The sequence below is a fragment of the Capra hircus genome, chromosome 16 (genome assembly GCF_001704415.2).
Source record: "Capra hircus breed San Clemente chromosome 16, ASM170441v1, whole genome shotgun sequence".
NCBI classification, from domain to species: domain Eukaryota; kingdom Metazoa; phylum Chordata; class Mammalia; order Artiodactyla; family Bovidae; genus Capra; species Capra hircus.
In genome coordinates, this window is record NC_030823.1 from 65,110,351 (window position 1) to 66,263,783 (window position 1,153,433).

Here is a 1,153,433-nt window from a genome sequence, read left to right on the forward strand (position 1 = left end):
CTCTAATGAATGAAAGCGAAAAGTGAAAGTGAAGTCACTCAGTCATGTTTGACTCTTAGCGACCCCATGGACTGCAGCCCACCAGGCTCCTCTGTCCATGGGATTTGCCAGGCAAGAGTACTGGAGTGGGGTGCCATTGCCTTCTCTGTCTATGTAACATATGTGTTCCTAAACAGCTGTTTTAAACTATGTATTTTTCAACTTAATAATTTCAGTGCACTAAGAAGAACTCCCAAGCAAGTATCCAAAGCAAAAATCATCTTGTACTCTAATCACAGTCTGATTAGCGATTTTATAATTTTTTAAAAAGCAGGACACACCTGGTTTATATTTCACATAAAAGAAGGTTTTGAAAATATTAGACTTGTATTTATTAATGTGTAAAGTACACAGATATTAACAGTACATTTTGATGGATTTTGACAGATGCATGCCTACGTGACCAACATCTCAGCAAAGATGTAGAAGATTTCCACAACTTGTAAATTTTCCTAAAGTGCCTTTGCACTCAATTCCTTTCCTCCCTCCCAGCCATTGTTCTAATCTTTATTACCATAGCCTCTTCTTGAACTTTTTATAAAGGGAATCCTCTCTTGCATCTGGATTCTTCTGTTCAAAATGTTTTTGAGATTCATGTTGTTATGGGTGTCAGTAGTTCATTCTTTTTTATTGCTATGAAACATTCCACTTAATGATTATGCTACAATTTGTTTAACCATACTTCCATTGATAAATATTTTAGTGTCCGAGTTTTGGCTATGATAAGTAAAACTGCTGTGAATATTCTTCAAACGTCTTTGTGCAGAAATGTTTTCATTTGTCCTAGGTAAATTATTAGGAGTGAAATTAGGTTCATGGAATAGGGATGTGTATAATTTACAAAAAAAAAACAATAAATAATTTCCTGAGGTAGTTTCTACATTTTTGTCTCCCACCAGTAATGTGGGAGTTCCAGTTGTTTCATATCCCTGCAAATATTTACATTGTCTGTTTTTAGCCATCTGAGCGACAATTCTCATTGTGGTGCTAATTTGAATTTCCGTGATGACTAATGATGAGCACTTTTTATGTGATTCTTGGCCATTTATGTCTTGTGTTTCTTCTTTTCTTAAAAAGTATATTTTCCAGTTTTGCATATTTTAAAAACTGGGTCATTATTATTAATTTGTGGTAGTTCTTTATGTATTTTGGATATAAGTTCTTTATCAGGTACATGTGTCACAAATATTTCCTTCAGTTTCTGGATTTTTTTATTCATCAAAAGATGAGCAAAAGATTTTAATTTTGATGAAATCCAATTGATTATCTTTATTCGTGATTAGAACCTTAAAAAACATTATCTGCAAAATCTCTGTCCATCCAAGATCATAAAGATAGCCTCTTAAATTTTCTTCCAGAAGCTTTATAGTTTTAAGTTTTATGATCAATCTCTAATTTTTTATATGACACGAAATAGAAGTTCAGAAGTTGCAAATGGATATATATATTTTCCTAGCACTATTGGTTGAAAAGACATTCCTTCTGCATTCAGTTGTATTGACTCCTTTGTCAACAGTTTTTTATTTAACATGGATCTCTCTATCTTTGAACTCTCTATTATACTCCACTGATCTATTTGAATATCTGTACATTTTTATTACACCATCTTTGATACTGTCAGTCAGTCAGTCAGTTCAGTCACTCAGTCGTGTCCAACTCTTTGCGACCCCATGAATTGCAGCACTTCAGGCCTCCCTGTCCATCACCACCTCCTGGAGTTCACGCAAACTCATGTCCATCAAGTCAGTGATGCCATCCAGCCATCTCATCCTCTGTCGTCCCTTTCTCCTCCTGCCCCCAATCCCTCCCAGCATCAGGGTCTTTTCTAATGAATCAACTCTTTGCATGAGGTGGCCAAAGTATTGGAGTTTCAGCTTCAACATCAGTCCTTCCAATGAACACCCAGGACTGATCTCCTTTAGGATGGACTGGTTGGACCTCCTTGCAGTCCAAGGGACTCTCAAGAGTCTTCTCCAACACCACAGTTCAAAAGCATCAATTCTTCGGCGCTCAGCTTTCTTCACAGTCCAACTCTCACATCCATACATGACCACTGGAAAAACCATAGCCTTGACTAGATGGACCTTTGTTGGCAAAGTAATACCTCTGCTTTTGAATATGCTATCTAGGTTGGTCATAACTTTTCTTCCAAGGAGTAAGCATCTTTTAATTTCATGGCTGCAATCACCATCTGCAGTGATTTTGGAGCCCCAAAAAATAAAGTCTGACACTGTTTCCAGTCGCTCAACTGAGTGACTGAACTGAACTGAACTGAATGATGTCCTTATTCCATTCCTAATATGGCATTTTGTGGATTTTATTTCTTCCTTTTTATTTCCTGGTCCAATCTTGACAGGATTTATCACTTTAAAAAGTCTTTTCAAAAATCTAGCTTTTGACTTTTAAATTTTATCTGTTCCTTGTTTATCCTTTCATTGTTTTACATTCATTAGTATTTTCATTTTTGCTACTTTGAGGTTAATTATCTTATTTTTTCTAGCTTCTGTAAGTAGAAGCTTAGATCATTATTTCTTAAGTGTTTCTTCTTTTCTGATATAAGCATTCAAATCTAGAAATTTCCCTCTAAACTCAGTATAGCTACATCCCACAAATTTTGACTTTAGCGTTTTGCTTGAGATACTTTCTAATTTGCATTTAAATTGCATCTTTGAATTATGGATTATTTAGAAGTAGGTTTGGTAATTTCCAGATTCTGTGGTTTTCCTATTGATAACTGACTTCTAATTTAAATCTGTTGCACTTGGAGGAATTCTCTCAGTTCTTTGAGATTTGACTTATGCCCCCATCATATAGGCCTTCTAGATATTTGTTTGATGTGTATTTGGAAAAAGCATTTCGTGCAGTTGTTGTACTTTATAAAAGTCAAGTAGATCTAGTTGGTTGATTGTGTTGGTGAAATTTCAGTATCCTTATTGATCTTCTCTGTTTGATATATTAACATAATGACTGAAAGAAGAATGTATGCTTCACCTCTATTAGATTTCTTTTTCTCCCTTCAGTTCTGTTTTTGTTTCATGTATTTTGCGGTCATGCTGTTCATGAATGGACACTGTTATCATTATGGAGTATCCTTCTTTACCTCTGGTAATATCTCTCATCTTGAAGTCTACTTCATCTCGTATTAATATGACCAGTGAGAAAATGGTAGACTTTACGATGCTTTCTATTCATCTCTCTCATCTGCCAACCTGTCCCTCCTGTTGTCCTTTTCCCATCAATGTTAGTTCATTGGTGGGGAGTCAGAGACAGTTTTGGGTTCTGACATTGCAGTTTTCTTAAAATTGGGCAGCACTGAGACAAGTGTAGGGCAAGAGTGCTGGTGCTTTGTTGGTCTCAGCCTATATGAATAGGATGACAGGCTTAATCTACCGTTGGAAACATTTTTGATTTTTGCTTCCACCAAGCTAGTTAGAGGTATTATTTTGCTGAGTGAGATTAAAACTGAAAAAGTATTTTCAGGTGGTAAGAATTGTAAGAATTGCTAAGAATTGCTAAGAATTGTAGAGGTTATTTTTCTTCAATTGTCTTTATTTTCAATATTTTACACAGTAGAGGAAACCTATGGCATTTTGATTGAAAAGCTTAAGATTCACTGGTCTGGGATTCCAGCCTGAGAGTCAGAAGAATGGTATTTTTTTTGTGTGTTTGAAATTCCAAATGTCTGACTTAAGGCAAGTTTTTAAAAAGCTATCTGCTGCTGCCATCCACCGCCCCCCACCCCCAACAAATACTGAAACAAAGGCTGTGATGCTTATCGTAACCTATAACTCATGGACTTTTGTTCTTGAATGTGAGCTTTGAGATTATCCACTCCTACTAGGTAATTTTATATGTAAGAAGACTGGGGCTTCGAGAGGCTGAGTTATATGCCTAAACAACATTCAGCATGCTCACAGCAGAGTGGAATTTGAACCCTAGACTATGATTTTTACTAAAATGTGATGAATTTAGAGAGCACTTAGAAAGACTCCAAGATTCCAAAATAATGAGTCTATACAAAATTTGACTAATAAGATGTCAAATAATTTAAAACATTTTAAAAATGCTGTTACCTGAGTTTGAAAAAGCAGAGCAGTGTTTGTTTTCCGTAGCTGAATTTAAATTTAAGCAGTCATGTCAGAAGAGCCCCATAAATCCTTGTCAAGTACCAAATAATCTGATTTAAAGAAGACTTCATTTTCTTCTTTATTTTTGACATAACAGTATCAATTTGTGTAGCTTTTAATGATTACAAATGTTTCATTTGATCCTCACAAATAGCATATAAAAATAATAGCTGAAAATACTGAGTGCTTGCTCTGTGCCAGGAACTCTTCTAAGAGCTTTATATCTATCAACTTTTTCCTGAAAACAACCCTAGTTACTCTTGTTGCCCTCATTTTATTGATGAGGAAACCAAAACACAGAGTTAAAGTAACTTTCTCAAGGTCACAGAGCCTTGAAGGAGAGCTGGGACTGGCCCTAGAATGGATACCTTTAGTCATGTTCCTAGAGAGCTGCTTAGGTAAGCAGGGTCAAGGTATAGATTGTTCTTTATCTTTTTCCCATGAAGTTTTCCCCTCCCAGGGCTGCTGTATTTACCTGGAACACCTTATCCAGGTACCTTTTTCCAAGGCCATGTGCTGCATTATATAACTTGGCACTGGCCATGTCTAAGTCATTAGGGAGAGGTTTTCTCAAGACATTAAGAAAAATCATGATAAATTTTCTTGTAATTAAAATGAAATCTTTAGTTTTTGGCTTTGCTAAATTGGGGGCTTCAAATCACAGAGATTTTCCTCTGTTATACCATTCAATTTGCCAGAATTTATTTTGGGAAAAAAAATTGTAATTCTGTGTAATTCTCTTTCTATATGCTAAAGAAATTTTAAGAAATGTAGAGACTGAGAAGACAAGCCACAGACTAGGAGAAAATATTTGCAAAAGCACTTCTGTTAAAAAGCTGCTATCTAAAACATACAAAGAACTCTTAAAGCTCAACAATAAGAAACAACTCTATAAAAATGAGTCAAAGACCGCATATGAAGAGATGTTCCATATCATGTGTAATCAGGGAAATGCAAAATTAAGTCAATAATAAGATGCCACCTCCCACCTATCAGAATGGCCAAAATCTGGAACTCTAATAGCACCCAATCCTGAGAAGTATTGGAGCAATAGGAACTCTTATTCATTACTGGTGAGACTGCAAAATGGTACAGGCACTTTGAAAGAAAATTTGACACTTTCTTACAGAACTAAACATTCTCTTACCATAGAGTACACAAGTTGCATTTCTTGGTGTTTACCCAAAGGAGTTGAAAACATGTCCACACAAAAACCTGCACATGGCCATTTATAGCACCTTTATTCATAACTGCTACAACTTGGAAGTAACCAGATGTTCTTCAGTGGGTAAATGGAGAGATAAACTGAGGCACATCTAGACCATAGAATATTATTCAGTGCTAAAAAGAACAGTTATTAAGCCATGAAAAGGCAAGGAGGAAACTTAAATGCATGTTACTAAATGAAAGAAGTTGATTTGTAAAGGCTATACACTGTTCGACTTCAACCATATGACATTCTGGAAAAGACAGAATTATGGACACAGTAAAAATATCTGTGGTTCCTAGGAAAAGGGATGAATAGGTGAAGCACAGAGGATTTTTAGGGCAGTGAAAATGCTTTGTATGATACTATAATTATAGATACATGTCATACGTTTTTCCAGTCACTTAGAATGCATAGCAATGAAGAGAGATATAAAGTAAACTATGTACTTTGGGTGATTATGATGTGTCAATATCAACTCAATTGAATAAATGTACCTCTCTGGTGGTGGATATTGATGATGGGGGAGAGGCTGCATGTGTTGGGAGAGGGACACAGTATATGGGAAATCTCTGTACCTTCCTCTCAGTTTTGCTGAAAATCTAAAATGGCTCTGCAGAGTCTTTTAAAAAAAAACAGATATGAACAGAACGACATGACACATTGGATATAATATAGATGCAAAAAAAATGTGTATAGGAGGATGGGACTAGGTGAAAGATACAGACTTGCAGGTAGAGATAGTTCAGTTTTGTGTCGTACAATATTTATTTATTGAGTACTTACCCTGAGCCAGTTCCCATCCTATAGATGTAAGACTGAAGCTTGGAGAAGAATCAGCAACTGAAGTCTTAAACAGAGCAACTGAAGCCAGAAACAGAGCTGGGACTTAAGTCCAGATCAGTCTGGCTCTAAGGAGTGTATTCCTTATCATCTGCCATGCTGCCTGTGAGATGCCTGTGGGACCATCTTGGAGAGATGTCCAATAGGCAGCAGAAAATAAGTCTGGAATCCAGGATTAGGTATGAATGTGGCCACTGAGTTGAATTGAAGACAAAGGGAATGACTTGTCACTTTGGATGAATTTAAGTGGCAGATACCTCACGACAGAAAAGACAAGGAAGTATGCTACCATAATTGATGTCGAGGTCCAGGAACATATTAGTCATCTGTTATGGCTGAGCTGTTACCATCTCCAATCAGGTGACCCACTCTGAGACAAGTGTGACAGATAAGAATGTTTTATTTACAGTTTTCCATACATTGTGGCTGCCTTCTACATGTTGAACCCTTTAATCATCCTCCAAACCACTTTCTCTCTTTTGGGGATAATACTGTGTGAAAATACTTGAATCTGGACTAACACTCACTGTGTACCAGTGCTATATAGAAAAAAAAAAAAAAAATCAACATCAGAGTCCTGGTTTGCTGAAAGCTCAGACCCTATCCCCAACTGGGATCAGGGCTCTGTACCCTTGATCTTAAGATGAATAAAGTAAAGTGTCAAAATAAAGAATGTATCTTTTATCTGGTTATGTTCTGTTACTTTAAAATAGTTAAGTCTTGAATGTCAGTGAAGTCCTGTGACTTTTGCAGCCTCCCACCTCCCTTTAAACTAACCCAAAGATAGTTTTCTTTATTTCTCTGGGCTGCTGTCATCTTATACAGAGTTTCAAGACAGCCAAAAGCAGCACCCAGATCATATTTTTCCATCTATCCTATTTTTAAAGAAAATTTTTATACTCAAAAGCCTGTGAATTTTTTTCCCCAGAAACAACCTGAAATGATAACTGGAGCCTTTTTCCTTTCTGCTTTTCTTCTTGAGAAGAGCTGTCTTGGATCAGAGAGTCCTAGGTTTCATTGTAATTCTGTCAAGTATTAGCAGTGTAACAATGGGCAAGATCCTCAAAGACACTGATCTTTAATTTCCTTGCCTGTGAAGTGGAGAGAATACCAATGCTTTAGATAGTGAAGATGCAGTGAGAAGTATTTTCCATTTAGGTACATTCCATGGTTCCTGGTATACAGTAGTCATCTAATACATGCTTATCTCTCGTGTCTTCTCTCCTTCTCTTTATAACTTATACCTCTCTTTCTTTTCCTCCTGCTGGAAGGGAGAGAACTGAAGACAGTCATTTTGGCCTTCTGTAAGGGCACAGGGAAATTTTCCTTTGATTCTTCCTCTTATGTGTTTTCTTTGTTCTCCTTTGCAACCTGCCCTGGCCTCAGGCCTCCTTGTTTAAGGTGCGCCATTTGCTTATTTCTCCTAAATCCTCCTTTCTATTGCTTCCTCTATTTCTTTATTTTTAAAGCAAACTCAAGGATTGGTACATCTAACAAAACAAAGACAATAAATAAGGACAATTAAAGGGATGGGATAAAATTGTCCTTTGAATCCCTCTGCTGCAATTCTGTATATGTCTAGGAGGAACAGGGGTGTATCACACAGTCTTTGCCTGGCAAAATAGTTCTATAGGATGGAGGTCTTCAACCTTTTCTGTGCTGAGTTAAACTCTGAATGACATTCTTGTTCTTGACATACTTTCTTGGAGACAGAGGTGAGATGGGTTGTAGGTTATGGACAACTCTAAGAGCCTCTTGCTCTATCTTCTCTGTATTCACCCCAGTTTCTCTCCTAGAGAAGAAGTGCAAGTGAATTTAAGATGATTATGGGCACAGACTTGAATTGATTCATGTGTATAAAAAAGGTGAATCATCCTAACTCCTGAGCACTTTGTGTTTATTAAAGTTTGCTGCCTTTTTATTCACAACAGATTGTATCCTACGTCTCAAAACTGCATTTGGTTGGTTGCAAATTGTTGCTTTTGAGAGATCTGTTAATCATCCGTAAAACCAGAAGGTCTGGTTTGGGCTTCCCTGGTGGCTCAGATGGTAAAGAATCTGCCTGCAATGCAAAAGACTGGGATTTAATCCCTGGGTTGGGAAGATCTCCTGAAGAAGGGAATAGCTACTTGTTCCAGTATTCTTCCCTGGAGAATCCCATGGACAGAGGAGCCTAGGGTTGCAAAGAGTTGGGCATGACTTGATGACTAGAACTGGTTTGGTGATTTCTAAGGTAGCTTTGAGTTTTAACATTCTATGTTTTCCTCACATTGTGCCTCAAAGTCCCAGATCATACTGGTCATGAAAGACCTGGTGTTGTGGGTGGAGTTGGGTACCCAAATACGTGTTCAAGTCCCCCAGTTCCTGTGAATGTATTCTTACTTAGAAATAGCATTTATTCAGATGTAGTCAAGTTAAGATGATGTCATCCCGGGTTGGGGTGGAAGCTAATTCAACGACTGGTGTCCTTGTAAGAAAAGGGAGGCTTGGGCTCGGACACAGACAAGGGAGAAAACACCATGAGGCGGTTGAGGCAGGGATCAGAGTGAAACACCCACAGTCCAAGCCACACCGAGGATCACTGGTGACATCCAGAGGCCAGGATAGAGGCCTTGGACAGATTCCCTCAGGCCCTCCAGAAGGAGCCGACCCTTCCGCTACCTTAGTTCCAGACTCCTGGGCCCCAGAACTATGAGGCAATATGTTTCTGCTGGTTTCAGCCATCCAGTTTGTAGTCATTTGTTAAGGCAGCTCGAGGAAACGGATACACCTGACAAACGTGAGCTTTAGTTGGTCCTGACCGATGTTTAGAGTTTGGTGTTCTGCCATCCCTTTCATGTGCTCTAAGACAGGATGGGTCTCCAGCGGGCATGTGTACTTGGCCTGTGGGGCTGCTTCTCCTGATCTCTTCCCATGGGAAGCTTGTAGTCTGTTTGGCCTTTCTAAAGGACATTAAGTCCCCTACGTATGAACCTTCAAGTTATGAACTTTCAAAGATGCGAACCTGCATTCACACGTCCAGTCATGTAGGTTAGTTCACATGTCTTGCACACATTGTGATGTGTGTGGTGCCTCTGTGATGGCTGTGGTTTCGTGTACTTCCCTGTACAGTACTATGTAGAGTACAGTAGTATGATACCTTTTATTCCAAGCCCAGGATGGCTGGAAGCAAGTGTAAAAGCAGCAGTGATGTAGTTGGTACTGTACTGTAAGATTAAAAATGTTTTATTTTTGTGTTTGTTATGTATTTGTATGAAAAGAATTATAAACTTGTTTCAATATAGTACCATATAGCCCACTTTGTTAGTTAGGTACCTAGGCTAACTTTGTTGGACTTGTGAACAAATTGGATTTACAAACGTGATCTCAGAATGGAGCTTGTTTGTATGCAGAAGACTTGCTGTACTTGTTTTTTGGTTTTCTTGGCAGTTGGTTCCCATGGATTCTCTTGACCAGCTCTTGCTGAGGTTTTTCTGCATAGTGACTTCAAACCTAGACTAGAACTGAGAAGAGATTTTAGAAATCACTTCTTGGCTTCCTTTAGCTAATATAATTTTAATTTATAATTTTCATGTCAGGGTGATCACCAGGAAATTTTTTTAAAAGACATTATCCAACAATTTCATGACAGTGTCATTTTATGCTGATGGGGTAATTTGTCCCTTTAGAGAGAGCTATTTCTTGAGTAATTATTTTGGGCACTAAGTGACAGGCTCAGACTATTTTCGGCCTCTGTGGCCTTGTCTCATGACATGCGTTTACCCTAAGGATAACGCGGGTGGCAGGTCTTGCCCGTGACTCATTGCTCTTCCAGCAGCTTACTGCACCGTTCGTGTCTTTAGCAGACAGAAGCATGTGACAGGGCAGGCTTGGAAGATTTGCTACCAATGTGATTTTTATGTAAGACTGGCATAAACGATTATCCTTGTTCCTTACTAAGCATCTTTTCCCTCAGACCAGACTTCTTGGTGACAGCCCAGGAAATTCACTAGATGTGAAGAAATACGTAATAGCCAAGTATTTCATTTGATAGTTTTATAAAAGTTTTCCAGTTTGAGACTGCCTCACAAACTAATATAGGTTTATATAAGGTCATTTTCATTTATGTTTCCTAAAATGTAGACTTAACCAACTATATATTAATTTGTACCAAAAAGAGTACTTTGAATATGGACTATTTAAACTTATTTAAAAATATTTAGAGAAACCCTTCAAGTGCTTATAACACATTTTCAGGGTAATGGCATATGCATTGAAATACTGTTCGAATCTTCCAGCTCCTACCTTGTCCCTACCTTCACCTCAAGTGACAAACATTAATGACTCTGTTGTGTATCCCATTTCACCTTTCCATGGTCTGGGTTGTAATTGCAGATTTCCCACAGATTCTCTATTTCAAATCCGCAGCTAAAGTACCTAGGTTTTCCAGTGCTTAAGAGATGGAAATGCTATTTTAGCAATACTGCTTTTTGAATATACAAAGCTCTATGAAGATGAAGGTAAACTGTCCACTGCCTGTTGTGCCCAAGAAGAGTGTGAATGTTCAGATTTATGAGATGATTCCTACTATCTATGTTTTTTATATGAATAAATTGAAATTCAGCTAAGTTCACTTACTTGCTCCCAAGTATTTAAACCAGCAGCAAAATAGGATGATTGCCCTGTTCTGAAATCACTGATTTCAGATCAAGAATTTGAGAATCTGCTCTTACAAAAATGTGGGGGCAAAATCATAGAGGGTGATGCAGTCCTTCTAATTAATGGACTTAAATGGTTTTGGCCTATCTACAGTATAATTACTGGCTCCTCAGTGGTTTTTAAAATGTGAAGAAAACCTCAAGCCAAAAAGCTCAAAGCAAAACACACTGTTTTTTCCTGATAATGACATTTTCCAGACATGATTTTTCCTGCTGTCAAAATGTGATAAAAGACTTGGGTTTATAACTTGACCTAAGCCTTACCTTGGTCTTGCCCAGCAGAAATATGTTTCACTAAGTGAGCAACAGATCCTAATGCAGAAAGGGAAAGTCAAGTGAATCCCCAAAGTCAGTATTTTGTTCTCATAATCTGCAGGTGTTTAAGAACCACAAAAATCAGTTTAACACAATTTCCCCATTTTCCTCTGTTCAGCTTCTGAGATGGCAACTGCTGGTTTCAAACTGTTCAGAGAGTTCGTCTTTCAGGGCTGTCAAGAATTTCAGGGCTACAAAGAGAGAAGCCTGAAGATAGAGCTTATTGATTCATTACTGCATTCATATACAACACTAATGGAATTTTGAGTAGTAGGAAATATAAGAATAATGTTTCTCACCCTCAAAAACTGAGAATTTTTGTATGATGAAAGGAATATCTAATATTAATATGGTACTTTTCAGTTCAAACAGTGCTTTATTTCCTTCCTACAATAATCCTATAAGATAGTTGAGCTGTTCAGCTACAATGCCACCCAACACACACACACATACATAAACGTACATGTTCAGTTTTCTCTCATATATAAATACCCCAACACTACCATCTCCTCAAACTGTTACCTCTTATCTCACACCTTATTAATTTCTGCTTTTAAGTAATTTTTAAAAAATGTATTTTTGGCTGTGCTAGGTCTTTGTTGATGCATGCTGGCTTTCTCTGCTTGTGGTGAGCAGGGGCTACTCTAGTTGTGGGGTGTGGGCTTCTCATTGGGGTGGCTTCTCTTGTAAAGCACAGGGTCTAGAGCATGGACTCAGTAGCTGTGGCTCACAGGCTTCGTTGCCCCGAGGCGTGTGGGGCCTCCTGGACCAGGGATCGAACCAGTGTCCCTGCATTGCAAGATGGATTCCTAACCAGTAGACCACCAGGTGGAGAAGGCAATGGCACCCCACTCCAGTACTCTTGCCTGGAAAATTCCATGGACGGAGGAGCCTGGTAGGCTTCAGTCCATGGGGTCGTTAAGAGTCGGACACAACTGAGCGACTTCCCTTTCACTTTTCACTTTCATGCTTTGGAGAAGGAAATGGTAACCCACTCCAGTGTTCTTGCCTGGAGAATCCCAGGGACGGGGGAGCCTGGTGGGCTTCCGTCTATGGGGTCACACAGAGTTGGACACGACTGAAGCAACTTAGCAGCAGCAGCAGCAGACCACTAGGAGAGCCCTTTATTAATTTCCAAAATTCTTAAAAAGGTAACAGAAATGTTCCATGACAGCCTCAACTCCTTATTACCACTCCATGAAATCTGTTTAATCTTTATCATTGGAGAAAAGCTCTTAGTTACGAATGACTTTCTTAGTGCCAAATCCAGTATATTTTTCTTGTAACTAGCGTCCAAAGCTCTTTGTAGTTTTAGATTCTGTGGATCAACTCCACCTTTTCTCTGTCTTGTCTTTTAAATGTTCCTCACCATGGCTTCTGTGGCAATATTATTTTCTTCCCACTTCTGTGGCAAAGCCTTCTCTATGTCTTTGCTGATTGCTCCTTCCTCTCTCCTGGAAAATGTGTGCATTCCCTAAGGCTGTGCCTGCGAACCACTTTTTCAGCTTCTTCCCTCACAGCCTCAGGCCATGCTGAGCAATGATTTTACCCGTTTCCTTTCATCATCCTCCAACATTTTCTACAACAGCCATCATGTTGCACCCTGACCCCTCCCTTCTCAGCAGATGATTGTGACCCTCCTATAAGGAGAAAGCAGGGCTGGGAAAGCAGGGTGTGAAGCCTTTGGCTTTCTGTCCACATTTTGCTGACCTCCACATGCACTTACTCTCACCTCTTCTCCTTTGGTTCATGAGGAAGAGAATGCCTCTTCCTGCCCAAAACCAATCCTCAATCATGATCCTACCCACGCTGTCCTTTTTAGGAATAGAACCTAGTTGTATTGATTATTTCCTCTCTCTCTGACATTTTCAACCGCTTCCTCTTTATGGTTTGGAGCCCATGCACATGTTCATGTGTGTGTGCTGAGTCACTTCAGTCATGTCCAACTCTTTGCAACCCCATGGACTATAGCCTGCCAGGCTCCTCTGTCTATAGGATTTTTTTAGGCAAGAATACTGGAGTGGATTGCCATGCCCTCCTCCAGGGGATCTTCCTGACCCAGTTTGATGCCAGGGATCAAACTGGCATCTCCTGCACTGCTGGCAGATTCTTTACTGCTGAGCCATAAGGGAAGTCCACACATGAGTGAAGGTCTCTCCAATCCTTAGAAGTGTTGGGCTCTACCCAGGGCCCTACCAACCCATCTTTCTCTTTCCCAGCAGGGCCAAACATCAACAAGTAGCATCTAAATGTTCTTCTGTTTCCTCTCTTTTTCTTCCGTTCTGGCTTTAATGTCAGTTCTCTGCTCTTACTGAGGTTTTCAGGGACATTTCATTGCCTCACCATCACCAGTAATTTAATTTATCAGCAATTGACACTGCCCACCACACCCCCTTTTTTGAGACTTTGCCCTCTTTGTTTCCATGAGGCCGTTCTCCTGTTCTCTGATTATTCTTTGTTTCTTTTGAACTCTCCTCCTTCTTTCTTATTCCTCAAATTATTTCTCTTCTCCTTTCCCACTTCCTTTGGTCGTCCTCCTCCTTCTCCCTCTTTTCTTTTTCCCCTTTGATTCTCTCTTTTCGACTACAAGTTTAAGTCACATTTTTACACCATGGTACAAATGACTGACACTGTTCATAAGCCAGACACCTCTGATGGGAATGCCCATGTCACTGGCCTCAATGTCTTCTTTCTTGCTCATATAGTAACATGTATTAGAAGGCAGGTGAGTGAGAGTGGTTGTTACTGAGATCACCTTGCATCAGTTTTAATTTCTGAAAAAGTGAATAATTTGCAAACTTCAGTACTTTAACGTTTCAGTGATAGACTGCTGGAAACACACCTCACAGTTCATTGGAACATGTTAGTGTATCATGACAACTTGATTGGAAAAGGCTACTATGTTAGGGATTCAAATGATTTTAAATTAGTTTAGATTTAATACTAGTGATCTTAAGAGCTACTTCCTAGAAAATTTTGAACCAAAAAAATTATTTCATCCCCAAAGACTTCTGAATTTACCTACCTATTTATCTTGCCAGTAAGTAAAATTCTTGTTCTATAAGCATACTGGATTAGAGGAGCCCTATTCTCAAATTCTTAGAATTGAGCTGTGAGAAAAATCATTTGGGGGGCTTTTAATGGTTTTAGGTATTAAAGAGTCCTATATGACCAAGAACAGCTTCTAAGGGAACTAAGATATCGTTCAAGTATTAAAGAGATCCCTTCAAGGATAAGGTCCCTGAGAAAGTTTCTGGAACCTGGAAAGAATGAACTGAAAGGAATGGCACACATTACCTTGGGGTGCTCTGATAAGTTACAGTATCTTGAAACTTTGATAGGAAAAGATTAGAGATTTATGTGAATCAGGGCAGCTTACATTCTGAAACATCATATATCTTCTCACACTGGCTTTTAAGATAACTTTGAATTTCATGACTTTAGTGAACTTATTTGCAGGGCAGAAATAGAGAGACTGACATGGAGAATAAACTTAAGGACACAGTGGGGGAAGAAGAGGGTGGGATGAACTGACAAGAGTAGCACTGATATATACACACTATCAACTGTAAAATAGATAGCTAGTGGGAAGCTGCTGTATAGCACAGTGAGTTCAGCTTCATGCTCTGTGATGACCTAGAGGGTTGGGATTGGGGGTGGGCATGGGAGGGAGGCTTTGGAGGGAGGGGATGTGTGTATACCTATAGCTGATCCATACTGTTGTACAGCAGAAACCAACACAACACTGTAAAGTAATTTAGTTCAGTTCAGTCACTTAGTTGTGTCCGACTCTTTGCAACTGCATGGACTGCAGCATGCCAGGCCTCCCTGTCCATCACCAACTCCCGGAGCCTACTCAAACTGATGTCTATCGAGTTAGTGATACCATCCAACCATCTCATTCTCTGTCATCCCCCTCTCCTCCTGCCTTCAATCTTCCCCAGCGTCAGGGTCTTTTCCCATGAGTGAGTCCTTCGCATCAAGGTGGCCAAAGTATTGGAGCCTCAGCTTCAGCATCAGTCCTTCCAATGAATATTCAGAACTGATTCACTTTAGGGTGGACTGATTGGATCTCCTTGTAGTCCAAGGCACTCTCAAGAGTCTTCTCCAAAACCACAGTTCAAAAGCATCAATTCTTTGGCACTCAGCTTTCTTTCTGGAAAATTCCGTGGCTGGACGAGCCTGGTAGGCTGCAGTCCATGGGGTCGCGAAGTCAGACATGACTGAGCGACTTCACTTTCACTTTTCACTTTCATGCATTGGAGAAGGAAATGGCAACCCACTCCAGTGTTCTTGCCTGGAGAATCCCAGGGACGGGGGAGCCTGGTGGGCTGCCGTCTATGGGGTCACACAGAGTTGGACACAACTGAAGCGACTTAATAGCAGTAGCAGTAGCAGCTTTCTTTATGGTCCAACATGGTCTCTCACATCCATACATGACTACTGAAAAAACCATAGCTTTGGCTATATGGACCTATGTTGGCAAAGTAGTGTCTCTGCTTTTTAATAGCTGTCTAGGTTAGCCATAACATTTCTTCCAAGGAACAAGCATCTTTTAATTTCACGCAGTCACCATTTGCAGTGATTCTGGAGCCCGGGAAAATAAAGTCTCTCATTGTTTCCATTGTTTCCCCATCTATTTCCCATGAACTGATGGGACCAGATACCATGATCTTTGTTTTTTGAATATTGAGTTTTAAGCCAACTTTTTCACTCTCCTCTTTCACTTTCATCAAGAGGCTCTTTGGTTCCTCCGCTTTCAGCCATAAGGGTGGTGTCATCTGCATATCTGAGGTTATTGACATTTCTCCCGGCAATCTTGATTCCAGCTTGTGCTTCATCCAGCCTAGCGTTTCTCATGATATACTCTGCATTTAAGTTAAATGAGCAGGGTGACAATATACAGCCTTGACATACTCCTTTTCCTATTTGGAACCAGTCCCTTGTTCCATGTTTGTTTCTGAGTTGCTCCTTGACCTGTATGCAGATTTCTCAGGAGGCAGGTAAGGTGGTCTGGTATTCCCATCTCTTTCAGAATTTTCCACAGTTTATTGCGATCCATAGTGAAAACTTTAGAATGAATGAAGCAGAAGTAGATGTTTTTCTGGAATTCTCTTCCTTTTTCTATGATCCAACATATGTTGGCAATTTGAGCTGTGGTTCCACTACCTTTTCTAAATCCAGCTTGAACATCTTCAAGTTCTCGGTTCACGTGCTGTTGAGGCCTAGCTTAGAGAATTATGAGTATTATTTTGCTAGCGTGTGAGATGAGTGCAGTTGTGCAGTAGTTTGAGCATTCTTTGTCATTGCCTTTCTTTAGGATTGGAATGAAAACTGACTTTTTCCAGTCCTGTGACCACTGCTGAGTTTTCCAAATTTGCTGGCATATTGAGTGCAGCACTTTCACAGCATCATCTTTTAGGATTTGAAATAGCTCACCTGGAATTCCATCACCTCCACTAGCTTTATTTGCAGTGATGCTTCCTAAGGCCCACTTGACTTCGCATTTCAGGATGTCTGGCTCTAGGTGACTGATCACATCATTGTGGATACCTGGGTCATGAAGATCTTTTTTGTAAAGTTCTTTTGTGTATTGTTGCCACCTCTTCTTAAAATCTTCTGCTTCTGTTAGGTCCATACCATCTCTGTGCTTTATTGTGCCCATCTTTGCATGAAATGTTCCCGGTATCTTATCTTCCAATTTAGAATACAATTGGTGGAGGGATGATGTTCTCTAGAGATTTATAGCAAGCATGTACTTTTATTTTTATAATGATTTGAAGTAAATACCCCGGTCACAGTGAACTATTAAATCTGCTTTGCCTTTAATAATTAAGGCTCTGAAGGTCAAAATCTAACTTAAAAATTTACATTGACCCAATTCATATTTATTAATATTACCTTTTCCCCCTATAGCTATCCCTATCTACTTCTATTTTTAGCTTATTTCAGTTGAAAACCCATCAGTTTATCTCAGCAACATTAGATTAACAGCTTTTTAAAAATTGAAGTGTAGTTGATTTACAGTGTTGTGCTAATCTGCTGTACAGCAAAGGGACTGTTTTACCGACATATGCATTCTTTTTAAAAATATTCTCTTCCGTTATAGTTTATCCCAGGAGGTTGGTTATAGTTCCCTGTGTAATAGGTAGGACCTTGTTGTTTCTCCAGTATATTAGAAGCTTTTTCAAAGGTGAGAACCACGCCTTCTACTTTTATTTGAGTACTTTGTACACAATTGATAGGTAGTAAATTTTTTAAAGTTTTATTCCATCAGTAAGTAAAACATTTATAGGAAATATAGATTTCTTTGAAAGAAAACTCTAATTATCCTGTTAAGCAGAGATAATTACTATCAGCAGTTTAGTGTGACCCAAAGGGCAGCAAACATTTTCTGTAAACAGACAAATAGTAAATATTTAAGGAGTCTTGGGCCTTATGATCTCTGTTTCAGGTGCTCAACTCTGCTGTTGTGGGTGTGAAAGCAGATATAGGCAATAGAAGATAAGACTATCATAGTAAATGTGTGTGGCTGTGTTCCAGTCAAACTTTATTTATAGAAACAGGCTGGCTGGATTTGGCCTGCAGGCTATAGTTTGCTGACTTCTGTATACACCATCCTTTAAGTCCATATGTAATATGTAAGGTAATATATGTGTAATATATAACATATATATGTGCTTAATCATTCAGTCGTGTCTGACTCTCTACTCCCATGAACTGTAGCCCACTAGGCTCCTCTGTCCATGAAATTTTCCAGGCAAGAATACTAGAGTGGGTTGCCATTCCCTTCTCTGGGAACCTTTCTTACCCAGGGATGGACCCTGCCTCTCCTGTATCTCCTACATTGGCAGGTGGATTCTTTACCACTAGGGCCAACTGGGAAGCCCATAACATATATACACTGGTTTTTAAAAATGACATCCTAAGGTGGGAGGGGAATTTGGGGGAGAATGGATACATATATATGTTTCGCTGAATCTTTGCTGTTCCCCTGAAACTATCTTAACACTGTTAATCAGATATAGCCCAATACAAAAGAAAAAGTGAAAAAGAAATGACATCCTAAGGATATTACTCGGAGAAGGCAATGGCAACCCACTCCAGTACTTTTGCCTGGAAAATCCCATGGGCGGAGGAGCCTGGTAGGCCTCAGTCCATGGGGTCACTAACAGTTAGACACGACTGAGTGGCTTCACTTTCACTTTTCATTTTCATGCATTGGAGAAGGAAATGGCAACCCACTCCAGTGTTCTTGCCTGGAGAATCCCAGGGACAAGGGAGCCTGGTGGGCTGCCATCTATGCGGTCGCACAGAGTTGGACACGACTGAAGCGACTTAGCAGCAGCAGCAGCAGCAAGGATATTACTAAATATCCTTTCAAATCTTGAAGCCTCTGGGGATTGTCTGTCCCAGAGCATGATATTTAATTGCCCCAAAGGGGGCAAATACTGATTCTTTAGGGCGGTAAAAGCAAAAACAGAGCCTCTCAGCTTTTACAATGGTTTGTGACCCTCAAAATATCAGCTCTACCAACAAAATCTTATTCTTTAGCATTAAATTTGGGGGAGATGAGGGTTAGGTATAAAATGTCTTAAGTGTCTTCTTAGGAAAATAATAATGAAAAATATTGAGAAACACTGCTATATGAACCTTTGTCTTTGATTAGGATATTTTTAACCCTATAGTTGGCAAATAACTGACAAATTGTTGCAGACACAGCTAATTTTTCTCTGTAGACTCAAAAATGACTTCTGTACAATGGAGAAGACCACTCTCACCCCCACTACCCATCATTTTGGAAAAAGCCAATTTTGTGTCTATTTATAAATTTATTTCCATGTTCATTCACCACGTGTAAATGTGTGGTTCTCTAATTTCTCCACTGCATTGGTTGAAACACTTGGCTAGTGTCCTTATTCAATAATAATAAGTTAAATAAAGTGAAAGTGAAGTCGCTCAGTCATGTCTGACTCTGCGACCCCATGGACTGTAGCCTATCAGGCTGCTCCGTCCATGGCATTTTCCAGGCAAGAGTGCTGGAGTGGATTGCCATTTCCTTCTCCAGGGGATCTTCCCGACCCAGGAATCGAACTCAGGTCTCCTGCATTGCAGGCAGACGCTTTACCATCTGAGCCACCAGGGAAGCCCCCAAACCTTTGACAAATGTATATTTTATCTTATGAGAGTCATAGTGTCTCCTTTTCAAAAAAATACAGTTAACAATTTCCATTGGTTTGTCACAATTCTTTCTCACTTAACAATATATCAAATATCTTTCCATGTCATTACATGTATTAAAGGTTATAAATATTCCATTAAACGAACATATTGTTTAAATGATCTTATATTGTTGGAAAACAATGAATAGTCATTTTGTGAACAAGGATAGATTTCTCTTTTGAAAACCCTCGGAATATGGAAAGTCATGAAGTGTGTCAAAAGTCTGTTACTTAATTTTTTTGGCATACAGCTTGTTTGCTTTCAGTTCCACGTTGACTTTTTCGAGGACGTGGGCCAGTGGACATAAAGGCCAAGCTATTTTCACAGCTCTGTTTGTTGACAGAAGGTTGCATGGGTCACTCCTATGAGTCTAAGATCATCTGGGGGAAAGTGCTGTGCCCTGGCCTTGTTAGAGGTCCACACGGGTTGCAGGACTCCAAGTACACTGCCATGCTTTACTTGGCTTAAAGTACCTGGTCAAGAATCCGGTTTGGCTTGCAGTTTATTTCAGGAACATGGAAAGGCCACTGTTTTTCTGGGCTTTACCTTATACTGCCAACTCCTAAACTCTTTACCCTCTTACTGCACAGACCCTAAATTCTAGCTCCTACAAAAATGTTCTGTATTCTTTTAAAACTTCAGTATTTAAGTCAAAATTGTAGAAATGGACCTCTTCCAATTATTTATCCTGTTTAACTCTTATTTAAGCTTGCCTCCCTCCAACCCTCCCTCTCACTCTCTCCTTCAGCCTTTCTCCCTCTTTACAAGTGAATGGGCAGCAATTCTCAGAATAACAGTTTTAGCTTCCTTTCAGGAAACCAAATAAAATGTTCCATACACAGAGGGGAAGGCAAAAGATAAAGTCATTTTTATGAAGTAGGTACTAGTTATAGGACCCGCGTCATGAGATAGAAGTCACCTTACCCAATATCCTATAAAACAAGCCACTCTTACACATCTGCATTGGTGGAATAATTAATCTATTAATATTGTTTTCTCATTGTTAGGGAAAAAACCCATAAAATGTAGCACTTTCAAGATCAACTAGCACTTTATAAAATGATGCCAAATTACAACCAGAGGCAAGAAAGATAATCTCTGATTTTTAAACTGAAGATGTATGATTTTAAAACTCCTAAATTTTGACTTTTGGTAAAATCTACTTCACATTTTGGGATGCAATCCTTTGGTAAATGTCTGCAATTTTTTTCAGTAATCTCTCCGCCTACAATAGTATCTAAATTAAGCACTTACTTTTAAAATATGATAATGACTTTCTCTTTATTATATAATTGCTTCTCAAAAATTAATAACAAAATGGCAATTCCAATTTAAAAATAAGCAAAAATCTAACCACCCTAAAGTCAAAATGCATATTACAAGCATACTCAACCTCACTAACAAAACAATTGCCAGTAAAAATGTGTGTGTGTTTTAACATCTTAATCATTTTAAGGTGTACAGTTCAGTGGCATAAAACGCCTTCACATTGTTGTGCAGCCACTGACGTGTCCATCTCCAGAAATTTTCATCCTCTCTTCAGCCCCTGGTAATCACCACTCTACCTCCTGTCTCTATCAATTTGACTGTTCTAAGTAATTCATATGAATTGAATCATATAATATTTGTCCTTTTGTGATTGGCATGTTTTAATTAGCATCATGTTCTTAAGATTCATCTATGTGGTACCATGTGTCAGAATTTCTTTCCTTTTAAAGACTGAATACTATTCCATTGTATGTATATATGTTCCACATTTTGGTTATTTATTCATCTGTTGATGAACACAAGTTACTTCCACATTTTGGCTATTCTGAATAATACTGCTATGAACATGAGTATACAAAAACCTAGTCAAGTTGCTGGTTTCAATTATTTTGAATATATACCTCAAACTAGAATTGCTGGATCATATCACTTCTACTTCTGTTTATTTTTGATGAATGGCTCTGCTATTATCTATACTGGCTGCACCATTTTACTTAATTCTCACTAAGAGCACAGTGGGTTCCAATTTCTATACTCCTTTGCCAACACTTGTTATTTTCTTTATTTTTGGACAGTAGCCTCTTAGTGGAGGTAAGATGGTATCTCAATGTGATTTTAACTTGCTTTTCCTTAATAACTAATGATGTTGAGCATCTTTCCGTGAACTTATTGGGCATTTGTATGCCTTCTTTCTGGTCAAGTCATTGGCCATACTTAAAGCAGATTGTTTGTCTTTTTGTTGTTGAGTTTAAACACTTGTATTTGTATGTACATGTGAAAGACTAAGTTCAAAGAACTGAATTTTTTCCACCCAATATCCAAATAAATCCTTGGGATAGTTTAGAGAACTACCCAGCTGATGATTGGGAAAATTCCCTTGAAAATACAAAAATAATACATGTTGTTTGCTTGAAGATAAGATTCATTTATTTCCAGTGAGATCACCCCTCTATAAAATTCATCTGTCATCAACCAAAAGATCATCCACTTAAAAATATGTAGGCTAATTTATAACTAACTTTTATGAATATGACTAGGTAATAGTTGACTGTAATAATTCTGTAACACATCAGGGAAGCATTACCAGGTTTCAAAATGAAAGGTTATTCCTTGAATGGTAAAGAGATGAGATCAGATCTCTGTTTCAGTTTAAATGTCAGCAGAGTCTTTCTGAGGATGGTTTGTTGGTGTCCCAGCAAAGAATGCTGAAAGTGCCAGCTTCTTCAGTTCAGTTCAGTTGCTCAGTCATGTCCGACTCTTTGTGACCCCACGAATTGCAGCACGCCAGGCCTCTCTGTCCATCACCAACTCCCGGAGTTCACTTAGACTCGCGTCCATCGAGTCAGTGATGCCATCCAGCCATCTCATCCTCTGTTGTCCCCTTCTCCTCCTGCCCTCAATCCCTCCCAGCATCAGAGTCTTTTCCAATGAGTCAACTCTTCGCATGAGGTGGCCAAAGTACTGGAGTTCCAGCTTTAGCATCATTCCTTCCAAAGAAATCCCAGGGCTGCTCTCCTTCAGAATGGACTGGTTGGATTTCCTTGCAGTCCAAGGGACTCTCAAGAGTCTTCTCCAACACCACAGTTCAAAGGCATCAATTCTTCAGCACTCAGCTTTCTTCACAGTCCAACTCTCACATCCATACATGACCACTGGAAAAACCATAGCCTTGACTAGATGGACCCTAGTCGGCAAAGTAATGTCTCTGCTTTTGAATATGCTGCCTAGGTTTGTCATAACTTTTCTTCCAAGGAGTAAGCTTCTTTTAATTTCATGGCTGCAGTCACCATCTGCAGTGATTCTGGAGCCCCCCAAAATAAAGTCTGACACTGTTTCCACTGTTTCCCCATCTATTTCCCATGAAGTGATGGGACCAGATGCCATCCATGATCTTCGTTTTCTGAATGTTGAGCTTTAAGCCAACTTTTTCATTCTCCACTTTCACTTTCATCAAGAGGCTTTTTAGTTCCTCTTCACTTTCTGCCATAAGGGTGGTGTCATCTGCATATCTGAGGCTATTGATATTTCTCCCGGCAAACTTGATTCCAGCTTGTGCTTCATCTAGCCCAGCATTTCTCATGATGTACTCTGCATATAAGTTAAATAAGCAGGGTGACAATATACAGCCTTGACGTACTCCTTTTCTTATTTGGAACCAGTCTGTTGTTCCATGTCCAGTTCTAACTGTTGCTTCCTGACCTGCATACAGATTTCTCAAGAGGCAGGTCAGGTGGTCTGATATTCCCATCTCTTTCAGAATTTTCTACAGTGTATTTGATCCACAGAGTCAAAGGCTTTGGCATAGACAATAAATCAGAAATAGATGTTTTTCTGGAACTAAGTTGTAGGAAAGAAGGCTGAGGATGGGGCCCTAGAAGTCTGAGCAGGCTTCAAGGTGACCCTAGAGGCCAAAGAGTTTGGCTTCAAGCACAGGAGCTAAAGATTTTAAAATTAAAAAAAAAAAAAAATAAAAAAATAAAAGTCTGGTAAAAAAAAAATAAAAAAAAAATAAATCAAAGCTCCTTTCCATCATTCAAAGTCCACTGCATTCTGGTCTCACCTTGCTCACCCAACCTAATTTCTCATTTTCTTTCCAACACATTCTCCCCATGTAGGCTAGCCTGCTCTTCATTCCAAGCACACATTGTATTCCTTTGGCAGGTATTTATCTTGGGACATGAGGTATGCAAATAATATGACTTTTCTAACAACTTAACTTCCATTTCAAGCCTTTTATTCTGGTGAGTTATCAAACTCTTTTTCCGTAAAATCAAAGTTTTCTTATATAAAAAGGGATTTAAGGTGAACCAAGGTATCAAATAGATCGTCCATATTTCCTTGAAGACCTTTGTCCAGTATTTCCTCACCTCTCTCCTTCCTCAGCCTGGAGAATAATAATCTAGCATTCTAATTCTTTCCTCCATGGCTTGAGTCCTTTGTCCTCTCGTTTTTTTTTATTTTATTTTATTTTTTTTATTTATTTATTTTTTTATTTTATTTTATTTTTTTTAATTTTTAATTTTTTTTAAATTTTAAAATCTTTAATTCTTACATGCGTTCCCCCTCCCACCTCCCTCCCCACAACATCTCTCTGGGTCATCCCCATGCACCAGCCCCAAGCGAGCTGCACCCTACGTCAGACATGGACTGGCGATTCAATTCTTACATGACAGTATACATGTTAGAATTCCCATTCTCCCAAATCATCCCACCCTCTCCCTCTCCCTCTGAGTCCAAAAGTCCGTTATACACATCTGTGTCTTTTTTCCTGTCTTGCATACAGGGTCGTCATTGCCATCTTCCTAAATTCCATATATATGTGTTAGTATACTGTATTGGTGTTTTTCTTTCTGGCTTACTTCACTCTGTATAATTGGCTCCAGTTTCATCCATCTCATCAGAACTGATTCAAATGAATTCTTTTTAACAGCTGAGTAATACTCCATTGTGTATATGTACCACAGCTTTCTTATAAGAGCCCGAACTTTTTAAAAAATTTATTTATCTGACTGTGCCAGGTCTTAGTTGCAGCATGCAATATCTTTAATCTTCATTGCAGCATGCAGGGCTCTCGGCTGAGGCATGTAGGATCTACATCCCTGACCAGGGATTGATCCTGGGCCTTTGGCACTGGGAGCGCAGTCTTAGCTACTGGACCCAGGGAAGAATCTGAATTTTTAAAAGTCAAAAAACCACAAGGAAGCTCCTTTCTCTTTGTCACTGCCTACTTTTCCCAAGGCAAGACGCACAGAGCAGCCCTGCTCTCTGAATGAGGGAAAAGGGGAAGTGAGTAGAGGAGAATGAAACACTGGGGGAAAAATAATCAGTTCATATGCAACAATTTATCTCACCAACTTCAACACTTTTACTTTGTTCAGGTTGTTCTGGGCTTAGAACATTCTTCCTCCTCTTTCCTTTATGACTCCTCTTGTAATTTGTCCCGTAAGTTAACCATGAATGTCTTATACTTGCTGTAGAATTGAAAGAAAATTCACTTAATTCAAGCCGTCATATCAGGTTAGAGTTATAAGGTATCCAAGTGTTTATTTAACTCAGTAGTTCTCAGTGTGAGTCTCCCAATCAGCAGTATCAAATAGGAAGTTGTTAAAAATGCTAATTCTCAGGTCTCTTTCTAGATCTCCTGAATCAAACTCTGAGGTCAGGTCCTGAATCTCCATTTTAAGTCACCCAGGGGATTTGGTTACTCTGGTTTGAGAAGCACTGGTTTAACCAGTGTTAGTCAGTGGAAGGATATACTAGCTAATAGAAGTGATTTCAATATTTGAATGCCTATTGAATGTATTTGAATACCTCTAAGTAATGAGGCACTCATAACTTGCAGAGCATGTTTGGAAAACTGATTTATATTGGTCTGAAATCTAAATCTGACAACTTCTACTCATCACTCATATTTACCTTCCTGGATTATGGGAAGAAATCAGATTTCCCTTCCAGGTGACAATCTTTAAAATATCTCAGTATTACTACCATTTGCCTCTCTCTGCTCCTTATCCAGCCTAAAGTGGCTTAACTTTTGAGTCCCTTTACTGTCTTGTTTGGGTTTCCCCGGTGGCTCACATTTTTAAAGAATCTGCCTGCGATGCAGGGGACCCGAGTTCAATCCCCCTATTCTTGCCTGGAGAATTCCAGGACAGAAGAGCCTGGCAGGCTACAGTCCATGGGGTCACAAAGAGTCAGGCACAACTAAGTGACTAACACTACTACTGCTACTGTCTTGCTTGCACACGGCTGAATGCAAATCTGTTCATTTGTAGTTCTCTTTAATGAACTCTGCTGTGGTTCAAGGTCAATCAAACTAAAGTACAATTTCTTGCTTCTAGGTACTATATATACTCCCATTAATGTTGGCTAATCTGGCCTTAGCTGCTGTTTCGGTGGCTACATTGCTAATTCATACAAAGCATATTATTAACTGAAATTCTTTGTTGTTTTTCATCCCTATCTTGGCTTTTTCTTTTTAACAGATGCTAGTGGAGAAGGCGATGGCACCCCACTCCAGTACTCTCGCCTGGAAAATCCCATGGAAAGAGGAGCCTGGTGGGCTGCAGTCCATGGGGTCGCTAAGAGTCAGACACGACTGAGCGACTTCACTTTCACTTTTCACTTTCATGCATTGGAGAAGGCAGTGGCAATCCACTCCAGTTTTCTTGCCTGGAGAATCCCAGGGATGGGGGAGCCTGGTGGGCTGCCATCTATGGGGTTGCACAGAGTCGGACACGACTGAAGTGACTTAGCAGCAGCAGCAGCAGCAGCAGTAGTATATCTCTTTTTTATACCTTTAGGCTCAGTTCCTTGGATGCATGTGTGTAACTGTGTCTATTATTGTTTCCTGATTAGTTCTTCGACTATCTGATTAATGACATAATTCACTGTCTTGGCAATGCATACCTCTTGTCCCTTGAAGTAGGTCCCAGATGACATAATGAGTACTCAATAAATAATTTAGAAATATTTTATTGACGTATTGACAGATGTTTTCAGTGTAAAAATTTTCAATGCAGGATCTTCAAGTTGTTACTTAATATAAAGTAAAAACACCGCTGTCTTTAGTTGCAAACATCCAGAATTATATATGCTGCTTTTCAAAGTTTTCCCATTGGTTGGTTATATCCTCCAGTGTATACTTTGAAAGTCCATATTCTTTAAAATTATATCCAAGGATCAATTATAACCTCACTCTATATTCTTTCAAAATAATTTTGTGGTTTCTTCTCTTAGAATTGCTTCCAGAAACTACTTTATGAATCACAGAAAAGTAACTCTTTCATCTTATAATGGTGGCAACTATTTATATTTAAAATCAAAGTTGGAATTCTTCATGTTGATACCCCTCTGAACCCCTAGGAATATATATATTTTTAATGGCTTTTGGTTGCGTATACCAATGCTCTCACGGAAGGACCAAAGGTAGTTCTTGGCAGAAATTTTAATAAAGACTTTTTGAAAAGGTTTCCAACAATGGCAATGTCCTTGGGAGCTGCAGATAACACATAATTGGACATATATGTTTGTGTGCTTGCTTCTTATGGTGACTTTGCCTCACATATTTGTTGTGTCAAATATCCCCACCCTAATAGAAGGAACCACAAAAAGAGATTTGGCCTCATAAAACACAGCCCAAACATTTGTAGATCAAAGTAGTGACACTCCTTAAAATATTGGTAGGAAGAATTGATGCTTTTGAACTGTGGTGTTGGAGAAGACTCTTGAGAGTCCCTTGGACTGCAAGGAGATCCAACCAGTCCATTCTGAAGGAGATCACCCCTGGGATTTCTTTGGAAGGAATGATGCTAAAGCTGGAACTCCAGTACTTTGGCCACCTCATGCGAAGAGTTGACTCATTGGAAAAGATTCTGATACTGGGAGGGATTGGGGGCAGGAGGAGAAGGGGATGACAGAGGATGAGATGGCTGGATGGCATCACTGACTTGATGGACGTGAGTCTGAGTGAACTCCGGGAGTTGGTGATGGACAGGGAGGCCTGGCGTGCTGCAATTCATGGGGTCGCAAAGAGTCGGATACGACTGAGCGACTGAACTGAACTGAAACTACATGCAGTAAATAGTATAAAATATACTCAAATAGACAAGATTAACAATTGAACCATTAAATGAGAAAAGCATGAGTTTATTTATTCATCAAAATGTATAGAACTCCTTATATATGTGTGTGGGAAGAACGAATATATATTAGACTCTTGGAATACGCCAGTCATTTTATGTGGACTCCCCATGAAGTAGAAAACTGATTATCCCATTTTACAGTCGAAAACACTGACCTGAGAGGAGAAGTTGTCCTAGGTCACAGTGACAGTCAAGTAAGTAAAAAAATAGATACTTGAACCCAGGCCTTTCAGGCTCCAAACCTTGTTCTCTTTCTATCTACTATATTATACAAGGAATATTACAAACCAAAAGATACAGTTTCTGTACCCAAGGAGCTCAGGGTACTTCACAGAAAAATAAGTAAATATGGATTTTAAAAATTCTCTGTACAAATCAAAGAAAGCTGAGTTAAAATAAAAATTGAGTTAACTGAATAAAAAATGATTTTAAAATGGCAATGTTTCATTTTGACAAGAATTGAATAAAATCAAGCCTTTTCCTGCCAGTTGGTTAAGTTTTATTTTGAAATTAGCAATACAGATCAAGAACCATAAAAATATTTATATCCTCTTTTATTACCCTTTATCATAAATCCACTTCTGGAACTTTAGTCTAAGACAGTATTATAAATATTGAAAAGTGGCATAAAGGTATTACTAGCTGAGTTGGAAAAAAACACCCCTGTATACATGTCAGCTCTGCTGCTTGGCATGGAATATATAACTGGTGAGAGCCCACTGTGTGGCACAGGGAGCTCAGCTCAGTGCCTGTGGTGGCCTAGATGGAAGGGAAATCCAGAGGGAGGGGATACGCGTGTACACGTGGCTGATTCGCTTCACTGTACAGCAGCAACTAACACAACATTGTGAAGCAACTATATTCCAATAAATTAAAAAAAATCCTACTTCCCCTTTACTCTCACACCACTGCCGTACTGCCATACTTCTGACAGCTGGTGTGTGGGTTTTCCACACAGCACTTCCCCATGACACCAACCGGGTGGCCCGCAATTCCATTTAATTCTGATACCGTCTACTCAGAGTTAACATCAGATCCCACAAGTTAAAGGCTCAGTCCCGCAAGACTGCCCCAACTTCAGATGCCCATCGCAAGTTCCAGGTTGTCACTTGGACTCTTCACCAATCATCTATAAATCAGGGTTCCCATGACCCTCTTCTCTTGGGTTTGATCAGTTGCTAGTATGGCTCACAGAACTCAGGGAAACACATTTATTGATTTATTTATTGAATTATTTTATAATTCAGGCTCTGAGTGAAAGGCCAGATGAAGAGCTCGATAGGAAAGAACATGGAATGCTGCTGAGGTCAGGAGCCTCTGTCCCCATAGAGCTGAGATGTGCTACCCTTCCAGCACGCAGATATATTCACTAGTCCAGAAGCTCTCTGAACGCCACACTTTGGAGCTTTTCATGGAGGCTTCATCACCTCAGTGTGAACAATCATGAAGTCTATCTCGAGCCCCTCTCCATTGTCTGGAGAAGAGGGAGCTGGTGCTGAAAGTTCCAACCTTCTAATCATGACTTGATCTTCTTAGCGATCAGCCTCCATTCTATAGCTACCCAGGAACCCACCAAATGTTGTCTCATTAGAACAAAAGACACTCCTGTCACCCAGGAAATTCCAGGCAATTTATGAGCTTTGTGTCAGGAATCAGGGACAAAGGCCAAATATTAGAGTACCAAGATTCTTTTAGTGCTCATATCACTTAGGACATTACAAGGGTCTGCAGAGTTCTGTGCCAAAAATTGGGGTCAGCGACCATTATAAGTAATTTTTTCTGTTTTACATTACCAGCAGTAATTTAAAAAACAGGAAAAAACTGCAACTACTTTATATACCTAATTTATTGCCTAAATGGTTGTTAAAATAAACAATTTGGTCTGTTTGTGGACTATTTTGGAACCATTAAAATAATGGTTATAAAGACTATGTAGCATTATAAAAACAGGTTGTATTAATAAATAACCATATGTGGGTCTACAATATATCAAATACTTATGATTCATGTTATACAAAAGATATAGGATAAAAATGAAGAAAATATATGAAATACTATGTATTGCAGTAGAACAGTTTAGTTTTTTTTATATATATCTTTTATTAATTTTGTGATGAAGGCAAAAGAAATCTCCACATTCTCCTGGTATTGTTTGCTGTTACTAGACATATCACATTCCATTTTTTTTTTAACTTATGCTATTGTTCCAATAGAACTAAGTTTTTGGAAATCTGCTTTGTTTATTAAATTGCAATCAAATAATTCTAGCTCAGTCTCCTATAGTTCTAGTAAGGCGAATATAACACATGTGACACATTAGTGTAACTTAAGTGTCACAACTTCTCCATTCATTGTGAATCTGTACAGTTAAAATTTTGAAGACATTATGGCTCCTAGGATTAGTGGTTGAGACTGGGGATGCAAGGTCAGCCTCTTGGCTTCCAAGGAAAGTACTTCCTTTCATTGTGCCCTGAATGTGTCTACACTGTGAGATGGAGAACAGGATTAGAGAGTTGCTATTGAGATGTGAGTTCTCCTTGGCTCTGGCAAGGCTGTTGAGACTTATATATTTTTGAGAGAAATATTTTGAAAGACAAATGGTTCCTTAGCTCTGCTGGGGCCTCAGCTTGGAACTTGGTGACTCTGGCTATCACAGCAAGAGGGAATCTGAGCCAGGACAGATAGCTGGACAAGAGTTGGAGCCCACATCAGTTGTGGGCCGGTGAGAGTCCAAGCCCTAGGGAAGGAATAAATGGGTTGAGGGGTTAGTGGGGGATTGGGTACTTGGGATAGTATAGGGAGGAACTGGGAACAAAGGCAAGCCAGAGTGGAGTTTCACGCAGAGATGGAGCTGGCTCAAAGCAAGAGTCAATGCTAATGGGAACAAAGGGCAGACACAGGCTTGACCATTAAGCCTTATCAGAGAAAGCAAAGGCATGAGACAGGAGCCAGGGATGAAGCTGGGCTGAAGCCCAAAGGAAGTCTGGTGTTGTAAATGGGAGCAAGGAAAGGCTGGAATTCTGGGGAAGACTTGGGGCTTCCCTTGTGGCTAAAGAACCCGCCTGCAATGTGGGAGACCTGTGTTCGATCCCTGGGTTGGGAAGATCCCCTGGAGAAGGGAACAGCTACCCAGCATTCTGGCCTGGAGAATTTCACGGACCATATAGTCCATGGGGTTGCAGAGTCAGACATGAGTGAGCGACTTTCACCTTTACCTCTTTCTGACTCCAGCTGCCTGTTATAATGGCTCACATGTTCCAAGTACAGAGAATTCAGTGCTCAGAGTGCCCCAAAGGAAACTCAACAGCTTATGACCAAATGCCATACAGATTTCTGGATGAGGTTTCTCAACCAGCATCTTCCTTAAGACACCACCACTGCTCCGGTGTCTATAGTCTAGATTGAAAAGAACATTTGACTGCAGAGAAGCCCTTTCTCTTGAGAACTGTGGCTTACTAAGGAAACCAGATCTCCATCGTAATTGCCCAGATAAGCAATACAGAGTTCAAGTATTTCTAATGCTATTGGTAAGCATTTGTCATTTCAAACTATCAGGGATAGATTCTCTAATTTTTACAGATGATTTTTAACCTTGGAGGATGTGTGTGCACAGACGCACATCTCATTCCTCATTTAGATATTTACAACATGTATACTGTTGACCTTTGAACAATGTGTTGGTTAGGAATGCCAACCCTCCACACAACTGAAAATTCACATACAACTTTAATGTCAGCCAGCTGTATCTGCGGTCAGAAGCTGCATATTCAACCAACCAGCAATCATGTAGTTCTGTAGTACGTATTATTGAAAAACCTCTGCATGTAAGTGGACCATGTCATTCAAACCTATGTTGCTCGAGGGTAAATTGTGTATACATTTGTATAGATACATATATAATTACATATCTGTATCTACATATACGTATATACACACTTACATGTATATTACCTTTTTTCAATTTGAAAGCATATTTTCATTGAAATATATTTGACAGATAATGTTGTACAAATTTAAGGTATACTGCATGTTGATATGATATTTGGTATATTCTCATATGATTGCCATTGTAGAGATAGTTAGCTTCTCTATCATGTCACATAATTATCATTTCTTGTTTGTTGTAGGAATAATTAAAATTTAGTTTCTTAGTGAGTTTGATTATAATCCAATAATGTCTATATTCACTATGCTCTGCATTAGATCTCTGTGACTTGTTTATCTACTAGTTGCAAGTTTATACCCTTGAACAACATCTCTCCTTTTCCCTCCACCCCCCAGCCCCTGGCAACAACCATTCTATTCTCTTTTTCTGTAAGTTTGGCTTTTCTACATTCCACATATAAGTGATACCGCACAATTTTCGTCTTTCTCTTAACATTTCTTGCTTAGCATAAAGTTCTCAAGTTCTGTCTGTGTTGTTGTAAAAGGTAGGATTTCCTTCTTCCTCATGACAATAGTCTACCTATCTATCTCAAATCTTCTTTAACCATTTTTCTATCTATTTTTCTTAAAATTTTCTTATAAAATATGGTGGCTTTGAACTGAAGTCACCTTAATAATTTTTTGTATTCCATACATGTCTTTCAACTTTTCACTAGATTCGGTTTAGACTAGATCATGCCGTATCTGGTGGAAAGTTCTCATGGACTCTGCCCTTCCGTGGTCTCACCGATACTGGACTGAATTGTTTGTGGGAGCACAAAGCAAAGTGTCTTAATAATGCAGGCAGCAAACAGCCCAGTTTCCCCTGTAGCCCATAGACGCTGGCAAGTGTGGCCCATTACATGTGACTTTCTTGACCTTCTGTTCTAAGTCCTCTCTGCCACTAAGCAGTCAGACTGAGTCTTGATAAAGACTTTCTTTAACCAAACCCTGGTTAGGCTCTTAAGTCCTTGAGACCTTGACCTTGTGGTTTCTGTCTGTTTGGGGCCAGCATCACCCAGCTATAGCAAGAATCTTTCTAAATTGATTTAAAGAGAACCTTCCACCCTTGATATCTGAGAAAATTCCACATCTCCCAGCATTTCTCAAGTAATATCTGATCACCCTGGTCTGCCATCAGCAAGAATTCTGTCAAGTCACTTTACTCAGAAATCCTCCCTTGGGACTTTCCTATTGGTCCAGTGGCTAAGGCTCTGTGCTCCCAAGGCAGGGGGCCTGGGTTCAATCCCTGGTCAGAAAACTATATCCCACATGCCACAACCTGATATAGCCAAATAAGTAAATAAAAATAAATATTAAAAAGAAATCCCCCCCTTTCCCCTGTAAATAATATAAGTAATTCCCTTGTAATTTTCCATCCACTGACCTCCACCCTTGACTATAAATCCCCACTTGTGCATGCTGCTTTTGAAACTGAGCCCAGTTCCATACTGAGATCTCTTTTCCTCCGTTGTAACTTTCTGATTAAAACATATTTTTACCACTTCAGCTACCATCTAGCTCTGACTTCAACAGTCTTAGCTTTAAAACTTTCTGCCACAGTTCCCTTTTGAGCCATTTGCCTTACATTTCACTGGTGCAGAGTTCTGTAAATTAAGATGATTTAGGCATGAGTTGCAGAATCATAGACCTGTTTTGAATCCAAGCCCTTTCATCTGCTAGCTGAGTGGCATTTTTGAGAATACTTTATCCATTGTACCTCAATTTTCTTATTTTAAAAATGGGTGTAAATGGAGAAACAGACATAGAGAATAGACTTATGGGGAGAGGGGAGGAGAGGGTGAGATGTATGGAGAGTAACATGGAAACTTACATTACCATATGTAAAATAGATAGCCAATGGGAATTTGGGAGGGAAGTTCAAATGGAGGGAATCTATATATACCTATGGCTGACTCATGTTAAGGTTTGACAGAAAACAACAGAATTTTGTAAAGCAATTAACCTTCAATTAAAAAATGAATTTAAAAAAATGGGCATAACCATACAGATATACTAAGATTATGAGGAATAAATGAAGTAACACTTGCATGAGTGCTTAGAGCAGAATAGTAACATAATAAATGATATTATTATCATTTTGGTGGGAAGAAATGTGGGACTATTTTATAGTAAGAAAACTGGTATTTAAAAGTGTATTTCTTTTTTATATATTCTTTTTCATTATGGTTTGTTATAGGATACTGAATATAGTTCCCTGAGCTAAACAATGGGGCCTTATTTTTTTTTTATCTAATCTATATATAATAGTTTGTATCTTATAGTCCCCCCAAAATTATGTTTTTAGTGTTGGAGATATCAAATCAGCTTGGACCAGACCTCTTTCTAGAAAGAACTAGTTTGTGGTTTTTCTCAGAATCATGGATGTGTAGTAACAAGCTTACTTGTTTATGGAGCAATATGAAAAATACTTAAATCATAATCAAGAAAAATATTATGGCATAAAGTATACAATATGATCAAATACTTATAATTCATATTATAAGAAAGGTATAGTATAAAGTTGAAGCAAATACATGAAATGCAGATGTGTGATGGTGGTAGAATAGTATTTTATTTGGCTAGGCCATTGTCTGGCCAACCCCTCTCTATGCTCTTGGTAGATAGGGGTTGCTGGTTGGTGTATGTAGGGTAGGAAGAGGGAAGATATATTTACATGAGGTGCCAAGGAACTTTTAAAAATCAAAGGGATTGAGATCCTTAACTCTTCTCTTTTGAGGTTCAATATTGTTAGAACGTCTCTGACCTCATAGACTAAGGTGTTTCTAGTTGAAGGCCCTGACCAGGAAAGGAGACCAGGTTTCTCCCACCCAGGAAGGAAGTCACTAAGAAGAAGGGAGGGTTTAGGCTTGTGACCCATGTCCCAAATAAGGTCCTAGATGGTAATGGGGAAGACTGGGTTGGGGTTGCTCATTCAACCCTGAAAGAAACTCTACAAAGCAGGACCTGGTTTTATCCCTGTTTTTCACTACATTGCCTAGGCATAGAGAAGTGAAGAAATTTGTCCAAGGTAAGAGTGCCAGGAGGTCATTCAAGCCGAGACTTGAACTTGTTTGTCTTCAGGATCCTTGCATCTCACCACTACACTCATTGTCTTATCTAGATCCTTATGTGGCTCTTCTCCTCAGTTCAGTTCAGTTCAGTCGCTCAGTCATGTCTGACTCTTTGCGACCCCATCAATCACAGCATGCCAGGCCTCCCTGTCCATCACCAACTCCCAGAGTTCACTCAGACTCATGTCCATCGAGTCAGTGATGCCATCCAGCCATCTCATCCTGGGTCGTCCCCTTCTCCTCCTGCCCCCAATCCCTCCCAGCATCAGAGTCTTTTCCAATGAGTCAACACTTCGCATGAGGTGGCCAAAGTACTGGAGTTTCAGCTTTAGCATCATTCCTTCCAAAGAAATTCAGGGGCTGATCGCCTTCAGAATGGACTGGTTGGATCTCCTTGCAGTCCAAGGGACTCTCAAGAGTCTTCTCCAACACCACAGTTCAAAAGCATCAATTCTTCGGTGCTCAGCCTTCTTCACAGTCCAACTCTTACATCCATACATGACCACAGGAAAAACCATAGCCTTGACTAGATGGACCTTAGTCGGCAAAGTAATGTCTCTGCTTTTGAATATGCTGTCTAGGTTTGTCATAACTTTTCTTCCAAGGAGTAAGCGTCTTTTAATTTCATGGCTGCAGTCACCATCTGCAGTGATCTTGGAGCCCCCCAAAATAAAGTCCAACACTGTTTCCACTATTTCCCCATCTATTTCCCATGAAGTGATGGGACTGGATGCTGTGATATTTGTTTTCTGAATGTTGAGCTTTAAGCCAACTTTTTCACTCTCCTCTTTCACTTTCATCAAGAGGCTTTTTAGTTCCTCTTCACTTTCTGCCATAAGGGTGGTATCATCTGCATATCTGAGGTTATTGATATTTCTCCCGGCAACCTTGATTCCAGCTTGTGTTTCTTCCAGTCCAGCGTTTTCATGATGTACTCTGCATAGAAGTTAAAGAAGCAGGGTGACAATATACAGCCTTGATGTACTCCTTTTCCTATTTGGAACCAGTCTGTTGTTCCATGTCCAGTTCTAACTGTTGCTTCCTGGCCTGCATACAGATTTCTCAAGAGGCAGGTCAGGTGGTCTGGTATTCCCATCTCTTTCAGAATTTTCCACAGTTTATTGTGATCCACACAGTCAAAGGCTTTGGTGTAGCCAATAAAGCAGAAATAGATGTTTTTCTGGTACTCTCTTGCTTTTTCCACGATCCAGCGGATGTTGGCAATTTGATCTCTGGTTCTTCTGCCTTTTCTAAAACCAGCTTGAACATCAGGAAGTTCATGGTTCGAGTGTTGCTGAAGCCTGGCTTGGAGAATTTTGAGCATTACTTTACTAGCATGTGAGATGAGTGCAATTGTTTGGTAGTTTGAGCATTCTTTGGCATTACCTTTCTTTGGGACTGGAATGAAAACTGACCGTTTCCAGTCCTGTGGCCACTGCTGAGTTTTCCAAATGTGCTGGCATATTGAGTGCAGCACTTTCACAGCATCATCTTTCAGGATTTGAAATAGCTCAATAGGAATTCCATCACCTCCACTAGCTTTGTTCATAGTGATGCTTTCTAAGTCCCACTTGACTTCACATTCCAGGATGTCTGGCTCTAGATGAGTGATCATACCATCGTGATTATCTGGGTCATGATGAGGAGGAATGAAGCAGGGCAAAGACTAATAGAGTTTTGCCAAGAAAATGCACTGGTCATAGCAAACACCCTCTTCCAACAACACAAGAGAAGACTCTACACATGGACATCACCAGATGGTCAACACTGAAATCAGATTGATTATATTCTTTGCAGCCAAAGATGGAGAAGCTCTATACAGTCAACAAAAAGAAGACCAGGAGCTGACTGTGGCTCAGATCATGAACTCCTTCTTACCAAATTCAGACTTAAATTGAAGAAAGTAGGGAAAGCCGCTAGACCATTTGGGTATGACCTAAATCAAATCCCTTATGATTATATAGTGGAAGTGAGAAATAGATTTAAGGGCCTAGATCTGATAGAGTGCCTGATGAAATATGGACTGAGGTTCGTGACATTGTACAGGAGACAGGGATCAAGACCCTCTCCATGGAAAAGAAATGCAAAAAAGCAAAATGGCTGTCTGGGGAGGCCTTACAAATAGGTGTGAAAAGAAGAGAGGTGAAAAACAAAGGAGAAAAGGAAAGATATAAGCATCCGAATGCAGAGTTCCAAAGAATAGCAAGAAGAGATAAGAAAGCCTTCTTCAGCGATCAATGCAAAGAAATAGAGGAAAAGAACAGAATGGGAAAGTCTAGAGATCTCTTCAAGAAAATTGGAGATACCAAGGGAACATTTCATGCAAAGATGGGCTCGATAAAGGACAGAAATGGTATGGACCTAACAGAAGCAGAAGATATTAAGAAGAGGTGGCAAGAATACACAGAAGAACTGTACCGAAAAGATCTTCACGACCCAGATAATCACGATGGTGTGAACACTCATCTAGAACCAGACATCCTGGAATGTGAAGTCAAGTGGGCCTCAGAAAGCATCACTATGAACAAAGCTAGTGGAGGTGATGGAATTCCTCCTCAGTTGACAGAATAAAGAAATGCAAGTTGGAGTTGAGGATTAAGACATATACTTCTGTGAGAAAGGTACTGGCAATTAAAAAGAACCCCAAAAGGCTTTGAGGTTTCCTGGCCTCCTGCAGGAGGGTAATAATTATGTGATGTAATCCACATTCCTGCCTGACTTTTGGAAATGAAAGAAAACAATTTTCAAGATGATTACCTAAGATTAAAGATCATTCTATGGCCTTGTTTAGTTGGTTGTTTTTCCTGTGAAAACTTGATCTTTCCGGACCTCAGTGATCTCATCTGTAAAATAAAATTGTTGTACTAAGTCATTGTTTAAGGTTCTTTTCATGGCTTAAAGTTTGTGAGTGCAGGAATTTACAAGCTTTTTTTTCTGGTATTTAACCTTTGGCCTTGGCCTCTTTAGCACTTATGACTGAAACTGATGGACTGAACTGAAAGTTGATGTGACAGGTAAGGAAGCCAGGACAAAGGACTTGAGGGAAGTTATGAAGCAGGGACAGGTTTCACAGCTAGCTATTAAATGGAGTTGAAAGGAAAGAATTCAAGATTTCAGAAACCAGTGGATAAAGCAGAAAAGGTTGAAGCTCAGAAAAGGCTTTTAGAGGGATTACAAAGAGAATGGTTGTGCCTTAGACTTTAGCAGGCTGCGAATTGATTGGCCAGTGTGAATCAGAAGAAAGGGTTAGCCATCATAGGGCTCTGGGTGATGGATGGCTGTCTGGTGTCTTGGCCTTACCATCCCAGCCCCAGTCTCTCAGAATCTGGTATAGCATTGACACTATTACTGATAATTCTGCTCCCAACTACACAAAGCTTTCTTAGTCTTAGTTCAGGTAAAAGAATAGGTAGTAATTAAGTAAAGGAAAAGTAAAAAAATATCACAAAAACATAGATGGGAGCAGATTTTACCCTGAATTGTTTGAAAGAGTAACTACTTTTTGTTTCCTCTTCCTTCCTTCTTTCTTCTCATCTTCCTCCTTTTTGCTCATTACCCACTTCTTTCTCCCTCCTTTCTCTCTGGTTCCCTTTCCTCACCCCTTCATTCTTTCATCCTCCACTCCCAGCACTTACAGCACTGTGTTTAAAAGCTCTTGCTAGGGACTTACCTGGTGGTTCAGTGGTTAAGGCTCCATGCTTCCAATGCAGAGGTGCAGGTTTGATCCCTGGTTGGGGAACTTATATCCCATATGCTACAATCGAGAAAAAAAACACCACCACCAAATAGTTAAAAAAAATCCAACTAAACAAAAAAAAAAAGTCTATTCTGAGCACTCTGGCCAACACAAAATAAAGGAGACATGTTTCTGATTTCTCACATTGTTCTCAAGCAACAAGTTCAGTTCAGTTCAATTCAGTCGCTCAGTTGTTTCCGACTCTTTGTGACCCCATGAACCGCAGCACACCAGGCCTCCCTGTCCATCACCAACTGCTGGAGTCTACCCAAACCTATGTCCATTGAGTTGGTCATCCCATCCAACCATCTCATCCTGTATCATCCCCTTCTCCTCCTGCCCCCAATCTTTCCCAGATTCAGGGTCTGTTCAAAAGAGTCAGCTCTTCACATCAAGTGGCCAAAGTATTGGAGTTCCAGCTTCAACATCAGTCCTTCCAATGAACACCCAGGACTGATTTCCTTTAGGATGAACTGGTTGGATCTCCTTGCAGTCCAAGGGACTATCAAGAGTCTTCTCCAACACCACAGTTCAAAAGCATCAATTCTTCGGCGCTCAGCTTTCTTTATAGTCCAACTCTCACATCCATACATGACCACAGGAAAAACCATAGCCTTGAGACAGACAAAGAATGTGGTAAAACATTGTAAGGGCTTCCCTGGTGGCTCAGTGGTGAAGAAACCACCTGCCAATGCAAGGGACCAGGGTTCAAACCCTGGATTGGGAAGAACCCCTGAGAAGGAAATGGTGACCCACTCCAGTGTTCTTGCCTGGGAAATCCCATGGGCAGAGAAGCCAAACAGTAAAAATCCTCCCTCATATTTCTTTTCCTCACTTCCATCCTGTCTGTGCAGCCCTATCCCAAATCTGCTAACGTTCTTTTCTCTTCCTCCTCTATTCCCCTTCTCCCTTCTAAAGCTTGCTCTGAGGCTTGGATGATGTAATGGCTAAAGATTTTCCCTATGTTGGGAGAAAAAAGTCTCCTAAGGTTCACTGTGTCATATGAAGCAAGTTTCAGACATAAGATCACTCCCTAGTTGGGGTTTCCTTCTCTCTCTCTCTCTCTCTTTTTTTTTTTTTTAAATATTGAAACAGATATACTGAGGATTAAAAAAAAAAGTTCATCTTTTTTTGTTGAGTAAGGATGGTATTTCTAGGACGTTATTGAGTGCTTACCATGTGCTAAGTGCTTAATATATGATTTCTAAGCCTTGTTTTATCACTCCACTGCCACTCTCAATTCATAGATGAGAAAACTCAGAGCAGTTAAGTGTTAGTTGCTCAGTGGTGTCTGACTCTGTGACCTCATGGACTGTAGCCTGCCAGGCTCCTCTGTCCTTGGGATTCTCCAGGCAAGAATTCTGGAGTAGGTAGACATCCCCTTCTCCAGGGGATCTTCTCGACCCAGGGGTTGAATCAAGGTCTCCTGCATTACAGGCAGATTCTTTCCTGTCTGAGCCACCAGGGAAGGCCCAGTCTGAGGTAAAACAGCCAGAAGTGGAATTAGAACATAAATCTGTCTAACTCAAAAACTCAAACTTTTTTCACTACCTCTATGCCTTAATGACAAAGAGAATTCCGTGCAATCTTTTTATTCCTCCTCAGAATAATTCTACTTTCAAGTTCTCTGTTTTTGGTTTTTGTTTTATTATTTAAACTTATGAGGTAAGGCACATGTTTAAGCTAGGCTACTAGCTTTGAGAAACAGCTGGATTCCTTCTAGGTTGTATAATGAGTATCTGCTCTGTTTTTGTTATCAATTGTAAACTCTACTATGATAGTCGATAAAATTTTTCAATAATTAGAAAAAAGTCTCAGTGGTATAATTTTTTAAAGTTAAGACTTTTCCTCTTAAAACTGATTAATGCTTATTTATAAAAACACATGTAGTTTCATACATTAATATTCATGGTGCAAAACACAGATGGACTTATAGGCATTAACAGAAGCAAAAGGAAATTGTAAGTGTTCTTACTGCTTGGTATTACATATAGATTTAATTGAAGTTCCCAGAAAAAAAAATCTCACTTCTCACTTTGATGTTGTACACCTTTAAAATAACATTGTGAATTTTTTAATCAATTTAATTCAAAAGACTGTAACAGAAACCTAATGGATTGTTAGTTTTTTTATTTTGACATTGATTATATCATTCATGGTGCATTAATATTAATTTGCAATGAGACTATTATGCCAGTATGCTTCTGTTACAATATAATAATCAATAAGGGAATATTTAGCATTGAATTGAGATGAGTGTGACATTAATTTGTGCTCTTCCTATCATGAATTTGTATCAAATTGTTGAACTGATGCAGGTCATATCCATATTACAACAGAATTTCATGCTATATTTATGTGGTGCCTGTATTTTAGAGGCAGAATTTAAACAGTTCCTTTAACCCATCTGGGTGTCAACACTTTCATCTGTAGGTACAGATTATATTGCATCAAAAGAGTGCCTGACACATTGCTAGCATTTGGTGTGAGTTTACTATTAGAATTTATGACCCCTATTTTAAGAGCAGGAAAACTGTTAGGGTGCCTGTAACAACTGTGCTTGAAGCTAAAACTGCCAGTGGTCAGAGATATTAAATCTGTTTAAATGAGGACCTAATACAGTTTACAGTCCATGAGAGAGGTTTGGAGAGAAGGACTTGGACCACATATGAGGGGTGGGATCTTTAATAGGCAAGAGCAGGGAACAACATTCTGATGTCAGCTATCAGTTAAACTCTTAATTTTCTGAGTTTCCCAAAATGTGAGTCCAGGGCATGCTCAGGAACAAATTTCAGTGCTCCATCCAAATAAGCTTTAAAAACATTGTGTAACCTACTCTCTTCTTGGAGACTCACAGTATTTATTTACATAGCAAAGGCTTAGAGATATATGAAAAAGAATGCTGCTTTAACTTAATTCCTCCTCACTTTTCTCAAACTTATTTGATAATGGAATTCTTTAAAATTATGCCACCTTTAAATAGCCTGTATAATTAGTCCTCCTTGGAACACATTTAGAGAAATGCTGATTCATAGAAAACTCAAAATTCAGCTACTTTTCCCTTTTTAAAATTCATGAGTTCAAGGCAAATTGTACGGACAAATAGCCTCTCCAGTTTACCTTTCCATCCATATTTAGGTGTAAATAACTTATCACCCACGTGGTAGGTAGTGAATTCATAAAACCCAGGTAAGGAGATCAGATCCCCTGTACACGCCAGATATGTCTCCGTTTGATTTTTTTTTTTCTTTTTTTTTTTTTTGGTGACTTCCTCCCTCCCTGCCTCCCCCTCTCCCTTCCTTTCTTCCTCCTTTCTTTCTTTCTTTCTCTCCCTGTCTGTCTTTCTTTCTCTCCTTCCCTCTTTCTTTCTTTTCTTTCAGTTTCATTGAGCTATTAATTGACATACAGCACTGTATAAGTTTAGAGTGGCTGCAGAGATGTGGGGGCGCTAAGGATAGTGCTGGCCCACTGGTGGGTAGAGCCAGGTTTCATGGTGGGTAGTTTCAGGCCTGGGATTCCTGGAAATCATGTCAGCTTACATGGCGGTGGAGCCAGCTCCTGACATGACTGGCTGTTATGTGGTCCAAGGTGTCCACCCACTGGTGATTGCAGCCAGATCCCGAGGCAGCTGACTGGGAAGTCAAGGTGTTTCAGAGCTGGTGCCAGCCTGCTGGTGGGTGGGCTGGGGTCCTAACATGGCAGGCAACAAGGCCCAGGGATTCTGGGGCTGGTGCTTGCCCCTGGTGGCTGAGGCTGCTCTTGGAGCTCATGGCTACCCCACTGGGAGCTGAGCTGGATCTTTGGTTTTCTGGATGCGGGGCTTTGGGGTTCCCATGGCTAATGCCAGTGCCCTGTTGTATAGGGGCTGATATTGGGCCCTCTGGTGAACAGAGCCGTATTCTGGAGTGGCTGTGGGCTCAGGGGGTCTAAGTCAGCTAGCCTGCTGGTATGCGTGGCCATGTTCCTGACTGGCTAGTTGCTTGGCCTGAGGCACACAAGTCTTGGTGTCAACAAATTGGTAGATGGAACTGGATTCAGTGCTAATAAACTAGAGAGGGAATTCCAGAATTGTGCTTGTCAGCACCAAGGTCCTCTTGGTAAAAACAAGTTCCCAAAAATGGCTACCACCAGTGTCCATGTCCCCAGAGTGAGTTCCAGGTGCCTCCTGCCTCTCTGGGAGGCTCTCTAAGATTAGAAGATTGTTCTGACCCTGGCTTCTTTTATTTTATTTTTTTTCTTCCCAGTGCTATTGTTTATTTTATTTTTTTATTTTTTATTTTTTTCTTTTTTTTATTTTTTTTTTTTTACTTTTTTTTTGTTGAGTTTTTTTTTAATTTTTTATTTTTTTTAAATTTTAAAATCTTTAATTCTTACATGCGTTCCCAAACATGAACCCCCCTCCCACCTCCCTCCCCACAACATCTCTCTGGGTCATCCCCATGCACCAGCCCCAAGCAAGCTGCACCCTACGTCAGACATGGACTGGCGATTCAATTCTTACATGACAGTATACATGTTAGAATTCCCATTCTCCCAAATCATCCCACCCTCTCCCTCTCCCTCTGAGTCCAAAAGTCTGGTATACACATCTGTGTCTTTTTTCCTGTCTTGCATACAGGGTCGTCATTGCCATCTTCCTAAATTCCATATATATGTGTTAGTATACTGTATTGGTGTTTTTCTTTCTGGCTTACTTCACTCTGTATAATTGGCTCCAGTTTCACCCATCTCATCAGAACTGATTCAAATGAATTCTTTTTAACGGCTGAGTAATACTGGCTTCTTTTAAATTACTGCTTCTGCACTGGGTCCTGGAGTATGTGAGATTTTATGTGGACCCCTTAAGAGTGTAGGCTCTATGTCCCACATCTCTCTGGTTATCCCAAAAGTAAGCCCTCCTGGCCAAGCAAAGCCAAGCATTCTAGGCACTCATCTTCCTCCTGCAGGGTCTCTGGGCTGGGGAACCCAATGTGGAGATCAGATTCCTCACTTCTTGTGAGGAATCATCATCCCGTTTGTTGGTTGCCCACCCAGTGACATGGGTCTTGGCTACATCTCCTCTCTGCCCTTATACCTATCTCATTGGGGTTTCTTCTTTATACCTTTAGTTGGAGGAGATCTTTTCTGCTACTCTTCTTGTCTTTCTCATCAATAGTTGCTCTATAAAGAGTTGTAATTTTGGTGTATCTGTTGGAAGAGGTGCCCTCAGGGTCTTTCTACCCTGCCATCTTGGCCACTCCTCACTATTTGATTTTTCAGAAAAGCACATTAAGACCCTACAACCATGTTTATAGTCTCATTTCAGTTCATGTTTGGGAACGCATGTAAGAATTAAAGATTTTAAAATTAAAAAAAAATAAAAAATTAAAAAAAAACTCAACAAAAAAAAAGTAAAAAAATAAAATAAAATAAAATAAAAAATAAAAAAATAAAATAAACAATAGCACTGGGAAAAAATAAAATAAAATAAAATGAATCTGGAAAACTACCAAAGGGAAAAAACACATGGTATACCTGGGTAAATTTGCATCCAACAATCTAGGCTTTGGCATTACTAAGTCTTGTTCAATAATTATTTAGCACTTTGTGCCAACAGTGCTAGGTATACTCTAGAAACACTTAACTGTCATGTACTTTATGATTTATATCTTAAAGCTCTTCTTTCCCCATATTTTATTAGTTATCTATTGCTGCAGAACAAATTACTCCCAAATTCAACAGCTTAAATAACAACCATTTATTATCCTTACATCTTGGGGGGCCAGACTGCAGCCAAGAGGCTGAAGTTGTCTTGAGGTATGACAAGGGGAGAACGTGCTTTCAGGCTCACCCATGTGGTTATTAGAAGGATTTAGCTCTTTGTGAGCTGTTAGACTGAGTGCTGTGTAGCAATCAGCTCTGTTACTTTCGGTTGTTATCTCAAGGTCTCCTTCTACCCCTTGGCACATACACCTTGGCACAGGGCAGTTCACAGTATGGCAGCTGGCCTTCATCAGATGAGCAAGTGAGAGAACAGGAGAGGATAAGCAAGATAGAAGCCAGAGTCTTTCTGCAACTTCACCTCAGAAGTGACATCCTATCACTTTCGTGACATTTTATGGAGAGGGAATTATACCAGGGCATGAATACCAGGAAGTGGGGATCATTAACAGCCATTTTAGAAGCTGTCTATCACACACATTGAAAATTTGTGGCATGGGAGTGTTATTCCACTAAATGAGTCTGGTACTTTAGGATATGTTGATATTAGTCTGGTTCAGAGTTTATAAGTTCATGCATTAAACTTTAATAAAATATTGAATGATAAATTAGAGAAATTTGTACTTACCTCAATTCCTTTCCAAATAAATATAGGACACTGTATTTATTTGGAAAGAATGTCTTAGTAATCTCTGGTTAGATGGAAGAAGAGGTCTAGAAAGCAAGGGTTAGTACTGTGTCCAGAATGATGCCACAGAGTGGAGTTCAGAGTCCACAGCTATGGAACTCACAGGGTTCTGAGCAGAGTCAATTAGATCTAGATATCTGAACAGCAGATGCCAATACTGACTTCTGAGTTACACTTGTTTGTGATGTGGAGAGTTAAAAATAGCCTTGGACTTTAGGTTTTTATTTAGACCTGATGATCAGAGTACAAACTTGCATGACTTATCTACTGATGAGAAATAAACTGCCTCCAAACATAGCAGTTTAAAACAACAAACATTTTTAGTCCACAGTATCTATGGGTCTGAATTTGAAAGTAGCTTAGCTAGATGGTTCTGGCTCAGTGTCTCATGAGGTTTGACTCAAGATGTCAGCAGGAGCTGCAGTCTTCTGAAGGTGTGACTGGGACTGGAGGACCTTTTTCTAAGATGACTTGCTCACACAACTGCTGGCAGGAGTATTCCTCACCAGGTAGATCTCTCCATAGGTGTGCTCAAGTATCCTCATCACATGTCATCTGGCTTCCCCCAGAATGATTGACTCGAGACAAATAAACAATAAGGAAGCCACAACGTCCTTTATGATCTAGTTGAGGAAGATATACACTTTTGCCATATGCTGTGCACTAGATGTGAGTCATTAAGTCCAGTCCACACTCAAGGGGATGGGAATTAAGCTTCACTTCTTGAAGAGAGGAGCATCAAAGAATTTGTGGAAAGCATTTTGAAACCACTGCAGTACTCTACATGTTTTACTTAGCAAAACAAACCTTCAAAAGCAAAGCAAAACCAAATGAACTTCCTAAATATAAATGGCCCTTGTTATTCATTAGAAGAATGCATTTAAGAACAAATTTACCTATATGTCTCCTTTCATTAACAAATAAATTAATTCACAAATGTTCAAAATGAATATATGCCTGAGAATCTGAATTTCAGAATATTGTATTTGAAGGTCACTTATCAAAAGAGCAAACATTAGCTTATTAACTCTAAAACTTTGAGGAATGGACACATAAAACTTCTAATTCAGCAGTGTTTATAATAAATAGCTTTTAAGAATTAAATGCATCAAAGTGGTTTACAATATGCTGTTTTAGAGATCTAGTTGCTAAAACTTTTTCTTCTATTCCAAAGCATCATTCTTTTGCTTCAAAGCATGTTAGAATTGCTACAAATAAACAGATTGTACCCGAAAAAGCAAATACAAATCCCAAACAGAATTTATACTTATCTATTATTTTTCAGGAGTTCCTAGACTGGAGGTTGGTCTTTTTGCCCTTCCTTTCAATTCCTGAGATGGAGCACAAGGGCAGAATGAATAAGAAATGCTAGGAAATTAAATAACTTTGGCAGTAAAACATTTCCTTTCTTTTAGGATCAACCTCTATTAGGATTGCTTCTGAGTTCCTAGGTTGTCTTGAACTTAAAGCTTCTTTTCTTCATCCAAGCACTTTTGAAGTCATCTCTTCCCCCTAGAAAGATTTGGAAATGTGGAGCGATGTTTTTAGTTATCACCATTGACTAGAAGCTGTTCTTGGCTTTTAGTAGTGTGTGTGCGCATGCTCGCTTAGTCCTATCCCACTCTGCAGCCCCATCGATGACTAAGTCTGCCAAGCTCCGCTATCCATGGGCTTTTTCAGGCAGCTTTTAGTGATAATGTGCTCCTTGCCACTAAAGGATAACCTTACAGCACAAATAATAGTCTGGCCTCAAACGCCAGTAGTGCCTCCAGTTCAAAAACATTTCCTTGTCCTCTCTTCAGCCTTACTTCTTGTTTAGATTGTAAACTCTGGGACAGAAGGGATGTGGTGGACACTGTTGATTGCCCTAACCTCAGTGCCTAAAAGAGCACCTTATATGTAGTAAGTGTGCAGTAAATATTTGTTAAGTGAAGTGTCACCCATGAATGATTGGTGAACAATAAGATAGGTATAACAAAAACCTACTAACCAAACTTCAATTTCCTTAGGCCTTGAATGATCTGGTGTTGGGATCCTAGATTAACCTGCTTTTAGAATAAAGTTTCTATTAGAGCTTTGAGTCTGTCATTTTAGGAGATGGTTATCCTATGTGCCATTGTTTACTGTGATTCTGGGATGGGAATATACTCCTAGAAGGTTGTAAGAAATCATAGATTTAATTTTATTTTGTGAATCTGTATTTAGGGAAAGTCAAAATATGACGTATACTTTTCAGTAACATTTTAACACCAAATTTATAAAGATATTAACTTGAAAATATCATCCCCTGGGTTTTCAGGAAAGAGTTAGAAATCTTATAACTAAGCTGTTTTGTGACAGAGTCTGTTTTCAGTCAGTAAAGTGTGATATTCAGGGTTAAAAGGGGTAACAGGTTGTAAGGCTTTGGGTGGGTATAACACTTCCTCCCAATAAGACTTTCCAGAAGGCAAATGGACTATGAATGTTGGGCCGTGTTTCCTAAAAGTAAATAAAAATATATTAATTATCATAAATATTTTTACATGTAATTTGTATTGTGTAGAAATTACAGGAAAGGATTTTCATCTCAATATTTCAAAGAAAAAATTTCCTACTTACTACATTTGTCCTTTCTCTTTTTTCTCAGTGTTAACTTTCATATTATATAAAAACTGCTTGCTTGTTCAGCATTTAAAAATCTCTTCTCTGGGAATGTCTTTGTTTTGCATATCTAGTTATTTATACCACCAAAGAACAACTTTTTTTAAAAAAAAGAAGCATTAACTTTATCGCAAAGAAATATTTGCAAATTACTTTTCTGGTGGCACTTAGTGTTTGTTTCACCTTCTTGCCTCCTTCTGCATTTATAGTCTATTCACACATTGAGCTTTTAACATTCCTTCAAGATTCTACAACAGAACTTCTTTCTCCCCAGACAGCTAATTAGTGCTTTTTTTTTTTATCATAATAGCATATATATATATAGTGGCTAAAAATTGCATCCTTTTTTTCTACTGAGAGGGATGTTTTAACTGGAGGGGCGGGGGAGTTGACTAACTCTGTGGACCTGTCTCCAAGGCTGGATTCAGAGTAGCTATTACCATAATGGTCCCTGTTCAATTCTAGCTTCTGGTTTCTTTTTAAACGTAATAACAAGACCTTTGGAAAATAATGATAGCCAAATAAAGAAAACCAGTCCACTACAGAAAGTGGTGACACTTGCTTGGGAATAACTGCCATTATTTATAGGCTGGTGTTTGTGTGGTTAGGTTGCTTTTGCCAGTGCACACAGCAGTGAATCTCATCACAATCTGTTCTCCGACATTTCTTCTCCCTCTTGATATTGTTTCCTTTCAGTATATATTGGGATGTTCTGGAATGAGCTCAATCAACAGTGCTTTATTTCTGAGCTGAGGATAGTTGAGGAGTGTTAATGCTTGTGTGTGTTTGGTTGGGTTGTTCTGTCCTTTCCTTCCCTCTGAAACCATTATTTTAAAAAAAATAAACCTTACATAGGGAGAGGATTTGGAGGAGAAAGATGTATTCATACTATCTTTTCTGTTTGAACCAGAAAAAAATTTTCAAGGCAGAAATTCTGATGGGATAACAAAGGATTATCCCAAGAAATGCCCAAGGGAGAGCCCTGAGTTGGAAGGTGTTCTAGCTGAGATGGCCATTGGCATATGTGTACAAGTATGTACAGATTGAAGTATAGTTGATTTGGGGCATCCTTGGTGGCTTAGACGGTAAGGAATCTGTCTGCAATGCAGGAGACCTGAGTTCGATTCCTTGGTCAAGAAGATCCTCTAGAGAAGGGAATGGCTACCCACTCCAACGTTCTTGCCTAGAGAATTCCATGGACAGAGGAGCCTGGTAGGCTATAGTCCATGAGGTTGCAAAGAGTCAGACAAGATTGAGCGACTAACACACACACATACACACACACATAGTTGATTTACAATATTGTGTTAGTTTCTGGTATACAGGAAAATCATTCTATTATATATATATTTTATATTCTTTTCCATCATGGTTTATTATAAGATATTAAATATAGTTTTCTGTGCTATACAGTAGAACCTTGTTGATTATCTATTTTATATATAGTAGATTGTATCTACTAATCCCAAATTCCTAATTTATTCCCCCCCACCCCTTTTTCATAATAATAAGTTTGTTTTCTATGTCTGTCTGTTTCTACTTTGTAAATAAGTTCATTTGTATCATATTTTAGTTTCCACATGTAAGTGATATCTTATGGTATTAGTCTTTCTCTTTCTGGTTTATTTCACTTAGCATGACAATCTCTAGATCTATCCATGTTGCTGAAAATGGCATTATTTCATTCTTTATGGTTAAATACTATTCCATTGTGTAAATATATCATATCTTCTTTATACATTCATCTTTGATGGACATTTAGGTTGCTTTCATGTCCTGGCTATTGTAAACAGTGCTGCTATGAATACTGGGGTGTATATATCTTCGAATTACAGTTTTCTCTGGATATATGCCCAGAGGTGGGGTTGCTGGAACATATGACAACTCTATTTTTAATTTGAGGAGCCTCCATCCTATTCTCCATAGTGCCTGTACCAAATTAATTTCCCACCAAGAGTGTAAGAGGGTTCCCTTTTCTCCACACCCTTTCCAGCATTTATTTGTAGACATTTTAATGATGGTCATCCTGACAGGTGTGAGGTAGTACCTTATTACAGCTTTATTTACATTAATAATTAGCAATGTCAAACATCATTTCATGTACCTACTGGCCATGCTGTGTATCTTCTTTGGATAAATGTCTGTTTAGGTCTTTCCCGCATTTTTTAATTGGGTTGTTTGTTTTTCATTATTGAATTTTAACAGCTGTTTTTATATTTTGGAAATTAAGCCCTTGTTGGTCACATTGTTTGCAAATATTTTCTCCCAGTCTGTAGGTTGTCTTTTCATTTTATTCATAGTTTCCTTTGCTATGCCAAAGCTTATAAGTTTGATTAGGTCCCAATTATTTATTTTTGCTTTTACTTCTATTACCTTGGGAGACTGAACTAAGAAAACATTGCTATGATTTATGACAGAGAATCTTTTGCCTGTGTTCTCTTCTAGAAGTTTTATGGTGTCATGTCTTATATTTAAGTTGTTAAGCCATTTTGAGTTTATTTTTGTGTCAGGTATGAGGGTGCATTCTAACATCATTGATTTGCATGAGGCTGTTCAGCTTTTCCAACACCACTTGCTGATGAGATGGTCTTTTCTCCACTGTATATTTTTGCCTCCTTTTCTGAAGATTAATTCTCTGTAGATGTGTGGGTTTGTTTCTGGGCTCTCTATTCTGTTCCATTGACCCACATGTTTGTTTTTGTGCCCAAACCATGCTGTTCTGATTATTGTTGCTTTGTAGTATTGTCTGAAATCTGGGAGGATTATGCCTCCAGCATTGTTCTTTTTCCCCAGGATTGCTTTTGCAATTCTGGGTCTTTTATAGTTCCATATAAATGGTATGAAATTTGCTGTACTGTGAAGAGTGTCATGGGTAATTTGATAGAGATCGCGTTAAATCTGTAGATTGCTTTGGATAGTATGGCCATTTTAAACATATTAATTCTTTCAATCCAAGAGCATGGGATATCACTCCATTTATTTAAACTATTTTCTATTTCCTTTATCAATGTCTTATAGTTCTCAGTGTTTAAATCTTTCAGCTCCTTGGTCAGGTTTATTTCGAAGTATTTTATTAATGAGATTTTAAAGGGAATTGTTTCTTTACTTTCCCTTTCTGATATTTCATTGTTAGTATAAAGACATATAATAGATTTCTTGTATCCTGCTACCTTTGTACAATTCTTGGTAAAGGCTTTTTCTGATTTTATAGGGAAAAAATAGCACTAAGCAAAGTTAAACATCTAGATTCCTGTCCTTTCATATCACTGAGGATTGGAAAATGGGGAGTATGGGAGTTGTTCTAATTTTTCTCTCAGCTAGAGTTATTTCAGAAACAAAAATTAGAGTGAACTCTTCTCTTCCTCACTCTCTAACTAAGGTGCTTTGGGTACAAAGTTCAAGTTATGCAAGATGAATAAGTCCTGGAGATCTATTGTATGGCACAGTGTCTATAGTTAACAATACTGTATTGTACATGTAAATATTTGCTAATAGTGAAGATTTTTATATTAATTGTTCTTATCCATATATATTGGAGAAGGAAATGGCAACCCACTCCAGTATTCTTGCCTGGAGAATCCCATGGACAGAGGAACCTGGCAGGCTATGGTCCATGGGGTTGCAAAAGAGTCAGACACGTCTGAACAACTAAACAAAACAACAGTCCATACATATGAAACATAATGAATAAGATGTTGGGAGGAAACTTTTAGAGGTCATGGATAGGTTTCTGGCATAGACTGTAGTTATTCTTTTCATGGTTTTATATTTATTTCTAAACTCAACAACATGTGTACATTAAATATATACCGCTTTTTGTGTACCAGGAAGATCTCCTGGTGGAATGCACAGCAACCCACTACAGTATTCTTGCCAGGAAAATCCCATGGACAAAGGGGCCTGGCAGGCTACAGGCCATAGGGTCACCAGGAGTCGGACACAACTGAAGTGGCTTACCAGGCAGGCAGGTCATGCCTCAATAAGATGATTTAAAGAAGTGGGTGTGGAATTTGAAGTTTAATCTTCTCTGAGTTTGCTGGTCTTTTGCTATCTCCAGCTTCCCGTCTTATTGTGGCTAATTCACTGAGAGTAGTATGGCAGAGAAGGTGTCCCTCTGGTATAGGAATCTTTCAGAAGAAAGAAGTCCTGCTCTACCTTACGCCCCCAAGTATGGCAGGTATAGAAGGTGAGTCCTCTGAGATTTATGAAGGTGTGCCAGGATGATAATGGTTTAGGCTGAGAGGAAACGGAGCCTTGAGTCTCCCACAGTACTGCACAAAAAGGGAAGCTATCTCGATCGTATTAGTGTCCTCACCAGTTACTAAAAGCCCTCATGATGTTTTGGCAGCTTTGAATAAGCATTGTTTTTGTCCTGTACCACAGGAAACATACCTTTCTACAGAAATTTGGATCAAAGTTCTAGTTCTCAAACCATGGCTTCTATATAGGTCCTTCAGCAGTCCTGTGAACATTTGATTCAAATATTATTTTCATATTTACATTAACCATTATAGTTTAAGAGTAAATAATGCTGGCTGTCATAACAGATTCTAAACCTTACTTGCCTAACACAGTTAAAGTTTAGAAACTGTTCCTGGTCTGCAAGTGGCCTTCTACATGGTCCTTGGAGAGCCCAGGCTTCCTCTGTCTTGTGGCCTCATCCTCCTCACTGGATCCTTGGAGTCCTTTCCAGCCAGCAGGCTGTTGAGGAAAGGGTTGGAGGGTTGCTCGAGACAAGTCTGCAGGTGCAGTGTCTGGGAGTGGTGTGTATCAGCTCCGCTCACATTTCGCTAGGTAAATCTCAGACAAATAACTACAAAGAAGGCTGGAAAACATGGCTGAACTGTGTACCCAGGAAGGAAAGGAAATAGAGATGATTTTTGTTAAAAGTCCAGCTAGCTATCTTTATCACAGTCATTTTAAAAAGATATTTTAACTCTTTGGAGACTACAGCTTCTTAAAACATTGCCAGTGTTAACTTGCTTCAGTGAAGACTTCGGAATGAAATTTCACTTGCTTTATTCAATAAAATGCCCTGTGGTTGCAGAAAAAAAATGTTGTTACAAAAACATCCTTACCACCAGCAGCAATTTATCTGTGAGAATCGCTGCCATCACCTTCAAAAGCAGTTGCCAAGAAAATACCAAAAAAAAAAAAAAAACCCAAACCCTTTAAATTCTAAGATTGATACAAGTCTTCAAGTCATCTCTCAAAATCCTGATCACATTCATCCAAATAACCTCTTTATTCATAGTGACTGAACTTGCAGCATTGGACAGAAATGTGAACTTATACATTTATGTCAATAAAACGTTTCTCATCTGTTCTAGGTATGTTCAGCTTGTATGCAACATTTATCTCTTTAAAAAGGGGTTGCTTTGCTTAACAAAGTAAAAATAGTGCTATCTAGAGTCTCTTCCAGCTCTGACATTTATGCTTTCTATTTTTATATGCCATTGAAGAGAAGACTAACTCTTGATTGCATATAAATGGTTCAATGCAAATTACTAAAGTTGTTTTCCTTAATAGGAAAGTTAAGTTGCACTAGGGAAACTCTTATACAATGTGCTTCCCCAGCTTCTCTTAAATCAACTATTTCTAGAAAATCCTAGTGGCTTGAAATCTCTAGACCTATCTATCAGCTAACACTCCATTCTGATAATTTCCACAGTTTATTTGAAGTTTTGCAATTCAGACATGCTTTTGCTTGTTCAGAACCACCCTCACTTCTCTAGCATTGATTGTAGTGTCAGGTCAGGGGTCTGTTTAGTTAAAGAGCCACAGGCCTGCCAAAACTAGCATTGATTGTGTCTGCCCTTAGATTTCTACTTGATTAGGTTTGGACATCTGCTTTAGACGTCCTGGCTCTCCCACCACCCTTTTAATGGACTAGCCCCTACCTAACTCACTGAAGGGCTGCCTTGGGTCTGAAACCTACAGCCAGGCAACTCAGACATAAATTAGACGTTGCCAAGGCTGGAGGGGCTGTGGCTTTTGTTTTCAGGCTTGCAGTTTGAGGCAAAGGTCATAACTCCTGTTCCCATGACTGCTGGCAGCAGCCGCAGGGTTGCTAAGGGAGCAGCCACAGACCAGACTGTGATGGGAGAAACGAACTCAGGTGACCCCGCCTGCCTCACACAGATGAAGCCCTGTGGAGCTGCACCTCCACTGGGGAATCCTTGAAGGGGACCAGGCTCCTAGATTGTTCATTGCCCTTTACTGAATCGGCACAGGCGTCTGGATGCACAGTGGAGAGTTTTGAAAAACAGTGTTAGCTTACAGAACTGAGCTCTGAGGAAGCGGAGACCCCACAACTTATTCCTGACTTCATCTGCTTGCCATTAGCCAGTGATGATGATTTGCTGATATATCTGCTTTGACATCTGCCGATACTGAAACTGGCCCCATCCGTAAGATATGCTAGGTTTGGATTGCACTTGATCTGCTCCACTTGCAAAATGACGGTTTGGGGTTTGAAAGCAGATGTGTTTAGATCAAAGATAGGAGAAGACAAAATGGTTTCAGAATGCTGAAAAAGGACCATGGCAGCTGTGAAACAGTGTTTTCATTCAGGGCTGACTGTGTTTGTCAAAGCAGATGCCGGAAGGTCTCTTAAATGTTCTCTTAAAAATTGCTATTATTCTAATAAAATTTTGAAAAATAAATGCAAAAAATTTACTATTACTTCTATGACTATTAGTCCTTAAAGAGCATAAGATGCGTGGAACTGGCGCAGGAACACTCAGACATCCATTTTCTTTAACCACCAAGTGTGTCTTTTTATTTCCCTGTATCACTCCTCATGTTAGCTTTCTGTAATTTTTTATTTTCCCTCTTATTTATTTTCAATCTTTCTTGACCCACACCCTTGTTTTATTTTTTTATCCAAACCATTGCAAAGAATGACAAACTTGTAATGCTACAGGTGCAAAAAAAAAAAAAAAGTAAAGCTATGCAATACACATTTTACACACTTATTGGAGAAAACATAGAAAATTAAAATTTTAGAAAAAAGAAATTATTCTGTTTCTCTAGACCCATCCTTCTCCATGCTACTGAGTGCTTAGAAGCCTGACCGCATTGCCTTCTGACTCCCTCTTGGGTTTTGCCAGTGTGAATGAAGCTGGGTTATTTATTTCCTCCCTGCAGGGTTGCGCCAGCTGGCTGTGCACCTTTATTGAAGGGCACAGCTCCTACCAAGCAGCCTTCTTTATAGAAGTCTCTCTATATGTTCAGGAAACCACTTCCTTCTCCAGCCCCTACCATGTAGGCTGGGAATGGGGTCTGCTCTGGAAGCCTGTACCATTCTGCCCCATATCTTGCTAATAGTCCCTTAATACATGCTCCACTCTCCTTAAATTATTTAATTTAAGAGTTTCATCTCTTTTCTGCTGAAACCCTGGGTAGTACAATTATAATTATTAACCAAAGATAAGCACTGATAAACATTTTGGTATATTTCTTTAGCTGCCTTTATTTATGACCCCATGTATATTGTCACCCTGCTTATTTAACTTATATGCAGAGTACATCATGAGAAACGCTGGGCTGGAAGAAGCACAAGCTGGAATCAAGATTTCCGGGAGAAATATCAATAACCTCAGATATGCAGATGACACCACTCTTATGGCAGAAAGTGAAGAGGAACTGAAAAACCTATTGATGAAAGTGAAAGAGGAGAGTGAAAAAATTGACTTAAAGCTCAACATTCAGAAAACGAAGATCATGGCATCTGATCCCATCACTTCATGGGAAATAGATAGGGAAACAGTGGAAACAGTGTCAGACTTTATTTTTGGGGGCTCCAGAATCACTGCAGATGGTGCTTGCAGCCATGAAATTAAAAGATGCTTACTCCTTGGAAGGAAAGTTATGACCAACCTAGATAGCATATTTAAAAACAGAGACATTGCTTTGCCAACAAAGGTCCATCTAGTCAAGGCTATGGTTTTTCCAGTAGCCATGTATGGATGTGAGAGTTGGACTATAAAGAAAGCTGAGCAGTGAAGAATTGATGCTTTTGAACTGTGGTGTTGGAGAAGACTCTTGAGAGTCCCTTGGACTGCAAGGAGATCCAACCAGTCCATTCTGAAGGAGATCAGCCCTGGGATTTCTTTGGAAGGAATGATGCTAAAGCTGAAACTCTAGTACTTTGGCCACCTCATGCGAAGAGTTGACTCATTGGAAAAGACTCTGATGCTGGGAGGGATTGAGGGCAGGAGGAGAAGGGGTCGACAGAGGATGAGATGGCTGGATGGCAACACCGACTTGATGGACGTGATTTTGGGTGAACTTTGGGAGTTGGTGATGGACAGGGAGGCCTGGCGTGCTACAATTCATGGGGTCGCAAAGAGTCGGACACAACTGAGCGACTGAACTGATGGGCAACAGATTTAGTATAATTCTGGTATGCATTTTTATATCTCTGTTCCCCCTGGAATTATTTTTGAGAGTTATCCCCCATTAGTAAAATGTCCCATACCCTAAATCATGATTTTCATTGGCTATGGTTTGTTCCACTGTATGGGGGTAACTGGAATTTGTTTTAGAATTCAACAGCAGTTTTATGATCTTTATTTATGATTTTGATTTCCTCAAACTTAGTAACTCCCTGTTTCTTATGTGTGTTCATTTTACAGCTGGGTCAGTGGGTCATCACTCATTCAGGGACACCCCTTTCAGGCACAACCTTAAGCCAAGTTTCCTCATAGACAATTAAACCTATTTATGTCCAGTCTTCACTCTCCTCAGAGGTTAAGGGACTTCTCCAAGTTCTCATTCTAGTAAATTGCAGAGCTAAACAAATTGAACCCATGACTACTATCTCTAAGGCCAGGGCTTACCTACTCCAATATGTTATGTTTACCAATTTGTAAAATGGAAACTCTTCCTCCAACTATGGAAACCACAGTTCTAAGTTATGGAAGAAAGTCAAATAAAAATACGTGTGGTTCCAAAGAAATGGACTATCAAGCCATGAAACGACGTGGAGGAAACTTTAGTGCCTATTACCAAGTGAAAGAAACCAATCTGAAAAGGCTACATATGGAGGGTGATATTTTGGGGAAAAGCAACACTGTAGAATCAGTAAAAGGATCAGTGGTTGCCAGTGATTGAGAGAGATGAATGGTTGAAACACAGAGGAATTTAGGACAGTGACACTATTCGATATGATACTACAATAGTGCATACATGCTATACATTTGTCCAAACCTGTATGTAGTATGTATTAGGTAGTCTATTTATATAGTATGTATGTATGTAGTCTACGGACCTGTATGTAGTCTATGGACCTGGGTGATGAGGATGTGTTAGTTCAGGTACATCAGTGGCAACATACATTATCATTCTATTGTGCAGTACTTGTAGGGAAATTGCATATGTGTAGGGGGAAGGGACCTATGGGAACTCTCTCCCTCCCCTCTAAAAACCTAAAAATACTCTAAAAAGTAACATCTGTTTTAAAAATGTGTAGTTCTTTTAAAATAGGCAAAGTTTTCGGTTTTAATGCCAATAGATTTGCCATGTCTGACTCTAGTTTTCCTTTAAGACAAATAACTTTCCTCTTTCATCAAAATGTCTGTAGTAAATTGGTGCCTCATCTCTGGGGCTTTCCCACTGGCCACCAGTTTTCCTATTGTTATTTTCAAGCAGCTTCAGCATTGGTCTCCTATATTCAGGTAATGCGGACACATAATTGATTATAAAATATACCTGGCTCTAAGGATGTTTTCCTACTGGAGAGTTTCATACTCAAGTCTTGGAGTGAAGATATGAGAGATCATTTTTTACAAAGCCTTGGAGATTTAGTGGAATAAACTAGAAGCTTAACTTGAGACTTTCAAAATCCGAAAATCTGTTCAAGCATCCATCAGACATGACAGAATGGTTTTATTACCTCCAGAACTGGATGCAGAACTGTATGTATGCTTCATCAAGTTAATCTGGCTCTCTATTCTGATGTCCACTAAGTATGTCTTTTCTCCAGTATATCAACAAGCATGGAAACTTAAAAGTCAGAGCTTTGAAATGATTGTGCATTAATTTCTTTTTGTTGAAACAGTTAAGGAAATATTCTTCATGGGCTTCCCTGATAGCTCAGTCAGTAAAGAATCTGCTTGCAACGCAAGAGACCCGGGTTCAACTTCTGGGTCAGGAAGATCCTCTGGAGTAGGAAATGGCAACCCAATCCAGTATTCGTGCGTGGAGAATCCCACAGACAGAGGAGCCTGGTGTGGGCTACAGTCCATGGAGTTGCAAGAGTCAGACCCGACTTAGCTACTAAACCAGAAGAACATATGTGGATAGGTTGCCCTGTGGGTTGCTGCAAAATGAACAACTGAGACCATAACATAAACAAGTCTTTATGTGTGCATTTTCTGAGACTGAATGAATTAAGAAATGCATAAAGGATCAGTGACTAATTTGTAATGGGCGAGACCTATTGTGTATATTGACTATTTGTACTTCTAGTGTCCCCTTCCTGTTGGTGCGTGGTTATGACAATGATGTTTTGGAAATTTGGTCACCTCCTGGTTTGTAAAATCAGGTCTTCCTGGGCACAGAGTTTTGTTTTTCCCTTTGTCTTCTGACATAGATTCATAGGTTGTTCTTGTTACTTCCACAAAAGGGGGAGGAGAGAGATGTAGATGTGATAAAACCGGATTATCTGAAAATCATTTCTGTTTGGATTTAGAATTCATTGTTTATTTTTAGATAGAAGATATGCTGTCCTACGTCATTTTCCTTGGGCCAATTTACAAGTTATATTACTTGAGCAAAGAGTGGTAAGAGGCAGCTGCGGCATTTCTGAAGGACGCAGGGTGACAGGCGAGGAGAATGAGATTTAAATTTATGGATATCGCTTCTCTTGCTCACATATACCCAGATAACTTAGTTCTGTGATATTTGCTCACAGTGCTGTCATTTTACAAGCTGTATAATAGATAAGAAATAAAATAAACAAGTTTCCGTTTCTGCTGTCAGTTTGCTGTGTGCTCACCGCAGACTGGGAATAACCAACTATCCTGTTTCCCTAGGACCAAGAGGTTTCCAGGATGTGAGGTTTTATGTTGTAACACCAGGAAGAGTTGTTCACCTTAGCTCAAGGGAGTGGCTGCGGAGAAGGCATGGATTCTCCTGGTGGCCTAGGCGAGTTGTAGAACCTTGGAGACAATGAGCGAAACTAGTGGGGTTAACCAAAGAATCAGAGCAGAGTTAAGGAGAGAGGCTGAAGTTAACGACCAAGCCAGCACTTGAGAGAGTGAGGAGTGTCCTGGTGTAGAGTCAAATGAAATTAGAACAAGCTACCCCCATTCTAGGTGGATAGTGAGGATTATTCCCCACTGCCCCAACCAACCCCTGCCCCACGAATTCCAGAGGAGCTGGCTTCTGTCATGGTCTTCTCATTTGATTCCTCTACTGCAGGGATGGGCCGGCAGAGGAAGCCAGCACTGCCCTTCAGAGCAGTAGGCTGTCTCCATCCTACCCCAGGAATGAAGGAAACACTTCATCCTAATAATGAACTCTAGTTTCTTGTTTTCACTTTTTAAAAGTGCTGAGTATTTTATGATTATACAAGGGGATGGAGTGGTATTACAAGACACTCCAAAATGCATTCCCAGAAAGGTACCCTCCCTGGATGAGGTGGCTTGGCAGGTGATGGCGGCTTGTGATTTTCTTGTACTCTTCCTCGGAAGAAGAGAGGCTCAAACTCCTTCCTGGTTCTTCGTGGGTAGGATTCCTGTCCAATCCCCATGTGGCATGTTTGCCTCTCTCCATATGTGGGCAGGAGTTGTGCTACCCTAGCCCGTGGTATGTTTACTCAGCGTCCTATATTGACTAATGAAAAAATGTAAAAGAGTGGAAATATTTGAATGCAGACAAAATATGTAAAGACTGATGACTCTAGCAGTGAATCCACAAAATGTATGCTGTGAGGTTCTGTATGATGGACAAAGGCCACAAGTCACCTCTGTGCCGAGCGAGAAACATCATGTATTCTGAGTTAGTGTCCATGAGAAAAGAAGTACAACATGTCTTTGTATCAAAGCAAGAGGTCATTTTTCCCCAGTGGGTCTTCTTTTTCTTAACTTTAGTCTTTATTTATTTGTGTCTTAGGACAGGCTGTGCACAACATGCAGCCCTAGTTCCCTGACCAGGGATTGAACCTGTGCCTCCTGCATTGGGAGGGAAGAGTCTTAACCACTGGACCACCAGGGAAGTTCTCCCAGTGGGTCTTCTTAAGGAGGACACTTTGAAATATAATGACTATCATTCTCAACAGTGCCTTGATAGGCATTTCATAGTTTCATATGGGCGTTTCCCATAATGTTCCTCAGATAAAAAATGGTATTGGTCTACAGTTCAACAAAATTCATATCTTAAAATTTTTATAGAACCCAGTGAACTATAGATATATACATTTTTAAACCAAAATAAATAAAATTCATCAAAAGGTAGAAATGAATGAGACTGTCTAGATATGAAGATCTCTGGCTTGGATCACTTCAAAGATAGATTCTAGAGTATGCAGAGGAATGGCTGAATTTTCTATCTGTCAGGCAATTCTCCATAATGATGTTTCTCAAGCAAGCTTTGAGGTATTGAAAGCGATGATTTTGATGAGATTCTGCCTGACAGATACCTCCTGGAATGCACATTGCTCTGTGGTCAATTGTGTCTAGAATTCCTCAGGTGAATGTAAAGAATTCAAATATGAGTAGAGGTCTTTTATTGGGGTTGGGCCAAGGAGTGGTTGTGGTACTACCAAAGCTCTCCTCACAGTTCTGGTTCTGTTCCAACACATGGCTGAATGGAAGCGCTGTAACATTCTGTGTCTGTAGAGCAGTGTGGTAAGAGTGTAAATATAATATGTAAAAAAGACGAAGCTCTCAGTCATGGAGAACTGAGGTCCTTTTATGACTAGGCCTTAGATAAATCTCTTTGGCTTCATTTTGACACTGTTCTCAAAATTGCCTCAGAATGGAATCTCTGCTTAACTTGCTCGCTGACTTTTCCTTTGATTTTCAGAGCACTGCGGAATGTTCAAAACACTGAGTAGTTTGACCTATTTTTCTCCCCCCAGAACTCTTTCTTTTCTTTTCTTTCCTCCTTCCATCCCTCCCTTTTCCTCTTCATCCATTCTTCCTTCCTCCTCCCTCTGCCTTCCTATGTCCCTGCCTGCCTCCCCAACCCTGCTCCTTAATTCATATCTAAATTCACAGACACTCTAGAGCTTGAAAGTAAATTTCTATTTGTCTTCTCCACCTGCTGTTTAACCTATCTGGGGACCATAGCTCCAATTTCTTAATGGGTTTCCACTGCTTTTCTTAATTAAATTTTGACCCATATTTCACACAATTGTTTCTTAATAATCACATATGAACACAAACATAACTGTTTATATAATTTATTTCAGGCCAATTACTCTGATTCTAGACAGTCTGAAGACATCCCCAAATTAATAATGGTGTGGGGCTGAAGGAAACTGTGTTATTATATTCTATCTTTGACAGGCTTCAGAAGGAGCATTAAGACAGTATGGGAGTTATAAACTTTTGTTAGTAATTTTATCCTGAGATGCTAATCACATTGATTTATGTAATGTTTTTATAATCCTTACAAGCTGTAAGTTTCCATTTTATGTGAAAAACTGATATATAGGAAGATATTTTTAGTTTGAGAGTTTCCCAGAGATAGAGATTTTTTTTTAATCTTATGAACAATGAGACATGTTCTTTACATTTGCAATATTTCACTAAGTGTTTTACTGATACTCCCTGTTTTGTGTCTAATTTTTTCAAGAGATATACTCTTAGAAGCACTTTTGACCAAATTTCTGGTGTTCCATTGATAACTTTGAAGTGGACCTCTTTCCTATTACAGAATTAGCATTTGGCACCTGTTTATGAATTAATAAAGCTGAAAGGCCATTTTCCATGTTAAATGATACCTCATTTTTTGGCATTTCTAGCTACTATTTTTTTTTAATTGTGTCCTTGGGATATTCATATATTTTGAATCTTAAATATCAAGCTTTCCACATTTGGCCTTTTTAGAGACTGTGTCACAAGGTTGAACTCTAATACCTGTAAACGGTTTGAGTTAAATACTTTGCAACTGTTTGGATTATTTATCACCTGTTCTACTTCCAGCTTGTTCTATAAATTTAGACATTTAGTACCTGACTCTGAATCAAAATATTTTGAAATATTTCAGTAACTAAACAAACCATGCAATGATCAAGAGTTTCAAACAACATGCTTGTGGTTATGGTTATCAAGGAAACCATTGCCTTATATAATGTTTGACAACAGCCCTGTTTTTTTGTTTTTTGTTTCTTTATACTATAAAAACAAAACTTATCTAGTAGTGTGTAGAAGTAAGTATACAATGAAATGAGCCACAGGCTAACTGGAAGTAATGAGAATGTGCTAGGTGCAAAATGCTTGATATTAATTGATATGTTTGTTTGATAATATAAACATGAAACTCAAGAGGGATAATAGGTTGAAAAGTGTGATAGAATAGGAATAGGAGTAAAATTTCCTTGTTGAAACAAATATGAAGTCCCCCTATGTTCTTAAAATATACTGTGTGCATGTTTAGGGGAATTGTTTCATTTAGCAAACTGACAATCCCATCTTTGCCAAAGGCAAATTCAAAAAATGGGATTTTAAACAGATTTGGTAACAGAATTGGTTGGAGGTTTAGATGCATTGCCCAGTGATAGACTAGACTTCTAGAAGCTACAGGGCTGCAGGACATGATGAGCTTATTTTGAAAGTTTCTCCAGTTTATGCTGGGTTTTGCTTTAAAGGGAAGTAGCAAGTTGTGAGGACTTCCCTGGTGGCTCAGACGATAAAGCGTCTGTCTACAATGCAGGAGACCCGGGTTCTATCCCTGGGTCAGGAAGATCCCCTGGAGAAGGAAATGGCAATCCACTCCAGTACTATTGCCTGGAAAACCTCATGGACAGAGGAGCTTGGTAGGCTACAGTCCATGGGGTTACCAAGAGTCGCACACAGCTGAGTGACTTCACTAGCAAGTTGTGGAGCACAGATATGCTAAAACTCCTTATAGGGAAAAAGATCCTAGAGTGTTGATAATGGATGAAATATATTTCTTAAGCCCTTTCTCAAGATCTATACATGTAGAACAAGACCCTAAAGAGAAAAAGATGATGTTGGTTTGGACACTGATTCTGAAAGTTTGTGTTCCCATATATAAATCAGGAACATAAAGTGTGACAAGATGATAAGAAAGGTGAGTTGTAAAGTGAATGACTTTACAGGAAAAAAAAAAAAAGAGGGTAAACTGAGCCTCATTTGAGGCCATTCAACCTGTGAAAAGAAGTATTTTTATTTAAGAGATACTTGATTTGAAGTGTTAGAAGCCAGGTGTCAGTCCAATTGGAAGACAATTTTCGAATAGATTCTGATGTCTGGAAGAAATTATAGTATCTCTTTCTTGGTTGAGCAATGTCTTTCCTTATTTTAAAAGCTATTACACTATGTATATAAACAAAGCTGAGTTTACACCTCCCTCTGCTTTCACCTTTGATGTGTAAAGGCAGGTGCAGCACAGAAATAGTAAAATGCTCAATTTCTTCCCCCTTAAACTTGCTACAAAGGATGTTTGGATGACTTAAGATGCCCAAAGATAGAGCTAGCTCATCATTGCTTGTGGCCTCGCATTTAAATATATTTTATTTCTAAAAGACTATGAAATATCGATACTTATCCTACTGCCCAACACATTATTTTCATAAGGAGTTTAGTACAGCAGAATGGGAAGAGAAAAACAGAATTAATGCAGTTGAAGGGCATGAGAAACCTGTATGCAGGTCAGGAAGCAACAGTTAGAATCAGACATGGAACAACAGACTGGTTCCAAATTGGGAAAGGAGTACGTCAAGGCTGTATATTGCCACCCTGCTTATTTAACTTATATGCAGAGTACATCATGCAAAATTGTAAGGTTGTGGTTGCCAGCCATGTGCTACACTGGGATTCACGACCTGCAGAGGACAGGATTTCGAGCTGGGGCCAGAGACGAGGCTTGCCTACGCGGAGCTTTTGGTGTAGCGAAGTTTTATTAAAGTATAATAGGGATAGGGAAAGCTTCTGACATAGATATCAGAAGGGGACAGAAAGAGTGCCTGCTTGCTAGTTTTTAGCAAGGTGTTTTATGTCTGATAGCCAGCTGCTAATCAGATAAGAGAGACACCTCAAGGCTGAGGGAATTTCACCAAGCCCCTCTCCCGTAATATGCATTTTTGAGATAGAATGGCACAAGATGTGTCATCTCTGGCCATAAAACAATGCACATGAATACTGGTTTCTTGAGCCATTATCAGCCCAAGGTTGAAGAGAAGAGAAAAAAATTTAGTCTTCAGTGGAACCGATTTGAAGAAAGGCAGAATCCAAAGCAAATACATAGTTTCCTTAACATAGCTTAAGAAAAAGATTTCCATAAGAAAAGCACATATGTTAGCTTAAAGTCTGAGAAAAGTTAAGTTCAGGTGAACCAGGTGTCCTCAACAGAGAAGGGAAAAACTTCTGCCACTTGCAGTTTGCTTTCTCCTGACGCTTGAGGACTTCTGGCCTCCATCTAGTCAGAGCTATGGTTTTTCCAGTAGTCATGTATGGATGTGAGAGCTGGACTATAAAGAAAGCTGAGCACCAAAGAATTAATGCTTTTGAATTGTGGTGTTGGAGAAGACTCTTGAGGGACTGCAAGGAGAGCAAACCCGTCCATCCTAAAGGAAATCAGTCCTGAATATTCATTGGAAGGACTGATTCTAAAGCTGAAACTCCAATACTTTGGCCACCTGATGTGAAGAATGGACTCATTTGAAAAGACCCTGATGCTGGGAAAGATTGAAAGCAGGAGAAGGGGATGACAGAGGATGAGATGGTTGGATGGCATCACCGACTCAATGGACATGAGTTTGAGCAAGCTCCGGGAGATGGTGAAGGACAGGGAAGCCTGGCATGCTGCATTCCATGGGGTCTCAAAGAATTGGATACGATTGAGTGACTGAACAAGAACAAGGGCATGATAAGTGACCTAGTAAAAGAAAGCAAATGGGAATGAACTGAAGGAGGAGAATAAGGCATCATGGAATTAGCTTCAGATCCTTACAACATTTCAGTTTGTATAAAAAGGTCCTAACCTAGTGTTTACCAGTAGGTAATTTTTTTCCTCTTCTATTACCACACCTCCTGGCACTGTCAGTCATAACATTTCTCATCTTTCATATTCTCTGAGTGTTTCTATCTTCCAATTAGTCAATCTGGAAGCATGGGTATGAGGGAAAATGATGAAATGATGAAAACCATAATTAAACTTCAGACAAAAGAAAAGGGGGGCATGCATTTAAAGGGTTATCACATAGAAGAATTTAACCTATTCTAGGTAGAACTAGGATCAGTGAGCAGAAGACATATCAAAGTAGACATTAAGTTCTCAGAGTTGCTAAAAATGGACTAGGAGCTTTATCATGGAAAGAACTCCCCATTACTGGAGGGATACTTAGCTTATGACCTGCCCTGTCTTTAGGTGTCATTTGGATGAGGGAGGAGGCTTTAGGGTTTTCACTACATCAACTATCTCCTTTCACTGAAATGGTTTGTCCCCTTAGACTAGAGTCTCTCATGTCTCTGCCTGTAATCCAAACTCTTTAAATTTCCTTACCATCTATTCATTCCATCCAAGTGAGAAACTGGTATCCAGTGCTGTTGGTTTGGTGTCCCCACTGTCTCTTGAGTCTGCCCTCTTCTTTCTTTTCCACTGCCCCTCCATAGTAGGTCTTGCCTCCTGCTTGAGATGTAAGCTCCTTGAGGGCATGTATATTGCCTTTTATTTCTTTTTTATCCCTAGTTAGCATAAGATCTGGGTGCGCAGTAAAAATCTACTGAATGAATGTGTAACTTTCAACATTTTACTCTGAAGCCTCTTTTACTTTGAGTGGCATGTTAGTCCATTCATTCAGTAAATATTTTTGAGCATCAGCTATGTGCACTGGGGATATGGGAATGAATATGACAATAATTTTTCCTGTAAAGATCAAGGTCTAGTTGAGAGAAAAGTATGTACACAAAACTTGGATTTGCTCAGGCAATGTTATAACAACAAGTATCTACCTGATCAACTTAACTGGATCTCCAGAATATCAAATTCCCATCACTTTGCAGGAACCCCACAACTAGCTTAGGCAGATGTACTTAGAGAAGTCAAGGTCAGGGTCTGGATTTCATGGGGCTGAAAGTAGCTCCTCCCAGAGGTAACAGAAGACATCAATATTTGAGTAGCTGAACTAAGCAAGTTTAGGCGGACAAGCCATAGTTCCATAGTTTTGATTCTGACTACCAGTCTCTCCTTGCTAGGGACTATCTTCTCCTAGGCTAATGAGGCTCATGTTTTTAGTTTTCTTCTTGGGCCTCATCTGTTTCCATATCAAACTCTGTACCACATTGGTTCACCACCAAACTGGTCACTTCTTAGAATTAGAGTGAAAATATAGTTACAGAGCTTTTGATTTTTCAGTTCTGCAGTTATTTAAAGTTCAGACTTTCTTCTTGGCTTCATACATGTGGCTAGTTGTTTTATGATCCCCTAGTTATTTATTTTCCCCATCTTCAGTACAAATCCAAGCAAATATACAAAATGTTAGGCATGGGAGGCTCCTCCAATGTTATGTACTCTGTTAACCAGTTCACTGGAGCTGCTTGTAAATGCCTATTCCGTCCCTCTACCGAAAATGCTTGTCAAAGTTTTTCTGAAGCTTTAATGAGAGTGGTTTTATAGACCACCCCGAATTTAGGAAGAAAAAGAAAACATGTTCTTGGCTGGGTAAAGGCTGGAAGACTTTCCCTCTTTACTATGATCCCCTTCTGTCTCCATTTATTTCTGGTCTCCAACTTCTAAATGTCCTGAGGCTATGGCTCTTGCAATAAAATGTGATTTGGTTATTTTATCTGTTTCATGCTTCTCCCACATAAACAAGATGGGTATTATTATTTTACTAGCAGAAGAGGAGAAACATAAGAACTACATATATGTGTGTTTATATGTAGATAATTATGAAATAAAACTTGGTCATTTGTGACCTCAAGTTTTCCCTTCCTTTTTTTTGGTCCATGTAATTTCCTCCTGTTTAATCTCTAATCGTCCTGACATTTGGAATGGCAGATATCTGAAATGAGCTTTGTCTCATTCCACTTGTTTCCCAGCTCTGCAGTCTGTGACCGACACTGTGTGTGCTGCTGGTGACCTGTGACACACCTAAGCCACGTGAGGCCATCACACCACAGTCAACTGACAAACAGGTGAAGTTTGAAGCCTGTGAGTAGAACCATGAAAGATACCCTCAGGTTACTTTCCAACAACATTTGACATTTAAAGAAATGTCTATGTTCTGATTTTATGACCTAGCCAGTTACTCATTCACCAAAAATGTGATATGTCAGTGATGCAAAACTTATTTTATCAAGTTATTCCACTGCTGCCTTGTAATGACTGAGGGTAGAGTGGGGTGGTATGAGAAACCACAGAACAGCATGTGTTCAATGTTCTCCAGCTCATTTAAAAGTTTCAATTAGTCTAACAGGCGTTTGTTTTGGTACTTTTCAGCCTTAAAATCTTCTCTCCAAGTGCCTCTACTAATTTGATGTTTCTTTCCTATCTTTCCCTTTCAATCAGAATTAAACAATTAAATTCTGCTATTATTTGTTCATCTTCTACGTATTAACCTCAGCATCTCTAGTGTTTTCTGGATTCACGGGGATGGATGTGCCCTTAAGGAAATACCACCTTCAAACCCAGTGTTCATGGAAGGCTTAAATCCAAGACTGACTTAGACCTCTTGGGCTTAAGATCACATAGATTTTTTTCCTTAATAGGTAATCCCAGAACTGGATAGTAAAGAATTACATGTTTTATACAATACAATATGGCCAACTTCAGACTATTAAGAAAAAAGATTTTGTCATAGATAGTCTCAAACTTAAAATATATCAGCTTGTATGGAAGTTAGGCATTTCATTCTGCCTAATGAAAATTAGGCAGAACATTTAAGTCAGGCACAAACTAATCTTTCTAAGCATATCCAGTGTTCTCTGCCAACTCTTGATTATGTGGGAGTTGCCGATCTGTTTCTCAGATTCTCTGGGGGTCTCCTAAGGTCATGTTCTGTTTTAAGATTCAGATTTCTATGCTTCAACACAAGGCCCAATTCCAGTCTGCTGCTTCTACAGAGAGTAAGGAAAGAATTCCCCCAGTCCCCTGAATCGTGAGAACCTGGTGCTGGCTAGTTCTACCTTGGGTCAGATTAAGTGGCAGCTAAAATACCTGTCTTTGGCAAACCTCCCGGAAAGCACCACCTTCCCTCAGTTTGAAAATCTCCAGTGTTTTCTATGCAAAGTCTATTGTCTCCTGAAGACCTTGGTTAAGACAGGGGAGGAAAGGCCAGGACTCCACACTGATGGCTAATATAGACTGAGTTCCTGGCTCAGGGCTTCTATGTGTTTGTCCAGTGGATCTATATTCCTTGTGAGAGGAAAAAAACGTCATGATGAAGTTTATCTGATTAGCTAATTAATGTGAATAGATGGTGTTTGTGACCAGAGAGAGAAAGACTGGAGGCAGACATTCGTGATACAGAAGCATGTGGTAATGTCACGGAGGGACTGTGTCACACGTCTGGACACAGATGTTGAGAACCCCATCGAAACACTGCATCGGGCTCCTTGGAGGGTAGGGCCCAGGAATATGCAGTCCCCATCCCCTGCCCCCAAACTCCGCAGGATATTTAGCCACAACTATGGTTGGGAATTATTCCAACCAAAGTAAGTTTCCTAGAACAGGCTTGAGTTTAGTGCTTTCTGGCTATGTGGAGAGACAATGAATGCTGACTGACTGATGGACGGAATGAATGAATTCATCAGAGACTAGGTAGAACTTGAGTATTTAATTATAATTATAGCCTTGTGGCCCCACCCACCCCATTGCATTCAAGCCTAAACTTCTTTACTTCTTTAGATCCTTAGCTGCAATCCGGAGCAGAAGGAGAGGAAAGGAAGAGCGAGGAGGAGACAAGCAGAAGATGACAATTGAAGCATCTAGAGATGGTTGAGGGTCAATCTAGCTGCCTCCTTTTCCCCAAAGAGGCAGATCAACATCCCATCTCCTCCAACCGACTGATGGCATGTGCGTGATCGAAAGTAATTTATGGCTCCTTCCCAGGATCTGCCTCAGTGCAGGAAAGCGGAGAATAAAATGGTGCATGTGACAGAAATGTGGCCCTGCCGGACCCCCAGAGGAGCTCCAAGTCCGATCAGCTGTCCTTCATTAATCGAAAGTTGGCTGTAGCTCACTCCTCTACTTGGAATGAGTCTAGCTTTCCATCATTACAGCAGAACAGCAGGTTCATGAATAAGGTTTTAGCACGAATATGGGTACACGCTTGCTATTGTAATCTCAGCTTGCGAAATGAAACGTCTCAAAGGCCGAATCAAGCTCATGGTTGGCAGTCCCACGCTGAGTGTGTGTTGGCTCTTTCTCCTTTATTCTCCAAGTGGTCTCCTCTTTCTTCCAACGTAAATTGTGGCTGGTGTTAAGTACGTGTGTCCTTATGCATTCAGCTGGAATCTCCAGTGATAAGTCAGGACTGGGAGTTGTCTTCAAGGAAGAAGCAGTGGCGGAGGGGAGAACTTGAGATCTGTGCCATTTTGATTGAGCACTGGGCATGCACTCTGCAGCACAGAAATTCATTGAGACATATCATTAATCCCATTTTACTGATGAAGAAACTAAGACTCCAAGATGCTGAGAAATTCCCCTAAACTGACATAGGCAATGATGTGGCAGGGTAGTCAGTGGAGGGTGAGGAGTAGAGAAGTGGAGGGGAAGGCACAAAGAGGATGTGAGAAGATCAGTCACAAAGCAAGAGAAACAGACATGTTGAAAAAGAATGAGGAGAAGAAGGGTTAAATGAGTGCAGGTGTTTTGTTTTTTTTTTAATACCCTGTTCACCTGGATTTCAGTTATAAATCATTTGACATTTTGATCAGTTATCTCTGTACTCATTGCCAGTTTAGAGTCTTGTCTCTAAATAGCACAGCACGGAAGGCCAGTAGGGGAAATACTTTGGGCAGAGCTGGCTAAAGTCTGGTGCCAGATCAAACACATGGGGAATTAGATCCGACCAGGGGACCAGACCTTCTCTACAGCTGGTATCAAGTCAACGTGGCCCAGTTTGGCTAGAGCTTTTCCCTGACCCAGCACTTCCTTCTCCTATGGTCACCAAGCAAGGGACATGCACGTTCCAGGGACCATGTGTCTGTGACCTCCTCAACCTGTCACTGTTCTCTGTCCCTTGTTTCTCACTCCAGCAAGTTGGACCCTGAATCAAATCACATCACATGATGCAGTCAGAAAAAAAAGAAAAAAGTTCTGTTCAACAAACGTTCCTGCCACACTTTGCATGCTCAGCTATAGATAAAATAAAGGTGGCAAGAAAGTACTTAAAATAGTAACGATCTATTTCTTCTTGCATTTTCTTGTACATGTTGAACTGTAAAAGTAACTTAAAATTAGCCACATTTCTTATACGAGTGGTCTGAAATTCACTATTTATTTAATAATCTTCAGCCTTGAGAACTTGGTGCTATACCTGTGAAATTTTAAAACTGAAAAGGACTGATAATTGCAGAAGGTTGATAGTTATGCAAACATTAGAGGGGATTAGAGTTTGTTTATGGTATCTTTACAGTTTCCCGGAAAGTAAATATTAAAACTGTGTTTTCAGTTAGGGACCTTGTTTTCATTAACCAGGTCCTTGAAGAGAGTGTCAGGAGGTTGACTGAACATTTAGTGAAAGTCTGAGAACTGCCATAGCTTGTACTTGCACAGAAATTTTGTCACTGGGATGCTGGTCGTGACAAGAGACTAATATATGTCATAAGGTCCCAACTCTCAAATTTATAATGACTCCATTATGATTATATTTTTTCTTTGGCAGTAGGGAAGGAAAACTTAGAAATAGCTCTTCCAAGGAGGAGAGTTTGTACTGTGCTTTTTTTTTTTTTTAAAGATGCTTGTATTGTTGATCATAACATGCTCTCTGCCTGTCTTCTCAAGGCTGCCATCAGTCCTGGAAACTACCTGCTTTGATGAGCAGCAGTTAGGAGGCAAACTAGGTCAGAATTCTGAGTGGGGATTGTGAAAAGTACAGCAAAAGTTGTGTAACTCAAGACACCCTACATACAATTAGTCCCCTATAAATAATGGCAGGCAAATATACCTGATTCTGAATTACTAGGGGCTTCCCAGGTGGTGCAAAGTATCCACCTGCCAATGCAGGAGATGCAAGAGACGTGAGTTCGATCCTGGGTCAGGAAGATGTCCTGGAGGAGGAAATGCCAACCTGCTCCAGTATTCTTGCCTGGAGAATCCCAAGGACAGAGGAACCTGGCAGGCTGCAGTCCATGAGTTTGCAAAGAGTCAGACATGACTGAGTGACTGAGCGTGTGCACACACACGCACACACACACACACACACACACACACTGAATTTCTACTGTTGCTATGTGAGAGTCTTTGAAATTGATTTTTTAAAAATGTTCCTGGTCGCTTGCCCTTTATCCTTCTGAATTATTAGTTGAAACTTGAAACCTTAGTAGAATGTCTGTCTATTCTTTATAGGAATTGGTTCTCCAAAATAACCATGTAAACTCTCTCAATTAGAAGAAACTGGCTAGCTATTATATGGATTGGACATTGCAACCAAAATGGGGCAGCTCCCCTCTGTCCACCAATGTCTGCCACCAGTCGGCCTCTGCCTTCTGACTATGATTTCCTATCCATAAGTGGAGCAATCCAGCTGGAGTTTGTATGATTATTTTGGAGACATTTCCAAGTACTGTGACCTGTCTTTCTGTCCATCCAGCCAGCCAGCTAGCCAATAAATATTCACTAACCATTTAGTATGTACAAGTCATTGGGCATATAATAGGAAGACAGGATAGGATAGATAGGATTTCTGGCTTCAGGAAGCTTATTATAGAACAGTAAAGGAAGACAATTTAAAAAGAAAATATAAATAATATAAGTGTTATGGTAGAGGAAGAAAACAAGAGCGTGGGAACCTGCAGTGTAAACACATGAGCTGTGGTGGAGAGGTGGGGGAGGGTGTGAGAGAAGCCCTCACAGAGGAAGCGATGCCTGAGCTGAAACCTGAGGCTGAGCGGGAGGAAGTCAATCAAAAAGCAGGTAGCGCCATGCTCTGGACAAGAGAATTAGTCAACAGGGAGAGAGAGCATGGGCGTTCAAAGAACTGAAATGTTAAAGTTCAGGGAGAGAAGTAACAAGAAACGGACTTGCAGAGGTTGAGAGGTGTCTACTTACCTCTTCTGAGGAGTCTTGAAAGAGAGGCTACTGAGACTGGATTTCATCCAAGACAGCTGTAGGTTTGGAGTAGGGAAAGAGCACAATTAGATTTCTGTTTCACAAGGATACCTTGGCTGCAGTGCAGATAACAAGGGAGGCTACTTGATTTTCCTAGTCTTTTTTTTTAAATTCGGCATGCAGGATCTAGTTCCTTGACCAGGGCTTGAATCTAGGCCCCCTGCACTGGGAGCAGAGAGTCTTAGCCACAGGGCCACCAAGGAAGTCCCTGATTGTCATAGTCTTGACAAAGGACATAGGTGGGTAGAATGGTGTAGCAATAGTAGGGAATAGAGAGATATAGGGAGCGAAATAGCGTAAATCATTCCATGTCAAGGACATGATAAATCCTTATGATGCTGAGCCTGGATTCTCAAAGGAAAATATGGAAAAATTCTCAAAGGAGAAGCATGAAGTGTGGGGAGTTTTCTGAAGCTTGGAACCAATTGTCACTTGGATTCTGTGTTTGATCTTTTCTAGACTTAGCAGCAGCAGCAGCAGCAGCAGCAGACTTAACACTCTAGATAAATTCCAAGAGTTAGGAGGATAGAAATCATGCAGTGTAGTATCTCCCTATCCAATTGGTATCATGAAAGAAACCACATGACAACTGGGTTTGAGTCATAGCTTTGCAGTTCAGTAAATTTGAGCTATCAGGCAAAATATGTAATGTCTAGTCAGAGCCTACATCAGGCCCCAGGAAGACAACAAGGAACACGAATGAAGTCTTTTACTTTTTATGAGCTCTAGCTGAGAATATAGATGATACACAAATAAATAGAAAACTAGGTAATGACAAATTGTGACAAGTGCTATGAAGGAAATAAAAATGATCATGAGATGGAGCTAAAGAGTGAAAATTGGTCAGTCACTAAAGGGCTAGGGGAAAGTCATTACAGGCAGAAGGGACAGCACGCACAAAGCCTGCCAATGGGAAAGAGCCTGGTGGTCAAATAACAGACACTCCATGGAGGCAGGCCTTGTAGGCTAACAGGAGGTTACATTTTATTCTAAGAGCAAGAGAAACCATTAACGTATTTTAAACAACAGAATCTACATGTCCAGATTTACATATTTATAGTGTCATTCTGGCTGCTAAATGAAGAATGAATTGAGAGGGAGAAAGTGAAGAGATCGGCTAGGAGACTATTACAATGGTCCAGAAAAGGTAAAAGTAGCTCAAATAATAAATAATGCGTCTACAGCGCTTACGTTCTTTAAACAGATGTTTATTTGGCCGTGTCAGGTCTTAGCTGTGGCAGGCAGGATCTTCACGGCATCATGGCAGGGTCTTTCCTTACAGTGCACAGACTCTCTAGTTGGGGCACATGGGCTCTGTAGTTGTGGCTCACGGGCTTAGTTGCTCTGAGGCATGTGGGATCTTAGTTGCTGACCAGGGATCCAACCTGTCTCCCCTGCATTACAAGGCCGATTCTTAACCACAGGACTATGAAGAAACTCCCTAGAAATTTTTTTATAATTATTCTCAGTAAGATTTGGATAAAAAGACACTGAAAATGTTTTGCTTAATGTTTGCATTTCCATCACTTTATTATAAAAATGCAGAAAACTTAGAAAAAATTATAGTGTTGCACTATATACCTACCTCAAAGATTCTAAAATTAACCTTGTACTATTCTTGCTTTGTCACATATGTGTTCCCCTAATCTTTGCTCTATCAGGCCATCTTATTTTTTTGATGCATTTCAAAGGAAGTGCATACACAACTCATAAGCACAGAAGCATGAATAAACTTAACTCAGAAGCCGTATTTTTTTTATGATTCCTTTTTTCCTTGTGATAAAACATACATATTTGTATTGCATAAATTTAAATATACTCTTTGATTCATTTGTCAAATAAGTATAACTGTGTATGCCCTTTTCTTTGGGGATCCCAGTCATACTTTATGAGACTTTTAATATTATTTCATAGGTCGCCAAGGCTTCGTAAACATTTTTCAATCTTTTCTCCCCTCTGTTTTACTCAGAATGGATAATCTACTGAACTATCTTCAAGTTCACTTAGGTTTGTCATCTTCAATCTGCTATTAATTTCATTCAGTGATTTTAAAACTTCATAGTTGTTTATTTTTCAGTTTGAAAACTTCTTTCGGGATTCTGTTAGTTTATGTTTCTCTGCCAGATTTTCCTGTGTTGTTCTTTTTTTATTCATTTGTTGTTAAGTCACTCAGTCATGTCCAACTCTTTGCAACCCCATGGACTGCAGCATGCCAGGCTTCCCTGTCCTTCACTCTCTCCCAGAACTTGCTCAAACTCATGTCCATTGCGTCAGTGATACCATCCAATCATCTCATCCTCTGTCGTCCCCTTCTCCTCCTGCCCTCAATCTTTCCCAGCATCAGGGTCTTTTCCAATGAGTCAGCTCTTCACATTAGGTGGCCAAAGTGTTGGAACTTCAGCATCAGTCCTTCCAGTGAATATTCAGGAGTGATTTCCTTTAGGACTGACTGGTTTGATCTCCTTGCTGTCCAAGCAACTCTCAAGAGTCTTCTCCAAGACCACTGTTCAAAAGCATCAATTCTTCAGTGCTCAGCCTTCTTTATGGTCCAACTCTCACATCCATACATGACTCCTGGAAAAACCATAGCTCTGACTATGTCGACAAAGTAATGTCTCTGCTTTGTAATACACTCTCTAGGTTTGTCATAGCTTTTCTTCCAAGGAGTAAGCATCTTTTAATCTCATGGCTGCAGTCATCATCCACAGTGATTTTGGAGCCCAATAAAATAGTCTCTCACTGTTTCCATTGTTTCCCCATCTATTTGCCATGAAATGATGGGACTGGATGCCATGACCTTCGTTTTTAGAATGTTGAGTTTTAAGCCAACTTTTTCACTCTCCTCTTTCACTTTCATCAAGAGGCTCTTTAGTTCCTCTTTGCTATCTGCATATCTGAGGTTATTGATATTTCTCCCAGCAACCTTGATTCCAGCTTGTACTTCATCCAGCCTCGCATTTCTCATGATGTACTCTGCTGCTGCTAAGTCACTTCAGTCGTGTCCAACTCTGTGCGACCCCATAGATGTCAGCCCACCAGGCTCCCCTGTCCCTGGGATTCTCCAGCGAAGAACACTGGAGTGGGTTGCCATTTCCTTCTCCAATGCATGAAAGTGAAAAGTGAAAGTGAAGTCACTCAGTCGTGTCTGACTCTTAGCGACCCCATGGACCGCAGCCTACCAGGCTCCTCCATCCATGGGATTTTCTAGGCAAGAGTACTAGAGTGGGGTGCCATTGCCTTCTCCATGATGTACTCTGAATATAAGTTAAATGAACAGAATGACAATATGCAGCCTTGATGCCATCCTTTGCCAATTTTGAACCAATATATTGTTCCATGTTTGGTTTTAACTATTGCTTCTTGACCTGCATACAGATTTCTCAGGAGGCAGATAAGGTGGTCTGGTATTCCTATCTCTTTAAGAATTTTCCACAGTTTGTTGTGATCCACACATAATGTTCATTATGTAGATATTTTTCATTGTAATATTATGTGAATTGTAATAGCTACTTTAAAATCATTGTCTATTAATTTGAGTATCTGGTTCATTTTAGGATCGGTCTCCATTGATTGCCTTCCCTTTTGAATTTTGTTTGTGTTTTTCTGTTTCTTTGTGTATAAAGTAATTTTGGATTGTATCCTGGCCATATGGATAATATTTTGTGTAGACTCTGGATTCTGTTAAGATCTTCAGAATAATGTTAATTTTTTCAGTTTAAGCAAAATAAATACAAGAGCGACCTGGTCCTAATCTAAATCTTACATTTTTTTGTAAGTAGTCTATGTATATTGACTGATTAATTTTCACAACCCTATAAATTCTATAAGATAGACCATTTTATAGATGAGGAAACTAGGCACAGAGAAGTTAAATGACTTGCCCATACAGCTAGTAAGGGGAGGAGCTCCAGAATCTGACCTTCAAATATTTCTTAAAGTGGGGTGCCAGGAGTGGATATAGAAATAGGTGCACAGATCTGAAAATATTAAGAAGTTAGAGTTTTTATAAGACTTGGAGAGATTAGGTATGAGAAAGTGATGAAAAGAGAAGAATCTAAGAGTGCTCTGAACTTTTGTCGTGAGCAATGGATAATTGGTAATAAAACCTATTGATGTAGTGAAAACTGGAAGACTACCTAGATTCTGTTGTTGTTGTTGTTGGGAGGGAAGTAGTATTTTAGATTTTTTGAGTTTGAAATTTTATTAAACATTCAGAGTTGTCTAGTAGGCAGTTGGGAATATGAGTCTGGAGTTTGGGGGTAGGGTGGTTAGGGCTGTAGATACAAGTTTGGGTATCTACACATGGGTATCCTTTAAACTCATTGGACTGAATGAGATAACTAAGGTAAAAGTATCGCTAGAGAAAAGCAAATGGCTGGGAAAAAATTCCCAAGATTCTTACACTCCCAGGAACTGGGAAGTATTTGGCAAAAGAAACTAAAAGCAGAGAGTAATTCTGAATAAATTCTAGGAATTCATAGTGTCATGGAAGCCAGGAGAAGAGACGGTTTTCAGAAGAAAGAGGTGGTAATATGCATGAAATGCCACTGGAATATTTAGAAAGATGAAGACAAAAAAGTATTGGAATTAGTAAAATGGAGGTCAGTAGAGTAATAAGGCTGGACATATTGAAGTAGGTTGAAGAATCAATATTTGAGTGAGAAAGTGGAGACAGGAGTTTCTGAATCATAAGTTAATAGGGTTGTAGTGAGTCGGGATCAAAGGAAAGAGCAGAAATTTTTATCTGAGTGGGAGTCATACAATATAAAGTGATACATTTATCAACATTAATCATTAACCAAATAGCTGATTTAGCCAATTCATTGGATTGTTTTGAAAATCAAATGATTTCTGCAGAACATGAACTATTTTAGGAATATGGTTTCTTTTTCCCCCTAGGCTTTGTAATTTCTGTGGATTATCCTTTTACATAGTAAGTACCTGTTGGTCACAGTCCACATTGACTTATCTTTTTTGTTGTTACATTAAAAATTGATGCTTATGAATACTTTTTCAAAATCATTTCTTTTGAAACATTGACTAATTGTTTTATTCCTCTGGATTTCAGTTTTCCCATTTTGGAAAATAGATGATAAATGATAAAGAAGTATATTTCTTGTCAGAGATGTCTGAACATGGAATAGAGGTTTTAAAAAATAACGTATAGTATGTGATTCCATTATTGAAAAGCAATATATATACGTCAATGTATTTACCTATTCAATTAATTTATTTTATGTATCAATGTCTGAAAATATTTTTAATAGAATACCAAATAGAATTGTGTTTATCAAAATATAACAATACAAAATAGTAAAATGAGAATAAAGAAGCAGAACTGTGTAAAATTAGGTAACACTAATTTTTTTCATAAGGTAGAACAGATTTTGTCATTTGCAAAAAGATAAGTGTCAAAATCAAGATGTCTTATATGGAGTGAAATCCAGTTCAGTTTATTTGAGCCTGCGTGCATCAAGGACAATGTTAATTCTGAACTTTCTACTGTCCCTCTAGGAAGGGAAAAGGCTAGCCTGAATCCCAGGTGTCTTCTGATCCTTCCTTAAACTTTCCCATTTTCTGTATGCCCGTTCTTCAGAAGGACCTGCCTCCATCTATCTTTTGCTAATAGTACCAGCTCCACTTCCTGACCCATTTCTTTAAGTCACTTCTTCTGGTTCTGGCTTTGAGCATTTTGTCAGCTGACTCCTACAGGCTTCCTTTTATTCTGTGCTTTATCCAGAGAATGCTGAGTCCCGGCTCAGTGTCAGTTTTGGAACACAGATTTCCTGCCTGGCTCTGTAGGACCAAAGCTACTCTGCTAAGTGTGTGTGTGTGTGTGTGTGTGTGTGTGTGCGTGTGTGTGTCTTTCTTCTACTGTGTCTGCAGTGGGCAGTGGTGGCCATCATGTTCTGATGCTCTCAGTGGAGTCTGCCACTTGCTCAGCTGCATCTTGGCTTGCATCCCTTTGTTCCAATGTTCTTTCCCATTGTCCTTTTTGGATTAGAAGTGCCTTATAGGAAACTGGTAACACTGCTTATTTTTGGCTACTGAGAAAAGAGTCAAAAAATTCTCGATCAACAAAAAAGGACACCTTCTAATTTTCTAGTGGTTTTCTTTGTTTTTAAAGGTTATCTGAAGGTGAAGGAGTTGAAGAACATTTTGGGGGGCTGTTTACTCTGCCTTAGGGGCCCTTTTTTCACCCTTCTCCTTATCTAGTGCACTTCTACCTTCAAAATTCAGTGGAAATCTCAGCTACTCTGTGAAGACTCACCACTCCTGCCTTAGGAATCTACCTTTTCTCTGTGCTCTGGTGACACACAATGTCTACACTGGTTTTCCAACTTAACATGTACCGCCTCTCTATTAAGTATAAGTTTTGTCTTCCTGGTTAGACTATTGACTTAAAAATATTCACAACCTAAAAGTTGAGAGTTATGTTTTATTTGGTGGGCAAGTTTAGGATTTCAAGCTCAGAAGACAGCATCTCAAGTAATCAACCCTGAGAGAACTGCTCCGAAGAAGCAAAGGGAGGAGCCAGGTTATATAGAAATTTTGCAACAACGGGCAGGTAGTCTGAACATCAAAAGATTACTGCTAATTTAAGAAAACCAGATATGCCGAGTTAAGGAATTTAGTGCTTTTCTTAGCATAGAAAGATGCAAGAGTCAGGGCTTACTGACATCATTCCTTTCATTAGTCATCTCAGCTATCTGGGGCCAGTATCCTGTGTTTTTCACAGACTGAGCTCTCTTGGGACTCATCGTAGGGAGTGGCTATAGTCTAATGGCTGCTAGATGGGAGCTATTCTTCTCCTTCCTGAGTGCCCTTAGGACTCACCAGCTCATACTGAAGGCCTGGAATTGCTGCTTACAGTGACATCCTTGTTTACTGGTTTGCAGGGAATATTTCATTTCTTAAGCCTATCAGCTTTGCCCGTCTCTCACTGATTCTAAGTACAGGCTCTGGAGTGAGTATCTGGAATCCTGGCTGTATCATTGGTTACTTGTATGACCTTGTTCAAGCCTCTAACCATCCCTATGCCTTAGACTCCTTCATTGTTCAATGTGACAATAGTATCTATCTTTTAAGGTTGTTGGGTGAGTTAACTGAACTTGTGTATGTTACATGTTTATATATGTTGGTACATAGCTTGGCACGTAGCTTGTTGTTCAGTCACTAAGTCGTGTCTGACTCTTTGCGACCCCATGGACTGCAGCATGCCAGGCTTCCCTGTCCTTCACTATCTCCTGGAGTTTGCTCAAACTCATGTCCACTGAGTCCATGATGCCATCCAAACATCTCATCCTCTGTTGCCCCCTTCTCTTTGATATATAGCTAGATTTCAATAATTATGTTTGTATGGTTATCGTTATTTAACTTTTGAGATTAAAAGAACTGGAGAAAGTTATGAAATATTCTACAAAAATGGGTTCTGCCATAGTGGAATTTAAATTCTAAATGTTAATAACTACTCAATTATTTGTTTAAATACTACTCTTTTAATAAGTACAGGGTAATCTGAGCACCCTGGAAGGTTTGGAAAAGTTCCCCTGAGGAAGTGATAAATGAATTTAGATCTTGAAAAGGAATAGGCATGAACCAGTTGAACGTCAGGAAGAATATTCCAGACAAAAGGAATGGCATATGTGGCAACTCTGATCTGGAGGAAAGCATAGGGTATCTGAGGAACTAAAAGGCCAGCGTGACTAGAACACAGTGATGGAGTGAGGAACTGGGTTTTATATGTTGTCATTTTGCTGATATCTTATGTTTATATATTGAAGAGCTCAATTATTAATAATACTTGCTGGTACTGGAGTCTTCTTGGGTAAGGCTGGCTCACCTGATTCTTTTAGATACCAAAAAAAAGCAACTTTCTGGCTAAGTGGTGCATCAGTAAGGGTCCAATCAGGAAAACAGAAACCACATTGAACATATCAGCAGTGAGAAATTGAAGGATGAGTTAGTTCCACAGGGCACTGGAGAAATGAACAACTGGGGAGGGAACCCTAGAGGGAGTGACTATGAGGAGCCACTACATCTCCAGACCAGAATCTTATTGCCTCTCTCTCACACACACACATCTATTCTCTCACAAAGTCCTGTCTTTATATAGCCCAGAGGAGCTAGAACTCAGAACCACGTGTGTGAGGGCCTGGGGTTGGTGGAAGAGGGGCTCTCTGGGTGCTGCCAGTAGGTGCTAGTACCTCAGGAGCTTGGAAAAGCTAGGAAGACTTCTCAGTTGGTGCTGGTACCTATACCATTAAGAATGAACCATTCACGTTAATTTGAAGAATACTGAAATAAAGTAGGAGACTGAGGCCAACTGCCTGTCCCAGGGTGGGACGTCATTGCTAAGACAACAGCGATAGGAACCGGAAGAAAGCAGAAAGGAACTTGCCTTCTGGGCTCCCTCTAGCGGCCACCATTGGTGGAAAATGATAGGGGGTCAGAAGGCAAAGCAGAAACGTGATTTACAGAATCCTAGTGTGGGAACTTCAAAGGACTGATGTTGAAGCTGAAGCTCCAATACTTTGGCCACCTGATGTGAAGAGCTGACTATTTTGAAAAGACCCAGATTCTGGGAAAGATTGAGGGCAGGAGAAGGGGACGATAGAGGATGAGATGGTTGGATGGTATCACCCACTCGATGACATGAGTTTGAGTAAACTCAGGGCATTGGTGATGGACAGGGAGGCCTGGCGTGCTGAAGTCCATGGGGTCACAAAGAGTCAGACACGACTGAGCGACTGAACTGAACTGAGTGTGGGAACTGGCGTGCTGCCCGTTCAAGGGGTCACAAAGAGTCGGACACGACTGAGTGACTGTACAACAACAAGGCTGGTGAAGCTGAGCAGGTGCCACCAGAGGCCATTTTATTACCTACCACTCCCCGCCCCCACCCTCGAGCCCATGGTGTGGAAGATTTTGTCACCTAAACCACAAACTATAGGTTATAAGTAATTTATCAGTATTTGTGAATAGCAATATTCTTAAAAGTTAACCACTGTTTGATACTAAGTTGACTGAACTCCAACCACAAGCAAATGGATTTTTAGTCATCTCAAAAAATTCTAGCAAAGACTAAATGTAAGGCTGGACCCCTTATAAGCCACCTCCAACACAGTCAGGTCAGGGCGCTGACTTCCTCGATGTGCCTCCTTCCAGTCTGGGAACCCCGCCCGGGAGCGCTTCCCCATTAAAAGCCTGTTAGACGCTCTTCGGTGTCCTGGTTGTCTTTACCTAACACTAAAATGTGGTGTTCATTAGATACTTTGGAATATTAAAAATAATGGCTGGGCTACCCAACACTACTTTTAAGTACCTTAAAATAAACAAGTTCAGGTATAGCAATTTTTTTTGTCACGTGTCCTATATTGAAAGATGTGTTTGTGTGGAAGATCTATTTAGTGAAAAGTGACTTTCAATTAATTTCTTTTTGTCAGTGACAATACTTGATTACTTTAGTTCCATTATTTCAACTCATATTCCTCCAGAGAATTAGTGAATTAAGGACTTTGGTTTGAAAGGAATGAACGTTTTACTTATAAAGAGCATTGAGGTATTATTTATCATTCAGATTGATTCATCTGTCTCAAACACTCATTTCCTGAAAATAATCCATTGGTATTATTTGTATGATAATTGAAACCTTATTGTTTTATTTCACATACTTTTCCTGTTCTGATGTTCAGCATTAGAAAGCAATAATAACCTTGGTGAAAGAAAATTCCTGTGTGTCATTATTCCATGGCCAGTCCTAGCTGGCCATTAATCCCTCAGTAATGCCACATACTTTGATTCTGTTGCTTAAATCAACAGGAGCTAGAATAACCGGCAGTCACAAACAGAGGTCTGATAATTCAATGTTCAACTGTAAAACAAAATTCAACTTTTATCAGAAATACAATATACAATAAATGGATGAATATATTTATTTCTCAAAAATATAGGCATGTTATAGATTACTGAAAAATTACCCAGATGCCAATTTTTTAAAATAAGTTATGCATTATTTATGTGTTTGTTTCTCAACTGGTAATAATATTCATGTGAGAAACAGGAAAAAAAACCATGGTGCAAACATAACATAAATCTTTAATGGATTTGGACTTCTTTCTACCTTTAATATGCATGCCATTGCTGCTTCTTTATGGGATCAACTATGGGTTTGACAGATGGGTCTTCAAACGTTACTTCATTTACTCTGGATGCTTCACTTTCTGTTAGAATATATTGCCATATAGTGCTAGCTAGTATCTTGATTATGTTGTATAGTTGCATACTTTAATATTAATGCATAAAGTGTAACTTATTAGCATAGTAAAGCATAAATGTTAACCTGAACTATGAAACATCATTATTATTTTTTAAGTAAATACCACACTGAAAACAAGATTAAACTATGTTTTAAAAAAAATAAGTAGGTATAATTCTGTACCTTTGTTGATGATCTTAGCTCTTGTCAATCAAACCTCAGCTCAGTCTAGTTTTAGTCTGGGAAGAAGTTGCTAATACTTAACTTGGCCAAAGACCTTTTTGGCACTTTCCCAGTTTACTCAGAGTTTTAGTAGCTTCTCTAGCCTCACTTGTATCCGTGCTACAAGATTTACCTTCTTACAGCTGCAATCTTCTATTTGTCTTTAGCTTCCTCACTTAATACTACTTAGTTTTTTCGTTCTCTAAGATCCATGTACCCAGTCTTTTACTTTCTCTTTAATGGGGTAGCAGATTGTCCTCCTGATTCACAAGGCCAATGTTGATGGAGAGAAATTACAGACATGATATGCCTCTCCCAGGCAGCAGCACACCTAAGTTGACAATCACATTTTTCCCCCTCAACTACATGAAGACTTGCTAGTTTCATTTGCCCTTTCTTAAAGAAAACTACTCTGAGCTTCTTTTCTTTTTTTCTCGACAAATTGCTTAGTTGAATGTCTGTAGAATGAAATGTACATTAAATCAATTCTATAGGACCCTCATACCCAAGGTCTAATGTGTTTTCTTTCCAGTCTTGCTGAGACCATATATTCTAAGTTAACTATCTAAGCAATATCAGAGTGTAACTTTTAAAAAACATTTTCTTTCTTTGTTTATTTTTGGCTACACTGGGTCTTCGTTGCTGCGTGTGAGCTTTCTCTAGTTTCAGTGAGAAGAGGCTACTCTCTAGTTGCTGTGCGCAGGCTTCTCGTTGCAGTGGCTTCTGTTATTTTGGAGCACAGGCTGACGTGTGCACGAGCTTAAGTAGTTGGGGCAGGCAGGCTCAGTAGTTGTGGCACACGGGGCTAGTTGCTCTGAGGCATGTAGAATCGGACCTGTGTCCTCTGCATTGGCAGGTGAATTCTTAACCACTGGCCCACCAGAGAAGCCCCAAAGTGTAGCTTTTAAAACCACACAGAAACTCTTCCAGAGAGCAACCAACAGGTACAAAGTGGTTTTAAGACAAGCTCCAGAGTTGGACTATAAAGAAAGCTGAGCACAGAAGAATTGATACTTTTGAACTGTGGTGTTGGAGAAGACTCTTGAGAGTCCCTTGGACTTGTGAGGAGATCCAACCAGTCCATCCTAAAGGAGATCAGTCCTAGGTGTTCATTGGAAGGACTGATGTTGAAGCTGAAACTCCAATACTTTGGCCACCCAATGCAAAGAACTGACTTATTGGAAAAGACCCTGATGCTGGGAAAGATTGAGGGCATGAGGAGAAGTGGATGACAGAGGATGAGATGGCTGGATGGCATCACCAATTCAATGGACATGGGTTTGGGTGGACTCTGGGAGCTGGTGATGGACAGGGAGGCCTGGCGTGCTGCGGTTCATGGGGTTGCAAAGAGTTGGACATGACTGAGCGACTGAACTGAACTGAACTGAACAAACACATTAGGGAAAATAATAACTATGTGTAATGCTAGTTTTGGTGGCTAGATTAAGGCAACTGCTTACAATAGTCCTTCCATAGGCAGAGTTCATCTTTGGGGAGGAGATAGGAAAATTTGCATAGGAGCCAAGGAATTTTCTGGGACTAAAGACTCAAGAACCTGGCCCCATCTCTTTTGAGTTTCAATGTTATTAGAACATCTTCAGTCAGTTGATGCTAACTGAAGTCTGCCATCAGGAAGGACTCCAAGCGTTCTAAGAAATGTGCAAAATATTATGGTGTCCTAATTTTAACACCAAGGTTGCGTGTTGGTGGCAGATATCCACAGAATTTACAAAATGTGAATATGGTAGAAGCTATTCTTGGCCAAGCCAGGAACATTCTGGGAGCCATATTTTAGACGCAATGACTGCATATTTGATTATGATCTAAAAGAGCTATAACAAGGGTCAGTGAAGAAATCATTGCAAGTGGACAAGCATTCTATGGGCATTCATAACTCAGTAGTTATGTGATGAGGTTGCTAGTGAATAATCATGCGGGTAGTTTTGTTAAACTTCTTGGCTCTCATCATGTGATATTTGAAAACAGGACCAGCAACTTTGGGGTGAATAGGTAAACTGAGTAAGTAAACTTGGGTGGTTCAGAGCAAGTAGTGGTTCCTAGACTTCCCTGGTGGTAAAGATTCCTAGGCTTCCCTGGTGTAGGCTCAGGTGGTAAAGAATCCCCCTGCCAGTGCAGGAGACACAGGTTCAATCCCTGGATTGAGAAGGTCTTCTGAGAAGGAAATCGCAACCTATTCCAGTATTCTTGCCTGGGAAATCTCATGGACAAAGGAACCTGGAGGGCTACAGTCCAGGTTCCTCTCTTCACGTGTTAGAGTCAGACATGACTTAGTGACTAAACCACCACCATCACCCACCAGTGTTCCCTAAAGGAAAATACTAGACTTCTTGCTAATGAAATAATTAATTGGTATTATAAAGGAAATATAATTATCTTTGTATTCCAAGCTTGGTAAAGTGAAAGTGAAGTCACTCAGTCGTGTCCTACTCTTTGCGACCCCATAGACTGTAGCCTACCAGGCTCCCCTGTCCATGGGATTTTCCAGGCAACAGTACTGGAATGGATTGCCATTTCCTTCTCCAGGGGATCTTCCCAACCCAGGGCTTGAACCCAGGTCTCCCGCATTGTAGACAGACGCTTTACCGTCTGAGCCACCAAGGAAGTCCTAAGCTTGGTAAAGAAGGTCATAATTAGTAATGTATATTTGAAAATGTTAAGATAGTCATAATTTATTTTGACTGTGTATGTTAGTCACTCAGTTTTGTCTGACTTTTGTGACCCCATGGGGTGTAGCCCACCAGGCTCCTCTGTCCATGGGATTTTTGCAGGCAAGAATACTGGAGTGGGTTGCCATTTCCTTCTCCAGAGGATCTTCCTGACCCAGGGATTGAACCCAGGTCTCCTGCTTTGCAGGCTGACCCTTTACTGTCTGAGCCACCAGGGAAACCTAATTTATTCTGAACTTCAAAAGAATCTGTCCTACATTATGACATTTATCTGGGTTTCCCAGGTGGCATTAGTGGTAAAGAATCCACCTACAATGCAGGAGCCACAGGAGATGTGAGTTCAGTCCCTGGGTGGGGAAGATCCCCTAGAGGAGGGCATGGCAACATCCACTCTGGTATTCATGCCTGGAGACTCCCATGGACAGAAGAGCCTGGTGGGCTACAGTCCATGGGGTCACAGAGAGCCAGACACAACTAAAGCAATTTTGCATACATGCAGCACACATGACATTTATCATATTTGTAATATTAAACCTATTTGTTGCAAAGATATGGCTCTGCCTTCAAAATTCGTTTATTAAGGGCCATGATTTATCTTTATCTCAACTCTTGCTTCACCTCCCATGGAGTACAGCAAAGCACCTTATGCAAAATAAGTAGTAAATTAGCCAACTCAATATTAAATTATAGAATGAAAGAAAACATTTGGAACACCCAGAATATTTTAAAATGCTCACACATCTTTATGAGCAATATTTGTTTCATTTAAGAAAATTAATTTGTTACAATTAAAGTTTAAAATAATGATTTTAATGTTCCAATATACAGAAAAATGATGTGATTTGAGGAGTTAAGTCTAAGTGAAAAGAAGACTTAGCTCTCAGCTATGCGCCAGAAATTCTGATTGATGTTTGGAATTTGCTGTTGTATGTTTTGGGGAAGTTTTTTGATCTCAGTTCTTTACTTTCCTTGTCAGTTTTATCTGTCTTTATATTTTTATATGTGTAGTAAGTGTTTCAAGTGGGTTTATTCTCAATATTTGATTTTTTAAAGTTTACATGCCACTCTTAAATAAAAGTCCATATCCTGTTTGTAATGACTAATTTGATGTGGCAACTTGGCTAGGCCACAGCACCCAGCTATGTAGTCAAATATTATTTTGGATGGTTCTGTGAGGCTGTTTTTGGATGAGATTTCTATCTAAATTGCTGGGATTTGACTGAAGTAGATGGTCTTCCATAATGGCCATCCAGACATTGGAACTTTACAGATCTTCTCTGTATTTCGCTTGTTCATGAAGCAGGAATAGCCATTCTGGGAAGCAGGGAGGGAGTTGGAAATATGGGGAAGGATGGTTATTTCGTCACAAGCCTACATTTTCCTTTAAGGGAAGAGTCGTAGCTTTCATTAAATGAGGGAACAATGAAAGATTTTTAGGTTCGGGAGTGAGCTGATCAGGTCATAAAAACATAACTTTGGTGGCCGTATGGAGGTTGAAATCAAGGAGACAGTATTTCAGGATATTAATGCTTAGGTGGTGATTACAACAGACTGGATGAGAGACAATAATGGTCTAAATTTATACACTAAGCAACGATGATGGAGAGAAAAGAAATTTAAAGAACTATTAAAGGCATATGGATCAAAAGCCATAGAGATCATATATATTGTGAAGGGAAGACAAAAAAAATCTAGAATGACCCCCCCACTTTGTGGTTTGAGAAACCACTGTGTGATGGTCCAATCCCTGAAATGGCAGAAAAGATGAACAAGAGTATAGTTTAGAGGAAGACAATAAATTTATCTTGGGATATGCTAGTTTGAGAGCCTCTGAGCCATCTAGATGGAAATGTCTGGCAGGCATTTGAAAATACAAATGAGGAGGTCAAGACCAAAATACCGATGGTAGAAATGGAATGGAAACCCCCAGGCACTGAAGCCAAGAAAATGGATAAGATCATCAAAGGAGAACACAGGCCCAGAAGAGATGAATTCTTGATCAAAGAATCACAGAAAACACCAAGTCGTGAGGAAACAGAGGAGAATCCTGAAAGAAAATGTGGGTAAGAGTGGTGAGAAAGGATGGAATCATCAGGAAGGAAAAAACAGCATTCTGTTTTAATTTACTGTCATTTTAGGAAAATAGGTTAAGCAGCTGTGGCAGACACACTGCTCTGTGTTCAAAAATCTGTTTCCCACTCACTGCTCTGGGTTCCAGGAACACTATATTTTCCAGGCCCCCACTGCATCCATGTGGGACCAAAAGATTGAAAATTATCCAATCAGAAGAAGGTAGAAGTGGAAGTAGGGTAGTCTACTTCCGAGCCAGGTCCCTAAGACATTGCAGGTGGTTTTTGGGCATCTCTTTCCCATCCACGTGACCAGATACGACAGAGCTCCCTCTTCAGAAATGTTTATATCAGACTTTGCCTAAGTGGGAAATAGGCGTTTATTGCGTTAACCTAAGATATTGAGGTTATTTATTATAGCAGTCAATATCCTTTTGTCTATACAACAATTTGAAAAGTTTTTTTAAAAGTTATCCTTTTGGTATTGCTGACACACTTTAAAAACATAGCCATCCTAACAATATTTATCTTTCAAGACTAATTTACTGTCATTTCAGGATGTAAGTTTCAGGGTCATTGGAATGGCATCAAATCTTAAATTTATGTTTAAAAAGACTAATAATAGATGGAGGAACAAGAGGTTAGTACGTGCATACACTTCATGATCTTGTCCTGATTACGTTGTAGCCTGTCAAGAACACAGGCCTTCTCTCAACCACCCTCTTGGGGCCATCCAAATCCTTAAAAGGTAGGACCTAAGATCTCTAGTGTCAAGGGTTCATGATATTGCATGTGATTTCTCTTGAATGGAATGTCTAAACAGTGATTTACTACATAACAGAAGCCTCCTGGTCCTAGGATTATGAGCAAAATATAATATAAATGGAGAGTGTTACAAGAGCACACAAGGAACCTCTTCCAAGTTAGTCTTCTGGACTAATAGCAAAGACCTCAAAGGCAGCCTGACCAATTATGAGCTCCTCAGGGGGTGTGGTCAAGAAAAGTAATTCAACCACAAAAGGAAATGTAAAAAACAAAATTAATAACTTTTGGATTAATTATCCAAAGTATGAAATACATCCATACTCAAATAAATAATAAATAATAGAATAATAAAAATAAATAATTAAAAAATAAGTGAGGAGGAAGAGACAAATCGCCCATAACAAAAATTCCAAATAACTCATGTCGATACTGACCTTCAGGGAGGTGGAATAGAACTCTCTACCCCTTAAGGGTGGACTACGCTTAATGGCTTGCTCCCAAAGAGTACAGGACAGGAAAGGGGGAAATAACTCAACAGTGGAGAAACCTGGCAACCAAATGCCTCCTCCAGGTAATCAACACCATCGGCAGTGAGTCATGTCGACAGCATGTACCCTTGATATGATGTCGTAAGAATTGCATTTCACCTCTGTGGTCTTCCTTCCAAATCGGTAACCCCAGTGAGATCAAGAGAAACACATAGACAAAACCAAAGTGAGAGATATTCTACAAAATAGCTGAGCAATGCTCAAAACTGTCAAGGTCATCAAAAACAAGGAGAGTCTGGGAAACTGTCTCAGCCAAGAGGAGCCACGACAACTGAACGCGGTGTATCTCGCGTGGGATCCTGGAAGAGGTGAAGGTCATTGGAGAAAAACTAGTGATATTTTGATAAAGCATGTTTTGGTTAATAATAGCATATACATATTGGCTCGTCAGGCTTCCCAGGTGTGGTGCTAGCGGTAAAGAACCTGCCTGCCAATGCAGGAGATGTAAGAGACGTGGGTTCAATCCTTGGGTCGGGAAGATCCCCTGGAGGCAGGCATGGCAATCCACTCCAATGTTCTTGCCTGGAGAATCCCCATGAACACAGGAGCCCGGTGGGCTACAGGTCACAGGGTTGCATAGAGTCAGACATGACTGAAGTGACTGAGCACGCACACATTGGCTCACGAGTGGTGAGGAATGGATCTCAGTGATCTAAAATCTTAATGGGAAACCGGTGTGGGATACATGCACACTTTCTGTACTATTTTTGTGGTTATTCTAAGAAATCTAGAATTATTCTAATGGAAAACTTTGTGTGTTTTATTTTTAAAAAGCAATTTAGAAAAAAATAATTTATTTCTTGAAGAAATATAAGCATGTAATTCACAGCAAAACTGACCATAATCTTCTCTAATTCTCAGCTTTCTGGAGAATTTGGGGACCATCTCCCCAAATCTATATTCATTCTTCATCTCCATCTGTCTCCCTGGTTACTTTCCTGCCTATATTCCTTCTTTAAGCTCCATCTTCCTTAGCCTAAAATGTTCCCCATCAGACATAGCCCAGTGGGAATTTAGTTTTCCCTCTGTTACTACTATTTTTCTTGGAGAAATTAGATGAGCCAGTTCTTGACCTCTGCACCCCTTCTCATCTTTGCTTCCGTTCCGGTAGAGGGCTGGGGTGAGCTGTGGGTGTGTTGATCATTCTCAGGCCCATTATATGGACAGATGACTTTAATAAATTATCAAATTAAGGGGGGAAAGGCAAATTTCTTTGTTTTAGAAAAGCTACTGCAAAGTTAGTGAAGGAGGAAGTAAAGGTAGACCCTTAACTACCAGGCTTTTTATATTTACTGCCCAATATCATGTATTTAATAAGAATCAGCAACTATTAAATATGAAGTGAAAGTCGCTGTCGTGTCCAACTCTTTGTGACCCCAAGGAATCCTCCAGGCCAGAATACTGGAGTGGGTAGCCTTTCCTTTCTCCAGGGGATCTTCCCAACCCAGGGATCAAACCCAGGTCTCCCACATTGCAGTAGATTCTTTACCAGCTGAGCCACAAGGGAAGCCCAAGAATACTGGAGTACGTAGCCTATCCCTTCTCCAGTGGATCTTCCCAACCCAGGAATCAGACTGGGGTCTCTTGCATTATGGGCAGATTCTTTGCCAACTGAGCTATCAGGGAAGCCAATTAAATTAAATATGAAGGAAATTTGATAAGTATCTAATTCTCAAGTTGCACGTTAGAAAAATAAGGGCCAGATGGCCTCAGTGGCCAGCTCACCACAACACAGTTAATGACCAGAGGATCCATGACTATTCATCTTTTCCTTCTTGCTTCTTTTATGTTCTTCAAACAGCAAGGTCAAATTTTTGTCATGATGCAGGAGAGATACAGGCTTTGATATGGTAATTCTTTCTTGTCAAGTAAGAAACATGGAAAGAGATAAAACAGCAAATGAATACACTAAATGGGTCAGACTAACCAAATACTGTTATATTCTCTTTGATTTAAAGACATATCTAGAGATATGTACCCAATAAGAGTCTGAATGAGCAGCATGTCAACCTTCCTGAGCAGCCAGCAGCCACTACCTTCTAGCTCTTGGTGTTCAGATTAGTGGGGTTTCTCAGCCCCATCTCTGAGGTTTCATCCTTCATTAAATACACAGCAACCACTGGTCTCCTTCAACCTTGGAGAGCTCCAGAAAGCTAGCATCTTGTTTGATAACCCCCGTCTTTATCATTTCCTTCAGTAGTCACTCACTCATTTGCTCAGGCATATGTTTGTTCAATTTGCCAAACACTAGGGCAAGGTGCTGAAAATACCAACAGAAAATGCATCATCCCTAGAGTCCAGATTCATACTGTCTACTAATTAAAGTGTTATGAGAAGAGTCTGTATCATTCTTCCAGTTATAAAAATCAAAAGTGTCTCACAGTTCAGTTCAGTTGAGTCGCTCAGTCATGTCCGAATGTTTGTGACCCCATGAATCACAGCACGCCAGGCCTCCCTGTCCATCACCAACTCCCAGAGTTCACTCAGACTCACGTCCATAGAGTCCGTGATGCCATCCAGCTGTCTCATCCTCTGTTGTCCCCTTCTCCTCCTGCCCCCAATCCCTCCCAGCATTAGAGTCTTTTCCAATGAGTCAACTCTTCGCATGAGGTGGCCAAAGTACTGGAGTTTCAGCTTTAGCATCAGTCCTTCCAAAGAAATCCCAGGGTTGATCTCCTTCAGAATGGATTGGTTGGATCTCCTTGCAGTCCAAGGGACTCTCAAGAGTCTTCTCCAACACCACAGTTCAAAAGCATCAATTCTTTGGTGCTCAGCTTTCTTCACAGTCCAACTCTCACATCCATACATGACCACAGGAAAAACCATAGCCTTGACTAGATGGACCTTAGTCGGCAAAGTAACGTCTCTGTTTTTCAATATGCTGGTCATAACTTTTCTTCCAAGGAGTAAACGTCTTTTAAGTTCATGGCTGCAGTCACCATCTGCAGTGATTTTGGAGCCCCAAAAATAAAATCTGACACTGTTTCCATTGTTTCCCCATCTATTTCCGATGAAGTGATGGGACCAGATGCCATGATCTGCATTTTCTGAACATTGAGCTTTAAGTCAACTTTGTCACTCCCCACTTTCACTTTCATCAAGAGGCTTTTTAGCTCCTCTTCACTTTCTGCCATAAGGGTGGTGTCATCTGCATATCTGAGGTTATTGATATTTCTCCCAGCAATCTTGATTCCAGCTTGTGTTTCTTCCAGTCCAGCGTTTCTCATGATGTACTCTGCATAGAAGTTAAATAAGCAGGGTGACAATATACAGCCTTGACATACTCCTTTTCCTATTTGAAACCCGTCTGTTGTTCCATGTCCAGTTCTAACTGTTGCTGCCTGACCTGCATACAGGTTTCTCAGGAGGCAGGTCAGGTGGTCTGGTATTCCCATCTCTTTCAGAATTTTCCACAGTTTGTCGTGATCCACACAGTCAAAGACTTTGGCATAGTCAAGAAAGCAGAAATAGATGTTTTTCTGGAATTCTCTTGCTTTTTCCATGATCCACCGGATGTTGGCAGTTTGATCTCTGATTCCTCTGCCTTTTCTAAAATCAGCCTGAACATCAGGAAGTTCATGGTTCACGTATTGCTGAAGCCTGGCTTGGAGAATTTTGAGCATTACTTTACTAGCATGTGAGATGAGTGCAACTGTGTCTCTAGACATTGACAAATTTCCTGTGGGAGGAAGAATTGCCCTCTGTTGAGAACCACTGCTATAGTGTATTCATGAATCATTCCTTAGTCAAATATTCTCTGCAATTAACCAGAGTTCTTGTTCTATGTAACTCCTCCTTTCTCATAATCTGTCCTACAATTTTTAGCTACTTTATCTCCCCAGATTCAGATCTCTAACTCCTCAACTCCTAAAACTCTGGGTCTAATGGACTTCTCTCTCTCTGGAAAGCCCCTGAAAGGCAAAATGAAGTTTTTTTGCAGTCTTGTGGAACAAAAATTAGAGTTTGTAAACAAAAGGAGTATACCAGGTACCCAGGTAAAAAAACTAGAGGCTGTGGATAATAGTAGAATCAGCATAAATACAGCTTTAATTTGGCATAATTTCTCATAATTTCCATAATTTCTCTTGGATTAAGGTCAGTACCATCCTGTTAGCCTAGTAGAAATAAAGTGAAATATTTCTGGAGGAAGGCAGTAGCATCTATAACAGTCATAATGTTTACATTAAAAAGTTCAGTATTCAATCTAAAAATACTAGACACATTGAAAGACAAAACCACATGACTAAAATTTAAGAGAAAAAATAATCTAAACAGATCTATATGTGATTCAGATGTTAAATTAACTGACTTATACTTTAAAAGACTATAATAATATGTAAAAATAGAGATTTAATATTAGAGACTTCCCCAAAGTGATTGAAATCTATAAAAAGTAGAAATTATGAAATTGAAAAGTATAGTTTCTAAAATTATTAACTAATTTTATGAGTTTTAAAGGAAGCTAGATCAGCAGATGAATGGATAGTAAATATTCAAATTAATGACCACAGACAGAATGAAAAACACAGCTCTCCAGCTGCAGTGGGCCTCAATGAAAATGTTTGAAAAGTTATAATCTATGTGTAATTAGAGTCCCAGGGGAAGAGGAAAAAGAGCAAAAACAGTATTTAAGGAGATCATGAATGAGAATGATCTCATATTGTTAAAAGAAATTATGGCATAGATTAAAATAAGTCAAAATAGGCTTTAAAGAAAGAAACCATTAAGGATAAAAGGGATACTTACATAAAGACAAAAGGCTTAAGTTAGCACTTGTGAAAATTGTATACACCTAATAAAATGGCCTCAAAATACATAAAGTGAAAACTGTCAGAACTTAGAAATCAACAAAATAAATCATTGAGTGAAAGATTTTAACATATCTCTTAGCAAGATCTTCAAGAGAAGATTTTAAGTTCTTTTAGGAATTCATGAACTGAGAAGACCAAATGATCAGAAATACATGCATGTGTAAAATTTGAACAACACAAATAAGTGCAATCAAATAACAGAAAAGTGTACCCCAAATTTAGAGAATGCATACTTTTCTCAAGCATACAAAAATATTTAGGAAAATTAACCACATACTAGGTTATAAAGCAATTCTTTATTTCCTCTTTGCTTCTTTATTGAAGTATAACTGATGTACAACACCGTTAGTTCCTGGTGTACAACACAGGGATTCAATATTTCTGTATATTACAAATGATCACAATGGTAAGTCTAGCTATCATCTGTCACTATACAAAGTTATTACAATATTGTTGACTGTATTCCCCATGCTGTGCATTTTATTCCCATGATTTATTTATTTTGTAACTGGAAGTTTGTACCAACTAGTTCCTGCCACCTATTTCACTCATCCTTTTAATCCCTTCTAATCCAGAAACCATCTGTTCTCTGTGTCTATGACACTATTTCTGTTTTGTTATGTTTGTTCATTGGTTTTGTTTTTTATTTTTCCCATACAAGTGAAGTCATACATGATATTTATATTTCTCTAACTTATTTTGCTTAGTGTAATACTCTGTAGGTCCACTCATGTAACAAATAGCTCAATCTTATTCTTTTTTATGACTGAATAATATGTCACTGTGTATATAAGACGAAGAATGGACAAGATCTTTATGGAGAATATTTTAAAACTCTATTAAAAGATATAACAAAATGTTACTAAACAGAATAGATATGTTCATTTATGGAGAGATACAAGATTTTGAAGATGCCAGCTGCCATCAAATTAGGTTTGTACTTAAGGCACTTTTCATAAATTTTCTGATAGGATTATTTTTGGAGCTTTTGACAAATTGATTTAAAATTATATGGAAAAATAAACTTACATGAAAAGATAAATTTGTAGAGAAAAGAGGGAAATACTTTATCAGATATGAACAATCAATAATAAAAGGAGAGGTCTGTCACAGAAACATTATGCCAATGAGAAAGGGAGCTTAGAACATCTTATTTATGACTGAGAAATTGACATATGCTAGTGGTGGTCTCTCTGAAACATGGAGAAGGAGATGAATTATTAGATGGTATTGGGGAAAATCATCTCACTGGGTAGAGAAAAATAAATGTGGATCCCTAATTCATACTATATATAAAAATAAAATTAGAATGGGCTGAGTGAGAGCTGATTCTATGAAGTTTGTAAAAAAACATAAAGACGGTGTCTTTGTGACTTAAGCTTTAAATATCTTAACAAGATAAAAAGGGAAAAACATGAATTTGCCTATAGCGCAATTAGGATTTCTGTTCCACAAAATTGAGAACAAGACTGGGGACAATTATGATGTCTAAAAATGAAAAAGGGTTATTATCTAGTATTTATACGGAGTAACTGTGAACCAAAGAGGGAGAGAGAACTCATAGTAGAAAAGGGGAAAAGAATATGAATTAGCAACTTTGAGAAGAGTAAACCCCAGTGATTAACAAGCTTAAGAGATGTCCATGTCAGTAATAATTAGAGAATAAATAAATGAGAATTACAATGAAAAATTCCTAATTTATATACAACAAATTGGCAAAAAGTATTTATGAACATCAAACTGAGGGTTGGATGATGCCAAATGTTGGTGAGAATACAAACTCTTAACTCCCCCAAGGAAATGCAGGCTGGTGTGGCCATTGGAAAAGCAATCTGGCAGCATGGAGGGAAATTTGATCCATATATACGATTGGAGCCAAAATTTGTGTACTTCTATGTATTTACTCCATAGAAACCTATAAGGAGTTATATATTTGAATATTCACCTCATCCCTGATTGTGGTAGCATGCTACCAGGGGTCTGTTCCTAGAACATAGATAAAGGATCCTTTGGAAACATACACTGGAGCACTCCGCTACACTCAGTATTAGTTGGCTCCAATAAACATACAGCCACATGGGTACATCTAGAAACTCAATGTGAAGTGGCAAAAAGGAAGAAACAATTTATGCTCTATCATATTACCATTTATATAAATTAAAATGCATAGGGACAAAAAATTAAATTATGATGATATTAGCCAACTCTGACTGTCATAAAATACCACCGAATGGGTAGCTTAAACAGTAGAGAAATGGTTTCTCACAGTTTTAGAGGCTGCATATCTAAGATCAGTGTAGCAGCATGGTTGGGTTCTGGTGAGAGCTCTCTTCTTGGCTTGGAGATAGCTGCTGTCTCATGTAGGGAGGAGGGAGGGTGGGTGAGAGGGAAGGAAGGAGAGAGAGAGAATATCTTCCTTTTATAAGGCTACAGTCCTATTGGGTTAGGGCTTCACCTCCCTTGTAGCTCAGTTGGTAAAGAATCTACCTGCAGTGCAGGAGACCTGTGTTCGATCCCTGGGTTGGGAAGGTCCTTTGGAGAAGGAAATTGGTAACCCACTCCAGTATCCTTGCCTGGAAAATCTCATGGACAAAGGAGCCTGGTGGGCTACAGTTCATGGGGTCACAAAGAGTTGGGCATGACTGAGCAACTAACACTTACACTTACTTTATAACTTCATGTATCCTTAATTACTTCCTAAAGACCCTAGCTCCAGATACAGTCACATTGGGGATTAGGCCTTCGACACATAGATTGGAGAGGGACATAATTCAGTCCACAGCATTCCACCCTAAGCCCCCACCCCACATTTATGTCCTTATCCCACACAAAATACAGTTATTTCATTCCAGTAGCTCCCAAAGTTTTAACTCATTCCAGCATCAACTCTAAACTCGAAAGTTTTATCTAAATATCATTGAAATCAGGTATGTTTGAGACTTAAAGTATGATTCATCCTGAGGCAAAATTCTTCTCTAGATGTGAACTGTAGAACTGGACGTGTTAACATGTTTCCAAAATGCAGTGGTAGGCAGGTATGTGTGATTAGTCACTCAGTTATGTCCAAATCTTTGCAACCCCAGGAAGTGTAACCCACCAGGCTCTTCTTTCCATGGGACTCTCTAGGCAAGAATACTGGAGTGGGTAGCCATTCCTTTCTCCAGGGGAATCTTCCCAACCCAGGGATCGAACCAGGGTCTCCTGCATTGCAGGTGGATTCTTTACCCTCTGAGCCAGCAGAGAAGCCCAGGCAGGTATAGTATGGATATTCCTATTCCCAAAAGAAGACATCAGAAGGAAGGGATGAAGGATCTCAAGCAAGTCCAAAACCTAGTAAGGCAAATAATATTTGATCTTAATTCTCAAATATAATCCTCTTTCCTTAGTACTTTGCAAGGTCCCCACCTCTGAGGCATGGGTGGGGGTCATGTTGACCCCCTGAAACTTGGGAGATTGTCCCATTTTTTGAGATGGAGGAAAAAGTCTTGCCCATGAACTTGTGGTAAGATGACAGTGACACGATTTGATACATAGCAAACATTTTTAAATTTGCTCCTTGGAAGAAAAGCTATGACAAACCTAGGTAGCGTATTAAAAAACAGAGACATTATTTTGCTGACAAAGGTCCATCTAGTCAAAGCTATGGTTTTTCTAGTAGTCATGTATGGATGTGAGAGTTGGACCATAAAGAAAGCTGAAGGCTGAAGAAGTGATGCTTTTGAACTATGATGCTGGAGAAGACTCTTGAGAGTCCTCTTGAACCACAAGGAGATCAAACTAGTCCACCCTAAAGAAAATCAGTCCTGAATATTCATTGGAAGGAGTAATGCTGAAGCTGAAGCTCCAATACTTTGGCAACCTGATGTGAAGAACTGACTCATTGGAAGAGACCCTGATGCTGGAAAGATTGAAGGCGGGAGAAGAAGGGGAAGACAGAGGATGAGATGGTTGGATGGCATAAGTTTGAACAAGCACTGGGAGTTGGTGATCGACAGGGAAGCCTGGCGTGCTGCAGTCCATGGGGTCTCAAAGAGTCGGACATGACTGGGTGACTGAACTGAACTGAATCATTTTTTAGAGATACATACATAACTGACACATCAAACAAAGTAGAGTGGGTCTCTGTAGAGGAGGGAGGAAAATGGAAATATGAAAAGGGGATGAAGAGAAAAAAATATATTAAACAAGGATGAGAGTTTGCATGAAGCTGGGATCATAGCATACAATGAACAGAGAGGTAGGATTACCCCATCTTTGTGCACTTGAGATCCAAATAGGAAAAATGAATCTAGCCTCCTCCCTTTTCACCTTGTGCCTGCATAATTAGTTACAGTTCATAAGAAGTCTCCTTGCGTGACCTTCTGCCATGGAAAATGAGAAAACAACTCCTGTGAAATGTTGATGACTTGGCTGGATTTTGACTTTTCCAGATGAGCTTCAGAAACAAGTAAATTTATTTATGGTAAGAGAGAACATCTAAATGTTAATTATTCCAAAAGGAAAAAGAGGCAAAGGGGAGAGTGTATCAACAACTCATTTCATTATTTGGCAGGAAGTGGGAAAAGCAGTGGGGAAGGGAGAGTAGGGTTTCCATTTGTTGACATTAGGGTTCTTCTTGCTCTGCATTAAGTTTTGTCAGTGGCGTGTTTAGGTTCTAGTCTTCCTCCTGGCCAGGCATGTCTTACCCTGCCTTACAGCCCCGAGCCTCGGACTGTCTCAGTATTGCATTAGGTGCTCAGCAAATGGCTTGCCTGGTGGCGCAGACAGTAAAGAACCTACTTGCAATGGAGGAGACCCGGGTTCAGTCCCTGGGTCTTGAAGATCCCCTGGAGAAGGGAATGGCAACCCAGTCCAGTATTCTTGCCTGATGAATTCCATGGACAGAGAAGCCTGGCGGGCCGCAGTCTATGGGGTCACAAAGAGTCAGACACAACTGAGTGACTCAACAATAGCAACAACTGACTAGATAGCCCTGCCTGGAAACACTGCAGCAGCAGCATCTGAGCCAGTGTGGTTGGCCTCTAGGGTGCCAGAAGACAAGTTAGAATACTTTATTTTCAAAATAAAGGACATCTTGGTTGAATTCTAGCCTGGCATCCAGAGCATATAAGTTCTTCTAAAAGTAATGAAAAATATCTCTGCCTCCGTTGGCTGGATGAAGTTATATGTGAAAGGGTCTCAGTACAAATAAAAATTTTTCATGTTCTTTCCTTCAAATCTTTGTTCGGTCTGAGGAGTAAGTTTTATCTTTGTTTCTCATTCTGAGATCTTGATTTATTTCTGTGGCTCACAGGGGATTTAGTGTTTATTTCTTTTTTTAATTGCCACTGAGAGACTAAGCATAAACTATTCGTTAACTTCTAGCAAGAACCGTAATGAAGAAGCATTAAACAAGAAGTTTAATAGCATGATATTACTTAGCAGCCATGCTTGCTTGTGTTTGGGGGTATAAAAATGAATGTAAACAGTACTTGCTAAGAAATAAACAATGATACAGAAAAAGATAATGAACTTTCTGGAGCAGGTTCAGGGCAAGGCATTTTTTTCCCTGAACACTCAGTTGTAAATTTTCCATGCAATTTTCTTTGCAGACTGAGAATTATGCACCAGGGTTTTGGATTTGTGATCTAACTATTTAATCTCCTTGTTTCAGAAGTTAGAAAACTATGTGCCAGCTGAACCAAGATTGGGGATACAACTAGCACTTCTGATTTTTGCTTGGATTTAAGAATTATAGCAAATTTAGAAAATGGAAACAATAGAACCTGTTTTCAGAAAGAATATGATATGTTTGATTTGGGGCATGTGAAGCCTAAGATGCCCATAGAATCTTTAACACTAACCCTAGCCCTAAAACTCTAACCCTAACCTTAATTTCATTATTACTGAGCCAGAGCAATTGGCTGAACAAGACAGAAGTGTGGGATAGAATTTCTATTTTGGGAGTCACTGATATTGAGCTATTATTATATGTCAATATTGAGCTATTAATATATGTCAAACAGTATTAATTCATTTTACAGGTGAGGAAACCAACGTCAGAAGGGTTGAATAAACATCCTGAGGTCCCAGAGCTAAGTAAAAGGCAAGCTGGGATTCAAACCCAACATTTATTGAGATGTTGCATGATTATTAATGATCTTGCTAGAAAAAAGAAATCCTAGAAGAACATGACATGTGGAAAGGAATGAATGTCTTTTAGAGTCTACTAACTTACACTTTCTATGGGTATTTTGATTAGTGTTTATAAAGGAAGCAGTTAATAAGTTTGGAGTCATGGTATGACACTGTTTTAGTAAGAGCAGTACTTTATTGAGCTACTAAAAGAACAAATCTGATTTAGTTAATAAGTATAAGACCTCCAAGATAAATCCCATACAATGAGTAATCTTGAAATGCAATATTGTAGAAATTTCCTAAATCAGATTGTTGCTATGAAGAAGGTAATTCTGCAACATGTATAATGATGCTTTCTCTGTGCTGTTGACAAGGTTTGTGAGAAACCTGACAAGGTTTGTGCACTTTCAGGGCTTTCCTGGTGGTCCACTAGTTAAGAATCCTGCCAATGCAGAGGACACAGGTCAATCCCTGGTCCAGGAAGACACCCCATGCCAAGGAGCCATTCAGCCCGAGCACCGCAGCTACTGAGCCTGTGCTCTAGAGCCCATGCTCGGTAACAAGAGAAGCCACTGCAAGGAGAGATCCATGCGCTACAATGAGTAGCCCCGGCTTGCCACAACTAGAGAAAGCCCACATGTAGCAATGAAGACCCAGCACAGTCATAAAGAAAGAAATGCACCTTCAGCAATCTTACAAATTCATCAGATTTCTGGATTTAGGTGAATCAGTGTTGGAGCCATATCAGCCCGTTAAGTCCACCTTGGATAAATGGATCCTTCTGTGACAGGTCAACACATGTCACTTTTCCCATTGCCACACTTTAGTAGAAATATTTTAAATGCCTTGGAGTTTAATATCTCACTTTTACCTCTAAGTCTTGAAAGCCTCCTTCTGTCCACACTGGGGACAAGATACAAACCTCTATGTTCCTCAGACTTTCATTGTTATTTTAGTTTCCCCTTCCTTGGCATCCATGCCAGTGCATTTTATGAGAACTGGCTGTACAGTGTCAGTGAAAAATTGACGACGACCTCTATTTGAGCCAAAAAATTTTCAAGAGTACTGAAGTTCAGGACTCTCCATTTTGCTTGTTTTCAGATGGAATACAGACCGATCACAATCTGAATCCTAGGCAGCTGCCTGGGCAATACTAGGCATTTATTTCAGCACCAGGCTAAATAGACAAAAGATCTACTTAGATAGTAAATCTGTTCCAGTTTTGGGAGGAGTTGTTACCAATTGCTTACAATGGTTCTTTCCATTTCTATTGCTGTTATTATTATAGAAATCTTAATCCATTCTGCCAAAGATTTGGGGATGAATAGATCGCCTTAATAATATTTCTTAATTAAATGACACTTACAAGTAAAAGCCCAGCTTAAATCACTAACACATACAGTAATAGAAACTAAAACTATCAAGATAATAACAGAAATCAAAAGACACAAAAGCCTCTGACCTATGAACTGAAAAACTCCAGTTTAGTAGTTTCTAATGGATTCACATTCTTCAGCTTTATGATTTTTTTTACCTCATGTCTAATATTTCTACTTCAGCTTTTAATTAAAGCAAAAAAATGCATGCAAAATAAGAAACATATTTTAAAAGTGAAATAAGGAGGGGTGATTTCTGAAATTAAATCAATATTTAGCAATTAATAGCTTTGTGGGAAATTCAAGAGTTGGGAATTTAATAGAGGAATGCATTGTATTCTTGTCAAAATTATGACATAGTGATATTGTCTCACTTGCATTCCCTCTAGTCCCTTAAGACAGATACTCATCCACCCATCATTTCCTAAGACACAGTTATTGTGAGCCTAGTATATCCCAGGTACTGTTTGAGTGCTGAAAACACAAAGACACAGCTTCTTCCTTGGAGAGGAAAGGCAACTGCGTCAAAAATTACAGAACAATATTCCTTAGCTACTCAGAGTCCCTTGTTTCAAGGTGAGATCCAGGTTTGACGCCTCAGGATAGTAAACCAGGGACCTGGAGCTTTCCCTTTTGTTCCTATTAACTCCAGCAATAAAAGATAAATGATTTTTTTCTCTTATATGGAACATAGAACTCATTATCTCAAGCGGTATCACAAAAACAAAAGGATCAAGATAAATTCATGTCTGATGCTCACAGTTCAGTTCAGTCACTCAGTCGTGTCCGACTCTGCGGACACGACTAACTTTTGAAAGTGATGAAAAGAGCAACTATGTTCTTCCATGTCCCTTCAGAACCACTGTCACCAGGAGAATATGGGGTAGTACAGAGAGGGACAAGAGAAAGAAAGAAATGAAAAGTTCTGAATACTGTTCAACCTGTTGGGCTTCCATACTGGGAAACTTAACTGATTTTTTTTCCCCCAGTTGTGATGTGGGGAAACTTAGAAATTACCATGGCCTTTTTTTTTTGGAAAGAAAATTATACCAGAAAGAAAATAATGCTTTTGAGAAAAACTGGAAAATGACCTAGTTGTTATCTGAATGACACACAGACATGAGTAATCTCTTTATTAGCGTCTCTATTGCTTCAGAGAAGGGAAACAAAATCTGAACCAAAGGATGAAAAAATACATGTATTTTCACTGATAAATCTAAATGCAAGATGATGACAACATCATGACCTTTAAAAGATTGCTTCCTTTTAAGGCCTTGAGCTTTAAGTGTCCTCTGTTGGTATATTGCTTTGCTCGTCTTTCCCAGACACGCAGACCTCCCAGCACCAGCGTGTACATTCCATCTGACTAGATGTAAAGTGCTAATGGATAGAGCTTCTGGATTGGGAACCTGGCAGGCTGGTTTTCATGTTTCCTGATAAAACATGGAAAAACACCTCCAAGGTCTTCCAAAATATGACATGTGGTAGATGCATTCAGTTTTCCACTACGTTGCAACCACACTATAATATGACTAACTATGGCATCGGAGATCAGTTTAACACCAGCCCATCCTCTAACCAATGATATTTTTAAAAATACGTTTTGCGTCCAAACAATTGTAAAACTCACAATATGGGACTTAGGGATATGATAGTGAGGTCCCAGTGAACCAGGAGTCACTTTGTAATTCTTAAGATTTAAAAAGTAAACTTCCTCTGTGGAGTATAAGAGCACACTCTTTGTGGATATGGGCAAACTAATGATTTTGGCAGTCCTCTTTTTTTCCTCCTTGTTCAAAAATCACTCAAGTTTTGAGTGCATATAAGAGGCCTCGGCAGTCTCGAGTCCTTGGAATGCTGCACGTGGCCACTTTATAACCAGCACAATATCATAGGCATAGCACAGTAGCATAATGAGCGATCCTTGTTTTCAAACTGTAGGAGTGATGCTTAGAATTTGACCCCAAATGTTGTTCTTTCTGGACCAGATAATGTCAAGGTGAACAGGAGAATCAGAATGAAACAAAGTTGCATTTCTGCCAAATACTGAATCACTAATCTTCTGGGAAGAAAGCTTTGAAGCCTATTGATTTTAAGAGCCAACAGGGGAACACTGATGTACCACTCATTATGCAAATACAGTATTTTACCAGACTCTTAAGAGGGGCTTCTCAACCCAGATTTTCCTCCTTTCAGGCAAGGCCACCATTTGGGCTTCATTGCACAGCCTTTAATCTCTGTCCTTGAAGTTCACAGATTAACTTGCTCTGTGATTTCCTCCCTGTGACAGCCTCTGGCTGTGTTTTTACTGCCTTAACAGCTACTGGCAGGCAGCTCGTCTCCCACATTCACTACAGAGTAAACAGGAATTTGGTCCCAGGGTAACTGGCTGCTCTCCAGCCGAAGAATGCAAGTTATTCGTGAGCCCAGTGGGCTTGCTTCTGCTTCATGTAGACCGTTTTCACTCCGGAGCACAAGGACAAAAAGCTGTGAAGGTTTGGGATCTTGAGGATTATTCTTTGCAAACATGTAATAACCCGTGTTTCTTCTCCCCAGCTATTTGCTAACCTTCCCCCACCTCTCCTACCATCTTACATTTCATGGTGATTACCAGAAATTTACCAAAGAAACATCCATGAAATGGCATATTTCTTTCAAAAATATAACCGACTCAATAAACGCATCTGGGTGCATTATTATCTTGGAGAAAGAACTGGTTTACAAAACTTTTAAAGTTAAATCTTCATGAGAATGTGGGGGTAAGTGCCAAATGAGTTTGTGATCATGTAGATTAATGATAATTGAAAAAAATTAAGAAAACAATGGAGGGGGAAAAACAGCTTCAAGGGTAGGTGTATATATACTTTGAAATTTGAGTTGGTGAATACTAGATTTAAAGTCTACCCAAAATTAAGAGATTTAAACAAAATTTAAAAAGACAAAAAGAGTTATTAATTTATGACCACTAGGAGAAGGTTAAGATTTCCTGCCCCTCTAAGATAAGGCACTTAAAAGACTGTTCTCTGAAAGGTGCATGCTTTTACCCTGGATACCATACTTTCTGAATTCCGTCATGAACCACACTACAAACAAGACTCTAGTATTTGATACTATAGCCCTAAAAGCTGCTGAGCAGAGACATTAACAATTGTTTGAGATTTAGGAAAAGAGAAAATGTTTCATTCCTTCAGTTTACTCAGAGTCATGCAATGACTGTTCAACACACAGCGTACTGAATACATTACACACCCTGATTTACTTAGATATTTATTAGTATTTGCTGAAAACCCGAATGGAGGTATTTTGTGTTTTTGGAATGTAATTTACGGTATCAATTCCTTCATATTTCAGTTCCCAATCAGGGTGTGGGCTTCCCCTCTGGCTCAGCTGGTAAAGAATCCACCTGCAATGAGGGAGACCTGGGTTCAATCCCTGGGGTGGGAAGATCCCCTGGAGAAGGGAAAGGCTACCCACTCCAGTATTCTGGCCTGGAGAATTCTGTGGACTGTATAGTCCATGGGGTTGCAAAGAGTCGGACACGACTGAGCGACTTTCACACTTTCACTTTCAATCAGCGTGTGGCCGTTTGTCTCTCTTTCTTGATGATGAGTCTACCTTTTGATCAGCACTTGCCAATTGTGTGGAATCTTCCAAAACAGACCCTTGGAGATTGGCAGAGATCTATTTTTATTAGTGGGTAAAATAGAACATTAGTTAACTTTAACATGTCACCTGTAGCTTTTAAGACCAGTATATTTCATAGTCCAAACATTTGTGTTCCAGGCACTGGAAGCTATAAAACTGAATGATGTATGATTTTTGTCCTTAAGGAGATTTCAGTCCACTGGAGAATATAGAAGCACAAACAAACATTAGTGATAAAGCGTAAGTGCAGCAAAGAGGAATGTAATAAACTGCCATGGAAGTACTGATGAAACAGACATTCAGCCTGAAAGGGAGATTGGTAAAGGCGACTCTAGCAGATGCGGTGCTATCTGAGCGTGTATTGCAGAAGGGGGAGGGAGGGGATGGGGAAGGCGCTCCAGGCAGAGGGGCAGTGTGGACAGAGGTGTGAGGTGGGAGCTTCTGGGCAGTGGTGAGAGGAGAGGTGCTGGAGCAAGAGCTCTCCTGTGCTAAGGGCGTCTGTGTACACACGATGTGGTTTCAAGGTCCTATAGATGGTCAGGAGTCTTCAGAGCAAGTAGCATAATCAGGTCCAGGTGCCATTTGGGCTTTCACACGAGAAGAATCTAAGCATTTGTTAAATGTTCACAAAGCATATATCCATCTGATTCATACATTTGGATGTGGATTATTATCCCATTATTACCCATCTTGTTCCTTAAAGATTTAGAAAATTCTTTGTAACTAAAACCCTCTGCCTGGGGATATGTGAAGAGAAAACAGGCTTATAATGTTCTGCACTAATACCAGCTTGAGCAAGACTACACTCTTCATACTTTCTTACAGGCTCAGACTTTCTCTCTTCAGACCAGCTGCAGGGGCATCAGAAGAGCCAGATATGAGTTCCAGGGTTTTATTGCAGCTGCTAAGCCAGCTGTGCTCTCTTTGCCAAACTGCTTGACTTCTTTAAGTCTCAGTTGCTTTGTCTGTAAAATGGTGGGTTGAAAGAATGGAGGAAGATAATTATACCTACTTTTTCCAGAGCCTTATGAAATTAATCAAGTGAGCTAATAGAAACACAATTTTTTGAAACCGTGAAGTATCACAAAAGATACAGGGTCATGGTTATATTTGTCAAAGACCTGTAATGACAACAATTATTTATTAAGGATTTGTTTTGTGCTAACACTGTTCTGTGTTCTTTACCTATGTGATCTCATTTAATCCTCATAACAATCCTATAATGGAGGTTTTTTGAAAAAGGAAGCTGGGCTTGATAAGGTTAAAAATTCATGAGCAACAGAGCCAGAAGTTAGACCCATGCTTTCCTGACTACAAGCCTAGGCTCTTAACCACAACTTCCCCATCAATCTTGGCAAAATTTTTACTTCTTCCTTTAAAGTCCAAACAACTGACAAGAGATCAGCCACAAAAGATAATTTCAAAGTTACTAAGCTTAAGTTGATCAGTGTTTCTTTTTATTAATACTATCTGAATTAGGAATCTAGAGATGGAAATTAAAAATGTAATTCCTTGCCCTTTATTCCAGATTGGAACACTAGCTATGGATTGACTGAAACATACATTCAGGTTTTTCTGTACCATCTTATGGAAAAATCTGAGTGAAATTTTTGGCCAGCCCATTATTGTTGACTACAAATAGAATATGCTATGAATTTTTGTTGTGAAAATACAACTCAAGGAAAAATATAAAATAGGAGTCAGTTTTACAGGGAGGCAAAACTACACAAATTTAAAAGTTCTTCTTCTTCTTCTGTTTTTTTTTTTTTTTAAATCTGTAAAGACTACATTGCTAATAGTGGAACACAGAGAAAACCTGGAATGCTTGTACCTAGTCCCCTACTGCAATATCTAAAGATCTATCTTCCCTTAAACAGTGAGTAAAGATTGTGTTACTTTCAGGTCTGTGAGAAAACTGAAAAAAGGTACAGCTGTCTTTCCACAATGTAGCTGAGTGGTGAAGCTTCAAAAAGCAATGGAATGCATTGTTATATATTTGATATAGATACATTAGAAACCCTGGCTTGGTTTAATTATCCACAGTGTTGAATTGATCCTAGTATCTGTTATTTGTTGATGCAAGCCTTGTTGCGTATCCTGGGCAGTATCTCAATGGCTTCTCTCCATCCTTGTCTAAGTGGGTGTTGCTGTTCCAGCAAAGATCCTGGAGACTCAGGTCCCAACCTTCCATGGTCTCTGTTCCAGGCAGTAGATGGCACAATTGAGCTTGGCTTTTGTGATTCTTTGTTCTCACATGTCTTCATTGGTCAAGTTTAAATAGTCTCAAGCTACTCCTTAAAATAACTTTAGTTTTTAATCAAAAGAACTTCAGTAAGTCTCTCTTATTCTATTGAATCTCATATATTGCGTATTGTATAATGCCTTTTAAAAAGCCTATAATAACTCAGGTGCATCTCTACCTCATTCGGAGGTTATCTACTCTAAAAAGGATACCACCCTCATTTCTATACTTTTTCTTCTGTCCAAGCTCATCAAAATTTTCTATATACTTCCCATTCATTTAGTAAATCTTAAAAATCAATGCTAGATTATTTTCTTCATGTCCTTCAAGTCACTCAAAGAGATCTACCAGTCTTAAGACTATGATGAGAACTCTTGCTTCAGTAGTATGTGAGAACTAAAGTATACTCTGTCAATGGAGGCAGAATCCTCTTTTGGTATAAATGTGTGTTTTGAGAAAGCCAAAGTGTTATCGGTTCAGTTTAGTTCAGTCATTCAGTCATGTCCAACTTTTTGAGACCCTTGCAGCACCCCAGGCTTCCCTGTCCATCACCAACTCCCAGAGCTTACTCAAACTCATGTCCATAGTGTCAGACATGAGTGTCCAACCACCTCATCTACTGTTGTCCCCTTCTCCTCCTACCTTCAGTCTCTCCCAACATCAGAGTCTTTTCCAATGAGTTCTTTGTATCAGGTGGCCAAAAGTATTGGAGCTTCAGCTTCAGCGTCAGTCCTTCCAATGAATATTCAGGACTGATTTCCTTTAAGATTGACTGGTTGGATCTCCTTGCAGTCCAAGGGACTCTCAAGAGTCTTCTCCAACACCATAGTTCAAAAGCATCAATTCTTTGACATTCAGCTTTCTTTGTAGTCCAACTCTCACATCCATACATGACCACTGGATAAACCATAGCTTTGACTAGACGGACCTTTGTTGGTAAAGTAATGTCTCTGCTTTTTAATATGCTGTCTAGGTTGGTCATAGCTTTTCTTCCAAGGAGCAAACATCTTTTAATTTCATGGCTGCAGTCACCATCTGCAGTGATTTTGGAGCTCCCCCAAATTAAGCCTGTCACTATTTCCATTGTTCCCCATCTATTTGTCATGAAGTGATAGGACTGGATGCCATGATCTTAGTTTTCTGAATGTTGAGTTTTAAGCCAACTTTTTCACTCTCCTCTTTCACTTTCATCAAGAGGCTCTTTAGTTCTTCTTTGCTTTCTGCCATAAAGGTGGTGTAATCTGCGTATTTGAGGTCATTGATATTTCTCCCGGCAATCTTGATTCCAGCTTTTGTTTCATCCAGTCCGGCATTTCACATGATGTACTCTGCATGTAAGTTAAGTAAACAGGGTGACAATACACAGCCTTGATGTACTCCTTTCCCGATTTGGAACCAGTCCATTGTTCCATGTTCAGTTTTAACTGCTGCTTCCAGACCTGCATTCAGATTTCTCAGGAGGCAGGTAAAGTGGTCTGGTATTCCCATCTCTTCAAGAATTTTCCAGTTTGTTGTGATCCACAGAGTCAAAGGATTTAGTGTAGTCAATGAAGCAGAAGTAGATGTGTTTCTGGAATTCTCTTGAAATTCTCTATGATCCAGCGGATGTTGGCAATTTGATCTGTGGTTCCTCTGCCTTTTCTAAATCCAGCTTGAACATCTGCAAGTTTTTGGTTCAAGTATTGCTGAAGCCTGGCTTGGAGAATTTTGAGCATTACTTTGCTAGCATGTGAGATGAATGCAATTGTGTGGTTGTTTGAACATTCTTTGGCATTGCCTTTCTTTGGGATTGGAATGAAGACTGACCTTTTCCAGTCCTACAGCCACTGATGAGTTTTCCAAATTTGCTGCCATATTGAGGGCAGTACTTTAACAGCCACCCATCTAGGTCATCACAGAGCACCAAACTGAGCTCCTTGTGCTATTCTACAGGTTCCCACATGAACACTATTTTAAATGCCATTTCTTAGTATCAGTTTCCCATGTTAGTTGGCTAGCCAGACTTTGGCAAGAGAATGATAGTCATTTTTCTCAACCTAAATTTAAACAATACCTGATAACTCTGTACTTGCTGACCAGAACCAAAGTAAACAAGAGATGCCATAGCTCTGTTGTTATTTCTACCCTACTGAATTCATTACAATATGGAGAAAGAATGTGATGTGATTGGAAAAGAATTTTTTCCTGAATGAGAGATTAATCTATGTTCTGTGATTTTTAAATCCTCTAGATAAAGCCTTTAAAAATAATTTGGAACTAATAAATGTTACAGAAGTAATAACTTAACCCAAGTTAAGCTGTACCCCACCATTTCTTTTAGAGAGAGAGCACTCAGTACAAACAATTTCTAGGAGCCTCCAAATGGAGATTTCAAAAACAATTAAATCAGGTTCTCAATCTTTGCCACACATTGTAATTATCTGGAAAGCTTTCAAAAGATAATGATGCAGATTTAATCAGTCCAGGGGAAGGCCCAGGCAGTACATTTTTTAAGAGGTTCAGAGGTGATTCCAAGTTGGGAATCGTTCATGGCTGGAGTGAAGGATACTTGGTAAAAATGGCATAAAATGAGATATGAGAGAAATTTGTACATCTGGTTAAGAAATCTGTATTTATCCTACAGATAATGTACAGTGATTGAGGGTACTCTAGGCAGAGAAGAGCCATAATTTTGATAGGTTTGAAGATTATCACCTTTTTGTTGGTGTGGATAATGAATGAATTGGCATTGGGAGCCCTTGGGAGCCCTTGGGAGCAGGCTTCAAGGGTTGCCTTCATATTTCATGATCTTGAGATTACATGTTTGCCCTCATTCAGTTGAAATTAATAAAAATTTAAAAATTGAATTAAAAATTAGAATATAGTTGGTTCACAATGTTAGTTTCTGCTGTACAGCAAAGTATATCAGTTATACATATACAAATATCCACTTTTTTAAGATTCTTTTCCCATATAGGTCATTACAGAGTATTGAGAAGAGTTCCCTGTGCCATACAGTAGGTCCTTATTATTTATTTTATATATAATATTGTATATAGTGTATATGTCAATCCTATCAGGAGGAAAGGATTTTCCTCCTTCCACCCTCCCCACTTTCCTCCCAGTAACTATAAGTTTGTTTTCTACATCTGTGACTCTATTTCTGTTTTGTAAATGAGTTCATTTGTACCATTATTTTTTAGAATCTACATCTAAGTGATATCATATTTGTCTTCACATGTCTGACCTACTTCACTCAGTCTGGTCATCTCTAGGTCCATCCATGTTACTGCAAATGGTATTATTTCGTTCTTTTTTATGGCTGAGTAATACTCCATGATATATATACACATACACACACACCCCACGTGTTTTTTAAAATTTGTTTTCTTTTTTTTTAATTCAAACAGTCTTATTAACATGTCCTCATGTCCTCATGTGGTAGCTCCTTTGATGATGATTTTGTTCTAGTCAAGACTTTCTCCAGATTAAGCCTTTAAAGTAGTTTCCTACAAATCAACAGTTGTTAGATAATAAACTTACATGTTTAAGTCCCTTTAATCTCTTAGCTTTTTTAGTTTGAAACATATAGACTTAGTTTACTTCTTTGGAAACGTGTTTCCCTTTCAAACAACCTGGAATTGCAATTCCTTTTAGAGGAAAAAAAAAGACAGTGAACAAATTATGGAAGTTTATGGTTCATAAATTGGAGAATCAAATGACACTGATTTGAAAAATACAGTTAAAATAAGAATCACCTTTAAAAAATAATTATTTTCTATTTTCTTCTTTTAAGCCTCTAGAGATACTTCATTGTCTGGACCAGGAACTTCCTTAAGGATTACTGTCTTGGAAGTGGTATAATGAATATGCCAAAAAATTATAAAAGGCTTTGAAATGGGCAAAAATATTATGAAGTTTTTTTTTTCAATTGAATGGTGTGCTTTTTTAAGTGTATGCTCTAGAGTTATCTGATTCTATAAGAGTCTGTGCCTTTCAATGTCTTTGACTTGTTTTACGACTCTGTAAACTAAAGAAAACTGATGGTAATGCAAATTACGATGCAAGCCGTTTCCATCTGCCCTGTGAAAGAGTCCTGTTTGAAATCCATAGTGTATTTCAGCAGTCCTAATCATCTGTCGTGTCTGAAAACCTCCAACCACTCTCAGGCGTGACGATTCACTTGAAGGACTCACAGGACTCAGGGAAAAAAACCCTTATATTAGTGGATATAGTTTGTTAAAGTGAATGGCTACAGATTAGAATCAGCAAAAGGAAAAGGTGGGTAGGACAGAGTCCAGAACACACGAGGCACAAGCTTCGAGTGCTGCCAAGCTGGGAGGCTCATCCAAGCCTTGGAGTCCAGGATTTTTACTGGGGATCAGTTGTGTAGGCCTGTAGTATGTGAGTGACTGACATTAGCTACTCAGTTACTACGTCCCAGAGATCAGACTGATACAGTGTGACCCAAAGCCTCAGACATGAAATAAATGACTCTTGGCAAGCAGGATATTCCAAGAACTCAGAGATCTTCTCCCAGGTATCAGCAGAGGACCAGTCCTTTCTTGGAATGTGCAGGGTTGAATAACCAAGCCTGCTGAGTCAATCCTTTCCTGGACACACTCATCCATATATACTAAAGAAACTGGTGTGTGTGTGTGTGTGTGTGTGTGTGTGTGTGTGTGTGTGTGTTCTTTAGAGTTCGCAATGAACTGGCTGTTGTTGATTGTACCTTACTTGTTCCCTCACTGGTGGGCTAAATAAAATCTGTGACACATTCGTGTTTACATTCATTGTCATAGCTTAGTTTTACCCTTTAAACATTAATCCTTTAACAAATACATGAGCATAAAAATCAGGAGTTTTGTTTTGTTTCTGTTTGTAGGTTTGTCTTCCTCCTTCCCTTCCTTCCTTCCTTCCTTCTTCCATTCCTCCCATTCCCCTTCCGTCCTTTCTTCCTGTTTCTTTATTGTTCCCCCTTCCTCTTTCTCCATCTACGCCAACAGGGACATATGGAAACACAGAAACTTACTCTCTGCCCTATTTCACCTTTTCCTTACCAGCGCAAGGAGTTACGTGTCACTAACTGAGCACGCTGCACATCTGCGCTGAATTATGGTTTAGAGGGGCCCTTCGCAGACGCTGCTTCATCTGTCTTCTCTCCATCCTCTTGCGGCAGACAGGTATTGGGTCTCATTTTTCAAATAATGAGACTGAGGCTCAGGGTTTACAAGGTGACTTGTCCAAAGTTTCGTGACTGATAGATGGCTTGACGTGCTTACAGATCTAGACACACGTACCTAACAGCCCGCTGGTGTTTCTGCTTGAACGTGTTGCAGACAGCGCGGACTTCACATGCAGAACTGAAACTCTCGTCTTACTCTGTCCCCTTCTCCAGTTTCTTCTGCTCCAGTTCTTTGCCATTCAGCAAATCCACACTGGTGGCATTCCTGACTCCCCCTTTCTTTTCTTTCACCTCTCATATCTAACCTATCACTAAATCCTCTGGATTATAACTGTAAAACGTATCTCCAACCTATCCTTTTCTTTCCACTTGTACTGTGTGCGTGATGGTTTAACACCAGGTCCTCTTGCCTTTGAAACTATTTCCTACTTACCTTTAACCCTATTTCCATATGCCCTCCAGAGTGATCTTTCATTAAAAATAAATTTCATTATTTTACTTAAAATCCATTCAATGCCACAGTAACTTACTTTCTAATGTTCCCGCAGAGTCTCTGTACAAGTTGGGCCTGTTTGCTTTTCTGGCCACCATGCTGCTTCTTGCCAACATGTTCTAGCCCTGTGAACCTCTCTGTGGCTCACACATGCCAAACTTGCTCTGCTTTAGCGCCTCTCTATGCTGTTTTCTCTGATAACACCCTCCCCAACCCGCTCCCCCAAGCTTTTCATTAATCAGTTCCGTGTCTAATTCATACACATACTTTAAATGTCACATCCTCAAGAAAAACTTTCCCCAAACCCTCCAACTCAGTGTAAGTCCTCCTGCATTTTCTAATGACACCCTTTCTTTTTCTTCTGGTTTTTATTATAACTTTAATAAATATGTTTTTTTCATGTTCCCCTAGCTCACAAAGACAATGATTATGTCTGTTTTGCAATATTCCAGCAACTATAGAGTCAGAAAAGGGTTGCGCATACAGTAGGCACTTAATACATGTCTTGTGACAGAAGGAAAACGTAGCAAACCTCAGAACCAAAGCTTCTAATTCTGGTGATGATTTACCTGCTAGGTCGTGTCCAACTCTTGAGACCCCATGGACCATAGCCCGCCAGGCTCCTCTGTGATTCTCCAGGCAAGAGTACTGGAGTGAGTTGCCATTTCATTCTCCAAGGGATCTTTCTGACCCAGGAATCAAACCTGGGTCTCCTGCATTGCAGGCAGATTCTTTACCAACTAAGCTATGAATCAAGGACTTTTTCTTGATGCTACATTGACTCTCTAGGGAGCCCTCTTCCCATTTTTACAATTTCAGTTTCAGTTTCACTCTTACAGATTTAATTTTCTATTACCCAAGTAAAACATGATTAAATCTTTTATCATTAATTTTTTTTTCAAGTGTTGCATTAAAGGTTTGAAAATGAATGTGCCCTGAGGGGGTGGTTAAGTCAATGAAAGGAATTTAAGGCTCTTATTCTTAAGGCATTAAATCCTAGACCATACTGGACATTTCTATTCTCCATATCATCCCCTTAGCTCATTTCATTTTCTGCTTTTATTGCCTCGATCAAGTCTATAGTTTTAGTTTTTTAATTTAATGTTTTTTCCTTGTGGTAAAAGTCACGTGATATAAAACATGCTATTTTAACCATATTTAACTGTACAGTTCAGTGGCACTAAGCACACTCACATTGATGTACAACTCACTGTTGCCCATCTCCCAAATTTTTCACCTTCCCAAACGGAAACTCTGTCCCCATTAAACACTAACTCCTGATTCCCCCTCCCTGCTAAGTCTATATTTTTCAAAGACCTGCAAGTCGGCCTTTCCACTGGCACCTACACAGCTCAACTCTCTTCTTTTCAAATTACTTTTGAGGTTGAAGAGAACTACTTTTGCCTCTAATCCATGTTGTGTTACATATTCTAGATATGAATGAGGCAGAAGGTAGCTCACCATGTAGGGGAGCCGCTAACTAGCAGTCAGAGCTACCCTTCCTGAGGAGAGGCTGTGTACCAAACGAGGTACAGCCATTCCTAACCCTCACAACAGCCTTGGAATGGAGGTATTATTATTCCCATTTGTATTAACTGTGTAACAACTGCCCCTCCAAAAAAAAAAAAAAAAAAAGGCTTAGAAGCTTAAAATGATGCATGTTTATCTAACCCATAGTTTCTGTGGGTCAGAAAAGCAGGCTTGATCCTAAATGGCTTAGCTTGGCCCTCTGCTTTAGGGACGCTCAGAAAGCTGCACTCAAAGAGGTGGCTGAGGCTATAATCATTCAAGGATCAATTAGAAGACGGTGTACTCCCACACTTCCAGGTAATTGAACTTCCACCTCACATGATTGCTGTTAGGCCTTAGATCTTCACTGCCTCTTGGTCCTAGCAGAGGGAGAGAGGAGAGAGAGAAAGAGAATATGAACACGGGAGGACCTAATCTGGCGAGCGCTATCACATCGCTTTTGCTGTTTGCTGTTTTCTAGTCATTAGAAGCAATGGACTGGGTTCAACCAAGCCACAAAGGAAAGGGAATTCACAAGGGTGTGAATACCAGGAAGCCATCATTGGGAGCTGTCTTAGAGACTGCCTACCATGCCAGTGGACAGAAAAAAAAAGAAAAGAGAGACAAATTAATTATGAGACTAGGATTCAGACCCAAGTCTGTCTGATTAAGCACTCATATTCTTTCCATCTCATTTTGTAGCCTTATGATGTTCAACAAATGATGGTTGCTGAAATGACTCTGACATCACAAATTGGTACACTAAAATAACCAGGTATTCTCCACATCCATAGACTAAACTGCTAATCTTGGCCAGCCGTTTAACAATGGCCTACGGTTGTGCTGAAGAAACGTCTGGTTAGATCAGCAGTGTAGTAGGAAATCAAGCACAAGAATGCAGAGAGAGCAACCTAAAAGCAGTCGGCTGTGACATGTCTGAAAGACATACCTACTTATTCCTGTAGAATCATAGGAATGCTGGTGTAGCTTCTGTCTAGATAAATGGGAATTTAGTCAAAGAGTTATTGACCCAAGTATTCAAGTAGCAAATGATTCCACAAGTTCCTGCTTGGTGGAAAATAAGTCTACTGGAGACTAAGTCTCCTAGAATATAATTTCTTTTGTTTTTATTTTCTTCTGTTCAATTAAAAAAATAAAAATCTTGGCCACACCACAGTGCATATGGGATCTTGGTTCCTGACCAGGGGTTGGACCCAAGCCCCTGCACTGACAGCACAGAGCCCTAACCACTGGACCACCAGGGAAGTGCCTCTTCTATTCAGTTTTTTAGCACTATCCATTGTACCTTTTCTGTACCCCAAATTTTGAGATCACTAATAAAGAAAAGTCACTCGCATAATTCCTGCTTACTTAAAAATAGTTAGAGTCACTCAGGTAGACCTGAGTGAACTGACCTTTTGAAAGGTTTCAGGTGCCAATCACCAGAGGAAACAGGGAAGAGCTGGATCTAATCATCACCCCTCCTCTGTCTCTAAGCTTTGTTTCTCTTACCTTCTGTTTCTACCCGCCCAGAAGCTCTGGAGGGGGTGAGCTGCAAGAGTTGCCAGCTTCTTCTTTCCAAAATTACATTAGAAGGCTTTAAATCCTAACTGTAAAGGTTATTCTTCATGTCATAAAGCTAGTTCATAGCTGCAGATTTATGTCTGGCTGTAAGAAGGACTTGCAGAAATGGACACAGCATTGTTTGATGTCAACTACATGGTCACTGGTCTTCCAGATGGCACTAGTGGTAAAGAATCCCCATGCCAATGCAGGAGACATAGGCAACGTGAGTTTGATCCCTGAGTCGGGAAGATCCCCTGGAGGAGGGCACAGCAACCTACTCCAGTATTTTTGCCTGGAGAATCCCATGGACAGAGGAGCCTGGCAGGCTGCAGTCCACAGGGTCACACAGAGTCGGACATGACTGAAGTGACTTAGCACGCACATGCACACAGCCACTACTTGTAAATTTGGGCATTTGTAATTTTTTAGGATATAGGCATGAGAATTTTAATGGATGGATGTTTTGTATTTCACATACTTTCTCCTAACTCTTTTAGAACAAAAATGCAGCTGGGTCCTCCTAATAACCCTTCAAAGTTATCCTCTCAGTGTCAAACTACAAAGCAGCAGCTCTTATAAGTTCCACTGAATGATTTTTAGATTATAGGAATGGAGGAAAGGGCAAGGATTCCATGCTAAGCTCCTAGTCAAATCTCTTCTGGAATAGATACCTTATGTGTAAGTGAAAGATTAGTGCCTTGTTCTGATAAGTGTCAAAGTACATGAGCTCTTTGTTAGCAATGAAGATCAGGGAAACAAGATAACCATCACCCATGTGATGGCAGGTGACCCCCCCCCCCGGTGTAATATGGCTTTCTTTGAATTTTCTTTTCACATTTCTTTTCTTTTAAAAAGCACTCCGGCAGTTGTGCAACAGAATTGCCAGGGCCTTTCCTTCTCGGATAAGAATGACTTCGTCTGATTCATGTGATGGTCAGGAATAATTAAAAAACACACTCAGCATACTTAACTCCCATGAGGGCACTTTACCAAATAGCTCTACAGATCATAATTGAGACCAGAGAACATTTTTTCTTTCTCTGCTCAGTGATACTGTCAGCGGTATATGAGATATAGTTGTGGGTTGGGCAATGGGGCATGTAGAATTCTCAGGATTGGCCCTAATATAATTTAATCACCCAAGGTCCAGAACTCCCCTACTGACTATAGTTTTTAAAAGACCCAAGCAATTCTGGAAAAACTGGTGTCTGGTCTATCCATCTAGAAGACACACACGCATGTTGATGAATGAATGAGAAGCACGGGTCTGGGGTTAACATAATGTTTACATCCTTCACTGAAACTGCCCTAATTGGCATCAGAGAATTTTAGAACAGGAAGGGTGGTTAGACATATAGTCAGAAATGGTCATGTTTACAAGTAGATCATCTTATTAATCCCAGAGTTTTTAGGTGAGCCTGTCAGTTTGCTGATCAGTGGTAGAGTCCAGTTGAATTCAGTAGGAGTCTTCATTATGGGTACTGAAGTGAACTTTGAATGGTTCAGGCAGAAAAGAGATTTATCTAGAAGATATCGGGTGGTTCACAGCATCCCCAGAAAGGCTTGAGAACCAGGATCAGAAGGGGTTGGGAGCAGGGGACGCTGCACTCTGTGTGGTATATGATGCTGCTGGCACTGCCTGTCTTGGGAACTGGATTTCAGTTGGCTCTTCATCTGCCATCAACATGGTAGAACCTCCAGCATCTCTACGTCTTCCCTGGTGGCTCAGAGGGTAAAGGATCTGCCTGCAATGCGGGAGACCTGGGTTTGATCCCTGGGTTGGGAAGATCCCCTGGAGAAAAAAATGGCAACCCACTCCAGTACTCTTGCCTGGAAAATTCCATGAACAGAGGAGCTTGGTAGGCTACAGTCCATAGGATCACAAAAAGTCGGACACGACTGAGCGACTTCTCTAGCATCTCTGCTTGTCAGTGTTATGAAGTTCCAGTTTGAAATGTGAATGGGGGATTGGAGTAACCAGGAACTTGGGGAAGTGAGTATCTACCTTTATACAAAGGGAGTTGTATAAAGCTTTAAATATTGGTTTGGCCAAAAAGTTGGTCTGGGTTTTCTATACCATCTTACAGTAAAACTTGAATGAGCTTTTTGACGAACCTAATATATGAGGGAGGTTTAGATGGTCGGAGATCAAAAAAATGGACAGTGTTCACTGTCTCAGCTATCTCCTGGTGCAGTTCATCAGAGAATATTAAGGTCCACTCCATAGTTTTATATTCACTCAATGTAATTTTTTGAGCAATTAGAGTGTCCTGAGCATATTACCATGAATTCAGCAATTTCTGTCCTTCAAAGTTTCACAGAAAGTCAGGCCTGTACAAAGGTAAATTATAGTGAAATTGGAAGAATGTTTTAATGTCTGTTCCAGCTGCTATAATAAAATACATTAATCTGGGTGACTTTATGCAACAAATATTTATTCTTCACAATTCTTGAGGCTGGAAAACCCAAGATCAATATGTGGAGTCTGCTTCCAAATTCATAGACAGCAAAATCTGTGTCCTCACAAGGTGGAAGTGGACTAGGGAACTCTGGAGTCTCTTTTATAAGGGCACTAATGTCATTCATGGATCTCCACTCAGTATCGCCCCAAAGCTCTATCTCCTAAAATTGTCATATTGGGAGATAGAATTTAACATATGAATTTGGGAGGGGACACAAATATACAGATATTAGCAAATGTCTCAAGAAAAGAATTTCTCTCTAATCTACTAAATAGACAATATTCTTCCTTTAATTCTAATAATTCTTCAGGTTAAAGTAAATTATATAGTTATTTGGCTGCTTGGTGATAGTTCAGAAGTTCTTCTGACCAAAAAAGCTTGTAGAGAGACAGGTTATATTGTATCCTTATTGAAAATAAATTTTTTTATTTTAGTCTCTACACAGAATAAACTTCACTACTTTTTTCTTGTCCAATGAACATTTGAAAAATCAAAATACTGGCTTGTACTGAATTTTAATTGGTTTCAGAATGTTATAAATTGACTTAGTTTTTTCTCATTTTGAAGTTTAATAATAAAGGTCAAAAGTAAATTTTCTTTTTCTTCTGTACAAAAATGTACACATAATAAAGTTTTCATCAGTTTTGGTTTTTGCTCAGACATTCTTATTAGAAACAGTTTAGAAATAAGACCAGGCATGTTTCTAATACACAGAAAGGGAAAACAGTTTATTTACTCAAAATAGACACAGGGGAAAACTGCGAGGGCACGTTTGTTTCAGGGTCACTGCTTCTTTCCCCGCCGCCCCCTTTAAGGGCCTTTTCTTCCTGGGCACCTGTGTCCTTGACTTGACCACAGAGGCCAGCCCATAGTTCAGGTGTTTCTCTCCTACATAGAGTTTACTGCCTTGCTACTGTTGGATTTTAACCAATTCCATATTTTCTGTTCTCAGTTGGGCTTGAGGTATTTTGCTGAGCTGATTAAACATATTAATTTTGTAACAGATGAAAAGGGTTAGAGGAGAACTTCCTAAGTGACGCTCTGTGCTCTTTCTTCAGTCTTCTGATAATAATATCTGCCACTTATGAATGGTTTGACAGACTGCTGAACCCTTAACAATTCTCACACCAACTTCTATGGGTGAATAGCGCCATTGGCGTTCCCATTATATGTATTCATGAATGTTATATGACGTCTTTAAAATCCGCTGATGTGGCTAGGTTTTCAGTCTAGATCAGTATGACCACAAAGCAATGTATTTCCACTAAAGGATTATTTCATTTTTGAGAACTGTTTTTCTTTTCCTCCAATTTAAGATTAGTTATAGTGAACTTTATAAGTGTATGTTCTTTTTTCTTTCCTTCAGTTTTATATATCCCCCTTTTCTTTCATTTTTTCCCTTTCAGTAGAACTCTATTCACTTGCTTCTTGTTTATAATTCCTTCCCTCGTTATATGTAATAGTAAGTAATGAGCCAAATTGAAGTTGCCATAGGCAAATCAATCTAGTTTTTGTAAATAGGCAAGATGGGGAAAAAAAAAAAAAGGCAGAACAACAAAAAATCCTGGCCTTTGCAATAAGTACTTGGAAGACAGGCTGTGCACCAGTTGCTTAGGGCTGCCATAACAAATTACTACAAGCTGGTGGCTTAGAACAAAAGATGTTAATTCTCTGAATTCTCAAGGGAAGAGGTTTAAAATCAAGATGTGGCCAGGGCTGTGCTTCCTCTGAGGGTTCTAGGGAAGAATGCTTGCTTGCCTTTTCCTAGCCTCCGGTAGGTGTGGGCAGTCCTGGATGTTTCGTGGCTTGCAGATACATCTCAGCAATCCCTGTCTCCATTGTCACATGACCCAGTGTGGATCTGTCACTGTGTCTCTTCTCTTCTTAGAAGAACACAAGTCGTATTGGATTGGGCTTCCCGGGTGATGTAGTGGTAAAGAGGCAGCGCAGAGGTACTGCCAATGCAGGAGACGCAGGAGATGCGGGTTCCAGGGAAGATCCTGGGAGGAGGAAATGGCAGTCTTGCCTGGAAAATCCCATGGACAGAGGAGCCTGGCAGGCTATAGTTCATGGCTGCAAAGAGTTGGACATGACTGAACAGCAAAGTGCACACGTGCACACACACACACACACACACATTGGATTAAGGGCCCATAGTGGGCCCTTAAGGATTCTACTCTAGTAGGATCTCATTTTAACTTAACTAATTAAACTTGCGATGACATTTGTTTCCAAATCAGTTCTGAGGTTGTGGAGATAAGGATTTCCCTGTGTCATTTTGGGGAGAAACATGTCAACCCATAGCAGGCCATAATATTTAAGCTAATATTAATTTCCTCTTATTTCTTAGGGGTTTCAGTTTGTGCTGCCATTGCTTTAAAAATACATGTGAAAAATAGCCATAAAATGCAATTATCCTTTTGCTGGGAAAAAAAAAATGAGTCCTTGAAAAATTATTTCTTTAGCATCTGCTTGTGCCTGGAGCTGGGTATTATGGAGGAAGATACAAGAGGGGAAAAAATTGTTGCAATATCACCCAGCAACTTGTTAAAAATGCAGATTGTCAGGATCCACCCCAGACCTCAAGAATCAGAATCTGCATTTTAGCAGGTGTCCACAAGCTGCAACCGACTAAAACCACCAGAGCAGTGACTCAGGGCAGTGAGTCGGAAACTAGGCGGCACATTAGAATCACCTGAGAATCTTCAGAAACATTCCCATGCCCAGGATGTACCCCATGCCAATGAAATAGTAATTTCTAGAAAGAGATCAGGCAAGAGTAGTGTGAAAGTGTTAGTCACTCAGTCACGTCTGACTCTGTGACCCCATGGACTGTAGCCTGCCAGGTTCCTCTGTCCATGGGATTCTCCAGGCATGAATACATGCCCTCCTCCAGGGGATCTTCCCATCCCAGGGATTGAATCTGGGTCTCCTGCATTGTAGGAGTATTCTTTACAGTCTCAGCCACCAAGAACAGTAAAAAAAAACAAAAGCAAGTCCACATGATTCCAACTCACAGCCATAATTTTGCTTCTCAAATTCTCAAGCATATACAAATCACTTGGGGCTCTTGCTAAAATGCAGATCCTGATTGATTAAGATTGAGGTGGAGCCTGAGAACCTGTATTTCCAACCAGTTCCCAAGTGATGTTGATGCAGTTTTATGTCTCTTGTATCTTCTGCAATGTGTTGAGCTCCAGGCACAAGCAGATGCTAAAACTAAATTTTTAAAAGGCAAAATGGTCCAATTATAGAATTAGTTATTTCAGATATGAAGGAAGAAATACTCTTCGCGATGTTTAATTTGTAAGTACTTCAAACGGATTTTTTCTCCCCCTCAAACTTGAAGAAGGCAGAAACACTTCAAACGAGATGGCTTTTGTTTTCTCAGGATTCTCTACAAAAAAATAGACTCAATAAGAGATAACAGCTAGGGTTGTTTTCCTGTTCCTTTTACACAGTTGCTTCAAGTTTCATTTTAGGTTCCCTGGGTACAACACACAGAGATCTTTCCCAGAGTGTATTGAGTTCTTGTGGACTGATTATTTCATCACAGCCCGTGTACACAGACCAGTGATTTGATAAACAATAGATCACCCAGAACTCTTTATTAACCTTCATGCCACTAACGCATTGTTTTCTGTTTCAAAGGAAATACATCCTAGTTTTGTCAGAGAGATGCTTTGGGGGATAAAAGTTATATGATTTCTTAGTTCCTGATCAAAGTTTAAAGCATTTGACGTGATTAAAAACAATGGGCTTCCCTTGTGACTTAGCTGCTAAAGAATCCGTCTGCACTGTGAGAGACCTGGGTTCAATCCCTGGGTTGGGAAGACCCCCTGGAGAAGGGAAAGCCTACCCACTCCAGTGTTCTGGCCTGGAGAATTCCATGGACTGTAGAGTCCATGAGGTTGCAAAAAGTTGGACATGACTGAGTGACTTTTTGGAGAAGGAAATGGCAACCCACTCCAGTACCCTTGCCTGGAAAATCCCATGGATGGAGGAGCGTAGTAGGCTACAGTTCATGGGGTCACAAAGAGTCAGACACGACTGAGAGACTTTCACTATACTTCTTTTACACAGAATCCATTGCAAGATAATCTGACTTTGGTATGATAAAACTGTTTTTAGGCATTCTAGAATTCAGAATATTAAAAAAAAAAACCCATAAAGCTCTGTATATTTCATTCATTTCTTGCTTCCCTCACTCTCACTGTTTCAAACCTCTAGTCTCTTCTTGTGTTTTTTTTTTTTTTCTAACCTCTTTTTAAAGGTTCTTGTTTACCTCTGCCTTGAGTCAAGGATTGTGTGATTCATATAATTTCACAGGAGAGTCAAGCTACATGCAGTAATAATCTACTCAGCCCTGTGTGTTCAGATTCAGTTCCTGCTTAGCACTCGGTTCAATGCTTCCTCCCGCCCCCGTCCCTCTATGCCCCTCTTCATCCCTCAGCGTTCCTCCAAATTATTCTGTTTGTCTAGGTACTGACATCTGGTATTCTATCTGTTCTAGGTGCTGAGCGCAGGGCTAAGTATACTGTGATGAATGAAATACAGCAGCCCCCGAAACCTTTCTGAGTTTTTCCTTTCGCTGAATTCTCATGTACTTCTATTGAATACAATGTCATTTCGGATTAAATGGCTCTGTAATTTTTTTTGTCCTGTGAATTATTTTTCAGTTATTAAGAAGATCAAGGACTCTTTGAAGATGTTGAGTTGGTAGTATTCGAAGTTATTAGTACACAAAGAAAATGCATACCTGGAGGGCTGAAGAGGCTTTGGAAGATGGTACGGGAGACACCTGCTCTAACTTTTAGGGTCATGGAAAGCTCATTGGAGAAGATGACATTTAAAGCTGAGTAGGATAAGCAGGAGGTAGCTCAACCTGTGTCCTTGACGTGCAGGGGACAATGCACAGTTAGTATGATGAAGCGTCAGATTCTGCTCTAGATGCAAAACTCTATAAAGTAAGATTTTGCTCATCTTCCCAGGAACTTTACAGGGCTAACAGAACGCGATGAGAAAGATGAGAGATGGATGAGAGTTGGAACAGTATCCATAGCAGAGACGGCCTCAAACTGTGGGCTGACTTGGAGAGACAGAGAGGAGGGCAATAACACTTCAGGCTGGAAATACAGTCTGGACAAAGGCCCAGTGGTTGGTAGTCATGTTTTACGGGCCTGCTGAGAACAGAGATTTCTGCTCAAATTTGCCCAGTGATGCATTTGGTGGGCTGGAGCAGGACCATAAAACCAACTATATGTTTCCTACATTACAGAATTATTTATTATGCCCCAATGTCAATTTTCTCAAATCCCTGAATATGCTTTCTTCACCTTTTCATTATTTCTCACTGACAATCATACAGCACTGACATCCTCTATGTCCAAGTTTGCAGCTCAATAGCCCAGGTAAGTTATACACAGAACAATGAGTTCTATACTGAAATAACAGTGACCTTTATCTTCATCATCTCAGAAATATTATTGTTACTTTCTTGTTCACTATCATTCTCCTCTCTTTTAGCTACATTTCTTTAAGATCTTTATGCTTTAAGCACGATGGGAAGTTATTTACAAATTGTAAGATATAACGGATTTCTTAATTTTTAGCATCCCGTCTCTCTTCTTCCAGAAATAATTTTTTTTCCTGTTTGGAGACCAACCCTTCCTCATTCTAGGTCACTGCATCCATACCACTGCCCATAAGCTTTGCCGTTGTGGTGATCATGGCCTGGCTGAGTCCACAGGTGGGCACATATCCTGAGATATATTCCAGGCTTTTGCTGGAGTTTTTAGAGATGAACTGCTCACCTTCTGGTGGAGTCATTAAGTATAAGAGCCATTTAAACCTGAGACTGCCCAGAAGCACTTGCTCTGATAAGGAGAGTCCCTACCTGACTGAGGTCAACATACAGGAAAGCAGTTCAAGAGGTGGATAGGGAGCAGCAGCATCCTCAAGACATGAAATTCTGAAGCCAGCCATTCCTGAAGGGAGCATGCTGCTGGGCCTTTCTGTTAGGTGACCCAAGGAATTCCTCTCTGCCTTCACTAAGCTAGTTTGAGTTGGGCTTTTGTTCTCGGTCAGTGGAATAGGCACAGACCTTGCTTTTTTTTTTTCTTTTTACTAAAAAGCTCCTGTTTTTAAACACCAGTATCTTGAAGGATGTATACTGGTGAAATAATGTGAGTAGTCATGTATGGGTGTGAGCCTTGGATCATAAAGAAAGCTGAGTGCCAAAGAATTGATGCTTTCAAACTGTGGTGTCAGAGAAGACTCTTGAGAGTCCCTTGAATGGCAAGGAGATCAACGCAGTCAATCCCAAAGGAACTCAGTCCTGAATAATCATTGGAAGGACTGATGCTAAAGCTGAAGCTCCGAGAGTTTGGCCACCTGATGTGAAAAACTGATTCACTGGAAAAGACTCTGATGGTGGGAAAGATTGAAGGCAGGAGGAGAAGGGGACAACAGAGGACAAGATGGTTGGATGGCATCACTGACTCAATGGACATGAGTTTGAGTATGCTCTGGGAGTTGGTGATGGACAGGGAGGCCTGGCGTGCTGCAGTCCATGGGGTCAGAAAGAATCAGACACGACTGAGCAACTGGACTAAACTGAGTGTGACTAAACTCAGAATCGCAGTCCACCTGCCCCCAAATTTTGAGAGTTTCCCTTTAAAGAGCAACATATTTAGTATGGCAGCTTAGCAAAGTGTTAGATTGTCCATAGAAAAGCAAGCCCATGAGAGTGCTTATTTTCTCTTGGATGAGACCTGTAATGGGACGGGAATAGCTGTGTGAGTTTTGGGGAGCTGTTCAGGGTGCCTGCATTGCACCCAGTATTCTCCCAGTCCTCACAGAGGGGATCACAGGCTTGAGGCACTCTCCCAACCCAGCCTGCAACTGACAAAGGGTCCTGGCTCTTCTCTTTTGCAACTGGTAAACAAACTCCTCACCATCTGTTGAAAAGCCTGCTGTCACAAGAAAAGCTTTGCTTCAGTATAGTCAGGCTTGAAACTGATGAAATGGCCCCCTCCGGTGGTTAGAGCAGCTGCTGTATTCTCCATTTTCAAGAAGCTGCCTGCAGATAGAAGACCTAAAACGAACCTTAGAGACTCTCTTGGAGATTCTGCTGTCCCCTAATACTGTGTTGGAAAAACTGTACAAACCAGCCTGCAGTGACCACAGTACTACTCAGATGGCATCGTTCAAGAAGTCCCAGTTTGAATGACTTCTAAATACTAGAATCGAGTTCCTCATATTCCAGAAGCGTTAATTCACTTTTATATGAGGAGGCTCATGAAATAAGCTTTTCAGGAATGTATACTAAATAAAACAAAGCAACCCTAACATAGTAGATTAATTTATCTATGTTTTGTCTGTAGAAGGGCAAGATTAAAATGGAAGTACTGTATCAGAAAATTTTTTAAAAAAGTTACAGGCTTCTTGATGTCCCTGAACATTTGGCCTAAATACTTCCTGGCTTGTTTTTAAATCAGCTGATGTGAATGACAAGTTATAAATAATCAGAGAACCAGAGTGCCCTGCACTAGAGAGAGATGACCTTTGTGTTCCCTGAACATCTGTTCTAGTATTCTCTAGTGAGTCCACCTGAAATTAGAATAAGTAGAGCTTATGATGATGTTAAGAATAATTCTTCTTTTCTTCTTTAAATTGCATGAGACTTAAAGTGATTCTACAGTTATTAAGATGGACCTTTTAAGTATTTTCAGAAATATTTTAATTTTTCATTTTGCAGTTAGATTGGTAGGCCCAACTCCTGTAAAACTACTCATTTAATTGGAAAAATAACTTTGTAGATGTCACTGCAATGTTGAAGTCTTAATCTTTAAACATCTTTCTGATTCTAACATTTTGATAGACATATTCTTAATGAGAGAGACAACTTACACCAGTTGGATATTGTGACTCCTTCTCCCTTTGAAATGTTCCTCTGGCTTTGAGATGTCTGATTTCCTTGTATTTCTGTCCTCCCTCTTTCTTCTGGCCCTTCATCTTTAACAAGTGCCTTAAACATTGTTCACCCCAGTGCCCTGCCTGTCCTTGGTTCTCTTCTTAATATACACCTTATCCTTGGGCAATTTCATCCAACCTCATGGCTCTACTTAGCTACCCATATATTATGGCTTCCTAAATTAGTGTTGTTATCAAAACTCCAGAACTCAGTCCCAACCTCCAGACCTAGACATAACACTGACTGCCAAACATCTACCTAAATGTCCCTTAGGACTCAAATTTAATATACCTAGTAATTTAATATGGTAAAAATAAACTTACTCTATTTCCTCCCAGAACTCAGTATGAGTTCATTTCATGGCACCAAAACCCAGGAAACACACCAGAATTTCCTTTCCCTCTCTGTCTTCAACCAGTCACTTACCTTCTGCTAAATTATCTACTTCTTCGATGTCTCTGGTATTTGTCCTCTCCTTACTATTCCCACTGATGTTACATCATTGAGGCATTTGCCGAGTGGAGATTCCACTCTCAACTCAGCCTGCACATTGTAGCTAGAGTTACTTTTCCAAAATGCAAACTAAGTCATGTTTCTCTCCTTTGAATACCCTGCAGGTTTTCCATTTCATAAGCTCAAATTCCTCAGAGTAACAGACAAGATCCTCCATACCTGACTAACAACTATCTTTCTGTATCAGTTGTGTATTGCCAGGACAATGCTGTGTAACAAACAACCGCAAAGTCTCAGAAACATACTTAGGAAACATTAATGCTCTCTTGTCTGGGCTGGTATGCTGTGTTGGCTCTCTTGATCTTGGCTGAAATAGCTTTTGTTTCTGGTGGTTGGCTGGCCTTGACTGGTCTAGGACAGGCTTAGCTGAAAAACTGGGACAGCTTGACTCAGCCTCTATGTCCCTCATCTTCTAGCAGGGTAGCCTGGGCATGGTTTATGGGAATGATAGAGGTACAAAAGAAACCATAATTAGAAACATATAAGGTTTTTTGAGGCCTAGGCTCAGAAGCAACACACTGTCATATCTGCTAAATTTTTTGGACCAATGGAGGTCGTAAGACTGCTCCAAATCAGGGTTCAGGAAACAGATTCCTGTCTGCTTAACGAAAGGAATTGCAAACTCACGTGGCAGTGGGCTTGAAACAGGTTTGGGGGAGGGTGAAGAGGGGGAGAATTGGAGGCTTTATTGTACTCTCCATGTTTATCTTCGCTAGCCTATACTCTGGCTTTTCTGAACAGAATGGATGACAGTCTCCTAAATATGTTCAGCTCTTCATCACTTCTGTTTTGTTTAGCTCTTACATACATTAAAAAAAGAACAGGGCACGATGGAAAAAGAAAAATCAAAAGCAATACAATTTTTAAAAGGATGGCAAAATGAATCAGTGAAAAGGCTGGAAGATAAAACTGAGGTATATCCTAGAAAGGAAAGTAAAAAGGCAGCAAAGTGGAAAGAGGCAATAGGAAAGACATTATAAGGAGATCAGACTCAATCCGGCTTCCCCAGTGGCAGAGAATCTTCTCGCAGTGCAGGGAACGCAGGAGACGTGGGTTCAGTTCCTGGGTTAGGAAGATCACCTGGAGGAGGATATGGCAACCCACTCGAGTATTCTTGCCTGGAATATTCCATAGATAGAGGAGCCTGGTGTGTTACAGTCCATAGGGTCACAAAGCGTCAGACACAACTGAGTGACTACACGTACACACACACAGAATCAGCCTAGAATATTCAATACCTAATGAACAAGGGATCCAAATAAGAGAAGGAAATTATCGAAAGTATAGGGAAAAAACGCAGATGCCTAGGGTTTATGGCTGGAGGCCTCTCGATTCAGAAGGTCAGTAGGTTGGATTAATGAATTAATTTTATACCTTTCCTCCAGCTTCGTTGAAGCATTCAGTATGAAACATGGAGCAGAATTCTAGAATTGATGATGCATTATTAAAAGTTGTTTGATTTGAAAATGCGGAGGCTGAATGTGGGAAAACGTCATAAGGATGGGGTGACTATGATCAAAACTTATTTTGAAAGTAGAAAATAGCTACACAATGTTCAGTGATTACAGGAAGTACAGACAATGCAGTTGCTAAATGAGTCCCTTAAATATTGACATGATTGATTCTGGTGTGACTTGTTTAGTAGGAAGTGGGAGAGGAAGCAAAAATAGACCAAAGCAAACATTTGCTCAGACAAATGAAGAGAAACACATCCTCTCTGTGTTCCTCCACCCCTGTGAAAACATAGCCATACGCTTATGACAGGTTTTTTTCCCTTATGTTTCTATTGGTGTACTTATAACAATATAGTAATTTTAATACACTAATTATATTATTTATAAGTCATGATTGTGATGTAGCACATTCTAATGACTTATTTGTGCTTATTTGTCTGATCACATGCTAGACAAATATTTTGTGTTTACATTGTCACAACTCTTCAGGGATGAAGGTTACTGCTTTCCTTCATCAGAGACTGGAAAGAACTATTCAGCATTAGCATCTTTTCTAAGATTATTTGAAAATGAAGTTTCAGGGGAATCTCATTTTTTTAATCTCATCTGCTTAAAAAAATTATTGAAGTATTAGTTGATTTATGTGTTTAATTTGTGGTGTACAGCAAAGTGTCTCAGTTATAAATATATATGTATATTCTTTTCCATTATGGTTTCCATTATTTCCATTATTGTTTTCATTATTCCAATATTATCACAGAATATTGAATATAGTTCCCTATGCTGTATAGTAGGATCTTGTTGTTTATCCATCCTATGTATAATAGTTTGCACCTGCTATTACCAAGCTCCCAGTCCTTCCCTCCCTAGTCCATCTCTCCCTTGGCAATCACGTCTGTTCTCTATATTTGTGAGTCTGTTTTTGTTTTGTAGACATGTTCATTTTTGTCATATTTTAGGTTCCACATAAATGATATCATATGGTATCTGTCTTTCTCGTTTTGACTTACTTCACTTAGTATGGTAATCCCTAGATGCATCCATGATGTTGCAAATGGCAGTGAGAGACTTTATTTTCTTGGGCTCTAAAATCACTGCAGATGGTGACTGCAGTCATGAAATTAAAAGATGCTTGCTCCTTGAAAGAAAAGCTATGACAAATCCAGATAGCATACTAAAAAGCAAAGACATTGATGGAAAACCATCAAAGCTATGGTTTTTCCAGTAGTCATGTATGGATGTGCGAGTTAGACTACAAAGAAAGCTGAGCACCAAAGAATTGATGCTTTTGAACTGTGGTGTTGGAGAAAACTCTTGAGAGTCTCCTGGACTGCAAGAAGATCCACTCAGTCAATCCTAAATGAAATTAGTCCTGAATATTCATTGGAAGGACTGATGCCGAAGCTGAAACTCCAATACTTTGGCTATCTGATGAGAAGAACTGACTCATTGGAAAAGACCCTGATGCTGGGAAAGATTGAAGGCAGGAGGAGAACGGGACGACAGAGGATGAGATAGTTGGATGGCATCACCGACTTGATGGACATGAGTTTGAGTAGGCCCTGGGAGTCAGTGATGGACAGGGAAGCCTGGCATGCTGCAGTCCATGGGGTCACTAAGAGTCAGACACGACTGAGCAACTGAACTGAACTGATGAACATAGGGTTGCATGTGTCTTTTCGAATTATACTTTTGTCTGGGTGTATGCCCAGGAGTGGGATTGCTGGATCGAATGACAACTCTATTTTTAGTTTTTTAAACAACCTCCATACTGTTTTCCATAGTGGCTGCACTAATTTACATTCCCACTGACAGTGCAAGACAATTCAAGTGATCCCATTTTAAAGGTTATGGAACTATGTATAGACAAAGTTAGTGGAAGAAATTGAGGCAACAGTTAAGTAATTCTGAACAGATACTATTTTACTGAAGTTTCAGTTATAATTGAGGCAAATTCAGTAAAATATGAACACAGTTGGATAATTGCTTAGTTCTCCACTGTGCCTTTTATGTGTAATGTGAGCACTAGAGAGTTTATATCCCCTGCAGAGAAATCTCAAAACAAAGGAATGGAGAGCACACAAGTCTCTTTTGCCTTTTCTTTTAATGGATGAGGAATATGTACTACAACAATTAACTCACTCAGGCTATATCGAGTGTTAAGCAAAAGATTTTTTTATGTAAAGTAAATTAATTCATTATTCCTATCTCTACTGTTTGAGAAAGTATTACTAGAGACATGTTAGGTGGAATTAGCCTAAGCACCTTGAGAAATGTCTGTTCTTATTGTATTTGTCTATCCTTTCTGTGCTGAATAGATGCATTTACAGTTAGACTGAATTTTTTTAAAAATTAAAGTCATAAAAATCATAGGCATTTATTGAATAAAATGATAAAAATTCTTATTCTCTGACTTTCTCTTCTATTCTTTATTTATGACTGAGCTTTTCATTTTAAACTATGTACCTAAAAGTGAACTGTGTATTGGTGGTGGTGGTGTTAATACTTCTAATACTTCAGAGTTTACAGTGGTAAGCAATTATATTCTATAATAAATGTGTCGTTGTTGTTCAGTCGCTCAATCATGTCTGATGGTTTGCCAGGTTGCCCTGTCCTTCACTATTTCCCGGAGTTTACCCAAACTCATGTCCATTGAGTTGGTGATGCCATCCAACCATCTCGACCATAACATTGACTAGATGGAAATTTGTAGGCAAAGTAATGTCTCTGCTTTTTAATAAAATGTAAATCCAATTGTCTGGGTTTGTCATAGCTTTTCTTCCGAGAAGCAAGCGTATTTTAATTCCATGGCTGAAAATGACCTGCAATGATTTTGCAGCCCAAGAAAATAAAGTCTTTCACTGTTTCCATTGTTTCCTCATCTATCTGCTACGAAGTAATGGGACTGGATGCCATGATCTTTTTTTTTTGAATGTTGAGTTTTAAGCCAACTTTTTCACTCTCCTCTTTCACCTTCATCAAGAGGCTCTTTAGTTCCTCCTTGCTTTTTTTCTGCAATAGTAAATTTTGAGAATATATTGCAAGTGCTGTCCTAATATGAAATCCTGAAACTTAAGCACAATTTCTAGCAAAGAATTGCTGTAGTAAAGCAAAATATTAATTGCCTATGTCATAAAGTCATACTCTAGGTCATCTGAGAACTTCCGGTAGATTTAGCAACATCCTACCATAGCTATTTAAATGTGAATGATTACTATGCTTTTCCAAAGATTCTCCTCATGTTTATCAACAATAACAGTTGTATGAACTAAGCCTGGATCAATAATAAGCCAATTATAAAAAGAGGCCACCAGTAGAATCCAGCAAGAACCCTACTACCCAAACGTACTTGAACACTTATTTTTTAAGGTCTATTTAAATACTGTTTTTAAAGTATTATGAATTCTGATTAACTTTGACAAGTCATAACCCCCATATCTTTCTAAATAGATTTAATACAATACTACTGGGGAATGAACTGAAGCAGAGAAATAAGAAATAATAATTCTTTGAGATGATAGAGATCAATGTGTGTATATATATATATATATATATATATATTCACAGGATAATTTCAGAAATCATCAAAGTCAGGTTGATGCTTCTTCCTAATCCTTAACTTCTTTCCCTAGAAGATGTCAAGAAAGTAAGATGAATGATTTTTTATTCTGCATAAATTTTAATAATTATGCATTTTAAGGATCTATTTTTTCTACCATTGCCACACTTTCTTACCTTTTCCTTCTACTTTACTGTAGTCCAAAACTACAGTGAAAAACCTATCTCAATGAAAAATACTGATTCCAAAAATACCAGAATTCCAGTACATGGTATTGGAAGCCCTGTGGTAGAAACAGAAAGGGAGTGAAGTTTACTATCATATTAACAAATATATTATCCACATATGGTTAGGAACTTTAAAAACATTGTCTGATTTCCTCTTTGCAACCAACCTGGGAAGAAATAATGAATTCCTCCATTTTATAGACAAGAAAATGGAGATTCAAAGAGTTTATATGAATTTCCCAACATTACACTGCAAGTAAGCAACAGAATTGTCATTGGTAATCCAGATTGCATGATTCCAAAGTCCATACTCCTTTTACTCTACCACCTAGACCTTAGGATCAAAAGAAAATGATGCCAAACTAAGTCAGTTAGCGCAACGTTTCTCATAGCCTGCCTGTATCCATCCGAGGTGAGGTAGGAGTTTGTGTGCTTCCCTGGTAGCTCAGCTGGTAAAGAATACACCTGCAATGCAGGAGACCCCAGTTTGATTCCTGGGTCGGGAAGATCCCCTGGAGAAGGGATAGGCTCAGTTCAGTTCAGTTAGTCGTGTCCGACTTTTTGTGACGCCATGGACTGCAGCATGCCAGGCTTCCCTGTCCATCACCAACCCCCGGGGCCTACTCAAACTCATGTCCATTGAGTTGGTGATGCCATCCAACCATCTCATCCTCTGTTGTCCCCTTCTCCTCCCACCTTCAATCTTTCCCAGCATCAGGGTCTTTTCCAATGAGTCGGTTCTTTGCATCAGGTGGTCAGTGTTTTGGAGTTTCAGCTTCAGCATCAGTCCTTTCAGTGACCATTCAGGACTGATTTCCTTTAGGATGGATTGGTTGGCTCTCCTTGTTGTCCAAGGGACTCTCAAGAGTCTTCTCCAAAACAGGGATAGGCTACCCACTCCAGTATTCATGGATTTCCCTGGTGGCTCAGATGATAAAGAATCTGCCTACAACTTAGGAGACCTGGATTTGATCCCTGGATTGGGAAGATCCCTTGGAGGAGGGCATGGCGACCCATTCCAGTTTGCTTACCTGGAGAATCCCATGGGCAGAGGAGCCTAGAGGGCTACAGTCCATGGTGTCGCAAAGACTCAGATACCACTGAGCAACTAAGCTCAGCACAGCACAGCACAGGAGTTTGTACCAGAGCACAAAACTACACACTGCTTCCCTCCCTTTGCCTTGAAAGCAAATGTCAGTTGAACTAAATAGTGTGCTTAATGAGGTAGCTGATTTGTTTTCTGGCATAAGCCCTTTATCATAGATCCATAACAAAGAGTTTGGAAGTGGCAGGACTACCCTTTGAGTAGCACTCAACTCAAAAAGAAACCACAACTACTGTAAACTAACCAGGGTCACCACCAAGCCCCCTTTGAAAACAGGATCAATACAATTGCATGCCTTGCTGCTGCTGCTGCTAAGTCGCTTCAGTCACGTCCGACTCTGTGCGACCCCATAGACGGCAGCCCACCAGGCTCCCCCATCCCTGGGATTCTCCAGGCAAGAACACTGGAGCGGGTTGCCATTTCCTTCTCCAATGCATGAAAGTGAAAAGTGAAAGTGAAGTCGCTCAGTCGTGTCCAACTCTTAGCGACCCCATGGACTGCAGCCCACCAGGCTCCTCTGTCCATGGGATTTTCCAGGCAAGAGTACTGGAGTGGGGTGCCCCTGCAGCTGTCTAATTTATTACATTGTTATCCATGTGTGTGTACATGTTCATTTGTGTCTGACTCTTTGCGACCCCGTGGACTGTAGCCCGCCAGACTCCTCTGTTCATGTAATTTTCCAGGTGAGAACACTGGAGTGGGTTGTCATTTCCTTCTTCAGGTCGTCTTCCCGATCCACAGATTGAAACCGAGTCTCCTGCATTGGCCAGCGAATTCTTAACCACTGAGCCACCAGGGAAGTCCATTGTTATTCACAGAGGAAATCAGAGTGTTTACTGTAAAGAAGTTCAACATTTCCTATACAAGGAGAGGGAAATGATTCTGAAATATGGACAGAATCCTGGCTTAAATCCTGACACTTTCTGGAGCTGTGGTATGAAGGAAAAGGCAGAGTTCATGTTTGAATTACTGGAACTTTGGTAATCGGATGGACTGGTGAAAGTGTGTCATAGTGAGGTTAATAGCATAGGACTGGGAACTAGACCAGTTTGAATTATAAAACGGTCTCCTTTAAAGGGCTGTTGTGAATAATGCTAAATGCTTAGCACAGCCTGGCATGCAGTGCTCAATAAGAGCACCTCTATCAGATTAGGATCAGCTTTACAGGGAAGATACAATAAGTGAAGTAATTTGAGCATCTTATTCACAGTATATGAAATATCATCTTAAATTGTAATTTCTTCACATCTTAAAGCCTTTTAATCTTCCAAAAGCCAATTTTAAAATGCAAATACTCTAGACTCTTCTTATCTTTGGCTAGTATGAATAAGGGGTCAGTTTAATTTTCTACTATGTGTTTGACAGATTCCAAAATGATCATGCAGAATTGTAAAAAAGTATCTTTCTGGAAAATAGCCATCTTAGATAAACTCATTAGGAATTAGCTCATGTAACAGTGTTTCCCAAATTGTGTTTTAATTTATTATAGTGCCTGTGACGTATACTTTGTTTTAAAACAACAAAAAATGTACTAAATAAAGTTGGAATATGAATATCTGAAGATATTAAAGACCAAGAAAAAGTATACAGAAAAGAAAAGAAACCTTTGTTTAACCTAGCATTTCCAAACCTCATTTTATCAGAGACCCCTTTTGTTAGGCAGCATCTAATCATATGCCATGGAGCACATTTTGGTTTAAGACCGTATAATGGCTTAAAAGATTATTTTCCAAACAATGCTGCTGCTGCTGCTAAGTACTAGAAAACCAGAGTTTTTAGGAACAGGACATAGCCTAAGCACTTGGAACAAAGGAACATCGTGGGGTTGAGGGGAGTCCTAAAAGGGGATATAGGAGAATGAGAGTTACCTCTGTCCTACATACAAAGAGCAGAGAAGAGAGATTCATGTGACCTTCTGTCTGTTTCTTGTTTATTCACTAATGGCCACTGACCTGTACTTACCTCTAAGTCAGTAAACTTATCTGATTTTTAGATTTTTCTCCTCTGTCAAGTGAGGGGTTCAAGGCAAGATACTTTGTATTCAGTCAGTTCAGTTCAGTTCAGTCGCTCAGTCGTGTCCGACTCTTTGCGACCCCATGAATCACAGCACACCAGGCCTCCCTGTCCATCACCAACTCCCGGAGTTCACTCAGACTCACGTCCATCAAGTCCGTGATGCCATCCAGCCACCTCATCCTCTGTTGTCCCCTTCTCCTCCTGCCCCCAATCCCTCCCAGCATCAGAGCTTTTCCAATGAGTCAACTCTTTACATCAGCTGGCCAAAGTTTCAGCTTTAGCATCAGTCCTTCCAAAGAACATCCAGGGTTGATCTCCTTCAGAATGGACTGGTTGGATCTCCTTGCAGTCCAAGGGATTCTCAAGAGTCGTCTCCAACACTACAGTTCAAAAGCATCAATTCTTCGGTGCTCAGCTTTCTTCACAGTCCAACTCTCATATCCATACATGACCACTGGAAAAACCATAGCCCTGACTAGATGGACCTTTGTTGGCAAAGTAATGTCCGTGCTTTTGAATATGCTATCTAGGTCGGTCATAACTTTCCTTCCAAGGAGTAAGCGTCTTTTAATTTCATGGCTGCAGTCACCATCTGCAGTGATTTTGGAGCCCCAAAAATAAAGTCTGCCACCGTTTCCACTGTTTCCCCATCTATCGCACATGAAATAATGGGACCAGATGCCATGATCTTCGTTTTCTGAATGTTGAGCTTTAAGCCAACTTTTTCACTCTCCTCTTTTACTTTCATCAAGAGGCTTTTTAGTTCCTCTTCACTTTCTGCCATAGGGTGATGTCATCTGCATAGCTGAGGTTATTGATATTTCTCCCAGCAGTCTTGATTCCAGCCTGTGCTTCTTCCAGTCCAGCATTTCTCATGATGTACTCTGCATATAAGTTAAATAAGCAGGGTGACAATATACAGCCTTGACATACTCCTTTTCCTATTTGGAACCAGTCTTTGTAGAGTTTCATCTATTAATAGGTCAGCTGTCCTAATCTTTACTTATTTTGTTTTCAAAAAAAAAAAACATATTTTTTACTTTTCTGTAAGTGGTATAAATTTGTTTTACACTTTTAGAAGTGTTTCATTTTCTTTCAAGAACTCTATAGACTATCCCAAAGGTCAATACAAATATTGTGTTGGCCAAAAAATTTTGTTCTGGTTTTCCATAAGATGTTATGGAAGACCTTGAAAGAACCTTTTGGCCAACTCAATATTTGACATAAAGCATTTTAGTAACTTTCTTTAGTTCAAATATTGTTACTTGTTATAGTTCAAAGTCTCTGTCTAGATATGGATTATTAATTCAAAAACTGAATTAATATTAAATGTTTTTTTAAAATAATGGTAGACATTTTAGATGGACAGATCAGCTCATGATTTCATTGCCTCCTCTATTATGTCCACTCAGCTTACTGACAAATTGAATGAATCTCTAGACAATGGGAGAAGTAGAAGATGCCTCATGCTCAGTGGCTAACTGGAATTACTCTGTTAAACCAGCAATTGTATTTCACTAATGTGCTCACTGTTGACTCAGGTTATCATGGTCTTAGGGAGGGATTAACATATTTTCACAAAATACGGATGGATTGTCAGGTAGGGACTGGATGTCAGGTGGTCAACTTTTGTTATGAGATGACCTGTAGAGGATTCAGAAGCTTTATGGACTTAATAGCCATAAAGTGAGTTGGCTGACAAAGGAGGAGGATAAAAAGAGAGCTCTAGAGGGCATTACTAACCTCTGAATAATAGGTATGCATATCACTGGATTTTCAGAAGTAGCAGGTGGTCATGAGTCACTGTGTTTAAATTTGCCCACTTTTCTGTTACCTAAGGGAAGTGTTTTGGTAAAATACATAGTTTTATTGTAAAATAGTAATTTATCCATTATAGCAATTCTAATGATACCTCTTTGGATATAAAGTATATCAATTTTGTTTGTAGCCACATTTAACATTCTTACTACAGTGATTATATTTTCACTTAACAACTTGGTTTTTTTCCACTGCTTTTAATTCCTGGGAAAGAAAAGCACTTTCTGTTAAAGTCTTTTCTCTTCTTCAGACAGCATGATTATACAGAACATGAGGTCTCTTTTATACTGAGTAGGAAGTGCTTTGAACTTGTTGGATGATGAGATGTCAGCAATTATTTTTGATGAACTTCTCAAGAATATTAAATAGATCTGAATTAAAATTCCTAATAATTCTCATCTAATATTTATTCTTTGAAACCGCAGTCAGCCTGGAGAAAGGAAATCTTCACTATAATAATCTTTATTTTTTCTAATTTAATTAATACATAATTGCTATCTTCAGATCTCCAAAAGAATGACCATACCTTTCCTTGGTAAAATGCCATTACAATTAGATATCTAAATAGTAGAGTTTAGAGAAGGTGGTAGTTATTATTCAGTTCTAACAAGTATGTAGGGGCTTCCCTGGTGTTTCAGTGGTAAAGAATCTGCCTGTGATACAGGGCAGGTTTGATCCCTGGGTTGGGAAGATCCCCTGGAAAAGGAAATGGCAACCCACTCCAGTATTCTTGCCTGGGAAATCCCATGGAGAGAAGAGCCTGGTGGGTTTACAGTGCATGGGGTCACAAAAAGAGTTGGACGTGACTTAGCGACTAAACACCACCAACACATGTTTAGTTCATAATCAGAAAATTCATATTCCTGATGATTTTCTAAGAAGTGCTGCTCAATTTGGGCTTCTCCCGTGGCAGAGTGGTAAAGAGTCCCTCTGTAATGCAGGAAACACAGGTTCGATCCCTGGGTCAAGAAGATCCCCTGGAGGAGGGCACGGCAACCCACTCCAATATTCTTGCCTGGAGCATATGGACAGAGGAGCCTGGTGGGCTACAGTCCATGGGGTTGCAAAGAGTTAAACATGACTGAAGCGACTGAGAATGCTCCCACTGCTCAATTTAGCAAAACTGTCATAGTTTTTCAATTATACTTATTTTCTTGTTAGGTGTTAAATTGTATTTAGACTTTTATGGCTGAACAAGACTAGAATTTCAAGTGCAAAGAGATAAGTGATAAACACATTTAGTTAAATGAAAATAGAGATATTTAAAAATGAAAAATCCGACTAGCTAAGACAAAATAAGATCTAAGGAAGCACAAAGGTCTCAGAAGCAAAGGAAATCTCCATCTTTTAAAATATTCCAAAGGCTTGCTTTTAATGCTAAACTTTTAAGTTGAGAATAAAGACCAAATGCAAGGTTGAAACAAAAGCATGTTTGGAAATGTTTAAGAAAATATGTGAATAAAGTAAAAATAAACATTAATAAAAAAAGAAAATATGTGGCAAAATATCCTTTAATCTGCATACTGACTTGGAATTTTAATATGAAGCATATATTTCTAAATGTGCAACTTGGGAATGGAGGATGTGCAATGGACATTTTCTGGAGCATAGCCTTAGATTTTGAGGAATGGAAGACCTATATTCTTATCCTGGTTTTCTACCTATGAATTTTTTCACTATGAATACATCATGTCATCTGCATGGCCTTGGCTCCCTCATCTGTAAAGTGACAGGGATGTGTTGACTATTTCATTCATTTCTAACAGCATTTCATCCTATAATTTTAAAATTCTATGGAAAATTTTTTTGACTAGTTTTTCTCTAGATACTATTTTTTTGATCTTAGCTCCTTGGAGATCTAATATTTTGGCACGTAATATAAGGTATCCTTTCAATTGTCTGAAGAAACAGATAAAGGTTTCTTGCAACTTTAGGATGCCTCATTTTATATAATCCTGGAAACTGGAGGAACTGAATATCAAGACACAGGCTAGGCTGGAACTTTCTAATATTTTGCTCTTTGGAAAGGTCGATCACAAAAGCATTTGTTTGATGACGTTTCAGGCAACATGGTTAAAATCCTTAGAGAATAGCAGAATTGAAAAGGAATAAAGTAACTTCAAATCCCCACCATCTATCCTAATAAACACCTTATACTTCCAGAGGTTCTCACAAATTCTTTCCTAGATACAGGCCTTGATCTCATCATCATTCCAGGAAAAAACAAACGAAATGTACGTGAAATAACTTTGCGACTTACTCATGACTCCTGAGTTAGTGTCTGCGTTAGGGAAACTCAAGTGTGAAAAGACAATGAGGATTTCCTTCTGTTTACAGAACAGATCAGTTTATAGAGTCAATCCATTGACGAGGAAGAGAAAACAAGCCTCCTTGACCCTGATTGAACTTCCTCAGACGACTCCCCCTGAGGGGTGAGGAGCATCTAGCAGAGAAATTCCCAGCCACACAGCCAAGGACGGGGGCGGCAGCTCCAGGAGCCCAGTGGAACAGCTCCGGGAAGGACTGTGTGCACACACCCACGTTGGCAAGGCGCTGAGTGGGAAGATTATACGTGCTGCTGAGCATCCAGTGGCCTTGCCATCCCTCTAGGCTTCTTCCTCTGTTACATAACATTCTAACAAGCCTTCGACAAGAACCAAACAGCATTTATTTAGCTGTGCACTGGAAAACCACTGGAGTGCTTTCTCCTCTGGCAGAAGGACATGATGGTTAGTCAATTTTTACTATGCCTGTGAAACAGAGAGAATTATTACACAGCTAGATGAAAATCACAATTGATTGTTTCTGAATCGAGCCTTTAAAAAAGTTTTTTTTTTTTTCTGGAGTACAGTTGATTTACAATGCTGTGTTAGTTTCTGGTGTACAGCAAAATGAATCAGTTATACATATATCCACTCTTCTCTTTTCCATTTTTTTAGATTCTTTTCCTGCATAGGCCATTACAGAGCATTGAGTAGAGTTCTCTGTGCTATATGGTAGGTTCTTATTAGTTATCTTATATATATGTATATGTGTCAATCCCAATCTTCCAATTTATTTCCTCCCCCCTTATCTGTTTCTGGGTACTGTTTCTGGGTCCCAAGCTATAGATTAAATTAGCCTCTGCTCATAACAAACAGTTTACTTTCTCCACATCCTCTTAGCTCTGAAATTCTAGCTTAACCAAGGCCTTAGTTTCCTCTTAAAAGAGGTGGTCAGACCTCTGCCCTCCCAATAGTATAAACAGAACTTTTCTGACTCATTGCTTTCACTTAGCTCTGTTAAATAGCTTAATATTCCCCACGCATCAGAATTCTATCCAGTAAAATGTGAGCCTCTGACCACCAGTGTTTGTGGCAATCATTCTGGATCCTCTTTCTTTTGCTAACCTACACCCATTTCTGTCCTTTCCTCCATTTTACACAGATCAGCTTCATCTTCAGGTACCATTTTAATCTGACCCCTTGATTCTAGAGCATGTTTCTGATCTCTGAGTCCTGATTTAAGGTTCCCTCTTGTGAATGTTGGCTTGGGTTTAACCTCATCAGTTTTATCTTGCCAGAACTGGTTCTGATTTATCCCATTCCTGAGAAGAGGAATTCAAATAATGGTAATATTATAACACACAAATATGCTGTAATAGAAATATGACTAAAATATATTAGATATTAGGAAGGCCTAAGTCAGTCTGGGAGAGTCAAGTTAGACTACACAGAATTGTGAAGGAAAAGTAGGAGCTCTCCAAGCAGACAAGAAGAAAATATGGTTAGATCATAGGCACAGTACACTTTGATAACCAGGTAGATGGGCTTAGGAAAAGAGGAGTGTCCAAGATATAGTACAAGCCAGGTTTCTGGCATCAGCATCCGGTTGGTCCTCCATATTGGAGAATCGGCAGGTGTTTCTCTTGGTTTAATAAACTATGTCTTCATATTAATAGATAATGGAAACTGATACTGAAATTACCATACTGAAATATCATGCTAGAATATTTAAAGGTATCATATGTATTTGGATATGCTATGCACAGGCCAGTACTATAATTAACAGAGTAGGACTGGCATTACATCAGAGTGTACAGACGGTGCACTTTGTGCAAGAATGGGATTAAGATTCTGATGTTCTTTGGTCCACCCAAAGACAAATGGATGGAAAATTAACTGCACAAATGGTTGATTTGCAACAGGTTGTTATACTACTAGGTGATTAAGTAAACAGTCTGCAAAAACAGATTCGTCTTCAGTGTGATTGTAACATTACTTCTTTTTGGGTCACTCCTCACAAATATAGTGAATCTTCATTTCCTTGGGACAAAGTTAAACAACACGTCTTAAATCAAGGTAATCTATCTCTGGATATTAATAACTTACAACAAGAGATTATGGACACTTTCTCTCAGAAAATACACCTTTTCCCCAGCAGATCTAATCTGCTAGAAGCAGCAGCAGATGGTATTTCTCAATTAAATCCCATTCCTCACTTGAAAACTATTGGAGAATCAATGGCTGGTTTTATGTTAATCTTTATATATCTTTTTTTTCTGATTCTACATAGTCTGGTGGCAAATCACCAAGAAAGTCTACAGACAACAAGAGCAATTAGTGACTATCGCTTTGACTTCTATGATCAACAATAATCACTGAAAATAAGGTTCAAAAAATTTAAAAAAGGGGATATGTAGGGAATATGCTACACACAGGCCTGTACTATAATTAATAGGGTTTCTTTGAAAAATAAGAATGACCTTCTCATCACCCCCAGGCGAAGGACTGGGAGCAGTAAAAAGTACATCGTGGAAAAACTTCTTGAAAACAAGATGTTGAAGTTCTGATGTGACTGATGGAAAGCCATTAATGACTGTTCTCGTAACCAGAGCCTTAAGGGAGTTGCTGTGAAAGATCGTTACTAGCTGAAAGGCTAAACAGAGTCATGAAAGGCCTGAAGGTTTGACATTGAGGACTGTGCATTGTATATCTTTATCCTCAATCTAAGATTGTAAAAAACATATATTTCTAGAGCAGGTACGAGGAAGTAGATGTTAGCAATAAAAAGCATGAAGGATTAAGATCTGGGCTTTTGCCTGCAAGCGTCATCAGCCCCCTGATCCCTACCTTATTTCTGAGTCTAATTTTTCCTTATTCTTCTGCGGCACCACTCCCTCAGGTCGGTTCGTTGTTGGGCTGGTCCCAACAACTTTGGCTCTGGTTATCAAAGGAGGTTCTCTAAGGTCTTTCGTCAAGATACAATTTTGGTACATTCTTAGAATAATAACCCTATGTATGTATATTCTTCTATAACACAGGCTTTTAATAATTGACTCTGCATCATTAGTCCAAACTGATGGTATTAATTCACTTACTCATTCGATAAGAATGCATTCAGCTTCTCCTGGGTGCACGGTTTATGTGATCCTATGATAGTGAAAATCATAATAAGTTGGCTCTACTTAGTACAGGTTATTGGAAAATTTACAACAGTAATCCTGGCTTCTGTTTTGTTATATTCCATGGCTCATTAATAGCTTTTGCAAATATATTTTATTTTAGAATTGACAGAATCAAATGTGTGGAAAAATATCTCTAGCTCTCAGACAGAGAAACCATCACTGAAGATTTTCATAAGTTCAGCGATATTGACACACTTCACGCACTTAAAGTAAAATCATAAATGAAGTTAAGTATGTATTTCTTGAGAAATATGCTTTATATGATGTGAAATTTTCTTGGCAGATGATATGATTTTACTCAAATAGAAGCAAATAATCTCCCAAGAAGAGAGGAATATCTCAAAATTAGAGTGAATTATCCATCTTACCTTATAAAGTGGATTTTATTATTTTATTTGTTTTTAATATAGGATTGGAAGAGATTGAATAGAGACTCATATCACCTGTTGTTTAGTCACTAAGTTGTGACCTACTCTTTTGTGACCACATGGACTGCAACCCACCAGTCTCTTCTGTCCATGGGATTTTCCAGGCAAGAATACTGGCATGGGTTGCCATTTCCTCCTCCAGGGGATCTTCCTGACCCAGCGATTCAACCCAAGACTCCTGCTTGGCAAGTGGACTTTTAATTACTGAGCCGCCAGGGAGGCCACTCATATCATCTACCACTTGTTGAAAACTGTTAGGAACTAGCAAGTGTCATGTTATTAGTAGAATAAATAACATAGAAATGCAGTCACGACTGAGTGACTAACTATATATATATATATATGCTGCTGCTAAGTCGCTTCAGTCATGTCTGACTCTGTCCAACCCCATAAACAGCAGCCCAGCAGGCTCCCCTGTCCCTGGGATTCTCCAGACAAGAATGCTGGAGTGGGTTGCCATTTCCTTCTCCAATGCATGAAAGTGAAAACACTCAGTCGTGTCCGACTCTTAGTGACCCCATGGACTGCAGCCTACCAGGATCCTCCATCCATGGGATTTTCCAGGCAAGAGTACTGGAGTGGGGTGCCATTGCCTTCTCATATATATATATATACATATATATATATAGTCTTTTAATATATATATATAGTCTTTTAATTATTTTAGAAAGGAAATGAACTCTGGGGGGCAACCTAAGTTGTTTTTATCCTTAGCAAACTTAATCTTTATTAAAGAGGACTAGGAACTCTTCTCTATAACAAACAATCCTATATTATTTATCAACGTGATACCTAAAATGAGCAAACAGAAATATTAGATATTGCTATAGGAATACTAACCTTTTTTGTTTGTTTGTTTCAACTAAAGCCTGAAAGGACCAACAATGAGCAAATAACTACATCTGTATGTGGGAGTGTGTGTGTGTACACCTGTGTGCAAATACATGGGCACCTCTGCATCTTTCCCCAGTCTCTCTTGGAGACCCCAAAGGAAAATAATCAATAATAGAGAGTATATCGTCTCCAGAACCATGTCTCTCATACAATGTGAGGTTCAATAAACATATGTTGAGTCAATGGAATCATATCTGCCAATTAGGACAAAAGACAGCTATCAAGTTGCTGTTTCCTTGAAACCAATGCCATGTGCATTGAAATCTGATTTATGTAGACTTTGGGTTTTCATTTGCATAGGTGTCTAGTATCTGTTTTTCTGTCAGGTACTGTACTTGAAGCTGATGAAAGAATGATTAGAAAGACATAGACAATCCTTGCCCTCAAGTGGCTGACTGTCTCATGGGGTGGTACAGACAGTCAGACAGTCATAAAATGGTGTAATGATGAGGTGAGCTAAGGGGCTAGGAGAGCAAAAGGGGTCCTTGGGTTTCAGAAGTGTAGCTGGAATTGGAAGTCCAGGAAAGGCTTGTTGGAAGGCAGGGAGCCCAGTATACTCTTACTTTTTTGTCTTTCTTTTAAAAACTATTTGTATTATGAAAAATTTCAAATATACACAAATGTAGGGAGATAATTTAACCATTATCTACAAATGCTCCAGGAGATGGTGAAGGACAGGGAAGCCTGGCATGCTAGAGTCCACGGGGTCGCAAAGAGCTGGACATGACTGAGTGAACAACAACACAAATGGTCAATTTTGTTCCATCCATATTCTCATCACACCCTCCAATCCATTACTGGACTAGTTTGAATCCAATTTCGGACCTCATATTATTTTATTTGTAATTGTTTTATGATATATCTTTAAAAGATAAGGATACTTGTTTTATTAAAAAAAATACTATTCAATTGAGTTCAGTTCAGTCACTCAGTCATGTCTGATTCTTTGCGACCCCATGGACTGCAGCACACCAGGCCTCCCTGTCCATCACCAATTCCCGGAGCTTACTCAAACTCATGTCCATTGAGTCGGTGATGCCATCCCACCATCTCATCCTCTGTCGTCCCCTTCTCTGCCTGCCTTCAATCTTTCCCAGCATCAGGGTCTTTTCCAATGAGTCAGTTCTTCGCAGCAGGTGGCTAAAGTATTGGAGTTTCAGCTTCGGCATCAGTCCTTCCAATGAATACTCAGGACTGATCTCATTTGGAATGGACTGGTTGGATCTCCTTGCAGTCCAAGGGACTCTCAAGAGTCTTCTCCAACACCACAGTTCAAAAGCATCAGTTCTTCGGTGCTCAGCCTTCTTTATAGTCCAACTCTCACATCCATACTTGATTATTGGAAAAACCATAGCTTTGACTAGACGCACCTTTTTTGGCAAAGTAATGTCTCTGCTTTTCAATATGCTGTATAGGTTGGTCATAACTTTTCTTCCAAGGGGCAAGCATCTTTTAATTTCATGGCTGCAGTCATCATCTGCAGTGATTTTGGAGCCTCCAAAAATAAAGTCTATCACTGTTTCCATTGTTTCCCCATCTACTTGTCATGAAGTAATGGGATCAGACGCCATGATTTTAGTTTTCTGAAGGTTGAGAAACAATACTATTATCTCACCTAAAGTTAATAATAATTATATTTTCAAATACCCAATCAGTTTCAGATTTCCTCAGTTGTCTCATGATTTTTTTTAAGATGACATACTTGATGAAACTAAGAACTGGTTCTTTGAAAAGATAAACAAAATTTATAAACACATTTAGCTAGAATCACCAAAAAAAAAAAAAAAGAGAGAGAGAGAGAGAAAGAGAGGATTCAAATAAAATAAAAACAAAAAAGGTGTTATGACAATACCACAGATATACAAAGGAACATAAGAGATTAGTATTGACAGTTAAATGTCAATAAATTTTGCAGTGTATAAGAAATGGATAAATTTTTGGAAGCATGCAAACTACCAAGACTGAATCATAATGAAATAGAAAATCTTGAGGTTGATTACTAGCAAGGCAATTGAATAAGTAATTTTAAAAAAACTTTCAACAAATAAAAGTGCAGGACCAGATGACTTCAATGGTGACTTATACTGGACTTTTGAATAAGAATAAATGCCAATCATTTTCTAACTCAAAATATGGAAGGTGGAGGGGAGGATTCTTCCAAACACATTTTAGGAGGTCAGCATTACCCTGATATAAATCCAGAGAAGGATACCACAAAAAAAAAAAAATTACAGATCAATATCTTTGATGGACGTAGATGCAGAAATTCTCAGGAAAACATTAACAAGCTGAATTCAACAACACATTACATGGATCATACATTGTGATCAAGTGATATTTTTTCCAGGGATGCAGGGATGGTTCAGCATCCATAAATCAGTCTATGTGATATATCACAATAACAAAATGAGGAATAAAAATCAAAACCATCTCAATAGATAGAGAAAAACCTTTCAATGAAATTCCACATCCACTTAATGTAAAAATTCCAAACAAAACACATAGACAGGCAATGTACTACAGCATAATAAAGATGATAATGACAAGCCCACAGCTAACATCATGCTCAGTGATGGGTCTGACCTCAAAAGCATAGGCAACTAAAGCAAAATTAAATGGGTGGGACTATGAAGCTTCTGCACAGTAAAGGAATCAACAAAATTGAAAGGAAACTTACTGAATGGGAGAAAATATTTGTAAACCATATATCTGATAAGGGGCAAATATTCAAAATACAGAAAGAATTCATATAGCGCAATAGCTGAAAAACAAGCAATCTGATTACAAATGATCTGAATAGACATTTTTTCCAAAGAAGACATACAAATAGCAGGCTCTAAGTACAGAAGAACATGCTCAACTTCATTAATAACTAGGGAAATGAAAGTCAAACCCATCGTGGGATATCACTTCAGTCATGTCAGAAAGACTATTATCAACAAGACAAACAATACCAAGAGCTGATGAAAATGTGGAAAGAAGGAAACCCTTGTGCATGCTCAGTGAGAATGTAAATTGGTGCATCCATCCACTGTGAAAAACAGAGGTTCCTCAAAAAATTAAAAATAGAATTACCATATGATCCAGCAATTCCTCTACTCTGCACTTACCTGAAGAAAACTTGTATGCGAGACAGCAAAAGAGACACAGATGTATAGAACAGACTTTTGGACTCTGTGGGAGAGGGAGAGGGTGGGATGATTTGGGAGAATGGCATTGAAACATGTATAATGTCAGGTAAGAAATGAATCGCCAGTCTAGGTTCGATGCAGGATACAGGATGTTTGGGGCTGGTGCACTGGAATGACCCAGAGAGATGGTATGGGGAGGGAGCTGGGAGGGGGGGTTCAGGATTGGGAACTCATGTACACCCGTGGTGGATTCATGTTGATGTATGGCCAAACCAATACAGTGTTGTAAAGTGAAATAAAGTAAAATAAAAAATAAATTAATTAATTTAAAAAGAAAACAAAAACACTCACTTGAAAAAAATATATGTACCCCATGTTCACTGCAACATTGTTTACAATAGCCAAAATATGGAATCAGTCTAAGTGTCCATCAACAAATGAATCAATATAGAAAACATGATACACACACACATATACACACAATGGAATATTATTCAGCCGTAAAAAATGAAATCTTGCCATTTCTGACAATATGAATGGAACTTAAGGGCATTAAGCTAAATGAAATAAGTCAGAAACAGAAGAAGACAAATACCATATAATCTGTCTTCCATGTGGCACCTAAAAATAATAACGACAACAGGAATAACAAATTAATACCAAATTCATACACAAAGAGAACAGATTAGTGGCTACAAGGGAGGAGGGGGTAGAAGAAGGGGATGAACTATTTTTTTAATACATTATAAGCAAAACAAAGCAAAGATGGCATTCTTGAGACCAGATTCAAATGAGATCCGCACATAGTGTTGTGCTGAGTTTAGAGTGTGTTTAAATGGCATAAAGAATTAGCCAAGATAATATGTGACATATGTAGGGCTTTTTGTATGTGTTTTGTTCACTATTTGGTAATTGTTCTTGTAATTATTATTCACCATTTTGATCACCCCAGTGCTTACACATAATAGGTGCTCAGGAAATATTTATTATATAAGTGAACGAAGGCAAGAATGGGGTAGGGAAGCATTTCAAGCCAAGGGAGCAGCTGCAAGTGTGAGATCACAGTGCATGTGGGGAACTATTCATTTTATTTATGGCTGGAGTATAGCATTGTGGTAAGGATAGGAAATGTGGCTGAACCAAAGTCAGGGCCAGACCATGCTAAGCAAGCAGAGTGGGAAGAAACTTTTGGAGGACTTTCAGGAGTGGAGGGACATGATCCAATCTGCATTGTAGAAAGGTTGTGATTTCCATTTACCCCCAAGGGACCACACAAGATCTCTTGCAGATCACGTCATATTCAAGACCACACCAATCAAGCTATGAAACTTAATTAAAGAGAAGTGAGTGAGTGTTGAACATTAATCACTCAGTCGTGTCCAACTCTTTGTGACCCTACGGACTGTAGCCCACCAGGTTCCTCAGTCCATGGAATTCTTCAGGCAAGAATACTGGAGTGGGCTATCGTTCCCTTCTCCAGGGGATCTTCCTGACCCAGGGATCAAACCTGGGTCTCCTGCATTGCAGGCAGATTCTTTACTGTCTGAGCCACCAGGGAAGTCCCAGTTAAAGGGAAACTAAATGTTTATTGCAATGCCCCAAGGAAAATTTTCTGGGAAGGTTCATCATAGAGAATCTCTTCAAATGTTCTCTCCCAAGTCTGTCTCCTGGTAAAATCTCTCTCATGTCCTCAGTTCACACAGGCTGTCTTGGATCTTTCATCTCTGATCCTTTACTCATCTATTTTGCTTTCCTGTCCTCTAATATAAATCCAGGTGGACTTCAGGCCTCTCCTGTTGTCCCCATGCCCAGTAGGTCAGATGAACATATCCTCAGCCCAATGGGAGCAGAGAGGTCATTTTTAAAAATTAAATTTATTTATTTTTAACTGAAGGATAATTGTTTTACAATACTGTATTGGTTTCTGTCAAACATCAACATGAATCAACCATAGATATACTTATGTCCCCTCCCTCTTGAAAGAAGTGGTTTAACCATGTGGTCTGTTCTCTGTTACTTTTACGTGATGCAAACTTCTCTCAGGTTCTGCAGCACCTGTTTGGATGATGATGAGACTCTGACTGATGCTCTTTTCCCAAAAGGCTACAAATCCAATTAGTACACTTGAAATTGGCCTCTCTCCTTTCACCAGAACACAGAGCTGCTACATAACAGAAAATTGCCTCATCAGTGCCTTAATGGTGTGCACAGTTAACTGGAATGTCACTGTTCTGGTCTTTGAATTTTGGATGCCTCCTGGATGCCCCCACAAGGGATGAGTAGCACCCTGAGGCTCTTGTGAGAATGGCAGTGTTGGAGGTTGATGGACAGGAAAGGAGGCAGGTTGAGGAGGCTTCAGGCAGGAGGCCACGAGCCGACTCCCAAGAAGCTGTTTTCTGGAAGGATTCAGATGCTGTAGCTGAAGCTCCAATACTTTGGCCACCTGATGTGAAGAGCTGACTCAGAAAAGACCCTGATGTTGGGAAGGATTAAAGGCAGGAGGAGAAGGGGACGACAAAGGATGAGATGGTTGGATAGCATCACCAACTCTAGAGACATGAGTTTGAGCTAGCTCCAGGAGATGGTGAAGGACAGGAGAGCCTGGCGTGCTGCAGTCTATGGGATTGCAAAGAGTTGGACACAACTAAGCACCTGAACAACAACAACAACAACAACAAAAGCACATCCTTTTTGGGTCCAACTTATTTCTGGGGACTGGCCTGTTTTGAGTAAAATTTAGAGTCCATATGTGCCTGCCAAGTCGCTTCAGTCCTGTCTGACTCTGCGACCTTATGGACTGTAGCCCACCAGGCTCCTCTGTCCATGGGATTCTGCAGGCAAGAATACTGGAGTGGGTTGCCATTCCCTCCTCCAGGGGATCTTCCCAACCCAGGGATTGAACCCACATCACTTATGTCTCCTGCATTTTCAGGCAGGTTCTTTACCACTAGCACCGCCTGGGAAGCCCCTTGAGTAATTAGTGACAAAATAGTGATTATTCTGGGCCGTTCACTTTATATTTGTGTAAGTATTTTATAGTCTACTAATGTATATAGTAGGAAAGAAACCTGATATTTTAGAATTTTATTTACGTGGCATGGGCTTCCTAAAATAGATCAATCACGAGGGGTTTTTTTTCCCCTTTTTGGAGTAGCTGCTGCCATCTTTGCTTTTATTGAATTTTTTTTAACAGCCTGTTTGGAAACATGCTTATTTTGAAAAAGCCTTTAGGAGCACTCATGTATTAAAAAAAATCTTAATATCACTGTGAAAGATACCAAAAATATCCTCTGATGAACTGCTATAAGAAAGGTTTCCTTACATTTTGAATCAGCACAAACCTCAATTGCTTCAGTGGGATGTATTATCAAAACAACCTCTTTGTAACCCAATTGAAAGGATTTTTCTCAAATGAATGTTCAAAGAAACAGAAGGGTAAAGTACCAAACTTAGAGTTTTAAAAACTTTTGAAAAGTGAAAGTGTTAGTCACTCAGTCATTTCCTTGCGACCCCTTGGACTGTAGCCCACCAGTCTCCTCTGTCTATGGAATTCTTCAGACAAGAATACTTGAATGGACAGCCATTCCCTTATCCAGGAGATTTTCCCAACCCAAAGATCAAACCCAGGTCTCCTGTACTGCAGGCAGATTCTTTACCATCTGAGCCACCAGGGTAGAGTTTTAAAAGCTTTTACGTTCCAATAAAATAAAAGAGATTGTTCATTTTAATGCTTGCTTTCCACTACCAAAAAGTCCTTTTTCCCCTTTAAAAAGATAGCAATGTTCAAACTATTCTTAGAGACTGCTTCTTAAATTTTTGTTAATCCAGGACACCATTCATAAGGAAAGAATAAGATATGAAACAGACAAATCATAAGCCCTGTTGACATGCTTAGCAGTTCTGACAATGAAGTAGAAATTCAAGTGCATTAATAAACTGTTAACCTCATTATAGATTTCAGCTAATGTGTAGTTTTTCTCACAATTTCACAGATAACAAAAAGTAACCTGTACAAAATCAGTGGCAAAATCGACTCTTCCTTCTCGCAGAGCAGTGCTTTCTCTTTTTTATTTTCCATATACCCTTCTTTGCTTTTGAAATGAGTATTTAAAATATATATTGGTTTGTTAGTTTTGGAAAGTTCAGATCATGAAGAGACTTGCAAGACGTGTTAAAGGAATTTGTGTCCTGATGGTAATCACATTTGAGTTTTAGAAAGTTTTATATTCCAAACCTCACTATTCTTTGCATGTGTTATTTATGCCATCTCTCAGTCTCTACATATCCTTATTTTTATATTATCTGGTAACAAATTATAGGCTTGCTAATTCATGTGGAAGTTGGTTCAGAGGTTCCTACACTTGAATTTTAGACATGCTTGTAGCATATGTGTATACTTAAGGCTTTGAAGTCCTTCCTTCCACCAAAAACTAAATAAATTGCAGAATGGCATATAGCTTCTGGCAAGAATGCCATTTCAACTGCATTCTTTTTTTATATGTGTGCAAGAATCTTTTTTCCTAATCTGGTAAAAATTATGATTCTTAGTACTGGGTTTATTTTTATAGAAAACTCAATTTATCTTGGAAACTACCATTAACAGCAATAAAAGCTAAAGCCAAATATTTCTTCCCTGATAGCTCAGTTGGTAAAGAATCTGCCTGCAATGCAGGAGACCCTGGTTTGATTCCTGGGTCAGGAAGATCCACTGGAGAATGAAAAGGCTCCCCACTCCAGTATTCTGGCCTGGAGAATTCCATAGACTGTATAGACCATGGGGTCGCAAAGAGTCAGACATGACTGATTGACTTTCACTTCATTTCACTTCAAATATTGATGCACAGTGTTTAAATGGCAAGCACTCTCTCTTCCCAACCTTTGGCAAAATTCTACATAATCCATTGAATACTTCAATGTTATTACTAAAGATGATGGGAAGATGATAGAGAATTGTGGTCAAACAGATGCTGGACTTGCCTGAGTAATTTCAGAGGTTTTACACAGACCTTATTAGTTAACAATAGGTTATATCAACCTTTTTCCATCTCTTCCACTCTGGATTGTGTTACAATTGGAAAGCCCTAGGGAAGAATCTTATTAAGTAATCCTCAATCACTCATTTGCATTTATCAAAGTAAATCTGAAACTCCTAGAGCTACCTAGAATAAAACACAAGCACTGTGCTGAGGACTTTATGTACACTCTCTTCAGCAACATAGAAACCCTATATTATATTCAATGCATAGGACAAAGAGAAGATTCTATAATAAATTTAAACATTGTATCCATGTGCATTATAGAGGCATCAAAACTGAAGGATTCTTCACCTGTAATATTATTGGTGTTTGAGCAGCACAATTCTTGGTTATGTGGGAGGCCCCCAAAGTCGAGAGATTTTGCATCTCTGACCTCAGACCACAAAATACCCATAGCATCCATAGGTCAACAGTGTGACCTTGCCGCCTATATTCCCAAATGTCCATTAGAGGGATGGTTCCATCCCATATGGGCTTCCCTAGTAGCTTAGCTGGTAAAGAATCTACCTGCAATGCAGGACACCCCAGTTCAACCCCTGGGTTGGGAAGATCCCCTGGAGAAGGGAATGGCTACCCACTCCAGTTTTCTGTCCTGGAGAATTCCATGGACTGTGTAGTCCATAGGGTCACAAAGAGTGGGACACGACTGAGTGACTTTCACTTTCCATCCCATATGGAGACGAGATGATATCATCTTGCCTGTACTCAAACCTCACTCTAAAAAGAGTTTCAGAGGAAAGATCGCAACCTTTTTGTCAGAGGTGAAATTCCTGATCAACCTACTTGATTGACCTCATGAATGGAGCTCTTTAGGATGCTGCATGGGTGAGGAAGGCTGAAAGTTATGTACAATCTACTCCTTCCCCTCCTATTAACTGGAGACTCAGTGAGCATCCATATAGGGTGGTAGCACAGTTGCCATATAGCAGTGGTTCCTAAACCTCAGTGTGCTTAGAAATCACTTGGAGTGTCTATTACAGTGTAGATCTTGACCTAGTGTGTTTGAACCAGGGTTCAGGATGTGCATTTTACAAAATCACTCTAGATAAATGTGATTCAAGTTGCCACCTCTCCACGCTTTCTTTTATTTTGTTTCTTTTTTCTATTGAAATATATTTTATGTGCAATCAATGTTGTGTTAGTTTCTATTGTACAACAAAGTGATTCATATATATATATATATATATATATATATATATATATAATTGTTGTTTTTCAGTTGCCAAGTCATGTTCAACTCTTTGTGACACCATGGACTGCAGCACTCCAGGCTTCCCTGTCCCTCACCATCTCCCAGAGTTTGCTCAAGTTCATGTCCATTGAAGCTGTGATACCATCCAACAAATCGTCCTGTCACCCTCTTCTCCTTTTGCCTTCAATCTTTTCTAGGATCAGAAGCTTTTCCACAGTGTCAACTCTTTGCATCAGGTGGCTAAAGTATTAGAGCTTCAGCTTCAGCATCACTCCTTCCAATGAATATTCAGGATTGATTCCCTTTAGGATAAACTAGCTTGATCTTGTTTGTATCTGCTAATCCTAAACTCATAGTTTATCACTCCCCAACCGTGTTTCCCCTTTGTTCATCATAAATACGTTTTCTAAGTCTGTGAGTCTGTTTCTGCTTTGTAAATAAGTTCATTTGTATCATATTTTAGACTCCACATATAAATGATACCATATATTTGTCTTTCTCTTTCTGGCTAACTTCACTTAATATGATAAATCTCTATGCTCATCCATATTGCTGCAAATGGCATTATTTCATTATTTTTTACAGTTGAGTAGTAGGTGATGGACAGGGAGGCCTGGCGTTCTGCGATTCATGGGGTTGCAAAGAGTCGGACACTACTGAGTGACTGAACTGAACTGAGTAGTCTATTTTATATATATATACACACACCACATATGTGTATACCACGTCTTCTTTATCCATTCTCTCTACCCTTTCTATAGATACTTCCTTAGAAGAATTCAACTCCGGGAAGAATCTTACAGAGCAACTGGCAATTAAACCCCCTATGTACACATGTATAGGGGATGGGAAAGTTTCTTAGGATAGGTAGATGGCTATATTAGAGGGAGAGAAAGCAGTAGTCTTCTGTATGTAAGTCTAGTGAGTCAGGATTCAGACTTATTTGAAGGGAGAGGAAATAAACATCTGGTCCATGGGAGTAGTCAGTTAATGAACCCTCTGTGGCGCTCTCACCAGAGAGGAAGGATGTAGAAATTGATGGGAATGTCTTCAGCATACAAATGGGTGGAAATGGAGAACAGAAGTTGTGGCTTCCTGAGCTGTGGAGGACAGGGAGACTATGTTCATGGACATACCCCTCCACCTTTGCTGGGATCATTTCCATTAATGAAGGCTCTGATTAGAAATGTATTACTGGGGTTCATCTTCACTGTTGGCTGATACTCTACAAAGGGAGCATATTATGGGAAACCAGTTTAAGATGGCGGCCTACTACCTGTGGCAACCTCCTGCAGCTCCTCATTTACAAGGCTGGTCCCAGACAAACCTGAGGAAAGAGGCAAAGTTTGTCCTGAGAGCCCCGTCCCCTCTTTCTCAACCTTCTTCAGCACCCTTCTTCTTCCACCACCTCAAGGCTACTAAAGCAGACCCTCAGTCCTATTTTTCCTGAGGCTTGTACTCAGCTAATTGCTACCTACTCCTCACTGGTGGCTTAACCAGAAAACGAATTAAAATTGTCCTCCAGGAGCTGTGTATTCAAGTAGTTCCTGAAAAGTGATAAGCCTTTACCACACAAGTGATAAAAGGCAAATGCTGAGATCAGGCACCAAGGTGATGGGCCTTATGGGCAATCTATTCATTAGTCTTGAAATAAAATGAACTATCATTCATAAGTCTGGTTATGTAACTATGAATTAGAAGTTCATCTAAATCATGTTAGAGTATTAGAAGGGATATTGAATGGTCATGTGGCTTTTAGGCACATCAATACTTGGACCCCCTGACATTTTTTCTTCTTTGCACAAATTTCCACTAAAGAAGATTATAGTGAGTACTTTACTACCATAAAGTCCAATCTACCACTGGACTCTAATAGTAGTGCCCTAATCATCACTGACTCTTGCCACGACTACCCCTTTGCCCTCTGTTCTCCCGTCTAAGCCCCATCCCCTCATACCTGGTAATCTGTTTGGCACACTGAAGCCCAAGTGATCTTTTAAATATGCTAATTCGAGCATGCTAATTCCCTGCTTAAAATCATTTTGTGGCTTCCTGCTGTTCCCAGGATAAAGACCTTCTTGTCTACAACAACCTCCATGATCCTTACTTAGCCTGCCTCTCTCCCTCTCACCTCCAGCATCTCTGGTCTTTCATGCCCTCACCTCCTGTAAGAAAAAATTCATTTGACCTTACAAGCATTGTAATAGCTCCTGCAGGCTTTCCTCTGTGCTGCCCCAACCCCACTGTCACTGTGGTGTTTTAACCCATTTTTTGGTCCATTGCAGCTGTCAGTTTCTCTTTGTTAATGTATTGTGTACTTATTTGATAAATGCTTGTTTTCTCATCTAGACCATGAGCTCCATGGGATGAGGACTTGGGTCTCTTTTACTCATAGCCAGTGTATTCCCACAGAGAGAGACTATAGTAAATTCACAATTAATATTTTGCCCAATAGATGAGTGAGATATTCCTTTTATCTAACAACCATCTCTCATGCTTTGGATTGAGCCCATTTTTAATCGTTGGAAGAGGTGGAGAACTGGTCATTTTCCTCAAGTTCTCCTTTGTTTGGGGATGTAATATACTAATATTTTGGTGGAAATACACAGATGCATCATAAACATGGAAACTAGGTGGTATAAATTAATTTTAATGTCACTAGAGTGAGTTTATTCCCACGTGTTAGTTTTCTTCATTTTCTTCAATTTGTTAAAACTCTGACTTTGTAACTGGAGAGGGTTAACTCCACTATTCAAGAGTTTAAGGCTCCTAGACTTTTTCCATATTTTAAAAAAAGTCTTTTTGGGTGGTGCAAAGAGGTATAAACAGAAGGGGAGAGAAATACAGCAGCAATAGACTAATAAAAAAAGTAAATGTTAGAATGAGCTTTAAAATGGCAATAAAGAAATAGGAATTAAGGATGGGTTTCAAGAAAGAACCAGGGATCCTATCAGAGATTTTATTTTAAAGGAGAAAGATGGCTCTTTAGATTATATACAGTCACTTTTTATTTAATCTGAATCCAAAACAAATATGGGATCCTAACCAAAGTTTCTCCTGTGTTTAGATCTCAGAGATTATTGCCTACAAGTGAACTGTTTGGTTGGTTTGTTCTTGCTAATAGTGTCTGTAATTTTTAAAATAAAAACAACCATTTACAGAATTTTATGTGCCAGACACCTTACATATAGTACCTTGTTTAGTTCTCAGAAACAGATGCAATTATTAACCCTCATTTTACAGATAAGGAAAGTGTGGGTCGGGAAGATTAAGCAATTTGCATAGACTTACAGTTTTGGACCGATTCCTAATTCAAATCCCAACTGTAACTGGTTCTAAACTCAGTGCTCCTGTTTTGCCTTAGTTCCTCTTTCAAATGAGATCTCAACATTTGCTAAGGTTTAAGTTTTCTCCATTTTCACAAGTAAACTCACTCAGGACTGTGGTTCTCCAAGTGGGATTCTCAGGTCAGATGAATCAGGTTCACATGATGACTTGTTAGAAGTGCAAATTGTCTGACCCCTTCCAAGAACTGGAGTGAAAACGGGATGAACACAATAGTTTGCATTTTAACTAGCCCTCCATGCGATTCTGTTGCACACAAAGCTTGAGAACCACTGCCTGGAGGAATTAAGAACTGAGCAGCCCATATAGCTCACTATGCTTGTAACTGATCATGTTATAGCCCCACACATCGCACTCCCTCTCCAGACGCCACTCCTGAAGAATATGTCTCACTCGTTTAGGTTCTCCAGGGATGAAGCCAAAGCCAAAAGTCTTCTACAGATTTTGTTTGGGTGAAATGATGTCATATAAGTTTACACTGGGTTAAGTAAAGAGACAACATTTGAACAACATTTTCCTTGGATGTTGTGGTGGATCGCAAAAGGTCAAGTGTTTTTTTGGTTAATGTTTTCACGTTTCTCCACTTCTGCTTTCCTCCAGAACAGGAAGCGGAAGTTCTAAATACTACTATGAAGCCTGCTCTTGGTATTTCCGGACTGGCTGAGACCAGAAAGTAGCGGAAGAGACAAATATTTCTTGTTAGAGTTCCAATTTGATTTCCAAATCAAGGTGAACAGGATCAAACGTCTTTTAAGTACAGATCAGCATCCCAAACTTTGATGCTTATCTAAATAAACAACTCTGGACTCTGTGCTACTAGTAGTAACATAGGCAGGTGACTGAGATAAAGAGATAAATCAGCCTTAAGGAATGAGGGGGAAATTCTCACCAGATAGCTGAAAACAACAATCCTTGAGATTGTGGTTGCCTTTCTTATTAATTTTCTAAGTATTGATGATGAAAACCTATAATAAATTGAAGAATGAACATCTTAAAACCTGAGTAAACTAGGAAGAAAAACAATTTCCACAAATGGATTCTTTCATTATGATAAAAAGTTGCAGAAGACCTTGAAGAAATTACCATTTCGAGAATTTTAGCTACTTTTGAGACTCATTCATTTACTTCTGTTGCATTCTCTCGCTAAGTTTTCCTCGGTTGTGTCCAACTTTTTGCAACCTCATAGACAGTAGACCACCAGGCTCCTTTGTCCATGGAATTTTCCAGGCAAGAATACTGGAATGAGTTGCCATTTCCTCCTCCAGGGAATCTTCCCAACCCAGGGATCAAACCCACATTTCTTGCGTCTCCTGCATTGGCAGGTGGATTCTTTACCACTGCGCCACCTAGGAAATCTGTTCTGTAGATAATCACTAAGTTAAGGCATATAAAAGTAGAAGAAACAGAGAGGGATAAAAGATTGTACCACATTTTCTATTTATTATCTAGCTTAGATTTTTGCTTTCAGTTTGTTTTCGTTTGTTTTTATAGGGAAGAATAAAAGTTCACACTACAAAAAAAAAACAAAGGAAATTCAGATTATTTTTAAAATAATGAAACTTCTAGATGAGTAAACTGGGAAGATAATTTGTGAATCAAGCAAATACATTTCAGTTCAGTTCAGTTCAGTCGCTCAGTTGTGTCCGACTCTTTGTGATCCCATGAATCGCAGCACACCAGGCCTCCCTGTCCATCACCATCTCCCGGAGTTCACTCAGACTCAAGTTCATCGAGTCCGTGATGCCATCCAGCCATCTCATCCTCGGTTGTCCCCTTCTGCTGCCCCCAATCCCTCCCAGCATTAGGGTCTTTTCCAATGAGTCAACTCTTCGCATGAGGTGGCCAAAGTACTGGAGCTTCAGCTTTAGCATCATTCCTTCCAAAGAAATCCCAGGACTAATCTCCTTCAGAATGGACTGGTTGGATATCCTTGCAGTCCAAGGGACTCTCAAGAGTCTTCTCCAACACCACAGTTTAAAAGCATCAATTCTTCGGCGCTCAGCCTTCTTCACAGTCCAACTCTCACATCCATACATGACCATGGGAAAAACCATAACCTTGACTAGTCGGCAAAGTAATGTCTCTGCTTTTGAATATGCTATCTAGGTTGGTCATAACTTTTCTTCCAAGGAGTAAGTGTCTTTTAATTTCGTGGCTGTAATCACCATCTGCAGTGATTTTGGAGCCCAAAAAAATAAAGTCTGACATTGTTTCCACTGTTTCCCCATCTATTTCCCATGAAGTGATGGGACCGGATGCCATGATCTTTGTTTTCTGAATGTTGAGCTTTAAGCCAACTTTTTCACTCTCCTCTTTCACTTTCATCAGGAGGCTTTTTAGTTCCTCTTCACTTTCTGCCATAAGGGTGGTGTCATCTGCATATCTGAGGTTATTGATATTTCTCCCAGCAATCCTGATTCCAGCTTGTGATTCTTCCAGTCCAGCGTTTCTCATGATGTACTCTGCATATAAGTTAAATAAGCAAGGTGACAATATACAGCCTTGACGTACTCCTTTTCCTATTTGGAACCAGTCTGTTGTTCCATGTTCAGGTCTAACTGTTGCTTCCTGACCTGCATACAGATTTCTCAAGAGGCAGGTTGTATGTAATTTTGGAAACTGACAAAACCCACTTAAATAGGAGGTGAGGGTTTTCTGCTTTTACTAGTGCTTTGCTTGGTGAGCTGGTCCCACTAACATATGCAAATGAACAAAACTAGAGGGATCTTTCATTCATACTCTTGGTTTAGAATCTTCAGAATTACTAGTCTAGGACTGCTATCTGTCAAGGTAAAGGGATTTAATTATTCATTATCAGCCATAACATATCTATACTGATATAGTCACATTAGCCCTTTATTAAATGTGCTCATGATCAATTGATAAAACAATGGTGTTCTCTCTGCTTTAGACCTAAACTTGACATTTCTAAACAGTATCTCCACGTTGCCACCTAATATTGTATCGCTTAGAACTTCCTGAAATACTTTGCATGTCAGGTGTATTTCCAATCTATACAAAAGAATCCTAATACATAAGCGCTGTTTTCCTCTAGCTTAAAATAATAAATCAGTTTCTGGCAGAATCTGAGAACATGCACCACTCGAATCTTAAAAGAGAAATTCTGGATTCTAAACTGGAGCTGTGAAAACTGTGAAAACTAATCATTGCTTTAGATCTCCACCTTGTGGCTGTGCTTAGCTGCTCAGTCATGTCAGACTGCGACCCTATGGACTGCTGCCCGCCAGCCTCTGTCCAAGGGGATTCTCCAGGCAAGAATACTGGAGTGGGTTGCCATGCCCTCTTCCAGGGGATCTTCCCAACCCAGGGTTAGAGGTTTAAAATGTAAATTCCTTTTGATTTTGTGATCCTCATTTATAGATTCTTTTTAGAAGGAAGTCAGGACGAACATTGTCTGAAAATAACTTAGAATAGATGGCATGTCTGAAAATAACCGAGACTGATGATGGCGTGTTTAGAAATTTATAACTTGGATTTAGCTTACTCTGGAGTGAATTTTTCCTCTGAAGCACATTTTCATCATTTTTTGTTCAACTATCTTGAGAAATTAATTTTAGATTTCTCAAGAGACATTCAGAGATCACCGTTTGTGATTTCTCATATAGAAGGATCCCATGAGAGAAATCTCGTTATTAGCATCTTCCTTTGCCTTCAGTAAACTCCTGTGGGTGTATTATAAGGGGTCCAGGGCTTACAACCTCAGAACGCTGGGGAAAGATGTGCAAACTACTCAAACATGTGGTTTAACTTGGTCCAAGAAAGCAGATGACAACTAGGTGACTACTAGGAATTCTGTGATTTCACTTTCTAAATTTCTTAGTTAGCAATATGGAAAAGCTGTATGGCATTCCCTGCTCAGCTCTGTGCAGCTTTACACAGGTAGGTCAAACATGAAGACCTGCTAAGGGTGGGCCTGATGTGCTGAGATCAAGATTAGAGCTCTTTGGACTTACATGAGAGTTGATTTACAGGATGTGATTAACAAAACACAGTATTTTATTATTTGTGTTTGTTATATCCTTGACTTCTATCTCTTTTGTCTGAATCTAATGGCAAATAGTAACTTTACCCAAAAATCATATCCAGAATCTGATAACCTTTCATCACTTCCATTGTTCATTGCAGCCTGACATCCTATTAGAACAGAAGTCGAATTCCCATCACGCTGCTGCTCAGAATGCTTCTATGACTCCCTCTCACTCAGAGGAGAAGCCTGAGTCCTCACGGCGGCCCTCAGGACCCATGCTACCCAGCTGGTGTTACCTCTGCAAACTCACGTCCTCTGACTGTCACCAGCTGTCCTGCTGCAGCCCTGTCAAGGTGGCCTCCCCCGGGGGTCTCAGCACAGAAAAAGCTTTTCATTATTGCCCTGTCCACCTGGAGTGCTCTCCCTCCAGACACCCGCGAGGTGGGCTCCCTCACTCTTCAGGATTGCTCACAATTCATGTTTCTTTCCTGGATGCATGCTGTGTGCATGCTAAGTTGCTTCAGCGTGTCCGACTCTGTGTGACCCCATGGACTATCCCACCAGGGCCCTCTGTCCATGGGATTCTCCAGGCAAGCATACTGGAGTGGGTTGCCATGCCTTTCTCCAGGGGATCTTCCCGACTCAGGGATAGAACCCACATCCCTTATATCTCCTACATTGGCAGTTGGGTCCTTTGCCACTAGTGCCACCTGGGAAGCCTTCTTTCCTGGCCACCCTGTTTAAAATTGCAGCGCTCTCCCTACACCCCCATTCCCACTTCCCTGCTCTATTTCATTAGTTCCACTATGGTGCATGCATGCTCAGTCAGGTCCAACTCTTTGTGGCTCCATGGATTGTAGCCTGCCAGACTCCTCTGTGCATGTAATTTCCCAGGCAAGAATACTGGAATGGGATGCTCTGCCCTCCTCCAGTGGATCTTCCCAACCCAGGGATCGAACCTCTGTCTCTTGCATCTCCTGCGTTGGCAGGTGGATTCTTTGCCATTCTGCCACCTGGGAAGTCCTTAGTCCTGCTTTACATTTTACTTATTAATCTCATGTATTATCCATCTCCTCCACTAGAATGTAAGCGCCATGAGTAGGGATTCTGTTTGTTTTGTCTGCTTTTGCATGCTTGGTGCTCACGACAGTGCCTGGATCCAGGGGATAACAGTAACTGTTTTCTGAAAGAGTGACTTTGTCACATAATAGTCTTTAAGTTCCTTGGGTCCACATCTTATTTGCTTGCGCCCAGCAATTTGATTTTTAACCCATGTTTGGTGGATAAATGAATGACTGTTGATGTACCTTTCTGAGGGCTCTCAACTTACTGAACATAGAAACATGCAATAATTGTAATTTTTTCTTATTACTGATTTTAAATGATCTCTGCTGCACTGCCCTTAAAAACATCTTGGCAGATTTCATTTTGATCTTGTCAGTGTGATCATTGGGTCTGTCTTATTTGAGCACCTACAATGATTCATTTGTAAACTTCATTCTTAAACTTTATCCAAAGCTTTTCTCCTCCCCTTTCTCTGACACTGTCTATCTGCTGATCTGATAACTGAGCATATGTGGGCTGTCTTACATATTCTTTCTTCTTTTCTCTTTCCTTTGGAACTTTCTTCTTGAGTCTCATCAGGCCCTGGACTCCCGCAGGTTTGCAGTGCCTGTTGCAGAAACTCAGCAGGAAGGGCGCGAAGGGCAATCACGTGGGGCAGCTGGGGCAATCACATGCGGCAGCCTGGGCAATCACGTGCGGCAGCTGGGGCAATCACCCGAAGGGTGACAGATTTGTGACTGACAGCGCTGTCACTCAGGCTTTCATGTGTAGGTTCATCTCCTTCTGGCCTTGATAAAAAAAAAAAAAAAGCAGATTCTGATTCAGGAAGTTGAGGGTGGGGCCTGAGACTCTGCATTGCTAGGAACTCCCTGGTGATGCTCATACTGCCCATCAGAAGGTCACGTGTAATAGAAAGGCATAGCACAGTCTTAGGCTTCTCCTGACCTAGCCTATTTCTGTCTAATGTTGGAAGCCGCTGTTGGTGTGGTGGTCTTTGCATAGGGGCAATTGGTGGCTTTTAGGGGTGACAGCTTAGCTTCTTTTTGGCCCCTTTATTGCTGCCAGGAGGAACAGTGCTGAACTCTCCTCCAGGTTGGGCTGCCCGGGCAGCTCCCAGGGCTCCTGCCCCACTGCTAATCTATGGGCACTTTCTTTTGGGGGCAAGGAATGAAAGGGGGTGATTGTGCATATCCTCTAAGGGCCCTCGGGAGGTGGGATTGGGTAGGGCTCCCCCCGTCCTCCTCTTCAGCATGTTAGAACTGTCCCAGCAGACCTTGCCGATGTAGCCTTCTGGGATCTCTTAACATGAGAACTGATGTTAAGTGACCCTTCCTTCATCCCCGGACTGGGGAGGAGACTGTGGAAGCTAACGTGCTACAGGCCTCTCCTCTGAATGCACCATCTCCACCCTGAGGATGGTCTCACCAAGCCTGGCTCCTGTGCTGAGATGAATGTGGACCCATGGGCTCTGCAGCCCAGTGTGGATCCAGCTAGGACATGATGTTCCTTTCTGCAGCCACCCTGATGTCCTTCAGGACTTTTCTCAGGGCTTCCCTCCCTTGCTTTCAGGAAGGAAAACTTCCCCACTGGAAAGTGGAGGCATAGCCCCCCTTCTGGCAGACACATGACCTAAAAACCAAGGGTGATGACCTCGTCTTTCTTTCTTCTTACAGGACTTGGCAAGACCCCATTCTGGGAACTTTGCCTCCTTTTGGGGCCCTTCCTTCTCTCCTTGTTTTTCTGTGATTTCAGCCTAGACTCAAACTTCAGGAGGCCAGGAGCCAGGGATGAGTAGGAATGATGGTCCATCCTCCTTGGTCCCTGCTCCAGGGATGAAGCAAAAACTGAGCACCACTCCCCACTCCGCCCCTTCACATGTTGATCTTTTCCTCTTGTCTCTCCACACCAGAGATGTGAGTCCTACCCTTCTTTCTCCAACTCAGTCTCAACTGACAAGGACCACTCCTTGTTCTGGCCTATATTCAGATCTAAACCACCACCCCCACCATCCCATATTAATCATCTCTGTATCACCTCCAGTCAGGCTCCCCATCTGCAGTCTCACTCCCAAGATCTTGCACAGGTCAAGGCCAGTTATATCCTGTTCTCCAACCTTAGTGAAAGTGAAAGTCACTCAGTCGTGTCCAACTCTGCAACGCCATGGACTCTAGCCCGCCAGGCTCCTCTGTTCATGGAATTCTCCAGGTAAGAATACTGGAGTGGGTTGCCATTTCCTTCTCCAGGGGATCTTCCCAACTCAGGGATCAAACTCAGGTCTCCCACGTTGTAGGCAGATCCTTTACCATTTGAGCCACTTACACTTTACCCCAATCTAAGATCAAACCTAGACCTGCTTGTAGGGCTATGCACGTCCTAATCCACCTTCTCTCCCTTTGAGACCTCCATGATACTTCATTGACAGAAGGCTCTACACACAAAAAAATGGAATAAATAGATGAATTTTAAAAATTATGATGGGTTTTGGTGGTGGTAGGGCTGACCCTAAATGCTTGAAGTTCTACGAACTTGAAATAAGGAAATATGAAGTGTCATTTACCCTCATCTGGATTTAAGACTTAAATGCACGTTTGGGATGATGGGAAAAACCGCATTTTATATCCTGGTACAGTTGAATGAATGAACTGCAGCAACCCAAGTCTCACTCTTGTTTCTCTTCCTTTCCTGGGAGCGAGTCAGTAGATAGAGGTTTTATAGGGAGGAACGTAGGGTAAAAATGAAGATGAGAGGCTTGAGAGTTTAGGGTAATCTGTTAATAAGATATGTAATGTGGTAGAGAAAGCACAGATTTTAGGTCAGAAATACTTGCAGTCCTGTCACTTGAAAGCTCTGTAACTGTGGGCAGTTAATAAACTTCCTTGACCTTGGTTCCTTAGCTGATAAATGGGGAAAATAATGCTTATTTCTGTGGTGGTTAAATTGTATAAATATTAAATTAAGTGCTCATGTACTTAATAATCTCAGACCTATACTGAATGTTTAGTAAAAGGTAGATATTTGGCTTCCCTGGTGGTCCATTGGTTAAGATTCCATGGGGGAATCTTATTTCTGTTGCAGGAGGCGTGGGTTCAACCCCTGGTCAGGAAAGTTCTACATGCAGTGGGGCCAAAAAAGAAAAGAGGCAGATATTCAATGAACTGTGGTATTACTATCTTCACCTTTCTTTTTATGACTTTAAAGATTTATTTTATCCTCAAAATCTAAGTGTCCTTTGGACACAATGCATTGAAGAGGGTTTTTTCCCCTGAAAACAGTAATAAGTTCTATAATAGATGGCAAGTGATAAATTGGAGAGTGGAATGTTATTAAATGAAAATCACTATGTAGTTAAGTAAAACTGAAATGTTACCAGTGTTAAGCTTAGCATTATTTATTACTTTAGATGATGCTAACAACAAACTCTTATAAATGAACCTGTAAAATTTGTTAAATTAGGTGAATTTCATATATTTTGAGATCTTAGGCATTATGCTTAAATTTTGAAAATTGAAACCAAACTGACTTCTAAAAGTTCATACTATCCATATTTTTTAGGGCCAATGAACAGTATCATACCATTTGAATTAATAGTAACATTATAAAAACATTCTAGAGGCTATTTCAGATGAAGAGACTTGGCAGTTTGCTAAGGAAACTTCCTTCAACAGCCATAGCTTAATCATAATCCTAATTGTTACCCTGTTTTATTATTGATGCAATATTTTGACTTTTTTTTTAATACAGTAAAAAGTCTTGGACAGATATGTAGTATTTTCCATTTGCAGGGTAATAAAAGATTACAAATATTACATTGTTAATCTTTATACACTCATGAGAGAATTATTGTCAAATCCAAAATTTAATTTCAATTCTTGACAAGATATCTTGATGTTACAAGTGAGTTGCACTTGTAACTTGTAATCCAAATAAGCATACACAGCTGTGAAGATAAATTTTTAAAAATAATTATGCAAAAATTTTCCTTCAGCTGTGAACTCTTACCATATCATGGCTTCAATAGTAAAAATAATTGTTATTCATTGAGTAAAACTATATAGTAGTTACTGTATCAGGCATTTTAAATATACTTAGCCATTTAACCAACAAAGGTCCAACTAGTCAAAGCTATGGTTTCTCCGGTAGTCATGTATGGATGTGAGAGTTGGACTATAAAGAAAGCTGAGCATCAAAGAATTGGTGCTTTTGAACTGTGGTGTTGGAGAAGACTCTTGAGAGTCCTTTGGACTGCAAGGAGATTCACCTAGTCCATCCTAAAGGAGATCAGTCCTGAATATTCATTGGAAGGACTGATGTTGAAGCTGAAACTCTAATACTTTGGCCAACTGATATGAAGAAGTGACTCAGTGGAAAAGACCCTGGTGCTTGGAAAGATTGAAGGCAGGAGGAGAAGGGGACGACAGAGGATGAGATGGTTGGATGACATCACTGACTCAATGGACATGAGTTTGAGTAAACTCTGGGAGTTGGCGATGGACAGGGAGGCCTGGCGTGCTGCAGTTCATGGGGTTGCAAAGAGTCAGACATGACTGAGCGACTGAACTGAATTGAGCCATTTAACCTTCAAAATATATACAGTAAGTAGCATCTCTTTTCACATTTTACAGATAAGGAAATTGAGGCTTTACAAGTTTAAGTGACTTGACCAAAGTCACACAGCTTGTAAGCATCAAAACCAGGATTCATGCCCCTAAAGGCTATTTCCAGTAACAAATGAAAAATGTAGGTTCTATCTCCTACCCTAGCAACTAAACATTTGTTGCTAAACATCTGTTGCTAAACCCTTGTAACTAAACATCTGTAAATTGGGTAGAGAATGAAAAGCAGTGCTAGAAGAAAGATCCGATCTGCATCCTCAGTTTACAGTGGCAGAGTGGCTTCACCCAACCCAGATAAGTGCTTGTTGGTAAAGCTCTGATTGAAACCCCTAAACCCTGCTTTGCTTGGTGCTCTTTTCCACTCTGTTTCCTTAGACAAAACAAGGTAGCAGCGTGAGCAGATCCATTACAGGACATAGTCCTCTCTCTTTAAGTGAGCTGAGGCTATGAGAGTTCTCTGGCGATTACTTCCCTCATATTACTTTAGGAATGTCTTATGTAATGCGTCCTCTTGAAAGTTGTCTGTAAGTCACGAAATGAAGTTGGATGGAGTCTTAAAATTCCATTAGACCCACTAATTCATTCTTGGATAAGGAAATCCTATCCCAGTGAGATGAATAGGTTCCTCTAAGGTCACACACCACCAGTAGTACCAAAATCTCCCTCACTCTACCACATTGCTTTAGGCATTTGTATTGAGATACAGAGAAAAAATAAAAGAAGAAAAGAGAATTTTAGAGTCCTGGGGAATTTTGCTCCTAAAAGCTTTTATTATGAATGGTTTTGTACAGTGGAAAATCCTTCTATGAAGAGAATAATTCTCTCCATTTATATCGACTGTATCTTTTCTATTTTTCTTGGTTTAAGTTTATTGAATTCTTTGTATCCTTCTACTTTTGTCCACAGAAATGTGGACCATTAGACTCAATTATTCATACAAATTTAAATTTAAATCTAGATTGTCCGTATCTTTCTTTCTACTAAATCTTGGGTATGTGAACCTATGATAATTCCCATGGCTTACAGGAGTCATGAATTGAGTGGAAATTTGGCTCCAAGTTTTGCCAGATGGTTTCTATGTTGATGAGCATTACATATTACCAATGGGAAAAGAGCTTAAACCAACGAGCCCACCTTCAGAGTCTAACTCTGTTTGTTCTCCTCTGTTGGCAGGAAACTAGAAAGAAACTCTATTTTGTATGTGCAAAGCTAGCCAGACATTGTGAGCATGCGTTGACATGAGCCTTATCTCTTAGACCATTACCAAAGATTGGAATAAGCAAGAAAGGGACGCCGATCACAATCATTACAGTGATTTTGAATTCATTGCAAATACAGTTGTATGAGAACTTAGAACTTCTGCCAACTTAGCTGTTGCAGCAAGTGGCAGCTCTTCTTGATCATGTCGGAACACAGCAATGCCCAGCTACAGGAAAATATGGAGAAAAACTCTGAATTGATTTAATAGAAGAACTAGAAAGTGATCATTCACATTGCCAAATCATCTTTCATTTTGTTAAAATTATGGTAATTACTTTCCTAATAAGCTCTTCAGGGCTGCTGATGTATAATTTTTAGAAAATGAAAACCATGACTCACATGCAAATATAAAGTGAATGCATGTCAAAGATTTAATTCACTCATTTATTAATGAAGGAATTGGGAAGATGTCAAGACTCTTTCAAAGAGCATTTGAGGACTTAAATTCTTACAGGCAATTTCATAAAAGAATATTAGGATAAGATTGCTGGAATAGATACTCCCCAAATATCCTATAGGGCAATAATCATAATCTTTGGGATGATCTATTCCACAAGAAAAAAAAAAAAAAACATTGTTTGTATCTCTACTGGACAAAAATCTCTATGTTTCCTGGTAACATCACTAAGCCTATGATCTTTAATTATTTTAGTAAATAGTAAATGAAACATGACATCCTCTAGATATCCCTGGGTGGACCTTCAACCAAAATGATCCTGACAAGATTTACCATCTACTCTTCCCCCTTTTTCCAGTGTTTGCTACTTTTCCTTACAAAGATATCTAATTTTTAAAATTAATTACATATTTTTAGTAATATTGACATAGGGAAGACTAGAGATCTCTTCAAGAAAATTATAGATATCAAGGGAACATTTCATGTAAGGATGGGCACAGTAAAGGATAAATGGTAAGGACCTAACTGAAGCAGAAGACATTAAGAGGTGGCAAGAATATATAGAAAAATGACACAAGAAATGATCTAGAACTATTCCTTAATGACCAAGATAACCACAGTGGTATGTTCACTGACTTAAAGCCAGAAATCTTAGAGTGTGAAGTCAAGTGGGCCTTAGGAAGCATTACTATGAACAAAGCTAATGAATGTGATGGAATTCCAGCTGAGCTATTTAATATCCTAAAAGATGATGCTGTGAAAGTGCTGCAACTCAATATGCCAACAAATTTGGAAAACTCAGCAGTGGCCTCAGGACTGGAAAAGGTCAGTTTTCATTCCAATTCCAAAGAAAGGCAATGCCAAAGAATGTTCAAACTACTGTACAATTGCACTCATTTTACATGCTAGCAAGGTTATTCTCAAAATCCTTCAAGCTAGGCTTCAGCACTGCATGAACCAAGAACTTCCAGATGTACAGGCTGGTTTCAAAGAGGTAGAGGAACCAGAGATCAAATTGCCAACATTTGTTGGATCATGGAGAAAGCAAGGGAGTTCCAGAAAAACATCTACTTCTGTTTCATTGATTACACCAAAGCCTTTGACTGTGTGGATCACAATAAACTGTGGAAAATTCTTAAGGAGATGGGAGTACCAGACCACCTTACCTGGCTCCTGAGAAACCTGTATGTGGGTAAAGAATCAACAGTTATAATTGGACATGGAACAATGGACTGGTTCCAAATTGGAAAAGGAGTACGACAAGCCTGTATTTTTCCCCCTGCTTATTTAACTTATATGCAGAGTACATCATGAGAATGATGAATCACAAACTGGAATCAAGATTGTTGGGAGAAATATCAGCAACCTCAGATATTCAGATAAGGTGCCATTCTAAAAAGAGCCTCTTGATTCGAGTGAAAGAGGAGAATGAAAAGGCTCTGAAACTCAACATTCAAAAAACTAAGATCATGGTATCTGGTCCCATCATTTCATGGCAAATAGATGGGGAAAAATTGGAAACCATGACAGACTTTATTTTCTTGGGCTCCCAAATCACTGTGGGCAGTGACTGCAGCCATGAAATTTAAAAGATGCTTGATCCTTGGAAGAAAAGGAATGACAAAACTAGAGAGGATATTAAAAAGCCGAGACATCACTTTGCCAACAAAGGTCTGTATAGTCAAAGCTATACAGTAGTCATGTATGGATGTAAGAGTTGGATCATAAGCAAGGCTAAGCATTGAAGAATTGATGCTTTTGAATTGTGGTGCTGGAAGAGACTCTTGAGAGTCCCCTGGACAACAAGGAGATCAAGCCACTCAGTCCTAAAGGAAATCAACTGAATATTCATTGGAAGGAAAAGGAATTCAAATTATTACAAAAAATAAAAGTTGTGTGTAGAAGAATGAAAGTACTGAGAGGAAGCTTCGAGATGGGGCACCATAGACTGCAAGCCCCCTTTGATCAACTGCTGGGCTGTGCTATAGTCGTGCTTAGTTGCTCAGTTGTGCCTGACTCTTTGCAACCCCATGGACTGTAGCCCGCTAGGCTCCTCTGTCCATGAGATTCTCCAGGCAAGAATACTGGAGTGGGTTACCGTGCCCTCCTCCAGGGAACCTACTACTGCTGCTGCTGCTGCTGCTGCTGCTGCTGCTGCTAAGTCACTTCAGTCGTGTCCAACTCTGTGTGACCCCATAGACGGCAGCCCACCAGGCTCCACTGCCCCTAGGATTCTCCAGGCAAGAACATTGGAGTGGGTTGCCGTGCCCTCCTCCAGGGAACCTACCACTGCTATTTGTCGAATACCTGCTGTGCACCAGGTGTGTCCCATTAGGTATTTTATTAGCACGGTGTCTAATTCTCAGGTAATGATCCTAAAAATAACTCTGTTATGATACTAGATGACTTACTTGGGATCACACAGCTACTGAGTATGAATCAGGGTCTAACTTCTCAAGTAGTGGGCTCCAAAGCTTGTGCTCTATGGAGGTTACTCTATACTCTCCCACTTCTCACCATGTTACTATGAAAGTAAGGATCTTAAAATTTTACACATTTAATTTTAACCACAAATATGGACACTCAATCCTTGCCTCTGTATGAAACCTACCACTGATATTTAATGGAGATTGACTGATTGCTAGTCAGCGTTCAAGTGCTTTGCCCTGGTTGTCTTATTCAATTACCCCAACAGCCCCATGAGGGTGATTATAAAGCACCCTTACTTTACAGTTTAAGACTAAACACAACGATATTTAATTAAACCCTCATTTGCTCTAATTTTAAAACCTCCAAGTGTCTTGTGGCGTGGTGTAGCTGTAAAATAGACTTTCTTTCCCTCTCTGAGTGTATAATCTGGAGATTCTGTGTAAATGTAAGACAGTATTGACATTTATAAAATGAGGCAAATACTGAGCAGAAACATAGATTAAACAGAGAGGTAAACCATGTCCATTAGTAGCTTTCCTAAAGCATTGTGAACATTTAGAGAAAAATATATCAGTGGTGACTTTTAACTTTTGGAAAATCATGAGCTTGCTTTATTATGATGGGACAAATACTAATTCGGTAATTTGGACTTTCTTACTCCTGGCCCTTGATTTAGGAAGTGGAGTTATATACCCTGATATTCTTTCTTTATTTTTCTTTATTTCAAAAAAATCTCTAGGTAGGAGATTTCTTGGTAGGACACAAGACTTGAGAAGAACAAATTTGTCATTATCTGTGCTTTGTTTTATTTTTAAATTTTTATTGTAGCTAATAGTCCCAAATGACTTTCATAGGATTAATTTATTAGAATTTCCTTTTTACATCTTGTCAGAAGAAAATGTTGGAACTGATGGGTAGAGATATATGGACACGTGGTATTTTCGGAAGCTGAGTACATCTAAATTTAAACGTATAGGGCTTGAATGAATGCACATGTTAGTTTGTCTGACCTTTCTAACTCATTAACTGCAATTTGCATATTTATTGGCATGAGAATTTTACTGGATGGGTATGTGTAGAATCCCAGAGTCACGAAGGATCTTTTGAGATTGTCATGTCCAAATTCTCATTCAGTGAAGATATCTGTTTCACAACATCCTTGCTGTATCATTGTCTCATCATAGGAAATTGATTATACCTCTTTGGGCTTTTAATGATTCATTGTCTATTAGTTTCCTAGGCTGCCATAACAAATTACCACAAACTTGGTGGCTTAAAACAACAGAAATTTATTGTCTCACAATTCTGGAGGTTACAAGTCTGGAATCAAGGTATTGGCAAAGCTATACTCCCTCCAAAACCTTTAGGGGAGGATCCTTCTTTGTTTCTCCCAACTTCCCATAGCCCCAAATGTTTCTTAGTTTGTGGTAGCATAACTCCAATCTCTGCCTGTTTGTATCTCTCTCTTCACACAACTGTCTTCCCCTCTTATTATTATTCCCCCTCCAGCCATATTGGATCCAGGTCCCACCCTAATGATCTCATCTTAATTTTGTTACATGTGCAAAGACCTTACTTCCAAATAGGTTTAGGATTTCAATGTATTTTTGGTGGGGTACTTGGGGGAGAAGTCATAATTCCATTCACAACACACAGTATACCCAAAAGAGCTGAGTACTCTGGCCATGTCTCATTATTGTGCTTCTGTTCTTGGCTTTTTGGCCACGAATCCTTCATAGCTTTTCAATCCTAAAGTCTCACCTGTCATTGTTTCCTTGTGACCCCTTACCTGCTGACCGAGTACCACAGGGAGATTCCAGACTCAGATCAGACTTACCCCGAACCAGTCTTAAATCAGTCATTCCAGGAAGCTTATTCTACCTTTGGATAGATAAAGTTGTTTAGAGTTCTTTTTTATATTTGGTATAAAACTCCCACTTTTGGTCCTAATTCTTTTTTTTTTTTCTGTAGTAATGAAAGGTTGATGCTGAGCCATGAAAGACACCAGGATTCTTGGCCTCCAGAGGACAGGAATTCAATCTGGGGCCAGTGACAAGGGCTTGATCACTCAGAACTTTTGTGTAATAAGCTTTTATTAAAGTATAAAAGAGATAGAGAAAGCTTCAGACATAGACATCAGAAGGAGGCAGAAAGAATTCCCCTCTGCTAGTCTTTAACAGAAAGTTATATACCAACTAGCAGGCTGCCTATTAGAGAAAGGAAATGTCAACCTCTGATGGATCATTGAAAAAGCAAGAGAGTTCCAGAAAAATATCTACTTCTACTTTACTGACTATGCCAAAGCCTTTGACTGTGTGGATCACAACACACTACGGAAAATTCTTAAAGAGATGGGAATACCAGACCACCTGACCTGCCTCCTGAGAAATCTGAAAGCAGGTCAAGAAGTAGCAGTAGAACTGGACATGGAACAACAGACTGGTTCCAAATTGGGAAAGGAGTATGTCAAGGCTGTATATTGTCACTCTGCTTATTTAAATTATATGCAGAGTACATCATGCAAAATGCTGGACTGGATGAAGCACAAGCTGGAATCAAGATTGCCGGGAGAAATATCAATAACTTCATATATGCAAATGACACCATTATGGCAGAAAGTGGAGAAGAACTAAAGAGCCTCTTGATGAAAGTGAAAGAGGAGAGTGAAAAAGTTGGCTTAAAGCTCAACATTCAGAAAAGTAAGATCATGGCATCCGGTCCCATCACTTCGTGGCAAATAGATGGGAAACAGTAGAAACAGTGGCTGACTTTACTTTTCTGGGCTCCAAAATCACTGCAGATGGTGATTGCAGCCATGAAATTAAAAGACGCTGGCTCCTTGGAAGAAAAGCTATGACCAACCTAGACAGCATATTAAAAAGCAGAGACATTACTTTGCCAACAAGGTCTGTCTAGTCAAAGCTATGGTTTCTTCAGTGGTCATGTATGGATGCTAGAGCTGAACTATAAAGAAAGCTGAGCACCAAAGAATAGATGCTTTTGAACTGTGGTGTTAGAGAAGACTCTTGAGAGTTCCTTGGACTGCAAGGAGATGCAGCCAGTCAATCCTGAAGGAAATCAGTCCTGAATATTCATTGGAAGGACTGATGCTGATGTTGAAATGCCAATACTTTGGCCACCTGATGCGAGGAGCTGACTCATTGGAAATGACCCTGATGCTGGGAAAGATTGAAGGCAGGAGGAGAAGGGGACAACAGAGGATGAGATGGTTGGATGGCATCACTGACTCAATAGATATAAGGTTGAGTAAGCTCTGAGAGTTGGTGATGGACAGGGAAGCCTGGTGTGCTGCAGTCCATGGGGTCTCAAACAGTCAGACATGACTGAGCAACTGCACTGAATGTCTCAAAACTCAGAGAATGGCACCAGGCATCTCACCCACAACGTGCATTTTGAGATAACATTGGCATAAGGTGAGTCATCCCAGGCCATAAAACGATTGACATGAATCTTGAAGAAAGGCAGGTTTCCAAGCAAATACATAGTCTCATTAACATAGCTTAAGAGGACATTTGCATAAGTAAAACATACTGGTTTGTCGGTTCTGAGTCTTAAGCAAACCAACTTGAAGAAAGAGTCTAAGGTAAGTACATAGTTCATTAAAATAGCATAAGAAATACATTTCTGTAAGAAAAATACATTGGTTAGCTCAAGGTTTGAGAAAAGTTAAGTTCAGGTGGAACCAGGTGTCGTCATGGCAACACAGAATTTTAAAAGAAACCTCCTTTTAATTTTGTATAGAGAAGGGAAAAAAATCTGACACTTGTAGTTTCCCCCTGCCACTTAAGAGAATGGTAAAAAAACATCTTGACACTTGCAGCCTATTTCCTCCTTTGGAGACCCCTAGGCTTCCTGCCTGTTACCCTCTCAGTAACACACAAAATAATACATCTATTTGTAAAAAACAGTGCCATATTTTACGATGAGAAGTCTGCTTCCTGGAAGAGGGCCCTCACATGATGATGCTGGCACCCTGATCTCAGACTTTGAGCCTCTGAAACTGTGAATGGTAGATTCCTGTTGTCTATTTTTAAAAATCATATTTCTATATCACTATAATTTACAGAGAGATTTTATATTTTCACATTAAATCTCAACAAGAATTTCTTAGAAATTAACAAATTGAATTGTCCATGGTCACACAACCTTTGAACGGCAAAACTTGGATTCCCTTGAAGGTCATCTGACTCCAGGGCTGAGTTCAGTTGCTTGGTCATGTCCAACGCTTTGTGACCCCATGGACTGCAGCACACCAGGCTTCCTTGTCCATCACCAACTCATGGAGCTTGCTCAAACTCATGTCCATCGACTCGGGGATGCCATCCAACCATCTCATCCTCTGTTGTCCCCTTCTCCTCCTGCCTTCAATCTTTCCCAGCATTAGGGTCTTTTCCAATGAGTCAGTTCTTCACATCAGTTGGCCAAAGTATTGGAACTTTGGCTTCAGCATAAGCATCAATCTTTCCAATAAATATTCAGGACTGATTTCCTTTAGGATGGACTGGTTGGATCTCCTTGCAGTCCAAGAGACTCTCAAGAGTCTTCTCCAACACCACAGTTCAAAAGCATCAATTCTTTGATGCTCAGCTTTCTTTATGGTCCAACACTCACATCCGTACATGACTACTGGAAAACCCATAGCTTAGACTATACGGACCTTTGTTGGCAAAGTAATGTCTTTGTTTTTTAATATGCTGTCTAGATTGGTCATAGCTTTTCTTCAAAGGAGCAAACATCTTTTAACTTCATGGCTGCAGTCACCATCTGCAGTGATTTTGGAGCCCAAGAAAATAAACTCTCTCATTGTTTCCATAGTTTTCCCATCTATTTGCCATGGAGTGATGGGACCAGATGCCATGTTCTTAGTTTTTTTTAATGCTGAGTGTTAAGCCAGCTTTGGCACTCTCCTCTTTCACCTTCATCAAGAGGCTCTTCACTTTCTGCCATAAGAAAGGTGTCATCTGCATATCTGAGGTTATTGATATTTCTCTTGGCAATCTTTATTCCAGCTTGTGTTTCATCCAGCCTGGCTTTCCTTATATTTTGCTTTAATTATTGTAGTCCTCTTCCTTATGATGTTCCTTTAAATATTTGACCAAACATTTACATATCCTACTTTCTAGTAATCCCATTCTTATATTCCTAAAATCAACCTTTGTAAAAATATTCCAGGAGATGTATAAGAATGTTCTTGGCAAAACTAATCACAACAGCAAAAACCTGAAATAACCTTACAGCCCCATTGACAGTAGAATGGATCATCAGCTTCGTATATTCATTCAATGTAATATTATTTATCCACAGGACTGGAAAAGGTCAGTTTTCATTCCAATCCCAAAGAAAAGCAATGCCAAAGAATGCTCAAACTACCGCACAGTTGCACTCATCTCACACGCTAGTAAAGTAATGCTCAAAATTCTCCAAGCCAGGCTTCAGCAATACGTGAACCGTGAACTTCCAGATGTTCAAGCTGGTTTTAGAAAAGGCAGAGGAACCAGAGATCGAATTGACAACATCCACTGGATCATCAAAAAAACGAGAGAGTTCCAGAAAAACATCTATTTCTGCTTTATTGACTATGCCAAAGACTTTGACTGTGTGGCTCACAATAAACTGTGGAAAATTCTGAAAGAGATGGGAATACCAGACCACCTGACTTGCCTCTTGAGAAACCTATATGCAGGTCAGGAAGCAACAGTTAGAACTGGACATGGAACAACAGATTGGTTCCAAATAGGAAAAGGAGTAGGTCACGGCTGTATATTGTCACCCTGCTTATTTAACTTCTATGCAGAGTACATCATGAGAAATGCTGGGATGGAAGAAGCACAAGCTGGAATCAAGATTGCCGGGAGAAATATCAATAACCTCAGATATGCAGATGACACCACCCTTACGGCAAAAAGTGAAGAGGAACTAAAAAGCCTCCTGATGAAAGTGAAAGAGGAGAGTGAAAAAGTTGGCCTAAAGCTCAACATTCAGAAAACGAAGATCATGGCATCTGGTCCCATCACTTCATGGGAAATAGATGGGGAAACAGTGGAAACAGTGTCAGACTTTATTTTGGGGGGCTCCAAGATCACTGCAGATGGTGATTGCAGCCATGAAATTAAAAGACGCTTACTCCTTGGAAGGAAAGTTCTGACCAACCTAGATAGCATATTCAAAAGCAGAGATATTACTTTGCCAACAAAGGTCCATCTAGTCTAGTTTTTCCCATGGTCATGTATGGATGTGAGAGTTGGACTGTGAAGAAGGCTGAGCACCGAAGAATTGATGCCTTTGAACTGTAGTGTTGGAGAAGACTCTTGAGTCCCTTGGACTGCAAGAAGGTCCAACCAGTCCATTCTGAAGGAGATCAGTCCTGGGATTTCTTTGGAAGGAATGATGCTAAAGCTGAAACTCCAATACTTTGGCCACCTCATGTGAATAATTGACTCATTGGAAAAGACCCTAATGCTGGGAGGGACTAGGGGCAGGAGGAGAAGGGGACAACAGAAGATGAGATGGCTGGATGGCATCACTGACTGGATGGACATGAGTTTGAGTGAACTCTGGGAGTTGGTGATTGACAGGGAGGCCTGGCGTGCTGTGATTCATGGGTCGGACAAAGAGTCAGACACGACTGAGCGACTGAACTGAACTGAACTGAATATTATTTAGCAGTATAAACTATTTAACAAAAACAAAGAAGATGGATAGTACAAATGTGAATCATTAAGTGAAACAACAAGTTCTAAAAGAGTGCATTAAACATAATATTTTATGGAGTAAAAATCAATTAAAATTAAAACTATACTTTTAAGATGAGATGAGATCTGATTATGAAAGGAAGGGAAGCATAAACACAAGGTACAAGATAGTGGTTACTTTAAGTTAAGGAGAAGGGGATGACAGAGGATGAGATGGCTGGATGGCATCACCAACTCAATGGACATGAGTTTGTGTAAACTCTGGGAGTTGGTGATGGACAGGGAGCCCTGGTATGCTGCAGTCCAAGGGGTTGCAAAGAGTCGGACACAACTGAGCAACTGAACTCAACTGAAACAAGTGAAAACAGACCTGAAAGCCACTGTTTATATGCCTCAACTTGAATGCCCCACATTTCTTAGTTTCTCATCTGCTGTGGCTTTAGAGCGTCTCACCATCTTGGTCATGCCCTTGTCAATGGTCTTCACTTAGTCAGCCTTTTCTCTTCAAGTGTCACACCAGAGGGCAAACGTGTTTGTCTAATGCAGGGCCAGTGGACCACTTACTCACATGATCTGTAAGAGTCCTGTTAATACTAAACTTTACACTAACTTTTTAGTAGTCATTTGACATCATTGGCTCATCCTGATCTGTGGTCATTTGAGAAGTTTGTATTATTTTTTCATGCCATAACTCCCATGCCACATTTTTCATCCCACTGAATCCAGATTCTCTCACCTTACATTCCATTTTAAAATTGTTTTCGTGAATCTAAAAAGTCATGTAGGGCTTCCCTGATGGTCCAGTGGTTAAGAATCTGCCTGCTAACATAGGGAACACGGGTTCCATCCCTGGTCCAGGAAGATTCCACATGCCAGGGTTGCAGGGGCAGCTAGGCCCTTGCGCCACAACTAATGAAGGCTGTACACACTCTAGCGCCTTCAAGCTAAACAGATGAAGCCCAGGCACTCTAGAGCCCATGTTCTGCAACAAGAAAAGCCGCTGCAATGAGACGCAGCTAGAGAGTCGCCTCTGCTCGCTGCAGCTAGAGAAAGCCTACATGCAGCAATGAAGACCCAGCACAGTCAGTAGTAAAAAAAACTAATAAGTAAAATTAAAAACTCATCATACACATAGTTACAAGTTTTAAAAAATCATTTACATTTATCTTTGTTAAAATTCCAAATAGCCATTTTTTAGATCTTTCAGATAAAGTAGAATCTCCATTCTGTTATTGAGTGTATTAACTTTCCTCACCAATTTTGTAACGTTCACGGATTTAATTAGTGTGCTCATTATGTTTTGATCCAAATTGATCAGGACATGGCAAAGAATAAAATCCTCTTGGATTTAGCCTGGCATGATTTGTTTTTAATGAGTCTGGGCTCTTTCTGAAGGGTCACAATTCATCTACATATTTCTCACTTCAAGAGAAGATAGATGTTATATTTGCCAGTTTATCTGAGTTTCGGAATCTGAGTTTCTGTCATTCATTCATGTATGTTACAGATGCTTACTAAGTGCTGCCAGTAAAAAAGTATATAAAATATAGCCTTAATTTCAAAGAGCATGTACTTTGTTTCTCCTGATTCCCATTCCTTTGAAAATCAGGGTTTTGCCTATCTTTGGTCTTCTGGGACATCTAGTAAATATCCCAGAAAATGACATCCATCATTTCTTTAAAAGTGCTGCCCATGGGATCAGAGTTATGAACGTTTTATTAAGACAAGGATAGGATAAGAGAGCATGAAATTGCTACTGAGGCAAGTCTTTGTGGAGGAGGTAGAATTTCAGGAAGTCTTAAAATAGCTGATGCATTTTGTTTGAATATTGACATAATTTTATTAGATTGACATAGTACAGAAATACGATCAAACTGAGGACTAATTATTAACTTGTCCTGAACCAGATAGTAAATATGAACATTTTTACTGCTGTTGGAATAAATCTTAGAGTGTGAGGACTAGCTTGCATCTCACAGGAAAAATGGTGTTCAAAAAAAAAAAAAATCAACCTTATTAAGTTCTCCACTTAAAGTTTTATTTTGATATTCTGTATGTGCACATAATACTAGGCTATAAACCTCTGGAAACAGTGCCTCAGGCACTGCAGAAACAAAGTTTACAAATTTAATGTAGAATCAACTGGTTTTTCCTTCAAAATAGTAACTTTTTACTGCCTGGTCGTGTTCCATTACTGTGCTAACAATTCTACGGGGATAAGAAATTGAGATTTTACTAGAAGTAAGCCAAGTAACTTTCCCCTAAAACTACGTGGTAGAATTGTCACTTCATTACTAACATGGACTTCATTTGACCATTCAGTTATTCTTTTCAACCAAAACTTTGCCCATTTTCCTGTGTGTGTGTGTGCATTTTGCTTCCTGTACTCGTCCATTTCTTACATCCGTTTCCTCACTCGTCCATTTCTTACACCCGTTTCCTCACTCGTCCATTTCTTACATCCGTTTCCTCACTCGTCCATTTCTTACATCCGTTTCCTTACTTGTCCATTTCTTTTCTTGTACCTAAGTCCCTTTCTTCTTTCAGAGAGAAAGAGGGGGGAAAAGCAATGTATTGTCTCAGTTCCCTTTCTTTAGTGTTATTGTTTCTCTTCTCAAAGTGTCTACTTTTGGCCAAAGTGAAGGTGGTGAGAATCAAATTGGCCAAATTGAAGGCGGATTAGGCATGGTTTTGTGACAGAGTGGTATTTCCTTAGGGCTTTTAAAAAGCACTCAACCACTGAGAGATTCTTCAGAGAAAGGCTACAGAAGTGATTGAAAGAAGGTAGGAATGGTGAGGCAGTAGAAATTGTCACATATGCAAGGCTATTTCTTCAGTTATTTTGTAAGTCAGTCCTGAGCTGACTCCTCTGACACCAGAGAAAGTCTACTCTTAATGTCTTTTTTCCCTTCTGTTTTGTGGGGGAAGAGGGTGAAGTGCGCAGCAGAAGCAGGGCCAGAGAAGAATGACAGAGAGAGAGGGAAAGGATGGCAGTGTGGGTGGGATGCCTTATGTATCGGTAGGAGCTTGAGACTTCTTACTGAATTCTGAGCTTAAACGCAATTTGGGGGAATACAAATTGTGATTTTGCGGGAATACAAAAAAGTGATGGGTCTGGCCAATACCATAGTATATTTTGGTGTTGGGTATAAAGAGGCAAAATCAGAATTTCTGTGAACTTTGATACATGATGAAAAAGAAGCAAGATGGACGATGGCTTTGAACCAGCTGTTTCACTTGATTAATGGGAAGGTGAGCAAAGAAAAACAGTGACTATCAGCAAATCTTAATCTGTCAATTTATAAATTATTATTTATTAAAGTTGATTATGTGCTTTCTTATCAGATGCATCATGAGCTTATAAACTTGAAATATGACCTTTGCCTCCAAGAAATCCTCTTCCAGAAGTTTTTACAAATACTTATTGTTAATATGTTGACTAAAAAAGGTAAAATTATGGTAGAAAAGTTTCTAGTTTATAACCTACTCTTTACAAGTGATTCATCATCTATTGCCTGTTAACAGATATACTATTTGAACTTAAATTTCCTTTCCCATGTTTCATTCCTATATTACTTAGTCTTTAACCCACCTCCCGAAGTCTCCTATTGTTGACTGAAGTTTTAAGATGAGAAATCAGTATTATTTTATTTGCTCTGAAAATGAATATAATGGGGTACCTGTCTACAGCCATTTTTTCTTTATCCCTGCTCTGAATAAATAGATCCACCTGAAAATCTATTAAAAACATGAGCCTTCTGTTCATCAAACTGTACAAATCTAAATTTGAGTTGGGAAATCAAGTTCCCTTAAAGGTACAGGGATCCTGGCTGAATAAACTTTATCTGGGCTGTAGGACTGCAAGGGTAAGGATAGATTATATTGTTAAAGCCTAAGCACGGTGATAGATCTGATACAGGAACAGTGGCAGGAAGGTGTTACACATCTTTTACACAGAATATTTCTTGATAGTGTGGAAACTTTAATTAAAATATGATGAGAACAGCTGGCTACCAAGTAGCACTGGCAACACAACAAGAATGTCAATAAACGCGTCGCAGGAGAAAACTGAAGGCGCAGCTATTTCAAACGGAGACTCTGAGTCTCTAGCCCTACAGACAAGAGCTTCAACTTTTCCATTCGATTCACATTTGCTTTAGCATCTTTAATGTTGAAAATAAACTGAGAACCTCCCTAGAATTTAAAAAACAAAAAACAAAAAACGCCAGCAAGGGCGTTTAACTTTTGTAAAATGATGAACGAGTGGTTAATTCTAAACAACTCATCACAAGCCTGATTGTGAGTTACCTAGGACTCAAACAAAAGAGGAAAAAGAGCTCCAGGGCTTATGACTTGGGCGTCCTTTTTAACTGTGCCTGCTTACTCAGTCGCATGTGCCTGTTATCGACTTCATGGACTGTAGCCTGTCAGGCTCCTCTGTCCATGGGATTTTTCCACGCAAGAACACTGGAGTGGGTTGCCATTGCCTCCTCTAGGGGATCTTCCCGACTCAAGGATCAAACCCGAGCCTCCTGTGGCTCCTACATTGGCAGGGAGATTAGCCCCACGATGCCATCGGCAGCAGGAAACACCGGGTTTGGGGTGCAGTGCCCAAATCAGGCGGCAGGGAGCGCTAGCGAGCAGATAATGGTGGCTCCTTGGGAGAACGCATGAAGCAAAGCATCTCAGGTGGGTTAGGAATGATCCCTGGACAAGACACATGGTTTCTGATTCTACTCCCCATATTTGGCAGCTCCCCCACCCCTTATTTCCCCTGCTCTCAGTTTCCTTAGCTTTAAAATGGCGGCTAATATGAAACTGAAGTGAGAGAGTACAAAGTGTTTTGAAATCTGCAAATCATTAATGTAATGGAAGGTGTTATAATTTTCTCCACTTTTAGTTAATTGGAAAATGACGGTAAGTAAAATAAATTTCCTTAGTGCCTTTCCCAGTGTATTTAATCTCTTTTGAAGTTGGTAGAAACCCTCAAGCAAGCAAAATATGGGAGCTTATATATACATCTTATTCCTGGTGGGGGAAAGAAAGGTTTGTAAATTAAATAAATAATGGAACTACAACACGTTTTCTTTTTTCTTTTGTCAAAATGTATCTGAGCTAAATTTGTTCTGTAATACTGATTAGAAAGAATCAAGTTGGCAATTTAACTAAAAAGAAAGGGAACTAATTTTTGAATGCTTGTTACGTGCCAGATACTTTGCATAGTTTATCTTATCTAATCTCTACAGCAGCATAAGAAGAGAGTATTGATATTATATTTCTCATTTACAGATGAGAAACCTATCGCTCACCGAGGGTAGGTGAATTTCCTACCACACAGCTGGCTATCAAAGCTAGGATTTAAATCCAAGCCTGTTCAACTCCAAAGCACATGTTCTTCCTACACACCATACCCCATTCTACCAGAAGCATTTTATTGAGAAATAAGGCTTAATCTATTCAAGAAGACTTCCTTAAATACGTATTAATTATAGGACACTGCTAAGTCCTAGAAATACAGAGAGGAAATAAGAGAGCACTTGCTCACAACCAAAGCTTCTTGTATCCATATGAAAAAAAGGTAAATTCACTGAAGAATGTTGGAATCAACTTTCAAGTGTGATTCAAATCTTTTCAACAAACAAGGAGCTCTTATGTTATAATGCCTCTCAATCTATTAACACAGGATCACCTAAGACTGAGAGTTCCTACAAATATCTTGAGACATTCATGTCCCCAGATCTTGTGCTGCGACTGAAGTTTTAACTGGAGTGAATTCATACATCTCAGTGATACAAAGAGAAGCATCATTGTTTACCACATGGACTGAAAAGCCTACTCAAATGTCAGAGCTATCTAGTTCACAGGAGCCTAGAGAGTCTTGGATGATTAAATTCAGGTTCCGTGAGATGAAATTAAGATATCCCTGAACTGCTGTGCTAGGAGACAATACCTTCACATGATGTGGATAGAACTGTATTTTTAAAAGTATTTATTTTAGTTGGTGCTGACTATGCTTGCCATCATTGCCTAGACATTTTGGACTTTGTTTCCAAAGGAATTGCAAGCCTTACTTATAAGAAGCAAACTCTAATCTCTTAACCTCAAAAATGTATCCCCAAAGACGAGGAATAAGGTAAATGGCAAACAGACACAATGCTTTTTACTTGAGGGATCTGCCAGTAGAGGGCGATATTAGTTTTCACACTTTCCTAATACCTCTAGTGGTCCTTAACCATTTAGTTTAAAATAGCTATTTATCACAGAGTGTCAGGCTGGGCTCCCTGTGTTAGATAGCAACTTCTCACCAGCTATCTATTTTACACATGATTTTGTATATAAGTCAATGCTCTTTTCTCTGATCGTCCCACTGTCTCCTCCCCCCACCCCCACCCCCCCACCCCCGTGCCTGCAAGTCCGTTCTCTATGTCTGTGATGACTTGGGTGGAACAGGGTTGGGGCAAGGGAGGCTGTACAGCAGAAACCAACACAACGTTGTAAAGCAATTTTCCTCCAATTAAAAAATAAGAAAGGAAGTTTAATTGGGGGGGGGGGGATAGCTATTTAACAGAAATCTTGGGTGAATAAGACCAGTAACATGTCAGAAGCAAAGATAAAGCGTTAGTTGCTCAGTCATATCTGACTCTGTTTGACTCCATGCTGTAGCCTGCCAGGCTCCTCTGTCCATAGAATTCTCAAGGCAAGAATATTGGAGTGGGTTGCCATTACCTTCTCGAGTGGATCTTACCAATCCAGGGATCAAACCCAAGGCTCCTACACTGGCAGGCGTCTGAGCTACCAGGGAAGCCCCGGTAATATCAGGAGTGGGAAGAAGCAAAGAAAAGGCAAATGTTAATTATCAAAGACAATTCTACAGTTCTGTACACATTATGTGAAGGTATTCTCACAAGACCTTCTAGAATTAACACCCAAAAAAGATGCCCTTTTCATTATAGGGGACTGAAATACAAAAGTAGGAAGTCATGAGATACCTGGAATAATAGGCAAACTTGGCCTTGGAGTACAAAATGAAGCAGGGCAAAGGCTAACAGAGTTTTGCCAAGAGAACGCACTGGTCATAGCAAACACCTTCTTCCAACAACATAACAGACAACTCTACACGTGGACATCACCAGATGGTCAAAATTGAAATCACATTGATCATATTCTTTGCAGCCAAAAATGAGAAACTCTATACAGTCAGCAAAACCAACACCGGGAGCTGACTGTGCCTCAGATCATGAACTTTTTGTTGCAAAATTCAGACTTATATTGATTAAAGTAGGGAAAACCACTAGACCATTCAGGTATGACAAATCGATTCACTTACAATTATACAACAGAAGTGACAAATAGATTCAAGGGATTACATCTGATGGATAGAGTGCCTGAAGAACTGTGGATGGAGGTTCATGACATTGTGCAGGAGGCAGTGATCAAGACCATCCCCAAGAAAAAGAAATGCATAAAGGCAAAATGGTTGTCTGAGGAGGCCTTACAAATAGCTGAGAAAAGAAGAGAAGCTAAAGGCAAAGGAGGAAAGGAAAGATACACCCATTTGAATGCAGAGCTCCAAACAGTAGCAAGGAGAGATAAGAAAGCCTTCCTCAATGATCAGTGCAAAGAAATAGAGGAAAAAAATAGAATCGGAAAGACTGGAGATCACTTCAAGAAAATTAGAGATACCAAAGGAACATTTCATGCAAAGATGGGCACAATAAAGGACAGAAATGGTATGGACCTAACAGAAGCAGAAGATATTAAGAAGAGGTGGCAAGAATACACAGAAGAATTATACAAAAAAGATCTTCATGACCCAGATAACCACAATGGTGTGATCACTCACACTCACCTAGAGCCAGACATCCTGGAATGCAAAGTCAAGTGGGCCTTAGGAAGCATCACTAAGAACAAAGCTAGTGGAGGTGATGGAATTCCAGTTGAGCTATTTCAACTCCTAAAAGATGATGCTGTGAATGTGCTGCACTCAATATGCCAGCAAATTTGGATAACTCAGCAGTGGTCCCAGGACTGGAAAAGGTCAGTTTTCATTCCAATCCCAAAGAAAGGCAATGCCAAACAATGCTCAAACTATCGCAAGATTGCATTCATCTCATACACTAGTAAAGTAATGCTCAAAATTCTCCAAGCCAGGCTTCAGCAGTACATGAACCATGAACTTCCTGATGTTCAAGCTGGACTTAGAAAAGCCAGAGGAACCACAGATCAAATTGCCGACATCCGCTGGATCATGGAGAAAGCAGGGAGTTCCAGAAAAACATCTGCTTTATTGACTACATCAAAGCCTTTGACTGTGTGGATCACAGTAAACTGTGGAAAATTCTGAGAGAGAAGGGAATACCAGACCACCTGACCTGCCTCTTGAGAAACCTATATGCAGGTCAAGAAGCAGCAGTTAGAACCAGACATGAAACAACAGACTGGTTCCAAATTGGGAAAGGAGTACATCAAGGCTGTATATTGTCACCCTCCTTATTTAACTTACGTGCAGAGTACATCATGAGAAATGCCGGGCTGGAAGAAACACAAGCTGGAATCAAGATTGCTGGGAGAAATATTAATAAACTCAGATATGCAGATGATACCACCCTTATGGCAGAAAGTGAAGAGGAACTCAAAAGCCTCTTGATGAAAGTGAAAGAGGAGAGTGAAAAAGTAGACTTAAAATTCAATGTTCTGAAAACTAAGATCATGGCATCTGGTCCCATCACTTCATGATGGGGAAATAGATGGGAAAACAATGGAAACAGTGAGACTTTATTTTGGGGGGGCTCCAAAATCACTGCAGATGGTGACTGCAGCCATGAAATTAAAAGACAGTTACTCCTTGGAAGAAAAGGTATGACCAACCTAGACAGCATATTAAAAAGCAGAGACATTACTCTGCCAATAAAATCTATTTAGTCAAAGCTATGGTTTTTCCAGTAGTAATGTATGGATGTGAGAGTTGGACTATAAAGAAAGCTGAGCACCAAAGAATTGATGCTTTTAAACTGTGGTGTTGGAGAAGACTCTTGAGAGTCCCTTGGACTGCAAGGAGATCAAACCAGTCAATCCTAAAGGAAATCAGTCCTGAATATTCATTGGAAGGACTGATGTTGAAGCTGAAACTCCAATACTTTGGCCATGTGATGCGAAGAACTGATTCATTGGAAAAGACCCTGATGCTGGGAAAGATTGAAGGTGGGAGGAGCAGGGGACGACAGAGGATGAGATGATTGGATGGCATCATCGACTCGATGGACATGAGTTTGAGTCAGCTCCAAAGCTGGTGATGGACCTGGAAGCCTGGGGTGATACAGTCCATGGGGTTGCAAAGAGTTGGAGATGACTGATGGACTGAACTGAACTATCAAAACGTTAATGTCTTGAATAAGAGTTGTTTATTTATCTTATCATTATAACTCTAGATATTGGTTGATTATAATGTGGCCGCAGGGTTGCTATCTCTTTGTGGTATTTCCCCAGTGTCTAGCATATAAAAGGTTCTCAATGACTGTGCACTGCATGACCTATGAATAAATAAGTGCTGATCAGATATATCCATGTGTAGAGACTGAGGGTAGGACAAAGACTCCCCACACTTCCTTCTCATTTAGAATGTAGTCATTTTGTGCATAATTTCTCTAAATGCTTCCAATAGCACCTTCGAAAGTAGTCTCTGGCTATTCTGAAAATTTTAGTGTAACCTTAAATCAGTGAGCTAATCGTCATAGCTTTTTGTTGGTAGAAGACAAAAAAAAAACCTGCTGAATTTTCCTTAGAAGAGTTCCAAGTTTTACTTAGTATTGGTAAAGATATTTGGCTAGACTGATTTTATGAAGAGAAAGCTTTGGGATATTAACATACTGTGGATCAATTGCTGGTTGAATTAATGGAGCCACTTGTTAACTAGAGTCAGAGAGAGTGAAACTGTAACCTTTTTAAAGGATGAATATAGTTGAAAGATATAATACAAATGCATTTGCTGAATATGTCTATACCTCATTTTGTCAATTTTGGTGTTCAGTTATTATTATTTTGTCCTTTATATAATTTGATAGTAGTAATATTGGTGGTTTGAGTTAGTTGGCATAACCCCAATTTTTTTTCCAACATCTGTTAAATATGGTTCTAATTTTATACAAAATTTCAGCATATAGCTAAATATTTAGCATTAAAGATTGCTCTTTGGGGATGATTGAATGAGCTTTCATGCTTCTAATAATTCATTGTACATTTGTATTTAGAAAATTCAACCCTACGCCATGAACTACAAGTCCAGTGGGAGGAAACCCTTTTCTCTGCAATCTTGATGTTCAGTTCCTTGGCCAGTCTATAAGCCACAGCAAAAGAAATTTGTGGAGATGTTTGAAATGTGGTACAGAAAATCCTCTATCAAGAGATTTGGGATTAGCTGCAGTGCGAGTGGAAGGATTTTGCTGAAATTTGCCCATCAAATTCAGCAAAGTTCTCCCACTAGAGTCATTTACAGTAGAATTTGCTTTGGTTCTGCTCAGGTTCTTTCCCAGGTCGATGCAGGTCCAGTTCCTTAAGAAAGTAAAGCACGTGATCTATCATCAATATGACATTTTGCTTAAGCATTTTTAAGGGTTTGGGCTTATGCTAATCTAGGCATACTGTTGTCTTACACCGACTAATGACTGTGCGGCAAAAAGCTGGTATGAGGCTATAGTTTGTCACCAACTGTATTAACAGTCCGTCTAAATAATTTACATGCTAATGACTTTGGTTTCATTAGCAAGCTGTTCTGATTGGAATAGTAGTTGCAGTTTATTATAGATAGGTTTTGTTTTTGAGAAAATAATCATGAATTTCTTCTACCCTCGATGTTTCAGTAACTAACACGAGCTTGAGCAGCAGTGATCTGCCATATGGCAATCAGTATTTTTGCTTTAGGGTACATTTTCTTAATGCTTATTTATGCTATAGAATGCATTTAGTCTGATTTCAATAGGCCCAATAGAATTTCTTTCAGATGTTCTGTATTTTAAGCTTAAGACATTATTCTGCTGATAAAATGCACTCATGAATTACCATGAATTATTTAATTTACTTCATTGTGTGGATGACAAATGACTAATACAAATCATTGGTATTTTTTTACTCTATCATATTCCTGCCTCGTAAAAAATGACTTCAGGGCTCCTTTTGCTATTTATTTTATAAATAACATTTTTAAATTTTACAACAGTTTTAGATTTGTAGAAAATTTGTAAAGATAGAACAGAAAGTTTCCATATACCCCATATCCAGTTTCCCACATTGTTAATATCCTTCACTGATACAGTACATTTGTTGCAGCTAGTGAACTAACATTGCTGTTGTTTTTGTTCATTGTTCAGTTGCCAAGCTGTGTCCGAATCTTTGCGACCCCATGGACTGCAGCACACCATATTTCCCTGCCCTTCACTATCTCCGAGGGCTTGCTCAAACTCATGCCCATTCAGTCGGTAATGCCATCCAACCATCTCATCCTCTGTCGTTCCCTTCTCCTCCTGCCCTGAGTATTTCCCAGCATCAAGATCTTTTCCAATGAGTTGGCTCTTCACATCAGGTGGCCAAAGTATTGGAGTTTAAGCTTCAACATCAGTCCCTCCAATGAATATTCAGGGTTGATTTATCTTTAGGATTGGCTGGTTTGATCTCCTTGTACTCCAAAGGACTCTCAAGAGTCTTTCTTAAGCACCACAATTCAAAAGCATCAATTCTTTGGTGCTCAGCCTTCTTTATGGTCCAACTCTCACATCTGTACATGACTACTGGAAAAACCACAGCTTTGACTACATGGACCTCAGTCAGCCAAGTGATGTCTCTGCTTTTTAATGTGCTATCTATGTTTGCTATAGCTTTTTTCCCTAGGAGTAAGCATCTTTTAATTTTGTGGCTGCGGTCACCATCTGCAGTGACCAGCATTAACTAAATATTAATTAAACTCTACCATACTTCATTCATATTTGCTAGATTTTTACTGAATGCTTCTTGTTTACTTCAGGATCTCATCCAGATACCAAATTGCACATTAGACTTCTCTAGTCTATGACAAGAATTCTTGGGGGATTCTTGGAACGAAGACGACAAATGCTAATCTCATCTCATTAAGAATACATGCTACCAACATGACTTATCATTGTTGATGTTAATTAACCTTGACCACCTGGTGGACTTAATGTTGACCAGGTTTCTACTCTGTATTTTCCCCCTTTCTTTACTGTATTTTTGAGGAGCAAGTTACTTTGTTTAAGGGGTGAGTATTTATCTTCCATCTCCTTGAGGGTGGTGTTTCTACATATATTATGTGGAATTCTTCTGCATAGTAGAAGAACCCCTTGTTTGTTTTTTTATCCAGTTATTTATTTGTATCCTTATGGACTCAAGAATAATTTTATATTTTGGGTTGTAATTTGGTATTATGTTTTGCTGTTCAAATTGTTTCAGTTTAGACACTAGGAGTTCTTTCAGTTGGCTTCTGTATCCCTTTGACATAAACTGTTATTGTGTGTGTGTACCTTTTTTGTTTTGTTTTGCATTTCCTTCATGTATGACCCAACAAGATACTCTAAGCTCATCTTGTATATTTTCTGTTCCAGCCTTATAATTAGCCATTTCTCTGAGGAGCCCTGGTTCCTTTTATTGGAAATTTCCGTTAGAAACCAAGATTTGGGGGACTTCCTTGGTGGTGCAGTGGTTAAAAAACTCCCTGCTTCCAAAGCAGGGGACGCGGGTTCAATCCCTGACTGGGGAACTAAGATCCCACATGCATGCTCTGTGGCCAAAAAGAAAGAAAGGAACCAAGATTTGGGCACTAAGTTTGCCCATTGCCTTTGGAGTATCATTGCCTGTAGGCCCTCTCAGCTGACTGAGCAAGGAAATAAATATGTGTATATTAGCCTGCCTATAAAAATGTGTGCAGAATTGCTTCAGTAGTATCTGACTGTTAGTAACCCCATGGACCTGCCAGATTCCTCTGTCCATGGGATTCTCCAGGCAAGAATACTGGAGTGGGTTGCCATGCCCTCCTCCAGGGGATCTTCCCAACCCAGGGATCAAATCCACATCCCTTATGTCTCCTGCATTGACAGGTGGGTCCTTTATCACTAGTGCTACCTGGAAAGCCTGCCTGCATATATACACATCTCTATAAATATTTTCATAGTTATTTATTTGTATCTGTATCAAGTTAAACTGATTCATTTTCTAGTCTCTCACCACAGTATCCCCATAACCTTCTTTTTAATTAAAAAGAAAAACATTTAATTTTAAACTGATTGTAGGGTGAAAATTAAAAGGAAAGAAAGAAGATTGATTTTTATCATATATTCCCTTATTTCTTCAAAGGAACCTGGAATTATTTATCATATTTTGATTAATGTGATTTGAATAGTGCTAAAGTGTAATTGATGCTTTTGAACTGTGGTGTTGGAGAAGACTGTTGAGAGTCCCTTGGACTGCAAGGAGATCCAACCAGTCCATTCTGAAGGAGATCAGCCCTAGGATTTCTTTGGAAGGAATGATGCTAAAGCTGAAACTCCAATACTTTGGCCACCTCATGCGAAGAGTTGACTCATTGGAAAAGACTCTGATGCTGGGGGGGGGGGGTTGGGGGCAGGAGGAGAGGGGACGACAGAGGATGAAGATGGCTGGATGGCATCACTGACTCGATGGACGTGAGTCTGAGTGAACTCAAGGAGTTGGTGATGGACAGGGAGGCCTGGCGTGCTGCGATTCATGGGGTCGCAAAGAGTCGGACACGACTGAGCAACTGAACTGAACTGAAAGTGTTGTTTTTTTTTTTTAAACAAAGGCAGAAAGCCTAGATCCAAGTGCTTATTACTGTAGCCAATACCTTTCCCTTTTCATGAATTGATAGAGGAAAAAAATATCTGGAGGGATGTGACCAGCTGTAGTTCTGAAAACAGAACAAGAAGAAAAAGGCTTAACTTATGCTAGAAGAAATGTAAGGAAAACATTCTGATCAAGAGAGTTACTGAATGTTGGAATGTAAGATAGGAAGTTAGAATGTCTTCCTCTGAAGTTAGGACAGATTCCCAGCTGTCTAAAATAGTAGGTGTTTTCTGATTTTCAAAGCTCTCTTCCCTCCCTGAATTCTGGGACTCTTTATATATATAATCAAAACCTTAGCCTAGGGAAAATCCCTATTTGAAAACATGGAAGGGAGGTCTGCAAAAAGAGAAAAAAAGTTTCATCCCTAAAAATAAATTGTAGTTAGACTAGAAGTGAAAACAGAAAATGAGTTATGTCTACCATCTGAGCTATACTCTAATACCTTTTCTTATTGTTCAGAATCAAATAAATTGATGTTAGAATCTTGGTCTTTCTCTTGTTGTTAATAGAAACTGGTCACAGGCATTGATAGATGTTTCTAATAAACAGATGAGTAGCTTAATAAAATATTCACAGCTTCACACTATTCCCTTTTCTTAGAGTTGCTTTCTTTCCCCCCCCAAAAAAACTACATCCTTCTAAATTGTCCTCACTTTAACAACTCTTTGATTATCTATCTGGAGTTGAATAAAGATAGCTTCATGTAAGCAAGGTGATTTAAATACATCATTTGGCCTTAGATACATAATTTTTTTTTGCAGAACATTTATTTTTCCTAGAAATGTCAGGTTCAGGTTAATAATGAAATTATTTTGCATGATGGTGATGATGTATACTGGAAAGAGTCCTAAAAGACTTGGGTTTAACTCCTAGATGTACCATGTTCTCCCAGTGTGATCTTGGGCAAATTGCTTTCCATTCTTAGTTTAGTTTGTTCATCTTTGAAATGATTATAGAAATATTTATCTTATAAAATCATTGTGAATATTGAATGTTTTTATTTCACTTATGTGACAAAAACATGGTTAAAATATCCCATAGATGGCAATTGTTATTATTATTGTCATTATTATTAACCATTATGAATTCAGCAGTTCATTAAAGAAACATTATTGAATTTCTACTGCATGTCGAGCACAATGTGTTTATGAAGATGACCCCAATATAGCCCTTCAGTTCAGTTCAGTCGCTCAGTCATGTCTGACTCTTTGCGACCCCATGGACTGCAGCATGCCAGGCCTCCCTATCACCAACTCCAAGTTTACTCAAACTCATGTCCATTGAGTTGGTGATGCCATCCAACCATCTCATCCTCTGTTGTCCCCTTCTCCTCCCGCCTTCAAGCCCTTATTCTCAAGGAATTCATGGAATCATGGGAAAAATATAAAATTAGTTTGAATCAATACATAATGAGGGAGAAAGCTCAGAACTAGGCTTAGGGGCAGGAAAAGCTCATTATATACATATAATAATAAGCATTCAATGACTGCTTCATGGATAATGGACAAAGCAAAAGAAATTAAGATTGTAGTATCTTTTATTTTCTCTGAAAAGGCCAATAAAGTATTTTTTTATTATATTACTAATGAAACTTTGAAAACTTATACTATAAGGTAATTACTTCAAAGTGTGATTATTAAAATTTTCCATTTTACTGTAAAATAATAGGAAAAATGTGGACTGAAGGCAAAAGGAGGAGAATAAAAGTGAAGAGAAGAATGAGAACTAGATAGAGAACCAGGCCAGATGATCTCACCCCTTTGTGTGAATTTCATCTTTAGTTTCCTTTTCCGTGAAATGGGGGTCATTATGTTAAACATCTCATAGTTTTGGAATGAGAACTGAAGGCGGTTAACTGTATTCATACATAAAAAGTACTTAAATACTCAATAAATATTAGCTAATACAGCTAGTGAGGTAGAAAAGTGATAATTATGGGTCCAAAATATACTTCCAAGCCCTACTTCAAAATTTTATGAAACCTTGGACAAGTCACGCTCTGGGACTCAGTTTTCTCTCTGTAAAATGAAGACTCTGGAGTAGAAAGATACTCTCTAAAATCTTTTCTAGCATTTGAATTGAGATAAAGAAGCAGAGAAGACTGAGTGTGTGACTATTGCCCTGGCCCTATGGGGACAGCAGCTTTCAGTGAGAGGGGATGGAGGTTTGAAAGGACATCTGGGGAGAGGTCACTGAGAATAAATTTTAATTTCTTCCATTTTTTTTTTCCCCCAGAAAGGGAAGCTGAGACATTCTTGGTTCAAGCCTCTCTCCTCCATTAAGCATTCAGTTAAGCTTTCAAAAGTTTTCCACAAGTAGTCTGATGACAGCTTGTAGGTCTCTTGATGTATTTTAGGGGCGGGGGGTGGATAGCTGAGGTCCTTATGAAGAGCTCACCATTGAAATGCAAACCAGAATCCTGAGTCCTAGAGAACTAGGACAGAGGCTGGGCCAAAAGGGAGGCTCCCTTTGGACAAACCACCAGACACATGTTCCCTCTTCCTTCGGCAGCGTACTTCCCATTCCTTAACAGACAACAGGGGTTTTGGCTTACAAACGGCAGAAGACTCAGTCCCAGGGCTTTTCCCTCTTCTGGCTGTCCCCCTGGCTGGCCACAAGCTTTGTGGCTTCATTAAAAATGTAAAAGTAGAATGTTCTATTCCACAAAGCACGCCATGAAAGAGTTATGCTGTTCTTTCTTCTCGACATTTGTACCAAAGGAGAATAAGTGTAAACATCTGTTTTATATAAGCCAATTCCAGGCTTATAACTTGATTAGTATGAGAATATTTGATGTGATTAATTTTCCAGTTACAGCACGATGGCTTTCCATCCTTTTATTGCCTTCTTAAGGGAGATGAGAAAAAAATAATCTAACTCTATTATTATTTTTTTTAAGTTTCATGGCGGTGCCAAGTACAACCACTGTGGTCAAAGTACAAATGTACTTATGGTGCAAAAGTACTCTACTTTTAATTCATTGTATTGCAAAGAATAGCCCATTACTTACGCTGTAGAAATGTGCTAAAGTAAACATCAAATAATCCTGGGGCTCGTTACATGGAGAACTAGACGTTTGGGGGAAGATCATTGAGGATAATGTCAAACCATCTAGTGAGTTGCAGGAGGCAGTTTACAATAAGTGGTGTATAGACACATTACTTTATAGCAGTTGTCTTGAGAACTCAGTCATTTAAGGCAATGTTTTCCTGAGCTAGGCTTTATTAGGCCTAGTGTGATAAATGCTTCCAATTAGGTGATCTCTTAAAATTCTTAGCCAGTGAGCAGAGTCTGATCTTCTCCAGAATAGGTAAAAGAATTCCAAGGGCGAAAACTGAATTGGAGAGAAGATTTTAGTGTTGACTTTGCTATAAATATGCTAGACGACTTTTAAAAACACATTACCTGTTCATATTTCCATCCTAAAATATAGCAAAGATAAGAATCTTCCTAAAGAGGACTTCTGAGAGCGAATTTGGTGATTGTTAGCATGAAACAGGAGAAGGCAATGGCAACCCACTACAGTACTCTTGCCTGGAAAATCCCATGGGCAGAGGAGCCTGGTGGGCTGCAATCCATGGGGTCGCGAAGAGTCTGACACGACTGAGCGACTTCACTTTCACGCACTGGAGAAGGAAATGGCAACCCACTCCAGTGTTCTTTCCTGGAGAATCCCAGGGGTGGGGGAGCCTGGTGGGCTGCGCAGAGTTGGACATGAGTGAAGCGACTTAGCAGCAGCAGCAGCAGCATGAAACAGGAGATGTTCTGCAATCTACTCCACCTCACTGCAAAATCTGCATTGTGTCTTCTTTCCAGGAGGAGCTACTCCCTTCTGAACTCCCATCCTTTACCTCCAAGGATCTTCTAGGACATCTTGGAGGTAATCTAGGATAGTATTTAGGGTTGACCAAGAAAAGATAGGTATCAGCTACCATGGTACTTGCTTTTTCCTCTCCTCCTGGTCTCTGTCTGTGGAAACTTAAGAATGTTTTTGGCTTGTGCTTGTTTGGAATTACCTATGCAGATCTTTCATAAAAGGCAATGGGAAATTGCCCAATATTTTTGTTACTTTTAAAAAAAGTAAAACTGTCTTTATTTGCAAATAATGTAATCACATATGTAGAAAGTCCTAAGAATCTGTATGAAAAACCACATCTTATTAAATAGATAACAAATTAACAAATTCAGCAAGGTTGTGGTATACAAAGTCAATATATTAAAAAGCAGTGGCATTTTTTAAACTTTTATTTTATGTTAGAGTCTAGTTGATTTACAATATTATGTTAGTTTTAAGTATACAGCAAAGTGATTCAATTATACATACATATATATATATCTGTATATAAATATTCTTGGGGACTTTTTGCAGAATTATTTCCCCATTTTGGTCATTATAGAATATTGAGTAGAGTTCTCTGTGCTATTCAGTAGGTCCTTGTTGATTATCTATTTTATATATTGTTATTGTTGTTCAGTCACTAAGTCGTGTCTGACTCTTTGTGACCCATAGACTGTAGCATACCATGCTCCTGTCTTCGACTAATTCCCAGAGTTTGCTCAGATTCATGTTCATTGAGTAGGTGATGCTGTCTAACCATCTCATCATCTGCCACCCCCTTCTTCTTTTGCTTTCAATCTTTCCCAGCATCACAGTCTTTTCCAGTGAGTCAGCTCTTTGCATCAGGTGGCCAAAGTATTCGAACTTCATATCAGTCTTTCCAATGAATAAATAGGGTTGATTTCCTTTAGAATTGACTGGTTTGAAGCTCTTGCAGTCCAAGAGACTCTCAAGAGTCTTCTCCAACACCACAGTTCAAAAACATCAATTCTTTGACACTCAGCCTTCTTTATGGTCCAGCTCTCACATCTGTACATGACTACTGGAAAAACCATAGTTTTGACAATACTGACCTTTGTCAGCAAAGTGATGTCTCTGCTTTTTAATATGCTGTCCAGTTTTGTCATAGCTTTCCTCCCAAGGAGCAAATGTCATTTAATTTCATGGCTACAATCATTGTCCATAGTGATTTTGGAGCTCAAGGATATGAAATCTGTCACTTCTTCCACTTTTTCCCTTTCCATTTGCCAGGAAGTGGTGGGACTGGGTGCCATGACCTTCGTTTTTTGAATGTTGAGTTTCAAGCCAGCTTTTTCTCTCTCTTTCATCCTCATCAAGAGGCTCTTTAGTTCCTCTTCACTTTCTGCCATTAGAGTGGTATTATCTGCATATCTGAGGTTGCAGATATTTCTTCCAGCAATCTTGATTCCAGCTTGTGGTTCATCCAGCCTGGCATTTACATGGTGTACTCTGCATAGAATTTAAATAAGCAGGGTGACAATATGTAGTCTTGTAGTTCCCAATTTGGAACCAGTTTGTTGTCCTGGTTCTTTTGCTTCTTGACTCGCATACAGGTTTCTCAGGAGATGGGTAAGGTGGTCTTGTACTCTTTTTAAGAATTTTCCACAGTTTGTTATGATCTATACAGTCAAAATCTTTAGTGTAAATCAAAATTTACAGTGTAATCTTTAGTGAATTTGGAATTCCCTTGCCTTCTCCATGATCCAATGAATGTTGTCAGTTTGACATCTGGTTCCTCTACCTCTTTGGAACCCAGTTTGTACATCTGGGAATTTCTAGGTTCATGTACTGCTGAATCCTAGCTTGAAGGATTTTGAGGATAATCTTGCTAGCATGTGAAATGATTGCAATTATTTGGTAGTTTGAAAATTCTTTGGCATTGTCTATCTTTGAGATTTGGATGAACACTGACCTTTTCCAGTCCTGTGGCCACTGCTATGTTTTCCAAATTTGCTGACATGTTGAGTGCAGCACTTTAACAGCATCATTTTAAGAATTTGAAATAGCTCAGCTGGAATTCCGTTACTTCCACTAGCTATTTTTGTAGTAATTCTTCCTGAAACCCACTTGACTTCACATTCCAGGATATCCAGCTCTAGGTGCGTGACTACACTGTTGTGATTATCTGGGTCATTTAGACTTTCTTGTATAAGTCTTCTGTGTATTCTTGCCACCTCTTCTTAATCTCTTCTGCTTCAATTAGGTCCTTACCATTTCCGTCCTTTATTGTGTCCATCCTTACATGAAATGCTTCCTTCATATCTCCAGTTTTCTTGAAGAAACCTCTAGTATTTCCCATTCTGTTGCTTTCTTTTATTTCTTTGCATTGTTCATTTAAGAAGGCCTTCTTAACTCTCCTTGCTGTTCTCTGGGACTCTATATTCAGTTGGGTGTATCTTTCCTTTTGTCCTTTGTCCTTTGCTTCTCTTCTTTCTTCTGCTATTTGTAAAGCCTCCTCAGGCAACCACTTTGCCTTCTTGGATTTCTTCTTCTTTAGGGTGATTTTGGTTGCTGCCGCCTGTACAATGTTATGAACCTCTGTCCATAGTTTTTCAGGCACTGTGTCTACCAGATCTAATCCCTTGAGTTTATTCATCATCTCTACTGTATAATCATAAGGGATTTGATTTAGGTCATACCTTAATGGTCTAGTGGTTTTTCCTACTTTATTCAATTTAAGCCTGAATTTTGCAATAAGGAGTTCATGAACTGAGCCACAGTCAGCTCTCAGTCTTGTTTTTGCTGACTGTATAGAGCTTCTCCCTCTTTGTCTGCACAGAAAATGTTCAATCTGATTTCAGTATTGACCATTTGGTGATGTCTATGTGTAGAGTTGTCCTTTGAGTTGTTGGAAGAAGGGGTTTGCTACGACCAGCATGTTCTCTTAACAAAACCCCTGTAGCTTTTGCCCTGCTTCATTTTGTACTCCAAGGCCAAACTTATCTGTTACTACAGGTATCTCTTGACTTCCTAGTTTTGCATTTCAATCCCCTATGAAGAAAAGGATATCTTTTTTTTTTCTTTTTTGATGTCAGTTCTAGGTGTTGTAGGTCTTCATAAAACCAGTCAGCTTCATCTTTTATGGCATCAGTGATTGGGGCATAGACTTGGATTACTGTGATGTTGAGTGGCTTGCCTTGGAAATGAACTGAGATCATTCTCTCATTTTTGAGGCTGCACCTAAGTACTGCATTTCAGATTCTTTAGTTGACTATGAGGACTACTTTATTTCTTCTAAGGGAATCTTTCCCACAATACTAGGTATATTTTATACATAGCAGTGTGTGTATGTTAATCTCAGACTCCTAATGTATTAAGTTTCCCCTCGTCTTATCCATTGCTGTTATACCAGTTCATAATTTGGAGCCTGAGGGCAGCAGTGCAAAGCAGTGAAGGGCAGGAGCTTGGGAATCAGCTTGCCTGTGTCCAAATCCTGGTTCCGCTCCTCACCAACCATGACCTTAAGGCAAATTGCAGAAACTGGCCAAGTCTCAGTTTTGTTGGATGAAGGATGTTGTTAATATTATTACTGCAGCCTAAGCTTACTTCCCTTATTCCATTTCTCACTCATTGTCCGATTTTGCTGAAGTATAACTAATATTTTACTTTTTTGCTCTTTAGTTTGAATTCTTTCAGTGTCTTTTCATGCCTTCGGGATAGAACACAAAGCTCCAGCCAACTTTGCAGGTGTGACCTGACAGCATCTTGCCTCTGGCGTCTCCTGTGCCTCTCTTGTCTCTGTCCTGGGCTTTCCTACTGATGCCTTGGAGCAGGATGTCAAGGAAATCAGATCAGCACGCATATTTGTAGGACCCCAAATTGTGGGGTTTTTGGCCGGATGGGATCAGTCTTTGGCCAGTGAGGATGGTTGCTGATGGCTAGCTAATTTCCTCTGTTACTTCCTTCACTTCCTTGCTCCTTCACAACGTTGAGGGGCTAACATAAGGGTTTTCAGTCTGTCCTATAGGACCCAGTAGCCAGTAGCTGAAAGCAGAGGGCAACTTGAGAGTGTACTTCTCTGATGCATCATTCCCTCTACCCCTCATGCCTGCACCTGGCATCACACCCCAGACCTTCATTTCAGGCTCTGCTTTCCGGGAACTTCAGCTAAGACCAACAGAGAATGTTACAGCTCAAACAAATTTTAGAAATTGTTTAGTATGACCTGCTTGTGAGTGACAGAACTGAAAACAATTAGTGGTTGAAGTCACTTGATTCATAGACTAGTGTTCCTTCAGCCTCCCAGAGTGTTTTTAATAACACGTGTGAAAAAAGGCTATATATTACCATTTATTATTATTATTTCTGAGAAATACTCTGTTATTTCCCAGAAATATATATTGTTATTTCTGGGCGATACTCTGACTTAAGCATCGCCATCTTTTTTGCCCCACCCTTCCTTCTTCTGTCCTGGGCCAGGTCCTCTTCCTAACCTAATCACTTTCTCCCATTATATATTCTTGGTATTCTTAGCTGACTGCCTGCCAACATCTACTTTCAGGGAGTCATTTATTTTAAAGTGTAAATAACATTTCTGTACAGGGCTACTTGGTCCCTAGAGATCTGCTTTTGAAAAAAGAGTTCAAATTTTATTGAAAAGCAGTGGGAGAACCATGCATGTCTCCCCCATGTTGCAAATCATAGTCATCAGTTATATGAGACTGGAGTGGAGAGATGCACTGGGATTATGGAAGTTAATGTGTATTTACACTAAGTATCCCTTTTCTTTATCACCTGTTTTCCCCATCATGGTAAACCTTCAATGTGTTCTTAAGTGTTACCACCCACTTTGATTTCAGGATGCTAGTGAAACTACAAAAGATCGTCTATAAACAAATAAAAATGCCTCCTTAGTTATCCGTCTCTTCCAAAGCATTGTGTCCCCAATGCATATACACATAGCTTCAAACTTACAATGCTGTAACTTCAAATAAATATAATGGTAATAATACTACTAAACTTGATTGAGTACTTGCTGCATTGCCAGGCATTGGGCTAAGTGCATCATACGCATACTTTTCATTTTGCTCTCAGGCAAAGGAGGACAATGATCCCAGAGAGATGGGAAACAAATCCTATAACTGTCCCAGATCACCATCTTCAGAGAATTTCCAGGCCATTGTGTGCGGAGGTGGAATCAAGACGGAGCGGGGAGGAGAGTCCTCCTTGTATATCCAGCTGAGTGCTGACCAGCAACGTGCACGTGAGGAAAAAAGCACTTAAAAGAGTAAAGTTGACAGTGCTCATGCTCACACAGGGAGGCGGATAGCTCTGTCTCTACCTGCCAGACTAGAAAACTTCATGCTGCAGAGTGCACTGGGTGGAGCATTCAGGAGAGTCAATGGGGAATAATTCATTCTCCACTGAATAGTGCTTTGGTCTGACATGACAAATTTTTAAAATGAGTCGCAAAAGGATCAAACCCTTTCCAAATAACTTTAGTCTGTCCCAGAATAGAGTTCAAGAATATTTATAAAAATACACAGATATCTAGTATAAATTCATAGTATAAAGGCAAAATTCATATGTCTGACATTCAATCAGAAAATGTGAGATCTGAAAGGAAGCAAGAAAATACAACCTATACTAAAGAGAAACACTGATTAATTGAAACTGATGTAGAACTGATAAAGATATTAGAATTACCAGTCAAGGACATAAAAATTTATTAAAACTGTATTCCAAATATTCACACACTTAAAATGAGACATGGAAGACATATATATATAATTCTGACTGAGCAGCTGAACTGAACTGATATATAGGATTCAAAGGGAACTTCCAGAAATAAAAACTGCAGCGTCTGAGACGTAAGGTACACTGGATGAGACAACTGGCAGAATAAACAGTCAAGAGAAATAGATTAGAGAACTTTAAGAAACAGCCTGAAAACTAGCAAAAATTGAAACATAACAAGAGAAGAGAATAGTAATTAAAAAAACTGAAGAGACCATCAGTGAACCAGATAACAATTTCATGGCCTCATATATGTTAATTGTTTCCTATAAAAGGACAAAATATATATGATAGAAATTTCTCACTGGAAATAGTGCAAGAAAGAGGACAGTGGAGTAACACCTTTAAGGAACCAAAAGGAAGACGAAAACCTGCCAACCTAGAATCCTCTATCCAGCTAAATAAATAAAAACAACCCACAGACATAAATGAAACAAAACCCCCAAACTGTCAAAAACAAAGGTGAAACAAAGAATTTTTTGAACACACAAAAGTGAAATAATTCATCACCAGCAGAACGGCACTACGGGAACCAGTAAAGCAAACGCTTCATGGGGAAGGAAAATGATACCAGATGAAAACCTGGATTTACACAACGATGAACAGCGCCAGAAATGAGTAAATATGTTCATTTGTAAATTATTTAAATATTTTAAAAAAATAATCGACTACGTTAAAAGTTACATTAATATAGTGTTGGGTTTAAAATATTGTAAAATAAAATGGATGAAAATAGCAAAAAAGATTGGGAGGAAATTAATGGGAGTATATTATTCAGAGGTTCTTTTACTGTATGTGACGTGGTATGTAACTGTATAGAACTTCCCTGATGGCGCAGATGGTAAAATGTCTGCCTACAATGCGGGAGACCCGGGTTCGATCCCTGGGTCAGGAAGATCCCCTGCAGAAGGAAATGGCAACCCACTCTATTCTCTTGCCTGGAAAATCCCATGGATGGAGGAGTCTCGTAGGCTACAGTCCATGGGGTCGCAGAGAGTCAGACACGACTGAGCGACTTCACTTTCACCTTCTTTACTGCATGTGACGTGGTACAGCATTACTTGAAGGAAGATGGTGACGTATATTTAAACACTGTTGTTATTTAGTTTCTCAGTCCTGCCCGACTCTTTTGCGATTCCTCGGACTGTAGCCCTTCCACTCCTCTGTCCGTGGGATTTCCCACCGCCAGGCTCCTTTGTCCGTGGGAATTTCCAGGCAAGAATACTGGAGTGGGTTGCCAACCCAGGAATTGAACCCATGTCTCCTGTTTGCAGGCAGATTCTTTACTACTGAGTCACCGGGGAAGCCCAGTTATAAACACTATGTGCTTAGTTACTCAGTCCTGTCTGACTTTTTGCGGCCCCATGGACTGTAGCCCTCCAGGCTCCTCTGTCCATGGGGTTCTCCAGGCAAGAATACTGGAATGGATTGCCAAATCCTCCTCCAGGATAAATACTATAGCAACCACTAAAATAAAATAGTTATAGCTAATAAGCTAGCAATAGAGATAAAATGGAATCATAAAAAACATTCAATCAACCCAAAAGAAGGCAGAAAAACGGAAAAAAGAAACAAAGAACAGAAAAAAACCAAATAGCAAGATGACAGATTTCAACCCAACCATATCCATAATCATCCTGAATGGAAAGAGTATGAGCTCTAAAGAGCTCAATAAAAGGCTGAGATTGTTTGCATAAAAAAAGCAAGACCCAATGTTAAGGTGACTACTGGAAACACATTTTAATATACACAAATAAGTTAAACGTGATAGGATGGGAAGTTATACATCATGCTAAAACACTAATCAAAACCGGAGTGCTATATTAATATTAGACAAAGCATATTCCACAGTAAATAATATTACCAGGGATAATGAATGTAACTTCACAATTATAAACATATCAATAAATCAAGCTGACATAATAATCCTAAGTATTTATGCATATAATTACAGGCTTCAAAATGCATGAAGCAAACAAAACCTCATAAAAGGACCAGAAGAAATTGACAAATCCACAATAAGTCAGATTTTGATTCCGCTTGTTCTGTTAGGAAGGCAGAAATCAGTAAGAATACAGAAGATTCAAACAACACTATCAAACTAATTGACATTTATGGAGAATTCCCACCAAACAACATTTTTTTCAAGTGTACATGAAACAATTTCCAAGATAGATCACTGAATCCTTATTAGGTCTCTTCTATCATTATTTCCATTTACAGCTGAATCAACAAAGGCATGAAGAGGTAGGTAACTTCTGAAGATACACCGTAATTAAGGGTCACAGCTGGGCATTGCACCCAGATTATCTGACCCAGAAGTCTTAATCAGCAAGCTCTACCACCTCCCCTGAACACCTGGAACAGCTCAGGTCTCAGTGAAGTCTCTAAGACTTAGAATGCAATCCCTTTAAGATAAACAAAGGAGTAGGTTACTCAAATAGCATTTTCTAAATACTACTTAGAGAGGAAATACTTTCCTCCTTTCTTCTCATATTCTCACTCAGCCCAAATGGCTAGGCTGCTTCCTTTAAATGACATGACTTATAGGTATCATAAACTCAGGTTCCAGAGTCGCTGGGTCTGAAAGGGAAGACAGTTGCAGATTAAAGTCTAAGAGGCTCAGGGGAGCAGGCTCTTCCTGAGGCTGCCTCCATGTTGGATGGGTGGTCTAACACACATTCCAACTGGATCAAGATGCCTGCTGGCCCCTCTTTAAATGCCAAGATCCGGTTAGCAGCTCTTTTGGCAGGATGTGAATACATTTTTATTAAAAAGAGGCAAGGAACCTTCAGCTTATGGTTGACTTTCTTTGTCCACCTTCTTATCTGTTACTGGTACCAAAATGTATGTAATAATGACAAGATGGAAAAACGCTGTACTGTTTTTCAGGGCGAGGTTTCCTCACTTATCAGCAAGAAAATGCCACAGAGGGGAACACCTTTGTAATGGGTCTTTGGCTGAGGCTGGGCACACGGGTGTTCTATGGGAGGAAATATGAAATGATATTATTCTGCCTCACTATGCTGAGGGGAGGATTTGTGTTGCTCGGCAAGCATGAATCTTAATAGTGAAATTTAACAAAAAATCAACTTTCTCCTTCAGACGGTGTCTCTCCCCCTCCCTCTTCCTTTGCCTCTCGCCCTCCCATCCGGTGCGCTGAGCCTCCATCCGGTACTCATCACACCCAACTGCTTTGACTCCCATCACCTTTTCCATCTACACTCAGTGACTACCCAGGCCCCGCTGTCTCTGTCTTGTTTCCCTCCACAACCCTTTTCCCTGTCGTCCTGTTTCTGACCGGTCCAGCTCTCTCCTCCCTCCCTCCCCACCAAAGCCCCACAGTACCCGAGGAGATCAGAGTGATAAAGTGGCTGCAGCCCAGCCGGGAGGACCGTTCCAGCTCCCCCTCCCGGCTGGGTTGAGGGCTGAGGACGGGAAGCTGGGCTGCGCAAGGGGGGTGGTCTTGTCTTCTTGGGGGCGGGCGGGGGATATCATGAAAAAGGTGTCTGAAGTAGCGTTTTGCATCGTAGGAAAAAAAAAAGGCAATTCCCTTTGTGCACCGGTTTAGCGCAGTGTCCCTCGGTTCGGGACCTCGCCACACATTCTTGCAAGCCATTGTTTACCCCGGGGTTTTGGAGGGGAGGCGCCGCGCGGGTGGGCGCGGGGGGGACCCCGGGAGCGCTTCCCTGGTACGCAGTTGACCCGGGACTCGGTGGGGAGAAGTTGCCCTCCAGGAGGCGGGGCCCCAGAGCCAGGCGGAGGTGGGGGGCGTCCCCTCGACCAATCAGGAGGCGAGGCCGAGCCCGTCTTCCCCTCCCCGGCCCGCTCGCGGGCGGGCGGCGCGCAGTGGAAAGTTGGGAGCCGCGGCGGCTGGTCCGGGCGGAGAGCGGCGGCGGCGGCGGCGGCGGCGAGGGCAGCGGACACTGCGCGGCGCCGCTGGCTCGGAGCAGTCCCCGGGGCATGGGCCGGGCGCGCCGCCCGCACTCAGCCACACGCCGCCCGGGCCGCGGGCACTCGGCCGTCCCGAAGGAGTCTGCGTCCGGACGAAGGCTGCCGCATCTTTGCCTGCCCGGCTCCGTGCAGGGATTTCGGGTTCGGTGCTAGTCGCCATCTGATTCTCAGCCCCCAACTTTTGGCAAGTTCAAAGAGGTTTCTGGAGTCGAATAAATTGTCCCGAGAGGAAACCCGCTGCCTGTTGAGGAGGGCTCAGCAAAGTGCTTGGGCGCTCCAGGAAAAAAAAAAAAAAAAAGACAATGATTTCCTGGGACATGATCCACACCATATTCCTGCTCGCTCTTCTTTATCCTTCCCGAGCGCAGGATGCAGTCCCTCAGTCGGAGGTCGAGGCAGAAGAAATTCCCGAGGGGGCCTCCACCTTGGCTTTTGTGTTTGATGTGACTGGTTCCATGTATGATGATCTAGTTCAGGTGATCGAGGGGGCTTCCAAAATTTTGGAGACGTCTTTGAAAAGACCTAAGAGACCTCTTTTCAACTTTGCTTTGGTGCCTTTCCACGACCCAGGTAAGGGAAATACTTGTTCTTTGTTATTCCTTATGATTACGTTGTTTCTTATGCCTCGAAATTGTGTGTCAGTAAGTTTCAGAACCATTTTAAATGTGTAGCTGAATACAGTTGTAACAAAGAATTGCTCGCCTACATTTGGATTTGCTCCCTGATACCTGCTCATGTCTCAGCCATGGAGATGGCTTGTTTGGGGTGCTTGCACAGTGGTACCCAAGCCTGGAAAGCATGGAATTATGAAAACCAGAGCAATGATATCAAAATTAGAGTTAATTAACTTAAAAAATTTGAAACTAAACAATGTTTAAGGCCAAGTGGTACATTGGGTATTCAGCAGCAGTACTTTAACAGCTAACACCCAACTTGGGAGCATTCTCAAGATAACCCTCAAGTTAGGGGGAGAAAAACCTGTTGTGTGAGACACAGGGAAGCTTGTAAGCAATAATTACTAATGAACTGAAGAGATGAAAAAAAGCCATTCATTTGTTAATTGAATCTACTGATGGTCGCACCATATCATCATTAGTTCGGCTCACAGATGGTAATAAACGTGTCCTCCTCTCTTCCAGTAGAAATGCATGTAATTTGGTTTGGCGGTGCTCTTTAAAGGTAGTTGAAGTACAGTCACTTTATTTTTTTGCCCTAAAGCCATGGGTTTCAGCTGCTGCGCGGTAATTTGATCCTCTTTACTTTTTTCAGTTTCTCTTTAAAGTGGCACCTTTCTGTGAGGCTCATAGGAGCCCTCATTGTCAATGTGAGGATAGCATTGCCTGGGGATCCCTGGGGCTGGCTGTCTAGCACCACCTGAGTTTTATTAGCACAACTCACTGCCCAGTCGAAGAAATAAAGCAGTGGTTTCTTGAAGTCCTCCCCCACTGTTCTCTCACATTTTTATTGAAATATTTTTTTCACTTTGAAGACTTTGACACAGCCACTTCACAATGAAAACTTGATATTGAGAATCTCAAATTCTTTCCTTGTGCTTTTGACAAGCATGTGAGAGTTCAAATTATTACTTGGTTTTAAATGTGGCAGGTTTCAGCTATTAAAGAATTGGCAGGGGGAGGAGTTTAGAGGGAAAAAAACCTCTGGGATTTTTGTTCTTCAAATGATGAAAACAATAACCTGTCCTCCTCTGTGCTATACATATAACCTTAGTAAATTCAATGTTGATTTAAAATAAAAATTTTAATATTTGAATAAAGAATGATCATGTACTGTGTTAGCTGTCTCAGTGAAACATCTCGTGTTACAATGTTTTAATTTGTTGAATGTTAAGAGTTGACTCATTGGAAAAGATCCTGATGTTGGGAGGGACTGGGGGCAGGAGGAGAAGGGGATGACAGAGGATGAGATGGCTAGATGGCATCACTGACTCGATGGACATGAGTTTGAGTGAATTCCGGGAGTTGGTGATGGACAGGGAGGCCTGGCGTGCTGTGATTCATGGGGTCGCAAAGAGTCGGACACGATTGAGCGACTGAACTGAACTGAAGATGCCAGTTGTGATGCAGACCAAGACTTTGTAAGCTTGGAATAGGCTAAATATGTTTCTTCTATAGCAATGAATCTGACGTTGGCAAAACGTAAAGTAAAAACTCTTTTCTGTGACACCACAGTTTGCTTTCCTCCAAAAAGCTTTTATGAAATGATGTTGCTGTAAAGAGAACTCAAAAAACTGCCTCAAGGCATAAATGGAAACTAGATCATCATGATATTTATTTTGATACGATATGAAAAAAATTATTGGAATAAATTTTATTGTGATGTGCTCCCTTCCAGTTGTTACCAAATAGGAAAATTTGTTGTAGTTGACTTTCCTTTATTTTGGCAATCACGATTCAAACTAGGGGAAACAGTATGCTAATAAAAAATGACTAATAAATTAGTTATTTTGAATTAAATAATAAGAGAAAATGATTAAATTGGCTCCATAAAATTGTATGTATAATTCAGCAAAAGCTATTCTAGTTTCATTGTGATTCAAAGTGTTTTTGAACTTAAAGATGAGAATAGAAATTAAAACATACTAATAGCCTTTAGTTTACTAACTCACAATAATGGATTGTAATATTATCTTTGTATGTCATTTTCTGTTTGTGTGTGTGTACAATAATTAAGAGTTTTTGATTCCCTTGTACTTCTGTTTGATTATCAACTTGGAATCACCAGTGGACAGAAAGGCCTTGAATGGAGATTTACTGGCTTACTGAGTGACATTGGAAAAGTCTGTTTACATTTTTGTATCCATTATCTCAATTATAAAATGGCAGAATTAGATTTGAACATCTCTAAGGTCACTTCCAACGGTAACGTTTTATGACTCTTTCACACATGGTAGTTTTTCACAGTCCCTGATACAACTGACAAGCAAATAAATGATGTGTGTAATTTAATATAATTATATTAATAACTTTGCTTATAGCTATTCAAAGTGCTTTGGCATCTGCGGTTGAATTTAGCTAGATGAAGTAATGAATAAGATTTGGGATATAGTCTCAGGCATTTGACAGAGGCCTTAAGGCTTTCACATGATTGCTTTGGGCCTCTGCATACTAGTGGGGGGCAAGCTGTATGTTTTAAGGTGGGGGTAAAAATGAAAATACATGGAAGTGGAGGTGGCTCAGACATTAGAGAATCTGCCTGCAATGCAGGAGACCCAGGTTCGGTTCCTGGGTTGGGACAATCCTCTGGAGAAGGGAATGACAGCCCACTGTAGTATTCTTGCCTGGGAAATCCCATGAACTGAGAGGAGCCTGGCAGGCTACAGTCCATGCAGTTGCCAAGAGTCGGAATGACTGAGCAACTAACACTTTCACATAGACATACAAGAGGAATAAGTCAACCAGTTGACAAGGTGGTAATAAAATCACTCAGAAAAATGTAGGAAGCTAGTGTTAGAGGAGTAACAGCGTAACCCATGGTGGGAGGAAGTTCCACAGAGCACCGGGGTCGTCGCAAGTCAAGACAACTTTTTGATGCTACCTCTGCTTAAGATGGGTTTTCCATTCTCATGATCGCATTTAATGTATTAATTTTTAATAGCTTTATTGACCTTACTATATAATCACTCATTTAAAATATACCATTCTGTGATTTATAGTGTATTCAGAGATTGTTATTGTTGTTCAGTCACTAGGTTATGTCCAACTCTTTGCGACCTCATGAACTTAAGCACGCCAGGCTTTCCTGTCCTACACTATCTCCCAGAGTTTGCTCAAACTCATGTCCATTGATTTAGTGATGCTATCTAACCATCTCATCCTCTGGAGCCCCTTTCTCCTTTGCCGTCAATCTTTCCCAGCATCAGGGTGTTTTCCAGTGAGTTGGCTCTCACATCAAGTGGCTAACACGAAGCTTGAGCTTTCCTTTAGGATTGACTGGTTTGAAATTCTTGTAGTACAAGCGAATCTCAAGAGTCTTCTCCAGCACCACAGTTCTAAAGCATCATTTCGTTTGTTTTCAGCCTTCTTTCTGGTCCCAACTCTTAATCCATGACTACTGGAAAAACTGTAGTTTTGACTGTATGGACCTTTGTCAGCAAAGTGATGTCTCTGCTTTTTAATATGCTGTCTAGGTTTGTCATAGCTTTCCTTCCAAGGATCAAGCGTCTTTTAAGTTCATGACTGCAGTCATTGTCAGCAGTGATATAGATATATGCAACCATACCTCAGTCAAGTTTGGAACATCTTTCTCACTTTAAAGAGACACCCTGTGCCTTTTTTTTAATTTTAATTTTTTAATTTTTTTAATTTTAAAATCTTTAATTCTTACATGCGTTCCCAAACATGAACCCCCCTCCCACCTGTGCCTTTTTATTTATCTGTCCTCTCACCCCCACCCCCTCCCCATATTATCCTCCTCCCAGGCCTAAGCAGCTCCTAATTTACTTTTTGTCTCTGTGGATTTTCCTGTTCTAGAATTTCATATGAATGGAATCATATATTATCTTTTTTTGACTGACTTCTTTCACTTTAGCATAATGTTTTTAAGATTTATACACATCATAGCATATATCAGTAATTCATTTTTATGCCCAAATAATAATCCATTTTATAGATATGGTTTATTTTTAGTTTATTTATCTTTTAATCGATAATGGATATTTGAGTTGTTTCCACTTTTTGGCTAGTATGAGTAATACTTCTATAACTATTTGTGGGCAATTTCCTGTGTGGACATATGTGATACTGTGATTTGTAATATGAAATAAATATTTGATCTTTGTCACCTTTTCTGGTATGCAACTCTTAAAACTCTTGAAATTTCCTAATTGATAAGAGCCATAAAGATATCTTCTGTTGTGTTAATGAGGTGACTTTTGGACTCCACTGAAGAATGAGGGCTCACTGCCAGGAGACTCATCCCTGCGATTAGAGGGTTGGAACTTTCAGTCCCACCCCTAACCTCTGGAGAATGTTCCGTGTGTACTTGAAAAGAATGTGTATTTTGCTGTTTGGGGATGGAATGTTCTATAATAGTCTATTATGTCCATCTGGTCTGCTGTGTCATTTAAGGCCGACTTTTTCTTATTGATTTTCTTTTTGGATGAGCTAGTCATTGATGCAAATAGTATGTTCCAGTCCTCTATTATTATTGTATTACTCTCAATTTGTCCCTTTATGTCTGTTAATGTTTTATATTTAGGTTTGTCTCTGTTGGGTGCATATTACAAGTATTATCCTTTTATTGGATTGTTCCCTTTATAATTATATAACATTCTTCTTTGTTTTAAAGCCTGTTTTGTCTGATATTCTTATTGCTACTCCAACAATTCATTTTGTTTGTTTGTGTGGAATATCTTTGTTTCATTCCTTCACTTTTAATCTATGTTTTTACAACTGAAGTGAGTCTTTTGCAGGCAGTGTAGATACAGGCTATTAAAAAAGTCCATTCAGCCACGTTATGTCTTTTGACTGGAGCACTTAGTCAGTTTGCATTTAGAGTAATTAGTCATAGGTTGTACTTACTGCCATTTTGTTAGTTGTTTTCTGGTTATTTTTCTTAGTTGTCCTCTGTTCCTTTTTTCCTTCTCTTGTTCTCTTCCCTTGTGATTTGATGACCTTTTGTTTTTTTTGGTCTGTGTGTGTGTTTGTATTTCTTTCTCTTTATTTTTTGTGTTTCGAGTATCAATTTTGTGTTTGTGGTTACCATGAGGTTTGTATGTAACAACCTATGTAAATATATCCCTCTGATATAAGGAGAAGAGCAGGTATTTTTCACTTAAAATTGTCTAATAAAATGTTCTCAAAAGCTTGATGTTAGAAAAAAACAAGCAATTAGTCACTTAAGTTCAAGTACATTCTGAAAGCACTAAATTTTTATTTCTCCATTCTCAACATTTTATACTTTTGAGGTCATATTCATATCTTTTTATTCTGTATATTGCTTGACTGATTATTTTAAATATCAATGATTTTTATTTTGTCTTTTGACCTTCATGCTAGTTTTGTAGATGGTTGCTGCTGCTGCTGCTAAGTCGCTTCAGTCGTGTCTGACTCTGTGTGACCCCATAGACGGCAGCCCACCAGGCTCCCCCGTCCCTGGGATTCTCCAGGCAAGAACACTGGAGTGGGTTGCCATTTCCTTCTCCAGTGCATGAAAGTGAAAAGTGAAAGTGAAGTCACTCAGTCGTGTCTGACTCTTAGCCACCCCATGGACTGCAGCCTTCCAGGCTCCTCCATCCATGGGATTTTCCAGGCAAGAGTACTGGAGTGGGTGCCATTGCCTTCTCCATAGATGGTTGAACCTTTGCTATATGTTTGCTTTTATCAGTGATTTTTTTCCTTTAATAATTTGTTTTATTTTGCTTGGTTTGGTTTTTGTCTTTTCTAGTTAAAGTGAAAGTGAAAGTGAAGTTGCTCAGTCGTGTCTGACTCTTAGCGACCCCATGGACACCAGTCTCCTCCATCCATGGGATTTTCTAGGCAAGAGTACTGGAGTTGGTTGCCAAAGAAGTCCCTTTAACACTTTTTTGTAAGGCCAGTTTAGTGGGAATGCACTCCTTTTAGCTTGTGCTTTTCTGGGAAACTCTCTATCTTTTCTTCAATTATGAATGATAACCTTGCCAGGTACAGTATTCTTGATTGTAAGCTGTTTTTCTTCTGTGTGTGTGTGTGTATGTTTCTTCTGGCTTGTACAGTTTCTGCTGAAAATTAACTGATGGTCTTACAGGGTCCCCTTGTATGTAGCTAGGTGTTTATCTCTTGCTGCTTTTAAGATTCTTTTTTTTTTTTTTTTTAACATTTGGCATTTTAAGTGTAATATATCTTTATATGGGTCTCTCTGGGTTCATCTTGTTGGGACTCTTGGTGCTTCCTGGACTTAGGTGTCTGTTTCCTTTGCCAAGTTAGATAAGTTTTCAGTTGTTATTTCTTCAAATTGGTTTCATATCCTTTCTTTCTCTTCCTCGTCCTGGAGCTTCTGTAGTGTGAATGTTAACTATGCTTGATGTTATCTTAGAGGTATCCTAAACTGTATCTTTTTCTTATTCTCTTTCTTTCTGCTGTTGGAATTGGGAGATTTCCACTACTCTGTCTTCCAGATCACTGATCTGTTCTCTGTATCCTCAATTCTACTGTTGATTTCTTTTAGTGTATTTTTCATTTCATTGTTTCTTCAGTTTTGACTGATTCTTTTTAATATTTTCTCTTTGTTGAAGCTCACTGAGTTCATCCATTCTTCTTCCAAGATCATTAACCTTATTTATGACTTTTAGCTATTTACCTGGTAAATTGCTGTTAGTGTTTTGGTGAGTTCTTTTCTGGGGTTTTTATCTTATGTTTGGAAGGTATTCATTTGTCTCCTGCTTTTGCCTAACTCTTTGTGTTTGTTTCTATATGTAAAGTATATCAGTTATGTCTCCTGGTCTTGAAAGAGTGGCCTTAATATAGAAGGTATCTTGTGGGACGCAGTGACACAGCCCCCCCAGTCATCAGAGCCAGGTGCAGAAGAGGGTGATATATCTTGGGTGAAGTTGGTAGCTGTGAAAAGTTTGAGAAATAGTTGGGTTCTACCAAAAGGATTTAGTGATGAATTAGATGTGAGAGAAAAATGATAGTAGGCAAGACAGATTCTGAGGATTTGGCCTGAGTGAGTGGAAGCATAGTGTAGTGATTTACTGAGATGGAGAAGAGGAACCATGAGCAGGTTTGAGGAACAGCGGAAGACTGAGGTTTTTATTTTTGGCTATACTGTTAAGTTTGAGATGACTTTGTTATCCAAGTGGAGACGGTACAAGGCAGTTGGATATTAAGATTAGAGTTCAGGGGAGAGGTCTGGGTCAGAAACATAAATTTGAGATCAGAAGGTGTGTATACGATGATAATCAGGGTGAGGCTAGGTGGGACCACTGAAGGACCTATTAGATGAAGAATCAGTGAAGGTCTGAGGACCCAGTTCTGGCATCCTCCAACGTTGAGCAGTTAGAGACAAGAATAAAAGAACAAAGCAGTCTAAGAAACTGAAGAGAGAGAGAGAAGAGTGTAACTGGAAATCAAGAGAGGAAAACTTTCAAGGAAGAATCACTAATTGGTTAGTTAATAAGAGGCCTAAGGATTGGCTAATCTATTTAGCAATGTGGATATTATTGATGTTTCACCAAGAAATGGTGAGACATTGGAAATGTCTCATTTCATTGGGAATGAAAGCCTGTTTGGAGAGAATTTAAAAGAGAATGGCAGTAGAGGAATTGGAAATGTTTAGGATTATATTGCTTTTTCCAACTACTGGAAAGATTGTTTTGTTCTTGAAGCTAAAATTGAAACTAGTTTTGATAAATAATTCACCCAACATCTTACAAAATGGAAACACAATGTAGTAGAGTCTCCAATTTGGAAGTGAAGACTTGTGTTCTCTTCCTTATTCTTGTCATTTAAGCAAATCATTTAACCTTGCCAGACTTCTGTTTCTTTACCTATAAAAACCAGTGCATTGCTAGATTATTACCTAAGTTGATGGTTTTAGTGATCATAATTTACTGAATGATAATGGACTGCAAAGAGACTCCAAGTGGCAAGGACTTGATTCATTGGGAGAATTAGCAGCATTACATATCTCTTCACTTGTGTTTCATAGTAATAAAATTTTTGAACTGTCAGTGACTTTGTATGGTTCTGCAGGACCTACACAGTGTGAAAAAAAGAACACTCTAAGACTTTTGTAATGAAAATATTCTTTTAGAATTTTTTTCTGAACAGAAGAATAGAAAGATTTTTACAAGGAAAATATTGCACGTTGAGACCTTGAAAACCTATACAAATTTACATGAACTAAACTTCAAAGTGAATGTTTTCAGTTTCAACATATTAAAAAAAAAAAAAAAGGACCCAAGAAACTATGAGTGTCCCTTTGCCTTTGGCAGATCCTGCAGGAAGAAGGGTTTTCATGAGGAAAAGGATTTAAGCCCAACAGAAATCTAAAGGAAATGAGCTAAAATTTAAGAGTGAGAGATTTTGGTTAGACAATGATAACTTTGTTTCCTAGGATGATAGACTATTTTAACCTGAGTGTCTAGATCCCATATTACTGGTTATTGTCTGAGGATACAGAGGTAGTTTGCACAGTGAAAACTTTGTCTTGAAGTATAGGGACTGAATCTTGATGTGTTAAATGTGTTGGAGATGTTTCTATTTTAAAACATCATCTTTGACTCCTGAAGGATGAAAGGTGTTTTTTTTTTTTTTTCATATTAAGTTGAGAAACAGCCCTTTAATTGATTGATAGTAAATCAGAATTTGGTTTTATGTATAGTTTGTTTTTGGTCAAACAATAACCATTCTTAGTGAGCTTTATGACTCTGCTTGCCTATAATTAGAGGTAATAAAGTTACCATTTGTCAAGGACCATGCTAGGTGCCTTTGATTCAAAGATGAGGCATAACTTACAAGATGTTAATAGTCTTTAGGGAGAAGGGCTAGAGAAATAACAATATTATAAACTGTGAAACATTTTATAGTGGAAAAATAAGCATAGGGGATTGTGTGAGCTGAGAGCAGTGTCCCTGATACTGCATTAAAGAGGGTGATGGTTAGCAAAGGTTTTCTAGAAGTGTTACCTGGAGAAAGTGCATGAGTAAAAGCAGTTTGACAAAAATATTAAGGAGTTTGTGTTTCCTCCTGAAAGCTTTCAGGAACCTGGAAGTGACATGTTTGGGTTTTCATTTTAAATCCTTATTTTTTGGACAGATTGGAACAAGGCGATCCTGAGAGCTCAGAGAGAAAACCTGAGGCCATCATAGCAATTCAGGGAGGAAAATTGAGGTGACTTCGGCATAGGAAAAAGGCTATGGATTTCAGAGTTATTAATAAAGTCCAAAAGAGTGGACTCGTCCTTTAAAACATGGAGAAAAGGGAAATATTGCCTTTTGTAGATTAAAATATGAAATTGGCATATGATTAAAGAGAAAAGATATGTAAAGTTAGCTTTAAGAGACACTGTTACTCTCAGGATGGGAGTCTTGTTTATCAGTTCCTTATACATTAACTTGTCCAAAATAAAGTCTCAACCAAAAGTGTCGAGGTCAACAATGAAAAAGTCACAGAAACAGACTTAGACATTGTACAACCAAGTTATTTTTGTTAAAAATTGTGTAATTGACATGATATTGGTTTCAATTGCACAGTATGATGGTTTGATATCTGTCTGTCTTGATATGATCACCGTGATAAGTCAGTATCTGTGACCATACATGTTACAAAGTGCTTTTTCCTGTGATGAGAGCTTTTAAGAGTTACTCTCTTAGAAACTTTCACATATACAATACAGTCTTGACTGTGGTCACCATGTTGTACATTACAGCCCCATGACTGACTTATTTTATAACTGCGTTTGTACCTTTGACCCCCTTCTCTCATTTTGCCTGCTCTCTGCCCCTGACAACCACCAATCTGTCCTCTGTATCAGTGTTTAAAAATTTTCTTTTAGCATCCACATATCAGTGAGAACATACAGTATTTGTCTTTGTCTGATTTCACTTAGCATAAACCTGTCAAGGTCCATCCATTTGGTTGCAAATGGCAAGGTTTCCTTTTTTATGACTGAATAATAGTCCTTTCTTTCTCTCTCTCTCTCTCTCTCTTTGTGTATGCACATCACATTTTCTTTTTCCATTCATCCATAAATGGACACTTCGGTTGCTTCCATATCTTGGCTGCTGTAAATAATGCTGCCTTGAACTTGGCAGTTCATGTATCTTTCCGTGTTAGTGTTTTTGTTTTCTTTCAATAAATACCCAGCCATGGCACTGCTGGATCTTATGGTAGAACTGGTTTTAATTTTTTGAGGGACCTCCACATTGTTTTCCATAGTGATTGCACCAATTTATATTCTCACCAATAGTGCAGAAAGGTTCCCTTTTCTCCATAGCCTCACCGACACTTTATTTCTTTGTCTTTTTGATCATAGCTGTTCTGACAGGTGTGAAGTGATAACCCACTGTGGGTGTGATTTGCATTTCCCTGATGATTAATGATGTTGCGTAGTTTTCATTTACCTGTTGACCATCTGTATCCATCTGTATGTCTTTGGAAAAATGTCTCTTCAGATCCACTGCCCATTTTTAAACCAGACTTTTTTTTTTTTTCCCAAATTTTATCTAAGGTTCAGAGTGTTCATTCTATGCTTAAATAGCTAGTCCATCGTGAGCAGTGTTCCAGCTGTGGTGGTAGACTGTTTATCTTTATAAAAACGTAATGATGTCATTACATATTTGGATCATACTATTAGCGCTCCTTGTTTTGGTCCCTCACTAAACAGCCTCCCAGTAATTTTTAACCTCATGAATTTTACTTATGGGAAGAGAATGTTCTGATCACACTGGCATATACATCAGATTCACCAGACAGTTATAGTCCTCATTGGTAACTCACAATTTGGCACACCAGCTTTATACATCTGTCTCTATTGTTTAAAATAGTCTGACAGTGTCAAGTTAAAAGTTTCTAAGTTTGCAAGTCTGTGAGCCAGACATTGGTTGATGGTGAATTTATGAAAGTAAATGTCTCCCTGTGTGGATCTGTTTGGGTGGCCTGTCAATCTCCAGGTATTACCCCTCAGCATTTCCAGCTGTCAGTGTTAGTGTGAATAGTGCCAAGTAATGGTTCTGTCCACTTGAAACTTATGCAGATGACAGCTAAAGCCATTGGAATGAATGAGATCATCTAAAGAGAGCATGTAGATTGAGTAAAGAAGGGAGACAGGCAAGAACTATGGCAAACACAGCATTTAAAAGACAAAAGGGAGGAACTTCCCTGGTGGTCCAGCAGCTAATACTCCTGTGTTTCCAATGCAGGGGGCTTAGATTTGATCCCTGGTCAGGGAGCTAGATCCCATATGCTACTCTCCCTCCCCCTGCCCCCTACTCCCCGCCCGGCCAAATAAATATTTAAAAGACAGAAGGGAAATTTATAAAAGATTCTGGAAAGGAGAGTCCAGGTAAATAGGAAGAGAAATAAGAATGAGCAATGTTTGGAAATATGAAAAGTTGTTAGTTTTAAGCAGAAGGTGTTGTCAGCTCTATCTTTTTATAAGGTTACTGAAAGTAAAGGCTAAACCAAAAGGCTACATTAAAATAGACTGTTTTTTAGGAGTTGTGGAGCCAGGAGGCTGAAATGATGGGTAAGAAAATGGAGCTAACGAATGCAGTATGTTTCTGTCAAGAAACATAACATCGTGGTTTATAGCATAGGTCCTGGCGTCTGATGCCTGGCTTGGAAAATGGGCTCCACCGAGTACTTTTTGTGTGCTCTTAACTTCTCTGTGCTTCACTATCAGTAACTGGGGATAGTATTATCTGCTTTGTAAGGCTGATGTGAGGACTGAAATACTAGATGTCCAAAACTTAGCACAATCCCTTTCACACAATACATTCTCAATAATCATTAGTTATTGGACTTGAGAAAGAACATGTTCTTTTAAGGTGGGAGACAGGAAAGAATATTTGAATGCTGCTAGAAGAGAGTCAGTAGAATAGAAGAGATAAAATATTTCAGAGAGAACAGATAATTTATAAAACCAGTACTTTGAGAAAGCAAGAGGAGATAGGATGCAAAGTAGAAGGATTGGTTGTTCTCCTCCAAAGGAGGAGAAGACCTTGGGCTCAGTGTGATAGGAGCCAAGTGGACCACTGATAGGTACGGTCATGGTCAAGGTGGTAGGTGAAGATGCAGGATGTTGGATGACTTCTTGTCTGATGGACTCTTTCTTTTCTCAAAGGAAAAGGAGGGTCATTTGATGAGAGGAGGGAACTGGCAGAAGGCTAAGTAAGATTTTAGAAAACTGGTGGAGTTTGAGAGGTACAGGGTATCTATGGACACAGAGACAGTTTCAAACCAGGATGAGCTGTGGTTCAAAATATGAATTTGTAGTGCTTGTATGCTGCCTACCTGGGTGATTTTCTTCAGCAACCTGGGTATAATTGCTGAGTTTTATCTTTTGTTTCATCTAGGACTTGGATTTCATTGAGCAGGTATGGCTAAAGAAATAGGGTATGTTTGAAAAGAATCAGTTCAGTTCAGTCACTCATTCATGTCGGACTCTTTGCAACCCAATAGATAGCAGCACACCATGCTTCCCTGTCCATCACCAACTCCCGGAACTTGCTCAAACTCACGTCTATCAAATTGGTGATGCCATCCAACCACCTCATTCTCTGTCGACCTCTTCTCTTCCTGCCTTCAATCTTTTCTAGCATGAGGGTCTTTTCTAATGAGTAAGTTCTTTGCATCAGGTAGCCAAATTATTGGAGCTTTAGCATCAATCTTTCCAATGAATATTTAGGACTGATTTCCTTTAGGATGGACTGGTTGGATCTCCTTGCAGTCCAAGGGACTCTCAAGAGTCTTCTCCAACACCACAGTTCAAAAGCATCGATTCTCCAGCACTCAGCTTTCTTTATGGTCCAACTTACATCCATACATGACTACTGGGAAAACCATAGCTTTGACTAGACAGATCTTTGTCAGCCAAGAAATGTCTCTACTTTTTAATATGCTGTTTAGGTTCATCATAGCTTTTATTCCAAGGAGCAAGCATCTTTTAATTTCATGGCTGCAGTGATTTTGGAGCCCAAGAAAATAAAGTCTGTCACTGTTTCCATTGTTTTCCCATCTTTTTGCTATGAAGTGATGGGACCAGATGCCATGATCTTAGTTTTTGAATGTTGAGCTTTAAGCCAACTTTTTCACTCTCCTCTTTCACTTTCATCAAGAGGCCCTTTAGTTTCTCTTTGCTTTCTGCCATGAGGGTGGTGTCATCTGCATATCTGAGGTTATTGACATTTCTCTCTGCAATCTTGATTCCAGCTTGTGCTTCTTCCAGTCCAGCATTTCGCATAATGTACTCGCATATAAGTTAAACAAGAGGGAGGGGACATATGTATTCCTCTGGCTGGTTCATGTTGATATGTGGCAGAAACCAATCCAATATTGTACAATAATTATCCTCCAATTAAAAATGAATAATTAAGAGAGACTGAAGAGATGAATCATAGAGTCAAATCTGGATGTATTGACTGACGAGAGTTGAGATTTTGCTTGTGAAGCACAATATATAACAAGGAATTTGGGATTAATTGGTGAGAATAGCCAGAGTGATTGATCATACAATTCAGCTTGAGTAGAAATAAAGATTATGGAATTGATATCAAGGAACTTGAGTCTATGGAATATATTATGGATGTTACCATAATCTGGATAATAACAGAGCTTAAAGTAAGGAAGACAGTGAGTCAGGCATCAAGTTTGTATTTAATAACAATTATTCAGAAGTCTTCATGTGGCTGTCAACAATGATGAAGAAGGTTAGAGGGTGTCAGGTGGCATACACCTCAAAATGGAAGATGTTTTTTCTGAAGGTAGAGGAATGACATATTGGGTGTGGATTAAATGATGACCCTCCTCTTCTGACCTCGGGTGCTGGAGAATGAGTGGACTCTACTCAGGAAGTCTGTGAGGGAGGGGGCATCAATGATGAAAAACCTTATTTCAGCTAAAGTGGGAATTAGATGGGGAGTTACTGTGGGGAGGGCTTCCCTGGTGGTTCAGACCACAAAGAATCCACCTGCAAAGTGGGAGACCTGGGTTGGGAAGATCCCCTGGAGAAGGGAACGGCTACCCACTCCAGTATTCTGGCCTGGAGAATCCTATGGACAGAGGAGCCTGGCAGGTTACAGTCCATGGGGTCGCAAGGAATTGGACATCACTGAGTGAGTTTCACTATGTGAAGATGGTTTGGAAGCCATAGGATATGTGAGGAAATAGGATGTGAATGAATGGGTCAGGAGAGAGGAAACGGAATGAGAGGAAGAGGGAAGGAAAATGGTTTGCTTTGGGGGCAGTGACCACAGTTGACGGTGATATAAAGCAACATGGGATACTTTGATTGCAACGTCTGACTTGTTTAATCCCTAAATCATGTCCGACTCTTTGCAATCCTATGGATCGTAGCCTGCCAGGCTCCTCTGTCCATGGGATTTCCCAGGCAAGAATACTGGAGTGGGTTGCCAATTCCTTCTCTAGGGGATCTTTCCAACCCAGGGATTACACCTGTGTCTCCTGCGTTGGCAGGCGGATTCTTTACTTCTGAGCCACCAGAGAAGCCTGCATTGTCTGAGACTTGGATATAAATTTAAGGTACCTACTCAGGCTGGTGAGAGTTGGAGCCTGGTGAAGTCATCTGTTGCAGACAACCTGGTTGGCAGGGACTTCTGAGGAAACACTTCAGCTCACATGTCTTAGTGGCACCATTTTTACTTCTAATAGTCACAGCTACCATCTTAGTTTTGAGTCATTACCGTGGACCAGGAACTAGATACATTGTTCTCAAAATTGATGTTAACTTTATTTCACGTATGAGGCAACTGAGGCTTGTATGGACTTTGCGTTATGTTTCTACAAGTTATTTTTTGCCACTTTCATCTGTTTTGAGAAATGTGTAAAATTAAGGAGATGTGCCCAGGGGGGTATGGCAAAGGGGGCCCCGTGTTGATTTGTGAGGGCTGCCATAATAAAGTGCCACACTGGGTGGTTTGAGCAACAGAAATCTGCTGTCTCACAGTTGTGGAGCCTAGAGACCTGCAGTTAAGATGTTGGCAGGGCTGTTTCCTGCTGAGGGTTGTGGGGAAGAATCTGCCTCATGTGTCTCTCGTGGCTCCAGGTGCTTCGCTGGTGATCATTGGGGTTCTCTGGCTTGTAGATGGACAGATCTCTGTCTTCACGTTCACAGGGTGGCCTCTCTGTGTGCTGCGTTAATTTTCCCTTTTTGATAAGGACATCTGCCAATTTGGATTATTGGCCCACTCTTTCAAATCCTAAGAGATGATGCTGTGAAAGTGCTGTACTCAATATGCCAGCAAATTTGGAAAACTCAGCAGTGGCCACAGGACTGGAAAAGGTCAGTTTTCATTCCAGTCCCAAAGAAAGGCAATGCCAACGAATTCTCACACTATCACACAGTTGCATTCATCTCACACACTAGCAAAGTAATGCTCAAAATTCTCCAAGCCAGGCTTCAACTGTACGTGAACTGTGCACTTCCAGATGTTCAAGCTGGATTTAGAAAAGGCAGAGGAATCAGAGATCAAATTGCCAACGTCCGTTGGATCACTGAGAAAGCACGAGAGTTCCAGAAAAACATCTACTTCTGCTTTATTGACTATGCCAAAGCCTTTGACTGTGTGGATCACAATAAACTGTGGAAAATTCTGAAAGAGATGGGAATACCAGTCCACCTGACCTGCCTCTTGAGAAACCTGTATGCAGGTCAAGAAGCAACAGTTAGAACTAGACATGGAACAACAGACTGGTTTCAAATAGGAAAAGGAGTGTGTCAAGGCTGTATATTGTCACCCTGCTTATTTAACTTATACGCAGAGTAGATCATGAGAAACGCTGGGCTGGATGAAGCACAGGCTGGAATCAAGATTGCCAGGAGAAATACCAGTAACCTCAGATATGCAGATGATACTTCCCTTATGAAAGAAAGCAAAGAACTAAAGAGCCTCTTGATGAAAGTGAAAAGAGGAGCGTGAAAAAGTTGGCTTAAAACTCAGCATTCAGAAAACTAAGATCGTGACATCTGGTCCCATCACTTCATGGCAAGTAGATTGGGAAACAGTGGAAACAGTGACAAACTTTATTTTTCTGGGCTCCAAAATCACTGCAGATGATGACTGCAGCCATGAAATTAAAAGATGCTTGCTCTTTGGAAGAAAAATTATGACCAATATTAAAAAGCAGAGACATTACTTTACCAACAAGGGCTGTCTAGTTAAAGTTATGGTTTTTCCAGTGATCATGTATGGATGTGACAGTTGAACTATAAAGAAAGCTGAGCACCAAAGAATTGATGCTTTTGAACTGTGGTGTTGGAGAAGACTTTTGAGAGTCCCTTAGACTGCAAGGAGGTCCAACCAGTTCATCTTAAAGGAAACCAGTCCTGAATATTCATTGGAAGGACTGATGCTGAAGCTGAAACTGCAATACTTTGGCCACCTGATGCAAAGAACTGACTGATTAGAAAAGACCCTGATGCTGGGAAAGATTGAAGGTGGGAGGACAAGGCGATGACAGAGGATGAGATGGTTGAATGGCATCACCAACTCAATGGATATGAGTTTGAGTAAACTCCAGGAATTGGTGATGGACGGGGAGGCCTGGTGTGCTGCAGCCCATGGTGTTTCAAAGAGTCAGACACAACTGAGTGACCGCACTGAACTCCAGTATGAACCTCATCTTAACTAACTGTATCTGAAGCATCCTTATTATTTTTTAATAAGTCACATTGTGGAGTGCTAGGGGATGGAACGTTACTATATGAATGTTGGTGGGAACACAATTTAACCCGTACTGAGACTATTCGATAATTATCAACACTGAATAAAACAAAACACTTTCACTCTTTTACTAAAGACAGTTCAGTCTTTAGTAAAATTTATAAAATTTATAAATTTCTAATAAAAGATGTTTGTATCAGGGAGTATCATGAACTCTAAATTCTGAGCTCTTTCTGGATCGAAACTGGGTTCTCAGTGGGAGTTATGGAGAGAGATATTAGTATGTTTGGAATGCTATGTAAGTCCTTTAAATAACTTGAATTAAAAAAAAAATCTGTGACTTTTACTCTTAAAGCATTTAATGCTTTAGAGCATTTACTCTTAAAATATTTTATAAAGCTTTATTTGATTTTTTTTCTTTTGGAGACACTGATACATTTAATTTTGAAGTAGGGGAAATTATATAGAAGCTAGGAATGCTGGGAATTATGTGTGTGTTCCAAAGTATTTGGGGTTTGTATGCCTGTAGATTTCTTTTCTTGGAAACTTCAAGCACTAATTGGAGCAATTTTTCCATTAACACTAAATCTCTGAGAGCTTACCTTTAAGCATTGTTTTATTCTCAGGTAGGAGGAATTCCTTGAAGTTCCCAGGCTGGAAGTCACTCTGATTGCCATCGAAAATGCTTCAGGGCAACTCAGCTGTTTTCGCCAAGATCTGACTGGGAGAGGCTGGTTAATTAAGAGTGATGGGGAAGAGAAAAATCCATGAGATAGATCTTGTTCTTTCTTTTTTTTTTTCTTTTTTTAAAATTTTACTTTATTTTACTTTACAATACTGTATTGGTTTTGCCATACATCAACATGAATCCTCCACGGGTGTACACGTGTTCCCAATCCTGAATCCCCCCTCCCACTTCCCTCCTCATACCATCTCTCTGGGTCAACCCAGTGCACCAGCCCCAAACATCCTGTATCCTGCATCGAACCTAGACTGGCGATTCATTTCCTATATGATATTATACATGTTTCAGTGCCATTCTCCCAACTCATCCCACCCTCTCCCTCTCCCTCTGAGTCCAAAAGACTGTTCTATACATCTGTGTCTCTTTTGCTGTCTCACATACAGGGTTATCATTACCATCTTTCTAAATTCCATGTATATGTGTTAGTATACTGTATTGGTGTTTTTCTTTCTGGCTTACTTCACTCTGTATAATCGGCTCTAATTTCATCCACCTCATTAGAACTGATTCAAATGTATTCTTTTTAATGGCTGAGTAATACTCCATTGTGTATATGTACCACAGCTTTCTTATCCATTCATCTGCTGATGGACATCTAGGTTGCTTCCATGTCCTGGCTATTATAAACAGTGCTGCGATGAACATTGGGGTACACGTGTCTGTTTCAGTTCTGGTTTCCTCGGTGTGTATGCCCAGTAGTGGGATTGCTGGGTCATAAAGCAGTTCTATTTCCAGTATTTTAAGGAATCTCCACACTGTTCTCCATAGTGGCTGTACTAGTTTGCATTCCCACCAACAGTGTAAGAGGGTTCCCTTTTCTCCACACCCTCTCCAGCATTTATTGCTTGTAGACTTTTGGATCGCAGCCATTCTGACTGGTGTGAAATGGTACCTCATTGTGGTTTTGATATGCATTTCTCTGATAATGAGTGATGTTGAGCATCTTTTCATGTGTTTGTTAGCCGTCTGTATGTCTTCTTTGGAGAAATGTCTATTTAGTTCTTTGGCCCATTTTTTGATTGGGTCGTTTATTTTTCTGGAATTGAGCTGCTGGAGTTGCTTGTATATTTTTGAGATTAGTTGTTTGTCAGTTGCTTCATTTGCTATTATTTTCTCCCATTCCGAAGGCTGTCTTTTCACCATGCTGATAGTTTCCTTTGTCGTACAGAAGCTTTTAATTTTAATTAGATCCCATTTGTTTATTTTTGCTTTTATTTCCAGTATTCTGGGAGGTGGGTCATAGAGGATCCTGCTGTGATTTATGTTGGAGAGTGTTTTGCCTATATTCTCCTCTAGGAGTTTTATAGTTTCTGGTCTTACGTTTAGATCTTTAATCCATTTTGAGTTTATTTTTGTGTGCGGTGTTAGAAAGTGTTCTAGTTTCATTCTTTTACAAGTGGTTGACCAGTTTTCCCAGCACCACTTGTTAAAGAGATTGTCTTTAATCCATTGTATATTCTTGCCTCCTTTGTCGATGATAAAGTGTCCATAGGTGTGTGGATTTATCTCTGGGCTTTCTATTTTGTTCCATTGATCTATATTTCTGTCCTGGTGCCAGTACCATACTGTCTTGATGACTGTGGCTTTGTAGTAGAGCCTGAAGTCAGGCAGGTTGATTCCTCTAGTTCCATTGTTCTTTCTCAAGATTGCTTTGGCTATTCGAGGTTTTTTGTATTTCCATACAAATTGTGAAATTATTTGTTCTAGCTCTGTGAAGAATACCGCTGGTAGCTTGATAGGGATTGCATTGAATCTGTAGATTGCTTTGGGTAGTATACTCATTTTCACTATACTGATTCTTCCAATCCATGAACATGGTATATTTCTCCATCTATTAGTGTCCTCTTTGATTTCTTTCACCAGTGTTTTATAGTTTCCCATATATAGGTCTTTAGTTTCTTTAGGTAGATATATTCCTAAGTATTTTATTCCTTTCGTTGCAGTGGTGAATGGAATTGTTTCCTTAATTTCTTTTTCTACTTTCTCATTATTAGTGTATAGGAATGCAAGGGATTTCTGTGTGTTGATTTTATATCCTGCAACTTTACTATATTCATTGATTAGCTCTAGTAGTTTTCTGGTGTAGGCTTTTGGGTTTTCCATGCAGAGGATCATGTCATCTGCAAACAGTGAGAGTTTTACTTCTTCTTTTCCAATTTGGATTCCTTTTATTTCTTTTTCTGCTCTGATTGCTGCGGCCAAAACTTCCAAAACTGTGTTGAATAATAGTGGTGAAAGTGGACACCCTTGTCTTGTTCCTGACTTTAGGGGAAATGCTTTCAATTTTTCACCATTGAGAATAATGTTTGCTGTGGGTTTGTCATATATAGCTTTTATTATGTTGAGGTATGTTCCTTCTATTCCTGCTTTCTGGAGAGTTTTTATCATAAATGAATGTTGAATTTTGTCAAAGGCTTTCTCTGCATCTGTTGAGATAATCATATGGTTTTCATTTTTCAATTTGTTAATGTGGTGACTTACATTGATTTGCGGATATTGAGGAATCCTTGCATCCCTGGGATAAAGCCCACTTGGTCATGGTGTATGATCTTTTTAATGTGTTGTTGGATTCTGATTGCTAGAATTTTGTTAAGGATTTTTGCATCTATGTTCATCAGTGATATTGGCCTGTAGTTTTCTTTTTTGTGGCTTCTTTGTCAGGTTTTGGTATTAGGGTGATGGTGGCCTCATAGAATGAGTTTGGAAGTTTACCTTCCTCTGCAATTTTCTGGAAGAGTTTGAGTAGGATAGGTGTTAGCTCTTCTCGAAATTTTTGGTAGAATTCAGCTGTGAAGCCGTCTGGACCTGGGCTTTTGTTTGCTGGAAGATTTCTGATTACAGTTTCAATTTCCATGCTTGTGATGGGTCTGTTAAGATTTTCTATTTCTTCCTGGTTCAGTTTTCGAAAGTTGTACTTTTCTAAGAATTTTTCCATTTTTTCCATGTTGTCCATTTTATTGGCATATAACTGCTGATAGTAGTCTCTTATCCTTTGTATTTCTGTGTTGTCTGTTGTGATCTCTCCATTTTCATTTCTAATTTTATTGATTTGATTTTTCTCCCTTTGTTTCTTGATGAGTCTGGCTAATGGTCTGTCAATTTTATTTATCCTTTCAAAGAACCAGCTTTCGGCTTTGTTGATTTTTGCTATGGTCTCTTTTGTTTCTTTTGCATTTATTTCTGCCCTAATTTTTAAGACTTCTTTCCTTCTACTAAGATCTTGTTCTTTCATATTACCTTTTTCTTTTGAAATCAAGTGGAAGGTCCAGAGAATACATTATTTCATTAAGCAGTAGAGAGCAGAATTTGAAGAAGATATTGTACTACCTAGAATATTAATTTTTGAGATTCACAATGATAACTGTTTTGCTTTTTAGTTCATTATTTGTACTTCAGAGTCCTTTGTGGAAGTCACAGTGAAGCTCAGTTCTGTTGTTTCATATTCCCCAGAGGGTCTTTGCTCTTTTTAGGTGAACATGTTCTCTAGCGCCTGGATCAGGTGGTCATACTTGTGCCTTGAAATTTTCTCTGAAGTCACACTCTATGTTGGAATATCTCTCTGTGTGCCAGACATTTTCTCTCCTGTCATGAAAAGATTTTTCCTCTTCCAAGGAATTTTTCTGCAGTATTGGAAAAGTGTCATTCAATATTCCATCTGTCTTAAATGGACTTAATTTGTGCCTTAGATAACTTCACTCCTTTTTTCCCCCTTCTACCTTGTAACAGATATTAAGGTATTCTTTAATCATTCTTCTTTAAATTATTCACACCCTTTAGTAGTACCCACCCCCCGACCTTGGGAATTGTGTATAAAAGTAGGTGTTGATTCACAACCACAGGTGAAATTTGTGGTTTCACAAATTTCCCAGGTGAAATTTGAATCCCTTCTCTCAGAGGGTAAGGAGAGACCAAAGAAAGAGGCAGACTATTCTGGATTCTTAAGTGGCAGTTTTAATAAGAAAAGAAACTTACACACTAGTCTTGTCTTGGGTAGCTGCAAGGTGAATTGATCTTTGCATCCACCAACCAGAATCTTAAAAGAGTTTATGTGGAGGCCTTAATGGGATTCAGTACAGATGGTCTTAAAAATACATTCCTCTCTCAAGGCTTTGTCCCTGAAATAGCTCCCAGTGTGGAAACAATGGTCTGAACAAACTTACATTGTAAGGAGAGAGGAGGAGGTGAGGAGCCTCCAGCTCAAGGTCCTCTTCTCTTGATGGCCTCCTCCAATGATAGGAAATCCTTTTGGTCTTTTTTTAAAGAGTGTATGTATAGAACCTTAATTTTTGTTAGTAGTTTAGTTAGGTATAAAATTCTGTACTTATCTTAGTTCATTGAAGATACTATTTTATTTTCAGTTTTGTCATTCCTTTTTAGGCAAGCTGTCTTTCTTTTTTGGTTATTTTAAGATTTATCTGTTTTGTCTTCCTGTTTCTGCAGGTCTTTATTTTCTAAGCTTGGATTTGATTTTGGTTTTCCTGCTTGGAACCTGGTTTGCCTCCCCAACCTGAGAACTTCAGTTTCTATTAAATGCTGGACAATTCTTATCTTTCAGATATTTCTCCCTTATTCTGTAGTATCCTCTTCATAAAATCTTAAGTGTATTTTGGGTCTTTTCATTCTATTCTCCAAACCTCTTTATCTTGCTTTCATAGTTTTCTTTCTGTCTTTCTCCTTGCTACATTCTGGATGATTTTCTCAAATCTTTTATACAGTTCTCTTCAACTCTTATCGACTCTTTTAAGTCATCCATTAAGTTTTCAATTTCAATAACCATAGTTTGAAAAAAATTCTAGAGGTTTCACTTGATTCTTTTTCAGATCTGCCTATTTTATGTTGTATGCTCTTCAATATTACAGTCTCTTTAATATTGTTGTATTATTTCTACCTCTTACAGTGGTGCAAATTCTTTCAACTATTTGGTCTGCTGACATTCTCTCATTGTGAGCTGTTTCCTTGTGTGGTTGTTGTTGACTGTGAATTCATATAATAGCAGGGAGCCTATTATACCCTGGACTCTGCATGTTTCTACAGAGAGATTTTGCATTTGATTTTGTTGAGTTTAGGATCTGTCTTTAGGATCTTGCACCCTGCAGTTAGTATAGCTCCTTATCTGTTACTTGCTTAGGGTTTCAGTTTTCCTCAGGAGATTTATTCCCCCCAATTAGAGACCTGGATATATGGTAAACTTTCTTGCCAATTTTCTAGATTAGCGTGAGGAATTTTTCCTGACCCTCATTTCACTGATCGGACTTGACTTTTAATAGGGTACTCTATTTTAGTTCTTTGATCCAAAAAGACTGATACCATGAAAACTATACTCATATGGGCATTAAAATTTTAGCAGCCAAGCCACGTATCAGTATCTGACACCCTCTTTTGCTGCCACTGTGACAACTGAAGGTTACTTCTGGTTTGAGTTCTTTTTATTTTAAATACTTCGGAGACTTCCCCTTTTTATTATTTAAGTTTGGCTCTTTATTAAAAAGAATTGCATTTTTTATCTAGCATTTCTGTCTTGTAGGGGGAGGGTCTTCCTGTCAGCTTAGCCTCCCATGTTGTTGAAAGGTCTCTTCTCATATCTTTGTACTTTTCCTTCTATATGATTTCCCTGAGTCCAAATTTCTCCCATTAAGAAAGTTTTACTCATAGTAAAATGTTTGCATTGCTCAGTTGCTAAGTTGTGTCTGACTCTTTGCGACCCCATGGGCTGTAGCCCACTAGGCCTCTCTCTCCTTGGGATTTTCCAGGCAAGAATACTGGAATGGGTTGCCATTTCTTCCTCCAAGGGATCTTCCTGACCCAGGGATCGAACCCATGTCTCCTGCATTGGCAGGCGGATTCTTTACCACTGAGCCAGCAATGAAGCCCCAGTAAAATTTCTGCAAGTAAAACTCTAGGTCCAGATGCTTACTCAGGAAGGCTTTACCAAGTATTCAAGGAAAAATGATCGCAATTCTGCAAGACTACTTCTTGCCAAAAAAAAAGGCAACATTTTCCATGAGGCTCACATAACTCTTATGCCTATATCTGATAAGGCTAATATAAGAAAGAAAAATTATAGGTCAACTTCCTTCAGAAATCTAGTTGTGAAAATTCCAAATGAATTTTAGTAAATCCATTGAGAAATTTATTGACTATAAAGATGTAATGATGAGGTTCTTTTTATCCCATAGCTAAGAAGATCAGTTTAACACTAGCAAATAGTAATTTATCATATTAGTAGTAAAAAGAGAAAATAATGTCATCTCTATAGATGTATTGAGATGTATCAGTAGATACATTTGATATAATTATATAATTATATTCATTATCAAATAAGGAAACAGTCAGTGCTCAGAAAACTAGGAATATACAATAACTCCTTTAATCAAAAAGAAAAAAGAACCTATTAAAAACCTCTTCAAAAATCACTAAAGTGATCATCATGTTTGATGGTTAAATGAAAACTTTTTCCATTGTAATTGCAATCAAGATTGCATAAAGGTTTAACTCTAGTGTATCCATACCAATAACTCAGTTTTTATTTCCAGCATTATTTCACTGTGCCTTCTCTTTCTTTATGATCAGTTTACATCAGTTTGTCTATTTCAAGGAAATGGCCTCTTTTTTTGGTCATCTCAGTTTTTTTGTTTTCTACTTTATTAATTTGTGGCCCTATTTTTGTTGTTTCTTAGTTTCCACTTTCCTTAGTTCTGTTCTCTTGTTCCTTTTTATCTTGTAAATTTATATATTTATTTTTACCATTCTTAGTCATAATGCAGAGATTTAAGGCTTTTAACTCTAATTCATACTTTTTCTTCTATTAAAAAATTAATACTACTTTTATGAAGAAACCAGTTTTGTCAATTATTATTTTTTAAATATTCTGAGTGTGTTTGAAAAATATCAATATTTTCTGCTTATTGAATGTGATTCTTCACATATAGTTAGATAATCTTACTGATTATATTAATTAGAGAAGCCGTGTAACAGTGGTTTAGAACATAGGTTCTGGGGTAGACTGTCTAGGTTTCAAGCTTGGCTCTCTGCTTACGATCTCTGTGAATTTGGGCATAATCTCTATATCTTCAATTTCTTCATTTGTAAACTATAATAATAGTACCCTTCCACAGAGTTATTTTCAGGGTTAAATTAAAGTATTTTTTAATAGTGCCTGGTGCATATTAATGCTGTTGTTCAAATCTGTACTTGTGATTATTTTTGCTTGCCCTGTACATTTATAATAGAGATGTGTGGAAATCTCCTGTTGTCATCTGTGTTTTTACTCTTTTACTTTGGTTGGTCTCTTTACTCTCTTTGTTGTAAACCTGTACTATTATATGCATATAAATTATCATTTTTCTCTGGGGTTGGTGAGTTTCCAGGGAGATGGGAATGGGAATGAAGGGGCTCCCCATGAGTGGAACAGAGGAGAATCAAATTTCTTATCTCCTGTGAGGCTTCCTCAGAAAGCATGAATTCTTCTAGAAAATCAAATCCATAAGCTGGACAGACAACGTTCACAAATGAAGGTTTGGCAGTGGAGGTCAGTAAGACAGTGTGAATGGCTGGGGAGGTGGAGCTGGAGAGATAATCTAAGCCTAGAGTTTTACTGGACATCGATGATGAAATTCTGGAGGAAGAGAGAGTTGTTAAAGGCTGTAGCCAGTTCAGTTGCTTATTCTTCTCCTTTGAATGTTTTCCAGAAAATGGAAGTTTCCTGTGCATACTTTTTCTTGCTTTATGTCTTTACTCCCACCTTTTCATAACCCCAGAGAGACACTACGCCAAAAAGGACACAGGTTTGAGTCAGAGGGACCTGGATTTGAAACTTTTCTCCTAGTCATGAGGCCTTGGACAACTTACCTAACATATTTCTCTCTTAATTTTATCTTAGAAGAAAAAACAGGGGGTGACAGTGATAGCCTCTGCAGTTGTTGTGAGAATTAAGTGAAATAATTGATGTAAAGCACTTAGACATAGCAGGTAATAGACATGACATCCTTCCCACTTTTCTTTCTCTGCCTTTTTCTCTACCGATATTCTAAATCATGAAGTCAGTCAGTTTTAAACACACATGCACATTTGTTCCACTTGTTTTGCTCTAACTTCAAAATACAGCCTGGACCTGCCCATTTGTCTCAGTCGCCACTACTATCACCCATCACCATCATCTCTCCTAACTGTATAACAGCTTTCAACTTGGTCTCCATGCTGTTGGTCTTGCTTTCATCCATACAAGAGCCATGGTAATCTTTAAGAAATGGAAATACATCGTATTAGAAACCTTTCAACAGCTTCCTTCAGATTTTAAACTTTGGGGTGGTAGAAAAGTTCTTGGGAGGTTTCCATAAGATGACACAAAAAAACCCAAACTAACTTTTTGGCCAACCCAGTAGTAAATTCCTTCTGGTTACTTATGTTTGCAACCTCATGGACTGTAGCCTGCCAGGCTCCTCTCTCCATGGAATTCTCCAGGCAAGAATACTAGAGTGGGTTGCCATTCCTTCTCCAGGGGATCTGCTGGACCCAAGGATTGATCCCGAGTCTCCTGCATTGCAGGCAGATTCTTTACCGTCTGAGCCACCAGGGAAGCCCAATTACCTATAAAGCTATGTGTGATCCGAGTACCTCTCTGCGTACTTCCCCTCCACCTTTTAAAAAATATTTATTTATATCACTGCAACCAGTCTTATCCAAGGCAGGCATGACTTGGTAGTTGCCAGGAGCATGTGGGATCTTAGTTCCCCAGCCAGGGATTGAACCTGCATAGCCCCCATTGCAAGGCAGGTTCTTAACCACTGGACCATCAGGGAAGTACTCCCTCCCTTTTCAGTTTCTTTCTTAGAAATGCTCTTCCATGCTCAGCCTGTTCTCATTTCAAGACCTTTACACTTCCTATTCTTTCTGCCAAGAATATTTTCAGTTCTCAAATGCTAAAACTTCAGAGAGGTTGTTACTGATGACATAATCTGAAGTTTGGGGTGTCCCTGGTGGCTCAGTTGGTAAGGAACCTGCCTACAGTGCAGAAGACCTGCGTTCAGTCCCTGGTTTGGGAATGTTCCCTGAAGACTGAAATGGCAACCTACTCCAGTATTCTTGCTGCCTGAGAAATCCTATGGACAGAGGACAGAGTAGCCTGGCGGGCTACAGTCCACGGGGTCACATGAATTGGACACAACTTAGCAACTAAACCACTACCATCTGCAGGTGCTTCCTCTCATCTGAAATTGCTCTCCATCAGATTACCCTATTTCAGTTTATTAAAAACTAATAGTCATTGTCTAAACTTGTTTATGGTTTACTGGGTGGCGTAGTGGTAAAGAATCTGCCTGTCAAGCAGGAGATGTGAGTTTGATCCCTGGGTTGGGAAGATCCCCTGGAGGAGGGTGTGGCAACCCACTCCAGTATTCTTGCCTGAAAAATCCCATGGACAGAGAAGCCTGACAGGTTATAGTCCATAGGGTTGCAAAAGAATCAGACATGACTTAGTGACCAAATAACAGCAACAACAAACTTACTTTATATATATATATATATATATATATATATATATATATTTATTTATTTATTTATTTATTTATCATTTTCTTCTTTGAAAGTTTGAATTTCATCTGTCTTGATTATGGTTGTGTTTCTTGACTCTTTAAATATTTTTAGGTATGTGGTAAAATGCCAGAATAAATTCAGTTAATGAATAAATGAATGAATAATATTGTTTTCTTCAGGAAGCCTTTTCAGAGTATTCCCACTGAAGGTAATTTTTTTTGTTGGAGTCTTTATTATATTTCATTTGCATTTCTCACTATCTTTATCACAAAACTTGTATTTTGGCTATTTGTGGATATTATCCTATATATTCTGCTAGACCATAGGATGCTAGAGGGCAAACTTGGAGGGCAATATTGGTTGAATTGATGAATCAATTACAACAAGAAAATCATCCTTATTTTAAATGCTGATAGAAGAGTCAGTGCTGAAAATGGCTGTAGCCTAGCTCACTATCCAGAGAAGGCAATGACAACCCACTCCAGTACTCTTGCCTGGAAAATCCCATGGATGGAGGAGCCTGGTGGGCTGCAGTCCATGGGGTCGCTAAGAGTCGGGCATGACTGAGCGACTTCACTTTCACTTTTCACTTTCATGCATTGGAGAATGAAATGGCAACCCACTCCAGTGTTCTTTCCTGGAGAATCCAAGGGACGGGGGAACCTGGTGGGCTGCCATCTATGGGGTCGCACAGAGTCGGACACGACTGAAGCAACTTAGCAGCAGCAGCAGCTAGCTCACTATCACTTCTCAATATTCCTTGACAGTTGTGACATTGGGACTGTAACTAGGATTGTTGGAACATAGTTCACCCTTGAACAAGTGTGTGGGTTATTATATGGGTTAATCCATATATAATTTACAGTTAACCTTGCCCCCCCACATTTGAATTTCCTCTTCATCCCTGGATTCAGCCAACCATGGGCAGTGTAGTACTGCAGTATTTACTATTGAAAAATATCAATGTACAAGTTTAGCTCAGTTCAGTCTCAGTCGTGTCCGACTCTTTGCGACCCTATGAATCACAGCATGCCAGGCCTCCCTGTCCATCACCAACTCCCGGAGTTTATTCAAACTCATGTCCATCGAGTCGGTGATGCCTTCCAATCATCTCATCCTCTGTGGTCCCCTTCTCCTCCTGGCCCCAATCCCTCCCAGCATCAGAGTCTTTTCCAATGAGTCAACTCTTCGCATGAGGTGGCCAAAGTATTGGAGTTTCAGCTTTAGCATCAGTCCTTCCAATAAACACCCAGGACTGATCTCTTTTAGGATGGACTGGTTGGATCTCCTTGCAGTCCAAGGGACTCTCAAGAGTCTTCTCCAACACCACAGTTCAAAAGCATCAATTCTTCGGTGCTCAGCTTTCTTCACAGTCCAACTCTAACATCCATATATGACCACAGGAAAAACCATAGCCTTGACTAGATGGACCTTTGTTGGCAAAGTAATGTCTCCGCTTTTGAATATGCCCTCTAGGTTGGTCATAACTTTTTTTCCAAGGAGTAAGCATCTTTTAATTTCATGGCTGCAGTCATCATCTGCAGTGATTTTTGGAGCCCCCCAAAATAAAGTCTGACACTGTTTCTACTGTTTCCCCATCTATTTCCCATGAAGTGATGGGACTAGATGCCATGATCTTTGTTTTCTGAATGTTGAGCTTGAAGCCAACTTTTTCGCTCTCCTCTTTCACTTTCATCAAGAGGCTTTTTAGTTCCTCTTCACTTTCTGCCATAAGGGTGGTGTCATCTGCATATCTGAGGTTATTGATATTTCTCCCAGCAATCTTGATTCCAGCTTGTGTTTCTTCCAGTCCAGCGTTTCTCATGATGTACTCTGCATATAAGTTAAATAAGCAGGGTGACAATATACAGCCTTGACGTAGTCCTTTTCCTATTTGGAACCAGTCTGTTGTTCCATGTCCAGTTCTAACTGTTGCTTCCTGACCTGCATACAGGTTTCTCAAGAGGCAGGTCAGGTGGTCTGGTATTCTCATCTCTTTCAGAATTATCCACAGTTTATTGTGATCCACACAGTCAAAGGCTTTGGCATAGTCTGTAAAGCGGAAATATATGTTTTTCTGGCACTCTCTTGCTTTTTTGATGATCCAGTAGATGTTGACAATTTGATCTCTGATTCCTCTGCCTTTTCTAAAACCAGCTTGAACATCAGGAAGTTCACGGTTCATATATTGCTGTAGCCTGGCTTGGAGAATTTTGAGCATTACTTTACTAGCGTGTGAGATGAGTGCAATTGTGCGGTAGTTTGAGCATTCTTTGACGTTGCTTTTCTTTGGGATTGGAATGAAAACTGACCTTTTCCAGTCCTGTGGCCCCTGCTGAGTTTTAATGTACAAGTGGACCTGTGCAATTCAAACCAGCATTGTTCAAGGATCAACTATATACATTGTCTGAAGGGTGAAGTGTTAAGTTGCTCAATTGTGTCTGACTCTTTGTGACCCCATGGATTGTAGGCCGCCAAGCTCCTCTGGTCATGGGATTCTCCAGGCAAGAATACTGGAGTGAGTTGCCATTGACTTCTCCAGGGGATCTTCCCGACCCAGGGATCAAATCTGGGTCTCCCACGTAGCAGGCAGATTCTTTACTGTCTGAGCCACCAGGGAAGCTCTGATTGTGCCCCTGTCTTTTCTCAGCCCCATTAGATTTGTACAGTTCATTCATTCTTTATTCATTTATACACAGCATTTCAAGCAAACAGTCAGTTGATGGCTTTATTTCCTTTTATGCTTGTAATTTTATAGCTGTTTTGCTTTTGAAGTCAATGGGTTTCCATACTTGATGACATAATTTAAAAAAACAAAACTTTTCCATTGTCTTCCTTCTCTTCCCCCATTTTCTTTTTCTCCTCTTCCTGTTACTTCCCCCTCACTTATTCTTTTTCTTCCTCCTGCCTTTGTCCTCTTACTCCTCCTTTCTTAAAAATTAATTTTTGATGCAATAGTTAGAGAAAAAACAATTGTTAGGCATCCTCATATTTTTAAAAGATTTTAAAAATGTGGACCATTTTAAAAGTCTTTAATTTATTGCAATATTTTTATGTTTTTTGGCCATGGGGCTTGTGGGATCTTGGCTCCCCAGCCAAGGATTGAACCCATACCCTTGTACTGGAAGGCAGAGTCAACCCCTGGACCCCCAGGGAAGTCCCTTCTCATGTCCTGTATTTTAAAAAGTAGTTGTTATATCGACCATCGTGTAGATGAAGATCAGTGAGGTTAATGAGCTTGATCAAGACCTCCTCAGGTGGTGGAGGGGGAGTTCAAATCCAGATGGGCCTACTTCCAAAATCATAACTGTAGACTAACCCAGCAATGCTCCTTGAATCTGTGTTAGTAGAAGAGGACAGAAACATGCCTGAACCTAAATTACATTAGAAGAAAAATGTGTACATTTAAGCAAAACTTGACTGGGGTCTGTTTTTTGTACTGTCTGTGATTATAAACACTTGAGAGTATTGTCCTTTACCCTTATTTCCTTCTTGCCATATGAACACATTTTCACTGTTTTAACATGGCAGTAATGTGAGTTCACGGTACAGATGAGAATTGTGGAGGGAGAGGGTCTTTGGCTGTTGAACTTTGATTCCCTTTTTACCTTTCTGGGGATGTTCCTTGAATATTAACACTAGAACATTATAATGAGTTGGTTATTCTTTTAGACTCTATCCTGACCTAAACATTAGGGCTATACAGAGAGAAAGTCCTTTGGGATCTGTATTTAGAAAGATTTAATAGAAATGAAATACTGCAAAAAAGGTGATTTTAGCAGCTATTCTTCAAGATCGTGATGGCTCCCTGTCCTTTGGTGAAGAGCAAAGTTGGAAGCTGCTTTAATTTCAAACACTTAAGTATTATTTTAACCTAAATTGAAATCCACTAATTTATGAACTTCGTAAGGCATAGAACATGATTGATCTTTACAGCTCTATTCTTTAATACATCGCAGTGTAATAGGAATTCAATACATATTTTTGAGTGAACAGATGAAATAACATTGTTTTAGTACCCTTGATGTGGACTTGTATATAACCTTGTATTATCATCCCATGATTTTGTTAGTATGAAATGTTTTCTGTTACATGTCTTGGACAATGGGATGATGTTATGGATATAGAATATTCTTAAACATTACAACTAATGAAATACAGAAGAGTAAACTGATACTGAAATGTATTGAGTCATTATTAATACCAATTGTCATTGTTCTGTAATAATAAGAAAATAACAAATATAATTCTAATTGACATTTAGAACAGATAATTCCTTTCTTTACAGCCACCTAATTAATGAACAAAGTTATAGTTTGAGGTGTTATAGTGTCAATTTCCTCAGTTACCAGTTGGGGATAAGATATAAGTTAAATGGGAGGAAATGCTTATCCAGGTGGTGACCAACAGCTGACTCAAGTTCAAAAGCCTCAAAGTAACACACAGTGGCACTGGTGTGAGAGCAGCTGAACGCCTGTTGTTGTGAGTCGGGGACGTGGACTTGTAGGGGCATAGTGACAGCTTCCTAAAAGCAAGTTTGAACTCACGTCTTGGAGGCAGAGTCATTGATCGTAATTTACTTCTTCATTGATTCATTAAATGCTTACTGAGTGCAATTCTATGCCTTATATCACCAAGGCATAATGCGATGGTTAATGAGTCAGGTAAGGTCTTTTATCTTAGCAGAGCTTATAATGTTTGGAAGATCATGTTATAAGAATAAAAATTGTGATAATAATACACATCATGTAATAGGATATGGGAAATCCAGATTTTGTGGCAATAAGTAAGTAAGTAGGTAAAGTCGTGTCCAACTCTTTGCGACCCCATGGACTGTAGCCTACCAGACTCCTCCCTCCATGTTATTCTCCAGGCAAGAGTCCTGGAGTGGGTTGCCATTTCCTTCTCCAGGGGATCTTCCCGACCCAGGGATCGAACCCGGGTCTCCTGCATTCCAGGCAGACACTTTAACCTCTGAGCCACCAGGGAAGCCTCTTTGTGACCCCATTGTGGCAATGATAGTATCTAATTCTTATTGAATAGCTACTGCATATCTGATACTGTTATTGCCAGATTTAATCCTCATGAAAATGACAAAATAACACTATTGTTTATATTTTGTGTTTGTCAAAGTAGAGGCCCAGCAAGGTGACATTTTCCTACCCTGGGCCTCATAACTAGTAAATGGTAGATCTGAGATTTGAAATCCAAGATTCATCTCCAGAATCCAAGTACCTAGTCAATATAGTCTCCCACCTCCCCGTGACCTATTGGTTTCTCCAGTTCTCACCAGAAGGTGATGGGACTGGGACAAAGAACCAGGAAACATTCCCCCAAGCAGGGGAATGGCAGTTATCTGGGTGAAGAGTTGGAGGTGGAGCTGGGGCAAAAAGCGGATGGCACAGGGCAGAGGGGAGGAAGGAGAGAGAAAGCATGTTTAAGACTCAAAGGCAAAAAGGAAATGGTGACATTGGAGAGCAGTCAGTCAAGTTGGCAATAGACCTGTTTTTGTTGGCTGATGTGTAAGCTTCAATGTGAAGTTACTAGGGTCACAGGGAGAGTCTTTTGACTGTAGACATGTAAAGACTAAACAAGAGCATGGCCAGGAGAATAAGATGGGCAAGTGGAGTCCTGGGAGAGAGATACTTGACCATTAACAAGATCATAAGTCTTAACATAATTAATCTCAAAAATGTTGTATTTAAGTCTTAGCATGAGAGAATTGTGATAGATGTGAAGACATGTCTTAAAACAATATTCACCTTTAAAATTGACTGTATACAGAATAATTTCCTGGCCTGCTAACCTATTTTAATAGGCTCACAGCAGCCACTTCAGTTTTACCAGTTGTAAGGAACCAGAGGGACTAGTGGTAAAGAACTGGCCTGCCAATGAAGGAGGCATAACAGATGTGGGTTTGATCCCTGGGTTGGGAAGATCCCCTGGAGGAGGAAATGGCAACCTACTCCAGTGTTCTTGCCTGGAGAATCTCATGGACAGAGGAGCCTGGCCTGCTACAGTCCATGGGGTCACAAAGAGTCGGACACAACTGAAGCAACAACTGGGAACCAGAAGGACTTCCATATAGAACATTCTGTGTGGCTTGTACGCTAGGGAAAAAAGAGGGGAAGAGTATTTTAGAAAAATGATTTCTTTTGGCCAGGGAAAGACTTAACTCTCTACCCTGCAATTCAGTTCTGTCTGGGAAGGAATAACTGGCTTATTTTTTTTGAAGGAGTTTTCCTTGAAAAGTTTTATGTGTCTCTGCCCTTTAAAAATGCAATAATTTGTTTTAATAAAATTCTGGTTTCATCAGGAAAAGATCTGCAGATGTTACATAGGTCTTTGATTTATAGATGCTTGAGATACATGATGTTTTTGAGTGTACATATTCTGGATACTTATATTAAGTGGCTCGTATTTTGCTTGGACACGGAGGTTATTAAAATGATTGATGCCTGTGCTTGTATTTTTTTTTTTTAGTTCCTATAGTCATGGTTCCTAGTAAATATTAAATAAGAAAACTGGAGAAACTAGAAATTGTATCAGTCTGTAAATAGCTAATCAGAGGAGAAGCAAATTTTACTATTCCTGGTGATGAAGTCAGGCAGAGAGGCTAACAGGACAGGACCGATCGAGTTAAGCAGAATCAACCGGAGCATTTAACACTAGTCCATTTTAACACTAGTTCTGATAACAAGTATCAAAGTAACTTAAAGGAAAAAACTCCGAGAACCTGAATTGAAAGCTTATAGGGTAGAAGAGATTTAGGTGTTGGTTCAGACCACAAGATCCCCCTTGTTTTAACTAGGAATGTTTATGCAAAACTTTTTAAAAGACTTTTATAGAGGTTTTTGTTTTTCCTCTAATGTTATTGGCCTCCTCCTTCTTATCTTCCTCGAATGATGGGAGTTTCTTCCTTGGTTAACTTATGTATCCCTTTATTTATGCTTAAACCATTATGGCCCAAGGAGTAAGGAACAGGGCTGGGGACATAAGAAGACGTGAAGGTGCTCTCGGGAAGTTATGTAGAAGAGGATAGCATTGAGTCCAGAGGCACCGAGGCGCATAAACCCACCAGTGCTGGTAAATTGATCATGTCTGGAACAATTCCATTTTCTGCAACAAAATGTGAGGGAGAGCCCATACCAGAAGTGGTATCAGAAACCTGAGAACTAGTCCCAAGCCCCTTAGAAACAGGCCGACTACCACAGAAAAGAATTTAGGCCTCAGGGAAAATTCCAGGGGTGTAGTGTGGGGTCAAGAGTTGGCTGGAATTACAGAGATACAAAGGCACATTCCCGAAATGAGGCTTAGTTGCTGAAAGGGTTTACCTGATGGAAGATGAGAAAGATCTAGCTGAAGGTAGAGATGCTGAAAAGATTTTGTCCAAAGTGATATCCTTTGCTGGTGCTCTCTCCTCCCCTGGCTGAAATCTGCCTCTGTGTTAACTAACTTTTGGAACAAGCTGATGGTGGCTCTTTGAGAAACTTTGTAGTTTGTTTTCCTAAATGCATAGTGATAATAAAGAGCAATATCTCATTTTAAGGCAGACTCTGTCTTACGTTATATTTTGTAGAAGAAAAGGAAAGGAACTTATATTTCATAAAAGTACTCTGCCAAATGCTCACATGCATTATCTCATGTGATTCTCATAATTTTGGCTTGATGTAAGTTCTTTGTATCCCCATTCTGCAGATGAGAGAGGTAAGGCCCTGAGAGATTACGTAATTCACCTTGTCACCCACACCATGCATGTTCTTTGCTGTCCAGTTACTCATGCTCTAAGTTTTATGTGTTATAATATTTGTAACCTTCCTATTTTATACTTAAATGTTCAAATGATATGACAGTTTCACACAGCAGAGGCATACCCAAACAAAAATGTTTATGCAGCTTGTTTATTCATGTCAGGAAGAGAAAATGTATTCTAGAACCCAGGAACTAGATGTTACCCCTATGGGGAGGGGCATCCATGAGGAAAGGTCCAGCGAGTTTCCTGAATGGAGAGCAAATGTATGTCAAGAATAGCTTGCAGCTCTCAACTTCTTAAATCAGCTGGTGAAATTCAATAAAATGAATTCAAGAAAGAGAAGTATATGCCAGCATATATACTGTACTTATGTACAAATAATGTATTAGTGGACATTATGAGATGGGAAACCTACATTTTCTGCTTTGCACGGTAAATTGGAGAATGAGGGAGAAAAAAGTATACATGTTTATCTTCAGTTCAGTTCAGTTGCTCAGTCATGTCTGACTCTTTGTGACCTCATGGACTGTAGCACGCCAGGCCTCCCTGTCCATCACCAACTCCCGGAGTTTACCCAAACTCATGTCCATTGAGTTGGTGATGCCATCCAACCATCTCATCCTCTGTTGTCCCCTTCTTCTGCCCTCAATCTTTCCCATTATCGGGGTCTTTTCCAGTGAGTCAGCTCTTTGCATCAGGTGGCCAAAGTATTGGAGTTTCAGCTTCAGCATCAGTCCTTCCAATGAACACCTAGGACTGATCTCCTTTAGGATGGACTGGTTGGATCTCCTTGCAGTCCAAGGGACTCTTAAGCGTCTTCACCAACACCACAGTTCAAAAGCATCAATTCTTCTGCACTTAGCTTTCTTTACAGTCCAACTCTCACATCCATACATGACTACTGGAAAAACCATAGCCATGACTAGACAGACCTTTGTTGACAAAGTAATGTCTCTGATTTTGAATATGCTGTCTAGGTTGGTCATAACTTTCCTTCCAAGGTGTAAGTGTCTTAATTTCATGGATGGATGTGAGTCTGAGTGAACTCTGGGAGTTGGTGATGGACAGGGAGGCCTGGCGTGTTGTGAGTCATGGGGTCGCAAAGAGTTGGACACGACTAAGTGACTGGACTGAACTCAACTGAACTGAGTCACCATCTGCAGTGATTTCGGAGCCCAAATATGTAATAAACTCAAAGATGGCGGATCCATAACTGGCATTTCTGTAAGAAGTTAGGGGTCTGTGGTTGATATTTCAAGATGGTGTGTTTAAAGCAACTATCACACTTCGCATAGAATTTTTGTCTGATGCCATTTTCAGAAAGAGTTGGGAACATTGTTTTCATCTTTATTTATTGTGCTCTTCATGTTAGTATTATGGATTTTCTTTTGAATATCACTTTCTTAGGCAGTCTCTATAAATTACCCCTTTTCCTGTGCTTCCTGACTGATGGATTCAATAGTAATATCAAAGCAAATGATGTACATATATACACTGTAGAACCTTTCCCCTGGGACAGGATCAGTTTCTTCCTGTTCCCACTCAGGAAGGTCCTGCTATACTTACTGCTGACAACCTCCAGTGATCTTAACATGTGTGAAACACATGACATGAGCACTCAGATATATTTGAATAGGTTCTGTATAAAAAGAGAAGTCCTGGGATATAAGGGAATTTAATTGCAGCATTTCGTTTTAATGAGAACACATTGAGCAACAACACTAAATGTCTTTAAGCCTGTAATTACATTTAGACGTGTCAGTCATGGTGTCTGCCTCATTTCCAGCCCTTTCTTTGGCATCTTCCCCATTGGGAGTCACTGTTAAGAGCCACCCGGTGCAGCCTCATTTTGTTCTCCCCACCCTCTCACCCTACTGCGCCATGGCTAACAGGACAGGGTGACCTGGTCCCAGGGCACTGAATTCACGGATTGTGACGTGACATGGCAGCAAATGAGAATTTGACTAGTCAGGTTCCCTCTTGGGAATTTAAACTGGGAAAAATGGACAGCATTAAGTATATAATTAAGTACATAGAGTGTGTTAGTCTCTCAGTTGTGTTCAACTCTTTGTGACCCCAGGGACTGAAACCAGCCAGGCTTCTCTGTCCATGGGATTCTCCAGGGAAGAATACTGGAGTGGGTTGCCACTCCCTTTTCCAGGGGATCTTCTCTACCCAGGGATTGAACCAGGGTCATGAGCATTGCATTGAAAAAGTTGGCTTAAAACTCAACATTCAGAAAATTAAGATCATGGCGTCTGGTCCTATCACTTCATGGCAAATAGTAGGGGAAATAATGGAAACAATGATAGACTTTATTTTGGGGGGCTCCAAAATCACTGCCGATGGTGACTACAGTCATGAAATGAAAACACGCTTGTTCCTTGGAAGAAAAGCAATGACCAACCTAGACAGCATATTAAAAAGTGGGGACATGACTTTGCCAACAAAGTTCTGTTTAGTCAAAGCTTTGGTTTTTCCAGTAGTCATGTATGGATGTGAGAGTTGGACTACAAAGAAAGCTGAGCACTGAAGGGTTGATGCTTTTGAAGAAGGTGTTGAAGACTCTTAAGAGTCCCTTGGACTGCAAGGAGATCCAACCAGTCCATCCTAAAGGAAATCAGTCCTGAATGTTGATTGGAAGGACTGATGTTGAAGCTGAAACTCCAATACTTTGGCCACCTGATACGAAGAACTGACTCATTGGACAAGACCTTGATTCTGGGAAAGATTGAAGGTGGGAGGAGAAGGGGATGACAGAGGATGAGATGGTTAGATGGCATCACTGACTCGATGAACATGAGTTTGAGTAAGCTCCGGGAGTTGGTGATGGACAGGAGAGCCTGGCATCCTGCAGTTCATGGGGTCACAAAGAGTTGGACACAACTGAGTGACTCAAGTGAACTGAACTCCAGCATTGCAGGCAGACAACTTTACTGTCTAAGCCACAAGAGAAGCCCTGAATATACCATAGTCATTAATAAACTCAAAAGATTGGAAATAGAGAAGCTGCTGCTGCTAAGTCGCTTCAGTCGTGTCCGACTCTGTGCGACCCCATAGACAGCAGCCCACCAGGCTCCCCCGTCCCTGGGATTCTCCAGGCAAGAACACTGGAGTGGGTTGCCATTTCCTTTTCCAATGCATGAAAGTGAAAAGTGAAAGTGAAGTCGCTCAGTTGTACCTGACTCTTAGCGACCCCATGGACTGCAGCCTACCAGGCTCCTCCATCCATGGATTTTTCAGGCAAGGGTACTGGAGTGGGGTGCCATTGCCTTCTCCCAATAGAGAAGCTATAGACAGTCATATATGACATCACGTCCCTCCTGATACAATGTGTTAAGAAAGATGCAATATCGTTTCAGTGGTATTCTTGCCAGAAGTGTGTAACTGCAGTCTAATCATGAGAAAATACTAGATAAATCCAAATGGAGGGACATTGTATAAAACAGCTGACCAAGACTCTTCAAAAATGTGAAAGTCATGAAAGATTAGGAAACATTGAGGAGTGGTTATTGTCATTATATAAGATGTTATGAAGGCAAGCAGTGTAGGGGGTGTGCAGGAACTCTGTGCCATTCTTGTGACATTGATGCAAGCCTAAAATAATTGCACAATAAAAAGCTTTAAAATTGTTTTGTAATTAAAAAGTCATGAAGGGGGATAGTGACTTGTCTGCAACTGTCATGGTGAGCCAAAATCACGAGGAAGCTATGCTTGAATACTTTTAACGGGATTTGTGAGAGGGAGGGAGTTGGGGGCAGAAAAAGCCAGTTAACACAGTAGAAAGTAAAATTGCACACGGGCAAAAGGAGAATAAATTCTGATACATGATTTAATTAAGATAGATGAGTGATAATGTTATTACCAGTAACTGATGTTACCGAGTGCTTGTCATTATAAGATACTGGCACTGTTCTATGCATTTTACATCTTTTGTTTCATTTGATCTTCTCAACACATGCTGTGAGGTAAGTGCTTCCAGTTTCTCTGTTTTATAGACAAGGAATCTGAGTCACCCAGACAGGAAGCAGGCACAGAGAAGTGGGAAAATCCAGTGTGTCTCAGATCACACGTGCAGTAGAGGGGCAACTAGGATTGGGATCTCAGCAGCGAAACTCTAGTCTTCATGTTGGAACGTGGATGCAGTAGGCCGGTGGTTCTCAAAGGCTGATCTCTGAGATCATGGGCAGCATGAGTATCACCTGCGAATCTAGTTGTTGTTCAGTCACTTAGTCGTGTCCAACTCTTTGTGACCCCATGGACTGTAGCACACCAGGCCTCCCTGTCCTTCACCATTTCCGAGTTTGCTCAAACTTATGTCCATTGAGTTGGTGATGTCATCCAACCAGCTCATCCTCTTCCCCTTCTCCTCCCGCCTTCAATCTTTGCCAGCATCAGGATCTTTTCTAATGAGTTGGCCCTTCACATCAGGTGGCCAAATATTGGAACTTCAGCTTCAGCATCAGTCCTTCCAATGAATATTCAGGGTTGATTTCCTTTAGAATTGACTGATCTCCTTGCAGTCCAGACAGGCAAATTCTGAGGCCCTGTTTCAGAAACCCTGCAGGTGGGGCCCAGCGATCTGTGTTTTCACAGCCCTCCAGGCTATTCTGAGTCTTGCTAAAAAAGGTTTAAGGAACTCTGAGATGGAGTGAAGGCCCACAATCTACTCTTTCCAGTTCTTCTCATCTTTCTTGGCACACTGTGAAAAGCTCCTTCTCTTCCCGGTTACTCCTGGGATCCTGTGCACCTGCATTCTTATAACTTGTTGCTTAGTCACTAAGTCGTGTCCAGCTCTTTTGCAACCCCACAGACTGTAACCCACCAGGCTCCTCTGTCCATGGGATTTCCCAGGCATGAGTACTGGAGTGGGTTGCCATATGCTTCTCCAGATCTGCCTGACCTAGGAGTCAAAACTGCGTCCCCTGCATTGGCAGGAGAATTCTTTACTACTGAGCCACCTGGGAAGCCAATCCTTGTAACTACCCTCAGTTATTTGAAGTACCTTGGATTCATGGGGTCGCAAAGAGTCGGACACGACTGAGCAACTGAACTGAACTGAGCCATGTTTGTTACTTGCAATTAAGAGAGATAGTTAAAACAAACACTTCAGACACGTGGGATATGTTTGTTTGAATGGGGCTTATTAACCCTGGGGAAACATCTGTTTCTGGAAGTATAGTGGACTAAAAGACACTCAGGACCAATCCTGCCACTGAAAACAGCTAACAAGTCTGGGATGGATACATATAATTTTAGAAGTATCAGAATGCTAAAAAATAGTAAAGGAATTACCTGGCTAAAAGTTTAGAGGAAAATGAGACCCAGAATAGTCAGTGGAACACTGAAGCCACTTCTGCATGAGGACATATGTTAGTTGCAATGCAGGAGACCCAAGTTTGATCCCTGGGTTGGGAAGACCTCCTGGAGAAAGGAATGGCAACCCACTCCAGTATTGATGCCTGATGAATTCCATGGACAGAGGAGCCTGGTGGGCTATAATTTATGGGTCACAGAGTTGGACACAACTGAGTTATTAACACTTATAAAGAAATAAGCAGATAATTAACTGAGATGATAAATTCATCAAGTTCTAAGCTTGAGATTTTCTACATAAAATGGGGGTGTATCAGTTTGTTTACAAATTGAGTAAGTCATTCTTATCTTCTTTCTCTTAATGGGATTGTAAATACTTATGTGTGTGCTAAGTTGCTTTAGTTGTGTCTGACTCTTTGCAACCCCATGGACTGTAGCTCCCAGGCTCCCCTATCCATAGAATTCTTCAGGCAAGAGTACTGGAGTGGGTTGCCATTTCCTTCTCTAGGGGATCTTCCCGACCCAGGGATTGAACCCAGGTCTCTTGCATTGCAGGTGGATTCTTTTACCACTGAGCCACCAGGGAAGCTTGAGGACATGGGCAGGGATTATTCTTGGTTGCAAAACCTAGTCATATTGAACCCAGGACCTACCCATGGTAGGGAGTCAAAGAGGAAATCTCTGTAAAACTGAGATCCCCAGGCTACCCTCTGAGCATAAAGATAAGGGTGAACCAGAAGTCAACACTCCTTGCCCTCCCACCTTTAGTGCTGAGTAGCAGAGGGCACAAAACCCAAATCCTAATGAAATAAATCATTGAGACCTTACAGTCAAACCCTGATGTTCTCAAGGTGTGGTACTTAAACACTTCACCTAGGCAGTTCAGAGAATGCTGGGTGTGGATTTGGTTTAAGGTGGTCCTGAACTGGTCGTGCCCTTGTATGTACCTAGTAAAAGCAAATGAAGATCCTAGGCTTCCAGGAATTCCCAGAAATAGTTCTATGAGTGTAATGGGAAAATCATAGTAAAATTTAACCAAGCATTTGTGGAAGCCAGGCACCAAGGATAAGTACAAGCAGAAACAACCAGCTGCTAGAACAGATGCACAAAAATGTAAGGTTTCAGAATTGTCCGAGTATAAGATGCAGTTCTATCTTCAAAGAAATAAGATAAGCTTGAAAATATTTTTAAGGAAACAAACGAAAATCCTAGGAAATCTGATGGAAAAAAAAAAAATTTCAAGAAGGGAAAAAGTAAAAATATATTAAACCAGGACTGATAATGATTAAAGTACACTGTTTTATACTGTGAATAACTCTCTATATTTTTGATGAGTGTATTTTGTGAGATCTTATATTTTATGTGGTTAACTTTTGATTTAAATTTATTTGAAATTAATAAATGACGTTTAAATTGTAACTTGATACATAAAGACAATTGAAAGTGGTTTAAGCTACATTAAATCTGTATTTCAGTTTTGGCATCTGACTGTAATATAGATAATGATATGGATGTATGAGTGACTTCTCCAATAAATTAAACAGTAGCCTAAGTTGGTCTTAATTATCTGAATGTATCATGAACACTTGTGGATTTTGAAGCTAAATATTTCAGTTAAATATCCTGTCCCATCACTTCATGGCAAATAGATGGGGAAACAATGAAAAAAGTGACACCCTTTCCTTGGGCTCCAAAATCACTGCAGATGGTGACTGCAGCCGTGAAATTAAAAGATGCTTGCTCCTTGGAATAAAAGCTATGACAAACCTAGACCGCATATTAAAAAGCAGAGACATTAGTTTGCTGATAAAGGTCCATGTAGTCAAAGCAATGGTTTTTCCAGGGGTCATATATGGATGTGAGAGTTGGACCAAAAAGAAAGCTGAGCACCAAAGAATTGATGCTTTTGAACTATGGTGTTGGAGAAGACTCCCTTGGACTGCAAGGAGATCAAACCAGTCCATCCTAAAGGAAATCAGCCCTGAATATTCATTGGAAGGACTGATTCTGAAGCTGAAACTCCAATACTTTGGCCATCTGATGTAAAGAACTGACTCATTGTAAAAGTCCCTGATGCAGGAGGATAAGGGGACGACAGAGGATGAGATGGTTGGATGGCATCATTGACTCTATGGGCATGAGTTTGAGCAAGCTCTGGGAGTTGGTTATGGACAGGGAAGCCTGGTGTGCTGTAGTCCATGGGGTTGCAAAGAGTCGGACACGACTGAGCAACTGACCTAAACTGAGTGCAATTAAATGGAGTCAGTCCCCATTTTATTTATCAAATTTAATTAAAGAGTTTAAAGAGTATAAATAACTTCGGAGGAAATGCAAAAATATGACAATAGGTTCAGTATATAAGCATGTGAGTGGAAAGTTTCTAGACTCAACTGGCATGCCAGTGATTGAACAGTAAAACAATCTATGTTCCCCAGAGGGAAATGTCAACTTTCAGGACTGGTAAAACTTATGACTGAGGCTTAGTGTATGGAAAGGTTAGAACCACCATTTTCTAACTGTGAGTAAATGTATCTGCAAATGTTGAATCTGTAATATTTGATTCATCCCCAGAGATGCTAATTATTCTTTAAGAATGTGGTAATGAGGTGTAACATACTGTGTGCCAGCGGGCATAATAGATCATGTTTCATATCATTCGTTTAAATCGGGGCATTAATTTTCACTACAAGATAGAGTCAGTGATAGAGGCGTACTATAGAGGCATAGATAGAGGCAAACTATGGGAAAAATTTTTAGCAAGTATAGACAATCAGCCACACAATTATTGGCTCTTAAAATGCTGATCTCATTTGCTTGCAGCCAGACTTGTTGAAAGATGGCTATCAGAAGCAAAACAAAAGTCCCCTCTGTGGTGCCCTATTAATGTTAATAGCCCTTAGTAAGGAAAAAAACATAAAGTTCAAGTTAAATGCCATAAAAGATAATTCTTTTGAATGCAACATGAAACCACTGGGGCCATAGTTTCCACTTTCGTAAATATTATTATTCCTCAACATTGATTTACTGAACATATGCCATGTCAAGATACAGAGGAAGAAGTAGACTTTGCCCAGAAAGTTTACAGTATGTATAACCAAGAGCCTGGGATGCATTTCATAGGTGAGAGTAAGTTGGCATCTTATTATATGTTTAATGAATGTTTTCATGTTTTGATTTGTATTCCATCTTTCTCCCCCACTGTCTACCTCAGTCATAGATTAGAAGACAGGCTGGAAAAAGTCAGACCTTTTGGAGTAGACGGCTGATTGATTTTTAGAGACAGGAAAACACAGGTAGAAATAAGTTAGGTGAAAGTGGCTTAGTCTATTGTCATGACCTCTGAGAAGAGAAGAAGCAGGGAAATAGGTAGGTCAGTGCTGAGGATTGTAGGTTTAAGAGTGCACAGATTTAGGCAACATCTGTCACTTGGATGGATGAGTAAGCAAAGTGAAGGACTTTGGTTTGAGTTCTATAAGTTGATGCAAAATTTAGTATATCTAAGTCTTGTAAGAAATTAGAGCATTAGTCACATACTCTCAAAGTGAAAATAACCAGTATGGTTTAATGAGAAAAGCATAGACTTTGGAATCAGAAGGACTTGAAGACATGGATTAGCCTGTTTTCTCATAGAGAAGATGAAAGGGGATGCAATTTGTGAAATAGGTGGCACATGGCAGGTTATATATAATCCTAAAAGGATTTGTTTCTGTATTATATGACAATTGTAGGAATTTGTATAATCTTAAATATTTGATTGAGGGAAATTTTACATACTACTTCCTGTGATGTCATTGTGGCTAAGAACACCCTGTCCCCATACTTTGGGATGAGAATTTTTGCATTGAATTATAAGAACTTATGTGCTGGGTGAAAGGGTAGTCAAATTGATGAGAAAATTTTAGCCTATGATATGAAAAGAAAAGTAGGAAAGAAGAGGCTTGGTTGTTAAGGAATATGTACTGGTGGCTGGATTAGTTAGCTTTTGCTGTGTGACAAGTTATCCCCAAACTTAATGGTTTTAAACAATAATCATTTACTAAAGTTCAGAGAATGAACTTACAGTTGTCAAGGGGAAGGATAGGGGGAAGGGATAGATAGGGAGTTTGGGACACTGCTATATTTAAAATGGATAACCAACAAGGTCCTCCTGTATAGTACAGAGAATTCTGCTCAAAGTTGTATGGCAGCCTGGATGGGAGTGGAGTTTGGCAGGTTGGGGAATGGGTATGGATGGCTGAGTTCCTTTTCTGTCCACCTGAAAATGGGACAGAAAATTTCCCTCAGTCAAATATTTAAGATTATATGAATTCCTACAGTTGTCATATACTACAGAAACAAATCCTTTTAGGATTTTATATAACCCGCTAAGTGCCACATATTTTATAAATTACATCTTTTATCTTTTCTATGAGAAAATAGGCTAATTCATGTCTTCAAGTCCTTCTGATTCCAGAGTATCTGCATTTTTAATTAAAACATATTGACTGCTTTCAGTTTGAGAGTATGTGACTAAAGCCCTCATTTCTTAAAACACTTCGGTGTACTAAATTTTGCACCTGAAACTATCACAACATTGTTAATCAGCTATACTCCAATGTACAATGTTTAAAAAATAAAGTTCACCGTCTTAGGGGCCAATAGTTTTGGCTGAACTCAGTTCTCCGGGTAGTTCTTCTGGTCTTGGCTGGCTTCACTGATGTGTCTTTGATAAACTGCTTCGTCAGCCAGGGCCTGGCCACTCTCAGATGATTTCAGCTGGGATGCCTCGCTCTGCTTCTCGTGGTCTTCCATCATCCAGGATGCTAGCTTAGGGTTCATCCAAGAGATGTGAGGGATCCCAGGAGACTGAGGGGAAGTGTACAAATGCTCTCAAAGTCTCCTCTTGGAACTGGCACACCCTTTCTTTTACCATATTCTGTTGGCCAAGGCAAGAATCAAGGCCAGTCTAGACTGGGGGTGGGGGAAATAGATGCTGCCTCCTGTCAGGAGGCCACGTCACATTGCAGAGGGCAGGCATGTATGTATATAGTTGAGGCCATTTTTGCAAACTACTATAGCTGGGAAGTGAGTTCTGGTAGATTTTATGAGGAGAACAAAAGATCTTAAGAGACTGATTTCAGCAAATGCAGCGGTGTCTCAGCAGAGGTGGTTAGAAAGGCCTGGATGACTGAGGTAGAACTTGATGGGAACTCTTTTTGGGAAAAATACTGAAGAGAGGTACAAAGGTGATTTAAATTTTTTCAGAGAAAATATATATTTAATAGATAAAAGGAATTAACTTTGGAGAGAAAATTACTAGTGAGTGTTAAACTTTAAGTTGGATAAATGTTGAAGCCAGCAGTTGGGTAATGGACTGTAGCCTTCAGGCTCCTCTGTCCATGGGCTTCTCCTGGCAAGAATACTGGAGTGGGTTGCCATGTTGTCTATCAGGGAATCTTCCCGACCCGGGGATTGAACCCAAGTCTCTTATGTCTCCTGCATCGGTAGATGGATTCTTTACCACTAGCGTCACCTGGGAAGCCCAGAGAAAATCAAGTGGAGTGTATACATGTTAGAAAAGAAGAGAAAGGGAAATCCCTATGAATTCAGATCCTATCCAAAAATATAAATATGACATACAGCTATCTGTGATTTTTTTTTTCCTGTAGAAATGTGGTGCTTTTGTTTTATGAGGCAGTAAGTTCCATTTTAGGGTACCCAGATGCAAACAGGAATTTCTGAGAAATCTGATCTTTCCCTTGTAAATAGAATGAGGGCAGAGGGGAAGAGAAGTAATGTCCCTTCAGCCTGCAAACTGCCTTTAGTTCTGGCAGTGGGGGAATGTGCCTTACCTTTTTTCAGAATTCATACTCTATGTGCCTGTCACTAATATTCAGTTGCTTCTACCACGGAGCAATCATTTAGCAGTGATTCTCACTCTATCCCAGCCAGTTAAGCAGGAAGTGAAAACACAAGGGACATTTAAGGGCAGTGCCTTATTAAAGAAGTGTTTGTGATCACCAGACTGTTAGTTAAAAGCAATAGGATCACACCATAGCCCAGGCCATCTTATTAGCTCTTGTTTCTATCTTGGTGTCTATAGCAGTTTTATGTTATTACGGATGAGAGCACGATCTTTGGCTATTCCTGACAAACAGGGTTAAATAGAAATTGAAGGCACAGGAAAGAATAGGTCTACAATATAGCATTTTTATACAAATCTCACTTTGGATATAAGATTTAGCAGTGTGTTACTGGGGCACTATTTATATCTCTTTAAATAGATTTAAGAACAAAAATAGATTTTTATGTATGCACAAAAAGAAGCCCTTAGAACTACAGTAGTTGAGAATTCTGGTCTTCTGGCACTGTGACCCACAGGCCAATGTGGTTAAGGTTCTCTGTAAAGAGAAGTCAGCAGGGTTTGGCAAATAATCCCAGGTACATCTTCACCCTGTCCAGGCAAGGTGAGTGTCCAGGCTTGGACGTCCATCACGCCGCCAGAACAGCTAAGTTTAGATTTTTTTGAGTGAAACCTCATAAACGTTTGTCAGCTAATTCATATTCTTTGGGACACTGCTGATGAATCTTATGACTGCGGTTCGGAGTTGAATTCCAAGCTCCTGGGACTCTCCAAGAAGTGAGGTCAAACTGGGCCTGGGACTCCAACAGGATGTGTTCATCTTTCTCAATGGCATTCCACCCAAACGCTGGCCTTTCTGAAGACAGGTGCTTTCTGCTGCCTGTGCTTAAAGGCGTACGTAAATGGATGCGATTTATTTGTGGTTCTGTTGCCGACTTGAAATTAAACTTTTGAAAGTACCATAACCACAGTATGGAAAGTTTAGAAGATAATGAAAATCCCAAATGTAGAAATTATTAACACTTTGGTATAGCCATCATCTTTTTTGGATATATTTAGGTAGAACTTTTCCACATATGATTTTTTTGGCTAATGTAATCGAGACTGAAATGTAAGTATCAGGTATCATAAGTGCCTCATGTTTTCACATAGATGCTGCATAGTTTCCAGAGCCAATCTCAGTGAATGAATGTAAAAAGATGTAATTAATCTTTTATGGTGGATTTGTAGATCAATTCTATTTTTTCTTGTTTATTAAGAGGGCTATAGAGACACAAAGGCGGTTACAGACTTCCTTCTGGGTTTTTGATTATTTGCCCAGCAAAGATTCCCAAAGCAGAACCTCTGACAAAGAGAACTCACATCTTTATGACTCAACACATATTGCCATATTGCTTTTCCCATGTATAGGCCTTTATAAATTCTACTGTTATTTATCTTCTAATGAGGCATCTCGTGTACTAAGAAATATAACACACCAATAGCATGATGCCTCTGTTAGTCTCCCCAGATGGTCTCTGTTTACCATGACTCCTTTCCTTTGTACTCAGTTTCTAATTTGGTTTGAATTGAAACCAACAACAGCAACCAAAACAATCCCTTTCTTCTTATCCCTTTGGAGATGTGACTCTTGCTTGATTTCTCTAGTTCAGCATCTCTTGGGGTCCAAGGACACTTGTACTCAAGCTCCTGTTCTCAGAGAGCCCACCCAAACCTTGTTCATCATTGAGGGTGAAGTGTGAGAAGGGATTTGGATAGTCTGTGGGAATACACATGTGCAAATAAATGGAAATTATCATTCCTCTTAATACAAAATGATTTCATAGATGATATTGATGAATTTTTATTTGGCACATACTGATTTTCACTTTTTGAATTGTTATTTAATTATTAAACAGGCATTTTGTATGTGTTCAGATAATTTGACTTATTCCCTGGTGGCTCAGAGGTTAAATTGTCTGCCTGCAATGCGGGAGACCTGGGTTTGATCCCCGGGTCGGGAAGGTCCCCTGGAGAAGGAAATGGCAACCCACTCCAGTATTCTTGCCTGGAGAATCCCATGGATGGAGGATCCTGATGGGCTACAGTCTACGGGGTCACAAAGAGTAGGACACGACTGAGCGACTTCACTTTCACTTTCATTAGAGATGAAATACTTTAAAAAATAATAGCCAGGACATGGAAACAACCTAGATGTCCATCAGCAGATGAATGGATAAGAAAGCTGTGGTACAAATACACAATGGAGTATTACTCAGCCGTTAAAAAGAATTCATTTGAATCAGTTCTGATGAGATGGATGAAACTGGAGCCGATTATACAGAGTGAAGTAAGCCAGAAAGAAAAACACCAATACAGTATACTAACACATATATATGGAATTTAGGAAGATGGCAATGACGACCCTGTATGTAAGACAGGAAAAAAGACACAGATGTGTATAATGGACTTTTGGACTCAGAGGGAGAGGGAGAGGGTGGGATGATTTGGGAGAATGGGAATTCTAACATGTATACTGTCATGTAAGAATTGAATCGCCAGTCTATGTCTGACGTAGGGTGCAGCTTGCTTGGGGCTGGTGCATGGGGATGACCCAGAGAGATGTTGTGGGGAGGGAGGTGGGAGGGGGGTTCATGTTTGGGAACGCATGTAAGAATTAAAAGATTTTAAAATTTAAAAAATAAAAAAAATAAAATTAAAAAAAAATCTATTATTGTTTTGGCTACGCTGAGTCTCCATTGCTGTGTGTGGGCTCTTTCTAGTTGCTCCTCGTTGCGGCGGCTTCTCTAGTTGCGGAGCAGACGCTCTAGGGCCCGTGGGCTTCAGTAGTTGTGGTGCGTGGGCTCAGCTGTCCTGAAGCATGTGGAATTCTCCAGAGCAGGGATCAAACCCGTATCCTCTGCATTGGCAGGCATATTCTTAACCACTGGATCACCAGGGAAGTCCAGAGATTAAATACTTCTAACTGACTGGTTAGACTTCGTCCCTGAGACTTATAATAGTTTTGGGCATTGAAATATATTGAAATCAGTTCAATTCTGTTCTTTTGTTTCAGAAGCTCTGCATTTAGGGCTGTTTTGTTATGTTCTAAGCACTGGACCAAAAATTGTTGTTATAAATGGAGATAATACCTTATCTTTAGTAGCCCTGATCTAACTGCCAGATGAATAAAGCTGTAACATGTTGCATTAAGTGCTCAATCACAATTATATGTTTAATAAATACTGTGTGGATACAGCTGCTAGAGTAATTAATTTCCCATGGGGAGAATGTAAGTCACCAAAAAAAGAAATAGTGCATAAGAAGTATGCAGGACTTGAAGCAGGATTAGGAAGTGAGAGTGAAGAGGTCATTCCAGGCAGAAAAAGTGATGCAGACACATCACTGATATATCAGATGTCTGGTTGGAAAAATAGTAATCTTGAGTGGTAAAGAATAAGGTAAGTGGAGGCGCTGGAGTTCAGCCAGCAGTAATAAGCAAAGGGTATATCATTGCAGCCTTTGTATATAATAGGCTAAAAATGTTTAATTTGCTTTTTGGGGTAACGAGGAGGTATCATCAAATATTTTTAAGTTGTGAGGTGATTTGGCCAGACTTATCCTTAGATGATAACTGTTAAAACTGTAGGAAAGCCTAGGAGGCAGGAAGCATAGTAAGGAGGCAACCGCTGAGATACTTAGGTGACAGTGGAAGTGGAGAGAAGAGACGGATCCGCAAGGAGCTTCGGCATCAGTGTTGGCAGGAACTGTGGACCACTGGACATGGGAAATAAGGAAGGTATAAAGATGACACCGGGGTTCTTAAGTTTGGGTCACTGAGTATCTAGACAGCGATACTAATCAATATCAGAAATTCAGGAGGAGAAATATATTTTGAACATGGGAAGTAGAAAACAAGTTTGGTTTTGGACATTGCAGCGGCCACTGTTGGTTGTCTAGTTAACTTTAATTTCTTACCTCCTTTCTGAAGATGACCTTTACTTGTGTTCTAAGGCTATATTATAGCTAGTCTAAGCCACTGGTGATTGTGCCTCCCCGGGGACATTTGGCAATGTCTGGAGACATTTTTGGTTGTCATAGGTGGCAAATACTATTGGCATGTAGTGGGTAGAGGCCACGATGCTGCTGGACATTAATAATGCATAGAGTAGCTCCCTATAAGAAAAGATGATCTGGCCCTAAATGTCAGTAGTTCCAAGGCTGAGAAACCTTGGTCTAAACAAAGTCTGATAGTCTCATTCCATTTGCCAATGATTGGTTTAGAAATAAGCATGGATCTCTTTCAGTGGGACTTCTATAATGTTTTTTTCTCTTAGCCCTAAGATAAACGCTTCATTTATGGATGATATTGTGTTTGAATATTACATTGTTGCATCCGTCTTACCATCATCATTACCACGGAGGATAAAGCCAGTGTGCAGAGGAGGGCAGAGCCAAGAAAAATGCAGAGAAGAGATTCAGAACCTTGATGTACATCTGAACAGTGTCTGTAGACTCTTTTACCTCTCGTTACATGGGGCTGTAAATTTATTTATGGTCTAAGATTGAATGAGTAGAAATTTCCTATTACTTGTAAGCAGAAGCATCTTGATAATGCCATGTTGACTTGCTAGTGGATAATTCAGAATGGTAGTGTTAAATGGAGCGTTGAAATGTGCTATTAGAGCTTAGGGAGAAGTTTACGCCTGGAGTTAGAGCTGTGGAAGATTTCAGATAGAGATGACAGGCATAGTCATAGAGCTGATGGTCTAATTCAAGCTGGATTTGGAGAGTGAGAAGAAAAGGCAATAAAGACAGAATCTTACATTGTGAGTCTGAGAAGAGAAAGATTTAATAAAACACTTGCTGAATGGAGTCAGGAAAACTCAGTGTCAAACCTAATGAGAGACACAGTACGTAGGAGACAACTTGCCATCTTCTGATAAGTTGTGTTCTTGGTTCCGTGCTGTGGAAAAATCACTGGGATGCAGTGGAAAAATCTCTGGGATGTTCAGCCAGAAATTATCTTTCCCAGACCCCTCTAACTTCAAGATAGTCCAATAGGAGAAAATTTGTTTATTTAAAGTTTGGGAGAGTTTTGAGCATATATCCCAAGCAGGTGGGGAAAAAAGGCTCTGAAGTGAAAGAGAATCATTGATTAAAGAAATGAAAATTGTGATTGATAGACAGCTTTGGAAAAGTGAAGAGCTGCATGTGAATTCACTTGAAGTGTGAAAGTCACTCAGTCACATCCAACTCTTTTGCGACCCCATGGAATTCTCCAGGCCAGAATACTGGGTAGCTGTTCCCTTCTCCAGGGGATCTTCCCAACCCAGGGATCAAACTGAGGTCTCCCGTATTGCAGGCAGATTCTTTATCAGCTGAGCCACTGGGAAAGCCCAATTCACTTTAAGGGGGGGGGGGTGTACCTTTGGCAAATAAGCACTCATAGTAGTTTGTTTATTCCAGGAAGGAAAGTAGGAAGAATGGATATAATATAAATCAAGAGGGCAGTTTTGGGGGTTCTTGGCTAAACTCATTTATTCTTTTCTGACAGTTGTTTACTGAGAGTGAGGAGGGCAGCAGCAAGGAGTCTAGTGCTAGAAGTGAGTGATAAACACTTGGCATAACTACTTGTAGACAGTGGAAAAGGGAGCAGAGGAAAAAGAAATTAATGGATTGCTGAACAGCTGAGGTTGAATCTAATAAATTTGTGATGGATCCCATTAACATTTTTATGTGATTTCCCTGGCAATGCTCAGTAACTCTTATACAGCTGTATTAATCCAAACTTGGAGATTGGAAGGAGGGGTAGAATGGGGGTAGAAAGGACAGTAAACTGGTGAAGTAATAATTCTAAAAACTGGTAAGAAAGTTGCTGGTATATTTGAGCATCAATCACATTGTCAGAGGAAACACATTTAGATAAATTCTGAAGGGTATTGAAGACCGCAGTAGGAATTACGAATGGCTAGAATGGATCATTAGTCATCAGTTAATCTTTCAGGGGTAAGGCTTATGGGGTGGTGATAGGGCTTGAACACTTCCTTAAAATGAGAGCAGGATAGAATGTAATCGAAGGTAAGAGATCACAGATGGATGTCCTGTTTCACAAATTAACTTTTTTTGTTTTGTTTTTAAAGCTATTTAAAATTTTTTTATGTACTTATTTGGCTGTGTTGGGTCTTAGTTGCCACACATGGCAAAGATCTTTGATCTTTTTTAGTTGGGGCATGTGGACTCCTAGTTGAGCACGTGGGATCTAGTTCCCTGACCAGGGATCGAACCCATACCCTGTGCAGTGGGAGCGTGGAGTCTTAGCCACTGGAACATCAGGGAAATCCCAAATTATTAACATTTTGAAAGAGAAATGGAGTTAACCAAAATTCACCCAGTTTGTAGATAAGGAATCTGAGCTTCAGAGATGCCAAGGTCAGGTAGCTTTTAGTGAGTAAACTGAGATTATAACCTGGACAGCTTTGTTTCCAGCTGAATATTCTTATCCCAGAGCAGTTCTGGTGTAGATGAAAGAAAGATCCTTAACAGAGATGTCAAGCAAAGAACAAGGAAGCTTCTTCAGTTGAACAAACACGTGCCTCAGTTTCCCCTGAGCAACTGTCTCTAACACATCTCTCTACCACACTGTTAGAAGTTCTAGAAGGCTAGTCACGTCTGTAGAGGCTGACTCCCATGGTCTGGGAAGGGCATGCTTTGCAGGGATTCTGGATGCGAGCCAGGTGAGGCATTTGCTTAGGAGTCAAGTAACAGGGTGGCAAAAAGTCACTGGAGGGAAACAAAAGGGGATTTGATGTAACTAATTGATTGTGAATGTAGCCTGAAGCCTACCAATGGGGGGGACCTTCACAGTCCGCTGGCTAAGTATGTGCTTTCTAATCAAGAGGTTAGTGTTCCTGTGAGTCCTGTTTCTCTTCTGAAAGGGGCTTATTCATTGGGGAAGTTATTGGGAACATGTGTTTATTAGGCTGGGCTGGTGAAAGCCTTAACATTGTTGAAAGAGGTCAGCTCTGTTCCTCAACCTCTGCTGTGCCCTACAGTAATTAACGAAGCCGCTCATAGGAGTAGGATGGAGAGAGAAGGTGTGGTTTTCTCTGCAGGTTTTATTGACTGTTCCATACGTTGAAATATAATACTGCCAAGGCTGGGTTTGTTTTTTTAAAGTGATCCAAATTGTGGCTCAGAGCGTATGGTTTACTAAGTGATAAGTCGTTGGTATTTCCTGTTTATATTTATTATTAGATCTAGTTTATTGTTTTCATATTTAAATTCTTTGTAAACTCGCTCTGGATTTCTTTTTAGAGTTGTTTATGGACCTTTAGGTGGCCTCTTTTGTGTGTTTAGTAATTGGAGAGCTGAGCTGTCTTTCTGCATTTTAATTAGTTTGTTTTAAGGGGGTCACAGCTTTCTTCACTCTTTATGATGGAATTCTCCCATACTTGGGTGAGTGAGGAGCATGCCCTGGAGGAGGTGGTTAACTTTCAGTATCAACAATAATTTTATAGGTCTCTCAATTTCCTCCCTTCCTAGCTCCCTCCCTCATTACCTCAGCTTCTTCCTTCCTCACTCACTCAAAGAACATAGCCATACTATAATGTGGAATAAATACAACTAAATGCAAATCTTTTTGAACAATTTCATTCGCATGACTTCCTTTTTCTATGATTAAAAAAAAAAATCTCACTAAGGATGAAACTCACTTCATTAGGTCTCTGCTGGAGGTAAATTGTGAAAAACTTAGTAAAATAAATAGGATTATTTTAAGACTGGGAAAAACACATCAGCTTTTAGCATCCACAGATGCTTCACTTGTTCCAGGAGAACAGAAATCATGATTACTTCAAAATGTTAACATGAATGGCGTGTCTTCTGGTTGACTATGTAGGATGCTTTTCTTTTAGCTTGTTCCTGGTGGAATACTCACTCTTTGTAAGACTTTGCAGATTTTATTTCAGTAATTGCTGTTTTCAGTTGGTGAATTCCACTTTGCTGTGTTATTAATGATTGTTAAGAATAGAGTCTGCACTACCTTTGAGTGTGGATTGATCATATGAGAGAATGCACTTGTGCTTTACTCTTTCAACTTAGCATTCAAGTATAAAGCTAAAATCAGTAGGTCAATATAGGAGAGTACTTATTACTATAGTCTTATTTTGCATAATTTTCAGTACTCAGGAGTTTAGGTTCTGGTGCCTTTTCCTATTCTTCATTTCTGCCTTTCCCCCTTGGCCAGCTGTCTGATAAATAAGGACATGAAGAGGTGGGGATGAAGAGAAGAGTATACATAGAGGTTTCTTGCAGTCTCCTCTCCTTCTGCCTCCGTTCTGTGACATCCACTCAGAGCATGTCATGTTCCGCCATCTCTTGGGTAGGCATTTATTGGTTGTGTTCACTTACTCTCTGTCATCTTATAGTTGTATTATAACAGGTTCTGCAAATTCAGATGTGTGACACAGTGTGAGGCTGGGATTCCCGTGTACACAGTTCTGGTGCATCGTGCCGTTGCTTTACGAATTATTCGTGTCAGATGCGGGCAGCTCCATAAGCCTCTAATTGATGGTGATATGGCCTCGATGAGTTCTCTTTTGTTCTCTTCACCCTACTTGAGGCTTACTCGTCATGCCCTTAACTGCTCTTCTGGGACTGGATGTACTGAGTCTTCAAAATGCTGTTCTTTGACAGCGTGAGGAGGGAAGATAGTGCGACTTGGAAAGAACTGTGATTGACTGTGGTGATGGGTGGACCTGCTCTGTTTGCCTAAAGGCTGATGAAAATACACAGACTGGGGTTCCCTCTACCTGTTTGGGGAGGGGTTTCAGACCTTTCTCTAGTTTGTGAAGGGGCAACTCTGGGTTTTGGCCGCAGCCTCTCAGTTCAAAGAAGTGCTGGGACTTCTATAGGGATCTCTGTGTGTTTCTTCCTGAAGGACCTCCCATCCCCTCAGAAAAGCATCTTATTTTCCCTCTTCTTTTTCTTCCTACCATGTCCCTCTTTATTGCTAGAAAGTTAGTGGGTTGGTTTTGATAGTTCTATTTTCTCATCCTAGCTTGCTTTCTAGGTAGGAAAAAAGAGTTGGACCATTCATTGGATGTTTCTAAACCTGTAAGATGCTGTGGTGATAAGAAGTCTTTCCTCATGTGAGGAGTTTCCGTTATCTTTTGCCTGGGCTGTCCACCTATCCCCTTAACAGCTGCTTTTATTCTTTTTGTGTGTGTGTTTGTTTAAAAAATGACCTACAGTAAAATGTATAGATTTTGAGATTGTGGTTTGAGAGTTTGACACATGTCTACACTGTGTAACCTATAGGCCAGTCAAGGCAGTGAACCTTTCCGTTTCCACAAAATGTTCCCTTATGCCCCTCTCTCCTACCATACAGATGACCATTTTTCTAATAACTGTCATCACGGCTCAGTTTTGCACATGAGTGTTCTCAAAAGACTACATATTCACTTGTGACTGACTTCTTTCCCTCAGTGCATTGGTTCTGCATGTGTTAATTCCTTTTTCATGACTAAGTAATATTCAGTTACATGCTTATACCACAGTTTGTTTATTCAGTCTTGCATTGATAGAGATTGGGTTGCTTCTAAGGTTTTGACTATTATGAATATTTTTGTATAAGTCCTTTTGTGGACATTATACAAAATGTTTTCATTTCTCTTGAATGAGTATCTGTAAATACATTGTTTGGTCTTGGATTGCTTAGGCTGCTTCTTTAAAGGAATAATTAGAGATACAGTGGAAAACTTGGTAATTTGTCACTGCTTACTGCTCCAGTAGAACGTGGTTTGAGACGACTGAGCTACTTTTTAGAATCTCTTTCTTCTCTAGCACCATTTCCTTAAAAAATTATTGAAGTACAGATGAGTTACAATTTTGTGTTAATTTCTGCTGCGCAGCAAAGTGTAGTCATATATTCTTTTTCATATTCTTTTCCATTATGGTTTAATCACAGGATATTGAATATAGTTCCCTGGGCTACAGAGCACGACCTTGTTGTTTATCCATCCTAGATATAGTAGTTTGTATCTGCTGCTCCCAAACTCTCGATCCTTTCCCTCCCCATCTTCTGCCCGCTTGGCAACTGTAAAGGGGCAGTTCTCTATGCCTGCAAGTCTGTTTCTGTTTCACAGATATATTCATTTGTGTTGTCTTTCAGATTCCACATGTAAGGTATTTGTCTTTCTCTTTCTTACTTTGCTTAGTATGATAATTTCTAGGTCCATCCATGTAGCTGCAAATGGCTTCGTTTCATTGTTTTCCATGGCTTAGTATTATTCCATTTGTGTATGTGTGTGTGTGTGTGCGTCCGCACGTGTGCATAAGTGCACACGTGCAAACCACATCTTCTTTATCCATTCATCTGTCAGTGGACATTACATAGGGATGCTTGTATCTTTCTGAATTATAGTTTTTTCCCAAATAGATGCCCAAGAGTAGGATTGCAGGGTCGTATGGCAACTCTATGTTTAGTTTTTTGAGGAACCTCCAGACCGTTTTCCATAGTGGCTGCGCAGGTTTACATTCCCACCAGCACACCAACGTTGTAGAAGGATTCCCTTTTCTTCATCTCCTCTCTAACATTTGTTATTTGTAGGCTTTTTAATGATGGCCACTGGTACCTCATTGTAGTTTTGGTTTGCATTTCTTAGTAATTAGTGGTGATGAGCATCTTTTCATGTGCTTTTTGATCATCTGTATGTCTTCTTTAGAAAAGTGTCTATTCAGTCTTCTGCCCATTTTTGTATTGGGTTTTTATTTTTCAGTTGTATGAGCTGTTTTTATTTTATTTTTTTTTTTTTGTGTTTTCTTTTTTTTAAAAATTTTATTTATTTATTTATTTTTTAAATTTTAAAATCTTTAATTCTTACATGCGTTCCCAAACATGAACCCCCCTCCCACCTCCCTCCCCATAACATCTCTCTGGGTCATCCCCATGCACCAGGGAAGTTAAGCCCTTGCCAGTAACATCCTTTGCAAATATTTTCTCACTGTCCATAGGTTGTCATTTCATTTTGAGAACAGGTGTCATCTGTTTATTTTTGCTTTTATTTCTATTGCCTTGGGAGACTGACATAAGGAAATATTGGTTGGCAGTGTTTCTTAAAAAAAAAAGTTGCATTAAGGTTTTGCCTCTTGCTTTATTTGATTGCTATGATACATTTTTAATTAGTTTTAGCATATATATATTTTTTTCATTTGTTAGTTTGTACTAAGGATGGTTCTGTGATCTGGCTTCAAACAGCTAATATTCATTAGAAGTCCAATGCACAGCAGACAAAATATTGAATATTGCTCAACTGATTCAGAGTTCTCCTTGCCATGTATTGTATATATTTCTCAGAGCAGATAGATATTTTAAAACCAAATTTGACTTTATTCTGCCATCTTCCCTCAGAAGTCCAACAAATCTGCTTTTATGGTCAAATAGGGACAATATTTTTGCAGTGTGACAAATGTTACATGATTCTGTTTGTAGCTGACAGGAGATTGTCTTGTCCTTAAAAATCAAACACTTCATTAAATGAGCAAATCCAAGGACAATTCTGAGATAGAGTCATCTTCCTCTGTGGGATGTTTTAAAACACATGGATCATTCTCTTCACTTGCTGGACTTTTAAGTCATTCTATTGTGAGGACACTTGACTAAAACAGCATTGCCTGCTGAATAGAAGTCTGATCCATACACTGGATGATCCTGTGTTTAATCCTGTCTCCACCTATTGTTGGCAAGTGCCATTTATTTCTGTGACTGAAATCCTCAATCAGTAGTGTTTTGTGTGTATCTTAGGAGTCCCATGCCGATAAACACAGAGATATCTGTAAGACATTTTGAGATATTTTAGAAGAAAAAATGCATTTGTGATGATGTTGTTATTTATCTGGCTCCAAGGAGGCCCCTTTGAGTTTCCAGATTGAAGGCCCAGAAATGGTTTTCCCTAACATGAAGTTTTCCATGGGAATTCAGAAAATGATATTTGGAAATTGCATTTATGGAATTTGTATTCTTCCATGTTCTCTCTGCATGCCCGCTGCTTTATATTTAGTCTTCTTTTTTTTCTCTATTAACAGTGATGATCCTTTTCTTCCCTGTCATTTATTTCTTTGTAGGGGGCTCACTATTTGGCCAATAAGAAATAATCCTAAATTTGTTTTAAGATGAAAACACACATAGGCAAAGGGAGGCTGGGCTTTGTATTAAAGATGGCGTCTTGGCTCTTTTTACCTCATCTGGGATTCTCTTGCATCTTGGCTTTCTTTGACTTCCTTGGAAATCTGTTCTATGGCTCAGTCAGATTCCAGCAGTTGCGATGTAGCATTGTGCAAATCTTTGCTAGCTGCAGATACCCCCTGAAAGATGTATGTAACTGCAGATTTCAATCTGCAAATTATTAATGCTAAAACTATTTGAAGACGGACACATTTCCAGATACCAAGCCAACATGAAGCTTTTACATAAATTAAATATGGCAGAACTAAATTAAAACGATAGAATTTTTCCCAGTCTCTAGGTTTGGCCATTGTGACGGCCTAATTTCCCGTTTGTGGTTAGCATCATTCTATCCTGTACCGTGTGTCACGCCAACGCTGCATCTGCCGGCATGGCGCAGGGAGCGCTTTTTCTCTCCAGGCTATTGCAAGTTAAATGTGAGATGAAGGTTCATGCTTTTTGGACTTGCCTCTAGCAACGTGAGATGACTTTGCTGTTTTTCAGTGTTTTCTCTTTCTCTTTGAAAATGTAATTTCACAAGTTAAAATACGCTTTTTAAAATTTGAACTAAGGAGGTGAATGTGTGCATGTGTGTGTGTGTAGATGTTGTACATAAGTTTTCTTGATGAAAATTTTGCCTAAAAGGCAGATGGAAATGAGAGACCTGCTGGGGTACTTCCTCTACCAATCAGCTATTCGAGGATTTAGTTAAGACCAGGCTCAAAGGTGGCGAGAGGATGCCTTCTCAGAAGCTGTTTTAAACTCCAGCTTGGCTTGGTTTCTCACTCTGGGGTGGGAAGGTGGGAATTGACAGGCAGGTTCATGGCTCACTGAATTAAAGTCCGAGAGACCGACAGAAACACATTCAGGGCTCAGGGATGCCGCTTGACCAAATACATGGTATGCTAATATTGTAAAATATTTTCTGAGTGCTCACAGGAAAGTGTGTTGGAGAGGGAATGAGCAACGTAAGAACATGGAAGACAGAAAGCCTTAAAAGTCCTGAACACTTCTATTGCCATTTTTCAGCTCTCCTTGGCAAGTCCTTTTTCTCTCTGTGGCTGAAATCCTCAGCAAAATGGAATGTATTTTATCTGCATATTTCAGGGTGCTGTTCTTACTTGCTCAGTTGTGTCTGACTTTTTGCAACCCCACGGACTGTAGCCCACCAGGCTCCTCCATCCATGAGGATTCTCCAGGCAAGAATACTGGAGTGAGTTGCCATGTCCTCCTCCAGGGGATTTTCCCAACTCAGGGATTGAACCCAGGTCTCCCACATTGCAGGTAGATTCTTTACCGTCTGAGCCATCAGAGAAGCCTAAGAATACGGGAATGGGTAGCCTATCCCTTCTTCAGGGGAACTTCCCAACCCAGGAATCAAATTGGGATCTCCTGCATTGCAGGCAGATTCTTTGCCAGCTGAGCTATCTATTTCAGGGTAGAAGAACAAATGCTGGAGAAGAGATAAGGAAACTAACATCCATTATGCTTATGTGGATTTTCTCTTTTAATCCTGTGAGATTGTTTATACCAAATTACAGGTAATAAGGCAAAGCTCTGAGGGGTCAGGTGACTTAGCGAAGGCCAAACAGCAAGTAAATTGTAGCTGGAATTCAGACCCTGTTATTTGGATTCTGAATTTATGTTTGGACTAATAGATACTAAACCTTTCTCCCACTTGCTTACCCACAAGTACTGATACGCAAAGTAGCAAGTCTGTCCATAATTAAAAATCAGCTTAGCTTGCTCTCTTCTAAAGGCTATAACCCAGTGAATTAGATTAATTTTAAGCTGAGAGTTTGATGTGTTTGAAATGTATGATATTTCATTTTATCTTAAATTTTGTTCTTGAGAGTTTTTATGGACTGTTGCAGAGTTTTGGCATTTCTCTAATGCCAACAAATAGAAATAGGACATAGCTTTACCTCTGCATTTATTAAAATGCCATTACAAAATACCCAATTCAATACATCTGTACACACGTGTAAGGCACTGTGCCCAGACTTCCCCTCCCCTTACCTTACAGCTTCTCCAAAAAAAAGAGAGAGGGAGAGAGACAGAGGCAGAGTAAATTAATATTGCATTAGAATACATGACAGTTTTTTATTTTCACGGAACATGTAAAATGTGAAAGATTTAGTACTGACAGATAAATGCACCAATCAACTTTTAAGTAATAGATGTTTTTAACCTATGCTAGCCGTCTATGGGGTCGCACAGAGTCGGACACGACTGAAGTGACTTAGCTGTAGCTGTAGTGGTTTGGTTGGAATTTTGCCATATTGTTTAAATTAGTCCCATAGCCTGGAGGGGGCTTCTGCAGGAAGCCATTGTAATTTTCATCCCTTAGACGTTGGTATTTTCATGAGCTGAAGTTAAGTGTCTCAAGGGGTAATGGAATATCACTAAAACATTTCCTGAGCTCTCCTGAATTGGACATTGGTATGCCCAAGTCTCTTCTCGGAAGAATGGAGCTTTTGTTTCATTTTGTGGAAAAAAAAAAAAAAGTTGCTGCCCCCAAATGCAAGTTTTTAATGGATTTTAAAAAATACATTCAGAAAAAACTAGTTCAAGTAATGTGAAACAGTGAAAATGTTCCATACTTAGTTTGAAGAAATCATTTTTTTTCTTTGCATTTTCATACCTATGTAATAAAGTGTTTGGTTGAAAACAAATTCAAAGTGTTTGGTTAATCTAAGGTTTTCTGAAAAATTATGAGATAAAGCTTCTTAGGCCATTTTGAGATAGAGAAAGAAAACACTTTAACGACACTTGTTTTTATTATAAATTCCTAAAGACTTGTAAGTTATTTTAATAAAAATTAAAATTTACATATAGTATTTGACAAAACTTATCCATCACTGATAAGGTATAAAGCAGTAAATAGCCATCATAAATAATGGTACCTCACTGGATATTGATGTGATTTAACTGACATTTGTGTTCTCCGCTTTAGCAGCTAGGTAGATATGTTTTCTCTTAAGATAATAGAAAAAGGATATATGAGAAAAGAGTTGGCTGTTTGGGTAGTTTGAGGTAGTTTATGGGACCCTCACAAGTAATCACAGAGCCACTGGCACATAGTACCAGGGTTAGCATGATGTGGTATTCAGACTTCATTATGGCTCAGGTTGCATGAAATCACCAGATTCTCACTCTGACACGATAGAGAATGCTTGATTACATCAATTAGAAAGCAGGTCATGTACCTTGATTCTTTGTGATTTTGTGCAACAGGAATGTTGTAAATGTTACAGAGCAGAACTGTTGTAGATTTTAGCTAAATCGTACCATCGCTTGTGGTAGCAATCCGGAGAATGGCATGTGACACGGCTGTTTCCCCACCACTTTTCTGTCTTGATTATGGTCTTGTGATTATACGCGATGTACCTTGTGATGACCTTTCAGTAATTTAAGGGACTCAATCAGCCCTGGCTACTGGCAGAGGCAATTTTATTTCTATATGCTGTTAGCGCCTGTGGAATCAGGCAGCGTCTGTTCCAGGGTCAAAGATCTACTGTTTACTGGTGTAGTCATTAATTCTATGTTTCTCTTTTTTTTTTTTTTTTTTTCGGTCCTATCTCTGGGCTATACCTGCCCAGAACTATAGCATCTGCCCGCGTTTTATGTTTGAAAAATCTTGCATACTTGAGTGTCTGTCATATCCATATTTTCTACAAAAATATCTGTTCTAGTTCTCTTCCTCTGGGACTCTGTTCTTCGGTCGGTTTCAATGGGCTCTTGCAAACAGCTTCTCATATCCTTTGTGAAACACACATACCCTACACTGTATTTTTTTGATATTTATAAGTGATATATTTGATAAAGGGTTGATATTAAAATATACGAATTACCTAACTCAATAACACCACCACCAACAGCAATAAATTAACAGCAAGATTTTAAAATTGGCAGAGGACCTGAATAGATTTGTTTTTTCCTTCAAAAGACATAGACACTGGAAAAGATGCAGAAAAGCAAATGCAGGAAAAGAAAGTCAAGAAATAAGTGTTACTGAGAATGTGGAGAAAGGGGAACCTTTTTTATTGAAGAGACTCTCCTTTCTCCACTGTACATTCTTCGTATCTTTGTTGTAAATTAATTGTCTCTATATGTGCATACTGTTGGAAATATAAATTGGTACAGTCGCTATGGAAGACAGAATAGAGATCTGTCAAATATTAAGAATTGTTACTCTATGCTTTATATCCTAATGTCCTGATCAAAACAGCAACAGAACAAAAATGTCCTCTACAGCCCAACAACTCTTTCAAATTGAGGCTTCAGTACTGTGCATTCCTTCATTGTCACATTTATTGAAAGCACATTTTAAACCTACTTGAAATTTCCACTTCCTAGTCACCCCTTCCTGTAGTCCTTGTAAAAAAAAAAAAGAGAAAAGTGACTGCTCTTCAGTGGTCACCAGCAACAAACTTGTTGCCAAAGCAGTGTTTGGTCAGTCTCCTCCTTCTTCCCTTTTCTGTAGACTGGGATGCCTCAGTCCTTTCTAACTCACTGTCTGTGTGCTTGACTTTCATATCACAGCTGTATCCTGACTGGTGGAAGGAGCAGGGCTTTGCAATTGATAGACTTGGTGGGAACCTCTGACTTGGTGTCATCCCCCTTGTGCTAGCCAAAAAGATGCCCCGCACATTCCCAGGTATCCTCTGCAGAGATGATTCTCCCCTGGGTTGAGGGGAAATGGGAGGTTTTGATTATGTTTTTTCCTCGGAGAGTCCTTGACCTTGCATATAAACCCTTACTCTTTGATTTTGTTTGAGAGGCTAGTGTGGTATGTAAGTCCAGCATCATTTATCTCTACTACCTCTGTCACATAGGATACCTTTTATCCTATTCATACTAATCCAGACTTGTTTCTTCTTCACTTCTAAGCCTCTGTCTTAACTGATGCAAAACTGTTATGCTTGAGAAACTCCTATGCACACTTGAAATCCATCAAGACCTAACCTCCTTGACACTGAGATATAGGGCCTGCCTCCTGTGAGCACCCTTACCAGCTGCAGGGCACTTGGGTTCTGAAATCTGGCGTCTGTTTCCATGTCCATCTCTGTCAGTATACTCAAAGACAGAGATTTGATCTTGTTCATGTCTAGGGTCTGGATACAGTAGGCCCTCAGTAAACATTTACTGTTACGTGAATAAAGCAGAAAGTATAAGATTCAGAAACATTTTAGGTGGAAAGAGCTTATATTAATGGGTTATGAACATTGTAGAGTGCGATGGGCTAGTTTAGAAACTTGGAATGTGGAGGGAAATTTTACTGCTCTTATCCTGACAATGAGAATGAGTTAACAAAGAATAAATAGACTTTGAAGTAGCACCTGCTCCCATCTGAGCTTAGAAAGAATGTCTTTGTAGTTAACTTAATTTTTATTCAAGTAATTTTCAAAAACCCCAGGGCAAGACTGAAAAAACTATAAAACTGTAAAGTTGAAATCAGAAACATGAAGGATTGTGATTATTCAGAAAGATTTCCAAAGGTCAGAATTGGGAAAGAAAGAGGAGCTGGAGTCCCACATAACAAGAGTAAGTTAAAAAAGCAACAGGCTTTTCAATGAACTGTATCTGTTTAGTATAGAGATTTAAATACATTTTGAGAATTTTATTTTTCATAGTTTCTGAACCCCTGTATCATTGAGGATATTAAAAAAAAATTTTCAACTTAACTTTTTCTCAGCACTGTTTACAGTTGTCAAGACATGGAAGCAGCTTAAATGTCCATCAATAGATGAATGTATAAAGGGGCCATCACTATGGTATATACATACAATGGAATATTATTCAACCATAAAAAAGAATGGAATAATTCCATTTGCAGCTACATGGATGGACCTAGAGATTATCATACTAAGCGAAGTAAGACGAAGACAAATATGATATATGTGGAATCTAACATATGATACAAATAAATTTGTTTACAAAACAGAAACAGACTCATAGACATAGAAAGCAAATTTATGGTTAACAAAGGGAAAGGGCAGGGAGGAATAAATAAGGAGTTTGGGATTAACAGATACAAACTGTTATATGTAAAATAAACAACAAGGTCCTACTGTATAGAACAGGGAAATATAGTCAATATCATGTGCCTGGTAGGCTGTAGTCCATGGGGTCGCGAAGAGTAGGACACAACTGAGTGACTTCACTTTGACTTCGCTTTCATGCATTAGAGAAGGCAATGGTTCCCCACTCCAGTGTTCTTGCCTGGAGAATCCCAGGGACGGGGGAGCCTGGTGGGCTGCTGTCTATGGGGTCGCACAGTGTCGGACACCACTGAAGCGACTTAGCAGCAGCAACTATAATGAAGAATATGTGGCTTAATCTTCATTTTTTTGGTGCTATTTAAGATTTTATGTGGTTCAAGAGATAGGATACTGATTTGGTTTCCTAGTAGTGTTCTAACTGTGTTAATAAAACTGTGCTGTAGCTAATAAACCAAATCATTGGCCAAGGACCCTATGGAATTTGTAGTTTTCTTATTCTGGTAGTCAGGAAAGCTAGAAAAAGATCTTTGCCTTAGGGCATTACAGTTGACTGTTAATATAACCACTTATTTGGAAGCAAAAACTTAGTTAATGCTTAAAACCAGATGAATGAATTTTTTCTAAATACTTTTTTGCTGATTTTATTCAGTGATTTTTGATCCATTAGCTGCCTGGTAGTATATTTGCCTTTGTACAAGAAAAAAGGAGAACTCAGAAGGATTAAATTAGCCAGTTGGTTTATATATTCCAATTGAATGATGTCATTTTTAACATGTCATGAATGTTCAGAGCAATCCTAAACAACTTAAGTGAACCCATGTAAATCCTGAGCTTGTACAGGTGATTTTGCTGTCTTTTGCTGTGGGAGATGCTTCACCCAGGTACGCTGCTGCTACTAAGTCGCTTCAGTCATGTCTGACTCTGTGCGACCCCATAGACGGCCTCCTACCAGGCTCCTCTGTCCCTGGGATTCTCCAGGCAAGAACACTGGAGTGGGTTGCCATTGCCTTCTCCAATGCATGAAAGGGAAAAGTGAAAGTGAAGTCGCTCAGTTGTGTCCAACTCTTAGCAACCTCATGACCTGCAGCCCACCAGGCTCCTCCGTCTATGGGATCTTCCAGGCAAGAGTACTGGAGTGGGGTGCCATTGCCTTCTCTGTCACCCAGGTATAGGCCAAAATGAGATTGAGGGTACTGATGGGTAGGTGGAATGGTTAATTGAATAAACATTGATAAAATGCCTACCATGATACAAGCAGTGAGAGTATAGAGATGAGTAATAGATATGAAAAAATAGCTATAATAAAAACCCCAAAGCCATGCAGTGAAAGTATAGAAGTCATTTTAGAAGGACAACTCAAGGTGCTATGGTGATTAAAAAAAAATTGCTTGGCTCTTTTGCTAAGGCGCCATCACTGTGCTAATAAGAGCGATTGTTTTTACTTGCCTGGGCTATTTAGCATTCATCTGTCCTATAACCACAAACCGTATTCCCAATCGCAGTCTTGTGGTAAGTGAGATGTAGAGAGAAAACTTTAAGAGACTGACATAAATCCTTCATCACGGTAAGAAAACCATTCAGAAGTGTCCAGTTAGCTGTTGTTACAGGTGCTAAATGCTGTCATCTTTTTGAGTAGAAGATAATTTCTCCAGTGTGTGCATGTTTAGGAGCTATTTGAATTGATGATGTATTTAGTCTTTAAACGTCTTGATGTCAGGATAAAAATTGGACCTATTCATTTCCAGCATTTTCTTTGTGCATTTTCTTGGTTTTTATTTTTACTATTATGGTTTAAGTAATGATACTGTATCATTAAATCTCTTAAAGTGGCTTTTACCTGCTAAAACATAGACATGACGGAGAATGGCTTCCACTGGGAATTTTCAGAGTCCTCCCTTATTAATAGTTCATGGTGGGGGGTGCAGTGACATCTCCTTTCAAGCACTGGTCATCACGATCACCCCCTCACACTACAGCAGACTGTTTATAATTATTAACATGAAGGGATTTAAAAATTGGGTGATCACTAGTATATTACTTTAAAATAATATTATAATTAGTACATTTTTGTAACAATATTTTCAGTGTCTGGACTTAGGAACAGACAGTCTGGTATCTAAAAGGAGCCAGCATTTCTTTGAAAAAATAACGTACTGATGGCTGTGATTTAAATAAATACCTTTAAAAATGATTTTGTCTAGACATGTTCAGGTTATCACAGATTAGCAATTTATAATTTTTAGCCAGTCAATTCTAGCATGGTTCTGGTAGATTTTGCAATTCTTGACATAGTGGTACTGAATTAGTTTCCTATTTTCACTGTAACAAATTACCACAAACTTAGTGGCATTAAAAAAACACTATCTTACAGTCCTGGACTTCAGAAGTCAAAGTGACAGCAGGGCTGTATTCCTTCTAGAGGTTCTATGGGAGAATCCATTTCCTTGCCTTTTCTATCTTCTAAAGCCACTTGGATTCCTTGTCTTACAGCTGCTTGCATTGCTCCAATTTTTCTTTCGTAGTCATGGTTCCTTCTTGGACTCAGATCTGCTTGCCTCCAGCTTATAAGCGCTTTTGGGATTACATGGGACCTACCTGAATAATCTAGGAAAATCTCTTTTATCTCTAGATCCTTAATCACAGCTGCAAAGTCTCTTTGCCATGTAAGGTAACTTATTCTCAGGTACTAAGGGATTGGGATATGGACATCTTGACGGAACCATTATTCTATCACAGATGCTTTAAAAGTATCTACATCATTAAGAATTATTCTAACTCATTTAAAATGCTGATTAATATAAAAATTGAGTAATATCAAATATTAAAATTATAAATTTTAAAAATGGGGGATGGGGAAGTGTTTTAAGAATCATTTAGGTTTTTAGGAGGACATTTTTCAAATAATATATGACTCCAAGAAGATTCTGACATACTCCACATGGGAGTTAAATGTTGCATTCCCCTACCCTCCCTTCTGTTGAGAATAACTGTATATAATGAGAGATAATAATTGGAGTGTCTTTGTGCAGATGAGCTGTATGCTGACTTAAAAAATAGTTCAGAATTAGTGAATTCAATTTTTAGAAAATATCAAAAGATTGAGCCATTAACTGTATTTAGATAAATAATCATTCATTCTAAATCATAATAATTTCTGACTTTAATGGCATTAATTTACAACCAATGTTGTTACTTGATTTCTATAAAACTTCTTGATAAGGAGACAGGCCTGGGAAATGTTATGATTGCCTTCATTATGCAAAATTTTGTCTTTATTTGAAGGTCCTTTCTTAGCAGCAGCAGCAGCAGCAGCTTGAAAATTTTGTTTTCTCCTCAAAGAAGAAAACTTAAAAAAATCTTGTTGAAAATAGTAGGGATGTTTTAACAAGTCTGTAATGTAGCTGCACCCTTAAGCCCAAATTATGTATTTAGCTATGTCTTATTAATGTATGCAGGGCATTCATTTAAAAACGTGTTATAATGACATTGCCAAAATATGACTTTTGTAAGTAACATGAAAGTAATGTAACTATATTTAGAGTAGGAATTCTTAGATTAGAACCTTAGCTTTTGGAATATTAATGTTCAGACATTGTTTCCATTCTCCATTAAGATCCACTGTGTATTTTAGGAAGCAACTACAAATCTTTGCCTACTATTGAAGAAACAATGTGTATGCATGTTGTATTAGAAAGAAGTGAGTGTACTTTTCTCCACACCTGCCTTTACAGGAAGTCCGATAACTGAGCATCCAGTAGTCTAGTTTAGTGTTAGTTGCTCGATTGTGTCCTACTCTTTGTGACCCCAGGGACCGTAGCCCATCAGGCTTCTCTGTCCGTGGGATTCTCCAAGCTTGAATACTGGAGTATGTTGCCATTTCCTTCTCCAGGGGAATCTTCCCAACTCAGGGATTGAACCCAGGTCTCCTGCATTGCAGGTAGATTCTTTACTGTCTGAGACACCAGCGAAGCCCCTGAGTGTTGAATAGTAGTGTTTTAAAGATAGGAGCAGTCATAGTCAAACTTGTGAAATTTCTTTCCCATAGTAATTTGGCCACTAGCTGACAGAAGCTATAGTGCCTTTGACTCACTTAGAACATTCAATTGCCAACCCAAATATTTTAGTTTCTTAGCTGTCCAAGAAGTGTACATTTTAATCTTGTTACTTCACAAAATCACTGAATTTGAAAACAATAAGTTAAAGAATCATTTCAAAATATTATCCCAGGAGAAACGCCTTCCCCCCACCCCAAGGAGTTCCATGTTGAATTGGTTGTGTTACAAATCATCAGTTTCTGGCTGTTGAAATAACCTCATAGTAACATACTAAATTGGGTGCCCTCATGCCAAAGATGCAGCTCAAGAAAATCATGATGAGAGTTTGGGTGCCAGATTCTACTTTATACTTCTTCACAGGAATGTGTTGAATGTGAGGCTCTTGCCTCGTTGCTTAAAGTTCTCAGAAATGAATGTGATCTCGGTTTACATTGGTAAGGTCATGAAGAGGAGTGTGTCCGGCATATGAGAAGAAATTTCTTACCTCTTTAGTCCTAGAAAACAGCTCCTTGAAGACCAAGGTCTTGGAGTATCCTTTTTAAATTGCAACACTCATTTCTTCTTCTTCAGGTTTTAGAAGTTACACTTATTAGCTTCAGTGAGGGTAAGGACACTGGCCGTCTTGTTCCCTGTTGTATCCTGAAGTCTTGACCTGATAGGTACTCACTGAATATCTGTTGATTGACCAAGAGAATAACGTTAGTGATGGATGCTTCCATAGTTATGTCTCCTTTTTAACTCCATGTTAGGAATCATCTCATCATCTGTTTGATCTTTAACATCTTCAAACTTTAATTTCCTTCTCTGTAAGTGTGACATTGTTATATTAATTTTACACACTGTTTTGAAGATTAGTGATGAGCACTTGATACATAATAGATACTAATTTGATAGTAAGAAATAGTATTATAAATAATTATAAATGGAATAAATGCAGCTTTATTTCATGATTATATTGTGTTGCAAATGAATAAGATTGTCAGTAAAAATTTCCATGCATCAAAATAATTGGATTAACCACATATAATTTATGAATTGTTTTTACTATTATAATTGTTTGTTAAAGAGAAAATTCCTGCTATTGAAAATGTTAGGCTGTGTATGAGATGTGAATATCTGATACTATCTCTTCTATTTTTGTGGAGAATAAAACATTTTTTTAAAAAATATAGATTTATATGATAAGAAAATAAATTGCGTTACACAAAGTGAAAGATGAACTGGTTTCAGCATGTGTAAAAACGAAACACAACAACTGCATCATAACAAGCATAGTAGCATAGCGCATGTGTGAGACCAGTTACGCAGGAAACACTTATTGTTTTCAGTTGCACTGAGTGAAACAGCTCCTTCCTGAGCAAAAATCGTATACTGCGACAGTGAACATCTTGCCTGGTTAGAGTTTGGTCAGTAATTTAGAATGATTCATGTTAGTGATGAGTGCTGAAATAGAAAAAAATCAGTTGGCGAAGATATATCCACTTGTGTGCTAAGAAAAAGAAATACTCTGGAAAAATAACAGCTAAAATGACTGGATATGTTCTTTTCCATTTCTTGCAGAGCTCCAACAACTGCAGGTTATTCTGGTGTTTCAGAAGTCCGAGGCTTTAGTTTGGTCATTAGTTCCTTTTGTTTTTAATTAATTAATTTTTAGCTGCGCTGGGGCTTCCTTGCTGCTTGCAGGCTTTCTCCAGTTGCCGCAGGCAGGGGCTGCGCTCTAGTTGGAATACACGGGCTTATCGCTGCGGTGGCCCCTCTTGCTGTAGGGCTCAGGTTCTCCACCGTGGGCTCAGTGCTTGCGACTGCTGGTGGGCTTAGTTAAGCTCAGTGTCATGTGGGATCTTCTCAGACCAGGGAAGATGGGCAGGCAGATTCTTAACCACTGGACCACCAGGAAGGTCCTGGTCATTTGTTCTGTTATTCAGCAAATATTGTTTCCATAATGTCTTAGGGACTCAAGTGGCACTGGGATGATTGAGAAACCAAAAAACCAGATGCAACCCCTTCCTCCTTTGGCTGACAGTCTTGGGGAATGATAGAAATTGATGAAACAGTCAAAGAGCCGAAAAGGCAATTTAGTGAGTATGAGGCAGTTGGGGGCTTTAGGCAAGGCTTCCTCATGGTAATGAAGACAGAAATAAATGCTAAGGAGGGGCAGGAGATAATCAGAGGAAAGGATAGAGGGAAGAATACTTTAGGGTAGGGACACAAAGGGAAGGTCCTATGGATTAAGAGTGAGCAGGTAAGTAAGCAGAAAAAGGGGTGGAGGGGATTAGGGATTGCTGGAGGAATGGGTAGAAGCTGGATCGTACAGGAAAAGAGAGCATGTTTAGGGGTTTCAACTTTCTTCCAAGAGCCTTAGAAGTCATTGTTGTTGTTCAGTTGCTCAGTCATGTGTGACTCTTTAGAAGTCGCTGGGAAGGTTTAATTGGTAGATGATGTAATTAGATTTATGTCTCAGAAAAATCACTGTGGCTTCCTGTGGGGAGTGGATTAGAGAGAAGTAGTGAATGATGGGAGGACCTTCAGGCCTCCTTCTGTAGTTTAGGTCCTCTAAGAGATAAGAGATGGTAGAGCTAGGACTAAGGTTGTGGTTGATGACATTGGGAGAAGGAGAAAGATTCAAGAGCTATTTAGTAGGTGGTTAGGGTTTGGTTTGGTGATGGTTTAGGTAATGGAGGAATGAGCCTGGGAAGATGAGTGATGATAAATCCAAAGGTTTTGTATTGTGTAACTGTTTGAATGGAAGTACTTTTCAGAGATGGGAGACAGTGTAAGAGGACCAGATGGGAGGGTGGAGATAAAATAAGTTTTTCTTCTATATAATGAATTATATGTAACTTAAAGACATTTTAATTCAATATACATTCTTGGGTCACTGTTGCCTAGGTTTTAACTGACGTCACTGGCATGTATGATATCAGTTAGGGAAAAGTATTAATGAGATGGCGTAAAGAAAACAACAAAATTCTGTAAAGGAATTATCCTTCAATTAAAAAATAAATATATGTGGAAAAAAAAAGAATGAGCCTTTAGGAACTGCAAAGTCATTATTGGCCAGGTGAGGCAGAATGAGCATGCAGCTGAGAAAGCTAGAATCCATGATAAAAGAGCAGGGAGAGTGACTTTCCTGGTGGTCCAGTGGCTAAGACTCTGGACTCCCAATGCGAGGAGTCTGAGTTCGGTCCCTGGTCAGGGATTGAGATCCTACATACCCTGACTGAAAGATCCCGCATGCTGCAATGAAAATCGAAGGTCTCACATGCCGAAACTAAGCCCTGGCACTGCCACTTAAATAAATAATTAATACAATAAATATTTAAAGAAAGAGGAGGGAGAAAATCAGGACCGTGTGATATCAGGGACACCAAGGAAAGAGGATTTCAAGGGAGTGTTGCCAGACGCCCTTGAGAGATCTTACGAGATGTACGCTGTGTGCTTATTTGATTGAGTGGAAGCAAAGCCACTGGTAACTTCATGCAGAGCTGTTTTGGTGAAGTGTTGGAGGAGGAAGCAGGATTTGGTAAAGTTGAGGCTTCAGAAAGAGATGAGGAAATGGTGAGCATAGACAAATACTTTGAAAAATTTGCCTCCAGAAGGGAAGAGAAAAAGAGGATGGCAGTGGAGGAGAACAAGAGGAGCAGGAGCTGCCTTTTTTTTTTTTTTTCAGTTTTAATTAGAAAATCTGTAAAGTTCAAAAGCTAATGGGAAATCAGTGTGGTGTAGATGTGTATAGTAGAAAAATCAAATAATCTAAAAACTGAGGTTCCTACTGCATATTTAGAATTAGGTTTTTTTTTCTCTTTGCTTATTAATCACAGAATCTGATTAATTTGCACCAACCTATAAGAGGAGGAAGGTCAGAATTTTCTGTGAACTACTCAGCTCCCCACGAAGTAACCGTTACACAAGAAATGGTTTGATTTTTATTAAACACCTCCACTAAAGTTAGCAGGATCAAGAAAACAAGACTTTGAGAAGTAAAAATGATGAAACAAGAAAGCAAATGAAACATAAATTCCTCTAAACGAGGTGTGTAAACTTATGTAAGTCCACTCTTCAATTTTATCATCTCTAAAACCGAAGGGTTGGAAGAGATGACCTCTGAGTTTCCTTCCTGATCTAAGATTTCAGAATTGAGTAAACTTTAGTCATCGCTCTTGCCTGTCCTTTTTTCTCCTCGAAATAAGTCTTTCTGGATCCTTTAGCTATCTGTCAACAAAAATAAATTTTTTATTTCTGAAATATCCCTCCTAGAGCCCCAGATGTGAGAATTGGTACAGAAAAGGGAAGAGATTTTTATCCATCTCTCACCACACTCCCTAGATGAGCTGGTTTGCAGAGCACTTACAGGTCACTGATTTTTATGTTCATTTGAGAATTGAGAGAAATGGCTAAAGAGGGCATACTGTGTACTGTCCGCTTTCAAGGTAAATTTTTGGTAATCAAAGAATGATTGTGATAATTGCAAAACTGAGTAACAATAATTATACATTGAGCATCACAAAAATAGCACTAACAAACCCTGATTTGGTATAATGTCTGCTTACTGAGATACTGACTTCTTTGTATATTTTAGCAGTAGTCTTCATGATTTTGGTGTCTATTGAGTTGTTTTCAATTTGTTTGTTTGAGACTCTTCTGGAGTGCTTATTACCTAACCTTCAAATGTCTAAATCATTCTCCTCTAAATATTTCAAGAATGCTTCACTGAGTAATTAAAGAAAAAGAAAACCTGATTTTCCTCAAACTCATAGCTTCACCTCCTGCAAGATCTCAGGAGTGACTATGGAACTCCAAACACCCAGAGCCCTGTGGAATTTTGTTGTACTTTGCATTTAAAAATCCACTTTTACAGTTTCCAACGCAAAACTTTTATGTGCTTAAAGATACCTGCGTTTATCGCCAAAAAGGTCTCCTACACCCACTTCCACTCATTATATCATTATTTATATTAGTTTCACCTTTAAGACATGTCTTAAATGTGTCCTTGCTTTAACCTGATTCTGAGGAAATTCTTATTTATGTCTTAATTGCTTCCTGTCCTGACTATAGCAGTTCCTCTTTTATAGTCTTCCTAAATCCTGTGCTGTAAACTTCAGAGGGGTTTTAGGATGATGTTAGACGAGATTGCAAATTCCTGCTTTTGGAAAGAATGTGCATTGTGTTAAAGTGATGTCTGTTGCCCTCGTGTTTTTTTCTTTTTTAACCTGTACTATTTTCCTATTGACCTTTTATGATTGTTCGGTTAACATTTGAAAGGGAGAGTACATTTGACAGTTTCTATTGGCAACTGTATCCTGAATTATTTCAGTGAGTTTTTTTGTGGAGAAAAATGATTATAATGGTAGATTATTCCTTAAATTTATGGTAGACTTTTATTCACATTTTACTTATCTAGCCTTAGCTGGGAAGATGAGAAAACTACGTGAAACATACATTTCTCTTATTCTAAAGACGTTAAATTTATAGACACAAAAGTTATAGTAAAGTTTATAGTATTTTGTCTTATATTTTCAAAGTAGTTTTAAAATTAGTAATCCAATTTCCCACATATGCTTATAAAGTGGCCAACTAAGACTTTTGTATTCCTCCATTCCACAGTGATCAAGTGGAGGGGATAAACTTCAAATATTTTACCTCTGGAAATAGTAAATTGTCATTGTTATCTAATAACATTTAGGTAGAAATGCAAATTTTTGTGTAGGTGAAATGAAAGTGACTATCAAGTTTGACTAACATTTGCTAACTTCAGCAGGAATTATTGTTAAGTTTTTGACACTCCTCATTATTAATAAAGAGCAAAAAAGGAATATGTATTTTATCTCTCTCAAAAAAAATCTTTGGTGAACTTCTTATTTTTGTAAAAAATGCGCTGTTACATCTTTTTGTGAATTTATTCTGGGAAAGCAGGATTTTCTTTTGTGGCGTATGTGTTATTTCTTTCTCTGTCTCTTTGTTTCAATCTCTGTCTGTTTATCTCTCATGTCTAACTCTCATCCATGGATGAGAGATGCTTGGTAAATATTGCTGAATGAAATCTGGAGTGCAAAAGTACTTCTGAAGATTCTGTGGGCAGCACAGACATTTGCCTTCTTGCTAAAACGCTCCAGTGTTGGTCCAGCCAGGATTTATAGTTGATCCTGGTGCAGGCAAAATATACATTTTACTCACTACCACTTGATACCACATTCATGATTGTGTCATGGCTCATTTTCCATTACAAAATTATGGCTGAAGAAATGGAGAGCCTCTTGTGAGTGAATCTAAGCATAAGCAAACTTAACATAATGATAATAATAATAATAGGTAAATTTGTTGGGGCTTCCCTGATGTCTCAACAGTAAAGAACCTGCCTACCAATGCAGGAGACATGAGTTCGATCCCTGGGTCAAGAAGATCTCGTGGAGAAGAAAATGGCAACCTACTCCAGTATTCTTGCTTGGGAAATCTCATAGACGGAGGAGCTTGGCAAGCTATAGTCCATGGGCTCACAAAAGAGTCATACATGGCTGCGTAACTAAACAACAACTTTTATTGAGAGTTTGGCTGTCAATAATGATACCTTACTAAAAATAACTGTCCTAAGTGGTTTTATTTATTAAGTCATTTACATGTACAGTGACTCAACAAAGTAGTTTTATTATTTGATAGATGAGGAAACTGATACTAAGAGGTTCAATGCTCAGATAGTTAAAAAGACACAGAAATGGGATTTGAACACAGTCTAACTTTAGAGTCCACATTCTTAACTGTCTAGCTTTTCCACCTCCACCTCTGGTAACTTGGGAGTACTTTTCTCAGATTATAATTCTGTTTTTGAGGTCTAACAGAAGTTTCATTCAGCAATGTTTATAACAAGCATCTCTCATGTATATTGGCATTGCTTTTTTCATTAACTTGTACAAACTGTCTTACTTCTTAGAGCCTTTTTTTTTTTTTTTTTTGTCCCCAGAGTTTGAAAATTAAATGCAATCACAGGGAGGTTTGTATTGATGTAATATTATGTGTAGGTATATAAATTGATCACTGTGTTTTGGTTGTGTTTACTTTGACATGGCTTAATGAAGGCAACATGTAAAGAGGGTTGGGTTAATTAGTCTTGTTATGAGAGGACTTCCCTTCTCATTTCCTGTCTTGTAAATTTTTTTCATAACATTTCATTTATGAAACAGTTGGGGTTTTTCCTCACTAATTGAGAATATTTAAGATCATGCATCAGAGAAGGCAATGGCACCCCACTCCAGTACTCTTGCCTGGGAAATCCCATGGACGGGGGAGCCTGGTGGGCTGCAGTCCATGGAGTCGTGAAGAGTCGGACACAACTTCACTTTCACTTTTCAGTTTCATGCATTAGAGAATGGAAATGGCAACCCACTCCAGTGTTCCTGTTTGGAGAATCTCAGGGATGGGGGAGCCTGGTGGGCTGCCGTCTATGGGGTTGCACAGAGTCGGACACTACTGAAGCGACTTAGCAGCAGCAGCAAGATCATGCTTTGAAATAGCTTTGACTTTGAAATAGTTTAATTTCACTAGACTTTATAATTATAGTAGTAATTATAAGAGGATGTTTAAGGTTTGAGTTTTTTGTATGTTGAAGTTTGTAAAATCAGTAAAACAGCTTTTCTGTTAAAAAAAAAAAAAAAGCCCTTATCCCAGCTACCTAAGAGTGTTCAAAAACCTTGAATAATATGAAAAATTTCGGCACTTTAGTGTGATTGTTTCCTGTGGAAGATTACATAATCCTTGTGAAATAAACAGTGATGTTTTGGTTCCAGAGAGTTAATGTTCAGACTGTTTTCCACCTTGCCAATATTCTGTTCCATAGTTGCGTGTAATACTAGGGTGCTTACACCTTCTGCATGGTTCACAAACAAAACAGATTGCTTCTTAAAATATGAAGAATAAATATGGTTGAGAAAAGCAAATTAACGTATTGGTGGTGGTTTAGTCCCTAAGTTGTGTCTGAGTCTTGCGACTCCATGGACTGTAGCCCACCAGGCTCCTCTGTCCATGGGATTCTCCAGGCAAGAAGAGTGGAGTGGCTTGCCAGTTCCTTCTCCAGGGGATCTTCGTGGCCCGGGGATTGAACCCAGGTCTCCTGCATTGCAGGCAGATTCTTTACCCACTGAGCTACGAGGGATCTAAAAGATACACAAACACGTTCGTACGTATGCACACATGCTCATGTACCCTCACATATTCAAACATAGATTCAAACACGTGCACACGCACATATATGCATATACACACTAACCGACAAATACATATGTATGCATACACACATGCCTGTGCGTGCTCAAGTATATACTCAAATATACCCATGTGCACATAGATACTCACATACACACATATGTACTCGTGCTCATACAAAAACATATCTGAAAAACTAGTTTTGGCCAAAAGGCTATTCTTGGATGACTGTGTTTGATGTAAATATTTAAAAACTCCTTTAAAATAAGCTTTCCAATATTATTTAGAATTTGTGAAACTGAACCTTGCATTCCTATCTTTTGTATCACTTCCTTCATGTTTATGAATTTTATATCTTTACACTGGATTCTTTCTGCAGAAATTCTTTTATGACAAGAGTACTTTTTTTTTTTCTTTTAGCTGAAAGATGAGATAACAAACTAGGTGGTATAACTTCACTAGTTTTCTAAAAAGTAAACATCTTAAAACATTATGTTCGGAAGCACAAGTGACGGAAAATTTCTCCTGTAAAAATATTTAAGGCTTGGAATTTTCTGATCTAATTTTTGGACGTAGAGAGACAGTTCTGGTTTGTACTGAAATTTCCAAATAATTATAAAAAAATGATGAATTGAAACTGAGCAAACTATCTTTGATATGCCTCTGTTATTGTTTATGGAATGGACTACATATTACACTTTTGAATGGGTTGTGGTGCTTCCTGCAAGGTTTTCTTTTTTGTGGGAATAAGCCTAACAGCTGTGTTTTGTGTTATATTTCAATCTTTGCAACTTGATAAACTTTGTGGAATAAGGGAATCCTTCAAATTACATTCTACTTTCTCTGCTCCACAGGCATCTGAATGACACAAGAGGTTAACTGTTCCATTTTTCTTGGCAGATCAATATTTCCTTATTTGACTACTAATGATGTGATGGCATCCAGCAGGGATCTTTGGGCAACTCTTATAACAGTCCAAAGTATTCAGAAGGGAAATAGCAACAGGCAGTACGTAATGGATTAGCTCTTTGGAATGGATAGCTATTAATTTATTCCAGACCACTTGTTCAAGGTTACTTTACCCACCCTCTTCTTCTGTGATCCAGAGCCAAAGGATCCAAATGGGTAATTACCTTTTGTCAAATTACATTTTGACTTACCTTATGAGAGCACTTGGTATAGAATTTTTCTCCCAAAGGACATATAAGCACTTTATTAACATCTCTTTCATTCCTAACATATGTCTAAGAAAAAGATTGAGGCCAAGTTTTTCTTCCTTCACAGTAGTAAAAACCCCATTTTACAGACAGGGCTGGACCATAAGGCCATTTTCTGGAACACAAACTTTGGCAGTTTTCTCCAAGAATTTTAATTTTGAAATACTTTCTTTTAATAAGCTTTATTGATAGGAATCTTTGAGATGCTCCTGATTAATAAAATATGTTCTCTGCTTCATTAACCATTGAGATATTCATGATTAATAAAATGTGTTCTCTTCTTTACTTCATTGACAATTGTATATACAAACAATCATATGTATGCACACACATGTGATTAGATATAGCACTAGAAATTCCTGGTGTGTACACACACACACACACACACACACACACAGAGCTTCTTGAAAATAGTAGGCATTCCTGAAATACCTACTATGCATCTTATACTCAGTTGATGAAGACAGGAAGATAATATTGATGAAAAGGGAATCCTTGCCCTTGTACAGTTAGCATTTCTGAAACTATTAACTAGTAACTTGACATACTTCCTGATATGTGGATGTTGGGATCAGCCAGGTATGAAGTACTCCAATTGTATTTAGATATTGTCTATACTTATCAGATTTAGTAAATTACTTTCAGCCATTAATCAGTCATCACTTTGAGAGGCTTAAGATGCTTCCCAAAGCAATTCAAACTCCTACTGCTATCTACCAGAAACTTCAAAATGTCCATTGCTTAATGTAGGCCATCGTTATAGTATTATTTTTTGCTTTGGGATCAGTTTTTATTCTGTATTCTGGATTTCCTTTGGTGCTCCTTACTGTCAGTGAGTCAGTTCAGTCGTTCAGTCGGGTCCACCTCTTTGTGACCCCATGAACCACAGCATGCCAGGCCTCCCTGTCCATCACCAACTCCCGGGTTTACCCAAACTCATGTCCATTGAGTGGGTGATGCCATCCAACCATCTCATCCTCTCTCGTCCCCTTCTCCTCCTGCCCTCAACCTTTCCCAGCATCAGGGTCTTCTCAAATGAGTCAGCTCTTCGCATCAGGTGGCCCAAGTATTGGAGTTTCAGCTTCAACATCAGTCCTTCAATGAACACCCAGGACTGATCTACTTCAGGATAGACTGGTTGGATCTCCTTGCAGTCCAAGGGACTCCAAAGAGTCTTCTCCAACACCACAGTTCAAAAGCATCAATTCTTTGGTGCTCAGCTTTCTTTATAGTCCAACTCACATCCATACATGACTACTGGAAAGACCATAGCCTTGACTAGATGGACCTTTGTTGACAAAGTAATATCTCTGCTTTTTAATATGCTGTCTAGGTTGGTTACAACTTTCCTTCCAAGGATTAAAGTCTTACCTAGTGAGGAGATTAAAGGTGAGGAAATAAATTCTTGGAGAGGCAATGCAAACTCATCTTTGATACACTGTTCAGGGATTCTTGGTAATTGCAAAGTAATCTTTTCATGCTATGATTGTAGCACTGCAAAGCATAAGAAACTCAGACTCATTTGAGTTTTCATCACACCGTTAAGTGGAATGAGGGGGAAGACATTTTTCAGTTGATTAATTCAACCTCATTTACTTTCAGCTGTCATTTTTTCCCATTGATGAAAAAGTCTTTAATGTCTCAATAGGGCAACTGCATTATAACTGAATTTAGAAAGTTTTCCGTAATAATTGGGATACTTTTACATATTGGACAGAGTTTGGAAACAGATAGAAGTGAAACTTATCCAATATGTTGTTCAGTTGATAAGTCATGTCCAACTCTTTGTGACCCCATGGACTGCAGCTTGCCAAGCTTTTCTGTCCTTCACTATCTCCCCAAGTTTGCTCAAACTCATGTCCAATGAGTTGGTGCCTTATCTAACCATCTCATCCTCTGCTGTCTCCTCCTCCTTTTGCCTTCAGTCTTTTCCAGCATCAGGATCTTTTCCAATTGATGGTATCCAATTTAATCAGAAGAAGATCAGCCCTGGAATTTCTTTGGAAGGAATGATGCTAAAGCTGAAACTCCAGTACTTTGGCCACCCCATGCGAAGAGTTGACTCATTGGAAAAGACTGTGATGCTGGGAGGGATTGGGGGCAGGAGGAGAAGGGGACGACAGAGGATGAGATGGCTGGATGGCATCACGGACTCGATGGACGTGAGTCTGAGTGACCTCCGGGAGTTGGTGATGGACAGGGAGGCCTGGCGTGCTGCGATTCATGGGGTCACAAAGAGTCGGACACGACTGAGCAACTGAACTGAATTTAATCAGTGACAGTTTTAAGTTTAAAAGGAAAAAAACTATTTGACCAAATAAAAAGATTCAGGGGCATCACAGTAATGACTGAAAGTAAAACTCAGGTGTAAGAAAACCTGCATCACTGTTTTACTTGTTGGGTATTGTTTTGATTTGACAGTGAACACTTAAATAAAGGTAATTTTGCATGTTATATAAAAGTGAACCCAAACCTCTGTGTGTAGTAAAATGAAATATTTCATCCCATGATCTGTTAATGGACAACTTTAAATATGTTCCTGGAGAGTGACACTTGTATAAATACTGACTCAATGTGTGTATGTGTATGTATGTGTGTGTCTACAACATAAGACCATGAATTCTTCTCACAATTAATTAAAATTTATAAAGGACATGGAAAATAAAGTGGAGCAAAGAAATATTCAGAAATGATCAAATGTATAATCTCAATGGTAACTTGATAAATTCCATTTTTCAACGTTTAGCTGGATGGTGGTTTAAGAAAAAAATATTCAGACATTTCAACATTGTTTGCTTATGGAAAACATTTGAAATTTTCTTAGCAAAGAACAGTATAAAAAATCTAAGCATTTTTCCCTCAACATCTGCATTTGCTTATTAAAAAACACCCCACACCCCCAGTCTCTCAAACAAGTTAAGTTTGTCACAAAATGTTTTCAAATGTCATGAAATTTAGTCTTAATTTGTTTGTGCTTCTCCAAGTTTTAGTTTATTTGCTTATTTCATTTGAGTTCTTGTTGATTTATTTATTTCATTTCCACATATCCTTATATTTAAGACTTAAGATGGAAGTAGTCTCACAGAAATTTTGGGGGAAAATGCTTAAAATCGTTTGGGGTCTCAATTTGAGACATAGTAGATTCTGTTATCCTGGCTCCACAAAGAAAGAAATATGTATGTCCCCCTCCAAGGTGCTATCAGGCCATTTCAAACAGGGAAATAAAATTTTGATAGACATGTGTGAGTGTCTGTTGGTGTAACCCATCTTTCTTATGGTTCTGATTTTTAAGTTAGGAGACTAAAAGGAGAGAAAGCAATGTGGTCTCTTGCTTTACTTGCTCCGAGAAAAAATAAATGTATATTTGAAGACATAGGCAGATACCGTCATTGAGTCATGTTAATGAAAAGATTAAAAGAAAATGCTGAATTTACTGAAGTTAACCGAGCTAGGAGACTTTTCTTCTTGATGTTTTTTCATATTTTTCTTTTTAATACTTGCTCAGTAATTTAAGATTGCCTCAGTTAATGAGATGACGTAGTTTCTAGGGCATTTCCCTAAGAACTGTGATCTTATAGAAAACTAGAGATGCATTTAATAACATTTGTGAAGGTCATTTATTTTCAGTTTAAAGCAGATCCTGTCAGAGCTCTAGAAAAATCAGTTTTTGATCACCTATCAACTAATCTCTTGGTAGTATATAGTTATTTCAGATGGCCAGCTTTAAACACTTGGCATCTGCTTAATAGTATGTTGGTATTTTTAGAGCAAGATATAAGTGATGATAATAAGGAAACACAGCATATGAGTGACTGGCGAATAAGCTGATTGCTGCTGTGTCCTCTCTGAATTATTTGGCTGATTTCTTCTCAAGCAGTATCTTTTTGCTGAAACATTAATTTTAGTATTATATTTGACTGAAAAACAATACAAAAAACAGTATTATATTTGAAAAACAGAACAAAAACTCTGCTGAAATATTAATTTTAGTATTCTATTCGACTGGAAAACAAAATGCACATGATAACATCAAACCAATGAAAAACAGAAGCAACTGGATCTTTGTAAGAGTTAATTGACATGGACAAGTGAACCTAATTTTTGACTTACTGCAAATATTCCTTAAAAAAAACCAAAACAAAACAAATTGTGTGTTGCCATATTCAGCTCCAAGAAAAATTAAAGTGCTTGCTTATTTGAAATGACTGGTTTTTTCACATTCTCTGGTTATCTGTTGGTGTTAACAATATGTAATATTTGAGATCTAAGAAATAAAAGTTATGCTTGTGATCTGCTTCCCAGTACAGAGCCCACTTTGTAAATTTTTAAAGATAAATATTTAATGCAGATACTAGGCGTTTGAAACAGTTTCTGTATTGGTACATAATGTAAGAATAATTGAGTAATTGAAAGAAAATATTGAAAATATTTTTCGCAGTTTTGTTATTCATCAAAATTGCTTCCTAGCCCTTAATTATCCCAGTATAATACTTTGATGCACATGCACACACACACACATGCCCTCATTGTATATCATGCTCAGTGAGATGGGAATGAGTTCTAACTTTTGAATCTAAGAGGAAAAATATACAGCATGAAATTTATAAAATTTTCAAATTGTCAGTGCTGCACTTCCAGAGATGACTATTACGAGTTTTCCCTGCAAAGTGCCTGGGCACACTTTTGATACGCTCTCCTTGATATGGGAGCATTTCCTGATGGTTTCCTCGTTGCTTCTCACTGAAACGATAGCAACAGCCTGAATAAGGATTTGTTTAGTTTTTGATCGTCAATTCCCCTGTAAAGTTCATGTCTGCCTTGCTCAACTCTGCTTCCCACAGCCTAGCATGGAGCCTAGCCCATTATACATAGATGTTCAATTAATATTTGTGAATGAGTGAATGAACAGATGCTTAATTATGTAACTTTCGTTCATTTATTAAGATTGAAACATGGGTATTTGGAAGCAAGGTGAACTGACTTTAATGACTGAGGTTTTGACTACCAAGTTAAAATGTGAAGCTACAAGAAGCTTTGTCTAATAGCAGAGTAATTTCCATTTAAGTGTACTTTTGGACACGTTTCAAGCAAATAAAATTCTAATTGTTCTTTTGAGAAATACTGCTATAGGAGGATTTAGGTCAGTTTTGAATAAACAAATTTAGGTAGACAAGTTTTTAACTTGGATCTAGAGATACCAGTAGGTGGCTCTGTATTCCAGTGCTGAATAACAAGTAATCCTAGAGGGTTGACTCATGGGGTAGGACCAAAATCTTGGTCAATACTTCCATAAGGAATTTTGTATATCATAGTATGAAGTGCATATCTTAAGTTCTATATACCCTATAACCATAATTTGGAGTTTATATATATATGTATATTTATTTATTTTTTTCCTCCTTGGCATTATTTTCGGGTTTGAACCACAAGTTTACTATCATGAAGCAGTCATAATTTCACTGTATTACATTTGATCTACCTTGACCAGGAACTGAAGCAGGTGTAACTGCAAAGCCAAGTATAGAATCATCATGAAGAAAGAGTGACAGGGAAGCTCTAGTGAAGTTTTAGATGTTATTAGTTCATGTAAGCATGTTTGCAGCCATGAAATTAAAAGACGCTTACTCCTTGGAAGAAAAGTTATGACCAACCTAGATAGCATATTCAAAAGCAGGGACGTTACTTTGCCGACTAAGGTCCGTCTAGTCAAGGCTATGGTTTTTCCTGTGGTCATGTATGGATGTGAGAGTTGGACTGTGAAGAAGGCTGAGCACTGAAGAATTGATGCTTTTGAACTGTGGTGTTGGAGAAGACTCTTGAGGGTCCCTTGGACTGCAAGGAGATCCAACCAGTCCATTCTGAAGGAGATCAACCCTGGGGTTTCTTTGGAGGGAATGATGCTGAAGCTGAAACTCCAGTACTTTGGCCACCTCACGCGAAGAGTTGACTCATTGGAAAAGACTCTGATGCTGGGAGGGATTGGGGGCAGTAGGAGAAAGGGACGACCGAGGATGAGATGGCTGGATGGCATCACAGACTCGATGGACATGAGTCTGGGTGAACTCCGGGAGATGGTGATGGAGAGGGAGGCCTGGCGTGCTGCGATTCATGGGGTCGCAAAGAGTCGGACACGACTGAGCGACTGAATTGAACTGAAGCATGTTTGGCTTACATATCACTTTTACATTTATGGCATTTTATTATTCACTGCTGAAGACACTGCATGTTTTTTTCTGAGTGATACACTGGAATTCTAAAAAGTTAAAACAGGAACAGTGAAGTGTAATGTTTAATTGGGAGAGAAATAGATGGAAGCTGACAACTTGAGAATGGAAATAGCCTTCCTTCAAATTTGAATGTTGTTTTCTTCTCTTAAACCAATAGTTGTATAAGCTGTTCTTTTGAAGCAGTTCTTAACTCTTTGACTTATGTGTTTATCCTTCTGCCTTTTAAATAGATGATGCTTTTCTGGAATATTTATATACAATAAAATTGAAAATTAGTGCTGCAAACAAGGATGAGGAAATACTTCCCAGTATGTACTCGTTTTCACCATACAATAAATTTTGAACTCCTCCCAGTTCTTCCTGGGTGTAGTTGAAGATAAACATCTGCTTTCCTGTTTCTTTTTTTATTTAAACAATAATTTAACCTACCCAATAGAAGGCAAATTTGGTGCTTGGTGATATTTAATCTGTTAGCCACTGGGGACTCAGCAATGAAAGAATCTATTTTCTCTTTTCTACTGATTGTTTCTCAAGAGGTTGTCTTTTAATTATATTATTAGCATTTTTTGAATATTATTGTATAGTTATAATTTAGATGTTGTGAAGAGTACAAAAGAATCTTTTGGAAAAGATCTTTGTTAAAAAGAGAAAAGGGAACAATCTTGTTGGTTTGACAGGAAAAACAGCATTGAAAACCATAGCAAATATAAAGAGCTTTATAGCTGAGAAATTTTACATTTATAACGGTAGATGTATCACTCAGAAATGCTGACTAGATGATGTTGAAGCACAATATCCGAAGGATGATCTAATTAACCTTCAAAACATATTGTTTGACATGGACAATAAGGAAATAGGGGGCTCCCCTGGTGGCTCAGAGGGTAAAGAATCTGCCTGCAATGCAAGAGCCTGGAGTTTGATGCTTGGTTGGAAAGATCTCCTGGAGAAGTGAATGGCAACCCACTCCAATATTGATGCCTGGAGAATTCCAAGGACAGAGGAGCCCGATGGGCTACAGTTCTTGGGTCTCAGAGTTGGACACAACTGAGCAACTAACACTTATAAGGAAATGAGCAGATAATTAAGTGGGATGATAAATTTGTCAAGTCCTAAGCTTGAGGTTTTCTACATAAAATATGTGTGTATCAGTTGTTTACAACTTGAGTAAGTTATTATTTTCTTTTTCTTAATGGGATTATACATATCTATGTGCGTGCTAAGTTGCTTCAGTTGTGTCCAGCTCTTTGCAACCCCTGGGACTATAGCCTGCCAGGCTCCTTTGTCCATGGAATTCCCCAGACAAGAATACTGAAATGAGTTGCCATGCCCTCCTCCAGGGGCTCTTCCTGACCCAGGGATTGAACCTGGGTCTTCTGCATTGCAGTTGGATTCTTTACCACTGAGCCACTGGTGAAGCCCATAAGACCCGCAGTCATCCAGTATTCTTTTGAAGGGATTTCATGTTTTATTGGAGAAGGCAATGGCAACCCACTCTAGTACTCTTGCTTGGGAAAGCCCATGGATGGAGGAGCCTGATAGGCTGCAGTCCATGGGGTCGCCAAGAGTCAGACACAACTGACGTGACTTAGCAGCAGCAGCAGCAGCGTGTTTTATCATCTGTCCTGCTAAGAACTGTGCTTACACATGGAGGGTACTCCAGGAAGACAAATAAATGAAAGAATGTGTTTATTCTGAAAAGGAACTTTCAGATCTTTACTTTCGTTATTTAGCTTATTTGCTGCAGAGGTAATTTTGATGTAGTGTTAAAAGCATCAAGCCAAATAGTTGGGTATGCACCCTGGGAAGAAAACGACCTATAGTTAGTGTGCTCAGTAACAAGTTTGTGACAGTGTTATGCAATTATTTGTTTCTTCTGACTTTGAAAATGTGTGTACACTAACCCCTGAATGCAAGTGTAACTGACGGTAGTCTCATTAGACTTTACCAACCTGGTTGTCTATGAGAACAACTCTTCAGTTTTGAGATTATTGCTATTTTTCACAGGTTGTCATTTCTTACAGCTTAGCCACATAAGACTTGTGGATGAATGGAACTCCTTGCTAAAATTTTTGTACTGCTGAACACCATTTTGATGCATTTATCTATTATAATGCCAGATGGTGCTGTATATTCCATATCTTGGTGATAATGCTATTTTTTTTTTTTAGCAGTATTGTACCCATGAGACTGTACAATGAATGTCCTCAGGAGTCAGAGTTCAGGCAAGAATTCATGGACTAAGTTTGGCATAAGGAAAAATTGGGAGCTGTAGAGTGGAAAGTCTTTTGCCTTAACCAGAAAAATTCCATTTTGTTTCCCCTTTAAGGAAGGGCATTCAGCATGGTTACCATGGGACATGTCACCATCTGGTCAGACTGGAAGATTAAGGGACCCCAAAGAAGAACAAATTACAGGCAATTACTAATGCAGATTCATCAGTTCATATGCTAAGGTGACTTTGTAACGTGGTCAGTGATAATCTTCTTTTACCGCTTTAATGTTTAAAAAGCAGACTTGTATATTGATGGATGCTTATTGTATGGTAAAAGGAGAGGAGGTTCCCAGAATTTTACCACCATAGCTTGATCACAGTTTTTAAATATCTTAAAACAGTGCTCATCCGCTTTTGACTTCCCAATATACATTCACTTTATTGGTTACAGGGAAAGAGATGAAAACAGTTTATCTCCATTATGCCTGTGACAGAGTAAGCTTTAGATAATGAGAGATGATGTTTGTATGATAATGTCAGCTGTATCTGATTAGCAATAAAGGCAAATTGGAACATAACATGGAAAACTCTGTGGTCAGTATTGGGTAACATCCTAGCAGCGAGAGTGACTCAGTACTAATGCCCCAACGTGGGGGCCGAGGCATTTCAGTACATCTTGTCTTAAGACTTCAGGAATGTCAAATGTTGTTAGGGTTAGTGGGTACATCCGTGGGTCACCAGGAGACAGAAGTAGAAAGTGGCAAGGGCTTCACCTTTGATTATCATATGGTTTGATGGCTGACTGCAAGATGCTCCTGATGCTATGGCCTGAACCTCTTTCCAGTCTTCTGCTTAGACCTCCCTCTCCTCACCAGTGGATGCCCCATGAGGGCAGCGGTTGCTGGGGGGGTTTATCCTCCTCCCACCCCTGCCCAAACAACGTATCTTTGGTGTCTCGAAGACTACTCTGTGCACAGTGATTTCATAGGTGTGACAGGAGAAATAAAGATGAATGACAACCTCTCCTTTTCTCAGCCAGCCCAGAGCCCAGCAGGGAAGACATGTCATGTATGTAAGGCAACACAGAATATTCCTGAGGGTCTGTAGTGGTGAATGAAGTCTCTAAAACTGCAGGAGCAGCACCACAGCGCACCCCCCACCACACCCCCAGCCGGAGTAGGGGACGTTCAGCTTGGTCCTCAAAGATGGGTTGGAAGCCAGAAGCAGCAGGGGAAGGGGTATACCCGGGCGATGGCACAGAGACAGGAGCAAAAGACAATGGTGGAAGCATCAGAGCACGATTGCAGAGAGGGTGGGCCCAGGGTGGGATATGTAAGAGGGCAAGGTAGGAGAGGAAGTCAAGGGGAAGGCTGGGGCCCGATGCTGGAGGGCTAGCAAAGCGCTGATAAAGCTGCTCACACTTCAGGCAGGGGAGACTTTTGCTTAGAATGAGAGATTGGTACATGCTTAAGGGTCAGTTCTCAAATCTTGAAGGTCACTAGCCACAGTTTATACCTCTTAGCATATTACACAGTTTCGAAAAGTGGTTCATTAAATTGTTTCAGATTTAAATTCACCGAAGCCTATGCACTGTATCTAAGATATCTATTGTCAAGTGGCTCAAGAAGTAAGTCTACATTCAGATTTTGACACATAGAAGAGGAAGATTGAGAAAAGCCTTCCTTTTGAGAAAAATCATAAGCTGCTGCTTTGGCTCCTAGAAGCTCAGGAGTTAGAAGGCAATGGAACCAAGCTTAGATGCTTGGTCCCTTGCAGCTACTATTTTTTCTCTAATATTAGTGGTTTTTACCTGTGTTGTCTTCTTTGGTTTTCCCTCCATTAACTGTCTATCTCTTGATTTTGGCTAAACCCAACTCTTTCATCCAAACTTAGATCATTTGTTTTTTTTTTTCTGTTCTTCTCTCAAAACCTTCCTTCAACTTACCCACATTTATGAGGCAAATAGACCCCCATGTGCACCTAAATATATCCTCTCTTCATATTTCTTCCACTGTACAATCAGTGTCTTTGATGTCAAGAATGGATCCATTAATCATTCATTCATTCCAAGCCTTAAAGTTGGTTATCTAACTGTCCTTAAACATTTCAGGTGACTGAGTATATGTCATCTTATACCAGTTTTAGTTGTAAGCATATCTAGATGATTTTGTGGGTTCAGGTCCAGACCACCACAATAAAGCAAGTAATTGCACTAAAATGTGTCCTGTAAATTTTTGGATTTCCCAGTGTATTTGAAAGTTCTGTTTACACTCTCTTGTCGTCTATTAAGTGTGCAATAGCATTATGTCTAACAATGTATGTATCTTAACTTAAAAATATTTTATTGCTAAAAAGTGCTGTTCATCATTTGAGCCTTCAATGAGTAAATCTTTTTGCTGATGGAGGGTGTTAATTAGGGTGATAGTTGCTAAATGTTGGTGTGGTTGTGGCACGTTTTAAAAATGACAGCAGTAACATTAGCATCAGTTGACTCCTCCTCTTACTTGAACTCTTGAAGGCTGTTGTAGAGTCATTCAGTTCAGTTCAGTTGTTCAGTTATATCCGACTCTTTGCGACCCCATGAATTGCAGCACACCAGGCCTCCCTGTCCATCACCAACTCCCGGAATTCACTCAGACTCACGTCCATCGAGTCAATTAACTGGCTTAATTTCATTATTTTTGTGGGAATAGGGAAGCCTAGAAAGAGGGAATGGAGAAGGCAATGGCACCCCACTCCAGTACTCTTGCCTAGAAAATCCCATGGACGGAGGAGCCTGGTAGGCTGCAGTCCATGGGGTCACTAAGAGTCGGACACAACTGAGCGCCTCCACTTTCACTTTTCACTTTCATGCATTGGAGAAGGAAATGGCAACCCACTCCAGTATTCTTGCCTGGAGAATCCCAGGGACAGGGGAGCCTGGTGGGCTGCTGTCTGTGGGATCGCACAGAGTTGGACACAACCGAAGTGACTTAGCAGCAGCAGCAGCAGAAAGAGGGAAAGAGACTGGGGAATGGCCAGTCAGTGGAGCAGTCAGAACACACGCAACATTTTATGGAGTAAGCTCACTGGGTGTGGTTCGTGGCACCCCCAAAACAATTACAGTAGTAATGTCAGAGGTCACTGACCACAGATCACCATGACAAATATAATAATAATGAAAAAGTTTGAAATATTGTGAGAATTACCAAAATGTGACACAGAGACACAAAATGAGCAAATGCTGTTAGATAAATGTCATCAATAGACTTGCTTGACACAAGGTTGCTACAGACCTTCAATTTGTAAAAAAGAAAATGGTATGCATCTGTGAAGTACAATAAAGTGAAGGACAATAAGCCAAGGTATGCTTGTACTAGAAATTTCCTTACTATATTGAGCTAAATCTATTTATCTATTATTTTTATTGCTGTTTATTTAAGTTCTTTTCCTTATAAATGACATGGCTACCAGTGTTTGAAGATGATTATCCTGTTATTAAATGTTCATATGAAATGATTTCCAGATGAATATGCCTTGTAACCTTATAGCCCTTCTCTGGATATACTTTAATGGGTCACTTTCCTCTCTTAAAACATGTACTTGCATACTCTTCTCCAGATATGAGTTGAGTAGAACTGAATTTACTGAATTCTTACCTTCCTTCATGTTAAACAACATCTTTATTAGCCCTAAGAGTTTTAGCTTTTTTGTTAGTGATTTTGCATTATTGGATGACATAAAGCTTGCAATTTACTGAGTTCTGAATATATTTTTCATAAGAATTGAAATGCTCTGTGCCCAATAGCCAAGTTATTTTCTCAGATTGAAAATTTAGCTTACCAGTCCATATATGCTTTCTAAAATTTGTCACTCTTTCTTCTTTTTTGAGAAAAGAATTTCCTATTTGTCATTTTCTGTTACATTTTCTTATTGTCCGTGAATTCTAAGATACTACAGACATCTATTTCCTTGTGTATAGTCTTTCAGAAAATAAAATATAGTTTAGTCAGAAATTAGAGAAAAATGTCTTCTTTGAAATGATTATTCTCTCCTTGCCTTTTCAATGATTTTACATGTGTTTCTCTGATTACTATGACTTTAAAAAAATACCTCTATGTAATCACTTTTCTTAAATGTTTTATTTAAAAAATATCATTTTGTTTGGAAAGAACTGAAGGAAGAAGTCTTACAAGAAATTGTCCCAAATATTTGAAAACAAGAGAAATCCAAAATAGAATAAGGCAGTATATTGAACCAGTGATGTTTTCTTAATGAAAATAGTCAGTAAAACAGTCAATATTATGAACTCTGACCAAGATTCTGAAATGTAGTTTTATTTTCCTTTATTAACAATGCATCACGCTGTCTACCTGTGAGACATAATCTCTTGAAGGTGTAGTAAGGCAGGAGAGAAGAAAATAAAAACTCAGAGAAGGAGCAGGGGGTAGAGAAAAGAAATAGCAGGAAGGAAAAATCCCCAGTGAAGTGTGGTGAGGGTACAGAAAGTGTGAGAACCACCGCCAGTGGGCTGACAAACATGTGCCTGCTGATGCCTTTGATTGGAAACTGTCGGCAAGGGGAGATGTTGATGTAATCTGTGAGGATGCTTTGTTCTTATCCTCCAAGAGACAAAGTTCATTTGGGACATGGATCCTAAATGAGATTAGCCTCCTGTTTCATTTCACCTGAACCACCTCATCCAGACAGTGGTTCCTTTCCTGTCACACAGGGATGAATGAAATTATGAAGTCATAAAAGTAAGTATTGGGGGTTGAATTTTGCTGTAGTCATTTTATAAACCAAGGCTTTCTTTATTCATATCCTTTAAATTGAAATTAAAAATTATGATACTGAGACAGCCCCAAATAATATTAGTTGGTGGAATGTGTGCGTACTAAGCCGCTTGAGTCGTGTCTGACTCTTTGTGACCCCATGGACTGTAGCCCACCAGGCTCCTCCGTGGGGATTCTCCAGGTAAGAATACTGGCACTGGTTGCAATGCCTTCCAGGGGATCTTCCCGACCCAGGGATTGAACCCGTATCTGTTAAGTTTCCTGCACTGATGGTCGGGTTCTTTACTACTAGTGCCACCGGGGAAGCCCACTTGGTAGAATAGATCATTAATAAATCTAGATCAGATTTGTCAGAAGAGAAAGACTTGGTTCCACATGACTTTTTGTAATGTCTTTCTCTCTGTGAAATTAAAAGTTGTTTTCTTTGATTCAAAGACTACAAATAATAAAATTTAAAATATAATCTGAAAAATATATTTAAGCTTGTGGTACATGTTCTTAGTCAGGGAAGCCTTTCTTCTTGGGCTTCTTTGGTGGCTAAGATAGTAAAGAATCTGCCTGCAGTGCAAGAGGCCTGGGTTTGATCACTGGGTCAGGAAGATCCCCTGGAGAAGGGAATGGCTACCCACTTCAGTATTCTTGCCTGGAGAATTCCATGGACAGAGGAGCCTGGTGGGTTACAGTTCACGAGGTTGCTGAGTTGGACATGACTGAGTGACTAACACATGTTCTTTGCATCTTTGAGATTTAGTGAATTTATATGATTAAGATCAAGTTAAGGACCATTAACCAAATGTATTTGAGTTATCAAATAATACTTTGTGGGAAATATTGATAGAATATATAATATTTCAATGCCTTATAGCATTATTTTCTGGCTGTGCAGTGCTTGTGATAAACTGTTAGTGAAATGGATTGTCTATTGCCTTGAGCTGGGTCAAGATTCTTGCTCAGGTAGAGATTAGCACACTGATTTTTATATAGAGAGAGTTTTATATAGAAATTTTCCTTTGCTAGTTCTGATGATCAAACTTCAAACTTCTAAAATCAGTCATGCTTACTGATAAAAATCTCGAGTATATAACTGTAGTCATATACATATTAATTGAAAATCACATGCATGTATTGTTGTTCTTATAAAGTTATGTTAACTGAAAAGCACACCAGAAATACATTGGTTGAGATAATTAAATATAACCAGAAATTCCTTGCATACTGATATCCTTATGTACCCTTTTGAGATATGTATACCTCACTGTAGAGACCACCAGTATAAAGGATTGCATTCTCTGGCATAACTTAACTAAAGGTACATACATTGAGAGGAATTTTGAAGCTCGTGTCAAGTTTTGTTTTCTATCTCTTTAAATTTATACTGACTGGATGCCATTAGGTATTTGACATACATTTGATCTAAGAGAAATGAATTTTTTGTGGGTAGAAAGGTGTAGCAAACTCATATTCTGTCATGTATTGGTAAAAAGCTAATGTAATAACCAAGTTTAAGAGTAGCATATTGTAATCCCTACTGAGTTGCAGACAGCTGTGGACAACTGGTTTCCTCAGAATTGATATATGTAATTTATGCAACCAAGGGAACATTTTAGAATGTATTAACAGTTCATTTATCAGTTTTGTGAGAGTCTGGTGACAGTTACATCATGTGTTGTGTGTGTGTGTGAGCGACAAGTATGTTTCAGTCCTGGTGTGGCTCAGTATTTTCAGCTTTTCTGAGAGCTACAGAGCTAGTCTGATTGTGCTAGTCTGATTGTATCTTATTTTTGAACTGAGGAAGATGGTTAGCAGCAGGGCCTGTCCGTGGTCCCCATCTACTTGGCCAAATTGGGAAGGGCTCAGGCAGGTCACGGAGAATGCTAGGCAGCTGGAGAGTAGTTGAGCAAGCAGGCAGAGTTGATTTTCTGGGGGTGGGAGAGAGTGTGTCTTGACCTGGGATATGAAACCTGTTGATTGCTTTACTGTATATTAAGTTTTAAATATTTTTTTCCCTCCATGTACCAGAACAGTAGAGCTTTAGCTATATCAAAACTAGTGTTCTACTTTCTGCTTGCCTGGTCAGTGTTTCCTTATTAAACTGAAGAACTTGATTGTGTTTGGTATAAATTACATCAACCCTTCCCTATACAACTTTCATGTGCTTAAGTTCATTAGAATATCTAGGAGTGTGTTTTTGCAGCTGATAAAGCTTTTAAACGAAAGAGTGAGGTTGAAAAAATCTTAAATTAGCACTAGAAATTAGTCTCTTGTTGAGTCTGTTAGTCTGTTGAGTCTGTGGCAAAAATTCAGTGGCATACTGGTTGCTTGCTGTTGTTCAGTCGCTAAGTCCTGCCCAACTCTTTGCCATCCCATGGACTGCAGTACACCAGGCTACTCTTCTCTGCTGTTTCCCAGACTTTGCTCCAGTTCATGTCCATTGAGTTGGTGATGCTATCTAACCATTGCATCCTCTTCCATCCCCTTCTCCTTTTGCCTTCAATCTTTGCTAGAGCATCAGGGGCTTTTCCAGTGAGTCAGTTCTTCACATCAGGTGGTCAACATAATTGGAGCTTCAGCTTTAGCATCAGACCTTCCAATGAATATTCAAGGTTGAATTCCTTTAGGATTGACTGGTTTGACCTTGCAGTTCAAGGGACACTCAAGAGTCTTCTCCAGTGCCAAAATTTGAAAGTATCAATTCTTTGGCGCTCAGCTTTATTTATGATCTAGTTCTCACATCCATACTTGACTACTGGGAAAACCACAGCTTTGACAATATGAACCTTTGTCGGAAAAGTGGTATTTCTGCTTTTTTATTGTAGTGACTAAGATTGTAATGGCTTTCCTTCCAGGGAGCAGGCATCTTTTAATTTCATGGCTGCAGTCACCATCACAGTGATTTTGGAGCCTAGGAAAATAGCATTTGTCACTGCTTCTACTTTTTCCCCTTCTATTTTCCTGAAGATAGGACCAGATGCCATGATCTTATCAGTTTTTTGTGTTGACTGTTAAGCCAACTTTTTCAGTCTGCTCTTTCAAGAGGCTCTTTAGTTTCTCTTCACTTTCTGCTGTAATCCATGAAGGGAATATTGGTTATGTGGTAGGAATTAATACACCAAAATAAATAATATTTTAGCAAAAATATGGGCTTCCTTACTTATCATTTCTTAATTTTAAAAATTGGTAGTGTTTTTCCTGATGTAAACATCCATATTATCCCATTTGACAGAAAATACTTCAGATACAAGATTTTTCATTTATTTGCTTGTGAAACCAACTTTGCTCCATGTAGAAAACGTGGAGATAGTGTGAAAGTATAGAGAAAAACAAAGCCAGCAAAGTTCTAACAATCTCACTGTTAAAATTTGGCGTATTTCATTTGTCTCTTGACTCTCTCTCCCCTCCTTTCACTCTCCTCTTTTTTTTTTTTTTAATGGATAGTGCATGAGATAGTTGTTTTATATTGTACTGTTTTTCCCTCTGCATACATTATGAGTAATTCCAGAATTAACATTATATCAAAACATTATTTAAAATATTACATGTGGATCATCACTTCATTTCATTATTTTCTAATTGAGCATTAAAATATTTTTCTACCCTTAAAAAAAGAATGTCTGATTATAGTGATTTTTTGGAAACAATATAGTCTCATGTTGAGACATTTTATGGGAAAAGGTAGTTCATTTTCTTTTATTACATAGTCAACAGCAGAATTAAAAATCTTTGTATTGACATTTTCACAACCTCCTTGTCATATCTAAGGCAAACATGCAGAGTGTCAAAGAGTGGGTAGCATATAAAAATGCTCTTAGAAATCTAAGTTCAAGTGTTAATGATGTTTAATGCTAATTGTGTAGCTCTAAATATTGATAGGTATTTTTATTGTTGTTCTCATTGCCTCAGTTCACTACAGCTTTGATGTTGCCTCATTTTACTACAGATTCCTGGCATAGATGGTTATTTTTAAGTTTAAAATTAGTCATGAGCTTCCTAGGCGCCATCACTCGACTTTGTGGTTTTGGCGAAATTCAACCCAGGTCTGTCTAGCAGTTCACAGGACTGAATGCCAGAAGATAGAAGCGAAGTAAAATATCCTGCCCTAGAAAAATAAACTATCCAAAAGACCTGCATATGTTTCCTTACGTCTTTTTATTTCTAAATTAAGAACTAAAATTTAAACAGGAAGCAACATTTTCAATTTAGAATGAAAATAATCCTGACTCCTAGAAGCAAGTAATTAGATTACCTAGTTCATAGTGCAGTCAAGTGTGTTATTATATTTTTATTGCTTTACTAATATCTTACTACTTCTGTTTTTTCTTCCAAACATATCTGAGCTAGAGTTACAGGCAAGTGAGACCTGCGTTTGATCCCAGGGTAGGGAAGATCCCCTTGTAGGAGGGCATGGCAACCCACTTCTGTATTCTTTGCCTGGAGAATCCCCGTGGACAGAGGGGTCTGGTGGGCTACAGTCCATGGGGTTGCAAAGAGTTGGACAGGACTGAGTGACTAAACACTAAGAACAAAAACACGTAATTAGATTACCTAGTTTATAGTGCAGTCAAGTGTGTTATTATATTTTTATTGCTTTACTAATACCTTACTACTTCTTTTCTTCCAAACATATCTGAGCTAGGGCTAAACTCAAGTAAGTTTTTGTTTGCTTGTTTAAATCACCATAAACAACATTTAAGGGGGAACTGACAGCATGTCTTTCCTAGAAATGAGAGTCCATGTAAAAGTATTCTGTCCTTAATTGTGTGACTTAGATCCTGATAGTAATATTATTCTTAACTCCTGGTCCTGAGTGCTGAGCCTTATGGTGTGTTAAATCCTCTCTACAACCCTGGGAAGGTCTGTTCTACCAATGAGTAATCTGAGGATAAAGGAGTTTAAGTAAATTGCCCAAGGTCATTCAACAAGTGGTTGAGCAGTATTAGAACACAGGCTGTCTCTCCTTCAAAATCATCAAAAGCCTAACTGCTAGGCTTTTGTCCCAGTTGAATGAGGAACTCTTTCTAAACTCCAGGGGCTTTGTTTGCAATGAACTTACCTCACATAATCTTATTTGCACTTTTTTCCCTTCCTACTAAATTGTAGACTTTTTACAATCAGGGGTTGAAAAAGCTGAGAATACTCAAATAGGGTAATCCAATAAAATATACCCTCTCTGCAGGGTACACAGTGCTTTCTGATAAAATGGCTATTTGATAAGCTGTTTCAATAGGTGTGAGGTGGTATCTTGGGTTTCTATATGCATTTCCCTGATGATTAATGATGTTGGGTATCTTTTCCTGTGTCTGTTGGCTCTCTGTATATCTTCTTTGGAAAATGTCTGTTTAGATATTCTTTCCAGTTTTTAATCAGTTGTTTGTTTGTTTCACTACTGAGTTGTATTGAGTTAGCTTCCTATCAGATAGATGGTGTGCTGTCATTTCCTCCCATTCAGCAGGTTGTTTTTTTTATTGTGTTGTTGGATTATCTGTGTTGTGCAGAGGCTTTTTAGTTTGATAGAGTTCTACTCATTTATTTTTATTTTTGTTGCCTTTGCTTTGTGACTTCCCTGGTGGCTCAGATAGTAAAAGCGTCTACCTACAATGCAGGAGACCTGGGTTCGATCCCTGGGTTGGGAAGATCCCCTGGAGAAGGAAATGGCACCCCACTCCAGTATTCTTTCCTGGAAAATTACATGGACAGAGGAGCCTGGTGGGCTACAGTCCATGGGGTCGCAAAGAGTCAGACACGACTGAGTGACTTCACTTCACTTTTGCCTTTGCTTTGCCATAAGATCCAAAAAAATCATTGCCAAGAATTATGTCAAGGAGCTTATCATCTTTGCTTTCTTCTAGGTATTTTATGGTTTCAGTTCTTATGTTTAAGTCTTCAGTCTATTTTGAATTAGCTTTTGCATATAGTATAAGATAGTGGTCCAGTTTCTCCGCCCCACCCCCCCAAGGTCATTATTGAAGAGATTCTCCCTCTTCCACTGTATTTTCTTGGCTCCTTTGTCATAAATTAGTGTAGGTTTATTTCTGGTTCTCTATTCTGTTCTGTTGTTCCATGTGTCTGTTTTTATACCAATACCATACTGTTTAAGTTAGTATACCTTTGTAATATAACTTGAAGTCAAGGAGTGTGATGCCTCCAGCTTTGGAGGCCAAAGCCAAAATTGCTTTGGCTGTTTGTGATCTTTTTTGTTTCTATACAAATTGTAGGACTGTTTGTTCTATTTCAATGAATGCCATTGGAATTTTGGGAGGGATTGTATTGAATCTGTATATTACTTTGGGTAGTATGGACGTTTTAACAGTATCAATATTTCTAATCCATGAGTACAAATATCTTTGTTTATTTTTGTCATCTTCAATTTCTTTCTTTAATATCTTGTAGTTTTCAATGTACAAGTTTTTCATCCCCTTGGTTTAATTTACGCTTAAGTATTTAATCTCTGATGCAGCTGTAAAGGAGATGTTAAATTCTCTTTCTGAGTTTGTTATTAGTATAAGTAAGAAACAACAGATTTTTGCAAATTGATTTTGTATCCCGCAACTCCACTGAATTTGTTTATGAATTTTAACAAGTTTTAGATGGCATCTTTAAGGTCTTCTGTGTATAATATTGACATCTTCTTCAGAAAATGTGCTGAATAAAAGTGGTGGGAGTGGGCATCCTTGTCTTGTTCCTGATTTTAGAGGTAAAGCTTTCAGCTTTTCACCATTAAGTATGATATTAGTTGTGCCCATGGTGTATGATACTTTTAATGTATTGTTTAATTTGGTTTGCTGATATTTTGTTGAGACTTTTGCATCTGTGTTCAGCAGAAATACTGGGCTGTGACTTTCTTTTTTGTGTCATTCTTGTTGGTTTGGGTATCAGGGTAATGCTGGTCTTGCATAGAATGTGTTTGGAAGAGATCCCCTCCTCTTATACCTTTTGGAAGAATTAGAGGAGGACTGTTATTATTTTTGAATGTTCTGTGGACTTCACCAGTGAAGCTCTCTGGCCCTGGGCTTTTGTTTATTGGGAGGTTTATGATTGCTGATTCAGTCTCCTTGCTGGTAATCAGTCTGTTAAGATTTTCTTTTTCATCGTGATTCAGTCTCTGTACATTGTATGTTTTCAGAAATGTATCCATTTCTTCTAGGTTATCCAGTGTTTCCAGTAACTGTTTGTAATTTTCTTTTATCATCCTTTGTATTTCCATGGTACCAGTAGTGAGCCTCCTCTTTCATCTCTGATTTTAATTATTTAAGTCCTCTCACTTTTTTCTTAGTCCATCCAAACATTTATCAATTTATTTTTCTGTTGAAAGAACCAACTCTTAGTTTAATTGGTCTTTTCTATGTTTTTTTAAGTCTTTATTTCATTTATTTCTGCTGTTATCTCTGTTATTTCCTTCCTTCTACTAACTTTGGCCTTTGCTCCTTCTGAAGTTCCTTGAGGTGTAAACTTAAGTTGTATATTTGAGGTTTTTCTTGTTTCTTAAAGTAGCCATTTATTACTGTGAATGTCCCTCTTAGAACTGCATTTGCTGTAATCCATAAATTTTTGACATGTTACATTTTCATTCTCATTCTTCTCAAGATATTTTAAAAATTATTCTTTTTATTACTATTTCTTCTTTGACCCATGGGTTGTTCATTAGCATGTTGTTTTATCTTCATCCTTGTCAACCTTGATAGAGGCCTTTCAGGGTCTGTAACTACCTCCTCCTTGATGGAGGAGGCCAATAAAGATAAAAGGCTAATAAAGAAAATGCGGCTCTTGGCTGTTCTGATTCACTCACTACCTCAAGGGGACCTTGAAGGACTGAGAAGGCTGGACAGACCCCCAAGAAGATGCCCGGGGCTGAACCAATGTGCTTTTGTCAGAAAGGGGGGCACTGGAAGAGGGAATGTCCTGAGCACCCTCCTGAGGGACACCCAGGGGGCAACCCCGACCAGTCCCAGTTCTTTGTAAGTTGGATGAGAGAGCCCACACACTGACTGATGGGGCCCAGTACCTGCCTGCCTATAGATCCCACTTGATCCATTCTCATCATCCCAGTGGAGCCTTGGGTCACCATTGATGTAGCAGGTAAGACTGAATTTCTTGTGGACACTGGAGCTGCCTGCTGTGCTCTGACTTGGCTAGCCAGCCCCCTCTCCAGGGAGGGCAATTTATCTCTCTCTCCTTAGCTTCCCAGGTGGCACAGTGGTAAAGAATCTGCCTGCAATGCTGGAGACACAGGAGACTCAGGTTCAGTCTTTGGGTCAGGAAGACTCCCCTGGAGAAGGAAATGGCAACCCACTCCAGTAATTCTTGCCTGGAAAATTCCATGGACAAAGGAACCTGGCTGGCTACAATCCATGGGGTCGCAAAGAGTCAGCTATGACTGAGCACGTCAGCACATTCATGAATTTTCCAGTCTTCTTCATGTAATTAATTTCTAGTTTCTGATATGAAATTGATCTTATTTCATTACTCTTAAAGTTACTAAGACTCGCTTTGTGACGTAACATGGGGTCTTATTTTGGAAAGTGTTCCGTGTGCCCTTGAGAAGAATGTGTATTCTGTTGCTTTTGGATGGTGTATTTTGTAGATATCTGTTAATTTTATGTGGTCTAACATGTCATTTCAGGCTGATGTTTTCTTATGTATTTTCCGGTCTCAGTGATGTACCCACTGATGTAAGAGGGGTATTAAAGTTCTCTACAGTTATTGTGTTTACGAATGTAACAGATTCTTTTCGGATTGTCCCCTTTATCATTATGTAACACCCCCTTTTGTCTGTTAAAACTACAGTCTTTGTTTTAAGGTCTATTTCGTCTTATAAAAGTATAGACGTTTGAGCTTTCTTTTGGTTTCCATTTGCATGAAATATCTTTTTTATTTCTTTACTTTTTATCTGTGTAGGTCCTTACATGTAAAGTGTCTCTCTTATAGGCAGCAAATAGGTGAGTCATTTGTTTTAATCCATTCAGCCATGGTGTATTTCTTGATTGAAGTACTTAATCCATTTATATTTAAGGTGATTATTAATAGGTATGCTCTTTTAGTCTTTTGGTTGTTTCAAAGCTATTTTTATAATTCCTTTCTTGCTTTCTTCCTTTGTGATTGATGACTTTATTTAGTGGTATGCTTATATTCTCTTTATCTTTTATGTATTTATGATAGATGTTTGCTTATGGTCACCATGAAGCTTACATATAGCTAACTTGTGTCTGTAGCAGTCTATTTTAAATTGATAGCAAGTTGTTTGTTATCACTCATCATAATATCATGATGTTATGATATATAAATAAACCATGATTTTCGTATTAACTCTGTGAAGCAGAAGGGAGAAATAAGAAATTATTTGTAATGTTTTTCAGATTCAGTAAATACTTGTGTTAGAAACTACACTAGCCTGTTTACAAAGGTGTTAGCCACACAGGAACACTGAGGCAAGGTATTTTCAAGTCTAGTTTATACCCAAAGTCAGTGAAGTTTCAAGGTTAAGTAACTTGCCCAGATTCACACCGTGACTAATGTAGAACCAGTATGAAAACTCAAGTCTTCATTTGAAATACAGTGCTCTTCTATCGCGTCGTCTTTTAGTGTTGTCTTTAGAGGATATCTATTAAAATTTTAAAATAAAACTTTATTATGAAAGAAGGGAAGATTTGTGCATTGCTTTCTTCATTTGAATGGCAAGATGAGTATGGTAGCAATCACTAATTTCTATCTGTCACTGAAATAGTGATTGTGTCTGAAGTTTTCATACATGTCACAAGTTTAAAACATTCATGAAGTAATTATGTCAGTTCTTCCCAAAATGAAACATTTGTAATTTACCCTCAGAAAAAAACATTTTTTTAATTTGAATGCTCGCCTATTTATTATTTATGTTTATTAAAAGTTTATTTTTTTAGGTAGGGGTGTATCAACATTCTTAATCTTTGTCAAATCCATTGGCAGACACGTTCATAGTAGTGTTTGGTCAGTTGCTTAGGGGATGAAACCAAACAGCATATTGGTTGTGTTATGTTGGACTTTGTGGTTTTACAGTTTAGGAAGTCCTGTCCTCGTGCAATAGCATGCAACCATTTCTGTTCTAGAATTTTTCCTTCTATATGTAAGCAGTGCTTAAAAAAATATTTGGAGGAGACTAAAGAAATTTAGATTCCAGAACAAGGAAATAATGCCACCATCTAATCAATCAGGAATTCCTTTGTTTCCACTACAATTAAACATTTAAAAATTATATTTGGAGGAGAGGGACTTATTTGTGTGTGGTTTGAAGTAAAGAATGTGGACCTTAGAGTCAGATAGAGCGAGTTTGAATTCTGGGCTCTGCTGTTCATTTGTAAAATGAAGATAATAATACCTAATTAGCAGGGCTGTTTTAAGGACTACAGAATAAAATAAATATATTTGTATGCAGAGTTCCAGATACAAAGCAGATGGCTATTATTATTTCTTAGTACTTCCAACTCAATTCCTAAACTGTAAAACATGTGGATTTTGAGAATGTTCATTGTTAAGACTAAAAATGAAAGAATTTAGGATCAGACCTCTGATTTGAATGTGGTAGTTTATAGTCAGATTATTCCATCCTCTTCCCAGAAATTATCCAAAATAACAAGGTGAAAGAGAAACCAAAATATGAGCAACCATTTTGGGTATAACTAGGGCAGTGATAAAACCCCAGATAAACCCCAAAACGAATTTCTGTCCAAAGCTATGATACTGTACAGTGGGATGTAGAATTAGAACAGAATGGAGTGAGAGTGTAGGCAGTACACTAAAAGAGTATTATTTTTGGAGAAGGGGGATGCGTACTTTGGTGCAGTGTCTGACCTCCATTTTTATAACAGGTTGAATGGGGTGAACCAGCAGAGCGCAGGCTCTTTCTCAGACCTAGCTTGGCTCTCAGCAGTAAAAATAAGTTAATCATAATAAAATATAAGCCTTAGTTAAGAAATATACCACAGCTACCATTTCCATTGGCTAAGGAAATGTGAAGTGCAAATAAATATGTAAACAAAATCCTTTATCATGACAAAAAGTGCTGTTATCCTGGAATATGCCCCTGGATCCAACCCCCCATGAATTTCCAGCAAACAGCTAGTACAGAAAATAAAAAGTACCAGGGCTACTACTATGATACAAAAAAGAGAAAAAACCAGCCCAGGATCTTTGTAAAGAAAATCACAAGGAAAATAATGAGGAAATGAAGAAGAATACCAAAAGCGAGGTAAGGAAAAAAAAAAAAGTAAAAGTGTTAATCATGTCTGACTCTTCACTACAGTCCACCAGGCTCCTCTGTCCATGGAATTCTCCAGGCAAGAATACTGGAGTGGGTAGCCATTGGTTTTCCAGGGGATCTTCCCAACCCAGGGACTGACCCTGGGTCTCCTGCGTTGCCGGTGGGTTCTTTCCTGTCTGAGCCCCCATGTAAGGCAAGCTCATGAAAGACAAAACAAAACAATGGAGCCAAGAAAGAGAAATTGTCAGGTAAACCTGGTGAACTTGTTGGAAAAAGAAGAAATAACAATGCTGAAAGGTAGAGAAGATCTAGAGGAGGGATATGAGAAAAGTGAGCAAAATGAAACAAATATAGAGTTCAATAAGATTACAGATAAGATTGTAACTACAGAATACAGGCAAATGAAGTCAGCCATGCATATTACTGGAGTTGCTAATAAGGGAAACAGAAACTATGTGACAAAATGCATTATGTGAACTTCCAGAAACCAAAGACATGCTTTTACCAAGCCCAGTGAAAGTTGCCATAAGCGCCATCAATGTGAAAACATCCATGTTAAATGCTGAACATTGGAGATAGTGAAAGAATCCTTTGGGTGGCCAAGAAAAACGTCACTTGTAAAAGAAAATGATTACTGTGACCTTAAACTGCTCTGTAACTATTCAGGACTAGAAGATAGTGGAGCAACATGTACAAAATCTTCAGAGAAAGAGTGTGACTCAAGAATTTTAGAGCCAGCAATAATGGTGTTCAAGTTCAAAAGTCATAGTAAATGATTTTGAACATGCTCAACAATGGGAATATTGTGCCTGTGAGATATCTTAAGGAATTTTTAAGAAGGTGAGCTATGGACATCTAAGAGCTGTCTGAAAAACTGCAGTGAAAATACTAACCAGGAGCAGTAGATCCATGTAAGTCTCTTAGGAGTAGAGCAAATATAAGGATTCAGTTCAGTTCAGCTCGGTTTCTCAGTCGTGTCCCAACTCTTTGCGACCCCATGAATCGCAGCACGCCAGGCCTCCCTGTCCATCACCATCTCCCGGAGTTCACTCAGACTCACGTCCATCGAGTCCGTGATGCCATCCAGTCATCTCATCCTCGGTCGTCCCCTTCTCCTCCTGCCCCCAATCCCTCCCAGCATCAGAGTCTTTTCCAATGAGTCTACTCTTCGCATGAGGTGGCCAAAGTACTGGAGCTTTAGGGCATCAAAATAGACTATAATGATAGTTGTACTGACAGTAGAAACAAAAAGTGTTACAAAAGGGGGGCAGTAGGGGGAAAGAGAATGGCAGATAAAACAAGTACATTTATTTCAATATGCAAAATTCTTAAAGAGATGGGAATACCAGACCACCTTACCTGCCTCTTGAGAAACCTGTATTCAGTTCAAGAAGCAACAGTTAGAACTACACATGGAACAACAGACTGGTTCCAAATTGGAACAGGGGTACATCAAGGCTGTATATTGTCACCCTTCTTATTTAACTTACATACAGAGTATATCATGTGAAATGCCAGGCTGGCTGAAGCACAAACTGGAATCAAGATTGCCAGGAGAAATATCAACTTCAGATGTGAAGATTATATCACTCTAAGGGCAGAAAGCAAAGAGGAACTAGAGAGCCTCTTGATGTAATTGAAAGAGGAGAGTGAAAAAGTTGGCTTAAAACTTAACATTTAGAAAACGAAGGTCATGACATCCGGTTCCATCACTTCATGGCAAATAGATAGGGAAACAATGGAAACAGTAACAGACTTTATTTTCTTGGGCTCCAGAATCACTGCAAATGGTGACTGCAGCCACATAATTAAAAGACACTTGTTCTTTGAAGGAAAAGCTATAACCAACTTAGATAGCATATTACAAAGCAGAGGCATCACTTTGTCGACAAAGGTGTGTATAGTCAAAGCTGTGGTTTTTCCTGTAGTCACGTATAGATGTGAGAATTGGACCATAAAGAAGGCCAAAGAATTGGTACTTGAAAATTATGGTGCTTGAGCAGACTCTTGAGAGTCCCTTGAACAGCAAGGAGATCAAACCAGTCAATCCTAAAGGAAATCAACCCTGAATATTTATTGGAAAGGCTGTTGCTGAAACTGAAACTTCAACACTTTGGCCACCTGATGTGAAGAGTCAGTTCATTGGAAAAGACCCTGATGTTGGGAAAGACTGAGGGCAGGAGGAGAAGGGTGTGACAGAGGATAAAATGGTTAGATGGCGTCACAGATTCAAAGGATATGGCTTGGAGTAAACTCCAGGAGATAGTGAAATACAGGGACGTCTGCAGTTTATGGGGTTGCAAAGAGTTGGACACAACTTAGCGACTAAACAATAATTTAAATGCAAATTAAAAGCAAGCTACAATCATGATCCAGATGATATAAAGCATTTGACTTTAAGTCAGATTAACCTTAAATGAAACAAAAAGAGCAGTTTATAAAAATTAAACAAGATAAAATAACACTTTAAAAAGGATTGAAGCATTCATAGCAAAGGTATAACAATGAAATATATCTATGTACTATTCGTAAAACAAGAGAAAAAATCAGCAATTTAAAATTAGGAACTTTAATTTTCTTCTATAGGGCATAACAGACTAAGTGGCCAAAAATATGTAAATCTCTAAGATCTAGTTAATATTATTAGAAAGATTAATCTAATTGATGTATAAAACTGTTTCCTTAAAACAGAGAGTACATCATCTCTAGTGACCATGGAATGTTAATAGAAATGAAACATTTGCAGTAAGACAAGGAAAATTGCACTAATCATAATAGTGTAAAAATACAAATTAATAAGAGAATAAAGTTGAAAACAAATTAAAACATCTTTCTTTCAAAGTCACGTCAAAAAGGAAATCCAAACTAAGATTAATATAGAAAATGAATATAATAATAAAAATACAGCCTGTCAGTACCTATGATAATGGATAATTAATTTCCAGAAGAAAAATTATGCATTTACTACTATGAGTAGTAAGTTAGGAAGCTAGAAGAAAACAACAAAATCAATCTATGCAAAGCAAAATGATATTATTAAGAAGCATAAAGGCAGAAAGAAATGAATTAAATAAGAGGGGAATAGTAAAACTTAGGAAAACTAAAATAAGATGACAAAAAAATGTAGAGAGGAGCAGAAAGAAATACATAATGTAAGAAAGGATAATAGGAAAAATACTTCAAAATGCTGGAAGTTTACCTTGTAAGAGAGTGTGCATTCTAAACTCCAGATGAATAATTTGAAAAATTGAATAAAATGGTTAAATTTCTAGAGAGATAATTTACTAAAAGGTTCTCTATATTTTATATACAGAAAATAAAGACAGACAAATTAAGATGGGGTTGGCTAGGAGGGCAGAGAAATATATACTCACATTGCCAAAAACACTGGGTCCTAATGATTTCACAAGAAAATTCTACTAAACCCTTTAAAACCTAATGTCAATGGTATTTAAACTATTTCAGGGAATATAAAAAGGAAGTATATCAAGTTTTGAAATGGTGTGAACATGTTAATGTTAAAACTTAATAATGATTACAATTAAAAAGAAACTTTAGATCACTCATAGTCATATTCATGCAAATAAGTACACAAAGTCCTAAATTAAATGTTAACAGAATTTAGCACACATTAAAAGAATAAAACATCCTGATTAAGGGAGTTTATTTCAGGGACATAGTAATGATTCAATAAAAGGAAATCTAATAACATTACATTTAAGGAGAAAAGCACATGATTGGCAACAAAATTTAATTTAAAGTTCATACTTTAAAACAGAAAAATCTCTAATTGTGACTAGGTAGTTATTTTAATATGACAAAATATATGTATAATCCAAAATCCAGTATCATACTTAATGTGTAAATACTAGAAACATTGTTGCTCATTTTAGAAATTGACAGTGATGTCCATTGGCTGACTTTATTTTTGGGGCTCCAAAATCACTGCAGATGGTGATTGCAGCCATGAAATTAAAAGACGCTTACTCCTTGGAAGGAAAGTTATGACCAACCTAGACAGTATATTAAAAAGCAGAGACATTATTTTGTCAACAAAGGTCTGTCTAGTCAAGGCTATGGTTTTTCCTGTGGTCATGTATGGATGTGAGAGTTGGACTGTGAAGAAGGCTGAGCGCCGAAGAATTGATGCTTTTGAACTGTGGTGTTGGAGAAGACTCTTGAGAGTCCCTTGGACTGCAAGGAGATCCAGCCAGTCCATCCTAAAGGAGATCAACCCTGGGTGTTCTTTGGAGGGAATGATGCTAAAGCTGAAACTCCAATACTTTGGCCACCTGATGTGAAGAGCTGACTCATTTGAGAAGACCCTCATGCTGGGGAAGATTGAGGGCAGGAGGAGAAGGCGACGACAGAGGATGAGATGGTTGGATGGTATCACTGACTCAGTGGACATGGCTTTGGGGAGACTCCAGCAGTTGGTGATGGATAAGGAGGCCTGGCATTCTGCAGTTCGTGGGATCACAAAGAATTGGACACGACTGAGCAACTGAACTGAACTGAATTACAACTATTACTTAACGTTGTTCTTGGAATGTTAACCAATTCCATTAGATATGAGAGAGGAATCAGAGATACAAAACAGAAAATGATTTGCAGTTTTCATGATTGTATACCTGGAAAACCAAAAGAATCAGCTGAAAATTCTTACAAAGAGTAAAAAAAATTCCAAATGGTGGTAAAGATAAATTACTATACAAAATCAATAACTTCTGTATACTACAAAGTTGCAACCACTTAGAAGATATAATTGGAAGGATGATCCCTGATTTTCAACATCAAAAAGTATATCTAAAATAGCTATAAACTTAGTAAGAAATACACACACTTCTGTTTGGGGGAAAATAAACTATAAAAAACTTCTAATGATCCCAAAAGAATATTTCAATAATTGGAATAATGCATGAAAAATCTATGCATTTTGTTTGTCCTAATTTATTCTATGAATTTGTGTGACATAGACAAAAATATCTACAGGATTTTTATTGAACTAGATAGACTGATCTTATATTGTTATAGGAAATAAGCACCAATAGCCAGGAAAATTCAGCCAAAGGAGAGTGATGATATGGAAATGAGCCCCACCCGAGATTAAAACATATTATGCCTCAGTTATTAAGACAGTTTGGTTCTAGGCATGAAGGAAAAGATTAACGGAAAAGAATATAGAATACACATGTGAATTGTAGTGGCATGTAATATCAGTAGGGAAAAATAGATTTTTCTGTAAATAATTATGAGCCAGCAGGGTACTCATCTGGAAAAAAAGTGGATCCATACCTCACAGTTTACACCAGCAGAAACTTCAAACAAACCATTAGATGTCAATCTAAAACACAAATCTTAAAAGTACTGGAAGACATCAGGGGAGAATTTTACATGACTTCAGGATGAAGAAAGTTTTCCTAACTATGATAAAAACCAGGAACCATGGGGAAAAGAGTAATAAATTTTACTTACTGCATAAAAGAAAACTATTTTTACATGACCAAAATTGCCACAAGAGACACTGAGCTAGAGAAAACTTCTTGCAACTCATATCACAGACAAAACCTAATTTAGTGGAAACAGCTTTCACAGATTGACACACAGAGAGTAGCAACCCAGTATAAAATTGGACAAAGATTATGGGCATTTGTTATTTTACACAAAGGAAATTCAAGAGGTCTTCCTTGAATACTGTACTATTATGCCCTCCCCCTGTCCATTATTTGTGTCAGTAGCCTGCTTATTTCCATCACAGCACTGATTCCAACACGTTGCTATTTTCTCTTTGCTCATTTACTTGTTTTATTCTCCTTTTAATCTGCCATACTGTGAAATCCTTGGGGAAGTGATACATCTGTCTCCTCCTGCTGTAGGATATGAGGCATTCACAATTCTGCTCTAAGTCTGTTCTATTCCATCTTAGAAATATGCCTTCTAAACTTTCTTCCTTAAGACCTGTGCCAAACATATTCAGCTTTTTTATAGTAAACTCAGCAGATGAGTTGAGATTTGCAAAATTAAAACATCAGAAATTCACATAGTAATGGTTGCAATGTGAATTATTTTATCAGGCTTCCAATGGTCAGCTTTAAGCATGGGGTATAAATACCTAATAGGGATTGAAAGATGATTTGTTGGATTAAAAAGTGTTAAAGCTTAAATGTTTGTCAGTTTATTCTTTGGCACAGTGTGTGCTTTATCAGTAACTTCGTTAGAGTCTTGAATTAAATTTCAGTTTCTTTTAATTTTCTTAATTCATTCACCTGATTAACTTTGTTGATTTAATTTTCATGATGAAATTAATAGTTATGGAGAATGAATGGGCTTCCCTGGTGGCTCAGATGGTAAAGAATCTGCCTGCAAGGTAGGAGACCTGCATTCTTGCTGGGTTGGGAAGATCCTCTGGAGTAGGAAATGGCCACTTACTCCAGTATTCTTGTATGGAGAATCCCATAGACAGAGGAGCCTGTTGGGCTACAGTCCATGGGGTTGCAAAGAGTGGGACACAACTGAGCAATTAGCACTTTCACACTATAGAGACTGACTATGTAGTGAAATGAACCTGTTGCATGAAAAATTATTCTAAGCCTTAGTGTTGAAACATGACAGACGTTTATTAAATCACACTTTTTTGTGAGTCAGGAATTCCAGTACAACTAAACTGGGTCCTCTGACTCTCTCACAAGTCTACAAGTGAGGTACTGACTGGGTCTGTGGTTGTGGCATGGCTTGACTGAAGAAGGTCTACTTTCTCACTCACCGGGTTGTTGTCAAGATTGAGTTTTTTGTTGGCTGTTGGCAAAAGACTGCCCTCAGCTCCTTGCCATGGGCTCCTCCCTGTAGGATAACAGGGTAACTCACATGGGTGATTTCCATCAGAGTGAGAGAGAGCATGCAAGACAGAAGGTAGAGTTTTTTTCAACCAAATCTCAGTGGTGACATTTCATTAGTTTTGTTCTGTTCTGTGCATTAGAGGCAGGTCATTAAGTTCTTCCCGTTCTTAAGGAGAGGGGATTACAGAAGGGTGTGAATATCAGATGGTGGGTCCTTGGAGGCCATTTTAGAGGACGTTCAGCACATCGGGTTATTTACCAAACAGTTAAGATATGTCATTAAACAAATTCAGAGGAGTGACCTCTGAGGATTGAGACACTCAGGAATTTGTTCCAACAAAGTTGACACCTGAATTAGATCTTGAGTAAAAGTTTGATAAAGGAGAAAGCAGTCTCTTATATAGAAAAAATATAAACAAAGGTATAGAGGTGGATATTTTTCTTTATTTTGGGCAGAGTGAAGAGATAATATAGCGTTAGTAGTACTTTCATAGACTGAATTAATTAGCAACCCAGAATATATACCTTTTTTTTTTTTTTTTTATAAATGCTGTTTTTATCTCAGTCTTGTTTGGGTATTAATATTTTTAAGTATCATTGAAGTGGAAAGTAAAGATCAAACATATTTTTTAAATACTTGATTATGTAACTTCAAATTCTGAGATCTGATTTAATGGCAAGTATGAGAAATGTTGTTCTATTATCTCCAAAGGCAAGAAAGAGTTTCAGTCATCTGAAAGTTTGACATTTTTTATCTGATGCAAGGTAAAAAATTAAGGCATGGCTTGATGAGAATGTGTGTGTCTGTTAATCGCTCATTCCTGTCCAACTCTTTGTGACCCCGTGGACTGTAGCCTGCCAGGCTCCTCTATCCATGGAATTCTCCAAGCAAGAATACTGGAGTGGGTAGGATCTTTCCAACCCAGGAATTGAACCTGGGTCTCTTGCATTCTTTATTGTCTGACCATCAGGGAAGCCCTGATAAGAATGTACCTTACTTTAAAAAAAAATTTTTTTTTTGCGAGACAGCAAAAGAGACACAGATGTGTAGAATGGACTTTTGGACTGTGAGGGAGAGGGAGAGGGTGGGATGATTTGGGAGAATGGCATTGAAACATGTATACTATCATGTAAGAAACGAAGCGCCAGTCTATGTTTGATACAAGATACAGGATGCTTGGGGCTGGTAAAAGGAAAAAAAAAAAAAAAAGAGAGTGTACTTAACTAATGCCTTTTTGAGTTTGAAATTCAAATTCATTAAATCATCTTAAACAGTGAGAAGCACAAGAAAAGTATTATGTTTTACTAAACTCCCAGAGTGAATTCGTTCCTTATAGTAGATTTTTTAAGAAACCAATCATTGTTGTGCGTGTGCTCTTGTGTCTGACTCTTTGCGACCCTATGGACTATAACCTGCCAGGTTCCTCTGTCTGTGGAATTTTCCAGGCAAGAATACTGAAGTGGGTTGCCATTTCCTACTCCATGGGATCTTTCTGACCCAAGGATCGAACCCATCTGCATTGGCAGGCAGATGCTTTACCACTCTCCCTCCTGGGTAACATTGCCATCAAAGTCAACGACAGTAGCAGCAGTAGCAATAGCAGAGTTAGCCTGGTCAATCCATTCCAAGCATTACATTTGCTTGCTATCCTTATTCAGTTCAATTCAGTTCAGTTCAGCTGCTCAGTCATGTCCGACTCTTTGCAACCCCATGATTTGTAGCACGCCAGGCCTCCCTGTCCATCACCATTTCCCGGAGTTCACTCAGACTCATGTCCATCAAGTTGGTGATGCCATCCATCCATCTCATCCTCTGTTGTCCCCTTTTCCTTCTGCCCCCAATCCCTCATTAAACAACCTCATTAAACACTTCTCACAACAAACCAGTGTTTTAGAAATGGTTCAGTTTTCCCATACTAAAATGGGGGAAATAAAGTCATGGAGATTTAGGAACTGGATAAAAGTTAAAAACAAAACAAAAAAATATTATGGCAGAACCTTGATTGTAATCCAAGTAGCTTTGATTCCAGTGCCTGAACTCTTAAGCAAAATAACAGACTGCCTCTTAGGTCAGACATTTAGTAAATGAAGGCCATGTGAGTGGACAATTCCCAATTCAGTGTCACTTTTCATCTAGGTTGTATAGATTTTCTGATGGCATTTGCGTCATTTAAGCACTATAAACTAGTTTGGTTGGGAACTGCACTTGGTCAAATTGCCTTCTCACTGTCCCTTCTAATTGTTATTAGTGGATGCTTATAAAATATGTTAATTATTGCATTTTGGTTTGAGTAATGTTGTACAGAAAGTAACAACCCTCACCTTGTGGAGTTCAAATTTTAAACAGAGGCATGTGCTTAGTCACTTAGTTATGTCCGACTCTTTGAGGCCCCATGGACTGTAACCCTCCAGGCTCTTCTGTCCATGGAATTCTCCAGGCAAGAATACTGGAGTGAGTTGCCATGCCCTCCTCTAGGGGATCTTCCCAACCCAGGGATCAAACCTGGGTCTTCTGCATTGCAGGCAGATTCTTTACCAATGGGACCACCAGGGAAGGCTTGATATAATTGGTTAACAGGAAGGCCCTTCAGAGGGAAGAAGAGAAGCATGGGAACTTGGAGCAGGGGTATTGAAACCCTGAGATGGAAGACTTCCCTGATGGTCCAGTGGTTAGTATTCCACATTTCCAAATTAGGGGGTGCAGGTTCAATCACTGGATAGGGAACTAAGATGCCCCGTGCCATGCAGTGCGGTTAATCAATCCATCAGTCAGTCACACCCTGAGAAGTAAGAAAGGACTGATTACTGTGACACAGGAGAAATGCCACAGTGTCTCTTGTTTTTTATTTGGATGTGTACCACAGCCTTTTGGTGCCTGTAGGGACATGCGAGTCTTTGCTTATGCAGTAGTGCATCGATGAGTTGGGAGGAGAGGAAGTGAGATGGCTCTTATGTGGAAGCTTTCCTCTTACCAAGTTTGGGCACAAGGCACAGACTTGTCTTGGGTTGAAAACACCTTGGGACCTAGTCACAATGGCATAAAGTAATTAACTTCAGTGACCTTAGACTATGGTAACTTCCCAGCTCTGGGATGCTTTTAGATACCGACTAAGGTGAATACTCTGAACTTCCCTGTAGGAGAGATATTTAAATTTAAAATGGAAACTTACATTGGTGGGGCTTCCCTGGTAGCTCAGCTGGTAAAGAATCCACCTGCAATGCAGGAGACCCCAGTTCGATTCCTGGGTTGGGAAGATCGGCTGGAGAAGGGACAGGCTACCCACTCCAGTGTTCTTGGACTTCCCTGATGGCTCATTCGGTAAAGAATCCACCTGCAATGCAGGAGACGTGAGTTCGATATCTGAGTTGGGAAGATCCCCTAGAGCAGGGCATGGCAACCCACTGCAGTATTCTTGCCTGGAGAATCCCCATGGATAGAGGAGCTTGGCAGGCTACAGTCCATGGGGTCACAAAGAATTGGACATGACTGAGCAACTAAGCACACTCACACTGATTTGGTTTCATGTTCAGTTATATTGGATACTTCATATTTCCCATATTTCTTCTGTGAAGAGATAAAAGCAAGACAGAAGACACATACATGTTCATGAGTAAACCCATCATTGCAAGAGTGTGTAGAGAAAAAAAAATCAGTATTACCCAGAAGAGAACCAAAATGTGACTATGATTGAGTTTCCATGTTACAAGTGTGGAGAATGTTTCATTTCATCCAGTCAAAAGGAATTCTTTGTATATTCAGTAAAGACTAACAGGAAGATGACTTTGACAATAATTGGGCATTTGGAAGGAAGATGGATGCTTGAAGTGAGAAGATTGAAAATGAATACCATATTTAGACAATGACTATTTTGATTACAATTTAAGTAGTTAAAATATTTCATCTCACAGTATTAATGGATAATGTCTCAAATCATTGCTTTTCTTGTTATGTTGCCTAATGCTAAAAAATATTTTTGACTCATTTTCAAGTGACCAAGTTAAACCTGGAGAAGGGATAGGCTACCCACACCAGTGTTCTTGGGCTTCCCTGGTGGCTGAGTTGGTAAAGAATACGCCTGCAGTGTGGGAGACCTGGTTTTGATCTCTGGGTTGAAAAGATCTCCTGGAGGAGGGAAGGATTTCCCAGGTGGTGCTAGTGGTAAAGAACCCGCCTGCCGATACAGAAGGCATAAGAGACATGTGTTCGATTCCTGGGTAGGGAAGATCCCTCGGAGGAGGAAATGGAACCCACTCCAGTATTCTTGCCTGGAGAATCCAATGGAAGAGGAGCCTGGTGGGCTGCTGTCCACAGGGTTGCCAAGAGTCAGACACAACTGAAGCAACTTACCTCACACGCAAGTTAGACCAGTTCAGAAGCATACTAAGGCAGAATGCATGAGCACAGCCTCAAAAGTGAAATTCCTCTCTTTTGCCTTAATTTACAAATACAAATAATATGAGAAATTTAAAGATAAAATAATCATTCCTCCACCTTTTCCAAGCATCAGTTTTTGATCTGGTGTGACCTTTCAGAATTTGTCCTTAGGCGTATCTACCTTTGTTCATAGTTGCAGTCAAAGTACCTACAGGTCTGTTTTTTTTTTTTTTTTTTTTTAGATGTGGGCCATATTTCATGTCTTTATTGAATGTGTTACAATATTGTTTCTGTTGTCTGTGTTCTGATTTTTTGGCCATGAGGCATATGGAATCTTAGCTCCCAACCAGGGATCAAACCTGCACCCTTGGATTGGAAAATGAAAGTGAAGTCGCTCAGTCGTGTCCGACTCTTTGCAACCCCGTGGACTGTAGCCCACCAGGCTCCTCTGTCCATGGGATTCTCCAGGCAAGAATACTGCAGTGGGTTGCCATTTCCTTCTCCAGGGGATCTTCCCGACCCAGGGATCGAACCCAGGTCTCCTGCATTGCAGGCAGACACTTTAACCTCTGAGCCACCAGGGAATTGGAAAGCAAAGTCTTAACTACTGGACTGCAGGGGAAGTGCCTTTACCTATAGTTCTGTGTTTTACTTTTTTTGTTTAATGGTATATGATAAACATTTACTTGTTTTTCGACATGAAACAATAGTTTAATTGCCACCTAATATTATTTAGAAACTCATGTTTTTTAATAGTTTCTCTAGTTTGACACTATTTGTTGCTGTCCTAGCAATGTCAGTATCTATTTTCAGTGGATTATAACAAAGTGGGAAATAACTTTATCACAATATAACTTTAAGATTTATCATACCTATAATCATATCATACATATAACTACAGTGAATTTCATAAAAGTTGCAACTACTTATAATCTTATAGAGTACAAATATGCCAGGTTTAGTATGACACTGGTTGCAGTGATACTATTAAGCAAAATAATTTTCTTTCTTACAAGGTACTTCAACTTCGCTATAGTTTGTCTCTCTATAACAAAATATGAGTATTCGTTTCTAGTCTTGTTTTTTTGTTATCCTGTTAATGAATTTTCCTTTCTTTTAGTGATGATACTTTAGTTTTTTTGGTACAAATTCAAATGATTTCTTAAGATAGCATGGATTTTAATTTAAATCAATGACATAAAAATGTTCCCAAATCTGGCTTTATAGCTTTTTTAGGTTTTAATTTTTACTTGATTTTTATATATTTATATCTGTCAGTATTGCCCCTTGTGATTTCTTCTATTACTTTGAAAAGGAGAATGTTATTTTTTAATATATCTATATATATATTCTCATTTAGATTCAGTTGAAGTAATTATAATGGTTATACTGAACCTTTAACCCTTTGGAGCTTATTTTTACTAGATACTGTAAAATTTGAATTAGAGTTACATATTTTTTAACATAAATAACCTTATTTTATATATCTTACCTTCAGATGCTTGTTTGTTTATAATTATTAATTATATTCCAGTTTTTACATATTTATTTGTGTATCAATACTTCTGTCCTTTTAGTTAGTTATGCTTAAGTTGTCCTATTTATACTTTTTTTGGTCAGGTTTTTTTTTTTTTTTAATTTTTTATTTTTTTAAATTTTAAAATCTTTAATTCTTACATGCATTCCCAAACATGAACCCCGCTCCCACCTCCCTCCCCATAACATCTCTCTGGGTCATCCCCATGCACCAGCTCCAAGCATGCTGTATCCTGCATCAGACATAGACTGGCGATTCAATTCTTACATGATAGTATACATGTTAGAATGTCATTCTCCCAAATCATCCCACTCTCTCCCTCTCCCTCTGAGTCCAAAAGTCCATTATACACATCTGTGTCTCTTTCCCTGTCTTGCATACAGGGTCGTCATTGCCATCTTCCTAAATTCCATATATATGTGTTAGTATACTGTATTGGTGTTTTTCTTTCTGGCTTACTTCACTCTGTATATGTCAGAGTGGTCAGTTTTCATTGATATAATCACCCATGTCCTATTCAGAATACATTTAAGAATATTGTTGCTAAATATTCTAAAACACAAGTTAAAAAATTGTTTTTGAGATATTTAATGTATTAAATCCACAAATTAACTTGGCAGAACACATATATTTCAATATTTAGCTTTTCTTTATATAACCATGGCCTTTTAATTTTAAAAGTCTTTTATGTTTTTCAATAAAAAGTACCACTTAGTTCGATGTCATGATAAACCTGGAGTGTTCATACTGTTGCTGGGATTGTGACAGAATCTTTAATATCCTTTAATCTTGCTGAATCTGATTTGTGTGTTTCTTCTGGACAACCGGAGGCACCATCTGTAACCAGCAATGAAATACAAATTGTATATTTTGCATTAATCTGCATACTAGTCAAATATTCTGATATTTGCGTTTAAAATGGGCATTTCACAAAATAAAGATAGCTGGTAAAATTCATGCTAATAGTTTAATCTAGACTTCAGTGGGTTGCAAGGAGGAAAAGAAGATCCTCCCTGCATGGTACCTGCAAAAGGAGCACCCCTGGGTACCAGGATACCTGGAGGTCAAATGCAGACCCATTGCTGGCCCCTGAGGTCCCTAGGGATACAGGCTGTCAAGTTCCCCCTTGAGCCAGTGGGACCCAAGCACTGTGCTCAGGCTGGAAACAGGTGAAGTTGAGACAGACATCTCCTCTGTCCCTGGCCCCACTGCCTCAACCCTTGGCAGACAGGCGGCCCCCAGGAATTTATAAACTTTGGTGCTAGGTGCTGGGAAATGCTTGGTGCATGAATTGGGAATGTATGAAAAGGCTTGTCCCAGTTGAGAAGCTAAGACTTGGCCTCTAGCCTTGACCAACTGTCGCGTGCCCTCATCCTTACCCTCCCCATCCTCATATCAAGGTCCTCGCTGGGTAGCTGGCGGATGGTGACAGCCAGCAGAAGCAGGGATGGGGCTGCTGGGTAGGGCCTGGGCTTTATGGGAGTAGAAGAAGAGGTGCCCTGTCCCCTGAAGGTAGTGGGGGGCAGGACTGTGGAAATGAGGCTCCAGGTTTGCAGTGCCTGTTACATCATCTACCCATTGAACTTTGCTTTACAAAACACAAATTAAGAGATAAAATTACTTCAGGGCTGTGAGTACAAGCATTAAACCCCAATGCAGGGATCCTTTTGAGATTAGGGCTTTATACAACAGTGGTCATAAGTCCATTCAACCACCTCTTAGTTTGTAAGATACACTCAGATATTTCCGACTTTCTTATACTCAAGACCTCCACTCTTTAAATGTAAATATTTGCTTTCTCCTGACAATTTGAACCAGCCTTAAGGATAGAATGCCTGTTTGTTGAATGAATGAATGAATGCAAGTGTTCAGGGAATACCACATGCATAATATATATACAGATACATGAAAGCATCTATATTTTTGTCATGTCTCAGATTTTCATTGTTTGCAGATAAAGTGTTTACTTCATGAATATGGTTTGGGACCACTGAATTACATTTTCCCTGAAAACATAATCAAAAGATTGCATGCATTTGTTTAATTGTAGAAACAATCAGGACTGAGAATGTCTGTTCTCCTAACATGTTGAAATTTCAGCAGTTTTAATGATTCTTTTCTAAGGATTTGCAAGCGTATTTTTTTCTTTTTCAAAAATACTTTACTGCTCTTTTTATAATTTTTCTTTTCTTTATCCCTCCCTGCTGCCTAAATTTATTTGGAAGACCGGTAATGCTAAGGAATTGTCTAAGAGAACAATGAAAACTTTGAAATGAATTGTCATGTTTTTTTAATCTTAAAGTTTAAAACACATTTTTCTGTAAGAATATCATTATTTAAATTTTAAAATATTCTTGAACATAGTATCTATTTTCTTCTTATTTGTTTTCAGAATACCTTAATCACAACGGAAAGCTTCTTTATTAAATTTGTTAAAATAGCATGACTTAAAATATTATGTTTTCTTATATTTCTGAGTGTAACTTACCAATGCTTGGGTATGTTTTGATGTTTAAATATTTAGGAGTACAGGCAAAACTGAGAATCTGGATTTTGTTGGGCCATTAAAAATCTCACGGCTGTTTTTGCAAGAGTGCTTGCTGGAGCTCTGGCCAAAGTCCAATCTAAGCAATAACATCCTACTCAGTATACCTCATGATCCTGTGTCAGTTATTAAGGCATTCTTCTTTGCTTCCTGCTCTAAACAGCTATGAAACATTGCTGAATTCATGATCATGATTTTTTTCTATATCCTGTTCAGTCTAAGTGAAATGACCCTTGCAATATACATACATTATCTACAGTTGGGCTAAGTGCATGTGTTTAAGATTATACAACTCATTGTTAATGAATAACCTCTTTGGAAAGCAAAACAGAATGCTGTGTATGTAATCAATATTACATACTGTGCATGAATTCATCCTTGACTCAGATTTTATAAAACACACCACCTTACATCACTTCATGTCAAAACAATCATTAAGGGTCTTTAAGTGGTCTTGAAAATTACCTGTTTTAATGTGAGTAGGCATGTACTCAGTTAAATGAATCCTGAAATATCTTTGACATTAGCTCAGCTCAAAGTCCGGAAACAGTTCTTTTTTGTGACTTAGATGCAAATCATTCAAAAATGGTGCTGGACAGCAACATTATAATCAAATGAGGAGAGAGAAATCTGGAAAGAGTATCTTGTTAAATTGAAAACAATGAAAGTATACTTATTAATCTGATTTTCTATAGCATTCCAAAGCAAGAAACGTGATTATTGATTTTTACTTAAATAATTTTAATGCTTATGTATATATTTATATTACAGTTTTGCACAGAAGACATTATAATTGATTTGTGTAAAATTAATTGAGAGTAGAATTTTTAGAAAGTGAATGTGTTGAGAGTCAGCTCATAGAAGGCATTTTGAACAAGCCATGTCCCAGTGCCTAGAATTTCTTTGCTCTGATATCACCCTCTGTGAATTCAGTGTTCTCTTCAAGTCCCAACTCATACCACATCTTCTCCCTGATGTCTTCGCTGTGTATTTCCCAAGAGCTCAGGGGTGTTTCTCTGGACACTGAAAATATTTGCCCTTCTCTGAGGCTAGATTAATTTTTCATAGCTTGCTGTTTTAAAATTTTTTCAACTATATTTAAATTTCCTCTATGGCAAGCACTGTGATTTATATATTTATTTTGACCTTTTGTAATGCTTTGCAAATATTGATTAATTTATAGTGCAGCTTAGGGGTTTTTAACTTTTCACATATTTAGATACAATTATAAATATAAAACTACATATTTTTAACAGCCAAGGAAATTGTAAGCATTGTTACCAAACCATTCACAAAAAGTGTTTGAGACTCCAGCAAGCAGCAGTAAATATACCTTTTGTTATCAAGGAACCACTGTGAGTAAAGAAAAACTGTAAGGAGCAGAAATCTGTTAGTGAAAAGGAAAAAGGAAGTGAGGAACTGGATATTGATCTTGCCAAGTGAAGCAGTAAAAGAAAATACTACATTGTGAACTTCTTTCCATTATTTGCTCAAATTCAATCTAGCAACTCAGATTAGGAGAACAATGGCTGAGATGTTGGAAATAAATCCAACCCATTCGAACCCCGATAAATCCCTAGGAAACGGGAAATAAAACAATTAATGAGAAGAGGAAAGACTTGTTTAGAGTTTCAGACATTTTTTTTAAAAATAAAAAATGATCTTCTGAAATGTGACTTGCTCCTTGTACTTATAATTCATATTCCTTACCTTAATGTTTCTTTTGCTTTTGTAAGATCAGCAATATGTGGGAAATTGTTTGTGTTGATTATCTGCATCAATAACTTGATGGAGGAATAAATACTTTTGTGTAAAGAGGAAGTCAACCATTCAGCATCATCATGCTGATTATGTAGCATGATCTTTAGCTGCAGTCTGGAGGTTCCACAGTAAAATGAGAGGCACACAAAATGAAGGGTCTGGAGACCTGGGCTTAATCTTTATTCTTTCGTTTCCCGTCTTCTCATCTTCAAATGTTTATTTAGAATCTATTTATAGGTATATCTCCTTAGGCTGATAATCAAGTGAGGGAGACAAAAAGCAATGCCAATCACATATCATGTGATAGGTGCTCTCAGATTACAGGCAGACAGTATGGTGGGACCCCTTAGGCTTTGGCTTATCATAGAACCTTCAATCATTTGTATAGTAATATGGACTTCCCTGGTGGCTCAGATAGTAAAGAATCTGCCTGCAATGCGGGAGACCAGGTTCGATCCCTGGGTTGGGAAAATCCCCTGGAGAAGGGAATGGCTACCCACTCCAGTATTCTTACCTAGAGAATTCCATGGACAGAGGAGCCTGGCGGGCTATAATCCATGAGCATTAGCAAAGAGTCGGACACGACTGAAAACCACCACCATTCCAAACCATAGGTAATAACAGTAATTTGATGAAATACAGAGCTATTGTGAAAACTTGATATATAGAATTTTTTAAAAATTAGCATTAGTAAAGTACTTTTCCATTTTTTCTGACTTGAAATCCTAAATTTTCATTTCCTTTTTGAAATTTTCTTGATTCATTCTGAAAAGTGCTTTTTCTATGTTAGTACTCCCACACTACTTTTTCCATACTTTTCTTTCTGCATTTATTGTGAAAGAGTGAAACTTCCAGTTGCTCCTTGCCATGTGTTGGTCGCTCAGTTATGTCCGACTCTCTGCGATCCCGTGGACTGTAGCTTGCCAGGCTTCTCTGTACATGGGATTTTCTAGGCAAGAATCCTGGAGTGGGTTGCCATGTGCTTCTCTAGGGAATTTTCCCAGCCCAGGAGCTGAACCTGGGTCTCCTGAAATGCAGGTAGATTCTTTACCCTGAGTCACCAGGGTAGGCCCTGTGTAGTGTTATATGCCATAATAATTATATCTCAGGAAAACTGAAAGAAAAAAATTGCTTCTTTTAATCTATTTTCAAATATCCAGGCACATGACAATAAAGAATTCTAGATATTGTGTGCATCAGTTTAGGTACTCCAAATATGGCCTGTTTTGCCCATGATCCAGAGGAAAGGAGAAAGTTCACAGTGATATAATCATTGATAGAATGAAGATCTTGGAAAAGAGGAAATGTTAGTGAGCTGTGGAGGTTGCTCAGTATAGAGAATGTTTTTAGATGTCGTAACCTCTTTCTTCATTACCAGTTTTTCAGTTTCATCATCTCTGAACCTCAGGTTTTCTTGTCCATAGATAAGAAAATTGAAGCAAATGATTTTTAATGCCCCATCAAGCTTGAGGATTCTCTTTGGAGACTGTTGTTTTATATTGGATTGGCCAAAAAGTTCATTTGGATTTTTCTGTACCATGGAAAAACCCTAATGAACCTTTTTGGCCAATACAGTATTTTTTTTTTTTTTTTGGTGTTATTTTGGTAAGCAACCAGATAAAGTCATTGAATAAAATGGGATATGATCAGTTATTCTGGTGAACGTTATGCTCCTTCACTCTTCCCATGTCTTCATTATACAAACATCAACCAACACTAATGTTTACTGAAGAAATGGCAGAACATCCAAGGAGATGGGACTTATTCAGACTTTCTAGAATGAGAGGTGTCTGGGCAGATGAAAGACGTGGGAATGGCCCTGAAAGATGCAAAGGTGCTAAGCAGTGTGACGAAGGTTGAAGATTAGATAAATAGAAGAGAGGACCTGCAGTGCTTGGAGAGTTCTCATTCAATTCTGTAAGCAATAGAGGACCATGCTCAGTCAGGAAAAGAAGACAAAGTTATACCTGTTCAGTGTCGTTGAAGGCTTGGCAGGGGCTAAGCAATCAACACGAGAGAAAAAGGAAGAGAAGAGGAAATTGCTTAGGACACAGCTGGTGCAGGGCTTTATTAAATGAAGAGAAAGACAAATGGACACAAGTCCTGAAAGGAAGATTGATTTTGCCAAATAGTTATATCATTCCATTCAAAAGAGTTGGAAAAGATGCTTATAGCTGGAGGGATATGGCAGCCTGGCAAGGCTTTCTCTCTCCTGAGTATTTTTTTTTTTTGGTCTGAGTATTTCTTATAACTGATAAAAGATTTATCTCAAGTGTCCAGTGTGATTTGCAAAAATGTATATAAATGAGCCACAGGAAATATTTCCTGTCTTTGTTGAAAACAGGTGGGTATTTGAATCTCTCGATAATTAAATGAAGGCTAATCAGTTCTATTTTCATAGCATCCCCTAATCTCTACTATTGAAGACAGACATGTATCAGGGCTAATTAAAAAATTGTTATTATAAGGAATGTTCTTGCATGTCTGTACTATTTATTTTCATATATTTGATTTTTCTAGTATTCTTTTATTCCTTTCTGGTTCTTAAGTTTTGAATTCTAGAATTATTTTAGTATTATGCCATGTAGAAGCACAGAAGTGTGGCTTGATGGTGCTGCTGACAATTTATATGTCAAGGTGTAACTGCCTGGTATATTCTTTGCTGTTTTGCATTCCTTTGCAAAGTATGCCTTTGTTTAGTCTTGAGGGAGTAGTCTTCTCCGATTTTCCATATACTCAGGACATGGCGTTTACATAGCTAATGACTGTTCTTCTCTGTATGGAATTCAGATGTTTGCATTTTCACACAGTTTTTTCAATCACCTCGTCATTCCTTTTGCATGCTGCAAGATGTCTAATCTGTGGTGAAGAATGGAGACATATTTTCGTGTAATTTCTAAGAAAAATTACATGGTCTATGACTAAGCATATCATCATGCTTCCTATCCAGTTTACCTCATTTATTTCTAAAATTCTGCAATCTGTTTTTGTATCACATTTAATATATTATAGAAGGCCTGGCTCATTAATTATTATCCTTTGAAGTAATAAGTCCTATTCTAACAGCATGTGTTTGAAGCTAATGTCTCATAAAAACTAAATGTTAAGTATCTTTATAATTTTGTATTGTTATTTTCATTACATAAAATAGAAGAACTTTCATCTACCCTAGGAATTTAAGATGCTATGTCTGCACACATGATACTTGGATGAATTTTAAACTATTACTGAAATATATGGATGTTTCCGGGCTTCCCTGGTGGCTCAGACTGTAAAGAATCCGCCTGCAATGCAGGAGACCTGGGTTTAATCCCTGGGTCCCTGGGTAAGAAAGATCCCCTGGAGAAGGGAATGGCTACCCACTCCAGTCTTCTTGCCTGCAGAATTCCATGGACAGAGGAGCCTTGTGGGCTATGGTCCGTGGGGTCACAAAGAGTCGGACACAACTGAGTGACTAACATATGGCTGTTTCCAGGCTTCCCTAGTGGCTCAGCTGATAAAGAATCTGCCTGCAGTGTGGGAGACCTGGGTTTGATCCCTGCATTGGGAAGATCCCCTGGAGAACAGCATAGCAACCCACTCCACTATTCTTGCCTGGAGAATCCTCATGGACAGAGGAGACTGGTGGGCTGCAGTCCATAGGTCACAAAGATTTGGACATGACTGAGCGACTAAACACACACACGTGGATGTTTTCTAGGGGAAGTAATTGATACCTGTAAAGGCCGGTTTCAGCTTGTCTATTTTAAAGGTTAACTTTTTTTTTAAGAAAATGATCTTTGCAGATTAAAATGTTTACTATTAAATAAACATGTTCTGTGTGTATATCTATATTTATATTTCTATTAATTTAACCCTACTGGTATCTGGACTTCTCCTCTTCACCTGACTTAGGTCTGTTGGTTTTCACCAGGAAAGAGTCCCCCTACTTGTTTCCGCTTGAAACAATGGTTTGTGCATTATACTAGGACAATCATGAGGGTGGCAGTGACCCCAGAGGTAATTATTTTCGTCAAGGGCAGTTTAGGAGAATGGTGATAATGAGGGACAGCAACCCCAGCTATGGCAGATGAAGTGGTAGCAACTGTGTTTGAACTTTCAGTATCCTGATATCTGTGCTTCTGATTTTCCTATCTGTGCTCCTGCAAGTTCTTAAAAACCCTGTGGACAAAGAAGGGTCATTTGGCTTTTTTTTTTTTTTTTTGGTATAGTAGTAAATGTTTTATTTGCAAACAACTTTACAGCTTGTAGTTGACAAATCAAAATTAAAAGATGGACAGTGATTAATTTAGAATCCAACAACAAAATAGTTGCTCCATAAATATTCACTGCCTGGTGAGAGTAAAAAGAGACTGATGTCTCCCGATTCTTTGCCCTGTGACATTTTTAACTCCCTCTTTGCATTTTCCTGGTGGCTCAGCTGGTAAAGAATCCACCTGCAATGCTGGAGACCTGGGCTTGATTCCTGGGTCGGGAAGATCTCCTGGAGAAGGGAAAGGCTACCCATACCAGCATTCTGGCCTGGAGAATTCCATGGACTGTTTTGTCCATGGGGTTGCAATGTCAGACACGACTGGGTGACTTTCACTTTCACTTTTTTGCATTTCCTAAGGCTAAAAATTCACTGTTTTAAGTATGCATCATTTATGACAAATTTTAAAGTAGTCTTTGGTAGCTCTAAATGGAGAAATGGTCTTTGTTGTTTTATTGGCTATTTCTAATTGTTCAATTAACTGTACAGTGCATAGTGAAAGGACATTTGCAACCACAGTATGCTAAAGACTTTAATGCTGTTGAGCACTATTCTTGACTTAGGTCATTTTTATCTCCACAGAAATTGGCCCAGTAACAGTTACCACAGATCCCAAGAAATTTCAATATGAGCTCAGAGAACTCTATGTTCAGGTGAGTGCTTTCTTTTAATTTTATTTCTTTCAGGGGAAAGGAAAATCATGAACTTTTGGGTGATCATCTTCAGTTTTAAGTCTGAAAGTAATAATTCTTAGTTTTAAAATTCCAATACCACTTTTTCTGACTTGAATGATACACATGGAATTGGGTCGGATTGGGTTCAAAACACCACCTTCATTTATGCGTTGTCTGTAGCTGCTGCCATGTAACACAGGCAGAGTTCTGTAGTTGTGACCGACGGGCCCACAAAGCCTAAGTGGTTACTGTGTGATGCTTCAGAGAAAAGTTTATTGACTTCTGCTCTAGATGACTTTAGTGGTAAAGAATCCACTTACCAATGTAGGAGACACAGGAGATGTGGGTTCGATCCCTGGGTCAGAAAGATACCCTGGAGTAGGAAGTGGCGACCCACTCCAGTATCCTTGCTTGGAAAATTCCATGGACAGAAGAGCCTGGTGTGCTACAGTCCATGGGGGCTGCAAAAAGTCAGATGCTAGTGAGCACTAGATGACTCCTTTCACTGACTCCTTTCACTGTTTCATAAGGAACAGTTAATTCTTTTCCTGTAATCGTTGTGCTATAATTAGGATAATTTAAAAATTCTTGAAGTCACCTATATAAATTTTTGTAAGTATAGTTTTGTTAGTAGAGAAGATGAACAGTTGGTTGAAATGTTATTCTGAAAACCGGACTTGGAGATAAGGTTAACATGTACCTTCTCCTCATTCCTCGTTGAGGACATTTTTCTCAAATCTATTGATTTTTTTTTTTTTTTAAAGAAGTTGCTCCTTTGAGGCTGTTATATTATCCTATCCTCCATGGATGGTCTCTGCTGCAATCACCTACAGGTCTTTTGGGCACTGCTCATTGACGCTGTTGGTGACTGGGTCATTGGTACCTTTCCCTTTAGGGCTGCCGTCATTCCAGGGCGTCTCCCCAGCGACTGGAATGACCTATCGGAACCTTCTGCTCTCAGTTCTTTGACCTGGTCTTCAGTGACCTTTCCTTTCCTCCATCTCAGTCTTCTATTCCCACACACCCTCTGGACCTTGTGTGTGTGTGCTTAGTTGCTCAATCATGTCCAAGTCTTTGTGACCCCCTGGACGGTAGCCTGCCAGGCTCCTCTGTCCATGGGGATTCCCCAGGCAAGAATACCCAATTCATTCTGTCTCTCAGGTCACTCATTCAAGCTTTTACTCTCCGGCCGCAACCATCTGTCCACCAAGCTTGTTACAGCTTCTTACTACAACTGCTGCTTCACCCTCACCCAACATTCCGGTCCAGTGATCCCTATCCTGTCTCCCAGGCCTTCGGAGTCTCCTTTTTCACTTTCTTCCAATCTAGCTCAGAGTCTTGTCATTTCAAAAACACTGCTTTTTTCCTTGTCCATTGCTTTTTTGTTCAAAAGGCAAAACTTCATTCCTGAAGGACCAAAATTATTATGCCAGGTGCCATTGGAGTCTCATGATATGGCAGGTTGATTTCACTATAAATACATAGCCACATACTCCCTTGATCCTATTCTGTTTCTTTGATCAAGTATATCTCCCACGCCTCCCAATGACAGTTGCAAACTTTAGCTATTCTTCTTAAACCTGTATTCCATTACCCTTTTACTACGGACCATTTTTGGCTAATGATCCACTCTGAGCAAGCTGTCTCACTTACTGTTTCACACAGAGGCACATTTAAATGGAAGCTCTTGGCTTCCTTATACCTTACATGTACTCCACATGTGTTTGATACCCATCCTATTCTCATTCTCTACTTAATCACAGCTCCTTGGCTTTCTTAGGATCTTAATGCTATCAAGCTGTTTTTTTTTTTTTTTTTTTTAACTGCTTTAGGTTTCCCATTTACTTTAAAAAAAAATTGGAGTGTAGTTACAGTGCTGTGTTTCTACTGTACCACAACATGAATTGGCTGTACATATACATATATCATCTCCTTTTTTGGTTTTACTTCCTCTTTAGGTCACCCCAGAGTATTGAGTAGGGTTCATGTGCTATACAGGAGATTCTCTTTAGTTTATTTATACTATTTTATACATGATATTAATAGTATATCTATATCAATCCCAATCTCCCAATTCCTCCCACCCCCTCCTCTATTTCCTATAAATATGTTCAAGTCTACCTCCAAAACAAACCCCTCTCCCAGTGAACCAAACTGTTGGAAACAAAAAAACTAACCAACAAATGACTGTTGTTCTCAAAATTCTCTTACAAATAGCAACTTTCATTTCTCAGTTCCTTCAATGCCTGGAAAGTTGTTGGTATTCCCTGCCATCTTTTCCTCACGTGCCTTCTGCAGTTACTTCTTAGTCTCTTTCAATCTAGTCCCCACACTCATGGTCTATGTAGCTCTAGCTGGTGACATATAATCTCCGGCTTTGCTAAATGCAGTGGAAACATTTCATTTGTCAGTATGTTAGTTAAACTTTGTAGTTCTTGGCAATACTGTCCTCTCCCTTCATCTTGAGGCATTCTCTTCCTTTACATATTCTTTCACTTTTCTTCCCACGTTTCTTAAGCTTCCTAGGCAGCTCATTTCCCCCCAGTTGGCCATTAAATGTTTAGGATCCTAGTAGGTTTGCAAACTGGCCCCATTTATTTGTCTCATTTTTATTTTTTCTCTTTAGGAAAAATCATCCATACACACATAAATACGTTTCTAGCCTAGAACTCTCCTCTGAGAATTAGACCCTTCAGTCAGTCTCCGGGATGTCACAATGGCACTCCAAAGTGAAACTCACAGATGTTCTCTTTCCACTCCTTCTACTGCTAAGTCACTTCAGTCGTGTCCGAGTCTGTGCGACCCCATAGACGGCAGCCCACCAGGCTCCCCTGTCACTGGGATTCTCCAGGCAAGAACACTGGAGTGGGTTGCCATTTCCTTCTCCAGTGCATGAAAGTGAAAACTGAAAGTGAAGTCACTCAGTCGTGTCTGACTCTTAGCGACCCCATGGACTGCAGCCCACCAGGCTCCTCCATCCATGGGATTTTCCAGGCAAGAGTCCTGGAGTGGGGTGCCACTGCCTTCTCCGCCACTCCTTCTAATATGGTTCTAAATCTTGTTCTTTGTCTTCTGTTTGTTATCTTTGTGAATTATGCCTGTAGTATCCTGGTTATTCACCAAAACTCTGAATCATCCTTAATATACATGTCTTTTCTCCTCCAAACCATCAATCAAATATTGGTTTTTAACTTTCTTAATAATTTTTATATCAATTGACTTTCATTCATTAATATTAGCTTGTCATAGTCCCAGTTATTGTATCTTTCAGTTCAGTTCAATCTCTCAGTCATGTCTGACTCTTTGTGACCCCATGAATCTCAGCACGCCAGGCCTCCCTGTCCATCACCAACTCCCGGAGTTCACTCAAACTCATGTCCGTGGAGTTGGTGATGCCATCCAGCCATCTCATCCTCTGTCGTCCCCTTCTCCTCCTGCCCCCACTCCCTCCCAGCATCAGAGTCTTTTCCAATGAGTCAACTCTTCGTATGAGGTGGCCAAAGTACTGGAGTTTCATTCCTTCCAAAGAACACCCAGGACTGATCTCCTTTAGAATGGACTGGTTGGATCTTCCTGCAGTACAAGGGACTCTCAAGAGTCTTCTCCAACACCACAGTTCAAAAGCATCAATTCTTCAGTGCTCAGCTTTCTTCACAGTCCAACTTTCACATCCATACATGACCACTGGAAAAACCATACCCTTGACTAGACGGACCTTTGTTGGCAAAGTAATGTCTCTGCTTTATAATATGCTATCTAGGTTGGTCATAATTGTATCTTTAGGCTCAATTAATGCAAAAAAGCTTCTAAGTGATTTCCCTGCTTTTATTCTTGCTTTGATTTTCCAGGCCTTTCTCTACTCTGACCAGCAGACGAAAGATCTAAAAAAAAAAAGTCCCTTAACATTCCTAATACTCTGTCCACTCACCTCCTACCCTCACTTCACCCAAGTCTTCTCAGATTCCCGAGTGACCTGAGGCCTGTCAACCTGTCAGCCCTTCCTGGAGCCACTCTCTCCCTTGGGCCCTGAGATCTGCTGTAGGGGTCTTGCACAGAGTCTGCTGTGTCTGGATCCGCCCCTGTCTCCCTGTGGGGCCCTTGCATGTGCTGTTCTCCTTGCATGTGTGTGTGTTAGTCACTCAGTCATGTCCGACTTTTTGTGACCCCATGGACAGTAGCACACCAGGCTCCTCTGTCCATGGAATTCTCTAGGCAGGAATACTGGAGTGTGTTGCCATTTCCTTCTCCTCTCCTTGCATAGCAAGTTCTTCATCTTGCCCTCATGTCCATGCTCCTTTAATCGAGTTTAAAATCCTGTTTTCAAAATCTCATCTGGAATACCACTTCGTCAGAGAATCCATCCTGTCCTCCAGGATTCGTCATATCTCATGGCCTCTTTCTGTCACAAAGCAGTTGGGATTTCATAGTGAAGAGTTATGTCTGATTTAGTTAATCACTGAATCCCTTAGTAAAATGCCTGGCATATAGAGTGTGCTCATAGAGAATGAATGGAAGAATGAAGGAACAAACCAGCACTGTGTACAAATTAACAGTTCAGATTAGAGTTTGAAGTTTAATACTTCAATTGGTTTCACTGTCGAGTGCATGACTTTATTTGGAACTATATATGGTATGAGCATAATTGGGGCATAGGGTGAAAAAACTCAGGAATTTGGCATTCCAAATATGTATTCCATCACGATTCTTTCATTGTGCCTGTCTCTATTTTTAAATTGCATGCTAAATTGGATTATGTTTCATAAATGTCTAAATAGGTTTTTATAGTTATCCCTTGTCTGTTTTTCTTTTATTAAATTTCTTCTGATTATGTCTCTCATTAATCCTCTACTTCCTTTCTCATATCATTCTTTTTCAGTCATTATCTCAATACTTGTTTACAATTTACTTTTCTATCCTCTGATATAGCAGATTCTTTTCAACTTTGGATGTCCACATTCTTTGAAAGAAAATTTACATAAAAATTTCTATCCTGTATGTGGAACACAGGAATTAAAAATTGTATTACCCTAATTGTTTATATTTTTATATTCTGGTGTTTTATCATGAACTCCTGAGTGTAAGAGCCTTACAGCTCTCATTGAACCTCTGGTCTACCATGGGATGCATCAGTGTCTGCAGGAGAGTGGACTTAAATAGCTATTGAATAAATGAATGTCATACGAGCATAGCTTCTTTTAAAAATGTACATGTAACAGTGAAACTATATCAAATACAATACAAACTTTATCTGATGGCACAAAAGATACTTAAAAATCTAATCATCACTTTTTGTAATATAAAGATTCAGTACGGCCATGTAATGGAGGTTTCTAGCTGAAAGAATGTTTGGAAGAGATTTACTGCATTCATTTCTTTTCTTCTCTGCGAAAATTCAGCTGGGATGTATTCTTAGAAAGCTGGCCAGAATGCAAATGCCTACATTCTCATTGAGACCTGGCACTTCCTCATTTCCTGCCTCTCCCCTTCTTTTGTTCTAAGGGATCTTCAGATCCTCCTTGTTCCATTTGTCTCCAGGGAGGAGGGTCATGATCCTTAATCATACTTCATTGATTCCCTTCCCAGAGCCCTCCTCAGCCAACCTCTGAAACTGAACTTGATACAGATACTCTGTAGAGTCATAATGTCTCTGTTCAAGAAAATAATCTTTCTTCCTTCCCTGGAATGAAAACTGGTATCCATTTCTCTGGAGATTTCCTCTGTACTGGCCGCATCTTAAGGATTTATTTTTACATTGTCTTGAGATATAAAAGGATGCTTAATTAGAACAACTAGCCAAGGACAGAATCAAATATTTACTTTTCTCTTCATGCAAAATTGGACACTGTTATAAGCATTGGGGATACCATGGAAGTATTTTTATTTTCAAAGTTTCTGGTGAATTATTCCTTTTTTAATCAGTGGCAAAAATTTTCATCAAGTAAGGTTCAAATATGAAGACACTAGGCTCCATCATTACTTAACCCTGACCTAAAGAATGTATTTTGTTTTTTCTTCAGTGTTTGCTTAGAGAATATTTTATTTTATAACCTACTCTGAGAAACTAAAATTCACAAATTTCATAAAATTTTAGTATGATACTAAAATGTGTGTGTGTGTGTGTGTGTGTAATTTCCAGACCCTTTTTTGGTTCCTCTTCTAATGTTTTTAGTAACTCCCCCCAAATCACTGATATGAAGAGCAATAAGGATGGCTGTTGTATTAATATTAACTTGGATTTTTTTTTTTAAAAGAAACCTTTGGAAATATTCCTTTCATAATTTGTTTTGAAAACAAGAAAAGGAAATTCAGTTTGAAGTAAATTAAATAATTGCCCATTAACTTTTCACCAGACTCAGCTGTTTATCTTGTAGAAGTAATTAAAATTTTACAAGAAAAATGTAAGAGAAATCACTAAACTTAAACCATTAAATGTATAACATTAATTTCATTTTCCTGTATCTTCTTTCACTTGGGATACAGAAAAGTAGCTTGTACAGAAAGCTTCTGAGATTTCTCTCTGGGGAAAAGAAGGGACGATAAATGACAACAATGCTATTCAAATCACACACCACTTTGAGAATTAATATCCTTGTATATGCATTGCAAATTCTTGTCTCAGGTCACATTCTTTATAAGAAGCTATAAAGCTTGTTAATTTTTAGAAAATGATGTTGACGATGATATGCTTTTCTTTTTTTGCATTACTAAGTTTATTCTTTCCTGTATAATTTCTTTTTTTCTTTTATTTATGTATTTATTTTAATTGGAGGCTAATTACTTTACAATATTAAAGTGGTTTTGCCATACATTGACATGAATCAGCCATGTGTGTACATGTGTCCCCCATCCTGAACCCCCCTCCCACTTCCCTCCCCATCCCATCCCTCAGGGTCATCCCAGTGCACCAGCCCTGAGCACCCTTTTTCATGAATCGAACCTGGACTGACGATCTGTTCCACATATTATAATATACATGTTTCAATGCTGTTCTCTCAAATCATCCCACCCTCGCCTTCTCCCACAGAGTCCAAAAGTCTGTTCTTTACATCTGTGTCTCTTTTGCTGTCTCGCATACAGGGTCATTGTTACCATCTTTCTAAATTCCATATATATGCATTGATATACTGTATTGGTGTTTTTCTTTCTGACTTACTTCACTCTGTATAATAGGCTCCAGTTTCATCTACCTCATTAGAACTGATTCAAATGAATTCTTTTAATAGCTGAGTAATATTCCATTGTGTATATGTACTATAGCTTTCTTATCCATTTGTTTGCTGATGGACATCTAGGTTGCTTCCATGTCCCGGCTGTTGTAAACAGTACTGCGATGAACATTGGGGTACATGTGTCTGCTTCACTTCTGGTTTCCTCGGTGTGTATGGCCAGCAGTGGGGTTGCTGGGTCATATGGCAGTTCTATTTTCAATTTTTAAAGGAATCTCCACACTGTTCTCCGTAGTGACTGTACTAGTTTGCATTCCCACCAACAGTGTAAGAGGGTTCCCTTTTCTCTGCACTCTTTGCAGCGTTTGTTTGTAGACTTTTTGATAGCAGCCATTCTGACTGATGTGAGATGGTACCTCTTTGTGGTTTTGATTTGCATTTCTCTGATAACGAGTGATGTTGAGCATCTTTTCATGTGTTTGTTATCCATGTGTATGTCTTCTTTGGAGAAATGTCTGTTTAGTTCTTTGGCTTATTTTTGGATTGGGTCATTTATTTTTCTGGAATTGAGCTTCATGAGGTGCTTGTATATTTTTGAGATGAATTCTTTGTCAGTTGCTTCATTTGCTATTATTTTCTCCCATTCCGAAGGCTGTCTTTTCACCTTGCTTATAGTTTCCTTCATTGTGCAAAGCTTTTAAGTTTAATTAGGTCCCATTTTTTTATTTTTGCTTTTATTTCCAATATTCTGGGAGGTGGGTCATAGAGGATCCTGCTGTGATGTATGTCAGAGAGTGTTTTGCCTATGTTCTCCTCTAGGAGTTTTATAGTTTCTGGTTTTACATTTAGATTTATAATCCATTTTGAGTCTATTTTTGTGTATGGTGTCAGAAAGTGTTCTAGTTTCATTCTTTTACAAGTGGTTGACCAGTTTTCCCAGCACCACTTGTTAAAGAGATTGTCTTTACTCCATTGTATATTCTTGCCTCCTTTGTCAAAGATAAGATGTCCACAGGTGTATGGACTTATCTGGGGTTTCTGTTTTGTTCCATTGATCTATATTTCTGTCTTTGTGTCAGTACCATACTGTCTTGATGACTGTGGCTTTGTAGTATAGTCCAAAGTCAGGCAGGTTGATTCCTCCAGTTCCATTCTTCTTTCTCAAGATTGCTTTGGCTATTCGAGGTTTTTTGTATTTCCATACAAATTGTGAAATTATTTGTTCTAACTCTGTGAAGAATACAGTTGGTAGCTTGATAGGGATTGCATTGAATCTATATATTGCTTTGGGCAGTATACCCATTTTCACTATATTGATTCTTCCGATCCATGAACATGGTATATTTCTCCATCTATTTGTGTCATCTTTGATTTCTTTCATCAGTGTTTTATAGTTTTTCATATATAGGTCTTTTGTTTCTTTAGGTAGATTTATTCCTATGTATATTATTCTTTTTGTTGCAGTGGTGAATGGAATTGTTTCCTTAACTTCTCTTTCTGTTTTTTCATTGTTAGTGCAAGGGATTTCTGTGTGTTAATTTTATATCCTGAAACTTTACTGTATTCATTGATTAGCTCTAGTAGTTTTCTGGTGGTGTCTTTAGGGTTTTCTGTGTAGAGGATCATATCATCTGCAAATAGAGTTTTACTTATTTTCCAATCTGGATTCCTTTAATTTCTTTTTCTTCTCTGATTGCTGTGGCTAAAACATCCAAAACTATGTTGAATAGTAGTGGTGAGAGTGGGCACCCTTGTCTTGTTCCTAACTTTAGGGGAAACGCTTTCAGTTTTTCACCATTGAGGATAATGTTTGCTGTGGGTTTATCATATATGGTTTTTATTATGTTGAGGTGTGCTCCTTCTATGCCTGCTTTCTGGAGGGTTTTTATCATAAATGGATGTTGCAAAAAATGAAAAATAAAATAAATGAATGTTGAATTTTGTCAAAGGTTTTCTCTGCATCTATTGAGATGGTTTTTATCTTTCAATTTGTTAATGTGGTGTATCACATTGGATAATGATATACTTTCAATGATATTCTTTTATTCAAATATTTTATACAGAAAAAAGCATATTAGTCAAACATTTGAAATGTAAAAAAGTAAGATATTTCTGCTATTGATCCCCAGAATTGAAATGCTTCACATAAACTTTAATTTTTTGAGAAGTTTTTTAATAAAATTGCCCATCAAATTTTTTTGATGTGAAACAAATTTCAGCTTGTTATATTTTTTTTTAAATAACTTGGGAAGCCCACTAAGGTTTACCTTTACTATGTCAACATTTTTAGTATTAAATATGAAGACTCTTGGACTTCCCAGGTGGTACTAGTGGTTAAGAATCCTCTGTCAGTACAGGAGATGCAAGAGATGAGTGTGCACTGTGGGTTGGGAAGATTATCTTGAGTATAAAGTAGCACTCCACTCTAGTGTTCTTGCCTGGAAAATCCCATGGGCAGAGGAGCCTGGTGGGGTCCACCTGGAAAATTCCATGGGCCCACAAAGAGTTGGACATGACTGAGTGATTGAGCACAGCACCATGGAGGCCCTTGTGTTTTTATATTTTTCTCCTTAAGAGAAAAGCAGATTGAATCCACTTGCACAATTTATTTGTGCTAAATACCCATTATAAATGTACTGTATGAATTGTATTAAATGCTCCTTCCTCTCAGTTTCTTTCTGAAAAAACAAAATTGACCTTAATATAAGCAAGAATAAGTAAAAATATGTGGACTAGCATTGTCACAAAGTAACAAGATAGTTATGAATTAGAGTTCGGTACAATTATTGGCATTCTTTAACTGGAACAGAAGAGTAAATAGACAAACTGAAATTAAGGAAAAAATATTTTACTGTAGTTGGGAACAGTTGATGTTAAAATTAACTGCCAACAGAGATTATGAAAAACCATGGCCAGACAGGCAAAAACTGTTAAAACTGAGGATGAGATAATGCTGATTTATGATGCCAATTCAGTATACAATTATTTAATCTCAAGTATTCCAAATCATGCTACTATGTTTAAGTGTCCTTTTTATTTGTAAATTTATAGAAGTCTTCTATATGAATTAAAAAGCAAAACTGATATAAACCAAAAATTTAAGAAAGTGAAAAGAAATTGACTAGAACCAGAAGAGGGAAAGGATCATATGTTAGCATAGATATAATGTGAGCTTCCTGATGGCTCACTGGGTAAAGAATCCTCCTGTAATGCAAGAGCCTCAGGGGACACAGGATCAATCCCTGGTCAGAAAGATCCCCTGGGGAAGGGAATGGCAACCAACTCCAGTATGCTTGCCTGCAAAATCCCATGGACAAGGGAGCCTGGCAGACTACAGTCCACGGGGTATCACAAAGACTCAGACATAACTGAGTGCATACACACACACACACACACACACACACACACACATGGATATAATGTAGAGTTATAAAAGGTGTGATTTTTATGTTTGGTGTTGGATGTGATTCGACTGAAGAAAGCAGTTTTTATTTCCATTTAAGTTTTCTTAATATGCATTTATAAGAAATTTATAAGAAATGCATATTAAGAAAACTTAAATGGAAATATCAGTGTATATATACACACTTTTACAGGAGGAATGACGTGTTTAATTTAGGGAAGAAAGTGACAGGAGTCAAATGCATGCAACTCATGATATGTGTAAAAGCTACAAGAATAGTAGAACAGCATCTGATTGAAAGTAAGAGCTGGTAAATGTTAGTTATTGTTGCTATTCTTACTGCTACTGTCTCTGGTACTCCAGTAGTCTTTCAGAAAAGATAGTCACCAAGTAATTCCACTACAAATGGACAGCAGTTATCCAAGTAATTCTATCATAAAGGGATAACAGTTATCTAAGTAATTCCACCACGAAGGGACAACAGTTACGGAACGTGTGCCTTGTGAAAGAGTTTATATGTGTTTTATTAAAGTCACCTTCTCAATTCAAACCCACACAAGTATTAATCTTTCTTTTTACAAATTCAGAGACTGAGGCTTTGAGGTATTAGATAATAATATGTTTTCCGCAGGTCGTCAGACTGGCAAGTAGCAATAGCAGTCTCAAAAGTGGAAGTGTTTAATGTCCGAGCCAGTGTCCTTTTTCACTTTGCTACTTCTTTTTTTTTTTAATGTTGGTTTAAGTAACCTTATTAAGCTAATCAAATTAACATTTATTTCAAATCTCTTTGTATTTTACTTCAAAGTAGGAAGGTAGAGAATTAAAGACAGATGTAGATGCAAGACTGCCTCATTCTCAATGAAACAATTTTACCTAAAGAAAATAAAATTCCTCTTCTACATCAGTCACTTTGAGTAATTGGCTCACCTACAGTTACTGAGCAGCAAATGACACAGTTAACCATAAATTGAAAATCACTTCCTTTGCTCAGCATGTTTTCTTGCTACTTAATGTGGTAAGCTTATTTAAGTGGAACCTCACAGTCACCTTGGAGAGACACAAGAGCAGAGTGCATTTTAACAGATTGAAAGGTAATGTTTATACTGCAGTTGTGTTCATAGCTGGTTTTGATAATTTTTATTGTTAGAGTTAGGCTTCTTTGGGCCTGATTGACGCATCTATTAAAACTTTAGTTTGCTGCTGGAGTTTTCTGTCAGAGAACTAAATTTTCTGAGGGACAAACAATCCTATATCTCTAGGAAGTAGGACGGGGACTAAAGATGGGCACTGAGTGAGAATAACTGGCTCTTTCTAGCCTTCCATCCTAGTACCCTGTCTAGAAGCAAATAGCTGGCTGATTTCTTAATGATCTTTTGCATGAACTTCAAAGGACAAGAGAGTATAGAAGGGTGTTCTGACTGTTGGATTGCTTTTTCAAAGCAGAATACGCAGATACTTAACATGGGTTGGGGGTGGATTACAATGGGGCACTTCTTGATGTTCTTTTGGGAGTGCGCATGTAGGGGTACATTCTTAAGTGTAAATGCATGAGTCATTGTGGAGTAAAATATTATAAATACATGTGAAAAAGTAACATTTTTAAGAAGAGTCTACTGACCTGTGATGCCTGGATTTATTCCATTCATGCTATTAAGCCAACCAGAGGCTTGTTCTATTCCCCACAATAAGTACTATACCTGATTTTGTCTGTTTTGGGGTGTTGGTAAGGATGGAGGAAAAAATGTTTTTCTTGGGAGAATTTTTTTTTATCTAAAGCCTGGACTCCTAGAGAAAAAACTATAAACCTCACTTTCAACAAAATGGAAAATTAAAGATTTTTAAAGTAAAAATTAATTTCTTTAATCAAATTAAAGAGTTAATCATCTCAATCCAAGTTGATCAGAAGCAGTTCTCAAGAAGCCATCTTTTTTCTTCTTAGGTCTTGAGAAAGTCTCAAGAATTGTGGAATCTTGGTTTTGGTATTGACTTTGAGTATTATTTGCTCAGTTAACCCGTCAGCTGTTTGGAGCCCTTCCAGAAACTTATCAGTACCCCAGCCATCTCTAACATCAGTTAGAGATTTGATAGCACTGGCCTTTCTCACCAAACAATACGTGGGGCTCCTGTGTGCAGTGTCTGGGACCCTCTGTTGGTGTTCGAGGCTGATATGGACTTTCTTGGGCAGGCCTATCCCACTGTCAATTACTGGTCCAGTGACCAGCTAAGTCCCTCAGGTTTCCATATATAAACTTTAAACTAAGTCTCCATTCTCCTATATTCATGTTGATTTAAAGAAAAACAAGCTCCCCAGGTAGCTACTGTCTATGTGTATTCATCTCTTCCTTTGAGATGATCTAGATCTTAGTTTACCAGTCTTGCTTAGTGACTACTTACTAGTTCTAAGAATAATGACTTGTCTATCTCAACTGCCATATAAATGCGATATTGATACATTATAATGATTTTATTAATAAAAGTATGTTCTATTGATAATTTTTTGTCAAGACCTAATATACAGAGTATAAATATATTTTTATCACCTTAAGCAAAAAGAATCACAACAGTGCAACTTCCTCCGTTACTCAGAAACAAAGGTAATGTCAGTTATGCTGGAAACATAAAATCCATATGTGAGTATTGGAACAGAAAGGAAGAGAAAGATTTTAGTGGGCAAGGAGAGCCTGGGGAATTCAGAGGAATGGTAGAGAAAAGTGAAAGTGAAGGGGCTCAGTCGTGTCCGACTCTTTGCGCCCCCGTGGACTGTAGCATCCGTCCATGGCTCCTCCGTCCATGGGATTTTCAAGGCAAGAGTACTCGAGTGGGTTGCCATTTCCTTCTCCAGGGGGTCTTCCCAACCCAGGGATCAAACCCAGGTCTCCCGCATTGTAGGCAGACGCTTTTAGCATCTGAGCCACCAGGGAAGTCCAAAGGTAGAAAAGGGTCATAGCAGAGAGAAGACAGGGAGAAAGAAAGCCTTCCTGAGCAAGTGCAAGCAAGGTGAAAGCTTAGTCCTTAGATAAGCAAAGACGATTAGCTTCAGTGGCCTCTGACGGTGCCCCTGTCCCCCTCTGGCTCCTTCTCACTGAGCAAACAGGAGACCCATCTGCTAGGAGACCAGTGTGTGGATGCTTAGTCTTGTCTGTCTCTGTCACATCATGGACTGTAGGCTGCCAGGCTCCTCAGTTCTTGGGATTTTCCAGGCAAAAATACTGGAAAGGGTAGCCTTTCCCTTCTCCAGGGGATCTTCCTGACCCAGGAATGGAACCGGTATCTCCTGCAATGACAGGCGGATTCTTTACTACTGAAGCAGCCTGGGATGTCCTGTTCCAACCAGGAACCAGGGCAGTGTCTTAATCTGATGGGAAAGAGGTCCTAATAAAAAGGTACAGAATGCTTGACAAAGGAGGGAATTCTCTAAGTATCAGGGAAGAGGAGAATTATTGAAGTGTATTCTGAGAATTCCAAGGTACCGTTTTTGTAGTTTTCCATTTTCGCCTAGAGTTAACCCTGAGCACGTCTATATGTCTCCTGATCACGGGAAGCTCTATGGTGGTATTTTTGTTGTGCTTGGTTGCTTACATGCTGTTTCCCTCTTGAAACGACCATGTGTGTCACGCTGAGTCACTTCAGTCACGTCTGACTCTTTGCAACCCCATGGATTATAGTCCACCAGGCTCCTCTGTCAGTGGACTCTCCAGGCAAGAATACTGGAGTGGGTTGCCATGTTCTCCTCCAGGGGACCTTCCTGATCCAGGGATTGAACTCAGGCCTCTTACGTCTCCTGGATTGGCAGGCAGGTTTTTTTCCACTAGCGCCACCTGGGAAGACATGAAAGGACCATGGCCTATTATAATTCATGTACATTATGAAGCTTTTGAAATTAATTAAGAGCCTGGTATATACATTCTTTAAAAAAATTGTTAAGTTTATTTTTAATTGGAGGCGCTAAGTGCTTTACAGTGTTGTATTGATTTCTGCCATACCACAACACGAATCAGCCATTAGTACACATATATTTCCTCCTTCTTGAGCCTCTCCCACCCCACTCCCCTGTCCCACCCCCTAGGTCATCACAGAGTGCCAGGCTGCGCTCCCCGTGTTATAGGCAACTTCGTATTAGTTACCTGTTGACCCATGCTGGCGTAGCTATTTCAGTGCTACTCTCGATTCATCCCACCCTCTCCTTCCCCCTCTTGTCCACAAGCCTGTTCTCTACGTCTGTGTCTCAGTTCCTGCCCTGCAAATAGGTTCGTCAGTACCATTTTTTAGATCCCATATATATGCGTTAATATTGTTTCAATGCAAGTGAACTGAATATCCTCTTAAGGCTCAACATGAAATAAGTTCCAATAATTGGAAAGGTCAGTTTCAGAAGAGTTAGACCCTTACTACTGATGAGTGATAACCTGAAAGCCTGGAAACGGTTGTCGTCGTTAAGCTTCGGCATTCCTGGAACTGAGGTCAGCAGTTCTTTGATGCCTTGGTTTGGATTCCGTCGTCTTCAGCCTAGTAAAGACAGCATGGTGGACTGTCTGGAATGTGGCATCTTCTTTTTTTGATTATGGGGATTTGAAGTCTGGACTCTGAAATATTCTGTCTCTTAGTACATCCCTGCCGTATTTTCTATAAGTGATGAAGACCAAATGTCACTGATGCATTAGGATTCTACAGTCATTCTGATTTATTTCATACTTGGTTGGAAGCAACTTTAAATTAAAGTCGATGTAATTTAATGGTTTCCACATGTACATTCTGTTTTCTTGGTTATAGAATCGTACAACTGTATTTTTAGAAAGTGAACTGAGGGTTGTAAACTTTTGTACAGTTTATAATGGAGTTTCATTCCAAAATTTTATACATAAAGGGGAAATTGTACAAATAAAACATTCAAAACCACGGGTGTTCCATATGAGAGGAATACAATTGCACTCTGAAACTAGGCTTAGTAAATGGTAGCCATGTTAGAATAAGGGTAAATGTTGTAATGCTAATGGGCAGTCTTTTGGACTCAGAAATGAACCTGCCAAAAATGTTTCATTTTTTTGGTTGCTTAGAGTTAGGCATAACTGGAAAACAATTGGTACAAACACTAATCCATTGAAAATAGATGATGAGAATAGAATTGAAATGGTCTGGAAGAGAAATAATAAGGCATGGGCAAAGGCCCACTTTGAGATTAATCTTCCTTCTCTGATCCTTTGTTTGATGAGCATTTTCCCATTAGGTTTTGGGCAGAGACTTGATTTTTCTTTAACTCCTGTCAGGGTTTAAAGGTTCAGTTTATTCCAGGACTACTTCCACACCGTTTTGTATTTAGAAAAGACTGCATGGTAATCTGTTTTATTCCTCCCTTTACTGATAGGATTTCTATTCATTTTTATTTAATCTTTTTTGACAATAATTTATTTTTTGAACATAATTATCACTGTATTTCTGAAGTTACAGTTTTCTTTTCCCCTTTAATCTCACAAGCAGTTTCCTGTGAAAGGCTGCATGCTTCTGATTTTTTTTCTGTCTTCGTGTCTTTGGCAATGTGATCACTTGTAGCTATCAGTAGAATTATAAAGACAAAATGATGAATGAACCTACTAATACAAATTAGTTGTGTGTCAGAGTTTAAATAAAAACACAACCTTAACAAAGTCAGGCCCTTCTTACATATATTTAGGGAATTATGCAATTCAACACCTTATGCAACTTTATATCCATCACACTTTCATTTTCATGTATGTATGCAGGTTTATATGTGATGCATACACATTGCTGAGTTTGTTTTCATATATAAATATAAAATTTGACCTTATGATGTAGGGAAGTGGTGGAGGATGACGGGGGGAGGGGGAGAGAGAGAAAATGGGGTGAAGGCAGATTTAGGGGAGTTAGTTTTACAAACTACAATGCATATTCATATATGTATTGCTTTGTTAAAGAGCAACTTTTGGCACTTGCATTCTTAGGAGACTTAGCTCTGGAATTTTATTACTTGAATTGAGATGGTCCACGCTTGGGTAAGCTCAGACTTGAATATAGCAAGTGTGTATGTATAGGTTGTGTCAAGATTGCTTTATACAGTCTCATTCACCCATTTACCCACTACTCATTTGTTTATCCACTCATTCATCAAGCAACAATGGAATACTGAGTTCCCCATGAAACAATGATCTAGTGGGAGGAAGCAGATAAATTATAAATACAAGTCAGCGAATGTTGTAATAGAAGAAAGTGCAATATTCTGTGGGCATCAGGAGAACACGAATCTTTCTTCTGCTGCTTTTTTAGTTGCTCTGATAAGATACTTGCAGTCACAGAAGTTGATGAAGGAAATTAAATGTTTTAGTGGAGTCTGCGTAGACTCTCAGGCCAGGCAAAATTGAGTTCAAATCCCTGCTCTTTTAGTTACTGGTGGTGTGATTCTGGGAAAGGGGTTTTTAAGAATTAGTGCTCTGTCAATGAATGTGCTAGAAATGATCTCTACTTCATAAATTGACGTAGAGAATAAATAGCATAGTGTGTGAGACACTGCTGTCTCAGTGCTTGGTGCAGAGTTGATATCCACTGAGTTAATACAAGCAGAGTGTCTTATTACCAACAGAAGTATCAGTTAAATTAATGAGACTTTTCATAGGTTTAGGTTCATCAGTTCTAAATTTCTCCATTGTAAATGTTTTGTAGAAAATTATTTTAGATTTTTACTTGTTATACAGGTAAAAACAGAAAACATTAAGACTTTTAAAGGACTACCTTTCAAGTTTGGAACTAGAAACTTAAAACAGTTTGTTTTTATAGTTCAGTCACAATACCATTACCCTAATTTTAAAATTTGTACATGAGTTTGACACAAATTACCTGACTTGTGCGGCATATTTATAAGCATGGACCTTGGACATTTTGACAATGGTTCTCTCTAGTCCTGTTCTGACAAATCTGCCTTTTAGCTAAATTTAATGATCAGAAGATCAGTTAATTATTTGGGAAACAGGCAGAGGAGCCTGATAGGCTGCAGTCTGTGGGGTTGCACAGAGTCGGACACAACTGAAGTGACTTAGCAGCAGCAGCAGCATTAGCAATCTGAGATATTTTATACATTTATATAAATATATGCAAATTTTAGTTATAAACTTTGTGTATATAAAACACATATATTTTAAATGAAGCAAATGATTTACAGATTTCTGGAGTAGATTTTAGCTTGATTCCTAACCCTTAGTAAATTAAAGCAGCTTGAATTTTGTTTCTGGTGATCAACAGAGGAGGCCTGGCGTGCTGCGATTCATGGGGTCGCAAAGAGCCGGACACGACTGAGCAACTGAACTGAACTTTTTCTTAAAGGCAAAGCTCATGGAAGACTTTTAGATCAAAGCAACAACCTTACAAATAATAGTCTGGAATGCAGCCTACATAACTAAACCAAACATATTACTCTGAAACAGTGCTGTCCAACAAAACCAGAATGTGAGCCACATAGGTAATTTAAAAAAAGTTGACTACCTTATGACCCAGCAATCCCACTGCTAGGCATACACACCGAGGAAACCAGAATTGAAAGAGACACATGTACCCCAATGTTCATCGCAGCACTGTTTATAATAGCCAGGACATGGAAACAACCTAGATGTCCATCAGCAGATGAATGGATAAGAAAGCTGTGGTACATATACACAATGGAGTATTATTCAGCTGTTAAAAAGAATTCATTTGAATCAGTTCTGATGAGATGGATGAAACTGGAGCCAATTATACAGAGTGAAGTAAGCCAGAAAGAAAAACACCAATACAGTATAATAACACATATATATGGAATTTAGAAAGATGGCAATGACGACCCTGTATGCAAGACAGGAAAAAAGACACAGATGTGTATAACGGACTTTTGGACTCAGAGGGAGAGGGAGAGGGTGGGATGATTTGGGAGAATGGGAATTCTAACATGTATACTGTCATGTAAGAATTGAATCGCCAGTCCATGTCTGACGTAGGGTGCAGCATGCTTGGGGCTGGTGCATGGGGATGACCCAGAGAGATGTTGTGGAGAGGGAGGTGGGAGGGGGGTTCATGTTTGGGAACGCATGTAAGAATTAAAGATTTTAAAATTAAAAAAAATATATAAAAATAAAAAAAATACAAAAAAAAAAGTTGAAAGTAATTTTAATCGTCTATGTAATCTATTTAAAATGTTATCATTTTACCATCTCATCAGGATAAAGAATTAACGCTTCTTCAGTTTATAAATTTAAATTAATTGAAACATTCAGTTCCTTAGTTTCATTAACTGTATTTTCAGTGCTCAGTTACATACGGCTGGTTAGTGGTTATGATAATGAAAAGAAAGTGAAAGTGAAGTTGCTCAGTCATGTCCAATTCTTGCGACCCCATGGACTGTAGCCTGCCAGGTTCCTCTGTCCATGGGATTTTCCAGGCAAGAATACTGCAGCGGGTTGCCATTTCCATCTCCAGGAGATCTTCCCGACCCAGGGATTGAACCCGTCTCCTGCAATGTAGGCAGATGTTTTACCATCTGAGTCACCAGGGAAGTTATGATAATAGGTAGCTCAGAACCAAAGTCTTCCATTTATAGCTGATTTTGGTGGTTATTTATGATTTAAAATGATTAGAAAATTAGACTCAAGTAGTAGAGGCTTTTCTAAAGCTGTAACATTTTAACTTCTTTTGGAAAAAAGAAACTTATTTTTCTTTTCAGGAACCTGCTTGTACAATGAGATAGGCAAACTTCCAAGGATTCTAGTAGTCTCTAGAGTCTACTCCTGGATGATGCTGAGGGATGAACATCCTGAGGTCCTCTTAGGATAAATTTGAATGCAAGTCAGGTGGCTCAGAGATTGTTCTTCACTCAGTGACTAGACAGCATTTTCATCATTCTTGCCATTCCTAGTATGTGTCTCTGGAGATGACTTAGCTATTCTGATTTTTGGCCTGCCGACAGATGACTTCTCCTAGGCTGCTGATACTAGATGACAACAACAACCAAAAAAAAAAAAAAATCATCTCTCCTAGAGTTATTTACCACACAGCATTGTTGTTTACTTGGCCGCTTAACAAATGCTGTGAAATGGATAATTTATATAGTGATTTACACTCAGGTGCACAATATCAAGTACAACTGAGAAATTTCTTTCTTTCTCTTTTCTTTTTTTTTGCTTAAACTTGTGAAAATACAATGAAAGTTGTTCAGTCATGTCTGACTCTTTGCGACCCCATGGACTACACAGTCCATGGAATTCTCCAGACCAGATTACTGGAGTGGGTAGCCGTTCCCTTCTCCAGGGGATCTTCCCAACCCAGGGATCGAACCCAGGTCTCCTGCATTGCAGATGGATTCTTTACCAGTTGAGCCACAGGGGACACCCTAGAATACTGGAGTGGTTAGCCTATCCCTTTTCTAGCGGATCTTTCTGACCCAGGTATTAAACCGGGCTCTCCTGCGTTGCAGGCAGATTCTTTACCAACTGAGCTATCAGGGAAGCCTGAAAATACAATAGGAATCTAATAAATTTTTGAGCAGTCCAGGATATTCATTACCTCTATGCAAAGCCTGGAGAATCTCAAGGATGGGGGAGCCTGGTGGACTGCCGTCTATGGGGTCGCACAGAGTCGGACACGACTGAAGCGACTTAGCAGCATATGCAAAGTTGGCTACAAGTATAAATTATTCCTAGCCAACATACTAAAGTTACCAATCTGCCCAGTAGCTATTTCCCACTTTCCTAGTACACAAATGCTCATTCAAGGGCATTTGCTATATGTGATAATACCGCCCCCCCCCCCCCCCCCCCGCCAATAACTGTTCTGCTATGGAAAATGTGGTACATTATTAAAGAAAACAAATTAGAGTCCATCTGAAGAGTAAGTGAGGAAGTACATCTGAATGGGAGAAAAGAGAACATTGTCAAGAGAGGAAGGTATATTATCTCGAACTTGGAAGGCAAATAGTTCAATCTGACAAATATTTACTCAGCCATTACTGTATGTCAGCAAATGCTATGATCTGAGGGCTCAGGATTTAGCACACCATTACTACCATCAAAGAGCTTATGGAAAATGGGAGATTTTAGACATGCATACATCGGTGAGGAATGTTTGATGGTTGAGATGGAACAGTAGAAAGAGTATTTAAGTGAAAATACTAAAGGAATTAAGGTGTGAAGCAAGGGGCATAATTAAAGAATAGAAAATAGATTAAAAGAAGCAATTTTTTTCCTCCACTTTTATTGAGGTATAATTATTATGACATACAGCACTGTATAGGGGCTCCCCTGGTGACTCATTGGTAAAGAATCTGCCTGCAATGCAGGAGACCTGGGTTCAATCCCTGGAGAAGGGAATGGCAGTTCACTCCAGTATTCTCGCCTGGAGAATTCTATGGACAGAAGAGCCTGGCAGGCTGCCCTCCATGGGGTTGCAAAGAGTCACAAAGAGATAGAAAACCAGAGAAATATCTCTAGTTTTATGTTTCTTCGTGCGAAGGTCACAAAGCGATATAAACCCAGAGAAATAAAAAACTGTTTTCCCCTGTGATGAGAACTAAGTTTACTCTCAACAACCTTCATATATAACATACAGCACTGTTGATTATATTTGCCATGTTGTACCTACATTCCTAGTACTTATTTTAGTTATAACTGCAATGTGGTACCTTTTGACTACCTTCATTATGCTCCCCTTCCCCCTGCCTCTAGTAACCACAATCTGATTTCTTTTTCTATGAGTTTGTTTGTTTCTGAAATGTAATTGATCTATGACACAATTCCTGTTACAAAATATAGTGATTTAATATTTCTGTACATTTCACGATGATGATCGTGATAAGTCTAGTTACCAAGGAAGCAGGTTTTGAAGAGGGAGCATCAGGAGATAGAAAGCTAGAGAGAGAATTTGATCCAACACAGTAGTTAATGAAAGATTTTAGTAGGAATGTGATCTAGGCAGCTCTTTACTTCAGGAAATATAAAATTTGGTGGTCGGAAGAGCAGAAGATTAGATAGGAGGCTATACTTGTAATACAATTAATGATAAGAGTGAATTGTAGGAAGTAAAGGGGAAGGGAGGGGACAAATTCATAATGGATGTAGAAGGAAAATGGTTTGGCCACTGATTAGGTGAAGGAAGGCGGGGGAGGGGTCAGAGGTGACTCAGGATTTGAACTAAACCTCTAGGCAGGCAATACCCAAAATAGGGACGATATGGTTGAAGAAAATATAGAGTTCCATAGTAGATGCACTGAATTGTAGATACCTGTAAAACATCTAGAAGTAGATATCTAAAAAGCAATTGTAAATAGAAAATTCAAATTTGGGACGTAGGTACAGTCTGAAGATACATGTATACAAATTTTTGAGAACAGTATCACTTGTTAAACTAGATGTTGTGAAAATGCATTATCAGTAACAGAGGATAGGAAACATTTACTGCAGAAATAGAAGGACCTGCTAACTCAATAAAATTTCTGGGAGTTGATAGTTGTTATCTTCTCAAAAGTCACTACAGCGTCCAGCCCCCTACTATTTAATGATGTGATTTTTGATGTGTGACATTTTAAAGTGTGTCTCAGTTTCAGAAGTAATTTGTAACAGTTGGTGCTTGTTTCCAACTCATTCCATTGATGATGTTTAAAAGCGAAAAGCATTGAGTGGGATCTAGTGCAAGAAAAGATTCTTCAGGTGGTCCAGACTAAAGGGTGAACAGTTCTAATGCTTGGTTTTGTATGACCCTGTTGAGACCTCTGGTGCTCAGTGTATCTGTATCAAAATTAGAGACTGTTTGGACTCTAGGGAAAGCCATAGTAGGAGAATCAAATAGAATTTCCAGAGTTTAGAATAAAACCTTATCAAGTAATTCTTTTCATTTTAAGGAAAAGCTCACTCTTACTGGGTTCTGGTGGACTGTGGAATCACAAGCCCTCCCACCCCAAAATGTTCCCAAGCTGCTCTGCTGTTTATTTGATTGCCTTTTGTAGGCATGAGCTGCTTAAGTACAAGATGCTTTGGCTTCTTCATGTTTGTGTGCCTGAGTCCTAGCAGGGTGTTTAAGCACTTACTCATTACTCAAAACATATTGGTTAAAAGTTCATTTCCTTGGCCCTATAGTTATGGATATCTGCTAAGGAAACATGAGGAAAAAATATATAAAATTACTATAATATATAATATATATTATAGATATAATCATACTGTGATAGATTTGTATTTATATCTTTAAAATAGAGGAAGATTTGAAAGAACATTAATGTTCAACAGTAGAGAAATGCCTGACTAAATTATGGGATGTAGACAGAATATTTCACAATCATTAAAAGCTGGGATTTTGAAAAAAAAAAAAAAAAAAACATTGATGACATGATAATATAAGTAGGATATAGTCCTAAATTTAAAATATAATGTATAACACTGTAAACACAGCATGCTGAGTTCTATCTTTAAATTCATATGTCCTTGAAGGGAATGTATGTGGCAGGAATTCCTCTTAGGGCGAGGGCTGTTTTTGTTTAGGACGATATATTGAGCCTAGTAGTAGCGTGTGCTCAGTTGAGTCTGACTATTTGCAACCCCAGGGACAATAGCCCATCAGTCTCCTCTGTCTATGGAATTTTCCAGGCAGGAATACTGGAATAGGTTGCCATGCCCTCCTCGTGGGATCTTACCAACCCTGAGTTTGAACCTGCATCTCCAGTATTGACAGGTGGATTCTTTACTGCCAGCACCATCTGAGAAGCCTATTTTGAGCCTAATACAGTAGCAAATAAAACACAGAGACTATGTGTTAGTAGTAAAAATGAAGCAGAGTGAAAAGAGTTACAAAGGGGCTGTACTTTACATAAGGTGGTCATGGAGGTTTCCTCTAATGGGTCACATCAGAGCAGAAACTTGGGGTATAGGAGATACACCAGTCTGTTTGTTTGCTGGTGAAAATGATCCAGTAAAAAGAAAAATTTTGACCATGGAATGGAGAGAAGGGGTGGTCACAGGAACTGTGTCCTTGATTAGGCACAGGTGAGAAGTTAGCCTTAGCTGTGAGTGAAATGATTCCTTCACCATGAAGGCAGGGCATGTGGCTACTATTACTGTAGGTTAATAGGTGTTGGAGTGGGAGTTTATGACAGTTCTCTATTGATTGCGTCTGTCTTCCCAGTACAACAGAGGGAAGTTCATCAAATAAGAGTCAGAATAAGAGAAGAGGAGATGTATGAAATAGTCATGTATGAGAATGGGAGTTGATCAATATTTAATTACAAAGTATGTAACAATTTCTATTTTGTGTATCTGGGGTGAATTTTTTATTTATCCAAAAGTACAGTTTTTTTCTTTTTTGTCTCCGCATCACTTTATGTCTTTTCCATCTCCTTGTAACCAAAGTGGTTAATCTAGTGGCAAACGGACAGAAAATAGAAATGAAGAGAACTTTCTTGTTTCTTGAGCTTCTAAGGCAGTTTGTCATAACTATCTCTTTTATGCCAGTGAAATAATAGGATTTTTCTCACTGTTTCTCAACAGGGTGGTGGCGACTGTCCAGAAATGAGTATCGGAGCTATAAAAATTGCCTTGGAAATTTCCCTTCCTGGGTCTTTCATCTATGTTTTCACTGATGCGCGATCCAAGGATTATCGACTCACTCATGAGGTGCTGCAGCTTATCCAACAGAAACAGTCACAGGTGAGTAGGAGTCAACCCCCCAACCCCCCAATTTTCCATCTGAACGCAGCTGTATGAAATACAGCATGTAAGAGATTGCCTCCCCTCTCACTATCCCATGTGTGGCAAATATCAATAACTACAATTATGGATCCATATATAAGGGCTCCAATATGTATGTATGTGTGATTTAATGTAGATAGATATGTGATATTTGCACATAGACTATAAATGCATTGTTTCACAATATGGAAAAGAAATGATTAGGGTTTAATTAAGATATTTGTTATTGTCTTATCCACATAACTGACAAAAGCACAGCCCTAACAGAAAAGCCTATATTTCCATTGTCACCTCCCATGTGAAATCTTGTCTGAGTCAATTACTCATTGCATCAGTTAGCTATTGCTGAGTAAGAAGCTATTCTAACTCTCAGTGACTTAAAACAATAGTCATGTATTTCTCACATGTTTGTCGGGCTCAGTTGCCCTAGGCTCTGCTTGCTCACTTGTGTATCTAAGCATAGTTTGGTTTTGGCTTATCTCAGCTGAGCTCTGGGTGACTTGGCTCTTCCTTGCAAGTTTCTCCACCTCTTTCTGAGACCAGTAATCTAGTTTAGGTATTATCTTGTCATGACAAAGGCAGAAACACTAAGAGATCAAATGGAAATACACAAGGCAATGGCACCTGACTCCAGTACTCTTGCCTAGAAAATCCCATGGATGGAGGAGCCTGGTGGGCTGCAGTCCATGGGGTCGCTACGAGTCGGACATGACTGAGTGACTTCACTTTCACTTTTCATTTTCATGCATTGAAGGACTAAATGGCAACCCACTCCATTGTTCTTGCCTGGAGAATCCCCAGGATAGGGGAGCCTGGTGGGCTTCCGTCTATGGAGCTGCACAGAGTCGGACACGACTGAAGTGACTTAGCAGCAGCAGCAGCTTGAGTGTCAGTTTGGAAGCAGTAGAATGTGCATTTTGCCTTGTTCTTATGGCCAAAACTGCGAGGAGATCCAACCAGTCCATCCTAAAGGAGACCAGTCCTGGGTGTTCATTGGAAGTACTGATGCTGAGGCTGAAACTCCAATACTTTGGCCACCTCATGTGAAGAGTTGACTCATTGGAAAACACCCTGATGCTGGGAGGGATTGGGGGCAGGAGGAGAAGGGAACGACAGAGGATGAGATGGCTGGATGGGATCACTGACTCGATGCACATGAGTTTAGGTGAACTCCGGGAGTTGGTGTTGGACAGGGAGGCCTGGCGTGCTGCGATTCATAGGGTTGCAAAGAGTCGGACACGACTGAGCTACTGAACTGAACTGAACTGTGGCCAAAGCCAGTCAGATTTCCAAGGTTTGATTCAAAGATGACAAAGTAAACTTTACCTGTTTTGTAAGGTTAACTTCAAGATTGCCTGTAAATTGTGTGAATCAGGAAGATACACACACACACACCCCCCACCCCCACCCCCCACTTGCCTGGCAGTATGTTAATATACAGTAAGTGCTCGATAACCATATGGTGATTTCCCCAAATCCTTTAAATTATCTTCTTTTTTTTTTTTTTTTTTAACTGTAGGTGGTATTTGTGCTTACTGGAGATTGTGATGACAGAAGCCATATTGGATACAGAGTCTATGAAGAAATTGCCTCTACAAGTTCTGGTCAAGTGTTCCATCTCGACAAAAAACAAGTGAATGAGGTCAGTTTAATAAGTGGGTCTACTTTATTATTCACTACCTTATCAACATCAGTTGGGCAAACCTAATTGTATCAGATTTGATTTCAAGAACAACTCAAGCAAAAAGGTTTTTCCCCCTGGGCCACATGTTTATAAAGGCATTAAACTGATGTGCAGAAGCATAGGTTTATCTGGTATTAATTTCTAGACAGTGTTATGCTATACTGATAAATTATTTAGATTTGAGGATACATTTATTTAAAATTCATTTAGTGGAACTTGAAAATTTTTGTAGTTTTTATTGTTTAGTAAGGTTAGTTTGTATTTCTCATGTAAAGCTTTTGGATAACTGGTAAAATGAGGCTTGATTTGTCTCTTCCTTCACTCATTTTACATTTGTTCACTAAGCTAGAATATAGGAAGTTAGTTTTTCTAATGGAGTTTGATCTCTAAAATAAAAAATAGAAACTATTGCCCAATAACTATATACTTATCTAAAAATTTTTATGATAGTCTATAATGTATATATTAAGAAAATCTTTGTAGTTTCTAAAATTGTGTTTAAGATATGTATAATTGTCATGAGTCTCTCTTTCTGTTACCTTGCTTTGACCCTACCTGTGATGATAAAATTTTGTTTACTTATTTGGCTCCCAGGTAAGTTTCTAGGAACATGCCAGCAAAAAGATAAGATATTATATTTGCATAATTCATGTTTGATTTGATGTGGTCAGGGTATCTATACAAATTTTATTTCTTTGTTTGTCATTATTGCAATTAGTATTAAAACTTTTCTTAAGGAACAGTTTTCAACTATGGAAGAATAACAGCATGATTAACTGTATTGTGTGTGTTTATATAAACGCACATACATAAATATATCCACAGGTATATAAATAAATATATCCACAGATATATACACACATACTCATATATATGTATATATACACACATACATGTGGATGTGTGTGTGTGTTATTTTCCTCTTTTTTGTGATCTAATATGTGGTAAACACTTAAGTTTCTGATATGAGCTAAAAAGATGGGTCTTTTTCTTTGTAACACAGGATTTTACATATATATATAATATATATTATATATAAATTTATATGTTTATAAAAATTTGGCTATAGATATGCTCTATATCTATATCTATATATAGATATGCTCCAGATATATATAAAATATCTGGAGCATATTATGCTTAGTCAAATAAGACAGAGAAAGACAAATACCATATATTTTTACATATATGTGGACTCTAAAAAAAATAATATAAACGGACAGATGTAACAAAACAGAAACGGACCCACAGAGAACAAATTTGTGATTACTGGAGGGGAATGGATGGGGAGAGGGCAAAATAGGCGAAGGGATTTAAAAGGTACAAACTAATAAGCATAAAATAAATAACTTTTAAGGATATAATGGACAGCACAGGGAATATAGTCAATAAACAAGTTCTGTTCATTTCATGAGACTTCCTTGTCTTAAAAGAAATGGTTCACTATGTTCTCTTATAACTAAAGAATTCCTATTAGATCATGCAGGAACTAATGGCACATTGCAAGTTTCTAGAATAAATAATTTAGTTAAAATATTTTTTATTAATATATGATATACAAACAAAGAATATTACTTTAGTGTAAACAAATTTTCTTGTAAGAAACAGCCTTTGGAGGAAACTATGACTTGAGTCTGTATTGTGTCCATTGTAGTGGTGTACTAAGTCATGTCTGACTCTGCAGCCCCATGGATTGTAGCCTGCTAGGCTCTTCTGTCATGGGATTGTCCAGGCAAGAATACTGGAGTGGGTTGCCATTTCCTTCTCCAGGGGATCTTCCTGACCCAGGAATTGAAGCCGGGTTTCCTTTACTGACTGAGCTATGAGGAAAGCGTCCCTGAGCTTTGAGGGACGCTATGAGGGAAGTGTCCCTCCGTGTCCACTGTAGCAATTCAGAAGTGCCTGGGCAGGTCTGACAACTACAGGGGAGACCTTAACAGTTATTTGAATAAACATCTGCATGAGAGTTTGGGAGCCTGAAGTTGGAGAAGAGTGCAAGGTGTCTCTCTCTGGAACTAGGTTTCTTGTCCCTTGACCTTGTGCTTGACCTTAATGATGGGAATGGCAACATTTGGAGTTGTTTTTAACCTGGGATTATGTAAGACTCTGGGGTACAGTCAATATCATTAGCATGAAGTAGGGCATAGTGGAGAAGAGCATCACTCTCTCTTTTATCAGTGAGGACACCACCCACTTAGGGGGTTATGAGGCTTTTGGGGGAGTGGTAGTGGCATTCAGTGCAGACAGCTAGGGCGTTGATGGCAACAGAGTATACCATGCCCAGAGGACAGGGTGGTTCCCAGCAGAAGATACTGCAGAAGAGAAGAGGTGAGAAGAGTCATGGCCACGGTCAGCGGGCACCTAGTGCGTTTGAAAGAGCAGCTGACTGAACCTGCAGGCATAACTTGGAGATTCTCAAAACAAATTGGATAAACTTCTAGACCTTTGCCAACAAAGGTCTGTCTAGTCAAGGCTATGATTTTTCCAGTAGTCATGTATGGATGTGAGTTGGAGTATAAAGAAAGCTCAGCACCGAAGAATTGATACTTTTGAAATGTGGTGTTGGAGAAGACTCTTGAGAGTCCCTTGGACAGCAAGGAGATCCAACCAGTCCATCCTAAAGGAAATCAGTCCTGAATATTGATTGGAAGGACTGATGTTGAAGCTGAAACTCCAATACTTTGGCCATCTGATGCAAAGAACTGACTCATTGGAAAAGACCCTGATGCTGGGAAAGTTTGAAGGCAGGAGAAGGGGATGACAGAGGATGAGATGGTTGGATGGCATCACCGACTCAATGGACATGAGTTTGAGTAACTCCAGGAGTTGATGATGGACAGGGAGGCCTGGCGGGTCTGCAGTCCATGAGATCACAAAGAGTCGGACACGAATGAGCGACTGAACTGAAACTTCTAGGGAGAACCTTAGAACTTTATTGTTGGGTTTCCCTTGTGGCTCAGTGGTAAAACATCCACCTGCCAGTATAGGAGACACAGGTTCGACCCCTGGGTCCGGAAGATCCTTTGGAAGGAAATGGCAACCCACTCCAGAATCTTCTTGGGAAATCCCATGGACAGAGGAGTCTGGCGAGCTATAAAATACAAAAGATGGGGTCATAAAGAGTCAGACATGATTTAGTGATTAAATGATGACAAACATAGGACATTATTAGGATTGGGTCCCAGAGCTAGACTATAACCTTGTCTGTCCCATTAGTGTGATAATTTATATTCATACACTAAAACTGTTGTCTTAAATGAAGATTATAAGCCCTACAGAGGTACAGACTTTCTTATTAAGCAAATGGGGTGATGTGTAGTCCTAAGAAAGAATTCTGTTGTTCAGTCACTCAGTTGAGTCCAACTCTTTGTGACCCCATGGACTGCAGCACACCAGTCTTCCCTGTCCTTCACTATCTCCTGGAGTTTGCTCAAACTCATGTCCTTTGAGTTGGTGATGCCATCCAACCATCTCATCCTCTGTTGCCCTCTTCCCCTTGTGCTTTCAGTCTTTCCCAGCATCAGGGTCCTTTCCAGTGAGTCAGTTCTTCACATCAGGTGGCCAAAGTATTGGAGCTTCAGCTTCAGCATCAGTCCTTCCAATGAATGTTCAGGGTTGATTTCCTTTAGGATTTGATCTTGCAGTCCAGAGGACTCTCAGGTGTCTTCTCCAGTGCCACAGTTCAAAAGCATCAATACTTCTGCACTCAGCCTTCTTTATGGTCCAAATTACCAAATAATTTATAGGAATAACAGTTTAAAATTTTTGGTATAAATTACAGAAAATTGTATGGATGTAGATATATCACAGAAATTTAACCCACTGCTATGTTAATAGTCTTTTTCTCTTAGATTATCAGTTGATACTCTGATCTTTAAGTTCAGCTAGGCAGAAGAGGACTAGATAAAAGCATTACTAAAACTGCCCATTTTTATAAGCTAGAGTTTGATGCCAACAGAAATGGGCTTTAATGTTTATGTCAACCATAGCAATTCCAATCCCCCTTTCAGTTGGTTCATGAAAGGTCATTAAATCTCAAAAGAGACTTAGCTAAGGGTATCTTGGAAAAGATATTTTCTGGATATTGTCCTGCATGGATGTAAATCCCAAGTTTGGTGCAGGCATCTTCATACAAGTCCGGGGTTGAAATAAATATGAGGGGGATTAAAGAGCTAAGGAAGTCCAGAGCCTTTGGATTAAGTCAACATTCAGACCATCCTATCTCTAAGTCCAAGAATTAGGGAAGTAATCTTTTTGTTTAAGACAATTAGAGTTGAACATTACAGTACCTTACTAATAAACGCATCCTAACTTAAAAAAGTGAAAAGTGAAAGTGAAAGTCATTCAGTCATGTCCAACTCTTTGTGACTCCATGGACTATATAGCCCATGGAATTATCCAGGCCAGAATGCTGGAGTGGGTAGCCTATTCCTTCTCCTGCGGATCTTCCTGACCCAGGAATTGAACTGGAGTCTCCTGCGTTGCAGGCAGATTCTTTACCAACTGAGCTATCAAGGAAGTCTTCCTAACTGATAAGAATTCTGTATTTTTGGTGACATGGTCTCTGTAAGTCCCAGTTTCTTTGTATAAGAAAGGATAAATGGGGATATGTAAATGTAAAATGGGGATAGTAGAATTATACATTTCAGGAAGTTGTCATATTAAATGAGATAATGCATATGAAATGTTCCTCCCAAGTTCCAATATAGGGTAAGTGCCCAATAAATGTTAACTAGTATTGCTTTAATCCTTATAGTGTTGTTATTTTGCTTTCAAAGTAGGGAAATTGTGCCACTGTGTTTGTTAGAAACCAGATGGTTCGTTGTTGTTGCTGGGAAATAAGTTTGAGTGGGACAGTCTGGGAAGAGGCTGGAGAGAGGGTTCTTTTTTTGATGTGTGTAAAAGAGATATTCTGAAAGGGTTTCTGGAGCCCCATAAGCCAATATATTCCTTAAAGCCACCAAAGTAAATGATTTTTTTTAAACAAAAAGCAGAATGACAGTGTTAAAATTGGATTTGCAAAAATTTTGCATGTAATTTAACTGTTTCCCTTTTCTAATTGTTCCAGATTCTCCTATTATGTAAATATTCTAAACTCTAAGGAACTTAGATGCTATAACGATGTCTGCACACTTAATAGGTATAAGAACTGTGGTGAAGTCATACACATACTGAGTCCTTTCATTTTAATAGAGTGATTTTTTTCATCTTTTGTTTCCAAAGGAATGTGTTGAGTATTATGCTTTATCCTCCTAACCCATTTCATCAGTTTCCTAAATGAGCAGGTTATATTTTGTGTCAACTCTCTCGAGATTATTTGAAGTTTTTTTCTTTCTTCCTGTTCATTTTTTTGGAGAAGATCTAGGTATCTTTCATCTTTATTTAACATAAAAGAGAAACCAAAGAAAAGGAAGTATTTGGCTGAGCATCAGGGATATATAAATCATTGTGTGGTATTACTCTTTGGCAATACAAGTTAAGACACATCTCAAAGATGTACTTAATTCACCTTTGAAGACAGTGAAGGAACTGAACAGTCTGAGTCTTTCATTTCTTTGTAAACTGGGTGATTGTCAGTGATCCAATTAATGCTTCCTAGGTTTAAGTCCAAGTTTGAAATCTCAGAGTTACCCACAGATGTTATATTCTTGTGTCCAAGAACCTAACCCCAAAGATCCATCATCCAGTGGGTAATTCGCTTGTTCTGTTTCCCAGTCCTTTCCCTCCACCTCTTCCAGCTGATGTCCTCGAATATCTCCGTTTCCAACCCCCCACCCCAAACCCTCTCCCTCTACATCCCACACTTGTAGATTGCTTTTATTCCCCACTCCTAAGTAATGCTGGCTAGCTGACAATGTTATAGCAGAAATAAATTTTATTAAATAAATAATTGTCAGGAAATTTACGTTTGTGAAAGAGGTCAATGATGATATTTAGAAGTCCCATGAGAATATATCTTAATGACTGTCCTATCATATAACTTGCAGGTTGTCAGTGTAGGAAGTTTTAATTCCAACATTCCCTTTTGATACCCAGGGCTTTCTTCTGGAGTGGTGCCCTGTGCTTCTCTGTGTGACATAGACATATTCCTCTTGATTTTCTTTCAGACAAGAAAGACTCCTGTAACTCCTTTCTTTGGTCTAAGCGTAAGAAAATATGCTGTGTGATTAAGAAAATGATACCAGATCAGAATGATTGGGTGCTTGCTATGGCCTCTAAGCAAGAGCTGAATTTTATTTTACTTCGTTTCATTTCACTTAATCCTTACTACTGCCTATAAGAAAGACACCATGAAACAGAGCCTCTGTATCAACCTAGAGGGGTGGGATGGGGCAGGAGATGGGAGGGAGGTTCAAAAAAAAGAAAATATGTGTATATCTATGGCTGACTGAGATTGAGGTTTGACAGAAAACAGCAAAATTCTATAAAGCAATTATCCTTCAGTAAAAAGTAAGTTTGAAAAAAAGAGACCATGAACATCACCTCTGTTTCACAGATGAGGGGAAGAGGCATAGGGAGGCAGACCATCTTGTTCAGGGTTAAACTACTGCTGACTGTAAATGTCGGAACGTAGGGGACATATACATTCTTTATCATGTAACTGCACCCATAACCGTGGTGAATCTTGGTTCTGATTTCCTCTTTTGTTTTTATCAGATGATGCAGTTTCAACAGTAAAGTGACGCATCAGATATTCCATCCTGATTCATTTGTTCAGCACATGTTGAGCTACCTGATGCTAGTCAGCCCACTGAACACTGGGAAAGGAAGGTCTTTGAAGTTTCTTCATTGAAGATAGGATAGAGCCACATGAGATTAAACAAATAGGGAAATTTCAATAGTTGTTGTCGTTCAGTCACTCAGTTGTGTCCAACTCTTTGTGACCCCAGGGACTGCAGCATGCCAGGCTTCCCTGTCTATCACCAACTCCTAGCGTTTGCTCAAACTCATGGCCATTGAGTCGGTGATGCCATCCAACCATCTCATCCTCTGTCATCCCCTTCTCCTGTCTTCAATCTTCCCCAGCATCAGGATCTTTTTCCAATAGTAGGCTCTTTGCATCAGGTGGCCAAAGTATTGGAACTTCAGCATCAGTCCTTTCAATGAACATTCAGGACTGATTTTCTTTAGAATTGACTGGTTTGATCTCCTTGCACTTCAAGGGACTCTCAAGAATCTTATCCAAAAGCCAGTTCAAAAGATTCAATTCTTCAGTGCACAGCCTTCTTTATGGTCCAGCTTTCACATCCTTACATGACAATTGGAAAAATCATAGCTTTGACTATATAGAAGTTTGTTGGTAAAGTAATGTCTCTGCTTTTTAATATGCTGCCTAGGTTGGTCATTGCTTTTCTTCCAAGGAGCAAGTGTCTTTTACTTTAACGGCTGCGGTCACCATCCACGGTGATTTTGGAGCCCAAGAAAATAAAGTCTGTCACTGTTTCTATTGTTTCCCCATCTATTTGCCATGAAGTGATGGGACCAGACGCCATGATCTTAGTTTTTTGAATGTTGAGTTTTAAGCCAGATTTTTTACTCTCCTCAAATAGTACCCAGCACAATAGACTTGGGCATCTGATCTAAACTGACTGCCCTCTACTTTAGAAGGGCACTGAAAATGCGGTCTACTTTTCTTTGAATAAGTGGCAGGGTGGTAAAAGTCCAAGGTGTTTGGAATCTCAGTTCTAAGTTCTTCTGCTTTGTAGGCAAGACTATCCCAGCCACTGCTGAAGCCAACGTGCTCTGGGAGTTTACCATCAACTTCGTTACAGCAGCGAGGAGAGAGGGAAGTCATCCCAGAATTTTTACTTTAAGAATGATTAAAGAAGCAGGATATCAGTAATTATCTGAGCAGAAAAGAGATGGCTCACTCAGCAGGGACAAAAGAAAGTTTAGTGAATAACAGACTACCAAGGTGTGGGCAGGGCTAAGCGCAGCCAACAGGCAATGGTGAAGCATTGAGAGTCCAGCAACAATAAAGGAGAGAGCTTGGACCAGCGCCCAGGGAGATCAAAGTTGAGATCCTCTGACAGGCAAACTGCAGCCGTGGAGGATAAAGCCTGAAGAATCCTTCTTCATGCTTTTCATTTCACCCAGTCTTACTGGAAGCTGGGAGACCGTGGAGCCCCTAGTGAAGCAGTTCTTAAAGGTTAGCATCCCTGGATGCAGAGCCTAATGGAGAAGGGCCGAGAATTGATCTGGAGGGGCAAAATCAAAGTATCCAGCACAAGCAGAACTGTGCAGTAAAGACTCAGGCCCTGGGACCATGACCCATATCCCAGCCAGGGGATGTTACCTAAGTTACACAGTCTTTCTCTTTCAGTTTCCTCATTTGAAAAAGAGGAGAATGATAGTACCTATCACAAAGTTATTGTGTTTGCTGCTGCTGCTAAGAAGAACATACCAATAAATACTAACTTATTATTTTTATTTAGTGATGTATTTTTGTCAAAATATTCCAGCAACGTTTTAACATTTTTTCCAAAAACAAATATGTATTTAGCGTCCATCTGTGTTGAGATAACCAAAGGCAGTGTGCTATGATGGGGCTTTAGGATCCAGGAGATCTGGATTTAAATGAGTACTCTGCCTTTAGCTAGTTGGAAACTTTCTGTAACTTCTCTGAGACTTTCTTCATGTGATAACAGGCATAGTAATTAACTCACAGGACTGCCGTGAAGCTTAAATAAAATAAGGGACAGATATAATAAGCCAAATAGAGTCCCAGGAAAATGGAAATCAGTGAGCCTGGAGGTCCTCCTACGCCAGAGAGAACCTATGATTTTGCTTTTATTATAGGTCCTTGGGATATCCTTCTCCTGTGGGGTATTTTGGTGAACCCCACCTTTACAAATAAATACATAAGGGAGAATGAACTCAGGCTAGTAAATAAAGGCTTTGTGAGATTCTCAAATATTTACAGTTGCCCTGTATTTGTCATATTTTCTTATTTTCACATCGCAGTAAAGCCATTTAAAGGTAAAGGGTTTAACTGCTTATTGTGGGAATAATAATATCAATTATAGTCATAATAATATAGGTCACCTCTAGAGAGTGCTTATTATATTCCAGGCACTACGCTGAGTGCATTCCTTTAATCATCACAGATCTATGGGCATTAGAAAAATGTTTAAACAGTAAGTTATGTTATTTTTTGCCCCCCCCCCAAATGAACCCATGGCCTCATTTAACCATATTTGTAACCTATAAAACACTAGCGATAATAATAACATGATAAGCACTGTCAGGAAGCTCCGAAGAGAATAAATCCCACTTGCTTGAGAGTCTACCTGGAGTCAGCCTGTGTAGTTTCAGCTGCAGAGAAGAGAGGAACATAGGAAGAGTCCCTGGATGCCCTGCATGGAAGGAAGCAGGGGTAGGTGATTAGGTGGAGAAGTGTCCTGGAGCTGAGGAGCAGACAGGTTCATGGAGTTCTGGAGGAAGACAGAACAGATGATCATCTTTCTGTATGTAACATGTATTGGGACTAAAGAAAACATCTTTACTTGTTTCCACTGGGAAGGGAAGAGTTGCATTTACTAGATATTTCAGAGGCAGTAACTGAAACCCAAGAAAATGACGTGGCAATTGGCAACTAATCAGGTGAAAAATATGAACAACCTGGCAACCAAGAGCCTCACTGATTAGAAATTACTGGATATATTTCTCTTGTGAGTTTCATACTCATTTTCATTGAGGTCAGTGTTGATATTAGAAAAGCTGTAAGCTTTCGCTGGAGGATAAATTCAGCACAGACCCTTCCTGCAATATTGCTAAAGGCTACTTGTGATTAGAATTCAGAATGAGAGCTTTCCGTGTATGGACTTAATGATGAGACTCTGAAACCCAGGGTTTTGAACAGTTAGTGCTCCAAAATGAGGTATCTGCCATTTTCTTTTCCTCTGTTTCAAGTTTCACTCCAGTCATTATTTCAAAAACATAACCTTGCTGACTGTGTTTCCTCTGAAATTTGAAAATGTATGAGACAGTTATAACATCTATAAAGCTTCTGGAAATGTGTGAAAAGAATACATAAGTGTTTCCACTTATCCCTTCTTTGAATTCACCTAATTAAGTGTTGAAAATGAAGTGGAGAGCTCAGAGTTCATATTTTAAAATAATATGGATATCTCTACATCCACAAAAATAACCAAAAAAGGAATACATACCTTAGTTCCAATGGAATGCTTTCTTCCTTTATTATTATGCCGAGTGACATGTTGTCATGAGTGTGTGCTGGATACACACACTCCTGTCACTGTCTTATCTCTCCAGGGCACCTGGGAGTGCTTTACAGGTCACCAAGATGGTTAAACGAAGCCATGTGTACTTTACAGTTTCAGTTGTCTATTAAAAAAAAACAATATAACATAATTTATTGTTTAAAAAACTATTTATTGCTCACAGGCCTCTGAGAATGGGAACAGTTTTTCAAGATGGCATTTAAAGTATGCATAGTACATATTTCTTGCATGTGGGAGGAAAAAGATGACTGTTCTCAATAGAATCTTATTTAGGCAAAATATACCAAAAGTCAGAAAGAGCCCTTCTCCAATGTGAAATACTGGGGAATAGGGAGTATTTAAAAGATATGCTCTGTAAGGAAAATGAGAATTCCACCTTGCATTTCATGGTTTCATTTTCCATGTTGGCTCTGGGAACTGTTTGAAGCACTAGTTACAAACTGTGGCGGTACTTTCTATAAGGGCCATGGGAGTCATACCCATGAAACAAAAATCTCTGCCTGTGAAATGTAAAGACGGTCATGATATATCATCTCTGGCATTACTTGTCTACAAAACTCAGAAAACGAATGGATACCACTCGCTGAATTTTCTTTCTAAAATTCCAAATCAGCAAAGAGAAAGGAGAAAAGAAGCTGTCATAAATGCCTGAAAGAACATTCCTTAAAGAAAAAAAAAATTAAGGGCAAATGTTAGCTAATAGATTATATGTATTTAACAAGATGAAAATAAGGAGAAAAAGAAACTTGTTTACTTAACTGATTCTTTTTTATAATGTGCATTGCAAATTTTTTCAATGCTTTTTGTTTTTTATTGGGGTATCACCAGTTAACAGTTTTTGATAGTTTCAGGTGAACAATGTAGCTGACTCTATTTTGATTTTTGTTCAGTTGCTCAGTTGTGTCTGACTTTTTGTATCCCCATGGACAATATCTCACCAGGCTCCTCTGTCCATGGGATTTTCCAGGTAAGAATATTGGAGTGGGTTGCCATTTTCTTCTCCATTTTGATTAGAAGCTGAAGTAAAATATCGATCTTGACTGAGATGTCTGTAATTTAATCTAATTCTAATTAATCTAATTAGATATGTCTGCATATCTAATTCTAGGTTTGTAGGAGTCTTACCTGTCAAAAAGGTATAGTGTCAATCTCAGTCTTTGAAAAATTTATTCAAATCTGCACTGACTTGAAAGAAACGATCTGTTTTCTCCATTTAGAAGACTTGATGGGAGTTAAAGATTTAAGTTGGGAGAAAAAAATGTCCCAAATGCTTGATATTTAAAACTGAAACAACTAATTAGCCTCTGAAATCACTGATCTTGATCTCTTGAAGAGTTTCAACTGGGAACCACAAAGGAACACAAGAAAATGTGAAGAAAATTATTGAAGCAGATAAAATTCTACTGAGCCATTTTCATAGAACCTCAACAATTTGGATATTTCCTTTCATATTTTATCTATTTAAAAGTTAAATGTTCCTTTTAGAGTTTTTTGTTTATAGAGAAAGCATATGTCTATGTTAACATAGTAGGTACACTTTCTCCATCATTATCTATGTACACGCATAAAATATATATGTCAGAGTATATCTGATCTTATTTCAGAAAGAACAAGAGAACTAACACATTTAAGAGGTTATATGCCTATTGTTTCAAAAAATACTGCATTTTATAAAGATTTATATTATTGTTAAGAAAGCAGTTATAAAGCAATAAGGATTTACTCTGTAGCACAGGGAACTATAATATCTTGTAATAACCTATAATGGAAAAGAATCTGAAAAAGTAAATATACATACATATATAAGTATACTTGCACATTTATGTATATATACATGTACATACACACATATATGGGACTTCCCTGATGGCTCACTTGGTAAATAATCTGCATGTAATATAGGAGACCTGACTTTGATCCCTGGGTTGGGAAGATCCCCTGGAGAAGAGAATGGCAACCCACTCTAGTATTCTTGCCTGGAGAATGCCATGGACAGAGGAGCCTGGTAGGCTGCAGTCCTGGGGTCATAAAGTGTCAGACACGACTGAGCGGCTAATACTTTCTTTCACTTTCTTTTCATATACATGTGTGTGTATATATATACAAACACACACACATATATCCCTGGTGAAGGGCCCACTTCAGTATTCTTGACTGGAGAATCCCATAGAGAGAGGAGCCTGGAGCGCTACAGTCCCTGGGGTCACAAAGTGTTGGACATGACTGAAGTGACTTAGTAGGCACACATATACATATACATGTACATACTAAGTTTTATACCTTAAACTAACCCAACATTGTAAATCAACTATAGTTTAGTGAAAACAAATGGGAAAAAAGAAAGCCAATTACATTTAATTGTCCAATCTAGGAATCATTAAAGACAGTAAGACTTTTTTTGGTGAAAATTTAGTGAGGTCATGTGTCTTAATTATTTTGAAAAGGACCTAATTTTGCATCTTGGAAGAATTTTGGAATCTTAGTCCCTTCTTACCTAAAAAGCTTCTGAATGTCTAGGCCAGTTGCTCCATCTGGCCAAGACATCTGTATGCCCAGGATACCAAACCTCAGTCTTTTGTTTATCATAGAAGTGGGGGATAAAAAGATGTGTTTACTACATACTGCCTCCAGATCAAGAGGTACTGTTAGTAGTTATCTTTAATAATTGTAATTAAATAGTTTGGCCCGAGGTAATTGGACATCATTAATCTCTAGACATAGAAGAGTTTATATAATTTTCTTATTTTCTTTTGTTAATTGCCTATCCAGAAGTCCTTTCGTATAATTACTATTTATTTGAAAAAGAATCATAACTTTTATATGAAACACATGTTTAGATACATGTTGCAAGGAAAGAGTTGGTGAGTACTTTTGGCAGAAATAATTGTATCACTTAAAAGTGGTTTAATACCTCTGGAGAAAGCATATGATTTTGTTTCTTTAAAAGGCAGTTTAAGGGATGTTCAACTGGTTTTAGAAAAGGCAGAGGAACCAGAGATCAAATTGCCAACATCCGCTGGATCATGGAAAAAGGAAGAGAGTTCCAGAAAAACATCTACTTCTGCTTTATTGACTATGCCAAAGCCTTTGACTGTGTGGATCACAATAAACTGTGGAAAATTCTGAAAGTGATGGGAATACCAGACCACCTGACCTGCCTCTTGAGAAACCTGTATGCAGGTCAGGAAGCAACAGTTAGAACTGGACATGGAACAGACTGGTTCCAAATAGGAAAAGGAGTACATCAAGGCTGTATATTGTCACCCTGCTTATTTAACTTATATGCAGAGTACATCAAGAGAAATGTTGGACTGGAAGAAACACAAGCTGGAATCAAGATTGCCGGGAGAAATATCAATAACCTCAGATATGCAGATGACACCACCCTTATGGCATAAAGTGAAGAGGAACTCAAAAGCCTCTTGATGAAAGTGAAAGAGGAGAGTGAAAAAGTTGGCTTAAAGCTCAACATTCAGAAAACGAAGATCATGGCATCTGGTCCCATCACTTCATGGGAAATAGATGGGGAAACAGTGGAAACAGTGTCAGACTTTATTTTTTGGGGCTCCAAAATCACTGCAGATGGTGACTGCAGCCATGAAATTAAAAGACACTTACTCCTTGGAAGAAAAGTTATGACCAACCTAAAGGGCATATTCAAAAGCAGAGACATTCCTTTGCCGACTAAGGTCCGTCTAGTCAATGCTATGGTTTTTCCAGTGGTCATGTATGGATGTGAGAGTTGGACTGTGAAGAAGGCTGAGCGCCGAAGAATTGATGCTTTTGAACTATGGTGTTGGAGAAGACTCTTGAGAATCCCTTAGAGTGCAAGGAGATCCAACCAGTCCATTCTGAAGGAGATCAACCCTGGGATTTGTTTGTAAGAAATGATGCTGAAGCTGAAACTCCAGTACTTTGGCCACCTCATGCAAAGAGTTGACTCATTGGAAAAGACTTTGATGCTGGGAGGGATTGGGGGCAGGAGGAGAAGGGGACGACAGAGGATGAGATGGCTGGATGGCATCACGGACTCGATGGACGTGAGTCTGAGTGAACTCCGGGAGTTGGTGATGGACAGGGAGGCCTGGTGTGCTGCAATTCATGGGGTCGCAAAGAGTTGGACACGACTGATCAACTGAACTGAACTGAATGGAAGGGATTTCATGAATTGAATACATGTACGGAATACAAAGAGTGAAGAAAACCCATGATTTTATTTCTAATATTTCTGTATAATGAACCAACAGACAGCATTGAAAACAGTAGGATTATTTAGGGAAGTGATGGGCAATTTCATGAAGATACTAGGTTACAAATGTAGGTAAATGCCAAATACATATCATGATTTATCCTTATTTGCATTTGTTTCAGCAGAAATTAGAAACATTCATCAGGGACAGTCTTAATTTTTTGCTTCTCTTTCTGCAGTGGCAAAGGGGGGATGAAAGAGTTAAGAGTCAAAGTAAGGGTAGTTTTACATAAGAAATTTCCTTGTGATTTAGAGTAAATAAATGGAAACAGAGTCTATGCTTCATATATTTTCCAGGTTTCCTTATGCATTCCTGGAATGAACCAGCTGTAATAGGGTTATAAAAGCAAAGTATTTTGAGGGATGGTATGAGCTACTTTTGATAGCTCCCCTGTAATGTTTTGTACATGTTTTGGCTTTATGACAAAAATTACAAATGGCTCTTTTCTTTTTTGCCAAAGACCCCAAAAGAAAAATGTACTTTAAGGTCATTTACCATATAATTTAAACAACTTTGGTGTGAATGAATGAATGAAGAGAAAGAAAAAGAAGATTTTCAGAATTCTTAATTATTATCTTCAATAGACACAGATCATTTACTTTAGAAATACCATTTTTTGAATATTGTATTAACTTTTAAAATTATGAACTTATGAAAAAACACATGGTCTTGTTAAAACCATTTAAAATTTGAATATTAATTTCTTCTGGGAATAGGAAGAAAGTCATCATAGTTTGTAACCCATTTGTGAAAATTTGCCCATTATCCATTCAAATAATATTTATTAAATTAATATATTGACTCAATAATTTGATAATGAATTTTAAAATTTAAATAACAAATTAGTAAAAGTAATAATTAAAATTAGTGTTCCTTCAAAGGGTGTTTATTGAAATTCTATATCTAGTAAGACTTCAGTTTTAAAAAAACAATCATTTACATATATATGCATATTTCTTAAAAAATTGGAAAGGTCATACCCAAATATGCTGATACAGTTACTGTACAGGTAATTTTAATAATTTTTATTTTATGTCCTTTTATAAAATTTTTAAAATAATGAATGTGCATGCATGCTAAGTTGCTTCAGTTGTGTCCAACTCTTTGCAACCCTATGGGCTGTAGCCTGCCAGGCTTCTAAGTCTCCTGCATTGGTTAGTGGGTTTTTCACCCCTAGCACCACCTGGGAAGCCTCACAATAATGAATATATTACTTTTAAAATAAAATAAAAACAGTGAAAGCATTTTCAGTTGAAAAAAAATCAAGTACACTGCATATACTTAGAGACCAGGTTTATAGCAAGGCGGTACACTGCAGTGAAAGGATGAAGCACGCACAGACCCGGTGTCTCAATATACTAGATTCTGGAATCTGGGAGGACACAGGGCAAGTCTCACTCATCCAAAAGCAAAGTGAAAAACCAAACTCCACCTTCCAAATTTTGCTTCTTTCTTCTTCACCAGACTCGTTGAATGGTAACTACTTCGTCCCCTCATACATATTTATTCTGGCATTTTAATTTTCACTCTCTCCACCCAGTTACAACTATTCATGTAATCAAAGACTAACCTCAGTCTTGATTCTTCTTAGTAAAAGGTGACACTGAAGACCATTTGGCTGTCTTTTGTTTTGGAAACCTCCTTGCCCTGAAAATCCCTAATATGGTTGATGTTCTTTTGCAGTAGATCTCCATTGCTTCTCTTTCTCCTTTGCTGGTACGTCTTCCTCTCTTATTCTAAATGTATCTTTCAACCTTGGCTAGCTTCTGAGTATACCCTTTCTCTTGATATTATAACTTAGGCTTTTCTTCCTTTCTCTGTTGTTTCTCTTCTTTCCTCAGTTCATTTAGATCCTTACTTATATGTCTCTTTTTCCTGGAAGTATTATTTAAAATGGCACTTTTCATTTTCTGTTCTAGTTCCCCTTATCCTACTTAATTTCTTATGGCGTTTCTGTCTAGATTTATATTATAAATCCGTTGCTGCTGCTGCTGCTCATGTCTGGCTTTTCACAACCTTTGGACTGTACCCTCCAGGCTCCTCTGTGCATTTGACATGTTCATTTTTAGAGCTCCCCTTTGCTCTTGATATTACCACCCTTCTTGTATTCATCCCGGTCCAAATGGCGTGAGTCGTCTTTGCCACCTTCCCTTCCTGACTTGCAGTCAGTTACTAAAATGCTTTCCATTCTGTTTTCACACTAGCTTTCCCAGTCAGCACATCGTTTCTTCTCCTGATGTCTCATGTAGTCTGTGGCCATAGGGTGGTTTTACTTGTCTCTCTGTTACTCTCTTAGTTCAGTTCAGTTCAGTTCAGTCCCTCAGTTGGGCCCGACTCTTTGCGACCCTATGAACTGCAGCACGCCTGGCCTCCCTGTCCATCACCAACTACTGGAGTCCACCCAAACCCATGTCCGTCGAGTCAGTGATGCCATCCAACCATCTCATCCTGTGTCGTCCCCTTCTCCTCTGGCCCTTAATCTTTCCCAGCATCAGGGTTTATTCAAATAAGTCAGCTCTCTGCATCAGGTGGCCAAAGTATTGGAGTTTCAGCTTCAACATCAGTCCCTCCAATGAACACCCAGGACTGATCTCCTTTAGAATGGACTGGTTGGATCTCCTTGCAGTCCAAGGGACTCTCAAGAGTCTTCTCCAACACCACAGTTCAAAACTATCAATTCTTTGGTGCTCAATTCTCTTATTTATTTATATCTTAATTTTTTTGCTGTATTCTCTTCACTCATTTATTCATTCAACAATGCTGAGGCCTATCTCCTATATGTTAGTCTTTAAGGATTCAATTTTAAAATAGGTGTAATACACATTCTCATGGTGTAAAATGGTTTCAGAGAGAGCAGCTATGTATAAAGTCTGGGGGATTTGGAGACTAAGGTGAGAAAGTGAGATCTATGGGGCTACCTTTGTTGATAGCCAGTCCCTTGATGTGGCTGTGGGAGTCTGTGGCTGTAATGAAGTGGTAACGTTACAAGAGGCGAGAAGGTCAAGGTATTTGAGAAGCAGGTAACAGATCATTTGTGTGAATGTGGAAATGGCTGTGTTGACAGGCTTGGAATAGAAAGGCAACTGGCCAGGTACCAAAGTCTTCAGTAAATAAGGAATGGAGCAATAGGACAATAAGATGGATTGAGACAGTTTTCAAAGTAGCTGGGCTTTATTCGAGGTGGGGCAAGAAGTAGTGAGGAAAAAGAAAGCCACCCCAGGTCTCTAAAATATATGGGGTACAGAAGAATGAACATCCTTCATTAAAAGAAAGTTATCAGAGAAGAAACTTGCCTAAGTGACATATTTCCTTTGAGGTTAGGAAGTATTTTGAAGTTTTGGTGGAGACTGGGAGTAAGGGAGTCCATCAGTGGAATGGGGTTTTTAGAAATCATAGTAAAAGTTTTGGGGCCTAAGGATCAGGGAAAAGTTAAGTTACTGGGAAGAAGGCACAGAACAGAATGAGGGTGGTAGTACAAAGAAGAGATTGATAATTGAAGGGATTTCAGTCCTAGAGGGTGTCCATGTTTAAGGTGGAGTGAGCCATGTGAGTTCAGTTACAAGGTACTTCTTCCTATTTTTAGTTGAAGTATAGTTAATGTACAGTATTATATAGGTGTATAGTATAGTGATTCACTATTTTTAAAGGTTACACTACATTTATAGTTATTTTAAAACATTGACTATATTCTCCATGTTGTAAATGTATTCTTGTAGCTTATTTTTTGCATAATAGTTTGTACCCCTTAATCCCTTCCTACTATCTTGCCCATCCCCCATGCCCTCACCCCACTGGTAACCCCTCATTTGTTCTTGACATCTGTGATTCTGCTTTTTTTCTGTTATAGTCACTAGATGATTGTCTTTTCAGATTCCATTTATAAGTAATATCATACAGTTTTTATCTTCCTCTCCTACTTATTTTATTTAGTCCATCCATGTTGCTGCAAATGGCAAGGTTTCATTCTTTTTTATGGCCGAGTAGTAGTCCATTGTGTGATATGTGTACACACACACACCCACACACACACACATACAGAGTGGTATTCCATTGTGTGATATGTATACACACGCACACACACACACACACACACACACCCACCCACCCACCCACCTCCTGCGTCCTCTTTATCCATTCCTCTGTTTTTGGACACTTAATTTGCTTTTATTTCTTAGTAACTGTAAATAATGCAGCTGTGAACATTGGAGAGCATGTATCTTTTTGAATTAGTGTTTCTGCCTTTTTCAGATAAATACCCAGAAGTAGAATTGCTGGGTCATATGGTAGTTTTATTTTTAGTTTTTTGAGAAACCTCCATACTTTTTTTCTACAGTGGCTGCACCAATTTACATTCCCATCAACAGGGTAAGAGGGTTCCTTTTTCTCCACATTCTTGCCAACATTTTTTTGTGTGTGTTCTTTTTGATGATTTTTATCCTAAAAAGTGTGAGGTGATGTATCATTGTGGTTTTGATTTGCATTTCTCTGGTGATTAGTAATGTTGAGCATCTTTTCATGTGCCATCAATGTTTCATCGTTGGAAAAATGTCTATTCAGATCTGCTCATTTTTAAATTGGGCTGTTTATTTATCTTTGATGTTGAGTGTGAGCAGTTCATATATGTTGGATATTAGTCCCTTTTCAGTCATGTCATTTGCAGATATTTTCTCCTATTCAGTAGGTTGTCTTTTTGTTTTGTTGATGGTTTCCTTTGCTGTGTAAGAGCTTTTAAGTTTAATTAGGTCCCATTTGTTTATTTTTGCTTTTATTTCCTATACTTTAGGAGATAGATCCTAAAGAATATTGTTAGGATTTATGTCAAAGAGTGTTCTGCTTATGTTTTCCTCTTGGAGTTTTTTGTTTCTGGTCTTACATTTAATCCATTTTAATTTTATTTTTGAACATGGTGTTAAGAGAATGTTCTAATTTCATTCTTTTACACTTAGCTGTTTGATTTTCCCAGCACTGCTTACGGAAGAGACCCTCTTTTTTCCATTATATATTCTTGTCTCTTTCATTGAGATTAATTGACCATAAGAGTGTGGGTTTATTTCTGGGCTCTGATCTGTCCCATTGATCTATATATCTGTTTTTGTGCCAGTACCATACTGTTTTGATTACAAGATATACTTCTTTTAGTTTCTCTGATGCACTTTGTTTTATCATCTTAGACTTTGGATGGGCTGTTCCTTTCTTCCAGAAAACTTTCCAGACTCTGTACCAGTAACCATCAATCCCTCATTTTCCCTTAACCTGGCTAATTCCCATTAATCCTTTAGTCTCTTGTTAGAAGTGATTTCCCTTTGTGGCCCTCCTTGATTCCCCGAATTTGGGCTAGGTACCTGTCCTTTGTCCGTCTCTCATTGTATCATCCTGTTATATAATATAGTGTATCTACTGTTATAGCCTATAAACTTCACATGAGCCAGAACTGCTTTTGTTTTTATATTTCTGCTTCCTACCAGAGTGCCAAGCATATAGTAGACTAGTAGAAACTTGCTGTCTGTTGAATGAACAAATGCAGAATTAAAATACTGGAATTAAGTTGAGATTTCGACTGGAAGAAATCCCCAGCAATTTCCACATTTACATAAAATCTTAGATCTTTTCTTCGGTGTCATCAAAAACTCAAAAGGAAAGGAATTGTCTGGCTAATAGTTTCACCATGCAGAGGGAGACCCTGTATCTAAATTTAGCCATGTTCCGTGTAAGCAGGGATGCTGAGTCTAAGTAAGAGCCTGGTGTTGTCGACTACAAGCTGGCACTTGCCATGGGCACTTGCAGTCTAGCTCTGCAAGGATTAAATCCTGTGCTGCTGCTGAGCTCTAGTACATGCTGAAGGAATTCAGGGTGCAAAGCAGAAATGAGGCTCTCTATGCTCCAGGAAAACTGGCAGGATAGGTTTGCAGATGGTTAGCTATTCTGAGGAGCTGATTTTCTGAGCCCAATTCCTCTATCTCCTCATATCTAGAAAAGCACTAAAATCCTTTATGAACTTCTCAGGGAGTGCTAGTGGTAGCAAGCTGGCCTGCCAATACAGGAGATGCAAGAGACAGGGGTTTGACCCCTGAGTCAGGAAGATCCCCTGGAGTAGGAACTGGCAACTTCTTCTGGTATTCTTATCTAGAAAGTCTGTGGGCAGAGGAGACTTGCGGGGCTACAGTTGGTGGGGCCGCAAAGTGTCAGACATGAATGAGCGAGTGAATAGCAAAACCAAAATCCTTCATGGTGACGGTTGTTTCTCGTGCCTAGCAGAAACTTCGCGAGACCGTAGAAATGTACTCCCCCTTTCAGTTCAGTCAGTCAGTTCAGTTGCTCAGTCCTGTCCAGTCTTTGCGACCCCATGGACTGCAGCATGCCAGGCCCCCCTGTTCATCACCAATGCCCGGAGTTACTCAAACTCATGTCCATTGAGTCGGCGATGCCATCCAACCATCTCATCCTCTGTCATCCCCTTCTCCTCCTGCATTTAATCTTTCCCAGCATCAGGGTCTTTTCTAATGAGTCAGCTCTTCACATCAGGTGGCCAAAAGTATTGGAGTTTCAGCTTCAGCATCAGTCTTTGTAATGAATATTCAGGATTTATTTCCTTTAGGATGGACTGGTTGGATTTCCTGCAGTCCAAGGGACTCTCGAGAGTCTTCTCCAACACCACAGTTCAAAAGCATCAGTTCTTCGGCACTTAGCTTTCTTTGTAGTCCAACTCTCACATCCATGCATGACCACTGGAAAAACCATAACTTTGAGTATATGGACCTTGGTTGGTAAAGTAATGTCTCTGCTTTTTAATATGCTGTCTAGGTTGGTCATAACTTTTCTTCAAAGGAGCAAGTGTCTTTAATTTCATGGCTGCAGTCACCATCTGCAGTGATTTTGGAGCCCCCCAAAAATAAAGTCTGTCACTGTTTTCATTGTTTCCCCATCTATTTACCATGAAGTGATGGAACCAGATGCCATGATCTTAGTTTTTTGAATGTTGAGTTTTAAGCCAACCTTTTCACTCTTCTCTCTCACTTTCATTAAGAGGCTCTCCAGTTCTTTTCTTTCTGCCATAAGTGTGGCATCATCTGCATATCTGAGGTTATTAATATTTCTCCCAGCAATCTTGATTCCAGCTTGTGCTTCATTCAGTCCAGCATTTCTCATGATGTACTCTGCATATAAGTTAAATAAGCAGAGTGACAATATACAGCCTTGATGTACTCCTTTCCCAATTTGGAACCAGACTGTTTGTTCTATGTCCAGTTCCATGTCCCTCTTTACCAAAATCATATATACAGTGACCTTCCCCCTTGCCTCTTTGGAGCAGTTTCTCAGAGCTAAATGAAGTGCTATCTCCTGGGCTGTAGTCCTCATTTTGTCCCCAATAAAACTTGACTCCCATCTCTCATGTTGTGCTTTCTCTTTTTAAGTCAACAATGTTGAACCCAAGTACTCTGACTCGGTGTCCTGGGCTCTCTCTTCTTTCTTTCTGCCAAGAGACTGGAACTTACTTCAATGGAGTCTTGGAGATGAGGAAAGGAAAAAGATAAATTTTCCTCTACCCTTCTGTGCCTCAGCTGGGAATCTTGTAACGAAAGACAGTTTAAGAAAAGAAAAAAAAAAAAGGAAGTTTATTAATTTGTATACCTTATGTATACATGGGAAATACCCAGGGGAAAAATTAGTCGCTTTCCAAGATGACTTAGAAACAGGCTCAAATATCACTTCCAGAAATCAAAAGAAGGAAAGGTTAGGGGAGGCAGTTTTGGGGAAGTGTCCAGGAAAAGCAAGGTTATCAAAGATAAGGTTTGTTATGCAGATATAAGTCAGGCCCTCTCTATTGAAAAGATTCTTTTGTGATTTCCAGTCATTCTTGTCTTCCTGGTATGGAGAGGGAGACATCATTACAAATGGAGATTTCCTTTATTCAAAGGTAACTTCTACTCTGTTTTCAGAACCTCTCTTGTGTCTGCTGTTTCTCAAAATAGTTCAGTCGCTCAGTCTTGTGCACCTCTTTGTGACCCCATGAGGTGCAGCAACTGGACTTCCCTGTCCATCGCTCAAATTAATTCTTGTGCCAAAGAAGTATTTGTGGGGATAGCATTCTGTCACTCTTCTGAAGCCCTCAGGAGCCTTCCTTAATTCCTGTGATTCAGCCTGTCCATCAGCTAATGCTGTTTTGTTTATACATCCCCAGATTCAGTTGTTCAGATGGTTCTTGTCACTTTTCCTGCTGCTTTGGGATTCCTTATTTTCCTAATGGGGCTTCCCTGGTGGCTAGGCAGTAAAGACTCTGCCTGCAGTGCAGGAGACCCAGGTTCAATCACAGCACTAAATATTATAGTGTTAACAAACTCAACATTCAGAAAACTAAGATCATGGTTTCCGGTCCCATCACTTCATGGCAAATAGATGGGGAAACAGTGGAAACAGTGACAGACTTTATTTTGGGGGGCTCCAGAATCACTGCAGATGGTGACTGCACCCATGGAATTAAAAGATACGTGCTCCTTGGAAGAAAAGTTATGACCAACCTAGACAGCATATTAAAAAGCAGAGACATTACTTTACCAATAAAGGTCCGTCTAGTCAAAGTTATGGTTTTCCCACTAGTCATGTATGGATGTGAGAGGTAGACTATAAAGAAAGCTGAATGCCAAAGAATTGATGCTTTTGAACTGTGGTATTGGAGAAGACTCTCGAGAGTCCCTTGGACTGCAAGGAGATCCACCCAGTCCATCCTAAAGGAAGTGCTGAATATTCATTGGAAGGACTGATGCTGAAGCTCAAACTCCAATACTTAGGCCACCTGATGTGAAGAACTGACTCATTGAAAAAGACCCTGATGCTGGGAAAGATTGAGGGCAGGAGGAGAAGGGGACGCCAGAGGATGAGATGGTTGGATGGCATCACTGACTCAAGTTAATGAATTTCATTGTTGTTGTTCAGTCGCTAAGTTGTATTCAACTCTTTGTAACGCCATGTACTGTAGCATACCAGGCTTCCCAGTCCATCCCCAACTCCTGGAGCTTCCTCAAACTCATGTCCATTTAGTCGGTGGTGCCATCCAGCCATCTCATCCTCTGTCGTCCTCTTCTCCTGCTTTCAGTCTTTCACAGCATCAGTGTCTTTTCCAATGAGTCAGTGCTTCGCAGTAGGTGGCCAGAGTATTGGAGCTTCAGCCTCAGTCTGCCAATGTATATTCAGGGTAGATTTCCTTTAGGATGGACTGGTTTGATCTCCTTGCTCTCCAAGGGACTCTTAAGAGTCTTCTCTAGTACCACAGTTCCAAAATATCAGTTCTTTGGCACTCAGCCTTTTTTATGACCCAGCTCTCACATCTATACATGACTACTGGAACAACCATAACTTTGACTATATGGACCTTTGTTGGCAAAGTAATGTCTCTGCTTTTTAATTCACTGTCTAGTTTTGTCATTGCTCTTCTTCCAAGGAGCAAGTGTCTTTTAATTTCATGGCTGCAGTCACCATCTGCAGTGATTTTGGAGCTCCCCGAAAATAAAGTCTGACACTGTTTCCATTGTTTCCCTATCTATTTGCCATGAAGTGATGGGACCAGATGCCATGATCTTTGTTTTTTGAATGTTGAGTTTTAAGCCAGTTTTTTCACTCTCCTCTTTCACTTTCATCAAGAGGCTTTTTAATTCCTCTTGGCTTTCTGCCATAAGAGTGGTGTCATCTGCATATCTGAGGTTATCGATATTTCTCCAGGTAGTCTTGATTTCAACTTGTAGTTAAACCAGCCAGCATCTTGTATGATGTTCTCTGCCTATAAGTTAAATAAGCAAGGTGACAATATACTGCCTTAAAATAGTCCTTTCCATTTTTTAACCAGTCCATTGTTCCATGTCTGGTTCTAATTGTTGCTTCTTGACAGGTTGCAGGAGACAGGTAAGGTGCCTGGTATTCCCATCTCTTTAAGAATTTTTCACAGTTCGTTGTGATCCATACAGTCAAAGGCTTTAGCATAGTCAGTGAAGCAGAAGTAGATGTTTTTCTGGAACCCCTTGCTGTCTCTGTGATCCAGTGGATGTTGGCAGATTGTTCCATGGTTCCTCTGCCTTTTCTAAATCCAACTTGTACATCTGGAAGTTCTTCGTTTGTATACTGTTGAAGTCTAGCTTGAAGGCTTTTGAGCATTAGTTTGCTAGCATGTAAAATCAGTGCAATTATGTGGTAGTTTGAACATTCTTTTGCATTGCCCTTCTCTGGGATTGGAATAAAAGTTATCTTTTTCAGTCTTGTGACCACTGCTGAATTTTCCAAATTTGCTAGTATGTTATTGAGTGCAGCACTTTCACAGCATCATCTTTTTGGATTTGAAATAGCTCAGCTGGAATTCCATCACCTCCACTAGTTTTGTTCATAGTGATGCTTCCTAATGTCCACTGGGCTTCACACTCCAGGCTGTCTGGCTCTAGATGAGTGATTACACTGCCGTGGTTATCTGGGTCATTAAGATCTTTTTTATCTAGTTCTTCTGTGTTTTCTTGCCGCATCTTCCTAATCTCTGCTGCTTCTGTTCAGTCCATACTGTTTCTGTCCTTTATTGTGCCTATCTTTGCAAGAATATTCCCTTTGTTGTTAAGTCGCTCAGTCATGTCAACTCTTTGTGATCCCATGGACTGCAACACTGCAGGCTTCTCTGTCCTCCACTGTCTCCTGGAGTTTGCTCAAACTCATGTCCATTGAGTTGGTGATGCTGTCTAACCATCTGGTCCTCTGTCATCCCCTTCTCCCCCTGCCTTTAATCTTTCCCAGCATCAGGGTCTTGTCTAATGAGTCAGCTCTTCACATCAGGTGGCCAGAATATTAGAGTTTCAGCTTCAGCATCAGTCTTTTCAATGAATATTCAAGACTTATTTCCTTTAGGATGGACTGGGTGGATCTCCTTGCAGTCCAAGGGACTCTCAAGAGCCTTCTCCAACACCACAGTTCAAAAGCATCAATTCTTTGATGCTCAGCTTTCTTTGTGGTCCAGCTCTCACATCTATAAATGACTACTGGGAAAACCATAGCTTTGAGTAGACAGACCTTTGTTTGCAAAGTATGTGTCTGCTTTTTATTATGCTGTCTAGGTTTGTCAAGCTTTTCTTCCTAGAGCAAGTGTGTTTTCATTTCATGACTGTAGTCACCATCTGCAGTGATTTTGGAACCCAAGAAAATAAAGTCTGTCACTGTTTCCATTGTTTTTCATCTATTTGCCATGAAGTGATGGGACCTGATGTCATGATCTTAGTATTTTGAAGGTTCAATTTTAAGCCAGCTTTTTCACTCTCCTCTTTCACCGTCCTCAAGAGTCTCTTTCGTTCCTCTTTGCTTTCTGTTCCCTTGGTATCTCTAATTTTCTTGAAGAGATCTCTAGTCTTTCCCACTGTGTTGTTTTCCTCTTTTTCTTCACAATTATTCCCTTTAAAGGCTTTCTTGTCTCTCCTTGCTAGTCTTTGGAACTGTGCATTCCAATGGGTCTATCATTCCTTTTTTCCTTTGCCTTTTACCTCTCTTCTCAGTTATTTGTAAGGGTTCCTGAGACAATCATTTTGCCTTTTTTATTTCTTCTTTATGATGGTTTTGGTCGCTGCCTCATGTACAGTGTTATGAATCTCAGTCCATAGTTTTTCAGGCACCCTGTCTATTAGATCTAATCCCTGAATCTATTTGTCACTTCCAGTGTATAATCATAAGGGATTTGATTTAGGTCATACCTGAATGGCCCAGTGGTTTTCCCATTGTTCTTCAATTTAGTGCTCTTCTATACATAGGAAGATACAAGCTTCTGGGTTCAATGAAATATCTCCTTTTATTTGTATTTCAGCGGTCTAGAGCCAGCATCATGCCTCTCGATTTTTCATATCCTTAATTCCTCCTTCACCTTAGGGAGTGGTGGATATGGTGAATGGCTGCCTCTTTGACTTTCTCGTAATTTCCCCTCCTCGCAGCTCTTCGGTGCTTACCTTTCAGAGTGGCTGATGGCTGCTGGGTAGCTGGCATTGTTTTTCCTGGCTCAGAAATTCAGAAATTTACTTTTGGAAGGCTGGAATCCCTGATGGCTTTGACATCTCTATCTACAGATCTGGCAGGAAGTGTTCCATTTCACATATTTAAGAAAATTACAAATAGGGAAAAATCAGACAAAAAGACCAATTTGATTGTTACTAAATTTAATTCACTTTTGTATCTTTTTTAGGAAATAAATAATTTGTCTTAACGTTTATTCTTTTCTAGCAGTATAATTGTCACAGAATATGAATTCTGATCTTGGCTTCCTGAATTTTTGTTTTTTGCTTTTTTTCCTACAGTATTCTTCATTTTTATTAGAAATGTAGAATAAGACAATACTCAGTACACGGATTTAGAAAAATGTTTCTGAATTCAGGGTGCAACATCAAACAGAATAAAGTTCATTTTCAAGTGAAATTTCCAAAGTAAACACAATAGGATTAGCCAGTTGTTATAAAATGAAAACCAATTTATACTTTTTCCAAACTTACCCTGAATACTTTCGCAGCTTAAAAAATATTTGGATAAGTCTTTTAGTATTTGTTCGTTTCACTCACTGCCTATACTTCCTCTTTTAGATGGGGCCTGGAAATTGAAGTTCAGGATTGCACAAAAGAACTGTTCTTTCGGAAATGTCTAACCCACACAGATGTAGAAAAGACTAGGACCCTCATGGAAAACCATTCATTACCTATTTAAAGGCTTGTCAGATTGAATAACTTTGAGAGGTTTAAACTTATTTTTGGTTTAGAATAGAAGTATTTAAGTGCTATTTTTAAAGGCACATAAACGTGCTTGGCTAGCTGTATTGACCATAGAAAATTTTCCAAATATACGTTGATTTATGCAGTCATAGAATGAAACAAAGCTTATTCCCTGACGAGATCCTGTGAGCCTGGCTTCATCGAACCAACTCTCAGGGAACATCTACAGCTTATTATTCCCTACCTGAAGGAATAATAAGTAAATTAATGTATTGTTTTTGTGCCTGTATCAAAGAAATTAATCAGTTGTTTTTTAAGTAGAATTTTATTCTTTGATTATGCAACAAAGTGGTTTTAAAGTGTACTTCATGGAGCTTGTTTGTAGTAGGTCTTGGGGGCTCTGCAGTGGCCTGTGTTCCAGTTTCTACTGGAACAGTTGTGTCTCTGCCCATTTTCTGTGTTTGTTTCTTTCTGCTTAAAGTATAAATTGACAAATTGTACTGTTTAAAAGAAGAAAAAGAAGTTTGAGGAGCATTGATACTGGTTGTCATTGCAGTTGAAAACTGAAATTGTTTCACATTCATTCATGTAAAACCAAAGTCTGGGAACTTAGCTCTTCCCACTGCAGAAATTATATATAAAGAATGGTAAAAATATTTAGCTTTGCAAGCTGAAGTATCAAATGGAATTTTGTTCCCCTTTGTCGAAATATCAAATGGAGTTATGCATTTTTCCCTCTGATGTTAATACTAACTTCAGCTTGAGTCTTCAGCCATAAGAAATAGTTATTTATAGTGTCAGCAGGAGACCCAGGTTTGATCCCTGGGTCGGGAAGATCTCCTGGAGAAGGAGATCCAGTACTCTTGCTCCAGTACTCTTGCCTAGAAAATTCCTTGGATGGAGGAGCCTGGTGGGCTACAGTCCATGGGGTCACAAAGAGTCGGACTCGAGCGACTTCACTTTCACTCTTCAGTGGCTTTCAAGAAAAAAATTTGTGCTCTTATTCGGCAAGAATCAAGAGCTAAAAGATGTGTATTTTATAGCTGGTGAATGAGACCATTTATAAAGATGGCCTGAAACTGAGTTCTCTTTCTCCATAGCTGCCTCTTGAATCCTAGGGCCCACTTGAATTGATTTTTTTCTTTCTCCATTCTCGCCTGTTCCTCTCCTTTCTATTATGATGTCAGATTGTGAGTCCTTGAGGGCAAATATTTTGTCTTAAACACTTAAAGCATCTAAGCATCATCCAAGGATGAACTTCATCCTACTGTGAAGTTCAGTTACATGCTTTCTGGACAAATAATCAAATGAATCACAGAATATACATACATATTTTATTTTATTATTGTAGTATAATTGCTTCACCATGTTATGTTAGCTTCTGTTGTACAATAGAGTGAATCAGCTGTAAGTATACATATATCGCCTCCCTCTTTAGCCTGCCTCCCAGCCCCTCTTCCCACCCCTCTAGGTCATCACCCCTGAGCTCCCCGTGCTACACATCAGCTTCCCACTAGCTCTTTGTTTTACACATGGTAGTGTATATATGTCTTGATACTTTATATACATAAATATTTACTACTTTATCCAGTATGAATGCAAAGCATGCTTATAGCATGTATCTGTATATTATTATGGCATTAACTGTATTTCTGTACATGCTGTATATTCACATAATAATTTTCAGCAAATACTACTGAGGTAGAGTTTGCATAAACTAAGTGAAAGTGAAGTCGCTCAGTTGTATCCGACTCTTTGCGACCCCATGGGCTGTGGCCTACCAGGTTCCTCCGTCCATGGGATGTACTTTTTCAGGCAAGAGTACTAGAGTGGGTTGCCATTTCCTTCTCCAGGAGATCATCCCAACCCAGGGATTGAACCCAGGTCTCCCACATTGTGGCCAGACACTTTACTGTCTGAGCCATTCTGATGAATTTTGACAAATTTATACACTTGTGTAACCACTTCCACAACTGTGTTATAGAACATTTTCATTACCCTTAAAATTTCCCTTCTGCCGCATTCCATTCAGCTTTTTTCTTTTCCTTTCAGCCTGTCAGTCACCGATTTGCTTTCCATCACCTGACTGGCATAGTCTTTTCTAAAATTTTGTGTAAATAAGAACGTTTATATCAAGTTTTTTGACTTAATGGTTTTCAATTCATCCATGCTTTTGTGTATGTCATCAGTTCATCCCTTCGTATTTACTGTATTCTGTTTCATGAGTATACCACAACTTGTCCATTTCCCTGTTATCAGACAGTCGGGTGGTTCCAGTGTTTATTTTGGTTAAAGCAGCTTTAGTCTGATCAGTCTGGCTAAAGGGCTATCAAATTTTAAAATTTGTTTTTAGGAAATAGCCTTAAGTTTTATTGATATCTTTCTCCCTTTGTCTTTCATCTGTTCTGTTATTTGCTGTTCTTTTTTTTTTCTCTTTCTAATTTCGGATTTAATTTACTCTTGAAATTTCTGAAGGGCAGACCGTCTTAAAAACTTTTTTAATGTATGCATTTAATGCTATAATTTTTCTGAAGGCAGTGTTTTAGCCACTCCTCAGGAATTAGAATCTATTGTTTTCATTTTTACTGTTTAAATTTTCAAATTTCTTTTGTGCTGCCTTCTTCGATCCATGAGTTCCTGAGTAGTATATTGTTTAATTTTCAAATATCCACACATTGGCCTTTGCTTTTGAGAACATTGTGTATTTTTCTGTTGTTGGGTCATAATCGTCAGTTAGGTTCCATTGTTTGGTAGTGTTTTTCATATGTATATAGTTACTGATTTTGTGTCCATTTGTTCTATCATTTATCAAAAGAGAGATGCTAAAATCTAACTGTATATTTGTCTCTTTAGTTATGTTAGGACTTACTTCATGTATTTTGAGGTTGTTATTGGGTGCATATGTATATAGAATTGTTGTGTGTTCTTGATTAATTGACCTTGTATCATTTTGAACTCTCTCTTTTATTTTTGGAAATGTTGCTTGTTCCAAAATCTAGTTCTTTTTATTTTTAATAAAGCACTTCCTGTTTTCTTATGTTTAATGTTTTTATAATAGATCTTTTCTTTCAGTCATTCTTTTGCATTTTGTTGACCAGTGTGTTCATATTTAAAGTGTGTTTCTTATAGACAGCAAATCTTTGGGTCTTGCTTTTTGTATGAATAATACTCCCTTTTTAAAAACTGGAGTGTTTAGACCATACATATTTGGTATAATTACCAGTATGCATGGACTTAAATATGCCACTATTCTAGGGATAGTTTTGTCCTACATATAAGGAATGGCCCTTCTGTAGTGTCTACTAATTTCACCAAGGTCTTTCTGCTCTGGCTGAAAAGAACTGATATAATACTGGTCCTGTGTGATCTCTAGGAATTTTTATCTTGCTTATCCCAAGAAAGTTTTCTTTTGCAAGTTGTTTCATCTTGTCCTCATGAGGTTTGCCCAGGCATGCACAGATTGTTACTCAGACAAGACTCAAGAGGCCTCCTATGCAAATATCTGATTTTTTCTCCTTTTTTTGGTTTTCAAAACTCCCTTTTCTCTAGAATTCCTTCCTTAAAATTCTGGTTGCTTCAGCCTCTCCAAACTTAGATCTCTGTGTGCTCAATTCAGTTTCATTTCTCAGGTGGAAATTGCCTCCAGCTAGAAATCATAGACTTTTCTCATTTGTCATCTTTTAAGAATCACAACCCTTGGTTATTGTTGGATTTTGTTTGAAAAAAAGTTATTTTCTCTGTTGTCTCCTGGTTTGAATTGTTTTGGGGAGCACAATTTCTAACTTGTTATTCCCTTGTGAAGCAAAATTGACTTTAAAGTATCTGAAACGTGTTACTAAGCACATCAGTGCAACAGTGTATCAGTTTTGGAAAGCACACAGTACTTTGTAGGGAATGTTTATAGAGGACTCATGGGCATAAATGGAGGAAACTGCAAAGATATTAGAACTCAGGGTCAGATAGAGCTGTTTTACTTTATCAGGTCATATAATAGACTTTTGCAAAAATAAAAATAAAAAGGCTTAAAGGATAGTATTTGTTGTTTTAAAGATTCAACAATTCTGATTTTGCTGAGACATGGGCAAACTATTACGCATTGAGTGGTAAAATACCCTTGTTATAAATGATAAAAAATCGAAAATCTTGAAATATCATAAAGTTCAACAATAATGGTTAAGTAATATTACACTAAGAAATCTTTAGGAATGGTTTATAATAATCAATAGAAGCATGACATCCTTGATTAAGCCTTCATTTTGTATTTTGTCTGGTAGTAGTACTTTGTTGTAAGAACTGTTCAAACTTGAGGAATTCAAGAGAAGTAAAAGTTAATGAAGGAATTATGAATTCAGTGTATTAGAAAATATTGTTCATTATTAAGAATGTAATTATATTTCTAAGTGACATTATTAATATTCAGAAAAGGATTGATAACACATAACAAACTCAGAGAGGAATGAGAACAACCTTATTTTGCTTATAAAAAGGCATGCAGACATAAAGACCATGATTATACAGTTTTTAAAAATCATTAAGTAACATTTACCACCATCTCTCTTGATAGTTTGAGACATAATTGATGCAGACAACTGAATAATGTGATTCCATCCTTTTCTGAAATTATTATGTTCCATAGGTAAATAGTAAGTCTTTCTTTATTAGCTATGTTAAAAACCACCTTTTTACTTTTAGTGTGACCAAAGCATTTATTTTTTCTAAATTGCCAGCATAATTATACTACATGTCACTACAGTAAAGTGTTTCTATATTCAGTCATTTCAATTAGGTCTCTTAAGGTATAGGCTTAGCTCCTGTTCCTCTGTTATTAAGGTTTATAAACACACATACATGCCTATAACAGGATGAATCAGATTTGAATGAATAGATATGACATTCTACTTTCCCATTCCAGACACATTATCCCCTTTAATTATATCTACTCTGAGTAATGTAGGGACACCAGCCAGTCTTCTGCCCTTCAATCCATAAAACTTCTAAGAGAAAAACTGATTCCAATTGTCTCTTTTGCTGTGTTGGTAATACTGTGCTGTGACTCAAGTGAATGATTACACTGTATTTGTGACTCAGGTGGTAAAGAAGCTGCCTGCAATGCAGGAAACCTGGGTTCGATCCCTGAGTCTGGAAGGTACCCTGGAAAAAGGGAATGGCTAACCACTCCAGTATTATTGCCTGGAGGATTTCAAGGAAAGAAGAGCCTGGTGGGCTACAGTCCATGTGGTCACAAAGAGTCAGACATGACTGAGTGACTTACACTTTCACTTCACTTTCAATCTAAAAGTAGTCACTCATCAGCTTTGTAGTCATTCTATAATGAATGATTCACCAGTTGGAAATTTAACTTTTTAGGTTAAAAAAGTGCCCAAATGCTTATTGTTACCTAAGATTCTATCTAGAGACAAATATTATTTGCATAACTCATTGAGGAAGTCTACACAGATTTTGCCTTGTTTCATTGAGCAAAGCACTTTACTAAATATTCTAAGCCTTAATATAAAGATTGTAAATACTTTTAAGACCATGTGCTCTGCATGTTGTATTGGAAGGATAAAAGGAAAAACAGGGATAGAAATACAGACACACACACACAAATCCAGTTATGGACATATTAGTTTTTAATCATTCATGATTTAAATTAAGTAAACCTGTTAGCTCAGCTGGTAAAGAATTGCTTGCAATGCAGGAGACCCTGGTTCAATCCCTGGGTCAGGAAGATCCGCTGGAGAAGGGAAAGGCTACCTGCTCCCGAATTCTGGCCTGGAGAATTCTATGGACTGTATAGTCCATGGGGTCACAAAGAGTTGGGCACAACTGAGTGACTTTCACTTTCAAACATCCAACATACATAACTAAGTAGGTCAATACCCAAGAAATTCTTTAGTTAGGTGTTTAGAAACTTTAGGTCTTAAAAAGTTGACTGAATCTCTTTGGAAAAGGCTGGAAATATTTATTTCTCATCATTCTCTTTTATTCATCTCCCTTACACAAAATATGTATAGATCAAACGCATGTTCAAGTTTCTAATAATAAGTCAAATATTTTATGAAAAAGAAAAACGTGTAGTTTGCTTTTAGGATGTTGAACTTACTTCTGCAACATCACATTTCATTTTACATATGGAATGCACCATAAAGGTATATTGTGGAAATTTTATTTAATGCATTTTCTAATGTCAGCACTCTAGTCCCAGTGTTCATCACTTCACACCTATATTACAGCAATCATTTCTTCTTTTCTGCTTCTCGTTTCCCACATCCAACCCAGTAAGATAAGCCTCCTCAAATGTCATTTTAATAACGGCTGGTCCCCGTTATAAACACCCGCCATTACTGCCAATTGAATGGAGTCCAAATTGTTTTTGTTGGAATTCCAACCCTTCTATTATTTGGCCTCACCTTGCCATCCGAATATATCTCCAGATGTTTCCTAACACTGCATTCGCTACTCTTAATTAGCCTGCCTGTTCTCTAATTAGGCCATCTCTTCTCTGCGTCCACACAGTGATACGTACTTTGCTGCCTCTGCCCTCCTTCTTGTTCTAAAGCTTCCTTAACCTGGAATGACCTCATCTTCCAGCCCTTAACTTCTTTCCTTTCTACCCTTCAAAGGTTATTTTTTTGTCCACTTAATAGATAACTGCTTCCTAGAGGATACCTGCCATGTGGACCCTTTCTTAGTCTGAGCACCCACCGTTCCTACTGTTTATTTATGGCACATTTCTCATCCACTCTAAGAGACACTTACAAAACAATGTATTTTTCATTAAATTTATTTTATACTCAGTGGCATTCATAGATTGTTTCACCTATTTCATAGATTGAAACATACAAGTGTTTCACCTTTCTAATTGGCACATAAAATGATGGTGTATCTAATCAATTTATGGTATCTTAAAAGTTGAAAAATCAGTGTATATATTTATTATTTTCTTATGTTTTCCTATGTATCTGATGTGTTATCCTGCATTATTGTACATTTGTACCATGGGAATTTTTTTTTAATCTTCTCTTGAATACTCTATAGTTTTACATGTATGATTGAATTTCTTGGAATTAATTAGCAAAACTTTATTTTGGTTAAATTAAGCTTAATAAATAAAGGCGTAGGTTTGGTAGAAAAATACTTTTGGAATCATTGTAAACTTTTCTTTATTTTAACCTTTTCTTTGAAAGTGAAAGTGAAGTCACTCAGTTGTGTCTGATTCTTTGTGACCCCACGGACTGTAGCCTGCAGGCTTCTTGTCCATGGGATTTTCTAGGCGTGAGTACTGGAGTGGGTTGCCATTTCCTTCTCCAATTCATTGAAGTATTATACGTATGCAGAAAAATGCACATAAACCTACAGCTTAATCCATTTTCAGAAACTCAACATATCTTAGGTAACCAACACTCAGACTGAGAAGCAATACAGTATCAGGATGCCAGAAGCCCTCTTTAAACCACCTTTCAATTACATGGGCTATCCTTATATCCTGGTCTGGAAAAACATAGATTGGTTTGCCACATCCTGCCCTGTATGTAAATGCAGTCACACAGTTCAGTTCAGTTTAGTCACTTAGTCCTGTCCGACTCTTTGCGACCCCATGAATCACAGCACGCCAGGCCTCCCTGTCCATCACCAACTCCTGGAGGTCACTCAGACTCACGTCCATCGAGTCAGTGATGCCATCCAGCCATCTCATCCTCAGTTGTCCCCTTCTCCTCCTGCCCCCTATCCCTCCCAGCATCAGAGTCTTTTCCAATGAGTCAACTGTTTGCATGAGGTGGCCAAAGTACTGGAGTTTCAGCTTTAGCATCATTCCTTCCAAAGAAATCCCAGGGTTGATCTTCAGAATGGACTGGTTAGATCTCCTTGCAGTCCAAGGGACTCTCAAGAGTCTTCTCCAACACCACAGTTCAAAAGCATCAATTCTTCAGTGCTCAGCCTTCTTCACAGTCCAACTCTCACATCCATACATGACCACAGGAAAAACCATAGCCTTGACTAGACAGACCTTAGTCAGCAAATAATGTCTGCTTTAGAATATACTATCTAGGTTGGTCATAACTTTTCTTCCAAGGAGTAAGTGTCTTTTAATTTCCTGGCTGCAGTCACCATCTGCAGTGATCTTGGAGCCCCCAGAAATAAAGTCTGACACTGTTTCCACTGTTTCCCCATCTATTTTCCATGAAGTGATGGGACCAGATGCCATGATCTTTGTTTTCTGAATGTTGAGCTTTAAGCCCACTTTTTCACTCTCCTCTTTCACTTTCATCAAGAGGCTTTTTAGTTCCTCTTCACTTTCTGCTGCACAGGCTTTAATGTCTGAGTTTTTTTGTTCAACCTTGTTATTGTGAGACTCAGCCACATTGTTACCTATAGTTGTAAATCATCCATCCTCATTCATGTGCTGACTTCTGTTTTATGAATATATCACAATCTATCTAACAATACATCTAAACAATACATCTATTGTTGATGTATTTTGGGTAATTTCCAACTTTAATCTTATACTGATCGTACTGCCCTGAATATTCTAGGATGTTCATTTGTTGTGTATATGGATTGATTTCTCTTGGTTAAATATCAAAGAGCAAGAATGTTGGGTCACAGAGAATAAAATCACGTTCAGCAGATTCCACTTAACTGTGTTCTAAAGTTGGTTCAATTTATATTCTCATGAGTAGTATGCAAGAATCCTGGCTGTTCTACATTTTCACTAACACTTGGTGTTTCTGCCTTTTTCAGTTTACCATTATGGTGGATATGTGTAGTATCATCATTATTATTTTTTTGTACATGTAAAGAAAAAAGCACTTCCAGCAAAATTTTTGGATTTTCCTTTAGCAGTGTGACAGTTACTGAAAATAATTACTTTAGGTTGAATTTAAGGTTTACATGAAAACTGCTAAAGCTATTATTTGGATATTTGCTTGACTATGGTTCAGTGCCTTTGAGACTAGTAACCATTGGGGGCTGTTGCTAGTGATAACTTTCTGGTGTAATGATTAACTGTAATCATTTTTGTCTTTGTGAAAATTTACTGACCATTTCATATATCTCCAGACTTATCTATTTGGCTCTTCTAATTCTCAAGTTTATAATTGGGGCGTCCCTGGTGGCTCAGAAGGTCTAGAATCTGCCTGCAATTCAGCAGACCTGAGTTCGACCCATGGATTGGGAAGATCCCCTGAAGAAGGGAATGGCTACCCCCTTCAGTATTTTTGCCTGGAGAATCCCATGGACAGAGGATTTGGCTCTTCTTCTAATTCTTGAGTTTATAATTAGTGTGCTAGTTCCTTGCAGTTGAGGACAACTTGATTAACATCTTGCTTATAACCTCATTGGATTAATATCATTTATTTTTTGTTTATAAATGTCTCTGATTAATACCAGCATTGTTTACTGTATAGATAAAGTTAGAATAAAACGTTGCTTCCCGGTGACACTTATCATCTACTGTGAATCTATTTTGCAAGTAAAAGCTGTGGTTTCAAATCTGAGCATTAAATCTCTAATGAACTAGTATTTCTCATTGGTTTTTCATGTGCTTCAAAACATTTTATGTGCTTGAAGTACCAGATAATTAGCCTATAATTCCATTTCTCTACCCTGTGACTGCTGAGAGAAACACTGTGGTCATTTTTCTTGCCAGTGTTCTTTCCTACCCATGTTCAGGCCAAGACATTGGATTTTTTACTGAATCATAAAGCTATATTTTTAAAATTATTTTGAAATCAAAGATGCTGACTTCAGTATATTTAACTCCAGAAGTTAATACAGATTGTGTGACTAATTACCATAAAAATTATGGCTGAGGAATGAGAAAGGTGTAGTCACTCACAATTTTCCATTTACAAAACAAGGTTTTAGAAAATAACCAAAGATGAATGTGGCAGTTTTATGAAACCATGGTCTATTTCCAACTATTTCTTTAGTGGTCTGGAAATTCACAATGCTAGGTTCAACCAGGCACATCCCTACATAACTACTGGAAAAACCATAGCTTTGACTATATGGGCCTTTGTCAGTAAAGTGATGCTATGAACTCTGTCTAATTTATTTTATATTCCCAAATATTTACCTGATGGGTGAGTACAGAGCAAGTGTTTGTAAATGATTTGAATAAGGAAACTAAATGTGTAGTATAATCCTAATTATGTAAATAAGTGTTTTTAAGCACATAATGCACAAATGCACAGATATAGAAAGAAATGTAAAAATATTGAAGAGTGATTATTTGCAGGTAGTATAGTTATGGGTATTATTTTCTCCTTATATGATTGTTTCTTTTCCTTTTTTTTTTTAACATAGATGTATTACTGTTATAAAAACAGTTTTAATATGTAATTTGAAAATAAAAATATAATATTAAAAAGTTTATCTAATTCATATGTTTACCTAAAACAAGTAGACTCCCAGATACTTCTCCAGCAAAGATGAGCTTGGATCAGCAGAGAATTGCAATTCGGAGATTGCAACCAATGCAAGGCCATAGGCAAATCCCCCAAAGGAGAACACTTTTATAGAGATAAAAAGGAAGTAGGGAGGCTATAATAAATGAAGAATCTGTGGCTTTTCATTGGCTGAGTTCTTAAAGATGCAGTCTTTCTCCTTCCATTGGGCTCTGCAGTCTTCACAGAGTGTGAGATCACCTCCTCCTTGTCTCTGTTTAATTGAGTTTTCTGTTTATTAACTTGCTTCCTATGTTAGATACAGACACAGTGGGGTCATTAGGACTGATTCCTCAAAACTATGGGTCAAACAATTTTGTTGTTATTTAATCGATAGAGAAACCAGGATTCTTCTAATTGTTCCAGTATGTAAATCAGTTTGATAGTCTTGAACAGAACAGTTTTATAGTTATTCTGCTGTAGTGTAAGAATCTAAAACTAATGAGTTTACCTACCCATCAAATTTGTTTATTGACTTTAAGTTTCAGTCTCTCAGTTGTGTTCAACTCTTTGCGACCCCATGGACTGTAGACCACCAGGCTCCTCTCTCCATGGAATTATCCAGGCAGGAATACTAGAGTGGGTAGTCATTCCCTTCCTTAGGGGATCTTCCCAACCCAGGGATTGAACCGAAGTCTCCTGAACTGCAGGTGGATTTTTACTATCTGAGTCACCAGGGATAGGTACACATTAATTTGAGTTTTTCCTCATTTTATAATTGGTATAAAATCGTATCTTTGTAGGAGATTTGAAATGTATGTTCATGTTGTTTTCGTTTTCTCTCTTTTCCTTAGTGGTTTTTGTCTTCCATGTAATGACTCCTGAGTGGCTTCCCAGGTAGCTCAGTGGTAAAGAACCTGCCTGCCAATGCAGGGGACATGGGTTAGGTCTCTGGGTCAGAAAAATCCCCTGGAGGAGGAAATGGCAACCCACTCCAGTATTCTTGCCTGGAAAATCACGTGGACGGAGGAGCCCAGTGGGTTACAGTCCATGGGGTTGCAAAGAATGGGCTATGGTGACTCTTGAACCTTACTTTCCTTTGGTGTTTCTGGTCATAGTTTAAAAAGATTATCATTCTTCTTATTTCTCAAGCCAGAAGAAGTCTGAGAGTCATTCCAGACTTTGCTTCTTTTTCGTGTCCACATTAAATTGCCACCAAGTTAACACTGAATCTAATGTATCTTTGGCTTCTGTTTCTCGTGCCACCAAGGTAACACTGAATCTAATGTATCTTTGGCTTCTGTTTCTCGTCTTCTTTCCCTCTGTCATTGGTGTTTCATTATTTTCATCCTGGTTTATTTTAACTGCCACACTGCTGATCCCATTGAAGAGTGCTACATGTCTACCTTGTAGACATGTAGCATTAGTTCATTGTAGAGATTTTGTAGAACCTAATGGCAATTGCTTAAAATGGTCCCTGTCATTTACTTAATAATCAGTCCATGACTGTGATATATTTGCAATGTATACTCTTTACCAAGCAAGGGCAATAGAGAAACTCACTATTGACTGGTCTTCAAGCGGCTTAAAAAAAACATCTGACATTGATGGTTGCCATTTGCGTGGTGTCATAAGTGGGCAAGGAAGTTGTAATTACTGTATCTTCCAGAAAAATGGGAATGGAGGCAGAGTGAAAGTTTTGAAAACTTTTGTTACAGTGAAAGTAACAAAATTTAGGTTTGCCCGTGTCCTTTTGTGTGACTCCCTTCCAAGGTACTGGAAAGTGAAAGTGTTCACAGAGTTAAAAATTGAGGCTTGGGTGCGTTTGCAAAAGTAAGGTAGTTAAACCGTGATTGGTTAAGACCATTGTCCTCTTCAGCTTCAGCTGCCCCCCTGACACATGTGTCCTGTGTCTCATGACATTGGGGTGATCTTGGCTATTTTTTCTGTTCGTTTGTTTGAGCTATAGCTCTAGCAATACTTCAAGTATGTCATGTATGAAGTTGAAAGTTTTAAAGTATCTCAGATAATAAAATTTTTTTTGGATAACTGATATTCGAGAAAAGACTGTCTTTCTAGTCTCTCTGCATAAAATATTACATTTTTTGGTCATGGGAACAGACATTCAAAGAGTATGCAGACAAAGATGTAATGGGGGAAATATCATAGCCTCTTGACAGTTAACAATAGCAGATTTTATATTAATATATTTATTTGGGAGATTTACAGTATTTGTCAGCTTTTAATAATTTGAAATGTATGCGAACTATTATTTTTTTTATTTGCACATGTATTTTTCTTAGAGAGGGCCCTCAAGTTGTGTAAGCTCACAGAACCTATGTCTTTTACTAAATAGGAGATCTCTGGGGAAACATTTATGATCAATTATCTTTTGCTGAGGCACCTCTCACTGCCCTGTAGTCAGAGACCCAGCACTGTTCCCCGGCTCTAAAAGCATGAATTTGCTAGGAGTGGAACAGAGAGGCTATATTATCCTAGTTTATGATAGCATATGTCAAATGCCTGTACTCCAGTGGAACAGAGAGTCTATTTTATCCTAGTTTATGATAGCAAATGTCAAATGCCTGTACTCTGGTTATTTGAATCTGGTTTTATAAACTATTATAGGCAGGGCATATACCTTTTTACTCTGTGGATTTAATACAGAACGTAGTATTTGATAAGATGACTATTTTTTTTTAGTGTTTATCATCTTAATATAAAATCTCATTTCAGGTCATTAATCCCCTTTCATTTTTTTCTTCAGTGTAAATAAACTGTGATAATTAGATTTAAAGTAAATATAAATATTATTTACTCTAAAGACCTTAATAGGTTACTCATTGGATGCTTTTTCTTTTTTTTTCCTTCTCCTTTACTAGCCCGCCCAATATTCAAAATATCCTCCTGCCTCTGTATCACCTTTATTTTATTTCTTTTTTTTTTCATGTTAAGTTACTTAAAAAAAAAAAGTTTTACTTTGTATTGGAGTATAGTCAATTAACAAATGTGATAGATTCAGGTGAACAGCAAAGGGACATATACATGAATCCATTCTCCCCCAAACTCCTCTCCCATCCAGGCTGCCACATGACATTGAGCAGAGTTCCGTGTACTATACAGTAGGTCCTTGTTGGTTATCTGTTTTAAATATTGCGGTGTGTACATGTGCATCCCAAACTCCCTAAGTATCCCTTCCCACCCCTCCCTTTCCCCTTCACTTTCCAATCTCTTCTTTTTCAGATACGAAGATTACCTTTCGATATGCGGATGGGCCAGACTTTCTCTGACTTAATCCATTGCTTTCATTTACTTCCCAGATTTTGATTCTTGATTTACTTTGCTCTTTCCTCCTTGGAAGCTGCTAACATTTGTACAGTTGATTTCAACTACCATCTCTAGTGATGATTTAGTTGCAGGCGCTAATAAAATGTTTTACTGTAATTTAAAAGGGAGACTGAAAATAACTTGGCAAGTACTGGATATTCACCTATATTATTTCAAACAGTACCAGTAAAACCCAGGCTATTATATAAATGTAAGTGTTCTTGCTATAGATTACAGGGAATATGGAAAGAGTTAGTATTGCTGAGGTTTTTGTGCATGGTGCCAGATGTTAAAAGCTGCAGAGTCCTGAAGTTTTACCACTCCTATAAAGCATTTCCCAATAGTTTTAGTCCACACTCCTCTTCTTGACTGCCTGAGGCACACATTGTTACTAACATTTATTCCTTGTGGGGCCTCTGAAATAGCTGGACCTTTAAAATCTTCCAGTTTATCTCCTCATCAAAGGCACTTAAAGTTATATTATGTGACATTTGAATATATGCTTTTTCTTAAAGCTTCTTGTTTTTGAGTACGTTATTAGTTCTTAGGACACTAATTGGAAATATGGAAAGTATGATGAGATCTAGATAACTTCACTTTAAAATCTACCTATAATCAGAACAGAAATACAGAAAAGGTTCCTTTTAGTGGCTGAAAGACCCAGGGGGTCAGAGAAACTTGCCTGTAACTGTGTTAAAATCTCTAGATAATATGTCAATCAGAATGGATGGGTACAGATCAACGTAGAAACAGGAAGACTGCTAAGTCATTATGGGAAATGTTTGCAGTGCCCATACAAGTTCTGTCTAAAAGTGAGGGAGCCTCCGCTATCTGAGTTCAGGTTCTCTTGGTCCTATATGGTTCTGATTAGTGATGAAAGAGCTGTGGTCTCTAGACTCTGAGATTTTCCCATCTCATTGGTAAGAACACATCGATTGTAAGATTAACTTAATCAACCAAATGCTATTCCTGTTTAATGCATCTGAATTACTTTCTCTATCTTATTCCCGAACTCAGCAAACACAGGGCAATACAGTGAATTTACATATTAAGTATGTGTAGGTGTACATCTTAGACAAGGACATAATTTTGAAATTTGCATATAATCAAAATTATGCTTGAAATCTTTTGAATTAATTTTGAATTAGTAGGATTTAGGTTTAGAAGCCCCAAATTAAGTTCTTTCTTTTTCTGCCTCCTGTAACTCCCTTTCTTCTTCCTTTCCCTTCTTTCTTCTCTCCCTCTCTTTTTCTCTCTTTCTCCTTCCCCTCTCCTGCTTCCTCCCTTTTTTCTCTCCTTTTCCTTCACTCCCCTTCTATTTCTTTCTCTCTCTTTCTTTTTCCCCTTGGGCCAGTTGGAATCTGAGGTTTCTTTCAATGGTAGGAATGAGGAGCAATGGACACCCAAAGAACTTCACCCTATATTTCATTACAATGGTTAAGAGCATGTGATCTGGACTTGTATGCTTTTTTTGGAATTATACTTACTAGCAATGTGTTATATACTATACCATTGAATGAGGTAAAATTTATAAAGTTTTTAGCATGGGGCTTAAATGAAAGTGCTATTTAAGTGGCAGCCATTAAAATAACCATTCAGTTATGATTGGATTCTGGAATCATAAAGTGTATATTGGGATATGTGTACCTATTGATATACTTGTGTATTGGGAAAGGATTCTCCCCATCTAGTTAATTATCATGACTCCTGCCTCCCATGTTTCTCTTTCTCTCTCTCTTTTTTGTTTTTTTGGTAAAAACATTTAAGCTCTATTCTCCTAGTAAATTTCAGTTATGCTATACAATGTTATCCGCACAATAGTTATGTGGAATCTACCAAAAAATTTCCAGCTCATAGAAACACAGAATAGAAAAGTAGTTGCCAGGGGCTCAATGGTTAGGAAAAGAGAGATTGGTAAAAGGGTTCCAGCTTTCAGCTGTAAGATGAATAAGGTCTGAGGATCTAGTGTATAATAGTCAATGCTTTATGTTTTCATTATTTTAAATGCATATTTCTGGCAAGAGAAATTTCCTCAGTCATTTATAGCATGTTCAGTTTCTGACACATAGGAATTTTATGAAAATAAATTAATGAAATATACTTTGACACTTTAGAACAGCAGGAATGATTTCACCCTTCAAAAATGTATGAAGTGTGCTTTTATTTTTTCAGCTGTTACACATTAGAGAACTTCCATCCTGTTGAAGGTGTGGTAGTTTTATGCAAGTTTTACGTGTTCATAGAGTTGAAGTTGAGGATCATTTTTGTTATCAGTCCTCTGTAGTTCCCCCATTGAACCCAAATTTTCTAATGCAATTCCAATTTCTAAGCCTTTTCCCTATCCCCTCCCTGTTGAGCCTCCCCAACCTGGCTCACCCCTCTAGGTCATCACAGAGCACCAGGCTGAGCTCCCTGTGTTATATAGCAACTTCACACTAGCTATCTATTTTACATATAGTAGTATGTATATGTCAGCACTGCTCTCTCAGTTCATCCCATACTCTTCATCCCCTGCTGTGTTTACAAGTCTTTTCTCTATGTCTGTGTCTATGTGTATCTTGCAAATAGTTTCATCAGGACCATTTTTCTAGATTCCATATATGTGTGTTAGTATATGATATTTGTCTCTTTCTTTCTGACTTATTTCAGTCTGTATAACAGGCTCTAGGTTCGTCTACCTCAGTTCAACTGATTCAAATTTGTTCCTTTTGATGGCTGAGTAATATTCCATTGTACATAATATACCACACCTTTCCTTAACTGTTCATTTGTTGATGGACATCTAGGTTGCTGAGCCATTGTGTACTGATGGACATCTAGTTTTCTGGGCCGTTGTGTATTAACATCTAAGTTTATTATGGCAGAATAATGTATTTCCTTGTTTGTGTAAGTCCATGGTGGGAGAGGGGCTCAGAGGGGAGCTTCATGACTTTAAATTCCATTATATCGCCAATCTGGTGCTTCCCTGGTGGCTCAGAGGTAAAGAATCTGCCTGCAGTGTAGAAGATGTGGGTTTGATCCCTGGATTGAGAAGATCCCCTGGAGGATAGCACAGCAACCCACTGTAGTGTTCTTACCTGGAGAATACCATGGACAAAGGAGTCTGGCAGGCTACAATCCATAGGGTTGCAAAGAATCAGACCCAACAAATGAAAAGGCAACCTATTGAATGGGAGATGTTAGAATAGTTGCATATCATATGTTTGATGAGGGATTAATATTCTAAAGAACTCAATAGCAAACCCCCCCAAACAATCAACTAAAAGTGAGCAAAAGATATGAATAACTATTTTTTTCAAATAGGACATTCAGATGGCCAACAGGTACATTAAAAGGTGCTCAATATCACTAATCATCGGGGAAATGCAAATCAAAATCACAATGAGATATATCACCTCACACTGGTTAGAATGGCTATTACCAAGAAGACAGGAAATGACAGGTTGTTGGCAAGGACAAAAAGCAAAAGGAATGCTTGGGTACTGTTGGTGGGAAGGTAAATTGGTACAACCACTATGGAAAAGAGTATGACGCTTCCCCTCCAAATTAAAAAAGACCTTGAAAAATGAAAGTGTTAATTGCTCAGTTGTATCCGACCTTTTGTGACCCTGTGGACTGTAGCCCACCAGACTTCTGCATCCATGGAATTTTCCAGGCAAGGATACTAGAATGGATTGCCATTCCCTTCTTCACAGAATCTTCCTGACCCAGAAATCGAACCCAGTCTCCTGTGTATCCTGCATTGCAGGCAGATTCTTTATCATCTGAGCTACCAGGGAAAACCCCCAGATGATCTTATGATCAAGCAGTTCCACTTCTGGGTATTTATCTGAATAAAATAAAAGTATTAACTCAAAAAACATATTTACTTCATGTTCATTGCAGCACTGTTTACAATCACCAAAATATGGAAGCAGCCTAAGTGCCCATCTATAAATGAATGATGAAAATGTGGTATATTTACATATATATATTGGGATATTATTCAGCCATAAAAAGAAGGCAATCTTGTCATGTTTGACAACAGGAATGGACCTTGAGGGCATTATGCTAAGTGAAATAAATCAGACAGAAAAAGACGAATACAGTGTATAGAATCTAAAATAAAAACAAAATAAAATTAAACCAGTAATATATAAAGAACAGAAGCTGGGGATTTGGTGGGGTGGGTGTAGGTTAAAGGGGTTCAAAAGGTACAGACTTCTAGTTATAAAATCAATAAGTCCTGGGGATGTAATGTAGAGCCTATTAGCTATAGTTAATGTATTGTATATTTGGAAGTTCCTAAGAGAGCAAGTCCTAAAAGTTCTCATCACAAGAGAAAAATTGGCAACTATGTGTGGTGATATATGTTAGTTAGACCTATTGTGAGACTCATTTTGCGGTATATACACATATTGAATCTTTATACTATACACCTGAAATGAATTTAATGTTATATGTCAATAATATCCTGGTTAAAAAAAAAAAATTCTTCCAAAGTTTTTGTCAAATTCTGTCCTTGAAGATGTATGTAAAATTGATTTCACTTCATTTCTGCTTAATGCTATGTATCATGTTTCATAATACATAATAATGTAGGCTAGTTTTCTGTTTTGCAATGATATTTGCATTTCCTTCCTGAATAAAATAGAAATAGGAACTATTTTTAAGTATCAATTATTATGTAGGATGCAAAATATTTATACTAGGAGAGTGGAGAGTGTCTTCAAGGACTCAGGGGCTTTATCAACAATAACTACTACACCAGAATCAGTATGGTTAGGTGTTTGAAAGGTATAAGAACTCACTTATCAGTTTCCCTCATTTATAAAATAGAGGATCTGAGTTAGATGTTCTCAAAGGCCTTTTGAGATTTAAACTTCTAAAAATCATTAGAGACTATTTTTACATTAAAACTTATAGTTAATGGTGCCTTAGTGGTTTGAAAGACTAAACCAATGGTTTAGTAAAAATGTAAGCATTCAAGGGATCTCACATTATTCTAGTTCACTTCTTTTTGTTGTTACAATTTAAGGTCCTTTCCAATCTCATAAGAACATTTCTCATGGTTAGACAAAGTTTTTTTTTTTTTTTTTTCTTTTTCCTTATATGTGGCAACATTAGAGGTAAGAAACTTCACTTTCGGTGATTGTGTGGCTTGTAAGAATCTGCTTTTATTCACATGTTGGTGATATCTGTATTTTCTAATAAAGTGGGTTGCATCTGTCTTCAATTTGATTTTTTCCTATAATTGTATAAAAAAGTGATTTGAGACTTGTGACAGAAGGCTGCACTGTATCTTTCCCAACCAGTAATATCATGATCCATGGTAATCTCTGTGAAAGCCTCATAAATGTTGATGAATTAGAAACAGTATTAAGAATAAACCAAAAGCCCACATATATTTCCTACCATTTAAACGCAGTTCCTGTATGAGAAGGCAACTAAATCAGAAAGCTTTCCATTTTCACAGGAATGCCTAGAACTTCAGTTCAGTTCAGTCTCTCAGTCGTGTCCAACTCTGCGACCCCACGAATTGCAGCATGCCAGGCCTCCCTGTCCATCACCAACTCCCGGAGTTCACTCAGACGCACGTCCATCGACTCAGTGATGCCATCCAGCCGTCTCATCCTCTGTCGTCCCCTTCTCCTCCTGCCCCCAATCCCTCCCAACATCAGAGTCTTTTCCAATGAGTCAACTCTTTGCATGAGGTGGAAAAAGTACTGGAGTTTCAGCTTTAGCATCATTCCTTCCAAAGAAATCCCAGGGCTGATCTCCTTCAGAATGGACTGGTTGGATCTCCTTGCAGTCCAAGGGTCTCTCAAGAGTCTTCTCCAACACTACAGTTCAAAAGCATCAATTCCTTGGCGCTCAGCCTTCTTCACAGTCCAACTCTCACATCCATACATGACTACTGGAAAAACCATAGCCTTGACTAGACGGACCTTAGTCAGCACAGTAATGTCTCTGCTTTTGAATATGCTATCTAGGTTGGTCATGACTTTTCTTCCAAGGAGTAAGTGTCTTTTAATTTTATGGCTTCAGTCACCATCTGCAGTGATTTTTGCAGCCCCCCAAAATAAAGTCTGACACTGTTTCCACTGTTTCCCCATCTATTTCCCATGAAGTGATGGGATTGGATGCCATGATCTTCGTTTTCTGATTGTTGAGCTTTAAGCCAACTTTTTCACTCTCCTCTTTCACTTTCAAGAGGCTTTTTAGTTCCTCTTCACTTTCTGCCATAAGGGTGGTGTCATTTTCCAGTTATATATCATAACCTGTTTACATTCGTTTCAAAGGACAGATGTATTTGAGGAGTCACGCAGAATACACTACACATTTAAAGAAAGGTGTATTAAAAATTGGTTTCACTTTTATTTCTGCTCAACACTATTGCATTTCCTTGTTGAACCTGAGATACTATAATATCCTTGTTTTCTAATTCTTTTCTTTCTTACATTGAGAATTATTTATGACCACATTTTGTGTCTTGTCCTTAAAACAAATGTTCTTTCCATTTATCTGATTTCTCTTGTCTTTGCCTTCTTTAGTCTCTAAATCAGACATTATTCTTAAAGTTATTTATCACCAGTAAAATTTATCAAGTGCTTTCTCAGAGAGTAAGTCAGTTCTTTGCATTCCTTTGAGTTAGGTAGCCATGTTCCATGTTGAAGACATAAAAATGTCAACACTCTGATTTTTAAAATATGTGTTCTGTTTATGGTCAGATATTAGCAAGAATCAGTCTCTGGTTTCTGTAGCCATATGGACCGATTTGATTGGCAGAATGATTCATATCTTCCTGTTCATGCATGATAGATCACTCAGAACCCATTTTTCAAAATATGGCATTTGCTTCTTTAGGTAATGATATCGATACATACCTATCTCATATGTAAAATCCCAGGTGCTTTATACAGTTAAAATCTGAGGAAATATATCTTTGGATTTATGCAGTAATTTTTGTGCTCAGTTAGTTGATGATACCACTACAAGCTTTTCTTTGTAAAATACTTCTGTCAAAGTATTACTTCTCTGCTTAAAGCAGAAATTCCTTCAGAAACTTTTCACTCATGTCTTTAGGATAGAATCCGGTTGTCATAGCTTGACTTTGTGAGCATACACACACTGCCCCTGACATAAGCTTCCAACCTCATATTCTGCTTCTCCCTTTTCTGAAAACTTAACTGTAGCCAGTTAGATGCACTCATGTTCCCAACATATGAGTACTTCTATCTCTGTATGTTTTTAAGAACTTCTCTTCTACCTGGAGTGACTTTGTGTCTATTTTTCATTTAAGAAATCTTGTCTTTCAGGGGTACGTTTTTTCTCACTTTGCCCATGAAGTCATTATTGAAATTTTCAATTAGGGGAAGGGAAGGGAATTCAATTGGAGATGGAGGAAAACATTTGAAAATCCACTATGTGGCAAGTACTATGATGGGCAGTTTACATACATTATTTCAACAAAGGCTTCCTGTTTTATGAATTCCTTTCTTTTATTTAAGAAGTCCAATTCAGTTGCTCAGTTGTGTCCAACTCTTTGAGACCCCATGGACTGCAGCATGCCAGGCCTCCCTGTCCATCACCAACTCCCGGAGCTTGCTCAAACTCATGTCCATCAAGTTGATGATGATATCCAACCATCTCATCCTCTGGCGTCCCCTTCTCCCCCTGCCTTCAACCTTTCTCAGCATCGGGGTCTTTTCTAGTGAGTCCGTTCTTCACATCAGGTGGGCAAAGTATTAGAGCTTTAGCATCAGTCCTTCCAATGAATATTCAGGACTGGCTTTCTTTAGGATTGACTGGTTTGATCTTGCAATCCAAGGGACTCTCAAGAGTCTTTTCCACCACAGTTCAAAAGCATCAATTCTTTGGCGCTCAGCTTTCTTTATGGTCTGGCTCTCTCATCCATACATGACTACTGGAAAAACCATAGCTTTGACTATGTGGACCTTTGTTGGCCAAGTAATGTCTCTACTTTTTAAAATACTGTCTAGGTTGGTCATAGCTTTTCTTCCAGAGAGCAGGCATCTTTTAATTTTGTGGCTGCAGTCACCATCTGCATTGATTTTGGTGCCCAAGAAAATAAAGTCTCTCACTGTTTCCATTGTTTCCCCATCTATTTGCCATGAAGTGATGGGACCAGATGCCATGATCTTTGTTTTCTGAATGTTGAGTTTTAAGCCAGCTTTTTCACTCTCCTCTTTCACTTTCATCAAGAAGCTCTTAGTTCCTCTTCTTTTTCTGCCATGAGAGTGGTGTCATCTGCATATCTGTGGTTGTTGATATTTCTCCTGGAAATCTTGATTCCAGCTTGTGCTTCCTCTAGTCCAGCATTGCCTTCCTTTGTGGCGCAGATGGTGAAGAGTCTGCCTGCAATGCGGGAGACTTGGGTTCGATCCCTGGGTTGGGATGATCCCCTGGAGAAGGAAATGGCAACCCACTCCAGTATTCTTGTCTGGAAAATTCCATGGATGGAAGAGCCTGGTGGGCTACAGTCCTTGGGGTCGCAAAGAGTTGAATATAACTGAACAACTTCACTTTCATCAGTTTCATTCATGCTCATCAATTTCATTCACGTTCATCAATTTCATTCAGTTTCATCAGTACTCAGTACCTAGAAGAGTTCTTTGAACAGTGAACATTTATGTAATGAATAACATAATTGCCTCACATTGTTAATTTTATGATAATGTCTTAGCCACTTTCCTCATCTTTGAGGACCAAAAAAAAGAGGGGGGAATCCATTTTACAGAGATTGAAATTATTACACAATACTTGTTGTTTGATTCATTGGTTTGTGACTACCATTATTGAAATTTAAAAAATACTGTTGTTTGAGTAGCTTGGCTGTAGCTTAATACCCAGTGCTGTTGAGTGTTTAATGAGTAATTATGAGGGAAATTGTTCATGATGGAATACCATCTTGAAGGATAAATGAACCAGAGGAAGATCTTAGGTGGATTAAAGCTTAGTATGATCTAGGAGTAATGGTGGTAAGTTCAGCTAAGCAGTACCTGTCCAGACGTGCCCTGTAAAATGAGGAATTGTATTTGCTGTTGCTGAGCATTTCTGTGGACTAGAAGGTTTCCTTCAAGAGCACGCCACTAAAATTGGTTCTAACCTGAAGTATTTTTCCACTTTAAGAAACATAATGGTTATTGTCCCCATTATATTCTTGTATTTTTTATTTTATCATAAAAATGAAAGTTTTGCTGGCATTGCGATTATTTTTTAATAATTAATATACTACAGTCTATATTATTATAATATGTAGTTTTATAGTGTACTCTATTACAGTAATTCAGTACTCAATATATTGAAATTGGATTTGATAATTTGCTAATTGTCTTGTATTAATTGAACTTTGAAAAAAACTGAGAAAGAAAGAATAGAGGGAAAAAGAATCTCAGTATTGCCATTACCTCGTTTTCTGTAGATTCTTTTCATTTCCGTTGAGAAATGGAACTGTCTGTAGTACCTATGCATGTCATATCTTACACAACTAGTGTTTGGACACTGTAATCTCATTTTGAATATATTACTCCAAGATATAAAAATTGAAATTTGAGCATGGGTTAAACTAATATTTTATTCTGAACCTGCTATAATAAGTGGATGTAGGGAGAGTTAGGCTTTTTAAAAAAATACGGCAGTGTGTACATGTCAATCCCAAACGCTCAGTCTGTTCCTTGCCCTTTTCCCCCTGCCCCCAGGTAACCATACATTCATTCTCTAAGTATGTAAATATGTTTCTGTTCTATAAATAAGTCCCTTTGTATCATTTTTTAGAGATTCCACATAGAAGCCATATCGTATGATATTTGTCTTTCTCGGACTTATGTCTGAGATGTTATGAGATTGTATGATAATCTCCATGTCTATCCATGTTGGCACAAATGGTATTATTTTATTCTTTTTCATGGCTGTGTTTTTACCACATCTTCTGTTGATTGACATTTTCATTGCTTCCACGTCTTGGCTATTGTAAATAATGGTGCGTTTAACATTGGGGTATGTCTAGCCTTTCAAACCATATTTTTCTCTGGATATATACCCAGGAGTGGGATTGTTTTTAAGAAACCTCCATACTATTCTCCATAGTGGCTGTACCAATTTACATTCCCACCAACAGTGTAGGAGGGTTCCCTTTTCTCCACATCCACTCCAGCATTGTTTATAGATTGTTTTATGATGGCCATTTTGACTGGTGTGAGGTGATATCTCATTTTAGTTTTGATTTGTGTTTCTCAAATAATTAGGAGTTGAGCACGTGCCTCTTTTCATGTGCCTCTCGGCCATCTGTATGTCTTCTTTGCAAAAATGTTTATTTAGGTATTCTGTGCATTTTCCAATTGGGTTATTAGGTTTTTGTTTGTTTGTTTGTTTGTTTTTTAATATTGAGTTACATGAGCTGTTTGAAGCTTTTGGAGACTAATCCCCTGGGGAGTGCATTTTTCCTGTTCTGTGGGTTGAGAAAGTTTATGTTGATTGTGATGGAAATAAGCCTCACGCAGTATAGAAAGCAATCTGGTCATTTCATTAAGCAAACAGGCTACTGCTTCAGCAATTCGAGGTGGTATAAAGCTGTAAATATTTTGATATCACTCATATTTCTCTTTTTCTTATAGGTTTTAAAATGGGTGGAAGAAGCAGTGCAGGCTTCCAAAGTTCACCTCTTATCAACAGATCATTTGGAACAGGCTGTAAATACTTGGAAAATTCCCTTTGATCCAAGTCTAAAAGAGGTTACTGTGTCTCTGAGTGGCCCTTCTCCAATGATTGAAATTCGCAATCCTTTAGGTAAGCTATATGGAACATTCATATTAAAAATATTTAAAAATATAGAATATGAAAAAAATAGAAAGACTTACTTGTTCAAATTAATGCTGACTTTATGAATAAATTTAACCAACTCAAAAATGACTGGAGAAGATGTTTAAAAATTAAAACAGGATTTTTAGTCATAAGTATCATTGAGTTAACATGAGATTCAAAAGACTGAAACTCCTAATAATTTAAACAGATGGCATTTACTAACTGAATTGTAACTGAAAGATCCAAAAAATATATTAGATGAACCTGAAATATTTTCTTCACCTTTATATGAGGAAATACTTCACAGTAACTTATTCTGTAAAATTCAAGTGTTTTGTCATTTTTAAGTGAATCATTTTTAAGTGAAAAAAGTCCTTTATTACTAAAAAAACTGTCTAATTTTTTACCATATCATTTTCTTGATAGATTTTAATTTTACAGGTTGTTCTTGTTCAGTCGCTAAGTTCTGTCCGACTCTTTGCAACCCTATGGACTGCAGTATACCACCAGGCTTTCCTATTCTTTACTATCTACCAGGGTTTGTTCAAACTCATGTTCATTGCCTCAGTGATACTATCCCAGTGATATTATCCAATCATCTCATTCTTGTCACCCTCTTCTCCTCCTGCTCTCAATCTTTCCCACAATCAGGCTCTTTTCCAATGAGTCCGCTCTTCACATCGGGTGGTCAAAGGATAGGCGCTTCAGCGTCAGTCCTTCCAGTGAATATTCAGGGTTGATTTCCTTTAGGATTGACTTACTTGCCCACCTTGCATTCCAGTGGACTCTCAAGAATCTTCTCCAGCACCACAATTTGAAAGCATGAGTTCTTTGGTGCTCAGCCTTCTTTATGGTCCATCTCTCACATCTGTACGTATTTACTGGAAAAACCATAGCTTTGACTATACATACCTTTGTCATCAATGTGAGGTCTCTGTTTTTCAAGATGCTGTATGGGTTTGTCATAGCTTTCCTTCCAAGGAACAAGCGTCTTTTAATTTAATGGCTATAGTCACTGTCCACAGTGATTTTGGAGCCCAAGAATATAAAATCTGTCACTACTTCCACTTTTTCCCCCTCTATTTGCCATGAAGTGGTGAGACCGGATGCCATGATTTTAGTTTTTTGAATGTGAGTTTAAGCCAGCTTTTTTCATTCTTTCCTTCCACCCTCATCAAGAGACTCTTTAGCTCCTCTTCAGGAAACAAGTAAACTCTGGTAGTCCCATCTCTTTAAGAATTTTCCACAGTTTGTTAATGATCCACACAGTCAAAGGCTTTAGTGTAGTCAATGAAGCAGAAGTAGATGTTTTTCTGGAATTCCCTTGCTTTCTCTATGATCCAGTGAATGTTGGCAATTTGATCTGTTTCCACTGCCTGTTCTAAATCCAGCTTGTATATATGAAAGTTCTTGGTTCACGTACTACAGAAGCCTAACTTGAAAGATTTTGAGCATTACCTTGCTAGCATGTGAAATGAGCACAATTGTGCAGCAGTTAAGCATTCTTTGGCATTGTCCTTCTTTGGGATTGCAACGAAAAGTGACCTTTTCCAGTCCTGTGGCCACTGCTGAGTTTTCCAAATTTGCTGGCATATTGAGTGCAACACTTTTACAGCAGTATCTTTTAGGATTTGAAATAGCTCAGCTGGAATTCCGTCATTTTCACTAGCTTAGTTCGTGGTAATGCTTCCTGAGGCCCATTTGACTTCACACTCCAGGATGTCTGGCTCTGAGTGAGTGATCACACCGTCGTGTTTATCCAGGTCATTAAAACCTTTTTTGTATAATTCTTCTGTGTATTCTTGCCACCTCTTCTTAATCTCTGCTGCTTCTGTTAGGTCCTACTGTTTCTGTCTTTTATCATGCCCATCTTGCATCAAATGTTCCCTTGTTATCTTCAGAAGCATACTGCACACCTCTTAACCTGGGAGGCTTGTCTTCTGGTGTCTTTTTGTCTTTTCATACTCTGTTGGGTTCTCGAGGGAAAAATACTGAAGTGGTTTATGATTCCTTCCTCCAGTGGACCATATTTTGTGAGAACTTTCCACTATGACCCTTCATGGATCACAGCCTTGTCGTGGCAAAGGGGCTTGTGTAATTTTACAGGAGATAGTTGTTAAAAAACAAATTTATATTCTCATTAGAATAATGTTTTAATTTTTTCCTTTGATAATTGTATGGTATGATTCTCAGTTTTGGCTTAATTCCATCTCTGGTTGAATTTACAGGACTTAAGGTTGAATTGAATAGTAATCTTAAAAAAAAAAAGAAACCTAATTTTTCTTAATATACGTGTTTAGGAAATTTTTTAACCAATGATGTTTGCACAGTATTTTTATTCTTATTGTAGCTGAAGTATATGTTACATTTTTTAAACTGTGTGAACATTTATAAATTGGAAAGGAGTAACTACCTTCTTTCTTTATTTGAATCATAGAAAATGACGTACCTTAGAGAAAATAGTGTATGAAATTGACCTCAAAGGCTTCAACCATATTTAACAATCAAATTGAAATTTATGAGCAAGCAAAACCAATTTTTTTGAGACTGTTTGGTCTTGAAAACAGATTTATCTGCAGAAATGGATTTGCCTTTATAAGTAGCATTCTTCTAGTACCATCTATCCTATCTACCCAGGAAGGATTTGTGTTGTTCATTATCTGTATCGAAAGTACCTGTAACCATTGCCTTAAGTTCTACTACTTTAAAAATTCATTGACAGTGATATTTTAAAAGTCATTTGCAGCGATTATAAAACTTCTGATGCAAACATGGGATTCTTTTAATTGATTTGTTTACATAGCTGCAGAAATAGTCCACACGAGAGCCAAGACTGAAATGAATATGTGAACTATGGCTTAATTCCAAATTTGTTTTCCTTCCTAAGTTCCAACTGTCAGATACTGTATGTTGATCTCAGTTGGAGAAGGTACTGTGTTACTTCATTATACTGCTCCTCTAATTGTTCCTTTGACAAGTAAAAGCCTTCTCCTGCACTTCATGGAAAACTGAGGTTTTACACTTTATGCAAAGTTATGCCCAGGGCTCTTAATGTTAGCAATATCTTGAGTCATCTCCAAAAAGACATTTATTCTAGTTTACTGTTTCGCCATTTATTAAGTCTAAATGTCTCTAGTGACTGTATATAACTTCTTTGTAGCCATAATAATCATTACCTAGATTAACTTTGGAAATATGATTATCGTCTTCCTTACTCTGTTTTTAAGATCACATCAACATAGCAAATAGGAATCTGTTACTTCAATTACAGTGTTCGGAAATGGTAAAGTTACGTATATTTTAGATACAAAATGATGTTTTGAGCTAGAGGTGTAAATGTCCATCAGGTAATTTGTACTGGAAATGTACACAGCTGATATACATAGCTGAAATAAAGATTATGCTTATAACCTCTACATCTGTCTTTCAGGAAAGCTGATAAAAAAGGGATTTGGCCTGAATGAGCTATTAAATATTCATAACTCTGCCAAGGTGGTGAATGTTAAAGAGCCAGAGGCTGGAATATGGACAGTGAAGGTACTGTTATGTTACAGAGTCTATTTGTTGTTTTATTTTGATGTTGGCATGTTTTATAAAATATATATATAATAGTTTATTTATATCTTCTCTAATGATCATGGAGAAAGCTTTTGCTAAAAATCAATAGACATGTTGCATTTTTCGGAGTTGTCTTGATCATATGAATTGATAGTGTTTGATTTTGATGACCGTGAACGGGGTCAGTACCACCATAAATAGACTTAAAATGCTCAGGTAATTCTTCTGTCATCGAATCTGTAGATTGATTATATTAGCCACTGTCTGCCTCCAAAACAATCAGAGATGGAGCCAGTAGAGAATGATGTTTAGGGACATAGGCCCCAGTGTGGAACTTACCCTGGGTTTGAATCTCAACACCACCACTTACAAGCTGCTAATCCCTTAGAACTATAGCTTCTCTTGATTTTCTTTCCACCTCTTTAATATAGGATGGCAATAACAGTCCTTTCCTTCATAGAAGTGTTCTGAGAATTAAATGAAGATTATACAAATGGAGTATTTAACAAGTTCCTGTTACAAAATAAGCCCTCAAACATTGCTGGTTATTGGTGTGTAGTAGACCTACATTCATTGTGTACTTGAACACAAAATGGTATTTGTATCTTAGAGTCACATTAAGTAGTATATGTTCATACTAAGAAAGCATTGTATTTTGGCAATATGGAGGAAAGAACGTGTTTGCCTTCGAAATTCAGGATACCATAAATCTGAGATCTAGTCCTGCTGCAAATCATATGTGGGACCCTCCCTAGTAGATGCTGTGCGTGGCTTGCCCATATTTCTCAGAAATTTCAGTGTGCTCTGGCCTACTTCCAAACCCAGGATCTGTTTTTCTGTGTCTGAGAAGCTTTTTTTTTTTCTTTTTTTAAGATAGAACAGGAGAAGGCTGTTCAGCTAGAGAATTAAACCCTTCTAGAGCAGCTTTCAGCCCCTGCAGGAATAAGCTCCGGTTGTCTATAGGGAGAGCAGGCTTAAAGGCACACCCGTTATGTGCTGCGTGTACTGCTCTTCCTCTTCCGTTAGAATCCCTTGTAACTCCCAAATAAACAGTTTACTCTGGAATACTGGGACAACTCAAAGAAGATTCCCCTTGCATCATTTGCTCTTTCACTGTCTCAGCTTCCCGACATGATAAAAAAGAAAAGAAAATGAGATCAACTGGGTCATTTCAAATTATATAGCTGCTGTGAAGGTACATGGAGGTGTTATACCATAGAAATTTTGCATGCCGATTTTTTAAAAGAAATACTTAACTTTTATTCTTTAATTTTATAAAGTTAATTTTTCATTGTAACTCCATTTAAGTCCTAGAATATCAGTGTTTCTTTCCCTCACAACTCTCAGTCTTATAAGGAAAATAAAACAGGTGGATATTTTAACATGAATAATTTGGAATAAAGGTTTAAGTAAAAAGGCTATGTGAAATAAAATTAGTAACTTTTATTGAGTGGATCACAAACAGTCCCATCTGCCTGTGTTATCCCCCAGTCCCTTGCACAAAGTAGTTGCTCAGTCCTTCCTGAGTGCATCAGATAGTCAATAATGAAGTGTTTGCTGTTACAATTAAAATAAATGTGGCCAAATTTGATTTTACGGTTATTTTGACGGACTTGCCCCAAATATAACTAGATTGAGTCTGACTTTCTGTGACCACAGTGGGGAGGAGTATATGAAGTTCTGAGTCTCTGTATCATCCAAACATTTTGATTTAAGCATGCTCTAAGTCAGCAGTCTTCAGCTAGCTGTTCACTAAGGTAATCCGTTCTTGCTCTCTGACCAGTGATGTTAAGTTGTCTGTTATTGACTTTGAGATGTGTACAAGTGATACCATTCTTCTGTATGATTAGCAACTGATTGTGAAGTATTTGAACCCATTTTCTAGGTGATTTGGATTGCTACCAGTGGTATTTCCTCTAATAAAACTCTTGCCTAGAAGGGGGATATTTTACATGTCTGATGTTTTTCCTTGTGCCTAACACACCTATTCATCCAGTTATCCATTCAATAAACGTTTACTGAGTGTCTGATTCTGGCCATGTTCCATGATACTTAATGGTCACTAAGTACATCTTAATGATCATTCGAACAGTCACTGAGGATTAATCTGTGAGTGAGGAAGGAGATAAGATGATAGAAGGAACACTGTTTAGACAAGTCTCTAAACCTGGTCTCCTGTAATTAAGAAAACAATACAAAGACACAGTATCTGTTATCACAGTATTTTAAATTCATATCTAATCATCATCAAAGAAGCTTCTGGTCCTGATGTTACACAGTATCTGGTGTACAATTAGTGATATCTAAACAAAGGATGAGAATTACAATGCAAGTAAAGATAATGAACTTATTTTGCTCCTGAATGAAATACCAAAATAACGTGTCAGGTTGGCGTAAAGGCCAACTGAGCTGAATCCACTGACATAAATATTGCTGCTGACTTTGGATCTCCCTTTTGGATGGCTAATGAAGGATGGCATTTTACATGTGTATTTTCTTAAGGGGAGAAATGTCTGAGATTAGACAGTACATCCCTGGTGCCATCTCTCATGCGCTCTCCTATCTGGAAAATGTCTGCTCTGTTAGTGGAATTACTAACAGCTTTTTTGAATGTTTTGCATAACAGTTTTAATCTCATGTGTAATACACAGCCCATCTCTTAGTTGACATTAGCATGGTATTCAAGGAGCACCAAATGGAGCCTCAGCCAGTCTTTTTGGTTATCTTCCACCATGTGCCTTTCTACTCTAATCAAATACACTTTTGCGATGTCTCCCATCTTCTCTTTCCACATTCTCTTGGTCTGTGCTTTCTCTCAAGCTATTGCTTCTTTCTAGCATATTCTTCTTTTCTTATTTTATGTCTGATTCATAACTCCCAATAATGCTCAGCTCAAATGGTAACACTTGTATCAAGACTTTTCTCATCCAGAATATACTCTTTTCCCTCTGGCTTTCTATTGCAATTTTTTGCCACCTCCCTTTTGCATAATTTTTCCGCATTATGTCATATTTATTTCTGTACAGGTTTTGGCTTCCAGTTTTGCTGTAGACTAGACTTTGTCACAAGTATATGCCATAGTGCCTGGGAAAGAACTATATAAATATTCCTGAATAAAAATGAATTCACTTATTCTGATGATATCCAGGGAAGCAGGCAGAAGCTTTGGCTTAGTCTGGATCACAGTTGATGTACTGGCACAGAACACTTTATTATGCCCATGATTTGACTATTACAGTGGCGACTGCTTTTCTTCTGTGGTTTACCAAGGAAACCCTACTGATTACTTTACCGTGATTTATTCGAACACTTTCATTGAACGGAGACAATGAGTCAACTCATCAGTATAATTCATATAACTAACCTGGATGTTTTAGGTTGCCTCTGATGCAGGTGAAAACTTGCCAAAAAGAAGTAACTGAAATGAACCCCAAGTTATTATTACAAACAAAAGAGACAGTTGTTTGAGGCCCCTAAATTTGTATCTGTAGGGAAGCTAGAAATCCTGGGTCTTCTTTCTGAGAAGAAGTAAACTTTCCATTCAGACAGGTTAATTATACCTAGGCTATTTGAACATAACCGCATAAACTCTCAGGCCAGATTGTGTGCTCTGCTCTTTAAGGGAAACTTTGTTGCAAAGACATTAAATAGTTGTCAGTACCCATGATGTTTAGTGGGTAGAGACTGTTGCTATTAGTCTAGGATTATCAGTCTGATCATGGGATGTAGCACATCCCCTGAGGTGTTTCCATTAAGTAAATTTGGATAAACTGTCCTTAGATCATCTCCCAAGTAGAGAAGGGAGTGTACCCAACCACATGATTATATTGAGATTCTGAGACTAGCAGAAATATTTCTGGTTGTAGATAGTTACTTTGGTTGCCAGAACCTACTAATGCATTTTCTACAGGATAAGGATAGTTTTAGAAATGCTCAAATGGCATAAACTTGTTAAGGAATCACAATAAACCTCAAGTCTAACAAAGGACCACACAAGTAGCATATTATGCTGGCCTCGAGTTATTACCACCTGGTACCTCTTTTGAATAAGCAGTCAGACTACACCAGGTGTATTGTTTAAATGGATTAGCTATGGCATTAATTCAGTGTTTAGGGTCAATGGAATGCTCTGTAGTAGATTTTTTTCCTGGAATATTCCCCAGTTATATTTGTCTGCCAATATCAGATTGACAATCAAATGGAATATTTCCTTTAAAAAATATATGTACACTTTTATTTATATTTAAATGGGTATGTGTGTGTATGTATATGTGAATATATACATAATTTACATGTTTTCCTTGTATTACATTTTTTAAAACAAACAATGACTAGTAAAATGATAGTATTTAAATCTAGCTGGCTTCGTTATATCTTTTTGACTGGCGCAAATCCTACCCCATGTTAACTTCTCAATAAATATTTGATTAAAAGTATAGTATTCTTTACATTGTAAATGATGGTATGTTATATAAGAGCAACTGATTTGAAAATAGATGGACATCTATTTTAGTTTAAGATATACTATTTAATACATTTTTGACCTTGAAGAAATTACCTAAACCTACCCAAGTCTGTGAAAAATAGGGGAAAATAATACCTACTTAATATTGTCACGATTAATTAGATGTTGGTAAGTGTTTAAACAGTTTCTGACACATGAGTGGTAAAACTAAATTAGTTCTTCTCCAGAGTGTGTATAAATAGTGAACTGTATCTATATTTTCCATCAATTCTAGATAGACATAAAGGCTTTATTTACTTTCGCTTATTTAACATTGAAACTCCTTAGGAGAGAGAAATTAAAGCCAGCTCTAGCAATCATATTTTAATTCATCTATAACATGGCGGACTTCACATTTCATACCAGGATGTGTTCTCCCTGGCTTAATGCAAGTTCATTCCTCACTAGCGTCACGTGTTCTGTGAGGGTTGACGGGCTGCTCTACTTCATATGCTCAGGAACCCAAGCTGATGGAGGCACCAACGTATTTAGAACATTGTTGCTGTTCAGTCGCCGAGTCGTGTCTGACTCTTTGCGACCCCATGGACTGCAGCACCCCAGGCGTCTCTGCCCCTCACCATCTGCCGAAGTTTGCCCAAGTTCATATCCATTGAATTGGTGATGCCATCCAACCATCTCATCCTCTGTCACCCTCTTCTCCTTTTGCCTTTAATCTTTCCCAACATGTGACCTCTTTTTAGTGGAGGAAAAGACTGGAGAATGTGCATAGAAAAAGGAAGAGATTGTGTCACTTCTAGGATGATATAGACATTTTTGTGAGTGACAGACACACTACACTTCCTTTCTAAGGCATTTGCCAGAACTGTTATCATGGTCTAATGGTTTTCTGGAGCTGGTTCATAAATGGTTCATGGAGAGTCAGTTATGTGCTTTCTCTTCCGAACTCAGTGACATCCTGTTGGGAGCTTGAAATCAGCCACTTGGTAGTATTTACATCACGGAATTTGGCAAATGTCCCAAATTAGGGCTTTTTTTTCCCCCAGAGAGAAGTTTACCAACGCTTTACTGACCTGACTCCTCCTAAGTTGAGAGTGCATTTAGAAATTTAGAATGGCAAATGAATAGATGGGGATATTATTGTTTTCTATGCAATAGGGTCCAAATCAACCCAGAGATTATGTCATCCTAGAATGTTTGCATCAGCTTAGAGTATTGAACTTGGAGTAATTGCCATTTAACTTGCTGTATAAACCTAGGCAAGTAATTATTTCTTTAGGCCCCAATTTCTTTTTGGTGCTTAATGAGATATCGTGTGAACTTACTTAGCATAATGTATCTAGAAAAATTCAATGAATTCTTGATGACTCTGGCATCAGTTGGTCCTAGGGAAATCTAAGGGAAACTGCCAACGTTGTGTTTGTTGGCCTTATTATTCATGATATTAATAAATTAATTTCATGTATTAAGTACCTATTGAATAGTATTTTATAGGTGATATATTTGATATAATTCTTGCCTTCAAGGGCTTTCTATGTAGAGAAGACTTTCAATATTTAATAGATGTCTAGCCTTAAAAATAGGTTCATCTGCAATATAGTTGACCAGGAAGATATCAGAAGAGCAACTGATTTTCCCTGGAGCTCTCCATGGTGCTTGCCCCATGGTCCTTCAGCCTGCCCTGCTCCTTCATTTCTTAAAGACTCACTCTCAGTTCAGAAGCCCACACTCTGGTCCACTCTGCTGCTGCTTCTCACTCTTTTGTGTGGCTGCCTATTTGTAACTAGAGAATGCCAGGAGATATCTAGTCTAACCTCATCTTTGCCTCAACTCAGCTTACACTACAGCAGCCTCTGTATTCCTGACTCAGACCCTTCTGCAATTTGACCAACTTGACATTCTAACTCAGGGCAGTAATGTAACACATTATAAACCTTTATAAATAACATGAAGAAGTAGACTGTTTAAAATGCACCTTTTAGAATTTTAGGCTTATACAAACCCAGTCCAGTGTCTGTCTAGATATTTCCTGTTATGCTTGGAACCACTGTGAGTCTCCTTAATTTCCCTGTTATGAGCTACAGGAACCACGAGGTGAGGATGCCTCTGTGTGGAAGTGATACTTCTAGATACTCTGTGGTGGAGAGATGCTTTTTGCAGCCAAATTCTCCCTTTATTACAGCACATAGTTTAAATCTACATGGTATAAAGATCAAATAGAAAAAACATGAAAGCAGTGGTTTTTGTCATACTAATTTAATTATATATGTAGAAAAATGGGCCTAAAACTATTCAGAAAGGAAGAGAGCAGTAAGAAATACGCAGCTGGACTTCCCCTCTATTTAACTTAGTCATAGATTAGCTAAATTAGCTAAATTTTCTTTGCCCCTCCAAGGCTTTCTTATCTTTTAATTCTCCTCCAACCCCACTCTGTCCATAACACATTAGAACCCAAAGCCTTTCCCCAATGCTTCTGGGGTTTCCTGAAGGTTTACTTTGTTTTGGTCTCCTTGCCTCTGATTACTTGTGTGTTGATTCTGATCTTTTATGCCTCCATGTTGGGTAAACCCCAGTCCTTCAAAAATTTCCGGGAAATCCAGTAACAAGACCGTTTTGTAAATTTAGTAAATTTGACTATCGATTTGGGGTTTATCTTAAAGTAACTTGTGTCCTTTTGCTCTCTCCTTGCCCTCCATTCTTATTTTCTCTATTTTGTTTCTGCTTCTCTCCTGTGAATAGTGTCAGGAATTCCATATATATATTCACTTAGCTTTGTCTGACTCTTTGCAACCCCATGGACACTAGGTTCTTCTGTCCATTGAATTTCCCAGGCCTGAATACTGGAATGGGTTGCTACTCCCTTCTCCAGGGGATCTTCCCAACCCAGGGGATCAAACCCAGGTCTGCTGCATTGCAGGTGGATTCTTTACTGGCCAAGCCACCAGGGAAGCGAAATTCCATATTACTCTTCAGTTGTGTAGGGCAGTTGGGTATATTTCAGCCTTTACCCCCAAACCAGTGTAATTCAATTCATTGAAATGATCATGAGAAGCACATGGTGTACCTGTGGAGGTCAGTTTCTGGATCCTCACTGAATTCACATCCCAGCTCTGCTGCTGCTGCTAAGTTGCATCAGTTGTGTCTGACTCTGTGTGACCCCATAGATGGCAGCCCACCAGGCTCCCCGTCCCTGGGATTCTCCAGGCAGGAATACTGGAGTGGGTGCCAGTTCCTTCTCCAATGCATGAAAGTGAAATGTGAAAGTGAAGTCGCTCAAGTCGTGTCTGACTTTTCGCAGCCCCATGGACTGCAGTCCACCAGGCTCCTCCATCCATGGGATTCTCCAGGCAAGAGCGCTGGAGTGGGGTGCCACCGCCTTCTCTGCCCAGCTCTGCTGCCTGCTGTTTATCTGTGACTTTGAGCAAGTGACTCTACCTTTCTGATCTGTGAAATGAAGGTGATAATACTATTATCTCAGATGGGCTTTTGTGGGGATTAAAGATAGTAATTTACATAAAAGATTTAGCCTCCTGTACAGAATGCATTTTGTGTATGTTGGACCTTTCTCCTTTTTCCAGTTACTGATACATTTTACCATCATTATTCCTAAAATCTTTTTGTTCCTATGACAGTAATACTTGAAAGAGGGAGGTCAGCTAAGAAACAGACTAAAATAATAGCTTACTTTAAGACAACAGATTAAAATAATAAATTGTTAGCACTTTCTCATGAAGATATTGAATGGGATATTTTCTGTTCCTAAAATATTGTCCAAGTATTATTGTAATTCTTTCAAGAGAATGATTCAAGAATAATAAGTGAGTATCAGAGGTCATTTTTAACTAACTTAGTTTAAAATATTTCCTGGCATTGTATTTTTAAATGAATAATTGTGGTTTATTTGTGATATCTTTTGCTCCTATTCCTCTGATTAACCCAGAGTTGGATGTCATTGTACATAAAAACTAACTCAGTTGGAAATACCTTTTACTTACAAACTCTTTCAAATCCTATGCAGGGATTCCTACTGTTTACAGTGTAATATATAAATAAGAAATTACAATCTTCTTTAATTATGTGTCATATTTTTAGCTTTTCTCAGAGTTTACCTACGTCCTTATCCTCACCCACTTTTTTGGTATGTTATTTGGATCAAGATTAATTTATAATAATTTTGTAGAGATTGTAAGAGACTCCCTGTTCATCAGCTCAGCTTTATTTTTAATGTATTATTTGCCAGCTGCTGCTGTTGCTATGTTGCATCAGTCATGTGCGACCCCATATATGGCAGCCCACCAGGCTCCTCCGTCCCTGGGATTCTCCAGGCAAGAACACTGGAGTGGGTTGCCATTTCCTTCTCCAATGCATGAAAATGAAAAGTGAAAGTGAAGTCGCTCAGTCATGTCCAACTCTTTGCAACCTCATGGACTGCAGCCTGCCAGGCTCCTCCGTCCATGGTATTTTCCAGGCTAGAGTACTGGAGTGGGTTGCCATTGCCTTCTCTGATTATTTACCAGCAGGATACCATATTTTCAAACACGTGGGTAATTTCTAATTTTTCTCAGATAATAAACATCACTTTAAAAAAACCTTTTTATTTTGTACTGAAGTATAGCTGATTATCAATGTTGTGATAGTTTCAGGTGGATAGCTAAGGGACTCAGCCACTCACAATACGTGTATCCATTCTCCCCAAACTCCCCTCCCATCCAGGCTGCCACATAACATTGAGCAGAGTTCCCTGTAAGCACCACTTTGGAAATGGACTTATTATCAGTTGGCTTGTACACAAAACACTTGGTAGATGGGTAGTACTTGATAGCAGTCATTAGACGAAGTGTGTATCACATTTGCCCTTGATAACCTCTCAGTAGCTGTTTTATCATAGGGGACTTTCTGAGCAACAAGGCAACTAACAGCAATAGATAATGTCAGTGAAAAAAATCTAAATCAACTCATAATATTGACTGTTTTGTTTCTCCTTGACAAGAAACTAGTAGACATAGTATTTTCAGTAAAGCTCTCATTATTAAGGCAGTTGAATGTAGACTTCTCAAGGTTTTAAGTAGCCCTGTAGGAGATACTCAATTTAAAATTGGATTATGATATATAGTTTCCTTTTATATCTGTTAATTCATAACACATTTTCCTTTAGAAATAATGGAATAAGTGTACTGAGACTTCTGCACTTACAGTATTTTGTAAGCCCTATAAAATGAGCCATGGTAATTAGGAACATCATTTATGCTAAGAATGCAACACATTTTTTGAGAAGATGTAATAGTTTTTTCTTTCCCTTCACCTTCATTTTCCTTTGCTTTGAGTTTCTTCAGGTTCTTCTCAGTGGGGAATGTGATTGGTAGCAACAGGGACATACATATCTCCTGATCTTTTCTATACTCATTGCCACATGAGTCACAGGGATTTAGGGAAAGCTGTGTGGTTTGCAGAGCCTTGTAGCCATATATAGCCATATATTACCATATATTATATGCATAGTCCTAGACGCCACTGACCAGTAAATTTTGGCTGGAGCTCGGAGTCTGTATTTTTACAAACAATCCAGGTGATTTTGTGTAGGTATAGACATAGTTAGAGAGATACTGAGGTAGGGGTTCACTCTGACTTACCTTGCCCTTGGGAGACAATCTTGCACAGTGGAAAAGAGCCCAGAGTCTGACCTTTGGGTTAAAACCCAACTTCTGCAATGTTAGGAAAGTTGGGAAACCTTGTGAACTTGGGCAAGGTATTTAATACTTTGGTGCCTCAGTCTGTTTATCTGTGCCATGGGGCTAATGATGGTATCTACCTTACACAGTTGTCACGAAAAACAAATAAGCCAATGTATGCAAAAAGTCTGGACACAAAGAAAGTGCCCAATAAATGTTAGTGTTTTATCCTGTGGTCCTAATCCAAATTATTTATTATTTATGCATATAGAGGTGACTTCGGCTCTCAGCTATTCAGTATCTTGTTCATCTCCTTTAGGAGGCTTTAACTGAACTACAACCTAGTCTGTGCTCCTTTAATATACACATTTCTTTTCTCTCTACCTTTTCTGTAATTCTATCACTGCATTTACTGTATTGCATTGGAGATTTCTCTTCCTCCATCTGACTTCCTCACTGGCCATAAGCTCTCAGAGGGTGAGGACCCTATTTTTTCACTCATACTTGTATCTCGCTAACTGAGTGCCTTGACTGGGCACTGCTAAGCTGAAGATGCTGGTCAGCTAAAAGCTAGTTGATAATTGACTCTTGTGTTTGTCCTGGCTGTATCTTCCCCAAGCAAAGAGAAAGGAAATATTTTCCGTAATAGAACCTGGATGATGTTTAGGGGAGAAGGTTTAGTCATTCATTTATTTCATGAATATTCATTTCTTTTCCTTTTTTTTGTGGTAATGCTGTTTAATTTTTGAGGAACTGCAAAGATATTTTTCAAATCAGCTGTACCATTTTATATTTTCACCAGCAATGCGTGTGGTTTACAATTTCTTCACACTCTTCCCACATATTTTTGTCTTCTTTAAAAAGATTTTATTGGGTTATAATTGATTTACAGTGGTGTTGGTTTCAGGTATACAGCAAAGCAAATTAGTTATACATAAACATTTTCCCTCTTAGATTCTTTTATAGGCTGTTACAGAGTGTTGAGTAGAGTTTTCTGTGTTATACAGTAAGTCCTTACTAATAATCTATATATAGTAGTGTGTATATGTCAATCCCAATCTCCCAATTTATCCCTCCTCACTTGCCTGCCTTTTATTTTTTTTAAAGACTGCAGCCATCCTAATAGTTTAAAGTGGGATTTTACTGTGGTTTTGATCTGCAGTTCCTTAATGGATAATGATATCAAGCCATCTTTTCATGTGCTTATTGGCCATTTTATATCTTCTTTGGAAAAATGTTTATTCAAATACTTTGCCTCATTTTAATTGCTGCTGTTATTGCTTTTTAAATTGTTGAGTTGTAAAAGCTCTTTATATATTCTGGATAATTCTGGATAATGATTGTTTATTAGATATGTGATTTGCAAATATTTCCTCCATTCTATTTAGTGTCTTGATTCTTGAACATCCACCTTGTGAATCAATCCATTCACTATGACTATTGCCCCTCTATCTTTTACCACTGAGCGTGCAATATAATACTCAATTGTATAGGCTTCAGGCCCCCTGGATATGTATTACAAAACTTGCATTGAAGTTATGGAATCACGGTTAAGTTCAAAACACCCAGATAAAGGCCACAATGAGCGGACATCACGTCTAACAGAATGCTGTGCAGTTTCTTTGGCTTTTCAGTGTTTAGTGTGACCAGCACCCTGGATTAACTGCTGATGGAATTTGTCATTAAACATTTTTCAGACATCTAGCACTGGACGGCACTCTGTTCGCATTACTGGCCTCAGTACTATTGACTTTCGAGCTGGTTTTTCCCGAAAGCCCACCCTGGACTTCAAAAAAACAGTCAGCAGACCGGTGCAAGGTTTGTATTTGTGTATTAGCTCAATTGGCACAGTAGATATTGAAGTGCAAAGTACTTCTCAGAATGTGGTTTTGTGATTTTGTAGTTCTTCAGTAAAACTGGGAAACATGGCATCTTTATTTGAAATACGATTACACTCCTGTCATAGTCATTGTTTCTTGAAGTATGGTCCAAAGACCAGTGATACTGAACTCACTTGGGGAGCTTATCAAAAGTTACGGTTCCTGGGGCCTGCCTCAGATGTCCTGAATGAAAATTTAGACAGTAGGTCCCAGTTTTGTTGTTTAGTCACTAAGGCACATCCAACTCTTTTGCAACTCCATGAATGGTAGCCTGTCAGTCTTCTCTATCCATAAGATTTCCCAGGCAAGAATACTGGAGTGGGTTGCCATTTCCTTCTCCAGGTCCCAGGAATGTACACTTTAACAAGCACCTCATTGATTCCTATACTTACTAAACTTTGAAAACTGCTGACCTAGATCTTGGGCCTTTTTCTTACTAGCATCTTACTTGCCTGTTGTCAAGGTGAAAATATAGAGTGTGTGGTGTATAGTTAAAATGCTGAAGATATCACATAGCATTATATGTTCCAAGATGAAATTATTATTGATTTGAAAGGTGCTTTTTCATCTTATTTGTATTCATGCAAGAAGATTTATTGTTCTGTAGCTGAAAAGAAGGCTTAGTCCTACTGTGACTTTGAATTTCTTTTTTTCTGATTGTTCTTTTATTTTTATTGCTTCAGTTACTGGGAGGATACAAAATAATGAATCTTTAAAAATATTCATATAATACAAATATACAATATTCATAATTCTAATTTTCTACATATAAACATGATTAGATAACTTAAAAGTCATTATCTATGGTTTCCTGTATTTCTCTGGTCATAAACTTTTTTTATTTGTGTAGAAAAGATTCCACAACTGAGACACAGTTTTTGGCACAGCCTGTAGTCCTCATATATATGATCCTGGTTACCTGCTGTTATAATATGAAACTTACTTGATAGATAACCTAGGGTGCATATTACTTATAAATGATAAATTCTTTCTCTTGTAGGAATACCTACCTATGTGCTGCTGAATACTTCTGGAATTTCCATCCCAGCTAGAGTAGATCGTCTTGAACTTCTGAGTATCTCAGGCAGTTCTCTTAAGATTATTCCTGTTAAATATTATCCTGATAGAAAACCTTATGGCATATGGAATATTTCTGATTTTATACCACCAAATGAAGCTTTCTTTCTCAAAGTAACAGGCTATGATAAGGATGATTTTCTCTTCCAGAGAGTGTCAAGTGTTTCCTTCTCTAGTATTGTCCCAGGTAAGATGTCACTTTATTCATCACTGGAGTATTGATAGTTTAAGGGGTTTATGTGGTCTTATAAGTAAAAAATGGACTCTAAAGTAAAAAATAATATCCTCACATTATTACTGAGTCACTGTGTGGAAAATCATTTACACATAGGTAACAACTTTTCTTAACCATAAAAAAAAATTCAAAATTTCATGTTAAATCTCACGGATTTGTAGATCTGAGAATCTTAGTAGATTCAAAATCTGTAGATCTTAGAATCTTACTTCAATCAGTGTAAGAACTTGAAATGGGAAATTCTGATGTTCTTCAGTTCAGTTCAGTCGATCAATCGTGTCCAACTCTTTGAGACCCCATGAACTGCAGCACGCCAGGCTTCCCTGTCCATCACCAACTCCCGGAGTTTACTCAGACTCATATCCATCGAGTTGGTGATGCCATCCAACCACCTCATCCTCTGTCATCCCCTTCTCTCCCGCCTTCAATCTTTCCCAGCATCAGGGTCTTTTCAAATGAGTCAGTTCTTTGCATCAGGTGGCCAAAGTATTGGAGCTTCAGCTTCAGCATCAGTCTTTCCAGTGAATATTCAGGACTGATTTCCTTTAGGATTGACCGGTTTGAACTCCTTGCAGTCCAGGGGACTCTGAGGAGTCTTCTCTGACACCACAGTTCAAAGCATCAGTTCTTCGGCACTCAGCTTTCTTTATAGTCCAACTCCCACATCCATACATGACTACTGGAAAAGCCATAGCTTTGACTAGACGGACCTTTGTTGGCAAAGTAATGTCTCTGCTTTTTAATTTGCTGTCTAGGTTTGTCATAGCTTTTCTTCCAGGGACCAAGCGTCTTTTGATTTCATGACTGCAGTCACCATCTGCAGTGATTTTGGAGCCCAAGAAAATAAACTTTCTCACTGTTTCCACTGTTTCCCCATCTATTTGCCATGAAGTGATGCTCTTACTCCCCATAAAAAGCCTGGGACTTGTGTTTAATGTTTGATTAAGCTGTCTAATTTGGCTAAAGTTTATATATGATTATCAGAAACCTTCTATATAATAATCAATAGTTCATTGTAAATAACATGATGAGTTTGCCTTTATTTGGTTAGTTGGTTGGTTAGTTAGTTAGTAGGCTAGTTACTTATATATTTGCTATTATTTCCAAATGCTGATGACTGAATTTGACCAAAACTTTAAACCTGTGTGTAGCTTGAACCATGGACTGACACAGATATCAGTCAGTTCAGTCACTCAGTTGTGTCCAGTTCTTCGTGACCCCATGGACTGCAGCACGCCAGGCTTCCCTGTCCATCACCAAGTCCCGGAGCTTGCTCAAACTCTTGTCCATCAAGTTGGTGATGCCATCCAACCATATATATTGAACAGATATAGAAAGATTGATTCTAATGTTGCCCTACTGGTTGGAGCAGTAACAATTTATCATTAATATAGAAGGTTTATATTTATATTCAGGAACAACTCCATTGTTTAATGTTGAGAAAAGATCATAGTAGAACCAATCTCAGTATTTCCTCAGAGACCATATACAGAGTTAGTTGCTTTAGCCCCTGAACTGAATGCTTAAAAAAACTATTGGATTCTTAAGAAATCAATTTTTTCATTCTTTTTCTGGAAATAGTTATACTATGAATTCAATTCTAAGCTGTGTGGGTTCTTACATACCTTTACATTTTCAGAATTAAACTCTCTTCTACAATTGATGATGCTTTGTAACTTATTTGGTAATTTTGTTTTCTGTCTTGCTGGTAAAAAAAAAAAAATATTAGGCCTTAAAATCAGTGGAGTCATAAAGTCAATGAGTACTTTCTGGAGATAATCCAGAAATTAATAAACTTGGAACAAAGAAGGATCATTAAAGTGATTTTTAGTGGTTTAGATTAACTGAAATGCAGAGAATTTACTGGAATAGTTTAAGCATAAAGTTTTGGGTGGATTAACAGGAAGTACCAAATATCACTGTGACCTTCTTGCCCGTCTTCTTTCTTCCCCAGATGCTCCGAAAGTTACAATGCCTGAGAAAACCCCGGGCTACTACCTGCAGCCGGGCCAGATTCCCTGCGCTATTGACAGTCTTTTGCCTTTTACCTTGAGTTTTGTCAGAAATGGAGTTACGCTTGGAGTCGACCAGTATTTAAAGTGTGTAAATGCTTCTGTTAGTAATATTTTATAGCATGAAACATCAGAAATACAGATAGATATTTACGTTAGTCTGCATATTCATTATAGATTCTTATTTGCTTCATAGTCTTGGGGTATAACACTGAGCGAAACAGACACGATTCTGTACCTTTGTGGAGCTTATATTGTAAAGAAGGAAGACAGAAATAGATGATAAGTGTTTATAGTAATATAATAAATGCTGAATACATTTAAGAGTTGATTGCAGATTTTATAGGATCTGAATTTTATAGTTTGAAGGTCCCTTGATAAGACAAAAATACAAAATTATGAATACAAAGTTAGGTACTGAACCTTGCAAGAGACCTTGCAAATGAAAAGACCCTGAAGTTTAAACTTCAGTGACTTGAGGGTAAATATGTCTCTGAATCTGGTTTAAAGTGTTATGATAAGTGAATCTGATATGTTACAATAAAAAGTAGAGCAGGTTATTTCAGGCACATAATTACTGGTTGGTGAAGGGCATATGATTTTGGCCAAGTTGCAATTTAAAAATTCATAGTAGAGACATTTGAGTAAGGACCTGAACGTGGTGAACGAGATGGTCCTGCAGATATCCAGGGAGGAGTGTTCACATACCAGCAACAATCAGTGCAAGTACACTAAAGCCAGAGTCCGCCAGGCATGTGGGGAAGAAAGACAGGCAGGGAGCCAGAGTAGCTGGAGCCCAGGGAGCCAGGAGGAAAGGGTGAAATGTCTGCTGGGATGCTGTCAGGAGACATGAAACTGGCGTTCCATCTTTGGGTGGGTAAGATCCCCCGGAGAAGGGCACATGGCAACCCATTCCAGCATTCTTGCCTGGAGAATCCCATAGACAGAGTAGCCTGGAGGGTCACAAAGAGTCAGACACTGCTAAATCGACTTAGCACACACACACACTGCCGCCAAAAATCAATGGGAGTGGGCTAGAGGACACCAACTTTCCTTGAGAAGACCAGTGAATTTTCTGGACAAATTTAAGTCATCTAATGATAAACATTAAGTAGACCTTGAAAACTAGAGGATGATTTCTGGAAAACTCTTTTGTTGTTGTTAATTTACTATAAAACAAACTACATTCAAGGAGAAAAACTCTAAGTATTATTTTATAAAACTTTCACACTGGTAACTCAATATTCACATAAATAGCTTCTGTAATATGTTAAGATTTGACAAATCTTAGCTTATACAATCTCCTCATGGGGTCATTTAAAGCAAAAGCTGTGGCAAGCATGTTTATCATAACTTGAATTTTCCATTAGGTAAAGATTGGACTTCTTATTTCCTGCTACTTTCTTAACATACGTCTTGATGATTTCCTTAGCTGCATAGTTAATAACCAGCAACATTAGTGGACTAAGACATCAGATGACAAAGTCACATACCTAACTGATGAAATCAAACAATTCTGCTTTGGATTTAAATAGTAACATTTCTGAAAGATAGTTGAGATTCTTTATAAACATTAATTTATTAATTCACCCAATTCCTCTGAGGTAAACCACAAGGATTCTTTCTTGCATTTTTCCAACTCTGTGGCCCAGAGATGTGACATGCCTTGCTGACATTTGTTAAGTTCTTTAGATGTAAGAGTCTAGAGACAAAATTGGGCATGGGTGATGATGGATCTGATACTCTAATCCCTGTTCACTCGCGCTTCTCTGCCCTGGATTTCCTAACAACTCCAGATGCATGACTGGCTCTTTTGTTATGTGAGTCACGATGATTTCTAGGGGACGTGGGAGAGGATTCATTTCCATTAGCAACAAGACTCATTTCAAACTGACGTGTTCCTTCCCCTGTTCCAAAGGCCATTCCTTCAAAACTTTTTATTGTGGCCATACAGTCTTAGTGAACTTTCCTGGTGGCTTTTATGGTAAAGAATCTGCCTGCAATGCAGGAGACCTGGGTTCGATCCCTGGGTTGGGAAGATCCCCTGGAGAAGGGAATGGCCCCCCACTCTAGTATTCTTGCCTGGAGAATTCCATGGACAGAGGATAATGCCTAGTGATAAGGCTACATGAAAAGGAGAATTGTTTTCATGTAATGATTTCATAAATGAGATAGGAATAAATATAATACTAAAGAATATTCTCTTAAGCAGCCCATACACTGGTTACATGCCTTTGAATAAATTACTTGTCCTTCTCCCTACTTTCTTGTGTTTTTTTAAATTTTTTTAATTTAAATTTATTTATTTTAATTGGAGGCTAATTACTTTACAATATTGTATTGGTTTGCCATACATCAACGTGAATCCGCCACGGGTGTACACGTGTTCCCCATTCTGAACCCCCCCTCCCACCTTACTTTCTTGTTTTTAAAGAAAGGACCCTAAGACTAGAAGAATTGCTGCTTTCTATTCTAAAATTTCCATGTGTCTTAAGTTTTTGATGAATCCTAACATATACTTAGCTCTGAAGTAAGCACTGCAGAAGGGACAAAAAAATGTGTATAATTCAAACTTCTACCTTCCTGGGACTTACCAGTACCTTCTAGATAATGGCATTTGTAAACTTGGGCTTAGCATACTGCTCTAAAGCATTCAAGATGCATCTTAGGTGATCAGTGCAGCAAAGAGTAAGTCATACTCCATTTTCTTCTCAGTGGGGCAGTAAGGACCACTGACACCTAATGCAGAGACACATGTGAAAGGAAACAGTATTAACTGAGGGACATATTCCCAGTTACTAAAATATATGGAATGGTCACCTTGCTTACTTTCTCACTTTCCTGATGGCAGGAACCTGTGTTTTGACTTTCTTTTAAATATAGGTTAGTGGTAAATGTACGTTAAGAGCTCAATGAATTCTTTATAGTGAGTCCCATTCATTTGAATTGGGAGGGCTCTGGAGTTATTACTGTGAGGAGTATATCTTGTACATTTTCAGCTTCAATGAAAGGTATCTTGACTCTGCACTGGGTCATTTTATCCACATCTTTAATGTTTAAAAAATGTTATAAATAAGAAAAAATATGAAAGTATGACAATCATATTTTAGACCAATATAATGCTTATTTTATAGGTTATCAGAATCTTTTAAATAAGAATTAAATGGCTGTTACTAAGACACTGCCAGAAGATGAGTAACAAACTGAAATGTGCTAAGTTGCTTCGGTCGTCTCTGACTCTTCGTAACCCCATGTTACAAAACCCACTTTACTGTAGCTCACCAGGCTTCTCGTCCATGGGATTCTCCAGGCAAGAATACTGGAATGGGTTGCCAGGTCCTTCTCCAGGAGATCTTCCCAACCCAGGGATTGAACCTGGGTCTCCCACGTTGCAGGCAGATCCTTTGCCATCTGAGCTCCAGGGAAGCCCTGCTAGAGAGCAGAGTATATATTTTTATTAAACGAGTGAATATATAATATAGGGAAAAGATTTGTTTTACTTAAATGACAACTTGGATTATAAAAGTGATCATTTTGTTTTTTACTCATTGTATACATGTATTGAACCAGATATGGTATATAGTCTTATGTGGAGCTTATACATAAAAAAGTTAAAGAGAATTTATCTTTTTGAGAACTAAAAAATTCTGTTTTCTACCTTCATAGAAAGGTAGAAATTTGTTAATTTGTTAATTACCTGGTTCAGTTGCTTTGGCTAAATCCCACTGAAAATGACCAAAAACTTGAAAAGAGAGGAGAAGGAGAGAAGATTTAAGGAGTGTTTTTCTGCCAATTTTTGAAAATCTTATTTTTTTAGTTATTTTGACCTAGTCAGAGAATATTTTCCTAAAGAAATTTATAGTCTCCATAACTTGACAGGTACAGACTGTATTTCTAAACAGCAAAAGGAGAGGCCTGATCAAAAAATAATAGTCAAAAGAAAGTAGACATATGGATGTGAAAAAAGTGAAAATCAAAAGTGGTGAAATTATCGGCAGTTTTTTGTAATGACTTTTGAGAAAAATTAAAGATATCTCCATGATATTTTCTCAGTAAAAAAGGTTCATTCTTCTATCCACAGCCTCTTTAAAGTTATTCTCACATTTGGAAGTGATTTCTCTTGTTAGAACCTAGAAAGATCAATAGAAAAAAACAAAACCAAAGTTACTGTCTTTGTTTTTTTGCTCAGATTAGAGAAGCTTCACTTTCTATTTAAAATATAAGAGGTGTATAGTTTTAAGCTACAGAGAAATCTGCAGTTTAATCAATTTACTTTCTTTGAACTGTTCTCTTTGTTCATTTGAATGACTAAAACAAGTAGTGGAATCACTGCTCAGCCTGGTCTTGTGTCTGTAGTAACTAAGCACGGCTCTATGTTCTTGCCGCAGAGAATCTGCCCGCGTGACATGGGATATTGAAGAGGTCGCTCTGTCTGACGAAGGCCCCTACGAGTGCATCGCTGTCAGTAGTGCAGGGACTGGGCGAGCACAGACGTTCTTCGACGTGTCGGGTAATTATCACTAATTCCTTGGCAGTTGCCTCAGTATCAATGCAGGTATGGAAATGGGATGTTTGTTAACCAGGCTTCGCTCTGTATTAACTTGTGTGACCTGCCTTGGACCAGTTACCTAAGGACTCAGTGCCTTGGTTTTCCCACTCTAAAATGCTGAAAATAGCAGTAATAGTCTCTTTTTTCATGTAGAAATTATGAGGATTAAGTGAGAGAGTATATGTTAAGCACAGGATAGAATCAGGCACATAGAAACAACTAATAGACATGTTTTTAAAATTATTGTTGTTGTTATTATTGTAGGGGTTTAATATTTTGAAATCCTCATATGGCATTCTCCTTGGAGAAAACAAGGGAGAGATCCATCGTTAGAATAGCGAGGTTCAACTTTCCCTTTCTCTTCCCATGTTTATAATATGCAAAGTGCTTTTGTGGATGGATTTGGACATCTGAGTTGAAGACACTAAGTGTCACATTCAAAAACACAGGACCTCAGTGATTACAGTATTTGTATTGAGAGGGACAGGAGTCATGCTAATTAATTCACATTTAAATAGTAAGTTTCCTATAAATAGACAAGGCTCTCATTATATTATCATTTTTTCCTTCTATCTCCAGAATTCTTTAGAAATCAGAACAACTACCATATATTATCAGTGATCAAGATTAAGCTACCTACTCAACATATATCTAGAATTTATTAGAAATTTTGTTTTGACTCAGTCATTTTCTGCCTGCCTCATAGCCTAGGGTTAATGTATGTTTAATAGTAACCCTATTCCAACCTAAACGTGCCTGTGGAGCTTTTTTATAACAATGTCTGAACTGTCAGTTTGTGCATCTGAAATGTCAGAGGTGCATTTTCTTGGAAAAACGTAAGACAAAAGAAGCTTTATAACTGTAGGACTGTTTCGAAGCCCAGAGTGTACGTTTATTATCAATAAGTTCAAGCTGAACTTTTAAACTGAGGCATGCAAGCCTGTTCTTCTTGCAGTAAATTATTTGTATTCTCTTATTCTTAGGAAAATAAAGTGTGTCTTCTGAAACAATTTAGCAAGTTGACATACATCATAAACTATTCATTTTTTCATCTCCAGTAATTACGAAAAGCACTGGAATCATGTCAACATTCCTTAGCTTCTGGGAAAACAAACACTTGAGCACTTGAGTTTTTTCCCAGCAATATTAATTAAGAGAAGGGCAACAGAGAAAAGAGATTTCAGTGAGTGGACTCAGGCGTCTCGCAGAAATAACTGGGAAGTGCCAGAAAGGACTTGTGAACTGACTTCTAAGAATGTGGCCCTATGGTATCAGTAACTGCTGAATATACACTCTACCCATGCCCTTGTAGTGTTAAATCTGTGCCAGCGAAGCTGTGGTATCACTGGGAAGTTGTACTATGCCAAAGCCAATTTTCAGGAATTGTGTCCCCTTTGCTTAATCATCAAAGAGGAGGCAGAAGTGTGATATGGCAATGACTGTAAAAATAGAAGTAGCAAGGAAGTACCCCTTTGGACTTGAAAGAGTGGACATTTCTTTCTGAACTTTTTTTTTCTTTTAACCTACCAGCCTTAAACTTCCACCCAGGCCCTGGCTCAGCCATCCTACTGTCGCTACTGACTAGCACAAGAGAATCAGCTGTTTATTCATAGGATAATTAGATGTTATATTTAGACAGGAGTGCTGGGAAGCACAGCATGATGGGATGGTGATGTTTTACTGGTATCACTGTGGACATTATTTTATAAAGTCACATAGCACCTGAGAAATGTTTCAAGGAAAACTTAAGTTCTACCAATATGTTACTTGAATATTTTGAGCATTTTCTTCTAGCCAACAATTTTTAGGATTTTTGGTTCATTGGAAATATTGATATTGATCATTTTAAATGGAAAATGGGTGTAAAAAGAATTATACTTCTCTTTTATTGCACGTAAACATATAGAAACGAATGAACAGAACTGCAGAAGCAGCAAAAACCCTTTACACATGGCACTTGGTACTTTAGTACTAGTACAGTCATATTAGTTTTCTCTACTGAATTGGTTTATTAGCATAATGCCCCTCCCACAACACACACACACACACACACACACACACACACACACACACACACACACACACACACACACACACACACACACACACACACACACACACACACACACACACACACACACACACACACACACACACACACTACCGAAATTTTGGCGTTAAGTAAAATTGCTAAGCTGGAAGAAGCACAAGCTGGAATCAAGATTGCCAGGAGAAACATCAATAACCTCAGATATGCAGATGATACCACCCTTATGGCAGAAAGTGAAGAGGAACTAAAAAGCCTCTTGATGAAAGTGAAAGAGGAGAGTGAAAAAGTTGGCTTAAACCTCAACATTCAGAAAATAAAGATCATGGCATCTGGTCCCATCACTTCATGGGAAATAGATGGGGAAACAGTGGAAACAGCGTCAGACTTTATTTTTGGGGGCTCCAAAATCACTGCAGATGGTGACTGCAGCCATGAAATTAAAAGACGCTTACTCCTTGGAAGAAAAGTCATGACCAACCTAGATAGTATATTCAAAAGCAGAGACATTACTTTGCCAACTAAGGTCTGTCTAGTCAAGGCTATGGTTTTTCCAGTGGTCATGTATGGATGTGAGAGTTGGACTGTGAAGAAGGCTGAGTGCCAAAGAATTGATGCTTTTGAACTGTGGTGTTGGAGAAGACTCTTGAGAGTCCCTTGGACTGCAAGGAGATCCAACCAGTCCATTCTGAAGGAGATCAACCCTGGGATTTCTTTGGAAGGACTGATGCTGAAGCTGAAACTCCAGTACTTTGGCCACCTCATGCGAAGAGTTGACTCATTGGAAAAGACTCTGATGCTGGGAGGGATTGGGGGCAGGAGGAGAAGGGGACGACAGTGGATGAGATGGCTGGATGGCATCACTGACTCGATAGACGTGAGTTTGAGTGAACTCTGGGAGTTGGTGATGGACAGGGAGGCCTGGCGTGCTGCGATTCATGGGGTCACAAAGAGTCAGACATGACTAAGCGACTGAACTGAAAATTGATTACAGAATACTTGTCAGGCAATCTTAAATTGTAATTATAGAATACTCTTTTAGAACAGGGTAAGACATGGAAATAATATTGTACCACCTCATCACTTTGTAGCTAAAGAAAGTGAAACCCAGAACAGGCAGGTGCCCCATTTCTGATGACATAGGTTGGTGGTGAGAAGTAGATTCCTGGCCTCCTGACTTTCAGTCCAGTGAGCCTTACTTAATGTCACAAGGCCTATACTTATCATTCTTTCTCAGTTTTGAGATTCCATCTCTGGTCCCTAATCTTAGCCTCAGACATTCTTTCACTTAGGAATGACTACCCCTCATCCTCTTGGGACCAGGCTATTTCCAGTAATTTGTTATCTTAGACTCTTCTGTAAACTGCTATCATTCTGCTTCATCATCTCCCCCATCACCACCCAAGTTATTGATGTAAATATTTCAGTGTGCATAATGTTTATCCTCTCCAGATATTTATGCAGCACTGGTATTGGATGTCATGTTTAAAAGCTCTTCTGCCCCTGGATGTTAGTAGGTTGCTGGTGTTTGATGTACTTAAATATATATTTGAAGAGGAAATAGACTCTAAGGCAGATTACGCAAGCGAGAGAGTTATCAGGGAGTTTTCTAGGGAAGAGCACCCGTGAAGGAGTGGAAGAAATTACATCGTGATGCAATCACAACAGAGGCCTCAGCGGATCCTACGGGAGGCTTTGACGCTGGGATGACCTTGAACTGAGGCAAGAGAGCTGTGTGTTTTTCCTTCATAAAGTGGTCACCAGAAGTGGGCTGCAGTGGAAAGGGAGCCTGACCAGGCACGTCAGCTCCCTTGGCTCTGAGCTCAGTCATAGTCAACAAGCAGAGCAGTTAGGGAAATGAGTGCCTAGGTTCTTGAGAAGGACCTAGGTAAGCACCTGGCATCCCCAGTATGCTGATAATGTGGGATTTACAGTTTCTAAACATCCCTAGTCTAACTGAAGAAGGTTGTTTAAAAAGAACAACAACAACAAAGGAAATTACACAACACATTTTGTGGTCTTTAGGAAGATGTTGGTAGAGTGTTAACACGTATTCACAAATGCTCACTTCTGGGTCTTTGGTCCATATTATCTTGTATGTTACAATCATAGAGCCTTGGTGCTAGAAGGGTCTTCTGATTACCCAATTTAATCATCTCATTTTTCAGGTAGGGAAACATTGTGAATATATTGCCTTTTCTGGGATCATCCAGGTAAATTGGGATAAAATTAGGCAGCCTGTGTTTACCAGATTCAGCAGGTCAAAATACAGGATGCCCACTTACTTTCGTATAAATATGTCTCAAAATATTTCATGAGAGATACAAAAATAGTATGTTATTATATAATAATATATAAAATATCTTATATATTATAAAGTAATATTCAATGTTAATCTTAAATTCAAATTTAGCAGAGCATCCTGCATTTTATTTGTCAAATCTAAGTAGAATTCAGTCAGACCTTTCTCGCTTTCCCATATACTCTCTCCAACTGATTCATTAACTTTTCATAAGAGGTTTTAAAGACATAGCAGAATGGTAAAAATTACAAATTTTTTTTAAAATTTAAAATAGCATATATTCCTCTAAAAATGTTTGGAAAACAAAGATAAATATAAAGGAAAATATGAAAAAATGTACATATTTTCTTCTCTCAGAGATAACCACTATGGTTTTGGCATATTACTTCCAGTTTTATTTTAGGCTTAAGATATTCATCTGTACTTATATACAGTTTTGAGTAGAGTTGGATCTTGAATATCTGATCTTCTTTCACATTTCAGCTGAGACAGATACTTGGCTTTCCAGCTAGTTTTTTATTGTTGTTATTGCTAAATAATGTCTTGATATGGCAGGTTATTTTAAAGCTTTTGGGCAGAGTGAGCTTTACAGGGGCATTTAGGTTTATCCTCAAACCTAACTAGAGCAGTATGTGATTTTCTCTAGAAATGCTGGTTAAATATTTAATTGGTAAATGGCTTTTGACCACATCTGAAATGAGCATGCATCACTCAATGCCTTTTGTGTATTTGGTCCTATGTGTATAATTTTATTAAAAGTCTATCCCTACTGTTAACTTGAATTTCTTAAACATTCTGCTGCTTCTCTGAGGGAATATTCATTTTACTCTACTGTTCCACTGTGTCTTAATGAGGTGATAATCTCCTTAATGCTGATGCCATTGTATCTTTGCCATATCTCCCATCCTTCATGTGCTGTTTTCTTTAAAACACTAAATAAATGGTCTTAAGTTTAAAAATCCGTGAGTGCTACTTTCTTCAAAATTTGACAGATTCTGTAATACTTAATCAGCGTAGTCATATCTTTTTGCCATGCCTCTTTGATGCTTACAGCTGTAATTTATAGATTTGAGTTTTAGTGTGCTATGGTATGTAAACATGCATTTAAAGCATTTTTCAACTAGATGATAATGGAATTCTCCAGGCCAGAACACTGGAGTGGGAAGCCTTGCCCTTCTCCAGGGGATCTTCCCAACCCAGGGATCGAATCCAGGTCTCCCGCATTGCAGGCAGATTCTTTACCCGCTGAGCCACAAGGGAAACCCTCGTGATCACCCCATTTGTATTAAAGAATCAGTTCTGTTGTACTGCATCTTTCCTACCAGTCTTTCCTACCAGATATTCAATACATTCTCATGAAAATTTTAGGCCACCTCTGTGAGTGAGTAAAATGACTTCTGGATCTTTCAACTGGAATCTTCTCATTTCCCACAGAACCCCCGCCAGTCATCCAAGTGCCTAATAATGTTACAGTCACTCCTGGAGAAACAGCAGTTTTGACGTGCCTTGTCGTCAGTGCAGTGGGTTACAATCTAACCTGGCAGAGGAATGGCCGAGATGTCAGGCTGACAGCTCCAGCGGGAATGAGGACCTTGGCTAACCTTTCCCTGGAGCTCAGGAGTGTGAAATCCAGCGATGCAGGAGAGTATCGCTGTGTTGTTTCCAATGAAGGAGGATCATCGTCTGAGGCCGTTTTCCTTACAGTGCAAGGTACTGTCCCGACAGTGACTTCTGAGTCATGGTATCTTTCTGTTTTCCTTCTTTCATCTCTATTCCCTTAAATTGTCCATCTGAGGGTATCTATGAAAACAATTACAGTGTCGAAGAATAGAATGCTTGTGGACCTTGAGGGTCTGAAGGGGACTAAGCTGGAAACTAAAACATCTCTGGCAAATAGTTGACCTTAAACGCAGTTAATCGTAGTAATTGAAGACCTTTATTTTAAGGGAATAGAAATAGTCTCTGGATGATTTAATAGTTTTAAAATTTCTTATCTATTTTGTGAACTTGAAAAAAAAAACTTTTAATTCGTAAAAAATAAAAAGCAAAGTTCCCAATCTGAGTGCATTATTTGCATATTTAATTTACTTTTATGGTTTTAATTAAGTTTTAAGATGTTTCCTATCAAGGTGAAATTTTATTGAAACTTTAACAGAGCTGTTTTTACCTTATTTATCTTAGACACATACGCAGACACACACATACAAATAAGCTAATGATAAACCAATCTTAATTGTCTGTATAGACTAAGATGTTCAAATAGCTAAAAGCACCAGGGATTGAACCCACACTCCCAGCCATGGAAGGTGAAGTCTTAACCCCTGGACCAGCAGGGAAGTCAATGTGGTCTGCTGCTGCTGCTGCTAAGTCACTTCAGTTGTGTCCGACCCTGTGCGACCCCACAGATGGCAGCCTACCAGGCTCCCTCGTCCTTGGGATTCTCCAGGCAAGAACACTGGAGTGGGTTGCCATTTCCTTCTCCAGTGCATAAAAGTGAAAAGTGAAAGTGAAGTCGCTCAGTTGTGTCCGACTCTTAGCGACCCCCTGGACTGCAGCCAACCAGGCTCCTCCACCCATGGGATTTTCCAGGCAAGAGTACTAGAGTGGGTTGCCATTGCCTTCTAATTGCTACTAAATCTGTATGTTATTCCAGACTAACAGATGAAGATCAGAAGCTATTCCCAAGTATCTCTTTCAGTAGAATCCTATTTGGCTTCTAAATGTCTCTAGAGTCTTAATGTAATGAGCAACTTACTATTGGCAGTTTTACACTGGTTAGCTGAAAGGTTTGGTCGCTGCCTTAGGAGAGTATTTTATTTCAGATCCTTGATGTGGGAGACTGATTGCCTCAGAATCAGGTCTGGCTACTTGGTTATGGTACTAGAAACAACTTTATAACATGCCTCACTTGGTTATAATGTTGTTGTTTAAGAAAGTTACCACTGAGTTTTGAGGTTAGCTCTTGGAATGCTATTAATGGCAAAAAAACAAAGTGAAACTACCATGAGACTTAGTAAAATGGTTGACATCTGATTCTGGTTTTCTCACTGGTATTTGAGATATGTACTGCAATCCGACTATATGACTGTGCATCTTTCATTAGTTAGATGATCTGCTGAAACCTCTGGGGGAATGTTGCTTTTGTAAATGGTTCAGTGCATTTCCATGTGGTAAACAGCCTAGATATTTGAGTCAATCCAAGTAGTAACTTTAGTTACTAGAGTTTTGGAAGTATATTTTACCAAACTGATTATTTCAAATAGGATACATGGTAATGGACTTCTGAAATATGATCCTGGTTCTTTCCCTGAAGTCTGTTACAATGGGATTTTAAAAGAATCAGAGCCGTCCTTGTTTCTCCAAGTCAACTGTTTAGTCCTTTAGTATCGCTCATTCAATTTGAACAGTGTTTCTCAAACATTTATGGATGAAGACTTTTCCAAGGGACTTTTTAAAAAGCAGATTTCTTACTTCATGCCCAGAGATTCTGATTTCACAGGCCTGGGTTAGGGCCTGGATCTGCATTTATAACTGACCTCTCAGGTGGTTTCATGGACAACATTTTCCAAAACTGTATTTGAATCTGTTCTAAAGTATGAACCTATGACATAGAAATGCATATTTTTAAAGGAAACCCTAAAACTTTTATCTTCTTTCTGGTAAATAGACCTATTGTAACCTAACAATTAAAGTTCTTAGGTTAGATGTCATTAAGTTTACAAAATAGAAATACAAAACCATATGTCACTATATGATTACTGGTTAGCTTGCATAATCTCTGCCTGCATGCATGCTAAGTCACTTCAGTCATGTCCGACTCTTTACAATGCCATGGATTGTGGCCCACAAGGCTGCTGTGTCCATGGGATTCTCTAGGCAAGAATACTGGAATGGATTGCCAGGCCCTTCTCCAGGAGATCTTCCTGTCCGAGGGATCGAACCTGGGTCTTCCACATTGCAGGCAGATTCTTTACTGTCTGAACCACCAGGGAAGCCCCTCTGTATAATCTCTAGTGGTGTAAATCTGTTTAAAGGCATTATTTTATGGCCTGCCTAAGTTGATCTTGAGTTTGAGTCAACAATTTTGATGAAAAATTAGTTTTTAAAAATCTAACAAAACTATATTCTAGAATTTGCTAGCACTGTTTATTAAAAATAAGACTCTAGCTATTATTATGCCCTCTGATTATTTTATGCTTGAATACATTATTGAAAAGCAGTGGATAGTTGATGAAATAAAGTGCTGTACCTAGGATTATAATTCATGAGAATATAAGATGCTTGCCAGCCATTGACATTGAAACATAAATTGTAAATTAAGTCCACTTTTATGCAGTTATATGTTTTTAAAAGAATAAATCAAAAATAGTTCAAGAAAGCTTAAAAGATATAACAGCTACTTGGATTGAATACACAGTTTAGGAATATTTTTCTTGCTTACAGGAGAATCAATAGCTTAATTTATAACCTCATTTATTTTGCCCTGCCTCCACAGATCTGTTTGGAAACTTCTATCTGTAATACTTTTAAAAGTTAAACATCCAGACTTTACAAGTTTTGGTAGTAGTTTTATGAAATATAATTAGCAAGAATTTTCTGGTTAAAAATAGCATATGTCTAGCTACTGCAGCCTTTTCTCATTAACAATAAAATATAAAGACCTAAAAAAGACAAAACTGAAGAATACCAAAATTCAGTTTCAATCTACAGTGGCAAAAATTGGGGTAGGAATTTCATATATTACATATCAAGATTTGTGTTTGTGTAAATGAATTCAGTGGAATGAAAATTTCAATCAGCGGTCCATCTCTTTTATGTCCACATGAAAGCAGAGAGTATGTATCTTTGTTTCTTCATTTCTTAGTTTGTTTCAAAAACAAAATGTTACCCTTTAGGAAGCCAGCATGCTATCTACGTAAACCTATCAATAGCAATAACCAGCTAGTTAAGAAACCAGTAGGACAGAAAGTGGATAGGAAGCCTGGCGGCTGCTGCTGCTAAGTTGCTTCAGTCGTGTCTGACTCTGCGACCCCACACTCATCACCGAGCACTGAACCCTGCTCCCTGTGTGATACTGAGGTTCCCACCAGCTGTCGATTCTGCACATAGCAGTGTATGTATGTAAACCCTAGCCTTCCCATTCATCTCACCCTTCCCCTCCCCCCAGCCCCAGGTCTGCCCCTTCATTCTCTACATCTGTGTCTCTATTCCTGCCCTGAAACTAGGTCCATCTGTACATTTTCTAGATTCCTCATTCATGTGTTAATTTACAATATTTGTTTTTCTCTTTCCGACTGACTTCACTCTGTGTGACAGACGCTAGGTTCATCCGTGTCTCAACAAATGACCCAATTTCAGTCTTTTTCATGGCTCAGTAATATTCCATTGTATATATATACCACATCTTCTCTATCCATTCATCTATTGATGGACACTTAGTTTGTTTCCATGTCCTGGCTACTGTACATAGTGCAGCAATGAACATTGGGGTATATGTATCTTTTTGAACTATGGTTTTCTTAGGGTATATATTCAGTAGTGGAATTGCTGGAAAACAAATTTATAGCTATCAGGGAATAAGGGAGAGGGAGAGATAAATTGAAAGATTGGAATTGACATATACATGCTACTATACATAGAAAAGATGACTTGTAAAGACCTACTGTATAGCACAGGGAATTTTATTCAATACTCTGTAATAACCTACATGTGGAAAAGACAATAGCACCCCACTCCAGTACTCTTGCCTGGAAAATCACATGGACGAAGAAGCCTGGTAGGCTGCAGTCCATGGGGTCACTAAGAGTCGGATACGACTGAGCGATTCACTTTCACTTTTCACTTTCATGCACTGGAGAAGGAAATGGAAACCCACTCCAGTGTTCTTGCCTGGAGAATCCCAGGGATGGGGGAGCCTAGTGGGCTGCCGTCTCTGGGGTCGCACAGAGTCAGACACGACTGAAGTGTTTTAGCAGCAGCAGCAACCTACATGAGAAATGATCTAAAAATCTAAAAAAGATAAATATATATATGTATAACTGATTTACTTTGTTATACACCTGAAACTAATATAACATTGTAAATCAACTATATCCCAATAAAAATTTTTCTTTAAAAAAGGAAAGTGGAAAACGAAATCGGATAATTACCTTTCCCTAAACCCTTGCAGGTCACGTTACCTAGAGTCAGCCACTCGGATGCTCCCTGTGGGAATTTTAATTTTTACTGAGACCACGGACATTTATAAGACTTCAGTTTTGGCAGCATCATAGGATTTTGAGTCCAACAGCAGCAGAAGTAAATGATCCAGTGGCCTTTTTCCATCACTTTAATTTCCCTCACTGACTGTTAGGTTCATTATCAATTTATCAAAAGAGCCTTGAAAGGGAATGCTGATCTCAGAAACTGGCTGTCGAATCAGTTTCACTAATGAGCATGAGAGAATGTGAATGGGTTGATATGCTTATTTCATTGTGCGAATTCCTCACTCTGGAGATAATAATGTAACTAGACACAGGAAATTTTCCCGAAAACCCTGTTTACCTCAAGCATGGTTTATCACAAGATTCAGAACTACAGCTGTGCAAGCATAATAACAAACAAATAGAAGACATTCACAATTATGCTAGGAGAACAAGAATCTGGATTGATAGATACATAAATGTGATTGTTGGTGTCAATGGGACTATAAGCGACTTTTCTACTTTGCTTTTCTGTACTTGAAAAATAAGTATTTATTTATTTTATTTTTTTTCTTTTTTGAAATTTACTCAATTTAATTTATTTCTTTTTTAAATTTTTATTTTTACTTTATTTTACTTTACAATACTGTATTGGTTTTGCCATACATTGACATGAATCCACCACGGGTGTACATGTGTTCCCAAACATGAACCCCCCTCCCACCTCCCTCCCCATAGCATCTCTCTGGGTCATCACCGTGCACCAGCCCCAAGCATGCTGTATCCTGCGTCGGACATAGACTGGTGATTTGATTCTTACATGATAGTATACATGTTACAATGCCATTCTCCCAAATCATCCCACCCGCTCCCTCTCCCTCTGAGTCCAAAAGTCCGTTATACACATCTGTGTCTTTTTTGCTGTCTTGCATACAGGGTCGTCATTGCCATCTTTCTAAATTCCATATATATGTGTTAGTATACTGTATTGGTGTTTTTCTTTCTGGCTTACTTCACTCTGTATAATTGGCTCCAGTTTCATCCATTTCATCAGAACTGATTCAAATGTATTCTTTTTAACGGCTGAGTAATACTCCATTGTGTATATGTACCACAGCTTTCTTATCCATTCATCTGCTGATGGACATCTAGGTTGTTTCCATGTCCTGGCTATTATAAACAGTGCTGCGATGAACATTGGGGTACATGTGTCTCTTCAATTCTGGTTTCTAAGAAGTATTTAATAGAGATGAATTGTTTTAAAACTTTGTGTAAATAGGATTTTAAAAGTTTGGAAAATTCTGACATTAATTATATTAGGGAGATCAAATTATGTGTGAGTAATATATTTTCTTTCTTTCTTTGCTATATATTCTGTAACTGTGCTTTATAACTTTTATATTTAAAATAATTAAGATAAAATTTAGAAAGTCAATAGGAGATAATGTAAAAATATGGAATATTAATAAATTAAATTAGGAAATAATAATGCTTCTCAAAAAAGTGTTGTTAGAAGTTTTGACAGTATAAAAAGTCATATTTAAAAGCTTATTGGTTTGGAATTTTATAGGAGTATATCACAGAGTCATCTATTTTAAATCATTTCTGAACCAAAATGAGGAAAAGGAAAAGGAGAAATGCAGAGTATCAATTTATAATTAAATTAGGTTTTCTTACAATGAATAGCCCAGTAAGGGAGTCTTGAAAATCTCTTTATATTTCCCCTATGCATGATTTTCACAGGAATACATTTTGATTTATAGAAGTCTGAATTCATGTTTGAATAATAACAATTGAATTTAATTAGTTCATCTGTTTTCCTAGACATTTTAATACTTTGAAGTCTTCCTAGTTAAGCTTTTATTTTTGGAGGTTGACCTGAGACACATATATGTCTCCTTGAAATACTAGTGCCATAAATCATTCTGCTAAAACTTCCAAATCATCACTGGTTGTCAAAAGTTAATTTTATTCAGTTCCTTCGTTCTTTGATGTCTCAGTGTGAATCACCACACATGAGTAAGATGCTCTCTTAAAATACTAGGTTTTGCTGATTTCTGTACTAGGGCTCTGATAAGAAGGATGTTTCAGGCTTTAAGATTTGAAGGAATATATTCTAGGAGTATTTTACATCACATATTTCCTGCAGTGATATCCAAGGAATACGTAGTTTTCCTATAGAAATATTTGCTTTCCTGATTCTTTCTATGCTGACTGTAAACTTTATGAAGAGAAAAGTTTAATATTAACTTCACCTGATGAATGTATTCTGCTGACTCCATCGTTAGGGGCAAGCTTCTGTTATAATATAATTCAATTCCATACAGTTAAAATGTAAAAAAAAAGTAATATTACGCATTTCATTGTTTTTGTCTCTCATGCAAGATATCTATATCTTGCATAGATCTTACACCACTTTTTAAAATTTATTATTTTTAAAACTTTATAATTTGTACTGAGGTATGGCCAATTAACAATGTTGTGATAGTTTCAGGTGAACAGCAAAGGGACTCAACCATACAGATACGTGTATCCATTCTTCCCCAAACTCCCATCCCTTCCAGACTGCCATGTAATACTGAACAGAGTTCCATGTGCTATATATGGTCCTTGTTGGTTATCGATTTTATATATAGCAGTAGGTATATGTCCATCCTCAATTCCCTAAATATCCCTTTCCCCATCCTTACCTGCTGGCAACTGTAAGTTCATTCTCTAACTCTATGACTTTTAAAAATAAGTTCCTTTTTATCATTTGTTTTTATATTCCACATATAAGGGATGTCATATGATATTTCTCCTTCTCTGTATCTCAGATCACTTTAATTGCAGATAGAAAGAACCCTGTTTCTCTAAAACTTAGAAGACAGAAACTTTGTTAAAATGTTTTTAAATGGAAATTATAAGGAAGTTTAAAGAATTATTTACATTATAAAAGAAAAAGAGATATGATGACCTAACAAATACTTCAAATATATGAGAAATTATTATAAAGAAGTTTTACACCAAGGACATTATAATTTTGAGTAAAACTAGACCATGAAAAAAATGTTTTTTAAGCCAGACCTGATGGATCTAAGTGAGCTAGAAAGATGTCAGATGAATCAGCAAGCACTTCAATCCACTTAATTATCCAGATGAAACTACAGACATTTAAAAATGTTTGAGAATTTGTGACATACATGATATCATCTAACTCTTACATGTTGTATGTATTTGTATTATCTGTAATTTACCCATAAAGACGAAGAGCCTCTGCGGAGTTAGTGGCTTGCCCTAGGTGATAAAGCCAGCAGGTGGCAGAGCCTAGATCTGAACTAGGTCTTTCCATTGTTCTGCATAATATATAGCAATGCCTGTGTGTGCACTTAACAGGTGCAGGTAGAAGAAGGTTTAAAAAGAGAAAGGATTCTTCAGTCTCTGTAGGACATTGAGTACTGAAGTAAATTTTTTAAAATAGTAAAGATACAGAGTGTCTGTAAATTCCTTGCGCATGAGTCACAAATAGCTGGAAATCGAAATCTACCTTAAAAAATGAAACAGTTCAGTGACCCTTTTGACTTAAGCTCTGGTAGAGTGGCTGGTAGGGAACAGCCTAGCGGAGAGAGAACTGTGAGTATGCACGCAGAGAACCTGTAAGATGATTAGACTGTAAGCTACATTAGAGCACGACCCAGTTTTCTTCAGTTTTGTGTCTTTGGTGCCTGACATAATGTTAATTTTTTCATAGACGTATAGCTGCCTTACAGTGTTCGTTTCTGCTGTTCAGCAAAATGTTCTGTGTTCATCCACACGTATACGTGTATCTCCTCTTCCTTGGGTTTCCTTCCCATTTAGGTCACCACAGAGCATTCGGTGGACTTCTCCATGCCATGCAGTCTCTTCTCATTAGTTATCTAGAGCACGTAGTATTGCACACGTCTGGGAGAAGACTGAATGAGCAGCAGAGTGCTTAGTTAGGCAAAGCAACTATTGCCAAGTCTGAAAAATCCTTTTGTCAGAACATGTACTAACATTTTATTTGATTCAGATTCCCTTGAAACGTTGACTAATGTTTCTTTGAATTATTTTATAAATTAAGAATCCAACTAAAAGGAAAATTCTGTTTCTAATTCCCTTGAAACATTGATTAATGTTTGAGTTATTTTATAAATTAAGAATTCAACTGGGAAAATTCTGTTTGTAAAGTTTAGATATTTATAATATGGGAAAAACATAATGACTTGCTATTTTTATACACGAGGAAGGAGCTTTGGTATTTGCCTATTATAAATAAAAATGGAATTAGAAATAATGCACAAAGTGGGAGCACTTACGGTGTATCTGCAGAAGGGTGTGATATGTTAGGGGCAGTTGGTTATTGTGACTACAAAGCTGATCACTGTTATATTAATGGGATCCTTGTGTATGCTATTAATTTTCCCATAGCACTATCATCTAAATCATGCTATGCCAGGTATATTTTTTCCCATAATAATGAAATCATTACTGAAACATACAAAGTGCCTTGACTAAAAATACCTTTATAAAAAGATATCTCATTTGTCCATTCATTCTTGTATTCACCGAAAATTTGTGCTAGGCATTCCACTCCCTGCCAAGAATAAAAATGAGAAGAAAACGACATCCTTCCCTTTAGTAAGTTCAAAGTAGAAGAAAGGATAGAAGTAAATTTTAAAAATATTTATTACCCAAGTGGGTAGGAACTTCAGGATCTTTGCATACTGTCTCAGTAATGAGTGGAGTTTGAGAAAGGCTTCATTCAGCAGATGGTGTCTGAAGTATCTACTGGGATATGAGTCAATATTTGTCAGATAGAAGTCATGAAAGCCTTTCTAGATGGAGCACATTACATGCACAATTCCATGGAAGAATGACGACACAGGAATATGAGCTTGCTGAGAGTAAAGGCAAGGCTGAATAGGTAATTGTTTTCCATGATGGTGTGATTTTTCGTTTTCTTGCCTTCTTCAATCATCTTTTCAGTATACAGATAGAAGAGTCATTTAGGTTTGGGGTTTTGTGATTTGGTTCAGCAAAACACAAAGTAATTGAAAAAAGTGTTGTAGTGTGTAGTGATGCTCTGTGGAGTTTAGACCAGATCAAGAAAGAAGAGAGGGTTAAAGGCATGGTCTGATAGATTGAAATAAAAAAAGAAGGTTCAAAGGAGTTGAGGCCATGATGAACTTGGTGAAGGGAAATGTGGGAGTCAGGAAGTGACAGCTGGAAGGATGGGAGGTTGTGACTCAAATTGGACTCTGGAGACCAAATGTTCTTCCAATCCCATTGTGAGTTGCTTCCCTGATAAGATAAGTAAGGTAGCAAATGAATTTGTCTAGCAAAATAAATGAATTGCCAGATTTTAAATTTTTTCCCTTCAAGAAAAATGCTATGTTGCTCCACTTTTGTATGCTTTTGATTCTGTGATGGTTGCGTGATAATTTGTAAAATAATCCCTTTTTTGTAAAATGTGTAACCACATATTTTAAAAGAGTATTTTTTCTTCAGAGCAGTTTTAGCTTCACAGCAAAGTTAGAAGGAAGGTACAGAAATTTCCCAGATGCTCCTTGCCCCCGCACATGCATAACCTCCCCCATTAAGAACATTCCCCACCAGAGTGGAACATTTGTTACAGATGATGAACCTGCATTAACACACTATAGTCATCCAAAGTCCATAGTTTACATTAGTGATCACTTTTGGTGTTGTACACTCTGTGGGTTTGGCAAATGTCTAGTAATATGTATTCATCATTACAGTAACCACGCAGAGTATTTTAACTGCCTAAATATCCTCTCTGCTCTGCCTGTTCATTTGTTTCTCCCACCTCCCCAACCCCTTGAAACTACTCATCTTTTTACGGTCTCTATACTTTTGCCTTTTCAAAATGTCATATATTTGGAATCATTTAGTAAGTACCCATTAGTGATTGGTTCCTTTCACTAAAATTCCTCCATGTCTTTTCATAGCTTGATTGCTCATTTCTTTTTAACACTGAATAGTATTCTGTTGTCTGAATGTACTTAATAAACTTTTTGTAGTCGAGGTATTCTTGCCATACTTTATTCTGAATTAGGAGTTCTAAGTACAGTAAGTATTTAGAAAGCTTTAATAGTATCCTTCTAGATGCCAAAAAGTAATAATGGTAATCATGATTTGCCTCTACCCCCTGAAGTTAAATGAGACCATATTGATATGTCTAAATTTGGCCTTCCACTTTACTTTGGAAATTCTGTGATTGGGGGAAATTGTTATAAAGACCCATGCAACAGGCAATGCAAGTTATCATTTAGTTGAAGATTTTCTAAGAAAAAACTAAATTAAAAATTCTTTCTTTCTTATGAATCATATTTATTGTCTTAATCTGTTTTGGCTAATCATCCAAAAAAGCTCATGAATTCATGACTTCTTGTGGTTGTTGTTAAGGAAAGAAAAAAATATAGTATTAAATGGAAATAAGGATAATGTGTAATAATTTTACATTAGGAATTATCTAAAATGGGTATCAAGTCAGCAAACATTTGGTACGTTTACATATCCCTGTATTTTATATTGAAAAAATAAAAGTTGTAAATTTTAAAGAAGTCTTGATGCATGTATGTATGCCATTAAGATTTTGTCATTAAAAGAGAATGTGACTTAAATTTATCATTGCTTATCTCTGAAATTATCGCCTTTCTATTTAAAAAATTTTTATTTTTTTCCTTTGGCTGTGCTGAGTCTTTGTTGCTGTGTGCAGGCTTTCTCTAGTTGTGGCGAGTGGGGGCTACTCCCCTTGTATCGTGTGGGCTCCTCATTGTGGTAGCTTCTCCTGTTGCGGCTCAAGGACTTCAGCAGTTGTGGTGCGTGGACTTAGTTGCTTCATGGCAGGTAGGATCTTCACAGACCAGGGATCAACCCTGGCTCAGTGGTTACTGGACCACCAGGGAAGTCCCTGCCTTTGTCTTATTAACTGAATTGCATAACCACACTGGGATATGGGTGCAGAATAGTTTGCAAATCTAGCATATAACTGTCAATATTTAGTCTTCACCTGTTTAAATTGAATTAAGCTAAATCAATGTGTTTTACTGCTGTTGTACCCACCTACTGATAAGTCATTGAGTTAGTGACCTTCTCTTGAGATTTAATATTTTTCCTCTAGTCCAACACTGTCCACAAAAATGTTTTATAATGATGGAAATGTTGTGTATCTGTGCTGTCCCACATAATAGCTACCAGCTATATGTGGCAGTAGAGTACTTGAACTATGGCTAGTGCACCTAAGGAGCCTGTTTGTGAAATTTGATTGAGCTTTAGAATTTTTAAATTTGAATTTAAATAGGCATGTAGGTAGTGGAGAAGGAAATGGCAAGCCACTCCAGTGTTCTTGCCTGGAGAATCCCAGGGACGGGGGAGCCTGGTGGGCTGCCATCTATGGGATTGCACAGAGTCGGACACGACTGAAGCGATTTAGCAGCAGCAGCAGCAGTAGGTAGTGGATACAACTCTAGTTTTTCTGGAGAAAAAAAGGCAGATAGAGGAAGAGTAGAAATTTAGGAAACTTGTTGCTACTGCCATGTAGAATAACCACTATCATAATTCGTTTGAGTTACTGCCATTCAGCAATAATTCTACCATTTTGGAAAAGTTGTAGCCAGGCCTTCATATTTCCGCTGATGAGATTTCATTTGAAACTGTTGCATTTGACTCCATATCTTTGGAATTTCAGTACTCTTGACTCATTGCCTAGGTCTGTTTTGTTTGTTTGGCTGACTGGTTAGTTTTAAATTTTCACCCTTTGCTTTTTGAAAAGAATCCCTGGCGACTTATGCAAGCTGACTAGTAGTCCTGAAAAAACTTAAAAATCTTAGTATATTCCATTGCTGTTTCTACTCATTGGAGAGCGAGGAAAAGTTGAGTAACAAGCATATCTATCTACATCATTCTTAGAGACAGCGTGTTAGTTTCATTATGCAAACTTCACATTTTAAAATTAGTTACCTCTAAATCTAGCTAGAGTTATCTTCCTACTCAGAAACTGAAGTAATAATACATTTTCAAACAATATCAACATGTTTTAAATAAATGAGCTGTATAGGTAGATATGCATCTTTTAGAGTAGGACACAGCTATTAACAGTTCTCAGCAATCTCAATGAGAGTCATTATGTAACCTTTTGAAGCTAGTTTTTTCTGTAGTAAATACCGATTTTTAGAAGGGTCATAGATTCTGTAAAATACATTTCAGGCTGAAGGACTCCATGGAAATGAAGTTCAGTAATTAAATACTAATTATTTTCCAACTTCTCATGTAGCATGGCTTGATGTTAAGTCATGCCGATATTTTAAGGGAATATATTATTCACAAAGAAAAATATATTGGGGAATAGTTGCAAAACGGTTTTATTATGTGTTCAGAAATGCTAGTCAATTAAATGGTTGGACTGAATGTAGGTTTTAATTATCTCTAAAATGAGGATCTTTACTTAGGTTTTCTTGTGAGACCTCAAGTAAGAAAAGAAACAATACTAAAAACTAGTTATTGGAGTATCTTTCTTCTCACCAGAGCCTTAATTCCTCATGACGTAAAGTTATCGTTAGGAACTTAGAAGTTTGGTAATCTTACATCCCAGAGATCAAATTACAGCCTTGAAATACTCTTTTTTTCTTTTAAGAATGTATTTTTTATGCCTATGTAAACAATTGATAATCCGTTGTTCTGTTAGGTTCACTGGGGGCATAAATCCTTTTGGAGGAGGGAAATAAAAGCTTCTGAAACTTTACAATCCTGTTTCTTTTGAACATGAAAAGTTATTGAGGTAAAATCCTTTCATGGTTGATTCTGTTAATCTAATTTGCTTTGGGGGGAAGGAAAACTCTAGACCAGGAAGTAGGGTGCTTGAGATCTATTTTCAGGAGTCATGCCTCCCTCCCTCCCTTCCTCCTTTCCTCTCTCTCTCTCTCTCTCTCTCTCTCTCTCTCTCTCTCTCTCTCTCTTTCTTTCTCTGTTTCTCCCCTCTTCTCTCTCTCTTCACCCCCTCCTCACCCGCTTTTTCCCCAGGCCACACAAACACAATACATCAGTTTTTAACATTGAATTTCCCATGCCTTTTTTATTTATGGACATCTATATAGGGCATATTTTCTACAGTCTGATGATGGAATCAGTGGGTGATTGGCAATGCTAATAGGGATCTGTGTGAATGATCTAATGGGAAATTTCAGGTTCAAATGGAATTATCCCAGATTTAATGATGTTTTTCTGCCAAGATGCCTCTCACTTACCCTGTGCATGGTTAGTTCAGTTCTTCACTGCCCCTCATATCACTACCTTTTTGTTATTTCTGCTGGCGTTATCCTTATCCTCCTTGTGATGCACATGCCTAAACTAAATCCATACAAATTCTCTTTTTATTGACTTCCTTTCTTCTGATTTTGTTGCCCCACTCTACTCCATAGCACCATCAGGTGAATTTCCCCTAAATATTAATTTAAATGTCCATCTATTCAAACACTTTTTGTGGTTTCCTGATTACCTTGGAATAAAATTTACACTCCGGAGTCTTCCACAAGCTAGCTTTCTTTTAATAATACTTTCCGTATTTTATCTTCACACTTTATTCACATAAAACCATGTATGGCGAATAAAAAAAAATGTTTCCTTTCAATAAATGAAAACTATTTACCCTAAAAGAATTAGATATTCATATGCCTTTTCTTTTATTCACATTTCCTTAATCTGGGTAGCTGAATACTTGAACTTGCTTTTTGAGGGTTCACCTCTAATTATTGATGACAAGTAGATAATCTATTAGGTTAATTCTTTTATCCATAGAATATTACTGATGCTGCTATATTTCATGTCAGATTAGTATCAGGCAGATAGTTTTTGGTGGTTATATATGAGATTTTAATTTTGTGTTGTATAGAATTTCTCAAAGATAGCTACTACTCTTATCCTGTCTTCAAGTTTCCAGAACCGAGGTTTTGTTTTTTTTTCAATTTTTTAAGTCTGTTGAATTTGTTACAATATTGGCTTCTGTAGTTTTTATGTTCTGGAGTTTTGGCCGCAAGACATGGGATTTTAGCTCCCCGACCAGGGATCGAACCCTCACCCCCTGCATCGGGAAGTGAAGTCTTGGCCACTGAACCACCAGGGAAGGTCCTGGAACTGAGTTTTTCTGGTCACTGAATGTTTTCTGTCACGTTCCATGTTCATTGTACCTGCAGTGAATTCCTGTTTCCTAGTGCATCTGGTGGGCTGCAGTCCATGGGGGTGTCACAGAGAGTTGGACATAGCTGTGCACACGTGTACACACACACACACAGCTGAGTGCACACAGACACACACATACACATTTCAGCTCTAGCCCCTGCCCTGTTCCTTTCCACCACTATGTGATTTCCCTCAATTCCACTTCTCATACTTGCGTCACGGGCATGTCCTGCCTGCCTCCAAGTTACATCGTTTTCATTCTAGCTCCGTGGCTTAGCTCACAGAGTGGTTTGACTTTCATGCTTCCTACCTATATCCTGTGGTTGTTCAGTCGCCAAGCCGTGTCTGACTCTTCGCGACCCCATGCTCTGCAGCATGCCAGGCTTCCCTGTCCCTTACCATCTCCTGGAGTCCACTTTTGTCCTGCCTATAATGAAATGCTAAGCCCTCCTTTTTGAATATTGTTAATTTCTTTTTAACTGGTATTCTGTAGAACTTTAATTTTTTTGCTACACAATTCTGCACTTAAAGTCATGATAAATTTCATGTATCATGAAATTTTGTTTTCCCCTAATCATATTATATGCACTATGAAATACTTACTGCCCTTTTTATTTATTTATTTATTTATTTATTTATTTTTTAAGATTTAAAATGTTTTATTTTTTATTTTTTTTAAATTTTAAAATCTTTAATTCTTACATGCGTTCCCAAACATGAACCCCCCTCCCACCTCCCTCCCCATAACACCTCTCTGGGTCATCCCCATGCACCAGCTCCAAGCATGCTGTATCCTGCATCAGACATAGACTGGCGATCTTACTGCCCTTTTTAAAAAAAAAATCATAATGCCTTGTACAGAGAGAAAAACACAGTTGTACCCAATAGACGTATACTCCTCAATTGCTGAATGGACTTCAGAATAATAATAACAGACTCTTAGGAACATTGGGGTCACCAACCTTATCTTTGATGTTTCCATATTAACTTCAATGGATTATTTGAATCACATCAACAATCTTAGATTTCATTATATAGGTGCTTTCTTTTCCTGTTACAGCACATGCCAGCATATGATTGCTTACAAAACCAAAATCTGATAGTTATCTGGTAAAAAAATTTATAGAGATGTTATCATTAAGGTATTGTTTACTCTAGGTCACCCTAACTTAAGAATTCTATCATGTGAGTTTTGCAAAATTTTATGATAGGCTGAAACATTTGATCACTTCTAAGGTGTCACAGTGGCCACTGTATTTCCAAATGCTTTCTATTTGTCAGGGTTAGGAATAAAAATTAGAAAAAGTGGAGTGGTATTTATTTATATGTAATGGGTTTTAAATTTTGTTTGAAACAGACTAGGGACATCCCTGGTGGTCCAGTGGTTAAGACTCCACACTTCCAATGCAAGGGGTGTGGGTTCGATCCCTGGTTGAGAAAAGAAGATCCCACATGCTGCACAGAGTGGCCTAAAGATTAAGTAAAACAAAACAAAAAAACAAAACGAGACTCTCTCCCTGTTTTTCTGGGAAAAGAAGAAATCTTCTGTTGACTCCATTGACTGCTCCTTTATGAGGAAGATTTTTGAAGCTGAGCACAGGCATCCTGGTGAAATTTGAGCACAGTCACTGTAGAGCTGACGTTTCCTCCACAATCACGTGCCTGCCACATGGAATTCAAAGGGCAGACAAAGCCGCCTTTCCTCCTCCTATGTCTGTATGAACACGAGAAGTATTTGTCTACTGTGGTGTCAGGAAAGGGCAGATATCTGTCACTAATTAGACCATGGCACTGGAGAGAATTTTGCAATAAAAAAGGAAAGAAATATTTCTCGAGCTGATTGATGAAGTAAGTCCCTAATGACCAGAATTACTTCACTAAGATTGAAATTGATATTATCAGAACCATATGCTCATTACATCATCATAACTCTTTTTTAACATGTGCCAGGTGGCATAGGTATTAGTCTTTTTTCATCAGCAAAACTAAATTTGTCTATTTTTATTGAAATTTCTAATATATGTTGAATATCTAGAAGCATCTCAAATTTCAGAGGAACCAAGTAACATATGATAAGTATTATCTGTTACTGGGATGTGTGACTGAATACTATAGGGAAACCTAAGATTTGTGATCAAGTTTCATGTGTAAATGTCTGGATAATACATTTGTACATACATATTTTAAATATTGTGGTACTTATTCTATCATTCTTTGTCATACTTTGCCATATAATGGAATATAAATAATAGCAAAAATTACAGACAGCCTATTATTTGTCAGGAATTTTTAAAGTTTTATGTATTCAATGGACTTCCCCTGTGGCTCAGATTGTAAAGAATCTGCCTGCAGTGCAGGAGACCTGGGTTCGATTCCTAGGTTTGGAAGATCCCCTAGAGAAGAGAATGGCTACCTACATCGGTATCCTTGCCTGAAGAATTCCATGGACAGAGGAGTCTGGCAGGCTTCATTCAGTCCATGGGGTTTCCAAGAGTTGGACATGGCTGAGAAACTAACACTTTCACTTTTCATGTTTTCAGCATATTAGTTCCACAATAACCCTATGAGTTAAGATACCTTTATTATCTCCATTAAAGTATACATCAGATGCCATGGATTCAGTTCAGTTTGTTTCATTCACTCGGTTGTGTCTGACTCTTTGAGACCCCATGAACTGCTTCCCTGTCTATCACCAACTTCCAGAGCTTGCTCAAACTCAAGTCCATCGAGTTGATGATGCCATCCAACCATCTCATCCTCTGTCGTCCCCTTCTCCTCCTGCCTTCAATCTTTCCCAGCATCAGGGTCTTTTCCAATGAGTCAGTTCTTTGCATCAGCTGGCCTAAGTATTGGAGTTTCAGCTTCAGCATCAGTTCTTCAAATGAATATTCAGGACTGATTTCCTTTAGGATGGATTGGTTTGATCTCCTTGCAGTCCAAGGGACTCTCAAGAGTCTTCTCCAACACCACAGGTCAAAAGCATCAATTCTTCAGTGCTTAGCTTTCTTATAGTCCAACTCTCACATCCATACATGACTATTGCAAAGACCATAGCTTTGACTAGACACCATGTTTTGACTTTGACACCATGGATTATTTAACCATTTTGAGTCTTAGTTATTTTTTTTTTTTAACCTGCAAAGTGACAATAGTGCTTCACAGGGTTTTTGAGGAAAACAAATGGTGGGTTTTGGAGTTACATACTTGGCACATAGGTACTCAGTAACTTCTGCCCTCCTTCCTATTTCAATGAACTGGCTTCTAGAAAGAAATTTAGTCCCTAATTGTATATAATACACTTTTGTGTACAATATTCTGTGAGATCTTTGAGGTCACCGAGTGTCAGAAACATAGTAGGTACTCAGTAAATATTTGTTTTGTGAAAGGATGAAAGCAGATTTTCCCAAGTACTTTCAATATACCAGTGGTGAAAAATACGTTAAATTATTGTTTAAATAATTCAAATCATTACCAATGTCTGATTAAACCACCTTGCAGAGAAAGGCCTTAAGTGTTGTCTTTGATAATTTCCTACCAACAAATCAGACCCAATTACCAATAACAGTAAATTTGCCTCTTGTGTATGAAGATGATGTTGGAGATTTTTAAGACTTTGTTGAGATTTTATCTTCCTTGGTCTTTGCAGTTGGAGCCGTGGCTGTTTTCATGCTCTACTTATATAAGATGCATTTTGCCAATTTGAGCAGTAACAACACCTAAGTCTTAGAGTAGTATTTTTCATTCCTAGTATCCTAATCTACATTTAACGTTTTAAAATCATTGGTGGAGAATTATGAAAACTTTCGTATTTCTCTTTTGTTGTGGTTAAAATATAAAGAATGAATTAATGCCTTATTACCTAACAGTGCCACATTCCCATCACTTTGGCTCATGAGCAGTAAGTTGTTATTTAGGATGATGGTGCTGATGGCTGGTGGTAGTGGTGGTGATGATAATGGCAGTGACTGTGGTATTGAAATGAGGTTGAAAACCAACTAAGAATGGATTACTTCTCCTCAAAGCCTAAAAGTGGACTCTGGATTTTGATGGAATTGAACTTCTTCTTACTTCATGAGAACTATCTTATTAAAACAAGATGAGCTTTATTCCCCTAGGAATTAAAAAAAAATCTAACAGTTGAAATAATTATGTTGAGCGATGCCAATCTCTCCTAGCAAGAATCCCACTGGTAGGCTCTGTAGTTTAGATATCAGAGTGAAAATAAATGTCAGTTACCCAAACCAAGATGTAAAGAGCGAAGAGGTCATTTCTCCAATAAAACCTGGATATAGAGTATATCCTTATTTAACCTGATCAAATAAAAGTTGAATCATTCTGATCATTTTTATTCAACAGTTATTTGGTCAAAATGCAATTATGAATGCCTATGTTTGTTCATATTCTTTCTGATTTTCTTATTGTCAGCAGAAGTATTCTTTCCAGGGCAGTGCTAAATTTCTCACCTTCTGTGGGATGATGTCATCCCATCTGTATGTTGCACACAGACTTACTTCATGACCCTAAACAGCACCCTATATCCAGGCTTTATTGGAGAAATGACCTCTTAGCTCACTACATCCTGGTTTGGGTAACTGACATTTATTTTCACTTTGATATCTGAACTACAGAGCCTACCAGTGGGATTCTTGCTGGGACTGATGCCAAGCCAGTTCTGGCAGAGGCCACTGGAAGGCATAGTGTTTAGCCAAAAATCCCAGGAGCTGCTGAATCTTTGTAGCAATGCTATGTCAAAATGAGGTAGATATGAGAAACCTTTTATTTTGGGAAGGTGGGAGTAAATGTGGGTATTCAAAAAATTCCAAAGAGAGACAAGTGTTCGTTTTTCCCACTTCTTCCCCTGAAGATTGCCCACAGCTCTCCCATAACATGTGTAGTGCTCCCGCATTAGAGAATTGATGGACTCCAGATGGAATCACAGTTTGGACTTACTGGCTATGGCTAGTCTGCCCTTGACCTCACATGTTTCTCCAGCCCTCTGTTCACTAAGAGGAAACCATAGAATAGTATTAGCTATCAACCAAGTCGCTCGCTGGAAAAACCCTTAAGCATTAACTTCAAAGACAAAATTATTTGAGAAACACAATATAAACAGGAAAAAAAGGGGAGTGAGTGATGAGAAGCTGCTCGCAATTAGGCACTAATTAGGTTTGTTCCATGGTATAGCTGCCCAGTGGCACCATTTGTATCTCTTTCAAGTATAGGGATTCCTCAGGCTAGTGTTTTTTGGTGAAGCTAAACCACAATTTGCAGAGTAACTTATTATGAAGATACACCACAAATATATCCAGATCTAACTGATTAACTGAATTCTCACATTCATTTGTAGTAAAAACCTGGTTAAGTAGAAAGCTGACACCCTTTTTGGCTCATCAGTGTATGCCTGTAAGTTAGCACAGAGCCTGGAACATAATAATTGTGCAAAAAGCATATTATTGAATCAACTTATTTTTGTTAATACTCATGACATCTATTTCAGACATCATGCAAATGAATTTATTTTTATCTTATTGAGTGGGGCATGTTTATACACAGTAAATTATTTAAACTACCAGTTATAAAATAAATAAGTCACAGGGATATAATGTACAGCAAAGGGAATTTAGTTAGTAATATAACAAATTTGTGTGGTGCTTAACTATAAAAATAATCATGTTATACACCACCTGGAATTAATATTTTAAGTCCATTATACTTCAATAAAATGTAAAAAAAAATAAGTGGGCTTTAAAGAGAAAGGCAATCATTAAATATTTCTTTGATGATACCTTTGTTGATGATTAATTCTTACTCTAAAGTAGTATAGATGTAAAACGTGTAATTGATTAGACCAGCCTTATCAGCATCCCAGTTATCCCAGAGAATTCTTGTATCCTTTTAGATAATAAATTTCTGATTTAACTTTTCATTTTTGAAGGTGGTTTTTTTTCTGCCACAGAAGTAAAATGTAATATGCACTTTGAATACTGGATATTTTCTGTTAAGTTGAGCTGTTGTGAATCCATGGGCATGAGGCAGATGATCAATATAGCTGGATCTTGAGAGGTTGGCAGGCATAACAATTCTCAGAACCAAGTTAGAGTTTAGGAATGACCTGTGTTCCCTCAATGGTTTTAAGTCTCTGTTATTTACAAGTCACTGGACAATGTGAAAGGGATGTTAAATATTATAGAGTATACTGGAATATGGAATAATATGAAAGACATGGCCTCAACCTCAGCAATATTTATAAAAATTTTATTAAAAAGGGAAAGAACAATTCAAACAAAGCAGGCTGCTGTGACAACAAGTTTGGTTCTCAACCTGTGTTCACTATATAGAAAGAGGCAAAAGGCTCTGTCTGGAGACCTTACCTGAAAACAGGTTTATATTGACGTTCCAGACAAACAGGTGGAAGCCAGTGGTCAGGTAGTTTGAGCAGAGTAGCAAGGGTCCCCGTGGTAACCAGTGGAGACACTGAAACATTTGGATCAGATTCATTTTACTCTCAAAAGCAATTTACCTATCATGCTTTCATTGCTTTTCGTGTCTCTCCTACACTGATGGGGCCAGATCCCTGATGGAGAGTACCCTAAGAGCGCCTTCCCAGCCAGAGCCCAGGGGGGAAGCCTAAGGCCAGTGTCATCGAGGCTTCAAGGGCACCAGCACACGTGTGTGGTCCCAGTTCCACCTTGGCCTTGGAGCTCTTGCTGTGGCTGACTGCACGCTGCTGCTGCTGTTGCTGCTTGTGCAGCCGAGCTGCATGGGCCAAGTTCTAAGCCAGGATCACCTTTATACTGCCTGCTCTGCTTCATGATCATCACTGTGGCTATGCTCACCTGCCTGCCTGCTAGGTCAACATGGTCAGGTAGTAGAGAATGTGAGTATCGTCAGGTGGTTCATCCAGGCCTTCATGTATATATATTCAAGTCTATATTCCCATTCACTTTGAGATAAAGGGCCACCAGAAGCTGGAGGTGGACCACTTCTGTGTCATTGTTTCTAACCACTAGAGCATCCTGGGCATTGTGGGTCTCAAGGAGGACCTTCCCAAGTGTTGCCAAGCAGGAGCTGCTCTTCACAGGGCTCATGGGCCTGGGGCATCTTCATTGCTGATGCAGATAATCAGTAAACAGTCTATAATAGGAAAAGAAGAGTTTTATTCAAGTCAAACTGAGGACAGTGGCCTTGGAGACACAGATTCAGGAAACACTTGAATTGTGTTCTGCCTGACTACAAAATGAGGGAGGCTTATATAGGCAAAAACCACAGTATTGCATCAGTTGTTTGTCAGGATTAGGATTGGAACTGGCAAGAAGTAGGGATGCTTATTAAGCAAGGGTTGTTTGGGGAGCGAGTTGGTTGCATAGTTACAAAGGGAGTCCTTGAGACCATAAGGTTGCAGCTGGGAACCGCTAGTAGATGTTTTGAGAACAGCTGTTGGTGTCCTTGAGTCTGATGCAGTTCAGAAGATTCAGGTTCTTGGTGATGCAGGAGCTTGTCTGAAACCACATCGACAGCGGCCACCTGTCTCCATTTTGAATGCTTGAACCGCAGTTACTCCATTTTGATTTTTTCAACACATTATTTAATGGTTAAAGCAGATGTACAATGCATGTTTGATAATCCATCGACAGGCTGTTCTCACTAGCATAAAGTTCAAGCCAGATCGTGTATAAGCCATAATGACTGCCATCCCTCAATACGTGAACATTTCTTCCATCATCGTCCGGCAGTGCTCCAGGACCTGATGGCCCACATGGTCTAGTGCGTGGTCAGGGAGAACCTCAAAGTGTGGTGCTGGACCATGTGCACTCGGAGTGGCAATAGGGACCTGCTACCTTTCGAAGAAGGAGGCTTCTCCCTGGTGGTCTAAGTCCGTTTGCCCCTTCCCTCCATGTTGAGCTCCACCTTCTCCTGCACCACAAGAGGAAAGTCTTGGCCTTGGGAACCATTAAGCTGGAGGTGCTGAACGCCACCCCTACCAGCAGCCTCCCTGTGGCTGATGTCACCAAGGTCATGGACACCTGCTACCAGGCCATGAGGACCACCTGGCTAGAGAATGGGTGGAGGAATCCCTGCCCCAGGACCTCATATCACTGTCATAATCCTGCTACTCTCCTCCTTGCATTCAGGGGGCAGGAAAGTGGAGGCCTCTTCCTGTCATTGACATCAGATCCAGACTCCTGATGTGCCCTCAAAGGAGAGTGTGCCAGGCCCTTGCCAAACTCTGAAGGCAAGGCCTTGCCCACCCTCATGCTTCACAGTCTTGGAGTAGGAGCAGGCCTGCTGCTCCAGTGGGCTAACAGGGCTTGGCTGAGCTACACAACCTTGGGCCGAATGACCAGAGCCCTCTGCGGTCCTCCCCAGGCCTGTGGGGTACAGAGTCAAGCTTTGGGGTCCCAGCCCCAGCCTGCATCAGTCTTTCATGGAGAGGAGGGGCTCTGGAGAAGCGAGGAGAGCAGACACTGGTCTCATACAACTTGGGCTGCCGAAAGCTGGAAAACAGGGTCTGCATTCCTTGCCCGCCTTGGGGAGCATGTCTGCTGAGTAACTGCAGCTTTTTTGTTATTGTTCATAAACAAACTCCTGGAAGTGCAAAATAAATAAATGTTTATAAAGTAAAGGTGTGGTGGTGATAAGTCTGCAAATCTGCTAATAGAGGAAGCTGCTGACATCACTGGCATTTCATTCTGTGTGTTTTCTTTTAATCTGCAGAACCACCCAAAGTCACTGTGATGCCCAAGAATCAGTCCTTCACAGGTGGATCAGAGGTCTCCATCATGTGTTCTGTAACAGGTTATCCCAAACCAAAGATCTCCTGGACCATGAATGATATGTTTATCATGGGTTCACACAGGTACTGGGTTTGTATCATGTTCTTTGTTTTTACTGAGTAAGAGGAGTTGATGAAATTTCTGGTCAGAACTAATCTGACTAAATCTCTGGGATTAAGGGAAGTTTGACCCAAATCCGCAGCTCTAGATTTTCTCAATAGGCCAGGAAATGTCCGTAAAGTAATAAATGATGGATGTCTAGAGTTTGAGGTTCTTGAGTATTGAATTCAACAGCTAGAACTGAGTGTTTCCTCACTTTGCTTTGTAAATAGAACACTGTAACAGTTGATTTACCATGAATAACTGTGTGCTAAGTCACTTCAGTTGTGTCTGACTCTCTGTGACCCTATGGATTGTTGCCCGCCAGGATCCTCTACCCATGGGATTATTTAGCCAGGAATACTGGAGTGGTTTGCCATGCCCTTCCTCCAGGGATTCTTCCTGACTCAGGAATTGAACTGGCATCTCTTATGTCTCCTGTATTGGCAGGCACATTCTTTACCACTAACACCACCTGGGAAGCCCATGAACAATTGAAATGGGGATAATGAACTTTCTGTGGGTAAATTGATGGGCATTTAACCCATCCACTAAAGGCTTGGTCCTGGGATTTGACAGAAGAGAGAGGCACAAGCGAAGGATGGAACAGTAGCCCTAATTAAAGTGTGTGCAGACTTTCTGCATAACTCATGTTCACCATTGCCTCTCATACTACATTTCTCATTGTAGTATTCTATTCTGCTGGATGCTTTTAAAAGAAAATGAATCCTCTCATGCTCAAAGAAAGTACCGAACACTTGGGACATAAACAGTGACGTTTCCAGCCATCAGGCTCCCATTACTCTGGGTTTGTCATGAGGAGACGATCTTAGCTGTGAGCCAAATTCTATTCCCGGTCTCTTCAGGGACTCACTTGAGATGTGAGGCATTGCATCTCTCAGGTTTTCATTTTGAGGAACTGTTTAGCTTAGAAGTTCACACAGAGCAAGATTGCCTGGGTGCAAACTTCGCTTCTTCCCTTTACTGACGCTGACTTGGGGCAAGTTGTATAACCTCTTTGCTCATCTGTATAACAGACAGAATAGTAGTATCTAACTCATTGGATTATTGTTGCTGCTGCTGCTAAGTCACTTCAGTCGTGTCTGACTCTGTGTGACCCCATAGATGGCAGCCCACCAGGCTCCCCTGTCCCTGGGATTCTCCAGGCAAGAACACTGGAGTGGGTTGCCATTTCCTTCTCCAATGCTTGAAAGTGAAAAGTGAAAGTGAAGTCACTCAGTTCTGTCCGACCCTCACTGACCCCGTGGACTGCAGCCTTCCGGGCTCCTCCATCCATGGGATTGTCCAGGCAAGAGTACTGGAGTGGGTTGCCATTGCCTTCTCCACATTGGATTGTTAGGAACATTTAAAACATGAATAAATGTAAAGCTGCTAGATCAGCCTTGGCACATGGCAAGTATTAGATATGTGGAACCTATTGTTATTATTCTGGAGAAGGAAATGGCAACCACTCCTGTATTCTTGCGTGGAGAATCCCATGGAGAGAGGAGCCTGGCCAGGCTACAGTCCACAGGGTCTCAAAGAGTCGGACATGACTGAAGCGACTTAACACACACACACATATTGTTATTATTACAGTGTTTCTTCTTACATAGTGATGCTATTAATCATTTTTGCAACCAGCACCAAAAGCATAACTCTAAAGTATTTGAAGATATTTGAAGGAAGTTGCTATAGTTCCCTGATCCTATTACTATTTTCAATTTCATTTTCTTTTTGTCTATAGGTATAAGATGACCTCAGAAGGTAACTTGTTTATCAAAAATGCAGTTCCCAAAGATGCAGGGATCTATGGTTGCCTGGCAAGTAATTCAGCTGGAATGGATAAACAGACTTCTACCCTCAGATACATTGGCAAGTATAACCAGTTTAAAAGCCAGTTCAAATAGGGTGAATATCATATCAAGCAATGTAAAAGTGCTTTTTAAAAAAATTAATATTGGAATGAGTCATATCCAGTTGTATAATTTTTTATTTGTCTCACACACTGATTAAAGCAAATATTTTAACTAATTTAAGTTAAAAGTTCAGGAAATGAATAGGTTCATTATTCAACAGAAATCAAGGAAGATTCCAGATTATGGAAGTGTTTCTGATTGTCCATAGAGCTCTGTCCTTCCATGGTTGATCTGTTCTTTGTAATATTTTACTTACAAATCAACAAATTCTGTATTTTTCTTAGCTTACCTCAACTTTTGTTTTACATTTTCCACTTATGTCCATATATGTTTGAATTTATTTATTCATACATAAATGCATATATATGAAATTGTTTATAACATTTATATTATAATTAAATATTTATAACACTTCTGTCACTATCTAGATATTATTTTTGCTTTTCATCTTCAGTTTTTCCCCTCCAAACTCAAATATTTATTGAAGATAAATATTTTATTTTTCTTATAATAATAAATAATATCATGACAACTTTTCTATAATATCACATATTCTAACATGTATAATGTAATCTAATCTATTATAATACATAATCATATATTCTAATAATATATAATAGAATATTTCTGTTAATTTGACGTTTCTTAGACAAAGGACATGGGCATTACATACTCAATCTCAGTTTGTAAAATGTAAATAATTAGTGACTAGCAATTCACTCTTTCTCTCATTTTTATTTACCATAATTCATAGTAAGGTTTGTGGAGAGGAAGGAGTATAAAAGAGTCATAATAAAGGCTGAGAATTATAGAGGGTATGTATAGATGAGGGAGTCAACAAAAGTGTCACCAATACTCAACCTAAAAGCCTGGGAAGATTGGTTTCATTTGTAGACATTAGAAAGGCAAGTGGTGAGTAAGTTTTTGAAGGGAAAATGGGCTTAGATTTAGAGATGACTGAAAATCAATCACAGAACACCCATGTGGAGAGAGACGAGACAGTTGGGAATGGGATATGTGTTATAGAAATGAATTTTGGTTAATTCACAAAGAAACCAAAATGTTCCACCCATTTATTTAACTTATTAATCACTCAAAGTATGTAAAATGCTATGCTAGAGATTCTGGAGTGTAAAATTTAAAAAAAAAGGACATTATGAGGCCCTTATTTTTCAAGAGTGTGAATAATGAAAGTAGATATACATAAAGAAATATAATAAGGAAGACACATAAGCATTAACGCGGGAGGCTGGCAGAGGGAAGATTAATAATTCTAGATGGGGAATTTGCAAGCATTTCTCAAAGGAGACAGGACTTAAGCTCAGTCTGGAATAATGAGTGGGATTTAAAGAGTTGTGACAACGGGTGTCAGGCCGAGGAAACAACTTTAGCAAAAGTAGGAAGATGGAGAGAATAGGGCCTGTTTTGAAACAAGTGTAGCTCCATACTTGTGGCAAGTCAGGAAGTGTAAAGGGGGTGAAATTCAAGAAAAAGCCATGCACCAATATGAGTTTCGAAAGCCAGACTAGGAAATTATGAAATGCAATCACGGAAGTTTTCTAGCCAGGTAGAAACATGATCTTTGCGAAGTTAACTCTTGGCTTTGTTTAAAACTACCTCAGTTGAAGTTGGAAAGACCTAAAATGTTCAGTTCATTTAAAAAAATGGGTGCATAAACTGAAGTATTAGGCAAAAGGGTGAATCAAACAGAGCTAAGGAAAGAAACTTAAATAATGTCTGTATTTAACATCAAAGGGGAAAATAGAGTCAAAAGTGGGAGACTGCTTCTTATAGGTGCAAAGTTTAGCCTTAAGTAAGCGTTAGTTGCTCAGTCATGTCCTACTTTCTTCAATCCCAGAGGCTGTAGCTCCCCAAGCTCTTCTGTCCATGGAATTCTCTAGGCAAGAGTATTGGAGTGGGTTGCCATTTTCTTTTCCAGGGGACCTTCCCAACCCAGGGATTGAACCTAGGTCTCCCCCATTGTAGGCAGATTCTTTACCATCTGAGCTATAAAGAGGAACCCCCCAAAAATTTAACCTTAAAGAACAACTGTCTCTGTACATAGACATGAATATCCTTAAAGTCACATAGAAAATGTGCATCAATTAATGGAAATCTGCATCAGTTGTGCACATTTCAAAATGTATATCTCAGAGAAAATGTGCATCAATTAATATCCTAAATTTTTAGACTCTGTTTTAGCAGAATTATTTTCGCCTGATATTCTTGGTTTTTATAGATGATCTTTTATCACATACATCATTGTGCATATACATTAGAAGAGTTTATTTCTATTTATTATAAATATTGAGATGGCCACAAGCACATAAATAATGATCATTTTTTAAATTGCTTCATTTAGTAAACATAAACAAGTTGCACGTGGCATTGTGCTAGGCTTTAACTGTTTGCTTGTTTGTTGTTTTCAGAAGCCCCGAAGTTGATTGTAGTTCAGAGTGAGCTCTTGGTTGCCCTGGGGGATACAACAGTTATGGAATGTAAAACCTCTGGTGTTCCTCCACCTCAAGTTAAATGGTTCAAAGGTATATTTCTTAAGTATGTTCATGTCTGATTCACTTAGTATTGCTTTCTCTTTTAGATAAAAATAATTTGTTAAAAATTTGTTTTGGTGTGTGACTTAGCAGCCCCATAAAATGTGTTTATGGTCTCACTAGAGACGGCAGTTCAACATGCTGCACTCTGAATTTCAGCATTTGACATCTGGTGTGGATTATAGAACCGTTAAAATCAAAGCAGGAAAACTTCTCCTCTGCTAATCCAGCTGAACATTCTCTTTGTTAGTTTAGGATTGTTTCCTGTAGAAAACTGTCCAGGAATACTCAGTTCATGTTTAAAATAGCTTCTCTGATTTCAGTTCACTTTGCTTAGGCTCTCACAATTAGGAAGTTTCCTAGATTCTGCAGGATACTTTTCTATAAAGTGGTCAAATAAAAACCCGTGTTAAAGCTTACAATTGAATAACATTTGTGATTTAAAGACAAATGTATTTTGTGGTCAGCTTTATCATGCGTGGTAGATGTTTATGTCAAGTATAGAAATTATCTGCCCCTATTTGTGACATAAAGGTTCTGCCTCTGTGATTCTGTAATAAAATAATAATAATGTGCTGCTTGTCCTTGGTGAAAATGCCCTTGGGCCCTGGTCCAGGCTCAGATGCTGACAGTGGCTATCTCTGCAGAATGTCCCGCTCCTGTTTCTCTCAGTTTTTCCAGTCTATGAGAAAGAAAAATCCCTACAAACACCCTGAGAGGGGAGGTTGCTAGGATTATTGAGATGCTGTTTGCAAAATACTCTTTAATCTTCAGATGAAAAATGCTAAATAGTACAAAGCACTATTGTTATGATTCTGTTTGTTAAATCACAGACATTCCCATAGCAACAGGTTGATGTCATAATCACAAAATTGTGAATTCACCTCGGGTTCAAACTCTTGGGGAACATGAGGTGAAGAAGAACATGAAGCTTTATGCAGAAAGCAAATACTTTCAATAACATAAATCAGAAACAGGGAGGGAAACAAGGAGATAATGTCATTTTTCATAGTTTTCCTTGTTAAATGATTTTTAAGTCTTTGTGTTTTCTCTGATAAGAAAGCATTTGTGGATTTGCTTCTTAATTAGGTTTCAGTTCTATTTCAGTCAACAAAAATGAACTTCCCTTATTTGACATGCTTAAATCTTTAACTTTCAAATGAAATACATAATAGTTTCAAACTCGCATCTTAAAGAAATCCAGAAAAAATGTGTTGTAGAGGTAGTTCTCTTTTTTAATTTTCACCAGTAGTTTATATTAAAAATAAAAATGTTTTAAAAACTAATAGAACCTGCTGATTTCTCTGCCTGTGTAGAGCTGAGTCACAGAAAGAGTGTTTTATGCTCTCAAATTGGGGCTACTCTCCTGAATAACTTTGTATGTCAGTTTTGGTCCCACAGATACCTTGGGATCTAAATGAGGAGTTAGGGAACCAGGCAGCCACCACATGGAAGATTCTAGAATTAACTATGCATTTGTTTCTCTTCTCGACTAGAGACATTGGAGTTCAATGGGCCAAGTACATCCTATCTCATTTCTCTGTTCAAATTATGCACCAGCAGAGTTAGCATGTGGGCATTAAGCACTGACAGATGATTATGGAGGACCTGCGTTTTGTTCAGCAGCAACACACACAACTGCCCTGAGCCCCAGGATCACTGGCTCTCCCAGCCACAGGCAGGCAGTTTATTCCTTAGGCAGAGTCTGGATCATAAAGAGAAAGCCAGAAGACAAACTATTTTACTTGTAAACTGGCTTGAAAAAAGAAAGGGGTGGGGGGCAGCTGGACTTTCCTTGTCCACCTCTGCTGGGATGAGACACCAGCAAAGTTAGGAAAATCCCTCATTGGGGAAACTACAGGTGATTAGTTCTTTCCCTAACCATAAGAATAACCTTTTGGTCATGCCTTTTTTTTTTTTTTTCCCCCAGGCAGTTCTGATTTAAACAGACGGTACAGCATTATTAACTCTATGCACTGTTGTACAGCAAATCTCTAGAACTCATTCATCTTGTGGGACTGAAACTTTAAGCCTGTTGAACAATGACTTCCCATTTCCCCTGCCCCGCAGCCTTTGGCAGCCACCATTCTTTAATAAGTGGTATTTCATTCAGACCATTCGAGAAAAGGAATCTCACACATACAAATGCCCACCAAAATTTTAGATATTAGAAACGAGCAACATAAGGTGGGTTCAAAGAAAGAATCAAGAATACTATTAAAATATTGTATGAAGAGTATTTGTGGCAAAATAGTAAAGAAATTGGGTTTCTTTAGATTGGTGTTTATTAAAGTATAGTTGGGAATCCCTGGAGGTTCCCACCAACTCTTTTCAGGTCCATGAGATCAAAATTATTTTCCTGATTATACTAAATTGTTATTTGACTTTTTCACATGCATTGTCTTATGAGTGATTCATGAAGTTTTAGGAACTGTGTAACATATGATATCCAGTGGAGTGAATGCAGAAGCAAAAAAGAACACTTAACAGTCTTTTTTTAAGAAGCTAGACAGTCTAGAGATTTGCAAAAATGTGAAACAATGCAACTTTTCTCACAAAATTTCTCTAGTTCGGGGAAATATTGTTTTTTATAAGATAGATTTATGTTACAGTGTCCTGAGTTACTAGAAAATAAGTGCATATGCTTTTAAACTTTTCACTTTCTTTTCTAAAATGCTGCTTCTGCTGCTGCTAAGTCGCTTCAGTTGTGTCCAACTCTGTGCGACCCCATAGACTGCAGCCCACCATACTCCTCTGTCCCTGGGATTCTCCAGGCAAGAATACTGGAGTGGGTTGCCATTTCCTTCTCCACTGCATGCATGCATGCTAAGTCGCTTCAGTCGTGTCCGACTCTGTGTGACCCCATGGACAGCAGCCCACCAGGCTCCTCTGTCCACGGGTTTCTCTAGGCAAGAATATTGGAGTGGGTTGCCAGTTCCTTAGTACAAATAAATATAATCTACATAAACAAAAACTCATTAAAGTCCCTGATAATTTTTAAGAGTGTAAAAAGCGTCTTGAGACAAACATTTTTGAGAACCAATAAAGAACTTTCAACAGTTTAAAGGATCTTATGTCATGGATAAATTATCTATTAGTCTTTATGTCCATAGATGCCAAAATCTAATTTAAACTAAAGCAGAAAGTATCCTCCTTAGTGGATAATGATTGTTTTAAATCCTAGAATGTCAGCAAAATTTATATAATATAATGTATGTAAATATTCTTCTAATCTTATCTAGTATTAAAATTAAAGATTTACTCCCCCAATCATCTTCATCTCAAAGTTCTGTATTTCTTTATGGCTTTATAGCAATACTTTGATTGCTAATTGTTCAGTAGAAATCAAGAGAGATTATCAAAATATGATCAGTATGTAAACTTGATATAACTGCTGTTTTCCAATTTATATTTTGTTTCATTACTGCTATTTTTTAAATACTTTTACTTAAAAAAAAATGCTAGCAAAAAGGTCTTTATTTCATCCTGTTATGTCCTGTGACATATACAGAAAAAACTAAGGGAGACATAACATGCAAAACTCTAAATGCGTTTTAGTCCAAACATTTTAATGCTTGATGAACAGCTTGGTCACATTGCATCCTCCCCTAGTGGGAGGAAGGTTTATGTCAACATCATCTGCTTTTACTTATGAAAATTTCCCAGAGGCACATAGACAAGGCTTTATAGCTGCTTCTCTCATTCTCGCATGGTTATGCAGTAGCCAGCTTAAAAGGATGATTGAGGTTTTAAATGTTGGAATGCTGAAAAATACTTTATTTTTGGCACTCACGGTTGCTAATGTAATTTTTTTGTTTTGAAATTTATGGCTTCTTTGACCTCATCTCCTCCTCAAATTATAAAAACAAAATGAGAATTTGTTTGTCACCCTAAGTCTGTTGGTTGTTGCTTTGTATAGTGTTCTAGAGAATTACTAGCTCTAGGGTTTTAGCCTGTTAAAAGCTAAGGGACACAGATGTAGAATACAAGCTTATGGTTACCAAGGGGGAAACAGAGGGATGGCATAAATTGGGAGATTAGGACTGACATACATGTACTATTATCAGTATATATATATATATATATAAATAAAATAGATAACTAATAACCTACTGTATAGCTCAGGGAGCCTTTCTCAAGACTCTGTAGTGACTTATATGGGAAAAGAATTTGACAAAGAGTGGTCATGTGTATATGTGTAACTGATTCACTTTGCTGTACAGCAAAAGCTAACACAACATCGTAAATCAGTTGTACTCCAATAAAAATTAGTTTAAGAAGCTAAGGGAGTTACTTCTGCAGTCCTCATCCCAAGATACATGGCTAAGCCAGTAAATGGCATTTGGAGAGTGCTTCTTCAGACTTGACATCTGGCATGCTGTGAAACCCTAAGAGCAATGGCCTTTAAACCTCCTGGAATTTTTTTAGGATCCCCACAAAAGGTTTGACATTGCCCTTTACAAAAAAGAAGCAAAAGAGATGGCAACACTAAGCTGTCACTTAAACATCAGTAAGTAAGTGTTTGTCACTTAGTTGTGCCCAGCTCTTTGAGATCCCATGGATTGTAGCCTGTCAGGCTCCTCTGTCCCCAGAATTCTCCAGGCAAGAATACTGGGGTAGGTTGCTGTTCCCTTTTCCAGAAGATCTTCCCAACCCAGGGATCGAACCCGGGTCTCCAATGCTAGTATTTTTTTTTTTTTTATGATACTTGTCATCCTGGTTAATTTCATTCTTAGGTAAGGAAAAACCCTGGAGGAAAGGAAGCCCAAGGATAGGCTAACTCAGCTAACAGATTTGTTGAGGCATTGCCTGCCCTCAAATAGAAATGGTTCTCAGAGGATCTGAGGTGTTACAGGGATAGGCAACCCAGACCTAAGTCATCTTTCTTGGCTTATTCTGCCCTCACACTGAGGTCAAACTCATTATCTGATTGCATCCTCCACTCATTTATTCCCTACCTGCTTCTTCCCCAAACCCTATAACTCTGACTTAAAAAACTTTGATGTATAATACAGACTTAGTAGAGGTATCCTGGGAGATTAATATAACAACAGTCCTCTCCGGCTATTTCCAAGAGTTCTTCATCCATTCTTTTTCTTTCAACAAGCTCCTTCCTATGCTCTCTAGCCAGCTGTGGTTCCTTAGCCATTCTTAGAATCCCCTCAGGCAGCTTAAACCTCTCACAGGACAAAGTCTGACTGAGAACATTAAGCAAACCAGAAACCTGGGCATTTAGCCAAACTAAGAACACCCATAGTCTCCAAAGTATTTCCTGGGTAATTGAAATTCATCCTGTTGCAAAGATGGTGGAAATTTTGTTTCGATCTTCATCTTCCTTTTCCGTTTTCACAGCCGCAGTGATAGCTTCCACTCTTTCTTAATCTCCCAACATAGCTTCAAAGAGTTTGTTCTCATTTAGGCACACATACAGTAGGAAATATTTGCACATAATTCATTTAGAGCCTGATTTTTTGGTTATAGGTTAGCCTGTGGAATTATATGGGCCTAAATCAGCTCATTACCAAGAAACATTTCTTTCTTTCATTGCATAAGCATTGTTTAAGTGTCTGCATTGTGCCAGACACTTGGATTTAAAAAACTTTACCATCAGTTTTCTTCAGAAGTTTTGCAGTCAGATCAGTAGCAAACTATTGAAACCCTTAACTGTGTATTGTTCTCCCTGTCATTCTTACTTAGGGGATCTTGAGCTGAAGCCCTCAACATTCCTCATTATTGACCCTCTCTTGGGACTTTTGAAGATTCAAGAAACTCAAGATTTGGATGCTGGTGATTATACGTGTGTTGCTGTCAATGATGCTGGAAGAGCAACTGGCAGGATAACTCTGGATGTTGGCTGTAAGTAAGCATCCTGGCTCTGATAGACAAGTTTGTTTTGAAATTGACCTGGAATTTTGTCATGCTCACAGCTTTGAAACAGTTAGTGGAAATATTTGTCAGAATGGCAAAATTAGAGTTAGCATTTCATATTATTAATATAATGTAGTAAACATTTACCAAGTTTTTTTTTCTATTTACCAAGCACTGTACTAAGAACAGTGTGTATATATATGTGTGTGTATATGTGTGTATATATATATATGTATACATTATATCATTAAACCCTACTAAGTTTTTTTCTATTTACCATGCACTATGCTAAGAACATGGTAAATAGAAAAAAACTTAGTAGGGTTTAATGATATAATGCATACATATGTGTGTGTGTGTGTGTGTATATATATATATATATATATATATATACACACATATACACACAGGGACGGGGGCACCTGGTGGGCTGCCGTCTATGGGGTCGCACAGGGTCGGACACAACTGAAGCGACTTAGCAACAGCAGCAGTAGCATGCTAAGAACAGTGAATATATATATGTGTGTGTGTGTGTGTTTATGCATTATATCATTAAATCCTTCTAACAGTCTTAAGAGGAATATACTATAATTTTCCCCACTACATAGGTAAGGAAATGGAAACTTAAAAAGTCTAAGCAAATTGACCAGCTCAAGAGCTATGGAGGGACGGCCTGGTTGTTTGAACCCAGGTTGTTTGATTTCAGAGACTATAGGCTTCAGTGTCTCTCATCTGTTTGCCAAACATTTTCCTATCAAGAGTCATCCATTTGGACAGCAAATTCCTAAGTATTAACATCTGAAGGCCGAAAATTAGACTTTTGGCCCTCAATCATAATTTGGAAATGCTGATGACAGAAAAGGTAGCAGATTGTCCTCTTCCTTTTTTTTTTTTTTTTTTTAAATTCACTAGCAGTGACTCCTTTGTATATAAGAACAAAGCATGAACTACAAATAAACATCAATCACAGTGGGAATGATACAGCCTGTGCATGACAACTTCAGTCGAATTACTCAAGGAGTTTGGTCCTCCCTTCTTCGTCTCTCCATCTCATGCTTCTTGAAAAATAAAATTACACAGTTATGGTTAACACATGAAATAAAGCAGAGCTTGTTTCATATGAGAAAGAACCCAACAGCTTAATTTTAACAGATAAGTCATATGGTTGCATCACTTAAATTTATAAAATATGACATTTCATTAAATTGCATTTTCATTTATGCATGATGATTTTCAAGCCAAAACTGTTTTTTTTTTTTTTAAGGTTAAGAACTATACAGAAAGTGCATTTTTTATTTTGAATAAAGTAACACAGAACATTTTAGTTCTACAGCCTTAGTTCTTTAAATGAAAATCATGTCCCTCTAAGCGTAGTATTTTGTTTTGTATAAACTAAATGTTTTTCCTCTTGGGATCTTTTATGATCCCCATGCCCCCTGGGCTTTCTGGTGAACACTCTGCATTCTTGGTGATTATGCCCTTTGGGTAGAATCAACAAAGCTGGATATGGTCACAAAGATCACTGTAGAATCTGGGGCACAGCAAGATGTGTTTGAACCATGACTAAACCCTGTGGTTACTGAGAGAAGTGCTTTGGAAATAAGATTGAAATCTCTGGGTGGAAGGTCTCTAAATCTGTCAGCAGAGTATGAGATACAAGAAATGCTTTTAGAAATACTGGGTTGGCCAACCCATCTACCAGTGTTCAGAAAAACTCAAACGAACTTTTTGGCCAACCCGATGTAAGGCCCAAATGAAGGGGGTGATCAGATACAGAATTCTTGTTTTTAAGAAAGATACAGAGTTTCACTTCTCAACATTTTCTAGTTTTGCTTCTCCTTCTTCCCTGCATGGATATTTTTTGTTAACCCAACATTCTTTTAGAATCATCTAGCTCTAGAGGAGTGAAATAGCTTGGTGACAAGGGAATGATCTCCTCAACCCCTCCAAGACTGTAGAAAATCTCCAGAGAAATGGGAATGACACCCTCAATCTTCCAAGATTGTAGAAAATCTAAACACCTTAACATGCTTACTTGGTGCCTTCTTGATAGTTTTTTTAGCTTCTGGACTTTCCAAGTTTCTCTTCTGATAAGCAAAAAGCCATATAAAAGTTAGAGCTGTCTGTGCTGGAGTGACTTGGAGTAGATTAGGAAACATCCTAATAAAAGTTTGATATTTTATAACCAAGACATCAGTCTGCCTCTTTGTCTTCGAATTAGTACATCTCGAATTAGTGCCCTCAGGTGACTTGCCCTCTTGTATTTACACCCCCTCAGACAGGCTATAACATGGAGTCATCTTCACATCCTTTTCTATAATCGTGATGCTGACACACCAATGGGAGGGATCACCTAAACCTCGGACTGTGATAAATTAACAAAATCCTTCCTCACCTCTTGACTCAGAGCTCAGTCCTCCTGTGTGTCTGTGTGTAGCTTTCTCTCCCATTCCCTATGGACACCACCACCTTTTCTCTCAGCTGCGGCTTTCCCTTCCACCTCAGAGACGAAAGTGAGACATTATGGCAGTCAGTCCCTTCGCCTCCTACCTCTGTGTCTGTAGACTAATCCTCACCTCCTTCCCTCTCCTCTCCAAGGTTGTGAAAGAAATGAAGATGGGGAAAAGTTGATAAGGTGGTAATATATGGATCAAAGGACTAAAGGTCATTACCAGCAAACAGTAAGATTCTGAAAGACTTCCCTCAATAAGTCTTTAATTGGTACTTATAAGTACCAACCATTGTGTGAAGCATTTCACATACATTATTTCATTTCATAATAACTATGAAGTCTGCACTATGAGTATCTCTATGATGAGCTCAAAGAGGTTAGGTAAATTATCCAACATCATACTGCTAATAAATGATAGACCTAAGAGGACTCAGCCCTCTCATCTTGTTATATTACGAGACCACAGGCAAATTGTTGTTCAGTCACCCAGTCAATGTCCGACTCTCTGTGACCCCACAAATTGCAGCATGCCGGGCCTCCCTGTCCATCACCAACTCGTGGAGTTTACTCAAACTCATGTCCGTTGAGTCAGTGATGCTATCCAAGCATCTCATTCTCTGTCATCCCCTTCTCCTCCTGCCTTCAATCTTTCCCAGCATTGGGGTCTTTTCAAATGAGTCAGTTCTTCACATCAGGTGGCCAAAGTATTGGAATTTCAGCTTCAGCATAAATCCTTCCAGTGAATATTCAGGACTGATTTCTTTTAGGATGGACTGGTTGGATCTCCTTGCAGTCCAAGGGCCTCTCAAGAGTCTTTTCCAACACCACAGGTCAAAAGCATCAATTCTTCTGTGCTCAGCTTTCTTTATAGTCCAACCCTCACATCCATACATGACTACTGGAAAAACCACAGCCTTGACTAGACAGACCTTTGTTGGCAAAGTGATGTCTCTGCTTTTTAATATGCTATGTTGGTCGTAACTTTTCTTCCACAGAGTAAGCGTCTTTTAATTTTATGGTTGCAGTCACCATCTGCAGTGATTTTGCAGCCCAAAAAAATAAAGTCTGCCACTGTTTCCACTGTTTCCCCTTCTATTTGCCATGAAATGATGGGACCAGATGCCATTCCTTAGTTTTCTAAAGGAAAAAAAGATGGCTGTCCCTCACTGTCTTCCAAAGTTTGCCCAAGTTCATGTCCATTGCATCGGTAATGTCATCCAGCCATCTCATCCTCTGAAGCCCTCTTCTCCTTCTGTCCTCAATCTTTCCCAGCATCAGGGTCTCTTCCAATGAATCGTCTGTTCTCATCAATGACGAAAATACAGGAGATTCACTTCAGCATCAGTCATTCCAGTGAATATTCAGGGTTGATTTCCCTTAAGATTGACTGGTTTAGCAAATCGTTATAGTGAAATTAAAAAACTGTTTTGAGTTTAGGAAACTGTGGTCTGGGCATGAAATTTGATGAAAAAGAGGAATTGCTGGAGGGCTGAGGGTCTCGAAGTTAGTAGCTGGTTGACATGGGCCTCAGAGGAACATGACTACTAATTTGGAGCAGAGAGGTAGAAATTTGAAATGGCCTTAAAATGAAAGGATGTAAGAAAAAAAGTTATATATAGTTACATATTTATCCCTTGTTCCTTGATCTGGATTTTTTTTTCTCTTCACTCATATTCAAAATCTTCACTCTCAATGACCTTTTCTAAAACAATGGCTTCCTTAATTTTATTCCAGTAATTTTCCTGATGAAGCTACTTACATAAACTCTATTGTTTGCTTACTGTAACCTTGATCATTGTTAGCAGTTGCCAAATAACTTAATATTACATCACCATTCATGATTTTGGCATGCCTTAACTATTTCCCTATTCACCATTAGTATTCTGATCATTGTATTAATAGATCACAGAGTTTGATTAGACCTTTTCTGGCCACCTAAAAATATTGTTGCATATCCTAGCAAATAGGTGATGTAACTGCCACACACTATGCATGTCACAGTTGTGGTGATGGTTCTGATTACTACAAGTAGGTTTAAAAGCAGACCGCCCCCCTAAAAAAAAAGCCATGTTTTACCCAGAATTTATTTAGTGGTTAAGAGAATGGGCTGTAAAAAATGTCTGGGTTTTCTGCCTAGCTTTTACTAGTTGGACTCCCCACATGAGTCCATGGTAAAGAATTTACCTGAGAAGCAGGAGATGTGTGTTCAGTCCCTGGGTCAGGAAGATCCCCTGGAGATGGAAATGGCAACCCACTCTAGTTTTTGTGCCTGGGAAATCTCATGAACAGAGGAGCCTGCTGGGCTATAGTCCATGGGGTTGCAAAAGGAGTCAGACATGACTGAGCAACTAACCAGCCTACCAACGAACAACTTGATAGGTTGGCTGTAAAGATGAAATGAAGTATTGTAGTCCATGCATTGGGTTGGCCAAGAAGTTCGTTTGGATTTAAACTTCTTGGCCAAACCAATACGTTCAGTATGTGAGCAGTTACTGCTTTTCCTTCAAAGCTGCTTAATAGGACATGAATCAAATAGGTGAATATTTACTTTACAACCTGAGTGGTCATTTTGATTCTCCAAGTCTTGAAAAATAATACAAAAAAAGCATTAAAAATAGTGGTATAGCATTTAAGATTAAGCATTGTGCTTTTAATATGATAGTGTTTGAACTTGATTTTTGAAAAGAGGGCTTGAGATAATTTAAGTGCTACTTTTAGTAGTGCATAAAATTATTCATTTGAGTTCCAGAACTATTGGGCATAAATTTAAGCAGATTATGACTTAAGAAGAAAAACTTGCTTTTATCCATATCATGTAACTAGTTGGACTTTCAGATTGTTCTTGTGGGTCTGTTACTTCACGTAAACAAAAGTCTGTTTCATGTTATTTTTGAGTTCTAGCTTCTTGTTGTGAATCTCCATTTTCCTATTTCTCATTATCATGACTTTAAGTTGTGGACATTTCAGGTCAGCACTCAGGGATCGTTACCAGTGCTTTTCATCCTTTTTCAAAAGGATGTCATTTGGAAGAGAAAAGGATTGGCTCCATCAAACAAAAAGCTGGCCTGGCAGTGACTCTATTTGCAGGATTCCACACCACAGAGGGTGATGTTTTAGACTTAGACTGTGGTTTCGTGTTTTGTGGTTTGGTAGAACCAAAACAGGGTGTTCAGCCATTTTAGAAAAAAAAATTCTCAGCTGGACTCATGTAATGCAAAAGTTGCCATAGTCAGGAGAGATTTAATTATCACTGAGGGAACTAGAATAACTTTATAGAATAGGTTTTAGATCATGATGGTAAATCTGTTTGTAAGTTTTATATTTTAAAAATAATGCATTCATACAACCACATCCACCTGTAAGCAACACCAAAGCTCTACTGAGCATTAACCCTGTGCGATCAAGGTGCTTGCACGTAAATATTTAGGGGATCGTAGGGGACCCAGCATAATAAATCTGTGAAACTATATGCAGAAGCCAGGGACTTCCCTGGCAGTTCAGTGGCTAAGACTTCACTTCCATTGCAGAAAGTGAGGGTTCAACCCCTGACTGGGAGTTAAGATCCCGCATGCCTCGGGGCCAAATATCCAAAACATAAAACAGAAACAGTATATACAGAAACCAAATTTAAAACTAATATTAGATACATTAAACTCCAGAACTATAATTTAACTAACTATACAGCATTTGTGATCACTGATAGTCAGTACTTGGGTAATTCATTCATTCATTCGCTCAGTCGTGTCCGACTCTTTGCAACCCCACGGACTGTGGCTCACTAGGCTCCTCTGTCCATGGGATTCTCCAGGCAAGAATACTGGAGTGGTTTGCCATTCCCTTCTCTGAAAGAGCCTAACAAATTCCAACGAAGGCTGAACTTGGGTAATTACTACATGCTAAATGACTGATAATGATTCTTTCTTTTACAAACACGAGATAGGATATGTTATTATCCCTCTTTTGGGAAATTTAGACGAGGGGAGGTAGAATAATTTTTCGTTTATGTACTAAGAAATAGTGAAGCTGCGATTTGATACCACCTGAAAGTGAAAGGAAAAGTGATGTCGCTCAGTCGTGTCCGACTCTTTGCGACCCCATGGACTGTAGCCTACCAGGTTTCTCCGTCCATGGGATTCTCCAGGCAAGAGTACTGAAGTGGGTTGCCATTTCCTTCTTCAGGGGACCTTCCCAACCCAGGGATCGAACCCAGGTCTCCTGCATTGCGGGCAGACACTTTAGCCTCTGAGCCACCAGGGAAGCCCCCTGGCGGGCTGTCATTTCTCTAAGCTGCTTCTCTAACTACTAGCTCCTCTGTGTTTGTCGCTCAATCATGTCCCACTCTCTGTGACCCCATGGGCTGGGGCCCACCAGGCTCCTCCGTCCATGGGATTCTCAAGGCAAGAATACTGGAGTGGGTTGCCATTTCCTTCTATTTTTTGCTTGTTTGTTTTTAACTAAATTAAATTCTGCTTCCTTTCCCTCTGGTTTTGCTAACCTATTTACCATCCACCCAACGTAATTCACTTGGAGTCTGAGTTGGCCACACTCAGGGGCAGGAAGTTCTTAAAAGGCCTCTTGAGCGGCTTCATGCTGAGGTTTGCTTGTCGTCCATGCTGTCTTGGCTGCTCATCTAGTGCCTGGTACTCTCATTTTCCTTGTTTTCTGGCAGTAGGACGTTTATTCCCTGACCTTGTGCTTGTCTCGTGCCTCACACTGTTCCCAAAGCTTCTTCCCCACAGGTGACTTCTCTCATCTATTGAGTTTTATGGGGCACAACTTGAGCGTCACTTATCCTTTTTAAATCTGGTTTGTTCTTTCTTATGTCTGAAAAGTCTCATTCATCTCCATTTTCACTGATGACTATGTTCTATTATGTCACTAATCTTGGTTTCCTCCCAAAGAGTTGATTCGTTCCAGGCTTCTGCATATCTTTTGCTTTTCTGGAGCTTATTTTCGGTCCCATTTGTAGATTCACCTGTTCACTCTGAACCTAGCATATTTTGTAACATTTATACATTTCTTTTTCAGAAAAGCAACTAGCTCTAGAATAAATGACTAATCTCACTCTAGATAGAAGTAAGGCGTTACTTACATAACTATGATAAGCAGTGAGCTGCTTTCTAAACAATTTTTTAAGAGCATTTATTTTGCCTACTGTTTTTTATTAGTCAAATTCCCATATAGAGGTAAGAGAAATTTGAATAGATACACAACTTCTTTTTAGAAACACATTACTCAATAGTAGTGTTAAATTTTATTTTATGTAGTTTCAATAAACAAATGGTGGGACTTATGACATTGCTGTGTTTTTTCAAAATTCAAATTCAAATGTACTCCCAATGTTGTTTTCAGCTTGTACACTTAATGCGCACACACACGCATGCTAGGTTATTGTTGTTTTAATATTGATTCAGTCATTCACAGATATCTAGCAGTCATGTATAATTCATAGAGTGCCATGTTAGTTGCTATAGAAGATGAAAACATGGTTGCAAATATAAATTCTCTGCAGAAAGTCAAATGTGTTGTCTAGTAAGAGACTGCATGGAGCCATTGCTATGAGAATGGTGTAGAGTGAGTTCTCTGAAACCTCAGAGAGGGAAAAAATCATATCCGTGTAGGATGGTAAGAGAGGTGATTGAGGAAGGGCCTTTTGAACTGCATTCAAGACCTGTTAGTATTTCAATAGCCAGAGATCAACTTCAGACATCACATTTGAAAGGAGTGATGTTGGCACAGGTGCTGATTTGAGAAAGGTCAGTCCTTGCTTGGAGTAAGTTCTGATGGTCCAAAGAATAAGATTTGTATAGAGAACTAATGGAAAATAGGACTACAAAGTTAAAGGAGGTCCTTTAGCCCAGGTTAATAAAGCACTAATGCTACTTGGGAGACAGGTATACACCCAAGTCCCAGAATTACCATTTAGAAGTAGAGAAGGGATCTCTACACCTGTTTTTACCAGGTGGATAACCAGCTTGAATTTGGGCAGTTATAAGAACCCATAGAAAAGAGAGGCTGATAAAATGATAAAGAACTGTGACTCTGGAGTCAGATCAGTCTGATTTTCCATACTAGTTCCATTGCTCAGCTCCATGTGACACTTAGCAAATTAACCATCTCTGTTTCAGCTTCTATAAAGTTGGGATAATAACAGTATCTACCTCATAGGGATATTATGAAGATCAAATGAGATAGTTAATGAAGAGGACTTAACCAAGTCTCTGGCTCTGTATGCTATAGTTGTTGCAATTCATAACCAATGTTTAATCTTGACATTATCAAGCAGACCTTCTTAGGGTGCTTCCTCTGTACTGAACAGGCTTCATCTACTACCTCTAATAGTTTCTTATGTTTCTCCTTGCCTGATGCCTCATACGTCATTCCTCATAAGTTCTGTGGGATTTGCTGAGAGCCTCCTCTATTCAGGCTTGCTGACAGCATCGTCCCTATCTTGCATTCCTGTGTTTTCCAAGGTAGGCCTGTTAACCTCTCATTTTTCCTTCTGGCTTCTGTGGTTAAGTACATTATGTAGATAACTGTAGCCTTCTTATCTATAATTTTTAAATTTCTGAATCATTTCTTAACTCTGAGATTAATCACTCCCTGCTGCTACTGCTGCTGCTAAGTCGCTTCAGTCGTGTCCGACTCTGTGCGACCCCATACATGGCAGCCCACCATGCTCCCCCGCCCCTGGGGTTCTCCAGGCAAGAGCACTGGAGTGGGTTGCCATTTCCTTCTCCAATGCATGAAAGGGAAAAGGGAAAGTGAAGTCGCTCAGTTGTGTCCGACTCTTTGCGACCCCATGGACTGCAGCCCACCAGGCTCCTCCATCCATGGCATTTTCTAGGCAAGAGTATTGGAGTGGGGTGCCATCACCTTCTCCAATCACTCCCTAGGCTTCATTTATCAACCCTGTAAATTTAAATTATTGATTTTTAAGCTTCAATTTATTCAACTGAAAAATACAAAATATATATATATAAAAAATGTATTGAGAAGCAAGAATGTGATATACACCAATAATATAATTTAAGATTAAATACTGTCTGCTTGTGACTTCCCTGGTGGCTCAGAGGTTAAAGTGTCTGCCTGGAATGCAGGAGACCAGGGTTCGATCCCTGGGTTGGGAAGATCCCCTGGAGAAGGAAATGGTAACCCACTCCAGTACTCTTGCCTGGAGAATCCCATGGAGGGAGGAGCCTGGTAGGCTACAGTCCATGGGGTCGCAAAGAGTTGGACACGACTGAGCGACTTCACTTCACTTTGTTATATAGTGATCTATTGAAGAATAAGCCCTGATATGAATTAATTTATTTAAAAATTCCACCAAAAAAGTAAGTTTTGGAAATTGTCTGAAGTATTTCATTACAAAGCAGACTTATGTATTAGAAAAGTTAAAGTTTTGAGGAGTGTGGCATAAACTAAAAGACAAATTCCAAAAATGAAAGATTCTCTTTAAGGAAATCCTGATTTAAATTGTCATTGCTTCTATCTTAATCACGTTAAGGGAATAGTTGAACTTCCTTGTGCCTCTATTCATTTATTAAGAAAATGTGTTTTTAATAGCAGACAAGAATATTTAAAACAGATATTTGTAATAGTATATGAACAATAAGTTGATTCAAATTCAATCTGTTGTTTGTCTATTAAATTCAGTTCAGTTTAGTCATTCAGTTGTATCCAGCTCTTTGCGACCCCATGGACTGCAGCATGCCAGGCCTCCCTGTCCATCACTAACTCCCAGAGCTTCCTCAAACTCATGTCCATTGAGTCAGGGATGCCATCCAACCATCTCATCCTCTGTTGTCTCTGTCTCCTCCCTCCTTCAGTCTTTCCCAGCATTGGGATCTTTTCCAGTGAGTCAGTTCTTCACATCAGGTGGCCAAAGTGTTGGTGTTTCAGGTTCGGCATCAGTCCTTTCAATGAATATTCAGGACTGATTTCCTTTAGGATGGACTGGGTAGATCTCCTTGCAGTCCCAGGGACTCTGGAGAGTCTTCTCCAACACCACAGTCCAAAAGCATCGATTCTTCAGCACTCAACTTTCTTTACAGTCCAACTCTCACATCCATACATGACTACTGGAAAAACCATAGCCTTGACTAGATGGACCTTTGCTGGCAAAGTAATGTCTCTGCTTTTCAATATGCCATCTAAATTTGTCATCACTTTTCTTCCAAGGAGCAAGCATCTTTTAATTTCGTGGCTGCAGTTTATTCATGCTATTTATTAAATTAGCTATAAATTAATTTCTATTTCGTGTGCCTGTATATAATACCAATAACCGTTTTTTTTTTTTTTTTCATTTTAAATATCTTCCAGCACCTCCAGTTTTTATACAAGAACCTACTGATGTATCTGTGGAGATTGGCTCAAATGTGACATTACCTTGCTATGTCCAGGGTTATCCAGAACCAAAGATTAAATGGCAAAGACTAGACAACATGCCCATCTTCTCAAGACCTTTTTCAGTGAGTTCCATCAGCCAACTAAGAACAGGAGATCTCTTTATTTCAAGTAGGTTAAAGGAAATATATTTTATATGAATATGTACATTGAAAGTATACATAGGCGTTGATATGTTCAAAATAGTAAATTAATCTTGCCAACACATTTTATGTTTGTTGAATTTCATTTTAAAATAATACTGAACTCATGCCTGGGATTTATCATAAATGAATAGCATTTTATTTAATTTTATATTGTTACTATATCATAAAGACTTATGAAGCAGTATGTCTTCTTTATAGCTCATTTTCTTATTACAAATAGAGTCAACCTGGGCCTGTAGGTGGATAAGTAATCATGTCTATTTACTCTTGTACCAACTGTTGTCTAGAGAGGTAAAATATTACTAGTAGTTAGTTAATGTTAATTGTTTGGGGCCAAGAATTCATAATCACATTCATAGGGACCCTATTCACTATCAATGTTGACTAAAAACTATCTATCTGGAGCAAAACATTTTTTAAATAGTCAAATATTCCATCATCTCAAACTTTTACCAATACTCTCTTAAGCATTTAGATATTTGTAAACTCTTAGTACTTTTTCAAATATTGTTAAGAATATTTGGATAATGGAATAAGAGGAGTAAAACCAATTCAATGATTAATTGACTTTTTAAAAAAATTATGTTTTAGGATATTTTGTAGAAGGCTCCCCATAAGTAATTTTCATGTTTATTAACAATGTCAAATGTACATTAACCTCTCTTAAAGTTTCAGTGCAGATTAAACTAATTACAAGCACTTGCATGTTCAGCTTTGTGCTAGGCTCTATGGTGAAGACTGAAGTCAAAATGGGGTTCCTCCCTCAGATATTTTACAATCTACTATCTGAGCAGGTGGCCATATTAGTACATATGAGAATTACTTAATAGATGGGTCAGATTGTGCAGAACCTGAAATGTGCAGGTGAAGAAATGTAGTTGGTAAGGTGGCAAATAGCCCCCCAAGCTTCCTAGGCAGGAAAAGGCATGTGAAAGTACTGTTTCAGAACAGCTCCTCTGCAGGATAGAGGAGACATGAGCTGGAAGGAAGAATAGAGAAGCTCACACAGATAGATTGGCACAGTGGTGATGAGAAACAGCTCAGAGGGAAACAAAAAGAATTGAAAACAAATCAGTTGGTGGAAATGAAAGAAAAGAAAAAATAAACAAGGGCAGTGTATTCATCAGTGGTTGCCAGCTGCTCAAAGTAAATTATCTAAAAGGAAGCTAACAATTAGAAATTTAGTTCTCAGTGGTATTTTGTATTTCTCTACAAAATAGTCTGAGTTGATAATATGAAAAATATCTTGGTTAGAAATAATCTCCAACTTATTAACCAGGTGGTTTGCCAAAGTTGTCTTGGCAAATGAATGTTTGCTAATTTTGAGAGTACATGCCATCAGCATTTACCAGATGCAAATTCTATAGTCAAATGCATGTGGTTAACAGAGTAGAAACTTGGTCAGCACTCTTTGAAATAGGAGGGAAGTATTTATAATGGAAAATTATTATTTTTTCTCTGTCAGTGTCTTATCAATAGATTAAAATGTGCTTATTTTAGTTAAGATATTTGCAAAGATGACAGTCAGTCCCCTATTTAAAACCTTTTGACTTTCCAGTTGCTTGTAAGATAAAACAATGCTTTTTAAAAGGTAGCAGTCTACCTCTTCGTCTTCAGGCTCCTGATTATGTCCACACAACCTGTAACCCCGTAATCCTTCCCCTATCCCCAACACAATCTTTAATTTAAAATATTTCATAAATATGCTTTTTATTACTCTGAACATTTTATATATTTGACTGACCTACATAATAAAAAAATTTAACATGCAAATTTAGTACAAAAGAAAACAAAGTAATTTTTCTTAAAATACTACGTATTTCAGTAGATAAATGGGCTTCCCTGGGGTGGCTCAGTGGTAAAGAATCTGCCTGAAATGCAGGAGACCCGGGTTTGATCCCTGTGTTGGGAAGATCCCCTGGAGGAAGGGCATGGCAACCCACTCTAGTACCCTTGCCTAGAGCATCCCATGGATAGAGGAGCCTGGTGGGCTGCAGTCCATAGGGTCACACAGAGTTGGACACAACTGAAGTGACTCAGTAGCAACAGCAGTAATAGATAAATATCCAGGCAGTGCTCACAGAGTATGTATACATGTTTATTTACATCATCATGAACTTGACAGCTGAAATGTAGAGTGATAAAGGAATATGAATTGATGACCCAGAAACTCGAGGCTGGTTCTAAAATGGTATACAATTTTAGAAAAGTTCGTTCTTTCTTCCACTTAAACAAGGTTAGGTTGTAGGCTCAAATAATTATAAACAAAGTCATCAAATCCAAAAATTTCTAGTGGGGCATTCGAAAGTCTTGCTGAACTTGGGATATTATTCCTATTGTGGATCCATCCCCATGCATTGTCTGCCTCGTTATCGCCAGTAGACCCTCCTTATCATTTGCTGTTATTATTTTAAATCATATCTGACTCTTTGTGAGCCCATGGACTGTAGCCTGTCAGGCTCCTCTGTCCATGGGATTTTCTGGGCAAGATTACTGGAGTGCATTGTCATTTTCTCCTCCAGGGGCTCTTCCTGACCCAGGGGTCAAATCCACATCTCCAGGTTTCCTGCATTGCATATGGATTCTCTACTGCTGAGTCACCGGTGAAGCTTTTCCTAATCATTGTATCAACGAAAACAGTTCCTCCTGCCAGCCTCCAAAATGTCCCTAGGGAGGTGATACATATTTCCATTCTTTGAACAGAGCGTGATTTTTCAAGTCATGTTCTTGCCTTTGAGCCGATTGGGTTTGGACTGCCCTTCCTCTGTTCTACCTATTGTTTAAGGTATTTAAGGTATAGCTCAGGCTTCCCTAGTGGCTCAGAAGTAAAGAACCAGCCTGCAGTGCAGGAGAGGCTGGAGATATGGGTTCAATTCCTGGGTTGGAAAAATCCCTTGGAAGAGGAAATGGCAACCCATTCCAGTATTCTTGCTTGGGAAATCCCAAGGACAGAGGAGCCTAGTGGGCTGCAGTCCCTGGGGTCGCAAAGAGTCTGACACTGCTAAGCTTACATGCGCAAGCAGATATTAACTCCTATGTGACTCCTTCCCTAACTCCTGTCAGGCACTTCTGTCTCTCTGCTCCCACAGCTCAGGGTCTGAAGCTCAAATGAGAGCATTTTCACACCGCACTAGAATAGTTGTTTTCTATCTATGTCTCTTTCCCTAGAATGGGATCTACCAGGCGGCAGTGTCATATTTTCCACTCGCAGATCTCAGCACTGTGACTCACATGTGGTTAATGGGTGGTGCTGAGTGAGTGAATCATCTCTTCTTTTTAGACTTATGGGCAAGCGATAAAGGGACATATATTTGTGAAGCAGAAAACCAGTTTGGAAAGATCCAGTCCCAGACAACAGTAACAGTGACTGGACTTGGTAAGATCAATGGAGTACTTGGCACACTGTTTGCAAACATCAGGCTTCTCTTACTACCTCATCTCTTCCTTGTACCATAAAAAAAAAAAATGGTAAATATATGATTGCAACATTAGCCGTCCTACCCTTCTACCCTATTTTATATTTCCTTGATGTTAGAAGTGGAAATAACCTTAGAGATGTCCGCTTTAAGCTCCTTACCTTCCACCTGAAGAACTGAAGCTCAGCTGAATAAATTAAGTCTGAGTACACACACACACACACACACACACTGGTGGTATTCTTTTCTAGTTCTTTTCTTTACACTTATCATTTTAGTCCACATGGAATTGTTTCTGTGTGTGATATGAAGTAGGAATACCAAATCCTTTCTTTCCAAGTGGTCAGACTTTGGTACAGTATCTTTTATTGAATATTCTCTTCCCACTGATTAAAATACCTATTTGGCCACACACTTAAATTTATATTCTATGTCTGTTCGTTGGAACAGCATGTACATAAGCTTAAAATTTCCAAGCAGAATCTCTTAGGGCTTTCACTTTGGATTTTACTTTACTAGGGCTTTTACTTTGATTCGTGTTGAATTTATTCATTGATTTCTAGAAAGGGATACGTTTACAAAGCCTCTGTGCCTTCTGTCATTCTGTTTTCCCGAGCTGTTATGACAGCCTCGTCACTCATCTCATCCCTTCTAATTGTCCCTTGTCCAGTAAGTTCCCAGATGAATAGTTGCTGATGATTCTACTTTTCTATTTATCAGTGCTTTCACTCACTCTCCATCTGTCTGTTGAATATTTTGCAAATTTCTTGGCTTGACTTTTCAGGCCTTTAAGCCGTAGACCTACTCTATGTAACTGTCTTTACTCCTATACTATTACCTGTCCTCTTGCCAGTCTCTCTTGCTTAGAAGGGTCCTGTATCTCTATCTTCTAATTTGTGCATTTAAATATCTTGTTCTTGAAAACTCAGTTTTCTAATAGCTTCATTAGTAGTCATCTTGGTCTATAAAAGAGTTGGCCTTCCTTTTGAGTGGAATAGTGCTGATGGTGGCTGTGTGCTCACTCTGATTTAGTCGCTCCACTCATTGGAATCAGCCCCCCAGTTACCAGTGTAATTGAAGGACAGCAGCTTACTTTGCCTTGTGCTCTACTGGCTGGAAATCCCATTCCAGAACGTCGGTGGATTAAGAATTCGGCCATGGTAAGAGCATTTGAAATCTGTGCTTTCATATTCCTAATTTTCTTGAGTAAGAGGCAGTGTGTTTCAGCCACTGAAATTTCAATAAAATAAATATGCAAACATTTAAAAAATAAATGTTTTTTTCAGTATTAATATGTTTATGCAGTTTATATGATTTTGGAATTAGTATGATGGAGAAATAGTCAATGGTGTAATTTTTATGATTTTGCATTAAATTCAGTGTTACTAGAAAATTCCAGAATATGTAAAAAATGAAGCAAGGATGAAGTTTGTTTTCATAGCATTTAAATATCTTATGTCCTTTTTAGCAGGACGTAATAAAATGTTAATATTCTCATAAAATTGTTTCCTGTTATATTTTAATCTTTATTATTATCTTCAAACATTCTTTTACAGTGAACTATTTTACAATGTAGATCAATTTTTTCTCATTGTTTTTCAAGGCATAGCTTGTGATTATGAAGAAATTTGAAAAATTTTCACAGGTCTAAGGAATTATTCTGTAAACATCTATCTATGGCAATAAATTTTCATCTAGTTCAGAGCATTTTTCCTTCTATTTCCAGAGTCTTTAGACTTACTCTCCTCTTGAAGTGCCAATTAAAAGTGAATTGAGTCCATGAAATAAGATGTAAAAATGTTCATATTTGCATAAAAACCCGAGAAAAACTAGTGCACCTCACTCAATAATAAATGCCCTTATGACATAGAATGATACTGTTTGAGCACTAAAGTACCCTGTGATTGAACAAAATACATAAATGGTACAGAGTTGGAGGTAATGGTTATTAACAAACTCTTGTCACCCTTCTCTCATGTAGTTCCTATATCATGCATTGACTTCTAATATTTGTATCTGAATAGGGTGGGTGTTGATCATTCTCTCCGTTTGAGTGATGCTTGACTGCCAAAATAAAAATGTCAAATGGCTTGCAAGTGGTAATCAAGTCTTCTTGAAAAAGAACAAATTAAGGCAATAGTAGAGTCAAATTTGGGTTCTGCATGATAACCAAAATTACAGAAACAGGGAATAAATGTTGTTTCTGTTTCTTTCCCTTTCCAACCTATGCATAATTCCAACAGATGTTAGTGGATAGAATTTTTGGTGGTATATCACAATGACATACAAATGTTATGATGCTTGGTAACATTTTATGCTCATCATTTTTCACTTAAGGATGTTAAAATATTTCATTATTTTATAAGACATTTAATAATCCATTTGGAAAAGAAAGCAGATCTGCTTTTGGCTTAAACACTATTGCCTTTTTAATTAAAAATAACTTTTTTTCCCTTCAAGTTGGTCCAAAACCCTTACATCACTGTACGCAGTGATGGGAGTCTCCATATTGAAAGAGTCCGCTTGCAGGATGGAGGCGAGTATACTTGTGTGGCCAGTAACGTTGCTGGAACCACTAACAAAACTACCACTGTGGACGTGCATGGTAAGAGGCGCACCCATCATAATTTTTTTTTCCAGTTCAGAACTGGGTCCATGTCTTTAAATCAAATCACTCTGTTCCTCTAATTATAAGAAGTAGATGTCTTTCCTAATTGTTATTCTTAACAAAAAGCCTTATTTCTTGAACAGTATTTAACATTGTTAAGGCTGTTTCCAGATTCCCCTTTCCTGTGTACACGAAAAGATATTATTGGGAGTCACTAGCTGAGTCTGTCCAAGCGCTTTTGTAAGTGGGTTCTTAATTGATAAAAGTGAACTTAGCTCTCAAAGAGTTATGTTTAAAAATACATTTTAATTTCAGGCAAGCAGGACTTATTATACCATCCAAACTGCCTCTTCTTTTCAGATTGTGTAACAGCCATGTCCTTTCTAATAACCCCTTTGTGTGTTACTAGAAATGACCTAAACTTTTCTAAAGGCCATCTCATGTGCTCCAAACAATCTTTTTGCATGTTATAAAGGTCACAAATAAAAAAATCCAGAAGCTATCTTTTTTTCCATTCGTGAGTAACCATTCTCAACTTTTTACATCTCAATAGATAACAGCTACATAGTTCAAGAAATTGTCATAATTTTTTAAAATATTTCCTTTAAAGACTTTGCAACATTGCTTTTCTAAAGTGTAGTATTAAAAACTAGCTCTGTGTACAGGGATGAAAGTAGAATAGAACATCTATTTTTAGTAGTTGATTCAGTCTTTTTTAGGGCCTGAATTGGACAATCCAGTAATTTCCAAATTTTGCTGGTTCTGTTGAAGTTTCCAGTGAATGCAGGCCATCTTCTTTTTAAATATCTGCTTTTCCTGTAAATAGCCTCTTCCACCTCTTTCAGTCTCAGACCAATCTTTGTGGCAATTTCCACTAACCTTATATGAAATATTCTTGAAGAAATAATAAAGTAATACTAAAATAGTTATGGTCCAAAAGAGTTAATACATAATGCCAGGTTGTCTGCAGTTGTGTTTCATGTATCAGTTCAGTTCAGTCGCTCAGTCGTGTCCGACTCTTGTGACCACATGAATTGCAGCACTTCAGGCCTCCCTGTCCATCACCAACTCCCGGAATTCACTCAAACTCACGTCCATCGAGTCGGTGATGCCATCCAGCCATCTCATCCTCTGTCATCCCCTTTTCCTCCTGCCCCCAGTCCCTCCCAGTGTCAGAATCTTTTCCAATGAGTCAACTCTTCGCATGAGGTGGCCAAAGTACTGGAGTTTCAGCTTCAGCATCAGTCCTTCCAGTGACCACCCAGAACTGATCTCCTTTAGGATGGACTGGTTGGATCTCTTTGCAGTCCAAGGGACTCTCAAGAGTCTTCTCCAACACCACAGTTCAAAAGCGTCAATTCTTCGGCACTCAGCTTTCTTCAGAGTCCGACTCTCACATCCATACATGACCACAGGAAAAACCATAGCCTTGACTAGACGGACCTTTGTTGGCAAAGTAATGTCTCTGCTTTTGCATATGCTGTCTAGGTTGGTCATAACTTTCCTTCCAAGGAGTAAGCGTCTTTTAATTTCATGGCTGCAGTCATCATCTGCAGTGATTTTGGAGCCCCCAAAAATAAAGTCTGACACTGTTTCCACTGTTTCCCCATCTATTTCCCATGCAATGATGGGACCAGATGCCATGATCTTCGTTTTCTGAATGTTGAGCTTTAAGCCAACTTTTTACTCTCCTCTTTCACTTTCATCAAGAGGCTTTTTAGTTCCTCTTCACTTTCTGCCATAAGGGTGGTGTCATCTGCATATCTGAGGTTATTGATATTTCTCCCGGCAATCTTGATTCCAGCTTGTGCTTCTTCCAGCCCAGCGTTTCTCATGATGTACTCTGCATATAAGTTAAATAAGGAAGGTGACAATATACAGCCTTGACGTAAAGGACAGAAATGGTATCGACCTAACAGAAGCAGAAGATATTAAGAAGAGGTGGCAAGAATACACAGGAGAACCATACAAAAAAGAGCTTCATGACCAAGATAATCATGATGGTGTGATCACTCACCTAGAGCCAGACATCCTGGAATGTGAAGTCAAATGGGCCTTAGAAAGCATCACTACGAACAAAGCTAGTGGAGGTGATGGAATTCCAGTTGAGCTATTTCAAATCCTGGAAGATGATGCTGTGAAAGTGCTGCACTCAATATGCCAGCAAATTTGGAAAACTCTGCAGTGGCCACAGGACTGGAAAAGGTCAGTTTTCATTCCAATCCCAAAGAAAGGCAATGCCAAAGAATGCTCAAACTATTGCACAGTTGCATTCATCTCACATGCTAGTAAAGTAATGCTCAAAATTCTCCAAGCCAGGCTTCAGCAATACGTGAACCGTGAATTTCCAGATGTTCAAGCTGGTTTTAGAAAAGGCAGAGGAACCAGAGATCAAATTGCCAACATCTGCTGGATCATGGAAAAAGCAAGAGAGTTCCAGAAAAACATCTATTTCTGCTTTATTGACTATGCCAAAGCCTTTGACTGTGTGGATCACAATAAACTGTGGAAAATTCTGAAGGATATGGGAATACCAGACCACCTGACCTGTCTCTTGAGAAACTTCTATGCAGGTCAGGAAGCAACAATTAGAAGTGGACATGGAACAATAGACTGGTTTCATGTATGGCTAGAGCCCATACATTTCCCAGAGGGTGCTTATGGACTGGTTTGACAATCGACTGTAGAGATGTACTCATGTCATCTTCCTTTTACTTCTAACAATTCCTAGAATCTTGTCTTGAGATGGATTCTGATATAAATTTTCACCTGGGTCAAAGAGTGACATGATTAGTTGGGATGTTGGCCAGTCCCAAGGAGTTGGAGAAGACAGATAAAGGAAATTTAACAGTGAAAAGTTAAAGAGGTCATTTGAGAACACTGTTCATCCATCGTAGTCCAAAATGAGTAAATGATTTAGTTAATAAGGGCTATCCAGAGGAAAGATATGTCTTTGAGTTGGATGTGATGCAGTATTATAGTTTTTCTATACCTCTGTATTTATGTGAATTTCATCACTGCCTCTCCACTTTTAAGAATATTTATTATACCCTGAGATAAGCCATAATGGAAAAGAATAAAAGAAGTTATATGTATGTATAAGTGAGTCACTTTGCTCTTTATGAGAGATTAACACAACATTGTAAATCAACTATACTTTGGTTTAATCAATTAAAAAATATAGTAAAGGCTCTCAATGAATTCTTAAAATAATTGTATTAATGAATACACATACAAATGCAAATTAAAATGACAAACCATTTCATTGTTATGTTGATTTATATAGATTGACAATCTCGAAAGTAAAAGCTCTTCCATACTCAAGTGTCATCAGATTTGAAAACTGTTGCCTGCATGTATAGCTGACATTTGCCTTTATGCCTGTCAAACTTAATATGCATTTAAGAAAATGACTTATTCCACATTGCCACAAAATGACAGCAAAGTTGAACGTTGACTATTCCGTGATAATTCTGGGAATTAAATTTCTCGCTTTAAAGAGTAGCCTGACATTCTTGTTTAGGGCTGGGAATTTGCTGCCAATTCTTCAAGAAGATATTATCTAAGGAGTAAGACTAGTCTTAGAAAAATGCAAGTATATAACAAAGCTAATCTAAGCTTTTCCCAAAGGAAGTTTTTGCACTGAGGTCTCTGGTATCTCTTGTCTGGTTAACTTCAACTCCAGGCTAGCTGGGATTATTCCAGGGATATTTGACTTAAAGACAAGAGACACAGTGAATGCTTGAGCCCTAGAGAGCAGCTCCATCTTTCAGGGGAAGGAAAGGAAATGCATGGTGCATATATATACACACATATGTACATGCACCTTTATGATGTTTATTGTGCTGTGTTAGGAACTTTCACGTACGAGAGCTTCTGTAATCCAATTCATTATTTGGAGAACATCAAATAATGGTAATGTTTTGTATTTGGAGAGGTTATGATTGGGCTTACCTGGTGGCTCAGATGGTGCAGGAGACCCAGGTTCAGTCTCTGGGTCAGCAAGGTCCCCTGGAGAAGGGAAAGGCAACTCACTCCAGTATTCTTACCTGGAGAATCCCATGGACAGAGAAGCCTGGTGGGCTACAGTCCATAGGGTCACAAAGAGTCAGACATGACTGAGAGACTAACACGGGTTATGATTAGCAGATTTACACAGAATGAAATGATAAAATCTTCTCTTTCCTATTGTTTCACTCATTAGTGTCAATTCTTTAGTTGCTTTCTAAAATCAAAGGTTACGCCATTTTTCCACTTAGAATTTTGTATTTTAGACTTTTAAATGTAAACTCCTAAGGCCTTTCAAGTATAACTTTTGAATTCCTTTTGAGAAAACAGATTCTATTTTCAAGGTTAAATTTAGTAGCTTGCTAAGTGATTCTTGTGTATAGACAGATATTTAATATGTAGTGGTTAAATAGTCCATTTCTCTAGAGGTGAGTTTAACTTGCTCACTGCAGCTTAATGTGTAATGCACAATGGTGAAAGATATATGTTAAATGTGTAACTCTTAGGGTATAGTGCTATCTTGAATTTCTGGAAAATACAGATTTCCTTCAGTCATCTCATAGTTTTGTTAGGAAAATCAACCATATTACACAAAATTTGCTACTTCATTTTAAGGTTTTATTTAAATTGTTCAGATTGTAACTGTTGTATTTACTTTATTACACTCCCTTCCAAATGACCCTACATTTTAACAGAAAAGATTCTTTGCTAGTTTTTCTAAATATTCTGTTTATCATGAAAAAGTTCAGCTTTAAACTTGTAAGGCAAAATGGAAGGGTAGGTGCTCAGATTCTGCATATTGCTTCCTTTTCCAGTTCTGCCAACCATTCAGCATGGACAGCAGATCCTCAGTACCATTGAAGGCATTCCAGTAACTTTACCGTGCAAAGCAAGTGGAATTCCCAAACCGTCTATTGCCTGGTCCAAGGTAAGGGATGCATTTAGTGATGTTTGTTGTGACATGTGCTGTAACAACAGCATTTGCATATTTTTAGTCATATGTGGAACTTGCCAGTCTCGTATAGGACCTTATAGAAAGGAAAAACCATGCAGTCTTACCTCTTGGAAAAGACCTTAAAATGTCCTTAGTGCATTCACCTGTTTGATCCTTAAGTAGTAAAGATCTGCTTCTGTTTTGTAAGTAAGTTCATTTGTATCATTTCTTTTTCATATTCTTCATATAAGGGATATCACACAATAATTCTCTTTGACTTACTTCATTCACTATGACAGTTTCTAGGTTGACTCATGTTGTTGTAAATGGCATCAGTTCATTCTTTTTAATGGCTGAGTATTATTCCACTGGGAGAAGGCAATGGCACCCCACTCCAGTACTCTTGCCTGGAAAATCCCACGGATGGAGGAGCCTGGTGGGCTGCAGTCCATCGGGTCGCAAAGAGTCAGACACAACTGAGCGAGTTCACTTTCCCTGTTCACTTTCATGCATTGGAGAAGGCAATGGCACCCCACTCCAGTGTTCTTGCCTGGAGAATCCCAGGGATGGGAGCCTGGTGGGCTGCCGTCTATGGGGTTGCACAGAGTCGGACACGTATATATTCATCATCTTTGTCGATCCAAGACATTCAGGTTGCTTTCATGTCTTGGCTATTGTAAACAGTGCTACAGTGAATGTTGGGGTACGTGTATCCTTTTGGACCGTGTTTTTCTCCAGATAGCTGTAACATCTAATTTTATACTTCTAAAAGTCTCTGAAATATAAAAGAAGTTGGTTTTGATATCTGTAAATTAAATTGGAAGGCTCAGATTCCTGCACAAAAGTATGGTGGTGAAGCTGACTCCACAAACTAAACAGTGTCTGGTACTGAGTGGAAGTTTAATTCGTTTTAGGGAAATATAAAAATAGAAGCTTTCCTGAATGGCCTTTGTTCTGTGATAATACAATGGAGGTGAAGAGTTTGGCCTCCTGAGTGTGCCTCCCCAGGTTCTATTTCTAGTTCTACCAATGACTGACTCTTTCACTTTGGGCAAGTTATCCCACCAAGCTCCAGACTTAATACTTTCATCTGTAAAATAGGGATTGTCGTAATTACTACTCATAAGATTGTTGTAAGCGTTGCCATAGTGAAGTCATGTAAAGTGCTCAAAACGGTGCCTGTCTTAGCACATGCACCCGTCCCATTTGCTACTTCCTCATCCTCTCCAGTTTTGTTAGTTCTAGAATGAAGGGAACCCGGTTTAGTAGGAAGAAATATCACCTTGGCATTATTTGTTTTTCTTACAGGGAACTTTCTTTAAATTAGCCTCCTTTCAGTCTAGTATTTTCTCCTTCAGAGATCTTTTTTCTCCCTCTCTTCCTCTTCCAGACATTACTTTATTACTCCTTTATTATCTTAGAAACACTTCACTGTGTCATTTTTCAGAAGGGCGAGCTGATTTCTACCAGCAGTGCTAAGTTTTCCGCAGGGGCTGATGGAAGTCTGTACGTGGTGTCCCCCGGGGGTGAGGAGAGTGGGGAGTATGTGTGCACCGCCACCAATGCAGCTGGCTACGCCAAAAGGAAAGTGCAGCTGACTGTCTATGGTGAGAGCCCCCGTGGACGACTGTTCTCCTCTGATGCTGTGTGTCTGTGCCAAAACTCACATTTCTCTCCCAAATAACGTTACCGGAGGCCTGAACCCCTAAAGTGAACCACTCCCTGAGGTTTATAGTTTTTTTTACAAAAAAAATGTACTTTTCCTACCAACTTACATCTCCTCTCTTTAGATTCTGATTTAAAGGGAGAAAAACGGTATAGCCTTTTGGAAAAAATTTAATGGTGTTTTTCTAAGGAGTATACTTATGGCACCCAACCCTCTTTAGAAACACCACATAGTTAAGGCTCCTAGCAAAGCCAAACCTCAGCTATGTCTTGGTTAGCGCTCTACCTTGAGGGGTTACTTGACATATGGCAGATTCTGAAAGGGCTTTTGGCGGACCTTTTCATTGTGTTCTGAAAGGAAGAGCTGAAAAGGAAAATGTTCTAGACATTTTCCATTAAGCTCTCACAGTAAATGTTTATGGAAAGCTTTAGATACGTCCCCAAACTTTGAAATTAACAGAATGTTTTTGAGAATTATTTAAGAATGTTAGTGGTCCTGTTTTTAACTTGGAAGTGTGCTTTGTTTCAATGTATTATTTCCCTTCCCAAACTTGTGTTTGTTTTAGTAAGGCCTAGAGTGTTCGGAGACCAAAGGGGACCATCCCAGGATAAGCCTGTTGAGATCTCAGTCCTTGCGGGAGAAGAGGTGACCCTTCCATGTGAAGTGAAGAGTTTACCCCCACCCATCATTACCTGGGCCAAAGAAACCCAGCTCATCTCTCCATTCTCTCCAAGGTAGGAGAACTGGGATGAATTGTGACACGTGAAATAATCTCTTGGGACAGATGGCTGTTCAGGTTTTCAAATATCTCAAAAAAAAAAAAAACAACCTTTTATTTTTATTTTCTATTAATTTTTATTGGAGTATAGTTACTTTACAATTTTTGTTAGTTTCTACTGTACAGCAAAGTCAATCGATTTTAAGTATACATCTATCCCCTCTTTTTTAGATTTCCTTCCCATTTAGATCATCACAGAACACGGAGTAGAATTCTCTGTGCTATACAGTAGGTTCTCTTTAGTTATCTGTTTTATGCACAGCATCAGTAGTGTACGTGTGTCAATATTAATCTCCCGGTTCAGCCCATCCCCACTTTTCCCGTTGGTGTCCATAAGTTCTCTACATCTGTCTCTGTTTCTGCTTTGCAACTATGTTCATCTGTACCTTTCTTCTAGATTCCACATATAAGCAGTATTATATGATATTTGATGCTACTGTTTTTCTTTCTTTCTTCACTCCATATGATAATCTCTGGGTCTGTCCACATCTCTGCAGATGGCACTATTTTGTTCCTTTTTATTACTGAATAACATTTCATTGTACGCACATCTTTATCCATTTCTCTGTTGGTATTTAGGTTGGTTCCATGTCCTGACTATTGTAAATAGTGCTGTAGTGAACAGTGGGGTGCATGTATCTTTTTGAACTATGGTTTTCTCTGAGTGTCTGCCCAGGAGTGGGATTGCTGGGTCATATGGTAATTCCATTTTTAGTTTTTTGAGGAACCTCCATACTGTTCTGCATAGTGGCTGTACCAGTTTACATTCCCAGCAACAGTGTAGGAGGGTTCACTTTTCCCCAGACTTTCTCCAGCATTTATTGTTTCTAGATTTTTTTCATGATGGCCATTCTGACCAGAGTGATGTGATACCTCATTGTAATTTTGATGTGCATTTCGCTAATAATTGGTGATGTTAAGCATCTTTTCACGAGTTTGTTGGCCATCTTTGTGTCATCTTTGGAGAAGTGTCCATTAGATCTTCCCCTCAGAATGGGAGAAAATATTTTCAAACAAAACAACTGACAAGGATTAATCTCCAAAATATACAAGCAGCTCATGCAGCTCAATGTCAAAAAAAACAACCCAATCAAGAAGCCCAGTTTTAAAATTTGAGATAATTTATATTACACTGAGCCTACAGGAAACATGTAAACCATCTAAATCATTCTTTAAGAGCAGAAATGCTAAAACTGAGCTTTGACATAACTTCCCACTGTACATTCTACAAGGCAGTTATGGAAATGGTTTGGATGTAGATTTGCATGTAGATTCTTGTTAGTACAAAGTGTGTGTTGTCTATAAAATTGCATTATTCCCAGAGAAGCAATAAAACACAATAGGTTCTCTAATATCAAGGTTTTGACTTTCATTAGGTAGTTTTGTACAAATCTTCTTGATTAAAGCCCTTAAACAAACAAAGGTCCACTGAAAAAACATTTGATAGGCTAAGAGTAATGGAAAGCAGAATGCCAGAAACTTTCAGAGCACAGCTTTTGTTGCCATCCAGGTGTGAGTTTAAATTTACCCCCACTACATAAAGCTTCTCTGAAACTTTGGCAGTTTTTTCAGTGGGTCTCTTTGAACCTCGACTTTTTGTTTATAGAATGAGGATAATTCCTGAAAGGATGATATAATGTACATTCCATATTTCTCCTCTTGTTCTCAAAGAATGGTATCAGTTACTGTTTTAACTTGATATCATGCCAGAAGTTACCGGAAGAATAAGAACTATAATCTCTAGCTATCTTCTCTTAGCCTTGTTGATGTGTATAGTTTTGAAGCTATAAATTCATGCCACTCTAGTTTCCCTACCACTCTTGAGGGAAAAAAATAAACAGTGAAGAACTACATTATTATGTCTTTGAAGAAAATAAGTGCCTTGACATTTCAGATGATGCCAAAGTTTCATTGTTCCCCTTCTCAGTCTCCGTCTCTCTCTCTCTTCCCAGAGGCAAACTGCCACAGACTTGGTGTGTATCCTACACATACATCCTTGGATAGTACAGAATATTTTCTCTCCTTTTAATTTTGTTTCATGTACTTGTTTTCAGTTTACTATTGTAGCATGTTACTTATTATTCTACTGCTTGCTTTATTGAGTCAACTTTTATCCATTTTTATGCATGTAGATTCAGTTTATTCATTTTCATTACCGTAAACATATTCTGCATTTTATTTAGACAAATTTCTCTCTTTATGCTCTGGTTGGTGTTTCTACATTTTATTCTTCTTTTTTTTCCCTTGGCTTTAGAAACAAAACTTTTCAAGGAATATCTTTTTATGTCTCTCCTTGTATGCAGCTACATGAGTTTCTTTGAGACTTGTACCTAGAACCACAATTCCTAATTAGAATGAATAACTATTTTGAGTTTTGTAGACATTGCTTAATTGCCTTCTGAAGGGGCAGTCCTGATTTACCTCCCACCAGCAGAATATATATGTACCTGTTGCCACATTATCAACAATGCATGGTGTTGACTGACTTAAAAGTTTTTGCCATTCATATAGGTGTGAAATGGTATCTTGCAACTATCTTGCTTTTCACATGACTGAATTCCAGTGGGCCTAGAATGCTTTTGTTGGCCGTTTTGTTGTCTGTGAATTGCATCTTTAAACCTGCTCCAGTGTTCTGGTGACTTGTTTTTCTTTTATTATTGAATGTAGAAATTTGGGTTTCGTTCTTAATAGCAATCCTTTGTCTCTCATATGTGTTGAAAATATCTCAGAATACTCCTAGCCTTTCAAGTTAATTTATATATGGTGTCTAGTTCCATCCCTGGGTCGGGAAGATCCCCCGGAGGAGGAAATGGCAAGTCACTCCAGTATTCTTGCCTGGAGAATCCCATGGACTCAGGAGCCTGGTGGGCTAAAGTCCATGGCGTTGCTAAGAGTTGGACTGAGCATGACTGAGCACGCTAGCACTCACATACTGGTTGTATAGAATTTTAAAATTTGCCTGTAGCTCAAGATGTTTGTTTAGATTAGTAGATCATAAATAAAACTGCCACGTTTTATTGCAGTATTTTAAGTTTGTTTTCACTTTTGGGATTTTAATACTTCTAAATTTTTATTTTGTGTATAGTACTAGTTTGTTCTCTAATTTTATTTATTTTCCCATGTGGAGAGCCGCTTGCCCAACACTATTTTTGAATAGTCAGTCCTTTCCTAACTTTCTGTAACATCACCTCTGATATTACGTATTACATGTTGAGTTCTCATATATGCTGAAGTCTTCTGATTGGGATGAGGGGATCTCATCTTCAACTCTTCATCCGTTTGTCAGTTTCTGGGCCAATAGCACACTTTATCTGTCTTAACTTACAGAAATCCTGATAGTAGGTAGGTCTATTTGGCCCCCTCCCTCTTAAAGCTATTTTAGTAAAGTGAACATAATAACATTTTACGTGTAGATCTGGTTTACCTAACTACATAAGAGGAGTGTGTGTGTGTGTGTGTGTGTATTCTCAATATATATTTGAGAACCTCATATGTACCTTCTTTTGTCTTTATTTTAGCACATAAAAATTTTAATGAAGCATTGGAGAAAAACTATAATGTGTTTGAAGTATCTTCAAAGTTTATTAAAACATATTTGCTTTGTAAAGCTATACTTAGTAAAGCAAAGAGATGTACAATTACTCGACAATGTCACACCCTTAGATTAAATTTAAATGTGAAAGCAAATTAATTTGGTGTTTGTGAGAATTTCATACAGAATACATAGGATAATTATGAAAATTCCTGACTTTTAAGGTGCATAGAAATGACATTATAGATTAGAGAATGGTTTCAAAAACTGTTTGCAAAGTAATAATTTCATAGTGAATTGCAGTTGCTTAGGGGATATTTATATTCTCCTATTTGATGGTCTGCCCTGTGGTTTCCTTCTCTTAGACACACGTTCCTCCCCTCTGGTTCAATGAAGATCACTGAGACCCGTGTTTCAGATAGTGGGATGTATCTTTGCGTCGCTACAAATATTGCAGGGAATGTGACTCAGTCTGTTAAATTGAACGTCCATGGTGAGTTTCGAAATGAAAGTATATGCTATCTGTGGACTAGCCACCAGCAAACCTGTTGTCCCACTTTCTCTGATAGTTATCCTCAAATTATGTACGGAGTAATTATACAAAAATTTTCTAAAATCTGAGACTCACAACTTTCTTTCATTTACTTTGAAAATGTTATCTCCTATCCATAAACAACTTTCCCCTTTTTCCTCAGGTGAACAGTATTAAAATTTTGGATCTCAGTTTTACTAGATGTCCGTCCACAGGTCATTTATAAGTATTGTTGATACACTGTAAAAAAAAGAAATATGTTTAGGAACTTCCCTGGTGGTCCAGTGGTTAAGAAACCACCTCCTAATGCACAGGACATGGGTTCAGTCCCTTTTTGGGGGACTAAGATTCCACCTGCTGCAGGGCAACTGAGACCCCCCCACTTTAGAGCCCATGCTCTGTGACTAGAGAAAGCCCACATGATTTGACAAAGACCCAGTACAGCCAAAATAAAAAATAAATAAGTAAAAATAAGTATATTCATTCTAATGCTAAAGCATACTTTAAGAAAAAGAAAGAAATGCATTTAGACTGGTAGCCTTTTGTGGAAGCAAATGCTCAAGGAAGGGTTTAATAGCATTTAAACGGTCATTTTCAATGTTTATGGAGCTCAGTCACTGAAAACATTCTGCTCCTGGGGTTCTTTAACTCCTTTACAAAATTTTCTTGGTAGTCTGCTTTCTTCCCCAATTTGCCATAGTCTAATTACTCATTCATTCAACATAGGCTTAGTGAGCACATACTCTAAGCCGTGCATTCAAATAAGAGAAGAAATTTGCTCACATAGTCTTGACCTGATTTCACTCTCAGATCAGTCATTACACTACTGTCCTCTTGACTGTGGGATATAAAATCCACTGAGAGTGCTGATGTTCACTAGTTCTAGGGCGTTAGGTAAAACCTACCCTCTTTTATCTTTAATGTTTTTTTCATAAAATGATGATAATAATACAGACGTATCTTGGAGATATTATGGGTTTGTTTCCAGAGCATCTCAGTAAAATGAATATAGCAATCAAGTGAGTCACATGGGTTTTTTTGGTTTCCCAGTGCCAATAAAAATTATGTTTACACTATATTATAGTCTACAAAGTGTGCAATAGCGTTATGGCTTTAAAAACAATGTACCTGCATTGAGCCTAATGCATACAGTGTTAATTTTTAAAATATCTTATTGCTAAAAGTGCTAAACATCATTTGACAATGTAGGGTTGCCATAAAACTTCCATTTGTAAAAATTGCATTATCTGTAAAGTGCAATAAAGCAAAGCACAGTAAAAGTAAAATGAAGTACGCCTGTACTATCAACTTAAAAGATTGTTGCAAATGAAACCTTTAGAATACCTTGGTTAAATATTAAGTTTTAACAAAAGGACAGAGGAATCAGGTTTTTCAGGGATGTAAAGTACATAAATTCTAATCATATCTTTAGGAATCAATTTGATTTTATAGTTCACAATGGGTGTATGTGGAAGCTAACACTACTTTTATAAATTATCTCATTTACATTTCTGAAGGAAGGTAGATAAAAGGAAATAATAGAAGTTCTATCTTGATTTTTTTCTCTGAAATAAGTGAAAGCTATGATGAGAAATAGTTCTTACTGTCTGGTTAAATCTTCCACAAAGAGAACAGAAGTTAAGAATCCATGGAGAGAAACACTTTTGTTTTACTCTATTACGGAAATCAACTGGATTGCCATTTTAGAGGCTTTTTAAACCTTACGTTATTTATGTAAGAAATCTGACATCCTTAAATGCTTAGTATTCCTTGAGTTTGGAATGAGAAGTTTAAATTCATTCCTTCCCATAATCTTTGCAGTGCGTTGGTACTGAAGAGTTTATTTTGCCTGGATTAGCAGGGAAACAGGCCTCGCACAGTATACTGAATCGCCCTTGATCACACAGCTAGTAAGTGGCATGAGCCTGGGTCCCCATCCTGAGATGATTCTACTTTCCCATGCTGCGTCTTGGTGAGGAAGTCTCATTTAAAGTGAAAAAAGGAAGGAAGTTTTTAAAACTTGGATTGTTAATACTCAGTCATTGTTTCCAGTGCCTCCAAAGATACAGCGTGGCCCTAAAGTTATGAAAGTCCAAGTTGGTCAAAGAGTGGACATTCCGTGCGGTGCTCAAGGGACACCTCTTCCTGTTATCACCTGGTTCAAAGGTGGAAGCGCCGTGCTGGTTGATGGACTGCAGCATATTAGCCATCCAAATGGGACATTAAGCATCAAACAAGCGATGCTCTCAGATGCTGGCATATATACATGTGTCGCTACTAACATAGCAGGCAGTGATGAGACGGAGATAACACTACATGTTCAAGGTGATTTGGGTCCTAGGAAAATATATGTATGGTGGGGTGGGGAGTAGGGGGAAAACCCTGGAGTCTGTGCAGAAGATATAGTCTTGCTTAGTCTTGGATCACTTTCAGAAGACTTCTGTATAGATTTATGACTCTCTAGTTATCTTTGAAAGGAAAATGATTCCGGAAATGAAATGAAGCTGTATGCTAGTAAACTGTTTACCTTTGAAAATGGAGGTGCCCAGGATGATGTAGATGGTGCAAACAATCCTAGATAAGTACCCCACCCACTATTTCTGGTTTGGAAGAAATTGTGGGCACAGTTGATTGGAGTAGGGTTTACCTTAGAGTAGTAAGGTGCACTCAACATTAATCCCTAAAAAGTCGAGGTCCACTGTTCCCTCTAATGATGGCTTATGTTGAGGGTTTAAAGATTAATCTTTGGGGAATTCCCTGGTGATCCAGTAGTTGGGCTCCACGTTTCCACTGTAGAGGGCATGAGTTCGATCCCTAGTTGGGAAACTAAGATCCCACATGCCACATGGTACACGCCCCCCAAATTGATTAATCTTTATTCCTTTAAGCAACAAGTGTTTATCAAGTTCCTGCCAGGGGTCTGTTGTGATCTAGGCAGTGAGGAGAAGACAGTGACAGAGGTAAAACCCCTGCTCTCATGACCAGTTCTGTAAGTAGGCAGAAAGCAAGCAGGCAAGTAAATAAGAAATAACAGATTGTGAGATGCACTTTGTAGAAGTTTAGAATAGTTTTTATTAGACAGCTCCCAGCAGTTGGCTACCGTAGACTGAATTGTCATGAGGACTCCTCTGAAGTGATGATACGTATAGTGAAATCTTGTTGACTAGAAGGAGCCAGGCATGTCCAATCAGGAGGAAAAGCATTCCATCAGGGAGAGTACCAGTGCAAAGGCAGGAAGAGAAGCAGGTGTCAAACGTAGCCTCAGAAGAATTCATTATTGCCCAAGGAAAGCCTGTGATAATGCATTTATTTTTCTAATAGAACCACCTATTCTGGAAGACCTAGAGCCTCCATATAACACTCCATTCCAAGAAAGAGTGGCCAACCAACGCATTGCATTTCCATGTCCTGCAAAAGGTGTGTACGACTTGGTCACGTGGGCATTGGCATAATGTTGTATTGTTCTAGAATTCTGTATTGAACCCCAGGCATCGTTAAATTCTACTCGTCAGTCCTTGTTATAACATTTGTGCAAAATGGAAACTAACACTTCTTTCAAATAAGAACTCTTTAAACTAGGTATTCTTCCCTCCAGGTGTTTTATTTCCTTCAGTGGAAATACCTTCTGTTCTTTCAGACTTGCCTAATCTGGTATGTTTTCCAGTTCGTTCATGCTCCTTCCTGTGACTTAGTTCATTTTATTTCTGACAAGATTTCTCTTTATAATGTGACAGAGCTATTCAAAATGTTGCATATTTATCTCAGTCAGGGGTATATATTAGGACCATCCCCTTGTTACTCTTCTTTTCTAAAAACTCCTTTCTAGATTTATCCTCTACTGGTAATTCTGGAGCCAGGTAGTAACTTGGCTCTCTGATGCTTGCCCAAACTCCTCCTTTCCCTGAATTTCTGGGCTTTCTATCCCATCATATTTCCTGGCAGGAGATGGTTATTCTTTGTCCTCCAAAGCCTATAAAAAGGGTCACTATCTCCTTACCCTGGATGCCCAATAGGTGGCCCAAAATATTCTCTTTCACATAATATTCATCTGCAGTGACTCAAATGAGTCTGTACTAATTCTGGCAAAAAACAAGCAGTATCCTTTCCATCGTCTCCTGGAGGAATCCATGCTCCCACATGAGCCTCTTCGTCGTTGTTCCTGGAGACAGTGGAAGTTGAAGGACCTTACAGCTCTCTCTGTTTCTACAGCAAGATTTTGCATCTCTTAACAACATCTCTCTCATCAATGATTATTTTCTACCAGCATTCAGAAAAAGGTAATTCTGATAAGCTCTTCAGATATGTAAAGAGTTGTCAGTAACTGTTCCTGGGGTCAGTGATGGTTTCCCTGATGGCTTGCAGTGGTAAAGAATCTGCCTGCTATGCAGGAGACATGGATTCAATTGCTGGGTTGGGAAGATCCCCTGGAGAAGGAAATGGCAAACCTTTCCAGTATTCTTGCCTGGAGAATCCCCATGGACAGAGAGCCTGCCAGACTATAGTCCATGGGGCCTCAAGAGTCGGACACAACTTAGCAGCTACACCACCACCACCATTCCTAGGGTCAGTGGGTGGTGGTGGTAGGCAAGGCTGGAGAAGAATCCTTGAGAAAGGTAGGTTCAAGTAAGTTCTGTGGGCGCTCACTCCCAAGGGAGCCCTGCTAGTGGTGCTATTGCTGAGTACTCTCCACTGAATCCCTGACTTACAAGCTGACTTGAATGTCCCTTTTCCAGTTTGATATACTACCTCTTCCTAGTTTCCTAGTTCACCTGGGATAGAATTCTTGTGTTAATTTAAAATTGCTGTGTTCAGTCGCTCAGTCATGTCTGACTTTTTGAGACCCCACAGATTGCAGCATGCCCAGGCTTCCCTGTCCTTCTCCATTTCCTGGAGTTTGTTCAAACTCATGTCTGTTGATTCAGTGATGCCATCCAGCCATCTCGTCCTCTGTCGTCCCCTTCTAGCTTAGTGCCTTTCATTATCTTTGCCATGAATTTCATCTTGACCTGGTTGTTCTACCATTGAGAAAGTAAAGATAATGCAATTTATTTCTTTAGTTCAGTTCAGTTCAGTTGCTCAGTCATGTCTGACTCTTTGCAACCCCATGAATCGCAGCACACCAGGCCTCCCTGTCCATCACCATCTCCCAGAGTTCACTCAAACTCATGTCCATCGAGTCAGTCAGATGCCATCCAGCCATCTCATCCTCGGTCATCCCCTTCTCCTACTGCCCCCAATCTCTCCCAGTCTTTTCCAATGAGTCAACTCTTCGCATGAGGTGGCCAAAGTACTGGAGTTTCAGCTTCAGCATCATTCCTTCCAAAGAAATCCCAGGGCTGATCTCCTTCAGAATGGACTGGTTGGATCTCCTTGCAGTCCGAGGGACTCTCAAGAGTCTTCTCCAACACCACAGTTCAAAAGCATCAATTCTTCGGCGCACAGCTTTCTTCACAGTCCAACTCTCACATCCATACATGACCACTGGAAAAACCATAGCCTTGACTAGACGGACCTTTGTTGGCAAAGTAATGTCTCTGCTTTTGAATACGCTATCTAGGTTGGTCATAACTTTCCTTCCAAGGAGTAAGCGTCTTTTAATTTCATGGCTGCAGTCACCATCTGCAGTGATTTTGGAGCCCCCCAAAATAAAGTCTGATACTGTTTCCACTGTTTCCCCATCTATTTCCCATGAAGTGATGGGACCAGATGCCATGATCTTCGTTTTCTGAATGTTGAGCTTTAAGCCAACTTTTTCACTCTCCTCTTTCACTTTCATCAAGAGGCTTTTTAGTTCCTCTTCACTTTCTGCCATAAGGGTGGTGTCATCTGCATATCTGAGGTTATTGATATTTCTCCCGGCAATCTTGATTCCAGCTTGTGCTTCTGCCAGCCCAGCATTTCTTAATTTGCTTTTTCATTTATTAGCTTAACAAATATTAGTTGAGAAGTTTGTGAAGTCCATTAAGGAATAAGTAGGATGTAAGGAAATGATTATAACCCACTTTTATCCTTGGCAACATGTGCAATTGTAGTCCATCAGCTTTATATTCTCTTCATCAGTCAGCATCTTACAGTGAAATATGCCACTATTTTTGTTTTATTTTTTCCCACAACTATAGTCATTTTTATAATTCAGTCATTAATAGTCAAAGTCAGTTTTATAATACTTTGACTCAGTTTGAGTTTAATCTTAATGATACATTCTGTGTATTCCTGCCTTTTGTGTACTTGTCTTTGATATATGACCATTCTCCATTCTTTGATATTTTTATTATGCTTTAAGAATATTAGCCATGTCTCATACAATATATTGATTTTATTTAATGTGCTTTATTTTTTATATAAATTAAGTAAAATGTGAAAGTGCTTAGAATGGTGCCTGGCACATTCTTTGCTGTATTAATAGATTCATATTATAGAGTTAATCTTTGTCTATTTCCAGTATGTCCTTTTGGCTCCATTATGCATTTTAAGACTATTTTTTTATCACTTGTATTCATATAATGTCCATTCACTCTGTTGGTCATAAATAAATCCAGGAAAGCAGTTCTGCTCACTGCTTTCTCAACTTTATTTTCAGTATAAAAACTCAAGAATCAATCTATGCCCTCTCTTTAACAGAGTGGGATCCCCACAAGATGTGTGAGTAGCAGATGCTCCTCATCTCTGCTCTATTAGGACTGTTTTATATGTTTTATGTATCATTATTTATATATCGTATATGTGTTCTATATATTATTCACTGTTAAAATGTGAATGATGAAGCGTCATTTCTGTACATCATTGCTTTCCTCTTTGTGTTTGCGTAATCTTCACGTCTGTTCCTCTGAGAGTATCTTATTTTTGCTCTTCCTTTATTATCACCCCAAAGCTCTGCCTATTTCTAGTCTATTTAACTAAAATAGCTTTTTCTCTCGTTAATACCATGAACTCACTCAAGAAAATGTTTTGCTTATTATCATCTGAATGTCTTGATAAAAATGACTTTGATCAAATTCTACATTGGAGACCTTAGATCTTTTAAAACCAGTCAGGAAATAGAGAGATGACATACCATAATCTCTGCAAAATTCCATGTCTTCAAAGTACCTAAGGATACGTAGTATAATGATGAGAAATTTTATTTCTCCTCAAGATAGTTGATATTTAATAGTGATTTCTAATTGTTTTGTAAAATATCACAAAGCTTTAATTTCTTTCTTAGGTACCCCCAAACCAACCATCAAATGGTTGCGGAATGGTAGAGAGCTGACAGGCCAAGAGCTTGGTATTTCTATATTAGAAGACGGCACATTGTTGGCTATTGCTTCTGTTACACCATATGACAACGGGGAGTATATTTGTGTGGCAGTCAATGAAGCTGGAACTACAGAAAGAAGATATAACCTCAAAGTCCATGGTAAATACAGATAAAATCATATAACTGAATATGTAACATGTTCAAATTCCTTTATATGTTTTTCTTTCAGTGTAGTATCATTTAATATTTACATAGAAAGACATGTTATCAATTTAAAAACTAGTGGTCTAACTTCATGTATTCATTTGACTTAAAATTTCATATAATTTTTTATTGTGATTTTACATCATTGAAAATTCAAATGGTAGAAAAAGATACAAAGTCAAAAGTCTTCTGGCCCTGAGCTAAGCAATCTACTTTATCCTCCCTCTAGGCAAGGAAAGTTGTTAGGGGTATGTATGTGTTTGTGTATATCTTCCCAGAGATATTTTCTGGAAAAATGAAGAAATACGAATATATATTTCATCCTCTTTTTTTACATATAAAAAGAATTTATAGTAGACCATTTTATCCATTACTGCATACCTTGCCTGTATCATTAAATACTCTATCTTAGAGTATTCCTAACTCTTATTTATGCCTAACTAGGATCCCACTGTACCATGACGTAGCTTACTATGATAAGCTCATAATGAACATAAATGTTCATCTTAATGATGAACATTTAATTAGGTAACACTTGTATACTATTTTAAGTAATGCTTCAGTGAAAATCATGTACATTTGGCACTTTGCATGAGTCAAAGAATATATACACTTAAAAATTTAATGGATATTGTCTTCCATAAATACTGGGCAGTATTCATTCTTATCAGCAAAGTAGTCCCACATAACTTGAGATGAGCAATTTGCGTTTTGAGTGGTATGTGAAATAAATAGTTTCTCCCTTAAATTTATCCTTAATACATAACTGATTTTTTCATTTTAAATTTTTCATTTTCAGTGTTAATTCATACCTGAATAATTAAAGTAAAATTTAGTGAGTTACTTATAAATATATTGTCAAGACTCTTCATTTCATAATAAAAGCTTTGCTTAAGTATGACCAACCTTTTCTAGCTGTCAAATACCTCAGATTTGCTTTCCAAAGTCCTGATAAAGAAACTATATATAATATTTATTTTAAACTAAATACAGTTCCTCACTTTTTTGCAGTTCCTCCAGTAATTAAAGATAAAGAACAAGTAACAAATGTGTCCGTGTTGGTCAACCAGCCAACCAGTCTCTTTTGTGAAGTTGAAGGTACTCCATCTCCCATCGTTATGTGGTATAAAGATGATGTTCAGGTAAATGGAGATGCCCAGATATGCGTACATCTTTGCCTATGCCTCTGAAATTAATCTTTCAGATGTGACGGTCTTATTAATAGCAATATAAACATTTTGCTTCAAATTTTAATTAGGCCTTTTTATTCGCATTGGAAATAACATTGACCCTTTTGGCCTTAAAAGGTGACTGAGAGCAGCAGTATTCAGATTGTAAACAATGGGAAGATATTAAAGCTCTTCAGAGCCTCTCCAGAGGACGCAGGAAGATATTCCTGTAAAGCAGTTAATGTTGCAGGCGCTTCTCAAAAGCATTTTAACATTGATGTGCTAGGTAAGGAAAATATTCTTTTAAAAAACTACGATTCAAATGTGTTTTATATAGCATAGCACTGACTGTATTAAAGAGTTAAAGAGATGAAAATTTGATAGAAAGATTCCTTTTACTCATATTATTTTTGTCTTTAATATTGGTTAATCAGAACTATATGATATAGAAAGTTTGTAGATATTTGTTATTTATCATATAGTGATGTCTTTGGGTACATGCTACTGTCTCATACATAAAATTACTAAATTAACTGTTCTTGTCAGTTTCTTTATTGAGGTGGTCAGGAAATTCTTTGGGAGGTAAGTATAGAGGATAATGCAGGTAAAATTCATTCATTTGCTGACCTCCAATGGCACCCCACTCCAGTACTCTGCCTGGGAAAATCTCATGGACAGAGGAGCCTGGACCCACTCCAGTACTCTGCCTGGGAAAATCTCATGGACAGAGGAGCCTGGTGGGCTGTAGTCCATGGGGTCGCTAAGAGTCGGACAAGACTGAGCAACGTCACTTTCACTTTTCCCTTTCATGCATTGGAGAAGGAAATGGCACCCCACTCCAGTGTTCTTGCCTGGAGAATCCCAGGGACAGGGGAGCTGGATGGGCTGCCGTCTATGGGGTCGCACAGAGTCGGACACGACTGAAGCGACTTAGCAGCAGCAGCAGCAGCCTGAAGCTCCTGGGTTGTACTTGAACTGATAAATGTAACAAATTCACCCTCCTCTGCATTCTGAATGATTTCTGTAACTAAATTACCTCAGCCCTAATTCTAATTAAGTGGGGAGAATTCTGAGAACAGGTTGAAACTGAAATAAATTGGTGTTTAAAATATTTAAAATGTTGGAATCCTAATCATAAATTAAAATTTTCATAAGTTTAGCTTGTGAATTATTTTTGCTGATTAAAGTTCACTTTGTGATAAAATGACTCCCTTCATGTTCAATATTTTGCTCCTCAAAGGACATATGATTTGTAAGTCTGGAGTGGAAATGAGGTCTGGGGATGATCCTGCATTAGAGTGATCATTCATCAACTGCTATAACATAAAAACTCTGTCTCCTAAGTGTTGTCAAAGCCTGAAGTACTTTGCATTCCTCTACCAAAATTACCATTATTATCTATAAGCATCAGGTATAAAAACCAAGTAATCTTTCTGTTATCAGTCTCATTGGCATTATTTATCTTGGTACTCATTTCCTCTCCTGACTTTTACTCCTCTCTGTGATGACTTCCACATTTTTGTCTCCAACTCAGACTTCTTTTCTGAGCTCTCAGGCTGTATGTCTAATCTCCTCCACAGTATCTTAGCTTTTTTAGCTCAATATCTTTGGCTCAATATCTTAGTTACATAGAGAACAGAAAGAAAGAAAATGAAGTTGCTCAGTCATGTCTGACTCTCTGCGACCGTCCATGGGATTTTCCAGGCAAGAGTACTGGAGGGTATTGCCATTTCCTTTTCCAGGGGATCTTCCTGAGCCAGGGATTGAACCTAGGTCTCCTACATCGTAGGCAGACACTTTAACCGTCTGAGCCACCAGGGAAGTCATTCAGAAAGGTCTCAGTAGATGTCTGTTCCGGGCACCTTCAGTGGTCACATCATAGTGACCATCACCTCCATACTACCACTTGCTTTTGCCACAACCTGGCACCGAGTCTTCTAACTCCCTCTTCCCAACTCTGTGAATTTGTCTACATCCTGTTAAGTCTGCTTCTTAATCCCATGTCAGTTATAAACTGAATTAATGTAATAGCCTCCTAACAAGTCCACTTCATCCACTCTTTGCCACTGGAATATGATCTTCATTTGGAAGCCAGCATGGTCTTAAAACAAATCTGATCACCACTCGCCCCTCCTGGCATTGATCCTTTTAATGCCTGATCATTCCTTGGAGCCTCAGATGGTAAAAAAAAAAATCCTCCTGCAGTGCGAGAGACCTGGGTTTAATCCCTGGGTTGGGAAGATCCCCTGGAAGAGGACATGGTTACCTACTCCAGTATTCTTGCCTGGAGAATCCCCATAGACAGAGGAGCCTGGCGAGCTACAGTTCCTGGGGTCCCAAAGAGTCAGACATGACTGAGCGGCTAAGCACAGCACAACACATGGCTCTGCAGATGAAGGTCAATCACCATAACATGATGTGAAGGGAGAGGATTTGAAGTTCAGGGAAGTTTATGGGAGCTCTTTAATATGCTTGATAATTGTAAGAATAAAAACTAGCACCTTTTCACATGAGATATAATGTGAATCTTTTCACATTTTATCTGACATGCAATTTTAGCATAGGAGGCCTTTAAAAGAGACAAGGGTAGTATATTTCAAACAACGCTATGGTATAATATGTAGAATTTGAACATTATCAGATTGTCGTTGACTATGTCATTCATTATTTAAAATGGATAGCCATAGTAAATTTCATTATATGAGCTTCACTGCTCATTTATATTCTAAACTCCTTTTGTGTGTTGATTTAATGTTGCTGAAAATGAATTCTTTATTACCACAATTCTTCCAAGTAATTTTCTGCTGTCAGATCTTTCATGAATGTGTTCCTATATTTAAATTTGATATTTGGGTCTACAGATGTGATATGAAAACAGGATTATTGCATAATATTTTCTTTTTGACAAAAACTTGTTGACATATTATAGAAATCATTATCTTCTCTTCCCTCTCTACTCTTTTTGCTAAGTCGTAGATTTTCATGATAAAATATCTTTGTTTAAGTCCCGCCCACCATAATAGGTGCTGGTTCCCCTGGTGAAGTCTCAGTTGTCCTGAACCAGGATACCACACTTGAATGCCAGGTGAAAGGCACCCCCTTTCCCGTTATTCACTGGTTCAAAGATGGCAAGTGAGTACTTTTTCTATATTTGTTGCAAGGGTCCAACTGTTTGTAAATAGATGTGGATTTTCTCCCTCTTAAGTATCTTACCAGCTAGAGTGTTATTAAGTGAACATGAAGGAAAAGCAGTATTCAAAAATGGTCTCAAATTTATGAATTATAAGATGCTTTATAAATGCTAGGAATTTATTTTAGAGACATGGAGAAATTTAATTTGTTATACACTGAATATATGCAAGGGCTTTCCTGGTAGCTCAGCTGGTAAATAATCTGCCTGTAAGGCAGGAGCGCCCAGTTTGATTCCTGGGTCGGGAAGATTCCCTGGAAGAGGGCATGGTAACCCACTCCAGTATTCTTGCCTGGAGAATCCCAATGGACAAAGGAGCCTGGCAGGCTACAGTCCATAGAGTTGCATAGAGTTGAACACAACTGAAGCAACTAAGCACAAATATATATTAAGAGCAACAAAGGAAAAAATGCAAGATCCAAATAAAGAACTAATCTTGTGTTTACATGGAATTTTGTGCATTATTAAAAAATGAAATTTGCTTCTGACATCAAGATAAATACTTAAGCTAGTTTACAATATGGGCAAAAAGAACACCCCCTAAAGAGCAAATAAATGTTTCCTAGACTTCAAGTTCAAGGGCTGCTGAGGTTTGCCCACATTGATAATAGGTGCAATGATGTGTATTGCTCATGAGAGCTTATCTGTTACAGCATGGTCACAGTTTGTGTATTTTTATAATTTCTGAAAGTAGGTATCTAAGACTTAAGTAGCAAAAAGTAAAGATTTGCAGTGTATGAAACAAAGGATTGTATGAAAAGGTTTTATATGTTAAGAAAGACAACATAGGAGAATGTGTGGAGGGTATAAACAGGCAATTAGGAAGTTATATAGTTAAGCAATAAATGTTTTAAAAGATGCTCACCTTCAATAATTTGGAGAGGGCAAGCAAAAATAACATGACTGATTTTCATAGATCAGTTTGGCAAAAAAATAGTAGAAATTTGAAAAATATCAGTTGTTAGAGTTTGGTAGGTTAGGATATAATACTCTGATGGAACAAGGTATTAATAAATTAGTACTCTGAAAGCCAATTTGTTGATATCTATTAAAATTTAAATGTTCATATGCTCTAATACAGCAGTTATACTTCCAGTGTCTAGGAAAGGGAAGTCAATTGTCTGTTCCATAGGAAGGCTTGTATGTTAATTCTCTCTGAAACAATGATGGCAGAAAGGTGAAAACTGCTTAAAGCTTGACCTTGGGAGAATGGATAGGCGACATACAGCGCTGTCATATTATGAAACACTGAACAGCAATTAAAAAGAAAATCAAGCTGTAGGCACCAAAATTATCTCCATAGCTATTGTAAAGTTAAAAATGGAACAGTAATACAAGGCCATTTATGTATAACAACTTGAGATTCCTCTAGCAATATGTTTCAGAGTGGAAATGTTTAGAAAAATGTGTGCAAGAACACAAACTGATAATGGTAAGAGGAAAGAATCACATTGCAGCAATAAACCAAGAAGACCTTTTCTTATTATAATGCTTTTTTTGTTTCAATTTTTATGAAACTTGCATAGTGAGCAATCAGTGAGAGTTTTAAAGTTGCTTAAATTTGAGTAGCATTATCAAGTATTCCACTTCTTTAAACAGAATACATTTAAGTAAGGAACTTTATTCTGTCAGTTTTAGGGAACTTCAAACAAAGTGTCATACCAAGGAATAGTAAGGGATGCTGTCGCAGAAAATTAAAAGTGTTTTCTTTAATCTTGTAGTCTTAGTACTGACTTTTAATATAGCACTGCATTCATTTATCATGTGGCAAATTCCCTGCAGCTTTTTAAAAACAAGATATAGGTCTTCCTGAAAGAATATCAATGGGATTTTAAAGGTATGACTCTTAAAATATCATAGACTTTAATGAACATGATGTTTTAAGTATTAAATAAAGCTGCTACCAAATATAAAGCAGTCACATAATAGTAGTTGGTAAATGACTGAATAGTGGAAAAAGACTCCTTGACAAATATATATGAACTACCTTTGGGATAAATATCTTTCAGTATTTCAGTATTATGAAAGCATTCATATTTATTATAATACCTACTTATTAGGAAAGTTGACATCGTCTTTAGTTAGTAATAACTATGTGTTGTGAATATTTTTCCAGGTATTATAGTATTAGTTTACAAATAATATTGCTTGGTTTGAAGCTCCTGTACACTTAAATTTTCTACCATCATTCAGAAAAGAAAAACTATCTATATAAATTTAAAAAAGGGGAGTGGTGAATGAATGAAATAAAATGTTTTATTACTACTGTTCAACAATTTAAGTTAAAAGGAAGAATCTTTCATCTCAAAGTGATAATTAACTTTCATTAATAAAGTGATTTAATAATCCCACTCTTCTGAACAGGAGTACTTAATCATGTCATTGCATTTTTTAGATTCCAAGTAAAAAATTCAACTTTGATCCATATTTTTAAACTCATACAACTTAATGATTTCTGTTGTGATTAATAAAACAGAAAATGTTTAGGAAAATGAAAATGGAGCCATAGAATAAAATTGTATTTTTTCTAGGCCTTTATTTTTGGGAGACCCTAATATTGAAATTCTAGACAGAGGACAAGTTTTACACCTAAAGAATGCACGAAGAAGTGACAAGGGACGCTACCAGTGTACTGTGTCTAATGCAGCTGGCAAACAAGCCAAGGATATAAAACTGACAATCTATAGTAAGTGTGACTTTCTTATGCTTTTTACTATTATTATCAGTTCTCATTATACATTGAAAATCAGGGTTGCTCTTTTATTCAATGCAAAATAATTTTAAATGGTACTTACTTCAAGGGAAAAAGCCTATCTTCTTCTGTTTTAAGCTAGAACATTGTATCCAATTTTAATGCATTTTATCATTGAGTATGTATTTCTTCAGGGTCTAGTGATTTTCATATGATCTCACTTAAGAGGTCAGGTATTCCCTTATTTGTTAGTGGAACATAAGTTAAATGTCTGTATACCTCGAGAGGTTTTTAAGGAGCTCTAAAAAGAGTAGAGATGCATGAAATAAAATGAAGCTGATAGTATGCAACCAAGTCAGTTATTCTATTTTCATTCTATCTTGGTCTTTCTTCAGACCACATGATAATAATTTAAATATTTTAAGCAGTGCTGTTATTTTCTTTCCGTTAATTCCCCATCAGAGGTATGTAGCCCTCGTTTCACTAAAACTTTCAATATCCTCTGAGGAAGATGACCACTCAAGTCATTTTATTTTTATGCCAGGAGCCATGGAAGGTATTTGATTATTCTGTTGTAGGCACAAAGAATTACACCATAGAAAGAAGTAGAACTCATCAGGCTTATTGGTGGCTCTGCTCCCTGCACTGTCTTCTTTCTGTAGCATATGACACTCAGGAAAAGTTCAGATACCTCAGAAACTTCTGCAGGATCTTCCCAATCCAGAGCAATCACATAATGACTCTGTTCCATTGTCCTAGTTTTCCTTACAGCATGGATCACTGTCTGATAGTTTAATTGCTTAATTATGGGTTTATTTACTTATTTGCTCTTTCTCTCCAAGGAAAGTAACGTCGGAAGGACCTTGCTTTGCATGTTCACTAATGTCTGATAGCATGCACACAGGCATTCAGTAGCTCTCAAGAAATATTTGCTCAGTGAGTAAATTATCTAGTGACAAACTTTTCAGTATGATAACCATCAGCTATAGTTGACTGCTGAGCACTGGAAATGTGGCTAGTTCAAATTGAGACAGGCTGTAAATATAGAATGTTGTGGAGTCACAAAGTTGTGTCTGACTCTTTTGCAACCCCATGGACTGTAGCCTGCTAGGCTCCTCTGTCCACGGGATTTCCCAGGCAGCAATACTGGAGTGGGTTGCCATTGCCTTCTCCGGGGGATCTTCCTGACACAGAGGTCAAACCCAGATGTGCTCCAGTGCAGGCAGATTCTTTACTGCTAAGCTACCAGGAAAGATCTCAAAGACAAACCTGATATGAAAATATAATGGGTAATAATTTTATCATCTGAAATGATGATATTTTAGATATATTGAACTAAGTAAAATGTGTCATTTTCATGTTTTTAATGTGACTGTTGGAAATTTTAAAATTATATATATGGTCATTATATTTCTGTTGGACAGTGATTGTTTGGTCATCAATAAGAACTTGGGCTTCTGAGTTAAGCCAACTTGGGTTCAGATCCAACTTATGCCACTTACTAGCTTTGCAACTTTGAACAAATTGCCTAACCCCTCTGAGCTTCAGTTCCTCATTTCTAAAATGGGGATAGTAATAGCACCTGGGCAGGAAGAGAAGGGGACGACAGAGGATGAGATGGCTGGATGGCATCACCGACTCGATGGACGTGAGTCTGAGTGAACTCCGGGAGTTGTTGATGGACAGGGAGGCCTGACGTGCTGCAATTCATGGGGTCACAAAGAGTCGGACACGACTGAGTGACTGGACTGAACTGAACTGAAGCACGACTGCAGACAACCTGGCATTATGTATTAACTCTTTTGAATCAAAGACTTTGCTTAATACAGGCTTTTAAATCATTTCTGTCTATAAATAGAAGCGTGTGGAAGAAATTAGTCTTGAATAGACATGTCCTCCAAAGCACAGTAATGTTACTGAAAAATTAGCTATATAGGCATCCAAGTTAAACAAAAGTACTATTGCTACCATTGGCCTCCTACCAGAACCAGGCTTTTAAACAATAGGTGCAATATTTCCCTTAAGCTGTTAAGTAGTCTTCTCTACATTGTTGCATTGTTGCCAAAGTCTGTGATGAATACTTGTGGTGATTCAATGAGACTCCTACTTCCATAGGACTTGGGTTTTTTCATTTCAGATCCTCTTGTTCATTCAGTATCATGCCCTCAGGCACGCAGAAGAGAAGAGTCTGTAATGAATGATTAAACCTCCTGAGATTGTCAGAGATGAAAGGCGTTGTAACACTGAAATTTTAAGTATTATAATTCAGGAAATAATACCATTTCTTCTCAGGCAAGCTTGTCTACACCTCTGAGTGTGTAATCTTAAGCTTATTTTATTTCATTTGCAAAAACGCTTTTATTTATAAGAATAAATGAAACATATAGCATACTTGGATGAACTAGGAGAAATACTAATATAGATCTCAGGTTGAGAATATGTTTCTCACTGCAGCTCATTCACTCATTTTCTTTCTTTATGTGAGGATAAAGCAGGTGGATCTGATGCACCTGAAAGGCAGAAATGCACAGTTTGCCTGAATAAGGAAAGAAATGGAGAGAAAATATGAGTGAAAAATAAAAGATATGGAGAGAAAATGGAGGGAAAAGGAAAAGGAAATAAATGAGCATTTAATAACCTGTGGGGAGATCATGCAAATTCATAGCTAGTAGTTTGAGGTAAAGATTTTTTACTTAATCGTGGATAAGTTTCAGATCTGAAAATTTCCCCAAATGGTATAAAAGATTTTGAGTGTATATAAAAGTTTTGGTATAAAAGTTTTGAGTGGTACATTTTAATGTACAATGAATTCATAGCATTTACCAGTAATACCTTTCCTCAAACAGAAGTACAGGACTCAGAAAAGTATATGTGAATTAAATTGAAGCAGGAAGAAATGTGTATCTGGGAAATTTAAACAGTAGATGGTGTATTGTTCTGCTGTCAGCTAGAAATGTTTTTTGAGTAATTTTTCTTAAGTCATAAATACAAACTTTTTAAATAAACCCTTTTCAGTACAAGTGATATTCCTTTGTAAGAGGGTAAGGGGCTGTTTGAACCTATGTTCTTGACTTCATTAATGTATCATCCAATTAATTAGGCTAGCCAGTTTATTTAGACACTTTGAGCCATAAAGTTGATAAACATTTCCAGATTAATGTCAATAGGCTGAAATCAAAATTAAAATTTAAAGTCTGAGTAAATATCCTTTCTTAAGATTTAAAAATGGTGGCTTGAATTTATATTAATCAATTATTTATAGCAGAACTTGACAAACCTCTTTTTATAAGGGGAAAGATGGTAAATAGGTAGGTTTGGGCTGCCGTCTCTGGGGTCGCACAGAGTCGGACACGACTGAAGCGACTTAGCAGGAGCAGCAGCAGCAGGTAGGTTTACTTGTTGATGATTAGATTCAAAGAATTAAATCTGATAGACAGAATGCCTGAAGAAGTATGGACAGAGTTTTGTAACATTGTACAAGAGGCAGTGACCAAAACCATCCCAAGAAAAAGAAATGTAAGAAGGCAAAGTGGTTGCATGAGGAGGCTTTACAAATAGCTGAGGAAATAAGAGAAGCTAAAAAGCAAGGGAGAAATGGAACTATATATGCAACTCAATGAATGCAGAGTTCCAAAGAATTTCAAGAAGAGATAAGAAGGCCTTCTTCAATAAACAGTGCAAAGGAATAGAGGAAAACAACAGAATGGCAAAGACTAGAGATCTCTTCAAGAAAATTTCATGTAAGAATGTGCACAATGAATGATAGAAACAGTAGGACCTAACAGAGGCAGAAGAGATTAAGAAGAGCTGGCAAGAATGCACAGAAGAACTATACATTAAAAAGGTCTTAATGACTGGGATAACCATGATGGTATGGTCACTCACCTAGAGCCAGATATCCTGGAGTGTGAAGTCAAGTGTGCCTTAGGAAACATCACTATGAACAAAGCTCATGGGGGGTGATGGAATTCCAGCTGAGCTGTTTCAAATCCTAAAAGATGATGCTGTTAAACTTCTGCATTCCATATGCCAGCAAATTTGGAAACTCAGCAATGGCCACAGGACTGGAAAAGGTCAGTTTTCATCCCAATAGCAAAGAAGAGCAATGCTAAGGAGTGTTCATACTACCATACAATTGCATTCATTTTCCATGCTAGTAGGATTATGCTCAAAATCCTTCAAGCTGGGTCTAAGCATTACTTGAATTGAGAACATCTAGATGTACAAGCTGGGTTTAGAAAAGGCAGAGAAACTCGAGATCAAATTGCCAACATTCGTTGGATCATAGAGAAAGCAAGGGAATTCCAGAGAAATATCTACATCTGCTTCATCAACTATGCCAAAGCCTTTGACTGTGTGGATCACAGGAAACTGTGGAAAATTCTGAAAGAGATGGGAATACCAGACCACCTTACCTGCCTCGTGAGAAATCTATATGCAGGTCAAGAAGCAACAGTTAGAACCTTATGTGGAACAACTAACTGGTTCAAAATTGGGAAAGGAGTATGTCAAGGCTGTAAATTGTCACCCTGTTTATTTAACTTATATGCAAAGTACATCATGCAAAATGCCAAACCGAATGAGTTACAAGCAAAGACATTACTTTGCCAACAATGGTCCATATAGTCAAAGCTATAGTCTTTTCAGTAGTCATGTATGGTTGTGAGAGTTGGACCATAAAGAAGGCTGAGCACTGAAGAATTGATGCTTTTGAATTGTGGTGCTAGAGAAGACTCTTAAGAGTCTCTTGGACTGCAGGGAGTTTCAACCAGTCAATCCTAAAGGAAATTGATCAACCCTGGATACTCATTGGAAAGACTGAGCTCCAATACTTTGGCCACCTGATATGAACAGCTGACTCATTGAAAAAGACCCTGATGCTGGGAAAGATAGAAGGCAAAAGGAGAAGAGGGCAGCAGACGATGAGATCTTTAGATAGCATCAGTGACTCAATGGACATGAACTTGGGCAAACTCCAGGAGATAGTGAGGGACAAGGAGGCATGGCGTGCTGCAGTCCATGGGGTTGCAAAGAATCAGACACAACTGAGCAACTGAACAACAAAGTTGGAAAATATTTTAGGTTTTTCAGACTGTGAGAAAATCAATGATATTATGTAGGTATTTACATAAAAATAGAAATAAATGTCTACCAATTGTTTGGAATTCTTTCTGATAATTATAAAAATTGTAAAATATGTTGTAATACAAGTCTACTAACGAGAATGGAGTTCCTTTGGAAGGATAACATTTTACTAAGAGTTCAAAGTTAATGATTACTATCACCAAAGTTGAATTCAGATGTTCATCTGTTAATACTGATCTGTAATGAGATTTTATGTATTTCGTCTTTGAAAATGTCTTTTCACGAAAATAGATATTCAAATACTAATGTCATTTCACAAACATGATTTTAATTGATTATATTCATTACTTGAAAGGCGTTTGTAGAATTCTCTTATATTCTCTTGATGTTTGGCTTTCACCCTGCCATTCTGCTAACCAGCTAATCAATTACAATTGAGGGTTAGATGGAAGGACCTCATTTTCAGAGATATATGGACTTTAAATGTGGAAGGTTATTCTGCATTTGCATCAAAGTCTGACAAATGTTATTGAAACTGAATGTTGAGTTCAGAAAATATATTCACTGCAAATCTGTAGGGAAATCAAGATCTAAGTTTTGTTTGACAGTGGAAAATGCATAGAGCAACTTGTGATGACTTGTGATTCAAACAACAGAATGACTATCAGCAATATAGATTTTGTATTTAAGAGCTGATTTTGTCTGATAATTTTAAGTTGAATTTATTAAGAAACCTTGTCAAGTTTGTAGTAAAACTAAGTTCCATAGCCATTCACTAGGCAATCATGGTGTTTGAGAACAATTCTCATTCAAAGAAAATTCAGTCTTAGTACTAAGCTCAAAAAATTAAAATGTAACTTTTCCACCATTAAGACATTAAACTAAATTAGGATAATTCAGTATATTCACCTTTTAATTCTGACAAAAATTCATGGAACTAATCGTATTTAAGTCTATAAGAGCAAGTGAAAAAAAAAAAAGAGCAAGTGAGATACACCATGGACAGTACTGGCTCAGTAACTCATGAATGTTTTACACAAGTGCTTGCTGATTAATACTACAAAGAATAAAGATAGACTTTTAAAACCTTGCATTTTAATAAGCCTTGTCAATTTCTCTAATAACCTTAGTAAATTTCTCTAAACCAATGGTATTTTTTATCACCATCAGTTATAGCACATCTTAACAGATTCCACTTCAGACTGTAATCAATTAATGTTTTTTCAACTTCTTTGAAAATATTTTCATCTGCAGTTGTTCCATGCAGGCTATTCTTAGGGGCCAATTCTTCAGTATATTCAAATATGGCATTGACTCATCAAATAAAAGACAACTAACCAGTATCAGCAACATCTGTCACTGTGTTAAGAGCCAAGAATATTGTTCAGAAAAGCCCCTTTAAATAAAATTATTAATGTTGTCAATGTTCTCAACTCTTCAAGCAATTATTCTTATGGAAAAGCTAATAGTCTTAAACAAACTGATTAGAAACAGTTCTTTGCTAATTCAATCATTCTTGATTTATTATACTTAAATCACTCTTAAAGGCTTTCCTTCCTTGACTAACAAATGAGCCACTAAGAAACTTAAATTGTAGGCTCATTTTGACTTTTTATCTTTGTGAAGAAATTCTGCTGAAGGAAACATTCCATTTTTTATTAATTTATCTGTTGTCTTTCTTTGAGTGGGAAATATTGTGATGAGTGCTTAGTTTTGTAAAGTTAGTATACACTGATTTTAATAACACTGTATTTTTTCGAGACAGCTATACTGTTATTAAAAAATAAACTGAGTGCTTTGCCATTGAACTTAATAACAGAATAATCCACAATGTGCTGCGCTTTAAAAATGTTACATTTCTCCCTTTTATTTTCAATGTTTTGATATGAGAAGTATACACTGGTAATAAAGGTAAAATAAAATATCATGGCATGCTGATATTTATGGCACTTCAAATGCTATTGCGTTATAACTGTGTCACTGAAATTTATGGTGAGCTGAACAACAGTGAGAAGCAATGAGAACACCATATTTGGTATTTATTGCAACAGTTAAACTTGGTCGTTGTAGAAGTAAAGTAGTCATAGACAGTACCCAGACAAAGGAACGTGACTGTGTTCCAATAAAACTTACTAGGTGTTGAAGTTGGAATTTCATATAATTTTTACATGTCACAAAATATTATTATTTTGCTTTTTTTCCCAATTGTTTAAAAATGTAAAAACTACACTTGATTCAGCATCTCCATGCTTGGCCTGTGAGCTGCTGCCCTGATCTATATAGTAAATTACCTAATAGAAAAAATATTCTACCATCAAATTCACCTCACAATGCAGGTATACAGCTGAGATATTGCATGTTTAGTTCCAGACCACCACAATAAATATTGGAATAAAGTGAGTCACACACATTTTATTTTAGTTTCCCTGTCTATTAGATATACAAAAATATTATGTCTTAAAACTTAATTTAAAAAAGTACTTTATTGCTAAAAAATACTATCATCTGAGTCTTTAGCAAGTCATAGTAGTAACCTTAAAATCACTGATCAGAGCTCTCCACAACAAACATAATAATAATGAAAAGGCTTGAAACATTGATAGAACTACCAAAATGTTATGGAGATGGCAAGTAAGTAAATGCTTTTGGAAAAATAGTGCCAATACACTTACTCAATGAGGGTTGCCACAGACCTTCAGTTTGTGAAAAATACAATGTCTGCAAAGCACAGTAAGTCAAAGTGCAATAAAATGAGGTGTGCTGTATAGTAGATCTTGCCTTCATTTATGTGTGAGAAAAAAAAATGTGTATGTGAATGTTTGTCACTATGAACTGGTTCTAAGAACAATTATCAGAAAACATTAAGGAATTTCACTTAGATTCAGATATTGTTTTCTAATATTCTTTTCCACTAAAAAGAACCAGAGCTTCTAGGAGAAATAGTCACTTCTAGAGCTGGGGCAGATGAGCCTGGAGCCTGTAATAGGAGCAGAAAACAAGAAAGTACTGAAATAATGTGATGTGTGTCAAAGGGACATTCTTGCCTGGAGAATCCCATGGAAAGGGGAACCTGGTGGGCTGCAGTCACTTTCACTTTCACTTTCATGTCAAAGGGGCTTCAGTTCAGTTCAGTTCAGTCGCTCAGTTGTGTCCGACTCTTTGCCACCCCATGAATTGCAGCATGCCAGGCCTCCCTGTCCATCACTTAACTCCCAGAGTTCACTCAAACTCCGTCCATCGAGTCAGTGATGCCATCCAGCCATCTCATCCTCTGTCGTCCCCTTCTCCTCCTGCCCCCAATCCCTCCCAGCATCAGAGTCTTTTCCAGTGAGTCAACTCTTCGCATGAGGTGGCCAAAGTACTGAAGTCTCAGCTTCAGCATCATTCCCTCCAAAGAGATCCCAGGGGTGATCTCCTTCAGAATGGACTGGTTGGATCTCCTTGCAGTCCAAGGGACTCTCAAGAGTCTTCTCCAACACCACAGTTCAAAAGCATCAATTCTTCGGCACTCAGCTTTCTTCACAGTCCAACTCTCACATCCATACATGACCACAGGAAAAACCGTAGCCTTGACTAGACGGACCTTAGTCAGCAAAGTAATGTCTCTGCTTTTGCATATGCTATCTAGGTTGATCATAACTTTTCTTCCAAGGAGTAAGCATCTTTTAATTTCATGGCTGCAGTCACCATCTGCAGTGATTTTGGAGCCCCCCAAAATAAAGTCTTCCACTGTTTCCCCATCTATTTCCCATGAAGTGATGGGACCAGATGTCATGATCTTCGTTTTCTGAATGTTTAGCTTTAGGTAGGGTCAATTGGAATTGTTCTCAGTGGCCATAACTGGAAAAATTTGAACAATAAAATAATGTAGTGTTGGATTATATTCAAAGCATAAAAAGTCTCCATGAGTCTATATTGATAGAAACAGATAAAGTGGGGATGAGAGACAAATCTCCCATACAGAGAATTCCCTGCAAAATTATGTAGGTAGTCTCCCCATCTCAAGGAAGTAGAACATAGCTCCCCACCCAATACCTGTGGGATAGGAAGAGTGATTCTTTTCGAAAGGGCAAAAGAGACTAACTTTCCAGTGGAGACACATAGCAAAATCTACCTCAACCAGGTGATGAAGGTCAGTATCATCAGTGATATGCCACGTTGATAGTGTGTACCCTTGATACAGTTGATGAGAATGACACTCTATCTCTGTGATTGTGCTTCCAAAACTCATAACTCTCGTCCCATAAGAAAAATATTCTAACATAAAAGTTTATGTAAAAAAAAAAAAAGACTCACATTCAGGCACATGCCATTTGATTTTTTTAGACTATTGGAATGATAGCAGAATCTTGGCATGATTGTGTTCAGAGTATATAGCAGGGCTTGAGCCAGTGGCATTGTTTTTCCAGCAGTATAGTCCTCATATGGTGTGAGAGGCCAGGCATGTGGTTGCTGAATTATGGAAGATACACATGCTACCAATTAGATGAGTATAGTTCAGTGAATGAACTCTCTGTGGTTCCAAAAAAAAAAAAAAACTAGGCAAAAGTTAGACTCTACAGTTCTTACCAGTAGCTGGGTTCTAAAAGCTCTTAGACCTTTTGTATTTCCTGGGGAAAGGGCATGCATTTGTACCTCATCTGACACTTTTGCTCTCTTGGCCTGATTTCAAACTTACTGTATTTACTTTGGATTTATTTTTGTTTTGCTTTGTTTGTTAAACATGACTTTCTTAGTTACAGTAACATGATCTATTGGACTTAAATGAACCCCTGAAATGAAAACTGAGTTTCTACTTTTACTGAAATCTGACTCCCAAAAGGAGGGTGATAAAGATTGTTTTGATAAGACAGGCAACTGATTGTTGTTATTATCATTTAGTTGCTAAGTTGTATCTGACTCTGCAGCCTCATGGACTGTAGCCCGCCAGGCTGCTCTGTCCATGGGATTTTCCAGTCAAGACTATTGGAATGAGTTGCCATTTCCTACTCCAGGGGATCTTCCAGACTCAGGGATCGACCCTGCATCTCCTGCATTTGCAGGCAGGTTCTTTACCACTGAGCCACCAGGGAATCCCCAGGCAACTAATTATCGGTAGATAAATCACAGAACTCCTAGTTGTCTTTAATTCATATTTCCTTTACTGCATTATTTAAACATCTGGAGCATTCATTTGAGACTTTTATGCAGATGCTAAAACTTAGAAGGCATGTTTGTGTTCTGAAATCCTTTGTAGTTCCACCTAGTATTAAAGGAGGGAATGTCACCACAGAAGTGTCAGCTTTGATCAACAGCGTAATTAAACTGGAATGTGAAACACGAGGACTTCCAATGCCTGCTATTACTTGGTATAAGGATGGCCAGCCAGTCATATCCAGCTCACAAGCACTTTATGTTGAAAAGGGACAATTTCTTCATATTCCTCGAGCACAGGTCTCTGATTCAGCGGCATATAAGTGTCTAGTAACCAATGTTGCTGGAAGTGCTGAAAAATCATTCCATGTGGACGTCTATGGTAAGGAAAACACGTATGTTTTTATTATGTGTTTTCTGTCTATGCTTCCTAATACACTGACATCCAGTTTGTTCAGTGATAAATCCCTGCTGGGTTGTGTTGTCTTCTATATTCATGGATTGAAATTGGAAGAATTTGTCCCATGATTTGGAAAAAAGTTTTAAGAAACTAAGGTTGGTAAGAAGTGATCATTCATTCAGTCAGTCATTTGCCTTTGGCTCCTTGGAACCTAGACCATTTGATTTTTATGGAGAAGGTAAAGTAGTTCTTAGGACTAAGATCATTCTCTCTAGTTTGTCCTTTGTAAACCAGACATGGTATAGAGTAACCCACAATATTTAGAACAGTAGATAAGCAGAACCAAGAAGTTCTTTCCTCAATAGCTTAGTGGGGGAGGGACACGGCTATAGTCTGACTATAGTTCCTATAGTCAACCTGTATGAGTGAAAAGAAAAATCCTCTTTATTTCATTAGGGTTCCAAAGAATTGCCTGAAATATTCCTTTTTTCTGCCTCTAGTTCCTCCAATAATTGAAGGTGACCTGGCTGCACCTCTGAATAAGCAAGTGATAGTTGCTCATTCACTGACCCTGGAGTGTAAAGCTGCCGGCAACCCTCCTCCAGTTCTAACCTGGTTGAAAGATGGTGTACCTGTGAAAGTCAGTGACAACATCCGCATAGAAGCTGGTGGGAAGAAACTAGAAATCACAAGTGCCCTAGAAGTCGATAGGGGACAGTATATATGTGTGGCTACGAGTGTGGCAGGAGAAAAGGAAATTAAATACGAAGTTGATGTCTTAGGTAAATGAGAAGGCCACCCCCTGTATTCTCATATTCATAGCACTACCTGCTTTGTTTGTGAACTGCTTTTGTGTTCGTGAAATAATCAAACAATCTTAGAGAAGGTTTAGTTATCTGTTCAGCTCTGGACTACATATTACTGAATGGTGGATTGACCACCAGAGTCCCAAAATCTCAAAACCTACCTAAATCTTCCATTTATTCTGATAGGTACACTTTTTAAATATATAGATGTATTTTTACATCTGTGACAATATCTGATTGCGGTGAGTGACAGCATGGTCTCTCACTGTGACCGTGAGTAACATTTTTACATCTGTGACAGTATCTGTGCATTGAGTGACAACATGTCACGAACACTGTGCGAAACAACAAAAAACAGTCTGTGGACCTTGGGAAGTCATCTTGTAGCTTTGAGTCTCTCTTTATGAATTGAAACTTCCAATGCAGGCCCAATTTTTGGGGTTCCCTTATGTTATTCTTATGACAATAAACATCATAAGGTATGAATCAAATATGTTCTCGTAGCATCTGCAGTGCTATAGTGCTAGATTAGCTGAGAAAAATTCACAGTGTGTCAAAAGTATATTTATTGACCCTGGCAAATGCATATTATAAAACGTATCTTAGAGTCCATTTCAAGTATCCTTCATGTACCAGATGACTGTGATACTTACCAGCCTTCTACAGAACAACTTAGTATTGCTTAATGTGATACTGTATTTTCTCTTGTATACATTTCTTTGTATGTTTCATCCCTCTTTTTTTCTAGTGCCACCAGCTATAGAAGGAGGAGATGAAACGTCTTACTTCATTGTAATGGTCAATAACTTGCTGGAACTAGATTGTCAAGTGACAGGTTCTCCTCCACCAACTATCATGTAAGGGCTTTGGTATGTCTTCTAAATACCTCCCACTTTTTTATTTGAGAGTTTCAGAGCTATTTTGAGAGAGGTTCTGTGTCACTAAAAAGTGATTGTATAAAGTTATACTGATTATATACCTCTTTTATTAAAAGATGTATTCTCTAATTGAGTTCGCCAAAAATTTCATTTGGCAGAAGAAAGCTGAATAAGCTTTTTGGCTAACTCAATGCAAGGCAACTTTTATCTGATATTCACAGGGCCCATAAATCTGCTCCATTAGAGGAATTCATTATATGCTCTTAAAAATTACATTTTCAGTTCATAGAAACAGAATATTAAGCATTATCTGTCAGATCTTCTTGAAGCACTGAGATGTTTAATGAACAACTAAATTTAAAACAGGGTACCAGAAATATTAGGGAAATAGAGGAACTTAACATGAATATATGACTACCAATTCTTTTTTTCTCATTCCTTCATTCACAAAGTATTCCTTGAATACTTACCTTTCATTTCTGAGGTTCTGTGTGATATGCAAATGAACAGATGCTCAACTAGTTGTTGGAATAAAATAGCTCCACACATGATAATGGGTTTCTCTAGTGCCTCAAACAGTAAAGAATCTGCTTGCAATGAGGGAGACCTGGGTTCGATTCCTGGGTTGGGAAGATCCCCTGGAGGAGGTCTTGGCAACCCACTCCAGTATTCTTACCTGGAGAATCCCGTGGACAGAGAAGCCTGGTGGACTACAGCCCATGGGGTCACAAAGAGTCGGACATGACCGAGCGGCTAAGCACACACATGTGGCTATAGACTAAATGGAAAGTGATAACTCATGATCAACTGAAACTTATAAAATACCACATGATTCTAGACTTTTGTTTTGAAAATGTTTAGGATTGTGTGTGTTTTGCTGGTTAATGTTATCTAAACATTGTAAGTGAGAAACATGTAGGAGCATTTGCTTCTTTCTATAGCCCTGCATTAATAGAAAAATGAGGACCTGTACACATAGTTCTTCGGTTTCCCTGCAATACGCCAACTTCTTTTTAAACTTTTTCTTTTCCTGATTTCCAATTTATTTCATAGAATGAGCAAATGGGAAATTAGGCAGGTACATAATTGAGAATATATATGTATATCATGCTCTTCTGTGTTGTGCTGAGTCACTTCAGTTGTATCTGACTCTTTGCAACCCTGTGTACTATACCCCACCAGCCTCCTCTGTCCATGGGATTCTCCAGGCATGAATACTGGAGTGGGTTGCCATGCCCTTCTCCAGGGAGCCTTCCCAACTTAGGGACTGAACCCGTGTCTCTTATATCTACTACATTAGGCAGGCGGATTCTTTACCACTAGTGCCACCTGGGAAGCCCAAATATATGTGTGCTGCTGCTAAGCTGCTGAGTCGCTTCAGTCGTGTCCAACTCTGCGCGACCCCATAGATGGCAGCCCGCCAGGCTCCCCCATCCCTGGGATTCTCCAGGCAAGAACACTGGAGTGGGTTGCCATTTCCTTCTCCAATGCATGAAAGTGAAAAGTGAAAGTGACGTCACTCAGTCATGTCCGACTCCTAGCGACCCCATGGACTGCAGCCTACCAGGCTCCTCCGCCCATGGGATTTTCCAGGCAAGAGTACTGGAGTGGGGTGCTATTGCCTTCTCCAAAATATACATGTATAAATATATAAGTCCAATATATATTAGTTAATGTTTCTCCAAGATAAGGTGGTTGATTGATTACTTAGGAATGTAGTTATTTAAAGTATATCTCCAGACTTCGTTTTGCTTTATTTCTATAGGTGGCTGAAGGATGGTCAGCTCATTGATGAAAGAGATGGATTCAAGATCTTACTAAATGGACGCAAACTGGTTATTGCCCAGGCTCAAGTATCAGACACAGGCCTTTATCGGTGTGTAGCAACAAACACTGCTGGAGACCACAAGAAGGAATTTGAAGTAACTGTTCATGGTATGCTGAAGAAGGGACAGGAACATTTCACGGAAAATTCATTTACGCATCGTTTCAGTATCTAATTCAGATTGTGACTCATTAATCTGGATAAATCTTGAATTGTGGAAAGTAGTACAAATTTGAATGTGAATTTGGATGAAAATTTGAGTTAAATAATGGAAAATTTTAAGGCACTTTACTAACACGGAAGATTTAACCACGTGATAACCATGTGAATGAATTGAGATGGAATTGAAATAGTAGGAGGTATATTCTACATAGCATGCAAGGGTCTGAGCAATGAGATCAAAGAAGATAGAAGAGATAGGTAGCAAATGTCAAATAAAGGGGGGTTATAAGCATTCAGTGGGGCTTCTCTGGTGGCTCAGAGGTTAAAGCGTCTGCCTGCAATGCGGGAGACCTGGGTTCGATCCCTGGGTTGGGAAGATCCCCTGGAAAAGGAAATGGCAACCCACTCCAGTATTCTTGCCTGGAGAATCCCATGGATTGAGAAGCCTGGTCGGCTACAGTCCACAGGGTCGCAAAGAATTGGACACGACTGAGCGACTTCACTTTCACTTTCACTTTATAAGCATTCAAGCTTTCAGCCAAAACAGAAGGGAGTGTGAATAAAGTCATTTCCAGAAATGGAGCGTGAGGGTATGATGCAGGAACCAGGGCACATAAGTGCATTCTTGGAACTGGCATAATAGGGTTAGAATCGTTACTCTAATGACAGCAGCAAACCTCTGCCAGGGTATTATGTATCTCATTTGCTAGTCGTTCTTGGGAAGGGAAGGACTGGAATAAGAAACTGGAGAGCCTTTGGAAGCTACAAGCAGAGGTTTCTATGAACATCAGTTTCATTCTTCCCAAGCAGACTGTTTTTTTTTTTTCCCCCCACTTTTTCAATCCCATGATAGAATATAGCCAATCCCGTTTCTTATTGTCAATTCCAGTTCTTGAGGGAGGAAATCTGGCAAGCCCAGTTTAAATCAGATTACCATCCTGGATTTAATCAGCCCTGCTGGGGACAGATTCATGTGGTATAAATATGGGTACTGGAAATGCACCCTGATTTAATGAGGCAGTTCTGGAGAAGTGGAAAGTCATAATACATTAGGAAAACAGACCAAAAGGTTGTAAGCCAAACATACATGCGGATTGCATTGCTGTAAACATGTTTTACTTACTCTTTGGTGAATTAGAGATCCTACTTCAGAAATAAGTAACTCTAACATTGCTAAAAATGATAAATGAAGTGAATGGGTGAATTTATTTTGTAGTTTGTTCTTTTGTCATCTTTTCCTTTCTAAACTTTAAACTTTCAAGTTCTGGATCTTTAAGTGTTGAGCCTACTGATTATGGTTTTTGTTCCCTCTCTCCCTCTGTCCCCTCCTCAACTTTCTTTTTTCTTCCTTCCTTCCTACTTTTCTCTTTTCCTTAAATCTAGTGCCTCCAACAATCAAATCCTCAGGTCTTTCTGAGAGAGCTGTGTTGAAGTACAAGCCCATTGCCTTGCAGTGCATAGCTAATGGCATTCCGAATCCATCCATCACATGGTTGAAAGATGGACAGCCTGTCAGCACTGCCCAAGGAAACCTCAAAGTAAGTATGAATATTATTATGTTGAAGACGATAAAGCTATGTAAGGAGCTGTCATATTCTCTTTTCTTAGTTATAGGCTCTCCTGTTGGACAGATTTTGCAGGAAATGCACTAATATATTATGTGTTGTCCTTAGGCTTGTTTAGAATTTAGCTTAATGTTTAGACTCAAAAAATGGAATTAAAGACTAATAACTTTAACAATGATGTTGATTTTAACATAGTGGTTGTTATTTGTATTATCTCAATGTATGCCTGTTTTACTTGTTAAAAAAAACCAGTGTCCCATAGATGAAAAGTTCATCAGTACTAAGTCAGAGTATCCCAAATATGTTCACCTTTGACTAGGATTAAGGTGGAATTATAACTGCATGAGCCTAGGTGAAATATGTCTTGGAAAATATAGTTTAGTTTATAATCTTCAAGATGGCAGAGACCAGTCTCTATGAGTAAGTTCATTTCTGTATCTTTCATACTGAGTATAGTCCCTGGCATATAACTATAGTCAGTACATATTTGTTCAGTTAGGAGATGGGTAGATTGTAAACCTGAGTGATTTAAATGATGCATTTAAAATAATAGATTTTGCTTCTAAGATCAGGTTAATTGACTAAAATGGGCTTGTGCTTTGCTTGAGGTAAGTTTCAGGAATGAGGGATATGCAAAGTTCTTTTCCTGGCAGAAGCGATGATATCTGTTCATTTATTATTCCTATTCCAAATCTAGTGGAATTAATCTCACACATTTTGTGCTATAAAAGATTTAATATATATCCTTCTAACATAGTGCAGGTAAACAACTGCTTACCTGTGAGACAGATATATATCATATAATCATACAAAAATATAATTGGAGACAGGGATGAGTAATTTTAAGAGAGAGTTTAGAGAGGTTTAAGAACAGATAATAAGAAATGCTGCCTTTGAGCATGTGTGGTTTGCAACCCCTGGAGCTTCCCTGGTGTAATCTGAAACCACCCCCTATTCCAAGGGGAGAGAGAGAGCTCAGAAAGAGTCACAGCATTCCAGATTGGTAGCGGCAGATTTAATAAGCAAGGGAACTTACTCTCCAGGCTTGTCTTGAATGTCTGTAAGATGAGTACATCTCCTCATCTGCCTACCAAATCTTAAAGTTTATATAGAGGCCCTATCTAGGTTTAGTCGCATATCCGTTCAGATGGTCTCAACAGCACACTACTATCTCAAGGTTATATCCTTGGGCAGTGTCTAGCACTGGGGAGGCAGATGGAATGCACATTCCAAACATGAGGAGAAGTTCAGGAGCCTCCAAGTGCTTGAGTCCAGCTCACAGGTCATGCAGGCGGTCACATCCTCTCAACGACCTCTTCCAAAAGCATGAGGGTGATTTATGAAGAAAGTCTGTAAGCAGAGATCTGAAGAACATATGGAGTTAAATGGAAAAATTAATAGAGAGCTGAGTAGAATCTTTCAGGGAAGTTATTCGTGGGCAAACAAAGGGCAGTATGACACCTCTTGAAAACTTCAAAGCAAGCCCTTGGCTTAGGGAAGTAAGAGCAAGGGAGAAATGATATTAGAGAAGATCAGAGGATGGGTGGAAAGTATTTAAGTAACATTAATGTCTTTATTTTCACGTTAAAGCAATGGGAGATTTTTGAACAGTTTTAAGAGAAAAATGTTTCTTTGAGCCCCGCTTTTGGGTGGAGGGGGCTGGGGAGACAAGAATACTGGAGTGGGTTGCCATTCCCTTCTCCAAGAGATCTTCCTGACCCAGGGATTGAACCTGGGTCTCCCACATTGTAGGCAGACACTTTACCGTCTGAGCTACCAGGGAAATATTGGTAGCTCTTACCAGGGAAAGAGCAATACTGCATAGGAGCCTGGAATGTCAGGTCCATGAATCAAGGCAAATTGGAAGTGGTCAAACAGGAGATGGCAAGAGTGAACGTTGACATTCTAGGAAGCAGCGAACTAAAATGGACTGGCATGGGTGAATTTAACTCAGAAGACCGTTATATCTACTACTGCGGGCAGGAATCCCGTAGAAGAAATGGAGTAGCCATCATGGTCAACAAAAGAGTCCAAAATGCAGTACTTGAATGCAATCTCAAAAACGACAGAATGGTCTCTGTTTATTTCCAAAGCAAACCGTTCAGTATCACAGTAATCCAAGTCTATGCCCCAACCAGTAATGCTGAAGAAGCTGAAGTTGAATGGTTCTGTGAAGACCTACAAGACCTTTTAGAACTAACACCCAAAAAAGATGTCCTTTTCATTATAGGGGACTGGAATGCAAAAGTAGAAAGTCAAGAAACACCTCGAGTAACAGGCAAATTTGGCCTTGGAATACGGAATAAAGCAGGGCAAAGACTAATAGAGTTTTGCGAAGAGAATGCACTGGTCATAGGAAACACCTTCTTCCAACAACACAAGAGAAGACTCTACACATGGACATCACCAGATGGTCAACGCCGAAATCAGATTGGTTATATTCTTTGCAGCCAAAGATGGAGAAGCTCTATACAGTCAGCAAAAACAAGACCAGGAGCTGACTATGGCTCAGATCATGAACTCCTTATTGCCAAATTCAGACTTAAATTGAAGAAAGTAGGGAAAACCACTTGGAGAAGGAGATGGCAACCCACTCCAGTATTCTTGCCTGGAGAATCCCAGGGATTGTGGAGCCTCGTGGGCTGCCATCTATGGGGTCGCACAGGGTCAGACACGAATGAAGTGACTTAGCAGCAGCAACAGGGAAAACCACTATACCATTCAGGTATGACCTAAATCAAACCCCTTATGATTATACAGTGGAAGTGAGAAATAGATTTAAGGGACTAGATCTGATAGACAGAATGCCTGATGAATTATGGATGGAGGTTTGTGACATTGTACAGGAGACAGGGATCAAGATGATCTGCATGGAAAAGAAATGCAAAAAAGCAAAATGGCTGTCTGGGGAGGCCTTACAAATAGCTGTGAAAAGAAGAGAAGCGAAAAGCCAAGGAGAAAAGGAAAGATATAAGCATCTGAATGCACAGTTTCAAAGAATAGCAAGAAGAGATAAGAAAGCCTTCTTCAGCGATCATTGCAAAGAAATAGAGGAAAAGAACAGAATGGGAAAGACTAGAGATCTCTTCAAGAAAATTAGAGATACCAAGGGAACATTTCATGCAAAGATGGGCTCGATAAAGGACAGAAATGGTATGGACCTAACAGAAGCAGAAGATATTAAGAAGAGGTGGCAAGAATACACAGAACTGTACAAAAAAAGATCTGAATGACCAAGATAATCACGATGGTGTGATCATTCACCTAGAGCCAGACATCCTGGAATGTGAAGTGAAGTGGCCTTTGGAAGCATCACTACGAACAAAGCTAGTGGAGGTGATGGAATTCCAGTTGAGCTCTTTCAAATCCTGCAAGATGATGCTGTGAAAGTGCTGCATTCAGTATGCCAGCAAGTTTGGAAAGCTCAGCAGTGGCCACAGGACTGGAAAGGGTTAGTTTTCATTCCAGTCCCAAAGAAAGGCAATGCCAAAGAATGCTCAAACTACTGCACAATTGCACTCATCTCACACGCTAGTAAAGTAATGCTCAAAATTCTCCAAGCCAGGCTTCAGCAATACATGAACCGTGAACTTCCTGATGTTCAAACTGGTTTTAGAAAAGGCAGAGGAACCAGAGATCAAATTGCCAACATCCACTGGATCATGGAAAAAGCAAGAGAGTTCCAGAAAAACATCTATTTCTGCTTTATTGACTATGTCAAAGCCTTTGACTGTGTGGATCACAATAAACTGTGGAAAATTCTGAAAGAGATGGGAATACCAGACCACGTGACCTGCCTCTTGAGAAACCTGTATGCAGGTCAGGATGCAACAGTTAGAACTGGACATGAAACAACAGACTGGTTCCAAATAGGAAAAGGAGTACATCAAGGCTGTATATTGTCACCCTGCTTATTGAACTTATATGCAGAGTACATCATGAGAAACGCTGGGCTGGAAGAAGCACAATTTTCAAGATTGCCGGGAGAAATACCAGTCACCTCAGATATGCAGATGACACCACCCTTATGGCAGAAAGTAAAGAGGAGCTAAAAAGCCTCTTGAGGAAAGTGAAAGAGGAGAGTGAAAAAGTTGGCTTAAAGTTCAACATTCAGAAAATGAAGATCATGGCATCTGGTCCCATCACTTCATGGGAAATAGATGGGGAAACAGTAGAAACAGTGTCTGCCTTTATTTTTTGGGCTCCAAAATCACTGCAGATGATGATTGCAGCCATGAAATTAAAAGACACTTACTCCTTGGAAGGAAAATTATGACCAACCTAGATAGCATATTGAAGAGCAGAGACATTACTTTGCCAACAAGGGTCCATCTAGTCAAGGCTATGGTTTTTCCAGTGGTCATGTATGGATGTGAGAGTTGGATTGTGAAGAAAGCTGAGCCCCGTAGAATTGATGCTTTTGAACTGTGGTGTTGGAGAAGACTCTTGAGAGTCCCTTGGACTACAAGGAGATCCAACCAGTCCATTCTAAAGGAGATCAGTCCTGGGTGTTCTTTGGAAGGAATGATGCTAAAGCTGAAACTCCAGTACTTTGGCTACCTCATATGAAGAGTTGACTCACTGGAAAAGACTCTGATGCTGGGAGGGATTGGGGGCAGGAGGAGAAGGGGACGACAGAGGATGAGATGGCTGGAAGGCATCACTGACTCGATGGATATGAGTTTGAGTGAACGCCGGGAGTTGGTGATGGACAGGGAGGCCTGGCGTGCTGCAATTCATGAAGTCACAAAGAGTCGGATACAGATGAGCAACTGAACTGAACTGAACTGCAGAGAAAAATGACATGAGCAGGCTTACATTTTCAGGAGTTACCTAGGCCTTTTTGATGAAAGAATTTAAGGAGTCAAGAGTAGATAGGTGGAAATCAGTTGAACTTATTTGTTTTTGTCTAGGAGAGAAAAGATAGAAATTTGGGCTTATATACTGGCCACAGAGGTGAAGATACATAGATATATTTGACAGTTATTTACTGGTTAAATCATTAGGGCTTGATTATACATTGTTGATAAAAGGTGAGGGAGTGGGGAATATCAAGAAAAACTAGTAGGAATCTAGTATATAGAAGTGCATAGATGGTGATGCCATCCAGTGAGAAAGATTTTGGAGGCAGACAAGTTTGAGGGGGAAAAACTATGAGTTTTAGACTTTTCAGGGTTAAGAAGATCTTGAAATAAATGAGTTGAGATGCTAGGGAAACCATTGAATATATGGTCTTGGAGCTCAAAGTATAGCTGGAGATATTGATGCTTTATGACTTTTGAAACTCATGGACAGGGATGACTTAATTCAAGGGCAGCAGAAAGTGAGAAGAAACAGGAGAGAAAACTGATGTAACACAGAGTCTTAAGAAATTATGGCACTTTTTAAACGCCACATGTGAAAGTCCAGAAGTGAATATAAGTATGTGAATGTGCGGCTTGCCATGTTTAGTACAGTATGGCTGGAGAAGAAGTTAAGTGGGAGTGTCCATGGCAGTGTATGGAGAGGTCATCTGGGGTCAGAATGTGGTGAGCCTGGAAGCCTTTGCTGAGCTCCAGTTTCGTTCTGGGCAAAGTGGTGAGCCATGCATGAGCTTTGAAGGGGGACTGGTAAAAGGATCAAATTTGCATTTTAGACAAATTATTCTGGCAACAGTATGTAAGGCAGATTAACAGTTTGGGAGGCTGGAGACACTGGAATATAAATTAAGGAGCTATTATAATCCCACAGTGGCTGTGAGAATGGAGACAAGGGATCTGAGAAACATAGCATTGCCTAATTACTAGGAGAGTCAAAGCAGCCTCTGAAACCCGGAGGACCTGTGCCATTTAACAAGACTGGAAACATGACCTGAGAATTAGGTTCAGAAATACGGGGAAAACAGTTGTAAGCTTTGTTTTGGATGTGTTACATTTCATATGCTAACTTGTCCAGCTGACAGTTGGAAGCTCAGGAGAGAAGTTGAGGCCAGTGCTGTAAATTTAGGAGCCTGCACAGGATTCTTCATCAAAGACATGGGTTTGGATGGAAACTATCAGAAAGCCAAGTTCCCTGTTTATGGGACAGGAGGAGGAAACAGGTTCTGTAATCTACTAAGAAAGTCAGAGTGAGAACTGAGGGAGTACTGTCTCTTCAGCTACCAGAGAGCAGAGTGACTGAGGAGTAGGAAGCCCACAGTGCCAAATGCTGTAGTATGAGCTCACTGCCTAGGCTGCTGGGTGCTGTGATTAGAAGTTACTAATGGGACTTCCCTGGTGGTCCAATGCTTGGGACTTTGCTTTCCAACGCAGGGGGTTCAGTCTCTAGGTCATGCTATGATCCCGCATGCCTCGCAGCTGAAAAAAACCAAAACATAAAGCAGAGGCAGTCTTGTAACAAATTTAATAAAGACTTTAAAAATGGTCCATGTCAAAAGAAATCTTTAAAAAGGAAGTTACTGCTAACCCCTGAATAATCAGTTTCAAAGTATAACCACAGAATCACTAGTTCTAAAATGGTAGAGGCCGGTTGTTATGTGCTTAAGAGGGAAATAAGGAAAACCAGACAGGAGGAAATTTATCTGCATTTCCATTACTCATATTTTATAACTTTTATTGTTTTTCTGGCCCCTGTGACCATTTAATCAAAAACGATTGTTGTTTTAAAACTATTTATGAAGTGTTGTATAAATATAACCATGTTTTTTTTTTCAAATAGCTACATTTTCATCACATACCTCATAGTTGCAGTGCGAATGCCTTTTTATTCAGTGGACTTTTATGACCATACCAGCAGGCTGGCCTTAGGTAACTTTGTGTTTTCCAAGGCGTAAGAAAAGCTTTTCAATCAAAATAGTCTGTTTTCTTGTGCATGATGCGGTGATCTGGCTCTAATTTGTCAAAAGGTAATTAAGATAGCAGCATAAAAATATAATTAGATATTATAAACGTAAATGAGTTTGTCTCCTTAGCAAATATTTTCACGTCCACATATAAAGTACAGAATGCTGCCATACTTTCTGATCCCAATTAGATACAGTCTTCTGGTCGACTTCTACAAATTGCCAAAGCCCTGATGGAAGATGCTGGCAGATACACGTGTGTGGCCACCAATGCAGCTGGAGAAACACAGCAGCTCATTCAACTGCATGTACATGGTAATGGCACCTCCATGTCTTAACAGAAGAGTATTTCTAGGGTCTTTTTAAAAAAACATATTGGGCCCATTTTTATTGAATTGTAATGTAAAAGAAATGAGTGTTTATTTTAGTCTGTATGAGAAAAGTATATAGTTTACATTATGGCCATTACTCATATTGAACATCTTCAGTTTTCATGTTCTCAAATAGATATACTAGGGCTCGTAAACAAATGCACTACCTTGTGTTTTAATTGTTTGAATTCTGTCGCTGATAGCATTGTACGGATAACTTTGGTTGAAAAACCAGAAGTTGCAGGTTTTTTCCTTTGCATTGTCTATGATTATCTTGCCTGCCTAAAAGATTAACTTTTTGAAGCTAGAAGTGAGTAGAAGCTTTCTTTGACTGAGGATCTTCCCTCGTGTACTTTAAACAAAAAGTCTGAGTGGCCATGGAATGCCTCATGAATAGTGCAGCTTCGCAGTAAACTTGAAAGACTCCCTGACTGTCATTGTGAGACTTCAGATCGGTAGAGGTTCATCAGAAAGGACCAAGAATTGAACGTTTGGACTTTCATAATTCAGCCAAGGATATTTACGGAGAGCTAGCGAAGATCTCCTTGTACACTTCATTCATTTTCTCTAATTCATGTGATTGCTTGTTAAGCCTTTTATTCATTCATTCCATCCATTCATTCATGTATTCACCCCATAATTACTGAGTGATCTTAACCTGAAATAACAACCCAGCATTTAGCTTAACTCCAGGTCTATAGTAGGAAGTCAATAAATGTTTGACAAGTGAAAGAGTAAATAGTAAGTGAATGAAAAAATTTTGTGTGAACATTGAATTCTTCTAATCTGTTTCTTTACATGTTTTCTTTTAATTAAATCACCCAGTTAAAAAATTCAAATGATCAATTCTCAAAATGTTGCCAATAAACCCACTTTATTCTTTCCCCCGTTTTTCAGATATGAACATCTGCCTTATGTCATATACACAAACCATATTTCTTAGAGGACCTTTAGTTTTTCATTGAATAATTAGCTGAATGATCAATATCTGACTGTAACCATCTTGGAATTGTCTCACCACACTTGGGGGTTAGGGGACAGATTGACTGTGCTCTTCCTTAAGTTGCCTTGAATTTACCTCATTCCTTGTGAGGCCTTCTGTATGTTTCCAGTGCTCTTTGCCAGCTGTCTCCAGCATTTACTCAGACCTCAGCTTCCATCTAAGAGTGTGCTGGCGGTGGGCCTGGTCTCCTTCCCCATTTTCCTGCCCTGAGTCTCCTTGTCTCCTTTTTGTACAGATTATTTATCTTCTCCTTTCCAATAGCTTCAATCCTAATCTGGTCTCCCATTTCTGGCTAAGAGGCAGCAGTTGAGTAGGATAGCATGATATGTTGCCATCATCTCAGGCACTGGACTGATGCCAACTTTGGTTTAAATTCTTTGTTAACCATGATTTGTATAACTTTGAGCAAGCCACTTATTTAATCTCTCTGAGTATCTGACTTGAAGAGTGCTTTTGAGGTTTAAAGGTTTTAGATATAATAATCTCCCACTTCTACTCTTTTAGAAGTTGTCCAGGAAAGAGAAGTTATTTGTTCTCTAGACTTCTTTAAATTACTTAAATGAAGACTCTGTAGTGAAGAAGAGAACATGTCCCCAGAACTGGGAAGAACCAGACCTCAGTATTTGGGGCTCCCAGACTTGCATTCATAAAAATCATATGTATTGCTTTTTAGAAATTCATCTTTGTGGACACTTTCCCACATCTCATGAAACAGCATCTCTCATGCAAGTAATCTGAGCCTTTACGTGGAGAAACAATGGCCCAGACTGTAAAGACTGGTCTAGAGACTTGCTAGTGTAGTCAAGACTGACTGAAGACTAGAGTCCGTGAAAGAACTCGAGTATCCCATCAAACACAGGGTAACAACAGAAAAGAAAACAGCAGATCCAATATCTGAGAAAACACAAGTCTATCAACATACTGTCTAACTATGGTAACAAAATATATGTTAGCAGGTGACTGCAGCCATGAAATTAAAAGACGCTTACTCCTTGGAAGAAAAGTTGTGACCAACCTAGAAAGCATATTCAAAAGAGGGACATTACTTTGCCGACTAAGGTCCATCTAGTCAAGGCTATGGTTTTTCCTGTGGCCATGTATGGATGTGAGAGTTGGACTGTGAAGAAGGCTGAGCGCCGAAGAATTGATGCTTTTGAACTGTGGTGTTGGAGAAGACTCTTGAGAGTCCCTTGGACTGCAAGGAGATCCAACCTGTCCATTCTGAAGGAGATCAACCCTGGGATTTCTTTGGAGGGGATGATGCTGAAGCTGAAACTCCAGTACTTTGGCCACCTCATGCGAAGAGTTGACTTGCTGGCGACGGAATGAAACACCAACACTGCAGAGTGGTTTGATTCTTTATATTTTAACACTTGCTTCTTACAGCTGCTTTATTTTATATCCCTTGCACAACAACCTACAGGGCAAGTTGCCAAGCACTATGATTCAGAGACTATACAGTGCGCAGGCGCAGGGCGAGATAACCTTTACCTTGACTTATTTACTGCAGCTAAGACTTTGTTTTGGGGAACTTCCTTATCAACTTAGAATCCATTTTGTCCCTGGGTCTGTTCCTTTTGAGGAATCAGAGAAACATCATTATGTGCAAGAAATGTTCTTTTCCCACGGGAACAAACAGGATTCTTAGCTGAACATCTCGTTTGCAAGAATGTTCAGCCCTGGTTGAGAGTCTCATTTGCAAGCACTTCTCAACCTTCCTTATACCTAGTTCCCTACACTGGGCAGAACATCTCGTTTGCAAGAATGTTCAGTCCTGGTTGAGAGTCTCGTTTGCAAGCACTTCTCAACCTTCTTTATACCTTGTTCCCTACATTGACTCATTGGAAAAGACTCTGATGCTGGGAGGGATTGGGGGCAGGAGGAGAAGGGGACGACCGAGGATGAGATGGTTGGATGGCATCACTGACTCGATGGACAGAGTTTGAGTGAACTCCGGGAGTTAGTGATGGACAGGGAAGCCTGGCGTGCCACGATTCATGGGGTCACAAAGAATCGGACACAACTGAGCAGCTGAACTGAACTGAACTGAACTGAACTGAAGAGATTCAATTAGAGTACACAAGTGGAAAATCATCAGAGACAAGGAGGAGGCTGGAGGATATCTGGGTTAGTGTGAAAAAAGAGAGAAACACAACGTTGGTGATTGTAAGGATTTTTTTAAAACTACCAGACTAGTCAGAAAATATTAAAGTCTTCTTGATATGAATTACCATAGAATAGAAGTAAGATATATTACTAGCTGAAAATGTTTCCCCTAATAGGATCTTGACTTGTCTGGATAACATTTCATCAACCTGAAGGAAGAATAAATGATGAGTGAACTTCTAATCTAATATTGATCGTGATCAACCTGGAGGAAGTAGTTAACATGACATGTGACAGGAATATGAACAGAAAGTGATGTATCATCTCGGCCTTCATGATGGTTGTGTCACATTGGAGGGACATGGTTCCAGACTTGATCCTGTCCTCTTTCATATTTATATTCATAATTTCAGGGAGAATTGGAGATGTTCAAAAAGATGTAGGAATTTCTAAGGCATTAGTTGATGGATTTCACAAAGACCTCAGAGGTTAAAAATGACAAATTAATCTGAGGCAAAAAAATTGCATACGAATAGGGAGAGAGTGGCTTAAAGATACCACACATTGAATTACTTGAGATATTAATGACTCTCTCTAATTATTAATTTGATAATTCAATTTTGTAATAAAGCTAAGAAGTCAGTAATAGAAGTTTGCAGTAGCCTTTTTATACTCTTGCTTTCTCAGTGCTTCCAAAGTATTATATCTAAGTCTGGTGCTATGTATTAAGAGGGACATTGAAAAATCTATAGGCAAGCAACTGTCATTTAATTATTTCTTTTTTTGTTTAACCAATCCTATAGCTGTTTTTAAAATTAGGATTTGTTTTAATCCCAGGAGTAATACACTCAGCAAGCAAGTCTTTTCTATCCATACAATTGTCATCCAAAAGTATTCAATTCTAAGAAACTCAGCTTTCAAATTGCTTATTATTTTGCTTTTCTATAAAAAAAGAGTGTAGATGCATCCATTTTTCTCAAACATGGAAAAAAGTGTTTCCAAAAGGTGGAGTAAGGGTGCGTGGTCTCCTGGACTGGAAATGAAGTCATGATCACGAGAAGGGGAGCATTCTTATGATCCCCTGGGTTTTCCAGGGGAAGTTCTATTATAGACCGCAGAGGCTCTCAGTAGGTGGTCCTTTTGATGATCAAAGTTTCATAATTCTGGAAGTTCTAATTCTCTAGACCAAACTATGAAATTATATTTAAACCTCAGATACTTGCCAAGCGAGACAGGTGTTTCCACAAACAAACGATTCTTTGGGGTCTAATGGCTCAGGCATTCATCTGCACGTAATTATTTTCTTAGCCAAAATCAACCAAGGTGAAGCACCCAGAAGCAGACTATTGTGGTGAAAAGCTTTGAACTGGGGCTTCTACACTCCAAGTATTATCTGGAGGACAGTGGGCTTAGATGCGAACTTTTTAAAAGCTTGGTTTTCTCATCTGTAAAATGGAAAGGATGAAGATAATACCACAATCAGGGAAGTTGTTCTGAGGAATCAATGCAAGACTAGACATGAAAAATATAGCCTGGTGTCTGGTTCCTGGTCATCATCTGTAAATAGCAGCTTGATGACTGTTTTGGCCAAACACGTATTTGGCCTCTGGCCCTGCTCATTACACCAACATTTTAACAAATATATCTAATGTCCTGCTGTCTTTCCTGCTGGCCAGGAACTATTTTGTGTCTGTATTACTTGTCTGGCTAAAACTTAGTAGAGCACCCTTAATTTTATTATTTGGATCTATTTGCTTGGCTAAAATATGCTAACACCCACTTAAATTTTTTTTTCTATATCGTTTTTGTATTTTGTGTAATAGCTCACTTGTGGCCTAGAGGAGACTTGAGAATATTGTAGAGAACTTTTCTCTTTTAAAGGATAACTTCAGTTCAGGGCTCTACTATGCTGTTTTCTTGGTATTGGTGAATTTATTATTCATTGTATGATAATTTTCGTGGTTAGGGAGTCTCCAAGGCACTTTCGATCAGTTATGTATTAATTCAAATTTTGCCATGATTTGAAAAAAATGCATTAAAGTCTCTGAATGATTAAAGTAATAGGCAAAATTTAGACCCACAATACATTCAGATGAAGGTATTTTGATTTTGGCACGATACATGCCTGGAGCTTTTAGAAGAAAGAAAACCAGTAAGTCGAATAGAGTTCAACCTTCTACTTAGAGTACACAGTATGCAGATATCTTATTGTTATCACAAAATATTATTACCTTACTAATTCTTCTTGTACAACAGTGTTCACCTAAATTCAAAATTCCAAGACCATCTCTTTGTGCTAGAAGGGAATAATAGTATTTATATTTTTATTTAGTTTTTTTGTTAAGTGAACGAGCACCATTTATTGAAAAGGCTAATCTTTCCCCCCCCCCTGGACTTACCTGGTGGCTCAGATGGTAAAGCGTCTGTCTACAATGCGGGAGACCTGGGTTCAATCCCTGGGTTGGGAAGATCCGCTGGAGAAGGAAATGGCAGTCCACTCCAGTACTATTGCCTGGAAAATCCCATGGACAGAGGAGCCTGGTAGGCTACAGTCCATGGGGTCGCAAAGAGTCGGACATGACTGAGTGACGTCACTTACTTCACTTAATCTTTCCCCTACTGAATGGCTTGGCATGCTTTCTGAAGTCATTTGATTGTACATGTAAGGCTTAAATTTCTCTAAAATCAATTCTGTTCCATTGCCTAATTGTGATTCTTATGACAGTACCACTCTGTCTTTTATTCTTTTTTCCCCAGCTTTATCGAGATATAATTGATGAATAAAATTCATTACATTTTAAGTGTACCATGGGATGATTCAATGTATGTATACTTTGTGAAATATTATTACAATCAAATTAACATATCCACCATTATACACAGTTACTATTTTTGTGTGTGTAGTGAGAACATTTCAGATCTACTGTGTTACCAGTACATTATTTAGTAGTACAATAGGCACCATGGTGTACATTAGACTCCCAGAACTTGTACCTTTTGACCAGTATCTCCCCATTTCCCCCACCCGCCAGCCCCTGGTACCACCATTCTATTCTCAGGTTCTATGAGTCAACTCTTTTTAAATTCCACATAAAATTGAGATCATATAGTATTTATCTTTCTCTTTCTGGCTTATTTCACTCAGCATAAGGTCCTATAGTTTCATTCAGGTTGTTTCAATGACAGAATTTCTTGCTTTCTTGTGACTGAGAAGTATTCCGTCTGTCTGTCTGTCTGTCTCTCTCTCTCTATATATAAATAATGCATGACAGTGCATACAATAAACACACAAATTAGAGGGAATGAGAGAGAGAGAAAGACAGCATCTTTATTATCCATTCATCTATGGACACTTAGATTGTTTCTGTGTCTTGGCTTTTGTAAATAATGCTGCAGTGAACATGGAAGTTATAGGTATCTTTGAGATACTGATTTTAATTGCTTCAGATATATAACCAAATATGGAATTGCTGGACCATATGGTAGTTCTATTTTTAACTTCTTTGAGGAAAGGTCATGCTGTTTTCTAGTGGTCATTACCATTTATATTCCTACTGAGAGTGTACGAATTTCTTTTTTTCCACATTCTCACTAACACTTGTTATTGCTTGTATTTTTTATAACCATCCTAATGGGTGTGAGGTGATAATTCACTGTGATTTTGATTTACATTTCCCTGATGAGTACTGATGGTGAGCTCCTTTTCATGTACCTGTTGGCAATTTGTATATCTTCTTTGAAAAACTGTCTATTCAGGTCCTTTGCCCATTATATATTTGGATTATTTATTATTTGTTGGTGGTGGTTTTTTTTTTTTTGCTATTGAGTTGTCTAACTTTCTTGTATATTTTTATTATTCACCCTTTATTATATATATGGATATGACACCAAAAGAACAAACAATAAAAGCAAAATAAACAAGTGGAATGACATCAAACTGAAAAGCTTCTGCAAAGTAAAGGAACCCATCAGAAAAATGAAAAGCAACTTACAAAATGGAAGAAATATTTGCAAACCACATATATATTTGCATTTATTGTTCATGCTTTTGGTGTCATATCCAAGAAATCATTGCTAAGAACACTGTCAGGGAACTTTATTCTTATGTTTTCTTCTAGGAGTTTGTGGTTTCAGGTCTTACATTTAAGTCTTTAATACATTTTGAGTTAATTCTTTAGTATAATACTGAATTGAATACAGTTCTTGATTTTCATATGTTGAGCCAAACCTTCCCTTCTGGAATAAATTCCTGTTAGTCATGGTGCATAATATGTTTTATGTGTTGCTGGATTCACCTTACTAGTATTTTTTTTAATGATTTTTATGTCTTTTTTCATAAGAAATATTGATCATAGTGTCCTTTTATTGACTCTGTCTGGTTCTGTTATCATGTTACACTGACCTCTTAGAATGATTTAAGAAGTGTTTCACTCACTCTCTGCTTTATTTTGAAAGAGTTTGTGAAGGACTCAGTTTAATCCTTAAATGTCTGGCAGAATTCACTATTAAAGCCATTCTCCAGTTTTGTGAGTATGTATGTGAAGGATTTTTTTTTAATTATTATTAATGCAATTTGTTTTTACGTGTCTATTCAGAGTTTCAGTTTCTTTTCGAGTCTGTGTCAGTAGTTTGTATCTTTCTAAGAAATTATCTATTACATCTAGGTTATAACCTAATTGTTGGCACAAAACTATTTATAATATTACTGTATAATTGTAATTCTGTAAAGTTGGTAGCAATGACCCCTTGTTTCTTTCCTGATCGGAGTAATTTGGTCTCCTCTCTTTTGTGTTGTCTTGGTCAGTTGGGCTAAACTTTGTCTCTTTTATTGATCTTTCAAAAAACCAGATTTTAGTTTCATTGGTTTTCTCTTTCTTTCTTTTGTCTATTTTTGCTCTATTCTTTATTATTTCCTGTATTCTGCCTGCTTTGGGTTTAGTTTACTCTTTATTATTCTGATTTCTTTAGGTGGAATGTTAGGTTACTGATTTGAGTTTTTAATATAGTTGTTTACAGCTATGAATTTCACGTTTAAGTGTTGCTTTATGTGTATCCCATAAGTTTTGGTGTGTTGTATTTTTATTTTAATTTATCTCAGGGAATTATGTAATATCTTATATGATTTCTTCTTTGAGAATCATGTTATTTAGGAGTGTGTTATTTCATTTCTACATATTTGTGAATTTCCCAACTCTTCTCTTATGATTGATTCATAATTTCATTCTGTTGCGGTTTAAAACCATACTTTGTATGATTTAATCCTTTTAAATGTTCTGAGACTTCTCTTATAGCCCAATATATGGTTTATTCTTAAAAATATTCCATGTGCACTTGAGAAGGATGTTGATTTTGCTCTTCTTGTGTGGACTATACTATGTGTATCTATCTCTTGATTTATAGTGTTGTTGAAGTCTTCTATTGTTGATTTTTGTCTAATTGTTATATCCATTATTGAAAGTGGAATATTGATGTCTCTGACTATTATTGTTGAATTGTTTTTCTTCCTTAGATTCTGCAAAATTTTTCTTCCATGTATCTAGAGACTCCATTGTTTTGTGAATGTGTACCTTAGTTACTCAGTAGTTTCTGACTCCTTGCGACCCCATGGACTGTAGCCCACCAGTCTCCTCTGCCCATGGTATTCTCCGGGCAATAATACTGGAGTGGGTGGCCATTTATTCCCTTCTCCAGGGGATCTTCCTGCCCCCAGGATTGAACCCTGGTCTCCTGCACTGCAGGCAGATTCTTGCCTGGAAAATTCCATGGACAGAGGAGCCTGGCAGGCTACAGTCCATGGGATCACAAAGAGTCAGGCATGGCTGAGTGCCTAACACTTTCACTTATGGGCTTCCCTGGTGGCCCAAATGGTAAAAGAATCTGCCTGTTCTGCAGCAGACCTGGGTTCAATCCATGGGTCAGGAAGATCCCCTAGAGAAGGAATGGCTACCCACTCCAGTACTCTTTCTTTGAGAATTCCAAGGATAAAGGAACCTGGTGGGCTACATTTCATGGGATTGCCAAGAGTCAGATATCACTGAATGACTGTTTTGTGAATATGTGATTATAATTGTCATGTATTTGGGATAAACTGATACTTTGTGTCATTTAAAAATATCTTAACTTGGTTGTGCTAATAATTTTTCTTTCGAAATCTGTTGTTTTTTTTTAAATATTGGAATAGCCTCTCCATTTTTATTTGTTTACTGTTTGCATGATATCTTTTCCATCCTTTTACTTTCAACCTATTTGTGTCTTTGAATCTAAAGTGGATCAGCTGTAGACAACATATAGTTAGGGAATTTTTTTTTTTTTTTTGCTTTTTAAATCCATTCTGCTGGTCTCTTCTGCCTTTTGCTTAGAGTGTTTAATACATTTGCATTTATTATAATTACTGAGATGCTAGGATTTATGTCTACCATTTATATGTATGTATGTGTTGTTTTTGTGTTCTTCTATTACTCCCTTTTTGTGTGAAATAGATATTTTCTTGTGTACCATTTTGTTTATTTTATTCCTCCTTTTTCCATATTTTTGAGTTTTTAGTGGGTGCCCTAAGGATTACAATTAGCATCTTAATTAATAATGTTAATACTTTGGATTAATACTAATTTAGTTTCAGTATTATAAAAACTTTGCTCCTATATAGATCCTTTCCCTTTCCCCTCCTTTGTGCTATTATAGTCATATAAATTGCATCTTTATTCATCATGTGCCTATCAATATATATTTATAATTATTGATTTATGTTATCATCTTTTAAATGAGGAAGGAGAAAATAGTGTTATCTGTAAAATATACAGTTTTACTGGCTTTACTATTAGTTACCTCTACCAGCGCTCTTTACTTCTTTATATGTATTAAAGTCACTCTTTTTATGCAGCCTGAAGGACTTCCTTTAGTATTTTTTAAAAATTTAATTTAATGTTGTCAATCAGTGGACATTAAAGTAGGGAGATTATTGTGGATTATCTAGATGGACCCAGACACGTCATGAAAAGTAGAAAATTAAGGCAGAATTCAGAATGATGAGATGTGAGGTCTTATGACCTTCCCTATTACTAGCTTTGTAGATGGAGGAAGGTGTCCACAACTCAAGGAATATGTGTCCTCTCTAAAAGTTGAAAAGAATGTGAAGTGAAATCGCTCAGTCTTGTCCGCCAGGCTCCTCTGTCCATGGGATTTTCCAGGCAAGATTATTGAAATGGGTTGCCATTTCCTCCTCCAGGGGATCTTCCTAAACCAGAGATCAAACCCAGGTCCCCCACATTGCAGGCAGACGCTTTATCCTCTGAATAGGCAAAGAAACAGGTTTTCCTTTGAACCAGCAGAAAGGAAATGAGTCCTTCTGCAACTTTGATTTTAACCCAGTGAAGCCATGTTGATCTCTGACCCACAAAACTGTAAAATAATACACTCGTGTTGTTTAAACTACCAGGTTTGAAATAATTTGTTATGGAAGGGAAAGGAAACTAATATGGTAGCTTTCCTGGACAATCTCTGTGAAGTCTGTTTTGATAGACGTTAAAATGCCACTGGGAAAGGGACGGATTTCACTGAACAAATTTTGGGTCTGGATAGTTAAAGACAAGTCCTAGGAGTGGAAATTTCCAGAGAAAGGCCAGACAGGTCAAATAGTGAGTTTTCTAGGAATGGGGCTTTTAGGTAGCTCTTCAGTTCAATTCAGTCTCTCAGTCATGTCCAACTCTTTGCGACCCCATGAATCGCAGCACACCAGGCCTCCCTGTCCATCACCAACTCCCGGAGTTCACTCAGACTCACGTCCATCGAGTCCGTGATGCCATCCAGCCATCTCATCCTCTGTCGTCCCCTTCTCCTCCTGCCCCCAATCCCTCCCAGCATCAGAGTCTTTTCCAATGAGTCAGCTCTTTGCATGAGGTGGCCCTCCAATATTTACTGTGCTTTTTTTCACTGTGGCTGCAGAGCTATTTGTTTTCAAGGTTACTGCTGAGGTAAGGGAAGAGTGATGGGAAGAGAGCGAGATAGAATGTTGTAAAACTCACTCTTCTTAATTGGATTTAGCTCTTTTTCTTGAATAAACACTTCTTGAATTATTGTAAGCATTTGGTTAATTCCCCGAGTAGTAAGAAAGTTGGTTTTGATAATTTTCCAGTGTTCTTTTTTTTTTTTCATGGTGGAGTGGATTTTGCGAGTCCTTATTCTGCCATTCATGCTGATATCTAATCTTTTCTCTTTAAGTTCTCTGGTGGAATGAAAAATAGCCAGCCTGCCTCATGGCTGTTATATTTCTTATTCCCACCATATTGTTTTATTGCAGCAGTTACATAGCCTGTCAAAGCTGTCAATGATCACTTTAGTCCAGCAGGCTTCAAGTTAATATTTAAATAACTATTTTGGAGCAATGTGCCATGGACTAATTATTTTTCCTTTCCAGTTGTAAAAGTCAGATAGTCATATTTAGAGGTCTTTTTTCTTTTTTTTCTTTTGCTTAAATGCCATATCATAAGTCAGAATTCAGCAGAAAACAGAAACAATCTAAGCATTTCGAACAGGAAGATTTAATACATTGATTAGATAAATACAAATGAACTACAGGTTTGAGGGCCAAGTAGCCTCTAAACTTTGTCTTCAGGAACCACTTCCCAGAAACTAGAAATCTGATCTATAAGGTCATCTGTTTTTGAGGACAGGCTTTATTTTAAACTTGTCAAAAACCAGCTTTGTTTGTTATTCCTTTGGCTTGTTTGTTTGCTTTGGTATAGTTTTCTACTTCTATTATTTCTTTATTCCTGATTTCTTTTTTTTTTTTGATGTATAACATAATCACATTTATTAAACAATGTATGCCAATATAAAGGGCAAAGTTCAACAGTGCAAAAGTACAAATATTTTTGCACCAACCTAATATTACAATTACAAATAATAACCTATTTCTCTTTCATATTACTGAGCCTACCCTGTGTTATAACCAGAATAATAATACAGAACAGGCATTTGACAGAACTAGTTTTCTTCCTATAAAGAAACTACAAATGAGTTTCTGCTGGAACCTTCTCAACAGAGATTTCAATAAGGTATAAACAAAGTTTCTTAACTAGAAGGGGCTATATAACAAAGTACATTTCACATGCAAAGTTTCGTTATCGTTCTTCAGAGATTCCAGCATAGAAAGACAGAAGATATTTCCTTCAGCAACCCAGGGGATAAACAAGATCATCTCAAAATCCTTCCTAGCTCTAAGGTGTAAGGTGTCGTCACTCAGTCGTGTCCGACTCTTTGTGACCCCATGGACTGTAGCCTACCAGGCTCCTCCGTCCATGGCATTTTCCAGGCAAGAGTACTGGAATGGGTTGCCATTTCCTTCTCCAGGTTTATTCCTGATTTCTTTGGGTTTATTTTATTGGTCTTTTTCTAGAATCTGAGTTGAATGCTTAGAACATTTATTTTTAGCATTTCTTCATTTTTAATATATTAATTAGAACTTTAAGATTGCCTTTGTGTAATGCACTGCTTATTGATGGCCCACAGATTTTAGTTTTAATCAATCTCATTCTAATTAATTTCTTCTACCCATATACATTTGTCTTGATTTCCTCTTTAATAAGCTTTTTCCCCATGTAGAGAACTTTGTAATTTTACTACTGAGTTCTGTGATTTTCTTACTATGATTTTTTAAATTGTGGTATAAATACCTTATTGAGAGTTTTTGTGACCTAATATATAATCTGTTTTGAAAATATTCTGTTGCCATTTGAAAATAATATGTATTCTTTGTTAACAATAAATACACAAATAACATGTGTATGTATAAACATATATTAGTTCAGTTCAGTCACTCAGTCATGTCCGACTCTTTGTAACCCCGTGAACCACAGCACGCCAGGCATCCCGGTCCATCACCAACTCCCGGAGTCCACCCAAACCCATGTCCATTGAGTCGGTAATGCCATCCCACCATCTCATCCTCTGTCGTCCTTTTCTCCTCCTGCCCTCAATCTTTCCCAGCATCAGGGTCTTTTCCAATGAGTCAGCTCTTCACATCAAGTGGCCAAAGTATTGGAGTTTCAGCTTCAGCATCAGTCCTTCCAGTGAACACCCAGGACTGATCTCCTTTAGGATGGACTGGCTGGATCTCCTTGTAGTCCAAGGGACTGTCAAGAGTCTTCTCCAACACCACAGTTCAAAAGCATCAATTCTTCGGCACTCAGCTTTCTTTATAGTCCAACTCTCACATCCATACATGACCACTGGAAAAACTGTAGCCTTGACTAGACAGACCTTTGTTGGCAAAAATGTCTCTGCTTTTGAATATGCTCTCTAGGTTGGTCATAACTTTCCTTCCAAGGAGTAAGCGTCTTTTAATTTCATGGCTGCAGTCACCATCTGCAGTGATTTTGGAGCTCAGAAAAATAAAGTCTGACACTGTTTGCACTATGTCCTCATCTAGTTGCCATAGAGTGATGGGACCAGATGCTATGATCTTAGTTTTCTGAATGTTGAGCTTTAAACATATATATATGTTTGGGTAATTTTAGCTTTCAAATTCTCTAGAACTTTTTTTTGTGTTTCGCTATGTAGTTAATTTCTAAGAAATACTATAATATACTGCTTTTAGATTTTTCAAATTTTCTCTCCTTTTTTATTTATAATTTTGCTTTTTTATTCAATGCATAAAGCATTATCATTATAGTGGATTCTTTCTGAATTACAACAGTTCAGTCAGTAGAAAGCATTATTTTTGCCTTGTATACCAGTTTTTCAGAAATTGATATCTCCCTTATTTTTCTGGTATATCTCTGTCTAGCTCTTTACTGTCAACATTTTTACAGTTGTTTTGCTTGTGCTTTTTAATTTAAAAAAAAAACAAAACATGTTAACCCTCAGATAGTCTTAACTCTTTCTGTATTGACCAAGAAAATTAACTCATTCACATTTATATTCTTGATTTACATATTTGATTTTATTTCTACCATCTTATTTAGTTATGATCATTTTTCTTATTCCCTTGCCTCCTTTCCCCTTTCTGTTTTTGCTAGGTTAATGGATCAATTATTTAATTGGATATGGGGTGGAGGTGTGGGGCTCTGGTGCATTGGATAAGTTAAATTTATCAAATCTTTAAAATGTTTTTTATATAAACCCCAAAGTTAACATATACGTAGCATCTTTTCCAAATAAGAGAAAACCTCCAGTTTACTTGCAATTTTGTTTTTCCTCACATCCCTCCTGCATTCCTTAAAGATAGGAGATGTAGGGCTTTGCTATTCCAAGTTGTCTTTACTTTTACCCTATGCCTCTTAAACTTTTTGAGTTCCTACTTTATAAATACATGGTCTAGTCACTAAATCATGTCCAACTCTTGCAACCCCATGGACTGTAGCCTGCCAGGCTCCTCTATCCATGGGATTTCTCAGGCAAGAATACTGAAGTAGGTTGCCATTTCTTCAGGGGATCATCCCAACCCAGGGATTGAACCAATTTCTCTTGCATTGCAGATGGTCTCCTGCACTGCAGGCGGATTTTTTACCTCTGAGCCACCAGGGATGCCTAACATTAAAACTAAAGCAGCATTATCTGTGATTATTTAAAGTTGAAAATGTAGTTTTCTGTTTTATTTTACTAACCATTGTAACTTTTCTATCAAAAAAGTTTCTAATAAACAAATAAGTGATTCTAATTTCTCTGAAATGATTTAAGATAGTACTGTTCTCAGGTAAAGTCAGGCTTCCCTGGTGGCTCAGAGAGTAAAGAATCTGCCTGCAACACACGAGACTTGGGTTTGATCCCTGGGTTGGGAAGATCCCCTGGAGAAGGGCATGGCAACCCACTCCAGTATTCTTTACTGGAGAATCCCCCTGGACCAAGGAGCCTGGTGGGGTACAGTCCGTGGGGTGGCGAACAGTTGGACACGACTGAGCGACTAAGGACAAGGTAAAGTCAGATATTTTGAGAAATACTGATGTTCTTCACTGGAAGAGTTCAAATACATTAGATTACTTCTTGGTAAAGGCAGTTCATCATCAGACTAATCAGATTTATTGAAATTAAAAATACTCCCTTAACTTTGTTTTACTACTCTGCTAATGTATGTGTCCAAGGCTTTTCAATTATGGGCATAGATTAATAGATGATCCAAAAACCTTTTAAGATCTTTTACATCCTGTTTTCAATGCTGCTTAATAGTATCCCTCTGCCCATGGGGATTCTCCAGGCAAGAATACTGGAGTGGGTTGCCATGCCCTCCTCCAGGGGATCTTCCCAACGCAGGGATTGAACCCAGGTCTCTGGCTTGCAGTCAGATTCTTTACCATCTGAGCCACCAGGGAAGCCCCACTCAATAGTGTACCTTAGATTTATTCCAAATATATCATTGTATATAAGTGAAAGAAAGAAAGGGAAAAAGAAAGAAATGACAAGTCCCAGTCAGGAAACTATTTCAGTTTAATACCCTATTTCTGTGTGCTAGCTACCTGTTTGGGCTTCTTGCAGAACCACCCAGCCTGGAGGATGCAGGGAAGATGCTGAATGAGACCGTGGTGGTGAACAGCCCTGTACAGCTGGAGTGTAAGGCAGCTGGAACTCCCACGCCTGGTATGCTTGTTTTCGGACTCTGTAACTTACCAACGTTTTAAGATTTCTGTGAATTGCTAAATCTGTTTATAAGGATACTATAGTAATTGCTAATGAAGAAAATATTATAGAATACATTTCAAATGTAAAACACTGATTAGGATATCATTTGGTGGATGATATTTTTAAATTTTCATTGCTTTTAGCTCCATGAAATAATTTACCCATTTAAATAATGTAGATATGTGAATAATTGCCTTACTGTGCTTACTGTGGCAACAAAACCCACAATGTCATTTTATATACATTTATGCTGAAAATATACTTTTAATCCAGTCTAAGTTGATCATGAACCATTCATTTGATGAGACTGTTATTGCATCGATTCTCATCACTGGTAAGTTATTCATATGAATTGATAATAATATAAAATTTTTGAGGCTAATAGTGTGTTTGGTTTTGATTAGAAGTGTAAACAAAATTTTTGTAGATGAGAGGCATATATTGTACACGAGAAGAAATATAGTTGATTAAAAGTTTGCTCTCAGACAAATATTGATACATTAGAGAAAATGTAAAGAATATCATTTTTTTACAAATTCACTTCAAGACACTTATATTGGCCTGACTGTTCATATTTTTTTAATGTTTACCTCCTTCCTCCTAAAAATCAACCTTAAATATTTAAACAGATTAAACTAGAGTGATAAGCGTAAGAATAAAGCAGTTGTTACTATTGTAGTTAACCTCTAATTCAGTGTGTATATTGAGTTTTTTAATTTATTTTTTATTGAAGGATAACTTTTTAAAGAAACATTTAAATAGATGGGCTTCTCTTCTCTTCTCCTTGCAGCTATTACATGGTACAAAGATAATCATCCACTATCAGATTCCAGTAGTGTGACTTTCCTGAACAGAGGACAGATCATCAATATTGAAAGTGCACAGATCACAGATGCTGGCATATATAAATGTGTGGCCATCAACGCAGCTGGAGCAACCGAGTTATTTTACAGTCTGCAGGTCCATGGTTAGTGCCCCTACTAGACTGATCCAGGGTGAAGAAGCATTCAAGACGATCACGTGCATCTATAAAATTCTAGTGTTGATATTTAACAGAATGTGTTATTGTCGTCTTTATTTAAGGATGCAGTGTTCTAAAACTGATAAGTATTAACCTTTTTGATTCCTATTAAATGCTCTGTTTTCACATGCTGCTGAACTTTTTTGCTTTAGTTGAACTGTTCAGAATAGTCATCAACTATCTCATCAGCTAATGACAGTAGCCCTGTTGGTCAGTATTGTCTATCAGAATCATAGGTTCAGGAAATGTTTTCAAGTTTTTTCCTCTAATAGTGCTTTTAAGAGGAGTTCATAGTTAACATACTAGAGTGGATACAGTGGAGGGAAACAGGTATACACACACAAACCTGGAAGTCAAGAAATACTTCCAGGAAAATGGAAAACACATTACTATGGACAGAGCACGTAGTTGTTATTATTCTGAGCTGAAATATTCTGTGATGTTAGCATGCCTTACTTTTGTTTACCTTTTTATTCCTTTTCAGTGCCCCCGTCAATTTTTGGCAGCAGTGACATGGTGGCAGTGGTGGTTAATAACCTGGTGAGGTTGGAGTGTGAAGCCAGAGGCATCCCGGCCCCAAGTCTGACCTGGCTGAAAGATGGGAGCCCTGTCACTAGTTTCGTTAATGGGATACAGGTACTCCATGTCATTTCTTAAGGCAAATCTACCATCTCACTATTCAGTCCATGAAGTCTGAACCATAAAAGGAACTGGCAGAAGAAGGATTCACAAACGTTATCCAAAAATGTACACATATACATCTATAAATATGGACATACAACTGGGATTTCTAGACAGTTCATTAAAAGCTCAGTATGTCTAAGAGTCCCCTTGTCTCATACATAGTTCTGTATTTTGACTGTTGCTTTAGGTACATCTGCTTCCCTATTCCCACTGTCTGGTATGATCGTAAGAGATACCCTATACAAAGAAATGTTCATCAATGACAGAAGCAAGAATTTCCTGGTAGACGTTATATTTAAATTTCTGAAAATCATAAGGAATCAGAGAACCATCTAGAGTGTAGTCACTTCTACTAAAACATCATATCAAGAAAAATGGAAAATGACATCATGAGAAATGAAATTTGAGTCTGAGAACAAAATTTAAGTACGTTGCACTGACTCAAAATTTGAGATACAAAAAGACACATATCCCATTTAAAGTGTACTTTAATCTTGTTTTGGCTCCAAGAAGGCATAGTTATTGCACCCTTCTGTTTCTTGAGCTTTTCTTGAAAATCCTTTGCTTGCGGAATTTGGGATCATAGACTATCCAGAGTTAATGTCAGTATTTTTGAGGTACAGCTATGTCAATGGAATAAAAGGGCTATGAGTGTGACTAATTAATTTGACTGCTATTACAGTGTTAATTTTAACTTCTTAATTGTTCTCCCAAGGAAAAATTAAGAGGAGAATTAACTCCTCTTATTCCCACTTCTCATCTTTCTCCCCTGGTGGCTTTCTCTCTTTCTGTAGTAAGCACAGATAAAGTTGAATCTTCACTTGATCATGTATGTGGAGAGTTGTTTTCAGTGATTATTGCCAGCTTTGGTTCTATTTTCTGTCCTCCTCCATGGAGAAAATGAGGAGATTGAATGATGCTTGCTCTCTTTAAAATATCCAGGTAGAAATCCTTCTAGAGGCAAATGTTTGATTGATTAAACTCAGAAAATAATTGTAAAAGTATGTTTATGCCTACTCTTCTCAGGAGCCATGTTGGCTATTTAGTGTTCTGTTCTTTGATAGGTTCTGTCTGGGGGCCGCATCCTAGCATTGACCAGTGCACAGATCAGTGATACCGGGCGATACACCTGTGTGGCAATAAATGCTGCCGGGGAGAAACAAAGGGACATTGACCTCAGAGTATATGGTGAGACATTTTAATGATTATTTCTGCTCTGAAATAGCTGTGTTTAAGTCCTGAGATCATTGACATAGTTGAGCGTTTTTGACAGTGGAGAGCTATGAACAATGGAAATGAAGTTATAAGGTTAACAGAATCAGTTTCACCCTTTCTGCCTCATATTTGACTTTGACTGATTTTCCCTTTTGGAACTTCTGAGAATGAAAATGCATACAAAGATATGATCTTCTCACTAAAGCAAGTTCCTCTTCAAGTAGCTCTCTTGATCAATTCTGTTTGAAGCCTAGATTTTCTTACCTTTTAATTATGTGTACAATCAGCATATTTTATAGTTAATACTATGTCTGTGAATTAAAGGATTATTTGGGAAGCAAAAGTTGAATGTAAATTAGGCAAAATTCAAGTTTTTTTCCTACCTGTGATGCAGCTGTAATATACAAAAGGAAAGGTCTGATTCTGTCACACCAAAAAGCCCCCAAGATGAAATTGCAGTCTCATTGGCCTCCATGCATAGATTATACTTGTCATTTCACATTTTAGTATACCTTTGCATTTAGGACTTTTTCAGGTTTGTTTTTTTCTTTTTAGTGTCTCATTTGCATTATATTTTTGCTTCCTGGAATAATGGATTTGTTTCTTCTGTGTCCCTCAAAGAGTATCTGTTTAATGCAGGCCTTTTCTTCTAGATCCTACCTCAGTTCTAAAGAATTCATTCCTTTTAAAATAAATATTTTAAAATGCATTATTTTTTTAACCTCCAGGCCATGTGAATTGATGTGCCTTTTTGAATTTACCAAAAACAAATATAGTCATCACAAATAACTTTGACTTTGACTTAATAAGTCTTAATTTTTTTTAATTAAAAGGCCCCTCGTGACAACATAGATACCATACATATCTAATTAAGCTAAAAAACCCCAGTTGGCATCAGTAAACTATCTGTAACTTGTATGCATCCCCCGTTTTTGATGCTTCTGCAGTTGACATGTGTGGGTATTCAGCCTCCAGGTTTGTTGGTGCTCTTTGTCTGAGATAACAGAGATTCTAAAATGCCCAATCGCAAGAAACTCCTTCCCTTAATGGATCACGTTTATGCTTTATGAAGAATTGGAATGTTTCCAGTCTAAACTGTTTTTAGAGGATGATTCATCAGTTCAAGTTTGTGACACAATAGCTCCTTCAGTCATGAGCAAGCCAAGCCCAGGACTGCCGTTGGTATTCACTGGGTTTTAGTTAACACTGAAAATCTGGCCTTGGCTTTTTCCGTTTCTGCGTTGATTAATGTCAAAAGTGGGCTTGAGAGGTGATAGAGAATTGATATTTTCCAGGAGTTATGAAGATGTGCATGACTGTTCTTTAAGATTTTGTTAAGATACTCATACAAGTCTTTTAGTCCAGAAACCAGACTTCCCTCTGTAGTAAAAGTCAAGAGGCTAGCTGACATGAACGTGTGTTTGAAAATGTGTGTGTGTTTAGTAGCTTGCTACGCTTATATATTTCACATGTTAATGAAGTGTCAAATTAAAACATTTTAATTTGAAATTAGCCTCCAATCTATCCTCTACTATTTATATTATGCCCCTGCATTAGATTCCTAAATTTGTGGTATTAACTTTGGCAATCTCGGGTTGGTTTGTTGCTCATGGCCAAAGATAAGTTCAGATTCACATTATAGAGTGTAGGGGTGTAAAAGGAGCACATACTGGATAAAATAGCTATCCCTACAGTTACAAGAATAGTAACTGTTTCTCCTTGGTATAAATTTGGAGGATGCTTTACTGTATTCTGAAGTGCTGAAACAAGAGAATTGAGTTTTTTTTTCTTTATTACTATTTTTCAATATAAATTTATTTTAATTGGAGGTTAATTACTTTACAATATTGTATTGGTTTTGCCATACGTCAACATGAATCTGCCACAGCTATACACGTGTTCCCCATCCTGAAACCCCCACCCTCCACCCTCCCCGTACCATCCTTCTGGGTCGTCCCAGTGCACCCAGCCCAAGCATCCAGTATGATGAGAATTGAGTTTTTAAATGATTTCGATTCCTGCAGTACCTTTCCTTTAACCTGAATCTCAGAGAGCTTTCTTAGCAATCACACATTCCCCAGCATCTCCACAAGCATAACCCCATGGCAATTCTGACTTGATTCCTTATGTGTCAGAGGCATAATGCACAGGATGAGAAACAGGCCCAATATACCCGTTCCTAAGCAATATGACTGCAAAGCAGAATAGAGATATCATCTAAGAAACCCAGGAATCTAAAGGGTGGAAGCTTTTCTCTTCTCAGACTAAACAAAAAGTTGGAAATGAAAGACAGGGCAGAAAAAATAGATGGGCTTTGGTAATATGTATCCTCAACTATAATTAGATTTGCTTTAATTTATGTTAAGGAACAAATACTCTTTTGTTTTTATATTTTCCCTCTCAGTGTTAAAAACTTGATTTCCTTTGGAGCTTGACTCACTCACTTAGCTGTGAGAAAAGTAATTAAAGGAAAACTATTTGGAAATTAACATTCCGCTCTCTTGAATTATTTCTGACATTTACATCTATAAGCAGTCCTAAAGAATCCATGCTCTTTTATGAAGTCTACAAGTAATCTAAGATAAACATGTGTTACATAGTCATGGGGCTTCCCTTGTGGCTCAGCTGGTAAAGAATCCACCTGCAGTGCCGGAGACCTGTGTTCAAACCCTGAGTTGGGAAGATCCCCTGGAGAAAGAAAAGGCTACCCACTACAGTATTCTGGCCTAGAGAATTCCATGGACTGTATGGACTCCAGTATTCTGGCCTGGAGAATTGTATGGGGTTTGCAAAGAGTCAGACACGACTGAGTGACTTTCACTCACACAGTCATGGTACATTTTTATCCAGAGACCAGACTTTTCCTGAAATTATTTCCAAGCTGTGAAATATGCTGTTCTATTTAGGACTCTTTATGCAAAGTCTGGTTAAGGTATATATTTTTTCATAATAGAAGATGGCACTCGTGCTCATTTTGCTGAGATTATAGAAGTTTTCATCTCAGACTAGTCGCGTATCTTTTTCTGTTGTCTCACGTGTCAAAAATAATCCCACTCTTTTCTGTCACCGTAGATAAATTTAAGCTGATGGAGAGCCAGTATCTGTGTGTGCTATTAAATTTAGCAGAATGGACATCACAGATCTCTGCCCAAATGCTCCACTGGTCTGTTCCAACCATTGTGCATGAAATTTCTTTTGTTAGCATCAATTCCTTTGGGTTTAGCACAAGTCCTGCATCCAGAAAAAGCATAAGAGAGTACCCTCTAGTTTGTGTGCCTTTTCCTGTGTAGCAGAGCAATCTCCTGGTTACAGAAAAACATGTTACTAGCTAAAATCCACAGGAAAAAACATGTTACTAGCTAAAGTCCATTGTCATTTTGCCACACGCAGCGGTGTCAAGTCAGAAGCAATGGCTAACGGGCTGTTAAAATGTTCTTTACCACAAGCACCTTATTCCTCCCCATGCATTTGGAAAAATCCTTTAGGATTCATTTCAGTAAAACTTTGCCTTTCTTGTAAAAACAAAAACAAAAAACTACAAATATGGCATGTTTCTTACAATCCTAAATAGTTATAGAATTTAGTGAGAAATGGCCGGGCAAATTCCCCTTTGTGCTTTTTTGGAGTCGCCCTTTAATAACAGACCTGATTTCGGTATTAGTTCATGTTTTTGAATTATTATAAATACAGGCCTGAAAGAGGCCTTGAGAGCTTATGAAGCCCACCCTCTCATTCTTGGCAGGGCTGTACCTAGACCATCTAAGACAAATGATTGTTTACTCTATTTTTTAATATACCCAAGGGAAGGCGATTCCTTAAACTCCTCCAAGAACATATTTCAGCATCTGACAAAGCCTTATAGCCAGGGAATTCTCATTTTAATCTCATTAAAATTTCAACTCATTTCTTCTTTTTATGTAGCTGTGTGTTGTGCAGCTGGTCACTGATTTAGTTATCCCACATGGCCTTTATTCCATAGAATCATGTTATTTCACATAAGGTCTTATCTGTCACCCATCTTATATTTTGCACGCTGAGAGGGGGGACAGGATGATCCCTTTCAACTCGATTTTTATTTTGCCTCTGTGTGTATGAAATTTATTTTATTTTGCAAAAAAATATATAAATAAGCATCAAAAATATATTTGCTTTTAATTCATTGTTATTTCCAAAATATTTCATGAGTGATTTAATACTTTGAAAATCTTAAGGGGTGACTTCAAGTTCAAGAAGTTTCTTAAATGGGCACTTGGTGAGAACTTCCAGTTCTTAAACTTTTTTGCACGAAAAGTTAGTGAAAAACTATTTTTGTTCAACAGGAACACTTTAATCAGTGATTTATGAACACTTGATTCTGAACCAAGTGATGCAAAGAGGGTATGCTAGAATTACTGTGATCCTACATCTTAAAAGGACTAATAAAGTTATTCAGTATATGTCCTGATGATTAATAAAGATAAGCAGTGTGCTGGCCTCTTTTATCCTGAGGGGAAACCCATCTTTCACTTAGTTGCACCAAATATTATGGGAGAAGAACAGAACGTCTCTGTCCTCATTAGCCAAGCTGTGGAGTTGCTATGTCGAAGTGATGCTATTCCCCCACCGACTCTGACCTGGTTAAAAGATGGCCGCCCCTTGTTGAAGAAGCCAGGTCTCAGTGTTACTGGAAATGGGAGTGTGCTAAAGGTAAGGCTACAGACTCATTTACTTCTTTTATTTCTAAGATCATCACTTTAATATTACTCCTATCAAAATAGTACACTGTTAAACTTTACAAGTATCCTACTAAATTTATCCTCTAAAATTATAGGAACCCTTTTGAGGTTTGTGATATTTTTTCTAATTTATGCCTAGTAAGATTTAAATATTTAAATGTCAGTTCATATTTGAAGGCAGAAGCCATTCAAAAAATGCTTCTAGCAAAATATGATAGCAACATTCTAAGGAATGCATCATTTCAGTCATCCAGCCAATCAGCAAATACCCATTCTAGGTGCTCTGCACAGGGATGCAATAAAGAATGACACATTTATGCAAAATTTTCCAGTTCTATATAAATATGTATATCCTATATATATACATATAAAGTTATTTCCAATTTTATATAATATATCTAAATCTAGCAGCCTAATTGAAAAATTCAGCTAAGTGTTATAAGGCTCTAAGTTACTTACCCAGTGGATGATACAGACAGTACATTTGGGAAAGATAGCAAAAAGTAAGTTTATGGTTGCCTAGAATAGTCTTGGATGGCTGTTTGGCTTTTTATGGGGAGATGGGACAAAAGACCTGATTGTGACCAGCAAGTAAACTCATGATACTGAAACAATTTAACAAAGTAAATTTTGGAAATACTGTTGACAGGGCTGATTTGAGTGAAATAAGAACTAAAATGGAAGGTCAGCCTAAGGAATTAGGATTCAGGACGCTAACAGGCCACTGGAATGTTTATAAAATCCTCATAATAACCCTATGTAGAATTGAGAGAATGGCTAAGTAATCTGCCCACAGTTACTGAGTGGCAGAAATGGGATTTGAATATAGAAGTATAACTTCAGAATCCATGCTGCTAACCACTACACCACATGGCTTCTTGATAAAAGAAAGTTTTCACTGTCAAACAGAGTCTTGAGAAGTGAATGAAAATTGTCAGCATGAAGGGAAGCTAAGAAACTTCCACAAGTAGAAGTATAAGAGAGAGTGGGAGGGAGCGTGAATGTGCGTATCAGAGGCAAGCGAATGGAGTCTTTCAAAATCACAGTCCTGTAATGATGGAGTCACTGATGGAGGAAGTAAGATAAGTCAGTTGAGTTATAGAGGGAAAATAAAGGCCAAAAGTGCTGCCTTTTCTCAGAAGCAGAGCCTAGAGTTCTAGAAAGCAGCTAGAATTCTCAAACCTCAGCACTGACTGAATGATGGAGGGAGATGATTATATTAACATAAGTCCCAGCACTGCTCAGGGAGAGCTGTACTTGATTAGAACTGTCTTAGCAATTTCAGTGAGCGGAGGAGTTCATTTCTTCAGAGCACAGATCCCATTGGAGTTGGGAAGCCAGGAGAGAGGGAATGAAGAAATCCTGGGATCCACTGAATCTCCACCAACAAGGCCACCCAGCCACCCTGGAATGTATGGGTCCAGAGGAAGGGATGTAGGGAGAAGACTTCTTGGAAATGAGAACTAGTGAAGACTAAATACTTTCAGTGATAACTGCAACTCCAGTGATTCACCCTCGTTTGAATATTCTAGCAATTGATTTCAAAGTTAGCTGTCAATTACATATTATTTGTTACACCTCTTATAGTATCTTATGTTATTTACACCTTGTTTATCATTAAACTCTTTTTTATATTCACATGCTTTATATTATCAGCTAGATTGCAAACTCAAGCAGAAACCATATATTACACTATATTTCTTAGTATCTTCTATCTGTAGTACCTAGTACAAGATTCTCAATAACTGCTGAAAGGTCTATGAATAAATGATGGGTAAGTATTCATGTATGTTGCAGATAAATCTATGGAAAATATTTACTGATATTCAATTATCTACCAAGCACCAAACTTGGTACTAGAAGTTTAAGGCTAATTGAGTATAATGGTTGACTTGAAGGAGCTTTTAAACGTCATATAGAAGAAAGCAATAGAGTAAGGGTGTTATTTTACTGAAGAGTGTCCTGGACATAAAAAAAATTGTATATTTAAAGCCATAAATAACTCATTCAAAGGTTAATTTTGGGGTTTTTTTGGGTGCTATTTTATCTTAATCATATTTAAAAGACCTTTCTAAACCTTCAACTACTAAAGTTAACAAGATTAAAACAAGGTATGATGTAAGTGATAATTGTTAAATCTTGATAAGTATTGAATGTGGGTAATGAGCATATAGCTATCAATTTTATTGGATTTGCCAAAAAGTTCATTTGAGTTTTTCATAACATCTTAAGTAAAAAACAGACCAAACTTTTTGGCTAACCCAATACTATTTTCTCAACTTTTTATGTTTGAAAACCTTCAGAACAAATGAAAAATCAGAGATCACAAGCAACATTAATATAAAACCCTAATTAATTACAAAATATAAACTGTGGTTTCAAAGCATGATTTTGGTTTTAGATTGAAGATGCTCAGGTTCAAGATAGTGGTCGCTACACTTGTGAAGCCACAAATGTTGCAGGAAAAACTGAGAAGAACTATAATGTCAACATTTGGGGTAAGTGAGATCAACCCTTAAATGATTCAGCTTGTGGTCTGACCTTTCATTGTTTGTATCAGTTCTTAAACTGACAACCACATAAATAATACATAGATGATATTAATTAATATGTTTAAATGATGCTGAGCTGTCCTGAATATCAGCTTACATACTTAATTCAAGGGCAACTAAATCGATTTCCTGAACCTAAGTATGTAGATCACTGTAACTTTGATGTTCTCCTCTCCTGACTGATTAACATGCCCTCTAACTTCTAGAGCCAGGATATGCTAATGATTGAGCATTCTTCATGAGCAGAGAGCATGTTGGTTAATTGAAAATGTCAGAAGGTCAAATTATGTATGTGAATTTAGCCTGTGAGAAAGACAAAGAGCATGTGCAGTTGGGGAGGGAGATGAGGTTACTCTGCTGACGAATGTGAAATGCTATACTCACTTGAAGTTTTAATAAATTAGTAAGATAATTTGTTTGTTACTAAGATAGTTTTTAGGAATAATTGCAACTTTTATGTTAGCTGTGGTTGTCTGCCAGTTGTAAAAAGTGTACCCGTTTCCCAAATAATCAACTTTTAAGTACTTGTTTACATTCATTTATAACATATTAAGCACTATTAATTTTGATTATATTTGTTTAAACATTTTAATTATTGAGGTAATGACATGAAATATAACTTTGGTTATAAAAGTTAATTAAAAACCACATTTTAAAGTAAAAATAAGTAGAGAAAGTAATCTGATTCCAATGGAGAACAACTATTGTTTAAAACTATGCATTTACTTAGAGAATAGCTTAATTATAAATTGTTATTATCATTTTTAAAAAATCTTGAAAATTATGAGAAGTGTAATCATTTATCCTATAAAGGAATTCATTTACTTTTAAATACTAAAATGTATTATGTACTAAATTTATATTTATTACATGTTAGTTGCATATTGGTCTTCCTAGGTGGCTCAGTGGTAAATAATCCACCTGCCAAACAGGAGACACAGGATCAATCCCAGTGTCAGGAAGATCCTCTGGAGGGGAAATGGCAACCCATTCCAGTATTCTTGAATGGGAAATTCCATGGACAGAGAAGCCTGGAGGACTATAATTCATGGGGTTGCAAAAGAGTCAGACACAACTTAGTGACTAAACAACAAGTTACATATTATTAATTTCTCTTCCTACTTCTTTCCCTCCTTTTTCTCCCTCTGTGTTTCCTTTACTTCCCTTCTCTTATTTCTCTCAAGTGGGAAAAATATTCATATACGTCCCAACATGGACAAGACACTGCCAAGTGTTATCAAGTAAAGTTTGAAAAAAGAAGTGAAAAGGAAAAATTCGGAGTGATGATCAATTAGAAAGTGAGGTGAAGAATTCACTTTTAAAAAATTGTACAACAAAATGTAATTTTATTTTTAGTTCTTTATATTTCTAAAGTTTACTTTATTGAAATACAGTTGATTTATCAGTCAGTTCAGTTCAGTCACTCAGTCGTGTCCAACTCTTGGCGACCCCATGGACTGCAGCACGCCAGGCCCCCCTGTCCATCACCAACTCCTGGAGTTTACTCAAACTCATGTCCATTGAGTCGGTGCTGCCATCCAACCATCTCATTTCTGTCGTCCCCTTCAGCCCCTGCCCCCAATCCCTCCCAGCATCAGAGTCTTTTCCAATGAGTCACTTCTTCGCATCAGGTGGCCAAAGTATTGGAGCTTCAGCATCAGTCTTTGCCATGAATAGTCAGGACTGATTTCCTTTAGGATAGACTGGTTGGATCTCCTTTCAGTCCAGGGGACTCTCAAGAGTGTTCTCCAACGCCACAGTTCAAAAGCATCAATTCTTCAGTGCTCAGCTTTCTTTATGGTCCAACTCTCACGTCCATACCTGACTACTGGAAAAACCATAGCTTTGACTAGATGGACCTTTGTCAGCAAAGTAACATCTCTGCTTTTTAATATGCTGTCTAGGTTGGTCATAGCTTTTCTTCCAAGGAGCAAGCATCTTTTAATTTCATGGCTGATTGCTTAGAGAGAGTAAAAAGAATATGTATAGAAGAGTACTGTGCAGAATGACTCTCACATACCATGTAAGAAAGGAGACAGAAAAAGAAATCCCAGATGGGAAACAGTTGGAACATTTGTCAAAGAGGTAGGAATAAAACTGGGTATAACTTCTATTGTGGAAACCCAGGACAGTGTTGTTCCCAGAAGAAGAATGCAAACAGGAAATAGGTTGGACATGTATATATGAATGGGTAAATGAATGCATAACAGCACACACTGCAGAGAAGTCCAATGAGACATAAACTACAAAGTGTACTTAAGAGATGAGTAGACCTGTGCCTCTTAAAGAGGAAAGCAGTAGAGGTAAGAATGAGTGATAAAGGAAAGTTGAGACTTTAAGACTGGATTCACTCAAAAATTACTTATGGTGTGACTCTGTGATCTGGGCACTATGCCATGTGTAAGCATAGGTAGGTTCATCAGAAGGATAGTGACACTGGTCACACAGAACTTAGGGTCTGCTCATGTAGAAACACCTTTCAGAAGATTGTTAAAATTGTCTCCTAAGAGTTATCACAGGAGATTTTTTGGGAAGACATAGCAGGGGGCTGGTGACATCTAACTGAGGTTTTAAGGATGAGTAGGTGTTAGCTCTCTGAAGATGAACATTGTCTGTATTCAACGAATGAAACAGCATTCACTATGGAGCCTAGTGTGGCTCAGAGGAGAATAAGAAGATAGAATATTAGGTAGGAAAGATTAAAAGGGGCATATAGAAGAGGAACTCTAAAATCAATTTTAAAAGTATGGATTTGATTCTCAAGGTGATACATCACCACTAATGGGATTCAAAGGAGGACTGGGGCATTCAGATTTGTATTTTAGGAAGAAAGCCAGTAAATTAGTTTTTGAGTATTAAATTAATTAAGTTTTTAAGAAATTGAATTAATAGAATTGGTTGATTACATTGAGAGGTATGGAAACTGGAAAGGGTAAAAGATGGATGTTGGCTTGGGCTGATCAGCTGGCCTGTGTGGACAGTAACGTCCTCCCCTTGGAGAGGGAACAAAGGTTCAGTTTAGGACAGGTTGAGTTTGAGAATCCCTCTAAGGCACCCACATTGAGATATTAAGTAGACAGATATTAAGATGGTCAGCATCATTGATTATTAGACAAATGCATATTAAAACTATTAAGGAGATACCACCTCACACCAGTCAGAATGGCCATCATCAGAAAATCTGTAAATAAATGCTGGAGAGGGTGTGGGGAAAAGGCAACCCTCCTACACTGTTGGTGGGAATGTAAACTTGTGCAGCCCCTATGGAAAACAGTAGAGAGGTTCCTTAAAAATCTAAAAATAGAGCTCCCATCTGATCCAGCAATCCTCCATCTGGGCATATAACTGGAGAAAAATGTGGCTCGAAAGGATACATGCTTACAAGTGTCCGTAGCAGCACTGTTTACAATAACCAAGACACGGAAGCAACTTAAATGTCCATTGACAAATGAGTGAATGAAGAAGAAGTAGTACGTGTATACAATGGAGTGTTGCTCAGCCATTTAAAAGAATGAAATAATGCCATTTGCAGCAACATGGATAGACCTGGTGAACTTATTTACAAAACAGAAACAGACTTGGAGAATGAATTTATGGTTACCTGGGGGAAGTGGGGGTGCAAAGGGTAGATTTGGAGTTTGGGATTGACATGTACACATTGCTATATTTAAAACAGAAAAAATTTGGAAAACTCAGCAGTGGCTACAGGACTGGAAAAGGTCAGTTTTCATTCCAGTCCCAAAGAAAAGCAATGCCAAAGAATGCTCAAGCTACCACACAATTGCACTCATCTCACACGATAGTAATGGAATGCTTAAAATTCTCAAAGCCAGGCTTCAGCAATACATGAACCGTGAACTTCCTGATGTTCAAGCTGGTTTTAGAAAAGGCAGAGGAACCAGAGATCAAATTGCCAACATCCGCTGGATCATGGAAAAAGCAAGAGAGTTCCAGAGAAACATCTATTTCTGCTTGATTGACTATGCCAAAGCCTTTGACTGTGTGGATCACAATAAACTGTGGAAAATTCTTCAAGAGATGGGAATACCAGACCACCTGACTTGCCTCTTGAGAAACCTGTATGCAGGTCAGGATGCAACAGTTAGAACTGGACATGGAATAACAGACTGGTTCCAAATAGGACAAGGAGTGCGTCAAGGCTGTATATTATCACCCTGCTTATTTAACTTATATGCAGAGTACATCAGGAGAAACGCTGGGCTGGAGGAAGCACCAGCTGGAATCAAGATTGCCGGGAGAAATATCAATACTCTCAGATATGCAGATGACACCACCCTTATGGCAGAATATGAAGAAGAACTAAAGAGCCTCTTGATGAAAGTGAAAGAGAGAGTGAAAAAGTTGGCTTAAAGCTCAACATTCAGAAAACGAAGATCATGGCATCTGGTCCCATCACTTCATAGCAAATAGATGGGGAAACAGTAGAAACAGTGTCACACTTTATTTTTCTGGGCTCCAAAATCGCTGCAGATGGTGATTGCAGCCATGAAATTAAAAGATGCTTACTCTTTGGAAGAAAAGTCATGACCAACCTAGACAGCACATTAAAAAGCAGAGACATTACTTTGCCAACAAAAGTCCATCTCGTCAAGGCTATGGCTTTTCCAGTAGTCACGTATGGATGTAAGAGTTGGACTATAAAGAAAGCTGAGTGGTGAAGAATTGATGCTTTTGAACTGCGGTGTTGGAGAAGACTCTTGAGAATCCCCTGGACTGCAAGGAGATCCAACCAGTCCATCCTAAAAGAGATAAGTCCTGAGTATTCATTGGAAGGACTGATGCTGAATCTGAAACTCCAATCCTTTGGCCACCTGATGCGAAGAGATGACTCATTGGAAAAGACCCTGATGCTGGGAAAGATTGAGTGCAGGAGGAGAAGAGGATGACAGAGGATGAAATGGTTGGATGGCATCCCCGACTCAGTGGACATGGATTTGGGTAGACTCCGGGAGTTGGTGATGGACAGGGAGGCCTGGCGTGCTGTGGTTTATGGGGTTGCAAAGAGTCAGACATGACTGAATGACTGAACTGAACTGAACTGGATTGACCTGGAGATTATCATACTAAGTAAAGTAAGTCAGACAGAGAAAGACAAGTATCACATGATATTCTTTGTATGTTTAATCTAAAAAATGATACAAATGAATTATTTACAAAACAGAAACAGTTAGAGAATGAATTTATGGTTACCAGGGAGAAGTGGGGGTGCAAAGGGTAGATTTGGAGTTTGGGATTGACATGTACACACTGCTATATTTAAAATAGGTAACCAATAAGGATCTACTGATAAATTAATTTGTAAAATCTAGTCAGATATAAAAGTCCAGATCTCAGACACTATCTGCATTACAGATACATGTTTGCAAATATTTGTATTAATGTAAGTGATACTCACTCATGGGAATGAGGGGAATTTGATTTGGAGGTCATGGATTTATAGTTGGTGGCAATCTGTGTAGCTATCATTTTCTTCTGTAGATATTTCATGTGTGGTATAGGTTATGACAGAGTATAGGATTTATCTCAAGAAATGGTATTGCCAAGTAGGAAACACAACAGTGTGGGGCAGTTGCGAATATTGGCAGAAGACTAGTTGAAATTATTGAACATAAAATCAAAGCTGGATAGTGAAGTCAGTAATAAAAGAGTAGATAGTAGATTGGGCGGCTTCTGAAAGGTTTAAAGACTTGCCATTCAACTATGTCATTGAATTGATAGTTGGGAATACTTGAAGTGAAGGAGCTGGAAGGATAGGATGTGACCTACATTTATAAATTAGTAGGAGAAATGTTCTAGATGTTGAAGAGTGTATGGCTTTTGATGGAGAAAGTGATGAGCAGATCAAGAAACTGAGTAGTCAGATGTTTAGACGTGGCAGTTGAGTTTATACAGAATGATGACAGGTCTTCAGTGTGAAGAGAAGGGATGGAAACAAGTACCAAATTGTTCAGTGAAGGAAAAAGAAGGACAGGTTCACAGAGAGTGAAGAGAAAGAGAAAGGGAAGTAAACGGATGATATGAGCCTCAAAGGAATAGAGAGTTTCGTGGAGGTGGTTTAACAATGGCTGGAAGCTGCATTTGATGGTGAGGAGGATTCTCCCACTCCTCAACTCCCAGGAGCTTAGGAAAACAAGCATCTATCATGTGATGATACTGCAGCCAGAACAGTGTCCAAGGGGAGAATTTGGCCAGCAAATGCAGACTCAGCCTCTTAGAGAAAAGTCTGGGTAGTCGATTCACTTTGAAGGTTCCAAGAAGAGGCTGGAGGCCAGTGGGGAGACAGATTGTGCAACCTAGGGTTGGTAACATATCTGTTTCTTAGATCAAATTCTTCACCTCTGTTTTTCATTGTTTAGTTGCTAAGCCATGTCTAACTCTTGCGACCCTATGGACTGTAGCCCGCCAGCCTCCTCTGTCCATGGGATTTCCCAGGCAAGAATACTGTTGTGGGTTGCCATTTCCTTTTCCAGGGAGTCTTTTCTACCCAGAGATCGAACCCATATCTCCTGCTCGGCAAGCAGATTCTTTACCACTGAGCCAGCTGGGAAGCTTGGCCTCTGTTCTTTACTTTATGTTGTGTGCCTGATGCTTTTTGATTCTGTTCAGCATCTGAGATATCAAAGCTCACAGGTGCAATTGGCTGGGTTAAGTTTAAACTTAATAGATGTCTTCATTTTTCAAATGTAACGTGTCTAAATATTCATAATATATCATCTTTTTATGTCGCTCTGAGTATTTTGATAATTAAATGTCTGTGAAAATGGGAAATCTGCTATTATATATTCATTCTATATCTTACAATTGGCTTTTAATGTGGTGTTGATATGTCAGCTTCAAGTGCTAGATTATTTCTTCATTCCTTTCAAGAGAGAACCTTTTTTTTTCTATCATGCAAAGCATTAGGGAAATTTTATAATTGTTCTTAAAATAGTGTTTTTCCTTTTAAAAAAAATATTTCAGTACCACCAAATATTTCTGGTTCTGATGAAGTTGCTCAACTTACAGTCATTGAAGGACACCTCATTAGTCTATTGTGTGAATCAAGTGGTATTCCTCCCCCAAATCTCCTTTGGAAGAAGAAAGGTTAGTTTTCATCTTTTCACATTTATTTAATTAAATATAAATATTAAATAAATTCATGTTTAATTTGAAAAAATATGCCAATTTATTAATAAACTCATTTGAAGTTTGCATACTAAAATATTACACAGCATACTTGTCTTATGCTAAATGTGCCAGATGGGATAATTCTGTACTGTCAATGTGAAAATCTTCAGATTTGAGACTACTCCCAAGAAGAAATTAATTTAAAGGGCAGCTATACTGATAACAAATCCACCCATTCAATGAACTATTTTTTTCTTCTTTAAAATAGGTTTAAAAATAATCTTCTAAAGTAAGCATTGTTTGGTCTATGTGATAGTTTTGTAATGTATGTTAAATTGAATTCTGAAGTTCAACAGATTTTCAGTTATTCATCAACAAATATGTCTCCTTTAAGTACCAAATCTTCTAAATTTTTAGCTGATTTAAGAAATAATTTTTGTTTTACTTAGAGATTTTTTAAAATTTATTTTATGAAGTATGTTTTCTTTAAACACAATATTGATTGAAAGAAAAGTTTGCAGAAGATAGCCTTCTCTTCCTCCACCTCTTCTTTCTCTTCCTCTTCTTCCTTTTTGCATAGATTATTATACAGTACCCTCTGCCTTTTGAGTATGTGAACAGGAAGTAAATAAATATGTATTTGTACTCATTAGAAGTATATACACAAATACCTTATATGTTTGTTTCACATTCTGCCACTTGGTTTTTCTTGCAGGCTCCCCAGTGCTGGCTGATTCTGCAGGGCGAGTCAGAATTTTATCTGGAGGCAGGCAGTTGCAGATTTCAATTGCAGAAAAATCTGATGCAGGGCTCTATTCATGTATGGCATCGAATGTTGCTGGGACTGCAAAGAAAGACTACAGTCTGCAAGTTTATAGTAAGTTATTGATCAGCCAGGCTTTGGCACAGTTTAAAAAAAAAAACAACTTTTCCATCCTTCTTTTTTACTTTTTCTTTATATCTTTAAGATTCAAAGTAGTATAGTTATATAGCTGGCCCTCCTTGGCCCTCCTTATCCATAAATTCCACATCCGTGGATTCAACCAACTGCATATCAAAAGTATTTTTTTCAATGTCCAAAAAATTTTTTTAAAAATGCAAAACTTGAATTTTTCTGGGCATCAGGCAACTATTTGCATACTATTTACATTGTATTTACAACTATTTACATATCATTATAAGGTATTATAATCTCATGATGATTTAAAGTGTAACAGAGGATGTTCAAAGGTTATATGTAAATGCTGTGCCATTTTCTATATAATGGACTTGAGCATCCTCAGATTTTGGTGTCTGAGTCAGATCCTGGAACCAGTCCCCTCTGGATATGCAGGGATAGCTATACCTCTCATGAGACCCACAAGTTTAAATTGTGTTGACATAACAAGAGAGCAGTTATTTATTTCTAGCTAGTACTTATTCAGTTATACAGCTGTCCATTCTGCATCAACTTCCTGATGGCAGACTCACAGTGTGGCTATAATTTGTTGGGGCAGTATGGTAGATATGAAATGGGGAGAATGGCATTTTATCATTGGGTATAGTTACAGTATGTAAAAATATCCCTTTTTTGTTTGTTTGTTTAACTTAAACTTTTATTTTGTATTGGGGTATAGCTGATTAACAAAGTTGTGATAGTTTTAGGTGAACAGTGAAGGGACTCAGCCCTACATATACATGTATCCATTCTCCCCCAAATTCCCCCAAATATCCCATTTTAAAGATTATTTAATTTATGTAAAATTTTAAAGTATTTAAAATATTTACATTACCTCATTTAATCTCTACATGAACTATGATATGAGACAAAAATATGGCCTCCCTTTTATATCAGTGAAAACTTAAGCCCAGAGAAGTCTTCATGACTAGCTGAGGTCATATGACTTGTGTATGAAAGGATTGGCACTCGAACACAGGATTACTAACATGGGTCCATTTTCCTTCCCACACACATATGTCTTTGAGTTCGTTTAATTGTCTTTCTTGGAATCAGGTTCCATTAGGTGAATTTAGCTGTAAGGTTACAGAATCTCTGGCCATCAGTGGCTTAAACAAATAGAGATTTATCTTCTGACATAATGAGAAGCTGAGGTTGGCAGTTACTGGAGCTGGTCAGCATCTTACTTTTAGCAGGACAGGACAGGAGATCTAGGATTCTCCTGGTCCTTCTTTTGTGATCTCAAGATTCTGGTTTCTGTATTTGCAGTGACAAGTCCACATTGAGGGCAAAATGTAGGGGAAGGGATGTTATCTTTCTCTTGTAGCAGGAGAGCAGAAAATTTCACAAATCTGCCCCCTCCCTTTACCCCTGCCAGCAGACCTCTATTCAGATTTTTTAGGTCTACAGTGATTCATTCAGTCACCACAATTTCTAAAGATGGAGAAACAGTCTCAGTTTTCCTAACTCCGCTAGTGGGCGGAAGAAAGGAATTGGTAATGGACTTTGGGTCATGAACTAGATTATCATATACATTTGAAATTAGTATTAGGAAGACGTACATAGGTTAGAGCTACAAGTGATGATAGTTCAAATATTTGTATAATGTCTCCAAAGCAGGAAAAGTAGCTCATGCAGCTTGCTTTCCTTACTCTACTGAGTTTAGGTATGAACCCATTTAGAAACATTGGAGAAGAATGCCACCTCTCAATACAGCGATGCCATGATATTAGTCCTAGGTCTTTGCTTTGCAGTTAATTTTTTGACATCAAAAATGAATTTAACTTTGCCTGATGAAAATTCTTATATAAGACTTGGACTTCCCAGGTGGTGCAGGATAAAGAGTCTGCCTGCCAATGCAGGAGATGCAAGAGACGTGGGTTCGATCCCTGGATCGGGAAGATCCCCTGGAGAAGGAAATGGCAACCCACTCCAGTATTCTTGCCTGGAAAATTCCATGGACAGAGGAGTCTGGCAGGCTACAGTCCATGAGGTCAAAAAGAGTCGGACATGACTGAGCACAGCCCATACATCTGTACTATGCCTCATCTGAGGCAGATATTTCCTATTTCTTTTCTTTTTTTCCTTCCCCAGCTCGACCAACTATATCCAACAGTGGTAGCCACCCTACTGAAGTCATTGTAACTCGAGGAAAGAGCGTTTCCTTGGAGTGTGAGGTGGAAGGTATTCCTCAGCCAGCAGTGACCTGGATGAAAGATGGCCGCCCCTTGACAAAGGGAAGAGGAATGGAAATAATGGGTGAAGGTCGTGTTGTGCAGCTGAAGAACGTTCATGTGTCGGACACAGGCCGTTATGTGTGTGTTGCTATGAATATAGCAGGAATGACTGACAGAAAATATGACTTAAGTGTACACAGTAAGTATAAAGAGGCTCTTTAAGTCTGTTAACTGGCTGATATAATCTACAGCCTCCTGGATGGGAGATAGAGACCTCAACCTCAGGTGTTGAGTGTTCTATTTATAGTCTATTATTTTCTACTATTTGGAAAAGACCCTGATGCTGGGAATGATTGAGGGCAGGAGGAGAAAGGGGCAACAGAGGATGAGATGGCTGGATGACACGATCAACTCAATGGACATGAGTTTGAGCAAATTCCAGGAGATAGGGAAGGGACAAGGAAGCCTGGCATACTGCGTTCCTTGGGATTGCAAAGAGTTGGACTCAACTTAGTGACTGAACAGCAACAATTTTCTACACACATACCACTTCTTTAGATCAGTCTCATCACTTATCATGCTATGCCTGACCTCCCTTTTCTTATTTTGCTGAAATAAGCATATATTGGATATTCTTTTAGAAAAGCACACTGTGAAGTCGATAATTATCTTCTTCAGATACTTTTGATCCAATGCCATCCCAAGTAATATTCCTTGATTCTGTGTTTTTCACATTAGCTGACTTGATAAGTGTAACCCTAGATTCCTTACAGCTTACTGACTCAGCTTCAGTTGGGCATAAGTTATATTGAAATCAGGTTTAAAATTCTAAATAATGAGCATAAATGTCAGTAGGAATGGATCAGATACACATATACTCCTATTTGTGTGTGACACCTATTTGTATGCATATAATTTGAGTTGGAGTTTTTAAATCTATAAGAATCAATGGTAAATCTAATAGACTTAGTTTTGTGACTCGGTTCCAGTTAGAACATCCACAAAGTCCAGTATAGTTTGCGAGCAATGTGTGAGTCGAAGCTAATGATTGAAAAGAAATCAGTCTTATATATCTTTTAGTTAGACTGTGGGGTTTTTTTTTTTTTCATTCTTTTTAACAGGTACTTATTACATTACTTGAATGTTTCATACTTTATTTGATCAATCCTCTAGGAAAGAACATTTAGGTCAGATGTATTAACAAGAGTGGCTGTCATAAAATTTCCTAGGCAAGACTGCTGTTGAGAAATCAAGACCTCAGATTATGATAAATTCCAGTTGACTCAGTGCTCTGCTTGCTTCAGTTCTGTGAGACCTTGAAAGCAGAGTACCACTGGCCCTGCTCTGCACAGAAGGAAAACATGATGGAGGGGTAACTTTCCCTGGACTACTGAGAGCCATATAGAGGCACTCAAGGCCTGTGTGTAGCCTTGTTCCCTCTCTCTTCTGGTGCTGGCTTAATTGGATTTTCATGCCAGTTCTCCTCTAACACAGCCCTTGCACTTGTCCAAGCCTGTATGGTCAATGTGACCTGCCACCCCCTCCTCAGACTATCCTGACTGTACTCTGCTCTTGGCCCAAACGTGTCTTCTCAGCCTGCTTTGTGTGTTTCACATGTTTCCGTCCACAAGGCACACTTGCCTTCTAGGAGCTGGTCACTCCAGTCTTCTCTAGGCTCCTGGGTGCCCCCTCTCTGCCCCTCTTAGTTGATCTCTGACTCTCAGGCAACTCCTTCACATTTTCACTTCCAGGACTGTCATAGTCGTCGTCATCATCATCATCTCATTGTTGTCATTGTTTATTTTGCTAGTATTGACCGGAAAATCATTTTTAAGAATAAACTATTTAGAATTTGGTACTTTGTCTTACAGCCCCTCCAAGCATCATTGGAAACCACAGGACACCTGAAAATATAAGTGTGGTGGAAAAAAGCTCAGTGTCCCTAAATTGTGAAGCTTCAGGAATTCCCCTGCCTTCAATTACGTGGCTTAAAGATGGGTGGCCCGTCAACCTTAGCAGTTCCCTGCGAATCCTCTCAGGTATTAAAAATTCTTGTAACTTGGTGATTGATCTGGTTAGCTTCCTGTGGCCACAGCTTCTCCTTAATTTCTCATATCTCCATGTTTTATTTTTTTCCTTTTTTGAGCTAACTGCTTACTATAATACCCACTGATCATATTAGAAAAGACTTTGGAATGACATCAGAAGCTATAGAACAATGGGGGAAATCTCTAAATATCTCTGATCCTTTTGAAAGAGTAGTCTTGGCACTTGATTATTACTTTATTCATGGGGATATCAGAGCATTCATGCTAGAATGAGTACAAACTAATTTGAAAAGTGAAAAATGAAGTACTGGAATTGAAACCAGAGCCTAGAGGGTATAATGTTATATAACGTATCTCCATATTCAAACAAAGTGTTTGAATTTATTCATGGCTATTCTAAGTGAGATTTGTATTTCCAAGATGGAATAGTTTCTTTTGAGCTAAGACTTTATCATTATTATAGAAGATACTCTGCTGATTCCTCATCTAATTATGTAGGAAAATCTATTATCTTATTCTTTATAGATCAGTGTAAGTGTGGCGAGAGATGTCTTGGGGCATGCCCCTGGAATTTACACTTGGCTCCTTTCACTAATGACTTGGATACAGACTAAGAAAATAATCTCTCCAAGTCTGTGGGTAATAAAAAGCAGGGGTACTTACAAGAATACCTAATGTGTTGAATGAAGACATCTGAATTCAAACACATCTTACTCTGGAACTTCTGAATTAAACCTAACAAAATGAAAGTTAAGCAGACTCCTGTACTTTCAAAAACCAGTGATGAAAATTAGGGTGAGATACTGCTTCAGAATTCTTCATATGAAAAGATCTCTGAATTGTGTTAGTGATTAAGTATGCATTAACAGTGTAAGGTGTTTTATTATGAAAAGAAAATACAATGTTTTGCCACCTGAATATGTTTTTACCAGTAAGATAAGACTGGTTGTACTCTGGACTTATCTTACTCATTAGGAAGATGTAAGAAGTATTTATTGACAGTATTTTCATGGAGGATAACCATGATGGCCAATGATTGCAAAATAAGCTACATGCCTGATTCTATTTAATCTGAAAAAATAAGCTTTGTGTAACCTTATGATCTCATAGTGAAAATTACATTTAAATACTTGAAGAGCCATGGGGTAGAACAGATTATGTTGGTTCTATGTAGTTCCAGAGGTTAAAAGTAATGCTAATGTATGGAAAATGCTAGGGACAGATTTGGGTCTGAATACAAACAACTTTAAAACAATATTTGTGTTGTTGAAAGTCAAGATGAACTATTTTAAGAGGTAATGAGTTCCCTGCCCCTAAGTGTATCCAAAGTTTAAATTCCCACTTTTGAAGGATTTTTCGGAAAAGATATTTTCCTAGTATTTGAATTAGATATGAATATCCTATTAATTTCTTCAAGATCTTGGTCTATAAATGATAGGGACTAAATGAGATATGTACATTGCTGTAGTTATTATATTTATTGCCTATAATTAAATATATAAATAGAAATAATTATTAGCAATGATTATTGCCTATAATGGGCTTCCCAGTGGTAAAGAATCTGCCTACTGATGCAGGAGACACAGGTTTGATCCCTGGCTCAGGAAGATCCCCTGGAGAGCAGAATGGCAATCCACTCCAGTATTCTTGCCAGGATAATCCCATAGACAGAGGAGCCTGGCAGGCCCCAGTCTTGGAGTCACAGAGTGAGACACAACTGAGCATGCGTACACACATTACCTACAATACTAGATCTGTGCCCTCAGGCAAGTTACTCCACTTTGCTAACCTCAGTTCTTCACTTGTAAGTGAAGATATTAGTAGTATTTAGGGGTTTTTATAAAGATGAGTTAATATGTGTAAAGCAGCTAACACAGTGCCTGCTTATATCCTAAGCATCCAGTAACATGTTTGCCTTTATTGCCATAGACAACTTGCTAAAAAGTTTGGGTCTCCCTATCCTGGGAAGCTTTCCCATGTCCTATAGTGCATTCATTTTCTTGAGATTTCCATCCTCTGTTGATCTTAGAGAATGCATACTGATGGCAAAGATTTTATTATAATTTGGTTACAAAAACCTGAACACTTTATCTTCTTCTCTTACAAATATCCTTGTGTTGTTTTTGTTTTTGCATTCTTGCTGAAAAAGTAGGAAACTTTTAAAATATAACTACCTTAGAGCTCCCAGAAATGAAAAAGTCAAGACAGAGTGATGTACTCTGGCTTACAATAGATTCATAGGAGTAGTGTTTTGGTTTTATCATATAGTTTTGTTTTGCTTGACTAGCAAATGGAGATCCCTGAGCGAACACATTAAAAGTACTTCACCTTGTGACACTGCCAGAGGAGTCATTCAGTTTTACAGTCTGAACATGTGTGTTGTGCAATTGATGACTGAGAATCAGATGAATGGCGTATGACTCTCGTTCCTTGATCGGTTGCACGTTCCTGTTTCATTAAGATTAGTCCTCCTGAGACGTTAAGTCAAGTTTTTCATTGTTGAAGCCTCTATCATTGTTATGAAGTTACCTGCCAAAAACAGATAGCTGACTATAAAAATTTAATAGGTACAAGAAATGTCTCCATCTAACTTACTGTCAAATCTTTTTTTTTTTTTTTTTTTTCTTTTACTGGAATGAGGGAGAGGACCAGGAAACAAAGAGAAAAGAAAGATCATGAGATTTATGAGGTTGAGATTTGCTGAGCCGGTAATGACTCATAAAAGTTGTATTGTTTTAATAATATCTCCCAACTGGCATCATACTATGGTCTCACAGTCTCACTAATCTGAAGTAGCAGTGAGTGCTTGAATCTTTTCTTAATTAATATAAGTTTTTTGATATGTTTAGAGAATTTTTGTATTCAACTTTGCTTACTTAAATTCAACTGAGAGAAAAGACTTAATTTGGTAATGCATTCTATCTAAGTAAGATGCTAGACACAGTTCATCTTTCAATGGGTTGAGGATATGTAGGTTGCTTAAAGGAAAAAAAAAGATCAATGAGGACTTGCTGTGTTTATAAAAACAGGAAGCAGATGGAAATTCCTGATGAATTCAGATCCAGGTGAATATTTACATGAAAATTTTGTTTAACCATTTCAATTGTTTTAGTTCGAATTCAGGGTACTAAGCTAAAATATACCAAATGAAAAATAATTACAAAATCTAAGAAATGATTTACATTTTGTTCTTAGAAATTACTTCTCAAATGATTTCAAGGACTCTGCTCTTTCAATATATATCTTTGTTCTCTGCTGGCTTTGTTTCAGTCTCATTTGCTGACTCTTCTTTCCTTGATCGTTACGAGGAATTTTCCTCTAGATCACACCCTTCAGCATATCAGTTTCATTCCCAGTCTACCAGAGTCTTTCTTCATTATATAGAATTCAGAATATAAGGAGGAAAAAAAATCAGAGTCATGCTAATAAGGGAGGTGACCCTCATAAACTCTGATATAAATAGCTCTAGAATTCCATGAAACTTCAAATTGAAAACTGGTTGTCAGTCTTCATGGTTTCATCCATTCCTTGTATAATTGATGTCATTCCAATCTGGGTTGTTGGTATAGTGTTCTTTCTAATATTTCCATTTCATATGTTCCATGGAAAACTGGGAATCTTTTCCTAAACATTGTCACAGTTGTTTTTCTGAAGTATGAATCATAGCATGACTTTGTTTGTTTACACGCTTCCATAGCCTTTAGTGAACATAATAAACCCCAAATTCCTTAACATCACGTTTGAAGACCCACAGAGTCCTCAAAAGTGGTCATACTCCATCTAGTTTCATCTCTCACTATCTTCTCCCCCTGTTCTGTTTTAGGTGCCACACCTACTTTCTACCTCTATACCCTCATACTCTACCTACAGTGGTATCTTTTGACTCCTTTCTGTGTTAAAGTATACTTACCTTTCAAGATTATGCTCAAACACCACCTCTGTGAAACTCCATTTCTTGCTTGGTGTCACCTGGGTTTGTATTAACTGTCTTTGTCCATTAAACTGGAAAATTATTCTGAATTATCCATTCTGTTATATACAGCCTTAAAACATGATATTTATTAAAAACTTGTCATAAATACATTGTCAGGGACTTTGAAGTGAATTGATTCAATTTTACCAAAATTCAGCACTGCATGGCAAACTTGTAAAGTTACAGATTTCTTTTTGAGTCATCCGGTGGTTTGCTTCTCCAGGAGGTAGGATTCTGCGATTGACACGGACCAGAACAGAAGATGCTGGCCATTATACATGTGTTGTAAGAAACGCAGCTGGTGAAGAAAGAAAAATCTTTCGGCTTTCAGTATTAGGTATTTATACAGTTTACAATATTGACTCAATGGACATGAGTTTGAGCAAACTCCAGTAGATGGTGAAGGACAGGGAAGCCTGGCGTGCTGCAGTCCGCACTCCATGGGGTCACAAAGAGTCAGACACGACTGAGTGACTGAACAACAACAGAAAAAAGTTAAATTGTCTTAAACACGTTCTGGAAGCAGATTCAACTTTTATCTGCAGCTTGATCTTATATTTGTGTATTCTTTGGCCCCTGGATTGTCACTCTTGGCAAGAATTCAACGTTAGAATGGTTTGTATGTAATCAGTTGGATTAAAATGGCTGAAATGCCATGTCTTGTCAGTTCACAGTTGTTCACCAGTGTTCTAAGACTGTGATCACTTTTTTAATGTGAGTGCGTATCTGAATTGTAGAGAGAGAAATAAGTGTCTCATAGATTTTATTACTCATTGACTTGTTGACATATTTATCTGGATTTTATGATTTATATATAATAAAATTCATTATAATTGAATTTATGACATGTAACTTTATAGTTTATCTTAGAATTGATCAAGCAATATGATAACATTATTCTAGTAAACAAATAATAATGAGAATTTGGATTGTTTTAAAGGGTACTGCTTAATAAAAATATATAAAATAGATACCTATAAATAACCAAATTGCTGTTACAATTGTTCCTTTTTCTGTCTTTTTTTTTTTAAGTACCACCTCGCATCATGGGTGAAAATGCATTTGAAGATGTGAAAGTCAAAGAGAAACAGAGTGTTACACTGACTTGTGAAGTGACAGGTAAGGGGCTCAGCTCTTGGATTTTTCCTCAGCTCACGGGCTATTCATTGCCTTCACTTACATCACAATTAGTTGAGAATAATCAAGCATTTGAAATTGAATTCTAGACCAGTATAGGTGGTAGAAATATAGGAGGAAATCTTTCAGATTCTATGGAGATAAAAAGGAAATTCTTAACAGTGAAAAAAAGGAAGGGAGAGAAGCATGGAACAGAGACAGAAAATAAATGCATACTGGTCTTTTCTTTCAATTAGGTAAATTGTTTTTTCTTTTTTAATTCTTCTATTTGCAGGTAGGATTTTTCTGTCCCACCTCCTGTTATTTTTTCTTTCCTTCCCTAAGTTTGCACCTTCCTTTCCTTTTCACTCCTTTCTCCAAAGAAATAGTTTTGGTGAAAGGATAGCATCATTAGGAAATGGCAACCCACTCCAGTGTTCTTGCCTGGAGAATCCCAGGGATGGCGGAGCCTGGTGGGCTGCCGTCTATGGGGTCGCACAGAGTCGGACACGACTGAAGTGACTTAGCAACAGCAATGCCATCAATTATGATCAAAAATGTCACCTTTAGTTAACATGTTTGTATATAATAAAGAGAATGGAGATGAATAGAAATGAAAATTCTGAAGCTCTTACTGGCTTTCTCCATGAATCATTGTGTTGCATGTAATACAAATAAATCTAGGAGAGAACATTTCCAAGACCATCTCTTTAGTGAAGGCATGACCTTGCAGTTTTAATGGAACAACTGGAGCAGCCCATACATTTTATAGAAAGTAAGAGTTTTAAGGAAGATTCAATTGATTTATTGCTTTGTTGTTTAGATGCCCTATAATACATTTATGAAAGCAAGGAAGTATTTTCATTTTAGAAAGGCAGATATAAAAACTGTCACATATACATTATGTAACCTGTTTTCTTTCTTTGTTTAAAATGATGTGGTAACAACTCTTGCATAGAGACCATCTGCCTAAATTTTATAACATCTTATCTTGAGCCTTCTAGCTTCTTCTTAATGTTTCACTTGGTTTTTAGAAATTCTTTTTTATTTTTGTTTCATCAAGATATAATTGATATATAATATTGTATAACTGTAAGGTGAACAACATACTGATCATATACACCCACACAGACTACCACACTGTTAACATCCGTCACCTCACATAGCTGCACACTTCTTTTGTGATTAGAACTTTCAAGATCTACTTTCTTGCAGCTTTCAAATATACAAGAAGTGTTGTTAAGTGTAATCATGATTATTATCTTGTTATTAGAAGTTTGTGCTTTCTGACCACCTTCACTTATTTATCCCACCTCCAACCCCCTCCCTATACAATGACTAATGGGTTCTCAGTTTCTATGAGTTTGATTTTATAAGATTCCATGTATAAGAGAGATCAGACCATATTTGTCTTTGTCTGTCTGGCTTATTTCACTTAGCATAATGTCCTCAAGGTTTATCTATGTTGTCACAAATGTTAGGATTTCCTTCTTTTTCATGGCTGGATAGTACTAAATATATATATATATATGTGTGTGTGTGTGTGTGTGTAGTATTTAATATTAGTATTATATATTATAGAATAATAGTATTTAATAATAACATTAAATTATATGTATAGTTTTGCATGTCACATTATCTTTATCCAGTTATCTATCCATGGACACTTAATTTGTTTCCTTGTCTTGGCTACTGTGAATAATGCTGCAATGAACATTGAAATGCAGATGTCTCTTTGAGATAGTGATGTCATTTTCTTCAGATTGTTGGACACATAGTAATTCTATTTCCAGTTTTTTGAGGAACTGTGATACGGTTTTGCATAGGGGTTATACCAATTTACATTCCCTCCAAAGGTGTACAAGGATTCCTTTTTTTCACATCCTCATCAACACTTGTTATTGCCTGTATTTAAAAAAAAAAAATTTCTTTGAGGCTAGTCAATTTACAATGTTGTGTTAGTCTTAGGAGTATAGCAAAGTGAATCTGATATACATATATCCACTCTTTTTTAGATTCTTTCCCCATATAAGTCATTAGAGTATTGAGTAGAGTTCTTTTTGCCATCCATTGGCACCCCACTCCAGTACTCTTGCCTGGAAAATCCCATGGACGGAGGAGCCTGGTGGGCTGCAGTCCATAGGATCGCGAAGAGTCGTACATGACTGAGTGACTTCACTTTCACTTTTCACTTTCATGCATTGGGGAAGGAAATGGCAACCCACTCCAGTGTTCTTGCCAGGAGAATCCCAGGGATGGGGGAGCCTGGTGGGCTGCCGTCTATAGGGTTGCACAGAGTCAGACACAACTGAAGCGAATTAGTAGCAGCAGCAGCAGCAGATCCTTATTAGTTATCTGAGTTCTTTGTGCCATATAGTAGGCCCTTATTAGTTACCTGTCTGCTATATAGTAGTGTGTATATGTCAGTCCCAGCCTTCCAATTTATCCATCCCCTCCCTTATTCCCTAGTCACCATAAGTTTATGTTCTGCATCCGTAACTCCTATGTTTTTGGTACTAGCTATTCTAACAGGTGTAAAGTGTTACCTCATTGTGCTTTTGATTTGTCTTTCCTGGATGATTAGTGACATTGAACAGCTTTTCTTGTACCTGTCAGCCATTTGAATATCTTCTTTGCAAAAAACATCTATTCAGACCCTTTGCCAAATTTTTAATTGGATCCTTTGTATGTTTGTGTGTGTGTGTGTGTGTGTTTTGCTGTTGAGTTATATGAGTTCCTTACATATTTTGAATATTAACCGCTTTATCAGATAGTGGTTTGCAAATATTTTTCCTGTTTTATAGTTGCCATTTCATTTTGTTGATGGTTTCTTTGCTGCATAGAGTTTTTTAGTTTGATATAGATAGTCCTGTTTGTTTGTTTTTGCTTTTGTTGCCTATACTTCTGGTGTCATATCTTAGAAATCATTGCCAAGACCAGTGTCAAAGAGCTTTGTCCCTATGCTGTCTTTCAGGAGTTTAAGGGTTTCAGGTCATACATTTAAGTCTTTGATCCATTTCAAGTTGATTTTTATGAGTAGTATAAGATATGGATCTAGTTTCATTCTTTTTGCATGTGAATATCCAGTTCTCCCACCACTATTTATTGAAGAGACTGGTTTTATCCGTTGAATATTCTTAACCCTCCTGATTGTGTATGTATCCGTTTATCTTTCCATTTATAATTCTGTTCCATTGGTCTATGTGTCTTTTTTTTATGGAATACCTTACTGGTTTGATGACTGGAGCTTTGTAATATAGTTTAAAATGAGGATATGTGATACTTCTTACTTTGTTCTTCCTTCTCAGGATCGCTTTGGCTATTGAGGGTCTTTTGTAATTCCAAACAAATTTTAAGATTTTTTTTTTCCTGTATCTATTTTTTAAAAAATGCCATGGGAATCTTCATAGGGATTGTATTGGACCTGTAAATAACTTTGAGTAATATGGACATTTTAACAATATTAATTCTTCCAGCCCATGAATACAAGATATCTGTCCATTTATTTGTATCTTCTTTTATTTATTTCATCAATCTCTTATAGTTTTCAATGTAAGGATCTTTCACTTCCTTGATTATATTTATTCCTAAGTTTCTTTTGGTTTTGATGCTATTGTAAATTCGATTTTTTAAAATTTCTTTTGCAGATAATTTGTTGTTAGTGTATAAAGTGCTGCGATTCATGGGGTCACAGAGAGTCGGACATGGCTGAGCAACTGAACTGAAAATGCTACTGATTTTTATCTTGATTTTGTATCTGAAGCTTTACTGAATTTGTTAATTAAAGCTAACAGGTTTTTTTTTGGTAGAATCTTTAGGATTTTCTCTATAATCGTGCCATCTACAAACAGAGACAACTTCTTTCTTTCCAATTCTGATGCCTTTTCTTTTTTGTGTGTGATTATCTGGCTCGGATTTCTAATACTGTGTTGAATAGCAATGGTGAGAGTTGGACACTCCCATCTTGTTCTTGGTCTTGAAGAAAAAACTTTTACTCTTTCACCATTCAGTATGATGTTAGCTGCAGAGTTGTTATATGGCCTATTTTATATTGAAGAATGTTCCTTCTATATATAATTTGTTGAGTTTTTTTTAAAATCATGAACAGATGTTGAATTTTGTCAAAAGCTTCTGTGCATCTACTGATATGGGTATATGATTTTTATCTTTCATTCTGTTGATGTGATGTATTATATTTTCTGTGTGTCTTGAACCATCCTTGCATCCCAGGGATGAATCCCATTTGATCATGGTGCATGATCCTGTTTATGTTGAATTCCATTTTCTAGGTTTGTTTTTGGGGGGGCGGGATTTTTGTTTTGTATTCATCAGGGATATTGACCTGTAGTTTTCTTTCTTACCTGACTTTGGTATCAGGGTAATGCTGGCCTTCTCAAATGAATTTGGGAATGTTCCCTTATCAATTTTTTAAAGAGTCTGGGAGGAATTGATATTGATTCCTTTTTAAACATTTGGTAAAATTTATCACTGAAACCATCTGGTCTTAGCTTTTTCCTGTTGGGAGGTTTTAGATTTCTGGTTTAATATCCTTGCTAGTAATTGGTCTGTTTAAAATTTTCTGAATTCTCATGGTTTAGTCTTGGCAGGTTTTATATTTCTAAGAACTTATCCATTTTTCCCTAGATTGTTGAGCTTGTTGGCTATAGTTTTAGAGAGTAGTCTCTTATGATTCTTGTATTTCTGTGTTATCAGTTGTAATGTCTCCTCTTTCATTTGTACTCTTATTTATTTTGATCCTCTTTCTTCTCTCTTTTTTTCTTAGTCTAGCTAAAGGTTTATAAATTTTATCTTTTCAAGAACCAGTTCTTAGTTTTATGTCTTTTCTGTTGTTTTCTTGTACTCTGTTTCATTTATTTCTGCTCTAATATCTAATTTATTTACACTTAAGAATACCATTTTTAGTTTCTTAGAAGACTGGTCTGGTGGTGGTTTTTGTTTTTGTTTATTACTCTCAGCTTTTGTTTGCTTGGGAAAACCTCTTATTCATATTTTTTCAGCTTTAGTATTCTTGGTTTACAGGCTTTTTTTTTTTTTTTTAAGAGTATCTTAGGCCATTCTCTCTTAGCCTTCTAAGTTTCTTATGAGAAATCTGCCTGTACTCTTAGGGGAGTTCCCTTGTATGTGATCTGTTGCTTTCCTCTTACTGCATTCAAAATTTAGTTATAATGTATTTAAATGTAGCCCTTTTTAGTTCAACCTATTTGAGATCTTTTGGGACTCATGAATGTGAATGTCTGTTTGGGGAAGTTTTCAGACATTATCACTTTAAATATACTTTCTCTTCCTTTCTCATTCTCTTTTCCTTCTGGGATTCCCATAATGTGTATATTGTTTTGATGAGAGTACTTCGTAACTCCTGTAGGCTTTCTTCATGTTTCTTCGTTCTTCTTTTCATTTTGATCCTCTGATTAGATAATTTCAAGTCTTCTAGTTCTTTTGCTTGGTCAAGTCTGAAGTTGAGGCTTTCTTTTGAATTCTTTAGTTCGTTCATTGTATTCTTTAGCCCTAGAATTTGTTTGGTTGTGGGGGTTTTGTTTTTTCTTTATGGTTTCTGTTTCTTTGTTGAACTTCTCATTTTGTTCATGCATTATTTCTTAATTTTGTTTACTAGTCTTCTTTAAGAGGATTATTCATAGATCTCCACATTTTTAGGGTCAATTGTTTTGTTATTGGAGCTTTATTAGTTTCTTATGAAGTGTCATGTTTAACCAATCCCTTGCAGTGGTATCTGCACACTTGAGGGTCTCCAATTCCAGACTTTAAAGGTTTGCTTCAGCAGAGATAGTTCTTCACCATGCAACTCAACTTGGGATTCTGTCTGGGTCAGCTGATAGCATGCTTGCACAGATGGGCCTTTCTGTCAGGGCCTCTATTTGAGTGAGGCCCACTGTCTCTTCCTGAAATGTGAGGTCAGGACATGGAGTGCCATGTGTGCTATACTCAGCAGTTAGGTGAACCTGTGAGTTTGCTTCCTTGCCCTGTTATGGCTATAGAACAGACTTCATTGCCAGTACAGTTGAGCCTTAATATATCATCCTAGTCCACTTTCCTAACAGAACTTGTTTTTATAGTTTTACATTTTCAAAAATAAAAAATCTGAACAATTTAAAACAGTATTTTTAAAAGTCCCATTAAAAATATGAAAGGTATTTTTTCTAAAGGCTATAAATATTAAAGGAATAGTACTGTATATTTCTATCTTTCTACCTATCTATATATCTATGCTAGAATCCTGGTATAAACACAAAATACCTGCTTGTTGAATTGTTTAATTAAAGGCTTTCCTTATTTGCAGCTTTCCTTCAAAAATATAAAATCTTCTTTAAAAATTTAATGTGCATATAAAGGTATTCATGAGTAACAATTTTAGTAAAAATGCATACTCCATTCTTTTTAAATGTATTTTATTATGAAAATATTTAATGGTAATAACCTAAGGTATGGTGTGGGTGTGTGTGTGTGTGTGTGTGTGTGTGTGTGTGTGTGTGTGTGTGTGTGTTAGTCATTCAGATGTGTCTGACTCTGCAGTCCCATGGACTGTAGCCCACCAGGCTCCTCTGTCCATGGACTTCTCCGGGCTAAAGTACTGGAATGGGTAGCCATAGGGATCTTCCCAACCCAGGAATCAAACTCAGGTCTCCTGCATGGCAGGCAGATTTTTTACTATCTGAGCCACCAGGGAAGCCCAAAGTATGGTATAAATTTAGTTAAACACAAAGACTAATATAACTATTTTACTTGTAGATTTTAAAAATATAAGCATGATTATTATTATAAATTCACTTATGTTTGTTAATTTATTTTAAAATGAATAGCTTTCCATTCTTTTAGAAGTGGAATAATTAAAAAGGGAAATGAGTGAAAAGTGCATCCTTTTCTTTATTTTTAAATTTTGTATTGGAGTATAATCCAGAGAAAACCATAATTTGAAAAGATACATGTACCCCAGTGTTCGTTGCAGCACTGTTTAAAATGCATCCTTTTAGTTACCAATTATAGATGTGATAATTAGCCAACTCTCAGAAATGTCTTTTTGTTACAGGGAATCCAGTACCAGAAATAACATGGCATAAAGATGGTCAGCTCCTGAAAGAAGATGACGCTCATCATCTTATGTCTGGTGGCCGTTTTCTTCAGATTGTGAATGCCCAAGTGTCACACACTGGGAGATACACATGTTTGGCGTCTAATACAGCTGGTGACAAGAGCAAAAGTTTCAGTCTTAATGTGTTGGGTAGGTGTAAGCATTGCTTCAGATCTCGACAAATCAGCCATGGCAACAAGTTCAATTCTCTTCTTTTCTTGTTTAGTTAATATTTCTACCTGGACCAGAGCTTGTGTACATTTGCTTATTTTCTTTCATTAATTAATTTATACATTCATTCATTCCATTTGGCATACCTACTGTTTCCAGGTACTGTGTTTTGTACTAAGCCAAATATGAATAAGATATACATTAAATAAACAGTAATAAAGGAAAAACAAGTACTGGTCAAAGAAAACCAATGAAAGGGGCTCAACGTGAGATATTTTATCATTTCTTTGGGGAATTCTGCCATTATTGGTAATTGTCTATACTGGAATCTCTGTTGGTAACTGAGATGAAGAATAGATGTGGACAAGCTCATGAAAATTTTATGCTTGCTCATGAGTGATAATGAATGAACACAATCCCTTGTGAGGCCGAAGGGTTAAAACAGCATTAAAATGCTTTTATTTTAGAAATGTGTTTCCTCTGTCTTAAAACACATCATCTCTTCTTCCCTTTGTGAACTTATATAGCAGTACTGGGGGCTGCTCCCACTGCGGTGAGGGACTGCTGTAGATTTTCTTTTCCTTCACATAACATGCTGCTCCTCTGTTTTTATGTGTGTTTCTGTCGTTTGCTAACTCATTAATACCTAAAAAAATCTTAGAGGGTACTATTGTGCAGTAAATTACCTGGAAATTGCAAATTTTGTGTTTTTTTTAACCATTTGATTAACAATTCTTTTTCCTAGATAAATTCTCTCCCCTTGAGATTAATGTGCAGTGTGTAAATTCTATATTGAGTCAGTGATGAGCTGTGAAGATTCCTAGGTTAAAACGTACACTGAGACCACAAGTGTAGGTTTTAAATCTCAAATGGCTTCCTTCTCATTTAACACAGATCAGTTGTACATTTGAATATCAAGCCCTTTGAACGCAAGAAAAACTATACCATGAAAACAAATGGCCTAAGAATGGTGAAATAACTGTACGTTCAGTTTCTGCAGCATTAAAGTTATACTTATGTCTCAAAAATAACATTAAAATAGAGTCCAGATTTCTGCTCACATTGGAAATTTAAAGTGCACCGCCTAAATATATTGTATTTGATTACTGATATCAAAACATGTTTCATTCTACTAAAACTGACTATAATTGAGGATGCAAATTTTCGCTATTTTTTAATTTCTTTACTTGTATGTTATGATAGTTACTGGCTAGACTAGTGGAATAGCTAGTCTCATACAGGATACAGTCCTCAGGCAGCTTACAGTCTAGTTGAGTAAAGAGACATGTCGGCCAGAAAAGCTAAGGCAGAATACTGGATAATGTATAAAAGTAAGTGTTAAATGAATACTATATATAAGTACTAATTATATAAAATATAAATTCCTAAGGCAAAACTGTTTTTATCTTGAAAAAATATAGCCCCAGCACCTGTTACCTGAATCAATAACAATGAGAGTTCATGAGCCAGTTGTCCTGTAACAAACTCATCTTCCCTGCATGCCCATCAGTGTTTGAAAGTCACATACCCAGCCTGGGATTTCCTCCCCTCTGCTGTAGCCTGTTGCTTCTCTTAGAGCTCTAAATTCCTCATGACCCCTTCCTCCCGCCACTGACTGACCTCTCAGTACTGGCTCATGTCCAGATCTTACCCCTGTCCTCTGGAAACTAGATTTCAAACTCTTTCCAGCTCCTTGCAGTAATTGAACTCTGACTCTTCCCAGGAGACATCAGCTCCCTGGGGATTCTCTTCAGTAGAGATCACTTATTCTTTATCACAGGCATCTCAAGTTCTATTATCTGACTATATTCCTTCCTCCACTTCCTACTCGCTTTCTGGTTACTTATTTCTTGCCATTCTCATTCATTCATTGAAGACGAGGGATCTGAATCAAAGTCTTCTTTTCACCAACTTCATAAAAAGTTAAGGCTGTTTAAGTGTGTATACCTGCAAGTTCCAGTCTTCCCAGCCATAATTCAGTGTTTTTACCCTTTCTTTCCCCAGAGGGTGAATTATCCTTTTTGTTCACAGTTATTGCTTCTGCCCTTCATCCTGTATCTTGTCCCCCTTCTTTGGTCTGTCAGTCTTACCCACTGTCTGCCTTACCTCCAGCTTCATCTTCTGTTGCCTCCATCACTTCAGATAGTCAACACTCTGTCTATACATCTTATCCCACTAAAAACAAGCTTCTGCCCACACCATTCTTCATACTACTGTTGTAAGCCTGCCCGTTGTTAAATCAAACATTGTCCAATTCTTATCTTAATGGTTGGATCCCTTAATGATGTATCCCTTTCTCCTGGACACTGTCCTTGCCTAGTTATCCTTGCACACCTTTGGTTGCTCTCTTTCTCTCTCCTTTATGAACTCTTACTTAATCCATCTTTTAAACGTTAGGTCCCCTTATGTTTCATCCTTATTTCACTGCTCATTTTACTCTAGTCTCATCAGGTAACAAATTTAATTCCCAGAGGTTTCATTATCATTTCCTATCAACTGGAGACTTTTTAAAATCCATACCTACAACCCAGATCTTTCTCCCAAGGTTCAGATTTCTGTATACAATTGCTTGTTGGACATTTCTGCCTGGAATTCTCACAAGCACTTAAAATTTAAGATAGTCAGACTGAACAAACCATCTTCCCCTCCTGAATGTGCAGGTCTTTCCATATTTTCTCTTTGTTTTGCCTCAGTGCAATTTACCTAGGTTCATTCCCAAGCAAGAAAATTGGAAGTTACATTTGACTTTGGTTTCTTAGCCCCTTAAATTCTATCAAGTCCTGACAGTTGGTTTTCTAAATCCTTCTTTAATTGTCCCCTCCTCTCTGTTCCTTTCTCCACTGTTCTAGTTCAGGCCCTCATTATTATTATTTTTTTTTTACAAAATAATATTTCTGTATATTCTCAGAATTGGATTAGAAGTTTCAAACCTCATTCAAACTGTTTTTAATCACCAAGATAATAATTGTTTTAGACTTTTAGCAGTAATACTAGATGCCAGAACACATGGAACTATGTCAAAATTTTGAGTGACTATAAATTAGAAATCTAGCATTCTAGTCACACTAACTCAAACAAATAGAATCAAAATGTCATAAATTTTTTAGCTAGGCAAAATTTCATGATTTTTTTAAAAATACATATTATACATACTATATATATGTATATAGTATATATATGTATGCTAATTCACTTCAGTCGTGTCTGACTCTATGCGACCCCATCGACGGCAGCCCACCAGGCTCTGCCATCCCTGGGATTCTCCAGGCAAGAACACTGGAGCGGGTTGCCATTTCCTTCTCCAACGCATGAAAGTGAAAAGTGAACGTGAAGTCGCTCAGTTGTGTCCGACCCTTAGCGACCCCGTGGACTGAAGCCTACCAGGCACCTCCGTCCATGGGATTTTCCAGACAAGAGTACTGGAGTGGGGTGCCATTGCCTTCTCCATATATATGTATATATAGTATATATACATATACTATATACTATACATACTATATACATATATATACTATATAATATAGGTATATGTATATATGTATACTATATATATACATTATATATATATATATTTCATATTCAGTGCTCCTATTTCATTTAGTTTGTTTCCCAATTTCTCTGTCTCTTTTTTTTTCTTTTGATGTTCTTTTTCATGCCTTTACCAAGCGTAGTAGAAAAGCTTCCATTATCTTTTATGGGAGAAGTGTACCTATCGTTCTCTTGCTTCCAAACTGACCCTTTCGAGTCCGAACTCTGTATGTTTTCTATATTCTCTGTATATTTCCTGCTTGCTCCTCATGTTTACGCTACTCTGCTCCCAACATGCTCCCGCCTCCCACTACTCTCCTTTCTTTCATCTTCTAACCAGTACCAGTTCTTTGAGGCTCACTTTGAAATCTGCCCCTTTAGGTGATCCCTGATGAGAGTCCTCTCACAACCCCGCACCTTAGATTGGATTGGATGGTCTGCTGCCTCCGTGTATCCTGTACCGCTATTTCCATGACTGTCCATACTGCAGTGTGTTAGGATTCCTTTTTATATGTCCTCCTCTCCATTACTCTGTGAGCTTTTGAAGGTTCTCACTGCTTTTGTGTAAAATGAGAACAGTAACCAATTGTTTCTAGAGTTGTTAGGGAATGGAATTATGCAAATAAGTACTTACGGAAACTTAGAAATGCACAAATAAAGAAGTTTCTGAGTCTATTTCTTGGATTAAATTTTAAATCTTTTTCAGTATCTCCTATAATTGCTGGTGTTGATGGCGATGGCAACCCTGAAGACGTCACTGTTATCCTTAACAGCCCCACGTCTTTAGTCTGCGAAGCTTATTCATATCCCCCAGCCACCATCACCTGGTTTAAGAATGGAACTCCTTTAGAATCCAACCGAAATATCCGTATTCTTCCAGGTAACCAGCTTACTTCAGATACCCAAGATGTGTTTGTACCACCTACTTTTATAAAAAACAGAATCATTGCTATTTTCATATAAACACTTACATTGTTCGTGGTGTTGTACAATTGCCATCTAATTTTTTAATTTTATCTCTAAACCTTGTAATCTAGGGTAGTAAAATTTCTTTTTGAAAGACCAATAAAGTAAATAAAAGGCAAATAAATAAATACTACAGTGTGATTAATTGCTTAAATATAATGTTGAATACCAAAAAGGGTAGAAATTCACTTCTTGTTGAATTGAACCTTGAAGGTTAGTATTTAGATTGACAGAGTTTGTTATTCCTCATTAATACTTGGAAATATGTATGTACTGTGGCCCACCAAGCTCCTCTGTCCATGGGACTTCCTAAGTAAGAATACTGGAGTATTCCTTCTCCAGGGAATCTTCCCGTCCCAGGGATTGAACCTACATCTCTTGCATTGGCAGGCATTTACAGGATGATTTTTTTTATCAGTAGTCATAGAGCATAATAAATGAAGTAGTGACAAGTTTTATAATAATGAAAAAAGGAATGGCCACCATAGCCTGAAGTGGCCATGAAATGGTTTGTTATAGCCAGAACTTGAAACAAACCTTTGAGAAAGTTATAGAACTTTGTTGGTTGGAAATGAGTTAGGGGAGATTTCAGATCGATCAGAATGACGAGTGTGGGAAAAGTACAAGGTAAGAATGCCCTGTCTACATGCAGGCAGTAATAAACATACTCCTTACCTCCCTCTTGAGTAGATTGTGTTCACAGGTATATATGTCAGGGAGGAGGGCAAGCAGGACATAGATCAGAAAGGAACGTTGGAGTCTTGTTTTGAATGCCGAGATTTAAGAGTTTTGACTTTATACTTCAGTCAATTGAAAATCATTGAAAATTTTTAGGAAGAAAAATTATAATAAAAAACTGTGTTTAGGAACTTTCCTGGTGGTCCAGTTCCTTACTCCACAATCGCAATGCAGGAGGCCCAGGTTCGATTCCTCCTTAAGGAATTAGATCCCACATGCTGCTACTAAGAGTTCACATGCAGCAAGTAAGAGCCAGCACAGTAAATAAATTAAAAAAAATTTTTTAATAAGCTGTTTTAGCAAAATCAGTCTTTACTGATAGGCCAGGTAGATGAGAGGAAGAAGATAATTAAGGCAGAAGACCTGTTTGTAAAGACACATGTACACCCATGACTGATTCATGTCAATGTATGGCAAAAAACCACCACAATATTATAAAGTAGTTAGCCTCCAATTAAAATAATTAATTTTAAAAATGCTAAAAAAAGAAAAAACCTTAGTTACAGTGTGTGCAAAGAGGCAGGGGAGGGTCAGAATGAGCATGAAGAGTCATTACCACAGCAGACCGCTGAGGACTCAACCAATCTATATTGTATTTTGTCCATCTATATTGTAGTTTGTTTTGTCTGTTGTAGAATCGGCATAGAGAAGAATAAATAGGTTAATAGTAAGAACTAAAACTTGTGGTTTGTGCAAACCCCACTGCCAGTGTGACTTCAGAAGTTCTTTGGTGTTCTGTTGCTTTTCAGGAGGCAGGACTCTGCAGATCCTAAATGCACAGGAGGACGATGCTGGGAGATACGCTTGTGTAGCCACTAATGAGGCAGGGGAGATGATAAAGCATTATGAAGTGAAGGTCTACAGTAAGTTCTGAAAGAACACTATGTTCCAAGTTTTCTCCAGGTTTTTAACTGTTTCAATTCTGTTTTCCATTCTGTGTTCATAATTATTTATATTCATCATTAAAGTTGATCGTTTATGCAACTCTCTTCATTAAGATGGAAGTTGAATTAAACATTGTGCCCATGACCTCAGTTGCTTCAAGATGTGAAAAGCCCACTGAATCTGGTCACTGACATTTTGGAGAACTTGTCAGTAGCACTTTCTTAAGTTCCTCTTTTTTTTTTTCTTGTGAATTGCCCTCTTCTGAATTTTGCTGTGTAGAAGTACTTTCATGTTCAAAACTGTTCCTTAAATATGCATGCTTTATTCAGCAGCCTCAGATGAGTTTGTCAGTGACTTTGGGCTGATCCACTGTACACTGATTTATTTAAAAAAAAAAGAATAGTACTGTTAATAAGGAGTACAATTAAAGATTTTTTTTTTAAAAAAAGGAAAAGCATCTTTTAAATTATCTTTTGTTCATTGAATAATTCCCCTTAGGAACTAATACAATGCATTTTATGGGTTATACTCAGGCTGTGTTTGGGGACCCAGAACAAACTAAACTAACTGTTCTGTGAAGCATGTTAACCTCATTGGCAGTATTATAGTGATGAGGGAAGAAAGAAAATTTTCTCCACATTCTATGTCCGAACACTGCCATTTCATAAAATGCTCACTTGGGTCCTTGATGAAAGGAGAGCATAGCAAGTGCCTAAGTTATTTCCTTGTTTTCTTAAGTGGTTCTCATTGTGATTTACATGGCATTCCAATTTAAGAACTAATGTTTGGGACCTCTGTGTCAGTCCAGTGGTTAAGACTCCAGGCTTCCACTGCAGGGGTCACGGGTTCAACCCCTGGCCAGGGAACTAAGATCCCACAGGCTATGTGGCATGACCAAACTAAAAGATTAGATTGTGCTAATGGTTGCACAACATTATAAAAAAAATTAAAATAGAAAAAATTATTTTAAAGTAAAAGAACTAATGTTTAATATTTTAATATTTGTGTGTGTGCAGTTCCACCCATAATCAATAAAGGAGACCTCTTGGGGCCAGGTCTTTCCCCTAGAGAAGTGAAGATCAAGGTAAACAACACACTGACCTTGGAGTGTGAAGCCTATGCGATTCCTTCTGCATCCCTCAGCTGGTACAAGGATGGACAGGCCAGTCAAGTTTTTTTCTTTTGTTGATGTTTTTTAATAGACTAAAATAGTCAATTAAATTAAAAAAACAAAACACCCAGACACAGGTAACTCAGAGAACCAATGTGACCTTAAAATTAGAACAATCCCATGCTCCTAGAGTATAAACTCGCCAACACACACACACAAATGGAACCATATTCAACAATTTTAATATTATTTCATCACTAAAAAGTTTGAAGGACTGATTTACTGTACACTGGCAACTGTCTTTGAAAATCCAGCCACCTTCCCACTGGTGAATGGTTTTCGTGCTCTGTGGTTTTTTCAAACTTTGTGGAGAAGAAACACAAAAAGTGTTGAGTCAGATTAGAATGATCGGTATAACACAGGTACTAAGTTTATTCAGAAGTTCTCTAAACATTTTTAACTCTTTTTCAAAAGGGTAATATTCCTGACATTTCAAGATGAAGGAAAAAAGCTAACTGTGATGATAAAGTGCCCAGTACAGGTAACTGGGGCCATGGAAAGACACATCCTTCAATTATGTAATCTGACTTTCAGACCACACACTATATCTCATTCAACTTACTTACTTCTATGCATGTTTTAAAAACATGTGCTAGTGTTTTAAGATCAAAGTAGATTTTTTTTTAAGCTGCTGTTAACACTGCTTAATACAGATATGACATAACTGAGCTGATGTTTGTCCTGTTTTACACATAATCAACCAAATAGTCAGTCAAACTCCAATTGTAGATGTTCAGGTCAGAGTCATAATTTAAGATGCAGAAAGATGGAGATTTATTTTTTCATATCACAGATGGATTTTGCAATCTTGGCGACCAGAAAAAAATCATCTCTTATAAAATAAGCAAATTTCATCTGGAAGCCATTGCAAAAGGAAAAATGTGGAACTCCCACCATGTTCTGTTTACAGTTTCATTTCTGACTACAAACGCACTTTATGAACAATATCAATTCTATTTGAGTTTGCTTGGAATCAAATAATTCCTTTCTCTTTTGAAATATTATTATTTTATTTTTAATGTTACCTCAAACCTTTTATTCCTTGCATTTTATACACATGCACACGTATACATATATACACATAAAAATTTGACAAAATCTTTCATTTTACTAGGAATAGGGCAGTTTTTCTTAAGTTTCATAATGAACAGTTAAACTAGATTCACATCTAGACGGAAACTGATCCTATTATGATGCTTTAGTGAAATTGCTAAATTTTTTAGGATTTGCAATTGGTCCCCTAAAATGTGTACAAAAAATACTGGTTTGGGTTTATCTTCCATATCGTTTCTTCTGCTAGTTCATTTCTCAGATAAGCAACACTGCTTGAATAAAACAGTGTTTTTGAGAAAAGCCACCAAAATTATCAGCAGCATTAACCACAATAAGTTTTGATAGAATCTATGTGTTTGTTTATTCATGCTCTGAAATTTTTCTTTGACATGGAAAGTTTAAATTATACTATTTTTATATGTGATGTTAATAATGGTTCATTGCGTCCCAAATTATTTATTGAGCATATAATATTTGCCAAACACTATTTTAGATCCAGGCGATACCACTATGAAGGAAAGAGACCAAAAAAAAAACAAAACCTTTGCTTTTGTGGAGTTTACGGGGTAGGGAGGAAACTCAACAAAAAAGTAAAACACACAGTGCTTAAGGGTGAATGTCATAGAGAAAACTGAGTCAGAAAGAATAGGAAGTATGAGGAGTATGATCTCCTATTTATCTAGGGAAGACCTCACTAAGAAGGTGATATTTAAGCTGAACTCAAAGAAATTGAAGGAAGCAGACGTAAGATATCTGAGAGGAAAGTATTCCAGAGAGACTGGCAAGGGACAGAGGGCCTGAGGCATTTGGCTGCAGTGCAGCGATCAATGGAAACACAAAGGAAGGTGAGAGCAAAAGATAACAGAGGGTCGGATCATACTTAGAGCTAAGGTGGCACACTGGTAAAGAATCTGCCTGTCAATGCAGGAGATGCAGGTTCAGTCCCTGGGTTGGGAAGATCCCTTGGAGAAGGAAATTGCAACCCAACTCCAGTATTCTTGCCTGGAGAATCCCATGGGCAGAGGAGCCTGGCGGGCTACAGTCCGTGGGGTCGCAAAGAGACAGACAGGGCTGAGTGACAGCACACACACAGATTATAATGCTTACAGATCTATTGGCCTCATACTGATGGAAAGCCGCTGGAAAATTTTGAACACAGGAGTGAAATGATCTGACTTAAAAGATTTTTAAAAGATTGCATTGGCTTCTTTACTGGTTGAAGAAAGAGGAAGTCCAGAAATGAATTTATTGCCATTGTCCAAGAGATAGAAGTTGGTTGCTTGGATGAAGGTGATAGCAGGATGTGAGGGAAAGAGAGAAGTCAAAAGTTTTGCATGAGATCTCTGAGAGAGTGAGATTAGGTGGAAAGAGAAGAGGTCCAAGGATTAAGCCCTGGGGAGCTCCTCCATTTAGAGGTTGTGGGGCAGGGAGTGAAATGTCCCAAAAGATAAGGAAATACAGTTGTCAAAATTAAGACAGGTTAAACTGTGTTAAATACCACTGATCAAGTAAAATAAAGACTGAGAAACTGACCATTAAATTGAGAAACATGGATGTCACTGATGACCTTGACAATATCGTTTCAGTCAAGTAGAAATGGTAAAAGTCTTATTGCAGGATTCAAGAAAAGATGGAGAGAAATGGAGACAGAAAATGTAGAAAACTTTTTAAAGTCACTGGCTATGAAAGAGAATAGAAAAATATGGAGTTAGGCTGCAGTCTAATGAAGTGTTTTTAATGCAGAAATTATACTGTTGTATGCTGACTGAAATCATCCAGTGGGCACAAAGCAACTGATGATGACCCACAAGAGAGAGGACACTTTCTGGAGTAGACCCAGGGATGTAGAGAATGGGCAGAGACTGGTATCAATCAAGGTTAGGGTTTTGCTAGGCAAGTAAAGAGAGAAGGTGAAAGGAGTTGATTCCTTTCTTAATGCACGTTTATGCAAGGAGTGATTGCCATAATAGACTTTCTCTGAATCACGAGGAGAGTGAGGGATCATGAAAAGATTGCAAGTTCGGTGAACTTCGGGTCCTCCTGTGGCAACAAAAAATTATGGGAGTTGGTATGCTAGAGAAAATGAGTTAGGAAGTTAAGAGGTGATGTCAGAAGGTGAGAACTTGAAACTGAGATTATGAAGAGGTGTGATTATTGATGATTATCAAGTTCTAGGTATAACTCTCCTATTGAGTGACCGAGAGAGGGTTGGGACCAAAAAAAAAAAAAAGATTCAAGGAGCTGAGAGCACAAAGCATTGGCTGTCTATGTGGGTTTTGAAACCACCAAGAATTATGAGAAAAATCATTAGAAGGAGTAACAGTGAGCCAAGAACTAAAATTTTCAAGAAATAAGAGGGAATTTAGTATATACAGAATGTTTAAAAGATGAGAAATGTCCTATTAAATGTAGCTAATGTTATCAGTAAAACCTCATAATATAAATATCTCAAGGTTAAATTTTTTCATTAATTAAGTAAAGATGTTTCTGAATGAGCAATAGTGATTTTTAAATCTAATCAGGCTATGCTAATGTCTTCAGTCTTTCTTTAAAAAACTCTAGCATTTGCTACAAAATAATAAGAGTTGCTTCACTACAATGTGGGATCAGCTGAAGTAATTTTTTTTCCAACATAGATATGATACATTAAGAACATTTTTTATCATAAAGTTTATAAATGTACCACCCAGAAATACCTAGCACAGATGTAAACTACATGAACTATAATTTTCAGTAAATAAAGACATGATTGCTCAAAAACAATCAGCTTATTCAAAGTAAATTAAGTTATTGTTGTCTTGAGTATTTCTATTTGACCTGCATTTTAATTTTTATTAAAGAATCATAAAAACTCTCAACTGTATGGCCCCCTAGAGGCTTTATTGGAGTACTTAAGGATAACATTCTTATAATTGAATTACAGCCCCTTAAATCAGATGATCATGTTACTATTGCTGCCAGTGGACACACACTTCAAATCAAGGAGACTCAAATATCGGACACTGGACGATACACGTGTGTAGCATCTAATGTTGCAGGTGAAGATGAGCTGGATTTTGATGTGACTATACAAGGTAATACTAATATGCTTATTAAATATAATTTCATTTATATGATTTGGCAAAGCAATGACAAAGAGATTTGCCTTAGTTTGCTTTAATATTTTTTTTTTCTGTTGACAATAATATAAAGTCATTATTGAAAACTTGGACCCAACAAAATAACAAAGCAGAAAATAATCCTGTCATTCAGGGTTACTTCTGTTATTTTTGTGTATTTCCTTTTGATATATTTTTATAAATGTGTATGTTATTTATAAATTGGGATCACCCGATACATACTTCTCTGTTACATTAGCTTTCCCCTAACATTATATTGTAAAGTTTACCAGAAAGCCAGAGTAACATTATATCAGATTTTGAAGTAGTAAGACTTGGAATCTGATGACTTAGGCTCCTTCAAGCTTTGTGACTTGGTGAGTTACCTACATATTGTAAGCCCCTTTTTCTTTACTTTTAAAATTAACGCCTTGTAGAATTGTGCTGAATACTAAATAAGATAAATTATTTTCTTAGTTCATAGTTCTCACCCAGAAAACTTTGAGAATGTCCCTTTATTTTTGTTAATACACTTTTTAATCTTGGCTACATATCTTCTTTGGCTTTCTTTATAAGACAAATCATTGGGAAATGCTCTATTGAGCCAATATTTTCTAATGGTTTCTCAAAATTAGTTTTCCCTGCTATAGTCGTATTCTTTAGCCATGTTTATTAAGAGTAGGTCCTTCCTAAGGACAGTCTATCTTCTAAGTGCTAGATCCTTTGAACAGGAATGGAGAGCAGAACATGAGTGCAACATTCTGAGCTCCATACTCTTGCTTTTCCACTGGAGAACCAGCTCTGACTTCTGTCTGCTACTTTTTATTTTAGCTATGGGCTGAGTTGGTAGGTGTATAAGTACTTGAAAATATTTTCATATTGTCTAATTTATTATACGTACAAATCACTCTTGTGAAAATACCAGCCAAGATCTTTCTTTAATGGATTGACACTGTCATTTACATGAATCCAAAATTTCATGTCTTTCCTCTGTAGTTCCTCCAAGTTTTCAGAAGCTCTGGGAAATAGGAAACATGGTGGACACTGGCAGGAGAGGTGAAGCCAAGGACGTGATCATCAACAATCCCATCTCTCTCTATTGTGAGACTAATGCTGCGCCCGCTCCTACACTGACATGGTATAAAGATGGCCATCCTCTGACCTCAAGTGAGAGAGTACTGATTTTGCCAGGTAAACACTGTTAGGAAGAGGGTGAAAATCTGAATCTCTGTCAGATGTGCTTTCCATTTACTGAAGTGAAGTGAAAGTCACTCACCCGTGTCCGACTCTTTGTGACCCCATGGACTATACAGTCCATAGCATTCTCCAGGCCAGAATACTGGAGTGGGTAGCCTTTCCCTTCTCCATAAGACCAGTCGAATTGATTGATTTTATGGCCACTGGTGTCTATGTACCTTCAAGCTAGGAGAGTCTAGGCTGAAAATTTGACGTAGGATAGAACACCTTTAATTTTCAGATCTACTATGGAATCATTCTATCAAGTTGAAGTCTTTTGGCTCCAAGTGCCTCCATTTTTCTATATAGTGAAATGAAATAATCAGCTCTGTTCTGTACATTATTAATGATAAATTCTAAAGTATATTTGCAGATACTCAGTTATTAAATGCATTTCTCATAAATCAATCATAAAGATTATTAGTTTCAGATATTTCAGTTATTACATAGTTTATGATGGAAAAAGAGATGTTTAAATTGTGGAATAATAATATTTTCAAGGCTTCTGTTTACTTTTAGCAAACATTCAAATAGGCTTGTCAAAATTTATCGAACTATACATTTAAAGTCCAGTGCCTTCCATTGTATGTAAACTTCATCTCAATTAAATAAAAGAATCTTGGATTAAAAAAAGAGACTAAATAGAAATGATGACCAGATATAGTATGTGATCCTATATTGGATCTGAGCTTAGGAAAAAAATAGATATAAAAGACAATATAATAATAATGAAATTTGAATATGGACTCTGGTTCCATAGTAGTTTTTTTCTTGATTCTCCATATTGATCATTATACTCATTCAGTTCAGTTCAGTCACTCAGTTTGTGTCTGACTCTTTGTGACACCATGAACCGCAGCACACAAGGCCTCCCTGTCCATCACCAAATTCCGGAGTTCATCCAAACCCATGTCCATTGAGTCAATGATGCTATCCAACCATCTCATCCTCTGTTGTCCCCTTCTCCTGCCCTCAATCTTTCCCAGCATCAGGGTCTTTTCAAATGAGTCAGCTCTTCGCATCAGGTGGCCAAAGTATGGGAGTTTCAGCTTCAACAACATTCCTTCCAATGAACACACAGGACTGTTCTCCTTTAGGATGGACTGGTTGGATCTCCTTGCAGTCCAAGGGACCTTCAAAAGTCTTCTCCAACAAAAGCATCAATTCTTCAGTGCTCAGCTTTCTTTATAGTCCAACTCTCACATCCATACATGACCACTGGAAAAACCATAGCCTTGACTAGATGGACCTTTGTTTGCAAAGTAATATCTCTGCTTTTTAATATGCCGTCTAGGTTGGTCGTAAGTTTTCCTCCAAGGAGTAAGCATCTTTTAATTTCATGGCTGCAGTCACCATCTGCAGTGTTTTGGAGCCCAGAAAAATAAAGTCAGCCACTGTTTCCACATCTATTTGCCATGAAGTGATGGGACTGGATGTTATCATTATATAGGGATTATCCTTGTTTTATGAAATATAGATTTGTGAGTATTTAGGGGTAAAGGCAAAACATGTTAACAATTTACTCTCAAATTTTAATATATATATATGTAATCTTTTTCTAAATCACTTGAGAGTATTATATATATATAAATAAAAGTTAATATGTATATATATATGACAGATCAAACTAATGGATTAAAACATAAATACTTGATAAATATAGATAAAATTTTATATAAATATTGTGACTTTTCTCTGTTTGAAATTACACCATCATGAAAAGTTTGAAAATATATTATTCTTTCAAAATCATATGTATAATGGTATACTTTATACCTTTTATATCCTTGGCTATTATTTGCTCAAATCAGTACTTGTCTCCAACAGTGTAAACTTCTTTTGTTGTTGTTGTTTGTTATCATATAGTCAGTATGTCATGTCTGACTCTTTGTGACCTGCTGGGCTCCTCTCACATGTGTTTAGAATTTTATGTAAAAGCAAGAAGTCACCACATAACAGCATTCCACACGGAACATGAGCAGGGCATAGAGCAACATTCCTCTCTATAGGAAAATCTACACAAGCTCTTTAGTTCTCAGGAGGTCTCATTTATATGCTGGGTCACTATTCAGTAATGCACTGTGTGGTGTAAATGTGGTATGTGGGGTTAACAGTGGAACACTGGATGGAGAGCCTTAAAAGAAAATGTAAGGAAGTCATTAGACCTGAAAAGTTATATCTCTGTTTATGACCACTTTCACTGTAAGATTTAGAGAAGTAAACATATGTACTGGGATCTGTTTTCAGGAGGGCGAGTGTTACAAATTCCTCGGGCTAAAGTAGAAGATGCTGGGAGATACGTGTGTGTGGCTGTGAATGAGGCTGGAGAAGATTCCCTTCAGTATGATGTCCGTGTACTCTGTGAGTTTGTTTTTTGCTTATGATGCATTCTTTCTCTCAAAAGTTTTTTGAGGGACTAATGTTTGCATGACGTTGCACTCAGCATTTTAGAGACATAAGCAGAAACTGATAATTCTCCCAGGGAGTTGTCATATACAAATTGAGAACACCTTAGTTAGTATGCCTGAACTATCAAATAAGAAACTGGCTTAAATTAAAAAAGAGAGAGAGAGAGTCACTGATCCATGAACCTGAAAACTCCCAGGCTGCAATCATGTCTAACTTCTGTAATTCAGAAGAGATCCACTGAACTTTCTCCTGGCTTGCTTTTCTTTCCCAGTATTTACAGCTGAAATCCTAAAATTGGATTTCTGTGGCTTTAATTGGCCAAGCATGAGTCACATATCCATATCTGAACCAATTACAGAGGCCAAGAGGCCTCACTGATAAGGCATAATTTATATGTCCACCCTTGGACCATGGACATGTTACGAATGCATGGACTGAGAGTAGAAGTATTGTACCTTTACGGGGAAAGAGAGGGGATGGTAGTAGAAGCAGGAAAAAAGTAGATGTTTCCATTAGAAGGAGCTAAGCTGGAGAAGTAGCCATGGGAATGTATAGGAATCAGTTGGTATGATAGTTTATTTATAGAGGAAGTGATTAGACTATATGAAGCAGTAGGCACTTATCTGAGAGTATAAGATGAAACAGATTTTTGTCCTGTGTGATTGAGAAAATTATAGAAAGGGTAATAAAAATAGAAGATTTAGGAAAACAACATGACTTGAGAAGAATGAAATCAGCGTTGTTTTGGATATGTCGAATTTAGCATGGTACCAAGATACTCAGGAAGATGTTGAAAGAGACGTTGGAAATATGGAACTACAACACAGGAGGGAGAATTGAACTAAGAATATAGGTTTGAAAGTTGTACACCGACAAGTGATATTCAGAGGCATGAGATTTTTCAACAGAAAGTGTTATAGATAGAGTGGAAGATCGAGAAGATCATTGTAGCATCATTTACAAGTAGGAGACAGGACAAAGAAAGTAGACCAGAGGAGGAACAATCTGAGGAGTTTATGAAACCTACGAAGTCATAGAATCCAAGGCATAGAAAAGGTTATCAAGAAGTGGGTTTAGTATGGAATGCTAAAGCAAATTTCAGTTCAGTTCAGTTGCTCAGTCATGTCCGACTCTGCGACCCCATGGACTGCAGCATACCAGGCTTCCCTGTCCATCACCCACTCCCGGAGCTTGTACAAGCTCATGTCCATCAAGTCCGTGATGCCATTCAACGATCTCATCCTCTGTCGTCCCCTTCTCCTCCTGCCTTCAATCTTTCCCCGCATCAGGGTCTTTCCCAATGAGTCAGTTCTTTGCATCAGGTGACCAAAGTATTGGAGATTCAGCTTCAGCATCAGTCCTTCCAATGAGTATTCAGGACTGATTTCCTTTAGGATGGACTGGTTGGATCTCCTTGTAGTCCAAGGGACTCTCAAGAGTCTTCTCCAGCACCACAGTTCCAAAGTATCAATTCTAAGGCACTCAGCTTTCTTTATAGTCCAACTCTCACATTCATACATGACTACTGGAAAAACCATAGTTTTGCCTAGACGGACCTTTGTCAGCAAAGTAATCTCTCTGATTTTTAATATGCTGTCTAGGTTAGTCATAGCTTTTCTTTCAAGGAGCAGGTGTCTTTTTATTTAATGGCTATAGTCACCATCTGGAGTGATTTTGGAGCCCAAGAAAAGAAAGTCTGTCACTGTTTCCCCATCTGTTTGCCATGAAGTGATGGGACCAAATGCCATGATCTTCACTTTTTGAATGTTGAGTTTTAAGCCAACTTTTTCACTCTCCTCTTTCACTTTCATCAAGAGGCTCTTTAGTCCTTCTTCACTTTCTGCCATAAGGGTGGTATCACCTGTGTATCTGAGGATATTGGTATTTCTCTCAGCACTCTTGATTCCAGCTTGTGCTTCATCCAGCCCGGCATTTCACATGATCTACTTTGCATATAAGTTAAATAAACAGGGTGACAGTATACAGCCTTGACGTACTCCTTTCCCAATTTGGAAACAATTCATTGTTCTGTGTCGGGTTCTAACTGTTGCTTCTTGATCTGCATACAGATTTCTCAAGAGGCAGGTAAGGAGGTCTGGTATTCCCATCTGTTTAAGAATTTTCCATAGTTTGTTGTGATCCATACAGTCAAAGGCTTTGGTGTAGTCAATAAAGCAGAAATAGATGTTTTTTCTGGAACTCTCTTGTTTTTTCGATGATCCAATGGATGTTGGCAATTTGATCTCTGGCTCTTCTGCCTCTTCTAAATACAGCTTGAACAACTGGATGTTCTTGGTTCATATACTGTTGAATCCTAGCTTGGAGAATTTTGAGCATTACTTTGCTAGCACGTGAGTTGAGTTCAATTGTGAGGTAGTTTGAACTTTCCTTGGCATTGCGTTTCTTTGTGATTGGAATGAAAACTGACCTTTTCCAGTCCTGTGGCCATTGCTGAGTTTTCCAAATTTGCTGGCATATTGACTGTAGCACTTTCACAGCATCATTTTTTAAGGTTTAAAATAGCTCAGCTGGAATTCCCAGGAGCTCACTATGGCTCAGATCATGAACTCCTTATTGCAAAATTTGGACTTAAATTGAAGAAAGTAGGGAAAACCACTACACCCTTCATACAGTTCAGTCGCTCAGTCATGTCCGACTCTTTGTGACCCCATGAATCACAGCACGCCAGGCCTCCCTGTCCATCACCAACTCCTGGATTCACTCAGACTCACGTCCATCGAGTCAGTGATGCCATCCAGCCATCTCATCCTCTGTTGTCCCCTTCTCCTCCTGCCCCCAATCCCTCCCAGCATCAAAGTCTTTTCCAATGAGTCAGCTCTTCGCATGAGGTGGCCAAAGTACTGGAGTTTCAGCTTTAGCATCATTCCTTCCAAAGAAATCCCAGGGCAGATCTCCTTCAGAATGGACTGGTTGGATCTCCTTGCAGTCCAAGGGACTCTCAAGAGTCTTCTCCAACACCACAGTTCAAAAGCATCAATTCTTTGGCAGACCTAAATCAAATCCCTTACAATTATACAGTGGAAGTGACAATTAGATTAAAGGGATTAGATCTGATAGACAGAGTGCCTGAAGAACTATGGATGGAGGTTTGTGACATTATACAGGAGGCAGGGATCAAGACCATTCCCAATAAAAAGACATACAAAATGCAAAATGGTTGTCTGAGGAGGCCTTACAAATAGCTGAGAAAAGACGAAAACCTGAAGGCAAAGGAAAAAAGGAAATATATACCCATTTGAATGCAGAGTTCCAAAGAATAGCAAGGAGAGATAAGAAAGCCTTCCTAAGTGATCAGTGCAAAGAGATAGAGGAAAACAATAGAATGGGAAAGACTAGAGATCTCTTCAAGCAAATTAGAGATACCAAGGGAATATTTCATGCAAAGATGGGCACAATTAAGCACAGGAATGGTATGGACCTAACAGAAGTAGAAAATATTAAGAAGAGGTGGCAGGAATATACAGAAAAACTGTACAAAAAAGATCTTCATGACCCAGATAACCATGATGTTGTGATCACTCATCTAGAGCCAGACATCCTGGAGTGCAAAGTCAAGTGGGCCATAGGAAGCATCACCATGAACAAAGCAAATTTAAAGAAATGAAAACTAAAAAAGGTCATTTGGCTTTGAAACTAAAAAATCATTGGTGAAATTCAAAAGATCAATTTTTTTTTTTTTTAGTATGGTGTGGTACTCAACCACAGAACAGAAGGATATATATACTGAGCAAATAATCAGATGGAAAAGGAAACAAATATAGACTACTCAGGAGATTTTGAAGAGGCAGGAAGACGTGAAATTGAGTTGTAGGAAAGCAGCTTGTCTGAAATAATATCTTTAAGAGAGTTTTGAACTTGCTTATAGATCAAGGAAAATGCTCCAACAGACAGGGACAGGTTAAAGTTTCTAGTGCATGTGCAGATGGGAGGAAGGTACAAGATTGATGGAGCAAGTCTTAGAATAGGTGAAAAGTGCAGTCAAGAAACCAAGAGGGGTCAGCCAGGGTTCACTACCTTCCATGGTAGTGAAATGCCGTCCCTTGGGATGGTAAGAAAGGATATGTGGGAACACATATCAAATGTATTTAGTCCTTTCCTTAAGTATGAGAGTAAGAGAAACAGTGGTTGGGGTGGTGTTTTGAGCCCATGAAAAACAGAACATTAGACATTTCCACCATGAGGGAGGGGTGTATAGACAGTCAAACATTGAAGTTGGAGCTACTTGGCTTCATCATTGCTTTCTGCACCCACCCTCATCAACCTGGGATCCGAGATTAAAAAAAAAAAAAATTATAATGTGACCTAAGGGTGGGGAGGGGAGCCTGTGAGGGTGGTGCAGAAAGGTAATAATCAGTATTAACCTAAATGGGAAGCAAACTTTGGGAGTCCAGCATAGGTGGGGAAGGAAAAAGTAAACCCAAATTTACATAGTTTTTATCACCACCGTGATTTATTAATGTAAAATGTTACTTCAGGATCATGGATTCTTCTTCAACTTTTGCTTCTCTCTTATCCCAAACTTTTAAAAACTGTCATAAAGCTAGAATAATTTAGAAAGGACTTTGCTTCCTGTCTTTTCTCTTTGTTTCAATCACTTATTAGTGCCGCCAGTTATCAAAGGAGCAAATGGTGATCTCCCTGAAGAGGTCACCGTGCTGGTGAACAAGAGTGTGCTGATGGAGTGTTTATCCAGTGGCAGTCCCACACCAAGGAGTTCCTGGCAAAAAGATGGGCAGCCCTTGCTAGAAGATGAGCATCATAAATTTCTATCTAATGGGAGAATTCTACAGGTAACAGTAAACAATCTAATTTAAAAATAGCTATGAGTTTGTATTTTATAATCACTGTGTTTTTGCTTTTAAAAATAATTTGTACTTGTTTATAAATATTTGTGGACTTCCCTGGTAGCTCAGCTGGTAAAGAATCTGCCTGCAGTGCAGGAGACCCCGGTTCAATGCCTGGGTTAGGAAGATCCCCAGGAGAAGGGATAGGCTACCCACTCCAGTATTCTTGCCTGGAGAATTCCATGGACAGAGGAGCCTGGTGGGCTTCAGTCCCCATTTATGAAAAAACAACACATCATAAAAAGGATATAAAATACAATTATTCTTCCTCATTCTTTTCTCATTATCACTGGTGACCGCTGTTAACAGTTTTATGTGAATATTTCCAGAATTCATCTGTACATTCACACACATACACCTAAATTTACTGTAATATGGCCTCTGTGTTAAGCATCAAATTATAAGTGAATTATTATAATCTTTTCATTGCATATTTCTGATGATAAGATTCTAGATGGTGTAAGGTTCTATGTAGATTAAAATTTGTCCTCTGTTGGCAAAGAGTTGATAATAATAGAAACCATATAAATATCCTGAATTACTGTGTACTAATGGGCATGTCTTATTTTTTTCTTTTCAAGTGTCCGAAAAGAAAGATAGGCACTTGTAGAAATAACTCCAACCCTTTTGTTAGGACACAACTTAAGAAATTATTTCTTGAACATATTAATGATGTTCTGTAGGTCCAAGAATTTAAGCATCAGGGAATCCAACCCAGAACATATCTCATGGAGTTCTTAAAAAAAAAAAAAAAGTATGGGATTCACTGCTTATAAATAATCTTGACTTTTCTAAATATCTTCTAAACATCATGACTTTTTCTATGTGATGCACGTTAAACCTCTAGCTAAATGCTAAAATATTTCTGTTGGCTAGAGCTAAAAGATATGTAGATCAATAGAAATGTCTGCATAATTTAAAGACGTAGCTACTGTATTAACTCTTGCTGTGTAAAACAAACCACTTCGAGCAGCTTAAAATAATAGGGATTTATTTGGCTCACAAGCCTTCTTTCTGGTTGACTGGGCGATTTTCTGGTCTTGGCAAGGCTTACTCAAGTGTCTACATACTGTGGGTTGGATTTAGTGGCTCTGCTGATCTTAGCTGGGCTCTTGCATGTTTCTGGGGCCTCAGTTGCAATAACTAGGATGACCCTTCCCATGTGATCTCTCACCTTCCAGCGGGCTAATCCTGGTTTCCTCACAGAGTGGTGGCAGGCTTCCAGATGAGTGGGGGGAAGTGCACAAGGCTTAGGTTTGAAATGGAACACTGTCACATCCATCACACTCTGCTGGTCAAAGCTGATCACAAGGCCAACACAAATTCTACATCTTTATCCCACTTCCTGATGGGAGGAATTTCCAGTGATGTAGTCACATGGGCAGGGATGTAGATGGGGAAGTGGGAGCAAGACTTGGGACTTTTCTTAGTCAATATGCCAGTATGTACAAAATTGCCTTTTCTGATTAGAAATCTTTATAAATATTTATTTAATGGACCTCATAAAAACCAGCATCAGCCATGCTACATATAAAAATTCTTTATTATGTTTATCTGGTATTAACTAGAAAGAATATGGATTGTTTATTCTCAAAATTGACAAGCTGCTTTCTAAAAAGTTTTAGTTGAAATTGCTTCATTTTCCCCCTTAGGTTCTAAATAGTCAAATAACAGATATCGGCAGATACGTGTGCATTGCTGAGAACACAGCAGGAAGTGCCAAAAAATATTTTAACCTCAATGTTCATGGTAAGAGCTCAGTTCCAAAAACATCTGTTAGAGTATGCTTGAAAAAGCAGGAAAACTGTGTTTTAGATTATGTAGGCTTATTTCCTATTTTTTAACTTGAACAATGTGCGGAGCCAGCATTCATCCAGTCTTTCCCCTTCTTTCTTTCTTACCACAGCTTATGGGATTTATAAAGTACAAATCTTTTAGGAAGACTGTTTTTATAGTATTTCAGTCCCCTAAGACAAAGTAGTTACTCCTATGTATTTGAAAGTTAAAAAAAAAAAAATCAAAATTTGAAATCCCAAAGAGTGTAAGTTTATATGAAGTAAGAACCAAAAATAGCTCTTCTACTCATGAAAATTTACCCACTGGGCCTGATTGGAACCAGTTTCTGTCCTCAGTTATGGAATTCATGTTGAATTACACCCTCCAGAACTTAATACACTCCCCAAGGAAGAAAAAGTCACTTTATGTAGTTTAATAATTCCTAAGAACCATCCATACATCTAATTCATTTATCAGATTTTAAGTTTTCGATAAATGCTAGACACTCCATAAATACTAGTGTTTTTTTTGCTTTTGCTAAAAATGCTGTTGGATGTCAACCATAAATAATTTTATTTTCATGACGCACAGCTGCTTCCAGAATATTAAATTGGAAATGGTGAACAATTATTATAACATTTTCTTTAACTGTTTGATTCACATGGCTCAGCTGGTAAAGAATCTGCCTACAATGCAAGAGACCTGGGTTCAATCCCTGGGTTGGGAAGATCCCCTGAAAAAGGGAAATGCTACCCACTCCAGTGTTCTGGCGTGGAGAATTCCATGGACTGTATAGTCCATAGGGTCGCAAAGAGTCAGACTCAACTGAGCGACTTTCACTTACTCTCACTCTGTGTGATTTATATACCAGATTCTAGCTCATTTTGAAAATAGCAGAAATTTGACATTAGTGAAACATTTCTTCTTTCAAAAGACTTTTATTTATCGCAATAGATATTCTTTTGTGGTGCGATATGTAGGAAGTATTGATGTCTAGCAATGTCTGGTACTGATGCTATGTAACAGATTTGAGGCAGTGCTATCTTTGCAGTCCCAGTGCTTAGAAACTTTTGTTGAGTAAATCTGACCAAAATGGTAATAATGTATTATGATTTCCCAGAAAAAGTGAATTAAACAGTAATAATCATTGTGAAAGTATACATTCTAATCGATAAAGTACAGTAGAATAAATGTTGAAAAATAAAAGTGTTGATTATTTTTCCTGATTCCCCAAGGCAGGATTCATTTTTCTTTCTTTACATGGTCAAAAGCATCTTGTAAAAAAAAAAAACAACCCAGTTTTAGTAGTTACAGATGCTACTTTATTATCTTTCTATGTCAGTATCTTCACCTCTATCTTATAACTTTATTATAAATTGTGTAGACAAATGGTTATTTCTTATGGACCTTGGTCTTCCTAAACCTAAGGACATGGTAGTTGCTAAACAAATATTTGTTGTTCCTTGATTATATTTCCTTTATATCCAGTTTCTCTTCTTAATGTATAGCAGAATCATCTGAGTTGGGAACCTTGCATGAATTGAGAGGCAGCTGCCATTAGTGTTTACTGTTAAGAATGGGACAGGAGGGCTCTCCTCTGTTGCCAGTTCATGGTGTCTTGATCTCCTGACTGCATTAGGAATCCATACTTCATATTGGATTAAATACTGGAAAATCCATGTAGGGGAGAAGCCATTTAAATTGCTTCCCTAAAACCATACCATTTGTTTTCCAGCAGTGCTTGTTCTGGTTGGTCTCTAACCTTCAGTCTGTTGACCTCCAATGTTTCCCAACCCTCTGTGTCTTTACTTTCCTTCACATCCAGCCTGACCTTCATTGACCAGCATATTGATTACTGCTCTTAGCCCATGTCTTCTCAGTGCTCTTGCTTAATAAAAGCTCAGGTCCACATATAGCAATGCAACATACTGACTGCTTGATACCTACAAGATGATGTGCCAGGTGTTTTTATATATGTTATTTTACTTAATTATCTCAACCCCAGGTGGTTGGTCCTATTATATATCTCTTTTACGGATAAAAAAAGATGAGCCTCTGTGAGATAAACACGGCCAAAGTTACACAGCTGGCAAATACAAAACCAGTATTTTAACTCAGGTAGGCTGCAGTCCATGGGGTCGCAGAGAGTCGGACAGACTGAGCGACTTCACTTTCCCTTTTCCCTTTCATGCATTGGAGAAGGAAATGGCACCCACTCCAGTGCTCTTGCCTGGAGAATCCCAGGGACCGGGGAGGCTGGTAGGCTGAGTCCATGGGGTCGCTAGGAGTCGGACACGACTGAGCAACTTTACTTTCACTTTTCACTGTCATGCATTGGAGAAGGAAATGGCAACCAACTCCAGTGTTTCTTGCCTGGAGAATCCAGGGACCAGGGAGGCTGGTGGGCTGCCGTCTATGGGGTCGCACAGAGTCGACACGATTGAAGTGGCAGCAGCAGCAGCAGCAGCAGCCTGATTCCAGAGGCTTTAAGCTTAGCTGCTTTTCTGTATTACCTCTCAACTGAATTCTGTACCTATACCCAGGTAGGTAACCCTAGCTGGAGAAACTCTTGGCATCAGGAATATTGGAGTTATCAATTCACAGGTACTGCTTGAAATGAGCTCTTTATACTGGCTGGGGTGCATCCTTATGTCTCTACTTCAGAGTGACTCACACCTTCTCGAACATCAGATGGCCCCTGTCTTAGCTCGGGCAGCCATTAACAAAATACCAGAGACTACGTGGTTAAACAACAAGAGTTTATTTTCTCACCAGTCTGGAGGCTGGAAAGTCCAAGATCAAGGTTCCAGCAGGATTCAGCTTTGGTGAAGGCTCTTTCTGGCTTGAAGATGACCAGTGTGTCCTCACGAGGCCCTTCCACGAGCACACATGGACAGAAAAAGCAAGGAAGCTTTCAGCTGTCTTATTTTTATAAAGACAGTAATCTGGTAGGATCAGGCTTATGACCTTTATGACTTCATTTGTGTTTCACTTCAAGTCCCCGTCTTCAAATACAACCACACTGAGAGTTAGTGTTTTAGTATATGAATTTTGGGGGGATGCAAACGTCAGTCAATCACAGCCCACCTCTTACTTTCAGTCAATACCCTTGCCTCCTGTTTTACAGGGAAAAGAGAAGGCGTATTGCAGAAACCACTTCTAATTCCTACCATCAAGTTGACAATATCAGCTGTGTCTGATATTGCCATTTCTTCTCTTCTGTTACAACACAGAATGGAAGAGTTCCTCTGCCTTCCAAAGGCTGACTTGGCTCTAGATCCCTGCCGCTACCCCCTCAGAAATCCCACAGTCTCCTCTCTTCCTTTCCAGTACTGAAATTCACACTTTTACTGGCTCTTTCCCAAGAGCACTTAAATTTACTTCTCTCTTCCCTCTTAAAAAATAAAAATAAGAAACTCCCCCTTGGACCTAGTATTTCCCTTCAGCTGCCTCCCTCTCTTTGCCCCGATTTCAAAACAACCTTCTCTAATCGCTGTGTATATTTACCATCTCCATCTCCTCACTGCTGCTCATTCCTCCCACCACTACTCACCAGATTTCACCCCCACATCTCCAATGAAGCTGCTCACTGAATTCAAGAAATGACATCAAAAATCCAGTAGGCATTTTCCAGGCTTTATCTTTCTTACTTTTGAGCATTTGACATTCTTGAGCATTTGACTATCTTTTTCAAAATTTCTCTTCCTTTGGCTTATGTGATACCTACGCCCCTTATTTATATCTTTCCTTTCCAATCTCTCATTGCCAGTTTCCTTTGTTAGTTCCTCCCTTCCTACTTGACTATTACTTGTTATTTTTCTAAGCCCTCAACCTCATTTCTTCAAGCTCTTCCTCACACATCATGTGATCTCATGAATTCCCAAATTTCAGTTACCATTTATGTGTGGATAGTTGGCAAAGTTTTATCTCCAGCCAGGTCCCCCTCAGGAACTCTAGACTCTTCTATTCAGACATTTACTTCTTATCAATACAAATGTGTGATAGTCATTCGTAAGACCATGTAACTGAGCTTATTCCCTTTTCCCCAAAATGTGTTCCTCCTCCAGGGATCTGTGTCTCAGTAAAGGGAATCACCATCTTCCCACTGTTCAAGCCAGGAAAAGGAATGCCATCCTTGATTCCTCCTCCTCCTTAAACCTCACACGCAAAGCATTGAGTCCTGGATATTCTACCACAAAACATCCTGGATCCACTCACTCTTCTGTTCTTTCTGACACCGTCCTGAGCATAGCACTGTAATCTTTTTCACTTATCACAGCAATAGTCACCTAACTGGTCTTTCTGAGTCCCTTTTAGCCTTCTCACCAATTCCCTCCACTGTGGCCAGATTGGTATCTTTTAAGTGAATTTTTGAGTAAACCATTCTTCTGCTTTCCTTCCCTTGGGCTATATTTCAGTGTTCTTAATGATGCCCAGAAGACCCTGTAGGACTTGATCCTACTTAGTCCTTATATCTTATCTACTCTCCAGCCTAACTCCCCAACAACCTTGCTCTTCAAACTCTGGTCAGGTCAGCCTTCTGGTGCCATATTCTTTTCTCCATTTGGACCATTGTATATGCCACGCTATCTTTCTGGAAGGTATCCCCATTTTCTGTCTTCTTGGAGAACCCCATGGACAGAAGAACCTGACAGGCTACAGTCCACAGAGTCACAAAGAGTCGGACACGGCTGAGCAACTAGGCATGCACACTTGTAATTACAAGGCAGTATCAGATGGTGGCTAAGAAGAGGGCTCTAAACCAGACACCAGTCTCTCCCAGTGACTGTGAAACCTTAGGCAAGATGCTAATCTCTCTCTGTCTCAGCTTCCTCATCTATAATAAGAGGATAAGAACTGTATCTAACACATAAGTTTTATGAGCTTTCAATGAAATGGCATTGTAAAGTGTTTAGTGCCTGGCACAGCATAATCACTTAAAAAAAAATGTTATCTGTCACTTTTTTGCTCAATGTCACTACCACCAAATTATTCTTTATAATCTATTATATTTTTGTACTGCATCAGCACTTAGCACAGCATCTGAAATAAGTATCAATGAATGGTCCTGAAAATTGGTGATTAAAAGTTTGATAGTAATATTTAAAAAGCAATTTTGTCTTTTTGATCTTTTTTTTGATGCTGTTTTAAAACCTCAATCTGAATATAATACATAGAGAGAATAATATAGAGAGTATAATATAATAATAGAATGTTACATTACATTCTTTATCTCATGTCTTACTATCTTCGCTAGCCTGAGCGAGACCTATCTCTGCCTTTAAATCTATTCATTCATTCATATATTCATTCCTTTTTAATGCCCATTCCTCACTCCTGTTCCCACCCCATCCCCACTTTGGAAGTCATTTGAATCCATAATATTGTTCCTTCAATATGCATGTGTTCTTATAAAAACATCTATTGTTCCATAAATGTGTGTTTTAATATGCATAATTGTCATTTGCATTGTTAATCTTATTTGTACTCTTCTTTTTTCTGTACTGCTTTTGCTTTTGGAATTCTTTTTTGGTGTTGAACAATAAGACGTTACATTGTTTATTTCTTAAATTTTTTGCTCATCTTGAAAGTCATTTATTTACATTGTGGAAATTGTCTGTATAATTTACAGATAGATACCCTAAAATAAAATGTCTCGTATTACTATAAACAAGAAAATAAAAATTTTAAGGGTGTAATATTAAAAGCCAGAATATTCAAATATATTTAATAAAAAGCAGTATTAGATCTTTGTACATTGACAAAACCATCTTAAGAACTTCCAATTACATTTTACAAATAAAATGCACAATAATTCTGCCTTTAAAAATTCTAGTATTTTCTTTCAATTGGAAAAAACAAAACTGACATGAATTTGATGAAGGCATTAGGGAATTCTAAGAAGAAAGGTAAATAATTAGCATCATTAACTCAGTGCTTTAGCAGAGTACAGTGGTTGGGCTTATATTAATAAATTGGAGTATGTGTTATTGATAATCTCATTTTTCACTTTTAATGTTTAATATTAACATATTTCACTTTTAATATATTTACTATTATAGTTCCTCCAAGTATCATTGGTCCTAACCCTGAAAATCTCACTGTTGTGGTGAACAATTTCATCACTTTGACCTGTGAGGTCTCTGGTTTTCCACCTCCTGATCTCAGCTGGCTCAAGAATGAACAGCCTATCAAACTAAACACAAATGCTCTCATTGTGCCTGGTAAGGAACTTAGTACTCTTTTAAAGTAGGCGACACTTTCTCATTTTTCTTTATTTTTAATACAAATGGAATTTCAACTTAGTCTCTTTCCAGACGTTTGTCTTGCTACATTCATTTGTTCATGTTAAATGCCTCTCTCTAGCCGTTTGGGGCTGTTAGGATGAAACCGTGTAGACGTTTATGAGTTGAGTGGGAATGTACAGTAACAAGGTCTGCTTCAAAAAATTATGAAATTTAGGAACAGAGCTGCTTACTAATCCCTTGGGGATGATAAGTTTACGAAATAGTGCTTTCATTGGATAGATTCACTGGTTGTTTTCAATCAGTACTAAAGCTCCTGAAGGGTAGATAAATTGACTAACAGAGGATAGCCACTTCTGTACTGTGGGAGACTTAAACCAGAAATACTTAACGTATACTGACTGTAGTCCAGTTATTGTTTACTCAGAAGAATCTGTATGAAACAGTTCTGTTATCCACATTTGGTTACTGGAGATAAATTTTTAATAATTTCTTCTTTTAGAAGGAAGCAGAGTAAGTAATGGGCTTACCTGGTTGCTTAGATGATAGTCTGCCTGCAGTGTGAGAGACCTGAGTTCAATCCCTGGGTGGGGAAGACCCCTGGAGAAGGGAATGGCAACCCACTCTAGTATTCTTGCTGGAAAATTCCATGGACAGAGGAGCCTGGTGGGTTATAGTCCATGGGGTCACAAAAAAGAGTCGGGCATGACTGAGTGCCTAACACTTTAACTTTCAGAGTAAGTAATAATGAAAGGATCCAAGGAAACTGATTAAATTCTTTCATTTTGTATATGAAATGCTTCTATTAATATGTATAGATTTCTCTCTTAGGGAAAGGATATATTTTGTCATTTATCTTGTTGATAAACTAGTTATTACAACAATTTCTATACCGCTTTTCAATTTGCACTATATTTGCCCACAGGTGGTCGAACTTTGCAAATTATCCGGGCCAAGGTATCTGATGGTGGTGAATACACTTGTATAGCTATCAACCAAGCTGGGGAAAGCAAGAAAAAAGTTTCCCTGACTGTTTATGGTTTGTTTATACTATTCTCATAAGAGTCTTTCATTTTTAAACTGGTATTAGGTATTTTCTATCTGCACATCTTAATGGAAAAAACAAAACCTCTGTTTTCTTCCTTCAGTGCCCCCAAGCATTAAAGATCATGGAAGCGAATCTCTTTCTGTAGTTAATGTAAGAGAGGGGACCTCAGTATCACTGGAGTGTGAATCAAATGCTGTCCCGCCTCCAGTCATCACCTGGTATAAGAATGGACGGATGCTAACAGAGTCTGCTCCCCTGGCGATTTTGGCCGATGGACAAATGCTGCACATCGCAAAAGCTGAGGTGCATCTTTTATTTTTGTTTGTACGTCATGCGTGACTCCTTGGTGGGATTATGGAAGAGAGAATTGGAAGTTGTATCTTTCCTTTACTACACTAAAAAATTATTTTCATTAAAAAAAAATAACATCATCAATGCCATTATCTTTATTTTTTTCATTTAAAAGAAAAAGCAGGATTGTAGAAGGCAATTAGGACTGGGGCATTTGAGCATAAAGATGACTGATGATTTAATCTACACTTGAACAGTGTGATTGGTCATCTGTAACTTAATGGAGCACATACAATAGTATCTTTTTCTTTTAGGTATCTGACACAGGCCAGTATGTATGTAGAGCTATAAATGTAGCAGGACGGGATGATAAAAATTTCCACCTCAATGTATATGGTGAGCATCTGCCTCTAATACAAGTCTTTTTTCCCCCAGATATGCAAATGAAAGAAAGTATCCTGAATTAACTTAATGAGGACACATGATTTTCTTCTGTCTTTTTACAGTGCCACCCAGTATTGAAGGGCCTGAAAACGAAGTCACTGTGGAGACAGTCAGCAATCCTGTTACTTTAACATGTGATGCTACTGGAATCCCACCTCCCTCCATAGCATGGTTGAAGAACCACAAACCCATAGGTAATATAGCTGTGCATTTCTTATGATTGTTTTCTTTTGCTCCTCATTCATTATGTTAATAACCTAGCACATGTTCAGTACTGTGCACATAGCTATGTTTAGTTCAGAAAGCCTAATGTACTAGAATATAAACTTACAAAAGAGTCTTCATTTTACAGAGATTTTTCTTCTTGTCTTTTTCAAAAAATAACGCGGTCCTTTAAAATCAAAGTACAAAGGGAGGACCTTTAAGAAATACATTTATCACGTAAAGTCAGACATTTTTATGGTGAATTGTAGAGACATTAAAATAAAAGCTTTTTTATGATTTGCTTTGTTTCTACCACTAGAAAATTCTGGCTCACTGGAAGTTCATATTTTGTCTGGGGGAAGCAAACTCCAAATTGCCAGGTCCCAACATTCAGATAGTGGAAACTATACATGCATTGCCTCAAATATGGAGGGAAAAGCACAGAAAAATTACATTCTTTCAATTCAAGGTATGTGGGGTACACTCTGATCTGTCTTCAGTTTCCTTATTCCATTCTATTTATAGTATAAAATAAGTGTATATCTAAACAGATCATTTATAATTGATTCAAAATATCTCTTTTGTGTGTTTTGGATATTGTAGTCTTTTCAGTTTATTGAGATTTAAGTGATATAATTTTAGAGTACACAGCATAATGATTTGACTTACAAAACATCTTTCTTTTTTAGATTTTGTTTTACGTGGACCATTTTTTTAAAGTCTTTATTGAATTTATTATGCTATTGCTTCTATTGTTTTATGTTCTGGCTTTTTGGTCACGAGGCACAAGACACTTAGATCTTAGCTTCCCAGGCAGGGATCAAACCTGTACTTCCTGCATTGTAAGGTGAAGTCTTAACCACTGGGGCATCAGGAAAGTCCCCCAAATATCTTTAGATAAACAAAAAATACTGTGAATTTTCTGTCCTGCATTTACCAGTAGGTAGAGTTTTCATGAAAATGTACATAAATGTGAAGAAAAGAGTAGTAGAAATTTCAAAATCTGTTTTTTCATGTGTCCTGAACTGTGTACCTTCCTACAGTATATTTACTTCTTCACTTAGAGCTGGAATAATTTATTTTGATACTAAGCCTATAGAATCTCTACTTATATAGATATGTAAGATTTATCTCATGAAGAGATTAAATATGTCCTAGTTACTGGTCAAGGAATGGGTAAATTTAAATAATCGTGAATCTAATTGGAGGTGAGAATAAAAAGCATTGATTTATCCAAAAAATACTTAATTAACATCTATTATGTTCCAGCATAGAATTGAGCGCTGCAGGGAGAACTTGCATCTTTTTGATGTTCAGCAAACCTTCGGGTATTATAAACTGAAATGGAAGTCTAACTTGAAACCAAGTTGAAATGCTTGCTTTTTCCAATTTCATTATAGTTATTGTGAAAAGGATTTGTCCTAAGTTTGTCCAGTGCAATTGTGAATATGTATTATCTACTTGCTGTGTGCTCTGCTGAAACTAACCACAGAAAAATTGAAATTTTTTTCCAGTTTTATTGAAATATAATTGACATGTAACATTGTATAGGGCTTCCCATTCTTTACTCAGAGGTAAAGAATCCACCTGCCAATGCAGGAGACATGGGTTCAGTCCTGGGATGGATGCTTATAATCTTTATAGCTAAAATTTCCCAAAATAAATCACCTTCTATAATCTTTGTATTATCACAAGGAAAAGGAAATGGCAACCCACTCCAGTATGCTTGCCTGGGAAATCCCATGGACAAAGGGGCCTTCTGGGCTACAGTCCATGGGGTCGTAAAGAGTTGGACACCATGTAATGACTGAGCATGCACCAACATTATACAAGTTTAACGTGTACAACATAATGATTTTATATATGTATATGCTGCAAAGTGATCACCACAGTAAGATTAAAATCCATCACCGAAAAATTGAAATTAAGGAAAAATCAAAATTAGTTTATGAGTATCAGTGGTTTTTCCTATTAGTGATGCTGAAGATTTTAGAAGCACAAAAGGAAATACAGCTGTTCAGAGATTCAGTGTCAGAAATTACATGCCTAATTTATGTTTAATGCATTAATAATAATAGATGCCACTCATGGAGTATGTGGTATGATCAAAGATTTTTACCAGACATTTTGTATGTGTCTTAAGACTATATAGATGCTATATATGTACACGAGGCCTAGTCCATGCTATGCGTTTGTTGTTGCTTCAGCTGCTAAGTTGTGTCTGACTCTTTTGCAACCCCATGGACTGTAGCCCGCCAGGCTCCTCCGTCCATGGGATTTCCCAGGCAAGAATACTGGAGTGGGTTATTATTTTCCTTCTTCAGGAAATCTTCCCAACACAGGGATTGAACCCACATCTCCTGCATTGGCAAGTGGGTTCTTTACCACTGAGCTACCCAAAAGCCTGCTTTCCTGTATTTGACATTTATTATGGGATGTCTCATTAGCATTCTTATTGATTCAACTTCTTTGGTAGATATAAATTTAGTATAATTATTCTTATCTTCTGGACAACTGAAATGAGATTTGGAGAGATTATGCAGTGGTGTCTTGGTAAATATCTAACAGTTGACTCTGCAAATAAAATGGTTTTGACTTGGAACCAGTCATCTGTCAATTTCTGTGGCGTGAGTATTTCCACGGTGGCCCATTTCAAGCTACTGCTTGAAATGATGGCACTGAACACGGAGTTGTAAAGATATGCAGATCTGGCTCTTGCAACTTGGTGTAAACTGCCTCCACTATATGAACGACACCACTGTAATTATTAAGAAGAGTAATTCAAATGTGTTTCTAATAGAATTGTCAATATTTTTATTATCCACTATTTCTTAATTGAATCATTAAAGTGAGGAAGAAAGATGCTAGTAAAAGAAATAGAGATGATTGAATCTTGAATAATAAGCTATTGTTCAGAATAAAGAGTATTTAAACTGTATCATAGAGAAAGAAATACTCAATTCAGATACCTTTCTCAGACTTATGCTAAACTTTTATAAAAACAGATTCTCCTGAACTGTATTAATTCTGAGCTATCTATTGAGGCTTTAATCAGGAGTGATTCTCTGTGGCCAAGAAGGGTGCCCATGAGGTAGATGTGTCAACAACCCCTATGACTAAATAATTATGTCAACTTACAGTATAACAAGAATATTGAAGTGATTCCTATACTTATTTTTCAAGTAATTTCTGACAATGGCAAGAGTTTGATCTTGAACCACAATCTAGGAAGAATATGACATAAAAATGGCATATTGTTCTATGATTCTGTTATATTCATAGCATTTGCACTCTTATGCCTTGATAATGAAAGTCTTAATTATTTCTCCAAAGTTCCTCCAAATGTTGCTGATGCTGAGATTCCAAGTGAAGTCAGTGTCCTTCTTGGGGAAAATGTTGAGCTGGTCTGCAATGCAAATGGCATTCCCACCCCACTTATTCAGTGGCTTAAAGATGGAAAGCCCATAGTTAACAGTGAAACAGAAAGAATTCGGTATGTGTAAAAAGAATCTTTGTGTCATTAATTGTAATGTCTTCTACAATGCTTTATGCTTCAAATTTCACATGAATAATAGTGAATTCAGTCTCTTTGGAACTTGGCTATCATTATATTCAGAAAGAAAAAGGATACAGTTTTAGAGAGCTGGACACAGATATTCTCTTGGGAGAATCATTCAAAAGTATCTGTGTATGCATGTGTTCTTTACCTTTCAACTCTGTGTTATAAAATCTCCCTACATGTTCATTTCGGCAAGTGTTAGTTAGCTGTTGTAGATTTTATTCCTCTAATTCCAGAACATTTATACCAAAGTCTACATCATAAAAATAATTCGTTTTTCTTTCTTGCTAACATCAAATCAATTTCATCCTACAAATGATTCATCAGTCATCTCTTAGATGTGATTTTGTGTCCTGAAATCACCAAACCGCCAGACATGCCATAGCGCTTGGCTCATTTTGAAAGAAAGATACTATCATCATAACCTGGTTCATCCCTTGTAATGTGTCCAGATGCCGTTTTTAGTTGACTCTTCATGCCACAAACCTCATAGAGATGGAATGATAAATGTTACAGGCTTCCTGATACTTTCAACAAATGTATTGTGAAGGACAATCCATTATTCTATACTCTGCTGGATTATTTCTTCACAAAGTCTCATAATATATACACACCAGAGTAATTGTAATTACTTGAAGAATTATATATACCTTGCATGCACGCTTACTCACTCAGTCATGTCCGAGTCTTTGCGACCCCACGGACTGAGGCCTGCCAGGCTCTTCTGTCTGTTGGATTTTTCAGGCAAGAATCCTGGAGTGGGTTGCCATTTCTTTCTCTAGGGGATTTTCCTGACTCAAGTATCAAACCCATGTCTCCTACATTGGCAGGTGGATTCTTTGCCACTGAACCACCTGGGAATCCTTTATATATACCTCAGCAGGCATTAATTAAATGTATTACAAACTTTATTACTTTGAACCAATATTTTAAAGTTAGGGGTTTGCAGTATATTTTCTACTCAATGAATTAAATGTGCACAATTTATGGAAAAATAAATGTTTTTTTTTCTTGAAGTTTTATGTTAAAATTTAAATATTAGTCCCCTTTACAAAATTAGGTGAATTGCCAAATGATGTTTTAGCTTAGAGGTACATTTTGCATTTCACTTCTCTGGTTGGACATCCCTCAAAAGTTAACCAATATGTCATTATTTTTATTAAATCAGCTGTGATATCAACCTAGTTCCAAACCGAGTACTAGATAGTTGGTGGGACTTTAAGTTATTCTAAAAGGTAATATTTATACCTAGGAATTTAGGATCTATTACTTCTCCTCTTACATTAAGATCTCAAATATATTTATTCTTATTTTCAGTTTTTTGATTATTTGTTCCCAGCTCCACAATATATGTAGGTTTGTGAGGGGGCCAGTTTATCCACCAAATGAAGTAATTTTTCCAAAGTTAACTTAGTGTTTTCCTTTAGTCGTGGCAGCTTGCTTTTTGTTTATTCACATGGTTAAACTCATGGAATTTAAAAATTTATGTTTTTAAAAATAAAAAATAAAATAGACCCAGATAATAAAATTATACTTCTCAATAATTATATTTAATAATATGATACAGTAGAAATGGAGTATTTACTCTTGACACTGGGAGAATGTAATAAAATGACTATTGTAAGAATAACCGTAGATAGTAATTTAACCTCTTTATAAAACATAGGAAGTTTTATTTGATAATAAATGGTGTGTGAATAGAATCAGTAATGTAATAATCTTAATTTAGATATTATTGATAATGTAATCATATTGTTAGTATTCACTATTATGTAATTCAAAGAGAAAGCTATAGCAATTTGTGGGAAAAAATTTGCAAATAACACCCGTACATAAATACTAAGCTGTTGTCACTGTAAAGTTATTCCATCTTGCTCCTTCAGTTCAGTTCAGTCGCTCAGTCATGTCCGACTCTGCGACCCCATGAACCATAGCACGCCAGGCCTCCCTGTCCATCACCAACTCCTGGAGTTCACTCGGACTCATGTCCACTCGAGTCAGTGATGCCATCCAACCATCTCATCCTCTGTCATCCCCTTCTCCTCTTGCCCTCAATCTTTCCCAGCAGCGGGTTCTTTTCAAATGAGTCAGCTCTTTCTCATTAAGACTAATACTAAGTTGTTTATAGCTAGATTTTTCACTTTAACTTCTTATTAAAACATTATAAACATTCTTCAGTTTTTATACCAAAATTTTATAATTTTCATTTAATTCAAACCTTATATTGATAAGTAGTGACAAAACATTCTATTTCTGAGAAAAACACGCCTTTGCCCGTGATTTGGATAGAAAAATTCCTGATGTTGTTCATTTCCTTTTCCTCAGAAGGAGGCAGTGGGTGTATAACACCCGTTACTGCAGAAGTTTAGCTGGTTACCTGAAACCACCTTCAGTTTCACTAGCTCTGATTTCCATGTACTTAATGAAAAAGATTTGAACCATTATATCCAAGACGAAGATGCATTTTAGCGTGACTCTTTTTTTCAAGAATATAATAATCCAAGTGAGTTTTCCAGAAATAGCTAGCTCCATACAAATCATCTCAGTGCATCTGTATTCTCTCTCCTACAGGGTGACTGCAGACGGCAGCACATTAAACATTTACGGAGCTCTCCCATCCGACATGGGGAAGTACACGTGTGTTGCTACTAATCCTGCTGGAGAAGAAGACCGCATTTTTAATTTAAATGTCTATGGTAAATATGAAATTTCATCCTCTTTTGGTTATGCTGCCTTAGAATCTATCAGACGAAATAAAGCCATAGGTGTCTGAAGCATTTAGTTCTAAAATCTGATGTCCTTGTTATTTCCTTTTAGGATATAAAGCAGAAATATGAGTAAATGTAGTTGAATGATTTGAACTAGTAATAAACCCATTCCCTCCTCTCTCATTTTCTGCATGACATAGTTCCACCTGCAATTAGGGGTAATAAAGAAGAAGCAGAGAAATTAATGGCTTTGGTGGACACCTCAATAAATATTGAATGCAGAGCCACAGGAATGCCTCCACCACAGATAAACTGGCTAAAGAATGGACTTCCTCTGCCTCTCTCCTCCCATATCCGGTTGCTCTCTGGAGGACAAGTTATCAGGTCAGCTTTTATTGTGTGTGATTTGCTACACAGAGTTACTGTAATTGTAAACCTTAACTTTGGTAAACTTGTTAAGTCGGTAAAGTTGGCTCCCTGATAAAGAATCCGCCTGCAAGAGATGCAAGAGACCTGGGTTCAGTCCCTGGACTGGGAAGATCCCCTGGAGGAAGAAATGGCAACCCACTCCAGTATTCTTGCCTTGGAAATCCCATGGACCGAGGAGTCTGGTGGGCTACAGTCCATGGGGTCGCAAGAAAGTTGAACACAACTTAGCTAGTAAGCAACAACAGCTTCATCTAAATAATGTTTTAAAAATGTCTTTTCCTACATTTCTACATTTTTTACTTTTGTTTCCCTTTCAGTTTTTTGTTTTTTAGAAGAGGGAGAAAGGCAGATATAAATTTGAAATGCTTTATTATTATTTAAATGTTCATGTTTTAGTAAATTTGTATACCATAGGTCATTCATAGACTTATACCTATCATATATATATTTTTCAAGAGCTGCTATTTTAGCTAAAACTTTGTATGGCAAAATGATGGGAAGATGCTTACTATAATCATGTGATTTTCATCATTCTCTGTTAATATGTATTTGAAAAATATTCACCTCATATTGTGTTACATTTTCAGTGGCTTACTCTTAGTGCCTAATCAGCTTTGTCAAATAAATTTCACTGGAGGCATCTATGTTTTGCGGTAGATGGTTATAATCTTTATAACCAAAATTTCCCCAAATAAATCACCTGCTATAATCTTTGTATTATCACAGGTATTTTTATTTGTATATGTTGATCAAATGTCAGATTATGAAGTGGGATGAAATTATGAAGTGTTGGGTCAAATTGTTTTCCAGGATTGTGAGAGCTCAGGCATCCGATGTTGCTGTGTATACTTGTGTGGCATCCAACAGAGCTGGGGTGGATAATAAACATTACAGTCTTCAAGTTTTGGGTATGTTACCAGAAACGTCCCTATTACTTTACTATGTGTCCAATATTAAGCAACAGGCTTAATTTAAATATTGGCATATCAGGAAAGATTGGTAAAATAGGATCTTACTAACTAGGTCAGAATGCCTTTCTTCCCAGGGGATACATATATATTGAAGCATACTGTCTGTCAAGATACTTTGGTAACCTGGAATTTAGCATTAAATGAAATGTTAATTTTTTTTTTTCATTCTGTGCTTAGAAGTCTGCAATTTAAAAAGGGTATAGGCTTATTAATTTACAAAATTTTTATTTTTATTTTTATTTTTATTTTTTTAGCATCCTCAATAATTTTTTTTTTTTAATTTTTTAAAATAGCATTTCAATCCAGACACAAGACCAGTCTTTTGGTACAAAAAGACAGTTAAGACTATTTTCTAATGTGTTGTCGTCTGAGAGTCTTTAAAATATGAATGGATATTTGTGTGTATACTAAATATCTGTCTGTTATGTTAGACAGAGATAGAACTTAAAACATTCCACTTCTCAAGATTTGCTAGACCAGAGAGTTCACAATCCCCAAGAACATCTCAGAAGAGTTAAGTAACTATTTATCATAGGCTAAAAATGATTTATGTTGGATTATATAAAATTGACTCTGGAACTTATTATTTTGTTTATTCCACACAAGGTAGTTGAAAGTATACTTCCAGAATAATATCAGTTCAGTTCAGTCACTCAGTCATGTCTGAATCTTTGCAACTCCATGGACTGCAGAATGCCCAGCCTCCCTGTCCATCACCAACTCCTGGTGTTTACTCAAACTCATGTCCATTGAGTTGGTGATGTCATCCAACCATCTCATCCTCTATCATCCCCTTCTTCTCCCGCTTTCAATATTTCCCAGCATCAGGGTCTTTTCTAATGAGTCAGTTCCTCGCATCAGGTGGCCAAAGTATTGGAGTTTCAGCTTCAGCATCAGAACTTCCAATGAATATTCAGGACTAATTTCCTTTAGGATGCACTGGTTTGATCTCTTTGCAGTCCAAGGGACTCTCAAGAGTCTTCTCCAACACCGCAGTTCAAAAGCATCAATTCTTCAGCGCTCAGCTTTCTTCATAGTCCAACTCTCATATCCATACATGACTACTGGAAAAACCATAGCTTTGACTAGATGGACCTTTGTTGGCAAAGTAATGTCTCTGCTTTTGCATATGCTGTCTTGGTTGGTCATAACTTTTCATCCAAGGAGCAAGGGTCTTTTAATTTCATGGCCACAGTCACCATCTGCAGATACATTGGAGCCCCCCAAAATAAAGTCTGTTACTGTTTCCACTGTTTCCCCATGTATTCGCCATGAAGTGATGGGATCAAATGCCATAATCTTAATTTTCTGAATGTTGAGTTTTAAGCCAACTTTTTCACTCTCCTCTTTCACTTTCATCAAGAGGCTCTTTAGTTCTTCTTCAGTTTCTGCCATAAGGGTCGTGTCACCTGCGTATCTGCGGTTATTGATATTTCTCCTGGCAATCTTGATTCTAGATTGTGCTTCATCCAGCCCAGCATTTCTCATGATGTACTCTGCATATAAGTTAAATAAACAGGGTGACAATATACAGCCTTGATGTACTCCTTTCCCTATTTGGAACCAGTCTGCCATTCCATGTCAGTTCTAACTGTTGCTTCCTGACCTGCATACAGATTTCTCAAGAGGCAGGTCAGATGGTCTGGTATTCCCATCTCTTTCAGAATTTTGCAGTTTGTGGTGATGCACACAGTCAAAGGCTTTTAGCATAGTCAATAAAGCAAAAGTAGATGTTTTTCTGGAACTTTCTTGCTTTTTCAATGATCCAGTAGATGTTGACAATTTGATCTCTGGTTCCTCTGTCTTTTCTAAAACCAGCTTAAACATCTTGAAGTTCATGGTTCATGTACAGTAGAAGCCTGCCTTGGAGTATATTGAGCATTACTTTACTAAAGTGTGACATGAGTCCAGTTGTTTGATAGTTTGAGCATTCTTTGGCATTGCCATTCTTTGGGATTGGAATGAAAATTGGCCTTTTCCAGTGCTATGGCCACTGCTGAGTTTTCCAAATTTGCTGGCATATTGAGTGCAGCATTCTCACAACATCATCTTTCAGGATTTGAAATAGCTCAACTGGAATTCCATCACCTCCACTAGCTTTGTTCATAGTGATGCTTTCTAAGGCCCACTTGACTTCACATTCCAGGATGTCTAGCTCTAGGTAAGTGATCACACCTTCATGGTTATCTGGGTCATGAAGATCTTTTTTGTACAGTTTTTCTGTGTATTCTTGCCACCTCTTCTTAACATCTTCTGTTTCTGTTAGGTCCATACCATTTCTGTCCTTTATCAAGCCCATCTTTGCATGAAATGTTCCCTTGGTATCTCTAATTTTCTTCAAGAGATCTCTAGTGTTTCCTATTTTATTGTTTTCCTCTATTTCTTTGCATTGATCACTTAGGAAGGCTTTCTTATTTCTCCTTGCTCTTCTTTGGAACTCTGCTTTCGGATGGATACATCTTTCCTTTTCTCCTTTGCATTTCACTTCTCTTCTTTTCTCAGCTATATGTAAGGCCTCCTCAGACAACTATTTTGCCTTTTTGCATTTCTTTATCTTGGGGATGGACTCGATCCCTGTCTCCTGTACAATGTCACCAACCTCCATCCATAGTTCTTCAGGCACTCAGTCTATCAGACCTAATCCCTTGAATCTGATTGTCACTTCTACTGTATAATTGTAAGGGATTTGATTTAGGTCATACCTGAACGGTCTAGTGGTTTTCCCTACTTTCTTCAATTTAAGTCTGAATTTGGCAATAAGGAGTTCATGATCTGAGCCACAGTCGGTTCCCGGTCTTGTGTTTGCTGACTGTATAGAGCTTCTCTATCTTTGGCTGCAAAAATATAGTCAGTCTGCATTCAATATTGACCATCTGGTGATGTCCATGTGTAGAGTCTTCTCTTGTGTTTCTGGAAGAGGATTTAATATCTGGAGTATATTATAATAAATTAAAGGTGAAAGTATAAAATGTTAAAAAATGACCAGATTTAAACCACATTTAGTTTTGTATGTTCAACAAGGAAAACAGTCCTGAGAGCTTATTATTAATGTTTTGCAAAGTTAGTAATTAGCCTATAACACGTTTTTATAGTAAAGTCATTAATTAATTATATGCTATTTTAAATTCTATAATTTTATAGATCACAGAAACACTATAGAACTAAGTAAACCATTAAAATTTTTAATCTAAATTGATATCAAATAATAATAGATATATAATTTTGTTTTCTATATAGTACCACCAAGTCTGCACAATGGGATGGGGACAGAGGAAATCACAATTGTCAAGGGTAGTTCCACCTCCATGACATGTTTTACTGATGGAACCCCAGCTCCCAGGATGTCCTGGCTTAGAGATGGTCACCCCCTGGGGCTAGATGCCCATCTGTCAATCAGCTCTCAAGGAATGGTCCTTCAGCTCACCAAAGCAGAAACTGAAGATTCGGGACGGTACACCTGCATTGCCTCGAACGAAGCAGGAGAAGTCAGCAAACACTTTATCCTGAAGGTCTTGCGTGAGTAAAATAATTGGGAAATATGTCATAATAAAGACAATAAGTAAGTGTAATCTTTAGAGTCACTGGCTATGGGACAAAATTTTTAAAAATTTCATTGTACTCCATATTTCTGTTCTATAATTCACCTATGTTTACTTTTATCTGAAGCATGTTAAATTACTCTTTCTTCTCTGTATAAAAGGATGAGCCCTACTACTTATAAAACATGATTCACTGACCGAGTCATACAGCTAGTAGATAAGAAGTTTTTTAACTTTTTCCAAGAATTAAAATCCCCCTTCCTGGGTAGCAGCCTTGTCACGGGGAAGGGGCTTGCATAACTCCATGAAGCTATGAGCCATGCCTTGCAGGGCCACCCAAGGTGGATGGGTCAGAGCGAAGAGTTTTGACAAAACATGGTCCACTGGAGGTAGAAACGACAACCCACTCCATTATTCTTGCCATTAGAACACAACAAATAGTATGAAAAGCAAAAAGATATGACACCGAAAGATGAGCCGCCCCCAAGTAGAAGGTGCCCAGTATGCTAGGCAAAGAGCGGAGGGCAGTTACTAATAGCTCCAGAAAGAATGAAGTGGCTGGGCCAAAGCAGAAACAGTGCTCAGATGTGTATGTGTCTGGTGGTAAAAGTAAAATCTGATGCTGTAAAGAACAATATTGCATAGGAACCTGGAATATTAGGTCCATGAATCAATGTAAATTGGATGTGGTCAAGCAGGAGATAGCAAGATTAAACATCAACATCTTAGGAATCAGTGAACTAGATGGACTGGAATGGGTGAATTTAATTCAGATGACCGATATATCTACTACTGTGGGCAAAAATCCCTTTGAAGAAATGGAATAGCTCTCATAGTCAACAAAAGAGTCCAAAATGCAGTACTTGAACTGTGGCTCAGATCATGAGCTCCTTATTGCCAAATTTGGGCTTAAATTGAAGAAAGTAGAGAAAAACCACTAGGCCACTCAGGTATGATCTAAATCAAATCCCTTATGATTATACAGTGGAGGTGACACATAGATTCAAAGGACTGATCTGGTAGATAAAGTGCCTGAACTATGGGCAGAAGTTCATAACATTGTACAGGAAGCAGTGACCGAAACCAGCCCAAAGGAAAAAAATACAAGAATGCAGAGTGATTGTCTGAGGAGGCTTTACAAATAGTTGAGGAAAAGAAGAAAGGTGAAAGGCAAGGGAGAAAAGAAAAGATGTATACCCAACTGAATGCAGAGTTCCAGAATAGCAAGGAAAGATAAGGCCTTCTTAAATAACAGTGCAAAGAACTCTTCAAGAAAATTGGAGATATCAAGGGAACATTCCATGCAAGGATGGGCTCAATAAAGGACAGAAATGGTAAGGACCTAACAGAAGCAGACGAGATTAAGAAGAAGTGGTAGGAATATACAGAAGACCCATACAACAAAGGTCTTAATAACCCTGATAACCATGATGGTGTGGTCAATTACCTAGAGCCAGACATCCTGGAGTATGAAGTCAAGTGACCCTTAGGAAGCATTACTACAAACAAAGCTACTGGAGGTGACGAAATTCCAGGTGAGCTACTCAAAATCCTAAAATCCTAAAGATCATTTTAAAGATGATGCTATTAAAGTGCTACACTCAATATGTAAGCAGATTTGGAAAACTCAGCAGTGGCTACAGGACTGGAAAAGGTTTGTTTTCATTCCAATCCCAAAAAAGGGCATTGCCAAAGAATGTTAAAAATACTATATAATTGCACTCATTTCACAAGATAGCAGAGTGTATGCTCAAAATCCTTCAAGCTAGGCTTTAGCAGTACGTGAACCAAGAGCTTCCAGATGTTTAAGCAGGATTTAGAAAAGATAGAAAAACCAGAGATAAATTGTTAATATTTGTTGGATCATGGAGAAAGCAAGGGAGTTCTGGAAAAAGATTTGCTTCTGCTTCATCGACCACATGAAAGCCTTTGACTGTGTGGATCACAACAAACTGTGGAAAATTCTTCAAGAGATGGGAATACCAGACCACCATACCTGTCTCCTAAGGAACCCAAATGCAGGCCAAGAAGCACCAGTTAGAACCTCACATGGAACAACTGACTGGTCAAAATTGGTAAAGGAGTATGACAAGGCTGTTCATTGTCACCCTGTTAATTTAACTTCTATGCAGAGTACATCATGCCAAATGCCAGGCTGGTGAATCACAAGCTGGAATCAACATTGCTGGGAGGAATATCAACAACCTCAGATATGCAGAGGATACCACTCTAATGGCTGAAAATGAAGAGGAACTAAAGAGCCTCTTGATAGGGGTGAAACAGGAGAGTGAAAAACCTGGCTTGAAACTCAGCATTAAAAAAACTAAGATCAAGGCATCGTGTCCCATCACTTCGTGGCAAACAGAAGAGGAAAAAGTGGAAGCAGTGACAGATTGTTTTTCCCCTCAGGCTCCAGAATCACTGTGGATGGTGACTGCAGCCATGAAATTAAAAGCAACTTGCTCCTTGGAAGGGAAGCTATGACCAATCTAGCATGCTAAGTCACTCAGTCATGTACAACTCTTTGCAACCCAATGGACAGTACTCCACCTGGCTCCTCTCTCCCTGGGATTCTCTAGGCAGGAATACAGGAGTTGATTGCCATGTCATCCTCCAGGGGATTTTCCCAACCCAAGGGTTGAACCCACATCTCTTACGTCTCCTATAAGGCAGGTGGTTCTTTACCAGTGGTGCCACCTGGGAAGCCCTAGACAGAATATTAAAATGCAGAGACATCACTTTGCCAACAGAGTTCTGTATAGTCAAATTTATGGTTTTTCCAGTATTCATGTACGGATGTTAGAGCTGAACCACAAAGAAGACTGAGCACCAGAGAATTGGTGCTTTCAACTCAGGGTGCTGGAGAAGACTCTTGAGAGTCCCTTGGGCTGCAAGGAAATCGAACCAGTCAATCCTAAAGGAAATCAACTCTGAATATTTATTGGAAGAACTGGTGCTGAAGCTTCAGTACTTTGGCTGCCTGATACAAAGAGCCAGCTCGTTGGAAAAGACTCTGATGCTGGGAAAGATTAATGTGAACGGAGAAGGGGGAGGCAGAGGATGAGATGTTTAGATTGCATCATCAATTCAAAGGACATGAATGTGAGCAAGTGCCAAGAGATAGTGAAGGACGTAGGAGCCTAGCACACTGCAGTCCATGGGTTCACAAAAAGTTGGACACTACTTAGTGACTAAACAACAACAGAACGAAAGTCTCTTCTGATGATAGTAATTTAATGGAAAAGCATAATGTTTATGCTGTTGTGTTATTCCACAGTCTTTAAATGATCCAGTCTGTAGATTATAGTTTAATGGTCATTTCAAATGATCTAGTTCTATTTCTTCTTTTGTACATTTTTATATATATGTGTGTGTGTGTATGTGTGTGTGTGTGTGTGTGTGTGTGTGGAAGAAAAATGTTACTGTGGAGATATATACACTTGTATATGGTTTCAAAAAGCCAACCTGGCAAGTTGAATAATTCTTGCTTAGATTCGATTAGGGATTTTTTTTTTTTTTCACTTAAAATTTTTTTTTAATTGAGGGCTAGTTGATTAACAATGTTGTGTTAGTTTTTGCTCTGTAGCCAAGTGAATCAGTTATACATGTATCCACTCTGTTGGGGGATCTTTTTCCATGTAAGTCATTACAGAGCATTGAGTCGAGTTCCCTGTGCTATGCAGTAGCTCCTTGTTATCTATTTATATGTAGCAGTGTGTATATATCAATTCCAATCTCCCAGTTCATCTCTCCTCCACCTTTCCTCCCTGGTAACCACAAGTTTGTTTTCTGCATATGTGACTCTATTTCTGTTTTGTAAGTTTATTTGCACCACTCTTTTGGATTTCACATGTAAGTCGTATATGATATTTGTCTTTCTCTGTCTGACTTACTTCACTTAGTGTGATAATCTCTAGAATCACCCATGCTGCTGCAGATGGCATTATTTCACACACAAAAAATATTTTAAATGTGTATTCCAATGTTCGACATGCATACAAATAGTACAAAGAGAAAACATATGTTTTCCGAGAAATAAAACATTTTTATTGGGAGAAGAAATGAACATGAAAGAAATGAACTATTTCAACGATCAATAATTTTTTGGAATTTTGTTTGTTTTTTCATAATGTTTAAAATAAAATCTCAGGCTCATTAATTTTTTTTTCAACAAAATGTGCCCCACAAGGAAAAATTAAGAATATTGGTGGCCAAATGTTTTCAGGATGTGCTATAAACTTTCTCATAGTCCCTATTATTATTTATGTAACCTTAAAAGTCTGTCTCATCCTTAGTTAAACTCTGTGATGAGCAGTACCGTTTTTGCATACTGCTGTATTCCCTGGGCTTAGCATGGCATTTGACACATAATATTTATATATTGGCTTGAACTGAATAGATTAGGTACTTATCAGCTTGACTAAAGTGAGTTTTAACTGTAGCAGGAAACAGAACAATATCAAATAAACAAACAGAAATACGGTGGTGTAGATGAGTGTTCCACAGAATGAAAGGTGATAAGAGGCAGTACTCCACAATATTTAGAGACAGAAGGCAGAAGAAAGTGTGTGTTAGTGAAGAAGGGTGGAATAACACATTCCTATATAGCAATTCACAGAATATGAGGAATACCAGAAAATGACATAAATATGATCTTGTACATTAATTATTCACATACTATTAATTATTGACTATTTATTATGTGCCCAGCATGTTTCTAGTATCATGTAGCACATTATCATTGAACACCTACTATGTGCCTTATGGTATGAAATAATACTTGAATGCATCATTGAATAAACAGGATGTGGTCTCAGCCCTCAACTTCCTGCATCAGCGGAAAACACAGATATAGAACAAGTGATGACTTTTGAGTGTGATAGGAATGATACGGTGGAAATTCTGTGGGATGGGAAGGTTCAGAGAAGATCCCCTCAAGGAGACATCTAAGCCTTAAAAAGTCAGACTGTCCTGATGAGTGAGGAGAGACATCCATTTTTCACCTAGGAGTGATAAAGCTTGAGTTTTCTGTTGGTGCTCACTGAAGTTGAGCACGACAGGAAATATACCTGGACAGAAGCCATACTGTGAAGGGACTCTGAAAATCTGGACCTCATTAGGAAGGCAGAAGCAGGAATATGTTACAATCAGATTTCATTTCCAAAAAAATCCCTTTGATGACATAGTGAAGAATGACTTGAAGAGTCTGTTATACAGGCCTGGAAATACAGGGGCTTGGTGCAGCATGTGGCAGCAGAGACAGAGAGAAGGAATACTTCTCCAGGAATTCAAGAACCCAGGAGCAGAATCGCAGCCCAGTGCTTTTATGGTTGTAGAAAACAAAAAGGAAAGTAACAATAATGCTGTTAGAGTCATATGTCAATACAAAGAACAACCTGCCCTCCTGCAAGATGTATAAGGATATTAAAACAGGTTTGAAGACCGCTCAACAGAAAGATGAGCAGCTGTAGCATTTCAGCATCTGTTGAAGGCTAGTTCCATTAAAACCTGCAAAACTTCAATCTGTACTCCACTAGGAATGTGAATGTAAATATCCTAATTGGGGGAACTGCTAGTCCCAACTTAACTCCATCCATCTGGTGGGAGGTCTCACGGTGTGTTAGCAGTTCTGAAAAGTCTGCTGCGGCTAAAATACTAAAAACAAGGGAGAAGATCATGCAGAATAAAGCTGGGGTTGAGGGTGGAGGGAATTGACAGGGTTCAGACCGTGAAGGGATTGTTGACCGCATTAAGAATCTGGGGTTTTGTCCTAGCACAACGGGAAATCTTTAAAAGTTCTAATAAGGGGAATGCCATGAGTAGGGTTGCAGCTTGAGAATATCACTGACTGCAAAGTGGAGAGCGGGCTGGAGCAGGACAAACGTGGCCTCTGAGAGACTGTATTATTAGGAATGGTGTTTAACTGTGATTAACGGAGTCTAAACATGCTGACTTAAAGAAAGAACTTTTGTTTTTCTCACTGAACGAGATGTCTGGAGCTGGGCACTACTTGCATTCACTCAGCAGTTCAAATCTTTACAGTTCTCTTGGCCCCTGGCCTCAACATCTGGTCAGTCTGTGATCGTGCATCATCAGCTCACCCCCAGCATCACTAGTTGCAACACTAGAGCAAGAAAAATAGGGAAGGCAAAAAATTGTCCCTTTCAGGATTTTCTTAGAATTCCCACAAAACTACTTCCATTTACATCTCCTTGGTTAGATTCTTCACATGCCACTCCATCTACTACCAACTAAAGACTAGAAAATGTAATTTTTAACACAATGACAGCCCTCACAAGATTGAGTTCTGTTAACATGAAAGAAACAGGTAAATGACATTCAGTAGGCACGTATAGCCAAGATATATTAGTCCAAATAAATGACATTGTAACTCAGATTAGTGATGGAGGTGAGAAGGAAAGATGTACTCAAAAGATAACTTCAGGTAGAAGTATTAAGACTTGGTTATGGATTTGGATGTAGGGAAGTGATGAAAATGAAGATATTAAGGATGATACCCAGTTTCTGTTATGTGACTGAACAATTGGCAGTTTCATCACATAAATGCAGGGAATGCTGGAAATGGACCAGGTTTTGAGGAATAAGGTCACAGGTTCAATCTCAGTATATGTTGAGTTGGAAATTGTTTTCAAAGAACCCACTGAAGATTCTTATCTCATAACTGGGTATATGGATCTGGAGCCGAGAAAAGAGATCTAGGCTAGAAATGTAAGTTTTGGAGTCATCAGAGTATGGACAACTCCTGTCCTGCCCAAAGTGTAAGACAGATTGACTTCTCTTGTAGCTCAGCTGGTAAAGAATCTGCCTGCAGTGTGGGAGACCCAGGTTTGATTCCTGGGTTGGGAAGATCCCCTGGAGAAGGGAAAGGATACCTACGCCAGTATTCTGGCCTGGAGCTTTCCATGGACTGTATAGTCCATGGCGTTGCACAAAGTTGGACAGGACTGAGCAACTTTCACTAGTCATAAGATACAGAGTGAAATGTGTTTGCAATCACTTAACACATGTGAGATCTGATGGCTGGGGTTTGAAACAGTTGGAAACATGCTGTTTCTGTTGTTGCTGCTATTGCTAAGTCTTTAAATCTAGTACTGTAATCTTCTGAGGATAAAGGCCATACTTAATCTTTGTATCCACAGTGACTTACCCATAGTAAATAATGAAAAAATGAGAGGAATAAAGAATTGCCTATAGTCAAATGGAGAATCTGATCAATGCTTTTGAGTGATACAAATGGCATGCTATGAATATTGCTGGTGGTGGTTTAGTTACTAAGTCATGTCTGTCTCTTGCAAACCCATGGACAGTCGCCTGCCAGACTCCTCTGTCCATGGGATTCTCCAGGCAAGAATAATGGAGTGGGTTGCTATTAAAGAGATAGAAATTTTAGAGTTTGTTTTAGACCAAGAGGCAACTGAACTTGTTGAGGGAGAGTAGTAGTCTAATTTGAAATCTAAGTTAATAAAGTGTATTAAAAATAAATGATGTTATAAAGAGAGATTGAAGCTATATTGTAGAAGTCTTGGAAACCATGATGAATTTTTATTTAATTCAGTGAGCAACATGGAGACACTAACATCTTTTAAACAAGGAATCTTGGACTGATCTAAAATGCACTTAAGAAAATGTATCTTGACCACAATGTATCATAAGATGGATAAAACTGAAAAAGAGTGGTCATATGGGACAATAGTTAAGAAACTCTGAGTTCTTAATTATAATAGATTACCTTTTTCCAGAAAGGAAAACAAGGACCATAGATACAAATTTTAGGAGGCAGTATTTTTAAATTTATTTTTAATTGGAGTATAATTGCTTTACAGTGTTGTATTGGTTTCTGCTATATATCAACATGAATCAGCCATAAGTACACAAATGTCCTCTCTCTCTTGAAGGTCCTTCCCACCTCCCACCTCATCCCTCCCCTCTAGGTTGTCACAGACCACCAGGTTGAGCTCCCTCTGTTATATAGCAGCCTCTCATTAGCTATCTATTTTATATGTGGTAATGTATATATTTCAGTGCTACTTTCTCAGTTTGTCCCAGCCTCTCCAACCCCTGCTGTGTTCATAAGTCTGTTCTCTATGTCTGAATCTCTATTCCTGCCCTTCAAACAGGTTCATCAATACCGTTTTTCTAGATTCCATATATATGTGTTAATATGATATTTGGTTTTCTCTTTCTTGTTTACTTAACTCTGTATAACAGACTCTAGGTTCATCCACCTCACTAGAACTGACTCAAATCCATTACGTTTTATTGCTAAGTAACATTCTATTGTGTATATACATCTGCATCTATATCTATATATCAGTTCAGTTCATCCACTCGGTCATGTTCAATTCTTTGCGACCTCATGGACTGCAGCATGCCAGGCTTCCCTGTCCATCACCAACTCCCAGAGCTTGCACAAACTCATGTCCATAGAGTCAGTGATGCCATCCAACCATCTCATCTTCTGTCATCCCCTTCTCCTCCTGCCTTCAGTCTTTCCCATCATCAGTCTTTTTTAGTGAGTCAGTTCTTTGCATTACATGGCCAAAGTATTGGAGTTTCAATTTCAGCATCAGTCCTTCCAATGATTATTCAGGACTGATTTCCTTTAGGATAGACTCGTTGGATCTCCTTGCAGTCCAAGGGACTCTCAAGAGTCTTCTCCCAATACCACGGTTCAAAAGCATCAATTCTTCACCACTCAGCTTTCTTCATAGTCCAACTCTCACATCCATACATGACTGCTGGAAAAACCATAGCTTTTACTAGACGGACCTTTATCAGCAAAGTAGTGTCTCTGCTTTTCAATATGCTGTCTAGGTTGGTCAGTTTTCTTCCAAGGAGCAAGTGTCTTTTAATTTCATGGCTGCAGTTCGTATCTGCAGTGATTTTGGAGCCCAAGAAAAGAAAGTCTGTCACTGTTTCCATTGTTTCCCCATCTATTTGCCATGAGTGATGGGACCGGATGCCATGATCTTCGTTTTCTGAATGTTGAGTTTTAAGCCAGCTTTTTCACTCTTCTCTTTCACTTTCATCAACAGACTCTTTAGTTCCTCTTCACTTTCTGCCATAAGGGTGGTATCATCTGCATATCTGAGGTTATTAATATTTCTCCTGGCAATCTTCATTCCAGCTTGTGCTTCATCTGGCCTGGCATTTCTCATGAGGTACTCTGCATATAAGTTCAATAAGCAGGGTGACAATATACAGCTTTGACATACTCCTTTCCCAATTTGGAACCAATCTGTTGTTCCATGCCTGGTTCTAACTGTTGCTTCCTAACCTACATATAGATTTCTCAGGAGGTAGGTCAGGTAGTCTGGTATTCCCATCTCTTGAAGAATTTTCCACAGCTTGTTGTGATCTACATAGTCAAAGGCTTTGGCATAATCAATAAAGCAGAAGTAGATGTTTTTCTAGAACTCTCTTGCTTTTTCGGTGATCCAACACATGTTGGCAATTTGATCTCTGGTTCCTCTGTCTTTTCTAAATCCAGCTTCAACATCTGGAATTTCACGGTTCACGTACTATTAAAGCCTGGCTTGGAGAATTTTGAGCATTACTCTGCTAGCATGTGAGATGAGAGCAATCATGCAGTAGTTTGAGCAGTCTTTGGGATTGCCTTCCTTGGGATTGGAATGAAAGCCGACCTTTTCCAGTCCTGTGGCCACTGCTGAGTTTTCCAAATTTGCTGGCATATTGAGTGCAGCACTTTAACAGCATCATCTTTTAGGATTTGAAATAGTTCAAATGGAATTCCATCATATATACCACAACTTCTTTATCCATTTATCTGTCAACAGACATCTAGGTTGCTTCCTTATCCTGGCTATCATAAATAGTGTTGTAGTGAACATTGGGGTACATGTCTTTTTCAACTGTATATGCCCAGTAGTAGGATTGCTTTTTCAATTATGTGTCTTTTTCAATTATGATTTTTCTCAGGGTATATGCCCAGTAGTGGGATTGCTGGGTCATATGGTAGTTTTATTCCTAGTTTTTTAAGAAATCTAGGAGGCAGTTTTTAATAATAACACCAACAGATATAGTATACTTAGTAGTAGTTATAACTTTCTTAAGAAAGTTTTTATTATGTTAATAAACCTTTAATTATAAAACAGTTCAGAAACACAAAAGAAATATACTTTTAGATTATCTCATTAAATCTTGAATCTTCACAATTCTCTTAGTTAAATAATAGTGTGGTTTTGTTTTTTTTTTTAAGATTTGTTCAAATTCACTAACCTAATAATTGTTGGAGCCAGAAATCAAAATCAGGCTGTTTTGATTCCAGATTCTCTGTCTCCTACTGTGAACCTCTGTTCTAAACTATGTGCCTGATTTAAAACACACACACATGTGCACACACGCACACAGCTAATCCTTGGAGCTGTCCAACAGCTATTTTTGCTGCCTTGTGAAATAGTAAGCTGGAAAGTTTCGTAGAAAATTTGAATGATTAGTATAAGGGAAATCTGTTTTAAAGTGATTCTTAAACTTAGGAATAGTTGGACTAAGAAACTTTAATGTTTCCTCCAAGTGTTTAGATTCTTTAACATCCTCTTGAGAAAGGTAATTTAGAAGTATAAATAACAAAAGAGGAAATTATTTCTGCCCAGACATAACAAATGTGTTTTATGCAGAAATAGTCTCCGAATGTAACTGTTTTTCTTCTGCTTAGTCATTGTTTCCTCTTAAAGTTCTGCATGGAAAAGACAATTGCAGAATTTCATAGCATTGGCTTATTGCTTTTGCAGAAACAATAGATATTTTAAAGGTGTAAAAACACACTACTTTATTTAAGTAACTCTTTTAAAAATAGTACAAGATGGGTTTAGTTTTTATCATTTTCAAATCTTCACAGTTAAGTAAGACTGCTCTAATCTGAATCTCAATTGCTGAGCTTTAATTACCTTTGGTGGCTTGCCGTTTACTTCATGATCTATTATAAGAATGATCTGTCTCTTTTAAAATAGTGCCAGTGAAAAGATAATGCACGAAGACTTTACATAGTGCTGACACTTAATAAATTGTTCCTCAATAAACTACAATAATGGAGAAGGAAATGGCATCCCACTCCAATATTCTTGCCTGGAAAATCCCATGGACAGAGGAGCCTGGTGGGTTCCAATCCATGGGGTCACGAAGCGTCAGACCCGACTGAGCAACTAACACTAAACTACAATAAAATAAAATAGTGCCAATGACTAATAACATCTCATTAATAATACCAAAATGATAATAAGGAATTATCATTTTGGTATTCTTGTCCAAATCAATTTGTATTGTACAAAGATAAATTTGAGCTGAATTTTTAAAGTTTTTCTAAACTGCAGTATCTTATCAAACAGCAAGTTTATTTTGTTGTCTTTAACTCCTTTTAAATAGAACCACCTCATATCAATGGATCTGAAGAACCCATAGAGATGTCAGTAATTGTTAATAATCCTCTTGAACTTACCTGCATGGCTTCTGGAATCCCAGCTCCTAAGATTACCTGGATGAAAGATGGTCGACCCCTCCCACAGATGGATCAGATGCAGACTCTTGGAGGAGGAGAGGTTCTTCGAATATCTAGTACTCAGGTTAGTGCAAGATTCACATGATTATTTTGTCCTAGGTTAAACTTCTTACTTGCTAATCTCTGAGGAGTGTTGGAGAAATTGTCTTAGAGTCTGAATATATCTCAGATCTCTGTGACTTTAGCAAGGGTAGATTTGTTCTATGACATGCATGATTGAATAGACACTTACAAGGTAACATGACTAAAACGAAAAAGTGAAATTATCAGATTAAGTATAGAAGAAAGCAAGATACCTTCATATATATATTTTTTCAAGTTTTCACAATGCCATAAGTGATAGTGTATTTCCTGAAGCTCTTGGTTTGTGCCATATAGCCCTTTATAGCGGAGAAGGCAACGGCACCCCACTCCAGTACTCTTGCCTGAAAAATCCCATGGACAGAGGAGCCTGGTAGGCTGCAGTCCATGAGGTCGCTAAGAGTCAGACACAACTGAGCGACTTCACTTTCACTTTTCGCTTTCATGCATTGGAGAAGGAAATGGCAACCCACTCCAGTGTTCTTGCCTGGAGAATCCCAGGGACAGGGAAGCCTGGTGGGCTGCCGTCTGTGGGGTCGCACAGAGTCGGATATGACTGAAGCAGCTTAGCAGCAGCAGCCCTTTATAGAATGGCAAAAAGCAGTCAAACATATGTGTATAAGAGGCTTCAAAGGGCACTTTTGATCTTCAGAATGAACTCACAAACATGAAAATCTGAAGAGATGGAATTTTTCCAAAAATGGTCAATTCAATAAAATTGACTGTTCTTTTAGTTTATGTTTAAGGAAATTAATCTAAAATGTAAATATATTAAAGAGAAATATGTCTTGGGTGTCTTGTAACAATATACTCTTTTGAAAACAGAGGCAAACCTTATGTTACAAATATTATCCGTATGTTCCCTAATGCCTTCCTCTGTTAACTGAGGATCAAAATAGGAACAATACTGAACTTATGTTCTTGGGGCCTTAGAGATAATGTAAAGTGATGTGCTTAGACTGATGCCACAGGTATGCAGAGATGCTAAAATTGAGTTTGAATGATTATTGTTACTGCTGCTTTTATTGTTATTATAATCATTATTCCTTTAAAGGTAAAATAACACATTACTTAATCATATTTCATGTACATTTTCACTGAGGAAATGGAAAAGAAAGGGAGCTAGAAAAGAGAGCTCAGGGTTATGAATTGCATCAGTCTTATGTTGGGCTATGAGCTCTATCACACCCATGACCACCATGACAGCTGGGTAAGGCGATGTCTTTATCCCCTTTCTACAAATCCAGAAAAAGACGAAGTATTCACTTGTCCAGTACTTATCACTGGCTCAGTGATGGAATTGGTCTTAATCCTCGGTCTGGTTCAACAGCGTAGCCAGTGGAAGTCGGGCCAGTTTCTTGTTTCTAACATTAAAGAGAACATACTTTGCATTTCCCTCTTCTCTCCATTAAGCATTTTAGTAACCCAGAAAAAACTCAGTTCACACTATCAAACCACTTGCTGAATCAGAATACTTGAATGCTATAATTTCAGCTGACCAAAAGGGAAGCCAAAGAATTTTGTAACCTAAGGAATAGCATGGAGACAGTGAAGTGTACACTAAAACAGTAACTATAAAGGAATCATGGTAACTAAAGCTCTAAAAGGAAATAAGGCCACATTACATTAGGTCTTAAATGTGAAAATGAAGAGTTATGTTAAGACAGAGTTTCCATCAAGAGTTAAATGGTGACCCACATAGTCTAGCTATCGTGAAGAACACAAATATAATACATAAGACATTTCTCAGCCTTCAAAAAGTTTTCAGTTGTCTCAGAAAAATAAAACTGCACACATGATAAAATTAGGAAAAGAAACAATAGCAAACCATTAAAACATTATAGAATTAAAACATTAAATATTATCAAGTCCCAAGACTGCTCGTGGTTCCTCTTCTCTGTGTTTTATTTTATCTCTGTCAGAGCCCTTATTACTAAATTATATCTTAGTTACCTGAACTTTGTCTTTTTGTGTATGTATCTATTGCACATAATTATGCCTGGTACATAATGGATATTTTGCAAATTCCAAATTGTGTGGTGAAAGATGAGAGTTTGCTAAGACATTTTCCATCAAACTCTCCTTCTGTGACAAAACAGGTTGGAAAAACTGTACCTTTCTCTCCTTTGTGAACCATAATGCATGTCTCCAAATCTTTCTCTAAAAAGCCTGATTAATTACAATTTTTCAAACACCCTATTAAGAGAACACACATTAGGAAATGTAGCTACTGATAGTAATTATCAATATTCAGAAGGGTGTAAGTTGTCAGGAAATGGTTCTGGGAGGAAATAAGATCTAAGAACAGTCATGAGTGATGGTGCAGGTTTGGCTGAGTCAGGACAAGTGGAGGGGACAATATAACTGGGGAATAGGCTGTATTGGTGGAGGAGAGCTAACTTTTAGAGGTTTTCAAGATATGATGAGCAACTTTGAAATTATTCTCCAGGCAGTAGTACATCCCTTTCAATTCTTAACTGAAGGACGATGTGACTGTCACTCTTCTAAAGTTAGAGTTAGTAATTTTCCAGACATACTAGTCTTAACATCCTAATCTAAAATTTTTCAGTGGAGTCTATGCACCCCACTGAAAAAAAAAAAGTTTTTCAATAACCCATAAATCAGTTTTGAAGTAAGAATTTTAAAATTCTCAGTATTCTAGGAATATTCAAGTAATAAATGAAAACAGGATTTTCTACTTTTTCAAAATACATTTTTCACAGTAGTAAGATCATCTGTTTTTCAGTGTATACTTTTCACTTATTTAAGCATGGGCTGTGTGTACAGTGTCAAATATGAATAAAGTCTAACACTTCAGTGGAAACTCTGCATGGGCATTTTTAAAGGAATGTTTCTGGTTTTAGTCAGAAAACAGATTTTTCTGTCAGCCTGACTTATTTACAGCCAAATTACATAACATGGCTATATGGTTTCACTGTGTATATCAAGGAATATTAAAAATATGGTATTAATGTTCTTTATTAAAATAACCTGATTTTTATTTACTACTTTGGTTGGTTGGTTGGTTGATTAATGTGTTTTACTTGCTTCAGAAAGTCTCCAATAGAATTTTGCAATCTGCAATTTAAATTCGTAAATACTTCCTTCTTCAAAAAATACTGAGTAGTATTTGTGTCAGATGTGGTGCTGTGTCCTGTATGTATCTGCCTTCTCTGACATCATTAACATACATAACGTGCAAACATTCTGAGATCAAACACTGAAACTCTCTTTTTGTTTCCTTTTTTATTTTTTACCAAAAAAAAAGAGATTTTATTGGGAACAGGTGCCCTGAAAACCCCTTAAATCTATGTCAAATACATAGATTTACATGTAGCAGAGATGCTGAGCCATGCTCAGTATCAGAGTGCTAAATACAAATGTTAAGACATTTATTAAATGTTAATTATTATGCTGTATTAATGATATCTTGCTTTGTGTGAGTCCTTTACATTTGTTCTAATAGATATTTATTCTCATCATCAAAACCAGTATGTTAACCTTGTGCAATTCACTTATTTGAATTTTATAGGTGGAAGATACAGGAAGATACACATGTCTGGCATCCAGTCCTGCAGGAGATGATGATAAAGAGTATTTAGTGAGAGTGCATGGTAATGCTGGCAAAATGTCCTGCAGTCCATCATACACTTATACCTAATTAAAAGGCATAATTTATGGAACATAGGGCAGCTATCCAACACATCATAAAACTATGTTTATATATTAGGAAATATGTATTTTGAAATTTTGATTTTTACATTTGACTGATCATGTGCTCATGGGAGTAGTTTAGTAGATTTTTGAGTTATATGTTCTGTTCCTGCACAAATAATTCATATTCACTGCTTTGAAATCATAGAATATAAATTAGAGTAAAAATGAAAATAAAAAGTATTCATAATCTCATCACACAAGAATAAGACCTTTTTACATATAAATATTGTCACAGAAATGTGATCTTGTGGCATATAGTATTTGACTCTATCTCAGTGGCATGTTGAACATGTTTTCATGTCAAAAAATATATATTTTTATAACATTACTTTTTAGCGATTGCATGATTTCCAATTTTATGAACATGCCGTTACTTATTTAATACATTCCTTATTTTTGGCTGTTTCTGTATTTTCACCAACATAAGCAGCACCATTATAGGCATTCTTGTATAAGTGTGTTGGCCTATTTTTAATTATTTTGTTTTAATAAATTTCTGTAAGTCCACTTTCTTGATTATATGCAACTATACGCATATGCACGTACATACACACACACACACACATTCAAGACCAAATTACCTTCTAGAAAGTAGGGCCAATTAGACTATGGCTGGTCCTACTTTGACACAGAGCTGGAAATTACTGTTCAAAGAGAGGAACATTTAAAGAACTTAACAGATCTTTATCTCCTCATAGCCTAAATCACTAAGCAATCCAAAATGTAGGCCTGGGGTAATGTAGGAGTGTTCTCCTGCCCCCACCAGCCCTATACACAAATTAGACCAACTGACATGTAAGTTGTGTATACAGCAGTCACATAAAAAATATACATTTTTAAAATTGTGGTATAGTTAATTTACAATTTTATATTAGTTTCAGGTATATACCATAGTGATTGAAAATTTTTAGAAATTACACTCCACTTAAAGTTATTATGAAATATTGACTGTATTCCCTTTACTTTATATCCTTGTAGCTTATTTATTTTATATATAGTAGTATATACCTCTTAATTCCTTACCCCTTTTTTGCCCCGCTTTCTGCATATTAAGAAAAATCTATATATTTCTGTTTGTTATGATGAACAGAACCTAATTTAAAAGTTTTAAAATATGTTCAGAGAAAATTATTACCAAGTGTAGACCTGGACAAAAAAAAAAAAAAAAAAGTCCCTTCTTTGGGCCTTAGTTTCTTTACCTATTAAATGGTGATAAAATGTGGTTATATTACTTATGCTGTCATTCATGGGGCTATCAGAAGAATTTCATTACTTAAGGTACTTAAGTACTGAGTACGATTTAAAAAGTTCACTATTTGTTATCAGGGTACTATAAATTGAATGAGTAGCATTTTAAATCTTTGCTGCTTCTTTCATACAGCAGAAACAACACTGTTGAACACCTAAGATAATCCAGAGCATTTTATATCTCATTTATTAAAAGCCTTTGGTGTATTTGTTTTCCCATCCAGTACCCCCTAATATTGCTGGAACTGGTGAGCCCCAGGATTTCACTGTGTTACGGAACAGACAAGTGACATTGGAATGCAAATCAGATGCAGTGCCTCCACCTGTAATCACTTGGCTTAAAAATGGAGAACGGTTACAGGTAAGTTTTGCCAAGTTCCACAGATTCATTTTGAGAAAAAAAAAAAAAATCAGCTATAGAGTCCTTCAACATCAGGTTACTAGTTATTCAGCATTGCAGGGCTGGGCACAGAGTCCTTTTGTCAGCCTTCTTTTCTCAGCCTTTGCTGGTGTAGGTAGTAGCTAGTTATGAGTCAAAAGACAGGTATTTTGATTCACATACTCTGTAAATTGGCCTAAGTATGTATCCCCTGGAGCTGGTGAATTAAACTTGGATTGAAACACTCATGTCTTTTCTTGAAAGAAAAGAAACCATCAAAGTCTCAAAAGAACTGACTTTTCTTGCCAAGTCCCTGGGCAAACCTGTTACTGACTTTCCTTAATCTAAACTTGGACCTCAGGAGTGACCCCAAGGATCTGTGAATCAGTTCAGTTCAGTCACTCAGTCGTGTCCGACTCTTTGTGACCCATAGACTACAGCACGATAGGCCTCCCTGTCCATCACAAACTCCCAGAGCTACTCAAACTCATGTCCATCGAGTCAGTGATGCCATCCAACCGTCTCATCCTTTGTCGTCCCCTTCTCCTCCCGCCTTCAATCTTTCCCATACCAGGAGTCTAGACTGAAATCTTTGGAAATACAGTTACTGGCTCTGTGAGGCGCCCATGCTCTGGTGATACCTGTCTGCTCTCAGAGTATCAGAGCCTAGAATCCTAAGTAGCCTTTTAGGATTGGCTCTAAGCCTTGACTTTGAATGTCAGATTGTCTTTATCCTAATAGTTACTTATCCTTCTTTTTCCTCATCCTCTTAGTATAACCAATTGTGATACACTGAGTCTAAATAAAAGGAAATTATGTCCCTAATACCTAAGACAGAGAGACTTTAGCCATCATCAAATCACACAAACACTAACCACAGAGAGACTGGATTCTGAGAGTTACTAACGTGTTTAATTATCATGCGTATCACTTAACAGCCCCATGCCTCAGTTTCTCTGTTTATTGTGTGCCTGCTATAATGCTACGCATTGTGATCACTCCTGACAATAATCCTGATCCATAAGGAGCTCGTAGACTATCTGAAAATATACAGAAGTACATCACAGGTATAGAAAATTGATACTGCTGATAAATTTTATCTTAGAGGGATATACAGAGGAGAAACAGTGAAAAGAAGCAAGTAACCCAGACTTAAGGATAAAGAATAGCCCAGGGGAGCCTCTTGGAAAGGGTGAGTTCAGTTTAAATGTTGGGTGAGAAAGAAGGGGACTCCAAACATAGGTGACAGTACGCACAAAGGCATTACGGGAAAAGGAATGCTGTTGTCTCAGGAACTGCAGGTAGCTTGGTATGGTTGAAGTAGACCTTGATTAAAATCCTTTGATGATTCTCCATAGATTTCAGGATTCAGGTTCAGTTGCCCAGCTTTGCTCACAAAGCCCTTCATGCTCTGACTTTTCCTCCATAGTCGTATCTCCCATGTGTGCATTTCACTCTAGACTACTAGATGTTCAGACAGAGACTGAGTAAACGTAAATGATGGAGAAATCAGGCTAATTTCAGATATGACCAAGTGACGTCAGTACTGGGACAGACTGAATTCAACAGTAGATGGTTAAAAAAAAAAAAAAAGAGAGATGAGTTCAGTTTTAGATATTTTGAATTTGAATTACCTATATATTATCCAAATGGAAATTCCACAAAGTTCTAAGAAATATGGGTCCATATTTACTCAAAAATATCTTTGATTTGGTGGTCCTCAATAGTATAGCCTGTTGTTGAAGCCATAGGTTTGTGTGAGGTCAACCAGAAAGCACGTGGTGTGAGAAGCCCTGTAAATGAGAATAACACCTAAGACAACATTGACAATTAAAAGGTGAGTCAAGGAAGAAGAGGAGAAAAGTGGGACTGAGAAGGAACACTTGGAGAAGTTGGTGTACTGAAAGCCAAGAAATAGAGAGGGAGCAGTTAACAGAGTTCGCGTCAAGATACAAAGTAAAGTGTGTTTATTGGCTTTGGTAATACACAGATGTGATTCAAGATGTAAGCAGTCTTCAGTAGATTGATCAAAGGAGAAGACACGTTACAGTTGTTGGGGGAGTGAAAGAGGAGGAAGTGGGAGTGACTGTGGACTGTTATTTAAATACAAAAGAGATTTGTTTGTTCTTATTAACTAGAAGACTTTGAAGATAGAGAACTAAGTGTGTTGAGTAGGGAAAGGATGGGACCCTGGTGACAGATGAAGAGATTAGCCTTGGACTGAAGGGACGACCTTTTCCACAGAGATGGAAATGTAGGAAGGAAGGTTGCATTCATATGCAAGAGGGAGAAATTGCAGGCACTTGGCTTTGATTTTCTCAGTGGAGTAGGAAACAGGGTCACCTGCTCAGAATAAGGTTCTAAGGAAAGAAATGAAATTTTGAAGAATCACTGGCAGTAAATGGGAAGAGAACCAGAGAAAGTTGAAGTGAGACTGAGTAAATAAGCAGAACTTACTGATATTCATGGAAGAGACACAAAAATCAACTCGGAACTTTTTATTAGCATAAAGTCCTGCTATACCCATATTGAACTTAAAAATATGTTTTGTGGAACTTCCATGTATATTGAAAAAAATCACCTGTTCTCATTAGAAATAATAAAAATTTACCACTAATGGCCGCTGTAGCAATTAAAGGCCTACAGAAAATGTGTGGACTTTAAAGATAAATTGACCTGAACTGTACATCTTAGTGTGAACAGCTTTTTTCACTAGGAATATATGTTTATCTGGGACAGAACCCATATGGTAGAAAAATCTCATTTGGACTCTTCCTGAAGCAGATCCACTTTGGCACAACCGGAAAATATCAGCCTTTGTTGCTACCTGGCATATTTTTTAAAAGTTTATGAACAGTCCTCAGTTCAGTTCAGTTCAGTTCAGTCGCTCAGTCGTGTCCGACTCTTTGCAACCCCATGAATCGCAGCACACCAGGCCTCCCTGTTCATCACCATCTCCCGGAGTTCACTAAGACTCATGTCCATCGAGTCCGTGATGCCATCCAGCCATCTCATCCTCAGTCGTCCCAATCTCCTCCTGCCCCCAATCCCTCCCAGCATCAGGGGCTTTTCCAATGAGTCAACTCTTCGCATGAGGTGGCCAAAGTACTGGAGTTTCAACTTCAGCATCATTCCCTCCAAAGAAATCCCAGGGTTGATCTCCTTCAGAATGGACTTGTTGGATCTCCTTGCAGTCCAAGGGACCCTCAAGAGTCTTCTCCAGCACCACAGTTCAAAAGCATCAATTCTTCGGCGCTCAGCCTTCTTCACAGTCCAACTCTCACATCCATACATGACCACAGGAAAAACCATAGCCTTGACTAGACAGACCTTAGTCGGCAAAGTAATGTCCCTGCTTTTGAATATGCTATCTAGGTTGGTCATAACTTTTCTTCCAAGGAGTAAGCGTCTTTTAATTTCATGGCTGCAGTCACCATCTGCGGTGATTTTGGAGCCCAAAAAAATAGTCTGACACTGTTTCCACTCTTTCCCCATCTATTTCCCATGAAGTGATGGGACCGGATGCCATGATCTTCGTTTTCTGAATGTTGAGCTTGAAGCCAACTTTTTCACTCTCCTCTTTCACTTTCATCAAGAGGCTTTTTAGCTCCTCTTCACTTTCTGCCATAAGGGTGGTGTCATCTGCATATCTGAGGTTATTGATATTTCTCCCGGCAATCTTGATTCCAGCTTGTGTTTCTTGCAGCCCAGCGTTTCTCATGATGTACTCTGCATAGAAGTTAAATAAGCAGGGTGACAATATACAGCCTTGACGTACTCCTTTTCCTATTTGGAACCAGTCTGTTGTTCCATGTCCAGTTCTAAATGTTGCTTCCTGACCTGCATATAGATTTCTCAAGAGGCAGGTTCGGTGGTCTGGTATTCCCATCTCTTTCAGAATTTTCCACAGTTTCTTGTGATCCACACAGTCAAAGGCTTTGGCATAGTCAATAAAGCAGAAATAGATGTTTTTCTGGAATTCTCTTGCTTTTTCCATGATCCAGCGGATGTTGGCAATTTGATCTCTGGTTCCTCTGCCTTTTTCTAAAACCAGCTTGAACATCAGGAAGTTCACGGTTCACGTATTGAACAGTCCTCAATTGGACATAATAGAGTAGATATCATTATATTTCAGTATTTCATCTCAATATAGATCTCTGTAGTTTCATAATTTTTGGTCCCATGCCTGGATACAAAATAAATGCTTGACAAATATTTGTAAACTAAAATCATTTATTTACTTATTTTAAAAATGTTGAAGGATAATTGTTTCCTTTAAGTTAACCAAAGGTAATTTATTATCAGGAAACTTTCAGCTTTAAGTAACAGGCTTCAGACTGTTAACAACTTAATTGGGAGCAGGAGGAACATGTTTATTAGCAATAATAATTGGTGAACTTAAGCTTTAGGCATTATCCAGAGGCTCTAATTATGTAGTCAAACATCTCTGTTTTCCTTCTTTATCTCAGTGCTGTTTATGTCTTAGATTCACAGCAAGTTGTCCCCACATGGTGGTACAACTGCCACCAGCCTAGGTCACCCTCACTATCAGATTCCAGTAAAAATATGCCTTATCCCAACACTTCCAGAAACGTCCTGCAGGGAGCACTCATGAGCCCAACTTGAAACCCTTTTCCATCCTTGAGTGGATCACTGTGGCCGTCACTGTGAAGAACAAGACACTGATTGTGCTCTTGCCTTAACTACACTCATAGAGATAGCTCCCAAGAGTTTTTAATCCAGGGTAGTGGTAGGGGGAGCAGACGAAGATAGTGGGAGACAGGTATGCTACAGTTCACTATTTGGTTACTTTTGATGATTCTTATTTCATTTTCCTGACATTTTAATGCTAAATTTTCCTTGTTGAATCCAGGCAACACCTCGAATAAGAATCCTATCTGGAGGGAGATACTTGCAAATTAATAATGCAGATCTAGGTGATACCGCCAATTATACCTGTGTTGCCAGCAACATTGTGGGAAAGACTACAAGAGAGTTTATTCTCACTGTCAATGGTAAGAAAGCTTAACCGCTGTTTTACAATTTAAAAATTTAGACAGGACATTCAGAGAGATAACAATTTTGTTTTTTATGAGCATACTAAACAAATTCTTGTGCTTATCTTATTTCTTTTGACATAGACAACATGTGACATTTGTGCTATAGCTATATTCAAACTAACTCAGCTTCAAAAATATACTTAAAGATACATTTCTCTTAGAGGACAATACATGTCCAATTGTTATCAGAATATTCTGATGCTTTATATCATTCAGATCAGAGCCACTGGAGAAGTTAATACACTAAATCTCTGGGTGACAAGTAGCCAATTATTTAGTCACTTTTATGGATGTTGGGGTTTGATTATATATGTGCTAGACAGAAACTGCCATGGGATTGTAATTTTCTCAAATATAAAATCTAAACACTAAAATTTGCCAAATTTCAGGAATATGACACTGACTTTTAAAAACCACTCCTCTGATGTTTTAATAGATGAAATTTTACAAGTTGGATGACCCAGGCAGTTAATATCTCTAACACTAAAATTAAAATTCAAGTTTTGTATTCCCATGTGAACTCAGTGATTAGTAAAATACATGCTCTGAGACTTGCATGATTAATCACAGATGTGTTTTTTTTAAACAGCCCACTTTCTAAGCTTTATTTAAAGTGAAGTTGTTCCAGTGTTAACATTCTCTGACCATTTTTTGGCCAAAGAGAAATAAGAAATATCATCTTTAATTTGTATCATACCAGAGCTGGTTTTTTTTTTTTTTTTTTTTTTTTTTTAACTCTTTTCAAGCCTCTTCCATAGAAAGATTTCACACACCATGAGTAAGTGAGTGAAAGTCACTCAGTCATGTCCACCTCTTTGCAACCCCATGGACTATACAGCCTGTGGAATTTTTCAGGCCAGAATATTGGAGTGGGTAACCTTTCCCTTCTCCAGGGGATCTTCCCAATCCAGAGCTCGAACCCAGGTCTCCCACATTGCAGGCAGATTCTTTACCACCTGAGCCACAAGGGAAGCCCTTCACACACCATATCAGGGATTTAAAGCCTCTTCCCCACTTCATTTTTGAGTAGATTTTTAAATAAAATCTTATCTTGAATAAGGTTTTAGGAATTCAACCCCAATTCTATTTATACTAACCTGAATTAGCCATCGGCAAAGCCATATATTAGACTCAAATCTCAGCTTGTATTATTACCTAGTCAGAGTCTTAGTTCAGGCTGTGTTACTGATATAAATGAAATTTTCCACATGCATCTCTTTTACAGTTCCTCCAAGCATAAAGAGTGGCCCCCAGAGTCTTGTCATTCACTTAAATAAGTCAACTCTATTGGAATGCTTTGCAGAAGGTGTGCCAGCCCCAAAGATAACATGGAGAAAGGATGGAGCTGTTCTGTCTGGGAGTCATGCAAGGTAACAGTTCTAGAAAAGGATGAAAATACTGTAGGGACTGAAATGTAAGTTTTTAAATATTTGATCCAATGCATTATTTGAGTCTTTTCATCTTAATATAACAATGAAACTGCAGTATTTTAAAACCCTAACTCTAATTCCTAAAAGCTTGCATCCAAAATATAACGATTATAATGTATCCAAGATCATAAGTCCCCCTTTTCAGAATATCCCTTTTTTCTACCAAGGGTATTACAAATTTCTGAAGCAGGAAAAGGACTAACAATGGATAACTGAGTCTTTTAAAATGCTCTCAGTTAAAATGTGCATGATCAGAAAGACTCACATTCAGAGACCTTCACGTGTGATTTTCTTCTAGATACTCCATCTTGGAAAATGGATTCCTTCACATCCAGTCGGCACAAGTGACTGACAGTGGGCGATATTTGTGTATGGCTACCAATGCTGCTGGGACAGATCGCAGGCGAATAGATTTACAGGTCCATGGTAAATATACGTTTAGGAACAACATCCAGTCTTAGAGTCAGATGTTCTTTGGTTGCCTAAACCAGTGAGGTCATAGCACAGAGACCTTCAGGTCCAGCGCTCTGTTATGAACAATCAGGACTCATGGTGAATGGCATTATCACAGCACTATGTAAGTGCAGAGAACCTTGTTGTGTTCATAAATGTAAACAAGTTATCAGTGATTAATTTCAGTTTGGCAGAGATACTTCAAACAGCATTCTGTTTGCTGAATGTGTTTTCTCTTACTTGGTAACTGTTTTAGTTCCTCCATCCATTGCTCCGGGTCCTACCAACATAACTGTAACAGTAAATGTTCAAACCACTCTGGCTTGTGAGGCTACTGGTATACCAAAACCGTCAATCAACTGGAGAAAAAACGGGCATCTTCTGAATGTTGATCAAAATCAGAATTCATACAGGTAAGGAGCAGTTTACCTGCAAAATTCCACCAGCTATCTAGAAACATATTTTTCAAAGATTTAACATTTTCACTTTATCGATGGGGACAGAAAATGTATAAAGTATGAAGAACTAGCTAGTATGTAGAGAGCGTACTATATTTTTCTTAGTATTGAATTAGTTTTTCAGTCTAAAGTATTTTTTTCTGAATTATAGGTATAACTTCTCTTTCCGTAAGCCCTGTGGATAACTGTCAGTGAGCTCTATAGCATTAAATTTCCATTCTGCTGCTGTTTGTAGCACCTTTTGTAATTTTATAATGACAAAGGATAAAAACATCATTTGGTATAAAAGAAAAAGTACTCTTTAAAAATAATATGAGTTTTAGTTGCAGAAGAAAAATCAAATTTTATACCTTCAAATACAGTGTAGGTATTTGGCAGCATGTGTAAGGTGGAAGAATAGCAGTTTCACCAATTTTCTGTACTCTTCCAGCTTTACTACCATTCTTCTTACTATGAGATCATATTTTTAAAAACTAACCTTAAAAATACTACAGATTTCTGATTCCTTAGATGAGCATTTCTTGTGTTAATAGATATCTTGTCAAAAGATTTGCTATATCACTAAAAACAAGGTTTCATAGACCTGCCCTGATAAAAATCAATTCTGTTACATCTGGAAACATAAATCAGGAGGGTTTCACTTGAAAATCTGTTGCGTCTCTCTCTTTCTCATCCTTTTAATCCTTTGGCATTGGGGGTTTAATGACTTGAAAGCATACTCTATGTGGAAAATGCCAATGCCCTTGAATTAAGAAGCAGGTCAAATATGTTCCCATTGAATCAAATTATTCCCATTTATTGGTGCACAGTTTGAGGTAAGAAAACAGATATTCTTATTTAGATTACTTAAATAATGTATGTGTGTTTATTCAGCCTTTTGTATATTTTAAGTGATTCAGACAACTTTGGTTTTGAGTTTATTTCAAGTTAGAGTCTGATTTATGTACTGTGCATCTCCAAGGTATCCACCACATGTAAGGAGATACGTGAAGTAGGGAAAGCTGCAAGACAGACTTGTAGTTACCTATCGGTCAGTGGAAATAACCAAATTCCAAGCTGCAAAATTACTGTGAAATTTAGAGATCATCGATGTGAACCATCTGAGGTGGTACCAGGAATGTATTTGGTGGTCAGTAAAGAGCGGCTATCCTCAGTGTGCCCATTTCACTGTATTTCACCTAGGAGAGCATGGTTGGTCACGCTGTCAGCATTCAGAAACTGCAGGGTTCCCTCTTAAGGCAATCATTCTATACCACTGCTTCCTGAAAATGTTGAGGTTGAGGCCCTGTTAACCCACTGCCATATAAACTTAAAGTTTGATACATAAAATAATGCTCACTTTAACATTTGAAGAAAGAGTTCCATTTCCCTCAGCTCCCAACATGGTACCATGTTGAACCAACTAGAAACATTTATGAAAACTGATATATAGCACCTCATTGCTTTGAGATCTCTTCTAGGCTCCTTTCTTCAGGTTCGCTGGTAATTATTTCCCCTTCTGTGGATGACACTGCGACCTATGAGTGCACGGTGACCAGTGATGCTGGAGAGGACGAGAGAACTGTGGATCTCACTGTCCAAGGTAGAGCTGGCTTAGTATGTGGACTGAAAGTTATTATAATGACATCATTTCTTCTTTTCACCACTTCACCAAGGGGCTTCCCTTTCCACTTACCAGACATTCACTTTCAATGTAGAAAGAGAAGGATTTGTGAGTAGGCTTTGGAAATCTGTCAGGGTTGGAAACATGTAGTTTTCTTTCTTTTTGTTGTTGTTTTTCAGTTCCACCTTCCATTGCTGATGAGCCTACAGACTTCATAGTAACCAAACACACCCCCGCAGTGATCACCTGCACCGCTTCAGGAGTTCCATTTCCCTCAATCCACTGGATGAAGAATGGTATAAGACTGCTTCCCAGAGGAGAGGGCTATAGAATTCTGTCCTCAGGTAAGACCCAGCTCAGTGATGACACAGATATTGATTGGGTTAGTTACTAATGGATGGCCTTACTTGAACTTTTGTTGCACCAAAATAAAAGAAAAAAATATATTTGGGAAAAAATTCAGTTAGGGTTGAGAGGAGAATGAGGGAAAGGGATAGGAAAAAACCTGAAAACAAAATAATAAATAATAACTAAAACTGATTTGCATGTATTCAGCATGACCACTTAGATTTTATGTGCATATTTTCTAAACCTAAGGTTTGGAAAGGTTTCCCTGGTAGCTCAGTGATAAAGAATCCACCTGTTAATGCAGAAGCTACAGGAGTCACATGTTCAGTCCTTGGGTCAGGAAGATCCCCTGGAGGAGGAAATGGCAACCCACTCCAGTATTCTTGCCTGGGAAACCCCATGGACATAGGAGCCTAGCGGGCTGCAGTACATGTATGTGGTAGTCATGTCCAATTCTTTGCAGTCCATGGACTGCAGCCCACCAGGCTCCTCTGTCCATGGAATTCTTCAGGCAAGAATACTGGAGTGGGTTATTTCCTTCTCCAGGGGAATCTTCCCAACCCAGGGATCAAACTCAGGTCTCCTGCACTGCAGACAGACACTTTACTGTCTGAGCCACCTGAGAAGCTCAGTCCATAGGGTTGCAAAAGAATTGGACACAACTTTGCGACTAAACAACAACAAGGTTTAAAAATTTTACTGGTTGCCTTTGAGTGAACCATACTTCTTTGGCCAAATAGAATGTCCATTCATTTTATAATCATTTAGTACCTAAAATGGACTATGTACTCCACTAAATTTCTGAGGATCTAAAACTAAGACAGGGTTCTTGCTTTCAAGTTTTCTATAATTTAACAAGTACGATTGGGTGGTAAGTGTTATGATGTGGCTGTTTTTTGAGGGTGGTTGTAAACACCATTTATAAAATTTAAGCTCTGAAAATTTTCTGTATTAAAGAGAAAAAATTCACCTAAATGAAAGTACAGGTGATTCACATTCATGTTTCTGAAAATTCATCCTGCATTGAGGAGGATGATAAAAAGTAGCAACTAACATCCTGAACATCCTGGGGCTTTATGAGTGTGTGCATCTTATGCTAAGAGAATTCATTTCTTCAAAAGGAGGAAAATAATGAAAGATGAACTTGGCTTTCATAGCAAAGTATGTTGGCTATCTCAGAAATCTGCATAGATGGGTAGCAAGTAAAATCATAAAATATAAATTAACTATTCTTCACCACAAAGTATTGTGCTAAGAGAACAGTTTAGAACTTTCTCAGAAAGAAAGAGTTACCCTATGACCCAGCAACTCCACTCCTAGGTATCTACCCAGAGAAATAAAAACATATGTCCATGCAAAGATTTATATGCAAATATTCATGTAGCAATCTTCTGAATAGCCAAAAATTGGAAGCAGTGTAAATTTCCATTAACTGGTTAATGGATAAACAATGGGGCTCACTTTTACACAATGGAATTCTATTTAACAATAAAATGGAACAAAAATATTGACACATACTACAACAGATGCAACTCAAAAACTATGCTCACAGTAGAAATCAGACACAAAAGATGTCGGTATGATCCCATCTAGGTAAAATGCCCAGAAGAGATCAATATTTAGAGACAGAAAGTAAATTAGTGATCAGTGGGGTTGAGAGCGAGGCAGGACTATAAACGGGGGTAAGATTTCTTTTTGGTGTAATGAAAATGTTCTAAAATTAAACTGTGATAATTGCATGAGTCTGTAATATGCCAGGAGTTACTGAATTGTACATTTAAATGGCTGAATTTTATAGTCTGAAAATTCACCTAAATAAAGTTGTTAATGGTGTTTTTTTTTTTTATAAGTTCTGTGCTAGGTAGGCACAGGGAATACAAGTAGGACTACAAGCCAAGGACCCCCGTGCCAGGGGGACAGAAACACAAAAATCAGAGAGACATGGTTTATCAAACCAGAAAACGAGGGATGCCCTATGCATGAAATTCTTCTCTCCTTTTTAGGAGCAATTGAAATACTTGCCACTCAACTAAGCCATGCTGGAAGATATACTTGTGTTGCCAGGAATTCAGCTGGTTCTGCACATCGACACGTGAGCCTTCATGTCCAAGGTATGAAAGGGTACTTATTCATTAAAATCTTGTTGTTATCTCTTTAAGTCATGTTTTTTCTTCAAAGATGGTCCTGTCTAGGGTCATAAACCACAATAATATTTTGGGGCTATGAAAGCTGATAGATATTCTTCAGCAGACTAAAGAAAGCATACAGATGACAAACCACAATGAACAACCTCTAAATTATTTTCGTTGAATTTTTACGATCTGTTTCTGATTTTAGTCTTTTCTCTGGAGTTCTTCTAATGGAAACTGGCTATAGTAACAAGACTCAAAAAGCAACGTGATATGACTGATATGTACTTTTCCCTTGGGCAATGAAATCACTAATATTTTGGAAGTATGAATTCAGACAGGTTTAACCTCACAGCTACTGTAGATATTTATGCCACTAACTAGCATTCTTGCAATATTTCTGTTGATTGGTTCTTACAGAGGCTCCAGTCATTCAGCCTCAGCCAAGTGAGCTGGACGTCATTCTAAACAATCCCATTTTATTACCCTGTGAAGCAACAGGGACACCCAGTCCTTTCATCACTTGGCAAAAAGAAGGCATCAATGTCATCAGTTCAGGTACTCTTTCTCTCAAGACAATCGTGGCAACTCAGTTTTATAATTCAGAAGTCAGTATAATTTTTTTAACAAAAGAAAAAATTCTTCTCACCCTGTTCTAACTGTGATGTAGGTAGAAGCCATGCAGTTCTTCCCCATGGCGGCTTGCAGATTTCCAGAGCTGTCAGAGAGGATGCTGGTACTTATATGTGTGTGGCTCAGAATCCAGCTGGTACAGCCTTGGGCAAAATCAAGTTGAATGTCCAAAGTAAGTAAATATGCTTATAGCAGTGCCTATCAAAATTCATATTATGTCAAATAATGATGCTGCCATAGTCCTTCATATTCTTAGTGTACATTATTCTATTTGTTGTCTATTCTATTTCTATTCTGTTACTTTTTTGAAGAAAAAAATTTAGTGCTCGGGTGGTTTGGGGGCATTATTTGTATAAGAAAACCAAGACATCTCATATTTTAAATTTCTGTGAACCTCCATTTGGTACTTCTATTGTAGCACATATTTAAGGTGATTTTTAAAACCATTTTCTCCATAATGCTACTCTGTATACATTACAAAACACTGGATTGTAATATCCACTTAAAAATCATAATTGTTTTTAATTTTACAAAATGACATAAGTTCTGAAACCAAAAAGTAAGTCATATTGCAAGTAAACCAACTTGATGAGAAAAAATATATAAGAAGAGAGTGGGTTTTTTTTTATCATAGTTACCTTATATTTTCTTGATGTAATGTTCATATCTTGCATGCATTGCTTTTGTGGATAACAACCTGACCTAGAAATGGGTTCTGAACTACTCAGTTCACATTGGCTGGTTTGAATTTCCTTATAGTCTGTTTTTCCTAGGGTGACTGAATAACTGTAGTTAAGCTCACTTACTTATCTGCAGGTTATAAATCTGATTTCCTTGTATTTCTCAACAATTTTAATAAACATTTATTATGTTAAGTAGAAACACATTGAACATTCAGTTCAGTTCAGTTCAGTTCAGTCGCTCAGTCGTGTCCGACTCTTTGCAACCCCATGAATCGCAGCACACCAGGCCTTCCTGTCCATCACCAACTCCCGGAGTTCACTCAAACTCATGTCCATCGAGTCCGTGATGCCATCCAGCCATCTCATCCTCTGTCGTCCCCTTCTCCTCCTGCCCCCAATCCCTCCCAGCATCAGAGTCTCCCAATGAGTCAACTCTTCGCATGAGGTGGCCAAAGTACTGGAGTTTCAGCTTTAGCATCAGTCCTTCCAAGGAACACCCAGGCCTGATCTCCTTTAGAATGGTCTGGTTGGATCTCCTTGCAGTCCAAGGGACTCTCAAGAGAGTCTTCTCCAGCACCATATTGAACATTACAGATGTAATATTTTTATAGTATAAGGAAGGAAAAAACAAAACCAATCTTCTCTGGAGGCACCATTAGAGCTGAGATCTGAATGACGAGTGAGGATGAGCCATGTAAAGGTAGCAGAGTGCCCACAGAAGAGAAGGAAGTGTGTGTAATGGTCCCAAAGCAGGAAAGGGTAAGAAAAGAATCGTGGCAGATAAGGTGGGGCCAGTGCATGGAACACCTGAAAGACCAGAGGAGGGGAAAGATTTTCTTTTCTGTGTAATATTGAAGGCTTTCCATGATTTAACACAGACTTTTGTTTGGTTTTAAGAAGCTCTCTTTTGCTGGTATGTAGGTAATGATTTAGAGAAAGCTCAAGACTAGATCTGGAAGAACTAGTAAAGTGCTTAGGCCAGGCGTCCCCAACCAACAGGATCTAAGACCTGATGTTTGGAGGTGAAACTGATGTAATAATAATAGAAATATAGTGCACAATAAATGTAATGTATTGAATCATCCCAAAATCAGTCCCCCTCCTCAGTCCATGGAAAAATTGTCTTCCATGAAACTAGTTCCTGGTGCCAAAAATGTTGAGGACCACGGCTCTAGGCATCATGCGATATGGTCTGGCTGGGGGTGGCAGTATTTATGAGAGTCCCAGGGGTAAATGAAAAACAAAGTGGTGGATTCAAGAATTTTTTTTGAGATATAATAGCCAGGATTGCTGACTAATCAGATTGGGATGTTTCCTGGGCTTTGGGCTTGAGTGGAGATACTGCTATGGGGGGGTGGGGCGGAGTTCAAGGAGAAGAACTAGTTTTGGAGGAAGGAAAACATGATTTCTGATCATGTTCGGTTCAGTTCAGTTGCTCAGTCGTGTCTGACTCTGTGACCCCATGAATCGCAGCACGCCAGGCCTCCCTGTCCATCACCAACTCCCGGAGTTCACTCAAACTCACGTCCATTGAGTCGGTAATGCCATCCACCCATCTCATCCTCTGTCATCCCCTTCTCCTCCTGCCTCCAATCCCTCCCAGCATCAGTGTCTTTTCCAATGAGTCAACTCTTTGCATGAGGTGGCCAAAGCATTGGAGTTTCAGCTTCAGCATCAGTCCTTCCAATGAACACCCAGGGCTGATCTCCTTCAGAATGGACTGGTTGGATCTCCTTGCAGTCCAAGGGACTCTCAAGAGTCTTCTCCAACGCCACAGTTCAAAAGCATCAATTCTTTGGCGCTCAGCTTTCTTCACAGTCCAACTCTCACATCCATACATGACCACTGGAAAAACCATAGCTGTGACTAGATGGACCTTTGTGGGCTGATCATGTTAGATGTGGGAAACTGTTAGAAATCCTAGCAGAGGGGGCGGTCCTAAGATGGCGGAGGAATAGGACGGGAAGACCACTTTCTCCCTCACAAATTCCTCAAAAGAACATTTCAACGCTGAGCAAACTCCACAAAACAACTTCTGTAGGCTGGCAGAGGACATCAGGCAACCAGAAAAGCAGACCATTGTCTTCAAAAACAGTGAACCTCTCTGAGTGTCCCTCAATGTGGAGAAACTTTTCATCTTTAACCTAGATGTTTTATCATCGGTGCTGTATAGATGGAGAAGTCTAGAGGCTACTGTAAAAATAAAACTGAAAACCAGAAGCAGGAGGCTTAAGTCCAAAGCCTGAAAACATGAGAGAACTCCTGAATTCAGGGAACATTAAGCAATAGGAGCTCATCAAATGCCTCCATACCTACACTGAAACCAAGTTCCACCCAAGGACCAACAAGTTCCAGAACAAGACATACCACGCAAATTCTCCAGCAACACAGGAACACACCCCTGAGCTTCAATATACAGGCAGCTCAAAGTTACTGCAAAACCTTTGACGTCTCATAACCCATTACTGGTCACTCCACTGCACTCCAGAGAGAAGAAACCCAGCTCCACCCACCAGAACTCCAACACAAGCCTCCCTAACCAGGAAACCTAGACAAGCCACTGATACAACCCCACCCACAGTGAGGAAGCTCCATAATAAAGAGAACTCCACAAATTACCAGAATATAAAAAGGCCACCCCAAACGCAGCAATATAATCAAGATGAAGAGACAGAGGAATACTCAGCAGGTAAAGGAACAGGAGAGTTGCCCACCAAACCAAACAAAAGAGGAAGAGGTAGAGAATCTACCTGAGAAAGAATTCCGAATATTGATAGTGAAAATGATCCAAAATCTTGAAATCAAAATGGAATCACAGATAAATAGCCTAGAGACAAGGATTGAGAAGATGCAAGAAAGGTTTAACAAGGACCTAGAAGAAATAAAAAAGAGTCAGTATATAATGAATAATGCAATAAATGAGATCAGAAACACTCTGGAGGCAACAAATAGCAGAATAATGGAGGCAGAAGATAGGATTAGTGAAATAGAAGATAGAATGGTAGAAATAAATGAATCAGAGAGGAAAAAAGAAAAACGAATTAAAAGAAATGAGGACAATCTCAGAGACCTCCAGGATGATGTGAAACGCTCCAACATTCGAATTATAGGAGTCCCAGAAGAAGAAGACAAAAAGAAAGACCATGAGAAAATCCTTGAGGAGATAATAGTTGAAAACTTCCCTAAAATGGGGAAGGAAATAATCACCCAAGTCCAAGAAACACAGAGAGTTCCAAATAGGATAAGCCCAAGGTGAAACACCCCAAGACACATATTAATCAAATTAACAAAGATCAAACACAAAGAACAAATATTAAAAGCAGCAAGGGAAAAACAACAAATAACACACAAGGGGATTCCCATAAGGATAACAGCTGATCTTTCAATAGAAACTCTTCAGGCCAGGAGGGAATGGCAAGACATACTTAAAGTGATGAAAGAAAATAACCTACAGCCCAGATTACTGTACCCAGCAAGGATCTCATTCAAATACGAAGGAGAAATCAAAAGCTTTACAGACAAGCAAAAGCTGAGAGAATTCAGCACCACCAGACCAGCTCTCCAACAAATTCTAAAGGATATTCTCTAGACAGGAAACACAAAAGGGTGTATAAACCAGAACCCAAAATAATAAAGTAAATGGTAATGGGATCATACTTATCAATAATTACCTTAAACATAAATGGGTTGAACGCCCCAACCAAAAGACAAAGACTGGCTGAATGGATACAAAAACAAGACCCCTCTATATGCTGCTTACAAGAGACCCACCTCAAAACAAGGGACACATACAGACTGAAAGTGAAGGGCTGGAAAAAGATATACCATGCAAATAGAGACCAAAAGAAAGCAGGAGTGGCAATACTCACATCTGATAAAGTAGACTTTAAAACAAAGGCTGTGAAAAGAGACAAAGAAGGCCACTACATAATGATCAAAGGATCAATCCAAGAAGAAGATATAACAATTATAACTATATATGAACCCAATATAGGAGCACCGCAATATGTAAGACAAATGCTAACAAGTATGAAAGGGGAAATCAACAATAACACAATAATAGTGGGAGACTTTAATACCCCACTCACACCTATGGACAGATCAACTAAACAGAAAATCAACAAAGAAACGCAAACTTTAAATGATACATTAGACCAGTTAGACCTAATTGATATCTATAGGACATTTCACCCCAAAACAATGAATTTCACCTTTTTCTCAAGTGCTCATGGAACATTCTCCAGGATAGATCACATCCTGGGCCATAAATCTAAACTTGATAAATTCAAAAAACTCGAAATCATTCCAAGTATCTTTTCTGACCATAATGCATTAAGATTAGATCTCAATTACAGGAGAAAAACTATTAAAAATTCCAACATATGGAGGTTGAACAACACACTTCTGAATAACCAACAAATCACAGGAGAAATCAAAAAAGAAATCAAAATATGCATAGAAACTAATGAAAATGAAAACACAACAACCCAAAACCTGTGGGACACTATAAAAGCAGTGCTAAGAGGAAAGTTCATAGCAATACAGGCATACCTCAAGAAACAAGAAAAAAGTCAAATAAATAACCTAACTGTACACCTAAAGCAACTAGAAAAGGAAGAATTGGAGAACCCCAGAGTTAGTAGAAGGAAAGAAATCTTAAAAATTAGGGCAGAAATGAATGCAAAAGAAACAAAAGAGACCATAGCAAAAATCAACAAAGCCAAAAGCTGGTTCTTTGAAAGGATAAATAAAATTGACAAACCATTAGCCAGACTCATCAAGAAGCAAAGAGAGAAAAATCAAATCAATAAAATTAGAAATGAAAATGGAGAGATCACAACAGACAACACAGAAATACAAAGGGTCATAAGAGACTACTATCAGCAGTTATATGCCAATAAAATGGACAACGTGGAAGAAATGGACAAATTCTTAGAAAAGTACAATTTTCCAAAACTGAACCAGGAAGAAATAGAAAATCTTAACAGACCCATCACGAGCATGGAAATTGAAACGGTAATCAGAAATCTTCCAGCAAACAAAAGCCCAGGTCCAGACGGCTTCACAGCTGAATTCTACCAAAAATTTCGAGAAGAGCTAACACCTATCCTACTCAAACTCTTCCAGAAAATTGCAGAGGAAGGTAAACTTCCAAACTCATTCTATGAGGCCACCATCACCCTAATACCAAAACCTGACAAAGATACTACAAAAAAAGAAAACTACAGGCCAATATCACTGATGAACATAGGTGCAAAAATCCTCAACAAAATTCTAGCAATCAGAATCCAACAACACATTAAAAAGATCATACACCATGACCAAGTGGGCTTTATCCCAGGGATGCAAGGATTCTTCAATATCCATAAATCAATCAATGTAATTCACCACATTAACAAATTGAAAAATAAAAACCATATGATTATCTCAATAGATGCAGAGAAGGCCTTTGACAAAATTCAACGTCCATTTATGATAAAAACTCTCCAGAAAGCAGGAATAGAAGGAACATACCTCAACATAATAAAAGCTATATATGACAAACCCACAGCAAACATTATCCTCAATGGTGAAAAATTGAAAGCATTTCCCCTAAAGTCAGGAACAAGACAAGGGTGTCCACTTTCACCGCTACTATTCAACATAGTTCTGGAAGTTTTGGCCACAGCAATCAGAGCAGAAAAAGAAATAAAAGGAATCCAAATTGGAAAAGAAGAAGTAAAACTCTCACTGTTTGCAGATGACATGATCCTCTACATGGAAAACCCTAAAGACTCCACCAGAAAATTACTAGAGCTAATCAATGAATATAGTAAAGTTGCAGGATATAAAATCAACACACAGAAGTCCCTTGCATTCCTATACACTAATAGTGAGAAAGTAGAAAAAGAAATTAAGGAAACAATTCCATTCACCATTGCAATGAAAAGAATAAAATACTTAGGAATATATCTACCTAAAGAAACTAAAGACCTATATATAGAAAACTATAAAACACTGATGAAAGAAATCAAAGAGGACACTAATAGATGGAGAAATATACCATGTTCATGGATCGGAACAATCAATATAGTGAAAATGAGTATACTACCCAAAGCAATTTACAAATTCATTGCAATCCCTATCAAGCTACCAGCCATATTTTTCACAGAACTAGAACAAATAATTTCAAGATTTGTATGGAAATACAAAAAACCTTGAATAGCCAAAGCAATCTTGAGAAAGAAGAATGGAACTGGAGGAATCAACTTGCCTGACTTCAGGCTCTACTACAAAGCCACAGTCATCAAGACAGTATGGTACTGGCACAAAGACAGACATATAGATCAATGGAACAAAATAGAAAGCCCAGAGATAAATCCACACACATATGGACCCCTTATCTTTGACAAAGGAGGCAAGAATATACAATGGAGTAAAGACAATCTCTTTAACAAGTGGTGCTGGGAAAACTGGTCAACCGCTTGTAAAAGAATGAAACTAGATCACTTTCTAACACCGCACACAAAAATAAACTCAAAATGGATTAGAGATCTAAATGTAAGACCAGAAACTATAAAACTCCTAGAGGAGAATATAGGCAAAACACTCTCCAACATAAATCACAGCAGGATCCTCTATGATCCACCTCCCAGAATACTGGAAATAAAAGCAAAAATAAACAAATGGGATCTAATTAAAATTAAAAGCTTCTGCACAACAAAGGAAAATATAAGCAAGGTGAAAAGACAGCCTTCTGAATGGGAGAAAATAATAGCAAATGAAGCAACTGACAAACAACTAATCTCAAAAATATACAAGCAACTTATGCAGCTCAATTCCAGAAAAATAAACGACCCAATCAAAAAATGGGCCAAAGAACTAAATAGACATTTCTCCAAAGAAGACATACGGATGGCTAACAAACACATGAAAAGATGCTCAACATCACTCATTATTAGAGAAATGCAAATCAAAACCACAATGAGGTACCACTTCACACCAGTCAGAATATCTGCGATCCAAAAGTCTGCAAGCAATAAATGCTGGAGAGGGTGTGGAGAAAAGGGAACCCTCCTACACTGTTGGTGGGAATGCAAACTAGTACAGCCACTTTGGAGAACAGTATGGAGATTCCTTAAAAAATTGCAAATAGAACTACCTTATGACCCAGCAATCCCACTGCTGGGCATACACACCAAGGAAACCAGAATTGAAAGAGACACATGTACCCCAATGTTCATCGCAGCACTGTTTATAATAGCCAGGACATGGAAACAACCTAGATGTCCATCAGCAGATGAATGGATAAGAAAGCTGTGGTACATATACACAATGGAGTATTACTCAGCCGTTAAAAAGAATACATTTGAATCAGCTCTGATGAGATGGATGAAACTGGAGCTGATTATACAGAGTGAAGTAAGCCAGATAGAAAAACACCAATACAGTATACTAACACATATATATGGAATTTAAAAAGATGGCAATGATGATCCTGTATGCAAGATGGCAAAAAAGACACAGATGTGTATAACGGACTTTTGGACTCAGAGGGAGAGGGAGAGGGTGGGATGATTTGGGAGAATGGCATTGTAACATGTATACTATCATGTAAGAATCGAATTGCCAGTCTATGTCCAATGCAGGATACAGCATGCTTGGGGCTGGTGCACGGTGATGACCCAGAGAGATGTTATGGGGAGGGAGGTGGGAGGGGGGTTCATGTTTGAGAACGCATGTACACCCGTGGTGGATTTATGTCAATGTATGGCAAAACCAATAGAGTATTGTAAAGTAAAATAAAGTAAAAATAAAAATTAAAAAGAAAAAAAGAAATCCTAGCAGAGATGTCAAAAAGCATTGATTATTTATGAATTCAGGATTCAAAGGAGAAGTACAGCCTAAGATACAAATTTGGAAGTAATTCGGGTTTTTCATTCCACAAGACTGGATGAGTATTTGAATAGAAAAGAGCCCAAGACTCTGCATCATTAAGAGGTCTGACACTGCTAAAAAGAATAACAAAGGAGAGGGAAAAGATGACAGAGGAAAACTAGATGAAGTCAAGGAGAGGACAGTGTTTCAAGAAGGAATAGACAGATTTTTTGTTTTTAACTCAAGGGAGAGTCAATTAAGATGATGACCAAGAAATAGTCATTGGTTTTGGCAACATTGTTGTTCAGTTGCTCAGCTGTGTCCAACTCTTTGTGACCCAATGGACTGCAGCATGCTAGGGTCTCTTGTTATTCACAATCTCCCAGAGTTTGTTCAAACTCATGTCCTTTGAGTTGGTGATGCTATTCAACCATCTCATCCTCTGCCGTCCCCTTCTCCTCCTGCCTTCAATCTTTCCCAGCATTAGGGTCTTTTCCAGTGAGTCACCTCTTTCCATCAGGTGGCCAAAGTGTTGGAGCTTCAGCCTCAGTCCTTCCAGTGAATATTCAGGGTTGATTTTCTTTAGGATTGACTGATTGGATCTCCTTGCTATCCAAGGGACTCTCAAGAGTCTTCTCCAACACCACAGTTCAAAAGCATCAATTCTTTGGTGCTCAGCCTTCTTATGGTCCAACTCTCATATCCATACATGACTACTGGAAAAACCATAGCTTTGACTAGATAGGCCTTTGTAGGCAGGGCCTTTGTAGGCAAAGTAATGTCTCTGCTTTTAAAGATGCTATCTAGGTTTGTCATAGCTTTTCTTTCAAGGAGCAAGCATCTCTTAATTTCATGGCTACAGTCACCATCTGCAGTGATTTTGGAGCCCAAGAAAATAGTTTGTCACTGTTTTCGCTGTTTCCCCACCTATTTGCTATGAAGTGATGGGACCAGATGCCATGATCTTTGTTTTTTAAATGTTGAGTTTTAAGCCAGCTTTTTCACTCTTTTCTTTCACCTTCTTCAAGAGGTTCTTTAATTCCTCTTCAGTGTCATCTGCATATTTGAGGTTATTGATATTTCCCCCCATAATCTTGATTCCAGCTTGTGCTTCATCCACTGGGATCATATAAAAGAATTAGGATTTTTTCTTTCACTAATTGATTAAAATTACAGGAGCAATTATGGGACAAAGAAACACATTAAAACAACTAATAGGATTTCAGTATTCCAAAAGCAATCAGAGATAATTGTGTATGCTAGAGGCATGAAAACTCTGAATAGACTCTCTCTTTTCAGATACAGCATGTAGGGACTTCCCTGGTGGTCCAGTGGTTAAGATTCCATGCCTACAATGCAGGAGGCATGGGTTTGATCCCTGATTGGGGAACTAAGATCCCATATGCCATGCAATGGGAACAACAACAACAAAAAGTCTCTAACAGATAACAGTATACAATAGCAAGCAGAAAATCAACCAGATAACTTTGGTTGATATACATAATTTTAAGTTATTCATATTTTTCACAACTTGTTGATTTACTCACTACCATTATGTGTGTGTGTGTGCATGGGTGTGCATACGCACTCAGTCATGTCTGACTCTGCAACCCCACGAACTGTAGCCCACCAGGCTCCTCTGTCCATGAAATTTTCTAGGCAAGAAAACTGGAGTGGTTGCCATTTTCTCCTCCAGGGGATCTTCCCAACCCAGGGATCAAACTCACATCTCTTTTGTCTTCTGCATTGCAGGCAGATTCTTTACCATGGAGCCATTGGGAAGCCCACTCATTACTGTTAGTGTACCCTAAAATTTGGTCTCCCTTGGTTGGCCATTTCTGCCCAGCCTCCTCTAGAGACACAGCAGATATTTCCCGGTCTCTGGGACTTGCTATCCACAGGGCATAACTTGGATCGGTAGAGTTCTCAGAGGCCCCTTGTTTCTTATAGCATGTGGTAACAATATTTTGAATGGGTGGTAGACATTTCAAACAAAAAGTACAGTAAATTTACCATCATTTTTTCTGCACCTTGTCAGTGTCTCTGGACTTGGATTGACTGACATTACGAGGGGGTATCATCTTTACCTTCCTTTCTCCTGTGCTTGTGGTTGGTTGGTCCTCACTTGTGTTTGATTGTTCTCTCATAATTATGTGATGTGTCTTTAAAGCTAAGTAAAATAGCCTGAGTGGTAATCACTATTGTAAACACCAGGAAGAGAAACTGCTATCATAAGCCTGTCCACTCTTTTCTGAAAAAGTAGGAAGAGTTCCGTCTGTACAAAGTCAATCCTTAACCAATATGATTCAAACCATGCAGGTCCGCTTATTCAGTAGTAAATACTACATTACTGCATGAGCCAAAGTTGGTTAAATCTGAAGACATAAAACCACAGATGCAGAGGGGTTAAGGATACTGAAGGCCAATTATCAGTTAAATTTGGATTTTCTGTAGTGCAGAGAGTCATCATCCCTACTCCCTGTGCTGTTCAAAGATTAATTGTAATTCTTTTCAATATCCTACTTCTTTATTCATTAAAATAATACATTGTTAAATATGGTCCCAGCATATGAGATTATAAGCACAGCAGGAAAAGCATGGATAAAGGGGTCTGAGCAGGTGAATAATTTCCAGACCTGGAAGAGATCTACTTTTAAAGTTCAAGGAGCTGATGAATGAATCACATAATACATGTGTGTTAAAGAAAATACCTCTATCAACAGTTGGTTTTCTGGACATGCAGTCCCTCATGAGTACATGTTTAAATCTCAAGATTGATTGTCCTTTATATTTGTTAACTATGTAGAGAATGATTTTCTGCAGTGGATTCAATGAATCTTCTTTTCCAGCAAAAACAAACTGTAACCACCCTTTGATGATATGGTAAAATCAGGGCTTTGTTTCATAACCACGTGACTTCATTTTGCTAGAATAAGACCACATTGCATAAAGAGTACATTCACGCTTTTAAGATGATGATTAAACTTTGTAACTTTTTTAGTTCCTCCAGTCATTAGCCCTCATCCTAAGGAATACATCACTGTTTTGGATAAGCCCATCATGCTACCCTGTGAGGCAGATGGCCTCCCACCACCTGACATCATGTGGCATAAAGATGGGCATGTAATTATGGAGTCAGTCCGCCAGCGCATCCTCAGCTCCGGTGCTCTGCAGATAGCATTTGCTCAGCCTGGTGATGCTGGCCAGTACACGTGCATGGCAGCTAACATGGCAGGATCAAGCAGCACGAGCACCAAGCTCACCGTGCATGGTAGGTTGTTTAGCATAAGTTATTTCAGTTCACTACTTTACCACGGCAGAGAGAAGAGACCACCAGGGGAAAATATGATGGAAATAAAAACAATGAAAAACAGCAAACCAGAGCGGAGTGTGGTGTGTGCCTGTGGTGTGTAGGTACGCGTCCTTCAGATATGTTTTTGGTCGGCTCTGTTTATTTGTGCACACACCTTGTGAGAGTGATTTTATTCATAAAGCCAGGATAATTAATCTGTTGCCAGCACCCTCATATGGTGACTACTGGGATCTATAAGTTGACTTGTGAGGAGTTCATTTGTTTTGTTGCTCTTCTACTTTACTTTTCGAATCGCAAGTCCTCTTGGCCCAAAACTAACCTACCTTATAACTGTAATGTGAACCTAGTGAGCATTGGAGATCTATTTGATTCATTATTTTAAAGTAGCAAAACATTTACAGGTATATTTTTGTAATAGAAAAAAAAATACCTGTTTTTCCTTTGTATTCAGACAACTAATTAAATATCTAAAAATCAGCATTGAAATATTTTAATTAATATATATTTGAAGACTAAAGATAGAATAACTGTTAATATCAGTGGTAAGAAACAATAAATAAAACTGTTTTCAACTACTATTTTCAGAAGTATCTCTCATTTTAATAACGAGTTTCTGTTTTTTCTTTTTTAAAAAATTTGTGAAAGTGGTTTTTTTGTCTTTCAGGTGTATTTGAATTTTCTAAAATTTTATTCTTGCTTTCAGCTAATATAATTGAACTAATTAATACACATTAGTCTTTTGGTTTCAAATAAATAATATTACTTTTTTCACATGTTTATAGAAAATTTATCAAAAGTAAGTGTATACTAAACAACAAAGAGGGACTTCCCAGGTAGCTAAGTGGTAAAGAGTCTGCCTGCAATTCAGAGCCACAGGAGACACGGGTTCAATCCCTGGGTCAGGAAGATCCCCTGGAGGAGGAAATGGCAACCCACTCCAGTGTTCTTGCCTGGAAAATTCCATAGACAAAGGAGCCTGGAGCCAAAGAGTCAGATACAACTGAGTGTGCGTGCACGCAAACAACAAATAAATCATTAATAATAACTTAAAAGTATAGGCCACAATTCCCACCCATAATGCAATAAAGCTTGAAATGTGTAATGAATTTTTAATGCCAAAACCCCAACCCCAAGCAAATTAAAAATTATCATTCTGATTAGCAAGTAGGTCAAAGAATATGATTTTATTTTCAAATTTAGAAAATCATAAAAATAAGGACACCACATCAAAATGTATTGTATGTACCCAAAACTAAAATCAAGTATAGTGGTCACAGCCTTAAAATTTTCATTTTAACAAAGAATAAGTAAATGCACTAGTGTTGCAACTTTAGCAAAGTTGAAATACCAACTCCAGGGAAACCAGGATAAAGGAGATAATGAAAATATAAATTAATGAAAATGAACTAGATATTTATGATATGCCATTCAACAAAATAGGTTTTAGGCTTTTTAATGTTATCTATCATTTATGTATGTGTGTGCACATATGTGCATGTTAAAGTGGCTTTAGTCGTGTCCGACTCTGTGCAACCCCATGGACTGCAGCCTGCCAGGCTCCTCTGTTTATGGGATTCTCCAGGAAGAATACTGGAGTGGGTTGCCATGCCCTCCTCCAGGGGATCTTCCCAACCCAGGGATTGAACCCAGGACTCCTGCATTGCAGGTGGATTCTTTACCATCTGAGCCACCAGGGAAGCCCAAAAATTCTGAAGTGGGTAGCCTATCCCTTCTCTAGGGGAGCTTCCTGACCCAGAAATTGAACCAGGGTCTCTTACATTGCAGGCAGATTCTTACCAGCTGAGCTACCAGGGAAGCCTATTTATGCATATAATTATTCATATGTTTGCATATCCATATAATCTTTTTTTTTTTTTTTTGCTGAAACCTATTGTGTTCTATAACTTTAAAAAATTTGTGGAAAAGTTGATCTATTTCTCACTGATGTATTTGAATAATTCTGAAATTTACTGTTTGGGGAAGAGAGTATATTTTTCCTTTTTTAGTCAAGAATTCTTAACATATTTAAACTTTTCTGTTAGAAGTAAGTATCTTAGTACTGGATCCTCTAAGGTATTTCTTTGTACCCTGAAATATTCAGTTGATCTTTCCATGTTGCCTAAATTCCATTTCAAAAAATTTGAAGCATAAGCAGTATTTGCATGGAATTATGAAATCACTGTAAAACATTTCCTCTGTGATAGTATAAAAACTAAATTAAATGTTTTCACCAGTTTTACTTACATTTGTTGTAACATGTGAAGTACTGCAATAAATTTTTTTTCTTTAGCTTTAATATGAGGTATTTTATAGTGTTTTAAACTAGTGAGTTTTATTAGTTTGTCCTCACAGTATCTCTGTGATACAAATCCAGCAGTTATACAACTGTAGAAGTGGTTTTGGCTTTAGTTGCTCTTGTTTGTTTTATTTCACTGCAATAAGCAAAAGGAACTCAAGGGAAAGTCAGTAAGTCAAATAAAATTTAAATATTTCTCACCAGTTCAATGTTGTTTTTTCCAAGGCTCATTGTAAGTACATCTAACATGTACAAATGCCTTAGAATTCTTGCTAGTGTCAAAAATATTGATTGCTTTCAGAGTAACAAACAAATGACTTGATATATTTTGTTAGTATTTCTACCAAGTTACTCTCAAGAGAATCTATTGTGTGTTCATTTTCAGTGTGAATAATGATTGAACTCAACATCCTGAATGACTTTCTTTTTAAAAACTCTTTATAGTACCACCTAGAATCCAAAGTACAGAAGTACATTACACGGTCAATGAGAATTCACGAGCCGTTCTTCCATGTGTGGCTGATGGAATCCCCACACCAGCAATTAACTGGAAAAAAGACAATGTTCTTTTGGCTAACTTGTTAGGAAAATATACTGTCGAACCCTATGGAGAGCTTATCCTGGAAAATGTTGTGGTAAGTTTAAGAAATATGAAGAGATACACTGAGACAGATCATTAATTCACCATTTTAGTGATTTAGCTTGAAAATGTATTTTTTGTTTTGTTTGTTTCTGTCTGTGCCACACAGCTTGCAGGATCTTAGTTCCCTAATCAGGGGTCAAACTGTTCCTCAGCAGTGAAAGAGCCAAGTCCTAACCACTGAAGCACCAGGGAATAATGAAAGAAAAGTACCCTTATAAATGCAGGTCAAAAAATTAATTTTATATATATTTCATTTTATGTCCCCAAGGATAGTATTTAGCACATCATGGGAACTTATAAATGACTTTTTTCTAAACTTATTTTTGTGAAAATCTTTATCAGGAAAATTCTAAGCCTCTATTATATTCCATGCTTGTAACAATGCATGAGACATTGTTTGAAGAGTAGAGGTGTAAGAATGTGTGATGTATTATTAAGCAAATACAAAAAGCAGGCTTTTTTTGTCTTTTCAGGTTTTTAAATAACTTTCAGTCTTAGGGATCTGTGCAAGCTGGGAATTTTGAATATTCTTAGGTGGTATTTGTCCAGTCTGCAGAATAGTAGCCATGGGAAGCATCTGTTTTTCAACATTAGCCATTTTGAAGAAGAATCTATATCTATGCATACCACATGACTTTTAAAAAATTATCATATGGTTTCAGTGTATCAACACTTGGTACCAACTATTAAACATGATCAAAATGTGAATCACTTTCAAAGCTTTTGTGCCTGTCTTTGGACTTCCCTGGTGGCACAAACAGTAAAGAATCTGCTTGCAATGCAGGAGACCCAGGTTCTATCCCTGGGTCAGGAAGATGCCATGGAGAAGGGAATGGCTGCCCACTCCAGTATTCTTGCCTGGAGAATTCCTCGGACAGAGAAGCCTGGTGGGCTACTGTCCATGGGACCGCAAAGAGTCAGACATGACTGAGTGACTAATACTTTCATTATTCCTTTTCATTACCCTTCGAAGTACCTAAATTTCATTATAAAATCTTCATAGAATTAAATTCAAACAGATTAAATTGATAAAATTGGTCACATTCACTTCATAGTATAATTTCCGCTGTTAGGTAGACTCCTTGATTACCAGATAAATAGCCTTAGGGATAGGCTAACTTGATCTTAGGTACAAGCAGAAATTGTATTTATTCAAATCTAGGTTTCTATCAATTGTAAAATGCACCTTTATTTTATGTACCACTAAGAAAGAAAGGAAAAAAAAAATCCAGTCAAGTAAACTAGAGAAGACCATCAATTTTTAAGTTGTATGAGTCGGACACGACTGAACGACTGAACTGAACTGAACTGAACTGATCCCAATTTCAGACCTATGAAAAGTTAAAAATGTGAACTTAAAAGTGATAAAATAATGTTAAATGTGTTTGTATAAACTGGTATACAGTCTCTGGTAGGGACTACTGTCAGATTCAAGAATGTTGAATTTGACCTCTCAATCACTCTTACAGACCTGAAGGAATTAAATGAGAAAAGTTTAAACTTTTAGTGGGACAACTGAGATAAATTTTTTATAATAGCAACAATAAGGTACCTTATAAATAACAGATGAAAGACACAAATGATAAGTCTATCTGTGAATAATATGTATAGTCTGGGTTTTCCAAAGCTTCACTTCCATAAAATCTTTGATTTTTAAACATAAGATATTAAGATCTGGGAATTTAAGAGCAGCTAAGTGGTGTCAGGGTGAGGAGACCTTTACATGGAATATGATTTATTTCTGTTTGCCCTTAAAAATCATTATGAAACCCTAGCAGTGTTAGATTGTATCTATAGTAAGTGATTATATTTTTATGCTGCATTGCCAATCAATTACTCGATGCTTCAGTGCAAAGAAAATGTATTCTTAAACTTCCTTTTAAAAAATAAGGAAAAGTCTGTGCTGTGGACCTTAATACAGTCAGAAGCATTCAGTCATTAATTTAAAAAATATTTATTGAGTATTGAGTACCTTCTCTATGATCAGCACAGATTTAGACACTGGGAATAAATACATTGAACAAAGCAATGAAAGATCCTTGCCTTCATGGAGTTTATTCCTAAAGGAGTGAGAGAGTCAATAACAAAAATAAACGATGCATACATTTCAAAAGGATAATAATAAAATAGTAAAAAATAAAAATAAAAATAAAGAATATACAATTCAAAAGAAAACTGGTATGAAAAATAAAACAAGAACAAGTAAAAGGTATCAGAATTTGGAAGAGTACAAGTTATATTTTTAAATAGCATGGTCAGAATAAATGTCCTCTGGGAAGCAAATACTTTGAGCAAAATTTGAAGGAAGTGAATTAGCTAAGCAGATATCTGGGAGAGGAGCATCCCAGTTTTCTCTGCCTGGGAGAGAGGCAGAAAACTGGGATCCCCTACCCCAGATTTGGGGGGTAAAGAAATGAAGGTAGGTGCAAAGAATTAAAAAAAAAAATGTAGGAACATGCCTGATGTGTTTGAGAAACAGGAGACCAGTGAAAAAAAGAAGGAAGAGAGAGAAGTCGTCAGAGAAAAGTGAAGACCAGATACATGTAATACCTCATTGCTGTTCAGTTGCTCAGTTGTGTCTGACTCTTTGCAATCCCATGTAACAATTTGCATTTTACTCTGAGTAAAATCAGAATCCATTATAGGTTTTGAGCAGGGGAGCAATGTTGTCTGCCTTATGTTTTTGCCATATTGCATTGACTATTGTGATGAGAATATATGGTAGGGAGGCAAGGAAAGAAGCCGAAAGACCAGTTGGGAAGATGGTCTGGAGGCAGATGAGAGATTATAGGACTCAAAGCAGAACATTAGCTGAGAAGGGGTGAGTGAGAAGTGGTTGGATTTTGTGTATACTTTGTGTATACTTTGAAGCTAGGATTTCCTAGCTAGACTGAAAATAGTGTGAAAAAGAATAAACAAACACTCCAGTGTCTGAGGGCAAAGTCACGAACAGCTGGAAGAACAAAATAGCCATCAACTGAGATGGAGTGAAGGCTGCAGATAGACCGGAAAGGCGAAGAGGGGAGTTTGGTTTTGGACCTGTGCTTGAGATGTCTTCTAGGCAACCGAGCAGAGTGTTGGAATAAGTTCAGTACAATTGGAGTTTGGAAGAAACATCTGGGCTGGACGTACTGGTACTCGTCTCAGCATGTAGATGGTTTTTAAAGCCATTAAAACTGAGTTGAGTGTGGACAGAAAAAAAGAGGAACAGAGACTGAGCCCTCTTATACACCTACGTTGGCAAATTAATGTGGAGGGGAAGCCAGCAAAAGGAGATGGAAGAAAAGCAATCAGTGAGGCAGAAAGGAAACTAGGGGAATGGGGTGTCCTGGAAGCCAAGTGAAGACATGGTTTTAAAAAGAAGGAAGCCAGAATTGTGTCGAATGCTGCGAAAACTTCTAGTAAAATGATTGCCAAGAGCTGGCTATTGGATATAGCAAGTGGAATCTTGGAATTGCAGCTAATTGCCCTGACTGTTGCCATTTCCTTTGATCATTTTCATGGTCCTTGGTGCGCCACATTACCCAGAGAACCAGCTATGCCATCAAGATTCTAACAGCCTTTGGGAGTACATTTGCTCTTTAGTTGTACATTGTAGTACAGCAGTTGATGTTTAGTAAAACTGCATAATCTAAAGTTTTCTAAGATCTTCTTACTATAAAATGCTATAGTTCTGTAAGGTATGGACTTTTAATTTCTTAAACATTGTAAATTATGCTTTGTAAAAACTAGCCAGATGGTTCAGACTATAAGATGGAAATTTAAATCATCTTTAGAGTGCTCCTTTGGGGACCAAGCTATGCAGTTTTATGAATTATATGTAATATGATGTAAGACCGTGTAATTGTATGCACAATGACTTTTCTTTCTTTAAGCCGGAGGATTCTGGCACCTATACCTGCATTGCTAACAATGCCGCAGGTGAAGACACACACACCATCAGCCTGACTGTTCATGTTCTTCCTACTTTTACTGAACTCCCTGGAGATGTGTCATTAAATAAGGGAGAACAGCTCCGATTAAACTGTAAAGCAACTGGTATTCCATTGCCCAAGTTAACATGGACCTTCAATAACAATATCATCCCAGGTTGGTAATTTAATTCTTAAGAAGTGAATAAGTACACTGATAGAGAACTTGAAACCCATCTCCATTTTCTTTAACTGTGGGAATTGATTGAAATGTTGCATGAATTGATTGCTTTAAATTCTGTAAAATGTGTACTTTTGTCTGGATTTTAGCCTATGCCCAGTATATGTGTTCTTTTCATTCTTTAGAAAGGACGCATTGATCACAGGACCATATATTGAAGGATATAGGTAGGTTTTTTAACCTAAAACTAATTCCCCTCCCCGAGAAGTCATATACACAGATGCCCAAATGTATCCCCCTGGACCTCTTCGCTGTTCTCAGTCGTGTCTGAATCTTTGTGACCCCACCGACTGCAACCTGCCAGGCTTCTCTGTCCATAGGATTTCCCAGGCAAGAATACTGGACTGGGTTGCCATTTCCTCCTCCAGGGATATTCCTGACTTAGGGATCAAACTCGTGTCTCCCGCAGCTCCTGCATTGGCAGGAGAATTCTTTACCACTGAGCTACCTGAGACCTCCTTCCTTATTGATTAAGACAACTGTGAGAGCCCTGAAGATTCACCTAATTTTATAGAGAACTCTCTTTTCCGTTGTATGAATTAACCTCTCTAATCCACTATCAGAGTGTAGATCAATTAAGTAAACAATTTCCAATCTGTGTGTGCACTACATGTTCAGGTAGAGCCACGCATCACGGGGAAGATGTGTTGCTATCTGTTAGACTTTTATCACCAGCACGAAGATACTGTTTGTAAAAAGAAATTGTTGCTTCCTAAAATTGAGTTCTGAAGTACTACACTATTAGCACTTAAGAAATGCCTCGCTAGAAAGTTAGTAATAAGCTTGAGTTTTCTGTTATAAAGATTTATGATAACTAGAATTCATCAGCTGTGTCACCTCAACAGTAATAGTATAATATACTTCACTAAAGAACAATAAACTCTAAAAAACCTAATCAGGACTGTTTTCTGAAGATAGAATACTAACTTAGATATTTAAGTTTTTAAAGCTTAATTTTCCACTTACTATTCAGCAGTATGAAAAGTTTAAAAGATAATTTGAACCGGCTATATAGCACAGGGAACTCAACCCCATGCTCTGTGATGACCTAGATGGGTGGGATTGGGGGTTGGGGGAGTGGGGGTGGTCCAAGAGGGAGAAAATATATGTTCACATATACCTGATTCACTTTGTTGTACAAAAAAAACTTAACATTGTAAAGCAATTATATTCAAAAAAAAAGATAATTTGAATGGGAGAGAATCTGCAAAGTAAACATACTTAATGTAATTAGATATTGGTTGGTCTAATCAGAATCTTATTTAGTATCGATTGTTTTAGGATTCACATATTTATCTTATACTCTATTCCAAGTATTGAAACTACCTTTGGTAATTTATATCATTACCACTTATGGGCAAGTTCAAATTATTACAAATTTAATTTTGTCATTATTACCTAACTAGTGTAGGTGTTCATGACTTTCCTTCTGAGTTGCCAGGTCAGTTGAATTATAACTGAAAAGATTTCCATGTTTTTGATGTAAATTGTTTGGGAGGAAAAGTGGTGGTGAGAGAAATGAAATGGAAAATGTCACATTTCTGAAGGACAGATTTTTGAAACCTAGACAGAGTGCGAGCCAGCTCTAGGCAACTCTTTGAGATGAAAGGTGTAATCGAAAATAATTTTAGAAGATGTTTGTTATCATTCTCTTTTTCATTCTTCAAACAACTGTCTAGAGACATTGCAAATAGCTCAGAGGAAGAAATCTCTGGAAAGGGCTCTCTCCTCCAGTGTCATAATGAGATCTCTTTGGTTGAATTGCTGACCAACTCATAAATCTAACTTGCAAAATATTGAGCTGTCGTGATTATTTTCTCAGGTTACTGAGAGACATTTGTGTGCTCTACTCTGTTTCCTTCAGCCCACTTTGACAGCGTCAGTGGACACAGTGAACTTGTTATTGAAAGGATATCGAAAGAGGATTCAGGCACTTACGTGTGCACTGCCGAAAACAGCGTTGGTTTTGTGAAGGCAATTGGATTTGTTTATGTGAAAGGTGGGTGAAAGTGTTCTATTTTCAATATTTATGATGAATGGTTTGTATTTTGGATCCCTATTGTATAGTAATATGATGTAACTTCATGTTTATTAGTTTAGTCTTATTTCACAGATGTGCAAACTCATGAGATAAAAACAAATTATGAATGTTCATCTCAAAAGTAGGTAAGCAGTGTGTGAAGAGATGATTTGGCACAGATGGCATCATTCACTTGGATTACTGAAATGGACAAAATTCTCTCGCCAATTAGCATGAGCAGCTGATTCTGCAAGATTCATGGGGCTCAAAAGTGGCTTTTCCCCTCTTCACTAAATTGTCTTTTAAATAGGTTAGAATCACAAAGACTAATATACACTCGTCTTTTGTTATTTTCCAGAACCTCCAGTCTTCAAAGGTGATTACCCTTCTAACTGGATTGAACCACTTGGTGGTAATGCAATCCTGAATTGTGAGGTGAAAGGAGATCCCGCCCCAACCATCCAGTGGAGCAGAAGGGGGACTGATATTGAAATTAGCCACAGAATCCGGCAACTTGGCAATGGCTCCTTGGCCATTTATGGCACTGTGGTAAGTCACACTGTCAGTACACACTTTAAATGTCACAATCAACACCTCTCTATAGGTGCCATGGGAAGTTTCTCTGCATTCTTATTTTAATCATAAAATCTGAATCAATGGGTTCTTTTAAAAAACTGAAAAGATAGTTCAAATTGATGATTTTTAGCCCTTCAAAGGAGTACGAGCAATAAAAAAATTTGCTGCTTTGTTCTCCATCATTGACCTGTTACTCAGCATCAGTAGATAACTTCCTTAAATCTATTTTAGAATGAGGAATTTGAAGAATTACAAACACCATTTTAAATATAAGGTAGATTTCATCACTAAGTCAACAACTTTATCAGGCTTTCCAAAAGCTTCAGTAATTCAGGCAATATTAGTACTTTAAGTTATTCTAATTTGAGGGTCAAGGGAATGAGATATTTTATCTAAAAAATTCTAAAACTGAAGATGAGTTATTTGTTAACCCACTGTTGAATTCATTGAAATCGTAATTAGACTATACTGCCCAGTGGACCTGTTTCAATGGACCACTTTCGGTCTTTTATTCAGCTTGGTTTTATTTCAGCATTAGATGCTGTTGACTGTTCCTTCAATTTTGAGATGATTTCTACCTCTGGCTACACTAATCAGTCTGCTTCTTCACCGCTGCTTTCCCCACTTTACCGCTACACAAACATAACTACTTTTGAAGTCCTTGGTACTTCTTCTTATATTAATACTGATTTTCCACCACACAATTTCAGATTCCTAACCCTATGCCTTCAACCCCGAAACTCTTTCAAGTTCCACCTATAGTTTCCTATGAGAAATTTCTATCTGGATCATGCATTGATAGTTTGACTAAATTATCTAAACCAACATCCATCTCTCTTCTCCTACCCTCTTCCACTTCCTGCAATTCAGTTCCCCCCAATTGACTTATTCTTTTTATTAACAAGACCAGAATTCCTCTGTTCATAAGACCTTACCAAAATCTCTAATTAGATATCAAATCTAAATTCATGTGGTACTTCTTTTCTATATCATGTATGTATAAATTTATCACTTATGTTCTGTGATTTGCATCACTAGTAAATTAGTTTTTCACTTTCTTTCCTCTATTTCAAGCTTCTAAAGTAGAGGCTAACATTAATGTTTTTAATAACCTCTGTAACAAAGAACTAGATATTTGTTCATTTATTCTGAATATTTAATGCTTTTTAAGATATCTATTGGAGAAGGCAATGGCACCCCACTCCAGTACTCTTGCCTGGAAAATCCCATGGATGGAGGAGCCTGGTGGGTTACAGTCCATCGGGTCACTAAGAGTCATATTGGCATTTTTCTTTACTAAGATAATTTTGGGTAAATCATTATAAAAAATGGTATTTCTGCTTTGGTTTCTACCACTTATTGTTCCCTGAGAGTTCCCTAGGTTGTATAGAAAAAAAAAAAATTTAGCTAAGAATTTCTTTTTTTTAAAAATCTATTTGTATGGTTAAATATATGCAAGTTTTCCTATTTCTATTAAAATACCTTTTCATAAACACAATTGCATAAACAAGCTCATGGTGAAAAAAAATATGATTTTCACTGCTCAGTAGGCTATTTTTATAAAACACTGCTTATTTCCGTAGAATGAAGATGCTGGTGATTATACTTGTGTAGCTACCAATGAAGCTGGGGTGGTGGAACGCAGCATGAGTCTGACTTTGCAAAGTAAGCTGCTTAAATTTGATTGAAGAAATATCCATATAATTGTTCATTTAACTTTCTAGCAAATACATTAATGGTAGCTTTCAGAGTCTAATTTAGTTTGCTGCTGCTGATAGAGCAATTGTTATCAACCAGAAGACTGACACAACTTTGTACAGGTATTTTTGTCTATTTCACCTAACATATACAGTTCAAATTTGCAGTGGTTTGGTATCAGAGCTTTTGTTGCTGTTTGCAATATATTCGGTCAAATACCCTTTTTCTAGCTCCCTACCATTCTTATAAGGAGCTTACAAAGATGTCGTTTTATGGCACTTTAAAACTAGGTGTTAACAATAAAGACTAATGTAAATGAACTCAAGAGTTCTCTGGATCAGTTGCTGTCAATCTGTTGTGAAGTATCTGTGTGTTCTTGGCAGGATGAGCGTGCTTGTGATGAAGGTCCTCAGTGTAAACAATCAGAAGATAGGTTTCCGTAATTTGAAAAGCATGAAAGACTCCAGTGACTCAGTGGACAGACCCCAGAACCACTTCAGGGGCTGACCTGAGAACAGTGTCATTAAGTTAAGGAAATCAGTTTATTTTGTGAATAGGCTCGGTATTTAATGGAATGAATTTACATTTTTTATTCACGATTAAGAGATGCTGTAGACCATTTATTAACAGCTGTTTACCAAACTACTATTCTCTAAAACTTGAATAGATATTTCTCTATTTCTATATATTCTCTGGAATGCTGACTAGATATTTAATAGATATTGAAGACGGTGGTACCCCCTGCAGCCTTAGTGAGGTATAATTGACAAATAAAACTATGTATATTTAAAGCATACAGTATAGAACTTGCCTGGTGGTCCAGTGGTTAAGACTTCTACTGCAGGGGGTGCAGGTTCCATACCAAGCCAGGAAACTAAGATCCTACACGCCACGTGGCATGGTGAAAGAAAGTAAAGTGTACAGTGTGATGATTTGATTTACATATATTGAATTAACATATTCATCACCTCACACTTTTTTTGTTGTTTGTTTTTTTTGTGGGATTTTTGGTGAGAATGCTTAAGATCTACTCAGCAAATTTCAAGTATAGAGTATGGTGTGACTAACTGGAGTCATCATACTATACATTAGATTCTCAAAAGTTACTCATTTTTATGATGAAAAGTCTGTATGTTTTGACCAGTGTCTGCCCACCTCCCCACCCTTCAGCCCCTGGCCACCCCCAGTCTATTCTCTGTTCCTGACTTTTTGAGATTCTACATGTAAGTGACAGCATGCAACTATTTGCCTCTTGTCTGGCGTATTTCACTTAACACAATGCCTTCCATGTTGTCACAAATGGCAGGATTCCCTCCTTTTCGTGGCTGAATAATATTCAGTAGAGTAATATTCTATTGCTGAATTTTATTCTAATAGAACAAAATTCTAATCTATACAATAGAATATTATATACATTATATACAATAGAATATTATACAATAGAATATATTATTCATAAGCTTGTTTCTGTGTCTAAGATAGTGTTTTATTAAAATACAAATGTACCAAATAATAACTTTATGGATATCATTAGGAGAAAAGTAGAGTGCCATGATTGAATAATTCTGAGAAAAATAGATTAAACAAAGTTTTCATTTATTAAATATATATATATATATAAGAGCACCTACTATATGCCAAGCTCTGCTTAGGTGCACCAGTTTTCTTTACTCCAGATATTTCCAGAAATGTTAGCATGCAGATGTGAATTTAACTCAATTAGAGGAGGATATAATAACCTAAATTTCCCCCCCAAAAATGTTATTCTCATGAAATCCCCCCAACCCAGGGTTTCATGGCTTTCTTGGGTGAATGTATGTAGGGCATCTCACAATTAATCTCCCCAGGGAGAGTGATTCACTGGCCAAGTTTAAGAAATACTGCATTAGATTAGCTCATTTACATATACTGACAATAAATTCATTGTAATAAATGAGGGATATAAAAAAGTAAAAAATACAATGTTTTAAAGTCTTCATTTAGATAAAATGCTCATTTAACAAATTATTATATGACTGATAGAATTAATTAAACTTTGAAAGATGTACATATGGAATTTTTTCTTTTCCTTTTTTAATTTTTTTACATATGGGACTTATTGTTAAATTAATTTATAGACTGTGTCCCATTGGAAATGTTCAAATATGGAATCTAAATGAAGAGTCTTAGTTTTATTTAACACTTTTTTGACCATAATAATATGAACAGGCTTATTTATTCAATGTTCTTATTTAGTGTGTTGCATGAGTAATTGAGCCATTTACTTTAGTCAACAACAGTTTATGGAATACATAATGTAATCTGAAACTGGAGGGGTGTTCTTAGAGCCCGGAAAGTTCTTAAAGTGATTTTAATATAAACGTCAAGTAAGAATGCAATTTGAGGATGATGCGGACATATATATGAATAATACATTAATAACACTGAAAGATTCAAACCTCATGTGAAAGAATTCCTTTTGTAAAAGACAACATGTCAGTGATACTTTTACATAAAATACTATCATAGTAGTATTACCATAAAACACATTTTACTTCTGTTTTTGTTTTGTGTTCTATCATTCCAGATACAGCTCCTGGTCTGTAATATGCAACCACCACCCTGAATTATCTCATATGCATCACTTTCTGTTGAGCCAATCCTTCCACCATTCAGTTCAGTCTGAAACACTGCTGTCATCCTATCAGACTCTATCAAGAAAAAACACACTCCCCTATTCTCACCTATTCAAATGTAAACCCTTTAGATTTTCTTTTAAGATTTTAACCAAATGTTTAAAACCTGCATGCTGCTGCTGTCCAGGCTGAATCACCTTTCAGAGCTAACTATCTCTATACTGTTTGCTTCTCTCCATGGCAGTTCCTTTCTCCTATATGTAATCTCACTCATTTTTTTTAAAAATCCAGTTTAAGCTTCTTTTCCATGAAGTCCTTTGTATTCTCTTTCTTGACATTGTAGACCAGTATAACTATTATGCCACCAACTTTTTATATTTTATGGTTCCTTTGATCTTCCCAATACCTTCATTTGAACAGCTGTCATCCACTATAGATACTGTTGACCTCTCGCTCCTCCTTGAAACACACTTTGGTTACTAGGATACCATTTTCTTCTGAATTTCTTCCTTCCTCAGTGATCAGCTCTGAGTATCATTTACAGGCTCATTTTCTGTTCGTTTCTTACCTAATAATGTTGCAATAGTTTCTGTCTTTGGATCTCTCCCTCTCATTTTAGACTCACTCCTGAAGCAATCTTACCTCTATCTCTATTCTAAGCTTGAGATAAGAATATCTAGACATCTCCACTTGACTGTCCTACAGATATCTCAAGCTCAGCATTTCTAAATGGATGCAAATCATCATTCTTTATTCCTTCCTAAGATATCTTTCTTGTGTATTCTACTAAATTTACCCAGAGATAAACTGTATTCCCCAAATCAAAACCCTGTAGTCTCAATTCATCCCTTTATGCTATACTATTGAATGGCTAACTCCTATAACTCCTACTTTAATAATTCTTAAATGTCTTCTTTTACCTCTTCATTTCCAGACATACTTTTGCTTGATGTATTGAGTCACTATTGTTTAGGCTCTCATGTTACCACACATTTATCTATTCTGTACTAAATTCTGTTCTACCTATTGTGTTACTAAATTTTATATGTATATTATAGCTCAATAACTGGTTACTTGTCTGTCTTATAAATAGACTCTGAATCCCTTGAAACTAGATACTGTATCTGTGCACAATGCCTGGCAAGAAATAAATTCTCAATATATGTATATATTGAGGGAGAAGGCAATGGCACCCCACTCCAGTACTCTAGCCTGGAAAATCCTATGGACAGAGGAACCTGGTAGGCTGCAGTCCATGGGGTCGCTAAGAGTCGGATACGACTGAGCGACTTCACTTTCACGCATTGGAGACGGGAATGGCAACCGACTCCAGTGTTCTTGCCTGGAGAATCCCAGGGACGGGGGAGCCTGGTGGGCTGCTGTCTATGGGGTCGCGCAGAGTCGGACACGACTGAAGTGACTTAGCAGCAGCAGCAGTATATATTGAGAATGATGATCAGGGATGAAAGAATAACTTAATAACGACTCTTTACCTCAAAAACTGATGTAAGGGAAAGAATTAAATGTTCACCATGTAAAACACAGACAAAAGCAATAACAAAAATAGTAAGAACAGTAGTACTAAAGATATTGTCTTCTTGTCTTTTGTTGAAGATCTGTGCTTGCATCATCTTAGTTGAGTCAAACAAGATCCTCTGAACTAGGCACCATTTTTAAGGACACAGTGATTCAAAAGAGGCAGAATGTGAATCCAGAAAAGCACAACTGCAGAGCCCATGCTCTAGGCTAGATTGCTTAGGCATTTAAAATTTTTACCGTTTACTAAATAAAACATTCTGTCAATGGCAATTACAACCTTAACAGTTGAGAAGCTACATTTTATTTAAAAAAATCAGTTTAATTTTTTTCTAAATAATGTTATTATAGAATATGACTCACAATGTAAATATAATTCCACAAAAACTAAGAAACATGTGCTTTTCTCCATAGGTCCTCCTATTATCACTCTTGAACCAGTAGAAACTATTATTAATGCTGGCAGCAAAGTCATCTTGAATTGTCAAGCAACTGGAGAGCCTCGTCCAACCATTACATGGTCCCGTCAAGGGCACTCTATCCTCTGGGATGAGCGAATTAATGTGTTGTCCAACAACTCATTACACATCGCTGCTGCTCAGAAAGAAGATACATCTGAGTATGAATGCGTTGCTCGAAACTTGATGGGTTCTGTCCTTGTGAGAGTGCCTGTCATAGTCCAGGGTGAGTGTGATATTTGTTTACCCTGATATGTTCTTATTAAACAGTACCTGGGGCAATCTAAACAATAAAAACCATTCAGCATCTTAGCCCACATCTCTTGTACCCTTAAGATACTTCTAGCTTATAGGGATAGGACAAAAATCACATTACAAACTGAAGAGATTAAAAACAGTACAGATGAGAGCTGCAGAATACTACGTTAATAATTCAAAATCCCAAATGGAATTTTGTTTTTAAAACTAGGTTAAAATTATTCTCAAAAATCAGTGCATAGTTTTGCTTCAAAGAATGACATATTTCCAAAAGGTAAACAGCATATAAATCTCTTCGTCGCTCACTCTTTCAACAGCCATGTCCAAATGAATCAGGACTGGAACCAGGAAGAAACTCTAGTTAACTGCTCAGTGCTTCTCGGATGCTTTGGTTTTAATTTTACACTAAAGAAGAGCTTCCATAAACAATTTCTCAGCCTTTCTATGTTCAGTGCTAGACCAAGTGCATGTCTTCCATGAAATCTGACTTACAATTTTTGTATTTACAATAACAGAGACCAAGTACAGTGTTTTATTTGCAGTCCCCGGTGGCTTTTCCCAGTGGTCGGCCTGGAGACCCTGCAGTGTCACCTGTGGAAAAGGGATCCAGAAGAGGAGTCGTCTGTGCAACAACCCCTCTCCAGCCAATGGGGGGAAGCCTTGCCAGGGATCGGATTCAGAAATGCAAAACTGTCACCAGAAGCCATGTCCAGGTACACCTCTTTATTCAACAGACAGGCACGTGGTTCAATAGATACCCACTTCTGTCCCCTAACTATGGCTTGTCTCAGTATAAGTTCTTTCGATTGAAACGTCCCTGATGGTGTTAACGTGTCGCCTTTGGATAGTGGATGGGAACTGGTCGGAATGGAGTCCCTGGGAAGAATGCACGAGGAGCTGTGGACGCGGCAACCGAACCAGGACCAGAACTTGCAATAATCCATCAGCTCAACACGGTGGGCGGCCGTGTGAAGGGACTGCCGTGGAAACCATCATGTGCAACATTCGGCCTTGCCCAGGTGAGAACCCAGAGATGGGCAAAACTTGCGTCTTTTTGACCCATACAAAGGAGTTATAATTACCTTTTCTTCTTTATTGAGAAAAGATGTTATGGCCTCAACCTTTGAACACATTCTCTATGTTTCACTTCTGTCTCATAGATATGAGGGTGTGGCATTAAATTAGTGTTAATTCAAGTACCTGATTTAACTGAACATGAGAAAGATTTCCAAACTGTGGTATATTTTTAATCATTTAAATGCAATCAAATTAATAGAATTTTAGAGATGTTGAAGACCTTAGATAACAGCTAATCCAGTCATTCATTTTCAGATGAGAAAAATGAAGCCTAGAGAGGTTAAAGACCTGCCCAGAAATACATGGCTGGCGAGGAGAAAATAGCATTAGCTACATTCACTCAATAAATGTCATGTGCTAGGAACCATGCTTAGGACTTTATCTACATGTCATTTTTGACTTTGTGAAACAACACAGGTATTTTAGGGTTCTAGGTGTCTTCACTATAAGAATCTTTGCTGCCAAGTAAGCAGTATTGCCACACAACTAAATAGACCATAAGACAATTTTGCTGTAAAAGATAAATTAATGAAAATAAAGGTACATCTAAAAGGATATAATTAAGATGAAAAATTAAAAACAAAGTTTTTAAACAATTTGTTATGAAAAATTAAAAATGAAAATATTTTGGAAAATACTTGAATACATTCCAAATGTGTGTAAATTCATGTTATAGTTGTATTGCTTCCCCAATGGGTCAAGTGGTAAAGAATCTACATGCAATGCAGGAGAGGCAGGAAACTTGAGTTTGATCCCTGGATCAGGAGGATCCCCTGGAGAAGGAAATGGCAACCCACTCCAGTGTCCTTGCCAGGGAAATCCCACGGACAGAAGAGCCTGGTGGGCTACTGTTCATAGGATGGCAAAGCCGGACATGACTGAGCTTGCATGCACGTAGTTGTATTGGGGTATATCTTGGAAAACAAAGGTACTTCCTTTCTCAAAGTTTATCATCAATGATTCAGGATCTTAGTGTGTTAGCCACTCAGTCATGTCCAACTCTTTGTGACTCCATGGACTGTAGCCCACCAGGCTCCTCTATCCATGGGATTTCCCAGGCAAGAATACCATTTCCTTCTCCAGAGGATCTTCCCAACCCAAGGACTGAACCCGGGTCTCCCACATTGCAGGCAGATTCTTTACTGTTTGAGCCACTAGGGAAACCCTCAGAATCTTATGTTGGATATAAGTTCTTTCTGATGTAAAAAAAAATCTGCTGTTAAGTCTTTTCAGCTGTCCCCTGAGAGTAAAATGAACAGAGGAGGGATACTGCTATTTTTTATCAATATATGTAACATATATAATTGATCATACATACCTGGACCACAGTTAAATGTTCCATCCCATTCTCAGTCCTTATATTTCACCAAATTCTCTAAGTCAGATTCTGTCTCAAATACCACAATTCTGGCTACATTATGTTACCATTTTCTAGAAACATATTCATCAAGAAACACATAACCTTTTCCTTTTGTGGGGATATAAGAAGAGCTTGATGGGTTTGCCTGCAACTTCTAATATTGTGTGATAAATTTGATAAAGACAGCATTAGAAACCAGTCTTTAGTACCTAAATTAGCTAAAAATGATACTGGAATAATACTCCTAAAGGCTGTTATGAATTACAGTTAGTCATTCAGTCATGCCTGACTCTTTGCAACCCCATGGACTGTAGCCCGTCAGGCTGCTCTGTCCATGGAATTGTCCAGGCAAGAATATTGGAGTGTGTACCCATTCCCTTCTCCAGGGGATCTTCCTGACCCAGGGATTGAATACAGGGTCTTCTGTATTGCAGGCAGATTCTTTACTGTCTGAGGCACCAGGGTAGCCCCTATCCTATGAATTAGTCATTACCCTTTTATATTCACCATAGCTTGGTAAATCTTTGCTTTTGACAGGTGGGAGGGATGATTGTGCTCACCGAAGGATTTACAAACTGATATGTTATCACTTTAGTATGGTATGCAGTCCGACTTTATACTCTTATTTCACACTTCAGTAAGTTCTCTTATCACTGTATTTTCTATCAAGTCATTATACATGTTATCGACTTTGCTAAGACCATCACATCTGCTCATCACTCTATAGATCTTAATGAGACCTAAGATGTATATAATATAAAAATGGGAACACTGAGTCAGTAGGGAAATGAAACCACTACCAACTTGTTGAAACCTGTCAACCAGTTATTTTATCTTTCACAGCAAAATTGCCCCATAGCCAATTAGTTGGAGGAAAACCTCTTTGGGGCAAAAATTCTCAGAGTGACTATACTAGGTGTGGTATAGTAGGGCTTTTTCAGATTAAAGTGACAGAAATTAAATTAAAATAAATAGACCATCTATTTAGACCATCTAAATAGACCAAGCTTAAATACTAAGCGTCCATAGAAAATTCTATTTTCAGGTATGATTGAATCCAAGAATTTGGCTAATGTTCATACCAGAGTGTTTTCCATCTCTCATTTCTGCTTTCCTTTCTTTGGCTTTATTCTTCATTAGACTCTGTATGTGTGGAAAAAATGACTGGTGGTACCTGGCCTACAAGGGCCTTAGAATCTAAGACCTCAGAACAAAAGAGTTCCTCTCTCTCAGAATTTGTATCAGCCTCTGGGAAGGAACTGCTTGATTTTGTGGGTCCCAGGCTCACCTCTGAACTCAGGGAGTCCAGGAGAAGGATACTGCTCTGAGAGCCAGCTTGGGCTACTTAATCACAGTGGATCAAGAGAGGCAAGGCTCCTTGTTTGACAGCCTGAAAGAAATCCTGTGGAATAGAAATCACTCATTAATCCAACAGATATTTATTGCGCACTCGGTCTGTGTTCAAGGCACTGTTCTAACTGCTAGGATTTAATGGTAAATGGAGAATGTCACTCGCATACTGATAAGCATATAGAACAAACTCAAGAGTTGAAGTGAAAGAGCATACCTGGAAGAGATACTTTACCTGAGATGGTCTAAAAAAGGGATGTTGACAAAAATGAGATAGTTACCCTCTGCACTGGGTATTGCATTCTATTGTACAATTCAGGAAACTATATGATAAAATATTTGATATGAGAAAATACATGATAATTTACTGAGCTTATATAACTACTAAAAAGTGAATTAAGGATTTGTACCCAAGTTGATCTGATTCCTAAGCCTATTCACTTAGATCTTGGGTATCTTAATTTGCAGCTGAGAATTTCTATTATGTTATAAAAATTAAATATTCTTATGAAATCTAAAAAAAATTAAAAAGCCAAGATTATTTTAATCTTGAAAAATTAGAAAGTTAATTATAACAACATATCAAACCAGAAATACCTGATTAATCTTTGTACAGTTTATTAGCTATGATATCATTTAGCTTTTCATTATATAGATATTTGTACATGTCCTAAAATAAAGCTCAAGGTGTCTTTTTTTTTCTTTCTGTTTTTATTGAGTAACTGTTGGCTTACTGCAGTCTTGCTTGCTGTTCTGTTGGCTTACTGATTTTTAGACTTTCTTTGGTTATCTCTCAGCCCCTAAACCAATTGAATTTAGCTGTTATTATGGCATATTGTCAGTGGTGTTCTGGATCCAGCCTCTGAGAGCATGTGTCTTTTCCCACTGGGAGTTTCATGACATCACATTAATAGGTAGATATTGACCATGGTGGGAGTGTTTTGTATCATAAAAACTATAGATGCTATAAATCAGTGTTTCCTCCCTACTCCCAGAGACCTGGCTGTTAAACATTTATCAGTGTGCTGCTACTGCTGAGTCGCTTCAGTCGTGTGCGACTCTGTGTGACCCCATAGACAGCAGCCCACTTGGCTCCTCTGTCTCTGGGATTCTCCAGGCAAGAACACTGGAGTGGGTTGCCATTGCCTTCTCCAGTGCGTGAAAGTGAAAAGCGAAAGTGAAGTCGCTAAGTCGTCCCGACTCTTAGCGACCCCATGGACTGCAGCCTCCCAGGCTCCTCCGTCCATGGGACTCTTTATCAGTGTATACCACTGCAAAATGGGCATAGCCTAAGATGGTCTTTTTCATCCAGGGAGTATGTCAGCATCTTAGGGACAGAAGAGGTTTTCTTTTAATACATTGTTGGATTCAACTTGATAATATTTGTTGAGACTTTTTACATCTATGTTCATGAAAGATATTGGCCTGTAGTTTCCCTTTTTTGTAATGTCTTTGTCTGGTTTTAGTATTAGAGTGATTCTGGCCTCATAGAAAGAGTTAGGCAGTAGTCTCTCTGCTCTGTCCTTTGAAAGAAAAGGTAGAGAATTGGTATATGGTCCATTTTTTCCCACATATGTTTGGTAAAATTCAACAGTAAACCCATCTGGTACTGTGTTTTCTGTTATGGAAGTTTATTAATTAGTGATTACATTTCTTTAATAGATATAGAACTATTCAAACTGTTTTCTCATGTGAGTTTTGGCAAATTGTGTCTTTCAGGGAGTTGGTCTATCCCATCTAGGTTGTCAAACTGGCAGACATAGAGTTGTTCAAACTCTATTAATATTCCTTTTAATATTTTTAATACCCATAGGATCTATAGAGATGCCTCCTCTTTTATTTCTGATATTAATAATTTGTATTCTTGTTCTCTTGATTAGCCTGGCTAGAATCTTACTGATTTTATTGATCTCTTCAAAGAATTGGCTTTAGGTTTCATTGATTATTATCTATTGATTTCCTATGTTCAGTTTCACTGATCTCTGCTCTATTTCTTTTCTTCTTTAGATTTCATTTTCTCTTCTTTTTTAGTTTCCTGAGGTGGAAATGTAGATGATTTATTTTAGATCTTCTCTAATATATGCATCCAGTACTATGAATTTCCCTCTAAGCACTACTTTTGCTATATCCCACAAATTTTGATAAGTTGTATTTTCATTTGCATTTAATTCAAAATATTTTTAATATCTCAAGATTTCTTCATGAAATTGTATTATTTAGTAGTGTGTTGTTTAATGTCCACATATTTGGGGATTTTGCATCTATTATTGATTTCTAGCTTGATTCCATTGTGGTCTGAGAACAGACATCATATAATTTCTATTTTTTAAAATTTGTTAAAGTATATTTTATGGCTCAGAATGTGGTCCACCTTGACGAATGTTCCGTGTGAACCTGAGAACAATGTAAATTCTGCTGTTCTCAGATGAACTAGCCTATAGACGCCAACTATATCTAGTTGATTGCTGTTCTTGAGTTCAGTCATTTCCTTATTGTTTTTCTGCCTGCTGGATCTGTTATTTCTGATTTTTCCCAGTCATATATGCTTCATAAACTCTTTTTCCCATTCCACGATCTCTTCCAAGATCACACTTGCATTTACGTGTCATGTCTCTTTCAGTTCAGTTGCTCAGTCGTGTCCGACTCTTTACGACCCCATGAATCGCAGCATGCCAGGCCTCCCTGATGTCTCTTTAGTCCCTTTCAATTGGAACAATTTCTTAGCTACTTTTTACATCGTATGGCCTTGCTATTTTTTAAGTCTATAGGCTAATCATTTTGTAAGAATTTTCCATTTAGGTGTGATATTTTTTCATGATTAGATTCAGATTTTGCATTTTGGCAGACATATCATAGAAATGATTGTGTTCTCAGTACATCATATCACATGACATCTCAAACTGGTGATGTTAACTTTGTTCACTTTAACAGTGAACAGTGTTTTTCCAGTGTGTAGTTACTATATTTACCTTTGTAATAAGCATTTTGTAGGGAAACTTTAAGACTTCATAAACATCTTGTTTCTTATCAGTCTTTTACCTACCATTTTTAGCCTCTATTTATGATTTATTTTTGCTTTAAATCAGTTATTACTATGATCTTACAAGACATTTTATTTCTAACTCAATCATATCTCCTACATCTATTATTGGCTTTCCACTGTAGGAAAAAACTTTTCTCTCTCTTTCTCCCTTTTTTTTTTTTTTTGAGTTATATCAGTAATAACTCAAATACCCTTTCCTTCAGTGATTTATAATGCACAACTGTCATTTATTATGATGCACAAATTGTCCTAGACTTGGTTAGTGGAGATCCCTTGAGGCTATCTTCAGTGTCCTCTTGACCTGTCCCCATGATTCTATGAACACTTCTACTTTCTGGTACAAATTGCTATTTTAGGCCTACTCATTGGAAAAGACTCTGATGCTGGGAGGGATTGCGGGCAGGAGGAGAAGGGGACGACAGAGGATGAGATGGCTGGATGGCATCATCGACTCAATGGACGTCAGTTTGAGTGATCTCCGGGAGTTGGTGATGGACAGGGAGGCCTGGCGTGCTGGAAGTCATGGGGTTGCAAAGAGTCGGACATGACTGAGTGACTGAACTGAACTGTCTTCCCTCTAAAAAAGACTGATATCTTCTGGAGTAGGCCATCCTGTTGCCATATGAGTCAGTTATTAAAGATATATTGTTGGATTGCTGAAAGACTGAGCTTTTTTTGAAGTATCATTCTGAAAGCATTGAGAACTTTGAGTGAAGAATAGCAGTACTAGCTCAGGGCTCACACTTAGGTGATATTGTGTGTCTTATACTTTTCTAACACTTTTCAACTATCAACTCATTACTTTTCATGCCCATCCTAGTAAGGTAGGTTCTTTTCTTATCCACATACTGCAGATGAAGAAACTAGACACCCAGAAGCTAAGTAATTCGTCTAGGATCACACAGCTAGTAAGGGCAGAGTCGTTATTCAGGCACAGGGTATCTGCTCTAGAGTCTCTGCTCTCTTGCCTTTCCAAAATCAGAACCGCAATGCAGTGTAATAACAAATTCATCTGTTTTACTTTTCATAATGTTCTAATTCCTCCATAGCTGCTGTCTTTTGTATTCTTTATATACTATGATATTTTATACCTTCTCTGGTTTATATTGTCATTTTTGCTATCCCTCCATTCACATAAAAGAAACATTTCAATTCTACCACGTTTCATGCCATGAAATTCAATTTTGGTTAGGGTTTTCTCAGTTCAGTCGCTCAGTTGTGTCCAACTCTTTGTGACCCCACGAATCACAGCATGCCAGGCCTCCCTGTCCATCACCAACTCCCGGAGTTCACTCAGACTCACGTCCATCGAGTCAGTGATGCCATCCAGCCATCTCATCCTCTGTTGCCCCCTTCTTCTCCTCCTGCCTCCAGTCCCTCCCAGCATCAGAGTCTTTTCCAATGAGTCAACTCTTCGCATGAGGTGGCCAAAGTACTGGAGTTTCAGCTTTAGCATCATTCCTTCCAAAGAAATCCCAAGGCTGTCTCCTTGCAGTCCAAGGGATTCTCAAGAGTCTTCTCCAACACCACAGTTCAAAAGCATCAGTTCTTAGGCGCTCAGCCTTCTTCACAGTCCAACTCTCACATCCATACATGACCGCAGGAAAAACCATAGCCTTGACTAGATGGGCCTTAGTCAGCAAAGTAATGTCTCTGCTTTTGAATATGCTATCTAAAACTTTTCTTCCAAGGAGTAAGCGTCTTTTAATTTCATGGCTATATTGACTTAAAAAATTAAAAGGATCTTCAGCTAAAACCTCTATCCATATGTCATAGAAACTGTAGCCCACTAGGTTCCTCTACCCATGGAATTCTCCAGGCAAGAACGCTGAAGTGGGTAGCCATTTCCTTCTCCAGGGGATCTTCCCCACATAGGGATCAAACCCAGGTCTCTTGCATTGCAGGCAGATTCTTTACCATCTGAGTCACCAGGGAAGCTCCATAATAGAATCTACAGAGATAAGAAATTAATAAATGTCACCCAGTTGTAATCCCCCCAAAAAATGCATGTATCATAAAGCTTTTTATAAAAGATAAAGTCTTTCATTAACCAACACCCTTGAAAATAGGACATATTAAAACAGCTGGAATAGCAGAATTTTGAAATGCCATAGTCCATATATAATAACTATGAACATCAGTGAGTTTAATTAATAAAGTAGTAGTCTTGAATAGTACTTGCCATTTAATGAAAGGCTTTCTTTCCCTTTTATGTTTAGTCAAATAATTTTTAGTATAGATTCTTGTCAGCTGAAATAAATTTGTGACTGTTTCTTGTGTCTACAAAGTACAAGAATATGTAGTCAATTCAATTAGACAACAGATAATTAGAAGAAAATTCAAGATGTGTTTTGAAATATTTTCTAAACAAAGAAACCAAATGATAATTCCATTCCTTGTTTCTCAACTTACAGGTTGTGTTGGTAAGAGAATATTTAGACAGGACCTTAAAGCCCTATGGTTCCTATCTTGGTTAAACCTGGTGACCACGGCAACAAGCTTTTTGAGTCCCACATCTAGAAAATACCTTTTGACAAAAATATGACCTGATACTGACTTATACATAACAGAAACCATAATGTTTATTCTCAGCCCCTACACCTGGAAGGAAACATAAGGTTGTTCCAGTCCTGTGGTCAGATGGTGTAATATGTTAGTTACTAAAAGGAAGGCCTTAATCTTATTTCTTGGAAACTACTGGTCAATTTTTTCTGTTGTTTAGGAAGCAGGTGAGTGTGTTATTTAGAACTTAATCCATGAACATTATGTAATGGGGAAAAATTTTCAAAGAGAACTGTGCAAATCATCATGCTGTTGAAAGGTCCAAGTACATTTTTAAATGTGAAGCTGAATCAGGTTTGAAGATGTGGCCTTGCAGTGTGGGGTCCAAGTTATCATTATGGAGACAATTGTGTTCTCCATAACTGCATCGAGATTTGTTATACAGCTTAGCTTCTGGTTCCTTCCACTTTCCCCAGAAAATAGTTAGGGCTTATAAGCTCAAACTTTATTTACATATAGTAGTTTGATTATATTTAATTTTAATAAAAGAGCCCCTTTGGATAATTTTAAGCATTTATTTTGGCATCAGGTAGCCTTCTCAATTTCCCTATAGACACTAATTCTCATGAAAATCTAACCAGAGGGGGAAGGGAAGAACATCATTTGTTATGTTTGCTTTGGTTCAATTTCAGTTATTTTTAATTCTGGGCTAATTTAACTCATTACGAGTTATTTATTTGTGTAATTTTTTCTTCTAACAAACGTGGTTCTGTGACTTGAAACTCTGTCTTGGGATGTTTGTAGTTCATGGAGCATGGAGTACCTGGCAGCCTTGGGGGACATGCAGCGTAAGTTGTGGAAAAGGTACCCAAACAAGAACAAGACTGTGCAATAACCCACCACCGTCATTTGCTGGATCCTACTGTGATGGAACAGAAACACAGATGCAAGTTTGCAATGAAAGACACTGCCCAAGTAAGACAAATACAATGTTTGTACTCTCAATAATTTAACCTCTAGGTCTTATCTAGGGAGTATGTCATTAAGAATCAATGTCAAATGTACACACTGCTGTATTTAAAGTGGATAACCTAACACGGTCCTACTGTATAGCACAGGGAACTCTGCTCAATGTTATGTGGCAGCCTGGATGGCTGGGGAGTCTGGGGGAGAATGGATGCATGTATATGTATGGCTGAGTCCCTTTGCTGTCCACCTGAAACTGTCACAACATTGTTGATCAGCTATCCTCCCAATACAAAATAGAAACTTAAAAAAAAAAAAAAAATCAGCATCAGTAAGATCATCACTCAACCTATCAATGTGCAGGGTTTAACTTGATCGTTTCTAAGTAGTAACAGAGCACATATGTTTTTCTTTAACCCAGTCGATGGCAAGTGGGCCACCTGGACCAGTTGGAGTGCCTGTTCTGTATCCTGTGGAGGTGGCGCCAGGCAGAGAACAAGGGACTGCTCTGATCCTGCTCCCCAGTATGGAGGCAACAAATGTGAAGGGAGTGATGTCCAGAGCGATTTTTGTAATAGTGACTCTTGTCCAAGTGAGTGTTGGAAATAGTGAGTCAACATTATACTTTCTTAAAGTTTCATTATGGCCTTAAGTCCTTAAAATTACAGCAGTCTGTTACTTGATTTGTCTACCATTGGTTTAAAATATCAAAATGTTGCATGGTTGCTGTTGTGTCTATATAATACCATAGACCCCACTGATTTATATGGGCAGAGGTTACATCCTATTTCATGTTCTTTATAGGACCAGCTGCAGAGTGCAAGGACTAGGGCATCCTTCCACACTAACTGGTGATGCTTAACAGCAGCAAGCAGGTGCCTCTCTGCCTTAATTTAGTCACCCAAGCTAGAAGTGTGGACCCTAGCAGCATTTCAGTTCACTGTATCCTGAATGTTATAGCTTGACTCCTCAGAGACCTTTTCTCATTCCTATCCTCCAGCTCCTGGAAAACTCTCTTTGTTGTGGTTCAGTCACTAAGTTGTGTCTGACTCTGCGACCGCTTGGACTGCAGCACGCCAGCCTCCTCTGTCCTCTGCTGTATCCTGGAGTTTGCTCAGATTCATGTCCATTGAGTCAATGATGCTGTCTAACCATCTGAGTCTCTGCCTCCCCTTTCTCCTTTTGCCTTCACTCTTTTGCAGCATCAGGGTCTTTTTCAGGGGGTCAGCTCTTCACATCAGGTGACCAAAGTATTGGAGCTTCAGCAGCAGTCCTTCAAGTGAATATTCAGGGTTGATTTCCTTTAGGATTGACTGGTTTGATCTTGCAGTCCAAGGGACTCTCCTAAGTCTTCTCCAGCACCACAGTTCAACAGCATCAGTGCTTTGGCGCTCTGCCTTGTTTATGCGGGTTAAATGGAATTGCACAGTCACTGGAATGTATACCCAGTTTCCAGCCAAACCAACAGCTAAACCACCTGTCTTTGGAAGATGCCTATTTATAGATCTGGGTGTTTCTTTTCACTTCCTGGATAGAGTCTTCCTGTACTCTTTGGATGAATGTCATTGTTTACCACTTCTCCAATGGTTCTGTGTTGTAGCTCATGGTAACTGGAGTCCTTGGAGTGGCTGGGGAATATGCAGCCGGACATGCAATGGGGGGCAGATGCGGCGGTACCGCACATGTGATAACCCTCGTCCCTCCAATGGAGGAAGAGCTTGTGGGGGCCCAGACTCCCAGATCCAGAGATGCAACACGGACATGTGTCCTGGTGAGCTTCCCAACCCCTGGCAGCAGAACAAGTAAAGCCTTTCATTCAGTGCTCCTTGTAGCAGCCCCATCGTTTCAGGTCTTGAGAGCTGTATAGGTGGAGTCACCCTGGGGGTAGATTTTATAACCCATTTGTTAATATTGACCATCTCGTTCTTGTTCACAGTGGATGGAAGTTGGGGAAACTGGCATAGTTGGAGCTGGTGTTCCACCTCTTGTGGAGGAGGTGAAAAGACACGAAAACGGCTGTGCAACAATCCAATACCATCTAAAAGTGGTCGCCCCTGCCCGGGCGATGCTACTCAGGTATCCAGATGTAATATACAAGTATGTCCAGGTAAGCAACTACATTAGACTTCGGCAGGACCACATTTATATCCACTCTGAGCCCTCAAATTACAAAATAGTGCCAACTCTGGGTGAAAGAGGGGCTTCCCAGGTGGCTCAGTGGTAAAGAATTCACCTGTCAAGCAGGAACATAGGTTTGATCCATGGGTTGGGAAGATTCCCTGGAAAAGGAAATGGCAACCCACTCTAGTATTCTTGCCTGGGAAATGCCATGGAGAGAGGAGCCTCATGGGCTACAGTCCATGGTGTTGCAAAGAGCTGGACACAACATAGAGACTAAACAATGACAACAGCTGGATGGAAGAATTGCTGCAGCTCTGCACCAAAGCTCATGCTATGTATTAGTCTCTACTTGCCCCCTTCTAGGCTCCTTTTATAAAAGGATATAGTCTTCCCCCAGCTGTAAATAGAGTCCTGGGCTTGAGGACTAAAAAGGGCAAGGAAGAGTGGGCAAACCAGGCTGAGATTCCAGGCAGAAAAATGAGGGTGGGGGAGAAACTGAATAGCTAATAGAAACACACGATTGGAGGCTGTTCTTTCACAGATTGTAATATAGATAACATGAGTATAGACAGTAAAATAGGGAAAATTCAGTTTAAGGGAAAAGTTTAGGGGGAGTTCAACTACTATCCTTCAAGTCATGCAATATGGCTAGATATTGAGATACAACAATTCAGAAGGAACAGAGTTGGCTTTCTAGAACTCATGGACCTCAGAGTTTACTGGAGTCCCAAGAAATGGTGGAAAATATTAAAGGTATTCATCTCAAAGAACCAGACCAAAAAGAACATTTTCACACTGTTGAAATATGGACATAACATTGGACGTTCCAAAGCTTTAAGGTTGCTTTGGGAATTAAATATCCCTGAAAATCAACAAGGCCCATTTGACAGAGGGACAGAAAGGAGTTACATGAACAGATGTATAGGATGTAAGCTGGCTGAAAGAGCAAGCATCCTTGCTCAGTTGCTTAATGCGTCTCCTCAACATGGCGCTGATCACCGACGATGTTGATACCCTTAACATGTAGGCACAGTGACAGGTCTCATTTCAGTTGAGACATCTGGAGCTCAGTCTCTCGTGGTACCAGGGACCCAGTGACAGAAGAGGTCCAAATAGGCAAATAATTTGGATTACAGGATCTGACAGAGAGTTTGAAGGATCCCAACTGGGTAGACAGAACAAGGAGACATCTGTTGAACACTGGGATTCAAGTCTCTAGTGAGACTAGAGAATCAAGGTCAAAATGGGAGGCTACTCATTAGTGCTGACCTTGAGAACTAAGGAAATTAGTCCTAAGCAGGGCGAGAGAAGGATAGTAGGATCACTAAGGATAAGAACAAAAGTAGCCAACCAGGTCCTACTATGTACTTGCCTGCGTCATCTTGCTGCATGGTTCCCATCACTCTCTAAACTCTCTACTCTTAGCTTCTCAGATGTGACAAGCCACCATCTCTTAAAAGGGCGACATGTGCTGTATCTTCTACCCAGAAAGCCTTTCTCTGCCTTCCTTGACTTGTATATATGCTCAGTCTTCAGCAACTAATCTTCCCATCTTTAGTCTATTTTTACCTCTTTCTCAGACTTCCCTGAGTAATAGATATCTTACACATAAGTGCATTTTACATCTATTTGTAGAATTCTAATTTAATTTTCTCCCCTGTTTAGATATAAGTGCTATGAAAGCAAGCTTCATGTCTTTTTTATCTTTCTTACCATTGTATCTTCAATACTTGACTAACAGATGAATATAATCAAGAACATGAAGGGTGAATCAAAGTGAAAAAAACTGTTTCTCTCACTATTAAAATAATGCAAAATAAAATGATGAAACACTTACTGACTTTTCCCAGATTGAATACAACTGTATTTCTCCCCAGTATATAATTTGTTGTTTAGTTGCTAAGTCATGCCCGACTCTTTCGCAACCTTATGGACTGTAGCCTGCCAGGCGCCTCTGTGTGTGGGATTCTGCAGGCAAGAATACTGGAGTGGGTTGCCATGTCCTTCAGGGGATCTTCCCAACCTGGGATTGAACCCACATCTCCTGCATTGGCAGGCAGATTCTTTACCACTGAGCCATCAGGGAAGCCCCAGTGTATAATACATGACAACAATATCTGAAACACCTTATGATTGCTTCAAACTATATTCAAGAGTGTGTGTGTTAGCGCTCAGTAATGTCCAACTCTCTGCAACCCCATGGCTCCCCAAGGAGCCACCAGGCTCCTTTGTCCATGGGATTCTCCAGGCAAGAATACTGGAGTGGGTTGCCATTTCCTTCTCAGTAAAAAGAAATATTTTTAACTATTAGCTGCTCTGAACCCAGATACCAAGAATATAATTTGCATTTCTATGGGATTATTCTGATTTGTTTTTAGTCTTATCCATTCAGCTGTCATCTATGAAATCCTTTCCTTATATTTCAAGAAAAAAAAAAAGCTATTTAAAACCTGGAAATACTCACTTTGCTAAATATTTCTGAATGTATGCAGAAGCATATAACATTGTAAATCAACTATACTTTGATAAAATTAATTTGATGTTTGACAGAAAACAACAAAATTCTGTAAAACTATTAGTTTCTTCCCAGTGTATTTCCCTCTCTTGTCAAAGCATGGACTCCTTAGCCACTGATTCTGTGTTAGTAACCAATATTTTTGTTGAACAATAGAAAGAAAGCATAAAATTATTGTAAAGTTACTTTTAAAAGATTGTGTGATTCTTGCTCAGCATAATTGTCTTGGTATAAATTTTGCAGCAATGTTAAAAGTACAATTCTTCTCAAATTTTTCTCAAGGTAAACATATTCCAGCATATATATAATATGAAGTGCTTGGTAAGCCATTGATCTGAAACCCAAGACTGAACAATAGCCCTTAAACACTTCACATTTATGTTGATAGTGACCAGTCACAAGGCTTTGGAGCTGTTTCGTTGGTGATACCTCCTTCCTTCTGTGTTCTCAAGAAGGAGGCAATGGATAAAAGAATATGGGTTTTCTGAATCATTTTTCTAGATCCCACATTTACGCATTAATAGATGGTAACTTGTTTTTCTCTTTCCGACATACAGGGAGCTCAGCTCAGTGCTCTGTGATGACTTAGAAGGGTGGGGTGGGAGGGAGGCTCAGGATGGAGGAGCTATATGTATACATATAACTGATTCCCTTTGTTGTACAGCAGAAACCAACACATTGTAAAGCAACTGTACTTCAATAAATAAATTTAAAAATAAAGAATATGGGTTTTGATGACAAGCAGATCTCTGTTTATATCCTCACTCTACTGCTTCCTAATTAAGTAATCATGGGACAATCACTTGAATGCTCTGAACTTTATTTTCCTAGTCTGCAAACTCTGGCTATTTATTTAAACTGTGGCTATTTAGACTTACCTTATAGAATTTTGGCTAGAATGAGTTAAAACATATTATGTGCTTCCTGTAGAACATGACATGCTCAATAAACCCTCATTATTATCAACATTTCATCACCATCACCAAACACGTACTTTATTTTGGCTTTGGGACTGGGCGCTGAGTGTATTCTTTGGATTGTGAAATAATACTATGATGTACATAGATTGGAAGGAGCCTAGATTTATGCAGGATGATGAGTGTTACATGGGAGTAGAATGTTTTGAAAGCTTATTTATTTCACTCTGAAATTCAGATGTCATAGGATATTTTAAATGTTTGGGAGAAGATTTGGAGCATCTTTGAATACTGGCTTTCTTTTCTCCGATGTAATGTTGATGAAATTGTTTCCTTTCCAAGAATGTTTTCTCTTCCCGCAATAGGTGGGCCCCAGCGAGCCAGAGGAAGTGTTATTGGAAGCATTAATGATGTTGAATTTGGAATTGCTTTCCTTAACGCCACGGTCACAGATAGCCCAAACTCTGATACTAGAATAATACATGCCAAACTTACCAATGTACCTCGCAGTCTTGGTAAGTCTCTTTGCTGATAAAAGTTGTCAATAAGCCTCTTTTTTTAAACATACATTATTCTTCTTCATCTATTATTTCCACTTAAAATTTCTAGGGATGCTACTACTAAATGAGCAGTGTAATAGTCCTTAGTTTTATCCCAATGGTAAACTCTTTTTAAAAACTGACACTTTTAGATGCTATTTTTGTTGTTATTCAAGTATATTTAGAATTCATCCCTTTGAATAACTTGCTGTGAATAACAACAGTGGGCTGTAAATATTTTTCTGTGACATCTTATTTACCCCTTTTTTCTCTAGGTCCAGCAATGAGAAAGATAGTCTCTATTCTAAATCCCATTTATTGGACAACAGCAAAAGAAATAGGAGAAGCAGTCAATGGCTTTACCCTCACCAATGCAGTTTTCAAGAGAGAAACCCAAGTGGAATTTGCAACTGGTTCGTATCAACCGAACTTAATATCCTATTGCTATTTAAAAATATGATCGCTGTAAAAGTTGGCAGTTTAGAAAAATACATGTTCCCACAGAGGATACTTTCAAAGTCTTGTTGCCATCTTATCATAAATGACATAAAAGCAAGTTTATATTTTCCTATAAACTTTTACTGACATGGCTCTATAAGAGGCCATATGTTTTCAGATAGTATAGTGATTTTTATAACCTAACAGTTTTTTTTCTTCATCTTTCCTGTATCTGTTCTCTTTTAATTCCTTAGAGAGGGGTTTGAAGGCCAAGCAGAGCAGGAAGCTGAGTCATAGCTATTAATTAAAGGTTTTTGTCTTTGAACCAGAGATTCAGTTATGATATCTGATAGGGGATTCTTTAATCAAAAAATTAGAAATATAAACAAGCAAATCTAAAGACTTTTCACTTTATCCTTAGCCTTAATCCATATGGATTAGCAATTCAGGGTCTTTTCCAAGGGCACACAACTTTTTAAAGACCTTTGTATGAAGTATCTTCGAAGGTGGTCTGCCTTTGCAGCAGTGATCTTTAAGGTAGCAGGGCTGAGGAAAACCAGAGCTTTAATCAGCCCACAAGACACGTGGGTCTTTGTGTGGCAATCCACTTCCTAAGATGCCCCTTTGCTGTTTGTAAAAGCACCAGAAAGAACAAAGCGCTGGAGCCAGACTTGTGGCTACTGCCAGTCTTCCTGGTCACGCTGTCTGTCCCCTTCTCACAGACAATCAGTCCATTTCTGTAGAACTGCCTTGCTGTTGCTTGTCAGTTGAAAGTGTGGATTCCTTCACCTAATTCTAAGTGTAATCAGGTGAAATTTTGTAAAATATGTAAAAAAAAAAAAAAATTTCAAAATCAATTTAATTGAGTAAGTTTAATTTGGGGGCTAAGTGCTATTTTCTCTTATGATTTTCTCTTATGATTTGTTCTCTTATGTTTAATTAAGTTTGAAGTATAATAACATAGCTGAACTGGTATAAAAATAAGTCTGTAGTGTGCTTACACAAACCATATTTTAAAAATACACAGATACGCATGTGTGCATTCTCAGTCATATCTGGCTTTGTGACCCCATGGACTGTAGCCCGCCAGGCTCCTCTGTCCATGGAGTTTTCCAGGCAAGAATACTGGAGTAGGTTGTCATTTCCTTCTCCAGGGGATCTTCCTGACCCAGGAATCGAACCTGCACCTCCTGCATTGGCAGGTGGATTTTTCACTACTGGGAAGTGGATCTGTATATATACATACACACACACACATATATATATTTGCTGTTGAAATGAATAAATTTTAACTCCTAGGAGAAATCTTGCGGATGACTCACGTTGCCCGGGGCTTGGATTCTGATGGTGCTCTACTGGTAGATATCATTGTGAGTGGCCATGTCCTGCAGCTACAGTCACCTGCCGAAGTCACTGTGAAGGTAAAACGTTAGGGTAACTTGCCTTCACTGTTTATTGGAGCAGTGGTAAGAGGAAGAGGCAAAGAACATTAAAGAAGCACAGAAAACTTGTATAGTTTCCCTTGTTCACTTTGCAGAGTAAATCTCTAAACCACTAAGGGTAGAAATGGCTATGTGGTCTTTGTCTAAAAATCCTTAAGGAGGAGCCTTTATAAGCTTTTAGTAGTTTCATGACCTCAGGACTAAGATCAGAGCTATGTTGATTTAAGCCATTTAACTTTCTATAGACAAAGAGAATAGTGAGTCTTACATGAAAGATTTTATAGACCATCCACAAAAGTATTCCAGAAATTAAAGAATGATAGCAATCGCCTTTTCACATTTTTACTTCACTCTTGACCGACAACTCCGAGTCCCTTATTAAACTCTCATTTATGACACTAAAATTATGAAACTAAGGTAGTTACAATGGTAGGTAGGTTCAAACTTTAAGTTTGAAAACTGCTATACAATTATAATTTTTATTTAGAACTGTATATTTTTAGACCCTAAGCCATTTTTATTTTTATCTCATTCTACATATCATAGTACCCTCAAGAAGAAAAAAAAAAAAAAGCCATGTTGATCCTCAAATCCATATTGTCCTTCTTAGGATTACACTGAGGACTACGTTCAAACAGGTGCTGGGCAGCTGTATGCCTACTCAACCCGGCTGTTCACCATTGATGGCATCAGCGTCCCTTACACATGGAACCACACTGTCTTCTATGATGAGGCACAGGGAAGAATGCCTTTCTTGGTAGAAACACTTCATGCATCCTCTGTGGAATCTGACTACAACCAGCTAGAAGAGACACTGGGTTTTAAAATCCATGCTGCAATTTCCAAAGGTAATTCGGTTAAGGGAAAGTCCAGCTCTTCATGCTATGTAGTCCTTTCTAAATGGGTAAAAGAATTGCATTGATGCCATTCAAAATAAGGATGTCAAGGTACAGACTGAACGTAATGTTTTTCATGTGTGTTGTCTATGTTTTATAAGTAAAGTCCTATGGTAAGTCCAATCCAATTAGCATTCTAGTACATTTGGTTTGCTAAGATGCGTCTTCATATATTAATAGCATATTGGAGTTACTGTTCTAGCCTATATATACAGAGCAATTTAAAAAGATATTCTCTTGTCAATGATTTTTCTTTGGGTAATAAAGTCCATTTGTTCTTGTTTTGAATCTTACAAGATTTTTTTTTAATTTCTGAAGCAGGATGTAAAGGTGTATTTTAACCTAATCCAGAAAACAAAAAGTTTCTCTTTAAAAGAAAAACGGGGGAGTAATCACCAGAATTCCAGCTGGCATTTGCTGTTCTTGGAAAGTACAGCTTTTGAACTCCCGCCTCTTGATCTTAGTAGTCCCCCTATGCTGGTGGGTTCTGACGTATCTACATTCTGAGATATCCTTTTCCATTTTTGTCTTATTTAAATATTCATTTTTTAGGAGTATGATTGCTTTACCTTGTTGTGTTGATTTCTGCTGTACAACAGTGTGAATCGGCTGCAAGGGTACATGTGTCCCCTCCCTCTGGAGCCTCCCAGCCCCTCCCGCCCCTCTGGTTGCAGAGAGCACTGGGCTGAGCTCCTGCGCTCTGCGGCAGCTTCCCATTAGCTGTCTCTTCTACGTTTGGTAATGGGTATGTTTCAGTGCTGCTCTCTCCGTTTGTCCCACCGTCACCTTCCCCCGTTGTGTTCACAAGTCTATTTTCTACATCTGCCTCTCCGTTCCTGCCCTGCATATAGGTTCATAAGTACCGTTTTCCAGTGGTAGGAGGCACCATGACAATTAGCATTCCATATCCCATGAGGTTGTTATAGACACTAACTGGATGATTTTAATATTGACCTTTAGGCTCCCATGAATATATTTTAAATGATTCGGAGTAGTCTGGCGAGTGTGTGTTTGCTTTGTGCTGGCTTTCCTAAAATAAATGATCATGTTTAGCACATACACTAAAAATTCATTTTCACTGTTTACCCTTGTTCTCATCAGTTGTGCACGTAACTGTTTTCTTCTTCAGCATCAGAACTGCTTCATCAAATTTGAGGTCATAGGAATGTAAGAATATATTCACATTTTTTGAACTAATCTCAGATTCATGAAGCCTCATAGCCCCACACCTTCTCCACCCACGTCTGTCACCACCACCTTATTTTACTATTGTTAAGCATGTTACTTTAACTTGGACAAGAGAAAAGAGCCACTGAAACAAAGTTATATTTTCTGTTCCCCAGTAATACCTACTTTTCAAATTTAATCTCCAATTCTACTTTTTCCAGTACTCCATAGAATTTTTTTTTTAAACTTTAGCACAAGATTTTGGTTAAAATGAATTTATATTATCTGGGACTACAGGAATTAAGATGACTTTTGAAAAGTCATGTACTTTCTACCCAATTGTGTCAAGTCCTCTAAACTTGAAACTGCTTGATGGTCTTTATGGTTTCTATCTATTGAGGGATTTGAGTCCCACAGTAGAAGGAAACACTGAGACATTTAAAACCTCTTACTATTCTTGGATACTGTGATTCTGTGAATCACAGCTGATGTAGTTTGCCCATTGGTTGTTACTGTTCCTGTTCGTTGTAAGGATTGTGCACCTGCAGTTTCTTTTTAAATGACCACCAGGGGGCAAGCCTGCCTTCTGAGTTGCTTAACCAGCACATTCTTTCTCTTTGTTGGGTCTAAACTAGAACTATGGTTACAATGCAGTTAGACTTGTACAGAGCTTGATGATAGTTCAGATTTTTAGACACAAAGATTTTGGTTTACCTAGTCTAAGGTAGGACCTTGGAGTCTGTATATTTAACACAGCCTCTGAATGATTCTGTTTTATCTAGTCTTTACTCTACGATCCAAACCTAGGTTGCCCACATCATAGTGACTCAAAGGAAACCTTCATACTGGTTGAAAACAGAAATTTCCCAGGCTTCTTCCTTTGCCATTCTGACTGGGGCAGAACCAAGGGATCTATATTTTTAATAACTTCTCCAATAGATTATAGTATCAGTAAAGTTTGGCAGTTACTAGTCTATAAAGATCCCAACTTAATTTTTTGAAGCATATTCTGATAGTATACTAACATGACAGTATACTGGTAGAAGTGACTGCAAGGAAGAGCATAAAAATCCGGGCAGCAGTTTGTCTCAAGTGAAAGGGCACAGAGAATTTTATACTTATCAATGTTTTTACAATTATATATTACCATAACACACAAACAAACATTTTGTATTACCTTCCTTCTATGTCAAAAAAGAAAATCACGATATAATTCAAAGTCACGTTCTTTAACTACAAGAGAAAGAATAAAAGGAAAATATGTATTTTATGTACTTGGATATGAAAATCTTTGGACATTATAGGTAGAAGTATTTATATGGCTGAACCAATATTTAGAGCCCAAGTATGATGTTTAAAGACAAAAAAAGGAAACTGAGTAATTCTTGGTAACATTCCGACAAAAACAATGCACAGTGAACCATCCATTTACATGACAGTTGCATTCCTAGAAAGTTTATTATATATTTTAATCACACACACAAAAATGTTGAATAATTGGAAGAAGAGTTCTAGCCATAGATAATTACAAACAGCTTTCTGGATTCCACAAAAATCTTTTGGGGAAAGGGACACATCTTCATCTTGCATCCTTATCCCACACATTGCAGTATTTAAAACCTGCCCTGGGGTCCACCCCACTCACGAAATAGGTTTCCTATTAAATCCTGTCATCATCAGTACAACCAAAGTCTCTCCCAGGAAACTTCCCAGATGCCGCCTTATGGAAGCTATCTCCCTGTTTAGAACCAAACATCTAAAGCTTCTATCAGATAATAACTTATATTTATGTGACACATTTTTCTACAACTGTGGCCCCAACACAATGCTGTACACAACATACTGGCTACATTTAAGGCATATGTAAATAAGTGAATACAAATGAAGCATGAATTATAACCACCTGAATTGTATTCCTTTTAAACCTTTATGTTGGGCTATAGTTGCTTTACAGTATTGTGTCAGTTTCTGCTGCAGAGTGAAGTGGACCAGCTGTATGTGTACAGCTGCCCCTCCCACACCTCTAGGTCATCACACAGCTCGGAGCTGAACTCCTCGCGCTGTACTGCAGGCTCCCCCTATCTGTTTTACACATGGCAGCACACGTATGTCGATGCCAGCTCCCAGTTCAGCCCACCTGCCTCTCCCCCTGGCGTGTCCACACATCCGTTCCCTACACCTGTGCCTCTATTCCTTCCCTGCAAATAGGTTCATCTGGACCATCTTTCTAGATTCCATATACATGTATTAATATTTTTTATCTTACTTCACTCTGTGTGACAGACACTTCTCTAAAGAAGACACACAGCTGACCAAGAGACACGTGAAAAGATGATCATAATTACTAATTATTAGAGACATACAGATCAAAACTACAATGAAGTATTACCATTTCACACAGGTCAGAATTGCCATCATCAGAAAATCTATATATAAAAAATGCTGGAGAGGATGTGGAGAGAAAGAGAACTCTCTTGCACTGTTTGTGGGAATGTAGATTGATACAGTCATTATGGAGAACAGTGATACAGTCACTATGAAGAACAGTATGAAGGTTCCTTAAAAAACTAAAAATAGAACTACCATATGACTCAGCATTCCACTACTGAGCATTTGCCCTGAGAAAACCATAATTGAAAAAGACATCTGCATCCAGTAATAATCATAGCACTATTTACAATAGCCAGGACATTGGAAGCAACCTAAATGTCCATTCACAGATGAACAGATAAAGAAGATGTAGTGCATATACATAACGGAACATTCAGTTCAGTTCAGTTGCTCAGTCGTGTCCGACTCTTTGCAACCCCATGAATAGCAGCACGCCAGGCCTCCCTGTCCATCACCATCTCCCGGAGTTCACCCAGACTCATGCCAATCGAGTCTGTGATGCCATCCAGCCATCCCATCCTGGGTCGTCCCCTTCTCCTCCGGCCCCCAATCTCTCCCAGCATCAGAGTCTTTTCCAACGAGTCAACTCTTCCCATGAGGTGGCCAAAGTACTGGAGCTTCAGCTTTAGCATCATTCCTTCCAAAGAAATCCCAGGGTTGATCTCCTTCAGAATGGACTGGTTGGATCTCCTTGCAGTCCAAGGGACCCTCAAGAGTCTTCTCCAACACCACAGTTCAAAAGCATCAATTCTCCGGCGCTCAGCCTTCTTCACAGTCCAACTCTCACATCCATACATGACCACAGGAAAAACCATAGCCTTGACTAGGTGGACCTTTGTTGGCAAAGTAAGGTCTCTGCTTTTGAATATACTATCTAGGTTGGTCATAACTTTTCTTCCAAGGACTAAGTGTCTTTTAATTTCATGGCTGCAGTCACCATCTGCAGTGATTTTAGAGCCCCCATAAAGTAAAGTCTGACACTGTTACCACTGTTTCCCCATCTATTTGCCATGAAGTGATAGGACCAGATGCCATGATCTTCATTTTCTGAATGTTGAGCTTGAAGCCAACTTTTTCACTCTCCTCTTTCACTTTCATCAAGAGGCTTTTTAGTTCCTCTTCACTTTCTGCCATAAGGGTGGTGTCATCTGCATATCTGAGGTTATTGATATTTCTCCCAGCAATCTTGATTCCAGCTTGTGTTTCCTCCAGCCCAGCATTTCTCATGATGTACACTGCATGTAAGTTAAATAAGCAGGGTGACAATATACAGCCTTGACGTACTCCTTTTCCTATTTGGAACCAGTCTGTTGTTCCATGTCCAATTCTAACTGTTGCTTCCTGACCTGCATACAGATTTCTCAAGAGGCAGGTTAGGTGGTCTGGTATTCCCATCTCTTTCAGAATTTTCCACAGTTTCTTGTGATCCACACAGTCAAAGGCTTTGGCATAGTCGATAAAGCAGAAATAGATGTTTTTCTGGAACTCTCTTGCTTTTTCCATGATCCAGCGGATGTTGGCAATTTGATCTCTGGTTCCTCTGCCTTTTCTAAAACCAGCTTGAACATCAGGGAGTTCACGGTTCACGTATTGCTGAAGTCTGGCTTGGAGAATTTTGAGCATTACTTTACTAGCATGTGAGATGAGTGCAATTGGGCAGCAGTTTGAGCATTCTTTGGCATTGCCTTTCTTTGGAATTGGAATGAAAACTGACCTTTTCCAGTCCTGTGGCCACTGCTGAGTTTTCCAAATTTGCTGGCATATTGAGTGCAGCACTTTCACAGCATCATCTTTCAGGATTTGAAATAGCTCAACTGGAATTCCATCACCTCCACTAGCTTTGTTCGTAGTGATGCTTTCTAAGGCCCACTTGACTTCACATTCCAAGATGTCTGGCTCTAGATTAGTGATCACATCATCATGATTATCTGGGTCGTGCAGACCTTTTTCGTACAGTTCCTCCATGTATTCTTGCCACCTCTTCTTAATATCTTCTGCTTCTGTTAGGTCCATACCATTTCTGTCCTTTATCGAGCCCATCTTTGCATGAAATGTTCCCTTGGTATCTCTAATTTTCTTGAAGAGATCTCTAGTCTTTCCCATTCTGTTGTTTTCCTCTATTTCTTTGCATTGATGGCTGAAGAAGGCTTTCTTATCTCTTCTTGCTATTCTTTGAAACTCTGCATTCAGATGCTTATATCTTTCCATTTCTCCTTTGCTTTTCGCCTCTCTTCTTTTCACAGCTATTTGTAAGGCCTCCCCAGACAGCCATTTTGCTTTTTTGCATTTCTTTTCCATGGGGATGGTCTTGATCCCTGTCTCCTGTACAATGTCACAAACCTTATTCCATAGTTCATCAGGCACTCTATCTATCAGATCTAGACCCTTAAATCTATTTCTCACTTCCACTGTATAATTACTCTGCCATAAAACGCAATGAGATTGGGTCATCTGAATTGTATTCTTGAATTCAGTGGTTGAAAGTCACAAGGACTTGCATCTAAATCCTTGTTCCAGATTATCTTTATAATTTTATTACTTTTGTCTTTAGGTTAATTACATGACCTCAGTCTCAAATTCTTCATCTGAAAATTGGTTATGACAGGAGTCGGGGAATTCTGAGATTTAAATGTAATATAGCGCACGAAGCTCACGGTACTGTATGACAGTCAACAATCATTTAGCAAACATTTCTATCCCATCCATCCTGCCCCATTCCCTTGAAGGTGCAGGAAGGCTTGAATACTCTCAGGGTCATTTTTACACTTGGAGAGGAAATGGATCATGAACCTCTGCTTTCTCTTCAAGGTTTTAAGCAGGTTGATTGCCTAGAAATAGCAAGTATGGCTTTAGCTTTCTAGTCAAGGAACTATATTCACTGGAGTAGTATTTCTTCCTCCCTCCACAAATATGTATGAGACTTTTGAACAGTGTCATGGTCTCAGCAGGGCTTAAATAACTTTGCAATCAGAGACTCTCCAAAGTAGAATGAATATGAAAAATAAATACTCAGACTCACTCTATGAAGAACACCTAAAGCAATAAAAGTAAACCATCTCACGTATTTGGAATTGAAGGAAAATCTAAGATAATTTCTAAGAGATTGAATATAAACTCAGTGTATTATATGACTTAAATAAAATTCCCCTTAAAGAGAAATCTATTATGTCAATGATTGTCTTTTAGGGGGTGTGTGTGTGTGTTTATATTACTTTGGTAACTTGAAAATGAGTATAAGTTTTTGCATCTCATTAATGTTTATATTTGTAAAATAACTTACATCCATCAAAACAGAGTTACTTCCTAAGAAAAGAGATTCCCTAAGCTACCTATTCTTGTTTATATGTTTTCTTCTAACACTAATCTGACATCTATTTCATAATGATATGCCTGTTTCTTGCTTTGACTACATGGAAAGAATACTTGGTTACACACAAAGAAACTTTGACCCAGATGCTTCACTATGCAAATGGAAATTGACAAAAGGAGGGGTTTTCTTCATTAGAGTTTGTTTTTCACTGGCATAAATTATTTTAAGGGTTTTCAAAATACCACTCCTACTTCTAGAACAGAAAAAGTAAATGGCTGGAAGAATAGGATTTTGCCTGTGGTTATGTCTGGCAGTCACATTGATTAGTATCCTTTTTTGTTATCAAAGAATAATTAATTTTCTTTTGATTCATGTAAACTACTTAGGCAGAAAATCTGCTTCCACTGGCTGCTTGCCAACAATCTCTGCACTATGATTCATTTCGTTCTCGGTTGGGAAACAGGAAAATGTTTCCATTCTGCTTGTTTTCACCTATTGCATTTGCTGCGTCATGTGTTCCACTTTGGGCACATCTTCCCAGGGAGGACAGTTCTGGAAAGAAATAAGGTGCTAAAGTTCTAACAAGTCAGTTAATTTTTCTTTTGTCTCTATGGTAGGAGAACGCAGTAATCAGTGTCCCTCTGGGTTTGCCTTAGACTCGGTCGGACCCTTTTGTGCTGGTAAGTACAACAATAAATGATGCATTTTTGTTTTTCATAATCTGTTCATGCTATCCTTAATGGACATTTACTGTCATTTTGCTAGATATTTATTAATCACAATATCCTCTAACTGTCTCATTTTATAGGTGAGGAAATTGAGATGTGAAGAAGTTGAGTGCCTAAGTTCACTCAGCTATCAGATGGCAGAGCTAGATTTGAATTTCAGATAGATACAAAGCCCGTGCTGTGTCAGTTAGTTCCACAATCAAGTGTGTTAGGGATCATGATCAAGTACAGGGGTAGACTGAACATAGGAACCAAACACTGGACTATGTTTGGCCACCTGATTGCACGAATGTGAAACAGCAGTAATTCAACTCTAAGTCACTTAACCCTAGAATTGCCCAGTTGTAGCACAGGGCTGGAGATGGCAATGGCAGCCCACTCCAGTACTCTTGCCTAGAGAATCCCATGGATGGAGGAGCCTGGTAGGCTGAAGTCCATGGGGTCACTAAGAGTCGGGCACGACTGAGCGACTTCACTTTCAACTTTTCACTTTCATGCATTGGAGAAGGAAATGGCAACCCACTCCAGTGTTCTTGCCTGGAGAATCCCAAGGACGGCAGAGCCTGGTGGGTTGCCGTCTATGGAGTCGCACAGAGTCGGACACGACTGAAGTGATTTAGCAGCAGCAGCAGCAGCAGCACAGAGCTGGATTGTGGGTGGAGGACTGATGACTAAACCTGCCTTGTGCTATCCGTGTGCCAGTGCAGGAGAGTCACAGTTAAGTAAATAGCTAAATAAATGGCTAGAGGAGCTCAAACTGGCATACACAGTGCTTTTCTTTTTGCTGGTATGCAATGATACAGTGATAAAAAGGTCATCTTTAGAAACTGTACTGCCCAGGTTCAAATCCCAGCTCAGCCGATAATGACGTATGTGGCCTTCAGCAATTTAGTTAACCTCTTTGTTCCTCAGTTTTAGCATGCAAATGAGAATAGGAATAAAATACTTATCTCCTAGGAATGTTGAGATGAGTTAACATAGGAATAATAAAAAGCATTTCAATCACAGTAAATGGTCATTATGTCTTAGCTTTCACCATTGTTGTTTTAAAATTAATGCAGCCACTGTCAGAGATAATGTGAGGACCCAAAAGTAATTTCATCTTGTGTTTCTATTCTGTGGCATATGGAGCATTTTCTGTTACATTGGATCCATTCATTGGCCTCTACAGACAGCTCTTTTCACCCACTTTAATAACTCTTTGAAAGTAGGGCTTCTCCATACTAATTGGGTCTTGTTTCTTCTTCCAGATGAAGATGAATGTGCCACAGGGAATCCCTGCTCTCATTTCTGTCACAATGCCATGGGAACCTATTATTGCTCCTGCCCCAAAGGCCTCACCATAGCTGCCGATGGAAGAACCTGTCAAGGTAGTTTACACGGCTAAATCTAATCAACACATTTAAGCAACGGGCATGGCAATCTCTGACCTAGGGAAAGCATGGAAGACCACGGCTCTTCTTTATTACTCTTTCTGCCTCTGCCTTCATTAAGTTGAAAAAGTAAGGCAGAAGACTGCTCACACACTGCCTTCATATGGGGCACTCTGTGGGCAGGGATGCCTCTAATGATTCACTCAATAACCAAAACACAATGAGAGGCAGCCAGGCCTATTACCATATGCATTTTACAGGGATAACACCAAGGAAAAATAAGGTTATAAAGAATTTAAGTGAACTGCACAATCCTGGTAGGACTTTAGGAACGTTACAAAAAGAAATCACACATTTCTATCAAATTCTAGGTATGCTTCAAAGTTAGAAATTGTATAGGAGCCTAATTTATAAATTAAAAATGAAAAAAAGGATTTCTCCCTCTATGCCCAAGTAGGCCTCCGTCTAAATACAAAAGAGAGAGGGAGTAAGGACATAACAGGGCATAGGAATAACTTCTATGGGAATGTCCAGTATGGATTGGGCACTTTGTATACATTATTTCCTTTAATTTTTAAAGCAGTACTGAGAGACAGATATTATCCTCATTTTACAAATGAGAACTCAGATGTTAAAAAGAAGTACCTTTTTTCAGTCATCTAATTTATAAGTGGTCTGATGGATGGCTTGGTCTTTGAAGACACACACTGTCTGCTGTGAGCTTGTCAGCTCTTCAACTCATCTGAAGGAACCTACCCCCAAATTCAACATTCTTGCTCTTGTGAATTTGAAGTGTCACTCACTGCTTTCCTTATTCTTATTTCACAGCAGGTTCTTAAGTGGGTTTTTTTTTCCCACTCCCCTTAGTTAAATGAATCACTTTGTTGCAGATATTGATGAGTGTGCTTTGGGTGGATACACCTGCCATGCTGGTCAGGACTGTGATAATACCATCGGATCCTATCGCTGTGTAGTCCGCTGTGGAATTGGCTTTCGAAGAACCAGTGATGGGCTGAGTTGTCAAGGTACATAAATGGAAGCCCTTGCTTTATCTTCATTATACTAAGAATTAAAAACCCTGCCTGTTGGACCATTTAGGTTGAACTCCATTTAATAGATTGAGCTTCGTAGTAAAATATTTAGATGTAATATTCTATGGCTATTTTAAGTATTTGTAACACAGTGATTTTGAGTAAAACTTGCCTGTAATACTTGAGAGTGGAGATCATACAGCATGATCTTAATAGAATCTGTTTCATACTTGAGATTCAACCGATGTACAAGAAAGCCTTCTTAGAGGTCCCCTCACCTGAGTAAAAGCAGAAACTTCTGAGAAATGACCATGACTATCAATTACCTCTTCAGGGTAGAGTCTAGTCCCAGGAGAGAGACATAGAGTAACCCTACCGTTAATCTCTCCTGCAGGGTATTTTATGATCCTGAAAAAGATGCAAAAATCGCTCATCCCTGTACAGACAAACATTATCACACAGTCTCTTATCTCATTGTTTTCTAAAGAACCATGTCTGGTCTTCTCATAGAAGCCCATTATCCCCTCTTCATTTCTGCTGTTAAGTCTGGTTTAAAAGCCTTTACTTTCACCATGAAACATGTTACTTTTTTGGTTGGCACCTATGTGCATAGAAATAAACCTTTTCTCTTATTAAAAAAAACCCTCCATTTCATAAGACTACTATTTATTGCAGGACTTTTGATATAAAACTTATTTTCTAGAGGAATTTTAGATTCACAGCAAATTTGGGTAGAACAGAAAAAGATTTTCCAAATTCTCCCTGCCCCAACTCCTTCACAGCCTCTCCAACTATCATATTCCTTCTAGAATGGTACGTTTTTTTACCAAGGATAAATCTACATTGACACATCATTACAACTGAAAGTCCGTTGTTTACATTAGAAGTTACTCTTGATGTTCTATATTCCAATGTCATGTATCCTCCATTGTAGTATCATGCAGGATCGCTTCCCTACCCAAAAAATCTATGCTTCACCTCGTCATCCTTCCCTCCCCCAAACTCTGGGAACACTGATATTTTTATTGTCTCTCTAGCTTTACCTTTTCCATAATGTCATATAGTTGGAATTATGTAGCATTTAGCCTTTTCAGATTAGCTTCTTTCACTTAGTAATATACATGTATGTTTCCATGTCTTTTCATTGGTTGATAGCGCCTTTCTTTTTAGTGCTGAAAAATAATCCATTGGATGACTCTACCACAATTTATCTATCCATTCACCTACCAAAGGGCATCTTGGCACTTCCAAGTTTTAGCAATTATAAATAAAGCTGCTGTCAGGATTTTCCAAACAATGACACAGTGGATACAAAGCTAAATTCTTATCAATAGTAAAAAAAATGAATGAATTATGGCATATTTATACCATAAACCACTGTGTTGTCATTATAAAGAATGGAATGAAGCTCTGCAGTTTGGCTTAGAGGAATTTCCATGAGACATCCTTTAGTGAGAACACTTAAGATGTAGGAAAGCATATGTAACTTGTGTAGAAAAGATTGTGACTGGAAAACAAACAGTAACAAAAGTAAAAAGGAAGTGTATTTATATATTTAGGGAGAGCTACGGGTGTACATAAAAGAATATGTTATTACCATTTCTATATTAACTATAGATGTTATTTATATTAGATTGTTAATGTAGGTTGGCTTTGGAGAACAAGAAGGGTAAAAAGGATAAGAGGCCAAGCAAAAGAAGAAAAACTGCACAAAGAAAATCTTCTAAAGGTATATGATCACAGAGCAGGGAGCAGACAAAATGGGGGAGTAGGACGACTTGAACTCACCTCCTGTCATGAAATCACCAAACTTAAAACTAACTGCCGAATGGAAAAGACTGATACCTACCAAAAAAGATATTCTGTACATCCCTAGATGAAGAAGCCACAATGAGATGATAGAAGGGGCACATGTGTGATGTAATCAAATTTCATTCCTACCTGGTGGACAACCCACAAAGTGAAAAATATTTGTATCACAGAGGTTCTCCCATGGAGTGAGAGTTCTGAGCTCCACATGGCAGGCTCCCTAGCCTGTGAGTCTAACCCTGGGTGGAGAAGCCCCCAGAGCATTTGACTTTGAAGGCCAGGAGCTCCACAGGACTGGGAGAAACAGAAATTCCACTCCTGGCGGGCACACACAAGGTTTTCCATGCCCTGGAACATAGTAAAGCAGTGACTACAGAAGAGCCTGGGCCATACCTACCTGTGGGTCTTTTGGAGGGAGGGGTAAGCTCAGGCTCACTCTATGGGCGAGGACTCTAGAGGCAGAGGCTCCAGGGAATATTCACTGGCATGAGCTTTCTCAGAGGTCTCAATAGCAAGACCTGGGCCCACCCAACAGACTGTGGGCTCCTGTGCTTGGACACCTCAGGCCAAACAACCAACAGGGTGAAAACGCACACAGACTGCCTAAAGCCTGAGCTCACAGCTATGTTTAGACATACCCCTGACATGGCCCTGCCTACCAGAGAGACAAGACCCAGCTGCACCAGTGGGCAGGCACCAATCCCTCCCACTAGGAAGCCTGTACAAGCCTCTGGACCACCATCATGCAGCAGAGGCAGATTCCAGAAGCAGCATAATTACACACCTGCAGCCTGAGAAAAGGAGGCCACAAACACAGAAAGTTAGACACAATGAGTCAGCAGAGAAGTATGTTCCAATTGAAGGAAGAAGATAAAATCCCAGAAGAACAATGAAGTGAAGTGCAGTAAGGCAATCAGACTGAAAAAGAATTCAGATATGACAGCAAAAATGATCCAAGATCTCAGAGAGACAATGGAGGCACAGACTGAAGAGATACCCGAAATGTGTCACAAAGACCTAGAAAACTAGAAAAAAAAAAAAAAAGAGTTGAGCAATACAGTAAGTGAAATGAAAACTACACTAGAAGAATAAAAAGATACACTTGACAGAATCAGTACCAGAATAAATGAGGCAGAAGAGCAAGCTAAGTGAACTGGAAGAGAGATTGGTATTGGTGGAAATCACTGCTACAGAACAGAATAAGGAAAAAAGAATGAAAAGAAATGAGAGCAGTTTAAGAGACCTCTCAGACATTAAAGCACCAAAATTCACATTAAAGGGGTCCCAGAAGGAGAAGAGAAAGGTCCTGAGAAAATATTTGAAGAAATAGCCAAAAGCTTCCCTAACTTGGGAAAGTAGATTTTCAAGTCCTAGAAGCACAGAGTCCCATACAGGATAAACCCAAGGAGGAAGACGCCAAGACACATATTTATCAAACTGACAAAAATTAAAGACCAAAAATATATATATATTAAAAGCAACAAAGGGAAAGCAGCAAGTAACATACAAGGGAATCCCCGTATGGTTATCATCTGACTTTTCAGCAGAAATTGTGCAGCTTGAAAGAACTGGTATGATATATTTAAAGGGATGAAAGGGAAAAACCTATAAACAAGAATACTCTACCAGCAAGACTCATTCCGATTCAACAGAGAAATCAAAGGTTTTATAGACAAGCAAAAGCTAAGAGAATTTAGCACCACCAAACCAGTTTTACAACAAATGCTGAAGAAACTTCTCTAGGTGGAAAAGAAAAGGCCACAACTGAAAAAAAAAGAAAATTACAAATGGGAAAGTTCGTCAGTAAAGTCAAACAAACTGTAAAGATAGAAAATCATTTACACACAAAAAAGGTATCAAACCAGTCATCATGAGGAGAGTACAAATGCAGGATACAGGAAATGCATTTGAAATGAAGAGGCCAGCAACTTAAAACAATCTTGTATGTTATAGACTGCTATATAAAAACCTCACGGTATTAATAGCTGCAAACCAAAAATCTATGATAGATATATACACAAAAAAGAAAGATCAATCCAAGCACAACACCAAAGATAGTTATAAAAATCACAATAGAATAGAATAAAAGAGGAAGGTACCTACAAACGCAAATCCTAAAGAATTAACAAAATGGCAATAAGAACATACATACTAATAAAAACTTTCATCTATATTGTCTAAGAGACCCACTTCATATCTAGAGAGTATACAGACAGACTGAGGGAGCTGAAATAGGTATTCCATGCAAATGGAAATTAAAAGAAAGCTGGAGTAGTGACAGTCATATCAGACAAAACAGACTTTAAAATAAAGACTGTTACAAAAGACAAAGAAGAATACTACATGATCAAAGGATCGATCCAAAAAGATAATAGTTGCAAATATACATGTACCCACCTCAATATATAAGACAAATGCTAACAGCCATAAAAGTACAAGTCAACAGAAACACAAGAATAGTGGGGACTTCAATGCCCCACTTACCTCAATGAATGGATCAGAGAAAAAAGTCAATAAGGAAACATAGGCCTTAAAGGACACATTAGACCTGATGGACTCAATCCATATTTATAGAGCATGTCATCCAAAGGTAGCAGAATATACATTCTTCTCAAGTGCACATGGAACATTTTCCATGATCAATCACATACTGAGCCACAAAGAAAACTCTGGTATATTAAATTGAAATTTCTTTTGCAACCACAGCACTATGACATTAGACATCAACTATAAAAAAAAAAAAAAAACTGCCCAAAACGCAAACACATGGAGACTAAATGACAAAAAGAAAAAAAAAAGGATCATTGAAGAAATCAAAGAGGAAATAAAAAAAGACTCAGACAAATGAAAACACAACGATCCAAAAATGTTGGGATGCAGCAAAAGCAGTTTAAGAGAGAAGTTTATAGCAATACAGTCTTACCTCAGGAAACAAGAAAAATTTCAAATAAACAACCTACCTTACACCTAGAGCCTAGAGAAAGAATAAAAAACAAACCCAAAGTTAGTAGAAGGGAATAAATCATAAAGATCAGAGCAAAAATAATTGAAATACAGACCAAAAAAAATAGAAAAGATGAGTTAAACTCAAAGATGGTTCTTTGAAAAAATAAAATTGATAAAGCTTTAGCCAGAGTCATCCAAAAAAGGGAGAGGTCTCAAATCAATAAAATTAGAAATAAAAAGGAGAAATTACAAATGATACCACAGAAATACAGAGGATTGTAAGAGACTACTACAAACAACTATATGCCAATAAAATGGACAACCTAGAAGAAATGAACAAATTCTTAGGAAGGTACAGTCTCCTAAAACTGAATCAGGAATAAATAGAACAGACCATAGCTCAGTTGGTAAAGAATATGAAGGCAATGCAGGAGACTCCATTCAACTCCTAGGTCAGGAAAAACCACTGGAGAAGGGATAGACAACCCACTCCAGTATTCTTCGGCATCCCTTGTGGCTCAGCTGATAAAGAATCTGCCTGCAATGCAGGAGACCTTGGTTCAATCCCTGGTTGGGAAGATCCCCTGGAGAAGGGAAAGGCTACCCACTCCAGAATCCTGACCTGGAGAATTCCAGGGACTACAGAGTCACAAAGAGTCGGACATGACTGAGTGACTTTCACGAAGTACTGAAATTGAAACTCATTCAATAGGGACACCATCACTTTGATACGAAAACTAGACAAAGACACCCCAAAAAGGAAAACTTACAGGTGAATATCACTGATGAACACAGATTCAAAAACCCACAACAAAATATTAGCAAACCAAATCCAACAATACATTAAAAGAATCATATACCATGACCAAATGGGATTTATCCCAGGGATGCAAGAATTTTTTAATATCTGCAAATCAATTAGTGTGATATACCACAGTAGGAGACTGAAGAATAAAGCCATATGATCATCTCAATATATGCAGAAAAAGCTTTTGACAAAAATCAACATCTCTTTATGAAAAAACTCTCCAGAAAGTGGGGATAAAGGGAATTTAACTCAGCATAATAAAAGCCATATGACATACCCACAGCAAACCTCATGCTCAATGGAGAAAAGCTGAAAGCTTTTCTTCTAAGATCAGGAACAAGACAAGGATGTCCACTCTCACCACTTTTATTCAATATAATTTTGCAAGCCGGAGTCATGGAAGCCAGAGAAGAAAGAAATGAAAGGAATCCAAATTGGAAAAGAAGATGTAAAAATGTCACTCTTTGCAGATTACATTATACTATACATGTAAAATACTAAAGATGCTACCAGAAAGCTACTAGAGCTCAAAATTTTATTGGGGAAATGTTCAGGATACAAAGCTAATATCCAGAAGTCTGTTTCACTTCTATATACTAACAGCAAAAGATTAGAAAAAATTACAAGTAACAAGAATAAATTAAGGAGACAATCCCATTTACCATCGCAGCAAAAAGATTAAAATGCCTCAGAATAAACCTACCTAAGTGAGAAATAGATTTAAGGGCCTAGATCTGATAGATAGAGTGCCTGATGAACTATGGAATGAGATCTGTCACATTGTACAGGAGACAGGGATCAAGACCATCCCCATGGAAAAGAAATGCAAAAAAGCAAAATGGCTGTCTGGGGAGGCCTTACAAATAGCTGTGAAAAGAAGAGAGGCAAAAAGCAAAGGAGAAAAGGAAAGATATAAGTGTCTGAATGCAGAGTTCCAGAGAATAGCAAGAAGAGATAAGAAAGCCGCCTTCAGCAATCAATGCAAAGAAATAGAGGAAAAGAACAGAATGGGAAAGACTAGAGATCTCTTCAAGAAAATTAGAGATACCAAGGGAACATTTCATGCAAAGATGGGCTTGACAAAGCACAGAAATGGTATGGACCTAACAGAAGCAGAAGATATTAAGAAGAGGTGGCAAGAATACACAGAAGAACTGTGCAGAAAAGATCGGCACGACCCAGATAATCACAATGGTTTGATCACTCATCTAGAGCCAGACATCCTGGAATGTGAAGTCAAGTGGGCCTTAGAAAGCATCACTACGAACAAAGCTAGTGGAGGTGATGGAATTCCAGTTGAGCTATTTCAAACCCTGAAAGAGGATGCTGTGAAAGTGCTGCACTCAATATGCCAGCAAATTTGGAAAACTCAGCAGTGGCCACAGGACTGGAAAAGGTCAGTTTTCATTCCAATTCCAAAGAAAGGCAATGCCAAAGAATGCTCAAACTACCGCACAATTGCACTCATCTCACACGCTAGTAAAGTAATGCTCAAAATTCTCCAAGCCAGGCTTCAGCAATACGTGAACCGTGAACTCCCTGATGTTCAGGCTGGTTTTAGAAAAGGCAGAGGAACCAGAGATCAAATTGCCAACATCCGCTGGATCATGGAAAAAGCAAGAGAGTTCCAGAAAAACATCTATTTCTGCTTTATTGACTATGCCAAAGCCTTTGACTGTGTGGATCACGAGAAACTGTGGAAAATTCTGAAAGAGATGGGAATATCAGACCACCTAACCTGCCTCTTGAGAAACCTGTATGCAGGTCAGGAAGCAACAGTTAGAATTGGACATGGAACAACAGACTGGTTCCAAATAGGAAAAGGAGTACGTCAAGGCTGTATACTGTCACCCTGCTTATTTAACTTCTATGCAGAGTACATCATGAGAAACGCTGGGCTGGAAGAAACACAAGCTGGAATCAAGATTGCTGGGAGAAATACCAATAACCTCAGATATGCAGATGACACCACCCTTATGGCAGAAAGTGAAGAGGAACTCAAAAGCCTCTTGATGAAAGTGAAAGAGGAGAGTGAAAAAGTTGGCTTCAAGCTCAACATTCAGAAAACGAAGATCATGGCATCCAGTCCATTCACTTCATGGCAAATAGATGGGGAAACAGTAGAAACAGTGTCAGACTTTATTTTGGGGGGCTCCAAAAAACTGCAGATGGTGACTGAAGCCATGAAATTAAAAGACACTTACTCCTTGGAAGGAAAGTTATGACCAACCTAGATAGCATATTGGAAAGCAGAGACATTACTTTGCCAACAAAGGTCCATCTAGTCAAGCCTATGGTTTTTCCAGTGGTCATGTATGGATGTGAGAGTTGGACTGTGAAGAAGGCTGAGCGCCAAAGAATTGATGCTTTTGAACTGTGGTGTTAGAGAAGACTCTTGAGAGTCCCTTGGACTGCAAGGAGATCCAACCAGTTCATTCTAAAGGAGATCCGCCCTGGGGTATTCTTTGGAAGGAATGATGCTAAAGCTGAAACTCCAGTACTTTGGCCACCTCATGGGAAGAGTTGACTCACTGGAAAAGACTCTGATGCTGGGAGGGATTGGGGGCTGGAGGAAAAGGGGATGACAGAGGATGAGATGGTTGGATGGCATCACCGACTCGATGGACGTGAGTCTGAGTGAACTCCGGGAGATGGTGATGGACAGGGAGGCCAGGCGTGCTGCGATTCATGGGGTCGCAAAGAGTCAGACACGACTGAGTGACTGAACTGAACAGGGTTATAGGAAAGATGGCAGTAAGGACGAAGAGCTTTAAGAACATATGTGAGGAGGAAATGCTTGGTGGACCACAGTTCTTATCTTAGTGAGGAAGGAGAAGACAGACACAGAGATCAAAAGCTCAAATAGAGGAACTTTTCTTAAATGCAAGTAGTCATCTCCCTTTTTCTGGGAACAGAAGAAATGAAAAAAGAGAAGGTACAAAATACAAGCACGTATGCATCAGTTGGGGGAATTCATACCTGCACTTTTTTTCCATTACACTGTGACCCAGATGATGTTCACAAAGATTAACTTGGCAATGACTACAGATGAGGATAAAAGCTAAAGTTGCTGCAGTCATCTGAGCACAAGGTGATAAAGACCTGCATCAGGCCAATAACAGCCAAAATCCAGAAGAAAGTTCAAATTTCAAAAGATGTTGCAGAAGACCCTAACTTTATTATTATTTATTTTCAGTACTCTGTCAGCTATGTTCCAGGACTCAAGAGTTCCTAAAAACAAGAGTGGGAGCCATATAGTAAACAAAATAGCTAAACTACAGAAGTATTGCATCAACATAGCTCTGAAGCAATAGCAAATGTTAATCTTGGGATAGTGTTGAAGACAGAAACCCTCACTAGCAGTTTATTCTATCAGTTATCTAGCAGATCCCTTGAGAGCAATTAGATTGGACTCTTTTTAGGGAAGATCTTAAACATAAGATTGATCAAAGATCACTGAAATGTTAAACATTTGGGATAAACTAACCTGTTTTCTAACAGCATGTAATGAAAGTTCTGTTTTGCTTAACAGATATTAATGAATGTCAAGAATCCAGCCCCTGTCACCACCGCTGTTTCAATGCCATAGGAAGTTTTCACTGTGGATGTGAACCTGGGTATCAGCTCAAAGGCAGAAAATGTGTGGGTAAGGAAAGGGCTGTGAATTCAAAGCAGTGGCATCTTTGTAATGTCTTAATGCTGTCTGACCTGATCTATGTGTTGTGTCTGATATAGGGCACCTACCATGCATCATTTATGTGATCCATGCAAAAGCAAAAGGAAACGAATGCTATACTTGACAGGTTTCATTTTCCAATCTTACAACCATTTTTAACATGTTCTCTATTATATTACCATTTTTCACAAAATCATAATATACGTGTGAATATAGTTATATATGGGCTTCCCTGGTGGCTCAGACAATAAAGAATCTGCCTGCAGTGCAGGAAACCCAGGTTTGATCCCTAGGTCCGGAAGATCCCCTGGAGAAGGGAATAGCTACCCACTCCAGTGTTCTGCCTGGAGAATTCCATGGACAGAGGAGCCTGGCGGGCTATAGTTCATGGGGTCACAAAGAGCTGGACACAGCTCAGCAATTAAATAGACATATAATTTTTATTTTTCTAGGAGGGGGAAATGTTTTGGCATGGCTTCCATCTATGTGATGTAATATTTTTTATTTTTATCATTATGTTCTAAAATAAAGTGTGTTACATACCTTGATGGATTTAAACACTTCAACCTTATACCATGATTATATAATCATCTATATTATTTATCCTTAAAATCCAAAGGCATATTTTTATGAAAAAGTGGAAGAAATCACTTTCTCAATCTGCATTATCTTTGTTCTTTTATCAAGATATAAATGAGTGTAGACAGAATGTATGCAGACCAGATCAGCATTGCAAGAACACTCGCGGTGGCTATAAATGCATTGATCTCTGTCCAAATGGAATGACCAAGGCAGAAAACGGAACCTGCATTGGTGAGTGTCTGGCTATTTCAGTGACTGAGATCCGTTTACTATCAACAAGCCAAATAAGGCATCCTTGCTTAAAACTAATGATAAGAATAAATTTCATCCAACAAAGAAATATCTTTTTCTATAGGTTTTTTTACTACCAACTTCTTGTATGGTTGAGCTCTGAAGTCCCAGCATCATGACTATACCAGGAAATGAAAGCTCACCCAAGAAACTTAGACCATTTTGAGCTCCCATGAATTACACTATTGGTTTATATAGTTTAATATCCACATACATTAATATTATCTCACATAATTTTTAATATGAAATTTAGCATATATGTTAAGAATTTCATTGGAGGGGTTAAGAAAAACTTATGTTTGTAGAGACTTATTGAAAGTTCAAAATATAATTATTTTAAAACTAAATATTCATTAAATGTTAAATCAATGACCAGACAATGAAGTAAATTCTATTTCTCCCTAAGTTTGTTCTTTGTGTGCCTATTCTGTGCTAGCCTGCCGTAGTTGACAGAACTGTAACATAGTTTTAACTGTAAACTGTAACGTAGTTACAGAACGATTTACAGAACTGAAGCGGATAGCCTTCCTGCTCTCATGTACTTAAAATCACCTGGGATAGATCAGCCAACTCCACCTGCCTCACCAAAAGATAAAAAAAAAAACAGTAATATAAGATGAAATGCCATAAAAACTACAAGTAGGACTTCCCTGATGGTCTAGTGGATAAGAATCCATATTCCAAAGCAGGAGACCCAGGTTCAATCCCTGGTCCAGGAAGATTCCACATGCCTCGGGGCAGCTACGTCCATGTACCACAACTGCTGAGCCCCCGCGCTGCAAGTACTGAAGATAATGCGCCCTAAAGCCTGTGCTCCACAATGAAAGAAGCCATTGCAATGAGAAGCCCACACAGCAGAACTAGAGAGTAGCTTCCATTTGCCGCAGTTAGAGAAAGCCCGTGCACAGCAACGAAGACCCGGCACAGCCAAAAATTATAGAAAGTTTATTTTTAAAAAAGGTACAGATAAAATTGTGTAAGAGTACTCAAAAGAGTGCTCATATCTAATAGGAGTGACTAACAGCCATGTCATGGAAGTGATCATATTTAAATTATCCTCGAATGGGGTGTCGATATGTGGAGGTGGTAGTAAAAGGAAAGAAAAATAGCCCTGGATGAGGGGGAAAGAGCTGGAGTCAGGGAGAACATGTTAAAATTCGTCCTCCTTAACAGCTATCTGACCTTGAACAAGTCTTGAAATGACACAGAAATTTGAGTTTCTATTGAGAAACACAGAAGTTTCTCATTTTTAAAATGGGGGGAAAAAAAGAATTTCGAAATGAAACATTTATTAATAAAGTTAAAATATGCCTTAGATTTGTTTCAAAATAATGTAAGAGAGAGGGGAGATTGTAGATATAAATGAAGGAATAGTGACCACTTGTTGGTCTTTGTTGAGATACAAGGAGATTTAGTATAATTTTTTTAAAATGGGAGGGTGGACTATCAGATTGCAAAGACTGTTTTCAGCAATATGGATACAGGTAAATGTTTTTCTAAATTCCTACAAATAGTAGCCAATTTGTAGCATCATATACAGTTATGTGTAACTGTATTTTTAAGAATATTGACTCTAGTTATGTATAAGATTAATTAGAAATAAGCTGAAAGATCAGAAGACTGTTAAGAAGCTATAGCAAAAATATAGCTACATGAAAATGGAAAACGGGGATACATGGCTTTGTTCGAAGGAAGTAGAATTACTCAGTCTTGTAAGTTTAGGGAATAAATTAAAGATAACTCTGATGTTTACAGTTTGGGGAAAACAATGCTGTTGTCATAAATGAGAGTAATGATAGAAGTAAGGATACTCTGAACATGCTGAGTTTGAAGTTCTAGTAAAATATGGCGATGGAGATGGCCAGCTGGCAGCTAGAAATCTGAGTCTGTAGGTGAGAAGCAGTGTGGTACTACTGCTCTGGCTCTACATCAGGAAGCTCATTCGAGTCACTGGTATGAACACAATGGCTAGAGGAGGAGGGGTATAGAGAAGGGAAGAGAAAGCCGAGAACAAAACTCTATCCATAGTAGGGAGCAGAAAGAGGAAACGAAGCCAATTAACAAGTGACCTGGAGGAGGGCATGGCAACCCACTCCAGTATTCTTACCTGGAGCATCCCCATGGACAGAGGAGCCTGCCTGGCTACAGACCGTGGGGTCACAAAGAGTCGGACACAACTGAGCGAATAAGCTTTCTAATAAGTGACAGCTGGGACTTGAACCCAGCTTTTCTGACTGCAGGGTTCAATCACATGGTAAGAAGTGCAACATTCTAAACAATTTAAATGTTCATTTTAAATATAGTGACCTCAGGTTTTGAAAGAGGAAATGTTATTGCTTTTTATTGCCTCCGTGTTCATAGATGTTGATGAGTGTAAAGATGGGACCCATCAGTGCAGATATAACCAGATATGTGAGAATACAAGAGGCAGCTATCGTTGTGTGTGTCCAAGAGGGTACCGGTCTCAAGGACTTGGAAGACCCTGTTTGGGTAAGTTAACAGAAACTCTTATTGAGTTAATGAAACTGTTAATATAATTACCCACCCCTACCAACTTGATTAGGACCACTGTATTCTCAAATGCTTTCTTGCTACATTTAGAAGAGTAAGTTGGTTTAAGTAATCCATTACACCGTTTGAATTTCTTAGAGACTTCATGTTGAATTCAAATGACACTGACTTTCAAGTAGTAATAATAACTACTTACAGAATGCTTACTATAAACTACACATATCAAAGTGAGGTGTGCTATAATTACCATGACAACTTAATTATGAAGATTATCTCACTGATTGTCTCGCTATGCGTATATCATGTTTATATAGATACATTTTATTTGAATGTGAAGTATATTTGTATGTACTATGAAGGTTTAGTTATGAGGGATTAAAATGTGAACACATTTTAAGTGAATTGGTAATTAGCACTTTATCTACCATATATTTAGCACATACTATATACCATTCCCAGTGCTAAGAATCTCATTTAATTCTTCCAATTGCCTGTTTGTTTCCATCTTAGTTATAATTGAGTGTAAAGTAAGGCAGGTAGATAGAAAATATCTTTAAGAAGGTAACCATATGCTTTTTTAAAATTAACACATTTATAATCAAGAAACTGACCTATAAAATATTCTACCTCAGAATATTTACATTTACATGCAGCAAAAAAAATTGTGTTGAGCTTTTAAATACTGGCTTCTGATTTGCATGCTATTATACTTTTTAAATTAGATGCCTTGGTTATCTATTTAAGAGACAACCTGTCTTTATAGCCACAAAGAGATAAGCCTGCCCTGTCTTTCTAGTGAATTCTTCCATAAAAATTTAGTACTGTCTTTATGTAGTTCCTAGCATAGTACTTTGTGCATTGCAAATGTTTATAGTAGTATCATTATTATGAACTCTTTTAAAATAAATACTGTTTAATAGAAATGCATGTCATTTTAGTCTTCTATTTAGGTATTATAATTTATATATAATTTAACATTTTGATCAGTTATTACAGTGACCTAGCAGAATGAAATATGTTCCGTTGTTCACTTGTTTGACTTGAAGCTGAATGTCAGCAATTGGGCTGGGGGATAAATTTGTAAAGAAGGTAGGGCCATTGCCTTAAAGAGATTAAAAATGTTAATTTTAACTTTTGCCTACTGAAATAATTATTAAAGCAAAATTTACTGCTTTATTCTAGTTATTTATGTTGTTTTCTTTCATGGCACTGTGGTAATGAATTAAAGAATTTGGTTTTGATGTCTGGTATTTATTCACTTTATAAGAAGTGTTGTGAGTACATACTCTGTGTGTTGATCTAGGAAAGAAGGATAGCTTTCATTTTAGAACTTTGTGAGTTTCTTAGGAAGAATGATTTTGTGTCATTTCCTTCTTTTTAATTTTTGTTAAGAAAATGTGCTTAGCATGATTATTCATGAGTAATTATTGATTCGAAAGAAAAAAGGAAAATAAAATTGACTGTAGTTGTACCAATATTCCTGCATCTGAAACTTGTAATTATATGAAAGATTAGAAGCCATAAGTGATCAAAATTATAATTAAACTCTAACTAGAGATATGATTGCATTCTTCACCAGCAAAAGTAAGATTTATATTAGCTTTGAACTCTAGTTTTTCTGGGTTCAAGACCACATTTTCCACTGTAATCCTATTTGTTTCTACTGTAAAGCAGTGTTTAGGGAGAATCATAGAATCTCTCTATATAGTTATATCTTAATGATGAAAGCTTTTTCAAAAGTTTACAGCAGTTGAAAAATTACTGTATTCCCAGCTTTGGAAGGTAACATAATGTTTTCAGTTTGTTTCACAGACTGATTCTTTATTTCTGTGTTTTCTGTGTGTATATGTGTGTGTGTTGTTCTTTTTTTTTTCTCTTTTTTATGTATCATGGCACACGAGCAGATATTAATGAATGTGAACAAGTGTCTAAGCCTTGTGCATATCAGTGCTTCAACACCCCTGGCAGCTTCAAGTGTATCTGTCCACCAGGACAACATTTGTTAGGGGATGGGAAATCTTGCGCTGGACTGGAGAGGCTGCCAAATTATGGCACTCAATACAATAGCTATAACCTTGCACGCTTCTCCCCCATGAGAAACAACTATCAACCTCAACAGCATTACAGACAGTACTCACATCTCTACAGCTCCTACTCAGAGTATAGGAACAGCAGAACATCTCTCTCCAGGACTAGAAGGACTATTAGGAAAACTTGCCCCGAAGGCTCTGAGGCGAGCCTTGACACATGTGTAGGTAAATGTCAGCCGTATTCCATTTCCTTTCTGTGGGTTCTCTTATGGACCAAAGTCTGAGCGTATGTACAGCGCCTGTGAGAGTCTGGGTGCAGTGACCTATACCTGATTTCAGATGTGGGATGACTCAAAGCTTCAAGACATTTACTCTGGCACCTACACCAATTGCCAGTTTTCTCGAATGAGTGATGTATTTACATGTGTACATTCTGATAATTTATTGTTTTATGCTGGCAATTTCTCTTTTTTTGATTGACCTGAAAGTGTTACTAAATTTAATGCTATATAGAAGCAAAGTGCAGTGGCATTCAGAATATGGGTTTTTTAAAAAAAGAGAATATGAATATTACCACCGTAATACAGTACTAGCAGATGATGGTTTTGTCCGATGGATGCCAAAGCAGTGGGTTTAAAGGGAAACTGTCTGCTACTGCCCTGACTGTAGTCCCACACTCCCTGTGGAGCTTCTCTGTTTGATTTATTTTGTGTATATGTGAGTCACTGAAAAGATAATATGTCAGGACAAAACTTTTTTCCATTGTTCTAAATTGTATGCTTTCAGTACCTTTAAATTTACAAGTCTGTAATTTAATTTGTGTACAAAAGTGAAAGTGTAATTTCCAACTGCAGAATGAAGACCCTGTCTTCAGTTAAACTGCAAACAATTCCATCTATCATTCATATAATTCAATTTTCTGTGAGTATCCACCGTTTACAAGTCATAGAACTATATACACTGAGAGGAATTAGCAAGCACAAATGAGCCCTACAGTTTGGTCGAAGAAATGATAAAACAAGAAAGAAAGGGAATGGGGAGACAAGAGGGGAAAGAATGAAATTCTGTTTAAATTTGAAGACCCCTATGCCAACCTCATGTTGTTCTATGCTTCGTTTATTCTCTCCCAAATGTGCTCTCTGTTAAACATTTAAGTATTTAAAAAATGCCATCTGACTTCAATTTTTGTCATTTCTTTTTCTGCGCTTCTCCAAGTCCTGTTCCTGCATCATAGTCTTTGACATGTGTCCTTTGTCACTGTTAGATGGACGCAGCTTCTCACATCACCTCCACTCTGCTGGACCTTCAAACCCTCTAGATCATTACTCTTTCAAACCTTTATTCTTTAGCCCCAGATGTTCCCAGAACTTTTCCATCTGGCTGTCTTGAAGTACCTAAAGCTTAGTATGATGTATATGGAATCTTCTACCTGTGATCAGCTTCCCTGAACTGTGGACAGTGCTCATTTCTTTTACTTCTTGAATGTGAAACATTCATACATTCATTAACAACTCTCAACATTTTTCCACATATGGTCAAATACTACTTAATTATTAATACTAAGCCTGTGGACTCTACTGTTCTTGACAGTATATCAAACATTGCTCTCAGCCTGCTTCAAACTGTTCTTATTAGATTTTTTTTTCCCATTGGTAATTTTTTATGCCCACAATTTTGACCTATTTACTAGTGAAACTTTTTACTTTTCCATAGAATTAACATCTAACATTTCATTTTTCAAAGTCTCTTCCAAATTATCATTCCCACTGACAAGTTTTCATATCTTATAAACATCCCACTCTCTGCCTTTGTTTCAGACAACTCTTTTCTTCTACACCAAAAATCTTTGCTTGTGCTTTCGTAAGTGAGGGAAACACTATTCCCCATACCATACACCATCTAGTTGATTTCTAAATCATCTGAAGGTCCAAGTCATTTTAAGAAAGTGTCTTGATTGGTAACCATGTCTCCTTTTCTCTATCGCAATCTATGCCCTGTAATTTCATCAGTAAAGTCTTATGAATGTTTTGTCTCTGTGTTTATATTACACTAACATATTTCTGTGAGTTACATTCCCAAAACAATCTACTGTGTAAAGCAGTTACTACTTCAGAGTGAGGACCAGTCTTGGAGAATCTAAAGTTAACTTCTATAACTAGTTTGTTACTGGATATTTAAGTTGTATTGGGGACCACTGAATAGGCTTAAAACAGTATCATAATGTAAAATAAAATTAAAAAAAAGAAATATTCCTTAAAATACAGTGAATATTTTATGGTGTTTGTACTAATAAAGAAATTCACGCTATGATTGCAGACAGCTTTGGAATTATGTAACAAGCAACTCGCAGTAAACACCAAATGTCTTTCTTTAATTAACCATCTGGGACAGACAGATTACAAAAGATTCAGATTAACACCATGGCATTTTGTTTAGACTTGGGCTAAAATTTAGCTTTTTAAGGAGTTTATTCCAAAGCTTACTTATTAGGGAAAATGAATGATACATTGCTTCTGAACATAGAAATCACACTTAGGGCCACTTTAAACTACTTGGAGTTCAATATGATTTACGTTTCTGTTGTTATTTTTGTTAAAGCAGATTATAAAGGGAAAATGTTAAAATAACTCAAGTGCTGCTGTGAATGCTTTGGTTGACTAAAATGGGGAAAAAACGATGACAAATATTTTATGAGTATTTGTCATTAACAGATTGGGTCATTGCAATTATAATCTGAGCATCTGCAGAATGAACAGGTTCTTTTGCTCTGAGTCATCTCCAAGTTTTCACTTTCTCTTTCCTTTACTTCCAGCCCACAGCCCTACTGCCCCCATTTCACACCATCTTCTCCTCTTTCTTCTAACACTGGGTGGCGAACTTTACTATTAGGCAAAACACAGTTGCAACAGTAAATCTAGCCCTCTCAAATCCCATCCCTGATTCTGAAAGCAAATAGCAGTTAATTTTAAACTGTCTTTCTAACTGTCCTTTTTATTACTGTTTCCTTAGTTTTGTTTAGTGATAGCAGGTAGATTAGCTCTTTATAGTTTATAAAATGTTTTTCATATCTTATTATATTTGTACCTTCTAACAAACCTGTGTGAAGTAAGGAGATTGTGTCTATGACTCCTCTTGGCAGAAGAATCAACTGAGATCTTGAGAAGTTAAGTGGCTGGGCCAAAGTAACATAGCAACTATGTATATGTAGTTGTCATTAGTGAAATACTTTATAATCATATAAGCTGGATAAATATTCCTGTTGCAAAGATAAAACCACCTCCACTAAATGATATCTGCATATGGGAAAGTTACACATGGCTGTTGGAGAGAGAGAGAGGCAACTGAAGTTTAAATAAAATAGAAAAGAATATTTCTTTTTCCAGTTAATCTCAATAGAAACTTTATCTTTTAGGTAAATTATACTGTTCTGTCCAAAGTTTAGCACTTTAGTAGTTTGGGATCTTGCACCATTCTGTTTCATCTGTTGTTCTAATCTTAATTAAGTAACATTGAAATTGGCTAGGTTGGGGTTTCAGCTCAAATACATTTATACACAAAAGAGATGTTCATATTTTATAATATAGGACAGTTTTATATTGGACCATTAAAAACAGATCCTGATATGAAACCACTTTGAGCATTTTTAAACACATGAGTATAAAATCACTAAGTTGTCTACTGTATGTCAAAAGCTTGTTTATAGTTGATTCTGTCACAGTTTCTGCCTTTGTTTTGTGTACTTACATATTCTGCTTTCTTTCTGCACAGATATTAATGAATGTGAAAATACAGACACCTGCCAGCATGAGTGTAAAAATACCTTTGGGAGCTATCGGTGTATCTGTCCACCTGGCTATCAGCTCATGCTCAATGGAAAGACATGTCAAGGTGAGAAAACTTTGGGACATTTACTGCTGCAACTTAACTTAAAACCAATATAGCATAGTATGAGAAATGTCTTTTTTTTTTAATAACTATTCTTCTAGTTGATTCCTTTCCTTCACTATCCCATGGGTCAGACTTATCTTTAATCATCGCTTTTACAAGCAGGAAAAGCAAAAGGGAATTAAGCAAAGGAAAATTTGAGAAACATTTTTGGTATGGTCTTAGAAGAAAGCACTGCTACTGCTGCTGCTAAGTTGCTTCAGTTGCATCCGACTCTGTGCAACCCCATAGACGGCAGCCCACCAGGCTCCCCCGTCCCTGGGATTCTCCAGGCAAGAACACTGGAGTGGGTTGCCATTTCCTTCTCCAGTGCATGAAAGTGAAAACTGAAGTCGCTCAGTTGTGTCCGACTCCCAGTGACCCCATGGACTGCAGCCCACCAGGCTCCTCCGTCCATGGGATTTTCCAAGCAAGAGTACTGGAGTGGGGTGCCACTGCCTTCTCCGAGAAGGCGGCACAGGAATACCTAAACCAGTTCATATCATATATATTTAAAACTAAAAGGAACCAATCCAGCTAAGAAGAAAGGAGAAATGGGATGAATGCTCAGTAAATGTACTTCAGTGTTAGGCATTATTTTATACTTTGTTTTAGTGATCAGTGGGCAATTGAGTAACTCATTCATTCTTTGAATCAAATGATGAATGCCAATCATTTTCTAGAAATTCAGGACGCAGTAGGTTAAAACAGGTGAATAATGTACACTATTTCCTTATGAGAGTCTAGTGGATACAGACATGCAAATAAGTGCTTAATCAACATACAAAGTTCTATTACTAGGTGTTACAACGGAGTTTTAGACAATGTAGTGATGGCAGTGGCACCCCACTCCAGTACTCTTGCCTGGACAATCCCATGGACGGAGGAGCCTGGTGGGCTGCAGTCCATGGGGTCACTAAGCGTCGGACATGACTGAGCAACTTCACTTTTCACTTTCATGCATTGGAGAAGGAAATGGCAACCCACTCCAGTGTTCTTGCCTGGAGAATCCCAGGGACGGGGGAGCCTGGTGAGCGGCCGTCTATGGGGTCACACAAAGTCGGACACGACTGAAGTGACTTAGCAGCAGCAGCAGCAGTGATGGTAGAAAGAAAAAAAATTCAATCTCAATTGTACCCTCTTCACACAAAAATGCGAAAGGAGTATTTTGATGAACTTAGTATGTTGCAGTGTGTACTTAGAGAAAAAAAGTATGAATTTACATAAATCGGCAAAATCTAAGAAACTAATTCTATGGACAAAAAAAAAAAACCCCTAAGAATATGATATAGGTCTTTAAAAGCTCTGAATTTTATTCATCTCTGTCCTGTATGAAAGACTTCCCTTTACAAAACACTTGCTAGGATGCAGCTCATGGAAATGTGTTCTGGAAGGCAAGAACAGGATGGACAGTTGCTTCACCTGGGTTACTCTGAGCCTCCCCACTCTTACTTACCCCATTCACCCAATATACTCCCTCAGAGCCCCCACTGATCATGTGAATGCAATAATAAGCTCTGTTCCAGTCATCCTTCACCAAACATTTATGAAAAGCTTGCCCTAGGAAGAACATTTTACTAAGTTTTGAAATACTGGAATAACGTATCTACATTATAGTTTTACATTTTTCTGAAACAACTGTTAGCTCGTTTTAATCAGCAGTATAGCTTTGTCAAGAACAATAAATCGGACCCATTCTAGAGATGATAAAACCAATTCTTAGAGTGATTATGTGAGTCTCAGTGTCCTATAACCATCGAGAACAAGGGTAGGACTTGATCACAGATTTCACTATGTTTGGAATGGTCCTTTGTTTCTCCTGTGATGCTGTGAACAACAGTGTCATTGTAGTGTGGCAGCAGAGATGTAAGAGTGCTTACATTGTCCATGTCTTACAACTTTCTCCAGCTTGTCACCCCAAGAATCCTTCTGAAGGGGGCGCAGTGTACAACACTACCATTATTCTCTCTACAGGCGCACCAGGTACCAAGGAAGGAAGGGGACAGATACTGAAGCATTTGGAATAACCTAGTGGACTGCAAACTCCTTAGCCAGATTTTTAAGGGTTATATTATGTCGTATTCTCAGGAGAGGATTTTTTCTCCATTAAATTATGCCAGTATGTTTTTTTAGCTGCCGTTGTCACTCATTCAGTTCAAAACATTTTTCCACTTTCACTTGTGCTCCAGAGAGTGGAAAATAATGAGCACAAATCAGAAACAGGCATCATCTAAAATGTTTACAATTTAAGCAAGTTACATATTTTTGTGATTTTATAAAAGGACATGAGAGATAACAATTACAACATTTAAAGAAGTCTCCACTCTAAAGAATAACTTGGAGTCTTTCATGGCTTTAGAAAGTGTTTGCGGTATTTGTGAGGAACAAAAGACTACGTTTCATCCCCAGATGAATTTTTGAAGCTTTATACATTAATGTTAGAGATATCAATAATAAAAGGGATATTAAAGTGAACTTGACATTGAACATTGACAGAAACTAGTCAAAAGTAGAAGCCATCAGATTGCAAAATGAAAAGCAAAAACATGACCAAGCATAATTTTTCCCAAAAGCAGAGAGGAGAAACTGAAAATTTTGTATGCTAATCTTAAACCCCACTAATCTAATTCCAGTCCCAAAGAAGGGCACTGCCAAAAATGTTCAAACTACTGCACAATTGCACTCATTTCAAAAGCTAGCAAGGTAATGCTAAAAATCCTTCAAGCTAGGCTTCAATAGTACATGAACTGAGAACTTCCAGATATACAAACTGGATTTAGAAAAGGCAGAGCCACCAGAGATCAAACTGCCAATATCTGTTGGATCATAGAAAAAGCAAGAGAGTTGCAGAAAAACATCTGCTTTATTGACTATGCCAAAGCCTTTGACTGTGTGGACCACAACAAACTCTGGAAAATTCTTAAAGAGATGGGAATACCAGAACACCTTACTTGCCTCCTGAGAAACCTGTATGCAGGTCAAGAAGCAACAGTTAGAACTGGACATGGAACAATGGACTGGTTACAAATTGGGAAAGGATTATGTCAAGGCTGAATATCATCACCCTGCTTATTGAACTTATATGCAGAGTACATCATGTGAAATGCCAGTCCGGGTGAATCACAGGCTGGAATCAAGATTGTCAGGAGAAATATCAATAAGCTTAGATATGCAGATGATGCCACCCTTATGGCAGAAAGTGAAGAGGAGCTAAAGAGCCTCTTGATGAAGATGAAAAAGGAGAGTGAAAGTGGGCTTAAAACTCCAACAATCAAAATCTTTTTTCTAAATTTAAATTTATTTATTTTCATTGGAGGCTAATTACCTTACAATATTGTATTGGTTCTGCCACACATCAACATGAATCCACCACGGGCATACACATGTTCCCCATCCTAAACCCCCCTCTCACCTCCCTCCCCATACCATCCCTCTGGGTCGTCCCAGTGCACCAGCCCCAAGCATCCTGTATCAATCAAATCTTAAGATCATGGCATCTGGTCCCATCACTTCATGGCAAATAGATGGGGAAACAAAGGAAACAGTGATAGATTTTATTTTCTCGGGCTCCAAAATCTCTGTGGACAATGACTGCAGCCATGAAATTAAAAGACACTTGCTCCTTGGAAAAAAAGCTATGACAAACCTATACATAGTGTTAAAAATCAGATATCACTTTGTTAACAAAGGCCCACATAGTCAAAGCTATGGTTTTTCCAGTAGTCATGTATGGATGTGAGAGTTGGACCATAAGAAGGCTGAGTGCTGAAGAATTGATGTTTTCGAACTGTGGGGTTGGAAAAGACTCTTGAGAGTCCCTTGGACTTCAAGGAGATGCAACAAGTCAATCCTAAAGGAAATCAGTCCTGAATATTCTTTGGAAGGACTGAGACTGAAGCCCCAATACTTTGGCCACCTGATGCAAAGAGCCAACTCATTGGAAAAGACCCTGATGGTGGGAAAGACTGAAGGCAGGAGGAGAAGGCAACGACAGATGAGATGGTTGGATGGCATCACCAACTCAATAAACAAAAATTTGAGCAAGCTCCAGGAGATGGTGAAACCATGGGGTTGCAAAGAGTCGAACACAACTGAGTGACTGAACAACAATCTAATTCTAAAAGTGTAAAAATACTGTATGTTGGCATTGCCTTCAAAATGAATTATCTATCCAAGTTTTTAAGAAGCAATTCATGTCTGTTGAGAATCTGAATTACTTTATATTCTCTATAAGTCAAATGTTTATTCTGAATTACATTTTTTAATGTAGCCAGAAGCATTTGGTTAAATGCATTCATATATTCTAAAGCTGTTCCTGTGAAAGTTTTTCAACTCATCTTGGTATACTTTTCTTACAGCAATAATATTTGTTATGAAAAGCCCAAGCATCCAGTATCAATCAAAATCTTAAGATCTTTAATTTTTGATCATAATAATTTTTAAATATTTTGTAATTTTATATATTATATACAATTATTTAAATTAATCTTATGATATGTTATATAATTATATAATATCTTACAAAAACCAGATATTACCATACTGTCAGGTAACAAAAGATAGCCTGATTGCTCCACCTTTTCTGGCTACTTTTTTTTGTGACTAGTGACTAAAGTGAGTGAACAAAGTGAACAGATTGAATGCCTTAAAGATACTTACTCCTGAAGAGATAGTGATAGAAGACAGAGAAGGGTTACCTTCTTAGAAGCTCAAATACTTTTTGAAAGCTCTTCTATGGGAAGTGTATGTTATTATGGAGCTAGGGACAAACACTTTGTATATTAGATTCTGACATTTGATATATTCAGCCAATGGACATATGTGAGGAGGTAGCTGTTCTTACTGTGTATAAATGTGTATCCAGATCCCGGCCTCCAAGCCACCATTTTCATAGACCCTAACAGTCCACTGGCCCCATGTTTCTGTGTGAGTTCACTATAAAAATTAAAGTGAAAAGGAAACTTGGAATATGGATGGGAGGGGAATGGGATTTTTTTTATGCTAGCAAAGGTAAATTTCTTTCACATTTTCCTAAAGGACTTTTCACTTCATTCTGAGACAGTTTCATTTTGTCAAGGAGATGGAACACTTCCAACAGATAAAAATCATAATTGAAAGTTGGTTTGCAGAGTCAAAAGGCAAGATTTAAGATTTAACTGAAATAAAACATGTTTCTGTTTCATTCCTGGAGGAAAACTAATCCTATTGTAAAAGGAGTAATAGTAAGCACATTATGTCATTATCAAGTCCCAGCTCTACCCACCAGGGGGCAGATACCAGAAGCAAAAAAACTACAATCCAGCAGCCTACAGAACCAAGTCCAGAAATGCAGATCAGAACCTACCCTAGAATCACCTGGTCCCTGGCCCTTTGGTGACAAAAGGGGAGTGTACTGCTGGGACACAGAGGACATCCCCCATAGAGGCCACTTCTCAGAGGCCAAGAAACATAAATAACCTTCCACATACCTAAAAATACAAATAGAAATCTAGGCAAAGACTTCCCTGGCGGTACTGTGGATAGGAATCCACCTACCAAAGCAGGGAACGCGGGTTTGGTCCCTGGCGCAGAAAGATTCTGCATGCCATGGGCAACTGAGCCCATGAGCCACAACTGCTGAGCTCGCATGCGGCAACTCCTGAAGCCCATGAGCCTAGAGAAGCCCTGGGCACCACAGCTAGAGAGTAGCCCTCACTCTCCGCAGCCTGAGAAAGCCTGCACACACCAATGAAGACCCAGGGCAACCACAGATTTTTTAAAAAATAAAAAAGAAAGAAAGAAAAACCCAGGTGAAAGGAGATAACAGAGGATTATGTTCCAGACAAAGAACAAGATATACCCCCAGAACAACTAAGTGACGTGGAGATAGGCAATCTACCTGAGAAAGAGTTCAGAGTAATGATTGTAAAGATGATCCAGAAATTCAGGTAAAGAATGGATGCATGGTGCAAAAACCTGTAAGAAATTTTTAGCAAACAGTTAGAAAATATTAAGAACAGCCAAAAAGTTGAAGAATACAATAACTGAAGTGAAAAACACCCTAGAAGGAATCAATAGCTGAATAAATGAGCCAGAAGAATGGATAGGTGAGCTGGAAGACAGAATGGTAGAAGTCAGTACTGCATAGCAGAATAAAGAAAAAATTGAGAAGAAATGAGGGCAGTTTGAGAGACTTCTGAGACAATGTCAAATGCACCATTTGCATTATAGAGGTCCTAGAAGGAGAAAAGGGAGAGAAAGGGCCTGAGAAGATATTTGAAGAGATAATAACTGAAAACTTTCCTAATGTGCAAAAGGAGAGAGTTACCCAAGCCCAGGAAGTGCAAAACCTACCATAGACGATCGACTCTAGAAGGAACATGCCCACACACATGGCAATCAAACTGACAGAAAATATTAAAAGCAACAAATAATGTATAAGGGACCCCCATAAGGTTATTGTCTGATTTTTTAGCTGAAACTCCGGCTAGAGGAGAGTGACACATTATATTTAAAGTGATGAAAGTGTAAAACCTACAAACAAGATTACTTTACCCAGCAAGACTCATTCAAATTTTGACAGAGAAATCTAAAGCTTTACAGACAAGCAAAAGCCGAAAGAACTCAATACCACCAAACCAGCTTTACAAAAAAATGCTAAAGGAATTGCTCTAGGCAGAAAAGAAAAGTCTACAACTAGAAATAAGCAAATTAGGAAATGGGAAAGCTCATTGGTAAAGGCACACCTACCCAAAAGGTAGGAAATCATCCACATTCAAATATGATATTGAAACCAGTAATCATGAGAGGAGGAGAGTAAAACTTGAGGATACTTGAAGTGCATTTGAAATTAAGAAATCAGCACCTTAAAACAATTGTGTGTGTACCTAGACTGCTATATCAAAAATCTCATATTCAAGGAAGTTAACAGACATAAAAGGAGAAATTAACAGTAACACAGTACGAGGGGAGGACTTTTAACACTCACCCCACTTGCCTCAATGGACAGATGATCCAGGCAGAAAATCAATAAGAAAACATAGGCCCTAAAAGACACATTAATCCAGATGAACTTAATTGGTATATATAGAGCATTCCATCCAAAAGCAGCAGAATACAGATTCTTTTCAAGTGCACATGGAACATTCTCCAGGATTGACATGTACTTATACAAGTACAATCAAAGTATGTGCTTGGCCACAAAGCAAGCCTCAATAAATTTAAGAAAACTGAAATCTTATCAAGCATCTTTTCTGACCACAGCACTATGAAATCAGACATCATCTACAAGAAAAAACTGCAAAAAAACAGGAACACATGGAGGCTTAACATTGTACTGCTGCTGCTAAGTTGCTTCAGTCATGTCCGACTCTGTGCAACCCCATAGACGGCAGCCCGCCAGGCTCCCCCGTCCCTGGGATTCTCCAAGAACACTGGAGTGGGTTGCCATTTCCTTCTCTAATGCATGAAGAGTGAAAAGTGAAAGAGAAGTCGCTCAGTCATGTCCAACTCTCAGCGACCCCATGGACTGCAGCCTACCAGGCTCCTCCATCCATGGGATTTTCCAGGCAAGAGTACTGGAGAGGGGTGCCATTGCCTTCTCCAAAGTAACAAATGAATCACTGAAGAAATCAAGGAGGAAATCGAAAAAATACCTAGAGATAAATGAAAACAGAAACATGATGATCCAAAACATGGAACACAGCAAAAGCAGTTCTAAGAAAAAAGTTAATAGCTATACAAGCTTACGTCAGGAAACAAGAAAGATCTGAAACTACCTAACTTCACACCTAAAGCAACTAAAGAAAGAACAAAACAAAACCCAAAGTTAATTAAAAGGAAAGAAAGCATAAAGATCAGATCAGAAATAAATGAAATACAGAGGAAGAAAACAATAGTGAAGATCAGTGAAACTAAAAGGTGGTTCTTCAGAAAAGCACGTATGTATGTATGTGTATAACTGAATCACTGCTATACACCTGAACTAACAGAACATTGCAAGTCAACTATACAATAAAATTTTTAAAAATAAAAATGTCAAAATATTAAAAGCAATAAATAAAAATAAAAGCTGATTCATTGTAAAGATAAACAAAATTGATAAACCTTTAGCCAGACTCATCAAGAAAAACAGGGAGAGAGCCCAGATCAATAAAATCATAAATGAGAAAGAAGTTACAGTCAACACCACAGAAATACAAAGGCCCATACTAAAAGCAACTATTTATCAATAAAATCGACAACCTACAAGAAATATGCAAATTCTTAGGTACAATCTCCCAAGAGTGAAAAATGAAGAAAAAGAGAACATGAACAGACCAATTTTAAATACTAAAATTGAATCTGTGATTTTAAAAACTCCCCCCAAAGATACGATATCAGATGACTTAACAGGCAAATTCTATAAAACTTTAATAGAAGAGTTAACACCTAAATCTTCTGAAACTATTCCAAAAACTTCCAGAGGAAGGAATACTTCCAAACTCATTCAGTGAGGCCACCGTCACTCTGATAACCAAAACCAAAGATACCACAAAAAAGAAAAATTACATACAAATGTCACTGATTAATATATTGCAAAAATATTAAATTACTAGCAAACTGAATCCAACATTACATTAAAAGAATCATACACCATGATTAAAATTCCAGGGATGCAAGATTTTTCAGTGTCCACAAATCAGTGTGATACACCACAGTGACAAATTGAATTAAAACTATATGATCATTGCAATAGATGCAGAAAAAACTTTTGATAAAATTCAGTTCAGGTCAGTTCAATCGCTCAGTCATGTCCGACTCTTTGCGATCCCATGAACCGCAGCACGGCAGGCCTCCCTGTCCATCACCAACTCCCGAAGTCCACCCAAACTCATGTCCATTGAGTCAGTAATGCCATCTAATCATCTCATCCTCCGTCATCCCCTTCTCCTCCTGCCTTCAATCTTTCCCAACATCAGGGGCTTTTCAAATGAGTCTGCTCTTCGCATCAGGTGGCCAAAATATTGGAGCTTCAGCTTCAGCATCAGTCCTTCCAATGAACACCCAGGACTGATCTCCTTTAGGATGGACTGGTTGGATCTCCTTGCACTCCAAGGGACTCTCAAGAGTCTTCTCCAACACCACAGTTCAAAAGCATCAATTCTTCGGCACTCAGCTTTCTTTATAGTCCAACTCTCACATCCATACATGACCACTGGAAAAACCATAGCCTTGACTAGACGGACTTTTGTTGACAAAGTAATGTCTCTGCTTTTCAATATGCTCTCTAGGTTGGTCATAACTTTTCTTCCAAGGAGTAAGCGTCTTTTAATTTCATGGCTGCAATCACCATCTGCAGTGATTTTGGAACCCCAAAAAATAAAAGTCTGACACTGTTTCCACTGTTTCTCCATCTATTTGCTGTGAAGTGATGGGACTGGATGCCGTGATCTTCATTTTCTGAATGTTGAGCTTGAAGCCAACTTTTTCACTCTCCTCTTTCACTTTCATCAAGGGGCTCTTTAGTTCTTCACTTTCTGCCTAAGGGTGGTATCATCTGCATATCTGAGGTTATTGATATTTGTCCCGGCAATCTTGATTCCAGCATGTGATTCTTCCAGCCCAGCGTTTCTCTGGGCTGAATAACCTATATGCAGATGTGCTCTGGATATAGGTTAAATAAGCAGGGTGACAATATACAGCCTTGACGTACTCCTTTTCCTATTTGGACCCAGTCTGTTGTTCCATGTCCAGTTCTAACTGTTGCTTCCTGACCTGCATACAGATTTCTCAAGAGGCAGGTCAGGTGGTCTGGTATTCCCATCTCTTTCAGAATTTTCCAGTTTATTGTGATAAAATTCAATACCCATTTATGATATAAAGTTCCCCATAAAGTGGGCATAGGGGGAACTTACCTCAACATCATAAAGCCATATATGATAAACCCTACTCACAGCTAACATCCTACTCAATGGTAAAAAGTTGAAAGTATTTTCCTCTAAGTTCAGAAACAAGGCCAAGGATGAAGGATATCCACTTGGCACTTTATTCAACAGAATTATGGAAGTCCTAGACATGTTAGAGAAGAAAGAGAAATGAAAGGAATCCAAATTGGAAAAGGAGTAATAAAACTACCACGGTTTGCAGATAACATAATACTATACATAGAAAATCCTAAAGACGCTACCAGAAGATTACTAGAGCTCAATAACTTCAGTACAATTGCTGGACACAGTTAATACACTGAAATACTTTCTTTTTCTATACACTAACAGTTACCATTGTATCAAAAAGAATAAAATACCTTGAAATAAACCTACCTAAGGAGGTAAAAGACCTATATTCTAAAAACTATGAGATGCTGATGAAAGAAATCAAAGATAACACAGAAGGAAGGATATACAATATTCTTGGACTGTAACAATCAATATTGTCAGAATGAGTATACTACCCACGACAGTCTACATGTTCAGTGCAATTGCTGTCAAATTACCAATGGCATCTTTCACAGAATAAGAAATTTTAAAATTTATATGGAAGCACAAAAGACCTCAAGTAGCCAAAGAAATCTTGAGAAAGTAAAACAGAGCTGGAGGAAACAGGCTCCCTGACTTCAGAATATACTCAAAGCTATAGTTATCAAAATAATGTGGTAGTGGCACAAAAACAGAAATATTGATAAATGGAACAGGAGAGAAAGCTCAGAAACAAACCAACACACCTATGGTCAATTAATCCACAACAAAGGAGGCAAAAATGTACAATAGCAAAAATACAGTTTCTTCAATAAGTGGTGCTGGGAAAACTGAACCAACGCATGTAAAAGAGTGAAATTAGAACATTCTCTAACACCATAAAAATAAACTCAAAATGGATTATAACTTAAATGTAAAACCAGATATCATAAAACTTTTGGGGGGAAACATAGGCAGGATACATAAATAGCAGCAATATCTTTTTGGCTCCATCTCCTGAGTAATGAAAATAAAAATTTAAGTTAAAAAGAAAATTTTAAAAAATGAGATCTAAATAAACTTAAAATCTTTTCCACAGCATAGGAAACCATAAACAAAATGTAAAAGGCCACCTACAGAATGGAAGAAAATATTTTCAAATGATGTGACTGACAAGGGATTAATCTCCAAAATATATAAACAGCTCATTTTCCTACAAATGGGCAGAAGATCTAAATAAACATTTCTGCAAAGAAGATATACAGGTGGCCAACAGGCACATGAAAAGATGCCCAATATCATTAATTATTACAAAAATGCAAATCAAAATTACAATGAGGTATCATTTCACACCACTCAGAATGGCCATTATCCAAAAGTCTACAAATAATAAATGCTGGAGAGGGTGTGGAGAATAAGAAGCCCTCCTGCCTTGTTGGTGGAAACGTAAACTGTTATAGCCACTATGGAGAACAACATGGAGGGTCCTTGAAAAGGTAAAAGTAGGGCTATCCTGCTTTTTTTGCTCCTGCAGCTTTACTTCTGGGTATATATCTAGAGAAAAGCATAATTTGAAAATACACATTCACCCCAATGTTCACTGCAGTACTGTTTACAACCGCCGAGACATGGAAGCAACCTAGATGTCTATTGACAGATGAATGGATAAAGATGTGGCATATATACACAATGAAAGATGAGTCATAAAAAGAATAAAAAAAGGATAAAATACTGTCATTCGCGGCAACATGGATGGATCTAGAGATTACCGTGCTAAGAGAAGTTGGAGAAAGATAAAGTAACATGTGATATCACTTATATGTGGAATCTAAAGAAAGACACAAATAAACTTTCCTACAAAACAGAAATAGACCCACAGACATAGAAAAGCAACTTATGATTACCAAAGGGAAAAGGGAGTTGGAGGGAGGGATAAATTGAGAAATTAGGACTGACATGTACACACTACTATATAGCACAGGGAACTATACATAATATTTTGTAATAAACTTAAAGAAAATAATCTGAAAAAGTATATATTTATGTATAATTGAATCACTTTGCTGTACACCAGATTAACACAGCATTATAAATCAACCATACCGCACAATTGCACTCATCTCACATGCTAGTAAAGTAATGCTCAAAATTCTCCAAGCCAGGCTTTAGCAATACGTGAACCGTGAACTCCCTGATGTTCAAGCTGGTTTTAGAAAAGGCAGAGGAACCAGAGATCAAATTGCCAACATCCGCTGGATCATGGAAAAAGCAAGAGAGTTCCAGAAACACATCTATTTCTGCTTTATTGACTATGCCAAAGCCTTTCACTGTGTGGATCACAAGAAACTGTGGAAAATTCTGAAAGAGATGGGAATACCAGACCACCTCACCTGCCTCTTGAGAAATCTGTATGCAGGTCAGGAAGCAACAGTTAGAACTGGACATGGAACAACAGACTGGTTCCAAATAGGAAAAGGAGTACGTCAAGGCTATATATTGTCACCCTGCTTATTTAACTTCTATGCAGAGTACATCATGAGAAACGCTGGGCTGCAAGAAGTACAAGCTGGAATCAAGATTGCCAGGACAAATATCAATAACCTCAGATATGCAGATGACACCACCCTTATGGCAGAAAGTGAAGAGGAGCTAAAAAGCCTCTTGATGAAAATGAAAGAGGAGAGCGAAAAAGTTGGCTTAAAGCTCAACATTCAGAAAACGAAGATCATGGCATCCGGTCCCATCACTCCATGGGAAATAGATGGGGGAACAGTAGAAACAGTGTCAGACTTTATTTTTGGGGCTACAAAATCACTGCAGATGGTGACTGCAGCCATGAAATTAAGAGACGCTTACTCCTTGGAAGAAAAGTTATGACCAACCTAGATAGCATATTCAAAAGCAGAGATATTACTTTGCCGACTAAGGTCCGTCTAGTCAAGGCTATGGTTTTCCTGTGGTCATGTATGGATGTGAGAGTTGGACTGTGAAGAAGGCTGAGCACTGAAGAATTGATGCTTTTGAACTGTGGTGTTGGAGAAGACTCTTGAGAGTCCCTTGGACTGCAAGGAGATCCAACCAGTCCATTCTGAAGGAGATCAGCCCTGGGATTTCTTTGGAAGGAATGATGCTAAAGCTGAAGCTCCTGTACTTTGGAGACCTCATGCGAAGTGCTGACTCATTGGAAAGACTCTGATGCTGGGAGGGATTGGGGGCAGGAGGAGAAGGGAATGACCGAGGATGAGATGGTTGGATGGCATCACTGACTCAATGGATGTGAGTCTGAGTGAACTCCGTGAGATGGTGATGGACAGGGAGGCCTGGTGTGCTGCGATTCATGGGGTCACAAAGAGTCGGACACGACTGAGCAACTGAACTGAACTGACTGATAATTCAATAAGAAAAAAGTTTTTTAGTTTGAATGGAAATTAATTCCCTGAAATAGTTGCCTGCTGTCATAACTGCTGGGAGTTTTCATGTACTACCAGGGGAATACAGATACCACAGTTTGAAACTATTGCTGTAAAATATGATTCTTAAATTTGGGGTCTCAACATCACTTAAATTATGTTGAACTCTATAGGCCCTCTTATCCAGAAAAGTCAGGCAATCTGAGTCTTGCTTCATCTCTCTTGCTAACTTGCACACACATACCTACATACTCAACGTACAGAAATGGTTTCATTCGCAGATCCCCTAATGCTTAAATATAGACCTCAAGTTTAAAATCATGGCTTAGAAACACTCATTTTCAGGGAACTCATAAAACGTTTCTTTTGGCTTTATCTTGATGCTTTTTAATTTTAATGATTTAAATGTGTTTTTTTCTAAACTACTTTGTGTAGGAAACAAAATGAAGAGCATTTCATTTGCATGTTTCCCCAATATCCTAGGGACAGTACCCTACCTATAACAACTGAGGATGGATTCTACATAGTTCAGTTCAGTTCAGTCGCTCAGTTGTGTCCGACTCCTTGCGACCCCATGAATCTCAGCACGCCAGGCCTCCCTGTCCATCACCAACTCCCAGAGTTCACTCAAACTCATGTCCATCGAGTCGGTGATGCCATCCAGCCATCTCATCCTCTGTCGTCCCCTTCTCCTCCTGCCCCCAATCCCTCCCAGCATCAGAGTCTTTTCCAATGAGTCAACTCTTCGCATGAGGTGGCCAAAGTACTGGAGTTTCAGCTTCAGCATCATTCCCTTCAGATTCAATCAAACTTGAATTATGGTTCTTGGGTCATCTATTTGATCCGGTTTGTTTTTTTTTCCCCCTTTATTCGGTATGTCTCCACAAGTCTTCCTTGAATGTATAACTTCTTTAAATTTCTACTACCCAACCTCCCACCCAGTAATTTGACCTTACAAAATATTAGGGAAAGATCAAGGATCATTCATGTTTTAAAGATATTTTTGACTCCAAGAAAGGTTCACATGTGTCTTTTAAATTTTTAGCTTGTTTTTCGTGAATTCAAAGAATTACTGGCTGTACAAAACTCAAATGCATTCTATTTCCCTAGTGTAAAAACAATTTTTTTTCTTTGTAGCTTCCCTTCTACTTTAATAGCCCTTATTTTTCAATGTCTTTTCACATGATTTTTAAAAAACTTAACCTCAGAACAATCAGTCTGGGAAACAGCACACGAAGAATCAAGATCCCCACTTGGTAGGTGAAAAAGCTTAGGTGCAGCTACCAACCAAGTTCATTCTTGGGGAGGAGAAAGCTAACCCTCAATATTCCAGGCAAATAGCCACAATGCCTGCCCTGAAGGCCTCTTCTGACCTAACTTGCTAATGCTTTTTCTTTCTTGTGCTGTTGTAGATATTGATGAGTGCCTGGAACAGAATGTGCGCTGTGGGCCAAATCGCATGTGCTTCAACATGAGAGGAAGCTACCGTTGCATTGAGACACCCTGTCCACCTGACTACCAAAGGGATCCTGTGTCAGGGTATGTCTTGCCTTCTTTTCCCAGGCATGCTTTTGAAAATCCTCCTTCCTCTCTCTCCTTGACCAGCAAGCCCTGTCTGCAGTCATGTTTCTCACTCACAGGAAGTCAGTAATCCCTCAGGGGCTAGGGGTTTACAGTGTGTTCCTTCTTCAGAGAGTGGGCAAAAAAATGAATTCATCCTGCGGCAGCGATTGCCAGCTTTGAGCTACCAGGGTTTCCTGGCACAAGTCTGCTCAGCGTGTAATGCACCAGGCAACATCTAGAATCCTTCCTTGGCAGGGAGCATTTTATAGGGTGACAGAGCCTACCTATCTTTGAAATTGCCTCTTTTCTCGTGATGTTGGCTCAGGGTCTTCAGGGCTCTCTGCTTTTAGAGCACTCGCTCTAAGAAGTACCATGGTTGTACAGTGATGAGTCATCATGACTCCGTGGGAGTGTGGAGGAGACCGAGGATGAGTCAGTCGTCTGCCTGCTCACTCACATCTCATCTTGTTTACATATTCTGCTGTCTGAAACACTGTCTTTTCTGGGTTTTGAATAAACTGCTTTGTTTTCTCCCTCCCCTTACAGAAATGTTGCACTCTGTTTAGGTACCGAGTTGGTGGGGTGCTTGGAAAATGAGATAATGGCCATCATGAATAGGCTCCACTAATAAGGAGGTAGTTCTGAAACCAGACTCTGGTTGGATCTCACTTTGTTTTCCTCTCAGTGGTGACTCCCATGTTACTGTAACACGGTTAAGTGTGCGCTGCCCAGGATTCATCCAAAACCTATTTGTAATCTGTCTGAGGGGAATAGGGAAGGGGAAAGATTATAATTACAGACTTATCAGACTTTGAAAAATACTATGACTGAAGAATTTGTATCTTCAGAACATGGTCCTTTGTGCATTTTTTTGTTTACTCTTTATTACCAGTGATTTCTGGCACACAATTTCAAAGTCATGACGACTCATAAACAACTACTGTGGGCTCTGGAAAAAGAAAATATACTATTTTTAATCTAAAATGATGTGGAAAGCAAATACCGAAAAGAAAGTTGTTTCTTTTTTTTTGTAGTCGTAATTGACCTTTTATTATTTTTAGAAAAACCAATATCAATATATTCTATTTCTGCTTTCAAATAGTCTTAGGGTAGATGTTAAAATTTTAAAGTCATTTGTAGTCCTCTCTTTAAGAAGTCCTTGTTTCCAATATATATGCAGATGTTTCTCTTTCCAAAACCTACTTTTCACTTTAAAGATGTTCTGTGGTACTTTTTTCAGTGGTTCAAAGCTTCTGATTTTAATGGAGCTGAGAGAGAAATATATGACTCTAGACCAGCACACACTTGTCAGCGTCTGGCATCTGGTTTCAGTTAATAACACAGACCATGGGGTGAACCTTAGTATTTTGAAGTCATACTGTCTCCTGCCTTTAATGCCCCCAAATTGTCATGGATCATGACCACCTGCATCGTGCCTTTTCCTGCTTCCAAGCCACGATAACTTGATCTATTTCATGTGATTGTTGTCCTTAGGTTCTGTCTCAAGAACTGTCCACCCAATGATTTGGAATGTGCCTTGAGTCCATATGCCCTGGAATACAAACTCGTCTCCCTCCCGTTTGGAATAGCTGCCAATCAAGATTTGATCCGGCTGGTTGCATACACTCAAGATGGAGTGATGCATCCCAGGACAACTTTCCTCATGATAGATGAGGAACAGACCGTTCCCTTTGCCTTAAGGGATGAAAAACTGAAAGGAGTGGTGTACACAATACGACCACTACAAGAACCAGAGACCTACCGCATGAGGGTTCGAGCCTTATCCTACAGTGCCAACGGGACCGTTGAGTATCAGACCACATTCATCGTTTATATAGCTGTGTCTGCCTATCCATACTAAGCAGTTCTCCAAAGCGTAAATCCACATAGTTAACCCACATTTACCATGGGAATCAAGTTCCCTGAACAGCTGCTATTGTGGCAGCTTGAAATGGTGCTGTGCTCTGTTTTGTGTGCCTTCCTTGGTACTGTTGAGGTATTTTCATGATCCCACCATGGTCACATCTTTTGGTAAGATCTAGAAAAGTCTTGTAGTATTTTCTTTATTTATTACACTGGAGCAGTTCCTTTGCAAGGATTATTCTAAACATTTAACGTGACCCATCAGTGATGTTTTATAGTGACATAGTAGCTAAGATAACTTTGTAAAAAAGAAAAAAATTCAAAGCCAAGTGAATTTCAGCATTTAACCATTTTGAGAATAATAAAGCTAGTTGCTGTGTGTTTTGATCAAAGCTTACTAAGTAACTTATGAAGATACTTTCTGAAGTATTAATACTTTATATTAATAATAGTACTTACATACTTATTTTTACTTTAAAAATGAAAGAAATACCACTCATTATAGAAGTATAGTACAGCTTCTAGAAAGCTTTCTAATACCAAATGATGTTTACCTATTATTTTCAGTAACTTTGTGCAACCAGCTGAACCAGTTATAATAGAAAAAAATATATTTGTCCTCAGTGATTATGGCATGGATCTTTGCTCTAACATTTTTGACATAGTTTTCCATTCAGTTAGTGCCATAAATTTTACATTTTAGCATTTCTTAAATTTTCCTGTCAATTGGAAACAATTTTTGAAACACCAATGGGACAATTTTGTTTTTCTTGAAAATCTTGTATGTTCAAATTAGCATAATGTTAAACGTCAATACACTGTACATGGTGGTAACAGACTCTGGAAGCAATTGCCGAGATGTATTGTATTTTTATGAAGTGTACATATATTGCCTTAGTGTGTATTTTCTTTATAATATCTTGATGGACTCTTTTATAAAGTTATTTTATAAAAAAAATTGTTCCAGTAAAACCTGCCTAAATAAAATTTTCACATCCTTTTTCTTAACTTTTTAAAAAACCTAAATTTGATTTCTTGAACTCATAACAAGCATTAAAATTTATAGACATACATACATGTATGTGTCATACATATCATGATTTAATCATCACAACTCTTGAAATAGCATTACTCACATTTTGCATATCCACATCCTGGGATTCAGATAACCTATGTAATTTCCTTAAGATAACACAGCTAATCAATGGCGAAAACGGCACACCTTGTACATCTCACAATCAGTTCAGTCGCTCAGCCATGTCCGACTCTTTACAACCCCATGAATTGCAGCACGCCAGGCCTCCCTGTCCATCACCAACTCCCGAAGTCCACCCAAACTCATGTCCATCGAGTCGGTGATGCCATCCAACCATCTCATCCTCTGTCGTCCCCTTCTTCTCCTGCCCTCAATCTTTCCCAGCATCAGGGCCTTTCCAAATGAGTCAGCTCTTCGCATCAGGTGGCCAAAGTACTGGAGTTTCAGCTTCAGCATCAGTCCTTCCAATGAACACCCAGGACTGATCTCCTTTAGGATGGACTGGTTGGATCTCCTTGCACTCCAAGGGACTCTCAAGAGTCTTCTCCAACACCATAGTTCAAAAGCATCAATTCTTCAGCACTCAGCTTTCTTTATAGTCCCAACTCTCACATCCATACATGACTACTGGAAAAACCATAGCCTTGACTAGATGGACCTTTGTTGACAAAGTAATATCTCTGCTTTTTAATATGCTGTCTAGGTTGGTCATAACTTTCCTTCCAAGGAGTAAGCGTCTTTTCATTTCATGTCTGCAATCACCATCTGCAGTGATTTTGGAGCCCAGAAAAATAAAGTCAGCCACTGTTTCCACTGTTTCCCTATCTATTTGCCATGAAGTCATGGGACCAGATGCCATGGTCTTAGTTTTCTGAATGTTGAGCTTTAAGCCAACTTTTTCACTCTTCTCTTTCACTTTCATCAAGTTCTGCCATCTCATAACTCCAAGTTAAATGATGTCCCCATTTCATGACAGTTTTCTTAAACAATTATGTTGCATCAAGTGATTTCATCTACCTGTGATAGGTAATAAACTAGCAAAGGCCTAATCATGGCCTGTGATTGAAGAATTTTTACCTAGATCACATTATTCAAAGAAAACTGGAAAAATCATCTAGTCCACAGCCAGGCAGTCAGACAGGTGGTTATCTAAATCAGTGTTTGCCAAAGAAAATTCTATAGAATAGCCCAGTTAAGGTATTTTGAGTCAACTGAGTTCTAGCATCAAACAAGTTTGTGAAACACTATATAACATGTCCTCCTACTAAGTATTTATTATATATTAAGCAAATACTTAACTCAGCAGTGGCCATAGGACTAGAAAAGGTCAGTTTTTACTCCAACCTCAAAGAAGATCAATGCCAAAGAATGCTCAAACTACTGCACAATTGTACTCATCTCACATGCTAGCAAAGTAATGCTCAAACTTCTCCAAGCTAGGCTTCAACAGTACATGAACCGACAACTTCCAGATGTTCAAGCTGGATTTAGAAAAGGCAGAGGAACCAGAGATCAAATTGCCAACATCCCTGGATCACAGAAAAAGCAAGACAATTCCAGAAAAACATCTGCTTCATTGACTATGCTAAAGCCTTTGACTGTGTGGATCACAACAAACTATGGAAAATTCTTGAGAGATGGGAACATCAGACCACCTTATCTGACTCCTGAGAAACCTGTATGCAGGTCAAGAAGCAACATTTAGAACTGGACATGGAACAATGGACTGGTTCCACATATTGGGAAAGGAGTATGTCAAGGCTGTAAAATGTCACCCTGTTAATGGAACTTATATGAAGACTACATCCTGCAAAATGCAAGGCTGGATGAAGCACAAGTTGGAATCAAGATTGCCAGGAGAAATATAAATAACCTCAGATACACAGATGACACCACCCTAATGGGAGAAAGTGAAGAGGAACTGAAGAGCCTCTTGATGAAAGTGAAAGAGGAGAGTGAAAAAGTTGGCTTAAAACTCAACATTCAAAAAACAGATCATGGCATCCAGTCCCATCACTTCATAGCAAATAAATGGGGAAACAATGGAAACAGTGACAGACTTTATTTTCTTGGGCTCCAAAGTCACTGCAGATGGTGACTGCAGCCATGAAATTTAAAGATTCTTGCTTCTTGGAAAAAAAGCTATGAAAAACCTGGATAGCATATTAAAAAGCAGAGACATTACTTTGTCAACAAATGTCCATATAGCCAGAGCTACATGTTTCCAATAATCATGTATGGATGTGAGAGTTGGACCATAAAGAAGGCTGAGTGCCAAAGAATTGATGCTTTTGAATTGAGGTGTTGGATTAGACTCTTGCGAGTTCCTTGGATTGCAAGGAAATCAAACCAGTCAATCCTAAAGGAAATCAATCCTGAATATTCATTGGAAGGACTGATGCTGAAGCTCCACTACTTTGGCCACCTGATGCAAACAGCCAACTCATTGGAAAAGATCTTGATGCTGGGAAGGGTTGAATGCAGGAGCAGAAGAGGATGACAGAGGATGAGATGGTTGGATGGCATCCCTAACTCAATGGATATGAGTTTGAGCAAGCTCTGGGAGATGGTGAAAGACAGGGAAACCTGGCGTGCTACAGTTCATGGGGTTCAAAGAGTTGGACTCAACTGAGCGACTGAACAATGACATTAAGTTCAAATATCAAACAAGTTTGTGAAACACTACATAACATGTCCTTCCATTAAGTATTTACTATGATTCAGTTCAGTTCATTTGCTCAGTCATGTCCGACTCTTTGCGACCCCATGAATCACAGCACACCAGGCCTCCCTGTCCATCACCAACTCCCGGAGTTCACTCAGACTCACATCCGTCGAGTCAGTGATGCCATCCAGCCATCTCATCCTCTGTCGTCCCCTTCTCCTCCTGCCCCCAACCCCTCCCAGCATCAGAGTCTTTTCCAATGAGTCAACTCTTCGCATGAGGTGGCCAAAGTACTGGAGTTTCAGCTTTAGCATCATTCCTTCCAAAGAAATCCCAGGGCTGATCTTCAGTTGAGTTCAGTTCAGTCGCTCAGTCGTGTCCGACCCTTTGCGACCCCATGAATTGCAGTACGCCAGGCCTCCCTGTCCATCACCAACTCCCGGAGTTCACTCAGACTCACGTCCATCGAGTCAGTGAAGCCATCCAGCCATCTCATCCTCTGTCGTCCCCTTCTCCTCCTGTCCCCAATCCCTCCCAACATCAGAGTCTTTTCCAATGAGTCAACTCTTCGTATGGGGTGGCCAAAGTACTGGAGTTTGAGCTTTAGCATCATTCCTTCCAAAGAAATCCCAGGGCTGATCTCCTTTAGGATGGACTGATTGGATCTCCTTGCACTCCAAGGGACTCTCAAGAGTCTTCTCCAACACCACAGTTCAAAAGCATCAATTCTTCGGCACTCAGCCTTCTTCACAGTCCAACTTTCACATCCATACATGATCTGATCTTACTGATACTTAAATGATCTACTTAAATAATCTCAGAAATTCAGTAGTAAACAAAATTTGCTCAAGTTTTAAGTGTTACCAAGATATTTAATCATAAACATTTTCCCCCAATATATTGTAACATATATATTGCGGTTTTCCCTGGTGGCTCAGAGAGTCAAGAATGGACCTGCAATGAAGAAGACCCAGGTTCAACCCCTGGATCAGGAAGATCCCCTGGAGAAAGCAATGGCAACCCACTCCAGTATTGTTGCCTGGAGAATTCCATGGACAGAGGAGCCTAGTGGTCTACAGTTCATAGCGTTGCAAAGACTCAAACACAACTGAGGAGTGAACACTTAATATAAGATATTTAATCACAAACATTTTCCTCCAATATATTGCAATATATCACTTGACTTTTGGAGAATACTGGTTTAATACAGTCAAGATATCTGCTCGATTGCTCAGTCCTTAGAAAGGACACTTTATAGCCTACTTTAGTAAAATTCTAGCACATGATCCTGACCATCGAGCTTTTTCTTAAATTAAACATTGACTTCAACACCCTACTCACATCACTGGACAGATCATCCAGACAGAAAATCAAGAAGGAAACACAGGCCTTACATTATCAGATGGACTTAACTGACATTTATAGGACATTCCATCCAAAAGCAGCAGAATACATATTCTTTTCAAGCGCTCATGTAACATTCTCCAGGACTGATCACATGCTGAACAGCAAAGCAAGCCTGAGCACATTTAAAATTTTATCAGGGCTTCCCTGGTGGCTCAGACAGTAAAGAGTCTGCCTACAATGCGAGAGACCCATGTTCGATCTGACCCCAATACTATGAGATTAGACATCAACCATAAAAAAAAAAATTACAAAAAACATAAACACATGGAGGTTCACTTCTCTGGTGATTCAGACGGTAAAGCATCTGTCTACAATGCGGGAAACCTAGGTTCAATCCCTGGGTCGGGAAGATCCCCAGGAGAAGGAAATGGCAATCCACTCCAGCACTATTGCCTGGAAAATCCCATGGACACAGGAGCCTGGTAGGCTACAGTCCATGGGGTCGCAAAGAGTTGGACACGACTGAGTGACTTCACTTCACTTCACTGAAAAAACAATAGATTGCTGAAGAAATCAAAGAGAAAATACAGTTACTATGTTTGGGTACAAATTTTTCAAATACCTTTATGATAAACAGACCATTATGATTATCACATACTGAAGGACCATTGTATGCATTGAAGAAGGAAATAGCAACCCACTCCAGTGTTCTTGCCTGGAGAATCCCAGGGACAGGGGAGCCTGGTGGGCTGCCGTCTATGGGGACACACAGAGTCAAACACGACTCAAGTGACTTAGCAGCAGCAGCAGAGACAAATTAAAAAAAAAAAAAATGATCCAAAACCTGTGGCACAGGTAAAAGCCGTTAAAGAGGGAAGTTTATAGCAATACCAGCTTACCTGAAGAAACAAGAAAAAATCTCAATCTAACCTTACACCAAAAGCAACTAGAAAAAGATCAAACAAAATGCAAAGTTGGAAAGAAATCATAAAGATCAGAGCAGAAATAAATAGAAACTAAGACAACAGTAGAAAAGATCAGTGAAACTAAAAATATTCTTTGAAAAGATAAAATTGATAAACTTTTAGCCATTCTCATCAAGAAAAAAAAGAGGGTCCAAATCACTAAAATCAGAAATGAAAACAGAACGGACATCACAGAAATACAAAGGATAAGAGGCTACTCCAGGTAACTATATGCCAATAAAATGGACAACCTAGAAGAAATAGACAAATTCTTAGAAAAGTACAACCTCCCAAGACTGAACCAGAAAGAAATAGAAAATTTGAACAGATCAGTTACAAGTACTGAAATTGAATCTGTGATTTAAAATTCTCAACAAACAGAAGTCCGGAACCAGAAGGCTTCGCTGATGAATTCTATCAAACATTTAGAGAAGAGTTAACACCTATCCTTGTGAAGGTAGTCCCAAGAAATGCAGAGGAAAGAACACTTCCAAACTCTTTCTAGGGGGCACGATCACCCTGATACCATAGCCAGACAAAGGTACATCAAGAAAAGAAAAATTATAGGTCAACATCAAGATGAACATAGACGCAAAAATCTTCAACATAATACCACCAAACTGAATCCAATGCAAAGAATCATACACCATGAACAAGTGGAATTTATCCCAGGGATGCAAGGATTTTAATATCCACAAATCAGTGTGGTATACCTCATTAATACATTTTTTTTTAAGATTTAAAATGTTTTATTTTTTATTTTTTTTTTTTTTAATTTTAAAATCTTTAATTCTTACATGCGTTCCCAAACATGAACCCCCCTCCCACCTCCCTCCCCATAACATCTCTCTGGGTCATCCCCATGCACCAGCTCCAAGCATGCTGTATCCTGCATCAGACATAGACTGGCGATTCAATTCTTACATGATAGTATACATGTTAGAATGTCATTGAATAAAAGCCATATGATCATCTCAATAGATGCAGAAAAAGTTCACAGAATTCAACATCCATTTATGATTAAAAAAAAAAAACTTCCATAAAGTGGGCATATAGGGAACCTACTTCAACATGAAGGCCTCATATGACAAACCCACAGATAACATCATATTCAATGCTGAAAAACCGAAAACATTTTATCTTAAAATTAGGAAGAAGACAGAATGTTTATTCTCACCACTTATATTCAACACCATGTACTTTTGGAAGTCAAAGAAATGAATTCAAACTGGAAAATAAAAGCTGTCACTGTTTGCAGGTGACATGATACTGTACATAGAATATCATAAAGACACCACCAGAAAACTATAATAAAAGAACTCGATGAATTCGGTAAAGTTGTGAGATACAAAATTAATACATAAATTTGTTGCATTTTGGTACACTAACAACAAAAGTTCAAAAGCAAAATTAAGGAAACATTCTTATTTACCATTACATCAAAGAGAATAAAACATCTAGAAATAAACCTACCTAAGGAGGCAAAAGACCTGTACTCTGACAACTGTAAGATGCTGAGGAAAGAAAACAAAAGATAACACAAAGAGATAGAAAGATACAGTGTGTTCTTGGATTTAAACAATCTTATTGTCAAAAGGACAAGCCCATCTGTTCAAGGCAGTCTGCAAATTCACTGCAATCTTTATCAAACTACCAATTGCATTTTTCACAGAACTAGAAAAAAAGATTCTAGAATTTGCATTCAAACACAAAAGAGCCCAAATAGCCAAAGCAATCCTGAGAAAGAAAATTGGAGCTGGAGGAATCAGGTACTCTGGCTTCAGACAATACTACAAGGATACAGTCATCAACTGTATCAACAGTACGGTATTAGCATACACACACACACACACACAAAATACAGAGTAATGGAACAGGATAGAAAACTCAGAAATAAATCCATACACCTATAGTTAACCTATGACAAAGAAGGCAAGATTATATAGTGGAGAAGAGATGGTCTCTTCAATAAGTGACACTGGGAATACTGCACAGTCACATGTAAATGAATGAAAGTAGAATATTTTCTAACACCATATGCAAAAGTAAACTCAAAATGGATTAAAAACCTAAATGTGAAACTAGATACTATAAAACTCCTAGAGGAAAATATAGAACACATAGAATATTCTTTGACATAAATCACAGCAGTATCTTTCCGGATTCATCTCCTAGAGCAATGGAGATTTAAAAAAATAAACTAATAAACTTAAAAACTTTTGCACACCAAAGGAAACCATAAACAAAATGAAAGACAGTCCACAGAATGGGAGAAAATATTTGTAAACAATGTAACCGACAGGGGCTTAATCTTCAAAATATACAAATAACTCATGCAGCTCAATATGAAAAATAACAACCCAATCAAAAAATTAAATATGCATATGATACCATTCTAGTGGCAGAAAGCAAAGAGGAAAATAAAGAATCTCTTAATGAGGGTGAAAGAGGAGAGTGAGAAAAGCTGGCTTAAAACTCAATTCAAAAACCAAAGATCATGGCATCTGTCCCATCACTTCATGGCAAATAGAAGGGGGAAAAGTGAAAAGAGTGGCAGTTTTTACTTTCTTGAGCTCCAAAATCACTGCAGACCCTGACTGCAGCCATAGAATTATAAGATGCTTGCTCCTTGGAAGGAAAGTTATGACCAACCTAGACAGCATATTCAAAAGCAGAGACATTACTTTGCCAACAAAGTCTGTCTAGTCAAAGCTATGGTTATTCCAGTAGTCATGTATGGATGTGAGAGGTGGACCATATGGAAGATTGAGCACTGAAGAACTGATGCCTTCGAACTGTGGTGCTGGAGAAGACTCTTGGACTGCTAGGAGATCAAATCAGCCAATCCTAAAGGAAGTCAACCCTGAATATTCATGGGAAGCACTGGTGCTGAAGTTGAAGCTCCAGTGCTTTGGCCACCTGATGTGAAGAGCCAACCCACTGAAAAAGACTATGATGCTGGGAGAAACTGAGGGCAGGAGGAGAAGGGGGCAACAGAGAATGAGATGGTTGGACAATATTACGGACACAGTGGACATGAGTTTAAGCAAACTCTGGGAGATGGTGAAGGACAGGGAAGCCTGGCACGCTGCAATCCATGGGGTCACAAAGAGTTGGAAACAACTTAGCAACTGAACAACAACGAATCAAAAAATGGGTAGGAAGATGACACACAGATGTCCAATAAACACATGAAAGGATTCTCAACATCACTAATTATTAGAGAAATACAGATCAATACCACAATGAGGTATCACCTCACACCAGGCAAAATGGTCATCGTCAAAAAATCTACAATATATGCTGGAGACGGTGTGGAGAAAGGGCATCTTCTTGTACCATTGATGGGAATGTAAATTGATACAGCCACTATGGAGAATAATATGGAGGTTCCTTAAAAAACTAAAACTAAAGTTACCATATGCAACAACCCCAATGCTGGGCATATACACCCAGAGAGAAACATAACTGAAAAAGACACATGCATCCCAGTATTCATCACAGTACTATTTACAGTAGCCAGGACATGGAACAACCTAAATGTCCATCACCAGAAGCATAGATAAAGAAGATGTGGTACGTATATACAATGGAATATTACTCAGCCACAAAAAGGAATGAAAATGGGTCATTTGTAGAGATGTGGATGGACCTAGAGACTGTGATACACAGTGAAGTCAGAAAGAGAATAAATATAAATATTGCATATTAATGCATATATGTGGAAACTAGAAAAATGGTATAGATGATCTTATTTGTAAAGCAGAAAGAGAGACAGGCATAGAGGAAAAACCTATGAATACCAAGGGGGAAGTGGGAGAGTGGGAGGAATTGGGATCCACACATACACTATTGATACTATGCATAAAATGGATAACTAATGAGAACCTGCTGTCCAGCACAGGGAGCTCTGCTCTGTGCTCTATGGTGACCTAAACTGGAAGGAGATCCAAAGAAGAGGGAATAAATGTACATGTATAGCTGATTCACTCTGCTGTGCAGTAGACACTAACATCGTAAGGCAACTATTGTTCAGTCATTCAGTCATTATTGACATGTTTGATCTTTGTGACCCTATGGACCGTAGCTTGCCAGGCTCCTCTGTCCATGGGATTTCCCAGGCAAGAATATGGGAGTGGGTAGCCATTTCCTCCTCCTGGGGATCTTCCAGACCCACAGATTGAACCCAAGTCTCCTTCATTAGGTGAATTCTTTAGCACTGAACCACCAGGGAAGCCCCCAAAGCAACTTTACCCCAATAAAAATTTAAATAAACTGACATTTCTCCAAAGAAGACACACACATGGTCAAAAAGCACGCAAAAAGGTGCTAAGCATTGCTAATTAGAGAAATGCAAATCAAAACTACAATGAGGAATCAACTCACACCAGGCAGAATGGCCATCATTAAGTGAAGGCACTCAGTTGTGTCTGACTCTTTGCGACCCCAGTGACTGTAGCTCACCAGGCTCCTCCATCCATGGAATTTTCTAGGCAAGAGTACTGGAGTGAGTTGCCATTTCTTTCTCCAGGGGATCTCCCCGACCCAGGGATCGAACCTGGGTCTCCTGCATTGCAGGCTGACGCTTTACCATCTGAGCCACCAGGGAATCCCAGCAAAAAGTCTACAAATAATAAATGCTAGAGAGGATGTGGAGAAAAAGGACCCTCCTACATTGTTGGTGGAAATTTAAATTGGTGCAGCCACTATGGAGAACAGTATGTAAATTCTTTTAAAAACTAAGAATAGAGCTACCATATGATTAGAAATCCTACTCCTGGGCTAATCTCCAGAGAAAACCACAATCTGAAAAAGTACATGCACCCTAATGTTCATTACAGCACTATTTACAATAGTTAAGACAGAGCCAACCTAAACACCCATGGACAGATGAACAGATAAAGGTGATCTGGTATATATGTCCAATAGGATATTACTCAGCCATAAAAGAATGAATAATGCCATTTGCAGTAACATGGATGGACCTAGAGATAATCATACTAAGTAAACCAGAAAGACAGATTATGATATTGCTTACTTATGGCATCTTAAAAAATGACACAAATGGACATATAAAAATACACCCACAGACATAAAAACAAACTTATGGTTACCAAAAAGGGAGGGGATAATTTAGAAGTTTAGGATTAACATATACACACTACCATATATCAGTAATAAGGACCTACTGTATAGCACAGGAAACTCCACTCAATATTCTGTAATTATGAGAAAAGAATCTGTAAAAGAACTGATGTACATACACGTGTAACTGAACCACTCTGCTGTACACCTGAAATGACGCACTGAACATCAGCTATGCTTCAATTAATAAATAGTGTAGCGAGTCCCCAAAAATAAAACAATACAAAAAAAGAGCAGTGAAGTGACTGTGTGTGGCTACGATAACGAGTTTGCCTCATATTCTTTGTGTTTCTCACTACTGTGCTCTTATTCTGCTCTTTTTCAGAACTTCCATCCACTAGTAAACCCTACCCTCTACTGAAAAAAAAATACAGTAATATGATGTTTAAAGCCACTGATACTCTTAGTAGGACTTTTGATGAGAGTCAAGGCTTGGAATGGTGATTGCAGCCATGAAATTAAAAGACGCTTACTCCTTGGAAGGAAAGTTATGACCAACATAGATAGCATATTGAAAAGCAGAGACATTATTTTGCCAACAAAGGTCCATCTAGTCAAGGCTATGGTTTTTCCAGTGGTCATGTATGGATGTGAGAGTTGGGACTATAAAGAAAGCTGAGTGCCAAAGAATTGATGCTTTTGAACTGTGGTGTTGGAGAAGACTCTCGAGAGTCCTTGGACTGCAAGGAGATTCAACCAGTTCATCCTAAAGGAGATCAGTCCTGGGTGTTCATTGGAAGGACTGATGCTGAAGCTGAAACTCCAGTACTTTGGCCACCTGATGCAAAGAGCTGACTCATTAGAAAAGGCCCTGATGCTGGGAGGGATTGAGGGCAGGAGGAGAAGGGGACAATAGAGGATGAGATGGTTGGATGGCATCAACAACTTGATGGAAATGGGTTTGGGTGGACTCCGGGAGTTGGTGATGGACAGGGAGACCTGGTGTGCTGCAATTCTTGGGGTCGCAAAGAGTCGGACACGACTGAGTGACTGAACTGAACTGAAGGCTTGGACAGAGCGGGAAACTAAATGACTAAAATGGGCTTTGCAGATGGCACTAGTGGTTAAAAAAAAAAAAAAAAAACCACCTATCAATGTAGGAGACATAAGAAATGCAGGTTCGATTCCTGGGTCAGGAAGATCCCTCGGAGAAGGATATGGCAACCCACTCCAGTATTCTTTCCTGGAGAATCCCATGGACAGAGGAGCCTGGCAGGCTACAGTCCAGGGGGGTCACAAAGAGTTAGACATGACTAAGGCGACTTAGCATGTGTATAAACATAAAAAATAGTGCCCTGGGAAGAAAAACTAGTTAATTGTTAGATCTGCCATAAAAATCCTGGCTTACAACAATCATTACAAGTATAAATAGGTACATACTAAATGAGTATTATTGATTCAAACACAGAGAAAATCCCCCCTCCGCCAATTTGAGCACAATAGCCAATGCCCCTTCCCTGTCAGGCCCATTATCTTGCCTACATGTGATTCCTTTTAAAAGGGTAACTTACACCTTTTCCATTAATCATGGCTACTTTCATTATTGAAAAAAACCACTCATGCTTTCTATACCACTACACCCATAATTGTTCTTGGGGCTATGATGAGACTCTTTGGGGCCATCTCTGGCCACTGGATGCTACAGATATCACCAGTGTTTTAGAACCCAGACCCAAACTGCACTCCCATGAATGCTTCTATTCTATGTGCTTATAATGAGGACCAGACAGGTGCCCATAGGATAGCAATGGAAAGGACTAAAAGTTGGCCTAGAAATCGTCAGGCTCTATGGAAGTGGTGGCTAAAGCCCTCTTACTACATCATCTCATCTCATCTTAGCCAAGGGCATGGAATACTCCCAGACTTAAAGATTTTGAATAGATGATTTTGAATGGGCCCTTATCTCTGTATTGCATGCATAACTTGTCCCTTCCATGGATTCGGATGGCTGCTTTCTTGTTAAATTCTTCTGTTCCAAGATCTCTTGTTGCACCTTCAGGATATGTCTGGATATGAGGCACCCACCATTATGAGGGCCCAAAGACAAGGGCTCCCCAGTGAAAATTTGGCCCCTGTGTAAATGCTTCTTTTTAAATCTATGATGTGTGACACAAGGGAGCTTAGACATTAGGAAGTTTGCTCCCATTCACCACAAAACATAGTAATACTCAACATCATCCCAGGAGGGCCATCAGATTAACATTGGCAGGAATTGGATTGGCAGGGGGGTTGGTAGCTCCATGAGGAAGCTTTGCCTACTATGAGGTAACCCTAGAAAATCTAACTAACACTTTAGTGAGCCTCACTCTATTCACTAAATCTAACATTCTAGGAATCAGTGAACTAAAATGGACTGGAATGGGTGAATTTAACTCAGATGACCATTATATCTACTACTGCGGGCAAAAATCCCTTAGAAGAAATGGAGTAGCCATCATGGGCAACAGAAGAGTCCGAAATGCAGTTCTTGGATGCAATCTCAAAAACGACAGAATGATCTCTGTTTGTTTCCAAGGCAAACCATTCAATATCACAGTAATCCAAGTCTATGCCCCAACCAGTAACGCTGAAGAAGCTGAAGTTGAACGGTTCTATGAAGACCTACAAGACCTTTTAGAACTAACACCCAAAAAAGATGTCCTTTTCATGATAGGGGACTGGAATGCAAAAGTAGGAAGTCAAGAAACACCTGGAGTAACAGGCAAATTTGGCCTTGGAATGCAGAATGAAGCAGGGCAAAGACTAATAGAGTTTTGCCAAGAAAATGCACTGGTCATAGCAAACACCCTCTTCCAACAACACAAGAGAAGACTCTACACATGGACATCACCAGATGGTCAACACCGAAATCAGATTGATTATATTCTCTGCAGCAAAAGATGAGAAGCTCTATACAGTCAACAAAAACAAGACCAAGAGCTGACTGTGGCTCAGATCATGAACTCCTCATTACCAAATTCAGACTGAAATTGAAGAAATAGGGAAAACTGCTAGACCATTCAGGTATGACCTAAATCAAATCCCTTATGATTATACAGTGGAAGTGAGAAATAGATTTAAGGGCCTAGATCTGATAGACAGAGTGCCTGATGAACTATGGAATGAGGTTCGTGACATTGTACAGGAGACAGGGATCAAGACCATCCCCATGGAAAAGAAATGCAAAAAAGCAAAATGGCTGTCTGGGGAGGCCTTACAAATAGCTGTGAAAAGAAGAGAAGCAAAAAGCCAAGGAGAAAAGGAAAGATATAAGCATCTGAATGCAGAGTTTCAAAGAATAGCAAGAAGGGATAAGAAAGCCTTCTTCAGCAATCAATGCAAAGAAATAGAGGAAAAGAACAGAATGGGAAAGACTAGAGATCTCTTCAAGAAAATTAGAGATATCAAGGGAACATTTCATGCAAAGATGGGCTCGATAAAGGACAGAAATGGTCTGGACCTAACAGAAGCAGAAGATATTAAGAAGAGATGGCAAGAATACACGGAAGAACTGTACAAAAAAGATCTTCACGACCTGGATAATCACGATGGTGTGATCACTCACATAGAGCCAGACATCTTGGAACGTGAAGTCAAGTGGGCCTTAGAAAGCATCACTACGAACAAAGCTAGTGGAGGTGATGGAATTCCAGTTGAGCTATTTCAAACCCTGAAAGAGGATGCTGTGAAAGTGCTGCACTCAATATGCCAGCAAATTTGGAAAACTCAACAGTGGCCACAGGACTGGAAAAGGTCAGTTTTCATTCCAATCCCAAAGAAAGGAAATGCCAAAGAATGCTCAAACTACCACGCAATTGCACTCATCTCACATGCTAGTAAAGTAATGCTCAAAATTCTCCAAGCCAGGCTTCAGCAATACGTGAACCGTGAACTCCCTGATGTTCAAGCTGGTTTCAGAAAAGGCAGAGGAACCAGAGATCAAATTGCCAACATCTGCTGGATCATGGAAAAAGCAAGAGAGTTCCAGAAAAACATCTATTTCTGCTTTATTGACTATGCCAAAGCCTTTCACTGTGTGGATCACAAGAAACTGTGGAAAATTGTGAAAGAGATGGGAATACCAGACCACCTAACCTGCCTCTTGAGAAATCTGTATGCAGGTCAGGAAGCAACAGTTAGAACTGGACATGGAACAACAGACTGGTTCCAAATAGGAAAAGGAGTACGTCAAGGCTGTATATTGTCACCCTGCTTATTTAACTTCTATGCAGAGTACATCATGAGAAACACTGGACTGGAAGAAACACAAGCTGGAATCAAGATTGCCGGGACAAATATCAATAACCTCAGATATGCAGATGACACCACCCTTATGGCAGAAAGTGAAGAGGAACTAAAAAGCCTCTTGATAAAAGTAAAAGAGGAGAGTGAAAAAGTTGGCTTCAAGCTCAACATTCAGAAAACGAAGATCATGGCATCTGGTCCCATCACTCCATGGAAATAGATGGGGAAACAGTGGAAACAGTGTCAGACTTTATTTTTTGGACTCCAAAATCACTGCAGATAGTGACTGCAGCCATGAAATTAAAAGACACTTAGTCCTTGGAAGAAAAGTTATGACCAACCTAGATAGCATATTCAAAAGCAGAGACCTTACTTTGCCGACTAAGGTCTGTCTAGTCAAGGCTATGGTTTTTCCTGTAGTCATGTATGGATGTGAGAGTTGGATTGTGAAGAAGGCTGAGTGCCAAAGAATTGATGCTTTTGAACTGTGATGTTGGAGAAGACTCTTGAGAGTCCCTTGGACTGCAAGGAGATCCAACCAGTCCATTCTAAAGGAGATCAACCCTGGGATTTCTTTGGAAGGAATGATGCTACAGCTGAAACTCCAGTACTTTGGCCACCTCATGTGAAGAGTTGACTCATTGGAGAAGACTTTGATGCTGGGAGGGATTGGAGGCAGGAGGAGAAGGGGACGACAGAGGATGAGATGGCTGGATGGCATCACTGACTCAATGGATGCAACTCTGAGTGAACTCCGGGAGTTGGTGATGGACAGGGAGGCCTGGCGTGCTGCGATTCATGGCATCGCAAAAAGTCAGACACGACTGAGCGACTGAACTGAACTGATCACTAAATAGATTTTCAGCTTCTATAAACTCACCAGCCAATGTGGTTAGGACAGTAGATTGGCCTTGGATTACTTGGTGGCCAAGCAAGGTGATGTTTATGTGGTCATAAACAAAACCTGTTATACCTATGTTAATAATTTGGGCCAGATGAAGCTGGACTTCCCAGGCGGTGCTAGTGGTAAAGAATCTGCCTGCCAATGCAGGAGAGCTAGGTTCAATCCCTGCATATAAGATCCCCTGGAGTAGGAAATGGCAACTTGTTCCAGGATTCTTGCCCAGAAAATTCCAAGGACAGGAGCCTGGCAGGCTATAGCCCATGTGGTTACAAAGAGTCAGACACAACTGAGCACACACAAGATGGGCATCAAAAAAGATTTATGAACAAGCATCATGGTTATACCACCACCACCAGGGGTCTGACCCTAATGCCATCAGGTCCACCATTAAGGGTGCCCTTCCTAGGCTTACTTGGTTCCCGCTCTTTCTGGACCTAATAATACTCATATTCCTCCTCCTCCTCTTTGGACCCTTCATGTTTAACCCCTGGGTAACACTTGTGTTTTTCAGGTTACGACAGTTCCATATTAAAATGATGGCTATGCGAGGAGTCCAGCACCTACCACCCTGACTTAAGATGCTGTCCTGGCCCTGGGGACCCTAATCAGGCATCCAGAGATTTTTTAGTCCCCAACAGGCAGGGTTGATGCTCCTGCCCAGGCATGAGGCAGCCCCAGAAGACAGACCATCACTCCTCTGCACCCCATAAAAATACGGGAGGAAACTCTGAGGAGGGAAATGAGACAGGAGAGAAAGGGGCAGGACACAGATGCTAGATAATGAAGAAAGGTCATAGCTCTTGGAATGCAGTAAAGACCAGCTGAAACCAAGGTGGCTTTGAGAATAGTCTAGTAGTTCATTATACCTTCATTGTAATACTAAAAATCACCACTCCTTACACCACGACAGTTCTAAAGAAGGCCAAAAAGTGGGCAGTGGCCCAAATCCTGGGTAATCCACACCTATTCTGAAACAGCAAGACTATTCCTCCCATTCATTAGGCTATGAAATGACTTAGCCCGTAAAAACCTATGACCCCAAGCCCTGGAGCACTCTCACTTTGAGACGCTCTGCATTCTGACTATGGACTATGTATCTCTCTAAATAAACTTGCTTTTCCTTCACTCTGGTTCCCTCTTGAAGTTCTTTTCCTGTGTGAAGCCAAGAACTCTCACTCGGCAGTCCATCCTAAGGACTTCTGCAGGTACCAGGACCTGACGTGTGTCTCTCCTGCAACAGCACCTCCCCCGTAATGGGTCGTGTTATGACCGTGCTGCAGAGCAGTGTCTGAGGGCATCTCGGGAATCAGAACAATTGTGCACGACATCTCCAGTCTGACCAGGTGTGATCTAAGTCAAACCCACCCTGTGGCCCTCTCTCTGGCCTTTTCTGAATACACTGGCTGGTATTTTGACAGGTCAATCTGTGGGAGAAATGATCCTCTTGCCTCAGAGGATATAGTTTTCAATTAGGTGTCCAGCATCCCTTTTTGATAGGATTTGTATTGGCCATGTATTTTTGGCCTTCCCTGGGAGGCCCTAGCACAGACTTCTGGTCTTACCTCTTCCTAGACCTCTGGGGGAAGGAGCTCCTTCCTGGGGTTTCCGTGAGTGCCCTCTGTACGCTTAACATGAGTTCTGGTGGGACTCTGACGTCAAGCTGTTCTGGTGAAAAATTTCAGCATGAGGTGTATCAGACTGTTCACCAGCTCATCCCTCACTGTCAATTTCACCCAGGGCTCCTGTGGGTGATTAGGAGCCTCAAGCCCAAGCCCTCATCTTTCATCAGAGCGTTCCTCTCTTTCTACCATATGAGAGGCTCTTTTGTCTAATTGTTTTTCTTCCTCTGTTTCAGTCTAGGGCAATCTGTTTCCAGGGTTCTTCCTCCTTACAATAGCACATTGCATCTTCCCCAATAGCAGCTTCCCTCTCTGCCCACCACCCCCTGCCATGTCTTCCCCTCTCTCAAGGGTTACTTGCCTTCTGAGAATTCAGTGCCACTGCCAAAAAAGTGGTGTTTCATTTTGCATTTTCCTTCTTGTGTAGTTCTCTGTTCAACATTTTAAAAGCAATGGTACCAATTGAGAAGAGTGTATTCCAAATGTACCATCTAATCTTCGCAACTGTCTCCTGAAATCTGAGGCATTTTGCTCCTCAAAAAAGTTCAAGTTTACCATTCTAATATTTCCAGGGCCCTCAGAATCTGCATTAGTATAATGTTTGTAGGTCTGATCAATCTTTTCTAAAAATTCAGAGGAGTCTACATTTGGTGCTTTTTGTTTGTTTGTTTGTTTTTTGGCTAGATTTCTTGAGTTTTGTTCAAGCTCTCTTACTTTGGTTCCCCTTTACAAAGCCCTGCCAAGATGCACTAAGTAATGCCCTATTAAGGGTGTTCCTCCCTTATTAGGTCCCAATTTGGCTCTGCTGTGGGTGCTGCCAAGTGGGCTTCAAGTAGAAGATCCTTCTATAAGGATCTTCCCAAGTAAACATGTCTGCGAAACCCAGGTGGCTTGTCATTTGCAGTTAGCCCTTCTATAAGATAAGGGCATAAAAGAGGTTGCCCTGCCCTTGGCGTGACTCCTGGCCCAAATTGGGCGCCCTATTGGGTGTTAGAAAGCAATACCAGACCAAGTCCCTGTTTCCAGGGAACTAACACAGGATTTTCTAACTTGTCCCGATAAGGAGGGGCTGTTCTGAGCCCCTGTGTCAGGAACTGGGGCTGAATAGAAACACAAGGCAGGGTAGGAAAAGGAGCGGCTGAGGCAGGTGTTAAGATTCAGAGCAACCTTTCCTCACCTTCCCTTTCTTTTCTTAATTTCCCCAACACAGTAGCACAAATGCTTGCACATAAACAGTTCTATCATTCTTCCCCTATTCTTCACAGAATAGCCACCGTAAAACCATAGATAACAACTGATTATCTCCAACCATTAAAAGGATGCCTTTTTGCCTTGGCATTAACCAACCAGGCTGAACTCTGGCCTGGGGCTTTTTGTGATTTTAGGAACCAACTGAAACCTTTTCTCCCTGTAAATATGCCACAGACATTTCTTTTCTTTTCTTTCTTTTTTTCTATTCCTATTTGACACCAGTAAAAGTTTTAAATATTTATTTGACACCAGTAAAAGTTTCAAATATCACAAAATTGATTTGGCTGTAAATGGAGAAATAGTACCAAACAAAAGGAAACAAAAACTCCAAAGGACAAACAGAAAATCCTAAATAAACCTTCGAGTTTGGTCTTGGGGCTTTATATATACCAATGACACAGGAGTCCACAAGTGACGTAATTAACACAGCAAGGGTAGGCATATGTGGTACAAAGGGTCCCAAGATAACCCTGCCTAAACCCCCTGTGGAGATCCTAAAGGTACTATAACCACACATTGTTAAAATAGCATCTTCCTCTCACTGATAGGTTCATGACTATAATCAAATCACGTATCCAAAAGAACATCAAATGACTTTCTTTAGAACTTGTGGAAACAGTCCCCATTTTTATAGACAGAAATTCAAGACAAAACACAGAAGCCACACACGAATGCTAGCATATGAAGAAACAATGAACTGTTTCGTAAATCAGGTAAAAGTCCAACAGCTCTTTCCTCTCTCCATCAGGGTACCCAACTCAAATACAAAGCGAATTGGCTTATTTCAGGAAAAAAAAATAAGCCTCAAACGGAGAGGAAATAAAATTTCCAGTTGTACACACCAGAGCGACTTACCTTCTGTATGGAGACTGTGGGTCCCAAAGGTTGATTCCTTGATCCCGCTGCCAAGTGCTGGGGCAGGCGTTGCCACTTTGGGGAATTTTGAAGGACAAATCGTCAAGAGACGTGGTCCCGGCAGCTTCTGGAGCCTGACCCAAAAATTCTCCAACCAGGTGGGCTGTCCTGAAGCAGCAAGGCTCCTGGCTGACTCTTCACAATTTGTTAACAAGCCCAAGCTCATACTATTTGATGCACGAGAGACCAGTAAAGTAAAAGATGAGCTGCTGGGGCAACGAATAGTGAACAGACGAAAAGGTAGACACCTCATGGAACCATCTTGGCTGACTTAGACTTCAGGATTCTTTTATACTTAAAGTGGCAGGAGTAAAGCCGAACACTTCCTGTTTCCGGTCAACCTCCGGAAGGGGGTGTATTTTCGCTCTTCCTGCAGTCATTCACAGGTGGGCCTACTCAGGATGTTTTCTGTGTGTTAAAGAAAGATATTTTATCTTAATGCTTATTACCTGGGAGACAAGGTTCCCACAGATGGGCCATTATGTGTAATTTAAGCTGACAGGCAGCATCTCTTTAGTGATTAACTTGCAATAAAGTATAAAGTTTCTTCCCTATTACAACTCTAGTGGTTGAGCAGAGTTCAGTAATGATATCAATTATCAAGCTTGAACGTTCTCTTAGGATGACAGGACAGGGTGTTGAACCTTCCATGGCATCTAGCAAAGCTGTAAAAGGCAAGCCCAAGTTTTGTATGTTGCTATTGTAGTTATAATAGCATAAAAGGGAAGGTCTCCAAAGGCAGGTAACCAAGGGGGAAAGGGAGAAATCTTTTAGACAATAGTAGACTCACATGTTTACAATTCCTTATGTGTCATATAAAGTCTACCTAGACTATAATTAAGTAATCTGATGTAAACATAGCAAGAAGTATGATCTACACCAGTGGTCAGCAACCTTTTTCTGCAAAGACAGAAATAGTAAAAATGTTAGGCTCTATGGGCCATATGGTTTCTTTGACTACTAGTCAACTCTGCTGTTTTATCAGAAAAACAGCCACAGATAGTATGTATACATGTGTTCCAATATTACTTTATTTACAAAATCAGGCTCCTCTGATCTACACCATGAGTATAATTCTTGTAATCCTTCAGCTTAATCTAAGCTCAAATACAGACACTAGACAATAGCTCTGATCAAGTTTTGTAATAGGAGTGTGCCTCTGTTTATGCAATCCTGCCACATCTAAGCCATTCTATTTTTTCTTAAAATCTATTTTATACTCTGATCCCTGATATTTAGGTATCTTATTTTTATTGGAGTATAGCTGCTTTCCAATGTTGCATAGTTTCTACTATACAGCAAAATCTAAGCCATTCTTATTCTTTACATTAACCCAGCCTACAGGCTTAGTTGTTAGCCTTGCACTCCCTTCATTAATACAACCTTGCACACAGGAACATGCTTTGCAGAACTGGATAACAGCACACTGAGAAATGGAGTATTTCCTGCCGTATCAGTAAACACAAGGATGTCACAGTCATCATGGATTGCAGCCCTCCAAAGTGAGCTGGTTAAGCCTTGAGGGAACTCAGGAAGAAGATTACCTGCCATCTAGCAGCCATCAGATTGCAGTCACTCCCTTTGATGAGCACTGAGAAAATTCAGATGTGAAGACAGGGTACTGCCCCCAGATAACCGAGGTGTATATCAAAGGAAGGATTACACTGAGCCCAGACTCTTGTCATACATTTTAAAAAATGCTAAATTCCTTAACCTGGGATATCTTGTTTTCTTCAATTAATAATAATCTTTTGACATTCAGATTGCCTGTCCTTTGTTGCAAAATCTCTATGTAACCTGGCTCCTCCCTTCACCCCCTCTGAGCAGTTCTTTCAGATCACTGAAGTGCTGTTTCCAGGCTTGAAGTCCTAAAAATTCCCACCAAATAAAACATAACTCTCAACATTTATGATATGAATGTTCTTCAAGTCGACCACACTCACTAGAACTTATTTGACATTTTAGTCCCTCTGTGTGAGCAACGTAGGGTGGAGATATGACACTCCCTTCCGTGCTTGGAACATGAACAGAGATATTCCAGTCAATTTGGAATAATGAGGCAGCAACTCTGAGGATGCTGGTCTATGTACTAAGGATGGAGAAAGAAGGAGAGAGCTGAGACCTTACATGATACTGTTGAACTACACTATGAGCACTGGAATAAATTCTGGTTGTCTGAAGGTGATAAACCCCTTGCTTATTCAGACTCCTTACTTATTCAATACCTGTTGCAGCATCCAATTAAAATAAATAAATAAACAAATAAATGCTGAGAAAAAAAATAGAAGGAGCAGGTGGATTGTTTAGAATTTCTGAAAACTTAGTAGGAGGCATTTATAATTTTATTGCTTTCAGCAGAGTAGAAGAAAGATATTTTCGTATTGGAATATAATTGCTTTACAAAGTTGTATTAGTGATAATGTTAATCTATTATTGAAAAATTATTGAGGGAAATACACTGTTTAAGGTTTCTTAACAGAACTATCTATTTTACATAAATAATATTTCATACAGTACTTTTTAAAAATACCTGTTGCATTGTCTGTATTAACAACTAAATACTTCCATGCCTGGGGCATGACCCTCCAAACATTTTCCTTTCCTACACTTTCCCAGTTAACCTAGACAACTTATTATAAAGTTGAGACATTACTTTGCCAACAAAAGTCTGTATAGTCAAAGCTATGATTTTTCCAGTTGTCATGTGTGGATGTGAGAGTTGTACCATAAAGAAGGCTGAGCACTGAAGAATTGATGCTTTTGAACTGTGATGTTTGAGAAGACTCTTGAGAGTCTGCAAGATCGAAGCAGTCAGTCCTAAAGGGAATCAATCCTTAATAGTCATTAGAAGGACTGATGCTGAAACTGAAGCTCCAATACTTTGGCCACCTGATGTGATAAGCCAACTCAGTAGAAAAGACCCTGATGCTGGGAAAGATTGAGGGCAGGAGGAGAAGGGGACAACAGAGGAAAAGATGGTTGGATGGCATCACTGACTCAATGGACATGAGTTTGAGCAAGTTCCAGGAGATGGTGAAGGACAGGGGAGCCTGGCATGATGCAATCCATGGGGTCACAATGAGTTGGACACAACTGAGCAAGTAAACAACAAGTACCATTAAACCAGTTACTTCAGCTGAAACCCTGGGATTCACTCATAATGTCTCACTCATTCATACTCCCCAAATTCAGTTCATCAAATGATAACTCTCAGTCTCTACTGCTATCACTTTAGGTGCTATGGTTGTATGTCTCTCTCAAATTCATATGTTGAAACCTAGTCCCCAGTGTGATGGTATTTGGAGGTGGGGCCTTTGGGAGATGATTAGATTGTAAGGACTGCAACTCATAAATAGGACTTATGGCCTTATAAAAGCCCATGTAGGCTTCCCACATGGCTAAGTGGTAAAAAAAAATCCACCTGTCAATGCAGGAAATACAGGGAGATGCAAGCTTGATCCTGGGTCAGGAAGATCCCCTGGAGGTGGAAATGGCAACCCAGTTGGGTGTTCTTGCCTGAAGAATCCTATGGACAGAGGAGCCTGGAGGGCTACAGTCCATAGGGTCACAAAGAGTCAGATATGACTCTGTGAGTGTACATGCATGCATGCACACAAGAGACCCCAGGGAGCTCCCTAGCCCTTCTACCATGTGAGGACATAGAACGATAGCCATCTCTAAACCAGAAAGCAGACCACCAGCAGGCACCCAATCTGCCAGTGCCTTGATCTTGGACTTCCCAGAATCCAGACCTGTGAAAATAAAATTCTATTGTTTATAAGCCACTTGGGCTATGATAATCTGTTAAAGCAGCCAGAACTGACCAAGACATTAAGCAAGACCACCGTCTTTTCACACAAGACATTCCTTACTGGGTCCTTTCCCACCTCTCTACTACACTCCATTTTTTACCAGACTGATCTTTCAAAAATATCAGATTATATCATTCCATCAATGACATTCCATTCTTCTTTTCTTCCATAGCCTAAAAGTCTTATATGATCTTGTGTCTGCCTACTGCATCAGCTTAGATAAATTGGAACTACATACTCCTTATCTGCATAGTTCAAAGTGTGTCCACAAGAGACATTTCTTACAAAACTTGAAAGGCCAAAGTGAAGCTGCAGCCAGAGTGCTTTTACCCTTTGCAGGCTGGTGCAGGGGTCCCAGGTACTGTGGCAACTTATGCACCTTGTCACCATAATCTGGCTCCCTGTGCCAGTGTGAGATGGTCGTTGGTGTGGGTCAGCTATTCCACCTCCCAGTGGATCTTCTACATCCCCTGAGTCAGCTAAGTGTTTATCCCTGTGTCAAAGAGCCAGCTCTTTCCAGAAGAGACCCACACCATCAAAGCTGGAGGACTGAAGATGAGAAACTAACACAGGTTCTAGTCTGTCCTCATGGGTTCCAACTCATATTCCTGGATTTCAGTTTGGCCTCACTCTTCCCTGTACAGCTATGTTCCCAATTCCCTACTCTGCTGAAATCAAACTGCTACCTGAGAGGCAATGTTTTTATAGAGACTTTATAGTGATATTAATTCATACTCCATATTGCAAAAGCTCAAACACACGCACACAATTTCCTAGTGATTAAGTCTCTGTAACAGAACCTGATGGATACAGACTTCTCTGAATTGGTTCTGAATTAATTTTAATTGGTTGTGTGATCTAGATAGATATAGAAGCATTAATAAGCTGCCTCAAGTGGTAAGACGTAGCAGCAGTAGCAGCAGCAAGTGGTAAAGAGGACACTGATAGTTCTTGGGAGGTAGTGCCAAAATAGTACTTAAATTGTCACCAATAGACATTTCTTTTTTAAAAAATGTAATCATTGGAGTATTTTCTTGGGTTCCAAATTCACTGCAGATGGTGACTCTGGTCATGAAATTAAAAGATGCTTGCTCCTTGGGAGAAAAGCTATGACAAACCTGAAAAGTATATTAAAAAGCAGAGCCATACTTTGCCAACAAAGGTCCATATAGTCAAAGCTATGGTTTTTCCAGTAATCATGCATGGATGTGAGAGTTGGACTGTAAAGAAGGCTGAATACCAAAGAATTGATGCTTTTCAACTGTGGTGAGGGAGAAGACTCTTGAGACTCCCTTGGACTCCAGGGAGATCAAACCAGTCAATCCTAAAGGAAAACAATCCTAAAGGAAATCAGTCCTGGATATTCATTGGAAGGACTGATGCTGAAGCTGAAGCTCCAATACTTTGACCGCCTGATGCGAAGAACCAACTCATTAGAAAAAATCCTGATGCTGGGAAAGATTGAAGGCAGGAGGAGAAGGGGATGACAAAGGACAAGACGGTTGGATAGCATCACTGACTCAATGGACATGAGTTTGAGCAAGCTCTGGAAGTTGGTGAGGGACAGGGAGGCCTGGCGTGCTGCAGTCCATGGGGTCGCAGAGTTGGACATGACTGAGTGACTGAACAACAACAACAAATAATTGCTTTATAATATTGAGCTAATTTCTGCTGTGCAGCTAAGCAAATCAGCTGCGTGTATGTTGTGTGTATATACATATATCCTCTCCTTCTTGAGCCTCCCTCCACCCTGGTGTTTAAGGAATCAAGGCTTTGAAGATCATTTTGGTGAAAAAGGAGAATCTGTTGATTGCTAGCTTATAAGTGCCCTGGAGAATGTGGAGACTGAAAATAATGAGTTCAGGGCTTTAAATTCCCAACTAAAGTACTGTACTAAGGATATAAAATTGAGTGAAACCCTTATCTCCTATAACTGCAGAGTCAATTTCTGCAAAAATCAAAACAAAGATTTAATTCTTAGAGTGGCTAGGTGATGATACAAATTTAACTTTCAATCTCTTATGCTAAAGTTAGGACCCTAAAAGAAATGTGCTCCTAAAACCTGGGATAGAGGCATATGAGCAGATTTTGATGAAGCTAGAAAACTTGAACCCAAAATCAGATGTGTCTTCTCTGCCAATAGAGCCAGCACTTGCTCTGTCGGAGGAAATTATTCCTCTTTGTCTAAAGTGCTCATAATAGCCTCTGCCAAAACCCTTGTGAGAGACTCTTAGCCTCGTCAGATATTTTGATGGAGAGTTAGGAGGTTATAGGATTTGAAGAGAGGAGGAGCATTGTCAAACTCAATGAATGCTGGGATGTGTGGAGTGACAATTATCATTACAAATGGATATGCCATTAATAATGATAAGAAGTTAAGACTTCATATAAGACAGCCTCTGCTTTTTCTGTTAAAATAGATGCTAAAACAGAGGGATTGGAAGTTTGAGAAGAAGAGCCAAGTTCTGGAGTACCAGCCAAGAAGAATCAGAATCACAAAAGGCCTGCACTAAGATTGGCAAATATTAAGAGCATAATGGAGATCATCAGGAAGCTTGAATATTTATGAACAACTGTACAGATAATCCTGTGTCAGCAGCTGAAATGGTGAAGAGAAGGTAAATGGTTCAATTCGTCCGTAATCCAAGCTTTACCGAGCGGGTAAAGTGTGGGAAACTTGAGGCAATGGAGTTGATGGGCTACTGATAGCGATGTCTAAACAAAGGGATGATGGATTGTAAGCCAGAGAGGAAAAAGAAGTGGAACCAAGAAGGGCATAATAGACCAAACAAGTAAGAAAAGTGAAAGGCATGACGATTTATTAATTTGCTCATTTGAAAACTATTTCTTTTTTCTTTTTAACAGCTTTATTAAGAGTATAATGTATAAACCATAAATTTTATCCATTGTAAGTATAAAATTTAATTATGTTTAATAAATTTACAGAGTTGTGCAACTGTCATGACATTCTAAATTTAGAATGTTTATGTTACTCCCAAAATCGTATCCGTTTGCAGATATTCTTTAATTTTACTTCTGCTGCTGCTGCTGCTGCTGCTGCTGCTGCTGCTAAGTCGCTTCAGTCGTGTCCGACTCTGTGCGACCCCGTGGACGGCAGCCCACCAGGCTCCCCCGTCCCTGGGATTCTCCGGGCAAGAACACTGGAGTGGGGTGCCATTTCCAATTTTACCTCTAGCACTAAATAAACATTAATCAATTTTCTGTCTCTATAGATTTGCCTCTTCTAGATATTTTATATGAATGGAATTATACAATAATATGTTGTCTTTTGTATCTGGCTTATTCTACTTGGCAAAAAATTCCTGAGGTTCATCCATGCCATCAGTATTTCATTCCTTTTATTGCTGAATAGTATTGCATTGTGTGACTGTGTCCCTTTTATTTATCTATGGCTCAGGATCCTATTTTTGGTTATTGTAAATAATACTGTTATGAAAATTCACACCTAAGTCTTTGTGTAAACATATGTTTTCATTTCTCTTGTATAGATGCCTTGGATACCCAAGAACCTAATAATTTTACTCCTGGCTGGGAATCTCTGCAAGAGATGTGCACACAAAGACTTACACATAAATTTATGTTTACATTTGCAAGAAATTGTCAAATTGTTTTTCAAAGTGACTGCCCTGTTTATATTCTGAATAGCAATATATGAGAATTCTAATTCATCTACATTCTCACCAACACTAATTATTACCCGCTATAGTGGATATAGAGTGGTATCATCAATGAAGTGAAGTGAAAATCACTCAGACATGTCCAACTTACAGTCCATGGAATTCTCCAGGCCAGAATACTGGAGTGGATAGCCTTTTCCTTCTCCAGGGGATTTCTCAATCCAGGGACTGAACACAAGTCTCCCACATTGCAGATGGATTCTTTACCTGCTGAGTCACGAGGGAAGCCTGACATCTCCAAACAGCCGAGGGTATCATCAATACTGTGATTTATAAGAAATATATATCTAATCATTTGGTCTTGTGCACAGTTCCTGGCTCAAAACTTTCCAAATCCTTGGAATTTCCTAGGTGCTGAGAGTCATAAAAGTGTCTTTTGTTATGTGAGTGAGGTGACTTTGGAGGCTGGTTGCCAAGAGAATTAACCCTGTGACTTCTTGTTTAGTTGCTGAGTCATGTCCCACTCTTTCGTGACCCCTTGGATTGTAGCCCTCCAGGCTCCTCTGTCCATGGGATTTCTCAGGCAAGAATACTGGAGTGAGTTGCTATTTCCTTCTCTAGGAGATCTTTCAGACCCAGGGATCAAACCCATGTCTCCTGCTTGGCAGATGGATTCTTTACCACTGAGTCAGGGTTGGAACTTTCAATCCCACCTCTTCATTTCTTCTGAGAGGAGAGAAGCTTGAGGTTGAGTTAATCACCACTGGCCAATGATTTAGTCAACCAAGACTAAATGAAACCTCCATAAATCCCTCCAAAAGACAGCTCTTTGGCCTCTTTTGGAGAGTTTGCACATTGTTGTTTTTGTTGTGCTAACTTGTGTCTGACTCTTTGCGACCCCATGGACTGCAACACACCAAGCTTCCCTCTCCACCAGAAAGCTTCTGCACGCCTCCACACCCTAGGAGGATGGACGCTTCTTTGCTCATGACTTGCTCTATGCATCTCTTCATCTGGCTGGTGGCTTGTATTCTTTATTATTGTTTTATAACAAATTGATAGTTCTGCTTCATTGACTATGCTAAAGCCTTAGACTGTGCAGATCACAACAAACTGTGGAAAATTCCTAAAGAGATGGGAATACCAGACCCCCTTACTTGCCTCCTGAGAAACCTGTATGCAGGTCAAGAAGCAACAGTTAGAACAGGACGTGGAACAACAGACTGGTTCCAAATTGAGAAAGGAGTACACAAGGTTGAATATTGTCCACCCCATTTATGAAGAGTACATCATGTGAAATGCTGGGCTGGATGAAGCTCAAGCTGGAATCAAGATTGCTGAGAAAAATGCCAATAACCTCAGATATGCAGACGATACCACCCTCAAAGCAGAAAGCAAAGAGGAACTAAAAGAGCCTCTTGATGAAGGTGAAAGAGTGAAAAACCTGTCTTAAAACTCAATTCAAAAAGCAAAGATCATGGCATCCAATCTCATCACTTCATGGCTGATAGATGGGGAAACAATGGAAACAGTGACAGACTGTATTTTCTTGGGCTCCAAAATCACGACAGATGGTGACTGCAGTCGTGAGATTAAAAGATGCTTACTTTTTGGAAGGAAAGCTCTGACAAACCTGGACAGTGTATTAAAAAGCATAGACATCACTTCTGACAAAGGTCCATCTAGTCAAAGCTATGGTTTTTCCAGTAGTCATGTATGGATGTGAGAGTTGGACCATAAAGAAGGCTGAGTGCTGAAGAATTGATGCTTTTGGAGTCTGGTGTTGGAGAAAACTCTGGAGAGTCCCTTGGACTGCAAACAGATCAAATTAGTCAATCCTGCTACTGCTAAGTTACTTAAGTCGTGTCTGACTCTGTGCAACCCCATAGACGGCAGCCCACCAGGCTCCCCCATCCCTGGGATTCTCCAGGCAAGAACACTGGAGTGGGTTGCCATTTCCTTCTCCAATGCATGAAAGTGAAAAGTGAAAGTGAAGTCGCTCAGTCGTGTCCGACTTCGCTACCCCATGGACTGCAGCCTACCAGGCTTCTCCATCCATGGGATTTTCCAGGCAAGAGTACTGGAGTGGGTTGCTGTTGCCTTCCCCATTAGTCAGTCCTAAAGGAAATCAATCCTGAATATTCATTGGAAGGACTGATGCTGAATCTCCAATACTTGGGCCACCTGATGTGAAGAGCCGACTCTTTAGAAAAGACCCTGATGCTGGGAAAGATTGAAGGCAGGAGAAGAAGGAGATGACAAAGGACGAGATGGTTGGATGGCATCACTGATTCAAAGGACGTGAGTTTGAGCAAGCTCTGGAAGATGGCGGGGGACAGGGAAGCCTGGTGTGCCGCAGTCCATGGGGTCGCAAGTGACTGAGTGACTGAACAGTAACAACAACAAATAGATAATCTAGTGAATAAATGAGTTTTTCTGAGTTCTGTGAGCCATTCTAACAAATAATCAAGCCCAAGAATGGAGTCTGACATCCAGTTGGTCAGAAGTACAGGTAACAACTTGGGCCAACAGCTGGTATCTGAAGTGGAGGTTGGTCTTGTAAGACTGAGCCCTTGAACTGTGGAATCTGGTTTTATCTCTAAGCATACAGAATTTAATTCAACGCTCAGACACCCTGCTGGAGCCCAAGAACTGCTTATTGGTATAGGGAAACTTCCATGCACATATCTTGGAATTGGGTCCAAAAAACCTTTGCTAATATCTCATTTTAATTTGCTCTTCCCTACTAATTATGAGTATTTCTTTCATGTGATTATTAATTATTTGGACATCTTCTTTGTTAACATGTCTATTCAAATATTTCACCCATTTAAATTGAGTTACGTCTCATTATAGCTATAGTTACGTCTCTTATATATCCTAGATTTCTGATTTGGAAATATTTTTGCCAGTCTGTGGCTTATCTTGTCATTTTTTTAATAATGTCTTTTGAAGTGCACAAATTTTTAAGTCAAACATCAATTTTTTCTTAATGGATTACACATTTGGTGTTGTAGCTAAGACATCTTTTTATTTTTTTCTTGGCCATGCAGCTTGCCGGATCTCAGTTCCTTGATCAGGGATTGACCCTCAGCATGACAGTGAAGGCCCAGAATCCTAACCAATAGAACTCGGGGGGCTCCCAAGAAATCTTTATCTGAACTAAGGTCTCAACTATTTCCTCCTTTGTTTTCTTTTAAAACTTTAGAGTTCTAGCTCTTACAGTTAGGTTTATGATACAGTGATTTAATTTTTGTGTATAATTTAATATAAAGATCTAAATTCACCTTGTTGCCTAAGGACATCCAGGTGTCCCAGAACCAGTTTTGAATATGCTAACTTTTCTCATTGAATTGAGTATCATTGTCAAAAGTCAATTGACCAAAAATTGATTACTGTAGTTTAAATGTTTATAAGTTTTATAAACAGGAAATGAAAGTCCTCTACTTTTTTCTTTTCAAGAATATTTTGGCTATATTGAATCCCTTTTATTTCCACATAAATTTTAGGTTCAGCTCATTGATTTCTATAAAATAGCCTGTGATATTTTGATAGAGATTATACTGAAGCTATAAATCAATTTGGGGGATTAAAACTATTCCAAAATTATAGAAAAATGGCTACAAAATAGATCCTGGAGTCAGATGATCTGAATTCACATTTAGTTCCATTTTCCACAGAATCAGGGCTTCCCTGGTGGCTCAGACAGTAAAGAGTCTGCCTACAATGTAGGCGACCCAGACTGGATTCCTGGGTCAGGAAGATCCCCTGAAGAAAGGAATGGCTGCCCACTCCAGTATTGTTGCCTGGAGAATTTCATGGACAAAAGAGCCTGGTGGGCTACAGTCCATGGGATCACAAAGAGTCAGATGCAGCTAATGCTTTCACTTCTCACTTCCCACAGCAAAATCTTGGGCAAGATTGAAGCTTATCAGTTTCCTCATCTTTAAAATGAGGATATTAACAATACCTGCTTCTCCTTCCCTGGTGACTCAGACAGTAAAGAGTCTGCCTGTAATGCAGGAGACCTGGGTTTGACTCCTGGATCAGGAAGATCCCTTAACAAAGGAAATAGCATCCCACTCCAGTATTCTTGCCTGGAAATTTCCATGGACAGAAGAGCCTGGCAGGCTATAGTGCACGGGGTTACAAAGAATCAGACACAACTGAGTGACTAACTTCTCTTCTGCTTATTCAGAATCAAAAGTTACATCTCCTATTATGCCTATAGCCCGGTGCTTCATGTTAGCCATTATTAGCATATTGGCATTTATTAGTACCAGGAGCTGCGTAGGCAACTAAAGATAAAAAAAGTGACAGGTTGAAGTAGTCTTTATGAAAAGAAGAAATGGGATTGCCCCAGATACCCTGTGTTCCTTGCTTTTAGTGGGTGGAGGATAAGAACGTAACAGGAAAGATGAAGCCTAGTAGGAAGACATGTGAAAGGGAAAAATGACTGACTCCCCCAGCTACCTATAAGAAGGGAAAAACTTCTCATGATTTTACATTCATTCAACCAACACACAATCTCCCTACTCACTATTCTCAAAGAAAAATAGGTCAAGGAGGTTATTCTTTTATCTCCCTCTCCTGTTGAGATTTGTGTTCTCTTCAAGATTTATGACCATTCTTATTTGATTTCACAGAGTAATAATGTGTCCATAGATGGATGTGTGTGTGTTAGGGGAGGGGGTGTTATTTGACTCAAGCCCATGGAGAAGCCCAGTGTTTTCACCACTCTAAGAAAGTCCCTGGGCTTCCCAGTGGCTCAGTGGTCAAGAATCTGCAGGTTTGATCTCAGGGTTGAGAAGATTCCCCTGGAAAAGGAAATGGCAACCCACTATAGTATTTTTAGCTGGGAGATCTCACAGACTGGGGAGTCTGGTGGGCCACAGTCCATGGCGGGGTTGCAGAAGATTTGGACATGACTTAGACACTAACAACAACAAAGAATCCTAATCATAATAAGGGACTTGGATCCAATGAGACAAAATCTACATGATTTTCTGGTGCTAGAGGAGGCTACCCTGCACCCTGACCCACTTTGTCCTATTGGTTTTCAGTTTCCAGAGAGCCTGATTTTCAGGCCTGTAATCCACACTGTCCCAACATTTCCAGTTTCCTCCAGCTCTGAGTCAGACAGCAGGATGGAGCTTGCTATGCTCTGACCCAGGCTCCCCAGCAGAGCGGATCCATGTGCGGAAACAACGCTTGACGTGTCCCACCGGCTGAGGTTGTTCCAACTCTGTAGGGACACTGAAAGAATGTATCAGCAGACTTGCCCAGGTATCTAAAACACATTTTCAAAATGTCAAGTGACCCTTGATGACCAGACTGCTGATTAACTGCAGCGTCCCAGGGGTCCTTGGAGGGGAGAAGCTGAAGCCAAGTTTTCAGTGTGTAATCACCTCTCACTGAGTCAGAAAGCTCACTGCCAAGCTGGAGCAGCAGTAGAACGTGGTCGGAATGATTGTAGTTTCCCAGCCACCGTCCTCAGCCAAGATTCTGCTTCAAATTCTCTATTCTCAGAGGAGCAGCCTGGGAATTTGGAAGTTCTTCATAGAAGTTCCTGGACCAGCTCCACCCTCCTCATTTCTACCACCTCAACCCTCATGCCAGCTATGAGACACTGGAGTTGCATCAGCTGACTTCCGTCTTTGTCAGTGCTCCCCCCTCTCACATCAGCCTGCACTCAGTAGCAGCAGCATCTTTTCCTAGGCTTTGTCTCTCACCTGGGAACCTACAGTAATACTTGTTACTGATGTAGAGTTGATATTAAGCCAACAACCATGATCCTCAATGATCTGCCACCCAATCACAATCAGTTTACATGGAGAAATATTCAAGGTTCAAGTGACACCGTAGGCTTTTCTTGAACCGGAACACTTGCTTACACTATGAGTAGATCCAAGGACCTTACCAAAATAGACTAAGGGACATTTTGGGCTTCTTTTTCCTGGGCACTTCCAGGAAATGGGCATTTCCCATAGTTGCACAGGCTATAGAATTCAACACAGAATTGTGTTGAAGGAAGTGAACTGTGAAGCAAGGGAATTGTGTTATAGAATTGTGAATCACAAGGGAGAAAGCTCAAAGAAAGAACCAGCCAAAGAGAATCTAACCCTTCTGTTCCTGCCATTAAGTGTGCCACTCCTCAGCTCCAACTTGGAGGTCCAGAATAATCACTAACAACGTGGCTGTTTCTTTGTCATCTGACAAATTATTGTCTTCGCAATAATTTCCAAAGTGATATACAAAATTGTACAAATGAAATAAATTTAGCAGATATTCTGTAAAAAAATGAAATATTAAAAATGTGAATGGACGCTGGTATCTCCTAACTCATAAATCTTGGTCAGCTTCCTCCCCAGCTTACCTGTTTATATACTTTATACTGTGGCTCAGGTGGTAAAGAATCTGCCTGTAATGCAGGAGACCTGAGTTTCATTGCTAGGTTAGGAAAATTCCCTAGAAAAGGGAATGGAAATCAATTCTGGTACTCTCGCCTGGAGAATTCCATAAACAGAGAAGCCTGGCAGGCTACAGCCCATGGAGTCCAAAGAGTCGGATATGACTGAGTGACTAACACTTTCACTTTCTTAAAGTATACATTTTTAATGTAAAAAAAAATCATTGATATCCTGACTTCTTTATGTGGTTATTCTGCACACACATGTCCCTGTTGTTTCTGTGTCCAAACTGCATCTTACAAGGTTTTAAGGACATCAGTCAGATTGGACTAAGGTCTGCTCTATTGGCCTCATTTTAACTCTATCACCTTTTTAAAAATGCTCTTTCCAAATACAGTCACACTCTGAGATATTGGGGGTTCAGTTCAGTTCAGTCGCTCAGTCGTGTCCAACTCTTTGTGACCCCATGAATTGCAGCACGCCAGGCCTCCCTGTCCATCACCATCTCCCAGAGTTCACCCAAACTCATGTCCATTGAGTCATTGATGCCATCCAGCCATCTCATCCTCTGTTGTCCCCTTCTCCTCCTGCCCCCAATCCCTCCCAGCATCAGAGTCTTTTCCAATGAGTCAACTCTTTGCGTGAGGTGGCCAAAGTACTGGAGTTTCAGCTTCAGCATCATTCCTTCCAAAGAATACCCAGGGGTTCTTTGGGGGTTAGGACTTCAATAAATGAATTATGAGGTGATATGATTCCATCCATAGTAATAGTATATGGTAATTATCTGTTTATGCAGATACCAATGCATTTGTAAATACAAGTACATACCAATGCATTTGTAAATAAATTTATCTCCTGCATTTAGCATAGCACAGCATATAGCTTGGTATGTATGTACGGGTGTACAGGTGAATGTATAAGCACCTAATACCATTGTGGTCACTAAGGAAAGTTTATTGATTTGCCAAGTTTTAGGTGGAAGGAAAGTGTTAGTTAATGTTAGTTGCTCAGTCGTGCCCGACTCTTTGCGACCCCATGGACTGCAGCCCTCCAGGCCCCTCTGTCCATGAGATTTTCCAGGCAAGGATACTGGAGTGAGTTGCCATTTCCTTCTCCAGGGAATCTTCCCAACCCAGGGATTGAACCCGGGTCTCCTGCCCTGCAGGCAGATTCTTTACCAACTGAGCTACAAGGGAAGCCCCCCTCCATTAAATATTAATTAAAGATATTTGAATGTTGCTCAAAAACCCTTTAGGATGGCATCTTTGTCTCCAAAATCAAAGATCCCTGAAGTTATGGCTGCTGCTGCTGCTGCTGCTGCTAAATCGCTTCAGTCGTGTCCGACTCTGTGCGACCCCATAGACGGCAGCCCACCAGGCTCCCCTGTCCCTGGGATTCTCCAGGCAAGAACACTGGAGTGGGTTGCCATTTCCTTCTCCAATACATTAAAGTGAAAAGTGAAAGTAAAGTCGCCCAGTCGGGCCCGACTCTTAGCGACCCCACGGACTGCCGCCTACCAGGCTCCTTCGTCCATGGGATTTTCCAGGCAAGAGTACTGGAGTGGGTTGCCATTGCCTTCTCCGGAAGTTATGGCTAATGGGATTAAAACTGCCACTTTTCTGCCATGCCATATCCTATTCACTTCATGCTCATTTACATGTGGATTACAGTACCAGAGCTGTTTAAAGAGTTAACAGTTAATGGGAACAGGCAGGAGCTTGGGAGTACAGGGTAAGACCAAATGAAATATTTAGTGAGAGTGGAGAAGAGCGATTACTAAATGGATCGGCTGTCCTGATGTCAAGGAGACCAAATGAGATGAAGGAAATTAGAGCAGAACATAGAAACATCTGGATAGCAAATGAAAATTTCAGTCTTTTTCCCAGATATTTGGTTGACACAAAACCTCACTCCACAGCATCGGACAGTCTTCAGAAGAGTAGCTGAATGCTTTGGCTCTCTCCTGGGTTCCTCTTGTGTGTTGAGACACAGGCAGGCCTCCAACTCTGAACTCCCAGGAAACACGGGGTGGGAGAAGCAGTGCTTTTCTAACGCCAAATGATCACAGCTGCCGATGCAGCAAGACTGTGTGTGTGTCCTACGGCATTTCCAGGATATGGACAATAGCCTTAGAAGCAGCAGAAAAAGATGCGTGCTGAGACACACCTGCCTGTCTGTGACTGCAAACCTCTGAACAGGCATCACCAAGTGTGAGGGAGGACCCGTGACAGAGGGTGAACTCCACGAAGTAGCCTATCCTTCGGGGATAGAGAAACTTGATAAAAAGAGTGTGTCACGTTCCAGGGAAATGAAACAGCTTCCTGGACTCACTGTAGAGAAGAAGCTTGTGAAAGAAGTTCTGTGGGCCCAGTAGGAAAGGAACAGGATGTTTCACAGATATGGCTTTCATCTCGTCCTCCTTTGAAAGCAAAACTTTTTATGTGGTGTCTCTGAGGGTGGGTGGTTTGGGAATTCTTTTAAGTGACTTGACTATTGAATGCAGGAAAGAACAAGAAGAGATGAAGTGTAACTACTCTGTGGTAGCAGCATTAAACATCCACATAGGACCGTGCTACCTCATCTCAGTATCTTTCCCAAAATATAATACTGTTTGGTAAGTCGTATGGAAAGGATAAGTATAGGGAAGTGTGAGAGTACATGCAGGGTCACTGAACCAGGATGAAGGGGGTCCCTGTGGAATGTAATAGCTCGGCAAAAATCTGGATCACAACAATGTTAGCTGACCCTTATGAAGCCAGACACAGTTCTACTTAAGTGACATATATTATCACAATTTGTTAATGAATACTTTAACAATCCCTTGACGTAAGGACTGTAATTTATTCCTACACTATGGTGAGTCAGTGGATAAAGGTCATTCTCGAAAGAGATCAGTGGTTTTGTAGAAGCTCAGTGGTGACTGAGTAGTCCAGTGTGGCTAAAAGGCTGGAGAATTAAGCAGATGCCAAGATATGAAAGGTCCCATAAATCCTTTTAAGAAGTTTTGACTTTATTTGCAGAGTAACATGAAACAAAATTTGTTTTGAGAGACCCAGGAGGGCTAGACTTAATGAGACCAACCCTGGCAAGTTGGTCCTTGTCTCAAACTGAGGCATGTGAGAGGAAATTTAGGAACGGATTTTTTCATATTTGGCTGAAGTTCATTTATTTTCCATAAAGCAAAATGAGTGAATGCCCTTATTCTAGGTGGTGAAGTTGAATGAGTTTTAATCTCATCTCTCTAAAATGAGATCTACCAGATGCTCAACAAGGCCAGGAGGCCAGAGGTGGAATCACTGGCACCAGAAAACCAGGACTCTGTCTCAGAAATGGAGTTCCCCCCAAAACTTGAGGTTGCCAACCACTGCTTTCCTGGAAAAGCCTGAGTCTGGCCATTAAAAGGCAATCAGTGTCCTTGCTGCCACTGATACATACATGGGGTGTTTGTCTTCATGATAATTCTCATCCCTGATGTGAGATCAAAGGTTCCAACAATTGTAGAAAATTATAGAAGGAAATAGAGCACGTTAGCAGCATTTGGAAAGCCATTGCAATAGGCAGGAAAAATTCTTCAGTACTTGTTATCAAGTAAGATTAAAAGCCAGGATAAAATTTACTAAATTAGCATTATCAAGGGAAGTGGTGTTCCATCCTTTTTGTGGTTTTTAATTGCACTTTGAAACAAACTACAACTCAAAATATCTGATTGTAGTCTAGGAAAATAATTACCCCAATAGTAGAAACTGTATGTGTGTGTGTGTGTGTGTGTGTGTGTGTGTGTGTGTGTGTGTATAGAGAGAGAGACAGAGAAAGAGAGACAGACAGAGAGAGAGCTTTATTCCCCAGTAGCACAAAAGCTAGCTTGTATTCAAAGCAGATGAGAATGAACAAGAAGTGATGCTTCTATGCATCCACTCAGCTTCCTGCCTTCAGCGTATTATTCCACAGACAAAAGGTGGAAAATGGAGACACCTTAATCTTTCTCAACCCTCAGGAGCTTCGTTTCTATACACTGACTTTTGAATACCAATGGCTACATCTGGTTTCTGAACAAAGGAAGCTGAGCTTCCTTAGCTTCCCGTTAGAACAGGCACAGTCATCTGTCCTTAATTGACACACCCAGCTCAAATGTTGCTGCACTGGCTGGCCTTCTGCCATTGCTCTCTTGACAGCAAAATCACTATCATCTGGCTCAGCTGGATCAAAGAAGGACACGCATTTGATGTAGGGCTGTTCCTTACAGCCTCACACTTCGTTATTATTACCTCTTTGGCAACATGGTAGAGAGATGAAAAATAGGCATCCTTTGATATGCACCAGAAACAGCTCCCAGACCTACAGGCTGAACTTGACTGTCTGCCTGGCAGGCTCTTGGGAACCGCTGCTCCTGCAGTTCCTCTGCTCTGCTGGCGGTTGCTTCAGATGTTGGGCTTGAAGAAACCTTGAAGCGCAAGCCAAAAACAACAAGAGAGAGATTGTCGAGATGAGAAATGAGGATGCTCCAAATGAGGAGGCAGTTTATCTGTCAATCCCAGCATGCCAGACAGTAGGGCTTGTTTTAGTCTGTCCCAGTCACTGCCCCTAATCAAAGACCTCTGTTTCAGAAATGTTGGCTACCCCAGTTTGTTCACACATACTGTTACTCTTCAAGCTTGCAAGTTGTGAAGTCACTTTACACTTGGGGAAGCTGAGGGCAGAAAGGATGACTGCTACGGGTAAGGTCAAGCTGTTTAGGCCCTACTTTAAGCTGGATACCACTCGACAGAGCATTTCCCAACCTTCTCATTTTTGGTTACACTTACAAATCTCAAAATTTACTATAGTCAGTGGAGTATGGAAAATGGAAATAAACCTAATGAAAATAAATATGAGAAAGAGTTTGGAAGTGGTAGGAATTGTGAATAAGAGAATACACAGACTATAGAATATGGAACAGAACAAAGTGACAAGATGATAAAGAAAGAATATGGTGCTTGTTATGATCGAATTTTATCCCTCAAAAAGATAATGTTGAAGTCTTAACCACCCATACCTGTGAAAGGGACCTTACTTGGAAATAGGGGTTTTGCAGATGCAATCAAGTTATAATGTGGTCATTAGGGTGGGCTCTAATCTGATTGATGTTTTTACAAGAAGAGGAAAATGTCATGTGAAGAGACAGACACACAGGGAAAATGCCAAATGATGATAGAAGCAGAGAACATCAAGAATTGACAGTTACCACCAGCTTCCCTGGTGGCTCAGCTGGTAAAGAATCTGCCTGTAATGCAGGAGACCTGGGTTCGATCCCTGGGTCGGGAAGATCCTCTGGAGAAGGAAATGGCAACCCACTCCAGCATTCTTGCCTGGAAAATCTTATGGGTGAAGCCTGGTAGACTACAGTCCAAGGGGTCGCAAAGAGTCAGACATGACTGAGCAACTTCACCAGCTTCCCTGGTGGCTCAGATGATAAAGAATCTGCCTGTAATGCAGGAGACCTGGATTTGATCCCTGGGTTGGGATGATACCCTGAAGAAGGGAATAGCTACCCACTCCAGTATTCTTGCCTGGAGAATCCCATGGACAGAGGGGCCTGGCAGGCTACAGTCCATGGGGTTGCAAAGGGCTGGACACCACTGAGCAGTTATCACTTTCACTGATAGCCAGGAAGAGGCAAGAAAGTGTTTTTCCCTGCAGGTTTTAGAGGAAGTGTGCCCTGTCAAGACTTGGATTTTGGACTGTAAGCCTTCAGAACTATAAAAGAATGAACTTCTATTGCTTTGAGCCACCCTGGTTTTGGTTCTTTGCTAAAGAGGCCCAGGGAGACTAAAACAGGGCACACGAGGAGAAACCTGCCCCTGATGTCATTCAACTCCACCCTGATGTGAAGTGGAATTAAGCAGCTACAGCATCATCTCGAAAGCCTAACGTGGGCAGTATCTTCTTTACTCTTTGGAAAGTGAAAACAGTCTTTGCTTATGCTCTGCTTTCCAGCACCTCTCTACTTCTTCACAGTGGGACAGAGCTCTCTGAAGCCAATTAGATGATTTCATTTGCCAGTTGTGTTGGTAACCCAGGATTCAATCTTCTAGTTCTAGAGACTTGAACTCATTGAAGGCGGCCAGATGAATCTCAACCCATCTTTAGACAGTTGTGCCACCTTGACGATGTTCTATCTTCTTCAACCTGAAGTTCAGTCTTATCAATAGGCGGAACACTTTCACTTTTCACTTTCATGCACTGGAGAAGGAAATGGCAACCCACTCCAGTATTCTTGCCTGGAGAATCCCAGGGACAGAGGAGCCGAGTGGGCTGCCATCTATGGGGTTGCACAGTCAGACACGACTGAAGGGACTTAGCAGTAGCAGCAGCAGAAACTGAGTAGATCTGGAGAAGTTCGATTTACCCATGTTAACCATAACGGACTTGTATCAGATTTTTGTTTTTGTTTTGCCTAAAACTTAACTTTGCCTCTCTGGTGGGCTGCATTGCATTGTGTCTATTACTGCTGGTAACACAGGGCATTATCCAGTCTCTCCCCCAAGAGTCAAAGTAAAAAGGACTCACATCTTGCTAGTCTTCTGTCTGGGACTTTACATAGGTCAGAAGTGAAACAAACCTATCCAAAGAGGAAGGGATGTTTGGATTTTTTTTTAGGCAACTTTGTATTTAGGCTTTGTTAACAGCTACATCGTGTTGGCTTTGTTCTGCTAACGCATGATTACTATACCTCTTTCCTGCTTCTGATTTTGCTCCCGCATAAGTGCATCTTTGTCACATAAGAATGATTTTTATAAGTAGAACTGCTGAGTCAAAGATTCTGATGACTCCTGAGATTTCTGAGAAAATGTCCAAATTGTTCTGATAACAAAGTATACCAAGTTACATTCCCAGATGTGGAAAATATTTTATCTTGTCAACTTCACAATACATTTTTACTCTTAGAAAATTAAAAACTATATATTTTATGGTATACTTTGTTGCTGTTATTGTTCAGTTCCTAAGTTGCGTCTAACACTTTGTGACTCCACGGACTGCAGCAAGCCAGGCTTCCCTGTCCTTCACCATCTCCCAGAGTTTCTCAAATTCACATCCATTGAGTCAGTGATACCATCCAACTATCTTATCCTCTGCTGCCCTCTTCTCCTTTTTCCTTCAATCTTTCCCAGCATCAGGGTCTTTTCCAGTGAGTTGGTTCTTCCCCTCAGGTGACCAAAGTATTGGAACTTCAGCTTCAGCATCAGTCCTTCCAATGCATATGCAGGGTGGATTTCCTTTAGGATTGACTGGTGTGAGTTCCTTGCAGTCCAAGGGACTCTGAAGAGTCTTCTCCAGCACCACAATGTGAAAGTATCAATTTTTTAGTTTCAGCCTTCTTTATGTTCCAACTCTAACACCCATACATAACTACTGGAAAATCATAGCTTTGACTGTATAGACCTTTGTTGGCAAAGTGATGTCTTTGCTTTTTAATACATTGTCTAGGTTTGTCACAGCTTTCCTTCCAAGGAGCAAGCATCTTTTAATAATTCATAAATGAACCAGATAAGCATAGTTTTACAGTCAATGTGTTTCTCCAACTCTAATTCTTATCAGAGTTCTTTTAAAACCTTGGGTTTTTCCATTTTCCAGTGCATCCCAGCACCTGACCAACAAGTAACACGTAGTTAAGTGCATAATAAAAATGTAAATAAATGAAAATGAATTAATGCCTGAATGAGAGACCAGTTTGAAGAAAAGAAATCAGTAACATTGCAGAGAACACTATCAGTGTTTTTTTTCCATAACAGAAATGTCCTTAAGAAAGTAATAGGACAAATATTCAAAGAAAAAAGAGGATACTATGAAGATTTTGCCAAATATTATTATTCTTTAATCTTTACTTTTGAATGATGTATTAACATTATTAACAAAGTACAAACAAAACTACAAACAACAGATACAGAAGTGAAAAGTGAACTTTCTCCCCATGTCTATGCCTGAATCTCCTACTTTCCTTCCAACAGGCAACTATGATTACAGCCAAACCACATTTTTAAATGCTATTAACTCACTCAGAGGCATTCTCCAAATTCCATCCATCAATGGACACCATTCCTATAGATAAAAGCATGTTTGCAAAGCATTCCACAATTTTTCTTTCTACCCTTGGATGAAGATACAGTGCAGAGGACTCTATAATGATGGGTGACATCTGGACACCAACATTACTTCCCACGACCCTGGGGGAAGAAGCAAACATCTGTGGAGTGTCTGCCTTGCCTTACCAAAGAGGGTCTGAGAGCACATTTGTGTGTTCTGAGAGTGACATCCACTGGTGTATAGTCATCACTGCACATTCCAGGCCTTCAGAGATCTGCACACAGGAAATCCTTAATTAAACATTTTACCAGGCATGGTGATTCTCAGATGTCCATCCATGCAGTTCTCTGAAGTTTCCAAGCATAGTGATCATATCTACACTGAATCTCAGAAGAGAAGATATAACAACCACCAGGTCTCAATGTGCTGCATCAAAAATAAAGATGTTCTGCTGGACATCATTGCAAATGAAGCAACTGACAAAGGATTAATCTCCTCAATATAGAAGTAGCTCATACAACTAAATATCAGAAAAACAAATAACTCAATCAAAAAGTGGGCAGAAGACATTTTCCAAAGAAGACACACAGATAGCTAATAAACATATGAAAAAATGCTCAGCATCACTTATTATTAGAGGAATGCAAATCAAAACTATGATGAGGTATCAACTCACACGGGTCAGAATGGCCATCATCAAAAAATCTACAAACAATAGATTTGTAGAGAGGATGTGGAGAAAAGGGACCCCTTCTGCACAGTGGGTGGAAAAATAACTTGACACAGCCTCTATGGAGAAAAGTATGAATATTTCTTTAAAAACTAAGAATAAAGCTACCATATGACCTAGACCACTACTGGGCGTATACTGAGAAAACCACAATCTAAAAGACATTTGGTACATACCCCAAAGTTCATTAAAGCTCTATTTACAATAGTCGGGACATGGAAGCAACCTAGATGTCCATCAACAGATGAATGGACAAAGATGTGGTACACATATACAAAGAAATATTACTCAACCATAAAAAGGAATGAATTTGAGTCTGTTCTAGTGAGGTAGATGAACCTAGAGTCTGTTATATAGAATGAAGTAAGTCAAAAAGAGAAAAATACCATATATTAATGCATACATATGGAATCTAGAAAATGGTACCGATTAACCTATTTGAAGGGTAGCAATAGAGACACAGAAATAAGGAATTAACTTATGGGCACAGTGGGGGAAGGAGAGGGTGAGATGAACTGAGAGAGTAGCATTGAAGTATATACATTATTATATGTAAAATAGATAATGAGAATTTGCTATATGATGCCGGGAACTTAACCTGGTTCTCTGTGACAACCTAGAGGGTTGGATGGGTCATGGAGTAGGGAGAGGAGGGGACATATGTATACCTATGGTTGAGTCATGTTAATGTATGGCAGAAACCAACACAACATTGTTAAGCTATTATCCTCCAATTAAAAATAAACAAATGCTTTTAAAAAATAAAAAAAGAAAGAATATACTTTTTAAAATATCCTGTGATAAGTCATAATGGAAAAGGACATTTAAAAAAATGAATTACTGAATACTAATTACTAATAACTGAATTACTTTACTATACAGGAGAAATTGACAGATTAGAAATCAACTATACTTCAATAGGGACTTCCCTGGTGGCTCAGATGGTAAAGCGTCTGCCTAAAATGTGGGAGACCCAGCTTCAACCCCTAGGTTGAGAAGATCTCCTGGAGAGGGAAATGGCAACTCACTCCAGTATTGTTGCCTGGAAAATCCCATGAACAGAGGAACCTGGTAGGCTACAGTCCATGGGGTCGCAAAGAGTCGGACATGGCTGAACAACTTCACTTTCTTTTCTTCTTTCTTTTATACATCAATAAAATGTTAAAAATCCATACATATTCTGAGAAAAAACAACATCCTTAATCTCAGAAGGAATTCACTTGAATTCCTTCTATGTCATCATCCCCAGGAAGCAAGTATCATTTCGGTGAAAGCAGCAGGAGTCCCATATCAGAGACCGAGGCTTTTTTAACACAACCATTGATGACATGAGATTCAGTCTGCTCATGACTTTATGTAGCTGGAATCTGAGACTACACCCTCCAATTATACATAGTGTGATTCTGTATACTCAGCGGCTGCCCACAGAGCTTCCCACCCACCCCCAACTTTGGCGTTACTGAAATAACAACCAAAGCTTATGATCCTGGAGGCTTCAGAAGTTCTTCAGGGAGACGCTTCTCAACAAGGTTGCATTTAGGACTGGTTCTAACAGCAGTGGAACATGTCTCTGGTCCTTACAATGCAGTCTTTCACATTCAACCAATTCCAAAATCTCTTTGGACTTGTTGGATCAAATAGCAACTCTTAATCAAAAGCAGCTTAATTCTTATAAAGGTAAAGCTAATCCACACACAATGGATTAATGCAGTTGTAGCATGGAATAAATGCTAGCTACGGTCTTCTGCTCTCCCAACAGGCTTAATTAAAAATCTGAGTTTATTTAATTATTCTTATTAGATTCAATTTATAACATCAGCTTTCAGAATAAAGCACATAACAGATCAGGAAATACTGTCTCCACTTGCAAATGTGTGACTATTTAAGGTAATTAGATATCAAGCTTTTTTACAATTGAAGTATAGTTGATTTACAAGCTCATGCCAATCTCTGCTCTGTAGCAAAGTGACTGAGTTGTACATGTGTGTGTACATGTGTGTATATATATATATACACATTGTTTTTCCTATTCTTTTCCAGTATGGGTTTATCACAGGATATCGAATATAGTTCCCTGTGCTATACATTAGGACCTTGTTGTTTATCCATTCCAAATGTAACGGTTTGCATCTACCATCTGTTGCTGCTGCTGCGTCGCTTCAGTCGTGTCCAACTCTGTGCGATCCCATAGACGGCAGCCCACCAGGCTCCCCCGTCCCTGGGATTCTCCAGGCAAGAACACTGGAGCGGGTTGCCATGTCCTTCTCCAATGCATGCATGCATGCTAAGTTGCTTCAGTCGTGTCTGACTGTGAGACCTATGGACAGCAGCCCACCTACCAGGCTATCTACCGTCTACCAACCCCAGACTTCCAGTCTTCTCTTTCCCTCCACTTCCATTTGGCAACCACAAGTCTGTTCTTTATGTCTATGACTCCCTTTCGGTTTTGTAGATAGGTTCACTCGTGCCATATTTTAGATTCCACATATAAATGATCCAGATATCATACTTTTTAAGTACTCTACTTAAATGAGTAGGAGATTAAAAATAGCAAAGGAAAATCTCTGCTGAATTTCATCAGATGCATTGAAACCTGCCATATCATGACTTATCATGACTTATTTAGGCTGATGGCATAATTGTCTTTTGAATACTCCAGATTGAGATACTCTGGATATTTGACCCTATGAGCTTTGGAATCTGATCAAAGTACTGAGTTTAAATTATTTTTAGAATAGAAGTATGGAGTATGGGCACAATATTTGACACTAAATAAAAGCAGTATTTTTCTTTCCATATTGAAAACCATTACAAGGGAAAATAAATTCTTAAAAATAAAACTATTATATAGCATAAGAATTTTGGTATCAAGGGATTATTAAATACCAGAGTGCTGATCATGAAAATACAAGGCGTTGCTGTATTTAGTCTACAAGGCGTTGCAACAGAAATTTCTCTGTAGCAAGTCTATGCTTGCATGACAAACAGAAAGAGCAGTCTTCCAGCTGAAATTATAATAAAAAGAAATCATATTGCATGAATAATGCTACAGCATTGATCAAAACTCATGCCTGCATATCTAAAAGGCATTAAAAATGTGGGGACTCAGAATAATAAAGCTAGAAAATAAATGAGTACCTAATCCAAAACATTTGAAAATCTGAGAGAGGAGCCCAAAAAAGTGATATTATGGGAGATTCCATATCAAGAAGAATCAATGCATAAATTTTGTAGGTGTCCTTGGAGATTCATTTAATGGAGGGTGGCTTAGTTTCCCCTTGGGAGATGAATATAAAATTGTTCACAAATAGCACAGATCTAAGTAGGGCCTAACGTACCTTTGCTGAGAAAGATCTGTACAAACAAGACTTTCTTCTGACCTGCTCAATGGGACAAAGTCATATTCACATTTATTTAAACCATACTTCGTGGTTTTTTTTTTTTTTTGAAAGCAGAAAAATAATTTATTCCAAAAGGTAGTAGAAATAAGAAATTCATCCTGAAAATATACTTTGGTATAATTCTGGTGGGACAAATCTTCCCTCTGAACAAGTTTTCCTACTGACGGCCCCCCTGGAGTCTTATTGTCACGTAACATTTTTAAACACTCACTGATTTTCATGTTGTGAGCAGGTAGGAGCCATCTTCAAAATCACTGGTTCCAAGGAGAGAGTAACGTTATCTCTCAGAAGAGTACCTAATCATTTCATTGAGGCAGCACAGTTTAGATTAAGTGGACACATCACTCATCAAAGTGTAAAAGTGATGACAGGAAAAAAATCACTGCGCTGTAGAATAAAATGTTCAGATGTGGTGTGAACGTTTAAAGCAGCTGATTGCCAAAGGGGGCTAATCAAGGAAGGTGGTCTGGGGATGGAAGTGATTTTGCATCTAGAGGAGTTCTCTTTGTGACCTCAATGACTGAGTACTGGCAGGCAAGCCTTCTTCCTCAAGGTCAATGATACTCGAGGTACCAGACAGTTTCATTTTTCAAGCGTGTTCTAAAGAGAAGACTGATGTGAGCCAGAACTGCAATCAGCCAAAAGATGAACAAACGGAACAGGTCATCAGCATAGTGATGATAACTCCTTGGTTGGGATCCTTAGGGATGAACCAGGGCACCAGGAAACCGATGAAGCCCCAGAACATGCTCATCACAGGAAGAGGCTCAGTGAGGCCAGTATAGGCCATGGTTGCTCACACTTTGTGCTTGTGAGAGAGGAAATGAAACTCATATTTATTAAGTGTCTGGTCTATGCCAGCACCAAGTTATGTATCTCTCTCATAGCTTTCTTATAGCAAAGTTATTTTCTTTTTAAAAAAATATCATTATCTTTATTTATTTGTAAAGAAATGGAAGCTCAAAGAGGTGAACTAACAGCAAGTTAAGTGTCAATTAACAGATGAATGGATAAAGAAGTTGTACCTACATATGCATATATATATATATATCTACATATAAATACATATACATATCTACATGCATGCAAAAGGATATCACTCAGCCATAAAAAAGAACTAAATTTTGCCATTTGCAACAACATGGATGGACTTGGAAGGCATTATGCTAAGTGAAATAAGTCATACAGAGAAATACCAAATGACACCATTTATATATGGACTCTCAAAAATACAACAGGTGAGTGAGTAAAGCAAACAAGAAGCAGACTCATAGAGGACAAACACATGATGGGGAATAGAAGGGTGGGAGTGGCAGGTACAAACTATTGAGTGTAAGGTAAGCTCAAGGCTGTATGGTATAACATGGGGAATATAGCCACTATTCTGTAATAACTGTAAATGGAAAGTAAAGATGCTACCAGGAAACTACTAGAATTCATCCATTAATTGTAAAGTTGTAGGATACAGAATTAAAACACAGAAATCTCTTGCATATCTATATACAAGCAGTGAAAGATCAAAAAGAAAAATTAAGGAAACAAGCTCATGTGTCATCACACCAAAAAGAATAAAGTACCTAAGAATAAAATCTACCTAAGGAGACAAAGGACCTGTACTCTGAAAACTATGAGATACTGATGAAAGAAATCAAAGATGACACAAACAGATGGAAAGATATACCATGTTATTGGATTGGAAGATCCAGTCTTGTCAAGATGACTATACTACCCAAGACAAATTCAGTGTAATCCCTATGAAATTAACAATGGCACTTTTCACAGAACTAAAGCAAAAAAGTTTTAAATCTGTATAGAAGCACAAAAGATGCTGACTAGCCAAAGCAATCCTGAGAAAGAAAAATGGAGCTGAAGAAATCAGGCTCTCTGACTCCAGGTTATACTATGTACGTGCTGCGTGCTCACTCTTGTCTGACTCTTTGTGACCCCATGAACTGTAGCTCCTCTGTTCATGGGATTCTCCTGGCCAGAATACCGGAGTGGGTTGTCATTTCCTTCTCCTTAATCTCCTTAATCTCCTCTCTTTAATCAAGACAGTATGATATTGGCACAAAAAACAAATATAGACTGATGGAACAGGATAAAAAGCCCAGAAATAAGCCATGTACCTAAGGTCAATTAATCTACAACAAAGGATGCAAGAATATATAACAGAGAAAAGACAGTCTATTCAATAAATGGTGTTGGGAAAACTCCATGTAAAAAATAAAATTAGAGCATCCTCTAACACCTTACACAAAAACTCAAATTGGGTTAAAGACCTCAATGGAAGACCAGATACCATGAAACTCTTGGGAGGAAAACATAGGCAGAACACACTGACATAAATCGCAACAGTATCTTTTTGGATCTACCTCCTAGAGCAGTGGAAATAAAAACCAAAATGAACGAGTAGGATCTAATTAAAATTAAAAGCTAGAAATCAAAACAATACTGTAAAGCAATTACCCTTCAATTAAAAATAAAGAAAAAAAGAACAGACTCATAGGAAAGGCTGCTTATAAAAAAAAGTCAAAAGCTTTGCATAGCAAAGGAAACCATAAACAAAAAGATAACCCACAGAATGGGAGAAAATATTTGTGAATGATGTAATCAACAAGGGATTAATCTTTAAAATATACAAACAGTTCATGCAGCTCATTATCATAAAAAATAAAAAATCCAATCAAGAAATGGGCAGAATATCTAAATAGACTTTCCTCCAAAGAAGACATACAGATGGCAAAAAAAAATACGTGAAAAGATGTTCAACATCACTCATTCTTAGAGAAATGCAATTCAAAACTACAGTGAGGTATCACCTCACATCAATCAGAATGGCCATTATTAAAAAGTCTATAAATAATAAATGCTAGAGAGGGAGTGGAGAAAAAGGAACCCTCCTATGCTGTTGATGGGAATGTAAATTGGTACACCCATTATGGAAGTCCCTTAAAAAAATAAAAACAGAGCTACCATATGATCCATTCCTGGTTATATATCCAAAGAAAACCATTATTCAAAAAGATACATGCACTCCAATGTTCATAGCAGCACTATTGACAATAGCCAAGACATGGAAACAACCTCAAAGTCCATCAACAGAAGAATAAAGAAAACATATGGTATATACACAATGGAATATTACTCAGCCAAAAAAAGAATGAAAAAAAGGCTATTTGCGGCAACATGAACAAACCTAGAGATTACCATACCAAGTGAAGTAAAAGAGAAAGACAAATAACATATGATATCACTTACATGTGGAGTCTAAAAAATGATGCAAATTAACTTATTTTACAAAACAGAAACAGACTCATGGACTTTAAAAACAAATTTATGGTTTCCAAAGGGGAAAGGCTCGGGGAGGAGGGATAAATTAGGAGTCTAGGATTAAGATACACCCACTACTGTATATAAAACAGATAATCAACAAGGATCTACTGTATAGCACAGGGAACTCTACGAAATATCCTGTAATAATTGATATGAGAAAAGAATCTGAAAAAGAATGGGTATATGTATATGTGTAACTGAGGGCTTCCCCGTTGACTCAGTGGGAAAGAATCTGCCTGCAATGCAGGAGACTCAGGTTTGATCCCTGGGCTGGGAAGATCCCCTGGAGGAGGGCATGGCAACCGACCCCAGTATTCTTGCCTGGAGAATCCCATAGACAGAGGAGCCTCATAGGCTACAGTCTATAGGGGAATGATGAGTCAGACACAACTGAGGCAATTAAGCATATGTGTAACTGAATCAGTTTGCTGTACACCAAAAATTGTAGCTCAATTATATTCTAGTATAAAATAAAAACTAAATTTAGAAAACCATGGGATATAGTCAATATCTGTAATAACAAAAAATGGGAGGTAACATTTGAAATCATATAAAAATTTAAACATGGGATATAGTCAATAGTCTGTAATAACTAAAAATGGAAGGTAACATTTTAAATCATATAAAAATTTAAACATTAAAAAATTTTAATAAAATAAATTAATCCACAGATATATTAAAAAAGAGGTGAAATAACTTTGAAAGTTGGTTCATGGAAGAGAAGAATGTGAATCCAAGTTGTTCTGTCTCCAGTCCCACATACAGGGGTCCCTGTCTTTCCCTCCAGGAAGTCTGCTGTAGGCCCTGAACCAGCCTTACCCACCCAGCCTTACCCATCTGGGTAAACACCAAATGCAAGAGAATGATCCAAAACCTACAGGTTGCAGCAAAGCACTTCTCAGAGGGAAGTTTATAGCAATGAACGCTTACCTCAGAAAACCAGAAGAAATCACTAGCAATCACTTGCTGCGGCTGCTGCTGCTGCTAAGTCGCTTCAGTCGTGTCCGACTCTGTGCGACCCCATAGACGGCAGCCTACCAGGCTCCCCCATCCCTGGGATTCTCCAGGCAAGAATCTAACCTTACACCTAAAGAAATTACAGGAAGAACACAAGAAACCTGAAGATAGAAGGAAAGAAATCATAATTCAGTTCAGTTGCTTAGTCGTGTCCAACTCTTTGCAACCCCATGGACTGTAGCACGCCAAGCCTACCTGTCCATTACTCAAACTCATGTCCACTGAGTCAGTGATGCCATCCAACCGTCTCATCCTCTGTCGTCCCTTCTCCTCCTGCCTTCAATCTTTCCTAGCATCAGGGTCTTTCCAATGAGTCAGTTCTTCGCATCATGTGGCCAAAGTATTGGAGTTTCAACTTCAGCATCAGTCCTTCCAATTAATATTCAGGACTGATTTCCTTCAGGATGGACTGGTTTGATCTCCTTGCAGTCCAAGGGACTCTCAAGAGTCTTCTGCAACACCACAGTTCCAAAGCATTAGTTTTTGGTGCTCAGTTTTCTTTATACTTTGTTGTATTTTATACTTTCTTATACTTTGTTAAATAACAAATTCAAACTTATCAAGGAGACTTTTTTTTTAATAAAAGAGATTATTACAAGGTGGGAGTGGAAGGGAGTGAGAGTATTATGACTCTAAGATCTGCAAAAGTCTCAAGAGTTAGGCAAAGTAATAGAGAGTCCTAAACAAGGTTGGGAAGAACTGAGTATGGGGAGGCAGGAGGAAAGGGTGACAAGATCAGATAGTAAAGAACGTTTCACCCTGAGCCTGGTGCATTCTCAGTAGGGTCTGGGTGCTGACCTGAGTGAGGGGCAAGGTTCAGGCACTTGGGGGAAGGAGAGAAGTACAAAATAAGAAGTATTTTGTATCCATTGGTCAATGGGGACAAGTAGTTCAGCTAACTACTTATGAGACAAAGAATGGAAATTTGAAGGGACTGTGTCTGACCTTGTCACTGGTAAACAAGTGGGGAATCCATGAGTCTTATCTATGTTATATGAAGAAGGGTGATATTTCGCCATAAATAATTTTCCAGAACACAAAGGCAGACAGGATTTCTCAATGTTCTCCATTTTCTAGTTAAAATCCAGCATTGTCATCCTTTATGACTCTTTAGTGTTGACACAGCTTAGCAGTTAGGTGATGTGTTAAGGGTTAATACCTCTGCTCAAAAATATCAGAAAAGTTTACATTGTGCCTTATCAGGGAGTCTTACAGATTTCTTTGTATACATTGTCTACATTTCTAGTTAAGTTTTCTGAAGAAATGTTATGTCTTTTGCTATTAAAGAAGCTTCAATATTTTAAAATATCTTCTATCTGGTTGTTGTCTCTCCCTATATGTATATATATACACACACATATATAATAAAAACCATAAAAATAAAAGTAGATAGAAAAATTTAATTCCAATTAAAGACATCCTTTTATATTAAAAATACCACTTAGGCACAGGCTCTGAATGCCTGCATTCTACTAGCTTGTGGTTTGATATTGCTTCCTAGACACGTCCTTTTAAATGCATACACTGTTTGAAAACTCCTGAACTTAAAACTCTTGACTGTCTTTAATGCGATGCCAGAGGGAAAGAAGCAAAGATTTTCACAAGACCTCCTTGAAGCTGGGCACATTCATTTTATTCAGTTGTTTGTTCATTCATGCAGCAGTATTTAATGACCCTCTACCACGTTCCAGGTACTTTCCTACACTGCAGGGATTCGGCCATGAAAAACAAAGCAACAACAAAAACATCCCACCCTCTTGGAGCCTTCAGTTAGTGGGAGAGCTAGTCAAGGAAGTATGAATATATGAAGGATATAATTTTTTTCATGATGAGAGTTATGAAGATAATAAAATAGCACTCAATAAATAGACGACCACGGGCAAGTGATCTTATTTTGTGTAGAAAAGACCAAGAAGCTCACTCAGAAGAGAAATTCTAACAGCAATCTGATGACCTGAATAGTAGAGAAGAGGAAGTGATGCAAAGACATGCAGAAGAATACCCGAACAAAGTGATGCTGAGTCTAAGCTCACATGCTCCCACACTAGAAACCAATAAATTGAGAAACAAGTTGTTGGGGCAAGGAATAGCAACTTAATTCAGAAAGCCAACAGACCAATAAGATGGTGGACTCATGTTCCAAAGAACCATCTTGCCTGAGTTAGAATTCAAGCTTCTTTTATACTAATAGGGGAGGAAGTAAAGCCAAACATTTCCTGGTTCCAGTCAGCCTCCAGAGGAGATGTGTTCATTTCATTCTTAAGGCAGCCATTCACAGGGAGGCCTGGTCAGTATGCTTCCTGTGTGCTAAAGGCAGGTACTTTAGCTTAATGCTCATTACCTGGGAGTCAGGGTTCCCAGAGATGGGCCATTATGTATTAATATAATTTAAGGTTATAGACAACACCCCTTTAGTGATTAACTTGTGACAGAATACAAATGGGTTAGTACCAAAATTACATACCAGTGAAATGCCAAGATATCTGCATTGACTGTTAAAGATAATTCTGCTAAAATCACTATTTAGTTTTTACTTACATAATTTTACAAGGGAAAAAAAAACCATATTTTTCCTAACTTCAAAAGAATATGATAGCCTTTTATAAGGTTAAGTTTAGGAAAATCAGTCACTATTATGATTCATAAGTAAATGCAATCTTCTCTAACAAACAATGAATATAATTTAATGAAAATAAGTATCATAGCCTCAAAGTTAAGGTTTGTTGTAATTAGGGTAGGTGATTCCCATAGGGAACTTCTTATAAACAAACCACAGAATTTTGTAATGACAAGATAGAGCGTAAGTATGGAAATGGTAAGAAAGTTTCTTCATCTCTTCAGACCCTGTGTTTATATATTCAAACTATCTAACTGGTGAATAGTCTCATTTTCTTTCTTAGAGTTATTATAAAAAGGAAGTTAAAACGACTTAGTACTCTGTATCCTGAAAGCACTGTATTGATAGCTCAGCTGTTCTGTTTTAACCTTCCTTCTACTGGAGCCTCTGCCCTCTGGGCTCATATTAATTTAAATCAAGTCAGAAATAATTTATATTTATATATATATAATTTATATGTATATTATATATCATATATATTTATAAAATATATAATATTTATAAATAATTTGGGCTTCCCTGGTGGCTCAGATGGTAAAGCGTCTGCCTGCAATGCGGGAAACCCAGGTTCGATTCCTGGGTCAGGAAGATCCCCTGGAGAAGGAAATGGCAATCCACTCCAGCACTCTTGCCTGGAAAATCCCATGGATGGAGGAGCCTGATAGGCTACAGTCCATGGGGTCGCAAAGAGTCAGACACAACTAAGTGACTTCACTTTCACTTTCATAAATAATTTATAAATGAAATATATTTATTTTTTATATTTAAATATAATAATTTATATTCATATTTTCTTTTCATAATTAAATGAAATAATACATGTAAAGCATTTAGAATAGTGCCTGACACACAGTAGGTATTTGGTTTCTTACAGTTACCATGATAAATTTTATTACCCTTCTTATGCAGCATCCATTGGCTTTTGCTGGTTCCTTTCCTGGATGTCATTTGGCTCTTGTTCTTCAAGCCCAAATCCTGCTTAGTGAAAGTGAAAGTGAAAATGAAGTTGCTCAGTCGTGTCCGATTCTTTGCGACCCGTGGACTGTAGCCCACCAAGCTCCTCCATCCATGGGATTCTCCAGGCAAGAATACTGGAGTGGGTTGCCATTTCCTTCTCCAAATCCTGCTTAAGTCCAACACAAATGCTGCATCTTATGGGAAGCTCTTCCCCATTTTTATCCCAAAGCACATTAGTAGACTTATATTACACATTTTTCTGCTTCTTTATATTACAAGTTTATCTCTTATACTTTTTGTTGAACAGTAAGCAGTAGTGCTTTGAAGGGAGGATCTTTGTCTTATTTTTGGTTTCTTCTTGATACCTGAGTGACTGTTGCATAGAGGAAGCTCAAGGAATGTTGATTCATTATAATCAAGAGTAAAAAAAATGTTAGTGGAGGGCAAGAGAAAACAGGATTAGCATGAGCAATGCAAGGAAGACCAAGAGACAAGTTCAGTGATTGCTTGGGAAAGGGAAATGGCACTTAGAACAAGAGAAGCTTCTGTGATTTTAGTCATCATCCTCTTTTCTTCCTTTTGTCCAAAACTGATTAAAGTTCAGCTATGTTCCAGATGCTGAGGAAGAATAGTAGCTATGGCTGATTGAGTGATAGCTTGTGTACCAAGCAATTTACAAAGATCCTCCTGTTAACATCCCCAAAAGAGAATTATTAAGTCACGATTGAGAGCTAAAGATGTGAGAAGTTTGAACATTTATCTAGGGTGATCCTGTCAGTAGGTGACAGAGCTGGGACTGAAGCCCAGGTCTGCCTCACTTGCCCATGTTGTTCTGTGTTAATAGATGCTTAAGTTCCAACTTGTCCCTCCCTGCCAGCAAATTATGCAGCTACTTATAAAAGAAAATTGAAAGTCAGTATAGGGAGCTCAGCTTGGTGCTCTGTGATGACCTAGATAGGGGGGATCAGGGGTGGGAGGGGTGGGGGTGAAGGAAGGTCAAGAGGGTAGGGGGGTATATGTATGCATAAAGCTGTTTCACTTCATGGTACAGCAGAAACTAACAACATTGTAAAGGAGCCATACCCTAATAAATTTTTTTTAATTAAAAGAAAGAATGGAAAAGAAATCACTGAGTTTATTTCAAAGCATTCCATGTATTTCTGTTAAGTCATTTACTGCTCAAAGATCCTCACTTTGCCAAATTCAGACAGCTTTGCACCTGGTTCCCTTTCTCTGGATTCTTCAACTGAAACAAATGATTTTGAAACCCTTTTGACCCATAAAATGTTCAAAAACGATTCTGAAACCCCTTGCTTCTTGCTCTTCTGTTATAAGGAAGAGTAGTGTCCCTAAGCAGGAGTCTATTGGGAATCTAGACTGCATTTGTTTCTCTGTAGCAGCCTGGGTTTTGACAAAGCGGATGTCGGGGAGCCGAGAGAAGATGAACATCTTTGGGATTTGGGTGTGTTCAGAAAAACATATTTGCAGCAGACTGAGATTGTCCCCGTTGATGTCATTGGGTTGGGTCTGACCGTGGTCCAACGCCTCTCACTGGCTCACTAGTCTGTTGGGTTTCCAACCTCTGAATGCTTTAGGACAGTGAAATCCTGGTGGAAAAAATAGAGAAAGCTCCCTGGAGTTTCACTGTACAAAGAACAAAAGAGGAACGTGAAGGACAGCCAGAAATCCATGTCTCCCCCAGAGAAGCCCAAAATGTGCTTCAACATTCAGAATGTATTACCTCAGCGTAATCTCCTCATGAAGAAAATATTGAGCCAGGGGAAGAAAGGAAGGGATGGGCTGCAAAGGGAATGGGCAGCTCTTCTAGAAAGGGCCATGGTTATCCTTGTGAAGTAAATGCTACATGGCTGTTCTCACACAGCTGAAGGATATTTACATGTGACTAACAGGCCTTTCCCCCATGAAGGACAAAGAACGATTAATATGTCCCTGATCACAGTCTCATTGCTCCTTTTTGTAGCTGTTAAAACAGTATATGCCAACATCCCAGAGACATAACACAATGAATGAAGATGACTTGGGGTAAACACAAACCTGCAAGTGGATCTGGCTCTGACATTAAGCCCATGGTACCTTGGACAGGCAAGCTAATCTCCCTGATCTTCAGTGTCTGCTAGTGTGAAATGGTGAATATGATATCTAGCTTGAAGGTGGATTTGAAAGGTGGTTAAGTTATAAGAGTGGAGACCTCATTAATGGGATCAGTGCTCTTGTAAAAGAGACTCACAGAGCCGACTTGACCCTTCTGCCACGTGAGGATACAATGGGAGGCCTGAGACCAGGCAGATGGTTCTCATCCAGTCATGTTGGCACCCTGATTTCAATGAATTAAGACACTGGCCTTTTAGTTACTTTGTCTGCATTCTCTCTCAATGCTATTTTCTTTTTTTTTTTTTAAGAAAAGCTTAGGTTAAAAAAAAATAAAGTGGGCTTCCCTTGTGGCTAAGCTGGTAAAGAATCTGCCTGCAATGTAAGAGACCTGGTTTTGATCCCTGGGTTGGGAAGATCCCCTGGAGAAGGGAAAGGCTTACCCACTCCAGTATTCTGGCCTGGAGAACTCCATGGAGTAGCAAAGAGTCAGACATGATTGTAGTCTGGACACGAAAGTAACTGATCACACGACTTATACTTAGGTAAAAATAAAAGAAATACTCAGTAGAATTCCTTCTAGTCATGTCCCCCTGCCTTCTAATATCCATAAAAATTGTCAGCATCCAGAAAGGAGCTTCAGGGCATCTTTAAGATATGTGCTGTTTATCAACCTCGTCTGCCAGGCCACCCCGTCATAGTTATAACTCCACCACCTAGGATATAAGACTGTCTTACATCGTGGTATAGCTGAGTCCAAGAGGATTTGAAGTATGTTGCTGCCTTGCTAGTAGACCAACTACATCACAGAATTCCGTCCTGACTGGCAGACAAAATGGATGAAAAACGTCAGAAAACTGGAGGTGATGTATCACACAGGATACAGAAACTTTGTCCAGTATAGACTTCACATGCATGAGTCTAATGTCTTTGGAGAGCTGCTGTGGTAGGTGGAAAAAATGACCCCCCAAGTGCCCAGGTCCTAATCCCCTAGAGTTTGTGAATATTTTATCTGATATGTGAATATACCTTATGTGAAAACATTGCAGATGTGATTAAGAGTCAGGAGACAGGGAGATTATCCTGTATTATCCAGGTGGGTTCACTGTAAACACACAATCTTTAAAAGAGGGAGGCAGAAGGGTCAGAAACAGAGACTGAAATATACAATAATGATGACTTTGAAGATGAAGCAGAGACCAAGAGCCAAGCAAAGTAGGAAGCTTCTAGAAACTGGAAAAGGCAAGGGAATGACTTTTCTCTTATAGCCTCCAGAATAAATACAGGCCTGAAAATGCCTGGATTCCAGCCCAGTGAGACCCATTTCAGAATTTTGACCTCCAAAGCTGCAAGATAATAAATTGGTATAGTTTTAAGTCACTCACTTTATGATAATTTGTCTTAGAACCAATAGGAAACAAATACAGCTACTAGGTTTTATGTTTTCAGCATAAAATGGATGCCTATATAGGCCATTAGAAATTCATTCATTACAAAGTGAATACCTATATAAGGGTGTCAAATTTAGCACATAAAAAGTAGAGTACACAGTTAAATTTAAATTTCAGATAAACAATGTGTAATTTTTTTAGTATAAGTCCATTCAATAGTTGAGACATACTAAAAATATCCATTTTTATCTGAAATTTATTTACCTGAGCATCTTGTATTTTACTTTTTACCTAAGTCTGTAAGTTAACTACCCTCTAGAGAAGGAAGACTTTACTCTTTTCATCTTAACCCTACTTTTTCCAAGTTTTGAGATCTCAATTCACCTAGATTTGATTAAGCCAAAATTCATCTCATCTAGTTTTATCAAAATATTATAGGCTGGGGCTGTGTGTTTTTTCCATAGTTTTATAAGAAATTCCAATTATATTCACATGGAAAATTCTTGCTGGCTAACACCTGAAATCTAGACCTCAGCAGAAAAACACTCTTGTTTTGGTGTGAGGTGTCTGTTAAAGAGAGTCACTAGAATTAAAGTATGCTAGTGTGAAAGTAATGTTCAAAATTCTCCAAGCCAGGCTTCAACAGTATGTGAACTGTGAACTTCCAGATGGTCAAGCTGGATTTAGAAAAGATAGAGGAACCAGGGATCAAATTGCCAACATCCACTGGATCACAGAAAAAGCAAGAGAGTTCCAGAAAAACATTTATTTCTGCTTTATTAACTATGCCAAAGCCGTTGACTGTGTGGAGCACAACAAACTGTGGAAAATTCTTCAAGAGGCAGGAATACCAGACCACCTTACCTGCCTCTTGAGAAATCTGTATGAGGTCAAGAAGCAACAGTTAGAACTGGACATGGAACAACAAACTGGTTCCAAATTGGGAAAGGAGTACGTCAAGGCAGTATATTGTCACCCTGCTTATTTACTTATATGCAGAGTGAAAGTGAAGTCACTCAGTTGTATCCGACTCTTTGCAACCCCGTGGACTGTAGCCTACCGGGCTTCTCTGTCCATGGGATTTTCCAGGCAAGGATACTGGAGTGGGTTGCCATGCAGAGTACATCATGTGAAATGCCAGGCTGGATGAAACACTAGCTGGGATCAAGATTGCTGGGAGAAATATCAATAACCACAGATATGCAGATGACACCACCCTTATGGCAGCAAGTGAAGAGGAACTGAAGAGCCTCTTGATGAAAGTGAAAGAGGAGAGTGAAAAAGTTGGCTTAAAACTCACCATTCAGAAAACTAAGATCATGGCATCTGGTCCCATCACTTCATTGCAAATAGATGGGGAAGAAATAGAAAGAATAAAAGACTTTATTTTCTTGGGCTCAAAAAATCACTGCAGATGGTGATTGCAGCCGTGAAATGAAAACACACTTGCTCCTTGGGAAAAAAGCTATGACCAACCCGACAACATATTGAAAAGTAGAGACATTACTTTGCCAACAAAGGCCCATCTAGTCAAAGCCATGGTTTTTCCAGTAGTCATGTATGGATGTAAGAGTTATACTATAAAAAAAGCTGAGCTGAAGAATTGATGCTTTTGAACTGTGGTATTGCAGAAGACTCTTGAGAGTCCCTTGGACTGCAAGGAGATCAAACCAGTCCATCCTAAAGGAATTCACTCCCGAATATTCATTGGAAGGAATGAGGCTAAAGCTGAAGCTCCAGTACTTTGATTCAAAGAACTGACTCATTGGAAAAGACTTTGGTGCTGGGAAAGGTTAAAGGCAGGAGGAGAAGGGGATGACAAAGGATGAGATGGCTGGATTGCATCACCAACTTGATGGGCATGAATTTGAGTAAGCTCCAGGAGTTGGTGATGGACAGGGAAGCCTGACATGCTGCATTCCATGGGGTCACAAAGAGTTGGACACGACTGAGCAGCTGAACTGAATGGATTGAAGTGTGAATTGTGACAGACAAGAGTAATGCCCTCTCTTATGTTGTTATTCCATGTGATGTCTCCTCTTAGATGTCTCATGGACACCTCAAACAGGTCCGCAATCAAGGTCATCATCTCTGCTTCCCATCTCCCCCAGGTCTACCGCCTTTTCTTTCTCTTTTGAGGGAATGACATCACCATCCACGCATTTACCCAAGGTATTCTGGAGCCTTCCCCATTTTACTCTCTCATCAGCACATCTTGGTCATGCTAAGTATTTTTAATTTTAATTTTTAGCTATGCTGGGTCATCATGGCCACATGCAGGCTTTCTAGTTGCATGAGCTGGGGCTACCGTCTAGTTTGCTGGTTGTAGGCCTCTTGTTGTAGTGGCTTCTCTCGTCATGGAGCATGGGCTCTAGGGCACACAGGCTTCAGAAGTGGCAGCACGTGGGCTTAGTTGCTCCACAGCATGTGGGATCTTCCCAGCCTAGGGATTAAACTGGTATCTGCTGCATTGCAAGGGGGATTCTTAACCATTGGACTACCAGGCAAGCCCTATGTTCTTGATATTTCTCAAATACATACCTTCCATTCTACCCCCACCACCACTGCCCTAGGTTAGGCTCTTGCTTATCATTTTCTAACTGGGTTTTTGGCCTCCAGTCTCCCTCTGGGGAGAGGCTGGTGCATTATCCACACTCTTTTCTGAGTTATCTTTCTGAAACAGATCTGATCATTTCACTCTGGTGATGTAAAGCTTGAAGTGGCTCCCTGATGTCTTCATTATAAATTCCAGACCCTAAACATGGGACAAAGATATTTCTTATCCAAACTCTTGTCATTTTTCTATCTTCCTGCACCATTGGGTAAACAGAACTGCTTCAATGCACATACCACCTTCATCACATCTCCATTCTTTTGCACTTTCTATTACTGCTGCAGATAATTTCCTTGCTTCACTTATTTATTTAGGTAACTGCTATTCATACTCAAAGTACAGTTCAGGTTTTATCCCTTTCCTAGTAGCCTTCCTTGATTCCCCTCTGAAATCTGAGTTTAAATCTTCTTCACTCAAGAATCTAAGAGTTCTTCTTTTTTTTAAAAAAAAGTAATAATTTATTGGCTGTGCCAGGTCTTAGTTGCAGCATGCAGGGTCTTCCATTTTGGTTGTGACATGCAGAATCTTTAGTTGCAGCATATGAACATGAGTATGTGGGATCTTGTTTCCTGATCAGGGATCTATGCCAGCCGTCCTGAATCAGGGGCACAGAGTCTTAGCTACTGGACCACCAGAGAAGTCCCTTAGATTTCTTCTAAATCACCTTTGGCAATCGGTAGTCAGGCATCTCATCACAGCGTTACTACTTCCGTGGTTTGTGATCATGACCTCTCCTTCAATGGGATATTTAGAGGTGACGTTATAAATTTGAAGTTTATCAAAGAACACAATTGCATCTGCATTTCCTACTGACTAAATTTCTAATTTTCTCTTTTTTAATGAATTAAATATCATGGGAATTTAAAAGCATCTATTGAAACTAAGCTTGAAGATTTTGACAAAGATGAGCACCTGAATGATAGTTTTTCACTGTACCTCAGTCAATCACACCAACTCTTCCCAATTTTGCATATCTATGATCTATTCTAGAATATTTAGTAGTTCCCACTTTTAATAGTTAAATATTTTAGCCTGAGTGGGCAACGCTCTTGATATACAATATTTTCTCATGTTAATATTTCATCATAGTATATAGAAACCAGACTTTAATTTCATAAAAAGAGAAACCCTGAATAGTAATATCTTAGGTATTATTGATGAAGTTGAGTATATAGAATAATTTGAAATTTGTTAGGACATGCTGGATATAACAGTGGAGCTATATTTTTAAATAATAGCATTTCTTAATATTAAATGGAAATGACACACATTTGAGTATTTAACTTCACATTTTTCCTAAGTAGGAATGTTTCCTAGCAATTATTTAATATTAAAATCTCTGAATTAAAAAAAGATTTATTTTTGTGGATGATCAGCATGTCCCTGGCTATAACTCAAACTATGAATCTCAAAGATATAAACCCACAAAATGGATTTCAGCAATTAGCCTGTTAAGTTCAGTTCAATTCAGTTCAGTCGCTCAGTCATGTCCGACTCTTTGCGACCCCATGAATCGCAGCACGCCAGGCCTCCCTGTCCATCACCATCTCACGGAGTTCACTCAGACTCACGTCCATCAAGTCAGTGATGCCATCCAGCCATCTCATCCTCGGTCATCCCCTTCTCCTCCTGCCCCCAATCCCTCCCAGCATCAGAGTCTTTTCTAATGAGTCAAATCTTCACATGAGGTGGCCAAAATACTAGAGCTTCAGCTTTAGCATCATTCCTTCCAAAGAAATCCCAGGGTTGATCTCCTTCAGAATGGACTGGTTGGATCTCCTTGCAGTCCAAGGGACTCTCAAGAGTCTTCTCCAACACCACAGTTCAAAAGCATCAATTCTTCAGCGCTCAGCCTTCTTCACAGTCCAACTCTCACATCCATACATGACCACAGGAAAAACCATAGCCTTGACTAGACGGACCTTAGTCGGCAAAGTAATGTCTCTGCTTTTGAATATGCTATGTAGGTTGGTCATAACTTTTCTTCCAAGGTGTAAGCGTCTTTTAATTTCATGGCTGCAGTCACCATCTGCAGTGATTTTGGAGCCCAAAAAAATAAAGTCTGACACAGTTTCTACTGTTTCCCCATCTATTTCTCATGGAGTGATGGGACCAGATGCCATGATCTTCATTTTCTGAATGTTGAGCTTGAAGCCAACGTTTTCCCTCTCCTCTTTCACTTTCATCAAGAGGCTTTTTAGCTCCTCTTCACTTTCTGCCATAAGGGTGGTGTCATCTGCATATCTGAGGTTATTGATATTTCTCCCAGCAATCTTGATTCCAGCTTGTGTTTCTTCCAGCCCAGCATTTCTCATGATGTACTCTGCATAGAAGTTAAATAAGCAGGGTGACAATATACAGCCTTGATGTACTCCTTTTCCTATTTGGAACCAGTCTGTTGTTCCATGTCCAGTTCTAACTGTTGTTTCCTGACCTGCATACAGATTTCTCAAGAGGCAGGTCAGGTGGTCTGGTATTCCCATCTCTTTCAGAATTTTCCATAGTTTATTGTGATCCACACAGTCAAAGGCTTTGGCATAGTCAATAAAGCAGAAATAGATGTTTTTCTGGAACTCTCTTGCTTTTTCCATGATCTAGTGGATGTTGGCAATTTGATCTCTGGTTCCTTTGCCGTTTCTAAAACCAGCTTGAATAGTATTAGTATTAAATATTACATTAAAAAGAGTTAGATTACCATAAAAGTTTTGACACATTTTTAAAAAATTAATTTATTTCTTTCAATTGGAGTCTAATTACTGTGCAATAATTGTGGTGGTTTTTGCTATACGCTGACATGAATCAGCCACACGTGTACATGTGTCCGCCATCCCGAACCCCCTTCCACTCCTCTTCCCATTGCATCCTTCTGGGCTGTCCCAGTGCACTGGCTTTGAGTGCCCCGCTGCCTGCATCAAATGTGGACTGGTCATCTATTTCACATATGGCAATATACATGCTTCAATCCTATTCGCTCAATTCATCTCACCCTCACCTTCTCCCGGAGTCCAAAAGTCTGTTCCTTACATCTGTGTCTCTCTTGCTGTCTCCCATATAGGATCGTCATTACCGCCTTTCTAAATTCCATATATATGTGTTAATATACTGTATTGGTGTTTTTTCTTTCTGACTTACTTCACTGTGTATAATAGGCTCCAGTTTCATCCACCTCCTTAGAACTGATTCAAATGTGTTCTTTTTAATAGCTGAGTAAATTCCATTGTATATATGTACCGCAACTTTCTTATCCATTCTTCTGCCAATGGACATTAGCTTGCTTCCATGTCCTAGCTATTGTAAACAGTGCTGCAACGAACATTGGGGTACACGTGTTTCTTTCAGTTCTGGTTTCCTTGGTGTGTATGCTCAGCAGTGGGATTGCTGGGTTGTATGGCAGTTCTATTTCCAGTTTTTGATATTGGACAGTTCAATTCAGTCATTCAGCCATGTCTGACTCTTTGCGACCCCATGGACTGTAACATGCCAGGCCTTCCTGTCCATCACCAACTCTCAGAGTTTGCTTAAAATCATGTCCATCAAGTCAATGATGCCACCCAACCATCTTATCCTCTGCCGTCCCCTTCTCCTCCCACCTTCAATCTTTCCCAGCATCAGTGTCTTTTCCAATGAGTCAGTTCTTTGCATTAGGTGGCCAAAGTATAGGAGTTTCAGCTTTAGCCTCAGTCCTTCCAATAAATATTCAAGACTGATTTCCTTTAGGATGGACTTATTTGATCTCTTTACAGTGCAAGGGACTATCAAGAGTCTTCTCCAATACCACAGTTCAAAAACATCAATTCTTTGGCACTCAGCCTTCTTTATGGTTCAGCTCCCACATCCATACATGATTACTGGAGAAACCATAACTTTGACTAGATGGACCTTTGTTGACAAAGTAATGTCTCTGCTTTTTAAAATGCTGTCCAGGTTTGTCATAGCTTTTCTTCCATGGAGCAAGAGTCTTTTCATTTCATGGCTGCAGTCACCATCTGCAGTGATTTTGGAGCCCCCCAAAATAAAGTATCTCACTGTTTCCACTGTTTCCCCATCTATTTGTCATGAAGTGATGAGACCAGATGACATGATCTTAGTTTTCTGCATGTTGAATTTTAAGCCAACATTTTCCACTCTCCTCTTTCACTTTCATCAAGAGGCTCTTTAGTTCTTCTTTGCTTTCTGCTGTAAGGGTGGTGTCATCTGCGTATCTGAGGTTATTGATATTTCTCCCTGCAATCTTGATTCCAGCTTGTGCTTCACCCAGCCCGGCATTTTGCATGATGTACTCTACATATAAGTTAAATAAGCAGGGTGACAATATACAGCCTTGACATACTCCTTTCCTGATTTGGAACCAGTCTGCTGTTCCATACCTAGTTCTACTATTGCTTCTTGAGCTGCATACACATTTCTCAGAAGGCAGATGAGGTGGTCTGGTATTCCCTTCTCTTGAAGAATACTCCACGGTTTTGGACAAAAACACATTGCTCAGAAAAATGCAATTATCATGATCAAAACTTTTACTTATTTTGCTCTTCTTTCTATACCTCAATAATACTTTTCCTCAGTTGGAGCTGTCAAATTATTTAATAATTATGCACAATAAATTTAGAATCTTAAAACAATGCAGTTTATTCTTTAAAAATTATGCTCAAGCCATTATAGAGATTAAAATAAAATTATATAGTCCAAAAATATTGCATCATAGGTTATTTTTTCATTTCAAGTAAAAATAAGGATTAAAGTTAAAAAATTCAAACCAGATTAAACTACCAATATAAACAATTTAACCAAGAATGCAATAAATGATATTTGATAAAAAGCTGTTTGTACATGCACAACTATATCACACATTATTATTCACTGCCTAATTCCTATAAAGTTGTTGTATTGATATCAATAATAAGATACTTTTATATTTTAGGAACATTAAAATTTTTTGAAAGATATGTGCTATAGACCCGAGGAGTATTATAGATTCAAGGAACACAGATTTATTTGTATTTCTCTCTCTCCCATAAAACTGTGTTTTCCCACAGCCCAGGTTCTGTGTCTTTTTATTCATTACCTCAAGCATTTGATGAATATTTGAAAAATGAGCAAATGGATGAAGAAATGACAATGTTCAGGGAATTCATAACATCTTAATCTCTGCTATGCCCAGTACTTCCCATTGAGGCAATTTTCTATACAGACTGTCTTGTGACCTGCTAACTGGTAGAATTAGTGATAGGTGCTAATACCTAGAGAAATTCAATAAGCCATGAGACGACAGAAGAGGAGACACAGCCCAATACTGGGTGGCCAGAAGCACTGATGACTCAGTGAGACCCTTTCTTTCAGTGCATTCAGAGAAAGCAGCAGGGATAATAGTAGCTCAGCTGGTAAATAATCCACCTGCAATGCAGGAGTGATTTGGACTTAGTCGCTCAGTCATGTACGACCCCATGGACTGTAGCCCACCAGGCTGTCCGTGGAGATTCTTCAGGCAAGAATACTGGAGTGGGCTGCTATGTCCTCCTCCATGGGAATCTTCCCAACCCAGGGATCGAACCCAGGTCTCCTACATCGCAGGTGGACTCTTTACCAGCTGAGCTACATGGGAAGCCACTCTAGTTCAATTCCTGGGCTGGGAAGTTTCCCTGGAGAAGGGGCTAACCACTCCAGTATTCTTGGGCTTCCCTGGTGGCTCAGACAGTAAAGAATCCACCTGCAATGTAGGAGACCTGGGTTCAATCCCTGGGTTGGAAAGATACCCTGGAGGAGGGCAGGGCAACCCACTCCAGTATTCTTGCCTGGAGAATCCCATGGACAGAGGAGCCTGGCGGGCTACATACAGTCCATGGGGTCATAAAGAGCGGACATGACTGACTAAGCACAGCATAGCAATCAGGGGAACAGAAGATGGCTGGCTCAGTACACAGGCCATTTTATCCTCAATAATGATGGACTACTATTCCAGTCCTTTGTGACGCCTTCTGTATATTCCTTCTTGTCACAGAGACACCAAAACTTTGTGCTATTTCTGAGACAGTTTTCAGTCTTCCTTACTTGAACTTCTATCTTTAAGAAGTAAACATTATTTCAACTTCAGGTAATATATACTCTTTACTTCATTTTTGTGTGGTAAATTATTAATAAGCGTATGTTAACTCTCTCTCCTCATCTCCATGAGAGGTGCATGCTCCTTTACTCCATGGATATTGGGATTGGCCATGGGACTTGCTTTGACCCATGAAATATGAGAGGAAGACAGTGGACCAAGTTTGAACCCAAATGTTAAGAAGAAGGATATGTTTTTGCTCACTCCTTTTGTATTTCTGCCTTTCTCCATAAGAACATGCTGCTGATCCAAGAAGGATGAGGGACACATTCAACAGATCTTGTATCCAACCCACGGAATAGACCCAAGCCCTGTCTAGGTCAGATAAAGCCAGCCCACTCACCAATAGAGAAACGTAATAGAGAAGAGCTCATTGTGTTAAGCCACTGACATTTTGTGGTGGTTTGTTGTGAAGCAATAGTTAAAAACATCGTCTGAATCAGATTTAACGTTTTTCTCCCTGAATGGAGAAAATGTCAAACTGAGTCATTACTGATGTCATCTTCACAAAAATCTCAGGGGTCTTACATAAGGTACAGAGCATTAATTCACATAAGTCACTGATAATAATATTGTCTATGAGAGCATGGTCCCCAAAGGTGGGTGACTTCACTGCTCCAATGCCATCTTTATGCACTATGATCTTTATCAGGGTTGAAACCCTAATTCCCGGGGCCAACCTCCTTAGATAGGGTAGAGATTGACTAGCTATTCTCCTTTACCTCCCAGGAACACAAATAGGTTATTTTCCTCTAGACTTTGTTAAAATTCCATGTATCCATATGACCAAATTCCAGCCAAGTGGAAGTGCTATACCAGGCAGACCTCACTGTACTTTGCTTTATTGCACCTCACAGATACTGCATTTTTCATATGTGATGCCCATGGTAGCTTCCATATTCTTTACCTTTTCTGGCTGGATGGGAATAAATATAGCCCTCAAGGCAATCTTGGAAATCAAATGGTAAAGATGTTGAAGTCACAAAGTGGAAGAAACCCAAGTATGCTGATCACCCTTTCAAGAAGAGGTGTTTGATCAGTAGGGTAACCAACTTGTTCTAGTTTGCCCAGAACATTCCCAGTTTTAACAATGACAATCTCACATCTCTGGATCCCCCTCCATCCTAGGCAAATCAGAACATTGGTCACTTGACTGACAAGAGCCTCTCCTTCGGTGTGTCACATAAGCTAGGGATGTTACTGAGATCAACATTTCAACTTGTACGAGAGTGTTTCATATTTAGCAGTTTGGAAGAAAGTCAGGACAGAGACGTGTAAAATCCTTATAACTGCTTAGCATGTCTGAAATTTTGCCCAACTTTTTAGTTTTTATTAAATCGTGGTTGTGATATTGTATCTACACTGGATGATTCTTAAGTTATAGTCATAACTAATAATTTGAATTTATTGGCAGAACTAACAGACATTCTATTTTTATAGAAAATGAATCAAATCCATACTTTTGAACCTCAGTCTGGTATCTACTCTGTTTTCCCAGTGATGATATGTTACCATTCAGTTAACTTCTCCTTCCCTTCTCCCTTTATATGCCTAAATATATACACAGCCACATATATACATATGACTGTAAGCATATGATATCTGGAGTGTCTGTTCACACTGGCTTCTCTCTATTTCCAAAACGCAAATGGTTAAGCCTACTGCCTGCAATGCAGGAGACCCCGGTTCGATTCCTGGGTCAGGAAGATCCCCTGGAGAAGGGATAGGCTACTCACTCCAGTTTTCTTCCAGTGAGCTTCCCTGGTGGCTCAGATGGTAAAGAATCCACTTTCAATGCAGGAGACCTGGGTTTGATACCTGGGTTGGGAAGATGCCCTGGAGGAGAATACAGCAACCCACTCCAGTATTCTTGCCTAGAGAATCCCCACGGACAGAGGAGCCTGGCAGTCTACAGTCCAGGGGGTTGCAAAGAGTCAGACACAACTGAGCAACTAAGCACACACCTCTGGCAACAGCAGATCTTCTAGAAATCAAGACTATCATCCCCCAGGTTCCTACTTCCAGAGAGTCCCCTCATGCTTAAAAGAGTCTGGAGAAACAGGGACCAGTTCACCTGAGACCTCTATTGATGTACACAATTATGTTAGAGAGTCACTGATTTTAATGATAAGTCAGCCTTGGTGAATCATGCCTTGATGTTTATAATGTAATGCAAAGCCCCGACTCTGATAAAAGCCACAGCCAATGGGCAGCTACATAGCTCCACACAGAAGCCAATCTCTTTATGGTCATCTATCCATCCCCCAGTGTTATGCTTAGTGGAAGAGACCCCAGACAGGATGTCCAGGTTCCTAATGATGGAAGATCTTTTAATTTGTGATTTCCCTACCGGTATGAAGTTGTAAAAATTTGGCCTGTGATAGAACCAAGGTGCATGACAGTAGCGGAGTTACTTCGGCAGAAGACACCAGGCAACCCAGAATGAATCTTAGCATGGAAGATGCTGGTAAGAAAAGTATTCTCTCTACCAACAAGGCTATTCAAACATGTTGGATCTAAAGCCTAGGGTAAAAACAGAATCCTTGGCTAGAGCTGATGCTGCGGGCACCAGGATAGGACCCTTTCCCAACAATGCTTTGGGGAAAGACTATCTCTAGCTCCATGGACCCTGTCTCCATATTGTATCTGAATACTAACATTTGATGTAACCTCTGTCAATAAGTTCACTTAGACAGTTCACCTATACAACCTACTTCCCTGAATCTGAACAAGTCACCCCAAGAGAACTGGTCAGAATGTTTTCTATCTCTTAGAGTTGAACCCCAATTATTTTCCCTAGAACTAAGAAGATGATACTCAACTATTCCAAGGTGACTTCTCTCTGGCTCTAGTTTAGTGGTAAAGACCTCTCTGACACCTACTATGTGCCATTACTTGGTGGTGGTTTTAGTCGCTAAGTCATTCCAACTCCTGCAACACTGTGGACTGTAGCCTGCCAGACTCCTCTGTCCTTGGGATTCTGCAGGCAAGGATACTGGAGTGGGTTGCCATTTTCTTCTCCAGGGGATCTTCCTGACTCAGGAATTGAACCCAGGTCTCCTGCATTGCAGGCAGTGTACAGGTCTGTGTGGGCTGAAAGTGTAAGTATATGGATAATCCACGGTGATTATTGGGAAGGGCATGATGATTACTGTATGAAGTATCTCAGTATTTCATGAGAATGAATTTAAAAAAGAAAATTCAAGAGTTAAACTGCTCCACTGGGTCAAGACAGCCACCCACTTTTGAGCAGGATTGAAAGGACAGCAGGGCTGAGTAACTCCAAGTAGAGAAGCAGAGTTGGTGATATCCAGGGAGAAGCAGGACAAGATTTCAGGAGGAGAGGGGTGTGTGACTCACTGCGAAGGCATCACATATCTGATCCCTGACACCATCTCATGCTTGGGCTAAGGAAACCATTCCCAATGAGAGATACCCAAGCAACTCCCAGGGGAGCCTCAGTGAAATGACTTCCCAGGTCACAAGTACACACAGGTGCAGCATACGAGTGGCTATTGCCAACAGAAAGCAAGGCCCTCAACAAATGGACCCTGGTGATCTGTACGTGACCTTGAGATTTCCCAAGAAAGGCAGACAGAAGAAAAGATAGAAACAGACTATTTTCAACTAAGGTGCACAAAATAATCTGTAAACTTTGGTACAAATATTATTTAGTTATTTGAGTAACTATAAGTAAAAGTTGAGTAAAGTTAATGAATTAAAAGCATGAGCACCAGAAACACACAGGCTGGGTTATCTCCACTGTGGTGCTGGACAGGGTATTTGAGTTCCAAGCGTCTCAACTGCTTCATCTGTAAAATGGGAATAATAATAGTTCCCAATCAGCTATCACTGTCATCATCATCTATGTGTAATGATGTCTATTTCCCAGGTTTCTAAGTCAGGAAGTACGCATAGCTTAAGAGGAAACAATAGGAACTGATTAACATCTGGAAGACAGCTCATACATTCAGACATCTTTAGAATGGGACAATACAATCACAGCCTAATGAAGACGAGGACACTTAGTTAGCAGCTACAGCATAATACTCATTCCTATTGAAAGGCAAGGGTGAGTAAATAAGTGTAATAGATCTGAAGAAAATGAGGGAGTTGCCACACATATAGAGAAGATAAAAAGGAGTAGGCAAGAAGTAGAAAAGTAAAAAGAACACATTTGAATCCGTTCTAATGAGGTGGATGAAACTGGAGCCTATTATACAGAGTGAAGTAAGCCAGAAAGAAAAACACCAATATCATATACTAACACATATATATGGAATTTAGAAAGATGGTAAGGATAACCCTGTATGCAAGACAGCAAAAGAGACGCAGATGTATAGAACAGTCTTTTGGACTCTGGGAGAGGGAGAAGGTGGGTTGATTTGGGAGAATGGCATTGAAACTTTGATGCATGATATAGGATGCTTGGGGCTGGTGCACTGGGATGACCCAGAGGGATGGTATGGGGAGGGAGGTGGGAGCGGGGTTCAGGATGGGGAACACACGTATACCCATGGTGGATTCATGTTGATGCATGGCAAAACCAATACAATATTATAAAGTAATTAACCTCCAATTAAAATTAAAAAATTAAAAAAAAAAGAAAATATACGCACTTCCCCTGTGGCTCAGATGATAAAGAATCTGCCTGCAATGCAGGAGACCCAGGTCGGGAAGAGCCCCTGGGGAAGGAAATGGCAACCCACTCCAGTATTCTTGCCTGAAGAATTCAATGGACAGAGGGGCCTGGCAAGCTATAGTCCATGGCATTGCAAAGAGATGGACATGACTGAGTGACTAATGCTTTCATTCTCTTTCAAGAGATAAGATTATGACTCCTTTCTTGAGGTTTCCACACACTATTTTTTCAGAAAATAAATTAGACAAGAAAGAAGGAAAATCAGGCTCTTGATTACCCTGTGATTTTCCTCTTATAATTTTGAAGCCTGCGTACCTGATTTCTAATACTTGTTCTCTCTAGATCCCCTTCCAGGGTCCTATTTCCACAAGAACTACTTTGTTGTGGCCTGATTGCAAATGAAAGGCTAGTTAGTAGCTCTATTCCTTCCTTGTGCAATGTATGTATTTAAACAGTGGATTCTTTAAAAGGAATAAAGCTCCATCACGATCCAGGCACTTTCCACAGAACCCCTCACTTACACCACAAAAATTCAACATTCAAAAAACTAAGATCATGGCATCTGGTCCCATCACTTCATGGCAAATAGATGGGGAGACAATGGAAACCATGACAGACTTTATTTTCTTGGGCTCCAAAATCATTGCAGATGACTGCAGTGATTTCATGGTGACTGCAACCATGAAATTAAAAGACTCTTGCTCCTTGGAAGAAAAGCTGTGACCAACCAAGACAGCATATTGACAAGAAGAGATATTGCTTTGCTGACAAAGGTCTGTCTAGTCAAAGTTATGCTTTTTCCAGTAGTCATGTATGCATGTGAGAGTTGGACCATAAAGAATGCTGAGCACTGAAAAATTGATGCTTTTGAACTGTGGTGTTAGAGAAGACTCTTGAGAATCCCTTGGACTGCAAGGAGATCAAACCAGTCAATCCTACAGGAAATCAGTCCTGAATATTCATTGGAAGGACTGATGCTGAAGCTGAAGGTCCAATACTTTGGCCACCTGATGTGAAGAACTGACTCACTGGAAAAGACCCTGATGCTGGGAAAGATTGGAGGCAGGAGGATAAGGGGACTCCAGAAGATGGGATGGTTGGGTGGCATCACCGACTCGATGGACATGAGTTTGAGCAAGCTCCGGGAGCTGGTGATGGACAGGGAGACCTGGCATGCTGCAGTCAATGGGGTCACAAAGAGTCGGGCACAACTGAGCGACTGAACTGAACTGTGGAAGTCTTAATGTTTGGCAAAAATTGTCACAGGGTACAAACTCATGGGTAATTTAAAAATTATCTTTTTCATCAGTCATCAAGTACAAAATGTTCCTCAACATGCTGAAATCTGCTTGATGATGCTAGAAATTAGGGAGGGAATGAAGGAGCTTGGATTTTCACAAAACAAGCCACTAAAATTCAAGTCTTTAAATGAAGAAACCATATATGAATAAAGGAAGCTTTCTTAATCAAAATCCCTGTTTCAAATATTCAATACAAGCTTGGCTTTTTATGGACCCAGGGGATGGTCTTTCCCTTTACTTGCAGTTCACCTCCATGAATAGGTGGCTAAGTGTTTTTTTCATCATCCTTTAAAAAGCTAATTGTATCAATATATACTTCTGAGATGTTGCTCAAAAAGAAAATATCCTTTAAATGTAAGGCCAAAGACACGAACAGTTTTCACCACTATCACCAACCCAGCCACTGATTCATTTAAAATGGTTAAGGCTTCAATTATCCTGTAAGAGCCAAAGAACATTTGCTTTCTCTGAGATGGCCTCTTCTGTGACCTCAAGAGATCCACTGGGCCCCCAAGGAACATGTTTTCTCTCCAGCTCAAATATTTTTAACACATGTTTTTGTTATGATTGGCTAAGTATGTGGTGACTACTATTTATTAGGGCAAGATTTAAACTCCTAAAAGATGTGGCTCGTGGTTTTAAAATCAGACCATCCTGAGACTGTCCTCCAAAATAAAAACCAGTGACGCTAGAATTCTCATGAAACCGATTTTCAGTCATATAAGGAGGGAATAATTATAATATCCTCTAGTGATATATAGGCACAAATAAAAATTTCCAAACCTCAGAACATCTGTTTTTGAAAATAAAGAAAAATGCATCTTTCTCTATTAGATGTCTATGTGGTTCCAGATGACAATATTTCATCATGGATATATTTAGCTGTGACTTCTAATTCAGGATATTTGATTAAAATATGTCAAATTAAATTATTCACCATAATTTTCAGCCTAATGTGAATTCCCTCCAGGAACATGTTTATAATTGTCTGCATTTGTTTCATTTTCTCAGAATTTGTTGCTTTTCTTTGCACATTCTTTTTTTATTCTATTTTACTTTATAATTCTATTTTATACTGCTTCATAAGTAATGGAGGTATAGTTTATGCTCTCTTTTGAGTCATATGTGGCAGAATTGTGACAATCATATCTTTTCCAGGGGCAATGTTCTTCAAAATTGATACTAATCAAAGTATTTTTCAATGCCATAAATGAATAACAGAAATCATTATATACTATATAAAATTACAGTATTTATTCATATTACACAATGCTGTTATTCAGTCTCTAAGTCATGTCCAGTTTTTTGTGACTCTGTGGACTACAGCATGCCCAGTTCCTCAGTCCTCCACTGTCTCCCAGTTTGCTCAAAGTCATGTCCATTGAGTCAGATGTCATCCAACCATTTCATCCTCTGTTGTCCCCTTCTTTTGCCTTCATCTTTCCCAGCATTAGGGTCTTTTCCAATGAGTTGGCCCTTTGCATCAGGTGGGCAAAATATTGGAACTTCAGCTTCAGCATCAGCCCTTCCAATGAATATTCAGGGTTGATTTACTTTAGAATTAACTGGTTTGATCTCCTTGCAGTCCAAGGGACTCTCAAGACTCTTTTCCAACACAACAGTTCAAAAGCATCAATTCTTCGGCATTCAGCTTTCTTTATAGTCCAACTCTCCCATCCATACATGACTATTGGAAATCCATAGCCTTGACGATATGAACCTTTATTGGTAAAATGATGTCTCTGCTTTTTAATATGTGTCTGTCTGGGTTTGTCCTAGCTCTCCTTCCAAGGAGCAAGCGTCTTTCCATTTCATGGCTGCAGTCACCATCTGCAGTGATTTTTTGAGCCCAAGAAAATAAAATCTGTCATTGCTTCCACATTTTCCCCTTTTGTGTGCCATAAAGTGTTTACTCTGAGATAGGTACTAGTCTAAGTGCTTAACATTTATTAACTCATTCAATCCTCAAAACATCCCCATGAACAAAGGTCCGACAGCAATCTCTGACTTATGATGGTTTAGCTTACAATTTTTCAACTTTATGATGATGTGAAAGCAATACACATTTAGTGGATATCATATGAATAATGATCTCCACTTTACAGATGAGGGATTTGAAGCAAAGAGGTTAATAACCTGTCCTAACTCATCAGCTAATAACCAGCTAATAGACCCAGTTTTCAAGCACCAAAAAGCCTCACATTGAGAGGCTTAACCACTAAGCTGGGTTGCCTCAGTGAACTGAGATAACTTTACACCATTGCCACAAATATATATCAAATATACAAAAATGCTCTTGTCATCCCCTGTTGACAAAGTTCTGATACTTCCCCACTGATCCAGCTGTCCGTGTACTATACACTTCCACACTCAACTCATTGTATGGCACTTACGTTTGTGTAACTCTCCACACAGAAACATACATTCTACACGATTTATTGCTGCCTGATTGGTTTAAAAGTTTTTTTGCCTCAGTCTTTAACACACTCCCTTAACTCAACAGAACTTGTTAAATGCATGTACAGTGAAAGAAAAGGACTGCACAGCAGATCGGGCAGCTGTTACTAGCTGAGCCATACAGAAAGGTGAGCAGCTCAATGTAAACAGTCCTAAGAGTGTAGAAGAGCTCAGTTAAGTTCCATGGAAAAGCAAACATATTTATCCCCAAAGGCCAAAGGGATCATTTGGTTGGAAAAAAATAGTTAACAAAATGCAATGATGATATAAGACTGGACACTTCAATACACTGGAGATCATTTGCTCCTCTCCTGCACAACAAAAGCTGGAAAGACAGTTTAGAAAGTAAATAGCTTAAATTCGTCTTTATCAGATGAAGAAACTTACCCATACAGGTAAAGGGACATGTCTAGTTTCACCAAACTGGCTAGAGGTAAAACTAGGTCAAGAATCAAACTCCCCCAACCCTCCTCCAGGGCTCTGTCTATATTCTATCATGCATCTACTTTTCAGTCTGCTCTGTCTTAACTGAAACTGCTGTTTCAGCTCCTGGTTTCCTGCTTAACTCAGACTAAATAAGATTTCACTGTGTCAAGGATCTACTGCCACCCCAGATCATCTACTTGAATTGGAATCTGGGGCAGAATCAAGGCATTGGTATTTTTTTTTACAGTAAAAAAAATTTTCATGCATATACAAAAGTAAAGTCTAATAGCCAAGAATCAACCTGTTTCAGCAACTATCAACTCATCAATGATCAATCTTGCTTCATTATGGCTTCTTCCTCCAGATGATTGTCAAGTGAATTTCATATTTCATGTTATTTTATCTAAAAACATTTTGAGGTGTGTGCATGCTCAGTTGCTTCAGTCAGGTCCAATTCTTTGCAACCTTACAGACTGTAGCCCGCCAGGCTCCTCTGTCCATGGGATTCTCCAGGCAAGGATACTGGAGTGGGCTGCTATGCCCTCCTCCAGGGGATATTCCCAACCCAGGGACTGAACCCTGGTTTCCCAGGGCTCCTGCGTTGCTGGCAGATTCTTCACCATCTGAGCCACCAGGGAAGCCCCAATACTTTGATATGTGTATCTAAAACATAAGGACTCTTTAAAAACAACCACAATAGCATCATCATACCTTAAAAATTAATTCTAACTCCTTCTAATGATTATTATTTCACTAATATTTTCAAAAGGATCCAAAGATTTATACCTTGCATTCAGAGTATACTTTCTTAGACACTCCTAGCTTATGGGCTCTCCCTCCATCCTCTTGCCTTTTAACTCTTTTTTTGAAGAAATCAGGTTGTTTTCTGTAAAGTATTCCATAGCCTGTATTTTGCTAATTATATACCTGTACTATAATACCCTTTAATGTGTTTCTCTGCTTCCTGTGTTTCCAGTTGATCAGGAATTAGGTAAATAAATTTATTTGACTTCAATTTTGATTCTTTGCAAGAATACTTGACGGGTAGGGGTGTACATATAGTGTTTGGCTGTGCCTTTATGTGATGCTGGGTGTGATCATTGCCCAGATCCACTAATTTCACTTGGGTTGCAAAATGGGAAATGCTAATTTTACCATTCCTTCCATGATCATTAGCTTGAATACTCTTACAAAAAGGAATTTTCCCTCATTAACTTTGTAGTTACTTTGAGGACTATTTCATATAGGAAAAGTAAGAAAATATTTCTGTCCCTTAATTTACTACTTTCACAATAAAGAGTTATTTTACTAACAAATTCCAAATGTGACCATTAAGAATTTTTGTTTTGTTTAATCTTTTTGTAGCATTATTAGTTTGTGGATGGAAATATACTTGATATGCATTAATTGCTGCTGGTATCCTACAGGTAAGACCTTTAGGTTAGCTTACACTTCTTTTTGCTATGACCCCAGCAGTGTTTGATAGCAGTACTATCTTGCTTTCCAGAATGACAAGACATTCCAGTCTCACAGCCACATGTATATCAATGAAATTAGAACACACCCTCACACCATACACAAACATAAATTCAAAATTGATTAAAGAATTAAATATAAGACATGATACCATGAAATTCCCAGAAGAAAACACAGGCAAAACATTCTCTGACATAAACTGTATTAATGTTTTCTTAGGTCAGTCTCCTAAGGCAATAGAAATAAAAGCAAAAGGAAACAAATGGGACCTTACCAAACTTACAAGCTTTTGCACAGCAAAGGAAACCATAAACAAAGTGAAAAGACAACCTATTGAATAGGAGAAAATATTTGTAAATCATGCAACTGATGAAGGCTTGATCTTCAAAATATACCAGCAATTCATACAAACTCAACAATGAAAAAACAAACAACCCAAGAGAAGCAGGCAGAAGACATAAACAGACATTTCTCCAAAGCATACAGGTGCTCAAAAGACACATGCAAAATGCTCCACATCACTAATTATTAATATTAGAGAAATGCAAATCAAAACCGCAATTAGGTACCACCTCGTGCCTGTCAGGATGGCCATCATTAAGAAGTCTATAAATAATAAATGCTAAAGAGGGTGTGGAGAAAAAGGAACTTTCCTACGTTGTTGGTGAGAATGTAAATTGGTGCAGCCACTATGGAAGACAGTATGGAGTTTCCTCAGGAAACTACCCAACAATCCCACTCCTGGGCATATATCTGGACAAAAGTTTAATTCAAATAGATACATGCACTCCCATGTCCATAGCAACACTATTCACAATAGGCAAGACATGCAAATGACCTAAATATCCATGGACAGATGAATGGATAAAGGAGATGTAGAACATATGTACAATGGAATACTTCTCAACCATAAAAAAGAATGAAATTGCGCTGTTTGCAGCAACATGGATGGACCTAGAGATTATCATACTCAGTGAAGTAAGTCAGAAAGAGAAAGAAAAATGTTATATCATATCCCTTATATGTGGAATCTAAAATATGATGCAAATGAACTCACCTATGAAAGAGAAAAAGACTCACTGACATGGGTTGTCAAGGGGGAGGAATGGGGGAAGGATGGAATGGGAGCTTGGGGTTAGCTGATGCAAACTGTTCTATATGAGATAGATACATGACAAGGTTCTACTATATATAGCACAGAGAACTGTATTCAGCTTCCTGTGATAAACCATAATGGAAAAGAATATAAAAAATAATGTGTATATATATGTATATAGTAAGTATAATGTCTCTATATATAATATATATTGATAATGGTACTATACAGCAAAAGGCAAAGGAGAAAAGGAAAGATACACTCATTTGAATGCAGAGTTCCAAAGAATAGCAAGGAGAGATAAGAAAGCCTTTCTAAGTGGACAATGCAAAGAAATAGAGGAAAAATGATAGAATGGGAAAGACTAGAGATGTCTTCAAGAAAATTAGAGATACCAAGGGAATATTTCATGCAAAAATGGGCACGATAAAGGACAGAAATGGTATGGACCTAACAGAAGCAGAAAATATTAAGACAAGGTGGCAAGAATACACAGAAGAATTATACAAAAAAGATCTTCACGATCCAGATAATTGCGATGGTGTGATCACTCACCTAGAGCCAGACATCCTGGAATGTGAAGTCAGGTGGGCCTTAGGAAGCATAACTATGAACAAAGCTAGTGGAAGTGATGGAATTCCAGCTGAACTATTTCAAATCCTAAAAGATGACGTTGTGAAAGTGCTGCATTCAATATGCCAGCAAATTTGGAAAACTCATCAGTGCCCACAGTCAGTTGGAATAGGTCAGTTTTCATTCCAACCCCAAAGAAAGGCGATGCCAAAGAATGTTCAAACTACCACACAATTGCACTCATCTCACACACTAGCAAAGTAATGCTCAAAATTCTCCAAGCCAGGCTTCAACAGTATGTGAACCGTGAACTTCCAGATGTTCAAGCTGGATTTAGAAAAGGCAGAGGAACCAGAAATCAAATTCCCAACATCTGTTGAATTATTGGAAAAGCACGAGAGTTCCAGAAAAATATCTACTTCTGCTTTATTGACTAGGAGAAGACTTGGACTGCAAGGAGTTCCTTGGATTGCAAGGAGATCCAACCATTCTATCCTAAAGAAATCAGTCCTGAATATTCATTGGAAGGACTGATGCTGAAGCTGAAACTCCAATACTTTTACCATGTGATGTGAAGAACTGACTCATTAGAAAAGACCTTAATGCTGGGAAAAATTGAAGGCAGGAAGAGAAGGGGACTCCAGAAGATGAGATTGTTTGATGGCATCACTGTCAATGGACATGAGTTTGAGTAAGCTCTGAGGGTTGGTGACGGACAGAGAAGCCTGGCATGCTGCAGTTCATGGGGTCGCAAATAGTCAGACATGACTGAGCGACCAAACTGAGCTGAATTGTTGGATCATAGAAAAAGCAAGAGAGTTCCAGAAAAACATTTAGTTCTGCTTCATTGACTACGCTAAAGCCTTAGACTGTGTGGATCACAGCAAACCATGGAAAGGTCTTGAAGAGATGGGAATACCAGTCCACTTTACTTGCCTCCTGAAAAATCTGTATGCAGGTCAAGAAGCAAAGTTAGAACTGGACATGAAACAAAAGACTGGTTCCAAATCTGGAAAGGAGTACGCCAAGGCTGTATATTGTCACCTTGTCTATTTAACTTATATGCAGAGTACATCATGCAAAATGTCAGGCTGGAATTTGGAATCAAGATTGCCAGGAGAAATATCAATAACCTCAGAAATGCAGATGATACCACCCTTATGGCAGAAAGTGAAGAAGAACTAAACAGCCTCTTGATGAAAGTGAAAGAGAAGAGTGGAAAATGTTGGCTTAAAACTCAACATTCAGAAAACTAAGATCATGTCATCTGGTCCCATCACTTCATGGCAAATAGTTGGGGAAACAATGGAATCAATAACAGACTTTATTTTGGGGGGGCTCCAAAATCACTGCAGATGGTGACTGCAGCCATGAAATTAAAAGACACTTGCTCCTTGGAAGAAAAGTTATGACCAATCTAGACAGCATATTAAAAAGCAGACGTTAACGTTTTTAACAAAGGTCAGTCTCGTCAAAGCTATGGTTTTCCCAGTAGTCATGTATGGATGTGAGAGTTGGACTATAAAGTATGCTGAGTGTCAAAGAATTGATTCTTCTGAACTGTGGTGTTGGAGAAGACTCTCGAGAGTCCCTTGAACTGCCAGGAGATCAAACCAGTCAATCCTAAAGGAAATGAGTCCTGAATATTCACTGGAAGGACTGATGCTAAATCCTAAATACAACCTCCTGTATTCATCCTAACTAAATACATATTCACTTTTTTTTCTGATAAAAGAAGATACATACACATTATAAGAGTAAAACTTCGTTGATTAAAATAACTGAATAATGAAAATAATTCAATTTTCCACCTAAATTATAGTGAATAAATTATTGGTGAGTTATGGCTATAAATGTTATGTAGATCTGAAAAAAATAATAGTAGCACAGATGACTCTCCAAAGAGACAGTTAGATGATAAAAATATGTGACAAGAGTATACACCGAACATAATCTTGATATTAAATAGTCTTAAAGAAATAAGCCAGGACTTCACTATTGGTACGGTGGATAAGAATCTGCCTGCCAATGCAGGGGACGTGGGTCCAATCCCTTGTCCAGGAAGATTTCACACACTACAAAGCAACTAAGCCTGTGTACCACAACTACCAAGCCCACATGTTGCAACCACTGAAACCCATGCGTCTACAGCTTGTGCTCTGCAATAAGAGAAGTCACCACAGTGAGAAGCCTGTGCACTGTGGCTAGAGAGTAGCCCCTACTTGCCTCAACGAGAGAAAGCCTGTGCACACCAACCAAGACCCAGTACAACCAAAATTAATACAATGAAATAATTGCCTCTTGAGAAATCTGTATGCAGGTCAGGAAGCAACAGTTAGAACTGGACATGGAACAATAGACTGGTTCCAAATAGGAAAAGGAGTATGTCAAGGCTGTATATTGTCACCCTGCTTATTGAACTTATATGCAGAGTAAATCATGAGAAACGATGGACTGGAAGAAACACAAGCTAGAATCAAGATTGCCGGGAGAAATATCAGCTATGCAGATGACACCACCCTTATGGCAGAAAGTAAAGAGGAGCTAAAAAGCCTCTGGATGAAAGTGAAAGAGGAAAGGAAAAAAGTTGGCTTCAAGCTCAACATACAGAAAATGAAGATCATGGCATCTGGTCCCATCACTTCATGGCACATAGATGGGGAAACAGTGGAAACAGTGTCAGACTTTACTTTTTTGGGCTCCAAAATCACTGCAGATGGTGACTGCAGCCATGAAATTAAAAGATGCTTACTCCTTGGAAGAAAAGTTATGACCAACCTAGATAGCATATTCAAAAGCAGAGACATTACTTTGCTGACTAAGGTCCGCCTAGTCAAGGCTATGGTTTTTCCTGTGGTCATGTATGGATGTGAGAGTTGGACTGTGAAGAAGGCTGAGTGCCAAAGAATTGATGCTTTTGAACTGGGTGTTGGAGAAGACTCTTGAGAGTCCCTTGGACTGCAAGGAGATCCAACCAGTCCATTCTGAAGGAGATCAGCCCTGGGATTTCTTTGGAAGGAATGATGCTGAAGCTGAAACTCCAGTACTTTGGCCACCTCCTGCGAAGAGTTGACTCAGTGGAAAAGACTCTGATGCTGGGAGGGATGGGGGGCAGTAGGAGAAGGGGATGACAGAGGATGAGATGGCTGGATGGCATCACTGACTCGATGGACATGAGTCTGAGTGAACTCCGGGAGATGGTGATGGACAGGGAGGCCTGGCATGCTGTGATTCATGGGGTCGCAAAGAGTTGGACATGACTGAGCGACTGAACTGAACTGAATTGAAAAAACTCTTTTAAATGGAAAATTAAGCAAAACACTTTTTGGGAAAAATCAATTAAGTGTAGTGGTTATCTCTGTAGGGAGGAAAGTAGATAGGTTGGGATGGGATATACAGGAGTCTTAAAAGTCTTGGGAGTTCTATTCCATAAACTGAATTATGGCTACACAGAGGTCTAATTTATTATTACTATCTCTGATTATTCTTAACAGTGCATATTTAAATTATGTATATATTTTTGTGTCATATGTTTAATAATATTTAGTTAGATGTACATGTCAGTGAGGAAAAACATTTGAACACTCAGCCACACTAATGATTAAATAGCTGAAGAGTAATGAAAAAAGTTTATTGAGTTCATAAGTAAAAAATTAAATATACATATTTTACATATAATGGCTTCCCTGGTGGCTCAGCTGGTAAAGAATCTACCTGCAATGCAGGAGACCTGGGTTCAATCCCTGGGTTGCGAAGATCCCCTAGAGAAGGGAACAGCTACTGTCTCCAGTATTCTGGCCTGGAGAATTCCATGGACTGTATAGTCCATGGGGTCACAAAGACTTGGACACGGAGGAGCGACTTTCACTTTCACTTTCATTTTACATATAAAGTAAAGGGACAATGAATCAGGCACCCATGTTCAACTTATCAGATATAAACCATTATATTTCTAAGAAATAATTTTGTTAATTATTTAGCAGAATGCATCAAGAGTCTTAAAACTGTTTTTATCATTTGGTGTAATTCATTTTTCAGTTTTCAAAGAAGCATCCAGAAAGATCATGTATTGATGTTCATCATGATGTTTCTTATAAATTCAAAAAATGTAAGCAACTTAATATTATAACTAACTATAAACAAATAGATTAAAGTACACTCGTGAAATGAAATATGCAAACAGAATATATTTTCAAATTTTAATAATGTGAGTAAATGCTTATGTGAAGTTATGAGAGGGGAAAAATAAAAGATCTAAACAGTTAATATAATATCCAGGTATTCCTGAAAGCCTTAAACTTAATTTTCTTTGATGTTTGAATTCATTTTTTAGGCATCAGTTGCAAAGTACCTAGAAATATTCACTGTTAGATTTCTGGAGGGATATGTAAGAATATTAAAAGGGATTATTTCTGGAAACCAAAATTATAGGGGTTCCTGGGATTTTTAAACTTTTTTTTTTACATTTTTCTTATACTTTACACTTTCCTGCACCTTTCAAAAATCTCACAAGAAGGCAAAGCTTGTACAAAAAGACATCACTTATATTTTTATTAATTTACTCAATAATTATGCATTTAATATCTTTTCTGTCTAGACACTGAGGATTTGTTTGTGAATAGAAAAACACTAGGTCATCTTCCTCAGACCTTACATTCAAGGGGAGGAGACAGAAAATAAACAAGGGGGAAAAAAAAAACCCCTGCTGGTTTGGATGTGGGGTGAGACAGGAAGAAAGGACTCAAGATGGTCTGAACTACTAAGAGTATGATGACATTCACAGAGGGAGAGAAATAAAGTGTTTCAAGTATGTCAAATGCATAGAGAAGTTACTGATCAAATAATATACATGAAACACACATATAAAGGAGTTAGGATTGACCCTTGGCTGAATACACTGAAAAGCTAACTCCCCATTTGTCTCCAAATCATAAAAAAATAAACCTTTCTTTTTAATTATGAAAATTTCAATGTAATAAGTTAAGCACTTCTTATCAGAAGGAAAAAAAATTGAAAATTAAAGGATTTCCAGGTTCTATAGTTTTTTGCGGCTTCAGGTTTGAATTTCTTAACTTGCCCGAGAGGCTAAGAAAGTTAGGTGTGGAAGCTTTTGAGAGGCATTTTATAGGGTCCCTTCATCAGATTCATTTCACTATTTTGACCAAAATTTTTATAAGTGTCCAAGCATCTTCTAACTATAATCACTATCTATAGTTTGATGATGCAAATTAATCAATCTCTTTTTTTTTGTTTCCATGAAAAAAGTTCCCTTCAATTTAAGAATTATGATGTTATCTCCAGCTGTTTTAATGTCACACACACCTAATACTTTTCTTTGACCTTTACTAGTAGATTCATATATTATTCAGTGGTTACCTAGGTTACTGTGGCTTACCAAGCATCAAATAGTCAAATAATTTTTACACACAAACATACCTGAGAAAATAACCTGCACTTCTTAAACTTAAAGAGAGAAAAATTTCAATATCATATTATGAGACAGCTAAAGTCATAGGAGGTCTTTACAATTTCATGCCTACCATCTTCTCCCTTCTATTCCAGGATGCCCTTGCCCTTCCCCATCCCCATCTGGTCTATAGTTATTCTTTCTACTGTTACTCCTCTTTCACAGTACACTTTAGGAGATCCCCTCATCTCACGGCCCTAAATGACACCCCCCTTCACCCCAACTGTGTTAAGTGCTACCATAACCAGAGGAGATCTCCTCGCACTTATGTCTCATAGCTGCATGGAACTTGCTTACTCATTTGCATCAATGATTGATTGTCAACGTCCAAGACACTGTGCTAGGGACTAGGGATACAGTGGTAAAGATAATAGTTCCTATCTGAAAACCCCTTGAGTAAATAGAGCTTTTATAGTTCATACTCAATGTTTTGTAATCACACGAATAAATAATCTGGAAACTAGATAGAATCACTATTATCACAGAGTTGTTGTGTGCATAGTTGCTCAGTCGTGTCTAACTCTTTGAGATCCTTTGGACTGTAGCCCATCAGGCTCCTCTGTCCATGGGATTTCCCAGGCAAGAACACTGGAGTGGGTTGCCATTCCCTTCTCCAGGGGATCTTCCCAAACCAGGGATTGAACCTGCATCTCCTGTGTCTCCTGCATTGCAGGAGGATTCTTTACCTGCTGAGTTATCAGGGAAGCACCATTACCACAGAGTTGGCCATAAAAAATTAACTCTGGTGGTTATATCTTCTGTGATTATGTCAACAAAGCATAAAGTAGATTTTAAAAGTTGAGAACATTTCCTTGTGTCTACTAACCTAAAATCTTAAAGAAATTAAAATAGTACTTTTGAGAGAAATGAAAAGCAGTCAGAATATACGGATATGAGCTTTCCATAAACGTTGAAAATGTTTCTGAAGCTCTGAAGCAGTCCTTTTTTTCAGGCCATAAATTATGCTTGGTTTTGTTTTGCTTCGTTTCCAGATTTTTGCATGTGTGCAATGCCTTTAAAATCAATGTCATATTGTATAAAAAATTTGTAACTAATAAATCAGAAACAGTTTTTAGAACAATCACCATAGTTTCATATCTATCAGGCAGGTTCTCAGTATTTCTTAGTTTAAGCTTCCATGTGTACAAATGGGTCAAAGATACTTGTCTTTTGTCTCAAAAGACTTATGGAAAAAAAAGACTGTTCTGAGGTTCAGTTGTGCGATCATAGATTGGAAGTCCATCAAAACTTAAAAATGATAAGAGAGATATACTTTGATGGGAGTGGAATAGTTCTGTCATTGCCATCTACAGTAGGCAGACTAATACCTCCCCACAAAAGCCTCAGAACCTATAAATATGTTACATTATATGGCAAAAGGAATTTTTCATGCAAATGGGATTAAGAAACTTGAGATGGAGAAATGATCTAGGTAGTAACAAAGATTCTCTTCTTGATCAAACTCTCATCAGTCTCCTCTGAGCCCTCTTCTCCACGAGGCCTCAATAATGGCCTATGAAGACTTGAGCAAACATTGATAGAGTTTCTAACAGCTCCAGGGTGCATTCATAGGAAGACCCTAGCCCCTCCTTAAAGTTGCCTGCCAGAGAAAACAAGGTTGCCAACAGAATTTATTGTTTGTTCCAGCTGACATCTGAAGATAGGGCCCCTGTCTCCTGGTCTCTGTGGGAGAAATGAGCCTAACCATGATAAACATCAGTTAGCAAATCCAGATGGATTTTAAATAGACCAATGCCCACTTCCTGCTTTTTGCAGTTTTTCATTTCCCTGATTCTGCTCAAGCCATTGCCACACCTTAATCCCTCATTCTCCCTTTAAAACACCCAAGCACCTCTGCACAAATTAGAACTAAACTCAGATTTTCCCCCTATTTCCAGTAGTCACTGAATAAAATCTGTTTGTATTACTTTAACTAATGCCTGACTTCATTTATCTTCAATAGTGAGCCAATATAAAATGACAAGGATCCTAATAAGAAGAAGGCTTGACCATCAGAGACAGAGGAGAGATATGACAAAAGAAGTAGAGATAGGGATGTAGCCAAGAGTCAAGAAATGTGGGCGGCCTCTAAAAACTGGCGAAGGCAAGGCAAGGATTCTTCTTTAGAAACAAAGAAGCAATGCACTCCTGCTGACACCTTGATTTTAGCCCCCTTCAAAATGATAAGACCTCTGACCTTCAAAACTGTAATACATTTGTCTTATTTTAATCCACTGCTTGTGGTAATTTGTTAAAACAGAAATATGGAACTCATACATCATCTGTGTTACATGATCAGCCCAATGCAAGAATGTTAATATCATCTGACCATATGAGACAGTATAATATCAATCATCTGTATGGACTTTGTTTTCACCATGGAAGATCAAGAACTTACACCAAACTGGTAATCAACACAGTTTTAAGGAATATATCTTCAAATAGGTCCATGATTTTTTTTTTTTCAGTTCTCTTTTTTTTAAATTTTATTTTTACTTTATTTTACTTTACAATACTGTATTGGTTTTGCCATACATTGACATGAATCCACCACGGGTGTATACGAGCTCCCAATCCTGAATCCCCCTCCCACCTCCCACCCCATATCATCCCTCTGGACCATCCCCATGCACCAGCCCCAAGCATCCTGTATCCTGTATCGAACATAGACTGCATTTCGTTTCTCACATGATAGTATACATGTTTCAGTGCCATTCTCCCAAATCATCCCACCCTCTCCCTCTCCCTCAGAGTCCAAAAGTCCATTCTATACATCTGTGTCTCTTTTGCTGTCTTGCATACAGGGTCATCATTACCATCTTTCTAAATTCCATATATATGTGTCAGTATACTGTATTGGTGACCCAGCAATCCCACTGCTGGGCATACACACGGAGGAAACCAGAATTGAAAGAGATACATGTACCCCAATGTTCATTACAGCACTGTTTATAATAGCCAGGACATGGAAACAACCTAGATGTCCATCAGCAGATGAATGGATAAGAAAGCTGTGGTACATATACACAATGGAGTATTACTCAGCCATTAAAAAGAATAAATTTGAATCAGTTCTAATGAGATGGATGAAACTCGAGCTCATTATACAGAGGTCCGTGATTTAAAATCAAGTATTTTGGGGAATTCCCTGGCCATCCAAAGGTTAAGACTCTGCACTTTCACTCCTATGGACATGGGTTCAATCCCTGGTCAGGGAACTAAGATCCCACAAGCTATGTAGTATGGCCCCAAACAGAACAACAAATCAAATATCTTTCTTTGAGAATATCAATACATGTTAAACACCAGAATTCTCACAAAATCTGAGTAGAACTTCTTGCCCAACGTTTAAGTGTTAAATCATGATCATTTCCCTCAACACTTTTAACAAGGCTGACTCATCTTTATTGAAACGAATTCATTTCACAATTTCTAAGGGAAAATTTTGACTTATAATAACCTCAGCTAGCTCTGCTCACAGGAGCAATATATTAAAATGATATATGGTTGAGTCAATATCAGTTTCTTACAAAACCTTTAAAGGGTTGCTTCTGTTTTCTTGGTGTGCTTGCTTACAGAAGGGAAAGAATGGTGGACTGTATTCCCAGAAACAACATAGAAAGACCAAGCAGGCAATGATCAGCAACTACATGCAGCCTCTTTGCTGGAAATGAGATATGATTTTTTATTTGGTCATTTATGTTCCCTCTCTTGAGTTTAGAGTGATTAAAGATTTTTGTATTTCAAGGTGTTTTTGTTGTTATTTGTTTTCAATTCTGAGGCAAAAACCATCAGATGCCACCATCAGTTCCTTTCATGTTTTCTAACTTACTGATTTGATAAGTTTCCATTGTTGATGTCTTTCTTAGTTAATATTATTCAGAATAAAGCATCTGGTCCAAGTTTGCCCAGTCATGAAGATGGCTATTAACATTCCCATTTATCTCAGATATCTCTTAGATGTACACTTTATAATCAAATACTTCTGGGCTCAATCAATTTCTTTAAGATACATGTAATACAAATAATTGTGCCCATTTCTATTCTGCCGCATTTTTGTTTGCCCTGTCTGGGGGGGAAATAACTGGAAAATGACTTATTTTCAGGACTCTTTCTGATGTTCATCTAGGTTCAGGGATATTAACAATTCAAACTGGATGAACACTTGCAGCAAGGAAAATGGAAACTATATTTTTCTGGGAACTCCTGTTTTGTCACCATTAAATCATTCTATGAAAAAGTTTCAGTTTGGAAAGATTCCTTCTCTGCTCCATCAATCCTGTGGCTCCAACTGGGCATCTTCCTTCAAACTATAAACTTCCTTCAGCTTAGTTTAAATTTAAATTAACTGCATCAGGAAAGTAGGTGAAGAAAAATATTATGTTTCAACTGTAAGTTTGGAAGGGATTCTGTTGTTGTGCCCCTTTGCGAATTCTGTAATGGCAAAACTGCCTTGATGCAAACAACCCTTCTTTTAACACATGTGCATGATACACATGGTTTAGGAAAAGGAAACCAATTATACTCTGAGATCCATTTGTAATGAAGTAATGTCTCTAAAATTACCATTGACATTCTACCTTCTTTGGTGGCAAGTCTTGCAAAAGCAACAGCTAAATGAATAAACGTGTTACTGCAATTTGTGGAGGATTATAACTGGTACATCTACTCATGAGGGCCTCAATGTTTCATAAATTGAGAGTTGCCTTCTAAATTAATTAAAGAAGGCCCAGTAGGAGAAACACAGATCTAGCTGACTTGATTGTAGAGCCTTGGGATGTAACAAGTCTCTAGAAGTTAAATGTCATAGAACTGACTCTTCTTTTAAACAAATGCAAACTGATCTTCTAGAGAGTCAATTAATTTGGTTATCTATCATGGTTTAGGTGAGTGAGGCAATGAAAAACAGCTTATTCTTACTAAGAAAGAGTTTTATAAATATGTCATACTTAACTTGACTGTTAAGTGTGAAATTAAAAGATGCTTACTCCTTGGAAGGAAAGTTATGACCAACCTAGATAGCATATTCAAAAGCAGAGACATTACTTTGCCAACAAAGTTCTGTCTAGTCAAGGCTATTGTTTTTCCAGCAGTCATGTATGGATGTGATAGTTGGATTGTGAAGAAAGCAGAGCACTGAAGAACCGATGCTTTTGAACTGTGGTGTTGGAGAAGACTCTTGAGAGTCCCTTGGACTGCAAGGAGATCCAACTAGTCCATTCTAAAGGAGATCAGTCCTGGGTGTTCTTTGGAAGGAATGATGCTAAAGCTGAAACTCCAGTACTTTGGCCACCTCATGCGAAGAGTTGACTCATTGGAAAAGACTCTGATGCTGGGAGAGATTTGGGGCAGGAGGAGAAGGGGATGACAGAGGTTGAGATGGCTGGATGGCATCACCAACTTGACAAATGTGAGTTTGAGTGAACTCTGGAAGATGGTGATGGACAGGGAGGCCTGGAATGCTGCAATTCATGGGGTCACAAAGAGTTGGACACAACTGAGTGACTGAACTGAACTGAACTGAACTTGACAATTGTATGCAAGAACTTTTAGTATAATAAAATATAATTTATTTTTAAAAATTATATGATATGGATTTGTGCTTCTAGGAAAGGTAGATCAAGCCTTCCACTGGAGACAACTAGAAAATCTAGACCAAAAAATTATGAGACTCATACATTACCATATGTAAAATAGATATCCAGTAGGAATTTGCTGTATGACTAGTGAGCTCAGATCTGGTGCTCTGTGACAACCTAGAGGGGTGGGATGCTGTGGGAGGTAGAAGGGAGATTCAAGAGGAAGGGGACATATGTATGCTTGTGGTTGATTGACATTGTTGTATGGCTCAGAAACCAACACAACACTGTAAACCAATTATATTCCAATTAAAAAGAAACAAATTTAAAAAATAAATATAAAAACATTTTCATGACTTGATGGAATATTAGAGCTAATAAAATAGGGAAGAATTATTGAGCCAGAAACCAGTGGAGGACAGAGGCTTGGAAAAAAATTCTGGAGTTTGGGGTCACTTTTCCCCTGGGGATGTTTGCCAGTCTTGGAGGGCTCCTTTACTAACCCCCAAGGAGAACACTGAAGTTGAATGGTGCTTCAACAGCCTCACAAGTCTTGTGAAACAGAGTGAGATCCAGAAACTACTGAAAGTGTGTTTGATGAAACTTCTTTCCTTAATTTCAGAAAAAGAGAATTGTACTCTAGGAGCAGGAATGAACTAGAAGTTGATAGCCCAGAAAATGAAGAAAATGGGTCTCAGCTTCAGTTATATCAATGCCTAAAACTGAAATAATATGAAGCACCCAGGCAGAAGCAAATGTAAATCCACATTGGAGGAAGATTACATCTTCCTAGAATTCCAATTCCAATCTGGCATAATCAAAAATAACCAGGGCCACAAAGGAAACACATAACATGAACTAAAAACTATAAAGAAACAAACAAAAAGACATACAGATACTTCAGAGAGTGGCATTAATAGACATAGACTCATGATGGTTGAAAAAGAAAAAAAAAAAAAGTTTGCTGTCTGGCTTATCCAGAAGTATCAAATTGCTCTAGCATCTCTTTTCCAGACTAGGAAATCCAGAATGTGTCCCCTCTATCCTAATATCTCTTTAAAACTACTTAACACAAGCCCTCGCTATTCCCCCTTGTTGACACACCCTATGGTTTCTTCCAAGCACATTCTCCTTGTAGTAGCCAGTGGAATTTAAAGAAAAAACCTGACTTTAACTAAAAGTGTATTTCCTGCAGTCTTTGTCTGCTGGCTTTAATACAGTTCAGCCAAAGAGTTAATATCATGTCCTTCCCTGAGGGATAAGAAAGCTCTGATATGACTTTCTAACAATTGTAGACATAATAACCTAAGAGTATGAAATATGAATTTTTTGAGTACTGGGAGTCATCTAAACTGCTGGGAGCCAGCGTGAGGAACTCTGCCCATGGCAAAGGTCATGAGGCTCGACATTACGCAAAGGCAGGATCGAGCCTCAGGAGACCCCCTGTTCCTGAGCATCTACCCCCAAAACCAGAGTCTGCTTACTTTACTGTTTTATGCTCTCACCTATACCTCTGACTTTACAGGGGTGCTGATCCCCACCACCTCTTTCAAAGAAGGAGTTAACTTAGAGCCCCAAGTTAGTAAAAATTCCTGGGTGTGACACGAGTGTTTCAACTTACAAACTCCTCTGAAGGTTCTCTAGCCTGCCTGAGCAGGTTCGTCTGGCCACTTGTTATTGTTTACAGCCTCCCAACTGTGAGAGGCATGAGATGCTGTAAACTTTCTAAATACAGATTCTTTTGAGAAGTTAGAAAATTATTAGTATAGTATAGTGGGTTGATTAGAAATTATATTGGTGAAGGGTTTTTCATTTGTTGAGCCAATATTTGCTGCTAGATCTCCATATTCCCTGCCCTTATAATGAATATAACTAGCATACAGGAGAAATAAGTATTAACCTTTAGGATTAATCATGTTAAACCTTAGGCTAAGTAAATTCCTTTTCTTGATTGTAACCCACCACACCCTCACCCTATAGGAATGCAACTTTATCTGGTACCTTTGGAGGGTGGTGCCTAGTTTAAGAAAAAATCACCCCTGGAAAAAAATAATTTTTCTGGTTGACTGACCGTTATCAGAAAGTGCCATAAAATGTCAGCAGGCCTCATGGCCAGAAGATGATGTAAAACCCCTAAGACTTTTGTATACTTTTATATGAAGCACCTGATTTTGACAAGGGTCAGGTCTGCTGACCCCACGTGACTCTGTATTCATCCCTATGTATAACAAAAAGTATATAAGCAAACCTGAAAATAGATCAGTTTCTGGAAAGACTGATTCCCCCGTGTCATTCTTTCTTTCCCCTTCTGGCTGAATTCCCATCTGAAGCGTGGATGCTCGCCATGTCTACTTACTTACCCTGGCTTCTAAGATCCACGTGAGAGGGAGCCCAAGGCGGGGCACCCTCCACTATTCAAGTGGGCGCCGGTGGCCTACGTAGATGGTGCAAATTCCTTGTCTTGGAGTTTTATTGGTATTCCAAGTAAACCAAGTTATTCAGCCTCTTTTTCTCCACTAATTTTCCTACTACACTATTCTTTTCTAATCTCTCTTTATATTTCTAATTAAATAGTTTTTTCCTAGGATGCCGATTCTGTCTCCCCTTCTAATTACCCTGGATCCACCGGGCCTGGACCCCAGCACTAAACAATGGAAAAAAGTCTTAGACAATTAGTGTCTATTAGTCACATATCTGAAGAAGATAATGACAATGTAATTCCAAGATTCTTTAAGCTATGATAGGCTTCCCTGGTGACCCAAAGGTTAAAGCATCTGCCTGCAATGACGGAGACCTGGGTTCGATCCCTGGGTTGGGAAGATCCCCTGGAGAAGGAAATGGCAACCCTCTCCAGTATTCTTGCCTGGAGAATCCCATGGACGGAGGAGCCCGGTGGGCTACAGTCCACAGGGTCACAAAGAGTTGGACACGACTGAGCAACTTCACTTTAAGATATGATACCAATCAGTTCCTTGAAGGAACAAAAAAAATATGACATGGACATCGCAGTTTAGAGCACCTAACATCAGATGATAAAATCCTTCAAGTTTTAATTAATTAATTTCTTTGGCTGTGCCAGGTCTTAATTGTAGCATGCCAGATCTTTAGTTGTGGCATGAGGGATCTTGTTTCTGAACAGGGATTGAACCTGGACTCTGGCAGTGGGAGTGCAGAGTTGTGGCCACTAGATCAGCAGGGAAGCCCAATCCTTCAAGTTGTATATAATTGATTTTTATTTCATCTTTTTAATATTGCAATTTAGCAACTTTTGTTTAAGATAAGCTTTGCTTTGGCCACAGGTTCATAATTTACGTATATGAATACTGAAAGGCAATATTATTTCACTTTCTTTTACTTTATTTTTGAGTGCTTGTCCAGTTGAGTGCCAGAGATAACACTTTCATCATTGCCTGGGCCAATGAAATCAGAGTCTCTGGGATGGGACCCAGATACTGGAATATTTCTAAGCTCCAGGTGATCTGAAGTTCATCCAGGATTGAGAATCACAAGTTTACACCTCTATGTCTTAATACAAATACAAAAAGAAAACCTTGTTTAGGATAATGGACGCATTTTCAGGTCACATTATTCTATTCTGCAAATTAATCATATAATTGAAGCAAAGTTTAAGTCACAATAATAATAAAAGTTCTTTTCATAACCAAGAGGAAGGTGTCATGTAGATCAGACTTTCCACTACATTTTTTCATTCTACAAAGATTTATTGAGTGCCTACTGGAAGTCAGGCCTTGTGCACTGGAAGCAAGAGTGAACCCAAGAGACATGATCCCTCAAGGAGGAGCCAGACGTTAACTAAAGAGTCACATAAACAAGTATTTTAGAATGTGACAAGTGCCATGCTATGAAGAAACAGTACAGAGTGCTCTGAGCGAACACATAAGAGACTCCTGTCTCAGTCTAAAATATTAGGGAAGTTTGAGCTGAAATGTTTGAGTCAGGAAATTAAGAAAGGCAAGAGTACCCTGGGGAAAAAAAAAAAAAGAAAAAGCATGTGCAACTTCCTGAAGTAGAGAAGTGATATAGGGTAATGCTTCTGAAAGTTGAATGTGAAAAAAAAATTATTTGAGGGAGTCTTACTAAAAGGCAATAGACCTGAAGTAGAATCTGGCATTTTCATGGCTAATGAGGCCCCAGATGATAATTTTGATACTTAGGTTACAGTTTGACTATTAAGAGAAGAGTCCTCAAGAAACTGAATGACTTTTAATGTGTCTGGAGCACAGACAGGGAGAAATGAGGCAGAAGCCACATTGTATGGTAGGGTCACAAAGGTCATGGAGTGCTAACAAGTTGCCACTCGATTCACTTGGGTTTTCTAGATTGATGAGCATTATCTTCTAAAATTAATAACTTTTCTTTTTTTTCAATCTGTATAACTCATTGCATTTCTGAAAATCTCCAATACAATGTTGAATAGCTGAAAAGAGAGTGCCAGTGTTTTTCTTCTCTCTGACTTTAATAGGGAGCATCAAAAGTTTCACCAAGGAGTATATTTGCTTTAGCGTTTCGTGTGTATCCTTTTTGCAGTCAAGGAAAATTTCTTTTATTCCTTGTCTGTTAGGTATGAGTGTGTGTCTTTACTTGTGCATAGGTGTTAGATTTTATCAAATGACTTTCAATATCTATTATAATATCAAGTAATCTTCCCCACTCAATGTATTTAATAAATTACAATAATTTTTTAATGTAAAACCATCCAAAAATTTCTGAGAAAAATCTAGCATAAAAAATCTAGGACTTAAAGTACTGTTCTTTTAACTTACTGCAGTATTCAATTTATTACTGTTTCACTTACATTTGTGTTCATAAGTTGGCTTCAAGTTTTCTTATACAGCCTTCATCTAGTTTTGGTATCTTCATAAAATGAATTGAGTAGCTTCCTATCTTTACCCTGTTTCAGGGATATTTGTATAACTAAATATTGTTCCTTGAAGATGAGTAAAGCTTGCCAAAATACTGTAGGAATCTAGGGATTTTTAGAGATACAAAACTTCTTATATGAATCTTGGTCTAGTCAAGGTTTTTTTTTTTAATTATTTGATGAATTGATATTAGTAATTTATATTTTATAAACTGTTGGCATAATGTTGTATGTAGTATTCTCATAATTTTAAAGCATTGCTTCATTATCTGAGGTCAGTCTCCTGTTTCTTCCTAGATGTTGCTTATTTGTAGATTCCTCTCTTTATTTGGTTATTTTCACACTCTTTTCTACCTTTTAAACATTAGACTTCATTTTGTTGAGGAACTTTTGTTATTTCTTTAGTTCTGGTTCCTGTTTCATCAGTTTCTTCTTTTTACTTTCTTTGTTTATGCTTTCTTTGGATTTATTCTGTTTTACTTTATCTGGTTCCGTGCAATGAAAGATCACTTAATTTCAAACTCTTTTAAAATAACAATTACTTTGGTTTCATTACACTAAATATTTCCTCTAAATTCTACTTTAGCTGGATTCCACAGGTCTTATTATATAGTCCGTTCTTTTTCACTTATTCACTTAATGAATACTTACTGAGCACGTACAATGCTCCAAACACTGTTCTAATTGCTAAGAATACAGCAGTGAATGAACTAGATAGCTCTTCTCCTCGTGAAAATTATACTCAACTCTTCGTTTAGATGAACTGAACAGAAAATGCCTCTCTCAGGAGATAAAGTTGAACAAAATTGAGAAGAAAAATCCAAACTAGTATCCAAAAGGAAATCAAAATAGGCATTGAAAACAATAAGTAAAAGACCTTGGGGTAAAAAAAAAAAAAGAAAAGCAGGAGGAAGCAGATGTGGAAACAGCACAAAGAGTAAAGAGGGAAGCTGAAGGACAGGGATAGCAGATGGGGCCTGGAAGGCCCTGGTTAAAAAATATAGGTTATATTATAATTGAGAAATGAAGTCAATGCAAAGTTTTGAGCAGGAAAGTGACATGATCTGACTCAAGTTTTAAAGTATCTCCCTGGTAGAAAAGACAGTTTCTTCAGTAAGTGGTGCTGGGAGAAATTTCCCTCTTATCTAGCGGTTAAGAATCTGCCTTGCAATAGGGGACACCAGTTTGATCCTTGATTCAGAAAGATCCCACATGCTTCAAAGCAACTAAGCCTGTGTACCACTGCTGAGCCTGCGAGTCACAACTACTGAAGCCCGTGTGCCCTAGAGCCTGTGCTGTCCAACAGGAGAAGCCACCACCAGGAGAAGCCTGTGCACCGCGACAAAGAGTAGCCCGTGCTCCCAGCAGCTAGAGGAAGCCCACACACATCAGTGGAGGCCCAGTGCAGCAATAAATGAATAAATAAATAAAATGCAATAAGTGGTACTGGAAAAGCTGGACAGCTCATGTAAAAGAATGAAATTAGAACAATCTCTAACATCATACACAAAAATAAACTCAAAATGGATTAAAGACCTAAACATAAGACCGGATACTATGACTCTCTAGAGGAACACATAGGTGGGACACTCTTCAACATAAACTGCAGCAATATCTTTTTGGATCCATCCTCTAGAGTAATGAAATCAAACAGAAATAAACAAATGGGACCTAGTTAAAATCTTCTACATAGCAAAGGAATCCATTAACAAAATAAAGACAACCCACAGAATGGGAGAAAATATTTGCAAACAATAGGACTGACAAGGGATTAATCTCCAAAATATACAAACAGTTTATGTGCTCAATATTGAAACAGACAACCCAATCAAAAAATGGGCAGAGGATCTAAATAGATATTTCTCTGAAGAAGACATACAGATAGTCAAAAGGCACATGAAAATATGTTCCACATTACTAAATATTAGAGAAATGCAAATCTAAACTACAACGAGTTACCACTTCACGCCAGTCAGAATGGCCATCATTAAAAAATCTACAAATAATGTTGGAGAGGGTATGGAGAAAACAGAACCCTTCTGTACTGTTGGTGGGAATGCAAATTGGTGCATCCACTATGGAAAACAGCATGGAGGTTCCTCAGAAACCTAAAAATAGAATTACCATATGATCCATCAGTCACACTCCTGAGCATATATCTGGACAAAAGTTTAATTCAAAAAGATACATGAGGGAGAGGGTGGGATGATTTGGGAGAATGGCATTGAAACATGTATACTATCATGTAAGAAACGAATCGCCAGTCTATGTTCGATACAGGATACAGGATGCTTGGGGCTGGTGCACGGGGATGATCCAGAGAGATGATATGGGGTGGGAGGTGGGAGGGAGGGTTCAGGATTGGGAACTCATGTACACCCAGGGTGGATTCATGTCAACGTATGGCAAAACCAATACAGTATTGTAAAGCAAAATAAAGTAAAAAAAAAAAAAAAAAAAGATACATGCACTCCTGTGTTCAGAACAGCACTATTCACAATAGCCAAGATGTGGAAAAAACCTTAATGTCCATGGACAGATGAATGGATAAAGAAGGTCTGGTACATATGAACAGTGGAATACTACTCAGCCGTAAAAAGAATGAAATAATGCCATTTGCAGTAGCATGAATGGACCTAGAGATTATCACACTAAGTGAAGTAAGTCAGAACGAAAAGACACATACTATATGATGTCACTTAGATGTGGAATATAAAAGACACAAACGAGCCTATGAAACCAAAATAGCATCACAGACATAGAGAACAGACTGGTGGTTGCCTAGGGAGAGGATTTAGGGGGAGGAAGTAAGTGGGATGCTGGGGTTAGCATATATAAGCTTTATGTATAGAATAGACAAGCAACAAGGTCATACTGTAAATTACAGAGAACTTATATTCAATATCCTGTGATCAACAATCATGGGGAAAAATGTCACAAAAAGAATGTATATATAACTGAATCATTTGGCTGTACAGCATAAAAATTAACACAGCATTGTAAATCCACAATACTTCAATAAAAAAATACTAAAACTGAAAACAAAACACTAAAAATAGAGCTATCGTATGATCCTGCAACCTCACTCCTGACATATATCCAGAGAAAACTATAATTCAAAAGGATATGTGCACCCCAATATTCATTGTAGCACTATTTACAGTAGCCAAGACATGGAAATGACATAAATGTCAATCAACAGAGGAATGGATAAAGAAGACGTGGTATATTTTTACAATGAAATACTTCTCAGCCATAAAAAAATAAAATAACACCATTTGCAACATAGATGGAGCTAGAGATTATCATGCTTAGTGAAGTCAGGCAAAGACAAATGTCATATAATATCACTTATATGTGGAATCTGAAAAATGATACAGATGAACTTCTTTACAAAACAGAAACATACTCACAGACATAGACAATAAACTTATGTTTACCAAAGAGAAAAAGTGTGAGAACTGATAAACTAAGGTTTGGGATTAATATATATACACTACTATATATAAACTAGATAACAAGGACGTACTATATTGCACAGAGAACTATACTGAATATTTTGTAATACCTATAAGGAAAACATTTCTGAAAAAGAATATATAAAATTGTATATATCTAATAACTGAATCACTGTTGTTCACCTGAAATAACACATTGGAAATCAACTGTACCTCAATAAAATATATTAAAAATAAAAAGTTTAAAACAGCAAAAATAAATGCATATATAATAAATAATTTCCTTGGCTACTCTATAGATAGTAAATTATACTGAACAGGAGTCTTTCTGTCCTGAGGTATTTTAAGCTTGCACTTTGGATTTTTTTCAACTTTAAAGCCATTTAGCAGATAGTTTGCTTTTTCTAAATGTATATTCTTTTGACAAATTTCATTATTACACTTAGAGAAGTGAGTATACCTCATGTATTAACAGGTTTCATTTATATTGAGACTAAGACCCAATTCATGATCAAATGGTTTAATCAGACACCATAATCATTCCAATCATAGTATGTTTCATAGGCTTTATCTACTTGATTTGTAGATTTCTGTGAAGTGTATGAATTTTTCCTCTGTGACTTGATACATTGCTATATTTCCATTAGCTACTACTTAGCATATTTTGAGGTGATATGTCTATATAACAATTAACGGCCTTCTTGGTATCTTATTCTACTTCCCATTAAGATTCTTTCTCCTTGTTCCTTTTTTTTTGCATTAAATAATGTTTTGTTTATATTAACCTGTCATGTTGTAACTGTTGTTTGCCTGGTATCCTCTCCCTCATTCTTCTATTGCTCTCTCTCTCTCTTTCAGTCTATTAATGTTATTTTTCTTCAGGAGCCAGGCTACACATGGGACATTTATTTGTCCATTTCTAATTACCACATCTTAGCACATAATAATTTGAGGAATACCTAGGGAAGGACAATAAGGATTATGAAGAATCTGGAAACCATGATGATTGAATAAGCTCATAACAACAGTGTACAAAAAGAAAACCTACAGGGAAGATAATATTTGCCTTGACATATCACAAGGTCCTGTGGATATGATATTGGAAGCTAGAATTTGAGAAATGGCAGATTTATCCTCCTCCTCCAAGCTCTCCATTCTGCAGACCAGAAGTTAGCTCAGGGACATGAAAACCCTAATTTAAAGTCACAGGACAGTTAGTCGCCAAGTTCGGGATAGAATCCTGAGCTTCTGATTCAAGCTACAAATAACCTAGGAAGGCTGATGTAGTGCCCGTGATACATTTATAATAGTTAGAGTGCTTTGAAACTGGAATGGACTGTCATGATTTGAATGGTGTCCCTCAAAAATGTATGTTAAAGTCTTAATCCTGAGTACCTGTAAATGTGACCTTATTTGGAAATAATCTTTGTAAATGTGATCAAGTTGTGTTCATACTGGATGAGAGTGTCCATGTAAGAGGGAAATTTTGACACAGATACACAGGGGAGATGGCATGTAAAGAGACAAACAGAGACTGGAGTGATGTGCCTACAAGCCAAGGGACCCAAGGATTCCAGCAACCACCCAGAAGCTGTATTTGTTAGTGAGGATATGAAGAGATCAGACCCTTCATACATTGCTGCCTGGAATGTAAAATGATTGAGCCTCTGGAAAAGAGTGAGATCTTCAAAAACTTAAAATATAGTTACTACCTGACCCTGAAATTCTATTGCTATCTAAAAAGTATTCATCCCTGGTGGCTCAGTGGTAAAAAATCTGCCTGCAATGCAAGAGACGTGTGTTCGATCCCTGGGTTGGGAAGATCCTCTGGAGAAGGATCTTCCTTCAGGCAGTATGCAGGCAACCCACTGCAGTATTCTTGCCTGGGAAATTCCCAGGGCAGAAGAGCCTGTGGGCTACAGTCCATGGGGTCGCAAAGAGTCAGACACAACTTAGCAGCTGAGCACGCGTGAACACTTGGAAAAGTAGATACACCCACATGTTCAGAGAAGCACTCTGCATAACAGCCAAAAAGCAGAAACCACCCAAAGGTCCAGCAACAGAAAATCAAATTGAGATATATACATGCAATGGGATATTATCCAGAAATGAAGTACTGACATGTGCTACAACATGGATGAACTTCAAAAACAATATGCTATGTGAAAGAAGCCAGACACAAAAGATCACATGTTGTGTGATTTTATTTATATATGAGATGCACAGGGTAGATAATGCCATAGAGACAGAATAAAGACTGGTAGTTTCCAAGAGCTGGGGACAGTGGGGAGTAAGGAGGAACTGCTAAGTAGATAAAGGGTTTTATTTTAGACTAATGGAAATTCTTTGGAACTAGACAGAAGTGATGGTTGTACATTTTGAATGCACTTGGAGAAGGCAATGGCACCCCACTCCAGTACTCTTGCCTGGAAAATCCCATGGATAGAGGAGCCTGGTAGGCTGCAGTTCATAGGGTCACTAAGAGTTGGACACGACTGAGCGGCGTCACTTTCACTTTTCACTTTCATGCACTGGAGAAGGAAATGGCAACCCACTCCAGTGTTCTTGCCTGGAGAATCTCAGGGATGGGGGAGCCTGGTGGGCTGCCGTCTATGGGGTCGCAAAGAGTCGGACACGCCTGAAGCGACTTAGCAGCAGCAGCAGTAGCAATGTCACTGAATTGTTCTCTTCAAAATGGTTAACTTTATATTATGTTAACTTCAACTCAGTAAATTTTTTTTTAATGTGGGACCTGATTTCCATTTCTGTACTAGATAGACACACTTTCTCCATTCCTCATATTAAATATAAATTCCTTCCCTGAATGTTATATACAAAACAAACCTGAAATGTAGAGATTAAAAAGTCAGACTGTCTAGAGATGTAGGGATCCAAGAAGCAACAAAGTGGTATACTCCTTTTCTTTTCTTTTTTTTTTCCTCTTTTTGTTTGATATATCTGGGTAATGGAGAAGCCAGAAATGGAAATCCCAGTAGTACAAAACGACAAAACCCTGAAGGAAAGATTTCTTTCTCCATTAAAGGGACCAAAAAAGAGACAAGACAAAAACTTTTCAAAAATAACTGCCCTAAGCCAGCCATACAGTCCAGGATAAAAAAAAAAAAAAAAACAAAAAACAAAAGAAACAAAAACTGTTCCCCATTAACAGAGGCTGAGTGGGGAGCTTAGGTTCCCACTTCAAAAGAGTTAAGAGGGATCTCTCCCTTCCCTGTTAGGTGATATCAGAGAAGGCCTAAGCAGAGTCAAGGATTTCACTGCTATGTGGTAGTAACAAGGCCACTCCAGGAAGTGTCAGTGGAAGCCACGTGTGGAACACAAATAAGACACACCTGCTGTTCTCAGCCAAGTTGGCATCAGTGAAAGCTTAGTGTGGCCAGAATGTTCTTTCTTATCCAGGTGTGAAGAGGAGCCCTTCCCCCATCCTGCATCTCAATGGAAACTGGACTTCAGCTCCACTTAGTAGTAATAAAACGGTACCCCTCTTTCCCCACCAGAATGATATCAAAGAAATCTGCTAAATAAACCAGTGCTTACCACGGAGAGAGGAGGTTAAGAGGTCCTTTTATTATGGATAAAATAAGCTACAAGCATATACTGTACAGCATAGGGAACACAGCAAATATTTTATAATAACTATAAATGGAACATGACCTTTAAAATTCTGAATCACTGTATTATTCACCTGCAACTTATATAATATCATACATCAAGTATAACTCAGTTTAAAAAAAGAAGCCGGCTAAGCAGAACATTTGAGTATGATTCAGAGTCTCATGACAGAATATAAAAATTCCAGGCTCAAACATAAGTCTCTTTTTATACTAAGAGCTAGGAAAGTCTCAACTTGAATCAACAGACTCCAAAACCAAGATGATGTAGATAGATGTTATGATCATCTGACAAAGATTTTAAAGCAGCCAAATGAAGAACCAAATAGAAACTATAGAACTGAAAAATACAATAACCTCAATAAAAAAAACCAAATGAATAAGCTCAACAACAGAACGAAATAGAGGAAAGAAGCAGAAAACTTGCAGATAGACATTCCCCAATCCAAAGAACAGAGAAGATAGATTGACAATAAATGAGCACAATCTTAGGGATCTGTGGGATTATAAACTATAACAAAAGATCTAATGTTTGTGTAGTAAGAATCCAGAAGAAGAGGAGAAAGAAGACGGTTGAAAAGATATTTGAAAAAAAACAAACACATGAAAAGATGCTCAACATCACTCATTATCAGAGAAATGCAAATCAAAACCACAATGAGGTACCACTTCACACCAGTCAGAATGGCTGCGATCCAAAAATCTGCAAGCAATAAATGCTGGAGAGGGTGTGGAGAAAAGGGAACCCTCCTACACTGTTGGTGGGAATGCAAACTAGTACAGCCACTATGGAGAACAGTGTGGAGATTCCTTAAAAAATTGCAAATAGAACTACCTTATGACCCAGCAATCCAACTTCTGGGCATACACACCGAGGAAACCAGAATTGAAAGAGACACATGTACCCCAATGTTCATCGCAGCACTGTTTATAATAGCCAGGACATGGAAACAACCTAGATGTCAATCAGCAGATGAATGGATAAGAAAGCTGTGGTACATATACACAATGGAGTATTACTCAGCCGTTAAAAAGAATTCATTTGAATCAGTTCTGATGAGATGGATGAAACTGGAGCCAATTATACAGAGTGAAGTAAGCCAGAAAGAAAAACACCAATACAGTATACTAACACATATATATGGAATTTAGGAAGATGGCAATGACGACCCTGTATGCAAGACAGGAAAAAAGACACAGATGTGTATACCGGACTTTTGGACTCAGAGGGAGAGTGAGAGGGTGGGATGATTTGGGAGAATGGGAATTCTAACATGTATACTGTCATGTAAGAATTGATTCGCCAGTCCATGTCTGACGTAGGGTGCAGCTTGCTTGGGGCTGGTGCATGGGGATGACCCAGAGAGATGTTGTGGGGAGGGAGGTGGGAGGGGGGTTCATGTTTGGGAACGCATGTAAGAATTAAAGATTTTAAAATTTAAAAAAAAATTAAAAATTAAAAAAAAAAAATAGAAAATACTCCAAAAAAAAAAAAACTGAAAATTTCTTAAATTTGGCAAAAGATATAAACATACAACTTTAAGAAACTAAGTGAACCTCAACTTAGATAAATTCCCCCCAGAAACCCAACATAGTATATTTTCAGGACATAGGGCTTGGTAAAGAGTTACTAGACATGACACCAAAAATATGATCCATAAAAGACATTATTGACAAATTGGATTTCACCAAAAATTTAAATGTTTGCTCTGTGAAAGAATTCTGTCAAGGAGTTAAATAGTTAAGCTAAAGACTGGAGAAAAATACCTGCAAATCATTTATATTAGAAATTACTTATATTTAGAATACACAAAGAGCTCATCAACAACAAAAAGTATACAATCCACTAGAAAATAGACCAAAAACATGTATAGATATTTCTTTAAAGACGATATTCAAATGGCAAGTAAGCACATGAAAATTGTTCAAAATCATTAGGTATTAAATAAATAAAAATTATATAGTGAGATATTGCTTTTTACACATAATTTTATTATGAAAGCAAAAAAAAAATTGAAATAGTAACAATACTAAATGTTAATACAAACGACTAAAACCTGGATCACTCATATATTGCTGGTAGGAATTTAAATGATACAACTCCTCTGGAAAATAGTTTGGGAGTTTTTTAAAAAACTAAACATACATCCATCATATGACCCATCAATCATGCTTCTGCTGCTGCTGCTAAGTCACTTCAGTCGTGTCCGACTCTGTGTGACCCCATAGACAGCAGCCCATCAGGCTCCCCCGTCCCTGGGATTCTCCAGGCGAGAATATTGGAGTGGGTCGACATTTCCTTCTCCAATGCATGAAAGTGAAAAGTGAAAGTAAAGTCGCTCAATCGTGTCTGACTCTTAGCGACCCCATAGACCGCAGCACATCAGGCTCCTCGTCCATGGGGTTTTTCCAGGCAAGAGTCCTGGAATGGGTTGTCGTTGCCTTCTCCACAATCCCCTTTCCAGTATTGGTCTAATCAGTCTATCCTCCACTATCTCCTGGAGTTTGTTCATATTCATGTCCATTGATTCGGTGATGCTGTCTAATGCTCACAAAAATCTTTCACACTATTGCTCATTGTATCTTTATTTGTAATAGCCCCAAACTGAAACAACCCAGTTGTACCACAAGAGGTAAGTAATTAAACTGTAGTACATTGTACATGGAATACTACATGTTCCCTTTTTCAGCAATAAAAAGGAATGGCTATTGCAAGCAGGCCCTTCATTGATTGATTTCTTTCACTCAAATAATGGGTTTCAAATCTATGTGTACCTATTTGATTTTTATCCCTAAAACTTCAAATAAGCTGTTTTCTTCCATGCATATTGCATACTTCCTTATGTATAGAAGAAGCTGGTGAGAGAGTCCTACTCAAGCAAGTGCACTGTTTTGCATGCAAAATTTTTTAAAAATTAAGTTGTACTGATTCTATTTTGTAAATGGAAAAAGACTAGTGCTTTGTGCATTTTGATATATTTGAGTTCATCTTTTTCCACAACGTAATATATTTGACACAATTGGGTTTCTCATATTATCCTAATTCATGTATATCAGAATTCTAAATAATACTGTACTTAAGTTTTGCATTGCAAGAACAAATGAAATAAACTTGAATTGTATTACCAAAAAAAAAAAAAAAGGAATGGCTATTGATATTAAAAACTTCTATGAGTATCCACGGAATGATGCTGAGTGGGAAAGAAAGTCAATCAAAAAATCACATGCCATGTGATATTATTATATAAAATTATAGAGAAAAAACAGATTAATGCCCACATGATTTTATTATATAAAATTATAGAGATGAAATATAGATTGATGCCCATGTGATTTTATGATATAAAATTATAGAGATGAAAAACAGATTAGTATTTTTCAGAGGTTAGAGATGGTGGGAAACGAGAGATGTGGCAATGGAAGTAAAGTACAAAGGAGACATCTGGGGTGAAGGAATCATTATGAATCTTGACTGCACTGGGGTTATACAAATCTACCCATGTGATAAAATGACATAGAACATCCATTGTATCAATATCAATTTCCTGGTTTGGGTATTGTTATATTTAATATTACTATAAATAAGCTTATTTATATATAAATCATTTGTAAGTAATTTCGATTCCTGGGTTGGGAAGATCTGCTGGAGAAGGGACAGGTTACCCACTCCAGTATTCTTGGGCTTCCCTTGTGGCTCAGCTGGTAAAGAATCTACCTGCAATGCAGGAGACATGGGTTTGATCCCTGGGTTGGGAAGATCCCCTGGAGAAGGGAAAGGCAGCTCACTCCAGCATTTTGGCCTGGAGAATTCCATGGCCTGTATAGTCCAAGGGGTCGCAAAGAGTTGGACACAACTGAGCAACTTTCACTTTCTTTTCACATTATAAATAAGTACTATTGTACTCTAATTATATAAATTATAAGCTAAAGGGAAAAGTGGATATAGGGTACACAATCCTCCCTGTATAATCTTTATAACTTCCTTTGATCTATAATTATTTTGAAAGAACTGGTGACTATAATTTGACAGCTATTTAATTTAGAGAACTTTGCTTTAGTCATATTTTTCTAATGATTTAGTATAACCCTCTGGGACATTTGGTTGAAATTTAAAGGAATTGCCACTAGATGACACCATAGATTGCATAACCAAACCATCAGAGTATTCCCTAAGGGTCTGAAATTTACTTAAGCCTCCATTTTTTTTTAAACATGAGTATATATGATGGAATTTACAATCAGATAAAACTTTACTTTCTATTGATCTTAAAATCTCTCATATCTTAAAGCTCACTGATCATTTTTGTTTTTAAAATGTTGGTCCAACAACCAAAAAAATGGTTTTATTAAAGAACAAACTTCTAGGTACTTCCTTGGAAGCTCTAAAGTTATTTCGTGGCCATGACTGAAGACCAGGAAGGTGGAAATATCACTAAAGAACCCTGAGAGATGTAAATCCTATGAGTTAAGTACCAAATCTGTGAGCCAAGCTACAAACCAACTTCAAATCAAATGTATATGAAGCCTCAGTTAGTCAGTTCAGCCGCTTAGTCATGTCTGACTCTTTGCAACCCCATGGACTGCAGCACGCCAGGCCTCCCTGTCTATCACCAACTCCCAGAGTTTACTCAAACTCATGCCCATTGAATGGGTGATGCCATCCAACCATCTCATCCTCTGTCATCCCCTTCTCCCCCTGCCTTCCATCTTTCCCAGCATCAGGGTCTTTTCCTCTGAGTCAGTTCTTTGCACCAGGTGGCCAAAGTACTGGAGTTTCAGCTTCAACATCAGTCCTTCTGGGTCCTCCCTATTTGTTCTAAGTGTCTAGGAGGACTTTCAGGCTGAGCAACCCCACGCCCATATTTTTTTCTTGAAGGTGAACCTGTTTTCCCTGGTCTTGGAGTGCAAGAGGGGTCATACGAGGTGACAAATACATTTCAACTTCAGGACTTTTGTTCTCACTGTTATCTTTGCCTGGAATAATCCTTTGTCAGATGTCTGTCTCACTCCCTCCCTTTACACAAGTCTCTGTGTGTGCTTGCTCAGATGTGTCCGACTATTGGCGATCTCATGGCTGTAGCCACCAGGCTCCTCTGTCCATGGAATTTTCCATGCAAGAATACTGGAGTGGGTTGCCATTTCCTACTGTAGGGGATCTTCCCAACCCGGGGCTTGGACCCTCATCTCTTGAGTCTCCTACATTGGCAGGGGGATCCTTGACCACCAGTGCCATCTGTTCTTAAAACATTTACCTACTAGAGATGTCTTCCCTGAAACACCCTGTCATGCATAGCAAACTGCCCCTGTCACGTACACTCCATTCTTCAGCTGCCACCCACTTTCGTTTATTCTTCTTAGTACCTATCTGACATCGTGACATAATTTTTCCCAAGGTAGGAACTTAAGTCCATTTTATTCAGTGCTCCTATCTAGTACAAACCCATATTTATGAGATAAATAAACAATTAAGAGAGATATATAACAGAACTTCAGGACCATCCACAGTAAGAACTGGTTTCTAGGGCTTTTGAATATTCTGCTTGGATAGCCAACCTATTCCTGGTAGCCTCTCCTGACACCTAAAAACCTACAAGCAAAACATGACTGTCTGGAGCTTTTCACAGTTAAGTATTTAAAATCTGATGCCTTTCCAATGAATTTTCAAAAATAAGCCATATTTTCTAAAAGCCACATTTTAAAGGGCAGAAAATTTCAAAAAACAGAGCAATTAGTTGTCAGCAATACTTATAAATTTATTTAAAAGTTGCAATTTTAATTAAATTTTATACTGGTTTTACTTTCTGCGAGTAAAAACCAAAACATGTGGAGTTGGTTTGTTCTTATGAAAAACTATTAAGAAGTGTTTCTTAACATAAAATAAGTATAAATCATCAGTAATATTTTTTCTTCTTATGAAGCTAGCAGTATAAAATGATACTCCATAATACCAACAGAAAAAAATAGTACTCAAGTTTAAAAACCATCTCCTCATCAGTACCTTCTTACTGTATGTTGAGAAAGTTGTATTTTCAGTCATATGATCTTTTCATCTCCTTTATTCAGGTCATATTTTCACTAAAAAGGTGAATTATCTTAAAAAAGAAAAAGAATGAGAACATGATTCATATTCAGACAAAACATATTCACAATTCTACAATTCAAAAATGTTATGAAAAATTGAAACTTATTTGGTCTATAAAATATGACCTGAGAGGCACATTTTCTTCAGCAGAACAAGAAGCTCTGAAAATCAGCTCCTCCATAAAGGCAATGAGAATATTGGCAAAAGGGTCAAATCAATTTTTTCAGAATTCTGAGAAATAGCCAAAAGTTGCAATAATACAAGGAGCATTTCTGAATAACTGTTCAGTTCAGTTCAGTCGCTCAGTCGTGTCCGACTCTTTGCGACCCCATGAATCGCAGCACGCCAGGCCTCCCTGTCCATCACCAACTCCCGGAGTTCACTCAGACTCACGCCCATCGAGTCGGTGATGCCATCCAGCCATCTCATCCTCTGTCATCCCCTTCTCCTCCTGCCCCCAATCCCTCCCAGCATCAGAGTCTTTTCCAATGAGTCAACTCTTCGCATGAGGTGGCCAAAGTACTGGAGTTTCAGCTTTAGCATCATTCCCTCCAAAGAAATCCCAAGGCTGATCTCCTTCAGAATGGACTGGTTGGATCTCCTTGCAGTCCAAGGGACTCTCAAGAGTCTTCTCCAAAACCACAGTTCAAAAGCATCAATTCTTCAGTGCTCAGCCTTCTTCACAGTCCAACTCTCACATCCATACATGACCACAGGAAAAACCATGGCCTTGATTAGATGGACCTTTGTTGGCAAAGTAATGTCTCTGCTTTTCAATATACTATCTAGGTTGGTCATAACTTTCCTTCCAAGGAGTAAGCGTCTTTCAATTTCATGGCTGCAATCACCATCTGCAGTGATTTTGGAGCCCCCCAAAATAAAGTCTGACACTGTTTCCACTGTTTCCCAATCTATTTCCCATGAAGTGATGGGACCAGATGCCATGATCTTCATTTTCTGAATGTTGAGCTTTAAGCCAACTTTTTCACTCTCCACTTTCACTTTCATCAAGAGGCTTTTTAGTTCCTCTTCACTTTCTGCCATAAGGGTGGTGTCATCTGCATATCTGAGGTTATTGATATTTCTCCCGGCAATCTTGATTCCAGCTTGTGCTTCTTCCAGCCCAGCATTTCTTATGATGTACTCTGCATATAAGTTAAATAAACAGAGTGACAATATACAGCCTTGATGTACTCCTTTTCCTATTTGGAACCACTTAATATTTGAAAGACAAATAACCCAACTTAAAAATGAGCAAAGATTTGAATAAATCTCTCTCCAAAGATACATAAATTACTAATAAGTATATGAAAAAGTATCTGACATCATTAGCCATCAGGGAAATAAAAATCAAGATTAAAATGGAAACCTCCTCACAGTCACTGGGATAGCAATCAAAAATATGGATGATAACAAATACTGCAAAGTCAAGGGGAAATTGAAACCAACGTATAATGCAACCATTTTGGTAAAAATTTCTTCCGTTTCTCAAAAATTTAAACAGTTATCATATGACCCAGCAATTCCACTCATAGGTAAATACCATAAGTACACAAAAAATTTGTGCCTGATTATTCTTAATAACATTATTCATTAAAACCAAAAAGTAAAGAACCCAAATATCCATCAAATGATGAATAAACAAAATATGATATATTTATACAATGGAATACTATTCAGCAATGAAAAGGTGTGAAGTACTGATATATGCTATAACATGGATAAACCTTAAAAACATTATACTTGGGACTTCCCTGGTGGTCTAGGGGTTAGGACTCCATGCTTCCAATGCAGGGGGCATGGATTTGATCTCTGGGTGGGGAATTAAGATCCCACGTGCCACTTGACAGAGCTGCCCGCCCCTTGCCACAAAAGCATTATGTTAAGTTAAAGAAGGCAAACACAAAAGGCCATATATTGTGTAATTCCAATTGCATGAAGTGTCCAAAATAGGCAAGTCCATAGGGACAGAATGTAGATTAGTGGTTGTCAGAGAAAGAGAAGGGAGAAACGGGAAGTGATGATATATTCTAGAATTAGAGGGTGGTGATGGTTGCACAGCCCTATGAATATATTGGAAACTTCTGAATTGTACACTTTAAAATGATGGATTTTATGGTATGTGAATTATATCTCAGTAAAATTGTTTTGGGGACTTTCCAGGTGACCCAGTATAGAATCCACCTGCAAATGCAGGAAATGTGGGTTTGATCCCTGGGTCAGGAAGATCCCCTGGAGAAGGGAATGGCAACCCACTCCAGTGTTCTTGCCTGGGGAATCCCATAGACAGAGGAGCCTAGCAGGCTACGATCCATGGGGGTCGCAAAGAGTCAGACATGACTGAACACAGACAATATTGTTTTAGAAAGTAAAAGTATGACTTGAACACATCTAATAGCAAAATCTAACTACAATAAAATTGTTCATTGTCTTTCCTTGTGCCACTTAATGTAACTATTCATATATTTTCCTTCAGAAATATTACTGCAATTCTTTATCAAGTACTGTCCTGAACCCTGCTGCATGTGTTGATATTATTAAATGTGTTTTCCCTTTACCATTCTAAAGTGCTATAAATTCTGAATACTTAACAACAGGTTCCAGGGATTTTTGAATAACAAATATGAACCTAGATTATTATTGATAAACACTTGCATAATGACTAATACTGAACTTCAATTTTGGTTTCCCTCTTGCAGCCCAAGATTAGAATGAATAGACACATATTTAACAAAACAGCTACTATGGGGTTACTTGGTCTGAAAGCACTCTTAGACATTTAGACCAGAAAGGGACTATCTATGATCTCTGATCTAATGTTGGTTTGTAAGCTAGGTTTGGTCCTTTATTGACAGAACTCACAGCTCTCAGACGTTTTTGTTGATATATCTACCATTTCCCTCCCATCTTCAATCACAGCCATAAATATACTTTAGCACCTCCGAAAAGTGCTTAGAAGTTTTTTTTTTTTTCTTAACACTTTTTTTTTTTTATGGGACCAAAAGTTTAAAAAGAAAACCAACAACAACAACAAAAAAGCAACAAAACCAAATAAAACACTCATGTGCAATGTATACTTTCTGATACAAAGATCTCCTCCATCATCTGTTAAGACTAATGCGTCTCTTGTGAATTGCCTACGGGATGAAACACAAATCAGTGTGATACCAAAAGTCAGTGTTTCTTTCATGTTAGAAGCACAGACCATGATTATTATATACATCAATGCTGTAATAAAACAACCTGTGGGTTCTTGGAGAAGCTCAGGGAATTATTAGTAGTTCTTGGTTTATACTTTTGAAAATACTAGATTGTGTTTAGCTGACAACAAAACAGAATTTCCAAGGTAAGACCTAATTTTTAGTTTGCCTCTTGCTGGGAGTTGAAAGATACAAAGGACCTCTAAAAATATATTTAAACACAAATGGTTTGAGTACCATATATCTAGGCCAGTGGTCCCCAAATACTGGATAAGCAGTATCAGCTTCAGCATCATCTGCATACATGTTAGATACACAATCCTTGGGCCCCACCACACACTGACTGAATCAGGAACTCCAGTCAAGATGGGCAGTATTGTGTACTCACAAGCTGAATATTCATGGGAAGGACTGATGCTGAAGCTCCAGTACTTTGGCCACCTGATACAAAGAGACAACTCTTCAGGAAAGACCCTGATGCTGGAAAAGATAGAAGGCGGGAGGAGAAGGGGGAGACAGAGGATGAGATGATTTGATGGCATCACTGACTCAATAGACACGAATTTGAACAAGCTTCGGGAGATGGTGAAGGACAGGGAAGCCTGGTGTGCTGCAGTCCATGGGGTTGCAAAGACACATGACAGTGACTGAACAAAAAGGCTTCTAGGTGGTTCTGACGCATGCTGAAATTTGAAAACTACAAAATGTCCATCGGAATATGAAATATCTCCACGTATTCCAAAATATTGGGGGAAATGCTTTATGTAGCATTCCCCTTTAAAATGACATGCTGCACACTAACTGCATATTAAGGCTGAGTAGCCTACAGTAAGGTCTTCCCTGGTAGCTCAGTGGTAATCTACCTGCAATGCAGGAGACCCAGGTTCCATTCCTGGGTTGGGAAGATCCCCTGGAGCAGAGTATGCAACCCCCTCCAGTATTCTTGCCTGGAGAATCCCAAGGACAAAGGAGCCTGGGTGGCTACAGTCCATAGTGTTGCACAGAGTTGGACACGACTGAAGCGATTAAGCAGCAGCAGCAGCAGCAGCCTATGGTAAAATAAACAAGAAAGCACAGGAACCCAGGGGACTAATGCAGGGCTTCACTGTGCCTTGGGGGCAGTTTGTTGCTTTTCTGGAGGAACAACTTCAGTGTACAGAGATCAAATCTGTTTTTCCTTTAAGCACTGCAGTAAAAAATATTTTTAATGGTCATTTGTGCTCTCTTTTTGTCTTGCTTGCCTGCTATTGGTCTTTATGTAGGGCACATCTGCCTGCCTGTAATGGGCTATGGTAAATTGCTCTGGTTCCCAGAGGGACCCCACATGGCTTGGCAAACTCTCCCTGTAGGAGGGCTTGGTTTTAGACTGTTTTTTTCCATAAAAGAAAAGCAAGGATGCAACTCCAACCAGAGACAAGTTGCAAAGACTCAGAAGCTGGTACAGATGGGGTTCATTAGTAATATTCTAAAAAGGCCAAAACAAGTCAAGAGTGGAGCATTCTCTCATTCTTTCTCACTGTTTGTATCATATTCTTTTATTTATTTATTTTTGTCCAAATTCACCTCTTGCCCTTTAAACATCTGTTTAAAATTAAGAAAACAGTTTATTATGGAAGAAACTGATAGCTATACTGCCTTTAAAAAAGAGAGAGAGAAAAAAAGCACATACTCTTTTACTTCTAGGCTTGACACCTCAGTCTCAAACTGATTTGGAAAAAATAAGCAGTTCTCATTTCTTTTTTTTTTTTTTTTTGTTCTCATTTCATTATTGTCATTACAACTGCACTCTATTAAAAACTTCTACCTTCTTAGCAAACGTATAGATCACGAAGATATACATTTTGTGCATTAGCCTTATTCTTCTCTACCTTAGTTTTTTTCTTTGCATTAACCTTCTGTCTTTATTTACATTATGTTTTTATTTTTACCAGATTGCTTTACATTTTCTAGAAGTAATCTATGAATACGAGTGAATTTGTATTTTCTCTTTCATTCTTATATATAAAAAAATAACCAAGTTCAGTTTTATCCTTTAGCATTTTTTACACCTTAGCAAATATTTTTTGAGCAATCCACTGTGTCTGCTCTATGGCAGGAAACTATACCCTTTTTACCACCAAAGTACTAGTAAAAACAATTAGGCAGAAAAACCAGGAAATTTATGGAAAAATTCAAGTTACAGTCCCAGACAATGGTGAAGTGAAGAAAGGAATGTGATGAGCAACATTATCAAAAATGGCTTGTAACTGGATTGCACAGACAAATTTAGAAAGCTACCTACACTTTGCTTCTTCTCTATTTATGACATAAATTAGAAATAAGATGAAAGACTAAGAAATGCTTTGTTTCAATTTACTATTTTAGGGACTTCCCTGATGATCAAGAGGTTAAGAATTCACCTTGCAATGCAGGGTACAAAAGTTCCATCCCTGGAGAACTAAAATCCCACACGCCACAGGGCAACTAAGCCTGTGTGCCGCAGTAGAGTCTGTGCTCTGCAGCAAAATGCCCTGACTCAGCAAAAATCCTGCATGCCACAGCTAAGACCCAAGGCAGCCAGATGACTGTATTTTTTAAAAGTATAAATTCGTGCCAAATTTAGTGCCATCCAAACAAAGGCACAGTATCTATAATATAACTCTATAAAAATTCAGGAGAAAATAAAAAATCCAACAGAAGGGTTTGTTTGACTCCACTTAAAATTGGGAGAAATGCAACCTAAAACTACACTTAAATGCTTGTCGTCTATGTAATGGCAAAACAAAACAAAAGGCTGACAATGCATGCTGGTGATAAACTGTGGGGAAATAGACACTCTCATTAATCACTGGTGGAATGTTTTAAGGGAAATTTGGCAAATTATAACAAAACAAAATATGCATTCAATTTTTGATCTAGTGTCTGACTCTGGTAACTGACCCTGAAGATGTACCTCCAATTATACAAACGTAATATGCACAAGGTTATTCATTGCAATATTGCACATAATTTCTCCATAAAATACTTAAAGTCCCCTAAATGCTTATATAGTGAAGAGTAGTTGAATAAACTGTGGTACATCTATACAATGGAATATACACAATTATAAAAATGAAAAAATAGAGTAACTATAATCTCTATCAATTAAGTTCAGTCACTCACTCGTGTCCGACTCTTTACGACCCCATGAATCGCAGCACGCCAGGCCTCCCTGTCCATCACCAACTCCCGGAGTTCACTCAGACTCGTGCCCGTCGAGTCAGTGATGCCATCCAGCCATCTCATCCTCGGTGGTCCCCTTCTCCTCCTGCCACCAATCCCTCCCAGCATCAGAGTCTTTTCTAATGAGTCAGCTCTTCGCATGAGGTGGCCAAAGTACTGGAATTTCAGCTTTAGCATCATTCCTTCCAAAGAACACCCAGGACTGATCTCATTCAGAATGGACTGGTTGGATCTCCTTGCAGTCCAAGGGACTCTCAAGAGTCTTCTCCAACACCACAGGTCAAAAGCATCAATTCTTCGGTGCTCTGCTTTCTTCACAGTCCAACTCTCACATCCATACATGACCACTGGAAAAACCATAAGCCTTGAATAGACGGACCTTTGTTAGCAAAGTAATGTCTCTGCTTTTGAATATGCTATCTAGGTTGGTCATAACTTTCCTTCCAAGGAGTAAGCATCTTTTAATTTCATGGCTGCAGTCACCATCTGCAGTGATTTTAGAGCCCCCCAAAATAAAGTCTGACAGTTTCTCCACCTATTTGCCACGAAGTGATGGGACTGGATGCCATGATCTTAGTTTTCTGAATGTTGAGGTTTAAGCCAACTTTTTCACCTCTTTCACTTTCATCAAGAGGCTCTTTAGTTATTTTTTGCTTTCTGCCATAAGGGAGGTGTCATCCGCATATCTGAGGTTATTGATATTTCTCCTGGCCATCTTGATTCCAGCTTGGGCTTCATCCAGCCCAGCATTTCTCATGACGTACATTGTGCAAAACAAACAACAAACGCAAGAGAAATAAACCAGAAAATCATAAGATTGGTTACTTAACAGGAATGGGGGTAAACATGGTGAGGAAAATGGGGGAAAGGGAATAGGATGAAGGAAATCATAAAATAATAGAATCCCTATGAAGTTGGATGGGGAAAAATCAAACTAACCTTAGCAACTTTGGATAATTTTCTATTTAAACTATATACTCCAAGCTTAAAGACAAGAACTGTGCACATGAACACTCCTCAGTTAGTAGATCTGTTTCTCATAGGGATATTGTTTAGCGTGTGAAACTACTTGCTCTGCTGCTGCTGCTGCTGCCAAGTTGCTTCAGTCGTGTCTGACTCTGTGCGACCCCATAGACGGTAGCCCACCAGGCCCCGCCGTCCCTGAGATTCTCCAGGCAAGAACACTGGAGTGGGTTACTGCTTGCTCTAGGATTAAGCAAATGTGTAAATATATTGCAAATAATGAAAACTAAGTTTCTCACTGTTGGAGTAAGGTGCTACCAGTTTAAAAAAAAAAAAAAGAGTGAATACTGTGGTATTGGATTGAAATTGGAGGTATTACAGTATGGACTCATGATTTTACTAAGCATGCAGATAAATGTAGAGTGTATGCATGTGTATTTGCCTTTTTATGGCTCTGTCCTCTGAGAAGGCCTAGAAGCAAGGATACACCAGAGCCAAGGAACACATCTGGTGCTCGGATTTGATTTCTAAACAACATCTCCCTGTGACCCTGCTTGGGTGTGGAAGGGTCATGGAACTAAGGCTCCTCAAAGAAGTGGCTGATTCCAGCACTGCATGAGAAGTATAACGCTGAAATCTCTAAGAATGCCAGAAAGTAGGAAGTGCTCTAAGAAATGATGGGGGTATGTCTAATGGACATGGGAACCAACATGGTAAGACTCCCAATGGCAAAATCTAGGACACTTTAATAAATAATGATGTCATAGATTATTACCCATTTAATAAAATAAGAATCCATAAATTTATTCTGATTAGAAATAGGAAAACTATTCCTTTTAGTAGGATTCCAACTAATAAATGTAGAAGGAATGAAGAATTGAACATTATTATTTGTTAAAAATTCTCCAAGCCAGGCTTCAGCAATATGTGAACCATGAATTTCCAGATGTTCAAGCTGGTTTTAGAAAAGGCAGAGAAACCAGAGATCAAATTGCCAACATCCACTGGATCATGGAAAAAGCAAGAGAGTTCCAGAAAAACATCTATTTCTGCTTGATTGACTATGCCAAAGCCTTTGACTGTGTGGATCACAAAAAACTGTGGAAAATTCTTCAAGAGATGGGAATACCAGACCACCTGACCTGCCTCTTGAGAAATCTGTATGCAGGTCAGGAAGCAACAGTTAGAACTGGACATGGAACAACAGACTGGTTCCAAATAGGAAAAGGAGTACGTCAAGGCTGTATATTGTCACCCTGATTATTTAACTTATATGCAGAGTACATCATGAGAAACTCTGGGCTGGAGGAAACACAGGCTGAAATCTAGATTTCCGGGAGAAATATCAATAACCTCAGATATGCAGATGACACCACCCTTATTGCAGAAAGTGAAGAGGAACTAAAGAGCCTCTTGATGAAAGTGAAAGAAGAGAGTGAAAAAGTTGGCTTAAAGCTCAACATTCAGAAAATGAAGATCATGGCATCTGGTCCCATCACTACATGGGAAATAGATTGGGAAACAGTGGAAACAGTGTCAGACTTTATTTTTGAGGGCTCCAAAATCACTGCAGATATTGCATGAAATTAAAAGACTCTTAGTCCTTGGAAGAAAAGTTATGACCAACCTAGATAGTGCATTCAAAAGCAGAGACATTACTTTGCCAACAAAGGTCCGTCTAGTCAAGGCTATGGTTTTTCCAGTAGTCATGTATGGATGCAAGAGTTGGACTATGAAGAAGGCTGAGCACCGAAGAACTGATGCTTTTGAACTGTGGAGTTGGAGAAGACTCTTGAGAGTCCCTTGGACTGCAAGGAGATCCAACCAGTCCATTCTGAAGGAGATCAGTCCTGGGTGTTCTTTGGAAGGAATGATGCTGAAGCTGAAACACCTCATGCGAAGAGCTGACTCATTAGAAAAGACTCTGATGCTGGGAGGGATTGGGGGCAGGAGGAGAAGGGGACCACCGAGGATGAGATGGCTGGATGGCATCACTGACTCAATGGACGTGAGTCTGAGTGAACTCCAGGAGTTGGTGATGGACAGGGAGGCCTGGCGTGCTGTGATTCATGGGGTCACAAAGAGTTGGACATGACTGAGCGACTGAACTGAAGATATTTACAGAAATCTAGGTGAATATATGAGAAATATTTGTCATTTTCCAATTGTGTCTGAAATTATTTAAAATGAAAAGTTCAAAATAGTAATTCTAAAGTGGTACTCTTCTTATTGATAGTTCTCTTTCAATAATGTTGCTTGAATTATGTAAATATACTTTTTTCTCAATAGAGCTTTTTATTTTAATTCAAAAATGCAAATTACAACTATTTTTTCTGAATTCCTTTCATGAAAAGAAAGCCAAAAAAAAAAAAAATTGCCATTGTCAAATGTCAATAAGTACAGTTGTGCATAAGCCAGAACAGAATTCTGCAGATAAAATACAGTATATATTTCTTTTCCTTATGAATTTTAATACAGCAGGTATGCATTTTAAATTAATATTAATGGCAGCCTGAAAAAGAGAAAATAAATGAAAAATTAAACACCATGTACCTTGAAGCAGGAGAAGTAGAAAGGTTGGGCCATTTCAGCCTTTTATTTTGATGACTGTGGTAGATGCATTCGTTTAGTCATTCAACAAACTTCTAGGCACTGAGGTATGAGAGAGAACAGAGGTGAACAAAACATGAGCATTGTTCTCTAGAAGCTCACAGTCGTGTGTGTGTTGGGGTGCTGGAGGAGAGGGTACAGTGAGGAGTAAGTGCAATCACCAGACATCACTGGAACACACAGGGCTATCACAGGGCTATACACACTGACGTTGGAACACACAGGGCTATACACGGGGCTATTCCAAGGCATAGATGAAGGAACTGATCAAACGTCTTTAAGGGAGTAAAATTTGCTACTCCAAGATGAATCTCTTTTGCACGAGGATTAATTTAGGCTGATTATTTTGATTTAATGGAAGACTTGGGATGTAAGAGCCTGTTTCTGGAATAGAGCTATCATCAGAGAAATTTATAGAGAATATGGGCTACATGTGGTAGAGAAAACTCAACAGGACCTGGAGATCAGAGTCTGCTCTATGTCCCATTGTCTCTTCATTGCCCAACAAACATTTGTTTTCCAAACATTTGCTTTTCCATCTGTTAATTGCCTTCCTCTGCCCCTCCACCTTTGAAGTCCTAAACCACTAATCCTAACATTCTTTTTTAGCTGAAGATGGTGTTTAAGATGAGGCTTTTGGCCATTTTGGTGAGTTACTCAGCTCTCCTGGGTCTCTCCCAGGTATATATGTTATTAAACTTTTGTTTGACTTTCTCCTTTTAATTTGTCTCAAGTCAATTTAATTCTTAGACCAGCCACAATATCTTCCAGGTAGAAAAGATATCTAAGTGAGACAAAAAGGTCAAAATTACTAAGCATATTTCTTTAAATCCCCTCAGATTGCCTTTTTTTTTTCATTACTACCAATTGCCTCCTTGAATCTCTGTCCAACTTGTCAGTCATAGGGAAAGTAAAAAAGAACTTTACTAGCTCTGAGAAGAGAAACAAAGTTGGTACAAAGAAAAGTAAAACTGAGAAAGAACAAGAGCAAGAGATAAAACTATAAAACGTTCAATATGGTTCATGTAGAATGACAGTGGGGATTAAAAAGAGATGGGGCTGCAAGGCAAACAAAAGCCAGCTTATGAAGGACTTGTATTCTACCTGAGTTTTTCAACATTATTCTGAGGGAAAGGGGCATGTCTCTTTCCAGAGAATTTTTTATTTCAGTGTATAAATTCTTAGTAATTTCCAGTTTTGTTTTTGGACCTGCTGTCAGAGAAACTTCCTTCTGTCTCTTCCAGAGACAACAGAGATCATACTGACTTGCTAGGTCCAATAGATGAGAAGGCAATGGCATCCCACTCCAGTACTCTTGCCTGGAAAATCCCATGGACGGAGGAGCCTGGTAGGCTGCAGTCCATGGGGTTGCTGAGAGTTGGACACGACTCAGTGACTTCACTTTCACTTTTCACTTTCATGCATTGGAGAAGGAAATGGCAACCCACTCCACTGTTCTTGCCTGGAGAATCCCAGGGATGGGGGAGCATGGTGGGCTGCCGTCTATGGGGTCGCACAGAGTCGGACACGACTGAAGCGACTTAGCAGCAGCAGGTCCAATAGAAAACTCTGTTGATTACATGATATATTTAAAGATGGAGACCAAAGGAGACTATCTTTGGGAAGATTCTTCTGCTTAGAATACTAGTGTCTGGACTTCTCTGGTGGTTCAATGGCTGAGAACCTGCCTGCCAATGCAGGGCACATGGACTCAACCCCTGGTTAGAGAAGATTCCATATGCCACACAGCAACTAGGCCCATATGCCACGACTACTGAAGCCTGCACTCCACAGCGAGAGAAGCCACCGCAATGAGAAGCCCATACCTGGCAAATAGAGAGTAGCCTCCTCTCGCCACAGCTAGAGAGAGCCTGGGTGCAACAACGAAGACCCAGCACGGTCAAAATTAAATCCATCGAAAATTTTTAAACAAAAGGAAAAAGAACACTAATGTCTAACTCTGTCCCAAGGCTTATTTCCCTTTCTGAAACTGGGTTTGCTTCTGAACCCAGGAATTTATGGCTAGTAAGTATCCTCTGTATCCTCTCAAGAATAATGGGAATTAATACTTTAAGGGAAAAAAAAATAATGTAATGGCATTCCTGGTTTCCAGTTCTGTGTATGAGCAGCTTGGAGTTACCACTCCACTGTAACAAGTGAAAAGGTCTTTTTTACAAGTAAAAAGACTGAAAAATCAACCACTGTTCTTAGGCCCATAAGAGAAGTGAGGCCACAGAGCAAAAAGCTACCCCTAAAATTGGAGAACACATAGAATCACAATGTACCAAGCAGAAACCCAAAAATGGAATCCTCCACAGGAACCAATTCCCTAGTAGGAAATCTAGAGCTGTAACTGATAAATTGCTGGAGGCTCAGACTGGACAAGTCTGAAGGTGAAAAACTCCAGGGGGACCCAAATATAGGGGCCTGCTGAAACCGAGCAGGGCCCTGTGGGGCTCCCAGGCATGGAGCCCGTTTTGTCCCCCATTTCTTGTAGGCAAGACTCCGGTCTACATGACCTTCCCTGAGTTCCAAAGAGCAGATTTGAATAGTTGTTAATCAAGGGAAGAGCAGTCAAGAAATCACCTAAAACAAGATTAAATGGACTAGAGAAGCTCATCAAGATTAGGAGACACCAGAGAAAAGGGCTTCCCTGCTGGCTCAGCAGTAAAGAATTCACCTGCCAGTGTAGGAGACAGGGAGGCATGGGTTCGGTGCCTGGGTAGGAAAGGTCCCCTGAAGAAGGAAATGGCAACCCACTCCAGTATTCTTGCCTGGGGAATCCCATGGATAGAAGAGCCTGGCGGACTACAGTCCAGGGGGTCACGAAAGAGTCCGATACAACTGAGCGACTAAACAATACCTGAAATGAGCTTAAAAAATGCAGGTTCTACACACACCCTAGTTTTGCCAGAGACCCTACCTTTGAACTCTCATCAAACCCTCCTGGGTTGGGACACACAGTTTTTGAGGGCGCAACTGTGTCCCCCTTTGCCTAGCAAAGTAATAAAGTTATCTTTTTCTACTTCACCCAAAATTCTGTCTCTAAGACTTGTTTCAGCACCAGTGTCAAGTTTTCAGTAACATCACCACCACACTTTTGGGACTCTCACCTCCAGGAGTTTGACCGGGGTCTCAGAGTGAATAATGCAGAAAAAGCTTGTGCTTCCTCCAGCAGTGAGGGGGCAAAAGGAGCCATTTTGAAACACACCGGTGCACTCTAGTTCTTTGTAACAAGGCCTGCCCTCAGGAGAAATTAATCGACCATATTTAACCTGCTAGGATTTTGTCAGAGGCTAACTGACCCTGGGGAAGGGAGCTATCCAACTTGAGCCCACTCTAGCCTTCCTGTTTAAGTATGGGGGAGGGGAAGGCGAAGACCAGTGCAGGAAAGATTAATCAGAAGCACTTGTGAAGTCCACAGTCAAGAGGTGTAGGCTCACTGAAAGACTGAGAATTAGTCATAGGACTACAGGATGCTTCCCCTGCCCCCCTACCTCACCATCACATTAGTAAAGGTTTATTTACAGAAGTTTCTTTTACCAATGACATCATGTCTGGCTATAAACAAAAACTGCAAGATACAGTAAAGGGCAAAAAAACACAGTTTGAAAATACAGAGCAAGCAGAATCAGATATGGTTGGAATACCAGACCAGGAATTAAAAAAAAAAAACAAACTATGACTAATTTATAAAGGGCATAAAGTAGGCAGCAGACAAGAACAGATGTATAATTTAAGCAAAGAAAAGCAAACTCTAAGAAAGATCCAAAAGGAAATGTTAGAGATGAAAAATACTGTAACAAACATGAAGGATGCCGGTGACGGCTTTGATTGAGAAAAACAGAACAGACTATCCAAGGGCTGTGGAAGAACTACAGAAGATGTAACACATGTATGATGGGGATACCAGTGAGACAGGAGGGAAGCCGACAGGGCACAACCTTTAAAAGAATGGCAGTCATAGGACAGGACAAAAACTGTTAGAATCGACTAGATCCCAGATGGCAGAAGGTTCTGCTCCCAGGCCATAAAAACTAACCACTGCATTTTCACGGCCTCACACCTTCTGAGACCACCCACACCCTAAAGAGTGCATTTTTCCCAAGGCCGTTCTCACCTTTTGAGTTGGACCATACAGTGTCCATGGGATGTGTATCTCTTTAAATAAATCCACTTGTTACCTATCACTTTGTCCCTAGCTGAATTCTTTCTGCAATGAGATGTAAAGAACCTGAGCCTCATTAAGTCCTGAGATCAGGAGTGCAATCTCAGTTAAAAGACTGTGAAGTCTATTTCCAATTTGAATTCTCACTGGGTTTGAGTACTGACACATGGGTTTAAATCCCAGTCTGAGGTGCGCGGTATCACTAGGAGGAGAAGAAAGAGAGAAAGGAGCAGAAGACAAATTTGAAACAGTGATGACTGAGAATGTTGTGGATCCCAAGTTTGTGTGCCCTACAGAGAAGATAAGCAAACCAAAGCGTGGGAGTCTGGAGCCGAGAAAGGTTAATTGCAAGGGCCAAGCAAGGAGAACGAACATCTCAATGCTCAAAAAGCCCAAATCTCCCAGCGGCTTTAAGGGAAGAGTTTTTAACGGCAAATCTGGGGGTAGGGCTACAGGATATATGACTTTCTTCTGATTGGTTGCTGGTGAGGTAACAGGGTGGTCCAGAAATCTCAACCATCAGCCTTCTGGTTCCAACCAGTCTGGGATCCGTGTGCTTCTGTTCCTGAAGTTTCCATCGTGCACCTGGGTGGAGGCCCCAGCACCTGTAGAAGAATTCAGAGATATGCATCAGACTGCTGTGCCCCTGAGGAGGAGCCAGGGGGCTGCCCATCACTGCACTGCAGTTTCTGACTGACTGCCTTTCCTCTGGTTTTGCATTCCCTCACTTCCCCAGTTAGTAATTGTTTGAATCTGCTGTATTTAACTCAGAAAAGGTCTAGGAGAATGAAGCCTTTGTCCTACAAACAAGAAACAGGGACACAGAAAGGCTTTTGTATCTAGAAGGGCTCCACAGGGTCCAGATCAGTTTCAAGAATTTTCCCAAATTAATGTCAGACACCAAACCACAGATTCAGGAAGCTCAGAGAATGCCAGGCAAGATGAGTGCTGCCCCAACCACAAACTACCCCTAGGTGTAGTTTTATATATATATATATATATATATATATATATATATATATATATTCATCCTAAAAGAAGCCAGATGGGAAGGGCAGGGAGAACCCTTTATCTATAGATGAAAAAAAAAAAAAACAAAGATATGCATTACAGCTGACTCCTCCTCAGAAACCATCTAAAGAAGATAGTAGAGTGAAAGTGTTCCAAAGTATCAAGAGGAAAAAACGTAATCCATTGTGGACTAGTATAATTTTAAATGGCTCACCACAATCTTTTGACGTTTCAGAATGGTGAAGTTCAGGACTGATTTCAAGTGGCCAAGCGGAAAAGGCTTGACACTACTCACAGTTTGATGCAAAGGATTTTCCATTCGGTCTCCTCTTTCCAGTTGCCAGAGGCACTTTGTAAAATTACTCACCAGAGATGGGAATGTTTTTCAATGTTATCTCAAGGTTGTGTTTGGCTTCATTGAAAGAAAAGTCAGTTTACATTTCACCAGTTTTGTAAGATTTCTGCATTAGTCAGACTGCGCTAACTGCTCGGCTATGTGGTTGCTAAGTCATGTCCAACTCTTGCGACTCCATGGACTGTAGCCCGCCAGTCTCCTCTGTCCATGGTATTTCCCAGGCATGAATACTGGAATGGGTTGCCATTTCCTCCTCTGGGAGATCTTCCTGACCTAGGGATCGAACCCACATCTCCTGCATTGGCAGGTCAGATCTTTACCAGTGAGCCACCAGGGAAGCCTGCTATAAAAACAAAACAAAACCCCAACTTCTTGAATTTCTTTAAACAGAGTTTATTTATTGCTTCCTTATGGCACAATCTAATGCAGGGTATAGGAGGGGGTGTGGGGGCGGTCATCCACAGTCATTCAGGGAGTTAGGCTTTCTAGATGATGGTGACCAGCCATCATTTAGAACCTCGGAGTCCTCAGCTTTGGACCAAATGAAAGGGGTATACATCATTTCTACCGATGAGCCATTATAGCCGGATATGAAAGTGAAGTCGCTCAGTCATGTACGACTCTTTGTGATCCCATGGACTGGAGCCTGCCAGGCTCCTCCGTCCATGGGATTTTCCAGGCAAGAGTACTGGAGTGGGCTGCCATTTCCTTACAGCCGGGTGGCTCCTCCTAATTGTAAAAGATGCAGATAAATGCAATCCAGTTCTGTGCTCAGTTTCTCTTAATTTCTATGTGAAGACTTGAGTTAACTGGGTCCATATTTCTGATTTATTCTAGTAATTTTTGTGTGTGTGTGTGACAGCTGTTGCCATCTTCTTCCCTTCCCAGCTCTGGTTGGGGGCTCTCATTTGGATATTGACTGGATATTGTCATGCCTTTTGGATTCATATCATCAACAGTTTAATATACTTGCTTTCTCACAAGTTATTTATTTGTCATATTAATTTAATATGGAAGACAAGAAAATGAGCTGTGTTTACAAAGCATATTTGAACTATCTCCAGTGTCTTTTTAAAAACTTTGTAGCAGAGAATTCACTGAAGCATTTGAAATACATGCTACTTTACAGAAACAATCATGTGACCCAAGAGACTCTTGTTATAGTTAAGCCATAAATTTAGCCTTAAATTTTCTAGCAATTAACATAAATAATTGTTATTTCTTCATATATGGATTCTAATTATTTATCATCTAATCATTTCATAAAATGTAATGCAGTAGGGACCTCCTGGGTTTGATCCCTGGGTCGGGAAGACCCCTCCCCGGAGAAGGGAATGGCCACCCACTCCAGTATTCTTGCTTGGAGAATTCCAAGGACTGAGGGGCCTGGTAGGCTATAGTCCATGTGGTCGCAAAGAGTAGGACATGACTGAGCAACTAACACTTTCACTTCACTTTCAGGGACCTCTCTGGCAGATCCAGTGGTTAAGATTCCTCATGCCTCTTGGCCAAAAAACAAAACATGAAACAGAAGCAATATTGTAACAAATTCAATAAAGGCTTTAATAAAAACATAATGTTATATATACAGGTTATATTTTTTGTGAATAAAACATTGAAGACTTTTAGACATACAGCCTTTTATAGATATTTTTCAAGGGATTTTGTGATGTTTTTAAAATTCAAATTCAATGGAGAATTATCAACCTTCATATTAAGGTTTGACCCGGGTGGATGATGGGATGGGGGCTTGAATGGGGTTCAAGTATGGAGAGAATCTAGATGATATTTCTGTGATAAAATTGCACAATATGACCATGAACTCTTCTGATGCCAACCTGTATTTTTCCTTCTCTACTATAAACCCACTTGCTATTCGAAAATGCCATACTTTTTCATAGGATAATCTGTTAAATCTCAGAAGATAGTCCTTTGACCATAGATTGTAGTATCACATCAAGTAATTCTTAAAACTCATGAAATAAAAACAACAGTGACATTTAAAGGTAGGTTTCATTGAGTGTTCAATAGCCTCGGTTTGAGTTATATTTTTTATAAGAATTTTCATATACTATTCTTCATATCAACAGGGGCAGTGTTCAGCAGCTTCCCAAAAGTTTCTGATTGATCATCAATTAGATTATGTGTTCATAATACTTAATCATAATACATAATTGTCCCTGTTAGTTCACAGTATAGCAGAATACCTTTAAAAAATCTATTTGGAACAAAACAAACACCTTACCTAGGTGTTTGATTTTATAAGTTAACATCCCTAATAATAACAAACTGACTCAAGTGTGCTCCTAGTTCTCTGCTTAATAATCAATTGGCTAGACGCTAACACGGTTCCTTTTCCAAAGTTTAAAATCAAGGTGTGGGGAATTCCCTGGTGGCTAAGTGGTTAGGACTCTACACTTTCACTGCTGAAGGCCAGGTTTCAATCCTTAGCTAGAGAACTAAGATCCCACAAGCTGTGGAGAAGTGGTAAAAAAAAACAACAACAACAAGATGTGAAGATTTGTTTATTAAGTCTCTCAAAATAGCTTTGATAAAGGTTGACACTGTAATTGCAGTTATGAGCATTCATGCTTTACAAATATATATTTTAAAATTTTGTTTGTTTATTTATTTGGCTGCACCAGATCTTAGCTGCAGCCTGGGTAGTCTTAGTTGCAGCATGTGGGATCTAATTCCCTGACCAGGGTTCGAACCCAGACTCCCTGCATTTGGACTGAAGAGTCTTAGCCATTGGACCACCAAGGAAGTCCCTCCATGATTTTTTAAAAACAGTTTTCTTTAATTAAACGTTTGTTAATGTCTATAAAAGCAAGTCAGGGAAATGTATGAAAAAAAAAAAAAAACCAGGTTACATATAAGAGAGAAAATAGTCCCAGTCCTGAGCTGGGGCATACATTTACATCTGATGTAATTAGCTGTTCCTTCTGAGAAGAAACTAGAATTCTCCTTGATAGATTTTAATGAGTTAAAACCACTTCTGTGAACCCCACCTTTCATCTCTCAGCCTTGGGAGAAACTCTCTTAGAGAGTCAAATGATCTTAGACTCTAGTCCTTCATTTCCTTATCTAAGAGTCTAAGCTCTGGACTGTGAAGAAAGCTGAGTGCCGAAGAATTGATGTTGGAGAAGACTCTTGAGAGTCCCTTGGACTGCAGGGAGATCCAACCAGTCCTTCCTAAAGGAGATCAGTCCTGGGTGTTCTTTGGAAGGACTGATGGTAAAGCTGAAACTCCAATACTTTGGCCACCTCATGTGAAGTGTTGACTCATTGGAAAAGACTCTGATGCTGGGAGGGACTAGGGGCAGGAGAAGGGGACGACAAAAGATGAGATGGCTGATGGCATCACCGACTCAATGGACAGGAGTTTGGGTGAACTCCCGGAGATGGTGATGGACAGGGAGGCCTGGCGTGCTGCGATTCATGGGGTCGCAAAGAGTCAGACACGACTGAGCGACTGAACTGAACTGAACTGAAGCTCTAGACTTTACTGTTAAATATCTCCTTTTTGTTGCTGTTGTTGTTTAGTCTCTATGTCATGTCCCACCCCAAGCACAAAGTCACCAGGCTCCTCTGTTCATGGGATTTTCCAGGCAAGAACACTGGATTGGGTTGCCATTTCCTCCTCCAAAGAATCTTCCCGATCCAAGGATGGAATCCTGTCTCCTACACTGGCAGATGGATTCTTTACCACTGAGCCACCTAGGAATCCCTAAATGTCTCTACCAGGAGAAAAATCATGATTTTTGTGTGAGAAATGATTTTGTCCGAGAAATTTCTTTATAGATATTTTCAAAAGGTTTGTGATTTTTTAAAAATTAAAATTCAACTAAAAAGTAACACAGCTTCATCAGCTTCATTGTTGAATTTATTTCCTTTATTGATGACTGAATATCCTTTATCCATTATTCAAAGAAAAAGAATTTCCTTAATTCATATCCTTTCCAAAGGCTTGAGTTTTTCCCTTTAAACATTAATTTATTTATTTGGCTGTGCTGGGTCTTAGCTGTGGCATGTGGGATCTAGTTCCCTGATCAGGGATTGAACCCAGGCCCCTTGTATTAGGAGCATGGAGTCTTAGCCAGTGGACCACAAGGGAAGTTTCTCCAAAGGCTTGTTTTTGATAGCATGGCTTTGATGGGAGAACATAGCCTCAACACTGATGCCTGAGGGGAGAAAAGGGGAACATCTCTTTAGGGGAGAAAATATTAGATTCAAAAGTTAGCATAAATTATATTTAAAATGGATAACCAACAAAGACCTACTGTATAGCACAGGAAACTGTTCAATATCATGTCATAGACTGGATGGGAGGGGAGTTTGAGGGTGAATGGATGCATGTACATGCATGGCTGAATCCCTTCACTGGGTGAAACTATCGCAACATTGTCAGTAGACTACATTCCAATATAAAATTTAAAAGTTTTTTTTTTTAAGTTAGCATAAGAAAGCCAAGACAGACTCATGACACACTCTGATGTATGGCAGAGAACAGTTGCTCTGACTTTAAACTCTCAAAGTCAGGGATGAGCTAGTGTATTCTCTCTACATTTTATAGAAGATTATTTAATGCAACTTAACTTTTGGAAAAAAAAGTAAATTTCCCTGTGCATCAGTTATTTCAGGATATTATTTGCTTATTCCCTATGGACCATACAAGGACCAGTTAGGAAGAATGATTTAACTCTTAACATCTGCTCTCTAAATGACTGGAATAGACTTGTCTCGGCTATCTTGACATGAACTATAAAATTTACACTTTTGAAAATACATAGATTTTTTAAAAATAGAAGATAATTCATTGGTGTTATAAAATTTTCTTTCTTTATATATTTTTCATTAGGTGACCTTTATTGGTACCGCTTGTACTCCCATCATCAAACACTCAACTCCAGCACATCTGGATTTCTGGTGTTGCTGCATTCACCACGCCTACAATAACTCTAACTGCCACTATTGCCATTGCCACTGTGAATAATGGAAAATGTGCTAATTAAAACGCAATCTTTTGAGGCACTTGTCTCAAAAAGTACCAAGCGAGAAAAAGACACCACTGTTCCTAGTTCTCCAAACACAGCACGTTCTTTGCTGAGAAGGGCTGTAAGTGATACATAATCTAGGGGGTCTGGTTAGGTGCCCACCCGATACACTCCACTTCATCAGGCCTCAGTGCGTCCTCCCCCTTTTCTTTGATCAGTTCTGTCCCATGCCTATCCCCATGTTGCTACAAGATCTAAAATATCCACGGACTACTGTTGTTTCTGGACATTTGGAGGGGCTGGGTTGTCCTCTACCTCCAACCTGCCGCCCTAGAGACCCATTAACTTCCCAGATCCATGTCTCAAGTAGTGACTCACTCTTTCCTTCATTACACCCCTTGCTGATCATCACTTTTTATTATGTTCTACAATTCCAGCTCTGAAACTGGCTGCTTTTAGGCAAAATATACTTTTCTACTGAGATTTAAGATTTTTTCCTATATAACTTTTAGATTCCCCCTGTTTTTAGTTTTCATGAGATTCAGTCAATAACCCCACATATGCTGGTCAGTCTGTTGGACTACTAGGATGAACCCATTGGTTGTAACAGAAACCTCAGCAAAGGCTGCAAATAAATGGCATTAGCAGCTTCTAAAGAGAAATCTTCTGAAGGAGTGAATGGTTTTGTGTGTTGCCAATGGCGGGAAGTCTGGACCAGTGATTAGGTCACTCCCATTGAGTCTTTGATTCATAGGTTTGCTTCCTGTAAAAGGCTTTTTAAAAAAAATGTGTTGAACCCAACTTTCCTTGATGGAATGAAACAAGTCAAGGATGTTCAGGTGAAACTCCAAGAGCAAAGGCAGAGGAATAGCAGCGGAAACCAGAAGATATAAACTGACCCATTACCCAAAAGTTGCTATAGTTTGTTGATCCAGTATCCCGACAGTGAGTCACTCTGGCCGTCAGACTTCATTCCGGTTTATGACAGAACATCACTTATAAGAATTGCCATCAAGGAAGAAGAAACTGGCCACAAGCCAGGAAGCACAAAGAGCCACTCTTACCTTTTCTGCTCTCTATTTGAAAACGTTCACTTGCCTTTGAGTTGTTTTCTTTATATCATGATTCACTATTGTTTTGTTTAATGATAAAGTATAAACAAAAAAGCCACACTGGTCTCTCTCCCATCCTAGACACCTCAACCCAGGACTCTGGAACGGCCACGTGGAACAGAGTAAGATCTAGCCCTGCCAGGAGTCTGTGTCCAACAAAGGCCCCAGGAACACGGCAGAGCTCTGCTCAGCCGCTCCGTATCAGTCTTCAGGTCAGAGAGGTTCTCTCAAAGCCTTCAATTAGCTCTCAGTTCAGTTTAGTTCAGTTGCTCAGTCATGTCCAACTCTTTGCAACCCCATGAATTGCTCAAACTCATGTTCATTGAGTCGGTGATGCCATCCAGCCATCTCATCCTCTGTCGTCCCCTTCTCCTCCTGCCCCCAATCCCTCCCAGCATCAGAGTCTTTCCCAATTAGCTCTAGCTACTCCTTAATTCATCAGAGCTATTCATGCTGTCAGCCCATACCCCTCCTCGTGACTTTCAGCCTCTGAAGCCTCTGAAAGCAGCTCTGGTGAGGTGGCACCTTTTCCTAATATTTTACATATTAGATGTCATCTCACTGTTCAGTTTTCTTAGAGGTCAAGTATGAGAGTGGTCTACATGTAGCTTCTGGTTTGACACAGTGCCTGCCATGACTATGGTCCACAAGTCCACTGATATCAAACACTTTTGTGAACATGGTGGAATTTATTAAAGACCGTGTAAGGAGGGCTTCCCTGGTGGTTCAGTGGGTAAGACTCTGTCTTTCAATTTAGGGGACACGGGTTCGATCTCTGGTCTGGGAAGATCCCACGTGCCACGGGACAACTAAGTCCATGTGCCACCACTGCCGAGCCTGTGCTCTAGAGCCTGGGAGCCACAACTACCGAGCCACAGGCTGCAGCTGCTGAAGCCCGTGCAAGAGCAGCCATCGCAAGTGGGAAGTCTAAGCGCTGTAACTGGAGAGGCGCTCCCGTTCACCACAACTCGAGAGAAGTCCACGCAACCACGAAGACCCAACATAGCCAAAAATAAATAAATAAATAAATATTCTAAAAAATTAAAATAAGACTGTGTAAGGAACATGGAAAGGAGTGACATTGCCCACCACACAGCACATGAGTTAATAACATCTTCATTAGCCGGTTGTTGTTTATTTCAATTTTCTTGGGAGATACATTTCTCTCTCCGTTTTCGCTCCAACCCAGGGCTCACTCCCTCTGCTTCCTTCTACCTTTCTTTACTATGCAGATTGCCTGAATGCTGGCCAGCTTTTACGTTGCTACAGGCTTATGAAATTCTTATTTCAACCAAGCGGTCTCTCTTGGGAAGGCAACATGGGAGTGCAAAATGAGTTGTCGCTTAAAAAAATAAATTTTTCCGGATCACTGCATTACACAATCTGTAGTTTCTTGACTTTCCTGTGGCAAACTAATTTTTTAGATTCAGAAACAGAGCCACGAGATGGTTCAACTGGTTTCTCAAAAGTTTCAAACAATCCCAACTTTAGTTTTACTGGCATTCGAATAAATTGCTCTGCCTTTTCCCTCCTCTGGTGTTCCTACCTGCCTTGTACTGAATAAAGATAGATGGTTCTGTGCAAGACTGTGTCAGCTATTTACGTCTAGGTTTATCTTTTTTGGCTTTTTACTGCTTTTCTCCTTAAGTCCCCCGCATTCCTTTTCTACAGGAAGCGTGGAAAAGATAAAGGTGCCGGGAAAGATATTAGCTTTTGGCTGCTGGCATCAATGTTGCCCTTTAGAATTCATTAGCTAACTTTCTTAACTGGCAATATACTTTATTATTTTTTTTATTTTACTTTATTTTACTTTACAATACTATATTGGTTTTGCCATACATCAACATGAATCCGCCACGGGTGTACACATGTTCCCAATCCTGAACCCCCCTCCCATCTCCCTCCCCATACCATCTCTCTGGGTCATCCCAGTGCACCAGCCCCAAGCATCCAGTATCCTGCGTCGAACCTAGACTGGCGATTCATTTCTTATATGATATTATACATGTTTCAATGCCATTCTCCCAAATCATCCCACTCTCTTCCTCTCCCACAGAGTCCGAAAGACTGTTCTATACATCTGTGTCTCTTTTGCTGTCTCGCATACAGGGTTATCGTTACCATCTTTCTGAATTCCATACATATATGTTAGTATACTGTATTGGTGTTTTTCTTTCTGGCTTACTTCACTCTGTATAATCAGCTCCAGTTTCATCCACCTCATTAGAACTGACTTTAAGATGAGCCATAAAGGGAAAAAGCACCAAAGGAGAGAACAGTTTCTGTTTTCAACACTATGGAGGGCTGATTGTAAGTGTTCTGAGTTCTGGGGTCTTTCAGTGGAAGTTTCCTCTGAAAGTCACTTGTTTTCCCAGCACTCTTCCTTGCCTTACTGGGTTTTTACAACCTGTTTCCCAAGGCCAGAGGTCACATCCATTAGTTGTCTCATTTCTACAAATGCATGTGGTATTTAAAATAGAAGAATAAACAGGAGTGTATCTAAGTATCAACTCATTTTGCTTGTTGGGATGGGAAAACAGAATTTTTTAAAAAGACCTGTCTTACTGATGAGAACTCTACAGTTTCACTAAACTCAACTTGAGATTTCATGAAACACTTCCTATGTGCAAGTTTTTTGCTAGGTGCGTACACGTGTGCTAAGTCTCTTCAGTTGTGTCCAACTCTTTGTGACCCTATAGACCATAGCCCACCAGGCTCCTCTGTCCATGGGTTTTTCTGACACCACTGGAGTGGGTTGCCATGCTCTCTTCCAGGGGATCTTCGCTGGATCCCACCCAGGGATCGAACCTGCATCTCCTGCGCTGCAGGCAGATTTTCTTTACTGCTGAACAATTGCATATGGACAAAATTTTGAAGAGAATATGTAAGTATATAAACAGTTGTATTACAAATGGTAAAATTATACTTGAATGTTTTTATTAAGATATTTTTATAATTAAATAGAAATTAAAAGTTGAGACTTACTTGTCTTATTCTACTGATTCATCACCTATGCTGTCATCTATGATGACAGCCATCTATGAAGGAGGAAGCCACATCTATCGTTTAAACTGGGTCAGTGTTTTAAAGAGCCAAAGCTTTTGGGGGTTCATACAGTACTTCAGTGTTAGAATTTGGAATGTAACATTAAAAGAAATCTACGTCTATAATTTTTAGGCAAATGTAGGCTGGCATCCTCCTTTCAATCAGAGGCAAAGCTTCTGAAATGCTCGTGCTCAGTTTCCTTATTTGAAAAGGGAATAATAATAAAACCTACTTCATCACTTGTTTTGTTTAAGTTTGTTTTGCTTTAATAAGAATAAGTGCCTGGCACCTTTTAGGTTTCCCTGGTGGCTCAGACAGTAATGAATCTGCCTGCAACGTGGGACACCCAGATCTTCAATCCCTGGGTCAGGAAGATCTCCAAGAGAAGGGAAAGGCAACCTACTCCAGTATTCTTTCCTGGAGAATTCCGTGGACAGAGAGCCCGGTGGGCTACAGTCCATGGGGTTGCAAAGAGTCAGATGTGACTAAGCAACTAACACTTTCACACTTTCACCTACTTGGTATTCACTAAACATGGATGGGAGTTGGTGGGAGTGTTAGCTGAAGCCTGACCAGACTCTGGGGGACATTGCTGGGACCTTGAATTACCTCCATAAAGGGTACAGATCCTCATGATACTATACTTCAAGGAGGACTTGAGGGGACAAAAAGATCTGGCCTACATCAAGCCCCTGCCATGTTTCCTTTGTGGAAAGAGCAGAGTTCAAATAGAGGATAAATAAATAACCATTCTTTTCATCTCTCTCTCCAGTCCCTTCCCTCTTGTGGTTTAATTGTCACATACAAAGAAACAAGGGGCTTGTAAATACCAAGACTGTCCTTCTCTGTCTAAGGGAGAGGGAGGAGAGGGGCTAATACTAGCTGTAACACTGATTCATGAATTCATTCAACCAAGATCAATGGAGCACCCTGAGATGTAAAGACCCTCTGCTGTCTGGTTTTATAAGGCAAGAGCTTAAAGGGTCAAGAGGGGAAAAAGCATTGAGTTTTATTTTAAGCTTCTGACTGTTTTCTGTATCAAGCTGAATAAAAATTTCATTGGAGCAATTCATCATAAATGTTTTTCTTCTTAATTCCTTCGACAGAAACTAGCTACCATGGGCAGACAAAAGGATTTTACAAAGACTATTATGCAATATTGTACAATCAGCCAAAACTGCATTATGCTCAGTGTCTTTGAAGAGCCTGGCTTCATTTCTGCTCTGGAATAACTTAATGAAATGTCCTAGATGGTGTCTCTTGGAAGACTTTCCTCTTGTCCCACCTATGTGTGATCCTTCAACCACAGCCAAACTTCGCTCCCACTCTCTGAATTTCCCAGTCTCAAGTATTTGTCACACTGAGTTATTAAAACCTCCCAATTCACTCTCACTCACTTAAACAGTTCTGTGGAAATTACTCACGTTGTTGGCTTCTGGGAAATACATTTGTAATGATTTCGTCTGAGCTGTCATACATAATATGCTTCCTTGACATCTGGAATCCAAGTGACGTAGACTGGAGAGATCTCAATGCTGTACTGGCAATTGCAGTAGGCAAAGGGGCCCTTAGAAGACAGACAGCAAACTTGAGTTAAATTCAGCAAACATATAGAGTATCAATCAGGCACAGAAGGAATATACACTACAGAATGAGCCTAATGTTATTGCTCTGGATCCTTCAGAAGCTTATGACTTAGTGGGAAAAATGGATATCGATAAGTAAGAAATGCCCTTATAGAATACAAATAAATTTATGTAGGAGCACAAAGTAAATAGTTACTAACCTTGGATATGACAGCATTGGGTCATAGAATTGGTTAAAATCATGGCTTTGTAGCCCAATAGGCGTGGGTTAACGTATTAACTTTACCATTTACTGCTTTCTAGTCTTAAGCACATTACTTAATCTTTCTGTGTCTTAACTAACTCAAAGGTAAAATGGGTTTAATTACAATAATTACCAGATCACCGGGAGGCACAATTAAGCCATGCGCATGCACCATATAGCTTTCTATGAGAAGCTGGGAAAGAGGGCATCCAGGTCAAGTGATTTCCTGTCCGGGAGGCAGAGTGGAAGGTGTACACACTCCATCCACTCACATTTCACTGGAGAAAATGCAGTCACCTTGTCACGCACGACTGAGGGGGGAGCTGGGCCGCAGAACCTCTAGCTGGGCAGCCGGAAGAGGGTAGAAAAGGCCCACGATCTCCACAAACAAACGCAATAATTCTTAGGTAATGGTCAGACTTTTAATCCACATTGAAAAAAAAAAAAAAGAGCCACAACTCTGTGAAAGCGCCGTGAACAAAGCAGACAGACCGTGTGTCATGCCACACTGTCTCAGCCATGTCTGACTCCCTATGACCCCAGGGACTGCAGCCTGCCAGGCTCCCCTGTCCATGGGATTCTGCAGGCAAGAACACTGGAGTGGGTTGCCATGCCCTCCTCCACTGGATCTTCCTGACCCAGGGACTGACTCAAGTCAGGTGAATTCTTCACCGCTGAGCCATCTAGGAGGTCCCCAAATCCTCTGCTCTATTGCATAGGAGAGGTCCCCGACCTTTTTGGCTAGAGACCGGTTTCATAGAAGACAATTTTCCTACAGAGGGTGGGAGGCAGGGATGGTTTTACTTTTGCCCACCACTCATCTCCAGCTGTGTGGCCAGGTTCCTAACAGACCGGCTGGGGACCCCTGTTCCAGAGTACCTTAATTTGGCATTGTGAGCAACACTGGGGCAATAGAGAGCAAAACTGCATCTGTGGTTTTCCCCTCCCAGCCTTCAGTTTTTCCTAGGCTGCTGCTGGAAGAAACAGAAACACATCCAAGGTGTGGAAGGGTGGAGAGCAGCCGCTTGAGGCAGACGCACTGGCTGCAGGGCAGAGAAAACATCCCTAAACACACCTGAATGTTCTCTGAAGGCATCACTGTGTTGCTGCCAAGCACAGACACTGGTGTTCATGAGGGTGAATTCCGTGAAAAACATCCCTAGAAAATGAGGGCAGGATCCAATATTATTAACATCCTCTCCCCCTTTCTTCACCCTCCTCCCCATGTCCCTCACACCAAAAACCAGCCCTTTTATCCCAATTAAGTGAGATATAAGTGAACATTAAGAAAAAACATTTAAATGAGAAAAGAAATCTCAGAGGGGGAACCCATAATCTAATAGAAAAATTTCTGTTTGGTCAGCAAGGAAGTCTGAATGATCCAATACTCACAGAATGTAGTGTTTAGTACAGTTCGTATATTTAGTAGATAAAATGAAAATGCTGCCATGCTTTTGAGGCAAACTTTACTTACCCAGATAGCTTCTTTACCCAATAGAATTATGCAAATCAGGTTAAACTCCATGAACGTGATATTTAATAAAGTTTCTCACTTTTTCCCTACTGTAATATGCAGAGACAACATGTTTGCTGTCTCAGTGGATATGTTTAAAGCTGTTATTGGTCACAATTATGTGTGTGTGTTGTCCGTTTCCCCAGCCTAGGAGGTGAATTTAGCCAGAATTACTAGAGAAGATTTTTCAGTCACTTTAAGAACACCATTTGTGAACTTCCCTGGCAGTCCAGTGGTTGGTTAAGACTGATGCTTCCACTGCAGGATGTATGGGTTTGATCCCTAGTTGGGGCACGAAGATCCCACGTGCCATGCGATGCAGCCAAATAAAGAATATATCTTGCCATCATTCTAACAATTTTCCATCTTTATCCAAAGAGGGAAAACATTCGTACAGATAACTCTAGAAGGCAATAATCAGAACGCAATCTGTTTAAGAATATATGTCTGTGTGCATTTCTGATATTCTTGGTATTCCCAGCTTTTCAAACAACTAAAAAGAAAATGATATAAACATCTGACTTGAAAAAGTTACAAAGCTTCTAGCTTCCCCTTCTTGACCTCAGGAAAGCTAAGGATTAATTTAGTTCAGTTCCATCCAACAGGATTGTCTGTAAGACAAATCATAATCTTTAGCCACTTTCGTCCCCTAAGGGAGAATCTGCCATAAAGACCCAGGGCAAGAAGGCACCTGGGTCTCAGGAACAAGGAGTAACAAAGACCCAGAAAGCTCTCAGAACACTCTCTGCGTGACTGCTTCCTTCACTTGCATGTCTTTATTCTGAAGGACTTTCTCTACTTCCTTAGACAGTTGTTCGCACGTTACATGTCTAAATAGACAAACTTGTCATCTCTGGATTGCAATTCCAAATTTCCAGGACAGGGAAACGTATTAACCCAGTTTATTTCAGGTTTCTATTCCCCATCTTGCCGGTTGAGGCTGATGTGGTAAGATCATGTATATGAAACTGGATAAAAGGGAAATATCCCTAAAGTCAGGGAGGTAGTTCTCAGAGAAAGGAGACTGTGTAGATCAGATAGTCTCTAAATTGTCCTCATACATATAGCCCAGAATAAGAATTGTGGAAAAAAAAGAGATGCTTATATTACAATCTCTGGTTTTTACAAAGGTCACAATCTCATAAACCCGCACGTACACATGGAGGAGTAACATTTAGTACCCTGATTAAGTACTGAAGGGATGACTTTGATCAGAAGGAAGCCAGATAGAGTAGGAATACAGTAGACCGCAAAATAAATAGGTTCAGATTTTGGCTCTGGCTCCTACTCGTTTACGTATCCTTAGTAGGGTCACAGATTCTTCATCTGTAGGTCTTCATCTTATTTGTAAAACATGGATGATTATATATAAGTTTAAAGGCATTTTAAAATGATGATTAAGCGTAGCACCTACCAAACACATAGTATACAGCAGACTCCAGCTCACAATAGTTTGGTTCAATAAGCGTGTATTGAACACATCTTGGTGAAACACTGGACCACATATGAAGACATGGAAGTTAGTTGTCCTGGGGAAATTCAGATTGTTTGAGGGGCCTGGGAGGTGGGAATAAGACAGATGAACAGTTAATTCAATAATCATTGCAGTTGTGCTTTAGATTGATCTGACAAGATTTCAGGGAGGCGCTAGGACATAAACTAGGCCCTATGTAGGTAGAGAGGACTTGAACAGGGATGTGCGTGCATGCTCAGTCATTTCAGTGGGGTCCGACTCTTTGTGACTCCATGGACTGCAGGCCGCCAGGCTCCTCTGTCCATGGGATTCTTCAGGCAAGAATACTGGTGTGCGTTGCCATTCCCTTCTCCAGGGGATCTTTCCAACCCAGGGATCGAACCCATGTCTCTTAAGTCTCCTGCATTGGAAGGTGTATTCTTTACCACTAGCGCCACCTGGGAAGACCTTGAACAGGAACATTTCCTATCAAACCGGGTAAAACCTTGAGCTAGCTGACCCAACTCTGGGAAGCTGATGGTTCACATTTTCTCTGTGACAAGGAAGCTACATGAATAAGTAAAAAGACCTTTTCCAAATATTACTGGGCTTAAATAAAGGTGTTAAGGGAGACATCAATATAGTTTTTAAGCAGGTTTTTACATAGTGAACGAAGATATAAAATCCACAGTGAAAATCATCCACCTAATAGGTAACTGATAACATATTTTCTGTGCTCAGTGAAAATGAAAATACTCAAGAAAAGAATTAAACATTTGAATGTATAAGTTCAGAAAACTTATGCCACAAGCTGAAACTAGATAAAGTTTCAAAAACACTCTTTGCTGAGTTAACTGGAAAAGGAAAAAAAAGAAATGATACCAGCATTTGACTATTTTAAAGCTGTTGCACTAGTCACAGCCTGCCAAGCAATTTACCATCTCAGAACAATTTGTTCACTTCACTTAGAAATTAGAAGTGTGTTTGGGCCAATAAATCTAAATTTATTTGTAGTAGTCATTTTTATTAACGGAAGTGTTTTCCAGATGTTACTTAAGTCTGGTCGGGTGGGACCTGTTCCAATAAATGAGGAAAGTTTGATTTCATAGGTTGTCACTGTTGATTTTGTCTAACCTTTGGACTAATTGGTTCATCCTAACATTTGCTCTGATATATAAGACTTACAGGACATTGGAGAAATTCATCTCTTCTTTTACGGGTAAGTGTCACAGTTAACTTGCTTCATGGAATTATATGTTTTCAGCTCAATAAGGATATACTTTATTAAAGGTGCTTGAAAAGATTTATAGGGATAGTAGTTGGAGAGTTTAGAAAAGAATCACATTTATGCAATACACCTGTGGAAGCTTATGAATTTATATTGAGAGTTAAGAGAATGTTGGAATGATAACTCTGTTAAATTAAATTTTACTTAAGCTGGTTACTTATTTTTTCCCTTCAATATAGGATTTAAATCTTGTGCTTTAAGTACATGCTATAATTTGAATAGAGTTTTAAGATGTCTTTTTTTTCTATTTGGGAGATTCTAAAGTATGAAAATGGTCAGTAACATGATTGAGATGGTGATTTGATGATATTTTTCTCTGTATAAGATTAAATCTAATGGTCAAGTATTTACAATGAATTAAGGCTGGTTACTTTTAAATGTCTTGCTTTAAGAATGGGAAAGTTTTTTATCATTAAATTGAATTTTCAAATTATTGAGATGCTGTAATACAAGCATAAATTAGTGGTGAGATCCAAGAGGAGTTTTCTAATACTTTTATTTTCTTTCCAGCGAGGGCTCAGTACCTGAAAACAGCCATGGAGTGGAAAATACTTCCCATTTACTTGCTGCTGCTTTCTGTTTTCTTGATTCAGCAAGCTTCTTCTCAAGGTACCTTAACTGTCAAAAATACTTTTATTTGACAGAGATTGCTGATTGCTCAGTTCTGACTTTTATGACAACAAAAGAAATAACTATCTAAAAATGATATTTGTCTGACTCTAATGTATAGTGAAACCTTAAAAGTAAAGAATGTGTAGCATATTTATAAGCATTTTATATTATGAAATCTTTGTAGAGTTTTGTGCTTTTCAATAGAGTAGTTTTTGTACTTATTGTTTCTATGGTTTTCCCAAAGGTTTAAAAAACACAGACACACAATAAAACTATGTTGGAATGATATCTCATCAAACTAACCAAAATGAACAATATTTAAACAGCATATGATTTTTCCTACATGTTTACAAGTTCAACTAATCTTTTATATCAAATAAATTAGTGATAGCTTATGTTGGCATCATCTTGATATAAATATACTACAGTGAATATTTACATTTCAAAGGGCATTTTAGTAATCTTGAAAGTGTGCCTTCTTCTTTCAAGGACTATTTATTCAGATAGGAATTTATACAGGTGTGAATGTCATTTTACAACACTGAACCATTCACAGCCCTCCAGAAACAGTCCTGTAAAAACAGTTCTTATTATTCATTTTTAGAAAATGTTAGGGTACGTGCAGGGTAATCACCTTAACAATTCTCTAGCATCATAAAATAGATTACTTAACAATAACACCAAGCTTTGGATTTTTGCTTCCCTTTTTTCCCTTTGATTAGCAAAATATGAGAGAAGAAAAATCAAGGTACATAACTGTTATGACAAAATTACTTTTATAAGGTAGACACTTTCAGTAAAATGATTAAATCACCTGAGCATGTGAGATACCTGCCTGCATGGACATAGTTTCAGAATCACTTAGGTAAGGTGGAAAAACTCATGAGAGCAAATATAAATATTTAATCAGGAATGATGAGTACTCTGGTGTCTCCAAGTTCTTCTGCGCTCGCAGAATAATATTACAAGGTTCATAACACAGGTGCATTTCCTAAGTCACTTCTCCTTCGTAATACTATTGGTGGGTCACAAAAAATTTTACTCCTTTAATTAAGTGAATTTAAAACTAGTTGTTCAAATCAATAAAACTAGGACATTCATTAAATCTATGGAAATGAGTTTTTCCTATAAAAATAATTGGCTTCCTATTTCAGAAATCTGCTGGTTGCAAAAGAATAACCTTTTGATGTTGTCTTGTCTGCTTTTCTTGCCTTCTCCATCTCTTCCCGTTCTTTTTTCTGTATATATAATATATGTATTTATATACATACACTATATATGATAAGCATTTTTGTATGCACTGTACACATATGTATGTAAAAAGTTCTGACAGTTGTCCTAATGTTCACTGTTTTACTTGCATAGTAAGACTTTAATTTTCCTGGATTCATTATTTCGAGATTTTTTCAGGGCTTCAACATCCCTCTGTGGATTCAGAACATCGCACCTGCCAGTCTCTATTCCATGGATGGATTCAGTTGTTACATTTCTGTGGTTATTTCTCAGGGAGGTTTTCATGGTGTTTCCAAATGATTTAAAAAATATATGTAAGGATAATTATGCTTTTATTTTATCTAAAAGAATTCTGTTCCTGACTTCTTTGTTCATGCTCAGATGCTTTTCAAGAATTACCTGTTTTGTACTCTCTTTAGCAGTGGTTGAAGGCCTCTTACTTCTCCCCACATTTATAGACCCCAGTTATCCCCACCAGCGAAAGGAGCAGGAGTAGAGGAAAATTTACAGCAAGCATAGCCAGCTTGCTGTAAATGCATCATCAGGAATGAGAGGCGGTGTGATCGGGTGGGGAAAGTTCGGGTTTTGGATTCAGATATATCAGGGTTCAGATTCTAGGTGGGCTGTTTCCTTAGGATGACCATACAATTTAGTATAGAAATCAGGATATTTCTAAGAGGGAAAGAGGTCGATATGAATGACTGATATGTGATCACTGACCTGTAACACATATGTGCTGGAACTATTAACTAACTGGGTGCCCTTGAACAAGTTCCTAAAATTTCTGAGTTTCAGCTTTCTTATTTCTAAAAAGGAGACTACTGAAATTCTCCTGGCAGCGTTTCAGGAGCACTAGAGATAACGTGTGACTCAGTGACCAGCACAGAGATGCTCGGTAAATGGCAGCATTAGTAGAATTGTAGCTGCCCTCCCCCAGGAAGAGCACCCTCTTTGTGCAACGCCATTACTCAGCCTGGTTTTCAAAGGTGTATTTATGTTTTCAGTCTAGTAATGACTAAAAGGCATGGTCAAGGTCACCTAGGACGAAGCAAAGGTCACTGGGACCCATCACAAACCATCATTCCCAACCTTTTCCAATGGATAAAACTCTCCATCACCAGGAGGCTTAGTCCTTCTCCTTGAACCTCTTCTTTATATAAAGTCATTTGGCCATGTTTACGCTAGTATTGTATGATTTTAGATTTATCAAGCTGTGCAGGGAGATGTGGGGAAGGGTATTCTAGAGATGCCACCTGCAACTGTGATTATAACTGTCAACACTACATGGAGTGCTGCCCTGACTTCAAGAAAGAATGCACTGTGGGTAAGTCCTGAGAGCTCGTGTCTCCTCTGTCAAGCTCATGTCCTGTGAGTCCCCTTGCACCCCGTGCAGTGCCGCTGTCAGACTGTCCGCATCTTTGTGCTGAAGTGCCTTTCTCCCTTCCCTTGCGTAAATGTGTGTGCTGTGCAGCGTGCTGCTGTGCCTGAAGATGACGTTACGCTGCGATCATAGGGGGAGGCTAAGGGGAACCTGGAAACCTGTCACTTGCACAAGGCTATTGACTAGTGCCAAGTATCATGTCTTGTTTTAAATAGAGACTTAATATTGTGACTCAGGAGTCGTTAAGTGAACAGTAGTAATTCTTTGCTATTAACCAGAGAGGTAATTACTTAGTGATGGAGCCCTTCAATAGCTTCATCAAAGAGGTTCATGGAAATAAAATAATTTTGCTTACTGTTTGACTTTTTGATATTTATATGTTTCTAGGTTACCTGAAAAAAGGCACTTTACAGGGTTTAATAATGAATATTTAATGATGAATTTCAGTTAAGACCAAAGGGTGTAATTTAAATTATGATACTTCACTTAAAGATATTTTTGACCATTTTGTTGTTAATGTGCAAACACTTCATATTTATGAAAATTATTAAGGTGGCTCAAAGTTATGTCTGCTTTAGAATTTGCATGTGAAGTTGGTAAACATATTGTTGTACAATTTATTTGTTGTGTAAGGTAATTATTTCAAATATGTCTGTGTAAATCACTGTGGCTTTAACCAAGGCTTTTGGGGAAAACAAGCAGACTTCTCTTATATAGTCCAAATCAAAGGATTGGGCTGACATCTTTCAGCTCTATACCATGCCAGTTTGTCATAATAAAGGTCTGTGCATTCTGAATAATTTTTGAGCCTAACTAGTTACCTATTTAAGTCAACTCTTTAGGATATATTGTTATAGAATATGTATGAGCAATTTAAAAAATCCATTTGGAAAGTAATGGTGTGAGGAGAGGATGGGGGAATTCATATGAAGGATGCTTACCTCTTTAGACATTTCTCAGTTTTCCATTGTCCATACATGAAATGACTCAGACAGCACTGGGATGTCTCTTGGAGCCATGAAGGGCAAGAAAAGTTTTCCTAAGTCTCCAGATTTCTTTCTTGACTTCAACTGTCTTCATTTGGAAAACCAACCATTTCCCAAATGCCAAAGAAGACTTAGCTATGCACTTTTGAAGCTCTAGTCAGCTATAAGGTGGAAAATGGTTAATCAATACATAGGCATGATGGACCGTGCAACCAATAACCCATAATGTTTTGCTTTGCTCTGGGTAGAGCTTTCCTGTAAAGGCCGCTGCTTCGAATCCTTTGCAAGAGGGAGGGAGTGTGACTGCGACTCAGACTGTAAGAAGTATGGCAAGTGCTGTTCTGATTATGGCACTTTTTGTGAAGCAGGTAAGCATCCCATTACCGTCAGTGCTTCTCAGTACAGCCAGATCTGTGCACCTACCCTAGCGCCACAGATAATGTCTAACACATGGTCCATCTCAGGTCTTGGTTTTACTAACATGTAAGCTCTTTGTTTCACCGCGATGAATTAAAGAAAGAACACTTCTTCCTATCACTCCCTGGCTCAGCCAGGTTCCAGGAGCACAAGAGAAACAGAGATAGGGGCCGATTATCCATGCTTTTCTCTTCTAGGTGTGGTTCAACTGCAGGTTAAATCAACAGTATCCAGCTCATTTGATGATTTCCTGTCTGACCCCATTGTGCTGACCTCAAAAAGTCAACTGTCCTTTGAACTATCTGTGCTTTTGCTCTCAGCGTTCTTGAGTGTATATCTGAGGACAGAGTTTACTTCTCTGAACTAGTAAATTTAGGAGTCAGTTTAAAGCACTAAATCGATCAGCAGACCAAGAAGTTAAGTGTCTACTGTGTTCCTCTCCCCTCTCTTCAGTCTCAAGTCTCTATCTAAATGTCTGTATATGAAGGGGTCAATAAAAAAAGGTAGTTCCATTTTAAATCCTCTTCTCTGATTATAGGTCCTGAAGGAGTACTCTGAGAGCTTAATAAAACCCTCTAAATTTACCAAAAGAAAAAATATTTATAAAAACGTATTTAAATAATTGATTCCTTTCTTTTACCAAGTGTTTGCTCTTAAATCCTACTCTGTTAAAATATCTGTAGAGTAAAAGTGAAAATACGTACTGCTTGCATAATCTTATCATTTTATTTAAACAAGGGTGCATCTTCTGCTTCTTTCAAACAGTGAAGAAATAGGGTGGAAAACTATTAATCAGCATAGTGGAGGAACATTTCTTAACTCTTCACTGTTTTCATTGGAAAGCATTCCAAAAATAACGGAGACAACACCCTTGTAATTAAAATCTCCAAGTGCAGAGTTCCTGCAGCTTTCAGATGGACCTATGAGATGACCTTATTCACTCATCACTCTGATAATTGTTTTGGCTGTGAGACAAAAAACTAAGAATTTATTTTGGGCAGAGGATGGATCGGGAGGGAAGATGATTAGAGAATGATCAATCATTGAGAGAACCATATTAATAAAGGCAATAGTTTACGCTACCAAGTGGTGGGTCAGATTACTTGATGTGTATGTAAAACTCAATGAAAAAAAATTGATGAAGGTAGTGCTTCATTCACAGAATTCACAGAGATGGTCAGGGTCCAAGTGAAAATAGAGGCATCCATTAGAGCGTCCGCATTTTCTTTAAAAAAAAAAAAAACACCCAAACTATCTTGCAACTCACCATTTAGTCGTTTTAAGATTGCTAAAGATACTGCTTATAGGCATCTATATGTCTCAAAGTCCTAACAGTTCAAGAATTGAAGCAGTCAAGCACCTCTGAATGTGGGTGAGAAAACAGTCCAAGAGGTTAAATAGTTTGCTCAAGATCATTAGAATGTGAAAAAAGTTTTCTCAAGTTGTGGTACCTGACATTTTTGGGAGGGGAGAAGAAAGCGGGAATGTTGTGGTGGTCAGTTCATGGAAATTACAAAAACAGTTTGGAGGAGAAGTTCGGTAAGAGTAGCAGGATTTATCATCACTCTCCCCCACCCTCGGGGCCTCCTCTCTCCCTGTTCTCTGCTTTCTTATCTTTCAGAAGTCCCTCTTCTTTTCTCCTGGTTCCTAATGGTCAAAACATGTTCCATGTCTTCTCCTCTAGGCATAAGAAGGGGCAAAGAGTAGGGGCAATACAAGGTTAAAGATACGTGCCAAACCATTAAGCTATTTTATCTTGGATAAGGGCAATGCATTTTGAGGAAAGCATAATCTGAAAGTGTGAAATTCTTCCAGGGGTAAATATTCATGTAGAACTTTTGTAATTAAAAAAAAGAAAAAAGCTAAATTGGTATCATTTGATTTCAATGAATATGACATCAGGAAAATGTAATTTTTATATTTTTCTTCTTGAGAGCATATCTGTCAACCACATGCAGGGATTATTTTTGTATCACAGAAGGCTGGAATAAAGGATGCTGCGCACAGAGTTAAGCATTTTTTAGGCAGGCAAACACCTCTGGAAATTATCTAGGAGAAAACATGTCAGTTTGCAGGCAGGGTGATTCAAGAGGGCTTGCCCATTTGCCCAAGGTCAACAGCAGAGCTTTGCAGGTCTAGAACTGGAATTCAGGTCTTCTGACTCTTGAGCCTTTGCTCCAACTCATAATTTACAGTGATTTGAGAATCTTTTTTTTTTAAATTTAATAGTAATGCATTCTCAGAATTCATTAATTTGGAGTAGTTAGTGCTGGGCTGAGAGCTTGCCTGCACTGGTTTTCACCAGCATCTACTCTTGAAGCCAGATGGCATCTGTGCCTTTCACAGTTAAGAATTGCTGATGAATGTGAACAAGATATTAACTGACCTGTCTTGCTTGGCCTCAGTGCATAACCCCACAACACCACCACCTCCAAAGAGTGCACCTCCACCTCCAGGAGCATCTCAGACCATCAAATCAGCAACCAAACGTTCACCCAAATCACCAAACAAGAAGAAGACTAAGAAAGTTATAGAATCAGAGGAAATAACAGAAGGTAGGAAGATGATAGATGTAACAAAAGGTTGTTTCTAAGATGAAACAACCTGTAGGTGGATTACTTCTATGAACTCTTCATAGAATAAGGTGGTCTTCGGAGTCATTAAAGGCTCCTCACACTTTTTGTTTAAGTCAAAGTTCAAGCCAAAGTTATTTTTCTTATTTACCAAACTGTACAGGACTAGATTAAAATAATCAGAAGAAACAAGACTTACTGTTTTAAAAAGAGTCCATGATTTTCTTTGTATAACAATTTGATTCGGTGGGATATAAGAAAGCTGAGTGAAAGTTATATATTGAGTTACACTCTAGTATCTGTGACAAGATCAGGTGCCTTGCTTTTAACTGACATTTACAAGAGCAGTTGCTTATTTTACTGATAAAACAAAAGCAGAATATGACATTTGTAGATCCATTAACAGCATTTTTTGTTGTATTTGGACTGGCAGTTCTTTTTTGCTTTAAATCACAGTTGGTGTGATCAACTTTTTTATTTGATTTATAGAACGTTCTGTTTCTGAAAATCAAGAGTCTTCCTCCTCCTCTTCCTCTTCCTCTTCAACTATTCGGAAAATCAAGTCTTCCAAAAATTCAGCTGCTAATAGAGAATTAAAGAAGAAACCCAAAGGTTTGAGCATTGATAAAGATCAATGACTATATCAATGCCATGTGAACAATAATTATCTAAAAGTAACGTGTGTGGGAGAATGATTTGAGGACATTTCAATATTGAGGGGGGGTGTGACTTCATAAATATTAAAAGATATTCATGAAAATTTCCTATAGGAAATTAGAGCCAAGCAGCTAAGACATCACTCTGTAAAGCCAAAGAAGACGAGAGCAGCAACTGGAGAACCATAGGAAGGCATCAGAGATGATTGCTAATGGTTTTCTATTTCAGTTCCCCTCTACCTGATAGCATTTCTCTCTCTTCTATCTTGCGGTTTCATTTCTCCTTCCCTATAACGAACATTTATATTCTTCCTTAAGTAGTTTGAAACTTTAATCCATTAAATTCTCATATACTCCTGAAAGGCAATATTATTCTTATTCACATTTTACGGATCTTATTATTTTTCTAATTATGTCATATCTGATTTTTCTGTAGTAAAGGACATACTACAGAATTGGCGATTACCTCCGGAAGAGAAATTTCATTTGTTCTGCTTTTTAAAAATATTTCCTAAATTTCTAAAAGATATTCTTATTCTCCAGGAAATGGCAGATTTTGGATACTGGAGTTTTGAAGAATTCTATTTCCTGGGTGGTTATTTCCCCCGAAGCCTTCTTTCTAGCTGAATAGCAAGATATTTAATCTCTGAGCATTAATAGAATTGTTTGAGAAACAGAACTCATCTAAGTGGTGTGCCTCCTGGGTTCTGTGGTTCACCTGTGGGGTGGCTGCTACGCGAAGTCCTGTTAAATAGGGTCCTTTTGCTGCCATGGTATCCTAATCTCCCTCTCTGTATCCCCGGAGACTGCTGAGTTTAGACGGACAGAGAAAAGAAGTTCAAAGCCATGTGCATGGAAGCAGGGCTAAGCTGGAAGCTTGGGGTGACTGGAACAGATTCCTTGATGCAGTTATAGAGGTTTCTGAGGGAATTGGTTCAGTGGGTCTAAAGATGCTGGAACTAGGTTTCCAGTAAAGGGGCAATGAGCAATAAGGAATAAGAAGAGCTAAGAAAGTGAGGGCAAAGAACATTGATATGAGAGTTGACTTAGTGTTATTGATCATATTAACAATTTCCAAGTTGCCACTTGCTTCCATGTATTAATTGCTTCCATGTATTAATTGTATTGAATTTTATATTTTTCATCCCTTATTCATTCCCTAAAATAGTCCAGTAAAATAGTATTTACCATTTTACAGTAAATCAATAGACATGTTAGAGATTAGCAATTTGCCTAGAAACACACAGCCAGTCAATGATAAGGATGGCATCTTTATGTCACAAAAATTAAAAAAAATATATATTTTTTTTCTCTAGTAAAAGATAAGAAGAAAAGAACTCCTAAAAATAAACCTACCCTAGAACCACCAGTTATAGATGAAGGTGGAAGTGGACTGGATAATGATGATTTCAAGCTCACCCCAACTCCTAACATTCCCACCACTCAACGTAATAAAGTTACCACAACTCCCAAGATTACAACAGTAAAACCAACACTTCCTAAGCCCAGTCTTCCACCTAATTCTGACACAACTAAAGAGATACCTTCGACAGTCAGAGAGACAACAGTTGAAACTAAAGAGACTTCTACAACAAGCAAACAGACTTCTACTAGCGCAAAAGAGAAGACAACTTCAGCTAAAGAGACACGAACTGCAGAGAATACATCTACTAAAGGTCTTGCACCCACACCTGAAGCTCCTGCTACAGCTACACCCAAAGCTAAAACTATAACCAGATCCCCTACACCCACCACCCCCAAGAAGCCTACTCCCACCACCAAGGAGCCTGCACCCACCACCCCCAAGGAGCCTGCTCCCACCACAACCACCAAGGAGCCTGCTCCCACCACCACCACCACCACCACCACCAAGGAGCCTGCTCCCACCACCACCACCACCACCACCAAGGAGCCTGCTCCCACCACCACCACCACCACCAAGGAGCCTGCTCCCACCACCACCACCAAGGAGCCTGCTCCCACCACCACCACCAAGAAGCCTGTACCCACCACCCCCAAGGAGCCTATACCAACTACCCCCAAGGAGCCTGCTCCCACCACCCCCAAGGAGCCTGCACCAACTTCCCCCAAGGAGCCTGCTCCCACCACCCCCAAGGAGCCTGCACCAACTACCCCCAAGGAGCCTGCTCCCACCACCCCCAAGGAGCCTGCACCAACTTCCCCCAAGGAGCCTGCTCCCACCACCCCCAAGGAGCCCGCACCAACTACCCCCAAGGAGCCTGCTCCCACCACCCCCAAGGAGCCTGCACCAACTACCCCCAAGGAGCCTGCTCCCACCACCCCCAAGGAGCCTGCACCAACTGCCCCCAAGGAGCCTGCTCCCACCACCACCACCAAGGAGCCTGCTCCCACCACCCCCAAGGAGCCTGCTCCCACCACCACCCCCAAGGAGCCTGCACCAACCATCCCCAAGGAGCCTGCACCCACCAGCCCCAAGGAGACTGCTCCCAACACCAAGGAGCCTGCACCCACCCCCAAGGAGCCTGCTCCCACCACCCCCAAGGAGCCTGCACCCACCCCCAAGGAGCCTGCTCCCATCACCCCCAAGGAGCCTACTCCCACCACCCCCAAGGAGCCTGCTCCCACCACCACTCCCAAGGAGCCTGCCCCCATCAGCCCCAAGGAGCCTGCCCCAACCAGTCCCAAGGAGCCTGCCCCAACCAGTCCCAAGGAGCCTGCCCCAACCAGTCCCAAGGAGCCTGCTCCCATCACCCCCAAGGAGCCTGCACCCACTACTGCCTCCAAGGAGCCTGCTCCCACCACACCCAAGGAGCCTGCTCCCACTACCACCCCCAAGAAGCCTGCACTCACCACCCCCAAAGAGCCAGCTCCTGCTAAACCCAAGGAGCCCACTCCAAATTCTCCTGAGACACCTGCTCCAAGTTCTCCTGATATACCTGCTCCAACCACCTCAGAGGCCTCTACTTCAACTACCACCGTGCAGCCTGCCACTACTCCTAAGAGCCCTGCTGAATCAACTCCTCAGCCTCCTATAGAACCCACACCAAAGGCTCTCGAAAAGAGTCCCAAGGAACCTGCAGTACCCACAATCAAGGCTCCTAAAGTGAACAAACCTGAAATGACTACAACAGTTAAAGACAAGTCCACAGAAAAAGACATACATTCTACACCTGAAATTACAACAGCTGTAGCTAAGATTGTAACAGAGGCAGCAACTAAAACAGAAAAGACTACTGAATCCAACACACCAAGTACAACCACAGGTGTAACATCTACCACAACCAAACAGACCACATCATCCAAAATTACTCCTAAAACAACTCTTGCACCTAAAGTAATGACTGCCACAAAGACGACGACCAAAAAGACTGCGAACAAACCTGAAAAAACCACAGCTGTACCAAAAGGCACAGCTACCAATTATCAAGTGACAACTCCTAAACCGCAGAAACCAACCAAAGCACCCAAAAAGCCCACTTCAACCAAAAAGCCAACACCTAGAGTGAGAAAACCAAAGACTACGCCAACACCCCCAAAGAAGACATCAGTAATGCCTGAACCGACTCCTACCTCTTTACCAGAAGCCATGCTCCAAACCACCACCAGCCCTACCCCAATCCCCAACTCAGAAATAATTGAGGTAAACCCGAAGAATGAGGATGGAGATGCTGCTGAAGGAGAAAAACCTCACGTGATTTTCAGGCCCCCTGTGCTAACTCCTATAGTTATTCCAGGCACTGAAATCATAGTGAGAGGACACGGTCAAGGCTTCGGCATCAACCCCATGTTTTCAGGTAATATCAATCAGTTACTTTCATGTTTAAAATTGGCAATGTTAAATCTTTCTGAACCAGAATGCCCTGATTTGGTGTTATTCTACTGATATATATTTAGAACCCTGAACTTAACTTGTGAAGTTTTACATCTTCTCTACATGTAAGCAGAGAGGTAATCAGATAAGTTTATTTGGTATTTGGAAAATCAAATAACCTAGGGTTACGAGAATCTGCAATATTTTTTGCCAAACCAATTCCACAGGGCAATCAGAACTAAGAAACAGAATTTGACATTGACACTGAACATCTAATACCTGTCAAATTTACATGAAGATCAGGTACCCTGACCCATTTCAATTCATAATGTATGTTTATATAGTTTTTTGAGTAATATCACCTTTAAGTAAAACTATGAACAGTATCACTTTAACATGCAACAGTAACACTTTTTTCTGAAATGCATATACCTCAAACATGTACTCTTCAAGAGCTTAGGAAAGGGTGAACAGAGAAAAGAGAACCTAATGGGAAGATCTGAAGTGAGCGGAACCCTCTTCTCATTTTATGTTGGCTTAATTTGTGTTAATTTGTTTCAGATGAAACTAATTTATGCAATGGTAGGCCTGTGGATGGACTGACTACTTTGCGTAATGGGACATTAGTTGCATTTCGAGGTGAGTTTTGTACACATTTCTTTTTCTGCTCCTTGTTTTGTTCTTGGAATTCATGAGAACGAGTCATGGGAGTACAAATCTGAATTGAGCTTCCTGGAGGGAAACCTGACTGATAAACTTACCTCACATAAATTATAAGGACTTGAGGGTAAATACTCAAGTATTGGATTAAAAAAGTTAGACATAGTGAAAGTGTTAGTTGCCCAGTTGTGTCTGACTCTTTGCAACCCCATGGACCGTAGCCCACCAGGCTCCTCTGTCCATGGGATTTTCCAGGCAAGAATACTGGAGTGGGTTGCCATTCCCTTCTCCAGGGGAACTTCCTGACCCAGGGATCAAACCTGGGTCTCTGACATTGCACAGATTGCTGACCATCTAAGCCACTTGGGAACAAAGTGACAAACACGACTAAGTTATTCAATGATAACTACTTAATTCTAACAGATAAAGAAATTGAGAGATTAAGTGACTTTCTGTAAATCAAAGCTAGAAGGCCCTTTCTAGAAAACTGGGAAAAAATTTTGTCAGGCTAAATTTCAGACTTGAGAAACATCTACTCTCAGAAATGTTCAAATACTGTCGTCAGCCTTTAGTACTCACAGTTCTAACCATCACTGAATGCTTGTCAACACATTCAATCTGTTTATGATAACTATTTTTAAAAGACTTGATTTTGGTTTCTTCTGGGGTAGGTTTCAGTCTTCATTCTGCTTGTAGGCTGATCATCACTTTCAATTTTAGGTCATTATTTCTGGATGTTGACTCCATTCAGTCCACCACCTCCACCTCGGAGAATTACTGAAGTGTGGGGCATTCCCTCCCCCATTGATACAGTTTTTACTAGATGCAACTGTGAGGGAAAAACGTTCTTCTTTAAGGTAAGAAAAATATCTTTGTGAGAGAAATCAGCAAACTGTTACTTTTTATTATGAAAACATAAATCAGTTTAACTTCCATTTCAGAAGGTCTCCATACTTATGCAAACTACCATTAAAATTTGATAATTTGGTAACCTTGTCAAATTATTCAAATTATTAACTAAGGTAAAACTTTCTCCCAATACCTAAATCTAATAATGAGTTTCTAATCTTCCCCCCACTCACTTTATAACCTTCTTAAAAAGCTGTTCACATCATTTCCTCTTTTTAATGATCAGGGTTCTCAGTACTGGCGTTTCACCAACGACATAAAAGACGCAGGATATCCCAAACTAATCTCCAAAGGATTTGGAGGACTAAATGGGAAAATAGTGGCGGCTCTCTCAATAGCTCAATACAAGAACAGACCTGAATCTGTGTATTTTTTCAAGAGAGGTATGTGTTACATAATTAACAAAATTAAAAAAACTTTTAAGGAGAGATCTGACAAGAAAATTTCATTAAATATTTTCATTTATTACTGGGATTACTGTCAACAAATAGCTTTAATATTTAAAATCAAATATTTTCAATTAAAAAATAAATTAAGGGCAGTAAGAAGTATTTTGCTTTCTTGACATTCAAATCACAATTTCATGAGTTTTTGGGACATTTACATAAAGAATGTTATTTATTTTCAAACAAAGCTAAACTACGCAGTGTGTTGGCTTTATGACTAATAACCATTATTAATGTCTGGACTATACTTTATAAAAAACATCCATTGTTTTCTCTACTTTGTAAAAAGCTCTTTCTACCTCTTTTGGGCATTAAAATTAATTTTCATGATATATGTGGTTTTCTAATTCATCATAGGCGGCAGCGTTCAGCAGTACACTTACAAACAGGAACCCACCCAAAAGTGTACTGGAAGAAGGCCTGCTATAAACTATTCTGTGTATGGAGAAACAGCACAGGTTAGGAGACGTCGATTTGAACGTGCTATAGGACCTTCTCAAATACACACCATCAGGATTCACTACTCACCTGTCAGAGTCCCTTATCAAGACAAAGGTAATATTTTTTACTGTGTTAATTCTTATACATGAAGTAGACGTAATATAGCATTGATTATTAAATATAAATTCTGGCCAAATAACCCTAATACTTTAAACTTATTAATGTAAAACATCAATTTGCCTCAGTGAATGACCAGAGATCAATACCGTATTTTTCTTTGTGGACAAGAAAGACAATTTATCCAGGCTTATTAATTATAATAAATACCATTAACTAAGAACATTAAGCTCAAATCTATAACCCTCAAAACAGTCCTAAAAGGTAGATATTTGTATCCTATGAGAGACAGCAAAAGTTGAGGCACTGAAGTTAACTCACCCAAGGTAACAGAGCTACTCCCAAACTATGGTTAAAACCCATGTCTGTGTGACTCAACAACTGCTCTTTCCAATACAGTACACTGCCGTTCAATCTAACACACTGAAAATGTCACCTACAGGCTTCCTCCATAATGAAGTTAAAGTGAGCACACTGTGGAGAGGACTTCCAAACGTGGTTACTTCAGCAATATCACTGCCCAACGTCAGAAAACCCGATGGCTATGATTACTATGCCTTTTCTAAAGGTAAGTTATTATCTCTGAAACATGAATAAAATCAAAGCAAAACCAAGTGTTCAATGGTGACCAAAGGTGAGAAGTTAAATTCTATCACTTACTCTAATTATTCTGAAGAGAAAGCTTAGACTATTGGTTTATTTTCAATTAAACTGAATGGATTACAATTCATTTCTGTCCTATCCTTAATGAGATTAAAGCCTAGTATAATAAAACATCCACTAAACTGAGTTAAAACTGCTAATAAAAACATTATTTTACTTTTATTATCAGTGGCATTTAACAGAGGCCTTACTTACTATAAAGTTATATTGATTTATATAATTACACAGTCTGAAGATCAAAAGGAAGTTCCTGAGAAACGAATTTTATTAATTATATTACCTGGGGTATTTCTCTTTGAAAAAGTCATGAAAATATAAGCTATTCTGCCTATATAAATGACATCAGAATGTATTTTTTTAAAGAATAAAATTCAAACAAATTATCATTTTTTAAACTAACTTGGTTTTCTCAAATTCCTACACTGAAAAAGCAGAATTAAATACAATTTTAATCAAAGATGGTGAAAGGTCAGTCTGCCTAGGCAGCTGGTTTTCTTTTTGTCAGAAAGTTGAAATTAATACATTTCTTATATTAAAATGATAAATACTCTCTTTCAGCATAACACTAAATAGAAACTACTTTTAAGTGTTTTATTTTCTTTCTAATTGAAAAAGTGATCTTTCCTCTTTTTAGATCAATACTATAACATCGACGTGCCAAGTAGGACAGCAAGAGCCATTACTACTCGTTCTGGGCAGACCTTATCCAATACTTGGTACAAGTGTCCTTAGACTGATGGGCGAAGGAAGAGCCACCTAATTAAAATGAAGAAACGAATGATCAATGTTGACACTGAAATACATTTTATTAATAAAGAATGTTGAGATAAGCACACCAACTTAAATACAAAAGTGTTTTTAAACTTGACAGTCATTACACTAAAACAGATCTGATAATTTTATTCACAGTTATTATAGTTTACAGAACATTTAATTAATATTTCCTCTATTTATTCCTCCTCTCCCTCCCATTGCATGGCTCACACCTGTAAGAGAAAAAAAGAATAAAACTGAATGCATCCTTCTAAGTTAGCTCAAACTAGAGTATTTTAAGAAGTTAGCTTAAAACTAGAGTATTCACTTACCCTAATTCATTATAAAAATTTTCAAGATCAAGTGTCTAAGCATATAGACACAAAACCATGTTAGGTATTTTACATCTTCAGTGGAAATCATTACAATTAGATTAATGTTTTATAACATGAACGCAATCTCTAACAGTTAAACTAGAAAACAAAGATATTAAAATTTTACATTTTTCTTTACATTTTTTACTTTTCTTTTGTGACTAAACAGATCACAAATCCTTATTCTTCTGTATAAAAGGTATAACAACAAAAGGCAGAGATGTAACAAGTGATTACACAGCACTATAACATTTTAGCTTTTCCGGATCTTACCCTGAATTCAAGGAAGAAATGAGTAAGAATAAAATATAAGCACATATATTCATTATACACCTATGGTACACAAACCTGTCTACAAGCAGCTTATAGATTAGTAAACATAACAAGCTCAACGTGTAATTATTTAATCAGCCCCTGGAGTATTTTAAAGAACAAAGAAAGTCAAATAAATACACATTGGAAGCTTAAGGATTAGAAAACTCATTCCACTTAATACTACTGCACATCCTATCACGTGATCAGTATATTAGAAATTTACCTCTCTGTCTGTTAAACTGGCGACCACGGACACCTTGTCTCAATGTCGTCTGAAGTCTTACTCGTCTGAAAGGCTTCGGCTGACTACTGCTAGTATCTAAGAAAAGCATTAATATACAGGAAAGCAAGTTAATAAACAAGAAAGCAGTTAAAATGACAAAAACTAATTACTAAGTGACTGCATGGATAGAATGCAGAGGTGCCCATTGCTTTCTATATTTAAATATTGTTTGTTTTTTCTAATAAGGGACATTCAACAAACAAAAAGGTAAAAAGTTAAAAAAAATTTAAAAAATTGTTTCTGACTTTTTCATTCATTTCACCCAACTCTTATGATTTAATAATAAATATTTACTTGGCTCCTATCCACGTATCAGACACTGAGAAAGGGGCTGGGGAATACAAAGGGAAACAAACTACCAACACCCTTCAGGAAACAACAGTCCATTGCAATATACCACCAGTCATATCTGACTCCTCCCTTTTCCAGACATCCCCAATCCAAGCATTAGCAAATCCTGTAAGCTCTAATTTAAATCTATAACCTGAATCTGACTCCTCACAATCTTGATTCCACTGTCCTGTCTAAAACATCATTGTCTTTACCTTCAATTACTGCAATATCCTCCAAACTTTCTCTTTGTTGCTGCCGATTACTCACTTTCAGTCTCTTCTCTACACAGCAGCCAAACTGATACTAAGTTCAGTCAGATCATGTCACCACACTGTCTGAAGCCCTCCAAAAGCCTGCTATATCCACGAAAGCCAAAGAAATGACAATGGGCTACAAGATCTATCCTCCCCCACCCCATTATCTCCTGCTATTCTCTCTCTGTCCAGATTATGTTTCAGCCACACAGGCCTCTTTGCTGATCCTAAACATATCACACTGTTGCCTTATGGACTCTGCATCTACTCTTTTCCTCATCCTGGAACACCTTCCCCTGAAAAGCTGGACAGATTTGCTCCCTTACCTTCAGGTTTTTCCTTAAATACCACTTTCTTTAGTAACGCTTCTGTAAAACTGCCTGGCACTTGGTAGACACTTAAATATTTGCTGACCACATGGATGACTGCTCAGATGGGGAGGATTAGTGTTAACACCCTCATTTCATATTATACTGTAAAAGGGAACAAGAACCGTATTTTCTTATGCAAGCTCTGGTAAGATATAACTTGTGCCCTCCCGTGGAGGAAAGACAATTCTCATGGGACAGCAGAATATGACTGGGGGCATAGAACTTCAATTATTATATTATTCATAATGATATGAATTATCATATTGATAATCATTATGATAGCTACAATTTGAGCCTTACTGTGTGCAAAGCACTGAGTTATATAATTTACATATATTATTTCTAATCCTGATTGCAAGATGAGTTATGAATGTCCATATTTCACAATGATGTGAGCAGAGATTTAAAGTTACTAGCTGTTAAAAGACAGATACAGAATCTGAATCTGGGCATATTAGGTAATGGGTTAATGTGTTACAGAAAAGCAGCAGCAAGGGAGAAGAGGTCTTGAGACAGCCAAAAAAAGACTGAAAAAAGTAGTAACTGAGCAGGTCTTCCATAAAACCTGAAGGTTCCATGACAGAGTTTGAAGATTACTGCTATAAACAATTTAAAATGAAATAATTAAGAGTGGGTGACTGCGGATATATTTCTTTAATAATAAAAGAAATTCCCTAGCTAAAAACTCTGAGATAAATAAGCTATCTCAGCATACCACTTAAGAGTGGAGTCTCCAGTCAAACTTCTTGAGTTTGCATCCTGGCTTGGCCATTACTGTGTGACTTTGAAGGAAATTATTCAATCTTTTTGTGACTCAGTTCCCATTTCTATGAAATGGAGATATGTGCTTACCACGCTGGGTGGTATGAGAATTAAATGAATAAATACAGGTAAAAGGCTTAGAATACTGTCTGATACAAACTAAGTGCCCAATAAGTATTAATTATTTTTTAAAGGAACTGCAGAAATAATTTGTATTGCAAGAAAGATCCATAGCCCTTTCCAAAGTTAATTTCAAAAATGTGATAAACCAAAGTATAAAACTATTTACATCAGTCAATTTCAACTTCTTTTTAAGCAACAGGCCTCCCAACCCTCAACTTTATATACCAAATCTCATGCAGAATTTATCAGTTAGAAGAAATAAAAAAGGAATTGCTCTGGTTTAAATATAGGCAAGAGGCCTGGCGACTACTCTAGTGTCCCTCCCAATAATCCATCCCTCCAGCCCCTATGGCACTTTTGATACAACCAATTCCCTTTAATAGAAATTAAAAGTTCTTTTTAATAAAGTAAAAATTTCCTTTCAAATGAAGCATTTTAAAAGTCAAGGAAAAAAGAATTATCAATTGTTACTAACAGAACAGTGTCTTCTGCAAACAAGACTGATGTGTAAAAGCTATGCTGCAGTCTGGAGCAGGGACTTACCTACAGAAGAACTGGAAGGAGGGTCCTGGCTGGTGGAAGGAAGATCTGACTCATCAGAGGCCTGAACAGGCTCTTCTTCCTGCTGGCTATCAATTTCGAGGCCTGCTTCTGAACTAATACTAAGAGAGGAAAACAAAAATTCATTAGAAAATACAAAACGGATCCTAGCACGTATCCTAAATTGTTCCCAAACTTTTCTTTGATACAGTCTATCATTTAGATAACCCAGAGGTCCCCTCCAACTCAAAATTTCAGACTCTAACAATAGTAACCGTATATTTAAAAGGCAGAGGAAAAGAGAGCTCAAGTTCCTTTTCCCTCACTTCTTTTCTCACTAGGACATGTTCCAATTTTATTTTTTCCTCTTTTTTGCTGTTTTTTTTTTTTAAAACAAAAGATGTTCACATTCTTGATGTTCACGGTAGATAATAGTATCTGGGGTTTGATACACTGCAAAACAACTTTCAACAAAACTAGATACTAAAACAACCCACAACAGTTCCAACTATTAATAATATACCACTGTTTCACCATGAGCTCTAGCCCAGATGAGGCTGCTACTGCTGCTGCTGCTGCTGCTGCCAAGTCACTTAAGTCGTGTCTGACTCTGTGCGACCCCATCGACGGCAGCCCACCAGGCTCCGCCGTTCCTGGGATTCTCCAGGCAAGAACACTGGAGTGGGTTGCCATTTCCTTCTCCAATGCATGAAAGTGAAAAGTGAAAGTGAAATCGCTCAGTTGTGTCCAACTCTCAGTGACCCCATGGACTGCAGCCCACTAGGCTCCTCCATCCATGGTATTTTCCAGGCAAGAGTACTGGAGTGGGGTGCCATTGCCTTCTCCGCCAGATGAGGCTAGGGTAGGTGAATTCCTGGCTCAAAGCTGTAAGTTCATCTCTCTCTCCCATTCAAGAAAGCACATCAAAAAACAAGTGAGGAAGATTAAGAGTGTAAGAATAACTTATATGTGCTCCTGTTTTTATCACATGCAAACTTCAGTCCATATGACCATGTACCTGAAAGATCAAGGCTGTACATTGTCACCCTACTTATTTAACTTATATGCAGATTACATCATGTGAAATGCCGGGCTGGATGAAGCACAAGCTAGAATCAAGATTGCCAGGAGAAATATCAATAACCTCAGATATGCAGATGACACCACCCTTATGGCTGCAAGCAAAGAAGAACTAAAGAGCCTCCTGATGAAAGTGAAAGAGGAGAGTGAAAAAGTTGCCTTAAAACTCAACATTCAAAAAAGGAAGATCATGGCATCCGGTCCCATCACTTTACAGCAAACAGATGGGGAAACAAGGGAAACAGTGACAGACTTTATTTTCTTGGACTCCAAAATCACTGCAGATGGTGACTGCAGCCATAAAATTACAAGACGCTTGCTCCTTGGAAGAAAAGCTATGATCAACCTATACAGCATATTAAAAAGCAGAGACATTACTTTGCCAACAAAGGTCTGTCTAGTCGAAGCTATGGTTTTTCCAGTAGTCGTGTATAGATTTGAAAGTTGGAAAGCTGAGCGCTGAAGAATAGATACTTTTGAACTGCGGTGTTGGAGAAGACTTTTGAGAGTACCCTGGTCAGTAAGGAGATCAAACCAATCCTAAAGGAAATCAGTCCTGAATATTCATTGGAAGGACTGATGGTGAAATAAAATCCAATACTTTGGCCACCTGATGTGAAGAACGACTCACTGGAAAGGACCCTGATGCTAGTAAGACTGAAGGCAGGAGGTGAAGAGGACCACAAAAGATTTGGATGGCATCACTGACTCGACGGACATGAATTTGAGCAAGCTCCGGGAGTTGGTGACGGACAGGGAAGCCTGGCGTGCTGTAGTCCATGGGGTCACAAAGAATTGCACACGACTGAGCAACTGAACTAAACTGAACCTGAAAGATACCTCTTATAACTCTGCTACAGTTGAAAACTAGAGAAGTACAGTCTAAGCAAGTTATTTTAACATGTTCAAAATCATTTGTAAAATGGAGACAAAACTTTCTGATACTGTGTGGATTAAAAATGAAACATATAAAGTGACTTGCATACATGGTATGGAATTAAAGGCAGCTAGTATTTTCAGTAGGGTGTGTAACTTTCTCAAATTAAGCAGCACTGAGTTAGAGGTGTATCAGTAGACTTTATTTTTTCTTATATATCTACTAGAGTTGGGCTGTTAATTACACTAACAAAATGTTGCTAAATAAAACAATACTTGAGCACTAGCTAGGAATCTGGGTTCTACTTCTAGCTATGCTTTTGACTATGAAGCAGTCTAACATTTTTATTTTATAAAGAATCAGGTTCCTCTTTGAAAGTTAAACTTCACCAAAGCACTGTCCAGTGAGTTCTTTCTATTAAACTGTTCCACCTCCTTTGGTTTAAAAAAATTCAGATGATTTGTTGTGAAATACTTCTTTTTAAACTTTGTTTATAACTGATGTGTTAAGTCACGTCTTAAAGATTTCTAATTTTTAAGAAGTCAGTGTTTCAGACCAAGTTCTAAATGCACATAAATAAAAAATAGGTGAGGTTTGCTTGAGAGTCCACTACTAAATGGAAAAGTGAGTCATTTCCTAACATTCCCTAATTTTCACAGAAAGACTTCTTTCTTAGGGAAAAGTTCAAGCAGCTACATTAGTGGAAGAGGACCAGTGATTTTAGAGAATACTTTGTCCTAGAATGCATCATATGCAATTTTCAAGGATATAACCATTTTAAAAGTTATCTCTCTTCTGTAATAATAATATCTAAGTCTTAAAATATAATATTTTGTGCAAAAATTGGCTTTCCAAAATATATGGCTTGGTTTATTTTTATAGAAGGATGCCACTGAAAATATAGTTCAAGAGACCGTTTCTTTCTGGCTTAAGGAAAGAACAAAAAAATGTAAGTCTGACAAGTATAAGCATGCAAAAATTACGAGGTAAACATTTACCCTTCAGATTCTGCCTCCACAAATACTTCATCTCCATCATCACCTGTTGCTGTTTCGTTTGTTGTGGATAAAGTACCAGTGGATGTTGTCACCATTGGAACAGACTGCGAAGCATGCTCTGAGGCATCGGAGGTGGTGCTCTCAGTAAATACGGTCACTTGAAAATGAAAAGACCAGAAGAGCAATGAAAACTTAAGCGTTGTGGTTTCCTTAAATTTTTAATCACAGGTTTCCATTTCACCAATAAAACATAATCTACTGATCCACCTTTGATACCTACCTGGGGCTGCTACTTGCAGAGGAGTAGTAGGAACACTTCGGCCACCTGACTCCTCTTCATGAGCTAGGAAAAGGGGTGTTTCATACATTCCCAAACCTAAAGACAATTTTGAACATTAATGATTGAAAAGACAAAATACTGTCCACATCCTAGATATCGAAAAGAAAGAAAACTAGTCAGTGGAAACACATAACTCTGTTGAAGCCCACAATTAACCCATTAAGCAAAGGTCAATCCCCCAAAAATGTAAATACAATTTAAATGTATCCTTAAAGCTAACACTAATTTGTTGTCTAGTTGCTCAGTTGTGTCTGACTCTTTGCAACCCTATGGACTGTAGCCCACGAGACTCCTCTGTCCATGGGATTTCCCAGACAACAATACTGGAGTGGGTTGCCATTTCCTTCTCTAGGGGATCTTCCCAAAAGAAGGATCAAACCTGTCTCCTTTATTGGCAGATGGATTCTTTACCAATGAGCCACCATGGAAACAACACTAACTTAAGTACCCTAAAAAAGACCAGCTGAAGTGCTCTCATAGTTTCATAAAAGCTAACTTTATTGAGTAGCCACCTATGAACTACGTACTCTGTTTGAATTTACTCTTCACCAAAACTGCAAGCTTATTATTAGTCTTTTTTGCTAAAGAAACTGAATTCCAAAGAAGTTAATTTATTTTTCCAAGTTACTAGTACAGTGGTAGCATTCCTATCTAAGCTTAGATTTCACTTCCAAGTCTTAGAAGTACTATAATAAAGCCACATTTAAACTTTGAATTCCTCTGAAGTCAACTCACAATTTCATATTGATAGAGGCAAACAGTATTAGACCTAATATCCTAAACCACCCGGGGACTCAGATGAATTTCATGACTTACATCAGGGCTGCAGACTATTCTTCTGTTCTGGGCTTATTATTAGACCACTATGCACTCCTATTCATTTACAAAATACCGTAACAGCTTCCCAGAAATAGTGTGTTCTATGAATGGCAACCAATGATTAAAAGGTAATTAATTCCAGAAATAGCCTAATTCATGTCCAAGCAACCAACTGCTATTACTTAATTTAGATATCATTTTATTCCACATATTTTTAAACATTTTTTATTTTTAATGTTAATGGAAAGTATCAAACTAGTTTTATAAACTTAACTGGAATGTTAAACATCAAGCTAAAAAAATATGCTGCATTCCTCCCAACAACTTTAAAATGGATGGTAGTACCCAGGTATATTTATGGGCACAACAAATATTCCTGATACTATACTAGGAGCCAAAAGAGATACAGATGTAAAAGTTAGTCATTATGCCCAAAGAACTGAAAATTTTGTTGGGAACACTTATATCTAAGGCAGTGCTTAGTAAGTATTAAATATATTACACCTTTTTCCATAAATTATGATAAGAATTATTTAGATATAAGTTTTTTTAAAATTAATACTTGCTCACTTAAACAAAAATATGTCAGAACAGTTTATTACCAAATACATGCAAATCCAAGAGAGCTAAGCTTTTATTTAGCTATTTACCTCCTTGAGAAGCAAGTTGGCCAAGATCAGAGTGACTAGAACTCGTTTGTGGCATATCTTCAGGTGGCCCAAACCGGAATCTAGGAACACCAGCAACCTGTGGGGAACTAAATAGACAAAAATTAATTTAAGATGACCTTTAAAGTTACCTTGCTTGAACTGCAATGATGGAAAGAAAACAGGAAGAAGGAAGAATAAACAATAAGAAAGTAGGAAAACAGTTTGAACAGTTCTTCACATCAGGTGGCCAAAGTATTGGAGTACTGGTAGTATTGGACTATACTTCAATACCAAAGTATTCCAATGAAGATTCAGGACTGATTTCCTTTAGGATTGACTGCTTTGATCTTGCTGTCCAAGGGTCTCTTAAGAATCTTTTCTAACACCACAGTTCAAAAGCATCAGTTTTTCAGCGCTCAGCTTTCTTTATGGTCCAACTCTCACATCCATACATGACTACTGGAAAAACCATAGCTTTGACTAGACGGACCTTTGTTGGCAAAGTAATGTGCTTTTTAATATGCTGTCTAGGCTGGTCATAGCTTTTCTTACAAAGAGTAAGCATTTTAAAATTTCATGGCTGTAGTCACTATCTGCAGTGATTTCGGAGCCCCAAAATATAGTCTGTCACTGTTTCCATTGTTTCCCCATCTATTTGCCATAAAGTAATGGGACTGGATGCCATGATCTTAGTTTTCTGAAAGTTGAGTTTTGAGTCAGCTTTCTTACTCTCTTTACTTTCATCAAGAGAATCTTTAGTTCTTCACTTTCTGCCATGAAGGTGGTGTCATCTGCATATCTGAGGTTATTGATATTTCTCCTGGCAATCTTGATTCCAGCTTGTGCTTCACCCAGCCTGGCATTTTGCATGATGTACTATGCATATAAATTAAGTAAACAGGGTGATGTACAGCCTTGATGTACTCCTTTCCCAATTCGGAACCAGTCTGCTGTTCCATGTCCAGTTCTAACTATTGCTTCTTGACCTGTATACAGATTTCTCAGAAGGCAGGTCAGGTGGTCTGGTATTCCCATCTCTTTTAAGAATTTTCCATAGTGTGTTGTGATTCACACAGTCAAAGGCTTTGGTGTAATCAATAAAGCAGAAATAAAGTTTTTCTGGAATCTCTTTCTTTTTCTATGATCCAATAGATGATGGCAATTTGATCTCTAGTTCCTCTGTCTTTTCTAAATCCAGCTTCAACATCTGGAAGTTCTCAGTTCACGTACTGTTGAAGCCTGGCTTGGAGAATTTTGAGCATTACTTTGCAAACGTGTGCTGCTGCTGCTGCTAAGTTGCTTCAGTTTTGTCCGACTGTGCAACCCCATAGACGGCAGCCCACCAGGCTCCCCCGGCCCTGGGATTCTCCAGGCAAGAACGCTGGAGTGGGCCGCCATTTCCTTCTCCAATGCATGAGAAAGTGAAGTCGCTCAGTCGTGTCCAACTCTTCATGACCCTATGGACTGCAGCCGACCAGGCTCCTCTGTCCATGGGATTTTCCAGGCAAGAGTACTGGAGTGGGGTGTCATTGCCTTTGCAAGCATGTGAGATGAGTGTAGTTGTGTGGTAGTTTGAGCATTCTTTGGCATTGCCTTTCTTTGGGATTGGAATGAAAGCTGTACTTTTCCAGGCCTGTGGTGACTACTGAGATTTCTAAATTTGCTGGCATATTGAATGCAGCACTTTCACAGCATCATCTTTTAGGATTTGAAATAGCTCTACTGGAATTCCTTCACCTCCACTAGCTTTGTTCGTAGTGATGCTTCCTAAGGCCCTCTGGACTTCTCATCCTGGATGTCTGGCTCTAGGTGAGTGATCACAGAAGAATACACGGAACTATACAAAAAAAGATCTTAAAGACCCAATAACAATGGTGTGATCGTGGTCTCACAGTCTCACAGTTATGAAGATTAAAATACTGATTCATGGGAATGCTCAGTAAGCTTCAGGCATTTTTTTTTTCAAGACTCAATTTAATGCTGTCCCCATTAAGTCCTCTGATTCTTTTTCCTATGTGTTGATAAAAATCACTCCTTCATTTTTATAAACAAAGCTTCTTGCTCATTTTTCTATTCTAGAGTGTTAAGATTATCATTAGTTGTGCATAAGCTTAGCTTACACAACAGTATTATCCATTATGATGACTATAATTATTAACACTTTCACCAACATCTGACATAAAGCATTTACTATGTGCAGGTGATATTATATAAATATGGTAACATAAATTCATTTAATTCTAACAATTTATGAGGTAAGAAATACTGTGTTATTCTCATTAATAAAATGAAGATACTCAGGTACAGAGACTACACAGAACTTGATATAGTAAGTATGCAGTACAACTAGGTTTCAAAGCCAGGCATTCTAACTCTAAAGCCCATGCTCTTAACCACTGTTATACTGCCTTTAAATTTTAAATTCCTGATGGAAGCAACTGTATTTCATTCATTTCGATATGATTTTCTCAAACACTACATCCTCAACCCTTCTACTCTCAAGTGCTTAGTACCCAGCACAGAACTTAACAAATAATGTATCCATCAAATGTAATCAAGTTAAGAGGGAAAGAGTTTGATTAGTCACAAACTATGGTTCTATCTCATTAACTTACTGAATCGCTTCAGCAAATCCATCAGTACGATGTGGCACCACAAGAGTTGGGGTACTTGGAACTGTTCTATCTTCATCATCAAAAAAATGCTGCTGCTAAAAAAGACAGAAAACAAGTACTCAGCAGGCACGACAGGAACATCCGTATGGACAAGACAAATAACTGCTGAACAAATAAACCACTTTCACATGAGAGGGAGGTACTTGCCATGCCACCTATTCCTGGAGTCAGCTGAAGCCCACGTCCTACAGACTGCCTTCGAGTCATCTGAATTCTCTGTGTCAAGAAAGGAATTTCATTTAAGGAATCAGGCAATGAAAGAAACACCAAACGCTAACAGATACAGCTTATCAGGCTGGTAATAAATAACTGAAACGTTAGCAGATTAATGTAACCATTAGAACCTTTCTTAAACTGCTACTAATCTTGTACCAGTATTAAAGAAGTTTATTTTGTAAAGTGACATTTGCAGGATTCATAAACAATCCTCTAAGACTTCATATTTTAAGAGAATGAGAAAATTTATCTCCACCAGTGGTATTTCGGTGAAATCTACCCTTGACAGTGTTCAGTACACTACAAAGTAAGACTCAAGCTACATGATTAATAGATCCTTTGTACTTTTCCAGCTGTTTCTTCAAGAGCTGCTGATAGAGATGTCCAATCCTACTGCAAAGAGTGTCTCATGTAAAGGGTTGTGCACACTATCATGAACTTGAACAGTGGGTATTAATATGTGTGATTCCAAAAAATAAGAAGAAAAAAGATCTGTTAAGAACAGAAATTTCTTTTAAAAAGAACTCATGCACCTTGGAGACAGAAACCTTTAAAACAAATGAGTCAGCTGCTGAAATATATTTAATTAAAATCCAAGAAAAATTTCTTTTTTAACCTGTAGAAACAGCAGACCCTTATTTTCTCTGAGTATAATCATTTCAGCTTATACACAACTTTAGCAAGCCTTGCTTTTCCAAAGTCCACGTCTGTCATATTTCAGGGAAAATAATTCAGAGATTAGTTTCAGCTCAAAAATTTTATAAAAATGTACCAAAACATTAAAAAGTTCACTTAATTCCTGGGGAAAAACAAAGTAATAGCTAATGGAAAGAAAGGGAGAAAAAACCAACATTTTTCAAAATAAAATGTTCAGAACGACTAGTACTTTAAATACCTGAACTGGTGGTCCCAGCTCCTGAGGTGGAGCATGAATGGTCAGTCTTGGGGGAAGCGGGTGTGGTGGGCGTCTTGGTGACTGAGGGGCTCGGGGGGTCTGTCTTTCAGATGCTGATGATGGCTGCTGTTCTCTAGATATCTCCTGGGAAAAAGAGGACTCTGCAGTACCAGTATTTCCTTCGCCTATAGGAAAAGAGAAGTTTATTGTGAACTATTAAGTTTACAATAAGGTAACCTGGACAATCGCTAAAACTATAAATCTTACCACTATGAATGTTCACCTAATATTTTCATAAAAAAACAGTGAGGTGTGGCAGACCCAGAGATAACAGGTACGCAATTAACAGCTGTACTGCCTTAAGCAAGTTCCTTCTATTTCTTTGGCTGGTTCATGAAACAAAAATATAACTCACAAGAAACATTTTTCTGAAGATTTCAAATAATGGACAGAAAGCATTTAGCTTAACACAAGATAAACATTTTCACACTCAATACCTTTTAACACTTACCCTGGTTATATCACTTTGCCTCTTGATTTTCAGATTCTTCACTGGTACTTAAAACCTGGTAAGCTTATTCTAAGAATTTCCCCGACAAGTAATCAATGAGCATCTGTCATGTTTTGTATCGAGGAAAAAAGGCTATGAACACTCACGCTCACACGACTTAGCTTTCAGTGATACTATTAGGCAAAAACTTTCCCTCTATAACCCAATTATGTGACACAAAAAAGATATTTCTTAAATCCATAAATGCTTTAAAGATGTAAATTATTACAATTAATCTCCTTAGCTCCCTTAAAAAGCAATACTATTCTTCATTATATACTTCAATATTCATTCTCTTAAAAAATTTAAAAGTTGAAAAGACTGCCTGCCTTTCCTTAATTCAAATGAGAATACAATTTACATTTTTATACACAGGCCTCCACAAAAACTCATATATTCTGTTTTCCCACTAGTCTACATATATAAGGTTTTTAAAATTATATTACTACTGATTTTGGCTCAGTATTATGTTAAAACCAGAATATCAAAACCAGATGATCACAGAGTCTTCAAAAAACATTTAAAAATGATTCTAAAAGAAAACTATTTTCTATGGATTCTATACTTTACTGCCTATAATATTTTAGCTGATTGCCAGGACTGATCTTTTCAAGAATTAACAAAAGGCACGCTCTATTGATGAAAAAGTCTCTTATTCATTGGAAAACTGGACAATATTTTAAAACTGATACCCACCAATCTTGAAACATGCAGCTTGATTAGACTGACCTCTCCTGGTTGTGAACTGCTATTACTATTATTAGAAGTCCTTGATTTAATTTTACACTTATGAGCAGAAGCAACACATGGCATTTATAATACTTTATAGATGTAAAAAGTCTGAATCTCACAGTATTCCAATGAGGTAGAAAAAAATAGTATAATGACTACATTTAGATATAAACACAACACTTTTATGAGAATAATATGACAAAGCAGGAACAAGAGCCAATCTTTTCCTTCCCAGTTTACTAAGTTTTACTACCTATGTGATAATTAAGCATAATCTTAGTTTAGAAAATGTTAGCTAAAATATTGAATTAAGTAAAATATTAAGTGTTCAATTAAAAAGAGACAAAAACAACAAAAGGAAAACTAAACAGAATCTCACCACTGTTTTGAGAATCAGCTGCTCTCTGATTACTTTCACCTCCACCCATACTTTCTTCTGTTTCTGTACCTGGATCAGTCCCGTCACCACCCTGAAAACAAAATATGAATGCTAAATGCAAATAAATCAAGTGATTTTATCTTCAATAATTAACCAAACGACAATAGAAACAAACAGAAAATCCAAAGACATGAAAAGTTGTAGTGTTCTGAGAATACAGGACTTTTATACTCTTGGAAAGTAGCAAGCAAGTTCCTGAAGAAAATGACGGTCCAAACTGTAGCCGTTACCTCAGCATCATCAGCCTCGTATCCGTCATTGCCGTCTGCACTACCAGTGCCTTCGTTACTGTCCTCACCCTCATCTCCCATCCCTGTGTCGTCTTCATCATCATCGTCATCGTCTTCATCTTCTTCATAATCCTTGCAAAAAATCCCAAGTATAAATAAAGGTACAGGATATGGTATACATGTTCTACAGTATCTTGATACCATGATTAGAAATTTAAGTGACACCACATTGATGAGGATACAGGAGCTGTCCTGAAAGTTATATGAAATTCAGTCTTCAGTGGCATCAAGAAGCAAAACTGTGATGCTTACTGGAATTAGTACTGTTAATGGTCAACTCCGAGTTCCAACAGTCCGTATGAGATCAATTTAAAGATAAAAACTTCTAGGTTTCAAATGACTGTCAAGTGGTCCACTATGATTCTAAATTTAAAATGTGGCATTGAATGAGAAAATAGTGACATTGTACTATGAGCTTTAAATACCTAACTTGATTAATAAAAGAATCAAAAAAGGAGAAGGTGTCGATACTGAACTAACACCCAAAACAAAATGCAAAGTTTCACTTAAAAAATAATTATCTTCACACTTCAATTTCTTTTGAAAAGAACTATGAGGGTTCCACAAAATAAAAAACAATCCTTTTATTTTCAGAACCATAGTGCTTACAGTTAAATCTAGTCACTTATCAGTGAGATTTAAGATTAATTAATCTAACAAATCCTAAAGGACTTAGTAATCATTAAAACAAATGAGATTTTCCATCACTTGCTCCATGCAAATTTCACTACCAAATGTTAAGTTCAGAACTAATCAGGATAAAAGAAAAGCAAAACAATTTACTTAAAGTGACAGGGAATCAGAATTTCAGTTTAAAACAATAAATGATTTCAAATCAAATTCACCTCATGTTCCCCATCATTTTCATCCTCCTCCTCCTCTTCATCATCACTGTCAATTACAATGACATCATCTCCTTTGCCCTGACCATCTTGGGATGAAGCTGTTTGTTGATCTGACTGAAGAGGCCCAAGGTCTATTTGTAGAGATTGAGAGGTTTCTTCACTGTCTTCCATTGGTGTATAATCTCCCTGGGTGACTCCCTTTAAAAGTAAAAAAAATAAATGAATAAATAATAGTCAATTATACTTAAAACTATCAGTGACATACTGTAGATATAAGTAAAGGCTAAAGAATACTAATGGGCTATGAGAATTTTATTTTAAAAAATGTTTTCAAAAGCAGAATTAATTAAAAATAAATGTTTTGGGTCTCTTTACTATCTAAATATAGAAAAATTATTCTAAATCCAACTTGTAATACTTTAATAAAAAAGACAGACCACACACACACACACACACACACACACACACACACACACAGACACGTGTATGTGTCAAAGGTACCAGGGTGGTACTGTAGATGAATGTTGTCCATCAGAAATTTAATGTGAGCCACAATACATTTCACATGTATAATTTATAGTTTTTTAGCAGTCACATAAAAAAAGTGAAATCAATTTTTAATAACAATCTTAATATAACCAAAAATCATTTCAGCATGGAATCAATGTAAGAATTATTCATCTTATCTTTTAAAATTTGTAATTCATCTACAAAATCCAATGTATATTTCATATTTAAGAATATCTCACTTTGGGCTTGTTGCATTTCAAGTGCTCAACAGCCAACACAGTGAGTTAACAGTGCAAACCAAAGCCTGATAAAGAATATCCATGGAACTGCAACATATAATAAAAAAAAGATAAAAAATGTTCCCCAAACCAGAAACCATCTGTAAAACACACTAAATAAGACAAACTATTACAACTATCTTTTTACAAACACTTCTCCCCCTTTCTAAACACCCTGTCTTAAGTCTTCAAACCACATTAAAGATATACCAGTATTTCCTTACTCTAAAAATTTCATATTTTTAGCTACTGAAATAAACCATAATTTATTTTTGATATTTCTTACAAAAAACTGTTTACTTTTTAGTTCAGTACTCAGCGAAATCTGTTTTTTTTGGCGGGGGGGAAGGGGGGCTGTGGCACGTGGCATGTGGAACCTTAGTTCTCTGACCAGGGATAGAATCCACACCCTCTACAGTAGAAGCACAGAGCATTAACCACTGAATCACCAGGGAGTTCCAAAATCTTCTGGTATACAAGGCAGAAACAATGCCTTATGAACTAAATCATTCATAAAGATTATGTTTACTGTAATGGAAAAAATGAGTAAGTCATGGTATAATTAAAAATGTAACTCAAACTGACATGCTTATTTCAAGAAAAACAACACTTACAAAGAACATCTGCTTCACTGTCAGAAAATTAGAAAAATGAACTGCCACATATTCACACAGAGTAGACAGCGCTAGAAGGCAGAATGCAGTCCAATGGCACTTCTGAGTCACAGACAATTTTGTCAATCTCAAAAGTAAATGCTTTGTACAAAATATTTTAGTATAATTTAACCAAGTCTGGCAATAACACCAAAATTCACATCTTATTTCAAAATTGTTATGCTCTTCAGGTACAACCCTCTCTGAGAGATACATGAAACTGATGCCATTTATTCATCCTGGAGGTTTAATTTTCTGTTTATAGTCAAGGAAATCTGAAAAAATTACATTAGAAAATTAAGGCATCTATGAAACTGGTGCACAATTGCACTCATCCCACATACTAGTAAAGTGATGCTCAAAATTCTCCAAGCCAGGCTTCAACAATACGTGAACTGTGAACTTCCAGATGTTCAAGCTGGTTTTCGAAAAGGCAGAGGAACAAGAGATCAAATTGCCAACATCCGCTGGATCATGGAAAAAGCAAGAGAGTTCCAGAAAAACATCTATTTCTGCTTTATTGACTATTCCAAAGCCTTTGACTGTGTGGATCACAATAAACTGTGGAAAATTCTTCAAGAGATGGGAATACCAGACCACCTGACCTGCCTCTTGAGAAATCTATATGCAGGTCAGGAAGCAACAGTCAGAACTGGACATGGAACAACAGACTGGTTCCAAATAGGAAAAGGAGTACGTCAAGGCTGTATATTGTCACCCTGCTTATTTAACTTCTATGCAGAGTACATCATGAGAAACTCTGGACTGGAAGAAACAGAAGCAGGAATCAAGACTGCCGGGAGAAATATCAATAACCTCAGATATGCAGATGACATCACCCTTATGGCAGAACGTGAAGAGGAACTAAAAAGCCTCTTGATGAAAGTGAAAGAGGAGAGTGAAAAAGTTGGCTTCAAGCTCAACATTCAGAAAACGAAGATCATGGCATCTGGTCCCATCACTTCATGGGAAATAGATGGGCAAACAGTGGAAACAGTGTCAGACTTTATTTCTAGGGGCTCCAAAATCACTGCAGATGGTGATTGCAGCCATGAAATTAAAAGACGCTTACTCCTTGGAAGAAGAGTTGTGACCAACCTAGACAGCATATTCAAAAGCAGAAACATTACTTTGCCGACTAAGGTCCGTCTAGTCAAGGCTATGGTTTTTCCAGTGGTCATGTGTGGATGTGAAAGTTGGACTGTGAAGAAGGCTGAGAGCCGAAGAACTGATGCTTTTGAACTGTGGTGTTGGAGAAGACTCTTGAGAGTCCCTTGGACTGCAAGGAGATCCAACCAGTCCATTCTGAAGGAGATCAGCCCTGGGATTTCTTTGGAAGGACTGATGGTAAAGCTGAAACTCCAGTACTTTGGCTACCTCATGCGAAGAGTTGACTCAGTGGAAAAGACCCTGATGCTGGGAGGGACTGGGGGCAGGAGGAGAAGGGGACGACAGAGGATGAGATGGCTGGATGGCATCATTGACTCGACGGACGTGAGTCTGAGTGAACTCCGGGAGTTGGTGATGGACAGGGAGGGCTGGCGTGCTGCGATTCATGGGGTCGCAGAGTCGGACATGACTGAGCAACTGAACTGAACTGAACTGACTGAAACTAGTATTTACCTGCAATCTGTGGTTACTTGTGATTAGCCTGAAACAATTTCTTTATTTTATACAGATAAAATAATTTTAGAATAAAGTGATCCTAAAACTTTACCCAGAGAGAAAGTATTGTTTCAAGCTTAACAAGACAAATGAAAAACAGACAATCTGAGATTAAATTCTAGCTCCAACGCTATGAGAACTTGGGTACATGACTCAGCTAGGCATTGATTTCTTCACCTATAAAACAGGGTTGTGACCAGATCTATTATGAGGATTAAATTATTTAATAAATGCAAATATTTTAACTACACTTGGCATATAATAATGAAATATGTTAACTAATGTTATAACATTACAAATAAATTACTACAAATTGACTTCCCAGGTGGTACAGTGGTAAAGAATCTGCCTGTTGATGCAGGAGTTGCCAGAGTCAAAGGTGTGATCCCTAGGTTGGGAAGATCCCCTGCAGAGGGAAATGGTAACCCACTCCAGTATTCTTGCCTGGAAAATTCCATGGACAAAGGAGCCTTGGAGGCTACAGTCCATGGGGTTGAAAAAGAGTCGAATACTACTGAGCAACTGAGTACATGCACATGCGTGCACACATGCTATAAATTATGAATTCTCAATTTATAGGGCAGAGGAACGGGAGAAAAGTATTAATCTGAGTGCCTTATATATGGCAGGTACTATTTTAGGTACTCTACAAGACTATTTTAGGTATTCCAACAGATGAGAAAATTGAAGCTTAAAGAGAATTAACATCTCGCTTATAGTCATACAGCTTCTAAGTGGTAAAGTAATGAACAAAAGCTAGAGTTTGTATCTTCAGAGTCTATGCATTTCCACTCGTCAGGCTGTTTCTGGAGAAGCCTCAATGAGAGTTAAAAAGATGAAGATGTATACAAATGCATTTCCTTTCAGTTAATTCAGTAAGGGAGGCAACAGAGGGGAGCAACAGAGGACCAATAAATGAGCACTATGGATAAATGCAAGACTCAACCAGCTCGTCCTTTCAAATAAATAAGAGTGGATAATCTTTACTTGTGACAAACTCTTAGCTTAGAAAGTTTGTGCCTTCTATAAAGAAACATATTTCTTTAATAAAATGTAGCAGGCAGGTATAATCAGAAGTAAAACAAAGTAGAAATTGTATTGGCAATTCTAATATTTTGTTAAATATAAAAGAAGCATATTGAAAACAGAAGTCCAAAGAATATTTCAATTTGTCAAAGCTCATTTCATTCAAGCAATCATTTGTTAACTTTATTTTCAGTATTTTTACTTACTTCTCCAATGGAATCTTGAGAATCCTGGGTGTATACTTGAGTCTCTACCTCTCCATCAGTACTTTCTTCTGCCATAACTTCTTCCTGAATCAGGACATATAAATGTGTGTGAATCATATCAACTCACTAGATGAAGCAACACCTGTTCAGCTAGGTTTCCCGATAAAATAAAACTCAAATCTGTAATTTTATGAAACAATACATCAGAAATGTTCACTTATATTTACTTATGAAAATATAACCAATCACATTCTTCTTTGGTATATACAAAATAAGGTTAATGAACATTAACTAACTACATGCCAGTGAAATGAATTTAGTAGTCTCAATGCTTGCAAGAGAACAATTCATTACAACTTATCCTAAACAAAAGAAAATGAAGGAAAACCATTTTGGTCAACTAGAGGGTAAAAATGGCAGATACCAGTTTAAAACACCCATGAGACTATAAACTTATTCTTTGAATTAAAAAAAAAACTGAAACGGAATTCATTCTATGTTTCTATAACTGTGATTTTAAAATGGAAATTGGAAATTCAATAAAACATATGAAAAGAATATAGAACAGTACTGGCAATGTTACATAATACTACCAGGGCTGTCAGTGGAAACACTGTTACTAACAGCAGTATTTTCTGGATTTTGACCCCTAAAACCTCCATTCACTTAAAAATGTTGTAACTGAAAGAGTATCTTGTTTCTATTGGTAGAAGTAAAAATAAACAGAAAGACCTTTACATACCTCAGTTCCTACAGGTGTAACACTTTTCAGCTTCTTTGGAAGAGGCATTTCCACTGTATCATCAGAGATCTGGTCTGATGTTTCTATGGTGCTGTCTTCTTCCTCTTCACGTGTACGCTTTGGCAAAGAAGAACTTGGGGTAGCTGAAACTGTGAAATTATGTAATTTAAATCTTGAATTACAGCATAACAGCTCAATTTAAAGTTAATCTGAAAACATCTTGATCATTTAACTAAAAAACAAAAACCACAGCAAACATTTATTTGGACAGAACAACAAAATCTGTTCCTGCCACTTTATGTGTAAACAAAGAGAAATTTTTTTTGTCTTTGTAAACGAAGACAAATTTATGTTCTGAATCAATGGTTTCATACTATCAACCAAACCTTTGGTTAATAAAGCCAATCAACATTTACAGTAATACATCTAAATCACTGTGACTGTATTACTATAGAATTGCTACTCATAAAGGTTATATAGGGCCTTCTTATAATTTATAAATCTCAAGACTCCTTGGAAAAATAAAAACTTCCTTATATGTTTAAGATTTGATAATTCTTACATGATCTTTTTTTAGGTATCTTTTAGTTCTCAGGACTTGTACTGAGTTACAGCTGACCCTTGAACAACTTAGGGGAGAGGGGCACTGTCCTTCCAAATTTGCCATTCTTTGTATCTGCAGATCCAAGTAACTGAGGATGTGTAGTTGCTATGGTGTTCTGAAACACCACACTACTGAAAAAGTCCACATATAAGTGGACCATGCAGTTCAAATCTGTGTTGTTCAAGGGCCAGCTGTACATATAACATGTTATGGGTTGTACCACATTTAAAATCAGTGATGAAATAATTGGAAAGGAAGAAAGATCTTAATGACAAAAATCGGTGACCTAAATTAGAATTCAGCAGTAAACATAAAATAAGATGTTAGGAATACAGTCATCTCCTTTAATACCCGACAGAAAACAAGTATGTACAAAGAATATTCAGGATATATAATATACTCAAGAAACTGTAAATGCACAAGTCTACTCTAACTTCATTTTAAAATTAATCTTACCAGTGCCAAATACTGCTGTGGAAGTAGAAGGCCGCTCAACTGGCGAACTCTGAACCACCTCCACTATGTTTGGGGATAGTTCTTGATTTGTAGGCTCAATCTGAGGATGACTCTGTTGAGTAGGCTGCACAAAAGCCGTAGCCTGTGTTTGCTGCTGAACAGTTAAAATGGGCTGAGGGATAGAAGGCTGGACATTAGGACTGGTAGAACGGACAGATCCACTCGTGCTTCCGAAAACTGGAACATGCTCCACAGGCCCTTCTGACTGCATAGCTGAAAAACAATTATAGCATCCAATGCATTAAGGTTTCTGTTCTTACCAAAGCTGGGATTACCCTTCCCTATTCTGTTACAGGTGACACTGTGCACAGCTATTTGTGTACAGACCTCTCATCACTCATTAGATAAAAACACTGAGGGTAAAAGAAATGTATTATGCATCTTTGTATTGCCTGTGTGAGAGATAAGGTAGTGTGCAGTAAATTGCTGGCTGAATTAAATAAGTAAATACCTGAAACTGTTTTTGCATCCATTGTTCTTTTTAAATGAAGACCAAATAAGATGATACAAAGAGACTTAAGTATCATTTTGCTTTCAATTGATATAAAATAACCATTAAGTTTAACTGGTAATATATCTCATAATCATTTTACTGAATGTAGTTCAAATGAAATATTCTGTCCTTTCATAGCACATATAATTTTATATATTTTTAAACACAAATAATTTACTGAATTCTAAAATTTGTTAAGAACCTATGGGAATTGTATTTAGTAAAGTTTTACTGACACCTATCTTGAGATTAGGTAAAGGAATTAAAACAATGAAAAACAAAACTCCTATGCTTGAGAAGCTCAATCAAGTGGAATTAAAAAAAAAAATTCAACTGAATAAAATGTGGTTGTGTAAGTGCTGTAATGACTAAGAAAGTGACATGGGAACAAAGTGGAGAAAAAAATGAAAAGATCAGATAGCTTTAGTGAAGAAGTGATGTTTAGGATGAATCACTGATTTAATATGGTTTTCCAAAGTGGATTTCATATCATCTTTCTTAGCCAACAGAGGTGAAAAACATGGTCCTGAAAAAGATGACATATATTTATAAGGCTGTATTTCCCTCTTTCTTTAGCTTGAAAACAAAACAAAGCAAAAATGATGGAGGGAGGAAATATGCTATGTTAACAAGTAACCCAGGAGGCACACACCTGAAAATACTAACTGCCCACTTTTACTATGGCGTCTGATGTTAGCTTTAGTGGGAAGTCTCATTTATCCTTGGAATTACACTCATCTTCTCATAATAAATCTAAGAAAACTGTCGGTTCAATCAGATCTGCTATTATTTTACTTACCTTCCTGTGATTCCACTTGTGTAGTGGGCATCACTGTGGCTGTTGGGGTAGTAGTAGGATTTGTAACAGTTGCAGGTGTAACCATTGGGCGGATACTAGCTCGAGGTGTTGACTTATTCCCAGCCATAGCTGCAGCTGTCACTTTACTTGGCGTAGACACAACAGGGGTTGGCTTGATATTGGCTGTTGGTGGGTCTGACATGCTGGCACTTATGGAAAGAAAAATGTGAAAATAATAATTCACAAAAATACAAACATTCCTTATAAAGTACAAATACTCCATCAAAAGTAAAGCACATATGCTTACTGAAGTGAATGTCCAGTAATTATTACCTTAATACACTACTGTGGGCAGGAATCCCTTAAAAGAAATGGAGTAACCATCATGGTCAACAAGAGTCCGAAATGCAGTACTTGGTTCGTATCCAAGGCAAACTATTCAATATCACAGTATTCCAAGTCTATGCCCCAACCAGTAACGCTGAAGAAGCTGAAGTTGAACGGTTCTATGAAGACCTACAAGACCTTTTAGAACTAACACCCAAAAAAGATGTCCTTTTCATTACAGGGGACTGGAATGCGAAGTATAGGAAATTAAGAAACACCTGGGGTAACAGGCAAAATTGGCCTTGGAATATGGAATGAAGCAGGGCAAAGACTAGAGTTTTACCGAGAGAACGCATTGGTCATAGCAAACACCCTCTTCCAACAACAAAGGAGAAGACTACACATGGACATCAGCAGATGGTCAACACCGAAATCAGACTGATTATATTCTTTGCAGCCAAAGATGGAGAAACTCTATACAGTCAGCAAAAACAAGATCAGGAGCGGACTGTGGCTCAGATCATGAACTCCTTATTGCCAAATTCAGACTTAAATTGAAGAAAGCAGGGAAAACCACTAGACCATCCAGATATGACCGAAATCAAATTCCTTATGATTATAAGGAAGTGAGAAATAGATTTAAGGGACAAGATCTGATAGATAGAGTGCCTGATGAACTATGGACGAGGGTTCCTGACATTGTACATGAAACAGGGATCAAGACCATCACCATGGAAAAGAAATGCAAAAAAGCAAAATGGCTGTCTGGGGAGCCTTACAAGTAGCTGTGAAAAGAAGAGAAGTGAAAAGCGAAGGAGAAAAGGAAAGATATAAGCATCTGAATGTAGAGTTCCAAAGAATAGCAAGGAGAGATAAGAGAGTCTTCCTCAGTGATCAATGCAAAGAAATAGAGGAAAACAACAGAATGGGAAAGACTAGAGATCTCATCAAAAAAATCAGAGGTACCAAGGGAACATTTCATGCAAAGATGGGCTCGATAAAGGACAGAAATGGTATGGACCTAACAGAAGCAGAAGATATTAAGAAGAGGTGGCCAGAATACACAGGAAATCTACAAAAAAGATCTTCACGACCCAGATAATCACGATGGTGTGGTCACTCACCTAGATCCAGACATCCTGGAATGTGAAGTCAAGTGGGCCTTAGAAAGCATCACTACGAACGAAGCTAGAGGAGGTGATGGAATTCCAGTTGAGCTATTTCAAATCCTGGAAGATGATGCTGTGAAAGTGCTGCACTCAATATGTCAGCAAATCTGGAAAACTCAGCAGTGGCCACAGGACTGGAAAAGGTCAGTTTTCATTCCAACCCCAAAGAAAGGCAATGCCAAAGAATGCTCAAAGTACTGCACAATTGCACTCATCTCACATGCTAGTAAAGTAATGCTCAAAATTCTCCAAGCCAGGCTTCAGCAATACGTGAACCATGAACTTCCAGATGTTCAAGCTGGTTTTCGAAAAGGCAGAGGAACCAGAGATCAAATTGCCAACATCCGCTGGATCATGGAAAAAGCAAGAGAGTTCCAGAAAAACATCTATCTCTGCTTTATTGACTATGCCAAAGCCTTTGACTATAGGGATCACAATAAACTGTGGAAAATTCTTCAAGAGATGGGAATACCAAACCACCTGACCTGCCTCTTGAGAAACCTATATGCAGGTCAGGAAGCAACAGTCAGAACTGGACATGGAACAACAGACTGGTTCCAAATAGGAAAAGGAGTACGTCAAGGCTGTATATTGTCACCCTGCTTATTTAACTTCTATGCAGAGTACATCATGAGAAACACTGGGCTGGAAGAAGCGCAAGCTGGAATCAAGATTGCTGGGAGAAATATCAATAACCTCAGATATGCAGATGATACCACCCTTATGGCAGAAAGTGAAGAGGAACTGAAATGCCTCTTGATGAAAGTGAAAGAGGAGAGTGAAAAAGTTGGCTTCAAGCTCAACATTCAGAAAACGAAGATCATGGCATCCGGTCCCATCACTTCATGGGAAATAGATGGGCAAACAGTGGAAACAGTGTCAGACATTATTTCTGGGGGCTCCAAAATCACTGCAGATGGTGACTGCAGCCATGAAATTAAAAGAAGCGTACTCCTTGGAAGAAAAGTTGTGACCAACCTAGATAGCATATTCAAAAGCAGAAACATTACTTTGCCAACAATGGTCTGTCTAGTCAAGGCTATGGTTTTTCCAGTGGTCATGTATGGATGTGAAAGCTGGACTGTGAAGAAAGCTGAGAGCCGAAGAATTGATGCTTTTGAACTGTGGTGTTGGAGAAGACTCTTGAGAGTCCCTTGGACTGCAAGGAGATCCAACCAGTCCATCCTAAAGGAAATTAGTCCTGGGTGTTCTTTGGAAGGACTGATGGTAAAGCTGAAACGCTAGTACTTTGGCCACCTCACGTGAAGAGTTGACTCATTGGAAAAGACCCTGATGCTGGGAGGGATTGGGGGCAGGAGGAGAAGGGGACGACAGAGGATTAGATGGCTGGATGGCATCACTGACTCAATGGACATGAGTTTGGGTGAACTCCCGGAGTTGGTGATAGACAGCGAGGCCTGGTGTGCTGCAGTTCATGGGGTGCAGAGTAGGACACGACTGAGCAACTGAACTGAACTGAATACACACTCAAACCTTATTAACTGTTTTCCTAACACTGCTTTGAGTAGATTTTTGGCAGATTAGGAAAAAAATTAGGCAGTAAATACTATTGTTCAGTCGCTCAGTCATGTCAGACTGTTTGTGACCCCATGGACTGTAGAACGCCAGGGTTACTTAAAGACAGTAAGTACAATTTTATATTTTTTGTTCACTAAATATTACGAAACTCTTATTGAAGAAGTTCTGAAGTTAAGCATTTCTAGTTAAGTATCTAGAAATACTCTACAGTGGTGCCTTCTGACAAGCAGAACATATTAACTGTTGATTACTGAACCTGTCTCACCTCAGCCTCTTGCTCTTCAACTATATAATTTTATAACGCAAACTTTTTTCTCCCCAAAGATGACTAGGTCCTCCCTGTATTTTAAAAGAAAAGCAGGAAACAGACTATAAACAGACTGTCAAAGAACAAAACTCACATTCCTCTTTCACCAGAAGCTGGAGTTGTTTTCAACGTGATCTGTCTCTGCTGTTCTGGGACCTAGAGAAAGAAAACTACGGATTATTGTGCCAGACCTACAAGAGTCCACCCAACAATGCCATCAAAATTTTTTATTGTTAATTCTCTCTGACAGGCTCCTAAATCACTAGACATCTTCAAGCAAAATGTACAGAGAAAAAATGATTTGCCATTTAAACAGAACTGACTGATTACCTTATTGGTAGGTTCCTGAGGCTCGTCTCTTTGCTCAAGATGTCTTTCTTGATGCTCCCTGAGTTCTCTCTCCAAGCGACTAATTCGACCTTCGTACTGGGACTTAAGAGCAGTCATACGAACATCCAGTTCATCTTTCTGCTGATCTAAGGCTCCATTCCTTTGTTTAAGCTCTTCATTTTCTTTAGTTAGCTGATCTTTTACACCTAAAGTAACCACATCGTTATATTAATATCATAATCAAACAGTGGAAACAAAAAATATTTATGTACTTGATAAGTACTCAAAGGCTGTACTGGACTCTATTCCTGAACTTTAGCATCTACAATAATTCTGGTATACTCTACATTTCAATAAGGAAGGTTTTATACATGTATTTATTACTCCAATATAAAATATACTCCAAAATAAAAAAAAACTCAGCTTTTCCTAACTAAGATCTCAAAAAAGATAAAGGATCTACCATAAACTAGTCAGCAGGAGCTCTTTTACATGGACTTTAAATATTTTTAATATATTAGACTATAAAATTTTCATTTCATATAATTTACAGCAAAAGGTACTCTAGGATAATTAAGAAACTTGTTTTTTAAAAATGAAGTTGCCAGGGACACTATCTTAGAGATCCATTTAAAAAACTGCTAATAATAAAATTCAACCTGCTTGGCATTTTATTTACCTACTACCAGACTGGTAAGCAAGGTGCAGTAAGGCCCTGAGTGTTGTAGCACTGGGATCCTCATACAGCTGACATGATGTTCTCCCTGAAGGGCTAATGGGGCCCTCCATGAGTGAGGTACAGAAAACTCATTGAGAATGCTGCCTAGAATTTACAGAAGGCCTCTGGACAGTATACTATGGACCCAAAGGGTTACCATCAGAAGGCAGTAATAGTTACACACTAAAGCAGAAGAACAGCTGTACTCCCTATCTACTATCAGTTAACAATTAAGAAAGACATCATAAATTAAGGATATCAGAAGTCACTTGGCAGTATTTACTTTTCTTTCCCATTTAATTGTAAGCCTGTATCAAATAACCAACTTTCACCATCAAATTCGAATCATAAAGCATATAGAAACTTACCAGCTAAATGTGCAATTTTTGATTTTGCTGCTACAATGGCCTTTCTTGTTTTTTCTTCCTTTTCAGTTATCTGCTGTCGGAGTTGCTCTTCCTGTGTGGTTCTATCTTGAAGGTCCTGACGAAGTCGTGCAAGTTCAGACTGAAGCTCCAGAGTCTGTTCCTGAAGACTTCTTGCTTCTATCTCTTTCTCAGATAAAGTCTTTTTTAAAGCAAGACAAAGTATTAACCATGTAATTTAGCCAAATCAATATAACTACATCCCCTATAGAGTTAAAGCATAAAACTTATTAATTTGTTTAGATTAAATGAAAGTATAAATATAAAACGGTAATCAAGTGAGTGGGCACTTGCAAGATGATTAGGTATTATCTGCATACATAAGTCATTCAAAGAAAAATTACGTTTCCGTAAAATAAGAGAAAGTATCAGTGTTTAACACATTTTTCTTTTTTCAAAATTCCTTTATGACTGAATTATATTCCACTGTATTTTTCCAGCTTTCCAACAAGGAAACAATTAGGAACATACACCTTTCACTTCTCTTCCGCTCATACCTTCTGCAGGTTCTCCACTTGATTCTCAAGTGACTTTGACTTGGTTTCAGCTTGGCTTAGCGTCTCTTTGAGCTCCTGCATTTCCTGGACTGAGACGTGCTGTTCCTGATGGTCTCCAGAAGACTGAGCTGAGGTCTCCATGACCTAAGATGACAAACAGTAATAATACACTTGCACATTTATATTCAGTAATTCTGCAAATTCATCTAAGAAGATAGTAAGTATATAAAGAAACTTACCTTTAAGGGTATTCATAAATAAATCTTATATAAAACAACTTTAATGTCCAAGAGTAAGCTATTAGTTAAATAGGTTAGGGCTTTCCATACTACTGGGTATTAACCAGCTAATCAAAGTGATTATGCACTGTTTAACACAGAATTATCCAGAAAAACAAACCACTCATATGTAAAGGAAAGCATATTAAAGTATTAATAGTGGTTAACTGAGGGCTAAGAATTTTGAAATTTTTTCTTCATATATTTTCTAGTCTAACAAGTGCTAAATACACAATCAAGTCAATATACAAGTTCTTTACCACTGGTAATCAAAAATAAAAATCAAGTCTAAAGTAAAACAAAGATTTAAAAATTCTTTTTGATAGATGGTTAACACAAAATACTTATTTAAAATAACAACCTGATCAATTACAAGAAACTAGCACTTTTTGATAAATATCATTTTAATCAGCTAAATGAGTTCTTTAATGAGTTACAAGAAAATAGTTTTGAAAAGAACAATATTTGAAATTGGGAAACTAAATAAAAATGCGTAGCATTTACTATTATTTCTTTATGAATTTATGGTTCATTTTAGGACATACTAAAGACCTAATCTTAAACTAAATAAAATATCACATATAAGATTAAAAACCAATAACTAAATATTATGAATAAGGTTTTTATAAGACTCATCCAAATATGCATATCCATATATCTAAATATACATAAAACTGTATAAATTATGTAGACCAAAACTATATATATCAAAAAATCATATATATAAAGAATATATAAAAAGAAAACCACTTCAGAAATACCTTATCTTGTTGTGCTTTAAGTTCTTCATATTGAGTCTTGTACCTACGTCCAATTTTCTTGACTTGAGTAATAGTTTTAACCTTTTCTTGAATATCAATTATTTTGGCATCTAACTCCTTCTGGATGTTTTCCTTTTCTGTTCTTACTTTATTTAAATCTTCCTTTAGACTCTGGATTAAGTTCTGGTTGTTAGTCAAAGATGCATTTGATCTAAGCAAAACAGATGGGATAAAGTAGAAAGACTAAATATTTGAGACTTTTCAAATTTTAAAACCTTTTAAGTTATATTTTTTGGAGAAGGCAATGGCACCCCACTCCAGTACTCTTGCCTGGAAAATCCTATGGATGGAGGAGCCTGGTAGGCTGCAGTCCATGGGGTTGTTAAAGTTATATTTTTATTGTGTTGCTTTAGTGTGTGTTTTATTTAGAAAATTCTAAGAAAAGCACATACACACACTTCAAAAGAGAATTCCTTAACTTATGAACTTGTGGTACTTTAGAAAAATGTGACTGACTTATTACATGCCATATATACCCATTTTAGAGATGAGGAAAACTGAGCTATAAGTAACATGCACACTTTTACTCTATATAGTACCCAGAGTTTAATCCACATCTGCCTGGTAGCAAAATCTAGAGGTTTTGTAGGCCACATACAGTATTTGCTGTGTGTTCCTCTTCTTTTTTATGACATTTAAAGAAAGTGTCGGAGAAGGCAATGGCACCCCACTCCAGTACTCTTGCCTGGAAAATCCCATGGACAGAGGAGCCTGGTGGGCTGAAGTCCATGGGGTCGCTAAGAGTCACACACGACTGAGCGACTTCACTTTCACTTTTCACTTTCATGCACTGGAGAAGGAAATGGCAACCCACTCCAGTGTTCTTGTCTGGAGAATCCCAGGGATGGGAGAGCCTGGTGGGCTGCCGTCTCTGGGGTCGCACAAAGTCGGACACGACTGAAGCAAACTTCTTTAAGATTGTCCAAGTTTTGCATACAATTTGAGATTAGTCCATATACCTTGCAATTTCAGCTTTAAGTCTTCCAATTTCTTCAGTCAATTGCTGAATACGCTTAGTGTGAACTTCCTTTTCAGAGAGCAGCTTACGATATTCTTCTGTATCTGGATCTTTCTGTTGACTCACTAGATGCTAGAATAGGAACAATGCATAATACAATTTTATGAAACTAATGTGCTATATTAAAATGTCAGAGTATCTAATTATGTTTACATTAGATGCTTGCATACATAGTGATCAATCATCAAATTATAAGAAAATAAAATCAAAGCTTTAGTTCCTTTGTTTAGCTAAGAGGTTTAGCCAAAATGAAAGGGGAAAACAAAGTAAATATCATCATTATTCATTATTTTTCACAGTTGCAAAGGAACATTTCAGAATAGTTACAACAGAGTCAAATAAAGGGATCCAAAGAATCTGTAAGCTTTTAATATTACATACCCAATTTTATTAAAGTGACATATATAGGGAAAAAAAGTTCATCATGCATTACAAACAAAACAAGAAAATGAAAATAATCCTACATGCAATTGATTCCATTAACCAGAAAAGAAGGCAGCATAATTTAACACGAATCTATCTAGGCTTGGGCAGATTATCCTTTCTGGATTTTTCAGACTCTTTGTGTGAATAAAAAAGCATGAAGGGGCTCTAAATTTTAAAATCCTATTCAGATATGAGTAGTTCTTTAGAGCATTTTCTAGGTGCTGGGTGAACTGCTTTATTTAATTTTTATAAAATGAATAGGGTGATTATGTCATTTACAAAATCAAGAAAAATTGTTTGAGAAAGACTAATGTCCTCATTTTCACAAAGCACATAGCTAGTATGAGGTAAGGCAGATTTCCAACTTCTTCTCTGAATACAGAGCTACAGCTTCTAATCACACTACGTGTGTGTATAGTATGTGAGGTTATATCAATAACCTCAGATATGCAGATGACACCACCCTCATGGCAGAAAGCGAAGAACTAAAAAGCCTCTTGATGAAAGTGAAAGAGGACAGTGAAAAAGTTGGCTTAAAACTCAACATTCAGAATACTAAGATCATGGCATCTGGTCCTATCATCTCATGGCTAATAGATGGGGAAACAATGGAAACAGTGACAGACTTTATTTTAGGGGCTCCAAAATCACTGCGGATGGTGACTGCAGCCATGAAATTAAAAGATGCTTGCTCCTTGGAAGAAAAGCTATGACCAACCTAGATAGCATATTAAAAAGCAGAGATATTACTTTGCCAACAAAGGTCTGTCTAGTCAAAGCTATGGTTTTTCCAGTAGTCATGTATGGATGTGAGAGTTGGACTATTAAAAAAGCTTAGCACCGAAGAATTGATGCTTTTGAACTGTGGTGTTGGAGAAGACTCTTGAGAGTTCCTTGGACAGTAGGGAGATCTAACCAGTCCATCCAAAAGGAAATCGGTCCTGAATATTCACTGAAGGACTGATGCTGAAGCTGAAACTCTAATACTCTGGGAACCTGATGTGAAGAACTATCTCATTGAAAAAGACCCTGATGCTGGGATCGCAAAGAATCAGACACAACTGAGTGACTGAACTGAATCAATGTGTGGGTGCATTTTGTTGCTCAGTGGTGTCCGACTCATTGTGAACCCATGGACTGTAGCCTGCCAGGCTCCTCTGTCCAAGGGATTTTTCAGGTAAAAATACTGAAGTGGGTTGCCATTTCCTTCTCCAGGGGATCTTCCCAATCCAGGGATTGAACCCAGGTCTCCTGCACTGCAGGCAAATTCTTTATTGTCTGAGACACCAGGGAAGCCAAACATACTATGCTATATGGTTTTGTCTTCTTGCCCCCACCCCCCATAATATTGCAGTGAACAAGTCTTCTTAAAGTGCTTCAATGAATTATATAAATCCATTTCGCATGTACAAAAACATTTTAAAGACAAAGCAAAAGCCTAAATTTGGAATACAAATAGACAATTTAGCTTTTTTTAAAAATACAGACAGTATAACCAAAACTTTAAAAATTTAGTTATAAGCTTAATGCTGGACACATAGGTATATGTAACAAACAAGTCAGACTTTTACTGATCAATATAAAATACTTCCCACTAGCTCATCAAAGATTTTTATCCTCTTAAACTTTACCCTATTATTTTAAATCAACATGTTTTTATGTTTTGGAATGGGTTTGACTAAATTTACCTGGTTACGTGCTTTCCAACGTTTGACATCTTCTTCTAATAACTTCTTCTCTGCTTGCAACATACCACTTTTCTCACTCAGCTCAGCATTTGCTTCTTGTAAGGGTAAAATATCTAACTCCAGTTTCCTGACCTGAAAATGGTTTCAGTATTTTTTTTTAATATCTGATGCAAAAATTTATTTACAACATTACTAAAAATATGTCTCTCTACTCTTCATTTGTAAATTACAAACCTTGGCTTGCATCTGCTGTAGATCCTGTTCCAGCCTCTCCTTCTCTTCTCTCAGCATCTTATTGGTCTCCATGACTACGTTCATTGTTTCGGTTTTCTTCATCAGTTCCTCATGCTGGGCCATTGTTTTTGCAGTTACCTAAAGATTTCAAACATATGTGTACAGCAACATATACCAATAGATTAAGGTCTATGTTTTCCTACCAGCTCTAATGTTGCCTATAAAAATAAAAAGGATTTAAATGTCAACTTTTAAAACAATTTTTAGGAGTCTTACATGTTTATTTTTCTGTGATTCATGCCAATTACAGAGTTCAAACACGCCAAGAAATTAAAAGATGAAAGTAAAAAGATACTACAAATCTCACCAACAAATATTTACATTAGGTAAAAACATTAATCCAGCCCTCTATCTTCCTGTTTCTATTCTTTTTCTTGCTACACCGAATTCAGGAACAGTTCTAAAATGATGTTATTTTGGTCCTCAGTTTTCCCCCTCTTTTTCAGAAACTCTTTCATTTCACTCGATTATTTCATCACTTTGATTCTGAACAGTTTTACTGAATACTTGTTCATGTGTGAAGAACATTTTTTCTGTTCTGAGTACAATTATCTAGTTTTTGCATGTATTACTTTATACCTTTACCATTTTTAAAGCTATCGTTCATGGTTGCCAGGCTACACTGCTTGACTTGGGCAGACATTATTTTTGATATAACTTAGGTTACTTCTTGACTCTCTCCCTTTGTATGTTAGGCTTGGCTGAGCTGGGTATTTTGTAGTATTATTTGCCTTTATGTAGTCCAAAGGAACAGCAAAGAAAACACAGGAGACTGAAAGAATATACAATCTTCATTAGAAACCCTGATTCTGCTCTTTCCTGCAAGTGTTAGCTCCATTGAATCAGAGGGTCTGTTTATTATTTCCATAGTGAGATATTTGAATTTGAGTTGTTTTCTCAATAGGACGTAATTCTCTAACTTTTCACTTCTGTCTGAAAATGTAAATCCCGTAAGTCTACTTGTTCAATTAGCCACTTTCTCCTGTTTCATGGTTTCTCTCTAGTAGCCATTCCAACCATCTATCAGTTAAAAGAAGATAAATGATTCAAGGTCTTAATTTCCTTCTTTCTAGACGTGGAGTTATATTATTGCATCTCCTCAGAGTGAGGTTACGCAGTAATAAGCTTTCGGTTGGTTGAGTGGACACAGTTGAGCTTGTGTTGTGGTCATACATTCACCAAACACCTTTTTTCCCCACTTTGGTTGACTCTTTTGACTACATTTTACACCTCTGCTTAGAAAAAGAAAATTCCATAGAAAATTCAACCATTTTTTGTAGATGACTAATTTCTATAATAACAATTAATGTAGTAAATAAAGATAACTGAAATTTATTAAGCACTCTGTGTGCACCAGACATAATTCAAAAGTTTCATGTGCACTAACTCAATTCTATTTTTATCACCCTCATATTACAGACAAGGATGTTAAATAAGATGCCCAAGTAACACATCGAACAGTTATAAACTAGAACTTGAAACCACGTAGTCTTGTTTATCATTAAGTCTCTTATCACTATACTGCACCAATGTTTAACATCTAATGAACTTACGAGTTTAAGAAGAATGCTTATTTCAAACTAAATGTTTTATGCTACTAGAAATTGAAATGAGTACATCTCTTGATTTAACAAGTACCTTCTTAAAGCTCAGGGTACTTACCTGAACTTTCTCCCTTTCAGCATTTAGGCTATCCTGAAGTTCCTGCAGCTCTCTTTCTAAAAGTTCAACCCTTTGTCGATATCGCAGGCTCTCAACTTGAGCCACTTCAAATCTAGTTTCAGCAATTTCTTTTTCTCGTCGTATAAATCTACAAAAATATGTAAGATGTTATTTGAATAGATTAATGCCAGTAACAGAACATTCAAAAACTTGGATAATTTTTAAGATAACAAAATTATTCACTTTAAAAACTATTTTCAGACAGTGGTTTCTACTTTAAAATAAATCTGAAAGGCGTTTACTTTTCTAAGGAAGCCATTCAAGTTCTTACTGTCAGATTCAACTTGAATTCATATATTTAAATCGGCATATGTCTAAATGTCAAGTGCCCACCAATTGGGTGGTAGTGGGTTTGTTGACTCTATGTGACAAAACAAGCTTTATATTTATTTACCTAAATAACATAACTTCCACTGGCCTAATTTATACACTTACAGTGTAACTTCATAATTGTTGCTCATCACAGAAGTAAAGCACTAAGAATTTATCGGATTTACCTGAGAATTTCTAAAATTTGTTCTTGAGATTTTCCTTCTTCACTGAGAGATACATTCAATGGACCTTGTACACCTTCCTTCATCGAGGAAACGACTTTGTCACTTAATTTTTCAATCTGATCATGAAGTAACCTGTTTTGTTTTTCTAGATCTTCACAGCGAGATACACTCTTAGAAACTTCATCCTATAAGCCAAGAGTCTATCATATAATAACAGATTTTCCAATGTATGTTAAAAAACAATAAAAAAAAAACCCAAACTCGTCAATTCTCCAGAACATTCTATTATGAATAATACCTTTAACATTCTCTCTCTTTCTTCCCAAGATGCTTTACATTCCAACAACTGTGACTCTGCTTTTTGGGCTGTTTCTTCCAAGTGCTGACGCACTGAGGCCATTTTGGAAACCTGTTCCTTGGCAGCTTGGAGAGCTTCAACATCAGCAGCATGCAGCATCAATTCTCTCTCATACTTATTCTGAGCTTCCACAGCTATTTTAGCCTGAAAGGAATTATTGCCCCATTGACACAGGTTAAAATTCCATAAGGCCAGTCTTTGAAAAGATGCACACTGTATTACTCACAGCAATAAACGTGAACACAATCTAAATGTTCCAAAATATCTAGGAGAATAATGAAAAATTATGCTGTACCTATTTGATGAAGTGTTAAACAACTGTTCAAAATGAAACTTAGATGAGGTAGTAACTTGGAACAGACTTTATGAAATAAAGACTAAATATAACTCAGTTACATAAAATATATGCATATATACACACAAGTGAAAAAGGGAAATGAAAATAATCTATTTGAATACTGAATCATGGATACATTCTTTGATTCTAATTTCCAATGTTACAATGTTTGGCAATAAGCCAACGATAATTCATTTTTGTCTAATTTACCTTCAGTGTGAAGCACTTTCCCTTATACTCCATTTTTAAAATAATCCTGTTATATATGCATGTTATGCATGTAAGCAATATGCTATTAACATACCACCAATCAGAAAAATGAGAACGTTACCAATACCCTTACACGTATTCCTTTCCCATTCTACCATTTCAATAATCCTCATTTTCCTGAATTGTTTTATCATCTCTTATTCACAACAAACTATAAAAAGCAGTATCATGTATATATGTGTGTGCGTGTATGTATATATACTTAAATAATGTGCTTTTGTACTGTTAAAGCTTATAAACGGTGGTGTATAGAAATCTGCATAAGCTCAGTAATGCATTAAAAATGTTTTCAAAAATGTCCCTGTTTTGCTGAGGAAAAGTATCTCTATCTTGTCTATAGCACAGCTTTACAACTAGACTTAGTGTAGTACTGCCAATAGTGAAAGAATGCTCGCAAGTGAGATCAAGTACCCGTTTAATCTTCTACTCCTATTTTTATATATTTTCTCCATTTACCAGTGTTGTTTTGTTAATGGATATGGCTCCACAGACATCTCTTTTTTTCTTCGAAGTCTGCTTTATGCATCTTTGCTTCCATGGAAGACCTAGGTTAGTATCTATTTCTGCTAAATAAAAGAAATCCAAAGAGGACTACTGCTTTTACAGAAAAGTGAAAACAGTGTTCAGCATTTGTTCAGTAGATGCCATTGAGACAGTGAGCACCCTGAGTAGCAAGAGGGGTATTGCCAAGCTCCTTCCACAGGAACTACACTCAGCATCTCAGCATCAAGCCGTCATAGCTTTGGACTGTGAGCGTCTATGTTTTATCTCTATTTAATCTGTGTTTCCATTAGGAAGATGTGACCTGAGATAACTGTTTCTTCACTTTATGCCATTTCAGCTTTCACAGGAATGTTCTACTTTTGGACAGCAGGGGAAACCTGGCCTTACTTTTAGCTTTCGTCTATACTTATCAGTTGATCTTATTCCAAGTGCCCTAAGAGTAGAAATAACTTGCATGTTTTATAAAATGCACCAATCCCCCAAATGCATTACTATACTCAAAGAACTGTGCCCTAAGATCAAAGCTCACTTTCCAATAACTGGCTCTGAATGACACTTACTTGTTCCTGACAGTCCCGTCTGGCTTGCTGTTCATTACTCAAAGCTGTGCTTGCTCTCTGAAGAGCTTCTTGTACTTCATTCTGAACACTATTGAGTGTTTTCTTTAACTCAGACAACTAAATTGAAGAACAAGATTAAAACCAAGAGTTAATTGCAAATTTACTTTAAAATTATCGAAGTCAGGTTTTTAAAAATACAAGTAGCCCAAGACTTATTAAGTTTAAATAGTTTATCACCTGATAAATTATGCAAATTTTGCAGGCTTTTATTCATTCCATATTATTAAAAATGTGTACAAAAGTAAATTTTTAGGCAGAGGCTTCTGAAAAGCAACACTGATATCTAGTACCATATAGTAGTCTCAAGTATCCAAAAGGAAACATGTACAGATCAGAGTAAAATACAAAACTATAATAGTTATATACGGTATGTGTTCAATCAGTATCTGCTGAGAATAACTGAATGGTAATTAATGAGCTAGATAAAGGGATCTAAATCCTTGTAACAGAAAAAGTGATCGGTATGGTAATAACCTAATTTACCTGTTGCTCCATGCTCTCTATGGCTTTTCTCTTGTCATCCTGCAGTTCCTGTTTCTCCTTCTCTGCCTCCATCAGCTTCTTCTCCAGCTGTGTCTGGAACTCGGCTGACTCTTTTAAGCGAACTTCAATATTCTTACGAACTTCTTCTGTCACCTTTACCATCAACCAAACAGTAGGGTACAAAGAATACACACATTTAAAATTATACAACTCCTTTCCCCAAATCAAAGCTCAATTTATTTAGATAGGTAAGAAGGGGATTTATTTAGAAACTCTGTTCATAGACAGTGTGGGCCATCTCAGAAGACAAGACTGGCCTAAGCTAAATTTAAAATATAGTAAAATTCACAAATGGAATACACTGGCCTTCCTATCTCAGGCACTATTACAAGGAATAACTTCCTATATTTACTATTCAAATGATGCTTTCCTTCAAGGCCAAGCAAAAATGCCATCTCCCCTGTGAAGTCATGCATACTCAAAAGACAAACAATCTCACCTACCACCCACTCACATCAGCATTTCATCTGTACTTTTTCTATAGGAATATACTTCCCATGTTCTACAAATTTTGTGCGATTATTTTGTTGTATCTGGCATTTTTAAGAGGTAAGTGCAATGCCAGTTGAACCAACACTTTTACACAGTGCCTTACACATCCTAACTTAAAAAAAAAGTACATGCAAACTGATTTCAAAATTGTATATACCTGTTTCTCCTTGTTGAGGGACTCTTCCAAACTCGTAACCATTGCACGATACTGTTCCACATTACTAGTGCTTGTTTTGAGTCTTTCCTTCAAGTCATTCACCTGCTCTTCTGCCTGCCTTAGCTGGCTCAGAAGGTCATCTATATCTTCTTTGTTGCTAGGCTGACCTAATAGATTTAACAGCTTTCTTAAAATTAACATTTTAAATGATATTAAAGATGACTACTATCAAAGAATTTGTGAAAAAAGAATTTGTGAAATAAGAATTAAGGCTGAGATGTAGAAGTATTTAACTATCTAGAAAGTTTATTTCAACCTATGCTGAATACCAAAATAAAAACAGGTTACAGTCAGTAGGTTATTTAAAAACAAAAATGTTAAAGTATTTGAACTCTGCGGTTACAAATATTTTTTAAAAGGTATTTAAAAGAGAATATAAAATAATTCCACTAAACTGAAATAGCTACTTGTAGAAGTTAACACTCTTAGTTTAATTAAACCACTGTTTATGCCAAAACGCTACAGCTTGAAACATTTAGAGTAATTCTCATTCTAAAATTCACAGAAAAGGAAGAAATTATAGATTAAAAAAAGAATGTTTTCTTACTATATGGTAATAAGAAGAAAGGAGTCCTGGAGAATTATATATATACAATATATATCACATATACACATGTATACTTATGTTTTAAATTTCTCTTCTATATTAAGAAAGAAGTAAGGCCATGTAGGAAGATTACTTGGACTCAATGGGTTTGCATTTGAAATAATGTATTGACAAACAGTAGCAAAACCTAATGAGACAAACCTTTTCCCTGCAGCTGTCAATGAGCAAAGATTAGGAATACTGCTCTAAAGAGATCAAACAAATCAATGATTTCTATAAGTGAGCCTTATCATTACATATTTAGCAAGTAACTTCATCTCAAAAGGGAGTTAAAAATTCAAATTATTAACCCTCCACAAGAGAAACACTCTTAAAGCATCAATGAAATGGTTTCAATAACTGGAAAACTAAGAGCATATCTTGGTCAGCTGCCACATATACAACTATTCTGAATCTTTCAAGTCTATGCATTTATTAATTTAGGTGGAAAACTGGGCTTTACTGTATGAAGAGTAAAGTTTTTTGTTTAAATCTTTTGCTAGTATCTATGAAAACAATGGCTACTTATTTACAGGATATGTTATAAACCTGGCACTTCTGTCAGCCTACTTAATTATTTACCTTTACCAGTTCTCTGTGAAGACTGAGAAGCAAGTTGGACTTCCATATTACTGAGGTGTTGTTTCAATGAAGCAATTTCCTTTTGAGCATTTTTTAACAGTTCTTTTGTGTTAAGATGAAGATTTGTCTCAGTATCCAGCTGTCTCTTTGTATCTAAAAGTTGAACCTATAAGAAAAAAAATACATTAACCCTACAAACACTATCTTTCAATTTTTAAGTAACTAGAGGTTCAAATTACCTTTTTACAGAACTTTAAACTGGCTAAAACAGAGCAACAGAACTGACATTTACCTCCTGAACTGAAACAACCAAAATAAATCAACAAAAAACAGACAAAATGCTTTGAACCAACTGAGATAGGAAACAGAAGAGATGAACCCTACAATTTCTCAGCTTATTGATTTAAGAGTGTCCAGGCTAAGCAAAGGGAAAGGAAAATGAGGCCACAGACTTCATGAACTAGGAACATACAACCCAGAATAGAAGGCCAGAGCAGCTTGAATTCATAAAACAGAAAGACTATCAGAGAAAAGACAGCTTCTCAGACATACTGTTGTGGAGCCTTGCACAGGTTCCCTTCTTGAATAATGAGCAAAAGCGTGATCAGCGCATGCCTGTGAAAATACTCCAGACGGTAAGACATCAAAGAGAGACTGGAGTGGTCTGAAGACTGAAGACTCTCTGGTCCTCAGAGCAAGTCAGGAATAATGCCTGTTTCCAGCAGCCTGACTGAAAAAGCTCTTAATTCACTGGACTCTGGGGCTACACCTCAGTAAGATTTGCCTTGGCTCAGTTCAGTTGCTCAGTCATGTCCAACTCTTTGTGACCCCATGGACTGCAGCACGCCAGGTTACCCCGTCTATCACCAACTCACGGAGCCAACTCAAACTCATGTCGAGTCGGTGATATCATCCAACCATATCATCCACTGTCGTTCCCTTCTCCTCCTGCCTTCAATCTTTCCAAGCATCAGGGTCTTTTTCAATGAGACAGTTCTTCACATCAGGTGGCCAAAGTATTGGAGTTTCAGCTTCAGCATCAGTCTTTCCAATGAATATTCAGGACTGATTCCCTTTAGGATGGACTGGTTGGATCTCCTTGCAGTCCAAGGGACTCTCAAGAGTCTTCTCCAACACCACAGTTCAAAAGCATCAATTCTTTGGCACTCAGCTTTTTTAATAGTCCAACTCTCACATCCATACACGACCACTGGGAAAACCATAGCCTTGACTAGATGGACCTTTGTTGGCAAAGTCAAGTCTCTGCTTTTTAATATGCTATCTAGGTTGGTCATAGCTTTTCTTCCAAGAAGCAAGCGTCTTTTAATTTCATGGCTGCAGTCAACATCTGCAGTGATTTTGGAGCTCCCTAAAATGAAGTCTCTATTTCCATGGTTTCCCCATCTATTAGCCATGAAATGATGGGACTAGATGCCATGATCTTAGTATTCTGAATGTTGAGCTTTAAGCCAACTTTTCCACTCTCCTCTTTCATTTTCATCAAGAGGCTGTTTATTTCTTCACTTTCTGCCGTAAGGGTGGTGTCATCTGCATATCTGAGGTTATTGATGTTTCTCCCAGCAATCTTGATTCCAGCTTATCCTTCATCCAGCCCAGCATTCTGCATGATGTATACTGCATATAAGAGAAACAACCAGGGTGACAAGATATAGACTTGACGTACTCCTTTCCCACTTCGGAACCAGTCTGCCATTCCATGTCCAGTTCTAACTGTTGCTTCTTGACCTGTATACAGATTTCTCAGCAGGTCAGGTGGTCTGGTATTCCCATCTCTTTAAGAATTTTCCATAGTTTGTTGTGATCCACACAGTCAAAGGCTTTGGTGTAGTCAATGAAACAAAAGTGGATGTTTTTCTGGAACTCTGCTTTTTCTATGATCCAGCAAATGTTGGCAATTTGATCTCTAGTTCCTCTGCCTTTTCTAAATCCAGCTTGAACATCTGGAAGTTCACGGTTCATGCTTGAAGCCTGGCTTGGAGAATTCTAACCACTGCTTTGCTAGCATGTGAGATGAATGCAACTGTGAGGTAGTTTGGACATTCTTTGGCATTGCCTTTCTTTGGGACTGGATGAAAACTGACCTTTTGCAGTCCTGTGGACCACTGCTGAGTTTTTCAAATTTGCTGGCATATTGAGTGCAGCACTTTCACAGCATCATCTTTTAGGATTTGAAATAGCTCAACTGGAATTCCATCACATCCACTAGCTTTGTTCATAGTAATGTTTCCTAAGGCCCACCAAACTTCCTCTAGGTGGGTGATCACACCATTGTGGTTATCTCGGTCATGAAGATCTTTTTTGTATAGTTCTTCTGGGTATTCTTTGCCACCTCTTCTTAATACCTCTGCTTCTGTTAGGTCCATACCATTTCTGTTCTTTATTGTGCCCATCTTTGCATGAAATGTTCCCTTAGTATTTCTAATTTTCTTGAAGAGATCTCTAGTCTTTCCTATTTTATTGTTTTCCTCTATTTCTTTGCACTGATCCCTGAGGAAGGCTTTCTTATCTTTCTTTGCTATTCTTTGGAACTCTGCTTTCAAATGAGTATATCTTTCCTTTTCTCCTTTGCCTTTCACTTCTCTTCTTTTCTCAGTTATTCGTAAGGCCTCCTCAGACAACCATTTTGCCATTTTGCATTTCTTTTTCTTGGGGACGGTCTTATCATTGCCTCTTGTACAATGTCATGAATCTCTGTCATAATTCTTCAGGCACTCTATCAGATCAAATCCCTTGAATCTATTTGTCCTTATTTTTTACAACTTATTAGGCATGCTTTGAGTCTGCCTAATAAATTGTAAAAAATAGACTCAAGAGAAGCAAACTATTTTCAGTTAACTTAACTTCAGTCCAGGAGAAAACTCAAGATTTAAAGAAAAATATCCGGCACCCCTCAGGATAAAACTCATGTTATGGCACCCAGTGAAAAATTACTAGGCATACAAAAAGGCAAGAAAAACTTAAAGAGTCTGTAAGAGATCTCTTCAAGACTGTGCTTCAACATGAGCTTGATTTTTAAACAGAAATATTCTATAGAAATTCAGAACACTGATAAGACTCACATCCAGATTTCTAGTAAGTGTATGCCTCTGTTCCACCTCATTTTCCAACTTCTTCTTTAGATGGGATATTTCATGTTCCAGTTTTTCTATCTGGCTACTAAGCCTTTGTTTGGTTTCTGTTTCAGATCGCTCTAATATTCCCTAAGGATAGAAAAAAAAAATTTGGTTATACTTAAAAAAAGTAAGAACAAATCAACAACAACAACAAAAACTCAAAGGCAACTGGAAATTACAGGAATACAACTCATTTCTGCATGAAGATCGAAAACATTTACCAAGAAGATATTTTGACATTTTCCATAGTAAAACATCTATTTAATAGGGGAAATGAGAACCATATTGCCATAGCCAGATTTCTTCATGTTTTGAAGAACATAAACCAAAGATTTAATCTTGAAAACAATTCAACTGTATAGGACTCTGTAAACATAGACCTGAGGATCAAAACTGCCAATTGCCTGGCTTCAGTCAGTTCTCCTTCAACGTTTTACTTGAAATACTGATGTCTTAAATAAACTTCAAAATTCAATGATCACCATAACGCATGACAAAAATGACGTAAACGTTCTTATTAAGAAAACTGAGATACAATGTTAAAATTATTCAAATTAAACTTAAAAATTTTTTTCTACTTATCCCTTTTTTATTCGGTTACCTGAATTGTTTGCAGATTAGTAAGCAGTAAGTTTTGCCCTCTTTGTTCGGCCAACAAAGATTCTCTTTGCTGAGAAAGACGGACTTCTGACAACTTAAGCATTTCCTTTTCCTTTTTCAGATTTTCTGCTCTTACCTTGAGTCAAGTACAAATTAAAAAAAAAATGTTGAAAAACAATGTGTCAAATGTAATAACACAATTATAAGTTTCATGTATTGAATTATGAAACAAATATTACTGGAAATACCAATAAATTCAGAGGAAAAATTCTTACAATTACCACAAATACATATATTATCTTTGGTCCAGCAAATCAAGATAAAAAAAAAAAAAAAAACCAACAAAAATCTAAAATGCCACAGTATAAGATGCAAAATTATAAAACTATGCAATAGTCACACCTGCATACTATTCAACTATGCAAGTTTTAGAAACTAAACTTGGCTTCTAAGTATCTGTTTGAGTGCTGACTTATCTATTTGAACTCTTTTTCCCCATGAGGAGTATCCTCCGAGTTTCAGAGGATAGATATACAAGGGCTTGCTGAAAATCAGTATCCTCAAAGTATTCATATTTACAGGATGAGTCAAAAACTATCAATTATAAAACTTACTCCCCCAGTTTGAAACAGTGCTGCTGTCTATTCTCCACAAAGGAGTGGGGACAAGACAGAAATAACAGAGCCAACAGAATTAGAAAAGCTAAGTTTTAAGTCCCAACCAACCTGTATCTCATGATGGCCCGCAAAAGGGCAAATTACTTAGCTTCTGAGTCCTTTTCAATACGTAAAATGAGGGGATAACTATACCAAGATCATAGATAAAGATTAAAAACTTATGAGAAATAAGTTTATAAAAAGCAAAACACTCTTATGAGAATCTATCATCAAAGAGTTTAGAATTTAAGTTGAAAGTACTGTGAATTTCTGATCGACACTTACATTTATGTTGCAATTCAGGAAGAGTTCAATGCTAATAAAAATTGTATACTGTTTTTTACTAGAAATGAGCAAGAATGGATAAAATATTCATCCATAGCCTTTGTTGTAACCAAAGAAATCTTAGCCCAGAAAAACCAACTTCTTTCCCTTTCCTCTTTTACTAGAAACAATCACCCAACTGCTCTGATGGACAGGTGGATGCCAGGAAACTATTTGATAAGGATGTAGAATCCACAAACCTCAAAAATCTACATTATACCAACCAGTAAAATCAAAGTAATAATTAAAAAACAGTGTCAAATGCAATTTATAACATAAGACAGATAATAGACATTGGCCTCACTTCTGCAACAGCTAGCTTTTCATTAGCGCCTCTCAAATCTTGCGTCATTGTGTTGATGATCTGTTCTTGCTTCTGAGTCGTTGCAGTGAGTTTCTGATTTCTTTCATGTAGGGATGTTATTTCTCGACGGTATCCTTCAACATTATCTTGTAGCATTTCATAACTAATATGAAAGAAAAATAATTCTGTACGCAAATCCTAGCTCAATTTCTTGAGTTTCACAAGAGCTTAATTTTATATGATTGATAATATGAAAAATATGATTTGTGTAATAATGTAAAAATCTTCATTCTTTTTTCTAAACTCCAAGTTTAGCAGTTAAATTCAAATTCTAAATAAGCACTGTATTTCATGCTGAATTAACTCTTTAATCTTACTCACGTACAAGCATTTTGATCGTATTCAAAATAATGTCAACATAACGTTCATACAGGAAGACACCCATCACACAGCAGTATGCAATATAAGGTATTTATGCATGGTTAGTGACGGATTTTTGCCAATCCTTTTTTTCCCATCTATAATTCTTCACCTTATTGCCTTATGTGCTTATGTCTTCTGTGCTTAAAAGCTTAAAAGTGGCTGGCTAGAGATATCAACATGGGGGAAAATGGTGCTTTTACTGGGATATCAAATTGTTGGAAAATACAGACTGCTGGTCATACTTGCAAACAGTCTGATCATGTAGTATACAAAGAAATAAGTTTTTCCTGACTTGATAAACTAACAACTATTCAATGGCTCTGTTAACTATGGAATGAAATTTACTGTTATTCCTCTGCAAGTAACCAAAAAAGTCAATTTTCCCAAAATTAACTCTAGCACTTGCTTCTCTTCTACCTAGATTAGAAAAGGCTGAATGAATTTCTCATACTTCTCTTATCCTCCTTAATTAAAATAATTAAGTCCTATGGAAACAGTATGCCCTTTAATCTCAGGAAGGAAAAACAGAAACATTCCTTATATGAACTTACCTGGACCCCTTAATAACATTTACAGGAATGTTATTGTTATTAATCAAAAGTGAAAAATGAATCACTGTAACTTCTCAACCTGGATCAGAACCCACCAAAAAAAGTAATAACAACACAAACTAACCCTTGAATTTGATTCCACTGAATATCAACTATTATGTTTAAACGTAACTTTGGAAAAGAAAATTTACCGTTTAGAAGCAAAATCTAGCTGGGTAGAGATTTTGGTATTTTGTGATCGCAAATCTGTGACTTGCTCCTGAAGTTTCTCAAGCTGCTCATTCTGCATTTTTTCATTATCTGCCTTTTCTTTTTTGTAGTTCTCAAAAATTTCCTGCAGCTAAATATTAGAGAAATTATTAGATGAAATTATTACATGTTCTCAAAAATGTGACTCAAGATAAAGATGTCAAGTTAGGGGTATTTTACCTGTTTAAGTGCAGCCTTAGCTTCTATAGCCTCTGCTGGCTCAATTACTGGAGCAGGAGTGGAAGCAGTCTGTGATGTACTTGAACGTTTTGGAGTTGACACAAGAGAAATATCATCTAAGCTTGAAGCTTCAGAAATGTAAAAAGAATGATGTAATGTCTCTTCACAAAATACATCATGATCAGAAGTCAACAGGCTGACTTATTTAAACCACAAGATTATAGAAATTATGAAACAAAGAACCTACTAAATAACTTACTACAATTATTTATGACTTCTAGTTAAATAAAGGTAATTTTTGCAGGCTAAATGTTAAAATGTAACAAAAATAAGTAATATAATTCATTGACTCTCAGACGTGTACTTTGCAACAATGATCAGCATTTTTCTTACCTAAAATAATGGTGTATTTTATAACTGATGATGTATTACAATTACTCATATATGGTAGCCATACTTGAAGTTATCATTATTAGAGCAGACATTGCTCATGTAGCAAAATCCATTCCCTAATATACATTTCAGAAATATTTCCCAGAAATACTTGGAAACTTTTAAGATAACATGTAAAAACTCCTACCCTGTAAAGGAATGGCAACTCCCGTTGTCTGTGACAACAGAATTCGGTACATATCACGCTGACGAACTATAGAATCAACAAGCTGCATTTGATGTTGCCGTGATTCACGGAGTTGTTCCAATTCAGCGAGGGCATTCTCAAGTTTGACCTGAAGCTCAGAAATTCTGCAAGAAAATAAATCAAGTCTATTTAACAGGACTGAGATTGAGAGGCAGTTATAATTTCTACTACAAATTGACTAAGCATTTTATTGCCTGTCATTAAGCATAGTATTTTCATCTCTCTTCTCCTTTCCTTCTTTTGTTGCTATTTTAAGAATAGCTTTTAAAATCCCCATTACATAGGACTCAGGTACTCAACAAGGTCATTTGAAAAACTTGTTTGCAAAAATCAAACCAATTCCACTGAGTCCAAATTCCATTCTTCTTGCTTTCATAGCCATTTCTCCTTCTCTAGCACCAAAATGATTATTTCAAAAGATTCTTTGAGTTATTCTTAAGCATCTTCTTCATGAAGCCAGGTCTGTTCCCCCAAATCTAGGCTGGGTCTCACACTTCTATGCTCTCACAGAAAGGCTTTTCTCTATTACTGCACAAATCACACTGAACTAAAATAATCTATTTATTGATCTTATTATCTATCTCACTTACTAACCATCTCATCCAAAAACTGCGGTCCTTGAGAGTAGAATTTTTCAGCAATATGGTTGCTTTTTTTTTTTCTCCTAAATCACTATATTCCCAATATCCAGTACTATTTAAGGCACATAAAAAGTTTTCAATAAATGTTTGCTGAATAAACCAAAGTAAGTCTATTGCTTACTTGGATGAAGTTGTTTCTTGTTCTTCTCTTTCTCTGGTTTCCCCAAGTTCCCGAAGGGCCACTAAGAGACGTTGATTTTGCTGTTGAAGCTCTTCAATGTTTCTATAAGATACTAGATGCTGTGATATTACTTCAGATGAACTACTTATATCAGCAGAGCTTACTTCCTCATCACGGATTACATGGTTACCCCTCGCTTCTTCAAGTTCCATCAGAAGCACTCTAATCTAAAAAAAAGAGTTTTAATATATTATCAAATAGTATTGGTTTTGACTTTGGAAATGTTTAGAAGTGAAAATTTTCAAATGACAAGGTTACCTTATGAATACCTTCGATGGAGTATTAAATTATCTTGAAAAAATGAATTTTCAAGCTTATTATTTTAGATATTAAGAACGAAATAAAGAAAATCTTAATCAGAAAAATTATTTCTCATTTCTATGAAAAGTATGTAATGAATACTGTTATTTTTTAAAAAGAAGTCAAATTATAATTCCAGAGGCATGGTTCCATTTTTGTATAACAATGACCATATAAAACACTCAGAAATATATACCCATTGTTGTCTGTACACTTGCACGTGCATGCTTAGATATGTATTACATAGTTGGGCAGAAGAGGAGCATGGGAAATAGATGCTAACTTCATTTATGCAAAATTTTTATCTATGTCTGTGTTTGCGTATTTGTTGTTGTTCAGTCATTCTACATACAAAAATTAAGGTAAAATATATGAACAAAACAGATCTACATCTCCAAACTTAATCAGTTAAAAAAAAAAGTGTTAGGGGAATGCACTTACAGATGCATATACAAAATAAGTGATTTTATTTCAGTAAAAACAAAGAATGCTTATGTATGTTCACATATGCTCACATGTATCTGTACATAAAAGAAGATGTGAAAGAATACACACCAGTCTGCTAACTCTGGGACTTGAACTGTGGGAAGATAACTCTTTTATCTTTGAATTACTTCATTAATTACAACCAGTTATCTTCAAACTGAAAATTTATCAAATGCTTAAAGAAAAGAAAAAAGGGAGGGGCTAAGAGTAAACAATGACTAGACTGCAATTCATTTAGAGCAGTTTTCTCAGTTGATGAGAATTTCGTATGTACTAGTTCTATCTTACATACTTGGAAACAAACATTACTAGGCAGTCAGTTCAGGAAAACAAAATAAAATAGGAAAAGAAACAAAAAACTAACCTGTTGTGAAAGATCTTTTATTTGTACTTCCATTCTTTGATTGTCTCTTTCAAGCACAGATGAATGTTTATTGGCTTTATCTGTGTCCTCCTGCAATCGCTGAATCTCCTTTAAAAATGAAGTCAAGTGAAAATTCTGTATTTTCTTCTAAGATGCATACAAACAGCAGTTACACAAATAACAAAAGTATACAGTGCTCAAATATCACATTAATCAACTTATAATTTTAAAATATTCTATATAATATAGTCTCTAAAGAGAAATTTCTTAAAAATATGAATACATTTCTTAATATTTCAAATAAGCTCAACATTATAATGTTCATCACTGTATGCTAATGAAGGGGGATCCCCCCAAGTTAACTGTGAATCAAAATGTTACAGCCACACCAAATTCATAGTATATTATCAAATGATGTTGGAGATCAAACACACACTCTCAAAAAACTTTGTTATTAAGACAAAAACAAAGGACTGCATTACAGTGATAATCATTATTATACCATCTAGAAATATTAAAAGCAAAAAATGTTGGGTAAGACTCGGATTTATTAAAAAAATGCACCGGGAACTAATTTTAAAGAATCAGCAACCAATGTCATAAGGCTGTTAAAAAAAAGAAAAATGGTAACATATTGAAGTAATGTTTTATATCACTGTATCATTAGGGATTTAGGGGCATGGTTTTAAGGAGCTTGATGTAAGCACAAAGTATCTTTGAAATCTTATGTTTTATCTCCAATCCACATAAATTTTGCTTTTTAATGCACTGTTCTCACATAACATGTAATATTTCACAAAGAATGTATTGTTATAGATACTATACAAGTGAAAGATGGCTTATATTTATCCTGGTGTTTCAAGTGCCTCTGAGCACAATGCCATCAAGGTCCAAGAATAAACCAATTTCAGAAGGAATTAAGTATGAGACAAGATGAAGCAGGCAAACATTCATGAAAAATGGTAATAACACAAACCTACTGATTTCAAAATGGGATCAATTAAGATGCCAAGGAAGAAAGTAACTTAGTTATAAAATTCAAGAAATCTGAGAAATGAGCACCACAGAATCTAAACTGGACATGATATATGTTATGGACAGAATATTTGGCTACAAAAAAAGATACTGAAATTATTTTTAAAGCTTTTGGAAGTTATGAAAAAGTCTGTATTTATTACTGTGTCTGCACATTAGTGATGAATTAATAGGTTTTCCCACAGTGGACAGCCGCTTTTACCCGATTCTTAAGCCCTCCACTTTACCACCTCCTCAGACAATAAGCTTCAGGTAAAATGCTCACTTTCAACAGTGAGAAAGTCAAGGAGATCCAAAGGACATCTTTTTAAACCACACCAGATGGGCAGGGGTGTGTATTAAAGCCCCATATTCTCTCAAGGCAAGAATGCTAGACATGATTTGATTTAGGAAAAAGAGACCGTTAGACACAATACACCCTGATTTAAACTGACATCTAAATTGTAATAACAACAGTAATAAAAGTTTAAGTCAAATTAAGGACACATTTGGGCTTCCCTGGTAGCTCAGATGGTAAAGATTCTGCCTGCAATGCAGAAGACTTGGGTTTGATCCTTGGGTCAGGAAGACCCTCTGGAGAAGGTAATGACTACCCATGCCAGTATTCTTGCCTAGAGAATTCCACGAACAGAGAAGCCTGGTGGGCTACCGTCCATGGGGTCATAAAGAGTTGGACAGTTTGAGTGACTCACACACACACACACACAACACAGAGATGCATTTATACTATTTAGCACATAAATTAACTGATTTCCTTCAATAAAATTTGTTTAATAACTCTCAAAGATTTCTCAGTAATATTAACAGCTGTATCTTAATAAAAAACAACATTGTGCATGTGTGCATGCTAGGTTGCTTCAGTGGTGTCCAACTCTTTGCAACTCTATGGACTGTAGCCCACTAGGCTCCTCTGTTCATGGGACTCTCCAGGCAAGAATATTGGAGTGGGTTGCCACGCCCTTCTCTAGGGAATCTTCCCAACCCAGGGACTGAACCTTCGTCTCTTACGTATCCTGCATTGACAGGCAGGTTCTTTACCACTAGCACCACCTGGGAAGCAAATACTCTTCTTAAACCAGTATCTATTAAAAAGGAATCTAAAGAAATAAAGAATATTCTCAAACTTCCTTGGTACTTCTAATAAACAGAGGAACAGTAACAAAATAATGTATGTAAAGATTTGCCAAAATGTGAAATGATATTTTTATAAAGGAGTTCTTTTCAATGAACAGTATTATCATATCCAGACAGAATATCAGAACTGCCTGACAAAAAATGATCCCTGCTAAATTTAGAAAGGTTCTATTACAAAAAGAGATTGTGTCTATTTATCATCCTCTAGAGAACTCTACAGAAAACATCCCAAATATCTTAAAAAATGCTAAGGGTTTTCAATGTCTGCTGAATAAAAATAAAACATTTTGCAATTAAGAGATGTTTAATAATGTAATGACAAACTTTAAAGTATATAATTACCCTACCACTGAAAAAGCAATTAGCTTTGGAGGTAAATTCTTTATTTCTAAGAAAGAACCATCCTACTTGGTAAATTATTTCTCCTCTGTATTTTTTCTACAGTTACAATTTAGGAATGGAACCAACCTTCATGGCTTGTTCAAGCTTAACGGATAAACTTGCCACAGCTTTCTGTGCACGCTCATACTCCTCACGCTGGCGTTTCAAAATTGGTGCTTTGGCTTCAACTTCTTTCACTATTTCATCTAGATACTTATTAATTCTTTTGTTTTCTAGTTTCTCCAAAAGCAGCTGATCCTGAGTTTCCACATAAGCATTATACAACTGAAAGAAAAGATATCATTTCAAATCCAAGCATAATATAGCCTGTATAGCTTCTTTACAAACATTCATCCAGCAATTACACAAGATGGAAATGTTTACTATATGCTGCATAGAACCAGGAACCAGGAAAGCCTTCCCTAAAACGATCCATTAATCATTAAACAACAAGAATAAATTTGGGGGGGAGTAGGTGTCAGAGAGGTCTAAACACTTTTTGCTGATGGAAAACAAGATTTGAGATCCTTCTTACCTCAGTTAACTTCATGCCAGGTTTCACTATCTTGGCAACAGCTGCTGCAGTGGGAGACATGGCTGCAAGCTCTTCTTCAGATAAGATGGCCCCTGTGCCAACACACAGAAATCTAGTACACTTTTGGAAAATTTCAAACTAAAGCCACTAATGCTTCTCACAAAACAAGCAAAAAGTGACACCTATTGTACATTATGCATACATTCATATGAAGCCTTTAAAATATGACAACAAATAATCATTTAACACAATTCTAAAAACCATGCAGCATTAATAGTTAAAACTATTCTGGAAACTAACACACAATCATTTGTCATCAAATGGTACTTACACCTGAGAATGAGAAACACTATTAGTGAAGTTAAGTGAGGACTACGTAGGCAAGTTCCAGTATTTCCAGCCTTTAATAAGCTGTCTATGAACCCGTACCTTTACGTTTTGTGGCAGAAAGCAGGTCATTTGCATTCTCTAATTCCTTCTCTAATTTCCTTATTTTCTCAAGCATTTCTTTTTCCATTCGATCTTTAGATTCTTCCACCTCTATGATATGTTCTTGAAATCCTTTACTGGCTAACAACATGATAGAGACAGAACAACCAAAAACATAATTAAAATCTTTGAGTTTATAAAATGTAATAGAATAGTCATTATTTTTCCCTTCAGCAGACAATATTAAATTCTACAGACACTGGTTGATAGTTATTACTCAATGGAAGCTCTTAATGAGCTTGTAATTCCTGAGGTGTGTGGCCTAGTGAATCTACTTCTTCTTTTGCTATCTCTTTTGTAAAAGTGGGAAACTAGGGGAACTCAAACTGTAAAACAGGGGCTCTAAGTATTTCTTTGGCTTAATCTGATCTTAGATGTAGAGAACACAAGAAATAACTGGGGAAGGTCATACATACATAACTTACATTTTAAAAAAAGTAAGTATAGAAGAAAACCAAAGACTTTAAAATCACTTTATAACTTAAAAAGTAATACTTACTTATGGATTAAGACAGTCTCTAAACTATAAACCCATATGTATTAATATTTATCAAAGTAAATGTTTCAAAAATGGAAGAAAAACTTCCTATTAGAAATCAGAACACATATATGGCTATTAGATGCAAAAAACTTAGAAAAACATTAGCTACCTGTTTTCAAATATACTATTTGCTGAAACAGAGTTTAAAATTTGATCTAAGCATCTTTCTTATATATCAAATTTTGTCCCTAATAAAGTTAATCTGACCTCTAAATCTACACAAGGGCAAAGAAAACAGTACCTTCTATCTAAAAACAAAACAATCTTCCCATGATTGAAAAGTCTTACCTTCTCCAGTTGACTTCAAAAGTCTGTGTAGCTGGTCCACTGCTCGGGTCAGTTCATTGCTCTTTGCCTCTGAATCATCAGCAGCGCTCTAAAATTTAATCTTAAAAGTTATCCAACATCCATTAATGCAACATTAGGGCACGAAAATGTATGGTAAAGTACTTACCTTGTAAAGGTTAGAGAGTTTTATGTGAGCATTTAATTCATTGTGGAATTTCTCTTCCATACTAGCCTGCTGTTCCTTGGCCTGAAAAACAAAAAACAAAACAATAAAAAACCAATTACAAGAGTCTCATTTGAACTGAATTTAGAATGCTTACCAAATGCCAAGATGAAAAATTCAGTTTTGAAAGTAGAGGTAAAGATTAAAACACCACTAAAATTAAAATCAGTTGTCATGATAGGGATGAATTACCTTAAGGATAAACTGATATTTTTATCTTAAAGCAGAATAGTTAAATGTCATTAAAATTAACCATACTTATTTTTAGATAGTACTTTAGGTGTGGTATACAACTGACTCTAGTGATTTTAGCCTAACTACAACATATAAAAGTGTTCTAGACATTTTATGGTGTTAGGAACAGTGCAAAACATGCAATCATTTTACAAATTAACAGGTTCTGGAGTGTTACAGTATTTTCATAAAAGAGACATTTTTAAACAGGTCAGGCTATGGTTTTTCCAGTGGTCATGTATGGATATGAGAGTTGGACTGGGAAGAAAGCTGAGTGCCAAAGAACTGATGCTTTTGAACTGTGGTGTTGGAGAAGACTCTTGAGAGTCCCTTGCACTGCAAGGAGATCCAACCAGTCCATTCTGAAGGAGACCAGCCCCGGGTGTTCTTTGGAAGGAATGATGCTAGAGCTGAAACTCCAGTACTTTGGCCACCTCATGCGAAGAGATAACTCATTGGAAAAGACTCTGATGCTGGGAGGGATTGGGGGCAGGAGGAGAAGGGGATGAGAGGATGAGATGGCTGGATGGCATCACTGACTCAATGGACCTGAGTTTGAGTGAACGCCGGGAGTTGGTGATGGACAGGGAGGCCTGGCGTGCTGCGATTCATGGGGTCGCAAAGAGTCGGACACGACTGAGCGACTGAACTGAACTGAACTGATACCTCTTTCAGTTTGGTCAACAGATCCTCTACATGCTTTTGAAGATTCTCATTTGATGCTTTCAGGCCATTCATCTGTTCTTCCATTCTAGAAACCTAGAAACAAAAATGCAGAGTTGGGTGGGGGTTGGGGGTGATAGTGGATACTGTATTAACTGAAATTTGATACAAAGTTTCACTGCCTACCAAAAAAGCATTTTATAGGACCTCCCTGGTGGCCCAGTGGTTAACAATCCACCTGCCAATGCAGGGGACACAGGTTTGATCCGTGGTGTAGAAGGACTCCACATGCCATGTGGCTGCTAAGCTTATAGGCCACAACTACTGAGCTGACATTCTAGAGCCTGTGAGCTGCAGAGAGTGGCCCCCGCAAGCTGCAACTAGGGAAAGCCTGCTTGCAACAATGAAAACCCAGCATCCCCCAAAATAAATAATTATTTTTTAAAAAAGCATTTAATATAAAATATGAATGCTTAAGAAAGTAAGATGAATGCTTAAAATGAAAACTAACAGCTCACACAAGAACACGTTTTGGATCTAGCTCACAGAATCTAACCACCACTTCTCAAACATGTATCTTAGGAAAGATACACTGTAAGTCAGAAGATAGTATCAAAATTTTCATCAAATTTCTTAAGTTCTTTATTTAAATGCAATTGGTTAACTTTTGAGGCCAATTGTTTATGTGTTGTATCTTCCACATTTGAATCCCTAATCTTACAAAATATTTAATTTGGTATTCCACTAAATAAATTTTTATAAGTTGGCACACAAACATAAGTTGTAACCAACAACTTACATTTTGTTAAGTTTACTAACTTACCTCCTCTTTTTTGTTTTCAAGATTACATTTAAGCTCTAGAATCTCATTTCCTTTTTCTCTGCCGAGAGCCAGGAGTTCATCAGTTTTGGTTTTCAACTCTGTATTGAGCCAAGTATTCTGATTGTGTAACAACTCCTTTTCTTGCTCCAGGCGCTTTTCTCGATACTAAGGAAATCCGAGAAAAAAAGGTTTATGGTGAAAGATTAATATATGGTTATTCAAAAGTTTTTGTGTGTAGCTAAGGGACAAAAACAGAATTTTATTTTACAATAGAAATAAGTATTTGCATGTATTCTTAACAGAAAACAGAACCAGATAAACACTATATGAAATTTAAATATCCCATAAGCAACAGTTCAATCAAAATTGTCTTCAAACTTGATCCCCTGATATTAAAAAAATATAGCTTTTAATTATTTTATAGACAATTTGCCTGTACTTAAAATATAATTTAGGTGCGTATAAAGCAAACAATGTATTTTGTACATTAGAAATTAACTTGTTTCTCACCTTAACAGAAACATCAGAAGCTTGAAGTTCATCCAGTTTTAACTGAAGCTCACCCTTTGTTGCATTGCTTTCCTTAAATTTTTCATTTAGACGTTTAAAATCCTCTAGAAAGGTCAGAAGAGAAAGGGAAAATGATTAATTAATGCTCAGAGGAACCAAATATCAAAGATGCATCTCTAGGAACATAAACATCTAAATAAGTAGTTCTCAATTCTACTATTTTAACTTGCTTTTGCCATGCTTAATCACAAATTTAATTTTAAATGAAACCAAATTCATGCATCCAACCAAATATGCAAATTATACTGGTTATTTTAAATGCAATATGTAAAGTTAAATATATAATATTAACATTAATTTCCTCATATTAACCAAAAGTTTATTAAAAATTCACAAATTAGCCATTTCTTAAGTTAAAAGCAAGTACAGATATCAAAAATTTATACTCAAAATCAGCCAGGATATATGTGTAATTTTTCTTATATTCCTTACATGCAGGTTTTTATGAGAAAACTTAATTTTACCTACCCACTAGTTGATCAAAAGTAACTTTTTTTCTGAGACTAGTTACCAAATTGACTATTATTATATAGTAAAATAAATATTTATTCTTTCTTTGGCAGAAATAACATTTCTCAAACTCTTAGAAAAAGGACCCAAAGGGAACTGGATACCATTAAACTGCTTAAGAGTCACATTTAATTAAATACAGCAACTCTATTATATATTATATTCTATATTCTTGCTTCCTAATTCCTTCAGTCTGCCCTTTCATATATGGGCTCTCCTTTTAGGTCCCTAAATTGAATGCTTGTGGACAGCTTTATCAGTAAGGATGCCTGTACAAAATGAAGGCGTTCAGCCTCTTCAACCGAACACCTAAACAAATTCCCAACTTCGATACTATAAACCATATTGTGGTACATAAACCTTGGTCCAAATTCTTTGAGATGTTTTTCATTTGTGTACTTGTCTGTAGCATTCTTTAAGTACTTAGAATGATCTGATACATTACTCTGAAATCTACTCTGAGCTATGACAAACACCAGCCAATAGAAATGGACTGGGCATTAAATCTTAGCTCTATTAGAAGAGAAAGAGTGAAGTTAGAAGTTAAAGGTACTTCTTCATACCTGTTAAATATTCAAGTTCTTGAGACAGTCTCTCATTGGTTCTAATTAAGTCTCTTTTCTCAGCTTCCAATTCTTCCTTCGTCCTTGTAAACTGGCTCTGTCACATAAAGGAATAAGCATAATATATTTAAATAAGGAAATCAAGTTGATCAATTATAAAGAAATGAACATGGAATTGGCATTTTAATTATCATTAGCTGTGGTTTAAGTTCTTCTGTTCATATTCTAGATTTTTTAAATTACTTTTCCCAGATTCACAAAAATAATTTCCAACCTGGATGGGAGAGGAGCTTGGGGAAGAATGGATACATGTGTATGTATGGCTGGATTCCTATGCTATTTACCTGAAAATATCACAATGTTGTTTGTTAACTGGCTATATTCCAAAACAAAAAAAAAAAGGTAAAAAAAAAAACTTCCCATGTCAGTTTCTAATCACTTGGAAGTGTCATATAGTTATATAATTACTTCAACAAGCCTTTATAGGAAACTTGATTTACTTCTAATTTTTCTGTCATAAAACCGACGACTATCACTATATCCTGGTTCAAATTATTTCTCAAGAAATAGGCCCAGAAATGGAATTACTTAAAACCCTTAATATATTTTGACAAATTACTTGGTACCAAGACAATGGCAGTTCATAAGCATTTAACTCATAACTGCCTATCTCAAGCCACTGAAGATTATGCTTAAAAAATGAACAGATAAAAAAAGAAGAACCAATGTTAACATGGAGAGGTGAAAAATAATTATATCCTGTTACATTATCTGCATTTTCCTGATTATGAGTGAAGCAGAATAACATATCATATTGTTATTGGCTATTTGTACAGCTTCCTATGTTTTTAAAAACTCCCTTGCCCATTTTCCCCCTTGAATGGTTTTCTTATAATTTGAAAGTAGTCATGTATTAAAGATATATATATATAGTCATATTTTTAATGAGAAAATACTTTTTGGTGATTCTATTTGTTGTTTCTATGTAGAAAATTTTACATTTCTATTGAATCAAGTCTATCACTCTTTCCCACTATAAATACTTTCTGTATGTATTTCTTAACCTCAAATCAAAAGCAAATTTTTAAAAAAGCAATGGCAAGAGTCTGAGGGTCTATCTGGTCAAAGAATCACTAGGTATGATCACTTTATTAAACAAACTGGCCTGCAATCCTTGTGATCACCACCAATCTGTTATTCTTAATCACTACTCTAAAGAAACGATTATCAGTGTAGATTCACCCATATCCCCAATTGCACTGAAATACTTAAAATAATGCCTGGGCAACAGTAAGCGTTAAATAGGTAATTTCTAAAAGAATGGTAGGTAAGCAGGTGAATGGGTGGATGGATATAGATGGATCTATGAACGCCTGGGCTTCCCTGGTGGCTCAGATGGTAAAGAATCTGCCTGCAATGTGGGAGACCTGGGTTTGATCCCTGGGTTGCGAAGATCCCCTGGGGGAGGGCATGGCAACTCACTCCAGTATTCTTGCCTGGAGAATCCCATGGATAGAGGAGCCTGGTGGGTTACAGTCCATGTGGTCACAAAGAGTAGGAGGCAACAGAGCGACTAGGCACATACAGCCTGAATGTGTACCCTACTTAGCAAATTATGGCATTTTAGTTACAATGCAAAAAAAAAAAACCCCTTTTTAAAAATCATGACTTAAGAGCTACAGAGCTAATAGCAAATGTGTTTTTTTTTTCATATCAAGTACTCATATTTTCCAATAAGTAAAAGGAATGTTCAATTAATCATTACAACATAAAATCCCACTAAGAAATTTATGTATACACATTTTTGTTAGTAGCTTCTCCTAATTAAACATATTTCATCTTCCCACTGACTAAACGAACAATAAGCACAATTAGAACAGAAAAATTCCTCAAGTATCATGTTCACAATTAGCTTTATTCACAGGAATAACTATTACCTGAATGGCAATATTGCGATCCTGAGCAACTTCAAGTTCCTTGTTTTTCTCGGTAAGTGCCTTCAATTGACTGTCTGGATAAAAGGAATTTTATGACTGTCACACACGTAAGCTTAAAATCTGCAATGACAGTTTTTATTCAACTGTCACCCATACACACTTTGAAATTAAGAAACTGAGTTTCAGAAAGGTTGAGTTGTACAGCACTGCATTTCAAATTCTTAAGTACAACCCAAATTTACTGCATTTTTAGCACAACTTTTACAATATGCTGTCCTGTTTCCAAAATCATATTTGCAATCATTCTAGCCAACATTCTTAGGAGAAAGTATTTGCAATTACTCATTTCCTTATTTTTCAATGACATCTTCTAAGAATCATAAAAAACTGAACTATGTTTACAAATTTAAAAATTAAGTACAAAAAGACAAAAATCAAAAGAACAAATAAAGTGTGTACAGAATACATCACAATAACGGATAATTGTAATTCAGCTGGTTTATGGCCTTAAGAAGAGCTATATGTAATTTTACGTATATATAATTCAGCTATACTGAAATTCAGCTATACTGAATTTTCAGTCCTAGGATCTCCACCCATAAAGTGATACCTCCCCTTATAGTTTCTGTTTTAAATGTATGTCGATAATTAGGAAGAATACACGTTCTGAAATTTTCTTCCACTAAAACACCTATTATGTACTAGTGATTTAATGAGCAGTTATTACTATTTCCAAGTTAAACTGGCTTATTAAAACAAAAAAAAATTCTGCTAATTTAGTCTAGATTTTCTATACAGTTTAATGCTATTACAGCTTTCTAAATTTACAAATTCAGAATAACCTACAAAAAAAAAAACCAAAAAACTGTACACCCAGCAAGGTGTGTCTATCTAGGTTTATCCCCATCTTCTCCTCCCTCTCCCCTTTCCAGATTTCATATAAGAAGCTGTGATCAGTCACTTTCTTGAAATTTTTTAGCACTACTGCTCTACAAACCTTTTATTTTCTATGCCAAGATAAAACAATGTATAGGTGATGAGTCACATGCAGCTACTCAATAACTATTTATACTCTCATTACAAATGTATACATACCATCATATGTATACATCATGTTTTGAAAATGAGATGTGCCAAAATTAGCCAAAAAGAATTTCAACTCAAACATATAGCCAGTGGGCATGGACTCAGTTAAGAAGACTGATGCTTCAGTTTTTCTCTTATTAGCTTCTTGCATTCCCAATCAAATTAAAATCCAGCTGTATCTAGTAATAAATATTATGATGTCCCTACTCTATAAAGATCTTCCTAAATTTGCCTTTTTTATACTGCAAACCAAGCACATAAAACACATCATCTTTGAGATCTTATGTATTTTTAGGACTTGCAGCAGTAGCAGCAGTGATGTAAGAAAACTTATGAAGAAAACTGGCTGCTCAGCTTTCAAGGAAATTACACCTTGAAGTGGAAATTGCATCCTTAGATTTATAAATATTTATAAAAATTATAATGAGAGTTAAAACACAAATATTATAATAGAACAGGTTTTTTCAACATAATTAAGTCACTCTCTACTTTTTCAGTTGCATAGCACTTTAGCCTTTTCAAAATGCTTTCATACACATCTCACTTGACATATACAGTTGTTGGAAGTAGACAGACAAGTGGTCCTAGCAATTTTGTAAACAATAAACACTATCACGATTTATATGACAAAAGAGCTTTTAACAGCAGTCAGAACTAGAACCCATACCTCCTGACCAACAAGCCCTGTACTCTTTCAATGTCTTTACCACTGAATGAAAATAAAAAACCCTAATATTACCATAAATTAAAATAAGGATAACCAATATTTTCATATATAGTAATTAAATATTCTCAAAGTGTCTAAAGGAGTAGCCGACCTCAATATCCCAAGAATATTAGAAAGACATAATTAAATACTTACTGAGCTTCTCTAGCTCAAGCCGCAAGCTTTGACACTCCCGGGTTTCATTTACAAGTCTCTCCTGACTGTGGGACAGTCTCTTCTCAATCTCAAAGTATTGTTGTTCTACAGATGATCAGAGGAAAAAAAGAAAAAATCAAACACACACATGTACACTGTCAACATTGCTACTTATTTTTAATAACCTTGATTTTAAGGTTTAGGACATAATACTGGAACCCACACTTCATATAAGAGCGAATCTGAGTAAAGACAAATAGCCAGTACGGTAAAGGACTTCAATGCAACATTTCCAGCTGACTTATACGCATATAAGAAAATAAAGCCTGAATAGGGTTTTAACAAATAATTTTTATGTTTATTCCACAAGATTATGAAATTCCTCAAGGCTGGCAACATGTCTTATTTATCACGGTATTTCCCCCACACATCAATTGACTTCTTAGCATAAAGCAAACAATAACAACAAAAACATTAAATGGAAAAGAAAATCATTTAGGTTAATAACTGCTTTGTTTTAAAAAGGCTTGTATTAAAATAGCCAAAATAACACCTGAACATACAAAATTACTAAATTTATGTAAAAATATTTGTTAACTTTCCAAGGGAAGCAACTGATAACTTACTGCTTAGCAAAATCAGTCACATAGAAGACATTCAATATTTATTGTGCAAATTAACAAATACAATGCAGTGTACTATATTCAGTGTTGGGATTCAGATAATTTTCAACATCAATTCTGCTTGACAATTACAACTGTTTTGTTTTTTTATACGAAAACTTACTTAAGGAGTTTCAATACACTTAGCAAAAAAAACCCAGTTACAATCCCCACCCCAACCTACCCCCCAAAAACTGGTAAACCAAGACACACAAACGGTTTAATTTTCAACATCAATTCTGTATCGACATTTTACCACGGGTAATCACTATGATCTTAATCTTTCCTAAACGTTGTTCAAGTCACTATGTCAAGAACTTTCTTATTTGTGGGTATACTACAGGTATTTGTAAACAGACAATATATTTTCTATCAAACTTCAACTTTTGAGAGAAATCAGATATATTAAACATCTGCACGTCTACTGTGCTTCCAGCGCTGTCTTAGGCACCCACTCGTTTTCTGTACATTTAGTTCATCACCGGACCAAAGCGACAGTGAGAACAAATTCAGGAAGTTATCAATTAGACACAGGCCTCTGAACATAGACTACTAGAAAACGGCAGAAACTACTGTCATTTAACGTGCAACATACAGATAGGCTTAGAAGAGTCAAGAGTCGCCCACTCTCAGAGACGAGTAAATAGACTCAAATCACCACAATGGGTTTGCTGGACATCGTTAGGTTTTCCTAAATGCGACCACTCTAATTACAAACAAAAGGAAACTCCACGTAGAGTCAGATTTTAAAAACAAAAAAGCTCCTTCGTATCAAACCGGGAGGGCGGGTAGTTGAGAGAAGGCCTACGGTGCCCACCGAGCCGGAGAAGCGATGCTACCAGGGAAGTTGTGGGCACAGCGAGCTTGCAAGGGGAGACCAGCCATCGCTGTGGGGTCGGGCCCAGAAACCAGGGCGGGAAGAGCGCCGCACTTACCGCTCTCCACCTTAAATTTCTCGTGCCGCCCCTTCAGGCCGTCGATCTCGGACTGCTGGTCAGCAAGAAACTTCTCAAGTTTGTTCTGGACGGACTTAGGCAGCTTGTTCAGCTCCGTGCGCTCCAGGACCTGCTGCAACACCGCCGCCATGTCGACTGGGCCGTGGACCGCGGCGGCAGCGGTCGACGCAGCAGAAACGGACAAGAAAGGCGAAGACCCAGAGGACCCAGAAGTCTGGGCGGCCGCCTCGGCCTCCTCACTCGGTGGCTCGCGCGCGCCCGCCCGCCGGAGACTCCCGCGGCGGGACCCTGGGAAATAGAACTCTGTGTTAGCCGCGGCACTAGACGCGCCACAGCGCCCGCGCTCGCGAAGAGCGCGCAGCCGCCGGAAGCTGTGCACCCTGGGAATCCGAGTTCAGAGGCAGCCTCTGACCCTGTCTTGCGGGCCGCTATCCGGCTTTCTCTCACCCGTCTCTCCGCCCAGCTTCAAGCCGCGCGGGCTTCTGGGAAACGTAGTTTTTTCCAATCCCTTCCGTCAGTCCTATTCCGCACCACCCATTCCGCTTCCTTCTTTCACCCCCGGCCCCCGACTCTCGCCTGCGCATGGACCACTCCTCCGCGAGGTGGCGCCCTCGTCAACCCACGCTCCTCCCCGAAGAGCAAGGCAACCTTACCGTCAAAGCTTCGGGATGCCATGGGTCGTCCTCTTTGGCGGTTTCTAGACACTGAGCCACTAGAGGGCATCGGTCTTGGCAGGGCCGGACAGCAGGCGCTGGGCCACTGCCACGCTCTCAATGGCGCCCAGAAGGGGGCGGGGTGGCGACCGCAGTAGCTTTGGCTGAGATGCTGCGGTGAAAGCCGGGGGCGGGGGGGGGGCAGCTTACGTCATCAATACGCGCCACCTGACTCCGGAGACCCCGGGTTTCGGGAAGTCCGTCGCTTTCTGATGAATTCACTGACTGTGGAATTGGGCCCCGACGGGCATCTGGTCCCTGGAGACTTATACTTACACGCTAACCCCCTCCTCAGGTGGTCTGACAGTTCGTCAGATTTGTCTGCCACGTGTGCATAGTCTGAGTACAGGTGAGTCAACTTGAGGGTGGAATTCATGTGTGTGTATGTGTAATGTGTGCACTCGGACACAGAGCTGCCTTTTCAAGGAGGAAAAGAAAGGGACAGACTATAGGAAACATACGGACGGACACTCGTACACAACACAGATCCAGTTTTGAGACTTGTCTTACTTAGGTGTTCTTGTTTATTTTCGGTGGCAGGGGTGGGTAACAGTGATTTAACGAATGTAAGGAGTTCCGTTGAATTTCCAGGAAGAAACCAAATGGAGTTTGAGTGTCGCTTTTATTTGTATGTTTTAAGGTAGCGTTGCAGAAAATGTTGCCTTGTGTTTATATTGTTAAATTGAAAAACTGTCGGAACAGAAATTTTTAAACACATTCTTAAAAACCATCCTGACACCATAACAGAGTTTCCAGATTGTAATTCGATGGCTTCTAACCTGAATCTGGGAATTGTTTCACGTTTGATTATTCTTGAAAAGAATTTGCTAAATTCTTTATTGAAAATGAAGCATTCATAATGTCGTCCTCCCACCTTTGAGAATACCAGAAAGGAGCTTCATTCGGATTTCTTTCCCCTCAAATATTCTGTGTGTGTTAGTCACTCAGTCTTGTCTGACTCTTTGTGACCAGTGAACTGTAGCCCACCAGGCTCCTCTGTCCATGGAATTCTCCAGGCAATAATACTGGAGTGGGTTGCCATTTCCTCTTTCAGGGGTTCTACCCGACCCAAGGATTGAACCCTGGTCTCCTGCATTGCTGGCAGATTCTTTACTGTCTGAGCCACCAAAGAAACCTTAAAATATTCTAAGCACTTTAAATAAGGTTTCTGGTATGTGCAGTACTGTATTATGTCTTGCAAATGTGCTCAGTTGCTAAGTCATGTCAGACTCCTTGCCACTCCATGGACTGTAGCCCATTAGGCTCCTCTGTCCATGGAATTCTCCAGGCAGTACTGGAGTGGGCTGCCATTTCTTTCTCCAGGGGGTCTTTCTGACACAGGGATGGAACCCATGACTCCTGCTTGGCAGGCAGATTCTTTATCACTGAGTTATCTGAGAAGCCCGTATTATGTCCTGGGCCCAAAATATCATCATTATTGATCTACTGTTTGGAAAACACAGATGTTCTATATTTGGACTTACAGGATTCTAAAATTAGGTTTTCAGATGTGCTATGATCCAAATTCTTTATTTTGAAGACTAACAAACTAGACTCCAGGAAAGTTAAATGGTTTCAATCTGATTTTGAACAATTTCCAAAGCTTCTGCTGATATGCAGCATTTCAGGAAAAATTGAACTATGTAAGAGAAGATCTGCATTTTTAGTATTACCCTTTAGTCTAGTATGATTGGTTACATTTTAAATATTTGAGGGAGCACTAAAGGAAAAGAAAATCCAGCAGTGGACTAGATTTCCAAACCCAAAGATTCTCATCCTCCTATTGCATTCAGTTTCTTACATATTAACATGGCTAGTGTATGACACTAGAAAAAGTAAGATTAGAAAGTTACCTTGGAGTGACTACCATTGTTATTTCTCGTAAGAATTAAGAATTATTTAGGGCACAAGGAAAGGAGTAGAATAGCATGAGAAGTAGAAGAGAGTTTAATACCCAGAACTGCATAATCACGATGGTGTGATCACTCATCTAGAGCCAGACATCCTGGAATGTGAAGTCAAGTGGGCCTTAGAAAGCATCACTACGAACAAAGCTAGTGGAGGTGATGGACTTCCAGTTGAGCTCTTTCAAATCCTGCAAGATGATGCTGTGAAAATGCTGCACTTTATATGCCAGCAAATTTGGGAAACTCAGCAGTGGCCACAGGACTGGAAAAGGTCAGTTTTCATTCCAGTCCCAAAGAAAGGGATTGCCAAAGAATGCTCAAACTACTGCACAATTACACGCATCTCACATGCTAGTAAAGCAATCCTCAAAATTCTCCAGGCCAGGCTTCAGCAATACGTGAACCGTGAACTTCCAGATGTTCAAGCTGGTTTTAGAAAAGGCAGAGGAACCAGAGATCAAATTGCGAACATCCTCTGGATCATGGAAAAAGCAAGAGAGTTCCAGAAAAACATCTATTTCTGCTTGATTGACTATGCCAAAGCCTTTGACTATGTGGATCACAAGAAACTGTGGAAAATTCTGAAAGAGATGGGAATACCAGACCACCTCACCTGCCTCTTGAGAAATCTGTATGCAGGTCAGGAAGCAACAGTTAGAACTGGACATGGAACAATAGACTGGTTCCAAAGAGGAAAAGGAGTACGTCCTGCTTATTTAACTTCTATGCAGAGTACATCATGAGGAATGCTGGACTGGAAGAAACACAAGCTGGAATCAAGATTGCCGGGACAAATATCAATAACCTCAGATATGCAGATGACACCACCCTTATGGCAGAAAGTGAAGAAAAACTAAAAAGCCTCTTGATGAAAGTGAAAGTAGAGAGTGAAAAAGTTAGCTTAAAGCTCAACATTCAGAAAATGAAGATCATGGCATTCGGTCCCATCACTTCATGGGAAATAGGTGGGGAAACAGTGTCAGACTTTATTTTTGGGGGCTCCAAAATCACTGCAGATAGTGACTGCAGCCATGAAATTAAAAGACGCTTACTCCTTGGAAGGAAAGTTATGACCAACGTAGATAGCATATTCAAAAGCAGAGACGTTACTTTGCCGACTAAGGTTCATCTAGTCAGGGCTATGGTTTTTCTTGTGGTCATGTATGGATGTCAGAGTTGGACTGTGAAGAAGGCTGAGCGCCGAAGAATTGATGCTTTTGAACTGTGGTGTTGGAGAAGACTCTTGAGAGTCCCTTGGACTGCAAGGAGATCCAACCAGTCCATTCTGAAGGAGATCAGCCCTGGGATTTCTTTGGAAGGAATGATGCTAAAGCTGAAACTCCAGTACTTTTTCACCTCATACGAAGAGTTGACTCATTGGAAAAGACTTTGATGCTGGGAGGGATTGGGGGCAGGAGGAGAAGGGGACGACAGAGGATGAGATGGCTGGATGGCATCACTGACTTGATGGACGTGAGTCTGAGTGAACTCCGGGAGTTGGTGATGAACAGTGAGGCCTGGCGTGCTGCGATTCATGGGGTCGCAAAGAGTCGGACACGACTGAGCGACTGAACTGAACTGAACTGAAGGAGCTAAAAGTGGAAAGCCCCTTAACTTTATAGAGGCGCTAATGATGGATAGTTCTAGACTTGGCAAATATATGTGCAAATCTGAGAGCTATAAAGAAATTTAATGCATTTTGAGACAAAACAAAACAAAAAAAAATAGATAATCTAATAGACCATTTCAAACCAGAACCAATTCTCTGGGCTTTAGTTTTAGAATAATGCAAAATCATTGTGACTGGCAGTTTATTTTACTGGTGTTAGATAAGACACCCCAGCACATCTAGAATTGCCTGGGCTTTGTTGCCCTGAATAAGATTGGAATTTCTTTGCAGGTAATGACTATTACCTATATTCAGAATGCTGCTACTGTGTTTCTTCAGAGTCTCTATGGCTCTTTTTAGGTTTTTGGAATCATGTCTTTTTTTTTTTTTCCTGTGTGCGTGTGTGTGTGTGTGTGTCAATATTAAACGTCACTATATGTTAAATATTTAGAATAACGCCTTACACGAGTGAAAGCTCTGCATGTTTTTGTTATTATTACGTTGCTTTTGTTTACTTCCATCATTCTAGTTGTACTCTGAGTCACTCAAGGGCAGAGGCCAAGTATTATTCATCTTTGTGCCATCCCACTTTAGCACAGTTTTTAGCACATAGCATGTCTCCGTAGTGTGCTTCTTGAATGCATAAATGTGATTCTCCTTAGCTCCCATTGAGCACCTCAGAAATTATTATCTTTTCTATTTTAGAAACGAACACAGAGAGGCTAAGCAGTAAATTACCAAAGATGATACAACCAAGGGGTGGTCGATTTCAATAAGAAATCTGGTGTGTGGCTTACTAGTTTCGTGTTCTCTTTATCTGAGATATGTGAGTGATAGTCACTCAGTCATGTCCAACTCTTTGCGACCCCATGGACTGTAGCCCACAAGGCTCTTCTGTCTGTGGAATTCTTCAGGCAAGAATACTGGAGTGGGTTGCCATTTCCTTTTCCATATCTTCTGAGATATGGGACTAGGCTTATTGCTCATGTCAACTGTAGTTGATTGGGAGTCATTTCCTGCAACTCTCTGTTGAGAATTAGTACAGTTTCTCTATATTGCCCCTATAAGAAAAGCCATTGCAAAGTCTGGTTTTTGCCTAAACATGCTGTATATATTTCCTTGTAATTTAGGAAGTTGAATTAGTTCTTAATAATGGGAAGAACCTACATTGTAGAAGAGACTGTTGGCCAGTATCTTTCAAACATCAATCTCCAGGAAAAAGCTTTTGTCTCTGGTCTTTTAATAGGACAGGTATGTATCTTTTCTTGTGCATGTATTGATGAAACTAATTTGTTTACTTTAAAGTTAAAATATTCTATTTAGTAGTAAACCCAACTTAGGTGATGAAGGGATGGAATGAAGAAGACTGTAACCCAGGTTTGCCCAAGTCAGAACACATTCCCTTTTGATAATGTAAAAGTAACTTATAAGGTAAAAACTCCAAAATTAGAATTTTACTGACCAGATTATTCACATTTCATTGTCTTTTCAAAGTGATTTTTACTCCCCTCTAATCTTTAATTCCAGGTTGTCGAATTCTTTATAAGTAGCTTTTGACAGTTTTATTTTGGGTTTGTCTCATCTCAGACCTGTAACAAATACAGCTCATATATTTTATTACATACCATGGCACTCATTTACTGAATATTTTTTTTTAATATTGATTGACTGGAGAGGGAGGGAAGGGACTGGGAGAAATTTGGAAATTAGACAGATTTTATTTTCCTCTTAGAGTTAAGTCTTAAAAAGCAACACAAAATGGAACAACTGTTTGGAGAATTACTTTAAAAAGCCTAGGCACCCACTGACTTTTTATGATTGATGGGAGGATGTGTTAATCAGCAGGGAGGACTGTCAGCAGTACACAGCAGTGAACAGACAGAGAGAGTCATGCAGGCGTACCGGCTGCTTCCATCTTCACTCTCTTTGGGGAGAGTGCACTATGTTCCAAGGATTGATTTTGAGGCCTAATAACAAATAAAGGTCTGTTGGGACAGGTTTCCTCCTGGATATTTTAGCGTGATGCTTTGGAACATTCAAGTTGCATAATTAACGTTCCTTGTTCTGATTCTGTGCACATTCCTAAGCTACGTTCTCTTATAATTGGATATCCTATGTTGTCTACTTAGAAGAATGCACTCTGCAGAGAATCCATGTGCTCATACCCCTTCATGGTATTCTCGTTTTCAACATCATTCTGAATGTGCTTAGTTAGTGTCAGTGTAGCCCTGAGAGACAGGTACATTCAAAGAGTTTTCACAAATCTGATTTCTCATAAGCCTCATGAGGCTTCTCACCAGACAGCCAGGTAGCCTCTCTGGCTGAACTTCTTTTAGATTCAGGTTACTTAACATCTAATATGGGATTCTTTTTGCTAGAAACCTTTATTTAAGGATCTTTACTTCCCTTTATTTTAAAAACTGAAGGGAAGAAAAGTCAGAGATGTAATCAGTAAAGGTAAAAGGTCGGGGAGAAATACCTTTTTCCAGACTTGCCTTACTGCACGTAGCCCGTTTCTCAGCAAAACTGCCATCTCACATGTAAATCTCCCACAATTTAGGGAGAATTCCACTCTCTCTTCATGCTGCCTTTTCATTCCTGCCAGTATTCTACTTGCTTCTTTCTCTTTTTTCCCTATTCATCACTATTCTCTCCTTCCCCTCAAGCTTTCAGGCTTACCTGTTTCCTATTCTCAGAGTCAGTTTCTTTTTCTTTTCAAAATCATAGATTTTATGAAAGCAAAGAGTTTTCTTAATCAGAGCCTACCTGTTCCCAGTGTTCATTTCAGTGTAACATTCTGGAAATAACTTTTATTGAAATAATTTCTCTTCCATTTTTTCTTTTCTGTTCCAGGGTAACACTGACGATTAGGATTTCAGGTCATGTGTGAGGATAACGTCATGCTACCTTGTACTTTTACTCTTTCTTTGTAGGAGATTTTCACTGTAATAAGTCTGAGCTAGTAAATTTTCCCCTATTTTATCGTCAGGATTCCCACTTTTGGTTAGCATTTAATCGCTATTAAAACGGAGGAACATCCATCTAATAACACTTCGGTTATCTGTCCTACACCCCCTTTGTTTTTCTGTGGACCACATAAGCAAGTTCCCCACTACCATTGTTTCAGTGAAAGTAAGATGCACAAGGTCATTTCTTACTTTATTTTCCAGGGATTTTATATTTGTTGAATTATCTAATCTGTTGAGATTACTTAGAAAATAAATTAACTAGAAAATTGACCAAACATGTCATCTTTTAGTTTATGTACAGTTTAGGGGACTTTCTTGGTGGTCCAGTGGTTAAGAATCTGCCTGCCAATGCAAGGGCCAGGGGTTTGATCCCTGGTCCAGGAAGAGCCCTCATGTCACAGAGCAGCTAAGCTTGTGTGCCGTAACTGCTGAGCCTCTGCTCAAGAGCTCGTGCTACACAGTGAGAGAAGCCACTGCATTGAGAAGCCTGTGCACTGCGACTAGAGAAAGCCCACGCACAGCAGAGAAGACCAACGCAGCCAAAAATAAATAAGTACATTTTTAAAATGCAGTTCTTTCCGTCGCCTAGTAAACCATTTTAAAGGACCACTACATGGTTTGTATTCATGATGCCAAATAAATAAGGAGCTAGTATTAAATATATTGAAAGATAACACGTGAGGTAAATGCTGTAGAGCTGTCCATCAAAATTGGTTTCCCTGTAGATTCATTCCATTATAACACAGGTATTGACAACTTAAGCTGCTATGAATATTGCTCAGTTTTTGCATATCATGAAGGCTTTGCATTCCTCGGTGACATTTCCCTCTAGTAAGCTTTTCTAATTTGTTTTTAAGTGTTCCTCACAAAAGGATTATGTGATTCTTGCCACGAGAACACCACCCAGAGAAGAACAGAATGAGAGCCCCAAAGATTCCAAAGCCAAATTGGATAACTTGGATGAAGAATGGGCCACAGAACATGCCCACCAGGTCATCATGTTTGTCTCTTATTTAGTTAAGTTTGTGTTTCCTAACAAAGTAAAAATACTTTATTCTCAGGTTACTAGACTAGGATTTCAGAGTACTCATTCTTAAGTTTTCAAAACTTGAATAGTATATAAAAAATTAGGAGAATTTTCTGCTGTGTTTCATTCACGATTATATTTTTTTGTTGTTGATTACTTGTATCTAGTTTTTAAAAAAGCATTTTCTTACTTGGAGTTAAGTAATTCACCCAAGATTAATATAACAGATAGTGAAACTGGGATTTGAACCCAGGCAACATGACTTGAAAACCTTTGATCTTATTATGCTGTGCTTTTCCACTGTTGACTTTTATCTGTTGTGTTTTTTAATTTAGCTTATTTCTAATTTTTCTATACTTTAAAATAATACTAGTTATTGATAATATTGTTGCTGGTCAGATTGTTTTAAAGACTTAAGCTAGGTACTGAGAAAGTAAAATGATGGTTAAAAATTTTTTTAATGTCCTTAGAATTTACATTTTAACCAAAGTGAAAAACATTATTACCAAATGAGATTCAGTAGAACGGTATTATAGGAGTATAGAGTAGGGGATGAACAAATATCTATAAGTGGTTGGATTCAGACAGCTTCACAGAACACTCTGAATAGGACTTTTTAAAGATGAATAGGACTTTGCTGGTAGAAGTCACGGAGGACATTGAATGCACAAAGGTGTGGATAAGTGACCCAAAGGCATGAAATTTAAAGGTGTGTTAGAATAGCAGGTAACTGGGTATAATTGAAGCATGGTGTATATTAAAGAATGTGTTTAGACTTAAGACTGTATGGGGACAGTTTATGGATGGTTTGAAGTGTCAGTCATCCTGGGAAGGGAGGAGTTCATTTGGGAGCCAGTAACTCTGCGGTAGACTTTCAGAGCTCCCTATTTGGAGGATTGCTGTGCCAAGAATTGAGAGAGTAATTTCAGTGCCTTGGTACAGTGCAAATGGAGAGTAGGGAGATTGGAAAGAGAGCAGAAAACATAATTATAGTAATAGTTCAAGAAAAGATGACATTACCTAGTGACTAGACCCTTAAGCTTCATGAGGACAAGGGTCATGTCTCTCTTGCTTACGGCTGTATCCTTAGTGCCAAGCGTAGTATTCCCATGGTTTGTGATGAGACACCAGAATAAAGGATAAGTGAATGGATGAATAAACAAACTGAAGCAGAGGGCTAAACTTCATTGCCAAAACATTTCAGAGAAAGAGCTAGTATTAAGATGATTTAGTGACCAACTGGACTGGCAGTAAAGAGAGACTGTGAGAGTAGAAGAAGGTTACTGAGACTTTTTTCCAGGGTGTCCAGGAAAGTGGTGGTGCCATTACACAAAGAAGAAACAGATTTGGGGTGGGTGAAGGAAACAATGAGTAAATTCACTTAAAAGTGAGTTGGATTATATCATCCAATGAACAGTGTTAAAGTAAGGTAAAAATAGAATTAGTTCCTTCTCCATTTAGCTTTAAATCTTCAAACACACATACTTGTTTATCTGCATTTATTTTGGGAGGTAGTGTTTAGGTTTTTTTTTTTTAATCCATTAACTATTTAATATGATCTAGTGAAATATTAAATATTTAATGGTTAAAAAATCTATATGCATTATAAACATAAAATTTATAGGGCAGGGTGTATAGCCTTTTTGCCTCTAGAAAGAAATGGTTAATTTTATTTATTTATGATTTTGAAAAGATATGCAGGTTCCCCCTGCTAAATATGAAAATTTCATTGTTTTTGTAGGTCAAGCTGTGTCTCTATAGTATTTAGAATTTATGAAATCAGAGGGAGCTATCAGCAAACATGTGCTGTGTGCTTCGTTGTCAGTCATGTCTGACTCTTTGCGACCCCATGGACTGTATAGCCCGCCAGGTTCCTCTCGCCATGGAATTCTCCAGGCAAGAATGCTGGAGTGCGTTGCCATGCCCTCCTCCAGGGGATCTTCCCCACCCAGGGATCAAACCCAGCTCTCCCACATCAGCAGACATAATACAAATATATTAGGAGTTAGATTATGGTATCTAATTTTCAGAAAACTTTGTGTATACATTAAGTACATAAAAGATAACCAGAGCACTCTGATCTCTTGAGTATAGCTGGTAGGAAGCAATACCTGTGGCATGAGGAACTAGCCACAATCAGATGGAAGGACAATTAGATATTATAAAGGACAAACTGGTAGTATGTGTCAAAATCCTGAAAAATAATGTATAACTTTTTAGCCTGGTTATCCACTTCAAGAGATTTATTATAAGCAGATAATCCTGTGGACACAGAAACTTGCTAGGATTTTTAACCATTTATTATTTAAGCGTATGGACAAGCTGTAAATAATATAAATACCCAATATCAATAAGATTTTTTAAATTGAGATAAATCTAAACAATAGGAAACCATGGATTTTTAAATTGTACTCCCTCTCTTCAAATCCCAGACTCTGCTGGATATTATAGGAATACAGAGGTAGTTGAGAGTTGAGTTCTTCTATTAAGGAGCTCCCAGATTAACAAATAAGGTACACACATTACCATAGCACAGGTTCATGAGATAAGTTCCATGGGAAAACTGTAGTGAAATTCTGTATGAGTTTGAAGATCAAAGGATCGAGGAAGACAGCTTCCTCAAGCTGACTTTGAGGTGTGCAGTAGAGTTCCGACATGTAGATGTACAAGAGAAAGTCCTTCCAGGCTGAGTGAAAGATATAGAGTTAGAAAACCTAGCCATATGTGTGGAGAACAGTGAGAAGTTTGTGATTGATGCTTGAATGTTTCATGGGAAGTAGTGTCAGATGAGGCTCTGCATATCAGATCTATCAGGTTTTAGAGAGTCTAGAATACCAGCCTAAGATAAAATCTGTTTATTTAGTTGATAGTGGAAGTCACTGAAAAATTCAGTAGAGATTTCAGTCTTTGATCTTTTGAGAAAGAAGTTCGTTTATTGCTGTAACTAAAGGGTGTCATTATTAAATGGTTTTATTTATAAGGTAGTTTTAAGGTAGAAAGTTTAGAATACTCTAGGAAGATTGACACCTCATTCATCTTGGTTATCATCCATTTCTCAATATTTTAACCGTTTTTTCAAAGCCCTCATCTCAGTGCTATGCATATAGTTGGTACTAGGTAGGCATTTACTGATCTAATATTTAGCTTCTCAAACACAGGTTGCATATAATGTCAAATGCTTTTGTTAGCTAATGCTGTATTTCTGTTTTTAGGTATCCAGGATGCTACCCGGGGGACTTTTAGTTCTTGGAGTATTTATTATTACAGCTTTAGAAATGGGAAGTGAATTTCAAAATACCCTGCGTAGAGTAAGTCTGAAATAGCAAACATTCTCAAAGTTACATCTTAATTGTTGTATATGTTTACAGTGATCCTAGGCACGTTTAGCAGAGAAGGCAATGGCAGCCCACTCCAGTACTCTTGCCTGGAAAATCACATGGATGGAGGAGCCTGGTAGGCTGCAGTCCATGGGGTCACTAAGAGTTGGACACAACTGAACGACTTCACTTTCACTTTTCACTTTCATGCATTGGAGAAGGAAATGGCAACCACCTCCAGTGTTCTTGCCTGGAGAATCCTAGGGACGGGGGAGCCTCTTGGGCTACTGTCTGTGGGGTTGCACAGAGTTGGACATGACTGAAGTGACTTAGCAGCAGCAGCAGCAGACACATTTAGATTAATTCTCTATGATGAGATTATGTTAAAACAGCCTTTTCCACCCAATTGCTTAGTATCTTGCTTAGTATCTTGTAATATATGTCAATATATATTTTCAATCAAAGCTATATATTTTAAAAATATTCCTTATTTTAAAGATAATTTTTTACTATTGTGAAACAAGTTATAGAGGATTAACAATTTTTATTGTGCAATAGCAGTATTTTGCTAGAACTCCCATTTAGCTCCAAGTGATTACCTTAATGTGAAATTAATGTTTTGTAATTCTTCATCTCTTTAGTTCTCTCAGGATCCTGAGAATAAGACATAAAGTAATGGCAATCAGACACTTTATTTCTGGACAGAGTATCTATCACAAATCACTTACTTTTTGTTTAATTCCAGTGTCAGTCAATTGGGTAACATAGTTTACCGGTAAATATAAGGGTCCACAAACTGTTTCCCGTTAAGCCCAAACCTGAAGCAAGCTCTGGATAGCCAGCTTGCATCTCTTTTAGTACTCAAGATCCAGATAAGGGGACTTCCCTGAGGTCCAGTGGTTAAGAGTCCACCTTCCAATGCAGAGGATGCAAGTTCGATACCTGGGTGGGCAACTAAGATCCCACAGGCTGCAGGGCAACTAAGACCCAAAGCAACCAAATAAATATCTTTTAAAAATCCAGATAAGCCTTCACAAATTTATTTTCCACCCCAAGAAAGAAGGGGACCACATTATCTTGAGAAGTGCAAAACCCACCAGAATCCCCAAAACCCTTTCTCTAGTAAAAAGCGTACTGCTCAGAATCCAGATGCTACAGATTCTTCCAGTTTTGTAACTTTCTATCCCATCAAAAATCCCACCTTCAAACCTTTGATATTTGTACCTATGGGAGTAAAGGAAGAAAGAGATGATAATCCCTCCCCTGGCAAGTTATTCAACCTTGTACCATTTTTACCATTTTAAATAAGTATACCTCTTTCACAGTTGTTCACCCTATTTGGCATTTTGAAATGTAACCTATGTCCACTGCTGTGCATCATTTTGTGATTTGCATTGGATTGAATGGCTCAGTGCTAGAGAGAGACAGATCCTCCTCCTTCTTGCTTTCTGTATCTCTTGTTTCTAAGAAGCATATAAGATTTTAGAAATGCTCTGTTTCAGAAACTGTAGCATTTTAGTTTCTTTCCATTGGCCTGCATTGAGGATATGATATGAAGTAAGCTTGTAAAACTTGTCACAGTCTCCCATAAGGTCATTGCAGAGAGCTTTATTCATTGTATCACATAATACTGTCTTTGAAGAAATTTCTTTTGATATCATTATCAAGAAAGTTGTGCCTATTCTGATCAACTGTTTAGCTTATGGACCATGTGAATTAGGGAACAAATTAGGTTTCTTCGTGCACAGTATTTTTAGAAAGCTTAGAGCTAAATTTATGAACCCTTTCCCCATATCAAGTATGCATTTTTATCATTTTTACCTGTGGCATAGATTTATGTCCTTATTTCTGATTTTCTCACTTATAATTTGTGTTAGTCTGTATTTTATGTACCCTTGTATATTGCCTTACATTTTTGGTGACATTTAAATAAGAAAGACCAAATGCGTGATATGCTCCGTTTTTTTAGGCTAAAAATCACTTGTCATTTCTCATTCTAATTAAATGAAATCTTCATACGTCACTTAAATGTTGCATGGGTGCTAAGTCATGCGTGCTAAGTCGCTTTAATCATGTCTGACTCTTTTTGACCCTATGGACTGTGACCCACCAGGCTCCTCTATCCAGGGGATTCTCTAGTCAAGAATACTGGAGTGGGTTGCCATGCCCTCCTCCAGGGATCTTCCTGACCCAGGGATCGAACCTGTGTCTCTTACGTCTCCTGCTTGGCAGGCAGGTTCTTTACCACCAACGCCACCTGGGAAGCTCAGTTGCCCCAAATTGGGTTCAGTTGATCATTAATGACAGTGAATTATGTTTTTTTATTTAATACCCAATTTTTATTTATCTTTAAAAATGGAATTCAAATGATTAATAATCAGTTGCACTCTTTCTTTTGAAAGAAAGAAAATTTAATGATAGGATCATGAAATTTTAAAGCTAAATGGGACCTTAGGATTATTATAATTGTCTTTTTCTGCACTTTCCTTTCTTCTTTTATTTTGCATTCAACTGTGTTGTCCTTTTTTTCAGCTAGTATTTGCTGTGGAAAAATCTGTGAATAAAAAGAGACTCTGGAATTTCACAGAAGAGGATGTCTCGGAACGAGTTATACTTCACTTTTGCTCTTCTACAAAAAAGTATCTTTTATTTAGGTGTTCATGTTTTAAACTATATGATACCAATGTAATGTTCCTGCAACTTTTTTACCCAAATGTTTATTTAAATCATTTGTAAGTTTTCTGTAAATAACATGTAAATAGAACTGCCAATAAGAATAGTGTTAGTGGTTGTTAATTGTGTCTCATGTTGTAAGGAGTTTGAGAGAGGAGGCAGGGACTAGGCCTTCTGAATGCTTCACCAGCTGTCTACCCCTGTACATTAAAGTGCACCAGGTCCCCTACAGAGAGGTATAGCTTAAGCAAAGTAGTGCTTTTATATTGCTTACCTCCAATTCCTGTAGATAAAATGTTCAACTCAAAGCCCAGTTACACTGAGCTGGAAATTTTTGTTTCTCTGGCCAAGATCAGGTGACTCTAGAAGCCAGTTTTAGGGCCTTCTTAGCTTCTTTCCTAGAGAAGGCAATGGCACCCCACTCCAGTACTCTTGCCTGGAAAATCCCATGGACGGAGGAGCCTGGTAGGCTGCAGTCCATGGGGTCGCGAAGAGTTGGATACGACTGAGCAACTTCACTTTCACTTTTCACTTTCATGCGTTGGAGAAGGAAATGGCAACCACCTCCAGTGTTCTTGCCTGGAGAATCCCAGGGACGGGGAGTCTGGTGGGCTACCGTCTATGGGGTTGCACAGAGTCGGACATAACTGAAGCGATTTAGCAGCAGCAGCAGCAGTAGCTTCTTTCCTCTACATGTTAGCAGGGCAAGTAATTCCCAAGCATGAGGCAGTTTTGCCAAGGGAGTGAAGCAATGTAAGGGTCCAGTAAATTAGGACCTGCCAAAGACAAAATTCAAATAAGTGGTCATTCCTACCGAAGCTGAGCTCTTAACTCCTTTGATATTTAACTAGAATGTTTCCTGTACAGACCATTTGACCCAGTAAACATTCCAGGCTTGTCTCCATTCATAACAGCACTCCTGTTTGTTAAAAAGGGTGTGTATATGAGGACAATTTTGTAAGAGCTATCATTCTATTCATTGGGATGAGCAGGATTTATAAATAGTAGGAAATAAAGTATCCAAAGTATTATAGTCAAAGGAATTTATATATATAAAAGTATATATACTTGCATACACACATGTATGCATATATATGTGTGTGTGTATACCTATCTTTAAGTGTCATACCATGAAGTGGTATGATTTTGTAAAAATTTGGATGCATATATTTTGGTTTTATTTTTGGATGGGTCTTTTTTTAGATTATTAAGAATTGCTTTTTTTTTTTTTTTACTTTTTTGGTTATTTCTATCCTTAATTAGTAAAGAATATTTTGTCGAACTTATGATATTCATGATCCAAAGGTAAGAAAAAGTTCTCTTTATAAAGACTTTTCTGTGTTGCAAACTATTTTTAAATGAAAATCAAATTTCTGTTTTAATAATTCTCAATGCTGTCTGTTATTGATGTCCACAAGCACCCATAGTTTTTTATTTTGAAATATGCTTAATTTCTTTGCAGACCAGCAAAATTTTTGTTCTGTTTTAATGTTAGAATATTTTTGTTAAGCTCTCCTTATCTTGTTTATAGGTCCAGAATTATATTTGAGAGGCTTGTAGTAAGAGTCTCTAGGCTTGTGGGAGCCACAGTGCCTAAACAAACTGTCTGTACTCAGAGGAATCCAAACTAATCCTTTGCTAAGGTGTTGAAAAAACGGAGTGGAAAAGTGGCTGCAGTATTTTGTTAGCAGGGATAGGACAGAAGGAAAACATCTGGCACCTCATATAGTTGCTCAGTGGTTATTGATGCCACATCAGAAGCTTCAGAATTGACTCTGGTAAAGCTGCGGATGACAACTACAGGACCAGAGGACTTGCCAGAATTTTAAACCAGCCTTTCACTGGGGGAGGGAGTTGCCAGGATTGCCTGGGATGTGTTGAAGAACACCAGACTTTTAATGCATGCTTTATTTTTATTTAGTTCTAACCTGTTGCTCTTTGATGAAGGAATTTGGCCAAATATGTTGGATAACAACTTGTATGAATTACTAGGCTATACATTTTATGATGTTTTATTGCTCCGTGTGTTTTACATTAATCACGTATCTTATGTTTTCTTCTCCTTTGCTAAAGAGTTCTGCAAAACCGGCAGATTGGAAGTATCAAAATGGACTATCAGCTTCATGGCTTTCCTTAGAGGGTACAGTTTATGTTAATATTCACGTCCCGCTGTCTACTACTTCTGCCAGCTATACTCTGGAGAAAAATACAAAGGTATCAGAATAAAATGAATTTTCTTTAGTGATTGCTGAATAGATGATCTGCCTTTATTCTGGTTGACTATGCTGTTCATTTTAGAATTTTGAAATTGCATTCTAATTATAATATTGTTACAGGTAACTAATTTGTTAGTCCAGCCAGATTAGAAATTTAGACACGGGACAATGTCATCATACTACCATATTTAGCATAATAATAAGTGCTTCATAAATATATGTTAATTAACATGTAATATGTACATTGTCTTGGAGAAGGAAATGGCAACCCATTCCAGTATTCTTGCCTAGGAAATCCCATGGCCAAAGTCTGAGCCTGGTGGGCAACAGTCCATGGGGTCACAAAGTCGGACGTGACTTAGCAACTGAGCACATGTACATTGTAAAATATAACTATGTAAAAAAATACACTGGTCTTGTTTGTGTTCATCTTTAGTTTTAAAACAATTTTTTTTCATTGGAATATAGTTGATATACAATGTGTTGATTTGTACTGTGGCATCACTGATGCACTGGACATGAATTTGGGGAAACTTTGGAAGATGGTATGGGACAGGGAAGCCTGGCATGCTGCAGTCCATGGGGTTGCAAAGAGTCAGACATGACTATGTGACTGAACAACAATTTCTACTGTACGTCAAAGTGATTCAGTTATACATGTATATATACTCTTTTTCACATTCTTTTCCATTATGATCTGTCATAGGATATTGCATATAGATTGAAAGTTTGGGATTAGCAGATGTAAATTTTTATAAATAGAATGGACAAAAACAAGGCCCTACTGTATAGCACAGGGAACTATCTTCCTCTTAGTTTTGTTTTCCATCTTCCAGTTATGTTTTATAATTCTGTACCATTCTTTTGTTCATAGCTTTTTTGTCTTTTTTCCTGTTGAGGAGGTAAATGGAGCTGGTTTATTGTTTCCTCTTTAATACTGTTTTATATATTTGTTTGAGGTGCTTTCTCTTTTCTTACTTTTTTTAACAGAAATTACTGAATTTTATTTGACTGATTAAGCCACCTAAATCTGTGATATGTATGTTAGTTTGGGAAAAAGATTAGAAAACTATTATTTAATATGGGTAAGGTACTAAAAATTGGGGGTATACTTTTTTGTTGTTCATGATACTGAATTTAAATGCCACTTTATTGAAACTTAGGGATATTTATCATTAATATTTTAGTGTACTAGGTGGGAAAATGTAGACTCAAGGGAGTTTAACTGAGATGGCGTTATATCTGAAAGATGTTCACGTTGTGTTTCTTTTAAGAATGGACTTGCACGCTGGGCCAAGCAGATAGAAAATGGTATTTATTTGATTAATGGGCAAGTTAAAGATGAAGATTGTGACCTATTAGAAGGACAGGTGAGTCACGAGAAAGTCATCTTATGAAATTATTTGTGCTTAAGGAAAAATAAAAGCTGACTTATCTTTAGGTATTTAGGCCTTACCTTCATGAAAACAATTTTTATCTACTTCTTATTTCTAAGGTCTTTGAAACTAAAGGGCAAATGATTATCTCGGAAAATGGTAGATTATTTCTGAAATCATAAGAATTTTGAAACCTGCAGGAGAGGGTGTCATCTAAATTTCATCTGATTTCTACTTTGCAATCTGCTTACTTAAAACTAAAGTCGTATGTTCTGCCCTGATAACAGTTTACATACTAAGTTTGGCCATTTTATAAGGAGTGTGTATGGGGGGTCTTCTAAAATATCTTTGGGCTGAAGAGGAACTATGGTGATTTCCCCCTTTGGAGCAGGGCTCAGTGAGCTTAATGTAAAAAACCAAGTAGTAAATATTTTAGACTTTGTAGGCCATGTGTTCTCTCTTACAGCTATTCGGCTTTTCTGCTGTAGCGTGAAAGTGGCCACAGATAATACATACATGAACAATCTTGGTTGTGTTCCAGTAAAACTTTATTTACGAAGGCTAGAGGTAGTTTGGATTTGATCCATAGGCATAGTTTGTGAATCCTTGCTTTAGAGGAATAAAAGTAGGAGATGAATGGTTTTTAAGGGTATACATTAAATTTGTAGAATATAGAATACACAAAATAATGTACCTATAGAAAAGACTAATGTAAAACAAATAGTAAGACTTTTTTCTCCTCTCAGTGTATGTTGGATAGCTCCTAAATTATCTTTTATGTTTCACTCCAATCTCAACAGTCTAATTTTTAAATTTCTGTGTCATTTCAGAAAAAATCTTCTAGAGGAAATACTCAAGCAGCTAATCATTCATTTGATATTAGAGTGCTAACACAGTTGGTAAATATTTTAAAATACTCCTTATCTAAAATTAAAATGCAGTATTTCTTAGCATAAGCTTAATGAAATCGTTTTTTTTTTTTTTTAAGTGTGTATTAATTTTTTGGCTGTGCTGGGTCTTTGTTGTTGCTGCACGGGCCTTCCTCTAGCTGCGGTGAGCCGGGGCTACTCCCTGGTTGCAGTGCTCGAGCTTCTTGTTGCGATAGCTTTCCTTGCTGTGGAGCACAGGCTCTAGGGCACATGGGCTTCAGTAGCTGCACACATGGGCTCAGTATGTGTGGCTCCTGGGCTCTAGAGCGCAGACTCAATTGTGGTGCACGGGCCTAGTTGCCCCGTGGCACATGGGATCTTCCAGGGTCAGGGATCGAACCTATGTCTCCTGCACTGGTGGGTAGATTCTTTCCCACTGAGCCACCAGGGAAGCTGTGTTTCTCTTTTTATGCTTGTGATTAGAGAGTCAAAAAATTTTTGAGATGTAAAAGAGACTATAAAAAATGTTCCGTTCAAAGAAAGTTATTTCCAAGAATTTATTCCCAAGTTGTTCATTGTAATAAAATCTATTGGAGTGTATTGCCTCAAGACTATTAAAATTTTGACATCATGTAGCTAGCAGTTAGGGAAAAAATGTACATATGTGTATGTATATATACATACATATGTGTGTGTAATATTTTGTATGGTAAGTTTTGTGAGCAGAGTTGTAATTTTCTTAACTTAAAAGATGTGTGCCGTGATGTGCGAAGAGTTGTTACGTACCTAATTTGAAGCAAATCTAGATCTCTGTTTTGGTAAAAATCACACAATATTAGCAAGGTTTCTATTTTTATATTGTTGCTTTACTTTACACATGTCTTCTCAGAAATTTAAATTTGGATAATTATTCTTAAAAGTATATATACATTTGATTTTAGTCCTGCTTGAAATTATCCTTGAAGCTTGATAGCGTGTAAAGTACATTCATGATTTTAGAAAACTTTTCATTTCAAGATTATACTGAAAATGTTGAAACAGGGAAATGCTACCAGAACTTGTATTTTTTTTTTTTTAACTTAATAAAATAGACTTAAAAGCCATTTGTCACAGGAGGGTGCTTTCATTGCTGCTTTTCCTTCTTTGTGTTTAGCAATAGAACATTACTAAATTGTCAGACTTATGCCACTAAGCATTTCTCAATTTTTCTTCTCAAGACCTTACAAGTATTTTTAGCCTTTAGTTTTCATCCTTCTTTTTCGTTTTAGAAGTGTTTTTTTAAGTTTATTCCTCTACCTGTATGCTTTTTACTAGTTATACTTACATGACCTCTGTGTTTATTAAACAGTTCAATTAAAATTATTTCAGTTATAGAATTGCAGTTAAAAATGTCTGGAGAGTGGGAATATAGAGAGAAGAGTAGAAGGTAATATCATGAGATAATTTATTATATATTAATACAATAAGTAGTCAGTAAGTATTTGAGGACACTTTTTTCACCCTCTATCAATTTTTGTTGATTCTTTTTTTGCAGCATAGCTCATCTTTTATTTTATGGTCCCATTGCCATTAGCCTTACAATCTAATTGTTTTACCTAATTCATCACAAGGAACTTAGTCTCTCTCTTTCCATTTATTCTTATCCAAAGTGATTCATTCTCTGAATCCTGATACCTTTGTTTGTATATTTCCTGGGATATCTTTCATATTTCTGATCTGTCTTGTATATTACCTCAGATTATCCTTTCGGAATCACAATTTGCATTCATTCACTGTTCATTTACTTATTAGTTTTTTTTTTCCAATTAATATTAAGTGTATATAAGAGGCAGACACTGTGTTATTCCCCTTGTGTAAAATTCCTTAATTGCTCTATATGTACTAGTTCGAATTCTGATTCAAGGCTTTTTGTGGCCTCAGCATGCCTTTTCATTATTTTCTAACTTAACTATTTTAGATGTATGCTTTCCATACCTGTAAAGTTCTGTGTATTTCCCAAGTCATCTGTCTTATCAGTGCCATTTTCCCCCTTATTATCCAGACTGTCAAAGTCCTACCTGTACATTAAGATAGAGCCAAAATGTTACCATTTTCGTGAGGTTTCACTTGGTTACCATAACCAGAGGGATCTTTTCTTTTCCAGAATATAATATCAGCATCACAGAAATTCCTCCACGTACGAATAGGTTCGATTTTCAAAGTCTGCTAGCTGGTTTGTTCCGAAGTCCAAAGAAACCAAGACAGGTTGACATTTATAGAACCCAAATACATTTCCACCAAAAAGGAGAGAATCAAATCCTTTTATCTTTTAAAAAGTCTTCTCCTTGATATGTGTGTGTGTATAGACTTTTATATATACAGTCTAGTCAATTTTGGAAAATAATGTTCTAATTTACACATATATAAATATATACATATATAATATATATGTTGCCACTGTGCTAATATGTACTGTAAATTAGATATTAAATGTGTAAAATGGGGCGTTATTCTTATACAGTAGAGTTATGTTTAGTGGATGAAGGGAGCTCATTACTCCTCCTCCACTCCATTTATTGATTTATCAGTGATCTCTACAAGTATCATAGGAGGCTTATTCCAAAGAGTACCAACATTGTTACCCTGTTACTTCATTTAATGATTGACAGTTTTGAGCAGACCTGGAACCTTCTGAACTGTTTGGCCTGTGACAGATTTTTTTACCCAGACCTTGATTTTTTTTAGGCTTACATTCTTTAAAAAAAAAATTAGCCTTTGCCTGAATTACATTAGAGTCACTGGCAGACGGTTAGTTAGCAGTGGTTAAGTTGCATGAATTGTCTTTTTTCTTCAGAGTTGACTGTATTGTGGTTTTTTAACAGTTATTTATTTATTTATTTTTGGCCGCTCTGGATCTTCATTGCTGTGCGGGGTCTTTCCCTGGTGGGCCGAGTGGGGGCTACTCCTGCAGTGCAGGGGCTTCTCACTGCGGTGGCTTCTCTTGTTGAAGAATAGACTCGAGGTGCAAGGTCTTCGGTAGTTACACCGTGTGTACCTAGTAGTTAATGGCAAATAGGCCCTAGAGCTTGGGCTCAGTCGTTGGGGTGGATGGGCTTAGTTGCTTTGTGATATGTCGGCCCTTCCCGGATCAGGGACTGAACCTGTGTCCCCTGCATTGGCAAGCGAATTCTTAACCACTGGACCACCAGGGAAGTCTGTTGTTTAATGGCTTATTTCACGTGCACTTAGAATATATATTTGTACCATGTCTTTTTTTTTTTTTTTAAGAATCATGATGTTTGTTTCTGGTATGATTGTACAGATCTCTAGTAGTACTTTTGAAGTTTCACTGCTCTCCTTGTTTTGGCACTTGTTGAAATGATAAGGTTAAAAATGTCTGTGAAAAAGCTCAAAGCCAAGCATGAACTAATACTACTTAGATTAGAAAAGAATGGGTCTATGAGATGAAAGTGATGATCACTGGTATCGTTCTCTGGTGACAGACATAGTTGACCTGCGGAGTCTGTAACATTACTTTTGATTTATGAAAGTTATGAGTTGAAAGTATAAATAAATGAATGTTTATATGTTTCTTGTAATTTTACTGTATTTATCACATCCTGCTCTGTATTTCAGTTATTTTTTTTGCAGATCTTGCATTACATACCTTCTGTTACTAGATCATGTTTTCTTTTTACAACTTTTCATCTTATTAGTACTTATCTGAGTTATCTGCAAATAATATATGTTTAATGAACATATTGAAAGAATATAAGTATTATAGGTAGTTATGCTGGTAAGAAAAATTTAGATGTAGTGTATTTAATTTCAGAGTATGTTCAAAATACTCAGAAAATAACATATAATTTATAAGGAGAAATATAATGGCCTTCTAAAATTTATGAAGAATATTTTCAGACACCTGAGTCATTAAAAATTTCTTCTTGCTTTATGCAGTGACTTATATAATGTTTAAATATTTCATATAGTTGATAATCATTGTCTATTAGAACTTAAACAGATTTTGTCTTTCAGCTTCTGAATTCAGACCACAGATCCACAGCCATGGTCCAGATCTGCAGCGGCTCTGTAAACCTTAAGGGTGCTGTGAAATGCAGAGCTTATATTCATAGTAATAAGCCCAAGGTTAAAGATGCTGTGCAGGTACAAAAGGAAAACTGGTATATGAAAGAAGCATGTTAACATAATTATTAAAAAATCGTAAAATTTTAATCTTTTTTCAGTCTCAAGTTTCATAATTAATTTGATTTTAACTGATAAAAGTCCAATCTGTTGGGCAGTCCAGCTAAACCACATGATTCATCCCAAGATTTTTATATGTAGAATGTCTTATTTTTGATATATAGAATATCCTTTATAAAGTGATGATTATACAGGTTTATTGTGTTCCACAATTAATACTCTACATATCAGTGCATTTGAAATCATTTCTTATGAGGGAAATTGAGCTTTTTAATAGCAAGAAAAATGCTCCTAGGAAGAATTATTTGGTGGTGTTCTATAACCTATATAATTTAGAAGTTTAAAAAATGATGACTGGCACTTTTGTTGTGGTTATACATTTTCTAATTTGGAGTACTAGCATTATCATTGAGACGCAAAATTTCATTCATTTTTATTTGGTTTAAATTTACTGTATAGATGAAGTTTAGGTAAATTTGCTGTTAAACATGATAAGCATGTTTAACATGCTTTTAAATGGACCTTAAAAAATGAAATGATGTATTAGTTATTTTAGTGGACACGTTTATACATGCGTGCATGTTCAGGTGCTTCAGTCGTGTTCAGCTCTTTGTGACTCCATGGACGATAGCCCACCAGGCTCCTCTGTCCATAGGATTCTCTAGTCAATTATGTGGGAGAGGGGTTGATGATAAAATAATGTGAATTTAAAGTAATAGATCTTATTTCTCATTGCGCTTTTCTTTGTTTTTCCATAGGCCATGAAAAGAGATATATTGAATACAGTTGCTGATCGTTGTGAAATACTATTTGAGGATCTGCTTTTGAATGAAATTCCAGAAAAAAAAGTTATGAGTATAAAATTAAGTACTGTTTTTGCATGTGTTCAATCTATATACTAGGATGTCAAGATCACCTTTTTTACTGCATACATCTATTAAAATAATGTCATCATTTGCTTTTCTTATTTAATGAAAAATTTCAGTTGCCACCTAAAGAAAGTTTTGAACGCCTTGTAATAGCAAATCTGTCAACATTTAATAATTTTAGGGAAGATTAAAAAAAAATTCTGTTTGAATTTTTGTCAGAATGGATAAACTGTGTTACATTTTAAAACCATTATTTTTTATGAATACCTGTGAAGTTTTTTTAAGAACTTATTCATGAATAAAAAATTAATGCATTAGTGTTCAGCATTATATATAATAGAATCTTTAATAGGTATATATGCAGTTGATCATATTCTTTTCAGTTTTTTTTTGGTGTGTGTACTAGTTTATATACTTTTCATCCATGTTACTCTACAGACTTCATTAGATTTAAAAAAGGCTGGTCCTGATGTCTTAACCGTATATAATTCCATCTTTTGAGAAACATGAACAATTTATACTTTTTCACTAACTTGTACTAGAAATCTTTTATTTTTACTCAAAAGGAAGGTTATCATATTAAGTATGCTTTTGAAGCTACACATTTATCTACCTTTCTGTATTCAGGTGTGAGTGGATTTGCAGTTCACAGTTAAATATGTACATAATTGAAACATACATATTAGTTTTTTAAGGGAATGTGTTTATTTTTATAGGAAAAAAAACATAGCTCCTGTGTATTAAATAACTTCTCTTAGTTTTAAAAGCCTGTGTATCAGATTTGGTGGACTGCTTATATTTTTTTTGTATTCCCAGTATAATAATATCTGGAATTTCCAGATTTGACATATATCCTTCATGTACTTCACAAATAACTGAAATTCCATTCACGAATAATATATCATTTTCCTGAGACATGATTTTAAATTTTACATGGAGCTATTGGAATCAGAGTTTTATTTTGGGAAGTATGTAAAGCCTGATTACTTAGCCACCCAATTAGTCCACCATTTCTGTGGCTTTGTTTTTGCTGCTTGACTTCATGTGTGTGCTAATTCTCATGATATTACACATTACTTTACTTGCTGAGTAACACTATATGTTACAACTGAACTATGAATTTTAGGATTTTCAGGGACATGGGGATGTACCTACCATTAATGTCAAAGATCTACTGTATCACATATATTAGTTAAATATTCCCTTCCATTACAAATGCTTCATAAATAGGGTATCATAATACTGCTTTGGTATTATTTCATATTAAGTGAGTTAGTATTTTGAAATTTTTGCTGATGTCCAGTCAGTAAAGTTAACTCTTTCTAATAGCAATTGTTTATAGATTATATTTTAAAAAGAAATCAAGTGTAAATAAACATTTTTGAACTGTAGTTACAGGATAATTATTCCAGTAACATGTCAGTATATCTTAGGATATCAAGGTAAAAAATATATTGCAAGTATAATAACACAACATGTAAATTTTATAGTTTAATATATATACACTACATTTTAGATCTTAGGGTTAGTTCTCATTTTACTTAGCTTGTCTTTCTTATATACTGGTAAGATCTTGTAGATTTGTAATATGGTAAAATCTAGAATATATACTATGAAATTAACCTAAACTGGAATATTTTTTGCATGCATAAGGAAATCTGCAAAGGGCATATTAACATTACATTTGTAATCTTTAACGTAAACATAGTTTTTAAATTCTGGCTATCCAGATGAAAGAACTTAAAATTTAAATGACAGTTAAAAGAAAACAAAGGACTCCACTTGGTCCTTTTACTTATTGTGGCCTTCCTCTTCTCTTTCCCTTAAGAAGTATCCCAGACCTTCTTCATTCTCTGTCAGCCTACATTCAATCCTGCCCACTTACTCAGTACATGACACATGAAAACTGAGGTCATCGATCATGAAATCTCTTACCCTCTGCCATCCTTCCCTCCACATCCATCTATACTACCTGTCCGCTCAGAATGTTTGTATTTCCTTTTTGCCTGTAGTCATGGTTACACTCTCTTACCTGTACTTCTCATTCCTTCATGCGTTAAGAGTCAGCTTAGATATCACCTGTTCTGTAAAATTTTCTGTAATACTCCAGTATGCCTTAGGATTCTATACTTAATCAGCAAAAACTCAATTCTTATCATATTGACTTAACTGTAAATGTTTTTATCTGTTTTGAACTTATTTAAATAATTTTGAACTAAATGCTGTGCTATGGGAATATGCCTAAAAGATTCTTTTTTTAAGTACTTTTTAAGATGTGCTGTTTTAAAAAAAATCTCGCCTCCCATTTTAAACCTCAGATGAGCTAGAAAACTTGGTCTCATTTGGGTAATAAATGGTTAATCTAACTTTATTTTTAAAATTATATTTTTCTTTTTATACTTAATAAGTTATTTAGGTATTGCAACCAAATCTTTAACATTTGATTTTATAAGCAAACATATTTGTCTCTTTTTCAGTCAAACCTAGAATTAATGCAATTTTAAATAGTTTTAAAATTGTGCATGCCAATTAAACATATACATTAGCACCACCTTTGAGAGTTTTGAACTTAACCTGTTTCAAGAAATTATGCCGCTCTCCCCCCAAAAAGAAACTATGGCCCAAAATAATAGTCGTGACATTAATGTGTGGGTGGGTGGTTTACATACTCCAGTGCAGATTGCAGTAATGTAATTGTACAGCTAGGAGGCAGTCTGGTCACAGAGTAAAACTGGCCCAATTCTCATGTTAAAGCAATGCATTAAGCAGAATCTGGCAGGAACACCTAATTTAAGCCATGGCATTTTCTATGACATTTAAGGCATTCTTCAGTGTCATCTGTTATAAAGCTAACACTTGTTTCTTAACAATGAAATGTGAGTTACTCTTAAAGTTAGCCCTGGTTTTCTACTTGATCTGAATATCGGAAGCTTTTTAAATCGCATATCCATTGCTGAAAGTTATTCTTTACACAAAATCTCTTATCTTTGTTGATACTTCCTCAGTCATGGTGTTGTGCCAAACAGTAATTATGTGTTTATGTGGATCAGTGGACTATGTTAGAAATTGAGGGAAATGTGATTATTGAAAGAATGAAATGCTCATTATTTACTGACATCCATATTATTTTGTCTAAAAATGATTTAAAGCTGTTCACAAAAAGGCATTGCAAGTTAAAAAGACGAAATAAGTGTTTAAATTATGAGAATGAGGCAAAGGGAAAATGAAAGCAAAATGGAGTTGGTGGTGAGATTAGTACAGAAAATATATATATCTTGATATCCTGTACATGCTTGATTGGGGAGCTATATCATGTAAGATGAAGTCAGTGGTGAGATTAGTATGGAAATGAATGCTATCATGATCTATACATTTAATGTAAGTCAGCCACTAGTTTGTCTCTAAACTTGCATGAAGAAGGGAAGAATTGTTCAGAAATTTCAGTATTTATAAGGTTAAAACAAACGAGAAAAACAACAAGTTCTGAGACCAGAGACAAAATTGTTTCCTGAGTATTTTTTCATAGAATAGTGAATGACATAAACATGTATAATCAACAACATCCTCGGATTGAAGGCAGTGGTGAGTTGATATTTTATGGGAGTATCATTTAGGTCCCTTGCGGAGGTCTTAAATATTGAGTTAAAGAATTCAGTAAGAATTTTGTATAAGAACAGTTAGAAAATGAAAAGACCTTTTAGGTTTTATTTCTTTTGACATATACTTTCATATACTTGCATTTATCACTGATACCAGTGACAAACCTATCTAAATATTGTTTCTTCTCCTTTTAGATTCTGAAAAAGAGTTCCACATTCTCCCTCACCGAGTTTTTGTCCCCATTCCGGGATCCACTGTAATGTTATGTGATTATAAATTTGGTGATGAGTCAGCTGAAGAAATAAGAGACCATTTTTTAGAGATGTTAGATCGTATGATTCAAATAGAAGATTTGGAAATTGCAGAGGAAATAAACACAGGTAATTATATGAAGTTATTTAAGAACCAGATTAGAGTTGGTGATAAACAGGGAGGCCTGGCGTGCTGCGATTCATGGGGTCGCAAAGAGTCAGACACGACTGAGCGACTGAACTGAACTGAACTAAAGGTTACTTATGGGACATCTAGGTTAAGCATCATGTCTGTAGATTTCTTTCAAGCTAGTCCTATTTGATATTTTTGAGTCATTTAAAAATGTGTCTGTTTAATTTCTACATAGTGTATAAGCATCAGGGGTTTTTTGGAAAATTGTTATTAGAATTTAAGATACAAATTAATCTAAATTTAAATTTAGATTTAAATTTATTAAAATTTAAGATTTTTTTTCAAGCTTAGACTTAAATAGGTAGAAATGTTCAGTCTTAAATAAGTAGAAATGTATAGATTTAAGGGATTTCTTTTATTCTAAGTGACGTTTTCTCAGAATCCATTATCTTTAATTATTTGGTTAAGCATCAGGTCACAAATTTTTTTTTTTTAATGTCTTCAGACTATTTGCTCTTATTTTCCTGTCCCCTCCATATAATTGGGATGCCAGGCTAAAATGGGCAGGTCCAAAATTTAGATCAAGATTATTTTTACAGAGCATAGATTTGCCATACTGAGTAATTGTGTAACACATTCTCTGTCTCTAACCATCACTTTCACATTTGATCTTGCATTTTAAAAGTCTTTGTTTTGTTTTGTTTTGCTCTGCTTGCTCTGTTTTTGTTTCTAGTGAGAGCAGAATATGAAAACATGTCTATAAATTATAAGTATATACAGTCTTCCCAAAACATTTAAAAAAATATGTGATAAACATATTACTTGCAGATATCCATAAATGTGTAGTATGTAGCCATTTTTTAAATCAGTCTTGAAATCTCTGATATCGTAGTATAAATTTCATATCATTTTTCTGTTGCTTGACTAATTCCAACCCCCCACAAGAGTTGGGTGATTGAGTCTTGTTTCTATTGTGAATAAAGTAAGTGTTTAGTTGATGAATTTCTAATCTGTCAGTAAAGCCTCAGGCTAGTTGGAGATCACCAGACTTGTTTTTTCAACAGCTCCAGGCTCATATTAATCATGTGGAACGGTAAGTTTGTTTTAAAGCAAAACAAAAATAAAAACCTCTAAATTGCTAAGTACCAGATGTTAAAGCTGCAGGTGTGCTTCAGTCCCCTGAAAACTAATATTTTTAAAGGTATAGCTATAGCATATTCTCTGAATGATAGATTTTGAGGCAGATTGGTAGAAAAGTTTGCTACTTTGTGAAATATGTTTTTCTAGATGAGCGACTACTCTATTTCTGCCAACCGATCTTAGAATCATGAAGGCAGAGATTTTTGTTTGCCTTTGTTCTTGGTCACCTCTGATGTTGATTACTTGAGTAAGTTACTTCTGAGTTCACAGATTCAACCAGCCATGGATTGCCGTGTACTGTAGTGTGTATTTATTGAAAACAATCTGCATATAAGTGGGCCTGTGCATTTCAAACCCATGTTGTTCAAATGTCAGCTGTACTGCTTCTTTATTGAGGTCTTGCTTTAAGTTTAAACTGAGGGCAGTTGTCATGTTCTAAATATTTCAAAGCCAAATACTCCCAAATGTCTTTACCTGTTCTTATTATTACTGTTTCTAGACCTAGTTTTTCTTTACCACCTTTCACTGCTTTCATGTTTAGCACTTACCTGAGAATCTAGCCTTAACATAGCATAGGTCCACAGTAAATATTTGTTGACTGAACAGATTGTTGATTTTGTCAGTCCTGCAGTTTGGGATCCAAAAATCAATAAGATACTGATCCTGTCTTCAAGAAGCTAAACAGCACTTTTTAACCTGTGTAGGTACTTTTACGTGCTCACATACTAGCTCAGTCTGCCTGGATTCCTCCATTATGTTTAATTATAGTTTTTGCAGCTTCTTTGCATTATTTTCCACTCTTATAATTATTGATGAGTATCAGTTGCATGTTTAACAATGTTAATCTTTCACGTAAGACTGTAGGATTCTTGAGAGTAAGTGTTGCTCTGAGTTCCATGCCTAAAGCATGATAGGTATTCATAAATATCTGTTACTAACTGAATGACATAGACTGAATATGTCAATTTTGAACACTGTAGCACATCTTTTTTCATACTTACTGTATGCTTTAAAAATTTTAAGCATATGCCTAGCTAGATAGAAGGTTTTTAAAGTTTGTGTAGTGTGCTACACTGAACATGATGATTTTAAAAGGATATAATAGCATAGCTCTATGGCTTAATAGTTTAGAATGTTTTAAGAGATGCGGAACATTAAAACGTGATAACATGTAACACTTAATTGTTACCCCATAAATGTTAATTTTAGTTTGTAGCATTTAGTATGTCTATTTATTAGATATTTATTAGGCATTTGCTCTGTTCAAGGCAGTGTTATAGGTGACAAATCAAAAGTCAGATTCCTGTCCTCAAGAAGCCTGTAATCTGACTTGGAAATAGAATTGTATGCTTTATTAATTATGCAGGCCATGTAGTAAGGTCCTAGGAGTAATGAAGAACTCAAGAACATCAAGATTACTGACAGGACTTTAGGGTCTCCAGTGATTTGGTTGTAATAATTCAGTCAGAAAAAATACTTTGATGACAGGTGAGCAGTAACCTGTAATCTTTGGTGACAAAGGTTTGACATGAGTGTTTTCAAGTTTTAGTAAATTCCTTTGTTTTTTTTATTCTTTATTATTACTACTTTTATGTTTTGCTTTAACTAGTGGTTAGTTCTATAATAGGAGAATGAACAGGGAATTATCAGACCATTTAGCACAGGAACTATCCCTATAAGTGATTCAGAGAAAGCTTCAGAGCAGGTGACTCTTGAGTTCATTTTGAAAGATGAATACAGTAAAAGTGACTCTAAGCTTTTTAGGAGTTAAACACTTGGATCAGATCTATTGTGACCAAAAATAAGATTTGTGTATTATTTTTCTTTATCAGGTATTTGTTGAATTTGAAGGAATTAGTTATTTAGTTTTTTAGAAGCAAAATATATTCCCAATTATGGAATAAGGTAAAAACATAAACATTTTAATAGAAAAATTAAGTGCTTTTACATAAACATTCTATTAGTTTAGAATTATCTTCACTTTTGCATTTACTTATTCATTCATTTATTTGTTCAAAAATATTGGATGCATAATTTTACCAGTTGCACATCTGAGTCCAGGTCTGCCAGTGACAGCTTCAGTTCAGTTCAGTTCAGTCGCTCAGACATGTCTGACTGTCTGCAACCACATGGACTGCAGCAAGCCAGGCTTCCCTGTCCATCACCAACTCCTGAAGTTTGCTCAAATTCATGTCCATCGAGTAGGTGATGCCATACAGCTATCTCATCCTCTGTCGTCCCCTTCTCCTCCTACCTTCAATCTTTCCCAGCATGAGGGTCTTTTCTAAGGAGTCAATTCTTAACATCAGATGGCCAAAGTATTGGAGTTTCAGCTTCAGCATCAGTCCTTCCAATGAATATTCAGAACTGATTTCCTTCAGGATTGACTAATTGGATCTCCTTGCAGTCCAAGGGACTCTCAAGAGTCTTCTCCAACACCATCAATTCTTTGGTGCTCAGCTTTCTTTATAGTCCAACTCTCATATCCATACTGGAAAAACCATAGCTTTCACTAGTTGGCAAAGTAATGTCTCTGCTTTTTAATATGCTGTTTAGGTTGGTCACAGCTTTTCTTCCAAGGAGCAAGCGTCTTGTAATTTCATGGCTACAGTCACCATCTTTGGTGATTTTGGAACCCAGCAAAATAAAGTCTCTCACTGTTTCCATTGTTTCCCTGTCTATTTGCCAAGAAGTGATGGGACCAGGTGCTGTGATCTTTTTTTCTGAATGTTGAGTTTTAAGCCAACTTTTTCACCCTCCTCTTCCACTTTCATCAAGAGGCTCTTTAGTTCTTCACTTTCTCCCATAAGGTTGGTGTCTTCTGTGTATCTGAGGTTATTGATATTTTCCTGGCAGTCTTGATGAACACTTACAGCTGTGTAACCTTAAACAAGTCCCCTTTGAACCCCAGGTTCTCATGGGGTTGGTATTAGAATTTACTAAAAATGTTAGGGAGAATATATTCTGAACAGAAAGAGATATATAAATGTAAGGTGATACTTACTAGAATTATTATAAAATGTTTAAAGAATGTACCTTCTGAATTATAATTAAGTCAATAATAATAAGTGTGAGATTAATGTTATATAGCGTGAATATATTTTCCTAATTATTTGAAATTAGGGTTTCCATGGAAAATCATGAAAAGTGGAGCTCAAATGTTCAAATTTAGAGATTGAAATCAATGATTGTACGTTTATAATTGTTAAACTTGTTATAAGTATCTAGCTTTAGTCTCTAAGTATTTGATGTTATTTGCTTATTTAATTATTTCTGTTCTATAATATAGTTGCCAAGTAGTTGCTATGTTTAAAACACATATTTTGCCAGTAGGTATTTTAAAATAACTTAAGGGATGAAGAACAATTTGTTTGTCAAAATGACTCACTTAAGGTGAAGAATAACTGGCTTTAAAATTTCTTAAATGTATTAGTCACCTCCTAGTAGATATTAACTTAATAATTCAGATGTACTTTATTTACAGTATCAGCTAAAAATTTAGAGACACACCTTTAAAATCTGGTGGAACCCATCTTTGGTAATTCTCTCTTGGTATCAGAGGTGAAATTAATTTTTGTTGTTTGGTTAAACATTGATAATAAAGGAAAACAAGTAATGCTGAAGATGTATTTTCATGGCTAAATCACTGGCTAATGAAACCTTATTAACTTAGGAGTTAGGGATCTGGAAGATGAAAGATGACAGCTAAGAGTTTAAGTTCTAACGTTTCATTTTAACTTTCTTCTAAATAGTCCTACTTGTCAGCAGCTCGGAATGAAATTGAATATATCTACAACTTAGCATGTATTCATCATGTCCTTATTTTCTCTTCTGTTGACAGTTGCTTAAGAAAGATTGCTTTCTCCTATGAATAATTTGAATTTGTCTGCAGTTAAAATTATCTGGTTTTAAGAAATGATTAAGATCTAATTTCCTTTTGAATCACATGTTGTTTGCATTTAAAGTTCAGATAACACTAAGGTGCTGGTAAAACTACAGTGCATGAGATTTTAATTAAATTCTATATGCCCTCATAGGGACTTCCCTAGTGGTCCAGTGGTTAGGATAGACTTCACGCTTCCATTGCTGGGGACATGAGTTCAGTCACTGGTCAGGGAACTAAGATTCTGCATGCTGCACAGTACATCCAAAAAATAAAATAAACGTGTATTAAAAAACAATTCTACATGCCCACACCCAAAACAGACACAAATTGTTATCATAAGGATTTATTCACTCTTGAAAAATGCTCTTCTTTAGTAAAACTGTCTCAAATTTGTATCAAATCAATATAATTTTGTATGACAGATTTTAAAATGAAAATAGAGCTTGGAATGTCTTTTTTAAAGAGATATAAATTGTTTATACAAAGGATTTGACTTCTTTGAGCATTATGTTCACATATAACTATTCAGTTTTAAAGGTGTAATGTCATGAAAAATAAAGCCATTTTTGTGCTGTTTATAAATACTGAAGTAAAAATGTAAAAAAAAGTCTCCAGCATATAAGTTAAATAAGTGCACTTCATACTTCATCCATTATTTGTGTTTGTATCTGAGGTAAAGATTTTAATGGCCCAAAGAAAAGCTTTAAGCAGTGATATTTGCTAGAAAAACCAAAGGTGTGTGTATGTTTTTAAAATAAATAAAATTGTACTTGCATTCAGCTTTTAGAACTATGGATGAAGTTAGGGAAGCTTTTAAGCTGGTGAGCTAATGTAGTCTAGAAGTAAAGTGTTAATGGCGATAGCTGGGAGCTATAGAAATATAGAAGACTGAATAATTCTGGAGAAAGTTCATAAGAACAATTTGTTGGTCTTTGTGACTGATCTGATATGGGAGTAGAACAAAATAGAAAAATGTTTTGTGTTCATTTTTAAAGTACTTTAGTCATATGCTCAAAGAGGAAAAAAAAGAGTGGTTGTGCCCTTGATTCTATGAGGTGTGGCTACTGAGGATTATTTCTCAACATGACAAACTTTTCTTCATGAGAAATTGATGAGAAGCAAGCAATTTTAAAAATTCATTTTGGTATCATAGATAATTATTTCAATAATTTTATGTGTCATCCTTGTAAGAACATCCCCATAGATGTGCACACAGTATCAGTTCAGTTCAGTTGCTCAATCATGTCCGACTTTTTGCGACCCTGTGAACTGCAGGATGCCAGGCCTCCCTGTCCATCACCAACTCCCAGAGTCCACCCAAACCCATGTCCATTGAGTCGGTGATGCCATCCCACCATCTCATCTTCTGTCATCCCTCCTCCTCCTGCCCTCAGTCTTTCCCAGCATCAGGGTCTTTTCAAATGAGTCAGCTTTTCACAATCAGGTAGCCAGAGTATTGGAGTTTCAGCTTCAGCATCAGTCCTTCCAATGAACACCCAGGACTGATCTCCTTTAGGATGGATTGGTTGGATCTCCTTGCAGTCCAAGGGACTCTCAAGAGTCCTCTCCAACACCACAGTTCAAAAGCATCAATTCTTCTGCACTCAGCTTTCTTTATAGTCCACCTCTCATATCCATACATGACCACTGGAAAAACCATAACCTTGACTAGACGGACCTTTGTTGGCAAAGTAATGTCTCTGCTTTTTAATATGCTGTCTAGGTTGGTCATAACTTTCCTTCCAAGGAGTAAGTGTCTTTTAATTTCATGGCTGCAATCACCATCTGCAGTGATTTGGGAGCTCAGAAAAATAAAGTCAGCCACTGTTTCCACTGTTTCCCCATCTATTTGCCATGAAGTGATGGGACCAGATGCCATGATCTTAGTTTTCTGAATGTTGAGCTTTAAGCCAACCTTTTCACTCTCCTCTTTCACTTTCATCAAGAGGCTCTTTAGCTCCTCTTCACTTTCTGCCATAAGGGTGGTGTCATCTGCATATCTAAGGTTATTGATATTTCTCCCGGCAATCTTGATTCCAGCTTGTGCTTCTTCCAGTCCAGCGTTTCTCATGATGTACTCTGCATATAAGCGCATAGTATATTGGGATACAAAAATGTCTATGAAAGATATTTCAATCCCAAGCAATAAGATATTTTACTTTGAATTTAAACAGTATTTACTGTTTCTCACTCTGCTATTCTCTAATCTTTGTAAATATTAATAAAGAGATCAGTATGAAGTACAGTTGATCCTTGAACCACATGGGGATTTAAGGGCACTGACCCTCACACAGTCAAAAATCGCATATAGCTTCACAGTATGGGCAGTACCGTGGGCTTCCCAGGTGGCGCTAATGGTAAAGAACCCACTTGCCAGAGCAGGCAGACTTAAGAGACGTGGGTTTGATACCTAGGTTGCGAAGATCCCCTGGAGAAGGGCACGGCAACCCACTCCAGTGTTCTTACCTGGAAAATCCCATGGACAGAGGAACCTGGTGGGCTATGGTTCATGAGGTCACAAAGAGTCAGACATGTCTGAAGCGACTTAGCACACACGGGCAGTGCTGCATCCATGGATTCAACTGACCATGGATCATATATATTTAGTGAAAAAAAAGTCACGTGTAATTAAATGGATCCATGCAGTTCAGACCCGTGTTGTTTAAGGATCAACTGCACTTGCTTTCTCTAGAACAGCTCCCTGCTATCCCCTCTTGAGGCAAAGTAGGGAGAATGGCTCCGGGATCTACCCATGCTTCAACCAGAGTAATTCTGTTTTCATCTGTTCCACATACTGGGATTTCCTGTCTGATTTTTTAACACTAGTTTAAAAAAGAAAACCACTTGTCTGTGTGATCCCTAAGAATGTTTTCAATTCAAAAACTTTTTAGTCAGTTTTAAATAAATTCAGCTAGGCTAGCCCTCACAAATTATTGTCAGCATAATGAAGTAGCAAGAAAACTTATACTTGAATCCTCATTCTGTTGCTTATGATGCTCAAATATTCACTTAGTGTCCCAGATTTTATTTTTCAGCTGTAAATGAGATAATGTACGTACTTTGCTTAACATTGAGTTGTTTTAAAGTCAAATTTATGATCACATTTTGCTTATATATTACAAATTTCAGGTGATCTAACTGTTTCTGTAAATATTTTAGGTATGTAAGGTCTGTCCCATGGACTGTAGTTTGGCCCATGGGTTAGTTTGCCAGTCCTTGCTTTTGTAATAATATATGATTGCTTAGAATGATTAATCCAGAACCATCAATAAGTATATTATAAATTAATCCTAGTTAAGAGAGAAGGTTACCCTGTCTGTGTAGTTTGATTTTTAGTATCAGTTTATCTCTACTATCCTATGGTAATCAGATTATAATTTGTGGACATCATTTAGAACTAGCTCTATGGCTTTTTGATATCAGTCAGTTATGAAAGTACATAAAGTATTTTAAAAAGTATATCTGTCTGACATATAGTCCATGAAATTTAGTTCACCTACACTTAATAAAGAGCAAATTGTTATTTTAAAGTCAAGGGAAAAAAATAAAATTTTAAAAAAGTCAAGTTGAAGGAAAATGGAGTTCATTGTGTGTTTTTTATAGTGTTCTTTAAAGGTTATTTTTAAATGGTAATTATTCCCATCTTAGTTAGTATTTATTATTATTATCTTCTTACAGCCTGTATAAGTTCCTCTATGGATACTGAAGCTTCATTGGACAACACAGATGATGAACAACCAAAACAGCCAATTAAAACTACAATAGTGTTGAAAATTCAGCAAAACATAGGTATTATATTTCTTCTATAAAATTGAAAAGATCATATTTTGGACTTGCATTTTTTTGTTACTTTAAAATTATTTTCATTTTGTTTTCTTAAAAGAGCTAGATTAAGCTAGTACTAAATACTGTGGAAAGTGGCAGAAAGATTTATAAAAAAAAGCATTGTCCCAAGTGCTCTCAAAAATGACGCTTCGTATTAAATGTTTTGGTGTTTTTAGAAGAAAATTATGTTGAGTTTTGGGGATCAACTATAGTAGTGCCAATGTTTTCCAAATTGGTGTTCCCAGGATTGCTATTATGAAAGATTTTGATAGATATTCTAGGAAAAGGGTCAAATTCAAATCTGAAAATTCTAATGCACTTTAATTTTAAAGTTTCCAAGAAGTGTGGTGGTCACTTTACCATTTTGCAGACTTACTGATAAAAGAACATGTGACCTGTTGCTTAGTTAAGACTTTCGGCTGACTGAGAGTTAGAAGCCAGAAACTTCAGTTTTTTTTCATGTCACTTAACTCGCTAGGTGAACTTAATTACCTAAATTTTTTGCACCTGTGTTTGTGTGTGTCTAGACTACTATGGTCAGTTTTGTTGTTGTTGTTGTTGTTTTTTTAACTTAAAATGCTCAGGGGAAAAATTGAAAATAAAAGTTGCCAACATAAGCGTAATGATTTTTAGATTTTAGTTTCTGTGGTTTTTGATAGCTATATAAATGACTTTGCATTGTGATGTCTCTTTGGTTTAAGCTAAGTTGCATGAGATGGCATGGCTGAAATATCAATATAAATATTTATAGAAGCCTTTTAAAGTATGTGTTAGTTTGTCTCTTAGATTGTCTCTTAGATGTGTATAAGAAAAGATACTTTTTTAAAAAAAGAAGAGACACTTTTATTTTAATGGGTCAGAAGTAGATTACCAGTCCAACCTTTGTAAAATATATTTTCAACTATTGCTATATTTTCCTCCAAGATTTTGCTGGCTTTCAGTGTCTGTATATGTGTATGCATATGTATTTGTGTTTGTGTATTGTTATTGTTGTTTAGTCCATCAGTTACCTGCATTTCAAAGCCTAGGAGCAGTTCAACCTTTCTTTTGCTCATTCCATTTCCATTTGTTTTGTGTTTGTTTCACTTTTAGGTGTGATTGCAGCATTTGCAGTTGCAGCCCTTGCTGCGGGTATCTCCTTTCACTACTTCAGTGATTAGGTTGAGGCACAGAGAGCTTCCTGATCATCCAGAGAACAGTGACCAACAATTATGAATCATAAAGATGCAAACAAGCCATCTGCATTTAAGACAACAGCAGCCAGATCTGCCAGATTCCTGTTAGGTCTGTTTCTGACTAAAATGAAATCACCAGCTGCCTTGTTTAGCCTTGCTTCTATAAATTATAGGTGGCTCAGGCTTCCAAGAATAAAGTTATGCATCTAGATGTAAGTTGCATATAACAAATTGTTATTGTCTGTTTTTTAAAATGTTCAAGATAATGGTTTGTTTTCATAGATTTTAGTTCTGTTGACCTGAACTACATATTGATCAGGACATTGAAAATTTGAACTGTCAGGGCTGTCTGAGTATCTTAGTAGTAGAATCATAAGAGAAATTTCTACAAGATGGGGCAACAGCTTATTGGGTAAGTTCGTACTTTGTACACCCAGTTCCAAAATACTGATTGAGTTCCAATTGAGAGGTAGGAAACCTCTCCATACCTCTTTGAATGAGCAAGGATTGTCATAAATCATGAGCTTTCTCAGGTTATCAAAGGTATATCAGGTTAGTATATCATATATTAAATAAGACTTTTGCTTCCAATAGTACTTTAGGTACTGCAGAACAACTAGATCTTGAATAAAATCTCCTTTGAATCCATTAATAGGCTCAAAGAAGGTAGGGGAAATCTCTAAGAACCATACCTCTGGTTTCTATTTCCTGACGAAATGAACACATTTTGATCTGTAAATTGTGACAACTCCGTTAAGCCTAAAGTTTGGCAGTAGTTGCCTGGTTGGCAAATACCAGTTGCAGCGTTGCCATATGCCATTCTCCTCAGACTGGAAACAACGAGATAAATCTGAATCTGAGATGCCCCATCCAGGACAACTGAAGTAGGCCTCAGTTTGCAATACCCTATAGTTCCTGGTAGAAACAAGATGTAGGCCCAAGATTCCCATAGATTAAGATAAAACAGTATTATTTCATGACTGGAGATCACCAGCTACAAGTGGAAACTGGCTATTAATAGCATGAGGAAGAACCCATAGAAATAAACTTTGGATTCACTTTTCCAAGGTCTCGTCATCAGCACACATGAAGGATGGAACCACAGGCAGATCTGAAAAGAAATGAAACTGCTAGATAAGAAATATATTACTTGCAATTTAAAAAAAAGATACGCATGTTGAATATGGTATTAACTCAGCTGAATAGTCAATAAATAAACTGGAAGCTAGATACAAAGAAATTACCCAGTGTGCAGCAAGAAGAAAGAAGGTGCCAGAAAATTAAGGAGAAGGAATTAAAAAATTATTAAGAATTATCAATTTAATTTAATATTAAATTAGAGATGTGGAAGGAAAAATTATGAAGGCTAGAAGTACCAGCAGGAGAGAATAGAGAAGATGAAGTGGCAATATTTGAAGAAGTAACAATTTTCAACATTGGTTGGAAAAACACAAATTCATAAATTCAGGAAGCACAGTATATCCCAAGTGTATATAGATGAAATCTAAGCCTAAATTCAATGTATGATAACTGTGAGATACCAAACAAAAGATTATTAAAGCAGTCAAAGTGAGGAAAACATCATCGGTGAAGGCACGACAGAACTTCAGAAGGCTTCTTGATAGCAACAGGGACTCCAAAGATGGTAGAATAGTGGCTGCAAAATTCTGAGAAAAAAATGATCAACTTGGAATTTGTATGAAGCAAAACTGAAATAAGGCTCCATTCAAATGAAAGACAGATTTTACCATCAGTGGAACTTCATTAAAGAAATTGCAAAAGGATGATCTTCAAGAAGGAAAATGATTTCAGAAGGACAGTCTGAAATTGAGAAACTAGTAAGCAAATGAAAAACATGGAAATCAAAAGTGTTTTTGTATAAAACAATTGTAATGAAGTGTTTCTAAGAAGCAAAATTGTAATTAAATAAAAATATTTTATGCAATATTGGTTTGGACTTTTAATGTAGGATATAATTGAAAAACTGAATAATAACTTATAAGATGGGAGGGGAGTGATTAGAATTAAAGTGTTCTGAAGTGTTTTATTATTCAGAAAATGGGTTGAGATACCATTTAACTTTGAAATTATGTTAAACATGTATCGTAAAATTTATAAATGCTAAAATAATAGATATGAAATGAATAGTTCCAAAGAAAAATTTAAAAATATGAAATAGGAAGACAAGCTGAACACAAAAAGGAAAGAAATTAGGGGTGGGGGAGGGATAAAATTAGTAAGATAATAATAAGTCAAATAATAATGAAAATAACTATGAATAGGTTAAATCCAGTTAAAAACATTGATTCTGTTTTTTTGAAAATCTGGTATAGGCTGGATTTTTTAAACAATGTAAAAGATGGGCAAATAGCAAAAGAAAATGTAGATTTGCTGCTATCAAAATTAGACTTTATGATAGTATTATTAAAGATGGAGAAGACCTCTAAATAATGGTAAGAGGATCAACTCAGAAATATATATATAATTTTAAATTTCTATATGTTTAATAAAATGGCCTCAAAATGTGTAATGCATGTGTGCTAAGTCACTTCAGTTGTGTCCAACTTTTTGCGACCTTGGGCAGTAGCCCACCAATCTCCTCTGTCCTTGGGATTCTCCAGGCAAGAATACTGGAATGTGTTGCCTCCTCCAGCGGATCTCCTGACCCAGAGATCAAATCCACATCTCTTATGTCTCCTGCATTGGCAGGCGGGTTCTTTACCACTAGTGCCACCTGGGAAGCCCAGGCTAAAGCAACAAATGGAGCAGCAATCAGAAATTTTAACAGCTTTCAGTTACTAACAAATCAGACCAAGAAAATGAAGACACAGATTTTAATAATGCAATTAACAATATTGATTCAATGACCGCATTTAGAATGATCAACAGAGAACATTCTTCTTAAGCATTGTGTTTTAGCAAGAATTGACCATTATTAGGCATGAAGAAGTTACAATAAATTTCATAAAGTTGGAATTAAATGAATAGAGATAAATTAGAAGTTGGTTGTTTTAAAAACTAATAAAAGTTATTTTTAATGGCTTTACAAGATTAAAAAAGCTTCATAGATGAAAGAAAAAAGCATACTTAGAACCTAATTATGTGTTACATTTGAAAAAATTGAATGATGCACCAGAAAGTGCACTTAGAGGACAATGATTTTAAATGCTTAAAGGCTAAGTGTATAACTTAGGAAAAGATTGACAGAATAAACACACTATAAAGCAGGAAGACACAGGAAAAGGGAAGAAATCAGTGAGTTAGAAACCATAGAATCACAATGTCAATGTTGTTTTCATGACAAAACAAATTGGTGTATTTGAGTAAGAAGAAAACAAGTCTAAGCAACATAAAGATTGAAAATGGAGTCTTAACCCACAACAGAGATGAAAATGTAGACTACCAGGAGCATTTCTAATGTATTTGAAAACAGACAAAAGAGGCAAGGTCTAGGAAAGTACCTTTCCCTTAAATTGGCTGAAGAAGAAATAGACAAGCTACATACTACTTACTCAATAGTACTGAAAAGAAAATACTTTTAAAATTTTTGATAACATCCAAATGTTTTACTTCCCTTTCAAAGACTGTGCTATTTGAACATTTCATGCAAACTCAATAGATAATGAGGGTACTCTTAAGCTTAATTTACAAGGCCTATGTAGTTTTTATTGATACTAGAATCAGACATTTGGTAGGAGAAAACGAAATGGCAGACTTACAGCACTTACTAACACAGATCCGAAAGTCAAAAGCATTATTGATAAACTGAATTCAACATTATATAAAAGGGATAATGCATCATGATGAAGTTGTATACATTAAAAATGAGGAACATGACAAGGATGCTTATTATTACACAATTTCTATTCATCATTGTCCTGTAAGAAAAAGAGCAAAAGAGAAATGACATTTTAAGAGGGTGTGACTAAACATATGAAAAGATGTTTAATTTCAAGTGATCAGCTAATTAAAAGACCATGATGAATACTATCTTACATCCAATAGATGGAAAAATTAAGAAATAACGACAGTACTAATGAAGATGCACATCAAGAAGATTTCTAAAGGTGGGGTTGTAAACTGGTACACTTGGGAAAGCAATTGGGCATTATCTTGAATAATTAAGGATTCATGTATTCTAAAACCTAACCATTCTACTCCTGCATGTGTACCTTATATTTGTGCATATGTGCGCAGGAGTACATGTGTGGGAATGTTAAGGCAGCTCTGTTCGTAGCCACCACTGACAAGAAAATTAAAAGTTGCAGGTTTTGTAATTTTATTTAGCGGTGAGAATGACCTGAGAATAAAGGGATGATTAAATAAAGCAAGACTTAGAAGCCTTCATGCCGTTTTTATAAAGCTTAGAAACAAATCTAAGCTATATTATTTTGGAATACATATATTTGTGTAAAAGTTTTTTTTTTTTTTTTTAAGTAAAAGAGCTCAACATTCAGAAAACAAAGATCATGGCATCTGGTCCCATCACTTCAAGGCAAATAGATGGAGAAACAGTGGCAGACTTTACTTTTTTGGGCTCTAAAATCACTGCAGATGGTGATTGCAGCCATGAAATTAAAAGATGCATACTCCTTGGGAGAAAAGTTATGACCAACCTAGACAGCATATTAAAAAGCAGAGATGTTACTTTGCCAACAAAGGTCTGTCTAGTGAAGGCTATAGTTTTTCTAGTAGTTATGTATGGATGTGAGAGTTGGATTATAAAGAAAGCTGAGCACTGAAGAATTGTTACTTTTGAACGATGGTGTTGGAGAAGACTCTTGAGAGTCCCTTGGACTGCAAGGAGATCCAACCAGTCCATCCTAAAGGAAATCAGTCCTGAATATTCATTGGAAGGACTGATGGTGAAGCTGAAACTCCAGTATTTTGGCCACCCAATGCGAAGAGCTGACTCATTTGAAAAGACCCTGATGCTGGGAAAGATTGAAGGTGGGAGGAGAAGGGGATAACAGAGGATGAGGTGGTTGGATGGCATCACTGACTCAGTGGACATGAGTATGGGTAAACTCTGGGAGTTGGTGATGGACAGGGAGGCCTGGTGTGCTGCAGTCCATAGGATTGCAAAGAGTCAGACACGACTGAGCGAATGAACTGAACTAAACTGAACTGAAAGGAGCATGTAGTAAGAATTCTTGGTTACCATTTCAGAGTGAGAGGGAAGCAAAATAGGTGAGAAGGAACAAATGAACCAATTAGGCAATATTGGTGATGTTTTAGTTCTTGGGTTGAAATGAGCTTTTTTAATTGAAGTATAGTTGATTGATTAGTATTGTGTTAAATTCTGCTGTAAAGCAAAGTGACTCAGTTATACACATGTATACATTCTTTTTTCATATTTTTTCCATTATGGCTTATCCCTGGGCTATACAGTAGGACCTTATTATCTATCCATTCTAAGTGTAATAGTTTTCCTCTCCTAACCAAACTTCCAGTCCATCACTCACTCTCCCTTCCCCTCCTTGGCAAACACCTCTATTCTCTGTGAGTCTGTTTCCGTCCTGTGAGTCTTGTTTCTGTCTGTAGTCTGTGCCATATTTTAGATTTCACATGGAGGTGATATTATATGGTATTTGTCTTTCTGAATGACTTCACTCAGTATGATAATCTCTAGTTGCATCCATGTTGCTGCAAATGGCATTATCTTTTTATGGCTGAATAATACTGCATTGTATATATGCACCGTTTATCTGTTGATGGACATTTAGCTTGTTTCCATGTCTTGCCTATTGTGAATAGTGCTGCTGTGAACATAGGGGTGAATGTATCTTTTTGAATTATTGTTTTGTCTGGGTATATGCCCAGGAGGGGATTGCTGGATCATATTGCAACTCTACTTTTAGTTTTTGAGGAACTTCCATACTGTTTTCCATAGTGGCTGAACCAACTTAACATTCTCACCAACACTGTAGGAGGGTTCCTCTTTCTCCACTCCCTCTCCAGCATTTGTTATTTGTAGACTTTTTAATGAGAGGCATTCTGATTGGTGTGAGGTGGTACCTTATTGTAGTTTAGATTTGCATTTCTCTAATAGTGATGTTGAACATCTTTTCATGTGCCTATTGGCCACCTCTATGTCTTCTTTGGAGAAATAACTGTTCAAGTCTTCAACCCATTTTTTTGATTGGGTTGTTTGTTTTGTTGAGTTTTGTGAGTTGTTTGCATATATTTGGAGGTTAAACCTTTCTTAGTCATATCATTTGCAAATATTTTCTCCCACTCCTTAAGTTGCCATTTCATTTTTTTCTTTTTATGGTGAAAAAGCAGTAGCATCCCAAGTGAGAGTTCCAAGAAAAGTAGAAGCTGTAGGTTCTCTTGAGGTCTTGGCTTGGAAGTCTCAGAACATCACTTTCTCTACATTGTATTTCTCTATATTGTATTTCTGTATATTGTATTGTTCAGAAAACTAATCTACAGGACAAGCCTGGATTAAAAGGGGAAAAGGAAGAAGAAATTTTACTTCTCAATGGTTAGGTATATGCAAGAAGAAAAAGGCTTGATGGCAGCCATCTTTGGAAATTAGTTACCATAATATACCCCTGGCTATAGCAGTTCATAATTTTGTCTTCTAAATTAATTTCAGGTATACATGAACAACCATTGCTGCAGTTTCAACCTAAAGATTGGAGAAGGAAATGGCAACCCACTCCAGTATTTTTGCCTGGAGAATCCCAGGGACAGAGGAGCCTGGTGGGCTGTCGTCTATGGGGTTGCACAGACTGACGTGACTTAGCAGCAGCAGTAGAAGCAGTAGCAATCTAAAGATGTATGAACTAAAGAACCAACTTTTCTGCCCCCACTCATCCAGCATGCAGTGGCAAGACAGGCACTTGACAGTTTTGTTCAAAAAGAAGGGAAATCGGAGGTACAGTGCAGTGAATGCTCCATAGTAGTTCTGAACTTCAGTTGGACATATGTATAATTCATCATGTTCTGTGAGCAGAGAATGTGTGTCAATTAGGAACTAATTCTTCTCCCTGGGAGTGATTTTCAAAATTGTGGCTCTATTCTGAGTCCTTTTCCATGAGACATAGCAAATGTTTGAAGCTGAGAAGCTTCTCAACTTGCTCCCTATTCTTGAAGGTTTAAGGCTCAGAAGCCTCTTTTTATTTTGAACTATCTCTCCCTTGAAGACTAAACTGATGTAATTCCTTTAAAAATATATTTTATTTACTGTGAAGCAAATTATCCATTCCATTAGATAAAAGGCATGCCCACGAATCTGTTTAAGATGGACATCTCTCTCCTCTGAGCTGAGAGTCAGGGCACTGAAGGACAATACCCTTGAAAATCTTAGATACCCATTGTCTAGCTTAGAGGACTACAATCTGTGCTCATATGATTCTTAGAAGTCTTTTTGTTTGGCTAAGAGATCTGTGAGTTACTGGCTTAAGTATTTCCAAAGTCTTAAAGATCATTATAACTGCACCCTTGATGCTAACTTACCTTGATGCCATGTTTCACTAGCAATTCCTTGGCTTTGATCTTTGCCCACAGGGCATTTCCTTCTTGAGAAACTCTTGCTATGTGGACAAGGTGTTCTGGAACCTTTCTGTTTTTTATAAAATTTTCTCCGAAACGGAACAGTTTCTTATTTAGTTCATCTCTCTCTTCTCATATTTGATCATGGCCAGTTACAAGAAAGCAGTTCGCATTTTCAGTATTCTGCCTGGAAATCTCCTCAGCAAGATCTACAAGTTTATTAGGTTACTTCTCCTTAGCAATTTTCACAAGTTATTAGTTCTACATTACACATTATTGCAAGTCAAAGTGCCGCCTTTCACAACAAGGGTTGCCATTTAATGACAATTTCCTCTAGCCACCCTTGTTTCCTGAAGGTTCTACAGCCTCCATTTCCTTCTCAGTTTCAAAGTTAAAGATACATGTTCAATTTTTGGCCATAGAACCCTTGGCAACTTAGTGACTGAACAACAACAATAGTTGATTTCCAGTGTCGTTTTAGTTTTAAATGTACAGCGAAGTGATTCAGTTATATTTGTGTGTGCATATATATATATATATATATATATATATATGCTGCTAAGTCACTTCAGTCGTGTCTGACTCTGTGCAACCCCATAGACGACAGCCCACCAGATTCCCCCGTCCCTGGGATTTTCCAGGCGAGAACACTGGAGCGGGTTGCCATTTCCTTCTCCAATACATGAAAGTGAAAAGTGAAAGTGAAATCGCTCAGTTGTGTCTGACTCTTAGCGACCCCATGGACTGCAGCCCACCAGGCTTCTCCATTCATGGGATTTTCCAGGCAAGAGTACTGGAGTGGGGTGCCATTGCCTTCTCCAGTGTGTATATATATATGTATATATATATATATATATACACATATATATATGAATATAAATATATACATACTCTTTTTAGAAAAAAGATTTTTTTCACTCAATTAGTTTGTTAAGGGGATCTTATGTTTACAGAACTGTAAAGAGACACTTGATAATGGGGATGAAGGTACTTTAATCAGCTCAGATTCTATTTTAGTTAAATCCAGTTTAGTTGTGGATGCACCAGATGCCTGCCCATGATTAAAATTCTGAATGTCAATAAGCTAAGATGCTGACTGCAATATCTACATCTACACAAAAACTGTGTCATTTAAAAATATTTCTAAGAAAGATTTCTATGCTTTCAAGTTAGTACTACTGATAATAATTTTCTATATTTTAATTATAAATGAAATAATAGCTAATGATAATGGAGAGTAGAGTTGTATCCCTAGATCTTTCCGTTAGGAAACAACAAAACCACAGGAAGTCACTTAATTGTTTTGATCTTTAGATTGAAACAAATTCTAACATTAAACTCTCTCATTATATATTGCTTTACAACAGAGGAGGAAATGGCAACCCACTCCAGTATTCTTGCCTGGGAAATCCCATGGACAGGGGAGCCTGATGGGCTATAATGCATAGGGTTGCAAAAAGCTGGACATGACTTAGCAACTAAACCACCAACCACAGTTTACAGAGTATTTTCATTTTTACCATTTTCATTCCTTTATTTCATTTTTATCATACTTTAAAAATGTTTGTTTGGCTGCATTGGGTCTTAGTTGCAGCATGTGGGATTTTTCACAGTGGCTCATGGACTCTCTAGTTGTAGCACAGGGCTATGGTAGCTGCAGCGCTCATGGATTTCAGTAGTTGTGGCACACAGGCTTAGCAACTTCATGACATGTGGAATCCTACTTCCCAGACCAGGGATCAAACTCACTTCCCCTAAATTGCAAGGTGAATTCTTAACTACTGGACTACAAGGGAAGTTCCTATCCTACTTTTTTTAAACAATTCAGAAATTGAGGTTCAGGAAAGTATCAATAACTTACTAAACATAGTAGTTGGTAGAGCATATATATGTTAAGGGGAAAGATGCTGATGAAAGAGAGTGATTGAATATGCAGAAGCAAGAGGGATAACTATACAGAAGAAAACATGAAGGTAAGATTCCTGAGAAGGAGGGAGGGGATATTCTCTAAAGCATAGGCAGCTATTGGTCTTGAGAGAAGGAACATCTATTCTAATATAATAGGTCAGAGGGAGAAGAAAATTGGTGCAGGTGTATATGGGCTTGTAGATTCAGTAGTGGAAAGTTAGTTTCATCTGATGCTTTCAGATCTTTATGAAGTTGGCAAGGTCATGTACTGTGAGTGAAGAAAGATGAGCATGAATAAGATTTCATAGGCTTGTTGCAAAGAATGGGAGATGAACTCAATCAAACAAACATAGTAGGATTACCAGATACTGGTAAACCCCATTTGAGGTTAATAATAATAAGTAAATGAACTTCTATGATTCCCCCTCCAAGTAGTCTGACTTCTCAGATTTAAGAATAGAGAAAGTAATTGGCAGATTTAAGGGTCTTGTTCAACAGATAAGCTGAAAGCAAAGGCCAAGAAATTTAAGATATTGCCAAAAGTGTTGTTCAAAGGATATTATTTAAATAAGGAACCATGCATCTAAACTGAATAAAAAAATGAAGAGAGAAAAAGGGGGAAAACAATGCGATAGAGAGAGAATGTTCTGGTGAATTGTATCAGTGCACTGAAGACCGAGAAAAAAATAACTCAAAATTTTGGTAGTTCAAGAGTAAATACAGAGACATTGTGATCATAAGCAAGAATGCTTGGAATAGTGATTTGAGAAGAAACACATAGATGATAGCAAATGAAGTGCATGATTGTGGTAAACTAGGTTATTGGAGAGAAAGAAATGAGGCAGTCAAGGAACTGAGTTCAGATTATGGAAGGATGATCTGCTAGAATAATGATAATACTCAACATGATAATAGAACTTGAAGCATAAGAGAAGGCTGTGTGAGTTGAGTATGATATTTTTGATAAATGAAGGAGAATAATTGGAATGTCACTAGTTGACAAGTGACAAGTTTCAAGAGGGAAGGAAAAGTGATGCAAACAACGTGAGTGTTTTGAAAAGCACGTAATATTTTTTACAGAAGAAAGTGGGAACAATGATCTAGAGTGAAGGAGAGTGTCAATGCTATTTGGATTTTGAAAGAATAGACAATTACCACTTGAAAGCAATAAAGAGAAAGAGGATTTTCTTTGAAGAATTAAGTTCCACTTAAGGCGAAGATGTGAAAGGAATGTTTGGAGAAAAGGTTGAAAATAAAGGGAAGCATACTGCTTTTCGAGAGGAAATGGAAGTGAATGGTGATAATGGTATAGTAGCATATTATGGCAAACAGCAGGTTGGGAGTGGGCAAGCAGTAGTGAGTGTGAAGAGTCTGGGAGAGCTTTCACTTTGGATGTTGACTGTGATAATGCAAGGTTAAGAATCGGAGCAGATTTAATCTCAGTGTCCTAAAGTTTAATCTGTTTTACAGCGACATAGCTTATTAACTTTTGAAAATATTCTTTGTGTGCTAGATAGGGGAAAATTATTAGTTCACTACTTATTGGTTGCAATGTTTTATATGTCCCTTAGATCAAACTTGTTAATTATGTGGTTAATAGCTACATTGATAATGATATATTAAGGATCAAAGGAACTGAGCTGAAATATCTGGTGGTGAATTAATCACTTTCTTCCTGTATTTTATTTAAAAAATTTTTTATTTAAAACATTATTTAAAAAGTTTTTTTTGGCTGCAGCATGCAGGATCTTAGTTCCCTAACAATGGATTGAACCTGTGTCCTCTGCAATGGAAGTGTGGGGTCTTAAAACCCTGGACTGCCAGGGACCTTCACCTGTATCTTATTAATTTGTACTGTGCATATTTTATAACATTTTATTAGGTATCTGTAAGCTTAAAATTGATAGATCTTCCTGTTAAAATGTACTGTATTATCATTATGTAATGACCATTTATATATCTAATCATGCTTTTCTCTTTAAGCTTATTTTGTCTAATATTAATTTAGTGATTCATGCTTTAAAATTATTTTCTTGTTATATCTTTCCCATCATTTTACTTCCAACTTTTCTGTGTCCTCATATTTTAAATGTATTTCTTTAAAACAGAAAGCATCTTGATTTTTAAAGTCTAATCCCACTGACAGAAGAAACTGGTGGGCTGCAGTCCATAGGGTCCCAGAGAGTCAGACGCAACTGAAGCAACTTAACATGCATGCCCTTTAACTAATGGGTTTAAATCATTTATTCTCTTGTTACTATAGTTATGTTTAAGTTCCTCTTCTCCTTAAATACTCAAAGTAGGAAAAATGATGGGCAAAAATGTCATCTGTATTTTTAATAAAAAATAAATATAGTGCAAGGCCATGTTCTTATTCTTCTAAACTTCTTGGGACTTCTGTAATTTATTATCTAAGTCTCATAATTCAAGTTGCCTAGCAAGTTGAATTTCAAGTGTAATTATTGTTGCCTGTTGAAAGTACATTAATTTGTTAGAACAGGAACAGTGTATGGAAGTTAACTATGTGTTGTCAATGAATAAATGTCAACATTTAAAAACAAATTACTATTTTTGAGATAACATATTTGAATTAGTATGTGTTCAGGGACTGGGAGCGGGGAAGGACACTCTGAGAAGTAAAATAGCTTAGGAAATACCTAGTTTTATGGAAACTAATTTTTAGAAGCTCCAAAACTTTGGCCACCTGATGTGAAGAGTCGACTCATTGGAAAAGACCCTGATGCTGGAAAAGATCGAAGGCAGGAGGAGAGGGGGACAACAGAGGATGAGATGGTTGGATGGCATCCCTGACTCAATGGTCATGAGTTTGAGCAAGCTTCGGGTATTGGTGAAGGACAGGGAAGCCTGGCATGCTGCGGTCCATGGGGTCGCAGAGTCAGACATGACTGAGTGAGCAAGAAGCAGCATTGTCTTACATGCTATGGAAGAATAAAAGAGCCATGAAAGATAAAAGGACTTTGATACTTGTTATAACTGAGAACCTCAAGTAAAGATAAAATGCAATGTTTTCCTTAAATGCTATTGGCCACATAAAGAAAACCCATAATTGAAAACTGAGATTACTGTACTTACCTTTGTTCTTTCTTCCCAGGGCCACAGCCACTGCATTTGTTGTTGGAGTTGTGAAATATACTGCAGCTTTGTCTGGATTCCAGGTAACTTTTGTTTTGTTTTCTGTAGAATTGAGACGTGGACTTGAAATGTATTAAAACGGATATTCTAATCCCCAAGAAACTCAGATTTGGTTGTTAATGTGTTCTTCGTGTTGGTGACTGCTAGATAAAGAGTATGATGCAATGTGAAAAGTGTAGGTGCTAGGCATTAAGTTCAAATTCTACCTCTTCATAGCTGTATAAAGCTGAGCAAGTCAACTGAGCATAAACACTTTGATTTCTCCATCCTGTGTGTTGGTTAACCTGACTGGTGGTGGGGTGACCCTCTCACGATGTATGTGTGTATCAAATCATCATGTTGTATACTTTATATGTCTTATAGCTCTGTCAATTATACCCCAGTAAAGCTGAAAAAAAAAAAGATGTCTCCATCCTTGAACAAGACGTATTAAAGCCATTGCTCTGCCTATCTTATAGAGGAATTGTGAGAGTCAAATAAGATAGTGTATGTGAAATCTTTTGATACTATAACACATTATAAAAATGTTAGCTATGTTGTTTGGAGTCTCCAAAGCTGCTATTGGATAACATGGCTAGCATTGCCTTCGCATGGATTCTTTAGTAATCATGACTCACATGGTGTTTTTGCCTTTATATTTGTTTCAACATGAGGATCATGGAGTCTAATGGGTGTAGTGGTTAGATGGTTGTGTTGTATATTCCCCCATTTACCTCTTAAGAACCACTTTCTGTCCTTCTCCAGTCTGTGCCCAGGGAAAGTTGACTTAACACACATGGAAATAAGATTCTCCTGCCCTCTGGCCTCTGGTTAGGTTTGGACAATGGGAGGCATGAAGGAAAGATAGGAGAACAGAAGGAAGAGGGCTCCAGTTATTTATTTTGATATATCTCTCCCTCCTGGGTCATAGACTGGCAGGGGCGGTGTTCTCTCCCAACAGCTAAAGCTCCCGTTGGGCAGCACTTTCCTATACTATTGATATGTCTCACTGGTTTCCTTAAGGCCTGGAGGGGGTAGTAGTTATTTTCATCTGTTGCTGGCCCTGTGGTGCTATACCATTTCTTGTTAATGTCCTGCCCACATCCTTATATATATACATATAGCACATATGTACGTATGTACACGTAGTCTCTTCATTAAACTTCCTTCAGTCATACCTTTCTGTTGTGTTGTTCTTTGCTAGAAACCTTCCTGACGCAGAGGTCATTGTCAGAATCACTTTTAGTGGAGTGGTTGAGAAAGAGAGGCAGAGAAGTAAATGGAAAGAAGGAAAAGATTAATAAGGACATGGATTGTTTTTTCAAGAATATAGCAATGAAGAGAAGGAGAATGTTAGAGAGCATCACAGCTAGTGAGAATTCTGAAGACCTAGAGAAAGAAATTGTAATCAGAGATACATACTTGAAATTGTAATCAGAGATACATACTTGACTTTGGGTTATGAATAAGAAATTAATTAGAAGGAGAAGAAAAATTATATAATCTAAGCAAAAAAAGTTGTGAAATTTGAATGATATAATCTGATTAAAATCACAGATACCAGGATTAGCTTTGTAAAGAGAGACATCTTTGAGAACAATGAAATGGCAAATAGTGGGTTAATATATATGAGGTAAATAATTAGGGAAGCTCTTGCTAAGGAGGCTCAATTTCTTCTGCAATGTTGAAATCAAGGTCATTTTTTCAGAGGAGGAAGGATTTGTGAGGGGAGAACTGAGGGAGAATGAGAAAGGTTTGAAATGTTGGTTGTGAGAAATGGAAGAGGGAATTGTTTACTGGACAAGCTATGGACTCTGGTTGAAATGTTCAGAACTTTGGGGACTTAAAAGAGAAGTGCTTTCCACACACACACACACACACACACACACACACACACACACACACACGCGCAGGAACCCTGCCGAGTATGGGTACTTGTTTGTTTTGAAGTAAAACTCTTCCCAAGGATTGGAAAAAGGGGCTTCTGGCAAGCTCTTCGCGGCCCTGTGGTGGGATGGGTCTTGAACGGTGCTTCCTGTGTTCCATTCTGAATTCTGCCGTTTCCAGTATTCTTGGCTCTGAACAGGCAGAGTGACTCAGCTGGTTGGCCTTGTTCACAAATGAGTTCTGAAAATGAGCTCTTTGTAACACACGTCCAGTCGCTAAAGCTCAAGTGTAGAACATTCCCTTAAATGGCAGGATCGATCCCCCCCACCCACCCCATCCACCACAGTGCATTTTGGGAAGATGTCTGTAGCATACGTTGCTGTGAAATTAGGCCTTGCGGGTTATGGCTGTTTGTCATTTTGATGTATTTTAAATAAATATATATATTTTTTTTTTTAAAAAAAAAGAGAAGTGCTTTGGAAGAATGAAAGGATGAAATATGGAATGGGCCAGCAGGAAGGTGGTTGATGTCATCTGCCGAGTGTCTAGGCCACATGGGAAGGATAGAAACCATGAACATGGAGACACTGTTAAAAAGATAAGGTGGAAAAAGTGGAGGGCTTAAAGAATATGCATTGGGAGTAGAGGATTGAGAGCGTTGAAGGGTAGATGACTATCATCAGAGAATGGTATATTGTAATTGAAGATTCAAAAAGGAGGTTAGTAGTGACACTAATGGAGGAGGCTACGGCACCCCACTCCAGGACTCTTGCCTGGAGAATCCCAGGGACAGAGGAGCCTGGTGGGCTGCAGTCCATGCAGCCGCTAAAAGTCGGGCATGACTGAGCGACTTCCCTTTCACTTTTCACTTTCATGGATTAGAGAAGGAAACAGCAACCCACTCCAGTGTTCTTGCCTGGAGAATCCCAGGGACAGAGGAGCCTGGTGGGCTGCCGTCTCTGGGGTCGCACAGAGTCGGACATGACTGAAGTGACTTAGCAGCAGCAGCAGTGACACTAAGAGGAATAACTAAGTAGATACAACAGTGTGTTATGTAGTCAGAGGGGCCTGTTAGTTCAGTTCAGTCGCTCAGTCATGTCCACTTTGCGACCCCATGAATTATAGCACGCCAGGCCTCCCTGTCCATCACCAACTCCTGGAGTTCACTCAAACTCACCTCCATCGAGTCGGTGATGCCATCCAGCCATCTCATCCTCTATCATCCCCTTCTCCTCCTGCCCCCAATTCCTCCCAGCATCAGTCTTTTCCAATGAGTCAACTCTTCGCATGAGGTGGCCAAAGTACTCGAGTTTCAGCTTTAGCATCATTCCTTCCAAAGAACACCCAGGACTGATCTCCTTCAGAATGGACTGGTTGGATCTCCTTGCAGTCCAAGGGACTCTCAAGAGTCTTCTCCAACACCACAGTTCAAAAGCATCAATTCTTCAGCGCTCAGCTTTCTTCACAGTCCAACTCTCACATCCATACATGACTACTGGAAAAACCATTGCCTTGACTAGATGGACCTTTGTTGGCAAAGTAATGTCTCTGCTTTTGAATGTGCTATCTAGGAGGGGCCTGAGTGAATGACAGTTTCTTCACTGAAATTCAGTATCAGCTTGGGTTCCAGAAGAGAAGGCCTCAGTAGTAAATAAAAATAAATACCCATCTTTTAAATTAAATTTCAGAAATGTGTGCTCCTAGTTCAAGTCTCTTGAGAAGAAGAAATGACTATATGTTTCCCATTTTAATCACCACCCCTCTGTTATCTAACATATTCCTTGTACATATTAGACACTCAAATATTTGTGGAATATTTGGAGAAAGAACAGATCAAATTTTTATCATAAGATAATAGCTTACTAGATTTATTTGAGCAGCTAGATGTATGATCGTAATTATATTCTGCAATAAATTCAGTATGTGCCTGTGTGCTAAGTCACTTCAGTTGTGTCTGACTCTTTGCAACCCTATGGGCTGTAGCCCACCAGGCTCCTCTGTCCATTAAATTCTCCAGGCAAGAATACTGGAGTGGGTTGCCATGCCCTCCTCCAGGGGATCTTCCTAACCCAGGGATTGAGCTCAGGGATTGAACCCATATCTCTTATGTCTCCTGCATTGGCAGGTGGGTACTTTAACACTAGCACCACCAATATTGTGTAGATTTCTTTCTTATTTGTGTGCTAATGTTTATTTGGTACTTCTATTTTCAAAACTAATTTAATTTGTGGTATCTGTAGTCAATTTGAAATGACAGTTTTTTATAGTCTTTCTGTTTCAGTTCAAATATATAGATTTTAAAAATAAGGTCTTATATAGAGAAATGAGTGGTATGTTTGGGTAGATAATCACATTCCAACTTCTTCATAAATGAGCATCTACTTATGTAAGCGTATCTTGAGATCTCATATTTATGTACCATATTACCATTTTACTTCATAAATAATTATATATAACAATATATAATTATCACAATAATAACTAACATTGGGTAATGCTTATTATGTGACAGGTGGCATCCTGAGTAGTTTACATAATTTACTTATTTTTTTTTCCAAAATGTGCTGTTATTTTCCTTATTTTATAGATGAAGAAACAGGTGTAAAAAGGTTAACTTAACTTCTCTAAGGTCACAGAATTAGTGAGTAGATTCAAACCTAGAAAGTCTGGCACCAGTGCTCAGAATACTAACTGCCACTGCTAATACAGACATAGGTTTATATACAAATGTAGATGCGTTATTCATCTACTGCTTGTTTAAATATCTCTTTACCTTGAGCTCCCTAAGATCAAGGACACTGCTTGGCACATTGCAGCTTATCAATAAATTTTGTAAACTAGTGAATAAGCTTCTCACTTTCCAAGATAATTCTGCTATTTGCTACAGATTTTCCTATTATTTTCCAACTAATGCTTTTGGCTTTTTTTTTTTTCAAGTCTATTCCAGTTCTTATTTGGGTGGTTTGATTGGGACGTGTTATGACATTTGAAATCTTTACATTAAAAAAATTCATTCTTTTGCTGAGACAAAAATTTTCTTTTTCTCTCCTCCTGCCAAATATCATAGCAGACTAAGTGTTTACATGAGGGGAGTTTGTAATCCAGGATTTCTGCAGCAGCGGGCTTCAAATATTCTAGTCAAATCCTGCCTTTTGTCTGACTCTTCCTGATGCACTCATCAAAGCTTCACTCTGGCATCTGTTAGTCACTGAGTGCTTATGTTGAGAATGGTTGCTATCATCACTACTCCCTTTACATAGGTGCCACCTAGTTACTTTTGTTTTGGCAGTTATGGGTTAAATACATTCCAGGGTCTAGTCCTGCTTAAGCTTGCTAGCTCTCTAAATTAATGCACAGTGGGTTATTTCTTAAAAGAGTAAAGCTTTCATTGAACAGGAATTTTTTTCAAAGCACTCATTTTTCTTCTTTTCCATAGATGAGAATCTTCTTTTCCCATTAAGTGGTGCTTTTCTCCCTCTGCCCTCTGAAGCTACACTACACTGCAGTTAATAATGGCTGATGATTGAAAAGAACTTATACTTTAATCTTAAAATATTGTTTTCTTTTGAGATACATGTTTGACTATTCTGCCTCACTGCCTTGCAGTCATCTTTTTAAATATTTACTTCTAGTCCATGGAATTAATATCAATCTAAAAGAGCTGTTTTACTAAGGAGTTTTTAAATTATAAATACGCATATAAAGATCCTATTTTTGCTATGGTTTTTAAGTCCAATAGTTCCCTGACAGAGAACCCTGTAAGAGATTAATAAATTCATTAGCAGTTACGTGATAATAGAAAACATGTAGAACTATTTTTTAAAAGCTCCTCACTTTATATATAATTACCCTTCAGTCTCCCTCCCGGCACTTTTTATCTTTTTGTTATGTCTAGCATCCATCAAGTTAGGCCACAGAGTATTTAAAATGCCTTTCCCAATTTATAAAGAGGAATAAAAGATGGAATTTTGGATTCATAAGCAGAAACTACTTATTGTAGCAACTATATGCTAGAGACTGGTCATTGTAAGCTAGTCATAGTTAGGAATTCTGTCTCACCCACATTTGTATCACCATTATCTAAGGTAATTGCATACCTTCTTTTTCTTTACCATTCTTCTTTTCCTTTTTTCCTCCTTTCCTCCAATTGAGAAATGAGATTTTGGAGTCCAGAAGAGAGGTAGAGCTGGAAATGGGATTTTGAAAGCAGTCTGAATATAAATAGTATTTAAGACTATAGGTGGGAGAGAGCTATCTAGGATGAATGTTTAGAGAAGTTAGAGAAGGAGATTTAGAAGGAATAGTCAGTAGGATATAAATAGACTGTAGTTTCAAAGAAGCTAGAAGAAGTAACTTGAGGGGAGGTGATCAGCGCTGACACATGCTTATAGGAGATAGAATAAAATAAGGAATAATGTTACTGAGTCTAAGCTCATACTGCTTTCTGCACAACAGGCCAAGAAATTAAGAGAGGAGTTGTTGGGGTGAGGAATTCATTATTCAGAAAACCAGCATACCGAGAAGATGGTGGACTGTGTCCCAAAGAATCATCTTATCTGAGTTATGATTCAAGTGTCTTTTATACTAAAAGGAAAGGGATTGTGGTTGAGTTTTGCAAACTTTTTGGTGCTGGAATCCTTTGTTCTTGCAGCTGTCCGTGTAATCCTGGTGACACTGTTCCTATAAACCTCCAATAAGACAAATGTTATTCTCAGTTGTGCAACTTTTTAATCTCTATACAAATGGAAAGTATTTCATATTTAATGGTCAGAGCATTGAGAATGGGCTATCCTGTATATTTCAGGTTGTAGGCAACATTCTTTTAGTGATCAGCTTACAGCAAAAGCAGTATAATACAAAGGTTAACATAGAAGAAACAGATCCAATATGGAGTCAGATTTATTCTTCCCTATTGCAATACGACTTATAAGAAATAAGCTTGACAGGTTGACTACAACTGTAATTAGAGTGCTTGGGACAAAGACCTGATTGGAGTTGGATGAAAAAAATTGGAAATGAGGAATAAAGATAATGACTTTAGACCCTTCTTTCAGGAGACGTGATTTTAAAGGGAAGCAGAGAAGCGAAGGATAGCTGGAAATTTTCAGGGGCATATTTTAAATAGTGGACAGTTTAAAAACTAATTTATAACCAATATGAATAATACAGCGTAGAAAAAGTGAGAAATAGATGATGCAAGTAGAAGGGAGATAATTTCAGGAGTAAAATTACTGTGCAGGTGAGCATCGGATCCACAGCATCGTTTTCTCCGTTGACCTTAGATGGCTGCATAAACTTCTTCCATGTTCACATCAACGGAAACAGTGTTTACACACAGGTGCACATTTTAGATTGGTGATGGAAAGGTGAGGCAGGGCTCATCTGATAATTTCTGTTTTCTCAATGAAATATGGACAAGGTGAAGTGTTTGGACTGGGTAAAAAAGGTTTAAGGAAAGCAGAGAAGCCATAAAGTAGTCATCTAGGAGAGTGGAGACTAGAACTTGTGGCATATGTCTGGCTTCAACATTGTCTCATCAGGGGAAAATGTGCCAGCCTGTTTTAAGCACACTTGTCACTGAGAGCACATTTTTGATTATTTACCAAACACCATGCCTTCAATCATAAGACATATTTTGGCTCTCACTCATGGTTATTTTTTGCTCTGATTCAGATACCTAGAAATTTCTTTTATCTTGCTCTTCATCTCATTCCTGCACTTAAAAACATTTTTTTCAAATTATATTTTATTTTGCATTTCCATGTGTTTGTGTAGCAGGAGAGTTTTCCAAGTGTTTTCAAGGGGCATGGAAATAGAACTTCTACTTCTCTGAATTTCAATTTCATCATTTATGAAATGGGAGTAATCTTTACTTGCAGAATTGTGCTTAAGTGTTAGAAATGACATGTATAAAATATTGGCCCTTGAAACACAATCAATAAATGATAGTTGTAATTATTATTACCACTAAATATTATTCTTTTGTCTAAAAAAAAAAAGACCTTGCTTCTACTTGCTTTTTTTCTTTAAGTTATTTTCTGAAACTCTGAAACAGTATTTTTAAACAAATACTTTTAAAAAATAATTTTAATGTGCCACAGTGTTTCTAATGTATTAGTTTATTTGGAATATAAAATATCTTACCAAACGAAAATTTATTTGTATTTTGGGTTCTATAATGTTTTAGGGCCTTGATAATATAATATTTGAGAGAGAACAAACTTCAAATAGAGAATGTATTTCCTTACGAGACTTTATTCTTATTACACAAGCAAATTTATAATTAACAATATAATTTGAAAAACCTAGTAATAACAATGAGGAAAAGCATGGAATAAAAAAGCCAACATATAACTGGAAAGGGATTTTTGAAAACTTTCACAGTATTTTTCATATCCTCTTTGTCTACTAACATGTTGCTGAAGACTACAATGTTTTGAGGTAAAGTGTTATATCAACTTGAGTAACTAATATTAAGACATGCTAATCATATAATTTTAGTGTCAGTCTGGAGTTTTTCTTCCTCAAATTAGAGAAGCCAGGGCTATGTTTGGTATTCCCTAAAAGAATGTGAATACTACCAAAATCACTATTCAATGCTTAAAGGAGGAATACGAAATATGAGACATTGACATAGTGAATCTTTATTCCATATCTTCTTCCATGTTGCTCTGCTCTAGGACATGCATCTCCTTCTCAGGTAATAACCCATATTCATTTAGGAAAGACTCCACATCCCCAGTAAAAAATTCTTCAGCAAGCTGTTCAGTAACACTAATGAAATTGCTTAGGAGTTCCCCACCTTTGTAGACAAGCAGCGTGGGGAGTACATCTGAGGAAAAGCGGTCTCCGGCGCCTGTGTTAGAAGCCTTTATTTTACAAAACTTGACCATAGGGTATTCGGCTGCAAGGCATGTTAAGCTACTGTTTAGAGCATCACAGCCCTTAACACCATCTTCATAAATATGAACAACGATAGTGGTGATTTTCTGTTCCTTTTCAATGGTTTCCAGGAATTGCTCCCCAGATTCCAGCTCATACACAAACCCATATCTAGGCCCAAAACTCAGCTTCTGGTGCATATCCTGCATACACTGTCTGCGGTATTTACGAAGGCAGTTTTCATCTTCTTTATCTTTGTGGATTAGTTCATATTCTTGAACGCTCATCTGGGGATAGATAAAAGAAATGATAGAGATCAATCAGTCAGAAATTTGTATTCTTTATATGTAACAAACCCGTTCTCAACTTTAAGAGTTTGCATTAGCTATCTCCTCTACCTCCATGGGGTTGCAAAGAGTCAGACGCGACTGAGTGACTCACTTTCACTACCTCCTGAGGTGGCCTTTTCTTCCACCTCATTTGTTCAAATGTCACCTTCTTTGATTATTCTACCTAAAAGTGTCCCTGCCCCACACTTGGTACCCCTTTTGCTTAATTATTTTTTTCATAGTAATAAATAATACTTGATATTATTATATATATTTATTAGTCTAATATTAGTTTTCCTAACTTTTGTGTTCTGTGGGGGCAGAAATTTTTTGTGTGTCATTTATCACTCTCTAATATGTTTTGTGTCTGGCCCATAATAGAGGTTCAGTAATTATTTCATGATTCAATGCATACATTAGTATTGCCGAATATAGTTGAGCTGTGAGATGGTCATGGAATGTTCCAGTTTGGGTGAAAAAAAACCAACAAGGTCTAGTTTAGAGTAACTTTCATAAAACTGTAAATACACACATGTGCACACAAGTGCCTGCACACTCATTTAAACGTGTCCCCAACAAATGCCTTTGGACATTATTGCCTCCTCAACAAAAGTTGTTTAAAAGATTTTGTCAAATCACTTACTGATATTTTTGGAATCTGTAGGATGGCATTTAAGCAAGACAGCTTTTACTCATATTTGGAGTTCACCAGATTAGCCAGAAGACTAGTGGCATCACCGCCAGCTGAAAAGTTCTGGGAAACGCAAATTTGGGGACGCCACCCCAGACCTACTGAATCAGAATCTGGAAGGGTGAGGCTGAGTGAGCCATGTTTAAACAAGTCCTCCAGGTGATTTGTATGCACTGGTTTAGGCTAAAATGAGAAAAGACCTAACTTCTATTTGCAAGACAGCTACTTTTCACTGCAACTGGAATATAAAATTACCTGCAGAGCCTTTCTCAATGGCAATGTCATTATGATTTAGGCAATAGAATGTTAAACACCCTCCCCCTTCACACACACACACGTGCACACACACACGATATAAAGGAGTGTTGGTGCGATATACTGTGATTAATTGATGTGGAACAGCCCAGAACCATGGAAGTTGGATGACCCCCAATTTTATGGAAAATTTACTATGTCTTAGATAATTTATATAGATTATTTTCTTAATCTTCACAATAAACCTATGAGGTAGGTTTTTTATAGAAGATACCAGGATTAAGTAGAAATATCTGGTGCTTTTGTTGTTCTCTTGTTTCTTCCTCCTATATTTGTTTTTCTAATGTCCTCATTCTCTTTTTTTATCTCATTCTTCTTATCATATTATTTTTTCTGCTTTAAGTTTATCTTTCGAAATTAATTTATTTTAACCCTAACCATTGTTAAATGTTTTGTATAATTTGTAAGTTGCTATCATGCTGCTGCTAAGTCGCTTCAGTCATGTCCGACTCTGCACAGCCCCATAGATGGCAGCCCACCAGGCTCCCCCGTCCCTGGGATTCTCCAGGCAAGAACACTGGAGTGGGTTGCCATCTCCTTCTCCAATGCATGAAAGTGAAAAGTGAAAGTGAAGTCGCTCAGTTGTGTCTGACTCTTAGTGACCCCATAGACTGCAGCCATAGGCTCCTCTGTCCATGGGATTTTCCAGGCAAGAGTACTGAAGTGGGTTGCATTGCTTTCTCCGAAGTTGCTATCATAGTTCTCTGTTAAACAGACTGAACCACAAATACTGATTTACGTACACATTGTATAATAAGAGACAAATGAGAATTTTAAAAAATGCTCCTTTAAAAAAAATCATGGCTATATTGCAGCTTATTCTGCTTATCTTCTTCCTCCTCCTTGGAAGGAGGAAGCTGAGAACAGTCAATGAACCCCACCCTTCCACTTAACCAATATTGTCAGTTTGGTCAGTGTCTTTTTGTACTTTTTTACATATATGCTCATATAATCATTTCAGCATAAATACAAATATAGTGTTTGTTTTCTATTGCTCTAGAAAATGGTATCACATAACTTTCTGCATCTTGCTTTCTCATATTGTGGAACAACCTCTAAGTCAGATCATGTATTTGTACATCATTCTTTTAACAGTTGCCAATGGTGACTTCATAGGCCAAGGGATTTACTGCATTTCCCCCCTCCTTTTTTTTTGCTAATACAAACAATACTTTAATAAAAACATATTGTACATTATTAATAATAAATAATAGATTTTTTTCTTATCTTACCTTTCTGCTGAATCTTTCTTTTGAGTCTTTGTCATCTCTATTCTGAGGAGAAGACATTTGTCTGAGAATCTCCTTCTTGCTAGGTGCAACTGAATCACTATCTTCACTCTCCAATTTAAACTTTCTCCAATCATTTATTACTCCTTTGGGTCCTAGAATAAAATTTAAAGCAAATTGTCTGCCTTTCCGTGTTTCTTCCCTTTCTCTCTTCCTTCCTTCCTTTCCTCATTTATATAGCTAAATTTTTCAATCTTCCTTAATGATTTCTTGGCTTTGTGTTATCCTTAGAAGGTCACTGTCATTTTGAAATTAGTTTTCATGGATTTTTCTTTAGTATTCATATAAACTCATTCAAACTCCTGGCTAAATCTAAAAATTCTATGTGATTATTAAACAGAGAAGGGAGTATTACTTAAATAAGATTCAATAGAGTTAAAAGAAACTTGAATTTAAAAATTTAAACCATGCTATTTGACTTTTAAACTCTTGCTAGTGGTATATAGACAGCCACACACAATTTAACAGATCAACAAAACAGGCTTTGGATAAAATGAAGTCTTAGTTATTCTGGAAGAATACTGAAATCAATTTCATTTAAGATTTTACGGGGAGGGAGGTAGGCGGGGGGTTCAGGATGGGGAACACGTGTACACCTGTGGTTGATGTATGGCAAAACCAATACAATATTGTAAAGTAATTAGTCTCCAATTAGAACAAATACATTTATATTTTAAAATTATTGTATTTTTTAGATTCAAAAAATTAAAATTAAAAACTCTTTATTTATTTTTCTTTTGGCTTTCTACTGTTTACAGTGGCAAAAAATTGCTCTAGAAAATGGTATCACATAACTTTCTGCATCTTGCTTTCTCATATTGTGGAACTACCTCTAAGTCAGATCTTGTATTTGTAACTCATTCTTTTAACAGTTGCCTATGATGACTTCATAGGCCAAGGGATTTCCTGCATTTCCACCCCCACCTTTTTTTTTTTGCTAATACAAACATAATTGTAGTGTAGATAGAGAGGTTTTATGACAGAAGAAATTCTCAATAATCAGTGTTTTTCTTTGATATCTAATTAAAATTGTTTCAAAAGTATTTGATTTCACATTAATTTATGCAGTCAAATATTTTTTAGATGATTCCATCAACCCATTCAAAGGTATTACTTAAGTTTCATACTAAGTAATGACAATAAGAGATCTCCAAATCTTGCCTGGAGAATCCCAGGGACGGTGGAACCTGATGGGCTGCCGTCTATGGGGTAGCACAGAGTCGGACACGACTGAAGCGACTTAGCAGCAGCAGCAGCAGCAGCAAACTTAATTTTAATTTTACAATTGTTTTTTTCTTCTGACTTTCCTTACCTGTGTGTGAGGCCTGTCCTTCAAAGTCTTCCTCCAAACTTTGGCTTTTTGCTTCTTCCATTTTAGAGATTTAGTTTTGATATGATCTATGGGATGAACAAAGAAGTAATGATGACAGATGAATTCTAGGAGAAATAGATGTATATATATTCTGCTGCCAGGTTCCATGGAAGTTAAGGGTTGTCACTAAGTGATATAGGGCATAGCATTCTGCCTGCCTCGTAAAAGGACATTAATTTAAGATTTGGGTCATTGAAGAGATTTTGACCTAAGAAATTTACATAATTTATAGTTTGTCTTTACTTAAAAAGTCTTTAGTTTAGGTCTATGTACTTAGTGAGTATTATTTGTTACTGATTTATTTTATTACTGTCTGTTACCAAATTTCATAAAATTATAATCATTTTTATAGTAATAATGTTTTAATAATAATTACATACTTACTATGATCACTAGTATGTGCCTGGCATTGTATCAATCATTTTATGTGTCAAAAGTCACTCTTTCTCACACAACCATATGTAGCAGGGACATTGTTAATGCCATTTTACAGACAAGGAAGCTAAAGGACAGGGAGTTTAAGTTTTACTAGCTTAAGATCACATAGTAAGTGGTAGAGCAAGGATTTGAACCTACTTTTGATTTTAGAGCCGAGTCTTAAAGCATTAACTTTTAAATGGAAGTTAAGATACTGTGTTATTTTTTCTCAGTATGGTTTGACAAATCCAGCTTATAAATTGGCATTAAAGATTTTTGATCTTAAGGAACAGTGTAATTTGAAGCCTAATACTGTAACTGCTCTCCATACCATAAGGCATGTTTTGGTGGTGTCACCCACCAAGCAAATGGAAGCAACCAGTAACTATGCCTATAGAATTTTGAGAAGCTAAAATAAATTGTCACAAAATCCACTGAAAGCATGTGGAGTTTTATTCTTAGGAACCTCCTTGATGCACTTGTGTAGAACTTATTTATTCTTAGCTCACATTCAAATCCAACTTATTTGCCTATTTATCTTTCCATTATCTGGAAAACTCTAATATACATACTAACACATACCCTAAGAAAGTCTCTATAGTTGTGATTTTCTTGGAATTTTCAAGTCAGGGGAGGGTAAACTAACGGGGGGATATACTCTCCTTTTACTTTTTTTCCCTCTTCTACTCTTCCCCTTGTCTTTTTCTTTCAAAGTCAGTTTTAAGCAGTGATATCATCCAGCTTATGTGTTGATTCCCTCTTAATTTTTGTTGATAGACACTGAGCTTGGTCTGTTTGGTGCTTTCCCAAGGCACAGAATGGTAAACCAGAACTCTTTGTCTCAATTCCTTTTTTGCTGAGACTTCTGCCCCCAACATTTGGACTGGTATCTTAATTTTATTGTTTTCCTCATTACAGTTCCTACCCAGAATCACTGGAAGTCAAAGGTCTTTGCCAGTTTGATTGCCAATTTTAACAAGAAAAGACTTTTAAGAAAAAGCAGTCAAGGGGATGCCAGTCTATTCCACAGTATATATGTGACTATAAATATACAACCGACAAAGAATTAATCTCCAGAATATACAGGCAGCTCATGCAGCTCAATACCAGAAAAATAAATGACCCAATGGCCCAAAAATGGGCCAAAGAACTAAACAGACATTTCTCCAAAGAAGACATACAGATGGCTAACAAACAGATGCTCAACATCACTTATTAGAGAAATGCAAATCAAAACCAAAATGAGGTAGCATCTCACACCCATCAGAATGGCCACCATCAAAGTGTCTACAAAGAATAAATGCTGGAGAGGGTGTGGAGAAAAGGGAACCCTCTTACATTGTTGGTGGGAATGCAAACTAGTACAGCCACTATGGAGAACAGTGTGGAGATTCCTTAAAAAACTGGAAATAGAACTGCCGTATGATCCAGCAATCCCACTGCAGAGCATAAACACTGAGGAAACCAGAATTGAAGGAGACGTGTGTACCCCAGTGTTCATTGCAGCACTGTTTACAATAGCTATTAAAGGAAGCAATCTAGCTGTTGCTTCCATGCAGATGAATGGATAAGAAAGTTGTGGTACATGTACACAATGGAATATTACTCAGCTATAACAAAGAACACATTTGAGTCAGTTCTAATGAGGTGGATGAAACTGGAGCCTATTATACAGAGTGAAGTAAGTCAGAAACAAAAGCAACAATACAGTATATTAGCGCATATATATGGAATTTAGAAAGATGTAACGATGACCTTATATGCAAGACAGCAAAAGAGACACAGATATAAAGAACAGACTTTTGGACTCTGTGGGAGAAGGCGAGGGTGGGATGATTTGAGAGAATAGCATTGAAACATGTATATTACTATATGTGAAATGGATGACCAGTCCAAGTTTGATGCATGAAACAGGGCACTCAAAGCTGGTGTACTGGGACAACCGAGAAGCATGAGATGGGGAGGAGATTGGAGGGGGGTTCGAGATGGGGAGACACATGTACACCCATGGCTGATTCATGTCAATGTATGGCAAAAACTACCACAATATTGTAAAGTAATTAGCCTCCTTAAAATAAATTAATTAAAAATAAGTAAATAACTATAATAGATAATTTTAAATTTGAATAAATTTAGTTGTGAAAAAGAATAAAAGAAAATGAAAATAAGAGAAAACAGAAGTAAGTAAATGTTGTTGGACAAAAGAATCCACTTAATTACCTACTGGAATTACTTAAAAATAATATTTGCATCTAAGAAAAATTAATATAAATTTTCTTCAGGAGTACAAAGTAATGGAAACTGTTTGATAACTTCAATAGTTATTTAGTCCTCAGAAAGTTGGTTTCCAGCTAGTTTCTCCCTTTTTTTAAATTGGTATTTCAAATGAATGACAATGAAAGGGCTAGTCTCTTTTATTTTGCAAAAGTAAATTGATAATTTGGGATAGCTACTATTTACAATAAACGTATATAAGTTTAAGAAAACCTATGTGAAATTTTACTTCACATGGTGAAGAGAGAGAAGCATTCTGCTTCTTAACCTGTTTCTTGCCAACCTAGTTGGCAATCTAGTGGAGAAAAAAGAAATTTCAGTTTTCAAAAAGACTTTCACCAATTTCAAGGAATTCTTTTACTGAAAAGATAATCCAGTTACTTGGGGGAAAACCTGCTCCATTGATTGGATTAGTCTATGTTAAGAGTAGACTGTGGGAGTCTTCACTGGTGGTCCAGTAGTTAAGAATCCTCCTTGCAAAGTAGGAGACCTGGGTTTGATCCTGGGGAACTAAGATCCCACATGCTGCAGGACAGCTAAGCCCACACACCTGCGCACCGCAACTACTGAGCCTGGCTGCCACAACTAAAGAGAAGCCTGTGAGCTGCAACTGAGACCCAGCGCAGCTAAAAAGAAAAGAGACTATGGGCCAGCCTTTTCTCTGGACTCTGAGTTACGTGAAGAACAAAACTCATCTAGTATGGCATTCACAAATTCTAAAACTTAAGTAAGCCAAGTTGCCTGTGTAGTAAAAGATAGAGTCCATTCCTTACCTAATGCCTCCATTTGAGTTAGAGGCTTCCCTGGTGGCTCAGAGGTTAAAGCTTCTGCCTGCAGTGTGGGAGACCAGGGTTCAATCCCTGGGTCGGGAAGATCCCTTGGAGAAGGAAATGGCAACCTGCTCCAGTACTTTTGCCTGGAGAATCCCATGGACAGAGGAGCCCAGTAGGCTACAGTCCATGGGGTCACAAAGAGTTGGACATGACTGAGCGACTTCACTTTCACTTTCACATAGATTGGTAAAATTTACAACAGAGACAGAAATTGGAAAAAAAATTGGAAGAGGTGTATTTGCTTGCACTGCTTGAAGACACTGTAGAGGAAGACACAAGCCTATTAGTTATTGATAAGTTTGAGCTACACACCTGTTAATATCCCCTTCATCAACTTACTCTGAGGTTTTCTGATATCTCAAATAATTTATTCTCTTCAAAATTTGCTTTTGTATCCTAAAATTAATCCAATTAGTATTTGGAAGGTGCTTAGATGCTTGCACATAGTAAGTGCTATGTAAATCTATAAAATAAAATAATTTCTATATATTTATATGTATAATAGTCATTTAAAAATATGATCAATATTTAATTTGCAGTGGTATTATTAGTAGCTAAAAAATTCCATGTCTACTTTAGGTTAAAAGGATTTAAAGTAATAATAGGATTTTTACAAGACTCTGTGTTATCGTAAACACAATAATATTGTAAATACAATCATTATTGTAAATAATATAAAATTACATGATGATTTACAGATGTTATTGGGAATAACAGATGTGATTGGAAATTGGTGATAAAGTTGAGCAAGAAGACAAAAAAATCTGCCACCTTCCCTAAGATTTACTGTGGTTCAAGAATTACTCTATTTTCCATATGATATATTATAAAAATCTGTGTTAGTGTTCTTTTTTATTTCAGACAGTTGTAATACTGTTTCAATTAATAAAATCTGTGTTAAGTAAAAATTGTGTTTGGATGACCTTTGACAGACTACCATTCAAATGAGTACTACAAAACTCTTAAAAGTGAAACTAAATATTGGTGAGAAATAGACTTTAAAAGTATAATTATACCAAGTTAGGTTTTATTTTTCTCTTAGTTTAGGATTTAATAGTATGTTAAAATAATGGCTTATATGGGATAAGATTTTTCAAGCTATGTCTTCAAAACTCTAACACCCCCCCCCATCCATGGTTTAGTAATTACTAAGGAATAAAATGTGACAATTTAAAATAATTTTTCCTTTAGTTCCTGTTATGCACAAAATAGTGATCTGGACTAGAAAGGAAGTGAGTAAAATTCTTAAATATTTGCTTTTAAAATCTTTCTAAAAACCCCAAATCCACCCTTAGAATATTTCATTGTTATCATTACTCCTGTTCGCATGAAACTGTGATGACATTCATTAGTCATTTCATATATGTTGATTTAATCTAATCAAAATATCTAGTTTAGAACTGACTATAGAGTTTTAGTGTTCCTAAAGAAGAGCTTTGCTTTCAGTGCTAACTGTTGTAATTTACTGGTGAGTTTTCAAATAGTGTGATCATCTCATCGCTGAACCTTAAACTCATTTCTGTCCTAGCATCCACAGCAGTTTCTAGAACTTGTCTTGCATGCTTCATTACTGTAAGTTCTTCCAGGACAAAGACTAGTCTTTACTTGTCACTGTCTTACTTCTGATAATTGTTTCACATGTTGTAAAAAAAGTCCATAAATGACGGCAGCAATTTAGAAAGAATCTAAGTGGTATGTCCACTTTATATATACACTATTTTAAATGTCCACAAAACCTTTTCCGCATTTTTCAGATGTGAATTCTCAGGCTCTAAGAGATTTAGTGACTTGCCAGAGCTCACAGAGGTAGTATGGAGTAGATAGAACTCAATTTCAATTCCAGGTTTCTCTGACTTCCACATTTCTAAAATCCTGGTTTTTTTGTACTATTCAATAACATGCTCAATGAGTGAATGAATTAATGAAACAAATCCACCTAATTTTTGTATAAGCATTAAAACCAAGATGAGAATATGGAAATAACAAATCAGTAAGTCCTTATTCTTTGAGATAATACTTATTCTAATGATATATTTCTTGAAATAGTATATATTTGAATTATATATTTCTTGAGATAGTATTTATATGAATTATATATTTATCTGCTTTGGATTAAACCTCATTCATTTATACTAAATGTAATAGAAGAGTCTGTTTATTTCAAGGTTTCTGAATAAATTCTAATGACTGATAATGACTCTGGAAAGTTAATGCAAAAGACAAAATGGCTTTGCCTGCTGTTGGTTCTTGACAGTCATACATGTTGCCTGAGAATTTAGCATCAATCCTGTGTCTCTGGATCACTGATAAAAGCAAGGGTAATAGGCAATATACATCAATTTTGTATCAAAATAAAACTGCAAAATGCTCTTTATAGAACTACTCTCGCTTGTGTAGCAAAATTATGGAAATGTTACACTAATCTTTGTGTTGAGATTTGTGTAGCAAAGTGAGATACTTCACTCAAAGACTCATCTCAACCATTTTAAGATAATTAATTCTACATTCCAAACAATGACATTTGAGTTTTTCAATGTGAAAGTGACAGTGTTAGTTGCTCAGTTGTGTCCAACTCTTTGTAACCCCACGGACTGTAGCCCATCAAGCTCCTCTGTCCATGGAATTCTCCAGGCAAGAATCCTGGAGTGGGTTGTCATTCCCATCTCCAGGGGATCTTCCCAATCCAGGATTGAACTCAGGCCTCCTGCATTGCAGGCAGATTCTTTACCATCTGGACACCAGGGAAGCCCTTTTAAATGTAACTGAAGAAACAGTTCTATGGCTTCAGCAATCTTTAAGAGCAAATTCAAAAATTAAGCCTGTTTCTTAGTCCTGTTTTTATGTAGCTCAACTTTTATATAAAATCTTCTCAACGTGTGGCATATGTTTACAAGCTAACACTTTAGTCTTTAAAACTTTATACCACTTTTCTACTTGTAAAAAATCACATATGAACCTTAGTGACTTAGTCTGCTAGGACTGCTATAACAAAATGTGACAGACTTTGAGGCTTAAACAACAGAAATTTATTTTCTTACATTTCTGTAGGCTGGAAGTCTCAGATTAAGATCTGGGAGGATTGATTTCCGGTGAAGCCTCTCTTACTGGTTTGCAGAAAGTCACCTCCCTGTGTTATTAAATGATACAGAGAGCTGGAGTTCTGACATCCCATATTGTCAGAACAGTAGTCCTATAGATCAAGGCCCTACCCTCATAACCTCATTTAACCATTAATTATTTTCTTATTAATTACTTATCTCAAAATGCCATCACATTTGGGATTAAGTCATCAACATATGAATTTGGAGGGATACAGTTGAGTCCACAGCACCTGACTCTTAATTGTAAAGCATTATCTAAATTATATAGATTCTGGCCACTATTTCTGTACTTCTATATGGCCTGTCTTTTCCTTACTTTGTAAAGCTTTGGTTTGGAGCCTCAGCATTTCTCAGTTTTCCCCAACTATCCTTTAAGAATGGCAGGTAGGGAAATGAGGCATAGTAGGATTATGATGCCCATTTTTTGGATTGTTTGTTTTCTTTCTCTGCTCTGGGCCCACATACCTGGGATGCCACAGAAGGTCCTTTAAAAATATAGGCCAGGAAACTCCTACATATCAAATAATTCAAGTGCCAGTTATTTTCTTGGCCAGTCTTGGGGTTGTTCTGATGTCTGTGGAAAAATACTGATGTTCTGTGCTAACTACCCATTGGGTTTAGCTGGTAAAGAATGGTACAGGTGGCTCAGTGGTAAAGAATCTCCTGCCAGTGCAGGAGATGCAGGAGATGCCAGTTGATCCCTGGGTTGGGAAGGTCCTCTGGAGTAGGAAATAGCCATCCACTCCAGTATTCTTGCCCAGCAAATTCCACGGACAGAGGAGCCTGCAGGGCTGCAGTCCACATGCTAACTACAACACAAACTACAATACAATACAATCTACTGTGTTAAAAAATAGATCAGAAGAGTGATAGACAGACTTTGTTCCGAATGGATGGGTTCACCTTGGTCTAGGTCAGATTAAGTAACTATAGTGCATTTAAGAATACACTGTTTATCAGTATTTTCCATACAGAGGGAAAAATTGTTTTAAGCATTTCAATAAGTATTACTTGTTGTTGAGAAATAAAATTAATGCCAGAGCAGGGGGAAGCCTCCATATAAATATTCCATTTTATTTACTAGGGCTGAGGTCCAGGTAAATGTGTTTTCATTCCTTTTCTTTTTTTCAATTGTAATTTAAAGTTTTAGATGCTGTATTCTGACACTGGTTTCTCTCAAGTACAAAATAAAGAGATCCAACAACCAAAGATAAAAATGATCTTGTTGTGACATATATGGCATCTTTCCATGAACATCAAAAAAGTAAAAATCACAGAGTATTAAAGAATCTTCACTGTGAAATTTGTGAAATAATTTTTTTGTTATTATACAATTAAAAAGGAATACCCTTCCCCCTCTCTTATACATGAATGTATATGTTCCCTTTGGAAAACACATTGAATAAGAAGCTGTTTCAGAGAAGGTGCTGTACTAAAAATGGCATTATTATGTCTGAACATGATTAGCCATGAGATATAAATAAATGACTGGAAATAAAGTGCTGAAGTGCTTGATTAAAATAATTCTTTAACTTATCTGAAGTGGGATATACCAAATTATCTATCTTTAAGGCATAGTTGGAACATACTGTGCCATTAGGTGGATAAAACCAAGCAAAACTTCTTGGTGAGGAAAGTCTACAGATGTTCTCCTTCACCTTCACTTTTGATAGAATTCTAGGTTCTGTGTCTTGGTCTGTAGTCCATAAGGATGATACATCCATGCAGGGCTTCATGTTCTACATTTTCTTACCTTTAACCATACATCTTCTTATATCTTTGCCTTCTTGTGTTTTCCAAGGTGACTGTGAGCTAATCTGATCAACTAAGCCAGGCTAATGTTCTCACCAGTGCTAGTATATTAATGTCAGATGTTTTAACCCCTGCCGCAACTGTCTTACCAATGTCATATGGGCTCCTGTAGAAAACAGTTCTGCTTTTTCTTTCTTTTCTTAAAAAAAGTGATTAGTGGTGGGAATTTCACATCAGATAGGTCTGATGGCACCATGTCAGATCATGGAAGCTATTACTGGACTTATGAAGACATCATTATCTTAGATCACAAAAGTAACTGATGATTTCACCCAAGCCACAATTTCCTCTTTCTCTACCCTACACCACTATTTTATGTACTGACTATGAATTAGAGACTTTTAGTAAGAATTACGGAGAAGGCAATGGCAACCCACTCCAGTACTCTTTGCCTGGAAAATCCCATGGATGGAGGAGCCTGGAAGGCTGCAGTCCATGGGATCGCTGAGGGTCGGACACGACTGAGTGACTTCACTTTCACTTTTCACTTTCATGCATTGGAGAAGGAAATGGCACCCCACTCCAGTGTTCTTGCCTGGAGAATCCCAGGGACGGGGGAGCCTGGTGGTCTGCCGTCTATGGGGTCGCACAGAGTCAGACACGACTAAAGTGACTTAGCAGCAGCAGCAGTAAGAATTAAGTGGTCTTGGTTTAATATTAATATAGAAGGAATTTTATGCCTCACATCAGTTAATTTCTTGAGTTACTCTCTAACTGGTTTATTTATATATATCTTCTACCCAGTGAAGAATTAGCTTCTTGTGGGCAAAACCATGCATTGCAGTGCTTCCAAGTGACAGTATAGCATAATGATTAACAACACATAGGTTCAAATCTAGTTCTGCCTGTTACTGGCTATGTGATGTTGATCAAATCACCAAATTCTCTGTGCTTTCATTTTCTCTCTCTGTAAGATTGGAGTGATCAAATTGTGTCTACCTCAAATAACTGTGTAAAGATTAAATGATATAAAATGTATAATATTTAGTAGTAGAAACTTTATAGGTATTGAGTGGGCTTTGCAGGTGGCTCAGATGGTAAAGAATTTGCCTGCAATGTAGGAGACTTGGCCTCGATCCCTGGGTCAGGTCTTGAAGAAGGGAATGGCTACCCACTCCAATATTCTTGCCTGGAGAATTCCATGGAGAGAGGAACCTGGTAGGGCTACAGTCCATGGAGTCACAAAGAGTCAGACATGACTGAGCAACTAATGCTTTCTTTCTTTTTTCACTTTTCAAAATGATAATTAGCAAGTAATTAAAATTTTTAGGTACTAGAACCAAATATTTAAAATTCAGTTCAGTTCAGTTCAGTCACTCAGTTGTGTCTGACTCTTTGCGACTCCATGGACTGCAGTATGCCAGGCCTCCCTGTCCATCACCAACTCCTAGAATTTACTCAAACTCATGTCCACTGAGTCAGTGATGCCATCCAACCATTTCATCCTCTGTTGTCCCCTTTCTCCTCCCACCTTCAATCTTTCCCAGCATCAGGATCTTTTCAGATGAGTCAGTTCTTTGCATCAGGTGGCCAAAGTATTGGAGTTTCAGCTTCAGCATCAGTCCTTCCAATATAGTCATACTAATATAAATTTTATTTGTAATCAATATGTATATGCACTTTTAATGTCTAATTAGCTCCCTCACCCAAATACATGTGCATATGGATATGTGTTGTGTGTGTATGTACATAGCCACACACATGTTATACATTTATCTCAAAGCTGTTTTATTCTAGTATTTCATTACTAAGATCCTTTACCATATACTTTGACTTACTTCTAGCAATATCTGTTTGCCACACGGCATTTAAGAGTGTGAAACCTGAAAAGGAGATTGATTTAAAGTCATGAAGTATGGGCTAATAAAATGTACATGAAATTGCCTTGAAAACAATAGTAAAAATTTTCTGAGGATGTGTACATAAGTGGAAAATGGGAGGTGATTTTAATTTGAATGTGACACACTTGCTTTCCAATGAATTACTTCTCTACTTCTAATTTTTTGAACTCATAAGTGATTTTCTCTTTAAATTTCAGCATTTATGTCACAGTGATTCATATATTTTCTGAATTTCAGTTGTCTGGTGGAGTAGGACTTTGCAGAGACAATAACAGCACTCAGGATTTCTGTTACCACTTCTAGTCTGTCTAGCTGTTAATTTGGGGGGAGGTCAACTTTTATATTTTTACATCATAAGAAGAGCTTTCTTTAAAAATAAATCCCCAGAAAGATGAGTGGAATATGGGACACTCATGTTTGAGGATATTTTACTCCTCAAGATGGCTGTAACAAATAATGCTGAACAAATGATTGGCTCTAAGCAAATACTATTATCCTTTCCCTTGCATATGAAACTCAAATATTGATACTATTGAAAACATCCCTTACTTTATTACTTTTTTCCTCTGTTGTGTCTAAAGTTTATGATAACATTGATAGAAGAACTGTAATAGGAACTTTAATGTAAGACACTGCCGAGCAGATAGAATGTTTTCTCAGCTTCTAACTTTCTCAAATAGTTTTGATTTTTCAACAAATGAGACAGGGCAAGTGGAAGATGTAGGGAAGCTTTGAACAATTTGCATCTCAGGAAGGTATAACAAATAACAATCTTATTTCTCAACTAGTATCATCAGTAAAAAAATATTCTTGGAAAATAAGAGCTTTCAAATTATAACTGAACTATTGTTCCTAACAAATGAAGAAGACGGTAACTTATCCAGATTTGCTCTTATTGCATATAGATATTTTCTGACTTGTTCTGAAAAAAAATAGAAATGTCAAAATCCTATGGGAAATTCAGAGCAGATATATCTTGTATCTTGTAAAAGCACTATACCAGGACATACTATTTGAATTCTGTTTTAGACATCACAGATGGTTTATATATACATATATATTTGACAGCAAAGAAGGAAATAGCAACCCACTCCAGTGTTCTTTCCTGCAGAATTCCACGACAAGGGAGGTTGCGAGGAGTCGGGCATGACTGAGTGACTAACACACATATTTGACAACAGCTTATATAACATTAAATCCAGTTTATAAACATAATATGTAGGCAAAAAATTACTGTGGTGAATCAGGTGATGTTTAAAATTTTTTCTAGCTTTAACATTAGGTAATTCTAAGTAGCATGAATAATGGTCAAATATATATATATTAAAATATATAATAAATATATATCATGTATATTTAAATATATATTAAAGCTTGAATATATATATAGTATATTTTTGTAGTTAATAAAAATATTTCATGGAAAATGTATGGGAAACCTCACTACATTCATTTTCATGATGAAAACTGTTAAGTTTTATTAGTAATAATACTCACCTCCACAGGAGTAAAATGCTAAAAAAAAAAAAAAACCCAAAAAACATTTGAGAGGAAAATTTTACCTAATTTAATAAATCTCAATAAACCCCTTTATTTTTTTTTAATTTCTCATTAAATTCTTGAAGTGACCTTCTGAAACAGATATTATTATCCTTAAAGATTAAAATAACAACAAAAAATATGATATCAATAAGAAAACCCAGGAACACAAAGTTGGTTAAGTATTTGGTTCAGAGATCTGAGAGTGCTGTAGTGCTGAATGCTAATACTCCCTTTCACAGCTTGGAAGTCAACTTCGCAAATTGTAAGGAATCCTCACTTCTTTCCTTCAGTTCACCCTTCACTCAAAGGAAGGACCGAAGAATTGTAAATTTCAAAATTAAATCCTCTATTCATGGTTTTAACTTTCTAGAATATCATACTCAAAATTGTGTGTTTACCCTGAACTTAATGAGGATGACTTGTGCAAATCACTTTAAAAGGGAAAGATAATACAGTACTTAGGGTCTTTGCAGGTGGCTCAGTGGTAAAGAATTTGCCTACCAATGCTGGAGATGCAGGAGAAGTAGTTTAGATCCCTGGGCCTGGAAGGCGGCTTAGAGGAGAAAATGGCAACCCACTAGTACTCTTGCCTGGGAAATCCCACGGACAGAGGAACCTGGTGGGCTGTTACAGTGCATAGATCCACAGAGTCAGACACGACCGAGCCCACATTCACACACAGTATTTAATTATCTTCATAATGGATAAATATTAATGTTACTTAGAAATATTTTTAAAGAACTCACAATAATATATAAACAGTAAAATCATTATTTCCCCCCGAAGGTAAAATTTTTAAAATTATATTATCAAGAAGACTCACAGTTTAGACAGTTTAGTTTTCTGTGCCTCGTGTTCTTGATTGTGTTCAGTGGATAAGAATTACTGTCGGCTAAACTCCTCTTGAAGTGGAACAAGTTTAAGCTCAGATTTAAGATCCCTGGATATTGATGACCCTTACAGAAATAGCTCTGAACAAGTAATAGGATTGAGATAAGAGAATTAACAAAACCTGTTCGTTAACAGTGTGGCAAAAAAATAAACTGAAAAAAAATAGAGCTTCGAGTCCTGTGACAAGCACAGTCTTTGGTCGCCAATATTGCATTATTTGAGAAGAAGATTATTTCTTTTTAGCATAGGCTGTTAATGATTCTCAGAAATTCACATGTCATTTTCTGAAAGAAAAAAATCAGTTTTTCTGATCAAGAAAATTTTCTTTTGGCCCCAACAGTAATAGCTATCCTTCTGAACTTCTTTTGGCATAGTCCATCTTTTCCTCTTAAATTGGTCAAACAACCATTTCTTGTCCCTTTTTAGTGCCCTGAAATGTCTTATGTATTTAAAACATCTGCTAGTTCTTATTCTTTTGTTTTGGTGAAAAAAAATTGTAGAAAAGTTTGAATACAGTTTTTAGTAATGTTTATGACTTTTGCTTTGTATCTCCCATCTGCTTTATCATCTTTCCCTGTTCTTATTTGTTTCTTTAAGGTAGTCGCTTCACTTTTCTTCCATGTACCATTCAAAACAATGAACTTTAATTCATAAACAAATTTACTGGCTGCCCCCTCTTTGCTAGGGAATGCTTTCAAAACGTTATTGCAGTCTTTGGATATTAGACTTTTACAGTGAGCCCGTTGGTTCAAGGCTACCCCATAGAATGGATATTCTATGATCTAAGAGTAGTCAGCTTATCTATAGCTTATAAGATACACCAAATGAGTGAGAGACAGCAAGTACATGAGTTTTTATTTATTACAATAAAATGAATATGGATTCATTAGTCCCATAAACATGTGTTGAGCACCTATTTTATATCAAGCAAGCAGTACCTAGGTACTGAGGATACAAAGAAAATTAGGCCCGATTCCCTATATCATGGGGCTTAGCCCAGCAAAGGAGATAAGCAAGTAAAAGCATAATACACAAAATCAGAAGTGTGTAAGAGATATTCTGTAGTATACACAGAATTCATTTTTATCTTTTTATCTTTTATCTTTTTCTTGTACAGGCTTTTAATAATATTTTTTAGGTTGGCAGAGTCATTTATGGGTGTATTTGATTTCTGAACTTTAGTTTTATTGTTTTCTCCTTTGTGTTTTTCCTCATTGTTGCTAGTTTTTACCATTAAAAAATTCTTTTCCTGTTTTAAAAGATGTAGGGAAAGTAGATAGATGTGTTTAAATTGCCATCTTTTTTCTAACACCTTTCATCTTCATGGCCAAATTTCACACCTAACTTTGCCAAAGTAGGAAAATTAACTTACTCTATGCTTAAAACTGGGAATTTGTAATTTGGAAGAGGACAAATACTAATGTATAATATTAATGGCAATTCAAATGAAAAAATCTAAATTCATATGTTATAAGGTTTAGCTCAAACCATTTTGCTTCAGGTCACTTCAGCCAATGGACTGGCATAATTTGGCAAAGGTCACACCCTTGGTTTAATCAGCTTTAGCCAGAAGGCAAAGATATGTGATCTAAAAAGGACTACCTCTTCAAAAAGGGCTGGGGCACTTTTGGTTATAAAGGCCATAGGTGAATGACATCATTTATACTAAAATAAATCCTTCCTTATTTTGAGCTCAGAAACATCTCTTTCACTCTTGAAATAACAAAATAAAATTTACACCTGGGAGAAAATGTTGGAAGCTAGACTAAAATGCCAAAGTGACTTCACTTCAGTTCAGTAGCTCAGTTGTGTCTGACATTTGCCACCCCATGAATCACAGCACGCCAGGCCTCCCTGTCCATCACCAACTCCCTGAGTTTACCCAAACTCATGTCCATCGAGTCAGTGATGCCATCCAGCCATCTCTTCCTCTGTCATCCCATTCTTCTCCTGCCCCTAATCCCTCCCAACATCAGGGTCTTTTCAAATCAGTCAGCTCTTCACATCAGGTGGCCAAAGTATTGGAGTTTCAGCTTCAGCATCAGTCCTTCCAATGAACACCCAGGACTGATCTCCTTTAGGATGAACTGGTTGGATCTCCTTGCAGTCCAAGGGACTCTCAAGAGTCTTCTCCAAAACCACAGTTCAAAAGCATCAATTCTTCTGTGCTCAACTTTCTTCACAGTCCAACTCTCACATCCATACATGACCACTGGAAAAACCATAGCTTTGACTAGACAGACCTTTGTTGGCAAAGTAATGTCTCTGCTTTTGAATATACTATCTAGGTTGGTCATAACTTTCCTTCCAAGGAGTAAGCATCTTTTAATTTCATGGCTGCAATCACCATCTGCAGTGATTTTGGAGCCAAGAAATATAAAGTCTAACACTGTTTCCACAGTTTCCCCATCTATTTCCCATGAAGTGGTGGGACTGGATGCCATGATCTTCGTTTTCTGAATGTTGAGCTTTAAGCCAACCTTTTCACTCTCCTCTTTCACTTTCATCAAGAGGCTTTTTAGTTCCTCTTCACTTTCTGCCATAAGGGTGGTGTCACCTGCATATCTGAGGTTATTGATATTTCTCCTGGCAGTCTTGATTCCAGCTTCTGCTTCCTCCAGCCCAGCGTTTCTCATGATGTACTCTGCATATAAGTTAAATAAGCAGGGTGACAATATGCAGCCTCGACATACTCCTTTTCCTATTTGGAACCAGTCTATTGTTCCATGTCCAGTTCTAACTGTGGCTTCCTGGCCTGCATATAGGTTTCTCAAGAGGCAGGTCAGGTGGTCTGGTATTCCCATCTCTCTCAGAATTTTCCACAGTTTATTGTGATCCACACAGTCAAAGGCTTTGGCATAGTCATAAAGCAGAAATAGATGTTTTTCTGGAACTCTCTTGCTTTTTCGATGATCTGGCAGATGTTGGCAATTTGGTCTCTGGTTCCTCTGCCTTTTCTGAAACCAGCTTGAATGTTTGAAAGTTCACCATTCATGTATTGCTGAAGCCTGGCTTGGAGAATTTTGAGCATTACTTTACTAGCATGTGAGATGAGTGCAATTGTGCCATAGTTTGAGCATTCTTTGGCATTTCCTTTCTTTGGGATTGGAATGAAAACTGACCTTTTCCAGTCCTGTGGCCACTGACAGAATGTGGTCCACTGGAGAAGGGAATGGCAAACCACTTCAGTATTCTTGCCTTGAGAACCCCATGAACAGTATGAAAAGGCAAAATGATAGGATACTGAAAGAGAAACTCCCCCAGGTTGATAAGTGCCCAATATGCTACTGGAGGTCAGTGGAGAAAGAACTCCAGAAAGAATGAAGGGATGGAGCCAAAGCAAAACAATACCCAGTTGTGGATGTGACTGGTGATAGAAGCAAGGTCTGATGCTGTAAAGAGCAATATTGCATTGGAAACTGGAATGTTAGGTCCATGAATCAAGGCAAATTGGAAGTGGTCAAACAGGAGATAGCAAGAGTGAACTTCAACATTCTAGGAATCAGTGAACTAAGGTGGACTGGAATGGGTGAATTTAACTCAGATGACCATTATATCTGCTACTCTGGGCAGGAATCCCTTAGAAGAAATGGAGTAGCCATCATGATCAACAAAAGAGTTTGAACTGCAGTACTTGGATGCAATCTCAAAAAGGACAGAATGATCTTTGTTTGTTTCCAAGGCAAACCATTCAGTATCATGGTAATCCAAGCCTATGCCCCAGCCAGTAACACTGAAGAAGCTGAAGTTGAACGGTTCTGTGAAGACCTACAAGGCCTTTTAGAACTAACACCCAAAAAAGATGTCCTTTTCATTATAGGGGACTAGAATGCAAAAGTAGGAAGTCAAGAAACACCTGGAGTAACAGGCAAATTTGGCCTTGGAGTACGGAATGAAGCAGGACAAAAGCTAATAGAGTTTTGCCAAGAGAACGCACTGGTCATAGCAAACACCCTCTACCAACAACACAAGAGAAGACTCTACACATGGACATCACCAGATGGTCAACACTGAAATCAGATTGATTATATTCTTTGCAGCCAAAGATAGAGAAGCTCTATACAGTCAGCAAAAACAAGACTGGGAGCTGACTGTGGCTCAGATAATGAACTCCTTATTGCCAAATTCAGACTTAAATTGAAGAAAGTAGGGAAAACCACTAGACCATTCAGGTATGACCTAAATCAAATCCGTTATGATTATACAGTGGAAGTGAGAAATAGATTTAAGGGACTAGATCTGATAGACCAAATGCCTGATGAACTATGGACAGAGGTTCGTGACATTATACAGGAGACAGGGATCTAGACCATCTCCATGGAAAAGAAATGCAAAAAAACAAAATGGCTGCCTGGGGAGGCCTTAAAATAGCCGTGGAAAGAAGAGAAGCGAAAAGCAAAGGAGAAAAGGAAAGATATAAGCGTCTGAATGCAGAGTTCCAAAGAATAGCAAGGAGAGATAAGAAAGCCTTCCTCAGCGATCAATGCAAGGAAATAGAGGAAAACAACAGAATGGGAAAGACTGGAGATCTCTTCAAGAAAATTAGAGATACCAGGGGAACTTTTCATGGAAAGATGGGCTCAATAAAGGACAGAAATGGTCTGGACCTAACAGAAGCAGAAGATATTAAGAAGAGGTGGCAAGAATACACAGAAGAAATATACAAAAAAGATCTTCATGACCCAGATAATCACGATGGTGTGGTCACTCACCTAGATCCAGACATCCTGGAATGTGAAGTCAAGTGGGCCTTAGAAAGCATCACTACGAACAAAGCTAGTGGAGGTGATGGAATTCCAGTTGAGCTATTTCAGATCCTGAAAGATGAAGTGACATACTAGAATGAAATAGTGCTGTAATTTCTTCTGTTTAGTATTTTATTTCCCTTTCCAATATGTGTTCTCTTTCTTATTTAGAATTTATTCTCCTTGATTGAGGACATGAAAGAAAAGTAAGAATTTCGTAGTTCTTTCTTGCAGTTTTCTATTCTGCTGAAGAGAAGACCTACATCTTCCTTCACTGTCTTGCTCTGAATGTAATTCTAAGTCTCCTTTTGTTCTTAGCCTTTTTTTTTTTTAATTGGAGTATAATTGCTTCTTGGGCTCTAAAATCACTTGCCTTTTCTTGGGCTCTAAAATTACTGCTGATGATGGCTGCAGCCATGAAATCAGAAAACAATTGCTTCTTGACAAGAAAGCTATGACAGACCTAGACGGTGTGTTGAAAAGCAGAAACATTACCCTGCCAACAAAGGTCCATATAGTCAAGGCTGTGGTCTTCCCAGTGGTCTCACAACATACAGCTGTGAAAGTTGGATTGTAAAGAAGGCAGAGCACCAAAGAATTGATGCCTTCGAACTGTGGTGCTGGAGAAGACTCCTGAAAGTTCCTTGCACTGCAAGGAGGTCAAACCAGTCAATCTTAAGGGAAATAAACCCTGAATACTTGTTGGTAGGACTGATGCTGAAGCTGAAGCTCCAGTATTTTGGTCGTCTGATGCAAACAGCTGACTCATTGGAAAAGTCCTTGATGCTGGGAAAGACTGAGGACAGAAGGAGAAGAGGGCATTAGAAGATGAGATGGCTGGATGGCATCACTGATGCAATGGACATGAACTTGGGCTCACTTTAGGTTATGGTGAGGAACAGGGAGCCCTGGCATGCTGTAGTTCACGGGGTTGCAAAGAGTCAGACACGACTAAGCGACTGAACAACAACATAGTTGCTTTACAATATTGTGTTAGTTTCTGCTGTGCAGCAAAGTGAATCAGCTGCACATATACATATATCCCGTCTTTTTCACATTTCCTTCTTGTTCAGGTCACTGCAGACCACTGAGTAGAGTTCCCTGTGCTATTCCATCTGTTCTCATTAGTCATCTGTTTTATACATAGTAGTGTTTATATATCAGTCCCAATCTACCAATTCATCCCACCCACACCCACCTCTCCCAGCCCCCGGTATTCATAGGTTTGTTGTCTATGTCTGTGTCGTTATTTCTGCTTTGCAAATAGGTTCGTCTATACCCTCAGCCACCAGGGGAGCCCTTGATGAAATATTGTTGTTGTTGTTTAATCACTAAGTTGTGTCCAGCTCTTTTGTGACCCCATGAACTATAGCCTGCCGAGCTCCTCTGTCCATGGGATTTTCTAGGCAAGAATACTGGGCTGGGTGACCATTTCCTTCTCCTGGTGATCTTCCTGACACAGGGATTGAATTTGCATCTTCTGCACACATCTGCATTTCAGGCAGATTCTTTACCACTGATGCATCTGGGAAGCCCCTAAGTGAAACAATACTCAGCCATAGAAAGGGAGAGAATAGTACCATTTAAAGAGATGTGGATAGACCTAGAGACTGTTCTCAGCATTTTTTGTGAAACTTAGTCTATTTTGGACTGTAGTATTTCTCAGATTAATTTATCATACTTAATTGCATGCTTTCTTTCTAAAGATACCCTTTAACAAATCTGAATTCATTTGAATACTCCACATGATGCTGCACAATTACCCACTTTATCTTTCACCTTTCTTCGTAATAAGTGGAGAGGGTTATTGTCAGAATTTTACTTTGTCACCTCCAGGTTATTTTCCCTGTTAGAGTCCTGGGCCATTGAGTGACGTCTGACTCTTTTCTATAAATCTGCAGTATGTATTCTTTTGCACTCAGCCTTTCCTTTCTTTTCCTTGGTAAGTTCTGAAGTCCCTTAGTTATTTCCTTTTGAAGGTTCCCAACACTTCCTTGTTGCTTACTAGTTTTTCTTTACTGGCTAGAATTAACTCTGGGGTAGCAATTCACTTAGTTTCATCCACTATCTTCTGAAAATATTGTCAACAAAAGTAGTCAAGACATTTTCGTTTGCACTGAAGGAAGCAGCTAAGAAATAGATGCTCCATAACTAGACTATGTTAATTTTATTATCTCTATAGGGAACATTCTAATCTCTCACTTTATCTGTGCTGTACATGTTAATATCACCATCACCTTATTTCTGTTGCTTTTTTGCTTATGCCATAAGATAGTTCCCTTTTCAGGCATATAGATTTCCAAATGCTTCTTTTCTGGGGGGACATGTAGAATGATCTCTGCACCTTCAAAATAACTTATGTTTTAAAACGTTTTATTATTATTTCTTTCCTGAGTTCTGTTACACCAAATGTTGGTAGAAAATGCCAAGATATGTTTACTTGCTTCTATTGAAATTTTAAATTTAACTTATTACCTATATTCCATATAACAGTTTATAGAAGCAGATTATGTCTGGTATAGTGGAGGAGCAGTGGATTTGGAATTTAAGTTAGAATGCTGATTGTCATTTCTTGGTTTTATGACCATTAATTAGCTGGTAAACCTCTCTAAAATAGCATTCTCAGTAAAAGGAATAGTTGCTTTCACATATTTTTGTGAGGATTAGATATAATTTAGTGTCACAACTTTTGAAGTCTCATTTAAATATGCTATCATATTTACATCTTATTCCCAATTGTTTTGAATTTTCTTTGAATTCCCATGAATCTTTAACCCTGCTCCTCTTTCAGCTGTATTCCTGAAAGCTTTCAAGAAATTATACTTTACAACTGATTGTATTTTTTCCTACTTTTTAAAACTGTTTAAATTTTCATTGATTTGATTGTGAAATCTCCAGAAAAAATGCTTTTGCAATCCTATGGCTATACTGTTGTCATAGGCCCAGAGTAACCAAACACACACAAGACACACAAGAGAAGACACACGAGAGAAAAAGAGAAAGGTATCAAAACTTATTAATAAAAAAGAATTATAAAACACAAACGAGCAAGAGAAGAAAGCGTAGATGAAAGACTTGTAAGGCCGCAGAAAGTAATTAACAAAATGGCAACACTAAGTCCTTCCTGATTAATAATTACTTTAAATGTAGATGGACTGAATTCCTTGATCAAAAGACATCAAGTAGGTGAATGGATAATAAAAGATATTCAACTATATTTTGCTTATAAGAGACTCACTCACTTTAGATTTATGGGCATACGTAGGTGAAAGTGAAAGTATAAAAATAAGATATTCCCTGCAAATAGTAACCTAAAGATAACTGGGGTGACTATACTTATATAAAATAGACTTTAAGTAAAAAGCTGTCACAAGAGATAAAGAAAGATGTTATATAATGATAAAAGAGTCACCTTGTTAGAAAGATAACAATTATAAATATATATGCACCCAACATTAAGGCATGGAAGTATATAAAGTAAACATTGACAGAAGAGAGAAATGCATAGCAATAAAATAATGGTTGTTGTTGTTCAGTCACTAGGTCATGTCCGACTCTGTGACCCCATGGACTGCAGCACACCAAGCTTCCCAGTCCTTCACTATTTCCCAAAGTTTGCTCAAATTCATATCCACTGAGTTGGTGATGCTATCTAACTGTCTCATCCTCTGCCTCCCCCTTCTCTTTTGGTTTTCAGAATAATGGTAGAAGACTTCAATACTCTACTTTTAATAATGGATAGAACATTTAGACAGAAAATCAATAAAGAAACAGCCAACTTGAACAACATGGTAGATTAAATTGACCAATAATAGGCATATAAGAACATTCTCTCCAACAACAGCAAAATATGCATCCTTCTCAAACACACATGGAACATGTTAGATCTCAAGCCAAATCTTTAAAAAATTAGGAAGGTTGAAATCATACAAAGTATATTTTCTGACCATAGTGAAATGAAACTAGAAATCAAAAGCAGAATAAAAGCTGAAAAATTCACTGAGATGTGGAAATTAAACAACACACTCTTGAATAACCAATGGGTCAAAGAAGTAATCAAAAGATACATTAGAAAATATCTCAAAACAAGTGAAAAAGAAAATATAATATGCCAAAAATTATGAGATGCACTAAAATAAATGTTAATTGGGAAGTTTATAGTGATAAATGCCTACATTTAAAAAGGAAGAAAAACCTCAAATGAAAAGCCTGACTATACCTCAAAAACTGGAAAAAGAACAAAGTTAGCAGAAGGGAGGAAGTAGTAAAAACTAAAGCAGAAGTAAACAAAATTAAGAACAGAAGAATTTAACAAAACAGAGTTATTTTTTAAACATAAAATTATAACCAAAAACCTAGAGAAGACTGAGATAAAATCAGAAATGGAAACAGAGACATTACAACTGATATTATAAAAATAAAAATGATTATATAAGATTACTATGAACTATTATATACCAACAAATTGGATAGTCTGAATGAAATAGATAAATTACTAAAAACATACACTCTACAAAGACTAAATCATGAAGAAATAGAAAATATAAACAGTAACTCATAGGAGAGTGAATCAGTAATCAACAATCTCCCAAAAAGTAAAGCCAGATGACTTTATTGGTGAATTCTGCCAAGCATTTAATGAAGAATTAACACCATCCTTCTCAATCTCTTCTGAAAAATTAAAGAGGAGGGAACACTTCCAAACTTTTAATGAAGCCAGCATTACCCTAATAATAGAGCCAAATAAAGAGACTACACGAAAATAAAACTACAGGCCAATATCCTTTGTGAACATAGATACGATAAACTGTTAACAAAATGTTAACAAACTGAATTTAACCTTACATTCAAAGGATCATACCATAATCAATTGGAATTTACCTGTGGAATTCAAAGATAGTTCAACATATGAAAATGAATTATGTGAAATATCACATTAACATAGTAAAGAATAAAATCACATGATAATCTCAATAGACGCTGAAAGAGCATTTTACAAAATTCAACACCCTTTCATGATAAAAGCTCTCACTAAACTAGAAATAAAAGGCTAGCTCAACATAAGGCCATATATGAAAATCCACAGCTAACATCATACAAAATAGTGAAAAACTGAAAGCTATTCCTATCAGACCCAGAAGAAAGCAAGAATGTCCATTCTTGCCCTGTCTATTCTGAATAGTATTGGCAACTCTAGCCAGAGCAAATGGGCAATAAAGAGAATTAAAGGCATCTAAACTGAGAAGGAAGAAGTAAAATTACTTGTTTGCAGTTTACATGTTCTTATATGTAGATAATCCTGTGGGTTTCACTGAACAGCTATTCAAGCTAATAAATTAATGTAAACTTGCATAAAGTTATTAGTAAAGTTTTAGGATACAATATGAATATATGCAGCATACTGGGTGTTTATGTCCCTCCAAAATTTTACATGTTGAATTTCTCACCTTCAAGATGATACTAAAAGGGAGTAGGGCTTTTAAGAGATGATTAGGCCAAGATGATGGAGTTGTCAAGAATGAGATTAATGCCTTTATATGGTATTTTGTTATAGCAGCCCCAACGAACTAAGACAACATACAAAAAGCAGTTGCATCCTTATCCAACAACAAGACTATTTAAAAAGGAAAGTAAGAAAATAATACAATAACATCAAAAAGAATAAATACTGAGGAATAAATTTAAGGAGGTAAAAGACTTATACTGTACACTGAAAACTTTAAAACATTGATGGAGGAAATTAAAGAAGACACAGATAAATAGACATCTTGTGTTCATGGATTAGAAGAATTAATATTATTAAAATGTCCATACTACCCAAAGTGATCTACAGATTCAAAATAATCTCTTATCAAAGTCCCAATGACTTTTTAAAATAGAAATGTAACAATCCTAAAATTATGTATGGTGCTGGCAAAAGACAGGCTTATAGACCGATGGAAAAGGAATGGAAAGCCAACAGATAAACTCATGCATATATGCTCAACTGAACTTCAGCAAGGGTACCATGAATACAAAATAGAGAAAAGATAATCTTGTCAACAAATCATGAATATCTACATGCAAAAGAATGACATTAGATCCTTATACCATACACAACAATCAACACAAATTTGATTAAAGACTTAAATTTTAGACCTGACACTGTTAAACTCCTGTAAGGAAACATAAGGGAAAAGTTTCATGACATTGATCTTGGTAGTGATTTCAGGGCTATAACATCAAAAGCATAGGCAGCAAAAGCAAAAATAGACGAGTAGGGCTATATCAAATTAAAACATTTCTGTATTACAAAGCAAACAACAGAACTAAAATACAACCTATAGAATGGGGAAAAATAATTGTAATCCATGTATCTGATAAGGGATTGGTATCTAAAACATACAAGGAATTCCTTCAACTCAATAGGAAAAAGCAGATGACTGGATTTTAAAATGGGTAAATGACATCAGTAGACATTTCTCTAAAGAAGACGTACAAATGGCCGACAGGTGTGTGCTAAGATGCTCAATATCACCAAGCATCAAGGAAATACAAATAAAAATCATGATGAGATATCAGACACACTTATTAGGTTGGCTATTATTAAAAAAAAAAAGATAACAAGTGTAATTGAGCGTGTAGAGAAATTGGAATCCTTGTATCCTGTTGGTGGGAATGTTGAATGGTGCAGCCACTATGAAAGACAGTATGGAGGTTCCTTAAAATATTAAAAGCTGAAATATCCGATGATTCAGCAATCCCGAAGAACTATTTGTACTCCCATGTTCATTGCAGCATTATTCATAATAGCTGAGAAGTGGAAACAGCTTAAATGGCCATCGATGGATGAATAGATAAAGAAAATGTGGTATACATGTACAATAATATATTATTCAGCCTTACAAAAAGAAAGAAATCCTGTCATATATGACAACATAGAGGACATTATGCTAAGTGAAATTTTCTAGTCACAGAAGGACAAATACTTCATAATTCTACTTACACAAGACATCAAAATAGTCAAACACATAGAAGCAGAGAGTAGAACAGGGACTATCAGAGGGTGGGGGAAGGAGGAAATAGAGAATTGTAATTAAAAGGGTGTAAAATTTCAGATAAGTGAGTTCTATAGATCTGCTATACAACATTGTATCTATAGTTTAATGTATTGCACACTTAAAATTTTGTTAGGGTAGATTTTATGTTAAATGCTCTTACAATAATAATAATTGCAGTGTCAGCAAATCAAACGATAAGATATGATCACTTGAGGAGCATTTTTTTCTCCTAAAAGCTTTGTATTCCTTAGTCCTCCAAGGAATTAGAAATTAGGAGCATAGAAGAGCAAAATTGATGAAAAACTTTCTTACTATCATTTCTCATCTGTTGTTCTGGCTTCATTTTGTTTTCTTGTTTGGGGAAAAAATCTTAAATTCTCTTAGCACCAGTAAAACCAATTTTTGAATTTTTTTAAAGAGCAACTTGGAATGGGCCATTTGTTTGTGGCCTTGTTCCTGAAATGGGTCACACTACTTTTAATGGCCAGCTTACCTGCCTCCTGTAAAACCTGTATGCACGTCGAGAACAGTTAGAACAGGACATGGAAAAATGAACTGGTTCCAAATTGGGAAAAGAGTACAGCAAGGCTGTATATTGTTACTCTGCTTATTTAACTTACATGCAGAATACATCATGTGAAATGTTGGGGTGGATGAAGCACAAGCTAGAATCGAGATTACCAGGAAAAAAATCAATAACCTCAGATATGCAGATGACACCACCCTTATGCCAGAAAGCAAAGAGGAAGTAAAGAGCCTCTTGATGAAAGTGAAAGAGGAGAGTGAAAAAGTTGGCTTAAAACTCAACATTCAGAAAACAAAGATCATGGCATCCAGTCCCATCACTTCACGGCAAGTAGATGGAGAAACAGGAAACAGGGATGGACTTTATTTTCTTGGGCTCCCAAATCATGGCAGATGGTGACTGCAGCCATGAATTAAAAGATGCTTGCTCCTTGGAAGACAAGCTATGACCAACCCAGACAGCATATTAAAAAGCACAGACATTACTTTTCAGACAAAGGTCTGTTTAGTCAAAGCTAGGATTTTTCAAGTAGTCATATATAGATGTGACAGTTGGACCATAAAGAAGGCAGAGCACCAAAAAATTGATGCTTTTGAACTGTGGTGTTGGAGAATACTCTTGAGAGTCCCTTGGACTGCAAGTCAAATCAGTCAGTCCTAAAAGAAATCAATCCTGAATACTGGAATGACTGATGCTGAGGTGGAAGGTCCAATACTTTGGCTACCTGATGTGAAGAGCTGACTTATTGGAAAAGCCAATAAGTTTATTGGCTACCCCAATGCTAGGAAAGATTGAAAGCAAGAGAAGAAGGAGATGACAGAGGACGAGATGGTTGGATGGCATCACTGACTCAATGGACATGAGTTTGAGCAAGCTCCCGAAGGTGGTGATGGATAAGGAAGCCTGGTGTGCTGCAGTCCATGGGGTCACAAGGAATTGGACACTACTGAGTGACTGAACAACATTTTTAAAGGCAACTGGAAAATGTTTCTTTTATCTGATATTGTATAATTATTTGAAATGTTTCAGGTATGACCTAAATCAAATCCCTTATGATTATACAGTGGAAGTGAGAAATAGATTTAAGGGCCTAGATCTGATAGATAGAGTGCCTGATGAACTATGGAATGAGGTTCGTGACATTGTACAGGAGACAGGGATCAAGACCATCCCCATGGAAAAGAAATGCAAAAAAGCAAAATGGCTGTCTGGGGAGGCCTTACAAATAGCTGTGAAAAGAAGAGAGTGAAAGGCAAAGGAGAAAAGGAAAGATATAAGCATCTGAATGCAGAGTTCCAAAGAATAGCAAGAAAAGATAAAGCCTTCTTCAGCGATCAATGCAAAGAAATAGAGGAAAACAACAGAATGGGAAAGACTAGAGAGCTCTTCAAGAAAATTAGAGATACCAAGGGAACATATCATGCAAAGATGGGCTTGATAAAGGACAGAAATGGTATGGACCTAACAGAAGCAGAAGATATTAAGAAGAGGTGGCAAGAATACACAGAACTGTACAAAAAAGATTGTCACGACCCAGATAATCACGATGGTGTGATCACTCATCTAGAGCCAGATATCCTGGAATATGAAGTCAAGAGGGCCTTAGAAAGCATCACTATGAACAAAGCTAGTGGAGGTGATGGAATTCCAGTTGAGCTATTTCAAATCCTGAAAGATGATGCTGTGAAAGTGCTGCACTCAATATGCCAACAAATTTGGAAAACTCAACAGTGGCCACAGGACTGGAAAAGGTCAGTTTTCATTCTAACCCCAAAAAAGGCAATGCCAAAGAATGCTCAAACTACTGCACAATTGCACTCATCTCACATGCTAGTAAAGTAATGCTCAAAATTCTCCAAGCCAGGCTTCAGCAATATGTGAACCATGAACTTCCTGATGTTCAAGCTGGATTTAGCAAAGGCAGAGGAACCAGAGATCAAATTGCCAACATCCGCTGGATCATGGAAAAAGCAAGAGAGTTCCAGAAAAACATGTATTTCTGCTTTATTGACTATACCAAAGCCTTGTGTGGATGACAATAAACTGGAAAATTCTGGAAGAGATGGGAATACCCGACCACCTGACCTGCCTCTTGAGAAATCTGTATGCAGGTCAGGAAGCAACAGTTAGAACTGGACATGGAACAGCAGACTGGTTCCAAATAGGAAAAGGAGTACATCAAGGCTTTGTATTGTCACCTTGCTTATTTAACTTATATGCAGAAAAGTACATCATGAGAAATGCTGGACTGGAAGAAACACAAGCTGGAATCAAGATTGCCAGGAGAAATATCAATAACCTCAGATATGCAGGTGACACCACCCTTATGGCAGAAAGTGAAGAGGAACTCAAAAGCCTCTTGATGAAAGTGAAAGAGGAGAGTGAAAAAGTTGGCTTCAAGCTCAACATTCAGAAAACGAAGATCATGGCATCCAGTCCCATCACTTCATGGGAAATAGATGGGGAAACAGTGTTAGACTTTATATTTCTTGGCTCCAAAATCACTGCAGATGGTGATTGCAGCCATGAATTAAAAGACACTTACTCCTTGGAAGAAAAGTTATGACCAACCTAGATAGCATATTCAAAAGCAGAGACATTACTTTGCCAACTAAGGTCCATCTAGTCAAGGCTATGGTTTTTGCTGTGATCATGTATGGATGTGAGAGTTGGGCTGTGAAGAAGGCTGAGTGCTGAAGAATTGATGCTTTTGAACTGTGGTGTTGGAGAAGACTCTCGAGAGTCCCTTGGACTGCAAGGAGATCCAACCAATCCATTGTGAAGGAGATCAACCCTGGGATTTCTTTAGAAGGACTGATGCTAAAGCTGAAACTCCAGTACTTTGGCCACCTCATGTGAAGAGCTGACTCATTGGAAAAGACTCTGATGCTGGGAGGGATTGGGGGCAGGAGGAGAAGGGCATGACTGAGGATGAGATGGCTGGATGGCATCACCGACTCGATGGACTTGAGTTTGAGTGAACTCAGGGAGTTGGTGATGGACAGGGAGGCCTGGCGTGCTGCGATTCATGGGGTCGCAAAGAGTCGGACACGACTGAGTGACTGAACTGAACTGAACATTTGAAATAATATTTTGTAAAATTTTTCTAACATGTCTTTTTTGGTGGTTCTGAATCATGGTCATACATCAAAATTGTCCTTGGAGACTTTGGAAATATGCATTTCTGGCTCCTGGTGATTATAGGTCAGTGAGTTCTGGGTCAGTCCTACATTAAAAAAAAATTTCCCTGATATTTCTAATATCCTTCCAAATTTAAGAGTCACTATTCTAATATTTGACAGAGGCAATTTTTATATCCCTCATCTCAAGTATTAGTGAAATAGAAAGTTTGTTTAATTGGTCAACAGAGGTTAAAGTAGAAACCCAATGACTGTCTCTTGCCTTGTGCCCACCCAGACTATATGGAATGTATATTTTCTGCATTATTTTAGCCAAAATGTATCGAAATGAATTTTATTTCCAAAATCTCTTGCGAGAGAGGTTCTAATTTTTTTAAGTTTTTTTTCTTTATTTTATCAGTTTGATATAATATGAGGCTGTCATTCTAATCATCTGAATCTACACCTCAGTTCTTCTAATGATGTCCTCTGCTTAACCCATTGGATCGTATTGCAATTTTTACTGAGAGATTACAGCTTTATGGTATCAATAAATCAATCATTTTAATGTTCAAACATAGGGGACTTCTAAAAAGTTATCTCTTTTTGAAATGTTGCTTTTGGTCAGAGGATGTGGTTTATATGACAAAATTTGGAACGTATTGAGACCAAGACTTCATTCATGACCTAGTAAACTTTTTCCTATCTTTGAAAGAACTGTTTTCTATAAATGTTGTGTGCTACATTCTCTATATGACCATGAAATCAAGTTTTCTAGTTTGCTAGTTATTCATATTTCTCATATACTTATTACTTTTTTTTAGTTTGATCTGTTGTTTCACAGTTATGATTATGAATATAATATCTTGTCTTTATAGTTTTGTCAATATTATTCTGAGGGTTTCGTTTTTAGGTGTAGATAGATTTTAAATTGTTAAAGCATCCCATCTAATTATTGTTAATCATATGTATTTACCACCTATATGTATAACAGTCCTTTTCTGTCTGGGGCTTTCCCAGTGGGTCAAATGATAAAAAGTCTGCCTGAGGTGCAGGAGACCCAGGTTCAATCCTTGGGTCAGGAAGATCCCCTGGAGAAGGAAATGGCAACCCACTCTAATATTTCTCCTGGAAAAATCCCATGGATGGAGGAGCCTGGTGGGCTATAGTTCATGGGGTCACAAAGAGTCAAACACAACTGAGTGACTAACACTTTCACTTTCTGTCGTAATGCCTGTTGGTAGTTTTCATCTGTGACATCTTTTTTTATATTTTTACTTTAAATATCTTTCTTTCATGCTTGACTCTTTTAGGTAGTATATAGGTGCATACTGTCTTATATCCAGTTTGCTAATGTCTCTTTTTTAGTTAGAGAATTTAGTCCGTGTGCAGCTGTTGTGATTATTGATATATTTAATGCTAATCTTATTTTGTGCTTTCCATGCCTTCTGCTGTTTTAATAACATTTTCATGACTTTATTTTTACCCTTTTCACTTATTGCCAAATCTTTAAGTTGATTGTACTTTCTTTAATCCCTTGTATTCCCAGGTAGTCCTAGTGGTAAAGAATCTGCCTGCCAGCGCAGGAGATGCAGGAGACATGGGTTTCATCGCAGGGTCGGGAAGATCCCCTGCAGTAGGAAATGGCAACCCACTCCACTATTCTTGCCTAGAAAACTCCATGGACAAGAGGAGCTGGCGGGCTACAGTCCATGGGGTTGCAGAGTCAGACATAACTGAGCATGTGTGCACATCTACTCCCTTGTAATTGTTTCCTCTAATTTGAAAGGCATATATAAGGTATTCACTCTAAAATATATCTTCTACTGAAATATATTCAAAAGGTGCACATACCAGAAGGTCAGTAAATTTTCACATTTAACTACCAGTCTCCCTCAACTTTTCCTTTTCCAATAGTAACCATTATCCTAATGCCGTAGATTTTATATTTATAACACATATATATATTTGCAAGAGTACTGGAGTGGGTTGCCATTTCCTTCTCCAGGGGATCTTCCCGACGTAGGGATTGAACCTGGGTCTCCCGCACTGCAGGCAGACGCTTTACCCTCTGAGCCACCAGGGAAGTCACCATGTATAAAATATGTACATACATAAATGACTCTTAAGCATAAGAAAGGGGATTCCCAGATGACTAGTGGGTTACAAAATCCATCTGCAATGCAGGAGACACAGGAGATATGGGTTCAGTTCCTGGGTTGAGAAGATCCCCTGAAGGAGGGCATGGCAACCGACTCCAGTATTCTTGCCTGGAGAGTCCCATGGTCAGAGGAGCCTGGCGGGATACAGTCCATAGGGTTACAAAGAGTTGGACATGACTGAAGTGACTTAGCACATATGCACTCAAGCAAAAGAAAATACGTTCAACTTTATGCATAATATGAGAAATAATAAATATGAAAAATTAAAATTCCATAAGATACCATTTCTCACTTAACAGATAAGGAAAATTTTTAAAGCTCGGCAACATATTTTGTTAGCAAGATGTGAGTAACTGGTTCTTTTATATGTTGTGCTGTGCTTAGTCGCTCAGTCATGTCTGGCTCTTTGCAACACCATGGACTGTAGCCCGGTAGGCTCCTTTGTCCATGGGGATTCTCTAGGCAAGAATATTGGAATGGGTTGCTACCCCTTTCTCCAGGGGATCTTCCCAACCCAGAGATCAAACCTAGGTCTCCTGCACTGCTGGTGGATTCTCTACCATCTTAGCCACCAGGGAAGCCCTGGAATGTAAACTGGTACAAATATTGGAAACAAAATAAGTGTTCATCTATAGGAGATTGTTTAAATAAAAAGTAGTACATGAAGTATTTTGGAAGTTTAAAAGAGAAAGATCTCTAAGGTTTATATGGAGTGATTTTCAGGATATATTACTTAGTGAGAGAAGCAGAATAAAAATTGTAAGCAGTCCATAATACGCGATCTTTTGTGCAGGAAAGGAGATATAGGAAAATAGACGTGCATCTATTTATTTTTCCAAAATATTGGAAAATTTTTTTTCCTTCTATACAAGAAGGAAAAGCCAAGAAGCAAATAAGGTTGGATATCTACCGGACTGATCAGGAATGAAGGACTGGGGATGAGAGAGTCACTCCTCTCCAAGTATAAATTTTCATGCAGTTTTGACTCTCATAATCACACTAATATCTTACATACTCAAATGGAAGCCACAAAGAAAAGTAAAACCAATAAGAATGAGGGGAATCTAAAATGGAATACAAATAGAAAAAAAAGTGAAACTAAGTTGTTTCAGATGAAAAATTGAACCACATTGAAGGTGAGGGACAACAAGGCCAAGTAACTTTTTGATACAGCATTTTGAAAACTTAACCTTAGAATAAATGCCAAAAGAACTGTACACAGATGTTGAACTCTTATTCAGTAGGATTGTTATTTTGCAGTGTTGTTGGTTATCAGTTTGTTACTGTGTTCTGCTAACAGAATGAAAGAAGTCTGGCTTCTCACAGCTGTTGACAGTAGTGTAGTCTGTAGTGGGGGAAGTGATTTTGGATTGGGATTTGAGGTATCAGTGTGAACCCATGGTTTGTTCTATATCTATTAAATTACCTATCATCTATCTGTAATCTATCTGTCTATCATCTTTCTACCTACCTAGCAGTGTGCTTGTATAGATATAAACACACATATATACATTTTCTAGCTCTGTTCTATTAAATTATCTATCTATCATCTATCTATAATCCGTCTATCTCTCTTTCATCTTCTACCTACACCTAGTAGTGTGCATGTGTATATACAAGTACACATATATATGTGTTCTAGCTCTGTGTACTGAGGGCATAGAATCAATACTCCTGTATCCGTGAGGACTACACAAATCCAGATTTCTAAATAACATTGTGACTAAAAGGAACCAGGGCTCCTTGGGAAAGAAAGAAAAGCTGGATCAGAGAAACCCACAGAGTAAGCCTGGAATATCATCTTATGCTGATAATTAATGAAGGTTCAAAACTCAGGGAAAAAATGTACAACTTGAGAGTTGCAAGTTAAGTTTTATTTGGGGCAAAATGAGAACTGCAGCCCAGGAGATAGCACCTCAGATAGCTCTGAGAAACTGCTCCAAAGTGGCAGGTGGGAAGGTCAGTATATATGTGATTTTGGTGAAGGCAGAATATGTGCAATCAAGCACATAGTTTTCCAGAAGGTTTCTGCTCTTCTGGTGAAGCTTTCTACTAGTCATGAGGAGCAGCTGTCACCATGAAGGATTTTAGTGCTTTTCTAGATAGTAGTACATACAAGAATTGGGCTCATTAAAATTGGCTCTTGAAAATATCTGAAAATCTATCCTGTCAGTTTTCCCCTGAGCACAGAGTGCCTAGTTTCTGCTCTCCACCCTAAACTCCTTTCAGGGGATTTTAAAGGTCAGCAGCTGCAATAGCACATGATTTAATCCTTGAAGAGATAGATAGCAAGTGCCCATGGCAAGTGCCAATTTCTAGTTGACAGAATTTGACTTCAGAAGATGCTAGAAGTCAAAAATAATTTTTAAAGGGTTTCAAATAAAATGACTTTTATTTGGAAAAATCATAACAAATTTTGATTAAAGGTGTTTAAAATAATAATTTTGTCTTCTATGAACCTAAATAATGATAGTTCTTTGAACTGGTACCTCAACAAATAGCCAGCTTACAAGGCTGCTGCTGCTGCTGCTGCTGCTAAGTCACTTCAGTCATGTCCGACTCTGTGCGACCCCATAGATGGCAGCCCATCAGGCTCCTCTGTCCACGAGATTCTCTAGGCAAGAATACTGGAGTGGGTAGCCATTTCCTTCTCTTACAAGGCTAGAGTTTACATATCCTAGGAAGGAAAACAATGCAGTTCATTTTTAGAAGTCACTGAGGACAGCCTAGAGCTCAGGGGTGTAGACTGTAGCAAGGCTGCCTGGGTTCACCACTTGTGTGAAGTGAAGTGAAGTTGCTCAGTCGTGTCCAACTCTTTGTGACCCCGTGGACTGTAGCCTACCAGGCTCCTCCCTCCATGGGATTCTCCAGGCAAGAGTACTGGAGTGGGTTGCCATTTCCTTCTCCAGGGGATCTTCCCAACCCAGGGCTTGAACCCGAGTCTCCTGCATTCCAGGCAGATGCTTTAACCTCTGAGCCACCAGGGAAGCCCTTAGTCAAATGGCCATAGTTGTGTTAATCCACTTACCTGAGTAACTCCATGTAAACACATTTACATTTGCTAAGTGGGCAATACACCTTAGGCATTGCTATTTCCTCTTAGATTTATGCATTGTGTTATTTAAGGGAACTACCTTTTCTGTGAAGGTGTAGATCCTTTTCCACCATGAGCATCTCTTATTACCCTCTGAGTTGTAGTTGTAGTTGCCAGTTCAGCACCTGTAGTTGCCATTTAAGCACAGGTGCTTAGAATTTTGTGACTTCTAATTGAAGAAATGGTCTTAAAGATTGAAATATAAATGGTTCATGATTCTTAGGAATTCTTTTCTCATATTTTGTTTACATTTGATTTCATTCATATAGTTTTATTTAAAAATATATTTACCTTTATGCCTGTTGTAGCGTAGTTATTGTTTTAATTTTACTGAGTGTTTTGGCTTCATTTCTTCTCTCAACAAGTTGAATACTTCACTCCACTTTCTTCTTGTTTGCATGGTCTTTGAGAAGTCGGATGTAAATCTTACCCTTGCTCCTCTATATGTAGATTTTCCCCCCTCTGGCTTCTTTCAGGATTTTTTCTTTAGCTTTGATTTTCTACAGTTTCTATACAATATGACCTGGGGTAGCTTTTGGGGGCGCTTGTTCTGCGTTTGTCCCAGTGTTTGGGGATAATCTGTTTTGTGTTTTTTGCTTTCTCTCCTACTCTTTTTTCTCTTTGCTTTTCAGTTTTGAAAGTTTCTTTTGACACAGTCTCAATATCCTGAGGATGTTGAGTATCCTCAGATTCTTTCCTCAGCCATGTCCAGTCTACTAATGACACTATCAAAGGCATTGTTCGTTTCTGTTACAGTGTTTTTGATCTCTAGCATATCTTTTTGATTCTTTCTTAGGACTTCCCTCTCTCTGCAGACACTATCCATTTGTTCTTTTTTCATATATATTTTATTTAATGTTTTATCTACTACATATATTTTTTCTGATATATATGAACATAAATATATAACTATGAAAAAAGTCTCCACCCACATATTACCTGATAGCCACAGCACACTTTGGGGAACACTGATCTGACTTCATCCTTTTATAGCTGAAGAAACTGAATCCAGCCAGGCAAGAAATTTGCATAAGGGCAAATCAAAAGTGACAGAAATGGGATGAGAAGTCTGGTTCCAGCTTTTCACTTGCTTTTTTAAATTCCGCAAAGCAACGTGGTATAGTGGCACTGTCCCCGACCAGCTGTGTATCCTTGGACAAGCTACTTAACATCGCTGTGCCTCTGTGTTCCCATCTGTAAAATGGGGATAATGATTGTATTCATTCATAGGCTTGTTTTGAATATTTAATGAATTAATCTTCATGAACCATTAGGGCACTGCCTGGTACATAGTAAGCATTATATATATTTGTTAATACACAAGATAGGACTTGTAGTCATCTATCCAGTCATTCTTGCAAATTATCTACTTTCTTATTAAGAGGCTTTAGTGTAGCAATCGCAGTTGTTTTAAGTTTACATTTTGAATCTGGTTCCGACACTTGTGCTGTCTCTTTAAACTGTGATTTTTGCCCTTTAGTTTACTTATAATTTTTTGCTGAAAGCCAGACATGATGTACTGGGTGAAAGGAACTCCTAGAAATAGGCCTTTAATAATGTGCTGATAAGGTATAGGGAAGCAGACCCTATGATAAGGCATTAGCCTTTCAATGAGCCTGTGTCTGAACTGTGAACTTCACAAGTGCTCAGTCCTCCCCTCCCACATTTTAGGTGGGGCAGATGATTGGAGGGGCTGGAATTGAATACTTTCCTTGTCTCTCATGGAAGGCGATAGCGGGTCAGGTCAGTTCAGTTCAATCGCTCAGTTGTGTCTGACTCTTGGCGACCCCATGCACTGTAGCACACCAGGCTTCCCTGTCCATCACCAGCTCCCAGAGTTTGCTCAGAATCATGTCCATCAAATCGGTGATGCCATCCAACCATCTTATCCTCTCATGTCCTCTTCTCCTCTCGCCTTCAATCTTTCCCAGCATCAAGGTCTTTTCAAATGAGTCAGTTCTTCACATCAGGTGGCCAAACTATTGAAGTTTCAGGTTCAGCATCAGTCCTTCCAATGAATATTCAGGAATGATTTCCTTTAGGATCGGCTGGTTTGATCTCCTTGCAGTTCCAGGGACTCTCAAGAGTCTTCTCCAACACCACAGTTTAAAAGCATCAATTCTTCGGCACTCAGCTTTCTTTATAGTCCAACTCACATCCATACACAACTACTGGAAAAACCATAACTTTGACTAGACGGACCTTTGTCAGCAAAGTAATGGCTCTGCTTTTTAATATGCTGTCTAGGTTGGTCATAAATTTTCTTCCAAGGAATAAGCGTCTTTTAATTTCATGGCTGCAGTCACCATCTGAAGTGATTTGGGAGCCTAAGAAAATAAAGTCTGTCACTGTTTCCATTGTTTCCCCATCTATGTGCCATGAAATGATGGGACTGGATGCCATGATCTTAGTTTTTTGAATGTTGAGTTTTAAGCCAGCTTTTTCACTCTCCTCTCTTACTTTCATCAAGAAAACTGAAAGGGGTCAGTTATGCTGTGATAAAACCCAAACGGGGTAGGTGCTGGTAAAATAATTTCTCTTGAGCACAGGCCTTGTCAAAAGAACAAAATGCTCTGCATATCCCCAAATAGTTTTTCTCTTTCCTTGCGAAAAGCCCAAGGAGATTTTCTTTGATATTTACTGTGAGAACTTGGTTGAGTTCCAGAGGTAAAACTCCCCAAAGTTTTTTTTTCTTTTAGGATGGGTCTTTCAATGCAGTGATTCAAAATTCATGATATAATAATTGGGAATTTGTAGACAGAGAATGATGAGGGTTCTGAAGGTATTGTGATGAGTCACTGTTTGATAAGAGAATCATTTCCCTGGTTCGGTGATCCAGTGGCCTGAAGTTTCTAACTCTCAGACTTGTCTACATTGTTATTGTTGTTCAGTCTGCTGAGTCATGTCCGACTCTTTGCATCCCCTTGGACTGTAGCCCTCCAGACTCCTCTGTCCATGGGATTTCCCAGGCAAGAATACTGGAGTAGGCCGACATTTTCTTCTTTATGTCTACATTGAGCCTTCAGCAGCTTATCTAGTGCAGTACAGATTTTTCTACCCTGCTACTAGTTCTGAAAGCTTCTGCTGTTGGGTTTCTGCTCTGATAGTTGTGATTCTTTCTGCCTGTTTCTTCAGGGTGGGAAAAAATGGTTTGTCTGAGACCTCACTTCTCTGACAGATCTCAGAAGAGTTGTTGATATTTCAGTTTGTTCAGATCTTTGCTTGTTAGGACAGAGTGGCAACTTTCGAGCTTCTTACACATTGGACCAGAAACCACAAGTTCCCTTGGTTTATTTCTTTTCTTTGGGAATCTTAGTTTTGAAAGGTTAGTAAATCAACTTGAACATATTGAGCCATAATTTTTCTGTTTAGAAAATACTGTCATCTGTAGAATGTTGTTTTGTTTCCTATTGCTGCTGTAACAAATTACCTCAAACTTCCTGGCTTAAACCAATTGAAATCTATTCTCTTATGGATGTGGAGACCAGAAGTTTGAAATTAGTCTTATGGGGCTAAAATCAAGGTGTCAGTACAGTTGGTTTCTTCAGAAGGCCAGGGAAGAATACATTCTTGGCCTCTTCCAGTTTCTAGAGGCTGCTGCTATTCATTCTGGCCACGCTGATGTCTGCTGCAGTAATCACATGGCCTTCTTCCTTTCTGTAGTCAAGTCTTCCTCTGCTGCTGCTGCCAAGTCACTTCAGTCGTGTCTGACTGTGCGACCCCAGAGACAGCAGCCCACCAGGCTCCCCCGTCCCTGGGATTCTCTAGGCAAGAACACTGGAGTGGGTTGCCATTTCCTTCTCCAATGCGTGAAAGTGAAGTCGCTCAGTCGTGTCCGACTCTTCGCGACCCCATAGACTGCAGCCCACCAGGCTCCTCTGCCCTTGGGATTTTTCAGGTAAGAGCGCTGGAGTGGGGTGCCATAGCCTCCTCTAAGTCATCCTCTACTTTTCTCTTAAAAGGATACTTGCAATTGTACATAGGGCCTGCCTGGATAATTTAGGAAAATCTCTCCATCTCAGAATTCTTAATCATATCTGCAAAATTCTTTCTGCCATGTAAGGTAACATTCCCAGGTTACAGGGTTTAGAACCTGGATATCTGAGTGTCATTATTCATTCTACCACCAATGTGTTTAGAAAAGTATCATTTCCTCTTCTGATTATTAAATGTACCTTGAACAATTTTTATGAATGGATGGCACTAGGTTTCATTGCAGGACAGAATAAATAATAATAAGTGCTGCATAGGTAGCAGAGGGAAACGCTTTGTCATTTCTTGACTGACCAAGACAGTGATTTAAGATCTCAGTTTTAATAACAAGAGAAAAAAAAAGTGGATATGCACAGATTTTTTTCCCACAGATTTTTGTAGATGTTTGGTTAAGATAAATTTGTATTTCCCTAGCTGATTTAAAAAAAATGGTGGCGAGCTTCTATACATACGACCAGAATGTAACGTGTTGACTGAAAAAAGAGGCATGACCTAAAAGTTGAAAGTTATGTTTCATTTGGAGGACATTCCTAGGACTTCAAGCCTGGGAAACAACTTCTCAGCTAACACTGAGAAAACTGTTCTGAAGAGGAAGAGGGGAAGCCCTAACATATAGGAGTTTTTGCAAAGTTGGAGCAAAAGGTTACTGTTAACAAAGGAAAACTAGATATCTCAAGTTGAGGAATTTAGTGCTTTTCTCTGTAGGGGGAGATGCGAGATTCTGGGCTCACTGAAATCGTTCCTTTGATATTCATCTTCGCTGTCTGGGACCAGTATCCTGTGTTTTCTCATCCTGAGTTTCCTTGGACTACACCATTGTGGGTAACTACCCTCTGATGACTGCTAAATGGCAGGCATTCCTTCTTTCCATTCTGAGTTCCCTCAAGGTTCACCATCAGGGTGGCCAAAACCATTGATGGCTGCCACATCCTTTTTTTACTGATGTGGCAGGCATTATTTTATTTCCATGTGTGCTATTTTCAACAAGAGCATTGCCCCTCTTCCCTTCCATATAGGCCCTGCAGGACTGTGTTGCCATTTTGATTTTGATTTAAATATTTTGTCCAAATAAAGTATTTTAGGACAGAATATGTGAAAAGGGCATGTAATGTAATTTTCCCAGGATCTTAATTCCCTTCAGAATAACTTTATAGCTTTAGATCTTAATGACTCTAGGTCTGGTCAAAGAATCAGAAATACAAAGCTGGAAATGATGAGAGGGTAGTGGCATAAAAGCATAACACTTCCAAGTATTTAAGGAAAAAATATGTTTTAGTGGGTATTTGTGGAGTTTCAGGATAATCACTGAGAAGCAACGTTTGAGATGTCTGACAAAACAATGAAAATAACTTCAAACTTTATGAATAGTTGAAAGTTAGGTTTAAATGAAAGCTTGTCTCAACTTCAAAATAGTGAATTTGGCGTGAGAAGTCTATAATTATTGTCATCAGATGCGAGGTCCCCCAGCCACCATTATGTTAAATTAAACCCTCTGAGTGCTGTGTTTATCTTTCTGGTTCTTTATGTGGTGGAGGAAGGAGAGTTCAGGGATAGTTATGGTAAAGCCTGAGTGCTTCCCCTTCATTGTGCACATTTTTGTTTTAGTGAGCAGGGCCAATATAAACATTCAAAGTGTAAACTCTCCTATAGGGGAAGGAATTTTCAAGTGAACCAGTATTTTCAAAGGGCATTTTTCGCAGTGAGAGCCCAGACCGTAAAGAAGGCAGTGGTAGGTATCAAGTTGGAGGAAAAAAAAAAATCACCATGAAAACAGCAATGCAAATATATAGATATAAAGACTGGATAACATTGCTGACCTGGGAAAAGCTGCAGTTTTAAAAATACCTTACTTGATATATTACCCATAAGACAATTTTAAAAAGCAAGATAAAAACATACCCAGAACACATCGCCATACAGTCATATGATATGAAGTTAGTCTACCCCAGTGATGTCACTGCTGGGTTCAGACCATTCTAGGAAAAGACTCTGTGGATAGATAGAGGTACATTGTGCCTTCTGGTTTTATGGTGTTGGAATTCAGACTACATAAATTATAATTTGTTTATGTCTGCTCTTTGTGTTAAATTAAAAGAAGTTGGATTGCCTAGACAATGAGTATTTTGCTTGAACGAGTCTGCTAAAAGAAGCTAGTATTTATAATGTCATGAATCACACTAAAAACTTCCCTTTATGAAAGAAAAAATGCAAAGCAACGGTAGATTACAGATTGAGTGAAAATAGAATGATTAAGAGGTTGGGCTTCAGAGGCAGACAAGAGACATGCTTACATTCTGGCTGTGTCGCTTACTGTCGTGTAATTTTAGGCAAATTGCTTAGATTCTTCACACCCTGTATTTTCTCATTTGAGTAATAATAATAACAGCAACAGCAATAACAATATATAGCAGCACCAACTTCAACAGTGTTTTGCAGAAAGTAAAAGTATTGATGCATATGTACCCCATGATTGCTCAATGAATAGCCTTTGGTACGATTATTGTTGCTGAGTGAACTTCACGGTCCAGATTCCACAGACTCTAGTCAGTGCCCTATTCCCAGCAAAGGGGGAGAGGAATGTCAGAATGTGGAAGATGCCATCAGCCTCAAAAGCTTTGTAAATCTCTTTGTGATCTATCTTTGAGAACATCTTTACAACTTTTTCCAAATGTAAGTTAATACCATTTGTATTTCCTGTATATTGGGAAATGCTTTATAAATTTATGTTTTAATTTGAAACATTTCCTTTTATCTGACATTCCGGCCGCTATAAATTTAAAGCATGTCTACTTGCCCTGGGATTTTATGATTTAGGAAGTACGAATGTCATTTCCATTAACTATTCACAACTGAAAAAATACAAGCTTGTTTGAACTTTTACTGTGTTCCAGGTACTGTGATAAGCATTTTATGTACTTTTTGTCATTTAGTCTTCAAAATAGTCTTATGAGGCAGGCAATATTATTCTCTAAAGAAAGTGTTTAAATGTATGGTGCGTCTAGGCCCCAGTGTTCTTGATAATTTTTAGTGAGTATTCCGATGGTAGCCTTTTATCTACTATAGTTTTTTTACGGTTAAGCACTTAGAGCTATAATTAAAAGCTGTGTATTGAACTGGTTGTTGACACAAGCTGTGAATTATGAAAGACCTTGGTTCCAGTCCTGACTCTAAACTAGTGTTCACCTTGGATAAACTGCTAAACCTTGTTGTTCAGTTGCTGAGCTGTGTCTGACTCTTCGTGATGCCAGGCTCCTCTGTCCTCCACTCTGTCCTGGAGTTTGCTCAGATTCATGTCCACTGAGTCAGTAATGCTATCTAACCATCTCATCCTCTGCTGTGCCTTCTCCTATTGCCTTCAGTCTTTCCCAGCATCAGGGTCTTTTCCAGGGAGTTGGGTCTTCACATCAGGTGGCCAAAGTATTGGAGCTTCAGCTTCAGCAACAGTCCTTCCAATGAATATTCTTGGTTGATTTATCTTAGAATTGATGGCTTAACTTTATTCTCTTATATAAATGGGGCTAATGTTAACTACTTCAAAGATTTATTTCAAGGATTAAGTGACTCAATTAGTATAGTGAATATAAGAAGTTTGTGGTAGAACCTGGTGCATAATAAGCACTCATCTAATAGTGGTCATTATTTTTGATAAACATGCAGGGAGTTACTGATAGATAAAACACACACACAGAGACAATAGGAAATGCTAAGCTAAAAATAATGTGCTTCACAGTATTTGGATTTATAATTTAATGAGAAAGCAACATCTGTGTATTAAAGAAGTACTTAAAAAATACAAGCAAGGGCTTTATAAGGTTGTAGGAGATAGTGATAAATTCTGAGTGTTGGGGTATAGCTCAAATGAGAGGAGGCAGAGAAAACAGCACTTGAACTGGGCTTTGAAAAATAAAATTATGTTACTATTTGGAGAAGGGAGAAAAGAGCTTTCCTGATGCAGGGAATAGCATGAGTAAAAGCCCTGAACTATTGAGTACAGTACTCAGGGAATAGTGGCTATTATGATGTGTGATGTGACTGGAGAATGGAGTTTGTGGAGACATCAATTTAGAAATAAGACTGAAAGACAGATATAGCCCAGACTGTTAAATGCCTTGCTAAGAACTTTTAATCTTACTGTTTAGAAGACTCTGATTAGAAATGTGGAAAATACATTTGGAAAGATATATAGGATATACCTCGAGGATATAATTTTTTGGATTAAGAATAGGGTGTGGGAGGGTCGGTGATTCTGGAATACACTTCTACAAGTGCTTTGACAGAACCTGTTTTGTTAACTCACATAAACCCCACCTGCTGGGGCTTTGCTTGATTGGCAGTCTGGTAATCCTCTTGTGAGAATTAACTGGCAGCTTTATCTATAAATAACATTCGTTTTCAAGTGTGAGATACAGAGGTGTAGTTTTGGTGGTGAGAGATTGTCCAGCCCACCACCTTTTTAAATCCAGAGGTAGTCCCTAAATCCAGAGTGTTTTTTTTAAGTCTAGTTTGTCAAGCTTTTGCATTCTTGTCACATTTCTAAGATCTTAAGGCATAGTTCATGAAGAAAATGACTTTTCTTGGAGGAAATATGAACCTCTATTAGGATTCAGGCTATTACTTGTATTATTATTAGTCTAATGCTTAATAGTGATTCAATAGGTAACATTGAATCACTTTTTTCTTCCAGTTTTATTGAGATATAATTGACATACAGCACCGTATAAGTTTTAAGTTGTGCAGCATAATGATCTGACTTACATACATCATGAAATTATTGCCACAGTAAGTTGGGTGAACATCCTTCATCTCAGACAGATAAAAAATAAAGGAAAAGAAAAATTATTTTGTGATGTGAACTCTTTAGGATTTACTCTTTTAACAGCTTTCATACACAGCATTCAGTAGTGTTAATTATATTAATCATGGTGTGCATTACATTCCTAGTATTTATTTATCTTATAACTGGAAGTCTGTACCTTTTGATCACCTTCATCCAATCTACTCCACTCCCCACCTGTACTACAAATCTAATCTCTTTTTTCTTGAGTTTATTTTTGAAGTATAATTAACCCAACTGTGTTACCAACATAGTTGAAGAAGGAAATGGTAACCCACTCCAGTATTCTTGCCTGGAAAATCCCATAGACAGAAGAGCCTGGTGGGCTACAGTTCATGGGATCACAGAATTGGACATGACTGAGTGACTGTGCACTCATGTCACCAACATAGTGATCTGATATTTCTATACATTTCAGAGCGATCACTGTAATACGTATAGTTATGTGGTCACGTACGGATGTGAGAGTTGGACTGTGAAGAAAGCTGAGCGCCGAAGAATTGATGCTTTTGAACTGTGGGGTTGGAGAAGACTCCTGAGAGTCCCTTGGACTGCAAGGAGATCCAACCAGTCCATTCTAAAGGAGATCAGCCCTGGGATTTCTTTGGAAGGAATGATGCTGAAGCTGAAACTCCAGTACTTTGGCCACCTCATGCGAAGACTCTGGTGCTGGGAAGGATTGGGGGCAGGAGGAGAAGGGGACGACAGAGGATGAGATGGCTGGATGGCATTAGTGACTCGATGGACGTGAGCCTGAGTGAACTCCGGGAGTTGGTGATGGACAGGGAGGCCTGGCGTGCTGCGATTCATGGGGTCACAAAGAGTCAGACACGACTGAGCAACTGAACTGAACTGATGCGTGTCACCATACTAAGATATTACATTATTATTACATTGAATAAATTTTAATAATTTATAAAACATTTTCACTGACATGGTTTCATTTGGATCTTCACAATTACTCAAGTGGAGGCAAAGTTGTTACATTTAATAGGTGAAGAAACAGACTGAGAGAGGTTGAGTAACTTGCTCAAGATCCCAGAGCCAGTAAGAGTTGAAACCAGGGCTTGGACTTAAACTCGACTCCAGATGGGCCTTTTTATTCCAATTACACATCTCTACTTTCTCTAGTCATATTTCTATATCTGATACTTAATATTCATCTGTGTGTAGTCTCCAATAAATAAACTATAAATATTCTAGTTTTTTACCTTAATAATTCTTGATGTATCTTTCAGTACAGTAAATGTGCTATTAAAGTGTGATCAACACCTTAGGAAGAAATCTGTGTGTTAATTCATCGTATTGATAGCGTTAAGGTTGTTGATTTCTTAAATAAAAAAAACTTTTTATTTTGTATTGGGGTATAGTTGATTAACAAACAATGTTGTGATAGTTTCAGGTGAATAGTGAAGGGACTCAGCCATACATATACACGTATCCATTCTCCCCCAAAGTCCCTTCCCATCCAGGCTGCCGCATAACACTGAGCAGGGATCCATGTGCTATACAGTAGGTCCTCGCTGGTTATCCATGACCTTCCCAAACTCCTTAACTATCCCTTCAGCCCATCCTTCCTCATGGTGAGGGTTGTTGATTCTTGATTGATTTCTTTCATTCTTTTTTTCTTTCTGTCTTTTCATGTAGCTGCGTGACTATGTTAAGCTTAACTGAGTTATGGTAGATTTTGGCTGTAATTTTAGACAACACATATTTTGGCTTTATTTTCAAAACTGATGCATTTTATCATGGCAGTTACATCTTATCAACACTGAAAACTAACACAAATGAAATATGGAACTGAGGTTGAGCAGGAAGCAGTAAGGCAGCCAAATACCTGTTTCCATCCAAGGTCTGTTCTGCCTTTCCTTTTTTAAAGACAAATATTTTGAATATCATCCTTCGGCACTGTAGATTAAAAAAATTGATTCTTTACCTAAAGTATATTGTCTTTTAAATGGGGAAAATGGCAGAGACTAAAAGAGAACCCTGCTTAGGACATCATGACTGCCCCTTTTGGAAGGAGCAGCACTGCCCGCTTGTGGCTGCCGTCTTTGACCTAGACCGGCTGCTAGTTCAAGGAATCTGGCACCATTTCCCCTTGTTTAAGTTTATATTACTACTGCTTCTTGGGGTCTCTCCTGAAGGAGAGTCATGAAAAAGGGCCATGAAAGAGAAGAATTTAAGCAGAAAGGATCTCAGAATGTCTTTGTATGTTAAAGAGCTATCATACTCACTGAGAGAAACACACAGTTCACCCGGTAAGGAGTAGATTGGTATCAATATTGATTGGTATCAGTATATCCTTGGAAAGATCTAGTATGATGCAAATAAGCATATAACCTGAAAAAGGACGTCACCAGAAAAGGGCCAACTGATAACTGCTTTCTCAGATATACAGGGGGAAAAAAATGACATTATCACTGAACTTGTCTCACTCTGTAGCACTCATTTTTCACAGTTTGGAAGGATTTGAGTTAGAGTTTAAAAGAGTTTAGATACTCCTTTTTCGGCAATATGTTACTTTAGTTAATAGTTCCTTTCTTCCTCCCCTCTGCCCCACCCCCCTTTTTTACATTTATTTAGTTTTTTAGAAACATTTCAAGATAGAAAGTGAATAAAATGTTTAGCAACACAATAAGGGCCTTTCCTAATTCTGGTTGAGAAGAGGTGAAACAACCAGTTCAATATTTACAAAAAAGAAGTTAGCATTTCAGTATCTTTAGGTGCAGAACGTTTTATCTCAAAAAAAAAAAAAAAAAAGTGAGAATTCATTTGTAGTAAAGCTGTCAATCTTAAAATTCTTTAAAACAAAGTCAGTCATCACACTGCCCTTTATTTGCTTCAATTAATTTGTAAACTCCGATGAAAATTCCCCTCCTTCTCAGATACTCTCTGTATCTTAGCTTTGGTCACCAAAGCCAAGTCCCACATAAAATTCCCAAGTTGCCCAGAGTTTTGTGTTCAGCCTCTGCTCCGTTTCCCTTTCCATGTCTGGCTCCTTTGCTTTAACTGATCTTGCCTTGTTCCCACTTGTAGAGCACACACTGGCCGTTCTCCTTGCCCTGCTGTCTGCTGTGTGCGCCATTCCTCCAGCCTCCTGGGCACTCAGCGCTCCCTGCAGCTTCTCCTCTTCCCTCGTTATTTACTGCTTCCCCTTTGACAGTAAGTATTCTGCTGGATTAATCTAGTCTAAAGAGTTTGTAATTTATAGTGTCATATTTCTCCAGATAATGTTATATTTTGATGTTTCAAAATGAAGCTACCAGAGAAACTCCCAGAAATGTCATATTGTAAGTAGGAAAAAATGTATTAGTGGCAGGAATCCTCAGCTGAAGGCAGGCCACATTGAGAGAGAATTTGGAGGCCTTTGGTTAGCTTCATATTCACATTTTCTAGCCTGCATCATCTGGGGTGGAATTTTGATGCTCTGTTTTTGGTTTTTAACTCCACATTCAATGAGACAATCATGTGAAATTATAACCAAAAGGATATTCTAGCCACTGCCTTTGCAAGCCAACAGACTGTTTATCAAGGAGTAAAGAGGATCTTTTTCAGATCTGCCTTGAGTTTTGTTGTAGGGCAAAGTCTCTGCTGTTTGATTTAATAACATAGGCTATTTCCATACTTATAAACATGGATAGAGGATTTAAGTTTAAGGTTTTAAATTCCATGTTTCCAAGATTAATATTGAAAAGATTTAAAAATGGCAAGTCTTTTCAGGATGTACAGTCAAATAAGTAAATTATACACACCACCCGGGAGAAACTTCAAAAATTTTCCAGTTTTTAAAAATATAATTTTCAATATTATATATATATACTTTCTCTATTAGCATATTGCATTCCCAGGGAGAGTATGTCTGATATTTCCTATTACCGAATTGAAAATGCTTATGAAACCTGTAAGTACACAGTACTGTAAATATCTGCGTTAATTGAATAGTCTCCCACTGGTTTTCTTCTGTAATGTAAGTTAACCACTCATGAAAACTACATTGGTTTTACGAAGTCACAGGTAAAAGTGGGTTTGAAAGTGGTCAGTCAACAGTTGAGGGGTAGCTACTCTCAGCTTCACAGTCTTAGCTTAAAAAAAAAAAAAAAGAAAAGAAATTCACCCTTCTTGCAGTTCACAATGTCTGTCACGTGAGGGCAGCATAATCACATATGTACAGGCGGCTGTCAGTTAGTTCAGTTCAGTCGCTCAGTCGTGTCTGACTCTTTGCGACCCCATGAATTGCAGCACGCCAGGCCTCCCTGTCCATCACCAACTCCTGGAGTTCACTCAGACTCACGTCCATCGAGTCGGTGATGCCATCCAGCCATCTCATCCTCGGTCGTCCCCTTCTCCTCTTGCCCCCAATCTCTCCCAGCATCAGAGTCTTTTCCAATGAGTCAACTCTTCGCATGAGGTGGCCAAAGTACTGGAGTTTCAGCTTCAGCATCATCCCTTCCAAGGAAATCCCAGGGTTGATCTCCTTCAGAATGGACTGGTTGGATCTCCTTGCAGTCCAAGGGACCCTCAAGAGTCTTCTCCAACCCCACAGTTCAAACGCATCAATTCTTCGGCGCTCAGCCTTCTTCACAGTCCAACTCTCACATCCATACATGGCCACAGGAAAAACCATAGCCTTGACTAGATGGACCTTAGTCGGCAAAGTAATGTCTCTGCTTTTGAATATGCTATCTAGGTTGGTCATAACTTTTCTTCCAAGGAGTAATCGTCTTTTAATTTCATGGCTGCAATCACCATCTGCAGTGATTTTGGAGCCCCCCAAATATAAAGTCTGACACTGTTTCCACTGTTCCCCCATCTATTTCCCATGAAGTGATGGGACCGGATGCCATGAACTTTGTTTTCTGAGTGTTGAGCTCTAAGTCAACTTTTTCACTCTCCTCTTTCACTTTCATCAAGAGGCTTTTTAGTTCCTCTTCACTTTCTGCCATAAGGGTGGTGTCATCTGCATATCTAAGGTTATTGATATTTCTCCCGGCAATCTTGATTTCAGCTTGTGTTTCTTCCAGTCCAGCGTCAGGTTTGCCCTTGAGGAACTGATTACAAAGCAAACCATACTGCCCAAGAACAAGAAGATGAGGTCAATTATATATATATATACACACATACAGTATTTGGTTCAACTGGTAAAGAATCCGCTTACAATGTGGGAGACCTGGGTTGGATCCCTGGATTGGGAAGATCCCCTGGAGAAGGGAAAGGCTACCTGCTTCAGTATTCTGGCCTGGAGAATTCCACGGACTGTATAGTTATAGTTAGTCCGGGGGGCGCAGGGTCGGACACAACTGAGCGACTTTCACTTTCATACACTATTCAACTGATTGAAACACAAAGTCTGACATTTTTGTAGGAAAAAAAACAGTTATTTTTCTATAATTGAAAATCTTTATCTAAAGAATCTATGCTTTGCATTAGAAAATTATTTGTAAGTATGAATTTTAAATTTAGGGTTAAAGAGGGGTTGGGTTGTGGGAGAATGAATGATGTTTTTCCTGTTTGTGGATGGAATTTTACATAGTAGTTAAGCCATTTAGCACTTACTTTGGGTTAATCTACCAGGCTATTTTGGGCAAGTTTTTGATATTTAACATTTCTCTGCCTAATTTCCTCAAGTACGAAATAGGGGGAATCATAGTATTCATTCATAGTTTTATAAAGGATTAAATGACCAGTTTTAATACACATTAGAGTACATGTAAATGCACTCTAAATGTTAGTTTGGATTGTATTCTTAAGGTAAATGCTGATCTTTTTCAAGTTAAAAGATCTTAACTAAGTATCAGAGCACAAGAAAGAATTTGAGTGAGCTGCTTACACTGTATTTTATGGTATTTGATGATAATGAGCCTGGAAAAATGTGTTTGAAGAAGCTGTTTAAGAGGAGAAGGAAAATGTTAAAAGGGAGTTTAAGGTTTAGTGTCAGTTAGGGAAGAGATCTCACATATGCTTATATGGAAGAAAAATTTTTCTTTTTCTTAGTCTCGAACCATTACTTTTTAATCAGTAAGGAGCAGTGACTCTTTCCTGCTTAGGAACTTATCTGTTACCAAGAAAGCAACAGCACAGTAAATAAGACCTTGAAAAGTCGTGAGAAAAAAAAAAAAAAAAGAAGAAGACAATTCAAACCGAGGAAACTCATTCTTCTTGAGTCCCAAATCCAAATTCAATAAGTCTTACCAAGAACTTAGAGAGCTTAAATGAGCTGAAACTTTCTGGAGACAGAAGACAGGTACCCTAGAAGGTGAAGCTGTACAAGTCAGAGTGAATGAACTCAGAGTAAAAAGAAAGTGGAGTAAGAATGAGTATGTGGTAAAGAACTGAAAGTGGGATTTGAATGTGGCCTTAAATATCGGTTTGGATTTGGAAAGGAGAAGGAGGAAGAAGCAAACTTAGGTGGCTGTTATGGACTGAACCGTGTCCCCCTTAAATTCATATGTTAAAATCTTAATCCCCAGAACCTCAGAGATGAGACTGTATTTGGAGATGGGAATTTTAAAAAGGTGAAGTTAAGCAAGGCCATCAGGGTGGACCTTAATTCAACAAGACTGCTATCCTTATAAGAAGACTCTAACCTCCAGAATGATGAGAAAATACTTTTCTGTTCTTTAGTCACCCATTTCATGGTCCTTTGTTGTGGTGGTGCTAGTAAGCTAGCACAGCGGGGGAAGTTGTGAACGAAGCATGGAAGGAGGAATATGTGTTTCCTTGGAAGAGAATTAATAATAAGAAAAGAATAAGAAAACAGTGGTTTGGTATTAGAAAGTGTTTCACTGGCTTCTTGGAAAAGCAAGCTGATAAGATGCTGTCCTGAAAAAGGTGGGACTTAACCCAGCAGGATCTGGTCAGAGGTTTAGAACAGGGGTGGACCTTGAATGCTCTAGCTTTCAAAGCTGAATCCAGCAGTGGTATGAGGGTTTCCATCAGACGAAGACTGAAAGCAGAAGCCACATATGTGGTGAAAGAGAGCCGGCCTCTGCGAATGAAGCCGTCAGGTTATACATAAGCTGTAATTTAAAGTGAGAAGGGGCAGTTTGTCTTTGTGAAAGGAACACCTGAATGCACTAATATGCTTTTGAGCCAAACTAAAGAGTGTGATAATGGTACCAGTGTTAATGCAAATGTGCTGAAACCAACCCTGTTCCATAACACAGGTTGAAATTCAAGGCTAAAAATGGCATGTGTCGATGCTGGAGCCAAAAGAATAGGTGGAATCTATGGGAGAGTATTTAAAAGGGCAGAGAATTAAACAGGAGGGTGAAAGGACTTTTAAGAACAAGAATGTCTTGTATTTAATTTTAGAGTTACTGCTAAAGTCAGAGGAGAAAGAGAGCATCCACAAAATATTGTAATCAAGAAAGACTGAATACTCACCGAAAACACAAGCTCTGAGCCAGGGGTAACCAGGAAAAAGCAATTTCTCTCACCACCTAAGAATCCCTGAAGACAGCTGTAGGTGGCACCCTCCAACACATGGGGACCGGGAGTTCAAGTAAATTGCATTTAAATCTCCAAAGACAGGCTGTAACTTCTTGGTTAGCTCAGGTGTTGGCACCATGGGGCACTGGCTCCCTGAATTTGTTCTGTCTTTCATTAGGACAGACACTTACATAAAAATGAGTTCAGAGAGAAGATTTGGGATGAATAGGGCAGCTGTCTTAAGTATCTGAAGGAACTTTCTGTGGAGGATAGATTGGACTTGGTTTGGATTTCTTCAGGAGAGCAATATGGCAATAACAGGAAGGTAGGTTTCAGTTTAGTTTGAAAACTAAAATCTTGTAACTGGCTTCTGCTGGTGACATCATCATATCCCCTTCATTCTTAAGCAAAATTGAGATCTTTCCATCCTGGCCTTTCTTTTCTTAGAAACATACAACCAAGTATCTTATCTATCTAGCTAGCTTAAAAAAAAAATGGATAAGTCAATTGAAGATAATTATTATAAGTCTTACTATCACTTTGTATAATAATCTATATCCTTGACGAACTTCCACGTGTACTTAAAGGTTCCGTGTTTGTACACAACCAACATATTAAAGGACCCTCAAGAATCAGGGGGAAAAGGAGCAGTATGGCAGTGACTTATTAAAATAGCTTTCTTTTTCAAGAAAATCACATGTTTCTTAAGAGTATTATTCATGAATTCTATTTAACTGATAACTTTAATTCAGACCTTTTTTTTTTTTTTCATGTCTCCCATTCCTACCTCTACTGGCTCATGGGGGTATGAATTCCTGGTATTTGAAATAACACACCAAATCTTCAAGCTTTAAATTGGAAGAGAATTACATGATTGATCAGAAGCCAAAAATCATAGCCCTCTTCTTTGTTTTTATTCTTATTAGAATCACCAAACAATAGACATTAACAATATGAGTTACTAGAAATATTACCCAAATATTTTAGCTGGAAAAACAATGGGATAATTAGTTATTCTTTCCCAATTTAAAACCTATTATCTCTGATACCAGTGTTACAGTAAAGATAAATAAACAAAACAGACAATTGGGAAAGAGAAAGTAACATGAAAGTGAGTCTTTTGGTTTATAAACCTCTCTAGTACTACTGTCATTAAACACAAGCAAATTACAAAAAAGGAGAGTAAGAAGTCTCAGCAGTGAATGTGAACATTTGATTCCTCAAAAACTCTTTGAGGTGGGTTTATCATCAAATGAAACCTAAATGATGGAAAGCCTAACCTATGAAGGTGTCGTTGCAGGTTGATCTGAGAATGCCTCATGACGGGACTGGTAGCTTAGCTGAGCCTCAAAAGATGGATAGGGTTCTCTGAAAGTTGTATGTGATCTATTATTTAGCACAAGGTGTTTTAATCTTAGCACTGTTGTGACATTTTGGAATGGATAACTCTTTGTTGGGGTGGGGCATCCTGTATACTGCAGGATGTTTAGAAAACATCCCTGGCCCTTATCAACTAGATGCGGGTGGCAGTCCTTTTCACCACCAGAAAGGTTTGATTATCACAAATGTAAAAAATGTCTCGAGACATTGCCAAGGTCCCTGAGAGACAGGGGGGCAAAATTGCCCTGGTTAAGTACCACTGATTTAGCACATGAAGGGTAGTAGTGCATAATTAGAGAAATTGCCTAATACTTTATTGTGAAATATTTCATTTCAATATTTTTAGAAGCAAGCAAAAGAATAATGCTGCAATTTTGGCATATTTGAAGAAAATTGTCTTTTTTTTTTTTTTTTTAAGGAGGTGGCTTGGTTTACTCTTCAGATGTGTTCAGTCCTGGAAGAATAACACCATATAATGCTGACACCGGGGGTATTTTGGCTGTCTTGGAAGAAGTATCATAAAATTTTATACCTGCTTTCCTGACAGCCCAGTGATTACTGTGCTTTTCCTGAGGTTCCCTGAATAGTACATACAGACACAATAATTTCTGGTGATTCATTAAAATTACAGTTTAGGAAATATGAAGCACATTAAAAACACACTTTAAAGCCTACTCATGTTTTACTTTCCCACTTCAAATACCAACTGAATTTACACTTTTTCCATTCTCACCAATTTCAATAAACTTGTTAGCCATAGTTTTAGTCATGTCCAGCTTAACAGTAGAGGGTATGACTGTTTTAAATTGACTTGGCAGCTTTGGATGGCTTTTTAAAATGTATATTCAAAGAATGATGAAGTGATAAATAGAGACTTGAAAAAAAGAAAAATACCCCAAGAGAACTAAAAGTAACAAAATAGGAGGAAAGTCTGGACAGCTTAAATATTTGTGGATATGCATGATACGCATAATATATATACCCACCTTTATACCTGATCACACAGACATTATCAGAATTTCATAAAGGAAATTATTTCTTCAGGCTTAGTTTCTTCACATTTTAATATTCAAATTGGGTGAATTTTGTCAGTTTTAGCTGGAATAACATGTATAGAAATAGGAAGTCTTTACGAATTCATTTAACAAGCATCTCTTAAATACTTATAGTGCGTGAGTCAGGCCCTGGATGGAAGCTAGAAACTAAGGGGACTAGAGGAGATTAGTCAAACTGGGTCCCTATGCTCAGATACTTTATAAGCCAAATAGAGGGAGAGTTATACATGAAGAGTATGAAGTGCAATTAAATGTTATCAGATGTGTACGGTGGGGCTGCAAAGGAAGGAAAGATCTGTTATGCCAGGCAGATAGGAAAAAGTGAGCGTTATGTCCTATTTCTACCGGCACTGTGTGCTCCCTCAGTGTATCATTGCCAGCATGGAGTGTTACTTTTTTAGAATATTTTGTTAATTGGCAAGCAAAATGGATAGCTTGTTTTTTAGCTTGCATTTATTTATATTTGGAGAGGTCAGACTTTAAAATATTTGTTTTCATATTGTGAATAGTATGTTATACCCTTTATCCTTGTTCATTTTTAAACTTAGTGCTCCCAGCCTCTATATTTCCACTCCACATAAGTACACACATGCACACTCACAGATATGAACTGAAACTGCGTTGGCAAATGTCATTCCAAAGAACTGCACGTCTAAGTCCTATGAATTAGTTGCATAGCTTCTCTGGTAACTCAGCTGGTAAAGAATCTAGCTGCAAAGGGGGAGACCCTGGTTTGATTCCTGGGTCAGAAAGATCCTCTGGAGAGGGGCATGGCAACCCACCCCGGTATTCTTGCCTGGAGAATTCCATGGACAGAGAAGCCTGGTGGGCTACAGTCCATGGTGTTGCAAAGAGTCGGACACGACTGAGCGACTAAGCACACACTTACCTTACTTACCGTTGACCCCCTTCCTTCTTTAAAAACTCCATTCCGGGCTTTCTCATCAGTTCTGTGTTGGTTTTTATTTTCCATCTCTGACCATTTTTTTCAGCCTTTATTTGTGCGCCCCTCTTGCTTTTTGCCCTCAGTCATCATTTTGAGGGCCTAGTCCTTTGTCTGTCTGTGGATCATAGTCCTGCTTCTTTCTTCATCCTCACTTTGACCAACTTCGTGTGCTTTCATGGTTTCAGCCTGTGTGTTGGTGGCTCTCAAATTCTCATCTCTATTCCAGAACTTTTTCTTGATTTCTGCTCTCATGTATCCCGTTGATAACTGGATAATTCCATAAGGATATATCACATGCATTCTTAACCTGTTGTTTAGTTGCTGAGTTGTGTCTGACTTTTCTGCGATCCCATGGACTTGTAGCCCACCAGGCTCCTCATCCATAGGATTTCCCAGGCAAGAATACTGGAGTGGGTTGCCATTTCCTTCTCCAGGGGATCTTCCTGATCCAAGGATCGAACTCCCATATCCTGCATTGGCAGATGGATTCTTTACTACTGAGCCATCAGGGAAGCCCCAGTCTTAGCTTAGCAGGTATGAAATCAAAGCCATTCTTACTCATATGTCAAAACTCAGGCGATTCACCCCAAATCAAAGAAGAAAATTGATTGCTCTCTTCTGTGCCTCTACAGCAGGTTGCATACTCTTTATCAGAATATTCATCATACTTTTTCTTTTGTTCACCTTCCCTCCATCCTTTGCTAAAATAATACTGTATATCAGATATACTTTTATGTTTCTTTTTCTCTGTAAGTTTTTTAAGAAAGAATCTATATCTCATCTTTGTGTCCTCAGGGCTGGGCACTGAGTATGTGCTTGATAAATGCACAATAAATGTATGTATCATTGTCTGTCTAAAGAGCGTGCAGATCACAGTAAGTGATCATCCTATTGTATTAAAGCACATGGGGAATATTATGATCAATTAGGGGCTTCAAAAGTCAATACTTTTAAAAGAACATGAAAGAATAAGAGTTTATCAGAAATATAGTGACCATGATGATAGAATTCCAACCACGTGTAATGCTGTCTGTAATGCCCCAAATAGAGAGTACCACTAGATATTTTGAGGAATTTCCTTCTAATATTTTTTCTATGCATATGTTTTTCACACAATCTATGGTTTTATATATTGCTTTTCAACTTAAAATTATAGCTTCACCATTTATCTATATGTTATTTATTATTTTTTGAAAATATAGTGTTTAATGACCTCATAATGTCCATAATGTTCCATTATATGGATTTATTTAGAATCCATTTTTTCTCTCTCAGAACTTAGTAACAATTTATGCTGTATACATTTATATTTTTTTCTGGAGTTTTCACACCCAGGAATATATGTGCATATATAAATTATATAGCTATACATACATAACTATTAATATATATTAAAAGTTTCATATATAATAATTCTGGTCCTAAGTGTATTGCAGCCCAGCTATTATTTTAAAAACCCTAGAAAGCAGATATTGTTTATCTTGATTCACAAAGGAGAAAGCCAAGGCTCAGAGAGATTATGTAACTTGTCCAAAGTGATAAGCTGTCATGTGACTGAGTAGGGTTATGAACAAGGGCTTTCTGCCTCCATGGTTTGTGTGAATTTTGTCATTCATATTGTACGGCACTTCTTAATAAGTCTCCACCCCATTTTGGTTCTGTAATTATCTGAGTGATTAAATCAAGTTATATAAACAAAGAAAACTAGTTATTTACTTAGGACCTATTTTAACACATTTCTAATAAAATATATATATTTTTAAGAATATTTTACTTCACTGGTCCCTCTAAAATGAGGTTCTTTTTTGATCTTGTCTGACCTGGTGGCTTAGATGGTAAAGAATCTGCCTGCAATGCAGGAGGCCTGGGTTCTATCCCTGGGTTGGGAAGATCCCCTGGAGAAGAGAATGGCTACCCACTCCAGTATTCTTGCCTGGAGAGTTCCACGGACAGAGGTTTGACAGGTTTGACAGCCTCAAACCAAAAACTACTCATTTTCTAGAATACATGAAGTTTAGCTTTTAGCAGCCAGTTAAAATGCATAATTTGTAAATTATAAGATGTTTCTAACTTTCATAAAATGTATTCTTGTAAATTGAAGTGATCTTTGCAAATATTTCCCATGGGAAAATTTTGTAAAACTTTAAATGTTAACATTATCTTTATGTTAATTTGTACCTAAGGGATATTACAGGAATTACTTTAAGAATAAAAATGTATTTTCTATCTAAAGATATTTTTTAACTCTTAGTCTAATAAAACACCAATGTCCTTAGAAGATACATGGAAGAATGAAAGGAAACTAATCTAACAATAATTTGACTATTAATATCCAAAAAACAGATTCATAGTATACATGTAAAACCTTTTATTTGGAATTCATGATAATTTAGACCAGACTTGAACCTGGTCTATTTGTATAAAACTTTTACAAAAATTTAACTAATATTATTAATTATTTTTCTTTACTTTCATGTACTTAAAAAGGTTATGTATGCTCACTATTAGCATTTCATATTTGAAATTTGACATCCTATATATTATTGAAAATATTTTGTAAAAGCCTTAATGATCAATTTTTAAATTAATTTGACTAGCTTTCTCTCAATTAGCCCAACTTAGCCATATTTTTTACTACTAATTCCTTGTAAAAAATAGTTAAATCTTTGGCATACAGTTTTAAAAATAGTAATGGAAAAATAGTAGGTAAGATTCTAGGATCTTCAATTTTGCTAATGCCATTATAATCTATAGGACAGATGGTAAAGCAGTTATGGTTTGGTAATATAACCAAATAGCAAATTATGTTTACAGTAAAATGGAGACAAGTGAGATAATTCCCTTGGATTCCTTTAACTCATATTCTGTGGTTTCAGTTGCAAATGTAATCTGAATACTGTGTTCTTTTCCGATATCAAATTGAAAAGAAAAAGGCTAAAACAGATTCGAATCTTGACCAGGCCCTGCTGATAACTGAGGCCTTGTTCACTCAGTGTTCTTTGGTGAGACAAAGAATTTGGAGAAAGATTACTGTTAGTAATTGTAATGTCCATAAAAATAGAAAATTGTGTCTTGTAAGGAAAAGGTCATGGAAGATTTTATATGCTGTAAGTTTAGTCTCCAAAGGTGGTTGAATGCTTAAATAGTATTTGAGATGTTTGAAAGCTTAACTCACTCCTTAAGGAACAGATGACTCTATAACTGCAGTCATAACTGCAAATAGTCTTCCCTGGTCTCCCCTCTCAGTAGGAATGTCAAGGATTAGAGCAGTGGTTCACAAATTATAGTGTTGAATAGTCACTTGGAAAGCTTGTTAAATATGTAGATTTCTGGGATTCACCCATAAACATTCTTCTTTTGTAGGTCTGAGGTGCCGCCTAGAAATCTAAAAGTTTAGTAATCTTTCCAGCAATGGTGACATAGATGCTTCTAGAGCCAGATTTTGTGAAATGCTGGGAAACGCCATGGATCCCTGGTGATGGTCTTGGGAAGGGCATAGTTATGTAGCTCATTGCTAGAATAAAGTGAAAGTTTTACCTCTACTGAAGACTCTGCATGAATAAATTTGAATGCTCATATGGAAATCTCACAGCTAGAGCCATGAAATCATGGAATCAAAGTTAGAAATGCTCTTAAAAATTTGTCTGACTCTTCTAAACGTCTGGCTAGTTCATTTTGGAGCATTTCCAGTCATGGAAATGCATTCAGTCCTGTGACTGTGCAACCTTACTTTGGGCTGTTCCAAGCATTACAGTGTTCATCCATATAATGAGATAAAATTTGTGCTCCTCATGTAACCGCCTATTTTTTTCTAAAACATATAACACAAGTATTTGTGAGATTTTTAAAGTACTATTAATAAAGAAGGGAGAAGAGTAAAAGACTCCAAGAATTCTTCCCAAATTAAGGTTGTGCCAATGCTATAAGGTTAGTGACATTTATGAGTTTAGACTTAGAAAATGCTGATACTGATTTCATTTAAAATCTAGAATTCATAACCTACTACTCAAAATCAAAAATCTCTTTTATAGCTGTATTATTTCTGTTTTCCTTCCCCATAAAATCAAAGAGAATGGATAAACATCCTTCTCCAGAATTTGTTTTATTCTAGAACTGCTATATGCTTTTTAAAACTATAGAAATTATGATTGCGTAAACCTTAATAAAATATTTTCCCATGCTTTCTTGCCCATCCCATTTCCTTTGTCTTGAATGCACTTCTCTTCCTTCAGGAAGCCTTCTCATATTTACTTCACATCATTGTCATTCTTTTACCTCCTTTTCCATGACACTTTTTATTCTGTGCAGGGTTATTTCTTATTCTTCTAATTATCCTCGAGTTTTCTTATATTAGTATATGATATAAAGCAATGCCTGTATATGTGTTTTTCTCATCTATAGGTCGGCTCAAGGATGAAAATTAAACTTTAGTTTCTTTTGTTCTTTTTATTCAGGGACAGCTGTACAGTTTTGTTGACAAGGCATCAGGCTATCTCTGTTTCTTTGCCTCCAGTGTCAAATTTCTAACAGTGCATGCTCATTCAAGTAGAATCAGATGCTGTGATGGGAATCTGTGAAATCAAAAGGGAGAGGAAACCTGTAGTAGCACAACCAAGTCCTGTTAGCCTGTTATGCTGAAGAGGACTGATTTCCGGGGAGGCAGTGTGGGCTGAGTGATCTGGGATCCGGGATCATGATGACCACAGGAAGGAAAGTTGCAAGAGCAGGTTGGGGTTGGAACACCTACATGTTGGGACAGACTGGTTCAGAGAACACTCATTTCTGTCCTCCCTGAACTCAAGGTGGTTGTTTTTTCAATATTTGCAGTACCCATGCAGGGGTCCACAAGGTTTCTTTGATGGCTACTTTCCTTGTTTCTTTCATAGGTGTGTTCGTGTTCCTGGCATAGGTGTTTTTAAAGTAGTCTCAAAAGCCATGAGTTAAGTATGTTGGAATGTCTAGCTTTGTTGGAACTTCTTGAACCAAGCCTTCATAGGGATGCTACCAAATGTGGAATTTTCACTTCCCAGAGAACATTCTGAACTCCTGAAAGCTTTACTCTCTTATATTAATTTCATTTCTCCAGCATTAGTTGGCATATGTGTGTGCATACATACTCGCTCAGTCCTGTCCGACTCTTTGTGACCTTTGGGACTGTAGCCCGCCGGGCTCCTCGGTCCATGGGGTTTTTCGGGCAAGAATACTGGAGTAGACTGCCATTTTCCTCCTCCAGGGGATCTTCCCCACCCAGGGGATTATCCCCACCCAGGGATCTCCTGTGTCTCCTGCATTGCAGGCGGATTCTTTACTGCCTGAGCCAGTGGGAAAGTCTCAGATGGCGTATATTAGATGCTAAATACTTGTTAATTAAAAGGGAAGTTTGCTCTTTTGAATTTTTTTATACCTTGTATTAATTCAAATTCATTTTTGTAAAATATCCTCTAATAGTATGATTGAATGATGCTGAAGCTGAAACTCCAGTACTTTGGCCACCTCATGTGAAGAGTTGACTCATTGGGAAAGACTCTGATGCTGGGAGGGATTGGGGGCAGGAGGAGAAAGGGACGACAGAGGATGAGATGGCTGGCTGGCATCACTGACTCGATGGACGTGAGTCTGAGTGAACTCCGGGAGATGGTGATGAACAGGGAGGCCTGGCGTGCTGCGATTCATGGGGTCACAAAGAGTCGGACATGACTGAGCGACTGAACTGAACTGAACTGAATATGATTGAACATGAGGTGATTAAAGCAGTAATCAGGCTTATAATGTGGACATTGTAGTCCAATACTAGTATTGTGCATTTTTCTTTGTACTGTTTCCAAAACATTATAGAGTTATCCTGATCAAGGATAGTTAATTGGACTTTGGCCATCCTCTACTTCCCAGAACCTAATCTTTCAGTTGCTGAATGATATTTGCAAAGCAGAAAAGATCTTTGTAAAGTAATAAGCATGGATGATAAGTTCTTTGAGGAAACATGATACAATCCTTAAGAATTCCTTAGATTCAAACCTCTAGGCTTTACAGAATTAATTATTCTTTTCCAGTTGATTAATGTAATAATTTACATATTACATTTTATTTAAAAGGAATATACACAACTAAAGAAAATCAGAAGCTGTGTGGCAAAACACACACACACAAGTCTGATAAAGCAGGTAAACTAGTAAATCTCATCAGGTTTCATATATCAAGAGCAACCAGAGCATCAGTTTCCAGATGTCACCAGCCAAGGGAGCAGATGCAAAATTTGCAAATTAACTGGAACAGGAGCAGCTTCTCCTCTTGGGCAACCAGCATCTGCCCTATGAAAGGTTTTCCCTTCTCCCATACTTCTGGAAAGGAGAGGAAGAAAAGAGAGAGTGAAGAAATGGCAAGGGGGAGGTGAAAGAGTGGAGATGGACTTATATCAGATGTCAGTCTACTTTCCATGTTTCTCAATTCTGCAACTGTCTTGAATGTCCAGAGGAGACTTAGGATGGCACCTACATCTACAGAAATGAGGTGATGAGCCATAACCTTTGTCTTTGGAATCTCGTTTAGATCCTGACTGGAAATGATTATCTCACATATACCTAGTCAGTACAGTACCTGTTGCTGTCCATTGTTTAGTCACTAAGTCATGTCCAGCTCTTTTGCGACCCCATGGACTGTAGCTTGCCAGGCTCCCCTGTCCGTGGGATTTCGTAAGCAAGAATACTGGAGTGGGTTGCCATTTCCTCCTCCAGGGAATCTTCCCAACTCAGACATCAAACCCCCGTCTCCTGTATTGCAGGCAGGTTCTTTACCACTGAGCCATCAGGGAAGCCTAGTACGGCACCTAGACTTATAAGATGATTAGGCCTAGGTTTTCTCTTCTTTGTAATATTGCTAATATCATTACCAAAAATTTTTACTTCACTTATACCTATACCTACACCTATAGTTACACACACATATATAGCCACCCATATACATAAGTACTCACATACATAATACACTCACACACATAAAAACACACACTCCGGTACTGACACACACACAAACACCTGTACAGCTACATATATATGCATATATATTTTTCTCTCCCAAACCCCAACCCTTGCCCTCAAAGAATCTTGTCTTTGTTAGCCAAACCTTTGGTCCTATTTGCAAGAGAGAAGAAAGATTTTTCCACTGTATAATTATGTATGATACATATTATTCTTTGCACCAGCATCTTCTTTAATAGCCGTTCTACTGTTCTCAAGGCCCTGATTTTATAATGGTGAATTGTCACTATTAAAATTTGTAGGGAATTCCCTGGTGGTCTGGTGATTAGGATTCTGTGCTTCCATTGCACGGGGCATGCGTTTGATCCCTGGTTTGGGAACTAAGATCCCACAAGCTGTGTGGCATGGCCAAAACAAAACAAATCACATTATTCTCTCCTTTTCTCACTTCCTTATTTTGGTGGTGGTGTTGACTAGCATCCATTCTTCTCCCTGGTAGGGCGTGATTTCTTTGAGGATTTACCTCTCCCCTGCTGTGTATATGGAGAAGGAAATGGCAACCCACTCCAGTGCTCTTGCCTGGAGAATCCCATGGGCGGAGGAGCCTGGTGGGCTACAGTCCACGGGGTTGCAAAGAGTCGGAGACGACTGAGCGACTTCACTTTCACTTTGCTGTGCATAATCATGTGGAAGGGAATTTCAAGCTCCTGCCTTTACAAATGAAACTTTGAAAGGTCAGACCATTCCTCTCCCACTCCCTAGAATTGCTAATGGATGAGATTGTGATCTAAGAGCTTCTAACTGGAAGGTTTTGAAATCCGAGTGGCTCATGGTCAGAAAGGACAGCCAGAGATCTCTTATGGCAGCAATGACTATTCTAACATGAGGGTAGTTATTTCCTCCTGATTCTTCATTCCTTCCTTTCTAGAGCTGCTTCAATTTCTTTCCCTTGCCAAGCCTGGTCCTCCAATTTCCTGTCTTCAAAACCCTAATATCCTTCCCATAATCTGCCCATTTAAAAGTTAGACAGAGTCAATGTCTGCTACTTTCAACCAAAGAATGTAAGTGATGACTAGTCTCAGGATATAGATCCTTAGGGAAGGGTGAAATATCAAGTATTTCTTTGATGAAACAGCTAAGAGAGTTATCACCTATGTCATCTGGAAAAAAAAATCTCAATAAAAGATAAAGTTTGGGGACTTAGAATAGTTTCCATCATGGAACAATATAAAGAGTGTGCAGAATTCAAGGATGGCAGGGAAAGGAGGCTCCTGATGGCATTGGATGCATGATAACAAAGAAACTACAGACTTAAAATTAAGTATCAGTTTTTTAAAAAATGGGTATAAATGCAGGGACTTTAGATGAATGTATTGAAAGAGTCTCCCATATCTTGTACATACTGAATTGAGATAGACAAGATTTAAATTCAGTGTTTAACCACTAATTGAATTCAGAGTTGTATCAGTCAGAGTAGGCTGCTTGGGTTATGCTGTGGTAACAAAACAAACCCGAAGGGTTTGTTTCTCATTTGTACTGCGCAGTCACTGCAGGTTAGTTGGCAGTTCTGCTTTGCACAGCCTTCACTCCACAACTCAGGCTGATACAGCCTCTGCTGTCTGGACCATTGCTGGTGATTGTGGCAGAAGGGAAAAAAAGAAAATGTAATGCTTTGTGAACTAACTCTTAAAGTCTTTAAAGGGAAATGAAAAACCTCACTTCTCATATATGTCTGGCCAAAGCAAGTCGTATGGCCTTTCATAACTTCAAAGGGACAAGGAGGTACCATTTTGCCCAGCATGAGAACTGGAAATACTTGGTGGACAGCACTAATGACCACTATCAAAACTTTGCTAGAGTTTGTATGTCAAAGTTCGAATATTCATTTGGAAAATATGAACTGGAGGCATCAGAGTAATTTGAACCTCCAAGCCCCTCAAAATAGCCCCTGAACCTCTCTTTGAGAGAAGAGCAATTCTTCTCTGTCTGTCTGAAAAGCTGTTTCCTTTCATGCTTGTAGATGCCTGTATACCTCCATCTGAGGGAATTCACATGAAGAAAGTAGTTGACAGTCTTCCTCATGTCTGTATCTTTTCATCCATAGACCATTAATCAGAATTATACCCTAGCATGCCTCAGATCAATCTTAGAAAGTTAAAATTTTGCATAACAAAAGAAGAGCAGGCTGGAACATGTCAATGTATATTAACCCTAAAGCAGGAAATATATGTGGGGAATTGATTTTGTGAACGCTTGACTAAACAGAATACAGCATGGTTTTAGTTTTATGAAATTTGTCAATGTGGTTCACATATCAGAGAGTCTATATGAACTAGATAAGCTGGGTTGAAAAAACTAACAGGTTTTTTTTTTTTTTGGTTAGCACACATACAACAAACACACACTTAAAAATGCATTCAGCAGTCAAAGAAAGTTGGATACTAGAATTTTAGAAATATCTTATTTTAGAAAGCATTAAGATAGCCAAATCTAGGGGATCTTAGATAACAGTCTCTTCAACAAACACCTGCAGTATGTATTGAGGAATCACTAGTATCTTTATTTTTAAATATTCATTTATTTACTTGGCTGCATGAGGTCTTAGTTGCAGCACCCAGGATCTTTGCTGTGTCATGTGGGATCTTTTGCTGTGGTGCATGGACCCTCTGGTTGCTCTGAGGCATGTGGGATCTTAGTTCCCATATCAGGGATTGAACCTGAGTCCCCTGCGTTGCAGGGTAGATTCTTAACCACTGGACCACCAGGGAAGTTTTCCCAGTATCTTTAAAACACCTGTTTTGAAACATCTGTTTAAAACATCTGTTCTCTCCAGACCAGAAATGCTGATATGGAATACTGCACTGGGAATGAGAAGCAGCATGGGGGTGGCAGAGACAAGGCAAGACCATAATAGGCACTGAGCCTGGTACAGTCACACTGGCCTATCTGGAAGAGCTATGGGCTCTGCCCACCTGACTATGAATGAGTTCCTTAGGAAAAAAAATGTAGGAGTGGAGCAACCACCTAATACAAAACAGAATAAAAAGTCAAGTTTACAGGGTATGCCTTAAGCCATGAGAAGAAATCATGATCAAATCTTTTAGCCAGTTACTTAACCTAATTGTTTACAATGTCAGATCCCCTTGAATGAAGGGAAGACCAGACAACCTTGATGTCAGATCCTGAGGTAACACTCTCAGTGCCTTTGGGAGATGTCAGGATATCCATGCCAAAGGGAAAGACAACTTGCTGTGCTTTTTGGCCCTGCACCACCAAGAAGGAGGCCCAATGTTTGGCACACCTCGGAAGGAACGTATACCTGCTTTAGGTATCCTGCTTTAGCCATTTACCAGGTAACCTGAAAAGCTGCCAACTTTGATTGAGGCCCACAGCGAGAAAAAATGCCCTAGGCAAAAAGTGTAAAATGCTGTTGAGCTATTACTAATGCTCATGGCTGGAAGAGAGCTGGGAGTGAAAGGGGGGAATGAATAGGCTGTAAACAGTGTGAGACGGTATAAGCAATTACGTGTGCATATAATTCTTCTGGGAACGTTGGCAGAGGTTCCTTATATTGGAAACACATGTTCTGTAATTTGGGAATTTATAGTGACTTTAATTTCTGAAATTTCCCTGATGAATGGAGAATAAGAACCATTTGTCTATTTTACAAAATACAAATATCCATTAAAAGCACAGGCTGAATATCCTGCTTTGAATTCTGGTAGGCCCACAGTTACATGAAACTTTCACATAGAGACTGAGAACACAGAATTGTTTTAGCTTGGCATCTAGTCTTTTTCTAGCTACAAAATTTTATTACTAAATGTGAAGTTTCAGGAACAGAAATTCCTTTGCCTTGGGGTGTCATAGTCCTTACATCAGGTTAGATCTTCAATATGGATACATATAAATGCCTTTAGCTTAATGTTTCACTAATTTTGGCTGTCAGTTTTAGTTATCCTTTTAGGTATATTTGATTTTTATTAGGTTTATTTGTATTTTTTCTGATATATCAGTATTAATTCAGGATTTTTAAAAGTATTGTTTATTGAGTTATAGAATATAGCTTTGGCTTATTAGGCATCTGCTTTCATACCTCTTGTTTGCCTTAAATGGTTTTTAATTGAATTATTCTTTTTACATTTCAAAAAGTTATTTATGATATCCTATCACTGGAATAATTTGAAATAGTTTTCATGCTAAATATTCACTATGCTTACATTAAAAGAGAAATAATAAAGTTTTTTGTCTCAATGCATAATGATTTTTTTTACCATATTTTAATGAAAGAGGATATGGAATTTTATTAGGCTCTGTAGTAGAAATACTTCTGGGGAAAAATTGATAGGATTTTTAAGACATTACTTCAAGGGAAGTTAATCTGAGTTTTTTGTTTTGCTTTTGAGATAATTATTATATATATCTGAGGGAATAATTGTCCGTTGATGTGTGAGTGTTTTGTGAACATGCTTCACTTGGATTCTCTCCTTTGTTTCACTTCACTTCTTGGAGTTCTTTTGTTCACTTATGAGAAGAATGAATTTCTGAGGGCTATTTTGAGAAGAGCTATGAATGAGTGATATGCATGACATGCTTGGCATATAAGTTTATGAAGATAAAACTTTTCATTCTAGATGCATGACCAGATTTGTTATGTGAAATGGACAGCAGGTAGTATACTGTTATTGGGCTTTCCAGGCGGCTCAGTGGTGAAGAATCTGCCTGCCAATTCAGGAGACACAGGAGACACAAGTTCAATTCTTAGATCAGGAGGATCCTCTGGAGGAGAAAATGGCAACCCACTCCAGTATTCTTGCCTGGAGAATCCCATGAACAGAGGAGCCTGGAGGATTACAGTCCACAGGGTCCAATAGAGTTGGATGTGACTGAGCAGGCATGGAGTATATTGTTATCAAATGTTTGTCTGCAATATATAAAATGTTGTGGGTGGCACAAGGAGGAAGGATTTATAGAATTAAAATAAGAATATATATAGGTGGAAAATGAGAAAATTGCTATAAGGAGGGTATAGGGCTTTGAATTATGAAGGTAGGTGAGGGACAGATGTCTTCAGTATGGATTGGCCTTGGATCAAAACATCTAAGACAATTAGCTTTATGTGACTGACTTCTTGTCAGTATTTCTTAAGTGTCATTTTTTTTTTTTTTTTTTGCAGAGAGTGTATCCCCTCCAGTCTGAGTGACTTCTTAAGTTCTTTTCCTTTTTACCTTAGATTCAGTATTTGTAAGAGCTAGGAATGGAGAAGGGAGATTGAGTGGATGAAGGGCGAATCATTATATAACATGTATTTATTCATTCAATCAGTATTTATGGAGCATTGTTCTCATCAAAAGTGCTGTGCTCCTTGCTAAACAGACAGTAGTGAACAAATCACACTCATCCCTGCCTTCCTGGAACTTAGAGTTTGGGAGGGAAGAGAGACAAATAGTCCTTTACAATAATTTAAGCAATGCCAAATTAATGTAGCAAAGAGTCGCACATGACATAGTGACCTAACAACAATAAGTTAATGTTCTAAAAATACAGATACTGAGTTGCTTCGTAACAGTCAAATTTATTGTAGGGGTTCAGGGGCATTGAGAGAAAATGAAATATATATTAAGACCTGATGAGGCAATTAGAGTTATGTAGGTAGAAAGTGAGGGGTAGTTCAAGAGAATGGAGAGATGAGAGCCAATGGGAATGTTTTAAGCAGAGGGAATAACACGTGTAAGACAGGAGACTAGAAAGTGCAAAGGTTAAGCCAGAAAGGTCAATATTACTGGCTCATAACATTTAAACGAACAAGTAGCAGAAGCTAAGGATGGATAGGAATGCAGGGCCCCTGTCAAGAAGAGCCTTGAAAGACAGTCCAAACGTTTACATCTTATTACTGTTTAAAGGCTGTGGGAGACCACCAAAGGGTTCAAGTGGGATTATGGGATAGAAGTAAGACTGGATTGAGGTCACAAAGAATGCTCTGGCTGAGATGTGTAGAGTAAGACTGAAGAAAATTAGACCAGCTCCCAATTCACTTAATTTAAAGACAGGACTCACCTGGGAAAGATTGAAATCCCATACAGAACCCCATAAATTTCCCTAAGTTTATGGTGGTGGAGTTGAGGGTAGGTTATGAGAAATTTGGAGGTAGGAAAACTTAATGACTCAAAGGGCTTCAGGAAGTACAGTGCTCGAGGCTCAGAGGAGCAGAAGATTCCTCCTCAGGTACTTCTCAATCTTGCACTCAGGTTTAGAATTCCCCAGGGACCTATATGAAAATACTGATGACTGTGTCCTATCCCAGGAACCAATGAATCATAATCTTGAAACTTGATGAAAGCTCTCCTTGAGATTCTAATTCAAGAAGGATTGAGAACTACCATACTACGCTAGTCGGAAGAGTGAGCAAGCAAAGTGGGAAGGGAGGAGATATAATCTGCAAAAGACAGAAACTTTTTGGCCCAGCATGAAGTTCCATTGCTACTCTGATTGTCCCTGATAGCATGTCTTGTATTACAGCCTACTTTATTTATTTTTTATTAATGTGGTTTTATCAGTTTTATTAGCATTTGCCTGCATGCATATGTGCTAAGTTGCTTCAGTCGTGTCTGACTCTTTGCGACCCTATGGACTGTAGCCCACTTCTCTGTCCATGGATTCTCTAGGCAAGAATATTGGAGTGGATTGTCATTTCCTCCTTCAGGGGATCTTCCCAACTCAGGGATCGAACCCAGATTTCTTATGTCTCCTGCACTGGCAACTGGGTTCTTTATCACTAGTGACACCTGGAAAGCCCTAGTACTTGCCTACTATAACTTTTTCTATCCTTCTACTTTCACCTTCTTTCTTAAATAAAACATACAGCAACATTTGGTTTTTATTTTTCTTATTAATCCATTCTTACCATGTCCATCTTTTAACTGATGATTTCTGTATAGGTTCCTTTATGTTTATTTGGTTGCTATATATGTGGACCTAATTCTAGCATCTTACTTATTTTTTAAAATTCTATGTGTCCTCTTTTCTCTATGCTCATTTTCTTCAGCATTCTTATCTTTCTGTTTTTGTCTGATTAATTTTTGTGTGTTGTTTTCTTAGGACCATTTTTTCCTCTCTCAACAGACTTGGTTTTTTGGCATTTTATTCTATTCTGTTATTGATTGTATTCAAAATTTAGTATCGACACTTAACAAATTGTAAATTCTACAATATTTTATTAAAATCAATTTTGAAGTTATGAAGTATAACACATGGGAAAGCATGAAAACCATAGGTACAGTTTAATATATAGTTACAAAACAAATACCTGTGCACCACTGAGATTAAGAACCATAAGCAGCACCCCCTAGAAACCTCTTGTGTATTTTATTCCAATCATAATTTCTTTTCTTTTATTTAGAAGTAAACCGAAACTGCAATACTTTGGCCGCCTCATGCGAAGAGTGGACTCATTGGAAAAGACCCTGATGCTGGGAGGGATTGGGGGCAGGAGGAGAAGGGGACGACAGAGGATGAGATGGCTGGATGGCATCACCGACTCAATGCACATAAGTTTGGGTGAACTCCGGGAGTTGGTGATGGACAGGGAGGCCTGGCATGCTGCAATTCATGGGGTCGTAAAGAGTCGGACATGGCTGAGTGACTGAACTGAACTGACTGAAACCTATTCTTAACTTAGAATAGTTTCATTGTTTTATTAGTTGTATATCTATCAAAAACAAGTAAAGTTCAGTTTTAGTCTTTTTCAGTTTTATACAAGTACAGCCATACTGCATGATTTTCTTAAATACCTTGCTTCTTTCCCTCAACTTTATTTCTAAAATCCATGCATGTTTTTACTACATGGTTAGTTGGCTCATTTTCATTCCTTTTATAGTACTCCATGTACGATTACATGACAGTTTATTCACTCAACTATTGATGGCCATTTGTGATAGTTCCAGTTTCTGATAACTCTGAATAATACAACTAAGATCATTATTGCACATCTGTCTTCTAATACACCATACAATTGAATTTCTAAGACTACAATACTTGTGTCCAAGCCAGTTAAAATGCCAATGGTAGTGGATAATGCCAACAGTTTCCAAACTGTCGAGTTGAAGTTGATCCAGTTTATACTCCTATCCACTGTGTGTTAAGAGTTCCTGTGACTCCGTGTCTTCATCACGGCGTTGTTGGTGCTGTAAACTTTTTGCCCATCTGGAGACGAGGTAGAGGTGTCTCACTGTGGTTTTAAAATGTCAATAAGATAAGGCATATTTTCATTTGCTTGCTAGCCATTTAAATTTCCTCTTTAGATAAGTACTTATTCTGTTCTTTTCTCTATTTTACTGTTAAGTTGCCTACCTTGTTCTCATTGGTTTGTAGGAGCAGTTTTTATACATCCTGTTATTAAGGTTTCTGATATTCTAAAGTGTTTTAATTCATGGGAAATAGATGGGGAAACAGTGTAAACAGTGTCAGACTTTATTTTTGGGGGCTCCAAAATCACTGCAGATGGTGACTGCAGCCATGAAATTAAAAGACGCTTACGCCTTGGAAGAAAAGTTATGACCAACCTAGACAGCGTATTTAAAAGCAGAGACATTACTTTGCCAACAAAGGTCTGTCTAGTCAAGGCTATGGTTTTTCCAGTAGTCATGTATGGATGTGATAGTTGGACTGTGAAGAAAGCTGAGCACCGAAGAATTGATGCTTTTGAACTGTGGTGTTGGAGAAGACTCTTGAGAGTCCCTTGGACTGCAAGGAGATCCAACCAGTCCATTCTGAAGGAGATCAGCCCTGCGTGTTCACTGGAAGGACTGATGCTGAAGCTGAAACTCCAATACTTTGGCCACCTCATGCAAGGAGTTAAAACACTTGGCACAAAGGAAATTCTAGTTCCAGATTTTTCTTTTTTTCCCTGAGTTCTTCTACTAAACATTCAAGGAAGAAATATTGCCAATATTACACAAACCCTTCCAGAAAATACAAAAAGTGGGTCTATCTTCCAATTCATGTTAGGAGATGTAACAGAAAAAAATCACACCAAAGCAGTTAGAGAGGCAAAGAAGACTTTATTCAAGACTACTGCAATAGAGTAGAGTGATTCAAAATGACAGGTGGGAGGATTTTTAATCGCTGGGATGAGATAATGGGAAAGTACTGGAGGATGTTACTGGGGAGGTAGGTCAATGTGACTAGGCTATGTGTTTGCTAATTTCTCACACAGACTGGAGGACAGGGGCCCCATCTTTCTTGATGATTGCATTTCAAAAGGACAACTCTCTGGTTCTAGAGAAAGACATTTCTGGGTTGCAGTTGATTTACATCTCTAAATGGCAAAGTAAACATTCATGATCGCAGATTTTCTAAAATGCTTTAAGAAAAGAGAGGTCAGAAAACAGACGCATAGATCAGTGGAACAGGATAGACAGCCCAGAAATAAACCCATACACTTATGGTCAATTAATCTATAACAAAGGAGGTAAAAATATACAATGGAGAAAAAACAGCCTCTTAAGTGGTTGGACAGCTACACATTATAGAATGAAATTAGAACATTCTCCAATGCCATATTAAAAAATAAATTCAAAATACATTATAGACATAAATGCAAGACCAGATACTGTAAAACTAGTAGAGGAAAACATAGGCAGGTGCTCACTTTGGCAGCACATAAACTAAAATTGGAAAAGATAGGCAGAACACTCTTTGACATAAATTGCAGTGATAATATTTTGAATCCATCTCCTAAAGTAAATAAAATAAAGAGCCACATGGTACCTAAACTTAAAAGCTTTTCCACAGCAAAGAAAGTTGTATATAAAACCAAAAGCCTATTGAATGGGAAAAAATATTTGCAAATGATATGACTGATAAGGGATTAATATCCAACATATATAAATAGCTCACATACCTTAACATCAAAAAACCAAACAACCAGATTAAAAAATAGGGAAAAGAACGAAATAAACATTTTCCAAAGAGGAAATGCAGGTGGCCAATAGGCACAAGAAAAGGTGCTTAACATTGCTACTCCTCAGGGAAATGCAAATCAAACTCATCATGAAATATCACTTGATACCTGCCAGAATGACTGTTATCAAAAAAGACCAAAATAGCAATTGTTGATGTGGAGAAAAAAGGAACCTTCATACACTATTGGTGGGAATGTAAATTGCTGCAGCCACTGTGAAAAACAATATCGAGGTTTCTCAAGAAACTAAAACAAGACTGACCATATGATTCAGCAGTTCCATTTGGATATATATTTGAAAAAAACAAAAACACTAATTTAAAAAAATATATTCATTCAGTGTTCCTAGCAGAATTATTTATAATTGCCATGATTGTATGGAAGCAGCCCAATTGTCTATCAACAAATGAATGAATAAAGAAGATGTGGTGTGTATATATATATATATATATATATACACAATGGAATACCACTCAGCTATGCTCAAACTACCACACAACTGCATTCATCTCACATACTAGCAAAGTAATGCTCAAAATTCTCCAAGCCAGGCTTCAATAGTACGTGAACCGTGAACTTCCAGATGGTCAAGCTAGATTTAGAAAAGGCAGAGGAACCAGAGATCAAATTGCCAACACCCGCTGGATCATTGAAAAAGCATGAGAGCTCCAGAAAAATGTCTAATTTTGCTTTATTGACTACTCCAAAGCCTTTGACTGTGTGGATCACAACAAACTGTGGAAAATTCTGAAAGAGATGGGAATACCAGACCACCTGACCTCCCTCCTGAGAAATCTATATGCAGATCAAGAAGCAACAGTTAGAACTGGACAAGGAACAACAGACTGGTTCCAAATCGGGAAAGGAATATGTCAAGGCTGCATATTGTCACCCTGCTGATTTAACTTATATACAGAGTACATCATGCAAAATGCCGGGCTGGATGAAACACAAGCTGGAATCAAGATTGCTGGGAGAAACATCAATAACCTCAGATATGCAGATGATACCACTGTTATGGCAGAAAGTGAAGAACTGAGGAGCCTCTTGATGAAAGTGAAAGAGGAGAGTGAAAAAGTTGGCTAAAAACTCAACATTCAGAAAACGAAGATTATGGCATCTGGTCCAATCACTTCAAGGTAAATAGATGGGGAAACAATGGAAACAGTGTTAGACTTTATTTTGGGGGGCTCCAAAACCACTGCAGATGGTGACTGCAGCCATGAAATTAAGAAATGCTTGCTCCTTGGAAGGAAAGCTATGACCAACCTAGACAGCATATTAAAAAACAGAGACATTACTAGGCCAACAAACGTCTGTCTAGTCAAAGCTATGGTTTTCTGGTAGTCATGGATGGATGTGATAGATGGACTATAAAGAAAGCTGAGTCCTGAAGAATTGGTACTTTGGAACTGTGGTGTTGGAGAAGACTTTTGAGAGTCCTTTGGACTGCAAGGAGATCCAACCAGTCTATCCTAAAGGAAATCAGTCCTGAATATTCACTGGAAGGACTGATGCTTAAGTTGAAACTCCAATACTTTGGCCACCTAATGCAGAGAACTGACTCAGTAGAAAAGACCTCGATGCTGGGAAAGGTTGAGGGCAGGAGGAGAAGGGGATGACAGAGGATGAGATGGTTGGATGGTATCACTGACTTGATGGACATGAATTTGAGAAAGCTCTGGGAATGGGTGATGGACAGGGAATCCTGGCATGCTGCAGTCCATGGGTTGCAAAGAGTCAGACATGACTGAGTGACTGAACTGAACTGACTGACCACACAGCCATAAAAAAAAGAAAATTTACCATTTGCAGCAACATGGATGGACTTGGAGGGCTTTATGCTTTTTAATGAAATAAGTCAGACAGAGAAAGACAGACACTATATGATATCACTCATAGGTGGAATATAAAAATACAAACTAGTGAATATAGCAAAAAAAAAAGCAGGCTTACAGTTATAGAGAACAAATTAGTAGTTAACAGAGGGGAGGGTAGGAGGGGCAATATAGGGGTTATGGAATGGGAGGTAAAAACTATTGGGTGTAAGATGGATATATTGTACAACACAGGGAATATAGCCAATATTTTGTAATAACTGTAAATGGAGTATAATCTTTAAAAATTATATTAAAAATAAGAAATAATAGATTAGTAAAAGAAAAACCAAAAGAAAAAAGGAAAAGAAGGTCAGAGGTATTTACTTAGGAAGAATCCTGTCTAAAGTTTTGTCAAGCTGAGGGGAACATTAAGGCCACTTTAGTTAGAGGTTAATGTACCATTGTATCTAAAATTGGACAGAAACAATATTAGAAAGGCAAGGAAGATTATGGACTAAATACACTCATATACATAGAGACAAGAATTCAAAACAAAAATTTTAACAAACCATATTCAGTGGTTTATAGAAGAAATCAAACATCACGGTCAATTGGTTATATTCCAGGAACGCAATATTGGAAAATGAGTTGCTATAATTCACCACATTAACAGATTAAAGGCAAAATATCATGAACTTCACAATATAAGCAGATTAAAAGTTTGTTAAAATTCAACATCAAGTCATGATTAAAATTCAATTAAACTATAAAAGAGGGAAACTTTCTTAATTAAATAAAGAGTATTTATGGAAACATATGGTAAATCTCATAGCTGATAGAGACATTTTTAAAGACCTCCTGTTTTTGACCCAGGATCAGAAAAGGGTATTGGTTTTCACCTTTCTATTAAACTTTCTACTAGATATTTTAGTTAGTGCAAATAGACATGAAAACAAACAAAAGGCATACGGATTTGGAAGAATAAATAAAAGTGGTATTATTCATAGAAGATGTATTTTGAGACTGTAGCATTTAAGCATACAAAATTAGAATTGTTGCATCTTACTTATGAATTAAACCTTTTTTATCATTTGGACTTTCCTTCTCTGTACTAATATTTTGACTTAAAGTTATTTTATTTCATATTTATATAATAGCTAGACTAGCTTTCTTTTAGTTAGAATTTGTATAGTGTATCTTCTTCAATCCTACAACTTTCAATCTTTCTATGTGTGTTTGTCGCTCAGTCGTGTCCAACTCTGCAACCCTATGGACTATAGCCTGCCAGGCAACTCTGTCCATGGAATTCTCCAGCAAGTGGGTAGCCATTTCCTTCTCCAGAGGATCTTCCTGACCCAGGGATCAGACCTGGGTCTCCCTCATTGCAGATGGATTCTTTACAGTCTGAGCCACCGGAGAAGCCCTCAATCTTTTTATAAAGGAAAATAACTGGATAATTTTCAAACTTTATTTTAACTAAGGCATTTAGCTTATGTACATTGAATGTAATTATTGATATAATTTAATTTTTGCCATTATATGTTCTACTCTTTAATTTTTAAATTTGTCAAATTTATTTTTATACTTTTATTATTTTTCTTGCCACTAGTTTAGAAATGGTTAACATAGGAGTCAAGCTCCTCAATTAATGTTTTAATGCCATTTAGGACCCCTACTTTCCACTTACTACATTACTGTTTGATATTTTAATATTTTTTCAAAAGTTACAATATATTATTATTATCTTTTAAAATACAATAGATGTTCTTTCAAATTTGCTCATATATTTACCAATTTTTTTGTTCTCCATTACTTCCTGCATCTCAGACTTTCCATCTGGGATTACTTTCTTTCTGTCTGAATTTCATCTCTTAAAATTTCATGTGGTGAAAACCTGCTGGAAACAACTCTGTCACTTGTATTTTTCCTATGTAAGTCCTGATTGATAATCTTTTCCTCATTACATTGGAGATAAATGATACTATCTTCTTCCTTTCATTACTGTTGGTGATAAGCCAGATTCAGGGGCCCTGTGGCTCCTTGAAGTTAACTGTTTATTTTTTCCAACTGGTTTATAAAACTTTTTATGGTTTTTGAGTTCTTATATTTTGTTATGATGCATTTAATTGATGGACATGAGTTTGAGCAGGCTCTGGGAGTTGGTGATGGACAGGGAAGTCTGTCATGTTGCATGCAGTCCATGGGGTCACAAAGAGTCAGACACAACTGAGCAAATGAGCTGAACTGATTGATGATGCATTTAAGTGTGGGTCTTAAAATAATTACCTTCTGGGATTTATTGGGCTTCTTGAATTTGTAGTATGTTATCATTCTTTAGAACAATAAAGTTCTCACTCCTCATCTTTTCAAGCCCTTAATCTGCTGCATTTTTGCTTTCCTCTTCTAGTGGTTTTCCAGTCAAACATAGGATAGACATCTTCATTGTCTCCTCACACCTACTACAATATCTTCACTTTTATTTTATTCTGTATTTCTGCCTCTTCATCCTGTGTTCTTGATCTCTTCAAATTTCTCTTTTACTTCACTAGTTATTTCTTCTGTTGTATCCAATCATTGCCAGCTACGCTTTTTTTCTATATAAAGAAAAGTTTATTCTCTTTTCATCTCTCTCCTTTTCTCTAAACCCAGGCTCAGGTAACCAACATTAAGAGTTTGGTGTGTATTTTTCATCTCTTTCTGTGCCAAGCAAATATATATAGATGCATAGAGTCTGCTGTCACAGTCACCCAAAGTCTGTAGTTTATCTTGGGTTCATGTTTAGTGTTGTGCAACCTATGGGTTTGGACAAATGTGTAATGGCACATATTCATCATCATAATTTTATGCAGAATATTTTTACTACCCTAAAAATCCTTTGTGTTCTACTTATTCAGCTCTTCCTCCCCATCTCCTTGGTCACCATTGATCTTAATAATTTCTTGTAATTCCATTGTCCATAATTTTCCCCTTTCCAGAAGGTCATATAGTTGGATTCATACAATATATAATCAGATTGGCTTCTTTCACCTAGTGCTATGTGTCTAAGTTTCCTCCATGTCTTTTCACAGTGTAATAGCTCATTTATTTTTTATGCTGAGTAACATTCCATTGTCTGAATGTAGCACAGTTTAGTTATCCGTTCATCTACTAGAAGACATCTTGATTGCTTCCAAGTTTTCAGTTCAGTTCAGTTCAGTCGCTCAGTCGTGTCCAACTCTTTGCGACCCCATGAACAGCAGCACGCCAAGCCTCCCTGTCCATCACCAACTCCCGGAGTTCACTCAGACTTGCATCCATCGAGTCAGTGATGCCATATTTCAATGCTTAAAATATGTTGCTTTATTTATAATTTATTAAACTGTCATTCCCTTCTCCTCCTGCCTCCAATCCCTCCCAGCATCAGAGTCTTTTCCAATGAGTCAACTCTTCGCATGAGGTGGAAAAAGTACTGGAGTTTCAGCTTCAGCATCATTCCTTCCAAAGAAATCCCCGGCTGATCTCCTTCAGAATGGACTGGTTGGATCTCCTTGCAGTCCAAGGGACTCTCAAGAGTCTTCTCCAACACCACAGTCCAAGTTTTAGCAATTATGAAAAAAGCTGCTATAAATACCCATGTGCAGGTTTTCGTGTGGGATGTCTTCAGTTCCTTTGGGTGAGTACCAAGGAATATGTTTTGCTGGCTCATATGGTTACAGTATGTTTAGTTTTATAAGAAACTGACAAACTGTCTTTGAAAGTGGCAGCGACATTTTGCATTCCCACTAGCATGAGAGTTCTTGCTGCTTCACAGCCTCACCAGCATTTGGTATTGTCAATGTTTCAGATTTTGTCCATTCTCTTAGGTAGTACTATCTCATTGTTTTAATTTATGTTTCCCTGAAGGCATATAGTGTGGAAATCTTCTTGTATGTTTATTAGCCATCTCCATTGCTTTTAAAAGTTTCTCTTATTTTTCACCCCTATACACCCTGTTTTGTTTTTTCTCACATCTGATTTATCACTTTTCATGATTTCCTGATTCCTATAGATAATTTGTAACTTTGTGAGTTATTTCCTTAAACATGTCAAATGTAATTATGTAAAAATCTGATTATTTCAACATTTGAAGGTTTTGCATGTGTTTTTGTTGTTGTTTTCTTGCTTCTGCAGATCTATTTTTTTTAACTTATCTGATTAGAGTCTTTCTTCCAGAAATTAGTCACTGTCTTGAAGAAATTCAATGCTTAAAATATGTTGCCTTATTTATAATTTATTGAACAATTTCCATTATGTTTAGCAGGAATTTTATAGGAGTAACCTAACAAATCATTATCAGAAATCAGATTTAATCAATATCTTAACCCCTAAAATATAAAAACCCTAGAATACTTTAACTCTATTTCTTCCTGCACTTATATGCTGATTTTGTCCAGGATTTTAATCCTATCCTTTCTTTTGTGTTGTTGTTATTTAGTCTGCAAACAGTGTCCAAGTTTTTTTCAGCCCCATGGACATGAGCCCACCAGCCTTCTCTATCAGTGGGATTTCCCAGGTAAGAATATTGGAGCAGCTTGCCATTTTCTTCTCCAGCGGATCTTCCTGACCTAGGATGCGTCTCCTGCATTAGGAGTTGGATTCTTTACCACTGAGTCACCAGGGAAGCACATTCTTTCTTTAGCCCTGTAAATTCAGCATTGCTATTTCTATTTTAACATTGCTGTTTCTAAATTATATAGTCAATATTTGCTTTGTTTTACACACACACACACACACATACACACAAACACATTTACTACTTATTTGCTCATCATTTCTTTTTGCATTTTAGACCATGCTTCTGGTTTAATTTTTCCTATTTTTAAAAGTTTATATAATGTAGATTTCTTAATAATAAAGCTTCTCAGTTTGAGTTAATCTAAGCATGTCTTTATTTTAGACATTCTTGAAAGATAGTTCTGCTGGATACATAATTCTAGGTTGATAGTTTTGTCTCTCAACAATTTAAAGACATTATACTATTCTCCATTAATGCTGTTGCTGTCATTCCAACTGCATTTCTGTGTTATCTCATATTTCCAGGATTTGAAAAACAATTTAGCCTACTTAGAACATATTGTTATTCTACTTAGAACATATTGTTATTCCTGAATCAGTAGAGATTTGTGCTTTTATTAAAATCTCAATAAGTATAGCCAAAATGTATCTAAAATTTGTCTTTCCTCTTTTCTATCTATTCTCTTTTTCTGGAATTCTGTCTAGATCTATGTTAACCTTTTATGTCCTTGATATCTCTCTCATATTTCTCATATCCTTGTCTGTGATGTATAATTTCTCAAGAAATACCATTATTAATTCTATCTTTAGATATATTTACTGCTTAGCCATTGATTGAATTTTTTTATTTCAACAGTTATATTTTCATTTTTAGATGTCTCACTCTCCCTTCAAATATATGGATTCATACCCTTTAACCAGTTATCTTTGTAGTGAAATCTTTTATTTCTCTAAACATTTCATGCAGATTTGCCCAAAGTTCTTTATTTTATGAATCTACACAAAAATCTTGGGAGTGTAAATCTGTTGTTTATTGTTTTTACTGACTAATGTTAACTGATGTTTTCTTTGTAGTCTTTGATTGTGATTAATTGCCTAATCTTAACTATGTGACATTCCAGTGAGTCTAAATTAGACACGTATGTTAGTGGAGAGGATTTTCTTCTGCTTCTGCTGACACCCAAAGAGTTGCAACAGCTAAGGGTCATTTTAATTCCCTTTAATAATCCTGTATCACTGAGAGTTTAGGCTCAACTTTATGTTTCAGTGCTGTCCTAAGGCCTAGTATTCCTACAGCAGTGCCTCTACCAGCTTCTGCCCTCATATTCTCAGGGGAGCCCAATCCTTCTTGGCCGTCTACTACTCCTAGCTCCCAGCTCTGGCCACAGGTAACTCTATCCACAACCACTCCTCCTCCCAGAAAGAAAGGAAATTCTTAAAAATCAATGCTTAGTCTTGATTTGTAGGCAGAGAGAGATCTGCATTGCTGACTATCAAAATCTTTCTCTACCAGGAACATTTGAATAAAACTCTGAAAAGTTTCTTCATTCATTAAGAAAATCAACATATTTTTGTAGTGCCTACTAAGTGCCAGTCACTGTACTTGTTAGATACTCAATCAATACTTGTTAATTTGACATGACTTTATAAACAACATTTACTTTATTTTCCAATCTTTCTAGTTCCCTCATTGCCATTTCTAACTTCTCTCCCTCAGATCATGGCTTTACTCTGTACTCTTGTTTGATTGAATAACAAATATGGGGAATTTAGAAGCAGTCATCAGAGAGGAAGAGGAGAGATGATTGCGTAAAAACAAATGGACAAAATAGAGCTAAATCCCAAATTATTAACAAATTGTTCCAGAAGTTAATTTGAAAGCTTAACTTTCAAATTGACTGATGGGAACATGGGAACCTATTTAACTCATAATGTAGCAGATTACGCATATGCTCATTTATTCAATAAATGATTGCCAAGTACCTATTATTTCCCAGGCACTGTAAAAGGTTGCTGGGGACACAGTAATAATCAAAATAAAGTAGTTCCTGTTCTTACATAGCTTACTGTTTAGCCAGAGATGCAAACTACCCAAGCAGCAGCAATGAAAATTCAACCAGCCATGAAAACAATGAAGAAATACGGGGAGATGTGGAAGGACGCGAAACGTGAAGAGCTTAGCCTAACGAAGGAGAAGGAACAGTGAGAGGTGTTGGAGAAAATGTGTGTACACAACAGTAAGCAGAGAAATATAGCACCTTATTGAGACACAGAGAAGTTATGACTGATGGAATTGAAGAGAAGCCAGGGCCACTTTTGGGAAAGATAATGAAAGATGAATCTGGAGTGGTACTAAGGCCTGGTAACCGAAAGCAATATTGAAACTTTAAAATTTATCCTAAGGGCAATTGGGGAGAGTGAAAAAGCTGGCTTGAAACTCAACATTCAAAAAACTAAGATCATGGCATCCAGTCCCATCACTTCATGGCAAATAGATGGGGGAAAACTGGAAACAGTGGCAGATTTTATTTTCTTGGGGTCCAGAATCACTCTGGGCAGTGACTACAGCCGCAAAATTAAAGACACTTGCTCTATAGAAGGAAAGTGATAACAAACCTAGAGAGCCGATTAAAAAGCAGAGATATCACTTTGCCGACGATGTTCCGTCTAGTCAAAGCTATGGTTTTTCTAATCGTCATGTACAGATGTGAGAGTTGGACCAGAAAGAAGGCTGAGTGCTGAAGAACTGATGCTTTTGAACTGTGGTGCTGGAGAAGACTCTTGAGAGTCCCTTTTACAGCAAGGAGATCAAACCAGTCAATCCTAAAGGAAATCAACCCTGAATATTCATTGGAAGGACTGATGGTGAAGCTCCAATACTGTGGCCACCTGATGCAAAGAGCCTACTATTGGAAAAGACCCTGATGGTGGGGAAAGACTAAGGGCAGTAAGTGAAGGGGGCGACAGAAGATGAGATGGTTGGATGGCATCACTGACTCAATGGACACAAATTTGAACAAACTCTGGGAGATACTAAAGGACAGGGAAGCCTGGTGTGTGGTAGTCCATGGGGTTGCAGAGTTGGACACAACTTAGTGACTCAACAGCAACAACAAAGAGCAATGGAGAATCACTGAAGGACTTAACAATTTGACTATGAAAGTAATTTGACTATGTTTACAATTTGTGAAGGTTCTTTGGCTAGAATGTGAAAAATGAAAGAGAATGGCAGAGAGAGGGGAGTCTGGGGAAACTAGGTAATGTATTTTCAGCAATTCAGGTGAGAGAGCATTGAGGAAAATGGATGAATTCAACAACTTAAAAGTGATTCTTATAAGGAAGTGAGAAGGCTTAGGAAAATAATGGATCAAGAGATGACTTTGGATTTAGCTTAGTCAGTTCTTTCTAGAGGGAAATAAATGCTGCGGAAATTCGATCTTAGGAACACTTGGTCCGAGCTGCCAACCAAACTTCCGTAAGATACTTGAATGGATAATAGGATTTCCTTCTGTTTCTTTGACTCAGGAAAGAAAGAGGACTTTTGCTTGCTCATCCCTAGTTGAAAAAGGAATGCTATCTCCAATATAGGCATTGTGCTGTGTGGGCAAAGTTGCTTCAGTCATGTCTGACTCTTTGTGATACTATGAACTGTAGCCCTCCAGGCTCCTCTGTCCATGGGATTCTTCAGGCAAGAATACTGGAGTGGGTTGCCATTGCCTCCTCCAGGGGACCTTCCCCACCCAGGGATGGAACCTGCATCTGTTATGTATCCTATATTGGCAGGCAGGTTCTTTACCACTAGCACCACCTGGGAAGCCCAAAATGGGCATTAAGTAGAAGGGGAAAAATCAAGCTGTCAATCTACCTTGATGGAATGAAGAGATGACAAAGATAGATCTGTGGGTGGTCTTATTCAGGAGGTGGGGAGAGTAGGGATCCCAACTTAAGCATAGGTGGGGGCTACTGCTATCCAGCTATATCTGGTAGGACTTGTGGACTGATAAGATGTGTCTACCAGGAGACTAAAAGCCTCCTAGAAAATAGTACATTTTAATATAGTATTAAATATTACAGAAAACAGGTTAATATAAGTATAATAAAATGTTTATCATGTAGAGGTTAAAAATATGGATTCTGTGATGGAAATTCATGCGAGCTATTTCAAATCCTAAAAGATGATGCTGTAAAAGTGCTGCACTCAATATGCCAGCAAATTTGGAAAACTCAGCAGCAGTGGCCACAGGACTGGAAAAGGTCAGTTTTCATTCCAGTCCCAAAGAAGGGCAATACCAAAAAATGTTCAAACTACCACACAGTTGCACTCATTTCACATGCTAGCAAAGTAATGTTCAAAATTCTCCAAGCTAGGCTTCAACAGTACATGAATTGAGAACTCCTGGGTGTTCAAGCTGGATTTAAAAAAGGCAGAGGAACCAGAGATCGAGATCAAATTGCCAACATCCATTGGATCATAGAAAAAGCAAGAGAATTCAAGAAAAACATCTAGTACTGCTTTAATGACCACATTAAAGACTTTGACTGTGTGGATCACAACAAACTGTAAAAATTCTTAAAGCGATGGGAATACCAGACCACCTGACCTGCCTCCTGAGAAACCTGTGTGCAGGTCAAGAAGCAAGAGTTAGAACTGGATATGGAACAATGGACTGGTTCCAAATTGGGAAAGGAGTACATCAAGGCTGTATATTGTCATCCTGCTTATTTAATTTATATGCAGAGTACATCATGTGAAATGCTGTGCTGGATGAAGCACAAGCTTGACTCAAGATTGCTGGAAGAAATATCAATAATCTCGGGTATGCAGATGACACCACCATTAATGGCAGAAAGTGAAGAAAAACTAAAGAGCCTCTTGATGAAAGTGAAAGAGGAGAGTGAAAAAACTGGCTTAAAACTCAACATTCCAAAAACGAAGGTCATGGCATCCGGTCCCATCACTTCATGGCAAATAGATGAGGAAACAATAGAAATAGTGGCAGGCTTTATTTTCTTGGGCTCCAACATCACTGCAGATGGTGACTGTAGCCATGAAATTGATTCATGTCAATGTATGGCAAAAACCACTACAATATTGTAAAGTAATTAGCCTCCAATTAAAATAAATTAATTTCTTTTAAAAAAAAGAAAAGACCCTGATGCTGATAAAGATGAAGATAGGAGGATAAGGGGATGACAAAGGATGAGATTGCTGGATGGCATCACTTACTCAATGGACATGAGTTTGAGCAAGCTCTGGAAAGTGGTGAAGGACAGGGAAGCCTGGCGTGCTCCAGTCCATGGGGTCGCAAAGAGTCTGACACAACTGAGTAACAGAACAACAAAGAGTTATAGCATGACAGTTAATAACAAGAGTTCAAATTCCAGCTTCACCATTGTATGGGTCCAGTTTCCTTATTTGTAAAAAGAATAACTTTCTTCCTTGTCTGATTCGGTGGTGGTGAGGATAAAATGAAGTAGTCTGTAAAAAGCACTTTAATCTCTGACACATGACTCAAGACATACTAGCTAATATTGTTAGCTCAGCTCTTCATGGACTTCAGACTTGAGCTTTGAGGAGGAGATAGGGGTGGCAAGGAGTAGGTGAGAAAAAAATAATGAAATAAAAGATTTTATTAAAATCTTATGAATATATTAGGGCAAGACCAAATGCAGGTCAAAGTCATTTCTAGAGAAATGTTCCTTTGGTGTTTTAAACAACTTGTTCTATTTGTCAAATGATATGTAGTCTTAGAGAGGCATATTACACATATGAAAAAAGAATCTGACACTTTTAAGAAGCAAATAAAGTAATCCTGGGCAAAACCTCTCAATTGTGTTTCTGCTAACGTACGTGAAGTACATGCTACTCGCTCAGTAGGAAAGACTATTGGCAGACTGACAAAATGAATCATTGCTGAAATGTATTCAAAGAGAATTAGAGAGCAGAACCAGGGACAGAATCTAACAGGAAATAAGCCCCATGGGTCATTCTGAGTTATAACTTTTTCAATGTGTCTGTATGAGTTTGTGTTTATTTGTATAATACTAGGATGTACTGCATTGAGCAAGGGGAATACTTTTCTGTAACATACGGGAAAGTTTTCTTTTATCATTCAAGTTTTATCATCTGGTTTTTCACTTTTTATGCAAGTTTTTTCCCCCTTTCACATTAGAATAATTTTGGTCAATGTTTTTATTTTTATCTTTTTCAAAGTATGACTAACGTTTTTTTTTTTTGTCCTTAGAGAAAGTTAAAAGAGTCATAGTGGCTTTCTTTTATCAGAATGGAACCTATTCTACACAAAACTTAAAATTCATTCTTGGTTTTCATCTGAAACTTGACAAGATAAGCCACATTGATACTTTCTAGTCTTCAGCTTTCAAAGTATTTTTTGCAGTCTCCTTTTCATTTTGCATCTAGAAAAATATTTTTGAAACTCAAATATGAGCATGTAATTTCCCTGTTTAAGACTTTGCAGTGATTCTTCCATTGATCTAAAAACCTACCAGACTTACCCCAATTTGGCACATACTTACCACTGCAGCTGGGACTCCCAATCTGATTCCTTTTTATCTCTGTGTACCAGCCACACAGGACTTACTTCTGTTCTTCAGTGTATTTCTTTCTAGGTCAGATATTTAAATCTCAAATACAGACTTAGGCAGAGTAACGTAAAGTGAAACAAGTCAAGTGTAGAGTGGTGGTATCTTGTGCAAATTGAATCACACTTACACTGATAGAAGCAGCTGCTTCTTGGTTCAACTGAAAGTTGCCATGTGTTAGATCTAATTTTTCAAGAAATTGTGTGTGTGTGTGTGTGTGTGTGTGTGTGTGTGTGTAATCTCCAAGTTCTTAAATGTTGGCAACTGTTTTTCTAAGCACTCCAAAAGTCAATAAATCATGCTCTGCTTGCTGTTATTATTCCTGTAGGGAGCCAGACTGCTTATTCTTCAAGACTCTAGTTCTTCTTTTCATTACCCCATCTCCCTCAGCCTTAGCCTCTCGTCTCTTCAGGAGAGTCCCTATATAGTTAAATTCCATTGCTTTATAGCTCTTAGAGCAGTTCTCTCTGTTCCTTTTGTAACATTCATCATACCTTTTTTGACTCATCATGCCCATCAGACTCCTATGAATTCCATGAGGTTAGAGACCATGCACATCTTTTCCATTGTATCTAGAACAATGGTGGGGATATAAAAGGCCACTCAAAAATATTTGTGAATCTAGTTGAAGTGGATTAAAACATTATCCTCATTACATTGTGCTCATTCACTCAGTCATGTCCAACTCTTTGCAGCCCCATGACTAGTCTGCCAGTCTCCTCTGTCCATGGAGTTTTCCAGGCAAGAATACTAGAGTGGGGTACCATTTCCTTCTCCAAGGTATCTTCTCAATCCAGAGGTTGAACCCACATCTCTTGTGTCTCCTGCATTATGTCTCCTCATTATATTAATGTTAGATACATATTTATATATATATACACACACACATATATATGTACTATATTAACCTCATTTTATAGAATGAACACTGTGGACTTAAAATGACCTTTCTGTGATCATATAGTTCTTAGTAATCCAGTGTTTGAGTCAGAGGTCATAGCTCTTGTAATTGGACCATGTTGCTATTTTTTAGTAATCTTAGATCTTCATAATATTGCAAATCCGATAGCTTTAACCACTATGAATTGTTTAAAACTAATTCTGAATATATGATTTAGTATTTCTTATATAGATGGAGAAAGTGAGATCAAAAGGAAATCTAGGAAAGCAAAACCAAATAATGTCATTAAAAGACATAGGTAATGGGTGCTAAAGCTGAAACTCCAGTACTTTGGCCACCTCATGCGAAGAGTTGACTCATTGGAAAAGACTCTGATCCTGGGAGGGATTGGGGGCAGGAGGAAACGGGGATGACAGAGGATGAGATGGCTGGATGGCATCACTGACTCAATGGACGTGAGTTTGAGTGAACTCTGGGAGTTGGTGATGGACAGGGAAGCCTGGCGTGCTGCTATTCATGGGGTTGCAAAGAGTTGGACACGACTGAGCGACTGAACTGAACTGAACTGAATCCCATCATGAGGGCCTCACCTTCATGACCTCATTCAACCCAAGTTACCTGCCAAAGTCTCCATCTCCAGATATCATAACATTGGGAATTAGGGCTTCAACATATGAAATTTAGGGAACACAGCCCAGTTCATAGCAATTCAGTTCAGTGGCTTTGTTTATTGGCAGCAATATTGCACAGGGTGAAACTGTTGTCCTTCACATTTTATCACACTGAGAAAATATGTCTGGGTTTGCATTTGGTGAGGCTAAGATCAGATAATGTCCACTTGATCTGTCCAGTTTCCCATGAGAAATTTTATCCATTGATAATGTCTATTGTTTTATTAGGAGATATTTAATTTGAATAAGTTAAGGATGCAACAACAAAGGAATAAAACCAGGAAAGCATAATTTTCAAATCAACAGAGGGGAAAATGGAATAATACAAAACACACTCAGTAACTCCCCTGACCCACCAAGAACGGCAAGAAAGAGAATGAAAGAAAAATAGATCAGGTGGTACAAATGAAACTCACAAAATACTGAGGTGAATTTAAACCTATTATTTATTAGTGGTAAAGAACCTGCCTGCCAGTGCAGGAGATGTAAAAGAGATGTGGGTTCGATCTCTGGGTGGGGAAGATCCCCTGGAGGAGGAAATGGCAACCCACTCCAGTATTCTTGGCTGGAGAATCCCATGGACAGAGGAGCCTGGTGGGCTACATGGGATTATAAACAGTTGGACACGACTGAAGTGACCTAGCACCCACAGTACACATAAATGAACTAAATGTGTCAGTTAACAGAATGATTATCAGACTGTTTAAAAATCCTACCTATAGGCTGTTGAAAAGAGACATTTATAAACATAAAATACACAATTTTAAAAGGGTGGGAAAATGAAGTAGCACATAAAAACCAACCAAAAGAAACCTAATATATCATATAAAATGCTTATCATTGTTCAGTCACTAAGTCGAGTCCGATTCTTTTGCAACCCCCATGGACTGTAGCCTACCAGGTTCCTCTGTCCATGGGATTTCCCAGACAAATACAGTGGAGTGAGTTGTCATTTCCTTCTCCAGGGGCTTCCTGACCCAGAGATCGGACCTGCATCTTCTCTACATCTCCTGCATTGGCAGGTGGATTCTTCACCACTGAGCCACCAGAGAAGCCCAAGAGATAAAATAAGCATTAATAAAAAAAAAATATATATATATATATACAGCAATTACAATTGCTAGAATTATATACAACACCATGTATGGATCATATCAAAATGTTAAGCTGAAGGAGCAAAACGCAAATGAATGCATACGGTGTGATCCCATCTTTGGCATGCTAAAAACACAGGCAGAAATACAGTTTTATGTTTTGACTTGGATGATGGTTACATGTTTTTTAACTTTTGATTATTTTTATTGTGCTGTGCTTATTTCTTAAGGATTCTTTAATAAATTATCAGAAATACAGTCACTTAAAGTAACACAAATCAATTTTCTTATAGTTCTGTGAATTAGAAATCCAACATAAGTCTCACTGAGCATAAATCAATGAATCAGCAGGGCTTTGTGACTTTTTGGAGACTCTTGGGAAGGATTTCCTTCCATTTTCTAGTTTCTATAGGTGGCTGGCATTCCTTGACTCCTGGTCACCTTACTCCATCTTCAGTGTTAGGAACAGCTTCTCACATAACACCATTTAAAAAAAATGTTTATCTATGTATTTGGTTGTGCTGGTCTTAGTTGCAGCACCTGAACTCTTCAGTCTTCAGTGGCATGTGAATGCTTTGTTGTGTCACGTGGGATCGAGTTCTCTGACCAGGGCCCCCTGCATTGGGAGTGTGGAGTCTTGGCCTTCGGACCAACAGGAAAGCCCGTCACATAACATCATTCTTACCGCCTCTTCTTCTCTCTTTCACTTTAATCACTCTTGTGATTATAATTGGGCCAATATTAGATAATCAAATATAACCTTCCCACATCTAGGTTTTTTTTTCTTTTCTTTTTTTGGCTGTGTCATGTAGCTTGCAGGATAATAGTTTCTCAACTGGAGACTGAACCCAGGCCCTTGGCAGTGAAAGCACAGAATCCTGAACACTGAACTTCCAGGAATTCCTCCCATATCAAGATTCTTAAATCACATCTACAAAGTCCGTTTTTGCCTATAAAGTAACAACATATTTACAGTTCTTGGTGATTAGGATATGGATGTCTTGGGGTCTTTATCTTGCCTATCACAGATATATGTTTACTTAGGTGTGCATATTATATTTCACAACAAGATATTTTGGGGGGAGTGAAGAGAGGGAGTGGGAAAGAAGAAGCAGGAGAAGAAGGTGGTGGAGGAGTGGAATATTTTAAAAGTTGAATTAATGAAATATGAATGGTAACTAGTTTAGTAGACCCAAAAAACCTGAATTGTAAACTAGCAGTGAGAAAATCCAAGAAGAATTAAAAAAAAAAAACTGTAGATCCCCAAAGGCTCAGAAATTATTGATATCAGGTATCTGTGGTGGGGGTGAAGATGAAGAGCCGAAAACAGTAGACTGGTTGACACTCTGTTTAAGAAGTATCAGACTTCAGACTGCCTTCCTTGCTTTTTGCATCTGAGCTTTGGAAGAAGGGCAGAGACACAGACAGCATAGAATGAGGGCCTGTGGACTAGTGGACAACAGCTACAGCTGAAGGCATGAGGCCCTTACCAAAGTCAGGTTTACATGAATGTTACATACTCAGTGTTGTGACACTCAGCTTTCTCATACCTAAAATAGGGACAATGAAACTCATTTCATAACTCTGCTTGGAGGGTAGTGAATTTAAATATTTGGCACTATGCCTGAAACATATATGAGGGCCCCATTCAGTTCAGTTCAGTTCAGTCGCTCAGTCATGTCCGACTCTTTGTGACCCCATGAATCACAGCACGCCAGGCCTCCCTCTCCATCACCAACTCCCGGAGTTCACTCAGACTCATGTCCATCGAGTCCGTGATGCCATCCAGCCATCTCATCCTCTGTCATCCCCTTCTCCTCCTGCCCCCAATCCCTCCCAACATCAAAGTCTTTTCCAATGAGTCAACTCTTTGCATGAGGTGGCCAAAGTACTGGAGTTTCAGCTTTAGCATCATTCCTTCCAAAGAAATCCCAGGGCTGATCTCCTTCAGAATGGACTGGTTGGATCTCCTTGCAGTCCAAGGGACTCTCAAGAGTCTTCTCCAACACCACAGTTCAAAAGCATCAATTTTTTGGCGCTCAGCCTTCTTCACAGTCCAACTCTCACATCCATACATGACTACTGGAAAAACCATAGCCTTGACTAGACGGACCTTAGTCGGCAAAGTAATGTCTCTGCTTTTGAATATGCTATCTAGGTTGGTCATAACTTTTCTTCCAAGGAGTAAACGTCCTTTAATTTCATGGCTGCAGTCACCATCTGCAGTGATTTTGGAGCCCCCCAAAATAAAGTCTGACCCTGTTTCCACTGTTTCCCCATCTATTTCCCATGAAGTGATGGGACTAGATGCCATGATCTTTGTTTTCTTAATGTTGAGCTCTAAGCCAACCTTTTCATTCTCCTCTTTCACTTTCATCAAGAGGCTTAAAAAAAAATCAGTATAGCTCTGCATTGAGAGAAAATTATTTGTTTGTGTATTTATGTATTGGTTCGTCGCCATGCTTGGGCTTTCTCTAGTTGCTGCAAAGGGGGGCTGCTCTCTAGTTGCAGTGCATGGGTTTCCTGTTGCAGTGGTTTCTCTGCGTGCAGGGCATGGACTTTAGGTGCTTGGACTTCAGTAGTTGTGGTGCGCAGGCTAAGTAGTTGTGTTGCATGGGCTGAGTTGCTCTGCGGCATGTGACATCTTCCCAGACCAGGCATTGAACTCGTGTCCCCTCCGTTGGTGGGCTTCTGTAGTGGCTCAGATGGTTAAAGTGGTCCAGGGGTAAAGAATCTGCTGACAATGCAGGAGACCCAGGTTCAGTTTCTGCACCTGGAAGATCCCTTGAAGGAGGGTATTGGCAACCCACTCCAGTATCCTCGCCTGGAGAATTCCATGGGCAGAGGAGCCTGGCGGGCTAGAGACCATGGGGTTGAAAAGAGTCGAACATGACTGAAGTGACTTAGCATGCACACACGCCCCTGCATTGGTAGGCAGATTCTTTTACCGCTGGACCACTAGGAAAGTCCAAGAGAGAATCTTGAGGTAGGCTGGATCCTCTCCGTTTGCCAGGCCTTGACCCACGCATGTCCACAGTGAGTGGAAGGTGAACCTAAGGAAATACACTGAAATTGGAGAAAAAGTAGAATAGGAAGTGTGAGAACAAGCAGAATAGACTTGGTGGTGGTGTACTCTTTTGCAAATAAAATAAGGACATGTGTGAGTTTACAGTATCTGTACTTAATAAATACTGTGTAGATAATATAATTTTATGTTAGCTTAAGCACTGAAAAGTAATAAAGTAATTGGTAAATTCAGGTTCCAATAAAATTTCTTGCCAAAATAGTTTGCTGATAATATAATATTTCAAATAGTATTATAAATATAAATTTTTTAAAATAATTAAACTACATAAGAGAGAGTTTGGGAAATAAGGAGAGAAAAATCATCTCCATCAAATCATAAACTGAGTGAACATTGCTGACATTTTGCAGTCTCTTCCTCTAAGTTTACCAACCATTCATTACAAATATTTAACTTTTTACCTATTTGTAATCATAATAAACATACAATTTTATATTTTCTGCTTTAAAATTTAGTTTACATGCATTTTACATTGCTACAGTATTTTAAACTCGGTAACATTATATCCAGTCTAATATTTATAAAATGTACTTTATTTTTAGAAATTGAAGTTGTATTGACTTTGTAGCATAAACCATTATGTGATAAACAACTTTGTGTATTTTTTAATAATTTGGAATTGTTTCCTTAGGATAGATAGCAGTATTTATTTTTTAGATTTTAGATATATAATTATATAATCTGATACTTTGAATTACAAATAACTGTTTAAAATTGTTAGGTGTCAAGCTATTCTTTCAGTTCAGTTCACTTCAGTTGCTCAGTCATGTCTGACTCTTTGCCACCCCATGGATTGCAACACACAAGGCTTCCCTGTCTATCACCGACTCCCGGAGTTTACTCAAACTCATGTCCATAGAGTCAGTGATGCCATCCAACCATCTCATCCTCTGTCGTCCCCTTTTCCTGCCTTCAATCTTTACCAGGATCAGGGTCTTTTCAAATCAGTCAGTTCTTTGCATTAGGTGGCCAAAGTATTGGAGTTTCAGCTTCAACATCAGTCGTTCCAATGAATATTCAGGACTGATTTCCTTTAGGATGGACTGGTTGGATCTTGCAGTCCAAGGGACTCGCAAGAGTCTTCTCCAACACCACAGTTCAAAAGCATCAATTATTCGGCACTCAGGTTTCTTTATAGTCCAACTCTCACATCCATACGTGACTACTGGAAAAACCATAGCTTTGACTAGATGGATCTTTGTTGGCAAAGTAATGTCTCTGCTTTTGAATATGCTGTCTAGGTTGGTCATAGCTTTTCTTCCAAGGAGCAAGCGTCTTTTAATTTCATGACTACAGTCTCCATCTGCAATGATTTGGGAGCCCCAGAAAATAAAGTCTAACACTGTTTCCATAGTTTCCCCATCTATTTGCCATGAAGTGTTGGGACTGATCTTAGTTTTCTGAATGTTGAGTTTTAAGCTAACTTTTTCACTCTCCTCTTTCACTTTCATCAAGAGGCTCTTTAGTTCTTCTTCGCCTTCTGCCATAAGGGTGGTGTCTGCATATCTGAGGTTATTGATATTTCTCCTGGCAATCTTGAGTCCAGCTTGTGCTTCTTCCAGCCCAGTGTTTCTCATGATGTACTCTGCATATAAGTTAAATAAGCAAGGTGACAATATGCAGCCTTGACGTACTCCTTTCTCAATTTGTAACCAGTCTGTTGTTTCATGTCCAGTTCTAACTGTTGCTTCTGACCTGCATACAGATTTCTAAGGAGGCAAGTAAGGAGGTCTGGTATTCCCATCTCTTGAAGAGTTTTCCATAGTTTATTGTGATCCAACAGTCAAAGGCTTTGGCGTAGTCTGTAAAGCAGAAGTAGATGTTTTTCTGGAACTCTCTTGCATTTTTTTATGATCCAGCAGATGTTGTTGGCAATTTGATCTCTGGTTCCTCTGCCTTTGCTAAATAGAGCTTGAACATCTGGAAGTTCATGGTTCATGTACTGTTGAAACCTGGCTTGGAGGCTTTTGAGCATTACTTTACTAGCGTGTAAGATGAGTGCAATTGTGCGGTAGTTTGAGGATTCTTTGGCATTGCCTTTTTTTGGGATTGGAATGAAAATGGACCTTTTCCAGTCCTGTGGCCACTGCTGAGTTTTCCAAATTTGCTGACATGTTGAGTGCAGCACTTTCACAGCATCGTCTTTTAGGATTTGAAATAACTCAACAGGAATTCTGTCACCTCCACTAGCTTTGTTTATAGTGTTGCTTCCTAAGGCCCACTTGACTTCACATTCCAGGATGTCTGGATCTAGCTGAGTGATCATACCATTGTGATTATCTGAGTTGTGAAGATCTTTTTGTACAGTTCTTATGTGTATTCTTGCCACCTCTTCTTTATATCTTCTGCTTCTGTTAGGTCCATACTATTTCTGTCCTTTACCGAGTCCATCTTGGCATGAAATGTTCCCTTGATATCTCTAATTTTCTTGAAAAAATCTCTAGTCTTTCCCATTCTGTTGTTTTCCTCTATTTCTTTGCATTTATCACTGTGGAAGGCTTTCTTATCTCTCCTTGCTATTCTTTGGATCTCTGCATTCTTTCCTTTTCTCCTTTGCCTTTTGCTTCTCTTCTGTTCACAGCTATTTGTAAGGCCTCCTCAGAGAACCATTTTGCCTTTTTGTATTTCTTTTTCTTGGAGATGGTGTTAATCACTGCCTCCTGTACAATGTCACGAATCTCAGTCCATAGTTATGAGCCAAAGTTATTCTTTAGCCAAAGTTAAGCAATCAAAAACTCTAAATTATCGAAAATAACATTTCTCATAGATTTGTATCAAAGCGGCTAAAAATGCTCAAGCCCCTTTGAGAGTCATTTTACTTCCAGTGATTATTTTAAAAAAAGATTAAAGTCTATTAACTTTAGGTAAAGTTCGTAGGAGAATAGAATTTATCTGATTTTATATTGTTTAAGAACCAACTGAAAGCATACACAGAGTATTAGGATTTTATTCATGTTTTTAAAATTGGTATAAGTAATGGTGGGCATCCCTCGTGGCTCAGATGGTAAAGAATCCATCCACCTGCAATGTGGGAGACCCTGGTTCGATTCCTGGACTAGAAAGATCCACTGGAGGAGGGCATGGCAACCCACTCCAATGTTGTTGCCTGAAGAATCCCCACGGACAAGAGGAGCCTGGCAGGCTACAGTCCATGAGGTCACAAAGAGTCAGACACAACTGAGCAGCTAACCACAGCACAGCATAAATAATGGTAACGTTGGAAACTCTAAAATGGTGAGGTTTATTGGCTACTTTTATTACTTTATTCTTGATTATCATATCACTAATGAGATTAAAATAACTAATGATATTTCCACTGTACCTTTAAATGAGCCCTGGTGGCTTAGACAGTAAAGCATCTGCCTGCAATGCGGGATGCCCAGGTTCAATCCCTGGGTTGGGAAGATCTCCTGGAGAAGGAAATGGCAACCCACTCCAGTACTCTTGCCTGGAGAATTCCATGGACAGAAGAGCCTGGTAGGCTACAGTCCATGGGGTCACAAAGAGTCGGACATGACTGAGTGACTTCACTTCACCTTCAAACGAGTGAGTTCGATCTGTTGTGTCAACACTGTGATACTCATCCACCACATGTATCATCTTTGTGGAAAAAATTCCCCCAATTATTAACATATTCAAATCACATTCCAAGTAGTCTGAGTAGTGACCACACAACAGATGATGCGAAATTTTGGTATTTTGGTATTTTTATATGGAAACGATAGAAAATTTAATTCAGGAAGTTAAGTCTGTTGTAAAGGTAGTTTATTATGATTACCATTTAATTCAGTATGAGTCTTTTGGATGCCTCATCTCTAGGACCTTACTGGCTTCCTATTGGGTAGAGTAATATTGCACACCTTCAGTTCAGTTCAGTTCATATGACTCCCAACATTAAAGCAATGGTTAAGATTAGTAATTAACTCTTTTTTGAAGAAGACTATTTATTTAAGAAAAATATATTGAACACTCACCGTGAGTCAGTATAAAAGTCCAACTGAATGGATAATGAATAAATCCAAGTTGCCGTCTTCAGTGAACTCATCATAGTTCATAGGACTTAGGATATCAGGCACTAAGTTTTCCTTTCTCTTTTCCACCCTGTATGATTTATCTGTCTCTCTCAGAATGCTTTTCTTATCATTTTGAAATTAATATTACACAAGTGCTATGAATAAAGTGCCATGGGCTAAGATGAGAGGATGGTTAATTTTTACTGAGGAAAAAAGTCAAATCATTATAGGAAGGGACATTTATGGTGAGATGGAAGAATCAGAAGATCTATCTAGAAAAGAGAAGAAGGAGAACAAATTTCTAGCTTGAGTGAAATGAATAGTCACTGGTAGCTGACTGTGAAAGAGCATGGGGTATTCAGGGGAGGGTGCATTCACAGCTCCTGAGAATGTGATCTGCTTCTTATCCAGGGCTAGGGGTGGAGTCATAGGAAGGTCAAGCTATTGATGGAAGCCAGTTATGAATTCCAACACCAGTTTATTTTGAAGGCAATAGAGATCCAATGGAGGATTAAAATAAGCAAGTTATCAGATATGACAGTGTAGATGTGGGACAGTAGTGGGCGCATGCTGTTAAGTAGGAGTCTAACTAAAGACCATTTCTATTATCCTGGTGAGAGATTTTGAGAGGGCTAACACAAGGCAGTGGGAAAGAAGTTCTGACAGAGGAAAATTCCACTATAAAAACAACAGGATAGTCTTTCTTGTTTCTTGCTTGTTGGAAGAATGGAGTGAGAAGGAGGCGTTGTTCTAATGTGAGATGTGGCTTGGGGCAGGATAAAACTTAGTAAATTAGAGTGGACACACAGGAAAAGAAGAAATACCACTGTCCTTTTTTTTTTTCCCCCTAAATACTGGCTTCAAATTATATTTCAGATTTTATTCAACATTGACAGTATTTTTAAATGGCCAGCTATTCTCATGTTCATATGCTAAATATTAGCTAGTCTCAAATGATGTGTTAAATCAATGTTGCTCTAAAACAGATGTTTTAAAATAATCTTGTGACAAGATGGGAAAATTCTTCCTTAAAAGCATAAACAAAAACATTTTAACAAGATACATTTTAAGGGAAAATTTGTACTGACTAACTAATCACAAATGTTTTCTTAGGAAATGGCCTGTTTAACTTTCCTGACTATTAGCACCAGCATTTCTTGGCTGTGTCTGGGTTTTGGAAGTAAAAACATGCTTTGAGTGAGCTGACTATTTTTAAGAGGACTTTGAAACAGAAACTCTGCATCGAGGTACTCTAACTGCTACACTATTTTATATAAACAAGAAATAGTGTTCATGGGCAATGTTCACGAAATTGGATATCCAGTGTCATAATTAAGATCCCACGTGGTGCACAGCGAGGCAAAAATAAATAATTTTAATACCTTGGGGAAAAAAATAAAGTAATTTGTAAAAATTCTTGACTTTTTTTTTTTAATGTGATATCGTACCTGGAATTGATAAGAGAAACTCTCTGTGTTTAATAATGATGAGGGAAAAACTGGTTGAGAAATATATTAACATGTAATTTGAGAGAATATGTCTATGATAGTGGAGAACTGTGAAGAGATGATGAGCAAAAATTTCTGTTTCTTCTCTTTCTCTTCTCTGCCCGTCTCTCTCTCTCTCTCCCTATCTTTCCCCTCGTCCCTTCCTTCCTCCTCCCCCCTACCTCTTTCTTTATGTTCAGAGCAAGAAGAATAAGGCAGAGATATGTCTAATATTTTGGGATGGGAACTAAATTTAACAGCTCACAGAAAGAAAACAGAACTACTCTATTACTATTTTGCATTCGTCTTCTTCTAAGAAAATGATATTTAGACCGACATATGTTAACTAGTGCTTATAAAGAGAAAATTAAAATTTGATGAAGGGGACAAAGAGGGACAATGCCAGCATGTAGCAATGGCAAAATACAGGGTCTGGTGTTAAAGCAAAGTTTGAATTTATGCCTTGCTAGGTACATGACTGGGCAAGCTAGTTGATCTGTTCAAGCTGAGTCGTATCTCAAATTTCAATTTTTTTCATTTTTAACGTGAAAATAATACCTACTGGAAGATTAGTAAAGTAGGATCAAATGAAATAATATGTGAAACTTACTGGAGGTTTAGATCTTCTCCATTTCCTAGCCTAGTAACTAATAACTAACTTTATACTGTGTTCAAAGTACAGGACCAAGTGAATAATATCCTGGTTTATGGAAGTGCTTGAGATGTGACCATAAAGCTCTCTATTGATTGTCTTCAAGAAAATTGTGTAGGAATATTCACATCAACCCTTGTTGAGTTTGTAGAATATATCATTAAATGGATAGCTTAGGAAAACTTAAGTAATATAGTTTCCAGTGAGAATCCAACATGAGTTCCAAAAGAACAAGTCTTGCTAAACAAATCAATTTTATTTCTGCTAGGGTTTCTAGGTTGATAGACGAGGGAATTGATATAGACACCATGTGACCCCCGTGGTCTAAGGCACTTGATAAAGTGACGGTGGTAAGCTACCCATACATAACCAGTGAGTGTTAAAAGATGGGGCATCACCCCAAATCAATCGCTTTTTCCTCACTGCTCAATGGATGTCTTCTAGAGGTAACTCTAAACCACTACATCCATCCTTATACTGCTTTCGTCTTGCTGATTTTGGATCTGTTTTTTTAGCTTGATAAGTTCATTTTAAATTTTATTAGCTTTCACGTCCAGTTTTATGTCACCTGCAGATTGAGTTGGCCAAAATGTTCCCTTGGTTTTAAAGTAAAAATTAAAAGGTACATTTTTTCATTTTCACCAAGAATTTTATTAAACAGCTTATTCACCGTTTTGTTCCAGTACCTTCTGCCATCTTTCAGGCAACTTCATTATTCTGTCTTCACAAAGCTTTGTATCTTTTTGAGCAAAGAACTGTTCCAGATGCTTTTTACAGTTTTCCAGAGAACTGAATTTTTTTTCATTAGGAGAATTTTGTAAAGACCAAAATAAATGGAAATCTGAAGGTACAATGTCTGGTGAGTATGGTAGATGAATCAGAACTTCTCAGCCAAGTTGTAACAGTTTTTGCCTGGTCATCAAAGAAACATGCGGTCTTGCCTTATCCTGATGGAAGATGATGCACTTTCTGTTGACTAATTCCGGACACTTTTCCATCGCGTGCTGCTTTCAGTTGGCCTAAACTGGGAGCAAGCACTTGTTGAAATTAATTGTTTAGTTTTCCAGAAGGAGCTTGTAATAGAGAACTCCCTTCTAATCCCACTATATATACATCACTTTCTTCTAAGCCTGGCCTTTGCTGTGGTTGGTGGTGGTTCATTTTACTTGCCCCACGGTCTGTTCCATTCTGCATAATTGTACAGTATCCGCTTTTCATTACCCATCAACCCAGGCGGAGCAGCAGTAGGTCCAGGGGGGTGTGGCTTGGGGGAGGGGCTGCTACGTCCTGTTTATAGGCCTGAAGCTACAGGGGATAATGGAGTACAGAGCATCTATCAGCCTCAGGGGCCCCACTTGGCCCCAGCCCCAAGGGCAACCCTCTTACCTCTTTCTCTTGAGAACAATCTCAAGAAGATGGGGGAGGCAAGCTCAGATACTAAACAGTGTTTATATATTTATTCATATATGTATATTTACTTCAGAAAAGAACAGTTCAAGGTACAGGAAGCGAGCAGATCTCAGGCCTTGTCCCTCTGCCTGCTCCACAGACTATTTTGTTACATTTCAGTAGAACATCGCTTGCAGAAATAGAGTCAAAGTTTTTTTCTGTTAACTTACGTGAAACCCAAACATCAGAGTGATGAACATAACCAAGCTGGTGCAAATGATTTTCGATGCTTGATTTGGGTATTTTGAGTATGTTGGCTCTCTCCCATGTGGTATATCATCAATTTCTCTCAATTAATGTTTCAATTTAATTGCTATCAACTTCAACTGGTCTACCCAATGGAGGAGCACCATCCAGCAAGAAATCTCTAGCACTAAACTTCACAAACCACTTTTGACACAATCAGTCACAGCACTTTCTCCATGTCCTGCACAAATAATTTTGCCTTTTAGTTGCATTTTTACCTTTTTTGAAATAATAAAGCATAATATGCCAAAATGTTGCTTTTTTTCTTTCACCTTCAGTATTAAAATGGTTACACAAAAATACAATTTAGATAAGGCTTTTCTTAACTACGTGCTGTTACAACAGCTGTCACAATACAACATAACAAAATTGTTTCTAAAGAAGTTAAAGATAACTAAGCACTACTAGGGGCTCCCGGATGGCTCAGTGGGTAAAAAATTTGCCTGCAATGCAGGAGACCAACCACTAACTAGAGCCGTCTGATGGAAAAAATCAAATGAAGTTCTGAGCCAGCCTAGTATTTGATAAGTAAGTCCTCTTTTAGTGGAACACAAGGACTCAGATGATCCCTTTTGTCTTATGACCTATCTGATGGACGAAATATTCATTGCCTTTCTCTTTTGTTTCTTGTAGGCTCTATGGCTTTGGGCAAGTTATGGACTTCTGCAAACTCAGTTTTTTCATCTGTAAAATAGAAGTAATAGTATAACCTCAGAATTACTTTGGGAGAAAGTAATTGATTGACATAATATATATCAATCATTTGACATATATTATGCATTAATCATTTGACATGTATTATGGTTATCATAGTTCATCAGGCATTCTGTCAGATCTAGTCCCTTAAATCTATTTCTCACTTCCACTGTCTACTCATAAGGGATTTGATTTAGGTCATACCTGAATGGTCTAGTGGTTTTCCCTACTTTCTTCAATTTAAGTCTCAATTTGGCAATAAGGAGCTCATGATCTAAGCCACAGTCAGCTCCCAGTCTTGTTTTTGCTGTCTGTATAGAGATTCTCCATCTTTGGCTGCAAAGAATATAATCAATCTGGGGACTAGATCTGATAGGCAGAATGCCTGATGAACTATGGATGGAGGTTCATGACATTGTACAGCAGACAGGGATCAAGACTATCTCCATGGAAAAGAAATGCAAAAAAGCAAAATGGCTGTCTGAGGAGGCCTTACAAATAGCTGTGAACAGAAGAGAAGTGAAAAGCAAAGGAGAAAAGGAAAGATATAAGCATCTGAATGTAGAGTTCCAAAGAATAGCAAGGAGAGATAAGAAAGCCTTCTTCAGCGATCAATGCAAAGAAATAGAGGAAAACAACAGAATGGGAAAGACTAGAGATCTCTTCAAGAAAATCATAGATACAAGGGAACAATTCATGCAAAGATGGACTCGGTAAAGGACAGAAATGGTATGGACCTAAGCAGAAGATATTAAGAAGAGGTAGCAAGAATACACAGAAGAGTTGTAGAAAAAAGATCTTCACGACCCAGATAATCACGATGGTGTCATCACTCACCTAGAACCAGACAACTTGGAATGTGAAGTCAAGTGGGCCTTAGAAAGCATCACTATGAACAAAGCTAGTGGAGGTGATGGAATTCCAGTTGAGCTATTTCAAATCCTGAAAGATGATGCTGTGAAAGTGCTGCACTCAATGTGCCAGCAAAATTTGGAAAACTCATCAGTGGCCACAGGACTGGAAAAGGTTAGTTTTCATTCCAATCCCAAAGAAAGGCAATGCCAAAGAATGCTCAAACTACGGCACAGTTGCACTCATCTCACACGCTAGCAAAGTAATGCTCAAAATTCTCCAAGCCAGGCTTCAGCAATACATGAACCATGAACTTCCAGATGTTCAAGCTGGATTTAGCAAAGGCAGAGGAACCAGAGATCAAATTGCCAACATCTGCTGGATCATGGGGAAAACAAGAGAGTTCCAGGAAACCATCTATTTCTGCTTTATTGACTATGCCAAAGCCTTTCACTGTGTGGATCACAATAAACTGTGGAAAATTCTGAAAGAGATGGAAATACCAGATCACCTGACCTGCCTCTTGAGAAACCTATATACAGGTCAGGAAGCAACAGTCAGAACTGGACATGGAACAACAGACTGGTTCCAAGTAGGAAAAGGAGTACGTCAAGGATGAATATTGTCACCCTGCTTATTTAACTTCTATGCAGAGTACATCATGAGAAACGCTGGGCTGGAAGAAGCACAAGTTGGAATCAAGATTATCGGGAAAAATATCAATAACCTCAGATATGCAGATGACACCACCCTTATGGCAGAAAGTGAAGAGGAACTGAAATGCCTCTTGATGAAAGTGAAAGAGGAGAGTGAAAGAGTTGGCTTAAAATTCAACATTCAGAAAACGAAGATCATGGCATCCAGTCCCATCACTTCATGGGAAATAGATGGGGAAACAGTGGACACAGTGTCAGACTTTAATTTTGGGGGCTCCAAAATCACTGCAGATGGTGACTGCAGCCATGAAATTAAAGACGCTTACTCCTTGGAAGGAAAGTTATGACCAACCTAGATAGCATATTCAAAAGCAGAGATATTACTTTGCCAACAAAGGTCCATCTAGTCAAGGCTATGGTTTTCCCAGTGGTCATGTATGGATGTGAAAGTTGGACTGTAAAGAAAGCTGAGTGCTGAAGAATTGATTCTTATGAACTGTGGTGTTGGAGAAAACTCTTGAGAGTCCCCTGGACTGCAAGGAGATCCAACCAGTCCATCCTAAAGGAGACCAATCCTGGGTGTTCGTTGGAAGAACTGACTCCAAGGCTGAAGCTCTAATATTTTGGCTACCTCATGCGAAGAGTTGACTCACTGGAAAAGACTCATGCTGGGAGGGATTGGGGGCAGGAGGAGAAGGGGACGACAGAGGATGAGATGGCTGATGGCATCACCAACTTGATGGACATGAGTGTGGGTGAACTCCGGGAGTTGGTGATGGACAGGGAGGCCTGGTGTGCTGAGTTTCATGGGGTGGCAAGGAGTCGGACACGACTGAGCGACTGAACTGAACTGAACTGATGCTTATCATGTGACATAATGTATGCTTGGTATATTATAGGTATTTAGTAGATGGTTATTTTTAGGCAGGATATAAAGCTAGAGAACAGTAATTCCACATGAATCATCATACAGAAGCATAATAAAATAGTGAGACGTTGTTATATTAGTTAATATTTTGGCTCTGTTAACTATTCACATATTGATATGTTTCTAGGGCAATATGAAAATCTAGATTATATATCTATCCCCAACTAATTCTAAAGAAGTTTGTCTTCTACAAAACAAACCATAATAATACCACAGTCTTCCATTTCAGGTTCCAGGGAAATTACTTTATGGTTGTGACCTAATTTTTTCCAAAGCAAATCTCTATTTTACAGAGAGAATATAGAAGCTCCATCCATGTCTAGATCAATTGCCAAAATTACATTGTTTTCTGGAGAATATGGGGGAATGAAGCATACCATACATATATATCATTCTTAATTATATCAATGACCTTGTTATTATATAATTTTTTGGTTTTCCTTAGTTTCTTTGTTTTTGGAATCAAGACTTTCAATTGAATTCTTATAAACTTTTGAGTAAACCTATGTATGAAAATGAATATTCTCTACATCTTCAAATCTACATCTAGGTTCAAAGGCAAACATTGTGTTTGCATCAACCTAAGGGGTAAGAGGAAAAAGAACTCAAAATGTGCTTTTTATAAATTATACATTTCACCTGCAATATTTAATTTTCACATTTATCAAAATGATGTATTCAAGTAGAAAATAAATTTGGTAGAAATAAAACATGCTTTGGGTACATAAAGATGAGAACTACAGATTACTGTGTCAGGTCCGAGTGAGGTGCATTCACTCTGCCCCATCTCTGAATTCTTTATATATTAGAGAACACTTAATCACTCACACAAGGCTTTTGACTTGGTTCACTCAGTTCTACAGCTTCCGTTTTCCTCATCCTGTCCATTAGAGAAGGCGTTTCAAGGCAGAAGTGTTTGCCCTGAGGCCGAGGAGGTTGCGTGGGCTCAGGTACCTGCATGTTCACTCTCAGTGAAAACACCTCAGCTCTGAAGGAGTTTATAATTAGTAACAGTTTGAAAGAGCTTACTGTGGGGAGAAACCATTTAGGGATTAGGTTGGGTATGCGTAAGATAGGAGGAGGTGATGAAAGTAGTTTGGTGCCAAGTTCTGTTATAGGTCCCTAGTATAATATTTCTTATATGTAAGAAATTTCCTCCTCTTTTTAGTCCTTCCTTTTCCTATGATGAAAGTGACCCATCCTTTTGGAATGAGAAGTTTCTGGAAAGGGATTGGCTTATGAGAAAAGCAGGTTTGGTGCGTGAGATCACATCCTGGCCCAGTAAAGGTGGAGTTTGCCTTAGCACTCTTTTATTACATACCAAACCAGTAGTTTCACGTGGAACCAATATACTTTGCCATTTGTGGACCCTTCATCCTTTCTGTGTATATTCACGGGTGGATTTAATATGATTCTTTAAGGATTAGCTTCTATAAATTGCCATTGACTTAAAAATCCAAAAGCAGACTTTCCCAGCAGTCCACTGGTTAAGACTCTACCTTCCAATGCAGGGGGCGCAGGTTCAGTCCCTGGTCAGGGAACTAAGATCCTACATACTGTGTGGTACAGCAAAAATGAAAAAGAAAAAATAAGAAAAAAAAAATAGCAAAACAAACAAGCACAACCGAAAGAATGACTGTAATAATATCTAAACTGTTGGTCATTATGTTAGGCCAGTTGTTCCCAACTAGACACAATTTTATCTCCCAGGGGATGACATTTTTTATTGTCACAAATTGAGGGCAGGGGTAATGTTACTGGCCTCTAATGAGTAGAGTCCAAGGACTAAACATTATATATTGCACAGGATAGCCCTTTACAACCAAGATATATCTGGCCCCAAATAACAATAGTGCTGAGGTTGATAACCTTGCATTAAAAAAGAGTGTTTGGGGGAGGAATGGCGGGCTGTTTCTGAGCACATTGTCTTATAATAAACTGATAGAGCAGCATATAGTATTAGTCACTCAGTCATGTCCAGCTCTACGACCCCATGGACTGTAGCCTACCAGACTCTTTTGTCCAAGGAATTCTCCAGGCAAGAAGACTAGAGTAGATAAGCCATTGCCTTCTCCAGGGATCTTTCCGATCCAGGGATTGAACCTGGGTCTCCTGCATTGCAGGCAGATTTTTTACTGTGTCAGTCACCAAAGCAGCATATAACACAAACTCTTTTACTGAGGGTATTTCATATACTGGGGAAGCAGGCTAATAATTAAAGCAATGTAGTATGGGCTTTGGTAGAGGTATGCAGAAGGAACTTTCACTGAGGGAAAAATATCTAACTTCACTGAGAAACTAAGGGTGGCCTATATGATAAAATGTGGTGTAACATTTAGCTGTTTTCAGTTGCAAGTAGCAGAAAAATCTGTCCATAAAATGATCCACATAACTGAAAAGTCAAGAGTCAAAATGAGCTTCAGTGTTGGTTTTTTTCAGCAGCCCAGAGACATCAGTAAGGAAGGACCTGATGTAATCCTTCCACGCCTCTGCCTTCCGAAGTGTCAGGCTTCAACATAAGACTCATTCATCCTCAGGCTCATCAGATAGGCTCATCAGCTACACATCAATTTCAAGAGTAGGGGCTGGGGAATGGCAGTTCCAAGACCCCCCTCCAAGGAGTTGGGAAATATTTTTCACATAAGTCTCATTTTGTCTCTCTCTGTCTGTATCTGGTTCATCTGAATGAAGAACTGTAACCAGGATATAAAATCATGTTTGTTAGCTAGAGCTGAACCAAGTTTGAACCATATCACAAGGGAAGTGTGGCTATTTAAACAGAAATAGGAGTAGCTATAGAAAGAAACAAAACAGATGGTAGCCAGGCAACTGCAATGGCCATTATAGAACATTTAAGCAGAAGAAACAGCTCAGATCGACATAAAGAAAGAGCACAGTATGTTCAAACTGGATCTCTAAAGTAGTTGATATGGCTGGCATCCAGGTGATGTGGTGAGAAATAGTATCAGATGGAATTCTAAAGAAAGGCAGGGGCCAGATGATAAAAGCACCAAAATGTCCTGAGAAGGATATAATTCTGTAGCCAATTCTGAACCATTAAAGATTTTCGACAAATGTCTATGAGAATATTGAGAAGAATGGAAAGGAGGAAGTTGGAACTGGGAGCAGAGAACTCTAATTTTGGGCAGCTGATTTAATACCCTTGAATTTGATTTAAGAAAGGACAGCAATTCTATCTTCTTATAAGCACTAAGAGACAAAACAGGGAAAATGCTTAACACACAGCAGGTAATCAAATGTTAGTTATCATTTGTTCACATACTTATAAACACTAGTTTTGTGTTTCATCTGTACCACTTACTGTGGAAACTTAGTCAAGTTAATTACCTTGAATCAGAGTCCATTTTCTTTATACATCACTTAGTTATTTTGAGGATCATGGTAAATTATATTTATCAAAATTACAGTGTAAATGAATGAGACTATAATACCATACGTCACTACAGAAGAAATTAGGAGAGGTTGGGAGGGTGAATATGCATCTTAGAGAAAGAATAGGTTGGATATAGAGAATATAGATGAGGAAGAAATCACTTATGACTCCTAGAGTTTTTGGTATAAGCAACTAGGTAGATTGCTATTTCTCAGTGGGGAAGCTTAAGGCTGTAGGTGAGAACCAGGTTTCACTTCATATTCTGCACATTTTAAATTTGAAGGGTTGATAAGATATTCAAGTTTAAATGTCAAGGAGGAAACTGGATATGTAAGTCTGGAACATAGTGGAGAAATCTTTCTGGAAACACAGATATGAAAGCTGACCACATACTTAGAGAAGCTACACCATGGGAATTATGAGATAAACTAGAAAGAGGAGGGAAAGAGAGATATTAAGAAGAGTGCAAGATCTGTAGCATTCTGTCCAGGGGTTTAGTAAGAGAGAAGGAATCAGGAAAGGAGATTGTGATAGAGAAGCCAACCATTTAAAGAAAAGAGTCAGGATCATGTAAATTTCAGAGAAGGAAGGAGTGATGAGCTGTGTCAAACTCCAATTAATACTCCATTGAAATTGATGTTATCCAGCCTGTAGTGTCCTCAAAAAAAGTAGTTTCAGTGAACATCTGGAAGTGGAATCCAGATAGAAGAGGGTCAATAAGTGAATGTAAATGAATAACTGGAGGCAAAATAGTTCTTTTTGTTTAATATACACTAATGAGGGAAGAAATTGTCTCTTACTTTTTAAAAAATACAGCAGCTTTTTTCATATTCAATCTTGAAATTTTCCAGATGTCCATAACAGTGAGAACTATTAACAAACTGTGATTAAGTAACACAGTCAGTCAGTTCAGTCGCTCAGTTGTGTCTGACTCTTTGCGACCCCATGAACTGCAGCAGGCCAGGCTTCCCTGTCCATCACCAGCTCCTGAAGTTTACTCAAACTCATGTCTATTGAGTTGGTGACACCATCCAACCATCTCATCCTTTGTCATCCCCTTCTCCTCCTGCCTTCAAACTTTCCCAGCATCAGGATCTTTTCTAATGAGTCAGTTATTCACATCAGGTGACCAAAGTATTAGAGCTTCAGCTTCAACATCAGTCCTTCCAATGAATATTCAGGGCTGATTTCCTTTAGGATGGACTGGTTGGATCTCCTTACAGTCCAAGGGACTCTCAAGAGTCTTCTCCAACACCACAGTTCATAAGCATCAGTTGTTTGGCGCTCAGCTTTCTTTATAGTCCAACTCTCACATCCATACATACCACTGGAAAAACCATAGCTTTGACTAGATGCACCTTTGTCAGAAAGTAATGTCTCTGCTTTTTAATATGCTGTCTAGGTTGGTCATAGATTTTCTTCCAAGGAGCAAGCGTCTTTTAATTTCATGTCTGCAGTCACCATATGCAGTGATTTGGGAGCCCAAGAAAGTGAAGTCTGTCACTGTTTCCATTGTTTCCCCATCTACTTGCCATGAAGTGATGGGACCGGATGCCATGATCTTAGTTTTCTGAATGTTGAGTTTCAAGCCAACTTTTTCACTCACCTCTTTCACTTTCATCAAGAGCCTCTTTTGTTCTTCTTCACTTTCTGCCATAATGCTAGTGTCATTTACACATCTGAGGCTATTTCTCCTGGAAATCTTGATTCTAGCTTGCGCTTCATCCAGCGCGGCATTTTGCATGATGTACTCTGTATATAAGTTAAATCAGCAGGGTAACAATATGCAGCCTTGACGTACTCCTTTCTTGATTTGGAACCAGTCTGTTGTTCCATGTCCAGTTCTAACTGTTGCTTCTTGACCTGGTTGATACTGGCTTCTTGATACTGGTTTCTCAGGACTAAGATAAGGTGGTCTGGTATTCCCATCTCTTTCAGAATTTTCCACAGTTTGTTGTGATCCACACAGGGAAAGGCTTTTGTGTAATCAATAAAACAGATGTTTTTCTGGAACTCTCTTGCTCTTTTGATGATCCAATGGATGTTGGCAATTTGATCTCTGGTTCCTCTGCCTTTTCTAAATCCAGCTTGAATATCTGGAAGTTCATAGTTCATGTACTGTTGAAGCCTGGCTTGGAGAATTTTGAGCATTACTTTTACTAGCGTGTAGATGAGTGCAATTGTGTGGTAGTTTGAGCATTCTTTGGCATTTCCTTTCTTTGGGATTGGAATGAAAACTGACCTTTTCCAGTCCTGTGGGCACTGCTGAGTTTTCCAAATTTGCTGACATATTGAGTGCAGGACCTTAACAGCATCATCTTTTAGATTTGAAATAGGTCATCTGGAATTCCATCACCTCCCTCTTTGTTCCCAGTGATGCTTTCTAGGACCCACTTGGCTTAGCATTCCAGAATGTCTGGTTCTAGGTGAGTGATCACACCATCAAGGTTATCTGGGTCTTTAAGGTATTTTTTGTGTAGTTCTTCTGTGTATTCTTGCCACCTCTTCTTAATATCTTCTGCTTCTGTTAGGTCCATACCATTTCTGTCCTTTACTGTGCCCATCTTTTCCCTTGGTTATCTCTATTCTCTTGAAGAGATCTCTAGTCTTTCCATTCTGTTGTTTTCTTCTATTTCTTCACATTGATCACTGAGGAAGACTTTCTTATCTCTCCTTGCCATTCTTTGTAACTCTGCATTCAGATGGATATATCTTTCCTGTTCTCCTTTGCCTTTTGCTTCTCTTCTTTTCTCACACTGCTGCTGCTGCTGCCAAGTCACATCAGTCATGTCCGACTCTGTGCAACCCCATAGATGGCAGCCCACCAGGCTCCCCCGTCCCTGGGATTCTCCAAGAAAGAACACTGGAGTGGGTTGCCATTTCATTCTCCAATGCATGAAAGTGAAAAGTGAGAGTGAAGTCGCTCAGTTGTCCAACTCTTAGCGACCCCATGAACTATAGCCTACCAGGCTCCTCCGTCCATGGGATTCTCCAGGCAAGAGTACTAGAGTGGGTTGCCATTGCCTTCTCCACTACAGCAATAAAACAGAATGAAGTTATACATGTAACAACATGGATAAACCTACAAAACGTGGTAAATGGGGACCAAAGTCAACTCTGGGAGTTGGTGATGGACAGGGAGGCCTGGCGTGCTGTGATTCATGGGGTTGCAAAGAGTCGGACACGACTGAGCGACTGAACTGAACTGAACTGAACTGAAAGCCTTATACATTTCTACAGCAAAGGAAAGCTCTCAAGGAGAGCTGAAACATGAAGTAGGATATAAAACAGAATGAAATAAGGAGGATTTTGTTTTTTGCTTTATGATAAGAATTCTAAAACAGATTTTCCTATTGGCAGAAATAATTTTGCTGGAGGGAGAGGGGCTAAGTGAGGGGGTGAACCTTGAACAAGTGTGAATTCTCTGACCCAAGCAGAACAGGTTAGGTCTTGAGATGGGGCTGGGTGCATCCTCCTTTCTCACAGGAGGGAAGAAGAGAAAGATGGTGCAGAGGCAGGAGAGTTTTCACCATCAGAAGGGAGTACAGGTCTGATCACCTTAGTATGGCTTTTTCTTCATTCACCTTACTTGGTGCACTGGACCTTTTCAAACTGAATGGTTGTAGGTTTGTTTATTTGTTTGTTTCAGAGCAGTTTAGGTTTACAGTAGAATTGAGGAATGTACAGAGATTTCTCATATATTCATTGCCCACACATATGTATAGCCTCCTCCATTATCAACACCATTCACCAGAATAGTATATGTTTTTACCAAGAATGGTCTACACTGACACATGATAATCACTCAATGTCTACAGTTTCCCTTAGGATTCCCTATTGGTGCTGTATATTCTGTGGGTTTGGACAAATGTGTATCTATCCATATATCCATCATTTAAAATATGTAAAATATTCCCACTACTCTAAAAATCCTCTGTTCTCTGCCTGTTCATCTCTCCCTTGACTGACTCCCCTGCTGCTACCCCTAGCAACCGCTGATATTTTTGTCGTGTCCACAGATTTGCCTTTCCCACAATATCATATAGTGGGAATCAGGCTGTATGCAGCCTTTTCAGATTGGCTTCTTTCACTTAATAATATGATTTAAGGTTTCTCTACGTCCTTTCATGTCTTGATAAATCATTTCTTTTCAGCACTGAATAAATTTCCATTGTCTGGATGTATCACAGTTTATTTACTGATTCACCTACAGGAAGGACATACTGCTTGCTGGCAAGTTTTGGCAGCTATAAATAAAGCTTCTGTAAACATCCCTGTGTAGTATTTTTGTAGACCTAAGTTCTCAGCTCCTTTGGGTAAATACCAAGGAATATGATTGCTAAATCATGTGGTAAAAGTATGGTTTAGTTTTCAAAGAATCTGCCAAACTGTCTTTGACACTGACTGTACCATTTTGCATTCCCAGCAGCAATGAATGAGTTCCTATTGGTCATATCCTCACCAGCACTGGGTATAGATTTTGGACATATAGAATTTTGGACATTCTGTAATTGCTCCTTTACCATAATATTATTTTTGTTTCATGAATGCAATATTCTCTAATTTCTCTGATTAAAATAGACATTCAACAGCTTCCTTCTATTGCTTGCATGATCTTTTCCTTTTGATCCACTATTCTATTAGTTTATAGTGATCTTTCTCTTCACTTTGTTTTCTTCAAATGTCTGATGATCAAATTTATGAATAAAAGTCTATGTTGAGTAGAATTGCTGGATCACATGATAATGATCGCATTCTATTTTTAATTTTTTGAGGAACATTCATACTATTATATTTTCCTTAGTGTCTGTGCCAATTTACATTTCCAACAACACTGTACAAGAGTTCCCTTTTCTCTGGACTTCCCTGGTAGTCCAGTGGTTAAGAATCCACTGTTCATTGCAGGGATTTGATCCCTGGTCCAGGAAGATCCCACATGCCTTGGAGCAAACAAGCCCATGTGCCATAGCTGCTGCCTCAATCACCTAGAGCCTATATTCCACAGCAGGAAAAGCCACCGCAAAGATGAGCCCCTGCACTGCAACAAAGAGTGGCTTCCACAGTCGACTAGAGAAAGCGTGAGCACAGGAGTGAAGACCCAGTGCAAAGGAACAAGCAAAAAGAATTTCCTTTCCTTCACATCCTCGCCAACACTTGTTATTTCTTGTCTTTTCGACAGTAGCCATTCTGACTGTGTGAGGTGATAGATAGCTCATTGTGGTTTTGATTTGCATTTCCTTGATGATTAGTACGTTGAGCATCTTTTCATGTGCGTATTGGTCAACTCTATGTGTTCTTTGGAAAAACACCTATTCAGTTACTTGACCCATTTTGTAACTGGGTTGTTTGCTTTTTTCATATTGAGTTGTATGAGTTCTTTAGATATTTTGGATATTAAACCCCTTGTTGGTCACGTCATTTGCAAATATTTTCTCCCATTCAGTAGATTGCCTTTTCATTACATGGATGGTTTCCTTTGCTCTGGAGAAGCTTGTAAGTTTGATTAGATCCCACTTAGGGTTTGATTAAGTTTAATTAGTTTTAAGTTTGATTAGGTTCCACTGGGCATGAAACAACAGACTGGTTCCAAACTGGGAAAGGAGTATGTCAAGGCTGTATGTTGTCACTCTGCTTACTTAACTTATATGCAGAGTACATCACGTGAAATGCTGGGCTGGATGAAGCACAAGGTGGAATCAAGATTGCTGGGAGAAAAATCAATAACCTCAGATATGCAGATAACACCACTCTTATGGCAGAAAGCAAAGAAGAACTAAAGAGCCTCTTGATGAAAGTGAAAGAGGTGAGTGAAAAAGTTGGCTTGAAACTCAACATTCAGAAAACTAAGATCATGGTATCCGGTCCCATCACTTCATGGAAAATAGATGGGGAAACAATGAGCGACTTTGTTTTCTTGGGCTCCCAAATCACTGTATATGGTGACTGCAGCCATGAAATTAAAAGATGCTTGCTCCTTGGAAGAAAAGCTATGACCAACCTAGACAGCATATCAAAAAGCAGAGACATTATTTTGCAGACAAAGGTCTGTCTAGTCAAAGCTATGGTTTTTCCAGTAGTCATATATGGATATGAGAGTTGGACCATAAAGAAAGCTGGGCACCGAAGAATTGATGCTTTTGAACTGTGATGTTGGAGAAGACTCTTGAGAGTCCCTTGGACTGCAAGGGGATCCAACCAGTCCATCCTAAAGGAAATCAATCCTGAATATTCATTGGGATGACTGATGGTGCAGCTGAAGTTCCAGAACTTTGGCTGGAAGTGTGAAGAACTGACTCATTAGAAAAGACCCTGATGCTGAGAAGGCAGGAGGAGAAGGGGGCAACAGAGGATATGATGATTGGATGGCATCACCAACTCGATGACCATGATTTGGGGAACATGATCAAGCTCCAGGAATTGGTGATGGACAGGGTATCATGGTGTGCTGTAGTCCATGGGGTTGCAGAGTCAGACACAACTGAGTGACTGAAATGAACTGAACTGAACTGAACTGAGGTCCCAGTTGTTTATTTTTGGTTATGGTTTCCTTGCCTGAGGAGACAGATATAAAAAAATAAATATTGCTAAGATCAATGTCCAAGATCACACTGCTTATGTTTTCCTCTAGGAGTTTTGTAGTTTCAAGTCTTATATTTAGGTCTTTAAGCTATTTTGAATTTATTTTTGTATGTGATATGAGGGAATGTTCTAGTTTTATTCTTTTTCATGTATTTTTCTGGTTTTGCCAAAACCACTTATTGAAGAAACTGTCTTCTCCCCACTGTGTATTCTTGACTCTTCCACTTATATGTGGAATCTGAAAAATAAAGTAAATGAACAAATATAACAAATCAGAAACAAACTCAGAGATATAGAGATCAAATTCATGGCTACCAGAGGAGAGGAGAAGGAAATGGCAACCCACTCCAGTGTTCTTGCCTGGAGAATCCCAGGGACAGTGGAGCCTGGTGGGCTGCCATCTATGGGGTCGCACAGAGTCGGACACGACTGAAGTAACTTAGCAGTAGCAGAGGAGAGGGAGAAGGAAGAGGGGCAAAATAGATGAAGGAGATTAAGAGTTACAAACAGCTAGGTATAAAATAACTTGTGAAGACGTAGTGCATAATAAATAAGTTATGAGAGGATATAGGCAATAATCTCTAATAAATTTGTACAGAGTATAAGCTATAAAGATATCAAATTACTATACTGTACCTGAAAATAATACAATGTTATAAGTCAACTGTACTTCAAGACTTCCTTGGTATTTAGGTGGTTAAGAATCCACTTGCCAATGCAGTTCAATGCCAATGCCAATGCATTCAGTGTAGGTCAGTGCAGTTAAATGCCAATGGGTTCAATCCCTGGTCCAAGAAGATTCCACACCCCTTGAAATAACTAGGCCCAGGCACCACAACTACTGAACCCACCACAGCCTAGAGCCTATACTCTGCAACAAGAGATAGCCCCCACTTGCCACAACTAGAGAAAACCCGCATACGCAGCAATGAAGACCTAGTGCAACAACAAAAATTGAATCAAGAAGGAAGTCATTTCAATTTTTAAAAAGGTCTATATTGATTGATACAAGTAACTCGCTTGGCTAAGTTTCTTTTGCAGTTGTGTAGCACTGCTAGAATTTTAAAAATCTCTTTTCAAACATAAGTCAGACTGTGAATCTGGTAAGTAGTCATATCCTATGGAGTGTAACTATCTAACAGCCTAATCCTGAAAAGTTCTTACTAGGATATACTCAGTCTAGTTTGCTCTTTCTCTCTATCTCACATAGACAAACACACACATGTGCGTGCGCATGCATGTATTCAGAAGAATGTGCAGGTCTTTACTTCAGACTTAAGTTTGTTTATTTAAATCTATATGTGGTACACCTTGTATGGGAAACTGCAAGTGTCTCCTCTGTTCTGTTCATCTTGATCCATCTGTGCTTCCAGGGGAGGGGCAGCCTTTAATTCCTAAAGCTTGAGCACGCATATCTCATTTCCCTGCTTTTATGCACCCTTTGGAGTTCTCTTTCTTTATTCCTATCCTGCCACATGAGCCTTTCAGATTTTTCAATCTTCTCCCCACACGCTAACCCTATCAAACTAGATTTAAATCTTCTGGGATGACCAATCATTCTGTTTCTTTAAAAAAAAAAAAAATTTAAGTGCTGCTGTTTAGGGCTTTGATCCATGAAGCCTCTCTCTCCCTATCTCTCAATCTAATTCTTACAGGCAGAACTGTTGCATAATATGAAGGAGAGGGAATTACCAGAGCAAACTCAGATTCTGGCATGAGCAATGGTCTCATTTATTCAACAAAAAGTATTAAAGTGAGACCAGCTTCTTCCTTCACTGATCTTCAAGAAACGATGGTAAAACTTCCTAATATTGTCATTATGATTATAATTTTTTATAACTTTTTTGGTTTATATTCCATTTTACCTAGAGGAGAATAGAATTTTGTTAATGTTTATTTTTTCATCTTTCCTTAAATATAACTATATTTTCACCTATTGCCCTTACCCAGACTAAACCAGCAGACATTTTTAAGTTTGTATATGTGTGAAGGATTTGGTTCATCTATTTCCAGTAAAATCTACACTTCATTTAGTCTAAAATCTACTACAGGCGTGGATCAGTTCAGCTCAGTTTAGTCGCTCAGTCATGTCTGACTCTTTGCAATCCCATGGACTGCAGCAGGCCAGGCTTCCCTGTCCATCACCAACTCCTGAAGCTTGCTCAAACTCCTGTCCATCAAGTCGATGATGCCATCCAACCATCTCATCCTCTGTCATCCCCTTCTCCTCCTGCCTGCAATCTTTCCCAGCATCAGGGTATTTTCCAATGAATCAGTTCTTCGCATCAGGTGGCCAAAGTTTTGGAGCTTCAGCTTCAGCATCAGTCCTTCCAATGAATATTCAGGACTGATTTCCCTTAGGATTAATTTCCCTCAGGATTGGATGAGAACAGCAAACCCAAATTAGATACGTGGATTTAATTATTGATTCTGCCACTACCCAGCTTAAAGTATGTAACATTGTACTTTTTTTAATAGAAAATGTCTTTTGTTTTGAATTGAATATGACCTTATTGCTAATAAATCTTGCTTTACATTTTAAGTTTGTGCTGCCTTCCATTTCTAATTCTCTCTTTTCTGACTGAATGACTTATCTCATTGACAATAAGAACTAATATCTCTTTTAACTGTTGTTCTGTTTAGAAAATGTTCCTCTTTCTCTGGGGTTTATTGAAACTAGGTAAGATTTCAAAACTTAAGGAAATGATCATCAAAAGAATTACTGTGCTGGTACTTCTTGCAAATATTGTTAGTTATATTTTATACAATAACACCTTTTGTAGAACATTTTGTCTTCCCAGAAACATCTATATATCTTTACTAAGAATTCTATTAATTAATAAACATGTTCTTGAGCATCAGTCTAGCCCCTTGGAAAAAATAGTCTATAATTTTTAAGTGAATTTTCTGCTTTACTCTAACCTGAAATATATGGAATGTAAATGGAACATCACTGTTTTACAGCTATGAAAACACAGTTACCCTGAAAGAAAATGACATTATTAAAACAGAATCAGATAAGTCCTCCAAATGTAAGCAATATTCATCTGGAACAGAGAGCCAGAGAGATCAGGGCTGAGTCCTCCCTCCATTGCTCTCTGTGTGATCTTGCATAGTTCATTTAACCTCTATGAACCTAAACTATATTGTCTATAAAGCAAAAATCATAACACATGTCTTGGACAGTAATTTTAAGTATTTGCAATAAATTGGTAACTTGGTAACTTCATGATAAATTCAGAAGAAATATTATAGTAATTATTACAATAAATATTATAGTAACTACTACTGTAACAAATATTATAGTAACTACTACAATAAATACTATAGTAACTATTAAAACAGCATTATAGTAATTATTACTAATATTACTACTACTATGATTACTGCCACCACCACCACCACTGTTATTACTACTACACTGCAGCTACTACTGCTACTGATACTACTAACAACTACTGTTACTATGACTACTATTAGCCCTAATACTGCTTCTATTTATTGGCAATTTTGCATACCTTGATTAAAATGCATACCAAAGCACTTTTAATGTTTGTGATGATTTTAAGCATATTTCTGGATGCATTTATCCATAACAAAGAGTTGTAATTTGGCTTCTCTCTTTCTATTGAAGTACAGTTGATTTATAATGATGTGTTAATTTTCAGTGTACATCAAGTGCTTCCATTTTATATATATATATGTATGTATATATATATATATATTCTTCTTTCAACTATAGTCAAAGATATGGTTTTTCCAGTAGTCATATATGGATGTGAGAGTTGGACCATAAAGTAGGCTGAGCGCCAAAGAGTTGATGCTTTTGAACTGTGGTGTTGGAGAAGAATCTTGAGAGTCCCTTGGACTGCAAGGAGAACAAACTAATAAGTCCTAAAGGAAGCCAATCTTGAATATTCATTGGAAGGACTAATGTTGAAGCTGAAGCTCCAATACTTTGGCCACCTGAAGCGAAGAGCCGACTCATTAGAAAAGGCCCTGATGCTGGGAAAGATTGAAGACAGGAGGAGAAGGGATGACAAAGAATGAGATGGTTAGATGGTATCACTGACTCAATGGACATGATTTTGAGCAAGCTCTGGGAGATGGTGAAGGACAGGGAAGCCATAGGGTTGTGAAGAGTTGGACACGACTGAGTGGCTGAACAAGGACAACATCTTTGGGCTTCCCTGATGGCTCAAGTGGTAAAGAATCCATCTGCAATGTAGGAGATGTGGGCACCATCCCTGGATGGGGAAGATCCCCTGGAGAAGGAAATGGCAGCCTACTCCAGTATTCTTGCCTGGAAAATCCCATGGATAGAAGAGCCTAGCAGGCTACGGTCCAGAGGGTCGCAAAGAGTCAGACATGATGAGCATGCATTACACATCTTCTTTACCTATTCATCTGTCAGTGAACATTTAGGTTGCTTCCGTGTCTTGGCTATTGTAAATATATCTGCCATGAACTTTGGGGTGCATGTGTGTTTTCAAAGTAGAGTTCTCTCCAGATATGTGTCTAGGAGTGGGCTTGTTGAATCATATGGTAACTCTATTTTCATTTTTTTAAGGAACCTCCATAATGTTTTCTGTCGTGGCTGTGCCAGTTTACATTCCCATCGACAGTGGAGGAGAGTTTCCTTTTCTCTACATCCTCTTTTGCGTTCATTCTTTGTTGGCTTTAACGTTGGCCATTCTGACCACTGTGAAATGTTACCTTATTGTAGTTTCGATATTTATTTCTCTGATAATTAGCAATGTCGAGCATATTTTCATATACCTATTGGCCACTTGTCTGTCTTCTTTGGAGAAATGTCTATTTCGGTCCTCTCCTCACTTTTTGATTGCGTTGTTTGGTTTTTTGCTATTGAGTTGTATGAACTGTTTATATATTTTGGAAATTAAACCCCTTGTAGGTCACATCATTTGCAAATATTTTCTCCCAGTCTGTAGATTGCCTTTTTGTTTTGTTTATGGTTTCCTTTGCTGTGTAGAAGCTTATAAGTTTGATAGGTTTCATTGGTTTATTTTTGTTTGCATTTCTTTTATTGCCTTGGGAGACTGATCTAAGAACTCATTGCTATGATTTAGATCAGAGAATGTTTGCCTATATTCTCTTCAAGAAGTTTTATGGTTTCCTGTCTTAATATGTAAGTCTTTGAATAATTGGCTTCTTTCTAGTTGATACACTGTTGGAAAAAAGCTAAAATAACCTATTTTTGCACCTAAAACCATTTTTAAAGCAGTAGGTAAATTGTATTTGTACATTTTCATTCCCCACAATTGTTACCTTATACCCTTAATGACATGTAACACAGTAAGAAGCATGGATCTTTATTCTTTTAAGTGAGGCTCTGGTTCAAATACTTAAAGTAAGAGACCACTGAAAAACCAGTGCTATTTCTTATTTTCTTTTAGTATTTATATGTCACTGTTTGGAGTCAGTACTGGTTGCCTAGTAAATGACATTGCCCTTTAATGTACATACACAAAACATGTCTAATAAGCTGACTAGACTCTGGTGAAATCTTAAGTAGTACTTTGAACCAGTTAAAAATTTTCCCTTCCCAAGGTTTGTAATAGTAATGAGTATTCATTTATTGTCTTTCCCATCTGGAAGGTTTTTCCTCTGTACCTGGGTAGCCTCTATTTCTCTTTCAGATCTCAGCTCAGATATCACTTCTTTGGGGAAATCTTTCCTGATCCTCCCTAGGCTACGACAGTTCCCTTGTTAGGCTTGTCATACAACTGCTAGTGCTGAGTGTCTTTGCTAAGACACTCTGTAACTGTTTATTTGTATGATAACTTGATTGATACCTGCCTCACCACTAGAATGAAGTCTCCATCAGAGCAGAGATTACTTTTCTTTGCCAATAGTGGATAGTGAATAATATTTATTAAATATATAAATGGCATTTGACCTTTAGACTAAAGCCAGATAAATGATAAAAACTCCAGCAGTATTTTTTCCCTCCGGAAATATCTTTTTACTCATGGCAGTTATTTATTTTCAAAATGTGTCCCATTACATTAGGGTACATGGGACTTCCCCAGAAATATAGAACTTCTCTGGTGGCTGGGAATTACACTTTGAATTCAGAGTCAGTGATTATATTCCACACTAAACTTCTAAAACCACTCTAGGGATGAAATAAGGTGAGAGAACACCCCCAGAAAAATAGTCTTCTGATATAAACAAATGAAATGCATTCCAGTGTTTGAGCCATTAGTATCTTTTTGTTGTCATTGTGAGATTAGGCTATCACTGTGATGCACAGCTGTTCGCTTAGTCGTGTCCAATTCTTGCAATCCCATGGACTGTAGCTCACCAGGCTCACACTGTTCATGGAATTTTCCAGGCAAGAATACTGGAGTGGGTTGCCATTTCCTTCTCCAGGGAATCTTCCTGACCCAGGGATTGAACCTGGGGCTCCTGCATTCCAGGCACATTCTTTCACTACTGAGCCACCAAGGAGGCCCATGAGATGCTTAGTAACATTAACTAAAACAAATGTATTCCACCACCAAAAATTCCTATATTTCTGCTTGCCAAAGACTTGGTCCTGTGTCTTCTAATGTAGTAGACAAATCTTAGAATAAAAAAGTGCCATGAGTAATAGTTTCTCAGAAACTCTTGCTAAGAGAATATAAGAAACCAAAACAGATAGATGAGTAAATTAATCATTTTATAGCCACAAGAAGAATTGTTACGTAAATATTAAGATGGCATTGTCAAAGAATATACATTGACATGAAAGTTACCAAAAACATAATATTCAGTTCAGTTCAGTTCAGTCACTCAGTCGTGTCCAACTCTCTGCGACCCCATGGATCGCAGCACGCCAGGCCTCTCTGTCCTTTACCAACTCCTGGAGTTCACTCAGACTCACATCCATCAAGTCAGTGATGCCATCCAGCCATCTCATTCTCTGTTGTCCCCTTCTCCTCCTGCCCCCAATCTCTCCCAGTATCAGGGTCTTTTCCAATGAGTCAACTCTTAGCATGAGGTGGCCAAAGTATTGGAGTTTTAGCCTCAGCATCAGTCCTTCCAATGAACACCCAGGACTGGTCTCCTTTCGGATGGACTGGTTGGATCTCCTTGCAGTCCAAGGGACTCTCAAGAGTCTTCTCCAATACCACAGTTCAAAAGCATCAATTCTTCAGCCCTCAGCTTTCTTCACAGTCCAACTCTCACATCCATACATGATCACTGGAAAAACCATAGCCTTGACTAGATGGACCTTTGCTGACAAAGTGATGTTTCTGCTTTTTAAAATGCTGTCTAGATTGGTCATAACTTTCCTTCCAAGGAGTAAGCATCTTTTAATTTCATGGCTGCAGTCACCATCTGCAGTGATTTTGGAGCCCCCCAAAATAAATTCTGACACTGTTTCCATTGTTTCCCCGTCTATATTTCCCATGAAGTGATGGGACCAGATGTCATGATCTTCATTTTCTGAATGTTGAGCTTTAAGCCAACTTTTTCACTCTCCTCTTTCCCTTTCATCAAGAGGCTTTTTAGTTCTTCACTTTCTGCCATAAGGGTGGTGTGATCTGCATATCTGAGGTTATTGATATTTCTCCCGGCAATCTTGATTCCAGCTGTGCTTCTTCCAGCCCAGCATTTATATTAGGTGAAAGTAATTGGGTTGAAAAACTTTATATCCTATAAAATTTCAGTTTTTTCAAATATATGTCACAATGATTAAGAAAGACTAGAAAGTAATTCTATTATGGGTGATTATTATTTTCTTTTTTATACTTTTATGTAATAGCCAAATTCACTGAAAATAGCAACTGCTACATTTTTAATCATATATAAAATAATAAATATTATTACCCTCTATTTCAGAAAGACTTCCTTAGCTCATCTCAAAACAATAGAAATGAGTTAACTTCTTAAACCTTTTTACCTCTACTCCATGAACACTTCCTCCAGATAGACCGTTCTTTATTCATGATCTATAATATTAATCATTTGAAAATGTAAACCCTTAATTTTCCAAATGATATCTTTTAAAATAATTGCTATACTTAACTTCATGACTAAGGTCTACTCATATGTTCATCAATGAGGTAAAGTATAGAAGACAAGTGTTACGTTTCATGATGAAAATAAATCTTTCACAGAGTAATTCACTATCTCATAATTTAAGTGTAAATTTATGTCTTGAAGTATTAATACTTATGATTTTGTTTTATGGTGTTAACCACGGAGCCTAGCCAAGAAGCTCAGTGGTTTACCGCCACATTTACGGTAAAATACAAACGCACAATAACCTGTGCTCTTCTTTGCTCATCAGGCTCATTTCATACCAGTCTCCATACCCCTGATGCTGAAGTTACCCTGAACTCTCTTCTTTTCCTCGAATAAACTTAAACTCTTGCTTCTTGAGATTTTAGCATTTGTTGTTTCCTGTAAATGAAACCCTTTCAAGTGGCTGAAATTGTATTTCAATTCACACATCACCTCTCACAGGCATTGTATACTATTAAATTATCCTACTTGTCTCTTTTTTAGGTCTTATCACAGTTTAGTTAACTTGTCCACATTTGTTACTTATTTGTCTAACTGCCTGGACTCCCTAGTAGAAAGGGAGCTCTATGAGAAAAATGGTCTTGTCCCGATTGTTCACTTCCATTTCCACAGTGCCAAGAATACTGGCTGATAGAGAGTGATTGACTGGTAGAGACCCAACAAGTATTGGTTTATTCGAATGTAAAAATAAACAGAAATTGCTTCCCCATCCATTTTGCTACCCTCCAACACCCAGATTTTAAGGAATATGAATACAAAAGTTGCTAGATTCAGATGCAGATGAAGTTTAAATAATTTCTTAAGTTTAGCCAAATTTTTACTTTCAAAAAGAATGCAGCTGGGTTAAAATTCTCATAAAATAAATACAGATGACGTCTAACCATGCCAGTGTATTTCCAAATGCATTAAGAAGGAAGTCATAGGATTCCATCGGAACCCTAATAACTTATTCCGAAAGACTTTTCACAGTCAAATCTATGCTTTGTTATTCTAGAGTCACATGTATAGATTGCAGCAAAAGAAAAATGTCTTTTTTCTTTATTGATTGCAAATACCTTAGTATTTGGAAAGACTTACCTGCCTCCTACCCTTGGATTTCTCTGTCTTATAATGTTTACTTGGCCAAGATTTACACCTATGCTGGTGATTTGCTTGTGACTTCTGTTTGGATATATCCTTCATTTATTTGTTCATGGGATTTTTCCATCACCATGGAAGCTTTTGGGATTTTCCGATTTTTAATCTTCAAATATTTCCTTTAAAATTTCTCATAATTGCATAATTACATTGTGGGATGGCCCCCATGACCTTTTTTCAAATGACACAGTAGAAAACACCTGGCAGGGAGTGTTTTCAGGGTCACTAAGATCCTCCTCCGTGCGTGGTGACTCACAAGTAACATTTTAGACCCAAACACCAATAAAGGAAAAACTACCCAACCTAACTGTGAAATTGTCTTGCAGCTGTAGCTGCCTTGGCAAAGTTCCATCTTCCTTTTTATGCAAAAATACATTAATTCTTAGTTTCCTATGACACTATAGGTTTTGCATCAACATGCTTTATAGTATGATGACTTAATATATGTTGAAATACAATGTATCTCTGACTCTTTAACAAGTGTCACCTTCCAGGGTAACTAATTTAAAAAAAAGTTTTTTTTTTTTTTTTTTTTAAATAAAGCTATATCGAGACGGTGAAAAGTTAGGAATTCCAATCAAAATAAGGAGTTTAATGAGAAATTCAAAACTTAGGGGATGATTCTGTTGCCTCTGACTTGACCTATAAAAATAATTTATGCCTTCGTTTTTTCTATATCTTAGAAGAAATGCACATAACGATGATTTCATGAACTTTTAATCTTTGGATAATAAAGCCTTCCCAAAATTAAAGTAAACTTAACAGTCTTGCAAACAAATCTACCTAGATAAATGTTTAACCCTTAAGCCTGAAAACTGACTTAAAATTCTTTTGCTAAATCTCACCAAATTTCTCCAAAATCCTAGTTGCTTCATAAATAAAACAAGGATGATAAAGTATCCAGAACTTTAAGTTAGGCAGAATTTGTTAAAGAGTTTGACAAACAGCTGATTAAAAGTGATGACAGTGACCTTGTCCCACACTCAGCTTCTCTTAGCTTTCCCACCTTGCTCTAGGCTCTTGGAAATTGTCTAAGGAAACCAAGCCCTTACCCATCCTAAACTGGGGTAATATTCAGGGATTTAAGAGCATAAAAGGACTTGTGGCTCAACTGAAGCATTCATAATAATAGCATAAAATGGTAGCTAGAAAAACAGCAATTTCAAAAATCATTAAAAAGGAATAAGTTTAGAATGTGAACAATTTCCTTGTATTTACAGAGAATTATTTAAATCTTGGAACATAAATATGCTTTGTGACTGTCCAGGAGAGGGCTGTAGTACTCTGACTTTTCAAAGTGTAATTGATGATGGAACAGTTTCATCCTGGACATTTGATTGAATTAGTGTCTCAAAGGATGTCCTGAGTCACTTCAGTCGTGTCCAGCTATTTACAACCCTCTGGACTGTAACCTCTCTGTCCGTGGGATTCTTCAGGCAAAAATACTGGAGTAGGAGGGGATCTCCCTGGCCCAGTGATCAAACCTGTGTCTCTTGCATCGACCCAGGTTTTTACCAGTAGTGCCACCTGGGAAGCCCGTCTCAAAGAATACCTTTAGTAAATTTTTACTTCTTCTATCAATGTTTACTTCTTCAGATACTGACTGACCAACTTTTAAGATATCCTATCTCTTTAATCACCATCTATTTTATAACTCTGACAACAAGTCATTTCAACTAAATCCCAGGTAAAGAAATGAAATCTAAAGCAGTTTATTTGACTAATTATTTGTAGTTCTAGCTTTTGATTTGTTTGATTTTCTTTCAGTTTTTGCCTGGTTGTTAAATTTAAGGTGGTCACCTGACCCAAGTTGGGTCAAAAAAGAATGTGGTATTACGCTGTCAGGAAAAGAGGAAACAATTTCTCACTGAATGACTAAACTTCAACCTTAGGCTTTGTTGGAAGTTTGGTTTTCTGTCACATGGGCTTGGAAACAAGAAGAGTGAAGGGGGAAAACAGGGAGGAAAGGTGTGAGAGAGAGAAAGCAAGGCTGAAGTGGGGGAGAAGAGGGAAGGGACACAGCGGGGCGAGGAGGGGAGAAGAGGAGACCAGTTTCACAGACAAAGGCAAAGATGAAAGTTGAGAGAGACCCTGACTGAGTTAAATTCCCACTTCAGCTTTGCTTGAGGCAGCAAGGACAGGTAGCCTGTCCCTATGTTCAGTCAGAAAACTGATTCTTTATAATACAATCCCCCTGTTGCCTAAAGAAGTCAGAGTCAGTTTCAGTTGCTATAACCAAAGTGAACTGGGCAAGAAGGGCTCTTCAGTATGGTCTGCAAGAGTGTGATCAGAAGCTAGACATCCTACACTAGCATTTGGGCATCCTGTAGAGAATTTTCCCTTTTGTGTGAAGCAAAAAATATCTTTGTTTGTGGAGCATTTCTTCTGGGTTCCCCAGAGGTTTCAGATATATTTGGATTGTCTCTAAGACTGGGTTGGAAAAATTTACAAGGGTCTATTTGCCTAAGAGACGGAAGGACCACCAGGAACAGAACTCATTTAAAGAAAAGTTGAGTCAGGCCCTGGTGACTCAGATGCTATAGAATCTGCCTGCAATGCAGGAGACCCTGGTTCAATCCCTGTGTCAGGAAGATCCCCTAGAGAAGGGCATGGCAACCCACTCCAGTATTCTTGCCTGGATAATTCCATGGACAGAGGAGCCTGGTGGGCTACTGTCCATGGGGTCACAAAGAGTTTTGGACATGACTGAGTAACTAAGACACTTTCTTGAGTCAGTCCCAAGGCAAAGGAGCAGTATCATAATGGAAAACTAATTCTGAGTACAGCTGGAGATGTGCTGCTGAGCTTGTCCCTTTATTTTACTCTTGTCCCCAGATGCTTGTGCCAGAGCCCCACCAGAGGGATGATGGAAAGAGGTGTATCCAATAACTTGTCAGGACAAAGAAACACTTACTTGTATCCGCTGCAACAGAATGTAGCAAAGCTGTTGAATAAAGGACACTTCTCAACTTGTGGTTGCTTCGGATGCTCATTGAGTTATGGACTAGAAACAATACCTGAAAAAGAAGCAGGAAAGCATGTCATCCTCTGAGATGACACTGCAGAAACCAAGGACTAGATGAGAGAAAAGTCTCTTTTTGTGTGTGTGCTATTTGTGAAGTGCAAATATGATGAACTCAGATGGTTCCAAGCACAAACTGGCAGAAAATAGAGCCCCTCCACTTGTGTCTGAGAGACAGAGGCAGAGAAGTGCTATTTCGTTACTATTTTTATGGCCTTTTATCTTCTCCGGTGGCTCAGATGGTAAAGAATCTCCCTGCAATGCAGGAGAGTCCAGTTCAATTCCTGGGTCAGGAAGATCCCCTGGAGAAGGAATTGGCAACCCACTACAGTACTCTTGTCTGTAGAATTCCATGGACAGAGGAGCCTGGCAGGCTACAGTCCATGGGGTCACAGAGTCAGACATGACTGAGTGACTCACACACACACACACACACACACACAATTTTCCTTTAATCTGGAGAAATGCTTCATTTGCTCTGTTTTAAAAATCTAGATATATAATTATCTTCATAGAATCGAGTTAAATAAAAAGATAAAGAGAACCATGCCACTTCCCCTGCATCCAAATCAAGACTTATAATAGTTGATGTATTCTCTAGAAGTTCTAAAGAAATTACACTCCAGTTTAAAAAAAATAAATAACTTTCTCATTGATGTATTTATTTCAGTGTTTCATGTCTGGATGTTTTATCTTCTCCTTTAGGAAGTTCTTCAGTTTTTAGTGTTAAATCATGTTGTCTCTTGGGCATCTCTGTGGATAGTGTGGATTGTGGATTTGAAAACAACAATTCAGTTCACGTTATTACAAAGTGCTTATGTGTCAGTAACATGAACTGTCTAATTCCTTCAACAACTCTGAAGAGAGAGCATTTTTACCTCCTTGTTAGACATTGAGGACTAAAAAGTGAAACCTTACCTGAGCCATGCACTTAATAAATAGTAGAGAAAGAATTTAACCCAAGTTTATATTGTTGTTTGGTCACTAAGTTGTGTCCAACTCTTTTGCAACCCCATGGATTGTAGCCCACCAGGATCTTCTGTCCAAATTTGTATAGCCATTGCTATATAGTCAGACAAAAAGGAGGTTACTCCTGAGTGTTCATCAGAAGGACTGATGTTGAAGCCAATACTCCAATACTTTGGCCACTTAATGTGAAGAGCTGACTCATTTGAAAAGACTGTGATGCTGGGAAAGATTGAGGGCAGGAGGAGAAGGGGATGACAGAGGATGAGATGGTTGGATGGCATCACCCACTCAATGGACATGAGTTTGGGTAAACTCCGGGAGTCAGTGCTGCAGTCCATGGGGCTGCAGAGTTGGACACAACTGAGCAACTGAACTGAACTGAACTGAACTGATAGTCAGACAAGGCATTAATAATTTATCAGGTATGTCAGAATGTCAATATTAGTACATTTTTCTTTTCCACCGTCTGAGATAAGATAACTTGATCATTCTGATTCATTCAAAATATCAAATTCTCCACATTGTTCAAGGACACAACTTGGAAGGCACTTCCAACATTAAACTGTGTGTCTCTTTCACTTAGCCCTTTCGCTTTATCTCCTGAAAGTCAACGTGTAATATCTGCTTTTAAGAATTACTCACTAATGATTGGGAGCTTTTTTCCTGAAAAAGTACTGCACTAGACTATCATATGAGTTTTCTCATTTCATCTCACATTGCTTTTCAGCAAGTGAGAGATGACGTTATACTAATCAGTAGTTGCAGGGTTTTGGATAAATCTCGTGGCTATCATACCAATACCACACATATGATACATTAAAATAATACATTTTTTAATTTCTGTAAAAAGAGAAATTTACTCTTCATAATATTCTCTAACATCCCATTTAATGTGGGTCTAGCAATAGTTTCAAAATAGCAAATTGTTAAACTTGAAAGTGAAGAGGAGCTAAAAAGCCTCTTGATGAAAGTGAAAGAGGAGAGTGAAAAAGTTGACTTAAAACTCAACATTCAGAAAACGAAGATCATGGCTTCCGGTCCCATCACTTCATGGGAAATAGATGGGAAACAGTAGAAACAGTGTCAGACTTTATTTTTTGGGGCTCCAAAATCACTGCAGATGGTGACTGCAGCCATGAAATTAAAAGATGCTTACTCCTTGGAAGAAAAGTTATGACCAATCTAGATAGCATATTCAAAAGCAGAGATATTACTTTGCCGACTAAGGTCTGTCTAGTCAAGGCTATGGTTTTTCCCGTGGTCATGTATGGATGTGATAGTTGGACTGTGAAGAAGGCTGAGCGCCGAAGAATTGATGTTTTTGAACTGTGGTGTTGGAGAAGACTCTTGAGAGTCCCTTGGACTGCAAGGAGAGCCAACCAGTCCATTCTGAAGGAGATCAGCCCTGGGATTTCTTTGGAAAGAATGATGCTAAAGCTGAAACTCCAGTACTTTGGCCACCTCATGCAAAGAGTTGACTCATTGGAAACGACTCTGATGCTGGGAGGGATTGGGGGCAGGAGGAGAAGGGGACGACAGAGGATGAGATGGCTGGATGGCATCAGGGACTCGATGGACGTGAGTCTGAGTGAACTCCGGGAGATGGTGATGGATAGGGAGGCCTGGCATGCTGTGATTCATGGGGTCGCAAAGAGTCGGACACGACTGAGCGGCTGAACTGAACTGAACTGAAACTTGATAGTAAAAACCACTCTTCTTTACGTGACTCAATTAAGGAAATGTTTAGTATTACACCATACCCTGAAGGTTAATAAACTGAGGCTGGGGAGGAGATAAATTCCAGAGTGAAGCAAGGAAATAGAGAAAGAAAGAATGACATGACAAATATTATCATCAGGTTACAAAATAATCCCTTCCCTTGCTTTCCAAGGAGGAAGGAGATGAATAGGGAATCAAAAGAGTGTATGAACAGCTGCAACTGGTAGCAACAAAGTTAGGCATGTAGGTAGGTAGTATCTCAGAAGCCATACTGCCTCAATTTTGTTCCAAATAGAAAAGGAAATCAAGAAATAAGGAAATAGAGAAATCTAGGGGGATCATGTTTTTATATCTCTACTTTATTGATAAAGTTAATTTAATCTCACCAATTTCTTTTTTGTTTTTTTTTTTAATACTCCTGGATTTCCTATCATTAGTTACAGGATTTCCTGACTACTCTGAATATAATGAAAACTATGTATTCTTAGCATTTTTTTTTAGATATGGCAAATATCTTGTTCTACTTCTGACAAGAGATGTACTTTTAGGGAGTTAACCTTTTCACCCTTGGATGTAATCTGACTGGACAGTAATCAGCTTTGCCCTCCTTAACCAAAAGTTTAGCACTTTTGGAACATTGAACAGCTGCTTGTCGAGACTTCACTCTGTCTGGGCTGTGTTCTAAGTGCTTAGATTTTTAGCTTAATTATGGTTAGGAGTTTCACACAAATTGTGCCATTTAAATACTATTATGCTGTGATTTGAACAAGGTGACAAAGAGTTGATTTGAACTTTGATTATTCCGTTAGTGATGCTTTAATGCTCTAACCCAGAAAGTTTGTGGATTTCCTACATTTTAACCCTCAAAGATTTGCTTAGGTTCCTGAGTTTTCCTTAGGCTTTCTTTAGGTTTTGTTATCTCTCACTGGCCTTCCAGTATTTTCCTGTTGCTTAAAGACCTGCTAATCAAGCAAGAGATTTTACCTTCTTCCTTATAATTACCCCACACCCTTGCTTCCTCACTGTCCCTTCAGAGATGGTTTCTGTACTTAGCAATGAAGACCTTTAGGTGATACATACAGTATATTTTCCAAATGTGATCAAAGGGAAGCCATCTATTTATTTGTTCAACAGAAATGAAATGAGTACTTTCTGTGTACTACAGACTATTAGACATTTGGATGGTAAAACAAGCAAAACCTGGCTCTTTTCCTCAAAGAGCTTTCTTCCTTTATCATGGTAGCTAAACAATATGTTAACATTCTGGGAAGAATTAGAAACCAGGAGTGTCAAAAAAGAGTGGTTGGGGACTGGCACAGCGGGATCAAGCCTCTGGGGGTATAATAAGAAAAGAGGATAAAGGTTGTATGGCTAATTAGCAGGGTTTTGTTTTTGTTTTTGTTTTTGTTTTTTTAAGTGAAAGGAACTCCAGTACTTTGGCCACCTCATGCAAAGAGTTGACTCATTGGAAAAGACTCTCATGCTGGGAGGGATTGGGGGCAGGAGGAGAAGGGGACGACTGAGGATGAGATGGCTGGATGGCATCACGGACTTGATGGATGCAAGTCTGAGTGAACTCCGGGAGTTGGTGATGGACAGGGAGGCCTGGCGTGCTGCGATTCATGGGGTGGCAAAGAGTCGGACACAACTGAGTGACTAAACTGAACTGAATAATCTGTGATGTTGAAAAACTTTTCATGTGCCTGTTGGTCATCTATGTGTCTTCCTCTGGAAAATGTCTATTCATGTTCTGACCATTTTTTGATATTGAGTTGTATGACCTGTTTGTCTATTTTGGAAAATTTGGAAGACTTACATTCTGAAACCTATGAGGCATTGATAGGAGAAATTGAAGATGATTCAAGAAATGGAAAAATATCTGATGCTATTGGTTTAGAAGAATTAATATTAATAAAATGGCCATACAATCCAAAGCAATGTACAGATTCAG

General features: G+C 38.3%; 5 protein-coding genes, 1 long non-coding RNA gene and 1 pseudogene across 11 annotated transcripts; 3 read left to right on the forward strand and 4 right to left on the reverse strand.

Annotated features, from left to right (window-relative positions):
- Positions 68,359-72,321, reverse strand: LOC106502992. The gene is made up of 3 exons (XR_001296660.2): positions 72,249-72,321; positions 71,757-71,812; positions 68,359-69,103 (listed from the first exon to the last, which is right to left on the reverse strand). It is a non-coding gene; the product is annotated as an uncharacterized LOC106502992 (long non-coding RNA).
- Positions 203,710-749,916, forward strand: HMCN1 (hemicentin 1). Of its 3 annotated transcripts, XM_005690978.3 has the most exons (107): positions 203,710-204,337; positions 328,300-328,370; positions 352,466-352,624; positions 354,186-354,308; positions 405,886-406,057; positions 409,503-409,609; positions 421,459-421,579; positions 422,642-422,905; positions 424,908-425,052; positions 429,354-429,475; positions 435,298-435,573; positions 458,958-459,099; positions 460,863-460,990; positions 463,464-463,577; positions 469,284-469,442; positions 480,229-480,423; positions 483,739-483,834; positions 484,907-485,034; positions 486,335-486,479; positions 491,306-491,418; positions 492,872-493,031; positions 493,656-493,824; positions 497,766-497,893; positions 499,985-500,257; positions 501,254-501,349; positions 505,137-505,331; positions 506,388-506,518; positions 506,684-506,831; positions 509,551-509,677; positions 512,267-512,421; positions 522,749-523,027; positions 523,546-523,827; positions 524,600-524,708; positions 526,495-526,664; positions 528,100-528,254; positions 535,293-535,416; positions 551,050-551,151; positions 551,984-552,160; positions 552,699-552,850; positions 553,963-554,086; positions 558,624-558,799; positions 561,230-561,326; positions 568,362-568,484; positions 569,224-569,385; positions 571,540-571,821; positions 573,494-573,661; positions 577,867-577,980; positions 578,676-578,762; positions 585,823-586,014; positions 590,270-590,443; positions 592,017-592,130; positions 593,169-593,314; positions 597,300-597,450; positions 598,471-598,665; positions 600,958-601,071; positions 605,743-605,930; positions 607,637-607,733; positions 613,823-613,984; positions 614,931-615,044; positions 615,154-615,356; positions 615,659-615,740; positions 615,851-615,982; positions 616,312-616,461; positions 619,326-619,485; positions 622,123-622,247; positions 622,460-622,643; positions 623,499-623,596; positions 626,897-627,175; positions 638,602-638,798; positions 642,348-642,429; positions 644,005-644,141; positions 649,033-649,174; positions 650,445-650,589; positions 650,948-651,075; positions 651,359-651,515; positions 653,021-653,142; positions 653,343-653,507; positions 655,515-655,622; positions 656,061-656,198; positions 656,311-656,445; positions 667,815-668,084; positions 670,867-671,057; positions 674,941-675,154; positions 677,082-677,216; positions 677,596-677,786; positions 679,397-679,478; positions 684,077-684,346; positions 684,921-685,091; positions 685,227-685,397; positions 694,515-694,685; positions 695,098-695,268; positions 696,277-696,447; positions 696,613-696,783; positions 700,595-700,744; positions 701,044-701,181; positions 702,506-702,627; positions 703,259-703,496; positions 711,030-711,092; positions 712,391-712,510; positions 713,404-713,538; positions 722,640-722,753; positions 723,471-723,596; positions 726,018-726,146; positions 728,072-728,422; positions 731,966-732,085; positions 746,858-746,984; positions 748,503-749,915. In XM_005690978.3, the coding sequence occupies exons 1-107, from the start codon at positions 204,070-204,072 to the stop codon at positions 748,867-748,869; spliced, it is 16,908 nt and encodes a 5,635-aa protein (XP_005691035.2). In that variant the 5' UTR covers positions 203,710-204,069; the 3' UTR covers positions 748,870-749,915. The 3 variants fall into 3 exon arrangements, with proteins under 3 accessions (XP_005691035.2, XP_017916216.1, XP_017916217.1); XM_018060727.1 differs by lacking the exons at positions 203,710-204,337; positions 328,300-328,370; positions 352,466-352,624; ... (6 more) ...; positions 429,354-429,475; positions 435,298-435,573 and having other exon boundaries at positions 458,980-459,106; XM_018060728.1 differs by lacking the exons at positions 203,710-204,337; positions 328,300-328,370; positions 352,466-352,624; ... (10 more) ...; positions 463,464-463,577; positions 469,284-469,442 and having other exon boundaries at positions 480,229-480,377; positions 748,503-749,916.
- LOC102176150 lies at positions 795,549-795,784 on the reverse strand (annotated as a pseudogene).
- On the forward strand, positions 887,453-902,665 carry PRG4 (proteoglycan 4). 2 transcript variants are annotated; one of them, XM_018060730.1, is made up of 12 exons: positions 887,453-887,552; positions 889,990-890,112; positions 891,404-891,523; positions 893,978-894,127; positions 894,635-894,757; positions 896,118-898,577; positions 899,156-899,233; positions 899,975-900,111; positions 900,390-900,546; positions 900,967-901,164; positions 901,610-901,735; positions 902,465-902,665. In XM_018060730.1, the coding sequence occupies exons 1-12, from the start codon at positions 887,480-887,482 to the stop codon at positions 902,560-902,562; spliced, it is 3,843 nt and encodes a 1,280-aa protein (XP_017916219.1). In that variant the 5' UTR covers positions 887,453-887,479; the 3' UTR covers positions 902,563-902,665. The 2 variants fall into 2 exon arrangements, with proteins under 2 accessions (XP_017916219.1, XP_017916218.1); XM_018060729.1 differs by lacking the exons at positions 893,978-894,127; positions 894,635-894,757.
- On the reverse strand, positions 902,618-964,742 carry TPR (translocated promoter region, nuclear basket protein). Its single transcript, XM_005690979.3, has 52 exons — positions 964,580-964,742; positions 963,906-964,214; positions 962,309-962,413; positions 960,361-960,434; positions 958,424-958,520; positions 957,291-957,394; positions 956,781-956,945; positions 955,961-956,053; positions 955,004-955,084; positions 954,838-954,925; positions 953,949-954,089; positions 953,520-953,611; positions 953,072-953,269; positions 950,435-950,542; positions 949,225-949,451; positions 948,403-948,566; positions 947,823-947,950; positions 947,585-947,733; positions 946,420-946,582; positions 945,137-945,271; positions 944,482-944,622; positions 941,402-941,567; positions 940,174-940,340; positions 939,465-939,617; positions 938,922-939,038; positions 937,191-937,394; positions 936,893-937,077; positions 936,336-936,483; positions 934,614-934,751; positions 934,380-934,511; positions 932,207-932,337; positions 931,188-931,398; positions 930,149-930,292; positions 929,595-929,793; positions 928,509-928,714; positions 928,273-928,334; positions 924,837-925,045; positions 923,485-923,757; positions 922,425-922,573; positions 921,683-921,766; positions 917,345-917,542; positions 916,440-916,571; positions 916,150-916,240; positions 914,489-914,673; positions 913,525-913,593; positions 913,318-913,412; positions 910,703-910,809; positions 909,174-909,269; positions 908,894-909,050; positions 905,942-906,060; positions 903,496-903,591; positions 902,618-902,816 (listed from the first exon to the last, which is right to left on the reverse strand). Exons 1-52 carry the CDS (start codon positions 964,647-964,649, stop codon positions 902,761-902,763), a joined length of 7,311 nt encoding a protein of 2,436 aa, XP_005691036.2. The 5' UTR covers positions 964,650-964,742; the 3' UTR covers positions 902,618-902,760.
- On the forward strand, positions 964,817-1,003,342 carry C16H1orf27 (chromosome 16 C1orf27 homolog). Of its 3 annotated transcripts, XM_005690983.3 has the most exons (14): positions 964,817-964,988; positions 969,286-969,406; positions 971,982-972,116; positions 975,364-975,459; positions 978,001-978,107; positions 979,410-979,446; positions 980,215-980,355; positions 981,632-981,727; positions 982,564-982,632; positions 986,617-986,745; positions 987,543-987,633; positions 991,448-991,633; positions 1,000,342-1,000,452; positions 1,001,581-1,003,342. In XM_005690983.3, exons 2-14 carry the CDS (start codon positions 969,308-969,310, stop codon positions 1,001,646-1,001,648), a joined length of 1,365 nt encoding a protein of 454 aa, XP_005691040.1. In that variant the 5' UTR covers positions 964,817-964,988; positions 969,286-969,307; the 3' UTR covers positions 1,001,649-1,003,342. The 3 variants fall into 3 exon arrangements, with proteins under 3 accessions (XP_005691040.1, XP_005691043.1, XP_005691044.1); XM_005690986.2 differs by lacking the exon at positions 975,364-975,459; XM_005690987.2 differs by lacking the exon at positions 969,286-969,406 and having other exon boundaries at positions 964,818-964,988.
- PDC (phosducin) lies at positions 1,022,472-1,026,969 on the reverse strand. The gene is made up of 3 exons (XM_018059986.1): positions 1,026,909-1,026,969; positions 1,025,540-1,025,691; positions 1,022,472-1,023,259 (listed from the first exon to the last, which is right to left on the reverse strand). Exons 1-3 carry the CDS (start codon positions 1,026,967-1,026,969, stop codon positions 1,022,735-1,022,737), a joined length of 738 nt encoding a protein of 245 aa, XP_017915475.1. The 3' UTR covers positions 1,022,472-1,022,734.

Excerpts from the sequence above, each read along its gene's own strand:
- HMCN1 (XM_005690978.3), top strand. The coding sequence starts at position 204,070 with ATGATTTCCTGGGACATGATCCACACCATATTCCTGCTCGCTCTTCTT. Across the intron at positions 429,476-435,297 it reads GACGTTCTTCGACGTGTCGG|AACCCCCGCCAGTCATCCAA; the intron begins GTAATTATCACT and ends CATTTCCCACAG. Across the intron at positions 713,539-722,639 it reads TGATGGGCTGAGTTGTCAAG|ATATTAATGAATGTCAAGAA; the intron begins GTACATAAATGG and ends TTTGCTTAACAG.
- PRG4 (XM_018060730.1), top strand. The coding sequence starts at position 887,480 with ATGGAGTGGAAAATACTTCCCATTTACTTGCTGCTGCTTTCTGTTTTC. Across the intron at positions 894,758-896,117 it reads ATTAAAGAAGAAACCCAAAG|TAAAAGATAAGAAGAAAAGA; the intron begins GTTTGAGCATTG and ends TTTTTTCTCTAG. Across the intron at positions 901,165-901,609 it reads AGTCCCTTATCAAGACAAAG|GCTTCCTCCATAATGAAGTT; the intron begins GTAATATTTTTT and ends TGTCACCTACAG.
- TPR (XM_005690979.3), bottom strand. The coding sequence starts at position 964,649 with ATGCCCTCTAGTGGCTCAGTGTCTAGAAACCGCCAAAGAGGACGACCC. Across the intron at positions 956,946-957,290 it reads CTTCTGATGTTTCTGTTAAG|TATCGAGAAAAGCGCCTGGA; the intron begins GTGAGAAACAAG and ends GGATTTCCTTAG. Across the intron at positions 931,399-932,206 it reads CTTAAAGCTGAAATTGCAAG|ATCAAATGCATCTTTGACTA; the intron begins GTATATGGACTA and ends TGTTTTGCTTAG.
- C16H1orf27 (XM_005690983.3), top strand. The coding sequence starts at position 969,308 with ATGGGAAGAACCTACATTGTAGAAGAGACTGTTGGCCAGTATCTTTCA. Across the intron at positions 979,447-980,214 it reads ATGATATTCATGATCCAAAG|AGTTCTGCAAAACCGGCAGA; the intron begins GTAAGAAAAAGT and ends CCTTTGCTAAAG. Across the intron at positions 982,633-986,616 it reads TTAGAGTGCTAACACAGTTG|CTTCTGAATTCAGACCACAG; the intron begins GTAAATATTTTA and ends TTTGTCTTTCAG.
- PDC (XM_018059986.1), bottom strand. The coding sequence starts at position 1,026,969 with ATGGAAGAAGCAAAAAGCCAAAGTTTGGAGGAAGACTTTGAAGGACAG. Across the intron at positions 1,025,692-1,026,908 it reads AGGACAGGCCTCACACACAG|GACCCAAAGGAGTAATAAAT; the intron begins GTAAGGAAAGTC and ends ATTTTATTCTAG. Across the intron at positions 1,023,260-1,025,539 it reads AAGAAAGATTCAGCAGAAAG|ATGAGCGTTCAAGAATATGA; the intron begins GTAAGATAAGAA and ends ATCTATCCCCAG.